Below are 1,153,433 nucleotides of genomic sequence, written 5' to 3'. Positions count from 1 at the left end.
TGAATTCCCTTTGTACTGTGTTTATGATTCACAAACACTAGAGGAGATCACCTCTGTGTAACTTATGACTGCATAAAAATAAGACTCTTCACACGCCACCCATCCTTCATCTCCATTTTCATCTTCCATTCCAGTCACATCTTCCTAGAATTCCTGTAACCCAAACATACCAGGATGCAGCAGAGTTCTCCAATCCCTGGTGTCCTTTTGTATTTCCAGATTTTTGTTTTCCTGGACCTTCTGTATGGCATGTCCTTTCTCCTTATCTGTCTAGCAAACTCCTACTCATCCTTCAGAGCCCGGTAAAATATCCTGTGAATCTCATAGGCTTTTTCATCCTACCAAGACAGAATTAATTGCTCTCATATTTGTTTTCTGTCAGTGCTTAAAACAATGCCAGCTGCCATAGTCGGTGCTCAGTAACAAGGAAGACCACTGGTCAGCAACTCAGGCTCTCAGATCAGTCTTGCTACAGCAGAGAACCATAAGTGAGGAAACAGGATGTGAGTAGGATTCAGGGAGCTAATGCCCCTGAAGTCTTAATTCTCTGTGCATAATGCTCTAATTGTGTGCAAATGCTTGAAACAGGAAGGAAGGAATGAGGAAGGAGATCTTGTGAGGGTAAGAAAAGGGAAGGAAGGAAAGAAGAAAGGAAGGAAGGAAGAGAAATTCTGAGAGTAAAGACAGAAGGAAGGAAAGAAGGAAGGGGGAACTTGTCAGGGTAAGAAGAAGGAAGGGGGAACTTGTCAGGGTAAGAAGAAGGAAGGAAGGAAGGAGGGATGTAGGGAAGGAGAGAAAGAAGGAAGGAGAATTTGTAAGGGTAAGAAGAACCAAATTGTTCAAGCCTATAATCTGAGTACAGTTTAAGATATATGCCCTTACTGTTAGAGCTTAAAGTCAGAATGTCATAGACGAAGCTCATAATTTAGTTTATGGCTGATCTTTATGGTAATAAAAAAAATCTAGAAAGAAACTGCCTGGCACCATTTGCTGAAGATGTTTTTTAATACTGTCAAATGATTCATAATTATAAAGGGTGAATGTACCATGTTTGCTCTGTAGTGGTTATGCTGAGACTCATTAAGTACTTTCTGCATCTAAGAGTCCTGTTTTATGTAAACAAGGCCTCTGAGGAATATATAGATGGGTAATAAAGATGAAAGGAAATGGAGTATATTAACGTGAGGACAAATTAATAACGGCCTTTCCATCCTCTAACAGTAAAATCAGTTGCTGTGGAATAATTGCACTTTTCCATGCAAAGGGGAGCAAAAATCCAGACGAAGCAATAGACAGAAGACATACAAAATCAGACAGGGTTCCTGGGTCAAACTACTTTATGGAGATAGTCTGCACTTTGGGAAATTTATCTGCTTGCCTGCCTGGGCTTCTGATGGGACTTGCAGAGAGCTTTTACTTGGCCACAAATGAAATCCACTGTAATGTTTATTAATGGACAGTGGGGCCTGAAGAAGTTCTTTTCTTCACGAAGGGACAGGGAGAAGAGGGTAGGAGAACACAAGTGCTGAGATGGAAGGAAAGATGGATCAACAGAATCACCATCTTGTTTCTCTTCACATGAAAGAGTTGGAGGCTGTATGCTGAGATTTGGTTGAAATAAATACAGTGTTGATAAGACAAGGCTGAGCTAACACTGGTAGATCTGTTTTCCTATCAGCAATGTACTGTCTGAATTCCTAGACAAATAAGTGAGCTAAACTGAGTTTCCAACTGACCAGACCCTATATAGGTCACCATAATAAACAAAGTATAACACAGTAAAGATGCCCATTGGGTCACCCAGATCTTTAGTTGGCTCAAGCCTGTTTGTCCAGAGTTGGCAAGTAGAGAGCTCCAAAGGACCTGCCCCTTGTCACTGAATTTCAGATGTTTCCACCCCAAAGATGGCCTGCTTTCTCAACCTTCAGGCATTTCTCTAACCCTGGCACAGAGCTGACTTGCTGCCTACTGGGCTTCCAAAACTCCAGATTTACACCTCTGGTGCATTGCTCCCATCAGGGCTGGAACCAGGATGAGAGGCAAGCCAGATGTGGGGTGGGAGGGGTAAATTTAAGGAGGTACTCCATCTCAGATTCCAAACCTGCCTTCGTACTTCCTTGAGAATAAGTTCTTCCTTAAATTTTGCACCCAGGAGCTTCCCTTGCCTCACCCCACTCTGGGCCTTTGACTCCAGAGTCTCTGGTGAGGGATCTGTGGATTGTGTTAGTTCAGGAAGCCTCACAGCCAGATCACTCTCACTCTGCTTGATAGCTCTTCTGTTTACCTCAACTAACTTCTCTCTATATTAGTCAGTTTAAAGAATCTGAAGACCAGAAGCCTTGCATGGCATCTTAAAATGCAGGGCAAGGGGCCTACATTGCTTTCTTGTTGAGCTCGGAGGGGGCTGACTTTACAAAGGCTGAGACCAGTCCTGGAGCCGTCCTGACTAACCCAAGACCAAGACATCCCAGGGACTCAGGGCTGCTCCTCCAGGGCTGGCTTAGAAGGGCCCTGCTTGGTTATAATGCTCTGCTGTTAGAGTCTTGACATTTTAAATTATTTTTAAACAAAGGGCCCTGTATTTTTATTTTGGTTTGAATCCTGCACATTATGTATTATAGTTACTCCTGGCTCCACTTACAACAAATTAAAAATATCTGGGATGTCAAATGCCCCTGCCCCTTTAACACTCTTCTTGATTGTTATTGGAATACACACAAGTCCTTATGATGGTGTATAAAACCCTGCTTTGTGGGGCCTCAATTCACTCTCCAGCCCTGGGTTGTGCCAATTTCCTTCTTGCTATCTGCACTCTGGCCTTCTTGCAGTCCTCAACTGCACCACATCCCCTCTTACCGCAGGGCTTTTGCCCAGTCTGTTTTCTCTGCCTGGAATACTCTTCCCCAGCCCTGCTCCCCAGATCTGGCTCCTACTGCTTGTCCTTCAGTTCTGAGATCTGACCTTAATTTCTCAGGAAAGCACTGACCCACCAGGCTAAACCGAACCCCACGTTGTATATTCTTATGGTGCTTCTTCAGCACCTACCACAATCTGTAATTAAATCTCTGTATGATCATCGGATTAGTGTCTCAATTACCACGTGATTCTACATGAGACAGGGACTGTGTGTCTTTTGTTCACTTTTGTAGGTTCAAGGCCTAGCACAGTGCCAGGCACTTACAGCAAGCTCTCAGTAAATAGCTGTGAAAAGGAAGGATAATGGAGAAGCCCAGGGTAATCCTGTCTGGGGATGTTGTTGGAGGAGGAAGAGAGGGTGGGGAGAGGTTGTTGGAGGTGGGAGGTGCACTGAGGGGAGGTAACCTCTGAAAGGATCTGAAGCGAAGCTGAATGTCCTTTGCCTATTGACTTCCAGGCTCAGATACCCAATGCTCCCAATCTGAAGTCATCCTCAGAAGCCAGATCAGCTCCACGCTAGCCTCCGGTGACGGGAGATGATGAATGAGCAAAGTTTAATCACATTGAATTCAATTCAGTGGTGGTCAACCTAGATATCTCAATAATTAGGGGAAAATATACTTCGTGTTGGGAATTTCTAATGAGCCTGTGAGGTTTCAGTCTGCAGTGTGGTCTGTGAAGCATTTTAATAGTTAGAGTTTTCATCTCATCTTTGCCTTCCTTATTTAGTGATATGCTTCCCTTTGGGGATTTTATTCCCTTTGATAGACTTGTGAAAGCATTTTTTTTTTTCTAACTCTGTGGTGTATGTAGCTTATTTTGTCTCTTTGCTTCCTTTATCTTTTCTTTTGCAAGCCACCGAAAGTCATGTGTTCGCCTTTGATTTCCTTCTATGGTCCCACATACATTTATGTAGAATTTTTTTCCTTGTGATCTTTGAAATATCCCCCACAAGGTCAAAGTGACTACTACTTGTTGTGGGGAAATGGAAGTCAAGGCTCCTTCTCGGCCGCAGGACACCCAACTTGCCTTCAATATGCCCCTGCCCCATCCTTCACACTACATTCACCCAGGTCCTAAATGCTCCTTGTTTTGGTTCCAAAAAATTGTATAATCTTCTACTGCTTCTGTCTGTGGCAGAGACACAGATCGTTAAAAAAAAAATTTTTTTTTTGGTTCTTACAAGAGACAAAAGAGACAAAGAAATGGTAACTTTTCTAAGCAGCTGTTCAGTTATTTAAAGATGGAGTTTTATACTTGAAATGTCGAGGCTTCTCTAAGGAATGGTTTTCCATAACTTTGTCACCCATGAGTTGTTGGTGTCACTGAAATTCTCAGTGACTGCAACAGGGGAAGGTTCTCTTTTTTTATTCCTACCATACCCTCACCACTTTGGAACAGCCAGGAATACCGGGAGTGACATAACAAATTTGATTTTTCATTATGGTTCAAATCTTAGTTTAAATGGTGCACCCAGTAACTGATGGTTTAGGAAATATAAAAATCCAGTGAAAATACTTAATTTTAGATGGCTTTGGATCTAAATGAAGACATAGATTAGGAAATGATTGATCTTTCATCATTTCATCTGGACTTAGAGTCCAGAGTATTTAGCCTTTCAACAGGGTGGTAAAATGCTTCTTTTTGCTTTCTTGATTTTTAAAAAAAGAAGCGTCACACCCTGACACTTTCTAAGTTTTGATGCAGAAACCACGATTTGTGTCTTGTCTCTCTCAGCTCTCTCCCCAGCCAGTGCGTCCCTTTATTTGGCTTGCTTCAAGTTTCCCTAGCACAGTTTGCACAGGTCTTCCTGCCCACATTCTATTAAAACATTCCATATAAATCTTCTATCCCCCTCACTGATCATTAGCTGCGTGACCTTGGGCAAGTTAATCTTTCTGAATCCTGGTTTTCTCAACTGTAAAAGTAACTTCCTAGTGGTGTTTGTTAATTCATTTGCCTGTCCACTGATTCACCAAGTGTTTCATGAGCTCCGCCTCCGTGCCAGGTGCTACTCTAGGTCATCTATGTCCTCTAGGGATACAGCAACAAACAAAACAAGTCCTTGCCTGCATGGCTTCACCTACAGAGGGCTAGAGAGACAACAAGTAAATAAATGTGTAATATATCCAGATGTGCTAAGTTATTTGAAGAACAATAAAGCAGAGTGGGAAAGAGAATGATGGATGGTCCTGCAGGTTGCGTTTCCTGGGAAACAGGTTCTGTGATGGAGACATGGGATCAATACCTGATGGGGACAGAAAGGCACCAGAAGGGGAAGGGGCTCAGCTGACTCCATGGGGATTCTGAAGCTAGGATGGCTTTTCTGAATTGACCCAAATTGGGACAAGAGATTTAGGTCTTTATACCCCTGCTTTGATCAGCCACTGGACATGGGCTGCCCCTAGAAAAATGGCTCTCTTCAGCTGATGGTAATTTTTAGAGATGGTTGGGAATTTAGGGTTGTCAACGGACCTTACTCCCAGTACCTAGAAGAATAAGCCCTTCAGTCCTGAAGGGGATGGAGGTGGCATATAACCGTCTCCACTATAGATGGGGTACATAGATTATAACACAGTTTTATATTTTAAAACACAAATTTATAAGGGATATGCTATTTATGTGGTGGCAAAGGAAGCTTTCTCTGATACGGTGACATCTGAGGAGAGGTTTGAAGGCAGAGAAGATTAAGCCTTGCAGATATCCTAGGAAAGAGCATACCAGGCAGAGGGAGCAGGCAGTGTTAAGATCCTGAGAATGGAACATTCTTGATGTGTTCAGGAATCCATGGAGACTGGTATGGTTGAAGAAGAATGACCATCCATTAGGAAGAATGCTAGGAAATGAAGTCAGGATAGATCCTTGAGCCAGATCATGGAAGACTTCATAGGCTACCTCACAGACTGCTGTGAGAATCCCAGCAATTGATTCACAGAAACTGCTTAGGAATGTGCCTGTGATATAGTTCTCAAGGAAGTTGCTGTCATCATCATCATCATCATTATCGTCATCTCTCTGCACTAGGGTGGCTCTGTGTATATCTCACCACAACTGAAAGAAATAAACAAAAATGAAATGAATTAGAACATTTAAGATGGGTCAACTCCTCTGGAATAATTATTAAATCGCTGTTAATTTATTTTTCAAAAACAATTTTAACTGATTTTTTTGCAAGGTAGATATTGGAAAATGTCAGTTCAGGATAATATGTTTTCCCCCCAAATATTTTGTGGTTCAAAATAAAGTAATTATAGAGCTCCCTATGATACTAGAGGATTTTCAAGGACTTGAATAAACTTTTTTTCAGAATGATTTTTTGAATAAATAAAAGCACCTTATATTTTAATTGTATCTGTATAGTAAATAGAAAAATATATAATTGAATGATATAAAATTGCCTCTACTCAACTCTTTTTGACTTATAAAAATGTCAAGTTCATATGTTCAACCAAATTTACATATTTTTCTGTGACATCATCAACTAGAAAAATGTATTTTTATAATAATAGTCTTAGATCTTTATAATTCAAAATTTAAATTTCTATAGCCAGATCACAAGTTACTTTTGATTATATTTTATGTATTTTCAAAGCCTTCTTGCATAGTCCTAAAGGAAGGAACTGGAGTTCAAATTTCTTAAGAATAAAAAAAATATAGCAGAGTGTATCTGATAGATAGCATTTCATATAGATCAAAAAGTAGTTTTAAAATATATCTCCTTTGACCAAATAATGAAAATTAAAAGACTGGATTTATTGCTTTGAACATCAATTCTTTGAAAAGGGCTCCAACCTTAGAATTAAAAGCCAGCACCTTTTCCTTTGGCCTGCAATTCAAGAATGTAAAGCTCAGAGAACAAGATATATAGTTCCTTTGGTGTGTAGATCACTTCTATGGACAAATAATCAACTCCATTTTGAGCTCATTCTTTTTTTTTTCCCTCAACTTTTTATTTTGAAAAAAGTCAAGCCTATGGAAAAGTTGAAAAAACAGTACATCATCTAGATTTACTAATTAACATTTATCAATTTGTCATATTCTCTCTTTTTCTCTATATACACACATATAAACATTTCTATATATGTACATACATAGAATGTGTATATACACATACATATAAACATTTCTCTTTATATGTATGAACATTCAGTTATTTCCTGACCTTTTTTTTTTTTTTTTTTTTTTTTGAGATGGAATCTCCCTCACTCTGTTGCCCTTGCTGCAGTGCAGTGGCACGATCTTGGCTCACTGCAGCCTCTGCCTCTTGGGTTCAAGCAATTCTCATGCCTCAGGCTCCTGAAGAGCTGGGATTACAGGTGTGCTGTAATACAACATTCTTTATAGCTTTTTAAAAAATATATATATATCTAGGATTCTGTCAAATATCATTTATTACATTTAGTTGTCATGTCTCTTTAGTCAACTTTAATCTAGAACAGACCCCCAACTCCCACTTTTGAATTTTTTTTCTTTCATGGCAATGACATTGTGAGGGTGCCAGCCAGTATTCTGGGCTGGGCTTGCTAATAGGTCCAGGTAAAGCCTTCTAATAAGACTACCCCGTTGAGAGTGTCTCCCTTTGCCTCCCTTCAGGGGACTCAATGTCAGCTGGACCTTGGTCACTTGTTTAAGGTATTTTTGTGTTGATTCTTGTCAACTTTAGTTAAACCATTTTTTGTCTTCATCTACAAAATCTCCGGACTTTGTAGTGTCTATATAGAAAATGTTATGTCTTGAATATTTATGTAGCTCATACGCCAAACTATTATTTGCTTATAACATACAGGCTTGTTTTATTTTTTTTAAACCGATGGCTATAGTAATGTATGATTCTCAGAAATATTGATGGCTTCTTGAAGAGGATGACAGAAACTGAAATGCTTGTCCAAACTGCCTGGCAAACTGAAAGAATGCTTAGAGATGACTCTATCTCTGTCTCTTTCAGTCTCTCTCTCTCAGTTTTTTTTTCTCTCTCTCTCTGATTCCTTTTACTAAGATCATCTCATTCTGTTTCCCTCTAGGTTGCTTTTATTTAAACTTATTCTATGCAGAACAGACATACAGAAGAAAGGACATGTAGGGAAACATTTAAACTCAAATTATCTTTTTAAAAAAACCATAGTTTTTATCTGGTGAATATTTGCTGTCGTTGACAGAATTTTCTGTCCACTTCATAAGAACTTTGTCAAAATAACTTTCTTGCCAATATAAGCCCCTGGGGCAATCTGCCATCCATTGCTTTGCACTCTGGGGAACAGCTGACCTTGGTTAGAAATTAATTTATTACTTCCTGTTTCCTTTATATCTCTCACTTCCCTCCCTACCTCCTTGCTCTATAATGACATATAAAGTTAATGAGCACTGGTAATTAAGAGGGCCATTTTTTTTAGAACTAGCGAGTTGGATATTGGATGCCCTTGACCTAAACTTTACTTGGAGAAAGGATAGCTGAGTAATTAGAAAATGGAGTTCCAAATCAGAAGCTGAGAAGTTTTTTCTGCCAGTAATTTGTGTAGCTTGTGCTAGATGCCTTTACCTCTCTGTATTTTATTTTGTCCATCAGTTACATAGGAGTTACAATTCTCATTAAGAGTTCTTGGGTGCACAGATGAAAATCACAATATGATAGCAATATAACTTTTAGAAGAACTAGGCAATGTGAATATTTTTGCTAGTTATAAAATCCAATATATTTTCCTTAACTCACATTTATACTTTTACCTGCTTAAACCAATAAAGGTCACAATTTAAATGTTTTAAGTTAAGGCCAGGTGCGGTGGTTCATGTTTGTAATCCCAGCACTATGGGAGACCAAGGCGGGCAGATCATCTGAGGTCAGGAGTTCGAGACCAGCCTGGCCAATGTGGTAAAACCCCATCTCTACTAAAAATACAAAAAATTAGACAGGCATGGTAGTGGGCACCTGTAATCCCAGCTACTCCCAAGGCTGAGGCAGGAGAATCTCTTGAACCTAGGGAAAGGAGGTTACAGTGAGCCAAAATTGTGCCACTGCACTCCAGTCTCGGCGACAGAGCAAAACTCCATCTAAAAAAAAATCTTTTAAGTTAAATAGCTTAAAATATAAAGGGAAATTTAAAAAAAACACTTTATTTCTAATTTCTTATATAATGACCAAATTTATCCTCAGAAAATTTTAAAATTAAAATTTTATTATAGAAGTAATCAATTGAAGGAATATCAGAAAATGTAGATATGTAGGAGGAAAAACAAATCAGAAGATCATGTGTCAAGACAGGTTCATCATTTGTAACAAGTGTACTCCTCTGCTGGGGGATGTTGATAACAGGGAAGGCTCTGCATGTGGCAGGAGGTAGACAGGAAATCTTGGTACCTTCTGCTGTTCCAGAAGGGATCATCTAGTTATATCCTTTTATAACCTGACTATTTTTTCATTTATTAGTCCATTTTCAGTATCTTTCTGGTTCATTATAAGTAATGATAAGCTGATGCTGTATTATCCCACCCAGATCTCCCTTCAGAATTAGAAGACTTAATTACCCATCTGCATGCTGCTGGCAGGAACCCCTTAACCCCTCTGCTCTGTTTAGAACTGTTGGATGAAGGTATTTGCCTTGCCCAAGAGTAAACCCATATCCATCAGCTGCAGGCTTCCAGTGTCTGCAAGATGCAAGGATATAAAGACCAGGTTCTCTTGCCCTGACTCGGGATAATTCTTTTTTTTTTTTTTGTACTTTAGGTTCTGGGGTAATGTGCAGATCATGCAGGGTTGTTGCATAGGTACATACATGCAAGGTGGTTTGCTGCCTCCATTCCCTCATCATCTATATTTGGCATTTCTCCCCATGTTATCCCTCCTCACCCTCCCCACCCCCTGCTGTCCCTTCCCTAGCCCCCACAACTGACCCCAGTGTGCGATGCTCCCCTCCCTGTGTCCATGTGTTCTCACTGTTCAACACCCGCCTATGAGTGAGAACATGCAGTGTTTGATTTTCTGTTCTTGTGTCAGTTTGTTGAGAATGATGGTTTCCAGATTCATCCAAGTCCCTACAAAGGACACAAACTCATCATTTTTTATGGCACATAGTATTCCATGGTGTATATGTGTCGTATTTTCTTTGTCCAGTCTATCATTGATGGACATTTGGGTTGGTTCCAGATCTTAGCTATTATAAACAGTGCCGCAATGAACGTACGTGTGCGTGTGTCTCTATAGTAGAATGATTTATAATCCTTTTGGGTATATACCCAGTAATGGGATTGCGGGGTCAAATGGAATTTTTATTTCTAGGTCCTTGAGGAATCGCCACACTGTCTTTCACAATGATTGAACTAATTTATACTCCTATCAACAGTGTAAAAGTGTTCCTATTTCTCCACGTCCTCTCCAGCATCTGTTGTCTCCAGATTTTTTAATGATCACCATTCTAACTGGCATGAGATGATATCTCAATGTGGTTTTGATTTGCATTTCTCTAATGGCCAGTGATGATCAGCATTTTTTTTTTTTTAAAGAAAGAAAGAAAAAGAATAAAGAAGAGGAGGAAAAAGGAAGAGAAAGAGAGAGAGAGAATGGGAGTATTGCTTTCTTGCCCAGGCTAGAATGCATTTTAGTAAAGGGTATTGAAAACCTCTTTTATACCAATAATTATACTTGATGTAAACAGGAAGGAATAAGGGAAGAAAATAACAAATGAGCAGCCAACCAATATTTCATTTAAACCTATGAAATGCTATGCGATTACTGAGGAGTGATTTACTTCCAATTATATAGTCACTTATGGAATAGGTGTGAGGTGGTAATGTATGTTTTGTGTATTTGAAGTGGAGAGTTCTATAAATGTTTATTAAGTTTACTTATTCCGGGTCTGAGTTCAAGTCCTGGATGTCCTTGTTAATTTTCTGTCTCGTTGATCTATAAAATCGTTAGCTCTTCTTGTTACATTGATCCTTTTGCCATTATGTAATGTCCTTCTTTGCCTCTTATGCTCTTTGTTGTTTTAAAGTCTACTTTATCAGAGGCAAGAGTTGCATCTCCTGCTTTTTATTTATTTGTTTATTTTTACTCTCTGATTGGTTGATAAATCTTCCTCCTTCTCTTTGTTTTGAGTCTTTGTGTATCGTTGCATGTGAGATGGGTCTGGATGCAGCATACCAATGGGTTTTGGCTTTTTATCCGATTAGAATATATATAATTTTAATACTGGCATTTGATGCTAGCTGGCTGTTTTGCCCATTAGTTAGTGTAAATTTTTCGTTGTGTTAATGTTCTTTTCTTTTTGATATATTTTTGGAAAGGCTGATATTGGTTGTTCCTTTATATGTATAGTGCTTCTTTCAGAAGCTCTTGTAAAGCAGGCCTGGTGGTGGTGAACTCTCTTAAGTACTTGTTTGTTCGCAAAGGATTTAATTTTTCCTTCGATTATAAAGCTTAGTTTGGCTGGATATGAAATTCTGGGTTGAAAGTTCTTTTCTTTAAGGATGTTGAATATTGGTCCCCACTCTTTTCTGGCTTGTAGGGTTTCTGCTGAGAGATCTGCTGTAAGTCTGATAGGTTTCCCTTTATGGGTAACCTGACCTTTCTCTCTGGCTGCCCTTAGTATTTTCTCCTTCATTTCAACCCTAATAAATCTGGCAATTATGTGCCTTGGGGTTGGTCTTCTTGAAGAATATCTTTGTGGTGTTCTCTGTATTACCTGGAGTTGAATATTACCCTGCCTTGCCAGGTTGGGAAAGTTTTCCTGAATGATATCCTGAAGAGTATTTTCCAACTTGGATTCATTCTCTTCATCACATTCAGGTACACCTATCAAATGTAAATTAGGTCTTTTCACATAGTCCCATATTTTCTGGAGACTTTGCTCATTCCTTTTCATCCTTTTTTCTCCAATCCTGTCTTCTCGTTTCATTTCACTGAGCTCGTTCTCGACTTCTGATATCCTTTCTTCTACTTGATCAATTCAACTGTTTAAACTTGTGCATGCTTCGCCAAGTTCTCGTGTTGTGTTTTTCAGCTCCATCAATTCACTTATATTCCTCTCTAAATTGTCCATTCTCGTTAACATTTCGTCAAACCTTTTTTCAAGGTTCTTAGTTTCTTTGCATTGGGTTAGAACAAGTTCTTTTAATTCACAGAAGTTTCTTATCACCCACGTTTTGAAACCTGCTTCTGTTATTGGAACACACTCGTAATCTATTAAGCCTTGTTCCGTTACTGATGAGGAATTGCGATCCCCTGTAGAGGGAGAGGCATTCTGATTTTGAGTATTCTCTGCCTTTTTACACTGATTTCTTACCTTCATTATATATTTATCCGTCTGTTGTCTTTGTAATTACCGACTTTCTAACTAGGTCTCTGAGCAGACGTCCAACTTGTTGATTCCCAGCGCCGAAATCTGAGCAAACCACTGCGCCGGCCAAAATAGTGGTGTTAAGATTGATGGTGCTTTTCTGCCTGGGAATCTCCAGACTCTGCACCAAAAACTGGTGCGCTAAGGCACCAGCAAAACCGCCGCGCCGGCCACAAGAGTCGCCCTGGTGACACGTGGGGCTCCTCTGCTGGGAATCTCCTGGTCCGTGAGCAACAAATATTCGTCTGAAAGTGTGGCGTCCTCTCGTTCTCTGCGCTTTCACTGGGAACTACGAGCCTGAGCTGCTAGTGGTCAGCCATCTTGGATCTCTCCCAGCATTTTTTCACATATTTGTTCACCTCATATATGTCTTCTTTTGAGAAGAATCTGTTCATATCCTTTGTTTAGTTGGTTTTTTCTTGTGAATCTGTTTTAGTTGTTTGTAGATTCTGGATATTAGCCCTTTGTCAGATGGGTAGATTGAAAAATTTTTTTCCCATTCTGTTGGTTGCCAGTTCACTCTAATGATTGTTTCTTTTGCTGTACAGAAGCTCTGGAGTTTAATTAGATCCTGTTTGTCTATTTTGGATTTTGTTGTCATTGCTTTTGGTGTTTTAGTCATAAAGTCCTTGCCTATGCCTAAGTCCTGACTGGTTTTGCCTAGGTTTTCTTCTAGGGTTTTTATGGTGTTGGGTCTTATGTTTAGATCTTTAATCCATCTAGAGTTATCTTAAGGGTTATTCCAGCTTCAGAATTCACTGTGGGGTAGACTGATGCCTTCATTGAGACAGCACTATAGCCCCTCCTGTCCCTTTGCTCAGTCCTGTCAACCCATGACTTCCTTTCCAGAGACATGACCCAAAGAGTACTCTTTTATCAACTTCTATATGTTAATCTCAGTCTCAGAATTTTTTTCTCTGGGGGGCCCAATCTATAACAGCTACATCAGGAATGGTCTGAGAAAGCAGCTGATGCATGTTTCTAGCTGGTTCACCTTCTCCCCAAGACCATATGAGTGGTGGTGGATGGAGTATAGACAACCACTGGCCCAAGGGAGCAGAGTATTGTTAAAGCTTTCACTGAATGGGGAACTGGAATGGGATATTAATAGAAGAAAAATGCACCAACTAGTGCTATGGCTTCATCAATGGCAATGGGGATCAGAGAATCCGAAACATCAAAAGCTAAGTGGCAGCATTTGACCATCAGAGGCCAAGTAAATGCAGTTAATATATTGAGTAAGGTCAGAATAAAGTGCAGGGGTACCTGCCCCACAGAAAGTTATGTAGTTGGTTCAGTGAGATATTATCTCACTCTGGTTAAAATGGCTTATATCTAAAAGACAGGCAATAGCAAATGCTGGTGAGAATGTAGAGAAAAGGAAGACCTCATACACTTTGTGAGAATGCAGATTAGTACAACCACTATGGAGAACAGTTTGGAGTTTCCTTAAAATCTCAAAATAGAGCTACCATATGATTCAGCAATCCAGCTGCTGGGTATATGCCCAAAAGAAAGGAAATCAACATATCGAAGAGTTATCTGCACTCCCGTGTTCGTTGCAGCACTGTTCACAATAGCTAGGATTTTTATGCAACCTAAGTGTCCATGAACAGATGAGTGGATAAAGAAATAGTGATATGTGTACACATGGAATACTATTCAGCCATGAAAAAGAATGAGATCCTGTCGTTTGCAAAAACAGGATGGAACTGGAGATCATTATGTTAAGTGAAATAAGCCAGGCACAGAAAGACAAACATCACATGTTCTCACTTATTTGTGAGTGCTAAAAGTCAAAAAAATAAAACTCATGGAGATAGAGAATAGAAGAATGGTTACCAGAGGCTGGGAAGGATAGTAGGGGGTGGGGAGGAGAAGGGATGATTAATAGGTACAAAAAAAATAGAAAGCATGAATAAGACCTACTATTTGATAGTACAACAAAGTGATTACAGTCAATAATAACTTAATTATACATTTAAAAATAACTAAAAGAGTATAATTGGATTGTTTGTAATACAAAGGAAAAGTGCTTGAGGGGATGGACACCCTCTTCTCCATGATGGTTATTACACATAGCGTGCCTGTATCAAAACAGCTCACATACCCCATAAATATATACACCTACTGAGTACCCACAAATTAAAAATAATAAAAATTTTTAAATAAAATGAAAAAAGAGAAAATTATATAGTTGGTTAACAGAATATAGTGCCCCTGGGGGAAAATAGATAGGCACCAACAGGGTGCTACTCAAGCTGTTTGATCAAAAGAAATCACGGATAACTGATCAGGAGACCGAGAGTCATCACACTTATAAAAAAAATCACAGTCTCTTGCTTACTTTCTGACCCTGAAACAGTTTCAATTCTCAAAAATCCCTGCCTGAGGGAGTTGCCATCTGCAGGATGAAGGATCCTGCAATATTATGCATGACAAGAAGACATGGTAATGGGTCCCCAGTCCTTCTTCAAAGGGATCTATGGCTGTTTACTTGGGTGACCATATACTAGGGAAAGGGGAGTACCTAACTAAGCACAGGCTCAAAGTTAGCATTGATATCCAGAGACCTGAAGCATCATCATGTGGTCATATAGAAATCAAGTAATAAGTAGAATCCTGACTCAGGCCTGGCTCACAATGGCTCCACTGTGTCCACAGATCCATCCAGTGGTCAGTTCGCTGTTCCCAGATGTGTAATGGGAGAAAGTATACAGATGGTCCCCAACTTTCAGTGATGTGACAGGATTTTTCAGCCATATGATGGTATAAAAATGATAAGCGGCCGGGTGCAGTGGCACACACCCGTAATCCCAGCACTTTGAGAGGCTGAGATGGGCAGATCATGAGGTCAAGTGATTGAGATCATCCTGGCCAACATGGTGAAACCCTGTCTCTACTAAAAGTATGAAAATTAGCTGGGAGTGGTGGCACACACCTGTAGTCCCAGCTACTCAGGAGGCTGAGGCAGGAGAATCTCTTGAACCCATGAGGCAGAGGTTTCAGTGAGCAGAGATCACACCACTGCACTCCAGCCTGGAGACAGGGCGAGACTCCGTCTCAAAAAAAGAAAAAGAAAAAGAAAGTGCTAAGCGTTCAGTAGAAACAGTACTTCAAGTCCCATATGGGCATTCTATTTTTCACTTTCAGTACAGTATTTAATACATTACATGAGATACTTGATACTTTATTATAAAATAGACATTGTGTTAGATAATTTTGCCCAATTGTAGGTTAAGGTAAGTGTTCTGAGCAAATTTAAGGTAGGCTGGGCTAAACTGTGATGTGCAGTAGGCTAGGTGTATTAAATGCATTTTTGACTTAACAATATTTTCACCTTATAGTGGGTCAATCAGGACACAACCTCCTCGTAAAATGAGGAGCACGTGTACTTTGTATTTGGCACAACCCCGTACTGGTTCCTTCAACTTTAGAATGAGATCTACCATAGTGGGAAGGCCACGTGGAGCTCTGAATCCTGCAGCTCGCTTACCAATCCAAGCCAAAATAGTCAAAAATAATATCATACATCAGCCACCTTTAAAAATGAGAAGATGCTGAGGTGGTGGGCCCCATCATACCTCTATTTAATTTGTCAGTCTGACCCCTGTAAAAAAACAGATACTGGAGGATGACAGTGGACTACTGCAAACTTAGACATGTAGTACTCATAATTGTAGCTGCTGTGTCAGGTGTGGTCTCTTTGCTACAACAGATTAACTAGGTATTAGGTCCATGATATGTTGCCGTTGATCTGCAAAAAGGATCAAATACCATTCACATTCATTTGGAATGGACAAGAGATAACATTTACAATCTTGCCCTGTGACTATATTAAGTCTCCTGTCCTCTATCATAATATCGTCTGAAGAGTCTTGAATGGTTGAACGGTTTGCCAGACATCACACTGGTCCACTGTAGTGATGACATGCTGCTGGCTTGTCTGTTGGTGAGACAACATCCCCTCCAGAGAGAGAGAGATAAACATGACAAAGATCCAGAGGCATTTTCACATTAGTGAAAATGTTGAGGATCCAGTGGTGTGGGCATGGGGAAAATCCCTAAACCCACTCCAAAATAAATAATAAATTATTTCATCTTGTATCTCCCATCATAAAAAAAGGAAAGCATAACACCTCATTGGGTTCTGGAAGTAGTGTATTTCACACTTGCAAATACTGTTCTGATCCATATGTCAGATGACACAAAAGGCTACTGTATTTGAGTAGAAGTCAGGAAACAGTTCTGTAGCAGGTCTAGGCTGTGGTACAAGCAGCCCTTCCATTTGGGCCACATGACCCAGCAGAACCTATGGTATTAGAGATGTCATGGTAGGAAAAGACACCATGTAGTATTTGTGACAGGCCCCGGTGGAAGAATCACATGACAGAGCCCTGGGTTTTTGGAGCAGAAGCATGCCATCTGCATGGAGAATTATACACCTTTTGAAAAACAGCTCCTAGCCTTGTGCCCTGGTAAACATAAAGTGCTGGATCATAGAACACCAAGTGATCAGGCCACCAGAACAATTGATCTTGAGCTGGGTCCTGTCAGCCCAAGTTGTAAGGGTAGACAAGCCCAGCTCAAATCATCAGAGGATGCAAATGGCATATATAGGATGCAGCAGGAGCGAGGCTGGAGGGCACGGGCAAGCTGTACAAGGTAGCCCAGGCCCCCACACCACCCACCACTGTTGGGCTGGTCGTTCTCTCAGCTTGTATCTGTGGCCTCCTGTGAATCCTTCATGACAAACTGACAGAGGAGCAGCAAGCCCTCTTTGGTTCATGGGTGTGTCAGCCCGGGTGTAATCTGTGTGTGCAAACTGAAAACAGAAAGCAGTTGCGTTGCTACCATATTCAGTGTGGGAAATCCTCCCAATGGCAGAAGTTTGCGTGGTGCACACGGTCACCCACTTTGTGTGGAAAGAAAATGGCCTGAGGGTAGAGTCTTTCTTAGGCTGTGGCAAATGGCCAGCTTATGAGGGTCCTGGGAGAAGGATTAGAAGATAGGAGACCAAGGGTAGAGGCCTGTGGATCAACAAAGGGATGGCCATGCACTGTGACGGTCTTTGCATTGCTTGTTAATGCCCACAAGAAAGCATCCACCATGGGACACTAACTACTTAGTTAATAGTCACAATGATTTAGCCTGGTTGACATCAGCCAGCCTCTGTCATCACCCTGGTCCTGGCACATGAATGCATGAACAGATTAGTCATGGAGGTTAAGAATGGAAATGAGGAGTGAGCAAGCCAGAATGAAGCTCTATGGAGAGAAGGCTGGATGAGAAAAGCTTCAGGCCAGAAGAGTAGCCTTAGAGGCTGGAAGAACTGAAATGTCTACTGAAATAAATATAAGTGGATGGAAATTTATGAAGTGTTTTGCTGTGTGGCTAAGGTAGGGTTAGGAATCCTTATACGATCTCACTAACCAAAGACGATATAGCTGTCATTGCCAAATGTTCAAGCTGTGTGTAACAGAGATCTATTGTGAGTCCCAGATACAGGGCCAGGTAGCTGTGGCAAGTCGACTACATTGGGCTCCTTCTACCTGAAAAAAGGGCAGCATTCAGCTTGACTGGAAGAGATACGTATTTCAAACCTATGTTTGCCTTTCCTGACTTCAAGATCTCAGCCAGCATCATGTTCCAGAAGCTTAAAAAGTGTTTGATCCACCTGCATGGGATTACACATAACATTACATCAGACCAAGACCCTCCTTTCCATCCCCATGGGATCTATTGGTCATACTTCATGTGACACATCGAGACATTGCCAGCCTGCTAGAACAATGGAATGGGAAGCAAAGGTGTAGTTGCAGGGTCAGCTTGCAGGATGGGGAACAATCCTTGTGAATGCAGTGGTCACTTTAAATCAACAAACTTAAATGAAGACATGTCTCGGTAAGTGGAATATGTGGGTCTAGGAACCAATGGAAGTAGGAGTGGTCCTGCTTACCATCTCTCTTGGTAATCCACTGGGATTTTGTACCTTCTGTCTTCTCACTACTGAGCTATTCATCCAAAGAGATCATGGTTCCCAAACAGGAAACACTTCTGGCCAGGGGACACATGGCTTTGTGTGTAGCTGACCCTAGGTTTGAGGAGACGTTCCTTGAGCACCCTTATAAAATAGCCATTTCTTCTACATTTGAATCAATCTCTATCTCTCTTTCTTCTGCCTGGCACTTATCACTATCTGAATTATATTGCTTATTTATTTGTTTACTTGCATATTGTCTTTCTCTCTCCTCCACTAGAATGTAATTTCCAGCAGATCAGAGACATTTACTTGTTCTCAGCTGTGTCACTTGTGCCTAGAATAACACTGGCCACATTGCAGGCAATTGATAAACATTTGTCACATGAATGAATGACTCTATAGTGTAATTTTTGCAGGCAGATCGTCCTCAATTGTAAGGATTTATCATAATTTATTCAGTCAATCACTTCAGGCAGTTTATATTCCTCACATTCTTTCTCCATTGAAATAATGGCAGGCAAAATCGTCACCTACTACTTCCATAAGATGAGGTCCAAGTAGTACAACTGTGGCACAAAAGGTATGACTCTCAGTTTTTCAGGCTTTTGATACATGATGCTTCATGGGTTTGCTCTAAAAGCATTCATATATTACATACGTGATCCAGATCTAGCTGTCCTCTTGTCAAGCAGGCTGTGGACCAAATGTAAAACCACTATTCTGACCTAGCATCCTTCAGAATTTTATATAAAAAACACAGCCATATTCAGAACGTTAAATTTTTATTTTTCATTGCCTTTGCTGAAGATCATACAGTAGTCTCTAACCCTAATTCTAACTCAACCCACAACAAAACACTTCGTAAATCCCAGTCAGACATTTAGTTTCTGTGTCATCTCTCTAAGGATGCTCTCTTGGCTGGGGAAATGTTTTTCCTCCAGCCACATTCTTGCCTACTTCCTTCTTCCTTCTCCTGATTGCATTTTCTCCCCCAAAACTTAAATGGCTCCTGCTATTTTACCAGTAGAGTACCTGCTTACTTTCTTATGAAACTCGGGCTCCTTGTAGAGATGCAGGTGTTTGCTTCTAGCAGGTACTGTTTTCTTTAGGTCTCAACATGTTTGTGTCTTTTCCTACAAAGAAATTCTCAGACCCTAACTACATCGAGGAAAACATTTGTTCTTCTCTTTTTTCCCTTATGTTACTTCCTTAGAGGACTGACTGTCAAATTCTGACATTCTCATGCTATTTGTATGGTGGGATTCTACTGGGAGGTATGCATTACCTGTGTTTTATGGGTGTACTTGGCACACTCAGGCTTCCTCCATAAACCATTCCTTCTTCCCCTCCCCTCAGTGTCTATTTGTCTCAGGTTCTGACCTGCAGAGACTGACACTAGACTTTGAACTAGAGTCTTATCTCCACCATGTACTAACTTTGTGAATTCAAATGTATTTTATTACTCTGGGTCATTGTGTCCGCATCTGTAAAATAGCACCTACTTATGAAGAGTAAATGTGTTAACGCATACAAGGTAGCACAGTGGCCTGAGAAAATTCCCAACAAGTGTTGACTGTTATGCCACTCTTCTTTTGGGCATTTCTGCCCTTTCTATACCTTCTTGGTATAGGCATTAATTGGTTAGTTTCCCCAATTTCTTCGTTATTCATCTTTCCTCTGTGGAAACTTCACATGAGATTAAGTACTCTGAAAGCTGCTACCCTGTCTTCACTTCTTAGCAGGTACTTTGTTCTTCCTGTCTTCTTCTTGTACTTTCTTATTTATCCTCAGCTTCTGGAAATATCATTCTTTGCCTATAGTGCCCTTGAACTCTATCTTCTTCATTTCCTGTGATTTATTTATGTTCCTGCTTACCACCTCTTCCATCTCCTCCAGTCTCTGATGACTTTCCATTGTGCCTTTGGACACTCTTGTTTCTTTTCCCTTTTCATACTTGTCCTTCACATTTGGCTCAGTGACACTATTCTCTTACGCATACATGTTCTTTTCATCTTTGTAGAGATTACATGTAATTCTCTTCTATAGAGAGAAATAGCATTCATTTATTCATTCATCGAGTGAATATTATTAAAAGCCTGCCATCTTCAAGGAATTGGATTGAGTCTTTGGGAGACAGAAATTAAAGGCACAGTTCCTGCTCTTAAAGAGCTCACTGTCTAGTGGGGAAGCAGATGAATAAACAAATTCAGCTTTGGGAACACGTCTATGAAAGGGCCAATGCAGGGTAAATTGAGAAGGGGCAATTAGTAGAAATTGAGATGGAAGGAAGAGGTATGAAGGAAATCATTCCAGAACTGTTGACATCAGAGTTGAGTTTCAAAGCGTGAAAATACATAAGCCAGGAGGAGTGGGGTATGAACATGTTGGGAGTGCTGATTCTAAGTAGTGGAGGGGCCAATGTTTGTCTCTGCATTGAGTCAAATCCTTTATAGTTGGGGAATATAAAGTCATTCAACCACTGTGGAAAGCCATTTGGAGACTTCTCAAGGAACTAAAAACAGAACTACCATTTGACTCAGCAATCTCCTAACTGAGTATATACTCAAAGGAAAATAAATCATTCTACCAAAAAGACACATGCACCTGTATGTTTATCACAGCACTATTCATAGTAATGGAATCAACCTAGGTGCTCATTAACAGTGGATTAGATACAGAAAATATGGTACGTATATGACATGGAATACTCTGCAGCCATAAAAAGAATGAAATCATGTCCTTTGCAGCAATATGGATGCAACCGGAGGCCAATATCCTCGTGAACTAATGTGGAAACAGAAAACCAAACACCATATGTTTTCATCTGAAAGTGAGAGCTAAACATTGGATACACATGGTCAGAGAGATGGGATCAATAGACATCGGAGACTATTAGAGGCGGGAGGGAGGGAGGGGGACAAGGACTGAAAAACTACTGAGATACTATGCTCAGTACCTGGGTGATGGGTTCAACTAGACCCTACACCTCATCATCACACTATAATCTTGTAACAAACCTGGACATGTACCTCTGAATCTAAAATAAAAAATGGAGGAAAAATCCTTCATAGCTGAATCACTTGACTACTCATTGCTTCAGATGATTTCTTAAAACCGAGCTGCAGGATGTCCTGTAGCTGCATTCCTTCTCAACTATAACCTTTACTGGCTAATCGATGAAAAGAATTGCTGCTTAGGTAATCCTATGTTCTTTTTTGATAAAGCCCTATTTCATAATTATCTCCTCACTGCCAATCTAAATTAGTCTATAATTTTTAAAACTACTATTTTATTCATGAAGACAATAAAAATGTTGTTTGCAGTGATCTGTTAGCTAAAATAGCCACACAGTTCTGACATCTTTTCTTCTGATATATTTTTTAAACTTTTTGTAAAAGTCCTCACTTTTAATAGTTTTAATTAATGCAAATAAATATGCCTCATGGGTTTATTCAAATGAATTGATAACCAGGTTCCCTCCCATCTTACGGTCTCTTGACTTCATGATAAAACTGTCTTGAAAGGGGTCCAATCTTCACAGGATCCAAATTTGTTACTACTATTTTTGTGGTGCCGTCACCTTCCTGCTCTTCTCACTCCTCCTCCTTTCACTTCCTTCCTTGTTTGCCCTTTCTTATCATCATTCAACTCACAACAGAAGCTTGTAGCTTGGTAAATAACAAAGTGAGCCCAACCGCAAAGGATGGAGGCTTGGAAAAGAAATGTGGACACTGAGGTGAGAAAGGCCCTTGATATTGACCCAGCTGAAGGCAACCTGAGGAACTCTAATGATAAAGGCATAGCACAGTGTTTGAACATATTTAAAAGTATTCAGTGCAGAATGCCATGATAGGCAATAATAAGCCATCCATGCAGGTGGAAAACCTGGCTGGAATTTTTATTGTCTTTGTGTTGAAATTATACATCAATTGAGAAAGAATTAAAATATTTTTAAATATCAAGTCAGCAACCATAACTGTGGTATATGTTTTCATTTATTCAGTCTTCTTTTATGTCTCTTAGTAGATCTTTAATGTTTTTTCCGTAATTGTACATTTATTATAAAGTTGACTCTCAGATGCATTACAGTTCTCTTCTTATTGTGAATGGTACTTAAGTTTCCACTTGGTTATTGCTTGGATGGAGGAACACTATTGACTTTTGTAAGTCGATCTTGTCATAAGGCAAATTTGCCAAAGTCTCACTACTTTGAATAGTCTGTTGGCTCCGTTGGATTTTCTATGTAGATGATCATATTGTCAGCAATGAACATCTTTTGAATGATGTTAAATGAATTTAACATCGTTTATTCTAGTGCTGGTGTAAACCAGTTATCAATTGCTGCAAACAAATTATCTCAAAACTTAGCAGCTTAAAACAATAGACATTTATGATCATGCGTACAGTCTCTGAGGTCAAGAATCCTGGATTCTGACCTAGTGTCAGAAATGACAAAGCATTACTTCACCTTATTCTACTTGTTAGAAGCAATGCATTAAATTCAGCCCAAACTAAGGGGAGAAAAATTAGTCTCCACTTTTTCAAGGGACTTTCAAAGACTCTGTGAATATATTTCAAGCCACCACATCCTGTAATCTTTGATCCTTCTTGTTTTCTGTTTTTTAATTATTGTTAGCAAGAACATCCCATGACAGGCTGTATAGTAGCAGAGACAAAGGGGAATTTGTTTCGTTCCAGATGTTAAAAGAATAGAGCCCAAGGTTTCTCCACCAGCTATCAAGTTGACCTTCGTTTTTCGGTATAGCATCTGTAGCAAATGAAAGGTGTTATCTTCTATTCCTGGCTACTGAGATTGTTATTGTTTTATCACAAGGAAATATAAATTTCAGGAAACACTTTTGCATTCATAGATGTTTTTTCTTTCTTTTCTCTTTTAACATTGGAGTTTCTGATATTAAACCATTGTTGCATTTTTTGGAAGAACCACACTTGTTTTTAAATACATTGTATTTAGTTATCACGTGCTATAGGATATTACCACCTATATTCATAAATTAAATAGACCTGCAATTTTTTTCCTGTGCTGTCCATACTGGTTTTAGAAATCAATATTTTATTAGTCTCCTGAAATGGGTTACGCAGCTTTCCTCCTTTTCTTTATTTTTTAACTTGGAAGTTCTGTGGCATGCCTCTGCTACAGGGTGGCCTTTTTTCCTTTCCACATTTCCATCTTCTCATGCCTGGTTAGGTTTATATGCACTCCTTCATGGTCTGTGCCTTCTTTTCTGATTCTGTGTTGTTTTTATATAGCGGGGGAGGGGGGAATTTGTAATATTTGGCTCAGATGTGCATTTAATGGTAATAATTTCTTATGACTTACTCAGACTTCCTTATGATCACTTCATTGTCAATAATAGAGGTAGGGAAGGACAATATAAGGGCATGTGGTGGTACTGAAATTTGCAAAATATAAAGAAAGTATCTCAGTAAGATGTTTTAACACAATTCCATTTTGAATAAATATTCTCACCCTCTCTCTCTCTCAGGTCCTATGATGATTTCTTAGGTTCGAGGGACATTTTCTTGCATTTGTGTTGATGAGGGGAAGGTAAGGTGGCTATCTGCATGTGCATTTACTTGGCAGTGGACACACTGAAGAGGCGTCAGAGGACCAGAGGGCAGCCCAGGCACTAGAACTTGAACCAGTCAGTCCCTCTAATCACAACACAGGCAGATAACATACTAGATGCCTTCTTGGGGAAGTAGTCACGGGGATTGGGGAACTTTTGATACTAGACAAATGGCCATTGAACTTGAATGAAAATAAACCAACCTGAATGAAAGTTTTAATACTGACAGACACTGAACTTACTTTAAGTAGGAAGTTTTAGTAATTTTTTCCTTACTATTCAGTTATAGAAGCATAAAGAATGCTCCAATGTTTATGTATTTCAGTGCGGTGGATAAAAATCTGACCCTACTACAATGAGACTAATAATTTTGGCTTCCTTATTTTGTAACCTTACCCATAGGAGACCTCATTTCCTGTTCTTCCCCAGATCCTAGCCCCTCCCTGGTTCTGTGCCAGAGAAATGGGTACTGGGTAGAAAGCTGCAGTCCACACTGGCTATACTGCTAGCCAGCTATGTGACTACTCTGCCTCTTAATTTTCTAACTCATAAAACTGGAAGACTAAAAGAAATAAACCTTGAAGTCTCTCCAGCTTATAGATATTTTTTTCACAGTCTTCCCCTATCCCAGCACTTTCTTCTCCTTCTCATCAGGGTATATTTCAAGTGAGAGGATAGTCAGACTTTCCTAATCAATGATTCCATTTTATTTGCTCCCTTCACTGATGTCTCTGTGGATTTGATGTAGGAACAGGTCACGCTGTGTCTACAAAATGATAACAGTGGTTCAAGTCCAGTTAGATTCTGCAGCTTGCTCTATATGGCATATTGCTTCTCTCACCTCCCTTCTTCCCCACTTCCTTCTTGAGAATAGTTCATTGTGAAAAATTCCACTGGCATTTCATACCCTTCAAGTTCTACATCATACGACTGGTGTGGCTCTAAACGCAGGTTTTAAAAATCAAAAGCACCAAAGCCGAGAGTTTGGTTGGATCAGGAAAGCAGTAGTGCACTTCTCTGATAACACTCTTTCCCCAACAAAACATAAATCTGAACAAATGAATCTTACAGAATCACTGGTGCTGGGGAGAATTCTTTTTCTCTTTTTTTTTCTTTTTTGGTGCCTGGTGGGGTTATTTCCCATCTTCCAAAGCCTAAGCCCTAATGAGCTCCAGGGGGACAGAAATCTGTCAATCACAGGGTACTTTTCAAGTACAGTCATCTCTGCCCCATCAGAGAACCACGAGGCATGAAATAATTAGAAAACCCAGAGTAACTGCTCTGTTTTACAAGGGCAAAATCCGTATGTGGATCATTTACATAAACTTGTCACTTCCTATTACAGTTCTAATGTCGGCTGGGTAATAATCGCAGGCGTGCTGGGGGAGGGGAGGTCAAGGTAGGCTGTGCCTCCATATTGGAAGCCCAAGGTACGCATGTGCTGTGCCTGTCACCACCCCCACCTGCACTGACTACTGAATTAATGGAAAGTATCTTTTCTTTTCCATTAAATAAGAACTATTCATGCTGCTATGGCAGCAGACCTTGTGCTTAAGAGAGAGAAGAAAAGTGCTTTTGCATCAAGCTGTCGTTAGGGGAGAATTCACTTTGAGGAGCATTTCAAAGCTGATCCGATTGGGGAAAGAATCATGTTAAATATTTGCTATGAAATATTTATAAGAAGAGCAGAGGAGCAATTGACAAAGTTGCCTGGGAAAATAAGCATTTCTCCTCATTTGGACATTTTAGGTTGGGGGTTTAAATGCCCTAGGGAAAACTTATAGAAGTGCAAATACATGTGTGATGTGTGTTCACAAACGTGCATGTGCACATACACATACAAGCACACTCACACACATGGTTGAATGGATTGATAGGATTTAAGTCAATCTGCATCTGAATGCTATTTCCCAAATAGGGCAGCAGTAACAGGTCATGGAGGACTGTCTTGATAACTGTGTTTGAAGAAGCCCTGCACTGATGTCGGCAGAGCAAGGCGACTTAGCTGTACCCAGGCAGCGACCGCCATGTGGCAGGCAGCCATCTTACAGGTGCTTTTTCCATATCCACATCGTAAGAAAGGGACTCTCAGAGGGGACAGACTCCCCTCAACTCTACCCTTTATTCCATCAGCCTGATACACAAGTGTATGCATTGAGAAAGGAAAAGGATGATTTGTTTGAAGCCAGAATAAATGTCATCAGAGTACAGTGTTTCTATCTATGTGGCTTATGGATTAAAAAAAATATTTAGCACTGAAACCCTGCCCACCTGAATATACAATTATGTAATAAAATGTGGAAAATGATTTATTAACTTACATAGTTAAAAAAGCTCTGTATCAATTGTGTATAATTCCAGTATCTGTGAGGCTCTTCTCTCTATCGGGAAGAGAGAAATGAAAATACACTGTTTTAATGCAGTGTCTCCAATAAATAAATCACGTATTTAACTCAGTATTTGCCACGAGCCTTGCAGTCATTTTATGTAGTATTTTATGCTACTGTGAAACTAGTGTGTTGCAGTGTGATCAGCACAACAACTAAAGAGCTAACTAGGTAACGTATACCGTATTACTGATGATTATTTTAGCCTAGAAATACTATAGAGAATTATGCTCTAGGCAAAAAAGTCTAGGCCAATTTTATCAATCAACAAACACGTAGAATTCTGGCCAAAAGGGTGAGTGCTCTGAAATGACCAGTTGCAGTCATCTCCACAGTATTTGACTTTGTCTGACAGGGCCAAGGTTACCAAGTGGAAAGGCAGGCAGAAGGAAGACGCACGGGCGTGGTGGGGGTCTGAAGCACAGCCAGGCTGTTTCTTATCGAAGAGTTCACCAAGTGGGAAAGCATTGTGGATGGATTTAAATCAGCTTTTTTCTCCATCCCCCCTCCCTTGCACATAACAAAAGTCTAAATCCCTTTTCAGGCCAGATTGCCCCATTTCCCTGCATGGGCCAGGCAGATTGGAAACATGTTTGTCATTCAGCTTTTCTCCAGGCTAATCAGGAGACACTGGGGTGGTGGGATTTCTGCCTTTCATCTATGGAGCCTGCCTCTAAAAGCAGCCATGCAGAGGCCTCTAGGCCTGCTCGAGAGCTGGGCTGCCTGTCATCTCTGCAGACAGATATAAAAATATTGTTAACCACGAGCCTAAGCAGAGGGTTTAACAGGGATTTGAATCTAAAATGCGATACTCCACATAGACCAACTTGATTTGGTCCAACAGAGCCGAACCCCTTATTCTGTTCTAACAAAGTGTGTCACATAATGGAGGAGATTTTGATGGGATTTACGACGTCTCTGTTTCAGGCCTGCTGCTGAATAGATCTAAACTGTGAATGAATGTAGCTGCCTCCCATGCTATCATGACAAGAGGCCTCGGTCCATCTGACTCATGCATCAAGGTCTTATTGGAGGACAACTTTCAAGTTCGTGGGGGTGCTGTCACGATCACACAGGGGCAGCTGCACCAGGCAGGTGTGAAGCAGTGAGGTTCCTTGTGGAGCTACAGCCAGTGTCAGAGGGTTACTACACAGTGACTCCCATACCTCCCCTACTGGGAACCTAAGTGATCTTTTGAACCTGACAATTCTGGACAATAACTACTTGTAAAGACAGTGGACACCAAGCATGAGGAGGGAGTGAGTATAAAGGGGTGGCTAGAGTCTAAGAGGGCATAGTTTGACTCTCGCCTTCTCCACTCACCAGGAAACCTTGGCCAGATCATTCTCAATAACTCGGTTTCTTCATGTATAAAATGGGAATAATCACTGTATTTTCTCCCTGTCTTGAGGAATATGGGAGGCAGTGCATGTCTGGCTAATTTCATAATTTGGTCTTTATTTAAGTGGTATCATATTTAACATATAAATCCACCACTGGCTTTTTCTCTTAATATTATGTTTTTATATTTAGTCATATTTATTCATTTTTATAAACAAATAGATATAGATTTGTACTGCAGTTGAAATGTCCATTTCATGAATTAATTTTTCCATTCTCTCATTGGTAGACATTTAGACTATTTCTACTTAAGTAATACCCCAGTAAACACATACCTACATATGTTCTTCTGTGTATAGGCAAGTGCTTGTCTACATTATAAATATAAATGAGTAGAATTGCTGGTCCTTAGGGACATATATCTTCACCGTTATTAGATGTTACCAAATTGCTTTTAACATGAGCAGAATTTGAGAGTTTAAGGGAAGCATTTAAAGGGCCAGGAATATATTAAATGATGTTTACTCACCCAACTTTCTTTGAGTTTCCAGGCACTGATTTAGGAGGTAATGCTGCTGCTTTCTTATCAGTAGCTATGGAGTGCAGGTTACTTTTTCCTCCCAGTGTTAATTATCTCCTCTGTACCCTTCTGTGGTCTTGTATATCCTGCTGTTGATAATAGAATGTGCCTGGAGAAAACCAGACCCTTGATTGGGTCAAAAGGTTAGGAAACAAATCATCTCCTGTAGTCCTTAAATACCCTTCTTCCTGAAGAGCCCCACTAAAAGTGAAGCTCCTTAGAAATAAAACAACCAAACTGAAAATGGTTCATTAAAGAATTTCAGGTCTCTACATTGACCCTCCTTTTATAACAGGGCACATGCACAGAAGGGAGTGGGTACAGAGACGTAGCTGAACCATAGAATCCTAGACATGGTCTTTCAGCCCCAACCAGAACAGAGCTTGTGACTGTGCTGGAGGAAATAGAGTTCATATTTTCAGGAAAACTGATGACTCAAGATTTAAAAGATGCGAATGTCTTTTAATAAAATACCAGTCCAGAAATGATTTCACGTAATTACTCTAGCAAAAAAGCAAATAATTTTATTTTAGTCCTATGTGAAGTTAATCACAGGAATAGAAAATTAACAACAGAAAAGAGGTATAACCAATTGTTTTCAGTTCTTTTGGGAGGGGGTGTGCCCTGGCTTATACAATAAAGAGTAAATATACGTGTACATGCTACACGCACACAATTCCAAAGCCAAATAAAATTATTTTTGTATTACTTGCTATTTTAGATCATGAGTGCCATTACTTCCCTTCATTATTATGTCTAATTGTAAGCTGACTGTACCAGGAAATGAACTACAGTTAATTTAACAGTCAACTAGTGACCAAACTGGAGCTATAAAGGGCAGATTGTTGGCATTAATTAGAGACTTCTGTTTGACTTTTAGATTCTTATCTATTTGACCTTGTGTCTTCTATAATCTGGCTGAAGGTTTTCTGGGTCAGCTGAGGGCTTCTGAGTCATAGCACTTGGAACTCTGAAGTAGCGTGATTTCACTGCAGAAATGAACTAACATCAGGGTGATAATGCAAAGAATCCCCAGCTTTGCCCCCGGGTTTTCTCAGCCAGATCCTGAATAAGAAGGAAAAACTTCTTGCTTTTTTTCTTTCCCTATTGCAAAACATCTCTCAGTTTAAACAGGTTTTTAGGAAACACAGCCGGAATTTGAACACAGATTCTGGGTGCAAAGCTCCCCTGTTACCCGCTCCAACTGTCTCTTACATGGATAGCTGGTGCTTAGTTATATTAAGATCCAGACACTGTGCTAAGAGCTTATGCATTACCTTTCTCAATCCTTATAAGCATTTTATGATTTAGGTACTATTATTATATAAATGTGCCAAAATGTAATGACTCAAACAAGATAGAAGTCTATTTTTCTCCTAAGTTTAGTAAATATATACCTCTGTTCCATCCAGGGAGCCAGGATGCTGGGGTGGTTCCTCGACATGTGGCTTCCATAACTACTGCAGTTGTTACCATCTATAGGCAGGAGAAAGGGAAAAGAGAGCATGAGGAGTGCACCTCCAGGATCCCTGTGTCCTGACCTCATTCCCATTCCTATTCCCTTGGAGATAATTCAATCATGACTGCACCTGGCTATAAGAGAGAGAAGAAAATACAGACCGGTAGAAGAGGCATGTACTCAACCATTATTGTACTACCGTGAGAGAAAGGATTTCAGTGCTCACACTGGTCATTTATTTATAGACATTCAGTCTTCTTTGAAACCTTAACAAACCCATTAGGTCTCCAGGCAACTTTCAGTCTCCCCCAGTTATCATCTTTATTTTACTAATGAGGCAACTTCGGTTTAGTGAGTTTAAAGAACTAGCCCAATGTCACATACTTAGTAGAGGCAATGGGATTCAAATCCAGGCAATGTGAGGCTAAAAACTGAGCATTTAAATGCCATCTACACTGACTCTCTGAATAATTAATTCATTGGCGAGTCACTTTTCTCTAAATGGATATTTGTTGTGGGATTCTACTTAGCTCTGCTGGAAGATTGGGAGTAAATCAGAAATGTTCCACTATAGAAACAGTGGAGATGAGTCCTGGCATTCCACATTGTCTGAGTTCAGGAGGCTAAAAGCCTACGGTGATTATCATGTATTTGGAAGTGAGGTTTCTGTGGTACAGGTAAAAACCTCAGGATTTTCGTGGTTAGAAGATATTAAGTGACAAAGGAAGGTATTACTTTAAGTCATCTCTAATTAGGTGCTTTGGTTTAACACACCCAGTCAAGGATATTTTGAGCGGAAGCTTAAGAAAACCCAAGCTGCCTCTTTATAAGTCACCATTAATGCTTGGATGAAAGATATTTTGAACTTGGGGAACTAGTGTCCATCAGCTTAACTCTGTAGCACATCATATGACATAAAGTTAGTGATTTTATTTACATTTCTTTTAAGAGTGTTTTTTAGGGGAGAGGCAGTTTGGGTGTTACAAAGAGAGAAGCAGGAAAAATTTACATGAAAGGTGAATATTAACTGTATTTAAATAAATGCTATTAATTAATTTTCAGCTCCAAAAATGAATGCTAATTTGTGCAACTCAATCGACATGTAACCAAAACAACTAATTACCCTCCTAAATTCAAGCAAGGACTGTTCTTCCTAAAATACCCCTGGTCTGAAATCTGATTTTTCTCAATGTGAACACTTGGGCAATTACTTAATCCCTTTAACCTCCATCTGTACAATGGAGACACACATATTTTTTACTTATAGATTTTGTTGTGAGAATTAAATGAGATAGTTCATGGAACGACGTTAGCGTAGCACATGGTAAGTAGTGAGTAAATGTTGCGGATTATGACAGCTGTCTACATAGTACATTTCAGTTGCGGGTGGAGGTAGGGGTGTGGATAACAAATTCTGTAAGACTATGAAAACACAGTAATGTGGAGGGAAGGCTTATCCTTATTTTACAAATTCGTTCAAAGTGTTAATCCAGAACTTTTGCTAATGCCTGCTCTCAAAACCTTGTGGTGATGAACTAAAGATTTCAGTTAACGTCTTTTTTAATCTTCCCAGGCAAACATAATCATCACTTTTCTTTCTGCAACTTCTTTGCTCTTTCTCCATTCTTCTATCCTTCTACTTAGCACCTTGTGTCACACATATTTGTTTGCCTGTTTAGACTCCGCAAACTTCCCTGGTGACCAAGTGACATGTGGAACCCTTCAAGCCAGGGACCATATTTCCTGCACAGTGCCTGGCAAAAAAGCAGAGTCTCCATAAATGTGTCTTTAATGAGTGTCTAAATGGCCTGGTGGAGGTGGCTGGCATTATTAGAAGAGGAGCCGGGAAGTACCATTTTATATTTTTCTAGTTTGCTGATAATCAAACCTTTTCACACTCAGTTTCTTCATTTGAGAAATATTCCATCCAATGTGCTTGCCTTGCAGAGATGCTGTGATAATTAATGAGACTCCTTGGAAAGGAGTGATATTCTCTAGACCTTTGAAGTTTGGTTTTACAAGAAGATCTTTATATACAAGGCTGTAAAAATTCTGTTCTCCTTCCTGCCCTTTTTTTTCCCCTCAAGCTCAAAGGTCCAGGAGAGATTATCTGCCTAGGAAACTTCCATTTCGTAAATACCAGTCTCCCCTATAGTATAACCTGCAGTGTACTCCACCGGTCAATCCAAGCCCGGAGGCCTTCTCTTTTCACAAATCAATTTGTGAGCATGCAGACTGGAAACCCCTGATAGCTTGAGAGTTGTCAGCAAATGGACTAGGGAAGGCCATGGTTTATTCACAGATGCTCTTTGCCTTCTGTGCTCTTTTCAAGGTTGCCCACTTCTTCACTGAAGAACAACTCGAGAGGGCTTGGCAGGAGCTACGTTCTGTGCTAGGTGTTGGACCTGGTACAGTGCACAGACAGGTGAGTTGTTACCTTACGATGGAGTGCCCTAAGTCCAATACAAAGAGGTATTTGGGGGGTAGGCACAGGTCAGGAGGGCAAGATGAACTGGGATACACTTAAGAGGATGGGGAGCCATGTTAGGCAAGGAGCTGGTACCTGGGCCAGGTGTGAGGGATGAAGAGGATGGATTACCTTTGTGAACTTGGATTTAGCCTCGCTGAACCTCCATTTCCTCATCTGTAAAATAGGTATAATAACAACATGGGGGTTAAAAAAATAGATAAAGAAAATGATTTTGTAAATTATAAAATGCTTTATAAATATCAATTATTATTTGTATCTTCTAGTTTTCCATAAGCTAAGCAGCGAAGACATGGTATTTAAGACCAGCCAAGGCTGAGCTGACATCAGTGTTACCAACATTATGCTCTTCCCTGGGTGTGGTTTACCGAGCCCTCTGTAAGGTGAGGATCAGGTGCTGTGTTGAGGAGTGGTAAGAAGGCAGGGGACAAAGCCTTCGGTACAGTCCTTTCATGCTGGCAGCAACCACCCAAGGTCATGCAAAAGAAAGAATGCACTAGGTTTTAGGTGACTTCTAGTAGCCATAAAATAACATAATTTAGAGAGCAACAAGATGCTTTTCTGCATGTTTGAGTGTGACCCCATCTGAGTTGAATTTCCATAAACTGTTTCATCTCTGAACTCATAAATTTAGGAATGTTACTCATTCTAGTACCAAAAATTCTAGCCTCTTCACCCTCCACCCCTCTTTTAACTTTACTTTTTCCATTATCTAGTAATCATTCTCTTGTCAATAGCTTCAACTGCTTTTTCTTCCTTTTTTTCTTTTTTTGAGAAAGGGTCTCTCTCTGTCACCCAGGCTAAAAGTGCAGTGGCATGATATCAGTTTACTGCAACCTCTGCCTCCCGGGTTCAAGCAATTCTTCTGCCTCAGCCTCCCAAGTAGCTGGATCTAAGGCGCCTGCCACCATACCCAACTAATTTTTTTTTTTTTTGTATTTTTAGTAGAGATGGGGGTTTCATCATGTTGGCCAGGCTGATCTTGAACTCTTGACCTCAAGTGATCTGCCTGCATCAGCCTCCCAAAGTGCTGGATTACAGGTGTGAGCCACCACATCTGGTCTGTCCCTTGTCTTTTCAAAGCATTTGCCTTTAAACACCCCACCCCTGACAGTCCAGGCTTAAACCCAGTCTTCTGAGTGTTGCTAGGGAAAATCATGCAACTGTGAGATCAGCACTGCTACAAGTTCATGATTTCTAACCTCAGCAGCTATCTGATGTTATTCTATAATGGGACAATATTTAAAAATATTATTGGATGTATTTTTCCTTTCTGGTCATTCCTCTTGCCACCCATTTGAAGCCAAGGGCATCCTTTACTTCAGGAGGAAGGCAGTAGTAGCCAGCCAAGAACAACGGAGTCAGTGTTGAGCTTCTGACTTCCAAAACAGGCTTCTGAAGCTCATTTCAGGGAAAATAGATGTGAAAGCCAAGATTTTCATTTGCAAGATCCAGGCTTTGTTGAGAGAGGAGAGGATTTGTGGGTTCTAAGGAAACAAAATGGAAAACCAGAGCATAGTTTATAGCAAAAACCATAGAGTGGGGAGGATGAATGATGTGCTGTGATGTATGGCGGTTTCCTGTCAAACCAGAGGGCGATAAGGCAAAGCAAAACAAAACAAAACAAAACAGAAACTTCCTGGTCTGAAGGGCCGTAACTTGATGTGAGAGGCATAGGAACACCAGAACACTGAGAGGTGACTGCGGGTTGAAAACTTTACTGGGGTTGGGGTAGAAGGTAAGGAGGCAGCATGGAGATCTCCTAGAAAGAACCGGGAATCCTGGAACCGAAAGAATTGTGTAATCCTTTTCAACGGAGACTCTGAAATAAAGCCGTTCCTTACAATGGTCCTGGTAACGTGGAGTAACCACAGTCAAGAAAGAAAAATTAAAGAAATGCCACATTTAGGTGGAGGGAAGACCCGATAAAGGCCGTGTCCTCCCTAAATCCCTCCACTTGGCATAGAAGATATCCAGATGTCCCAAGTGCCCCTGCTGGGAAAATGGGGTGCAGAGGGACTCTGGGACGTAGAGAAGCCTCTTCACAAATGCTCTTGTGTCCCTTGTGAGGACTCCTCCTCCTCTTTCTGTTCCTCCAATGCTGATGCTTTCTCTACACCAGCACTCTTCTGGCCTTACACGTAGCTAATGTTTTACACAGATTGTCCTCAGATTTGTGTCTTCGAGTCTAAAGCACAGATGGTGGTTCATACTTTTACTTCTAGAGCTTGGCTTATAATTGAATTTCAGAGTATATTTGTCAGATGAATGAATTAACTTTGGTGCATCCTGCACTGAATTGAAATCTTACAGCATCTTTGCCACTTTAAGATGATATAGTGCCATATCTTTGGCCTGCAAATAAATATTTGCAGATACTTCCAAGCAGCATCTTGATGCCTTTGTTGAGATACTGACCCTATAGGATAGTAAGTTTTATATTTTACTTTATTATTTTGTTTATCTATCTATCTATCTATCTATCTATCTATCTATCTATCTATTTATTTATTTATTTTTGAGACGGAGTCTCTCTATGTCACCTAGGCTGGAGTGTAGTGGTATGATCTCAGCTCATTGCAACCTCCGCCTCCTGGGTTCAAGTGATTCTCCTGCCTCACCCTCCCGAGTAGCTGGGACTACAGGCAAGCACCACCACGCCTAGCTAATATTTTGTACTCTTAGTAGAGATGAGGTTTCACCATGTTGGCCAGGCTGGTCTTGAATTCTTGACCTCAAGAGATCCACCTGTCTTGGCCTCCCAAAGTGCTGGGATTATAGGAGTGAGCCACTGGGCCCACCCAGTTCCATATTTTAGGTAATTAGTATATTTGCCACTTGGCAGAGAAAATTTAGGAATAAATAATCCAATACTTTGGAGTAATACAATGTAACCTGAAGGTCACTTATCTTAAAGCCTCCACCCTGCAATAGTAGGTTTCTAAGCCCCTCCTCAAAGTATCCATAGGTTACTTGCAGAAATCCCTAGAGGGATGCATTACTTGTGTCCACGAATCAGACTGTCTGATACTGTCGTCACATGGTATCCACTCTACTCTTCTCTTGCTTTGGTTCCAGACTGTGATGTCTGCTGTCCGTGAAGCCACTTTGAAAAATGCTGCTTCTGTCTGTGATATGAACATTAATGGCCCTGGAAAAGGCCATGAAGCTTTCCATCTTTGGCATATCAAATTAATATCAGCTTCTATGCAGAGGCTGAGAAAATAACTTTCTCCAAAATTCTGGGCCACATTTTATCACAGAGCTCCTAAGCTGATGGTCTCACAGTTTTGTAAGCTTCTGGTTGTCCCCTTTGATAAAAAAGACCTTCATGGAAAACGTTTGGAAATAAATACTGCACCATCCCCTTCAAACTCTTCTGGCAAAGCCCTCACCAAAATTCCTCTCTCCTTTTCTAGTTACCAAACAACAGCAGCCACAGAACTCCAATGCATTTTAACAGAAGCAAAAAATAAGTTTAATGGAATAGGGGAGAGAAGGAAGAAAGAAGGATATTGTCTTCACTAGCAGAATTTAGGTAGCAATTCTTCCTACTCAAAATGCTATTTCAAAATGCCTTACATATTATGAAATATAGCATCATGACTGCTGGAAAAGGAGTTTATTCTTTCCCTAGTAAACATGAGTAAATGGGAGCCAAAAGAGTGGAGAAGAAGATAAATAGATTAGGAAATGACATGTTAAATGATGTTTTTGTCCTGAAGCTATACAAAGAATGCATATCAGGAAGACTCCTGTGCATTCAGAGACTTGGTGAAAAAAAAAAAAAAAGACTCCTGGACATTAATCCATTGAAGATATAACTGAAGAACTTCCTACCTCTGCTGTACCTTGTACATTGATTTCTATCCCTTGGGAGTTTTGCCACTGACTTCACCATTTATTTTCCCATCATAGTGTGCTGTGTTCCTCAGAATTTTAACATAGCCTGTTTGTCTTCTGAATAGAGACTTGTCTATGTTGACCCACACATCTGCCTCCTCCTTCTGCTCGACACAGGCCTCTACCAGTTGGACTAAAACTCAAATCACTCCAAACAAGATCTATCCTTGAAAAACTCTCCCATTCTTGTACTTGGATCCAGTAACTACCAGTCTTAAACTAAGATCCAGAATAAGTCCTTTGGATTATAGTTTCAAACATTGATCCTCAAAAAGAAAATAGATCTCTGGGCTGAATATGATGGCTCATACATGTAATCCTAGCACTTTGAGAGGCTGAGGTGAGAGGATTGCTGGGGGCCAGAAGTTTGAGACCAGCCTGGGCAACATACTGAGACTCCATTACTACGGAACATTCAAAAATTAACCGGGTATGATGGCATGTGCCTGTAGTTCTAGTTACTTAGGAGGCTGAGGCAGGAGGATCTTGAGCCCAGGGCTTCAAAGTTACAATGAGCTATGATCAGGCCACTGCACTCCAACTTGGGTGGCAGAATGAGGTCTTGTGTCTAAGGAAAAACAAAGGAACATAGCATTCTGAAGATGAATGATGGTGATGCTTACACAACACTGAACTGTACACTTGAAGATGGTTAAAATAGGGTGTGTGTGTGTGTGTGTGTGCGCGTGTGCGTGTATAATGGCAATGATTAAAACGGGTTCATTCTTTTGATTCAGCAAGTTTAAAATTAAAATTGTGAACATTTGCATACTTTGAATTTTTTTCCATAACGGTGTAAAGAATAAGGAAAGAGAAATAGAAAATAGAAAAGTTTTATAAAATTCTTCAAAAATATTAAATAAATTGGGTCAAATTTACATCAAGTATTTTTGCAGTGTGTGCTTGGATATGCATAGACAGCTTCTATTTTTCTCATTGTGGTTTTGAGTATTCCTTTCCCTGGTGGAGGTCTATTGCCTCTCAAGAGAGAGAAAAGTTGTGGAAACAAAACAAGGCTTTGTGCATCTTTCACAAGGGCTGGTTTGTTTTAGAAGGAATTTCAAGGAAGTTGGGAATCTTAAAACTGTGTTTTGTTTCATAGTAAGTTTTCTCCTATCACTGAGGTCCCACTTTTAGCAAATGCATATATAATTCTTATTAATGTTGACGAATCTGTGAGAAAAGGAGAAATTCAGATCATTTAGAAAAATCACAGGGTGCACATGATTCTCAGCTTATTCAAAGACCTTGTTACCAGTGGGCCAAATACAAATTCTTCATTTACCACAAACCCCAAAATGTGGGAAGAAGATAGCTGAGTCAACAGGAAATAAAGGAGACAACTCTCAAACTCTGTGTAGGGAATTAAAATGCTACTGTTCCCACATACAGACCTAGACAAGCCCTTGCTTTTAGGAGCTGAAGAGTGCCTTGCTTTTGACCAGCTTGGGCAGAGCACAAAGACACCATGGGGCTCACTATTAAAGAAGTTTACTTTCAGTGAATAAAGAGTATTAAATGTTGCTGTAGCATACTAAGTGCACCAACTTCTTTGAATGAAGAACACCACTGTTTGGTGTAGAGCCTTGTCTTTTCAGAGACAAGAATTCCATTCAATCTAATAATAATCTCACCTACCAATCAAATAAACAGCCTAACGTTAAAGCTATATCCAAGGCACCAGAAGGCCTTTAACGGCAGCTCACTTATCATACCCACGTCTCTGCGAAGGGTTGCAAAATTATTATTCTTACAGATTCAGACATCAAACCACAGAAGTTAAATGACTGACCCAAGATCAGCAAAGTTGGCTTCTCACAGGGCAAAGCAGAGTTGTAATAATTTTTTAAGACATCTGTGCCATGCCTATCTTGTTCCAGTAGACCTTCTCATGGGGTATTCAATTCCCAATCTTGGGAGTTAAATTTCCAGCAAGCAAGGTACTTCCAGCAAGGTACTTTTCTGAATCAGATTCTTGTTTTGCTGAGACCCTGCTTGATGCATTTCAGAGAGTTTTGCAAGATGGCAAGGACTCCCACTTCCCCACGATACCTCATTGGATGCATATGGCACTCATCCTTTCTTTCTTTCTTTAGCTTAACTTTTTAAAATCATGTCAACCTTTTAGTAACTTAATATAAACTATAACACCTTATTAACAAAGTATTCGACAGTGTAATCAGGAAGCACAGTGACTTCAGGCAAGGAAGAAGTGTAAGACGAGGTGAATGCTAAAGAAAAATGACATCCATGCTATGTGTTATTATAGTAATGTTCCTGGCTGTGAGATGTGCACAAAGAGAAAAAATCCTAGCTAGTAACCAACCGACAAACACCTTAAGAAGAAAGCACATTGTAGCTGGTAACCTGCCTCATGACTGCACTGAAACCAATCAATAAGAAACAGAATCAGTTTAAGGACATTTTTTTTTCAAACCTATGTATTGAATTATTTAAGGGGGAATACTCTAGAATGTCATTCAATGATATGGTAAGAATTATGCTCCCGAAAAAATCTAGTACCTCGAAAACTTGGTTAGAACCTATGTATGTTAGGTCTATCAGACTCTAATATTCATCTCTTCATTCAACAATTATTCATTCAGCTCCTACAATATGTAATATGGATTTACATGGCTTTTGATGTTCCAAAGAGTAATTGATTTTTAAAAACTATTTTGAAAGGAATCCATGATAATCTATTCTATTCCCATGATCCTTTCAAATATTGGTAAAAATGAGCTTACTTCTGTTTCTGCTGGGGCAGAAATACCTTTAACCCCAAGGGTAGAGCAGCATTCTGCCAGAAAATTCTAGCTTCATCCCTAAAGTCAGTTAAAACATGTATGTAATAAGTTTCTAGACCTTTCATATGTTCTTCCTGTTATTCTTGGCAGTGAACACATGTTGCCCTCCAAGAGCTAGCTGCATGTACAGTACACACATGTGAGTGGGGATTGCTGGCCTAAGCAGGGATGGAGTCCTGAGAGCTGTCTTTGAAAGACACTAACCTCTGGAGACCCTTGAGACCTCAGTAGTTGAGATGAACATTTTTCCTGAAAAGAGCCCAGAGGGCAAATGTCATTTACTTTAATGTTTTCTGGGTTTAAACTCAGTTGCAGGCAGAACTTTTTCTAAAGCTTTCAAAAGAAAGGCAAGCCACCATGTGCAGGCATATCCCCAAGTTTCTATAACTCTTCCATATTGTGGACATTGAGATGGAGAAAAGAAAGCCCAGGAAAGAAGAGATGGAGAGCTGACTAAACCAGTTCTAAGCTGACTAGACTTTTCTTCCCTGTCTGCATGGTCTGGTTTACCTTATCCCCTATACTTAAGTAAGTTAAAAGTTTAATACACAAATGGAAAGAAGTTGATGATATTCTAATTTCATTAACTTACCATAGGTGAGGATATTCTCTATGCAAAATTGTAGCTCACATCAGGTTTATAAGATAGTGCACCGTATATAATTCATATCTTATTTAAATGTCTTAGTCTATAGTCACTAGAATCTTTGTTTTTATTTTATTTTAGTTTTAGTTTTTCCAACTTTTATTTTAGGTTCAAGTGGTACATGCACAGGCTTGTTATATGGGAAAACTATGTGTTGTGGGCTTCGGTTTCCAGGTAATTTTGTCATGCAGGTAATCAGCATAATACCCCGACAGGTAGTTCTTCAATCCTTACCTTCCTCCCAAACTTCACCCTCAAGTAGGCCCCGGTGTCTATTATTCCCTTCTCTGTGTCCCTGTGTCCTCAATGTTTAGCTCCCACTTATAAGTAGAATGTGCGGTATTTGGTTTTCTGTTCCTGTGATAGTTCACTCAGGATAATGGTCTCCATGTCCATCCACGTTGTCTCAAAAAATATAGTTTTGTTATTTGTTGTGGTAGCATGCTATTCTATGATGTATATTTACTACATTTTCTTTATCCAACCCACCATTGATGGGCATGGGAGGTTTAACTGGGCATGGCTTCCTGCCTTCGAAGTCTTTCTTGGACTAAGTGTTCTACCAGAAAAATCGAGGAGTTTGGCAGAGGTAGGAAAGAAAAAGGGCACTCCATATAAGGGAGAAGACCATAGCATGAGGCAACACGTATGTTTGTAACATCTCAGAAAACATGCAGAAAACAACTTCACGTTGATCTGAAATCACGTGCCATGTGTTATAACCTCTCTTTGTTTCCGTAAAATTGCATCATTAAGGAGTATATTTTGCTCGATTACTCTCTATGAAAGAATGTGGGTTCCATGGAAGGTTGGGAAGAAGAGTCTCTCTTACTTTTCCTTCCACATTTCCCCTTAAATGCTGGGTGAAAGAGAGAAAAGAGCTACCAGTCCCTGGTGGAGGCCTCAATTCTGGGTGTGTCTCAGCCCGTCTCTTCCCTCTGCCTGCCCTCTGGGAGGCCCAGGTGGTGGAGGTGGGTGCACCCACCGACAAAACGGGATCCCAGGCCCGGGTCTGTTCCTCTGTTTTGCCTTTGCTTAAAACCTGCAGGAGGGCTCCTTGGAGGGCCAGAGAAAGGCACGACCACCATCTGGGAGGAGGAGACAGACACATAGGATGTCACCATGCTGTATCCTTAGTCCTTTCCCTGGACCGGGTCAGAGTTGGAGGTAAGGCTGTGAAAACATCCAATCACCCAGTCACTGCCCAGCCTCTGCCATTGTGTCCTGACTCCAATCCCGTCTTGCAAACCCCTTTCAGACTCTCACTGCTCTGTCACTCCTGTGCTCACTTCCTGTATTTCACACAGACGTGGTTTAGTGTGTTCTTTCTAAGGCATATTTTGCATGGAAGAATGCTTCCAGTGAGCTGAGGTCCTAATTGCCAAATGATGGTTGCCAAAACATGTTATTTTGGCTTCAAGCTGGTAGAGCTGATCCATTTTCCCCTCTTAAAAAAAAAAATGGATCCTGAGCAGCCCGAGGGCCATTTGGAAATACAAAGGACTGAGACCTCCATGGCTTTTCCTTCAGCTGGTGAGGATGACTTATTTCCAGTCATCTTGTCACTTGAAGCAGCCTCAGTGGGCCTCGTCCTTGCACTTGGGAAGCTCCACAGTGGGGCCGCCTCTGACTGTGGGTGCTGGGCTGAATGAAGGCGCTGAGACTTGCCTCCTACCCAGCCCCGCCAAGGGCCGCCTGCTCTGCCACGAGGGGTGTTCCTGCCACCCTGTGCTGCAGTGGGAAGTGTCTGCCAGCTAACTGCAAACACAAGCCGCCCAGCAAGCACGGGAATTCCAAATAGAGACAAATCTAGGGCCCCAGGGGAAGCTGGATGGAACTGATCAGTATGAGAGATATCACCGCTAATTAAGTCCTGATCCCCTGGCTCCACTTGAAACAAACCAAGGAGGGATCAAGTTTTGAGAGCAGGTGCTAACTGGTTGCAACAGAGGAGTCCATCACTTCAGGAAAAGATTTGCCTGTACCTTGGGGAGGACGCAGCTTTTCTGAGGAAAGTCATTACTGGACAGAGCCATGGGCTCTTATTTTGTCTTAGGACATGGAAGAGCTTATAAAAAACAAAACAAAAAAATCCTCTGCTGTGACAAAGAACTATTTTCCTTGATGGCTGATTTACTTTCTCCTCAGATGGACAATGGAGTAATTTAAAGGCCAGTAAACACTCTTCTGGAGATGTCAGAGCAGTTTCATTTCAGTACAGACAATATGGGATTTGTTGTGACTCAAATATCAGTCCAGAGTGGGACTGACACAACCACCTACCCTGACTGTTTAAGAAAAAAGTATTCTAAGTACAAACGCATCAATAAACTTCATAGCAAATATTTACCTGCAGAAAGAAAATCTGCGAGTCCCATGAGTATTGTGTGTGTGTGTGTGTGTGTGAGGAGAGAACACGTTGTGTTAAGGATCTGCACAAACATCCTGTCAAACACCCATGATTGTTTTCATCTTTGGAAATGTTGCCTTGATGCTAGAAATTACAACTTTGAATACCTACTAACATGGACTGGGCACTTCTGTGTGCCAGGGGCTCTGCCAAGTGTTCCACATTCATGATCTCATTTAATCTTTATGAGGGCCATAGGAAGTAGATGTGACTTAGAGATGTTAAGTAACACACCTAGTAAGTGACCCGCCAAAGTTTGGAATGCCACCAGAGTGTGCGTTTCTAAACGTGTTGCTATCCTGCCTCCCAACTTTGAGTCCTGTGCAGAAATAGCAAAATGCTTTGCACACTAAGTGACCAACAAATTTTTAAGGGAACGATTGAGCAAATGATTGAATCATGATATTAAGGACTTATTGCAGGTTTGTACTAAAATAGTAACTTGGGAGATTGTTCTACTATATGTTAAGTCTAATAGTCTAGAGATTTTTTTTTTATTTTGGGAGCAATATTTGTATTGAATAAAAAAATTATTCTGAGGGTCTTCCTTTGATCTGAGTGAAGAATGTTTTGAATCTTGACAGGGCTGGACCTACATTTGGCACATTTTGATAACCTGCAGGCAAGTTGGCTGAAGTTGCTGGCAGTGACTCCAGAAATCATTATCAACATAATTTCCTTTTTCTTATGACATGTAATCCCTTCCCTATCCTCACACCCCAATCTTCCGACCACTCCTGATAGTAGGAGACTGCTGCTTCGGAGTCGTGTACCCAGCCACTGAGCACAGGCTTTCTCTGGAATGTGTCCTGCGTTGATTGCACCATTTATTAGTTTTATAGCAACAGAGCTGAGTGCTTCTTTGGTGTCTTTCTTGGAGTTGTATATATCATTCAGTCCGAAACAAAGAGTAGTTTGGATCCTTGTTGGCACCTGAACTAACTTGAAAGGGAATTTAGAGTTAAATGCTTATAATGCATAGATGTTTATGAGAAACATTGTTTTATAAATGTTTATGAAAAGAAAATTATTTCAAAGATGGTTCTTGGGGATACCATGAGATGAGACAGGACTGAGCTCAATAGTGAAGGCACAGAATTGGAAATGCTAAGGGGAGTTTTAATGGTTGGATTTAGCTCTGAAGGGGGCAACCAGGCCTTAACCTTGTTTTCTTTACCAGCTCTTCCACTGTCCTTTTGACTCCCCTGAGAACCTAACAGTTACCCCATTCCATTTCACTGTTGCTGTAATGAAGAAGCAGTACTGTTGATCAGTGAATTTTTCTAGAAGGTTTAGTCAAAGATTATAACAAGCAGAAGGTGATAGTTTGAGCAAGTTCCAGATATGCACACTCCTCCCCTCCCCTCTACCCATCATTTTCTGGAGTGTGATTTTGCCCCTGCAGCTTGCTTTACTGACCACTAAACCACTTTCTTGTTTTTAGCCATGTGGATTCTTGTCCATGCAAATAGATTTCCCCAACTCTTTAGAACTTGACCTTTAAAGTCTGCCTGAGGAATGTAAGAGAACTGCACATTTTACACAACTGATGTAAGATTTGTTTAGAACTTCAGAAAAAAACGGGGTGGGGGGCAGCATGCACAATGCATTTTTACAAGAGGCCCATTCAACAACACAGGATATGGCGAAAATAAAACAGGATTGGGTGGGATGCATGTTTGGGTTCTCAGGGGGCTGAAATCAAAGAGGTGTGCAAACCATTCTGCATAAATCCTTGCCATCCGCTTTGATAAATGAGATTACAGACTTGAAAGGTCAATTATATATTTGTAAGGAGAAATGCCAGGTTTGTGTTAATGTTTGTGCCTGACAGGATCTTAAAATAGACTTGAGTGAGCTAATCACATTGATGACCATGTACAGTAGTGGAGTAAGAGCTTAATACAATTTTATTACCTCCTATGGGCAAATATTTGCCTCATGAGACACACCCAACCCCTCCAGAATAGACTATTGTAAACAACTGGCTCCCCTTTTAACAAGAGCTGAAATCTTTATGATGTTTGGAAATGCTGAAACCGAAGGCTAAAGAGCTTATTTGAATCTTGTCTTTCAGCCAGGAAAGCTCACCAATTGATTTTTTTCTCCCTCTTCTTTCTCACTATGCCCAAGGCATGTTCTAGAAAATGAACATTGGTGAGAGTTCTGTTCACCCTTCTCAACTTTATTCCTGGGAACGACAAATGGTGGACGTTTTAGAATTTCCCATGTAGTTCCAGCAGACAAGTATGTTTCCTTCATGTGTCTTTGCCTGCATGCAGCAAGGAGCATGACTTCAAAGTCTCAGATCGCTGATAGAAAAAGGTGAGAGTCACTTCTGATATTTTTGCTGGCAGGATTTAAGCCTACAGGATTTAAACCTGACTGCTTGCACAACTCGTGGAAATGTAATGAGTCTGTACCCCAAAGTGCTTTACCTACAATCAAGTATACACAGGGTTAATATTATTGCTCCTAACCTGGGAAGTTGTGGGGCCATGTGACTACTCAACTTCAATTACCTTCACTTGGTTTCTTTAACAGAGATAAATGTATTACAAGTGTGAGATGAAAAAAACAAATGAAGAGAAGAGAGATAGTATCTTTTCTCCTCATTACTATGGGGATATATGTGTCTATGCACGTATTTGTACTAATGCTGGCTTACAGAGTTACATTTGGAATTATATAGGACTACGTAATGCCATTCTCATTGTAAAAACTGATTTAGTCTGGCTAGATTAAAACAATTCCGGCCTAAACAGGAATAATCTGTATTTCAGCTAGCTTTTAATATTAAGAAGTCCTAGTGATTATATGTAACTTCTAAAACATTTTTTTGATTGTTAACTATGCTCAAATTCTGTCAAAGGAAACACTGCTTTTGCAATATTGTAAGCATCCTTTCAAATTGTTCTCATGCATTTGGAGCCATGTAAATTACCATTGCAGTGTATTTACTATGGATTTGAAATCGTGCAGGTTTAAGAAGCAATAAGGTCTCCGTCCTTCATTCATAAATACCCTTAGAGCCCATGTAAATAAATAAGAATAGTAAAATGTGGTGAGTACCTTACTGGATGTATGTCCAAGGCTAAGTGAGTTACAAAAACTGGGGTGGAAGGGGCCAGGAAAGCCTGCAGCAGGTGAAGCTTGAGCCGAGCTTTAATAAGCCTTGTCAGTGTTCAATAGTGCATAGGGGGAAAGAGCTTCCCAGAGAAATGGATGTGGATCTAGGCCCTCCTTAAAGCTCTTCCATTTTCTGACTGTGTGACTTTGGGAGTGCCACTTTCCTATATGAGCTAAGTTGTTTCACCTATAAACTGAAATACCTGCCTTGCGAAATTGCTAGATTATATGAGCGAATATACATGAAAATGCTTTGACAATTGGAAAATGCTCTTTAGATGTAATACATTCTTAGATCACTAAAGATTTTTCCGGCTTTCAAAAAAACTTGACCTTTGAAGATAACTGTGCTTATATGATGTGTGTGCGTGTGTGTATGTGTGTGTGTTCATGTCAAATGTGACCATGGGGTTATATGTTAAGTTAGGCTAAACTGCTGTCACAAATAGAACCAAAATGTACTATGCTTTAAACATAGCAGGAACTCATTGCTTGCTCATGTCAGCATTTACAGTGAGTGTTCCTGGTAAGTAGTTTTCTTCCACAATGTTCCCAGCTGGGAGTCCAGAAAGAAAGAGACCTGGGGGCTAAATACGTAGCAGTCTTTACCACCATAGTAGTAGTTTGTATCTAACATATGTGCACGCACCTTTATACTTCAGGCAGCATGTGGACATCGACCCACAGCAGAAATCAGTATTAACAAATCATACACAGGAAGATGTAAACCCACGAATGATACTAGCGTCTCTTTCGAAAAAGCAGTAGCGTATGTTCGGTTTTGAGAAGATAAAAAAACCAACGAAAATGGCCCCAGTAGAGAATGCCTTTTTCTTTTCTTTTTTTTATTAATTGCATTTTAGGTTTTGGGGTACATGTGAAGAACATGCAAGATTGTTATATAGGTACACACATGGCAGTGTGATTTGCTGCCTTCCTCCCCATCACCTATATCTGGCGCCTTTTTCTTATTTTGTCTGTGATGGCACTAACTGAGGCTGGAAAAGAAATGGATGCCCAGAGGGAGAAACTGGGAGGCGGGGAAGCTGGAGGGAGAGGCTTCCCGCAACCTTGTCTTCCAGAGCTCTGTAACCATCTTCCCTACTCTGGCAGGTTTCCTCCTAATATCTATTTCTCTTTGTTCATTGCGTCTTGAGTAAGTCTCTGCTGCCTCCCTCTCCAAGCAGCTCTGGCCGCCCAGGGCTTTAATGACAAGAAAAAATCATGTCTTTTCCTCCCTACATGATGAATATGCCAGAAAAGCATGATTCCCAGGAATATCAGCTGTTTAAAAACATCACTAGATTTTTAGATCTAAGGCAAAGGAAATGGTTAGAGTTTTTGTATCTGCTCACACTGTGGCCGTTTGATAAACCTGCTACCTTTAGAGCACAGATGTCTTTGAAAGAGGCTCCAGCTTCTTCTTACGTTGCTCAACACTTCACCCCATATGGAGAGCGGGAAAGAAGACAACAGCTACACTTTGTAGAAGGAAGGGGAAAACCCACAAAGAAGCCAACCTGACTCTAATCAGTGTGAGCTCTTTGTTTTGGTGACATAACACACCATGTCAGTTCCTGGCATGCTTGTTTTCTGGCTTGCCTAAAGTAACAACAATGCCAATTACTAGAAATACAGCTGCTATAAATGGTAACTGATCATATTATGCATATTTTTAAGGTCTTGAAAAAAATGTTTTCAGAAAAGTGCCTTGGAGGCTCTAGTTTCAGTTCTGTAAGTCAAAGGGTGTTATGATTAAGCCAGGTAAATCTACGCTTTCTTGGGCTGAGGCTGAGGTGCCTCCAGCATCTGCTGAAGCTTCTGGCTGAGTGCTAGGCAGTCTCTAGCCTTGTCTTTGAAACAGAAGTCTGGAGAAGCCCCAGGGAGTGGGGGAAGGAAAGTGGGCTGGATTCGTCTTGAACTGCAGCCAAGATTCAGCTGCTCTTGGTCTTGGCCTCCAGTGACTGAATCTGTTTGGAGGCCCATCTGGCACTATAGGCTGGGATGAATTCAGCTCTGAAATCTAATTGTTGACCCCTGACTATATAGGAAGAAGAGAGATAATCAAGACAGTACCTATTTCCAAATATCACACCTAAGAGCCTGATTTTGAAACCTGTTGCTAGTGGTGGCATCAATAACTTCATTTAAGCATTGAGTTTTCTTCAGAATGCAGAGATACGTATTTCCATAGTAAACTTCTTTTTTTTTTTGAGACAGAGTCTCACTCTGTTGCCCAGGCTGGAATGCAGTGGTATGATCTCAGCTCACTGCAACTTGCGTCTCCCAGGTTCAAGCAATTCTCGTGCCTCAGCCTCCTGAGTAGTTGGGGATACAGATGCTCGCCACCACACTCAGCTAATTTTTGTACTTTTAGTAAAGATGCAGTTTCACCATGTTAGCCAGCCTGGTCTTGAACTCTTGATCTCAAGTAATCCACCTGCCTCAGCCTCCTAAAGTGCTGGGATTACAGGTATGAGCCACCTCACCCAGCCCTTAGTAAATTTTTTGATATGGAGGGCCTTCTACAAGCATTTGAAAGCCTGAATCTCTGTTTTGTGAGTTAGTGGAAAGTATCAAAAAGTTCTGGCCTTGACTAAAGAAGCCTTTGGGCCGGGCGCGGTGGCTCACGCCTGTAATCCCAGCACTTTGGGAGGCTGAGGCGGGCAGATCACGGGGTCAGAAGATTAAGACCATCCTGGCCAACATGGTGAAACCCTGTCTCTACTAAAATACAAAAAATTAGACCGGCGTGGTGGCACGGAAGTTCCAGCTACCCAGGAGACTGAGGCAGAGGAATTGCTTGAACCTGGGAGGCAGAGGTTGCAGTGAGCCGAGATCAGGCCACTGCACTCTAGCCTGGCGACAGAGCAAGACTCAGTCTCAAAAAAAAAAAAAAAAAAAGAAGAAGCCTCTGATTTTCTTGAAGTGAATTTCTAGTGTAAATGTCACCTTTGATTAAGTTGATATAGTACATTGGGTTAGGTAAGTCTTCTAAACAACTTGAATTTTTGTCTACTTCTATGTGACTACCTCAGACACCACTGACACCCACAATTTCTTCTTTTTAAAGAACGATTAGATACCATTTCTCTTTCTTAGCACCCTTCCTTCATGTGTCACAAAGGAATAGCCAACTATTTGGATTTGCCATGGTTTGAGATTGTCAAATTTTCCATTAGTAAGTAGAAGGGAAAATCTAGTAACTGAACCCAGATAAAATTTCCATCAAAGTAAAATGGTTGTGTGTGTGTGTGTTTTTTTACACTTCCATATGTTAAAATTTGGATATATTGACAATAAATTTCACTAAGATTCTTTGCAAAGACTATTGACATTTTCTTTTTCTTTCTTTCTTTTTTCTTTCTTTTTTTTTTTTTTGAGACAGAGTCTCGTTTCTGTCACCAGACTGGACTACAGTGGCGCGATCTCGGCTCACTGCAATCTCCACCACCTCCCATGTTCGTGATTCTCTTGCCTCAGCCTCCGGAGTAGCTGGGATTACTAGAACAAGGGTGAGGATTAAATTACTTATATTAGCTTTGAGAAAATCAGATAAATTTCCTATTCAGAAACAATGCAGGAAAAGCTTAATTTCCATAAAATATACCCAGAATTGAGAATATTTTGGCATTAAAAAATCAGATTTTACTATCATGATGACTTTTAAGTAAAATTCAAAAATAATTTTTAAAAAAATCAAATTGTATAACTCCTAGTAGTCTCTGGGGGAAAGTCTGGTTGAGAATATTTAGTCCTGCTTCTCTTTTCTTTCGGCTGTTTGCTTTTTTGTCATTTCACTACAGGTCAACCGAAAGTTGACGGAATTTTCACTCAAACTATTTTGCTACTTACTAGCAAAGCTGGGGAAAAAACATGGAAAAGGTTTGACATCAGTGATTTAAATTAAAATGTTAGATGTGTGGATTTAATTTAATCTTTTCATTCCTGACTGATTAGATAGTGTAATAATCTAACGGCCATCGAGACTGTTCTCCCATCAAGGAGTCCTTGAGATGGCCTCTTTGCGAAGCCATTCCCCAGCATGACCGACACATCAGGATGTGCATACCCAGCCTTTGCTGTTGAGCACCCTCATCTTTTCCTCTACTGCTTTCTTGTGTTATTACTCCCATCTGTCTGTTGTCTGTCTCATCTCCTCAACTAAATATTAAGTTTTTTTGAGGTCAGGATCTATCCTAAGTCTATTTTCTCTGATAGTATTGATCACATTCTCATTCTTATAGTAGTTGTTCTAAAAATGTTAGTTGGGTGAACAGATAAAGTTGGAAACTCATGAAATTCTCCCTAACACCTTGCTTTTATTTGTCCCCATTTTCATAACTAACAATTTGCCTTTTTTTTTTTTTTGAGACAGGGTCTCACGCTGCCACCCAGGCTGGAGTGTAGTGGTATAATCATGGCTTACTGCAGCCTTGACCTCGCAGGCTCAGGCAATCTTCCTGCCTCAGCCTCTTGAATAACTGGGACAATAGGCACATGCCACCATGGCTGGATGACTTTTAAATTATTTGTAGAGATGAGGTCTCATTATGTTGCCCAGACTGGTCCTGAACTCCTGAGATCAAGCGATCCTCCTGCCTCAGACTCCCGAAGTGCTGGGATTACAGGCATGAGCCATCACACCCAGTCACAATTTGCCTTCCTAATAAAACTAGATTACATTTTGTTTTCCTAATGAGTAGAAATAGGAAAATTCCAGAAAATGTGAAGATAAGCAATGCAAACATCAACTATAATCTTATGCCCCAATATTACTCACTATTATTATTAGGCATGTTTTTCAGCAGTGTTTTTTCCGTGCATGTTTATGTGCACATGGATTTTTTTTGGTTCTGTTTTATTGCTTGCAAACATATTATATCAACAGTTATCTATGCAACTTTTCTCACCAAAGTATAATTAACACTTTCCCCATGCCTTAAGACATTTTTGGTTATATTGTATGCCATCATATGAATATACCATAATTTATTAATCAGATAGGCTCCCTTTCAAGTTGTAGAGCCAACTCAACTCAACTGAAGCAGAACAAGAAGGACAAATATTTATTACAAGGTGAGATAAAACATGACACAATTTAGTATGATCCCAAGTGTAGAGTGAGAAATACCAAAGGCAGGTATTTCTATGACTAGATAGAGCCGTAAAGAGATTACCCCGGCTGGGACATCGGGCTTCATAAGGGAGATGGTACTTGATCCGGGCGCAAAGGAGACGTCACAGTGGTAATGACTTGCATGTTTTAAGTGCTGCCCATGTGTTGTCCTATTCTCATCATTTTACATGGATTGTTTCATTTATTCTTCAAAACTTTTGTACTTTTTACTTAATAGTTACAATGTAATATTTCCCCCATGTTTATAAATTAAGACATTTTTGGTCATATTCTATTCTACCATAAGAATACATTATGATTTATTTATTAATTAGGCTCCTTTTAAGTTGCAGAACCAACTCAACCTACTTGAGGCAAAACAAGGTGTTTTTTTTTTAAATCATTTTTATTATAAGATACTTTTATTCCCAATTCACAGATGAGGAAACTGAGGAGAGTACGTAAACTTGCCCATGTTCAGTTAGGATTTTGACATCCAGACAGGAGAAATGAGGGCTGAGTTGGGTGATGTAAGCAGAGAGAGGCAATGCCTCACCAAAAGCATCATGAACCACATACATCTACACAATATCACAATGAGTCTGCTCCTTGTGGCGCGTTTCGTTAGGACCTGCCAGATGGAGAAGACAGGAAATAACTACCTTTCACGGTGGCTCTTTAATGTGGTTCTCTAAACAGCCATCTGTGCTACCCATTGAGGGTAAAACTGAGGATTTTAAGTCATCTCTTGAATCTTCTGTGTGACAGTTCCTCCCATAACGGCTCCTTAGTTGAATATCAAAAGCCACCAGACATTATAACGTAGAGCCAAATTTTAATAAATGATTTCTGCAAAGATGGGCAAATGAGGTAACACCAGAGAAATATACACACAAAATAAAAGCTAAAAAAACTTACCTTATTTCTGGGTCTTTAAATGTGATGTATAACCTGTTAGAAACATGAGTATTGATCAAACATGCTACGATGAGCTGGTTCTTCTCACTATCTGCCTAAGACAAAAACATAACTCTGGGCTTTGCAGAAACCCCTAAATGCCTCTCCAGGCTCATTCTTGCCTCTTTGCATCATAACGCACAATGCACGTGAGAAAGTTCTAATTTCTTAGTTTCCCTTGGCTCACTTGTTGCATGCAGGGAGCCACCAACTGGAGGCAGCAGCCCCAGGCTGTTGGAATGGCTGCAGTGGGTCTGTCTTTGAAGTCTTACCCTGCAGTTATCTCTCATTGCACCAGGCAGGCTGTAAGCAAGCCCGTTGCATGCAGCTGTCACCATTTAAGCCAGCAGGCGTTTGAAGATGTGCCGCCCCTCACCCCTTGAGAGGGAAGCCAGAATAGAACAAAGTGTGGTGTTCCCATGAAATCGTCTGAGTGCTTGTAAGAGTGTGAGTCTGCACCTTTTCCCCTTGATGGAAGGAGGTTGGGAGAAGGGGGTCAGGGAGGAGACTAAGCAAGTATTACCTCCTCTTTGCAAATGTCCTACACGGGTAGCCGGAACTGCCACACTTTACGGCAGTTCTTGATGGTTCTTGATGACAAAATAGCGTGCATGTGGTAGAGACGGTGATGATGGCAGTGGGAGGGAGGTGTCAGGGGAAGACAGGTCTCAGGATTTCTGGAGGACTCGTCGTCTGGGCCCTTACCAAGCAGTTTTTCTCGCCTCTTCTTTTCCGTGTTCAGAGCACAGTTGAGACCCCAAATCTTCACGCTGCTGTCGAACATATGTTCTAAAGGAGTGGTGAGATAATGTCGCAGCCGTTGAGGCAGTAAGTATCGGCTGTGGTTTTTTATTTCCTCACCACGTCTTTATCACTTGATGAGTGCATTAGTTTGTTTTACCCCTGGTGTGGGAGCTAGGACATTTTTGCCAGCTCTTTTTCCCCACTCCCATGCTTCCTCTCTTAGAAGAAAGTGGCTGCTCAGAAAGAAGAGCACTGGATTTACCTCCCCAAACAACCTGTCAAAAGCTTCTTCCTTCTGGGTTGATTTCTCTGTTGCTGCAAATATAATACCACACATGGAGAATTGGCGCTTGGCTTTTGAGAGCAGCTCCTTGTAACAAAACTGCTTACAGGGTCCAGGCAGGGGCGAGGCGCGGGCGGTGCGCTGGAGGGTCCGACGTTTGCTTTCACTGACCAGCTGTCCTGCTTGGTGAGCTGCCCTTGTGGCTGACTTCACAGAGGAGCCAAAGGACCGAGAGCAAATTGCTCATTTTACAAAAACAAAACGCAGACAGTAGGAGAGCCTGTATAAGCTGAGTTACAAATTGTGTCAAGCCTGCGTGGGCAGTTGGCAGTGAAGAAGGGGGCCCCAGGTTCTCTGCCTGAAGGGAAGGAAGGGAAGAGTCCTGTTATTCACACTGGAAGGACAGTGGAGGAATTCCTGGTATGAGAATTGTCCGCCTCTCACTGCATCTGCAGACACCATGTGGCTGGCCTGTTGGTGGCCTGAGAGATTACATAAAGAGTTGGAAAGCTCACAGTCTTTGTGAAGGATAAACATCTTCCTTCTGCCACCAAAGCAGTAGCAATTGCGGTTCCAGGATGGGAGGTTTCAAAACAAAAAGAAGCCGATGCTATTAGCACTGCATTGCCTTCAAAAAGATACCATCAGCTCTCATCAGAGACCAGTTTACTAGTTTCTGGATAACCCAGGCCTTTATTCTTCCCTCCCTACTAGGGCAGAATCCTATAAGGAAGTGAAATTTGATCTGGACAATTTTTCTATTTGTTAAGTACTTTATAGAAAAGGTTTGGTTATAGAAATGACTCCAGCTACTGACCAGAGTTCAGTTTATACATGATGTGTGTCTCTAAGTGGCATTGTCCTCTTGGAGAGAATTCTGAGAGTGATCAAAAGGCTTGGCCAAGCAGGTTCTGGGACTCTCCACTGCTTTCAGCTTGAGCACAGTGAGGCCTAGAACAGGGTTAGGCTCCTTTCTACTTTAGCATTTTTGGTACTCAGAGCCATCCTGTGTTCTCTCTCAAAGCTCCCAGCAGTGTGAGGTTTTTTTGCTGGGGCCCTCAGATGTGTCATAGTCTTGGTGAAAGTAGCCCTCAGAGTCAAGAAGTTCTCTGAGGATTAGGAACACCCAGGATGAATGGTTGTCTAAACATGCTGATTCCAATCAGCCTGTGAGAGGTTGGGTGGCTACAGGCTGTTTCTGGGGAGAAATGACAGGAAGAAGACTCTTAGAACCGCACTTTTCATCAACACTGAAACACATCACAAAGGGAGTGTGGCATGCTTCGCTGGGCTGTACACTCCAAATCTCTCAAGTTACATCCTTCTGTTCAATTTGTGGTGTCAGAATGAGGCCAAGAGAGTTCAGGCTGGAAAAAATCTGGGTTTGAATTCTAAATTTGCCACTTAATGGATGCTGTTTATCCTTTCTGAGAGACACGCTTGTCTCATCTCTAAAATTGGGACAGTCATAGCTATCTTAGAGAGCTGGTGAGTACAATAAATTAGATAAAGCTTAGAAGGTCTAGCACCATGCCAGGCATATAAGAAACATCCAACAAATGTAATTTCTCCTTTTTATCTCCTCTTCTCCCATGTCCAAGATCAATCAATAACAGGCAAGGAAATATGCTTTTTAAAAATTAGTTATTTGAGACATTAATCTTAAAGTCCAGCTAAACTAGAAGATCAGTCTGAGAGGAGAAGAATGGGCGATATGCGTAAAGCCACCCAGTAATCTCCTAGGTCTCATACCCAGCATGTGTATTGAAAGCAGAGGCTGAACAAGTGAATAATGGCAGCCGTGCAGGCAGGTGGTTTTCATTAGGCATGGTTTGCTGTATAATTTGGAGAAGGTTCAGGGCAGGCTATCCAGTCCTGTGAGGGGGGCGTGGTGGACAAAGGGTAAGGGGTAGGCCAGAGACTAACCCCTGGGGAAATGCAGTGTAAAGTAAGACTCATAGGAGGAAAAGGGCAGGAACCTAATTATTGGGGAATTTGGAATCCCCTAAGACAGAGCAATTCTGATTTTATTAATAACCTAGGAGTTCCAAATTAAAACACACACACACACACACACACACACACAAACTATGAAATGAGGGTGACATGACTTTCCCATATGTCGAAAAAGAATTAGAGATTTTATTTGAGTCAACAGTGTGAATTCGCCATATATTCTGGGTAGCACTTATTAAAAGTATCATCTCTAGCTCCAGAAAGAGGACAACTCTGCTTTGTTAGAGTGCCCGCGACACTGAACATATCAGTAGGTGAGCAATGAGGTGAGGGGGTGGGAAGCTGACCCATCTGGAAATAAGGTGAAGGAACTTGGGAGGTTTATTCTAAAAAAGAAAGAAAAACCATCAAGAGTACATGATACTTACCTTCAACTATGTGAAAGACAGTGTATCAGTCAGGGCTTGTGGCTGCTAACAACAGAAATGGTTTCTGTCTAACATAGTCAAAAAAGAAAGTTGTGGGAAGGTTATTGGGTGGCTTGTGGGATCGTCAGAAAACTAGGGAGCCTGGAGGGGAAATCACACAAGAGGCGAGGGAGGCTGGCAGCAGAAGATAGAACCGTGGGTACTCTGTAGGAACCGTCAAGCCCAGCTGCTGCCCCGGCACCACATCTACCACACGCTTGGGGCCACTGTTGCTAGGCCTTTCTCTGCGTCCACAAGTAGTCTTAGACTGTGTCTTTCCCTGCCCCAAATTACAAATCCTACTCAGAGCAGAGCTTTCCATTGGCTAACGGCCGTGCACTTGCTGTCTAAGAGTGAGCAGAGGGAATACCCAGTCCCCTTTGGCTTCCCATAGTGAGAAGTACATAATTGAGAAAAATTCCAAGGCCCTGCCTCCCTCTAAGATGTACATAATTGAGAAAAATTCCAAGAGAAGGAAAGGGTTAGGGGCCTGGGCAGATATGAACAAATAAAAACGAAAAAGCAAAACCAGCAAATGGTCACTACAAGGTAGCAATGAACAGTTACTTCTGTAAGACGCTAAGAGGCAGGAAAAGGAACAATGAACATATGCAATTGAGAAGCAGATAATATTTATTTGATTTCTTTCTTTCTCCTTCCTTCCTTCTTTCCTTCTTTCTCTTTCTCTCTTTCTCTCTTTTTTCTTTCTTTTCAGCATCTTGCTTTGCCGCCCAGGCTGGAGTACAAGTGGCTCACTGCAATCTCCACCTCTCGGGTTCCAGGGATTCTCCTGCCTCAGCCTCCCAAGTAGCTGGGACTACAGGTGCATGCCACCATGGCTGGCTAATTTTTTTGTATTTTTAGTAGAGATGGGGTTTCACCATGTTGGCCAGGCTGGTCTCGAATTTCTGACCTGAAGTGATCTGCCTGCCTCGGCCTCCCAAAATGTTGGGGTTACAGACCTGAGCTAACATGCCCGGCCTCAAAATGTATCTTTTTTTTTTTAATTGGCCCGAGATCCTAGAACTCAAAATGTATTTCTAATGAACACAACGAGGCCGGCATAACTGAGCCATTTTGGTGGTAGTGAGTGTCCCATTCCTGGCAGAAAGCAGGAGAGGGTTGTGACTACTTTGTGAAAATTTCCCTCTGTAATAATACATTTATAGTCATAAGCCATCCAGTAAAAGACCAATGCATTTATCTCTAAGTTGTTATGTCTAAATTATAACAAAAAAAGAGAATATTCTAGAAATTATCCTATGGATTTTAAACCCTGGACCTTAAAACAACTCACATATGCCTAGGTACAAGTGCAGGAAAAGCAACGAATCTCTTAAGGATGAGGGGCGGGTAGGTGTGTGGTAGTGAGCATGTGTTTTCTCCTTCCCCAGGAGTGTATGGCATCACCTAAGCCAGGGACAGGCATGTCAGATGTGTGGAAAGTTTCTGACTACAAAATTGGTCCCTAAAACCTCCGACAGACTGGTAGATAGAAATGGGCTGGAGTTAGAGGAAAGGGAGAAAGAATACTTCTATTGCTCCTGATGCCAAGGACAGACTTTCCACCTCCTCCTGCTTCCCCACCCTCCCACCCCAAAGGGAGGCACTGGTGGCTAATTGCACCTGGCACCCATGGAGTGACACTTGGGGTCACTGATGTTTGGCCATTCCTCCACCCAGTCCCTTTACTTTGTTTGCTTGGGTCAATTTCGTCTCTGTTGCCCATAAATATTTACAGCCCCTACATGCCCTTGCAAATTGGATTAATTTTAGCATATTTCTGGGACAGTGATGCCCCTGTCCAACCTTAGTTCTAGGGAACGGGCAGAAGCTTTTTTTTTCTTTTTACTGAGTGAAAAGAAAAAGGGGGGAGAGAGAGAGAGTGAGAAAGAGAGAGAGGAGAGAGAGAGAAAATGAGAGAGGGGGAGAAATATGGGGTTGAAGAAAAGGGTGAAAAGAAGGGAAGAAGAAACAGAAGGAGACTGGGAGAAAGGGAGAACAAATATGAAAATATTTTAAATGTTGGCCAAATGTCAAAGGAAATATGTGTTCAATGTTTGGGAGCAAATCAGGAAAATGGAACTTGCTCAGGGTTAGTATCAGTGCTCAGGGGTGTTGAGATTGGGATGGGTCTAGAAATAGATCGTACCATAATCTCAGTTCTAGAGAATGATGTCAGTTACCTGAACCTTCATCTATAGGTAAGAGAAGGAAGGAGATGCCTCACAATCCTTAGGATATTCTGGAAGTAAAACCACTGATAAAGAAGTTTCAGAGCAAGGTTATTAGTGTGAATAATTACCATAATCATTCAGGTTTTATTTAGATTCATACGGTATCTTCAGAAATGGAATTTTAAAGCAGTCGAACTGCCAAGGACTCCTTCCTTGCAAATTTCAAACTGCCTGAGGTTTCTATATTTTCAGATATTTACCATTTTCTGTTAAGAAAATGCCTTCCCTGAAATGTTGACTGTTAGGGAAATTTATCTTTTCCTTCAGTCTTCACAGGAATGTGGGCGATTAGCCACGGAGCCCTTCTCTGTCTAGCACCAGGCATCAGACGCCCAGCTACACAGAGGCCATTTGAATGGAACTGCAGAATAATCTCCAGAAGAAAAAGCAAGCTCCCATGAGTGGCAGCAGGCCATTGTGCTGAGTTAAAGACACTGGAGAGAGTCTGGTTGGCGGCGGGGAAGTGTGGTGTTAATGACAATGGTGGAACCGTGGCTGGAGAGGTTAATGTCAGTCTAACGGACCCTGTGTAATTAGTATTCCCTATTACATCCTAATTAAAGACACTGAACATCTTACAATTTTTAAGTATTTTTGTTTTGTTAGAAGCAGAAGACATTTAACTCCTTTAAACCCAAACATTGTGGGGAACTCCAATATATAAAACCGATAATAATATCTACAATGTGTACAGCATTTTCCATGTATGAGGTTTTATTTAAACTAATGTATTTAATCTCCATAACCCTATAAAAAGTATTATTGTCATCTTTACTTACAGGTGTGGAAACTGAGTAACAGAAAAATTAAGTCACTTCTCAAGATAACACAGCTAGTAAATAGCAGTGCTGTGATTTGAACCCAGGCAGTGAACTTCAGAAATCCCTTCTGTTGATGTGGAGGTGAAGGACTCCAGACCCTGCCCACTTGGCTTTGCCCTCTCTCTCTTTTGCTCTAGAAAATACCTTGGCTCTATCAAACACAGCTCAAAAAGCTACTCATCCAGTTCAACTCTCTCTTTTTAAAAATGAAGATATTGAGACCCAGAGAGGTAAAGTGACTTCCCTAAAAATCTCAAAATTAGCAAAACAAGGTTATTTACATTTTGTTCTTTAGGTTAAAGATTCACCTGATTTTTCTTCTCTCTACAAGCAGATTCTACATATTTTCTGTTGAAAAAAAAAATCCTTAAGTGAATGTAAGGGCATCCTAAAGAGAGCTTAGATGAATGCAGGAATGGGATGAATGTCCAAAAGATCAAAGAGGAGCTTGGGGGAAAACCCCAAATTAACTCAATTATCTCTTGCACTTCCTCCTACTTGTATGAAGCACATAATAAGACTAGTGCAAAGGAGATCCAAGTCATAAATTCTCATCATTCACTTAAACAGCAAATAATTTATTCAGAGCCTACTGTGTGTCATGAGTTACACACATGCAGGTACATACTATGTGTCACATACTAGACACTGGGACACAGCAGAGAGTAAGTCAAGTCCCTGCCCTCACAGAGCTGCTGGATGACATAAATGAAAAAGTCCAGGGTTATTTCAGTCTTCAGGAATGGTCTGATCAAGTTTCTGCTTTTTTAATAGTTCTCTTAGTCCTAGCTCTACTCTGAGTCATCCTCGGATCTGTGGAAGGACCAGTTAACTCTACCTGGAAATGGTCTTTAGAGGGCTTTCAGCCAATCTGTCTCCTGGCCAGCTACCTCACAGCTGTGTGCCATTGGCCACTGAAGACCAAGTGAGAGGATGGAGGGCCGAGAAGAAATCCATCACTGCTGTAGAGATATTCTTGTCTTCCTCATGGTGAACCATTAGAGGATTTAAAAAAAAAATTTCTTTTACTGTCGCAATTTTAAGCTCTGTGTCTCACTTCATGTTTATGTAGTGAGTATATGTAATATCTTTCATTTCTATGGAAGCATATAGAAAGTTTTCAGGGGCTGATAGCGTACCTTTCTGTTCATAAACTCACTGAGCGATGGTCTGTTACCATGGATAAAAACTCCAATGCTTTATGATTTTCTTTTCTTTTCTTTTCTTTTTTGAGACAGAGTTTTACTTTTTCATTCAGGCTGGAGTTCAGTGGCACGATCAGAGCTCACTGCAGACTCAACCTCCCAGGCTCAAGCAATCCTCCTGCTTCAGCCTCTCAAGTAGCTGATTAGGCATGCACCACCACACCCAGCTGATTATTTTTGTATTTTTAGTAGAATCAGGGTTTCACCATGTTGCCCAGGCTGGTCTCAAACTCGTGAGCTCAGGTGATCTGCGCACCTCGGCCTCCCAAAGTGTGAGCCACCGCACCCAGCCTAGGATTTTCAAATTCAGTTCTAGAGCTTGCTGATGATACAAACTTTAGTAACAGAAACGTGGTGATTAGTTATGCTATATTTTAATGTGGACTAAACTATATGTAATGATGTGATCATTTAAAAAAATATGTATTGAACCATTTTGTGTTAGTTTGGAAGCTTTTGATTGCAAATAACTGAAAAAGAGTTCATGGTGGCTGGAGGAAAAAAGATAATTTGTTGGGTGGCATAAGCGGAGAAGTCCAGAGTGGTTTCAGTCTTCAGGAATGGTCTGATCAGGACTCTAATTTTTTATAGTTCTCTCATCCCAGGCTCTCTTCTGGGTGTTACCTTTATTTTCAGGCTGACTTTTCTCCTGGTCGAAGAATGGCTGTTTTAATTTGCATTCATATTCACTCTCAGAAATTCTTCCTCACTCTGGAAGAATTTCTCCTTGAATCAGCAAACAACAAAAGTCTGGGCTTCATTCCTATTGAACCAGCTCAGGTCACGTGCCTTCTTTAAACCCGTCACTGTGGATAGGAAATCCAGATCACACTCCTTGGAGCTGGAGGAGAGGTAGACAAACCCATGTAAACTGCATAGCTGCTCTCCAGTGGAGGGGAGGTGCTCAATGCTGGGTAGCAACACAATTTCACTGCAAAAAATGCGCCATGCTAGGCTTCGAGGTTACCATAGTGGACAATCCAGTCTAGATAAACACGCATGAGCATATCTTTAAAACATTCATAGCACAAGTTTGAGGGGGAGGGGGCATATGAGGTGGAGCGAAACTCCAAACTGTTGCTCTGATATTTCTAGAATGATTCCCTAGTTCACAATGCACCATGAAGGAATTGCACTGGGAGTCAAAGGGCTTGTTCATTTACACCTCCAACAAACAGACTGTATGAGACAGAATTAGAGGAGGTTCACTATGAGAATTTGTAAGCTTCCTATTTGATTCTGCTTTAGATTTTCAGTAGGAAGCAATCAAGCATCCATAATAGAATGTATTTAAGTATTTGGGAAAATTGGTCCAGGTGATTGCTTTGGGTCTTAAACCTAAGTCTTAAGCTGGCTGCTTTTGGCTGGGCATGGCAAAGGGAAGGAGAGTGTGAGAGAGAGTATGCCATGGGGCTGTTTCTCTTGTCTGGAAATGTTCTCTGCAGCACACTGCGTCTGCAGAGTTTACCCCTGGCAGCAGGCAGGTGCGACAGGACGATCACTAGTGTGTCCACCACAACAGTAGGGCTGGAAGTGTGATGAGAACTAAAGGGGACATCCTGAATTTCACTTTCTCATAAGTACCTGGGGAGTACACAGGCTCTATCTATTCAGTAGGTACATGTTGTATACTTCATGAAAGCATGCCCTATTCCTGAAAATCTTTAAATTGCTGTCTGAGTAACACTCGTGAGATGCATTTTGTAGATTTCTAAATTATATGCTGCTATAGCATAAACAGTGATCTTTGTCTTATTCACAGTCTTAACAAAGGCTCATAGAAAGACAGCACAAGAATTTCGATGCTGTAGGGTGATAATACCAAATCGTATTCAACAAGGCCCCATAGAAGTCAATGCCCTGTCTTTAGCCCAGCGTTACTGCTGCTATTGCTGTCACTGCCAAGACAGGAACACCAATTATTTATCAGCTCATTTTGAGATTCTTGGTCAACTCTGTGAGAAAGATAAAGATGTGAAAAATCAGGTATTGAGGTTCAAAGGGAAAAAAATAAGAGTTATGCCAAATGTTCATTTTATAAAATTCCATTTAGAGCAAATTGTGGGTTTTTCCAGTGAATCATCATTATAAAACAGGTAATTTGGTACAATGTTTCCATTCTACTATGGGAAATTAGTACTAGTGGACCTCAGATGACTTGACAAAGGAGAAATCTTTTCAGAGAGGGGAACAGGGTGCATTTCATTGCTCAGGGTCAGATTTTATAATCCCCCTAGTTAATAGAACTATGGATGTCCTCAAAGACACAAAGGAACAGCATTCTGCCCTGTTAAATGTGTTTCTGCATTAATCTAGAAATTCTTTGTTGATAACCAAATGCATAGCAACTATATTTAAATTTCAGAAAATTACAATTCGCTGTCTTTGAATAAAGATGAAGAAGAAAGAAAGGAACCGAAAGCTATTAAGTGGAGCTTTTAAAGTCATGGCTAGGTGCTATTTCAAAACAAACATTTCAACACCATCCCAGTTAAAGTAGATCAAACCCTCCAGTTTCTTCAGGAGTTGTACTTGGAATATGAAATGGGAATTTTGTTTAGGGTTTTTCAGGTGTGATGTTTTTTAAAATTTTTGCAAGTCATATTTTCAATGCAGTTGCTTTTGAATGGGGCAGCGAGGGAAGCCAAGTTAGGTTAACAGATCAACCATAGAAAATTCAATAGGGTCTTTTGCTAGGCAAGAGGGAGCCTGTGGCTTTGCCGTGTGGTCGTGCGGCTCCACCGAGTTACTTTGCCTGTTTTGTAGGGGTTTGTGGGGTGTGGATTCACTGACACTTCGGTGGCTGGAGGCTGAGGATGGCTCTTCGGCGGGCTCAGCCGGCTTGGCACAGTCTCAGGTCTGGGAAGTCCACGCTGCTTTACAAAGAGCAGGTGGGCGAGAAAGCTCAACACTGCAGGGCAGATTGTGCAGCTGTGAGAGGTGGAATTCCCCTCAAAAGGATCGGCACTGCTTTGAAAATAAATTCATCATTAAATAGAAGGATTTCTGAAGCGGTAGACGAACACAGGGCTTGATTGGTTTCAAATTAACTCTTTGTACTCATCTTTCATTCATCCTTTAAGAGAATGTCTCTGCTTTTTCCAGAGAAGTAACACAAATAATCCCTGACATCTTTTGGAGGAGGAGAGTGGTTCGCTGGAGCACTTAGGCCCCTGCATCTGCTTTCCATTCCCCCTGCATCTCGCTGCTATCAAGCGTGGCAGGGAGGGGCCCTCACTGCAATTCAGGCGCTCTGCTGTGCTTCATGTGCAGTATTTTTTAAAGTGGGATTTGCTTTTCCCTGGAAGGAGAGTCTATGCTTACACTGAAGGTCAGAGGGAAGGGTGGCATTTTCCTCTCCCCTTTCCCTGTCGTCCCCTCTTTCTGGGTCTGCACTTCTCCCTCGGCCTCCCTCTCCCTCCTCCCTATGAGCTAAGAGTGGCCTTGCTTCTGCTCTTGCTGCTAATTTGCAGCCTTTTCTCTCCCCGTGGAAAATATCTGCTAACACCATTTCTCTGAGGGAGACTATTTATATATCTGTTAAAAGTGTCTTTCGTTCATGAATCCCATAAACAATTAAATGCATAGCATGATAGCCTGTGGAAACCTTTCTGGCTACTTAAGCGAAGTTTCCTAATCCTTTTCTACAGCAACCCAGACCCAAGCGCCGTGGCCCATTCATCTGCTGTTGCCCCTTAAGCACTTTGATCTCGGGGCTTCATTACAGCTCATTTCAGCATTAAGGATGATCTGAATTCATGAGCTCTTCCCTTCCTAATAAGTGCCATTCATATCCATCCTCAGGAGCGACCACAGCTCACGGGAAACTGGTTCAAACCACACGTGAAAGAATAATGGACTAGCTTCAAACACAAGTGAAAAACGGGGTTTTTATTAACCAAATGAACCTTTGGATAAAACGCTTCATTAAATAGAGGAGTCTCATTTTCAGGGCACTGTTAAATCTACCAGTTGCCATGCTGAGATTGGTAAGTGTGATTATTTCATTTTTTTTTTCCAGGTGAATATTCTGAGGTGGAGAAGAGACTGAATATGCCCCCTGCATCCAAGGCAGGGCTAGAGCTGACTTGGGCTTATTTGCCTTCATAGAGCTTGAACACTGTAGATGCTTTTATATCTCTTTCCTGTTCGATTAGACTGGAGTAGAGTGTGCCACTCCTAACACAAAGCAAAACCAAACCAAAAAACAAACCTCTCTTTTTCATTTCTTTAAAGCAAAAAGACATTGAATTTGGATTCAGATAATACTCTTATTACTTCTAAGGCAGTCAAGCCAAGAGGGGAACAGATAATTAGGAGATGATGGGAGCCAGGACAAAGCCAAATGGAAGAAAACAGGCACACAGTAAGGCGGCAAAAGCCACCACCTAATCCATTAACAGCCTGAGCTGTAATTATGCTTGGCTCTGGCATTAAACTGGTGAAAGCACAAAGGAGACACTATTAAAGTCTTAATTCCCGCAAGAGGAAGCTCATCCTGAGTAACGGCAAGGACTGTGCACCAAAGTGGCACCTCAGTGAGCACCACGGCAAGTTCGAATTTAGCACTTAGTAGGAGCATTCAACAAAATTGCAAAAATAAGGAGGAGGAAAGCTGAACGTGGCGATTCATGCCTGTAGTAACAGCTACTCAGGAGGCTGAGGCAGGAGAATTGCCTGAGGCCAGGAGTTTGAGGTCAGCCTGGACAACATAGCAAGACTTTCATCTCTACAAAAAATGAACAATTAGCTGGGTGTCGTGGCATATACCTGTCGTCCCAGCTAGTCGAGAGGCTGAGGCAAGAGGATTGCTTGAAACCAGGAGTTCTAAATCAGCTTGGGTAACATAGCGAGACTGTTTCTTTAAAAATAATTAGAAGAATAAATAAAGGAGAAGAAATGTCTAGGTGGTGTTTCTTTAAAGGCAGTTCTTCCTGTTGCTCTATGAGTTCACTTTCTCCCCAACCCCAACCTTCTCAACCCTTCTCCACCCTCTCAGCCCTCCCCAACCCCTCATCGTTAGATGGCTTTAAGCGTGGGGACTTCCTGAAAGCTATGGGTCAGAGGGTAGCAGCAGGCCAAGTCTTCCTCCTTTGGCAGAAAGAGGGGCAGTGCTTAATAAGGAGCAGGTGGGCAAAGGTAGAGACTCAAGGTTCTTGAGAAGAACAGGTGCGAGGCCACAGGAACCCCCACTGGGCACGCGGCTGCGCAGTGACTTTGCGGTGACAGTGCTTCAGCCTTTATCCACGGGACCGCAGGAATCAAAACGGCATCACCTCCACTTCTGTCAATACACCCGCAAGAGGGCTAACATTAAAATTAATGGCAGGGAGAAGATCTGCAGGATCCCCCTCACTGAGCCTTTCAATTAAGAATACTGATTAGATCTTAGATTTCCTTACCACATAAAAAGACCAAGAGTCTGCTAATGCGAGTGGTTTCTTTCCCCCGTTTTGGCCCAGCCTGATGTTTTTAATTTTGCTCTACTGGGAAACCAAGTACGGAATCCGCATTGCTGCTGGAGCAGATGAAGGGCACATGGGATGCTCCTTCTACCCAGGCCCTTCTCCAGGGTCAGGCCTGAGAAGTAACATGCCCTCTGCATGTTGTATTTGTCTCTGCCCATGAGTTGGTTTCAAACTACCATCACCGGGCATGGTGGCTCACACCTGTAATCCTGCACTTTGGGAGGCCAGGGCAGGCAGATCATGAGGTCAAGAGATTGAGACCATCCTGGCCAACATGGTGAAAACCTGTCTCTACTAAAAATACAAATATTAGCTGGGTCAGGTGGCTCGCGCTTGTAGTCCTGGCTTCTTGGGGGGCTGAGGCAGCGGAATCGCTTGAACCCAGGAGACGGTGGTTGCAGAGAGCCAAGATCGCACCATTGCACTCCAGCCTGTTGAGAGACCAAGACTCCGTCTCAAAAAAGAGAAAGAAAGAAGAAAAAGAAAGAGAGAGAAAGAAAGAAAGAAAGATAGAAAAAGAAAAAACAAAAACAGAGTGACTACCATCAGTCCTCCTGAGATGGAGCCATCACCTCCCTAGAGCTGGCTCTCACTTCCTGCCCTGAGGACTGAAGCAGCCAGGTGGGTCAGGATTTACACATCTTTGTTCTACTCATAAGTTAAGATGCAAACAATTCCTCTTTATACAAATGGTTTAAAAGAAAGAATATCAAGACATTGATGTGTCTTTCATGACAAATCGCTGGAACGAACTTACTTCTCTTTCTCTCTTTGTAAGTCCTATGATGAGACTGCTTGCCAGGACACTTTCTGGCTAAATTCATGTCCCTGATGTCCCTGAGGGGCAGATGTCTTAGAAACAGGGTTGTTGCTGTGCCAAATATTTGACCAGTACCGAAGAGTACAAACAATGACTTTGATCCTGAATAGAAAATCGATGTTAATAATCTACCTTTTTAACAGTCAATCCAAGGCCTAAATGCTTTGGTTTGATTCGACACAATTTATATTTATGACTAATTACCAGAACTCTTCTATTTTTGCTATGTTGACTTGGTATAAGACACCTAAATAAATAGTTGCTTAAATTGGCCACATGGGCTAAGAAAGTCTTGTGAGTGATAGGACGAATATACCCATGTCTTTGGAACTAATGACATTGCAGGTAGGCTACAAAAAATTAGAAGGACCATTTTTATCCAGTTGCTTCTGGTTCCGTCACAGAGAAGCCATCACAATTTGCCATGTATTTCTCCCTCTTCTTTTGACTTTTGGATAATAAACATACTGAGTGTAAGGGGTGAGTTGGGTTGGTATTATTATTAGCACCTTAGAGATGAGGAAGCTGCAACACAGAGACGATCGACTTAGCCATGGCTACAGAAATGAACTCATCTCCGACACCTCCTAACTGCCAGCCCTGAGAAAATAGTGGTTAAGAATGGAAGTTCTGCAGGCAGGCTGCTTTACGTAAAATGCTGGCCTTTATATACTTAAAAAGGACAAGCTAGTCATTGTATCTCTTTGATCCTCAGTTTCCTCCTGCACAAAAAGAGAGTATAACAGAACTCACTCATAAGGCTGTTGTAAGAGTTAAAGGAGATAAGTATGTGAACCTCTTAGCACAGTCAGTTGAATACATAGTGAAGAGAACACCCAATAACATTATTATTGAGTACTGCTACTATTGCTACTACTGATGAGGAAACTGAAGGTCAGAACATTTGAGGGACTTCCATAAGGAAGGCCACACAGAAACAGACCACAGCCAGGCCATGTTTTCTCATAGCTCTGAACCCATTCCCTAGTGAGAACTCTTATTTCTTTTCCAAACAGAAGTATGAATTTCCTCTGAGCATCGTTGTTATTCAATTTAGTCTGTTTTCTAAGAATATACATATTTTAAAGCAGGATTAGCTTGCAGAAGCAGTCAAATGGAGAGCTGGTTGGAGGATTCATTCTAATACTGATCCAAACATAAATTTTAATACACCGAATGCATCAAAGTATAAGGGCTCTGTTTAGTTGGGTACCAAATAGTTCCAGCAAGATATTTTTACAAAGGGTCACTCAGGCCAAAGCAACTTCAATTGCCCTAAAATATTACACCATTTGAAAATGAGTAAATAGTCGGATGTGCCAGCAAACACGTCTGCAATTCTAAATCCATCATTTTAGCAGCGCTCATAGAACAAGGTCCAGATTTACTTTCTACTTGGTGTTTGTTCTGTTCATTCATTATATTCATATCTGCTTCTTTGAAGTTATTGGGACTATTGGGAAATGTAAAAGAAAGCTGTATTGATTTCAGTCTTATTATCATTCCATCTTTATTTCCTTCATCTATGAACTCTCAGGCATGTTGAGTGACATGTGGTGGTGGGTATAGTATGTCAGGCACGGTGTAGGGCATTATCAACAGAGCCCAGGCGTCTCCAGATCTGGAGGGTTTAGATTTAGAGTGTCTGGATTGTATTCTACTAAAATCTCCACAGCCTTTCCTTTCAAAATCAATTTCAGTTGTCAAAAAAAGGGCTGGGGGTGAGTCACTTTGAAATCATATAGCTTATTATTATCATCTTTTTTTAAAGCTTATTACTTCAATTTTTCTCCCAAAGGAGCTGAGTTGATTTATAACCCCACCCTCCTTATCTCAACATGTGTCTGAGTTCAGAAGAAAATTAAAATTGGGGGATTTCTTTTCCCTTCAGGGAAAACTGATAGAACATACCCCAACCTCATTTTTAAGTTCACCAGGAACTTTTTAGCCCCTTGAATTTAGTCTAAAAATGCACATACAGCAACTAAGCTCATGCCTCTCCCCAAATCCATATATTTGCCCTGGGTACAATAATAAGGCCTGACTGTGAACAGTCTTCACAATTGGGGACTGTAAACTCCACAACACTGCAAAATACACTTGGTAGAATACAGCCTCATTGACAGCAAAGATTCTTTTTTTTCTTTTAACAATTCCAACTCTTATTTTAGATTTAGGAGGTACATGTGGAAGTTTGTGACTTGGGTATATTGCATGATGCCGAGATTCGGGGTGTGATTGAACCTATCAGACAAGTAGTGAGCATAGTACCCAATAGGTAGTAAGCATAGTACCTAACAGGTAGTGAGCATAGTACCTAATAGGTAGTGAGCACAGTACCTGATAGGTAGTGAGCATTGTACCTAATAGGTACTGAGCACAGTACCTAGTAGGTAGTGAGCACCATATTTAATAGGTAGTGAGCATTGTACCTAATATGTAGTAAGTCTCATACCTAATAGGGAGCCCCTAGCATCTAATGTTTCTATTTTTATGTCCATGTGTACTCAATGTTTAGTCCCCACTTATTAGTGAGAACGTGCAGTATTAGATTTTGTTTGTTTGTTTCCGACAGCAGGGATTCTTATCTGATTTGTTTACTGTTGTATCCCAAGCACCTAGAACAGTGTCTGGCTCATAGCAGGTGATGAATACATATTTAGAAAATAAATGAATGAATGGGAAAATAAGAAAAAGTTATAGTTAAGAGCCAGGGCTCTGGGATCAGACAGACAGACCCGAGTTCAAATGATAACCTGTGACTCAGAAGCTTAATGACCTTGCTCAGCCTGCTCAGTAACTGCAGCATGTTCATCTGGAAAATGGGCCTAAGAAGGGGTCCGCTGTTTCAGGATGCGTGAGGCCACACAAAGAGAAGACTTAGTGGGCTTCTGAAAACATAAATTATCAATACCTGGCTCATCTTCCTCTTCTTGTGAATCTTCCAGATTGGGTTTGAAGATCTCCTTAAATCTAAATATCCTCAGTTCATGAAGCATAACCTGTCTTCCAAAACCGTGCTTCACATCCACACCTAGAAAGTGACCCTCACTCTCAGTGAGAGATGAGTCTCCTGTCTCACTTAGCATTTCAGTAGTGGTGGGAGCAGCCTCTTCTGAGTCTCTGGGCCAGGTTTCATATCACTACTGAACTAAGGTCTGTTTCACGTCATCCCAGGCACAGTGAAGAGAGAGGAAGAAACTATTTTCAGCTTGAATGACTGATGGCCTGGGATTATTATTCTTTGGGTTCCAGGACACAGTGCTCTTATTATTTACAGAGACCTTTCATTTATTTTTTCAATGTTGAAAGCTCATGCCAGTACGGTAGCTTGAAACCTCATGGTGGCATATATAGGAGATGATCATATTCCATTCTTGGTTCCTTTAAACAGGGTGCTACTGTTGCAGAAAGGAAGTTCCAGAGGTAACTACTCCCCTGTGACTCTAATGTGGTCAGCGGAACTGTCTTATGCAAAGTAGGCTTTGAAAAGGCTTTTGCTGGCTGAAATATAGGAGCTGCCATTCCCAGCTGCTTGTTTGTCCGTCCTGGCCAGCATCCTGCTTCTCACCAGTGCCAACAGCTGATACGCCAGAAGAAGACAGATCTTTCCTTGAGCTCCCTTCTCATGAACCAAAGGAAACATCCTTCTCTTACCTCTTAGGCCCTTTACAAATAGACTCAGGAGTGAGATGTGGGTATGGCGAAAATTGAATGATGGGAAACCACTGTAGCACGCATGTGCTGGGAATAGCATTCAAAGGTCCAGGAGGGCCTGATGGGCTTCAGGGGCTGAAAAATCAACTGCTTAACACGGGTGAAGTGGGTTTCATAAGGAGTGAAGAGGGCAGATGTAAGGCAAAAACACCTGGGGACGGGTAGAGACTGGAGCAAATCTCCAAGTGAATGTTTTGTCCAGAGGTGACAGCCACTACTCAATGCTAACTGATGTTATGTGCGATTCAAGCCCAGTGTGGCCAGATTTTTTTTATTTATAAAGAAGACAACAATCCTTTTTTTCCCAGTGAAATCTCTGAAACTGTATATATTTGCAACATATTTATTATTTTTAAGCCATTTGCAGACCAAAGAAAACATATCTCCGGGCCTTCAGATTTCACTGCAATGAACATTCACTCTACAACTGTTTGCTGAGTACCTACAGTGTGCCTGGCACTGTTACGGGAGCCAGCAGAGAGAACAATGCAAAAGACAGGGATCATGTTTTCAAATCCTTTGTTAAGCAAAGGAGAGAGACAGAAGCAGAAGCAGATGTAATAATAAGTGCTGGAATGGAGCCAAAGGCTACACATCCACAGTAAAGGAAAGGAAAATCATCTCAGTTTCTGAGATTGGAGGTCTGGAATCACAAGAAGGGTTTTATCAGCTAGAGGGGTGGTTTGGAGGGGAGGCATTAGAGAAAGAAGAAACAGCATTGCCAAAGGCACGCAGGGGGACACTGCACAGCACATGTGAAAACCAGAAGTGACTTTACGGGGCTGCTGTGCAGGCCAAGAGGTGGGTGGGGAGGCTGGCTCTGAAAAGCCCCCACCTCCAGGCACCTTGCATTTTCCAGATCTTTGTTCTAATTGGTGATGTCTGACTTTTGTGGGTCTCAGGTTGATCTAAGAATGGTAGAATACACTTCCATTTACCTCCAACACTCTCTGTGTAATGTGACAGCAGGGATCTGGGCACCACAGCAGCCTAAATGTCTGCTGGGGGCCCCAGCATGGATACGCTCTCCTAATGGCTGGCACACACCTACTCTGTCTTGATTCACTGTCTGTACCTCTCATCCCATTGTAACTGTGTCCATCCAGCATCTGGGTGCTTCAATACCTGTTCATACCCAGCATCTGTTTACAGTTGAATATGTTGAATGGCGGCAGCACTGATTGCACCAACAGCTAAATCTTTAACATTAGGTAATTAGTTATCTTCCCTAAAACTTTTTTTAAGCACACATCTGCCAAATTCATATGGGCATCCTTAATAATCTGTGAATATCATTCAGTTTTGCTGGTACTGCCTAATACAGTGCTTGTCTTTTGTTTTTTAAAGACTTGCTTTATCCTCCTACTCTGAGTTGTACAGGACATCAGACAACTATCCTGACTGACATAGACAAATATTGCCTTTTTTCTACACGAGCTGTAACTATGGGGCAACATAGCATAGTGGTTAACCTTCTGAGTGTGATGCTAGAATTCAAATCCCAGCTCCATATCTGACCCATTGTGGTCACTTTATCTCTCCATTTGTTTGCCATGAAATACCTCACAGACTAAATAAGCTAATATAATCAAAACACTTAGCACCTGACACACAGATGTATGTGAGCATTAGCTGTTATTATTAGTGATATTATTATTTCAAGCGACCCCAAAGTTGATGGAGGAGAACAGATTTTAAAAAGTTATATCTTCAACTGGCCCATATCCTTCTCCATCTTTATATGTGAATTGTGCAATTTTTGTAGGGGGATAGAGTAGATTAGATAAGGTTAAAAAATTTTTTTAAGCAGGCAGACATTCATGGGTATAGAATATTTTTTCTTCTCTGTATTAACTGCTATGTGTAATTCTAGAATTTATCATCAAATTGGTTAGAATAGGTTTCCTCCCTAGATTGAAGTAATAATAATCTCATTTGCCCCAACTCCAAAGCCCTTTGAAGTTAAACATTGAGAGAAAGAATGGTGGGGCCACTCAGCAGAGATTAGATCTTGTTTTAAACACTCGCTGCTCTGAGAATAATTTCCTTAATTAATATTCACAAGATATCATACACTTGAGACTATATTTTCATGTAACCTACTTGCATGTAATTGTTCGCTAAGGCTCTTCACTTCATTTGTATCTTCCTTTTGTGTCAGTATTCAACGAAATCATTTCCATCTAAAAGCAGCGCTGAAGGGGGTGGGGGATCGTCGGGTCTCCCCTTCTGTGTGAAAGCCAGCACACATGGGCTTTCATCTCATTTCTAAAGTTAATATTGTTTTGTGCTTATTCCTGTTCTTAACTAGATGCACATGGCTCCCAGACTTGCTCTCCTTTGTGGACTCAGGCCCTGAACATGTTCAGGTGCTGCCCTCTTGTCAGTCTCATGTTACCGGGCGAGGAACTTATCAAAGCACACTGGAGTCTCAACTGGCCAAAGAGTCTTAAAACCCTGAAGGAGCCACATTTGCCATCAGTAACAGCATCTGAGGGGATCATTCTGGGTCAGGCAATCAAAGATTGTCAACTTAAAGGACTTCAGGTTATTCAGGAGTCAGCTTGCCCAAAGGTCAGTGAAAGGAGCTAAGTTAACTTGGAAGGAAATCTTTCTGTATGCCAAGCCTTGTCAGTTTTGCATATTTCTCAGAAGAAATTAAAAAATTAAATGGCTATCTTTTACACACTTTTTTTTAAAAAGTTTAAGCAAATTTGCTAACTGCTTAAGGTCTCTCTGTTAGTCCATTTTTTGCTGCTATAACAGAATGCCACAGGCTTAGTAAATTATAAAGAATAAAAGTTTATTTGGCTTACAGTTCTGGAGGCTGAGAAGTTCAAGAGCATGGCACCAGCATCTGGTGAGGATCATTCCATGGCAGAAAGCAGAAAAGCAAGTGAGCACGTGAGAAAGAGAGAACAGAGGCCAAAATCCTCCTTTTATGAGGAGCTGGCTCCCATGAGAATGACATTAATTCATTCATGAGGCCAGAACCCTCCTGATCTAATAATCTCATAAGCATCTCAACTCATCATGTCATTATGACAATTAAATTTCAACATGAGTTTTGGAGGAGACATTCAAACCACAGCAGTCTCCAACCAGTGGCTTTCTTAAATTTGCAAATACTTCTTAAAGTAAAACAACATTCTCACCTCCGTCCATACATAGCAAGCAGAAATACTTTTTGCTTGCTTGTTTTGTTTTAGTAACAATTTGAGTGCAATTTTTAAAATAGTTGACTACAGGCTGGGTGTGGTGGCTCAAGCTGATAATCCCAGCACTTTGGGAGGCTGAGGTGGGTGGGTCACCTGAGGCCGGAAGTTCAAGACCAGCCTGGCCAACATGGTGAAACCCCGACTCTACTAAAAACACAAAAATTACCCAGGTGTGGTGGCAGGCACTTGTAATCCCAGCTACTTGGGAGGCTGAGGAAGGAGAATTGCCTGAAACCAGGAGGTGAAGGTTATAGTGAGCTGAGATCTTGCTGTTGCACTCCAGACTGGGCAATAAAGCCAGACTCTGTCTCAAAAAAAAAAAAGAAGAAAAGGTTGACTACAGTTCTACCATCAAATAATCAATAGTTGAGTTATTAATAGCTCTTAAAACAAATTACATTAACAATTATAACGCTGCAAAATACTTGAAAACTATATAAGAATACTATATATATGCTACTGTGTATATTGAAAATGGTATATACTATATGTTTATAAAATATGCTATACATTCCTGGGTGCAGGGGCTCATGCCTGTAATCCCAGCACTTTGGGAGACTGAGGCGGGTGGATCAAGAGATCAGGATTTCAAGACCAGCCTGGCCAAGTTGGTGAAACCCCATCTCTACTAAAACTACAAAAATTAGCCAGGCAGGTGGCAGGTACCTGTAATTCCAGTTACTCCGGAGGCTGGGCAGGAGAATCACTTGAACTCTGGCAGCAGAGGTTGCAGTGAGCCGAGATTGCACCAACGCAGTCCAGCCTGGGTGACAGAATGAGATTCTGTCTCAAAATATATATGTTATATATATATATATATATATATATATATATAAAATACATACACACACATGCACACAGACACACATCTGCCTATGTATTCATACATATTTTTCTTTCTCTGTAGATTCAGTAATTGCAAGACCAAATTTCTTTACTGCTGATGGATTGTTTATAAAGTCTTATCATTGGAGAGAGTCAAATATTTTCAAGATTTTTTTGCTTTTTTTGTAGCTTCCAGATTGCTATGCATAACTGAGGAAGCATAGTACCTGCTAATAATTCTTTTTTTTGAATCATTATCAATCCAGGAATTTGCCTACCTAGTAAATGTGATTGATGACTAATTTCTACCCTCAGCTGAAATTCATTGCAGTCCAAGTTGGTATCATGTTCTGGCAGATAGTCTGTGCTTCTTGCTACAGGTCTCCTGAAGTTTCCTGTTAGCCCCTCGTCTGTTTTCTGTGACAGGATCTCCTGCCATTTGCCTCCATACCTGTTGAGGTAGTCCTTCCATTATTCCAGACCTGTCCAGATAAATATTCAAATATAAAGTGCAAGATAGTTCACAAAATAAGAAAATATAAGTGACTGAAATTTATGCAACATTATTTGCTCAACCTCACTCAACTGAGATACAACATTTCACCAACCAGACTGTCAAAAAATCAAAAAGTTTGATAGCACTAAATGGGGGAGAGTGTGGGGAAATAGGCAGTCTTCTATATTGCTGGGGAGAGCCTAACTGGTACGACCCCAGTAAAAAGCAATTTGGCAACATTATTAGAATAATAACTGCATACGTGTTTTGACTAGTGATTCCATTTCTAAGAATGTACCCCATAAATATATTCTCCCATGAGCTAGATAATGTATGTACTAGATTATTCATTAAAGTATTATGTGTGCTAGAGATTGGAAGCCACTTGGATGTTCTAGAATAAGGGACTGGTTAAATAAACAATGAGGTATCTGACCAAAGGTCTACAATGCAGCTACAGAAAGAGAATGGGAAGTTCTTTTCTGATATGGAGGATCTCAAAGATATTCTCATAAAGTGGGAAAAAAAGAAGAGGAAAAGTATCCACTATTTAAGCGAAAAGGGTGGAAGTGTGAGAGTGAGCTGGGATACAAATACACAGTTGCTTGTATGTATACACAGTATGTCTGGAAGGATTCCAAAGGAACTAGTATAGTATAGTCATTCTTAGGGTGGGGGAATAGTGTTAGGTGGCTTTGAGACAAGAAGGGGAAAGAGGGCCGGGCGCGATGGCTCACGCCTGTAATCCCAGCACTTTGGGAAGCTGAGGCAGGCAGATCACGAGGTCAAGAGATCGAGACCATCCTGGCCAACATAGTGAAACCCCGTCTCTACTAAAATACAAAAGTTAGCTGGGCGTGGTGGCAGGCGCCTGTAGTCCCAGCTACTTGGGAGGCTGAGTCAGGAGAATTGCTGGAAGCCAGGAGGTGGAGGTTGCAGTGAGCCGAGATCGCGCCACTGCACTCCAGCTTGGCGCCTGGCAAAAGAGCAAGATTTTGTCTCAAAAAAAAAAAAAAAAAAAAAAGAAGGGGAAAGAAACGATCACAGTATACCCTTTTTGTTATTTCAGAATTGTGAAATACATAAAAGTATGAGCTACACAAAATAATAAATGGAATAAAATAAAAAATAAAACAAAACCATAAACATCATGTATACCTCTTGCAAGTTCATTTGTCTGATGTACACATTATTTGAAGCATGGCAAAACTAGAGAAATTAGAGTACAGAAATGAAAGTTATTAAAGGACTTGAGGAAAATGACTATAAGAATTGGAATTAGGAGAGAGATCCAAGATGGCTGGTCATTAGGCAGCTCGGGCTCGTAGCTCCCAGTGAAAGCGCAGAGAAAGAGAGGGCGCCACACTTTCAGACGAATTTTTGTTGCTCACGGACCAGGAGATTCCCAGAGGAGGAGCCCCACGGGTCACCAGGGCGACTCTTGTGGCCGGCGAGGCAGTTTTGCTGGCGCTTTAGCACGGCAGTTCTTGGTGCAGAGTCCGGAGATTCCTGGGCAGAAAAGCACCATCAATCTCAACACCGCTGTTTTGGCCGGCACAGTGGATTGCTCAGATGTCGGCGCTGGGAATCAACAAGTTGGACGTCTGCTCAGAGACCTAGTTAGTAAGTTGGTAATTACAAAGACGACAGAGGGATAAATACATAATGAAGGGAAGAAACCAGCCTAAAAAGGCAGAGAATACTCAAAATCAGAATGCCTCTCCCTCTACAGGGGATCGCAATTCCTCATCAGTCACGGAACAAGGCTTAATGGAGAACGAGTGTGTTCCAATAACAGAAGCAGGTTTCAAAAGGTGGGTGATAAGAAACTTCTGTGAGGCCAGGTGCGGTGGCTCAAGCCTGTAATCCCAGCACTTTGGGAGGCGGAGGCAGGTGGATCACGAGGTCAAATGATGGAGACCATCCTGGTCAACATGGTGAAACCCTGTCTCTACTAACACAAAAAATTAGCTGGGCATGGTGGCGCGTGCCTGTAATCCCAGCAACTCAGGAGGCTGAGGCAGGACAATTGCCTGAACCCAGGAGGCGGAGGTTGCGGTGAGCTGAGATCGCGCCATTGCACTCCAGCCTGGGTAACAAGAGAGAAACTCTGTCTCAAAAAAAAAAAAAAAAAAAGAAACTTCTGTGAATTAAAAGAACTTGTTCTAACCCAATGCAAAGAAACTAAGAAGCTTGAAAAAAGGTTTGACTAAATGCTAACGAGAATGGACAATTTAGAGAGGAATATAAGTGAATTGATGGAGCTGAAAAACACAACACGAGAACTTCACGAAGTATGCACAAGTTTTAACAGTCAAATTGATCAAGTAGAAGAAAGGATATCAGAAGTCAAGGACCAGCTCAGTGAAATGAAACGAGAAGACAAGATTGGAGAAAAAAGGGTAAAAAGGAATGAGCAAAGTCTCCAGGAAATATGGGACTGTGTGAAAAGACCTAATTTATGTTTGATAGGTGTACCTGAATGTGACAAAGAGAATGAATCCAAGTTAGAAAATACTCTTCAGGATATCATTCAGGAAAACTTTCCCAACCTGGCAAGGCAGGGTAATATTCAACTCCAGGTAATACAGAGAACACTACAAAGATATTCTTCAGGAAGACCAACCCCAAGGCATATAATCACCAGATTTATTAGGGTTGAAATGAAGGAGAAAATACTAAGGGCAGCCAGAGAGAAAGGTCAGGTTACCCATAAAGGGAAACCTATCAGACTTACAGCAGATCTCTCAGCAGAAACCCTATAAGCCAGAAAAGAGTGGGGACCAATATTTAACATCCTTAAAGAAAAGAACTTTCAACCCAGAATTTCATATCCAGCCAAACTAAGCTTTACAAGCGAAGGAAAAATTAAATCTTTTGCGAACAAACAAGTACTTAGAGACTTCACCACCACCAGGCCTGCTTTACAAGAGCTTCTGAAAGAAGCACTATACATATAAAGGAACAACCAATATCAACCTTTCCAAAAATATATCAAAAAGCAAAGAGCATTAACACAATGAAAAATATACACCAATGAATGGGCAAAACAGACAGCTAGCATCAAATGGCAGTATTAAACTTATATATATTCTAATTGGATAAAAAGCCAAAACCCATCGGTATGCTGCATCCAGACCCATCTCACATGCAACGATACACAAAGACTCAAAACAAAGAGAAGGAGGAAGATTTGCCAACCAAACAGAGAGTAAAAATAAACAAATAAATAAAAAGCAGGAGAAGCAATTCTCGCCTCTGATAAAGTAGACTTTAAAGCAACAAAGATCAAAAGAGGCAAAGAAGGACATTACATAATGGCCAAAGGGTCAATGTAACAAGAAGAGCTAACGATTCTATAGATCAACGAGACAGAAAATTAACAAGGACATCCAGGATTTGAACTCAGACCCGGAACGAGTAAACTTAATAAACATTTATAGAACTCTCCACTTCAAATACACAAAACGTACATTACCACCTCATACCTATTCCAAAAGTGACTACATAATTGGAAGTAAATCACTCCTCAGTAATCGCATAGCATTTCATAGGTTTAAATGAAATGTTGGTTAGCTGCTTGTTTGTTATTTTCTTCCCTTATTCCTTCCTGTCTACATCATTAAGTATAATGATTGGTATAAAAGAGGTTTTCAATACCCATTACTAAATTGCATTCTAGCCTGGGCAAGAAAGCAATACTCCCATTCTCTCTCTCTCTTTCTCTTCCTTTTTCTTCCTCCTCTTCATTCTTTTTTTTCTTTCTTTCTTTCTTCCAAAAAAAAAAAAAAAAAGAATTGGAATTAGCTTCTGAAACAATAGGGCAGGGGAAGATTTAATAACAGTCTTGAAATACCAGCAAGTCAGTTGGAAGGGACAAAGAGTGACTGTTCTCCTTTGCTAGGTCTTACTATTAAAGCTTTGACTTAGAAAAATGTAGATGTGAAATTTCAAAGTGAGGTCCTAGATTATCACTTGCATATTTTCTAAAGGCAAAGAAATTTAAGAATTGCTCTACAGTCAGCCAGAGGTCCTGGAGACGGAAGACAGGGTTAGCTTGGCTCTGTTCTCTGGGGAAATGGAGAGGGCAGGAGAAGTCTGGTGAATGGCTTTGATGGTAGATTCAGGAATGTGATGCTGAACTGAAAATGAACTGCACGTTAATTTCTCCGAGTAAAGGGTACCTGAGTGTTTCCCAGGGATAGATGAGGGCCGCATAGGAGAGGAGGAGCGCACTGAAGCCTTCCCAAATCCTGCAGAAGACTGCAGCGGGGAAGGCTGCCGGAGTGGTTGTGGAGGGAAGGCCCCAGGGATGGAAATCTTGGAAAGGGAGAGCGTCAATCTTCTGAAAGTGCCAGACAGCACAAAGCCATCTAACCAAAAAAGGACTGTTCCACTCACTTTTCTGTCCTATCTTTCCCCTCTGTCACCTTGCTGGGGTCTGTACCAGTGACTAGAAGTAGGGAAGGCGGTGAGGAGAAGCCGGCCACATCCTCTTTTGCCCCCAGGGCAGGAAGCTGGGAACTGCAGGCCCCAGCAAGAAGGAAAGGGAGATGAGGTCTGGTCTTCAATTGAAAATTGAAGAGTTGATTATTATCTTCGAACACATTCTCTCTACTGATTTGAGACTTTAGGACAGCTTGTTATCTACAAGTGAGCAGAAAAATCATGGGCCTGTTGAATTTTCCTCAAATGGCAGGGGAATAAATTTTAAAAGAGACAAGATTAAAGGAAACACAAATGTTAAAGGAAACAATTTTAATGAAGAAATAAGAATAAAGACAAGTTTTGGTCCTCTACCACGGATCATGTGTCCGATGCTTTAGGAGATTTATTTCTACAAAACCAAAAGAACTGAGTTTAAAGTGCATTCAGGGATGGGAAGGCAAATTGGACATCACAGAGAACTTCCTCGCTCTAAATTTGCAAAATGTGGATTTGTTTCCTATAGAAGATTGTGGTAGCTTTTTGTTTTTTTAAAGATAAAACTTTACCAACACTATTTTCTTTTTCCTTTCTTTGTAATTTTTTAAAATCACATTAAAAGCTTAAAAAGTTTATTTAAGAAAAATTTGAAGTAAAGAATCAAGCAAGTACAATAAAGATTTGGCATAATTTGTGAAGATGGGATGTAAATTAACTTTGGAAAACACTTTTCTAAATAGAGTTCGTGGAAAAGTCAGAAAACAAAATGTTATACAATGATATTCCAAGTTACTGTTTGGAGGAATTCTGTAGAATTATCTTTAGCCGAAGTTTTTTTTTTTTATAGTTGGTCCAAAATAATCCATAGATTTGTAACATTCTTCAAAATGATAATTCAAATCAGTCAGATCTAAAGACAGACTCAAAATAAAGACAGGAGGCAGCAGCGTAGAACTCAAAAGAAGAAAAGCAGAAAAGGCGAAGTCTTAAAAAATAAAAAGAGAAAAGTAAAAGAAAAAAAGGAAGCAAGGAAGCGAAAGTCAGAAAGAAAAAGAAAGGAAGATAAAGGAAGAAAGAAAAAAAGAGAAAGAAAGGGTTACATAGAATAAGATATAGTTTGTGAGGACTCTGGGTCCTTAATTTTATTTTGATGGTTCTGTTAGCTCAGAGAACACTTCGATTTGCACTCTTGGTTTAAAATATTAATTAAGCTCTTCAGACTCCATAATTCTGGTCCTCTAATAGACAAGCATTATTTAGTTTTCTGTATTATACATTAGAATGTACAGACACTATGATTTTATTTAGTTAATTTCAAGATTAAAGATTTCCTTAATTGTAGTCTTCCGTTAGTTCTTTGTAGTTGCTAGAACTGCATGCTTCATTGCTCAAGGGAAATCTTGTACTATTTGAGGCCCTGTTAAAAGTGAAGTAAACCATGGGCTTCCACTTCTAGGAAGATAGAGTAGATGCACTTCTCCCTGTCCCTCCCAATAAATGCAGCTAAAGGCCCTGGGCTTAGATATAAGTCTGTTTTATATGTATCACACAGGAGAAGACTCTGAAGGGTGGAGACAAGAAGGCAAAACTGCTAAGGGGCTGAGTACCCTAGAAACAACACAGTGGTGACCTCCCTGCCTCGTACATCCTAGACTTGGAGCTGAAGAAGTTGGCAACTGGAAACATCAATGGGTACAGAAAAAAAGACAAAAAAAAAAAAAAAGTTAACTCTTTCTCACCAATGGACCAGGAATAGGGCAGCATAGTAAAACACTAAACTTTCAATCGATGACCGCTGTGCTCCAGCCAAAAAAAACACACAGAAAAAATTACGGTCCCATCCCTATCCCCAACAGCAAGGGCTGAATGGAGAGCCTAGATTTCCACCTTTGCCAGGCTGGCATGTAATGAGATGCCCTAACTTCCATGCAGGGTAATATCAGAGAAGGCCAAGCAGTGCATCACAACTTCACTACTGCCCAGACACAATGGGACCATTACCCCCAGTGGTGTCAGTGGAGGCCATGAGGGAAGCAGGAAGGACATATCCCTTTTCCTCCTAGTTGTTTGAGGCCTAGTGGGGTGGGGGCAGCAAAATTTCCACTTGCGTCCAACATAAATGAGGTGCACTCCCATCTCAGATGTCAACAGAAGCCATGAGGGGAACCTGGTTATGCTCTCCCACCTGGCAGTAATAAGGCAGTGCTCTGTCTTCCTCTGTCAGAACAGTGCCACTAGAAGTTGAAACAGAAGGTTTAATAAGATCCAGAGCCTCGGCTGGGTGCAGTGGCTCACGCCTGTAATCCCAGCACTTTGGGAGGCCAAGGCGGGCAGATCACTTGAGGTCAGGAGTTCGAGACCAGCCTGGCCAGCATGGTGAAACGTCATATGTGCTAAAAATGCAAAATTTAGCTGGGTCTGGTGGTGGATACCTGTAGTTCCAGCTACTGGGAGCGCCAAGGCAGAAGAATCACTTGAACCTGGGGTGCGGAGGTTGCAGTGAGCTGAGATTGCATCACTACAGTCTAGCCTGGGTGATAGAGTGAGACTCGATCTCAATAAATAAATAAATAAATAAATATAAAACATAAAAAAAACCTCAAAAAAAAAATCCAATTCCTGAAAAAGCAAAACAAAACAAAAACAAACTACTACAACTCAATCAATATGAAATAGACCCTTTGAATAGCCTCTGTTAAGGAAATTGAATTTGTAATTTTAAAACTTCCAAGAAATAAGTCTCCAAATCCAGATGATTTCACTGGAAAATTCTAACAAGTGTTTAAAGAAGAATGAAGACCAGTTCTACGCAATTGCTTCCAGAAATTAGAAAAGGAGGGAACACTTCCAAATTCATTTTATAAAGCTAGTATTACCCTAATATTACAACCAAACAGAGTCAAAGCAAAAAAAGAGAGAACTATAAACCAATATCACTCATAAATGTAGATGCAGTCCTTAACAAAATATTAGCAAATAGAAGTCAGCAGTATATTAAAAGAATTACACACATTGACTAAGCGAGGCTTATTCTAAGATGCAAGGCATTTGAAATGCAATAACAGAAAAATAAATCATACACTAACAAACTGAAGAAGAGAAACACCAATATATCAATCAATGCAGAAAAAGCATTTAACAAAATTTAACACCTCTTCATGATAAAAGCTCTCGGACAAATAAGAATAAAGGGGAACTTTCTCAGCTCGATAGAGACAATCTATAGAAAGCCTATAGCTAACATTATAGTTAATGGTGAAAGGCTCAATGCTCTTGCCCTAAGATTAGAAACAAGATAAGGATGTATACTCATCACTCTTATTCAGTATAGTACTAGAATTTGTAATCAGTAGAATAATGCAAGAAAAGGAAATAAAAGCATATGGATCAGCAAAACTGTCCCTATTTATAGATTATATGATTGTCACTGTAGAAAATCCCAAGCAATCTACAAAATACCTAGAACTGATAAATGAGTTCAGCAAGATTGCAGGACAAAGATAAACACACAAAAGTCTATTGTATTTCTATATAACAGTCTGTCAGGAACACATAGACACCAAAATTTAAATTACAATCATTGACAGTTACACAAAAATATGAAGTACTTACAGGTTAAATGTAAAATAAATGCACAGGACATTATGTTGAAAATTATGAAATGCTGATGAAAAAATTGAAGATTTAAATAAATTGTAGGACATACCATATTCATGGTTCACTGGAAGACTCAGCATAGAAAGACATCAATATTTCTCAAATTAATATGCAGGTTAATTTGGAAATTCCAGGTTAAATGGAATTTCTATCAAAATTCCAACAAGATGTTTTGTAAGTATAAACAAAATTGTTCTAAAATGTATATGATAAGGCAAAGGAAATAAAGAGCTAAAACAATTTTGAAGAAGAATATGAGAGGACTCAGTCTACCTCTTTCAAGACTTATTGTATAGCTATATAAGTGGAATTAGTGTAGAGAGAATCACATAGGTAAATGTAACAGAATAGAAAATCCAGAGGTGGAGCAAATCCAATTGATTTTTGACTAAGGTGCAAAAACAATTCAATGGCGGAAGAATAGTGTTTTCAACAAATGAAGCTGGGGCAACTGGGCATTCATAGTCAAAGAAAAAAAAGCCTCAGCCTGTCTGACACCTTAGACAATGATTAATAATCCAAATGGATCACAGACCTAGGTAAGACAAAAAATCAGAAAACTTCTAGAACAAAATAGGAGAAAATGCTTAGGATCTAGTTTCAGGCAGAATTCTTAAACTTAATACAAAAAGCATGACACAGAAAAGGAAAAATTGACAAATTGAACTTCATTAAAATTCAAAACTTTGTGCAGCCATAAAAAAGAAAGAGATCATGTCCTTTGCAGGGACATGGAAGAAGCTGGAAGCCATCATTCTCAGCAAACTAACACAGGAACAGAAAACCAAACACTGCTTGTTCTCACTCATAAGTAGGAGTTAAACAATGAGAACACGTGGACACAGGGAGGGGAACATCACACACCAGGGCCTGTTGGGAAGCAGAGGGGAAGGGGAGGGAGATCACTGGGACAAATACCCAATGCTTGCAGGGCTTGAAACCTAGATAATGGGTTGATAGGTGCAGCAGACCACCATAGCACATATATACCTATGTAACAAACCTGCATGCTCTGTACATGTATCCAGAAACTTAAAGTAAAATAAAATAAAAAATTCAAAATTTGCCCTGCAAAAAAACTCTGTGAAAAGACAAACTACAGACTGGGAGAAAATATTTGCAAACTAGACAACTAACAAAAGATTACTATCTAAAACATATAATGGACTCTCAAATCAACTAGAAAATAGTCAAAAGCCATGAGGAGATATTTCACTGAGAAGGATATAAATAGATTTTTATAGATAAGAACAAAAGCACATAAAAAGATGTTCAACATCATATGCCATTAGGAAGATGCAAATTATGACCACAATGAGATATCACTACATACCTATTAGAATGCAGAAAATAAAAAATAGTGACAACACCGAACGCCGACGAGGATGTGGACAAACTGGACCGCTCATACTGCTGGTGGGAATGTAAGATAGTACAGCCACTCTGATAAACGGTCTGGCAGTTTCCTAAAAACCTAAACATGCAGTTACCACATGACCCATCAATTATACTTCTGGGCATTTATCCCAGAGAAATGAAAATGTGTTCACCTAAAAACCTGCTTGTTCAAGATGAGATTTGGAAAAGACAAGAAATGAAAAAGAAAGAAAGAAAGAAAAAAACCTGCTTGAATGTGTACAGCAGCTTCATTTGTAAAACCCCCAAACTATGAGTTATTCAGATGCCCTTCAACAGGTAAATGGTTTAACAAATTGCGGTACATCCATACCATGGAACACCACTTAGCAGTAAAAAGGAGCAAACTACTAATAGACACAACCACCTGGATAAATCTCCAGGGAACTAAGCTGAATAAAACAGCCAACATCAAAATGTTACATACTGTATGTTCCACATGGATAACATGCTTGAAATGACAAAATCATATAAATGGAGAACACGGTGGTTGCTAGGGGTTAATGAGGGGGTGGTTGTGGAAAGGAAGTAGATGTATCTATAAAAAGTGGCACACGATGGATCCTTGTGCATATGGAAATGTTCTGTCTCTTATCTGTGTAAATGTCAATATCCTGGTTATGATATTGTACTGTAGTTTGGCAAGACATTATCACTGAGGGAAACTGAGTAAAAGGTACACAGGATCTCTCTGTATTATTTCTTACAACTGCACATGAATCTACAATTATCTCAAAGTTTAGTTTAAAAAAACATAAAATATATATGCATGCAATATAAGCTGCAAAGATTCCGGAGGGCTACATAGCGAGCTTTAACACAGATTACCTCTGCAGAGGTAGATGAGTAGCTCTGAAGATTAGGTGGGGAAGACAAAACTCTTTCTTTTCGTTTCATTCCCTTATGAATCATGTCAAAATAAATTTCTTAATATGGGCATGTATTACCATTAAAATAAAAAGGAAACAATAGGATTTAAAAAATAAAACATATTCATTTCTCATTATTTAAACAGGATTTCTTTCTGCAATTCTCCATGTGAAAAAAAGTTTCTTGGAAAAACAGCCCTAGTATTTAGTAAATATATTAAGTATTTTTTTTTTTTTTGAGACAGAGTCTTGCTCTGTCGCCAGGCGCCAGGCTGGAGTGCAGTGGCGCCATCTCGGCTCACTGCAACCTCCGCCTCCCCGGTTCAAGCAATTCTGCCTCAGCCTCCCAAGTAGCTGGGACTACAGATGCGCACCACCATGCCCAGCTAATTTCTATATTTTAGTAGAGATAGGGTTTCACTATGTTGACCAGGATGGTCTCGATCTCTTGACCTCCTGATCTGCCCACCTTGGCCTCCCAAAGTGCTGGGATTATAGGCAAGAGCCACCGCGCCCGGCTATATTAAGTCTTTTATAGGATGAAAATCCTTAACTTAGTCTTGCTAAGGAGAAACTCACTCCAAAACCTTGAGCTCACAGGATTTGCCCATTATAAAATATAATTTTATTCTACACAGTGCTTCTCAGATATTTCAACCAATCTCTGACACAAAGTACTAAAGGTGATTTAATATATGCCAGGGTCCTTTCTCTTGTTCACTAATTGCAGGGGAGGGTATCATCTACACACCAAGTTTTCCACACTGTGCCCAGCTGTCCCTGCAAAAACCATGGCCATTGTGAACGCCCCAGCTAAGGAACAGAAAAGGAAGCTGGTGCTATCATCCTGGTCCCAGGTAACCTAGAGACTGCCTGTTCTTTCCACAAAAAACATTGTACCTGCTCCTGCCCTATGTGAGGCCAAGCCCTGTTGGGTATACGTGATGTGGCCAAATGCATACAACTATGTTTATCAACAGAAGCTGCATCATATTCTGTCTTTACACATTAGACCAGTAAGCACAACTTTCTGTCATGATTCTCCGCTCAACTTGCAGCTTTGGGACAAAATGTGAGGGCAGAATTTGATTCATTGCTCATATTCATGGCAACAAGTTTGGAATCTCCACATCTGAATATTTGTAGAAAAGCTCAGGTACAAATATTGTTAGGATGCTCAAGAAAATATCTTTAAGTGAACAGAAACAGTCTGTCTCCTACTGAAATTCCTTAAAACCACATGGTATTTTATTTTAACTTGCTCCTTCCCCACAGATTTGGAATTTGGTAGCTGAATACCCAAGTGCAGGAAATGACTAAAAAGCTGACCCTGGAAAGCTTGGGCGTCATTAAATGATACTTTGCAACATGACAATGACATGTCTTAGGCTGTGGTGTCATCCTCTTTACCCAGGAGAAATGAGGAACTAGATTAAATAAACAATGTTCTCTGATTGCTTTATTCCAACTAACCTTAATAAAGTTACCAGTTACTGAGAATCAACTCTGTCCTGGCACTTCACTAGTTCCAAATTCTCCCAAAACCATGTAAGGCAAGTGTCATAGGAGGTCTAAAGAGGAAGAAATGGAGACTCAGAAAGTTGAAATAACTTGTCCAAGATTACACAAGGGTAAGGCCAAGTCAGGTCTGAGCCCAGGTCAGCTGATGCCAGCGCCCACATTCCTCATGTCCTCTGATGCCACCATTCATACTGACGTAGTAAGCTTTAGAGGTTTGTGATGATATCACTGATAATATGTCACCTAGATCGTTCACTCTTTCCTCACCTAGGAATGTAGCCAACCCAGACAGCAATTTCCTGAAGGTGGAAACCCCTGACTCCCATTTTTCACCATTTTTGTGGACAGCCTTTGGCTATACTTTACCCATGAAAACATACTCTCCCCATGTCATAGAGGATTCGATCTGAAAAAAGCTCTATAGAGAATCAGTTTCTTGGCAGAAACGGGCCTGGTAGAAAAACTTGTAAACCTACCACAATGCTTATCTTGCAAGGTTCTGGTAAGAAACTGAAGTCAGAAAGGTAACTGATATACTCGAGACCCTGTAGCCAGCTAATGGTAAATAAGATATACACTCAGTCACAGTAACCCCAAATACCAAGTGGGATGGTAATTAAATATAGTGCTGAGGAAGAATTCCTGCGCAGAATAACAATCAATGACAACTTCAACCACCAGGTCCTTCCTGTTACCTCTATGCAATATGCCTCATTTAATTTGAATACTTTGTTACTCACGCTTTGCAACATAGCAAGCCCTTTCTTATACATAGTCTTACTTAGTTACAGTAGACATGCGATGAACTAGACTGAATGAACAGTATTTGCTTTTATACAAAAGGAAACTGAGGTTCATGAAATTAAGTGATGTGCCTGAGGTAAGAGAGCTAGCAAATGAAACTACACCCCAAATTTATCTCTTTCTGTAATGCTAAGCTGCAAAGTAGTGATTATGGGGGTTGCTCGATGTTCCTAATATTTGATTATGAAAACTTCCTAAAATTTATTTAAAATTAACATGTCCGTTATTATAGAAATAATACGTTTATGGCAGAAAATGTAAAAGGTATAATAAGGCAAAATAAAAAGCACATATGATCTCACTACCCAAAGATATCGTCATTGTTAAAATTTCGTGTAAATTCTTCCAGTTTTTTATCTGTGCCTATATATACTAAAATAAAACAGCAAAGCCAATATGCAATCATGATGTATATGCTGGTTTTAAGGTCATTTCCTCTCCTTAGCATTATATAGTAAACATTTTTCCATGTACTTCAATATTCTTTTGCACCATATTCAAAGAGAACATCATATTCCATTACATGAATGTATCATAGCTTTATACAGCCAATATCCTAGTCAAGGCAATAAGTTGTTTTCAGTTTTTATTCAGTTATAAGCATTGCTGTTGTTAACATGCTTACAGCTAAATTTTTCTACACATCCATGATAATTTTCTTCAAATCAATTCCCAGAACTGGAATTTCTTGGTCAAAAAGCTTGCAAAATATTAAAGCATTTAAGATATATTTATGTAGTCCAAATTAAAATTTAAGGTTTCATTTGGCATGAGATTTGCTTTAGCAAATTTTTATACCATCTCTGAGCTTTCACTAATTGCAATGTCCATGGACTTTATGATAAAACATTCACGAGACTGTTCCTATAGTTTTACTCTGTAATGAGTACTTAAAAGAATTCACATTTAGGCAAGAAGAAAATCAGAACTGAGGCACAAAGCTACATTGTGAGATGTGTGAGATGTTCTGTTGTGGACAGCCGCTAGGTGCCCCTCCCCCCGTGATCCCTGCCCTCTACTGTTTATGTCTTTGTGTAATCTCCTCCCCTTGAGTGCAGGTGGACCCTGGGACTTGATCCTAACCAATAGAATAGGGCAAAGGTGATGGGATGTCAAGCGTGTGATTAAGTTATGGTATAGAAGACTCCCTTTTAGCTGACTGGAGCTAGAGACTATCCTTGTGGGCTTAATGAAGTAAGTGACTATATTGGAGAAGGCTGCATGTCTAAAAATTGCAGGCATCTCTAAGCCCTAAAGGTGGCCTCCAGCCAACAGCCAGCAAGAACTGGGCCCTGAGTCACACAGCTACAAGGAAATGGGTTTTATCAATAGCTTGAATGAGTCTTGAGGTGGACTTTTCCCTAGTCATCTCTAGATAAAAATGCAGCTTAGCCAACACCTTGATTGCATCCTTTTAAGATCCTAAACAAGAACCCAGTTAGGTAGTATCCAGACTCCTGACCCATGGAAACTGCTTGTTTAAGTTGGCTAATTTTGTGGTTATTTGTTATGCACCAACAATGAATCTACCTACCTGTCCTGAAACGAGTGAGCGTGCATGACTTTGACTTTCACGTCTTCAGCCTAACATCAGCCTGGTCTTGCAACCCCTTCAAAGTAGCCCTCCATACACAAGGTGCTGTATTATCTATATGGGCTGATCCTTGGTATGTTAACGCTCAGATCCATGCCTCATTCTTCTCAGCTGCCCTTCTATACTGGAGGGGGCTAACTCCTGCAGGAGGCATTTCCAGGCTCCTGCTTCCAGCTGTGTTAGGCCAATGGGGCCCTGGCCAGAGACTGGACAGTAGAAGATGAAGCCTCTCTCTCCCCAAATTTTCTGCCTTTGATTGTGGCTGAAAGCCACATATCCTGGAGCTTGCACCTCATTCTGCTCTGTACCGGGAGCAGCAGCACAGTACCTGGGTAATGTTAGTGCCAACGGCCGTGAGTGAGTTGTATAAACAAACGATGGCTCTAGCAGTGTTTTCTGTTTAGGGGCTCTGCCAGGTGTTAGGGAAACAACAGTGAGTGGAACTGGGAATGCATCCTTGGGTGTGCACGATCCAGGAGCAGGTAACAGACATATAAACAAATAATTAGATCAATGTGATACCAACTACAAGAGAAGGGTATTCAAGATGGAATGGGAGAAGAACTGGAACGAGCCCCAGGGTGGTGGAGGTGGTGATTGGTAGGGCAGAGAAAGTGTTCCTAATTAGCTAGGCATGGTGAGGTAAGCCTGTGGTCCCAGCTACTCAGGAGGCTGAGGTGGGAGGGTCACTGAGCCTGGGAGGTCAAGACTACAGTGAGCCATGATTGTACCACTTCACTCCAGCTTGAATGACAGAGCAAGGCCCCATAAGAAAAAAAAAAGTGTTCCTATCAGAGAAAGCAGCCAGTGCAAAAGTGTGGTGTCCTGGAAGAGCATAGTAAGTTCTGTAACAAGTGAGAGTAGTCACAGTGAGGTATTTTTTTACTCTGAAACAAATTCTTCCTGTCAAAAATATGTAGAATTCTACCAGTCTACAAGTACAGGTCAGGGCACTTTTCAGCTCCTACGGAAGGACATAATCTCATTTTGCCAGCCCATGGCTCTTTCTCCGTTCTTCATACCTTTCTTGCTAAACTATTTTCAGGACTAAAACTCAACTGAATGACAGGTCTTCTGGCACTCAGCAGCCTCTCCTAGAGAGGTCTCTAAAGGCTGCAAGGGCAGGCAGTATGATCGGGTAGAAACAGAGCAGACAGCATGGCCGAGCCATGAGCTAACAAGGCAGTATGATCGGGTAGAAACAGAGCAGAGAGCATGGCCGAGCCATGAGCTAACAAGATGAATTTGGGTAGACAGCCAGGTCCATCACTTATGAGTTGTGTGATTTTGAGCAAATTGCTTTACTTGTCTAGCCCCCGTTTGTATGAATATAATACCTACCCAGGGGAGCAGGAAAATTATCTTCTAAAGTATATTTTTACCACTGACTAAGTGCTAAGCACTGTGCTAGAGTTTATTAGTCATTATCTCACTTAATCCTTAAATAAGTCTATGAATGGGTGACTACTATTCTTTCCAATTTTGAGATTTTAAACATTGAGGCTCAGAGGAGTTGGGCAATGTGACCAAAGTCACACAGCAATTGATGGGAAGAAACTTGAAAGTCTGTGCCCCTAACTGTTACTTGAATACTGCCCCATGGCAAAGCATCAAGTCTGGTGTGAGGCTTGAATTAGCAGTTCAGTAGATTTATGTTCTCTCTCTTCCCACTCCCAGAGACAAGGAAGCTAAGTTACTTTCTCCAGGCCTGATAGCAGCATCCACAAGTGCTAGAAACAGAAAAAAAGGATGAGAAAGAGCAAGCTGCCAGCTATACTATTTGCCAACAAGTTCTGAGCTCTGGAGATGAGTGTTTTTGGGGTCCGAGGTGAGTACTAAAACCTCTGAAGCCAAAAGGAAGCCACTGAATCCGTTTTTGAGCAAACTCACACCCCTCATTAAAGACAAAGGTGGGAAACAGTAACTCCCTGTGCAACACCATTTTATGAAATTCTCATCCCAGGAGAAAGCAGTTATTGTGTATATTTTATAGATGTTGACCTGAGAACTTAACTAACTTGTTCACGTCACTGGGAAGTGTCGATGCTGAGCTTAGGGATTGAGAATGAGGGAAGGCAGGGCCCTGGGCTCCTCTGCAGTTGGCATTACCATCTTCGGCTCCCCTCCCTCTCTGAACTCCTACAAGTAAGACCTGTGTTCAGTAGTGCAGCCCGAGGCACCGGCAGGCCTGGGTAGAATCCCAGTGAAGTGTCCTTAACTTCAAACCCTTCCCCAAGGGCTCGGGGTGTGGTGCTTTGGCAGCCTTTCTTCCTGCACTAGGATTTAGCTCTCAGAGAAAGGGGTGGGGAGAGGGACACAGCCAGCTGCGTGACGATCAAAGAGGTAAGGGCCCGGCCTGTCTGCACAAGCACTTGTAGTCCAGGCATGCACACCATACACACACACACACACACATACACACGCACCCCCACATGCATACATATCATGTTTATCACACACTCAAACATGCCATATGTAACACACATACCACATGTAACACACACACCACACATTTATTCACATATACCACATATGACACATGCCCTCATATACCCCACATATAACACACATACACACACCCCACACTCACGTATATCACATATAGCACACACTCGAACATACCACCTATAACACACACACCACACTCATCACACCACCTATAACTCACACAACACACCTCATACGCTCACATTATACATGCATACCCCACACATAAATATACCACATGTACAGCAAATATCACACAGAGCAAACATACTACAGCATACACACAGTGTCTCACACCATTCATTGGATATGCACATAGTACACACATATCTGCACCACATACAGTATGCTTTACATGGCTACATGTAACACACACTACAGTGCACTCACATCACTTCACATCCTTGTATCTCATGTGCCACACACATATATGCTCGATGCACCTATATACAGCACATCCACACCACACATCCACATCCACATATTACCTCACACTTCCACATAATACACACATAGCCCATTCACATGTATGCACCCCGTACATACTACACGTAAACATGCACACTTCATAAAGATGATCGTACACATATACCACACCTCATGCTCTTATATACCACACCATTTCACACACCACAGACACACATACCACACCTTACTACATAGACACACACTACATACACACACCACACCTCACACTCTTGCATTACACACACACACACACCATCCCATAGTCACACATACCATACACACTCCTTCATCACATGACATACACCATACAAAGACCATACACACACACACCATGCACCGCACACACACACACACACACACAGACACACAGCTTTAAATTCACTCACATCTATGCCGCAGCTCCAACCCAAGAGTAACCAATCATTGTGAGGAAAATCCACAGACAGCCCCCTGAGGGGTTCTTTTCCTCTTCCTGGCATCATTATAGCCTTGTTGCTGGATAAATTAATTATAGAGTTGGAGAGACAGAAATCCAGCTCCCACCCACCATCCCCCTGAAGTATCAACATTGTGGATCTATTTATGAACTTCCAAATCTGAGCTGTGACGCGCTTTGTCACTGTGCGGCCGGTGCTCTGGCAGCCAGCCGGAGTCTGGCTCTTTCATGTGGTGAAAAGTTATGCCTCTCTGCTCTGCCCTTCTCCCCAGCATTCACCTGGAGTGTGTCACGATGGAGGGAACAAACGTGTGTAATGCCTGGGTCTGGAACGCGCCCAGATCCAGGGGCTGCTGGGGACCTCAGTGTGGGAGGGGAAGTGAAGTTCACTCAGGTGGATGGAGAAGAATTCCTCCCGTGGCCTTAACTTGCTCTTTGGTTAGAGGAGGGGATTTCGCCTCCCCAAGAATCAGGGGACCCAGAGATGATTGTAATAACCCTGTTGTCCAGTCTTTCTTGATGATTCTCAGAATTTTTTAGTCTTTGCAATTATGTGGAATGGAGAAGTCCACCCCTGATAGTGGCATTGTCTTATCTGAATAATATCATCTATGTATTCAAGATATGTGCCTCATTCAATTTGGAGGGCTCCTTCATTCAGCTAGGCTGTGCCCGGAGATATTTCATCTTCACTGGAAGGCTGTGTATAAGCTATATAAACCTAACTGTCTCTGCAACAGGTTAGAAGTGAATGAGGTGGGTGGGGCAAGGAGGCTGTCATCTGCAGCCACAGCCAACAAGGTGCCTCAGGGGGTGCCAGACAAGGGCCATCGGGGTGCGGCTGATGCTGACAGTTTCCATCCCAGTGTTTTCCTGGGTGCCGTTACTATGTTCCCTGAGCCAAAAAATTTCTGAGACCTTCCAAATTTCCCTGAGTCTGATCTCCTGGGAAAGTCAGGAGGGGCAGCAGAGGGAAAGTTCCCCTTTCTCTGCAGCTCTGCAAGGCCACGTGCTGCCAAAGGTGGCACAGTGTCAGCCAAGGTGGGAGAGTGGAGCTGAATGGTGTAGCTATTTGTTGTGTGTGGTTCAGAGCTTCAAAGCCTATTAGCTTTCATTAGGGGCCAAGTCATGACACCAACATGAACTACATCAGGCCTAATGCAGCAGCTTCCAGATTTGCCCAAAACGTAAAGTGGGTGGTCACAGCGACCTGTGGGCTGTTAAGGGAAATGTGAGGTGTGGGAAGAGAGATGCAGGAGAGTGAACGGGCAGGAGCATTATTTTGGCAGATGGGAAGAAATCAAGAGGAGTGTTTGATAAGTCCTTGGGGCCTGTGAGGAACTGAGGATTGCTGTCTAGCAGGGTGGTCTGGGTAACATTCAGGTCTGTAGTAGGGTAGCAGTTCGGTCGCAACTCCCCTGAGACTAGGTTCCTCCCTTGATAAGCCATGTTCACTTCATTTAAATTCACAGTTTCTCCCAGGCCGCCTCTGCCAGCCGTAATGTAAGGTTTCAATCTAATTGCCAGCTAACTTGAGATGTGTCCGTCTTGAGCATGGGGAGCTGGGAGCCCCATAGAGAGAAGGCAACTAGATAAGTGTTCCAGTGTGGAGCCAGCCAGATGGCTTTTAAATGTCTTGTGAAGGAGCTGGGCCAGGAACCCGTAGGAGAAGGTTCCTGCCGCACGGCCGGGTCTGTGGTCACATTGCTGAACGTAGCCTCCCAAGAATCGTAGGGTGGGCTGAATGCCCCTGCTTCCTGAGGGCGTATGTGTACTATGCATCCCCTGATTTCAAGGAAAAATTCAGGAAATACGTGGTCCGAGGAGAAAAGGGCCTCAATGGGTTTTTTGTTGTTGTGATTTTGCAAGGGATCTTGAAGCGAATGCCACAAACTGCCCACACAATATGAATAGCAGCATTCATTTCCCAGGGCAGTGAGGCCAGGGCCGGGCCTGTTGGGAGATTCTGCCCTCCCGCACCCTCTGGGTACCTTCAGCTCTGTGGCCACTTTCCCCTGACGCAGGTCTGGGATGGTGCAAGCTGGAGGAGATCAGCAGATACCAGGGGCTTCTTCCCTCTGATCCCTGCTCTTGGACTGTCTCCTTTTGGTCTTAGACCATGAGCTTGGCTCCTTCACCTCAGTTTCTCTATCTATAAAATGGGGATAATGGTGTTTACTTACTTACCTCATGAGTATTATAGGAATTAATTACTGTTTGTGAAGTACTTTGAAGATGAAAAGAGTGAGGTGGCATCATCATTACGATGATGAAATATCTTCCACTGCTACCGGCCAGACTGCCAGATGCAAGCAAACATTTCAAGTTGGGTTCCAAATAAGACCCTCACAGCCACCACATGCGTGAGTCAGTGCACACACATGGTCCCAGTGGAATATCTGGAGGTGGGGAATAACAGACGCCACTGTCACCTAGGAAAGGCTTCTTCTTCCTATTTATGGGGCAGTGGTAGTCAGGAGATTCGGGGCTGACAAGTGGCAGTGATCCACTTGTGATTTTGCTCCAAGACACAAAATGGTCTATCAAGTATATGGTTTAGCAGGAGCAGAGCCAACCATTTCCACTTCAACCACATGCTCATGCTCCACAGCACAGATGCTAATGATGCCTTCTTACGGAGAATTTTTGTCTTTACTTTTGTGGTAGAAGAGCTATAACAGGTTGGGCCTATAAAACCCATCTGCTACCTTCACTTTCACGGAGATGAAGTGCCTCTGCAAAGTTTCTGTCCATAAAAGGCCACAGAAACAAAAATATTCTCAGGATTTCAAAGTCTCTTAAAGTATTAGATCATCCCTCTTCTCCAACGAGTATAATCTGACTTTCTGGAATGTTTAGAGGCAAAAAGTGAAACTTTGTCTAACTACCTTTGATTTGGATTCTGGTGTTGTCCATGGCTGACCATGGAATGTCTTCTCATTCTCTTTATCTGCACCTGGTTAAAAAATGGTGTATGTAGCAGATTGTGTTTGTTAATGGGACTCAGTGTGTGGGGATGCCTAGGGTAGATTATTAAAGAAAGAAGAGTCTGTACTGGGGGAAGAAATCAGTTATGTTAGAGTTTCTATCTGACCACTATGGTTGATTTCTTCGAAAGTGTTGAGCTTCTAATGTAGCATAGGCAAAATTTACTTAAATCTAATTTTGCTGTGAAAGAAAAATCGGCAACAACCCAAATTCCAAAAGATGCCATTTATGATTATGCTGTTTGTTTATATAATGATCTAGATACCTCCTTTTCCTAGTAAAGTAATTATATCTAGGAAGCCAGGAGGTAACTATGAGAATTACCCTGAAGGGCAGGAACACCAGGTAGGGAACAAGCCAACTCAAATTATGTATTCAAATGGAGTGCACAAAGCTTTCCCATTTGTGGCAGGTTGTGTTCTTGACATGGAGTTTGAAAATCCAAATGTTGTAATTCAATTGTGATTTCTAAATAGAAACCATTGTGTAATAGGAAGTTAGGCCTAACTTCCTATATAATGGCCAATTTGGTTTCTTTATTGCAAAAGTAAATCAGGTTCATGATTTTAAAAACTATAAGAAAAAGGAGAAGTATCCATAATCTTTCTGCCTAGAGGTAACCACTGTTTATGTTTCAGTGACACTGTTTTTGCAGAATTTAGAAGTGCATTTTTTTTAAAAAAAGACTAATACTGAACTTAAGGTTTTACACCTTTTAAAAACATTTATTATAAAGTTTTGCCACATTAATAAAATAAATTTTAGTGTGGGTTGATATAAATAAGGGTGGTACAGATTTCCATATGCATACTGGTGATGTGTTTCTTAAAATTCAAATTTCTCGTTCATATTCCAAGCTTCTGTTTTTTTAAATTGTACTTTAGTTGTACATGTGCACATCCTGCAGGATTATTGCATAGGTACACACATGCCATGGTGGTTTGCTGTTTCCATCATCCTGTCGCCTACATCAGACATTTCTCCTTGTGTTATCCCTCCACAACCTCCCCCCACTGTCCCTCCCCCCCCGCCCCCACCTCCCCCACCTACCCCTGTTCAACTCCCCGTTCCCACGTGTTCTCATTGTTCATCACCCACCTATGAGTGAAAACATATGGTGTTTGGTTTTCTGTTCTTGTGTTAGTTTGCTGATAATGATGGTTTCCAGATTCATCCATGTCTCTACAAAGGACATGTACTCATCCTTTTTCCTGGATGCATAATATTCCATGATGTATATGTGCCACATTTTCTTTGTCCAGTCTATTATTGATGGGCATTTGGGTTGGTTCCAAGTCTTTGCTATTGTAAACAGTGCCGCAATGAACATATGTATGCATGTGTCTTTATAATAGAATGATTTATAATCCTTTGGGTATATACCCAGTAATGGGATTGCTGAGTCAAATGGAATTTCTGTTTTTAGATGCTTGAGGAATCGCCACATTGTCTTCCACAATGGTTGAATTAATTTATACTCCCACCAACAGTGTGAAAGTGTTCCTATCTCTCCACATCCTCTCCAGCATCTGTTGTCTCCAGATTTTTTAATGATCGCCATTCTAACTGGTGTGAGATGGTATCTCAATGTGGTTTTGATTTGCAGTTCTCTAATGACTAGTGATGATGAGCATTTTTTCATAAGTTTGTTGGCTTCATAAATATCTTCTTTTGAAAACTGTTCATATCCTTCACCCACTTTTGAATAGATTTGTTTGTTTTTTCTTGTAAATCTGTTTTAGTTCTTTGTAGAATCTAGGTATTAGCCCTTTGTCAGATGGGTAGCTTGTAAAAAATTTTTTCCCATTCTGTTGGTTGCTGGTTCACTCTAGTGATTGTTTCTTTTGCTGTGCAGAAACTCTTGAGTTTAATTAGGTCCTATTTGTCTATTTAGGCTTTTGTTGCCAATGCTTTTGGTGTTTTAGTCATAAAGTCCTTGCCTATGTTTATGTCCTCAATGGCATTACTGAGGTTTTCTTCTAGGGTTTTTATGGTGTTGGGTCTTATGTTTAAATCTTTGCTCCATCTGGAGTTAATTTTAGGGTAAAGTATAAGGAAGGGGTCCAGTTTCAGCTTTCTGCTCATGGCTAGCCAGTTTTCCCAAACCATTTATTAAACAAGGAATACTTTCCCCATTGCTTGTTTTTGTCAGGTTTGTCAAAGATCAGATGGTTGTAGATGTGTGGCATTACTTCTGAGGTCTCTGTTCTGTTCTATTGGTTTATATCTGTTTTGGTACCAGAACCATGCTGTTTTGATTACTGTAGCCTTGTAGTATAGTTTGAAGTCTGGTAGTGTGATGCCTCCAACTTTGTTCCTTTTGCTTAGGATTGTCTTGGCTATGCAGGCTCTTTTTTGATTCCATATGAAGTTTAAGGTGGTTTTTTCCAGTTCTGTGAAGGTCAATGGTAGCTTGATGGGGATAGCATTGAATCTGTAAATTACTTTGGGCAGTATGGCCACTTTCACGATATTGATTCTTCCTAACCATGAGCATGGGATGTTTTTCGATCTGTTTGTGTCATCTTATTTCCTTGAGCAGTGGTTTGTAATTCTCCTTGAAGAGGTTCTTTACATCCTTTGTTAATTATATTACTAGGTATTTTATTCTCTTTGTAGCTATTGTGAATGGATGTTTGCTCATAAACTAGGTATCAATGGAATGTATCTTAAAATAATAAAAGCTATTTACGACAAACCCACACCCAATATCATACTGAATAGGCAAAAATTGGAAGCATTCCCTCTGAAATCTGGCACTAGACAAGGATGCCCTCTCTCACCATTCCTATTCAATATAGTATTGGAAGGTCTAGCCAGAGCAATCAGGCAAGAAAAAGAAATAAAGGATATTCAATTAGGAAATGAGAAAGTCAAATTATCTCTATTTGCAGATGACATGCTTGTAGATTTAGAAGACCCCACCATCTCAGCCCAAAATCGCCTTAAAGTGATAAGCAGCTTCAGCAAAATCTTGGGATACAAAATCAATGTGCAGAAATCACAAGCATTCTTATACATCAATAACAGGCAGAGAACCAAGCTTATGTTTTTTATTTTCATTTTTATTTTATTTTTTATAATTTCAACTTTTACTTTTGATTTGGGGGTACATGTGCAGATTTGTTCATGGATATATTGCAGAATGCTGAGGTTTGGGATACAAATGATCCTGTCATTCAGGTAGCAAGCATAGTACCCAATGAGTAGTTTTTCAACCTTTGTCTCTCTCCCTCTCTCCCAATTTTTGTAACCACTAATGTCTATTTTTCCCATCTTTACATCCATTTGTACCCAATGCTTAGCTCCCACTTACAATTGAGAACATGCAGCATGTGGTTTTCTGTTCCTGTGTTAATTCATCAAACCTGTGTTTTTTTTTTAATGGAAAGTTAATTTCACTGTCATCAAAATCATCATCATTAGTTCATTAGAGATGTTAAAACTGAAGACATTAACCTCTTGTGAGACGTATGTTTTCCAAATAGTTTTATAATTTTTTCTTTAAATTTGTACAGCATTTTCTTTTAAAATTGCATGGCATTTTATTTTGATTTAAGAGAGAAATGTTTAAATTTTGTATAATTGTATCTATAAATCTTTTCTTTACAATCTTTGCATTGATCTCATGCTTAGAAAACATATCCTCAAATTATGTAAATATTCACCATTAACTTAGCCTATAATTGTGTATACACATACACATACACACACACATGCACATCACACACACACATGTTTAGTTCTGAAATTATTTGTGTATGTCTTGTGGGTAGATTAGAAATACTTGGCAATTTTTGGTAGACAGAGTCCCAGGAATGAGGAATTATTTTCCTCATTTCTATTTTCTTCTTTATTTTTTTCTTTTTTTTTCCAAGTAGACAAAAGTAGACTTCACATTATTTGCTTATCTGTGACCTTCCTAAGGCTTTCTTGGACTTCCATTTTATTAACACTTACTCTTTCCCCTTTTTAGCAATGATGTTATAAAAATTGCACCTGTCTTGAAACTGTACAGCCAGCTTCCTATTTGCAAAGAATTTTCACCTTCTGATCCTTCTACACGTCAATATGCCTTCAAGGTCTGTTTCAGTCCTGAACTTGTTGAGACCTTGGTTTGAATCCTGAATCCATAACATGGAAAATTTTTCTCTTTGGTCATACCTGGTGCTTCAGTAGTTTCTTGCAGAGCACTACTCTGTCTTAAATACCAGATTTTATTATTGGTCCCTGTTATCTAGCTGAGTAATCTTGAGTAACCCATGTAATCTCTCTGAGCCTCAGTTTCCCCAACTGTAAAATGGGATTAATAATAACCTTCCTTAGCTACTTCACAACCTTATTGTGAAGATCAAATGAGATTGTGGTTGTAAAAGTGCTCAGTAAGCTGTAAAACAATATACAAACATAAGGTGTTATTATTTCCCTTTTATTTGACATTATAAAGAATTGAATATGGATATTATGTGTGAATATAAGTTAATAAGGATCATTTTTAAAGAAACATGCCAGGCTCTAAACATCTAAATAAGTACAATCTTTTCAGTAGCCCTCACAAGAAGCCTGAAATTAACTTTTACAGTTATCCTTGCTCAAAACCTATTTTTAACTTCCTTTGGGATAGTTGTCTTTGGAATAGTGGCACACATTCTCCCTTGGTGGAATATTTTCTTTCTTATTTACATACTTCACCTTTTTCTCTCACCCTCCTCTTTGCCTTGAACCTCCTGCTTGGAGGAGCTGAAGGGGATAGAGGTAGTCGTAGGCAGAAACATCTCAGGGAATGGGGCTACATGGAAGGTAGGACTAGTCTACATGACCAGATTGAAATTGACTGCTGAGGAGTGTCTTTTTGAGGTTCATCTCAAGAAGGAGACTGGTTTGAACACGTATATCTGATGCTTGCTGTAGACCTACCTTTAGAGTATTGGTAAATACATGACAAATAGGAATATTCAGAAAGTGGATCTCACCCTTTGCTGAGGTCTGTCTGTTCAGTCTCATCAAGGACTATCTGTAGAATTATAGAAGGTGCAGCGGACTAAAAGTCAACAAACCTGAGTTCTGATTCTGGCTCTTCAATAAAAAACTAAGTAACTGAGTGATATTAGGCCCTGAGGTTTAGTTTCCTCATTCTCCAAATAAGGACACTGAAGAAGATGATCTTTAAAGTTCTTTTATTTTACCTTGAAAATACTAGAATTGCAACAGCCTTCCTTGTCATGATTTTATAGATGTACAAAACATTTCCTAGTTCTGCAACTTTGGGCAAGTTAGTTAATGTATTAGTCCATTTGCATTACTGTAAAAGAATACCTGAGATTGGGTAATTTATCAAGAAAAGAGGTTTATTTGGGCTCACGTTCCTGTAGGCTGTACAAGCATGGCACCAACATTTGCTTTGCTTCTTGTGAGAGACAGCAGCTTACAATAATGACAGAAGGTGAAGGGGGAGCCATAGCATCACATGGTGAGAGAAAGAAGGAGAGTAAGAGAGAGAAGGGGGAGGTCCCAGACTCCTTTAAACAACGAGATCTCCTGTGAACTTACAGAGTAAGAACTCACCCACTACCACAAAGATGGTACCAAAACATTCATGAAGGATCCATCCTCATGATTCAAACACCTTCTACTAAGCCTGACCTCCAACGCTAGGGAAATCACATTTTAACATGAGATTTGGAGGGGACAAAAATCCAAACCATATAATTCTGATCCTGGGCCCCAAATATCATGTTCTTCTCACATTGCAAAATACAATTATCCCCTCCCAATAGTCCCCCCAAATTTTCACTTGTTCCAGCATCATTTCAAAAGTCTTCAAAGTCTCATTTGAGACTCAAGGCATGTTTTTTCCACCCATGAGCCTGTAAAATCGAAACAAGTTGTTTACTTTCAAGATACAATGGTGGTACAGGCATTAGGTAAATATTCCCATTCCAAAAGGGAGAAATTAGCCAAAAGAAAGAGGCAGTGGACCCCACACAATTCTGAAACCCAGGAGGGCAGTTATTGCATCTTAAAGCTCTAAAACAATCTTTGAGTCCATGTCCTACATCCTGGGCCTAATGTACTGGGCAGGTTCTCAAGACCTTGGGCAGCTTTGCCCCCATGGCTTTTCCATGCTGAGGTTATAAGCTGCTGGTAGCTCTACCATTCTAGGGTCTGCAGGTGGTGGCCCCATTTCCACAGCTCCACTAGGGGCTGCCCCAGTGGGGACTCTGAGAGCTCCAACCCCACATTTCCCCTCAGCATTGCCTTGATAGAGAGTCTCTGTGGTGGCTTCTTCCCCCCAGCAGCCTTTTGCCTAAGCATCTAGGCTTGTCCATGCATCTTCTGAAATCTAGGCAGAAGTTGCCAAGTCTCCTTTACTCTGCATCCTGTGCACTTGCAGGCTTACCGCTACATAGAAACCACCAAGGCTTATGGAGGCTTGCACTTTCCAAAGTGGCAGCCTGAGCTATATCTGGGGCCCTTTGAACCACAGCTGGAGTTGGAACAACTGGATGCAGGGAGCAATGTCTTGAGACTGAGCATGGTAGCTGTGCCTTGAGCCTGGCCCCTGAAACCATTCTCCCATGTGAGGTCTCCTGGTCTGTGATGGGAGGAGCTGTCCTGAAGACTTCTGAAATTACTTCAAGGCTTTTTCCCATCATCTTGGCTATTAGTACCTGGCTCCCTTCTAGTCATACAAATCTCTCCAGAAGATGGTTACTTTAGAGCCCGCTTCAATTCTGCTGCTGAAAATATTTTTTTCTCTCTATCAAAGGGGCCAGGTTGCAAATTTTCCAATTTTTTACACTGTGATTCCCTTTTAATAAGTTCCAATTTAAGTCATTCCTTTGCTTCTGTATCTGATTTCAGGGTGTTAGAAGCAGCCAGACTGCTTCTTGAATGCTTTGTTGCTTAGAAATTTCTTCCACTAAATATACTAAGTTATCAATCTTAAGTTCAATCTTCCACAAAGTCCTAAGATATGGACACAATGCAACCAAACTATTTTCTAGGGCATAATAAACATTTACTCCAGTCCCAATGAATTCTTATTTTCCATATGAGATGTCATAGGACTGGCTTTTACTGTTCATATTGTTATCAGCACTTTGTGGTCACCACCATTCTGAGAACTTCCAAACTTTCCCTTGTCTTCCTGTCTTCTTCTGAGATCTCTCAACTCTTCCCACCTCTGCTCATTACCCAGTTTCAAAACCACTTCCACATTTTTAGGTCACTTTATAGCAATGCCCCACTCCTCTGTAGCGATTTCCTGTTTTGATCCATTGCTGTTACTATAAAGGAACACCTGAGACTGGTTAACTTATAAAGAAAAGAGGTGTATTTTGGCTCCTGGTTCTGCAGGCTGTGTAAGCATGGCACCAACATCTGCTCAGTTTCTGGTGAGGGCCTCAGGAAGCTTGCAATCATGGTGGAAGGCAAAAGGGGAGTCAACGCATCACACGTTGTATTAGTTCATTTTCACACTGCTTATAAAGACATACGCAAGACTGGGTAATTTACAAAGGAAAGAAGTTTATTGGGCTCACAGTTTCATGTGGCTGGGGAGGCCTCACAATCATGGCGGAAGGTGAAAGTAACATTTCACATGGTGGTGAGGGACTGTGTTAAGGAAAACCAAGTCCACAGGGGGCGTGGTTTCAAAAGCAAGAATTTTCCAGTGTCATGCTTCCATCCATGTCCCCATCTGGGAACGTAAACTTCTTTGTCTGACTCTCCAGCATGGGCTAAGTAGAAATTCCAGGTGTGCTTCTTTGTTCAGAAAGCTGCCAAAAGCTCTGGGAGGAAGGGTCTCTGTTGTGGACCTAGCAGTCAATCCAGTATCAAACTCAAACATCAATCACTCCAGTGGAAGTTTGAAAGAACTCCTCTCATTGGACAAGAACATGAATGGGGGCAGGAATAACTCCAAGGTTAAAAACCCACTGCCCCTTATCTGCGTGGATATCCCCTCTGGATTCCCCTCCCATAGCAGCATGAGAGTTCTCACTCTCCCTCTCTCTCTCTCTGCCTAATAAATCACTCTCTGCTAAACTCTTTGGGTCTGTGATATTTATGCAAACAGTAAGTTCACCGTGCCTCCAGGGCCTCTTCCCCCATTCCTGGGGCAAGAGAGGCCAAGGACCTGGGCACCTCAGATAGGGGAAACTGAAACTGAAAGCATCTTCAGGACACCTTTGCTCCCTCCCCCCAGTTACAGTGGCAGACAAGAGAAGAAAGTTTCTGCAGGGAAACTCCCCACTGCCTTTTTTCTGAGACGGAGTCTTGCTCTGTTGCCCAGGCTGGAGTGCAGTGGTGCAATCTCAGCTCACTGTAACCTCCACTTCCCAGGTTCAAGCGATTCTTCTGCCTCAGCCTCTCGAGTAGCTGGGACTATAGGCGTGTGCCACCATGCCCAGCTAATTTTTGTACTTTTAGTAGAGATAGGGTTTTACCATGTTGGCCAGGATGGTCTTGACCTCTTGACTTTGTGATCTGCCCACCTCGGCCTCCCAAAGTGCTGGGATTACAGGTGTGAGCCACTGTACCCAGCCAAAACTCCCCTTTTTAAAGCCATCAGATCTCATAAGACTTATTCAGTATCACAAGAACAGCATGGGAAAGACCTGCCACCATGGTAGTTGAATAATTACCTCCAGCAGATCCCACCCACAACATGTGGGAATTCAAAACGAGGTTTGGGCGGGGACACAACCAAACCATATCACATGCTGAGACACAATGAGAGAGAAGGAGGAGGTCTCAGACCCTTTTAAATACCCAGATATTCTGTGCACTCATAGAGCAAGAACTCAGTCATTACTGAGAGGATGGCACCAAGATATTCATGAAAGATCCACCTCCAAGACCTCCTACCAGGCATCACTTCCAATATTTGCATTACGTTTCAACGTGAGATTTGGAGGGGGCCACACATCTAAACCCTATCAGCAAACTTGTTTGAACCTCAGTTTCATCAACTATAAATTGGAGAAAATATCTATTATATTAGAATTGTTGTAAGGACTAACTGATAAAATGCATGTGAAAGCATTTGGCTCAATGCTCAATTTCAACAAAATAAATGCTCAATAAGCATTAGACATACTTTTGTTCTTGTCATTTTATTATCCTCATGGAGAAGAATCTACTTTAAATTTTTTCTTAAGTTTATTTCATAAATACTATCATTATTACTATTGCTATTATTATTATATCTCAAGCTGAGATTTATTTTCTATTCACTTTAGCTCTGTACTCTGGGGGGCAAGTGCCAGCTATAGATCTGTCTTCAGCAGCAATCTGAGCACTTCATTCTTCATCAATGCTGAATAGATGCAGATTCTTTCAGATGAATCTGCAAGCTCAGGTTTAGTTGCAGTAAATCTGCCTACATAAGTAATGCATTCTCTCCAAAACTCTTCATTCTGCCTTTTCAGTAGCAATCTGCTCTTCCTTTTCAATCTCTCTATTATCAGTGTAGAAGTAGCGATGTAGCGATCAGGTATGACTTCCACAGGTGCTCAAGGGAAATAGTGCCATACCCAAGCAAGACCTCATAGGTCAGCAACCACCATGTCAGACCCTTTGAATGAGTACCCTCATTTTTACATAAAATGTCAATATCCTGTGCAAAATTGAGTTGAGGGATCTGTGTTACATAGAGCAGTAGTGAGCACATTAGTAGCAGATGCCTTTGGAAGATGTTAATAGACACTGTAAAATATCTTTTTAAGTTAAGCTAGTAACCAAGGACAAGTAACTCTAAATTGCAGCACAGAGTGTCTTAATTGTTATTCAAAAAAAGTTATTTTTTGTTTGTTTCTGTTGAAGGATCTAAACAGCTGGAAAGAATTTTGCTTTTATTCTTGCCAAGCCAGACAAACTGCAAATTCATGCATTTCCTTGAACCCATCAAGGAGCTAAGGTTGCAGGGCAATCAACTGGTCCCTAGTCGAAGGAGAAACAGGTGCCTGCAGGAAGAGACATACATGTGCTGGCACACACAGGTAGATTCAACTGGACCCAAGTAAAAGGAGTTCAATGGGGTGACTGGGGATGTGGTGGAGGCCAATGTAGCACTGGTGTAAAAATGGGAAGCCCCTTGGGGCATTGAAATAGGGGGAATTTACACCCTTTTCAGGATTTTCTCCACGAATGTCACCAGGTGCGCCTAGAAAAGAATGAAGAAAGTTAAGTTTTACCAAGGTGTCCTTTGGGTGCAGCATGGAGAATGGGAAGCAACTGCTGTTAGAGGGACTTAACTCCACTCAGACCCTTTTCCCTCCCTCACATATAGAACAGGAGCCTGATTCTGCGGAAGGATGGGCTATAAACACTGCTGTACTTGGGGCACTGGTGAAAACACAATAAAGCTATGCGAAGAGAATAGTTAAAAAAGGGTGGGGGGCAGCCTCTGGGCCCATAACAATAGCCTGAGATGACAAGAGCACTGAGGAGGATCTCTAACATCAGAAATAAGGCAAGGCTGTTCTCTATCCCCAGTCCTATTCAATATTATACTGTAAGTTCTAGCCAGTGCAATCAAGAGAAAGAAAGAGAGAGAGAAAGAAAGAAGGGAGGGAGGGAGGGAAGGAAGGAGGGGAGAGAGAGAGCAAGAAAGGAAGCAAGCAAGAAAGGGCATAGGAAAATAAGATTGTCGCTATTTGCTCATGTCTGTGTAGAAAATCTCAGAGAATTTACAAAATAGTTTCTAGAACTATTTGTGTATAGCAGCACATGCATTCGGCAAAGGTTGCAGAATACAAGATCAATATTTAAAAAATTAAATTGTGCTTCTATATACTGGCAAAGAAAAAGTGAACTCCCAAATTGAAAACATATATACTGGAGTGACATCAGCAAGATGGTTGACTAGAACCCCCTCGTGCTCATCAAAAACAGCCAGAACAATGAATAAACAACTACGTTTTAACAACAATAACTGAGAGGGACCTCTGGAGTGCATCGTGGGAGTAACGGAAACCTGCTGAGCACAGAAACTTAGGAGGACCACATAGAGAATGTAAGAAAATGCCTGGCTTCTACCACTTCATCCCCCAACTGGGATCAGCTTGGAACCAGGAGGAACTTCTCCCTTTGGTGAAGAGGCAAGCAAAAGGATCCTAGCAATCACCATCAACACCCTGGACACTTACAAACCTCACCACTGGAGTCCTCTGCAGTCCTCACAGGCACCAAGCCCAGCTGAGGGAGCTGCCTGGAGTCCAGATAGCTGTGCTTCCCACAGGGAAAGAGCTGACACTGTGCCCCCTCCCTTGTGGCCCACACAGGTACTGTGCTATACCATGTTTGAATTGGAACTATGGCTAAACTGTGTCTTGCTTCAGGGGCAAGTAGCCACAGCTCCCCTTCATCCCTGAGGCTAAGCCACCACCAAACCACCCCAGCTCAGTGGCCTGACATCCATAAGTTGAGCTGCAAATAGCCATTACACCCTTCCCTGTGGAGCCAAGCAGAGGTGGAAGTGCGCTACTAACTCCTCCCTGTGCTTCCTTGGGCAGGAGCTGAAGAAAATAGTACCTTAGCTACTCAGAGAAGTCATATCGCTCTGGTACCTAAGCTGAAGCAGTGACCTGCATCCCTTGGAAACAGTTCCTTGACCACCCAGAATGGTCATGCACCCCAATAACTAAGCTGAAGTGGCACCCTGCATTCCAGGGAAATGATGTCTCGGTTGCCTGGAACAGTCATGTTCCTGAGGCCTGAGCTGAAGCAGTTTATCTTCCTCTGGGGAATTAATGTCCTGGCTGAGCTGATCATCTACCCATCCCAGAGCTGAGATGAGGTAGTACCCGACATCCAAGGAAACAGAGCACGGCTGAGATGAGACAGTTCACCCTACATACCAAACAACCTTAGCACTCTGCTTCCCTGGAGCTGCACTCATTTCCTGGAGTATGAGCTGCTGAGACACTTCTCTGCCTGTGGGGTGGAATCATTGCTGTGCTGTTCCCTGACCCCTCAGGGTCCAAACAACACCTATTCTCTGCCATTTTGGAGTACTTGCTGCGGCTGCACCTGGCCTCACAGAATCTGGGATACTGTGGAGCCCCCCCATCCCAGAGCCTAAAGCCTCTACTAAGTGGTACCTCATTCTCTGAGATCTAAGTTCCAACAAGGCTGTATTGGCTTAGGTCCTCAAATTGCATCCATACCTTGCTTCCCAGGCACAAATGTCCAGAGCACCCAGAGTCAAGCCAGTGTTGAGCCCTGCCCTTCAGAGGCAGAGTCATAGCTAAAATTGAGCTCTCAGACCTGAGCTTCTAGGAAATAACTCAGAGACACAGATCCTGGCTCTATGGGCAACCTACATCTAACTCTGTGACAGGGAGTGAAGAAGCACCCCAGGACCCAAGTGCCAGAAAAAGTTTTCAAGACTCTGAGCCTAAGATCCCAGCCCAACAGCCATTCTAAGCACTTGCACCTGGAATTCAGTCCTGATGATGCTGCTTTTAGGCCATGTCAGACCTGACACCAAAAGGGATCTCCTTGGCTAAGTCTCCCCATTGTGGAGAAAACAAGAATAGGAGTATCCCCAAAAGCCTTGACACCAAGACATTAACAACCTATGCCACTGCCACTGCTGCCAAAAACTTCTACAGCCTAGCAGGAAAAGAAAACCAAAATAATGATCTTAAGGAAGCTTAACAATACATAAGAATATACAGAGAAATAAGACAACAGAATCAGGAAAACAATTCAAAATATGAATGATAAATTCAACAAAGAGATAGAAAATATAAAAAAGAACCTAACAGAAATCGTACAACTGAAGAATTCAATGAATGAAATTAAAATACAACAGAGAAATCAACAGCAAATTAAGTGGAAGAAAAACCCTCTAAACTCGAAGATGGGTCATTTATTTATAAAAATATAAATTTTATAAAATTTAAAAATTGTCCCTTTCAGAGAAAAAAAAGAAACAAGAGTGAAAGAGTGTGAAGAAAGTGTCCTATAAGATTTATAGGACAATGTTAAGGGAATGAACATTTGTATTATGTGAGTTCCAGAAGGAGAAGGGAAAAGGCATAAAAAAACCTGTTTAGTTAAATAATAGTTGAAACTTTCCAAGTCTGGGGAGAGATACGAATATCCATATCTCTGTGGAGATCCAGGAAACTCAGAAATCCCTAAATTGATTAAACTCAAAAAGATTCTCCCCAGGGCACATTATAGTCAAATTGTCAAAAGTAAAAGAAAGAGACAATTCTAAAAATAGCAAGAGAAAAGCATCAAGTAAAATGCAAGGGACTCACAATTAGACTAACAGTATATTTTCTGCAGAAACATTACACACCAGGAGAAAATGAGATGATAGACTCAAAGTGCTGAAAGAAAAAAAAAATGCCAGTCAAAATACTATACCCAGCAAAGCTATCATTCAGAAATGAGAGAGAAATAACATATTCCCCAGACAAAGGAAAACTGAAGAAATTTATTACCACTAGATTGGTCTTACAAAATATGCTCCAGGGAGTGCTATATCTGGAAGGAAAAAGACAATAATCACTATCACGAAAACATTCAAAAGTATAAAACTTGCTGGTAGAGCAGATACAAAAAGGAAAAAGAGAAGAGTCAAACCTAACGCTACAGATAACCACCAAACCTCAACAATAAACAAGAGGGAAAGGAAGGACCAAAGGGCATACAAAACAACAAGAAAACAACTAACCAAGTGACGGGAGCAAGTTCCCACCTATCAGTAATAACTTCAAGTGTAACCAGATTAAATTCCCCACTTGAAGACATAGATTGGCTGAATGGATGTAAAAAATATCATGACCTAACTATATACTACCTACAAAAAACTCACTTCACTGGTAAAGATACATATGAACTGAAAGTGGATGAAGGGAAAAAGATATCACATGCAAATGAAAGCCAAAAGTGAGCAGAGGTAGCTACACTTGTATCAGATGAAACGGACTTTATGTAAAAACTGTAAAAAGAGAAAAAGAAGGTCATTTTATAATGACAAAGGGATCAATTCAGAAAGAAGATATAAGAATTGTAAATATATATGTACCAAATATAGAAGTAACCAGATATGTAAAGCAAATGTTATTAGATGTAAAGGAAGAGATAGACTCCAATACGATGATAGTTGAGGACTTCAATACCCCACTCTCAGCATTGGACAATTATTCAGACAGACAGAAAAATCAGCAAAGAAACTTTGGATTTAAACTGCATTTTAAATCAAATGAACCTAACAGACTTTTATAGAAGATTTCATTCAATAGTCACAAAATATACATTCTTTTCATCAGCACGTGGAACATTGTCCAGGATAGAACACGTATTAGGCCACAAAATAAATCTCAACAAATTTAAAAGAATCGAAATTGCATCAAGTACCTTTTCTGACCACAATGAAATAAAACTAGAAATCAATAACAAAAGGAACTTTGGAAACTGTACACACACATGGAAATTAAACAGCATGCTCCTGAATGACCAATGGGGCAATGAGGAAATTAAGAAGAAAATTTCAAAATTCCTTGAAACAAATGAAAATACACACACAACACCAAACAGATGGGGTACAGCAAAAGCAGTATTAAGAGGTAGGTTTACAGAAATAAACTCTTACATCAAAAGAGTAGAAAGATTTCAAATAAACAACTTAATGATACATCTCAAAAAACTAGAAAAGCAAGAACAAACCAAACCCAAAATTAGTAAAAGAAATAATAAAGATCAGAGCATAAATAAATAAAATTGAGACTGAAATTTAAAAAAATCAACAAAAGGGTTTTTTTTAAAAGAAATGTAAACAAAAGCAACACCTTATTAGCTAGACTAACCAAGAAACAAGAGAAAAGACTAAATAAAATGGAAATGAAAAAGGAGACATTACAACTGATACCACAGAAATACAAAGAATCACTAGACATTATGAGCAGCTATATGATAGTAAATTAGAAAATCTAGCTCAAATGAATAAAATGAATAAACTTCTCTATACATATTATCTAAAAAGATTGAATTAAGAAGAAATAGAAAACACGAGCAGACAAATCACAAGTAACAAGAAGAATCTGTAATCAAGTCTCCCATCAAAAAAGAGCCCAGGACCTGATGGCTTCACTGTGGAATTCTATCCAACTTTTATAGAGGAAATATTACCAATTCTTCTAAAAGTATTCCAGAAACTTAAAGAGGAGGGAGTTCTTCCAAACTCATTCTACAAGACCGGCATTACCCTGATACCAAAACCAGACACAGACAAAACAGCAACAAAAAACTACAGGCCGATATCCCTGATGAACATAGATGCAAGAATCCTCAATAAAATCCTAGCAAAGAGAATCTAGCAGCACGTTAAAAAGATCATTCACCAGGTGGTATTTATCACAGAGATTCAAGGATAATCAGGTGGTATTTATCAGAGATTCAAGGATGGTGCAACATATGCAAATCAATAAACATGACACATCACATTAACAGAATAAAGAACAAAAACTATGTGTCTCAGTAAATGCAGAAAAAACATTTGATAAATTCAATGATTTTTCATGATAAGAATTATCAACAAGTTAGGTAAAGAAAGAATGCATTTCTTTTTTTTTCACATCCTATTTTCTGAGGATGAGGAGAAAGAATGTATTTCAATGCAATGAAGTCTATATATGACAAACTTATAGTCAACATCATACTGCATGGGGAAAAGTTGAAAGCTTTTCCTCTGAGATCTGGAACAAGACAAGGAAGCCCACTTTCACCATTTTTATTCAACATAGTACGGGAAGCCCTAGACAGAGCAATTAGGCCAAAGAAAGAAACAAAAGGCATCCAAACTGGAAGAGAAAAAGGTAAATTATCCAGGATGACAGGATCTCACATACAGAAAACCCTAAGTTCCTCCAAAAAAATCTCTTAGGACTGATAAACAAATTCGTCGAAGTGGCCAGTATACAAAATCGAGTTCAAAAATCAATGGGATTTCTATACACCAACAATAAACTATCTGAAAAAGAAAGCAAGACAAGAATCTCATTGACAATGGTTAAATAAATAAATAATAAAACGCCTAGGAACAAGTTTAACCAAGAGCTGAAAAATCTCTACGGAGAAAACTATAAAACAATGCTGAAAAAATCTGAAGACACACGAAAAAGGATAGACATTCCACGTTCATAGATTAGAAGAATTAATATTGTGAAAATGACCATACCACCAAAGCAATCTACAAATTCAGTGCAATCCTTTATGAAAATACAAATGACATTTTTTTACAGAAATAGAGAAAGTATTTCTAAAATTCATATGTAACCAGAAAAGACCCTGAATAACCAGAGCACTCCTGAGCAAAAACAAAAACAAAGCTGAAGGGATCACACTATCAAACTACGAAGCTAGAGTAACCAAAACATGTTGCTGGCATAAAAACAGACATATAGGCCAATGGAACAAAACATAGACCCCAGAAATACGTCCACTTATTTTCAGCCAACCAATTTTCTTTCTCTTTTTTGGTGGGAAGTTCATTGATTTTTACAATAAAAATTCATCTATAAATCTGATAAGACCTTTCTTTAACTGGAGACAATTTGAGGTTTTGCAAAACAAGGTTTGGGAAGTCCTCTTATGACCAGTTTTGTCCTCAAGTCTGTCCCCTAGAAGCCATCAGAAGTCTCCATCACCCCTGGGCTCCAGATTGCTTTTGCCCTACTCCCAGGAAATTTGGAGGCAGAGATCTCCCTTTCCTATTCATTGTGTTCACCTCCACCCTTCTCAGCGATGGAGCTGGAGTTTCAGGCCCAGGTGGTGAATGAGATTGTGGGTGTCAAGAGAGGGTATGTAGTTCATGATTTCCACCCCAGCAGCTGGTGCCTGCTTCCAGGTGACAGTGAGTCAAGTCAGGAAGAGGCTGCCAGGAGGGCTAATGGAGGCAAGAAGGCAGGGGATGCAGGGCAAGAGACATGAGCCCATACCCCTGCCGCCCATTCCCCATCTCCCCCTGGAAAACTCCAGCTTTTCACCTTCCAGCTGAGCCTGAACAACACAGCGCTAAAGTCCATCATAGTTTTATTGGCTCCTGAGGGGCACTGCTATTGGCCGACATGTCCAATGGGGCTGCTGCCCCTCCATGCCATCAAGTGCCTTGCTTCCAATGTGACAACCTCTCTTACCCTCCTCCCTGGTGCAGGCCCTGCGCAGCTCCTCCTGCAACCTTCTCCTCAGTAAGTTCTACTTCCTTACCTGACCTGCCTAGTTTCTCCCACCTGCTGTCACCCACACCAGGGCGTTTCGGCTCAGCTCCCTGGACATCAGAGGCACAGGACCTTGCCCCTAACTGTCCCACCTGCCCTCCCACCTCCAGTTTATTACTTCAGTGCCCTGCTGCTGCTGCTCTTCCTCAGTGCCACAGAGATCGTGCTGCTGGCTGGGCTGCTGGTCTGGGGCAACTTTGGGGCCAAGAGCAGCCCCAGCCTAGTTCTGAGAGAGGAAAAGCCAACCCAGGGTCTAATCCTGAAGGTGGATGGAGGCTGAGGCACTTTCCTGGGGGTGAGGAGTAAGGAATGAGGCCTAAGTGCAGGTCTGAACAGAGAAGAGCTGGCAGATTGCCGACCTAAAGCTGGGTGAGGATGCAGGGGCTGCTAGGTGGGTGTGGCTCCTTGCACCAACCCTGCTGGCTCTCCTGTCCCTGGGCTCCAACATATCTTTTCTTGTTAGAGGCAGGTAGGCATCAGGGAGCAAGCTTGGCCTCCCTAAAGGCCCAGGTGACCTCAGCTCTCCAAGATAACATGTTACCTTGTGGAGCCTCCCTAAGACGGTGTTTTTTAACTGAAGATGGCTGGCAATGGGCCAGACCTAAATGTTCATTAATTGAGAGATAAAGGTTGATGAGCCCTGGGGTTCATCCTTCTGCTCACATTGTGGGGGCCTGAAGAACAACTCCTTTCTCTGTATCTTTGCTTCATGGAAGCAAAGATGAATAAAGGGGTCAAAGACGAGCTGGGCTGAGACTATTGACCATGACTTTTTTCTCATGTATTTGGCCTTGGTGCTGTGCAGCCAATTCATCTTCACTTGAATTTGGATGTCGGCAGGGTGCAAAGTCAACTCAGCCCCTAAAGAGGCTGCACCCCATGGCAAGCAGCCCAGGCTGTAACAGCGTCAGGCCTGGGCTGCAGACTTCAGGATGCAGTTTCAGTTTCCCGTGATGGGGTAGAGCCAAGACAGGGTCTCTGGAGAGCTGAGGAGGGAAGTCAGATCTTTTCTCTATCCCTGAAAGGCCCTAAACCACCCTGAGCTCTCCCTCTGTTGGCATATAACAAAGAGCTTGAAACAAACCCACTCCCAAGTGCAAGTACACCTCAAGGGTCTGTCTTCATTGAACTCAGCTCTTCACTCTGATCCTAAGTAGGTGGGACCTTACTTTTCACCTAACTTTGCTCCTGAATTTCTCCACACTGTCTACCAGTCTCCCAGCCCATAGGCACACAGCCTAACTGCTCCTTCTGCAACCACTGCTGTTTGGCCCTGGGCCAGGAGGCACTAATGCTGGGGATTGGGAGATGGGGGCCTAGGAAGCAGGCCACAGATGGTGGGTCAGGGCTCCTTTTCTGAATGCCTTCTGCAGTATACTAGACCCAGAGGGAATGGCAAGCAGGCAGTTCTTCCCCCAGTCACCTAGGGGATGCCTGGGAGATGGAACAGCCCCAGACCTCAGGTCTGTGGGCAATGGGCAATGTGTTTCTGCACTAAATCCAAGAGAACCTGATTGATTTCCCCCAAGTCTTCTGACTACTTCTCTGAGCCCTACCCACATTTTTGGACTGAGAAGGAAGTTCTAGTACCTGTTTCTGACTGAGGTCAGAGGTAGGGCTGTTCTGCCCTCCTGCTTTTGGTACACATGAGGCAGCTGTGGGCACAGGCCTCTGTCTTCTTTCTCTCCTCTCTTATTTGAAAAGCTGTCAGCATCACAAAACTCAAGATGTGAAGAAACCCACCTTTCTGGGAGAATGCTGGTTTGGTTGGAAATGTGGGCTGCAGGGAAAAAGCAGACACCAGGTCTAGAGGGCTCAGGGATGGGGCTCCTGGATGGGGCAGTGAAGACAAGTCTCCTTCCCAAAGGACTTCAAACTCACCCAGCCCAGAGGCAGGTCAACACTGGTTTATCTGGCTAGTCTGGTTGAATCAGGCAGGGCTAACAGAAGACTTAGGCAGAGATGTTGAAAAGGTGATTGGTCATGTCACCCACCTGCTCCATGCGTACATGTACTTCTCCGGGTTCTTGGTGAAGGGCATGCTGCTGAACTTGTGAAGAGAGGCCCCATAGGTTTCCTTGACAATATTTTTTAGGGCCTGGCAAATCCTGTCCTTATTCTCTGTGTCTGAGATAGCCCAGACCTTCTGGATCTTGCGCAGTTCTTCAAGGCCATCACTGAAGCCCTTGAAACACTCCTTGATTGCTGCTCTTTATCCTGGAGTTTGACTTCTGGTTGGAACTCAGGTAGATTGTTCTCTGTGAAATATTCAGTCACCTTTAACCAATTGCACTGGTAGGTCCGGATCTACTGCTCAATGTGCTCCCAGTGGGAGTGCTCAGCAGTTTCCTGAGTCATGGCCACTAGCTGGATCAGCTCAGACTTCAGGGATTTGAGGATGTAGTTGTAGTTGTTGTGCAGGAAGAAGGTGCTCAGAGCTGGATCCTCATACACCTTTGACTTGCTCAGCAAGTTCAACTGCAGGCTGCCAGAACTCTACAGATACAGGTGCTTAGCAGTCGCTTGCTGAACTTGGAACTGTGGCTGTGGGTGAAGAACTAACCTCCTGGGAAGCCAGCATATCACCCACCATCTCTTGGAAGTCCAGAGCTGCTGCAGGAAGAGGATGACTTTGCTTGTGAGCATGGTACCATCCTTGCTGGCACCATGAATTGTCTTATGAATTGGCCCTGGCCACTTGACTGGCTTTTTGGTGGGTGTGTTTTTCCTTTTGTTGGGGATAGAAGGAGAGTAGGGAATTCCAGAAAAAGAACTGCTCTTCCAGAAATACTTCTCCAGGCCCTTAATGGAGTGGTCCAGCTGGCTGGAGCAAATCTAGTAGTAGACATTCATAAAATCTTGGTTGTGGCTATATTCCACCAGACAGCAGGAAATACATCCTGGAGCACACTCTTGGGTAGGTGCTCCAGGGACATAACCTCCTGTATCTCCAGATCATCATCACCACAAATCAGATCCAGGGTGAGCACAAGGAAAACAACCTTATTGTGCCTGATCATGAGGCTGCAGAGCTCGGATTCTAATGATTCCTTCCCCTGATCAAACAACAGCTTCACTTTGTTGTGTTCTTGGCTGTCTGAGCTATTGTCCTGAAAATACTCCACAGCCTTCTGAGTCTTAGCCATGCTTTCCAGGTACTCTTCTGGGCTACCTGTGGGGCTCTCTCTGATGATCTTCTAAGTGTCACTGGCTACATGGTAGGAGCTGATGATGTGGTCCAGGATGGATAACGTCTTCTCAAAATTGTCTTGCAGCCACTGCATATTATCTGTCTGCTTGTGCACAGGAAGGATGGAATTCTCTAGCTTCATATGGTGGCTCTCATATGATGACAGGATAGACATCATGTTCTTGGTGAGCTGGGCAGTCTTCTTCAGGCTGTCTTGAATAAAGGACAGCGTTTCCTCCTTCTGTTTCAGCTTCTTTTTAATCTCCTGCAGCCAGGTGAATGCCTCCAATGGAAGGATCGTTGCTGCAAACCCTATGTCTCCCACTTCCTCATTTCTTTCCTCACAAACTGACTGTAAATAAAGGCACTAAGAGCATTCATTGGTGGGAGGGACAGTTTCTTCAATAAATGGTTCTGGGAAAACTGGATAGCCATATGCAGAAAAATGCAGCTAGATCCCTATCTCTTACCATATAAAACAATCAACTCAAAATGGACTAAAGAGTTAAACATAAGACCCAAAACTATGAAACCACTAGGAGAAAATATAGAGTTAACACTTAAGGATGTGGGTCTGGGCAAATATTTTATGGAGAAGACTTTAAAAGCACATGTAACAAAAGCAAAAATAGATAAGTGGGATCATATCAAAACTAAAAAGCTTCTGTGCAGCAAAGTAAGCAACCAACGGAGTGAAGAAACAACCTGCAGAATGGGAGAAAATATTTGCAAACTATCCATCTGACAAGGGATTAAATCCAGAATATACAAGGAACTCAAACAAGTCAACAGCAAAATAATAATCATAATTCATTAGAATAAAAGGGCAAATGAGCTGAGCAGACATCTATTGTAAGAAGGGATACAAATGGCCAACAGGTACATTAAAAATTCTCAACATCATTAATCATCAGGGAAATGCAAATCAAAGCCCCAAAGAGATACTATCTCACCCCAGCTAGAATGGCTTTTATCTAAAAGATAAAAAGCAACAAATGCTGGGGAGGGTGTGGAGAAAGGGAACTTTCATACGCTATTAGTGGGAATGTAAACTAGTACAGCCATTATGGAAAACAATATGGAGGTTCCTTAAAAAACTGAAAGTAGAGCTAACATATGATCCAGCAATCCCACCACTAGATATGCATCCAACGGAATTAAAATCAGTATGTAAAAGAGATGTCTGCACTTTTGTGTTTACTGCCCCAGTATTAACAGTAGGATACGGATTCAATCTAAATGTCCATCAGCAGATGAATGAATAAAGAAAATGTGCTACATATAGACAACTGAATACTATGTAGCCATAAAAAGAACAAAGTTCTGTCATTTGTGGTAACATAGATGATGTTGGAGGACATTATATTTAGTGAAATATAGCACACAGAAAAATAAATTTTGCATATTCTCACTCATATGTGGAAGCTAGAAAAGTTATCTTGTAGAAGTAGAGAGCAGTTACTAGAGACCTGGAATGGTAGAGGAAGAAGAGGATTGCCAAAGGTTGGTTAATGAACACAAAAGTAATGCTAGTTAGAAGGAATAAGGTCTAGTGTTCCATAGCATGATAGGGTGGCTATAATTAACCTCAATCTCTTGCATATGTTCAACTAGTTAAAAGAACAGATTTTGAATGTTCCCAATACAAGTAATGATAAATGTTTGAGGTAATAGATATTCTAATTATACTAATTTAATCATTACACATTGTATACATGTATTGGAATATCACATTGTATCCCATGATATGTACAATTATGTGTCAATTAAAAATAATAAAGGCAAAAAATATATATACTATTTAAAATAGCAAAAATTGTTAGATTTGAGTCTATTAAAATATGTATAGGATCTATATGTTGAAACTATAAAACCATAATGAAAGAAATCAGTGAAGACCTACATAAACGGAGTGCCATGCCATGCTCAAGGACCGTTAAGATGCCACATTTCCTCAGTTTGACCTACAGATTCAAAATAAAAATTCCAGCAGTTTTTTTGTGGATATCAAAAAGCTGATTTTTAATACAGCTTCCCCTGCCACCATAGAAAAACAAAGAACTAAGATTAGCCAAACAATTCTGAAAAAAAAAACAAAACCAACAACGACAACAAAAAGTTGGAGTACTCCTATTACTGAATTCCAAGGCTTAAACTGTAACGCCTCGGTAATCAAGACCATGTGGAATTAGGAAAAAGATAGACACATACATCAACGGAATAGTGTAGAGAGCCCAGAAATAATTGATCCACATAAATATAGTCAACTTAATTTTAAAAAAGGTGCAAAGGCAGTTCAATAGAGAATGATAGTCTTTTCAACAAATGGTACTGGAACAATTAGAGATGCATGCACAGCAAAGTAAATCTCAATGTATACCTCACACTTTATATGAAAATTAACTCAAAATGTATCATATCTAAAGGTGAAATGTAAAACTGTAAAACTTCTGAAAAAGAAAAAACAACAACAACCAAGGGAGAAAATCTCTGTAATCTTGGGTTAAGCAGAGTTTTTAGCTACAACACCGAAAGCATAAGTCACAAGGAAAAACATAGGTAAATTGGACTTAGTCAAAATTTAAAATGTTTAATCCATGAAAGACACCACTAAGGGAAGAAGACAAGCCACACACTGGGAGAAAATATTTGCAAGTAACATTTCTGGCAAGGACTTTATCCAGAATATATGAAGAACTCTAAAACTCAATGATAAGGAAACAACCCAAGTAAAAATGGGCAAATGATCTGAAAAGACACTACACTGAAAAAGATATACAAATAAGCATATGAAAAGATGGTGAATATCATTTGTCACTAGGGAAATGCAAATTAAAATAATCATGAGATACCAGTACACATCTATCAGAATGGCTAAAATTTAAAAAAAAAAAAGGCAACATCAAATGCTGGGCAGGAATGCAGAGCAATAGGAGCTCTCATTCATTGCTAGTGGGAATGAAAACGGTATACCACTTTGGAAGACAGTTTGGCAATTTCTTATAAAATTACACATAGGCTTACCATATGACACAGCAATCATTCTCTTGGGCATTACCTAACTGTTTTAAAATCTTATGTTCTCACAAAACCTGCATGCAAATGTTTATAGCAGTTTTATTCATAATTACTCAAAACTGGAATTAACTAAGATTTCCTTCAGTAGGCGAATGGATGACCTGTGGTATATCCATACAGTGAAATACTATTTGGCAATGAATAGTATTTATAGCCATTACTTTGCACAACTACATGGATGAGTCACAAATGCATTTTACAAGTGAAAGAAGCCAAAGTAAGAAGGCTACCTACACAATATAATTCAATCCAGAAGGTCAAAGTTATAGGGATGGAAAACATATCAGTTATTGCCAAGAGTTTAGGGAGAATGAGGTATTTGACGAGGGGAAGCACTGGGCATTTTAAAAGTGTGATGGAGCTAATCTGTATGGTACTGTGGTAACAGATACATGATTCTATGTATTTGTCAAAACCCAGAGAACTTTACAGCACAAAGAATGTGCCTTAATATATGCAAATAAAAAATCGACCAAGAGGTCAACAGATCTCAGGAGAGTCTGTAGACTCTGACAAAAGAAAATAACTGCACTACAAATATATGACGTAACCTCACTGAAGGATTTGGGGAGAATAAGATACTTACCTAAGTAACTTTGGAAAACGGTGGGTGTATTAGTTTGTTTCCACACTGCTAAAAAGAACTACTTGAGACTGGGTAATTTATGGAGTAAAGAGGTTTAATTGACTCACAGTTCTGCAGGCCTAACAGGAAGCATAGCTAGAAGGCCCCAGGAAACTTACAATCATGGCAGAAGGTGAAGGGGAAGCAGGCATGTCTTACCACAGTGGAGCAGGGAGAGAGAGCTAGGGAGAAAGTGCCACACACTTTCAAACAACCGGGTCTTGTGAGAACTCACTATCCGGAGAACAAGGGGAAGTTGACCCCCATGATACAATCGCCTCTCTCCAGGCCCTTCCCCAACATGTGGAGATTACAATTAGGGATGAGGTTTGTTAGGACACAGAGACAAACAGTATCATTAGGGTTTTTTGTTTTTGTTTTTTGAGAGAGTCTCACTCTGTCACCCAGGTTGGAGTGCAGTGGTGTGATCTTGGCTTACTGCAGTCTTAACTTCCCCAGACTTGGGTGATCCTCCTGCCTCAGCCTCCTGGGTAGCTGGGACTACAGGAGCATGACACTGTGCTTGGCTAATTTTTGTATGTTTCTAGAGACAGGGTTTTGCCATGTTGCCCAGGCTGGTCTTGAACTCTTGGCCTCAAGTGATCCACCCTCCTTGGCCTCCCAAAGTGCTGGAATTATGAGTGTGAGCCACCATGCCTGGCTCACATGAAAATGGTGTTTTAACTGGAAACTATAAAACAAAAGACAAAAGGAACTGAAGATTGAACATAAGCACTGTTTTCTAGTTGGTAAATTTGTTTCTCCTAAGGATACGGTTTAACAATTCTGAAACTGCTGAACATGTTTACTGGAATTGAACAAATAAATAAGTGGACAGCAGCTGGTGGGAGCCAGGTTTCTTGTGATTGAAGAGGTATGTAACAGATAAGCAAAGTTAGAATGAACCCTGTGGTAACAGATTAGAGTTGGAGACACCAGTATGAACTCGTGTTTATCTTCACACAGATTCAGAAGAATAGGCACAGAAGTAGTCATAGATATATGCAATACACAGATTAGTACACATACATAGGTTTCCTAGATCTGTCTGCTGAAAGGGCCTATAAACTATGACATCACAATAGAATAAACCCTGGTTTCTAATACTCTTCTCCAATAAAAGGAACCAGGACTCCTTAGAGAAATGAGACATTCTAGGGCTGAGACAGAGAATGTACAAGTTGAGCCTAGAACATTTTTTGTTGTGGGAGGAAGTTGGGAAGTGCTCAAAAAGCAAAAGGATGAAGGCATGTCAAAGGGGCCCAGAAGCCAGCCTGAAAGAGCTTCGAATAGCCAAACCATTTGAACAACAAAATAAACGGTAGGTTGGGGTTGGTGCAAAAGTAATTGCGATTTTTGCCGTTACTTTTAATTGCAAAAACTGCAATTAATTTTGTGCGAACCTAATAACATAGTTACATAACATAGAATTATAATCCAAAGTTTAAAATAAATAACATGAGTCCTTAATGATATAAGTAAAGGACTGAATACATAAAGAATAAACAGATCCCCTAAACAGAAAAATCCCCAGTAGTTTATATAGATTCTCCTCTCTCAAGGTGATGTAGCTTAACTCTACACCCCTTGAATGGGTTGTGCTTAGCTGCTTGCTTCCAAAGAGTAGAATATGAAAAGGTGGAAAAGGTTACTTTATAATGAAGAAATCTGGTAAACACCGCTCAACCAGGTGATGGAAGTTACCGTCATCAGTGATAAGTCATGTTGAAACACATACTCTTGATAGAATGTGATGAAAATGGAACTTCACCTCTATGTTTTCCCTTCCAGAAACTCATAATCTTTACAAAACCATGAGAAAATATCAGACAAATCCAAACTGAGGAGCGCTCTACAAAATATTTAACCAGTACTCCTTTGATATCAAGTCCATAAAAATCAAGAGACGTCCAAGAAACTGTCACAGCCAAGAGGAGAACTGGAGACATGATTATTAAATGTAATGTGGTAACCTGATTGGAATCTCAAGACAGAAAAAAAGGGCATTAGGGGAAAATTTGTGAAATCTGAATGAAGTGTGTAGTTTAGTTAATAACAATGGATCCATGCTGGTTCGTTGGTTGTGACAAACGTTCCACGGTAATGTAAGAGGTAAACAATGGGGAAAATGGGATTGGGCATATGGAAACTCTCTGTGCTATCCTTGCAACTTTTCTGTGAACTATTGTAAAACGATATATTTACTTAAATCTTAAAAACAACATAGGTATATTTTAAAAGAGCATATATAGAATGATCCCAATTCCATATAACGAACATGTGAATGTGTACCAGAGGAAAAACCAAATACGCATGTGTATATATATACTCAGAGATATGACAATAGGTAAACTTTATTTCTCTTTTCTGTTTTTTCTGTATTTTTCAATGCTATAATTTACAATAAAGTTATTTCCTTAAGTAATTTTAAAAAGCAACACTTAAATAAATAGAGACCATGCAATAGAGCAGTGGGAGGAGGGGGAATCGAGCCGCTTCTACGGAAACAGGCTGTTTTTCAGACCACCATCTTTGTCGACTCAGATGACGATAATTCCTGGGGATGGAAGAGAAGACTGAAGAAGAACTGAATCTCTGAGTTTCTGTGATCACCATTCTTGAGTCACCGTAAGAAAATGATCCCATCTTTCATTTTTCTAGATTAAAAAACCTGAGATTACAGGAGTCAAGCAAGGCCACACAGTTGATTAGTGTGCTAAGTCATCCACATGTGTTTTATTTGGTCTATGCAGTGTTTCAATCCATTGGGATATGAATACCTTTAGGTGATGCCTCTTCTTTCTTTCGATTATAGCAAGCAGATAAAGTAGCAGAGGTGAAGAACTGTGTATCGAGGTTAAGAATTCTAAGATTAAATGAGAAAAAAGCAACTTTTTGTGAATTCGATGAGGGAAGAAAAGTTCTTTTTCGTTAATTTCTTGCTCTAGCCAGGACCACTGCTTTGCATAAATACAGCAGGTTCTGTGCATGTCAACATCTCTGTAAATGGAGCCCTGGAATTGTTCAGTGCACATATTGTGAAGCCATATGCAGCAGCTCTGACTCTCCATCAGTATCATATTGTAAAAGTCTTGTATTTTATAATGCTGTTTAATGTTCTGTTTTCATAAGGTGTGGTTTTGAGTCACATCTCAATTCAAAACCACTTTCAGTTATCAACATCATTATAACTTTAAAGTTTATTGATCATGCATACCAGACTCTGTTCTCTCTTTTATTCCTTACACTGGCCTTAACCAAAAGTTCTAATGGTATTTCTCATTTGTAAAATGAGAAAATTGAGACTTAGAGAAGTCAAGTAATTTACCCAAGGTTATGCTATGGAGGAAGGATTAGAATCTACGTAGTAAGGAAGCTTTCCTGAGGGGCAGTATATTTATGAAGATATTGAAGTTAATTACTTCGTTTCATTTAGAAAAAAAACTTCTATTTTAATCTATAATACTCATAGAGTTTTTTACACCAATAAATTACTACATATAATTGTGAATATTATCACTAATATTCAATAACTTCATTCACTTACCTGGGTGAAAGTAACTATATATAATCTGTCATTTTTACTGTATGCTAAATTTTACTTTACAAATTACATTACTTTCTTAGTATTTTGCAATGTGTACAATGTTTCAATATTTGTCAAATGAATACAGTGTTTCAATATTTGTCATGCAAACTTTTTTTTGTATAATGGTTTATAGACAGAAGTCAATGTTTAAAATTTCATATTATCATGTTGTCTCTTTTGTCACAAGAGTAGATATAGATATTTTTAAGGTGTCAAGAATCTGGCAAAATTTTGACTATTTGGATACTAATTATATTAAAACCTATTACCTAATCTTCCTATTTAATCTCCTGCAATGGGCAGCATAATCAAACAGATTTTCAAAGAGGACATATTGAAGCACAGATGGCTTTAGAGTCTCTCTCAGGGAAGTCAAGTACTTAGGGAAAACTGGAAAATTATAGCATTTGAAAGGGGAAAAAGGAGTTGCATCCAAGAAACAGTGTCGAAGCTGTTGAATTTAGTCCCTAAAGCAGCGAGCTTGTAAAGGTTTTCTCAGATCAAAGTTAATACCATGGATTTTGCTGATGGCTGCTTTTAAATCATCTTTTGAATGTGCAACTGAAAATATAGCTTTCCTTCTCCAGTTTTCAAAAATAAAGACCTTTCCTCTCTTCAGCAAACACATCTTCCACGAATGAGCTGGACATATCTCACAACCTTTAGTAATTCTCAGATCTGCATCTCCAGTGAGACCTCTGCTGAAACTCAGAGCTGTGTCCAGCTACTTTTGTCTGAGTGCCTTAGTGGAACTTTAGATTCTTCCAGCACTAAGCTGGCTGTCACCATCTCTCCCACCACACATGGCAATAGCAACCACAATAATGGCAACCAGAAGAAAGCAATTTTACCTCACTTATTTCCCATTTAAGGCTTGGAAAGGACATCCACCCAAATTAGCTCCTTCCTTCGATCTACACATAGAGTTGATTACTAACTCCTAAAGATTCCATTTCCTTAATCTTTCTCTCATCTATCTCTGTGTCTTGCTCCCAGGGCTATCTTGTATGCTTGTCCTCCTCCCTGCAATGATTATGAGAACCTTGAGAACAGACCTTGTCTAATTTACAGCTAAAAACTCGTGTGTGTGTGTGTGTGTGTGCGCGCGCGTGCGCGTGCGTGTAGATAGGGTCTTGCTCTGCCGTCCTGGATGGGGTGCAGTGGCACAATCACGGATCACTGCAGCCTTGAACTCCTGGGCTCAAGTGATCCTCCTGCCTTTGCCTCCTGAGTAACTGGGACTACAGGCATGCACAACCCTGTCCAGCTCATTAAAAAAAAAAATGTAGAGATGGGGTCTTGCCATGTTGGCCAGGCTGAACTGGCCTCAGGTGATTCTCCCCCATCAGCCTCCCAAAGTGCTAGGATTACAGGTGTGAGCCGCTGCACCCAGCTATAACTGAAACATTTAGTAGGCCCCTAACACACATCACCCAGACGATACTCAACAAAGTGTTTGTTGGAAAGAAGGGGAAATTAACACATCGCTACAGAGTTAATATTATGGGAAATGACTTGTGTTTGGTCATTTGACTCCAAAGTGAAATTATTTTGTTTCTTTCTGTTTGAACCCCATCATTGAAAGCTTTAAAAGACTTTTGGAACTTTTAGATTTATCAGAAAGAATTTTCCCTAAACTTTGTGATTACAAGAAAGTTAAATTTCAAGTATGTACATATATTTATTTTTAAACCACTTTGATCATCTGTGCTTCTTGGAAAGGCAATTTGTATTAGGTCTATCTCTGGTCCTGGGCCTTAAGTGTGGTATTTTTCTGATGGTTTTCCTCAACTATTTCAGGGATAGAACTAAGCCCTAATTGTTGTAAGATGTGCATTGTACACAATGAATCACCTTCTCTTCCATGCATCTTCCAGGATGGTACTATCCTTGGGATGGTACTATACTATGCATCCTTCCAGGATGGTGCCATCCTTGGAAGACTTGAGAAAATAATCACTTAAATCATTGTCTATTTGGTAGTTCACATGAGAAACCTCAATTGAGAAAAACTGCAAGGTCTCAAAAAAGGTCCTTAGGAAATGTTTCTCATAGATGTCCAGAGATTGTGATTTTCTTACCAATGGGTTAATGGCACAGTCTCACTTTTTCCTTGATAGTTTATCCATTCATTGCCTCCTGTCCCAGAAATTAAAAAAACAAAAACAAACACACACCAAAAACACACACACACACACACACACACACACACACACACACCCCCCAAAACAATCCTACTAGCCGTGGATACGATGTTAGCAAAATAACTTGTTCTTAGGAGAATGTGGCACATATACACCATGGAATACTATGCAGCCATCAAAAAATGATGAGTTTGTGTCCTTTGTAGGGACATGGATGAACCTGGAAACCATAATTCTCAGCAAACTAACACAAAAACAGAAAATCAAACACTGTATGTTCTCACTCATAGGCAGGCGATGAACAATGAGAACACATGGACACAGGGAGGGGAGCATCACACACTGGGTCTGTTGCAGGGGGGCCAAGGGAGGGACAGCGGGGCGGGGTGGGGAGGTCAGGGAGGGATAACATGGGGAGAAATGCCAGATGTAGGTGATGGGGGGATGGAGGCAGCAAACCACATTGCCATATGTGTACCTATGCAACAATCCTGCATGATCTGCACATGTACCCCAGAACCTAAAGTACAATTAAAAAAAAAAACCTTGTTCTTTATGTTTCAAGTCCTCTTTAAGCATTCTCTTTACCAATATTTAGGCTCAGAGTTGGAAATTTAAAAAAAATCTGAAACCTCTACTTGATTTGGAAAATCTTTTTGCTTGGAAATAGACTGGTATGAAAGGAGCAGTCCTCATGGAAAGCTGTGTTTTCTTTTGCTTCTCTTTGGGGAGGAGTGGTTAAGAGCTGTGATGGCAGACATGAAAGTAAGCCCAGTTCTTTAGAGTTGGCCTCCTTTGAAAGGCCTTTCCTTGACCCCTATTCCCCAGGAAAAAAAAAAAAAGTTGCTAACAGGGACATCACAAGTTTTCATTGATGAAATGTGCTGAATCAAACCATGCATGATGACAACTAGTGGGTGGAAAAATGTTCCCCAAATTAGAACTTGCTATTCGCCCTCCGCGTTACTTTACTGGATGCCAAAAGGTTATCTGTGAGGAACTAGGAAAGGAAGTATATTTGAAAACATCACTGGAACTTGTATACAACATCTTAAGGTGTTTGATCCTTTTATGAACTGTTGACAGCTTTTCGCCATTGAAGTCTATGTGAGAGTTAACAGCCAAGCAAATGGAGGAATCCCGGCCAGAGTGCTTGACCGAGGAACCCCTTCAGGCTGGTTAGATCACAAGACATGAGATGGCCAGGGAGAGGAAATGGCCCAGAATTCCATGAAATGCTCAGGCATCTGTATCAGCAGTTTCATCAGGACCTGTGTTTGGTCACCCAAGTGATTCTCTTTGAGTTTCACTTCTAGTATCATCTTCATTCAGGGATTCATGCAAGTGTTAATTCCCAGAGCACCCAGAGAAGCATGCAGTAGTTGAGGATTATTAGTAATAACTACAGTGCACTAAACAGTAAATGCACTGAATCAGGCCATCGTGCAACGCACGATTCTGAGTTTATTAATGATCATCACAGTTGCTTAATTAGGACAGTAGTTCTGTTTAATTGGGTCATATTTAGTGCTACTCAGGCCAGGTGTCTTTCTCTTGCTCCTACTGGGTCTGTTTGTTCTTCATAAGTTTCTCAGTGTTTCTGTGGAATGTGCCTGATGCCAGCTGGTCTCCTACACCTTCCCATGCTGGGAAGTCTTCTGAGCTGTGGCTTCAGTCTGAGACACTATCATCAGTGTTAGAGTAACAAGCCATGACTTAAAAACCCTTTGCTTAAAAATGAGTATGTCAGGCTGAGTGTGGTGGCTCATGCCTGTAATTCCAGTGTTACAGAATTCCAGTGCAAGGGAACTGCTTGAGGCCAGGAGTTAGAGACCAGCTTGGGCAACACAGTAAGAGACTCCATCTCTAAAAAAAATATAAAATAAAAAAATTAGCCAGACATGGTGACACACTCCTGTAGTCTTAGCTTCTTGGGAGGCTGAGGTGGGAGGATCTCTTGAACCCAGAAGTTCAAGATACATTGAGCTAGAATCATGCAACTGCACTCCAACCTGGATGACAGAATGAGACCCTGTCTCAAAAATAAATAAAGTAATAAAATTAGTATGCTATATGCATGTTTAATGTTGACTCTCGCATATAATGGATACTTATAAATCGATAATTATGCAACGTTATCTTCATTAGTATGGAAAAAATAATCTTTTCCCAAACCCTCTCCATCCATTGTCCCTGGGGTTCATCTTGAGTTCTGCCTCATTTCTCACCTCATTGTGCCATTTTTATAGCCAGCTCACCTCTCTAACCCAGGCTTTGGATCTTCCCACAGCTCAACACATAGCTCAGAGTCTCTATAAATACACACCTCCCTCCTTAGCTCCTTCCAGAAACTGACCTCGTGCCCTCATGGTTGTCTGGGCTCCATGTCTATTCATGACCCATTGTACGTTAAGTTCCCACAGACACTGATGTAAACACTGATGTCTCCTGGTCACTCTTTTCCTCACACGGTGCCCTACTCCCCGCCAGACTCTATCATGGCAGGATGATTCCAGTTGTACTGTAAGTTCCTACAATCTCATGAGAGTCATTAGTTAAAAATGATACTGTAAAAGTCATACTGATGTTATAGACAGCAGAACAACAGAACAGAGTGTGTAAAGAAATTTTCCAAAGGCTTATAGTACATCAGACATTCACGATTTGGATAAGGAGGCCATGAATTCTACATTTCCATGCCCATGTTGCAACCACCTGACCACACTCAACAAGCATAGGAATTCTTACAAAAGCCTGATTTCCCTCCAAAATAGTCAGCTTTAAAAAAAAGAAAAACTTAATTATTTCTTTTGCTTCATTCAATAGGACTCGAATTATGTTTGTTTTTTAAAATAAGTTTGACTCATTTTCATATTAAATTGCTCGATCATTTCTTTTAAGTTAGTGAGGACTTTCTGTGCTTTGAAGTAGTTTTTGGCTTTTTTGTTTTCCTTTAGGGTATGACAAACTATTACATTGTCTTGAGAACTGGGGGTAAACTGGATCAGAGAGGCAGAACAAGTGGAGCTCAGGGACATGATTTCTAAATAACAATTCCCATGTGAATGCTCCTACACTATTTCCCTTTTACTCATGTTTTTGTGTTGGTGTTTTTGTTGTGGTCTGGACTGGGGCAAAAAATGAAATAGTAGATCCAGATGTGAAATACAGCTTTTGAAACTGATGAAGGGGTGTGTGTGTGTGTGTGTGTGTGTGTGTGTAAAATCAAAGGTCACTTCTGTAGTTAAAAACTCTTAGATAAGAAAAGAAAAGGTGAAGTAGAGGGAAAATATTTTACTACTGAACCTCATCCTTATGTATCTAAAAGTCAAACAGGTTCTTTCTGTAAGTATAACTTTTCTATTACGCAAATGATGACTGTGGCAGGTTTTCAGTTTTAAGATATTACATTGCAGATCTTAATTTCCCTGGTTTAAGAAAGAGTGTGACATGATCCCCCAAAAGCAAGAACTTTGCAGTCAACAGATCTGAACTCAGACATGACATTAGCTGTTGATCTTAAACAAGTAACTTTCCTTCCTGACTTGCAGTTTCTTCATAAAGCAGAAACAACAAAACCTACTTCCGGGATAATTGTGAGTATTCAATGAGATTATGTACATTTCACAGAATGTGGGCTCACTTGGAATGTTCCATGCCTCGTAAGTAGGTGAAAGGTCTCCTCTGGCCCACCCCACGCCTAGGGAGCACCCAAAAGGCTGACTTGGCTGCTGTCTCTGTCCTAGTGTGCAGTGGTGCCTGCTCTTGGGGAGGCTGCTGACGAGGCAGGACATTATTGCAGCTTCCAGATTTAACAAGACTTATTAGTAAATATCTCAACACCAAATCATCTATATCCTTATATAATACCCTGTACTCCATAGATTTTAACTTTTTTTTTTTTTTTTTTTTTTTTTTTTTGGAGACGGAGTTTCACTCTTGTCACCCAGGCGGGAGTGCAATGGCGCGATCTCGGCTCACCGCAACCTCCGCCTCCTGGGTTCAGGCAATTCTCCTGCCTCAGCCTCCTGAGTAGCTGGGATTACAGGCACGCGCCACCATGCCCAGCTAATTTTTTGTATTTTTAGTAGAGACGGGGTTTCACCATGTTGACCAGGATGGTCTCGATCTCTCGACCTCGTGATCCACCCGCCTCGGCCTCCCAAAGTGCTGGGATTACAGGCGTGAGCCACCGCGCCCGGCCGATTTTAACTTTTTAACATGTCGACTGACTGACTTGACCTAGCTGAGCGAGGTAGGCAGCAAATTCATAGTCTTCTACTGGACTATAATCTCCATGGTGGTAGGCATTGCATGTGTTTTGCTCACTCCTCTATCTCTAGAATCTAGCACAGTTCCCCAAACCTGGTAGTTAGTCAATAAATATTTTGTTGAGTGACTGAATTACCAAGTCCAGCCACAACCTAAGAAGATGGCTTAACTTGAACTTTTAAAGAGTTGCTCTATGAAAAAATAAGAAATTCTCTGGAGAATTCACTTCCCCATTCTTTAACAGGATTTGAGAATAAGACTCTTTAATGGCTTTACTACCCCCAATAAGACTGTTACATTTTTTTCCCATCTAATGTATTTGGGTAGAATGGGGTTTCTATTTTCACTTTGAGGCAAGATAACAGATTTCAACCTCATTAAATCTGTACCTTTCTTGCAAAGCCAAACATCACTACTTACTCCCTCCTGTGAACTAAGGATGAGAACAGTACAAGTAGACTTCAGATGAAACAAACTCTACAGTGGTCATCATTAGAGAACATTTAGTGAAATACTTAGCAGGAAGGAATCAGTAGTGAGGAACACTGGGAACTCTTGGAACATTATCCTGCACAAGAGAACCATGTTAAAGGGCACTGGCAAGAATTGATATGTTAAAAAATGTTCCCTAGGGTACCACCAGCCAGGATGGGTGTAAATGAGTCAGAGGCCAGAAGAGCCAGAGGAAAAGGAAGGAAGCAAGCAGGGTGTGTTAGCCACATGACTAAAGTGATAGGGCATATGGTTCTTAAGCAGGAAAAGATGCGTAGGCTGGACAAAAATGTAAACATTGGTGGTGTGTGGAGTATTCAGGAGGGCTGGGAATAAAAAGCTTTGTGAGTCTGCTGAAAAGAAAGTGTGGCTTTGATGTGGAGCACATTTTCAACTGTGGCAGGGTTGCCATCTCTTGTGGTTGCCAAAATAAAGGAAAAATAGGAGGATGTTCTTTGCTTAGTGGTGGCCTGTAGGAGGAAGAATCACAAGCATTTTCAATTTGAAGAAGACACTGTTAAGATACTTTAATGGAGCCAATAAGTCCAGTCAGTAGCCACCAAATGCGGCCAGGCCATTTTAGCAACCGGACCTTCAATCTGATGACTGTCAGCCTCTGCAGCAGAAGATTCTGGGAGCTGCCACTCTCCCATTGTAACAAGGGCTGGTGAGTGGGTTTCTTTAAGCCACCCTTCCTTATCCTCAACTGGGATCTCATACTGGGTCTTCAAGCCTCAGAGGAAGGATGGAAACTCAGCCCTCTAAGAGCTAATTATGCCTTGGGCGAATGTGGGAAGAAGCATGATTCTGCAGTTAGAAAGTGCCTTGGCCAGTGGGAAGTTCCTTTTGGGGCTCACTTTACATCTGCCTGAGCAGAAATACAGACAGCCCTCTGTTAGCCCTCCCAGTCCCTGGATCTGCATCTGGATTCAACCAACTGTGGATTGAAAATATTTGGGGAAAAAAAGCAATAAAAAGTAATAATACATCAATAAAAAGTAACAGAAATAATAATACAGTGTAACAACTATTTATAGAACATTTGTATCATATTAGGTATTATAAGTAATCTAGGGATGATTTAAAGTATACAGGAGTCAGCATGTAGGTTATATGCAAATACTATGCCGTTTTATATGAGGGACTTGAGCATCTGCAGTTTTTGATATTGGCAGGAGGTCCTGGAACCAATCCCCCACCAATACCAAGGGATGACTGTATGTATATTCAGTCCATATGAAGAAGGGAAGAAAACCCAGTAGTGGGATTCAGGGAGCATGAGTGTTAGTGCAGCTCACTTACTAACTAGCTTTGTGATCCTGGACCAGTCATTAGACCTTTCTGCACCGCAGTCTCTACACTCAGGGTAGAACCAGATAATCATCAAGACCCTTTCATTCCAAACTACTATGATTCTGTGATTTACAGCAAGATCATAAACTAGGTTCCATTCTTGCTTCTCTGTATAAACTTGGGCAAGTATTTATTCTACCCAGTGCCTCAGTTTTCCATCTGTAAAACTGAGTTAATCATACTAATTTTACAGTATTTTGAAAACTTGCAGATGAAAGGTATTAGGCAAATGCTGGTTATCATCAAAGCCTTAAAGGCAATTTTAATCATTTAACTTTTCAACATTTCATTTGAGATTAGATATGAATCCTGGTAATTTTCACTCAAATAAATGTTATTTGTTTTTATTTTGCCACAATTTTGACCTGCTCACTCAGCTCTATTCTGCTCAATTTGGGTCGGTGTGCTTGTCCTTTTCACCTCCTTTTGTAAACTCCTCTCATGATGACAATTTTCTGCATAGGAGTTCACAGAGCAGCAGTTTGAGTCAGAAGCTGGCATTCTATAGACATGGCTTCTAGTGCTGGCTCTGCGATTAATAGCCTGTGTGCTGGGAGGCTGAGACAGGTGGATCACCTGAGATCGGGAGTTCAAGACGAGCTTGGCCAATATAGTGAACCCCCATCTCTACTAAAAATACAAAAATTAACCAGGCGTGGTGGCAGATGCCTGTAATCCCAACTACTTGGGAAGCTGAGGCAGGAGAATCACTTGAACCCAGGAGATGGAGGTTGCAGTGAGCCGAGATTGCACCATTGCATTCCAGCCTGGACAACAGAGTGAGATTCCATTTCAATAAATAAATAAATAGCCTGTATGACCCTGAGCAAGTCATGTCATCTATTTGAGCCTTTGTGTCCTGGTCTTCAAAAGACAAGGTTAGGCCAGATCATTTCAATGGTACCACTCAGCATCAAAGTATGACTTTAGAAAAGTGTCCAAAGGCTTGTATATATCCAAAGGATTATAAATCATTCTACTATAAGGACACGTGCACACGAATGTTCATTGCAGCACAGTTTACAATAGCAAAGACCTGGAACCAACCCAAATGCCCATCCATTATAGACTGGACAGGGAAAGTGTGGCACATATACACCATGGAATATTATGCAGCCATCAAAAACAATGAGTTCGCGTCCTTCGTAGGGACATGGATGAACCTGGAAACCATCATTCTCAGCAAACTGACGCAAGAACACAAAATCAAACACCACATGTTCTCACTCATAGGCGGGTGTTGAACAATGAGAACACATGGACACAGGGAGGGGAGCACTATACACTGGGGTCTGTTGAGGGGAAATAGGGGAGGGACAGCGGTGTGTGGGGAGTTGGGGAGAGATAGCACGGGGAGAAATGTCAGATATAGGTGAAGGGGAGGAAGGCAGCAAATCACACTGCCACGTGTGCACCTATGCAACAATCTTGCATGTTCTTCACATGTACCCCAAAACCTAAAATGCAATAAAAAAGAAAGAAAAAAAAAAAAGAAAAGTGTCCAAATGCTTGAGGCAATGGGGAAAAGAATGAGGCACAAATAATTTATATGGAGTGCTCAATCCTATAAACCCGTCAGAGATGAATTTACAATGACCAAAATTGTGGTGCTTAGAATAATTTACCATGCAATCCTTTGTATGGCAGTGTTAAAGCTTTAATTCTCAAAATACTAGTGTGCTGCAGTGATAATTATATTTGTGTAAATCAAATCCCAACTATGAGACTGCAAACTGCTCTTACTGTGAAAATGGTAAGAGAAGAAAGAATGGGGTTTGTACATGTCATCTTGCAGTTTGGATTCAGGTGCACCTATATTTAAAGCAAATAAGTTGCACTTAAAATGGAAAACAGCCTTGTTTGTCTTTGCATGTCTGTGGTGGAGAGCAGCTGTAGTTGGTTTTCTCTCCCAGGAGCCATCTCTCCCCATCTGAGGAGTTGGTCAGTGCTTTCAGCCACTTACTGGCTTTTGTGTCTTTCATAAGTTCTTCCATGCACCAAACACGGGCTTGGCGGTTTCCTTTGGGTTTTCTAGAGTTGTTCTTACTAGTGAGGCAGAAAGACCTCTCTTCCCAGCCTACATTTTCAGCTGTAGATTGAAGTTTTTGTATGGGGTTTTCTTCCTTTGCCATTAAACAAAATGTCCCAATCTATGTTCTCTCTACTTGCTGAATCACTCCCCTGTAATATGCACCCCAAGTTTCCCTGAAATAGGGAGCCAGGGTGCTCTGGGCTGTATCTGTGCCTTCACTCAGAATGTACTACTCAGGAATCTCTCCAGGGTTGGCCAGAAAAATCTCCATAATGCCAGATCAGGGCTTTCAGAGGTGTTAACCACTGTTGCTCCTTCCTCTCTTCCTGCTCCCTTGCAAATGACACCAGGAAAAGGGGCTATTCATACCAGTAATAGATCCTAGTGTCAAATCCTACATGACAGAGGATATTCCCAATCCCTGGATTTCACTCTAGATGTTCTATACAGAGACTTAGTGACTTATCTGATATTTTCTTCTTGCTTAGTTTGTCCTTTGGAAAATCAAGACACTGAAGAAGCTCTGAGACACTGAGACACTCTTGTAGAAGAAGAAATGTATTTGGTTTATGATTTAAAGTATCCATCTCTTAAAATTCAGTTCTCAGACATTGAAATCACCATGTTTTGAAGCAGTGATGTAAATCTATCATTTGATTGTACTACCTCAAGAGAAAAAGACCTGAGGACATGGTGACTTTTTAAACTGCTGGAATCGTAAAAACTATTTTTGTCAAACTGACTGAATTGAAATGTAGAATATTAGCAGTTAGAGGAAGGTGGAGAATTATATTGGTTAGGACAATTATATTGCTTACAACAAATTTTGGTTGTAAGTGACGGAAACTCCCAACATAAAGGACTTAAGCAAAGAAGTGGTTTACCCACATCACAGAAAGGCAACCACAGAGCTCACTTTAGCATCATCCAGATCCAGGAACGTGAACACTGTCAGGAATCCATCTGCTCTTTCCTTCCTCTCATCTTGGCCTCTGCCTCAGGCCAGGCTTCTTGCTTACCAGTTCTGGCTCATTTTGGGTAACATGAGGACACATCCTTTTATGGCTAGAGTTCCAAAGGGAAAAGATAAACATCCCTGCCACCTTCTGGATGAAAAATCCCAGATCCGGCCCTACTTGGGCTACATGCTCATCACTGGCTTGTCCCTGTGGTCAAGTAGATGGAATACTCAGAGTGGCTGCCTTACCCGAATGACTCGTGCATAGCAGTTGTTAGGGTGGCAGGGAAAGAGAAGCAGTTTACCAAAACAAGAATGGGGGCAAGTGCTGTTACCAAAAGCTCATATCTGTAATCCTAGCACTTTGGAGGCTGAGGCAGGAAGATTACTTGAGGTCAGGAGTTCAAGAGCAGCCTGGGCAACATACCAAGACCCTGTATTTACTTAGTTAAAAAAAAAAAAAAAAGCTGGACATAGTGGTGGACACCTGTAGTCCCAGTTACTATGGAGGCTGAGGCAGGAGAATCACTTGAGCCTGGGAGTTTGGGGCTGCAGTGAACCAAGGTCGTGCCTGGGTGATAGAGCAAGACCTTGTTTCAAAAAATAAATAAATAAATGTAGCTTAATCACATAGAGGCCATAAGCTGAAGTATTTAAATTATATAATCATAAAAAGTACTCTATTAACCCTGTCATTACTTCAGTAATTTCAGATTTGTTTCTAAGTGGTCTTTTGTGCTAGAGTTGAAAATCAAATGTCCCTAGTAAATAAGTAAGCTTACAGGTTGTGTTTTCTGTGCAGTTTATTTTTTTTTTTTTACAAGATTAGTTCTAACCTATGGAATCTGTCTTCATGACTAGTTATATATCATTTATCTGATTTTTTCAAATAAGTTGAAATGCTGAATACCTATGGCTTGGAGATCTGAGATGTCTCACACGTTACACCAGAAATGCAGGCTCATTACTGGAATATTTTGAGACAAACAGAACCGAGTTTAAATTCTGAATCTCTCTCGTATTAGTTCTGTGACCTTGAGTGATTGCCAAATTCTCATCTATAATAGGGACATAAGACCTATCTGTTAGGATCAATGGAGGACTCAATGATATTAGACAGAAAAGGTAACTTCCAAGCATTACACCTCAATAAATGTTAGTTTCTTCCTTCTTTCTCCCAATCAGGACAAAAAAGCCTTTAGTTAAGTAAAGAGTATGTTTGGGAAAAACTATTCTCTCAAATTAGATATCAGCTGAAGTTTGAGCTAATGCATGGAGGCAATACCTAATGTCTTTTGTTTGAAGTCAGCAAATTACAATCCCAAAATGTATTTGATACTCTTTAATAGTGTACTGAATTTGCTCCAAAGTAGATCAACTATAAAGTTATCACGAAACAATAATAGAGAGATAATATGCAATATCTAAAAACACTTAGAAAAAGTAAGAAGTGTTGGAAAATGTGGTTGATGATGATGATTATTGAAGATGATAGTACTGGTGAAAGGAAACACGGTCAAGTAGGAATAAGGTGAAGCAGGTTTCAAGCTGTAAAGTATCCTGACTCCATAGGTAGGAAAACAGCAGGTGAAATGTACATAATGTGATGAATCAGACTGAGTAATCATCCTACTTATAACCATTGGTCAAGGTAACCTCCTGAGTCTATCTTTCCCGAAGTGATTCTGATGATAATAAAATGTTCCTTGAGGTACCTGAGGGGCGCTCTGGTCAGACTGTTGGGTTGGCAGATAGAAACATGCCTGCAGAGTGCAGAAGAGCCTGGCCTAGGTCACAAAAGATCAAGGTTCAGGCATCATCAGCTACAGTCAGGAATGGACGCCATCCTCTATGACAGTCACTGCATCCACCTCTCTTGGGATTGCAGTCAGCATCGTGAAGCTGAAAACAGCTGCTATTAATGACTGCGCAGGGCCCCAGGCTGGAGAAGGTCTCCGCATCTGCTGAACGGTTGTAAACACACCCTTTTATATCCTGAAAGACAGGAACAAATAGGCAGCAACGCTAGACCCCTTGCCCTCTAGTCTGAAGTCAAACAATAGCTTTACATCCTAGGTCAGGGTGGCAGGAAAAGAAAAGATGTCTTGAAAACTAAAAGGATATCAAATAAAGGGAGTCCGTTTATAATAGTCACAGGGATTATGTTGAGGAAATGAGGAAGGAGAGAAGTGTAGAGAGCAAGGAAGGTGTGACATCTTTTAGAGAGAGGTGGCGCCCCCACTTCACTTATTTATTCTGCTTACATAACACTTACATTCGATCATTTGGAGAGCAGATATTTCATCTGAATTGGGCTGCCCTCACTTTTTATGCCATGTTACTTGAAGCAGCTAATATGTTTGTGAATACTATCTCATGACAGCCTTTTAAGTCGCATTCCAGGCCCCCTATATCACCTCGATAATCACACACCTGGTGGTGTGACTCATGCAGCATGCACCCTCTCCGAGGTTGTCACAGGCTGCTCTTTAAACAGCCTCCATGGCCATCTGCTTCTGTGCTGATATCATGGTTCCATAAAACATGGTGGTGTCTGGAGCTCTTGCTCCCCTCTTCACTGCCCACCCAGCCCAGTCTCTGCAGCTTCCAGGATTGTCTGGCAGGTGTTCCACCTTCACATAGTTGGCTGAGGAGGGCAAGGGCCTTGCTGGAGTCAGTGAAGTCAGTACCCCTGCCTTGGCTTCAGTGCCTGGTTCAGAAGTTTTGTTACATGGGAATGGTGTGGCTCAGGGGTTTGGGAAAGGGATGGTAAAGGGTGCCTCAGGGTTTTGTGCTGAGCCTGGGAGTCTGCCCACTTTGGCCAGAGTCCAGCTGCTGGGTAATAGCTGGATATTATTAGCAGTTGCAGGAGGCTGTGTGAAGGGATTGTGAAATAAAACTGGAGTCTCCATGCACATCCTGGTGAACAAGTGTCTTCCTATGTCTTATAACACTCTCACACATGTCAGGGGCAACAGAGAAGCCAAAATCAAAATTGCATTGGAAACCATAGTTTTTCTTTCCCAGGGTTCAGACCACGTTATAGAAAGGAAATTTGGTGACTCCTAGAGAAATAAACTTACTTAATGCAAGTTTACGTTGATTACGGTTAGATAACTCCTGTAAAGCATTGAGTAAGTAAATTTTAATAAACTATTGCTGGAATAGAAATTGCCTGGTAAGATTCCTAGTTTTGAAGTCCCACTTTGGTATTATCGCCAAACTTGATAAATCTCTAATTTTCTCATGTTACATCACAGAAGCTTCTGAGAAGCACACTTTCCCTGATGCTCCTTGGTCTTGGCATACACATACACCTGTCCTGGACACGGCGGGTTGTCCGAGAGCCTTCCTGTCACCATGTCTGTCCACTAGAGCAATGATGTCCATTTCTGATTTATTTTTATGAAAGACACAATGCTGCATCTGATCCATTATGTACTATTCTCAGGCAATTTCTAATGATAACAACCTAAAATACATATATGTGTATTTCTTGTAGTACTAGGTTAAGTCTATTAAACTATTGATATTTAATGTATTGATATTTATTGACATTTAATGTAAAATACGTATATGTGTATTAAACTATTGATATTTAACATATTGATATTTATTGATATTTAATGTACTGATATTTAACATAAAATATGTATATGTGTATTTCTTGTAGTCCTAGGCTAAGTCCATTAAACTACTGATATTGTTGTGTTAGTGCTTGTCATGATATATCAGAAGTGTCACTGTTTTCATAATCTTGTTTGGTCTGCAAGTACCCCTTTTACTCAGAGTTTGTTACAGCATAGGAAAAAGAATATATTTTAAATACCAATAGTTATTTCTGGATTGAGCTGGAGATTACAGGTGACTTTTATTTTCTTTTGTCTTTCTGTATGAGCTAAAAATTTCCACCATAAGAATAGTTTATATTTGTTAAGTGTTTTCTCTGGGTCGAGTTCTGTGCTAAGTTTTTAATGTTCATTATTACATAATATCTTCACAATAGCCCCATAAGAGAGGTCTTATGATTATCTTCACTTTACACTTTTAAAACTTTTTTTCCTTTTTGTGGAAAATGGGGTCTCACTATGTTGCCCAGGCATGTTGGGGACTCCTGAGCTCAAGCTATCCTCCTGCCTCTGTCTCCCGAAGTGCTGGGATTATAGGTGTGAGCCACCATGCTCAGCCATCATCACTTTCCACATGAGGAAAGCCATCTCACGTTCCATATGAGGTTGAAAGAATTTAAATAAATTTGCCCAAACTCATAAGTGGTGGGTCCAGAATTCAAACCCGTGTATATCCAATTCAAAACTTAGGTTATTGGCTGGGTGTGGTGGTACATACTTGTAGTCCTAGCTATTTGGAAGGTCAAGGCAAGAGGATCTCTTGAGCCTAAGAGTTTGAGTTTAGCCTGGGCAATATGTGAGAATCCGTCTCTTAAAAAACAGAATTTGGGCTACTCACCTCTGTGCTAAACTTTGTTTCTTTGGTAATCAGACACACACACACACACAGACACACACACACACACACATAATTTTGTTCTAAAAAGAAACAATAAACATAAATATTTATCATATAACTTTCATTACAAATATTAAATGTGCACTCATATGTCTAGGCATATGTGCCAAGGCTAACCTAACAGCAGATTAATAGTAATAATTTTTTAAAAGGCCGGGCATGGTGGTTCACACCAACACTTTGGAGGCTGAGGCCAAAAAATTGTTTGAGCCCAGGAGGTTGAGACCAGACTGGGCAACATGGGAAAACCCCATCTCCACTAAAAATACACTCCAGGTACAGTGGCGCACACCTGTAGTCCTAGCTACTCAGGAGACTGTGGCAGGAGGATCACTTGAACTCTGGAGGTGGAGGTTGCAGTGAGCTCAGATCATACCACTGCACTCCAGCCTGGGAGACAGAGTGAGACTCTGTCTCAAAAAAAAAGGAAAAGAAAAAAAGATTTATTTGAATTCAGGGTCATCATTTTAAATCAGCTTTAAATGTTATTTGATCATGATGTTCACTTCTATGAAATTTAGAATACATTAGAAAAAGAAAATTGGGAAATAGAAATTATTCAAATAATGAAAAATAAATCTTTAAGAAATGACAACATAAATTGGGTTGTTGTTTGCTTTTCTTGTTTTGTTTTGTTGCCTGAAGAAGTCTACAGGAAGATTAAACCACAGTTTTGAAATGAAAGAAGAACTCTGGTGTGGTTAGTGGGAGCAGCTGTTCTCCAATCTCAAACCACATCTGGAATATTATGTTTAATGCTGGGTACCACATTTTAAAGAGAGACCTTGATCAACTGCAGTGTGTTAGATATGGGTGAACATGATGTGGTGTACCTAGAAACAGCAACATATGAGTTACAGTTGCAGAAACTGGTTGCTCCGGGGAAAAGGCATAAGGGCAAGGAAAGATCTGGGTCCAAAGCTGTGAAGATCTGTAGTATTGGAGAGAGATTGGCCTTATCCTGTATCATGCCGGAAGCCAGAACTAAGACCAATGAGGTCAGATGTGAGTTTAATGTAAAAAGAAATTTAGAGCTTCATAGAATAGACTGCAAGTAGACTAATGAAGTTCCCTGGGACTAGTCAAGCAGAAACAAAAATGTCTGGTTCTTCTTATTATAGTGGAGCTGATTTATAGCTTAGATGGTAGAGTTTTCTTAGTTAATTTTAAAGAAATGGCAGGCAACTTCTTTTTGGGAATGATTTTAGGTTTTTTTTTTTTCTTTCTTAAATCAGAAACCAGATACAGTTTACATAATTTTTTTGCCCTCTTCTGCCACATGTATTTATTCTTTTGTTCAATAAATGTATCTTCAAAATTCTATGCCATTGTTCTGCCCTCTGGAAATTTAAGCACAAAAATTTCCCCTTTTCATAATTGTTTATTTAACACAATTCACTAGGTGAAAATAGGGGAGGGGAGAAAAAAAATTCCACAAATCTTTGAAAATGAGTAGATAACTTTTTAGACAATTTTGAACAATTCATATGAGATCTGGACCTGTTCTCAATAAAATTTTAATGTCTTATATGACATTGAGTATGTTAAGTTACATAAGTTCTCTGTGCCTCAGTTTCTTCAACAGTAAAATGGATATAAAAACTCTTGCCTCATGGCTCTTATGGGAATTAATGAGTTAATGTTTCCTCGGTTCTTTGAGGTCCTTGGATGAAAGGTGTTATATAAATACTAGGTAACATTATTAACATTTAATTACCGTATCTATACTTATGATACCAAGTGTCCCAAGTAACAAAAGCTGTTACAGGCCACAGAAAAGCTTTCACAGGCTGCTTACCAAGTGTCTATGAAGACATAAGCTAGAATTACCAAGAGACCTTTGTGTCAGCTGAAATAAGAGATCTTATTGTCAGCTTAAAAACTGCAGTCTTATGAGTTTAAATTGATATTAAGCTATAGATTTCAAAGATGCCTTTTAAAGCATTTTTGTTGTCTTCAAAGTAGTTTTTATTACTACTTTTAAACTAGGTAATTTTGGAAACTTTAAATTATTTCATTTAGATATATTCTTGGTGGAATCTTCTTAATACTTGCATATACTAAATGTGGTAGTTTTTTTCATATGAACAGCAGGTTTTTTGTTCTTTGTCGTTGTTGTTTGTTTGTTTGTTTGTTTTCAAACAGAGTCTTGCTCTGTCGCCCAGGCTGGAGTGCAGTGGCACGATCTCGGCTCACTACAATCTCTGCCTCCTAGATTCAAGTGATTCTCCTGCTTCAGCCTCCCAAGTAGCTGGGATTACAGGTGCCCATTACCATGCCCATCTAATTTTTGTATTTTTAGTAAAGATGGGGTTTCACCATGTTGGCCAGGCTGGTCTCGAATTCCTAACCTCAGGTGTGATCCACCCACCTGGGCCTCCCAGAGTGCTGAGATGACAGGCATGAGCCACTGCGCCTGCCTGGCCAAGAACAGCAGTTTTTATCCTTGATATAGGAAGAACAGATAACAGTGGCCATTGACCATGGTGAAGAAATCAAGATTGCTTTGTTTCTTCCTTTCTTCTGCTACTCACAGCTCGGGGCTTTATCATCCTGCCTGACTCTTCTCACTCCATTCCTTATGATTATCAAAAAAGGCAGAAGTTGGCAGGGAATTGGAAAGACAGGGGTCCTTTTTTTGATCTCAGATGACAAATGTAAAAGACAAACTTTTAGACAAAAGAAAACACAAATCCAGAAAAAGGAGCAATACTGAGCTCTTGTATAGCCCAGCATTGTTACCTACACATCTGTTTCCAGATGACTGGTAAAAGAGTTCTTCATAAGAAAAAGCCAGCTGCCCAGTAGAAAAATGGGCAATAGTTATGAACAGGAATGTCACAAAATAAACCTAAATGACAAATAAATATAAAAAAGATGCCTAAAGTAATGCGAATTAAACAGCAAAGAGATACCATTTCACACTTTAGGTTGTTAAAGATTTTTATTTAGAGGATACCAAATGTAGAGAGAAAAGTAAAGTGACACTGTCAGAATACACATTGATACAACTTCTGGAGAGAATTCAATGCTGTCTAGTAAAGTTGAAGATAGGCATCCACTAAAGGTCAACATTTCACTTCTGGACTTACACCCTAGAGAAACTCTTGCATATGTGCATATGATGTTCCTAGCACCATTTGTCTGTAATGGCGAGAAACAATCTAAGTGATGGACACAATCTAAATGTTTATCAAAAGGAGGCCAGTGAATAAATGATGGTGTGTTCATGTAATGGAATACTACACACTATACAGCAGTGAAATTAAATTCACTGCTACAAATATCACTCTAGATCATTATGGATAACTCTCAAAAAAACATAATGTTCAGGACAAAAAAAAATACTGTGGAGGCATACAGTAAAAATGTTGCCTATATGAAGTTTAAAAATATCCAAAAGAAGGCAACAGGTAGTAATTAGAGAAAAATTCAGACATTTAATCTGCATGTAGAGGCTGAATTTCCAGTCTTGGTTGTTTCTTTCAAGTTAGTATTTCAGCACTTCCTTAAAACTTTTGCCCCACTGGTGTCAGATCATTGCTACAGTAGAAATTTATATAGAATTCAGTGGAAATGGACCCCAGAGTCCCCACATTGCTCCAAGAAGAATTTGTTCTGTAGTAACACAGAGCTGTCCAATAGAAACATAATAGGAGGCACATGTGCAATTTAAATGTTTCTAGTGACCACATTTTTAATGAACAGGTGAAATTAATGGAAATAATAGATACTAACTAAATATATTAAAAATATTCAATATATAATTCATCAAAAGTAAGATATCTAAAACCTGTTTTGTACTAAATCTCCAAAATTTGATGTGCATCTTACATGTAGAGTGCACCTCTATTTGGGTGCTAAATTTTTACTAGAATTACTTGATCTGGATTTAGATTTCATAAAATTTAAAGTTGCAAATGCAGATTTACAGCCTCAACTTATTTCAAACATACTTAGAAGTTTCCTAATAACTAAACAAGGTATCAGTTTGTAAATTTAAATTTTAAATTTAAACTTCTAAGTTAATTAAAATTGAATAAAATTACAAATTCAGTTTCTCAGTCTTACTCAACACATTTTAAGTTCCACTAGCCTCATGTGTAGCTATATTGTACAGACTAGGTCTAACCTGTAGTACTAAGAAATTGTCCAAATCCACCCACCTTTCCTCTTTGAGATTCCTATACTCATCTGATTGAAATCAGACTAAAAATATATAGAATGGCTTTGCCAAACAAAAGTAGCCCCACAGAGGCAGCTATGGCAAAAAAAAATGTGTGGGGTGTGTTGACCAGCAAGGTCAAGGCCATCTGATGACAAGAGTCTCATCTGATTTATACATTCAGCCACTTACTTCTTAAACCCCTCAACTGCCTGTTATAACTCTAGTCCCCCAATACACAAAGCTGAGGAAAATGCCTCAGGGCTCCATAGCTTTGGGTTGACTTTGTGTGTCTGGGATGTCTGTTTTAAATGAAGTTTCCAAGGGATACGTTGTGAACCATTCAACTTTACTAAAACACCAATCCCTTCCCAAATAGGGTGCTTGGGTGTCCTCTGGGACTCCTTGGTAACTTCTACATCGGATAATTAAACCCAAGAATCTGAAGGAACTCACCTGAGAAGAAATATGCAGAGGCTTGCAGAGGAGAGAAATTATGAACTCAGATATGATGATGAGAAAACAATGCTAAAGGCAGATATAGAAAAAAAGGACATTGGCGTTTTCAAACCGAAAAAGAGCCTATAAAATTTAATCAAATGTCAACAGGGCAATTTGGCAGAAAAAGGTGGGAATCAATGGGATACAGCCTTACAACCAAAAGTTGATCAGAGTTGAAGTTAAACAGATCTGTACTCTCCTCCTGACTTTGCCACTTGGAGTCCAAAGCAGTAAGCAGGGTGCCTTGTTAGGAAAAAGCAACCAGAGTGCCAGTGGTTAAAACGGGTGGCGCGGGGAAGTGCAGAGGGGAGGGGAGGATATTTGGTTTTTAAGTGAAAGGCTATCAGACACTACAATATTCTAAAGTATCCTCACATTTTTATTATGCCTAATGCCAGCTTATGCACACAACACATCATTCACATGCATACTCATAGAACCATAGAAAGGGCATAGAATGGTTCCTTAAGAAAATGACAGCAACAAAGCCTTTGAAACTATTGATAATTAATAAGCCAGGCAGTAGCAATTAATATATGTAGAGATGGGGCGCCTACTGTTCTCTGAGCCATAGCTCATTTAAAATACTCACCCTGTAATTTATGAGTGATATTTAATACCTCAGTGACTATAAACCTCAATGTTTTATTACCACTGCTTAGCATACCTTTGATGTGCTGCCCAGCACTACACAATCCAAAACAAATTACTTTCAGGAAGCTGGATATTATATAGATGCAGGAAAGCCATAAATAATGTGCAGGAGGAACATTTTGTGTGGGTTTTCACATGCCACAGTGGGTCTCTGTGAGTCTCTGTGAGTCTGACTTCTCAAGCATCTCACTGGGCTTGGATGAGGGGCAGGAGGGCCGCCCATCTAAGGAATGGTTGGTTGTCAGACAGGGTGGGAATGCAAAGAGCCAGGCACTGACTGACACCATTTTTTAAACCTATAGCAAAGGCAAATGGAAAACAAATGAGGACGCTTTAGGAAGCTATGATCCACTTAATGAGCTACAGATGTGTAAGGAACAGACAGTTCATTCATGTTTTGGTGGGCTCTTCATATTCTTCTTCCTTGCTATCATATGGGTATATGTTGGCTTCTCAACAGCTGTTCAAAACTCTCTGTTCTCTTCAAGGTTCGGGATTCAATACCCTGATTCCCCACATCTGCTTACATGAGATAATCTCCTACCTCACCAAACAAATCGAGATCATCAGGTGGGAATTCCTCCAACTTTCCTACAACATAATCATCCTTGTCAAACCTCACTCATACTGAGGTTGCTTTATCGTGAAAGGGACAATACTTTCTAAAGGTGAAACCCCTGTGTCCTTAATCACGTTCCCTTGCCTTCTCCTCCAACATCATGAACTATAAATCATCCCCTTACAGTCTTAGTCCTCTCCCTCTCCACTGGTTCCTTTCCACTTGTCCTCAAATAGGATCAAGTAGACTGCATCCCTCAAACGAACAAACAAGCAAAATAAAATCTGTTCCATAACCACATTATCTTATTTCTGAAGATACTCTTCTTCCTGTCTTCACCCCTACGGTCAGCCTGCCTTCATCGCCAAGCAGATTCTGTCCTCACCATTCTACTAAGAATCTTCTGGTGGTTTCCTACCTCCATGACCCACTTCCAGGCTTCATCTTATAAGGTTCTATGCAGGGCTGAACATTGTTTCCTATTCCTATTCCTACTTGAAACTTTCATGTCCCAGCCTTGCACATTCCTATTCTTGTTCAGGATTATTTTCCCCCAGGTCTCCTCTGCTGACTTTGCTGCCTCTGCCCATCCCCAGTCCTCTTCTCTTCTCTGTATACTCTTTCTAGATGATCCCATCCTCTTCATTGGCTTTAACCATTATCCAGCTACCAGTGACTTCAAGTCCTAGTGCTGAAATTTTAATCGAATGTCAACTCCCTAAGTTCTACCAGTTGCCTATTGGACAACTCCACCTGGTGTTCCACAGGTCAGCGTTCCAAAATATAAGCTATAAAGAGGGACAGAATATTTGCAAGGTGCGAGATTATCACCCCACAAACAACTTAATAATTACCAAGAGGAAAATGTATCTTCAAAGTGAAAATATGTGACGGCCACTACCTTAACCAATTGATCAAATGCACTCTCACTAATTATGGACAATCTGTCATTCGATACCTGCTGAGGGGATGAATAGAAAGTATGTGACAATACTTGGTTATTCCTGCCCAAAATGCTTACCCTGAATGTAATCAAGTCTTTAGACCCAACTTACTGTTTGTATAAAACACAAGAGATAAAGTAACAAGTTAAAGGATACCGCAAAGCAACAATCAGGCAAATCCAGATTGTGCGATCTCCATAGGTCAATTGGCCTAGTGTCTTCAAAAAGACAGTAACAGTCAATATCATTTTAAAAATGGAGAATGTTCTGAGATAAAAGAACTGAAGACAGATAATAGCCAAATGCAATGCGTAAAACTTGATTGGATCTTGCTTTGAAACAACCAACTATAAAAGATATTTTGGGTACAATGTGGACAATTCGATAAGCTTTAAATTAGATGATATTAGAGAAATAATGTGAATTTTCTTCAATGTGTTTATGGTATTGTGCTTTTGGAGGAGGATTTCCTTCTTATTGGGAGATGCATGCTGAAGTATTTAGTGATGAACTTTTGTGTTACCTGCAACTTACTTTCGAATGTTCTGCAAAAATAAACATCTGTATGTGTGTATAACTCAAATATGGCAAAGCATTGATAATTTTTTAATTTAGGGGGTAAGTGTGGGAATGTTGAATGCACTTTCACTCAACATTCTTGCATGTTTTAAAATTTTCATAACAAAAAAGTAGAGGCTATGAAGGGAAAATGAAGTAGGCAAAAAACCAAAAACAAAAAAGTAGAGAAAGAGTAGCCAAAAAACATAAATATAAATTTAATGCTTTTCTTCAGCCTTCCCCTGCTCTTTTTTTTCTATTCATAATTGACCACATAGATCATGCTAAATAGCATCACCTGTAATTTCTCTTTTCCTCTTCAGATCACCTACTTCCTTCCCTCCTATCAGCTGGTCTTCATTTCTCCATATCTTGAGTCTCTGTGCCACCCTCCACCATTGCCGCCACACTGCCCTCAGGGTCCTCTATCATGAATCACCTGGACTTCCACCTCCTGGGCTTAATCCCCTCCACCGTCAGTCCATTTTCCCTATTTACTCTCCCTGATGAAACCTTTCTGCAAACGTCCACTGCCTGGGAAATAAAATCAAATTCCCTGAAATAAAACTATCAAAGGATAATATTGGAATGGAATCTAAAAGTGAGGACAAGAGGGAAGTCAAACTGGCATCTAGCAACACCCTCAGGCTTTTGACTGCAAAGCTAGAATTTTGATTCCTAGGATGCCTCACTACAGGCTTCATTTTGTGCTTATATAGCAAAGAAGATAGGCCTAGGAAAAAGTATGGTGTCTTCTTAAGGAACCTTGAACTGTCTGAAAAAAGAACCATGTATGGATCAGCCAAGTAGTGTTCTGGATTTTTAAGGCCTATAAAAAACAGAGTATCTTTTAATGACCAAGGCCATGACTTCAGATGCTCAATGAAAGACTCAATTTATTGACTTCAGTAAGTGGTTTATAACACTCTTTCAGTGAAGCTGAGGGAAACAAACACTCTCACACACAGTTAGTATGAGTGTAAATTGGTACAGTCACTATGAAGGGAAATTTGGATGCAATATCTAAATGGGTATACGCTTAGATCCAGGCAAGGTCACTTTGGAAAATTTGTCCCACAGATATACTTGCTGCTATGATTTTAGTGAATCCCCTCCAAAAGTTAGGTGTTGCCAATGTGATAGTATTTAGAGATGAGGCCTTTAAGAGGTGACCAGGCCTGAGGGTGCCACCCTGTGAACGGTATTATGTGCCCTTATAAAGGTGTTTGGCAGAGGGAGTTGTTTCTCTCTTGCCCTCTGCCTTCTACCATTTGAGGACATGGAAAGAAGGTCCTCACCAGATGCTGGTGCCTTGACTTTGTACTTCAAAGCCTTCAGAACTGTGAGAAATAAATTTCTGTTCTTTATAAATTACCTAGTCTTGGGTATGCTGTTATAATGGCACAAAATGAACTGAGACATGTGCATATATGCAAAATGACATAAAGTGTATGTAATTCTGAATTCTGCCATGTCATTCATTAAGACATTTTTGCTCAACTGGAAAATATTGAAGTAAGCCAAATGTCCACCAATAGGGGACTAATTAAATAAATTATGGTACTTCAGCCTAAAGGAATACTATCAGTTAATATAAAGAATTGTGAAGAACTCTATGCACACATCTCTGTAAGATGTATTGTGACATGAAAAATGCAAGGTGCAGCACCGTGTGTATAGTGCTCTAAACTTTATGGTAAGATGTGAGAAAATAGAGGAAAGGTGCTTGAGAATTTAAAAAAGTCAAAAATAATGTGGCAATATTAAGTGTGAAACTTACCCACTACCTCTAAGTTTAGGAAAACACGGGGAAGATGTTGGTGTTATCATAACCTTGAAACTTGAAGGGATAACTGCATGGAGCTAGGACTCATACCTCTGAGAAGGGGCACCACCGGGCTGGTGCTGACCTCTCTGATGGGAATGGTGGGAGACTATCTTAGTCTGTTTTGTATTGCTATAATAGAATACCACACACTGGGTACATTTAGAAAGAAAATATATTTATTTCTAATAGTTACAAAGTCTGGGAAGTCCAAGGGTTAGGGTCTCACATCTGGCAAGGGCATTCTTGCTATGTCATCCCATGGCAGGAGGTGAAAGGGCAAGAGAGCACACTTGCCAGAGAGGAAGGGGACCAAAGTCATCCTTTTCTCAGGAACTCACTCCCACGATGACTAACCCATTCCTGCAATAATTAGTTATTCCTGCCTGGCATTAGTTAATTTATGACAGCAAAGCCCCCATGGCCTAATCACCCCTTAAAGGTCCCACCTCTCAACAGTGTTGCATTGAGAATCAAATTTCCAGCCTATGTGAACTTTGAGAGACACATTGAAACCATAGCAATGTGAAACCACATTGAGACTGAGACTGGTTCTGGGAGTGCAAGTACAAGCTAGAGATGGGAACCCACTGCTCCACCATGCATCCCCTTCCTGCCTTCCAGGCTTCCTCTATTACTCTCTATTGGCAGAATCTAACACAGAACCAGCTGACAAAAGAAAAATATAGTTTCCTGAGTCCTGGCATGGAGTATAAAAGGATGGGTTTAAAGCTGAGAGGTAATAGCTTAATAACTAGCACAGTAGATTAAGTAAGAATGGCTATTGTAGACGTAGGATCATCATGTGGCTGTTGGAATTGGTGCATTTGCAAGTGATCATGCCTTTCCACCATCCTCTAGAGCTGTCCCTGCCCACTATACCCTGGGATTAGCTATGGCACCAGGAGTGAAGTTCAGATTCACACCAGTAGATTATGTCTTGTTGTGGACCAGAGCCTCTGTGGGCTTTTTGGAAAACTTTATTTATTTAACTTTATTTATTTATTTACTTATTTATGTCAGGGTCTCATTCTGTCACCCAGGCTGGAGTGCAGTGGTGCGATCTCGGCTCACTGCAACCTCCATCTCCTGGGCTCAAGTGATACTTCCACCTTAGCCTCCTGAGTAGCTGGGGCCACAGGTGCATGCCACCACACTTGGCTAATACTTTTGTATTTTTGGTAGAGATGGGAGTTCACCATGTTGCCCAGATTGGTCTGAAACTCCTGAGTTCAAGTGACCCAGCAAAAATATTATTTTTATTTACTCTTCCCGTATCATCTGAGATGAATAATACGTCAGTTCATCACAAACAAGAAAGTTGAGTAAGAAAAATAAGTATTTCTAAATAAAGGATCTCCTTTCTCCTCTTCTCCCTGTGATTTCTCCCTCCTACTCAGTCTGTCAGACAATGGAGGGTTAGTTGAACCAAACGAACAAGTGGTTTGAGCCACTCACCTGGAAGCACACTTTGGACTTTATTTGTGAAGGATGTGGTGGCCATGGCATAGTCTTGGGGAAAATAAATTGGGACCTGCTCCTTAATCTTGAAGTGCCTGACCTCAGGGAAACTGACATCTCGAATGCCTTTCTGTCTCCACTCTCCTGTTTCCTTTATCCTACACCCATCTTCAGGTGCCCAGTCCTAAAGGATGGCTCTAGCTCAGAACCAAATGAGCTTTGCAACAGGAAAGACAACAGTTCCCACCATCTCCCTGAGTCAATAGCTTGGCTGAAGACAAAGAAAAAGATAGACTTGTGGTACAATTCCAAAGGAAATGCTTAGAGGAGTGAGTCTCATATGTCTCCTAGAAAGGCAGAATTTGTCTATCACAACAAGTTTTTAAAACTTGTTAGTTAATTATTCAATGCCTAGCCAGCTCCTCCCTGCCCCTTAATGTTCTCTATTCAGTTCAAAGAATATCCTCCTCACACCCCCCTTCTCCCTGTGAGTTGGTAATTAGAGGGATGACTAATTTAAGTGCATGTCCTCTTATCTTGAGGTCATATTTCACAAAGGAAAGTCTTAAAAATCCAAGATAAACTTATTTTCACAATAGCTATGATGCCAAATGAATGGCGAGCAGCCCTTAACTGAGTTTTATAGGGTAGAAAGATCTTCAAAACACAGATAAACAATAACCAAGACATAATCTTTGCCTTTCAAGTGTCTCAGTTGAATACATAAACAACAGTTGTGCCCTCTTTAAAAAATCTCATCATGAAAAAATGCAAACTTACAAAGTAACCAAATTAGCAAATGATTATTTGTGTTATGAAGGATCTCTCTAAAATAACCTTTATAAAAGATTCTTTTGGCCAGGCCCAGTGGCTCACGCCTGCAATCCCAACACTTTGGGAAGTGGAGGCTGGCAGATTGCTTGAGTCCAGGAGTTCGAGATCAGCCTGGACAACATGGCAAATCCCATCTCTACTAAAAAAAAAAAGTTAGCTGGATATGGTTGTACCCATCTGTAGTCCCAGCTATTCAGGAGGCTGACGTGGGAGGATCACCTGAGCCCAGGAGTTCAAGGCTGCAGTGAACCAAGATTGGGCCACTGTATTCCAGCCTGTGCAACCAGAGTGAGACCCTGTCTCAAAAAATAAATAAATAAAACAAAACAGCAGCAACAACAACAAAACACAAACAACAACAACCAATAAAGATTCTTTCATTTGTTTCTCCAGTAGGAATCACTTTATAAAAGTTTCATTTATATAAGTTCTTAGAAGGAAATCCACTCTGTAAAGGGCAGGGCACCCATACTCAACCCGAAGCGTTTTTATTTCACCAGCGGAAGCGCTGTCTGAATATCATCACGCTGAGTCCTGTCTCTAGGTTTTGGTCTTTCTCACTTTGGTTTCACTTCTTTCTGCTTCCTGAGGAAGCCTATACAAATTCAAGGATTGATTCAATGATTTCTAGGTAAATTTCCCAAGCCTCTCTTCCATGAGCCACTGTACTGTGGTGCTCTGCTAAATCTTCATTCTTAGGAATTCTCTCAATGACCACAGTCAGAGTGGACCTAAATACCTATGTCTTGACCACATTGATTGAACTTCAGTGACTTCACTTACCATTTAGCATGTTTAAAACAAATTGAATTGTTTCACTTTCAATTGCAATTTTACTTTGGATGGCAACTAAAATCATTTGAAATTATAAAATTCTGGATTGCCATTTAAAAACATTCATTTACACTACCACTCTCTCTTTGCCCCATATTATCTTATATGAAAATGTATGCCTTGAGCTATTACCACAGACTTCTCTGGCCTTTATCCAAATCCACAGGCCTCAATATTGGGCTAAAAATCTAGCAAAATTAGGTAGTCTTGGAAGATTTCTAAAGCTTTCAGTTTCCAACCAGGCTAGAAATAGCATCAGAAAAAATGCTTTTGTGTTTTATGATTTGTGGCCATCCCTAAGTCACCCTTTAAGAAGGTTAGGGTTTGAAAAAGCCATAGTTTAAAATGTTAACTACATAGTTCAGACTTCCAGAAACTGAATAGGGCTTGGATTGGGTTAAAGATTTGGGTTATCTTTTATTTTACTTGAAACAATTCCCCTTTTCCCAACTAATGATAGATTTGTCCAGTAAACGTGGTACTTCATGCCAGTATCTGTTGATGTTAAACAGCTGGGGAGCCAGTGAGACCCAGTTGGGAGAATCAGCTTCTTTCACTTCATGGAGAAGCTAAGGAAGATGGTCAAGTGTATATTCACTGCTATCTGCCTGTGACAATAGTAGACAATGTCTTTGTCAAATGGTTTTAAAGTAACATTTTCTACATTTACAATTTCCCTATTTGTTTCTCTTTCTCTCTGTGTGTGTGTGTATGTGTGTGTGCAAGTGTGTATGTATATATATATTTTTTTTAAATTTACATTTTCTAAGAGGTACTCTTGAAGGAAGTCCCGTTAATGTGTAAGTAGAAATCTGATCATTTAGAAGTAAGAAATCCCTTCTCCTAACAGCTGGGTGTGCTCTGTCCAAGTTTGAGGAGTCATTTAGACCACCCAAAAGCAACTGTAATGCTGTTTTTTGAGTGCTCTACTTTGAATATAAATGTAAAGTCAATGCTAGCTTTCTCATGATTTGAGCTTAGCACACACGCAACAAGTGAGTCCAGAAAAGCAAAGGCCCTTTAAGAAATTTGTTTTGATGACATTAAAAGTCAGACAAAGATATCAGACTCAGTTCCCATATGGACAAGATACTCGCTTCTTTCAAGCCAGGTCTAAAAGCATAGGATGTTGGGAAAGCACTCAGTTGTTCTCTCAACACAGGCAGAACCAGTTAGCCAATTCCAAATAAGTGAACCTCTCTGCAGGTGGGATTCCCACAGCTGGACGGTAGCATTTGTCCTGATCTATTTATTACTTCATGCATATTAATCTTCTTTAACTATATTTTCAACTATCCTTTCACTTCACCTAAATGAGCTATTAACTTCTTCAGTATAGAGACCATATTCTTCTCTTATTCCTACTCCAACTACAGAACCTACTAAAAAACAGTAGACCCTGAGAGAGCCCAAATAATGCTTGAAACATTAAAATGAACTACAGTATCAATAGGTTTGTGTCTTTATGCAAATTAGAAGAGTGAAGAAAACACGAACCACAGCAGGAAGACTGTAACTACAGAAATTAAGATGTGTTCTCTTTTTTAAAAAAACATGGACACTTATACAGACTAGGGTTGGTCTTTCACAGTGTCAAGCCAGTGAACAGGGGTTCTCCCACAGAAGTCAGGTATTCAAAGGCTTACAGAGCAACTTAAATGAATGGAAAGCAGTCTGGCTGGAAACAGGAGTGAGCTGGAGAGCATATGCTTTGTGTAAGTGGGGCATGGCTACTGTGCACCAGGCTACTGTTGCACCAATGTTGTTAACTGCTTTTCAGGAGAAGCCAGAGTTTTGAGAATCTATGAGGACTCTCCCGACTCTTAAACGATAACAAATAATTTTTTTAAATATTGAAATTCTAGGCATGCCAAACAAAACTCTTCTGTGGGCTGTCAGTTCGCAATCTCTGTTGTATGGCATGGAATGTCTTGAGGGGCAGAGGCAGAGATAGGCAATGTGACATTGTCGGGATGCAAGTGATATGGGAGGAGGACAGGGAAGTGCTGGGAGGAGAAGAGTGGGGTCCCTGGTAAGGGCTCCCCCTCTGGCCTGTGCCCATGAACCTAAGTGAGGACAAGCACTCCTGTTTTTGCATCCAAATGTTGCATTTTCCAAGACCACTCTGGCCTACCAGGCCCCTCATTCTGTACCTATAAAACCCAAGACCCTAGTGGGCACACACACAAGCAGCTGGACATCAAAAGGAACACACCAGCAGAAGAGCACATAGGCGGCTGGACATCAAGAGAAGGGGTGGAGTGGAAGAGGACACCAACAGGCACTGGCAGATGCTGTCAGGCCATCAACTGGCAGAACAACGTGGACGCCGAGGCAAATTTGGCCAGTTGGAGGAAAGTCCAGCAGCGGAGTGGTCTGAATCCAGGGGAAAACCACTTTCCCACTCCATACCCCTTCTGGCTCCCAATCCATCTGCTGAGAGCTACTGTCATCATTCAATAAAACCGTGCACTCATTCTCCAAGCCCACATGTGATCCAGTTTTTCCGGTACACCAAGGCAAGAATCCCAGGATACAGAAAGCCCTCTGTCCTTGCAATAAGGGAAAGAGTCTACTTGAGCTGATTAAAACAAGCCACCTACAGATGGCAAAACTAAAAGAGCACACTGTAACATGCCCAGTGGGGCTACAGGAGCTATAAACATTCACCCCTAGATGCTGCTGTGGGGTCAGAGCTCACGCTCCCCAAGACCTGTTTGTGTGCGGTTTTGAGCAGCCGGACACTGAAGAAGTGACCCCCACCCCCATTGTACACCCTGCGAGGGGGACAAGGGAACTTTTCCCGTTTCACAAGCACAAAATGAATGGTTAGACCCTAAAACTGTTAGGGTTCTTTCCAACTCAGAGACTCTCATCTAAGACTGATAACCTCAGATAAAGGATCACATTTACTAACAACCACTAATTCTGTCCCTCATGCCAGCAAACCGTGAGTACTCCCAGAGTACTGCCCAAGAGCCTCAATCCATCCTTTGGTTTTCAATTAAAGCATTTCTTACTGATGTCGAAGAAAGTCCATACTGACAAAGTTAAGATTAAGCCAAAGGCTTTTGATGTTTATCAAATACCAGAGCTACATCTTTGTCTTCCATAGAAGAAACTGAGAACATTGAAGTCATAGGATTTCAGCAATAGAAATCATTTACCCAGAATGATTTTCCTCCACATGCCAATGCAGGGCTGATGATGGTGAAGAATGGAGTCACAGACTTGATACTGGGGAGGAGCTCACCGAATGCTTTTACCAGGTGTGACTGGCAGAGCAGCAAGTCGCAAATCCTTCATAGACACCTAGAACCAAATTAAATCTGAAGAAAAACAAAAATAATGTCATTATTTTAGGAAAAGGTATTTATGAAACCAAAGAATCAAGACAGAAGATCATAGAAAGGAGAAAGATGGGAGGAACCCATCATCTTTTTTTTTTCGAGATGAAGTCTTCCTCTGTCACCAGGCTGGAGCTCAGTCGTGCCATCCACTGCGCTGCAACCTCCACCTCCTAGGTTGAAGGAATTCTCCCACCTCAGCCTCCCGAGAAGCTGGGATTACAGGCACCCACCACCGTGCCCGGCTAATTTTTGTGTTTTTAGTAGAGATAGAGTTTCACCGTGCTGTCCAGGCTGGTCTCAAACTCCTGACCTCAAGTGATCTGCCCACCTAGGTCTCCCAAAGTGTTGGGATTACAGGCGTCGACCACTGCGCCCGACCTCATCCTCATTTTTGTGACCAGTTCTTCCTTTCTCAATACACTATCTACTATCTATCAGTCCTCTGTTTTTCAAACTCCCCTTGTCTCAGACCTACCAGAGAAAAGGGACCATCTCTCTATTATCATGGGCCATATGTGGTCTTTTGAATATGGACAGATAGTCAGAATATGGTTGCAACAAGAGTTATAAAGAGCTGTTCAGAGACTTTCAAATTATGAGACCTAAGACATTTGCCCTGGCCTATTCTAAGGCCCCTTTATACCCCGGGCCACATAGAGATAATTCTACATAGACACCCCTAATTCACATATTATTGAGAAATGCTTTATTTCTTTATTTCCCCAGAGAAGTAGTGCTCACTTTTGTTCTTGTTTTTATTTTTAACTGGCTTTGTTATTCTTGGGCATGAGATGGTATTTAATCCTTTTATCCACTTATTGAACAAGTACAGCAGGCACTGGGAATACAATTGAGCTAAACTGAACTGGTAAAATCACTGCCCTCAAGGAGCTGGCATTCAAGTGGCTGACGTGATACCATTTTCTGTGCCTCAGAGAATCACCATGGAGAGCTTGTTCTAAATTGGGAACTTTGATGATGTATTTCATGTCAATGAGTCTGTTCTAAAGTGCAAAGAAAAATACACTGTGCTATATCATAGTGTTAGTATATAGGCCTCCATGGGGTCCTACAAAGTCAGATTTTAAGGGACAAATTCAGATGGTTGAAATTTGAGGAGGCAAAGTGATGGAATCTCTTACAAGCCTCTATGTGGGAGGTGAGGGACTGGATATAATGATAATCTGGCAAAACTCAGTAAATTATCTTCTCAATTGATTCAAATTTTTGTAGCAAGCCCTTCTGTGTAAATTTTCATGACTTCTTTATGGTAATTAGTTTCGTGGAATATTGCCAAATGGCATATTTTTCCTACTTTGAGCCACTTTCTAAGCACTCCTGGGAATGTCTGAAATATGAGATAAGCACTCTTAACCCAAAGTTTTATTAAAAAGTTTAATTAACACAAATGCCAAATGACACATTGATTGCCATTAAGTAGGTAGACTATGTGTAAATCTGTGAACTACGGAACGACTATAAAACCTACTTTTCTCAGCAACCACAGAAGCTTTATTTCTCTTTCTGAGCTGGCATGGGAGCCCTCGGGATGCACTTCGCCATCTCCAGCCTCCCACATCCTCCGGACTCCACTACATGCACTGAAGCATCGTAGTGGTTGCGAATTCCCTCTCGACTGCTTCTCGGCTAAGCCCTCCCTCCCACTAGTACTGACCTTACCCTGCCAGTCCTCAGGCTTTTGATCTCCTTCCTATCGCCTTCCAGGAAGCCTCAGGCCACATAGGAACTTTCTCATTGTCTAACATCATCCCCAAATAAGAAACGTGCATTTACTAAATGTTCTCTCAAACTTCCAGAACATAAAGAATTATTAAATTTTTTGTTATTGTTGTTCCGAGCACAATCCTCTACTAAAATCTTAGTTCTTCAAAGGCAGGCACCATCTTCTTATATGCCCTGGAACTTTCAGCATTGAACATAGCACGTGGCACAGAGTAGAGGCTGAACAATTTGCAGAATGAAGAAATGGAGCCATTGTCCTGTCTCTCATTTTCTCTTTGCTGTTTTAAAATGTTTTTTTTTCTGGAGAGAATTGTTCTTTTCCATTATGTTCTCTGAGGTTCCTGTGTTCCCTCAGCCCTCTACTCTCTCTTTAGACAATTCCTTATAGTACAATCATTTCTAATAAACAATATACTAGCTACTCAGCCTGCGAAATGCAGAGTAACTGAAGGAAAGGTCTTAAAAGATTTTCTGGAACTTTGCATTACAGTAGAATTAATGGTAGAGCCTACTACACACTGCTTAGCAGTTCCAGCTTCATCAGTAATCAGAAGAAAATATTAATATATTTAAAAACACTAGTAGAAAGGAATAGAGAGAATGATTATGTATAAAGAGGCTACGGCAAAAGGAAGGAAGTGGGAAGAACAGAAATCACAGAGCTCACAGTACCTGCATCAGTTATCTATTGCCACAAAAGTGCTGCATAGCAAAGAACAGTGGCTTACAGGATAAATATTTATTTTTGCCCAAAGTCTCTGGGTTTGCTAATGTTGTTTTGCTGATCTGGGCTGGCGTTGGCTGAGAATAGCTGGATTCACTCATGTATCTGCGGTCAGCTGGTGAGTCAGCATCGGGCTGGCTGGTCTCAGATGGCTACAGCCTCTGAGGGGTTCAGTTCCATATGTGCTTTTAGCCTCCAGGAAACTAGCCTAGACTTGTTTTTATGCAGGTAGAAGACCTCTGAGAGAGGGAGAGGGAGAACAAGAGCGAGAGTGAGAGCGAGAGAACAAGCTTGCTCAGAAGCTCACCAAGCCACATGAAGCCTGGGCTCAAAACTGGCACATTGTCACTTCCACCTCATTGTATTGGCCAAAGCAAGTTTCAAAGCCAGCATAGATAGAAGGAATGGAAAAATATACTCTGCCTAGCTGCAAACTCACATTATAAAGGATATGGATATAGAGAAGGATATAAAATTGGGGCCATTTTGCAATCAAACCATCATACTTACCTCAGCCTCATTTTTTTTTTTTTAATTTAGACAGGATGTCACTCTGTTACCCAGGCTGGAGTACAGTGGCACAATCTCAGCTCACTGAAACCTCTGCCCTCCAGGCTCAAGTGATCCTCCCACCTCGGCCTCCTGAGTATCTGGGATTCCAGATGCACAGCACCAGGCCCAGTTAATTTTTGTGTTTTTTGTAGAAATGAGGTATCATCATTTCGTCCAGGCTGGTCTTAAGCTCCTGGGCTCAAGCTATCCACCCGCCTCAGCCTCCCAAAATGCTAGGATTACAGGCATGAGCCACTGCACCTGGCCCCAATTTTTATTTATTAGTAGCAAGGTACAAGCATAACTGTCTTAGTTTGAGTTCCTGTGGGTTCTGAGACAAGGATCCAATGCAAGTGGTTTATTTGAATGGCAGTGCTAGTAAACACTGATAAGGAAGTGAGGAGTTGAGAAAGGGAAGGAAGTAGCCAATAAAAGCTTTGCCATCAAGCAAGCTTCTTACCATTATGGATATCTGAAGTATATTCTTGCTAGAGAACTCACTTGGAGCCAGCGTATAACACACGTCTTAGAGTTATCCTACCTGAAGAATGAAGGAGCTGGGATATTTCCATACCAGCTCCTCTCAGTCAATGCTTGACAACTGGTTGGGTGGAAATAGGGCACTTATGTGTGGGTACTTTTGTACTGCTAAATGGGCTCCAATTAGCCAGGGAAAGTCTTCAGGCAAAGAATTTGCCAGAGCTGGCAGTTAGAAGGTGGGCAGCATACACTAAAATGGGAAGGGCAACAGGATATGGCAGGACACTGACAGTGTTCATTATATCACTCAACAGCTGTTGCTGGTTGCAATAAAATCTGCCAAAAGTTACAGTATAGCTGAATGGAAAGATTATGAGTAAATCCTGGTTTTAGCTATGAACAAATTCCCTAACATCTCTGAACCTCCTTTTCCTCAACAGTAGGTATTTCATGGGCATTTTTTTGAAGATGAAATTGAGATGGCATGTTTAAAGTGTCTGGTAAATAAATAAATGCTGGATGTTGATATCTATCAAGATATTTTTGTTTCCATTCATTCCTCAAGAGTTTGAGTGGAAATAAACATATCTTCTAAAACATTTGTTTAGGCCCCCTGTTTCACACTTTGCCCATTTTGCAATCAAATCATCATACTTACCTCAGCCTCATTTTATGCTGTGATATCTATGACAGACCCCCAATGACAAAATATATACATCCAAGAACAAAGTGGAACTTGAAGTTCAAGAAACAGCAGCATGATTGACATCTATAGTCTGCTACATCTAACTATATCTGAACACATTGTTCTCAAATTCACAGGGAATAGCCACCAAAATAGATCACATTCTGGGCCAAAATACACACCTTAACAAACTTAATAGAAATCATACAGTGTCTGCTCTCAGACCACAAGTGAAATTCAACTAGAAATCAATAACAGAAAGATAGCTGGAAAAATCTCAAAATATGTGGAAATCAAATGACACAATTCTAAATAACATAGGAGCCAAAGAAGAAATCTCAAGAGAAATTTTAAAACATTTTAAACTAAATGAAAATGAAATTCATCTTATTAAAATGTGTGTGCTATAGCAAAAATAGTGCTTAGAGGGAAAACGTTAGCATTTAATGCATATATTGGAAAAGAAGAAATAATCTAAAATCAGTAATCTACATTTTTACCTTAGGAAACTAGAAAAAGAAGAGCAAATTAAACCCAATGTAAGCAGAATAAATGAGATAATAAAAATCAGAATGGAAACCAGTGAGACTGAAAACAAGAAATCACAGAGATAACCATTTAAACCAAAAGTGGTTCTTTGAAAAGATAGTAAAATCAATAAACCTTTAGCCGGGCTAATGAAGAAAAAGGCAGAGAAGAGACAAATTACTAATATCAAAAATGAAAGAGGGGACTGTAGTGAGCATTGACATTAAGAGGATAACAAAGAGTAGTGTGAAAACTGTATGCCCATAAATTTGAGAACCTAGATGAAACACACCAACTTCTTGAAAGACATAATCTGTCAAAACTCACACAATGATACATAGATAATCTGAGTAGCACTATCACTGTTAAAGAAATTTAATAATTAGTTAATACCATTCAAAGCAGAAAGCACAGACTCAGATTGGTTCACTGGTGAATTAGAAGAAACATTTAACGAAGGAATCATTCTAATTTTCTACAATCCCTTTCAGAAAATAGAAGTAGAAAGAATACTTCCTAACTTATTCTATGAGGCCAGCATTGTCCTAATATCAAAACCAGATAAAGACATTACAAGAAAAGAAAGCTATAAACCAATATATCTAATGAACATAGGTGCAATAATCCTCAACAAATTTTTAGCAAATTCAATCCAACAATATGTGAGCAGAATTATATGTCATGACCAAGTGGGACTTACCCCAGGTATCTGAGGCTGGTTCCGTATTCAAAAATCAGCTAATGCAATCTATTATATCAATAGGTTAAAAAATAAAAATCACATAATTATCAACAGATGCAGAAAAGCATTTGACAAAAATCCAACACCCATTTATAATAAAAATTCACTAAACCAGAAATAGAAGGGAACTTCAGCTTGATACAGAATAGCCACAAAAAACTCTATAACTCACATCATAATTAATGATGAGAAACTCAAAGCTTTCCCCCTAAAATCCGGAACAATTATGTCCCTTCTTACCACTTGTTTTCAATGTGGTACTGGAAGCCTTAGCTAATGCAGTAAGTCACAAAAAGGAAATTAAAAGTATATACAAATTGGGAAGGAAGAAATAAAAGTATCTTTGTTTGCAGATGACATGATCATTTATGTAGAAAATCCAAAAGAATAAACAGCAGCAAAAATCTCCTGAATCTAATATGAAGTTATAACAAGGTTGCAGGATACAAGTTAATATGCAGAAGTGACTGGCTTTCTTATATACCAGCAATGAACAAGTGAGATTTGAAATGAAAAATATGGTGGGGTATGTTGGCTCAGGCCTGTAATTCCAGCACATTGGGAGGCTGAGGTAGGCAGATTGCTTGAGATCAGAAGTTCAAGACCAGCCTAAGCAATGTGGCAAATCCCATTTCTACAAAAAACACAAAAATTAGCCAGGCGTGGTGGCACATGTCTGTGGTCCTGGCTACTCAAGAGGCTGAAATGGAAGGATTGCTTGAACCCAGGAGGTCAAGGCGGCCTGAGCTATGATCGTGCCACTGTGCTCCAGCCTGGGCTACAGAGTGAGAGATTCTGTCTCAAAAAAAAAGGAACAACAACAACAAAAATATCATTTATATTAGTAACCCTGAAATTAAACACTTAGGCATAAACCCAACCAAATATGTAAAATATTTACATAAAGAAAATTACAAAACTCTGATGAATGAAATCAAAGAAGAAATAAGTAAATGGAGAGATTTTTAATGTTCATGAATAGGAAGACTCAATATTGTCAAGATGTCAGTTCTTCTCAACTTGATCTATAGATTCAATACAATCCCAATCAAAATCCCAGCAAGTTATTTGTGGATATTGACAAACTGATTCTAAAGTTTATATGTAGAGGCAAAAGACCTACAATAGTCAACACAATTTTAAAGAACAAAGCTGAAGGACTGATATTCCCCAATTCAAGGCATTATGTAAAGCTACAGTAATCAAGGCAGTGTGATATTGGCAAAAGAATAGAAAAATAGTGAAATACAATAGAGAGTCCAGAAATAAATCCATGTAAATATAGTCAACTGATCTTTGACAAAAGAACAAAGGCAATAAGATGGAACAAATACAGTCCTTTCAACAAATAGTGCTGAAATAAATGGACTTCCGCTTGCAAAAAAAAAAAGAAAGAAAAAGAAGTCTAGATATAGATCTTATACTCCTCACAAAAATTAACTAAAAATAGACCATAGACCTAAATGTGAAATGCAAAACTACCAAACTTCTAGAACATAACATAAGAGAAAACTTGGATCACTTTGGTTATGAAGGTAGCTTCTTAAATACAATATCAAAGGCACTATCCACACACACACACAAAAATGATAAACTCTAGCTTCATTAAAACTAAAAACTTCTGCTCTGGGAAAGACAATGTCAATATGATGAAAAGACAAACTACAGACTGGGAGAAAAATATTTGCAAAATACATCGGGTAAAAGATTGTTGTCCAAAATATACAAAGAGCACTTAAAACTCGACAATAGGAAAACAACTCAATTAAAAATGGGCCAAAGACCCTAACAGACCCTCATAAAAGATGATAGGCAGATGGAAATAAGCAAATGAAAACATATTCCATATCCCATGTCATCAGGGAAATACAAGTTAAAACAGCATCCTGAAACCACTACTACACACCAGAATGGCTAAATGCAGAACATCGACAGCACCAAATGCTAACAAGGATGTAGAGCAATAGAAACTCTCATTCATTGCTGGTGGCAATGTAAAGTGGTATAACCTCTTTGGGAGACAGTTTGGCAGTTGCTTAGAAAACTCTTACCATATAGCCCAGCAATTGTGTGCCTTGGTATTTACTCCAAGGAGTTGAAAACCTACCTCCAAACAAAATCCTGTATGCAGATGTTTATAGCAACTTTATTCATAATTGCCAGAAGTTGGAAGCACCAAAATATTCTTCAGTCGGTGAATAGATAATCTATGGTACATCTGAACAATGAACTATTCAGTGCTAAAAAGAATTACACTGTCAGGCTATGAAAAGTAATGGAGGAAACTTAAATCCACATTACTAAGTGAAAGAAGCCAATCTGAAAAAACTACTTACTGTATGATTCCAACGATATGACATCCTAGAAAAAAAAACAAAGTTGAAGGACTAAGAACGATCTTTTTTTTTTCTTGAGACAGAGACTCACTCTGTCGGCCAGCCTGGAGTGCGGTTGGCGCTATCTCAGCTCACTGCAATCTCTGTCTCCCGGGTTCAAGCAATTCTCATGCCTCAGCCTCCTGAGTAGCTGGAATTACAGGCACCCAGCACCATGCCTGACTAATTTTTGTAATTTTAGTAGAGGCAGGGTTTCACCATGTTGGCCAGGCTGGTCTCCAACTCCTGACCTCAGGTGATCTGCCTGCCTCGGCCTCCCAAACTGCTGGGATTACTGGCATGAGCCACTGTAAATTTTTTTTTTTACTGTTGAGAATATAAAAAGATCAGTGGTTGCCAGAGTTTAACAGGGTGTTGATGAATAGGCAGAGCACAGAGGATTTCTAGAGCAGTGAAAATACTCTGTATGATACTATATTGGTGGACACATGTTGTTAAACATCTGTCAAAACTCATAGAATGTACAGCACCAAGAAAAAACCCTAATGAAAACTCTGGACTTTGGGTATTCGTGATGTGTCAATGTTGATTTATCAGCTGTCACAAATATACTACTCTTGTGGGGGATGCTGATAATGGAGAAGGCTATATGTGTGTCAGTAGAGAGGATATAAGGGAAATCTCTGCACTTTCCACTCAGTTTTGCTGTTAACCTAAAACTGCTCCAAAATAACCGCAACAACAACAACAACAATAATAATAATAATGATAATAAAAGTTGTATTAAAAAAGAAGAAAAGAACAACATCCTCAAGTAGCTTGATACCACAGCGTTTCCACACATAGTTTCTCTCTCTCAGTGAAACTGGACTAACACTAACCAAATGCGATAGAAAACGGCTCCCTCCTGTGCACAAACAGAATTGAATATGCAATATCAGCAGCCAGCACACATTTAATTATGTTGTGCTTGTCTCTGAAGCCACTCCTTTCTCAACCTTTCTGGAGGACATCCAGACCAATGCTTATCTTGTTTATTCTTTACTGATGACCTTTCACGATTGGTAACAGTTTAATGAAATTACGATGTTAAATAGAATTCCCTTTGACTTTGAAGTCTGTGTTTCAGACTTTTTGCTCCTTTTCAGAAAGCAAGGGGCCACTCTGCGTAAGAAGGCGGGGGCACGAGATGGAAGCAAACTGCTCGTGCTCCGAGGAGAGGCTGAGGCTAGATCACTGCGCAGGCAGGCTCTCAGACGTGTATCTACTCACACGTTCCATTAACTACCCAGAGGCTTCATTTGTCTCCACAAACTTAACCTTAACCAATGTACTTGAAGACACTAATTTGGCTTCTACTGCAGGACAAAAATAAGCTTCTTTCACAGCATCAAAACCTGCAAAACTTGAAGAGATTATTTGGGTCATTATATTGCCTCGAGGCAAGTTCTCCTGGAAACCATCTGCCTTAGATGAGAATTTCCTCTACTGAAAAGCCAAGGGAATTGCTGAGGGTCCTGACGACAACCCTGTGGGGAGCTGTTCTTTTGGTCTAAATAAACTTCTTTTGTTATTCTATAATTTTAAAAAAGTCTCTTTGTTCTGTCCCTAAAAGAAATCGTACCATCTTCTCCATAAAATCTATTGTATTTTTATTTTTTTTCATATTTTCTCAGCATTCTCTTACCAGCATTTCCTCATAGCTCTGATTTTCTATTAGTATTTTAGTGTAGCTCTTTCTAGATTTGCTTCAAATACTCTGTAAACTTTCTTGATTGTAAAGTTCAACTCTGAACTTCAGGGGTACCTTGTGTATCAATGAGAGTCGGTGAGTGATATGGTTTGGGTATGCCCCCACCCAAATCTCATCTTGAATTGTAGTTCTCATAATCCTTATGTGTCATGGGAGAGATCCGGTGGGGGGGAATTGAATCGTGGGAGTGGTTAACTCCATGCTGTTCTCTTGATCATGAGTCAGTTCTCACGAGGTCTGATGGTTTTATAAGGGATTTTCCCCCATTTTGCTCTGCATCATGTGAAGAAGGACATATTTGCTTCCCCTTCTACCATGAATGTAAGTTCCCTGAGTCCTCCCCAGCTCTGCAGAGCTGTGAGTCAATTAAACCTCTTTCCTTTATATATTATCCAGTCTTGGATATTTCTTCCTAGCAGCTTGAGAATGGACTAATACAGTGGAGTTACAGGGAGCTCTTTTAGGATTAATTTTTTTGGGGAAAGAATAAAGCCTTTCTTCCACTCCATTATTAGTGACATGGTTTGGATATTTGTCCCCTTCAAATTTGATTTTGAAATGTAATCCCTAATGTTGGAGGAGGGCCTGGTAGGAGGTGTTTGGAGCATTGGAGGCAGATCCTTTATGAATAGCTTGGTGCCATCCCCCTGTTAATGAGTGAGTTTTCACTCTGGTAGTTTATATAACAACTGGTTGTTTAAAGAGCCTGGCACTGCCCCCTGCCTCTTGCTTCTGCTCATGCCATGTGACACACCTGCTCCCACTTTGCCTTCTGCCATGAGCAAAAGCCCCCTGAGGCCTCACCAGAAGCTGAGCAGATGACAGCACCATGCTTCCTGTACAGCCTACAGAACTGTGAGCCAATTAAACCTCTCCATACATTACCCAGCCTCAGGTATTTCTTTATAGCAATGCAAGAAAGGACTAATACAATCAGAGATGAGACAACATGCAAATGTTCTAGAAAGAGATAGTGCCAAGGTCTTAAATTCATATCGACATCATTGATATCAGGTTTTCCAGTAAATTTTTAGTAGGAGTGTGTGCACACAGGGTACCTCTAGGAGGAAAAATGAAAGAACACAAAAGGGTGTTTGTCATCTTTTGAGGCCATTCTAAATCTTTAAAACTTCCTTTCTATGTTTAGGAATTTCTCACAATCTCTGTCTGGTTTCCCTAGTATTACAAAAAAAGTACTATTTGCATCCCAGTGGGGCTAGAATTTAAAAAAAAAAAAAATTAGAAAAAAAAGTACTGTTTTCCAGCAATTCTTGCAGCTGGGCACAATCTTGCACAATGTGCATTGTGTACATTGGTGAGAAAGGACATCACTTGGCACAGTTAGTGATGGAGGCACCTGTCGCAGGACGGCATAGGTGCTAACAGAACTTCTAGGAGTCTAGCTGCAAGTCCTCAGTATGAACTGCCCTGCTAGTCCTCCAATGGTAGCAGCAGGGTCTTTATAGATGAAATCCTGTGGCGTGGTTTGGGCACTCCTCCTAAATGCAACCTAACCCTTAATAAATTCATTTTCTGCTTACACTAGCTACAGTGAGTCCCCTTGTCTGCATCTGGAAAGACTGACAGATACAATGTTGTTTCAACAATACTATTCCACTGTGGACTTGCTTTGATTCTAATAATGCTCAGTGGAATTTTCATGCTGTTGAAATTCCTACCAGGCTCTTCAAAAATATCACAGCCATGTCCCTGTGGAGACAAACCCATGGGAGCTGAGTATAGATGTGGCCCTTTTAAAAATTATAAATAATTCTCTCTGATACATTGCTTTCTGAGTTCAGAGGATTAATGCAACAGAGAAAGGACAAAAATAAATCCAAGTTGAATACTAAGTTAGATTGCCTGACCTAAATTAGAGAGTGAGCTCCCATAAGTCTTCTGTAAGTTTAAGAGGCGGAAGATTTCGTGACACTAGCATGTACAGCAAAAAAAGTTGGTGTCTCCAAAAGTTCTGCTAAAACAGTGGTTTGCAACCTTGGCTGCACATTGGAATCACCTGGGAAACTTTTTTAAAATATCAATGCCTGGGCCCACCCTTAGAAACTTTGCTTTTATTGGTCTGGAGTAAGGCCTGAGCATCTCTACCTTTTAAAGGTTTGCCAGATTATTCTAAGACCATGGTTGGAAACCTCTGTATGAGTGTGAATTCCGGTTGTATACACAAGCTGGAATTCTTCTGGTGATGTTACTATGGCTATTGGTCATGGCTTTGTATGGACGTGTCTTTGTTTATTCAATAAAAGTGTATGCACATGAGAATATGGGTCAAATAATATGTTATCTGTCATAGAGGGTGGCAACACCAACAATAACCCATTCATGTAAAATCTGCCTTAGTCTAGGGAGCACTGCTCACCTGATTTGTACAGTGTGCTAAGAGAGTGACTCCATATGTTGGCTGAATCCATCTGGTATAGATACTGCTTCCTCAATATCTGCAACAGTTCATTTAACATAGGACTTTATAAAATAAATAAGATCAGTGGAGGAGCAATCCTACTCTATGCCATGCATCTGATATCACTTTGTAAAATGCAGGTGCGCACACACACACACGCACACACACACGTAATAATTTAAATTAGGTACTAGGGTGATCTAGAACAATAATGAGTTGTGGGGAAAATAGAGGCACTGGGTTGGCTTGGAGTCACACCCAGGAGGCCAGCAGGCTCGGAGGGGAGAGACACTCCAGGGGAGTAGACGGTAACCAGAGTATCAGAGGGAGTGCCCAAGAATGGAAAACCAAGAGTCAAAAACGGCCCAAGTAGAGGTCAGTCTCATAGTAAGGCAAGAGAAGCCAAGAGACTAGAACCACGTAGTAAACGAACATTGTGCCAGTCCAAATAAACACAGGCTCAGAAGTGAATGTAAGGATGAGAAGCAAGTAACTAAAATAAGGTACACTGGGCTAAACAAATTCAAGTGCATGATGAGAGTGGAGGCCAGTTAGACAGAATGGGAAGAGTGGAGATTTGCAAGAAGGAAAACTTGGAAAGGCCAGTTTCATCCAACTGAAACCCCAAAGCTTGTGCAACCTCACGGGAGGGTGCTGCCTGCCCAGCTCTTCCTGGAATCCTTGTTCCCAGGGACAGCTTCTGATACCTCCTCCAGAGGGTGTTGATAAGACGTTTCACCAACACTCTCCGGGACTGGGTCCAGGTGTTTTGTAAAATTGTCTGGCTTTTCTTTGTTCTGGTCTTGTCCGATCTGTATTTCTTTTTTGGTTTGTTTGTTTGTTTGGTGCACACTGGTCAGTCACGTCTAGTGCCAAAAGGATATAGAAACTATACCACACTCTCAGGCTCTTGGTTGGCAATTGCTTACAGTTCAGTCTTTACTTTAAGTGCACAAACTTCAGCTACAGGTATTACTGTTTGTACTTGTAGAAATCAGTGCAATACAGCTATGTAAAAGCTATTATAAAAATGTACAAGACATATGAAGAAAACTGTAGATTTTTTGTTAAAAAGTGCAAAAGAAAACCTAAATAGAGATTTTCCTGATAGAGAGATACAATATAGTAAAAATGTATTCATAGAGAAATAGACATGTACATTCATGAAACAGAAGTGCAAATCTAGAAACAGACTTACACACCTAGAGAAATTTCATATATGATACATGTGGCATTCCTAATTAGTGCCAAAAAGAGATTATTTGAAGTGTTAGGACAACTGGTTTTCCAGCTGTAGAAAAATAGCTAGATCCCGACTTTAAACTCAGGTCAGCCATTTTGGAAAAACAGAGAGAGAACTGTTCTGGGATAACTGCAGGGTCATTGTGTACTGGCACCAGTCTGCACTGTTACCATCTACTGAAATGGGGGAAGAAAAGGGTAAGATTAATTTGAGATAGGAGCTTCTTCTGTTTGTAGTTCTGAGAACTGGGCTCATTGGGGATGGCCACAGAATAGTGCTCAGGAAAAACAACACATTTGAGATTCTAAGTTCTTAGCTTTTCTTTCCATCACAATAAGCCTTACAGAACAATTCTGTTATTTGAAAATAAGGAGATACACTCTTTACAATGAAATGTAACAACACATTTGTTGTTTTTCTGACCACTAAGGGAACTGGTCAATCTTCTCATTACAAATATCTTTATGATACCTGGAAATTTTGGTTTACCTTATTTTAAAACCTTCTTTCTTACTTCTGAAAAAAACAAAAAACAAAAAGGTCCAGAACAGGTGTTGGTAAACTACCGCCAGCAGGTCAGTATTGGCCCTCGGTCTGTTTCTGTCAGGAAAGTCTGTTGGGATGCAGCTCTGCTCATTCATGTGTGTACTGTCTGTGGCTGCTTTTGCACTATAACCACAGAACCGAGTAAGTGCAAGAAAGACCCTACAACCGACAAAACCAAAAATATTCCTATCTGTATCTTTACATGAAAAGTTTCCCAGCAGCTGATATAGCCCAACTCTTTCAAGCACTAACATTATGGAAGAAAAGCAGGATAGCTGAATGGAAAGGGCTCTGGATTGGGAAAAAGCAGAAGTGAGTTAGTCTCTAGAATCAGATCTACTCCCATCAACTAACTCATTAGCCAAATGCAAACTTGGCTTTAATGTCCCCATGTTTCAGTCTCTTAATTTCCAATAATGGCATTAAAAATAAAATTTTTGGCTGGGTGCGGTGGCTCATGCCTATAATCCCAGCACTTTGGGAGGCTGAGGTGGGCAGATCATGAGGTCAGGAGTTAGAGACCAGCCTGACCATGGTGAAACTCTGTCTCTACTAAAAATCCAAAACTTAGCCAGGTGCAGTGGTACATACCTGTAATCCCAGGTACTCAGGAGGCTGAGACAGGAGAATCGCTTGAACCCGGGAGGCGGAGGTTGCAGTGAGCCAAGATGGCACCACTGCACTCCAGCCTGGGCAACAGAACAAGACTCTGTCTCGAAAAAAAAAAAAAGGAAATAAAATTCTTTTGCCATCTGAAGACTATAATTCTAGAATGGTCTCAATGAGTTAAAAAGTAGAAATCAATGTGAAATTCATTACATATTATTACATTTCATTGTAAAGGGTGTATCTCCTTATTTTCAAATAACAGAATTGTTTTGTAAGGCTTATTGTGATGGAAGGAAAAGCTAAGAACTTAGAATCTCAAATCTGAGCACTGATGAGAAATAAAATTGCACTTAACATTTTTCAGGGCTTTTATTTTAACTCTGCACACACATCAGTAATTTGACTTTTTGCCATGGAGAGACAATTGCATGTATTTGCATTTTTTCTGTGTGTGAGAATTTAATTTTTTACAACCTGCTGTGTTTTTCAGGCCCTTTAACTAATAGGCTTTTATCACCTTATGATTGCCTAATTTTCTCCTAATTGCTTTATGACAATACAATTTATTTTGATCACTCCCACCCTGTGGTTTTACTTTGTAATGAAGGACTTTATGAATTTATATGTATTACTACGAATCAGCCTGATTTTTCAATCCCTCTTCTTCCTCATAAATGGAGGAATAAAATCGGAGTAAGCCAAAAGGGCCATAGGGTGCCTGTGTTTCCTGTATGGGAAAATATCTCATTGGGAGTTTCCATTCTCCCAATCAGCCTTGCACACTTGCCACAGAGGTTTTTTTTTGTGATCTCCATGTGGATTTTTGTGACTTTTATACATATGCACACATTGTATATGAAGAGAGCAATCAGGCCCAAGGCCATTTAGAGGTTCAGGGACTCCCTTGGTCTGTGATATGGGCCTTATCTCCCTATACACTGTATTTATTAGATTTTGAAAAATCTAACAATTACAGTGTATAGGGAGATAAGGCCGTGGAAGAGTTCATTGTTTTGAAAATAACCTGAATAAGTTCAGAACTGATTTTCAAAACAGCCTTTTTTTTTCCATTATAAATTCTACAGTGAAGGTTTCTAAAAAGCCATTTCGTTTTGTAAGTTGAAACATACTCCAGGTATACTCAGTTCAGTTCAGCATGAATGCATCCTGTGTCTCTATTATTGACTGATTTTGTTCTCGCTGTTAAAGATATATAAAAATTCACAGAAAGTGAAATCTAATAATACGGGGAGCAGCACTGAACAGGATACGGGCACACATCCCTGTAATAGAAAACGGACAATCCGCTGCTTTGTACACTGTGTTAATTATTTAGCAATAGCAACCATTTCTTGAGAGTCTACTTTGTGGCAGGTACTTTATATACCTGACATTTCATTCAATCTTTAAACAGATTTAATAATAATGAGATCAGCTTTCTTCCCATTTATGAATTGCATTGACCAAAGTCACAGCGTACATAGACGATACATGGCAGAGCTGGGGTTCATGACCAATACTCCAAAGTCCTGCTCTTACAAGCATCTGCTTGGACTTTAAAGTACTTTCTCCTTTATTCATTCATTTGATAGCTATAGCAACCTTGTGAAGGTGGCATAGCAAAGCATGATGCTCTCCCTTTTTCTAGATAAACACTAGGGAATAAGTGGTGTTTCAGTTCCCAATATTATAACAGATAGAGTCAGGCAAGCCAGGCTTCCTGTCTCCTGATTCAGTGTTCTTTCAATAAGTATAATTTGTATTAAAACCTACAATCAAAGTAGATAGTTTAGAGAAAAACTTATGATAAGTCTGAGCACTTGTACTTTCACAAGTCTTAGCTCAGCAACCAGTGGATGACAGGAAGCCTTCTTCTGGTTCCTTCACTAGTTATTAGCTGTATGGCCTTACACAAGTGGCTTAACCTTTTTAGGCTTCCTCATCCTCACCTGATGGGCCCTGAGGTTTGCTCTAGACCTGGGGCCTGTGACTCCATGCCCCCTAACCAGTGTGGTAGTGTGGCTATGAGCCAGGTGGCCTGGAGACAAAAACGCTATTTGCTTAGATTGTATCGTGATGCAGAGAAAACACAAGGAATAGTTTCATTTAAATTTACAGAGAGAATGGTGCTTGGAAACATTGAGTCCATATCTGCAATTACCTGGTGAATTTGGGCCATGTGGACAAAGAGTTCAGGTAATTCAGGTCCAGCTGAAGTTTTATGCACAGATAAAATGAGATAGCAGGTGCCTTTGAGAAAATGAGACATGTGACCAGGCGTGGTGGCTCACTCCTGTAATCCGAGCACTTTTGGGAGGCCAAGGTGGGCAGATCACTAACCAACATGGTGAAAGTCTGTCTCTACTAAAAATACAGAAATTAGCTGGGTGTGGGAAAAATACAAAAATTAGCTGGGTGTGGTGGTGCATGTCTGTAATCTCAGCTACTCGGGAGGCTGAGGCAGGAGAATTGCTTGAAACCGGGAGGTGGAGGTTGCAGTGAGCTGAGATCGCGCCATTGCACTCCAGCTGGGTAACAGAGTGCGACTCCATCTCAAAAAAAAAAAAAAAAAAGAGAGAAAAAAGGAAAGGAAACATTCTGCTTAAAGAGTTAAAAGATGATATTTAGTTTTAATTTGAATGAGCAGAATAGTTATTTCAACTCTCTGCTTTGTCCTATTTGCCACGCCACCATGTTACACCAAAAACTCCTACTCTGGTGATCATGTTAGAGTTTCATACTTTTCTCACCAACACTACAACAAAGCATACAAGAGGTACATAGATGAAGACGAGGGACTGTTTTCACAGCTTAGCCACATTATAACCACTGCCAACTTTTATTGAGCACTTCTTTGCTAGCTGTTCCACTTGACTTGTGTCATCCAATATCTGCAACAATCCTGAGAAGTCAGTACTGTTATCAGCTTTTTAATTAATCAAGCCACTGAAGTTTTAAACTTGAGATTTTAAGTAATCTTCTCATTATTACACAGGCCGGCAAACTGTAAAACCAGAATTTGAACCCAGGAAGTAGGCCACTGTAGCATGTGCCTGTAAGTGGAATTTACGCTGTGCATCCGAGCCCTGGGGAAGAGCAAGGGATAGGATGAGTGTGTGGTCCCAGACTCAGGGAAATCACTGAATGGCAGAGGGTGGAGGGGAAGACTGACTTGGGTCGTTATGAGCAGGATGACTATGATGAAAGGGTAGTGTGGGAAGTTGTGTTTTAATTGGGGGAGAAAAAAGCAGAGAGGGAGAAAACGGAGAGAGATGTGAGGGAAAAAAACAAGAAACTACCCTGGTTGGCCCTCTGGGTGGGCGGCTAATGGCTCTAAGCTGCAACCACACCACCCTGAGGGCAGGCAGATCCTCTCGGAGCCCCTTCAGGGACCCCATGTGCAATCACTGAAGTCCGTATTGATGACCCAGCGTGGGCAAGATAAGTCTAAATTGTATTTAATGGACAAAATAGAAGTGCACAGCACATTTTAAGAAAATAATGGCAGTTGACATTTACTAAACCACCACCAGGTGCCCACCATAAAGCACCAGCCTTATGACCCTGAGGTGACATATGAGAAACTGAAGCACAGAGACGTTACTCAGTCGAGGTTCCTCACAGTGATAGAGCTGGGATTTGAACCGAGGCAGTCTGGATCACAGCCTCGCATGTTAACTATCACCCTCTGTGAAGTTTTCGTTCAGAAAGGATGTTTATAAAGCCCACAGAGTCAACTTTTCTGGATAAATAAGCAATTCATTTTATTAATACGATACTTTGATTTCATGATTTTGAAATCCCATTTACAAAACCGTTGGGTTACACAACTGATGAAATTGTCTTTGACTTCACTGAACATATATATGCCTGTTCACAGATACCAGTAAAGTCAATTCAACTTTCCTCACATCAGTATAGCCAGATTTAATGGCAATATCAGAGAGATGTTGGTGTAGAAGCAATAAAGTCACATGATTGCTGAAAAGAAGTGAAATGTCTATTTCCTGTGAAATACATGTCATTTAATCTATTCTTAGTTTTTATATCTGTGGTTGAAGAGCCGTGAAATACAATACCAAGTACCACAATAAAACAAAACCATAACGACCAGGGTTTGGTTCCTAGAAGGAAGTAGTGCTGTTATCAGTCAGAAATGATAAATAATGCAAAGAAAAAGCCTTGAGATTCTAACCCTTCTAGTCATAGGCACAGATCTGAAGCAGTAAAATGGGCCCCCTGGATGGCCCAGCAGAGCCATGGGATAATGAGACTGGCTTGCAGCCACAGCTGTGGGTTACCCCCAGTCCCCAAACCCACAAGTCATCACCACAGCTACTATCCCTGCCTTGAGGCAACCTTCAATTTCAGAAGGGCACAGAATCAAACAGAAAGCAATTAGTGTGGCAGGACCTTGAAAAGAAACCAATAGCCAGGATCTAGAGTTTTTTACAGAAAGCCAGGATTTCCGTATTTGCGGAGAGAAACAACAAGAACAATTAAAAGTTCCAAATCATGTACAATTACTTTCAAGCTGGGGTTGGTGAAACATAAATAAATTTCATATCAGAGCTTTAGCCCAAGTCCGGTGCTGTTTGTTTGTTTTAGGGAACACTGCTTTCATCTTTGTGGAGGATGTCATAAAAGCACATTTCAAAAAATTACCATTGGCACCCAGTTTCCTATTTGATTATATTCTGGCACACAGCCCTGCCAGTAATAAAGAGTCTCTATCTCAGTCCCTCTGATTGGAAGACAATCAGATGTACCACCTACCTTTCACCACTCCCACCCCCTATGCTGAAACAATCTTAAATTGTGGAAGCCACAAGAAATAGCTCGAATTATTTCAGAAAGTCGGTACTTTCCATTTTACTTTACCTCAAGCAAATTCATCAGGCCCCCTTGAAACAGCGACAATAAGAGTGCTAGGAGTTAGAAGCACCAGATACCAATTACAAGCTGAGAACTAAATGCCATAATTAATGAGACATACACTTTAAAATAAGTCAAAAATGTTGCTGGATAAAGAAAAAAGTAAAGTAAAACTCTGTAATTATACTAAATTGGTGTACAATGGATGGGTTTCCCACCTATCAAACAAGAAAGGTGGTTGTCTTTAAGACACTGTAATCAAATGTTTTACAATTAACATTTAACTCTGAATAAAGATCTCACATTAACAAAAATACAAGAGAATTGCACACTTGAACCTCAGAGACTGATGCACAACAGCGGGAGCCACCCGACACCAATTTCAAATAAATTCTTAAAACCAAGATTATATCTCCTTTTCATAATCACCATACTGATACAATGTGTCACGCATATTTTTCTCATATACAGATTCCTAGTTTCGTTTGTTCTTTGCAGATGAATTGATGGCTAAATACATTTTTTTTTCTACATGCGCTTAGGTGCTTTTCCTGGATATCTATTAACTTCAATAAATTTCATTTTGGAAATTAATACTGTTAATATATGCATTGACTTTTCATTGAGGGCAACGCTTATGTTTTCTTTGGCAGTCTCCTAGAATACATGTAAACAATATTGTAACACTAATAGACTTGAGGGTTTTTTTGTGTCTCAGCAAAGATTGGTGGGCATATTTGGGGGAAGATAAAGAGAAAGACGGAGAGAGAAGAAAAGGAGCGATAAAGAGAAAGAGAGAGAAACAAGAAACATGGAACCATTCTCTGGTAATTTTGAAAGCTTCTACCAGGATCAGGGCAAAAAAAGAGGAAAATAGACAGACAGGTGAAGGGCATTGTGATCACAAAATGAATGTATCAAGGTTAAAGTATTTTTCTAATCTCAGGCTGCAGGAGAAAAGCTACTGCTATTAAAGTCCTTCCATGAAGTTTTACTCACTAGCTTGCTCTTCACAAATGGAAACAGAAGTGCAGTCTGGAGACCAATTACAAATCGCTCTTCTGATTCCATTAATCCCTTTGTTTTCATTTCTGATCAAAATAAAGATTTTTTTTAGACAGAGAAAAGAAAGAACTTATAAGGAAGCTAAATCTTCAGCCAAAAAGGAAGGCCTTGGCTAGCACTGTTTCTCCCCCTCACCTTTTAAGCCATTTACTGACTTCTTCCACATCTGTTTCGTGATGCTAGAAAGTATTTGCTACCAAGTAAAGTCAAGGTAGTTGATGTGAACACAACGCAGTAATGTTTGCATTTTCCACGCGATTGATGAGGCCACTACGTGACCCAACACCTAAAAGCAAGATCTTGCTCAAATACCTGCTCAACCAAGAACGAAATTGGAGAAAACCATCCACTACAGTTACTCCAGTGATGATGATGATGATGATGATGACGAAGATGACAATAACTAACATCTACTCGGCACTTAGGTGCCAGGCACATAAGGCACTTTATACTTATTCTCATAGTGGCTCCATGAAGTGAATACTATACAGTATTTTTCATAGGAGAGCAAGCTTGGAGGTAACTTGACCAAGGTCATACAGCCAGAACATAGTGGAGCAGAGACTTTCAACCTTGGGCAGTTTATTGTAAGCCTTAAAATTTCAAGTGCTGCCTGAACATCTTTGAGCCTCACTGGGCCCCAAAGGCATAACCATGAAATTCCCCTGTTCTCACCACATATACCTGTCTCCCTGCCTGCCCCCATCCCCAACATGATCCAGCAGGAGAGGCTTCCCACCTAGCTAGTTCTTCTATTAGCTGGACCAGCTGGACCCCACCTGGTCCTCAACCGAATGTGTTTTACTTCCTTGCCACATGTGAAATTACCGAAACAAGCCAATCTTATCCTTCCACAGGAACCAAGATGCATCTCACCCTCTTGTTACTACAAAGCCTGCCTCCCACAGCCTCTTCTGGTTCACTCTGCTCCCACGTGCAACCCTTGTGTGGTCCCATGCTCTATGCAGTGTTTACCTCCCCCAGGCAGCGAGTATATGTGACTAATAAACAGCTGTTGATTTCATCTGTCTAGTGTTGGGTGTCGTGTGTTAGGCCACTTCATTCTATTTAGGGTCCCTCTTTCACGAAAAAATGTGAAGAGGAGGTGGTCAGAACAGGCAAGAAACTCTAATCCCTGAGAATTTAACCACTGCATGTACTGTCTTTTCGAAGTCAGTAAGAAATAAGGAGGCTTATTGCAGCAAACTTGGCCTCTGTTTTCTCAGGCGTTCTCTCTCCTATACCCTTGCCCTGCTGCCAGGATGGTGCTGCTTGGGGACAGGGACAGTGCTTAAAAGGCAAAGAGGCCCATAGGAGAGGCACTGGATGATGGTCAGTGTTGATGTGATGAGAGCTGGGCTATTGAAATGGCAGCCCAAGGCTCTGAATCAACTGCATCATGAAGTCAGTGTGGTTTTCAAATAAACAAAGTCACTTATTTAAAGATACCTATCACCACACTTGGAGATCCACGACCAGTGACACCTTCCCTTGCTCTTATCAGGAGAAAGAAGCCACTAGGATGTAGTGAAATGATTCTCACAGATGGGCCTTAAGATCTCACTCATGTGGGTGACCTGGGGATGTGAGCAGCTGAGTTGAATCCTGGATGTGTCCTGGACTATGTAGCTCTGAGCAAAAGCAAGACCTGGAGAGTCACATTGTGAAAAGAACATGATTTTGGCTCAAGTGTCAGCTTCAGCGTTCACGAGGTACATGAATTTGAGAGCTACTCAATGTTTCTGAGCCTCAGTTACTTCATTTGTAAGGTAGATCACGTAACTTACAAGGCTGCTGCAAAAGTAAGTAGGATAATGAGTGTCAAGCACCTGGCACATAGTGAAGACACAGTAGGAGGAGGAATCGGGAGGTCTCGCCCTCATGTTTTAGCTCCACCGTAGGCTCTATCTAAGGCTGTGTCCCTGGGGGAGTAGAGACTAGAGAGCAAATCTATCTTTATAAATGGGAGTGGCCAAAAGTGCTAAGATTCAGATAGATTCAGAGTCTGGAGAGGCAAATCCTCTCCTTGTCACAAGTTTTGGCAAATGTCTACGCCATAACACCACTTTTCATAAAATAAACTTTTAGGGCTATAGAAGTTTGTTGTTTTGTTTTGTGGCGATATTCTTTTTTGGTGGTTGTAATTTTATTTGTGTTTAGCAGATTCTACTTGTGTTTATTAGATGCGAGAGGGATTATTTGTTTTCACTTGGGGGCTGGCAGGGGTCCCACAACAGCATATTGATGGGATATTTGCATGTTTTTTCACGTGTTGGGTCACATTTTCAATAATGATGTGACTTTGAGAAGATCACGTCTTTTTTTCCCTCAGTTTTCTCAATGATTGTACTTGATAATGCTATAGATTTAATGCCAGCTCTCTATTACTAATATTATTAGAATTGTCTCAACTTTATAGGGAATGCTTCTCTACAGCATTATGGTGTGAATTTAGAGTACCGTCTTGCATTGCTTAATGATAGGAGTACGTTCCGAAAAATGCATTGCTAGGTGATTTTGTCATCGTGCAAACATCATAGTGTACATACATAAACCTAGGCGGAATAGCCTACTATGCACCTAGGCTACATGGTATAGTCTATTGCCCCGGGCTACAAACCTGTACAGAATATATTTGTACTGACTACTTCAGGCAATTGTAACACATGGTATTTGTGCATCTAAACATAGAAAAGGTAATGCATTGTTGTATTGGTCCATTCTTACACTGCTATAAATACCCGAAACTGGGCAATTTATAAAGAAAATAGGTTTAATTGTCTCATGGTTCCACAGGCTGTATAGGTAGCATGACTGAGGAGGCCTCAGGGAAATTTCAATCACGGTGGAAGGTGAAGGGGAAGCAGACACATCTTCACATGGCTGGAGCAGGAGAGAGAAAGGGGAAGTGCTACACATTTTTAAACAATCAGATCTCGTGAGAACTCACTCACTATCACGAGAACAGCAAGGGGAAGTCTGCTCCCATGATTGAATCACCTCCCACCAGGCCCCTCTTCAACCTTGGAGATTACAGTTCCAAATGAGATTTGGATGGGGACACAAATCCAAACCATATCAATCGTGCTGTGATGTTATGGCAGCTACCACCTCACTAGGTGACAGAAAATTTTCAGCTCCATTATAGTCTTATAGGACCACCAACCTATATGCAGTCTGTTGTTGACCAAAATATTGTTATGCAACACATGATTGTATTTAATTTCTAAATATTGGAGTTTCTGATTATGCCTCAACTTTTTCCCTTTAGTTACTTGTTGGTTTCCATAGGCAATAGTTCCCCCACTGACTCCCATATCTCCTTTTTGTGGGATCTTCAACCTGCCTTAAGTCTGAACTGACAGTATATTTATCTAATTTTTCATCTTGCCCAGATTTTTTATAGAAATTGCCATTCCTGAGGAAGGATATTCCAATTGGCTGTTTTCTTCTGAGAGCTGTGGAGTTGTACCAAGTGTTTGGAGACTGTCCAAAGTTTCACGGTGGTAGCAGGGACTAGCACAGCCTTTCTCTCTGCTGCTTTGGAATAATGTAGGTCCTGCCCATGACTCATTCCAGCAGGCTTAGGGGAGCCAAGTCTATGTTTCCAAAGCAGGATCAGACCATTTCCTCAGAACAGGCTGAGCCTCAACAAGAAGGGCATGGTGAGAGGAAGACTGCAGAAACAGTTCCTAAGGCAGAAAGCACTGCTGTCTCTCCATGTTTCTCTACTTTTTTTTTTGGTACCTCGCCTGGGGAACATCAGGATTGTTTCCTTTAAACAGGGTGCCCCCAGAAGTTCTGGCCTCTCCCTCATTCTTTCCTCCAGCCATGTCGTTTCCACACTGCAGCCACTGAACCAGAAGACATGATCAGTTCATGTGTATGAACCATTTATATGACAATGCGAGGGAATCTCAAAGCACAGGTGACATAGAGATCACATGAGTTATAAGCACAAAGCTTCACATTATTCAATTAGCTTGGCACAGGTTTAAAGCATTTGGTTCCACTCGGCGAAATTAAACAGTCCCTTCCTCATTCTCCCTGTTTCTCGCTCCCAATTTTTGTCCTTCCCCCATTGCAAAGCCCAGTCCTTTGTATTCACTCTCCTGTCTTTATTCTTGTTAAAATTTTAATCTTTCATCCATGGCTGTTTTTTGTTTCCTGGAAAAAGAAGGGCATATACTGTCTGGTCAACATGTCAGTCCATTTGGCTTCAGAGCAAACCTTTTCTCTGTGAGACCTCATGGCAACCCTTCTGAAATGTACAGAAGGCCTCATGGCCTTCTGAAATTTACCCACAGGTCTCTCACTGTTAGAATGTAGAATGGTCTAGTTATTTCTGCTGAGCTCTATCTCAGTCTTGGACATCCTAGGTCTTCCCAGCTCACTTTTTTTCTTACCCTGTGTTTCTCTGAAATGCCTGTAGTTTCCACCCTTATCCTGTGCGTTAGCAGATGGCCCTCTATTTCTATGGTGTAAGTTATGAACTGCATTCAATGGCCCCATCTTGCCCTAACACACGCCAGTAATGTTGTGTATCACACAGTCTTTACAGACGTAGACCTTCATACATCCCAGCCTCCTACTAGTCTGGATTCCTTGAGGACTTCTGAGGAAGTAATAGTTAAAAGAGTTTTTACCTTTGGGAGGCCGAGGCGGGTGGATCACAAGGTCAAGAGATCGAGACCATCCTGGTCAACATGGTGAAACCCCGTCTCTACTAAAAATACAAAAAATTAGCTGGGCATGGTGGCGCGTGCCTGTAATCCCAGCTACTCAGGAGGCTGAGGCAGGAGAATTGCCTGAACCCAGGAGGTGGAGGTTGCTGTGAGCTGAGATCGCACCATTGCACTCTAGCCTGGGTAACAAGAGCGAAACTCCGTCTCAAAAAAAAAAAAAAAAAGAGTTTTTACACAGACTTCATCAGAAAGGGGCATCAAAATATGTAGTTCTGATGCATAAAATTTAAAAAGTGAAAAAAACACGTTATAATTTATCAGGGAATGGAGTTATATACATAATTTTTTATTTTCCTTTTTATTCTTTTTTCCCCTAAATGTCCTCATGCATTACTTTGTAATTAGTAAATAAAATAAAAGAAAAGCACTCTTTATAAGTGAAGATTAAAATCAACCCTAGATCATCCACTAATGCCATGAGAGAGAGGCTGGATTTTGGGGGTCATTATTGCTTTCCTGCCATTACATTTCTCAATCACTTATTTGTGCTTTCCTTTATTCACCCATTATCTGTCCTTTCCTTCAGTGTCCTATTGGCATTGGACTTTGTGTAAGTGAGAAAAAATTTTCACTGCATCAAACCCTGAGATTTGAGAATTAATTTGTTATCACAGCCTAACTTGACTAATTCAACCTTGACTTTTGCTTAACTTGTTTTAACCTAACTTGACTAATTTAACCTTGACTTTTGTCTATCTGCATACTTTCTACATCACTGCCTTTAAAATATGAAGCGTATTTTAGTAAAAATTTCGTAATGCTAACATCTTCATGAGATATAAAATTCTTCTTCTAACCTTTTCTTCTTTCACATTTCTCCCACTCTTATATTTAAATTGATTTGGTGGTTTGTTGTTTCTACCAAGTAAGTCAGTCAACCAAAATGCTAAAGTTTATTTAGTTGTGTGCAAATATGTGTCAGCCTACCAGTATATACCCTATTCTGAAGTACTGGTTCTAGGTATAAACATAACAAATACCTTTAGGTCAATTCCTTCTATCAACATGAACCCAAGATTTTTGTATGCTGTGAAATATCATTCCCTCAGTCTCACTCAAATGAGAAGTCTCCTGGGTGAAGAATGTGAAATATAGATTCAGCTTCAATATCTACTACTGCAAGAAATGTACATGTGTGTTAGGCAGATCAACAATAGTAGATGACATAATTTTGCATTCATGCCTATTCTCTGTCCACTCCTGTCCCATCCTGTTCCATATACCTAAATCCCACTAAAATTCCCTTGAGCTAATTGAAATGCCATAAAATCTCTGTTGGTAGTTAGATCCTGATGCCTCATAGTTTCCCTGCTTATATTTTCTTTATCCACATTTTTCATATGCACGGACATATGTGTATATACACATTCAAGCTCATATATGCAGAATAAATTTTACAGTAAGTTCTTTTGTCCCAAGACAATAAATTAAATCAACATTAATCTTACTAAATCAATACCTGATCTTGCTAAGTTATTTACTACAATGTAGTTATGTGCCATTTCTAGATAATACCTATCACCTTAGAACATAACATCAATACCCACCTTCTGAGTTTATTTTACTGCTTTCCTTGCCTTTTAGGAGCCATAATAAGTCATATCACACAATTCGATACTTATCAATGGAGGAGAGCAGAGCAATACCACAGAATAATACCCTCCATTAATCATCCCCCTACAGAAACATCAATTTGAACAACTACATGTGCACAAAAGTATCTTCACAAGAGCTAAGAAAACTAGGTGAGAGATAACAGTACTTGATTATGGCATAAAAATGTTGAAAGACACATTAAACATTAAAGACAGTAATATGAACAGTTTTACATTACCCATGTCACCCCTCCCTCAATCCTGAGCAGCACACTGAGGAGAGGGGTACTATTCACTTAGGTGAAAGTGAGGGAAAAGTGAGGGAACTTTTCCCTACTATTCACTTAGGGTAAAGTGAGGGACCAAGAACTTTGCCTTGATCTCCAACACTGGGCCCACCACAGTAAAACCCAGCACTGGGCAGACTCCCATAGCCCTTGAATTCAGTGACTCCAGGCCAAACCCATGGACTGAGCTTCCTGACCTACTCCACGTTAATGGGAAACCCATGACTTCTGCAAAACTGACTCAATTTCTGGCTGAATCACTGCCAGCCAGCTATAGCAGCCTTGTGTTTCAGACAAAGCAGAACAGAGAGTCAGCCTCAGTGGCAGGGTCTTCAAGTACACCACAGTGCTGCACCAGCCTCAGTGGTCACAGGATTCCAGCCTAGCACTGTGCCAACAATGAAGGTCCTGGGCTTAGTGTGCCCCCTAGTGCTGGAACAACTTCAGTGATCAAGGCTTAGGGATCATGCCATACTAACTGCCTACTATCTCTGGACAAACTTATTGTTGAAGAGCCTTCCTAGACAAAGCCAGACTAAAAAGACTGTAATATACACCCACTTCTTTAATGCACAGACATTGAAACGCAAATCCAAGAATCAGGAACAATCAGAGAAACCTGATGTCACTGAATGGACAAAATAAAGTACCAATGACCAACCCTAAAGAGACAGAGATATATGAACTACCTGAAAAAGAATTCAAAGTAGCTTTTTTAAGGAGGCACAGCAAACTTCAAGATAATAAATAGGAACAATTCAATGAAATGAGAAAAGAATAAAAGGCAAGAATAGGAAATATAACAGAGATATTAAAATAGTAATTTTAAAAATCAATCTTGAAGATAAAAATGTAATACACAAATGAAAAATGCAATAGAAAGCATCAACAATAGAACTGATCAAGCAGAAAAAAGAATTTGTGAACTAAAAGATAGTTATTTGAGACTATACAGTGAGGGAGAAAAAAGAGAAAAGAATGAAAAGGAATGAAGAAGGGTTATAGGATTAATAGGACAACATAAAAGAGCAAATGTTAGAGTCATTAGAGTTCAAGAGGAAGTAGTGAAAGACAAAGGAGTAGAAATCTTATTTAAAGAAATAGCAGAAAACATTCTAAACCTGAAGAAAGAAAGAAAGATCTAGATATAGGAAGTTCGAGAGTCACCAAACAATTTCTATCCAAATAACACTGCCTCAAAACATATTATAATAAAATTATCAAATATCAAAGACAGAATCTTGAAAGCAGCAAGAGAAAAGCAACAACCAATATATAACAGAGTTCTAATACACCTAGTAGCAGACTTCTCGGCAAAAACCTTATGGGCCAAAAGAGAATGAGATGATATAGTCAAAGTGCTAAAGGACTGGCAACCAAGAATGCTGTACCCAGCAAAGCTATCTTTTAGGAATGAAGGACAGATAAAGACTTTCCAGACAAACAAAAGCTGAGGGAGTTCATTGCCACCAGAACTGTCATACAAGAAATACTAAAGGGAGTTCTTCAATCTGAGAGAAAAGAACACTAATGAGTAACATTAAACCATGTGGAAGTATAAAACTCACTAATAAAAGCACAGTCGAATTTATAATACTCATAATGAGAATGTGTAAAACAATTATATCTTCAGTATCAAGTTTAAAAGATAAAACTGTTAAAAATATTAATTATTAAATTAATTTGTTAAGGGGTGTACAATATTAAAAGATGTAAATTGTGACATGATATCCAAAATGTATGGAGGAGAGTGAAATATAAATGTAGAGTGCTTTTTTTTAATAAACAAAATTGTTGTTAACAATAACCTGTTATAACTATACGAATGTTTCTGTAAGCCTTGTGGTAACCACAAAACAAAAATTTATAATTGGAACACACAAAAAAAGTAAGAAATAAAAAATATACTACTGAAGAAAATCACTTAATCACAAAGAAAGACAGTAAGAAAGGAATTTAAAAAAAGGATCTATCAAACAACTGAAAAACAGTTAACAAAATGCCATTAGTAAATCCTTACCTACCAATAATTACCTTGAATGTAAATGAATTAAATTATTCAATCAAAAAACAGAGTGACTGAATGCATTAAAAAAAAAAAAACTCAACTATATGCTGCCTACAATAGATTCACTTCACCTAGAAGGACCCATATACACTGAAAATGAAGAAATGGAAAAACATATTCCATGCAAATGAAAACCAAAAAAGAACAGGAGTGGCTATACTTATATCAGGTAAAATAGACTTTATGTCAAAAACTATAGAAAGAAAGAAGGTAATTATATAATAATAAAGAGGTCAATTAAGCAAGAGGTTATAAGAATCATAAATATATATGTACCCAACATCTGAGCACCTAAATATATAAAGCAAATATTAATCAATCTACTGGGAGAGATAGATTGCAATACAATGATAGCAGAAGACTTCAATACCCGACTTTCAGCAATGGATGTATTATCCAGACAGAAAATCAACAGGAAAACAGCAGACTTAAACCATACTCTAAACAAATAGACCTAATAGACATATTAGGACACAGAACATTCTATCCAGCAACTATGGAATACACGCTATTCCAATTACACATGGACCACTCCCCAGAAAAAATTATATGTTAGGTTACAAAACAAATCCTAACAATTTAAGAAGATTGTAATCATATCAAACATCTTTTTTCTGACCGCAATGGTATATAACTAGAAATCAATAACAGAAAAAACTTTGGAAAATTCATAGATATATAAAAATTAAACAGTATGCTCCTGAATAACAAAGGATCAGTTAAAAAATTTAAAGGGAAATTAAAACTTTTCTTGAGACAGATGAAAATGAAAACACACTATTCCAAAAACGATGGGATACAGAAAAAGCAGTACAAAGAGTGATGCTTATAGCAATAAACACCTACATAAAAAAAAAAGAATCCCAGCAACCTTACATAACACCTTAATGAAATAAAAACAAACTTAAACCCAAAATTAGTAGAAGAAAATAAATAATAAAGATTAGAGCAAAAAGAAATGAAATCGAGTCTAGAAAATCAATGGAAAAGATCAACAAAATGAAGACTTTGTATTTGAGAAGATAAACAGAATTGACAAATCTGAACTAGATGAATAAAAAAGAGAGAAGATTCAAGTAAATAAAATCAGAGATGAAAAAGGAGACATTAAAACTTATCACAAAATATAAAGCATCATAAGAGACTATTATGAACAATTATATGCCGATGAATTTAGTAACTCAGAAGAAATACATACATTCCTGGACATTTGCAGCCTACCAAGATTATGAAGAGTTACCAAGAGTTATGAAGAAATACAAAATCTGAACAGATGAATAATGAGTAAGAAGACTGAATCACTAAAAAAGTATCTCATCAAAGAAAAGCCCAAGACCTGATGGCTTCACTGTAGAATTATACCCAACAATTAAAGAAGAAATAACACCAATTCTTCTCATACTATTCCAGAAAATTAAAGAGAAGATAATTCTCCCAAATTTATTCTACAAGGCCAGTATTACCTTAATACTAAAACCGGACAAAGATATAATAAAAAAAGAAAACTAAAGGCCAGTTTCTTTCAGGAATATAGATGCAAAAATCCTCAACAAAATACTGGCAAACCAAATTCCACAACACATTACAAAGATCATTCACCATGATGAAATTAGGATTCATCCCAAAGATGCAGGGGATGAACATATGCCAATCAATAAATATGATACATCACATTAACAGAACAAAGGACAAAAGCCACTGAACATTCAATAGATGCACAAAAATCATTTGAGAAAATTAAAAATCTCTTTATGACAAAAAAAAGAGGCTCTCAAAAATTAGGTATAGAAGGAATGTACCTTAACACTGTAAATATATGATATCGTATCATTATCATATATGGTAAACCCACAGCTAATATCACGCTGAATGGGGAAAAGTTGAAAGCCTTTCCTCTAACATCTGGAACAAGACAAGGATGTCCACTTTTGACACTACTATTCAATATAATACTGGAAGTCCTCATCCAAGCAATTAAGCAAGTGATAATAAATAAATAAAAGGCATTTAAATTGGAAAGGAAGAAGTCAAATTGTCTGTGTTTTCAGACGACATTATCTTATATTTAGAAACCATAAAGACTCCACCAAAATAACTTAGAGCTAATAAATTCAGAAAAGTTGCAGGATACAAAATCAACATATAAAACCCACGTGTTTCTATATACTGAGTGAACTATCTGAAAAAGAAATCAAGACAACAATTCCATATGCAATAGCTACAAATAAACAATGCTTAGGATTAAATTTAACCAAATAGGTGAAAGACCTTTACATTGAAAACTATAAAGCAATGATAAAATAAATTGAAGAATACACAAATAAATAGATATTTGTGTTCATGAATTGGAAGAATTAATATTGTTAAAATGTCTATACTACCCAAAGTAATCTACAGGTTCAATGAAATCCCTATACCAATGACAGTCTTCACAGAAACAGAAGAAAAATCCTAAAATTCATATGGACTCACACAAGACCTCAAATAGCCCAAAACAATCCTGAACAAAAACAACAGAGCTGGTGGCATCACACTATCCCACTTCAAATTATACAGTAACCCAAACACATAGTACTGACATAAAAACAGATGTAGAGACCAATGGGACAAAATAGAGATCCTAGAAATAAATCCAAACATTTATACCAAATTGATTTTTGACAAAGGTGCCAAGAACATATAATGGGGAAGGGACAGTGTCTTCAATAAGTAGTGTTCAGAAAACTGAATATCCACATGTAGAATGAAATTATACCCTTATTCCTCAATATATAGAAAAATTAACTCAGAATGGATAAAGGACTTAAACGTAAAACCCCAAATTATAAAAATGCTAGAGGAAAACATAGAGGAAAAGCTCCATGACATTGGTTTGGGCAATTTTCTGGACATGAGCTCAAAAACACAAGCAACAAAAGTGAAAATAGAGAAATGGGATTGGATCAAACTAAAAAGCTTCTCCACAGCAAAGAAAACAAGAGAGTAAAGAGACAACCTACAGTATGGGAGGAAATATTTGCAAATTATACATCTAATAAGGGGTTAACATCCAAAATAGATGAGGAATTCAAACAACTCAATAGTAAGAAAACAAATAATTCAATTTAAAAATGAGGAAAAGACTTAAATAGACATTTCTCAAAAGAAGACATACAAATGGCCAACACGTATATTTTTTGAGTGCTCAGCATGACTAATCATCAGGGAGATGCAAATCAAAACCAAAATGAGATATCACCTTACTCCTGTTAGAAGGGCTTTTAGCAAAAAGACACAAAACAACAAGTGTTGGAGAGGATGTGAAGAAAAGGGAATCTCTTACGTTGTTGGTGGGAATGTGCAACCATTATGAAAAATGGTATGGAGGTTCCTCAAAGAACTAAAAATAGAGCTACCATATGATTCAGTAATCCCACTACCAAATATATATCCAACGGAAATGAAATTGGTATGTCAAATCAATATATCTTCACTCCCACATTTACTGCAACACCATTAACAACAGCCAAGATATGTCTATCAACAGATTGAAAGAGTAAAGAAAATGTGATGTGTATATATATATACACATATACACATACACATATATATACATACACATATACACACACAACGGAATACTATGCAACCATAAAGAGAAGGAAATCTTGTCATTTGCAGCAACATGAATGAACCTGGAAGACATAATTAAGTGAAATAAGCCAGGCACAGAAATATAAATATTGCCTTTTCTCACCAATATGTAAAGTCTAAAAACTTGATCACATAGAAGTAGAGAATAGAGGCCAGGCGCAGTGGCTCATGCTTGTAATCTCAGCACTTTGGGAGGCCAAGGTGGGCTGATCACAAGCTCAGGAGTTCAAGACCAACCTGACCAACATGGTGAAACTCTGTCTCTACTAAAAATACAAAAATTAGCTGGTGTGGTGACACTTACTTGTAATCCCAGCTACTCAGGAGGCTGAGGCAGGAGAATCACTTGAACCCGGGAGATGGAGGTTACAGTGAGCAGAGAGTGCACCACTGCACTCCAGCCTGGGTGACATAGCAAGACTCCATCCCAAAAAAAAAAAAAAAAAAGAAGAAGAAGAAAAGAAGAAGTAGAGAGTAGAATGATGGTTACCAGAGGCTGTGATGGTTAGAGGGAAGTGAGGGTTGGGGAGATGTCGGTCAAAGAATAGATTAGTAATAAAGGGTGAATAAGACTGGATATGGTGGCTCATGCCTGTAATCTTAGCACTTTGGGAGGCTGAGGCAGGCAGGTTGCTTGAACCCAGGAATTCAAGACAAGCCTGGGCAACATGGCAAAACCCTGTCTCTACAAAAAAAAATTAAAAAAAAAACTAGCCGGGGATGGTGCTGCGTGCCTGTAGTTTTAGCTACTCAGGAGCCTGAGGTGGGAGGATCATTTGAGCACAGGAGGTCAAGGTTACAGAGAGCTGTGATTGAGCCACTGAACTCCAGCCTGGGGGACAGAGCCAGACCCTGACAAAAAAAGAAAGAAGAAAGAAAGAAAAGAAGGAAAGGAACAGAGAGAAAGAGAAAGAAAGAAAGAGAAAAAGAAAAAAGAGAAAGAAAGAAAGAAAAGGAAAGAAAGAAAAGGAAAGAAAGAGCTCAAGAGATCTGTTGTAGAGCATGGTGACTATAGTTAATGATGACTTATTTTCTTCTTGAAAAATGCTAGTGATAGTGAGTGTTAAGTGTTCTCACAACAAAAATAATTATGTGAGGTTATTCATTTGTTAATTAACTAGATCTAACTGTTTCACAATGTATATGTACTTCCTTTTTTCCTTTTTGCAGAGACGGGGGTCTCACTATGTTAGCCAGGCTAGCCTTGAACTATCCTGAAGTGATCCTCCCACCTAAGCCTCCTGAAGTGCTGAGATTACAGGCCACTGAACCCAGCTATATATATACTTCAAAACATCATGTTGTACATGATAAAAACACACAACTTTATGTCAATTTTTTTTAAAGTAAATGCTTATCACTGTTTAATTAATGGGTCATATTTCCATTTCACCTGATCCTACCCAGTTTCCAGCATGATCTGGTACTTAAAGATTAAGAAAAAAATAACTCATAATTATTAATATAAGACAAACTTCATGAGCTACTCCTTGAAGATATTTTTCTCCAATCCAAAGTATTTAAATTGAGGGAAAACTCTGACACACTTTTCCCTCATGCATTGGATTTCTATCACAAAGCTTTCTCATTTTGTTCGCTTTTGGCCAGAAGTTTTCTTCTACTTTTCCCTTTAAAGTGCATTAGTTTCTATAGAAACAAGAATGCCACTAATTTTGGAAAAGCTTAGAAATGTCTACAACAAAATACAGCCTACAATGAATTCCTGTAATGCTTTGAAATGTGTCTTCTTGTTTGGTTTAGAAAATCAAAGGATTTCTTAGAAGGCTATTGTGACTACACCTGTGATATAAATGTATTTGACAAATTATACACTCACATTTGGACCTAAACTACTTTATATGATTCTGATAAAAATATTTCCTCAAAACCCTTCCTTAAATTTTGCTATAATGATTGATTATTTTGAAAAAGAATGGCGGCTGAATTAAATGCATTGTCTACTCCTAGAGCAAAATGCAACTGTTGGTATTCTGGTCTCACCTGTGTTTGATTTACTACCCTGGAAACTTTTTTTTTAAGATTCACTGAGATTGGCTCCAAGGAGCCTCAAATCAGAGCCTGTCAGAGATGAGAATGACAACAATATGGATGAGAGGGCACAGAGGTGTCTTGACCAACTGCATCCCTTTCTGGTTTTTGAACAAAATGAGGTTGACATTTCCCATCCAATCTTTAGTGAAATGGGAGCTCCCAAAGCTTAGATCTAAGATGTCTCTGGGTACTCAGTAAACTCCCTTAGCTAACCTGAGAGAGAAGACCCTTTATTATTCTAAATGATTATTTGTGTGTGATCTGTCTTTATTGCTGATTGCAAAGGAAAGTTATACTTTATTTATTCACCTGTCAACTCTTTTAAAGTGCTTGTTACATGTTAGGCGCTGTTCTAGGTGTTGAGGATACAGCACTTAATAAAAAAGATCAAAATTCCCAACACCTGGAGCTTACACTCATGCATACATGAGTAAAATAAGTAAAAGAAAATATCCGATATGTCAGATGGTAATACTTATTATGCGTGAAAAAAAAAGAAAGGAAGGTGTTAGAGAGTGTTGCAGCAGAGGCGGTAACTTTTGATAGGGTGGTCAGGGCATTTGTCTCCATATGTTACATCCTTCTGGGTTAAAAGGTTACCAGGGTTTTTATCCGGAAGAAGCTGTATAGACATATTCGAACCTACTACTAGAACATTTCATAAAAATTGATGACTTCCTCTACTTTTGATATTCTAGTTTCCTAGTTTTAGTGATTGCTGAAGTATAGAAATAACAAAGATATTTTCATTCTTTATTAAAGTTTCAATGTGGCGTGATTTTTCAATAATTTACTGATTTTACAAATACTTATTGAGTACCTACTACGTGTAGGCACCATTACAAGATATCAGTGAGGATGCTTTCAGTGGCATATAAAAATAAACATGACTCAAAGTAGCTTGAAGATAAAGAAAATGTTTGGAGTCATGTGACTGAAAAGTGCAGAGATGGGGCTGGCTTCTGGCTGGGTGTCATCCAGTGGCTCAACACGTCAAATGTGGAACCTGTTTCCTTGCCATCTGTTTCTCTGCTCTGCTTTCTGTGGTTTCTGCATCATCTCCTACTTATCCCAGAATAGCTAACAGCTCCCAGAGTTTATTTGCCTCATAATTCCCAGCAATATTCTGAGATTTATTGTGATTGGGCCACTTTGGGTCACACACCCACTTTTGAGCCAATACTGGGACCAGAAGACGGAATACAATAATCGGCTTAGCCCAGGTTGGGTGTGTCATCCCTGGAACCAGGGTTGTAGTCATCTCTGAAACAACATAATCTACAATGGAAAATGAGTACTATTGAAAAAGAAGAACTGGGAATGGATGCCAAGAATACAGTGCCACTACATGTGAATTCAGGATTTAAAGATGAATGAAATTGGCATGGTCCCTGCCTTTAAATAAATTTTTTCTAAATGTTCCTAAATTTTTCCAAACCATTTGTTCATGTTGCTCTTTCTCTTCTTCTTGCTTATTATGAGTCCAACAGAAATATAATTTGGGATGGGGATAAATATTTAATAAATATTTAAATAAGAATATATGCATGTAGTGTATCTTCTTGTCCAGAAGCTGAAGTGTGTGTGAAGCTATTCCATGTGAGCTAGTTGCCTAAAGCTGATGTTCAGTGGATGTGAGAAGGCAATGGACTTTTAAGACACCACTTTTCCCCACCTTGGACTAAAGCAGAGAGATCTTCTCTAGCTAGGATCACTTAACAGGAAGCTGACTCTAGACGCTACATAGCAAACTTTCCTGGAGTTTCTTTAGAAAGATGGGAACCGGGGCTGGCCCATGCACCACACTGGACCAAAAACAATGGAGAACTCTCTGTTTTGTGCAGCCTCAAATCAGTCATATTGGCTGGATGTGGTGGCTTACGCCTGTAATCCCAGTACTTTGGGAGGCCAAGATGGGTGGAACACGAGGTCAGGAGTTCAAGACCAGTCTGGCCAAAATGCTCAAACCCTGTCTCTACTAAAAATACAAAACTTAGACAGGCATGGTGGCACATGCCTATAATCCCAGCTACTCAGGAGGCTGAGGCAGGAGAATTGCTTGAACCAGGGAGGCTGAGGTTGCAGTGAGCCGAGATCGAGCCACAGCACTCCAGTCAGGGCGACAGCAAGACTCTATTAAAAAAAAAAAAAAAAGTCAGTCATATTGATATTGCAGAGAAAAGCCTGATCTCAGAGACTGTAGCAAAAAGGGAACTAGGAAAATTCAGCAGGGTGATGAGAAGGTACTCAACTGGGGAGGAATGGTAGGCCAGGAACAAGTCAACAACCAGGTATAATCACTTGTGACAGAAGAGACTGCAGGAAATGGCTGCCAACAAACAGTGAAATCAGTGACATCAGAATCCTATGGCGAGTTCCAGGGTATTTTGGGGAACTGCATTTTTGACATCCCCTCAATGCCAAGTATAGTAACGTTCCCCTCAGTGGCATTAACCTAGATGAACCAAACTATCAGTTTTACTGTTATTTAGAGAATGAACCTCAAAACCCACAATTGATTACTCAACCTAAAAAGCAAAAAAAAAAAAAAAACAAACCACCTCCTGCTACCCCATATATAATCACTAGGCTGTGAATCACCAGGCTGTGAAACTAAACAGGAAATGAAAAAGCTTGGTTCATCCCTGGAGAGATGCCACGGATGTGCATTGTCAGAGCTGCCGTTACAACATGGATCATTGACACATGGCCAGGTGCCCTGGTTGGTTACCATGCCCTCGGGGACAGAAAATAAGGTACAGTACCTGACTGTGATCTGACTTTTAGCACTTAACAAGCTGAATGGAATCCATGTGGGAGGTAAACTATTGTCTTCAAGCAACAACTTTCAGTGCCCTATCTGATCTCTGCTTTAGTCTTGTATCATGTTTTTGAAGTTGAACATTGTTTTAGTGGCAATTTATTCCCACTGAATCATGGGCCAATTTTCCCTCCCACAGGTACATTTGTTAACTTTGATGTATCAGTGAGTATATTTATCTTGTGTCATACATTATGTAGATTTCATATGTTCTTCCTTCCTGGGGCTTCTCCAGATAATAACAGCAGTTACCAGGTACTGGGTGTTTTCTATGTGTCCGATCCTGTCCTAAGCACTTTGCATGGATTATCTTGCTTTATTCTTACCCTAGCTCTAAGATCTAAGTATTAGGGTCCTTATTTTTCAAATGAGAGAACAAAATTTGAGAGTTTAAGTGACTTGTCTGGTGTCATGTTACTAAGAAATATTTACTTTAAGGTCATGTTACTCAAAATCTACAAGATTGGGAGTATGGTGTACCTCCCGAAAAATTGCCAGCATAGAACTACTGTCTTTTTATTACAGACCCAGCACATGGAGTTAGATTTTTTTTTTCCTTGAAGTGAGTGGGAGCTGTATTTACCCACCTCACTTATCATTCCACCATTTATTGGTGCCGTTGATACCTAAAATGGTCCCATTTGAACTTTGGGCCCAGACAGCCAGTGCCTGAAGAATCAGTCTCACATGGGAGAGCAAGCTAGCCATGCTGTTTGCTACATACATTCTTGATTGCTACTCTGTTTGGAGTCAGTCATTTTACTTGGCTGATGACTTAGACCAAGAACTTTGTGTGTCTTTGTTAGTCAGCTTTTGGCAAAGTATTCCAACTGCCCACTAATGGAATTCCTGGCTCCTAAAAATAGTTTATGATGTCTAGAAAGTGTAAGCTCCACAATGGATAATGTCGTGTGTTATATTAGACACCCCTACTTGTGGAATAGGAAAATTCATGAATTTTGTTCTAGCTCTTCTTCACTCTTTATATACTCAGGGCTGTTCACTTGAGGCCAAGCAACGCTCTCCTGTTTTTTTTTTTTTTTTTTTTCATTGTCCAGGTATGTTTAACGTAACATTTATAATGAGAACGATACTACATGTTTCCATGAAATGTTATGCATTAAACCAAAAATGATGAGGTAAATTATTGTATGTAGTCATGAAAATATATTCAAAATATGATGTTAAGAAAAGAAAAGTAATGCAGAATAGTAGGTAATTTCCCACTTTTAAAAATGTTTAGTATACATATGAGAATAGGAAAAAGTAACTGGAAGAGTTTGAATTTGGAATACTGTCTTTTATTTGCACAAGTTTTCTAAAGCTTTTGTTCATATTTATTTCTTTTAAGCATTATATTTACAATTTTGAGCAAAAACAGGCCTCTAAATTTGTAACTTAGAAGTACATTTTCTCCAGCTTCTGGATATTATCTTTAAAATCTATGGTCTGTTGAAGTTGAATTTTATTTTTTTCTCTGGTGTCATCAATGTGTTCAGTCTTTTTGTAATTCAAAGAAACTCTTTTTAATCCTGAAAAGCAAAATATCCCGAAAGAGTTACCCAAGAGCTTCTTTCAGTATGCTGAGCACTGTTCTGGAAATAGATAGATGCTAAAGAAGATGAGCAAGGGGTTGGGCTTCTGGTCATATGGCTTCTTAGGCGTTCTATGATTCCCTCCCACTACAGAAAACTAAAGTCCAGAAATATGATGAACCAGGAGTGACCAGGATCTGTGGAGTAGAGTGGAGGAGACAGTGTAGGGGTGTTGGGCACAGGGATAGGTGCAGGGTATGTTTTGAACTTTAAAGTGACCAGAGATGCAGGGATGGTTTAACATCTGCCAGTCAATAAGTGTAATACACCACATAAATAAAATTAAAAACATAACCACATGATCTCTCAATAGATGCGGAAAAAGCATTTCACAAAATCCAGCATCCTTTTATTATTAAAACCCTCAGCAGAATCAGCATAGATGGGACATAACTTAAGGTAATAAAAGCCATCTATGACAAACCCACAGCCAACATTATACTGAATGTGGAAAAGTCAAAAGCATTCTCCCTGAGAACCGGAACAAGATAAGGATGCCTATTTTTGCCATTTCTAGTCAAAATAGTACTGGAAGTCTGAGCCAGAGATATCAGACAAGAGAAAAAAATAAAGAGCATCCAGATTGTTAAAGAGGAAGTCAAACTGTCACTGTTTGCTGTTGACATGATCACATATTTAGAAAACCCTAAAGACTCATTTAAAAAGTCCCTAAAACTGGTAAATGAATTCAGCAAAGTTTCAGAATACAAAATTAGTGTACACAAATCAGTATCTCTGCTATACATCAACAGCAACCAAGCTGAGAATTAAACCCTTTATACAACAGCTGCAAAAAATAAAATAAAATACTTAGGAATATACATAACCAAGGAGGTGAAAGTCCTCTACAAGGAAAACTACAAAACACTGCTGAAAGAAATCATAGACAAAACTAATAGAAACACATACCATGCTCATGGACGAGTAGAATTAATATTGTAAAAATGACCATACTGCCAAAAGCAATCTACAAAGTTACTGCAATTCCCATTAAAATATCACAATCATTCTTAACAAAACTAGAAGAAACAATCCTAAAATTCATGTGAAGCTAGAAAAGGGCCTGCATACCCAAAGAAGACTAAGCAAAAGAAAAAATCTGGAGGCATCACACTACCTGATTTCAAACTACACTATAAAGCCATAGTCACCAAAACACCATCATACTGGTATAAAAATTGGCCCATAGACCAATGGAACAGAATAGAGAACCCAGAAAATAAAGCCAAATATAGCCTAGAAGGGACATAACTAGGTACACTTTGCTTTGACAAAGCAAACAAAAACATAAAGTGGGGAAAGGACACCCTATTCAACAAATGGTGCTGGAATAATTGTCAAGCCACATGTAGGAGAATGAAACTGAATTCTCATCTCTCACCTAACACAAAAATCAACTCAAGAAGGATCAAAGATTTAAATCTAAGACCTGAAACTATAGAAATTATAGAAGATAACATTGGAAAACCCCTTCTAGGCACTGGCTTAGGCACAGACTTCATGACTAAGAACCCAAAGGCAAATGCAACTAAAGCAAAGATAAATAGATGGAACTTAATTAAACTAAATAGCTTCTGCAGAGAAAAAGAAATAATCAGCAGAGTAAAGAGACAACCCACAGAGTGGGAGAAAAATCTTCACAATCTATACATCCAACAAAGGACTAATATCCAGAATCTACAAGGAGCTTAAACAAATCAGCAAGAAAAAAAAAAAAAGATCCTATCAGAAAGTGGGCTAAGGACATGAATAGACATTTCTCAAAAGAAGATACACAAGTGGCCAACAAACATATGAAAAAAAAATGCTCAGCACCATTAATTATCAGGGAAATGGAAATCAAAACCACAGTGCAATACTATCTTACTCCTGCAAGAATGGTCATAATCAAAAACTCAAAAAAGTAACAGATGATGACATGGATGTGGTGAACAGGGAACAATTTTACACTGTTGGTAGGAATGTATACTAGTACAACCATAGTGGTTACTATGGAAAGCAGCGTATAGATTCCTCAAAGAACTAACAGTAGATCTACCATTTGATCCAGCAATCCCACTCCTGGTATCCACCCAAAGGAAAAGAAGTCATTATATAAAAAGGATACTTGTAGGTTTATAGCAGCATAATTCATGATTGCAAAAATATGGAACCTCCAAATGCCCATCAATCAATGAATGGATAAAGAAATGTGCTATTCATATATACCATGGAATACTACTCAGCCATAAAAAGGGATGAAATAATGGAATTTGCAACAACCTGGATGAAACTGGAAACCATAATTCTAAGTGAAGTAACCCAGGAATGGAAAACCAAACATCGTATGTTCTCACTCATAATTGGAAGCTAAGCTATGAGGATGCAAAGGCATACGAATGACACAATGAACTTTGGAGACTTGGAGGAAGGTGTGGGAGGGGGATGAGGGATAAACGACTACACACTGGGTACAGTGTACACTGCTCGGGTGATGGGTGCACCAAAATATCAGAACCACTAAAGCACTTATTCATGTAACCAAACACCACCTGTTCCCCTAAAAACCCATTGAAATTAAATAAATAAATAAATAATAAAATGTATTTAGCCTTGTAGTAGTCAGAGCAAATACACAGAGGATAAAATGATTTAGATTTTTTTCAGATTGAATGCGGACCAAGATACAACAAAGTGCCAGAAAGTTTTCTTGTCAAGAGTTTTAGTATTGTGTATTATAGCTCAATCTTTTTTGGAAAAGTCCAGAAAATTCTGGAAATCTTAGGAAATCTACTCTATATGAAAAGGATATATACTTTATAATTGACCTTTAATTTTCATATCAGCACATTATGAATCTATTCAACAAATGCTTTTTGAATACATATGGTGTGCCAGGATCTGAACAAAACAGTGAATAAAATAGTCAAGCTTCCCATGATCATGGGCCCTCTGTTCTAGACCTGCACTAATCAATAAATCCAACAGCTACTAGATCCGTGTGGCTAGACCAAGGCAAAATGTGCTGTTAAGTATAAAAGACATACTGGATTTCCAACACTTAGTGTGAAAAAATAAGTTAAATATCTAATCATTTTTACATTGATTACATGTTAAAATGATAATATTTTAGACGTATTAATGGAAATATATTATTACAACTAGTTTTCACCTGTTTCTCCTTACTCTTTCAATGTGGCCACTAGAACATTTTAAATCACATATTCAGCTTATACTCTATTTCCACTGAACAGCACTGTTCTAGATCGGAGTTCTCGAATTTACCTGTATGCAAAATTGTACAGGAAGCTTTAAAGATACAGATTCCCAGGCTTCACCCTCAGAAAGATTTTTATCCTATTAGTCTGGACTGGGACTCTGGTGCCGACATTTCTTTTTAAATCTCCCAACTGAGACAATATACAATGATTCCAGGGTCTGTGGAAGGCAGATAACTGCCCTAGCCATCTGAGTTATATCCATTTTGCCATCCTCTAATGGCCATCCTGTTTGTAGTGATATTTAAATGCATTCAAAAAGTTTATCATGATTCTTCCTTCAAAAAATGAAGTTTAATTTCCCTTCTCTTCTGTGTGGAAAGACCTTAATGACCGGCTTGTAACTAACACAATGTGGCAGAAGTGATGGTATATGACTTCCAAGACTAGGTCTTAAAAAGCATGTGGCTTCCCTCTTGCACTCTTTCTTTAATTACTTGCCCTGGGGGAAGCCAGCTGCCATGTTGGGAAGGCACTCAAGCAGCCCAGTGGAAAGGCCCACTGGGTGAGGAATCGAAGCCTCCTGCCGACAGCCAGGAGGAACCAGCCAGGCATGTAAGTGAAATACTTTGGAAAAGGAACATCCAACCTCAGTCAGACCTTCAGATCCCTGCAGCCCTGACCACGAGAAACCAGCCAGGCATGTAAGTAAAACACCTTGGAAAAGGATCATCCAACCTCAGTCAGACCTTCAGATGCCTGCAGCCCTGACCAATATCTTGACTACAACTTCAATGGGAAATCCTGAGCCAAAACCACCCAGCTAAGTCAATCCCAGATTTTTGACGTAAAAAGACTGATGAGATAATGCAGGTTTATTGTTCCAGGTAATGTGTATACAGCAATAAATACCTAACATGCCATGACAACGGGTCTCGCTGATCCTCATTATTTCTCACCAAGGTCATCTGCCAAAGGTGAACTGTCCCAGCAGCTCAGAGCCATTTATGAGGGTGCTGCAACTGCTCTCTTTTTGCAGGTGAGGGCCCAGTGGCCACAGGCAACCATGTGGCTGTGAAGATCCTCCCACTAGTTGGGCACCCAGAGAGGTGCCTCAGTGCTGGCAGTCAGCAGTCGCAGAGCCCAGCTGCCCGGGAACTGCACACCAGCTGCAGCTTTGATGCCTTGCTGGTGGTAACACAGCATGGCACTTGGTGAAAAGATACCAGAATAACTTTCTGGGTCCTTTGACCTTTGCTAGGGGCATGAACTTTGGCATGTCCCTCCCATCCTCCCCACTCTGTTTTCACTCTTCTCAGCCTCCATCCTAAAACAAAGCTCCCCTTGAAAACAGGGCTGCTGAGAAACACATTGGCACATCCATGCCCATTTCTATTGTTCCTGGCTGCAAACTCCAAACTCCCTCTCCCCAAGCCATTTCTCGCTTCCTGCATATGTCTGTAGACCCACAGCTGCAACTGCCTATCATTGCAATTTTACCTCTACTTCTGACATTATATACATCCCAATTTCCCCTTTGCCTCCCCAAACATAGTCCCACTGTTCCTGGCACATAAGCAGTCCTCTGGAGGAACCAATACAATGCACACTTCTACACAGGTTTTTCTCCCTGGAGCAAGCAATGAAGAAAGCGTTATGCCAGTCTTGGTCGATTACAGAAAGAACTATTGTAGATTCATAGTCTTGGTCAAGAAATTCTGCTCTAGTTGGTTCGGCAATAATACTAACAGAAAAGTAATAATGCTTCACTTCCTTTTTTGATAGCATTAAGTTAAATTCCTTCACCTTGAAGTTCTTTAAGATTTATAAGGTAAGGAGTTAGTTTCAGCTCACTAGATCTTCCAAGTTTCTCTAAAATGAACACGTATTAACATTAATCAAATGCTTTACGGTTTTTTTTCCCAGTGCAAAAATGGAAACAAAGCTTACTTTATTCCTAAAGTGTTTTCCCCCATGTTTTTGCCTGGCCTGAAATCAGACTCATGTTCTAAAAAGGAGCGATTAAGTGCAGACTTCTGTTTTAACAGGATGTACTTAAGGCAGCCATGAGCATTCTCCCTGCGTTAAGTTGAAAGGTCTTAATCAGAAAGAGAAATTGATTACTTGTCTTGACGTATGTGTCATTTATTGTTATAAGGAGTTATCCATTTAAGTGTATGATATTTCAGCTTTGCATATATAACTTCTCCTTTCTTTTTGACTCTCTAAATATGCAGGTTCAAACACAAGAACATCTGACTCTAGGGGGTTTGTGTCTGAGTCTTGAACCGCGCTGCGTCAAAGGATAATCCATATTTCTCCCCTCAACCCCCGCTCACACACGCTTTTTAAATGTTCTTCTATCCTGTGCCTCCCCGTTTACTCTCTTCCACCTCAAACAGTAATCCATGTTTTTTGAAAGGTTCCTCATTATTGAAAGGATAACTGGAAACTCACCAGCTTGCATTTTAGGCTACTGGGCTTCACTCCTTTTAATAACAGACAAAGGAGAAGTTTGCTAATGATGTTGACCCACCTCGACTTGTGTTTGTGTAATGTTTGAAAGGGGTTTTGTTATCATTAGACATTCCTGAACAATCGCTCTCGGAACATCAAGCACTGAACAGAGTGAAGAGGTGAGAGTCAGGATGGGGGCGGGGATCGGAAAGACACCCGTGCAGTCCTCCCTGCTTGTTCAGCACCATCTACTGGGGGATTACAATGCAACTTCAGAAACAAGAGCTCATGTGGCCCTAAATACAGGGAGGAAGGTTTTACATCCATCCTCACAGATGATACATAATCACTCACTGTTTATCTTGTGTGGGTTACACATATGCACATTTTGAATTATAAACAACAAATATTTAATCTTGCTGGTTAATCTTACATTGTCTCTAACCTGAGATATTTGATTCATTAACTTGTCCTTGATGAGTGGGCAGGGAATGCAAATAATTTTCATATCATCAAAGCAAGTAATACCTGGGAAAAGCTCACAGACAGCATTCCAAAGTTGGATAAGATAGAATGCTGTTCCAGCACGGCTCTTTATTACAGTTTATTATCTTTCAAAAGACATTATTATAAGATAAACTGATATATATATAAATAATTTTTTAGAGAATCAAAATTTTAAGCACCCTAATGTTTAATATTATTTTCAAAGGAATACCAAGAAAAATTAAACTTTTATGCATGACCAAGAGCTGTTTATTATGAACATCATTTACTATGCAAGTCCTCAGGAACAATTATAATGTGTGGAACTGTTTGCCCTCATGCTGAATGCTCCTTTTCCAGTTAAGTTGTCCTTTCTTTTTGTTTTCTTCCTTCTTTTATCCAACGTAATTGTACCTTCCTGTAGCACCCTGTGCATGCACCACATTTTTTCATTTTTTACTTCTTTTAAACATACTGGTAGGCAATCACGTAACTAAATTTAGTAGAAGTGAGTCCTGCTGTGGCATCTATGAGTAAAATGTACATGTAATGAATGAAATTTGTGACAACACTTGCCTGTCTTATTCCACTTTATCCTAAGCTAGCAGATGTCTTCCAGAAAATTGAAATGGCTGAACAAGCCACCTTCAAATACAGCAGTCCCCAACCTTTTTGGCACTAGGAAACATTTTTGTGAAAGACACTTTTGCCACAGACCTGGGGGCGAGGGAAGGTGGGGCAGAGGATGGTTTGGGGATGCAACTGTTTCACCTTAGATCATCAAACATTGATAATTCATTAGATCCTCATAAGGAGCATGCAACCTAGATCCCTCGCATGCGCAGTTCACAAGGGGGTTTGCTCTCCTATGAAATCTAATGCCACTGCTGATCTGAGAAGAGGTAGAGCTCAGGTGGTAATGCTTGCTTGCCCCGCCCACCTCCTGCTGTGCCGCCCAGTCCCTAACAGGCTAGGGACCACTACCTATGCCGGAGTCCCCGGTTCAAATGAGTTAAAAGCAGTCGATTTTGGTATACTATTAGTTAAGGGGCATTTACCGAAATATATGTTCGCATAGAAAATTTAGAAAAGGCCCAACTCAACTGGTACAACAAAGTAAGGCAGATACTCTGCTAAATACTCCCAACAGTACTATTATGTTAATTTCATTTCTTAACTAATTTATGGATTGCTTCCTTTTTGAAACCAAGCAGGGATAAATGAGAACTAACTGGACATTCTTAACTTCCTACTCAGTCACAGACTCCTTTTAATCTAACAGTTTGGCAGCTGACATAAACTAACAAGATAGTTACTTACTATTATCTGGGACATTCTAATCCAGTTCTAGAATAACAAATGGCTTCTAGAAGATGATAATAGCTGTGTGTTACCTCTACTTATAAGTTAGCTTCTTGATTAAAACACGATGTTCGGTGACCAAGATCATGAATATGGTTTCCCTCCCCACGGGCACATCCCATGCTGATGCTTATGCCACTTGGGGAGCGCTTTAAGAAACAGAACATGAAAGTACCGTTAGGTAAGAAAGTGACTATTTAAGAATAATTTTACAAAGGTGTCAAATACTATCAATATCACAAAATCTAGTTTAACAGAATATATGTACTAACTACCTGACACTTCCGCAATATTTTTCTACTTTTTAATCTGCATACTCTCTGAATGTCTCTTTAAATGAAGATTTTATTTTATAATTTTCTGTAGCAACAATGGAGGTTACTTTTGTCTTTCCTCTAGCAGAAGGCCTTCCAGTTTGGCCAAATTTTAGAAACAATAGGAATAAGTGTAGCATCTACAAAAGGAAATGTGGAATCTCCACCTAATGGATGAGCTTGGCCTTCTGAAGGAATAAACTAAGAGAATATTAGTTAACATGGAGGGGACCCAGTTAAGTTTACTTTGGAAATGGTTTTGATATCATCAATGAAAGAAAGTAGTGTATCCCAGCATTTAACAGTTTGGACCACTTAAAACTGTGTGACTTCGGCAACTAACAGTTTCTTTGCCCTGCAGTTCGCTAATACGATAAAGTTGTTGGGAGGATTAAATGAGAAGGTTAATGTAACATATTTAACACAGCGCTTGTTTTGTTGTTGTTTTGCTTCACTTATAATTGTTTTGCTTTAAATATTAACAGTAGTACCAAAAAAAATCAAATAAACTCCCTCAGTGATGCTGATACACAGCCAGGAATAGAGACCACCAGATCACACTTGTACCAAAAATTTAGCTGCTTTGATAGGAGATGCCTTACGGGTAAGGTGAGAGAGAAAACAGGAAAATGATTCCTTATCTAGTGAAGAAGAAATACATTCATTTTAAGCCAACTTTGCAGCCACAGAAAATGATGGATTTAAAGACTTGTTTGGTCATGTTTTCAAATCTCAGAAAAAATGTTTTAAAAAAAGTACTTTACATCAAAAAGCTTATCCACCATGATCAAGTTGGCTTCATCCCTGGGATGCAAGCCTGGTTCAACATACAAAAATCAAAAAATGTAAACCATCACATAAACAGAACCAATGATAAAAACCACATGATTATCTCAATGGATGCAGAAAAGGCCTTCAACAAAATTCAGCATCCCTTCATTTTAAAAGCTCTCAATAAGCTAGGTACCGATGGAACATATCTCAAAATAATAAGAGCTATTTATGACGAATCCACAGCCAATATCATACTGAATGGGCAAAAGCTGGAAGCATTCCCTTTGGAAACCAGCACAAAACAAGAATGTCCTCTCTCACCACTCCTATTTAATATAGTATTGGAAGTTCTGGCCAGGGCAATCAAGCAAGAAAAAGAAATAAAGCGTATTCAAAGAGGAAAAGAGGAAGTCAGATTGTCTCTGTTTGCAGATGACATAATCATATATTTAGAAAACCCCATCATCTCAGCCCAAAATCTTCTCAGGCTCATAAGCAAACTTCAGCAAAATCTCAGGACACAAAATCAATGTGCGAAAATCACAAGCATTCCAATACACCAACAATAGACAAGCAGAGAACCAAATCATGAATGAACTCGCATTCACAATTGCTGCAAAGAGAATAAAATTAAAAATGCATTTAGCTAACAAGGGACAAAAAGGGCCTCTTCAAGGAAAGCTACAAACCACTGCTCAAGGAAATCAGAGAGGACACAAACAAATGGAAAAAGAATCCATTCTCATAGATAGAAAGAATCAATATCATGAAAATGGCCATACTGCCCAGTTATTTATAGATTCAATGCTGTTCCTTTCAAACTACCATTGACATTCTTCAAAGAATTAGAAAAAGACTACTTTAAAATTCATATAGAACCAAAAAAGACCCTGTATAGTCAAGTCAATTCTAAGGAAAAAGAATGAAGCTGGAGTTATCACACTACCTGACTTCAAATTATACCACAGGGGTACAGTAACCAAAACAGTATGGTAGTGATACCAAAACAGACATGTAGACTAATGGAACAGAACAGAGACCTCATAAATAACACCACATCTACAACCATTTGATCTTCAACAAACCTGACAAAAATAAGCAACGGGGAAATGATTCCCTATTTAATAAATGGTGCTGGGAAAACTGGCTAACCATATGCAGAAAACTGAAACTGCACCCCTTCCTTAAGCCTTAAACAAAAATTAACTCAAGATGGATCAAAGATATAAATGTAAAACCTAAAATCATAAAAACCCCAGAAGAAAGCCATTCAGGACATAGGCATGGGTAAAGACTTCATGACTAAAATACCAAAAGCAATTGCAACAAAAGCTAAAATTGACAAATGAGATCTAATTAAACTAAAGAGCTTCTCTACAGCCAAAGAAACTATCATCAGAGTGAACAGGCAACCTACAGAATGGGAGAAAAATTTTACAATCTGCCCATCTGACAAAGGTGTAATATTTAGAATTTACAAGGACCTTAAACAAATTTACAAGAAAAAAACAACCTCACCAAAAAGTGGGCAAAGGTCATGAACAGATACTTCTCAAAAGAAGATACTTTATGTAGCCAACAAACATGAAATAAAGCTCAACATCACTGATAATTAGAGAAATGCAAATCAAAACCACAATGAGATACCATCTCATGCCAGTCAGAATGGTGATTATTAAAAAGTCAGGAAACAACAGATGCTGGCAAGGCTGTGGAGAAATAGGAACACTTTTACACTGTTGGTGGGAATGTAAACTAGTTCGACCATTGTAGAAGACACTGGTGATTCCTCAAGGATCTAACCAGAAATACCATTTGACCCAGCAATCCCATTACTGGGTATATATCCAAAGGAATATAAATTATTCTACTACAAAGACACATGCACACATATGTTTATTGCAGCAGTATTCACAATAACAAAGACATGGAACCAACCCAAATGCCCATCAATGATAGATTGGATAAAGAAAATGTGGTACACATGGAATACTATGGAATACTATACAGCCATAAAAAGTAATGAGATCATGTCCTTTGCAGAGACATGGATGAAGCTGGAAAGCCTCATACTCAGCAAACACCACATGTTCTCACTCATAAGTGGGAGCTGAACAATGAGAAAATATGGACATAGGGAGGGACAAAACAGACATCAGGGCCTGTCGGGGGAGCAAGGGGAGGGAGAGCATTAAGACAAATAGCTAACACACGTGGGACTTAATACCTAGGTGACGGGTTGATAGGTGCAGCAAACCACCATGGTACACGTTCACCTATGTAACAAACCTGCATGTTCTGCACATGTATCCCAGAACTTAAAAAAGTTTTTAAAGTGCTTTTGATTGATAATATTAAAATCTAGTCTAATACATATGGAAATTGTCAAATTTCTAAAGGCTAAAGTTTTTCATCACTACTATAAAACGTTCTTTTAAAGTGCTGCTGTGATGCAGCACCCAGTCTTTCGTTTTCTCTGTAAGATAGCCTTGGGTATCAGATAGATGCACATTTGGTTCTGAGTTTTGTCACTCACTGTCCATGTGACTTTGGGAATATTATTAACCTCTCCAAGGTAGTCTACTTCTGTATAAAGTAAGAATATTTATCACATCTACCACATGCCTTTGCTGTGAGGCTTGAGTGAGAGAATGGCATGCTTTTAGTAGAGTTTTGAACATATTCCAAGCACCTAAAAAAGTCAGCTATTATCATTTATCTTTTCTACGATTCTTGTTTGGTTGAGAGTGTGAAGTTTTTATTTTGGCTTTTATTTTTTATTCTATTGTAATTTTTTCCATACCAGCTATACCAGGTTTACACTGGTTAGACCTTCCCATTTTTAACTCAATGCTCTGAGGCACTAACAGAGACTGAAAAACACAGAATACGTAACAAAAAATGGAGTGCATAGGCAGGTGTATGTATGTGAAGTGTATGTGTGTTCTAATGTCTTGCATTCAATATATCTTTAAAACTGTTGATTGCAGATAGAATTTTTAAAAATAAAAAACTGTTGAAATTATAGTACGTGGCCCCAAAATAATGAAAATGACCTAGGAAATTAAAAATTAACTTTTAGAGCATTTCTCATTACAGTCTACCTTTTAGTTTTCAACGTATTTAATGTATTCTGAGATATACCGTATTAACTTCTATAAGTCACTGAGCTTCCAGAAGACTTGGTCTCCTTATATGCAAAATAAGGATAAGAATACTTAATAAGATTTATGTATCATTCATTCAACGAATGTACTAAGTGCAGCAGCAAACAAGACAGGCAGGATTCCAGCCCTTGTGGAGCTTATAGTCTATTAGGAATAACAGATACTGAGGAGTTTAATGAGTACGATAAAGGAAGAGTGCAGTGAACAATAAAATCATACAACAGACAAATATGGTCTGAAGAAGTGGCATTTGGGTTGGTAGGAGTGAAATGTTACTATGGAAAGAGTTGGAGAGCAGAGTAAGAATTGATTACACAGAGTAATTTATTCGTTCCTTCATGTATTTATTCAACCAACAAGACTCCCGTAAGGCTCGTTTACCTGTACTCTCTGCTCTTTAAGTCTTACCTGGGCTATTGCAGCAGTGGTGCCCTTACTAGTCCATTTGCTACACAGCTGTCAAAGTTATCATCCAAAACCACTCATTTTTAAATGTTTTACAGAGCAATGCCTGTTCTTGGAGCATTTTTTGGAGAAAATTTTATCCAAGAGAACCCTAAAAATAACATCTATTTCTTTGTGAGTGGCTTACTGCTGACCACACTATACTGTATTTGGAACACTCATGAGGACAGTATTATGAACTTTTGGGCTTAGTCTTACAATAGTTAAAGAGAAATCTGATGTGTCAGCTACCGTCAGGACTGAAAATACATTTCCGACTTGAAATGTCCGACCCAAAGATTTATCATTGTTTATTGGATCAGTAGGGTTCTATATGGGTGGCAAATCACTACAATAGATAACCCAGGATAGGGCTGAGTGGGGGGAGGCACACGATGAAGAAATAGAGGCAGTGACCTTGACAGTAGCTACGCCTTGCTCAAGCAATGTAAGTGCCATTAACTCCTCAACTCTCTAGACCAGATTCAGTCTATGTCAGAACAATTTTAGAGTGTAGAAACTATTACTTAATGTGCAATTTTATTTTTTACCTTCAGTTTTCAGTTGTGGTTTTGGTGTAAAGAAAGTGGATTTTTAAAGAAAGTTGCTGTAAAATATATTTCAGTGGATTTGCCAGAGAGGAATAATCTTATATATGACCCTATTTCTCATTTGGCTTTCCGCCAAATCACTGTTATGCAAAAATTCTCCATGCAAATTAAAATATGTATGTGTGTAAGAGATTCCCAACATCGTCTCTGAAAAGCATATCTTCTTAAATATCTAATTTTAAGAACTTAGCTTTTTTCTTCTTTTTTTTTTTTTTTTTTTTTTTTTTTGAGACGGAGTTTCGCTCTTGATACCCAGGCTGGAGCGCAATGGCGCGATCTCGGCTCACCGCAATCTCCGCCTCCTGGGTTCAGGCAATTCTCCTGCCTCAGCCTCCTGAGTAGCTGGGATTACAGGCACGCGCCACCGTGCCCAGCTAATTTTTTGTATTAGTAGAGACGGGGTTTCACCATGTTGACCAGGATGGTCTCGATCTCTTGACCTCGTGATCCACCCGCCTCGGCCTCCCAAAGTGCTGGGATTACAGGCTTGAGGCTTTTTTCTTCTTGTGTGTATTATTAGTATTGCTGAAAACTTGATTACTTTTGAGCAACGAACAGTGAAACCTAAAAAATATATAAAGTTCTTCAAATCTCTAAGTTTTCCATAGAACTTGACCCATAGCAAATCTTCAGCAAATATAACACGGAAATAGAACAGGTTTCTTTTTCTTCTCTCTCTGTAGGATTCTGTTGGTTGCAAGTGACAGAGAATACAAATTAACTGGTTTAAACAAAGATTTATTTGCTTATATAACTGAGGTGTCCAAATTGAGCCAGGATTTATATTTCTTTCTCTGTTTCTTGCTCCTGCCTCAGGGTCCAAACAATCAGAAGAAGGTTTCCAACAACTTCTAGGGCTGAATCTTCCTGGTTTCTAATTCAGTAGAAAACAACAAATATCTTTTTCCCAGCAGTGTTAGCATAAATTCTGAGATTTGCCTGATTGAACCCACTTAGGTAACATGACTACCCTTTAACCTATCTCGGGAAAATGCTACTTGCTGATTGGCTCAGAGCAGAGTCAAGCTCTCCATTCCTAGGGCTCGATCCACAGCCCTGTGCAGACCATATGAGCAGAAAGTGGAACACTGAAGAGTGGATACACACGTTAAAGCCAGGGCTGTTGCTAGAAGCAGCAGAAATAGAAGCTGGGAAGACAAACTAATATTCATTTTATCTTAAATCCCACTTCTCACTAAATCCCAGTTTGTGCTTTCTCTCTGCAAACATCACCTGTCTCGTCTCTCTCTATCTTCTTCATCTACCACTGATACCTTCAGGAGATAGTGGGGTGCACTATTCCTGTTCCTTAACTGCTTCTTAAAAATAATTTTAGCTTCCCATTGCCGGCAGAATGCATCTCAATCTGGGGTACGTACTACCAAAGATCGTGACAGTGTGCTGGAGGACTAATACATAGAAAAAAATGGAAATGTCTTCCTTAGCCATCAATTTTACTTGAAGATTTAGAAAAATATATTATCTATGATATCAAATAGATTACGGAGTAGGATTGCAAACTTCACCATGATAAACCGCAAGACTTAAACTGGTTGGTTCCAGTTGCAAATTTAGTGCTATGTTCCATGTTCCCCTGGTGTGGAAGTTCACTTGCATGCAAGATAAAACCCCAAGGTCTTAGGCTGACCCACTAGGTTATTTGCAATCACACATCAATCTCTAACTCTTCTCACACATCTCCTGCCCTCCTGAAGTTCTCCGGGTTTTTTTTTTTTTAACCTAATTCTACATGTTTATTCATATTATGTTCTTTGTCAAAGACAGCTTTTCCTGCTCCACTTTCACACTAGAAAAACTTCTATTCATTTTTGCAGTACCCAATTCAAATATTATTTCTGTGCACAGGCACATCATAGCCAAATATTCTTGCCTTCAGTTAGCATAATTTTTCCTGACTGTTTGGCAATGAGTCACCTTTCCATTTTGATTCCTATAATATTTTATTTATGCCACTGCTGGAACACATAGTACATTATATTAAATTTAGGTATGGCAGGGTATGTTTGTCTTTTCCCATCAGACTCTGGTCTCTATGATAACAGCATCTAACACATGACTGGCAATCAATACATATTGATTTGACAACCTGAGGACTGATACTGTAATTCATTCTTATTTGTACTTGCAATGTCTAATGCAAGACCAGAGGAAGAGCTTAAATGTAAATGAATTAATACCAAATGTAAGCTTTGCAACGTTTAATACCAGATCCTAGAGACACTTTAAGCTTTGTTTATGAAATTAAGGGGATGGAGAAAAGTGAAGATCAGAGAAAACTGAGCAGCAATTACAAAGGGCCAAACTCTTGAACAACATCAGGAGCCAAGGGTAACCACTTTGGGGACCCTTCTCTCTGAGCAACCCAAGTGATGGCCTCAATTCCTAATGAAGAGGGGATCAAGCTTCCGGCCAGTGGCACAGTATTAATGCAGATGCCTTTGGCTTCAAGAAACATAAAACTTCAACTTAGCAATTTAAGCAATAAAAAACAGTTAAGTAGGATGTTAAGTAGAGCATAAATACCTAAATTAGTATTTAGGTTCCTTTCATCTTTCTTTTCCACCAACCCCAGCATATCTGCTTTTTCCTTGGCTGGTTCTCTTTCTGGTTGCAAGATGACTTCCAGAGTTCCAGAGATTTTTATCAGTGTGACAGTGTCCAGTGGAAGCAAATCGTCTCTTCTTCGTGACTCTTTTAATAATAACAAACTCGCCCCATATTTTCTCTTACACTTCATTGACTAGAATTGAGTTATATGCTCATACTCATCCCTCACAAGAAGAAAGGACCACCGGAACTGGCTAAGCCCAATCACTTTGGAGTTGAGAATGGGTGCAAATAAACGATGTATAAACATCTTTACAAAGGTGGGATTTAGGTTGTTGGGGGGAGAAAAAAAAACTTGCCGTAGGGCAGTTGATGATAGAAAATAATTTTGAAGCAATAAAAGAGTTGTTGCCCTAAAGTAGGTAAGAGCCTGCTCTAAGAAACTTCCCGTTTAGAAAGGCAATTATCCACACTTTAAAAATTATGTCTTAATGATCTGTGGAAAAAGTGAGATATGAACATTAATTTATCTTATAACTACGGTTTTAAAAATTTTCCTATAAAAAAATGTTAGAAAGAAATAGACTTTAAAGAAAGAAAAATGAAAAAAAAAAAAAAGAAATAGACTGTAATAGTAGCTGTGTTGAGTGGTTTGATGTGGGGTGATTTTTTGGTCTTTTCCTTGTTTTTCAAAGTTTCATGATGTGATTATATTACCTCATATTGACATATATATTTGTGTATGTAATTTTTAAAGGCATAAACTTATTATTTCTGGTTTTGTTTCTCTACACTTTTTACCATATTGAACAGAATGGGGTTAATAAATGTAAATAGTATTATTATAAAAATATAACAGTATTTACATTTTTAGTGTCAGAAAAGAGTCTCAGAAGCAGGGACATTTTAAAAGATTTTATTTTTCAATTGCTTAAAAACTCCAGACATCCCCTTCCACCCCTCCCTGAATAATGGCAATGAGTTTCTTTCTCCCACACCGGTTTTGAAAAATTAAAACTATATCCCTATATAAATGTGACTCAAGACTTTCTTCTACCATCCTCTCAGTCTTCTGAGATACCACAATGGCAGCCTTGGGTGCTGACACGGTATTTATGATCAATGTCTGATTAAATCCATGACAATAATATTTAAATGTAACTTTTGATTGTTGAGCAAGGCTTTATCTGGAGCAAAGCAAATATTTTAATTTGAGATACTGTAACAAAATACCAAAGACTAGGTGAATTAAACAACAAATATTTAATTCTCACGCTTCTCAAATATGGGCAGATTTGGTGTCTAGTGAGAGCCCTCTTCCTGATTCCTCATATGGCAGAGAAAGAAATTCTCTCCCTCTCGTTTCTTCTTATAAGGATACTAAACCCATCATATGGACTCCACCCTGGAGATCTAGTTACCTCCCCAAATCCCCACTTCCAAATACAGTATTCCCCCATTTGTCTGCAGTTTTACTGTCTGAGGTTTCAGTTACCTTCAGTCAACTGCAGTCCAAGAATATTAAGTGAAAAATTCCAGAAATAAACATTCACATAACTTTTCTTACAGTGCAGTTGACCCTTGAACAAACACAGCTTTGAACTGCGCAGGTCCACCTATATGCAAACCTTTTTCAATAAATATATTGAAAAAATGTTTTAAGATTTGAAACTATTTGAAAAAACTTGCAAACTGCATAGCCTAGAAATATTTTTAAAAATTAAGAAAAACAGATATGTCATTCATGCATAAAATATATGTAGGTAGTAGTCTATTTTCTCATTTACTACCATAAAATATAGAAAAATCTGTTACAAAAAGTTAAAATTTATCAAAACACACAAACACAATACTGTATATGGCACCACTTACAGTCAAGAGAAATGTAAAGAAGTATAAATCATAACTGCATAAAATTAACTGTGGTAATACCATATTACTATAATAATTTTGTAGCTAGCTGTTGTTACTATTGTGATGAACACAAGTGTTATAAGTATATGCTTGAAATGCCTTGTGACACTAATCATCTTCATGTGAGCAGTTCATCCCTCCAGTAAATTGCATATCACAGTAAAAATTGATCTCTTGTGGTTCTTATGTATTTTCCACTATGTGTAGTGTAATATCATAAACCTTGCATAACACCATGGGACTCATACAAAGTGCCACTAGTGATGCTGGAAGTGCTCCCAAGAGGCAGAGAAAAGCCATAACAGCACAAGAAAAAGTTGATTGCTTGCTATGTACTGCAGTTGCAGTGTTCCACCATTTCAAGATAAATGAATCCAGTGTAAGGACCATTGAAAAACAAAAGAAAGAAAAAAAGAAAGAAAGAGGGAAAGAGAGAGAGAGAAAGAAAGAGAAAGGGAGAGAGAAATAGAAAGAAAGAGGAGAGAAGGAAGGAAGGAAGGAAGGAAGAAGGAAGGAAAGAAAATTTGTGACGCCATAGCTGCAGCTATTCCAGCAGGCACAAAAACATTGCATTTTTGCAAAAACCGTTTTATCTCATATTGAAAATGCAGCTTTTATGAGGTTTCATGATTACTATAAAAAGGCATACCTGTAGACTAATATAATCTGAGAAAAAGCAAAGTTATTATGTGACAACTTAAAGAAAAAGGAAGATGAAGGATCTAAAGCTGGAAAGTTTAATAACAGCAAAGGATGGTTTGATAATTTTAGAAAGAGGTTTGGCTTTAAAAATGTTCAGGTAAGGTGCTGTCAAATGCACCTGTAATCCCACCTACTCAGAGGGCTGTGTCTGGAGGATCTCTTGAGCTTAGGAATTCTAGGCCAGCCTAAGCAACATAGGGGGCTCCATCTCTAAACAACTGTGAAGACAACAGGAAGAGCAGTTTCTGCCAACCAAAAGGCACCAGAAGAGTTCTCAGACACCATGAAGAAAATCACTGTGGAGAAAGGATATCTGCCTAAACAGGTCTTTAATGTAGACAGAAGTGCCCTATTCTGAAAAACAAAATGCCACAAAGGAAATTTCTTAATAGGAAGGACAAGCAACCACCAGGATTTAAAGCAGGAAGGATAGGCTAACTTTACTATTTTGTGAAAATGCAGTCCACTTTATGATCAGGGATGCCCTTATCTATGAAGCGGCTAAAACTGTGAGCTTTGAAGGCAAAAGATAAACATTAGCTACCAGTCTTTTGGTTGTGCAACAAGAAGGCCTAGACAATGAGAACGCTTTTTCTGGAATCGATGCTTTGTCTCTGAAGTCAGGAAGTACCTTGCTGGTAACCTTTTAATGTTTGGTATTGGGCAATGCCCCAGGCCACCCAAAACCCCATGAGTTCAACACCAAAGGTGCCAAAGTGGTCTACTTGCCCCCAAGCACAATGTGTCTAATTCAGCATCTAGAGCAGGGGGTCATAAGGACTTTTAAAGATCATTACACATTACTGTAGGGAAAGGATAGTCAATGTCATGGAAGAGAACCCCGATAGAGAGCACATCATGAAAGTCCAAAAGGATTACACCACTGAAGATGCCATCATTGTTACAGAAAAAACTATGAAAGCCATTAACCCATTTATGACTGAGGTTGCAATTTTTTAATTTTTGCAATGAACCTTGGTGATGACCTTAAGCAATAGGATATAAATAACTCCCACATGCTTAGCATTCCAATAATGGAACACTAGGCATAAATGAGTTTAAGCATGAAAAAAATAATTCCTACTGGAGAAAATTGTGTGGATACGGCAAAAAAAAAAAAAAAATGGGTAGAAGGTGAAAGGTTTCAGGATATGGGTTTTGGAGGCATTCAAGCTCTCATGGACACCACACTAGAGGAATTAACAGACAACAACTTGATGAAGATGAGTGCTCCTGAACGAGTGCCAGGCCATGAGGAAGATGTAGAAGAAGCAACTTCAGAAAGCAAGTTGACATTAGACAAGTTGGCAGGAGGGTTCCAATTATTCAAGATTGCTTTTGACTTCTTTTATAACAGATCATTTGAGACAAGCACTGAAACTAAAGCAAATAGTGGATGAAGGATTGGTACCACCAGAAACATTTTTCAAGAAATGGAACAGCAAAAATGTAATACAGAAATTATGATGTATTTTTCTAAGGTTATACCAAATGTACCTGCCTCCCCTGCCTCCCCTTCCACCTTCTCCGCATATTCCACCTCTGCCACTCTTAAGACAGAAGCCAAACCCTACTCTTCTTCCTCCTCCTCCTCCTCACTCTACAATGTGAAGATGACCAGGAAAAATAACTTTATGATAATCCACTTCCACTTAATAAATAGTAACTATATCTTCTCTTCTTTATGATTTTTCTTAATAGCATTTTCTTATCTCTGGCTGACTTCATTGCAAGAACACAGTATGTAATACATGTAGCATACAAAATATCTGTTAATCAACTGTTTATGTTATAGGTAAGGCTCCGGTCAACAGTATGTTATTAGTAGTTAAGTGAGATCAAAACTGCACAGGCCAGGAGTGGGGAATCAGTGGTCCTTAACCCTGAATTGTTCAAAGGTTCACTGTATATTGTTACAATTGTTCTATTGTGTTATTAGTTATTGTTGTTAATCTCTTGCTATGCCTAATTTAGAAATTAAACTTTATCTTAGGCATGTGTGTATAGGAAAAGACATAGTATACATAGGGTTCAGTACTATGCACAGTTTCAGGCACGCACTGGAGGTCTTGGAACATATCTTCTATGGAAAAGAGGGAACTACTGTAGCATCACACCTGGGGTTAGAAGTTCAACGTATGAATTTCAGGTGGGAGAGGACACCGACATTCAGTTAGTATCAGCAAATGTTTTGGGTTTTTTGTGACTGCATTTTTTTCTTCTCTCTTAGGTTTAAGCCATGCTTTTCTCTTTTTCATCATATCCACATGTTCGCCACGTCCACGTCCATGACAGAATGCACTGTTGGGTTCCGTCCTCAGACTGCCATTTGTACATGCTTCCCATTGTTTCCTTTTGTACATCTAAAATCGTGCTGGAGCTCTAGGGAAGAAAATGCCTTTTCAGATGTGACCAGAAGAGGGGTCTACAGAAAGAACTCTCCTGCTAGGAGAAAAAAACTTATTTCTTGGACTTGTTTTACTCTTTTAGTGCTATTTGTGCCGTAACTGAACCATATGAGATTAAATTTTTTTGTCATATGGGGGGTGGAAATGCTTGTTAGATTAATTTTCCATTCCATTTTTGGCAGTAGGCACTTAGCTTCCTCCCCCATCAGGAAGGAAGTTTGTGGGTGCACCATAATTTCTTGTGGTGTTGAGCAGCCAGAGATGGTCCAGGTTTGAAAGCAACTGTTCATGCAGATCTGAGTGCTTCTTTACTTGGTCTCCAGGACACCACTTTTTCTTGGCAACTATTAGCCACTTCTACAAAGCTTCCTTTGCTGGTTCCTCTTCATGTTCCCAACCTCTAAATATGGGAATGCCTGAGATTTCAGTCCTTTAATCTTTTCTCTACTGAATCTACATAATACCCTCTCTCTGATATCATCTTCTCTTCCTGACTTTAAATGTCACCTGTGAGCCAATGCTTCCAAATACCTACCTCAGTCTGAACCACTTTCTAAACTCCAGATATCTATCTCCTCTTGTACGTTTAATAAATATACGAAACTTAACATGTCCAAAACTGAACTCTTGGTTTTCCTCCCTAAATGTGCTTTCCTTACAATTTTCCCCATCTCAATAAATGATACCTTCACTCTTCAGTTGTTCAAGCAAAAGCCCTGAAGTCATCTTTGAATTGTCCCTATCACATTGAACATGCAATCCACCAGCAAATCCTTTTTGCCTTTACCTTTAGTACCTATTCAGAACCTGTCCGCTTCTTATCCCCTCTATCGTCACCTTAGGACAAGCCATACCATCACTTCCTTGGGTTACCAGAATGGCCTCCTAACTGGTCTCTATGGTCTTCTTCCTTGCCTCCTATAGCATATTCTCTACAAAAGAAACTATCCCTTTAAAATGTTTCACGTCATATTACTTCTCTGTTTACAACCCTCAAAAATGTCCCATCTTACTTATGAAAATAAACTCCAACATCCTTTTCATTGTACTATGACCTAGAGGGCCCCATGTGATCTGTTCTCCTGCTATTATTCCAATTAATTCTGCTGGTCCTCTCCTCACTTACCCCACTCCAGTTAGGGCTGACTTATCCTTTTGGCAGTCGGCTTCGTGCCGAAAGCCATGCTTTTAGGAGCCCACAAAGACGTTTAACTTGTTTTAAAAAAACAGAAGAAAAAATTCTAGGTTCAAAAAAATATATTTTAACATATAATATTAATATTTGTGTTTTTATATCAACACAGTCATAAAATATTGTATACTAAAAATATATTTGATACTAAAAAATATATTTAATACTAAAAATTTTTAGTGTTGTTTTAATGAAGGAAGGGACCCACAAAGACAAAAGCATCCTAGGGTACACGAAAATCCTCACAGGCCCCAGGGGAAGTCTGGGCTGAGCTGGGAAAGCCTGACTATTTCATATAGTGGGCTAAGTAATTGCTCCCTGCTGCTTGATTTTGTGTCTCCCATTGGATCCCATTCATCATTGTTCAGCAACTGCTTTCCTTCCTTGTGCTGAGCTCTTTGAACTTTGCTTCATGCAAACAGTGAGGGCCTGCTATCAACTGAATGGAATCCCACCTTTAGGTCTCTCCCCATGGCCAATCACACCTTCCTTAAGGATCTCCACTGAGCTCTTGGGTACGGTGAGACAAAACAAAAGGAAATTAGCCTAAAGGAAACAAACAGACAAGACCGTCAGACACGGAGCTAAGCCTAGCTGGTTGCAGATATAGTTCTGAAAAACAAAATAACAAGAAAAAACCTTCTTACTATTATATGTGGTTAAATTCCTTTAATTAAGAAAACAGGTCTTATATTTTCAACCTTAACATTTATATAGCTTTTTTTGGTCTTTTCTTTTATAAAGCTTTCCTATCCCCTTGTATCTCAATGAAGATGAAAGTTTCACCTGTAATTTTCTCCTCCAATAATTACAGCTTTCAAATATCGGTAAGTTATAGGTTATTGCTATTATGAACTGAAAATTATTTTTAAATCTAGCCAGGCCAGTACCTTTACAAGAGATCAGAGAAATAGCTAAAACCATCATCTCTGGAATTAAGAATGAATGTTTTGGTACGAAGCTCTAAGAGTAGTCATAAATTGGTTTTGCAAAATCAGTTTTATTTGCAATATACATATATGAAAATTTACCCATGATACAGTCTCAATCCTAATTTAACTTATCCTAATTTAACTAAGCCTAAAGTAACTAACTTTACTTCCATTTTTATTATGTGTAAAAACAATTCTTTCTATAATGTTTTATACTATTGGTCTACCTACTTGCTTGCTTTTCCATCTATTGCAATATTTGGTAATGGTTTACAAAAAGATACCCGGATAGGTAGCACTGAAGCTGGTAAAAACAGCATATGAATTCCTGAAGTATGTTTCTGTCTGGTTGCACATGAATGAAATAATTGAACTCTCAAAGTTCTTTTCATGCCCTTAATTTGATGAGGCAATTCATGAAGCAACACATTCATATTTCATAGCTGATTTACATGTTTCCTTTTCCTAGTGTTCCCTTTTGGACTAAGTTTTCTCCTTACTAATGTCAGTTCAAACTGGTGAGACTTCAGACAGTGGTTTCTCAATCCTGATGGCACAATAGAGTGATCTGGGGAACTTTAGAAAAGTTCTGATGATCTGGCCCTGCCCCTAGAGACTCTGATTCAGTATTTTGAGTGTATATGCACCACTTGGTTATTTGGTTACTATGCCATCAAAGCAGGTTAAAAAGGAAGGAAAAAGCCATTTTTTCTTCAGCCTGGTTATCTTGACAAGTAACAAATTATTGTTTATCCCCAACAGAAAAGAAAAATAGGACTGAAGATATTTTTACATTTAGTAAATAAAGCACATCAACTCTCAAGAGGTGCTTGGCCCCTTAAACGACACGGCAATGCACAGAAAGACAGTTGGGTGAGGCTGCATGCCCTTCATATACATTTCAACACCTACCTCAGGTCCCAAAATAAATATTTTTAATATTGTCTCATTCTGGACTGTTCCAACATGCACCATATCAGCTTGCCTGCATATTCTAATGTAATAGCATGCAAGTTTCCAGCAGCTCATTCTCGATGTATTTTCAACAGACATTAATTCCTCATTACATATATTCCACCTTTGAAAATTACATCAGCAAAAGATTGTAAGATGTAGTACTGACCAGCACAGTATTCATGAGGGGGGAAGATCCAATCTGGGGCAAGGAAAATACTGCAGTTTTCCACACAGTAATTACAGCTGAAACCAATAATATGCGGGCTAAACCCAACCCTGTTCCCTGTTGCCAATGATGTGGTGTGATATACCTTAGGGCCATGTGTCAGGAATCCTCAGGGTTGTTGATGGATATGGCTATTTTCCTTCTTTAATTTCTCTGAAAGAAGTAGATGGGGCAGAGGAATGAGGGTGGGGCTCCTTTTTAGTACATTGTATTTTTCCTTCAATTCTGCTAAGAGGAAGGATGAACGCAGGCCCGCAGGAAACTCTCCTTTTGCCACTAAGCCCTTCTAGGGCAAGAGTGAGGAGCCAAGGGGTCAATATCACTAACCCCTATCTGTTCTGCCTCTGGTCAACCTTCTGTTTCTGGGTTTCCACACAGACTTCCATAGCATTAAGAGTCTTTCTCACCCAAATAAGCACATTTTTAGGGATGGTTTAGGCTGGGTGGAACACAGAGAGGAAAAAATGGAGTTAAAAAAAAAATAAAAATTTTCTTATGAATCTGGATTTTTAAAATTATACCACAGCATTTTCTCCTTTCAGCATTCTCTCCTCCCAGTTGGTATAAAATAAGCAACAGTGTCCTCCTCCTTTGCAGCCTCTCTCCTCTGAGTGTAGCCCTTGGTTTGTGCAGAGGAAGTTTTAACCCTCTGCGAGGTGAATGCCAGGAATCGTTTTAGGATGATTTACCAGAAGTCAGCCAGGAAGCTGACATGGGCTTGTTTGTAAAGGAAGAAGTACAGAGCCAGGGTATTTTGTGTCACTGTGAGAATGCACGTTAACCTTCCATAGAGAAACAGTTAATATTATTATTCCGTTATCACACTTTCAAATGAGAAATGTAACCTCACATTTGGCCACTCTTATATCCCTCGTGGCGCAGTAAAGAGCCGTCGTTGGTTTTGTGCAGAACCAGTAACTGTTAAGAAGGTGAATGAAGCTGCTCCCCAGTCCCCGCGTTCCCTCAGCTTCTTCCCAAGCGCAGACAAGATCAGTGGTTTTGTTACGGTCACGCAGTGACACGAGCTTGGAACCAAGTGCCTTCTTTGGTCCTCTTACTGTTAATTCATTCCCTAAACTACTCATTTTTTTTTTTTTCTGGGAAACAGACATTTTAAATTGTAAGCTATTAGAAGACAGACACTGTGTATTTTAACCTATCTGGTAAAATGCCCAACTCAAAGCAAGGGAAATATCAACCTGGACGAAAAGAGACCCGGAATCCAGGTTTGACTCTGCCACTAACCCTTGCAAGTCATTCTGCACAGTGAAGGAATTGGATCGTATGAAATCTACCGTCGTTTTTATTACAGCTCTAGGCTTATTCACCTGAGAACTATTCGTCAGCGAGCGTGAACTGTCTAACGCCACTGCGGCGCCTTTCCATCACAGGCACCGCTACCGCACCACTCTCCTCCGCCCTGCCCAGCACACTCTGCTCAGCTTTGACAGACCCCAGCTCAACTTTGAAACCGTAACTGGCCTTATTTTTATTGCCTTTATTGAAGGCTACGGGACTTCATCACTACTAAGTGTTTGGACTCTGTTTTCTCAGTCATCAGAGATCAAAAAGCAATTGTCAGCCGGGTGCAGTGACAGTCTCCTGTAATCCCAGCTGCCAGGAGGCTGGGGTGGGAGGATTGCTTGGGCTCAGGAATTCGAGTCCAGTTTGGGCAGAAACAAACAAACAAAATGATCATTTTCTAAATTAACATTCAGAAACCCCAGCAATGGTGTATAGTTCTAGAGAAAGGGGTATTCTCAAGGAAAGAGATACAATGGTGTTCTATTTCTCCATTCATGTTTTCAGAGCCTTTAAAAGAATGATGAGATTATTATTTAAAAGACTCTGATATTTGGAGAAAACAAATATCATCAGGGTGCACTGGCTGTACTGGTTTTTGCTCTAAGGGCGGGAAACAGCTTGGCCAACCTGAGAGTAAAAGATGCTTCTCCTCAGCAGCTAAGCTTGTTAGCCTCCCCATCTGGCGGTAGGAACAGCGTTGCATACATAATATAGACACGCCAATGCTTGCTCTTTTTCCAGAGATTTTAAATATTTCTCCTAATTTTTAATCCCACAAAGAGATCCAAGATACCTTCTTTTTCCCTCAAATTTAATTTTTTTTCCCTAGCTAACATTACCCACGAACATTCTCAGGGAAAGGAAAGCTCTCAGCCGATCAACTTTTTGATGCCTCAGGAACCCACTTTTGCCAGAGAAGATTCTAAGTGGGTCACTTCTTTTTTCTGGCCTCACTACAAATTCCATCCACACACTTACCCTCTATCCAATTTTCAGAATTGAATGGCCAACTCAATTCCATAAGGCCTTGATTACATCCAGTTAAGGTCACAGTTGTTACTTAAAAGCAGTGGTCTTTTTGCCCCCCCAAAGGCTATTTTTTATCCCAACCTCCACCCTTTCCTCCCTTTTCCTTTTCCCTCTCCTTCTTCTTCAATAGCGCTGTGTTATGAAAGACCTGGCCACACACAGAGAATATTACAGGAATAAAACCTGGAAAAGAGCACACAGTTATGAAACATTAAACTTCAACTTCTCTTTATTTTGCTCCCTGAATTCTCCTCCCCCTCCAAGAAAACATGAACCTCGACAGATTTGTGGTTCATGTTATCTTCAGCTGTAAAAGCCAGCTGAACCAACAGAGCAGCCCTTCTCTGCTTCCTGCTGCCTAGAGGTTTCAAAAGGAGCTACTGTAAAGGAACAGTTACATCTTTGGCTTTATGGACAACTTTTTTAGAAGAAACAGATTCAACTAGAATCAGCCAGACAAAGAACTGTACATTGTAGAGTTCTGTACAAATGAATCAATTAATATTGGGAGTTCTTCCATGCCAATTAAAGAGAGGATGGGCAAGGACAGAAAAGTAAAAACTCAGTGCCTGAATGCTGTTTTTTAAAGAAGTGATTAAAAAAAAAAAAGTTCAAGGATTTGTCCATTTCTTCAGTCAGCCCCAACCTATGAACTTCAGTGGGAATTTGGCCTGAGGATAGATTGCCACATCAGACATTGATTCCATTAAAGCTAACCCATTTCAAGGTGTCACCCATTAATTTATTGACTGCAAATAGGAATTTTGCCCAAGGCCAGAACTCACAATTGGTCCCGGTTGACCTGAAACGGATTTCCACAAGTGGCTGGGGAAAGGGAGTCTCTTTTGAGAATGTCTCTTCTTTGGTCCACTGTCTCTTTCTTTATCCCCTCTTCCCCTTTATCACATTAATAATGGAGCACTCGAAGAGCTTCATTAGTCAAAGGCATACAAACAGCTGCTCAAAGGATTTGTGACTGGATTGATCCTAAAGCTGCCAGTATAGACATTATATATCAAAAATGACTATGTGAGCTTATCAGTTGCTTTTCAATTTTGACATCATTCTCTTTTCTTTCTGGCCTATTTCATGTTATTGATTAAGTGCTCATTTAGTAAAAGAAAAGACATTAGTCTTACAGAATGGCTCTTTGCATTATGTTGAAAGTCTTGGTTTATACATGTTTTCATATAAATATAAAATTATTTTTTATTCTTGAAATACAAAAGAGAGAAAGAATATTAAATAGTATTGTTCTAGTATATGTGCTGCTGAGGCGAGCAGTAAAATAGTATTTTTCTGTGTGATGCCGTATGTAGCATTCTTAATCAATAGTCTCACTGAGATAGGAAAACGAATACAGTAGTCATTTTATGAAGCTGGGAAATGGGCTAATGTTTTGCTAAGATTAAACAGTGTCTCTTCTCTCCAATTCTTGGGCCACTTTTCAAACCTTCTGTGGCATGTAGCTGAATTCAAGCTGCCTTCATAAGACCTGAAGATCCAGAGGCTAAAAATCAAATTATTCTACCTTAGAGAAACAATTGCATAGAGCACACAAGGAAGCATATATAAGAATGCAGCATTTATTTACAGTAGCAAGAAACAAACAACATCCTGAAAAGCACTTATAGATCTTAGAGGCATGACTAAATAAGCCATGATCCATCTAAGCCACAGAACACTACAAAGCAGTTCAAAGGAAGGAGATGGAATTTACATACTAATAAGGATCCATCTCTAAGATATAATTTTTTAAAATATTTTGTTTATATTAAAAAGACATACTTACATACATGAAACAACACTGTATAGTTGCTACCTAGAAAAAGATCTGTTAAGAAAATGTAGTAAACTGATTGGGAGAGGTTGGGAAGATTTGAGATTAAGAATAGTGGTGAAAACCGGGCACTGTAGCTCATGCCTGTAATCCCAGCACTTTGGGAGGCTCAGGAGGGGAGGATCACTTGAGGCCACGGGTTTAAGACCAGCCTGGCAACATGGTAAAACCTCGTTTCTACTAAAAATACAAAAAAAAAAAATTAGTTTAGCATGGTGGCATGCACCTGTAATCCCAGCTAATCAGAAAGCTCAGGCAAGAGAATCGCTAGAATCCAGGAGATGGAGGTTGCTATGAGCCAAGATTGTGCCTGAGTGACAGAGCAAGACCCTGTCTTAAAAAAAAAAAAAAAAAAAAAAGGGGGGTGATGATGAAAGGGGAGTTTAGCCTTGTACATAATATTTTCATTTTCTTACGAAGAAACTGTATCCATGTTATTTATATAGCTCAAATTTAAGTCCTTTTAAACAGTCGCAGTATTAAGTGGTACTTTAAAAAGCACTGACTTATTGCATTGCTTATTTAACTAAATCCCAATATTGTCCTGAAAATCAGCTATTTTTATGAGAGTTATTCACTCCTGAGGTTCTGTTCTAAAGGAGCAGTGGGAAGAAAGAGGATAAACAAGCTAGAATTTGAATTAAACTTCAACATGGAATAAAACACCAACTTCCTTCCTTCTCCACCCTTTCTTGGATCTGAGCCCACCACTGTACTTCTCAGTGGCCACCCTACCCACCCTGAGAGACAGAATTCTAGAACCACAAAGCACCTGAGAAAGCTTTGCTTCGACCCCTCATGTTTAGGTGAGAGTGCTGGTTTGCTCAAGTTAGAGTCTGTTGTTCCTGTTGACTTGTCCTATTCTCTATGACCTCATTTTATAACCCTCTTTTGGGAGTGAAATGGAGTTGGGCTCAGTCCTTTCTATTCAGCTGGACAGAACTCCTCTCGCTAATTAAACAGAGAAACTGGTGCTTTTTCAGAGCTATTTATTTCCATTCTCTGGGGAATTAGTTTGTTTAACTGTATTTTCCAGATTCCAGTTCTACAGAACTCAATTTCTTTAGTTTATCTCTTTTTAACTTCTTTTTAACTCTCAATCTCTCTCCCCGTCTCGCTCTCTTTCTCTCTCATCATTTATTTTTGTCTCTCAATCTCTCTGTTTTTCTCTGTCTCCATGTATTTATGTTCTTTTCCAACCTTATTCCTTCCGTCATTGTTCTCTTTGTTTTTAGGAAAGATGTTCTACAAAGTAAATATTTCTGCAATAAATTTTAGTAATACTTTACTAATAAAAAAAAAAAAGAACTCAGAAGAAGGTAAGACCAGAAGATAGATTCAGTTTTAATGAAGTGCTCTTCTACCTTGCTTTTATGTTGCTCCTTTTTATCTCTTCATCAAGGAAACTGTATTCCATCAGGCCTCAGAGTATGATGAATAACTTACAAGGATGCACAATTGTGCATTATTTTCTTGACAGGGTCTCAACTCTGATAGGTATTATCTACATTCTTTAAATGGTTCCCTGCAGAACTAAGCCCTGTGCACACTGAGAAATACAAAAGTACACAGGATAAAATACCTGGAGGTGACTAGTCTGGTCCATTGTTATTTCCTTGCAACGACAGTTTGCTTATGAAATTCAACTACTTTCAACATGGCATAAGCAACTGAGGAACACATGTCAACACTCTCCCTGTGATCTGGAGCCTTCCATGGTAGGTCAGTAAACAGTGCATGGGCTCCAAGAAGAAATGGTGGTGCTCATGCGGCCTGGGAGAGGCACCAACTGTACTGAAGCTGTGGCTTCCCAGCCTGCTTAAGAAACCTTTTTGCCAAGTTCATTTCCAAAGAGGGAATTCCATAAAGGGACATTTCTCAGGTACTGAATCCTTTGAACTTGAGCATTTTGGCATTTTCATTTACACCTGCTTAAATAGACTCATGACCAGCATTTATCAGTCTAGCACTTGCTGGAGCATTCTTCCTTCTAAACCGTAAAAGGAATCTCTGATAAAATTATGATCGTTTTTAATACCTGATGGGCTGTGACCTATAGAAAACTCAGAGTTCTGACAGAAATACAAAATCAATTGAGTTTCATCTGAACCATTCTTTGCCTTTTGAGACCCTTTGATAAATCTCAGATGGAAATTCTTCAGTCCCACAGAAGCTTAGGAGGACAACTGTACACTTTGATTTTTGACTTTACCATGTAATTGGGGTGGCATTTTTATTGATCAGTTGTTTGCTAGATCAGTGGGTTTATTAATCTGTTTTTCTAATCAAGTAACTTGACAGGACTTCATTTAAAAATGATTGTAGTTTCTGTAACTGGGCTCACCTTGGGCAGAGATTATAGGTTACTGAAGTTAACATTTTCTTGTAAAGACCCCATACAAGCAGGACAACAATCCAGTCAAGTTGAGAAAATTGGGGAATTTAACATGGCTACCAACTTCTCACTTTTGAAAGACTGCAACTAGCATCTTTGCTTGCAGAAGGGGAGGGGAGATTAATCCACTCTCCATACGGCAGCAAGGATGATCTTCCTAAAACACAAATACTATTCTTATACCCTGCATGAAATCCTGTAATATCTCTCCATTGCTCTTAGTATAAAGACCAAAAGACCCACCATAGCATCCAAGATCTTCCAAGCCTTGTCTACCTCGCTAGGCCTATCCCCTGCCCCTCACATTGTAGACTCTGCCATCTGACTACTTGCTTTTGAAGGCACTCACCAGCCTCCCTTTTCTTTCTTGGCCTTTAAACATGATTGTCCTTCTGCTTGGAATGCCCTTCCCTTGCTCTTCGGCTGGCTAAACCTTATTACCCTTTCTGGGCAGTTTATTACCTCCTTCACACTTTTCAGACATTCATGGCGTTTCACGCACCATTTAAAAAATGTCCATCTATCAGTGATGGGCAGCTGTCAAAAGAACAAAAGAAATGAAAAAATAATGTCCATCTCTCTTTGACTCTAGATTGTATATACCTTGTGAACCGAAACTGTGTCTTAACTCCCAGTGTTTAACTCTATTGCAATATCCATCATAATACATCACACATTTTTTTTTCTCCCCAGTATTTATCCAACTCTGGAATTAGGTTGTTCGATGTCTGTCTTCCCAGCCAGGGCAACCTCTCTGACAGCTTGTGTGGCCCATTTATAGCACCTAGAACAGTTTGGGACACACAGTAGGCATTCAATAAAGATTTGCAGCCAGGCGCAGTGGCTCACGCCTGTAATCCCAGCACCTTGGGAGGCCAAGGCAGGCAGATCACCTGAGATCAGAGTTCAAGACCAGCCTGGCCAACATGTGAAAACCCATCTCTACAAAAATACAAAAATTAGCCAGGCATGATAGCAGGTGCCTGTAACCCCAGCTACTTAGGAGGGTGTGGCAGAAGAATCGCTTGAACCTGGGAGGCAGAGGTTAAAGTGAGCCAAGATCGTGTCACTGCACTCCTGGGTGACAGAGCGAGACTCTAACTCAAATAAAATAAATAAATAAATAATTGCTTAATTAATTGTATCTACAAAACCTAACACAGGGTCCAGCGGGTACTTAGACTTCATCAAATCCAAGGAACCACTGATGGCGAAATGCACTGCAATTTTATATACCATTAAGAAAGGTAAGAAAGGGTGGAAATGCCTCCAAAAAGTATAACATAATGCTTAATAAAACAATGACAATATGATTTCTTTTGGGATATTTTTCTATTTAGTATAAGAGACATATTTAGTCACAGATATTTATCTTATCTCTTACACATACATAAAAAGAAAAATACAAACAAAAGTAATTGGTTCAATTTTCTAGATTTTTTTATATGTGTGAGCCTAAATTTGCTGAATTACCTTTCAAATTGAGTGATCAGTGTCCCTGACTTTCCCACAGTATCTATCTTCTGTGCCATCTAGAGTGTTGGTGCTACACTACTTCTTAAAAGAGTACTCCACTATAATCCCTGGGAATTTTCATCCAAGCCACTGACACCCACCATTAGGCAAGTTTGAGGGTTAGTTCCTCATTGATTTTTGCTGAGGGTTAGATTTCAAACAATGGCCCTGATTAATGTGCCTTCCTCAAACATAAAGTTCAGTTGACAGAAACACAAATGGGTTCAGTTATCCAGTTGTGCCACCAGAAAGCACAGCCAACTAGTACATCATGATTGCTTCTAGCTGACAGTATTTGTACGCCACCAGCAATGTTAAAACTGATCAAGCCAGGTGCAGTGGCTCATGCCTGTAATCTCAGCACTTTGGGAGGCTGAGGTGGGCAGATCATCTGAGGTTGGGAGTTCGAGACCAGCCCGACCAAAATGGAGAAACCCCATCTCTACTAAAAATACAAAATTAACTGGATGTGGTGGCGCATGCCTGTAATCCCAGTTACTCAGGAGGCTGGAGAATCTCTTGAACCTGGGAGGCAGAGGTTGCAGTGAGCCAAGATTGCACCATTGCATTCCAGCCTGGGCAACAAGAGCAAAACTCCATCTCAAAAAAACCAACCAAAAAAACAACTGAACACAATTTTAGAGTTAATAAAATGTGGCTATGTGTCTGACTTAGAATCAATGCAATACAATATTAACAGTATATGCTTAATAAGTATTGTTGAATGAGTGAGAGGCAGCACTTTGACAGAGAGGAAGCACACAGAGAAACAGATCTAGGAAGTTACTCCTGAATGTGTAAATAATTTCATATTCGAACTCTTCTCTCATTTACTGGAAAAATACTATGTGCCAAGCCCCAATGCTTGGTTTATTTATATGCATTATCTCATTTAATTAAATAATATATACATAATTTCCAGGTGTTATAATCAGTTCCCAAAGTGAACTGTCTACTGAGCTATTATTCTGTTTCCAGAACTCTACATTGACCTAGACTCACATCAATATCACAATGAACATTAATTTTCATAATTTTGCAATCAGAAAATATCTTTATAACCATTAAGAAAAGATGTAGTTCAGCATAGTTTTATTGTCAAAGATATTCTATAATGATTCCAAAAGACTGGTAATCTGTGAATTGTGCACATATTTTTTAATTAAAAATTTTTATTAACTTGAAATTTTCTATATGGTTTCAGAAATCAACTATTAGAGCCAGCTGCAGTGGCTCATACTAGTAATACCAGCTACTTAGGAGGCTGAGGTGGGAGGATCACTTGAGCTCAGAAGTTGGAGACCAGCCAGCACCATAGTAAGACCCTGTTTCTAAATTAATAAATAACCTTTTAAAAGTCACCTATTAAACTGAAGTCCAAAGACCTATGTTCTTAACTCAAAGATGGGATAAGTAGCTAGAAAAATTAACTTCAGTCTTGGATTTGAAAAAGACTAGAATGGCACAAACAATTTGAAAAGATATCTTAAAATTGTCAAAATAATTGTTGAAACAAAATCAAATTTAATTATCTTTAATTTTAAAATACCGTATAGGCAGGCTATGCAGGACAGGAATTAGGAGACTAGGCGTCATACTCCCAAGTCTAAAAATTACTCAGTTCAGTAAGATTTCCACCCACATCACTTTAAGAGCAATTCTCATAAAAGCAGGGCTGTGTGTATAAGAGTGTGTGTGTGTGTGTGTGTGTGTGTGTGTGTGTGTTTTACCAAAAATACCCAATTATGAGATCGGTGATATTGACAGCTCTTCTGATGATGATCTTTCAGCAAAGATGTTGGCCTAAGTGATGTGTTAATGCTCACTTCTTTCTAGCCACAGAGCCTTGGCCCCACAAGTTGCCTGGAGGCAGCTCTGACCTACATGCAGTCAAATCATCCCAGTCACAACAGTCTCCAGGGTGATTTGAAGTGTGGGTGGTTGACATCTAAGGAATAAGTGGGGAAAGTTCTGTGCCTGGTCTGACAGTAAGGAGGCTAATTCCTGATGGGCAAAGTAATAATATGGCACTCACTCCTATGTGTCCCTGTGGTTTTCAGAGCAGGATCCGGTGTGTTTTCTGCCACAATCTTAGGAAGGCAATTTGTGGAGAGGGAAATGGGTGGGAGTCCTCCAAGCTTGCCAATGTGTGAATGCACCCAACAGTTAAGACCAGCTTTCGGTTCCCTTTTCTGGTCACTAGCCATAATGTGCATGGTGGTCAGGAGCTCTGTATTCATATGGTGAGAGCGATGCTTTGGGGTTTTGCTTGTTTTTTTTAATATTAGAGTGGGCAGCTCTCAATTGGATTGTCAAGCTAATTTACATAGCAGCACGAAAACCCTGCATTTACAATTAGTTCCCGGTTGAAATGGAATTATCCTTACTAATGACATGAGAGACTTTCTGATTGGGGTTGGAGATTAGAGGCATTTATTGACCTGTGTAAAGGCCAATGCAGGAGAAACCTATACTATATGGCTTGGATGTTTGTCCCCTCCAAATTTCATGTTGAAACGTGATCTCCAATGTTGGAGGAGGGGCCTAGTGGAAGGTATTGGATCATGCGGGCAGATCCCTTATGAATGGCTTAGTTCTGTTCCCCTTGGTGATGAGTGAGTTCTTGCTCAGTTAGTTCACATGAGATCTGGTTGTTTAAAAGAGTCTGGAGACCAAGCACAATGGTTCATACGTGTAACCCCAGCACTTTGGGAGGCCAAGGCAGGAGGATCACTTGAGTCCAAGAGTTTGAGACCAGTCTGGGCAATATAGTGAGATCCTGTCTCTACAAAAGATAAAAAAGAAATTAGCTGGGCATGGCAATACCCACTTATGGTCCCAGCTACTTGGGAGGCTGAGGTGGGAGGATTGCTTGGGCCCAAAGCTGCAGTGAATCATGATCACACCACTGCACTGCAGCCTGGGCGACAGAGTGTTTTTTCAAAAAAAAAAAAAAGTCTGGGACCTCCCCCTTCTCTCCCTTGCTCATGCTCTCACCATGTCATACACTGGCTTCCCTTTTCGCCTTCCACCATGATTGTGAGCTTCCTGACGCCCTCACCAGAAGCCAAGCCAATGTTGCTGCTATGCTTCCTGTACAGCCTCATAATCGTGAGTGAATTAAATCCCTTTTCTTTATAAATTACCCAGCCTCAGTATTTCTTTACAGGAATGCAAAAGGGAGTAGCACACCATACCTGGGGAGAAGGAGGGAATCTATGGAACCCAGGAGAGAAAAGATAGCACACTCCTGGGGGATCTCTCAGTGGCAGAATTCCAGGCTCCAGTGGTCCATGTTCATCCTGCTGTCAAGGCCAATATCCCCAGCAGGCACAAAGGGCACAGGGTCTAGAGACCCAACAATTTGTTTAGGGCCGATGGACAGATTTTTATTTCTTTAGCAATCAGAAGGAAAAAATGAAGTTTTAGGTCAAAAAACATGTTTTATGTAATGTTATATGTAATGTTAATATCTTCATCTTTATTCTAACCTAGTCAGAAAATATACTTTTTACTTTTTTTCTAAGGGGGAAGTGCCTACTGCTCCTGAAAGTTGCCATGCGGCCCTGCCTGTGGTATTAAGTTAAATGATATGATATTGTTGACAACCAATCAATTCAGATCTGTGAAACAGTTTTGATCTACTTAGTATATATCTCTTGGATGACCCTTTCCTAGTTTGTAGAAAATCTCAGCTCAAGCCAGGTAGAGAAGGTAATCGATTTATTTCTCTTTTTCCTTTTCCCCTCTCTCCTTTTTCTCTATGTCTTTTACCTACTCCTTCTATGTGCTTACTGGCTAGTGATATCTCTCTCTCTTTCTCTCTCTCTCTCTCCCCCATCTCTCTCTCTGTCTCTCTCTTTCCTTTCATCTTCCCCTCTCCCTCACTCTCTCTCCTTTCTCACCTCTCCCTCTCTGCCTATTTTCTCAGACTTTCTAATGGAACCAGAAGAAGATCAGTCATCTATAGTGCTCTGGGCTCCCCAAAGGACCTTGAACTGTTGCAGGCACTCACTGTGTTCCTTCCACCCTCAATGCTATCTCTACCCTCTTTCTCTAAGTCATAGATGAGTTCCAGAAGAGATCAGAAAGACCAGGTGAACTCAGATCAAGGATATCCTAAAGCTCTCTGGGGGTTGGGGCAGGAAACAAGACCTAGACACAGACTAATTTCTTTCTTTCTTTTTCATTTCACAAACAGATTCTCACCCTGTTGTGCAGGCTGGAGTGCAGTGGCACAATCATAGCTCATTGTAACCTGAAACTCCGGGACTCAAGCAATCCTCTCCACTCAGCCTCCTGAAGATCTGAGACTACAGGTTCATACCATCATGCCTAATTAAAAAAACATTTTGTCGAAACAGAGTCTCACTAGGTTAGCCAGGCTAGTCTTGAACTCCTGGCCTCAACTGATCCTCTTGTTTTGGCCTCCCAAAATGCTGGAATTACAGGCATGAGCCACTGCTCCTAGCCAGACTAATTTCTTAAACTGTTTTGCTCCTCCCACATTCTTTCTCTATCTTTAGTTGCTGGGATCTTGACCTGGTAGGGAAAGTGGGGAGGAAGGAGAAAAAATGATTCTACCTATTTGCTTATTCTTGAAAAATGTTCCCATCTTAATATTTAGGACAAAAATTTTGATATTAAATTTCTTTTGCAAGAATTTGCATCTTTTCCCTTCTGATCCCGTCACTGAAAACCCCTGAAGAAATGAATGCCCTCTCATCTAGCTGCGTAAATAAGAAGCCATCAGATAAGTAAGATAAATAGGGAAATAAGGACCATGGCATAGAGCACTTCTGCTATAACTTCCCCTGTGACTCTAGCACAAATACTAATTAAACCCATTAGGGCCAAGCCACAGAGTTGGCTGTCATGGTGATTCTGTGGATAGGGCCTGCCCTCAAGGAGCTACATTTAGTTGAGAAAAGTAATGTACATAAATAATACAAGAAAATGAACATAAATGAGTACGGAGGAATTGCTCACTGGGGGACTGATAGAAAAGTAGCCAGTATCCAGGCTTCCCCTTGGCAATGAAAGGAGCTTAAAAGCTATTCCGTGGTCACAGATGATGGCGGATTATCCACTCCAGTTTGTGGTCCAATGAGAAGGTTGAGTGACTTCTGTTAAAACCCAGCCCAGAAGTGTGGCTTAAATATTGAGACTTAGAGAAGTACTGCAGAACCTGGAGGAAGAGGACACTTTTAGGCCAGATGAAAAAAGAAAGGAATGACTGAACTCTCATCACAGGGAGCTGTGAAGGGAGAAGCAGTCAGAGATTCCATGGATTTGGTTCAGGGCTTTCATTTATCTGAAGATGTCAAAGAACCTTTGCGTTACTGGTTTTCAGAAATTCTGCGAGAAGGCCAGGCGTGGTGGCTCTTGTCTGTAATCTCAGCCCTTTGGGAGGCCGAGGCGGGCAGATCACCTGAGGTCAGGTGTTGGAGACCAGCCTGGCCAACATGGTGAAACCCTGTCTCTACCAAAAATACAAAAACTTAGCCAGGTGTGGTGGTGGGTGCCTGTAATCCCAGCAATTTGAGAGGCTGAGGCAGGAGAATCGCTTGAACCGAGGAGATGGAGGTTGCAGTGAGTTGAGATCGCATCACTGCACTCCACTTCATCTAAGAAAAAAAAAAAAGAAAAGAAAAAGAAAAACTCTGGGAGAAGAAAATGTGGAAGGAGGCCATTATCCAGCTTCTAGAGAGAGAGTAACAAAAGCAAAATTAGCTTTGAATTTATAACAAGTCATTAGTTCAACAAGAACTGCAGAGAAGGCACAACATCCATTTTGTGCCAACTTTGTCTGGACTTAAATGATGAATTTGGAAGAGAGAGATGGAGTTGGGGAGTGGTAAAGCATTAAATAACCAACCATGACTCACCGCTGAGTTTAGCCTGAATGAATTCACTCTGCAAACATAGCTGTCATCAAAACATAGCTTACGCAAGACAAAAGTGCTACATGTCACAACGTATAACTACAAATCCAGGCTTTGTTTGCAAGGTTATAATCAACCGTCTGTGGTGTAGCATTTGGTATGGTTGGATAACATGGAATGGTTGCTCCAGGCGATCTCAGTTTTATGAACGCAGAATAGGGTACGTATTTTATTCACTCCGTTGTTGAAGGTAGATCTGTGGAGTCGACAGAGTTTTTGTGGCTGCTGTTGCTTTTAATTCAAAGAACATGCCACAACAGAATACAGCCACCTTTTAGTACAGACCCAGATTCTCATTCCAGTTCTGTATTGAGCTAGCTGCATGAGGCATAATTACTTTATCTTAAAATGAGGCCCCTTCTAGTCTTACAGTGTTATGATTACCCTGTTTGGTTATTGTGAACAGCCTGGTAGGCACTTTTCTCTGAGAAGATAGGGGAACAGCTGAGAAACATTGTAAGACACCATTAAATCTACTTACCACTGAAGGTAGAAAGAAAATTAATGAATTAAGTAGGGATTCTGTGAATTTCTTTCCTACTCTTTTCCTTATCCACTAATACTAGCTTTCAAAGAAAGGAGTGGGGAGTATGTAAAATCAACTACTATAAAGGAGTGAGCCATAGGATATTCAAACCTAGTACTTCTCCACTGAGCCCATACACCAAAATAGGCATAAAGATAGAAGTTTCAACCCATGTTTGTGGTATTTTGAAAATGGGCCATGTATTTAAGAGAGAACACATTATAAATATTAGCTATATATTAGAGCTTGGTGTAGACCAGGGTTTCTCAGCCTCAGCATGACTGACATTTGGAGTGGATAATTCTTTGTTGTAGGGAGCCGTGCTGTGCATTGCAGGATGTTTAGCAGAATCCCTGGGCACTGCTCACTAGATGTCAACAGCAAACTGTCCTACCCTTCCAATTCTGGTAATCAAAAATGTTCTCAGGCATGATCAATGTCTTCTGGGTGATAAAGTCACCCTCCTTTAAGAACCACTGGTCTAGACAAAATGATGAGTGATATTATGAAGTTTTACTTTGATGTGTCTGCCCCTGCCGTCTTTCCTGCTTCCTGCCTCAGGCATTTTATATTCATTTATTTAAGAGATGTTTATTCAATAACAACTATGTGCCAGGTACTGTGCTAGGAGATGAGGAGGATATAGTAGTGAAAAAGAGAATGGTCCCTAATTATGGAGTTTACAATTTCATAGGGGAGACAATGTGAAATAAATAATTCTAAAATAACACATCATACAACAGAAATACAGGTTACCTGCACACACAACTATAACCACTGCTTCCCCAAACATATTAATATTATAGTAGATGGCTTAAGAAGGAATTAATCTACAAAAGAATGATAATAGTAGAGGAGTAGAACAACACAGTTTTGAAAACTAGGATGTAGGCCAGGCATGGTGGCTCACGTCTGTAATCCCAGCACTTTGGGAGGCTGAGGCAGGTGAATCACCTGAGGTCAGGAGTTCAAGACCAGCCTAATCAACAGAACCCTGTCTCTACTAAAAATACAAAATTACCTGGGCATGGTAGAGCATGCCTGTAATCCCAGTTACTCTGGAGGCTGAGGCAGGAGAATTGCTTGAGTCCGGGAAGTGGAGGTTCCAGTGAGCCAAGATTGTGCCATTTTATGAAAGAAAAGAAAAGAAAACAACAGAAAAGAAAAGAAAGGAAAAGTAAAGAGCAAGAAAGAAAGAAAGAAAAGGAAAGAAAGAAGAAAGAAAGAAAGAAAAAATAGGAAGGAAGGAAAAGATGGAGGAACTAGAGTGTGGTATCATAATAAGAAATACATGAGGCCAACAAACATATGAAAAAATGCTCACCATCACTGATCATTAGAGAAATACAAATTAAAACTACATTGAGATACCATCTCACACCAGTTAGAATGGCGATCATTAAAAAATCTGGAGACAACAGATGCTGGAGAGGACACGGAGAAATAGGAACACTTTTACACTGTTGGTGGGAGTGTAAATTAGTTCAACCATTGTGGAAGACAGTGTGGCGATTCCTCAAGGACCTAGAAATAGAAATTCCATTTGACCCAGCAATCCCGTTGCTGGGTATATTTATCCAAAGGATTATAAATCATTCTACTATAAGGACACATGCACACAAATGTTCATTGCAGCACAGTTTACAATAGCAAAGACCTGGAACCAACCCAAATGCCCATCCATGATAGACTGGACAGGGAAAGTGTGGCACATATACACCATGGAATATTATGCAGCCATCAAAAATGATGAGTTCGTGTCCTTTGTAGGGACATGGATGAACCTAGAAACCATCATTCTCAGCAAACTGATGCAAGAACACAAAATCAAACACCGCATGTTCTACTCATAGGCGGGTGTTGAACAATGAGAACACATGGACACAGGGAGGGGAGCATCACACACTGGGGTCTGTTGGGGGGAAATAGTGGAGGGACAACGAGGGGTAGGGAGTTGGGGAGAGATAGCATGGGGAGAAATGCCAGATATAGGTGAAGGGGAAGAAGGCAGCAAATCACACTGCCACGTGTGTACCTATGCAACAATCTTGCATGTTCTTCACATGTACCCCAAAACCTAAAATACAATAAAAAAATTCAGTATAAAAAAAAAAGAAATACATACTTGACCTCTGCCTCATTTCTGTCACATAGTTCAGAAAACCCTCAGAATCTGTGAAGTAATATGTGTCTTTTGTATGCTAATAAGGTGACTAATGGCTGGGGGCACTTAGAAAACCTCAAGATAGGGGATAGTTGCCAGCAGAACCAATCGAGTGATTAGAGAAGCTCAAGGTTGAGTTAATCACCAATGGCCTATGATTTATTCAGTTATGTCAACATAATGAAGCCTTTATAAAAACACAAAGGGACAGGGTTTGGAGAGCTTCCAGGTTGCTGAACGTGTAGAGTATAGTGAATCCAGAAAAGACATGGAAGCTCTGCACCTCTTCCCCTATATTTTACCCTATGCATCACTTCCATCTGGCTGCTCCTGAGTTGCAGCCTCTTAGAATAAATCAGCAATAGTAAATAAAGTGTTTCCCTGAGTTCTGTGAGCCATTCTAGCAAAAAATCAAACCCAAGGAGGGGGTCATGGCAGCTGTGGGCTGCTGTGGGACCAAGGCTAAGTGCACTCATCATAGCTTCCTGCCTGCACTGCTCCAGCTGAGAGGGGTCCCACTCTCCCCAGTGGCAGGCCCACTGCTGGTGCCATTCTGAGAGTCTAGCCTCTAAAGGTCTGCATCCTGATCTAGGGCCAGGGCTAATGGTGTCACTGCCACCACCAGGCCAAGGAGAAAGGGGAGACTGAGCACTCCCATGCATCCCTAAGACAAATCCCATTGCTGCTGCTGTAGGCTGCAGTGAGACCAACGCATGATGAGCAATCTACCCACAGCTACCTGCCTGTGCTGCTTCAGCTGAGAAGGACCCTGCCCTCCCCAATGGCAAGGCCATAGCACAGAGAACCTATCCTCCAAAGGTCTGCATAATGACTTAGGGCTAGGGATGACCCTGTCCCTGCACCACCAGGCCAAGGAGGGAGAGGGGAAGCACAGGTATTTTCATGTACTTTGAGGACAAATCCCACTACTGCTCCTGTAGGCTGCTATGAAACTAAGGTATGAGCAAACCACTCTCCACAGCTACCTGCCTATACTGCCCCACCCTCCCTGGTGACAAACCCACAGTACAGCAAGTGCTGCCCACACTTGAGTATTACCCTGGTGACCTGGAGATCACCCCCACCCCTGGCCATCACAGTCAGCACCTGAATGTACTACTGGGGGCATGAGTACAAGTCTCCCATCATATCTCCTCCCCCAACTACCCAAGCATGCTGTCCAGAAGCCTAGAAATCATCCAGTGCAGTCTACCTCGTTGGCACTTGAACACTCCTTGCAGGGTCTAAGGTTGAGCCAAAACAACTTGCCAATACCACAATAGCTGGCACCCAACCTGTCACAGCCACTGCCAATAGGAGTAGAGGCCACATGGAGTTGCTCCATCACTGGCACTGCCATCACCCATATCACACCAGCTTCCAGTGTCCCAAGAACTTGCCCACATGCCCGGCCCCCCAGTGGCACTGCCAACACCCAACCAAGCCACCTGGAGGCCCAAGGATCAACCCTCCTGGACCCAATAACACTGGTGCCAGCACAAGATGCCTTGAAGCCAAAGAACAGGCATGCTAAGCTCACCGCTGCCACCACTGAGACCTGGTGACTGGCCCATGGCATCTTACTCCACAGCAAAACTTCACCACGTCTCAAATAATAACCACATCTTAAGCCACTGAGTAAATCATAGATATGACTGATACTATTTATAGCCAGAGAAGTCATACAGAAATTACAATACTGCATGCTCCGGAAAGAAAAGCCAAAATGCCCTACCCAATCAACAACATTATATACACCTTCAGGAGAAAGTCCTTCCCTAAGAAAGCAATTTCAAAAAATTGGAAGAAGCAACAGTTACACCAGATACACAAATATGAACATAAAAAAGCAAGGAAATATGAAACCTCATGAGGAACATAATTATTCTCCTGCAACATATTGCAGTCAAAAAGAAATTTATAGGCCAGGCTTGGGGCTCATGCCTCATGATCACTTGAGGTCAGAAGTTTGAGACCATCCTGGCCAACATGGTGAAGCTCCATCTCTACTAAAAATAAAAAATATAGCTGGGCATGGTTCCAGGTGCCTGTAATCCCAGCTACCTGGGAGGCAGAGGCAGGAAGAATTGCTTGAACCCAGGAGGGAGAGATTGCAGTGAGATGAGATCACGGCACTGCACTCCAGTCTGGGCAATAATGTCGCAAAAATAAATAAATTTATACAATTCCAAATAAAGAATTCAAAATACTGATTTTAAAGAAGCTTATTTAGATACAAGAGAATTCTTGGAGAAGTCATATAAACAGTTCAGAATATGAATCAGAAATTTACTAAAGATACAGACATTTTTAAAAAGAACCAAACAGAACTTCTAAAAGTGAATAATTCATTGAATAAAATACAAAACACATTTAAAAACTTCATCAATTGACTAGATTGAGCAAAAGAAAGAATATCAAAAATTGAAGACAGGTCTTTTGAAATAATCCAGTTAGATAAAAATAAAATTAAAATAATGAGTAAAGCTTATGTGACATTTGGGACATGTAAAGAGATCAAATCTACAAATTATTGATATCCCCAAAGGCAAATAAAAAATGAAAGGAATAGAAAATCTAGCAAAATAATAGATGACAACTTCCCAAGTCTAGCAAGAGTTTTAGACATTCAGATACAGAAAATTCAGCAATCCCAGGATGATACAATACAGAAAATTATTCTCCATGGCACAGTATGGTCAGACTGTCTAATGTCAAAATAAAGAGCAAATTCTAAAAACAGCATATGTATCTAGTCACCTATAAAGGAAACTCCATCAGACCAACAGTGGATTTGTTACCAGAAACCTTAAAGTCCAGAAGAGAATGGGAAGATACATTCAAAGTGAAAACAACAACAACAACAAACAAACAAACAAACTGCTAGCCAAGAATATTCAATCCAGCAAAATTATCCTTCATAAGTGAGGAAGAAATAAATTCTTTCCCAGACAAGCAAATGCTGAGGTAATTCATTACCACTAGACCAGCTCTACAAGAAATGCTCAAGGCCACCCTAAACCTGGAAGCAAAAGAATGTCATCTACCATCGTGAATACACATCACACTGTAAAACTCACTGGCGAAGCAATCACACAATGGAGGAAGAGAAAGGATTCAAATTGTACCACTACAGAAACCCACCAAACCACAATGACACACAATAAGAAGAAAAAAAACGAACAAAGAATATATTGAAAACCAGAAAACAATTAGCAATGTGATAAGAACAAGGCCTCGCATATCAATAATAACCTTGAACATAAATGGATTAAATTCTCCAGTTAAAAGATAAAGAATGCTTGAATTGTTATTTTTTAAATAATTCAGCTATATGCTTCTTTTGAGGAATTCATCTTACCATCTTACCATAGACTGAAAGTAAAGGGATGAAAAAATATTCCATGCAAATGGAAACCAAAAGTGGGTAGGAGTAGCTATATCAGATAAAACAGACTTTAAATCAAGAGTAGTTAAAAAAAAAAAAAAAGGACAAAGAAGATAATTATATATTAATGAAAGGGTCAATCCAGAAAGAGAATACAATAATTCTAAACATATATGCATCCAAGACTGGAATATCCAGATTCATAAAGCAAATATTCTTAAATCTAAAGAGAGAGATAGACTATAGTACAGTAATCGTGGGGGATTTCCCAGCACCCTACTCTCAGCATTACACAGCTCATCTAGACAGAAAATCAACACAAAAAATTAAATTTAAAGTAGACTTTATTTAGTCATTTACAGAACATTCTATCCAACAATTGCCAAATTATACATTCTACTCATTAGCACATGGAACATTCTCCAGGACAGACCATATGTTAGGCCACAAAACAAGTTTCAGAAAATCTTTTAAAATCAAATTCAAATCAAGTATTTCCTCAGATCACAATAAAACTAAAAATCAATACCAAGAGAAACTCTCAAAACTAGGCAAATATAAGGACATTAAACAACATGTTTTTGAATGACCATTGAGCCAATGAGGAAATTGAAACAGAAATCAAAAAATTTCTTGAAACAAACAAAAATACAACATGCCAAAACCTGTGGAATACAGCAAAAACAGTGCTAAGAGGGAAGTTTATAGCAATAAATGCCTACACCAAAAAAGTAGAAAAATTACAAATGAACATACTAATAATGCACCTCGAGAAATTAGAAAAGCAAAAACAAATTAAATCAAAAATTAGCAGAAGAAAAGAAATAATAAAAATCAGAACAGAACTAAAGAAAATAGAGACTTAAAAAACAATACAAAAGATCAACAAAATGAAATGTTGGCTCTTCAAAAAGATAAACAATATTAAAAAACTGCTAGCTAGGCTAATCATGAAGAAAGAAGATTTAAATAAACAAAATCAGAAATGAAAAAGGAAACATTAGAACTGACATCACAGAAATACAAAGGATCATCAGAAATTATTATAAACAATTACACACTGACAAACTGGAAAACCTATAAGATATAGATAAATTCTTGAAAACATACAACCTATTCCAATTGAATCATGAATGAATAGAAAACCTAAACAAATCAATAACAGACAGTAAGATTGAATCAGTAAGACAATAACAGCATAAAAGCCCAGGACCAGATAGATTCACACCTGAGTTCTATCAAATGTACAAAGCACTACTATCAATCTTCTTGAAGTTATTTCAAAAATCAGAGAGGAGGGAATTCTTCCCAACTCATCTGCGTGGTCAGCATCACCCTAATATCAAAACACAAAGAGACAACAAAAAAGAAAACTACAGAACAATATCTCTGAACATAGACACAAAAATCCTCAACAAAATACTAGCAAACCAAATCCAACAGAACATCGAAAAGATAGTTCCCCAGGCCTTGGCAGAGTGTATTATCTTTTTGATGTGCCGTTAGATTTGCTACTGGATTATCACATCTGTAACCCCAGTGTAATATTGGGGTTCAGGGGTTCAGGGTGCCCTCAGCTCCCCTGAGAGGATGTTTCTCCAGGTTCTTGGTCTCCTGCCCTCTCAAGAATGAGAGAGGGGACCACAGCACAGTGCGCAGTAAATGCTGGACTCAAAAGTGTTTGTAGAAAGTGATTTATTTAAAGAGAGAGAGAAACAGGAGAAGGAGAGAGAAAGAAACAGCTAACTCTCACAATAAGTGAGAGAATCCAGAAAGATGGATTCCCTTCTCACACTGAGTAGAAGGGAATAGAGAGACAGAGTTTAGGAGGGGAAGATAGGCTTCCACGAGAGAGTGTGGAAGGGGACTCCAGAGGGAAAATCCAGGATAGAGAAAAACAGCTTCCACGAAGGGAGTGTTCATGGAAAGGGATCCAAACATGGAGTCCGAAGGGGTGTGGAAGAAGGGGACTTTTCACCTGGGAGGAACCCCCACCTTCTCTAAGACCCCAGGCCATTGAAAGGAGTTCATTAGAACTTCCACTGGAGTGTTGACTCCTAGTTTCTTCCTGTGCCTGTGAAATTTAAACACAAACCGTTAAATCTCCCAGATGGAAAGAGATGGGAGGGGGGCATGGCGCTAGGAAGTTCTTGCCCTCAAAACTACGACCCTTGTGGATCTGGAAAGAGAACACATTCCCTCACTAGCACTTTGGGAGGCTAAGGCAAGGCAGTAGGATTACCTGAGCCCAGGAGTTCAAGACCAGTCTGGGCAATATAGTGAGACCCCATCTCTACAAAATAACAAAAATTAATCAGGTGTGGTGGCATGCACCTATAGTCACAGCTATTCAGGAGACCGACATGGAAGTATCACTTGAGCCCAGGAGGCTGAGGCTGCAGTAAGCTAAGATCACACCACTGCACTCTAGCCTGGGCAACAGAAGGAGATCCTGTCTCAAACAAATACAAAAAACAAAAAGATAATATATCATGATCAAGTGAGATTTATATCAGGGATGCAAGAATGGTTCAATATATGCAAGTCAATAAACATGATATATTGTGTCAACAGAATGAAGGACAAAAACCACATGATCATCTCAATAGATGCAGAAAAATCATTTGATAAAATTCAACATGGCTTCATGATAAAAAAATCTCAACAAACTATGTATAAAAGGAACATAACTCAAAATAAGAAAGGCCATATACAACAAACCCACAACTAACATCAAAAAACAAACCTAAATACCCACCAATGGATAAACAGGTAGAGAAAATGTGGTAAATATACACAATGGAGTAAAATTTGATCATAAAAATATGAAATCATATCATTTGCAGCAACACGAATGGTCATTATATTAAGTAAAATAAGCCTGGCACAAAAAGATAAATATTATATGTTCTTACTTACATGTGGAAGCTAATAAATTTGATCACATGGAGGTAAAGAGTAGAAATGGATAATGGAGATTGGGAAGGGTGGTTGAGGGAAGGAGAAAGAATGAAGAGAAATAGATTAAAGGGTGCAAACATGCAGTTAGATAGAAGAGACAAATTCAATGTTTGATAGCAGAGTGGGTGACTATAGTTAGCAATGCATTGTACTCAGGTGATGGGCATCCTAAATACCCTCATTTGATAACTATGCATTACATACATGTAACAAAATTTCACCTGTACCCCAAAATTTGTTTAAAAAAATTAAAAAGAGGAAGACAGGGGAACTAAATAGGGGAATCTTACATAAGAGAAAGGAAAAAAGAATTCCCAAATTGCAATGTGAAAGAAATATTAGGATTACAACTGTGAAGCAGTTCTAAAGAGCAGAGGTCAAAGAATAGATAGATGTCATGATTTTAAAACTAATAACAAACTTGCTTAAATAATTAATGTGTCAGAACATAGTGAGAAGAGAAGATTTACACTGTGGGGAATCAGGAGAGAATTAATGATAATTTAAAAGTGAAAAAGAGGTGCTTAGAATCAATACACTGAAGAAAAATTTTGCACTGGACACTTGTTAAAAATGGCAAGGAACTTCACTCAAGACTACTGCAATAGAGGAGAGAGATTGAACTCAATTCTAAATACAACAGGGATATCAGCCTAGGTGACAGACTGAGACCTTATCTCAAAAATAAATAAATAAATAAATACAACAGGGATAAGTGGAATATATACCCAACGGGCATGATGAGGGAGTCATTAGATAGAAACATACTAAGAGGGAGCCAGGCATGGTGGCTCACATCTGTAATCCCAGCACTTTGGGGGCTGAGGCAGGTGGATCACCTGAGGTCAGGAGTTCAAGACCAGCCTGACCAACAAGGTGAAACTTTGTTTTTACTAAAAATACGAAAATTAGTAGAGCCGTGGGGCTCTACTATGTGATGACAGGCACCTGTAATCCCAGCTACTCGGGAGGCTGAGACAGTAGAAGTTCTTAAACCTGGGAGGTGGAGGTTACAGTGAGCCAAGATCATGCCACTGCACTCCAGCCTGGACAATGGAGCAAGACTCCATCTCAAAAAGAAAAAAAATACTAAGAGGGCCTTGGTTAGGTATCAAGGACTTTGGGAGAGAGGAATTTGATTAGACATCAAGGGTAGGGAGGAGAACCTGATTAGATATCAAAGGTAGTAGGATACTCTATAAACTGGCTAAGCAGTATCCTTTGCTAAAACTAGACATGGCAAGCCAAAGATGGAGCCAAAGATAAAGGCTAGGGAAAAGGAGGGCTCAGAGGAGCCTGACTACATTTGGTCAATAAAGGAGTCTTTGTCAAATGAAATATGGCCCTTCCTTCCTTCCTTCCTTCCTTCCTTCCTTCCTTCTTTCCTTCCTTCCTTCCTTCCTTCCCTCCCTCCCTCCTTTTTCTCCCTCCCTTCTTTCTTTTGTTCTTTCTTTCTTGTCTGTCATCCAGGCTGGAGTGCAATGGTGCCATCATAGCTCATTGTAACCTTGAACTCCTAGGCTCAAGAGATTTTCCCACCTCAGCCTCCCAAGGAGGTGGGACTACAGGCACATGCTGCCATGCCTGGCTAATTTTTATTTATTTTTGTTTTTTCTGGAGATGAGATCTTGCTATGTTGCCCAGGATGGTCTTGAACTCCTGTCCTCAAGTGTTCCCCCAACCTTGGCCTCCCTAAATGTTGGGATTACAGGTGTGAGCCACAAGGCATGGCTATCTTTTAAAGACAAATGCAAAATGCTTGTTTTGTTATTTTTAATACATTTTTCCAGATGATTTCTGTAAACCAAAAATAAAATTCTATGGCCCCCCTCTTGGCCAGGGCACTCCAAAGTTAGCCTGAAAGACCGGTTCAGGCCATAATGGCAGATTGGATATGCCTTATTATGCCCTCCTCCCTTTTGGAATTCAGGAAAAGCTGACCAGCATTTAACATCAACACAAACCCTAAGTCTGATAAGAAACATTTGCCATCTATTCTCTTTTGAAACTTGCTACGTGGAGGCTTCAATCTCATACTGAAACTTTGGACTCCACAACCCCTTATCACAACCCAGACATTGTTTTCTACTGATGGTAACTCTTTCACCAATTGCCAATCAGAAAATTTTTAAATCTACCTACGACCTGGAAGTCCCCACTTTAAGTTGTCCCGTCTTTCCAGATTGAACTCCTGTGAATCTTACATGTATTGATTGATGTATTATGTCTCCCTAAAATGTATAAAAGCAAGCTGTATTCTGACCACCTTGGGCACATGTTGTCAGGACCTCCTAAGGCTGTGTCACGGGTGTGTCTGTAACCTTGGCACAAAAAACTTTCTTAATTGATTGAGACCTGTCTCAGATACCTTTGGGTTCACATTTCACACACAGAAATTATGAGAACAAATTTTTATGGAGGCCTATAAGAAAGCACTATAAACTTTGCAAAATAAGTGCAGGAGAGGCAGATGATAGTAATATGACACTCCCACCAATAATAACCCCCCCAAAAATGGCTGGTGCACTGAAAAAAACTTTAATTCCCCTATAGTTTTAACTAGGCTCAGCCATGAACGTGGGGAAAGCTGGCATTTGTGCAATGACACTGGGGTTCTCTATTACATGTCTGGTCATCCTATCAGTCCCTTATAGCTGCCCACAACCAGTTCCCAAACAGGAAAAGCGGTGTTCTTTTGCCAGCAAAATTGGAGTTTAACTAAAAGTAAAGGGATCTATTTGAAAAGGTAAACATATCTACCTTTAAAGAATAAAAGGATCTATCTTTACACCTGATAACAAATAAACAAAATCTTAAATGGATAAAGCTTGTGTGATGAGACCAAATCAAATGAAGTGAGGAAGCTGAATTTTGTTGAACTTAAATGACTGAGAATAGACATACCCTGAGTTACATTTAAAAAAAAAAATAAATCACCCTGAATGCTATGTAGAGGATGGGTTGTAGGGGGCAAACATGGAAGCATGGATGCCAGTTAGATAGTTACTGCAGCCAGTGATTTGGACTAAGAGGCTAAAGGTAAAGAATAAAAGAAATAAACAGATTTGAGATCGATTTTGGAGGGTGAAACTGATGAGACTTGCTGATGGATGGACACAGGGGTGACAGAAAAGAAGGAATCAAGAATGACTTCTAGGTTTTTAGCTTGAACAACTAAGTAGATATGTCATTTACTGAAATGATAAAGACAAGAACAGATTTGCGAGGGGAATCAAGAATTTTTGTTTCAAATGATTATTAATCATCAAATTTCATATCAAGGAGGAGGTTGGATATATAAGTTTGGATCTTGGTGGGGTTAGTGAAATAAATTTGGAAATTATCATAATTCTGGTGGTTTACTAAGAGAAGAAATGAGATTCCCTAGAATGAGGATAAAGACAGAAAACAAACAGAGAAACCAAAATCAAGCCTATAGAATACTCAAAAATTTAGGAGTTGAGCAAAGAAAGAAAACCCAAAAGGAGTGAACCAAAAGCCAATGGCATGGGGGAAAAATCTGAAGAACATGGTATCAGGGAAGCCAAGGGTGTTTTAACAGTGGGAGAGTGGTTAGGCACATGCCAGTCGGTCAGTAAGATGAAATCACAAAGGACGTTAGTCATCGTGTTTGACTAGATGGTGTCACTATAAATCTCGGTGAAAATGAAAACTACAGTAAAGTGGATTAGGGAGGAATGGAATGTGAGGGGTTAGAATAGGATGTAAAGAAATTGGTGGAGATAGTATAAGGACTTCTTTTTGAAAAAAAGCATCTAACTCCCACTCCTTTTCAGAGAGAAAGAGAGAGAGCACACAGGAAGGGGGCTAAACTTGCTTGCATAACAGTCCCGCTCTTTCAGTAACATTAATCCATTCATGAGGGCAGAGGCTTGTGATCTAATCACCTCTTATAGGCCCCACCTGTCAACACTGTTGTATTGAGTATTAAGTTTCCAACACATAAACTTTGGAGGACACATCCAAACCGTAGCAGGGAGTTATAAGTACTTCCTCATGGAGACTGCCAATCTCTTGGAAAAGCTGTGTGAACAGCTCATGACAGCTGCCCGAACGGCTGTTCCATAGGCTGTGAACAGGTGAGTGAGTGGTGATGCAGGGTTTGGGTGTTCTCTCTCTCTCTTCTTGTGAAGGGAGGGATGGGGAAATTAGACAACCCCAAATCCACAGTGGTCTTACAATTTACCAAGACACAGGGTACTAATTCTCCTGGGAATGACAAATATTGAAAACCAAGATCAAAAGTCCCCAGTAACAAAAGAAGAAAATGTTTGGCCCCACCCTCGAAGGGCAGGAGTGCTGAGGGAAAGCAGGGCTCTCATTCTGAGTGAGTTGAGCACCAAAAGGTCTTGAGACATCAGCTGGCCCTTAGTGGGGAGGAAGAAAAACACTGTGGTGTTATTCAATAGTACCTCCAGGCCAGTCCCTGGAGAAATTATTCCAAGTTCCTCAAACAGTGGAGCCAGTAAAATTGAAAGAGTAAGACTACCTCTTGGGGGCCTAAAATATCTGTGGCCACCATGCGAAAATATCGGGTTGGACTACCCAAGATTTTCAGAGTGGTATTCATTTTGATTGAGAGGATGGCTTCTTCAACCAGGAGCAGGCCACAGGCTAGAGTGGTGGCGATGGAGAGCAGAGAGGTGGTCCCCAGAGCGGCAGTCTTGAGAGGACATGGGCCAGTGAGCCGCCCGAAAGCAGAACACACAACAACAGCAGGAAAGCTACGACAGCTGCAGACGACCATGTGGAAAGGGAGATGCCTCAATGGTTTAGAATTCTATAATAAAACAGTGGTGGTTTGGAAGAAGCCCCAAGACAACTGCTACGAAACCTGTGAAGTATAATTTAGGCACTCCAAACATGCCTCTGTCCTGAGGCTCTTCCTGCTGCCTGGAACATTCCTCCTGGGCTGAAGTAGGACCAACTTCTTATTCTTCAGGTATGAGCTAAAATGTATCTCAGTGCGGAGGTCATCCCTATTTAAAGATCTCCCTGTGATAGTCTAATACAGCTCTCTCTGTTTTTCCTTGAGAGTACTGCATTTCACTGATTCTGATAGATACATTTTTTTTTTTTTTACATTTTAACATCTCTGAAGTTGGGATGAGTCTTATAATCAATACTATGTCATAGTTTAACTGGCCACAGTTTTTCTAAGTGATTTTTTTAATCGTGTATTTTATAACCTGTGTGGTTTCTATTCAAGAAAATAGGGTTTTCATCACACTCAGTGAGTGTTGTTTGTATGTTTCGTGTTTGTCTAAACCCTATAAAACTGTAGGCTTCTTTAAAGCAAGCACCAGAATGTAGTACAGTGCCTGGTGTGTCGTATGTATTCAGTAATGATGAATCAAATGACTGGATTCATTAACTTTATTTATTTATTTAAAATTTTTTGAGACAGGGTCCTACTATGTTGCCCAAGCTTATCTCTAACTCCTGGGCTGAAGTGATCCTCCCACCTCGGCCTCCCAGTGCTGGGATTATAGGCATGAGCACAGAGCCCGGCCTGAATTCATAACCTTAGGGTTGTATAGATCTCAGTTGAAAAATGCTGTACACAATACTATGTATAATCAGGTAACTTAAGCTTTTTGGACAAAATTAAATATATAGTCTGTCTGTCAGATTCACATGTACCCAATATCTTACCTCAAAGTACTGGTGTTTTTGTTTTTTGGGTTTTTGTTTTGTTTTGTTTTTTGAGACAGTTTTACTCTGTTGCCCAGGCTGGAGTGCAGTGGTGAAATCTTGGCTCACTGCAACCTCTGCCTCCAGGGTTCAAGTGATCCTCCCGAGTAGCTGGGACCACAGGTGCACACCACCACAAGTAGCTGATTTTTTTGTATTTTTAGTAGAGATGGGGGTTTCACCATGTTGGCCAGACTGGTCTCAAACTCTTGACCTCAAGATCTGCCCGCCTCAGCCTCCCAAAGTGCTGGGATTACAGGCATGAACCACTGCACCCAGCCTCAAAGTACTAGTTATAAGCAGAAATTTCCACACAAGTAGAGATCTTAAAACAAAGAACACTTATATCTGTCTAAGCATAACAAATTTTTTGTATTAGACATTTCTCAGAAAACTGCTTTTAAAGGGGAGATATTAATAGAATGTGTATGAAGCATCTCTCAGCATAATGCCTGGGTGCTTTGACAAGTATGCTATTTTTGAACATGGAAAACAATTCATTGTCATATATTATGACCAGTTTCTCCTGCTTAATACTATAGTTAACTCTAATCCTATGTTTATAACCTCTTAATCTATTTCCATGGAGGAAATAGATTTTGCCTTATCTATTCACTTGGTACTAACTCAAATAAGTAGAAAAACCAGGGGATTTAATTGCTAAAATAATTTAGCAATTAGCAAATATTTCAAGAAACGCCAGTTAGAAACATAGAAAACATAAATGGATTTCAATGCATGGTTGATCTTTTTGAAAATTTTCCTCTGAATGAACGCCCTTCTTTAACACTGATGCAAGGCTCTGGATAAATCTCATTATTATGAAAAGTCCCCAATAGTGAGAATTTAAATATAAATTTATGCAAAATGAGAAAAATGGGTCACTCTGCCACTGCCTTATTCCTGGAATTTTTTTTAGCAAAATAGAGCTGAGAATAAAAATCATCTCAATTTCACAATACATCATGTCTCCCTGGTAACATTCAGATAATGGTTCTGAAGCTGTTTGGTATGATGGATGAAGAAATGCATTTTAAGCTTGGGCAGATCACATTGCTCGGGACCTCTGTTTCTGCTTTTACAAGTCTGACTTGTCAAGGGCCCCTCCCATCTCCTCAGAGAAACCTTCCAGACATCCCTGGTCAGAATCAGTGTCTCCTTCCTCTTCTGGGCCCACCTAACATTTAGTTTCTACTTCTTGTGTAGCAATTATGTAGTGAGCCCCATAGTACAAATGAGTGTGTGTGCATTTGTCTACCTCAGAAGGCTCTGAACTCCTGGAGCATCAGGACGATTTTATTCAGTCTTGGGTCTTGCACATGGAAGGTGACGCATATTTTGCAATATCAAATTGAATTGCTTTATAAGATTCACTTTGGCTTATGCAGTTTACGCTCCCTAAGGTTTTGTTTTTATGTACTAGTATTGCAGATTAGAAAAAAAATCCAGCTCATCTGAAACCCTCATGGGTCCTTTGTGTGACATAGAATGAAGAGCTGAGCTGAGCCCAACCTCAGTTAAGAGAGTGCCTCCAGCAGTTCAGACCAAGTTCATGTCCTTAGGTAAGACTGACAGGGGCTTCACTGGGCCCTGGGAGGAGATGGGAGTCCTACAAGATGAGAAAATTATTCCCTTAGGTTCTGAGAGAAAATGGCAATGCTCTATCTGTGGAATAAACAGCCATTAGAGACCCATATTTATGCAGTCTAATCCTGGGTCAAATACTCATTTTCTAGGTAATGATGGACAAGTCCATTAAGCCTTCTGATCATCAGCTTCTTGAACGCTAAAGTGGGAAATCTAATATTAAAGATGTCCTACAGCACGGACTGTTGTGAAAACTAATAAAGACAAAGCATTCTCAAGCGCTCTGAAGCACTCAGTGCTAAGTACAATGAAAATAATGCAGCCAGAGGCCTTGAGCCTGTGCCAGATGGAACCAGCCTTGGCCACTCTTTCCCGTACTGCTCCCAGCTGACAGAGGTTTGGCTGGAGATTCTGCCAGAACCTGTGCATCAGTATTACCCCAGGAGCTGCAGGGCACACACCAGTGTGTGCTGAGAAAGCCCCTAAGAAAGATGGACCCCACACGGGGACATTGCTAATGCTGTCCCAGAAAACAAGCCCAGCAATTTTCCCAGCTGTACACATTGCTTTGTGCTTATCAGTGCTTTGACCAGCAGCTATTCATTTGTGACAGACATGAAACTCTTAAAAAGAAAACTTTTTTCAAGCCTGTAATCCCAGCACTTTGGGAGGCCGAGGCGGGTGGAGCACGAGGTCAAGAGATCAAGACCATCCTGGTTAACATGGTGAAACCCCATCTCTACTAAAAATACGAAAAATTAGCTGGGCATGGTGGCGCGTGTCTGTAATCCCAGCTTCTCAGGAGGCTGAGGCAGGAGAATTGCCTGAACCCAGGAGGCGGAGGTTGCGGTGAGCTGAGATCGAGCCATTGCACTCCAGCCTGGGTAAGGAGAGCGAAACTCCGTCTCAAAAACAAACAAACAAAAAAAACAAAAAAAAAAAACTTTTTTATTTTAGCAAGTTTTATTTAGGGAACCTGGTTGCAGGCAGGATTTCAGTCTTACATGTGCATAAAGCCTGAACTGTTGGCCAGCTGAAATATTTCCTTGGAAAAACCAAGATGTTTGATGTTGCTTAGCCACACCAACTGATTGGACTTCTCACTCCCTAACCAGTTGCCTTGGTGTTGCTTAGATGAAGCCCAGATTAATTTTTTTTTCTCGGTCACTTTTTATAAAATCTGAAATCTGGAAGTGCAGCCCTAACCACCTCACAAAATGGTCTATCTTGTTCTTGACCTCATTAACAAAGGACTGTCCTTCCAACTCACACCAAGCTGGGGGAGGAAATAAACCAGACAGCCCGAATGACGACAGAGTGGGATGAAATAACCCCTCCCTGGGACAATGCCTTTTCCTGTTTCTGGAGGCTCCTCCTATTCCCACGCTGGTTTCTGCATCCGCTACTTGGCCAGGATCCTCTTTCACATCAAAGTGTCCCTCCTTGGGCTTCACAAGTAGGGGCATAACCTTAGTTTCTACAGGAAGGCATTTTCATCCCAAAGGAAAGGGAAAAACCATGTGTTTCGTTGCTATACAATTACAAGCCATTTTCCTTGTTTTTTATTTTATAGTCGTGCACAAGGAAAGTATAGGCAGGCTTTTAGCTACGGTGGGCCAAACATTTGGTTCCTGGACTTCTACAGTTTGAGCTGAAAGCATTAAAATAATTAAACTGCAGCCATTCGGTTTTCATTAATAATATTAAATGCCTGAGTCAGGAAAAGTTTTAGGAGAGGATGCGATTTTCTTTTTTACTTCAAAAACACATGAAAGGGCATAATCTGGACAGATATTTAAGGCAGAGAGGTTGAAGAATGTGGTGCATTCCATCTCAGACTAAGCTATGGGGACTCTTCTTGGGAGGTCTGGATTTAAATCTAGTTTTGAATGGCTGAATGTAATCAGTGATGGTAGGGCCCTAAAGCTTTCCCAAAGCTGTCACTTTGTGTCATTATCAAAAGCACTTATTTGGTACCTAATATGTCTGTGCATGGCAGATGTTTAAATAGGAATGTCCCTGCCTTTCTGGGGCCTCTGATCTAAAATGGTGCAGATACTCTGGGAAATGGGGTAAATAGCAGAACCTTGAGTGGAAGAGAGCATGTCCAATAGTATTTTTTTAGTGTGTAATTAGGGTAGGGAGGACTAGAAAGTTTTAACTGGTGGAGAATACAATTCATCATCATTAGAATGGGACCCTTTAGAAGAGTATCACATTTTGGGGGTGGGAGCTATTGATCAAAAGATAGCATGATTTTCAGCTAGGCATTGTGGCTCACACCTGGAATCCCAGCATTTTGGGAGGCTGAGGCAGGTGGATCACTTGAGTTCGGGAGTTTGAGACCAGCCTGGCTACCATGGTGAAACCCTGTTTCTTTTGTTATTTTTATTTATTTATTTATTTTGAGATAGAGTCTTGCTCTGCTGCCCAGGCTGGAGTGCAGTGGCATGATCTCAGCTCACTGTGACCTCTGCTTCCTAGGTTCAAGAATCCTCCTACCCCAGCCTCCCCAGTAGCTGGGATTACAGGAACCTGCCACCACACCAGCTAATTTTTAAATTTTTAGTAGAGACAGGGTTTCACCATGTTGTCCAGGCTGGTCTCGAACTCCTGAGCTCAGCCTCCCAAAGTGCTAGGATTACAGGTGTGAGCCACCACACCCCGACTGAAATCCTGTTTCTACTAAAAACACAAAAGTTAGCTGGGTGTGGTGGTACATGCCTGTCTGTAATCCCAGCTACTGGAGAGGCTGAAGCAGGAGAATTGCTTGAACCCGGGAAGCGGAGGTTGCAGTGAGCCAAGATCATGCCACTGCACTCCACCTTGGGCAACAGAGCACGACTCTTTATCTCAAAAAAAAAAAAAAAAGATAACATAAGTTTCAAAAATTGAAGAAATACTATTCTAAAAGTATTCATTCATCATTTGCTCATTCTGAATTTTCCAACTGCTTCCTGGATGCCCCAATGTGTAGCTGGCACTATAAAAGATATAAAACAAGTAGACTCATCTGGACATTGACAAACTCGTACACTCAGGAGTCCATGATGGCACAACGTTGAAGCAATGATGGCAGATGTCTAATCCAGACCAACACAATTGGTAATTTGGAAGCAGAGTTAGAATCTGTATGAATCTCAATCACTTTGGGATAGATCAGGATATAGATTTAGAAACAAACAAGCACAATTCCAAACTGACCCTAAATAACCTCAAAGCAAGCCTCCCGTGTTCTTTGAACCTTCACATGCTGTCACTGAGGTAGAAAAATTAAGCTTCGTGTGGTTGAATTATAAACTTCTTTTAACAATTAAGAAAATGTGTCTTTACCAGAAGTGAATACCATAAGTATTACTCTTGGGTTAGGGAAAAGGAACATTGAAAGTGAATCAGATCTTCCATGAGGGCCATGTAATCGTACTATTATTATGATGAAAAATAAAAAGGAAGAGAAAAAAGAGTGCAAGGTAGAAAAGACCAGATTTCAGTATGCTAACGGCTGGCTGTCTTGTCTCTCAGAAACCTATTTGGTAACCTGAATGACACTGATTCCTACACCTACAGACAGGCAAGAGGAAATGAAATAGCGTTGGGGAAGCATTCCTTTTTGTTTTGTTTTGCTTTTTTGTTTGTTTGTTTTTTTGAGATGAGGTGTTGCTCTGTAGTCCAGGCTGGAGTGAAGTGGCACAATCTCAGCTCACTGCAACCTCCACCTCGCAGGTTCAAGTGATTCTCCTGCCTCAGCCTCCCAAGTGGCTGGAATTACAGGAATGTGCCACCATGCCTGGCTAATTTTTTTGTATTTTTAGTAGAGACAGGGTTTTACCATGTTGGCCAGGTTGGTCTCAAACTCCTGACCTCAAGTGATCCACCCAACTTGGCATCCCAAAGTGCTGGGATTACGGGCATGAGCCATCACACGTAGCGGTGAAGCATTCCTTATGCTCTACGTGCTTGAATACTGTTATCTTATTTGATCCTGACAGTAGCTTGCCAAGATGGTGTTAACAACTCTCATTTTGTAGATGAAGAAACTGAAGTTCAATGAGTTTAAGTAACTTGCCTAAAGTCATACAGCTAGTAAGTATCAGAGCCGGGAGTTAAATACAGGGCTGTCTGATATCGAGGCTTGTGAATTTTCTCCTAAACTCCCTGCATTTGATGCTGAAAACTCCAGAAAAAAATGTATGTATATAAGGCCCTGGTCGAGTGCAGGACAAATACTCCCTCTAAAATCTCTAGCTGTTCAACCTCCCCAGAGATACTTCAAACTACTCTTTAATACAGTCTTCCCATTTCCCTGACCCACCTAAATTGTTCACTCTTTCTTTAATATTGTTATAACAGAACTAATGGTTTATGTTTGAAATGAATTGTATATTGTTATTTGAAGTGCATATGAGAGAAAATGCTATGTAAATCCTAACAAGTGATGAATGAAACTTTATATACATATATACTTACATGTATATAAAATAAAATAATATTTAAAGAGATGTGCATTTATTTTTGTCATTCTGATGCAAAACTGTACTGTATTCTGACTATTTATAAAGTTATTTCCTTACACGTTTTCTATTTTTTTTTCCATCCTGTCATTCTTATTCCCCCGGTAATCTCTATATATCTGAGGAAGAGGAAGCAAGAAGTTGTTCCACCTGTGTTTACTAATTATAGTGTTAGTCCTTCGTATAGTGTTTGCACTTTGTTAGAATGCTGATTCTCTCTCAAGCAGCTAACCCTACTTAGACCTGACAACAATTTAAATTCAAATATCTTCACGGCAGGCAATTTTATTAGTGTTGTATATGGCATACCAGAGAAGTGAGCTGGTTTGGGTGGGTTTGGCCTTTTTTTTTTTCCTTTCCATTTTTGGCAGAAGACTGTGCTTTAGAAAAGTATGTTCAGTTGGCCTATACCATTGGAAAACTTTATTGACTTGTTCAATCCATATGCCACAAGCCTGAACCCAGGGGATACCAGCTCTAAGAAAAAGCAGTGTGTTCCATCTCTGTGGCTGATTTCATTTTTGGATTCTCTTTTGAGTCTGCCAGTATGTTCCAGGTGGAACGTGTTGGTTTTTGAGATGCAAGTTACCTGTTCACTGGGAGCAGAGGGAGACCACTTGTTTGAGCCTCCCACAGTTGACAGACGGCAGTGACTTTGGTCACTGATGATATTGTCTGGATTCAATTCAGCTTAGAAGAGAAAGAAACCATAATACCTTGTAAGAATTTCCTTTGCTCCACCCAGTCATCCTAGTAAAGAAAAGATTTGAAAAGCTAAGACTCCAATGCCACATGTACCACATTAACATCTGGAGGAGGGCTTGAGGGAATCTCCCTGGAAACCAAAAAAGAAAAGAAAAAAACCCTCTAGGTCACGGGTGTCCAAATTTTTAGCTTCCCTAGGCCACACTGGAAGAACAAGATCGTCTTGGGCCACACATAAAATACACTAATATTAATGACAGCTGGCGAGCTGAAAAAATTGCAAAAAAAATTCCCATGATGTGTTAAGAAAGTTTGCAAATTTGTGTTGTATTGGGCAGCATTCGAAGCCATCCTGGGTCACATGTGGCCCCCGGGGTGTGGGTTGGACAGGCTTACTCAAGGTAATTTTTGCTCCCTAACTCTGCAGGGCAGCAAGCCTCCCTCCCTCAAGGAGACCACAGTTGAATGGGCATGGGGTGAGGTGGAGCTCTTGGTTTGTGAGAAGAGTCAGCAATGGAATGGCTGGTTTAGATGAATGCAAATCAAAACTGATTTGCATTCATCTAAAGAAAAATGAGTAAATACAAGATGCCTATTATATACACAAATGTATTGCAGAAAGACTATAAATGCATGATAAAATGTTAACTAACATACGTAACTTTTTAAATGGAAAAAATGTTTGGAAAAGCGTTTCTAAATTCTGGGTTTAGGTTACTTGAGAAAAAACAATTTGAGATATCCTAAAGTATCATATCTGGCTGGGTGTGGTGGCTCACACCTGTAATCCCAACACCTTGGGAGGGTGAGGCAGGCAGATCACCTGAGGTCAGGAGTTGGAGACCAGCCTGGCCAATGTGGTGAAACCTCATCTCTACTAAAAATACAAAAATTAGCCGGCTGTGGTGGTGGGTGCCTGTAATTCTAGCTACTCGGAAGGCTGAGGCACAAGAATCACTTGAACCCAGGAAGCAGAGGTTGCAGTGAGCCAAGGTCATACCACTCCACTCCAGCCTGGGCAACAGAGTGAGATTTCATCTCAAAAAAAAAAAAAAAAAAGAAAAGAAAGTATCATGTCTGAGCAGTGTACCATGGCCTATATGAAGGATAGTCAGACCAGCCAGAGTGCAATAGAACATTTAAAATTTGGTTTTCTTGAAGTTCTTCAATTAAAAAACGAACATTAGGACACCTTTATGTCCTTTAGTCTTCCTTTTCAGAATTCCTTGTCTTCTGTTTGGAAAATAACTTTCATGCCAATATAGTGGAATTAACCAATTCCGTAGGCTTTGGGGTCTTAAAGATCCAGATTCAAATACAATTTTGACCTTTGGCAAATGACTTAACATCTCCAAGCCACAGTTTCCTCACAGGTGGAATAGGGTACTTATTTTACAGGCTTGTGAGAATTAAGTGAGATTATGTATATAAATAGCATTTAATGCATTTGCCGTCAGATGGTGAGCACTCAGTAATTGTCAGATAGGAATATAATCACAGCCACCTCCTTTTCTATTCGTACTGCTTCCACTCGAGACCACTGTTCATATTACTAACATTCTAGCCGCTAATGTGTAGGTTTCATGAGCAACACAATAGATCACAGGAACTCAAAAGTCCCGCTGCCTGAGCTCAATTCCTAGCTCCCCTATTTACCGGCCCTTTGATCTAGGATGCGTGATTATACTTCCTCTCTCTGATTCAGTCCGCTCACCTTTAAAACAGGAGTGATAATGCCTAATTCCTAAAGTTACTGTGAGGGCCAAATGAGTTAATACATTAAAGTACTTAAAACAATGCTCAGCTGTAGGAAACTCTCAGTAGCTATTAGCCACTATTTTTTTTCTCGAGATGGAGTCTCACTCTGTTGCCCAGGCTGGAGCACAGTGGCAGGATCTTGGCTCACTGCAACCTCCACCTCCAGGGTTCAAGCAATTCTCCTATCTCAGGTTCCCGAGCAGCTGGGATTATAAGTGCACGCCACCACATCAGCTAATTTTTGTATTTTCAGTAGAGATGGGGTTTCACCATGTTGGCCAGGCTGGTCTTAAACTCCTGATCTCGTGATCTGCCTGCCTCGACCTCTTAAAGTGCTGGGATTACTGGTGTGACTCACCGTGCCCAGCCTATTAGCCACTATGAATATCATTTTTTATGCCTCCCAATGCAATGGAGTCATAATGTCATCGAGTTAAGATGCTGGTTGCAATGTCCATAAAGTCTGCTTTCGTCCTCACTGTATCCACAAACACCAAGCACATTATCTGACACTGAGAGGGGCCTCAATTCTAGGTTTCACCAACCTTCTGCAGACTATGAAGTGGCTTTCCAACAGCTCTCTGTCTATGCTATATCCCTTCAAGTCCATCTGAACTGGCAACCCAGGTCTGTCCCAATCCTCTCCCCTCTGCCTCTCCCATTAGATCTGCCATTGCTTTCCTATACATACTCCACCTCCAGCAAACACTGTTGATTTCCTCCACCCAGCCAAGGACGGCAGGGGAGGCGGGCCTTGCTGCAGCCACAGAGGGTGAATCTTTATCCGTTTGGATCAGTCATGGTATTCTCATTCCCCTTGCCATTGACTAATGGAAGTATGGACACATGATAGAATTTTGACCAATGAGATGTGAGAGCAAGCCTTAGGGAGAGGAGGGAAGTATCAGAAAAAATTTTCCTCGGATACAGGATAAAGATAGGTAGAAACTAACAGGCTCTCTCCTCGCACTGGATATGGTGGCATTTCCACATGAAGCATGGAGTTGCTGCAGCAGTATTTTATTGAAGATTTTTGCATCTATGTTCATCATGGATATTGGCCCGAAGTTTTCTTTTTTTTGTTGAGGCTCTGCCAGGTTTTGTTATCAAGATGAAGTTAGTCTCATAAAATTATTTGGGAAGGATTCCCTCTTTTTAGATAGCTTGGAATGGCATCAGAAGGAGTGGTAACAGCTCCTCTTTGTATGTCTGGTAGAATTCAGCTGTGAACCCATCTGGACCTGGGCTTTTTTTGGTTGGTAGCCTATTAATTGCTGCCTCAACTTCAGCCCTTGTTATTGGTCTATTCAGGGTTTCAACTTCTTCCTGGTTTCAGCTTGGGAGGATGCCAGTGTCCAGGAATTTATCCATTTCTTCCAGGTTTATTGGTTTATGTACATAGAGTTGTTTGTAGTACTCTCTGATGGTAGTTTGTATTTCTGTGGAATAGATGGTGATATCTCCTTTATCATTTTTATTGCATCTATTTGATTATTCTCTGTTTTCTTTTTTATTAATCTGGCTAGTGGTCTATCTGTTTTGTTGATCTTTTCAAAAAACCAGCTCCTGGATTTATTGATTTTTTGAAGGATTTTTGTGTGTGTGTGTTTCTATCTCTTTCAGTTCTGCTCTGATCTTAGTTATTCCTTGTCTCTGCTAACTTTTGAATTTTTTTGATCTTGCTCCTCTAGCTCTTTCAATTTGGATGATAGGGTGTCAATTTTAGATCTTTCATTGCTTCTCATGTGGGCATTCATTGCCATATATTTTCCTCTAGACACTGCTTTAAATGTGTCCCAGAGATTCTGGTACGTTGTGTCTTTGTTCTCATTGGTTTCCAAGAACATCTTTATTTCTGCCTTCATTTCATTGTTTATCCAGTCAACATTCAAGAGCCAGTTGTTCAGTTTCCATGAAGCTGTGTGGTTCTGAGTTGGTTTCTTAATCCTGAGTTCTGATTTGATTGCACTGTGATCTGAGAGACTGTTAGGATTTCCATTCTTTTGCATTTGTTGATGAGTGATTTACTTCCAATTAAGTGGTCAATTTTAGAGTAGGTGTGTTGTGGTGCTGAGAAGAATGTATATTCTGTGGACTTGGGATGGAGAGTTCTATAAATGTCTATTAGGTTTGCTTGGTCCAGATCTGAGTTCAAGTCCTGGATATCCTTGTTAATTTTCTGTCTTGTTGATCTGTCTAATGTTGACAGTGAAGTGTTAAAGTCTCCCACTATTATTGTGTAGAAGTCTAAGTCTCTTTGTAGGTCGTTAAGAACTTGCTTTATGTATCTCTGTGCTCCTGTATTGAGTGTGTATATATTCAGGATCATTAGCTCTTTTTGATGCATTGATCCCTTTACCATTATGTAATGTCCTTCTTTGTCTCTTTTGATCCTTTTTGGTTTAAAGTCTATTTTATCAGAGACTAGGATTGTAATTCCTTTTTGTTTGTTTTTTTTTGTTTGTTTGTTTGTTTCCTCTGTTGATTATTGGTGTATAGGAATGCTTGTGTTTTTTTTTTTTTTTTTTTTTTCTTCTCTCCATTTGCTTGGTAAATCTTCCTGCATCCCTATATTTTGAGTGTATGTGTGTCCTTGCATGTGAGATGGGTTTCCTGAATACAGCACACTGATGGGTTTTGACTTTTTATCCGATTTGCCAGTCTGTGTCTTTTGATTGGGGCATTTAGCCCATTTACATTTAAGGTTAATATTGTTATGTGTGAATTTGATACTGCCATTTTGATGCTAGCTGGCTATTTTGACCATTAATTGACACATTTTCTTAATTGTGTTGATGCTCTTTACCATTGGTGTGTTTTTGGAGTGGCTAGTACTGGTTGTTCCTTTCTATGTTTAGTGCTTCTTTCAGGAGCTCTTGTAAAGCATGCCTGGTGGTGATGAAATCTCTGAGTAATTGCTTGTTCATAAAGGATTTTATTTCTCCTTCACTTATGAAGCTTAATTTGACTAGATATGAAATTCCGGGTTGAAAGTTCTTTTCTTTAAGGATGTTGAATATTGGCCCCCACTCTATTCTAGCTTTTAGGGTTTCTGCTGAGAGATCTGCTGTGAGTCTGATGAGCTTCCCTTTGTGAATAACCCGACCTTTCTCTATGGCTGCCCTTAGCATTTTCTCCTTCATTTCAACCCTGGTGATCTGACGATTATGTGCCTTGGGGTTGCTCTTCTTGAGGAATATCTTTGTGGTGTTCTCTGTATTTCCTGGACTTGAATATTGGCCTGCCTTGCTAGGTTGGGGAAGTTTTCCTGGATAATATCCTGAAGAGTATTTTCCAGCTTGGATGCATTCTCTTCATCACATTCAGGCACACCCATCAAACGTAGATTAGGTCTTTTCATGTAGTCCCATATTTCTTGTTGACTCTGTTCATTCCTTTTTACCTTGTTTTCTCTAATCTTCCCTTCTCGTTTTATTTCATTGAGTTGATCTTCGACTTCTGATATCCTTTCTTCTGCTTGGTCAATCGGCTGTTGAAACTTGTGCATGCTTCTCGAAGTTCTCGTGTTGTGTTTCTCAGCTCCATCAATTCACTCACATTCCTCTCTAAGTTGTCCATTCTCGTCAGCATTTCATCAAGTCTTTTTTCAAGGTTCTTAGTTTCTTTGCATTGGGTTAGAACATGTTCTTTTAGCTCAGAGAAGTTTGTTATTGCCCATCTTCTGAATCCTGTTTCTGTCAATTCATCAGACTCATTCTCCACCCAGCTTTGTTCCCCTGCTGGTGAGGAGTTGTGATCCCTTGGAGGCAGGGCCTATTTTTTAAAAAATCCTATAAGCATAGAAACGTTCTTAGGAAACGGGGTCTTTTATCTTTCTCATGTGAGAAAGATTGACTAGTTGAGCTAAAACTGAACAGGTTAAAACCACTGGCTTATTATAGCATGTTTTTGAGTGCCTAATGACCACAGAAGCCTATACAGCACCTTACCCTCTCGTACCTAGAACATTGTTCTTCCCAAAGATGTTTCCTACTTAGAGTTAAGTTTTTACCCAAAGCATCGAAGGAACAGACAAAATCAAATAGAAACAGTTTCAATCACTTGCAGTGCTTAAAATATTTATAATCCTTGCTATAACCAAAGGCAGCCAGGCTAATTATTTACCAAGCAAGTGGAAATGATGTCCCAGGAGATATGGCAGAACTGATACATCAATTGGGAGAAAGGCTGGTAGTTAGTAGGAGTTCAGGGAGTCTCAAAAGCATCTTGGAGTGGCTCTATTTTAGCCTCACATAAGAACTGGACCATGATGCTACAAATGACACATTTGCTGCTGAAAAGATCAAAGGGTGCTGGGAGGGCTTCTGTAGCTTGTCCTCAAGTTGATTTTCTGAGCATCTCTAATGAGCTGCAGTGAGAGAAATCTATGCTCTCTGGGGCTAGAAGGTCCCAAAATGGAAAGGCTCTTTAAATTCCTGTAGAGAAATTTAATGGATGTGAGAGATTATTGGGGCTCCACAAGGGCTTCAAATTTCTCAACTGAAAGCTTTTTATTTGAAATGACAGTGATTTTATGAGTTTTGCTAATTAGAAGACCAATTAAGGCTTACTTTAAATTTTTTCAAACAACACAGTAACATCTGGACTTCAAATTGGAATTCCCTCTCACTTCTCAAACATGACAGTTAATGGTTTAATTATATTCCAGAATTTTTCTATGCATATACATATGTACACGTTGGTATTGGCTACATATTTAAATATCACATTACAATACTGCTGCTCATTCCTAGCTCTGCTTTAAACTTCCACTTAATGACAGAAATTTAGAGACTGATGCAAAGATCAACAGGCAGAACTCAGGTTGCCCAACGAACTCCTATCAACTGTATACATTCCTGATTTCCACCTCACATCAGATGACAACGCTTCCTACACACCACTGGCTGTATCTTTGAAGCTTGAAAACTCTAACCTATGTGCACTTTGCGGGCCAGAAACCTAGAGATCATCCACTCCCTCCCTCACCACCGTGTTTGATTCACAACGAAGTTAAGCCAATTTTATCTCCCTTTTTATTCATGTCTCTCCATTTCCATGATCACCATCGTGATCCAAGCCACCACATTCTGCCACTCTTGCATCTGAACTGCTGCAGCAGCCTCCTCATGATCTTGCCCTCTTCTAATCCATTCTCCACAAAATGGCTAGAGAACTTTTTTAAAAACATAAATCTATCCCTATCACCACTTATCAGGAACTTCACCTGTCGCAGACAACAAAATCCAAACTCCGTGCCATGGCCTTAAGCCCCTGTATGACGTGACTCTGCCTCCCTGTCCAGCCTCAACCCCTCACTCTCATTTCCCAGGCTCTAGTCACTCTGGCTTTCCATTCCTGGAGTGCCCATGTTCCCTCCTGACTCAGATGTGTGGACCCTGTTGTTCTCTGTGACTGGAATATTTTTCTTCCCTACTTTGCCTAGTTAGCACCTATTGAGTTTTCAGATTTCAACTCAAACACCACTTTGTCAAGATAATTTTGGATGGTATGCCTGTGTGACTGTTTGGTTAACATCTCTGTTGCCCACTAGTCTGTAGGCTGCATGCAGGTGGGTCTGCTTTGGTACCTGGTTTCCCCAGAAACTAACAAAGTGCCTGCCATATGGCAGGAATTGGAATGAGATTTGCTAAAGATTAAAGGACTAGTGCACGTAAAGGTGTTGGACAGAGTCCTATCTGGAGAAATATGGTCCATATCCCCTGGCTTAAAAAAGAAAAAGAAAAAAAAAAACCAGGAGTAGGAACTTTTTCTCAACTTCAGAGATCACCCATACACCAAAGCCCAGCTTCAGGCTGTGCTCTGTTCAGCCTGACTTTGCCTGGATGGGCAGAAATGACATTACACATGTGGACAAAGGCACTGATTCTCTCTTTTCAAGATGGAAAGATAGCCAGGTGTGGTGACTTATGCCTGTAATCCCAGCACTGTAGAAGGTAGAGGCCGGCAGATCATTTGAGGTCAGGAGTTCAAGACTAGCCTGGGCAACATGGTGAAACCGCTACTAAAAATATGAAAATTAGCCGGGCGCGCCTGTAATCCCAGCTACTCGGGACGCTGAGACAGGAGAATTACTTGAACCCGGGAGGCTGACGTTGCAGTGACCCGAGATCATGCCACTGCACTCCAGCCTGGGCGACTGAGTGAGATTCCCGTCTCAAAACAAAACAAAAAATGGAAAGACGACTTTTCAAAAGTATACATATATATGGCTAGAGAAATATATATGACATTTCCCCAGCTCAATTCGCTAGTACACACATATATATATGTACTAGCGAATTGAGCTGGAGAAATGAACCAGTCATCAATAATTACTTTTCCATCCTTTGGCGCCCTCTATTGACAGTAAATTCACTTGTGGTAAATTTATACCAACACCTTCTATACCCAGGACATCTATAAGGTGGGTTCTTCAAATAGATTCACAGTGAATTCAGTCTTTGGAAAAATCCGACTCCTTTTCATCAAAAGCACGGGTTCATCTGTCTAAACTTTTCCCCCCAGATTTTTAGGTATCTGTATCTAACCAATGTTAGAACTAACAGCAAAATTATGGTAAAATATCTTTGTCTCAACTCACAGCAAGAATCATCTTTAGGCTGCCTGTATGGGAAATATACTCCACACAGAGCTGCCAGACTGTCTTTTGTTTTTCTTGCCTGTACAAAATATAAGATCTATACTAAAAACAAAGACAAAGCAAATATTAAAATACAATATTTACTTTAATATTTTTTCTAAATAATTTAGTTTCAAAATAATGTTAGTCCTTTTCCAAACACATGGAAAATGGATAAATCAGTAAAAAGGAATAGAAGAGGCTGGGCACAGTGGCTCACTCTTGTGATCCCAGCACTTTGGGAGGCTGAGGCAGGCAGATCATTTGAAGTCAAGGAGTTCGAGACCAGCCTAAAGATGGTGAAAGCCCGTCTCTACTAAAAATACAAAAATTAGCTGGGTGCGGTGGCGGGTGCCTGTAATCCCAGCTACTTGGGAGGCTGAAACAGGATAATCACTTGAACCCAGAAGGCAGAGGTTGCAGTGAGCCCAGATTGAGCCATTGCATGCCAGTCTGGGTGACAGAGCAAGACTTGGTCTCAAAAAAAAAGGAAAGAAGACTGGATGAATCAGACAGCACAGGTCAAGCACAATGTCCAGTCTATAGCAGCTTCTGGTAAATGCTACTTTCAACTTCCTCTCCATCTTGGCTCTGCCACCAACCAAGTGACCTTGAAATGTCATTAAACTGTCTGGTGCTCACTTTCTTCATCTGTAAAATGAAGGTGTTGAACTACGTGATCTCTGAGAGCCCTTCTCATTTATAATGTTATATTTCTAAACCCATCCCCTACATCCTTTGGTTTCCCACCACATCACAATTCCGAGAAAGGAAAGCAGAAACTCTCTGTTGATCCCTACACTGTCAATTATGTTCTACGATCTTTTATGGAGCATCAACTCTGTATAAAGACCTGAGGACACACAGCTTAATACGGTACTGCAACTGATCTCCAGAAGCTCATAGCTAAATGGTGTAATTCACTATAACACATAGAGGAAGGGCTATGTTTGAGCTATGAACAAATGCTGTGGTAACACCTTGAATAATGCGATCACAGAGTCCATAAAATGATTGTTTGAATTTAGCAAGTTCAAAAATCAGTTGAGCCATGTGCTTGCCATTACCCCAACAATATAAGTAGCAAACTGGATTTTTCTTTTTGAACCTATGCTCTAGGTTTCACTTGGGTGTAGCTTAACTATCTAAGAAGAAATGCAAATGGTGCTAAAACTCTTCCCTCCTGTTCTGAAGATGGCTTTATCAGAAAAATCAGCTATAGAAGTTGTGCATTAATCTATCTACTCTCCATGGACTCTCCTGAGAACAGCAAGTCCTCTTGCCAGCATTTGCCATGCAGATACCAACCTGTGAGTTCAAAGTTTGTACAAAGCAATTTCCAGTGGAGGCAAAGCCATCAGATCCCTTGCGGGCCTAGTCAGCAGTATCTCTTTCAACTTACCCAGTCTCAGTGCTGCCCATGGTCCACAAAATAATTCGTTCCCACCTCAGCTGCTGAGACCTATAATTTCCCTATTCTACTTCAACTCTTTGCAAATTGCAAGTCACGCTGGTTCCATTTGCTAATGGTGACCATGGCCAGTCCCTCCAAATTCCTGTGTTGAAGGACAAAGGCATAGCTATAAATTTTACCAACCCCTGGAGCTGTTTAGCATTTTAGGCCTCTGAAACCTTTATTTCTGCCCCACATAGAAGCTATTCTCTGCTATGAAATAGGAAGATTTCTTTAAAAGAAAGCATTTGATGACCTAGTTGGTAAAAGCAGAAATGATTAAGACTTGGGTAAATAATCCACATATTGCTATTACCTTAATGATTAAAACATGCAGCTCACTAATTTAATCTGACAGTGTGCCCTTTTGTGGGTAGACAACTCATATGTAAAGTCTTACTGCAGCTGAAGAGACTTGTCCCATGCCAAGCCTGACTCCCCATTTCTTTTATTACTGAGAAGGCATTGGTACAATCCAAAATGATTAAAGCAATAGAGATTGAATTGCAGACAAAGAACATCAGACTGGATCAGGGATGGGAAAATAAATCTCCAAACAAGAACAAGACTCAAGGGACTAACAACCAAAACATTCAAGTTTCCTTTTTAAAAATAAAAAAAAAAAAGCTGAAATATTCAACTTTCTAGTTTATGACACATCAGAAAAAAAGAGTTTACATAATCTATTAATACAGGAATGCTTTGTCTCTGGGAGGAGTTCTTCCAGGGTCCCTAAAAGAAAACCCTTAGTATTATATATATATTGTACAAAATAAGTCAGAGGTGTAAGAAAACTAATGAAACAAATTTCCTGGATCCAGTTCTCCTTGTCCATAACCACTCCTTGTATGAAACTGGAGAAACTCTTCAACTTCATTATCGGTAACTTCATTATTAGCATAATGGCATCTAACCCATTTAATCATGAATCACAAGAGACCAGCAAAATTTATATGACACCCCAAAATTACAGAAAAATAGAAGTATCTTCAGATTTACTGCCTCCATATACTTAACCCATGAAAAAGGAAATTTTCTCATTATAGTTATTTCTTTGCACAGAAAAAAGCAAGTAATTTGAACCTCCTTATCATTCAAAAAGCAAAGAGTATTTTCTATTGCTAGTAGCCAACATTTTAAATATCCATCTTAGGCTGGGCATGGTGGCTCATGCCGGTAATCCCAGCACTTTGGGAGGCTGAGGTAGGCAATGACTTGAGGACAGGAGTTCAAGACCAGCCTGGGCAACGTGGTGAAAATGTGTCTCTACTAAAAATACAAAAATTAGCTAGGCATGTTAGTGCACATCTGTAGTCTTAGCTACTCGGGAGCCTGAGGCAGGAGAATTGCTTGAACTGGGGAGGTGGAGGTTGCAGTGAGCCGAGATAGCACCACTGCACTCCAGCCTGGGTGACAGAGTGGGACTCTGTCTCAAAAAGAAAATATATATATATATATATATATATATATATATGTGTGTGTGTGTGTGTATATATATACACACACACATACATATAAATATATATAATATATATGTATATAAAAATTTATAATATAAATATAAAAATATATATTTTATATATAATATATAAATTTATATATTATACATATATATATATAATCACTTCACAGTCATCCAAGTTGAACCTTACTTTTTCTTCTTAAGTTTGAGCTAATCTATTAATGGAAACTGTACCCTTAAGTGACGATAGGTTTGCCTATCAAGGAGATTTTCAGACCCTCTTTGTTCTTTATCTTTTTTCATATCCTACCCATTCCCAGGAAGCCTTCTTGATCTAACTTATGCTACAAGATCAGATGAGTGAGCAGCACAATTCTTAGTCCATGTTTTTGTGCTTCTTTGGTACAAAAGTGGTTCCTGTTGAGATAGATCATATTTTAACTGGGAAATTTAATTCTGGAATTTCACTGTTAGCCAGTTTTTTTCATAGGAAGATGATCAAGGCAAATGCTATATGAATATTCTCTTCTTTACTATAGGTGGGTTCTTCTTTTTTTATTGCATTTTAGGTTTTGGGGTACATGTGAAGAACATGTAAGATTGTTGCATAGGTACACACATGGCAGCGTGATTTGCTGCCTTCCTCCCCTTCACCTATATCTGGCATTTCTCCCCATGCTATCTCTCCCCAACTCCCCACCCCCTGCTGTCCCTCCTCTGTTTCCCCCCAACAGACCCCAGTGTGTGATGCTTCCCTCCCTGTGTCCATGTGTCCTAATTGTTCAACACCCGCCTATGAGTGAGAACATGCGGTGTTTGATTTTCTGTTCTTGTGTCAGTTTGCTGAGAATGATGGTTTCCAGGTTCATCCATGCCCCTACAAAGGACATGAACTCATCATTTTTGATGGCTGCATGATATTCCATGGTGTATACGTGCCACATTTTCCCTGTCCAGTCTCTCATCGATGGGCATTTGGGTTGGTTCCAGGTCTTTGCTATTGTAAACTGTGCTGCAATGAATATTCGTGTGCATGTGTCCTTATGGTAGAATGATTTATAATCCTTTGGATGTATACCCAGTAATGGGATTGCTGGGTCAAATGGAATTTCTATTTCTAGGTCCTTGAGGAATTGCCACACTGTCTTCCACAATGGTTGAACTAATTTACACTCCCACCAACAGTGTAAAAGTGTTCCTATTTCTCCACATCCTCTCCAGCATCTATTGTCTCCAGATTTTTTAATGATCGCCATTCTGGTGTGAGATGGTATCTCAAGGTAGTTTTGATTTGCATTTCTCTAATGACCACTGATGATGAGCATTCAAGGACTTCATGACCAAAACACCAAAAGCATTGGCAACAAAAGCCAAAATAGACAAATGGGACCTAATCAAACTCCACAGCTTCTGCACGGCAAAAGAAACAGTCATTAGAGTGAATCGGCAACCAACAGAATGGGAAAAAATTTTTGCAGCTTACCCATCTGACAAAGGGCTGATATCCAGAATTTACAAAGAACTAAAACAGATTGACAAGAAAAAAACAAACAAGCCCATTCAAAAGTGGGTGAAGGATATGAACAGACACTTTACAAAAGAAGACATACATGAGGCCAACAAATATAGGTGGGTTCTTCTTAAGTCAAAATAAATTTACAGCCAGGTGTGGTGGCTCACACCTGTAATCCTAACATTTTGGGAGGCCAAGAAGGGTAGATCACTTGAGGTCAGGAGTTCGAGACCAGACTGGCCAACATGGAGAAACCCGTCTCTAATAAAAATAAAAAAATTAGCCGGGTGTGGTGGCGCACGCCTGTAGTTCCAGCTACTCAGGAGGCTGAGGCAGGAGAATTGCTTAAGCCCAGGAGGAGGAGGTTGCAGTGATCCAAGATCGTACCACTGTACTCCAGCCTGAGGGACAGAGCGAAACCCCATCTCAAGAACAAAACAAAACAAAACAAAACAAAACAAATTTATCTTCCATAATAAAATAGTGAAAGGAGCTGGTGCGGTGGCTCACGCCTATAATCCCAGCACTTTGGGAAGCCAGGAAAGGGGGATCACCTGAAGTCAGGAGTTCGAGACCAGCCTGACCAACATGATGAAACCATGTCTCTACTAAAAATACTAAAAATTAGCTGTGTGTAGTGGTGGGCACCTGTAATCCCAGCTACTCGAGAGTTTGGGGCAGGAGAATCACTTGAACCTGGGAGGAAGAGGTTGTAGTGAGCCAAGATCATGCCACTGCATGCCAGTCTGAGCAACAACAGCTAGACTCCATCTCAAAAAAAAAAAAAAAGTCAAAGGAAAACTCTTAAGTGGACTGTGTCTAAAGCAACCCACTCCACCCATGTGTTGACAGAAGAGCTGTATTGCCTATTAAGACAAAGTAAATAAATGGTGATGCCACAATTACTAATTTTTTATTTGTATAGATGGGGCCTATTTCTGGTTGATATTTCCTCAGCCTTGCTAGAGTCAGTGACAGGCTATTGAAGCCTAAGTGTAATGTTTAAGGCAAAATATTGGTATTTTAGATGAATTATTTTATTTAAATTCCTCCTTGTGACCTATTGGTTTTACAATGCATTTTTCATGCTTCAATATTAGAACTTTTAGTTTGGGGCTAACAGAAATAGTTCAGTTAATGAAAATAATGATTTTTTCATGCTGTACTACATGGTAATTTAAAGCATTTCAATTAAACAAACTGTCTCATTAGAGCTCCTTGATAATGTAGTTCCATTTGCTTTGATATGGTCAGAAATCCTGAGGATGCTTTTGGGATACACTCTAACTCATATGAATTTGCTTAAGAAGGTTACCATACACCAGACATATTAGAGTACTCAAATGACCTACTTTAAAAACATTTGAAGCCATTTTATAGTGTAGACTCAGAACAAATTACCCTTATTTAATAAGTAGCTTCCAATTTGTGTTCCAAAAAGCATCTGAATTCTACCACTGAAGTTTATTTCTAAAGTTCCATTTTTCTCATAAGATTTGAAACCACATTCATTCATAAAATTCTCATTCTGAGTCGGGTGCAGTGGCTCAAGCCTGCAATCCCAGCACTTTGGGATGCCGAGGCAGGTGGATCACCTGAGATCAGGAGTTCGAGATCAGTCTGGCCAACATGGAGAAACCCTGCCTCTACAAAAATACAAAAATTCGCTGGGTGTGGTGGTGCGTGCCTGTAATCCCAGCTACTTGGGATGCTGAGGCCAGAGAATCACTTGAATCTGGGAGGTGGAGGTTACAGTGAGCTGAGATCACCACTGCACTCCAGCCTGGGTGACAGAGCGAGACTCTGTCTCAAAACAAAACAAAATAACAACAGCAAAAAACTCATTCTGTTACTATTTTGTTACTTTGTTTTTCACAGATTAATCTTATAATGAATATTATAATTTTAAAATTCACTATTTTGTATCATATCACCTATCATCTTTTCCTCAGAAGATTCTAGACTCACTTGTACATTTCTCTGGAAAACAAAAAACTAAGTACATAAAATTGGCTGAGCATGGTGGCTCATGCCTGTAATCCCAGCACTTTGGGAGGCCAAGGTGGGCAGATCACCTGAGGTCGGGAGTTCAAGACCAGCCTGCCCAACATGACGAAACCTCATCTCTACTAAAAATATAAAAATTAGCCAGTTATGGTGGCACACACCTGTAATGCCAACTACTTGGGAGGTTGAGGCAGGAGGATTACTTGAACTTGGGAGATGGAGGTTGCAGTGAGCCAAGATAGTGCCATTGCACTCCAGCCTGGGTGACAAAGCAAAACTCCATCCCAAAAAATAAATAAACACAATTGTGAAAGGATCACTGAGCTACTCAGGATGAATTATATATCATTACTTTAACTTGAATACGTAACTGCCTTCACATAAGCTAAAGGTTCAAAAAGATAAGAAATTCTTTTTTTTTCTTTTTTTTGAGACGGAGTTTCGCTCTCGTTACCCAGGCTGGAGTGCAATGGCGCGATCTCGGCTCACCGCAACCTCCGCCTCCTGGGTTCAGGCAATTCTCCTGCCTCAGCTTCCTGAGTAGCTGGGATTACAGGCACGCGCCACCATGCCCAGCTAATTTTTTTGTATTAGTAAAGACGGGGTTTCACAATGTTGACCAGGATGGTCTCGATCTCTTGACCTCGTGATCCACCCGCCTCGGCCTCCCAAAGTGCTGGGATTACAGGCTTGAGCCACCGCGCCCGGCCAAGAAATTCTTTTAATTTTTCTATAATTGAAACCAGATGCTGGGCACAGTGGCTCACACCTATAATCCCAAGACTTCGAGAGGCCGAGGCAGGCAGATCACCTGAGGTCAGGAGTTTGAGACCAGCCTGCCCAACATGGTGAAATCCCGTCTCAACTAAAAATACAAACATTAGCCAGGTGCAATGGTGAGCACCTGTAATCTCAGCTACTCAGGAGGCTGAGGCAGGAGAATGGCTTGAACCAGGCAGAGGTTGCAGTGAGCTGATATCGCACCACTGCCCTCCAGCCTGGGCAACACAGCAAGACTTCATCTCAAAAATAAAAAAGAGGGCAGGGCACGGTGGCTCACGCCTGTAATCCCAGCACTTTGGGAGGCCGAGGCGGGTGGATCACGAGGTCAAGAGATCGAGACCATCCTGGTCAACATGGTGAAACCCCGTCTCTACTAAAAATACAAAAAATTAGCTGGGCATGGTGGCACGTGCCTGTAATCCCAGCTACTCAGGAGGCTGAGGCAGGAAAATTGCCTGAACCCAGGAGGCGGAGGTTTCAGTGAGCTGAGATCGCGCCATTGCACTCCAGCCTGGGTAACAAGAGTGAAACTCTGTCTCAAAAAAAAGAAAAAAGAAAAAAGAAAACAGATGAAAAAATAAATTTTTCATATGCCTAACATAAGAAGTGAGGCACTTGAAAATTTATTTTATGTTACCAAATAGCCTCTTGAATTTAAATACCTGCTAATTTAACTTAAATTTCAGACAAACCAGTTGTTGAACATAATAAAATAGCACAAAGATCAGCTGACTGGATATCAGCTAGTTTTTTTGGCTATTGTATGCTATAGCAATAAGAGTATCAATTTTGATATCTCAATTCAAACCCAATTGAACTTGTAAAAAAATGAGTTTTATGCATTTAGGCCTACTAAAAACAGCACCATCTTTTACCTTGATCGCAAAGCCATTTTTTTTTTTTAGTTAGGGTAAGTAATCTAGCTGCTATAACAGACCCCAAGGTCCAACATGGCTTAACACAATAAAAGTTTCTCTCTTTACACAATGTCCAATGTGATCATTCCATCTTGTGACTTCAAAATAAGTGGAATCTCAGAGTCCTCTCTGGATGTGATAGCCAGGGGATGGACATCAGAGAGAGTATAAAGAACACTGCAAGAGTCTTTTGGGTTTGTTGAGGGGTGGGGGAAGAATGGGAACTGGGCTCAGAAGTATTGTACATGACTTCTACTCACATTCCAGTGGCCAGAATTCAGTTACACGGTCACAACTAAGTAGAGTGGAAGCTGGGAAATGTAGTCTGTCTGAAAGAAAGAAAATTTGGTGGACACATAGCAGTCTTGCCATAAAAATCGCTATAGCCTCAGCAGGGACTTGCAACAAAGAATATAATCTCACTGTTGCTCTTATAACTAGAGAGATTATCATCTGGTTTTCAGGTAGAATAACAAACATAGAGGCTATAAAGTAGGCCGGGCATGGTGGCTCACATCTGTAATCCCAGCACTTTGGGAGGCCAAGTTGAGCTGATCACAAGGTCAGGAGTTTGAGATCAGCCTGACCAACATGGTGAAACCCCATCTCTACTAAAAATACAAAAACTAGCCAGGCGTGGTGGTGCACACCTGTAATTCCAGCTACTTGGAAGGCTGAGGCAAGAGCATCGCTTGAACCCAGGAGGCAGAGGTTGCAGTGAGCCAAGATCACGCCACTGCACTCCAGCCTGGGTGACAGAGTGAGACTCCATCTCAAAAAAAAAAAAAAAAAAGGTCTATAAAATAATGGTACTGGTATAACTAAAAGGTATTTAAAAATCAGTAACCATCTATGTCACTTGTTTAATCATCGGTGTCTCAGGTGCCTCTTCTAGGCACATACATTGAGTTTTTCCCATCCAATTATCTGAATCTCTGAGTTCTGAAAGCACTTTTCTTTTCCACTCACTTGACTATCAAAAATGGCAGACACAGTAACTTTAACTTAACTTTAATCCTGAAAGCTGCAGTGAATCATATTAAACATAACCCAAATGTTTTTTTTTTTTTTCTTATTCTTTTCTTCCTGGCCTGTGTGACCCAAACCAGTGTTTTCAAAGGCGTACTGCATGAACCAATTTAAAGCTGAAGTTACAGGGTTTTGGGGGTTTTTTTTCTATGAATTTTTGAACACTTAAACCCAGACAATGGCTCAACAGAATATCCAGTAGTCTCTGGATTGATATTTCATTCAGTTTAAGTTCCTGGCAGAGGTCTGATTTCATGAGCCCTTGTTAATTACCAAGCTTTCCAAACTTCCTACAAGGACCTCTAATGCAAAAGGCTATCCACCCATTGTATAACTGGTCTCCGATGCAGAAATTCAGCATCATATTGAGGCAAGTACCCAGAAAGCTCAGGTAAAATCTCACAACTTGACTTGTATCTTCTTTTAAATATCACAACCCCAGAGCAAAACAGCAAATAATTGATAGGCGATGTAGAGAAGAGTAACTGATAGGATTGAAACCCTGCAGGGACTGACCTAGAAAGAGAGATAAAAGGAACTGAGAAAGCCTGGTTGCTCCATCTTCACGCAATCCTAGGAGGTAGATGTTTCAGAGATCTGGCTTTGTCTAATCCCTCAGTGACTTCAAACATTTCTATTTTGGTAGCTCTTCCTCTTTTGAATGGGGATAATATAAAATGGGTTAAATTTCCTCTGGGCTGAAGGTGACATTCACAAGGCATCTATCCAGTCCATTTCCTGTCTAGAAGGCAACCTTCCACTGAGGCCTTCCTGAGAGACTCCTCTGAGACCCATTTCAGGCAGTCCTCAATTGACATCCTGCCTGCTTTTCCACAAACCCAAATGAAAGTTACTTAACCTCACTGGCCTCAGTTTCTCTTCTGCAAACTGAGAGTTGAAAATACCCACCACCCAGGTTTGGAGGAGAGTTAAAAAAATTGTTTAAAGTCACTTAACAGAGGGCTGTACAAATAAAAAGAACTCAAGCAGCTACTGTTACCTTTAAAAAGAAAGGTTAAACCAGCTCCCGATGACTTTCTGCATCATCTAACAATCCTTTGAGTTGGTAAAATATTATTTGAAGCCCAAAACTCTCTGTATTTAATTTTATCCTAATTCAATTCATTTTGGCTACATTTTAGAGAATCACATAATGTCTTCTATGTGGTTTTATATGGTTTCCTTTATTTGTTCTTGAAAACCCTGAAGATCCAGAAAAATGGTAGTGTTGAAACAGATGGTGCCACCCGTACAGAGTTCCTCCGCACAGGTGCTCGGTAGGGATTGAAGGTGAAGCAGTGCTTGACTTTCTATGGCAGGATGGCAAGTGTGCGGCAGTTGCAATACCCAGCTCACCTCCAAAACATACATCTATGTCTACTAATGAACATCTACATCTGCTAAGAGGTCACCAATCTCTTTTCCACAGAGTCCATATTTTTCCACAAAGTGGAAAATATTTCAAAAATACTTTGGACATTCTCTGCTGATCCATCAGCCACTACTAATCTATTACCACTCCTGGTCTATAGCATAAATGGAAGCATATTTAAAACTGGAAGCAAACCTTGAAGAAGAACAAACTGATTTTAACTATTTGTTTTGGTTTTCTGTGTCTAGAAATGGAAAAAAAAATTACTTAAGCCAATTCTTGATCGTCTATGATATTGGAGAGTGTGGTTTAGCACGGATGAATCAAATTAATAAACCTTTGTTAGAAATGAGACTTAAAAGAATGTCTAAATATAAAAATCATAGGAATACAAAGAGCTTACATTTCATTAAGAAATAAAACGTGGAAAAAAATCAATGGTAGGCAACCACAAACAAACCTCCTCTTTTGTCAGAGCTGATATTAACAAGTAACTAAGTCTGCAGATATTATTTTCACCTCCTCTGCCCTTCACTGCATGTAGACTGGTAGATGGGTTCATGGGATCTACAGTAGGCAAGACACAAAAACGTATAGAGACAACCGAGATGGAAAACCACAGACATGTTGATGAGCTCTTGAATAATAAATATCTGCAAGACTATGAAATTGTTGGTGATTTACATATGAAAACAGTCTCGGTGCTAGTGAGAGAGAAAAGTTTAAGTAGCAGTATGAGAAGCTTACAGGAAAAAGCTAAAAATATTTCAAAGGAAAATCTGTGAGTTAGAAAAAAATATATTTCCATAAGCAATTTTGTTTATCTCCTGGGTGAAAAACAAGATCATCTCTGTCTACGCTTGGTAAAGATGCTATGTATTTGGCTGCTACCATTTGAGAGAAGCAGAAGAGCATCGCAGTGTTCAGACTCCAGAGCCAGACTGTCTTGGTTCAGTCCCAGTTCTGGAACTTTTCAGCTTTGTGGGCTTGTGCAAGCTGCACCACTTCTCTGCGCCTCAGTCATCTTCTCCATAAAGTTAGGATGATAATAGAGCCCACCTCATAACACTCTGACAAGGGCTGAATCAGTTATTATATCTAACATCTAGAATAGTTCTTGACACGTACTAGGTTTTCTCCTTGGATATTTGTTGTTATTTGCTACAACCTGGCAAAGATCAGACCCCAAAGGAATAATAGCGAGTTTTTAAAAATAGTAGTACATGCATTGGAACCGAATCATTTTCTGAGTGCAAAAAAGAAAAAAAAATTAGTAGGATGGGCCAAGCACAGTGGCTCATGCCTCTAATCCCAGCATTCTGGAAGGCTGAGATGGGTGGATTGTTTGAGCTCAAGAGTTCAAGACCATCTTGGGCCATATGGAAACACCCCGTCTTTACAAAAAAATACAAAAATTAGCCAGGTGGCGCACACCTGTAGTCTCAACTACTTGGGAGGCTGAGGCAGAGGTTGCAGTGAGCCATAATCATGCCAGTGCATTCCAGCCTGGGTGATAGAGCCAGACCCTGTCTCCAAAAACTAAAAATAAATAAATAAAATAAAAATATGATGTAAAGTCCTTAAAATGGCCTATCAGGTGCCAATTAATCCACGAGTGGATAAAGAAAATGTGGTATATAAGTAGATGGAATACTACTCAGCCATAAAAAGGAATGAATTAATGGCATTCACAGCAACCTGAACAGAATTGGAGACTATTATTCTAAGTGAAGTAACTCGGGAATGGAAAATCAAATATCATATGTTCTCACTCAGAAGTGGGAGCTAAGCTATAAGGATGCAAAGGCATAAGAATGATACAATGGACTTTGGGGACTTGGGGAGAAAGGGAGGGAAGAGGGTAAGGGATAAAAGGCTACAAATTGGGTTCAGTGTTTACTGCTCAGGTGATGAGTGCACAGAAGTCTCACAAACCACCACTAAAGAATTTACTCATGTAACCAAATATCACCTGTTCTCCAAAAACCTATGGGAAAAAAAATGGTCTATTAGGGGAAAAAAATAGTAACATGTATTATTGAGTTTTGTTATCATGTGGTTTTTTTAAGATACTTTTTTGGAAGTGTATTGGTTATTTATTGTTGCTGTAACATATTTTCATAAATCCAGTGGCTTAAACAACACAAATATATTCTCTTCTAGTACTTGAGATTAGAAGTCGAAAATGGGTCTCACTGGGCTAATATCAAGGTGTTGGCAGGGCACTTCATTTCCAGGACCTTTCAGGGAGAATCCATTTTCTTGCCTTTTCTGGATCCTAGAGGCTGCCCACATTCCTTTGCTGCTGGTGCCATGCCATTGTCAAAGCCCGCAATGGCCAGTCAAGATTTCTTACATCACTCTGATGCCAAATCTTCTACCTCCTTCTCCCATATTTCAAGACTCCTGTGATTTCACTGGACTCACCCTGATAATCCAGGATAGTCTCCCTATTTTAAGGTCAGCTGATTAGCAAACTCAATTCATCTGCAACACTGATTCCTCTTTGCCATGCAATGAAACATATTCACAGGTTCCAGAGATTAGGACATAGACATTTTGGGGGGCCATTGTTCTGCCTGCTGCAAAGGGGAATAACATCTGTCTTAGAAGCTGGAATGATTAATATAGTCTGCATGGTAAAGGGAGAAGAGTTTTGGAGTAAGCAAACAAGAGGTCTGAGTTCAAGGCTGTGTTTGGCTATTAGCTAGTTTTATAATCTTGAGAAATATTAAGTCACTTTATCTCTTTGGACCTCTATGCAATAAGAGTTGATGTTATATGACCTATGACTCCATCAAATTAAAAATAAAGGGCAAAAGTCACAGGATTATACAACAAAGCATCAAGATACTCCTCTGCAGCGGATAGCTCTAAATTTAGTTTTTAAATGAGTCTACCTTTACCTGCCCTACTTGGCCCTACTTGGCTTTTCTCCTTTTCATTGTGTAAAAACCAGGCATCATCACAATTTCTGGATATTGGGAGAGGTGCAGTATTTTTGAGGCAAGATGTGTGAACTGTTTTATCAATGCATACCAACATTCGCTCCCACATGGGAGAAACTGTTTCTACGGTGTTCTTTCTTAAACCTGATATCCTTTATTCCTATAGGTGGACACAAGTAATATTTTAAAATAAAATCTGATTCTATTGCAGCTATAATTAGAAACCATTTACTTGAAAGTTCTTCTTTTTGAAAATGGAGAGGAATACATTATCCTTCCCATGACTTTCTGAATTCTTGAAACCCACTAGATCATCCCTTGTTCTCCTTCATAAGCCTTACTTTTCAGTCCTTTAATGATATTTGTTGCAAACTTAAGAAACTACTTTTAACCCTTTGGGAGGGACTGTTGTTAATGAAAATGGAAGCATTAGGACAGATATAAAGCCAAGAAAACCTATGATTCATTATGCTAAGCACATTAATAGAGTTTATTCTTGTGCTGAAGATCCTGGAAAAAGATAAAAGAGATATTTCTTTATTTTTTAAATTCATTATTAAGCAGAAAAGAATCCATCTTAACTACTACAACTATTTATAGTCTCAGAAGTAGCTTGGTAACAGAAAATAATCCTACCTGAACTAACAAATAAGCAATATAAATGCAAGCCTCAGTTATGTCATTAGCTGTGCGGCCATGGACAAGTCACTTGACCTCTGTAAACTTTCATTTCTTAGTGTTCATTCACTGGACTGCAAGAGAACAACTGGGTCCAACAAAGAGTAACAAAGAAAACATGATAGGGTAGAGAACACATTAAGAAGAAACCTATAAACCATTTTAAGAAGTGTTGAATTTCAAATACCACAAATTTAAACAAAATTCCCTCAACAGGGAATCGATGCCCCAGCCATTTGATTTATTCTGTCAACCCACCCAGGAATGCTAGCAGCTTAGGAAACGGTGATGATGAAAAGAAAACAAAAAAAGTTTGTAAAATTTGTTACTTTTTGGAAAACAAGTGAATATCTATTGTTTTTGGGGGAGTTTGTTGTTGTTGTTGTTGTTGTTGTTGTTGTTGTTGAGACAGAGTCTTGCTCTATCCTCCAGGCTGAAGTGCAGTGGCGCTATCTTGGCTCACTGCAACCTCCGCCTCCCAGGTTCAAACCATTCTCCTGCCTCAGCCTACCAAGTAGCTGGGGTTATAGGCATCTGCCACTGCACCCGGCTAATTTTTGTACATTTAGTAGAGCCGGGGTTTCACCATCTTGGCCAGACTGGTCTTGAACTCCTGACCTCATGATCCACCTACCTCGGCCTCCCAAAGTGCTGGGATTACAGTCATGAGCCACCGCGCTCAGCTGTGTTTTTTTATTTCCTAATCAAACTTGTTTTCATTTTCAGGTCTCTATGAAACAAATGAAGACAATGCTAAATATTGAGTTAGTTCAATTGAGCTTGACGCTATTGAGGGCCCAAGCAGAGGTTTATTTCCTCAAAAAGCAATCAACATTCTCCCTCTTGCACTACCAAAGTCTGCACCCTAACTAGGTAGTCACCTCAAAAACCTTAGTTTGGTAACACAGAGCATAGAGTAAGGGAGTGTGAGACCATCACGCCTCTAGTGGGAAAACAACTCAAACATGCCTGAGTGACAGACAACAGCCACAAACGGTGTCGTTTCCTTGTGAAAAATAGCCCATCTCCACGCTTTGGCTGACTATTGAACCTTGAGGACAGCCTCTGGTTCCAAACAGAAAGCAACACAGATCTCAGTGGCATTCTAATCTAGTCTGTTTCGAGTTTCCACAGATGTTTTTAGCTGGTGGTAGGCTGTTGCCTTCTGGAGTTTGTCATTTACAGAATCTTAGAAAGTGCGTACTAGTGTTCCCTGCCCTCTTCCCAGGCAGGAACAGCTACGTCACAGCAAATCCATCAGGCATTCAGCTGCTTCTTGTCCCAGACCTCCTGGGGTTGGTCTATCTTTCTAAGCCAATTTGAGGCTTCTCTCTTCTCTTTGTTCCCCCTTGGCTACCTATGACAAGGGGATGGCTCTTAGAGCTGTGTGGTCCAGCAGGGATATTTTGGGCTAATAACACCCATTGTGCTTGGAAACTTAACATTTGTATGGTACCACAATAAAGCTCCTGAGCAGAATTTGCTTGTCTGTGCTAAAAACTTCAGTAGACCATTGACAGCAGCCAAAGCCTTCAGTGAAGAGAGAGGGTAGAGTCTTACAGATGGGATGTGGCAGGAAGTAATAAAGTGTCTAAATGCTGACTTACCTTTATTGCTGAAGGTGTGATCTTGAAAGATTTGAAGGCAGAAATCAAGAAATGAATGTCGTATTGTCACTTTTCATTCCACAGCAAAATACATCTTCTCCTGATTTTTCTGATAGAATGATTCATTAACAAAAACTCTGCATTAAAAAAAGAAACACTTTCTTTAAAGTTTGTCTTGTGAAAGGTATTGCTTATTATGCTATTTAGATTTGATTTCCTAGGGTGGAAATATTTGGCTGTGTTAACCACAGTGCATCAAGCATACAGACACAGAGCCAGTGACCCCGCTCTTTAAATAAATGATTTAAGTAGAGGTGGCTCTTGACCTTCAGGACATAAAATCTGTTTTTGTTTCTGTTTTGTATACTAATATCAGCAAAGGCTTCCCTTTTCTCTTTGCATTTGGAAATTTTTGGTTAAATTGTATTAGGTGGCTCTCTTTTAATGTATAAGTTTTTACATAATGATGGATAAAGTTGATTATACAAATTGCTTAAATTACAGTTGAACAGCTATTAAAATTTGTAATCATTAGATTCACCTAGGCAAAAAATACTTTCTGCCTCTACACCCCCCCTTTTTTTTGAGACTTAGTCTCACTCTGTTGCCTGGGCTGGAGTGCAGTGGCGTGATCTCAGCTCACTGCAACCTCCACCTCCCAAGTTCAAGCGATTCTCCTGCCTCAGCCTCCCAAGCAGCTGGGATTACAGTCGCCCACCACTACGCCGGCTAATTTTGTATTTTTAGTAGAGATGGGGTTTCACCATGTTGGCCAGGCTGGTCTTGAACTCCTGGCCTCAAGTGTTCCACCTGCCTTGGCCTCCCAAAGTGCTGGGATTACAGGAGTGAGCCACACACCCAGCCCTCAGCTCTTTTTAATAGAATCTTCAAAAATATATCAGCTGGGCGTGGTGCGTCACACCTATAATACCAGCACTTCGGGAGGCCGAGGTGAGTGGATCACTAGAAGCAAGGAGTTTGAGACCAGCTTGGCCAACATGGTGAAACCCCGTCTCTACTAGAAATACAAAAATTAGCCAGAGCACAGGCCTATAATCCCAGCTACTCGGGCAGCTGAGACACAAGAATCTCTTGAACTCAGGAGGCAGAGGCTGCAGTTAGCTGAGATCGCACCACTGCATTCCAGCCTGGGGGACAGAGGGAGACTCCATATCAAAAAACAAAAAACAAAAACGAACAAACAAAGTATATTATTGCCTATATTAAACATCTTGTAGGGTACTGAGATCAAGATTCTGGATATGTTTGGACATTGTACAGCTGTGGGCTGAAGACTAGAATGAATATGTACTGCTTAGAACTTGGCTTTGTAACTATTACTTTTTATTAAATGACTGATACTGCATTTTTTTATGATTTCCCTATTTTTCCTGAAAGCCAAGTGTAAAAGCTAATTGCAGTTAATTTATGGTTTCATTTAATTAAGTTCCACTTAAATAAGATTTTACTGTAACGTGGTCAATTGTATTATGAATATGAGATTTATTTGGGGCAATGTTAGCACTTACAGGCTTGAAGAAACCTAATGTCTTTAAAACTTGAAAGAAGAGTCTTCTTAGAACTTATTTTCTATATGCCACACAGGTCTGCCTCTTTCTGGTGAAACCTAATTCCAAGCATCTCTTTTTATCTCTAAGAACTCCAGCTCTGATTGTGTCCTTGCTTTGGTGACACCCTGCTGACTCCTTTCTGTTGCTCAGAATTCGTCAAAAGAATGTGCAAGATCCTGATGAGCTCAGTGTCCCTTAGCCATTGCCAGGTCAAGCCTTCCTCTCTGAAGAGTCCTTCTCATCCTTATGCCTGCTTCCAGAGTTCGTGGGGTTGGCTTTGGAGCAGGACTTAATTTTACCTCCTGTGCTCAATTGCTTTCTTTCTCTTGAAAAACCAGCAAAGAATAGCTTAATGCATAAGGAAAAATGAATTTAGGGAAATTATTCATCTGCCTATAAATAATAGCTTCATGGATATGAAGTAGCTAATTCTCAACAGTATTACATGCTCTCTCAATAAAAGCAAGAGAAAGCAAAGATCCTAGAAATTTCTTTGTCATGCTTAAAAGTCCTCTGTCCTCCATCCCCACAACTCCCTGGTTTTTTCAGAAGGGATATTTGTTCTCTCTTATAATATGGAAATGTATGTGCCTAATTGAAATAAGATGTACTCTTTAAATGATGAAAATAAAAAGTGATCAAAATAGATTTCTGTTATCCTTGGGGCATTGGGAGTTTAAATGCAAACTGCATGGCTTGCAGTGTGGGGAATTAATTATTGGTAATTGAAGTTGTAAGCTTAATTCCCTGCTTGCTTCAATGAAAATGAATCCTTTTATTCAATATTGAAATAAGCACCACTAACCTCATGATCTGGGACAGCACATGCACTCAGCTTTTGAGCAACAGTAAATGTTTAAAAAGCTTTATCTTTTTAACACCGAATTGTGATTAAAACAAAATAAAACAAAAACACTGGGGTTGAGGGAGGGTATAAATACATTAGCAAATAACATAATAGATGGTATTTGGGTACTCTTAAATCCTGTTCTTATTCACCAGTTAGAGACTTTATTTTGCATTCAAATAAATGTCTAAACCATTAAAAAAAATGCGTTTATACTTTTTGAAAACTTCTCCTGAGTAAAATGTTTCCGTTGGCTTGTTTTGTCATGTTGAAGCTGGGTGACTGTCCAAACTGTTGGGCAGGTAAATTTCTCTGGCCTGTGCGTCTGCTGTGAAGAGTTCTTGTCTTCCTGAAGAAGCATTCAGCTAATCATGATGTGGACTTTGCTTCCTGCCCAGTCCTCTCATTCTCTCTGTCTGTGCCTGTCTGTGTCTCAAGGACCATCTTTGGGTATTTACCCTGACTGTTCTGTGACTTAGGTCTGGCAGATTTCCATGCCCCCTATCCTGTGCCTGCTTTTTGCCTAATGAACACCTCCTACTCCTCTCTCAGATCTCAGCTCAAACATTATATCTGAGATGAAGGCAAGTACCCCTCTCTTATATTCTTACCACAGGAAATCATGTTGCAATTACTTGATTCATGCTTGTCCGTTCTGCCAGAGCACAGTTCCAAGAAAACTGGGGCAGTGTCTGCCTTGTTCACAGGTAGAGGTCCAGTAACTAGTTCAGAGCTTTGCATATACAGAGGATCAAGAAACATATTTGAGTGAGTAAATGAATAAATGAATGAATGGTGAATGAATGTCAATCAAGGTTGGTCTGAGAGACCGTTGGCAAAATTCCCAGTTTATAGACCTGAAGCATCTGTAACTCTTATAATACAATTAATAATTCCTTTTTCTCATTTTTAAATAGGAAATGAATGGGATTCGTGTTTTCTGACTTTCTGTTTATTGTACTTCATACCTAGTTCTTTGTCAAATTTCCTAGAAGACAATGCATCCATATTTCAGCAAGTAACGCCTGTAATTGTGTAATAAATAACACAAGAAAAATTAAGCTTGTTGTTTAATGTGTTTATTAGAGAAAAACCTAGATATTGAAATTCCGTCAAATGAAATATTGTTGTTTGAATTTGCTCTCAGTGGAACCTATCATTTCTGACCTAGGAGAGGATTGTTCTTTAAGTAACCAGCTTCTGTGTCCACAAAGTTTGCTTATGGGTCATAGAAAATTCCTTTGGGTTACCTCCAAGGGCCAAGTTTGCTCAGATTGCTCAAACTTTCAAAACTATTTTTCTCAAAAGCACAGGGCCTAAATGAACACTTGTTTGATCTAAACATGGTTTCACATTTTCATGGACAAAAAGTAAAGGAGACAGAAGAATGCTTTGGTCTTTCTCTCAATATCCTGAAACTTCTGTTTCGTTCGTTTTAAGATGAGCAAAAGTAGATCTAAATGGTCCTCTGGGTTAAGATGGTAGACTAAACCATACATCTAATTTTGCTCCCCTACAAAATTCCACTAAAACTTGAATGAAGTGATTTTCTTTAAAAGGCACAATTCACATGAAAAAGAATATAAAAATAAAAAAAGAAGAAACTAAAAAAACAGAGAAAAAAACTGGAAAAAAAAAAAAAAAAGGCCAGGCGAGGTGGCTCATATTAATCCCAGCACTTTGGGAGTCCGAGGTGGGCAGATCACTTGAGGTCAGGAGCTCGAGACCAGCCTGGGCAACACAGTGAAACCCCATCTCTACTAAAAATACATAAATAAGCTGGATATGGTGGCAGGCACCTGCAATCCCAGCTACTCAGGCAGCTAGGGCAGGAGAATGGCTTGAACCCTACCATTGGTGTAGAGAGTGGTGCCATATACCCCTACCATTGGTGTAGAGGGGAGTCCAAAATAATGAAGGAGCTAAAATAAAGATTCAGGGAAAGCTGTTCCATTGGGTTAAACCTCTATATCTTCACTCACATTGCCCTTTCCTCACCTGCTTATAATGATTTATTCTCAGGAGTAAGCACGGCAGAAGGCCTCTGAAATGTAGGACACAAGATACAATTAAAGATGTATCATCAGACCAAACACAGAGAGATTGCATGACTGAATCCATATGGAATGCTAAAACTTTTCATCTCTTCCTCCACTTGGCTTCCAGAATGCCAGAAGCCTGGCCATTTCCCTTTAGTAAGAAGATTGGCATAATGTTTTCTGCCAAAAATGTCAAGGTAGGCGGACAGTTTTTTTGGTTTTTGTATTATTATTTTCTTTTTTATTTTTTTTTTGAGATGGAGTCTTGCTCTGTTGCCCAGGCTGGAGCACAGTGGCACAATCTCCGCTCACTGCAGCTTCTGGCTCCCAAGTTCAAGCAATTCTCCTGCCTCAGCCTCTCGAGTAGCTGGGATTACAGGTGTGCACCATGACACTTGGCTAATTTTTGTATTTTTAGTAGAGATGGGGTTTTGTCATGTTGGCCAGGCTGGTCTCGAACTTCTGGCCTCAAGTGATCCACCCACCTGGGCCTCCCAGAGTGCTAGGATTACAGGCATGAGCCATTGTGCCCTGCCAGGGGGAAAGATTTTTTAAATATTGACACGAGAAGTTCACCAACAAAGAGCCTATCCAGATCACCTGACAGTGGCATCTAAAGTAAACAAGCTCCACAGAAGCACTCAGAGCAACCAATTAGGATTTAAATCCCTTGTTCTTAATCATAAAGAAAGGATGACCAGATATGAAGATAAAGACCAAACCAATCAAGAAGAAAGCAACTTGAAGGAAATAGAGATTATATAGAGGAAAAAAAAAAAAACTCCAACAAAGCTATTCTTTTTTTTTTTTTTGCCTTTGAGACAGGGTCTCATTCTGTTGCCCAGGTCGGAGTGCAGTGGTACTATCCCGGCTCACTGTAGTTTCGATCTCCTGGGCTCAATAAATTCTCCCACTTAACTCTCCTAAGTAGCCGGGACCACAGGCAGGCACCACCATGCCCAGCTAGTTTTTTAACTTTAATTAATTTTTTTTTTTTTTGAGATGGAGTCTCACTCTGCTGCCTAGGCTTGAGCACAGTGGCGGGATCTCAGCTCACTGCAACCTCCACCTCCCGGGTTCAAGCAATTCTCCTACCTCAGCCTCCTGAGTAACTGGGATAACAGGTGCATGCCACCACGCCTGGCTAATTTTTATATTTTTAGTAGAGATGGGAGTTTCACCATGTTGATCAGGCTGGTCTCGAACTCCTGACCTCAGGTGGTCTGCCCACCTAGGCCTCCCAAAGTGCTGGGATTACAGGTGTGAGCCATTGCGCCTGGCCACCAGCTAATTTTTATAATTTTTTAAACTTTAAGTTGTGGGATGCATGTGCTGGACGGCAAGTTTGTTACATAGGCATGCATGTGCCATGGTGGTTTGCTGCACCTATCAAACCATCATCTAGATTTTAAGTCCCACATGCATTCAGTATTTGTCTTAATACTCTCCCTTCCCTTTCCCCCTACCCCCAACTTTTGTATTTTTAGTGGAGACAGGGTTTCGTCATATTGCCCAGGCTGGTGTCAAAGTCCTGAGCTCAAGCAATTTACCCACCTCGGCTCCCAAAGTGGGCCACCGTGCCTGGCTGAACAAAGCTATTCTTAATAACCCCAGAGAGGCCAGGTGTGATGGCTCCTGCCTATAATCCCAGTATTTTGGGAGGCTGAGGCGGGAAGATCACCTGACATCAGGAGTTCGAGACCAGCCTGACCAAAATGGCGAAACCCCATCACTACTAAAAATAGAAAAGATTAGCTAGGTATGGTGGCACATGCTTGTAGTGCCAGCTACTCAGGAGGCTGAGGCAGGAGAACTGCTTGAACTCGGGAAGCATAGGTTGCAGTGAGCCGAGATCATACCACTGCACTCCAGCCTGGGTGACAGAGTGAGACTCTATTGAAAAAAAAAAAAAACTGACAGAAAGTATTTCCTTTGTGAAAATAGAAAATGATGCTATGTAAAAAGAAAATTCAGAGACTAAACAAAGCAGTTAATTGCTGAAATGAAAAATTCAACAGAAGAGTTGGAAGATCAAGAAAGTGGTAAGAAAACACAGCAAAAAGAAGGAAAATAGAAGATACAAGAAAAATAAAGGGAACACCCCCGAAGGTCCCACATCTGAGTAATAAGTGTCACGGGAAGAGAGTAAGGAAAAAATGAAGCAGAAAAATCATCAATAAAATAACTCAACAAAAATTTTTCAGAACTGAAGACATAAACTGCCAGATGAAAAGGGCCCACCAAGTGCTCCTGCAAAATTGTAGTAGATCTACATCAAGAAACATCACTGTGAAATTTCAGAACACTGGGGACGAAGACATCCTATAAACGTGCAGAGAGAAAAACGGATTACTTAGGACTAGGAATCAGAATGCCTTCATACTTCTCAGCTACAACAAGACAAGAGAAAGACCTTCAAAATTTTTTAAGAGTCCAGGCGAGGTAGCTCACACCTATAACCCCAGCACTTTGAAACACAAAGGCGGGAAGATCACTTGAGCCCAAGCGTTTAAGGGTGCAAGTGAGCTATTATGGTGCCACTGTACTCCAGCCTGGGCAACAGAGCAAGACCCTAAAAATGTCTTTGCAAAATTATAACAGCAACAGAAATTCACCTTAGTTGACTCCGTTTTGTTTCTAACCTCCAAGCTGTCTTTGGTCATTACTGGGTGTAGGCCAAGCTAACTTTGGAAGAAATTTAGTTTGTATTTTAACTTTAAAACAAGGATGAGGCTGGGCGCAGTGCCTCATGCCTGTAATCCCAGCACTTTGGGAGGCCAAGGCGGGTGGATCACCAGAAGTTAGGAGTTCGAAATCAGACTGGCCAGCATGGTGAAACCCCTTCTCAAAAAAAAAATAAATAAATAAATAAAAAATAAGGATGATAATAGTCCCTCCCTAAAACTAAACCCTTGTGGCAGGGCGGGGTAATCCCAGCATTTTGGGAGGCGGAAGTGGATGGATCATCTGAGGTCAGGAGTTCGAGAAATGGTGAAACCCCATCTCTACTAAAAATACAAAAAATTAGCTGGGCATGGTGGCAGGTGCCTGTAATCCCAGCTACTCCGGAGGCTGAGGCAGCAGAATCGATTGAACCCAGGAGGTGGAGGTTGCAGTGAGCCAAGATCTCACCATTGCACTCCAGCCTGGGCCACAAGAGTAAAATTCCATCTCAAAATAAATAAATAAACATAAAAACTGGCCAGGTACGGTGGCTCATGGCTATAATCCCAGCACTTTGGGAGGCTGAGGCAGGTGGATCATGAGGTCAGGAGTTCGAGATCAGCCTGACCAACATGGTGACACTCCATCTCTACTAAAAATACAAAAACTAGCTGGGTGTGGTGGGACATACCTGTAATCCCAGCTACTCAGGAGGTTGAGGCAGGAGAATCACTTGAACCCAGGAGGCGGAGGTTGTAGTGAGCCAAGATCCTGCCATTGCACTCTAATCTAGCCTGGGCGACAGAGCAAGACTCTGTCTCAAAAAAATAAAATAAAATAAAATAAAAATAAAAACTAAGCCCTTCCTTGCTCAGGGACTGAAAACCGCCTTTGTAAAACTAATGTAAAATCACAGGATTAGGATTATGGGAGCAAGCTGAACTCTGCTAAAATATGAGTAGCTTCTATAATCGCTTGGGGGATCATGTGGCCAGAGGTCACCAGATTTGTAACTTCTCCAATTGCTCTTCAAGATAACATCATTATTGTAAAACCTAAAATTATTATTATTTTTTGCAATATTTTTCACACTATCCCCACCACACTCATGACTCAGGACTCAACTAATCCTGTAACCTCACCCAAAAGCTGATTCAGTACACAAGGACCATTCTCCACACTCCTATGATTTCATCCCCAACAAATCAGCAGGACCACTCCCTAGACCCCCACCAAATTGATCATAAAAACTATAGCCTTCAAGCCTTCAGGGTAGCTAATTTGGGTGATCACTCTATTTCTCCTGCATGGGCCAGCCTCATGTCAATGAAACTCTACTGCAATGCTGTGGTCTCAGTGAATTGATTTTGTCTGTGCAGTGGACAGAAAGAATCTGTTTGGCAATTGCAACACTGTCTTTAAAACAACAACAAAAATTCTTAAGTTAAAGCGTTCCTACTGCAATTCTATATTCAGCCTAACTGTCAAATGCACAGGAGGGAAGAATAAAAACATTTTCAGGCCAGTCGCTGTGGCTCATGCCTGCAAATCCCAGCACTTTGGGAGACTGAGGCGGGGGGATCACCTGAAGCCAGGAGTTCCAAGACTAGCCTGGAGAAAACATGGTGAAACCCTGTCTCTACTAAAAATGCAAAAATTAGATGGGCATGGTGGTGCACCTGTAATTCCAGCTACTTGAGAGGCTGAGGCGGGAAATCACTTGAACCGAGGAGGCTGATGTTGCAGTGAGCTGAGATCCCACAACTGTACTCCGGCCTGGGCAACAAGAGTAAAACTCCATCTCAAAAAATAAAAATTTTTTTAAATGTAACATCTTAGGACAGTGAGTCACAAAATAAGCTCTCAATGAATGGTAGTAATAATTAAAATAAATTAAAAGTGCCATCCATCTGGTGAGAGACAACTAGATTGCTTTTAATTCTCCACTTCACACATAAAACAAAAAATATTCATATGTGGCTTACGTAGAAAAAATACTATTTTCCAAACATTTCCAGACCTTTTGCTCAGCACAGAGTAGGACTGCACTTCCTGGTTATTTACTTTCCCCTTGATGATAAGTGTGACGAAGAGACCGCTTTGGTGGAGGAAATGTGAGTTGAATTGATATGTATTACTTAAGGGTAAAAGCTTGCAGAACCAATATAGAATTTTAATTAATGTTCAGATTACTAGTGAATGTCTCTGTCACTGAATTCCCTATTAACATGCTTTATACATTTTTAGTTTTTAAAAATTCGGGGTTGTTTTTGCTATATAGGATTTCTATGTCTACACAGGGTTTGTAACTATCGAGCACTTGAAATGTGGCTAGAAATGAATTTTTCATTTCATTCCATTTAATTTAAAACTGAAGCAGCATTTTAGCAAATGGATGTTTTACTTTAACTGTTATATCATTTTAAAATATTGTTATTATTATAGTGCACATTTTAGGTTCATACATTATTTCTTATACATAAATACATCACCAATGTAGCCAGTGTCAATGGACTGATGTGGTTTGAATAACTTTTTTCTATGAATTATGCAACACTGTAATGTGTTTATTTGAATATTTTATGCAAACAGCAAGAGTTATAGTGATATCCACTTAAACCATCAATGATAATTAAATTTATGCACCCTGCCAATCTCTACCCTTAATTGGCATATTTAGATTAGTTATCTTGAAAGTAATGATTGATATGCTGGGCTTAAGTTGGCTATTTTATTATTTGTTTACTGATTGTTCCCTCTGTTTTTCATTTGTTTCCCCTTTCTGAACTTTCTGTGGATCACTTGAAAATGTTTTAGAATTACATTTTGACTTTATAGTTTTTTGAGTGTATTTCTTTGAATAGTTTTCTTAACAGTTTCCCTCGATATTACAATATACTCACATCGTTTATCACAGTCTAACAGCGTTGACATTTTACCAGGTTGAGTGTAGAAACCTTACTTCTGTTAGGTCCCTTCACTCTCTCACTTTTTAATTGAAATGTTTGTTGAGATAATTGTAGATTCACATGCAGTTGTAATAAATAATAGAAAGAGATTCCTTATATGCTGATTCCAGTTTTCCTCAATGGTAAAACTTTACAAAACTGTATCGTAACAGCATAACTAGGATACTGACACTGATAGAATCCACAGATCATATTCAGAGTTTCCCACTGGAATCATTTGCATGCATGTGATGTATTAAGTTCCATATATATATACATTTTTGTGGTTATTTATTTATTTATTGAGACAGAATCTCCCTCTGTTGCCCAGGCTGGAGTGCAGTGGCACAATCTCTGGTCACTGCAACCTCCACCCCCGGGTTCAAGCTATTCTCCTGCCTCAGCCTCCAGAGTAACTGAGATTACAGGCATGTGCCACCATGCCCGGCTCACGTTTATATTTTAGTAGAGACAGAGTTTCACCACGTTGGCCAGGCTGGTCTCGAACTCCTGACCTCAGGTGATCCACCCGCTGTGGCCTCCCAAAGTGCTTGAATTACAGGCATGAGCCGCCACACCCAGCCAAGTTCCAAATATTTGTATCTTCTGTGCAGGTTTGTGTATTCACCGCCACAGTCCAGATACTGAACAGTTCCAGCATGACAGGGAGCCCACCTGATGCCTTTTTTTCCTACATCCACCTCTCTCCCACCTCTGCCAACCACTTTTTAAGATTCTAGACTAACAAGATGACTAATATCCTAAAATATCCTACAGTCTGCAGAGAAACTTAGAATAATGTACAAATTAAATCCATTACTTCCCATCCCTTCAGAAATTATTAAATAATTATAAAAAGGCTCTGGGTACATATTGACAGGATATTGAAATTGATGCAAGCTACTGATTATATTCCCATATCTTAATTTTACTAGTATTCATTTATGTGTCTATGTGTGTTTATATATTGTTTTCTTTTTTCATCTTTATTTTTATTATGAGTTTATGTATTTTTTATACAATGTTGTTATCACCTATGTAGGTCACGTACCCACTGCTACAATCAAGATATTCAACAGTTCCAAAACACAAAGATCCTCTGTGTTGTTCTCATAACCACATCCTCCTGCCTCCCCCACCCCCACTCTCTGGTAGCCATTTGTCCTGGCAATATATCTTCATTTCTAAAATTTCGTCATTTCAAAATGTTAGAAAAATGAAATCATATAGTATACAACCTTTGGGTGGCCTTTTTTATTCAGCATAATTCCCTAGCAATTTCTTTCTCCCCACCTCTTAAATGTAACGCCTTAAGTATTTCCTCTACATACATTGAATACCACATGTGATTGGTATTGTCATTTTTTAATCCTGTGATGGGCAGAATAACGCTACCCTCAAAGATGTCCACATCCTAATCCCCCAAAACAGTTAATAGGTTATGTGGCAAAGGGGAAGTAAGGTAGCAGGTGGAATTAAGGCCGCTAATCAGCTGACTTTAAAACAGAGAGATTATTCTATACTATCAAGGGGAGCCCAATACAGTCATAAGGATTCTTAAAAGTGGAAGAGCAGCGAGTCATATGCCCAGAGTCCCAGCTACAGGGGAGGATGAGGTGAGGGGATTGTTTAAGCTGAGGAGTTCCAGGCCAGCCTGGACAATATAGCAAGACCCCATCTCACACAAATATACATATATACATACATACCGAAATACATACACAAATGAGGGAGAGTAAGGCAAAAAAGAAAACCAGAGAGGTAGCAGTGTGAGCCTGAGAAGGACTCACCAAGATTGCTGGCTTTGAAGATGGAAGAAAAGTGCCCTGAGCCAACAAAAGCAGATGTCCTCTCAAGGATGGGAAGGACAAGGAAATGGATTCTCCCCTAGAGTCTTCAGAAGGCAGGAAGCCCTGCTGACACCTTGATTTTAGCCTGGTGAGACTCATTTTGTACTTCTGATCTCTAGAACTATCAGGTAATTTATTTGTATTGTTTAAGCCATTGGGTTTGCAGTTACTTGTTACAGCAACAATAGGAAACAAATTTGAACCATTAAACATGATTTTTAAAACTCAAGAGGTAAAAAACAGTCTGTTATAGTTACCCTATTTTTGTTCATTCCATTGTTCTTTCTTTCTGAAGTTCTATGCCTGCTGTTATTTCCTTTGAGGAATATCCTTAGTCATTCTTTAAAGGTAGGTTGACTGGTAATTCTCTTAGTTTCCTTTGTCTGAGAAGAAATTAAACTTCAATACCTAGTATTGTAACTATAATAAAATCATTTTCTAGCTTAAAAGTGAACCAAATTTAATCATAAAATAAATGCATATCACTAATGCAGAATAAAGCAGAGATACAGAAACCAGTGCTACAAATGGGCCATTCAGAAAAAAGGACTGAAAGAAAGCACGTCACAAATTCTACAATGAATGGAAACTGCCATTTGCTGCAACACAGCAAAATGAAAAAAGCTATTTGTGTGTAAAAAATATTTTGAGCAATAAATTAGACAATATTAAGAGACATTTTAAGTAAATACCTAATGAATTTGATATGAAATTTCCTCTTGGAAGTCAAAAAAGAATCAAAATTGTAGTTCAAAATAGGAGTTGAATATATGACCAAAAAATCCTTAATTTTTTTTTTTTGTTGTTGTTGTTTGTTTGTTTTGAGACGAGTCTCCCTCTGTCACCCAGGCTGAAGTGCAGTGGTGGGATCTCGGCTCACTCCAATCTCTGCCTCCTGGGTTTAAGCGGTTCTCCTGCCTCAGCCTCCTGGGTAGCTGAGACTACCGGCATGCGCCACCTCGCCCGGCTAATTCTTTTGTATTTTTAGTAGAGGCGGGGTTTCACCATGTTGGTCAGGCTAGTCTCAAACTCCTGACCTCATGATCCGCCTGCCTCAGCCTCCCAAAGTGCTGGGATTACAGACATGAGCCACCGTGCCCGGCTGCACTTAATGGTTTTTAACAGGATCTGAGATTATAATTTTTTTTTTGAGACAGAGTCTTGCTCAGTCGTCCAGGCTGGAGTGCAATGGTATGATCTTGGCTCACTGCAACCTCTGCTTCCCAGGTTCAGGTGATTCTCTTGCCTCAGCCTCCTGAGTAGCTGGGATCACAAGCATGTGCCACCACACCTGGCTAATTTTTTTTCCTATATTTTTAGTAGCAATGGGGTTTTATCATGTTGGTCAGGCTGGTCTTGAACTCCCGACCTCGTGATCCACCGCCTTGGCCTCCCAAAGTGCTGGGATTACAGGTATGAGCCACCATGCCCAGCCTATAATTTTATTTTATTTTATTTTGTTTATTTTTTTGAGATGGAGTCTTGCTGTGTTGCCCAGTCTGGAATGCAGTGGCACGATCTTGACTCACTGAAACCTCTGCCTCTCAGGTTCAAGCAATTCTTATGCCTCAGCCTCCTGAGTAGCTGGGAACTACAAGTGTGTGCCACCACACCTGGTTAGATTTTTGTATTTTTTGGTAGAGATGGGATTTTGTTATGTTGGTCAGGCACCTGGCCCCTGAGCGTGTAATGTTAGCCAACTAAATAATGTGTTGGGTCAGGCACAGTGGCTCATGCCTGTAATCCCAGCACTTTGGGAAGCCAAGGTGGGCAGATCACAAGGTCAGAAGTTTGAGACCAGCCTGACCAACATGGTGAAACCCTGTCTCTACTAAAAATACAAAAATTAGCCAGGTGTGGTGGTGCACACCTGTAATTCCAGCTACTCAGGAGACTGAGGCAGGAGAATCGCTTGAACCCAGGAGGCTGAGGTTGCAGTGAGCCGAGATCATGCCATTGCACTCCAGCCTGGATGACTGAGTGACACTGTCTCAAAAAAAAAAAAAAAAAAAAGTGTTGGATTCTTGCAGAAAGAAAGGAGGGAGGGAAGAAAGAGAAGAAAGGAAGGAAAGGAGGGAGAGGGAAGGGAGGGATGAAAAATGAAAGTGATTTTTAATTAGATAGTAAAACAAATTATTTCAGTTGTGAAAATTTTGCTAGAAAATTGTGAGAAAAAGACTAAAGATATTTTACAAAAAGTGAACGATCTTCAACTAAGCCATTAAACAATGGTCCATAGATTACAAGAACTTTCTAACAATACAGTGTCAAAGATCAATTGATGAACAATTCAAAAAATTACAAGTACTTTTCTTTAGCTTTAAATGGTTGATGTGATGAAAGAGACAATGTTGGCCAAGTGCAGTGGCTCATGAGTGTATTACCTGCACTTTGGGAGGCCGAGGCAGGTGAATCACCTTAAGTCATGAGTTTGAGACCAGCCTGGCTAACATGGTGAAACCCTGCCTCTACAAAAGAAAAAAAAAAAAATTAGCCAGGCATGGTGGTAGGCACCTGCAATCCTAGCTACTCGGGAGGCTGAAGCAGGAGAATCACTTGAACCTGGGAGGTGGAGGTTGCAGTGAGCCAAGAGTGCACCACTGCACTCCAGCCTGGGAAACAGAGGAGACTCCATCTCAAAAAATGACAATGTCTATTAATACTTTGGGTATATTTATGTCTCAAAGTACTTTCAAAATTCTTAATTTTTATTAAATTAGAATAAAAAATACCTAAATTTATGGAGTTTTTCATCTTTTATAACCATCAAAGAAGAATTTATGCCCATTATGATAGATAGTTGCCCATCTATGTTAGGTAAAAATCCAGATTTACTGGAATGGTAAGACAAGAATGCTAAGCCATTAAACAATGACCTATAGATTACAAGAACTTTCTAATGATACAGTGTCAAAGAACAACTGGTTAACAATTCAAAAAATTACAAGTAATTGTTTGTAGCTTTAAATGCATGATGTGATATAAAAGACAATGTCAGCCAGGTGTAGTGGGCAAGACCAGACAATGGTAAGACAATGGTAAGACAAGCCAACGGTTATTTCGTTTATTGCTTTATTCCACTGTATGATACATATTGAAAATCCTTGTGCTGAGTTTTTAAAAGCACACTCTAAGAAAAGTGTTATGGTATACAATTACTTAAAAGTCATTTAGGCCCATGTGTGGTGGCTCATACCTGTAATCCCAGCACTTTGGGAGGCCAAGGCAGGCACACCTGAAGTCAGGTGTTCAAGATCAACCTGGCCAACATGGTGAAACCTGATCTCTATTAAAAATACAAAAATTAGCCAGGTATGGTGGTGGGCACTTGTAATCCCAGCTACTCAGGAGGCTGAGGCAGCAGAATCACTTGAGCCTGGAAAACAGAGGTTGCAGTGAGCTGAGATTGCATCACTTCACTCCAATCTGGGTGATACAGCAAGACTGTCAATCAATCAATCAATCAATCAATCAATCAATGGCATTTAATATCTATACACTAATGTTATAAATTATTGTCAAGTTATGGAACTGTTGAAAGAAATAGAAGACATTCATTTTAGTAATCTTGTGTTCTTTGCCTGTGCTCATTGATAGAGTTGTGGAAGAACTTTTAGAAAGTACTTTTAACTCCAATGTAATATGTTCCTGAATTGGAAGGAATATTCAATAATCAAAGACAAAATGACAATGTGATTTATATTTTCTCACAGATATCACACCATATATGAACAAGCTAAATTTGAAACTCCAAAAAGGAAGAGTTAATTTGTGATTTAGTCAGACAAGAACAACAATTTATGTTGAAATTGAAACTCTTCCTAATAAAAATCAGCAACAATGACTTTATGCATTTCTCTCTTTCTTTCTTTTTCTTTCTTTTTTTTTTAGACAGGTTATCACTCTGTTGCCCAGGCTGGAGTACAGTGGTGCAATCTCAGCTCACTGCAATCTCTGCCTCTTGGGCTCAAGTGATCCTCCAGTCTCAGCACACCCAAGTAGCTTGGACTACAGGTTCAAGCCACCATGACTAGATAATTTTTTTTTTTTTTTGTATTTTTTGTAGAGACAGGGTTTCACCATGTTGCCCAGACTGGTCTTGAACTGAGCTCAAGCAATCCACCCACCTCAGCCTCCTGAAGTGTTAGGATTACAGGCGTAAGCCACTATGCCTGGCCAGAATGGTTTTACTTTTTAATGTGACTAAAAATTTTAAATTACCTATGTGACTCACATTTTATTTCTAGTGGACAGCACTGATCTAAATATTATCCTTTGTTTGTTTTTGATGCTGCAACTATCTTCTCCTTGTCTGTGAACTTTGTTTTTGGTATCCTTTGCTGAACAAAAATGCCTTAACATTAATGTAGGTAAATCATCAATTTTTCACTTATTGGTTGTACTTCAATGGTTTAATAAACTACACAAAGAAATTCTTTATTTTCTTCTACTGGTTCTGAATATTCACCTGTCTCATTTAAGTCTTTAATTCATTTAGAGTTCATCTTTGTATAGTGTAATGTAAAAGTCCAGCTTTTTCTCCAGATGATAAGCCAGTTTCCCCAATACTATATTCCAAACAAGGCATTCTTTTCCATTTTTTATCACATTTATTGTATAACAAATTCCCATATGCACACAGATCTATTTCTGAGCTCTCTCTCTGTTCCATTTGTCTATTCCTACACCAGAACCACACTGCTTTTGCTTTATAATATTCCTCAGTAACTAGTAAGCTGAATCACTCATTTGTATGCTGATATAAATATATCAACCTAAAACATCCCAACAAAAGTTTCTTTACTTTCCCTTCACTTTATCTTACCAGCTATGGAGTTTTATCTTTTAAGTATTATTAATAAATATTGCCATTAGAATTTTCTTTGATAGCCTTTCTTTAAGGATGTTTTTCTCAGTAAATCTTTTAGAGCTGTGATAGAGTAAAAACTCATCTGTTCACATTTGATAAACCACATGGATAATAAGCAAGCCTCTACTGAGCACCTGCTATTGCAAGTGTCTCTTGTATCAGTTAGAGTTCTTTGGCTTCCACTGATAAAAATCAGTGGAAGAAAAGCTGAACCGCTAGGGTTCAGGAAGAACCAGAATCAATGTAGGCTGTTCTAACCTTCTCCCACTCAATAAGACATTTGTTCTCCTTCAAACTCTTCCTGTCATACCAGTTTTACTTTTATTTTTTTTAAAGTGGTTTCTCGAGAAAGGACAGATGTTTTCCCTCTTTCTTACCATGTGGTATCTTCAGTCTCATGTTATTGTTGTTAATATTTATTATATTATCTATTCTCTGAGCAGCCCTTGCATCCTTCCTTCCCTTTTTGCTTGTTACCAGAGTTGGCTTCTGTTGCCTGCAACTAAAGAACCATGATATAATTTCTTTTTTGTCTCTTTTAGTTAGTTTAGACAATTAGACTCCTGGACATTTCCCTGTCACACATTTTGCATCACACCTTCTTGTTGTGGTTTATTCTTGATTGAATCTTTATGATAGATACAAAATTTGAAGTTTTTTAAAAATGTTTTTTTCCTTCTGCATTTGGTAGGGTATAGGGATTAAGGCTGGAAATCAGGGTAGGGTAAAGGGAATGAAACAAATAGCAAAGACAGAAGAGGACAGAAGAAATGAAGGGGTAAGTTTTAAAACTATGTTGAAGTGCCCTACCCTCAGGGAGTCTAGACCAGGTAGAAGCAACAGTTTGAGAACTGATGCAAGGCTGAAAAATGAGTACTAGGGGGTGGGGGGAGAGGTGAGAAATATAGCAAATGGCCAAAGGCTTTAAAGAGTTTTAAATCCTTTGGGGAGGAAAATGAATGCAACGTCCAGATTCAGCAGAAAGTCTCTCAGGATTCATGGAAGTCCATATTCTGAGGTAACGATGCTTGGGCCCAGGACAGTTATAAGAATTTTCAAGAAGAGTTTTGGTTTTTTAAAAATATGTATGAATTATTGATTATATAATTTATTTTTATTTTTATTTATTTAAATGGACTCACTACGTCACCTAGGCTGGAGTGCAGTGGTGTGATCTTGGCTCACTGAAGCCTCTGCCTCCTGGGTTCAAGTGATTCTTGTGCCTCAGCCTCCCGAGTAGCTGGGATTACAGGCATCTGCCATCAGGCCCGGCTAATTTTTTTTATTTTTAGTAGAAACGGGTTTCACCATGTTGCCAGGCTGGTCTTGAACTCCTGACCTCAAGTGATCTGCCCGCCTCAGCCTCCCAAATGCTGGGATTACAGCCGTGAGCCACTGTGTCCAGCCAGAATTATTGCTGATGTAATTTATATTTGGGGGTTGAAGTTAGGATATATAAAATTTAGGGAGCAGGACATAAATGTGGGGAGGGGGAATCATCAGAACTTAGGGGTAAAAGACTGTTGATTTACTTCAATATTTTCAGTCCATGGCACTGCATTGACACAAAAAGAACCCTCAGATATTTATGAGTAATTGGATAAGTTGATGAATGAATAAAGTAGCAAAAAATCAGGATCTGTGAGCTATTCTGAAGGATTTCAGAGATGCTGCAAATTGGCAAGGGTAGGAACGACTATGGAGAAAATGTTCTCACAAAGTTCAGTTTAACTGAAGTATTTGTTAGATGCATACTCTGTGCTCTGCACCTGCACTTGGGGCAAATACAAAGACAAGGAACAGTCCCTACTCTTACATAACTCACAATTCTGTATGTGAACAGGGAGAAATCTCGGTATTAACAGCAATGATATGAGACTGAAGATACCACAAAATAAGAAAGAGGTAAAACAAGTCCTTTTGCAAGAAACAAGTTAAAAAAAAAAAAGTAGAACAGGTATGAGAGGAAGAGTTTGAAAGACAGCTCACGTCTTATTGAGTGGGAGAAGGTTAGAATAGCCAACATTGAGGATGTGGCATTTTAAATACACCTTGAGGCACTGTAGAATTTCCAAAGACAAAGGCGTTTCACAAAGAAGAAATAACAAAAACGAAGCCTGGAGTTGGGAAAGTATAGGATATGCCCAGAAGGGCAGGTTGTGGTCATATTAGGAAGACCTTGAGTGCCACGCTAAGGAAACTGTATTTAATTGTAGACACTGAAAGTCACTTAAAGTGTTTGAATGAGAGAGTTACATGGTTAAAATCAGTGTTTTAGAGAAAATTTGTTTGTCAGAGTTTTGTAGATCCTTGCTGCTCAAAGAGTGGTCAAGGACCAGAAGCATGGGCTTTACCTGGGAGCATACTAGAAATGCAGAATCTCAGGCCCCCATCCCAGACCCACAGAATCTAAACCTGTACAGTAGCAAGAGCCCAAGTAATTTGTTTGCACATTAAAATTTGAGAAGCACTGGTATACAACATAATTGAAGAGGAAGACTTGACCTAAGAATATCAGTTAGAAGACTGGGCCAAAGATAGAGAACAAAGAAGGTGGCTAAAGGGAGAAGACAGAAGTGACACAGGGCTTTTAGTCTAGATGGTGACGGCATATTTCTGCCTCACTCATTTTCCTAATAGGTTAATCCTCTTCCCTTATTCATTAAAGTCATTGTTTTCTGTTAATACATTTTTTCCTACTCGGTTCTTCTATTCATTAGCAAGCACTGCTTCTTTCTGATTGTGCTCACAGGTCATAAAGCAAATGAGAAATTTTCTTGAGCCTCATTCTTAAGGGATACAGATCGCAACTACTGCTGTGCCATATGCTGGAGGAAAGAAATCACATAAAGCGATTAGAAGGGAGAAAAAAATAAGTGAAACTATCTTCTCATTTACTTCAGGGTTTTCCTCCCTTTTAGTTTAATACGAATCAAACAGGTGTGCATTCAAAGCGTGCAACTGTGTCTTCATCGGCTTTTAATCATCAGCTTGAAGAAAATTCAGATCTCTCAGAAAGAGAGAAAAGTAAACAGCTGAGCACTGTGACTCATTTACACTTCAAATATACTTTGAATTGGTTATTCCTCAATTAATCAAATAGCTGGTGTATCCCTAAAGTAGTATAAAGTGACACGCTGTGTGAAATCAATTTTTCTTTCCAAAATCATTAAATCCAGTAGCCTGTGACTACATCCCTGCTAATTCTGGTACCAGTCCTTTCATCCTCCATTAACTTTGGCACGCCTAACAGGCTATCAAAAATAATTTCCCAGGATGTAAATAATTCAGAAATTAAAAATTAATAAATAATAACAGAGAACTACTGGGAAATAGGCTGGGTCAATTAGTGCGCTCTGCATTCTGTTTCTTCGCAGCAGGGGGAGGCAGCCACATTCGTTACTTGAATCTTCCCTTCGATTCTGTGGTCTGATTTACAGCTCTTCATTACTGGATCCAGTCAGACGCAATTACCTCCATCACTATCTCAGTTCCTAACTTCAAAGAAACGAACGTTTTCTTGTCTGCTTTTTTTCTCCTTGCAGCAGGCTCAGCTTGACATCCCTGGAATTTCTTCCACGCAGACTAATTAATAAGTCTTCGACTTATCATATTCACTTCTCTTCTTTGATGTGCTACCTTAGTCAATCATCCCATTTAATTAGAATTTCAACGATAACTTTACTTATCTTGTGGCTAGATGTAAATTAAAATAACGGGATTTTAATTCTCTTTCGTATGGGGTTATGACATTTTGGAAGAAAAAGTTTCAACACAACCACGATATTATGTAGTTTTTACTTTTCATGTGGGGGTGGGAGAGCATTTTGCAAAATTATTTTCTTCTTGCTACAAAAGAGTATTGCTGTTGAGCAAGCAATAATGAAAATGCACTGGGTTTTCGACAGCATTCTTTCACCAAACTTTCATAGGAGAATAATTGTCTTTATTTGCATAAATAATTAGAACAAGACACAGGTCATGGAACAAGACACAGAGGCAGTGGCTACGTTTTGGGAAAAAAAAAAAAAGTATCTCCAGAAAGTCAAGGAGTTGACACACTAATCCTTTTAACTCCTTTTGCCCTTTTCTGTCAATCCATGGTATTTTCCATTTTTATAAATTCTATAGTGGTTTTTCTAGAGTTCCCCAAAATACCACAAGGAAATAAAAAGGTTCTCCTAAGAACACACCAAACATTAGTAAGGTATAAGATGTGGCAGTGATGTGCAAAACTAGTTAATAAAGGAGAGCAGAAGGCAGCATTTCATTTCTAGAAAACAATACTAAGATGAATTATCTATTGAGCAGCCATTGTGTGCCAGCCTTAGTCACGTGCTTTATCATCGTTAATTTCCCCAGCACACTCACAATGCGGGATTCCCACTTCCATGTTACAGATAAAGAGACAGTCTCAGTGAGGTTAACTTGCTTCCTGAAGGTCACAAAGGTAGCACGTGAGGAGAAATAAATCAAAAGAGAAGGTACGAGACAAACAATCTAAGCCTTTAAGCATAGCATTTAAAGCTTTCCTTCATCTGCCTTCAAACTGCTTGCCAAGCTCATTCTCTTCCTACTCTACTACATTAACTCAGCCAGAATAAAACTCCAGGCATGAGTTTAGTACCTACAGTATTACACGTTATTAATTATATATGCCTTATTAATACATTTTTGATGGTTGCTTTAATGCTTATAGACATTGGCAGAAATTCAGTCATTGTGGCTGTAAATACTGGGCATGCTTGTATATAAAGCAGCATGGTGACCTCAATCGTCATAAATACATTGTTTTTAAATATCAAATACAAATAGAAAATCATATACTATATATACAAGTTTTAGAAAAGAAAATAAGCTTTGGTCAGATTTTCTTATTTTTTTCCAGGAATAAAATTACTAGCTGTTTCATTTGTTGCTTTAAAAAAAGTTACTAACAATAAGAACATCAATGGGAATTGTACATAATTATTCTGCCCTTAATCTCAATCATTCTCTTCCTCTACTCTCAATAAAAATGTCCAGTAAGACAACAAACACAGGTCACAATGATCAATAGAAACATTTCATTAGCAAGATGTGAAACCACTGCATTTATGCCATTTTGAATCTAACCTTTTGGGGATTTAGTACAGTTGTTCTTTAACAATAGAACCCGGCTCATTTGCTACTTAAGACAAGATTATTTAAATTAAAGTTAATTGGTTTCCTTACTCTCCTTTAGGGCTTTAGGCTCAGAACATTTCTATTAGAAAAATCTAATTTGTTTCAAATTCCTATTTCTAAAATTTAGAGTGGTTACAATGCTCTGATATTTTAACTCTTTTTTTTTTTTTTTTTTGCGGTTTGTAGAACACTTTTCTTTTCTTTTTTTTTTAAAAAAGGAAGGAAGAAAGAGAGAAAGAAAAAATAAAGAATGAAGAAGAGGAAGAAAAAGGAAGAGAAAGAGGGAGAGAGAATGGGAGTACTGCTTTATTGCCCAGGCTAGAATGCAGTTTAAAAATGGGAATTGAAAACCTCTTTTATGCCAATAATTGTGCTTAACAATGGAGACAGGAAGGAATAAGGGAAGAAAATAACAAACAAGCAGCCAACCAATATTTCATTTAAACCTATGAAATGCTATGCGATTACTGAGGAGTGATTTACTTCCAATTATGTAGTCACTTTTGGAATAGGTGTGATATGGTACTGATAAGAATGTATGTTTTGTGTATTTCAAGTGGAGAGTTCTATAAATGTTTATTAAGTTTACTTGTTCCTGGTCTGAGTTCAAGTCCTGGATATCCTTGTTAATTTTCTATCTCATTGATCAGTCTAATATTGACAATGTGATGTTACAGTCTCCCACTATTATTGTGTGGGAGGCTAAGTCTCTTTATAAGTCATTAAGAACTTGTCTTATGTATCTGGGTGCTCCTGTATTGCGTACGTGTATATATAGGATCATTAGCTCTTCTTGTTGCATTGATACTTTTACCATTATGTAATGTCCTTCTTTGCCTCTTTTGATCTTTGTTGCTTTAAAGTCTATTTTATCAGAGGTGAGAATTGCAACTCCTGCTTTTTATTTATTTATTTATGTTTGCTCTCCGTTTGGTTGGTAAATCTTCCTCTGTCCGTTTGTTTTGAGTCTTTGTGTATCATTGCATGTGAGATGGGTCTGGATACAGCGTACCGATGGGTTTTGGCTTTTTATCCAGTTAATAAAATATATGAGTTTAAATACTGCCATTTGATGCTAGCTGGATATATTTTTGGAAAGGCCGATACTGGTTCCTCCTTTATATGTATAGTGCTTCTTTCAGAAGCTCCTGAAAAGCAGGCCTGGTGATGGTGAAATCTCTAAGTACTTGCTTATTTGCAAAAGATTTTATTTTTCCTTCGCTTGTGAAGCTGAGTTTGGCTGGATATGAAATTCTGGGTTGAAAGTTATTTTCTTTAAGGATGTTGAATATTGGCCCCCAGTCTCTTCTGGCTTGTAGGGTTTTGGCTGAGAGATCTGCTGTAAGTCTGATAAGCTTCCCTTTGTGGGTAACCTGACCTTTCTCTCTGGCTGCCCTTAGTATTTTCTCCTTCATTTCAACCCTAATGAATCTGATGATTATGTGCCTTGGGGTTGGTCTTCTTGAGGAATATCTTTGTGGTGTTCTCTGTATTACCTGGAGTTGAATATTGTCCTGTCTTACTAGGTTGGGAAAGTTTCCCTGAATAATCTCCTGAAGAGTATTTTCCAACTTGGATTCATTCTCTTCATCACATTCAGGTACACCTATCAAATGTAGATTAGGTCTTTTCACATAATCCCATATTTCTTGGAGACTTTGCTTATTCTTTTTTATCCTTTTTTCTCTAATCTTGACTTCTCATTTTATTTTGTTAAGTTGGTCTTCGAACTCTGATATCCTTTCTTCTGCTTGATCAATTCGACTGTTAAACCTTGTGCATACTTCGTGAAGTTCTCATGTAGTGTTTTTCAGCTCCATTAATTCACCTATATTCCTCTCCAAATTGTCTATTCTCGTTAGCATTTCGTCAAACCTTTTTTCAAAGTTCTTAGTTTCTTTGCATTGGGTTAGAACAAGTTCTTTTAATTCACAGAAGTTTCTTATCATCCACCTTATGAAGCCTACTTCTGTTAATGGAACGCATTCATTCTCCATCAGGGTTTGTTCCATTGCTGATGAGGAACTGTAATCCCCTGTAGAGGGAGAGGCATTCTGATTTTGGGTATTCTCAGCCTTTTTACACTGGTTTCTTCCCATCATTGTAAATTTATCCACCTGTCGTCTTTGTGATTTCCGACTTTCAAATTAGGTTTCTGAGTGGACGTCCAACTTGTTGATTCCCAGCACCAAAATCTGAGCAATCCGCTGTGCCGGCCAAAACAGCGGTGTTAAGATTGATGGTGCTTTTCTGCCCAGGAATTGGCCAAAAGGGGACCCAGTCCCGCTCACTCTGCACCAAGAACTGCTGCACTGTGGTGCCAGCAAAACCACCGCACCAGCCACAAGACTCGCGCTGGCAACCCATGGGGCTCCTCCGCTGGGAATCTCCTGGTCCATGAGCAACAAAAATTTGTCTGAAAGTGTGGCATCCTCTCATTCTCTGCACTTTCACTGGGAGCTACAATCCTGAGCTGCTAGTGGTCAGCCATCTTGGATCTCCAATATTTTAACTCTCTATAGCAAAAGTTCTTGTTAAATTACAGCTCAAGCTGGCAAAGCAATTAAAGCTGCAGTGACACATTTGGCAGAAGTACTCAACAGCAGTTAGGAGAAAACCCAGAGCTACAGAATACAAGGTGAGCAGTTGATCTCCAGTAGGTCCTCTCGGAAGCTGAATAAAGCTTGGGCCACTCCCAGGTTCCCAATATTAATGTTTTTGGTTTTTTTTGAGATGGAGTTTCGCTCTTCTTGCCCAGGCTGGAGTGCAATTGCATGATCTCGGCTCACCGCAACCTCCACCTCCAGGGTTCAAGTGATTCTCCTGCCTCAGCCTCCCAAGTAGCTGGGATTATAGGCATGTGCCACTATGCCCGGCGAATTTTGTATTTTTAGTAAAGACGCATTTTTACCATGTTAGTCAGGCTGGTCTTGAACTCCTGACCTCAGGTGATCCACCTGCCTCCACCTCCCAAAGTACTGGGATTACAGGTGTGAGCCACCACGCCCGGCCCAATATAAATTTTAAAATAAAGACATGCCAAAGCAAGATCACCAAAGCCATGACATTTTAAATGTTTACACTGTACCAATTAATTCTTTTAATGCACAAAATATAATGCAAGTTATATACAGTCTTGTGCTACATTGACATTTTGGTCAATGACAGACTGCATATATTAGACAGTGGTCCCACAAGATTATATTAGAGCTGTAACTTTCCTGTTGCCTAATGATGTGGTGGCCATCACTGCCATCATAGTACAACACATTACTCAAATGTTTGTAGTGATACTGATATAAATAAACTTGCTATCCTACCAACTGTATAAAACTATAGCATATACATTTACGTACAGTACATAATACTTGGTAATGATAATAAACAACTATGTTACTGGTTTATGTATTGACTATGCTACACTTTTCTCATTATTTTATTTATTATTATTATTATTTTGAGACAGAGTCTTGCCCTGTCACCCAGGTTGGAGTGCAGTGGTGTGATCTTAGTTCACTGCAACCTCTGCCTCCTGGTTCCAGCCACTCTCCCGCCTCAGCCTCCCAAGTATCTGGGATTACAGGCATGAGCCACCACACCTAGCCTCATTATTTTAGAGTGTATTCCTTCCACTTATCAAAAAAAAAAAAAAAAAAACTTAACTGTAAAACAGCCTCAGGAAAGTCCTTCAGGAGGCATTCCAGAAGAAGGCATTGTTATTATAGGAGATGACAGACCGCTCCATATATTTTATTGCCCCTGAAGACAAGATGGGACAAGATGTGGAAAAGGACGACAGTGATATTGATGATCTTGACCATGTGTAGGACTAGACTAATGTGTGTGTTTGTCCCAGTTTTTAACAAAAAGGCTGAAAAAGTTAAAAAGAAAGGAAAAAAGAAGAAAATTTAAAAAGAAGAGAAAGAAGCTTACAGAATAAGGATACAAGGAGAGAAAATATTTTTTACAGCTGTACAATGTGTTTGTGTTTTATGCTGTATTACCAGTCAAAAAGTTAAAAAAAGTTTTTAACTTTATAAAGTAAAAAAGTAACAGCAAGCTTATTAAGGTTAGTTTCTTATTGAAGAAATTTTTTTATAAATTTCATGTGGCCTAAGAGTATAGTGTTTATAAAGTCTACTGTAGCATATAGTAATGTCCTGGGGCTTCTGATTCACTCACCACTCACTCACTGACTCAACTAGGGCAACTTCAGCCCTTCATAGTCAGTGCCTTATACAAGTGTACCATTGTTTATCTTTTTTTTTTTTTTTTTTGAGATGGAGTCTCACTCTGTCACTAGGCGCCAGACTGGAGTGCAGTGGCGTGACCTCGGCTCACTGAAACCTCCGCCTCCCAGGTTCAAGCAATTCTCCTGCCTCAGCCTCCCGAGTAGCTGGGACTACAGGCACATGACACCACGTCCAGCTAATTTTTTTGTATTTTTAGTAGAGACAGGGTTTCACCATGTTGGCCAGGATGGTCTCGATCTCTTGACCTCGTGACCCGCCCGCCTTGGCCTCCCAACGTGCTGGGATTACAGGTGTGAGCCACCGTGCCCAGCCATCTTTTTTTTTCTTTTTCTTTTTTTTGAGAGGGAGTCTCACTCTGTTGCCAGGCTGGAATGCAGTGACTCATCTTGGCTCACTGCAAACTCCACCTCCTGGGTTCAAGCGATTCTCCTGCCTCAGCCTCCCAAGAAGCTGGGACTACAGGTATGTGCTACCACACCCAGCTAATTTTTGTATTTTTAGTAGAGATGGGATTTCACCATGTTGGCTAGGATGGTCTTGATCTCTTGAATTCGTGATCCGCCTGCCTCGACTTCCCAAAATGCTGGGATTACGGACATGAGTCACCATGCTTGGCCTTGTTTATCTTTTATACCATATTTTTCTTCTACCTTTTCTATGTTTAGATACGTTTAGATACACAAATATTTACCATTGTGTTACAACTGCCTACACTATTCACTGCAGTGACATACTGTACAGGTTTGTAGCCTAGAAGCAGAAGGTTATACTATAAAGCCCAGGTGTGTAGTGGGCTCTACCATCTAGGTTTGTGTAAACACACTCTATAATGTTCACATGAAGATGAAATCACCTAACAACACATTTCTCAGAATGTATCTCTGTCGTTAAGCAACACATGACTATAATTGGGCTATTCACAAATAATCACAGGATTAATAAAAGGCATTGATTCATGGTGCGAATATAGGCTGTGAGGCCCAATAATGGAAAAACATGTAAAAGTTCTACAATGAAAATGGGTTTAATCTCTTTAGTGTATCTCAATGACTGTAAGTCTAACCTTTGCTAGAAATAGTGTTAAAATTTCCTTATTTGATATTCTTCTTGAATAATTCCCCGATAGGCTCTCCACTTATTCATTCATTTAAAAATATTTTTGAATGCTTACTACATGCCAAGCACTGCTCAAGGTATTGGAAACATGTAAGTCAAAAAAAGGAAAAAAGCTGGGGGAGGATCAAAGATGGCCAAATAGGAACAGCTCCAGCGTGCAGTTCCCAGCAAGAACAACACAGAGGGTGAGTGCCCACTGCATTTCCAAACAAATTTTCCCTGCCAACAGACCAGGAGATTCCTGGGCCGAAAAGTGCCACAAGTTTTCAGCATGGCGGTTTCAGCCAGTGCCGGGTTCGCACACAGACACTCACACAAATCTGGGCAGCCAGGCTATTTCAACTTGCGCCTGGAATGCCTAGGAGACAGAGCCACCCATTCAACTGAAAGGGAGGGGGCAGAGACAGGGAGCCAGGCCATCTGGCTTGGCGGGTACCACCTCCACAAAACAAGCAATCTGAAATGCTCTGGATTAAGAGTTTCACAGTAAGCATAGCTGGACCCAGGATGGTCCAGCCCAGCGGGGAGAAGGGCGATCACCACTACCGAGGCAGTCCTCCACTACCGAGGCAGTTTACACAGCAGTTGGGCAGAGCCTGCAGCAGCTCAGTAACACCTCTGCTGGCAGACTGTGACTAGACTACTCCATGTAGGGTAGGGCATCTATGAAAAAAGGCAGCAACATGACAGGAACTTATAAATAAAGGCGACCTTCCTAGGACAGAGCACCTGGGAAAAGAGGCGGTTATGAGTTCCACTGCAGCAGACTTAAAAGTACCTGCCCAGCATCTCTGCATGAAAAAAGAGCTCTAAGCACAGCACTTGAGCTCCTATAAGGGACAGACTGTCTCCTCCAGCAACTCCTCCACCCTCGTATACCCAAAGAGACATCTCATAAAGGAGAGTTCAGGCCGACAAATGGCAGGTACCCTTCTGGGACAAAGATAACAGAAGAAGAAACCAGCAGCAACCCTTACTGTTCTGCAGCCCCCACGGGTGCAGAACAGGCAAGCAGGGTCTGGAGTGGACCTCCAGCAGTCCTGCAGCAGAGAGGCCTGACTGTTAGAAGGAAAACTAAGAAGCAGAAAGAAATAACTTCATCATCAACAAAAAGGATGTCCACTCAGAGACCCCATTCAAAAGTCACTAACTACAAAGACCATAGGTAGATAAAGCCACTAAGATGGGAAGAAACCAGCATCAAAAGGATGAAAACACCAAAAATCAGAATGCCTCTCCTCCTCCAAAGGATCACAACTCCTCACCAGCTAGGGATCAAAGATGGTGGGAGAATGAATTCAATAAATTGACAGAAATAGACTTCAGAAGGTAGAGAAGAATGTAAAAGACTTGATGGAGCTGAAAAACACAGCACAAGAACTTGGTGAAGCATACACAACTTTCAATAGCTGAATTGACCAAGCAGAAGAAAGGATATCAGAGATTGAAGATCAACTTAATGAAATATCACAAGAAGGCAAGAATACAGGAAAAAGAGTGGAAAGAAATGAACAAAGCCTCCAAGAAATATGGGATTATGTGAAAAACCTAATCTACCTTTGATGGGTGTACCTGAAAAATGGAGAGAATGAATCCAAGCTGGAAAATACTCTTCAGGATATTATCCAGGAGAACTTCCTCAATCTAGCAAGCCAAGCCAATATTCAAGTCCAGGAAATACAGAGAACACCACAAAGATTCATCAAGAAGAGCAACCCCAAGGCACATAATCATCAGATTCACCAGGGTTGAAATTAAGGAAAAAATGCTAAGGGCAGCCAGAGAGAAAGGTCAGGTTACCCACAAAGGGAAGCCCTTCAGACTCACAGTGGATCTCTTGGCAGAAACCCTACAAGCCAGAAGAGACTGGGGGCCAATATTCAACATCCTTAAAGAAAAGAACTTTCAGCCCAGAATTTCATACCCAGTCAAACTAAGCTTCATAAGCGAAGGAGAAATAAAATCCTTTACGGACAAGCAATTGCTGAGAGATTTAGTCACCACAAGGCCTGTCTTACAAGAGCTCCTGAAAAGGAAGCACTAAAAAAGGAAAGGAACAACCAGTACCAGCCATTCCAAAAACATACCAAATGATAAAGACCATCGACACAATGAAAAAAATGCATCAACTAATGGGCAAAACATCCAGCTAGCATCAAAATGGCAGGATCAAATTCACACATAACAATATTAACCTTAAATGTAAATGGGCTAAATGCCCCAATCAAAAGACACAGACTGGCAAATTGGATAAAAAGTCAAGACCCATTGATGTGCTGTATTCAGGAAGCCCATCTCACATGCAAGGACACACATAGGGTCAAAATAAAGGGATGGGGGATGATTTATCAAGCAAATGGAGAGCAAAAAAAAAAAAAAAAGCAGAAATTGCAATCCTAGTCTCTGATAAAATGGACTTTAAACCAACAAAGATCAAAAGAGACAAAGAAGGGCATTACATAATGGTAAAAGGATCAATGCAACAAGAAGAACTAACGATCCTAAATATATATGCACTCAATATAGGAGCACCCACATACATAAAGCAAGTTCTTAACGACCTACAAAGAGACGTAGACTCCCATACAGTAATAGTGGGAGACTTTAACACTCCACTGTCAATATTAGACAGATCAACAAGGCAGAAAATTAACAAGGATATCCAGGACTTGAACTCAGATCTGAACCAAGCAGACCTAATAGACATCTACAGATCTCTCCACCCCAAATCCACAGAATTTACATTCTTCTCAGCACCTCATTGCACCTACTCTGAAATTGACCACATAATTGGAAGTAAATCACTCCTCAGCAAATGCAAAAGAATGGAAATCCTAACAAACAGTCTCTCAGACCACAGTGCAATCAAATCAGAACTCAGGATTAAGAAACCAACTCAGAACCACACAGCTTCATGGAAACTGAACAACTGGCTCCTGAATGTCGACTGGATAAACAATAAAATGAAGGCAGAAATAAAGATGTTCTTAGAAACCAATGAGAACAAAGACACAACATACCAGAATCTCTGGGACACATTTAAAGAAGTGTCTAGAGGAAAATTTATAGCAAAAAATGCCCACATGAGAAGCGAGGAAAGATCTAAAATCGACACCCTATCATCAAAATTGAAGGAGCTAGAGGAGCAAGATAAAGAAAAACCTCAAAAGCTAGCAGAAGACAAGAAATAACTAAGATCAGAGCAGGCTGAAGGAGATAGAAACACAAAAAAACCTTCAAAAAATCAATATATCCAGGAGCTGGTTTTTTGAAAAGATCAACAAAATAGACCGCTAGCCAGATTAATTAAAAAAGAAAAGGGAGAAGAATCAAATAGATGTCACAAAAAACGATAAAGGGGATATCACCACCTATTCCACAGAAATACAAACTACAATCAGAGATTACCACAAACAACTCTATGCACATAAACCAGTAAAACTGGAAGAAATGGATAAATTCCTGGACACTTGCACCCTCCCATGCCTAAACCAGGAAGAAGTTGAAACCTTGAATAGACCAATAACAAGGGCTGAAGTTGAGGCAGCAATTAATAACCTACCAACCAACAAAAGTCCAGGTCCAGATGGGTTCACAGCTGAATTCTACAAAACATACAAAGAGGAGCTGGTAACATTCCTTCTGAAACTATTCCAAACTATCCAAAAAGAGGGAATCCTTCCCAAATGATTTTATGAGATGAACATCATCCTGATACCAAAACCCAGCAGAGACTCAACAAAAAAAGAAAACTTCAGGCCAATATCCATGATGAACATAGATGCAAAAGTCTTCAATAAAATACTGGCAGACCCATTGCAACAGCACATCAAAAGGCTTATCCATCACAATCAAGTAGGCTTCATTCCAGGGATGCAAAGCTGGTTCAGCATATGCAAGTCTATAAACGTAATCCACTACATAAACAGAACCAAAGACAAAAACCACGATTATCTCAATAGATGCAGAGAAGGCCTTTGACAAAATTCAACAGTCTTTTAAGCTAAAAACTCTCAATAAACTAGGTATCAAAGGAACATATCTCAAAACAATAAAAGCTATTTATGAGAAACCTACAGCCAATATCATACAGAGTGGGTAAAAACTGGAAGCATTCCCTCTGAAATCCGGCACTAGACAAGCATGCCCTCTGTCACCACTCCTATTCAATATAGTATTGGAAGTTCCAGCCAGAGCAATCAGGCAAGAAAAAGAAAGAAAGTTATTCAATTAGGAAAACAGGAAGTCAAACTGTCTCTACTTGCAGATGACATGATTGTATATTTAGAAGACCCTATCATCTCAACCCAAAATCTCCTTAAACAGATAAGCAACTTCAGCAAAGTCTCAGGATACAAAATCAATGTGCAGAAATCACAAGCATTTCTATACACCAAAACAAACTAACAGAGAGCCAAATCATGAGCAAACTCCCATTCACAATTGCTACAAAGAGAATAAAATACCTAGGAATACAACTAACAAAGGATGTAAAGGACCTCTTCAAGGAGAACTACAAACCACAGCTCAAGGAAATAAGAGAGGACACAAACAGATGGAGAAACATTCCATGCTCATGGTTAGGAAGAATCAATATTGTGAAAATGGCCATACTGCCCAAAATATTTGTAGATTCAATGCTATCCCTATCAAGCTACCAATGACCCTTCTACACAGAATTGGAAAAAACCACCTTCTTAAACTTCATATGGAACCAAAAGAGAGTCTGCATAGCCAAGACAATCCTAAGCAAAAAGAACAAAGCCAGAGGCATCACACTACCTGATTTCAAACTATACTGCAAGGCTACCGTAATCAAAACAGCATGGTACTGGTACCAAAACAGAGATGTAGACCAATGGAACAGAACAGAGGCCTCAGAGGCAACACCACACATCTACAACCATCTGATCTTTGACAAACCTGACAAAAACAAGCAATGGGGAAAGGATTCCCTGTTTAATAAATGATGTTGGGAAAACTGGCTATCCATGTGCAGAAAGCAGAAACTGGACCCCTTCCTGACATCTTACACTAAAATTAACTCCAGATGGATTAAAGACTTACACATAAGACCTAACACCATAAAAACCCTAGAAGAAAACCTAGACAAAACCATTCAGGACATAGGCATAGGCAAGGACTTCATGACTAAAACACCAAAAGCATTGGCAACAAAAGCCAAAATAGACAAATGGGACCTAATTAAACTCCAGAGCTTCTGTACAGCAAAAGAAACAATTATTAGAGTGAACCGCAACCAACAGAATGGGAAAAAATTTTTGCAATCTACCCATCTGACAAAGGGCTAATATCCAGAATCTATAAAGAACTAAAACAGATTTACAAGAAGAAACAAACAAACCCATCCAAAAGTGGGTGAAGGATACAAACAGACAGTTTTCAAAAGAAGACATATATGAGGTCATCAAACATATGAAAAAATGCTCATCATCACTGGTCATTAGAGAAATGCAAATCAAAACCACATTGAGATACCACTTCACACCAGTTCAAATGGCGATCATTAAAAAAATCTGTAGACAATAGATGCTGGAAAGGATGTGGAGAAATAGGAACACTTTTACACTGTTGGTAGGAGTGTGAACCAGTTCAACTATTGTGGAAGACAGTGTAGCACTTCCTCAAGGACCTAGAAATAGAAATTCCTTTTGATCCAGCAATCTCATTACTGGGTGTATACCCAAAGGACTATAAATCATTCTATTATAAAGACACACCTATGTTCATAGGTACCGCTATATTCATAGCGGCACTGTTTACAATAGCAAAGACCTAGAACCAACCCAAATGCCCATCGACGATAGACTGGACATGGAATACTATGCAGCCATAAAAAATGATGAGTTAGTGTCCTTTGTAGGGACATGGATGAATCTGGAAACCATCATTCTCAGGAAACTGACACAAGAACAGAAAATCAAACACCACATGTTCTCATGCATAGGCGGGTGATGAACAATGAGAACACATGGACGCAGGAATGGAAGCATCACACACTGGGGTCTGTTGGGGGGATCCAAGGGAGGGACAGCAGCGGGGTAGGAAGATGGCAGATTGTGGGGCCTCTCAGCCTTCATAATCACATGAGCCAATTCCTATAACAAACAAATAAATGTATATCCTATGGGTTCTGTTTCTGTAGAGAACCCATGCACACCTTAGCTGTTCAAGTTACCCCCCAGTTGAGGCTCCAATATTACAAAGTAAAGGCAAACTATTCTCATTATACCATGTAGAAATTCCTGATCCATGGCCATGAGCATACTAAAATGGTTATTTTATGCCACTAAGTTTGCAAAGGTTTGGTATGCAGCAACTGGTTACCAGAAGAAAGATCTTGAGATACAGTGATATGGACACAGTATACAACTGCAGTCCCAGAAAGAGAGAGGAGAATGGGGCAGAAACAATATTTGAACAAATAAATGGGTGAGAATTTTCTAAACCTTGTGAAAGAGATCAAGATACCGATTTAAATGTCCCTATGAACTGACAGAATAAAAAGGAAAGCAAACCTAAGCATATCATACTAAAACCACTGGAAACCAAATCTAAAGAGAAAATGTTTTAGAGGCCTACTAGAGAAAAAAGACAAATTCCCTTTAAAGAAACAAACATAAGAATAATGTCTGACTTCTCAATAGATTATGGAAGTTAAAAAATCCAATATAATTGTATATTCAAAGTACTGAAAGAAAGAAAAAACAACTGCCAATAATGAATTCTATTTTTAGAACAGAAAGACCTGTTAGTGTCTTGCAACACATTCCTTTATCCCACTTCTAATTTTGGCTTATTTTTAGTCTACTTGTTAGTAATCATAATCACATGTACAAATTCCCTTTGCAAACTGGCACAAGACAAGGATGCCCTCTCACCACTCCTATTCAATGTAGCATTGGAAGTTCTGGCCAGGGCAATCAGGCAAGAAAAAGAAATAAAGGGTATTCAATTAGGAAAAGTGGAAGTCAAATTGTCCCTACTTGCAGACAATATGATTTATATTTAGAAGATCCCATCATCTCAGCCCAAAATCTCCTTAAGCTGATAAGCAACTTTGGCAAAGTCTCAGGATACAAAATCAATGTGCAAAAATCACAAGCGTGCCTATACACCAATAACAGAGATCCAAATCATGAGTGAACTCCCATTCATAATTGTTACAAAGGAATAAAATACCTAGGAATACAACTAACAAGGGATGTGAAGGATCTCTTCAAGGAGAACTACAAACTGAAATAAGAGAGGACACAAACAGATGGAAAAACACTCCATGCTCATGGTTAGGAAGAATCAATATTGTGAAAATGGCCATACTGCCCAAAGTAATTTATAGATTCAATGCTATCCACATCAAGCTACCTATGACTCTCTTCACAGAACTGGAAAAAACCAACTTAAACTTCATATGGAACCAAAAGAGAGCCCACATAGCAAGTCAATTCTAAGCAAAAAGAACAAAGCTGAAGGCATCACACTACCGGACATCAAACTATACTACAAGGCTATAGTAATCAAAACGGCATGGTACTGATACCAAAACAGAGATATAGACCAATGGAACAGAACAGAGGCCTCAGAGACAATGCCACACATCTACAACCATCTGATCTTTGACAAACCTGACAAAAAACAAGCAATGGGGAAAGGATTCCCTGTTTAATAAATGGTGTTGGGAAAACTGGCTAGCCACATGGGGAATGCTGAAACTGGATCACTTCCTTGTATCTTGTACAAAAATTAACTCCAGATGGATTAAAGATTTAAACATAAGACCTAATACCACAAAAACCCTAGAAGAAAACTTAGGAAATACCATTCAGGACATAGGCACGGGCAAGGACTTCGTGACTAAAACACCAAAAGCAATGGCAACAAAAGCCAAAATAGACAAATGGGATCCAACTAAACTTAAGAGCTTCTGCACAGCAAAAGAAACTAGCATTAGAGTGAATCAGCAACCAAGAGAAAGGAAAAAATGTTTGCAATCTACCTATCTCACAAAGGGCTAATATCCAGAATCTACAAAGAATTTAACAAATTTACAAGAAAAAAACAAACAACCCCATTAAAAAGTGGGAAAAGGATATGAACAGATAGTTTTCAAAAGAAGACATTTATGCAGTCAACAAACATATGAAAAAAAGCCCATCATTACTGGTCGTTAGAGAAATGCAAATCAAAACCACAATGAGATACCATCTCATGCCAGTTAGAATGGCAATCATTAAAAAATCAAGAGACAATAGATGCTGGAAAGGATGTGGAGAAATAGGAATGCTTTTATACTGTTGGTGGGAGTGTAAATTAGTTCAACCATTGTGAAAGATAGTGTGGCGATTCCTCAAGGATCTAAAAATAGAAATTCCATTTGACCCAGCAATCCCATTACTGGGTATATACCCAAAGGATTATAAGTCATTCTATTATAAAGACACATGCACATGTATATTTATTGTGGCACTATTCGCAATAGCAAAGACCTGGAACCAACCCAAATGCCCATCAATGATAGACTGGATAAAGAAAATGTGGTACATATACACCATGGAAAACTATGCAGCCATAAAAAGGACAAGTTCATGTCCTTTGCAGAGGACATGATGAAGTTGGAAAACATCATTCTCAGCAAACTGATACAAGAATAGAAAACAAAACACCACATGTTCTCACTCATAAGTGGGTGTTGAACAATGAGAACACATAGACGCAGGGAGGGGAACATCACACACTGGGGTCTGTTGGGGGGTGGGGGGGCTAGGGAAGGGATAGCAGGGCGTTGGGGGATTGGGAAGGGATAGCATTAGGAGAAATACCTAATGTAGATGATGGGGTGATGGATGCAGCAAACCACCATGGCACGTGTATACCCATGTAACAAACCTGCACGTTTTGCACATGTACCCCAGAACTTAAAAGTATAATAAATACATTTTTTAAAAATTGGGGTGGGGCAGGGTCTCTCTATGTTGCCCAGGCTAGACACTTCAGCTGGAGTGCAGTGGTGCAATCTTGGCTCCCTGCAAGCTCCACCTCCCAGGTTCAAGTGATTCTCATGCCTCAGCCTCCTGAGTATCTGGTGTTACAAGCGCCTGCCACCACACCTAGCTAATTTTTGTATTTTTAGTAGAGATGGGGTTTCGCCATGTTGGCCAGGCTAGTCTCGAACTCCTGGCCCTCGAGTGATCCATGCGCCTCAGCCTCCCAAAGTGCTGGGATTATAGGCATGAGCCACAGCGCTCGACCTAAAGATCCTCATATTTTTATTAATCTCTCCATATTCTCTGTTCATTAATTTCTGTGTGTGCTAAGTATTTTACCAATTTTTGTAAAATTAAAATAAGGTGAACCTATCGAACTTTTTTTTTTTTTTTGAGACGGAGTTTCGCTCTTGTTACCCAGGCTGGAGTGCAATGGCGCGATCTCGGCTCACCGCAACCTCCGCCTCCTGGGTTCAGGCAATTCTGCTGCCTCAGCCTCCTGAGTAGCTGGGATTACAGGCACGCGCCACCATGCCCAGCTAATTTTTTGTATTTTTAGTAGAGACGGGGTTTCACCATGTTGACCAGGATGGTCTCGATCTCTTGACCTCGTGATCCACCTGCCTCGGCCTCCCAAAATGCTGGGATTACAGGCTTGAGCCACCGCGCCCGGCCCTATCGTACTTTTTTTTGGCTTGGACTGGAAACCTTTGAGGTTTAACATTTGCTTATTTAAGGGCTTTTTTAAATAAAAGCTATTAATTGTAATGTGGTCAGATTTTTTTTCTGTTTTTTTAATTTTTCTTTTCTTTCTTTCCTTTTTCTTTAAATTATAACACCCTTCTACAATTAGAATAATGTGGTCAGATTTATTGGTTTTTCTGAGTTTGTGCTTTTTGTGTCTTGTTTAAAAAATCCTTTTCTACTACAAGATCTATAAGATACTCACCTATATTGCCTAATAAATTAAAGCCTTATTGTTGACTCGTTTAAGGTTTTTTTTTCTGTATAGAGTGACTTAAGGATACAATATTTTTCTTTTCGTATGTATAACCATTTTTCCCAACTTCATTTACTGAATAGTCACCAATCTTTCCCCACCAATCTGATATATTACCTTTGTAACATACCAAAGTTTCATACATCTATTATTATTATTATTATCATTATTATTATTATTTTTGAGACAGGATCTCATTCTGTTGCCCAACCCAGGCTGGAGTATAGTGGCACAGTCATGGTTCACTGCAGCCACAACCTTCTAGGCTCAAGTGATCCTCCAGTCTCAGCTTCCTGATTAGGTGGGACTAAATGAGTGCTACAACACTGGGATAATTTTTTTTATTATTTATTCATTTATTTTTATACTGAGTCTCGCTCTGTCACCCAGGCTGGAGTGCAATGGTGCAATCTCAGCTCACTGCAACCTCCGCCTCCTGGGTTCAAGCAATTCTCCTGCCTCAGCCTCCTGAGTAGCTGGGACTATAGGCACGCACCACCATGCCTGGCTAATTTTTGTATTTTTAGTAGAGACGTGGTTTCACCATATTTGTCATACAATATTGGCATGAGCCAGAGCACCCGGCCTACACGTGGCTAATTTAAAAAAAAATTTTTTGTAGAGATGGCATTTCATTATGTTGTCCAGGCTGATCTGCAACTCCAGGTCTCAGGAGATCTTTGTTTATCAGCCTCCTGAAGTGCTAGGATTAACAGGTGTGAGCCACACTGCACCTGGCTGTCTTTAAGATTTTAATAAGACGGCCACGTCTCTGTCAAGACTGATCAAGAAAGAACGCAAATACAAATTGAAAGAGATGGAAAAATCGTATTATGGAACTGGGTTAAGTACCTTAAGGGAAAACGACAAAAATGAGACCACTATTCTTATCAACTGGGCTGGGGGAAGCACGGACAGAGATGTAAACAACAATATAGTGTGCCAAGGGCTCCCATCTCCTGTTCTCTTCTGCTCGCAAAGTCTCTCTTAAAATATAGAGAATATATTGCAAGTAAATACATGCATTTATTCAAAAACCACATTTGTCTCTCCATGCCAGCTTCCATCTCAATGCCTGGCACAGAGACGAAAAGGATTTCAGAGGACAAAAATCAAAGGACTGGAAAGGAGGGAAGCAGCTATTTGAGAGTGAGCAGAGGGAAGGATATAACCAGAGCCTTCCATCTGGTGTTGTGACAAAGATAGCAGTGATGTGAGGCTTGATAGAATTAAAACGCCTCACAGTTCGAGACGGACTACATGCCCTCAGTCACTTGCCTGCTTTCTTGCTTTGCTAGACGGATTAGAAATCCTAGAAGGAAACTTGAGTGGGTACTGGGCTACTCTATCCCAATCCTCTCTTCTGGGGCAATGCAGCTGCCTCACAGCTCCTTTCCTCACTGGATGTTACCTTCAGCTTCAGGAAAGTGCTTCACCCATGGTCAGCGTGCCAAGAACTGGCTGATGTGGGAGCACAAAGGCAGAGCTTCCTTGCTTGTTTGAGACAACTATGAGGCTCACCCTAATTCTAGAGCTCCCTGTTGGAACAGCTGAGGCAGTTACAACCACGTTGTGGATCACCTGACCCTGCCTTTCTCAGCTCCCTGGAGGAGCATTTTAAGAGCACTCCCCATAAACCCAACACTCAAATCTCTCTGAGGTGTTTCCAGGGAGTCTAATCTAATATTAAAAATTTAAAGGCCTCTTTTAGCATTCTGCCGTAGAGTCCAGGAAGAGTTCTTTACTTTTTTAGAGCTCATGAATCCCTTTGACAAGGTGATGAAAGGCAGGGACCCTCTTCTCAGAAAAATACACACACGCACTTAATGTAAAATTTTACGTACTGTTTTAAAGGTTAAACTTTACCACCCATGAAAAGCCTCAAGTCGCTCTTTGTACATAATCATAAGATTAGCCACCATTTACTGAGCACTTCCTCTCTATAAGACCCTGTGCTAAGTGCTTTACCTTCAAAATAACTTTGATCATGACATAACACAGCAGGGTAGTTCCTACTATCTTCCTTTTAGAGATTTAAGGGCTTGCTCAAAGTAGCACGGCTAATAATTAGCAGACACTGGATTAAAATCCCAATTTGTTTCTAAAGTTTGTGCTCGGAACATATGACAAGGAAACAGAAGAGAAAGTTAAAGAAGGGAAGGTCCTCGAAGGTCTCTTAATGATAAATGTCAAGAGTTGGGATTTAAATCCGAGTCTAACGCCAGAGCTTGCGCTCTTGAGATTAAACGTGTAGCGTCCATGACAACAAAAGAAGTTGATTTTGTCCCACCTCTGCCCTTTGCACCTTGTCATTTGCGTTTGTTCCTACAGCGATTTCCAATAGATTTCTGCGTGGCCTTGATATATACAGCTAGTGTGCAGCCCAGCCCACAGAGGGGCGGCACGATGGTTGCATCTCCGCCCACGGAGGAGAGGCGCATCGCCTTCCGTACAACATGGATGCGCTCTCTCCACGACGTCGCTGGTTCTGACGCAACTTCCTGCCCTGCGCAATTCTATTTGACCTTTGAACTCGCGAAGGCTTTCTTCTTCCTCTTCCGGGGACGTTGTGTGCAGGTATGGTTGCTGTTCTGTTTTCCCTGTCTTTATTTCCTTCACAATCGGCTGCCATCCGAGGAGCTGAGGAAGCCTAGAGCTCTCAGGAGCAGTCTTTTGAGCTGGCATAGGGGCAAGCGGCATACGAGGGAGGTTGGTGGTGAGGAAATTTCTTTCTTTGATCTTCGGAAATCCCTTCTTCCTGGAGGCCTCTCCAAAGCCGTGAGTAGCCGGAGCTCGCCACTCGGGACTTTGCTGCCTTCCAAGTGCAGCGTTTGGAGACAAACGAGTTGTGGTCCGGCGGTTTGAGACTGGAAAATCGCCGAACGTGTTCAGATTTTACACCCACGTTTTCACAGCACGTCTGTAGATGTTCTCAGTCTTTGGGAGGGCAGGGACAGGCGAGTTCGGGTGGTGGTTTCGCTATTTGGCTTCTGTTTCCAAGGCCCATATCAAGGAAGAGAAAAATGTGTTAGAAGTTTGCATCATGCTTTTGGAGATGCATACAGAGTAGTGGCTTCATAAATCACTCGCACTGGCCTTACGTGTCAAGTTTTGGTGTCTGGTAGTTCTGTTTTAGTTTAATTTTAGTAAGATTCTTGTGACAATAAATGTAGGCTGTTTTCGTTTCAGTAACAATATTGTTATAAAATGAAGTGTTACAAGGTATGAAGTGGGAAGATTTTAGTTCAAGTATTGATTATGTTTTACTTCGGTTAGTTCACTTAACGAAGTTGCTCACATGCATATCTGTTACCGATTTGCTAAATAACCTCAAGTTGTTTCCAGTTGCTAAGTGGGAAGAAAGCAAGTGCCATAACCCAAAGACAGTTGTGAAATGTCAAAATTATTATTAAAGGGTATGCCTTTACTCAGGTGGTGCTTTGGGGCAAGACACCGAACCCTGATAATGGGCCTAGCATTGTGTTGGGAGGGATAGCTCACATCATTTAATCCTAATGACAGCTGTATAAAGTAGGCAGAAATCCCTTCTTAGAGATAAGGAGGCTGGCTCCTTGCCTTGTGTATTCCCAATAAATGGCGTGGCTAAGGATTCGACTTCAGAGCTCGGTTGTGCTCTTTGTTTAAAGCAGTGTTTCTCCAGCTGGCCTCATAGCACTTTTCTGGACACCACTCCAAACAAAATCGGACTCTGAGAAAGGAGCCTGGTGATCAGAATGTTAAGGAAGTGCCACATTTGATTACCATCAGGAAAGCTAACTTTCTTGGCCTCTTGTTTATCAGTCACCTTTAAATACAAGTAGTTTTAAAATGTGGAATCTTACATAAATAAGACGTCTTAATAGATGGGTATACAAGCCGGGCGCGGTGGCTCACACCTGTAATCCCAGCACTTTGGGAAGCTGAGGTGGGTGGATCACCTGAGGTCAGGAGTTCCAAACCAGCCTAACCAACATGGAGAAATCCCATCTCTACTAAAAATACAAAATGAACCGGTCGAGGTGGCACATGCCTGTAATCCTAGCTACCGGAGAGGCTGAGGCAGGAGAATCACTTGAACCCGGGAGGCGGAGGTTGCGATGAGCCAAAATTGCACCATTGCACTCCAGTCGTGGCAACAAGAGCTCCATCTCGAAATACATGTATATGGGTGTTACATACAGGAATATGTATGTGGATGAAATAGACCATGTGATGCTGTTTTGAGATACTATTTTTACAATGGAAATACTTGATGTTATTCTATTCTTAATTTAGGCACTCAGAATGGTCCAGCGTTTGACATACCGACGTAGGCTTTCCTACAATACCGCCTCTAACAAAACTAGGCTGTAAGTATTTCTAAAAATTTTAAGTATATATTGACATTTACTCTACAAAATGCTGACCTACTGACTGTTTGACTTTCTAGATCCCGGACCCCTGGTAATAGAATTGTTTACCTTTATACCAAGAAGGTTGGGAAAGCACCAAAATCAGCATGTGGTGTGTGCCCAGGCAGGCTTCGAGGGGTAAGTGTACCTTTTACTCAAGGCTTGAACTTGTTGAGATTTCTTCCTTTGATAATGGAATGAGTCAAGGAGTGGTTACCACTAAGAGGGTTGAGAATTACCAAACATCCATGATCCAAATCTGCCAAGAACAATCTTGAGAAATGCAGTGAAATTGCCTCTCAGATAAATCAGTACAGTTTCCCTTTGTAACCTGCTTTAAACTTGCCCTTATCACTTAACAAAATGTAGGAAAATTTCTGTTAAAGCATCACAAAATAATCTTAATGTTTTTCTTACGCAGGTTCGTGCTGTAAGACCTAAAGTTCTTATGAGATTGTCCAAAACAAAGAAACATGTCAGCAGGGCCTATGGTGGTTCCATGTGTGCTAAATGTGTTCGTGACAGGTAAGTTAAATGCTTAAATGGGCTTTTTTTAGCAAATTTGTGTGTGTGTGTGTGTGTTATACTGTCTGCTAATCAGTAGAAGATTGGTGAAATGACTCATTTTAAACCAGTTGCATACTTTAGAATCCTTCCTCAACTATGGATAATTGATGCTGCACAAAGCAGTAAATAATATTCAGAGTAACAATTTGAGGACATCTGTATGCTAGATGTAGAGGTTAAAAGGAACTTGGTTTTGTTGTGGAGGTGGGTGAGCAAATCTCTGTTAGTGCTTTGGACACATGGAGTGTGGAAGGTGTTAAAAGTATAGGAACAAAATAGTTATGTGTTCTCATGTGCCTGAAGCAAAGGGTTGCAGGAGATAATGGACAAGACTAGAAAAGCCAGATTATGAGGGGCATTACAGAATGAAAAGTAGATTCACTTTTTTTTTTTTTTTTTTTTGACGGAGTCTTGCTCTGTCGCCCAGGCTGGAGTGCAGTGGCTTGATCTTGGCTCACTGCAGCCTCCTCCTGGGTTCCAGTGATTCTCCTGCCTCAGCCTCCCAAAGTGTTGGGATTACAGGCATGAGCCACCACGCCTGGCCAGCTTAATTGTTTAGAATGTGAGAATTGATGGATTTTGAGCAGGACAGAAGAACCCTTTGGTGTGCCAGAAACAAACTGCAGCAGGATGGGTGGTGAAGTCATTCCTTCTACAAAAGATGAATGTTTGGAACATAACATTTCTCTTTGTGAAGGATGAGGAAGTGGCACTTGCTTTAAGACCGAAGACTGGTTAGGGGAAGAGGAGAGTGTTGTGGGTAGTCTGCTCCTGTTGGGTACGGGGAATTTCGCTATGGCATTTATGATGGTAACATTTACATGACAAAAAACAAGTCAATCAGGAAAGTTTCTATTCCTGGTGTTTGTTTTTTTTGTTTGTTTGTTTGTTTTTTGGTGAGGAAAACAAGACTTATAACATTGGCCAGACGGGTCTCAAACTCCTGGGCCCGAGTGATCTGCCCACCTCAGCCTCCTAAAGTGCTGGGATTACAGATGTAAGCCACTGCGCCTGGCCAAAGGCCTTACTATTAGCTACATTAAAATGCTTCCAAAGAAGGTATCAGTGGAAGGAGTTGAGAGGTGATTCATTTTCATAAGTAAAAAAACTGATTCGAAATAGTTTTGCCTCTAATTTACTTAGCTAGTTCTGTAAAGGGGTCTGGCTGAGGTGGTGGGTTTTTTTGGTTTTTTGTTTTTGGGAGACACAGTCTCACTGTGTCACCCAGGCTGGAGTGAAATGGTGTGATCTTGGCTCACTGCAACCTCAGCCTCCTGAGTAGCTGGGATTACAGGTGTCCGCCACCACGCCTGGCTAATTTTTTTGTATTTTTAATAGAGATGGGGTTTTGCTATGTTGTCCAGGCTGGCTTGAACTCCTGATCTCAGGTGATCCACCCACCTTGGCCTCCCAAATCACACCTGGGATTACAGGTCTGAGCCACCACACCCAGTCCTAGCTGAGTTTCTAAACCAGATCTTTAGACACTAAAACCTTGGAGTCTTCATTCTGCATTTTAGGAGGTAGTTTGTAAGAGAACAGTAAGAGATGCTACATTGTTACAAGTAGAGGATAAATATAGCTTCTGTAATACAGGGCAAAGCTTAACTATGATTGAAGTTTAAAGGAGAAATTACTTGCAAATGGCTCGGAATGGCATTTTGAGTTGGAACCTAAATGATGGGCAAATTTTGGACAAAAGGCAGAGAGGGCATTCCAGGCAAGGAAAGTACAGATTGATCTGGCACATTGTGGGTGAGAAATGGAAATGTACATTGGAGATAAGTCATGAGTTTTAAGCTAAAGAAGTTTGGCTTTTATTGCCCAGTCTTTGGTTCTAAAACTTTGCTAAACATAAAATCAGATGGATACATTTATATAATTCTCAGGCCTTTGAAGATTTGAATTTAGGTTTACAGGATAGCCTAGAAATTAGCATTATTGGTTCAACATTATCAGATGCTGAGCAGGTCTGCATGTGGTCTGTGCTTTGAGTAAGTTAAGGGAATTTTTAAGTGATATCAGTTGTATGTGTCTCTGATACGATTACATGGGGGAGACCTGAAGAAATTAGAAAACCCAGAATTTTGGGGCTGGGTTATTTGATAACGAGGGTTACCAGTGGGAAATGGGGTGGGGGAAGGTTTAAGTGGAAGCAAGAGAAGTGCTTTAACCTCTGCTGGTAACTCTGATTTGACAAATGCTAGAAAGACCTACTTTTTGCTAGGTCCTGTGCAGCAATGGAAAAGTTATCAGTAAAATGCACTCCTAGATGGAGGTTCAAAGTCTAGAAAATCTTTCCAGATTTAATTCTCATAATCTCCCTGTTAAACAGGTGCGGAACTATTTTGTACTTAAACATAGAGAAGGTAACTTGTTCCGTGATACAGCTAGTATGTGGTAGAGTTGGCCCTAAACAAGCTCTAAAATCCTTGTTCTTGGTGAGGTGTCTCTTGCTAATATCCCTTTACCTTTCAATTTTAGTTCTTAACATATAGCCCCTTTTGTGTTGTTTTTTGCTGGGAATTTTCAAAAATATGGTTAAAATATTCTAAGACATTTTTGTAAATCAAGAAATACCACTATGTCCTAGATCCTAACAATAAATTAGAGCTCTCGTAAGTGGTCTCCAGATAACTACTGTTCTGAAATTGAAGGATTGTCCTGCTTTAAATGAATTTCAGCTTTACTCTGTGTTTGTGGGCTTCCTTTACTTTCCTGGGTTCTCTGATTGCTTCCCTTAGTTCTTGTACCATGTTTGCCTTCCCTATGTTAAATAAAAAATGGAAGTTCATTTTAAAGAAACGATTATTTTGGTGTTTTCCTTTCTAGGATCAAGCGTGCTTTCCTTATCGAGGAGCAGAAAATCGTTGTGAAAGTGTTGAAGGCGCAAGCACAGAGTCAGAAAGCTAAATAAAAAATGAAACCTTGAGTAATAAAAATGAAAAGACTTGCTCTATGTATGATTTTTTTTATGTGTGTTGTAATGTGTTGATACACAGATTTTGTTTCTGAATTTCTTTTTCTTTTTTTTTTTGAGACAGTTTTGCTCTTCTTGCCCAGGCTGGGGTGCAGTGGCGTGATCTCAGCTTTCCGCAGCCCCCGCCTCCTGGGTTCAAACGATTCACTTCAGCCTCCCGAGTAGCTGATATTACAGGCATGCATCACCATGCCTGGCTAATTTTGTACTTTTAGTAGAGATAGGGTTTGTTGGACAGGTTGGTCTTGATCTCTCAACCTCAGGTGATCTGCCTGCCTCAACCTCCCAAAGTACTGGGATTACAGGTGTGAGCCACGCGCCCGGCTAGTGGATTACTTTTTCTGAAGAAACAATTGGTGGTCACTGATTGCTGGAATTCTGGGGAGGACAGCTCTACCCGCTGCACTGGAGCATAACGTCCTTCCCTTTGTGGGCTAAATGGGAAGAATGGCCCTTCTAGCTGAACCTTTAATATCCCTTTGATTCTTCCTTTAGCATCTCCTTTACATCACCAAGTTTCACAGGATAGAAACCTTGGTATTCTAGTTCCTTGGAATGGAACCTTTTTAAAGCCATCTTTAAACCCTTTGTTCTTTTAGGTCACTTCATTTCAAAAATGGTATCTTGGAGAGCTCAGAACTCCTTATTTAACAAGTTAATGAGCTATACACAAAACCATGGGTCAAGGGTGTAGTTTCTGATCTACATTGGATTTATTATCCAGGTCAGAATATTAAAATACCTCATTTTTCTTGGGAACTGTGTAGTGTTTCTGCCAACTCAGACAAGGTTTCTCTCCTACTGCCCAGCCTGGAGTTCAGTTTTGGCTTGCTGCAATTTTTCATTTCCTGGGCTCAAGTGATTCTCCTGCCTCAGCCTCTCAGGTAGCTGGGACTACAGGTGTGCACCACCATGCCTGGCTCATATTTGGTTTTTTTTAGAAACGGTTTCATCATGTTTTTAGGCTGGTCTCAAAACTGGACTCAAGCAACCTGCCTGCCTTGGCCTCCCAAAGTGCCAGAATTATAGGAGATCCGACTGGGCTTACAGGCAAGAGCCACCACCCCCAGCCACTACTCAGTCATTTTTAATAGTTGGATGTTTTTCTTGCCATCTTGTTTTCTAGGAATCAAATAGATATTTTAAGTCAAAACTGGAAGCATACTACATGTATAAACTTTCAACCCTTTTTTTTCTCCTGCATAACCCCTGTGATTATATTTCTTTTCAAAGACTATTTTAGTAGCTGTATGCAGTATCGAGTCTACATGCCATAATTTAGACATTCCCTTTCTTTGGAACATTAGTGAGCATTCTTATTTGTCTATTGTATTTATGCTGATTTTTAAAATTCACAAGCTGGTGCTGAAGTTCAGTATTTAGAAGACAGAGCATTGATTGGTGTGAACATAGGAACAACTCATTCCAAGTGACCCAGATGGATTCTATAACTCTTCTGGATTTTGATCTTTTAAAAAACAAAATGAAGCTCTTACTGAATCCAGTTCTATGTGCGTGACAAAGTATTCTTGACAGGTTGCTAAAAGGACATGTGAATGTAGTCAGTGGTTTTCTTTTTAAAGTCTACTATTTCTCCTTGCATTGAATTGCTTATAAATTCTATTAGAAGGTTGAAGGGGGTCCTTTATCCTTAAAAACAAAATCTCCAAATGTTTAAATAAGTTGGTATGCTGGAGCTACCTCACCTCAGCTTGTGAGAGCCAGTTGTGTGCATCTTTTTCCAGCTTTGCATCCAGTGACATCTGGTTGACACCTTAAGATTGGTATGATGAGAGTATTTACACCTGAGAAATCACCAAATGCTACAAAATCCTGTTTTCCTCCAGAGAGCTGGAGGTGAAATACTACCGAGCACATCTAGATATGAATCAAGTTCCAGTCCATGATCACAACTAATACAGCATGCTCTTGGTATCAGGAGCTCTGATACATATCTGGTACATGTTTGATAATGACTTGCACTTCGCAAATTTTTGTTACAGTACTTTGATTTTGTAAAGAGTTTGGGGTTTGATTTTATGAAATCCAAAACAAACCTTTTGTTGAATCTAGTTCTCTGTGTGACCAGTTCTCTGTATGAATGGAAGGGAAAATAATTTAAAATCTTGCAAAGAGTAAAGTTTCATCTTCTTAAACAATGAAAACTAGGTGTGATAAACACTATTCTAAACCAAGAGTAGAAAAGTTTCTGGGCACCTGTAATCTCCGCACTTTGGGAGGCCGAGATGGGCAGATCACCTAAGGTCAGGAGTTCAAGACCAGCCTGGCCAACATGATGAAACCCCGTCTCTACTAAAAATACAAAAAATTGGCTGGGCGTGGTGGTGCACACCTGTAATCCCAGCTGCTTAGGAGGTTGAGGCAGGAGAATCGCTTGAACCCAGGAGGCGGAGGTTTCAGTGAGCTGAGATCTCACCACTGCACTCCAGCCTGGGCAACAAGCAAAACTCCATCTCAAAAAAAAGAAAAGTTAATGCTATCTTCATGAGTTTCATTTCTGTCTTAGCTAGTTCACACTAATGTAACAAACTACCATAGACTGAGTGACTTAACATTTTATTTCTCACTGTTCTGGAATGTGAGAAGTTCAAGATCAAGGCACTGGCAGATTCCGTGTCTTCCTGGTTTGCAAATGGCCACCTCTGCTGTATCCACATGAGGCAGAGAGATCATCTATCTCATGTCCTTTCTTAGAAGGGCACTAATCTTGTTATCAGGGCTCCGCCCTCACGATCTAATTAAAATACCTCCCCACAGCCTCGCCATCCCATCGGGAGTTAGGATTTCAACATACAAATTTTGAGGGGGACACAAACATTCAGTCCCTAACATTTTCTAAATTAAAGGATAAGATCCGCAATAATTTTGCATGAAAAGATGCTTTTGGGTTTCCAAAATATTAGCTATTCAATAATTTTTAATACATCTTTTTTTAAAAATACATCTTAAATGTTTCTGGTTAACCTGAAGGATTATGTATTTTTGCCAAACGTTTATGTTATTTTATAATTGCTTAAACATTCATTCACTCGACAAATATTTATGAGAAGCTAAAATGTACCAGAAACTGTGCTGCTTGATAAGTGTTAATAAAGTAGTCAGCAAAGAAGATGAGACTCTTCCCTTGCCTCATGGCACACAGGAGAGACAGTGTTAAAAGGAGAACATAAAAACGTTTGTCGCACACACTAGGATTAGAGTCACAAAGGGAGAGTCCTTAGCGCTGTGAAACAATGCAGAAAGGGAGAACCTCGTAGGGGGGTTAAGGCAGGCTTTTTCTGAGAAAGTGATGTTTAAACTCAGAACAAAGGTAAGTAGGCGTTGGCTGGGTGACAAAAAGGGAGAACACTCCAGACAGAAGCCAACATGTGCAAATGCCTTAAGAAACAGCTTGTATGAAAAATTAAATCTATTCAGGCAAACTCTCAATATTTAGAGCCCAATTAACTTGAAATGTGTGAGCTAATTGTTAATCACTAAGAAGGAACATCCCTGTCAGCACATAGCTTTTAGTATACCTATGTGGCCCCAGGGCTACTTTTCCATCCTAAGGGAGACCCAGCAAAAGAAAAGCTTTCCTAAACTGTTTTAGGAGCAAATAAATCCTCCCCTGCATTAGGGGACATTTAAATTATGCAATCCTCTAGATAATTTAGTCACCAACCACTTACTATTAAGGAGGAAAAGGATCAAATTTATTGACCAAATTCCCTTGATATCCATTCAACTTCCATATTCCTTGCCCTGTGCAAATAGCCTGAAGGTTTTACTCTCTCAACTCTCTCATTCTAGGGTTGAAAATAAGCTTTCAGCTCGACTTGCCTGAAGAACAAATGGTCTTGAAGAAAATTCACGTGTTTTTTTGCATCTTAGTGTAAGTCCTATAAAGATGTCACAGGCCATATGGTCTCTCTGTCACAACTACTCAATTCTGCCACTGTAGAGTGACAGTAGCCATAGACAATACATAAACAAATGGTCATGGCTATGTTCCAAGAAAGTTTTATTTACAAAAGCTGATGTCAGGTCAGATTTAGTCCTTAGCTCGTAGTATGGGAAGCTGCTCTAGACAACTCTGCTTCCAGCCACAGCTGCCATCTGATTGCAATTGAATGAGAGACCTCAAGCTAGACCAGCAGAAAACTGCCTTGTTAAGTCTAATCAGCCCAATGGATGGTGGGAAAAAAAATAAAATGGCTGATTTTTAAATCCCACTCAATTTTGAGGTGATTTGTTCCATAGCAGCATACCACTAAAACAATGGTACAGTGCAATCATCTTTAAACATTTTTTGCTTAGTACCCCTTTAAAAATTTGGAAAATTATGTAGACTCTTGCACATTTTCAGATTGTCATCTAAAACTTTCATTCAAAATGTAAATCCTTGCTAAGGATATCATCTCCAACAGAGTGAAAATTTTAATAATTTTAAAGAGAACTGTTTTATCAACTTTTAAGCATATCAAATAAAAGCTTCACAAGCAGCCATTTTTTGAGTTTTTCAAATATTTATTTATGTTTAACTTTTAAGTTCAGTGGTATATGTGCACATTTGTCATATAAGTAAACTTGTGTCATGGAAGTTTGTTGTAAGATTATTTCATCACCCAGGTATTAAGGCTAGTACCCATTAGTGACTTTTCCTCATCCTCTCCCTCCTCCCACCATCCACCCTGTGAAAGGCCCCAGTGTGTGTTGTTTCTTTCTAAGTGTCCATGAGTTCTCATCATTTAGCTCCCACTTATAAGTGAGAACATCAGAATTTGGTTTTCTGTTCCTGCGTTAGTTTGCTAAGGATATTGGCCTCCAGCTCCATCCACATTCCTGCAAAGGAAATGATCTTGTTCTTTTTTATGGTATAGTAGCCATTTAAAAAAAAAAAGGAACAAGCTCTTCTAACATTTGGATGTTTTATATTCTTTCTTTTTCTTTTTTTCTTTCTTTTTTCTTTTTTGCTTTTTTAGAGACAGGGTCTTTCTCTTTTGGCTGGGCTAGAGTACAGGTTGCCATCCTAGCTCACTGCAACTTTAAACTTTTGGAGTCAAACAATCCTCTGCCTCTGCCTCTGCCTTCCGAGTAGTTGGGACTATAGGCATGTATCACCATACCTGACTAATTTTTAAAATGGTTTTTGTTTAAAAAGGAAAGAAAAGATAGAGTCTTGCTACATTGCCTAGGCTGATCTCAAAGTCCTGGCCTCAAAGTGATCCTCCTGCCTCGGCCTCCCAAAGCAATGGAATTACAAATGTGACCCACTGTGTCACCCCTTTTCCTTTTTGACATATATGAGGCATAGTATTTTAAGAATTAAAATTAGAACTTTAAGCTAATATACGTTTATGTTGAAATATTTTCCTGATTGGTAATTCCCACAATTCTTTTCTTTTTTTGACACGGAGTCTTGCTATGTCACCTATGCTGGAGTGCAGTGGCACAATCGCAACTCACTGCAACCTCCACCGCCCAGGTGCAAGCGATTTTCCTGCCTCAGCCTCCCGAATAGGTGGGATTACAGGCATGCACCACTATACCCAGCTAATATTGTATTTTTAGTAGAGACAGGGTTTCACCATGCTGTCCAGGCTCGTCTTGAACTCCTGACCTCAGGTGATCCACCCACCTTGGCCTCCCAAAGTGCTGGGATTACAGTCATGAGCCACTGCTCCTGGCCCCACAATTCTATTTTTTTTTTCTTGTCTCACTTCTGTAACCACAATTCTATTTTTAAGAGAGAAGGAGCCAAAGAGAGAGGCATGGAGTCTTGCCACTCATTTATCCTGTGGATAAGATAAGCCGTTGATTGCTGCCTTTTCAACTGTGCTCTCTGCTTCACTCTCAAGGGATTCCCTCTCAGGATGATTCATTTTTTTGACAGTTTGGGGGAGATGAAAATCTCATTTAGGTTGCTAAATGAAAATCGTCATTATTCTCCCTCACGCTATTCGACATTATCTCTGAATTCATGTCGTCCCCCAGTGAGAGCCAGGATATCCTGCTCCAATGCTTAACATTTCCCTTATATGTAAGACAGGGAAAGACACCAAGCCCCTGGTTGCTAAAATTTCTTCACAAAGAGTCAAGTATTATTATTCGTTGACTGTGTACAAAGTGCTAATGTAAGCATGAAGATGAACAAAGTAGACAAAAATCTCTGCCTTACTTGAGATTACATTCCAGTGAGAGCTGACAGACAATAAATGAAGGAAGGAATACGTAACATGTCAATAGGTAAGTAAGTAAAAAACATGATATGAACAATAAATGCTATACAAAACAGAAAGCAGGTAAAAGGCATAGAATGCAGGGCAGAAGTAGGGGGTTGCAGTTTAAATATCCTGATGTGAGGAGGCTTCCCCAAGAAGGGGACATTGAAACAAAGACCTGAAGGCCGTGAGGAGGGTGGCCTTGAGGATATGTGGAGGGAGCTTTCCAGCAGAGAATAGTCCGCAGGCAGGAGGATGTGCTGTGGCTGACGCTCAGGGAACGTGCATCAGAAGTGAAGTTAGGGAGTTCTTGGTGCACCAGGTTGTGTGGGTCCTTACCATTCATCTCTAGGACTAGTGTGGCCCTCAGACAAGGGCTTCTCCTCTGGGTCCCATCGTTTAGAGGACGGTGCTCTGGCTTTCTCCTGCCGATACTCCACCCCAAAAGCAAAGAGTTCAGGGGACCAAAGGACATGCTAACCCTAAATGTATGCTCTCCTTCTAGACATAATTCTGGAACCCCTGCCCAAGGCACCCAAACCCATGCACATGCTCATGTGAGTCAATGTATTCCCTCCTCAGGGAGTATTTCTATTTTGACTTTTGTAATTCCTGATGGTGGGTTGAAAGATTGACTTCTGCGGAGAGAATTTCAAGCAGAGGAAGCTGGTAACTCAATCTGTTTGGAGTCAAGGATCGCTCTACTCAATGTGACACAAAGCTAACGGGTAGTGCCAAGGACGGGATCAGCAGTGAAGAACACACTTGGGATTGCCACGTCTTTAGACATTGACATCAGACGCTCCCATGAGGTTTGTCTTCTGAAATTTCCTTTTCTGTTTCAAAAATCTGAGCTTAACAATATTGTTAATGGTTCTCATACTTTAGACTCACTTAGGATTCTTCTGGGAAACTTGTTAAAATTCAGATTCCCGAGCTCCATCAAAGATGTCCCCAATCATAACCTCTGAAAGTCAGGCCAAGAACTCTCATGGTAACAGATCTCCAAGCTGATTCTCACCCAGATGGATCTTGAACTGCCCTTTCACTATGTGGTAGAAACTGTGTATGATTGGGTGTTAGACAAATATGTGTTTAAATCATAGATCTACCATTAACCAGTTAGGTGACTGAGCAATTTTCGTACCTTCTTTGCATCTTAGTCGCCGCACCTATAAAAATGAAGATAAATAATCATAATTTCAGAGGTTCTGAGCATTGCTGAAATACCCTGTGTCTTCCAGAGTGCATGGTTCATGGTGGAGATGCTCAGTAAAACTCTTTCTTGCTTGCAGTGCAAGACCTGCCTTCTTACCTACTTATGGAGAAACGCAGAAAGTGCATCAGGATGGCCAGATGAAGTTTCCTCATTTTGAATGATTGAAGAGCAGTGATATTATTGGAAATAAACCAGAAAGTCAGCTGATATCCTCCTGTATCACGTTTTACCCAAAATGATTTTTTTTCTCTTTGTAAGGAATTACACACACACACACACACACACACACACACACACACACACACACACACAGGCTGAAAGTACCAAGCTGTCTTTGATTAGTTCTGGGCAAATGCATGTTAGGGCATCTGAAAACCACAACTGGAGACATCATTTCTGATGGGCCTAATGCTCTGAGTATTTCCTTTCAACTGAACTTGGGAAAGTACTTTGATATAACGTACATATGGAAATGTTTTACAACATTCTTTAAAAGTTAGATACTTTATTCAGGATATATGTAAAACATACTTTTCTCTTCACTGTGTATGGCTAAATTCCTTGTCATTTCTAAGCTAGAATATTTTTGTTTGTTTTTTTTTGTTAAATTGATCTCAGTGTGTAAGAAAGGACCAGATTGCCAGCCCTGGAGACAGTGGTCTTTTTTCTGGGCTTCTGGCAGACAGCAGGAACAGCTGCTACTTAAGCATACCCCAAATATTTTACCTCTGGAAAGATCATTTCTGGAGGTGAGTAGGTACTTTGATTTCTCATTCCCTCTGAAAGGTGTCGGTGGGAACGGTGGGGATATAGTTGGCCATTTACTCAGGGTTTTGGTTCTAAGGCTATTGCCACATTTCACATGTGCAATCAAATTGCAACCTGGGTTATGGTTCAAATTCTTTTGAAGTGATTAAACCCTGTTGTTTTAAATGCCATTCCTAATCTTAGGGTAAAACATTCCTTGGAAAAATATTCTTCAATCACAAGAATCTAACAGTGGTTACTTTCTTTTTTTCTTTTTTCTTTTTTTTTTTTTTGCTGCTTTTATGGTAGAAGTTTGTTCATTACAGTGGTTACTTTCAGGGAGAAGGAATAGGGAAGGGGAGAAGATAAGGGGAAGATGACAGTTGTTTTGCATTTTTTGAATTCTGTGTAGTCTTTGTATTTTATAACTCTAAACATGTAAGTTTATTTTTTAAAAAGAGGAATCTCATTAAATCAGCTACGAAAAACAAAAAGAGAGGAATCATCTGTTTAATGGTGTTGTAGACCATTTTTGTTATTAATTCTCTTTAAATTTCTGAATTGAAAAATGAAATCTAATAAGTATACTTTTGAAAGCTTAGTTAGAAATTACTCATTTTTAAGATTCAATTACCAAAACGTGCCAAATACACTTTTTTTTCTTTTTTAGTTTACAAGCCTATATGTAAAGTATTTGTAAGGCAACTAGATATAAAAAATACCATGGGTTTGATATTTTATTCATCTGAAAATGATATTTTCACAAGATTTTTTCTTTCATCATTAAAGGAGTAAATCATTTGCATTTTAAAGATATGTTCAGATGCCGTGGGATGCAGCTTTTCCCATTTATGTAATGTTTAATTGCATTTATTTGATCATAGTATTGAGGCAAGTTTCTTTAAAATAAGTTTGCCTTTTCATTATGCTTGTGAATATAGTTTTTAAACCTCAAGGTATCAAAAATACACTTTGTGGAAGATAAAATTATGTAGGCCTATGATTCCTATAAAGAGAACTCCTGCCCTACTGTGGCCACAGAAAGGAATTACATGTGGGCAGCTGTGAGAAAAAACGCTGTTATTTAGTTGAATTGCAACAGCTTCGCAAGTGAGGTAAAGAGTGTGTAGATCTACAGTTATTTTTCTTTAACACATTTTAATATCTATGTGCGTGTGTGGGTGTTTTTTAAAAATCTGGGTCCCTAATGTTGCAAAACAATTTATTCTTCACAGTGGCTGTTCCAACTCTTTACCTCTCTAATTCAACACTCACTCTCATTCCCAGCAGCCGTCTAATATCTGTAAATGTAGAAACTACCAGATACGAACTTCTGTAACTCCCTTTTCATCTTTGGCACCTGAAAACTTTAATGTATGTAAAAGCATGGGCTTTGAAATTGGCAAACCAGAGCTCTGTCAATTTCTGGCTGTGTCAAGTTGATCATGTTGCCCAATTTCTATGAGCCTCAGTTTTCTTATCTAAAAAATGAAATTAATAATGCCTACTCCAAAGAATTATTGGATGGATTAAGTAAGACAACCTAATACAACTCCTGTGCATAGTAGATACTAAGTGTTGGTTGCCTTATGCCTCTAATCTTTTTTCTGCTCTCTTCCCTTTAGAAGATGGCATGCATCTTTTCCAAGGTTAATTTTACCCCTGTTGAACTCTATCCCACACTCTCTTGCCATAGCCCTAATTTTGTTCAGTTACTTACCTCCTTCCCCTCCCTCTGACATCTTTGGTCCCTTCCTCTCCATAGTTTTCTTCTCTCATCTTATACAAACATGCCCAAGTCTCATCATCCATAAAAACTGCTGTCATTACCACTTCAGCTCTCTTCTTCTATTCATACCTAGCTGTGTTGGGAGCCATAAATCATTCACTACTATTATTTTTAAAATTCTTATCACTCCTTTTCCCCTCTGCAATCTGGCTTCTCCTGCCAACGTGCTACTGAAATAATGAATTAATTCATCGAATATTTACAAGTATTTATCATGATACCATGTCCCAGGCACTGTGCTCAGTAACTTAAGTCATTATAATACTGTGTGCTTGACAATATATTGTACTTACTGGCCAAAAGTCACCAATGTCTAATTGTCAAGCTAAATGTCTTCCTTCAGTTTCACTCCATCTGACATGCTGGAAACTTCCCTTTCCAAGCCTTCTTTGCTATGCTCCCTTGGCTCTTCTGTTCCTTTGATCTTGTTGTATTTACTTTGTAGTATCCTCCTAAACATGGGGGTGATTCCCTAGGCATCCATCTTCAGCTTTCTTCTCTCACCCTTTTAACTTTACTCTGTGAACTTCCTATAATTATACACTACATTTGGTGTGTGTGTGCATGCATGTTTCTAGGAAAGAGTTCATAGCTTTTATCAGCCCTGCAAGGAGGTCTATGACCCTCCAAATAACAAACCTGACCTGTTCCTCCTCATGTGCAGGCACGTTCTTCCACTGTGATGACTTCCATTACCCTCCACATGCTGCCGATTCCTGGATCAACTCTGAACCTCCTTCCCATGCTCCAGCGACCACCTTCCCAACCCTGCCAAGGTCCCTCCTGGAGGGTCCTTCTAGAATAATAGTTCTCATCAGGCAGGTGGCAGAACCTCTGTCTCCCACTCTTTGCATGCCCCTCTGTGAGGCTTGGGTGGGTTGGGGGTGATGGGAAGCTCTGCTCTCACCCTGCCTCTTGCTATCCATGGAATTACTGCTGGACATTTTCCCATTCTCCTTCTCTGGTTCCAGGAAAAGCCTTCTCTGGTCCAGCTCTTTGACACAGCCGTAGTGTTGCCTGGAGCCATTATTAGAGTTCACTTTCATCAGTGCCCTCTCTTTCCAGAGGGTTCAAGCCCTATATTTATTTATAATCAAATTCTCATATTTCTGTCTGCACAGAACGATCTTCTATAGTATTTGCTTTACCACCACCCTCCCTGCTCTCCTCACTCCCAATCTGTCTCAGCCCCTCGCTTTCTCTCATCTGGACTTCCACACTAAGGTACTAAAAGGCATCTCTGCTTTAAGTCTTTTCTGTCATCTCATCTATTCTTCCAAACACAATACTGATCATTTCAATGTTTAAAATCCTTCAATACTTCTTTATGCCTATATCATGAAATCTAAAAGTATCATGACACTGAAAGACCCTCCCTAGTCAGGCTTCTTCTTTTTTAGGTCTCATCTCCACTTTTACTCCCCTGTCATCACCATCACTCTGTCATCACCTTCTTTGGGGCTTTCCCATCTCTCTGCCTTTGCTCAGGCTTGTCCACATGCCTGAAAATCCTTTTCCCAACCCAGGAATCCAGCTCTTCTATCAATGCTTCAGCTCAAATGTGAGTACTACTGTAAGCCTGCCTTTTCCTACGTGTGAGAGTTGGTTTTTTTTTTTTTTTTTTCAGATGGAGTCTTGCTGTGTTGCGCAGGCTGGAGTGCAACGGTGCAATCTCGGCTCACTGCAACCTCTGCCTCCTGGATTCAAGCGATTTTCTTGCCTCAACCTCTGAGTAACTGGGATTACGGGCATGAGCCACCATGCCTGGTTAATTTTTGTATTTTTAGTAAAGACGGGGTTTCACCATGTTGGCCAAGCTGGTCTCCTATTCCTGACCTCAAGTGATCCACATGCCTCAACCTCCCCATATGCTGGGATTACAGGCATGAGCCACCATGCCCTGCCTACTGGTGAGAATTAATCGCTATTTCCTCAGGTCTCTCAAAGCCCAATTGGCCCAAACCTCCAATAGGCATATGCTTCTCAGGCAGTTCTGCCATTGTGTGCATTCTCTTCAGCCTAGGATAACAGTTTCTTGGGGACAGGAGTTATGCATTAGTTACCTTAGCACTGCCAGCATTTAGGGCAGCTTGTTTCTGCTACATGCTCCATAAATGCTTGATGAATGAATGAATGAGTGGTGAACATTGTCGTCACCAGCACTGTTGTTTACTGTCTTTGTGTTGGTTGGTTTGATTTTTTGAATGGACAGATGTCCAAAATAGCTGTCTCCCCAAAGATAGGAAACAAACTCCTTTTATCCATTTTTGGGTGATAATCATCTCTCTTCTAGATGAGTCATATTCCCTCTTCGATATTCAGTGACTTAAATCCTGAGAGCTTAAACACTATCAACAAATTGTATATTACATTTGGTAGGAGAATGGGAGCCTGAAAAAATTGGTTAATATATTCAAAAATATATTTGTATCAAAATAAGACAATACTCTTATTACAGTGCTTATTTCTAAAGCTGCTTACATGGTCATAGCTGGTATTTGTAACATTCTTCTACTACCCATTTCCCATTCTCTTTGCCCTCAGCAAAAATCTCAGCTGGTTGTGGTTTCTTGCCTGCTGCAGTGACCTAAACCTTAATCCCTGAAAAGTCTAAGCCACTAACAGTCCTGCCTCTACTGGGTTGTTGTAATTTTCCATTAAAGTTTATTACAGGATAAGGGATTACTAAGGCATCTCGGGAGATCTACTGCATTCTAGACACACTCCTCCTTGCTGCCATTTTGTGATGCCAATCTAATTTCCCCTTAATTGTTAAGATAAATCTGCCTAGCCAATACAGCATTCTTTTGTTTTTTGATTCATTGGCATGAGGATTTGTGAAGTGGCTAGCTGACAGTCTCATCTCTCAAATTAATAGAACCATTAATGTGTTACTTGGTGGAAGTCTTCCTCCTTTGGTACTAATACTTCTAGATCAGTAGAGCCCAAAGTTAAGTAAAAGTGAGAGGAGCCATTCCCATTTCCTACACATGATTTCCGGACTTGTGAATTCTGACTGTGAGAGAAATATGCTGATTACTGATTTGCAGTACATATGCATCTTAGAAGACATGGACCTGCTCCCAAAGGGGTTGCCATCATAACTGAGTTTTCAAAAGACCATTCCATCATTCCGCATACTAAGATTAGTGAGTTTCATGAACATGAGCCAATGCCCACAATTCGTTTGCCGTCAGATGAGTTCCTTGGCCGGAAGCAATGCTGTATAGTAAATCATGGTGATGAATGTGACATTCGCTAGGCCTACAGAATAGTGATTTTGGTAGCAGCATTGTGGGTAAGGAAGGAAACTTTGTTCCAGTGTGTTTACTTCAGTACAAACCAGGTCGGCAAAGCCTGAGTCCTGTCCTCTCGCTCTCCTCCCCAGGCAGCATGAGCTTCACCACTGGCTCCACCTTCTCCACCAACTACCGGTCCGTGAGCTCCGTCCGGGTGCCCAGCTACGGCGCCCGGCCAGTCAGCAGCGCGGCCAGCGTCTATGCAGGCGCCGGGGGCTCTGGTTCCCGCATCTCCGTGTCGCACTCCGACAGCTTCCGGAGCGGCATGGGGGTCGGGGGCCTGGCCGTGGGGATGGCCACGGGTCTGGCAGGAATGGGAGGCATCCAGAACGAGAAGGAGACCATGCAAAGTCTGAACGACCTCCTGGCCTCCTGCCTGGACAGAGTGAGGAGCCTGGAGACCGAGAACCGGAAGCTGGAGAGCAAAATCCGGGAGCACCTGGAGAAGGGACCCCAGGTCAGAGACTGGGGCCATTACTTCAAGACCATCGAGGACCTGAGGGCTCAGATCCTCGCAAATACCGTGGACAATGCCCGCATCGTTCTGCAGATTGACAATGCTCATCTTGCTGCTGATGACTTAAGAGTCAAGTATGAGACAGAGCTGGCCATGCACCAGTCTGTGGAGAGCGACATCCATGGGCTCCACAAGGTCATCGATGACACCAATGTCACTCGGCTGCAGCTGGAGACAGAGATCGAGGCTGTCAAGGAGGAGCTACTCTTCATGAAGAAGAACCATGAAGAGGAAGTAAAAGGCCTACAAGCCCAGATTGCCAGCTCTGGGTTGACCGTGGAGGTAGATGCCCCCAAATCTCAGGACCTCACCAAGATCATGGCAGAAATCCGGGCTCAATATGACGAGCTGGCTTGGAAGAACCGAGAGGAGCTGGATAAGTACTGGACTCAGCTAATTGAGGAGAGTACTATTGTGGTCACCACACAGTCCACTGAGGTTGAAGCTGCTGAGATGACGCTCACAGAGCTGAGACGCACAGTCCAGTCCTTGGAGATTGACCTGGACTCCATGAGAAATACAAAGATCAACTTGGAGAACAGCCTGAGGGAGCTGGAGGCCCTCTATGCCCTGCAGATGGAGCAGCTCAACGGGATCCTTCTGCACCTGGAGTCAGAGCTGGCACAGACCCTGGCAGAGGGACAGCGCCAGGCCCAGGAGTAGGAGGCTCTGCTGAACATCAAGGTCAAGCTGGAGGCTGAGATTGACACCTACTGCCACCTGCTGGAAGATGGAGAGGACTTCAGTCTCAGTGATGCCCTGGACAGCAGCAACTCCATGCAAACCATCCAAAAGACCACCACCCGCCGAATAGTGGATGACAAAGTGGTGTCTGAGACCAACAACACCAAAGTTCTGAGACATTAGGCCAGCAGAAGCAGGGGACCCTTTGGGGAGCAGGAGGCCAATAAAAAGTTCAGAGGTCAAAAAAACCCAAAAAAACCAAGTGCCTACTGGACTATAGAGTAGTGCCATACTGTGGGCTCGTTGGTTTCTTCTATGGCAGACTGGGCACTCAGCCGTGGATCTAGCCAGATCAGCCTTAGTGAATGAAAGGCTGTGCATAGCTTCCATCCCTCCTGCCATGGCCACTTCGTCTGTAGGCCCTTTGGACACAAATGGATAGGGAAAGAGGCTGGCTGATGTCCACAGAATGGGCCATCTTGTCCACCTGATTCTAAAGCTCCTCCTATGCAGAGATTGCTCTTTGGTAGACACTCACATAAGGCACAGATGTCTTTACATTTTGTACACCTACAGGAAGGTCTATCCACATGCCCGTCCTCCAGGCCTCCTCAGTAATTTTCCTATTGTGTTTCTTCCCATTCCCCAACCATTTAACCAAATGATTGAACATTAATCACTGTAGATCTTCGACTCTTGCTATTGCTCCTTCCAGGCAAAATGAACAACCAGGTACACTGCTAAAGGTCTGCTCGATGGGAAGATTTTTTCTCACCACTTTCCTTAGGCCTGCCCCTCTCCCTCAAAATGAGGCTGTTGTGCAAAGCCCTCCACTTGCAGAGTGCCAGCACATTGTGCGGAACTATCTGTAAATCGGGCTTTCTTCTTCAGTCAACTGGTCATAGGTTGGTTGAAGGTATAATGCCATAGATATACAGGTTTAGAGACAACGTGGCAAAAAATAATAATGAATTGGTTCCTGGAGCAAACTTACTTTTTGGAAAGTGATAGTAATAATTTAACATATAAATTCAACATTTCATAAATAACAAAATTGCCGGCTGGGCGCAGTGGTACACACTTGTAATCCCAGCACTTCGGGAGCCCAAGGTGGGCGGATTACGAGGTCAAGAGATCGAGATCATCCTGGCCAAGACGGTGAAACCCCGTCTCTACTAAAAATACAAAAAATCAGCCGGGCATGGTGGCAGGCACCTGTTATCCCAGCTACTCAGGAGGCTGAGGCAGGAAAATCGCTTGAACCCGGGAGATGGAGGTTGCAGTGAGCCGAAATTGCACCACTGCACTCCAGAGCGAGACTCTGCCTCAAAAAAAAAAAAAATTGGCAAGTCAGAACACACTTACAATTCTTTTATTATTTATGAAATTATTTTTTATTTTAAAATTATATATTAATAATATATAATTCTATTTTTTCCACAATGTATATAGAAATTATGTGGCCCCAGTATATACAGGAAGAAGGATAAGTATATAAACGTGTACCATCTTAAACCTCTTAAATCTATTTTACTTGTAAAGCAATTGCCTTTTAGGTCTCATCCAATCACAGACTATACCACACCTTTTGAGTTTATTTCCCTTTCCAGGAGTCAGTTTTGTCATATGCAAAGTAGTCATACTAGTATTTACCTAACATAATTGTCATGAAGAGTATATAAGTACAAATGTAAATCACTTAACATAGTATCTGCCATGCAGTGGTGAATTAATGTTAAATTCTTTTTTAAGTTATAAAGGAAATTAAAAAACCTTTAATCCCTATGTTTTTCCTCATTTTTCCAAAGCAAAATATTTAATTTTAATTTTTTTCTGTATATCAAAGCAAAATGTTTTAATTGTTCCAAAGTGTTCCTTATTTATAGAACTGTGGGAATTTCAGTAACATTCTGCTTTACAGTGCCCAGAGAAACTTCCTACATATAAACGCTGGTTCTGGTGTAAATGCATTCATTATTGGTGTTATCATTGGCTTCTACATAAGCTAAGATTCATGTAGCTCCGTTAATACATAGGTAATAAGACTCTAGGGGAGACTCTCACTAATGAACAGTAAGGGCAGCAAGCCTCATCTGTACTTAGAATTGGATACTACAATGTTTTGATAGTATTTTCATTATGGTCTTCAAACCATTTCTTAACAATTGAGTTGTGAGCTAATTAGAAGTACAGAACCAATACATGGCATCCTATAAAAAAAAAACTATGGGCTTAGCAACAAGCAAATTTAAAAATATAAAAACATTGGCTCTATAATGTGTCGGTATGCTCTGGATTTATGTAATCAGTGACTCTTAACTCTTGCTCCAAAAGGAAGTTAACATTTGCAGAGTCTTAAAAGATTGTATATAAAAAAAGCAAAACAGAAAACAAAAGATCTTTTAGACCTTCTAGTCCATCTCTAATGACTAATTCTCCATCATATATTTTCATCCATTTAGATTGTAAATGTTGCCCAGACCAGAGATGGTGGTGGTTCACACTAGGGTGCTATTGGTGGAATGGTGAGGGGCAGATGAATTGGAGATATTTTGGTAGTACAGCCAAAGAGACCTGCTAATATTTTGGACAAAGAAATTTAGTAAGGTGAGAAATCCAGATGACTAAGATTTTTGGCCAGAATCATTTTACCATTTACCGACATACAGATGACCAAGAGAAGAGCAAAATTGAGAGGATGAGTTATTCAAAATAGTATTTTGGTCATGCCAAGCTATTAGCATTAAGGTATCCCTGTAGAGATGCCCTGTTGACATCTGTGATCCAGGCTGGATTTAAAAAAAAAAATTTGGTAATAGGCCAGGCGTGGTGGCTTACGCCTGTAATCCCAGCACTTTGGGAGGCACCGGCGGACGGATCACGAGGTCAGGAGTTCGAGACCAGCCTGGCCAACATGGTGAAACCCCTTCTCTACTAAAAATACAAAAATTAGTTGGGCGTGGTGGCCTGTGCCTGTAATCCCAGCTACTCAGGAGGCTGAGGTAGGAGAATCGCTTGAAACCGGAAGGCGGAGGTTGCAGTGAGCCGAGATCGCGCCATCGCATTCCAGCCTGGGCGAAAGAGCGGAAACTCCGTCTGAAAAAAAAATTGATAATATATTACTTTAGCTATTATTATTAAGTCTTATTATTACCACGACTACTTCGTGAAGTAAAAGCTCAGCAGCCTCCGGCTTTCCCTATCCCTTAAAAAAAACGATGAAAGACATTTCTACACAAAAGTTCCCATTCATTCTCCCGTTCTGGGAACCAAAGCGTCTCCTGTCCAATCAACTTCCAAATTTCCTGCGACAGCGAGTGGGAGGGGCTCAACTAGATTTGTCGACCTCCGCTTTTCTGGCTTGGCCACGTTAGAAGTCCTGCAGGTCCTTCAAGGTACATAAATCACCTTTTATCCTTTAGAAAAAAGTAGAGCATATTATCACAATTTAAGTTTAATTACTTAAATAACTTACACCACTTAATCATATTATTTGTTTGTTTTATTTATTTTCTTATTTTCTTCTATAAGTATAGAAACCATCTCCGAGCTTTACGGATCTGCGGGTCCTATCCCCGCGCACGCGCAGTTGTTAGGGAGGGCGGGCCTGTTTCCGGGTGGCGCGTGGGGCTGGTGGCCGCTGTGCTGCCATCAACATGGAGACCTTATATCGTGTCCCGTTCTTAGTGCTGGAGTGTCCCAACCTGAAGCTGAAGAAGCCGCCCTGGCTGCACATGCCGTCGGCCATGACTGTGTATGCTCTGGTGGTGGTGTCTTACTTCCTCATCACCGGAGGTAACTCGGGCTGTCTGGGGCCCGAGAGGCTGAGGCGCGGAGAACTGACCAGCCCCGAGAGGCGGGTCTGTTCCACTGACCCTCAGCGGGTGAAGCATCGCTCTGCTTTGAATCTTTTCTGAGGGTGAAGGGAGTTCTGGGGTCCGGAGTGTTAACGTCCAAGTTTATTCGCCCTCACGCCCTGTCCTTTGTCTTGAGAGAATTCGTGTTCTCACTCCCATTGCCTTTCCTCTCCTTCTAGCCCCCCTATCCCGGGGATCTGAGTCAAATATATTTTTCAAGCCTAAATTGTTGCTTGGTATTGCTTGCCATACGTTGTTTAACAAAGGTCCTGGGAAAGTGTAGTTTGGCCAACTCTGCTTCCATGGTTGGTCAAGAGCTTGTGGAACTTTTAAACTTGTCTTTGTCCGGGAACCGTGGAAGAGACTTTACAGTCTTTAGATTTGTTGGCTCAAACCAACGGTCCTGTGTTGCTTTTTGCATGATCTACAATAAATATGAATGGAATTTTCTGAAAATCACAGATTTGATAAATATTTGAGATTGGAGATGAGATTTGCAGACGATACTGTATTTCAGTGGGCAGAGGTTGAGAAGTAAAAAAATAAGATAAATAGCATTACTATTAAATGCTTCTGAATTATCTATCATCTTATTCTGTCCTTTTCAGATAGAAAATTGCAAAGGGGCGTTGCCTTATGTACTGGTGAGTTGGCAATCCGGCTACAGTCTTTTCAGAGCCACTACCCTTTCAGACCACAGTTCCAAGATTTGCTTAGAGCTGTGCTACTGTACGTTTAGATGTACTTAACTTGGAAATTATAAAATTAATTTAGATTTGGGGAAGTGTAGTTGGAAATTATAAAATTAATTTAGATTTGGGCAAGTGTTGTAGTTGGAAATTATAAAATTAAAGCTACGGATTTGGGACAGCAAAAGTAATTCTGCTTTTAAGGGAGTGGCCATATAATTGTTATTTTCATAGATGTTTTGTGAGAATAGTAGACACTGAAGGGGGAGAATTCAAACTGAGAGAGCTGAGTTCTAGAAGGCACCTTTGAATTTACCGCCTTCCCCCAATCTAGAATAGTGAGAATTAACATGTTCATTTAAATAAATTAAATTAAAATATCTGAGTTACTTTTAAATACTTTTTTGTTAACAAGATACTATCTAGCATTGCATTAGCATTAACATTTGCTCACCAAGTTAATAGCTACTGTACTGAATAAACAAAATTTAAAATACATGTGGCTTTTAAAAAATAATAGAGTTGTGGCCGGGTGCTGTGGTTCACACCTGTAATCCTAGCACTTTGGAAGTCCAAGGCGGGTGGATCACGAGGTCAGTTCGAGAACAGCCTGCCCAACATGGTGAAACCCGGTCTCTACTACAAAGACAAAAAATTAGCCAGGCATGGTGGCAGGTGCCTGTAATCCCAGCTACTCGGGAGGCTGAGGCAGAAGCATCGCTTGAACCCAGGAGGAGGAAGTTGCAGTGAGCCGAGATCACACCACCACACTCCAAGCTGGGCGACAGAGTGAGATTCTGTCTCAAAAAAAATAAAGAGTTTTAAAAATAATATAGAATAATTTTAATATTATTATTGAGTGCTCTCTTTGGCAGCACATATACTAAAATTTGAATGATACAGAGAAGATTACCGTGGCCCCTGTGCAAGCATGACTTGCAAATTTGTGAAGTGTTCCATATTTTGCACAGTTCACAGTTCACGTAGGTCATTGGACCAAAAAACAAAAAAAAGAATGTCATTATTCAATAATAATAATGAATAATGCTAGTTTCTTTTTTGTAACCCTTACTTCCCTTGGAGTTGGATCCTTTGCGAGAAGCCTCAGTTTTCTTTGTGGCCCTCTTTTTTTCCCTGTTGATTACTGTAATGGGGAGATTCTTTGTCCTAACCTTGATGGAAAGTGGAAAGGATGCCTTTTAGTGGCCAGGTCTATCAGGTATCTTGTATGATGATTTGGCTTTGCCACTGGAAGGGAAGAAGTCTCTTCTAAAAACTGAGTGCACCTTTATAAATAAACGATATTTATTGCTGACAAATAGCAAATAGATATTGAGTCCCTGTTAAGTTTCAGGCACTAGGTACTGGAGATAATTGAACAAAACATAAGGACCTTGACCTCCGGAAGCTTGTAATGCCATAGTTGAGACAGGTTAAATGTCACATAATTTTTTTGTCCATTAAAAATGGCCACAAAAATGGGCTGAGCACAGTGGCTCACACCTGTAATCCAACACTTTGGGAGCCTGAGGCAGGTGGATCATTTGAGCCCAGGAGTTCGAGGCCAGCCTGGGCAACATGGTGAAACCCTGTCTCTACTAAATATATAAAAAATTAGCCAAGCGTGGTGGTACACGCCTGTTGTCCCAGCTACTTGTGAGGCTGAGGCAGGAGAGTTGCTTGTTCCTGAGAGGCAAATGTTTGCAGTGAGCCGAGGTCGTGCCACTGCACTTCAGCCTGGGTGACAGAGCGAGACTGTTATCAAAAACAACACACCCCAAAATTAGCCACGCTTGGTGGTGCAGGAGGTTGAAGTGGTAGGATCGCCTGAGCCTGGGAAGCCAAGGCTACAGTAAGCTGTGATTGTGCCACTGCACTCCAGCCAGGGCGACAGAGCAAGACCTTGCCTCAAAAAATAAAAACAAACAAAAAAGTGGTTACAAATATGGTGAAAGAACAAGAGGTTTTTGAGAAAATAAAGGGAGTTGGAAGCATCTTCTGGGTTGGGTGTGGTTCCTGAGGAAATGATAGGTAAGCCAAAATCTGAAAGGTTGAGGGAAAGGATATGCTAGGCAGAGGAAAAAGTAGGACATATATGGTACCAAGATACCAATTAGGTGGCCTTTGAAGTTGACTTAGACTATACTAGGTTTATGGCAATGGAGATTAGGATAATAAAATGAAAGATACGTTGGTAGTAGATTCAGTAGGTCTTGAGGAATTCATTGGGTTTAGGGGGAGAATGAAGTGGGAAGGAATCTTACAGGCTTCTGGTTTGAGCACCTGAATAGATGGAAGTATCATTTCCTAAGATTGAAGAAACAGAGTGTTTGGTGGAGAATGGTGCACCAGAGGTTGTTTTGGGATATAATTAGTTGGATATGTCAAATGTGTAGATAGGAATCCAGACCTGAGAAAAGAGGCCTGTGTTGAATGAAGTTGGTCAACTAACAGACATTTCTGGAACTCCCATGAGACATTGAAGAGCATAGGCCAAGTCCCTGTTCTTAAGGAGCTTACATGTAATTCTAATGGTACTGGCATTATTTGAGAGACCTTGGCACATCACATCGAGAGTCTTTAGCACATGAAATTGAAAGCCCTGGGAGTTCACTCGAGAGAATTAGAAGAGGACAGTGGACCAATCCCTGAGGGCCTCCAACATTTAGTGATTTTATAACAGAAGAGCCCCAATAGAGAGATAGCAGGAAAACATGAAGAGGTGTATCATAAAAGCCATAAGAAGAGGTGTTTTTCAAGCAATGGGTTTAGTAAACTGGATCGAGTGCTGCCAAGAAATCTCCTAAGTTGAGAACTGAAAAGTGTCCATTGAATTTGACAACATGGAGATCATTGGTGACCTTAGAAAGAGCAGTATCAATGGCAGAAGCCAGATTGGATTCAGTTAAAGAATGAAGGGTAAGTAAGGAAGGGGAGATGGAAAGTTTGCCTAAGTCTTTCCAGAAGAAAGTCTGACTTCCTTTCAAAAAGGAAAGAGAGAAATAGGATGTTATCCAGGAGGATCTGAAGTCAAGGAGGGTTGATGTAGGTAAGGAGAGGTTGAAAATACAGGAGTGAGGAGATATCCAAAGGAATAAAATCCCTGAGAGACCAAGTGGGAATGAACTCCTGATAGCTGCAGAAGGGATCCCACATAATAGGAGGTGTGAATCTTCCTCTGTGTAGCTAGAAAGGAGGAGGTGAGGATGGATGCAGGTACCAGGTATTTGTAGATTGGTGGGGAGAAGACAAGGGAATTCCTATATGATTGATTTTGTCAGGCTAGGATGAGGGAGATAGGCTTGTTATACTTACAAAAAGCTGGAGATGAAGACGTTCGAGAACAGTGGAGAAGGTAGAGTAGATACTGACAGAGATTGAGAAAACTGTTAGTGTTGATGAACCTTAATGTTCATCACCATGATGTCATTATGACATAATGGTGGATATTAATGTTAATGATTATGAATCTCTAGTATTGCCATTCTGCCTGATAGCATGGTTTTGAAATGTCTCCTTGTTTTATATTTAAGCAATTTCTCTAGTTATTTTTCAATTTATAGAAACAAATCTAATCATATCTAAGACAATTTTTGTGAACTAAAGTATAACCTTTAATGTTAAATGTTTTTTATACTAAAGTCATTCCTGAGTATTAGTAACTGTTACTGGGTGAATTTCCTTTATGAAATTTGTACTTCTTTTAGATATCATATTGTTTTTGAAGTAATTGTTAAACATTGAGTTGAATGTCTGAATGATTTATCAGAACCTTAGATTAGTTGGGCCTCATTTGGTTATGATAATACAATCAAAGCATTGGCTGAACACGGCGGCTCACACCTGTAATCCCAGTACTTTGGCAGACCGAGGCGGGTGGATCACTTGAGGTCAGGAGTTTGAGATCAGCCTGACTAATATGGTGAAACCCTGTCTCTATTAGAAATACAAAAATTAGCTGGGTGTGGTGGAGGGCACCTGAAGTCTCAGCTACTCCAGAGGCTGAAGCAGGAGAATTGCTTCAACCTGGGAGATGGAGTTTGCAGTAAGCCAAGATCGTGTCACTGCACTCTCAGGCTGGGCAACAGAGCGAGACTCTGTCTCCAAAAGAAAAAGTAAATGAACCTTAGGGGACAATGAAAACTATAATCCTGTTTTCAAAAATTAGGAATACAATCTAATCTGTTCTATTGTCTTTCTTATAGGAATAATTTATGATGTTATTGTTGAACCGCCAAGTGTTGGCTCTATGACTGATGAACATGGGCATCAGAGGCCAGTAGCTTTCTTGGCCTACAGGTAAAAGATACCTTTTTGAATGATTTGATGGCAGGAAAGAAGGTTGCTGGGGTATGCCTGCTTATTTAAAAATAGAGTGAAATCGGCTGGGCATGGTGGCTCACACCTGTAATCCCAACACTTTAGGAGGCTAAGGCAGACAGATCACAAGGTCAAGAAATCAAGACCATCCTGGCCAACATGGTGAAACCTTGTCTCTACTAAAAATACAGAAATTGGCTGGGCTTGGTGGCGCACGCCTGTAGTCCCAGCTACTCGGGAGGCTGAGGCAGGAGAATCACTTGAACCTGGGAGGCAGAGGTTGCAGTGAGCTGAGATTGCGCCACTGCACTCCAGCCTGGGTGACAGAGTGAGACTCTGTCTTAAAAGAAAAAGGAGTAAAACCTATGGGATCCATCTGTATTTAGACAATTAGCTGTTTTAAAATGCTGAGTTCTGAAATGGCAGAAAGTGAGTCAAGAGCAAGAGTATATTGTTTATTTATTAAGAAATAAAGTATTTCATAATGATCGATATATCACCAATTTACAGTAGGGTGTCAGTTTAAACAACATTTATTGATTGTTCTGGGGGTCAGTGAACTACAGCCACTTTTTTTCCCCCAAATAAAGTTTTATTGGAGGTAAGCATGCCCATGTGTTATATATGATGTTCGGCTGCTTTCAAGCTACAGTGGCTGAGTTGAATAAGTGTGACACAAACCACATGGCCTGCAAGCCTAAGATATTTACTATATGGGCATTTAAGAAAGTATTTCTGAACTATGCCCTGGACTATAATATTAAATAACAAAAATATTTTTGAGACTTGAGGGTTCTATTTTAGCAGTGAAACCCCATTCTAGTGCGGTTTTGTTCTTCTGAACAATGCTTATATTGCTTTCTAAAATTTACTTGATAAATATCTACCTAAACATAGCCATATATTTTTATTTGCAGTAATGCTATTTATGCATAGAATATTTCTGGAAAGATTTACTGTTATTCTCTGTGGAGGGGAGTTAATGACAGGTTGATGGTAAGGAGTCCTTTCATAGTGCCCTCTTTCATACTGTTTGAATTTTTAACCTGGTGCATATATTGTGTTTTCAATGAAAACAATTAATTGATCAAAAAAAAAAAAAAAACACAACCCTATTTACATATGCCTATGTGTAATCATCTCTTTAACAAGAAATTTTCTTTTTGAGGTCCCTAACTATGAGAATTTGATGAAAGCTATGTATCCCTAGAAAAATATCTCTCTCTCTCTCTCTCTCACACACACACACACTCACACACTCACACACTCTTTTACATATAATTATAAGGGCTTATAGCTCACTGAAGTTTTTGTGGGATTCATGGAACCTTAAGAACACTTTTTAAAATATTTCCATTTGAAACAAGAAGTTTATTATTATTAACATAAAACTTCAAGAAACACATCTGACCAATTCAAAATTAGTTTGAAATTGATAGTAGAAATTTAAATAGCATAACTTTTTTAAAAGCTAAGCTAAAGTTCTGGGTAAAGCATTCATATACATAAAATATGAGTATTTATATGAATGATTGTGTTAGTTGAGGTTTTACAACTTTTTTTGAATGTGAACTCCATGAAGACAAAGATTTTTGTCTGTTTTATTTATTGTTATATCCCCCAGGACCTAAAACAGTGCTTGCTACCAAATAGACTCAATAAATATTTGTTGAATGGAAAGATGAATATCCAGAGGTGTAGTAAAATAGTTGTAAGGGTCAGAATAAGAAATTTAGCACAAAAATGTCTTAGCACAATGGAAATAGGAATTTCAACTTAAGGGGAAACATTTCTATTTATTATCTTCCTATGGTCATTCTTTTCTTTTCCAGAGTAAATGGACAGTATATTATGGAAGGACTTGCATCCAGCTTCCTGTTTACAATGGGAGGTTTAGGTTTCATAATCCTGGACCGATCGAATGCACCAAATATCCCAAAACTCAATAGATTTCTTCTTCTATTCATTGGATTCGTCTGTGTTCTATTGAGTTTTTTCATGGCTAGAGTATTCATGAGAATGAAACTGCCGTAAGTTATTTGTGTAATCAGCAACTTATGTAACAAACTGATAAAATGATTACCTGGAAAACATAAAGTCATAGGAGATTTAATTTAACTTTCATTTACACAGGTGAAAAATCCAGAAACCAAATGTATCTGTGACTTGGTCAAGGGTATAGCTATAGTTAATAAAAATGGAAGCCAGTAGATCTTCTTAGTTGTTACCCCATGAAGTTTCATGAGAAAATTTAGTTACTTTGTTCTGGCATCAATGACTGAAGATAGTCATTGTTTCTTTAAAATGCGTTTTGGCTAATCTGTAACACAGGATTCTAGTAGTAATAACGGTAGGGAATAGCTTCAAATCACTCATTGTTGCTGTTCTTTGAGTATTGGTGGGAAGAAAACCCATTACGCATTGCATGGGAAAGGAGAGTTATTGCCCTTCAAAAAGATGGGAAAAGAATGTTTATATGTGTGTGTGTGTTCAATGTGCATTTTAAGATTATTTTTGTTCAGAAAACTTTCAGTATCTTCAGAAGAAAAATAAATTGGCTTATGGCATCTTTTATAATTCTGTTTATGATTATTGACTTGAAATATGAACAGATATAATCGCATTTCCATATATTCTGATTTAATCTATGGGTGCATTAGTAACTATGGTAACAACAGGAAATTTGGGCAAGCATACTCCAAAGATTAGCTCTTAGTATTTTCTTTTTTAGGGACTGTGTTAAACATCAAGTGTCAACTATACTGATTCTTAGTGTGTTTGAGTTTTACAGATTCACTTGTTTTATGACTTAACCTGTCCGTTGTCTGTAACACACCTGGGGTAGAATGGGCAAAAGTACTTATCCCACAATCATCATGTTCCCATTTTAGCGCTGGCAGGATGTGAGGGAGAGCATGGAGTTCTTTGTCAGCTGAGTATCTGTGTGTCCATATAGCTGCCTCAGTTTTCTCTGGCAGCAGCTCTTATTTTCATTTGGGGAAAGCATTTCTGGCCATTAGCTAAGTTGTATGAAGACTAAAGTACACCAGCCTCTTCTTTTTGTTCGTTGTTTTTCTGCTCCTAGTGGAAGTAAGTCACCACAGCATGGTAAGTTATACTGGTTATAGAAGAGACTGAAGTTTTCATTAGCAGAGCAAGAAAAGAGGAGATTCCCAGGGAGGATAAAGAGGTTATTGAAAAATAATGAATCGTCATTAGATTGTCTTTAGCTGCCACTCTCAGGGCAGCTTGAACTTAAAAGCAGAATCTTTTTTTTGTTTGTTTTTGTTTTTTTTTCAGACGGAGACTTGCTCTGTCACCCAGGCTGGAGTGCAATGGTGTGATCTCAGCTCACTCTAACCTCCGCCTCCCAGGTTCAAGCCATTCTTCTGCCTCAGCCTCCTGTGTAGCTGGGATTACAGGCACCTGCCATCATGCCCAGCCAAAAGCAGAATCTTAAAAATTAAAAAAATAAAAGGTGGCCTGTGGTGGCATGGTAATGCTCTAAAATTAGGCAAGGTGTTCAATTGGAGAAGGAGGGATAGGTTCCTACATTCAGGCAAGTCTGTTACAAAGCTGTCTAAAACTGCTTGAAATACATACTATTTAATTGAGGACAAAAGGTCTGCCTTATTCCAGCCAGCAAAAATGGCCTTTTAGCAGTTTCACCTAGTGTTTATTGAGCTTGAGAAGAAAAGCTAAGAAGCTTCTGGATAAATCCTGAGATCATGTTCAGAAAACAAGTTCTCTTAAAGGGAGAAAAGAATAAAAAATACGAATATAATAATATTTAACATCATTTAGGGAATGATATGATGCATATATATGATTTCATGTAATTGAAATTTAGCCCTATAAATACTGTGACATTCATTTTTGGCAGACCGCTTTCTAAATTATTTGTTGTATTACACATTAACACTCAAATTTATATACAGCAAATATTTATTATTTGATACCTATTATTTGCTGGACACTGTGAGATTAAGCATAATTTAACCTTGACTAAGGGTCATTTTACATTTCTGTTATACATAGTACTACTTTTCAGTTTTGTTGATTTCACTGGTCTGTCACTTCTCCTGGTGATCAGTATATACCTATTGTAATTTCATCCTTTCCTTCTTCTTTCCAGTTTGCTGGTTATTCTATGACTTGAGGGAATAGATAACCTAGGTATTAATTGCCTTTTAAATCAGTCCTGGCTGAAGGAGAGCTTAATGGCTTGGCTTTGTAACCATAGTTTCAGATGTTTGAGTCTCATGTGCTTCTAGATTTGGAGCTATAGAGAATTAAGGCTTTAGAGAATCTGGCAGCTGGATTGTTTCAGTGACTAAAAAGCTCATATCCAAGTTTCATTTTTAGCAAATAAGGGAGATAATTCTAAAGAAACAAAACATTTGTACAGCTGCTGAGGCCAATTTGTAGTAGAGAGGGTGAGGAATTTGGAATCCAGTTTTGGGCTGCCATTTATTAACTCTGAGACTTTGGATTAGTTCTGTGAACTCTCTTGGCCTCAGGTTCCAAAGCTGTTAAATGAAGTATTAACAATAATATACCTTGGGGAGTTACAGTTGTCAAGATTAAATGAGAAGGTGTGCTGTCAAGCATAATGTAAGTGTTAATCAATGTCAGTGTTTTCATTCTAAAGTTAGAGTCCTAACAGTTCTGTGTTTCAGGTTAGATTATGGCCACAGTTTCAAAAATACATGAATAAACCATTACTGTTTCTAAAAGAAGAAAGTGAGGTTTCCATTTCTCAGACCACTGGAGTAGGCAGTAGACCAGCAGTGAGGAGGCTTGTGTTTTAATGATGGTTCTGTTTTATATTCCGGCCTTGTGATTTTGAGCAAACCACTTAGTTGCTGTCACACTCTTCAACTGTAAAATGAGACTAATCTTGTTTCACACACTTTTTTAAGATTGTTGCAAGGGTTAAATGCAGTAATACATGTGACAGTGTTTTGAGAAATCTCTGTTAGTACTAACCTGGCACAGTGCTTGCTTTAATTTACTGAAGGCACTGAATGATTATTGAAAAAATGACCTTAAAATAAAGATTAAATAGAAGATTCTCCATGGTGGCTTCTCCTATATCTAGTTGGTTTTTGATTCTTGATTTACTTTTTATTGTATTTTTCTGCAATTTTACTTATGTAAAATTCTCACAGGCCTGAATATAAGATTATGAAATTTTCTGGGTCATGAGAGGGGGCTAATAATTGTAATATAATAAGTGTATTTTAGCAATTTCATTTTTATTCCCTACCAAGAAGTATAGTAATTTATTTGTTCTTCTTTTCTCTTTTCTAACATGCTATCTTTATAGCATTATAATATTTTTTAGTATCTCTAAAATTTTCCTTAAGGTAAGGCTGTTTTAAGTTTGGCAGCTTTGAACAGGACATGTGTATTTAAATATTCTTTTCTCTCTACATACAGGTTGACAAGCATAGGTCACCCACTAATTACAAGGAAGGATGCTATAATATATAACTGAATTAAGAGATAGAGTACAAAGTGTATATTCACATATAGGAGTATGCAAATGACAGGAAGTTACTCCTAGTGAGTCCTTAATACCCTTGTTTCATAGTGTAAGCTAGCTGTTGGGTACTTTCTACTATAGAATGCAGATATTAGTGGATACTTGCTTAAAATCTTCTTGAACCTTTTTGTGTGTGTGTGAAGCTTATGTTTTAAAGTATCCTTTTTGTGACATATCAGGCATTATGGTAGCAAATTTATGTGGGGTCTTTAAAGTCAGTGTATATAAAAAGTTGTTAGAGAACCTTTTTATTTTGTAATTTTTGTTTAATTTTGGAGTTGGGAGGAGGTGAGAAGTATCAGGTTGTAAAGGTGGTTGTGGTAGATGAAAGTTCTCTTTCCTCACAGTATGGATTGGCCAGGCTGATACAACAGAAAGAAAAGAAGGTATGAGTTCTAGGTTGATTGCATTGGCTGAACACAAGTCTAAGTCGTGTAGGGAGTCAAGTGAGTTCAGAAGCTGAGAAGGAGGAAACTCAATATTCTTGAGTATCTGCTGTGTGCCAAGCACTGGAGGAGACCTCAGTATTATCAAGTATTTTTTAAACCCTATGTTACCAGTGAGGAAACTTGGGACTCTAAAAATAGCAGCTGACATCTGAGTTATAACTATGAGTAGCTGGTACTGTAGGAGTAGATGCTCTTATAATCCTTAAAACCCTTTGAGGTAGCTCCATTTTACAGATGAGGAAACTGAGTGAGGTTTGCCCAGGCTCACACAGTAAGTGGTAGAAGCAGGGTCAAACGGAGAGGTGTTCTGAAGAAGCCGTAGATGAGTATAGGGTGTAGTAAATGCGCCCCCCTTTTTTTTGAGATGGAATTTCGTTCTTGTTGCCCAGGTTGGACTGCAATGGCGTGATCTCGGCTCACTGCAACGTCCGCCTCCTGGGTTCAAGCGATTCTCCTGCTTCAGCCTCCCAAAGTGCTGGGATTACAGGCATGAGCCACTGCGCCTGACGCAATAAAAATCCTTTCTTAATGTGGATACTTGTACATAATTTTTCCATTTTTTCCTGATCCTGCCGATCCTTAATTAATAATAGACTTTAAGGGTTTATTGTCAAAGGAAAGGTTTGGAACTTTTATAACACCAGATTTAATGCTTTAATTTAAAGGGGATTTCAGAGCCTAACTTGCATATTTAATAAAAGGACCTCCTGTTTGATCAGCATGAAGTTTGACCTTACCAGCAGGTACAGCTAAAGCTCCTGTTATCCAGACATTTCCTAAAGTATTAGAGGTTCAGGGGCAGATGTTTGTGCACACTGTTTTTTGAAGTCTCAAAGATTCACCTTCCAGTCCTGAACGGCTTCTGTATTTCCCACTTCTTTTCTGGTAATATTAAGGTTTTTAGAAATCCAAACCAGTTTCTTCCCATAAAAACCAGTTTGATTTTTGTTGTACTTCTGAGAACCCAAAGTAGATTGATTCTGGCTCTTAACTTTAACTTTTGGATACCATTTTCTTTCCTTTCCTTCCTTTTCTTATTCTGTGTTGTTTAGCATATTGCTTTGTAATTTAAAGAGGGAAGGGCCTGGTGCGGTGGGTCACGCCTGTAATCCCAGCATTTTGGGAGGCTGAGGTGGGTAGATTACCTGGCGGGGGGTGGGGAGGTGGGGAGGTGTTCGAGACCATCCTGGCCAACATGGTGAAACCCCATCTCTACTAAAAATACAAAAATTAGCTGGGCGTGGTGGCAGGTGCCTGTAATTCCAGCTACTCGGGAGGCTGAGGCAGGAGAATCGCTTGAACCCAGGAGGTGGAGGTTGCAGTGAGCTGAGATCGCACCATTACACTGCAGCCTGGAAAACAAGAGCGAAACTCCGTCTCAAAAGAAAAAAAAAGTGAAAAAACCTTTGCCGGGCTTCAGGCTTGTAATCCTGGCACTTTGGGAGGCTGAGGCTGGCTGATCGAGTGAGGTCAGGAGTTTCAGACCAGCCTAGCCAAGATGGTGAAACCCTGTCTCTACTAAAAATACAAAAATTAGCTGGGCGTGGTGGTAGGCATCTGTAATCCCAGCTACTTGGGAGGCTGAGGCAGGAACCACTTGAACTTGGGAGGTGGAGGTTGCAGTGAGCCGAGATCATGCCATTGCACTCCAGCCTGAGTGGCAAGAGCAAAACTTAGTCTCAAAAAATAAAAAGAGGGAAGGATAGCAGAACAAAGGCTTAGTAATTTATTTGTATATTGGGGTGAAGGGGGCCAGATATGAAATAAGAACCATAATGAAGAATCATATAATTATATTTTTGGATTGTCAGTTGATATATCATAAAATTTGTTTTGGCATTTTGAAACATTGCTTCCTTTTCACTTTTTGTGCTTATAATTTTATTTCTGCAGGGGCTATCTGATGGGTTAGAGTGCCTTTGAGAAGAAATCAGTGGATACTGGATTTGCTCCTGGCAATGAAGTTTAAAGGCTATACCAATCCTCTAATATGAAATGTGGAAAAGAATGAAGAGCAGCAGTAAAAGAAATATCTAGTGAAAAAGCAGGAAGTATATTGAAACTTGGACTAGAATTTCTTTCTTGGTTTAAAGAGACAAGTTGATCACAGTATTTTGTTTTTCCTGCTGACCTACTGCTATACCAATGATGTTGAGTGGCATTTTATTCTTAGTTTTTCATTTCTTAAAGAAAATATACTCCATATCTACAACTATAATATCAAATAAAGTGATTATTTTTTACAACCCCCTTAACATTTTTTGGAAATGACATTCTGATTTTCAGAAAGTAATATAAAATCAAAAAGCAAGATTCCATAAGCTGAGAACTCTGGACAGCTGATCAGCTTTACCTCTGGTGCTTTGCCTTTAACTAGAGCGTGTGATGATAGATTATTTCAGATACGTATGTAAGACTGTTTCCTGAACAATAAGATGTATGAAAGGAGCAGAAATAAATACTTTTTCTAATTAATACCTTTTATATTTGGTTTTTGACTGACAATGTTAAGGTTTTGGTCTATTAATCATCCAGTCCCATCTTATGACTTCTTTAGCTAGTTTTGGTAGCCTATATAATTGGCAGGATGCCTTGAGAAGTAGCATCTTTATATCCTTGCACATATTCAAGCACAGACTGAATATCTATTTCAGAGTTGTAAATGTGAATGTGTAGTTGAAAGTTCCCTTCAGGCATTCATTTTCAGTAGTTGACACAATTTGAGAGCCTGTAGAAACATCTCTGGACCAGTCTGGTCTTGATTTCTTCAATCCAGGCCTTTGGTTCTCCCTCACTGGCCGTGGGCTTCACTTCCCTGATGGCTCCATTCATTCTTTCCTAAGATCTTCAAGTTTATCTTGAAACTTTCTCTCAAATGAGCTTTTTCCTGCTTATTCCAAGGCTGATTTAATTCTAACCATTCTTTAAGTAAAAAAACGACTTACTCATTTATTCAGAAAGTTCTGAGCCTTTTTCATGCTAGGCAGCACTGAGGATGTCATGGTGAGTAAAATGAATGAAGGCTGTGCCTTTATAGAGCTTACATTCTTGTGGGGGAAGTCAGTCAGTAGACCTAAAATGTTTTAAATTGTCAGATACTAATAAATGCAACAAAGGGGAAAAAAAGCAAGGCAAGTGGAGGTCTGTATTATAGAGAATAATTGGAGAAATGGAGAAAAAGGGTTGCTATATTCCAAGCCTTGAGAAAAGAACCTATATACCAACTTAAAAGGCTTGATTCAGTAGTAAGAACTTTTTTTTTTTTTTTTTTTTTTTGGTCATTTGCTATATTTTAAAACCTTGTTCAAACTAGGTGGACAGGAACTAACTCATAGGTGATTATGGCCTCAAAAGTCTGCTTTTTGTCATTGATTGAGTAGTGAACAGTTCCTATTTAAGTACCACAAGATGATGCTGTTAAAGTTTGTTGTTTTTTTCTGTTTCAAAGCTCTTAAGACTTTTTTGGGGGATAATAGATGTATCTTTACCAAATACAGTGAAATAAATGTAAAACAATTATATTTTAAAATATCAATAATAGAAACTTTTAAATCAATATGTAAAACGTTTTGCTGGTAAAAGTACAATGATTATGTGAAGAAACAAAATCATTGTACTAGGTTTAAAATGTTTTGGTGACGTGAAACCAAAATGTCACAGTCTGGGGGAAAGCCTGCCAAGCATTAGTAACGTAAAAGAGGTTAAATAGGTGAGAGTAAATTTGGACTAAACTGGAAATACATCTTTGATTTTGTCACAGGAAAGATCCCCCAGGGAGAGGATACTAAAGTGTAGCTAGAAGAGCAGAATGTTGTAGTAGAGCATAACTCCACAGCAAAAGAAGAAGGAAGAGCGCAGAATTAGGGGAAACCGTCAGACAGTGATGGAGAGCTGACAAGGTTGCTGTCAGCCCAGTGGGAGCTCCAGAGCAGACTCCCTGTCAGAGTTGTTGGGGAGAAATGGCTAGACCACTGTCTCACTGCATTGTCAGGTCATTGGCCGAAGACCACCTCACCTGGCTAGAAAGTTGAGGTAAACTCCAGCAAAGCCAATAACAGGGCTGTCAGCTAGCCACAGCTGGGTAGCAAGTCCTTACAGCTGGTTAGCGAGTCCTTTCTTGAGATCTGAGCAGCTCATCTCTGATGAAAAGTTATAAAGAAGACATCCTATTTATAGAATTAAAATGAAATCCTATATAATTTATTTAGAATGATTGTACTGTGATTGTTTACTTGAATTGCAAAGTTAGAAGTAACTTAGGTGCTCAGTAAATGTACGTTTCTGAAGTGTAAAGTTGGAAGAAAAAGATTATTTTTTTGCTTGAATTTTGCTCTGAATAGCAGAGCAGTTGTTTGCATTATGTGCTGCTATTTTCTGGTGCAGAAGATCAGTTTTTGAACACAGTAATAAATATACTTTTATTTATTCAAATGAAGGCATGTGCCAGGTACTGGATTACATCAGAATGAGCAAGAAAGATACAGCATCTGTCCAGGTGGAACTTACAGTCTGGTGAATACATACAAACAAAGCAAATTCTCTTTGCTGTAGGAGCAATACCTAAACCCAGATTTGGGATAAGGGAAGGCTGTAATTTGTTGTTGGAACAATGGGTTTCTAGTCTGCTTAAAAGTTTTAAGCACTAATGCACGTTTGTCCAAATCTTTGACTCATTTTTCTTATGTACAAAGACTTAATTGCAAGGAAGAGAAACTCAGGCTATCTTAAAGAGGATAATAGGATACTGGAGAATCATGACACTAAAGACAGGGATGCAGCTGGGAGTACTAGAACGGGGAATGTGGTACTGGAAGGACTCTTGTTCATTTCTGATATATTGTGTGGGTCTGTGTAATACTTTCCTCTCAGACTGGTCACTTTTTTTTTTTTAATTTATTTATTTTACTTTAGGTGCATACAATATCTGGCATTTCTCCCCATGTTATCCCTCCCCTCCCTCCCGACCCCCTGCTATCTCTCCCCTACCCCACCCACAACTGTCCCCAGTGTGGGATGCTCCTCTCCCTGAGTCCACGTGTTCTCATTCAACACCCACCTATGAGTGAGAACATACGGTGTTTGGCTTTCTGTTCTTGTGTCAGATTGCTGAGACTGATGGTTTCCAGATTCAGACTGGTCACTTTAACCAAGACAGGTTGGGTTCCATCTGTGACAAGGCACTGAAAACATTACCTGGCTGATCAGTGCCCCTCAGCTGGCTTTCTAGATGACAAAAATTATTTTTAATTCACATAGTCAACCAGTCCGGGACTTAAGACAGCCAAGGGAGCTCTGGGGAAATTAAAAAACAAAAAACAAAAACTCTTGTCTTGACACAGCTTATCAAAGAGCAAATCTCTGGGCTGTATTCAGAAAGTACAGTATTCCATAAATTTAGTTATAAGTAAAGTTGAGGAACATGCCTATGAAGTACCATTTGAAGTGAAGACCAGCTATAATGTCTGATGTACTCATCGGTGAATATAGATTTTAAAAAACAGTGTCACACGGCATCTTTTCCTGAATCTATTAACAATAGTGTTGGAAGTGCTCTTTTGTGAACCCAGCCCTAGCAAGAAAGTGAGGACAATATTTTTCTGTTTAATGTTTTACAATTTTGGCCTTTTAAAAAGTCTGACTTGAAGAAAATAAATCAGTCATATTCAAGACCAATCTATACAACATGTTTTACAGTATTTTTAAGTTTATGTTTTCAAGTTTAATTGACAAAAATTGTATATTGTATATATTTACAATGTACAACATGGGTGTGTGTGTGTGTGTGTGTGTGTGTGTGTGTATGTAAATGTGGAATGGCTATGCAAGCTAATGTGTGAATTATCTCACATATTTATCTTTTTTTGGTGAGAATAAAGTCAGCAATTTTCAAGTATACAATATATTGTTATCAACTGTATTCACCACAATGTACAATAGATCCCTTGAACTTATTCCTGCCGCTTAACTGAAATTTTGTGCTCTTTGACCAATGTCTCCCCAGTCCCCCCATTCTCCAGCCTCTAGTAACCAGCATTTTACTCTGAGTTCAACTTTTCTAGATTCCACGTTTCCAGGACAAAGGTAAAACTTACCAGATTGTACCTGTTAAATATGTGTAGTTTTGGGGTTTTGTTTGTTTGTTTTGTTTTGAGATAGGGGCTCACTCTGTCGCCCAAGCTGGGGTGCAGTGGTGTGATCATGGTTCTCACTGCAGCCTCCATCTTCTGTGCTCAAGTGATCCTCCTGGCTCAGCCTCTTGAGTAGCTGGGACTGTAAGTGTGCACCACCATGGCTGGCTGGTTTTTTGCATTTTTTAGGAGAGATGGGGTCTCCCTGTGTTGCCCAGGCTGGACTGGGCCTCCTAGCCTCAAGCAATCCTCCCACCTCAGTCTCCCAAAGTGCTGGGATTACAGGTTGTGGCTTACCCGGCCTGGCTTAAATATGTGTGGTGTTTTTAAAATGTCAATTATCGGTAGGAACAGGAAGCAAAATAATAATAATAAATAAAAATAAAAAAATAAAAATGTCAATTATAACTTAAAGCTGTTTTTAAAAAGTCAGGTTTTTAATAAGGCACACCCTTGAAAGTAGACTTCTACTTCCTTCCTCTTTGGCCATCCCTCAGCCCTGCTGCACCCAGTAGTCTAGCTACCTCTTTGCAAGATTACCCAAAGTCCACTTGTTATCAAGTTTATGGAATTCAGTTCATGTAATTTGTTATAAAATATACAAGAAAATTCTAATTCAATTTCATTAGCCAAAAGGAGGTGTGCTCCAACTACTGTTGACCTTACCAGTGATGGGAACTTCCCTACCTGTCAAGGCAGCCCATTCCATCTTACTGGTTTTGGTTCCACCCTTGTGTCTATACAGAACATACTTAGCTGCACACCATAATGACAGCCAGCGTTTCAAATATTAAAAGCCTGTCTTGTGCCTCCATTTTTTTCAGGTTAGCCATTTCTAGTTTTCCAGGCTCAGAAACATAAGGTCTGGTTCCTTTATGATCACTTTTGTGTAACTGCACTCTAGGTTGTCCTATGTTCATTTGAAAATAAAGTCCCCAAAAGAGTATATACTGCTTTTAGAAAGCTTATACTTAGACCAATATGGCCATTTTGATGGCTAAGTACTTCTCCTAAGCTATGTTAATGTTAGTGTTCAGGCAATACTTACTATTATTATAAGCAATACCATGAGTTATTAAGTGCTCAGCCTTTGGGACCAATCAGATTTGGATTCATATGCCAGCTCTGCCAGGGACCAGCTGTTTCACCTGTAGCAGGTTAAATATTCTCTGGGCGTCACTTTCCTCTTGGTAAAATGAAGACAACAATACCTGCCCCAGCCTCTGGAACATATGAGTTGCTCCACAAATGTTACTTCTCAATTTATCTGTAGTTATTTTCCCCCTCACACTCCATACTTTCTTCAATGCATGACTGTACGTTCTCTGGGGATGGAAGTGGTATAAATGTGTATACATTGGCAGGTGTGATAAATATAGCTGAAGCGTGGAATGTCTGCTTTTATTTCTGTGTTAATTAAAAATAATGTTTTTATGATTTATGTGGTATCTATTGCAGGATGGAAATAGTTTCAAAGCAGCACTGCTCGACTGAAGGCCAAGGAGCTGCCTTTAGGTAATGGATGGCACCCTTCATAAAGTCCATTTCTTCAGATGCCGCCTGCCGAGGATGAACCTTTGCACATGTCATTAAGTGCTTATGTTGGCAATTGCTCCATCTCAGAAAGAGTTTTCTCTTGACAGTGGAGTGTGAGCACCAGTCTAAATACAGAGCACTCAAGGTCTGACCAGGTTAATAGGTAGGAACAGCTATTAATCAGAGTCCCCAGCACTGTCTGCACTATTTTAACTGAGATGATAGGAAAAGAGCTAACAAGTTTAACCCCCCATGGCAATTGCTGTACTGTATCTCTTCACATACACTTTATACTTGCATAATAACATATCTCAGCTTGCAAAAGTGGCCTCACATCTATCATCTCATTTAACCCTAACAAGGGCCCACCCATCCACCTCCTGGATCTTTTAATATCCTAACAAGAAATAGCTGGCTACATCAACAAGGAAAGGTACCATGCTGGGTACTTTATACATATTACTTCCAGCACTGACAACAGTCCATTCTGGTAGATATTGTCTCCTTGTAATAGAGGCCAGCTGGGATTGAACGGAAGTGTGTCTAGTTCTAAATCCCTTGTACTTTCAACTAGGTCATCATACTCTTATCTTATGTTCTGATTCATTATTAAAAGTCAGTCTTTCCTATGGATAGTGGTCACCTTGAGAGGTGGGGGTAGTGACCAGAAAGGGACGTAAAGGGGCTTGCTGGTAATGTTGTTTCTTCATTTGGATGCTACTTAGTTGCATGTGTACCCTTTGGGAAAACTCACTGTGTTGTACACTTAGGATTTGTGCACTTTATGTATGTTTGTAAGAAATATTTCAATAGGAAACATTTTAAAGCTAGTTTTTCTTTTGGAAGTGTAAGCTTTTTACCTATTTGTCTCCAGAATCTAACTCTATGTGCCCGTTTGTTGCTGTGGAAAAAGTGAGCTCATGATCATTTTGCTTATTTACAATGGATAAATGAGATCCGAATACACAGAATCAAGGGAAGAAGTTGCTTCTTCTAAGAGTGATGCTTAATCTTTTGGGTCACAGATGAATTGGAGATTTGATTAAAGTTACAATAAAAAGAGAAAGCATATGCATTCCGTATCAGGAACTGTGCCAAACGCTTTGTATATATTAGTTCCTTACAGCTGTATCATAACACTGAGAGGTGGTGTGTTATTTCCCTCTTCCGCCCTACCCGCCCCCACACACACACACACACACACACTGTTTTGCCTGTTATTTTCAAGGAGTTCATGAACGTCCTAATGTACATCATCCAGAAACACAGCTTAAGTGCCCCTATCAGATTGAAAAAAAATGACAGAGGAAATTTTTTTTAAAGGAATGGATTATGGAAAAGGACTTAGATTGTTAATTCAGTGAAGTTGTAATTTTGTCATTTTACATTCCTTTGTTTCCCCTGTAAGCTTGATGTCATGTCATTTTTCTTTTCTTTTTTTAAGACAGAGTCTTGCTCTATCTCTCAGGCTGGAGTGCAATGGCAAAATCTTGGCTCACTGCAGTCTCAACCTCTGAGCTCAAGCAATCCTCCTGTCTCAGTCTCCTGAGTAGCTGGGACTAAAGGCACATGCCACCACACCTGGCTAGTTTGATTAAAAAAAAATTTTTTTTATAGAGATGAGGTCTCATTATATTGATGAGGCTGGTCTTGAACTCCTGGGCTCAAGCAATCCTCTCATCTCAGTCTCCCAAAGTGTGGGATTATAGGAGTGAGCCACAGCTCTTTTTAAGAGCAAAACTCTGTCTCGAAATAATCATCATCATAATAAAGTTGTGTGTTGTATCTTATATTTTAAAATATATTATCAGTTTTACAAAGTCTGATTGTCATATCTTTCTGGTGAATTCAGGTCTTTTTGTCATTGTGTAGCAACCCTCTTCATATCTGAGAGTATTTTTTGTCTCAAAGTTAATGGACTCTCATGTTCATACATCTAACTCAACTCTTTGCAGATAGTGTTTTGCCATGAATTTTCTATAACTTTCTTTGAAACTTTTTTTGTTCTTACATTTTAGGGCTATCTCTTATGAATATCATATAGATTTGTTTATCTTTGTTTTATTCTGTCAATCTTGTCTTTTTTTTGGCGAGGGGAGGATGAAGTCACGCTCTGTCGCCCAGGCTGGAGTACAGTGGCACGATCTTGGTTCACTGCAACCTCTGCCTCTCGGGTTCAAGTGATTCTCCTGCCTCAGCCTCCCGAGTAGCTGGGACTACAGGTGTGCACCACCACGCCTGGCTAATTTTTGTATTTTTAATAGAAATGGGGTTTCGCCATGTTGGCCAGGTTGGTCTCGAACGCCTAACCTCAGGTGATCCACCCACCTTGGCCTCCCACAGTGCTGGGATTATAGGCGTGAGCCACTGTGCCTGGCCAATCTTGTCTTTTAATGAGTGAGTTCAGCCCACTTTCAGGAATTGTGGTTGCAGATTCTCCTCAATATACGATGAAGTCATATCCAGATAAACCCATCACTAGTTGAAAATATAGAAAGCTGAAAATCCATTTAATATACTTTATTGAACATTATAGTTTCACCTACTCTACCTTAAACATGCTCAGAACACTTACATAGCCCATAGTTAGGAAAACTCATCTAACAAAGTTTATTTTATAATGAAGTGTTGAATATCTCACATAATTTAATTGAAAATGACACTGAAAATGAAAGAATGGTTGTATGGTTACTAGAAGTATGATTTCTACTGAATGTGTATCACTTTCAAACTCAAAGTTGAAAAATATTAAATTGAACTTTTCAATTTAGGATTGAACTAATCGAACTATCGGGGACTGTCTGTATTATATATTTGGACTGTTCTATATCTCCTCACTTTATTCTATATTTTTCCACTTCTTTCTCATTATTTTTGAGTTGGTAGAAATTTTTTAAAACATCTATAAATGGCAGATTGCAATTTCTAAAAATGGCTGCAGCAGTAGCTCTTAACTCATATGTTTTGTACAAAGTGACCTTGCTGCTCCTCATTAAGCGATGAACATGATTCTCGTTTGTGCAATGTGGCCAGCTTTGTCACTGCTTCGCTTAGTTAAAGATGACCAAAGTGACTACTAGGCTAGGCATAGATTTTAAACAGCTTGGCAGCTTCTACTTCCTGCCTTTGAGAACCTTAGCTCTTCAGACGCACCCTCTTGGAACCCAATTGCAGGATCTTGAGTAGCCCAAACCACATAGAAAACCACGTGTGGCCAATCTTATCAACATCAGCTGAGCTCGGAGTTGGTTGCTACACTCAATTGCCAGTCCTGCAAAGGAGCCTTCATGGACATCTAGCCCAGCTGCCATCTGACTGCAACTGCGTGAGGCCCCCAAGGAAGAACTACTCAGCTGAGTCCAGTCAGCCTGCAGGACCTTGGGAGATAGGAGTAAACTGTTGTTTACAGCCACTGAAGGTTGGGCTTGCTTTTAATCAGCAATCAGTAACTGGGATGAATGTGTGGCTTTAGGACCCAGCAGTGGATTGAAACTTGCAGGGTCTTGAAGAGATGAAAAATGCAAGCCAGAAAGCCCTTGAGAAGACCGTCAATGAAAGTGGAGCTGTTGACATTTAAAGCCAGTGAGGTCAAGGACCTTGGAGGCTGAAGAGAAGGGGCCTTTGTTGTGTAAAGGTGGAGTTTGTTACGCTCTAACCGTTTGAGGCAGTGGTGGTGGAGGGTATAGAAAGGGCACCTAATGAACTCATGAGTCCAGCTGGGGAGAAAGTAGAAAGTGCCCAGTCAACTGTCTTCTACTGTATATTGTGAAATATGAGAAAAGACGGATGAACTAAGATTTGTTCTGTTTCTAAGCTGAATTTAGAGAAAACAGAGCCCAGAACAATCTTTCCTGGCAGCAAATGAAAGCTTGTGTTTTTAAAACAGCTTATCCAAGAAATGTTACTTATTTATTATTATTATTATTATTTTTTTGAGATGGAGTCTTGCTCTGTTACCCAGGCTGGAGTGCAGTGGTGTGATCTTGGCTTACTGCAAACTCTGCCTCCCAGGTTCAAGTGATTCTCCTGCCTCAGCCTCCCAAGTAGCTGGGATTACAGGCACACACTACCAGGCCAGGCTAATTTTTTAATTTTTGTAGAGATGGGGTTTTGCCATGTTGGCCCAGGCTGGTCTTGAACTCCTGACCTCAGGTGATCCACCCACTTCGGCCTCCCACAGTGCTGGAGTTACAGGTGTGAGCCACCGTGCCCAGCCTTATTCTTTTTTTTTTTTCTTAAGGTTTTGTTGTTAAATTGATGATTAAAATTTTAATCTTTGGTACTTCACTATTTCTCTGTGTCTAAGCACAATAACTTCTAGTTGTATTATACTTTGTCAGTTTACAAAGAACTTTTACATGCATAATCTCAATTCTCCTGACAACCCCAGTGTGAGGCATGTAGGAAAGTTATTGTTAGTCCACAGTATTGATAACAGCAACAACCACAGCCACCCTTTCTTCTTCTCCAATTTTGGGATTCCTACTATGTGCCCGCCATTATAGTTTAAATAGGTGATCTTGTATTCTCATGGTGGGGTATTATGACTCACATGTTAAGGATGAAGGATATTAAGACAGAGATATTTCAACCAAGAAATAGCTAGCAGTGGTGGAAACTCCATTTGGACATTAGTTTAACTACAAGTCCAAACTCTCATAATCATCTTTTCTCCCTAGAAGAGCAGGTAGTAATTTTAAACCAGAAAGTATCTTCAATATGTAGATTATTTTCACCTCACAAAATTTCATACTTATCATATGACAATTTTTTTCAGACTTACTCTGTGTGAACTATAATTTTGATAAACTACAGTATTTGACTTTTTCTGCTTCTGGTTGGGAACATGTCAGTGTTGTAACAAGTGTCTTCATTTGTAAAGGAAGCGGGTTGAGCACATGATCCCTAATACCCCTTTCCTATTTGATATTCCTTTTAATATTTTCTAATTTTCTCACACATGAGTTTTCTTATCACTGTCTGCAGGGCTACAGATGAATTCTCTTTGACCAGCAGATGGGGCTCTTGATATCTGAATAGTATTTGAGTTACGTTTACTTGCTGGCTCGGTCATCATTTATTAGTTGTAGGAAGCATTTATTGAGCGCCTACCATAATGTGCCAGGCATTGGCCTAAGCATAATCCTGCTGCTGCTTCAGATTTAAATAATTATGTTCTTAGGTCTATCTCAAATTATTTTTACATGTGGTAAAGTTTTCAAAGGAGCACTTGCCATTTTATTAAGAAGAAACTCCTCCCTGTGGAAAATTGGATTAGGTGATTTCTGAGATGTTTCCCAATGCTAACTGCCATGATTTGAGGCCTGGGGTTAAGTGACCTTAGCAGTCCAGGACTCTTTTGTGAAGACGCTGATGTCTGATTTTCTGTGGTCTTCAAATACCACCCCAGGAGCTCAGTAACTGGAAAATGTATTTTAAATAGCAATTGTGATCATAAATAGGGTACAGAAGTCATGAGAAATTTGATAACATTTTCAAATTATACATAATTTTTAAATTATTAGTATCTTTTATTATAAATAGATAGCATCTTTTTTTCCCCCTAGGTACCAATTAAGTGATGCTTCAAAACAAGGAGTAGAAAAATCCAGATGTTTCTGAATTTTTTTTCTCTTTGCCTCTCTCAAAGCTCTCTTATGGTTTTCCAGTATGGGTTATTATTTTATAAACATCCACATTCAGTTGTAGCGTAGTAGTTATATTGTCCTTTAACATTTCTAAGTTATAGGCCGGGTGCGGTGGCTCACATCTGTAATCCCAGCACTTTGGGAAGCCAAGGTAGGTGGATCACCTTAGGTTGGGAGTTCGAGACCAGCCTGACCAACATGGAGAAACCCCTTCTCTACTAAAAATACAAAATTAGCTGGATGTGGTGGTGCATGCCTGTAATCCCAGCTACTTGGGAGGCTGAGGCAGGAGAATCGCTTGAACCTGGGAGGTGGAGGTTGCAGTGAGTTGAGATCATACCACCACACTTCAGCCTGGGCAACAAGAGTGAAACTTTGTCTCAAAAAAAAAAAAATTTTTTTTCTAAATTATAGATGTCCCAAGACGGGCTGAACTTAAGCTGACAATACCACTTAAAACTGCTTGAACAATAATCAAATAAGATTCATCAAACACTTAGATAACCTTTCAGAGATAAGCCAGGACAAACTATTAGTTCTTCCTCTTACCAAACCTGGACATGTGTCCCTTTGGAAAAGGCACATACCCCCTTGGTGTATGTGCCTTTTCACCGAGGTACCTGGAGGTTGAGTAACCTGTACGGGTAATCACAGCACGCTCATCATCTGTCTGGACCATGTGGCTTGGTGTCCACTGCTTGTGTGCCACACCTGGTCAGCATTTTCAGAAGTGCTGACAAGTGGCCCAGAAAAGGAATCTGTATCTCTGGGTCTTCATTGCTTCACCTATTACTAATTATAGATATTTAATATGGCCTTGTTTATTTGGAATTTAGAAAAGTATTTTTTCATATACCTTCCCTTTGGAAGCATGTTAGTTTAATTCTACCCAGATTGTATGTGCAAGATTATATGTACATATGTTTCTTTTTATAATGCAGCTTTTATATTTCATTTTACTAAATTCAGGCCTGAGAAGAGGATAAATCAAGGAAATTTACTTGTATAGGTGGTTCATGGCTTCAGTAATAAGGTGAGCTATATCATACACTTGGAAAAATGAGAAACAAGAACCCCTTTATTAAACTGGTAAAAGATTCCTATGATAGAGGTGATTAGTTGTCTTGGATTATAAGCCAAGAAATCATAATGTGAAACTGAAAACTTGGGAACACCCAACTCCAATTAAGGTGAGCTAGGATTGATCCCAGGAGATCTGTTCACTTGTGCTGTGGTGGGTCTGCAGATAGACAGGAGATAGAAGCGGGAGGATCAGCCTGGACCATGAAAAGAAAATCCCCTAAACCAAGGTTTCTCCTGCACTGTCCAGAGTAGAAGGAGCCTTTGGCAAGATTATTTCAATAAAGGAAAGAAGGCCTCCAACTCTTCTTTAAGAGACGATTTAGGTTCACACAATTTTCCACTGTTTTGGCTCTACTCACCAAAGCCACTTCCTGATTTGATTGGCTAAAGTTTTACTCCTCTGATTAAAATACTTCAGACAAAATCTTTATGATTAAAGCCCAACTCCTAACAGTGGCCCTAAAGGCCCTATACATTGCCCCCTCCCTCTCTCCATCCTTTGACCTCATCTCCTAGTCCTCCAGTTCATTCTGTCCACACTGCTTTCCTTACTGTTCCTCCAACACACAAATCAACCCTCCCTCGGGGCCTTTGCTCTCCCTCTACCCAGATGGCTCATTCTCTCATTTCCTTCAAGTGTCATTTCTCAACGAAGCTTTCCCTTCCTCCTCTGTTTAAAACTCACAACTTCTACCTTTCTAAATTTTTTTCCATAGCACTTAGTGCTGTCTGTCATACTATATAATTGACTTGTTTATTTATTTATCTAAATTAGAATATAAGCTACACGAAGGCAAGACAGAGATCAGTGTCTGGACATAATACGTGCTCAATAAATATTCAATGAATGACTCCATGTAACCCTTCAGGAAAATATCAGATTTGGCTGATTTGCTATAAGCATCCCAGGACACTTGGCATTATTTTTTTCTCTGCCAAATATCTTCCCTGAGAACTTTCTTACTCATAATCTATTCCTCCTTACAACTTGAAATATATCCCTGACTCAATCTCTACACATTAACTCCTTATATTTTTGTAGTCTCTCTCTATGTATATTTTCAGGTTTGGCTTCATTTGCAGCAGACTTATTCTACTGATCATTGTAATTTGTCCAGTTTATCTTCCCAAGCCAGGCCTCATACTTTGGTTATCCAAACATTGGAAGCCCACCTCCAATCCAGGCAGTTATACCTAGAGGTGTGTGGTCACAAGGCCACCTCAGACAGGGCTTTGGGGTTGTGACAAACACCATGTTAGACACTCATGCAATAAATTGGGATTGGAATTTACAAATTAAATCTCATAAATGTGGTCATGTTCTTGAGACTGAGTACTTCAAAGTGCACACAAAACTGCATTTCTGACCTTGTAAAGCTGAGGAACTTCTAGAACCATAGAGGTAACTTTATCAGCTGGAGCCCCTGAGGTCTGACTGACAATCTGCCAGGAAAACTTCTCCAAAACTTTGTGTTAACTGTCTCTGTTCACCCATGCCACATTTGGCATGTAGTTGATTAATAGGTACTTAACAAATAATTGACAGTAGAGGTCAGGACTGTACACACATTCAAGCTACCTAAAAACCAGTCACATAACCCACACCTTGTTAGGAAACAACTTATTCATCTAAAATGTCATGTAAAATGTTACTAGTAAAATAAATCCTCAACTAACTTGTCTGCCATCTATGCCACTTGAGTCAATGAACATTTAGTAAATTGCTAGAGCTGCTGACTTGTGTTACAGTTTGTGCTTTGGTGTATTTCAGAATCTGATTTTTTTCCCAAAGCTAATGCAGTGTCAGGATCTGGAATTTTACTCTGCAAACTAACAAGCTAGCCTATTCCTGTTTCATGGACTAGCCGAAGACATGAGACTTCTGGGTCAGAGAGAAAGGACTTTATTACTCACAATGGAGCAAGTAAAATGAGTTTTATGTTGGCATTGGTTTTCCAACGCACTTCAAGTCCCACAGGGGCAGGGCAGAAAGACCTATGTTGATGCTTGCACATAGCTGGTTCGTGTGGCAGCCAGGGAGCACTAAGCTTGGGGAGTATGCTGCTTTTACAGTAAGCAAACCTGCTTTCTCTCTGGAGGGAGGCATTCTTTCATTCCTCAGGGTTGCTTGCTGCAAGCACAACCCTGAGAAATGGTCGGGGTAAAGATCAGTCATGGCCTTGCATGCTTTACATACCCAGCAAGAAGGTGTGAGGATGCTTGGGGCCCATGGGGGATTGCCTTTCTCAACATATACTTAGTTGGTAAGGAATTTCAAGGTTGGCATAATTAAGTGGGTTGCTTTTAATGCTATGTATTACTTTATTGATATTGTGTGCACAGTTTCATTATATACTTTATTATCTAGTATTATTTTTTGATATGTGAAATGAATTAGTTCAGCTTCTTAGACAGTACCATGTCTTTTGTCATTTCATTTACTAAAGTGAGTTCGGATTTATATCTAATGGCTGTACCGACTTACATGTTTATTTTTTATTTTCTTGCTATATTCACTGCCATGCAAACTGTTTACAAAACCCAGATAATGGCATTAACCTTTAGCAATATTCAATAATATATGGTCATGAAGCATCACAACACATCTGTTTTGAAGCCTTATAAAATTTGTTGAATTTCTGTAAATAACCTAGCTTGGTCCCAATATTTTAATCTCTTGTTTAGTCTTAGGTAGTTTATGTAATTCTTATAAAATCTCTATCTGAGACTATCCCTAGTGCACTTATTATGTCCATCATTACAACCCCCAGCTTTTTTCCTAGCCAAATATTTGTATCTTATTTAAAATAGTAGACTTGAGTATAGCTATATTCTGGTCAAGAAGGAAATCAATTTCTCTACTTTTTCTCCATATCCCACAACATGCAAGATGACAGATGTTTATTCTATATGAGTAGTATCATGGGCACTGTAAATTAGGTAGGAATAGTATTGCAACTCTTAATGAAAGAGCTGTTTCAATTAGCACAACTAACCAGGCAACTGGAACTTGAGCCCTTTGGATTTTCTCTCTCTCTCTCTCAAGGTACTGACACTCACTTTGGATTTCAGTTTGTTGAGTGAGTTCATGCTTGCTCTCTTTTTCTTATGGGGCTGTTAAGCTCCTTGAGGGCAGAATCTGATTTTGCACAACCCCTTGTACAGAGCAGAGTGTGCACATTGTAGGCGTTGAGTAAGTCTTGTTTAAAAGTTGTTTGTATTATTTGCTTATCTTTTTACTTTTATTGTGGACATTGTAAACATAAGTAAAAGCAAAGTGAATAGTATAATACACCTTTCCTTACCCGTTACCTGACTTCATCTGTTATCAATGTATGGCCAGTCTTGTTTAATCAATGTGTACCCTCATTCCCCAACTCCCAACCCAGGTTGATTTGAAGTAAATTGCAGATAATGAGATATGTATTTACCTGTGAACAAATACATATTTTTGAATAAGTACATTTCTTAGGATGTAGCTATCAGGCCAAAATTACAATATTCATTTGACATTCCATAAATATCAGTCACATTTCATGAATTGTTATGAAAGGGAAATCATATAAGTCTACCTCAAACACTATAATTCCAATCCTATTTAAATTATATTATTCTTCTCTTGACATGCTTACTTGTGTGGCTGGGTGTGGTGGCTCATGCCTATAATCCCAGTACTTTTTGAGACCGAGGCAGGTGGATGATGAGGTTAAGAGTTCGAGACCATCCTGGCCAACATGGTGAAACCCCATCTCTACTAAAAATACAAACATTAGCTGGGTGTGGTGGCAGGAGCCTATAATCCAAGCTGCTCAGGAGGGTGAGGGTGGAGAATCGCTTGAATCCAGGAGGCGGAGGTTGCAGTGAGCCAAGATCACACCACTGCACTCCAGCCTGATGACAGAGTGAGACTCTGTCTCAAAAAAAAGAAAAAAAAGTATTACTACCCAACTTTAGCCAGCCACTTGTTTTTGAAGGTTTTTTTGTTGCCTTAGACATAGCTGAAAATTTTTCCTCTGTGACAATCTTGATATGACAGTTTCAACAGGCTGCAAAGGAAGTGATCCTGACACTCCTCACTCTGGACACGTCAATGTGGAACACGTTCTTCTTTATTGTTTGTGAAGAACTGATGGTTCATCTTTTGAAAAAACACAAACCAGCTGTCAAAAAGGCCTTTATTTTTGCAATAGTTCAGATTACAGCACCATTGGTCAACCACTGTGAAGGATCATTCACTTTAACTTTCTGGGATGCTGGTATTTATTTCATCACTTTCGTTGAGGTTGCAGGTGGTTTGGCTCTCTGGAACTGACAATGGCCCCTGACCAGGTATGTTTTTGGATATAGCAATTACCATGCTACTTCCCCTTCTAGTGGGGGGTAAAAGTTGTGCTGCTGGTGATCATAAACAGCACTAGTTCAAAAAATAACAATTCTTTCTGTTTTTTAGAACTACGTCTGCATCTGATTCAAATAAGCAGGGTGAAAGAAAGGCTTTCTTCTCAGTGCACCTGGGCAGTGTCATATGCCATGAGGCCGTGGAGGGCAACGGCGAAGCATGGGAATTCCAGGGTTGGTCTGGGTTTTAATTTGGCCTTCACCACATATTTGCTATGTGATTTGAGCTATTTGCTTGACTACTCAGTGCTAAACTGTCTTCCCTGAAATAAGGGGTAATCATAATACCTGGATCAGAAGTCACTGGTGGGTTAAATTTATTTATTCAACAAATATTTAAAGGATGCTGCTAATTGTCAAGTATACTTGCAGGTCCTGCTTGGAGACTACATTCAAGATTTATATATACATATATATATGTGTATATATACAGACACACACACATATATGTGAGATCTAGGCATATATTTTATATATGCATAATATATAAAATATATATTTAATATATACATATATACTTATATATTTTTATACATGCATACACATATATATGTGTATATATACCTATATATGTGTATACACATATAAAATATATATATGTAAACTATATTTGTATAGGTGTATACACATACACCTATGCATATATAGGTATATATACATTGTATGCTTCAGAGGAAGGGAGTGAACATTCATATCACAGTGTGCGGCCTTGTGTGCAGCACTTTTAAGTCCTTCAAACAGTTGTATAAGTTGGATATTTTTAGCCCAGGTTTTAAGAAGATGAAACTGAAAAGGAATTTTGCCTGCTTCATGTACGTGTATGGCTCTTATACTTGCCTCCCTCCCTACATGACATTTCTCACAGATGCTGTTTTTCATGGAAGGGTTCAAAGAAACCACAAAGTTTGAAACTGTGCATGTGGAACAGGCCATTTGGGTTAGGCCTGCCATTTGGCCTGCCATTTACCCTGGCCCCTTCTGAGATGATTGATTACAGATAGTTCTTTATATCCAGATCTCCATGTTCTGCGGCTTGGCTGCCTTGATCTCACCTCATCCGCAGATGCTCCCTGAGGCCAAGGCAGTGAAAGAGAGACCAACTAGTGGCCTCTATGAAGACTAACAGAAATGAAATGCATTAGACTGTGAAAAATGATATAATCATTTATTTTTAAATGGTGACTGGCAGCAACAGAAGAGGTAGACCAAGCATTAATAAAAGATGAAGTAGACAGAGGGGAGGGGGAGAGGGGAGGTAACGGAGCAGAGATGACTGGATGGCCCAGACTCAGACTGGTAGATTACCAGTCTACCATCGTATCCTGAGTGCCTGCATAGGCCAATGATTTGACTGCTAAGAGGGCTTCCTGTTCTTATTTCCCTTTGGTGTTTTAAATAAGTCCTCATTAATTCAGGCAACTTGAGCATGAAAACTGAAAGAGCCAAACATTCACATTAGATGACGCTGGGCTACATACATTTATTTTACAGAGCTACAGACAGGTAAGGAAGTTAAGTATGGAGCAGGGAATATGTGATTCCTTTTCTTTTTCTATATCTAGGCAAACTCTGGAGAATCTGTTTCGGTGAAGAATACCCCAAAGAATCTGAAAAAGTCTGCAATGCTGAGATGTGATAGACTTTAACATCTGACAAAGACCTAGATTTGAAGTTTGACTCATAGACCTTCAAGATACACTGGAACCTTATAAAAAGCAAAGCTTGGGGTGACTCAAGGACTGTGTGAAGATGTGGGAAAGTGGTTAGGTCAGACTCCTGACACTGGCTTCTCCTGGCTACATAGATCCTTGGCAATCAAAATGGCAAGTGGGGAGAGGGCAGTAGAACAGAGCAATGTTGCCTATTTCAAGTCTGTAGGGAAGTAAAACAGGCTTGGATGCTGGAGTTGTGTTGCATGAATTGATACATCTTCAGATTAGGTTCTGTTGAGAGATGGAGTGACCTGAATCACCATGCACATTTGGGGAGGCCGTCACCTTCTCAAGACCTTGACTTTCTTAGCAATGAAGAGGGTCAAGTTTGGGTAAAGCTGGTCTCCAAACTCACAGCTCTAATAGTCTGTGAGTTCCAGGTGAAATGATCCAGGCTGATGATCACCAGAGAGGGGAATTCCTGGGGCTGAATCAAATGCTATGAATATGAAACATATACAATTTTGTAAAAGTTCAAGTTATTTTAAACCGGAGCTCTGGAACACCGTTCAAACTCAGGACAAGCAGACAGTGACTCATGTGGTATTGGGTGAAGCAGGAGACATTGAGGGTAGGTTAAATCTTGTGCAGTTATTTTGACTACAATACACTTTACCTTTTTAGGAAGCACCTTGTCATCCTTCAAAACTCATTTCTCCGGCAGACTTCACCACTCTCTGCTCAGTGCTTCCATAACCCCGTGTCTATCACTGGGCTTCTAATGTTGTGCTGAGTCTGTCTACAAGTCTCCCTTGCATTCTGGACTTTGATCTCCTCAAAGGCAAGGACTGGGCCTTATTTATTTTTGCATCCATTATACCGTGTCTGGAACCTGATAGCTCTATAAATGTTTGTTGACTGATGAATGATATCTTACTTAAATGTTTATACTCAGGCTAACACTGAGACCCAAACTGGAGAAGCAGAAAATTATAATACAGCCAGTTCCCTAGGAGTTTAATTAAGTCTGGATAGAAATCATCACCAGTTGCATTTGGGAACAAGACTAAGAGACAAAAGCTAATAAGATTGGGACCTGATAACCTAGTTGAATATTAAAAAATGACAAAATCCTATTTGCCTCTGTTGATTAGTTAACAGTGATGAGATTGGCAAACCTCTGGGAAAGATACAGTGTTCTCTGGGCACGTACCAAGCTACTGCAGGGAAGGATGTTGCCAGCAAGTGATGCTGTGGAATTGGGGTGAAGGTCATTCATCCAGGTGCTTCAGTAACACCAGAGCCTACAGAGCATATACATAGCCTAATCCATAGCAAAGGGGTGTTTTGATGCCAATATTTGGATTTTATTTTCTTTACAGTATGCTAGTTTTAATAAATGAGTTTATTTTCTTTATTTGTTCATTTATTTAGCAAATATTTATATTGAGTGATTATTGTTTTCCAGACTTAATTCTAGGCGCTGGATAAAGCAGTAAACAAAATCAACAAAATTCCTGTCTGCATGGAGCTTATATTCTTGTTTGGAAGACAGATAATAAACAAATGAGGAAACTATGGGTAGACATGAGAATGACAAGGAAGAAAAAGGTAGAGAAGGGGGATATGAGCTGGGGGAGTGGGAGGTTCACAACGTTTGATAGCGTGGCCAGCAAGGGCCTTACCGAGAAGGTATCTCTGGAGGAAGGAAATGAAAGAAGTGAGGGAGCTCACCATGCAGCCCTTTGGGGGAAGGGTAGAAAGAGGAGCAAGTACCAAGGTCCTGAGTTTGAAATGGACCTGGTGAATGAGGGATCAGTGAGGAAGCTAGTGTAGTGGAGTTGAGTGAACAAGCGGAGAATAGCAGGAGAGAAGAGGTTAGAAAGAAAACACAGGGTCACATCATTGAGCCTGATGGGACACGAAAATGACTTTGGCTTTTACTTCAAATGGGATGGGATGCCACTGGAGTGTTTTGAACAGAAGAATAACTCAGCTTGATGTGTGTGTGTGTGTGTGTGTGTGTGTGTGTGTGTATTTTATTTTATTTTTTTGAGACCAAGTATCACTCTGTCTTGCCCAGACTGGAATGCAGTAGCGTGATCTTGGCTCACTGCCGCCTCTGCCTCCTGGGATCAAGCGATTCTTCTGTCTCAGCCTCCCAAGTAGCTGGGACTACAGGCGTGTGCCACCACACCTGGCTAATTTTGTATTTTTAGTAGAGATGGGGTTTCACCATGTTGTCCAGGCTGTTCTCAAACTCCTGACCTCAAGTGATCCACCTGCCTCAGCCTCCCAAAGTGCTGGGATTACAGGCGTGAGCCACCATGCCTGGCTTTGACTTATATTTTAACAGTATCAATTGGCTTCTGTTAAACCAGTAAGAGCAGCAGCCAAGAGATCAATTATGAGGCTATTTGCAATAATGTAAGTGACAGATAATAGGAGCTTAGATAGGGCTAGGGACAGTCAGGGTGAGGCTAGAAGTGATATGTTTTGAAGCTGAACAAACAAGGGAGACTGAGAATGAGCAGCTAGAAAAGTCAGAAGAAAACAAAGCAAATGTGAAGTCCTAGAAGCAAAGAAGGTGTTTAATCAGGAAAGAGTGACTCTGCTAGGTCAAGAAAGGTGAGGACTGAGAAATAATCATCAGATTTAGCAATGCAAGGTTCACTGGTGACCTTAAAAAGAATAATTTCGGGACTGGACATGGTGGCTCAAGCCTGTAATCCGAGCACTTTGGGAGGCCAAGGCAGGTGGATCACCTGAGGTTGGGAGATTGAGACCAGCCAGACCAACACGGAGAAACCCCATCTCTACTAAAATACAAAATTAGCCAGGTGTGGTGGTAGGTGCCTGTAATCCTAGCTACTTGGGAGGCTGAGGCAGGAGAATCACTTGAACCTGGAGGTGGAGGTTGCAGTGAGCCGAGATTGTGCCATTGCACCCCAGCCTGAGCAACAGGAGTGAAACTCTGTCTCAAAAAAAAAATAATAGTTTCAGGGGAGCAGTGGAGGCAGAAACTTGAATGATGTGTTTGTGATGGAATGGAAGGAGAGAGATCAGATCAGTGGGTATACGCAATACTTATAAAAACTTTTACTGAAAAAGGATGAAGAGAAATGAATATTAGCTGGTAGGGCAAGTGGGATATAAAAAGTTACTTTTAGTTGGGAAAATTATCAATATATTTGTGTGCTGATAGGAGTAATTGAGTAGAGAAAGAAAAATGGATGCTGCAAGTGACAGTGAGGAGAATAGAATGCTGCTGCAACGTCCTGAAGTAGATGAGAGATGATGGCCTTGGCAAGGAGCACAGCAAGTTATTCATCCATGGGAAGAGGAGAGAAGGCAGAATATATCGTGATGGAGACTGTGGAAGTTCTCTTCTAATTGCTTCAGTTACCCCAGCAGAGCAGGAAGCAGACTGTTCTCTTGGTGAGGATGAAGAAAGAGTTGGTCAGGGGAGAAGTGACAACGTGACACAGCCCTTTCCTAGCAAAAGGAGGGAATCTCTACGTGATAGGAAGTTTACACAATGGAACACATTGTCAATGGAGAGATGGAAGCAGAGATGGAACAACAACTGTTGGGATGTCTTGGGGGGAATTCAGGTATTGGATAGAGGGTGCAGTGAGAGGTAAGTGTTCCTTTCTCAAATCTTTAATATTTATTCTTTCAGAAACTTTTACCTGGAAAAAGTTTTTAGTATTATATGTAAAATCACTGATGCAGTATGTGAGTATTCACACACACATAAATGCATATAAATATTTGTATTTATATATTCTCATTTATATAAAACTTCAGAATTCCATCTCATCAAAATATTAACAAAATGCTTAACAAAACTCTAAAGATGAGAGAAGCTGAGTTTACCAAAATAAGAAAAATTAAAAGTAAGAACTCTTACCTAATAGTTTGAGGAAAATGCTATTTTATAAGCACTGAAAGCCTCAATAATCTTGCAATAATAAAATTCATACACTCTCAGCACTCAAAAAACTGCTGGGAAATTGCCTCATTAACCTTTATAATACCCTTGTGAGGTCGGCAGGAATTTGACGAGATTTCCATCCTCCATGGTGGGAAAATGGAGACAGGCAGATTTGGAGAAAATTGTAGACATAGCTCAAATATAAGTAAATCTTGTATTGAATCCCATGAGAGTCATCAGTTTGGTGGTATATGAATGAATTAAAGTCTATCAATCACCTTAAGATGAACCAGCCATTTTTAACCTGTATCATAGATTTTAAGAACAAATAAATAGATTTGTTCTTAAAACAAGATTTTAAGAACATATTAATGTTCTTAAAAACATAGATTTTAAGAACATATTAGAAGAAATGATGAGAGGGAAGAGAAAAAAAAAAATCTAGCGAGCGCTTTCTATTCGAACTTTTTAAACTGTCTCCAATCATAGGTGTCAAAGAAGTAAGGACTCATTCCTGTGCAGAGGGTAAGAAGTTTGAGAAAATGAATACTCTGAACAAAAACAGAAATTCTAAAGCTGCTAAAATTAAAGAAAGAAAATGAGAATGAGGCCAAACAGGAGAATCGTATGTGAGGTATATAGGGGAACAAAAAAGAAGAAGCTCTGAAACTTTGAAGTCTGGGAAAGCTGAACTGACTATAAATCACGTGATCTTGAACTGGCGTGTGTTTTGTGAGGGGAAGCATAATGGAAAGAACTGATAATCTCGGCCAGGCATGGTGGCTCATGCCTGTAATCCCAGCATTGTGGGAGAGCATTGTGGTGTCAAACTCCTGACCTCAACATTGTGGAGGTCAGGAGTTTGGCACCAGCCTGGCCAACATGCTGAAACCCCATCTCTACTAAAAATACAAAAATTAGCTTGATGTGATGTTGGGTACCTGTAATCCCAACTACTTGGGAGGCTGAGACAGGAGAATTGCTTGAACCTGAGAGGCAGAGGTTGCTGGGAGCCAAGATTATGCCACTGCACTCCAGCCTGGGCAACAAGAGCAAAACTCTGTCTCAAAAGAAAAAAAAAAAGAACTGATAATCTCCTAAAAATAGCATTCCTAGTTTGACATCCAAATGCCCTTGTGTTCATAGTAAGCAGTAGTTAACATTTATTGAGAATTTACTATTTGCCAGGCACTCTTCTTAGCCTTGTACATATACAGTGTTAATTTAATACTCACCACATATCAATAAGGTAATTTATTCCTACTATTGTACTCATTTTACCAATTAGTCAATTTAGGCATGGAGGTAAAGTAACCTGCCCAAAGTCAGTCATTACATGGAGCAACCTGATAATCCAGTCCAGTCATTGATTATATACCTGCTATGAAGAGCAGCTACACAATAGGTGCATAATAAATATCTGTTGAATCAACAAATGAATGAACCTGTAAGTAAGTGGCCTGGCAGGTTTCAATACCACCGTGAGACCCAGGCAATGCTTAAAGTACCCAAGGACCTAAGAGAGGTGTCCTGCCCTCTCTTTCGTCATCCTCTCTTTTGGTACCTCCCCTTGCCCCACATCCTTACCGCTTTCCTCCTGCACCCAACTCCTTGGGTGCTTCCCTCACCCACTGAAACCATCTTTTCCTCAAAGTTTAAGTTCAGTGATCCACCAACACCCTCAACCCTCTTTCCACTCTCTTTTTAGCCAAAGAATCAATACTGTTAATGATTTAACCATTAACACCAGTATTCAGAATTTACATACAGAAACAATTCTCACTGGGCAGGGATTACAGGTAAAAATGGACTCCCCAGAAACATGTCTTCAGCCATGTATTTCTGGGGATCCTCCTTCGATGGTTTTAAACCCACTAGGTCCTCACCTTTACACCTTTGAATAAGGAAAGTTTTTCATGAATAACTTTATTTTATTTTTTTCGACTTTCATAACCTTCCTCAATTCATAAATATCTTGTATACAGAAGATCCGGAAGGCAAGTGTGAAAACTCCAAGCTTCTATAAGGAGGAAACTTGTCAAGATGACAGCTAGAAAATTAATATGCACAGATATAAATAAGTATAGACGTAGATCTTTGCTACCCTTTTTTGCACATCTGTAAAAATAATCTCAATGATTTGTGGATTGCCTATTATGTTCCAGTAATTCTGCTAAGCACTTTATATGTATTTTGTCATTTAATGACCCCAGTGACCTCAAGGGACAAGAAAACTGAGGCTCAAGGAGTTACCTTGACTAACCCAATAAATAAGTGGAGAAGTTGGGATTCCAATTCTCCCTAACTCCAAAACTAGTGCTTTTTCGCCCTTCAGTCCTGTCTACTTTCTACTGGAGATAAAGATAGAAACACTCAGGGCTCCAGGCTCACAATCCTCTCCCTAGGGAGGCATTCACAACAAATGCTCTTCAGCTTGCAACGAAAGCTTCACTCATCTGTTGCAGTAATTATAACATTGATTTTCTGGAACCTCTTCTAAGTCAAGTCCCATAGGTCCCAGGGAGAAACACATTCCTGTTCTGGAAGTCATGGGGGTGTATGAGCCCTGGCCCCACTGTCAACTCTTGTCACTGAAGTGACCCTGAATGCTTCCCTTCTTAGGCCACACCACCCAAGGTATGGGTAATAATAAGAAACTAGGCAGTTGGTACAAATTCTAGTACCTGCTTAAACTTTGAATTTTAATCCTTTGTAGAGAGGTGTGTGTGTGTGTGTGTGTGTGTGTGTGTGTGTGTGTCCGTCCTCTACCCTTTCTCATTCACCAGACAGGGAACTTTATAAAGGTGGTTTTTGTTTGTGTTGGTTTCAGAGGCTGATGAGTGTTATCTTGTTCCTACTAACGACTTTCAAATCTCCCCCAGGATAAGCCCTATAAGGAAGAGAACCTTATTTATTTATTTATCTATTTTTGGTCATACAGTATGCCTAGTGCCCAACTCTGTGTCTAGTATATCACAAAAACTCAATAAATGTTTGTTGAATAAATGAATAAATTAGTCAAACTCCACTAGATTGAAGAAAAATCACAAACTACCCTATCACCGTGACCCTGGGGTACTTAGGTATTTTGCAAATATAGATTTCAGACTTTGCCACAGATCTTCAGAAATAGAGTTTAAAGATTGGTATTTTTAATAAGAACACGGAATACTTTTTAGTAGTAGGCAAATTGTGGAACACTACCCTGGGATTTTGAATAAATATGCTTCATATGTGTCAGTGTCTCATACAGCACTACCCCTTGTCATTTAACAGTCATATATTGAGCAACTACTACAGTATTTCTGAGTCAATGCCAAGTGTATGTCTTTTTCTCCTGCTATATAACATTGTTAACATTGATTCCCAGGCTGTGTCACGGTTAATGCATTCTTTCACTTATTCATTCATTAGTTCGTTCATTCACTCAACAAACCCGTATTGAAAGTCCGTGATAGACCAATTGTGTCCACAGGTTTGCTTGTAAGGGGAAATGCTCACTGAAAGTTATATCTCTGGCTCCCTGCTCAGCTGTTTTTACTCAGTTCGACAGGTAATTTATGGTGATGGTAGAGAACTGGGGAGAAGGGAGAAGCAGGAAGAGATGTGGCTTGGCCCTTTGTCAACATTACAATAGAATTCTGCCCTTGGCAGAGAACAGACTCTGAGGGACTTTCCAGATTCCTTTATTGGCCACAAATGTGGTTGGATGAAATATTGTGTGCCACTGGAGCTTGGAAATTATTATTTTTTCAATACGGAAATTTTGGAGGCAAGGGCATCTAACTTGGAGTGATTCTCTCCTGCTTATGCAGGAAAACTTATTTAATCTCCAAATCTAGTTTGTTTTTGCCACTTTGCCTATGATCTTTTCTTTATGAGATTCTTCTTGCTGGATAGTACTATTTACTATGTAGGGCTAAAATGCCAGCTGGAATTGTAGGCTTCACCCTCTGAGATCCTATGTGTGTTAATGGATGTTTTTATTGATGAGTGTCAAAGCCAAGCTACAAAGAATAGGTGTGTGGACAAGAAAGCACCTTTGTGCTCACGAGACCTGTCTTTGGAACTGGATGTGTCTGTTGCTGTTTTATGATCCACCCTGATGGCTCTGCAGAAGGACATATTCACCTCATCTGTTTCCGACTGCTGGCTTTGCCCCTTCTCTGCCTCTAAGCCTCAGACCTTCAGGATTCCTCGTTTTACATCTTTGACATCAAATGGAAAGAAAGACTGACAAATAAGCCCTACAGATATGTGAAGTGTACCTTTTAATATTTTTAACTATTGTGTCACAGCTGTCTCAGTTATTCCTGTAGCCAAGTCCCAAGTCCATCACCCATCTCCTCTCCCTTCTTTTCTTTCTTTTTTTTTTTTTTTTTTTAGATGGAGTTTCGCTCTCTTGCCCAGACTGAAGTGCAGTGATACAGTCTCAGCTCATTGCAACATCTGCTTCCCAGCTTCAAGCAATTCTCCTGCCTCAGCCTCCCGAGTAGCTGAGACTACAGATGTACCCCACCATGCCTGGCTAACTTTTTGTATTTTTAGTAAAGATGGGATTTCCCTATGTTGGCCAATCTGGTCTTGAACTCCTGACTTCAGGTGATCTCCCTGCCTTGGCCTCCCAAAGTGCTAGGATTACAGGTGTGAGCCACCACGCCTGGCCCTCTTCCTCCTTTTTATTTAGTATCTGCTATATTCGGGGCACTGTGCTAGAGGAAACAGTAGAGTCAGGAAACTCTCCCAAAAAGTTGTCTCTAAATCACCTGCATCAGATTAACCTGAGATGCTGGAGAGGAAGACTCTTGAACCCATCTAAAGTTACTGCGTATACTCCTAGTGTGATTGGGCCAAACAACGCATTGTTAGTTCACACTCCTGGTGATTCTCATGCACACAGAAGGCTGAGAACAAACAGTGAATCAGGAAAGACACAAACTCTGCAACTTAGGAGTTGTTTGTCCTTAGTGGAGTTACTTGACCTCCCTGAGTTTCAGCTTCCTTAGCTAAAAAACCTCCATGGTCCCTGGGAGGAATGGAGAGGAGAAATGTAAAGCATAGTTTCTGGCATATGACATTTGCTCCGTAGAGAGTCATTACTTGAAACTAGATGCTGTGGAGGGTAAGAGTTTTAGACAATGTAATTGTCATCACCTTTCTTTTTTCCTAAAACCTGTCCAACTCCCCTCGACATCAGTGGTTCTCAGCCTTGGCTGCTCATTAGAATCACCTCAGGAGCTGAGGTATTTTTAAAATTCTGATGCTAGGGTCCCAGACTAATTCCGTCAGAATCTCTCGGGGTGAGACCATGGCATCATGATTTTTAGAAATTCCGCAGGTGATTCCAACATGCATCTGTCTACATTTCCTTCATTTTCTGCTTTTCCTTTCTGTCCAATAACATGCTTGAGCCTCTAATTCTGTTTTGAAAAATAGCCTGGGTTTATGTCATGCCCACCTCTAACCAATTAGAGAATTGTACTTTTTTGGTTGTTTTTAGAAGGGACAGGTTCTGGTGTCCATCTTGTTTATTGTGAAAATGGACACCACATGATAAGTCTGGGATTAGGGCTAAATTATGATGCTGGTGAGGTGTGTTATTAAATGACCTTCAAAGAGCACATGAGGAGCTTGACAGGGAAGCTTGGAGTAGGGGTGAAAAGCCCCAGTGAAGACAGACATGGAGGAAAGCTGGGGAGCTCTGCTGGAAGGCTTGGCAAATAAATATTCTCTAAGCTCTGCTGAGGGGAAAAGGAAGAATTTTCTTTTTAACCTCCTGTTTACTTCAAACTAGTGTAAGACAGAAACCAACCAACTGGCTGGGTGTGGCAGCTCAGGCCTGTAATCCCAACACTTTGGGAGGGCTAGGTGGGAGGGTCGCTTGAACTTAGGAGATCCAGACCAGCCTGGGCAACATAGTGAGGCTCCATCTCTACAAAAAATAAAACACACACACACACACACACACACACACACACACACAAAACCAACCAACACGGATACAAGTGAAAAGGATGATAAGATGGGATGGAGATTCCAGGGCCGCTGGAAAGAAAAAGCCCTCAAATTCTGAATTCTTTCTCCTAGCTCTGTTTTTCTGCTTCTTTTTGTGCAACTGTTTTACTACTCTTTCTCCGGTGAACAGATTTCTCTGTTCCTCTAGGCACGGGGCATATGGTTTCCTCAGAGTTCCTGAGTTTATGTGCTACATTTCCAGTTAAACAGAGACTCAAACCACTCTTTGTTCCAGTTTCAGATTTTGTAGCTGAGGATCTGAATGGTCTAGGGCCAGGCATCACTTGTGACTACACGGATAATTTCTCTAAGGCCATTGAGCGGCTAATTTTGTGTGCAGTTGGTAATTTTATTTCTTTCACATGGTGGAATAATCTATCAAAAGTACTTGTTGTAACTGGGGTTATAAGGTGTGTGCTCTTCCTCCTCCAAGATGTCATTTTTATCATGATAAATGAGAACTCATTCATCAATAATGTCATAGTTATTTGCTAATTCTCTCTCTCTCTCTGTTTTCACGTTTATCTAATAAGATGAATCAATTATCTGATATGTGGCCATCAGCTGTAGATAAATGACACATGTTGGGGAATGTACTATTATTGTGACAGTCATTCATTGTAGGAATAGAACACATGGCATGTGAACTGGTTTGTATGCATGAGTGTGTGTGTATATCTAGCATTTCAGTCCATAGCTTGTCATTGCACGAATTCAGTTATGGAGTAAATGTTTCCAGTTTACTAGTTGTGGGACACTGAGTAAGTTATACCTTCTCTAAGGCCCAGTTGACTTATTTGTCAGATGGGGAAGAAAATAATATTTATTATCATGTGATGGTTAAACAAAACAATACACCTGAAATGCTTAGCAAAATGCTTGGCACATTTAATCATCACTCAAAGTATCTTAACAGTTATTGTTTTAGTTTTTATTATTAAGGGACAAATCTTGGTCCCTAACTCATAAGATCTGCAAAGGACAATATATAAAACCTATATGTCATAGGTGCTTTATGACATTATTTTAAAGGGATCTCAATTCAGGATGAATTCTTAAAAAAAGAAAAAATTCTACCACCATTTGTTACAATCTGGCAGTGCTTACCAGTATGGATCAAAGGCTATAGGTTCACTTTCTCTAGACTCAAGGACAGAGTGAAAGGGGTGGGGAGAAAACCCTCTGCCAACTGGTGACTCTGGCAGAAGGCTTGTTTAGAGATAAGCATTATTAAATGAATTTCACTTTGCCCTACACCTAAGGTGATGAAACTGATAAATGTCATAACTTTCAGAAAGAGCAAGAGATAACCTCGCTGTCCAGTCAACATTGCTTTGGTACAGGACAGAATGTAAGTCCAAGACAGCAGGTAGGGCACTCCTGACTATGTAACCCTTGTAGAAGTTGTCCTCTCATCTCTGGCTCTAATCTGATTAGAGATTTTTGGGGAGGGGGGATGAAATCAGCATTTAAAAAATTATTTAGCATATGCTAAGTACTGTACTATGTGCTATTTGTAATACAGTCATCTACTCTTATCCAGGATACATTGTGAGACCCCTAATGGATGCCTGAAACTGTGGATAGTATGGAATCCTATATATATGTATATTATGCTTTTTTCTATACATACATACCTATGATAAAGTTTAATTTATAAATTAGGCATAGTAAGAGATTAGCAGCAATAATTAACTATAAAATAGAACAATTATAACAATATGCTGTAATAAAGGGCTGTTCTGCCTATGTAGTAGTCATTCTTTTGCTCCTTTACTTTCTTGCTAAATTCATTACCACTTTAAGAACAAAACCCAATATTCTGTAATAAAAGTTATATGACTATGGCCTCTCTCTTCCTCTCTTTCTGTCTCAAAATATAATGGCCAGACTCAGTGGCTCATGCCTGTAATCCTGGGACTTTGGGAGGCTGAGGTGGGTGGATCACATAATGCCAGGAGTTTGAGACCAGCTTGACCAACATAGCTAAACCCTGGTGCTCTGCTAAAAGTACAAAAATTATCCTGGCATGGTGGTGAATGCCTGTAAATCCAGTAATATGGCTTAGCTGTGTCCTCACACAAACTTCACCTTGAATTGTAGTTCCCATAATCCCCATGTCTTGTGGGAGGGACCCAGTGGGAGGTAATTGAATCATAGGAGTGGTTACCCTCATGCTGTTTTATACACACACACACACACACACACACACGTATATAATTTTACTGTATCCACCTACTTTCAAACCTCAATTGACTGTAGGAAGTGCAAGGGCAGATAAGAAGGGACTACTGTACTGTACGAGGAGACAAATCTGTGATGCAGGTATTAGCTCCATTTGACAAATAGGAAAGCTGAGGAGAGAAAGACACTAATGGAACAAGGACTAATGTAACAACCAGCTAAGAGGTGGAGTTAGAATTTTTAAAGTATTTTATTATGAAATATGCATACAAAAATGAAACAAAACAAATATACATTTTAATAAATAATTATAAAGCAGACATATAACTAATCAAGTCAAGAAATACAACAAAACTCTTTATGTATCCTTCCCAAATCATGATCCTTACATCTTTCTACAGGTAACCACTCAACTGACTTGTGCAGTAATCAATTCCTTGCTATATTTAAAACTTATCAACCCCTAAGAACTATTGGTTTTTAACTTTTATATAAACTGAATCAAACTGTAAATATGTTGAAATTGATTTATAGACTCAACAATCACAATCAAAATCCCAAAAATGATTTTAACAAGTTTTTTTTTTTTTTTTTTTTTTTTGAGATTGAGTCTCACTCTGTTGCCCAGGCTGGAGTGCAATGGCGTGATCTCGGCTCACTGCAACCTCCGCTTCCCCAGTTCAAGCAATTCTCCTGCCTCAGCCTCTTGAGTAACTGGGACGATAGGCGCCTGCCACTATGCCTGGCTAACTTTTTTATTTTTAGTAGAGATGGGGTTTCACAATATTGGCCAGGCTGGTCTTGAACTCCTGACCTTGTGATCTGCCCACCTTGGCCTCCCAAAGTGCTGGGATTACAGGCGTGAGCCACCATGCCCAGCCTATTTTAACAAATTGATTGTAAAATATATACAGAAATGCAAAAGGCCAAGAATTGGTGAGGCAGTCTGGAAGCAAAATAATTAAGTAGAGAAACCTGTTTTACCAAACAGAAAAACTTACAAGCCGTACTGAGGAAGATAGGGTGGTGTTGCCCCAAGAATGGACACATAGACCAACGGGACAGAAAAGAGCCTGAATCAGACTCATATTCATGTAGATACTTGATATGTAATATTGCAGGCCAGTGGAGAAAAGGTGGTCTTTTTGATAAATGTTGTTGGGACAATTGGGTAACCATGTGGAGGAAAATCCCAAAATATAAAAGCCAATGCTAGAATCATTACATACTTAAATATTAAGGGTTATAAAGCTTTTAGAAAATATATTAGAATATGTCTTTATGACTTCAGGTTTTGGAAGGATTTTTTAAGCTGCAAAAGCAGAATTAAAGTCTACATTTGATTGGTTTCAAATTCCATGCTCTTTTGACCATAATTTTTTTTTTAATTAATTAATTTATTTTTTTATTGCATTTTAGGTTTTGGGGTACATGTGAAGAACATGCAAGATTGTTGCATAGGTGCATACGTGGCAGCGTGATTTGCTGCCTTCCTCCCCTTCACCTATATCTGGCATTTCTCCCCATGCTATCCCTCCCCAACTCCTAACTCCCCGCTGTCCCTCCCCTATTTCCCCCCAACAGACCCAAGTGTGTAGTGCTCCCCTCCCTGTGTCCATGTGTTCTCGTTGTTCAACACCCGCCTATGAGTGAGAACACGTGGTGTTTGATTTTGTGTTCTTGTGTCAGTTTGCTGAGAATGATGGTTTCCAGTTTCATCCATGTCCCTACAAAGGACGCGAACTCATAGTTTTTGATGGCTGCATAATATTCCATGGTGTATATGTGCCACATTTTCCCTGTCCAGTCTATCATCGATGGGCATTTGGGTTGGTTCCAGGTCTTTGCTATTGTAAACTGTGCTGCAATGAACATTCGTGTGCATGTGTCCTTGTAGTAGAACGATTTATAATCCTTTGGATATATACCCAGTAATGGGATTGCTGGGTCAAAGGGAATTTCTATTTCTAGATCCTTGAGGAATCACCACACTGTCTTCCACAATGGTTGAACTAATTTACACTCCCACCAACAGTGTAAAAGTGTTCCTATTTCTTCACATCCTCTCCAGCATCTGTTGTCTCCAGATTTTTTAATGATCACCATTCTAACTGGCGTGAGATGGTATCTCAATGTAGTTTTGATTTGCATTTCTCTAATGACCAGTGATGATGAGCATTTTTTCATATGTTTGTTGGCCTCATGTATGTCTTCTTTTGTAAAGTATCTGTTCATATCCTTCGCCCACTTTTGAATGGGCTTGTTTGTTTTTTTCTTGTAAATCTTTTTTAACTCGTTGTAAATTCTGGATATCAGCCCTTTGTCAGATGGGTAGGCTGCAAAATTTTTTCCCCATTCTATTGGTTGCCGATTCACTCTATTGACTGTTTCTTTTGCCGTGCAGAAGCTGTGGAGTTTGATTAGATCCCATTTGTCTATTTTGGATTTTGTTGCCATTGCTTTTGGTGTTTTAGTCATGAAGTCCTTGCCTACGCCTATGTCCTGAATGGTTTTGCCTAGATTTTCTTCTAGGGTTTTTATGGTATTAGGTCTTATGTTTAAGTCTTTAATCAATCTGGAGTTAATTTTAGTGTAAGCTGTCAGGAAGGGGTCCAGTTTCTGCTTTCTGCATATGGCTAGCCAGTTTTCCCAACACCATTTATTAAACAGGGAATCCTTTCCCCACTGCTTGTTTTTGTCAGATATAGACCAATGGAACAGAACAGAGGACTCAGAGGCAACACAATATGTTTTAACAGAGGGACAGATATCTCTGCCCTGTGGATTTCTTGATGCTGCATTTATATTTGTGAAAGAAAAGAGGGAAAAAGAGACTGGATTAAAAAATTTTATAACAGCCTTGGAAGTAATGCTATTTCTTAAAAACAAACACCATCATCTTTATACATACATGACTAACGCCACAAAATAGCATCTCCTGTGTGCAGAATCAGGTGGACTGGATCTAATCCTGCTCCCTGACAGCCAAAGTTGAGTAGGGATGAGCACCGGCATGAGTCACAAGATTCTGGAGCTTGTTACTTCTTCATACAGGGATCTGGGGTCCCCATATACAATTTGTTTTTTGATTTTATTTCCTGCTGGACAATGCCAGGTCCACAGTCCTGAGTCTGTGAGGTAGAAGGGAAAGCAGAAGAACTGCAGTTAGACAGTGTTTGTTTCCCGGGAGGGGATCCAGATTAGCTGGGCTTGCAGAAAGGGCCATAACAACATGATCCAAGAACACACAGAGACCACGAGAGCAGGTAGTTGTGTTGGGATTGCAGGTAGGGAAATGGAGACAGCCAATGCTAGGCTGTCCAAAGAAGCATTTGAGGGCAGTAGTCCAGACCATCAGACAAGCTGAGCTGTGGCCTAGGCTCTTGTGGCCAGCTTTTGAGATACATCCCATCAAGTGGGCATCCTGGTGTGCTTAGCAATGTCCCATTCCTGCTTTATCCTTCTGGACTAGTAAAGCAGTTCTCAACGTCTCTCTGTGTCAGTGTTTTCTCAGCAGTCAACAGGAGAAGAGAGGACCCTGCTTGATGGTTTAGAGTGGAAGCAGAGTTATCCCAGCACTAGTATCTACTCGCACTTAGTGTAGAAGGTATTAATTAGTATTTTTTGGTTGCAAGTAATAGAAGCAAGTTACTTGAATTAATATAAGGGAGGAAAGGGGTGGGTGAGAGGGAGGAAAAGGGGCACCATGGAACTCAAGAGCAGGAAAGTAGCTGGGCTAAGTGAGGGACTGGAAAGGGAATGAGAATGCCCAGGGCTCACTCTCTCTTCATGTTCTGTGGTTTCTGCACAGCTGCTTCACTGTGCTGCCCAGTTTCTCTGTTCCTTTGTACATAGGTACAGGGCAGGGGAATATGGTTGTCTAGCATATTTACAATGATATTTCTTGAATTTACAAATTGTATTTCTAACCACATAGTCCTAATCATAGGTAGTTCAATTATTGAGGCAGATCAAATGATTGACACAGCTGGCTATACATCCCTGGCCTAATCAGTTACAGCAAGTGGGCTAAGTGCAGAGGGCACATCACAGCTCTTAGGGATCTGCTTATGTTAAGGAAAATTCCCACAGAAGGTGTGGGGAGGTTATTAGCTTACAGACTTGGCAGACCCACCAAAAGCTGTCTACTTCAGAGGGGCACTGGACAACCTTGGGAACGTCGCTTACTCTCCCTAGGTCTCTCTTTTTTTCTATATAATAAGAAAGGATTTGAATCAAACGCTTTTTTTTTGTGACCAATTTGAGGTCACGAAATTGCTCAATTTGAGGATTTATAAACTCGGTGTCCCTGCTTTTCTCATTCTATGAAATTTTCTGAGCCCAACAACCAATCATCCCTGGTAACTACTGGCATATCTCTTTACAGAGGAGCCCCCATGTTTTACCCAAGACTCCTTTCCCTGTCAAATTGGTCTGAATTATTTTCCTTCTGGAAATTAGGACCAGATCAAGAAGACTATGTATAATAGGTGGCTCCGGAGGCAGGGTCAGGAAGCTCTGTTGAATTCCTCTGTCTCTTTCAACCTCTGCGCAGAGGAGTGACTGCTGACATCCTGCAGGAGGCAGGCAACGGTTAGAGCTGCATGGACTGCACTTGGTTGTTAGCTTTCTCCTTACCTTACTACTTGTGTTACCTGCCTGCCAAACGACAGCTGATGTTTCATTTGCTTTAACTATGAACTCAATGCTAGCTAAGAGGAGCAGGTAGAAAGTTAATAACCATTTCTTCAGTTAACCTCTCTCTCAGTTCCTCCCAGCCCTGCTCATTATCCGCTTTTATGCCCTAGTATACATCAGATTGTTTTTGCACACTGGTCAAATCTAAGTAGCATCCTCGCACTCAGGGGCAGCTCCCCAGCCATTGCTCTGCTCAGCCAGAGGCTGAGAAGTGGGCGGGACACTGGAACCCCGCCCAGCTCCTCGATGACTCCACCCACTCACGGCTCTGGGCGCCACCCCAGGCTCCTCCCACCATTAACGACCACTTCTGTCATCCCAGGGGAATTCTTTCAGCAAATACAACCACTTGCTGGCCTTCTAGATAAAAAAGTTAACCACTGCTGTGTCCCAGTATATTCCCCAGACTCCCTGGACCCTGGTACAGCCAGAGAATCCACCCTGGCATGCATGGGTGGACACACATGCAATTTGCAAGCCCCCTGACATTGTCATTGTTGTCAGTAATAATAACATCGTACCTATATAGTACTTCTTATTTCCACACCCTTTTCTTCTCTCCATTTTCTCGAACAACCCTATCAGGTGAAGAAGAGCTTGCACGGATGAAGACTCCTGTCCGAGGGTACGGATACATGGAGGCAGCAGTTAGATTGTGGCTACAAATGGGGCTAACGATGCTGGAGATTCCAGGCAGGGAGCTTTCAACTCGGTCCCACCCCCTCCTTAATAGGCAGCCCGGGAGTCGTTTCCACCCTGCCGCTGCCCTTCTCTTCAGCCTCTAGGTAAAGACAAGAGTGGAGGAAGGAGGAGGAGACCAGACGTTTTACAATGTGTGAGGACGTAGACTTGAGTGTGATTTGAGAAAGACAGTTTCATGTCTGAGGACTTCACTATTCCATGCACCGCCATATGCACACATACATACACATAGAATATTTAATATGAAAATCACATTGCTCTAGCTGCAGTTTGCTGATAAATCTCCACACATCCATTTCCAAATAGCTTTTTTTCTTTTTAATTTTAAGAGCTTTTACAAATGGATGTTTACGTGGTAGATTCCATCTTTTCCTTTTTTTGGTTTCTGAATTGTGCAACTTGTTTAGAAAGGCTTTCTGCACTTCATGATTATATTTTTTAAAGTTCTTCTATGATTTTTTCTATTTTTTAAAATGTAAATCTTTTACTTAAGAAGATTTAACCCAGAGCAAAGTGTAGATAAAGATCTATCTTCATATTTTTTCTCTAGAAGCCTGCCTAGTTCTACCAACACCATTAGGAAATAATTCACCAATTACAAGCAGTTTAAAAATCACAAGTGTAGGGTCTATTGTTTGTGAGCTTTTGTATGCATTTTGCTAACTGTATTCTATATTACTGCTATGGGAGAGTATCTGGTTTACATACATAGTACATGAACTGCTCAGGAAAAATATTGTTTACTATGCTTAGATGTATTTATAGTTATAAAAGCGTTCTTTTGATGAAAAAAAATGCAGTGAGGACCCAGGAATAAAATAGTCACAGTTAATTAAAATATTTAAGATAGCAGTAGGAGCAGTTAGCATATATGAAAAGTCAGCAGAAATTTTAAATCTCTAAAAAGCTGTGTTTTGCACTTCCTTCTGAGAGTCAGTAGAGTAAGACAAATTGACAAATCAGGCAGAATAGCAGGACAGATAAGAGTCTGGAGAAGAAGTTTAAATGCTGGAGGGAGGCAATTTCTTAAGGGCTTTCTTAGGTCGCCATGCAGGTGGCTTAGGCTTATCCTACTATTTTGGAGGGTCAAAAATGCTCAGCCCTCTGCCTCTCAGGGTGTCCATGGAAATGCAGTCAATTAGATGGAATATATGACGTGGAGTTAGGGAGATGGTGGGCAGCCTCTACCTTTTATATTCTCCCTCCTTTAACTGCCTTATTAACAATTATAAAATGACCTGGGGACTGGGTTCCTTTTCAGTGCTGCAATTGATTTTTCCATTTCCTTATTTGATATTTAATTACACTAAATAATTTTTGGAAAAGATGTGAAGAGCAATCTTTGATCCAGGAATAGCATCAAGGGGCAACCTTGACATCCTCCTAGTCTCCATCAGTGTCCTGAAGCCATCACCCAAAAACCATATACGCTAAGGAAATCAAGGTGCTTACCTTGCAAAAGCTGCTCCAAGACCAGGAACTTCTCAATTATCTGACTGGGATTGCTGCCCCTTAAACCCTCTATATAGGAAATCACTTCTATCATATCTCTATTTGACATATATAAATCCAAAATTACGTTACTATATATTCCTGATTTCTGCCAAAACTCAGAAAAAAAAGCAGACATTTTGATGATATCTACACTAAAAATATCAGTCCAAAGAATGTTCAGAGTAGTGTTATGAAGAATGCGATAATGAAAGAGTTTTATTTGTTATTCATTTATTTGTTTACATTCATTCAGCAAGGAATAAATATGTCCCTGTTAAAACGTTACCTTGCAAAAACAGGAAACCTACTTCAAACTAGCTTAGTGAATAAAAAGATTAATTAGCCCATTTAACTGGAAGGTTCAGAGTAAGGGCAAGATTTAGGGTTGATTTTTTTTCAGTGGTTCAATGACGTGCTTCTGTATATGGAGATACCACTTTTTTTTTTTTTTTGAGACAGAGTCTCGCTCTTTCTCCAGGCACCAGGCTGGAGTGCAGTGGCACAATCTTAGCTCATTGCAACCGCCGCCTCCCAGCTTCAAGCAATTCTCCTGCCTCAGCCTCCTGAGTAGCTGGGACTACAGGCGAGCACCACCACACCCAGCTAATTTTTGTATTTTAGTAGAGACGGAGTTTCACTATGTTGGCCAGGATAGTCTCGATCTCTTGACCTTGTGATCTACCCACCTCGGCCTCCCAAAGTGCTGGGATTACAGGCATGAGCCACTGTGCCCAGCCTATCACTTTTATTGTTATTCTGGCTAAATGTTTATAGAAGTTCCAAATTCACACCCTCATAACATGAGAGGTCTTCTGTTTCATCACTCACTTGGCCTGGACCAGGTTAGGCCAATGGTCTGTAGACTGTGGCCCAATGAATGGAACTTGCTGATTTGCTTCAGCATTGCGTACATGTGTGGCTTGATATCCAACTGAAGCTCTAGTAGTTAGGATGTGGAAAGGAGGAAGGTACACTTGGGTCACCCAACAACAAAGGTCTACTGTAGAATGTGTGTCACTCTGTGGGAGATAAAAATATGAATCAGAGGACCTCCTGCTCTCAAGGCCCTCAAAGATGGATAGTTAAGATATATTCCCTGAATATCTGTACATCGATGTGCTTTCACTGAAGCATTAGCCAACTTTGAGTTTGTAATCAAAGCCTCATGAAAGAGAGCATTGTTCTGTTTTGCAGGACTCTGTGGGGCACTGCAACCCTGGATTTACAGCACTTACATAATTAAAGTAAATAAAAAATGTAGTGAAAGCATTGTATAAGAAGAGAAAAGCAGCCAGAGCATTCACAATACAAATTCCTATCACCTGAGTGTATTTGTCGATGGTCTGCTCATTTGTAACAAGCTTCTTATTCTGCATGTGGGAAAATGAAATGTTATATTCTTCCTTCCTAGAGCTCCCTAATTCTAAGTTATTCCCTTGTGTTTTGTGGCTTCATTTGACTTGTTTCTCCCATGGAAGCTACCACTGTGACAAGCTGAATAATGGTCTCTGGGAGATGTTCTCATTAGAATCCCTGGAACTGTGAATGTTGACTTATATTGCAAAGGGGTTTTGCAGATGTGACCAAGTTAAAGATCTCAAGATGGGGAGATTACCCTGGATTATCCAGCTGGATCTAGTGTATTTACAAGAATCCTTGTAAGAGGGAGGGCTGTCATTGTGCTGTTTACCTCTGGTCTCCCGGTAGAAGCCAACACTGTTAGGCAGGAACATGGAAAATCCAATAAGGAATTGCCAAAGGCACGGATGATCATGCCTGTGTCACCTCATCTTGTCTTCAGGTCTCTGGTGAACCATACCATCTCTCCTTTCCTCCTCTAGCATAGTGTAGATGGAGGGAAATGGTTTTAAAATGGTTCCTCAGGGTTGACATTTACTAAACACGTCTACATTGTAGTCACAGGCTGAAGCTGGACAGCCGAGATATTGGATACTCTCAGTTTGAATGTAATCCTTGTACTTAGGGACACAAATACAGCAAGAGCAAGCCCAGCCTGGTAATATTTTTAGAAAGATAGACAAAAATTCTTAATCATGGGGAGTTTGTTAAAATTAATATTTAACCTTTAATTGATGACCTCAAAGTACTTTTTAAAAAGACATAAAAATGAGAGAAAATAAGGTGCTTTGTCCTGTCACCTTGTAGACCCAGGACTTTGTCTACTGCCATTTTATTCTGACCCTTTTGTTCTTGGCACAAACGTGGTCCTTGCTACCACCCTTTCTTTGTCCCAGGCACCATGAAGACCTAGCAAATAATAGAAAGAGTCCGAGAGAGGAGGGAAGGTTGAGAAAGAACAGGGAGGATAAAAATCAAGATTAGGCAATCAAAAATGAAAAATAATTAAATCAAAATTTGAAAATTGTCATGATGTACTCCCAAATTATACAACCAGGGACTTAGGTGCAAATCCAGGTTGTGTGGGTCCTAAAACTTACGCAGTCTCTGGCCCTCTTGAAGAAAAATAGAAACATCTGATTTGCTAATTTTATAAAAACAAATGACCAAATGAACCTATTGGTAGGGACCCGTGAAGGCCTTGGAAGGGGTCTGTGCAAGAGGGCCCCTGAAGCTTAACCTTCATCTTACAGTAGACGCTCCTTTGCAGGGCCAGGGAACAGTCTGCAGATAGCACTTGCAGCACAGGTGCACACACTGCTCCCATCTCCCTTGTCTGGTCCAGGGCAGCAGCCTGATGCCTCCTGTTAATGATAGCATTAGTGATGCTTCTTGGATCATAAATTGGCTGTTGAGGACTCTGCAAAGGCTCATGTCCTTGAAAAGTTGAAGGGATTTGGTTGGGTCTCAGGACTTTATCTAAGCAGGATGGCTGTGCCAACAGCATCAATCTCACTCAAAGATGAGGGCTCAGTTTCCTCAAAAACTTATCTTTTGGCCAGGCATGCACTTTGGAAGGCCGAGGTGGGTGGATCCCTTGAAGTCAGACTTTGAGACCAGCCTGGCCAACAAAGCGAAACACTATCTCTACTAAAAATACAAAAATAAGCTGGGGGTGGTGGCTCACCCCTGTAATCCCAGCTACTTGGGAGGCTGAGGCAGATTAATCACTTGAACTCAGGAGGTGGATGTTGCAGTGAACTGAGATTGTGCCATTGCACTCCAGCCTGGGCGACAGAATGAGATCCTCTCTCCCTCTCTCTCTCTCTCTCTCTCTCTATATATATATATATATACACACACACACACACAAACATACATACATACACATATACATGTATGTATTTTATTCTCTTCAAAATTCTGTTTGTATGTTTAGATAGAAAAATTCCAGTGGGCTTCACTGCACCAAACACTGTTGATGTCCAACTCTCTCGGACCACTGAGTTCGCCAGGATGGCATCTGCGGGCTTTGGGAGCTTGCTTCAATGCAAACAGATGCAACCCAGAACTGTGCGAGGATTAACATCCTGGGGGCAACCCTCAACCGATGGAGGAGTAAGTAGTGGAAAAATCCTCCACGTTTCCCCTCCTGCAGTGGGACAATTCTAAAATGTGTCCCACAAAACTTGTTAGACAGCCCTGTTCACCCAGGGTGGCAATTCCCTTATGACTGCTTTTCTCCCATCCCAGTTGGTTCCCCACTTCCTCATTTCTGCTTCCTGGGATTATCTCCAAAGCAAACTATCTGCTTCCAGGTCTTTATCTCAGGGTCTGCTTTTAGAAAAACCTAAACTAAGGCATTACTTAAAACCACATGGCTACTCATTAGGGAAAGTTGAGACTTTCCCTAATGAGGGATGGAGATAAGAACATTTTTCTATCTTTTATTTTGAAATCTCACTGCTAGTCTTAATCATCTGGTAACTTAGAGGAAACTCTGCTTCTCTTTCCTTCAACTGGCAGCAACTTCCTCTTTAGGGGCCATGTCCATCTGCACTCCCAAATTATAACGCCCAGAATCAAGCCAAATTAGATACAGCACTAATGTGGGAATATCTAATGCAAACATGGCATTTTTTTTTTTTTGAAAGACTGTTTTATATCAGTCTTAGACTTGACTTGCAAGGCTTTCAAAAAGACACATGGAAACAATTGCAATGAAAGGATTTTGTGCATTTTTGGTGCAAAGTTTATTTATTCAGAATGTCTTTATAGTTGGGTCTCATCATGTTAGAGGATTTTGGAGAACACTTTCATTTTCAAAGCTATAGATGTCTTATTTGTATAATTATTATTTTTGGTAGAGACAAAGTGACCCAGTTTGAGGGTTTTTTTAGAATTTTGTATTTCTTCACAGATTTTCCTATTGAATACACAAATTAATTCTTTTGTTTGACGATTTCCAAAGCAGTTCTTGGCAACAATAACTTTTCGCATTTTCATGTAAAAGCAAACCTTATGTAAATAACCAACTGCAGAAGCTTTAGGCTTCATTCTAATCCACCAGAGACAACTTGACTTTTCTGAGTTTTATTTTTAAAACTTTAAATATCAGAGAAAATTCATTATCTTGACCCTCTTTTTAAATCAGACTAATCAGGGCCTCTTTGGTTAGGATAAAGAGGATTAAATTAAACTGAAGTTGTCAGGCATCTGATTACGGACTTCAAGACCTGGGAAGAGGCAGGGCAGGGTGGCTCACACCTATAATCCCAGCACTTCAGGAGGCCGAGGCAGACGGATCACCTGAGGTCAGGACTTCAAGACCTGACCGGGTTTCAGTGAAACCCGTTCTCTACTGAAAACACAAAAAGTAGCCGGGCATGGTGGCACCTGCCTATAATCCCAACTACCTGGGAGGTTGAAGCAGGAGAATCTCTAGAACCCAGGAGGCAGCGGCTGCAGTGAGCCAAAATCAGGTCACTGCACTCCAGCCTCGGTGACAAAGTGAGACTCCATCTCAAAGGGGGTGGGCGGGGGGCGGGAGCAGAGAAAAAAGCTAGGGAAGACTCTGATTTCCCTGAAAGCCAGAACTTCAACTCTTGAGTCACAAGCAATGACACTAAGGAGTAGTAATCCAGAGTCTCATCCTGGTATCCTTTAACCTGAACAGGGCGTAAGAAAACATCCAGCTCTTGTGTTGCCCACAGAAACAGTGGACCCTCCCTCGCATTTCCCCATTAAGACTTGAAAACAGGAGAGTCTCTCAGTGCTTCCGTAGAAGTTGAGATTCTTTATTCCTACCCTTGTCTAAGTCTGAAGCTGTGATCCTGAAATACACTCTATGAGTATGGTATGAGTATGAATATGCTATGCACTGAATTGTGTTTCCCAAAATTTTATGTTGTGCCTTAACCCCTAATGTAATGGTATTTGGAGACAAAGGCTTTCAAAGGTAATTAGGTCTAAATGAAGTCATGGGGTAGGGCCCTCATCATGAGATTAGTACTCTTAGAAGAAGAGACACCAGAGAGCTTGCTCTCTCTCTCTCTCTCTGCCATGTGATGACAGAGTGAGAAGGGAGTCAGGAGGAGCCCTCAGCAGAACTTGACCATGTTGGCACCCTAATCTTAGACTTCCAGCCTCCAGAATTGTGAGAAAATAAACTTTTGCTGGTGAAGTCTCCCAGCCTGTGGTATTTTGTTATGGCAGCCTGAGTCGACTAACACAGTATATAAACTCCACAAGCACCACTTGGGTATATGGAAGACTCAAATACTCTCCTCGGCTCTCCCTAGGAGCTGTTTAATCGAACCTATAATTCTTCTGTTAACTGTATTTCCTAGAATCACACATTGACCATAGACCAGAAAGAAGGAGGTTTGGTTGAGTCCTGACTTTTCATATATGTAGTTAAATATGAAATATATTGTTATCAATCTGTACACCTAAAAAGGGCAGATTTACTGTGTATAATTTTATACTTTGATAAACCTGAACTTAAAAAAGATCAATGTGGCCGGGCATGGTGGCTCATGCCTGTAATCCCAGCACTTTGAGATGCCAAAGTGGGCGGATCACTAGAGGTCAGGAGTTTGAGACCAGCCTGGCCAACATGGTGAAACCCCATCTTTAAAAAAAAAAAAAAAAAAAAGGAAATAAAAAAAAAAAAAGATCAATGCTTGGGAAACTGGTCTCTATGAAGAAAGCCTTTAACCAGAGGTGAAAGATTGGGGGTTGGGGGAAGAAAATCTGAAATAACTGGGTTTATTTAATTTAAAAAAAAACGAATTTAGCAGTGGTTTAATAATATCTGAAATCCAAACGTCAGTTTTTTCCTTTCCACCTTGAGAGTTACTTTGCAACAGTCTATTTGAAGGAAAAAACCCAAAACAACAACAACAAAAACAGATTCAACCATGAGTAGCTGACTTGCTTGCAGAACAGTGTGGTGAGCTTTGGCATGTCATCCCAGCAGGCCCACGTGGGGTGGCTGTCGATCTGCCCAAGTTCAATCCTTTTCACAGACTCCCTGCCTGAGTGAGTTTGCAGAAATACTTGTTTATTTTCCTAAGTGTCCAGGAGGTACGTGTTGGAAAAGAAATACACATACATATAATGCACACACACTCATTCCCATCTCCCAAGGACTAATATAAATCCTTAATAGGCACAGACTGAACACAGACCGAACTGATAAAAAAGAAGAGAATCATTTTCCTAATGAACTCATAATTTATAAGGTTTACTCTGCCCACAATACAATTGGGTGATAGTTGGAACTCTCAATTGTTCCATTACTGAGTCACTACCCTGACGGGAGCTTTCTTGTTTCAAGTCTTTAGTCCAGTATTTCTCAAAATATGTCCTCGAATTGCCACTATCAGAATTATCTGGAATAATTGTTCAAAATCCAAATACTTGAAAATGAATTTCTAGGGGTAGGCCTCAGAAATCTGCATATGAAGAAAGTCCCCTGGTAATTCATAAAGCACCAAAATTTGAGAACGGTCCCTTTAACTGCTGTGATGAAAAGGTTTATTTGGTTGTTGTTGTTGCTCATGGACATACAAGAGCAAACTCTCTCCGCCACATTGTTAGTTTGGAGGTTGTGCAGTCCTAAAAATGGGTTGGAAAACTGGGTGGTTCATGTGTTCTACAGATTTTTAATGAAGGTTGATACTCAACCTTTTGAAATGGCATGACAGGGCAAAGGATTAAGAAAGGTGAAGAAATAGAAACCCAACCAACCTACTATACATAAAGTATTAGTCTAAGTGTTAAACAATTTCTGTCTCAAGTCCCCCAGTGTTAGTGGTTTCTTCCTTTCATCTAGCTTTCCATCTTTGCTTCTTGTTTTCTTCCATTTAAAAAATTTATTTGTGTATGTGCACAGAATTGAATTCATCAAAATCCTCATTCATATTATATCCTCATCATTGGTTCATGCATGGCCTTTTGTTTTATTCAGTTATTTAATTAGATATTTTAACTAATGCAATAAATACCTGAGAAAGCAACACCTAAATCAAAAGCTAGTACCTTGAGAATAACTATGAGCAGAACACTAAAACCACTCTGTTCTGGAAACTGTAGTCAAGGACCAGACAAGCCAGCATAACGTTAAGAAGCTCTTGTCGGCCAGGCACCGGACCTCTCTGCAGGACCTGGTCAAGCAGACAGTGAAATCACTGTTAGTCTCCTTTTCCTCTCCAAAATCTTGATTCATGAGAGAAAAGGAATTGTGTGACTAGTCTTGAGCATATAAACTCTGGCATACTTTTGGTATAAATATTCACATTGCCTGGTCGTTTTCCACCCAGAAATAGACTTTTCCTTTGTCTTTCTGTGTTTCATAAAGTGGGGTACCACAGGGTAGAACATGGGCTCAAAACCCCCATACACCCACTGTTTGAACTGGTCCTGCCAATTGGCCAGTTTTTTTTTGTTCTGAGAGACCAATGTCTATTTAGACAAACTTTGCTATAGGTGCCTGAAGTAAAAATTGGATGAGATTCCCTTCTCATCCTGTTTGACATCCTTGAGAGCTTAACTTGTGACTGAGTGAAAACACTTTCTCTTGGTCTCTGCCATTGAGGGGATGTGATATTTTCAGCTCATGTCTGGTAGCCAGTCTGAAAATGGCTGGAAACCTGAGACCCAAGATTTTAAGCAGCACACTCTTTGTTCCAAACATGTCAAGCTCTCAGGGGAGTTTGCTTTAAGGAGTCCCATCCATAGAGCCTTTTTTTTTTTCCCATCCTAACACTCTGTCTAGTTAGTCCCAGAAAAGTCCAATACCAGGAGGGGCTACCTGGCATCACAGACTAAGGGGTTTGTGACTAGTGACCACCCCTACCTCGCAAATCTGTGGGATACAGGGACAACATAAGCACAAACACCATCCTTAACCATCTGTGGCAACAAGAGTTTTTTTGCTATCTTAGCCTATTCATGGAATGAATTTTTGGGGATTATGGGGACTGACTCTTCTATGTACTCTCCATATAACACCCATTGCTTATATGTTATAAACTTACTCAAACCTGAAAAATTACCTCCTCGGCTTTCCATCAAGTAGCTTATTGGATTGAGTTACTATTGAAGTAAGCACACCATTGGAAATTATTTGTGTGACTCTTGACCTTTTGGAACAATCATTTGTTACTGACCCTTTTCCCTTCCATGAACAGCGTTTGATTTCCTGTCTTTTCTATCTGTGGGGCACACCAGGCTTTCAAGTCTTTGAGTGTAGATGGTTAACTGAGAAGCTGAGACCCTAGAGAATGTGACTGACAGAATTGTAGGTTATATACTTCATTTGCAGCTAGCGAAGTTTTGTGTTTTTTTTTTTTGAATTGTCTTTGGGGGTGGTTTTGGATCTTGGGAGGATTACTTTGAACCTCTTTGGAGATGTCTCATATATCCTTATTTAAGCCATAACCTTGGTGAAGGCTTACTGGTTTTGGTGAGTGACTTGGGAGGCTACTTTTGGTTTAATGAAACAAAGCTTAATCTGGGATGGCTGTTTTTCCTGGTTGAAATCTGACAAGAGATTTAAAAAAAGATGTATATATTTCTTAAGAGCTTTATAGTCCAAAGTCAGCTTATCTAAAAACTGATATTCAAGCTTTAAAGAAAAACTTTCTGCATTCTCTTTTGCATCCTGATTCTGCAAATGTTTTTCAGTCGACTAAAAGCTCTTTCTTTCTTTTTAACACGATTTTTGATTAGAAAAATGTAAAGCTTTATTGGCCTTTACAAAGCTTAAAATCTCCACAGATTGTTTCCTCTAAGACTTATTCTTCTACTTTCTTCCACTTCTTCTCCTCCTTCCTCTTGTCATCTTTGATAGGACCTAAAGAAATCTAGAAGAAATTTCTAGCAGCCTTGAGACCCCTTGAAGAACATTTAGAGTCTTCTTTTTTATTTTTTAAAAATAGAGACAGGGTTTTGTTTTCTTGCCCAGCCTGGTCTCAAACTCATGAGCTCAAGCAATCTATCCACTTTGGCCTCCCAAAGTGCTGGGATTACAGGTGTCAGCCACCACGCCTGTACTATATTCATAAATTATTGGTACATGACTGATAATTAAAAATTACATCATAGGTTTTCACTGTGAATTAAAGTTACTCAGGTTTAAAATTGTAGGTAATATATGTAATTCAAACAACTAGATACAAGAAAAAAATTCTATATACAATGCTTACAAAGAAAGTAGGATGTGTATTGGAAAGAAAGGTTATGAGAAAATAATGAAAATGTAGTTTTGTTAAACAAAAAGTAATTTTGTCTCACATAGAGGTTGTTTACAAGGTGTTTTAAATTAAAGGAATAAAGTAATAATGATAGATAAAACTGAATAACTATAGAAAGTTGGGGAAAGAAATAGAATGGGAAAAATTGGGAGAGTTTATAAAAGATTTATGAAGATCTTATCTTTTGTGGTCAAATATTATTGAGATTAGATAGCTCTGTTTGTAAGATTTCATTAAAATTATGTTTAATATTAATAATAAACTGATAGAAGGGTAGCGTTTTGTTTTATCTTTTGAACAAGATTTTCATTTTGTATTAATAAGAGATAGTAAAAGATTTTTGTTTGCCTTTTGAGTAAACTTCATAAAAAGAAGAAGAGAGGAAGAGCCGGACTTTGTTGGCCTCATGCTGTCTCCATCAGGTGTTTTGATTGGAAAATGGGGCCTCCTCTTTATCAAGAGAAAAATTTTTGCTTTTTGAAATTTTTAAATTCTCATTTTAGCCAAATTATTATTTTATAGTGACCCATGATCCTAGTGACCCATGATCAAGTGTTTTCAACCTTTCTAATTTTGATAACAAAATAAACCTTAGGTATTTGACAATCTTCCCAAATCAAAATTTCATATTCTAAGCCTTTTTTTTCTTCCTGGAATTGGCTTTTGGACATTCAAAAAAGGGCCTCTGGATATCTGAGACACATATTAGGCTTATTTTTTATGTTAAAATCACATAGGAAGCGTTGTCAAATAAGAAATGATATTTAACTCTGAGTTACATTTGTATGGATATGTTACGTGTTTCAAAATTATATGAGATTCTTAAAAATCTGATATGTGTTGGTATATGCGGTGAATTGCTTTATTCTGATTTTTTTGTAAAAGCCCTTTGTAAATATTAAGGTCTTGTGTCTTCAAGGAGGTTAAAGGAAAGGATAAAAAGACTCTTATAGGTAATCTGAAATACAGACCTTTGCTTATGACCTTGAGATCACACAATTGAACTGGGTAGGAATTTTAATAACTCCGTTGGGGGAAAAACTGGACTCATAAAACTGGTAACAGTTTTGACTCATAAATCAAACAGAATAAGAATTACATAGGACTGAACTGATAGAGGACTGAAAATTTTTTTTTTTATTTAAAACATTGCTGATTCTTTTTTTGTTTGTTTTCCAGAATTAATAACACTTTTTTTCTTTCGAGCTATTTATAGCTTTCAGCACTTAAGTACTTTTGTAAGCAAAATGGAAACACCTTTCTCTCTATCTGATTTTTTCAGAATTCAAAATCTGTGAGTATTTTCATTTTGTGGCAACATAATTATTTGCATACATTCAATAAGAATCAGGTTTTTATGTAACAAGACACAACTGAAAACATTGGTTATTTTTACCAAGGCTTTTAATGGAATTTGGTAGTTTCATTCTGATCAGGCTGCTTTGAGGAATTGAAATTGACTTTATGAAGCCAATAGACTTGGAAAAAAGATTGGCCTGGTACTTTGTCTACACAGTTCCCTTATAGGGTTCTTGACCTTGTGTTAAGTAAAAAGTGTCACTTTCAGACAGGCCAGGTAGCTCAAGATATTGTGAAGGCGTCAAGACGACAGGAATTTATCCAATTTGTACAGGTATTTTAGGCACAGTCTGATGGCAAATCCTTAGCTTGGCTTCATAGTCTTGAAAAGCTCTTAAAAGTTGAATTTGAAATTCTTTATGAAAAAGTTCCAACAAAGCCAACCTTAAAAAGGCCCGTATAGCCACCACTATTCTTGCTACTTTTTACACAAACAATCAGGCCAAGTATAATAAGAATAAAACTTATTTTACAAATAAGTTGGTCTTGCTATGATTTGTCATTGGTAAAAATAGGGGACCGGAGAGGAAAAATTATGTTTCAGAAAAGAACTATAGTACACATGTTATTAGATTCTACGCCTGATCATTTAAAAATTATTATTTGCCTATAATTTAGACTTAATCCTGAATTCTTTCTTGGCTACAAGATTCAAAACTAACATTTCCAAATTTTTCTGACTGGGACTCACTGAAATTGCATCAGTCTTTTTCCTGGTGCCCTGCAAGCTGAAGCTCATATTTCAACAACCCTGAGACATACAAACTACAAACCAGAAAAAATCTGTCAAACTGCTATGGCTGCTTCCACTTTAACTGAAGATGCTTCGAGTTTAACATTTAGACAACTCAATTGACTACCCTGCAGACTCTAAGGGAATTGGTTTATAGACTGTTCCAAACATTAACCTTTGCTTTTCTTTTGTTTGAGAATCTGTCCACAATACCATCTCCTGAAATAAGACACAACTGTTTAAATTGGTCTGGCCCATACCTAGAAATGGGATACTGGATTAATGGAACTGGCAAATCAAACTTAGCCTAAAGCTGCCTCCTTACATATTTTAAGTTCAGCCTAAAGGTTTCTCCATACATAGTGAACTGTAACCTAACTGACTGTGTAGACAGACTGTAACCTACTCTTGTGCGAATCAGTGAGTTTCAGTCAATCAAAGGCAGTCAACTGTTCAAACCATGCTCAAATAAAGCACATGCTGAGCTGTAACCAATCTTGCTGTTTCTGTACTCACTTTCTTTTTCTGTATGTTGCTTTCCTTTTTCTGCCCATAAATCTTCTTCCACCACTTGGCTGCACAGGAGTCTCCATGAGCATACTCTTGCTGTGGAAGCTGCCTGACTCATGAATAGTTCTTTGCTCAGTTAAACTCGGCTAAATTTGTCTAACATTTTTCTTTTAACGGGATCCTTTGCCATTGAGCTATTAACTATATTTTTCTTTCCACAGCCACCCACTCAGCTTTTAATGTGTGAAACTTTTATGGAAGTTTCATAAAGGAGAATGTCAGGGTGCAGAAAATGATTGTACAACATATGGTGCTTGGGCAGGCTGAGTGCTTTTGAAAATTTAAAGGCCTGGCCAGGTGCAGTGGCACAAGCCTGTAATACCAGCACTTTGGGAGGCTGAGGCAGGTGGATCACAAGGTCAGGAGATCGAGATCATCCTGGCCAACATGGTGAAACCTTGTCTCTACTGAAAATACAAAATATTAGTTGGCCATGGTGGCACATGCCAGTATTCCCAACTACTTGGGAGGCTGAGGCAGAAGAATCACTTGAACCCGGGAGGCAGAGGTTGCAGTCAGCCGAGATCACCACTACACTCCAGCCTGGGTGACAAAGTGAGACTCCGTCTCAAAGAAAAAGAAAAAAAAATTGAGAGATATCTAAAATAAGCCTCAAAATAAAGGTCCCTCTAATCTTGTCTTATTCCTTCCCTACTAAGCACATGGAATTTCCTCATCTGACCAAGGAAAGAATCAGGGGAGAAGGGACTCAGGACTGCAGAAGCAGGCCAACATATACTTGGCAAGTCAAAAGGTCAAACCATGCACTTGTCTTTCAAGTTGCCCACTTGGCCCTCTTCCAACTATACTTTATATCCTTTCCTTCCTAACCTGAAACTTTGTAATAAACTTTCATTCCTGCTCCAAACTTGCTTCTGTCTCTCCTTTTACCTTATGCCCCTCAGTTGGGTTCTTTCATCTAAGGAGGAAAGAATTAAGGTTTCTGCAGACTCATATAGACTCACTACCAGTAATACTATGACATATTCAAAGAGTGCTATATAACATAGAAGTCAAAACTTATGAACTACAATGCACACAACAATATGAATAAATGTTATTAATATAATAAGTAAAAAATAAATCCAAAAGGTTATATAAAGCATGATACTCCTTTTTATAAAGTTAAAAACTAATATATGTGTGTATGTACATGCATGCCTGATTTTTAAGAATACATTTAGATATCCCAAAAAAGTATAGAGAAAGCAAAACAAGATCATGATGAACACAGGATGATGATTACTGTGGGTAAGGGAAGACAGAACAGTTTGATGGAAGGTATCATGTGGTTCCTCCTCCTCTGATTCTTCTATCCATATGTTCAGTGACCTGCCAGCATTTGGGAGGGGCCATATGAGCAATGTGTTTACTGGAGTTGTACACTGCTCACTTGAGGCATTTTTCCCTTACCAGTCTGAATGTTCCTTGAAGGTCATATACCAGTTAAACTCCACCATTTTCCCTCTTAGTGTGTGTGTGTTTGAGCTCACTTTCGCAATTCCCGAGATATTTTGGGGAAGTTGCTGATCACCAGTTTCAGATGTTTCTATCTACTGGGAGATTGCCTTTCCCTGGTGCTGGCTGTGATCAGTTATTATTTCAGAGAGACAGTTTGATAACTGACCATCACCTGATGGTTGCCTGACATTCCTGATGGTGAATGATCCTCTCCTGCCCTGCTCATGTCTGCCTATGTACTGTAACATTTCCCCCACTCCCAAGGTCCAACACCCTAATTCTTTGGGGAAAATGGATGAAGATCAGTCTTCTGTAACTGCTTCCTGCTGTCAGAGGGGTGCTTTTGGTTGCTCTGCGGGTCTTGGCCTCCTGCTAGCCATCAGGGCAGGGTGGCTTTGTGGGTTGGTGAAAGCAGTATTATGTGGTTGTGAAACTGCCTTTGCAAAATTATAACAGGAAGAGAAATCTCACATGGCTGACTCCATCTTGCTTCTAGCCTACAGGCTGGTTGTCTTTGTTCATTCCTGGGTGTGGGCAAAGCTAACTTTGGGAGAATTAGCTTTATAGTTTAAATGATAATAGCCCTTCCCCAAAACTAAACTGTTCTTGTAAAGCTAATGAAAGGCCACCAAGTTAGGAAGCTGAGTGGGGCTGGTATTCTAAATAATTACCAGCCATTATTCCAGAGGTCATAAAATTTGCAACTTCTCCAATTACTCTTGCAGATAACACTACTATTGTAGAACCTAAGATTGGCCTTTTGCAATGTCTTTTCAGGGTTTTGCATTTCTTACAACCAGATGGCTTCACCTGAACCCACCACCCACTATTGTAGCCCCCATCCAGGAACCGACTCAGCAGAAGAAGGCAGCTTCAATTCCCTATGATTTCATCTCTGACCCAACCAATCAGCATGCTCTCTACCCTAGCCCCCTGCCTATCAAACTATCTTTGAAAAATTCAGAACCTCTGAGCCTTTCAGGAGATGGATTTGAATAATAACTCCATTTCCTGTGTGGCATGGTCAGCCTTGTGTCAATTAATCTCTTTCCTTACTGGAATGCCACAGTCTTGGTGAGTTAATTTTATATGAGCAGCAGATGGAAAGAACCCATCAGGCAGTTACAGTTGTAGAGGCGAAAGGCAAAGTTCCTCTTTGCTCTCTGAAGGTTCACCGAAAATCCAACTGAAAAAAAAAAAAAAAAGACAGATTTATAGGAGAAAAGACATACAAAATTATCAATGTGCATGGGAGAGAAAAAGCGTGATTGCCTCAGCCTTCCAATGGGGTACCAAAGCTTATATACCTTGTTATATAAGGGAGGGAGGAGATAAGGAATGTAGACAATTTGTTTCATAAATTTTTTCATGACTTACACAGACCATTTGCAACATGTCTAGACTTTCTGACTTGTAGTAAATATCCCTCTCTCTCTTTATTTTATTTTTAAAAAAAAACCAGTCATTTTACCTTAGGACAAACATTTATCATACAAGATTTTTTTTTATATACAAAATCACTTTTCTCTGTAACATTCCTTACCAAAAATACCTCTTTATCTTTATAACCTTTAAATTAGACAAAAGCCGTTTTTCTTCTGTTAGGAAGTTAAGGTTTGTGCTGCATGTTGCTGTGCAAGTCCTGTGAAGAGGGAGCAGATAAGAAGTTTATCTGCAACTAAAGAAGTTATTCTCGCTCAATAAATTGTTTGGTTAGATTTTTGCTAGAGCTTATCTGAATAAGTGTGGGCCATTTCTAAACTACAGAGGTAGGACCATCCAGGTTGAAGTTATTGGTTAAACATTTAGGTAGATTTCCTGGGAGAAATAGGGCTATAGGGAAACATAAATATTAAGCAAGCACCCATCTTAGAGAGTACATTTTTGCCCAAAGGAGTGTGAATATTTTCTTTTGGAGGGTGAAGGTACCATTTGTCCCCAGTACCTGACAGGATTTTGGAGAGAGTTGCTGAGACAATGAGATGAACACAGAGTAGGCAGCTCTTGAACCCTAAAGGAAATATATAGTTTTAATTACCTCATTGTCATAAACAGTTATAGTTTTGATTATACCTTAGCTATTTTTTATGGCAAGGTCAAACTTTTCAAAGGAATTTAATCCACTTCATTTTCTGTCTCTTGCAGCATCTTATATATATCTTTCCTGTTATTTAAACATTTCATCTAATACTGTCTTCAAAGTGAATTTTTGTATGCACAAACTAGCTAAAGTTCATGTATGCCTGAGCAAAGATTTATGATGCCTTCATATTTGAATGTTAGTTGTGCTTGGTATAAAATCCTAACTGCATTTCTTTCAAAATTTGAAAATATTATTTCATTGTGTCTTGCTTCTTATGGTGTTATTGAAAAAATTTGGTATCATTCTAATTTTAATTTTGGTAAGTGATCTATTTTTCTATTCAGAGGATTTTAGAGTTTTCTTTTCTTATTCTATGAGTGGATTTATATATATATATACACATAGATATATGCATATGTATATATTATTGCACTTTATGTTCTGGAGTACATGTGCAAAATATGCAGGATTTTTGTATAGGTACATACATGGCAATGTGGTTTGGTGCCTCCATCCCCTCATCACCTATATCTGGCATTTCTTCCAATTATCCCTCCCCAACCTCCCTACCCCCCACTGTCCCTCCCCTACTCCTCCCCAACAGACTCCAGTGTGTGATGCTCCCCACCATGTGTCCATGTGTTCTCATTGTTCAACACCTGCCTATAAGTGAGAACATGTGGTGTTTGATTTTCTGTTCTTGTGTCAGTTTGCTGAGAATAATGGTTTCCAGATTCATCCATGTCCTGACAAAGGACGCAAACTCATCAATTTTTATGGCTGCATAGTATTCCATGGTGTATATATGCCACATTTTCCTTGTCCAGTCGATGGGCATTTGGGTTGGTTCCAGGTCTTTGCCATTGTAAACAATGCCACAATGAACATACGTGTGCATATGTCTTTATAATAGAATGATTTATACTCCTTTGGATATATACCCAGTAATGGGATTGCTGGGTCAGATGGAATTTCTATTTCTAGATCCTTGAGGAATCACCACACTGACTTCTACAATGTTTGAACTAATTTCCACTCCCACCAACAATGTAAAAGTGATTCTACTTCTCCATATCCTCTCCAGCATCAGTTGTCTCCAGATTTTTTAATGATCACTATTCTAACTGGCATGATATGGTATCTCAATGTGGTTTTCATTTGCATTTCTCTAATAATCAGTGATGATGAGCATTTTTTCATATGTTTGTTGGCCTCATATATGTCTTCTTTTGAAATGTGTCTCTTTATGTCCTTTGCCCACTTTTGAATGGGTTTGTTAGTTTTTTTCTTGTAAATCTGTTTTCATTCTTTGCAGATTCTGGATATTAGCCCTTTGTCAGATGGGTAGATTGCAAAAATTTTTCCCATTCTGTTGGTTGCCGATTCACCCTAATGATTGTTTCTTTTGCTGTACAGAAGCTCTGGGAGTTTAATTAGATCCCATTTGTCTATTTTGACTTTTGTTGCCAATGCTTTTGGCATTTTAGACATGAACTCCTTGCCTATGCCTATGTTTTGAATGGTTTTGCCTAGGTTTTCTTCTAGGGTTTTTAAGGTATTATGCCTTATGTTTAAGTCTTTAATCCATCTGGAGTTAATTTTAGTGTAAGGTGACAGGAAGCGGTCCAGTTTCTACTTTCTGCACATGGCTAGCCAGTTTTCCCTTATTAAATAGGGAATCCTTTCCCCATTGCTTGTTTTTGTCAGGTTTGTCAAAAATCAGATGGATCTAGATGTTTGGCATTGTATCCGAGGCCTCTGGTCTTTCCATTAGTCTATATCTCTGTTTTGGTACCAGTACCATGCTGTTTTGATTACTGTAGTCTTGTAGTATAGTTTGAAGTCAGGTAACATGATGCCCCCAGCTTTATTCTTTTTGCTTAGAATTGATTTGGCTATGCAGGCTATCTTTTGGTTCCATATGAAGTTTAAGGTGGTTTTTTCCAGTCCTGTGAAGAAGAGCGATGGTAGCTTGATGGGGATAGCATTGAATCTATAAATTACTTTGGGCAGTATGGCTATTTTCACAATATTGACTGTTCCTAACCATGAGCATGGAATGTTTTTCCATCTGTTTGTGTTCTCTCTTATTTCCCTGAGTAGTGGTTTGTAGTTCTTCTTGAAGAGGTCCTTTACATTCTTTGTTAGTTTTATTCCTAGGTATTTTATTCTCTTTGTAGCAATTGTGAATGGCAGTTCATTCTTCATTTGGCTCTCTTTAAGTCTGTTATTGGTGAATAGGAATGCTTGTGATTTCTGCACATTGATTTTCATCCTGAGACTTTGCTCAAGTTGCTTATGAGTTTCAGGAGATTTTGGGCTGAAATGATGGGGTCTTCTAAATATACAATCGTGTCGTCTGCAAATAAGGACAATTTGACTTCCTCCTTTCCTAATTGAATACCCTTTCGTTATTTTTCTTGCCTGATTGCTCTGGCTAGAACTTCCAATACTATATTGAATAGGCGTGGTGAGAAAGGGCATCCTTGTCTAGTGCTAGATTTCAAAGGGAATGCTTCCAGTATTTCCCCAGTCAGTATGATATTGGCTGTGGGTCTGTCGTAAATAGCTTTTATTATTTTGAGATACATTCTGTTGATATCTAGTTTATTGAGAGTTTTTAGCATAAAGGGCTGTTGAATTTTGTTGAAGGCTTTCTCTGCATCTATTGAGATCATCGTGGTTTTTGTCTTTGGTTCTGTTTATGTGGTGGATTACATTTATAGACTTGTGTATGTTGAACCAGGCTTGCATCCCTGGGATGAAGCCTACTTGATTGTGACGAATAAGCTTTTTGGCATGCTATTGCAATTGGTTTGCCTGTATTTTATTGAAGATTTTTGCATCTATGTTCATCATGGATATTGGCCTGAAGTTTTCTTTTCTTGTTGAGTCTCTGCTGGGTTTTGGTATCAGGATGATGTTGGTCTCATAAAATGATTTTGGAAGGATTCCCTCTTTTTGGATTGTTTGGAATAGTTTCAGAAACAGTGGTATCAACTCCTCTTTGTATGTCTGGTAGACTAGAATTAGGCTGTGAACCCATCTGGACCTGGTCTTTTTTTGTGGTAGGCTATTAATTGCTTCCTCAACTTCAGCCCTTGTTGTTGGTCTATTCAGGATTTCAACTTCTTCCTGGTTTAGGCTTGGGAGGGTGCAAGTGTCCAGGAATTCATCCATTTCTTCCAGGTTTATTGGTTTATGTGCATAGTGTTGTTTGTAGTAATCTCTGCTGGTAGTTTGTATTTCTGTGGAATCGGTGGTGATATCCCCTTCATCATTTTTTTATTGCATCTATTTGATTCTTCTCTCTTTTCTTTTTTATGAATCTGGCTAGCAGTCTATTCTGTTGATCTTTTCAAAAAACCAGCTCCTAGATTTATTAATATTTTGAAGGGATTTTTGTGTCTCTACCTCCTTCAGTTCTGCTCTGATCTTAGTTATTTCTTGTCTTCTGCTAGCTTTTGAGTTTTTTTTAATCTTGCTCTGCTAGCTCAACTTTGATGATGGGGTATTGACTTTAGATGTTTCCTTGCTTCTCATGTGGGCTTTTAGTGCTATAAATTTTGTCTAGACACTGCTTTAAATGTGTCCCAGAGTTTCTGGTATGTTGTGTCTTCATTCTCATTGGTTTTGAAGAACATCTTTATTTCTGCCTTCATTTCATTGTTTATCCAGTCAACATTCAAGAGCCAGTTGTTCAGTTTCCATGAAGTTGTGTGGTTCTGAGTTGCTTTCTTAATCTTGAGTCCTAATTTGATTGCACTGTGGTCTGAGAGACTGTTTGTTATGATTTCCATTCTTTTGCATTTGCTGAGGAGTGATTTACTTCCAATTACATGGTCAATTTTAGAGTAGGTGTGATGTGTTGCTGAGAAGAACGTATATTCTGTGCATTTGGGGTAGAGAGTTCTGTAAATGTCAATTAGCTTTGTTTGGTCCAGATATGAGTTCAAGTCCTGAATATCCTTGTTAATTTTCTGTTTCATTGATCTGTCTAATATTGACAGTGAAGTGTTAAAGTCTCCCAGTATTATTGTGTGGGAGTCTAAGTCTCTTTGTAGGTCATTAAGAACTTGCTTTATATATGTGGGTGCTCCTGTATTGGGTGCGTGTATATTTAGGATCATTAGCTCTTCTTGTTTCATTTATCCTTTTACCATTATGTAATGCCCTTCTTTGTCTCTTTTGATCTTTGTTGGTTTAAAGTCTATTTTATCAGAGACTAGTTGCAACTCCTGCTTTTTTTTTTGCTCGCCATTTGCTTTGTAAATCTTCCTGCATGGCTTTATTTTGAGACTATGTGTGTCCTTGCATGTGAGGTGGGTTTCCTGGATACAGCATACCGATGGGTTTTGACTTTTTATCCGATTTGCCAGTCTGTGTCTTTTGATTGGGGCATTTAGCTCATTTACATTTAAGGTTAATACTGTTATGTATGAATTTGATCCTGCCATTTTGATGCTAGCTGGTTGTTTTGCCCATTAGTTGACACAGTTTCTTCATCATGTCGATGCTTTTTACTATTTGGCACTTTTTTGCAGTGGCTGGTACTCATTGTTCCATTCTATGTTTAGTGCTTCTTTCAGGAGTTCTTGTAACGCAAGTGGTGGTGAAGAAGGTGGTGATGAAATCTCTCAGCAATTGCTTGTTCATAAAGGATTTTATTTCTCCTTTGCTTATGAAGCTTAGTCTGGCTGGATATGAAATTCTAGGTTGAAAGTTCTTTTCTTTAAGGATGTTGAATATTGGCCCCCAGTCTCTTCTGGCTTGTAGTGTTTCTGTGGAGAGATCTGCTGTGTGTCTGATGGGCTTCCTTTTGTGGGTAACCTGACCTTTCTTTCTTTCCCTTAGCATTTTTTCCTTCATTTCAAACCTGGTGAATCTGACGATTAAGTGCCTTGGGGTTGCTCTTCTTGAGGAATATCTTTGTGGTATTCGCTGTGTTTCCTGGACTTGAATACTGGCCTGCCTTGCTAGGATGGGGAAGTTCTCCTGGATAATATCCTGAAAAGTGTTTTCCAGCTTGGATTCATTCTCTCCATCACATTCAGGCACACCTATCAAATGTAGATTATGTCTTTCACATAATCCCATATTTCTTGGAGGCTTTGTTCCTTTCTTTTCACTCTTTTTTCTCTAATATTGCCTTCTCATTTTATTTCATTGAGTTGATCTTCAATCTCTGATATTCTTTCTTTTGCTTGGTCGATTGAGCTGTTGAAACTTGTGTATGCTTAGCGAAGTTCTAGTGTTGTTTTTTTCAGCTCCATTAAGTTGTTTATATTCTTCTCTAAGCTATTTATTCTCATTAGCATTTTGTCAGACCTTTTTTCAGGTTCTTAGTTTCTTTGCCTTGGGTTAGAGCATGTTCTTTTAGCTCAGAGAAGTTTGTTATTACCCACCTTCTGAAGCCTTTTTTCTGTCAATTCATCAGACTCATTCTCCATCCAGCTTTGTTCCTTTGCTGGTGATGAATTGTGATCCCTTGGAGGAGAAGAGGCATTCTGGTTTTGGGTGTTTTCATCCTTTTTGCACTGGTTTCTTCACATCTTTGTGGATTTATCTACCTGTGCTTTTTGTAGTTGGTGACTTTAGATGGGGTCTCTTAGTGGACATCCTTTTTGTTGATGATGAAGTTATTTCTTTCTTTTTTTTAGTTTTCCTTCTGACCGTCAGGCCCCTCTGCTGTAGGACTGCTGGAGGTCCACTCCAGACCCTGCTTGCCTGGGGATCACCTGCTGGGGCTGCAGAACAGTAAGGGTTACTGCCAGTTTCTTCTTCTGTTATCTTTGTCCCAGAAGGATACCTGCCAGATGTCAGCCTGAGCTCTCCTTTATGAGGTGAGTCTTTGGATATAGGGGGGTCAGGGAGCTGCTTGAGGAGACAGTCTGTCCCATATAGGAGCTCAGGTGCTGTGCTGTGAGCTCCATTGTTCTGTTCAGAGCTGCTGGGCAGGTACGCTTAAGTCTGCTGCAGCGAAACTCATAACCACATTTTTTCCCAGGTGCTTTGTCCTGGGAAGGTGGGACTTTATTTATAGGTCCCTGATGTGCTGCTGACTTTTTTCAGAGCTCACCTGCCCAGCAAGGAGGTAGCCTAGTCACAGTCTGCCAGCAGAGACATTGCTAAGCTGCTGTGGGCTCTGCCCAGCTGCTGTGTGAACTTCCTTGTGGTTTTGTTTATAGAGGTATAGTTAGAACTGCCTCAGTAATGGTGGTCTGCCTCAGTAATGGTGGACTACCTCTGTAATGGTGGACTGCCTCGATAATGGTGGACTGCCTCAATAATGGTGGACTGCCTTGGTAATGGTGGACTGCCTTGGTAGTGGTGGACTGCCTTGATAATGGCTGATGCCCTTCCCCCAACAGAGCTGGACTGTCCCAGGTCCAGCTGTGCTTCCTGCGAAACTCTCAATCCAGAGTGTTTCAGATTGTTGGTCTTTGTGGGGGTGGGACCCGCCAAGCCAGATCTCCTGGCTCCCTGTTTCAGCCCCCCTTTTTTAGTTTAATGGGTGGCTCTGTCTCCCAGGTGTTCCAGGCTCCAGTTGAAACAGCTGCCCAGGTTTGTGTGAGATTTTGTGCAGAGACGCGCTGCACCAGCTGAAACAGCCATGCTGGAAACTTGTGGTGCTTTTCAGCCCGGGAATCTCTTGGTCTGTGGGCAGCAATAACTAGTTTGGAAATGCAGTGTTCACTCACCCTCTGCATTGTTCTCTCTGGGAACTGCACTCTAGAGTTGTTCCTATCTGTCCATCTTGGATCCACCCCAGGAGTGGATTTTTATCATGTTCCCCACGTTTAGTCCTCTATGAAGCCTTTCATTCTGAGGTCTTTTATTGTTGTCCCTCCTTAATTTTTGAAAATTTATCTTCTTTATTTTTTTGAACATCACTATTATTATTTTCTTTATTTTTTTTTTTTGGACAGAATCTTGCTCTGTTGCTCAGTCTGGCGTGCAGGGTTATGATCTTGGCTTACTGCAACTTATGCCTTCTGGGTTCAAATGATTCTCCTGCCTCAGCCTCCCAAGTAGTGGGGATTACAGGTGCACCACCACACCTAGGTAATTTTTGTATTTTAGTAGAGACAAAGTTTCACAATGTTGTTCAGGTTGGTCTTGAACTCCTGACCTCAGGTGATCCACCCAACTCGACTTTCCAAAGTATTGGGATTACAGACATGAGCCACCATGCTCGAACTTAAATGCTATTTTAATTTCTCTTTAGGACTTCTATTATCTGGCATACATCTTTGTCTTATCATTTATCCCTGTTTATATATTAGTGGTTCATGAAACATGGTCTTCAGACTAACAGCATTGGCACCATTTGTGAGTTTATTAGAAATGAAAACTTATGTTTCTTCCCACAACGTAATGAATCAGAATCTCTTGGATTGAGGGTCAAGAAACTGGTTCTCAATCTCTCCAGGTGATTACTATATAAGTTAAGATTTAAGAACGGGGTCTGCAATCCCAGCACTTTGGAAGCCAAGGTCGGTGGATCACCTGAGGTCAGGAGTTTGAGACCAGCTGGCCAACATGGTGAAACTCCATCTCTACTAAAAATACAAAAATTAATGAAATGTGGCGGCAGGTGCCTGTAATCCCAGCTACTCGGGAGGCTGAGGCAAGAGAATTGCTTGAACTTGGGCGGCGGAGGTTGCAGTGAGCTGAAATTGCACCATTGCACTATAGCCTGGGTGACAGTGTCAGGTGCTATGGCTCAAGCCTGTAATACTAGCACTTTGGGAGGCTGAGGCAGGTGGATCACTTGAGGTCAGGAGTTTGAGACCAACCTGAACAACATGGTGAAACCCCATGTCGACTAAAAATACAAAAATTAGCTGGGTACAGTGGCACACACCTGTAATCCCAGCTACTTGGGAGACTGAGGCATGAAAATCACTTGAACCCAGGAGGCAGAGGTTGCATGAGCTGAGATTGTGCCACTGCACTCCAGCCTGGGTGACAGAGCAAGGCTCTGTCTCAAAAAAAAAAAAAAAAAAAAAAAAAAAAGGTTTAAGAACAATTGTTTTACGTTTGTAATTTCTTCTTTGCTATGGGAGGGTTTCTCAGTCTTCTAATTTGCTGACTTTTTCCCCTCAGTTGTATATATTCCTCCATATCCCAACTATGTGTCCTACTCTTCTTTAATTTAATCTTAAAGTGGGTTCAGCAGACCAGCAGCCTCACTATCATCTGGGAACTTTTTAGAAATGCAAAATCCTAAACTGGGTGTGGTGGCTCATGCCTGTAATCCCAGCACTTTGGAAGGCCGAGGTGGGTGGATCACTTGAGGTCAAGAGTTCGAGATTAGCCTGGCCAACATAGCGAAACCCCGTTTCTACTAAAAATACAAACAAATTAGCTGGGTGTGGTGGTGCGCACCTCTAATCCCAGCTGCTTGGGAGGCTGAAGCAGTAGAATCACTTGAACCTGGGAGGTGGAGGTTGCAGTGAGCCAAGATCACGCCACTGCACTCCAGCATGGGAGACAGAACGAGAGAGACTTTGTCTCAAAAAATAAAAAAAAATAAAAAATGCAAAATCCCCAGTTCTCATGTAACACCTACCAAATTAGAAACTCTAAAGGCAGGGCCCAGCTATTTGTTTTAACAAGCCTTCCATATGATTCTTCTAATCCACGCTTCATTTTCAGAACTATTGCTGGGTGTGGTGGCTCACACCAGTAATCCCAGCACTTCGGGAGGCCGAGGCGGGTGAATTACCCGAGGTCAGGAGTTCAAGACCAGCCTGACCAACATGGTGAAACCCTGTCTCTACTAAAAATACAAAAATTAGGTGGGCGTGGTGGTGCATGCCTGTAATCCCAGCTACTTGGGAGGCAGAGGCATGAGAATCACTTGAACCCAGGAGGCAGAGGTTGCAGTGAGCTGAGATCGCACCGTTGCACTGCAGACTGGACAGCAAGAGGGAAGCTCCGTCTCAAACAAACAAAAATTCAGAACTTGCATTGCTCTTGTATTTTTTAATAAATGTATTCCTGGCTTTTTATTGTCTTTTTTGTCCTTGCTTCATGTCATTCTCTTCCCTTAGTTATTTTAATATGTTTATTAAGCTAATTTAAAACTCTTGATTCTTTTTCTAATAATTCGGCCAGTTTTGCTACTTGTAATCTTTTGTGTTTGTTTTCATTTTTGAAATGCTTATGCTTCTCAAATGTCTTGCTATTTTGGCCTGTGACTGTGTTCACCCCATGGGTTACTGGTTACTGGGTGGGGCAGTGCATATGAGGGAAGGCTAGAATCCCCAACCTCAGGGACCAGGGTGCAGGGGGTGGAAGAACACTGGGCTTCAGAAATCTAGCCAAGCACACCCCACCTCACACAGTCACTATTCCAGGCTTTATACCTAGGAGAAGAGCCTTAGGACAGAGAGGCCCAGTTTAGACAGCCATTCTTGGCCAGAAGGCTTGGAGGAGGAGGGATGGGAAAGGAACAGCCTGAGGTCAGTTCGTCCTTACACACATTCCTCCCACAGACTTTACACTACCATATCACTCCTGAGGACACCTGGACCTGAGTTCTGAAGACACTGTATCCCAAGGCAGTGGCAGAGATGGAGCCAGGGCAGAACCCAGCAGTTTCTCCTCCTAGTCTCTCTTAACACCAGGCGGGGCTGCCTCCTTCCCAGTCCCGCCCTTCCCCAACTTTCAGACACCAAGTTCAAGACACCCCCACCCAAGGATGTCACACAGTGTCCTCTGTTTTCCCTTGGTAGTTTCTGCTACCTTAATCTTTGGGGCAGAAACCAGCAGTTGTTCAGTATCCTGGTCAGATGTGTTGAGTTTTCAAAGTTGGTACTAAGAGCTTACGTTAGTACAGCCTGGTTTCTAAGCATTTGCAAATGTATTATTTCATTCTCACAATCACCTATGCGGTAGCTTGCACATGTGTCATGATTCTTATTTTACAGATGAAGAAATGGATTCCAAAAACAGTGACTCTCTGACATCACACAGTGGCTGAGTGGCAGAGCTGGGAGAGAAGTCCAGTCTCCCAGCGCGTTGAGCAGATCATTCTGTGACCTCTGACCTGTCAGCCAATGTGCTTGTGGTCTGGACACAGGGACCACGAGCCCCGCCCTGCGCTTGTGATTCTCTGGACTTACCTCACTCATGCAGATGAAAGTTCACACCGAGGAGCACATCTTACTGTTTCCTGCCTATGACTAGATTTGTGTCTAATGGAAAGAGGGGTTTCTTATTGTTCTGGGCCCACTGGACCCACTGCTAGGATGCACTGATTTAAAAATAAACAACAACAATGTTTTTAAAATATTTTCCACATGCTCAGAAACCTTATGCCTCAAAAAATGAGAAAATGTATTAGAGATGTCAAAACAAATAAATGATGTTTAAAATCTCTTCTGTGCCTAAAAGAAGAAACCCTTTTTCAGGGATGCTGTTAGATGTATCACCTAACATGAAACATCTGGTGCCCCACCCAGACCCGCCTGTCAGGCCGGTGCACTCAGTCCCCTTTTGTTGTAAGCTGCTGAAGGCCCACAGCTGCCCCTTTCTCTGGAGAGTGGCCTTCTGCCCAGTGGGGCTGGCTGCCCCCAGAGATATCTAAAAATAGCCTCATCCTTCGTCTGCAGCAATGACTGCCTGATATAATAAAGGCCTGGCTCCTTGTTAAGGCGGGTTAATTGTGCAGTGTAATTTTTGTTCTAAAGATCTTTCCGAGGCCAAATAAATATTTACACATGAATCCCTGTCTTAGGCTCTGCTTCTAGGAAACCCAAACCAAGATACTCTTTAATCAATAGAGAATGTATTAATGCACTCCAGGTGCTATAGGGCAATACTGAAGCTTGGTATATTTAACGTTTAACATTTACCATTTCTAATATCCCTTGAAACTTCCTCTTTGACCCATGACTTAGAAGTGTGTTGTTTAAGGCCGGGCGCGGTGGCTCACGCCTGTAATCCCAGCACTTTGGGAGGCCGAGGCGGGTGGATCACGAGGTCAAGAGATCGAGACCATCCTGGTCAACATGGTGAAACCCCGTCTCTACTAAAAATACAAAAAATTAGCTGGGCATGGTGGCGCGTGCCTGTAATCCCAGCTACTCAGGAGGCTGAGGCAGGAGAATTGCCTGAACCCAGGAGGCGGAGGTTGCGGTGAGCCGAGATCGCGCCATTGCACTCCAGCCTGGGTAACAAGAGCGAAACTCCGTCTCAAAAAAAAAAAAAAAAAAAAGTGTGTTGTTTAACTTCCTAATGTTTGTACACTTTTCGGTTATTATTCTGTTACTGATTTCTAGATTAATTTCATTATGGTCAGAAAATACTTTGTATAATGTATCAAAGTTCAACAGTAAAAGAAGAATGTCTAGGATATCTGTATCTGTCTATATGAGACACATACACACACATTTATGCTTATACATATTTACATTTATAAGGACTTGTTATGGAGACTTGACCTCATGCAATAACGGTGGTGCCATCCCTGTAAGGCAGGGCAAGCTTTGGGAAAGGGAAGATAAATGTAAGGTGGATAGGACAAGAAACGAATCCAAAACAGCACGGGGTTTTTGTTGCCTCTCACCCTAGTGGTATGGGTGTCCTGCATGGGCTGGGGCCTTTGTCATGAAGCTTAATTCATACCTCAGGTCCAGGAGTTGGAGGAGCTAAGGGGGAAGCATGGGAGGTGGAGGAGTTGCAGGCTCAGCCACTGCCTCACACCAAGGAGGAAAGTCAGTGGCAACGTGTGTGTGAAGGCCACAGAATGGTGACTGCTTCATTTCCTCCCTCAAAATGTTACAGCAGAACCTCTCTGGTGTCCCACTCTAACCGCTAAAAACATCCAGGAAAAGGAATTCTTGGAAATGACGAGAATCTAGAATTTAGTCCAAGCAAGTTGACACATTACAAAATCACCACAGTCCTTCCCACTTCAAACTGGAACCTATGCATAGCTTGTAAACCATATTGAATCTCCAAATAAAAAACAATAACACCTTCATGTTTCCACCTAACATGATACATCTATACCACCTACAACTAAAAACACATTATTTCTTTTCCTAGAAGGGGACAGAATCCCCATGGTCCCTTTAAAAGTTTTTTGAGGTGATGTTTATTTTTCTCTTGCATTCTAGCCATACCTTTTTTCCTTACCCTAATTGTGTACCAGTAACAACGATTTCCCTTAATGATCAGGATCAGCCACCCTAATGAGATAAAGTAACCCCCTTACTTACGTGTTGGTTCAATGTCATGAGGAGCCCTAAGTGGCCAGGTGGCAGTCTCAGCTTCTATTTCAATGGAATCATTGCTGTGTTCTCCAGTGGAAGTACTATTTTCTTGGAACCACAAGCTCTAGAACAGCAGAACTTGAAGTTGCAGGAATGGGATGTGAAATTTTTTTCTAGCAGATCATTGGGGTAAATAGTGAGAGGAGTCACTTCATTTCTACTCCTTGATACCCAGTCCCATGAATCCTGGGACTCATATATATTGGTCAGATTTAGATCATATACTACTATATATCTAGGTCACTGATTTAGATCTTGTACCACTATGTCCCTGAGGACAATTTCTCTAGACACACAAGTTGTTACCATCTAGCTGGCACCATAAGTGGGTCTTCAAAAGGCCATTTTACCATTTTTGCAAGACCATTTTTGTTTCAGGATGTTGGAGAACATGGTAAGACCAATGAAGTCAGTGAGCACAGGCCATTTTCCACATTTACTTCCTTGGTCAGAAATAATGCAATGTGGGATACCATGACAGTGGGTAAGTTATTCTGTCAACGAATGGTAGTTTTGGAAGAGAAGCATTGCAGACAGGAATGGAAAACCCGTAACCAGAGTAACTGTCTTCTCCAGTAAAAATAAAGCACAACCTCTTCTCTGATTGAAGCAATACAGTGTAATCAACCTGCCCCAAGGGGGCTGGCTGACCCCCTGGGGAAAGATGCCAACTTGGGGGTTAAGTATTGGACATTGCTGTTGGCAGAGTGGGCACTCAGTAGAAGTTATAGCCAGTTCGACTTGGTCCACAAGGAAGTTCACACAGCAGCTGGGCAGAGCCCACAGCAGCTCAGCAATGCCTCTGCTGGCAGACTGTGACTAGGCTACCTCCTTGCTGGGCAAGGGAGCTCTGAAAAAGTCAGCAGCACATCAGGGACTTATAAATAAAGCCCTACCTTCCCAGGACAAAGCACTTTTTTTCTGGGAAAAAAGGTGTTATGAGTTTCGCTGCAGCAGACTTAAAGGTACCTGCCCAGCAGCTCTGAACAGAACAGTGGAGCTCACAGCTCACACCACCATAAGCCTGATGATGAAGTTATTTCTTTCTTTTTTTTTAGTTTTTCTTCTAACCGTCAGGCCCCTCTGCTGTAGGACTGCTGGAGGTTCACTCCAGACCCTGCTTGCCTGGGGATCACCTGCTGGGGCTGCAGAACAGTAAGGGTTACTGCCAGTTTCTTCTGTTATCTTTGTCCCAGAAGGATAACTGCCAGATGTCAGCCTGAGCTCTCTTTATGAGGTGAGTCTTTGGATATAGGGGGTTCAGGGAGCTGCTTGAGGAGACACCAAAGGGAAATATTTAGGGTTAAATTGCTTTGGTGTCTGCAACTAAATCTCAAATGGCTCAGCCAAAACCAAATCTTAAATGGCTCTAATAGCTGAGCCAAAACCAACTCAGTATTTGTGTGCTTGTGTGCATGTGTGTGTGTGTATGCGTGTATGTGTGTGCGTTTGTGTGCACGTGTGTGTGTGTGTACATAGTAGAACAAATGGGGCAAAATGTGAACAATTGGTGAATTCAGGTGAAGGATATGATGTGAAACTTCACTGAAGCTTTGACATTTTTTAGGATACAAAACTTGGGAGAAAAATATATAGAAAAAACTATAAGGATTTTCCGGGAGAAGGAAAAGTTTAAATAACAAAATGTAAAGTGGCTACTGATGTGAAGGAGATTAACAATTTAAATAAAGTGATAATGTAAAGTGTCTTTAAAAGAATACACAATGAAAAGAGGACTGAAAGCATCAATGGTCAGTTAGAAAAAGATCACATGCTTTAAAAAGAAGAGAAAATCAATATAATCACCACATGTACAGAAGAAAGAAGAATCATATCATCCTTTAAACAGATACACATATCCATTGATAAAATTCATCATTCACAGCCTGACCAAAATGGTAAAACCCCATCTCCATCAAAAATATAAAAATTAGCCGGACATGGTGGTGCATACCTGTAATCTCAGCTACTTGGGAAGCTGAGGCAAGAGAATGGCTTGAACCCAGGAGGTGGAGGTTGCAGTGAGCCGAGATTGCACCATTGCACTCCAGCCTGGGCAACAAGAGCAAAACTCTGTCTCAAAATAAATAAATAAGACAAAATCACTTTCTAAATACCAAGAACAGTCAGAAAATCCTTTTTAAAAGGATACCATTTGCAATGGCACCATAATATATCGAGTACCTCTGAATAAAACTAACCAAATGTAGCTTGATATCCTATCTTGGATATTGAGAATATTTTTTTTCTCGCTCTCCCTGGAAAACACCTCTCCACCGTCTTTACAAAGTGCCCTGTTTAAAGCCTTTTTACGTGCTTGCCTGTACTGCCCAAAGAGAGCTTTATCATCTTAGTTAGGTAAATATGTGCCTTGTCGGAGTATGTGGGCAGGAAAATTCACTGCTCCCCAAGGCTTCACCAGGCAAGGCCACCTGTGTCATTTCCGCAGCCCCCGAATGCATGATTAGGATGGACATAAAGATGCTCCCTAACATACCATGGTTCACTTGGAATTCTTTCACTTTACCGTGGTGGGGAAGCAATACTCATTCAGTACCAATTGTACTTTAAATTTTGAATTTTGATCTTTCCCTGGGCTAGTGCTGTGTAGTAGGATACTCTCTTGTGATGCTGGGCAGTGGCAACGAGCCGCAGCTCCCAGACAGCCGTGGCATCACAAGGATAAACAAGTGAGAGTCTACAGTGTGCTGTGCTGCCTGATGACTGTGCCCAGCTGCAGGCTAATGTAAGTGTTCTGAGTGTGCTTAAGGGAGGCTGACTAAGGTAGGATGTTCAGGATGTTCAGTAGGTTAGGTGTATTAAGTCCACTTTTTTTTTAACCTATAGTTCTTCTGAGCTTAAGGGCCATTAAGTGCATTTTTGACTTGGAATATTTTCAACTTACAATGTGTTTCTTGGGAGGTCACACCATCATAAGTTGAGGAGCATCTGTACTTGGCAGTTGGAGTAAACCCCAGGCCCTTGGCCTGTGGAATAGAGCTGTCATAGGTGGGTAGGCAAGGTTCGAGCACCTGAAACTACGTGTCCACATACCTGTTCCTCCACCAACCAAGAGGATAAATCAAAGACAGTATCACATTCTAGGGGGTTGATGGGAGGAGGCTAGTGCCACTCTTACAAATTTAAAGGATGCAGGGGTGGTGGCTTCTACTCCTCTTCACAGCTCCCTCCTATTTGCCAGTAGGGCACAGAGACTAGATGACAATTATGGAGAATGACTGCACATTATTGCAAACTCACAAGCAGTAGCCCCAATTACAGCTGCAGTGCCAGGTGTAGTATTGTTGCCAGGGCAGATTAATAAGACCTTGCCTACATAATATATGGCTATTAAATGGGGGGAATATATTTATTTTTAAGCAGATCATGAAAGAAAATCAGAAATAATTTGCATTTCTATGGAATGGACACTATTCTTTATACTTTTGCCTTAGAACTATGCTAACTCTCCTGCCCTCTGTCACAACTGAGTACGAACAGATTCAAACCATCTGATCATCCTGCAGAGTATCACAGTGATCCATTATGCTGATGATGCCATGCTGACTCAGCAGGAGGGGCAAGAGGTGCTCCTCAGTGTGGCACAAGCGTGCTGGCGAGCGTGGGAGACAAGCTCTATGAAGATCAGTCCTGCCATTCTGGTAAAATAGATGGTGGCTGCTTTCTAACCACACTCAGTGGTGACCTTGAAAGAGCAGCAATAAAAAATCTTCTCATTGGCAGCACTTTGAGTGGCACACCTGGTCATCCACCTTCTGTGTTAGGAGGAGTGAGGTGCATGTATATATAGGGTTATGAGCAGTGGTGAAGTGACTGGCCTGGATAGCTAGCTAGGAGTCTGAATGTATTAGAATATCTGAGACAAAGGAGATACGGGATAGAGGCACATAAATGGATTTAGGGAGTAAATACCACTTGTTATTTTTGTATCACGTGTATGTCCACTAAGAAGTGTCCACCCCAGAAGAGGGATTGAACAATCAAGTAGGCAAAATGACTCGACTGGCCGACATTAGCTAGTTTTTGTCACCAGCCACCTCACAACAGGCACAATGGACTCATGAACAAAGTGGACACAGTGTCAGTGATGGAGGCCATGTATGAGTCAACAGCATGAACTCCCACTTACCAAGACAGATTTAACTATTGGTCTGTGGCATAGATAATCTACTCACAGCAGAGAACAGCACTGAGCCTCCGATATGACACTATTCCTTGAGGAAACCAACCAGCCACTTGGTGGCAAGTTGACTTCATTGACCCCCTTTCCTCCTGGAGGAGCCAGAGATTTGTTCCCACGGGAACAGAGTGCCTGACGCACAGGAATAGAATCCCGTAAGTCAGATCATCCAAAGAGCAGAGCCACACTACAGTGAAGACATGCAGGAGTGGGCTCGTGCCCATGAGATTGACCAGCTGTATTACACTCACAACCTCCAGAGGCAGCCAACTTGGTAGAATTGGAGTACACTGTTGGAGGTGCTGGTGAGGCGCCAGCTCAGGGGCAATTGTCTGCAAGCATGGGGTGCTGTCCTTCAGAATGCAGTAGCTGTGCTGAATCAGAGATTTCCATGTGTCACTGTGTCTCCAATAGGATCTCAGATTCAAAAGGCGAAATCAGGTAGTGGCCCCACTTACCTTCAGTGACTCATTGGAGAATTTTATTCTCTCCGTCCCTGCAACTTTGGGGAGGTTGGAGGCCCTGGTCCTTTAAGGCAGTGCACTTTTGCCAAGAGACAAAAGCGAGGGTCCTGATAAACTACAAGCTATGACTGATACCTGAGCATCTTTGACTCCTTATGCCTAGGGAGCAGCACGAGTCGCTGTGTTGGCAGGGTTCATTGACCTTGATCAGCAGGTAGGTAGGGCTGCTGTTCCACAGTGGCGGCAGGAAGGATATGTGTGGAACCCAGAGGACACACTTTGGTGTCCTTGGTGCTTCTTGTCTAATTGTAGCTGTGAATGGACAAAGATAGCAGCCCTGGCCCAAGAAGGTTCTGGTCACCAGGGGCTCAGACTCCTTAGGAATGAGGATTGGTGCACGTCCAGATGGGTGGAAGTGTTAGCTGAGGGTGAGTGGAATTTCAGTTGTGGACAAGGGACATGATGAGTCCAGTTGTGGCTCTGAGATTATTTGCAGTGTCTGGGGTCCAAGAGGACCACACTGACGCAGCTTTAATTCTGACACCATGGAAACGAGGCAGCTACCTGAAACCTCACTCACAAGTGGTATGTCTGTTGTATTCAGGAAGGAGTCATTTATTTCTAATCTTTCTTCCTTGTTATAAAAACCTAAATTATAGGTAATAAAGAAGAGTGGAGTATGTCAAAAAGTAAAGCCTTAGTTTTCAATTATTTTCTACTTGGAGAGTTCACAACATAGGTATGAGGCTTTCTGCTTCCTTCCCCTCTCTTGAGCATAATAACAGCTTCAGTAAGATGAGGCACACACTCTCTGAGCATGCTAACAAAATATGCTCACAGGACTGTCAATCTGGGCTGTGAAAGTTCTGACAATCTCGAAATGCTCTTGCTCCCTAGAAGCAAACCAGAGACCTCTCTTCTACCTCCTCTTCACCTGCTCCTGGCAACCAACCTCAGTATAATCCAAGCAGGATCCCACAGAGTCACAAGTGTAGTTTTAGGAGCAAAAAGTGTTTAACAATAAGATGCTGCATTTTTATGATGAACTCAGGAAGGAAGCTTTTTACAATTAATTTTCCTCTCAACCTCCTGTTCAGCTGTCATTAAACAGATGTAGCAAAATTATCTTTTCTTTATGAAATAAAAAATAAAACACAGCTGGGCGCAGTAGCTCACACCCATAATCCCAACACTTCAGGAGTCCAAGGTGGCTGGATTACTTGAAGTCAGGAGTTCGAGACCAGTCTGAGTAACATGGTGAAATCCTGTCACTACAGAAAATAAAAAAATTAGCCAGGCACAGTGGTGTGCACCTGTAATCCCAGCTACTTGGGAGGCAGAGGTGGGAGGATTGCTTCAGCCTGGGAGGTCAAGGCTGCAGTAAGCCATGATAGTGCCACTGCACTCCAGCCTGGGCAACTACCCTGTCTCAAAAGATAATTTCTTACCTGGCAGGTAAATGACTTGGTCTGGTGTTACAATCCGTGAATAGACAAAGTGGAAGTCTCCTGACTCTGAATGCCCTGCTTCAGTTACTGCTGCTGTTCCAGAAACATCTTTATGCGTGTGTTTCTGTGTATACTCCTTGTTCCCTTTTCAATCCCCACAGCATGTGATTAACCAAGTTCCTTGCCAGAGGTCTGAATTATTCAATTACTTTTTAGTATTTACCGTTTATGATTTTTTTCTGAATGGCTTTGCTTTTACCATCCCAACCCTTAATATTCTCTGCAAAGGATAGGTAAACACTTTTCTAGTAATTTTTTTTGTTTACATCATATTTTATTTTATTACAGTCAATAAATATACTTTTACATATAAAATCATTATAGAAGACATATTTTAAGGCACTAAGTCTCAAAAGCAAAGGAACCTATTAGACTTTGCTCTCTAATTTGAAACATTAAAACATGAGAGGTAAACCTGCCAACTTAATTTTGAGTTTGCAAGCTTACATTTAACAGAATAAATTAGGTAGCTTCAGAAATCTCAAGTAAGGAAATTAACAGGCTGAACTAATAATCTTCACGTGGTTTGATTATCACTTAGTTTATACTGATGACTCATTTACCTTTTTATTTACGAATCTAAACTGAGTGACAGTAGAGGTACAATAGAGCTATTAACTGATGAGAAACATCTACTCATTGTCTATAACTCTGGACATTGCATCTTGCTTTAAAATGCAAATTATTCATGTCTTGAGCGTCTTACTGAGCAGTGAATGTGTATCTGTGTACATTCCATTTCTCTTTCTGCTGGGATTTTCTCTGGAGTCAGTGGTGCTGTCCCTAAGCAGTTCTACGTGTGCTGCTTTCAGCGTCTGCAAGACAGGCACACAAACTTCAGTGGGCATCCACCTCTAATCCCAACCAGCCTCCACAGGACTGACTTAACAAGCCTACACACAAAGGACACAGAAAAACCAAACAAAGCAACACTGCTTGCTCCTTTCTAACCCTCTCCTCAGTATCTTCAACAGACATTTAAAATGTGATGTCAACAGAAAATCTGGGACTCCGAGTCAACTTTTCATAAAATGTGTACCAACTTTGCTAACCCCAAAGTGGGATTTCTTCCACTGAACACTTTTTGTTTGTTTTTGCAGGACTCTTTTTAATGCTTACGGAACCAGTTTTTACAGCTTCTGTCTTGGCCTTGATAAACTACTCTTGACATCAAAGAATAATTGATTCCTATAATTGGTTTGTGTTGTTAGACAAGACAGAAGCCATGCCGTTAGCAAATCACTTGCTCTCATTCAAACAGCCTGATGTTTTCTAATCATGGGAAAAGACTGCTGACTCCGCTGCATGCACAGGCAGGCTCGAGGCACCGAGGCACCGAGTGTTCCTTTATGCATCTAACTTGTAAACAAACAACAAATTATGCAACAAAGCCTCTCAAGTTTTTGCCTTTCTGTTTCCCAGCCCAGGGTGCTCTTTCTCACACCCCGGGCAGCTCAGGAGAGAATGGCAAGGCCCTCTGCTGGAAGCACGTCAAATGCAGAAACGAGGCCAGGCAGCGCCAGACCGTTCCCAGGCCCCGCTGCCATTCGAAGCTTACGTCTTAGTCTTAGTTCATTTCAGAACCAAACTCTGGCACTTCAGAACCTCCCTGCTAATGCTTCTGCTGATTGTAAAGGCAGTGTGTGAGAATCGGAGGCGTGTCAGGAGGCCCTCAGGAAAAACAGGAAGGAGCTTAGGCTGTTTTTATCATCTCTCTATATATTTCACAGGCCCTCTTTGCAGGTCCACGAGGTTGCCTTTGGTATGGGAATGATCTTGTAAGAATGGTTCTTTGGCTTTAGCCCTGTCAAATTATATACTTGCTGTGGAAATTTAATTGTGCACTAAAAATTGCAATAATAAGCCAACCTAATACAGGCTGGTGGTGTTCTAATGAAAATTTGTATTCCTTTTTAAACATTCCTCAAATTTCAAACTTTCCCCCTAAAAATAAAGTAGCCAACTCTGACCTTTGTTTTGCGTGGAGTATTCTCAGAGGTCACACTTTCAGTTTTGGTTCCCGTGGCTTCTTCTAAAACTAAATCAAGGAAGGTGTTATGGAGAAGACAGAATAACATAAAAACCTTAAAAAAAAAACCTTTTTGGTATCTTAGCAATATCTTTAATGAAGAATAGAAGGAAATGTAATGTGTTAAAATAATGTCACGATTAAATTGCTTTAATATTTTTGTGGTATTTCGCCATTATCATTTATAAATGGCACTAAGCCCATTATACCTATACCTCATTCACTGTATTCAAATTCTTCTGGCCCACTATCACTAATGCTCAAGCTCTGAGCTGATGCAGACATAGAGTGACAGATTGCCCCAAGCTGCACTCTCTCTTCTACCCGGCCCTATGGGACCAAAGGACACACCTGCTTGTGAGAATGCTTGCCAGGTCTGGGTGTGAGCATATCCTTTGAGTCCAAAGACAGGGACCGTATTATGAATAACTTATGTGGACTCTCAAGTTTCCAAACATTAACTGTTCACTATCTGTTTTGTATGCTATATTGATTCCTGGCTTCCCGGCTTTATCGTAACCCCAAAAGGCTGAGAGGCGAGTAGAGAAGTTGAATCTTTTCCTTCCTTCCTTCCTTCCTTCCTCCCTCCCTCCCTTCCTTCCTCCCTCCCTCCCTCCCTTCCTTCCTTCCTCCCTCCCTCCCTCCCTCCCTTCCTTCCTTCTTTCCTTCCTCCCTCCCTCCCTCCCTCCCTCTCTTTCTTTCTTTCTTTCTTTTTTCTTTGTTTTTGAGAGATAGAGTCTCACTCTGTTGCCCATGCTGAAGTGTAGTGGCATGGCTCACTGCAACCTCCACCTTGCAGGCTCAAGTAATTCTCCCACCTCAGCCAAGTCCCAAGTAGCTGGGACTACAGTAGTGCGCACTACCATGTCCGACTAATTTTTGTATTTTTTTGTAGAGACAGTCTTTCACCGTGTTGCCCAGGCTGGCCTCCAGCTCCTGAGAGATCCTGATCTCAACTCAAGCGGTCCACCTACCTTCACCTCTCAAAGTGCTGGGATCTTAGAGGTGTGTGCCACCATGCCGGCCTGAATTGTAAAAATACAACTAAAGCAAAAACAACAATATCTATCATTTAGATTACGCTTTATGCTCTTCAACATGGTTTTACAGTGCTAATTTACTTTCTAATCCAACATATGTTCATAAAAGAAAAATAAACCTGGTTACATAACACAGATAAACAGAAGATACATTTTTTTTGCTAGCCTATAATTCTGAATAACAAAAGTCCTCGAAAGCTAAATGTAATAAAACAAGAATATTTTAATATTTTAAATATTTTTAAAGAAAAAAGCAAAAGAAAAAAATTAAAAATCAAGGCTGGGTGCAGTGGCTCACGTGTAATCTTAGCACTTTGGGAGGCTGAGGCCGGAGTTTTATACCAGCATGGCCAACATGGTGAAACCCATCTCCGCTAAAAATACAAACAGTAGCTGGGCATGGAGGTGGGTGCCTGTAATCCCAGCTACTCAGGAGGCTGAGGCAGAATTGCTTGAACCCGGGAGGCAGAGGTTGCAATGAGCCGAGATCAGGCCATTGTACTCCAGCCTGGGTGACAGAGCGAGACTCTATCTATGAAAAAAAATTAAAAACTAAAAATTAAAAGTGCAAAGTTAGGCCGGACACGGTGGCTTACATCTGTAATCCTAGTACTTTGGGAGGCTGAGTTGAGTGCATCACCTGAGGTCAGGAGTTCGGCGCTAGCCTGGCCAACATGGTGAAACCCTGTCTCTACTAAAAATACAGAAATTAGCCAGGCATGGTGGCATGCACCTGTAATCCCAGCTACTTGGGAGACTGTGGCGGCATTGCTGAAACCTGGGAGGCGGAAGTTGCAGTGAGCTGAGATTGAGCCACTGCACTCCGGCCTGGCTGACAGAGCAAGATTCTAACTCAGAAAAAAAAAAAAAAAAAAAAAAACACCTGCAAAGTTAAACGATTCACCATATAGCAAAGAACTGTCATACTGTAGCCCATAATTTTTTATTAGGAATGTTTCGTGTATTAATGGTACAATGCTGAAATACTATACACTGCAGTATTTGTGGTGCATGGCACGATGCAGACATGCACTTTTAAATAGGCTAGCTAGTCTAACATAAAAATAAATGACAAAACAGTATGCTCTTTCAGCAAAAAGTTATATTTGGAGTTATATGAGTACAAATTGAAAATTTCAGTTTAAGAGTCCATGTAGTTATTTTTTCAGCTATCTTTTTCTAGTCCTAAATGGAAAGCTACACATTTATTTCTTCCCTGCCTCTCTTCCATCATGAATAACAAGATGCATATGGTCATTATGGCTAGGCCAGGGGTTTGGGGGGGCGGGTCTGGGAGAGGGAACAAGGAGACATCTTAAAGATCCGTGGACCCACCTGTTAGAATCCCATCAAGTTGGTCCACCATGAACTTTGCATCTTCTTCAGTGAAGCACATAGGTGGTTTTATTTTAAGTACATTTCTATGAGGTCCATCAGCACTGAGAAGCACACGTTTTTCTTTCATCCTAATTTGTGCAGGAAATGCATGTGAGTGCATGCAAAGGATAACTACAATTACTTACTGAAGAATGATTTAAATATAGAGCAGTTAAGTATTCTGCATTTAAGGAGCCCACATTATAGATAGGACATATTTTAAACTTTCCTTTTTCAGAGGGATGGGAGGAAGCCAAACAAGTTTTCAAGTGGGTAGACGTTATGAAGCCAAGATACCAAACAGGTGGGTGTGGGGCTGAATTACTTGTAGATGATGTGCTGAGCTTCAGCTGTGGCAGGGGTCCTTTTCTGGTGGTCCTTCACTAAATCAATTCCAATAAAAAGGCCAATGCCCCTGCAAGAGGTGAAGGAAAACTTGGCACACAATCTGTCCAACATTTCATGGTCACAAAAAGTTAACACTATCCCCAAACTTCCATTTGATTTCAAAGTTTAATTCTAACTAATCCAAGATACCAGTCTGTTTACAGTTGTTTCTACTTTTGAAAATAAATTAGTTTTTGTCATCCAGTTTTCTTTTCTCAATTATAAAAGCAAAAGGCTTAAAAACAACCCTTTCATGCTATTTAATTTCTCAGGATGTTCATGATGGTAAATGTTGGCATATATATGAAATATACATATATGAAAAATATCCAGCTTTTCAGAATAGCACTTTAAATAATTTCCAATAAATCATTTAGAGTTACATTAAGTTCCTTCTTTTCATCTTTTGGGTGCTGATATTATCTTAACTTTATTTAAAAAGTGTAAGTCAGGAAAGACATATACCCAAATATTTATTTATTTATTTATTTATTTATTTATTTATTTATTTAATAGAAACAAGATCTTATTATGTTGCCCAGGCTGGTCTCAAACTCCTGGGCTCAAGCAATTTTCCTGCCTCTGCCTCCCAAGGTGCTGGGATTACAGATGTGAACCACTACACCTGGCCCCATATAAATGTTAACAGTGGATTCTAGAATAAGAATAATTTTTGCTATCTCTGTTTTTTGGTGTTTTCTATATTTAGTTATACTGTAAACTTATAAGATAAAATATAAGCTGCTATTACTATTATTATTAGAGACAGGATCTCACTCTATCACCCAAGCTGGAGTGCGGTGGTACAATCTTGGCTCACTGCAACCTCCACCTCCCAGGCTAAAGCCATTCTCATGCCTCAGCCTCCCGAGTAGCTGGAACTATAGGTGTGCGCCACCATACCCGGCTAATTTTTTGTAGTTTTAATAGAGATGGGATTTCACCATGTTGCTCAGGCTATAAGCTATTATGATTTTGAAAAAATGAGTAACTACATGAAAACTTCATAATGAACATACCTAATATCTCCTATCAAAGTGTGTTTAGTCTTCTGTTTTTTCAGTAACTCAGTGAGAAAATTCCCTACTCTGGTGGCATTTTCTTGGAGGTCTTCATTTTCAATTACATCCAGGACAGCCAAACCAACAGCACAAGATACTGGATTTCCTGCATACTATAAAAAGAAGGACAACTGAGAAAATAAATCAGTTGAATTGGTGGTATTCCCTCATCCATGAGAAATCTGACTCATACATACTTAAGTGAAGATATAATTTAATAAAATGCTCTCTTGTAATATTAGTTTCTCATATTTAGAATAGAGCATGATTCTATTTATGCAAGATTGAGTGAAAATTCATTCTAAATTATGTTCTCCAAGCTGCATAACTGATATGAAGGACTACCAGAGAATTTATTTGCTCATCCAAACAAACACTAGACATTATGTTGGGAATTAAGGATTTCATAGTGTTCCCCAGTGAGGGAAACAGGGGCTCCTGCCCTTGAAGAGCTGAGCAAAAACAGCTAAGCAATGACAATTTTCTCAAAATAATTTATGTCCTCAGACTTTTTTTTTTTTTTTTTTTTTTTTTTTTGAGATGGAGTCTTGCCCTGTGGCTCAGGCTGGAGTGCAATGTCTAGGCTCACTGCAACCTCCGCCTCCCAGCTTCAAGCGATTTTCCTGCCTCACTCTCCTGAGTAGCTGGGATTACAGGCACACACCACCATGCCAGGCTAATTTTTGTATCTTTAGTAGAGATGGGGTTTCACCATGTTGGCCAGATTGGTCTGGAACTCGTGACCTCATGATCTGCCCACCTCAGCCTCCCAAAGTGCTGGCATTACAGCCACCATACCGGGCCTGTCCTCGGATTTGAATCTTACTTTTAGCTGTAACAAGTCCTATTATATATACTACACAAACTACAATAATTTTTCCAAGCTTAAAGCTTATGGAAATAAAGCAAAGAAATATAATTTCTCTAAGATAAAAATCTAGTATCTCTTATGGCAGCCATATAACATTTATAGTCCTGAGTCATCAAAACACTTTAAAAGTGTTTTGGAAATTTAAGTATGGTATGAAACAAAGATATGAAAACATCACAACCTCTAGAATTTAGCAGGGCAACCATCTATCACTGGAAAAATTAATAAGACTGTTTCAGGATAGGTAAAGATATACAAGGAAAAATACAAGGAGCATTTTGCCAGATAGATAGAATGAAATCTGGTTAGATAAAAGTTTGGCCACACCTATTGCATGTGGGGCTTAAAACCTAGATGATGGGTTGATAAGTGCAGCAAACCACCATGGCACAAGTATACCTATGTGACAAATCTGCATATTCTGTGCATGTATCCTGGAACTTAAAGTTAAAATGTGTGTGTGTATATATATATATATATATATGCACACACACACATACGTATATGTATATACACATACATATATATATGATATTTTATTAAAATAAGAAAAAAAAAAGTTTGGCCAGAGTTCTGGGTGGTTAGCTGGCAATACTGAGCTTTATTCTTCACTACATTGGCAAAAAATACAAGAACATGCATTATTTTTCCTTCTTAGCATTAAAGATGGAGACCAAAATTTACCGTATTAAAATATTCCATCCCAGAGCTACCGAAGGCTTCTGCAATTTCTTTGGTTGTTACCACACATGCCACTGGGTGGCCGTTGCCCATAGATTTTCCCATTGTGACGATGTCTGGAGCAAAGTCTTCGCCATGCATTTGGAAGCTCCAGAAATGTTTCCCAACTCGGCCAAAGCCCACCTGAACTTCATCAGCTATAAACACACCCCCTGCGCTGTGTACATACCTGAAAAGCAAAGCAGCAGTCTAATGCCTTCAGGTCACTGAGAGTCCCCAGACCCACCCACAACGATGCCAATTATTGACGACCAAAAAAATTGTTAACCTGAAGCCTTAATTTTTGTTAAAAACATTTCAGTACTTTAAATCCCACATATGTATCATTGACTTTACAATATAATCACACAATTTTTAGATGAAATATATTCCATACTATTTGGGTTTGTGCTGCTTAAAGTAAGCTATATTGCAGTATTTTTAATTTTTTTAAGAGATGGGGTCTCACCCTGTTGCCCAGGCTGGAGTGCAGTGGTGGGATCAAACTCCCTGTAACCTCAAATTTCTGGGCTCAAGCCATCTTCCCACCTCAGCCTCCCGAGTAGCTGAAACTACAGGCATGCACCACCATGCCCAGATAGTATTTTAAAAAAAATTTTGTAGAGAAGGCGTCTTGCTATATTGCTCAGGCCGGTCTTGAACTCCTGGCCTCAAGTGATCCTCCTACCTTGACCTCCAAAAGTGCTGGGATTAAAGGCATGAGTCACAGCACCCAGTCCTATTGCATTATTTTAAGTGGGAAGAGAAAGAATCAAACAAGTAGTTGTTAATAGGGTTAATCTTCAAGTATTTACTAATTGGGCAGGTTTGTGTGATGGTTAATACTGTCAACTTGATTGGATTGAAGGACATCAGGTATTGATTCTGGGTGTATCTGTGAGGGTGTTGCCAAAAGAGATTAACATGAGCCAGTGGGCTGGGGAAGGCAGATCCATCCTTAATCTGGTGGTCACAATCTAATCATCTGCCAGTGAATATAAAAAGCAGGCAGAAAACCATGAAAAGGAGAGATGGACCTAGCCTCCCAGCCTATATCTTTCTCCCATGCTTGATGCTTCCCACTCTCAAACATTGGACTCCAAGTTCTTCAGTTTGGAACTTGGACTGGCTGTCCTTGCTCCTCGGCTTGCAGACAGCCTGTTGTGGGACCTGTGATCATGTAAGTTAATACTTAATAAACTCCCCTGGATAGTTCTGTCCCTCTAGAGAACCCTGACTAATATAGATTTGGTATTAGTCAATCAGAGAGGATGTAGGCTTGGGGCTGGAGTGGAGTTCTGAACCCCTGCTGTTGGACCATGTGTAAACCTTGTACTTGCTGGATCTTGGGGAGGGCTGAGAGAGCATCCAGGAGTCCTGGGATGGCAGGCACTCGGGTTTGGCTATTTACCAGCTAATCAGTAATTATTTTAATATTTTAGCAACTAGTATGGCCCTACAGAATTGTCACCATGCTCTCAGTTTGACCGAAGAGGCCCAAGTCAAGTACATACTCCGCCACTTTCTGGAAGTAGCCTGCCGGAGGAATTATTTGTCCGCCACAACTCTGCATGGATTCAGCAATAAAGGCAGCAATCTATACAAGAGAAGATGGGGTCAAAGTCCATTAAGTCCCCCTACAACCCCTCCCCCCCAAAGAGGATATCTTATAGAGCAGGTTATTTTAAAAATGGCTAGGAATAGAACTAGGAATGGCAAGTGGCAAATTGGCTATTTGATTAAAGAAAAAGGAAAAGGTGTCTATGTTGGTAAAGCAATTGATTTAAATCATTAACTTCTGAAAATCTAGGATACCAATAAAGCTACCATGAGAAATAGAGGAGATTGGACGGCAACATCCATTTCTCCATCATTACATGCAGCGGTTTCTTTAGGATGAACTGAATATGACTGATCTTTTTATTAGTCTTTGATTATGAACCTGTAAAAAAAATTACCTAGGTTCCAAAGGCATTATTGCGATGACTGTTTCTTAAGCTTGTAAAGTAGGGCCACTTGAGGCTGGAATTTGCACCATGGAAATGGGAGGGTGGTTGGTGGACACACACTATAGTTACTATGCTGTATATCTAGGTTTCACCCTAAACCACGCTTAACTCAACAGTGGGCAATTAACAATAGAAACTACAGATGAAGCATCCTAGAGGCTAAGAAAAGGAAAGTAGGAAATAGATAATGTTGAAGAGAAAGCACAAAGCATGTGAGATAAGAAATCAAGAGAACCCAGGTTCTAGTTCAGACTACCCCTTAGTAATTGTATGACCTTAGATTAAATCCTTCACGTTTTAGATATTTACTTTCCTAGCTGCAAAATGAGGCTGTTGGACTCAAGATTTCTGCTATACAATTCCATGACTTTGCAAGCACATCTAATATTCTGAAGGACTGATTTTATATTTGTTCATTGTTTTCATCACTGCTAATATGATAACAACAATCCAATAAATGCTGAATGCTAATCTTCTCAAAAAATTATTCAAACCCTCTTTTAGCAGCAGTGGGTCCATAAGATCTTGTTAATGTAAATAAATTTTTTCCTAAAAGGATTGTTTGCCTAAAAGCATTAAATTTTTTCCTAAAAGCGTTTGTGAAGAATTGACATTTGTTTAAACAGGTGTAGATCACATTTGAAGAGGAAGAGTATGAAGCTCCCCACAACACGTAGAACTTTAGGTCTACTTGCACAGATGTTTCACGTCAGGAGATACGAAAAACAAATGGGTTGGAAAGAAGAAAAAGCAGTTAAGAAATGTGAATGGCTCTCCAGTCACGAAGACAAAAATATTTGAGTTAATTAGAAAAAGAAAAGGCCTCATTTTTATTTCAATTAAGGTTGTTTTTTCAATAGCCAAGTCTATGCCATAAGCCAATTTTAAGGCAAAATATTGTCAAGTTGCATCAAAATCCACATAAGTAACCTACAGATGGGCTGAGAGTTGAACATTAAGCTGAAGACAGTAGGGTGATGACTGAGAAAGTGAAAACACTTTTTCCTGCTGAAGGATTTTGTTTCCGTCTTAGAAGTCCGGGCCCAAATTGGAAGAACATTTTCTGCCTTGGCTTACCCAGGTGCAAACCAGCCCCAGGCTCTATGGCTTCAAGAAGGTTGGAGTTCAAGAGAAGCACCAAGGCTCCCTTGTGGGTCTGGAAGTCTGCATTGGTCCTGAGGTCCCAGGGCTACTTTGTTTGCCTCTTCTCTTCCCTTCACCATATAATGATCCCCGGTGTTATTATCAGTTGAAATAATCCATCCCTGAGTTACCACCTTTTAAAATGCTCTCTTCTCCTATCCCTCTAGACTAGACCCTACATACCACTGAAAAGGTCAGAAATAAGCCACCAGTTCTGGAACCAGATAGTGATTGTATTTCCAAGATAAATACAAATAGACAGTCTTAGAGGCATGATTGTAATAATGCATCTCTTCAGTGAATTCCAACAGTTTCAATCCCTCTTATAAAAGATGTTAAGATGTTTCCAAAGCTATAGATACAAACCGTCCTTCCACTGCTCTGAGCATCTTCAATGATTTTCTTCACTTCATCTGCGTAAGCACTGGCTGGGTCTTCGTGGTCTTCTCTGTATTTTCCTCTGTAAGTATCTGGCGTTGGTGCCTGAAAACATCAAATAATGCAGTTGCTTGTAATTTGTCCTTTTGACAACTCTTAAAAAAAAGGCATTTCCTCACAAGGACATGTTAGCATGGTGATCACGTAAACTTAAGATACTTTAGGGTTTTCTATTCCTTTTTTTCCTTAACATTTCTAAATTCTGTGAAGAATTGACATCTTTGAATTGTGAACAGAAGCTTGGATTTGCTTCCAGGCTATTATATATCAATATCAAGACTGTATCCCTGTTCACATAAATAGAAAATTCAAATCAACAAGTGTGATGATACTATTTAAAAATGTCAGTGAATGGAAACTGTACTAACTAGTCTATATTTAAAATGAGCCAACACTTATCAACAATACTACAAATCGTAATCATTCAGAAAACTAGAGTGTGTTAGCACTTACTCCAGATCTTAAAATCTTGAAAGAAAGTACTGATGATTCTCAACAAATTCGGCCAGGCGCAGTGGCTCAGGCCTGTAATCCCAGCACATTGGGAGGCTGAGGTGTGCAGATCTCTTAAGGTTAGGAGTTTGAGACCAGTCTGGCCTACATGGTGAAACCCTGTCTCTACAAAAAATACAAAAATTAGCAGGGTTTGGTGGTGTACTCCTGTAATCCCAGCTGCTCGAGAGGCTGAGGCTGAAAAATCGCTTGAACCTGGTAGGTGGAGGTTTCACTGGTGCCACTGCACTTCAGCCTGGATACCAAAGTGAGACTCCATCTCAAAAAAAAAAAAAAAAAAAGAAAAGAAAAAAAGAAATTACACTGATCCTTAGACAATACACCAAGTATATTTCACTTTTCAACAACTTGGTTGGTTTATTTATTTTACGTCATAAAGCTATATAATAATTTAGCATTATTATACAGAGCAATTTATTTTTTTCTTTTCTTTTCTTTTTTGAGATGGAGACTTGCTCTGTCACCCAGGCTGGAGTGCAGTGGTATGATCTTGGCTCACTGCAGTCTCCCCTCCTGGGTTCAAGTTATTCTCAGGCCTCAGCCTCCCAAGTTGCTGGGACTACAGGCACCTGTCACCACGCCTGGCTAATATTTGTACTTTTTTAAACTAGAGACACGGTTTTGCCATGTTAGCCAGACTGGTCTTGAACTCCCGGCCTCAAGTGATCTGCCTGCCTTGGCCTCCCAAAGTGCTGGAATTACAGGTGTGAGCCACTGTGCCCGGCCAAGAACAATTTAAAAACAATTCATACACACTTAGTTCAACTCTGAATGTTGAGCTGGCATCTGTGATAGAAAATGTAACTGAAGATGAAGCAGCAAGAAAAATAAAATAATAGCTCTGAACAACTGCTAAACTAACTTGCCTATTGTAATATTCATCAATAGATTTTAAATCACATTCTGTCATTATTTAGCCCTTTGACCTTTAGCAAGCCACATAACTGCTCCTGATTTTAGTGTCTTGTTGATGGTTTATTTAGATGAAAGTATTGAGCTGGATTATCATGAAGCATTCTTTCAGTACTAACATTCAGATTAGGATTCTAAGACACTTACCACATGTACAAATTCTTTTTTGGCGTCTTTTCCTTTCAGAAATTTATATGGGCTAATCTCAATTAAGGATGATAGGTGACCATGGTAAGCACTGAAAAGAAAAAAAAACAGTAACCAAAATAACTCCAAGAGAGATGTTTTCAAATATATGAAAACCAGTGTTGCATTTCATCCATATGCATCCTTCCAGGGAGAATCTCAACATTGGTGCCAGATTTAACTATATGGGATCTAATTTTTCATGGCAAGACTGGCCCTTAATGTGTCCAATTCTTCTTTTACATGTAATAAAATCCAGAAAGCCAAGCATGTGTCCTCATTGACAATTTCTTTTTAGTTGGGAAAAACTGATGTATTTAGATTATATTGCTAAATTAGATTGTCTAAATGTGAAGAATTGTTTTCTATATCTTCATGCAATACTTTACATGTATGTATTTTTTAAATGTGTGAAAAGAATATGTGTTACATTCTACTAAATTTAAAAACAACTTTATATCACAGAATGGGCCTCTGTTTCTGTTTGGGATGATTTCTAAAGTACGTCCCCTTGCAAATATTAGGCAAATACTAGTTGAGAAGGAAAAGGAGAAAAGGAGGTCTTTTTAAGAACTAAGATTGAGGCTAGCCATATGCAGAAGAATGAAGCCGGACTCTTGCCTTTTACCATATACAAAAATTAACTCAACAAGGATTAAATACTTAAATTTAAGACTTAAAACTGCAAAAATCCTAGAAGAAACCCTAGGAAATACTATTCTGGACATCAGCCTTGGCAAAGAATTTATGAATAAGTTCCCAAAAGCAACCGGGAAAGGCATGAAATGAGGTGCATAGTTAACGTCACCCTCTACATCTGAGGTTAGTGGGGTGGGGTGGAGGAGTAGACAAAAGTTTAAAAGAAAAAAAATCCCTAGGCTGGGCCCAGTGACTCACACCTGTAATCCCAGGACTTTGGGAGGCCGAGGTGGGCGGATCACTTGTTCGAAACCAGCCTGGCCAATGTGGTGAAACCCTGTCTCTACTAAAAATACAAAACGTTAGTCAAATGTGGCATTGGGTACCTGTAATCCCAGCTAACTCAGGAGGCTGAGGCAGGAAAACCACTTAAACCCAGGCAGCGGAGGTTGCAGTGAGCACAGATCATGCCATTGTACTCCAGCCTGGGTGACAGACCAAGATTCTGTCTCAAAAAAAAAAAACAAAAACCAAAAAGTCTAATAAAGATGGAAGTTGCCAGATTTATTGTTTAAAATGTAACAAATTCCTTTAATAATAAATAAAAATGTAATGAATAAATTCAATAAATTGAGAGGTAAGATTAGATAGTGACTGTTAATAATTATAAGCTGGCCGGGCGCGGTGGCTCATGCCTGTAATTTGGGAGGCCAAGGTCGGTGGATCACCTGAGGTCAGGAGTTCAAGACCAGCCTGGCCATGGTGGAGAAACCCCATCTTAAAATAATAATAATAATAATTATTATTATTATTAGAAGCTAATGAAAAAGTTTTAAATTTTACCTGGCTGCTTGCTTTCTTTAAAATTTGTTCTAAATTGTTATGTTTAAAATTAGTGACTGTGGATAACCACAATAGTGAAGTGAATGCTTGAATTTTTCAGAAATTCATTGTATTTTTATTTGGAAAATGATTGAGTTACTTTCATGTTAATAATAACTAAATAAACGTGTGTGAAAAGTAAGCCATGGTTCATGCAAACTCCATGAAGCTACATCCCCTATAGTACCCAAGAGAACCTCTCCCACTTCCTGGTACTTAGAAGGAATTAAGTATCCCTCTGGATTTAAGCTGGCCTCGATAGCTTAATACATAATTTTATAAACATTCCTCCATATATCTGTCCTCTTTCACATGTGTTTATGGTATTAATATGGATAGGATCAATACAACTTTGTCTCTGAAGAAGCTTCTTGCTTAGAAATCTTGTGTCCAAGACTTACTGGTCAAGAGTGATCACATCTTGGTGGCCTGTGAACTGCTGAGCCAGGCGTAAGGCTAAGTCGTTGGCTTCTGATCTATTAAGATAACAGAGAGAGAAGACAGACCGACACAATCTCTTTTTAAAACATTTAGGATGTACCAGGTGTGGTAGCTTATGCCTGTAATCCTAGCACTTTGGATGCCAAGGAGGGCCGATTGCCTGAGCCCAGGAGTTCAAGACCAGACTGGGCAACACAGTGAAACTGTATTTAGTCTCTACTAAAATACAGAAAATTAGCCGGCATGGCGGCCTTCGCCTGTAATCCCAGTTAATCAGGAGGCTGAGGTGGGAGAATTAATTGAACCTGGGAGGTAGAGGTTGCAGTGAGCCAAGATTGCACCACTGTACTCCAGCCTGGGTAACAGAGTGAGACTCCATTTCCAAAAAAAAAAAACCCGAAAAACATTTAGGATGTTAATTACAAAAATTGTCAGATTACATTTATTCAGAAACTTACAAAATAATAAGTTGAAGTCCTCTCCTACCCCTATCTTGCCCCCTAGCTTTACTCTCCTAATACAAGTTTCCCTAGATGTTTTCAATAAAGAATGAGACATATAGAATAAATCCAATAAAAATTAAGGATACGTTACCCAATTCAGACTTTAGTCCAGTTCAGCCACATCATGACTGAGAACACGAAAAAGCTGTCATTAAACCTGAATTTCACAGGAGGAATGGGAGGCTGAGTGCCCATTAGCTTGGCTACCAACCTATGTTGTATTTACCTGTCATTTGACTAGCTTCCTTACCTATAAAATGAGTATCAAATTTTTTCCTATATATTTCAGACAACCTAAATATACTACCCAGACAAAGGAAGAAAATAATCATAAGTGGAATGTTTACTATCTGCTATACATCACGCTGAGGATTTTACTTGTATTTATTCTCATAACAACATTATAAGTATTGCTATCTCCTTTTTATGGGTAAGAAAACAGCCTCAGAGAGGTTGAGTAATCAGAGTAAGACCTCATAGCTAATATGAAGTAGAGCCAGGATTCGGACTGAAGACTTTTTTACTTTAAGCATATTAGTTGGCCAAGCATGGTGGCAGTGGCTCATGCCTATAATCCTAGCACTTTGGTAGGCCAAGGCAGGAAGATTTCTTGAGGTCAGGAGTTCAAGACCAACCTGACCAACCTAGCAAGACCCTGTCTCTAAAAATAATAATAAAATAATTTTTTAATTAAAAAATGAATATTAGCTTTGGCTGGGTGTAAAAAAGTGGCTCATGTCTGTAAATAATTAAAATAATTTTTTAATTAAAAAATGAATATTAGCTTTGGCTGGCTGTAAACAAGTGGCTCATGTCTGTAAATCCTAGCACTTTGGGAGGCTGAGGCAGGCAGATTGCTTGAGCCCAGGAGTTCAAGACCAGCCTGGGCAACAGGGTGAAACCCCATCTCCACAAAAAATACAAAATTAGGCCAGGCGTGGTGGCTCATGACTGTAACCCCAACACTTTGGGAGGTTGAGCTGGGCACGGTGGTATAAGCCACCACACTGGACATAAATTTGGTTTTAAAATATCTTAATGAAAAGTGAATCACAGAAAGTCATTTAATCAAATATTCACAGAATGTCTAATAGTTAAATTTCAGATATATTTATTTCACTTTAAAAATAGAATTTTCTACTGGATATCTATATAGTTTTCCCCTAATATTGCATTTTGAGCAAACATTTCAGCATGCATTTGCAAAAACATACTTCTGAATATCTGCATAATAGTCTGGATATATAAAAGAATGGGTATATAATGACTTGAATTTACAGAACTTGGAGCCAGGCACAGTGGCTCAAAGTGCAATCCCTGCCCTTTGGGAGGACGAGGTGGGCAGATTACTTGAGCCCAGTTCAAGAGCAGCCTGGGCAACATAATGAGACGCTGTCACTAAAACAAACAAACAAACAAACAAAAACTAAGTTAAAAAGTTGAGGCAGCCCAAGGTACCTGGGTGGGGACACCAGCCTGTGCGCATTGACACTGGCCCCAGGGTCCCCACGCCGACCCTGAGGTGCTGCTGGTGGCCCCATATGCGGCCCTCCCACCCAACCCACCCCTCTTGGGGCTTCTCCTGGCCAGGGCAGTGGCTCATGCATGTAATCCCAGCACTATGGGAGGCCAAGGCAGGCAGATCACCTGAGGTCAGGAGTTCAAGACCAGCCTGACAAACATGGAGAAATCCTGTCTCTACTAAAAATACAAAATTAACCAGGTGTGGTGGCACATGCCTGTAATCCCAGCTACTTGGAAGGCTGAGGCAGGAGAATCACTTGAGCCTGGGAGGCAGAGGTTGCCGTGAGCCAAGATCGCATCACTGCACTCTAGCCTGGGCAACAAGAGCAAAACTCCATCTCAAAAAAATGCCTCAAGTGGGGCGTGATGGCTCAAGCCTGTAATTCCAGCACTTTGGGAGGCTGAGGTGGGCAGATTACCTGAGGTCAGGAGTTTGAGACCAACCTGCCCAGCATGGCAAAACCCAGTCTGTACTAAAAATACAAAAACTAGCCGGGTGTTGTGGTGGGTGCCTGTAATCCCAGCTACTCGGGAGGCTGAGGCAGGAAAATTGCTTCAATCTGGGAGGCGGCAGTTTCAGTGAGCTGAGATCACGCCACAGCACTTTAGCCTGGATGGCAGAGTGAGACTCCAATTCAAAAAAAAAAATTAATTAATTAAAAAAAACCTAGATATGTGTCTGAGTTTCCTTCTTCCTTCTTTTCTTGTTTTTGTAATTGGGGAAATATGCTGTTTTCAACAATAAAAAAATCTTTAAAACGTTGTAGCTTGTTTAGTAGTTATTTTGTGGCTAAAGTTCCTTATACATTCATTGAAAGAATATCTTGGCCTATCGACTCTTTAGCTACTTATTGCACTGCCTGAAGAGGTGAGCATCATTTGACCAGTTAGATTCAGAGCCATGCAATAAAGCGGGAGGACCAGAAAGGCCAGGCCCCTAATGTGTGATCACTTTGTGAACGGCAAGAAACTCAGCAAACCTTTTTGGACATGCTCCACCAGGAATCAAAAGGAAAGATTCGTGTGAAAGTGTAGACAAGGTTTAGTGGGAATGGGGAGGGGTGGGAAATCATGAAACATACCCTGAATTTGTAAAATAACAAACAGAGAGTTTTTCCGGCAGAGTTGCTGAAAGGCGCTTGGCATACTCAACAATGTTGTCATGGAGGAATCGAGAATTTGTATTTAGCAGTTCCATCTGCTTCAGAGCAGCTTTGACCACTTCTGGGTGACAGTGTCCCACTAAAATTTATGAAACAAAAGCCCAAGAAATAAGTTACAATTCTAAGTGCCTAGGAATAAGAGGAATTATGAAGCAAACAAACAAACAAAAGTTGAATTCCTGGAGGCCAGGTGCGTTGGCTCACGCCTGTAATCCCAGCACTGTTGGAGGCCAAGGCAGGCAGATCACCTTAGGTCGGGAGTTCGAGACCAGCCTGACCAACATGGAGAAACCCTATGTCTACTATAAATACAAAATTAGCTGGACATGGTGGTGCATGCTTGTAATCCTAGCTACTCACGAGGCTGAGGCAGGAGACTTGCTTGAACCTGGGAGGTGGAGGTTGCAGTGAGTGGAGATCATGCCAACGCACTCCAGCCTGGGTGACAGAGCAAGACTCTACCTCAAAAAAAAAAAATGTTGAGTTCCATTCTCTTCCACATTTTGCTATGATTTTCCCTGCTAGGACTACTGGCCCACTCAGCAAAGGAACCGTAGCCACTGCAATTCCTGAGACAAATACTAAGTGTTCCAAGTCTGCTTTATTCCATGAACGTTTCCTTCAAAGCCCCTCAACAAGAGGACATTTACCGTGGGCAACATTGTTGATGCAGTCCAAGTACTGTTCACCGTTCTCATCAAACATGTACTGCCTCTGGGCTCTCACTATTTTGATGGGATCCGAAGCAAAGAAAACTTTGCATGAGGGCCTAGAAGTAATCAAAGGAAACACTTTGGTCTGGTAAGACTACTCTCAGTATTTTTCCTTCTCGATGAAGGTCATCATCAGTGGAAAAGTACAATCACATAAAGCAAAGGGAGAACATGACCTGGATGACATACATTTATTTTCAGTTCATGTAAAACTGGAACCTTTTATGTTAATCCCCCATTCATGATATTGTTCACACAGCTAATGCTTGTTATATTAAATGTGCCGTGATTTGACAATTTATTAGAGGCACATGAATCCACTCTCTGATGGTTCTAATCACATAAACCAATAACTAATTTTCCTTTGAGAAGTTTTGTTCTAACAGAAAAAAAAAAGCAAGCTTTTTTGGGGGGGCTTAATGTGTCAGAAATTGTTATATATTTTGTAGATATTATTTAATCCTCTTGGCAATCCCATGAAATGGAGGTTATTATCATGCTCACTTTTATAGGTGAGGAGACCAAGGCACAGGGAAATTAAGAAACTGGCTCAAGTTTACAGAGACAGGAAATGAGAAAACCAGAATTTGACAGTAGGCTGTGTTGTGCCATAGCCCAAGGTAGACATCTCTGTCTCCCCCTCAATCTAATGTATAAAGACATGAACAGCACTGAAACCTAAATACAAAGAAGCTAGAATTGAATCTTATGAAGAAAGTTTTATAGATCATTTTGATTTTCATGTATTTTGAGTGGTACTTGTCCTGTATCAAATGGATTTTCCATTATTAAATAATGAAATTCAATTATTCTTCTAGCCCCATAATATGTTTTTTTGAGCATAATAAAGTCCTCCATACTTTTATTTGGATGAATGTCTGGAGTATACATTTTAGCACACAGAAATATCATAAAGGCTTCTAATCTTGGCTTTATGAACATTTGAGAACTAAAGTTAAATACATTTATTTATTTTGATGATTTTGCATGCACACACACACACACAAACACACACATTGGAGGTAGTTCTAGTAGAAGTATATTCAATCAATATGTTTAGAAGGAATTTTGATTATTATGAATGATAGGTAACCTCAAATTTTAAAATTGCATAAGGTTATGTTATATATTGATTTTTTAAAGCATCATCAGCTAAAATGAAAATAATATTTTATAAGAATTTCTTATTGGTTCAAACTCAGCTGTTAGTTTATACCTACAAGTTAGAAAAAATCTGTTAAGGATGTGGGCTGAAAGCTGCAGACTTCACTTTGTCTTTCTAACACACTTTCCACCTAGGCCATTAGACATCAGGTAAAATTCTCCTTCTTCCAGTCATCCCATGGCTACACTGGTCCTTTTAGAGAATTTGTTCTGCTCATGTCAGAAACCATTAGGCATTCACTGGAATCTAAGTAAGATTGAAAACTAATGGAGTGAGCGATTAGAAAAAGTGGGGTGATGATTGATTCATGGGGGAAGAACTGGACTATTTTGACCCCATTTCGCGGCTGAGAGAGATCAAACTGTCTTCCAAACCATCCAGAAACTCTTATAGTTGAGGCCAGGAGCTTCAGTCTGAGAAAAGAGCTTCAGTCTGAGAAACTGCCCAGCACTCCTAGAAGAGGAAGCTGATTATTTTCTTCCTTGTATCCCCAAGTGCTCTCTCATGGCCACTGGCCCGGCTGCAGTGGTTCATTTCAAGTGAATATTGCAGACGACTGATTTTACAGTGTTCAGGGGTCGTTAATCATCATTTATATGTACACGTATCTTTTTAAAAACCACATACAAAACACTAACATATGAATCTCATCTGCTTGCTCCTGTGAGGTAGAATGTTATCCTACTTTCATAGAAGAGACAATTGAAGTAATTTGACAGAAGTCACAGAGGGAATATGACACCCGACGAGGGCCAGAGCCCCGGACAGTCTTATATGCTCACCATTATGTTACCAAGTCGTTTGTGACAGGGCAAGACAAGCAGACTGGGGAGAACACAGCTTGGAAGACCAAGGGGCTTCATTGAGAAACTTTTAAATGAAATCTCTGCTTTTCTAACAGAAGGTGGTTTCAAGTTTTTCTACTGGCTAGATTAACCCTTCACCGCTTAACCAAGCATGCAAGAAGAAAAAGCTCACTTTGAGTAAAAATGGTCAGGATTAGTTTGTTTGCAGAGCCATCATGAAAAAGTATTTCTGAGTTCACAGTGTCCAGAAACTTTCGAGTTGGGTGGGGGTGGCGGGGCGCTATCCTCCTCCCTTCCACCTCCCATCCTTGGAACGGTGTCTGCTAGGGCTATTGGCCGTCATCCACCAACCCCTCTAGCCGGCCGACAGCCCTCGCTCGTCCGCCAGCTGCAGAGCTAGCCGGGGACTTTCGAGCGGGCCGGGAGCCCGCGCGGCCCCAACAGGTGGAGGCACAGGCGCGGCGCGCACGGAGGACGGCGGCGGCATCGAGCTCTCGCCAAGCCCCCAAGCGCGCTTCCCTCGCTCGCTCCCTACCCGGCTTCATCTCTCCACCCTCTGCACCGGTATTGCCCCCTCTCTGCACTTTCTTCCCAGCCGGGGTGCCCTTACCCGATGTGCTTCCCCCTCAGCGCCAGAGTGTCCCGCTTGCTGTACAGCTCGCACATGGTGGCGGGGTGCCGGGCGCCCCGAGGACGCCCCTGTCCGGTCTGCGCGCCTCCCTCACGAGCCTGGGACTGCCTTGGCGGCCCCGGCCTTCCTCCCGTTCTCTCTCGTGATGGCGTTCTCTTGCCCTGGGCGTCGGAGGTCACTGGTGGCATCAACTAGCTAGGATCACCTCCCTTTTAAATCTGGCCCTCGCGGTGCCCTCCGCCAAGCCCCTCCTCCTCCCTCGCCGGGGCAGGTCGCCGGGCTCGCCGCGCAGTCGCCACCACCCAGCCCGGCCCCGCGCTCGGCCCTGCCCGCCCCTGCCCGCCCCTGCCATTCCTCTGAACTCGCCTTTCATTCTCCTAACTTTGCCTGTCTTTGCTTTTCCTCCTCCTCTGCCTGCGAATTCCCTCCTTCTCATGTTCTTTCTGTTTTGTTTTTTAGTGTATTCCTTTATTTTCTGGTAAAAATTCATGAGTTAGGCCCTCCCTGGATCAGGATTCACTGCACGGTAACCTAGTGTAACCTACCATTTACTTAGCACAAGGACGCTTCCTAAGGAGAAATAACCCGGACTCAGCCTGTTACCTCCATTGGCAGTGGCGACGTATGCAGTGTTTCAAACATCTCCTTTAACAATAATTGCACTTCTAATTTCTCTAACTATACAACTTACAAAGCACATTCACATGACTTATCTTGTTCAGTCTTCAAAACAACCCTGAGATGACGACCACGGGTGTTACTCCATTTGATAAATGGGGAAAGTGAGGTTATTCCCTGTTCTAATGATTACACATTTACCTGATGCTGAACACGGGGCTCATTCTTAGATTTCTTGACTTCCTTAAAGATGGTCTCCTCACATTGATCGTATTTGAAGTTAAATATGTGCACAGGTAGAATCTTAATTAACTATATCATTAAATCATACATTATTTTAACTAGAGGTCATCTGGTTTAACTGCTTTGTGGATAAGAACAGTGAGGCACAGAAAAAGTGAAGGTTTATTCAAGTTCACACAAACAGACATTGGGTTAAGAATAGGTCATTTTGCCGGGCGCGGTGGCTCACGCCTGTAATCCCAGCACTTTGGGAGGCCGAGGCGGGTGGATCACGAGGTCAAGAGATCGAGACCATCCTGGTCAACATGGTGAAACCCCGTCTCTATTAAAAATACAAAAAATTAGCTGGGCACGGTGGCGCGTGCCTGTAATCCCAGCTACTCAGGAGGCTGAGGCAGGAGAATTGCCTGAATCCGGGAGGCGGAGGTTGCGGTGAGCCAAGATCGCGCCATTGCACTCCAGCCTGGGTAACAAGAGCAAAACTCTGTCTCAAAAAAAAAAAAAAAAAAAAAAAGGAATAGGTCATTTTATTCTATGTTTTGAAAAGGCAGCAGGGAAAGCCTAATTTGCATGTATCAACACATTTGGTAAATATGTGCAACTGATCTTTCTCTTGAAAAAAGTTATTAATATATATTCATGCACTGCAGGAGTAGTAGAATTGGATTGCCTAAGGTAGAAAGAGAAATGGAGTCCTACGAGGAACAGTGTGTTAAGAATTTCAGGTTTTAGGCCAGGCCCAATGACTCATGCCTGTAATCCCAAGACTTGGGAGGCCAAGCTGGGCAGAGTTCCAGAGCACCCTGGCTAACATGGTAAAACCCTGTCTCTACTAAAAAAATACAAAAATTGACCAGGCGTGGTGGCTCACGCCTATAATCCCAGCACTTTGGGAGGCTGAGGCGGATGGATCACAAGGTCAAGATATCGAGACCATCCTGGTCAACATGGTGAAACCCTGTCTCTACTAAAAATACAAAAGTTAGCTGGGCATGGGGGTGCACACCTGTAGTCCCAGCTACTTGGGAGGCTGAGGCAGGAGAATTGCTTGAACCCAGGAAGCGGAGGTTGCGGTGAGCCAAGATCGCGCCATCGCACTCCAGCCTGGGTAACAAGAGCAAAACTCCGTCTCAAAAGAAAAAAAATACAAAAATTAGTTGGGCGTGATGGCATGTGCCTGTAATCTCAACTACTTGGGAGGCTGAGGCAGGAGAATCACTTGATCCTGGGAGGCAGAGCTTGCAGTGAGCCGAGATCATGCTACTGCACACCAGTCTGGGCTACAGAGTGAGACTCCAACTCAAAAAAAAAATAAAAAAAAAAATTCTAGGTTTTATAAATGAAGGGCAGAAAGCACTTTGGAGACTTGCAAGAAATCCCAATCATGTAATCTTGGTCTAGTTCTGTACCTGGAAGATATTGCCAACTGTGTATCTACTCTCAAACCACCTAGACCTGGTGAAGTTGTAGTCACGCTTCCTTCACAAAACTGTATTTTTTTTGTTATTAATATTCCCAAAGCCTTAAGAATTCCCAATGCCTGGATTAAGTGTCTTGGGTTCTAGATCTGGTTCTTCCATAAACCAGCTGGGCTTCTTGACCTTTCTGAGGCCACATTTCTTTGTATTGAAAACTAAGCTCTCTGGCTGGTGGGGAGGTACACAGCTGTAATCCCAACACTTTGGGAGACTGAGGCAGGTGGGTCACTTGAGCTCAGGAGTTTGAGACCCATCTGGGCAACCTGGTGAAATCCTGTCTGTACAGAAAATAAAAAATTTAACCAGAGGTTGTGGCATTTGTCTATAATCCCAGTTACTTGGCAGGCTGAGGTGGGAGGATCCCTTGAGCCTAGGAGGAAGAAGCTGCAGTGAGCTAAGATTGTGCCACTGCACTCTAGCCTGGGTGACACAGTGAAACCCTGTCTCATAAAAAGAAGAAACTCAAAGCATTACAAGTAGGGCTTGAATGAGATCATAATTTGGTGTTTATAAGGGTAGAGTCCTGAGCCCTCTTCTTTCCCAAGAGTGCTAACTTAACGTTTTAATCATTTCTTTAGGAGAAGGCTTCTTAGATTCATTATCTTTTATGGGAAAGCAAGTCACTGTTACATAAAAGATAATTTCTCCATTATTTAACTTTTTTCACAATAGAATGTATATAATATTGACTAAGTGCCAAGGACAGTCTTTAAATAAAGAACTGACACATAAGGGATCAAAATAAGGATGAATAAAAGTCGACAGACATCCACACTGTACAAAGCTTTATCAAAAAAGAAATCCCAGCCGGGCACGGTGGCTCACGCCTGTAATGACAGCATTTAGGGAGGCTGAGACGGGCAGATCATGAGGTCAAGAGATCAAGACCATCCCGGCCAACATAGTGAAACCTCATTTTTACTAAAAATACAAAAATTAACTGGGTGTGATGGCATGTGCCTGTAGTCCCAGCTACTTGGGAGGCTGAGGTAGGAGAATCACTTGAACCCAGGAGGTGGAAATTGCAGTAAGCCAAGATCACACCATTGCACTCCACCCCAGCAACAGAGCAAGAATCCATCTCAAAAAAAAAAAAAAAAAATCCCAAGGTATTTTGGGGTATATTTTCTCATGTACTTCTCCAATGTGTGATTATTTGGTAGGAATGTATGCTGTAGTGCCCTTTCTCTCCAGAAGTTGACACAAGGGTCCAGCACGGTGGCTCACACCTGCAATCCCAGCACTTCAGGAGGCTGAAGTGGGCAGATCTCTTGAGGTCAGGAGTTCAAGACCAGCCTGGGCAACATGGCGAAACCCCATTTCTACTAGAAATGAAAAAAAATTAGCCGGGTGTGGTGGTGTGTGCCTGTAGTCCCAGCTACTAGGGAGGCTGAGGCAAGAGAATCACTTGAATTCGAGAGGTGCAGGTTGCAGTAAGCTGAGATTGTGCCACTCCAGCTCCAGCCTAGGTGACAGACAGAGCAAGATTCTGGCCAAAAAAAAAAAAAGTTGACGTTGATGTTCGCTCAGTTTTGGCCCTGACCCTATTGATTGGCTCACTCTATTAAGTGAGTCCTGATCCAAAGGTCACAGATTTCTCAACAATCTGGACTTGGTCAAACAAACCATACCTGTACATGACTGAAATGAGGAGGTACAGCCTACACAAGCTCAGGAAAATAAGAATTCCATTCACTAGTCCAACGAGAAGAGTCTGAATGGAAAGTTTTAATTTTCTTGTTGACAAAAACCCTGCAAAAATGGATGGGTGAACTGTATGTTCCCAAGAATAGAGATTCTTCAGCTTATTAAACATTACTCAAGATGGAACATGGGCACTGGAAAATTTTCGCTCCTCCCTGTTATCCTGTCATGCCCTAATCTACCCTACTCTTCTCACAGATTTGTATTTTCTGAAAATCATACATCATCTGGGACAAATGCTGGATGTGGTGTTTTCTGACTTGACACATGATATCAAAGAAGGCATCCTTGATCCCAGACAGAACTTTGCATGAGCAATATAGTTCACATGTCTGACCTTCACCTGACAAGTCTACACTACTGTCAACATGTACATATAACTGTGCACACAACACCTAGTTCAGATTAAAAGGAGACTGACAGGTTAAAACAGGTGTCCATCTCTATGAGTTCAAAACCACTTCAAAGAAGCCATTTGTCCACAATTAATATGTGCGGGCTGGGTGCAGTGGCTCACGCCTATAATCCCAGCATCTTGGGAGGCTGAGGTGAGTGGATAACTTGGGGGTCAAAGGTTTGAGACCAGCCTGGCCAACATGATGAAACCCCATCTTTACTAAAAATACAAAAAATAGCCTGGCATGGTGGTGCACACCTGTAGTCACAGCTACTTGGGAGGCTGAGGCAGAAGAATCGCTTGAACCCAGGAGGTGGAGGTTGCAGTGAGCTGAGATCATGCCACTGCACTCCAGCCTGGGTGATAGAATGAAACTGTGTCTCAAACAAAACAAAACAATATGTGTGAATGTGAGCCACTATTGTGTATCTATGGCACATCAAGATTGTGTAAGCTGGCTGGGTACAATAGCTCACACCTTTAATCCCAGCACTTTGAGAGGCTGAGGTGGGAGGATCAGTTGAGCCCAGGAATTCGAGACCAGCCTGGGCAACATAGTGAGATCCCATTTTCACTTTTTCTAAATAAATTAAATAGATTTAAAAAGTGTATAAACGTTTTTCTCTATTTCCTTCATCTTGAAATTCCCTTCCAAATTAAGTCCAAAGGAGTCTTCCAGACTTGTGTTTGTGTGTGGTGCGGGGAGACTTCTGAAGAGGGGGCAGTAAGGTTATATTTTAAATACCCCAAGCTCATCTTAGTTCTTACTGAAACCTCTAGCCAACCTAGGAGCCACATACAAAACCCAAAAAGCTGATCACTGGTACTTGTACTTCATGGTGCTCCAGATGGAGACAGGGTACTAGAATATGGCTTCAGGTTATTTCTCATGAGTTTATCTCCAGTGCTGGAGTGCAGCAGAATATATCACTGTGGAATAAAAGCTGATTTGAGCTGAAGGCATTTGAGAATCAACAGATGACAGAGAGGCGTGTTTCTTCAACTCCCTAATCTACCTAAAAGTAGGTAAATCTCCCAAAGGAACTCAGTCATCTTAAGTCTCCTCCCCAGGAGTTTCACAAAGAGGGAAGATTGACTCTTGTCACCTGAGCTAAGAACCCAGCTCTGGGATAAGAGATCACCTAAGCAGACATTGCCACAAACCTATCATCTATTTTCCTAAGGGCCCATTTATTCTTCCTAAAAGTCATTTGTTTTTTTCATAAGCGCTCTTCCTCTCTTTCTCTCCCTTCTTTTCTTCTCTTAAGATGGTTTATAAGCCCCTAAGTCTGTCTTTCTTTTTTTTTTTAAGATAGTTTCACTCTTGTTGCCCAGGCTAGAGTGCAATGACCTGGTCTCAGCTCACTGCATCCTCTGCCTCCTGGGTTCAAGCAATTCTCCTGCCTCAGCCTCCCGAGTAGCTGGGATTACAGGTGCTTGCCACCATGACTGGCTAATTTTTGTATTTTTAATAGAGACGAGGTTTCACCATGTTGGCTAGGCTGGTCTCGAACTCCTGGCCTCAAGTGATCCTCCAGCCTTGTCCTCCTAAAGTGTTGGGATTACAGGCGTGAGCCACCGTGCCCAGCCACTAACTGTTCTTATTCTTCTTTTTATTTTTATTTTTTGAGATGGAGTCTCACTCTGTCACCAGGCTAGAGTGCAGTGTCGCAATCTTGGCTCATTGCAACCTCTGACTCCGTGGTTTAAGTGATTCTCCTGCCTAAGCCTCCTGAGTAGCTGGGATTACAGGCACACGCCACCATGCCCAGCTAATTTTTGCATTTTTAATAGAGACGGGGTTTCTCCATATTGGCCAAGATGACTAACTATTCTTTTAATTCACACTTTTTTTTGTGCTCCCATGTACACACATGAATAAAAATCTGTCTTTTCTTCCATCAATCTGTCTTCCGTCAGTTTAATTCACAAGCCTCAAGCACTGAATCTAAGTGGGTAAAGTTTTTAATATCTGACAGTGTTAACTTCCAAGAGCAAAGTTTGGCAAACTAAAACATAGGGGCCAAATCTGGCCCACCGCCTGTTTTTGTATGACCCATGAGCTAAGAACAGTTTTAACATGTTTAAGTAGTTAAAACAGATCAAAAGAGGCCAGCTGCAGTGGCTCACACCTGTAATCCTAGCACTTTGGGAGGCCGAGGCGGGCAGATCACTTGAGGCCAGGAGTTCGAGACCAGCATGGACAACATGGTGAAACCGTGTCTCTAAAAAAAAAAATAAAAAAATAAAAAAACAAAACAACACATCAAAAGAAGAAGAGTATTTCATAATACTTGAAAATTATATGAAATTTAAGTTAGTTGTTAGGTGTGGTGTCTCACACCTGTAAATCCAGCATTTAGGAGGCTGAGGTAGGTGGATGACCTGAGGTCAGGAGTTCTAGACCAACCTGGCCAACTTGGTGAAACCCTGTCCCTACTAAAAATACAAAAAATTAGCCAGGCATGGTGACACATTCCTGCAATCCCGGTTACTCAGGAAGCTGAGGCGGGAGAATAACTTGAAGCCAGGATGTGGAGGTTGTAGTGAGCTGAAATTGCACCCCCGCACTCCTACCTGGGTGGTGAGAGACTCTGTCTTTAAAAAAATAAAAAAATAAAAAATAAATTTATATTTCTGTCCATAAATAGAGTTTTATTGGAACATAGCCACGGTCATTTGCTTATATATCGTCTATGACTGCTTTTGCTTTAGAGCAGCAGAGTTGAGTAGTTGTGGCCTACACAGCTGAAAATATTTGCTATCTGGTTCTTCAGAGAAAGAGTATGCCCATCTCTGCTCTGTTATGTTACTGCTCTATCCTATTACTATGTCTTAGTCTCCTCACAACACTTCCCACTGTGTCCATTTTTGTTTGCCTGTTTTGCCTGCCCCACTAGAACGTGAGCTCCCCAGGGGCAGAGACTTTAGAAGTTTTTTCTTCACTGCACTCCCAGCACTTTAACCACAGTCCCTCATACATAACAGGTGCTCAGTATGAATGAGTGGATAACAATAGACAGCGTTTCTTTTTTTTTTTTTTCTTTTTTCTTTTTTGATACACGGTCAGGCTCTGCCACCCAGCCTGGAGTGCAGTGGCATAATCTCAGCTCACTGCAACTGCCACTGCTTGGGCTCAAGCAATCCTCCCACCTCAATCCCCCATGTATCTGGAACTACAGGCATGGGCCACCATGCCAGACTAATTTTTGTATTTTTTTTGTAGAGACGGTGTTTTACCATGTTGCCCGGGATGGTCTCAAACTTTTAAGTGCAAGCGATCTGCTTAAGCAATCCATCTGCCTCGGCCTCTCAAAGTGCTGGGATTACAGGCGTGAGCCACTGTGCCCAGCCAATAAACAGCATTTATTGGGCACTTACTATACGTTGGGCACATGCAGTAGGTTTTTTAATCCTGGCAATAACCCTGTTGGATGGATACCATTTGTTATGGCCTGACTAGCGTCCCCCCAACAAAACTCTACGTTGAAGTATCCACACTCAGCACCTCAGAATGTGACTCTACTTGGGGACAGAGATATTAATGAGGTAAAATGAGGTCACTGGTGAGGGGCCCTAATCCCCTATGACTGGTGTCCTTATAAGAAAAAAAGATTAAGACATAGATATACACAGAGAAAAAGACCATTTGAAGACAATGAAAGACAGCAGCCATCTATAAGCCAAGGGAAGAGGCCTCAGAAGAAACCAGACCTGCCACTATCTTGGTCTTGAACTTCCAGACTCCAGAACTGTGAGTCAATACATTTCTGTTGTGAAAGCCCCCCAGCCTGTAGTACTTTGTTATGGCAACCCTAAAAAATTAATATACCCCTACTGTTACCTTTTTCAGATGATAAAACTGAAGAACATAGAGATTAAGTAACTTCTGCAGTTAATAAGTAAAGGAGCCAGGTTGTGGACACTGGGAGTCTGATTCTTACACTCATTCTCTAACTACTATGCTATGCTACCTCTCTGTGGGTGAACAGATAGAAAAGATAACAGGAGAGTTTACTGTAAAAAGTTTTCTTCTTATGCCAACTGGATAATACATAAGAATTTTCCAAGTTCTTGATATTTTCTTCTGGAACAATTGGCAGAGTTTGGAAGGTGAGTAACAAAGTCCCAAGTTCGACGACTTGGCAGAGAAGTACTGTATCCTTGAGGTGGACTGGGGAGGTGGCATTTAGCTCTGCAGGACTTTCATGGAACATAGACAAAGACGGATGCTTCATTCTCTCACTCTTCATTCCAGCTGCTCTGCACAGTTTTGGCAGACACAAAGTTTCCGCTTCATGCCTACCTTGAAAGCCATACCTCCATTAATACTCTGAAAAATTCATATTTCAAGGGCACACTTCAAAAAACATGGATCTAGGTGATCTGAACATTGGAAATATGATAGATGAAGTGCTTTTAGTTCTAAATACGGAAGGCATAACATGAACTAAGAGTTTATACCTGCAACCTGGGTTGGTTAGGGTCACGAAAAGCACAATTGCTAGAAGTATGGATTTATTTTGCAAAGAAAAGGAAAGTGTATTTCTCAGTGTACACAGCAGGTTAGCATAGGACAAACTTGCCTAATCACCCAGGAAGCTTGTGGAAAGTACAAATGCCCAGGCCCATCCTGGACCCACTAAAACTGAATCTCCAGAGTGGAGTACTGGTAACCAATATTTTTAACAAGTTTCATAGATTCTTATTATCAGGCAAGTTTGAGAAGCACTGTAATAGGAGTTAGCATAGAGCCATGTGGTCATTTGAATATATTCCTAGTCTCAGATACCACTATCTCTTGCCTGATTTATTATTATCATTTTCAAACAGGGTCTTGCTCTATTGCCCAGGCTGGAGTACAGTAGCACGATCACAGCTTACTGCAGGCTTGCCTTCATCGGCTCGAATTATCATCCCACCTCAGCCTCCTGAATAGTTGGGACTACAAGTATGTGCTACCACCCCTGGCTATTTTTGTATTATTATTATTATTATTATTATTATTATTATTATTTTGTAGAGACAGGGTCTCATTATGCTGCCCAGGCCAGTCTCAAACTCCTGGGCTCCAGCGATCCTCCAACCTTGGCCTCCCAGAGTGGTGGGATTACAGGCGTAGCCACTGCGCCTAGCCCACTTGCCTGAATCATAATGACAGCCTCAGAATTGTGGCTGTAGGTTTCTTCTTGGGTACCCTTCCAGTGTCTCATCCTCGCAGCAGCAGGAATGACACATCTACTACAAAAGCTGGGGCACCGCTCTCCTCTGCTAATACTTCTGAATGGTTTCCATTCTCCTTAGGAATAAAATCTGAGAGCCTGCAAGCCCTGTGTCCTCCAGCCTCACTTGTGCTCTGTCCCTATTCCTTGCTCAACTCTAGCCACACTTGCTCTCATCCAAGTTCTCAGCTGTGAAGCTCTCCTGGCACCTGCCCACTATCACCTCACCTTTCTCCATTTCACTCCACAGCTGTTGGCCTCAGCGCCAATAAGGCGTGCTCATGGTGGCTTCACAATCCTATCACCCTTTTCTCCCACTTAGGAAATCAAGTCTAGTCAGTCTATCTCTGTTTAGTAGTTTGATGGTATCCCATTTTTGTTTTGCGGCACTTGTCACAATTGAAATTAATAAATTAGAGGCTGGGCGTGGTGGCTCATGCCAATAATCCCAGCACTTTGGGAGGCCAAGGCGGGCGGATCACCTGCGGTCAGGAGTTTGAGACCAGCCTGGTGAAACCTAGCTGGTAAAACATCATCTCTACTAAAATACAAAAAATAGCTGGGCGTGGTGGCAGGCACCTGTAGTCTCAGCTACTTGGGAGGCTGAGGCAGCAGAATCACTTGGGAGGCAGAGGTTGCAGTGAGCCAAGACTGCACCATTGCACTTCAGCTTTGGCAACAAGTGTGAAACTCTATCTCAATCAACCAATCAATCAATAAGGAGCTTCCTAGCAGCTGAACACGTGGAGGTTCCCGGAGGGTGGTATCCCAGGTAGCACATGGAAGCTCCATGCCCCTTCCCTCATACCTCTCCCTATGCATCTCTTCAATCTCTTCATCTGTATCTTTTGTAATATCCTTTTTTTTTTTTTTCTGAGATGGTATCTCACTCTGTCACACAGGCTGGGTGCAGTGGTGTGATCCCAGCTCACTGTAACTTCCACCTCCTGGATTCAAGCGATTCTCATGCCTCAGCCTCTCGAGTAGCTGGAACTACAATTGCACACCTGTATTTTTTGTATTTTTAGTAGAAAAAGGGTTTCACCATGTTGGCCAGGCTGGTCTCGAAGTCCTGACCCCAAATGATCCACCCACCTCAGCCTCCCAAAGTGCTGGGATTACAGGCATGAGGCATGAACCATGAACCACCGCACCAGCCTCCTTTGTAATATTCTTTATAATAAACTAGTCAATGGGCCTAGTAGAGAAAAAAAGAGATGAAATTTGTTTTAAGTAAGTTAGAAGGAACACAGAAATACTTAGATGTGTCATTATACATATATATATATATATATATATATATATGCAAATTTATTAGGAAAGTAAAGGAATAAAAGAATGGCTACTCCAGCTGGGCCCAGTGGCTCATGCCTGTAGTCCCAGTACTTTGGGAGTCTGAGGCGGGCAGATTATGAGGTCAGGAGTTCCAGATTGGCCTGACCAACATGGTGAAGTCCCATCTTTACTAAAAATATAAAAATTAGCTGGGCATGGTGGCATGCGCCTATAATCCCAGCTACTCAGGAGGCTGAGGCAGAAGAATCGCTTGAACCTGGGAGGCGAAGGTTGCAGTGAGCTGAGATTGCACCACTACACTTCAGCCTGTAGCAATCACAGTTACAAATTATCAGTGGATAGCAATCATAGCTACAAATTATTGCCTCTTCCCACCATGTGGTTGGCATATGCTGGGTACTTGGATTCACATCTCTCCTCTTCATATCAGCAGGGTAGATAATTTCTCCATTTTCACAGAAGAAAACTGAGACTCAGAAGGTTGTTTGATTTGCCCAAGGTCACAGAGCCACTTTGGGGTAGAGCCAGGACAAGATCCCATAAGTTTTACTCTAAAATCCATACCCCTTCCATTCTGACTGACTGCTTTGAGGCCACCTGATGTGCCATTGTTATCTACCCTCTTCTCAATAGTCCTGTCTTCAAAATTTTGTGTTTATTCTCTTCTTTGCACTACCAAGATAATCTCTGCTAACATAGAGTTACAACAAGCGCCTTGCACGTTTGGCTGAAAATGACAGCATCAACTGATTTTCCTGGAGAAAGTCTATGTTTGAAAATCACAGTGAAATGAAACAATCTTTTTAAAAACCCATCTATACAGCAGCATTCAGTTGACATATTATGGTTCCCTTTTATGTGGAAGAAGTCCAGAAATGTCAGTGAGTCTCTAGGTGAGTAGGTACAGAAATAAAGTGTGACACTGCAGTAATAGACATGGCCCACACGAATGTCCACGCCTCCAGGCAGCTTTCCAGGAAGCAGCTTCACTGGGAACTGGCAGGCCTCAGGAGTCATGCGGCTGCCAAGTTCTTGCCCAGTGGGAGTCCCTTCTTCCTGGCTTGCCCCTGAGACTGCAGGGACATGGAAGCAGGCCAGAAGCAGCGAAAGTTCTTATGTGTGCTTAATTTTTCAAAATGGAAGTGAAGTGGATATCTAATTTAATATTATAAATTAGGTATTATAAACTTTTTGTTTGAAATTTGTATGTGTTTGTTTATTTTTGAGACAAGGTCTCATTCTGTTACTCAGGCTGGAATGCAGTGGCATGATCACAGATCACTGCAGCCTTGACCTCCCTGGGCTCAGGTGATCCTCACACTTCAGCCTCCTGAGTAGCTGGGACCACAGGCATGCACCACCACGCCTGCCTAAGTTTTGTATTTTTTGTAGAGGCAGAGTTTTGCCATGTTGCCCAGGCTTGTATCTAATTCCTGTGTTCAAGTGATTCACCTGCCTCGGCCTCCCAAACTGTTGAGATTACAGATGTGAGCCACCACGCCTGGCCCTTATAAACTTTTAGAAAAGGTAAGTGTACTGAGGTTTTCATGGCATTTAAATTTGTAGTCTTGAACATTTAAATACTACTCCTTCCCCCTTAGTTTTCCTGATTATAAAGATATGTGGTATGATTTATAGCAAGGACAAAATTGGTACTGTGAAAACCAGTCATGCTTCCTTTGGGAAAGAGAGGAAAGCAAAATGCCTGAGGCTTCTGGATATAAAATTGCAAGCTTCGGGGCAGGGACTGAAACGGGTGGGGTCAGTGACTGAATTGCTCTGCCTGGAAAAGAGGAAGAGAATTCTTGCTCTGGAGATGAAGGGCTCAAGAAGGAGAGACTTGGGGAAGAAGAGAGATGAGATGAGCCTGCAGAGAAGACAAGGGCATATTATTCCATTCTGATTTGCTTGATTTGATATAGTCATAGGGACCCTTCATCCTACCAAGCTTTAGGCAAGTGTATCATACATGCTCGCTGTGCTTACCATGTCACTGTTTTGTGGAAATCATGAGAACAGGGCTGAATTTCATGCCCACGTCCCCAGCAAGAGTGGAAGCTAGGATTTTCCAGGCATGGGAAAGCAAGGCAGAGATGGCAGGGAGAAAACAGCAACCTCGGCCATGCCTGGGAACCATGGTCTTCTGGACCCTGTGTGGGACTTCTCCCAAAATGCAGAAGGGGGTTTTTAGACACTATTTCCCAGATTTTGAGGGGGCAAGGTGACATCTGGGATGCATTGGTGGAGTTTCCAAGGCCTGTCTCTTGTATTCATCATTGGTACCTCTTTTCCTTTTAGGGAAACTGTAGAGGAAAGAGGAGTTTTGGAGCCAGACTAACTTGACTTTGCAACAGATCTCTGTTTCAATTGCTTAACCCATTTGAGCCACATTTTTTTCAGCAATAACAAAAATATTACAGGACACAGGATTGGAAAGAGGCTTAAATTAAATGACATCTCATCATACACTGGTTAGAGGTTCACATCTTGACGTCAAAGTGCTTGATTAAAATCCTGGCTCTACCAACGGCTAGCCATGTGACTTTGTATAAGTTATTCAATTTCCTCTTATAAAAAATGGGCAGCTGGGCATGATGGCTCATGCCTGTAATCCCAGCACTTTGGGATGCTAAGGTGACCTCAATCACTTGAGGTCAGGAATTTGAGACCAGCCTAGCCAATGTGGTAGAGAAATCCTGTCTCTTCTAAATATACAAAAACTAGCTGGGTAAGGTAGCGCATGCCTGTAATCCCAGCCACTTGGGAAGCTGAGGCAGGAGAATTGCTTGAACCTAGGAGGCGGAGATTGCAGTGAGCAGAGAGTGCACCCACTGCACTTCAGTCTGGGTGACAGAGTGAGACTGTGAAAACAAAAAAAATAAAGAGAAAGAAAGGAAGAAAGGAAGAAACAAAGAAAAGAAAGAAGGAAAGGAAAGGAAGGAAGGAAGGAAAAAGAAAAGAAAATGGAGAAAATCATTGCATCTACCTTCTGTGTTGTTGAGAGAGTCAAATGAGATAATACAGTAAAGCACTTCAGTGTAATTGACAGACAAGTTCTTCTTGCCCACTGCACAAATAAGCCCAATTCACTGAGACACGTTATTGCAGTAGATAAATAATTTAATTATTGCAAGGCAGCTGAACAGGAAGATGGGATTTATTATTCAAATCCACCTCCATGAAGGCTCAGAGGTTAGGGTTTTTGAGGAATAGTTTGGTGGGCATGGGGACAGTAGGGAATGGGTGCTGTTGTTTGGCTGGGGATGCAATCACAGGGGTGTGGAAAAACACGAAGTCCAGCTCTGGGTGGGGTCTAGAGTCACGGGTTTGGTTGGAGTCGGTCAGTAGCCAGAAGGCAAGAGTCTGAAAAAGCATCTCAAAATATCAACCTTAGGTTCTACAGTAATGATGTTATCTATAGGAGCAATTGGGGAAGTCTCAGATCTTGTAATCTCCAGCACAGTAAAAGATTATAGCAAGGCAAGCTACACCTACATTTTAGCAGAATTCAGGTCCCTCCCATAATCCTAATCTTGGGGGCTTTCATTGGTTTTATAAAGGTGATTTCAGTTCCTGAGTGAGGAGGAGGTCAGTTTTAGGGAGGGATTGTTATCATCTTTGCTTCAAAGTTAAACTACAAACTAAATTCTTTCCATGGTTGGTTTGGCCTACGCCCAGGAGTAAGTGAGGACAGCCAGCTAGTGGGGCTAGAAGCAAGATGGAGTTAGCCATGCTAGACTTTCCCATTATCATAATTTTTGTAAAGGCAGTTTCAATCATGTCTGGTAGTACAGCAAGTGCTTAATAAGTGGCAGCCATTATTGTTATTATTATTATTTATATTCATTTTTTTTTGAAATGGAGTCTTGCTTCATTGCCCAGGGTGCAGTGCAGTGGTGCGATCTTGGCTCACTGCAACCTCTCCCTCCTGGGTTCAAGCGATTCTCCTGTTTCAGCCTCTCGAGTAGCTGGGATTCCACGTACGTGCCACCACACCTGGCTAATTTTTTATATTTTTAGCAGAGACGGGGCTTCACCGTGTTAGCCCGGATGGCCTCAATCTCCTGATCTCATAATCCGCCTGCCTTGGCCTCCCAAAGTGCTGGGATTACAGGCATGAGCCACCACCCTGGCCTACTGTTATTTTTATGTATGTAAAATGTCTGGTTTGGTAAGACATTGATTAGTGACTTTTGCACTTTCATTTTATCGAAATACAAGAGCTGTGAATTCCCATGCTACCAACACCTCTTTTTCCCAGAGGAATTAACTAAAAGAGAATCAATTGATCACTTATGTCAGTTATGATGGTTCACAGAAGCTTAAAAAAGCCTCTACACTTTTTAAAAATAAAGACTTCTGACCAAAGAACTCAAAAATGTTGATACATACATATATTTTATTTGGAAAAAAAAAAAGATGCTGTCAGTTCTAAGAAATATACTCTGTTTTTCTTTGCATTTCAACGATCTCCTTGTCATTTGTCCTCTAATGCGGAATCTCTGATCTGCGTGTGGCCCTCTCCCCGTGGACAGCACACTCTGCCTTTTCACGCTGCTCAGTTTTCCTCACACTTCAGTCTGTTTTCCTATTATTGCTGCAGGTTGATAGCAACGTTCTGTGATATTTGAGGCACACACCCAAATGCCAGGATTTTGAATCCCATACTAAATAAAGAGGGTTTTGTTTTGTTTTGTTTTGTTTTTAATTTTGGAGTCAGGGTCTCACTCTTTCATCCATGTTGGAGTGCAGTGGTGCAATCTTGGCTCACTGCAGCCTTGACCTCCCAGGAGGTTCAAGCAATCCTTCCACCTCAGCCTCTCAAGTAGCTGGGACTATAGGCACGTGCCACCACACCCAGCTAATTTTTGTAGAGACAGGATTTTGCCCTGTTGCCCAGGCTGGTCTCAATCTCCTGACTCAAGCGATCCTCCCACCTTGACCTCCCAAAGTGCTAGGATAAATAGTTTCTGTTTTGTTTTGTTGCAGTGGCACAATCTTGGCTCACTGCAACCTCTGTCTTCCAAGTTCAAGTGATTCTCCTGCCTCAGCCTCCTGAGTAGCTTGGATTACAGGGGCGTGCTACCATGACTGTCTAAATTTCTGCATTTTTAGTAAAAACAGGTTTACTGTGGTGGAGCAGAACTATTGAGTGCTCTGATTGTGAAGAACTCTGCTGAGACACAGAGTAGCTTTGTGTGAGTCCAGGCTTTAAGGTAAGAGGGCTTGGGTTCAAGTCCTACTCTGAGCTTACTTGTCTGAGCTTGGTCAAATCACTTAGTTTTTCCTACTTTTTGGTTTCCTCAGGTAAAATAGGGTAGCGGGCTCTGCAGGGAGGAATGATAAATTAATAATCCTGATGAATGGTAAATGCTCCGTATGTTGGTTCTTACTGTTAATTTGCTAGGCTATTTTAGTCAATTATTTCTGACCCAAGCCAGTTTCCCACCTCCAGTTTCAGGAAGATAATAAACCTAGTAGTGCTGAATTACCAGGACGCATGGAGAACTAGTGGTTCCTTATCCCGGAATGTGCACCACCCTGCACTTTGCTGTAATCTTGAATTAAAATGGTTCCGAACCTCCTGATATTAACTCATTATTTGACAGCTTCAGCTTTCTTGAGAAGTCTCATGAGACATCTGAAACTCTGCCTGGAGCTGGAGCCAGGAAGCTTGGATTCTAGCCTCTGTTCCTCACTTCCTATGAGTGATTGGCAGCAAGGCAATTCACTTTCCTGAGCTTGTTTTTATAGATCAGGTAAGATTCAGATGAAATTTTACGTGAAATGATTTTTTAATTAATTAATTTATTTATTTATTTATTTTATTCAGTCCCTGTAGAGACTGCCAAAAATTGCCAATACCGACTATATTTCAAGTCATCATGGCGGGGTATTGGGAAAAGTTTTCAATTAGCAATAACTGTGCCTCAGTTAAACCTCATTGGCTACGATACTGCCACTGCGCAAAGCTGTGAAAAGATTTTTAAGTTGGAAAATGTCCGAAAGGCAAGTTATTGTGTGATAGGTTGATAATAATGGTAACAGTAGTAAGTGCACTGATTCTATTAGTAGGTGTGACCTCAAGGCTTACCTAGAGCATGTTTTTAGTTATTTTAGTTTAATGCTGAAGATCTTAGACATCTGATTCTTTTCCTTTTACAGTGGGGGTAGCATTTGGGCAAGATACTATATAGAAGAAAGGTTATAAAATGTATATTAGTCAAATGTTGCTAATTATTTGCCGTGGTATATAATTTGAAGAAGAAAGATAGAGTTTTGGGGAGATTATTAGGTGGAGTTACACTAACCATGTGCTTTTTGAATAACTTTGGAGAGAGTAGAGGGGGCGTATAGGCATTATATTTATAGGTTCTTTGTAACTTTTTAATTTGTATTTTTATTTGAGACAGGGTCTCACTTCGTCGCCCAGGCCGGAGTGTACTGGCATGATCACAGCTCACTGCAGCCTTGACCTCTGGGCTGAAGCGATCCTCCTACCTGTCTCCTGAGTAGCTGGGACTACTGCGCATGACACCACACTTGACTAATTTTTACCATTTTTTTGTAGATATTGTTTTTTGTAGAATTGTCTCACTTTGTTGCCCAGGCAGCTTTCAAACTCCTGGGCTCAAGTGATCCTCCTGTCTTGGTCTCCCGAAGTGCTGGGGTTACAGGCGTGAGCCTCTGCACCTGGCTCTGTAAATGCTTTCATGCTCAAAAATAAAAGAAAATACACTCTCCTTTATTTCCAAATGTACCTCTTTTTTTCTTTTCTTTTCTTTATTTTTTATCCTTGAACTACTTTCTTATTTTGTACCTCAGTAAACACACTTAGTGATTAGAAGAGGTTGAAAGGAGAAAGCACAAGGTGTTTTCCGTATTCTTTTTTTTTTTTTTTTTTTTTTTTGAGATGGTGTTTCGCTCTTCTTACCCCGGCTGGAGTGCAATGGCGCGATCTCAGCTCACCACAACCTCTGCCTCCTGGGTTCAGGCAATTCTCCTGCCTCAGCCTCCCAAGTAGCTGGGACTACAGGCGTGTGCCGCCACGCCCAGCTACTTTTTGTATTTTTAGTAGAGACGGGGTTTCACCATGTTGACCAGGATGGTCTTGATCTCTTGACCTCGTGATCCACCCGCCTCTGCCTCCCAAAGTGCTGGGATTATAGGCGTGAGCCACCGCGCCCGGCCTTGTTTTCCATATTCTTAACTACATTCTGTCATGGAATAAAAATGATTGATTGTCCCATGTGTTCCAGCAGAACTATTAGGTGCTCCGTTTTCTGGGAACCCCTCCTTTTGAATTCTTCTGATTTTGAGGGTCACCATGGCCCAAAGCCACCACTGTTATCAGGGGACAGTCTAGGACTCCAGTCCACTCCCAAACAGGAGTTTGGAAAAGGAGTGAAAACATTTTTCCCATACTCCGCCATGATGACTTGAAATATAGTTGGTGTTCGCGATTTTTGGCAGTCTCTACGGGGACGGAATAAAATAAATTAATTAATTTAAAAAAATCATTTCATATAAAATTTCGTCTGAATTTTACCCGATCTATAAAAACAAGCTCAGAAAAGTGAGCTGCCTTGCTGCCAATCCCTCATAGGAAGTGAGGAACAGGGACTAGAATCCAAGCTTCCTGCCTCCAGCTCCGGGCAGAAAGAGTTTATTTATTTATGAGATGGAGTTTCACTCTTGTTGCCCAGGCTGGAGTGCAATGGTGCTATCTCAGCTCACTGTAATGGGAGGTGGACCTCCCGTGTTCAAGGGATTCTCCTGCCTCAGCCTCCCAAGTAGCTAGGATTACAGGCATGCACCACCATGACCAGCTAATTATTATTATTATTTTTTGTATTTTTAGTAGAGACAGCGTTTCTCCATATTGGTCAGGCTGGTCTTGAACTCATGACCCTCAGGTGATCTCCCTGCCTTGGCCTTCCAAAGTACTGGGATTGCAGCCATGAGCCACCTCACCCTGCCAAAAGATTTTTATATATTAAAGATCTACCATTGAAAAATGGCAAAATCTACCATTTAATCGACATTAAAAATCTACCATTGAAAATGAATTTGTGCAGAAACAAATTCATTTTCGATTGTAACAACCTCTGTTAAATCCTAGTCGGAATGTAATCACTCACGAAGAAAACCCTGATTCAAGGCTTAAAAACCATGTAGATAATATAAAAGCACTTTTTCTTCAGTTTCAGAACCATTAGTTCAATAACTATTTAATGTTTCTTTTTGGTTTTCCCCACAACACTTTCTTTGTGCCACTAATACAGAATTTATTTTATGCTACCGAAACATTTCAAACGGGTTGATTTTATATTGCTATACAGGTTGCACATACCTTGAAGGCAGGAACCTTGTTTTCTTTTTCTTTTCTTTCTTTTTTTTTTTTTTTTTTTTCTTGAGATGGTGTTTGCTCTTGTTGTCCAGGCTGGAGTGCAGTGGCATAATCTCAGCTCACTGCAACTTCTGCCTCCTGGGATCAAGCAATTCTGTGCTTCAGCCTCCTGAGCAGCTGGGATTACAGGTGCCTGCCACTATGCCTGGCTAATTTTTGTATTTTTAGTAGAGACAGGGTTTCACCATGTTGGCCAGGCTGGTCTCAAACTCCTGACCTTGTGATCCTCCCACCTCGGCCTCCCAAAGTGTTGAGATTACAGGAGTGAGCCACCACACCCAGCCTCTTTTTTTTTTTTTTGAGACGGAGTCTCTCTTTGTCACCCAGGCACTATCTTGAGCACTATCTCGGCTCACTGCAACCTCAGCCTCTTAGGTTCAAGCAATTCTCCTGCCTCAGCCTCTTGAGTAGCTGGGATTACAAGCGCACATTGCCATGCCTGGCTAATTTTTTGTATTTTAGTAGAGATGAGGTTTCACTGTGTTGCCAAGACTGGTCTTGAACTCCTGGGCTCACGTGATCTGCCTGCCTCGGCCTCCCAAAGTTCTGGGATTACAGGTGTGAGCCAGCATGCCTGGCGGGGATGTTTTCCTAATCTTATTCTGGTGCTTTGTATATGTTGTGTGCTAAAGTGTTTCTGACTTAAACTGTGAGGGTGGGAGAGATAGGTTGAGAGATAGGAGAAAAATATTAAATAAATTTCACCTTTGGAATATAATGAAATAATTTTATATTAATTGAATTTTTAGAACTTGCTCTCAATTTGATAAAGGTGACTTTATAAAATGTAATATTACTATTTTTAAAAGAACCTAAAAATTCATTTAATTTTAAAATTTAATTAAATTTTTAAATTTAAATTTTAAAAATTAAGAATTTATTAACACTCAAGCAAGTTCCTTATGCCAGTTTTCATTAGATAGGTCTTCCTGTGGCAAATATACTTGTTAAGAGCTTATTATTTTAATTGAAATATAAATGTTTACAATAGTTACCACCTAGATTTCTGGATTTTTGTTTTGTTTTGTTTTGTTTTTGAGATAGAGCCTTTCTCTGTCACCCAGGCTGGCACAATCTTGGCTCACTGCAACCCTCTTCCCCCAGGTTCAAGCGATTCTCCTGCCTTAGCCTTCTGAGTAACTGGGACTACAGGCACGTGCCACTACGCCTGGCTAATTTTTGTATTTTTGGTAGAGACGGGATTTCACCACGTTGAACAGGCTGGCCTTGAATTCCTGACCTTGGTCAGGTGTGGTGGCTCACGCCTGTAATCTCAGCACTTTGGGAGGCTGAGGCGGGTGGATCACCTGAGGTCAGGAGTTCAAGACCAGCCTGGCCAACATGGTGAAACCCTGTCTTTAAAAAAAAAAAAAAAAAGAATTCCTGACCTCAGGTGATTCGTCCACCTCTGCCGCCCAAAATGCTGGAATTACAGGCATGAGCCACCACACCCAGCCTCTGGATTTTACTAATACGCATCTTTCTGTGGATTTACAAGAAAAACCTGCTAGTTATATATGTGAAGTCTTATTCTAACCCCTGCATTATTTGGATCTGAGACTTGTAGAAACATTTTGTTTGCTTATTTACTTGCTTTTCGATACATTTTCTTAAAAACAGAAAATTATTTGAAAGATAACATGTATGCATAGAGAAAACATATTTCAAATAAGTGCATTAGATTTGGGGTCACTGACATAAGTGGAAAGACTCGCAGCTGTAATTCTTTGTTATGTGTGAGCTTGTAAGGAAACTGGGCTCAAGGGCACTGAAAGATATATAACTTTCCTTGGCATCCAGGGTCTGCCCTCTATTGGTGATTTGTGCATAAAAATACCTTTATCCCTCAGAATTCTGCACTAGATTGAAATAAATTTTATCAATTAGGCATAGTGTACGGGAAGTCAAATATGAATGAGGTAGAAAACCCTTTAAAAACTCAAACTTAAATTATAATGTTTCTTACTGTGGGATTTGCAGTTAATGCAGAAAGGATAGGAATAATGATAAAGAAAAATAGGCAAATTATGGGCATTTTTCAATATAACATTTAGAAGAAGAAGTACTTTAAAAATCTTGAATAAAATTAGGGATTGGACATCTTTACTGATGCAGGAGAAAGTCCAGTCCATTTTCTCCATACATCGAATACACTAATTTTACATAAACGTGTCTTGATCCCTTTTGTAAACCAGTTGCTCACTAATAGTAAACCCAGTGTTCCTGTTCATTATTAATGAGACTCTAAATATTCAGAGAGATAACTTTTTTAGTTCATTGCATAATACTACCAATGTAAGGGTTTTAAATTTACAATGATATTGTAAGTTCATGAAACAAAGTTATAACTTTATTAAAAAATTAAAGTTTAATGGGATTATAAATAGTGTAAAAATACCAAAATTCTATATTCTTTTGCATTGTTTTTATTATGTAATCTTTTCTTTGGCATTAAAAACTAATGTGAGAAATCTTGAAGAAGGAAAACACATTTTCATATATTACTGCCTAGGGAGTAAATGCTATATGAGTGGGCTGTGAAATCTAACTGGGTTTGCACATTGGCATTTTCAGAGCAAAAGTCAGACGCATTATCCATTGCACCACCGGCCCTTGCACATTGGCATTTTCATAATTTAAAAACTATCTTTGCTGGACATAGTGGCTCATGCCTATAATCCCAGCACTGTGGGAGGCTGAGGCGGGCAGATCACTTGAGGCTTAGAGTTCGAGACCAGCCTGGCCAACGTGGTAAAGCCCTGTCTCTACTAAAAATACAAAAAAAATCAGCCGGGTCTGGTGGCACCTGTAATCCCAGCTACTCAGGATACTGAGGCAGATGAATCACTTGAACCCAGGAGGTAGAGGTTTTAGTGAACCAAGATCATACCACTACACTCCAGCCTGGGCAACAGAGCAAGACTCCGTCTCTAAATAAATAAATTAAAAAAATAAAAACTGTCTTTGTTTTTAAAACTGACTTCAAAATATACTACAAAGCTATAGGAATAAGCAAAACAGCATGGTATTGGCATAAAAGTAGACACAGATCAATGGAACAGAATAGAGGATATAGAAAAAAATTCACACGCTTATAGCCAACTGATTTCCAATGAAGACATCACAAACACATTGGGGAAAAGGTAGTCTCTTCAATAAATGGTGGTAGTCTCGACAATAAAGTCAGTCTCTTCAATAAATGGTGCATGTGAATATCCAATTTTCCTACCACCGTTTATTGAAAAGACCCCTATTTTTCAATGTATACAAAAGTCAACTCAAAATGGATTAAAGACAAATGTAGTCCAGGCATGGTGGCTCACCCCTGTAATCCCAGCACTTTGGGAGGCTTTGGTGGGAAGATGGCTTGAGGCCAGGAGTTCGGGAACAGCCTGAGTAACAGAGCAAAGACCCCTTATCTACGAAAAATTTAAAAACTTTGCCAGGCATGGTAGCATGTGCCTGTAGTTTTAGCTACTCGGGTGGCTGAGTTGGGAGAATTGCTTGAGCCCTAGAGATTGAGGCTTCAGTGAACCATGTTCAAGCCATTGCACTCTAACCTGAGTGATAACAAGACCCTATCTCCAAAAAAAAAAAAAAAAGTACTGAAACTATGAAACTACTAGAAGCAAACCCTGGGAAAATGCTTTATAACGATCTGGGAAAAGATTTTTTGGATAACAACTCAAACTTATAGGCAACAAAAGCAAAAATAGACAAGTAGGATTATACAACACTGAAGAGCTGCAAAGCAAAGAAACAATAACTGCATCTGACCAGTGGTTAATGTCTAGAATACGTAAGAAACTCAGACAATTAATACCAAGAAAACAAATAATATGATTGAAAAAATGGGCAAAAATGGGCACAGTGGCTCACACCTGTAATCCCAGCACTTGGGAGGCCGAGACCATTTCTGGCCAATATGGAGAAACCCCATCTCTACTAAAAATACAACAGTTAGCTGGGCATGGTAGCAGGACCCTGTAATCCCAGCTACTCAAGAGGCTGAGGCAGGAGAATTACTTGAACTCAGCAGATGGAGGTTGCAGTGAGTAGAGATCACACCACTGAACTCCAGCATGGGTGACAGAGTGAGATGTTGTCTCAACAAAACAAAACAAAAAACCATTTATGTAAAGTGTTTACTCTGGCCGAGTGCCGTGGCTCATGCCTATAATCCCAGCACTTCTGAGGCAAACAGATCACCTGAGGTTGGGAGCTCAAGACCAGCCTGACCAACATGAAGAAATCCCATCTCTACTAAAAATACAAAATTAGGCTGGGCACGGTGGCTCACACCTATAATCCCAGCACTTTGGGAGGCCGAGGGGGGCAGATCAGAGGTCCGGAGTTCAAGACCAACCTGGCCAACATGGTGAAACCCTGTCTCTACTACAAATACAAAAAAAAATTAGCTGGTGCTTGCAGACACCTGTAGTCCCAGAAGGCTGAGGCTGGAGAATCGCTTGAACCCAGGAAGTGGAGGTTGCAGTGAGCTGAGATCGTGCCATTGCACACCAAACTGGCAACAAGAGAGAAACTCTGTCTCAATAAAATAAAAAAATAAAATGTTTACTGCAAGAAATATATATATGTATGTATATAATAAGATAATCACAGTACTAAACCAGGTACCTTTGACCAAATCATAACCTCCTCTTTGATTCTCCTTCACTCTAAGCCTCTTTCGAATTCTTTTTCCTGAGCTGAAAGACCGGTCAGATGCCCGTGGGGTCAGCACCAAGCATGTTCCCAGCTGGGTGACTGTGTACCTTTCTCTAGGATTGCAATATGCCCTTCCCACAAACGGCTTGTTTTAAAGGATTTAACCCACTGGGAAGTTCATTTTTCAATCTAAGCCAAAATGAGATGTGTGACAAGGCAGTCTTCACTTTGAATGTCCCTTTCCTGCTCCAGTCCCTGGCAAGGGTTCTAGAAGAGCCTGGCTGCTGGGTTTACATGAGGTCACAGGAAGATCTAAGCCCAGCTCTGCCCAGGGTGGCTCCTGTGAAGGCTGGAACCTTGAGTGCTGCTTCCTTAACCCTCTCAGTGACCACAACTCAAAGGAGAGACCTCAAGAGTGCCAGGAGCACAGGTGCTTGGGCTGTGTTCCAGGAAAGAGACCTGTCCAGGCAAACAGATCAGGCTGTCACATGGAAACATGAATCAGAGATAGTGGTTTTGGGGTGATTTGGACAAATTAGGTTAGTTTAGTAAAGCTCTGAAGTGGCAGAAGCTTCTCCCCGGACTACTCACTGGACACAGAACAAGAGAGAGCATGGCGTCAGACTAAGTCTTAGAGAGATGCAGGCTTGTCTCCTCCCACAGGGCCTTGGACTGCCGGGACAGACACTGCTACATGCCCTCCATGGGCAGGAGTCACGGTAAGAGGAGTGATTGGGTGGAAAATAGGGAAAAAAGCAACAACAACTAGATTGTTTTTGGCATTTTAACATGGACAGTGATAATTGGCAACAACAGCAAAAAAAGAAAACTTGAAGAGACCAATATTTAACCTTCCCATCTGCCCAAGTCTCACACTTAAGTTCTATTTCCATCTCCCCCATAAGCACCACTGAACTAAATATCTATTTCAAAGCACCCAAACCAGTCCAGACCTTCTGGAAACCAAGAGCCCCAGCCAGAGCTGTTGCTTCTCTTGGGTCTTCTCCGGGGAGAAGAGGGTTCAGGGAAGGGCACGTCGTAACCCACTCAGCGCAACGCACAGGGCAGCGGTGGTGAGCTTGGGCATAGGCACTTGACAGGGACCCTGTTGGCAGTCATAGCATCCGTGCTGACACGTGAGGAAGGGGACTCTTCGGTAATTCCAACTATTTGGTAGCAGAGCCAAGCAAACGTGACTAAAGGGAGCCAGGTCAGCAGAACAATAAACCGAGTCTCAGGAACATGACGGACCCTTCGAGGCAGGATCCAGGCGGGCGAGAAAAAGAAACCAAAGCACAAGGTGATCAAGGCTGCTACGAAAGGGCTGATCCTTCTTGCAAGGACTGGAGAATGCATTCGACTGCTGGCTGATCAACCTCTAATTGGCGAGTATGCGTGACAAGACCTGGCCCTGACTCCACAGAAAGCCATGAAGCCGACTCAACTGATACGAATGTTTCCTCTTCTGCCCCACCCCAAGTCTCCATGGTTCCTCCATCACCTGATTTTCATTTGGACTTCTTTTACAAGTTTTACTTCTTTTATCTTCTAAAGTAGATATAAATGGCTAAACACAAACCCCCAACATCACCCCCCACCAGGGGGGACACAGCTGTAGATTCTGTGTCACAGCTAGAAGGCTGAGGGTATACGGGTAGCCAAGGGGAGAAACAGGACCGACACCAGCCTTGGCTGATGTGTCAGAAACGGCGGGAAAGGAGTGTCACGGATGCTTCTGAAGCATATGAGCGTGATTTTGGACGGAGGTCGGCTGGCAGGGACTGACTTCGCCTAGCTACTGCTGCTTCCTGTGTGGGACATTTTTTTTTTCTGAGTAAATGATGATTCGTCTTCCATGTAGCATCCATTTGGATCACGATGCTAATTATATCTGGAAAGGGGTGTTTGGGGGAGTGTATTTAGGAGATGAAGAAAGAAAAAACTTTAAAACAACCTAGATTGCTCCAAGTTCTCAAAGTTTCTGTCTCTTTTGTAGGAATGGTAAGTCAACTATAAGCAAATATTTTAATTCAATATTAAGAGGAAGAAAAACACACTTTGGAAAGCATACAGAAAAAAAGGTGCTTAACGTTGGATCACTTATAAAATGGAACCTCAGGGAGTCTAAATAAAAATACACCTTTGGTCAACTTTTGCCTTTTTTTTTTTTTTTTGATATGGAGTTTCACTTTTGTCACCCAAGCTGGAGTGCAATGGCGTGATCTTGGCTCACTGCAACCTCCGCCTCCCAAGTTCAAGTGATTCTCCTGTCTCAGTCTCCCAAGTAGCTGGGATTACAGGTGCCCACCACCATGCCCAACGAATTTTTTGTATTTTTAGTAGAGACGGGGTTTCACCACGTTGGTCAGGCTGGTCTCAAACTCCTAACCTCAGGTGATCCAGCTGCTTCTGCCTCCCAAAGTGCTGGGATTACAGGTGTGAACCACCGTGCCTGGCAACTTTTGCTTTAATTCCTCGTTTGACTTCACATCCCAGTGCACATGGAAAGGACAGCTGCCATGAGAGGTGTGGAGTTGGAGGAGTCCCCAGGAGCATCAAAGGATTCTGGGGTTGTATTCTGGCAGTTTCTTGATCTTCTCTTTCTCAGTCTCGCTTTCGTCTCCATCACTTTCATCACCAAGGAGTGTGAGTAGCCCACGGCGACCTGTTCTGAGAAAATGCCATCCAGAGTCTTCACCTCCTGGGTTGCACTGGAAGACTTGGGCTTGTGGTTTCTGTAGCCCAGTACCCTGAAGGTCGGGGATGGGTTCCATCTGATGGTGCTCTCATCAGCAGCCACAGTGATGCTGCTCTTCCCACAAGCCAGGCTCTGCAGTCTCCAGCCACAGAGATCCTACACTGCTTTCAGGTACATGGCAGATTCAGGGGAGGTGTTGGTGGCACCCCCAAAAAACAGACAGACCACGTACTTCACTGATGGCAAAGGAGCAGGTGTAACCAGCACAGATCTGGGAAGCCCCATGCCCAGAAAAGTCAAACAGCTTCACCAGGTGGGGGACCATCTCATCCTTCTGCTCTGCTTGACATAGCCAGCCATAGCCACCGAAGTTCGAGAAGAAGACTCGCTTCTTAGAGTCCAGGACCAGCGTGTGGTTAGCATCACAGGCCACATCTCACACAGCCACATTTGGTACAGGCAGAATCTGTCAATCTTTTGTCTTCTCGATGAACATGGCTACTCGCTGGGGCACCATCACAGTCGTACTCTATCTGCTGTGCCCAGGCAATGAACTTCCCATCCGAGTTGTGTCCCAGCTGACTACATTCAGGGCACCCAAAGGAATAGAGGTTTCCTTTGCGGTCTGTTATTATACTGAATTCAGCCCCACAGGCCACTTTGGTAATTGGCTAGCCATTGTACATTATCTGCACAGGGCTGCGGACAGTGTCTATTTGGTTGCCAAGGCCCAGCTTCCTGATCTTCTTCTCCCCAAGCCCAAACACGGAGCACGTTTCCGTCAAGGCCATGGTGTGGTTCTGCCCACAGGCTGCAGACACAATCACTTTGTGGCTGAGACTCTCGATGAGTCTGGGGGCTTCCGCTCTCGGTGTCGCCATTTTCCAGCTGCCCCTTCCTTAAGGAATTTTAAACAGCTAATCCCAGAACTTTGTGCAGGGCTTATAACTTGCAGTGAATGCCAGAAACTAAGTACTCAGACAGGTCCAGCTGAGCGGGGCTGGGGGTAGCTCTTCCGAGAGAGTCTGCCCCAGCATTCATCCACCAAGTATTTCTTGAAAGGGCTCATATTAACTACAAACATCCACTAGATGGTCCTTTGAGGTGGGTTGCTGAGGCACCTGTGACCTTGTACACAGTCAAACTGCATTCTCAGAAGGCTGTTTTCAGCATTCCTTATCACACCACACACTCCACTCCCTGTCCTGTTTTCAGAGCCAAGGAGTTTCATTCTCGTGCACAAATAACATACACAGTGCTTCAGTATTTCTCCACGCCTGACGTACATAAGCTTGAATATGTTGCTATGCACCCCCTACATCTCCCCTTTCTTTAATTCTTAGAGCATGCTAGTCACCCAATGCAAGGTAAGCTTCTATCGTTCTTCCCTGGTTGTATATGCATCAGATGGCAGCACAGGGCCATCTGCAGATGCCTAGAAAACAGATACAAAAAAGAATAAGTGTAGCGGCCATCACCCAAATGTGTATGTTTAACTCAGACCACCAAGTGTTGGGGTTTAACCATTGAAAGCCTTCTTGTAATTGCTAAAGGGAACTTGTTTGTAATTGCTGCGACCATTCTTCAAGTTGTTTCTTTGATTCACACTTAAGAGTGGAAATTTGAGGTGACAAATGGTTGCGATAAGCCCCCCTGCAGGTGTGCTTTTCTAAATAACTGCAAGGTGGAATCTCCTTCCCAGCTTTGGGTTAAATTTACAGGCAGCCACAATTCTGCATGCTGTTTTAAAATCATGACATAGGTTATATTTAACTGTGACCTTTTGATGAGACAAGCATGTCATATACCACCTACTGGAAGAGACTTTAATACTATAAAAGGATTGATTTGTCTCTATGTTAGGAACACTTTGCCCAAGCAGAAGTGTATAAGGGTGTGTAGTACACATCAAGACTGTATCAGTAACGTTATTGTGCAAAAGGAGGGTAGAGTTGCCACTACTAGTAATGTACTCACCATGTGAAAGAACCCTTTCAAAAAAAGGAAGTCCTAATCTCCAAATTTGGGTATGAGCAGGGCTTAAAACTTGTTTCCATTTTAGTTGTAATATAGATCCTGAAAGCCCATACTCTGACCAGCTGATAGAACTATTGGAGGAACTCCCAAATTCAATTGTTTGATTTGCCCCCATGAGGTCTCCAATCAAGTAAAGTGCCATTAACAAGCAGAGGCCCCGATGTGGCACAGGTTGTCTGTATGGAGACCACTAGACAGCCTCAAACTTATACCTTCAGTTCCTATTGGACAGCATAGAAGAAGATCAGGCACTTGTGTAGCTTTATAAGAAACCTCACTAAGATTAGTGGTAACAGCAGAAATAAAGGTCAAATTTGCAAGCTTAGCATCCCTTTTGGGCTGATAGTACAGATACTCCTGAGGAATGAGAGTAACACACCTGTCATGTACTATTGTGGAAAAACAGGGAGATTACTAGACATAAAGTCAAGGAGTCATTAAGTTTAATCCATCTCAAATTTTCAGTTAAAGGGTGAGACAAGGATATCCATTGACCTGTCCAAGAAGTATCATTAGATGACAAAGGTGGGTCAGCATCCCACTATGTAATAACATTAAAAACAAGGGGATTTATTGTTTCCTATGATCCATGTTAGAGGAAGTAAAAAAAAAAAAAAGAAGAAAAAGAAAGTAAAGAAAAACAAGGTGATTTAGAACATGACTCCAATAAACGTGTTCTTAAGCTGATCCCACTTGGCATAGGACGAGAGTTACCAGCCACCCTAACATCCATGCCTGTCTTACTTTCTCAAAAGTTTCCCCAATTACCGCCAGATACGTAATAAACCGGTTCTCTGCAGTTGCAGGGGCTTCCATGGTGGCAAGCCGGATAGTTGCTTGTTGATCCAATTTCTTTAGCTGTCCTCAGGTAATGTCAGGTGACTTCTGAGTCACGACCGTCATTGCTGGTCAATTCTCCAACAACAGGTCCTGTTCTGAAGGAGATAGCCCCACATTTCCCCTTTTTTGTTTATTAAGATATACTTTAAGAGTTTTTTATTTTTTTAATTTTTTTCTTTTTTCCATATCTACACATCTATTCTCTGATACTTTAAGAGTTTTAATGAGTTCATTTAATAATGGCCTGACTGGTTGTTACAGGGGATGCCAGTTTTGTGTTGTATGTGTGAAAGCTGCAATGCATATGTAAATTGAACGCTAAGATAGTAAGATCCATTATCAGTTTTTATAGTTTGTCAAAGGCCTAAAATTGTAATAGATCCAAACAAATGAGCAATTGCATCTTTAGTTTTTTCTCCAGTCCAGGGGGTAGCATGTATTAAGCCTGTATAAGTGTCCATGGTAACGCAGAGAAATTTAAAGCATCCAAAGGGTGAATACTGAGTAACATTAGCTTGCCAGATAACATTAGGCACCAGACCTCATGGGTTGACAACAAGCCTAAGGAAAAAAAAAGAGAGAATGCCGTTGGCCATTAGGATGAGTTTTAATAATCATGTGAGCTTGAGCAAGTGTCAAATGAAACTGTTGTTCAAGACTGCGAGCATTCTGATGAAAAAAAGCATGATCAGCTTGAGCTTGAAAAAATGCAGGAAAGTCTGCAAACCACATTTGTGGTTGTACCAGAACATCAGCTCGAGTGTTCCCTTCTGATGAGGGACCAGTTAACCTAGAATGAGAGCGAATATGGGTGATGTAAAGATGGTGATGACGGGACAGAGGAGCTCTCGTGCTGCAAGAAACAAAGCTAGTAGAGATTTGTTAGTAATGCCCTTCACATGTGCAAGATTTAAACGAGTAATGCTATACACCGCATAAGCAGAATCACTAACTATACTTATGTCTTGGTGAGGAAATGTTTGTAAGGCCCATATTAGGGCACCTAATGCCACCTCTTGCATTTTAAAATGTTCCTGGATTTTGTGTTGCCAGTTTTGCATGACATCTTGCCACACTGTAGCTGTCTTTTCAGTTTTTTTTTTTTTTTTAACCATCTGTAAAGACAGTAGTGGCATGAAGCAAGGGCTCAGAAACAACAATAGACACAAATTTAACAGACACAGTTTCTAGAAAGTTCAGGAGCTTAGAGGCTGGTAAATGGAAGCTGATCTTACCAATAGAGTCAGCCATTGCTACTTGCCAATTAAGATTACAAGCTAAGAGAGTATGAAACTGTTCCTTGCTTAATGGTAGGAAAAGAGTAGCAGGATTATATTTTGATAACTGGACACAATGCTGGCACCCCTTTGTGAGAAGAGAAGCCATTAAATCTGTGGTCTTTTGTATATGTTTGGAGGGATTATGAGACAGGTAAATAGCACGTAAAATACAGAAATGGCAAAAGATAAAGCCTACCTGTCGAACTAAGGCATGGAAGGGATGGATATTTTAAGTGATTTTTACCATATTTTGGCCCTTGAAAGTTATTAGAATGTGACTGCAAGTTGTGAGGATAATAAACCTGCATTGAGTTAGCTTAAGTGTGCAAAAAAATAGAAGAAAAAAAAGAAAAAAACTTGTTTTAAAAGTCTTTAGGTGCTGGCTATTTACTTGCATTAGCCCTCAGCTGGAATGTCTTAGAACTGAGCTTGGGAAAGTAGGGCTGTGGCCAGTTTCTTTCCATCTGCTCCGGGCTCCTTAAGCAGCCTCTTTTCTTAACAGCCTGCCACCTGTTGCTGCTCTTGCCCTGAGAGGAAGGAAGGAAGAGTACAACTAGCACCAAGAGGCCAGAAAACGACCAGGTGGTAAAGTACACGTATATAAGTGCAGAGACTGGAGGCAAGAGGGTAACAGGCTGGGAGAGAAGCAGTCCTCTCATCCTCCGGACCACGTACGCTTGGAGCCGAGCCTGTAAGGTAAGGTCCTGAAAATATACTGGGCTTTTTATTATTTTTACCACCCCCAAGCAGAGAGGCTCAGGAGAGGAGCAGACATGCCGCACAGGGTCTGCTTTGAAGTTTCCCAGCCACTGTGTTTTTAAACATTTTATTAAAAAAAAGAAGCATTCCTCATTGCTGCATCTATTTTCTGAAGACAACAGCAGCTGGTAGAGCTTGTTCACCTTTAGCATGTAACATGTGACTACGGGAGACTGCCCCTCATTAGCAGGCTTCTCTCCCAGAGCTCAGTACTCTAGGCTGCTCCACACCCCTGTGCCCACCTTAGGCTAGTAAGGTAGGGGTGCATATGGACTGTTTTTTAGCCCTTCCCTTGGGGATCCAGGGAAGACAAGGAATTGGTTGTCAGCTGAGACATGCGAGGGGCGGCAGGGAAGGGAAGAAGTAGGAAAAGCTGCAGCACAGCAAGCAGCAGCCACTTTCTGGGCACGGTTACTAAGACAAGTGACCACGGTGAAGAGAATTCTCAGGACCAGGCTGGAGCTGACTGCAGCCACCTGGGAACCTGGTCTGTGCCTCTTGGCCTCCCCTCTGTCACCACAAACCCAGAAAGAGGCAACTTGCCTAGGCTGCCAGTGACAAAATGGGCACTCCATGGCATCTTAGCAGCTCTCCTGCCCCAGGCTTCTGTGGGCAGCAAGAAAGCCAGAGCTTTCTGGGATAAAACCCAGAAGGCAGCATGCAACTTTCCCTTATACACCAGGGAAACAGAAAGAAGACAAGGCCAGAAAGGCCGATGCTGGATGTAAGAAGTGAGAACTTGCATATTAGAAAGACAATCATAATTAGCCACTTGCTTTCCCTCCGGGAAGCACTGCTCCAGCAGGGGAGTTCGTCAAGGAGACGCGGCCACCCAATCATATAGACGTTTGCTGCCCAGTGTCTTATCCAAGAACCATCCCTTGGACTGCCTCCAATCTCCTTAAGGGGGATGAGAGATGCTGCTGCCTTAACAAGGCCAACAGACGCAGGTCCCTTTAAGGGTAGAGGAAAAGAGGGCAACAGCTTTTCTATTGAGGGAGGAAAAGGCTGCTCTCAGTCCTTATCCTCACTAGAAAAAGCCTTTCTTATTCCTCATAGAAGGGAATGATATGGGGAGAGAAGTGTCTCCTTGTTGTTCTGGTTTCTGTTTTTCCTTCTCCTTTAAATCTCCTGAATTACCTTCAACTGGAGAAGATGGGCAGTTTGACTCACCACAATCTGGCAGATAAAGAGGATACAACGCAGAGCGTACCAGCACGCAGGTGGTCAAAATGTAACATTAGTAAAATGACCTTGCTCATATCCTCTTTTCAGGCAGCGACCTACCTGCTCCCTTAACTCTAAATCTAAGGTTCCTTGATCGGAAAGCCAACGGCATTCCCACTGAATTAAGAGCATAAGCTTGTGTAGAGCTCCAGGCTCTGCAGTGCACTGAATAGCCTTAAGTAGCTGTTGCACTGTTTTAAAAAATACTTTCTGCTCTGCGGTCATTTCTTGATCCATGATAATCAAGTCCCTGATATTTTATGTGTGCGTCCCATCCTCCTGATGGAAGTCAGGACTGTTTCTTACCAGAATTCCCTAAAAATTGATGAGCTTTTCACCTTCATGTGCAAATTTAAGGCAATCATGTTGGGGGCACCAGTTACAGAGCTTATGGCTTGCAGTGAATGCCAAGAACAAAGTACTCAGGTCCAGCTGAGCGGGGATAGAGGGTAGCTCTTCCGAGAGTCTGCCCCAGCATCCATCCACCAAGTATTTGTTGAAAGGGCTCATATTAACTATAGACATCCACTAGATGGTCATTTGAGGTGGGTTGCTGAGGTACCTGTGACCTTGTACACATTCAAACTGCATTCTCAGGAGGCTGTTTTCAGCACTCCTTATCACACCACACACTCCACTCCCTGTCCTGTTTTCAGAGCCAAGGAGTTTCATTCCCATGCACAAATAACATATATAGTGCTTCAGTATTTTTCTATGCCCGACCTCAAATGCCTTGAACACAAGCTTGAATATGTTGCTGTGTACCCCCTACACTTTGTGAGGCCGAGGGGAGGCGGATCATGAGGTCAAGAGACTGACATCATGCTGGCCAACAGGTGAAACCCTGTCTCTACTAAAATTAAAAAATTAGCTGGGTGTGGCAGCATGTGCCTGTAGTCTGATCTACTAGGGAGGCTGAGGCAGGAGAATCGCTTGAATGCAGGAGGCAGAGTTGCAGTGAGCAGAGATCATGGCACTGCACTCCAGCCTGGTGACAGAGTGAGACTCCATCAAAAAAAAAAGCTGATCTCATAGAAATAGTGTGGAATAGTGGTTACCAGAGGGTCAGGGTGGGGTTGGGGGTAGGTAGGATTAATTGGAAATGAGAAGAGGTTAGTGAACAGGTACAGGATTGCAGCTAGTTTGAAGAAATAAGGTCTGGTGTCCTATTGCACAATAGAGTGACTATATTTGACAATACTGTGTATTTCAAAATAATGAGAAGGTTTTAAATGTTCTTACTACAAAGAAATTATAAATGTTTGAGGTGATGGTAAGGCAATCACCCTGATTTGATCATTTCACGATGTATACATGTATTGAAAGGTTATACTGTGTCCCATAAGTGTCCACAATTATGGGTCAAAAATAAAATGTAAGAAATCCCTGTCTTTGGAAATTATTATTTTTTTCTTTTTCGAGATGGAGTCTTGCTCTGTCACCCAGGCTGGAGTGCAGTGGCTTGATCCTGGCTCACTGTGACCTCCACCTCCTGGGTTCAAGCAATTCTCCTATCTCAGCCTCCAGAATAGCTGGGATTACCAGCCACCATACCTGGCTAATTTTTGTATTTTTAGCAGAGATGAGATTTCACCATGTTGGCCAGGCTGGTCTCAAACTTCTGACCTTAGGGTTCCACCCACCTTGGTCTCCCACAGTGCTGGGATTACAGGCATGAGCTACCATACTCAGCTTGGAAATGACTATTTAAAGTTATGGGTTATCTATCTACTTATTTGTTGTCCCTGTTTGACTTGTAGACTTTGGTACAGACCGAAGTATAAAATTCCTATTGTTAACTGCATAAAAACCTGTTTTGTTTTGTTTTTGAGATGGAGTTTTGCTGTTGTTGTCCAGGCTGGAGTGCAATGGCATGATCTCTGCTCACCTCAACCTCTGCCTCCCGGGTTCAAGCAATTCTCCTGCCTCAGCCTCCCAAGTAGCTGGGACTACAGGCATGCACCACCATGCCTGGCTAATTTTGTATTTTTAGTAGAGACGAGTTTCTCCATGTTGGTCAGGCTAGTCTCAAACTTCTGACCTGATGTGATCTGCCCACTTTGGCCTCCCAAAGTGCTGGGATTACAGGACTGAGCTGCCACACCTAGCTAAAAACCTGTTATTAATAAACAAACTCAAAACAATACCAAAACAAAAGTTTCTTTATTATGAAGCCCTTTCTTTTTAAAAAGCAATCAGTAGAAACAAACAATATACTGCTATCCCAGAATATTAGCATCACTTCCAGAAAATTACTCCAAGTTTCACAGTGGTTTACTGGGTTCCATGGTTTTGGGGAATAGAAAAGTAGGGTAGTACCTGTTATACCTGTATTCAGTTTTTTCCTTCTAGTGTATCCTCCTTTTATGGGTTGAAACTGTCCCCTCAAAAGATGTTAAAGTTCTAATCCCCGGTACTTGTGCATATGACTTTATTTGGAAAATAGGGTTTGCAGATGATCAAGTTAAGATGAGGTCATTAGGGTGAGCCCTAATCTAATATAATTGAGTCCTTACAAAAAGAGGAAATTTTGTCACAGAAACTCTCCCTTAGAGAGAGAAGACAATGTGAATACACAGGGATAAGGCTATCTGTTTAATACCAGCCAATGAACACTTGAGAAACTAAGAACTCTTTCAAATAATCAAAATGCCAGGTTGTTTGTTTTGACACAGAGTCTTGCTCTGTCACCCAGGCTGGAGTGCAGTGGCACAATCTTGTCTCACTGCAATCTCTGCCTCCCAGGTTTAAGTGATTCTCGTGCCTCAGAGGCATCCTGGGTAACTGGGATTACAGGTGCATGCCACTATGTCCAGGTAATTTTATTTATTTATTTATTTATTTATTTATTTATTTATTTATTTATTTAGTAGAGATGGGATTTTACCATGTTGGCTAGGCTGTTCTTGAACTCCTCCTGGCCTCCAGTGATCAGACTGCCTCAACTTCTCAAAGTGCTGGGATTATGGACATGAGCCACCACACTTGATCTCCAGTTTTCTGAGTGTATGTTTACTTTTTGGTTTCTTGCATATACGCCAACATCCATATCTCCTACCTGCCCACCATGTTCTCAATTCTGTTTACATCAGATTTTGATTTTCTGAACATCTGAATGTTGAATTTACTGGTGCCCTGGAATACATTGCAAATGATTCCTACTTACTTTTCACTGACACTGTATTTCCTTTCCCTGGGTAGATTCTGCTTGCTTAAATTTTTTATGTGAAGGCACCCTCAGAACTTTAGAAGACATATGAATTCAAAATGTAATTATTTTCAGGAGAGTACATAAAAGTACTCTGAACCATGGAGTACTATTACATGGAAACTTTTATTATAATACCAGTTTTACATGATACATTCAGTTATCTATGTACTATGATTCCTGTCTCCTCCCTTACTGTGAAAGGGCTGGTTAATTGAGGAGAATGTGAAGGTCATTCCACCACAAAATACTCTAATTCAGAGTATTGAAGCATTAACGATTTATTCTGATTATCAGTGTTTTTTCTTATGCATCTCTTTTCATTATCTGATTCACATCTCTCACCAGTGATGTCAGTCTAAATGGTTGAATATTCTGAGTGTAGTAAATGTAACAACACAGCACCTTAATCTCACAATAAGGTTATTTTTTTGTCTTAATTTTATCCTATTTTATCCCTGTCTATTTTGGAATATGGATCAGTAGCTTTTTTTTTTTTTTTTTTGAGACAGAGTCTTGCTGCTCTGTTGAGCAGGCTGGAGTGCAATGGGGTGATCACAGCTTACATTATTACAGCAGCCTCAATTTCCTGGGGCAAGTAGATCCTCCCACCTCAACTTCCTGAGTAGCTGGGACTACAGGCATGAGCCACACCTGGCTAAATCTTACATTTTTGGTAGAGATGGGGTCTCACTATGTTGCCCACTCTGGTCTCAAACTCCTGAGTTCAAGCAATCCTCACACCTTGGCCTCCCAAGGTGCCAAGATTTCAAGTGTGAGCATTACTTCCAGCCAGCTGCTTCCATACGATAGGATTTGTTCTTACCATGTTTCCTAATGTGGTTTGTGTTATTTCCTACTGTTCCAGGACACAAAAGTAAAAAAATATATTTTTTTATATATTTGCAGGTATATAATGTATAATGTTCAAATACCCACACACACTTAGGGGTGTGTGTGTGTGTGTGTGTGTGTGTGTATATATATAAAATATATATTGTGTTTGATGTCTGGGTCCAGAGTTATACCTGAAGTTTTTATTAGTTTAACCATTATAATTGGCATCCTCCTGCTGTCAGACTTACTCTAATGAAGAAATAGATTCCTGTTTATTATATTGAAGGAAGGGTGTATTGAATGATGGCTAGCTTTTGAAATGAAAATCTCAAGAGATAGTGATCCAATTTATTATGGGATTTGATATGTTTGATGGAGGGGACAGAAAATATTTTTATCAAGTATCACGATTCCTAATTTTTGGGATTTGGGTCTTAGAGGGAATACTTCACCTTCAAGATCCCCTATGGACCAATTCCAGATATTGGAAACAGACATTTGGGAGATCTTTGGAGTCCTGTGTTGACTTGTGACCTCCTGTCCTAAGTCCGGTCACAAATTTTTTCAGCATTCTTGAATTGTACAGTGAGAAATGAGGGGCCTTGGTCAAATGTTTCTCCTTTGTGCCATGGTGCACTCTGGGCATATCTTTAACTTTGCATTGACTGTCAGGCTCTTCATTTTAGCTTTGTAGATGAGAGTGTGGTGCTTAGTTTCAAATTCTGTCTCTGCTACCTTCTAGCTGTGTGAGCCCAGGTGAATTAACTTTCTGAGTTTTAGTTTTCTAATGTGTAAAATGAGAATAACAAAGTGCCCAATCCACAGTGTGGTTTTAAGGATGAAATAAGATACATGATTGTTCAGGATAACCATATGTGGTAAGCACTGAATCAATGACATCTGTTACTGTAACATCTTTACTTGTGCTGCTCATGAATTCATGTCATATTTGCAAAGAGCTTCGCTGCAGCCCTCTGAGGAACTGTTAAACTGAACTGATCAGAGTTTGGTCACATAGTGCCCACATTATATAGAGCCAAGGAACCAGTTAGGTTTGGCCATGCTGGTGGATCACTTAAATTCACGCCACTGGCTGTGAAGGACCTTGAACAAAAGCATTTCCTTTGTTCACTGCAAACCTATCACCAGTGTTAGAAAAACAACCTATGCACATGTGAGTTAGAGGCATCACCTCTGCGGAGGAAGCATTATTGCAGTTATTTATTGACTTCTTGCTGTGCTATATTTTATATAATAATGCTTTAATGTTTTGGTCAAAATGAAAATATATTTAAGCGAACTCAAGCACACACTGAATTGCTAAAAAGTTATATGACAGAAGAGTGTTATAATGACATTTTTATATGTCAGTATTTATTGCATGTCAATAAAATTCTGTACTATTCTAGTTGAACAGGAAGAGACTAGTTCATAAAAAGCCCATTACCCTAAGCTAGGTGTTAATAATCTCTTTGTCTGTGTTAATATTACAATATGCTGCGTAATGCCAGGCTTTGAATACAAAAGTTCAGGGTTATATAAGTGTTCTGGCATGCATAACTGTTTGAGCAAGACACTTGGAATTCTAGCTTGTCCAGCAGTTTAACTAGGCTGTGCAAACAATAGGGGTGAGAACATAGCAAAATGCCCCTATGTCAATGATTCTTAATACAGCTGTCTTTTGATGGCTTTCTCACAAATTGTTCAGTCCTGAGAGTCCCATATCTTTTTCCTGTCAATAGTTTGCTATCTTTACACAAGGAAACTTGCTAAGTGTCTTAAGAGGTGGTGACATTCATTATTTTTTTTAAAGTTATCTGAAGAAAACTACCCTTTTTTCTCATTAGCTTTTATATAAAAATTAGTCCTTAAGTTGGTATATAAAGTGTATAGGTACTTTTGGGACACTAAATAGTCATTAAAATGCAAAAAAAAAAAAAAAAAGCAGTTAGCTTTTAAGAACAAATGTCCCACTTTCTCAACATAGAGCAGACCCTTCTTGATCACTGCCAACTTTCTGCTAATCTGATAGATATGCGAGGATTCTGTTCTGAATAGCAAAATAACTAGTGGTTCATCGACAATTGACTCTGGGCCAGAGTCTGACCTAAGCATGTATATGTATTAACTCACTAAATATGTGTATTAACTTACCACCTTGAGGTAGGTAATTTTATCTTTTCCATTTTACAAATTAGGAAACCAAGGCCCACAGAGATCAGATAACTTGCTTTAGTAACTGGTTGAACAGGGATTCAAATATAGGCTAATTGGGCCAGGTGTGGTGGCTCCTGCCCATCAGCCCAGCATTTTGATAGGCAGAGGCAGGTGGATCACCTGAGGTCAGGAGTTTAAGACTAGCCTGGCCAACATGGCAAAACCCTGTCTCTATTAAAAATATAAAAATTTGCTGGGATTGGTGGCACGTGCCTGTAATCCCAACTATTTGGGAGGCTGAGGCAGGAGAATTGCTTGAACCCAGGAGGTGGAGGTTGCATTGAGCTGAGATCTCCCTCCAGCCTGGGAGACAGAGTGAGACTCTATCTCAAAAAAAAAAAAAAAATCCAAAAAACCAAATATAGGCTAATTGGCTCCAGTAACAGAGTTCTTCAACACTAAACTATTTGTGTTTTGGATGCCAAAAAAGACTTTGCAAACATCAATTGAGAACATCCTAGATATAATTTTTTCCTAATATTTAAAAAAGGGGGAAAAAGAAAAAGAACATTTAGAATAGATTTTTTTCTACCCAAAAACATCTCATGGAAAATACATGTCAAAAAGGCTTTTGGAAGACTGTTTGCTTTTTTGGGCTTTCATGCTTCATGTCTTGGTGAAAGGACAAAGTTCTGAGTTAGGAGGTTCTGGTTCCAGACTCTGTTGTTAATAGCTGTATCACATTGGTTAAGTCACTCTTTCTCTTTGGACTCTTTTTTCCAGGTGAAATATTAATGTACTGTTACTAACCTTATATAATTATTGGGAGAATCAGAACTGATAGGAAATGATTTAAAAATACCAAGTAGTGTAGAAATATAAAGAGGTATTTATAGTTGTTTATTATCACTAGCCACATATGGGGTCATGTCACCTCAGACTGAGAAAAAGTGTTAGTCACTTAGTAATAGGGCGTAGTGGCGGGGTGGAAAGAGCTATACCATTTGTCCTGCATTAAAATCTCTTCTCAGCCACTTATTTACTTAATAATCTTGGGCTGGTGATCCAACTTCTCTGAGTCTCAGCTTTATTTGTAAAAGAGAGAGAATTATATTTTCTTTCCAGGGGTATGAGGATTAAGTGTAGTGTCCTGTCACATGCTCTCTCAGGAAATCCTCAGATGGCCTAAAAGAAAACAAAACAAAGCCCAAAACAGCCTGCCGACTGAAATCAATACAAGCAGCAAAAATTACACACCATAATATTTTGAAGATAAGTGGAAGTCAATAAAAATTTGCTAAGTATTACTATAATAAGAAGTGTTTCAAGTATTCTTACTAGAGGAACATGTGAAAGGTATGAGATGCCAATGGCATCTTTATGTTTTACCTGCAGCCCTGTTTTGGCTAAGTATCTTTATAAAAACATAGCAATTCTATGCTAACTACTTGTAATTTTTAGAAGATGACAATACCACAAAATCTGATGGTTTATAGTTTCTTTAGGTTTATCTATCCACACAACTTGTGAGTGGTGGCAGAGTGGTAGGCAGAATAATGACACACTGAAGATATCCATGTCCTAATCCCCAGAACTTGTGAATATGTTATGCTGTATGCCAAGGACAAATTAGGGTTGCAGGTGGCATTAGGATTGCTATCAGCTGAGCTTAAAATAGGGTGAGTATGTTGGGTTATCCGGGTGGGCCCAATGTAATCACAAGGGTTCTAAAACATGAAAGAGGGAGGTAGAAGAGAGAGACAGAGTGATGGCACCATCTGAAGGACTTGGCCTAATGTTGCTGTGTTTGAGGAATAAGAAAGGGGTTTACGAGCCAAGGAATGAAAGAAGCCACCAGAAACTGTAAAAGGCACGGTTAACGATTCTTCCCTGGAGTTTCCAGAAAGGAGTGCAGCCCTGCCAACACCTTAATTTTAGCACTATGAGATCCATTTTGGACTTCTGAATGACAGAACTGTAAAATAATGCATTCGTGTTATTTTAAGCCACTGAATTTTGTGAATTTGTTACAGTAGCCATAGAATTAGGACAGGCAGTTTTCTTTGTTTTCAACCCTTTTATTTTACTTTTCTAATTGCATTGGCTAATCGCATTATTTGCATTGGCTACTTACATATTCTAATTGCATTGTTGCTTCTATTAAATATACTATTAATATTTAATAGTATAATTAATTAGACTAATAGTGCTTCTATTTTAATAGAAGTAGTGTTAAATGTTCTTGTTTTTCATTTTAATAGAAATGTTTCTAACTTTCTGCTAATAAGAAATGTTTGCTACAGAGTTTTAATATATTCATCCCTATGTCAGGTTAAGAAAACTCCATTGTATTTCATCTTTTACAATCAGAGAATACCTATTAAATTTTAACAAATATTATATCTTAATTTCCCCTTTCTTATATATTTCTTATCCTATTTTTGTACCCAAAATAGTATAATTAGGCTTTCTCCTTCTTTCTTACATTTTGGGAAAAGATAACTTCAGAGAGGAGAGTACTCTTTAAAAATTAATGAATATTTTAGCCCTAAAAGTAGAAAAAAAACTTTATTGTTTTTGAGTTCTCAGAGCAGTACCAAAATTGCTAGATGAATTAGAGAAGAAAGTGAGAGCTAATTGTGGCAGTAGACTGTAGACAGTAAGTTGTGGGCAGCAAATCTAAAACAGTAAAAAAAGTGTAGCTAAAACTATCTAATGGTAAGTTCTATAGTCAAACATCTTTTTTTTTTCTTTGAGACACAGTTTAGCTCTTGTTGCCCAGGCTGGAGTGGAATGTGTGATCTCAACTCACTGCAACCTCCACCTCCCAGGTTCAAGTGATTCTCCTGCTTCACTGACCTCAGGTGATCCACCCGCCTCAGCCTCCCAAAGTGCTGGGATTATAGGCATGAGCCACTGCACCTGGCCTGTATTTTTTTTTGGTAAAGATGAGGTTTCACCATGTTGGCCAGGCTGGTCTCGAACTCCTGACCTCAGGGGATCTACCCTTGGCCTCCCAAAGTGCTGGGATCATAGGCATAAGCCACCACACCAAGCTGAGTCAAACATCTTTATCCATTTTTTTTTGTTATCCCCTGCTTTTATGTTTGTTTTCATTTTCTGAAGGTAGACGGAATAGTATAGGACATTCCATAATTATTCAATGTCAAGATGGCTAAGATATTTGATACTTTGTCCGTTTACTAAATATCTCAACCATAGATGAGGTCAACAATTATTTCCTCCACAGTTTGACCATGTCAGAACTGTCTTCTCAGCCAGTGACTTGATATATTTGCCCATTATAAATATGACTCATTTTCTTTCATTGTTTCTGTATTCCAACCTTATTTTTAATTTGTAAGTATCAACTCATAATTTGGAAAAGCTTATATCTACTTGACTGCCTTTTATGTACTCTACTGTAAAACATTTTCCAGATGGGACTTTATTACTTTAGAACTTGTCATTGCCTGTGAATGATGGATTTGGTGGATGCTGAAAGCAGGCTTCAATTCTAGCTAATAAGTGAATCCTGGTGCATTTAAGGGTGGAGCTATGAGAGGGAATTGAGGGTTGAGTGCAGTGGAGATGAAGAGGAAGAGTGGAAAAGAATGCCAAAGAGTGAGGAGTTACCAGGGAAGACCCAGCTCTGAATAGTCACTCCTTGGAACAACTCCTGTGATAGGAATGCCAGTTAAGCAACAAGGCTCTGCATACCTCAGTTATGGCAAGTTTTGACTAAATTGGAGCAAATACTGCTGTAGGACAGCATTTCCCAAATTGTGTCTATGAAAGATATATCCTTTATCTCTTTAATAGACATTCCAGTTCATATTTTTTTTGTTTTTGACACCAAGTTTCCCTCTTGTTTGCCCAGGCTGGAGTGCAATGGAGTGATCTTGGCTCACTGCAACCTCTGCATCCCAGGTTCAAGTGATTCTCCTGCCTCAGCCTCCTGAGTAGCTGGGATTACAGGCACGTACCACCATGCCCGGCTAATTTTGTATTTTTAGTAGAGATGGGTTTTTACCACATTGACCAGGCTGGTCTCTAACTCCTGACCTCAGGTGATCACTCACCTCTGTCTCCCAAAGTGCTGGTATTACAGGCATGAGCCACTGTGCCTGGCCCCAGTTCATATACTTATGTGGCATTATCTTATTTGTGGAATTCTCAGTACTATTTTATTGGATATTTGTTTTCTGCAAGACATAACTTGGTTCAGAAGAAGTAAAAAAATCCCCCGCCTCCCCACCAAGTCTTTTCTGCTATCACTATTGGTTGTTGATACTACATAGAGTAGAAAGGAAAATGCACATAGACTTATGTCCCTTGTATTGAGGGATTCTTTATTATCAATTCTGAATCAGTAGACAAGTCATGCAGATTTTAATATGCATTACACGCTCACTGTTGCATTGCATATTCACACACCCAGTTGCTCATATTATCCCTGGATGACTTGTTCTCTCTCTCTATTCTTTTTTGGTTAATTGCTTTCATTAGTATATTTGTGTAATATATATTGAATGCCAACTATGTGCTAGACATTAAACACACCAGGGAAAACAACATAGAGCTCTCTCTCTTTATGGAGCCATAGCATGTCAAAAGTGCTGTGATCCATGAAGTACCAGAGGCAAAGGGAGCACAGAGGAGAGCTATGCAACCAACACCGGAAAGTCCAGAGATGCTTCCCCAGAGGCAGCAATCTCTAAGTTGATATTTCTTTTTCTTTTCCTTTCCTTTTCTTTCTTTTTTTTTTTTTTGAGACTCTGCCTTCTGGGTTCAAGCAATTCTCTTACCTCAGCCTCCTAGTAGCTGGGATTACAGGCACCCGCCACCACACTTGGCTAATTTTTTTTTTTTTGAAATGGAGTTTTCTCTTGTTGTCCAGGCTGGAGTGCAATGGTGCAATCTCAGCTCACTACAATCTCTGCCTCCCAGGTTCAAACGATTCTCCTGCCTCAGCCTCCTGAGTAGCTGGGATTATAGGCGCATACCAGCATGCCTGGCTAATTTTTGTATTTTTAGTAGAGACAGGGTTTTCCCATGTTGGCAGGCTGGTCTCGAACTCCTGAACTCGGGTGATTCACCCACATTGGCTTCCCAAAGTGCTGGGATTATAGGCGTGAGCCACTGAGCCCAGCCTGTTTTTTTTTTTTTTTTTTTTTTTTTTTTAAGGCTCTGAGTCAAGTTCAACTATGCTGAGACTTAAAGGATAAGTAGAAGGTAGGGAGGCAAGGTGGGCTTTTTAGATTAAGGAGGGATAAAACAGTGGCAGAGAGAAAGTCTGGAAATGATAGAGAAGAGCCTGGTTGAATAACTGAAAATAAATGCAATTTGTCTAGATGAATTACAAGGAAAAGAATGAGAGGTAAGGCTAGAGGAGTAGATACAGACTGAATAAAGAAGGGCCTTATAAACAGTAAGGGATTTGAGATTTACCCTGAGAGAAACAGAGCTTCAAATTAAAGAGTTCTAAGCAGGGAAAGATCATTCTGGCTACTGTATGTAGGGCAGGACCAACCACTGTGAGATCTGCTGTTACAGTAATTCAGACGAGACACACAAGTTACCAGGCCTTAGCTTCTGGCCATGTAATGCTGTGAAGATGGCACTTGTGTTTTACATTGAGTCAGTAGAATCTGCTGGTCATGAAGAGTGATTGGGGATGATGAGGGTAGAGTCAGAGGCGACAGGTAAGTTTTGGTTTCATCAACTGTGTGAATGGTGATACTATTCACTGTGATAGGGGGCAGAGGAGGAGGACTGTGGCAGAGGGGCAGTGGGCAAGATCAGTTCTGCACGTGTTGAGTTTGAAGTGCCTCTTGCACATCCAGAAGTATGCAGCTGTAATCAAAACTGGAGTTTGGAGGGAGATAGTGGCATATTGATGGTAACTTAATTCCTAAGGCTTTAGGAGCTCACTAGGGGAGAGAGGAGTTTCACTATGTGTTTGGGGCAGGGCTTAATAATGGCTTGAGAAGGGCCGGTCACAGTGGCTCATGCCTGCAATCCCAGCACTTTGGGAGGCCGAGGCTGGTGGAACACCTGAGGTCAGGAGTTTGAGACCAGCCTGACCAACATGGAGAAATCCTGTCTCTGATAAAAATACAAAATTAGCCAGGCATGGTGGTGCATGCCTGTAATCCCAGCTACTCAGAAGGCTGAGGCAGGCTGGGCGTGGTGGCTCACGCTTGTAATCCAAGCACTTTGGAGGCCAAGGCGGGCGGATCACCTGAGGTCGGGAGTTCAAGACCAGCCTGACCAACGTGGTGAAACCCCGTCTTTAAAAAAAAAAAAAATTAAAAAAATAAAATAAAAAAGACTTACATTTAAAAAAAAAAAAAAAAAAAAAAGGCTGAGGCAGGAGAATCGTTTGAACCCAGGAGGTGGAGGTTGTGGTGAGCCGAGATCCCACCATTGTACTCCAGCCTGGGTAACAAGAGCGAAACTCTGTCGCAAAAACAAAAAAACAAAATTGAGGAATGAATGAAAGGTGAGAAAGTGGGTATGGTGAGTTCATAATCAGCTTCCTAGAAGTCAGTCTTGAAGGGCAGCAAGCAAAAAAAAAAAAAAAAAAAAAAAAAAGCCAGCAGCTAAAGGGGCTCACAGGATTGAGGAAAGGCCTTTATAAAAATGGAAGACATCCAAATACACCTAAATGTTTTAGTCAAAGGGAAGGACAAGTTGAAACAACAGGACAAGGTCTAAGAAGCCTGGGGTGGATGTGGAGCATTTGTGGCAGAGGTTAGCCTTAAGCAGGGAGAGTAACATCATTTTCAATTATAGCAGAAGGGAAGAAGGAATCAAAGGTGTAGAGGGAAGCACACTTTCGGTCTGCTGGCGGGGTTTGAGAGAGTCTCTCTGTGGATTTCTTTTGTGAATGCAAGATCATCTACTGAGAATGACAAGGGAAGAAATTAAATGAGAGTAGAAAAAGTTTGAATTACCACCATGATTAGGGAAACACAGACAGATGGTTGGTTGTTGGTAGTCGGTGAATGCACAGGTGAATTTGGACACTTCGAATTTATGATGGACCAATCTGGGCTACTGAGTGATTTTTCTCCCATAGCACTGAGTGGACAGCACCAGGTAAAGATGTGGAGAAGGAGGACAGCTGGGCTATTATATATTTGGCTTTTGCCAAGTGGGCACACAAAAGAACAATGGGGTAAGGAAGTTGTTGGCATCAGTGTAGGTGAAAGTTTGTTCTGTATAACCTAAGTTGGAGGGGAGAAGAAGTGGAGCTGTGTGGGGCATGGTGAGGAGGGCCAAGAGGTAAAGGGAATGGAGGTGGTTGTTAAGAGCAAGAACAGGTACAGCAGGAGTCATTGGGAAGGAAACCCTGGCAGGATAGGAGAGAGTCCTCAGAATGGGAGATTTGAATGCATTATTCCAGAGTTGGAGCAGCTTCAAGGATTGACAAAATCAGTGTGTCAGGGAAGTGAGTGGCAGAATTGGAGGGTGCAAAAAGTCATTAGAAATGAGGTCTGAGAAGATACTGGAATCAGGTGTTGGTTATATTGCCCATGTTGGTGTGTAAGCAACCTCAAATGATAGCATATAGAGAGAAAGATAAGACTGTGAACTATGTACTAAAGAATTCAATGAATGAAGGGAATGACTGAGAAGATGGCTGCAAAGAAGAAGGGCAGAGGGTCCTAGTAACCAGTTAGCATAAGACTCAAAGAAGTAGGGCTTTCTACACATGGATGAAGAATTAATTGTGTGGGATCGGCAATAAGGAGCAATGTGAATGCCAAACTTTCCATCTAAGCAGGAGAACTGTGGAAAAATTAGCAGTGTCCACTTGAAGGAGTTGCAAAAGAGTGACCTCAGAATTTCAGTTAAGGCACTGATAAGGAGAGAAAATTCATAGAAGAGGTTTACAGTAAAAGGAGGGTCACCACCCTGAATTAATGTCACTTATATTTTAGTAAAATAGACTAGACTAGCGGTGCTTCTCAAGGTGTGGACCTTAGATTAAGTGCACGACCACCACCTAGGAGCTTGTTAAAAATAGAAATTCTCAAATACGATGCCAGATCTCTTGAATCAGAAATTTAGTGGGACCCAGCTATCTGTTTTCACAAGTTCTCCAGGTGATTCTGATAAATGCTGAAGTTTGAGAACTCTCAGACTAGATTTACCTTCCTAACACGAAGAGACAATGAAAAGTCAACAAAGGCAAATTGAGAGAGTTAGAAGGCAAACATTTGATGTTTAAATAGATAACATGCACACTGTACAGAAGTGCAGAGGGATCGCAAAAAAATCGTGGTCCTCAGTTTTATTGGCTTGCTCTAAACCACACATCAATCATCATGGGCTTCCTGCTCTTTACTCCTGTTCTCCATGGAGTAATTCAAACCTTCTCTACTTTCTTTAAGTTCTTCATCCTCCCTGAACACTTATTAGGTGATATTCTACCTACCACCAAGCAGGTGATATTACACCATACTTTATATAAAACATATCTTTAGACTTGAAAAAGGTCACAACATATCTTCCCTTAGTTTGAGAACTAGCTATCATATTACAGACAAGCTTTGTGGATTGTTTTTTTGTTTTGTTTGTTTTTCATTTCCTTGATGAAGAATATTTTTATTTTTTAAAATTATACTTCAAGTTCTGGGGTACATGTGCAGAATGTGCAGTTTTGTTACATAGGTATACACGTGCCATGGTGGTTTGCTGCATTCATCACCCTGTCACCTACATTAGGTATTTCTCCTAATGCTATTCTTTCCCTATCCCCCAACCCGCTGCTATCCCTCCCCAGCCCTCCACCACACCCAACGACAGGCCCCAGTGTGTGATGTCTCCCCCAACCCTGTGTCCATGTGTTTTCATTGTTAAACACCCACTTGTGAGTGAGAACATGCAGTGTTTGGTTTTCTGTTTTTGTGTCACTTTGCTGAGAATGATAGTTTCCAGCTTTCTCCACGTCCCTGCAAAGAACATGAACTCATCCTTTTTTATGGCTGCATAGTATTCCATGGTGTATATGTGCCACATTTTCTTTATCCAGTCTATCACTGATGGGCGTTTGGGTTGGTTCCAAGTCTTCGCTATTGTGAACAGTGCTGCAATAAATATAAGTGTGCATGTGTCTTTATAGTAAAATGATTTATAATCCTTTGGGTATATACCCAGTAATGGGATTGCTGGGTCAAATGGTATTTCTAGATCTATATCCTTGAATCATCACACTGTCTTCCACAACAGATGAACTAATTTACACTCCCACCACATCCTCTCCAGCATCTGTTGTCTCCAGATTTTTTAATGATCGCCATTCTAACTGGCTTGAGATGGTATCTCAATGTGGTTTTGATTTGCATTTTTCTAATGACCAGTGATGATAAGCTTTTTTCCCACATTTGTTGGAGGCATAAATGTCTTCTTTTGAGAAGTGTCTTTTCATATCCTTGGCCCACTTTTTGTTTTTTTCTTGTAAATTTAAGTTGTTTGTAGATTCTGAATATTGACCCTTTGTCAGATGGGTAGATTACAAAATTTTTTTCCCATTCTGTTGGTTGCTAGTTCACTCTAATGATAGTTTTTTTTGCTGTGCAGAAGCTCTTAAGTTTAATTAGATCCCATTTGTCTATTTTGGCTTTTGTTGCCATTGCTTTTGGTGTTTTAGTCATTAAGTCCTTGCCCATGCCTTTGTCCTGAATGGCATTGCCTAGGTTTTCTTCTAGGGTTTTTATGGTGTTAGGTCTTACATTTAAATCTTTAATTTATCTGGAGTTAATTTTTGCATAAGGTGTAAAGAAGGGATCCAGTTTCAGCTTTCCGCATATGGCTACCCAGTTTTCCCAACACCATTTATTAAATAGGGAATCCTTTCCCCACTTATTGTTTTGTCAGGTTTGTCAAAGTTCAGATGGTTGTAGATGTGTGGAGTTACTTCTGAGGTCTCTGTTCTGTTCCATAGTCTATATCTCTGTTTTGGTACCAGTACTGTGCTGTTTTGATTACTGTAGACTTGTAATATAGTTTGAAGTCACATAGCATGATGCCTCCAGCTTTGTGTTTTTGTTGTTGTTGTTGCTTTGTTTTTTGTTTGTTTTGCTTAGGATTATCTTGGCTATGCAGGCTCATTTTTGGTTCCATATAAAGTTTAAGGTGGGTTTTTTTCCAATTCTATGAAGAAAGTCAGCGGTAACTTGATGGGGATACCAGTGAATCTATAAATTACTTTGGGCAGTATGGCCATTTTTACAATATTGATTCTTCCTAACCATGAGCATGAAATGTTTTTCCATCTGTTTGTGTCCTCTTTTATTTCCTTGAGCAGTGGTTTATAGTTCTCCTTGAAGAGGTCCTTCACATCCCTTGCTAGTTGTATTCCTAGGTATTTTATTCACTTTGTAGCAATTGTGAATGGGAGTTCACTCATGACTTGGCTCTGTGTTTGTTATTGGTGTATAGGAATGCTTGCGGGTTTTGCACATTGATTTTGTATCCTGAGACTTTGCAGAAGTTGCTTATCAGCTTAAGGAGATTTTGGGCTGAGATGATGGGGTCTTTTAAATATACAATCATGTCATCTGCAAATAGAGACAATTTGACTTCCTCTTTTCCTAATGGGATACCCTTTATTTCTTTTTCTTGCCTGATTGCCCTGGCCAGAACTTCCAATACTATGTTGAATAGGAGTGGTGAGAGAGGGCATCCTTGTCTTGTGCCAGTTTTCAAAGGGAATGCTTCCAGTTTTTGCCCATTTAGTATGATATTGACTGTGGGTTTGTCATAAATAGCTCTTATTATTTTAAGATACATTTAATTGGTATCTAGTTTATTGAGAGCTTTTAACATAAAGGGCTGTTGGATTTTGTTGAAGGCCATCTCTGCATCTACTGAGATAATAATGTGGTTTTTGTCTTTGGTTCTGTTTATGTGATGGGTTATGTTTATAGATTTGCATGTGTTGAACCAGCCTTCCATCCCAAGGATGAAGCGGACTTGATCTTGATGGATAAGCTTTTTGATGTGCTGTTGGATTTTGTTTGGCAGTATTTTATTGAGGATTTTTGTATCAATGTTCATCATGGATATTGGTCTGAAATTTTCTTTTTTCAGGTTTTGGTATCAACATAATTTTGGTCTCATAAAAATTTTCTGCCAGGTTTTGGTATCAACATAATTTTGGCCTCATAAAAATGAGTTAGGGAGGATTCCCTCTTTTTGTATTGTTTGGAATAGTTTCAGAAGGAATGGTACCAGCTCCTCTTTGTACCTCTGGTAGAATTTGGCTGTGAACCCATCTGGTCCTGGACTTTTTTGGTTGGTAGGCTATTAATTGCTGCCTTAATTTCAGAACTTGTTATTGGTCTATTCAGGGATTCAACTTCTTCCTGGTTTAGTCTTGAAGGGTGTAAGTGTCCAGGAATTTATCCATTTCTTCTGGATTTACCGGTTTTTTTGTACAGAGGTATTTGTATTATTCGCTGATGGTAGTTTGTATTTCTGTAAGATTGGTGGTGATATTTCCTTTATCACTTTTTATTGCATCTATTTGATTCTTCTCTCTTCTTAGTCTGGCTAGTGGTCTATGTATTTTGTTGATCTTTTCAAAAAAACAGCTCCTGGATTCATTGAATTTTTTCTTTGAAGGGTTTTTTGTGTCTCTATCTCCTTCAGTTCTACTCTGATCTTAGTTATTTCTTGTTTTCTGCTAGCTTTTGAATTTCTGTGATCTTACTCCTCTAATTCTTTTAATCATGATGTTAGGGTGTCAATTTTAGATGTTTTCTTGTTTCTCTTGTGGGCATTTAGTGCTATAAATCCCCCTCTAGACACTGCTTTAAATGTGTCCCAGAGATTCTGGTACATTTGTCTTCATTCTCATTGGTTTTGAAGAGCATCTTTATTTCTGCCTTCATTTCATTATTTTTCCAGTAGTCATTCAGGAGCAGGTTGTTCACTTTCCATGTAGTTGTGTGGTTTTGAGTGAGTTTCTTAATCCTGAATTCTAATTTGATTGGAATGTGGTCTGAGAGACTGTTTGTTCTGATTCCTGTTCTTTTGCATTTGCTGAGGAGTGTTTAACTTCCAATTATGTGGTCAATTTTAGAATAAGTGTGATGTGATGCTGAGAAGAACGTATATTCTGTGGTTTTGGGGTGGAAAGTTCTGTAGATGTCCATTAGGTTTGCTTGGTCCAGATCTGAATTCAAGTCCTGGATACCTTGTTGATTTTCTGCCTCTTGATCTGTCTAATATTGACAGTGGAGTGTTAAAGTCTCCCACTATTATTGTGTGGGAGTCTAAGTCTCTTTGTAGGTTGTTAAGAACTTACTTTATGTATCTGGGTGCTCCTGTATTGGATGCATATATATTTAGAATAGTTAGCTCTTCTTGTTGCATTAATTCTTTTACTATTATGTAATGTCCTTCTTTGTCTTTTTTTTTTTTTTTTTTTTTTTTTTTCTTAAAGGCAGAATTGAGAAAGGAAATGAGAGAGAGTATAAGTTGGAGAAATAAAAAGGTGAGAAATAAGGAATTTTTTTTTTGAAAGAAAGAGAAAGAGGGAGAGAGAACAGGACTCTTGCTCTATTGCCCAGGCTGGAATGCAATGTAAAAATAGGTGTTAAAAACCTCTTTTTTGCTGATAATTGTGCTTAACAGCAGAGACAGGAAGGAATAAGAGCAGAAAATAACAAACTAACAGCCAACCAATATTTCATTTAAGTCTGTGAAATGCTATGCAAATGCTGAAGAGTGATTTACTTCCAATTGTGTGGTCACTTTCAAAATAGGTGTAATGTGATACTGAGAAAAATGCATGTTCTGTGGACCTGGGATGAAGAATTCTATAAATATTCACTGAGTTTACTTGTTCCAGGTCTGAGTTCAAATCATAGATGTCCCTGTTAATTTTCTATCTCATTGATCCGTCGAATATTAACAATATGGTGTCAAAGTCTCCCGCTATTATTGTGCAGGAGTCCAAGTCTCTTTATAAGTCATTAAGAAATTGTCTTATGTATCTGGGTGTTCCTATATTGGGTGCATATATATTTATGATCATTGACTCCTGTTGTTGCATTGATCCTTTTACCATTATGTAATGTCCTTCTTTCTTTTAGTCTTTGTTACTGATAAAGTCTATTTTGTCAGAGACAAAAGTTACAACTCCTGTTTTTTTGTTTTTTTTGTTTTTTTTTTTTGTTCTCCATTTGATTGGTAAGTCTTCCACCAACCCTTTGTTTTGAGTCTTTGTGTGTCCTTGCTTATGAGGTGGATCTGGATACAACGTACTGATGGGTTTTGACTTTTTATTCATTTTGCCTGTCTGTGTCTTTGATTGGGGCATTTAATCCATCTAAATTTAGGATTAATCTTGATATTTGTGAGTTTAATATTGTCTTTTAATGCTAGCTGGCTATTTTGCCCATTAGTTGATGTAGATTCTTCATTATGGAGATATTCTTTATCTTTTGGTAAGTTTTGGGGATGACTGATACTGGTTGTTCCTTTCTGTTTGTAGTGCTTCCTTCAGAAGCTCTTGTAAAGCAGGCCTGGTGGTGATGAAATCTCTGAGTGCTTGCTTGTTCATGAAAAATTTTCTTTTTCCTTCGCTTATGAAGCTTAGTTTGGCGGGATATGAGATTCTGGGTTCAAAATTCTTTTCTTTGCAGATATTGAATATTGACCCCCACTCTCTTCTAGTTTGTAGGGTTTCTGGTGAGAGGTCTGCTGTGAGTCTGATAGGCTTCCCTTTATGTGTAACCTGACCTTTCTCTCTAGCTGCCCTTAGAATTTTCTCCTTTATTTCAACCCTGGTGAATCTAACGATTATGTGTCTTGGGGTTGCTCTACTTGAGGAATATCTTTGTGGTGTTCTCTGTATTACCTGGAGTTGAGTATTGTCCTGCCTTATTAGGTTAGGAAAGTTTTCCTGAACAATATCCTGAAGAATATTTTCCAGCTTGGATTCATTCTCTTCATGACATTCAGGTTTACCTATCAATTGTAAATTAGGTCTTTTCACATAGTCCCATATTTCTTGGAGACTTTGCTCATTCATTTTTACACTTTCTTCTCTAATCTTGTCTTCTCATTTCATTTCATTAAGTTGGTCTTCAACCTCTGATACCCTTTCTTCTGCTTGATCAATTCGACTGTTAAAACCTGTACATACTTTGCGGAGTTTTCATATTGTATTCTTCAGTTCCACTAATTAACTTATATTCCTCTCTAAATTGTCTATTCTCATTAGGATTTTGTCAAACATTTTTTCAAGGTTCTTAGTTTCTTTACATTGGACTAGGACATGTTCTTTTAACTCACAGAAATTTCTTATTATCCACTTTCTGAAGCCTAATTCTGTTATTGGAACGCCCTCATTCTCCATCAGGCCTTGATCCCTTGTTGATGAGGAACTGTGATCCTCTGTAGAGGGAAAGGCAATCTGATTTTGGGTATTCTCAGCCTTTTTATGCTGGTTTCTTCCCATCATTGTGAATTTATCCACCTGCTGTCTTTGTAATTACTGACTTTCAAATTAGGTCTCTGAGTGGATGTCCAACTTGTTGATTCCCAGCACCAGAATCTGAGCAACCCACTGTGCCAGCTAAAACAGCGGCATTAAAATTGATGGTGCTTTTCTGCCCAGGAATCTCCAGTCTAGCTTCCTTCTTGAGTCCCTTTTTCAATCAGCTCAATAGGCGACTCTGCCTTCCCAGAGCTCCAAACATCGACCAAAAGGGGACCCAGTCCCATTTACTCTGCACTAAGAACCACTGCACCAGAGTGCTGGCAAAACCACCATGCTGGCCACAAGAGTCACGCTGGTGACCCATGGGGCTCCTCCGCTGGGAATCTCCTGGTCCATGAGCAACAAATATTCGTCCTAAAGTGTGGCGTCCTCTTGTTCTCTGTGCTTTCACTGGGAGCTACAATCCTGAGCTGCTAGTAATTGGCCATCTTGGATCTCTCTCCTCCTTTGTCTTTTTTGATCTTTGTTGGTTTAAAGTCTGTTTTATCAGAGACTAGGATTGCAACCCCTACTTTTATTTTGCTCTCCATTTGCTTGGTAAATATTCCTCCATCTCTTTATTTTGAGCCTATGCATGTCTTTGTATGTGAGATGGGTCTTCTGAATACAGCACACCGATGGGTCTTGACTCTTTATCCAATTTGCCAGTCTGTGTCTTTTGATTGGGGCATTTAGCCCATTTACATTTAAGGTTAATATTGTTATGTTTGAATTTGGTACTGCCATTTTGTTGCTAGCTGGATGTTTTGCCTGTTAGTTGACACAGTTTCTTCATTGTGTCTATGCTCTTCACCATTTGGTATGTTTTTGGAGTGGCTGGTACTGGTTGTTTCTTTCTGTGTTTAGTGCTTCCTTCAGGAGCTCTTGTAAGGCTGGCCTGGTGGTGACAAAATCTCCCAGCAGTTGCTTATTCATAAAGGATTCTATTTCTCCTTCACTTATGAAGCTTAGTTTGGCTAGATATGAAATTCTGAATTGAAAATTCTCTTATTTAAGGATGTTGAATATTGGCTCCCACTCTCTTCTGACTTGTAGGGTTTCTCCTGAGAGAAATCTTCTGTGAGTCTGATGGGCTTCCCTTTGTGGGTAACTCGACCTTTCTCTCTGACTTCCCTTACTATTTTTTCCTTCATTTCAACCCTGGTGAATCTGACGATTATGTGTCTTGGGGTTGCTCTTCTCAAGGAATCTTTGTGGTGGTCTCTGTATTTCCTGAATTTGAATGCTGGCCTGCCTTGCGAGGTTAGGGAAGTTCTCCTGGATAATATCCTGAAGAGTATTTTCCACTTGGTTTCATTCTCTCAATCACTTTCAGGTACACCGATCAAATGTAGATTTGGTCTTTTCACATAATGCCATACTTCTTGGAGGCTTTGTTCGTTTCTTTTTACTCTTTTTTCCTCTAATCTTGCCTTCTTGCTTTATTTCATTGAGTTGTCTTCAATCTCATATCCTTTCTTCCACTTGATAGATTTGCCTATTGAAGCTTGTGTATGCTTCCCAAAGTTCTCGTGCTGTGTTTTCAGCTTCATCAAGTTGTTTATGTTCTTCTCTGTGCTGGCTATTCTAGTTGACATTTTGTGTAACCTTTTTTCAAGGTTCCTAGCTTCCTTGCATTGGGTTTGAATATGCTCCTTTAGCTCAGAGAAGTTTGTTATTACCCACCTTCTGAAGCTTTGCTTCTGTCAGTCCATCAAAGTCATTCTCCATCCAGTTTTGTTCCCTTGCTGATGAGGAGGTGTGATCCCTTGGAGAGGAAGAGGCATTCTGGTTTTTTATTTTAGCCTTTTTGCACTGGTTTCTTCCCATCTTCATGGATTTATCTACCTTTGGTCTTTGAAGTTGGCAACCTTTGGATGGGGTCTCTGAGTGAATGTCCTTTCTTCTGTTGATGTTGAAATGATTTCTTTCTGTTAGTTTTCCTTCTAACAGGTCCCTCTGCTGCAGGTCTGTTGGAGTTTGCTGGAGGTCTACTTCAGACCCTGCTTGCCTAGGAATCACCAGTGGGAGCTGCAGAACAGCAGAGACTGCTGTTCCTATTCCTTCCTCTGGTAGCTTTGTCCCAGAGGGGTACCTGCCAGATGCCAGACAGAGCTCTCCTGTATGAGGTGTCTGTCAGTCCCTGCTGGGGGGGGGTCTCCCAGTCAGGATACATGGGGTTCAGGGAGCCACTTGAGGAGGCAGTCTGTTCCTTATCAGAGTTCGACCACTGTGGTGGGAGATCGTTGCTCCCTTTAGAGCTGACAGGCAGGAACGTTTAAGTCTACTGAAGTGGAACCCACAACTGCCCCTTTTCCCAGGTGCTCTGTCCCAGGAAGGTGGAAGCTTTATTTATAAGTCCTTGATGGGCTGCTGCTTTGTTTCAGAGATACCCTGCCCAGAAAGAAGGGAGTCTAGTGACAGTCTGCCTGCAGAGGACTTACTGAGCTGTCAGTAACTGGGTTCTGCCAGTTGCTGTGTAAACTTCCTGGTGACTTTGTTTACACAGGCAAGGTTAAAACAACCTACCCGAGCCTCAGCAATGCCAGATGCCCCTCCCCCGACCAAGTTCTACCATCCCAGGTTGAGCTCAGACTGCTGTGCTGGCTGCAAGAATTTCAAGCCAGTGGATCTTAGCTTGCTGGTTTTCATGGGGGTGGGACCTGCCAAGTCAGATCACTTGGCTCCCTGGCTTCAGTCCCCTTTTTCAGGGACATGAGTTGTTCTGTCTCCCTGGCATTCCAGGTGTCACTGAGGTATGAGGGAGAAAAAAAACTGCAGTGGCTAAAACGGCCACCAAGTTTTGTGCTGGAAACCCAGGGCATTGGTGTTGTAGGCATCAGAGGGAATCTCCTGGTCTGAGGGTTGTGAAGACCATGGGAAAAGCACAGTATCCATGCCAGAGTGCCAGGAAAAGTCCCTAATAGCTTCCCTTGGCTAGGAAGGGGAGTTCTCCGGCCTTTTGCACTTACCAGGTGATGCCCCATCCTGATAAGCTCTGGATTGTTTTTCCCATCATGCACACTAATAAAATTCTCAAGTCCCAGTGAATTTTGTTGTTCTTGCAGCTTTTGTTCTTTTTTTTTCTTCCAAGAGAAATATTCCTGTATTTACTTAATGATATTGAGAACTCACTGAATTGGGTTCATGCTTAGTTTTACCATGTGATGAAGGAGAGAAACTACAGTTACTAACCATCTGATAAATGTTTTAGTAGTGCCAAGTACAAGAAATTATTGGAGTAGAGAAGGAGCATCTCAACTTGGCAGGAAGTGGTGTTTAGTAAGTTGATGTATATGTTGAGTCTTGGAAGAAGAGCAAGTATTCTTCAAATGGATGGCAGGGATGGGGATACAGACTATTTCAGGGCTAGGCAGCAACCAAAGGGATCTTCGAATAGTTTAACATGGGAGAAACTTGGGTGAGAGTTGCTGGCCAGCAAGACATGAGGTTATAAAGCTAGTGATGGTCGAATCACAATAGGCCTCAGGCTCTACACTGAGGTATCTGCATGACGATGGGAGACCTACTGGCAGTTTTTTTTTACTTGCCATCCAGTAACACCTACTGGCAGATTTTGAGCAAAGTAATAGCATGATTTAATTTCCCCGCGGAACTGTTTTTAGGGAAGCTGGTTTGGCACATTGTTGTGGTTTGTATATGGTTTGTTCATGCCAAGTCTCAATTTGATCCCTACTGTTGGAGGTGGGGCCTACTGAGAGGTGGTTTGGTCATGGGGATGGATCCCTCATGCATGGCTCAGTGCCATCCTCATGGTAATGAGTGAGCTCTCATTTTATTAATTTCTGCAAGACTTTGCCCAAGAGCTGCTTGTTAAAAAGAGCCTGGCACCTTCCCCTGCTGTCTTGCTTCTGCTTTCTGCATGTGGTCTCTGCTCACTGGCTCCCCTTTCACCACGAGTGGAAGGAGCTGGAAGCTGTCACCAGATGCAGATGCTGGTGCCATGTTTCTTGTACAGCCTGCAGAACCCTGAAACAAATAAACCTCTTTTCTCTATAAAGTACCAAGCCTTAAGTACTATTTTCTGAAAACACAAAAACAGACTAAGACATACATGTGTTTGGCTTACATTGAGAAACACTAGCAAAACCTCTTTTCTTTATAAAGTACCAAGCCTTAAGTACTATTTTCTGAAAACACAAAAATAGACTAAGACATACATGTGTTTGGCTTACATTGAGAAACACTAGCAAAACCTCTTTTCTTTATAAAGTACCAAGCCTTAAGTACTATTTTCTGAAAACACAAAAATAGACTAAGACATACATGTGTTTGGCTTACATTGAGAAACACTATCAAAATCTGCTGTTGTAGTTATTGTAGAAGTGTTCTTTATAAGAAATCTCACATAAAAAATATTTTTGGGTCAGGTACAGTGGCTCCTGCCTGTAATCCCAGAACTTTGGGAGGCTGAGGTGGGTGGATCACCTGAGGTCAGGATTCGAGACCAGCCTGACCAACACAGTGAAACCCTATCTCTGCTAAAAATACAAAAATTCAGCCAGACATGGTGGCATGCGCCTGTAATCCCAACTGCTTGGGAGGCAGAGGCAGGAGAATTGCTTGAACCCAGGAGGCAGAGGTTGCAGTGAGCCAAGATTACGCCACTGCACTCCAGCTTGGGTGACAGAGTGAGACTCCATCTAAAATTAAAATAGATATCTATATATTTTAATATATATAAAATATATATTTCAATTAGCTTCGGTTCTTTTGAGGAACCTGTGCCTTGTCACCTTATGGATGATATAAGTGTGTTACTGATTTTTCTTTTTCCTATGAACACCAGGAAGTTCAGAGCCATGCTTGTTGTTTGATTTAATGTTACTACAGAGTTTTATGTTTTCTGTCTTTTCATTTTAACTTTCTTTGTGGTCTTGGACTATGTTTATGTATGGTTTTCAGGTTCTTATTTTTAAACTAATCTAAATATTTAAATTTTTTTTTTTTTTTTTTTTTTTTTTTTAAACAGGATCTCCCTCTATCACCAGGCTAGATTGCAGTGGAGCCATATTGGCTCACTATAGCCTTGACCTCCCAGGCTCAAGTGATCTTCCTGTCTCAGTCCCTCAAGTAGCTGGGACTACAGGTGTGCACAAGCATGTCTGAATTTCTTTTTGCATTTTTGTAGAGACAGGGTTTTGCCATGTTGCTTGGTCTCTAACAAATTTCTGGGCTCAAGCAATCTGCCTGCCTCAGCCTCCCAAAGTGCTGGGATTATAGGAGTGAGCCACCACACCCAGCAAGAGTGTTTGTTTGTTTTCCGTTTTTTTTTTTTTTTTTTTTTTGAGAGGGAGTTTTGCTCTTGTTGACTGGGCTGGAGTGCAGTGGCACAATCTCGGCTCACCGCAGCAACATCTGCCTCCCAGTTTCAAGCAATTCTCCTGCTTCATCCCCCCGAGTAGCTGAGTTACAGGCACGCACCAGCAAACCCAGCTAATTTTGTCATTTTAGTAGAGACAGGGTTTCTCCATGTTGGTCAGACTGGTCTCAAACTCCCGACCTCAGGTGATCTGCCCACCTCGGCCTCCCACAGTGCTGGGATCACAGGCATGAGCCACCGCACCCAGTCTAAGAGTGTTCTTTATAAGTGTTCTTCTAATTTATCTTAAATCTTATGGGAAGTAAAATAAAAGGATGCATTTATAAATAAAGCTATATTTGCTTTCTTTGAATCATCATCCTCAGAGTGATAGAGGGTGTGAGATAGTTAATAGTTGTGGAGGGGCCAGTTAGAAGGCTTTTCCAAAAGTTTAAAAGCAAAATGAGGCAAGTCTAAACTGAAGCAGTGGGGATGGGGATGAGAGAACGGGTAGATCTGATGGAAGTTTAGGAGGCAGAATTGAAGGAACTTGGTGATGAATTAGCTGCTGTGTGTGTGAGGGGATGAGTGGGTGATGGAGGTGGGTGGTATCCAAAATGATTCTGAGGCCACCATCATGTTTGCCTGGATGGCAGGTGGGGAAGGTGGCACCATTCATTATGATATGGAAGTCTGGAAGAGAACCAGGGGTGAAGCAGAAGATGATAAGCACCTGTGGGACATCCAGGTGAACATGCCTTTGTCAGTTGGTCTGAAAGTCAGAAGGAAGTCGGATCAAGACAGAAACGTGGTTTTTGTGGGCGTGAATGAGCTCTTTTGGAGAGAGGAAATGTGTAGGTGAGAAGAGCAAAATCAGAAGAGAGAATGAAACTCAGAGCCCTGAGAATCATCATTTAATGATCAGGTAGAGAAGGAAGAGCTGGCAGAAGAAAAGAAAGAAAAGTAGGGTTAAATGACAAAAACATAAAGACTTGAGAACTAAAATGAGCACTGAAGAGGGTGGCCGTTGGTCAACTGCATCTAATGCTGCTGGCAAGGTCAACAAAGATGAGTGCTAGAACTGGCCATTCCACAGTGTGTGTATACTTCAAAACAGATTTTGACAATAAAACACAATTTTATCTTTCAATTATAAAAGCATAAATATAAGAAAAGTAAGCAGTGAGAAGTATTTTATTTGGGACTTGTAAATAATTGGTATCTGTGGAAGCATTTGGTCATTCATCATTCATTAAATACTGAGTGATTATTATGTGCTACATTCTAAGAATATACTGATAACTAATTTGGTAGGAGGACGGTAAGAGGCAACTAAATGTAAGGTAACTTAATTCATCAAAATGGGAAATAGTGGAAGAAAATTAGGAGAGGAAGATAAGTTTGCATGCATTATTACTTAAAAAAAGTTCTAGTTTTAGAAAATCCCTACAGCTAGGTATGTGCACCAGGATAAATGGTGGGATTACAACATCGTAGAAGAGTAGAATAAAATTATTTATGAATAGCGTTTTTTTTTTTTTTTAAGCACAAAGTTTCCCATGAGTCATAGTGAGTGATATTAAGTGGGGCTACACCTATTTCTACCTGTTGGTTTCCAGTCTCACGTGTGCTTTCTACTGGGATAGAAGACCATAAAGAGTTCCCTAAGCTGAACATGCATTCTTTTTTTTTTTTTTATGAATAGTGTTTAAATAAAAGAGGCCAAGGTTTTCATGAACATCAATAAAGCTTTATAACAATACAATTCATTATCGTTGTTTGGATTAATATTGTAATAATTACACACTTTGTACATTATGAAAATAAGCCATAAATAGTGTAAAAATAATTCTGAAGATCAACTTCTCACAAACTAGGAACCCTGAAAACAAGTTAAAAAGCAAATAAAAACAAATTGGAAACTGAACACAACGCAGTTATCTCCAAATCGCAAATCAAAAACTTATGCGTCTTTTGATTCAGTAATGTCAGCTGGAGAAATTACAATGAAATTGAAATAAGAAATCGAACAGGGAGAATTCAGTCTTTCAATTATTTACACTACTGAGATAAACAGGTTTGTGCCATATTTACAGTGATAAGACACAACACATTCTTAGAATAATCAATTACATAAGACTGGCCCACAAACATTTAAAAAAATATGCAGTGTAATGCTTGCCAAAATATTTTTTTGCATATTCCACTTATTTGTATTTATGTGAATTTTTGGCAATATAAAAATAGCTGCACATAGAGATGAACTTTAAAATGTAAAAAATACAAATAAAAATATATTTTCTAAAGAAAAATCAGATACATCTTTTAAAAATGTTATTAAGTTGAATGAAACATTTACAACAGTATAAAGAATATTCACATAAATGTCAACAATATGTAAGACATTCTTTTGTGAATCCAATTCATTAATATTTCTGAGATAGGTGAGAATATCAACTACATTTTCAGAAATGTTAGTACTTTCTTTGTTAAGTTGTTAATAAATCACACATAATGGTTTAGGTTGAAAAAGTCTTCTTATACCCAAAAGGACAATTCTGTCAATAAGCAACATAGGCTATTTTATGCATTTAAATATTTTGAAATGAAAAAGCCATTAAAGTGTTTATTAGTGTGGGGTTAGGAAAAACCAAACTCCACTAAAAATGTAAGTTAGAGGAGTGTCTCTGCTGTGGCAATTTTATTTTGGCAACAGATCCAGCCAATATGAAGATATCCCAAGAAAAATGGGAAGAAATAGGAACTGATGGTCCTTTTAGTCTAAAACAACTTGGCATAATCATAACTGTTCAAGCTTGTTAACTCCACTAGGGATATATGATTTTTTATAGCCAGAATCATGGATGATTGTTCTTACTATTTTTAGAAAGATAAGACAGTGTTTCTATGAACTTAACTTCCAAGAGATAGCAGGAGCTTTGTTTTTACAAATTAGAAAATCTGATTTTTTTGTAGTGTGAAAGATTAATATAATTTGATTATTAGGAAATAAGGAAGAATAGTATTTCAAATACCAGCATCTATCTGTATGTCACTCATGATCTCTTACTAGAAGATGTTAAAATACCACCACCCAAGTGTAGCCCAATTCTGGGTAAGACAATACATAGTGGGGAAAGAAAGGATAACAAATGATGTTAACTTTTCATGCTTCAATAGTAACATTAGAAAAAAAACCCTTGGAAATTAAGCACATTTCCTAAGTGATAAAAATATAACATATCAAAGACAATTTTTCCATTGGTGCTGACATGCTGATTTGACAATTCTCTAAACTAGCATATATATATGTGTATGTCTATCAATGTAGACAGAAAGATATAGACAGGGGACAGGTAGTATAAACTACTTGATGTGTAAGTTCTTGCTGTTCCATCAGAACATCATATGCACAAACTGTTAAGTTTAGAAACAAGACCCTTCTTCTGGTAGGAATTAAAGATATTCTAATGTTCTCTATAAAATCACGAGAAAATCCTCCAAGACTGCTTTTGTTAATGAAAAATGAAATTTGAAGAAAAAAATTAGGTATATTTGTACACAGTACTCTATATGGTGTGTGTGCAGACTTTTCTAATGCTGGTTTTGTTTCATCAAATATCAGCCAAAAGATGAGTGAATGAATAAGATGAGACACATGAAAGTAGATGAAGCATATGATGTATGAAATGGGTATGAAATAAGAGGATCCATGATCCGAGTAAACACACATCATCTACAGGTACACTGTTTTGTTTTACATTAAGAAAGCCTGGTCACTGGACCATAATTATAGCAAATTCATGAACTTTAAAAATAAAATCACACACTAATGATTTAGGAATGCTATTCAACAGGGAAATAAAATTATCCATAGTAGTTGCATCGTCCATAGAGAAAAAGGAAAAGAAATACATTAGCACCAACCAACATAAATGAAAAACAATTTTAAATCTAAAGCACATACCAATTTGCTATCCTTTATCAGAAATAGAAACTGATCTTGCCTTATTTCCAATGTGTCCTTCATGTGTATTTTCTCAACCCTCTATCCAATAATGTAAATTAAAAGAAAGAAATCTTTAAGGAAAGTATGTTATCTATCAACATATATCAACAAACAATTCTTTCGTTCACTTAGAAATTAAGAATTCTCTATATTGATGACAAAATGGATGATTGAGAACATTATAGTAACCAAAAATGTATCCATGTGGTTAAGACCTAGCAATTCCACTGAACAAAGAGTATTGTCATCCGTTTGTTTTTCCCAAGGAAATAAATGTAATGGAAGTTTATAACCTCATCTAATCATGAAATAAGTCCACGTTGTCAAATCAGTCATAGCACAAAAACTAAATATACACACAGAACAGAAAAGTATTCTTTGAAGGGCTCTATTTCAAAAACAATTTTTTATACATAAAGAGTTTCTTTTGATGTTGAGGTATCATCTCCTGAAGCTGTGCAAGTTTTAAATAGTGATCCATCTCAATACCTCTTTCTACTAGAGGAGCAGAAAAAGAAGATAAAAAATATAGCCACTGGACACTGTAGTTTGTTTTCCTGAAGAGAATGTAGTTCCACCCACTTCAGTTCATTTTTCCAAACCATTTAAGACAAATTGTGTCAGACACTGAGCAATAAATACCTTCTCCTACACCATGCCATACAAGAAACTGTTAGGAAATGCCCTCCATTATTTTCAAAATGTTAAACTGGCTTAGGGGTGTGGAATGTTACCAGAAATGTTACCAATTAGACTGATCTAATAGTTTGAACATCTTTCAAACTTAAAAATTTAATAGAAAAAGAAGATGCCATTTTGTATGATTGTCATTTGGTTACATAGCATACATGAGATCACGAGGATTTTAGGTTGTCTTATGGTTATATCTTAACTATAAGCCAATGATGAGTTAATTTCCCTTCTAGTGGAGAAACCTATGCATGAAACTAAAAATCTTTCCACAAGATGGCATCGAGTCAGGAGAGAGATTAAATTTTCTAATGGGCTGAAAGGGTGCCTAGCTCCTCATTGATACTGTTTCTTTTAATGTAACACTTCCACTTAGAATAAGCCATTTTGAAACATGCTGCCAACTCTTTACTGTGCAAAGAAATGCTCTAATACGATTAGGTAACATTTGAGCAAGTAGATGAAAAATACTCTCTTTATGGCAACTATATTTCACAGCTTTCTGAGATCTCAGATTTGGTCTGTGGATATGAGGATAAGACAAACATTTAGAAATGTTAAAAGGGGAAAGCTAAATATAGACAAAACTTAAAATCATAAAAATAGAAATTAGTTATCAAATGTGACAAAATCTTGGCTTTATATTAACTGATAATCTTCACGTACGTTACATTCATCAGGTAAAAAAAAGTCAAAACATAACTAAAAAATGCTTAGCCTTCATGCTTTACAATGATTACATTGAAAGTGGAGCTTCTTTTATATCCAATTATCCAAAACAAGAGAGAAGTCAGTAAAAGGTCATTTTGACTATTGGAGCCAAATTTTTATGATTTGAGGACTTCTTTAAAAAAATTGTTCAAAACAGATGTGACGAAAACCGAAACGAGTATTTTCTCATATTCCTGGGACTAAAGAAAGAAAAAGGAAAAAGCATTAAAAAGAATGAAAAATATCTGTTTCTAGAACTCTGTAGGAAATGTTTGATACGGGTTGGATCTTAGGAGGAAGGAAAGCTCTCACAACTTTGGCACAGATTGTCCCAGTAAGCTCTCCCACATCTTCAGGAGAGGCGATTTTGGTTGATCCCTTCTCAGAACACGTTATCTCTTCAGCAACCCAAGTTTGGGTGGGATGCACATCCCTTTTTCCTCAGGGATAGGGGCTGCCATTCCAAGAATCTCCTATTCCAAAAGAAGTGCTGTGTCTCTGTCATTTTTCAAAAGCACCCATATCAACACTTGCTGAAACTGAGTTTATTTATATATTTTTAAAGTCTGCGATTCTGCACATTCGCATTTGTAAACCTCTTTCCTACTTGGTCACACGAGAGACAGTGCTGGAGGCTGAATCGGTCCTCTTCCCGTGTCTTCACTGCCAAGGGCAGCCCAAGGAAAACTGGCGGCAGCAACAGGCTCAACCCCTTCGTATTTTCAACCAAAGTGGCCACGTGAGCCCACAATACTGGAAGCTGTGGATCTGCAGTCAGGACTGCAACTCCCTCAAAATACAAGACAAATTGTGTGTGTGCTCTCCACCACCTTATCTCTTTTTGGCAATAAGCCACGGTGTAACCCCCTTGAGATGACAAAAGGAATAAAAGCTCAGATGTGATCGAAGGACTTGTGATTAGCATGCTAGCTTCTGAAGTTGCACAGCAAGCAGGTTTGGCACACAGTCATGCTTTTTTAGTCAGTTTCAATGGGTGGTGTAGGTAGGAGTCCACGCCAACATGAATGGTGAACGGGAATGTGACGATCAACTCTAAAATCAGTCAGTATAGTACATTTTCATAGCTTTGAGTCCATATTTGGTCACCATTTCATGTAAACTATTTCATGGCACTTTTTGTCCATGCAATTAGCAAGCCCAAAGAAGGAAAATAGTACAATCATTCTCTACCACTGATTTGTCCACATAAATACATATCTTCACATGAGATAGAGATATTGATCTATATTTTTTGCAGACTTCTCACTGGTTTCACAAATTGCCCAATTTCAGATGTAAGTGGAGTGAAAATGGACATGTATACCACTGCCAACAGGAAGAAGCAGCCCTATGTAAACATGTATCAGACTCGTAAAATCTGCAATTCAGTTTTCAACTATAAATATTAAAAGTGGACCATTATATACACAACTTCATGCTTGGAAGGTTAGATTCATCACTGCAGAAAAACAGACAACAAAAAGACAAATACATGGAATTAGTAGTCTTGAATTAAAATTTTAAATCAAAAAAACTGGTAGAACCTTGAATAGAGTCTATGAGCCAACTGATTGGCTTTCAATGAGCCAATTGATTATATGTGTGCTATATATGACTTCCTAAACTCGAGTATCATGGCAATTTCCATCTGAGGTTCATTTCACATTTTTCCTTTGCCACTGAGAATTTTGGGGTAAATGTTTTGCTCAGTAACTGTTCTGAGAAAGCAGAAAATTAGGATGTTTATCACATATGTGCCATAATTAAATTTAATTCTATATTTGTTACTTACATAATCTTCTGCAAGCATTACAATATAACTGTGGAAAGGGCTGAGGACTGACCTCGATAATGCTGTTTACTTAAACACCTGACTGTACTCCTCTGTTATTCAGTTCTTGGTTCCTCCTCCTCTTTGCTAACCTTACTCTGCTGTGACTGTTGTGCAAGGTAGACCTGCCTGCTGCTGTCAGGCCTTCAATCTATTACAGGTTCCATTGTGACCTAAGGCACCACAGATCTCTGGTTTCTCATTTTGAGCAGTCATAATTACTAAGGTTTTCCTAGAACTGTAGTTAAGTCAGAGGTCTGAGGAACAGAGGTCTTCGAGATATACGTTTACAAAGCAGATATTAGAGACTTCCTTGACATTTACTCAAAGAAAAATCAACAAGAAAAGTAGAATGTACAGAGAAGGAGAATAACAGAGGTCTCTTCATTCACCCTCCACAATGCATAGAGTCATCTTTAAATTTATTTATTAACATTTGTTTTTCTCTATTCAAGGAAAATAGATGCTCTACTAGGTGTGCTTTGGAGGCTGCTCTCTGATCTCGGAGATGGAGTTCACTCAGTATTCTTGTATGTCATGCCAATGCCAAAAAATGTGTCTATAGGAAGCGTTCCTTTCTCCAAACCCTCACTTACCTCTCTTAACTCTTCCTGTATCAGTAAATTTAGAAAACTCAACTACATCTAGAAAGAAAACTAATTTAAACAAAGATCAAATCGTTGTAATATACAAATCATTGAGAGGAGCATGACCAAGAAGACTTGGTAATTAATCAGTGATTTACACGACTGCCACAATTTGAATTTTAAGTCGAACATTGCCACTGTGCCCTACAGCCTAATAAACACAGCAGTGTTCGAAAGGGTGATACACCCAAAATAGGACTCACTAAAAGCAATCTCCTGACCTTATTTTAAAAATATGAACAATTTTATTTGATTATTTGATACAACATCTAAGTTGACCACATAAGAAATTTGAGAAAATTTCATTTTCTAATTGCTTTTTTCCTTTCTGGGGACGGCTGGGAGAGGTTGATCAGAATGATTTGCATTTGTGTGTGTTGGGTGGGTGTGGTAAACTGTACTAAAGTTTAATCATTCTTACTCTTTATATAAGAAGATGCTAGATTCATAAGATCTTTTATGTAGCATATAGTGTCTATTCTGTGGAAAAAGTATTTACAAGGGAAATTTCTGAATTTCTGATTTTATAATAGTATTCATATTACTACCAGGTTTGGCCATTTCATGAACCAAAAAGATGATGAGTCCTTTGATTGTTGCCATTTAAGGGTATAAATCCCTTAAAAAAAAAAGGCAGTGATTCAGAGGTGGCTAAGAACAATTGTAAACCCAGGTTCTGAGTGGTGTCAGAAGGCTGGATAAAGCAAGCCTATTGAATCTCCTCTATGTAAAGTGTGCTAATGGCTGGATTAAAAAATCATTATACTATTAGATTACAGGGTAAAGGTTAGAGAGCAAGTGGTAATTCCAGCTCGAGATGGTATTAAAAATTCTGTGAACGGGGGTTATGATGGTGAAGGGATAGTTTTCTCAGGTGAAGAAGAATATGATGATAGATCCATTTTCATGAGACCCACTTGACCCCCTGTGTGATCAAGGTAATTATCTTACAGGCTGAAAGTGGAGTATGGGAAGCTACTAAATAAATGACACTACTGAGAGAGGTTTTTCTTTCCCTGGTCAAGTAGGTGAAACTGATTAAGAAAGAGAGTGAGTTACACAGGGTTTTCTCACCAATGGAGTTAGGTAAGGGGCAACTAAGAGTCAGGTTTCCCATCTTTCTGCATCGCTACATAGTTTTGCTATAATTTTGCTAATGAAGCATGCCTGTCCAAAATTCCTGAAGAAGCCCCAAGGTGCTGGAGAAAAAATTTCAAAATGATCAAAGCAACCTTGTGCATTTCCTCAGCTCATTTTCACATTCTTGGAATACCTTTATCCTTCAGTAGCATGTGCACGTCTTTATGATTAGATCCTCACCATTGTTGCATAAAGGTTTGGTATTCTCTGAATAGCACAGCTCATACAGGTGAGCTCTTTCCTGCTTACAGTTCTGCTGTTGCCTTCCATTGTCTCTCTCTGTCTCTGCTAGTTCTGTTACATACTAGTTCTGGGCTCTTGGAAGGTCCTTGGCCTCTCTGAATTTGTTTCCTCATCTGCATCACTGAGGATAATAAGACTTTATGGGGTCATTGTGTGGGTCAAATAAAATGATATTCTCTATATGAAAAGGCTTATACAGCCTTTGCACATAGAAGATTCTCTATAAAGAATATACTCCCACAGTGACTATGGGCGGCCATATGAAGAGGCTAGAATAAACTGATGTCATAAAGGACACTATTTAAATTTAATTCAGTTTCTCCTACATAACTCAAGACATCATTAAACAAATGATGTTTGTATTTTTCTGCTTTCTCAGTTCTGTGACTAATATTGACAGGGTTCTACCATGTATTAGCATGTTTGTCTATATAAGTATAAATAGAAAAATAATCATAATTAAGAATAGTTTCAAACAGTAGGAAGATAAAGATTTTATTGAGTGACAAGCAAAACATTATCAAGGTGCACTGGCCCTTTCCATTCCAAAGAAAGGATTAGATAGAAAAGGTTCCAAATTGCAATGTCTGCTAAGAATTGCATTAGCCGATCAGTTTTGGAAGAAATCACCAGTAAATATACCAATCAAAAAATATTCTGGAGATGAAATTTTTTGCTTTTTAATATCCAGAAAACTTTTGGGAATGTCACATCCAAAGGTCTGTTCTGAATGGAAAAGGCCAGTCCAGGTTAAGAGATAGGGTGAGGGATTCTTTTGAGAAATTATTCTGTAAAGCCTACCTTTTGCCAACAGCCAGGCATGGGTAAGCCATCTGGCCCCTGTTTTAAAGAGAAAAAAGAGAATTCCTCAGGTTCCACAAGAGTGATTAAACCTCATTTTTCACATGCTCAGAGGCTTAAACATAAATTTCTACCCATTAGTGGCTTCTGTCATGGGCATCTTTTACTAACTAGCAACTCCCAATATATTATTCCATTGTTAGGTAAAAATAAAGAAAATTCAAATGTTTTCCAGAGTGAGTACACATTTTGAAAACATATAGTATAGAAAATGTTATGCCTAATTTTGAAAAAGCAATTTACAAAGCATATCTATATCTTCAGATAATAAATCTATACTCTTAATTTCATTAAAACACATCTCACTGTTATCTCTATTAAGTAAACCAAAATAACTTCTCTTCCTGGTAACTATTAGACTATGGCTGAATTCATGATAATGATGAATAATCAATGACAAACCATTTCTATCTGAAGTTTATAGCTCTTCACATTAAATATAATAAACATACTCAATTGAGTTAAAAGACAGGCAGCCTATCTGCAGACTTATGATAAAATATTATCTATAGCATTCGTCAGTTTCTCTATTTAAATGCTTCAGAAGTCAGTTAACAAATTCTGAATAAAATAAGAGGTTCCTAAGTGTTGCAAAATTTATTTTAAAGTGTACGCATTCTTCAGATACAAATGATACAAGTAAGGCAGGAAGAGCTGGTGTATCAAGAAGGCATGCTTCTACTTTTTCCCCAACAAAATGATCATAAAATATGATTTATCATCAATACCAAGCAAATAAAATAAAGAACTGGGAACTTCGTATTGAGATTTTCTAACTATAATTACTGACTGCTTAATTTTTTTAAATATAATCTCTTAAAAGAGAAATATAAATTTATCTTTAAAGAATCATGCTTATAACTGAAGAATAATATAAGAACATGCAGACCGGTGTAACCATCAATGCAAACATCAAACTTTTTATTTATACCTCAGAAAATATGAATATACTTTCATTTTAAATGTAAAAAAAAAACACTTTAAAAAAAGCATCATAAAATATTTGGGAAAAACTGGTAATGCCAGATTGGTACAAGGAAAGGGTTCAACCAGCAGAATTTTAGATTTTAGTATCAGGAGGATTTTGAGTTCATGCCAATGGAGATAAGGGAGTTTGGTCTACTTTAGGAAAGTGAGTTTCAAAAGGAGAGACCATTAAATTGAAAAGGTTACGTGACAAAGCAGAGGGTTTGGGCTGCAGACTATTATCTTTAGAAGCTCAGAGAAGTTTGGTCTTCTTCTCTATGGTCTCTTAAAGCATTCTCTTGAATTGGTTAACGCTTGACCACAGAAGCTGAATTCCCATAGGTTGGGCCTTATTTACAGCCTGATAGAAATTTACTGAAAGAGGCAGAAATACCTTTATTTCTTTTAGAGAAAAAGAAAAAAAGTCAAACTTAGGTGGAAAACCAAAGATGGCCTAGCAGTGCCTTTGCATCAAATATTTTCATGTAATTGTAAATGTAATCTTTAAATATTTATCGAAAAAACTAACATTCCAAAGAACACAGAAAAGGTGGTCATGTGAGTTGTGAGAACAACATCAGGAGATTAATTTGCATTCATTGATAGAAACTCGTGCTTGCTCTCTTCCTCTGCAGAGTAGCAGAAGGAGCCTGTTCATGCACATGCATGTAGTGTGTGTATCATGTAAAGCTTGCCCAGACAGCACCACTTTACACTGATAGAGATGAACATGTAATAAACAAAGGATCTGCATGCAGGGTGGTAGGAAAGAGAAATACTGTACCAATTGGCAAGGGGCATCCAGCCCATCCAGGCCAGGCTGGCCTGGCTCCCCTTTTTCCCCCTTAACGCCACGGAATCCCTGTTTGTAAAGATTAACTCATAATGTTACTAACACAAGAAATCACTTAAGCACAAATTCTGTGAAAGAAGTAACTACAACAACAAAAGGCTGGGAGAGGAGCAACTCTGAAGGTAAAAGTAACATCCAGTAAAGATGGACCAAGTAAAATGGAGGGACGCATATTCCTACAACAGGGGCTTGTTGGAAAACAGTGGCCTTCGCTTTTGAGGGGTATGGAATAGTGCCGGCTCCTTTTGGATCTTACGTTCAGGTTCCAGGTACACCATGATATTTGCAGGTTAAGAAACCAGGCAGAGCTAGTGGCCAGAGATGAGATGTGGAACATATCAGGATAACTGTGATAAATGTTTGAGTGTCTTGAAGTCTGCCTTAAAGGACCCCAATCAGAAACCCTCCCGTTACGGATGCCTCCAGCTTGCTCTTCTCCCATCTGATCCCCTCACACAAACATCCGGAGACAGTTCCACAAGTCAGACATACCAACGGGCAGGGTGCATCTAATCCAGGAGCACCCTGTTCTCCTTTCTCCCCTTTAGGCCCCTTTTTGCCTTTCTTTCCCTTTTCCCCCTGTGGATACAAGGGTTTAAATAAAAGACAAATTTTATTTGGGGGGAAATAATGGTAATTCAAAAGATGGTTTAGGTAAGAAAATTCTGGAAGGGCATTTACCATTGTTTTCTGATTTAGGTAAGACATGATATTATAAAAGCTAACTTACGCTCTCAGAGTGACAATGAATTCTGGGCAGCGGTATGTGGGATTTTATTTAAGACACTCAACAAGACAGAAGAAGGAGACTTAAAAGCTGATATATCAGAAGTGCTAACTTAGTGCTAACTTAGACCACAATGTCACAGTCATGAATTAGGTGTCTGAGTCACAGATCTTGTGAGGATGACAGGTACCAAAAGTATTGAAGCCAGCCAGTGGCAGATGAAGTTCAGGGAAATAATGGATACTTCACTCATTTTCAATACCAATTGCTTTTTTTCTAATCCTGTAACAGATGAAAGCTGCATCAAATCAGAGGAAAAGGAAAGAATATTAACAGTGTGTATTTCTTTGAAATGTATCCAACTTTATCATTGATATTACTTGTGTAACTCTCATTCAAAATAGTCAGTCTTAAAATATGCTTCTATTTCTTTTAACATTTTTTATATCCTTTTGTTACAGCAAAACTTTTTTTTAAAAGAAACTAAAAGCAAATACTTTCCTTATTAAATCAGGTAAACAAATGTTAAAAGTGCTGATACTTTGTAGCAATGACAACTGGAGAAACAGACTTATTTATAAACCTAGGGATCTGCTTTAAGTCACTCTTACTGATCTCATGCCATGTATTTACAATGGTAAATGAGTTTCCAGCTTACTCACGATGTAACAAAAGCAAAAAAAAAAAAAAAAATCTGTTTAGGAGAGGAAAAGCAGCTTGGACTCAATAAAAATGAGGTAGGCAGGATAATTACATAGTGGGAATGTAGCCATGGAAATTAGTATTTAGGAATCAAGGTAAAGGTTGTGGGAAATCTACGTGGATCATAGGACCAGAGGAATTAAGGAAAGGAGGCAAAAGGAGGAGAAGGAAGGAATGCACCTCAGCTGTTTGATATTACCATCAGTATCACTGCATATTTACAGACAGGGAGTTGGTGCCGTGCAGAATTCTAAATTCTATACAACACATGCTTAAATAAATGTATTCATTCTGCAATCAGGATGTGAGTTACAATCAAACTGAATCTCTGAAGCAAAGCAACATGAATATTGAAAGGTGAAAAGAGATATACATAACAGAAATACACGAGATATACATTCAAATTAATACATTCACTCCGACAGCATGAGCAAAAGCTCCTCATTTATCTCCTGTGTGCCAAAAAGATTGCATCAGAAGGCTCAGAATCAAAAACACTTGAATTTCTTGAATAAGAGGCAAAGAGACATTCTGTGTGGCTTAGTTGATCATGACAAAAGACAATGATGACCCCAGATGCCCGGGTGAAATAAGAGCAGGTGTGACAGGAAGTAAGATGGGAGAAGCATTCAGGAGTAAGTTGCTCACTCACACAACATGGATCAACACCTTTCCTTAACAAATCACTTCAGTACCATGACATAAAACTGATGTAAACTCGTGTGGGTGAGCTCTTCCTTCCCAGAAAGCAGTGGATCTTCTTCATATAGGTGTGTCTGAGACCAGCTGTGTTGGGTATTATTACTTTAGAATTCATTATTTGGTAAATCAACTCAGATTAACCACTCAACAGAAAAATGTCTTATGAATGTTAATGTGCCAGGCTATAGGAATCATTTTTCAGTAATATTTTAGTGAGTCTCAAGCTTTATGGAAAAGAAACACTACAGTATGAAGAATAACGTGCCAATCTTATTATTAATCAGCATTGTTGTGGCATACATACTGATTCCCCATGCAATACAAAACCATCTGTCATTGTGGGTATGAGTACATGAGAGCTTTTGATAACTTTTATTTTCCATGTCAAAGACTTATATACGTGAATTATTCTCATTTAGAATCTAATTTTTGTAAATTTAAAACTTGTAATCATGGAAGCTGAACATGGAAATACTTTTGTATGGGTGATTAACATTATTCTGAGGATCAAGTTTCTAGCTTTTATGCTTTCATATGCTGTAATGTTGGTAATTTATTTCTCATAAACATGAGTATCCTCCTAACGGATATATATATATATATATATATTTGTTTATTTTTGAGATGGAGTCTCACTCTTGTTGCCCAGGCTGGAGTGCAATGGTGTGCAATCTCGGCTTACTGCAACCTCCGTCTCCTGAGTTCAAGCGATTCTCCTGCCTCAGCCTCCCAAGTAGCAGGGATAACAGGTGCCTGCCACCATGTCCAGCTAATTTTTGTATTTTTAGTAGAGATAAGGTTTTGCCATGTTGGCCAGGTTGGTCTCAAACTCTTGACCTCAGGTGATCCACCTGCCTCAGCCTCCCAAAGTGCTGGGATTACAGGCATGAGCCACCATGCCCAGTGGTAATATGTTTTTGAGTGATTAAGATTTTAGACTCATACAACCCATTAGGTAAATATAAAATGTGTGTGTGTGTGCTTATATATATACATATACATACACACATACACACACATTTTATATTTACCTAATGGATTATATGAGTCTAAATGTATATATATACGTATATACATATATACATATATATGTGTGTGTGTGTGTGTGTGTGTGTGTGTGTGTGTGTGTGTGTATATATATATATATATAATGTTTTTAAGTTTTTTTCAGAGACAGAATCTTGTTCTGTCACCCAGGCTGGAGTACAGTAGTGTGTGCATAGCTCACTGCAGCCTCAAACTCCTGTGTTCAAGTGATCATCTCACCTCAGCCTCTGGAGTAGCTGGGACTACAGGTACACACCACCATGCCCCACCGATTTTTTCATTTTTTAGTAGAGATGGAGGTCTTGCTATGTTGCCCAGGCTGGTGTTGAACTCTGGGCCTTAAGCATTCCTCCCACCTTGGACTCTCAAAGCCCTGGGATTACAGGCATGAGCCACTGCACCCAGCCACATATCATCTAGAAAACACACTCATCTTGGGTTGAAAACTTATATGCACAGTTTATCTCAAAACATTTTATAGTCAGAATTTACAATTCAGAATAAAAGAACTTTTTATACCTCAGTTTCCTTGTTTGTGAAATGGGGAAAATAATGTCAACTTCAGGTACTAAAAGTGTTGAAGCCAGCCATTAATTTTAATCCTTTTAATGAGGATTAAAAGACTTATCATATGTAAAGCTCCTGGGAAAGCACATTTGATCAGTAAATGTGATGATCCTGGTGGTGACGATGGGGCTTTCAGATAACCACTTACATCGGCTCTCTTACCAATGGGTTGGGGAGGGTCTAAGCAATACTTAAAGGCCTAAAACTTATACCGCAAGCTTAATAATCTTTGATAACTCTCATTTAGCCTTGCTTGTCAACAGCTATGAATGTCACTGTTCAAGAAACCTTATAGGGTTTTAAAAACTGTTAAATAGAGCAGGGACATAAATTAACCTGAGAAATAGAACGGGTTTAAATTTGTACTGTGAAACGCAGTTTCAGTCACTTTAAGATTTTCACTATTCTATTGAGGGATTGAGTTTTTGATGGCTTCTTTTGCTGTGTCCAGTGTAAAAAAATCTCCTTAGATCTACTACCAAGTAAAAGACCCAAGCAAAATACTGAGGCGGGGTGGGGGGAGGGTAGAGAGAGTGAGAGAGAGAGAGGAAGAAAGGGAGGGAGGAAGGGAGGGAGGAAGGGAGATGAAAGGAGGGAAGGGAGGAGAAAAGAACAAAGGAGAAGGAAGGAATGAATGACTCTTAAAATCCATAATCCAAACTTCTCTTTCAAGTCACAAAACCATATTGCTTGATATTGGCCCCTAAAGACCATGGAGCTGACGGTTCTGAGATAGAACGTCAACATCAACCTCGTAAAATACACTAATACCTCCATTTAAAAAATCCCTCTTGCTCCAAATATAAAGTGGCAAGTTCTAGTGCTGTGTAATGAATTTACTGTAGTCTATCAGTCACACTGCTTCTCCTCTATTTTCAAATAAAAAATACCAAGGTACAAAACATACCTCCATTTCTCTACCAGGAAGTAGTGAAGGTAAGGGAGATGCTGACTTTGCAGGCTTCAGTAAGCTCTGCCAAATACCGTTGCAGATTTGTGCCATTTAATTTTACTTTTTAAAAGATTTTTTTTTTCAAAAATCCTCTATTTTTCAATAAGTGTCTGATGGTTGAAGACCTGTAGCTTGAATATCTGGGGATAATATTTTTTCTTCTATGCCAGGTAGTGCCCTTATATCTGGCAGTACAGCCTTCTTCATTCGTCTCTGAAGACCTGATTCCTTAAATCAGGCATCAGCATGTTTTTGGAGCACAGGATGGAGAAAGATTAAGTGTCAAATGGAATCACACAAGCTGAACAGCAAAGCAGACAGCAGGAGAAGAATCAAACAAGGCACATGCTGGGATGGAGAGGTCACCTTTTCTCCCTTTTCTCCTAGGTCACCCTTCTCACCCCGTGGACCAGGGAAGCCCTGTAAGATAAAAAGCAAACCAAAAAGATCTAATGGTGTAATGCTGGCAAAATCATATAGAAACAAGTATTTTAGGATTTTACATTTCTGAACTTAAATATAACACAAAATGGCAAGCCAGTCATAAGATTTAGATAATAAGGTGGTGCTAAGAAATACAAGTTTTCTAATGTCTACATTATCTAGACACAACAGGTTTCTTGCTTTTCTTTTAAGAAATACAGAGAGGAAAGAATACCAGGATATTATTTTGAATTCTGGCAAGTTCACTGACTCGTGCGGATTTGGGCAAATCACTTACCTCTCTGCATTTGACTCCCTTGACTGTAAAATGAGGTTAATGATAGCTACTAGGCAGCTGTTGTGAATGTGAAATGTGATGATATACGACACAGTACCAGAATGATGCCTGCCCATAACAGGTGCTCATAAACAGTAACTAGTATTACTTTTGGTATTCTCATTATTCATGTAATACAGGATGAGCAGCGATTGTTTCTAGAGGCATTTACTTTTGACATTCTCTATTTTCACGGGATCATGTTAGCATAAGATATATAGAGACTAAATGCTAAAAGGAAAAAATATTGCATAACTGCTTTGAGAAAAAAACATACACCATTCCCTAAGGATAGCATATGAGAGGGATATTGAGTTTATGCATATTTTTCATAAATAGGTCATGCTGATGTTAAGAGTACCCTCAATTTGGGAAAGTATTTTGAACTGCCACTATTCACTGCCAGTTACTAATTTTATACAAGATAATTGTGTTTTTTGCTTTTCTGTTTATCTCACGTAAACACTAGTGTGATTTTATATTGCTGTTTACATGCACAGCAATATATGTTCTATGCATACCTATATGCACAGAAAAAATAAGTATTCTTTCTGTTATTGATGATGGAGACCACCAACATCTATTATAATAGGATGATGTTTATTGTACTTATTACTTACATCAAGACCAGGCTCTCCATCTTTCCCCTGCCAAAGAACCATAGTAGCTACATTAGTGTCGCTAAGTTTTATGAATAGGTTATTGCTTGATTTAAGGCTGTCTCAACATGCAACACTAGTACTAGAATGACTACTTCAGAAATGTGAAAAAGATTCTCTATGGATTAGTGACTGTTAGTGTTGCAACTAAGGGTCATGAAAATTTTATATATTGGGTTAAATAGTCTCATATTTTGCTGATGTTTAAGGGTTGGTAACTAAGTTATCAGTCCAGGAGTTAAGTTAAAAGCAAAAATACTGTTTAGTTGATTTAAAAACACACCAGCACTAATAGGGGATGTGAATCAATGCTACTTTAATTTGGTAACTTAGTAGTTAGCTCATAAATGAGTAAAGAATATAGAAATTGTTTCCTGTTAAATACAGTTTTAATTTGGCTAGATGTGCACACTGTGTGTGAAGGGTTTGAAGGTTGCAACTTAGAAGCTGTTTTTAAGTAAGCTTTGTAAATGAATAATCCCAAATATATTTTTTTTAAGTCGTAAGACTGTTAGGCAAGAATGATAAATTCACTCCCACAGTGCGTGCAGATGATCATGGTGATGACCCTATTGTGTCATACTATGGATCCATCCAAAGTTCACAAGAGGCTAGTTTGATTCCGTCAATTAGATTTTGAAACCTATTTCAAAATCAGCATCTATTTTTTTCATTAGCACTGAGGTAATCATGGTTTAGGTTTATTATTTCAATTCCTAAAAAGCATATGGGAGATATGGAAAGGTTAAAATTCTTAATGCAACACATTCTTCTACTGTAGTCCTACCCTATCTTAATGAATCAATTATAATTCTTCCCAAGATAATATTTTAAAAGCAAACCAGAGGTCTTAATTTCAATTCTGTGTAATTAAGAATTTTCAGGTCGGGTGCAGTGGCTCACACCTGTAATCCTAGCACTTTAGGAGGCCGAATTGGGTGAATCACTTGAGGCCCGGAGTTCAAGACCAGTCTGGCCAACATAGTGAAACCCCTGTGTCTACTAAAAACACAAAAATTAGCCAGCACGGTGGCACATGCCTGTAGTCCCAGCTACTCGGGAGACCGAAGCAGGAGAAATGCTTGAACCCAGAAGGTGGAGGTTGTAGTGAGCCGAGATTGTGCCACTGCACACCAGCCTGGGCAAAAGAGTGAGACTCCATTTCAAAAAAATAATAATAATAATAAAAAGAATTTTCAGAAGACAGAACACTATCAATGTTCTATGTTCTGAACATCATTTGTCATCACAGTTATTTAGAAAAACATCATCATAAATATCAATTTAATTTGGGGAATAATTTTTAGTAGCAAGAGTCATTTTAGTAAATAGCCTATAGGAACAGATAAAGTCTGAAGAAGGCTGTTTTCAATGAGGCTTCCACAGCCATTTTTGGATCCAGTGGCCTTCCAAGGAAGTACCAGTTATGAGTGTCCAGTAAGATGACGTAGGGAGGGCATCTTCTGACAGTCAGAATCCTGTTCTTGGCTTAATAGTTTATTCTAGAGACAGTCTCTGATCCTCTCAATCTTGTGAAGTGACTGCATATGGGTCTGTACATGATGAGTGGGCGAGAGACTGAATATGACCTATTTGTGAAGGACATGGAATTACTGGCATCACAGATCATTAGCGGACTGTTGTTTTCTTGTCTAACATTAGTCTGCCCCACAGGGAAGGGTTAACCGTGTCAGTGACTGGTCATCTATGCATGCGGAAGGTGGGGACGTGCATGTGACTGGGAACTCACAGGCAGCCCATAGGGCCCTCTCGGTCCAGGTTCTCCCATAGCTCCTTTTTCGCCCTAAAATGAAAAGTAGAAAGTTCAAATCACACACACCTACATTCACACACTTTCTCTCATGCCCTGTGTATAAAGCCTCTATTTCAAGGATCATTCTATGAAAATCTCAAAGATTTAGGCTCTTAGAGAGTCACTTCCAGTGACAGTTGGAAAGCAATGCACAGAAGCATCTTTTACTAAATCACCTTTGAAATAGGGGCAGCAGAAGATTGCCGCTGCCCAGCTGTGAGAAAGCATTTGCATCTCTCAGATGCCATACTTGGGTTTCTTTGGCATTAGTGTTAAACATTTATTTGTTACTAATTATTTTGTTAGCACCTTTAAATGTAAAAATAAATTGCCTTTTCTTTTTTTTAAATTATACTTTAAATTCTGGGGTACATGGGCAGAACATTCAGATTTATTACATAGGTATATACTTGCCATCCATCACCCCATCATTTACATTAGGTATTTCTCCTAATGCTATCCCTCCCCTAGGCCCCCAACCCCCGACAGGCCCCAGTGTGTGATGTTCCCCCCGCCCCTATGTCCATGTGTTCTCATTGTTAAACACCCACTTATGAGTGAGAACATGCAGTGTTTGGTTTTCTGTTCTTGTGTCAGTTTGCTGAGAATGATGGTTTCCAGCTTTATCCATGTCCCTGCAAAGGACACATGAACTAATCCTTTTTATTATTATTATTTATTTATTTATTTTATTGTACTTTAGGTTCTGGGGTACATTTGCAGGATTGTTGCATAGGTACAAACATGGCAATGTGGTTTTATTATTTATTTATTTTATTGTACTTTAGGTTCTGCGGTACATTTGCAGGATTGCTGTTTATTATTTATTTGTTTTATTGTACTTTAGGTTCTGGGGTACATTTGCAGGATTGTTGCATAGGTACACACATGGCAATGTGGTTTACTGCCTCCATCCCCCGTCACCTACATCTGGCATTTCTCCCCATGCTATCCCTCCCAGACCTCCCGACCCCTCCGCTGTCCCTCCCTTGGCTCCCCCGACAGACCTGTTTGTGATGCTCCCCTCCCTGTGTCCATGTGTTCTCACTGTTCAACACCTGCCTATGAGTGAGAACATATGGTGTTTGATTTTCTGTTCTAGTGTCAGTTTGCTGAGAATGATGGTTTCCAGATTCATCCGTGTCCCTACAAAGGGCATGAACTCATCGTTTTTTATGGCTGCATAGTATTCCATGGTGTATATGTGACACATTTTCCTTGTCCTGTCTATCGATGATGGGCATTTGGGCTGGTTCCAGGTCTTTGCTATTGTACACAGGGCTACAATGAACATACATGTGCATGTGTCTTTATAGTAGAATGATTTATAATCCTTTGGGTATATACCCAGTAATGGGATTGCTGGGTCAAATGGAATTTCTATTTCTAGGTCCTTGAGGAATTGCCACTCTGTCTTCCACAATGGTTGAACTAATTTACACTCCCACCAACAGTGTAAAAGTGTTCCTATTTCTCCATGTCCTCTCCAGCATCTGTTGTCTCCAGATTTTTAAATGATTGCCATTCTAACTGGCATGAGGTGGTATCTCAATGTGGTTTTGATTTGCATTTCTCTAATAATCAGTGATGATCATTTTTTCATATGTTTGTTGGCTTCATATATGCCTTCTTTTGAAAAGTGTCTGTTCATATACTTCACCCACTTTTAGATGGGTTTTTTTTTTCTTGTAAATCTGTTTTAGTTCTTTGTAGATTCTGGATATTAGCCTGTTGTCAGATGGGTAGATTGCAAACATTTTTTCCCATTCTGTTGGTTGCCGGTTCACTCTAATGATTGTTTCTTTTGCTGTACAGAAGCTCTGGAGTTTAATTAGGTCCCATTTGTCTATTTTGGCTTTTATTGCCAATGCTCTTGATGTTTTAGTCGTGAAGTCCTTGCCTATGCCTGTGTCCTGAATGGTTTTGCCTAGGTTTTCTTCTAGGGTTTTTATGGTGTTAGGTCTTATGTTTAAATCTTTAATCCATCTGGAGTTAATTTTAGTGTAAGGTGTCAGGAAGGAGTCCAGTTTCTGCTTTCTGCACATGGCTAGCCAGTTTTTCCAACACCATTTATTAAACAGGGAATCCTTTCCCCATTGCTTGTTTTTGTCAGGTTTGTCAAAGATCAGATGGTTGTAGATATGTGGCATTGCCTCCAGGGCCTCTATTCTGTTCCATTTGTCTATATCTCTGTTTTGGTACCAGTACCATGCTGTTTTGATTACTGTAGCCTTGTAGTATAGTTTGAAATCAAGTAGTATTATGCCTCTGGCTTCGTTCTTTTTGCTTAGGATTATATCGGCTATACGGACTCCCTTTTGGTTCCAAATGAAGTTTAAGGTGGTTTTTTCCAGTTCCGTGAAGAAGGTCATTGGTAGCTTGATGGGGATAGCATTGATTCTGTAAATTACTTTGGGCAGTATGGCCATTTTCACAATATTGATTCTTCTTAACCATGACTATGGAATGTTTCTCTATATGTTTGTGTCCTCTCTTACTTCCTTGAGCAGTGGTTCATAGTTCTCCTTGAAGAGGTCCTTTACATCCTTTGTTAGTTGTATTCCTAGGTATTTTACTCTCTTTGTAGTAATTGTGAATGGGAGTTCGCTCATGATTTGGCTCTCTGTTAGTCTCTTTTTGGTGTATAGAAATGCTTGTGGTTTCTGCACATTGATTTTTTATACTGAGACTTTGCTGAAGTTGCTTATCAGTTTAAGGAGATTTTGGGCTAAGACGATAGGGTCTTCTAAATATACAATCATGTCGTCTGCAAATAGAGACAATTTGACTTCCTCTTTTCCTTATTGAATACTTTTTTTTTTCTTTCCTAATTGCTCTGGCTAGAACTTCCAATACTATATTGAATAGGAGTGGTGACATAGGGCATCCTTGTCTAGTACCGGATTTCAAAGGAATGCTTCCAGTTTTTGCCCATTCAGTATGATATTGGCTGTAGGTTTGTCATAAATAGCTTTTATTATTTTGAGATATGTTCCTTCGATACCTAGTTTATTGAGAGTTTTTAGCATAAAGGGCTGCTGCATTTTGTCAAAGGCCTTCTCTGCATCTATTGAGATAATCGTGTGGTTTTTGTCTTTGGTTCTGTTTATGTGGTGGATTACATTTATAGACTTGCGTATGTTGAACCAGCCTTGCATCCCTGGGATGAAGTCTACTTGATTGCAATAAGTAGGATAAGCTTTTTGATGTGCTGTTTCAATTGGTTTGCCAGTATTTTATTGAAGATTTTTGCATCTATGTTCATCATGGATATTGGCCTAAAGTTTTCTTTTTTTGTTGAGTCTCTGCTGGGTGTTGGTATCAGGATGATGCTGGTCTCATAAAATGATTTGGGAAGGAGTCCCTCTTTTTGTATTCTTTAGAAAAGTTTCAGAAGGAATGGTACCAGCTCCTCTTTGTATGTCTGGTAGAATTCAGCTGTGAACTCAGCTAAATTCTTTGGGTTCACAGCTAAATTTGGTTGGTAGGCTATTAATTGCTGCCTCAACTTCAGCCCTTGTTATTGGTCTGTTCAAGGTTTCAACTTCTTCCTAGTTTAGGCTTGGGAGGGTGCAAGTGTCCAGGAATTCATCTATTTCTTCCAGGTTTACTGGTTTATGTGCATAGAGTTGTTTGTAGTAATCTCTGATTGTAGTTTGTATTTCTGTGGAGTCAGTGGTGATATCCCCTTTATCATTTTTTATTGCATCTATTTGATTCTTCTCCCTTTTCTTTTTTATTAATCTGGCTAGCAGTCTATTTTGTTTATCTTTTCAAAAAACCAACTCCTGGATTTATTGATTTTTTTAAAGGATTTTTTGTGTCTCTATCTCCTTCAGTTCTGCTCTGATCTTAGTTATTTCTTGTCTTCTGCTAGCTTTTGAGATTTTTTGATCTTGCTCTTCTAGCTCTTTCAATTTTGATGATAGGGTATCAATTTTAGATCTTTCCTCACTTCTTTGGTGGGCATTTATTGCTATAAATTTTCCTCTAGACACTGCTTTAAATTCCTCTAGACACTGTTTTCATTCTTGTTGGTTTCAAAGAACACCTTTATTTCTGCCTTCATTTCATTGTTTATCCAGTCAACATTCAGGAGCCAGTTGTTCAGTTTCTATGAAGTTGTGCAGTTCTGAGTTTCTTACTTCTGAGTTCTAATTTGATTGCACTGTGGTCTGAGAGACTGTTTGTTCTGATTTCTGTTGTTTTGGATTTGCTGAGGAGTGATTTACTTCCAATTATGTGGTCAATTTTAGAGTAAGTGCCATGTGGTGCTGAGAAGAATGTATAGTCTGTGGATTTGGGGTGGAGATTTCTGTAGATGTCTATTAGGTCCATTTGGTCCAGATCTGAGTTCAAGTCCTGGATTTCCTTGTTAATTTTATGTCTCGTTGATCAGTCTAATATTGACAGTGGAGTGTTAAAGTCTCCCACTATTATTGTCTGGGAGTCTAAGTCTCTTTGTAGATATTAAAGAACTTGCTTTATGTATCTGGATGCTCCTATATTGGGTGCGTATATATTTAGGATCATTAGTTCTTCTTGATGCATTGATCCTTTTATCATTGTGTAATGTTCTTCTTTGTCTCTTTTGATCTTTGTTGGTTTAAAGTCTATTTTATCAGAGACTAGGATTGTGACTCTGCTTTTTTTTTTCTCTCCATTTGCTTGATGAGTCTTCCTCCATCCCTTTATTTTTAGCCCATGTGTGTCCTTGCATGTGAGATGGGTTTCCTGAATACAGCACACTAATGGGTGTTGACTTTTTATCCAATTTGCCAGTCTGTGTCTTTTGATTGAGGCATTTAGTCCATCTAAATTTAAGGTTAATATTGTTTTGTGTGAATTTGATCCTGCCATTTTGATGCTAGCTGGATGTTTTGTCCATTAGTTGACACATTTTCTTCATCGTGTCAATATTCTTTACCATTTGGTATGTTTTTGGAGTGGCTGGTACTGGTTGTTCCTTTCCTTGTTTAGTGCTCCTTTCAGGAGCTCTTATAATGCAGGCCTGGTGGTGATGAAATCTCTCAGCAATTGCTTGTTCATAAAGGATTTTCTTTCTCCTTTGCTTATGAAGCTTAGTTTGGCTGGACATGAAATTCTAGGTTGAAAGTTCTTTTCTTTCAGGATGTTGAATATTGGCCCCCAGTCTCTTCTGGCTTGTAGGGTTTCTGCTGAGAGATCTGCTGTGAGTCTGATGGGCTTCCCTTTGTGGGTAACCCGACCTTTCTCTCTTGCTGCCCTTAGCATTTTTTCCTTCATTTCAACCCTGGTGAATCTGACAATTATGTGCTTTGGGGTTGCTCTTCTTGAGGAATATCTTTGTGGTGTTCTCTGTATTTCCTGGACTTGAATGTTGGCCTGGCTTGCTAGGCTGGGGAAGTTCTCCTGGATAATATCCTTGAGAGTGTTTTCCAGGTTGGATTCATTCTCTCTGTCACATTCAGGTACACCTGTCAAAGGTAGATTAGGTCTTTTCACATAATCCCATATTTCTTGGAGGCTTTATTCATTGCTTTCACTCTCTTTTCTCTATTCTTGCCTTCTCATTTTATTTCATTGAGTTGATCTTCTGTCTCTGACATCCTTTTCTTCTGCTTGGTCGATTCGGCTATTGAAACTTGTGTATGCTTCGTGAAGTTCTCATGCTACGTTTTCAGCTCTATCAAGTCATTTACATTCTTCTCTAAGCTGTTTATTCTAGTTAGCATCTCATTTAACCTTTTTTAAAGGTTCTTAGTTTCTTTATATTGGGTTAGCACATGTTCTTTTAGCTCTGAGAAGTTTGTTATTACCCACCTACTGAAGCCTGTTTCTGTCAATTCATCAGATTCATTCTGTATCCATCTTTTATCCCTAGCTGGTGAGGAGTTGTGATCCCTTGGAGGAGGAGACATATTCTGGTTTTTGGTGTTTTCATCCTCTTTGTGCTGGTTTCTTTGCCCATCTTAGTGGTTTTATCTACCTGTGGTCTTTGTAGTTGGTGACTTTCAGATGGGGTCTCTGAGTAGACGTCCTTTTTGTTGATATTGAAGCTATTTCTTTCTGCTTCTTAGTTTTTCTTCTAACAGTCTGGCCTCTCTGCTGCAGGACCATTGGAGGTCCATTCCAGAGCCTGCTTGCCTGTGGATCACCCGCAGGGGGCGCAGAACGGTAAGAGTTGCCACCAGTTTCCTCGTCTGCTATCCTCATCCCAGAAGGGTACCTACCAAATATCAGCCTGAGCTCTCCTTTATGAGGTGTCTCTTTGGGTATACGGGGGTCAGGGAGTTGCTTGAGGAGACAGTCTGTCTCTTATACGAGCTCAAGTGCTGTACTGGGAGCTCCATTGTTCTGCGCAGAGCTTCTGGGCAGTTACCTTTAAGTCTGCTGTAGCTGAACTCATAACCACCTCTTTTCCCAGGTGCTCTGTCCTAGGAAGGTTGGCTTTATTTATAAGTTCCTGTTGTGCTGCTGCCTTTTTTCATAGATGCCCTGCCCCGTATGGAGTAGTATAGTCACAGTCTGCCAGCAGAGTTGTTGCTAAGCTGCTGCAGGCTCTGCCCAGCTGCTGTGTGAACTGCCTTTTAGTTGTGGACTGCCTTGGTAGTGGGGGATGCCCTCACTCCCACTGAGCTGTCCTGGGTCCAGCTGTGCTTGCTGCAAAACTCAATCCAGAGTGTTTCAAATTGCTTGTTTTGTGGGGGTGGTACCCGCCAAGCCAGATCACCTGGCTCTCCATCTCAGCCCCCTCCCTTTCAGTTGAATGGGCGGCTCTGTCTCCCAGGTGTTTGAGGCACCAGTAGAAACAGCCGCCCAGACTTGTGTGAGTTTCTGTGCGCTGACCCAGCACCAGCAGAAACCACCATGCTAAAAACTCTTGGTGCTTTTAGGCCCGGGAATCTCCTGGTCTGTGGGCAGTGAAAACTTGTTTGGAAGTGCAGTGAGCACTCGCCCTCTGTGCTGTTCTTGCTGGGAACTGCACTCCGGAGCTGTTCCTATTTGGCCATCTTGGATCCTCCTTCAAACTCATCCTTTTCTATGGCTGCATGGTATTCCACAGTGTGTATGTGCCACATTTTCTTTATCCAGTCCATCAGTGATGGGCATTTGGGTTGGTTCCAAGTCTTTGCTATTGTGAACAGTGCTGCAGTAAACATATTTATGCATGTGTCTTTATAACAGAATGATTTATAATCATTTGGGTATATACCCAGTAATGGAATTGCTGGGTCAAATAGTATTTCTGTTTCTAGATCCTTGAGGAATTGCCACAGTCTTCCACAATGGTTAAACTAATTTACACTCCCACTAACAGTATAAAAAGCATTCCTATTTTTCCACATCCTCTCCAGCATCTGTTGTCTCCTGATTTTTTTAATGATCGCCATTCTAACTGGTGTGAGATGGTATCTGAATGTGGTTTTAATTTGCATTTCTCTAATGATCAGTGATGAACTTTTTTTCATATGTTTGTTGGCCACATAAATGTCTTCTTTTGAGAAGTGTCTGTTCATATCTTTAACCCATGTTTTGATGGGGTTATTTTTTTCTTGTAAATTTTTTAAAGTTCTTTGTAGATTCTGAATATTAGTCCTTTGTCAGATGGGTAGATGCAAAAATTTTCTTCCCATTCTGTTGGTTGCCAGTTCATTCTAATGATAGTTTCTTTTGCTATGCAGAAGCTCTTTAGTTTAATTAGATCCCATTTGTCTATTTTGGCTTTTGTTGCCATTGCTTTTGGTGTTTTGGTCTCTAAGTCCTTGCCCATGTCTATGTTCTGAATGGTATTGCCAAGGTTTTCTTCTAGGGTTTTTATGGTGTTAGGTCTTATGTTTAAATCTTTAACCCATCTGGAGTTATTGTATAAGGTGTAGGGAAGGGATCCAGTTTCAGTTTTCCCCATATGGCTAGCCAGTTTTCCCAACACCATTTATTAAATGGGGAATCCTTTCCCCATTGCTTGTTTTTGTCAGGTTTGTCAAAGATCAGATGATTGTAGATATGTGGCATTATTTCTGAGATACCATGCTGTTTTGATTACTGGAGCCTTGTAGTATAGTTTGAAGTCAGGTAGTGTGATGCCTCCAGCTTTTTTTTTTTTTTTTTTTTTTTTTTTTGCTTAGAATTGTCTTGGCTATGCAGGCTCTATTTTGGTTCCATATGAATTATAAGGTGGTTTTTTCCCAATTCTGTGAAGAAAGTCAATGTTAGCTTCATGGGGATAACACTGAATCTATAAATTACTTTGGGCAATATGGCCATTTTCACAATATTGATTCTCCTTAAGCATGAGCATGGAATGTTTTTCCATCTGTTTGTGTCCTCTCTTATTTCCCTGAGCAGTGTTTTATAGTTCTCCTTGAAGAAGTCCTTCACATCTCTTGTTAGTTTTATTCCTAGGTATTTTATTCTCTTTGTAGCAATTGTGAATGGGAGATCACTCATGATTTGGCTCTGTGTTTGTCTGTTACTGGTGTATAGGAATGCTTGTGGGTTTTGCACATTGATTTTGCATCCTGAGACTTTGCTGAAGTTGCTTATCAGCTTAAGGAGAGTCTGGCTGAGATAATGGGGTCTTCTAAATATAAGTCATGTCGTCTGCAAGTAGAGACAATTTGACTTCCTTTTTCCCTAATTGAATACCCTTTATTTCTTTTTCTTGCCTGATTGCCCTGGCCAGAACTTCCAATACTATGTTGAATTGGAGTGATGAGAGTTGGCATCCTTGTCTTGTGCCTACTTTCAAAGGGAATGCTTCCAGTTTTTGCCCATTTAGTATGATATTGGCTGTGGGTTTGTCATAAATAGCTCTTATTGTTTTGAGATACATTCCATTGACACCTAGTTTATTGAGAGTTTTTAGCATAAAGGTGCCTTTTTTTTTTTTTTTTTTGAGACAGGGTCTCCCTCTTTCATCCAGCTGGAATGCAGTGGCACAACCATGGCTCATTGAAACCTCAAACTCTTGGGCCTAAGCGATCCTCTCAGCTTGACCTCCTGAGTTGCTGGGACTACAGGCATACACCACTATGCTCAGCTAGTTTTTAAATTATTTGTGGAGATAGAGGTCTTACTATGTTTTCCAGGCTGGTCTTCAACTCTGGGCCTCAAGCAATCCTCCCACCTCAGACTCCCAAAGTGTTGGGATTACAGGTATGAGCCACAGTGCTTGGCCTGAAGTGCCTTTTCCTCTTTTATCAAAAAACAATTCTTCAGGGAAGCCTTTCCTAAATTGCCCACTTCCTATCCCCAGCTATATTTTATTTCACAGCCCTTAGACACCAGAAGACACATAAAGCTTACGACCTGCTTATTCTCTGCTACTCTTACTAGAATATGCACATGAGGGTTCTGGGACCTCTAGCTTTGTTGTTCCCTATAGCATCCCTGTAGCTTAGAATAGTGTTTGGCACATCAGTAAATGTTTGTTGAATGAATGAATCAAAGCAAATCTGTATAATTATATACACAGTTTGCTTCCTTTCAGAAAAAGAGGATTCGTTTTTTATTTTTATTATGATTTTTTTGAGACAGAGTCTTGCTTGCTCTGTTGCCCAGGCTAGAGTGCAGTGTTATGATCTCGGCTTACTGCAACCTCCACCTCCTGGGTTCAAGCAATTCTTGTGACTCAGTCTCCTGAGTAGCTGGGATTACAGGTGTGGGCCACCATGCCCAGCTAATTTTGTATTTTTAGTAGAGACTGGGTTTCACCATGTTGGCCAGGTTGGTCGTGAACTCCTGACCTCAGGTTATCCACCCACCACAGCCTTCCAAAGTGCTGGGATTACAGATGTAAGTCACTGCACCTGGCTTGAAAAAGAGGGTTTAAAAGCTCTCAACCCCTCTGAATGTTACATAAAGAAGGTATATGATGTTATCTTCCTCACTCTCTTTCCAAGTGCCTATTTAAGTAGAATAGCTTTCCCAGCTTACATGATATTCTTGAATGATTATAAAGAATAAGTGTTATTGGACTTAATCTTGTGAATAAAATAATTGTGATAATAATGAAAGATGTTCTGTATTTCAAATGGTGTCTTCTTCTGTGCCATCCCCTAAGTGTTTGTCAGTATTTAGTTGGAAACTTCAGGAGTAATAGTGATTTTATATGAGTAGCCAGACAGAAAATCTTATCTCCTTTTATCACACCCCTGAAGGAAATCTTTTTCATGGCAAAATGCCAGGTTCAGCTGATAAGAGTGCCTGCAAGAGCCACCTGATATGCCTGTGTTTCTCCAGATTCCCATGTAAGCAAATTTCAGGTCCCTGTTAGCATTTTCTTTATCTAAATTTGAGGGGTCAGTGGGACGAATTAACACGTCACCTAGAGGCAATGTGACACAAGTTAGATTACTGAAAATAAATATAAAAGTTCAAGCTTTTATTATATTTATTTTCAGTTATTTTTATTTTATTTTCAGTTATTACCTTTAGTAATAACTAAAGCAGAAGCAATTGTACTCAACACAGTGACCAGATTTTAAATGAAACATTAAACATTTTTTTAAGAAGGGAATTTCCTTAACTTGTTAAGAGGCATCTATAAAAAAAAATCTACAGCATAGGACTTAATAGTGAAATATCAATCCCGTTAAGAACGGAGAAAGGGACAGGTGTGGTGGCTTATGCCTATAATAGCACTTTGGGCGTTCAAGGCAGAAGGATCATTTGAGGCCAGGAGTTTGAGAGCAGCCTGGGCAACAAGGTGAGACCCTATCTCTAAAAAACCAAAAAAAATTACCAGTAGGGGTGTGTGTGTGTGTGTGTGTGTGTGTGTGTAGTGGGAGGTGAGGGTTTTAAGGGAGGAGTCACATAAACTGGACCACGTCTAGTTTGAAATAACTCTACAGATTAGGGTGGGTCTAATTGGAAAAATCTCCACAGATTATTTTGATATAACCACTCCCTTCTCCCCTGAGAATCTTGGCTTTGTCTTATTCTTAAAACAAATAAATTATGGCTTATTCAAATAAAGCTGTCACTAAGACAGTTGTTCGTGAAACTCCTCTTCTAGAACAGCCCACTCCAAATGATTACTTCAAGCTATTAACGGCTATTCCATTTCCCTTGCCAGTGACTGTCTCAGAAATGGACAGCTGACCCAGCTCTGGCAAATGAGGTGTCAGGGGTATCAGCCGAGAAGCTCTGTGGAAGGTTCCTCCCTGCTCAGGAAGAAACATGGGGGTGATCTCTCTGTTCTCTGCCGGTGTCTCACCAGAGAGGATGCTTGGACCACCGTGGCCAGTTTGTCTGTGGTCAGAAGACAAAGCCAACATGTGGAAAAGGGCCCCCAGGCAAAACCTTGAGTCCTCCTTTAAATATTTTCTTATATAAAACAATATATTTCTTTATTGTGTAAGCCATTTTGAATTTGGGTTCTATCACTTACAGCCAAAAGCCTTCTAATGATTCCAGCTTGAAAACTTTTAGGAATGAAATATTAACACAGGGATTTGAATGTGCAACTCCTTTACCTGGATTGAGCAATTTCAAAAGTAGTTTTCAACCTCTCAAACTTAACACACACTATAGAGGTCCAAAGCCATATGAAGAAATTAGCCAAGGCAGGGAGCATCAGGTGCTTGCAGAGTGGAATATTCATGCTGTCAGTCACACATTTGAAAATGTTTGAATAACACTGCCTGTCAAATGTGTGGTTTCTTTTAGGTTGTTCTAATTTCAACAGAAAGACAAAGAGAGAAGAGCGAAAGCTCCAGACATCAACACTGAGGTACTATTCTAGAATGCCTCCTTTTGCTGTTTCTGACTTCTTTAAAATTGAAACTTTTTGAAGAGTCCAGATGGTGCCTCCATCAATTAACTCTGAGAATCACACTCCAGTTTAGCACTTCCAGTGAGGGGCACTTGGAGAGTACTGATATATGATCCAGTTAAGATAGTTAACATGCTGAGTAAATACAAGAGTAACACTTCACACTGCACACCATTTGACTAAAACTATGCCTTCAAAATTCTTAGCAATTTCATTTGCTCTTCTGGTTAATTCTACTCCAGCACTGAGACCTGATACTCTTGTGACATTGTGGAGCTATCGGAAGTAGCAGCTGATTTACCACACGGCAAACCCTCATGAGCCCCAGGGCATTCTGCCAAAAGACTGCCTGAGATTTGCTGCTCCATTTTTAGTACATGGGCTGGGTTTCTTCATACAATGCTTGAAAGCCAATCTCCGTCAGAAGCATTGAGGCTTTTAGCGCTTAAATATTTTTAATTAAGATGATCTTCAGAAGTCATTGGCTTGATCTTAGAAATATGACAATTGCACATTCAGATTATATGTTCCCTTAGAACTCATCTCTTTCTACAAACATTCTTGGATAAAACCAATCTTCATCACTGTACAGCTTCTACTATTTGTATTATTTTGGCCTCATTCTCTGGTTATTTATTTCCTGTATGCATTTATTTTCCTCTGCAATTATATTGCAAACTCTTCTAGGTCAGGAAGAATAGTTGCTTTCTTTGCAGCATTCAGTATATATTTGTAAATACTAATAAAATATCAGGAGATGATTAATCATAATGGTATTATTCAATGTACTGAAGCAAATTAGCAAAATAGGCTTTACCTAAGTGGGAAGAGAGTGTTTCCATCTCACACAAGAAGTAATATCGCACTTTTCACATAGTAGCATTTGCTAAATATTTCCTGAAGGAATGCGATCACTACACACAACACAGAATTATGGAACTAGAAGGTATGGCAAAGAAATCACTACTGGGCCTCTTTTTTTTGAAAGCAAATTACCCAGACTGATGAAAATCTATCTAGTTTTTAAAAGACCACAAACTTGCACAGTGAATCATTCTAACGTTTTGAAGCCCTCCCTATTAAAATACTTTCTTTATATCCTGTCCTAGATGGTAGGGAAATTGATGACATAATTCCACTCAGACACACAAAAATACTTCTAAGATTTCTAAGGTGAGGAAAAGAAAAAGTGGGAGGAAGACAGAGAAGAGAGAGAGTATGTTCCAGACAGATGACCAGCTGCTGATTCTGCAGTACATTTCTTTGTGTCAGATATTTATCTTCCATTCTGAATGTCTTTTTTTCCCCGCAAAAGATATGGAAACATGGCTTAGCAAGAGAGAGGTTAGTGAAAGGTTTTTGTTATATAATGCACTGAATTATTTCCTTATGGTTAAAGAAAAAGTCTATCCTTTAGTAAAAAAGGGGGAGCATGTGTAATTGTGCAGAAAAGAATACTTAAGTTTCGTAATTTCCTTTGGAAAAGAAGTTATAACCTAGTCTGAATGACTACAGTAGCTTTATATAAAAGATTATCAACTAGAATACATACTCCTGGAAATTTTAATTCCATTGACTTCAACTTTCTGGATGAAGGCCAAACGAAAATATCTTCCTTATGGGTGAAGGAAGAATCATCTGAACTATTTATTTTAGCTACGTAAATGTATGTATTGTTTTTATTAAGACAGCCATGCTTTATTTTATGCTCTGTGGTTTTCTCTCTCAATATTAGGACTCTGAATAGAACTTAGGATGGTATCTATTTTTATTTAGTATTAGATAGCCCTTTATTTCTTCTGAAAAATGAACAGTTCAACTAATATGGAAAAGTCATACTCTGTGTTTTTTTTAGTACACAGCTTAATAACCTCAGCAACAACTTACTCTTTCTCCTTTGGGACCTGCAGGGCCATGGGGTCCCATAGGACCATCTGTACCCTAAAAAAAAAAAGATAATATGAGACATATCACAAGGACTGCAAGAATAGCAGTTACAATTTATCCTGGATTTTTCCTGGGTGAATGGTGCCTAAGAATGTCAGTAAGACAACTCATTTCCTTTTAAAGTGCTTTATGCTTGATTATTTCAGGTCAGTGGTTTACAAGAAACTCATGCAAAAAGGATGAATTATATAACTGCATGTTTCAATGAAAGGGACACAAAAAAAGCTGCATATCATATTTAATTATATATTTTCCTCTGACTTAAATAAAGCATCATTGGCTCAGCACAGTGGCTCACGCCTGTAATCACAGCACTTTGGGAAGCTGAGGTGGGTAGATTACCTGAGGTCAGGTGTTTGAGACCAGCCTGGCCAGCATGGTGAAACCCCATCTCTACTGAAAATACAAAAATTAGCTGGGCATGGTGGCAGGTGCCTGTAGTCCCAGCTACTCTGGAGGCTGAGGCAGAAGAATCGCTTGAACCCAGGAGGCTGAGATGATTACAGTGAGCCAAGATCATGCCATTGCACTCCAGCCTGGGCAACAGAGTGAGACTCTGTCTCAATAAATAAATAAAGCATCTTCACTTTGCCCATAATCTTAAGAAGAAAAATGTAATTGTTTTTTCTTCCTGTCACCTCTTCCTCAGGCCCTTTCTCTGCACTCACTGCTACCCTTAGCTGGGCAGGCTCTAAACTCTTGTTTTCAGCTGTTAAGAGGCTTGAACAGTTACACAAATGGAAGAAAATTATTAAGTAAATGAAAACAAACAGTGTATAACTGTTCAAACTTTCTGTGGCTCTGTTGAGGGCAGCAGTGGCTTATAGGAAAGGAATCATTCTTTTAGATTCTGAGGCAGTGGCTAGTCACTAAGCTTATAACAACTCACAAACCAGACAGCCAAGATGACTGACTTAAAGGTATAATTGCCTTTTGTCCTCCTGCTTAGTTCAGGATTAGGATTTCTGTGGTAGAAGAGATAATATTTGAATGAATGTAATAACACTGAGGTCCAGTGAAAATAATGACTGCCTGAAATAAGAAGTTTTTAGAATTGAAAAGATGGAAATTTCTTTTAGTTTTTTTTTTTTTTTTTTTTTTTTTTTTGAGACTAAGTCTCACTCCGTCATCCAGGCTGGAGTGCAATGGCATGATTTCATCTCACTGCAACCTCTGCCTCCTGGGTTCAAGAGATTCTCCTGTCTCAGCCTCCCAAGTAGCTGAGATTACAGGCACCCACCACCACACCTGGCTAATATTTGTATTTTTAGTAGAGACGGGGTTTCACCATGTTAGCCAGGCTGGTCTTGAACTCCTGACCTCGTGATTCACTCGCCTCGACCCCTCAAAGTACTGGGATTACAAGCGTGAGCCACCACGCCTAGCCTTAGATTCTTAAGACTATAGCCAGGACTTCAAGTACACTTGCTCATTTCCAGGATAACTATGCTTAGATTCACAAAAAGTTGATTATAATATTTGCAAATGTAGGAACTATTTCAGCATGATTTTTCTTTAGTATTCCATTTCTGTTCTACTATTCTGGTTTATTCTATTACAGCCTTGTGATAAGAAAGAATTCAGAATTTTAAATTCATTCTAATGTTGCTGAATTCTCATCAGCTTAACTGATCTTTTTCTTACTGCCTGAATTCAAAGTTCACCTTCAGAAGACTTCTAAATACTGAGCATCTGTGGCTGAAATTTAAGAGCTGGAACTGTTAAGAACCGAAGAAAAAAGACAAAATGACAGAAGACAGACAAGTCATTTCTATGAACAGAAATTGAAAGTTAGTGCCAAGGAAGAAGCTACATTTGTAAAATGGACGTAAGTCTAAAAGGAAAAGCAAGTTAAAATAATTTCACATTATTTTGATCTCTTCAGAGGGCCTCTCTCATGAAATTGTAGGGCTTGCCTATTGGCTGGGACTCTAAGACAATGAAGCCAATTAGTCTGGTCATTATTCCCACCTAGCAAATTATCCAGACTTGAACATGGGCTTCAAAAAGATATTCTGGCAGTTCCACTGTTCTCCAGAGTTGCAACGTCCTCTGTCCAGCTTTCCCCTTTTTGCCACCATCTTTGTCCACCTTCTCCTTTTACTCCAGCTGTAAGTCCTCCCTCACCATTTAATGAGAGGACATGGAGCAAAGGGTCTGTCCTAAAGCACATGATTCACATCCACAAAACATGTCAGAACAAGACGAGCGACTGACTCACCCGGGATCCTGGCTTTCCGTCTAAGCCAGATGCTCCCTGTGTGATTTGGTCGGTAGCAGGGTTGGTGGGTGTAACACGAATGACAAGAACAGAGATTAGTATGAGGTACTGATGAACAAATGTAACACTTCAAACAACATAATACGTAGTTACAGGGTTCTGGGATGAATATCACATTGCTACAAATTGTTAGTTAAAAAAAAACAAACCACATGACAAACACCCCACAGATGATGGCATTTTAATGACATTTCTATTTGACAAATTCTTATTTAGAAATCAAGCTAATGAAGTGTATAAACTGAGCTACAAAGTAGTTACTCATAACAGTCACAGGCTTTATCTATTTTCCATATGAAATTCGTTTTCTAAAGACTGCTATTCACCATATATTTCTTTAGGTTCTGAAGAGAAAAGAATAGCAATTTCCTAAGAAAGGGCTCATTATAATAATCAGATTTAGCATTTCAGAAGAGGAAAAAGAGCTCTGGTTATACTTGTTAAAATAGTGTTTATTAATAACAAATGCAGGGTTTTCACATGTTAGGATGACTCTTGGTAGATTTTACATCCACAATTACTCATTGTTTTCTGGATTGTTCCTACTGTTCACATTACTTTCCACTAGAGGGACTTCTAGGAAAGGGAAAAAGCCAGAAAACAAATTGTGAGGCCGAGCAAAAAATAACTTCCAAACTAAATCGTTTCTCAATTCCTTCAAATAATCTTTGCATCAAAGCCTGACTGGAAAAATAACTTAAAAATCTAGTATTGTCAGACAATGAATGCTTTTCCTTCCTTTGAACTCTAGGCTACCCATAAATAGTGTATGATTAAAAAATGGCATTTTCAATGCTTGTTTCAAGAATAAGCACAATTATTTCTTTGATACGGTTTTTGTGTCTCAAAGCCCAAATATTTATTGATAGTCCTTTAAAAATATTGGTTAGATCAAGGAATATTTAAGAAAGAAAATGCACTGGCCCTAAAAATTCTCTTATCAAGATTACAGAACTATTTCCCAATTTTATGCTTCAGATGCAGTTAATAATATAAAATGGAAGAAAAAAATCTATTCCAGATGCAAACTCTACCAATGATGTTATTCTATATACATTCTGGGTATTTTGAGTTTTTATTTTAAAATTTATTCTGTATAATCTTGTTATGAGCCATACTATAACTGTAAACTACATACTTTTTTTTTGGAGATGGAGTTGCACTCTTGTTGCCCAGGCTGGAGTACAATGGCACAATCTTGGCTCACTGCAACCTCCACCTCCCAGGTTCAAGCAATTCTCCTGCCTCAGCCTCCCAAGTAGCTAGGATTATAGGAGTGTGCCACCACACCTGGCTAATTTTTGTGATTTTAGTAGAGACGGGGTTTCATTATGTTGGCCAGGCTGGTCTCAAATTCTTGATCTTCAATGATCACCTGCCTCAGTCTCCCAAAATGCTGGGATGACAGGCTTGAGCCACCGTACCTGACCTACATACATCTTTTGTAAGCAATAATTACAATAAAAATGTATATTGTTGGCTATTAAAGGTTAGCATAGGTAGAGCTTAGCTAAATGTTGCATAAAAATTATCAGTAGCCCTAAATTTTAAATTAGGGCAGACTTTAAAGAAATCAGATTGAAAGTTAAAATCCAAACTTTCTTTTGTCTTTTGAGATTTTCTTCAGTTATTATAACAACATTTGAAAATAAATGTAGGCCAGGCATAGTGGCTTATGTCTATAATCTCAGTTTTTGGAGGCTGAGGCGGGAAGATTGTTTAAGGCCGTGAGTTTGAGATCAGCATGGGAAACATGGTGAGACCCAATCTCTACAAAATATTTAAAAAAAAAATAAATCGCTAGAGCCCAGGACTTTAAACCTACAGTGAGCTATGATTCTACCACTAGACTGTAGCCTGGGTGACAGAGTGAGTCACTGCCTCAAAGAAAAAAGAATAGAAATGGGGAAATTGTAGCAATTTTATACTAATATTATATCTATCTAGAATGCTGAATTAATGACTCACATACATTGTAGAGGTTTTATACCTGTGGTTCATTGATCTAACTGGTATGATTAAACCTATATTAGGCTGGACTGGTGGCTCATGCCTGTAATCCCAGCATGCTGAGAGGCTGAGAAGGGTGGATCACCTGAGGTCAGAAGTTCGAGACCAGCCTGGCCAACATGGTGAAACCCCATCTCTAGTAAAAATACAAAAATTAGCCGGGCATGGTGGCATGTGCCTGTAGTCCCAGTTACTCAGGAGGCTGAGGCACAAGAATCACTTGAACCTGTGGGGTAGAGGTTCCAGTAAGCCAAAATTGTGCCACTGCACTCCAGTCTGGGTGACAGAGACTGTGTCTCAACAATGAATAAGCAAAATAAACCTATATTCTAACACAAGGTTTATATCAGTCATTCATTAAATTAATACCTATTGACAATCTACTGTATGCTGATGTATGCAAGGCACTTGCTATCAACTGCATAAAGTATAATACCCATGGCAAAAATAAAATAAATGGTCATCAACTTTGTTTCTCACATATTTCAAATTGTGTATAAACTGTATTCTGTTACTGATTTTATGTCATATTTTACTAATGTAATCCATATTGTTCTTTGTTGATTTGTATCCGTATTCCCTGAATAGATAGATAGCATATGAAAGGCTTGAAATTAAAGCCTCATATTTAATAACAATTTTAAAATATCACTTCTTAGTTGTTGTGGAAAGAAGGCTGACATAAAGAAAATGAAGAGCCGGGGGGAGATTCCTTCATTACAAATAAACATCTCTAAACAACTGCAAAATAATTCTTCCATACTACCCACTATTGCCACAGGAACCTCGTAACAGGGAATTTTCAAAACAAACAACATAAAACACGCAGAACATAATATGATTGATTAAGGAGCCACAGCATCAACCTCACGCCATCAGCAACGGCCAATTGCATACCTGCCACCAACAGAGGGCTAAGGTTTTTGGTATCCAAGGAGAAAAAACAAGGAAGCATTTTAAACTGTACTAGATTAGAAGAAGCATTTGGGAGAAACTATAAAATTATGAGCATAACACTTTTAAAAGAAGGGGATCATGGGAGAAGAACTGTCAGCCCTAAAAGAGGAAGGTTGGCATGTATGTAATTGAAAAATGACAGGACATTTATAGCATTGTCTGTTGTGGGTCTTCCTTTGTCACAAGAGCAGACATCAGAGAAAACAAAACTGGGCTGAGCTCTGCTCTAACATGATATGTTTTCTAATTACAGAAACCTCAACAGTATGAGCTGCTGAGTAAACCAGAGTTATCACGTAGGGTAGAAAGAAAAATCTGAGATTTGCACTAAAATGGAAAGTTTTCTTTACTTACTGGAAGACCAAGGGGTCCTCTGTCACCCTTTTGACCTGGTTCACCCTTCAATCCTTTAACACCATTTAACCCTGGTTCACCCTAAATGCAAAAGCAAATGCCAATTTTGGTTGCTATTATGGGTGTTTAAACTGTGAGAGAAGAGAGCCAGTCTCTGAAATAGTTGCAGATTCCAGTTTTAGGAAACAGCAGAGTCAGGCTAGATTTGTCTTGCACCAAACATTAATTTTAAACATTAAAATAGTTACTAAACTGACAACAATTAACATTCTAGAAATCAAAACTCCCAAGAAAGTGTCCTCCTTACAATAAAAATTTGTATGACTGAATTCCTAAATTTTTCAGTTCTATCTCAAGGAAATTCACGTTATACCACATTTTTATGATCAAATACAATCGAGTTAGAGGATGCTGAAGAAGATTTGGCCAAAAAAAAAAAAAAAAACCCACTCTGCTGGAATGGAAAACTGGAATATGCAGGACAGGGTTATAGACAGATATTTTAAGCCTTTAAGCATTTTGCCCAAGGGAATGAGCTAAAAATGTAGCAGCTGCTGTTTGAAGTAATGCCATTTAGCAAGTCCTCATTCACTGCCCCGGCCAAGTCAGATCCCTACATGGACCAATCACCAAATCACCAATCCCAGGAGAAAATATGAAGATCAAAGAACTTAAATGTAGTTTTATTAACTGTCCATCTGCCCAATGTTAGAAAAAGCATGAATTTAACTGAGGGTGACATTACAAAAGACATAAGAAATGATAAAATTTTTGACTCTATTTTTAAAAATCAAGAAATACAGCACACCTATTTTTCATCAGTAACAGCATGGGAGATATCAAGTTCTGACCTGTATACTTTTCAACTTTTACCTGTAGGCATTAATTTGTCGAGAAGATCTTGAAGGACTTGTGAAAGAAGGATGATTTCAGATACAAATGCCCTGTAGAGTCTTGCTGGGTGGGGGCGGGAAGGGGCGAGGCTATACTCACATGGCAGAAGTGGTTTTTAACCTGGGTAGTATTTACTCAACTTGCCTGATGATGAAACTCAGTGTAGTCCTTGTTAAACAAAGAGTTCAGGGCCCCACCCAGTTCCTGGGAGCACAGAAATGGGTATCTTTAATAAGCCTCCCAGGTGATTCTTATCAGGAAATTCTGGGAAACGCTGAGCTAGATTCATGCATGGAATCATGCTATATATGTCAACTTTCAAAGGGGGTCGAAAAGTGATGAACACATTGGCATGGCATAAACAATTTTCAGGATTTTGAAGATAGGATGCAGCCACTATAGCAAGTCCGAATGTGCTGCTGTTGGTAAGGTGCTATTCTGGGAATGCTATGATTGAGGACACAATATTAAGGCCAAGACCCAATAGTCAGTGACTGATTTGAGCTCCATGGCTTGCATGTGTGTGCACTTTCAGCAAGTGGCCTTGTGAGGTCCTTGAGGTTAAATCCAGTGACAGAAAGACCGAATTTCAAGTCTGGACCTAAGTTCAGTCCCAGATCTGTTATGAACTAGCTGTGTAATTTGGGGCAGATAACCTAAACTGTTCAGGCCTGTAGTTGATCATCTATAAAATCAGGGAACTTGCATAGATACCTATGAGGTCTTTTCAACTTCATAATTATCTGAAACTTATGATTCAAGTAAACATTGAAGTTGTATGGACAAAATGTTGCATTTTAGAAATCAAAAGCATCTTGGGCATCTCTTAATCCAATGGTGATGGCATATCTGAATCACTTATGAAATTAAATATCTTGGTGGCATTATCCTTAGTCATTATGACAGGCTGGTGTTTGGTGGCATCTTAAAATCCAAGAGTAGGAAGTCTTGATTTAGTCCAGATGGGGAAAAAGGCCCAGAGAGATTAAACGATACTAAGATCACAAAGCTGATAGATGAGGCTCTCTTTTGACCACCCCACCAGATAGTGCTCTCATCCCAAAGTCTAATTCATGCTTCTGAGATACTGTTACTCACTGGCCTTACCAGTAAGGTAGTCTAAGAAGAATAAAGAGGTGTGAACTTCTCCTATTCTTGGATGTCACCTGCCTGACTGGGAAAAGGAAACCCAGATTTTCTGAGTCAGACCAATACCTGCCACCACCGCTGGAGCTGGGTGGGCCAAAGGGAGCCAGCCCCGCCAGAGGAGATGGTGGCCTGTCTCTAGGCTTTGTGACACTGGTGCCAACATTGCAACATTGCCTTTATGTGTCTCCCCAGCCCCTACCTTTTAGTTGCACCACTCACTACAGAGGCACTCTCAGGAGTTCATAAACCTTCTTTCAAGCAGCCTTGAGGATGAGTTATAGAATTTTTCTGTTCAGAACAAAGTATCACATAGCAACAGTAACAGCTGTCTTTTGATATTTATCAATAGCTGCACCAGATATTTTGCTAAGTGTTTTATAATCATACCTCATTAAGTTAACACAGCACTGGGCCAGATGCGATGGCTCACACCTATAATCCCAGCACTTTGGGAGGCCAAGGCGTGTGGATCACCCGAGGTTGGGAGTTCGGGACTAGCCTGACCAACACGGAGAAACCCTGTCTGTACCAAAAAAGTACAAAAATTAGCCAGGTATGGTGGCACATGTTTGTAATCCCAGCTACTCAAGAGGCTGAGGCAGGAGAATCCCTTGAACCCAGGAGGGGGAGGTTGCAGTGAGCTGAGATTATGCCATTGCACTCCAGCCTGGGCAACAAGAGCAAAACTCTGTCTCAAAAAAAAAAAAAAGTTATCACAGCACTGTAAAGTGAGTTACCTAGTTGAGTAAATAAAGGATCAGAGGGTCCATAGTCTGCTCATGGTGATACAGCCTGGCAAGACTGAGATTAGAACATAGGTCCTCCTCATGCATGCTCCCTGAAAGGGGCAGCTTGTCTTTCAGGGCTTATTTTAATCCTCCAGGATGTCCTCGTAGTCTACGATAAGGCAAAGGACAGGTGGAGACCATCTTCATGATGCAAGCTACACTAATTCTGACAAAGAGGAGCTCTTCTCCATTGTTCTCTCTTTAATGCAAAAGTGTAGAAGGCATGTAAGTGATTTGATCTTCTTCCCAGTATAGCACACCTGAAATGCCCCACCCCCTTCTAGACCAATAACCTTTGGGAGAGTACAAAATTAAGATGCTGAAGAAGCAAACCATTTAGATGTGGTATGAACTATATGGCAGGTAAGAAACATCAATTAATAGCATTCAAATATGCAGCTAGAGTCACCATTAAAAAAAGCATCTAGACTAGTCTGAGAATGTCATCAGATTCACTTCTAAATGGTAGACTTGAGTACATTATGATTTGTAATTTAAGAAGCTTACATAGTGACCAGGAAAAAGGCAAAACGAGGAATAATTTATCTCCAGGTGATATCTCTTAAATTTGTTATAAGTCATTTTGTGTTATGAGATTTAAACATCTGGATGCTTAAAGGCTCAAAGATTATCAACATTACTTGACAAATAAATAAGACAGGACAGACATGCTTCTGTCATGCTTCTCCACGATTATCAAGGAAACAGAAATCAAATAAGGGATTTGTTGGATTACCTTTGGTCCAGGAAGTCCATGAGGTCCCTGAAAATGGAAAACAGAGCTTTTAATTAAGAATTGATTCACTGTTTCCCAGCAGAAGTGAATATTATATCAAGTAACAAAAGAGATGTAAAACAAGAATCTTCTTGTTTGAGCTATAGCTAGAGGCAGGCGAGTGGATGTTATTTATTACCTACCAAAAGTTCCTTCCAGCTCTTGGATTGCTCTGTAATAGGAAATTCATTAATAGCCATTCTGTCTGCTAATACCTTTGAGGAGGAAGAAATCTGCCAGGGATACATGGAAGAAAGAAGTGGGGAAAATATTCTGAACTCAAATTACCATTAAAAAATCTGAGTGGAATACATGAGATATTTCAAGAGTTTAACTAAAATAAAAATATGACTTCAAAGAGAAATTTGCCAAAGAGAAGGCCCAGACTTTAGGTGCCAGGGAAGAGGAGACATTTTCTATTAACTCCTCCAGACCCAAGGTGTTGAAGAATCTAAAGGAGACTAGTGAGGAGATGACACCCAAGTTTGGGATTCTGTAGCATCATTTATTTAGTTTAAGATTAAAGAAAAGATTATTATGTAGGAAAGCTAAGCTTTATTATTTACATTGCATTTATTTTTACAAAACAAATTCTTCAAGGCTCCTGTAATAATTATTGGTGGAAGAAAATCATAATACATGCATGAATCAAGATTACAAAATGTGTATTTTGTAGAAAATCTAAATAGAGAGACTAGTCAAGTTAACTAAGCTTACTGTGGATTGCTGTAAACTTTTCAAGTGTTTTAAACTATTTGGAGAAAGGAATATTTAAATATTTGTCAGTAAAATTATAAAACTGCAGAAAAAAGTTTTTATTGAGCAATGACTAGATATTTGTTGCATATGTCCACATTAGAATAATATTTTTCTTTTCGGTAAGTTTCAGATAAACATTTTCAGGAAAAGGCTGTTACTTTATCAGGTATTCTTATCTCATTTTAATAAGGGTTTAAAATTCCTGTAAACTAATTAATTTTATGATATGAACAGGATATAGCATTTTCTAACTTAATCTATCTTACAGTAGAGGGAGTATTTTTAAAAAGCTGAAAGTATGTCATTTGCTTAATTCTTAATGAACCATCTGGTTTTAAGAAAATAAGGTCACATCAGGCAAGGTAGCTAAAACCTATAATTCTAACACTTTGAAAGGCCAAGGTGGATATATCACTTCAGCCCAGCAGTTCGAGGCCAGCCTGGGCAATGTGGTGAAACTTCATCTCTTCAAAAAATACAAAAATTAACTGGGCATGGTTGGTGGCATGTGCCTGTAGCCCCAGCTACTCGGGAGGCTAATGTGGGAGGATCACCTGAGCCCAGGAGATAGAGGTTGCAGTGAGCCATGATCATGCCACTGCACTCCAGCCTGGGCGATAGAGTGAGACCCTGTCTCAAAAAAAAAAAAAGAAAGAAAAAAGAAAATAGGGTCAATAATAACTGTTTATGTTATGCAATAGAAATGGAGCTAGTCAGAAATGGATGACTAGCTACCTTCTGTGGCTTATCATTCCAATAATGTTCTTTCTTAGAGTGCAATGGGTGGGAAGAGTGACCACAATTTACTTATTCTGTAATACTGAAGTCTTTTGATTTATTAACACCTTAGAGACACACATCTAGCCTGCCTGACTGGATCCTATTCTGCCCCAGTCAAAAGCACTTGAAGCTCTCTGCCTTTGACATTCTAACCTTAACACAACTGTCACTGGTTTGTCATTTAGAGAATTATACTTGCTTAATGACTGCCTTCCTCACTGGACCTCAGTTCCTTGAGGGCAGAGTCACTGTCTCCATTGGCCACTGCAAGACGCCTGCAGCTAGCACTGGCCCTGGCTCAGTGAATCGATCAAAGTACCATAAAAGTGAGAAGGAGAAGATCTAACAATATAATCTGTGGAAGGAAGCTTCAACTTTTATCATAATATTTTACAAATATTCTTCTTAAAAATTGACACATAATAACTATATATTTATGGATACAATGTGATGTTTTGATGCCATATATAAAAATGTTTTATTGAACATTTCATTAAAGAGTTCAAACTTCAACGTTTGTAAGAAACATTCTTTAATGGCTATTAATATTTTATTTTTTTATTTTTTGAGATAGGGTCTCAATGTCTCCCAGGCTAAAGTGCAAGGGCATGATCACAACTCACAGCAGCCTCAGCCTCCCTGGGCTCAGATGATCCTCCCACCTCAGCCTTCTGAGTAGCTGGGACTACACGAGTGCACCACCATGCCCAGTTAATTTTTGTATTTTTTGTAGAGATGGGGTTTCACCATGTTGCCCAGGCTGGTAACTACTGACCTCAAATGATCTGCTCGCCTTGGCCTCCCAAACTGTTGGGATTACAGGCATGAGCCATTGTGTCCGGTCGATTCTTAATCTTATTCTACTGGTATCAGGTTAGAGCAGCGACTGGATAAAATGATTTGCCAGCGTTTATGCTGTAAGTTTATTGTAGAGCTTGCTAGATCTGTCTGTCTTTCCTCACCTCTGTCATAGAAGAGAACTACTCTATCTCTTCCCAACATATATGTTTGGGAGAGTGAAAGACAACATGGTAAAGTTAGTATATCTCAGAGCACCTGGTATTTTCCATCATTCCACAGAGAGTAGTACAAAATGCAAGCTGGCTGTTTAGAGGGATGTGTTCATGTTTTCCCAAGTAGCATGCTCATAAATAAGCAACTACATTTTAGAAAAAAGGGAAACTTACCATGGGGCCAGGTGGGCCATGGGGACCTGGTGGGCCTGGTGGGCCTATGATCTATATGTTCAAAAAATAAAAATGTATTTGGTTATTTCATTTAGATAAGGCAGTTCAACTTGAATCTTGTGCTGGGGTTCTGCTAAGACCATTAGTAGTTGCAGAGGAAGAAAGATACTGAAATAAGCGATGTGTTTGATTCTCTAGATTTAGAAATTCCCTTGTGAGAATAAAAAAAAACTCCAAAAAAAGTTCTACAAAAGCCAGAATAAATCAAAAGTATGTTAAAAGAAAAGGAAGCAACTAATTACCAAGAAATGCTATAATGTCACTGCTATCAAACTCAAATATTTCACTAAGCATAAGGAGGGCTCTGGAGAAACTAACAAGCACGTTCTATATTCACGAAGATCTATCTATTGTTACGAGAAAACCATTGATTTTTTCCTTAGAATTAGACAGTCCTCTGAAAACCTGCTTCTTCCTCAGACCTCTGAGATACTTTGTCTGCCACTATGCAAGGCTGATGAATGTTTCTCCTACAATTTGACAAACCAAGAGGTTTAAGGTCTTTGTGATGTTGTTCAGCCACCTGGCAGAGGTGGAATAGGTAAATAACAGGTCAGCATGTGAGAAGGTTCAGGAACCACGGAAGTTCAGCCACCACGGACTTACAGAAGGACCCTGTGGACCCGGCATTCCAGAATCTCCTTTTTCTCCTTTCATTCCATTGGCTCCCTATAAATAACCATTAAGTAAATTTATTTCCAACATAAGAGACAACTGAATTTTCTCCCCAACCCCATTGTTCTCTTCATATTTTATAACATTATGCACTTGCTACAGAAAAAAGAGATTTATCTCCTTGCCTAGCTTAAAAAAGCAAGTTCATTAAAATCCCTAGGATTATGGGTGATATGTAAAATAAAATGCAGAGTAAATAAAAACTAGTTTGAGCTTGATTGGTTAAAGTTCTACAGTGTTAAATATATATTGAGTTATAAATGTTGTATCTTTTATGGTGGTGTGCAATTTAAACAGCGAAGGTAAGTCTTTTAGGTTTTACTGATGTTTACATACTTCTTTGTTTTATAAAAAAGTCAAAGGCAGTGGAGTTTACTGCATTTTTTAAAACAATTTTACATTTTCTCCTCCAAATTCTCAGTAAGAATTATGAGGAAAACCATAAAACACTATCACATAGGCTCATACACACAGAGGACACTTTCCAGAGTAATTTGTTTTTTAATTGTAATTTGTTTTTTAAGTTAAATATTTTTTGGCTCGTTTCTTTATTATGGTCTATTTTATAATGACCAGTAACCACCATCTTATGCATACTAAATTAAAGTGGCCAACTATGTTTATTTTATTATCTTCTAGGGAAAACAATTCAGGAAAACATAAAGGCTTACTTTATAATTCATTTGGTTACATGCTTTACAATTTGAGTTCCCTAGAGTAATTAACCAATAATACCTCAAATATTTCAAAATAAAAATATCAGATGAACCACTAGATGAGATTGCAGCTAATAATATAACTGTTTTCTGATTGTTTAATTGATCTTAATAAGAACATAATATAAAAGTATAAACATACCGGTAATCCAGGAAGTCCAATTCCTCCTTTTTCACCTGGCATACCTGGGTCCCCCATGTCTCCCTTTGAGCCTTTGAATCCCTAAAAATGATAGGTAGGGTTGGCACGTAAGCAGCATACTGACCCCTGATAGTTACATCCTAGGGAAAATAGAATTCTGGATCAATTTGGTTGATAGGTGGGTTCAATGTTGAGATGAGTCTGATTTTTGTTTTTAGGTAGAGTTATTCCTTACAGCAACTTTCTACATGCAATCAATACTATTTCCCCTTGAAATGAAATATATTAAGTTATATTAGGCTATTTAAGTACGAAAAACCAGGTTTTTCATGAACTTAGGTTTTGACATAATTTCTCCTGATTTTATATTTTTACCCGGCAGCTAATTCTATCTCACCAGATCTGAAAACAACTTAATACATTTAATTCTCAATAGTACAGGATGTATTTTGAACCAGGACCTAGTGTTATATAATAACAAATACCCAGACAAATTTTTCTCATCTCCACCTACTATACTCCCTTCCCTCCTAACTGCAGGCAGAAGTTCCGGTCACCATCAGTGTTCAATGGTTCAATCTAAAGACTGGTAAATCATTGGATCATTTGCTGCACACTAATGCTCAATCAATGCTTAAAAGTACAACAACCTCTTCACAGTGTTCTTATTTTGTTCTCATGATATCTCTATGAGGTGAGCCAGAATGTTGGTTTTATGCTCCTTTTACAGTGAGGAAATGGATAAATGTGCATTATGAATGTTAAAGAATCTGAATTTTGGATTTTTTTTTTTTTTTTTTTAAGACAGAGTGTCTCTCTGTCACCCAGGCTGGACTGCAATGGTGCGATCTCGGCTCACTGCAACCTCCAGCTCCTGGGTTCAAGCCATTCTCCTGCTTTAGTCTCCCAAGTAGCTGGGACAATAGGCATGTGCCACCATACCCAGCTAATTTTTGTATTTTTAGTAGAGATGAGGTTTTACCATGTTGGTCAGGCTGGTCTCAAACTCCTGACCTCAGGTGATCTGCCCACCTTGGCCTTCCAAAGTGCTGGAATTTATTAAATAAAATTTAATAAATTTTATTAAAAATTATTTGTGGAGAAAGATTATTTATGGAAAGGAACTTTTCTTGTTAACTGTACCAATTTCACAGCACCTAGTCCACAATTACCCACTGGGTGGGTAGGTGCCTGAATGAATGGATAGATCTTACTGGTTAATCAGACCCGGATATTTTTTAGGGATCTAGTGATAGAGAGCAGCAGGATGGCAACCCACTGGACTTGGTGACAGAAGAAAACCTTGCAAAGCCTATAGAAAAAAAAAAAAGCAAGCTACTCTATCTGTAGGGGCCTTATTGTATATCATTATGCATGTCAAATTAATTACTTATAATGACCAATGGTGAGATAAGTAACATAGATTTTAAAATTCTATGTGATCTATGATATAGCAAATCATCTAGAGTATCTTTGTTTTTTATCACATGTTCATTTAATATGGCATTATATTATTTAAACATATAACTCTGATATTAAAAAATAACATCTCCTAAACCTAATTTTCCTATCTAATACTTTCTTCTGAGGAGTGTATGTTCACTAAGTGCATTAAGAATCCTTTTGGTTAAAGGAAGAAAAGAAAAAAAGAATCTTTTTGATTTCTTATGATTTTCCTGATTTTAGCCATTTCTTGAGCAAATAATGGAAACAGAGAAAACACTAAAGATCTTAAAATGAATCCTTTTGATTCCATTCCAAATTCTGAATACTGTCTATGTTCTCCAGCTCAGATTCTTTTAGGGCAGGTGTTGCCAAACCATGGCTCACAGGCCAAATCCATCCCAGGGATTATTTTTGTACAGGGTGAATGTTTTTTAAAAAATGCTAAGAGGTGTTAACCAAAAAATAAAGTAAAATAAAAAGGAAACTAGAAAATGTCAACATAGACTGTATGTGGCCTGTAAAGCCTAAAGCATTTACTATCTGGACCTTTATTAACAAAGCTTGCTAACCTCTGTTTTAGGGGGAACTCTCAGAGATATACCACCATACTCTGCAAAGCTACAAGTGCCCTGCTTGTTTCTGTATTTTCCAAGGATCTAGAGATTAGGTGTCATCTTTATTTGGGAAAAGAAAACATTGTCTAAATAAGGCATATAGGCAAGATTTAGTTTTGTGGAAACTATGGTCACTGATTTTAATTTTGATATATTTGTATTCACTGATGAAAATTAGGCTATTTTTACTAACTTGGTAATGATTTTACAAGTCTATTAAAAATTTGCAGAGTCACTGGTAGGTTGATATAAAGTATTAAGAACAAAACTTAAGTATTATATGGCTTAGATGTTTCTGCAAAGAAAACTGATGTCTAATTTCAAACTAATTGCTTTTTAGAGTCAATGAAGTCTCTAGAACAAATGGTTAAAAGAAAGAGGGTATCAAATATCAACACTCATGACATTTTGGCTTCAAACCTACAATAAAAGTAGCCATCAAGAATGATGCTTTAAATAAAGGCATATGCCTTTGAAAATTACCTGCTCTCCATCCACTCCTGGGATTCCTGGAGATCCTTGCTCTCCCTGTTAAGATAAAAATAGATGACCCACCTCCATTTCTCATTAGTAACATCCTACACTACATAAAAAAATGATGCTAGTTGGTTAACAGGACAATTTGACTTTCAGCAAATGCATCATAACCTGAGAATATTTTATTGTAGCACATACCTAAACTAAGGGAAGTAATAATCTTTCTTTGAGACTATGCATAGTATTCATATATAGCTAAGATCCAGTGCTTTTAGTGTTTTTATTTTTTGTCTGTGTGAGAGGCTAAAAAGAGTGGTCAAAGAAAACTGATAGACATAATTTGATAACTGTCCATATCCTATAGTAACAACCTATGTGCCTCAGTTAATTTTTTTCTCCATATAATATCTGTATGATTTCTCTCTCCAATTTCAGTAAAAAGGAAAACATTAACAGTTAACCTAAAAAAATAAAATGCAAAACCTCATGAATTTGCAACAGTATTTTAATTGGCACAGTTCGAACAGTTAGTTACAAATTCATGATTGTGAGTGTAGAAATTCATGATTGTGAGTGTGCAATTTCCAGAAAACCCTCACTGAAGGATGTTAGAAATCAGATATCTTAATCCATGTAAAATTACTTTTGGATCAATTCAATTTCTTATACTGTGCTATGAATGAACTAAAATTTACTATTCATATTTTGATTTATTAGTATTTTTGACAAACTCAAAACATAGGGTTTTGTTTGCTTTTTTAAACTAAAGATGTTCCATTATAAAGAACTGTATAACATATGCCAGAGAGTTAATTGAACAGCAAATGTTTAGTCACTTTTCAGTTTTGAAAGGTAACTACATAAACAAATTACTTGAAAAGTAAGCATTATTTTATACCAATGAGTCATTTATGTGGATCCCATTACAAATATCCCTGTATCCCACACTGTGGAAACTTTGTAAAAAACAGTTCTTCTGACTGTGAGAGGGCTGCGTCACAGACAGGTTTCCAAGGGAGCTGACCTGAGGCTGTATTTTCTAGAAGGGTCTGTTTGGTAATACTATAAACCACAATATTAAAATGGCTAGAGCTCCTTTCCCTGGTAAAAACTTTAAGAGCTATGAGCTACAGCATGAAATTTGAGCTTTCCAATGTTTAAGGAAGGCATGATCTTGTGGTTCTAAACAAATGAAGGAAGAAAAGGGGTTGGGGAAGGGCCTTTTCTTATTTCAGATTTCCTGCTCTTTGTGGTAGCAGCAAAGTTTATTTTGCCACAAACAAGTCTGCCGAGGTTGGATGCACCTGGCTAAGCCCTAGTTTCATTCCGGGTCTGAATACTTGTCAGCACCATGGGTGCTTTGCTAGGCTTTGCACCTAAGTGCTTTGCTAAGCTTTGCTAGGCTTTTCCCTTTAAAATATGACTCACGAGTGTTTAAAAGAAAAACATAATTCATGAGTTATTCATTTATTCTTCACCCCTCAAATGGGGTTTCTAAGAGTTATTTGATGTGTAAGGAGTCGAACAATTCTTGTATGATAAATAAAGGAGTAAGTTCCCATTCAGTCTGAGTTCCAACATTAGAAGGGGTTCTATACTTGACTCAGGCTACATTTTGCTGTCCCTTGGTCATAGACCAATTATCCCAACCTTCTCAAGGACAGATCATGGAAAACATAAAGGACTATGTCAGCTAACACAAGATCTCAATTATAAGACCATTGTAGGTTGGGTGGGGTAGGGACGATAGTATAGTGGGAAGGATGACAAGGGTAGGAGGTGAGAATGACTCAACCTTTCCTCCATACTGCTTGTCTAGATAGTCATCTGGGCAACTTCTTCCTGTCTTTCAGTGTCAACTCAAAACCACCCTTGACTCTTAAGACTTAGAGGGGCCTTCTATGCACTTACTCTACCTATTAATAATTGCACCTTTACTTGCCTATCTTCCTCCCTAGACTGGAAGCTCCCTATTGGAATGCCTTTCTAGTATCCTTACTAGATACTATTCCTTACCATAGAGTAGAGGTTCAAAAATTACTTACTGAATAATTGAATTAATACATGAGTAGCAATTGGATTATAAAACCAGGGGAATGTAGGTTTTAGTGATACAGATTTTTTATCTAAGAGGTCCTGTTTGCCTTTTTGGGCCAAAGAATGGATGCCTTTGGGGCTTCTTCAGGCCTTTGGGCTGTAGAGAAAAGTCCTAGAAGCTTTTGAGGTTTGTGGGAAATGAGATATGCATTTAGCTTTGGGGACAATTTTGGTTCTGGAGACTTAGTCAACTGGGGAAGTAAAGTAACGTACTTAGACCCTTGGTTGATTCTACACAAAGGAGAAAAGAAACTGCAGATTTCCTTCTAGGATATCTAGTCTAGCTCACCGAGATATTACAGAACGGCAAACCAGGCAGTGTTGCTCACCAATAATAAAAATTATGTGTAGTTTTTTTTTGTGTTATATCTGTTAGGGACCAGCATGTGCTGAAGAAATATAAAGTTAAAAATCCAACACCTTATATTAATGTTATACATGAAATCTGTTTGAAATTAGAATCTATGTTCTAAATGTATAGGCAAGGAGCTCAGTAATACTGTAATTTATATTCCTTTATATAATAGAAAAATAAATTTTCTATATACTAGATTTCTGTTTTTAAGTAACTCAAAAGGGTACAAAAGCTGATACGTGTGCATGTGTGTTATGATAGACTTAGCAAATAAACCGCCTTAAGAAGCATAAACAAAAGATGAATTTTGAAATCACTTGAATCTCCTACAAGAATCCAATGACGAAAGTCATATTTCAACACATGTCGCTCAGTTCTGAAAAGCCAGGATCACTGGCCATGTGTTAATTGATCAAACATGGTTGAATGACTTCAGTCTGGAGGGCTAAAGCCATCAACAAAGTTTAGATATAAGCAAGCAATTCTAGCCTTCTTCTATTTTTAGTTGGTATGTTTCATTAGATGAGATTTAAATGGCAAAATGTCTGACAAAGTATATAATAAAGAATGCATTATTAAAAGAGACTGAAAAATTATTCCCAAACTTTTGATTTGTTAATGCGTCATACTAAAACTTCCCTTACTCTTTTTATTACAAAAACATTAGAAACAAGGATTTTTCTTGGTGTCAAATTTTCTCCAATCCTCCTCTAATTAAATATTTTCTTTTTCTTTCACACACCACATTTCGTGTTTTTTACATTTATAATTTCCCTGGAACTTGTTTTTCCCTTGTTTAATATTCTTTATCTCAATGTCTTCCCCCAAATTAAATTTCTCTCTCTTCTTTTCCTATTTTCCTTTCTTCTTTCTAATTTTTTATCTTCCTTCAGTCCAGACCTCAATTTCTTTTCTTCACTCTCTAAAACAATACTGAAACAATCTCAGCTTCTTCAGCATTTTGTAAGACTGATTTTCAAAGATGCATATACTTAATGTAGCATTCTCTGCACTGTATGTGATAAATGGAAACAAGTAAATAAAGAATAACCTTTGGCCCTTGTAGTCCTTGAGGTCCAGGAGGTCCAGGGGGACCCTAAATAAAGAAAAAGCACAGTTTTTAAAAGTAGTAATTATATGTATTAAAATTCATGCCTTAAGTAATAGGCACACTATACACCTCCCTTATTTCTATTGTAATCAGATATCACCAAATAAAAATGTGCAATGAGGAAAAATTTCACTGGTTACATAATTAGAAAAAAACACCTATTTATATACTAAAATATTAACACATTTTAGGTCAAAATAATACGGAAGGTGCTTTTGGATAGATTTGATAAGGCAATGTAAAATTGCTACCGTGTTCCACATTCATCGTCTTGGGATGAATTATCCTATAAATATTAGCTTCGTTTCTATATACACTCCTTGCCCCTCCACCCCAAAGACTGTGATTTCCCAAATTATTATTCAGATAAGGCCAGAGATTTCTAAGAAAATCAACAATCACTTTTTTCTTGACTTTTTCACTAAGCAGACAAAATGATTCAACTGGAGCAAATGTAAAAGGTTACTAATAAAAGAAAACATGAAATTAAGTATCAGATGAAAACAATGGCTACATTAGTACCATTTTGGCTGGCATGCATCAACACCAAATACAAAACCACACACCACAGAAAGCATGCAATAGGAGTTACCGTGACAGTTAAGGTGGTAATCCTCTGTTGGGAAAATGTATTGATAAAGACAGTTATCTATTTTGTGTGCCACAGTAAAGTAATACATTTGTGAAATAATCAACTTTTTTGAATATGTTTTGGCTAGTCTGGTATCTTATAAGGAGTTGACAAGATACTGAAGATATATTATCCTATCTTCAAAACAGTATAGTTGTAGAGATGTTTAAAAAAATATCTAGAATCCTATTTAAAAAGTTTATGGCTGAAGAAAAAGAAATGTCAAAATTTTAATTCAGCTGATTGAAAAAATAATGCAGTAAAGTTGTAGATGCTACAGGCTTGTCAGTATAATTGTGAACTGAGAAATTTTGCTATTGATGAAAGCTCTATTCTAGATAGCACTTCATTAGAGAAAACTGAAAGACACAACTGCATATTTTTTCTTTTAATCCACAGCTCATTTCTTGCATTAAAATTAACTTTGTACATGTGTGTGTGCCATAACTAAAGATATTAGTTGACATAGAATTAATCTAATTTCTTTTTTTTGCATTCCAATATTTTTTGTGAATTTAATCAGAAAAAAAAATGAGTTTTTTTAAAATTTATTTATTATACTTAAATTCTGGGATACATGTACCGACTGGGCAGACTTGTTATATAGGTATACATGTGCCATGGTGGTTTACTCACCCATCAACCTAATATCTACATTAGGTATTTTCTCCTAATGCTATCCCTACCCTTTCCCCCTACCCCCCGACATGCCCTAGTGCGTGATGTTCCCCTCCCTGTGCCCATATGTTCTCATTGTTCAACTCTCACTTATGACTGAGATGCCACGTTTGGTTTTCTGTTCCCATGTTAGTTTGCTGAGAATGATGGTTTCCAGCTTCATCCATGTCCCTGCAAAGGACATGAACTCATTCTTTTTTGCGGCTGCATAGTATTCCATGGTGTATATATGTCACATTTTCTTTATCCAGTCTATGATTGGTGGGCATTTGGGTTGGTTCCGAGTCTTTGCTATTGTGAATAGTGCTGCAATAAAATATGTGTGCATGTGTCTTTATAGTAGACTGGTACCAAAACAGTTTTAAAGACCAATGGAATAGAACAGAGGCCTCAGAAATGACACCACACATCTACAACCATCTGATCTCTGACAAACCTGACAAAAACAAGCAAGAGGGAAAGGATTCCCTATTTAATAAATGGTGTTGGGAAAACTGGCTAGCCACATGGGGAATGCTGAAACTGGATCCCTTCCTTACACCTTATACAAAAATTAACTCAAGAAGGATTAAAGATTTAAAACGTAAGATCTAAAACCATAAAAACCCTAGAAGAAAACCCAGATAATACCATTCAGGACATAGGCATGGGCAAACACTTCATGACTAACACACCAAAAGTAATTGCAACAAAAGTCAAAATTTGCAAATAGGATCTAATTAAACTAAAGAGCTTCTGCACAACAAAAGAAACTATCATCAGAGTCAACAAGCAACCTATAGAATGGGAGAAAATTTTTACAATCTATCCATCTGACAAAGGGCTAATATCCAAAATCTACAAGGCACTTAAACAAATTTACAAGGAAAAAAACCCCATCAAAAAGTGGGTGAAAGATGAACAGACACTTTTCAAAAGAAGAGATTTATGCAGCCAACAAACATATGAAAAAAAGTTCATCATCACTGGTCATTAGAGAAAAGCAAATCAAAACCACAATGAGATACCATCTCACACCAGTTAGAATGGTGATCATTAAAAAGTCAGGAAGCAACAGATGCTGGAGAGGATGTGGAGAAATAGGAATGCTTTTACAGTGTTGGTGGGAGTGTAAATTAGTTCAACCATTGTGGAAGACAGTATGGTGATTCCTTTGATTCCTTAAGGATCTAGAAGTAGAAATATCATTTGACCTACCAATCCCATTACTGGGTACATACTCAAATAATTAATCTAATTTCAGTAACAAAACACACTGTCTTAAAGTCTGAATCTCTGAAACACAATTCCTAATCCATAAATCATATTTTTGAATTAACATTTTCTGGTCTAGGTTCTGTGCTGAAAGTTCTATGGGGTTGATAATCACTTTATGAAATCACAGAGGGGAGAACATGTTTTTTTAGGGACTCTGTACACAGAGAAATATTATTCAATTACATTCAAACTTGTGGATATCAGTTGAACACCATCCTTCTGTTTTCCACTACTCCACTCCAGTCTCTGATTTGAGCTGTTGTAACTGTGTTTTTTTTTAATTGTTGTAAAAGGCAAAATGTCCGCAAACTGGGGGCAAGGTTATAAGAAAAACATAAGGCCCCAGAATTTTACACCACCATATCTGTGGAACATAATACTATTTACTTTATTCTTCAGGGATTCACCTAAACAAGAATTGGATTTCTAGTTATGAGAAAGCTACTTTTTTTTGTTCCTACAGTGTAGATAAGTCATTTAAACAAGGCTATTAGAAATTTACAGAGTAAAAATAATATCTTTATCATTGCCTTCCAGTTACATATTACTGTTTAACTAGAAAACAGGATCATAAAGACCTAAAAAGGAAAGAGAGCTTGAGATTTGAGCTGAGATTTTCCAACATGTGCCATGTATGAATTCATTTTTCACCTGAACATAATGCTAGTTTTTATTTTTTTTTAATTAACAATAACAACATGTTTAATAATGAGCTGCAAAATAAAAGAATATTATTAACGGTAACTGACCTAACGGAGTTTAAATGATTTTGTTAAATAAGTATACTTGTAAAACTTTAAAATTGTATAGTGTTCTATCCAGCTAATAGAAAAACAAATGACAAGCTGAGCAAACTTCACAAATACATAGTCTTGACCACCATCTGGAAGCACCAGTGTGCAGACACACAGAGAAGTCCTAACGACGTTGGCTCGCTGCGCATTTCTTAAATGTGGCAAATCCAAGTTAAAGCTATACAAACTCAGCAGGATTCTCTCTTGAACTCAGGTAATAATTTGAAAACCAGAATTTTTGGTAGTGATGGAAAAAGACATGCCATTCTCTGGTGAGACATGATATGAAATGGGAGGCATGAACTCCAGAAACTGCAAATTGGGTAATCCCAGCAGCCTGCTTTGTGATTTATTCCCTGAAATGTTTATCTCAATCTCTTTAGAATTAAAGGTTATTTTCTCTCATTTCTCATAATGATGAAAGCTTAAACTCACCCATGATTCATACTAGAGAACAGGTTGAGTTTAGATGGTAATGAGAATTTTTTAAAGAGTCAATTAGGAACAGAAGTTTTACTAATTTGTGGAAATTTAACCACCTTAAATAAAAATAAATAGCTTGTGGCAATGTTTATGTAAATAACAATTTTCAATAGAGGCAACAATATAATTTTATATTTCTAATATGGTATGATTATAACTGCAATATGCTTCTATTTATCTGATCATCCTAGAATATTTTTGGCAGATTGTTTTAAAAGGGGTAATAATGACATAAAACCTGCAAAACTGTAAATATCCATCACTGGTTAGAGAATTAGAAGAATAAATGTCTACCATCTCTTCTCAATCTAATGTAACTAATTTTATTAGGGACTCAATTCACTAGAGCACTATGTTAGGAAAACCAGTAGTTCTGATGTAAAAAAAATAACTATAAGCTATTTGTAAGCATGGCATTTAGTTGAATAACAACCAACCCCTTAAGAATAATAAACCTTAAGGTTGAGACATAAGCATGAACTAGTTGACTAAGATAGATATTGATTGCTTTGTAGTCATACAGAACTAAAGATGAGAAAAAGAAACAGAGATATATCTTTTCATATCGAGATATAGGTGTTGTATTTTTTAAAAAGTACAGTGCTTTTAGGCGTATCAGTAAAAGGTGTTCAGAAGCTCCGAAAAACCACCTTAAGAACAGTATTAGGTTTCATGGACTCACAGGAAAAAAATTATTCCAATAACATCCTCATTTTGCAGATAAGATCAATGAAGTATAGATACATTAAGTGATTTCCCCAAAATGACTCAGCTAATAGAGGGGAGATGGAAATAAGAGATTTGCATTTTAGACTAAGGGTAGCTTGCCTCATGCCAGACCCAGCTCATGCAAAGAACACTTGGAGAACTTGATCACAGTGTTGCAGAAAATGCCAATTATATTGGAGCAGTTCTTGGATGATAAGAAAGTAGCTACCTCTTAAAGGTGGTAGCAGGAATTATGGGGCCATTGGAAGTAGTTCAAGGGCAATTTACAACATGGCTAATAAATTAAGTCTTTAAAAACTTCCTATATTTTCGAAGAACTTTGAAAACATAGTAGGCACACCAAAACTTTGTGTTCTCTGTCTGTCTCCCTTTCGTTCCTTACATAGTTACCAACTTGTGGGGAAAAGGGGACAATTTAGAAAACTAGTTCTAGAACTTGACCATAACCCAGAAGCTACTGCTTGTATCTAATCCAATTACACAGAGGAACACTAATTTAAGCTCTTGACTAAAGATACTGTCCAAGCAACATTTCTCCAAGCAGTAAACATGCTTCTCTTTGCATTTTACCAGAAGAAAAATAATGAAAAGGCCAAAAAATAGGCTGAGCTGAAGAAAGATTAAAAAAAAATGACTTAGTACTTTACTAGTTAAAAATGATGCTTGTAGCAAAGAACCTATAGAAGTAGAGATCTGTCATAATTAGATTGTGTTAGTAAAATGATAAAGATGGAAAAATAATTCAAACAGTTACAAAGTGGCAGAGAAATATTTAAAACAACGAATCTGGCTTACAAGCAAAGAAATGGCTTGTAAATATGAATTAAGTATACTTATTCAACTAGTAACTGTTTACTTAATATTTACATACCTAGACAATATAAGCATAAAATGTCTTTCTGTCACCAAGTTTACAATTTGGTAAGAGCTACGAAGACTAAAATCAACTATGGAGTTTGAATTTAAATGGTAAACCACTGAATCTTCTCTACTAATGTTTAAAAAGATTAAGAGGAAGAACTCACCTGGGCAGCAGCAGTGAATTGTTGTGTAGAATTTATATGGGAAAGAAAGGAAAGAAGAAGGGGATGAACCCAGGCAAAAAGGAGGAGATTTGTATGGATATGATAAAAATGATTATGCCAGGAGAAACTGTGCTGTGGAGAAATGAAAAGTCCTACACAGGAAGGGCATGACTAGAGAGGCTTAAGATGGAGAAGCTTGGGAGTGATAGAGTAAGCAATGGGGGGTCATTACGGTTTCTGAGCAAATCAGAGCTATCGAAGCCATGATCGTTAATAAAAATTAATCTTGGAGTGATACACAGGATGAATGAGAAGGACAAGGAGGCACTAGGGAAAGAGTCATTGGTCAGGGAGCTGTTGCTGTATTAGGCATGAAGTAAACAGGATGTGGACTCAGTTGGGAATGGAAAGAACAGGCAATCTCAAGAGATACTTTGAAAAAGAAAATAGCAGCCCCATGGTGAGACAGAATAAGTGAAGGACTAAGAATAGTTTAAAAATGGCCCTAAAGTTTCTATCCCCCAAAATTCAGATTCATAGTATCACTAACAGAAACCAGTTACTTAAAAAAGGGACTCATTTGGTAGGTAGGAAAGGTAACCAGTATAATTGTGTGAATTGATGGAACTTGATAAGGCATTGATACATCCATAATGGAAATATTCTTGGACAGCTGGGGGTATACACAGATTATATCTGGAGATGAAAGAATTGAGAGCCACAGTGTGGAAGAGCACAGAGGGAGTGACTGTACCAAGAAAAGATCAGACTTGAGGACACCAGAACCTAAGGAATGGACAGAGAAATTAGAAACACAAAGGCGATATGCCAAAGAAGAAAAATCCAAAAAAAAAATGAAATAAAAGTAGAAGGTCAGAGAGACCCAAAAAAAGTTTCAAAAGGAAAGTGGTTTGATATAAATATCACAAAAAAGTCAAGGGCGATGGGTCTAGTGGAGTTAACATATAGGTTATCATTGACCTCTGGAAGAGAATTTGCAACAGAATGATGATAGAGGCTAGAATGCAGGAGTCTACACATGAAAAGAATTAATAGGAGGCAAAGGTGATAGAGACAAGCCAGATAGTCTATTGCTTACTTAATGAGAAGAAAAGAATTGTAACAATAATAAGAAATACTTACAGAGGGCTTACTATATGCCAGGCACTGCTCTAAGAGTATAGTATATATTGTGCCATTTGCTCTTCTCAATAACCTGTGAGGCAGATACTACTTCCACTCTCATTCTGTAGATGGGAAAACTGAGGCACAGAGAAGTGAAATAACTTGCCCTAGGTCACACATTTAGTAAGCAAGAGAGCTGAGATGTGAAAACAGTCAGCTCCAGCCCAGAGGCACAGAGCTGAGATGTGAAAGCAGTCAGCTCCAGCCCCAGAGGCACAGAGCCCTCGATTGCCTTGTCAAGCTCCCTCTGCAAGCAAGGAGGCGAAAATTGGCCACACACACACAAGGTTTATCCCTATAAGGCTTAACTGTATTTGAAGGTGGAAGGGAAAGGAAAGAAGAGATTGAAAAATGCTACAAAATTAAGAAGATAAACTGGGGCAGAGAGAAGGAGATAGGTTCTTGAGAACAGAAAGAAGGGGTGCCTTGAGCAGTGGAGTCCTCTGAGGTTAGAGGTTAAAACTCATATTTGCACACGTTAAAAGGACGTTCTTCAGCATCCTTCTCAGTGTGTGTCGGGGCAGGGAGCAGTCACTTGCCTGTAAGGCTTCGTGGAGGTTGCCATTGTAGTCTATGATCTCAGTGGCTCCTGGATCTCCTTTTTGACCAGGTGGACCCTGTGACAAAAACCAACCAAGGGAACATCATGGGTGTTAGCTTAGCACATAGGGTGGACTGTGGCAGAAACAGGAATAACAACTCACAGCTCTCTCTGACCGTCATTTCCCCCACTAAGGCCCAACTGTACTTTATATATATAAATAATTATGTTCAAAATTTATCCTTATTTCAAAGGAGACAAACCACTTCTTACATCCTGTCTGTGGTAGGGTCAAGATAAGAAATCTAATTTTAAAAATATATACAATTTAATTTTTGAAACTATATTCTGAAAATTACAATATAGACTAATCTGATGTGACCTGTAAAATTTTATTGGCTTTATTCATATTTATTAAAGCATCCTCCAACCTTTTGTTCCTCATCTATACCTCATACATTGCTTCCTCATTCTTTTTTTTGTTTTTTTGTTTTTTTTTTTTTGAGGCAGAGTCTCACTCTGTCACCCAGGCTAGAGTACAGTGGCACAGTCTCTACTCACTGCAACCTCTGCCTCCTGGGTTCAAGCAATTCTCCTGCCTCAGCCTCCTGGGTAGCTGGGATTACAGGCATGCACCACCACACCCAGCTCATTTTTATATCTTTAGTAGAGATGGGGTTTCACCATGTTGGCCAGACTGGTCTCGAACTCCTGACCTCAGGTGATCCACTCGCCTCAGCCTTCCAAAGTGCTAGGATTACAGGTCTGAGCCACTGCGCCCGGCCCTCATTCTTTAAAAAGATAGAACATTGTTCTGTAGAAAAATGCTTGGCTTTCCCATCAGGAATGAATGCCACAAAATTTAAACCAAATAGGGAACAAACAATAGAATATATGTATATTTTTTAGACTGCTACGCTACTTATTAGATCTGCTACCTAATTTCCATTAGTCATGTCCTAATTCCCTGACTTTTTTTTTTTTAAAGACTGTGAATATAAGGGTTATTGCTTTCTTTATAACTGAGTTAATTGAAAAGTGGAAAATTCCATTAGCTAGATGGGTATGGGCTCCTTTAACAGAGGGAAAGGAGATAGGGAGAGTTCTTCAGACCTATTCAAATAAGTTTATTTTATGTTTTGGAATCCCTACACTCACTGATCCTAGTGAGGAAAATAAAGGAGGTAGGGGTGTTTTAGGAATAATTACAGTAGTCTACCTCTAATACTATTATTGAATATTGTTCATACAGATGTCATAAGAATAGCCATGCACACACAAATTCAAATCTGGGCTTGTTGGGAGCAAAAGTTTAGATGGATGAGAGGAACACTCACCCTTGGTCCCTGAGCTCCAGTGTCCCCTTTGTCTCCACGATCCCCCTTTTCCCGTTGGAAAGAGAAAAAACTTAATTAGAAGTGGGGAAGTCTAGAAATCTCTCATCTAAGAATGTATGTACACCATGCAGCAGCACCTTTAACATGAACTTCTGAAGTGAAAAACAATAGCAGACACCACCAAAATGGCAAATGCTTTTTAAAGATGCAGCTTGAAAAGAATTAAAATTCTTTTTTAAAAAAAGACTCCCTTTTCAGGAAATACAGTATCTTGAAATAACAATATATATGGTAACTGTCCCACGAGGTAGGATCTGCAAAAGCAAAACATGGTTTCTATGGCACCCAAAGTAAGCTTTTACCTTGCAGATTGAGCCACGCTCTTCCTTTTACATGAAGAGATTTAAAGCAAAGGGAAAAAGAGCCAACTATTGTGTTGTCTGTCCTCTGAGATGAAAAGTATAGATAACTGGGACAGGAAAGGAGTAGACAGTTCATTCTAGGGAGAATTAGGAAAGGAAGGTCACAGGCTAGGCCTCCCTCTGATGCTGGGGATCTAGGGAAAAGTTCATCCGTGGGTATAGGCATTTTAACACTCAGACTGTGCTGAAGCGGACAGCAGCCAGCTGGAACAGGTTGGCAGGGCTGAAGGTCAAGGGCAGGGCAAACCCAGCTCTCTCTCTTTTTGTCCAGTGCAATATGAAAATTATCTGAAGTTTCATTGATGGTGGCATTACCTCAACTGTAAAGACAGCAGGAATAGTCTAAGCCCACAAAATTCTTAGAAATCTAAACTGAAACTTTGTAGAAGAGATTTGAACCTGTATAGATTTAAAGGTTCTTTAAAACCACCTTAAGTTTATAGGGTCCTTTTTCTGTATAAACTTCAAAGCATTTTTGTACATCTTTCTACAGATTCCTATAAACTGGGTAAGGATGAATGAAGATAAGCAGGAAAAAGGATTATAATTCTTCCCATCCACATTATGCTAATAACATTGATCATAATAAATTTGCTATGAATGAAGCATTAATAATCTTTGCTCTCTGTTTTCTTCATCTTGCACACATTTTTTCCATGATAGTAGCTAATAGCATTTTAAATAACATGATTCTGCTGACCGTATATATGTTATTGCAGATAGTATAAAGAGTATGACATAGAAGAGAATTTCAATTGGCAGCAAAATTTTAATGCAACAAAGGGAGTCAACTAAAAAGCAGAGTATAGTTTGAACATTTATCACAAAGATAGCTGGGAAATAAAAAATAAGATTATACAATACACAATTTAAGGAAAGTTCTTAATTTTTTTCTAAGAAGCTATTTCTATGAAATAGGAAATACAACTTCTCTGAAAGAATTTTCTGAAGCAGAAGACTATGCAAAAACAAGCAAGATGAAACAAACCCATTGTTTTGAAATATCATCATAGAGATACTGCAATCCCTTTTGCAATAATTATTGCAATCCCACTGTATGAAAGAGTTTAATTACAAACATGAAAAACACGCCTCTGTGGCAAATGCAAAAAGCACAGATCTTGAAGGCCTCATGTTATATTTAAATGGTTATCTGGTTACTGACCTTTGACCCCTTTGGGCCTCTAGCTCCTGATTCACCTTGTTTCCCCTATTATAGGAGAATAAGAGGGTGAAAAAGATAAAATGATAGAGGAGATAAGAACAGAAAAAAAGAAATTAGCAGTGACTCAGAATAATGAAGGAAAATGGAAACACTTTATTTTAACTGCCTCAATATACGGCTCTACAGAATGTTGTTTATTATAATACTAAACGTAAGTATCATCACTATCTCATCGGTTCATTCCATTATTATTCTGAAGGCTGCCCTCCCATCAGTGGATGAGAAGAGTTCTTTGAATAATTCTCAATAGTCTCAACAGTGTTTGCCTGCATCAATTTCCTTTTCATCAGAGAGTAAATCATTTCCTGTGTCTCCAGGATGGGCTATTAAAATAAAGTGTGACCCCGTTAGTTTGCAGGAAGTTTAAATGAGTAACATTGAACAGTCAAATAAATCCTTAGCTCTAATATTTTCAAGGTGTTACACTCCATCAAGTCACCATAGAAACTAATACAGCACTTATCAACAGAGATTTTTTCCTAAGTTTTAATACACATTGAGTGATAATGTGTTAATACGACAGCACTTCTTCTACTTTGGATAGGCTATCAATTTGCTCACTGAACAAACAGAGTAAACAGGGTGAGATGAATTGTAAAATCTCTTTTGAAAAGAACCAGGTGGTGTGCATTTCAACAACCTATTTGTGATTTGAGCTGTTTATATTTGAATATAAAATTTTTTATTAACTTTAGATGTCATAGCATTAACAATACTCATAATTACTGATGAATGTAAATGGCCATTATTTATTAGGTACCCTTCTATAAATTAGGATTTTAGCATCTAAGAGGAGCTAGTAATTTGCTTAGGTCACATAGCTGCAAAGTGGCTAAGCTAGGATTCGACTCAGGTTCAACTTGCTCTCCATGGTTTCCCTTTGCTTGGAAGACAATCCCAAGACTACCATGGCTTACAGGGCAGTGGATGGTCAGGCCTGTTATTGCTGTGACCTCATTACTTACCCTCTGGCCCTCACTCAATTTTCCAACCATACTGGCTTCCATGTTGTTACACTAATGTGCCAGTCTCTTTTTTTTTTTTTTTTTTTTTTTGAGACAGAGTCTCACTCTTGTTGCCCAGGCTGAAGCACAATGGCATGATCTTGGCTCACTGCAACCTCTGCCTCCCAGGTTCAAGCAATTCTCCTGCCTTAGCCTCCCGAGTAGCTAGGATTACAGGCACGTGCCACCATGCCTGGCTAATTTTGTGTTTTTAGTAGAGATATGGTTTCTCCATGTTGGTCAGGCTGGTCTCAAACTCAGGTGATCCACCTGCCTTGGCTTCCCAAAGTGCTGAGATTACAGGTGTGAGCCAATGTGCCTGGTTGTTTTAGTTTTTTGTGTTCTAAATCAAATCAAACCAGAGAATGGTTATTTTCCAGTGTAAGAATAACTGACCTTTGGTCCGGGGGTTCCAGGTTCCCCTCGCTCACCTCTTCCAGGAGGCCCTGCTTCTCCCCGTTCACCCTGTCACAAATTGCAAAACACGTCAATGGCCATTCCCCCCATGCAGGCTGGTCCCTGTAGATTAACAAATGAGTTGAATGAAACAAGAAAGCAGAATGTTTTCACCAATTTACCCTCTACCAAGCACTGTATTAACCTCTTACCATGAATTATCATCTCATTTTATAATAAAAACAATTCGTGATGGGGTTAATTTTAGGTGTCAAGTTGACTGGATTAAGGGACATGTAGACAGATAATAAAGCATTGCTTCTGGGTGTGTCTGTGAAAGTGTTAGTGGAGAACACTGGCAGTTGAGTCTGTTGACTGGGTAAGGAAGATCTGCTTTCGACGTGAGGGGGCGCCATCAAATCTGCGGGGGGCCCAGATAGAAGAGGAAAGGCAAACTCTTCTGGAGCTGAGAGCCCTTCCTCTCCTGTCCTTGGACATCAGAACACCAGGTTCTCTGGCCTTTGGATTTTGGGACTTGCACCAGTGGCCCCCAGGCACTCATGCCTTCAGCATCAGACTGAAAGTTACACTATCTGCCTCCCTGGACATGAGGTCTTCAGACTTGGACTGAGTCATGCTACCGTCAACTCAGGATTTCCTCCAGCTTGCAGATAGCCTGCTGTGGGACTTCTCAGCCTCTATAATTGCGTAAGCCAATTCCCCTAATAAATTCCCTCTCATCTAGCTATTTCCGTATATAAATATCCTATTGGTTCTGTTTCTCTGGAGAACCTTGACTAATATGCAATTATTCAATGTTTGTAGTATCATCCCCATTTTATGGATAAGGAAATGGTTTGGTAACTGCCTGTCAAATAGCTATGTTGGTAAATAGAAAGACCTTTAAAGGGAATTGATAAGGACCATTATTATACCTCAAGATAGGAAGGGATATCCATTTTCATTCTGCAGTCACTTTTTAAGCACTATTGGCAAGAAGCATGGCAAAGTGGTTAAGTTCCTGGCTCTGTAATCCAGCATCTTAGGTTTTACTCCCGGCTCTGCCATTTACCAATTCTGTGTTCTAAGGTAAGTTAGTTAGGTTCTGTACACCTCAGTTTCCTCTGTAAAATGGATAAAGTTATAGTACTCATCTCATAACTTAGAATGTAAAAGTGTTCAGAATGGTGCTAGCCACACAGGTTTTACAGTTTTTTAACATGTTCATCTCTCCGTGAAGTATAAATACAGCTACTGTCCTCAAGGAGCTAGTGATCTAGTTAGGCAGACAGGAACCCCAAAATCAACACGGTTAAGGATTAAGGAGTAATGTAAAGCCATATGTGACCGAAGGGGAATCCCCCCTGGTTTCTATTGTTGTGGGCTGGATCTCTGGAGGTGAGACTTGAGTTGTGTCCTGAAGGATGAGTAGGGTTTATTTTATAATTATTGCTGTTGATGACTGTAGCATGGATGAGTGCGGGAATGGCACAAAACACTTTATATGCATTATCCTATTTAATCCTTAGGACAAATGAGAAAAGTCTTATTATCCATATCCTACAGATGAGGAAGCCAAAGTTTGGAGAGGTTAAGTAACTTGCTCAAAGTCACAAAGCTTTTAAAGTGGGTAAAACTGATTGTACTTGATCTTCAACTTTTGCATAAATGTTTTTAAATGTAAATCTTTTGCACATCTTTGATCATTCTCTCAGGATAAATTCCTAGTTGGAAAATTGCTAGGTCAAAAAGTAAATTTTTTAAAACTTCTAAATTGCCCTCCAGGAAGATGGTACCTTTTTCTACTCCCTAAACGCAGAGTAAAGAGTGTCTGGCTTCTTGCATAAGGGGTAGAACTTCAATAGTCAAACATTTAGAATTCAGACTGTTGACGGCATATTTATGGATGAAAGAGGTGCTCTCCTCACTGAAGGAACCACTTCATTTTGGAAAGGATAAGAAAATAGAATTAGATCTGTGGTGGGTCATGTAGGGCTTTACATTTCAAGATCCTTATCTGTATCATGCCCACTCGGGGAAGCCTTTGTGGTTTTGTAGGGGAGGTGGGATAGGTTAGCCAAGGGGTAAGAAAGGCAGGAGGCAAGAGTTAAGAAAGACTCAGTAGGTTTCTCAACAGCCACTTAAGAGGTTGTGAAAATAGAAAGGCTGGGAGAAAGACAAGGGACTTCTCCAGATACAGGAGATAGACACAATGGCCCAGAAACGGAAAGGCTTTCTGCTTTTTGCTTTCTTCATCCCCGACCCCATCAGCCTGTTGAGTGAGACTAAGAAGCTTCTGTTGGTATAGGAAAGTTATTTAAAAACTGTAAATTATTTGGTGTTTCTTTTAATAATTTAAGACTTACAGAATAATTATAAAACGGTCCACTATGAAAAATAAAAACCCTTAAAAATCACGTATCTGTAGTTTGCACAGGAGCGAAGTCTATACATCTTTACTTTTTGACATTTATATGTTTTTAAAGAGGGGATCTTGTCATGTTGCCCAGGCTGGAGTACAGTGGCTATTCACAGGCACCATCATAGCACATTGTAGCCTCAAACTCCTGGGCTCAAGTAGTCCTCCAGCCTCAGCCTCCTGAGTAGGAAGGAGGACAGGTGTGTACACCACACCCAGCTAGAATCACTTTTTGTTACAATGTCTCTAATTAGTTCCCTGTCACTCTCTGAAATTATATTATTTATTTGTTCACTTCTTTCCCTCCTTCCATCTCTTCCTCATTCACACTGGAATGTAAGCTTCAGGAAAATAGACATTGTTGCTGTTGCATTTACTTTCCATGCTCAAATACACAAAAATATTTGGTAAAAACATTGACCAATTAATGAATAAACAGTATTAGTGAAAGTATTCTAAAATAGCTGACGATAGCCCCATTTCTTTTCTTTTTTTCCTTTTTTTTTTTTTTTTTGAGATAGGTTCTCACTCTGTCACTCAGGCTGGAGTGCAGTGGTGTGATCTCTGCTCACTGCAACCTTTGTCTCCCAAGCTCAGGTGATCCTTCCACCTCAGCCTCCTAAGTAGCTGGGACTACAGGCATGTGCCACCATGCCCAGCTACTGTTTGTATTTTTAGTAGAGATGGAGTATTGCCATGTTGCCCAGGCTGGTCTCAAACTTCTGGGCTCAAGCAATCTGCCTGCCTCAGCCTCCCAAAGGGCTGGGATTACAGGGATGAATCACCATGCCCAGCACCCCCATTTCCTTAGACTGATACAGGTCCCTCTCAGGTACTAATGTAGGTACAAAAGATGCAGCATTTTTAAATGCCATTACACATCTTTCTTCATTATGAGCTCTCTTCACCGTGTTGGGAATAAGAAACATAGTCCCATTAGTTACTTTATAAATCTGAATTTAGTGGTACAAATCCAGACTGTCTACACTAGTGGAAGAGTGGTGTTGAGCTGAAAGAGACTTTTAAAATAATCATGACTTTCCCATTATGATACTGAACCAACCATGACATTTACATTTAACATATGTAGATTCAACACAAATTAGATGTTCAGATAATACTGATGTGTGTATATGTGTGCACGTGCATGCTGCTGTTTTAACGCCTGAGTTAAGATAGGTAATTCAGCAACAGTTAACCTCAAAACAATGTTAGTAAAATGAATTTCCTATCCATTTCCCCTCTGTGGAAATACAAAATAGGTACAGTACACTCTTTACTTTTATTTGGGGTTCAGGGTAGTATCTGTTGTAAGAGTATCTGGTCTATAAAATCATGCTAGGTTCTTCATAACAGTAATTAATGTTGATTTTATGGCTCTACATCTGGATCTTTTTCTGAAATGCAAAATAGTTTAAAATCAGGTAACTAAAGAAAAGATATTTAGGAATGAACTCTACTCTCTCTTGCTTGTGTTTTTTATTTTCTCTTGTACAGCAAACAAAATGCCACACACGTTTTAGATGCAGTTCACTCCTGGCTCTCTCCTTCACTGACCAGGTCTCCCTTTCTTTGTGTATCATGCCCATCTGCGAGGCTGCCTTTTTGCCTCCCCTGGCTCTGAGGCTGCAAACCTGAATAAATACAACAGCTCTTGTATTAACAGGGAATGCTTATTATTTTCTTGCTCTCACTCTCTCTTTTATTCTAGAAAGACATTTCTTGTGTGAATCTGCTCAGGCTAAAACAGGCATTCCTCAGATTTTGTTAATAAGCCTGACAGCTCATTATGTGAAGAAATTTCTTAAGAAAAACAATTTTGCATAATCCAATGGAGTTTCAGCCCCACCCCCCCCACCCGCCCCAGGACACACATAGTTTCCATTTACTAGGTTTAGAGTTATTTTCACTTGACCAGCAGAAATGAGGACACTTCTTTCAGAACAGACCATGAACATATTTCTGCAACTCTTGGAAATCATCCCTGGCTTATTGCTGTTGAATTTAATACACATTGAGGCAAAGACCGCTATGGTTTAAAAATAAAAGAATGTAGTTTGATGTAATTTTGCCCCTTCTTTGATTCATGAGTCTGTCATGAGTAAAGTTTCACCATCAGAGCTGCATTTTTTATGTCTTTCAAGGTAGATGAAAAGAGAACTCTGGGTCTGACTATAATCATAGTAGCATATTTTTTTTTTTATATGGTAGCATATAGAGTTTGCTTTTAGAGCCCTCTCTAGGGTTGCCAAGTAGAAGATAATGAAATGGTTTTCATTATAGAGTATTTTCACAGACGTTATTCAGGGTAGATCCTTTTGGGATGAGGCACTCAGGAATCTGTATGACATCAGTACTTGCCTTTGAAATCTAGGGAGTAATGGGAAGCATAATAAGCTTTGATTTACAAGTATATCCTGAAATTGGTGATGAGGAGCAGGAGTTAATAAGTTCTATCTCCACTCCTCAGAATTCCTCTACGTTTCCATATGGCCAGGAGGCTAACAGTATCCTACCAGCTTAGGAGCAACCTGGGGGACAAGTGGAACAACTAATACATTCCACCATCTGTTGTCTTGTCTAAAGCTTTCTAGAAGTAACTTTTCACTACTCAATATTGAACATAGTGGTTCCATTAGAAGTGTTAGTAATGAGTGGGTTAAGCTGCTTTCATTCTCTATTAGGCAAAAATATCTGGTCACCTAAGTTATGGAGTTACCCTACATTTCTTTCAACACAGTGGACTAAATATATATGACTAAAAATTCAGAAAGAAAGAAGGAAGGAAGGAAGGGAGGGAGGGAGGGAGGGAGGGAAAGAAGAAAAGAGAAAGGGAGAAAAGAGAAAGAAAAGAAGGAAAGAAGGAAGGGAGTAGGGAGGGAGTGGAGAGAGAGAGAGAAAGAGAAAGAAAGAAGGAAGGAAGAAAAAAGGAAGGAAGGAAGGAAGGAAGAAATGAAGGAAGGACGGAGGGAGGGAGAGAAGGAGGGAGGGAGGGAGGGAAGCAGGGAGGGAGGCAGGCAGGCTGGCCACTTACTTTTGTTCCCGGTAAACCCGGTAAGCCTGGTTCTCCTTGAGGACCAATGAAACCTGGTTCTCCCTTTAAAAACATGGGCATATGAGATTGTTAGTCATTTGACAATAAATAAATAAAGCTAAACTCATTTTCTTCTATTGAGATTTCACTTCCTTGATTGTATACAGCTTTCTTGCTGAGATCCAGCTACTGACTATAAAATTAATCAAAACTGGTTTTGATCAATGAAGACATTTTGAGCAAAACTTTGGAGAAGCCTTAGAAAGTAAAAGTGACTAAGTAATCAGATAAATGTCCTTACAATTGCCTTTCTAATCTGTTGTCCAGTGTTTCTTACCACTTACCAAAATAAGAAGCATTATGTTTGGGTGAATGTGGTATGTAGCCTCTAAAATGGGCCTCGATAATCTTACCCCCCGTTGTTCATTCCCTTGTGTAATCCTCTCCCCGTAAGTGTAGACTGGATTTACTGACTCACATCTAATGAACAGGTGGCAGAAGTGATGGGGTATCTCTTCTGAACCTAAGTTGTGAAAAGCCTGTGGCTTCCATGTTGGGGGCCCTTTCTTGTTCTAACTTGGATCACATGTTGTGAGGACTGAGGTCTGCCAGCAACCACACGTGTGAGCTTGGGAGCAAGAGCCTCACCCTTATGGAGTCCTCAGATGAGACCACAGGCCTGGCTGACGGCTTCAGCCATCTCATGGGAGACTGAGCCCGAAGCACCTGGTTATGCTGTGCTTGAATTCCTGTCCCTCAGAAACAATAAGATAATTAATGTTTGTTTTTTGTTGTTGTTGAGACAGAGTCTCGCTCTATTGCTCAGGCTAGAGGGCAGTGGTGCACTCTCGGCTCACCACAACCTCCAACTCCTGGCTTCAAGCCATTCTCCTGCCTCAGCCTCCTGAGTAGCTGGGATTACAGGCACCCAACACCATGCTTGGCTAATTTTTGTATTTTTAGAAGAGATGGGGTTTCACCATGTTGGCCAGGCTGGTCTTGAACTTCTGACCTCAGGTGATCACCCACCTCGGCCTCCCAAAGTGCTGAGATTACAGGCATGAGCCACCGAGTCCAGCTAATGTTTATTGTTTTATGCCACTGAGTTTTAAGGGTATTATGGTAGGCAGCAATAGATAACTGATGCAATGAATGTTGTTAGGGAAGAGATTCAGGAATGTTCAGCATGAAAAGAAAACTCTCTCTCCTGGCCATACCTCCAAAACTTTGTCTCCACTACCTAGAGGAAACTCAGCAGTAAAATAAAAATATATTTGGTCTTGGTCCCCAGTTCCTGGCACCAACCCTCTAAAATGAAATTTTCTTAATGATAGGAATGAGAAGGAGGGAGCATCTTTTGTTATTCAAACCAGTTCCTTTCAACCATACCTGAGTCTATGTCACTGAAGTGACTCTTCTGGGTGCCCTAGACAGCTTCAGGATAGGAACTGGTTGCCAGAGGGTCCAACGGTATAAGAGTGTGGGAATTTTCTGCCCTATCTCCCAGCCTCTGGGGAGGGGACAGGGTCTGGAGATGAGTCCAGCCACCAATGGCCAATTATTTAACCAATTATGCCTACACAGTGGAACTTCCATCAAAGCCCCTAAACAACAGGGACGGGAGAGCTTCTGAGTCATTGAGCACATCCATGCACTGGGAGGGTGGAATGTATCAACTCCATGGAGACAGGGAATCTTGTTCTTTGGCCTCTTATGGACCTCACCCTATGTACTTCTTCATCTGGCTGTTCATTTTTATTAACTATAATAGTATATAGCATCTTCCTGATTTCTGTGAGTTGCTGTAGCAAATATCAATCCTGAGTCGGAGGGGTATGCAAACCACTAAATCTGTAGCTGAGTTAGACAGAAGTACAGGTAACCTGGGGGCTCAATATCTGTGGCTAGTAACCAAAATGAGGTCACTCTTATAAGACTGAGTCCTGCCGGGTGTGGTGGCTCACGCCTGTAATCCCAGCACTTTGGAAGGCTGAGGCCGGTGGATCATCTGAGGTTGGGAGTTCGAGACCAGCCTAATCAACATGGTGAAACCCTGTCTTGAAAAAAAAAAAAAAGAGTGAGCCCTTAAATCTGTGGAGTCCGATACCAACCAGGGGAGTTAGTGCCAGAATAGGATTGAATTGTAGGACACCCAGTTGGTGTCAGAGAACCAGAGAGGTAGAGAATTGGTGTTGGAAAATACACCACATATTTGGTGTTCGAAAATACTCGAGATCAGTGTTCACATTATCTTGACTATCCATAAAGTTTTATTTTCTTTTTAAACTATTTGAGGTCAAATATAAGAGTTTAACTACCCAAAATCTATAAGAAAATTTTAATGCAAAAACCGTAATGACCTTGTTCTCAGTTCCTGTTTTTTCCCCTCTTGGATTATTTCTGGAGCAGTTGTTAATATTTTTAAAATATATTTGATTTCTTTCTAAGGCAGCAGTATTTCAACCTTTGTTTCATAATACTTGGAACTGAGCAGGAATGTGTAGAGAAAATGTTTTATAAGATATGATAAAACGTCGGGCTGGGCACAGTGGTTCACAGCTGTAATCCCAGTACTTTGGGAGGCTGAGGTGGGTGGATCACTTGAGTCCAGGAGGTCGAGACCAGCCTGGGCAACACAGGGAGACTCCAGCTCTACAAAAAAATATGAAAAATTTGCCGGGTGTGATGGTGTGAGCCTGTAGTCTCAGCTACTTAGGAGACTAAGGCAGGAGGATTGTTTGAGCCTGGGAGGTTGAAGCTGCAGTGAGCCAAGATCATGCCACTGTACTCAAACATGGTTGACAGAGCATGACCAAAGAAACAAAACAAAAATTTATGCTAAAATGTCATCAATTATTTTTCACACAAGTCAATTTTTAAAATATGCTATAAAAAACTTTGGGTATTGGACAGGGAACAAAAGGATATCACCACCATCAGACATATTTTGATATGTAACTCAAATATATTTATCTCTAGCTCTGGTGCTCATGAGACTGATCTAAGAAAAAAAAGGCAGGAGTGGGGAACTAATGCTTTAGGTTTATTGCTTGCACATTTTCTGTAACTCCCTAGTCTACCTGCCCCATACTCTTACACCTATTAGAAAGGAGAATCTGAAAACATAATTTTAGGTGGATCTCTTAATGGTCTAAAATGGAAATCTAAACTATATTCAGGGAAATCAATGGCGATTATTCTACTTCTAGTAAAAGAGTTTAACTTAAACAAAAACCTTATAAGGAATACATTTGTTTACATGAAAAATATTTCCCCTAAGAAAATGATATATACAAATAAATATTTCCTCTCCATCCCAAGAGAAATGCTGTGTTAAAGTCAACGTGTATCACTGGTAACAACTTACTGTCAGGGAAATGTAATGCAAGTTAATAAGTGGAAAGCTTACAGGGAGACAAGAACTCTTGCATATATTCAAGTGAAAATAACATCATCTCACTCTTTAGCAAAACACATAGATGCACCATTAAAGCACACTAATAGAAGAACAAAGAATAAATGTTGCAAAAACATATTTCTTATATAGGTTAGTGTTTAGTTTATAAAAAGATGAAGCATGCAGGTACATAGTTCACAAGCAAATAGATAAACGCTTTGCGATCTCAGCAGCCAGGTTAAAGTGTTTTTTAAGTAGAAGATATATTATTTCCTTTAGTAAGTGTATAGAAAGTTCTTTTTTTTTTTTAATGTGCTGGCTGAAAGCATCAATAGTTCTTTTAAACAGAAAATTCATGGGAAAAAGTTTATTTCTAAATACAAAATTAGCAATGTATTTGACAATCTCAATGATTTTAGCACAATTAATATTGATTGGCTAATTTTAAAGGCTTTGAGTATGAGAAATTATACCTGGTCATGCCACTTTAAGAAAGTATCTACTATATCTATACATTCTGGCACACTTCTTATTTCAATTCATTCAAGGAGAAAAACCACATACTTAATTTTAGGATCACAGTTTTTGTCTATTTACTTCCAGAGGTCTGAATCACTTTAGAAGTATTATCTCCATTCTCTCTATATCTTAGGAGGATGGGGAGGAGTTAATTATTAGTCTCTTTTCTCTCTCTCAGGCTTCAGAAACAATTGTTGAAATAATTAAGGCATGGATATGCTGACTCATGGTCTTCAGCTAGTTGGGCTATTTCTTACTTCCCGGAGTTTATACCAGAGGTTCTCAAAGTGTGCTCTGGGGACCTCTGGAGATTTCTGGACCTTTTCAGGGAGTGTTTAAGGTCAAACTATTTTTACAATAACCAAAGACATTATTTGCCTTTTTACTTTTATTCCTTCATGAGTACACGAAGTATGAAAAGTTCAATAGGCCAGGTGTGGTGGCTCCTGTCTGTAACCCCAGCACTTTGGGAGGCCAAGGCAGGCAAATCACTTGAGGTCAGGAGTTTGAGACCAGCCTGGCCAACATGGTAAAACCCCGTCTCTACTAAAAGTACAAAAACTAGTCGAGCGTGGTGGTGTGCACCTGTAATTCTAGCTACTTGGGAGGCTGAGGCAGGAGAATCACTTGAACCTGGGAGGCAGCAGTTACAGTGAGATAAGATTGCACCACTGCACTCCAGCCCAGGCAACAGAGGGAGACTCTGTCTCAAGTAAACAACAAACAAAAAGAAAAGTTTATTATATGGTTCTAGATTCCACATTGCACCTAACCTTTAAAAAACTACCACTTGTGGGGTTTAGGATAATAGCAAAGAAAAACATCAACAATTATCTGAATAGGCTAACCTTCCCCTGTCCAATTACATACCTGCATGAGGCCAGTTTTTATTCATATACTTCAACCAAAACAACAAATTGAATGTAGAAGCAGATATGAGAATCCAGTTGCCTCCTATTAAGTCAGGCATTAAAGAGATTTGCTATATACATATATCTCACTCTCTCTCTCTCTATATATGTGTGTGTGTGTATAATGAAACCATAATGACCTTGTATACACACATACACACACACACACAATCACATACAATCACATCTCACAATGTCATTCTTCCTGCTCTTTTTAAAAATTTTGTATTAAAAAGCAGTTAGATTTCATAAAACATGCTATTTGATTAACATGTAATGGATTTTTTGGAAATTTCTCAGTTTTAACTTCTTTTTTTTTTTTTCATTTTTGAGACAGGGTCTCACTCTGTGCCCAGGCTGAAGGCTGAAGTCCAGTGGTATGATGATGGCTCACTGCAGGCTGGACCCCCTGGGCTCAAGGGATCCTGCCACCTCAGCCTCCTGAGTATTTTGAACTATAGTTGTGCACTACCACACCTGGCTACTTTTTAAATTTTTTATAGAGACTAGGTCTTGCTATGTTGCCCAGGTTGGTATCAAACTCCTGGCCTCAAGCAATCCTCCTTCCTTTGCCTCCCAAAGCACTGGGATTACAGGTGTGAGCCACTGCCTCCAGCCAGCTTTAACTCCTAATGCAGAAATAATAAAAGATATACTCTACATAAACAAAAGCTCTTTCAATTCTAATTTTTAAGAATGTAAAGGGATTCTGAGACCTAAAAGTTCAAGAACTGCTGGAACAAAAATGCAGAGTTTTATTAAAGGCTGACTTTTCAAGCTGAAGTCTTGAGGTACTAAATAATAGAGGGTTCTGGCTTTGTTAAAGTGTGGCTTAGTTAAGACTTACCATACAAAAATGCAAGCAAAACACTTAGCCTCTTCCTAGAACTAAGCCGGTTTGCAATAAATGCTTGTTATTATTGTTTCCCTTATCTTACAGGCTTACACATATTAGCTGTCTAGCATAGCAGTAGTGATAGTAGCAGTTGTATTACAACATCTCTGCAACCTAGCTGGTAATATAAAAGGTGGCTTCTTGTCACCTTTTAACCTGCCTAGGGTTATACTCAATACTACTTCAACTTCCTTCAAGAAGTAACCCTAAATATTCTCAGGTGAATATATCATTAGCTTATGAGACAATATCCATCTGCCAGAGCAGTTGGGATTGCAAAACCAAAAGAGGTTTAAAACACATCAGAACAGTGTAAGACAGAGAAGTGACAACTTTACTAAAAATGAGTTTTCTTCATTCAAAGAAGGAAAGAAGAAAATGTTCCTACCCATCAATTTCCCTAAATAAATGTAATCTTAAAAAAAAAATCCCATCTTTTTGAAAAGAATTGATATATGGTTTAAAGGTTCTAGAATCTCCTAAAACATCTAGGCGAAAGGCAGTTTCAGTATTAAACAATGCATTATCTAACCCTTAAAATAAGCACAGAACTATGATTTAGTCAAAACCTGGGGATAAAATATATATAGCACTATTTATCAGAACCTTAAGAAAATCCAAAATTTCAATTGCTATTTCTATAGAAATATAGAAGTACTATAAATAAGCAAATGACCATTGTATTGGAGTCCCAATTAGTCACAATTTTTGTTAACCAGGATAGAGGAAAGAGACCAGGTCGGGGAAGAAGGCAGGAGGAAGCACCTGAAGTACGATTCAAAGACAGGGGACTTTTGAGAAATCATCTTTGGAGTCAATCAGACCTCACAAAAATGAGCTTATCTAGGTTTTCGGGGCAACAAACAGAAGAAATAACTGTTTATATTGGAATGTATAATGATTGTCACAGCTTTTACATATTTAATCTCCCTTAATCAATGGAGAATAGGAGAGTACTAAATTGAAAATTATCCACATTGTTGATTAGGGTATTTGAGTAGACAAAGTGAGGGAGGAAACTGAAACTATAAGAATTAAGTTCTTACATTACTTTTAATGAAGGAAAAAAATCCAGAGAGTTTTTCATTTTTCTTTTTTTACTGGGCAATTACCTAAATTAGAAAATCCAAATCATAATTTTGAAATGAGCCATTTTAGAAATGACATGAGAACATAAAGCAGAGAGCCTTTGAAAAGGGCATGTACTGCTCCCGTTATCAGGGAAATGTGGATTTAAACAGGCAGACTGCAAGTAAAATAGCTATACCATTGAAGTAAAAACAATAAAGTAGGCCGGGTGTGGTGGCTCATACCTGTAATCCCAGCACTTTGGAAAGCCAAGGCAGGTGGATCACAAGGTCAAGAGATCGAGACCACCCTGGGCAATATGGTAAAACCCTGTCTCTACTAAAAATACAAAAAAATTAGCCGGGCATGGTGGCGTGCGCTTGTAGTCCCAGCTATTTGGGAGGCTGAGGCAGGAGAATCACTTGAACCCAGAAGGCGGAGGAGGTTGCAGTGAGCCGAGATCAGACCACTGCACTCCAGCCTGGTGACAGAGTGAGACTCCATCTCAATAAAATAAAAATAAAGTAGGACATTTTCTGAAAGTATTTATCTTTAAAGTTAATGATCTGTTAGTGCATTTTAAAGAAAAGAGCAAAAATGTCTAAAAAAATGAGGTAAAGACAAGGACTTAAACTTCTGGCTTGTCGCATATATCAGGACACCAATGAATAGCAGAAGTTTAGTTGAGTAGAGCACAAATTATTTCAGAGTTAAATCTGCTTTTTTCCCTCGGGTATTATATATTTATGTCTTCTTTCATTTCACAGATATTCCACATTCTCCATCAATCATCTATTCACTCACTATCCCAGGTTAGATAGCATGTTAGATTTTTACTTTTGTTATCAGTGAGAACACAAGATGACAAAGTCAATTGGGATTCCTCACACTGGTGCTGAGGATAGCGTGTGGAAGTGAATGAGTGAAGGCAACTAAGAGACAGATCTGAGACCATCGCTGCTTGCAAATTTAGTGCCTGACTAAAGGGAGAGAGAACAGTAAAAAGAAGGAAGAGAAAGAGAAGGAGAAGGAGTAGTGGAGGAATGCGGCGGGGGGAGAAGAGAGGAAGACAAGAGGGAAGAGAAACAATGGAGAGAAACAGGCATTTTAGTATGCTCTGCTCCTTTCCCCATTACCATAAAAATTAAATCCAGATTTAATCTGTTCTCTTTGTTGTTTCCTGCTGTTTCTTTTGTTTTCATGTGTCCTGGAAATCTCCAGCTAGATCTACTCTTGGGACAAACAGAAAAATCTAAACAATGCATTATCTAACCCTTAAAATAAGCACAGAACTATGATTTAGTCAAAACCTGGGGATAAAATATATATAGCACTATTTATCAGAACCTTAAGAAAATCCAAAATTTCAATTGCTAAAACCTAATAGCTGACATCCTACTCTGTTCCTCAAGCCACATGCTAACCCGTGACTGAATGGGTTGTCTGCAATATGGTTATCGCAGTCCTACTGGTGGTGTTATAGCATGGGACTCATGCAGCTTCAAATTCCAAAATGAAGACAAATTTGGCCTAATTTTCTAGTCTTGTCCTGGATATTGCATCTGATTTCTTCCCGAATTATTTCATGAGTTTTATCCTTTGATTATTCTTAACATTAATTAATTAGCTCACTATCAATGAGTTAAAAACAAACCAGGTCTCAAAACTAAGACTACAACACATTTCCCCGTATTGACCTGATAGAAAAGATGAATAATAGAATAGCTGTGGTTTTGGCAACTAACCTGGGGTTCAGTTAGGAAAGAAGAAATGCTATTAATTCAGGAAAAAGCACAAAACAGCCTGACAGTAAACTGCTGGGAGCAGCTACAAGCTGAAAATCTGACACAGGCTGCTAATTTGAACAAAAGACTTAAACAGCCAGGACACATAAAGATGCAGAAGCAAGTCTGTGGAGAATAACTACAGCTGAAATCAGAGGGGTATCTTCATATGACCAGCTGTGGAGGTCCTCATCGTCTCACATTGATCTTTCCATTTAAGATTGAATGGAATCCAAGTTTTCCATAACTTCAATCTTGTAGTATTAAGTTCAGTGACTATCAGCCACAGTACCTAATGTGCACTATATTTGAAACAGGATCCTGTTTTTGCATCAAACAAAAGGTTCCATTGTTGATTAGGGTATCAGTATTAAAACTCTCTCTCCTTTCCTCTTGCATCCATCAATTGGCTATATGTAGACACAGAATTGATGTAAACTACACAAGATTTAGCTATAGGAAAGTGGGTCCTATTCATTCTGTATTAGATTCCTTAAAGGTAAGAGTTTTGACTGAAGCCGCTTCTCCTCAACTCCTTTGCTATTATTTTTTAAAAATTCAAATAGTGTATTGAGATACCAGCTCAAATAGTGTCTTCTAGCCAAAACATAAAAAGCTAACAAATAAAAAAACCCACACAAACAACTACCATCTCTAGCAACCACAAGGGACAACAAACACACAAACAAAAATTGGTCTTCTATTTCTATACAGAAAGGCAAGGCAAGGCTGGAAAACTCCTTAGGAACATAACATTTCTGAAATCTAACAATGACCATCAAAGGTCTCAGTTAGTCTTAGAATTCCAAAATAAAACCTTGACTGACTTTTCTTCAAACACACATTTAATACATAGCAAGAAAGTATTTCAGGTGACCTTATTTTATCTTCTAAAATGGTTATTGGGACAGTTCACATAACACTCTTTTGCCAAATTTACATAATGATGAGAAGAATCAACAAATACTTAGATACTTAGTCAATGTAAGAAAGGAGGAGACAGCTTCAGTCATACAGAAATGACTCATCAGGTGTTTCCCTATAAGCTTCCAGGATTTACCATCTGCTAAATGGAATGGTGGCCGGAACGTCCTGACTGATTAGCTGCTGCACACAGAAAAATCTCTGGTTTTTCATTTTACCATTTGTTTTATTTGTATAAGTCATTATCAATTAAAGGAGTAAAAAAATTACTTTTTAACCTGTCTGAAAAAACCTCTAGAATACCAGCTTAAACCAAGTAATGTTTTCCATGATATTTATTACCCCTGAGAAGATCCAGTTTTCACTGCCCTAATAAATAGCACAACAGGACTTGAAAAATATGTGCTGATCTGCCTGGGTGCTAAAAGTATCACCAACAATTTTGATTAACTTGTCTTGACACTGAATGCATTAGCTATACAATATTCTTCTTGCTTAAAGGCTAATTAGAATTCAAGGCAGCATGATACCTGCTTTTGAGGATTACAGTAAGAACATTTGTTGTAATAAGAACCACCAGGCAGCCAGTTTTGGTAATGATTGATATGTAAAATTATTGAGGGGAAAAAAGAATGAGAAAGTAGAGTCTGTCCCAAAAACACTTATTTCCCTTAAGGATCAAATTTTAGTATAAATTAAAACATCTTGGTGGCACTAATGAAAATGAACTATAATAGCAGGTTTATTTAAAATCCAGAAAACATACCTGTCTGACTTTTTTTTTCTTAACAAGATTACATCATGAAAGTATATTCCTTGTATTTATTGGAGGTTTCATTCTGGCTGCTAAAAATCTCTGGTTTCTGGTTATATGAGTTTCCTAATTGGACTCTCCAAGCATTCAGCTTCTAAGATAAACTTTGTGCAGGCAGGAAATAATTATAAGTAACGATAACACAATGTTATTCGTTTAACCAGTACTCCATTTTCTTTTCCTCTTTTAGGAATTCATTTCACATCCTACGTTGCTTCCAGAAGTTTTTCTCTGCTATTTTTAAACTGTGATTTGATGTTTGTGAGGAAGGAATCTCATCTCTGGTGGATTAGAAGATAAGCTTCTATTAGATTACTGAGGACTGTACTTAATCCTGAGATTGCCAGAGTAAATGCTCCTGCCACCTGTAAAAGCTAGTCTTTATATAATTTACTGGCAAGAATGATTTGACATGCTGGGATATAAAGAGTTAGTTACTGTCTCATACCCTCCTTGTCCCCAAATTCTTGATCTGAATGTCGAATTTGCACTAAGGTGGCAGCCAGAAAGAAAAATACCAATCTTTGAAGCACAATAATACTGTGAAAACGTATTTGCCACCAAAATTATTTCATATAATTTTTCCTGTATTACATCTCCCTTGCTCCACGATTTTTCCCCCAATTTGCTTTCTGAACATGGTGAAATAAACTGGTGGACAGTTTTTTTTTTTTTTTTCTTTTTGAGATGGAGTCTCGCTCTGTCACCCAGGCAGGAGTGCAGTGGCATGATCCTGGCTCACTGCAACCTCCGCCTCCCAGGTTCAAGTGATTCTCCTGCCTCAGCCTCACAAGTAGCTGGGACTACAGGTGTGCACCACCATGCTTGGCTAATTTTTGAATTTTTAGTAGAGATGGGGTTTCACCATCTGGGGCCAGGCTGGTCTCAAACTCTTGACCTCAAGTGATCCTCCCGCTGGGATTACAGGTGTGAGCCACTGTGCCTGGCCTGGTGGTACATGTTGAAAGAAGGAAAAGCAAGTGCTGAAAATCTATATTTATGAAAAATTTCTTAGGTTAGGCAACATTGACTGGAGCCTGGAGAATTTCCATCATTACATGTCAAGGGTTGCTTTTGCTTTTCCTGTGAACAGTACCAGGAAGAACATGGACAGTGCCATGTCCTATGTCCACAACATTGTGCTCCTTCATCCTTTGTTCCTGGGATACATTTGGGTAATAGGAAAGGGGTATAGTGTGATGTCATGTTTTGAGAAAAGCCAGGTGATGTTTACTGCTCTTAAAGTAACATCCCCCCGTCACTGCAAAGGAGTTTTCGGAATTTACATCTACTAACCTACAGAGTACACATGGCTTTATATTCTCTAGCTTAAAATTACACTAGGAAAGACTGTACAGAACATGTGCATAACCAATCTTTCCAATAGTTTGAGCTGCCCTGAAAGAAAGAGATAATGATAACCAAAACTGGTATAGCATTTACTACATGCTTGGCGATACTTTAAGAATTTTACATGGATTAGTGCATTTAATTTTCACAACTCTCTGAGTTATGGTCAATGAGTCCCATCTTAGGAAGAAAGTGAAGTACAGAGAGATGACAGAAGTTGCTCCACATTATATTATTGATAACGGGTGGACAAGGATCTTCACATTGGTGGTCTGTTCCGAAGTCACTGCTCTGTCCTGCTTACTGCTAGGGTAATGTAACCATGGAAAGGGGGTAAGTAATATATTTACATTTTTCAAAATAAGTGTAGAGAGCAAAACCTAAAAAAAAAGGAACTTAGAATTGTACTCTTTTATGTGATATCAGAAAAGCTGGTTACAATAATTTTACCCGTTAAAAATATGTGAAGGCTTGTTTCAGAAACTAATTTTCTGGGCTCAAATCTTATTCCAGAAGATCAATGACTGCATGGTACATTATACATAATTTAATTTTCCCAGTTGAACATCGTGACACTATATGAACCATGAATGCACGAAATAGGAATTCCAAATGTCTTCCATATGGTAAGAGGACTTTTGGATACTTCTGCAGGAAGCTTAAGAGTAGCTCAAAATTAAGTTATGCCTGTTCTTAGTGACTTTTATTATGTATGCCTAAGGTATTAGCACTTTTCTCTGAGTGGGACCCTGAGGTGATGGATAGATGAGTCTGCTGTCTGTATTTAGGCACTTTGCTCATTTCCTGAGAGCTGTGGAAGGCATGTGGATGCTCATTAAGTTTCCAACCATTCCCCGAGAGCAACAGGTGGTGAATCAAAGCTTCCCTGGTATGTCGTGGCTGGTTTCCTCAAAGTCTTGGAAATAACGGATGGCATCTGCATGCTCTCTGTAGCACCAGCAGATAAGAAGGAGATGAATAGCAACAGGAAGTATTTCCAAAGCATAAACAAACACACAGGTCTAGGAAGATTATGAGTGATGTTCTGGCAACTACACATACTATATCCATACATGGTGGTTTCATCTTTTAAATACTGTTACTTGTTCAAACTATGAAATCATAGTTAACTGTCATGTTAACTATGTCATGTGGCTACCTAATAGAAGAAATGTAAATTAAAGGAAAAAAGAACATTCTAAGTTAAGAAAACTATGACATAAAATTATAAGCCTTTAATTCTACATTTATAAATATCCAATGAATACTAGTAGCTGTGATGTATCTTTCTTTTTTGAGATGGAATCTCACTCTGTTGCCCAGACTGGAGTGTATGGGCATGATCTCGGCTCACTGCAACTTCCACCTCCCGCGTTCAAGTGATTCTCCTACCTCAGCCTCCCGAGTAGCTGGGACTACAGGTGCCCGCCCCCATGCTTGGCTAATCTTTGTATTTTTTTTAAGTAGAAACGAGGTTTCACCATGTTGGCCAGGCTGGTCTCAAACTCCTGACCTGAGGTGAGCCACCCACCTTAGCCTCCCAAAGTGCTGGGACTACAGGCGTGAGCCACCACGCCCAGCTGATGTATCTTTAAATTGTCTCCTTTTCAAAATTACTAATTTATAGTGAGCACTGACTACATTATAAGGAAAGCATATCTCTCCCACATCCTGATTAGAGTAAGGAGACGAAGTTTAATAAACCAAAAACAGAACCTAAGATTTAAATCAAATACCAGATAGTTACCCAACAGTACTTGATAATTATGTAGCAAAGTATCTCTAGTGATTGATGAAAAGATTTTTTGCCAATTAATAGCTTCTTCCTACTATAGTCAGCAGTCAAGGAGAGAAAAATAAAAGAAAATATCAGAGCTACCTGACCTCGACAAACTACATCTGGGCCATTTCCTATGACCCTAGGAATAAAAGCATTTGCTAGAGGTGGCAAATCATTTAACATCCCTCCCAGCTAGAAAAAGCTCAAAACATTCTGACTAGTCCACGGATGACTAGGCAGATTCCAAGGGTCCAGTGGGATATTTTTGGTGGTGGAGGATCCAAAACTAAAGTAAGATGATGATGATGTAGTATGTGTAATCAAAATTGCTTTTGTATAATCAGTATCAAAATTGTATCAAAATTGCTTTTTTTTTTTTTTTTTTTTTTTTTGCTTTAGAGGGAAATAATCAATCCTCATTCTCAGCTACTCTTTCTCTCTAAGAAAGTGTTTCAAGCTCAGGAGAAGAGACAACTGGATTTCAAAGCACACAGGTTCCCGTGAGAGGAGCTGGTACCCTAATAACCTACAAGCACTTGCTGCAGAAACTGCTCCAGCACTTCCTAAAGCCTCTCCTTTTAAATGCCTTCTCCTTTATTTATAATGCTACAAGGTTCTTTTTAATTAACACTAAATACCACTTTATTATTTGTTTTAAAATTGTTATGATCTTCCCATTATTTGTAAAATGCCATCTTCTTTTTTTAAGTGTGGCTTTTAGCTAAGGAATGCCATAATTTAACTCTATAATATGAAACCACCTATTAATTTGTGAAGTTATTTTTGCTACATGTCAAATGATAAGGAAGTGACTTAAACTCTTTAGTAAACTGTTGTCACAGAGTGCACTTCACCAAAGAAGTCAAAGACTAAAAATCTACCAAAAGGACATATCTGAACTTTTGTGATACTAATCTAGAAACATCAAGCAAAAAGCCAGAATTAAAATTGCTAAATGTCAACCAAGAAGACATAGCTTTCGTGGCTATTAATTATACCAAAATATTCATAAAATATTATATATGATATCACATGACCTCTGAGAACTCAATAATTTCATATGTCTATCCTAAAATCGTATTATTTCACATAACTCACACTTGAAGCAGAACCTTCATAAAACAGTATACACAACTCTCCTCACACTAGAAGTAGGAATGCTAACTTTATTTTTCTTTTTTTTTTGAGACAGAATCTCACTCTATTGTCCAGGTGCAATCTCAGCTCACTGCAACCTCTGCCTCCTGGGTTCAAGAGATCCTCCTGCCTCAGCCTCCTGAGTAACTGAGATCACAACTGGCTAATTTTTTTGTATTTTTTGTAAAGACAGGGTTTCTCTGAACATGGTATAACTATAAAAAATAAAAATAAAATAAAATAAAAAAGACAGGGTTTCACCATGTTAGCCAGGCTGGTTTCAAACTCCTGACCTCAAGTGATCTGCCCACCTCGGCCTCCCGAAGTGCTGGGATTACAGGCATGAGCCACTGTGCTTGGCCTAGGAATGCTAACTTTAGAATGGACTAATGTACAACAGAGATTGATTCAAAACTTTGGAAGATGAGAACAACAAAAGGAAAATGTATTTGCATTATGTTAACCCCTATTAAGTAGTTCTAGAATATAAAAAAACTTTTTAAAATAAGAAGCTGATTTTAAAGGAGCCACTAGAGCTAAGGCAGTAGAACTTTAAGCCTTGTCGGTTGCCATGGGAAAATTTTTAAACAATTTTTTTAAATGCTTTTAACATTTTTAAGTGATTTACACCAATGTAAAACAATGTTTCCAAACTAAGCTTTAAGCAATTATTTCAAAAGATACTTAGAAAGTTTATGGAGACAGTGTATGTGTTGGGTCAAAATATTTTAGTAATATGATTTGTACTTTGAAGGGATAATTATTGAGAGGAAGTAGAAGATAAATGTCTTAGAGGGATTATTTTAATGAGTGAATCACAAAAACAGCTGCCTAAATGTTAGATTTATGGGGTTGTTAAGACTCTAATTCTGGTCAAAATCTGATAGGGCCTTAAGAATAAAATTAAAATGTGAAGGTAAAGAGACATTTTAGACTTTAAAGAATTTCTATGACTTCAAATGAAGTGACATTTACCTTTATTTAAGGGGCAATGGTAAGTTAAATGGAGAAACAAACAATCCATATAGCCATCACAAACTTTAGAGGTATCTGTGCTTAATTTTTAATTTAAAAATTTAGTTAGTTAAGATGGCTGGAGAGTACCTAGAGAACAGCATTATATTTTTAGTTTCCATTTTTTCCCTATTTTCCTCCAATTTGGGTGAATCTCATAATAACAGTTCTATGAAGCCAAGACTGTCCGTGCAGTATTTACCTTTATCCCCGGAAGTCCAGGAAGCCCAGGAAGCCCTGGTTCACCCTACATAGGAAAATCATATAGCATTATAGAATGATATTCACTCAGTCACAATATCTGGAGAAAAACATGGCAAATTTGTTCCTAGCTCAATACTTTCTACAAAGATAAATATAAAAACTGTCTACTTTCAGAAAGTTTGGTGAGATTCTACAATTCAGTCAACTCTTGATTTAGAAATGGGTTGACCACTTCATAGACTTTTTGAGATTTTCTCTCTTCCTTTCAGTTCACTGCACATTGGTATCTCTGTCAGATGGCGAGAAAAAGGAGTAAAAAGAGGAGAAACTCCCATATTTTATTATTTCTGTATTAAATGATTTGTTGGGGAGGCTGAATCTATTTGCCCAAATGAGGATAATGTGTGCATTTCAACAATGCATCCTATCCCAGTATTCTCTCACCTTAGATAATCAAGAGTTGGCTGTATGAACAGATGGTCACATCAAAACAATATTCATTTGAAGTCTTTCTCACTTAAAAAGCATAGTAAGCTTTCCTTTTCATTCCTGAATTATGAAAAGATAAATGAATACTTAAGATTAAACCTAACTCCAGTCTGTATTCTGACAATTGTTGAGTCTGAGCAACCCTGCTTAGCAGCTTAGGGCTAATGGTACCATGCAGCTGTTGCTGAATACAGGTTTGAGATTAAGTGGTACATTTTGGGTGAGCATATCGGAGTCAAGCTTAACCTTCTCATTTTCACAGAGTTGTCTACATTATTTTAAGCCCAAAGTATGATAACAAGAGGTTCCATTGCTTAGAAAATCTCCCAAATTCTACTAAAGAAGTAGAAAGGAATCTCAGGAGAAAATGAAAGTCTTCTCTGTTGGACAGAACTGACTATTTTTTGTGGAAATAACATTTGAAGGCAAAAGGGTGATACTATTTCATGATGGCCAGTTAGTGGGACGACAATTGTATTAAAAGATACAGGAGCATTAAACTAACAGTGAAGTAACAAAAGAAAGCATTTCCTTTCATCTAAATGCCTTAACAATCCTCATTTCAAGGAATATCCACCAAGTCCAACCAGAAGTTTCATCTTTAATATTATTACTTTCAAATTACGAAGCACCATAGTTTGTTCTGGTATCATCACGAAGTGATGTCTGATACTGCTTGTTAAGCTGTGTGATTAGACAAAAAAGGACAATGGATTTCTTGATGATTTAGGTCAAAGTTACTTCAGGAATGTAAAAGAAAAACGATTCTGTCTGAAACCATATAAATGAAAGTTTGCATTGTGAACAATAAGACTAAAATGAGATTAAGCTAGAGGAGAAAGGCTGATTATCAAGAACTTGTTTTTCTGTTCAAAGAATGTCTAAGTAGATTAAACTTCACACAGATAAAACCTTACATATTTGATGTTCTTTTACTTTCTCTTTTACTTTTCAATCAATGAGTTTAAGAGGATCCAGTAAAAAGAGCTTGTATACATTTTTTGCTTAAAATTCTCTTTTATGTTATGGCCCTTGAAAACAGTAAATTTCAATAGAATATACAACAAATAAAAACAAACATACTGATGGCAAATCTAGGCTTTGTATTGCTTCAGAAAAGTCCCCCCCATACTTATTTTTGCAGACATCCTATCTGAAACATTTGTGGAAATATATAGGTTGTTACATTATTGTCCAACAGGTGTTCTCATCACATCTTTCCCTCCCACCAAATGAAAGGATTGGATGACTACTTTAAAAAAAGATATTTATTTAAACATGCACACATACATAAACACACATCCATTTTTCTAATCAAGAAAAAGATTTGTAAGACATTACGGAATATTTTATATGTAGATTGACTACTTACAGATATTGAGCATTTAACTTTTCTCTACATCATATGTGTACTATGTATATGTGTTAGGTAATAAATGTATTTTTTAGTGAACAGATACTTTAGAAATTCTTATTTCTCATAGTTTTTATATTTCATAATTTGACCTTTCCAAATTTATGTTTATTAGTTGACATGATGAAAGATTATAATACATGTAATGTTACCCTTTGTGGAACATCGCTTAGCATTTTTAGGAAGACATTTTTTCCCACATAAATTCTGTCTTTATACCATAAAAGGTTATCTTCTAACTACGATAAGTGTGTCTAACCCAAAGCCCACGGGCCACATGCAGCCCAGGATGGCTTTGAATGTGTGGCCCAATACAAATTCGTAAACTTCCTTAAAACATTATGAGTGTTTTTTTTTTTTTTTTAGCTCATCAGCTATTGCTAGTGCTAATGTATTTTATGTTTGGCCATAGACAATTCTTCTTCTTCCAAAGTGGCCCAGGTAAGACAAAAGATTGGACACTCCTAAACTAGGTGATAGTTTTTCAGTAACTTCTCCATTCTTGCCTAGTCCTTGGCTCAGGAGCTTCTCTCAAGAACTCAATTTGGGGATGCACAGCCCAAAATTTGAAATCAGATCTTGGTCAGAATTAGGATTTGGTTCATTATCCCATTCAAAGGGGATATCAAAATAAATCAAAAGTGTGACTTATCTGTGTAAAGTTTAACCTTCAGGGTTACACTTTTGCTTTTTTTTTTTTCTTTCCTTTCACCTTTCACTCCCCATTACAGGAGACCCTCAAAATCAGGACTCTGCCTTCACCTCATGTCCCTGCTAGAGTGCCCTATAGTTTAAGAGAGTTCAACTCTGAAGGGCCCTTCTGATAGGAGATCAAGTAATTTTACTCCTTTAAAATTAAAATATTTATTTTGAAAAGATGTGGGAAAGTTATGAAAGAGAGAATTAGGTGATGAAACACAATACCTATTTTATAAATCTACACACTCACTCTACAAGCACATATATACACTCCAACTCACACATCAATCACATACTAAACTCCTGAGGCTATAAAAGAAAGAAAATTCAATGGAATTATTCCTACATTATGAATGTAACTCTAGATATCAAACCCTTATGCTGTAAAAGACCACACGGTGGGAAGTTAATTGATGAGCTTTTCGCTGTGTCACAATATTCTGTACTTTTCTGGGAGTGTCTCTGACACAGGACCCTAAGTGCCAATGAACCCCCAGCATAGTTCTGCAATGGAGAGAAAAATGCTGTGGAAGATCTCTTGAAGCGATTCTGTACTCAGTTCAGTTTATTTCTCTAACCTACGTCAGCAGCAAGCATGGGCATACTTTACTTTTAAATCAATGTTGGGCCTAGTATTGCCAATTCCCAATATTAGACAAAAGAAGTCATAATAATGTGGGAATATGAGATTGTATCAAAGGGTAGAATCTGGCCTAAATATTAATGGAAAAGATGATGCCCACTTTAGGGCACATACTCATTCAGGAAGACTGTAAGCTCTTAACGATTCTACCCCTTCTCTCAATATAGTTTTAAACTGGTTTTTAATGCAATGCAAAGGAAATCCAGTGTTCCCATGTGTAAATCTATAAACTTCCAGAATGAATCTAAACTGTATTTCTAAGTAATCATTATGATAAGGCAAAGTTTTATTAAGTAATTGAAAATCTATTTGAATATTCCACTCTGAAAACAGTGAAAACCATGTAAGATTATAGCAGATTTGTTTTGGTTTATTTTTTAGAGACACAACAGTCTTGCAGACTTTTTAGCAAATCACGGATTTGGAGAGCAGTAAAAACTTAGCCTTTAAATTCGAAAGACTAAGGGAACTAAAATTAGATTGTCTGAGAAGATCAGTTGCTTTTTCAAACCAAAGCAGACCACAGATCTTTGTATCACTAATTCCAAATTTCTTAAAGAATTGATAGGAAATCTTAGAAAATAAATAGTAAAATTTGCAGAGTTCTGCTAGGCTCTTTGAAAGAGTCTCAACTTTACCTCAAACTGGGCCTAATGAGTCATTGCTCAGACTCAGTTTTAAGAGAAAAAACTGTTTTTAAATTAGAGAAATGTTAAAAGAACATGAAAGACCTTCTCAAAAATTATGTCTATCCTAAGTGTTTAAAACAAAGCAATTATCCTCTCAATGACTTCACGAAGGTGGGAACATTATTTTACTATGTCTTAAGGTTCCAAAATACAAGAAGGGATTTATTCTTTTTCCCCTTTCCTGTCAATGAAGTAAATTTATTTTTCTGTTCATATGTTTATCTACAACATAAGCTACTGCTAGACAAAGGCAGAGTCATGATCTTAAGAGATTTAACCTAATGTAGAATTCACACTTACTAGCCAGCTACATCTGTGCTCTAAAATCTGACTGTATGGCCATTGATATCCAAATGCTCAGACAATAAACTGCTAGCATGTGTTTCCTGTTTCAGACTCAAATGAGAGTATGAATCTAAACATATTCACTGCATGTCCTCTAATTTATTGCTAAAGTGACGTACAAATGAAAAAAACAAAAACTAATGTATCCAGAAAATGGTATGGCTAGTGTCTCTAATTAAAATTTAGTTCATTAACAAATTTAGTGTGTTTAACAATACCATAGCACAAGCAGATGTAAATCACATACAAAATTATCAGCATGGAAGCATTTGCAATGATAGGAAAAGGAATATAGTTCATAAAGAATTGTCCATCACCATTGAGACAGTTTACTGACAGAAACATCAAAGCAACACAGCCAGTTATAGAAAGATTTTTTCTATTAAAAATTATTTTAAAAAGATAGAAACATGCATATTACCATGAAGCATGCAAAGATAAATTGTTGGCATTCCAAACACCTGATCTTTGTTAGTTTCAAACAGCTAAGCACATGTAGACTTTATTTCACAAAGCATCCTTTTACATGTAAACAGTTTGTTTGCACATTGTGCTATGGTCATCATCAAGACTTTTTAAAATGCAAAATAACCAATAACACTCTAATGCAAAACATGAAAGCCACATCATTTTGTAATAATTGTTTTCATATTACACAGTGGATGGTAGATATAAAACGGTGAATATGAGACAGTAAGATCACACTAGAGATAGAGATATTACCTTTTGCCCTGGACGACCAGATTCTCCAGGTTCTCCCTGATCAAAGAAAATCAAAGATGAAAAGGGAAGTCTTACAAGAATTTTCTAAAACCCTGAGGCCTCTGGCCACCACCACAGGGATGTGCTAGCCCCTTCTTCACCACCTGTCTTTTATTTCCTTTATCCTGTGACTCTACATCTCACTAGACATAGGGATTTTTTTGTTTTTGTTTTTGCTGTAAATATACCTATAGATCACATAAAAATCCACATTTCTATAAAAACCAATCAGAAAGAGAAGGAGTGCAAGACTTCTTATTTAAACCTTCATCAAGTTTCCCACAGATATTCCCTGTTGTTTTTGGAAGCCCATTATTGCAAGAGAATAGAAACAAAGTTATAACCATCAAAGTTGCTAAAAAAGGAAGAGAAAGTAGAGGCCTATAAAAATCAGTACTGTAACTCCTGGAATACAAATACTTGCAAGGTTATAGTTACCTTAATTCCTGCAGCAGATGATCCAGGGTCACCCTAAAATGAAACCCAGGAGAGATTATGCCACAAGTTATGGGAACAGGAAACATCACAAGCACCCAGAGAGCCATTACCGACATGGGTACTCAAAGGGACCTCATGACTAATGGACCTAACTATGCTCCATAAGACTTCGTACCAGTATCTCAGCTGTTAAGATGTCAAAAATTTACAGGATAAACAATGCACTTCCTAAAAACATGGGTTTACTTTGAATACAGATCCATAAGGACTACATTCCCTGAAATAAACATAAATACGAATTTCTTCTTTTGATACATTGTGAAGCAATAAATTATAATGTAGGGATATGGAACTTTTGGCTTTCTCTATTCCTGGAATGTATTAAGGCCATTAGCTATCATTTACTGGGAGTTCCCTGACCCTTTTGCTCTTCAGTGAGTCAAGGTTCAACAGATGAAGTCAGAGGTTAATGATGTCGAGTTAGAAAAAGCCACGCCACAGATCAGTTTGTTTTCCTCGTGAAGCACCGTCACAGTTACAACAGGCACGTTTTTTCCAGCTTTACACTTATTTCATTGTAACTCAGTCACCAGGAAGTTACAGGATGATGGATGACTTGTGGGTGAGGGGGACACATGTGAGCTCTGAGAGAAAGTCTTGAGTCAGAATCTGTTATTTTAAAAGGCACTGTATTCCAGCCAGATTTCATAGAGGGTGACTACTTCTCTAAAGGAAATGTGTTATAAATAAGCAGATAGGAACTAATGGAGAAAAGAAAAAGGAGGGAGCTGGGAATGTTGCTTATTTCTGAAATGAGGCCAGCAAAGGGCCTAGAATTTCAAGTTCCTTCTAGCCCTCTCTGTCTCATGAATATGCTAGAAGGGAAAAGAAAGGTCATTTGAGACTGTCAAGAAAATAAAAACAGCCACAGGAGGGAGGCACATATTGGGATTTCCTCAGCTGTCTCATCTGTACAAATGCTCAAGGAGCTCCGGGGGCCCATTTCCTTGTTCTAGATTCCAGAAGCTGCTCATCAATCTCTTTTAGAGACAGACGTAAGGACTCAAGCCTCTGTACACGGGCCACTTGCCCCGCTCCCTCAATTTGTCTCCCTTCTGCCCAGGGCTGGCACTTTCTCCCTTCAGTTCTTGCCTAAGCAGCTTTGCCTCAAAGATCCCTTCACCAACCAGCCTAGACACATCAGACACGTGCCCCTCATGCACGCATCTTAACTCCATAGCATCATGCTCTGTTCATGTCCACTGCAGCTCGCTTTGTAATTGCCTATTTATGTTTCCTGCCTATTCATTGTGTGTCTCTTCATGATACAGTCAGCTGCATGTGAGCAGATTCTGGATCTATTTTTATTCAGTGCCCTGGCCCATAGTATATGCTCAATACATGTATGGTGAATGAATGATCAAATCTCAAAGAATTTTTAAACAGGTCAATTGTCAAGGATCAAAATGTAAAATTCTTTAGGAAGGGAAAAAGAAGCTTAGAAAAGAGAAAGAAATAGCAAATTCGCTTGTTAAAGAAACAGATAGTGACGTGAGTTTCTTGACATCTATAATTGCTATTCCTCCTGTTGAAAATTAAAATGTAACTAAACATAAAGAGGACCCTAATACTCTCTTACTGTGGAATGAGACTGATTTATCTTGCCAATCATTAATATCCCATTGAGTTCCAAATGGGAATCAACATAAATATGGCCAATAAGAATACTTATTTCTGTTTCTACTAAATTAAGTCTGAAAGTCATCAGTACCAATGAATCAGGTTTACAATATTTTATACAATAACATCTTTGAATTCATAAAAGCAGTTTTGACTTTGCAAAGTTCCTACTTTATCTCATTTAAACCTCATTAAATTCTCATGAAATAAAGGGGGCAGATATTACTATTTCCATTTAATAAACAAGGATATAAAAGCAGCTAGAGGTTAAATGAATTTGGGGCTTCCTAAGATCTACTGCCATGTTATTTTTTCTTTCTTCTTTTTTAAATAGAAAAGAATTGTTGGCTTATTTCATTTCAACAACAGGACCATAAAGGTTGTAGTAAACTTGTGAATACAAGGAAGTTGCTTGTATTAATTGTAATTTAATTCAATATCTTAATGGAAAGCATCCAGATAATCTCTAATGTAAAGACTAGATTTAGTTCTCATAAAAAGCGAATGGAAAGAAAAAGACAGTTTTTTGAAAAGCCAATACATTTGTGGAAATCTGAGCCATTTCATTTGATGGACAACTAAGAGTGATTTTATTTTTCTTTTTTAAAGACTTAGAACTGTGAAATCGCAAGGAATTTTTATAACTTTTCAGTAGTAACATGACTTCTGGAAGACAATCACAAGTTAAACATTTTAAAAGATAATGCTACAAGTAGTGGAAACAAAACAGTGTGTGTTTATAATCCTCCTTCCCCCAAGAGTGAAAATGAATACTGGATTAAAGTAGGGGGAAAATCCACAGCTATGTCTTAAGTATACTCAGCTTTATCAGTCATTTGGCTTGGAAAGAAAAATTTCTACAGGGTAAGTTATAGTTATAGATGAGGAAATACTATGAGAAGATACTTGAGATAAATGAATTTGACTTCACTATTTTTCATTCATGCACAGTTTCCATTTTTGTTTGTGATTATTTTCTAAACAACACTCAGTAGATAATTATATGTATGTGTTAATAAGGCACATGTGGATATATGAAGTGAGTGGAGTGACTTATTTTTATCATTCATTAATTCATTCAACAAATATTTATTGAGCACTAATTATGTGCCAGACATCTCTATTAATAGATGCTGAGAGCTGGGAGACAACAGTGAACAATGCAGTTACAATCACAGTCTTTGTCCTGCATTAAAATGATTATTTTCCAATATATGTAGTGCAAAAATATTATTGATGGAAAGCATGAAAGATAATTTTTCTTTCTTTCCTTTTTTTTTTTTTTTTGAAATCTGGTATAGGTAGAGATTGTCATGTTTGGAAAATTCTGTGACACTATGCATGCACAGAAGACATGATAAGCAAATGCATGGCTATCACAAGAATTATAAAGAGTGCAGTGGGAGGATATAGCAGGTGACCTACCCAGTCTAGAGGAGAGTGAAGGTTCCTCTAGGGAAATGACTTATTAATTAAGTTTAAAGTGGACTGAAGAATGAGTAAGATTAGAAAGTGGAAAAGTGGCGATGAGGAGTCGGGGGAGGAGGACAGACAGCAACAGTGTTCTAAGTTACGTGAATGACATGTGCTAATTAGAGAAGGCTCAGCACTGATTAGGGTGGGAGTGCCCACTGGGATAGGCTGTCATGTGTGATTTTATGAAAAGAAGACAGTTTGGTTGGCTCCAAATATGATGTGCCTTCTTAGGCTCAGAGGATGCAAGTCAGAGATGCATTTTCATACTTCTTATTTCATGCATGCATCTTTGCTATGTAGATGTAAATTATGAAGATGAAGATAGTGTGAATACACATAGGAATGGAAATGGGGAAGAGGGGAGCAAAAAAAAAAGAACAGATCATGCTAAGAAAGTGAAAGCAGAGTTTTTGAATCAACAGACATAACTGTGAAGAGTAGAGTGATGTGGCCAAACCATTTAGTATGCCACACAAATACCCCATTTCACACAGGAGAAAACAGATAAGAAATCAGTTTCTACATTTGTTGGTGGGATTAACAATCCAAAGAGTGGGGCACACCCTTCGATAGTAACTCTACACATGACTGAGTTCTGTCTTTGGCAGGTTTACGCTCTTAAACCTGGGGTGTACCATGGTGATTGGCCAGAGTGTGCTGAAGCTGCTGGCCAGAGAAAACCCAGCCTCGTGGTTTTTATAGTTCCACAGTATTTCCAGATGACCAGTCTGGAAAGGTTTAGATTACTTTACCATCCAAAGGCGCTGAGGTGAATCAAAAGGAAAAAAAATCCTATAAAGTCAATAAATGACGTAATTTACTATATCAATGGCAGAAAAGAAGCATTTTTAAAAAACATTTTATATCTCAAACTCGGTAAATGATGAATGAGTTTCACATACTGAACACAAAAGCCATGAGAAGAGTGTTTCCAACATGCTGGAAACAAATTATATGACAGAAGCAGGAAATGTTTAAAAAACACATCAAAAATTATATTCCAATTACAGCATTTTTGGGATAAATGCTACAGGTCAGATTACATATTATACACATTACAGATTCCTATTTACAATCCCCTGTTTAGACCCATTGAAGGTTTATAGAAATGATTTCCGTTTTAACTGAAGCATTTCTTATACTTAATTTCAGCTGACTAATAAAACTTTTTGATAAAAAAAGAAAAACAATCTAGTTGATTTCAATTTCCATGTGGGAAGAAAAGCTAATATTTATTGAGAGTTTATTATGTGTGAGTCAGTATGGTAAATGATTTGCATTAATATATAAAATAAGAACAGTATTCCTTTGAGATGACCTTGGTCTTTTCAAAGAAAAAAGCTGTTTTACCATTGTAAAATTAAATTTCAAAATATTTAACTTTACAAGGTGATTAAAGAAACAATTATTGGCCTACATTCCAAAAACGAAGCTTTAAAAAGACATATTTTAAGCATAAAATTCTCTACACAAAGCCACATAGGCATAGTTCAGATGTAGTATAAATTTTTTTCACTTGAAAAAAATTGCCCTCTGCGTAGAATATTTCCTTTCTTTTAAGTGGAAAGAAAGGAAATATTCTACACAGAGGGCAAATAGTTGGTTAACTATGGCCAAATTCAGTTGGCCACCTGCAAGACCCAAGAGCCTAAAATGGTTTTTAAAAATCAAAATAACAATAATATTTCATGACACATGAAAATTACATGAAATTAAAATTTCAGTGTCCAGAAATAAAGTTTTATTGGAACACAGCCTACTCACTTGTTTATGTATTGTCTATGGTTGCTTTCACGCCGTAACAACAGAGTTGAGTAGCTGTGACAGAGACCACATGGCCCACACAATCTAAAATATTTATGTCCTGGAACTTTACTGACTTCTGCTTTTAAGCAAAAACAAGCAAGTTAGATATAACACCCAGGTTTATATTCTTAGAGTTTCAAATTTTGACTTTGAGAGTAATCAGGGTATATCATTGGTCTCATTTGCATTAAACAGATTCATGCCATATTTGATTGCAGAATGACACTTAAATTTGGCAGATAAATAAAATGGGACTACAGAAGTGAAACTCAACTGTGGGGAGCTTTGTCCCCCTAGGTAACATTTGACAATGTCTGAAGACATGTTTGATTGTCACAACTTAGATGTGCTATAGGTGTCTTGTGGGTAGAGGCCAAAAATGATGCTAAACGTCTGACAGTCCCATAACAAAGAATTATCTGGCCCCAAATGTCAATAGTGCTGAGGTTGACAAACACAGATCTATAAGAAACTGAGAGTTCACTCTAATTTCTAGACTCCTTGAATATAAATACAACTGCTACTTGGTGACATTCATTCATTCCTATCATACGTGTCATATTTATATTAATACTTATGAGAAGAAGAAAGATAAATTTCTTTTTATTTTGTGGCTATGTTTTTTGTGACTAACCATTATCCATCTGTACTTTAATCATTTTCAAAGTGGAATAGTCTTAGTCTCAACTGTAAGCCTAAATAAATAATTCTTCATCACTCAATTACTTAGCTTGATTTAAATTAAAACCCATCTGACTTTTTTCTATTTTCAATTTCTTAAAAGATCTACTTAATCCTTAACACATAGCACAAGTGAAGTAAAACATCCTTCCTATGTCAGAAGTACCTATAAAGTATGAATCCAAGCAAAAGCTATGATAGACTGAGGAAAAGTAAGAAGAGAGGAGGCAGAAGACGAGACACAAGACTACTGCAGTATAAATGCTAATAATGGTTTAAAAGACCCTCTGCCCCAGGATAGAATACAAAGCCTGACAAAATATCCAGATTTAGTGGAATTTGAATTTAGGTAAATTTTCAAGACTACATTAGAGTGTCTAATCAAGTGACATTAACTTATAATCAAACTGTTCTCTTCCTGTTCTTTTTAAAATTATTATTTCAATAGTTTTTTGGGGAACAGATGGTGTTTGGTTACATGGGTAAATTCTTTAGCAGTGATTTCTGAGATTTTGGTGAACCCATCACCCAAGCAGTGTACACTGTACTCAATGTGTAGTCTTTTATCCTCACCCCCTCCCACCCTTTCCCGAAGTTTCCGAAGTCCATTATATTATTCTTATGGCTATAATCGAACTTTCAAATCTCATTCCAATCCTTTGACATGTTCTCTCCTAAACTGGTACAAACTGATTCCCTTTAGGACCTCCATTTTCACATCCCTGCACATGAAGTGGGTGTCCCATGTATACTTCAATAAGTGTTTTCATTCCTTGAAAGCCACATTACTGAAAACTTAGCTACACATTTTCTAGAATTTTTGATATATCATTTTACTTTCAAAATATTCTAATTTATGGATAGGAGCTTGTGGAATAATCATCTTTTATAAATCAAATATTTAAATGTTTTCTAATCTTGGAGAATGATCTCTGGCCTTTTCATGTTAAGCAATTCTCACTTATTTTCATAAACTTGAAATAATACTTATTGTTCAAGAAGTGAAATGAAAAAGAAAAAAAAGAAAGAAAAAAATACTTATTGCTCAAATATGTACCCTTTCATAGCTTACAAAACTGTACCTTTTCGCCTGTGTCACCTTTGGGGCCATTCTCTCCAGCATCTCCCTGAGGAGGGGAAAAAGGGACACATGTAAAATACATTGGTGACATTAAGCAAAGAGTATTTTTCATTATTTTAAGCTTTCCTTAATATGCTTATACTTGACCAGTTGTCTGATATTAATAAAAGAAATTTTATTTCAATGAACATGGCTGAACAGTTTTAAACTATTCCACAGCATTAACTGAAAACAATTACTTATCTGTCTTCCAATAGCTTATTGGGGCACGTAAAATCTCCTTAATTCTGTCTCTGCTCAAAGCTCCACTCAAACAAAGGCCTTCTCCTGACAGTTCCCTGAATATGCCATGGGCCTTACCACGCTGCGTCCTTCTTCGCACCATTCCTGTCACCTGGATCCCTGCCCTCTCTTTCCCTTTCCGTCTGTATAAATCCTGCCTTGTCTTCAAGCATATCTCAAATCTCCAGGGCCTCAAAGTACATGACAGGCCCTCAAAACCTGTGGACTGAGTATTTATTTATCTGGGCCTACATGGTTTGCAGGTATGGAATGAATGTTTTATGCTTTACTAGAAAAATTTTTAAAAATCATAGTTAATGCTTTTTCGTTGTTATTTTTGAGACTTCCTATGCTATCCCCCCACTGACATCTCCTTTCTACCCACAAATCAATGCATTATGGAAATAAAGCATTCGTTTATTATCCATGCTTTCTTCCTTAAATTCTGAATTCAATTTAGTCTTTAAATGTTATGTGGAAATGTTATGGACTCTGGAGCCAAGGGGACAGTCCAGTTCCAGCACCTACTGGGCAAATGAAATTCTCTTTGATTCAAGCTTCTCCTGTGTAATATAACGGCAAGGATAATTTACACGGTTCTAAGAAATAAGTACTACACTGTGTGGAAAGCAAATAGGACAGTATCTGGCACATCATAAGCCATTAATGATAACAATGCATTGCTATTCACATATTCCATAGGCTGGAATGCAGTCACTTTCCTATTACTCAGAAAGTTTCTCAAAATAGGACAGAAACTATTGATAATAACTTTCTTGGGAGAGGGGAGAAAGAAAGTAGGGGAAGGTAACTTTCACTTTTTTCTCTGTATTTTGTTTTATTCTTTCAAATAAGCATGAAGTTAGTTTGCTTGGGCTATGGTGACGAATACACTGCAGCAGGCCACGAGAACCTGGGACGCTTTCTCTGATGAACGCCTGGTATGGTGCTGCTATTGCTCCTTTTCCCTCCTAATTTCTATACAAAAGAGGCATCCAGTGACTAATTAATTTCAAGTTAATTACCATGAACTGATTGGATACTAAATAAATGTCCTAGTAATGTGTTATGAGGGACCTTTGATAGGCAGTTGATTTGCATGCTTTTTATAAAATTGCTCAAAAATCCCTCTATTAAAGAACAAAACAAACAAACAAACCTTCTTAGTAGGGAAACTGGCTCAGAATGGTTGCAAAGTGAAGGGGTTAACTGAGCCGCCCCCGTAGGGAACTGCCCTTTCCACTGACATATTTTGCTCTCCTTCCATTAAATAATTTTTTTTTCTTTACAATGCTGAAAAATACAGTCATAATCCAAAATTTTTCTTGATCTTTAGATAAATTTCTTTTGAGATTAGAGGTTATAATTCTGATACATCAGAAAGATCATATCACTTATGAAGAGCATGATGTAGTATTTTGGTAGTTTCCTACTCAGCATATTTTTCAAACACTATTAAAATAGGTAGCATGAGAAACAGGAAAGTAAGTATCATAATCCACAATGAGAGCCTAAAAATAATCAGGACAGGCCCAAGTAAGAAAAAGAGTCTAAGAATAATTTAACACTCTGCTTTTCCTGTTTCTCTTTTTGGTTTTTATGAGAATTCTTTGTGGGCAACCTTCAGATAATTGCTGCAGGTAAACATCTGTATCCTCTTAACCTAGTGACATTAGGAGCAGTAGAGAGAGATGTGGGTACTTGGAAAAGAATTAGAATTGCTTAGCAAGTAGGCAGACCAGATTTTGCAGGCCTCAGGATATTTTAAGCCCATTTAAAAACCAGACATAAAATGTTTAAATATGTTCCTTTTCTCTTCATTTTTAAATATTTGTTCTGAAGGTATATCAGCACCTTTCTCTTTATGTTTTAAAACTTTTTTTACCCAGATTTTTGTCTATACATAAGAATCACACAATTTCTTCCTTCCACTAATTAACAGTTTAAAAAAAACACAGGGGTCACTATATCTATATCTATATCTATATCTATATCTATATCTATATCTATCCATCTATATATATCTATCCACCTACCCACCTAGCTATTAATCTACTCACTCATCCATCCATCCGCACACCCATTCATGCATACAGTTTAGTTGGGTACTTCTTTGGTGTGCCAGTGGTGGGGAGTAGGAGGAGAGAAATACAGGCAAAATCATTCTTACCTTTTCACCTTGTTCTCCAGGTTCTCCCTGAGCAGAAGGACAGAGATGGAATGACATCAAATCATAAAACATCTAATTTTATTATTAAAGAAAACAGATATTGAACTTACTAGGTAAATTATGCATGACATTTTCTATTTTGGCTACATACAGTTGCTACATGAAAACAAATGATAAAATGAGTTTCCTGGAGAATTTGAGTATGAATTACCAAATGTAGTCTTAATTTTTTGCATTTATAGCATATAGCACTAAAGAAACGTATTTTAAGATTATCATCCAGAAACTGGCTTTTGGGGCACTAAGGAGAATGATGGTGTGGCAATTCAATATCTTGAGAGGCTTCTTAGCCTACAATTTTTCATTCTGTTAAAAACCAGAATTAATAAGGTGGACAAGCATGTTTTTATAAAAATCCTTTTATTCAAAGTGTCACCTGGTTAATAGATTATTTCAAGGGTCTAGGGTGCCAGGGTAGTTACCCAACCTGTCTTGCCCTAACATGATCATAAGCAGTCCTAACCTTGAACCCCTTTACAACGTCATGAACTCTCTTTAGCTTCTGGTAACCAGCATGTTCCAGATCAGTTATATTTCAGGAAGCACCTTGAGGAAAGACACTAGAATGGGGCAGAACTGAAGTGAGTTTTGGAATGATGTCCTTACTCAAAATGACCTGGATAGCACGAGGACTAAAATGCCAAATGGTGCCCTGAAGAGAATCTCATTTTCACTTTGCCCAGGAAAAGGACAGAGGTTGGAGCAGGTGAGTAGGAGAGTTCTAAAGTAAATCATATATATTATGTTAATAGTTTCCTATGAAAAACTTTAGTAAATGTTGCCATGAGATCAGACTAGTTTGAAAAAAAAATGAAATAAGGTGATTATTGTATTTTTAAAAATGTATAACCCACTGCAGAAGTTAGTTTGGAAGCAAGACTCTTTTCTCTGGAACTCAACCTGACCCTTTGGCTTTCTGTATTTCTGGTCACCTTCACTGCTCAACACCCATCCTGATGGTCTCTAGGCAACACAAGAATAGCATTGTGAACATGCATTAAGCATTAACTCCTATTGTTTGGCTTTTTTAGCATGGAGAAAGAGAGAGAAGACAGGAAAACAGCTATAGTCCCAGAAGGAATATTTTCTTTCCTCTCCTGCAAGACAAAGGACAGGTCTATAAATTTAAGGTCTGTCCTAGGCGCCTGTCAATAGCAAATGATCTGTAAAATCAGCTGACAGGCATCTGTGGGTACGAATACACACCAGCACAGCTGATGGGATTAGACATTAGTTTTGTACTTCAAGGGATGTTCACTCATCAAAGGATTTGGGATTTGGCTGCCTGCTTGATTCAAACTAAATTGTCACCAATCTTTTTATATTTAACTGACTCAATTTTTTTTAAGAAACAAAGAAAACTTGGAATAAAAAAATCTTTGTTACATTTTTTCTCTATTTAGTAATTCAGACTACATCCATTTTTAAATTTTAAACATCTTTATTCTGCCTTCATCTGATTAACTGGTTATGTTGTGTAAGAGTTGGAGGTGGCCAAATCTTGGGGAAAAGCCAGAGTGAATGTCATCTTTAGTAAGGCATGTAAATAAAATTTTAGGTAATACGGACATGACCTATGTTTTTATGTATCCATTAAGTGGTAAAATGACAACAGTCATATTTGAAACAGAGGCCTACTCACGTTAAGTATCTTAGAATAAAGATGTTAGGCAATTACATCCCATTTATTTTTCTGCATTTTAATGCTAATGAGAATCACAAATATAATTAATTCATTAGTAACAAAGTTCTATACTGTAGCATATTAATTATACTATTCACAAAATACCCATTTAAATACAACTGGTGAGATTGTTTAAAAACATTGTATTAAATAATAACTTAGGATTTCCCGACAATTCATGTGTCAAATGATTCTGCTTGGCTTTACTTGTACTAACCTTTGGTCCTGGTATTCCACCCTGTCCTACTGCTCCAGGCAACCCGGGCTCACCCTCGAAATAGAAAAATAGACATGACTAAGTAAAATAGACAAAATCAATACATTACATGGATCTTTAGAGGAGACAGCCATCTGATAATTCTCTAGAAATAGATAAAGAATAAGTGACTATTAGTTTAAATTCAAGCTAGCTTCCATGGTCCAAAATGCCACATGTAATGGAGCAAGGATATAACGGGGTTAATTTCCTTTGTTCAGTTTTCTCATCATTAAGAAAACTGAGGCAACTTACCAGTGGAAATTAGTATCTAGCATGTTGCTGGGTACATTGTGAGCCTCAAATAAATATTTTTTGAATGAGTAAAAGACACCTGAAAACTATAAGACTGTCTTGGCCAAAACCTTTTTTTTTTTTTTTTGAGATGGAGTCTCGCACTGTCACCCAGGCTGTAGTGCAGTGGCGCCATCTTGGCTCACTGCAATCTCTGCCTCCTGGGTTCAATCATTTCTCCTGCCTCAGCCTCCCAAGTAGCTGGGATTGCAGGCATGTGCCACCACGCCCAGCTGATTTTTTTTTTTTTTTGTATTTTTAGTAGAGATGGGGTTTCACCATGTTGGCCAGGATGGTCTTGATCTCCTGACCTCATGATCCACCCGCCTCAGCCTCCCAAAGTGCTGGGATTACAGGCACGAGCCACCACACCTGGCCACGGCAAAAAACTTTTAAGTGATTCATTAGCTCAGAAAAAGAACGAATAAATCATTCTGTTTTCACATTAGACCTAAATGAACATTTACAAACCTAAATATTAAAGAACATACACATCTTTGAATACCTGCTTAATTCATTTAGACACATTTGACACTAAACACTAAAAATAGCTTTGGTTTTTCTTTCCAATTTCATTATAAAAATAATTAGAATAAAACATTCAGACTTATGGATCATATTATCATATTGAATGATAGGCTTTTGGGCAAAAGATCATGGCTATTAAGCTAGAAAAATTTCCTATTTCAGTAAGATGATGATGTATACCAGTCTTTCAAGACTCTGAACCAGTAATTGTTTTCCAAAAAGGGAAATCTCCCTGAACTGCCCAGAAACAAAGAAAAGATACTTTGGCCCTGTATGCTTCCATGTGGCTCAAACTTACAGCAATTAGAATTCTGTTACCATTTTAAAACATTCTGAAAGCCCTTCACTGTGTGCCTCAACTATTGGACAAATTTCTTCTTTCCATTGAGGCTAGTAAAGTTGCTCCTTAGTTGATTTTTAAAAAGTAGACTTTATTGTTAGAGCAGTTTTAGGTTCACTGCAAACTTAATTGATTTTTGAGAATGTTTCCTAAGTCACCTGGAGGACAGGAATTCTGTCACTTTTATATTTGTGTCTTAGCTTCAAAAACATGTATATTAATAAAAATAGTAACATTTTTTAAGTGCCAGGATCTTTATATTCATTGACTCAATTCTCACAAATTTCTTTGAGGTAAGTACTATTTTTATCTCTATTTTACAGGTAAAGAAATTAAGGCATAGAGCAGTTAAGTAATTTGTCCAGATTTACATAACTATAGTCAGGACTTGAACCTTCATGATCTGGCTTAAGAAGTTATGCTCTTAACACCATGTTACATTGATAAGTGAATGAATGTATCTAGGAATTTGGAGAGAGTAGATGACAAATATTTCAGTCCTATTATTTTGCTTATAATCCCACTTATAAATGACTGTCAAAATGTATAGAAATCTGAATTAAATATAACCTACATAGAGATGATTTTTTAATATCTACCATATAAATTTGGCAATGTGAAGTTGTGGTGTCTTTCTAAAATAGCAAAAAGTATTTTACTATATAGTAGATTATTAAAATTGCTAAAGTCTTAACCTCTTGGAAAGAAAATCTGCTTCCTATATAAAGTCACACTGTAATTGTAACTCTTGCATTTTCCTTGGTAAAACGGGAAAAAAAATGTTGACTTAGAATAATGATGGTCATTATGTGAAAATTCTGATATGCCATTTGTACATAACAAAGGATAAGAACTTGGAAACAGAATACACCCTGAAAGAGGACTATCATTTACTGTGCAACCAGAAAAAGAGCTCTGGAGTCTGCTTGCTTCAAAGAATCCACAACAGGAAGCACTAATATCATAACTCATGGTTTAATGCAAATAAGAGATGCCGCCAGGAAACAATGCAAACTTTGTTTAGACTTTCAAAGAATAACCATGGTAGCCAGAGTTATTTTTTTGAAACATGGTTAAGCCCCTGGAACCGGACGAAATTCATGCTGAGATTTCGAAGCAAGGAAGAGAAATGTTGCTTAGGTATCTGCATAACATTCTCCTTAATATATGAACATTGAGGGACTAAAGCTTAATCTCGTTTATTCTTTGATTATATATATTGTTAATCTTTAACATAAAAGGCCACAAAAAATTTTACCTGTAATCCCATCACTCTATAATAATTGTTTTCATTTTGTCCTGTCTCCTTCTGGTCTTTGTTATTTACGCTTACATATTTTCAAGCAATTGTAAGCATATTGCATAGCTTGGTGTTCTGATTTTGAAAATCTTTATACCACACATTTGTTTTCACACAGTATTTATGAATACTGCCTTGTGAATAGTTTAATCATCTATCAAAGTCAGGTGTGATCATTTGTTTAATCAGTCCCACATTGTTGAATACTAGTGTTCTTCCAATTTTTACTATTAAAGATAAACTAAAATAAACACCTCTGTAAATATACTCATATTTTTCTGTCAAATAATTTAATTTTGATAAATTATCTGAATTTGTTTTATTAGTCAATGGAAACATTTTACGGCACTAACAGCATATTTCTAAATTGCTTTCTAAAAGGGCTCTGAGTTTTATTTGCTTTTATAGGCAATTTAAAAAATTTTATAGGCATTGCTTTTATAGGCATCCACTCTGTGTTACTTTTTCACAACTTTTTACAAGAATCCTTTTTCACAACAGCATTGAATATCACAATTTTAATTATTTTTGTGGCTATTTTAATAAGCACAAATGAGAGCTAACTATTGTTCAGTTTTAAATTTTTCACATGTAAGATTATTTTCTCATCTGTTCATAATTTAAATAGGTATTCATAAATGTTACAGCTGAAAAATGAATAAAGCTAGAGGAAAAAATGGCTGATAGCATTTTACTTCCATAATAGTTATATCAAGAAACACATACTCCAAGTTAGATTAAGGGAATACAGAGCATTCTGTTATTGTCCACACTTAGTTTCCCAGGTTCTGTGAAAAGAATATAAAAGATGAACCACTGTACAAGTCTGAGTGCCAAAGCCAAGCTATAGGAATCTGTAGGTGCCAATTATTCAACTAACAGTGAAAATTTACTGTATGTTCTACTCTGGACTGAATGTTTCCTGAGACATAAAGATGAAATAGACATGACAGGTGCCTGTATGCAAAGAGCTTATTTTTGAGTGGGAGAAATACATACATATATACATTAGGGGGCATCTAATTGAGTTCATGAAACATTTTTGGGGGCAAAGTTTTCTTGCACTTCATGAAGTAAGAAGCATAATAAATAGAAATCAAAGAGAAATCTTAGGAATAAAGCATACATCTTATAGTATTAATATATTTCAATATATCAGGACAAAAATTATTATCATGAGTCCTCTAAATAATGTTATGATATTAAACTATTACATAATAGTGAACATGTATATATACAGAAAAATATATCAGAAAGGTGCAAATGAAAAAAACAGGAACCAGGTTATGTGTGTGTATGTGGGTGGGGGGAGCTGGTCTCATGTTTTTTGCTAATCTATCCATCTATTTCAGAACACATTTTATACTTAAAACACTGAGGACATTCCACAGATAAAGTAATAAAGAAAAACGGCAGCTAACATCTTAACCACAGGTAGATTAATGGGGTTTTGTCTACTATACTTTAAATTTTAAGGCTGTTCCCAGTATGACCATTCCCAAGTGCCCATTTCCATTTTAAGCTGAAAACAAGTTGGACTGACTTTTAAGAAAGATGGTTTGCTGCTTTCATTTTTTTTAAAACCCAACTCTTTTAGAACTCTAATGTAAAACATTACTCAAGGCATTACAATTATTTCAGGTACTGCCATTCAAGGGCAACTTGAATGAATAGTTAAGGATAAAAAGAAATGTAGTTTTCTTACAAATACCGAGTGCTCAAGGAAAGTAGGTCATCTAGCAGTAAGATTGCTCATCATCATTTCAATCACAATAGTCTTCCTTTCTGGAAACTGGAATGAATGCAGTGGACCTATGTTTATACCTGGAAAATGAGCAGAGTTTAAACCTGTGTTGTCCAATTGGTACGACTAGCCACTGGTAGCTATGGAGCAGTGGAAATGTCGCTAGTCCTAATTGAGATGGATGTAAATGCAGAATACAATTTTAAAGATTTAATAGGGAAAAAATGTAAAATAGCTCACTAAGAATGTGAATATTATTAATCTTGAAATATTAATTCATATCATGTTCAAATGATATTTTGAATAGATATTGAGTTTTAAAATTATATTATTAATACTACTTGTTTCTTTTGACCTCTTTTCAATGTGTCTAACAGAAAATTTAAAATTACACATGCAGCTTGTGTTTGAGGCTTGCATTATATTTCTGTTTCTACTGAGCATTGGTTTAAACTATAAAATGATTTAATTATTAGAAGACATGATGAACCAAAAGCCTTTAAAAGCAAGGAAGGAGTACTATCAAAGCAAGTCAACATACAGCAAGACTTCAGAATGGAAATGTCACTCCATTGCATATGGAGTTAAAATGCACCAGAGAACTCGCCAAGTTAGAACAGTATGTGGGGGTGGACAGAGCAGAAGCATGCTCTGGGTCAAGCCAGAGCAGCTTTTGCTGGGTTCAGGAGATCAAGGTCTTGTGAATAACATGGTATAGCCACAGCCTGTCTCTGTACTGTCTGTAGTCAGCCAGTGCTGACAGGCTGACTCTAGGGAGAAACTAATGGAGCTCTTTGCCACCCACCAGCTTCCTACATTCTCTTAAAAGCAAGTCCGGCATAGAGCTCCTTCACTCAGTTCTCTGCAAGCCTGTCCCATCTCACTCAGACTAAGAGCCGGCATCCTTACAACAGCCCCAGGCCCACATGATCTGACCCCCACTGCTCCTCTGACCTCCCTTCTGCTGCCCCCTCACGTACCCCAGCCACACTGACCCCCCAACCCTCACCCACCTTGCTCCAGTGCACTAAGCAGCCACCTGCTCTGGGCCTTTGCATCTGGGCATTCTCTAACGGACCTCCTATGTTTTTAACTCAGATAGGTATGGGTTGCTCTCTCAATTCCTTTAACTTTGGATCAAACATCACTTTACTACAGGGGTTACCCCTAACGTCCCCCTACTCTGCTAACCACCCAGCATTCCCTATAAAGGCATATGCCCATGCCTTTCTCTATTATACCAATTTGCTGCCTAAGATATAACTTTTGTGTTTCTTTCCTGTCTCCTGCCATTAGGACTTCCAGGTTTGGCAAACAAAAATATAGGAGACTGAGTTAAATTTAAATTTCAGATAAATAATGAACAATATTTTAGTTAAATATATTTCAAATAGTAAATGGGACATCATCACATTAGAAATTCTGGGTTGTTTATCTGAAATTCAAATTTAATAGGGCATCTTATATTTTTTCTGACAACCCTATTTTCTACTCCCACATCCCCATCACCACTAGACTATGAGCTGCTCGAGCAGGAGACTTGGTCTATTTTGCTCATTACTCTTTCACAGTGCTAAAAACTACACTCACACATAATAGCTGTTCAGTACATCCATGTTAGAGGAATGAGTGAATACAGGAGAATCAAATGCATTAAGCCTACATGAAGATATGAAGCAATGTATAGGCCAGGTAGAAAATAAGAGAGCAAGGCTGCCCTACTGGGAGAATGAAAAATAATAGAACTGTCATGGCAAGAGATGGTTCTGTCTCAGGCACTGCAAGGCAGCCGTCACTAGGAAAAGAAAAGGGAGTGAGGAAAAGATGGGAGAAATGTTAACCCTGCAGCGGCACACCTACAAGTCACTAGGATTGAAGGACACAGGCACAGCATGGGGTAGAGTTAAGCAGGGTGAGTGTGAGTTAGGAGAGGAGTCTGTGAAGGGCAGGGTGACAGGAATGAGAACTTTAACGGCTTCCAAGAAAAACCCTCCAGGACTCTGTTAGGGGAAGAGTAGTTACCCAGAGGATTAAAGGCTCTAACAATTCAGCCTGTGGGTCCAGAGCCTGGGCCATTGTCAACATTTCCATGTACTGCTCATCTCTTCTCTTCTGTCTGCTTCTTCCTTCACCCCAAGTGCCTCAGGTGAGGGGCAAGAAGTAGCAGGGATGATGCTGGCTCTATAAATTTTCATGTCATCTAAAGCTCCCCAAAGACTCTCTCAGAATTTACACAAGTGTCATCATTTACTCCATGAACTCACTAACATCTGCTTTTCCCTAAGCAGGAGCACTCACAAAACAGTGAAATATTTTAGTGAAAGGAGCCAAGCCAGTCATTCTTAACAGAGAGAAAAACACATCCAGAGAGAGGAAGTAACTTTTCCAGAAACAAAGAGCTACAAAGAGGTAGATGTGAGATTAAAACCCAGGTCTTCTGATTTCCCATCTTGTGTTTCTTCTATTCAAACAGCTTTTTTCTAAAAATCTCATTCAATTTTATCATGTTTCTTTTCTGTTTAATTTTCATATAAAATTGTAAAGTGGCTTTAGGACACTAATCCCAGTCTAATAGCATCCTAATACTAGCTGTATACTTCCAGTTCTATGACAAAGGGCAAATTACTTATACTTCTGGTTTTCTATTGTAAAGGGTGTGGGGCTGAATCAAATATTTGCTTTCTCCCAACTCTAAAGGAGTAAGATTTATTACTATTATTATTTGTTGTTGTTGCTATGGTTGTTGTTGGACTAAAGATGTTACCTGGTCATTCCTTATTCTGTAGAGATCTGACTAAATTTGGCTCAAGTCTAAGACTTGCTTTTTCCAGCTCCCTGCTCAACTTCTTGCATGTACGCAAGTCTCTGCTTTGACCCACACCAATTCAGGTGGTTCAGTCAATTCTTCACCAGTTTCCTCAAGAATTCCTCTCTGCAGGCATTTTGTGAATTCAGGATTCACTATTTGGTACTCTCAGGAAGGCGTCATCACAGAGCTGAGTCTGTCTCCATCTTACTGGCTTCTCTCTTCCTCTTCCATCTCACAGGCCTTCTCCCCTCCCTCCTAGATCATCCTGGGAAATCAGCTTCTTTCTCTGTGTAGCAGTTCAGCAGTTTTAAGCTCCTACTTGCAACCTCAATCCCTGATTCTTTTTCTTTATCATTCCTGAAAGCAGAGGAAGCTGTGCAACACGCAAAAGTAAAAAGAGAAAACCCTTAGCCTGGACAATTAGGTTTGATTATGCATCAGAGAATTGGCATCCCTACTGGGTTATTTAAGTAGTAAACTCCCTTTCTCAAACTAGAATCCAGTAACAGCCCAATGGGTTTACCTTGCCTGCTGCCCAGACAAAGCCAATTTATCAAGACAAGGGAATTACAATAGAGACAGAGTAATTCACACAGAGCTGGCTATGCAGGAGACCAGAGTTTTATCATTACTCAAATCAGTCTCCCTCGGAGATCAGAGTTTTTAAGGACAATTTGGTGAGTAGGGAGCCAGTGAGTTGGAAGTGCTGATTGGTTGGCTCAGAAATAAAATCACAGTGAGTGGAAGCTGTTCTCTTATGCTGAGTGAGTTCCTGGGTGGGGGCCACAGAACCAGTTGGCAGGTCCAGATGGGGCCATCCAGTTAGCAATGCAAAAACCCGAAAAGACATCTCAAAAGGCCAATCTTAGGTTCACAATAGTGATGTAAGTTGAAAATCTTATGACCTCCGGAATAATAGCTGGTAACATTTAGAGTTCCGGCCCCTCTCATCCTTATCATCCTTACTTGGTGGCTGGTGGCTTTTCACTGTTTTACAAGAACAGTTTAGATTTTGGGAAGGGCTATTATTTAAACTATAACTGAAGTTCTTCCCAAGACTAGTTCAGCCTATATCCAGGAATGGACAAGGACAGTTTAGAGGTTAAAAGCAAGATGGAGTTGGTTAAGTCTCATATCTTTCACTGTCATAATTTCCTTAGTTATAATTTTGCAAAGGCAATTTCAATCTCTTTGTCCACACTGGTAATTTGAATACTAAATAGTAGAAAAGTAGACAAGTATATCATCCAGGAACTTAATACAAATACCCTATTTTGAGTAATTTGCTGAAATGGGTCTTAAACTGTCTAATAATTAAATTTAACCTAGTAACCAAACCTTCCTTATGCTTTTTTAAAAATTACAAATTTCTAAAAATAATAAGAAAACATGATAGTTGTATCAATAATATTATGGTATGAGGTGTTTCAGAAATAAGTCTGTTGTTTACACTTTTAATTTTAGATTTTTACACTGTTCATGTAGAGAGAAATGTACACATTACAATTTGAACAAAGGAAATGTAATACAGAGAGACAGAAGAGGGGGTCACTGAAGACAGCTAAATTGACTTTATTTGGGTGACATTTACATACATGAGAGGAATTACTTGCCTTGAGCACACTCACAAAATCTGAAGGTCTAGGTAGGAGTGTGCATGGTCACATGGATGACTCCCTCATTCCACTCCCTGCCTGATAATTTCCTCTTTTCTCTTCTCATCCTTTCCGTCTCTCCAGCCCTAGTGGGGATTACAGCGTCCAAGCCCTGCCTACAGCTCCTCATCAACAGTGCTCCATGGCCACCCATGGGCTTAGGGGTGCACATGCCAGCAGTATGGTCCCCTCTTCGGAATATAGATCTGGGGAGGGCCCATAACTGACATTGGAAGCAGACTTAAGACAGAAGAGGCAGGAACTCCTGGCTTCCAGATACCTAAGACATGATTTCGAAGTGAGAAGACAGGGCTATGAGCATTCAAGTCTCCTTGGCCCTACAGACTCGTCATTTGTGAGGAAGGTGATACAAGATTGACAAAGGAGGCTTAGAAGAGGGGCACTGCTCACCTGCATCCAAGAGAAGCTCTACCCAGTATTCCCTTTTAAAATAACATGAAAGGTGCAAAGTGAGCCAAAACTAGCCAGAGAGCATAAGGTCACAGAGGGTTCTCTGTTCTGAATATAAAAATATTGTCCTCCATGTGTACACTTATGGGGAAAAAAGATTAAGAGTAAAAGCTTACAGGTTAGGAATATGAAATATCAAAATGGATGAAGGGGGTCATATGAAGTAGTTTCTTAGGGCTGGGAAAAGTCAGATACAACAGTTTTTCAGCTCCCTTCTGTTACAAGAATCTCTTCTGAATTAGACAATTAGTGTTTATTGCAACTTTCCATTGGACTGGGACCATGAGAAACATTTCAGCAGCAGTGGCCAATCCTTGTCTGACATTCACCTGGCAAAAGGTTGAGGAAAAGACGTCTACCTACGTGTCTCCAGTCAGAAAGGAGCTCAACAGCGTTACTGGGTATTTTGGGAAGGACACTCTTTCACCCTCTGAATGCAGATATGAAAGAATGCAGCTCCAGGAGTGATTGGCAGCAACCTTACAACTAAGAGGAAAGCAGGAACTAGGCTGACAGCAGGAACATGGAAGAAGCGCCAAGAGATGAAGGAACCTGGGTTCTTAGTGATGACGTTTAGTTGTCAGAACAAAGCCAAGCTGAAGACTGCATTAGCGCTGGACTTTCAAGTTCATGTGACTTAAAGAAATACCTTTATTTTGTCATCTGGTTTTTTTAAGTTTCCATGACTTGCAACATATGTGTTCTTGAAAATATATCCATTTAAAAAATTTTTAAAACCCAGCTAATTCCTTATGGCCTAAAGTATAGTTCTTAAAGATACTGTGTATAGTTTGAATGACAAATTATTCTCTTTCTCTTGGAAAGAGAATGTGTTTAATTATTAATAGAAATTTCAAATGTTTATATCCAAGTAGAAAAATTCTAAAGGTCAATGAAGAGTAGAATGAGATAATATTTCTTACTGACATTCACTTGAACACCCAAGGGGCTTCTGAATCATGGAGGTATTAATGCCTCAAATTCTGACAGGTAAACAATCTACACTCATTTAACAATCTTTTAATAGACAGTTCTATGTATTACTTCCTTTATTTTTTTCTGATTAAACTTAGAGGTAAACATTGTAATTCCTATTTGAAAAATGAGAAAACTATGGCTCAGAGAAGGTAAGCAATTTGTCCAAGGTCATACAAACACTGAGAGGCAAAGCTGGGATTTCCTGAATTTAAAAATCCACACTTTCAACCACTACTATGCAGTGAAAGCAGACTGCCTGACTTTGAAGCTCTACTCTGCCACTAACACTTGGGTGACCTTGGGCTTCTTTTATTCTTTCTGCACCTCAATTTCCTCATTAATAAAATGGAGATAATCATAGTACCTATTTCATAGAATTGCTATGAGGACTAAATGAGCTAAGATGCCTATAACACCTAAGATGCTGCCCAGCAGTTAATAAACACTGAATACATTTTAGTAATTATGATATACTGCTTCTATTCTCTGCACTAGGCACAGAAGACAGAGAAGAGGATCCTGAAAGGAATTTAGTTTCTCATAAACTTATCCCATCAATGCTGTTTCACAGTTAGATCGTGGTTACCCCCTTCGCAAGGTGGCCTGGCATCAAATAAATGGAACTGGGTAGATTTCACAAATTACTATATTGCAGTCTTACTTTTAATACAAATCTTGAAATCAAGATTTTCGGAGGTAAGACCTAATGATACAAAAACAGGGTTTGTGGTTTATATTGATTTAGTAATTTAGTGGTCAGAAATTTTAAGGAAAAGTCAAATGATGAATACAAAACCCTATAGTGATCAATTATACCAATAATATGGTGTTTTAGGAGCAGAATTCTAAGACCAAGGTTATCTGTAGTTTAAACTGCAGGTATTGCAACATGGTGATAGCTTCTCTTCTTTTTCCCACTCTTGTTTATACTGTGAGCCTCACCGAAAGTCTCCTATTCAGGGAAATGCTCTTACTCAGCCATTTGCACAAGGCCAGGGAGCCCTGTGCTTTTCTGTTATAATACTTAACAATATTCTAATTTAAAAATCTATGGCTTTTTCATATAATTGTTCATTTAATGCCCCTATCACCCATTAGCCTAGAAATTCTGTGAGGCAGAGACGCTATAAACTCAGTGTTCAGTTGATGCCTCACACTTAGTAAGGGCTGAATAAATATTTGTTGAATGAATGATCAAGGAAATTAATAAGTGAATCAATGAATACATTTAAGGAAAATTTCTTTAAAAAGCTTTTCCAAATTATGGATATAATTTAATCAGATGTCATATGCATTTTTGTGATTTCTTCTGTAAAATGCAGTGTATTTTACATTAAAATAGAAAACAATGAATTTCATGATGTCATAATTTATTCATAAACATTTGCTTGGTTGTTTTTTTGTTTTGCAATAGCCAGTGAGTAACTTCCTCAGCTACCCCCTTCTCCCAGCAATCCCAATCCCTCAACTTTTTATTCTCCCTTCTTCCAATATTTTCATTCAGTAGAATAATAACTGGTATTAAAATTTATAGTAACATGCCTAAATAAAGTTGGGAGGAAAGTGTTTTAAAGAAAATCTTACTGTAATAGTTTTATTTCAAGCGAGTAGGAAAAAACCTTCTTCAACTAACTTTTTGTTTCTTTCTAAGGAAACATAAAAATAATTATATGAAGAAAAGAAATATCTTTTGTTCTGTTTAACAAATAAAATTGAGTGAAAAATGTCTTTAAGAGTAGAGTAGGCTTTTGTATAGAAGTGCCTGAGAATGTATAAATCATTCTCAAGGATGAAGTGATTTGAGTTTATGAACTATCTGTAACAGGAAAATGATGGTGCTTCTTTAAGAGGTAAGTATGCATCCTCTTATTATAGTTACTGGAGGAAATGGTCACATAACCTTGAAATTCTAATCTTTACAATTATTAATGTTAAAAAACAGAAAAATTTGAAAACGTAATTCTCACTTTTAACACACAAAAAGATTGAATTGTTGTAAGATCTTTTCCTTGAACTATTAACTAATCTGGACTCATCAATCAATCACTTAATTTAGACCAATATCTTTTCTTAAAGTTTAACATTAGAAAGTCATAAATATATTTGACAGTAGATCATTGGGTAAACTGCTAAAGGAAAATTCAAGCTAATTAACTAGAAAACAAAAACAGCCCTACAACATATTGAAAACCTTCAGGAATGTAGGTAGCAACAAATAAATACAACAACAACAAAAAACCCCCGCGTTTAGTGTTTATAGTAAGTGAGGAGAATAAAAAATTTCGGGTTTATTGTATTGCCCCCCTGTATAGACTCAAATCAATGGCTTGAGCTTTGAAAGTCTGAGAGCTTCAACTTATCTGTTCTCTAAATATACTTAGAATAAAAATGCCATTAAAAGTATGCCATGAAGACTAATGTCAATGAAGAACTGTGTGACCCATGTATAAGAGATTAAAAGGAATTTCAAATGTCATAACCAAAAACTAAAATTTAATGTTACTTAAAAATCACATAGCTATTTGTGATGGACACACTAATAATAACTTTTAATTTATGTTAAATTTGAAGTTTTAAAAATAATAATGAATTCTAGAAAGCACTTAAAATTGCATGAATCAAGATCATCTGATATTTATCTTTTGTTTTGGAAACAAGCCCTATGACTCTGCAGGCCTCAGAAAAATTCTAGCTTGCACGGAAATAAAGAATTTTATTTTTATCCTAAAAATCTTCATAATTTTTATAGTAAGGATGTAAACTAAGAGCAGCATAAATGGGACTTCGTAAGGACTCTACTGTCTCCAGCTCCTCTTTCATGGCATTTTCAGTGTTGGGGACTAATTGCTACCCAAATAAATTGTCATTATGATTATTTGTTCTTATGGATGCCAATAAAGATGATCATCAGGAAAAAGTGGAAAAATACAGAGCTTTAATAACACCTTTTAACAGTTCAGATTTTTAAAAACTGACCTATAAGTATATAAACAAAAATTGTAGGCAGCATCTATTTTGCCAAATAATTCTTCAGTTTAAAAACATAGTTCTACCACAAAATTATTTTAAATAGCTCAATTTTCTCTAGAGTATTTGAAGTAGGAATGAATTGGCAAATATTCAAATATACATCGCTTTATGTATGTGTGTGTACATGATGGGGGAAAGAATTAATCATGGAGGACAAATAAAATGTTAATTATATGTTTAAACCAACAAGATCTTCATGAGAATTACAAGATTATTTTTGTGTTCAATATAATTAGCCAAAGAAGAAATAGATAACATTTCATATTTTTAGGTAGGATTTGCATTAAATCTGCCCTAACTGCTTGGTTGGTGGAAACAAGTCCAAATTATGAAAACATCAGCTTTCAGAACTGGGAACAGAGGTTGCTAAAATCTGGTTGAATTGGAAACAAGACATGGGTACTCATAGCATCTCTGAGAAACTTAGAGATGAAATGGTACAGCTTCTTCTCTCATTTTACAAATGAAGCCCCTTTGAACCCAGAGATAAAAGGGATTCTTCAAAGGCTACACAACAGGTTAAAGAGCACAGAGTGTTCTGATGCCAGGACAGGGCTTCTACATCAGTCCACTGGTGACTGTGCTTTCATAATAATGTGAAACTTGTCTTTCTCTTTCTTGTATCTATAGCACCATCATTCCAACTACCCAGTCCTTATCGACTGGGGCCCTTAGTCCTTACGGTCAGGGAGACAGCAGGGGATAGAGAACACATTCTACCTCTATGTATAATTTTGCATATTCATTTTCTCTCTATGAGGAATTCAACAGGCTTTTGCTCCCTGCTTAAATGTAAGTCTAGGGCTCATTTGCTGAAACTACTTCTTTCTTTTGAGGCAGGGTCTCACTATGTCACCCATGCTGGAGTGCAGTGGCACGATCATGGTTCACTGTAACGTTGAACTCTTGGGCTCAAGAGATCCTCCCACCTTGGCCTCCCAAAGTATTGGGATTGCAAGCATGAGCCACTGTGCCCAGCCTGCTGAAATTCTTAAAGCATGAAAATACTATTAGAGATATTTGACAACATTTATTGGGCATCTATTATATAATATTCACTTTAGATATATTGTCTAATTAATACTGCAAGGCCTGTCTCTATATTGTACACTAGAACCTTAGAGAGGTTAAGTGATTTGCCCAAATGAGGACACGGAGCATTCTCTCTTAGATACAGAGACCACGCCCTTTTCTCTGTATCACACTGCCTCATACTTTTCACAGAAGGATGCTCTATAGCCCTTCATCAGTTGTGATGCCAGAAGGGGCAAGATTGGAGCCTAATGCCATGTCACTGCTTATGTAAGTCTTTTCTTCTAATACAAACAGAAGAACTGAAAGACCATTACAAAAATAAATATTCAGATTAGCAATCAAGGTGATCAAAATATAAAAGATAATGTGTAGGAAAAACGTCACCACCAAGTTTATGTGCTAAGGCCATCACCCATTTTGCCAATCTGAATGCATGGAAATGTTCTCTGGGAAAGCATTTTCGTCCTCCCCTCCCCTCCCTCCCTCCCTCCCTCCCTCCCCTTTCTCTTTCTCTTTCTTTCTTTCTCTTTCTTTTTCTTTTTCTTTCTTTTTTAGAGACAGGGTTTCGCCATGTTGCCCAGGTTTTTCTTTAGCTCCTGAGCTTAGGCGATCCTCCTGCCTCAACCTCTAAAAATGCTGGGATTACAGGCATGGGCCACATCACCTAGCCAGTGTTTTCTTAAAATAATATACTTTTATTTCTTTTTTCAAACATAAGAATTTTTTATTTCCTAGTTTTTATTTGCCATATTTCTTACTTTTTTCTTTTTAAGTGATAGGCTCTCACTATGGTACCCAGGCCGGACTCGAACTCCTGGGCTCAAGCAATCCTCCTGCCTCAGCCTCCCAAGTAGTTGGATGTTATTTGCCATATTTCTGATGGCTTAATTATATCCTCCCCTAACCACTGTCTGAAAACTTTTCTAAGTATCAGAAGTACTTTTCTGGAAAAAGCAAAATTGTAATGGAGAAGAAAATATTTTCTCAAGACAATTTAAGGACATTAGGTGTTTTACAAAAAAAAAAATTATGTCATTGTAAGCTCCTTTCTTAGAAAAACAAAGTCTAGAGTTCAAGAAGTTTGTTTAAACACAAATTCTAGAGTTCATTTCACATGCTTTAAGTATGTAATTATTTCTCTATTGCCAACTGTGTTTTGGCTATCTACGAGACCTGCTGTTTCAGTGAAGGAGACTTGTGTTTTTTACACTTTATTTTCCTAAAAATGATATAGCAAATATTACAAATGTTAAGTAATGATAGGCCTAACAGAAAGTTCCATACACAAAGTTTTAGGTTCAGTTCTCTGAAGGAAGGAAAACAAATTTAAATTACATTTTGCTGATACCTTCATAAAAGTGTGAAATCATTTCATTTCCCTGGGTTCTACAGAAAACACTTTTAAAATGCCACTAAGATGTATAACAAGACATAAAACTGCAAATATTAACTGTCTATTTCCTTGAAATATAATTTAAACTTGGTGACTAGGACAAGAAAATGTCACATTCCTTTCTCTTGCTAAGGAAATTGCATATTTCCTTTGCAAAAATAAAGAATATGTAGTCTTCAAAGGAGTATATGTGACAGTTTTAAAGTTGTTTGGTTTCATGTTAAAGGTTTCTATAAATTTTCATGATTGTCTCAAAGTTGAAAAATGAAAAGAAACAAAGACGAAAAAGGAAGACGTCCTGAATCTTAGGCATACAAGTTTTGTTTTTCACCAATGTCAAAAACAACAGTTACGCCATATCTGTATTTTGTTCTTTCTAAATGCTATCTTGAGTTATATAATTTTCAAATCCATCTGAGAATAAATATACTTTTAAATTTTTGCTTAGGTTTCCCTCCACGATCTGCAATATTCTAAACAGAAAGCTTATCTTCTATCTTTGCCAGGATCTGTGAAGCAAATGGATATGCATTTTACTAAGTGGAAAACGTAGCTGTGGCGTAGGCGGTTAACTACTGGTGAGTGTGTGGTGTTTAGTTTATGGACTAGAGGACACCATAAGCCTTGGCTGAGCACATTAATTTCATGTGGGAATTGAGTACTTCTTGAAACAGAAAGCCTCTTAAAAACATAGATTAACTGAACTTTCGGAATTCCGCTAAACTGAAGTGAAGGAAAAGTTTTAACAGTAATATCAAATACTAAGGGCTTTACATCTATTTACTCTCTTAATTCTCATGGACTCTATTAAGTAGGCACTGCCATTGTCTCCCCTTACAGATGAGAAACGGAGGCCAGAGAATTCCAAGGACCTTGCCAAAATTCACACAGCCTCTGAGCAGTAGACTCATGCTCTTAGCAACTTACTAGCTTTAAAATTGTGGTTGTTTGTTTTACTGACAGAAAGAAAAGATAGACTTGATGGAAAAGGTCACAAGGAGATTTATTTCTGAAAGGATTGAGTTATGTATAATTTCAGAATTTGCTCCAGGGTGCATGGATTTAAAATACTCTAGGAAGGCAAGATAATGGGTCTCTGGGTATAAAAGGGCCAGCCCAAGAACTCTGAGGGAGACAGGAAAGTCCCTCGCTCAGCTCCCTGGCTCCTGACAGACTGGCTCAGCAATGGGCTTTGTCGGCTGCCACTTGGCTTTCCTGGTTTCTGTGAAGGTTCCAGACTGAAGAGCCAGTCAGGGATGTTGAGGAGCTATGCTTTGTCCAACTAGTAACTATGTCACAGCTGTAAATATACACAACACATAGATACGTGTATATAGAGTGTGTTGTCATTTCTTTCACTGCATTTTTCTCCCTCATTATTAACAGTACAATAAAAGTGGATGTAATACCAAAGCAGGGCAAATCTATTTAACGTCTACATTTGCTTAACAGGAAAAAAGTTTCCTTTTGGATTCAGAAACTTTGACTAGTTTCCTTCTATGAGAATAACTTTTGTTAGTCAATTATTAATATATATTACTTTTATAATGGCCAGAATAAACTAGACTGTATTTTATCACAATCAATGTTAAACATAAATTCTTCCAATTCAATTCCATCTATATTTATGAGAAAGATATAGTCATATCACATACATAATTTATTGAAAAGTAACACATCCAAAATAGTTGAAATGGAAAATTTCCAAAGAATTCCTGACTATTGAATGTATCTTTAAAAATTAAACTAATTTGATCATTTGTACCAGAATTTTCCTGTCTTTCAAAAGTATACATAGTGTTTTTATAAACATATAAGCTTATTACTAACATTATGGACTAGAATAATTTTGTGATTTCAAATGCTCACCAAATTATTTTTAAAATACAATATTCTATAGAACTCACCTTTTGCCCATTCATCCCTGGAATTCCAGATGCTCCAATAGAACCCTAAAGAGACACATGATTAAACTGAGTTGCTATCATACACAAAATATTCTAAGTTTATATTTTATGAATTATATAAGCCTTGCTAAAACATTTCTAGGAAGTTTTATTTTTCAGACCTTATCCATAGTGTTCAAATATATAATATAAGCAGATTCCTCAGGCTTGCCCAGAAACGACAAAGTTAAAATTAAACCTTGCTTCTAAGTACCCACTTAACTTTAATATGATTTTAAAGAAATTTATATAATAAATTGATCATGGCCGGGCGCAGTGGCTCATGCCTGTAATCCCAGCACTTTGGGAGGCCGAGGCGGGTGGATCACAAGGTCAAGAGATCGAGACCATCCCGGTCAACATGGTGAAACCCGTCTCTACTAAAAATACAAAAAATTAGCTGGGCACGGTGGTGCGTGCCTGTAATCCCAGCTACTCAGGAGGCTGAGGCAGGAGAATTGCCTGAACCCAGGAGGCGGAGGTTGCGGTGAGCCGAGATCACGCCATTGCACTCCAGTCTGGGTAACAAGAGCGAAACTCCGTCTCAAAAAAAAATAAAATAAAATAAATTGATCATACCTATCAGAGGGCCACATGACTCTAAATTTTGATGTTTTTAAGAATAAATAGTTTAGTTCCATCTGGAAAAATCCTACCAGTATCAGTAACACTTGCATTTCATGAGTTAAAATACCATAAAACAAAAGGTAATTAAAATAATAACCACTTGTTCCACAGTTAAATAAGGGGCCCATGTCATAAACTCAAATTTGTTGTATTTTAAGTATTTTCCTCCTAGACGTTCAAGGAGTAAGTTTAAGCCACATGAAAGTGAATATGTCTTCCAGAGTGACTACAAAAGGTGTAATAAATGTTATACACTGACCAGGAACAACACAACTTCTGTACAAAAAAAGTTGGGTGTGTGTGAGCATATGTGGGCGTGTGTGTGCGCATGCACATGTGCATACTGGTGTCTAACTATGAATGATTGGGCATAGATGGGTGAGCTGGAGAATAGGAAAGCTAATTATTACCTGAGAAAATCTATGACATTTAACTGGATACAGAAACATTAGCAAATATTTTCAAACACTGATGTCATTTCCCTCCATTACACCCTACATTTAGGCTCTGGAGAAACCATTTTAAATACAATGTGCTTATTCTTTGTCTAAAACTAGAAAACAGATTTTTCTTAGTAGATGTATACTATTACATCTCTTTAATAATAATGGAGAAAATATATTTTTAAAAAATAGTAATTATAGACCAAAAACTCCCCTAAAAAAAGAGTCTCCTAGAAAAGCAGTAATTATAATTAAAACAAATTGAAATGGCAAGTTCCTTAGCGCATTCAGTGATTATATTGAATGGGTCATTAAAGGACTTCCTGAAGTCTGAAGCAGTAATTTTATCCTGGTCGTATGTGGATTAGAGTAGCTTTACAATTTCACACCATGCTTAATAGAGACATTATTGCGAAGGACAAAGTGTTCCTACACACAAGTTGTCTCGCAACCCACGGGCTTTTACTTGGTTTGTAGGATTATGTTTCAACAGATGCCACATGCCCAGTGCTTGGGGGATAAAAAGTCTCTATCTTTGATGGATTCCAAAGATAAAGAATAATCACTTTTCCACCTGTTATAATACAATTGTTTTCTTTAGTTTTCCACAGGTTAAATATCCCCCTCCCCACTTGAAGGGGTGTAAGGATGGAGGAATGGGGACTTAGTGATATTCTGTTGGCAAAATGCCATTTATTTGCTATTACTATATTTACTGCTGTAAGATAGGTGTAGTTTTGGAAACCCTAGATCTTCTCCATCAGAATTTATTTTTATTTTTATTTTCATTTTTATTTTTTGAGATGGAGTCTTGCTTTGTCTCACCCAGGCTGGAATACAGTGGTGTAATCTCGGCTCCACCTCCCGGGTTCAAGCGATTCTCCTGTCTCAGCCTCCTGAGTAGCTGGGACTATAGGTGTGTGCCACCACATCTGGCTAATATTGTCTTTTTAGTAGAGACAGGTTTTACCACGTTGGCCAGGCTAGTCTCAAAGTCCTGATCTCAGGTGATCCACCCGCCTTGGCCTCCCAAGGTGTTGGTATTACAGACGTGAGCCACTGTGTCCAGCCTTTCCATCAGAATTTAATGGTCAATTCTGATGATCATGGATAACAACAAAATGACAATCAGGAAGTCACTTTTCAGGTTACCTCATCAAAGAAGGACACCAGTTGACCACTTGAATATAGTGAACTCAGCAGTATCCTTTTTTCTGGTCAGTTCTCTGGCCATTTGGCAATCTTATAATTGAGGAAGGCCATGCATTCGTTTTGCAATGTCAAATGATCTTTCACATTTTAAATTTTGTCACAATGTTTTTTACCAGTATGTGAATTAAAAATTCAATAATGTACAAGTTCAGCAGACAACTTAAAAAGAGTCTGCTCTGGATTTATTGAATTTTTTTATAATGGAGTCAATCAGAAATCTAATGCTCACATTCTATGACCGTATTTTTAGAAAGCAGAATGCACAAACCAGACTAACTGCTTCGGCGTGGCTTACAGTAGCTAATTTCATTCACCTCTCTTGCTTGCCATTAGGTCATGAGAGCACAATTACTTTCACAGTATTGTTGTTTATACTCTACCTTTTGTCCTGGAGGCCCTAGAGGACCCTAAAAAAGAAAAACAATTCAATTAACATAATACTGTAGCCACTTAAGCTTAGATGACCAGTTTAAGCTGTGCTATTCTCTTAAGATTTTCTTTGCTGTACTGAAATATGCTGACATTTCCTACATCAGGAAAAAAAAAAGAAAAGAAAAATTTCAGTTGGAAGTACAAAATGGATCTTTTCTTCTAGTTTTCTTTTGAAGACCATTAAGCATATGCAGCAGGATTCTGATTTTTCCTCTTTATTAAAAAATAATCTTTGCTGTTTCAGCACATATGTTTTTTTTTTTTTTTTAAAAACAAAACCTATAAATGTATCACATCAATCTCATTTAGTAGGCTGAAGATACAGTCCCTAGAAGCAGTTAAAATGCAATGGAGTTCCTCAGCAAATGGACACGTTAGATGACTTCTGCACCTGCAAATCTTCAGTGAGCAGATTTGCAAAGGAAATAATTGAATAGCATTACAAAGAAACATGTTTTGTTTTTTTTTCTATTTTTTCCTCTTAAGAAATATGGTCAACTAACCTGCACAGTAACTTGTTTACAAACTAGGGGAGGCCAATGTCAACTGTGATACCGGGTATATACTAGAAAGGGGAACAAAAGAGGCTGTCAGTTGTTTCTTAGACTAAGATACTAGGTGGAAGAGATTTAGTGAGATAAATGAGAATATTTACATAGCATGGAAATGTAGCAGTTTTGAGATTTAGCAGTTTTTCAACCACAAAGTCAGTGTTGGGATTCTCTCGACTTTATTTAGAGCAAGGCAAGGCTTTGAGACAGTGGAAAATAACTCAAAGAGATATAGCTGTATTTCTCACTATTTGTATATATATTTAAATATAACTATAGCACTTTCTTCCAGTTCTTTCAAAAATATATTTTACTATGTTTTACCAAAGTCATAGACACTCATCATTTCATGTTAAAAGTTCTTCATTCCATGACATTTAACTAATGACCAGCTTATTTTCAATGTGTGACATTTCAGTTAATCAGCATGTTGCATTCGCACTCTGTAACACTAAATAAAACACTAGGGTGGTCGTTAGAAGAAGATCCGGTCACGCATCCTTTTTATTAAAAATATATAATGTTTAGGAAGATTCACAGAATCTGTTCCCCATGTTATTTTGTAATCCTCACAGGAAGACTAACAATTTCCTCATATAATCAGCTTTAGGTTATTGAAAGTACACTGTGCAATATTGCCTTTATATATTTCTATTTAATGTACTCAACCAACCAACTGTTTAATGAGTTTGTTATTTGGTTGATCTGTGTGGTCAGACATTCTCCCTATTTATTGCACTCCCTGTATTTAAAATTCTCCCTGTTTAAGATTTTGCAGAGAAAATAGAGACTATCAGGTGTAAATTCCCTCGACATCTTGTCTCTCATCAAACCAAATCTACGTGTACCTCTTTCCTGTATCAGAGGAAGAAGAGCCCCTCCTCCTATACAAGGCAAAGTCATCTGGTGTACTCTGGAATCCATCCTTGTCTCTGTCCTCAGGGATCTTTTGCAATCAGTTACTCCTGCATCTGTATCACAGGCTCCACTTCTTCACTAGTTCTTCCCCTTAGCATATAAACATATTTAATCATTTCCTCACTTGGGTAAATTGTTTGGGAAGTAAATGTTCATGCTACGTAAGGGCAGAATTTGGAGGCTGTGGTGATAGGAGATCTGAGAATGAAGAAAAGACTTGGGTTTTATCATTGTCTGTGATTCCATTTTCTCCAGTGTCTCTAGAGTACTTTACTTTTTAAAATATTGATGTTAGGAAATCATAGAACAAGGAGTACATTAATTCAGTATTTAGACTGAGAATGTGTATGTTCAGTTCACAAAGGCTTGTTTTCCTAAAATTGTCTATTTCATTACACTGATATATAACCCTGGAAGGGAATATTTTAAACGAAAATAAGAGTAAATTCAACATCAAATATTTTAACTAGAGAATAACATATCTGATATTTTTTAATTTGGTCTCTGCTGCATAATCACATAAAATCAGAGATTTAGAAAGATGAATCAACTCTGAAATTGATAAAATTAATTAAGTTGTCTATTTTAACACATTATTTAATGAAAAGCTGAGGATGGCTACAAAGACCATAAACAGTTTCCTTCACTGTTAGGAAACTACTGCTACTTCTGGTAACCTCTAAAAATAAAAGCAGTTTCTTTAAGATTTAACGTTATTTTGAATTGGAAATACATGTCTTATAGAGTTTTCAAAACTATGCTGGCAAGAATATATTCGCAGTTACCAAAAATGTGCATATACTTCTTTGATCTCTCTGGCAGGAAAAACGGTAGGGATCTAACAAGAGTGTCATCTATTACTAGTGGGGGGACCTGGGAGTAGGACAGAATAAAATATAGAACACTTGAGTAAGTACAGAGAGAGACACACACACACCCACACACACACACACACGTGCACATGCATGCACACATCCAGACATACCAGTTATTTTTACTGAGCAATATTTTGCTGATATGCATTTGTTTTGAGTATCCTTAGATTAATAATACCATTATATATCTGCAACATTGTGGCAATTAAATTTAAGCTTACAAATCAAAGTTTCCCTACTCAAAAATTGATTTTGAAGTTAGGATATGTTGCTACCAGTTGGTTAAGATGACTACATTTGATTAGTCCTGTGGTTTCTGGTACAAATGTTAGTTTATAAAGTAATTTGAAAATTCCATAGAAACATTCATGAATTTATCAATTTTTTTATTTTCGTTTTTTTCTTTTGAGACAGGGTCTCACTCTGTTGTCCAGGCTGGAGTGCAGTGGTGTGATCATAGCTCACTGCAGCCTCAAACTCCTGGGCTCAAGCAATCCTGCCTCAGCCTCCCAAGTAGCTGGCACTACAAGCACATGTCACCATGCCTGGATAAGTTTTTGATATTTTGTGGAGACAAGGTCTTGCTATATTGCCCAAGCTGGTCTCGAACTTCTGGCCTCAAGCAATCCTCTCACCTTGGCCTCCCAAAGTGTTGGGATTACAAGTGTGAGCTACTACTCTTAGCCTATCTAATCTTTCTTACACTTGTTTATATTTTCATCCTGTGCAACAACTTGGATTAATAATGCCATAAATTCATTATTCGCTAGTCAAACAAATGCTTATTATTACCAAAATTAAAATCATTTTTTCTAGTGATTCAAGATTTCTAAAACAATTCCATTATTGTTATCCTCATAATTTAATAAGTTTGGATCAAGCAGATTTCCAACCTAGAGTCAGAATCTTTTTGGTTCACCTTTATTAATCGATGAAGTGGTCTTTCCTTATTTATATTTGCATATACTTTGTATATAACCAGTTAAGATGAAAATAATCTAGTTTTATTTTTCAAAATAATTTCTTTGCATACATCTTAAGATTAAAAACTAACATATAGAATATCAACATATTAAGCTATATTTCTTTAAACTCCAGAAATGTCAACTATAATTAGAACCTTAAAACACATTAAATTTAAATACAGGTTCTGGGCGATATAAAATATAAAAACTTTTCATTAAAGAATTTTGCATCATGAATATAACTTTATCAAAAAGATAAAAACTCAACGAGTCACTGAAAAATTCTAAGCCTGGAGTGACATCATTAATCTGCAGATAAACCTTTACACCAGTTTTAATAATCTTTCAGAAAACACCATGGGAAGTTATGTAAAATAAAGTTCAGATAAAAACTTATAAACACAGTAAGAAATTATAGAGTTACTTGATTTTCTTTCCAATTTTCCCTCTCCCTTCCTAGATTCCATATCTAAAGATTTATGTACAATATTCAGCATATGGTGAGAAAGTAAGTTAAAGAAACATGATAGACCCCATGTTGGTGACTGTCTTTACCGAAAGCATGTTACTCAGGCCTCAGAGTCAAGTTTTACTCCTCTAGACACTTAAGAATATCTCTGATCCAGCCCTCTTCTCCAGCCACACTGCTACGTTCCTGTTAAACCCTCACCTCTCTCCCTTAGCTAATGTAACGTTCACCTAATGACCACCCTGCTTTCAGTCTCCTCCAGTGCTTTCTGCACACTGCTGCCTGCGTGAGCTTCCTTAAGGTCTAATGGGTTCAAACCTTTCCCTTACTTAAATATCATTCAGTGGCTTTTCACAGCCTTTTATGAGGGTCTGGGCTTTGGCAGTAGTGGTAGTTTTCCACATAAGCCAGGCTTCCACATTTCTGCACCTCTGTCTATTCCTATAAGGGGCTTTCTTCTCCCTGGTCCTCTCCTGCACCCATTCCAAAATCAGAGCTCAGTGTCCTCACCCTTGTGGTAGGTGCTCCTCTTTCATTCTCCAAAGCACCCCTATGATGTTTTCATAGAATTTACCAACAATAATCATAATTGTCTGGTTACATCTTTATTCACTCTAAATTACCTTTATCTTGCATAGTAGCTGGCGCATAGTAATTGCTCAGTGAATAATTTTAAAGTTAATTCATTTATTCATTCACATAATAGTTTTTGAGTGCCCACTGAGTGCTATTTTGTCTACAAAACAAGACAAAACAAAATGATCACTCAGTGAGCACTCAAAACAAAGTAAGACAAAAATGCATACCCCTAGACTCTGGTGAATGTATTCTGGTGAATGTAGTCAGACGGTAAACAAATATAAAATTGTGTCAGGTCATAAGTGCTAAAGCAAAGAGGGAGATATGGATTGGGAGAAATAGATGGAATAGTTTAAATTGGGGGGAGATCATTTAGTGAAGCCCTCAGTGATAAAGAGGTCAGGAAGAGAGTGATGCGTATAGAAGGGGGAAGAATATTCCAGGCAAGGGAAGAGCAAATACAAAGAGCAAGAGTTGGGCACATGCTAAGCACGTTCAAAGAACACCCCAAGGAGGCTGTCGGTGAGTAGTAGGAGATGGGGATATAAATAGGGACGAGAGATTGTACGTGTATGGCCTTGTAGGTGCTTGCAAGCACAGTGATGTTTACTTTGAGTAGGATAAAAATTACAGAAATGAACAAATGGCTACATAAAGCAATTCAGGTGTTTTTTCCTTAAGCTTGAGACAATAGTGTCTCAAGATAGGAATGGCAGGATTTTTCACCCTTTTGTTCACCTGACTCATTCTAACATTGCTGGCCTATTCTAATAGCCTCCAGATTACCTCTAATTGCAAGCATGAGTGGAGAAATTTAGGTCATGACTTCCATATGAACATAGCAAAGCCAAAATCATCCAACTTACACGGTGTCATTAACAATGAGAGTGTTATATATGTGCATGTGGGCCTAAGGTCTCTAATGCACTTCAGAAAACAATTATGCAAACAGTAGATAGAATTATCAACCCAAGTAAATCTTCAAAGCAGGCTGTTAAGAAAAGGATCACTCTGTGACCATTATGCATTGGCTGTACTTTCTAGTTTGTGAACCAAAAAATAAATAACACAGAAAGCCTTTCCTTGATAGATCATGGGATGGAAAAAAAATAATGAATTTTTCTGACACTACTGATGTTAGCACAAATTTGATTGAGGTATTAATTACTTAAACAGGATGCTGAGTTCCTAAATGATGTGCTTTAGGATGCCCCTTGGGACATGTTTTAAGGCAAGTTCTGGTTGCCTGCTATTAGGAAATGATGTAGGGGGCGGACACAGTTCCTGTTCCGTCCCTGATGGCTAACAGTAAAATTTGAAGCTCTGAGAGCTGCTGGTCATTTCTTGACAGAAGAATATACAACTAGCTTCTGTAATAAAAAACTTAGGGAACAAAAAAGAGGTGGTCCATCTGTAAAGGGGAAGATAAAAGCCCAAAACTATTAAACCATTTAAAATTATTTCCTTTTTAATAATTTTTCCATGATTTAATAAAAGTTAGGCAAAATGAAGAAAATACCTGTAAAAGTCTGGTTCCAAAGGGAAGAATGATAACACACATAATCTAACTATGGACTCATAAAACATTAGTACCAGACTTTCTCAAGGGTTTGGTACAACAGACTTTAATTACAATTTTTTGAACGATATTAACCTGGTGAAATGCATGAAGAGATCACAAAATACATAAACTTGGTTTATAAAGAGTAAAAGGAAATTTGTCTTACTTAAGAAGTAATCATTTAAGATGCATGTATATAAAACGCCATATTCTGCTTGGATGTTTGATGTGGGAAGGTTAAGAAACATAAACTCTAGCCACAATTATATGTATGTCTGGAGTGTAATTCAAGTGATGTTTTACAAGATTTGGATTTCATAGCTTAAGTGTGTGGAAATGCCAACTAGAAACTATGGGGAAATGTTTAGAATATAAGAGAGTGCACTGAAATGTTTTCAGTGTAAAAGCCAGTGATTTAGTTGAAGTGCGTATGAAGGAACACAGCATAAACAAGAACAGAGCAAGACAGTGCTGAGAAGGGAGAGCCTCATCTCTTGTTTCAAGTCTTTCATGGATCCTGTCTTCAGTCACACTTCATCATTTATATTTTCCCAAGAAGTCTATATCCTTCTCCGATTAGTCTTCATGTGAAGTTCTTAATCATTCTTCAAGGCTCAGCGGTCATAACTCACTTCCTTTGTGAGCCTTCTCCAGCACACCCAGACAAAGCTTGTTTCTACCCTTTGTGTTTCTTTAGCAAATTTCAACTGGCTATATTTTAACATATTTACCTATTTTAAAAATCCGCTTGACTAGGTAGCGACTTCCTCAGGCCATATATTTCACATCGTCAGGATTAGTGCCTAACACATAAATAATTATTGACTAAATGGAAACAATGAATGAATGAATTTAAAAAGTATTAAATTCTGTTTACTCGCTTTCCACCATTATTTTAACACTTATACTATCGTACCTCCATCACTGGAAAGAGTTCCCAGTTTTGAGACAGTTGTTCTGTTTAAGTATCTGAGATTTTTGTTTCAGTAATATCACTTCATAATTTCTATTATTTGAAAAAGTTCCTCTACAACCCAGAGCCTGTTAGTAACATGGCATGTCATTATATTTATTCATGAGCATTTGATAAAAAAAAGTTCTACATGCAGTAATTATTTTTTAAAAGAGTAAATTCTTTCTGACTTTTCTGTCTCATGTGCTGAATTTTTGAAGAAAATATTAAACCAGGATGATTCATTTATTGGTGTTTCTCATAATCATGAGGCTATGACCTCTTTAAGGGAGGTCTCTTAAAGTTCAGGAAATTAAAGAAGTAATACATTTTTCTCACTACTTGACAAAACCAGAACCCAAGACTAAATATTGAGCTTTAAATACCATAGATTAAAGATAAATCTAGGTATATAAAAACCTTATTTTTTATCAGATTCTAAAACAGAGACTCTATATTACCTCTTGCCAGATATCCACACACTAAAATTAGCTCATTCCATCTCTTCTAAAAATTTAATAAATTGTTTCTTATTGCTAAACCTAAAATGGAAATGATCTGAAAAGAAAGAAAAATTAACAGGCTTCTCTGCCCTCTGTGATTAAACATACTTCCCTCGAGTACTATAAAGGAAACAAATTTATGGTTCACAAAGGCCTATCACCCTACACTACACTCAGTAAAAAATATTTCCAATAAGCAGTGTAAGTGCTTTTCCTATTTTAAATCAACAATACTGAGAAACACTGGCGGCTAGAATTTAAATAACTCATGATCCACAGAAAAAGGTCTTAAATTTAAGATTATAATATGTAGCATATCCTATTCAGATGTTTTCTACCTAGATAGATTGGTGCTGTCTATTAATAATAGAACTTTCTATATAATAATGGAAACATTCTGTAGTTAATAATAGATCAATGGATAATTAATAATAGACCAATGGATAACCACTAATCACATAAGGCTAATGAGCATTTGAAATGTGACTATCATAATATTTAGACACTGAATTTTTAATTTTATTTATTTTATTTTATTTTAGCAACAGGGACTTACTTTATCACCCAGTCTGGAGTGCAGTGGTGTGAACTTGACTCTCTGCAACCTCTGCCTCCACCTTCCAGGCTTAAGCGATCCTCCTGTTTCATCCCCACAAGTAGCTGGGTCTATCTATAGGCATGAGCCACCACACCTGACTAATTTTTGTTTGTTTCTTTTGTAGAGATAGGTTCTCACCATGTTGCCCAGACTGGCCTCAAACTCCTGAGCTCAAGTGATCCACCCACCTGGGCCTCCCAAAGTGCTAGAATCACAGGCATGAGGCACTCAGCCTGGCCAACTTTAAATTAAATTTAAATAGCCATATGTGGGTAATGGGGACTGCATGGGACAGTGCAGTTCTAGACAACAGAACACATAAGACAGAAATCAAGTGAATTGGATTCTAGTCTGGTCCCGCCATTAACTATTTTGTAACCTTGGCCAAGTTACTTTTTCACTCTGATACTGTTTCTTTATCTGTGAAACGCTAAGCTAAATGATGTCTAAGATTTCTTCTAAACTTTTTATATCCTACTTAATAAATACCCATATGGTATGACTAGAATTTTTTTTTTCTTTTTAGCTAAGATTACAGGCACCTACCACCATGCCCGGCTAATTTTTTGTATTTTTAGTAGAGATGGGGTTTTACCATGTTGGCCAGGCTGCTCTCAAACTTCTGACCTCAGGTAATCCACCCATCTCGGCATCCCAAAGTGCTGGGATTGCAGGTGTGAGCCACCGTGAGCCACCCAGCTGGCGTGACTAGAAATTGATACAATTGCTTTTCCATTGTCCTCATGAAAATCATCCTTTTAGTTATAACATGTATATCTGTAAGCACATATGTATTCTAAATAATCTATAATACATATATAACTATAAAAAGATGCAGGCGGGCATGGTGACTCATACCCATAATCCCAAAACTTTGGGAGGCCCAGGCAAGAGGATTGTTTGAAGCCTGGGCAATATGACAAGACTCCGTCTATATAAAAAATAAAAATTTAAAAAATCCAGGTGTGGTGGTGCATGCCTGAGTCCTAGCAACTTGGGAGGCTGAGGCAGGAGGATTCCTTGAGCCCAGGAGTTTGAGGCTGCAGTGAGCCATGATCATGCCACTGTACTGCAACCCACATGACAGAGCAAGACCCTATCTCTAAAACAAAACAAAAAAAGAAGAAGAGCAATTTTGTGTAATTTTGTTGGATTTGTCCTACCCCATCCTACCCTTGGGGAGTAATGTATAATCAATTGGGAGAAATATATAAAGATAATTTCTTTGTATAAGGGCCTGATTTATCAATTGATTAATTCATATCATTCAATCACTCTGTTTATTAAACACACTAAGTACCAACAACTATTATATGATGTGATAAATGCTGTGGAGGAGGGGAGAAGACAGCTTCTAACTTAGCTTGGGGGAGTGTGAAAGTGTAAGCATGTGTGAGATTTTCTCAAAGGAGGTGATTAAGCAGAAGGCTATTTCTTTCTTAAGGCTCCACTCAGACATAGGGATCCTGTACTTCCCTTAGATCCGGCAAGAAGGTTTTTGCCTTGGGGCCCATACTGTAAAGGGCTCTTTTCTGGTTGTACTTCCCAGGGGGTTAGGAATCCGTGAGTCTAAGAAAACATGCTCATCTGTACACACACCTTCCACCCTCAGCCCTCCTACCCTCCAGCCACCTGACCTTCAGGTACTAAGGACTCCAGAATTCTCTGCCTCAATGACTTGAGCTCACTTCAAAGACTCTGTGTTGTCCCTTCCCAGGCCTGTTCTCCTGAAGGTGAACCATACCACTGGTGTGCACCACAACAAATTGGAAGAGAAAGCAAAGAGATGGGTATTTTGAGGGGTGTAGATGAAATTTGGTCCTATGAGCATCCACGATCTTGATTCTTATAAATTTAGAGCTTGAGTGTTATAAAGCTGAAGAATAGAGGAAAGTGTGGGAAAGAAGGGAAGCAGGCCAAGGGCTAGGGCTAGTTACAGCTCTCCTCACGTCACCACACTGTGGCTTTGAACGCCAAGGAGTGCAAGAATTCTGGATTTGAACTTTCCAAGTCATCACGAGAATATGTCTGTAAAGGTTAGAGGATAAAGTATATTTTACTGAATAGTTTTATTAAGTTGGTTTATAACTTAAATATTTAGACATTTTGTATAAAGACTCCCATTTTTCCTCTTGCCCTAAAATTTGAACATTTGCCCTAAATCTGCAAATGTAAAGCACATTCAAACAGGCTTTATTTTAAAAAGTTTCTTCTTTATCTAATGATAAAATATGAAAAGTTGATGAGATCAATTATAACTTAATATTCTCAAACAAGAGTCACATATTTCGCTTCAGTAGAGCTATAATAAGCTGGATTCTAAAGTTAGAAGAAGTGGCAACTAGAGAAGCTGATTACGGTTTTGGAGAAAGACAATTTTTAAGACTTTCTTCTATTAAAAGCTTAGCATATGACTGTCCATTGATTTTCTATTTTACAGAACATATATAATAGATACATATAATATGCATCTGTGCATTCATAATGGAAACAGAGTAGAATGACGGGACTTTAGAATCGGAAGGGAACTCATGCTGTTTAGTTTCACCATTCTTTACAGATGGGCATCTAAGGCTTAGATACCTTAATTTGTCCAAATGATAGAGTTTATTAGACCCTGAACTAGAACCACTGCAAAGATAGTTAATAATAGAGCTGATTCACAGCCTAGAGGTCATTAAGGAAAACAAAATGAAGTAATGAGAGAGGAATATAGACAGCATCATCTACCCAGCTGTTGAGACTGTCTTTCTTTTACATAATCATGCTTCTAAATCAGTTGAAAATGCTCCCCAAGTGGACATTTTGTTTCTAGGAGACAGAACCAGCTTCAAAGGAAAGTCAAATGTTCCTTCCTATCACCTCACTAAGTGACCTTTAGACACCTCTAGAGAAGTCTGTGCACACAAGTATCAACACAGAGCTGGATCCCCCCTACCAGGCTGAGAAGACATAGCTCCACTGTGTTAATTCTATGGCAGGACTCCCTGGAAGGGGCGGTGGGGCAGCACCAGAAATAGAAGGCATCACTTGTCTACTTTCTCCGGTCCATTTGAAAAACCGCACTACAGGCTCTGGGCAAAAGCGCCAAGGAGGTGGGCAGAGCCCTGCAGGTGTGCCATTTACATGTACTTCATGGACAATCAGATTAAGGGAGGCTGATAAAGGATTAGAATGGTTGCGAAGGCATCTCAGCAGGGAGTGTGCGCAACTGAAGGACATGCAGTTTTACCAAACAAGACTTTCTTGTCAAAATCTAGTCTAATAACTACAGTAAGATGATTTCCGTCATTTTTGTTATTTGTGATTTGAAGGTTTGGGGGTTTTGCTTCCTCTGCCAGATCCAAATCAGGAAGTCTGCTGTTGTCTCCAGTGTCTGCCCTCTGCTGATCAAGACAGCAAGCAGATCAAAGCACAATGAAGGAATACCATGAGTTTTATCAAAGCCGTGGGATAGCAATGCATTATAAATTGAACATATTTAAAGTAAACCTTCACATACTGGTTCCTTCATTTTTATTTTAAATGCAACGGAAACATTTTCATGCTTATGTTATTGACTAATATTTTTTAAAAACATTATATTCACTGGATCTAAATGTATTAAATGTGTTTGCAGGTAAAATGAAAATCAACTAAAAATATCTGTAAACTGTTTGGACAGATGTCCAAATTTCACTTTAAGACACTACAACAGGTAATGTTTCTGAGTTTTGAACTCTCAGATACAACCGGGACCCAATGAGGAACATTGTAAGTATTCTTATCATTCAGTACAAGATAAATGAATATGTTATGGAGCTTATATATATATGTAGGGGAGGGGAAGAAAGGAATAAAGAACTTCAGAACAGGAAATTGGTCTCTGAAACTTTGGATATAGACAACTTGGAACAAAAAATAGTATATATAAAACTGGAGCTAGTGTGTGTGTGTGTGTATGTATATGTGTGTATGTGTATATATATATATATATATTTGGAGACAGAGTCTTGCTTTGTTGCCCAGGCTGGAATGCAGTGGTGCAATCTCAATCTCAGCTCACTGCAATCTCTGCCTCCAGGGCTCAAGCGATTCTCCTGCCTCAGCTTCCTGAGTAGCTGGGATTACAGGCACATACCACCATGCCCGGCTAATTTTTGTGTTTTTAGTAGAGACGGGGTTTCACCATGTTGGCCAAGCTGGTCTCAAACTCCTGACCTTGTGATCCGCCAGCCTCATCCTCCCAAAGTGCTGAGATTACAGGTGTGAGCCATCGCACCCGGCCACTATTTGGCATATTTTTTAAAATACCATCTACCTTTCATGCTTTTGAAAATTTCTGCATTTGTCAAAGAAAGAAACAGAATATCAAAAGGAAAGATACCTATTAAAATACTATTTTAACAACCATTTGCATTTCTGAAGAACTGAAAGATAAAGATCATTTGTACTAGGATTCAGAACGTGATCACTTCCAACTATGTTCATTCCTTTCTTTCATTCTTTGGCCTACTTTTATAAGATACAGCAGTTCTTATTTAGGTGTAGTCAAATTTATTTAAGTGCAAGAACTGCGTTTCAAAAGCTCATCCTGAACTTCTCGGAAAACTCAAAGGTCATGTTTACAGAATAGATGTATGGCAGGGTTAAATAAATATGGAACTGCGTGAGCTGCAGGTTTTCTTTTTCATTCTATCATAGATGCTGTTAATCTTCAGATGGTTACTTCTGCAATATAAACTATATATCTCAGATTATGAAAACTAATTCCCTACCTGATACACTCATAAACACTTTTGCAAGAGCTAATTTTAGATTGTTTCTAGCTTCTTCATTTCATCATCAGAGACATTTTAAATTTATAACAATTCTCTAGTGCCTCTTAAGACCCTTATGTAAGCAAGCACTCCTCCATGACACAAACCAACAAGTGGAGTGGGGTTTACATAATGTGAAAAAGATGAGAGCAGTGGTACTTATTATGTTTTGTTTGTCTTAATAAGTGGGTGACAAGCGGAATGTTATGAAAAATTGATAATGGAAGATGATATGATGTACAGGAGAGGAAGGCAAAAACATAGGACAAAAGCAATAAATTACACTCGATTGCAGGATTTGACATGTTGTGATTTAGTTGGTAGCTATTATTCAACTGTTCTTCGTCCTTACATTTCTTAGAGCAGCCTTTCTGTATGCCAAGTTATATCACCAGACATTTGTTTTAATGGCAATACTTCTCATTTATGGAACTCTTTGTGGTTCATAAAATATTTCATATTATCATTTCACTTGCTTCTTACCATAACTCAGTGAGAGGAGTAGAAGAGGAATTATTACTTACCTTTTATAGATCAGTAAAAAGGATCACAGACTATAGTTATACACCACTAAGTAGTTCTAAAACCAGAACGACTGATACAATATACTTTTCTCCCTACCAGATTTCAAGTTCATGGACATACACACACACACACACACACACACACACACACACAATGTGTGAAAGAAAATTTCTAAGTTTCTAAGAAAAATTTCCTCCTCATTAAAATTGCAGTTATATTTCTAGCATCCTCTTCTCTCTTTGATATGAGTTAAAACATATAGGTGCTATTCAAGTTAACAAATCATTATTTCTTTTTAAAAAGATAGATTTTTAGATTGGAGAAATATTTCATGTTAAGGAAACATAAAATATAGAAATTCAGTTAGCTGAATTAGGGGATTATACTGATTTATAGAAAGATTCTGAATAGGATTTCTTTAAACAGCAAAATTCCCTGGCACATTCAAAATATGTTGATATAAGAAAATCTGATTTAGACAAAACTCTGCAGGAATACATCTGTTATATAAATCCACACTCACCTGTAATTTACTCTAGAGAGAACAATTGAGTGATAATAATAACAACATAGTCATATAGTTCTTCATTATATGTTTTAAAGTGCTTTCCCCTAATTTATTGAATTGTCTTTGGCAACCTTTTAAGGCAGTCAGAGAGGGTATTGCTATCCTTTCTTCACAGATGAGAAATTGAGAGGTTAAGTGACTTGCCCAAGGTCAGACAGACATTCATTCATTACTGCTATCAGAATGATGCAGTTTTAACGGGGTAGTCAAGGAAATATGGTTCTTCCTCTTATTTTTTTAAACAAGCTGTGAAAGCCATTAAGACAGAGGTAGATGATCTCACAAATATAATGTTGAATGAAAGAAGCCAGACACAAAAGTGTACATACGGTAGGATTTGATTACTATAAAATTCAAATGTAGGCAAAACTAATGTATAGTGACAGAAGTCAGGATGGTGGTTACCTCTGGGATGGTAATGGGGGTAAAGGAGGGTTTAAGATAATGTCCTCGTTCTTGATCTGGTTTTTACATAGTTATGTTCACTTGGTGAAAATTCACTGGGATATACACTATAATTTGTCTACCTTTCTTTATATATATTAAAGAAGTTTCCTCTTTGAAAAGAATCTTACATCTTTAAAAACAGTAATTTTAAAATGCCATTTAGATCATTTAATATCCATATCCTTGAAACATTTGTGATTTGCATTAGGTTTCTTAAATGCATTTAAAAAATAAGAACATGAACTAAATCATGAGAGTTTAAAGAGTGAAGAAAAGTTTGTAGAAAAAAAAATCCAGTATTATTTCACCGGAGAAAGTTTTGATATGAAATGGGAATTGGAGCACACTAAGATAATAATGCAGGTGATTTAGGATCAGGTCAAACATTTGTATTCAACTCTGTCAAACTGGGAATGGTAGGAAAATGAGATTATATTGTTAGTCACATAATATATCTTAGAGAGCATATGTAAATTCAAGGAAGATAAGAATTTTTAAAAAATATATCTATTTTATTTTAGAACACTGTATATTAGGATGCTGTGTTGGGCATTAGACAAGAAAGCCAAGGCCAGCAATAAAAATCTGAGTAATCTGTGCACACCTGGGGACAAACAAAGCCTCCTGAGAAGCCCACGTAGCTTTCAATATAAGAATATATGGGAAGAATGTGTTTTCACCATTTTCCAGGAAAAAAATTACATATACCTTCAATTGCTTAAAGTAATTGCAAGATTTATAATGTCTCTCTCCCAGAATTCTTCATACTCTGTAACTCCATACCACTGAGAGCTAATGCTACACTTCTATGCAGTTACCACTGATGACAAAGGTTTTGTTTAAGTTTTACATATGGTCTTTTTCCCGTTCCTTCCACTTTTTTCCTTTTTTAAAAAATCCATTATAGTACTGAAAAATTATCTGTATCAAATGTGTATTTTGATATTACAGGTCAGGAACAGAGAATTTCCAGGCAGTGGGTGATACCTGGACCCAGCGTGCTTTCCTTTCACCAGGGCTCCTGCAAAGGCAGCTCCACCTACAGCTGACTCCCTGGGAGAGCTGCTGAATGCATCTCAAGCCCAGGGAAGACTTGTTTGTTCCTGACCCTATGCATTAGTTTCACTAGGACCTGTTTTTTAATTATATATATATATATTTATTTAGAATATGTGTGTGTCTGTGTGTACATATATATACATGTGTATGTGTGTGTGTGTGTATGTGTGTGTGTATATATACATATATATATATATGTATATATACATTTAGAGACAGGGTCTCATCATGTTATCTAGGCTAGTCTCAAACTCCTGGGCTCAAGTGATCCTCCCACCCTGGCCTCAAAGTGCTAAGATGACAGGTATGAGCCCCCATGCCCGGTCTAAATTTTACACTTTGAAAATCTGCATGCTGCATGCCAAACATTTTGCAGGATGGACAGTGTCAAGATGACTGTGGTTACCTGCCAGCTTTCTGGCAATCTCTGGGCTCACTCCTTCAGTATCCAGGATGAGTGTGAGCTGTTCTCAGGCATTTAGGTTATTAGAGAGTTACCCTGTGCTTCCCAATAGTGTTCATTTCATAACATAGATTAGAGAGGCAGCTCAAGAGACAGAGAGAAGGGGACAGGAAGAGGTAGGTTGAAGGAATTCTACTCTTTCCGACTCATCAACCTGACTAAACATCTTTTCTACCAGCAAAAGATAAGCAAATCATGGGGAATTGGGACTTGTTTGTCTATGAGTAAGTCCATGTGGAATCATTTCAGGACGATTTTTTTTTTTTAATGACAGAAAACCAAAGGCCACAACTATTTTACAACAGTGAAATAACTCTTTGAATCATTTTGCAAAGTTTGCTGTGCTAATTAATGTAGTCAGACCTGATCCCTTTGAAAATGGAATTTCTATTTCTATTTAAGCTAATAGGCATGCCCCTAAATTTAATCTCTCTTACAGCAGAGTCATTAACTAAAGCATCTCCTTTGACCTCCAGAGTCTCTGTCGCTCCCCACACCTGGAATCTCTTTCTTTTTCTCCTGCATCACCAATGTAGATATGTAGTCTTATGACACTTAGCATGTAGTAGATACATGTAGTAGATAGGCCGTGTTACTTTTAACTTTTACTAATTTTCTTTATTATAGTCTGTCATATCACAGATACATCTGTCACACATAATCTTGACCACAGTTTTAAATAACCTGGCTTAGTATAGAAAAAGATAAATTGAGATACTTGCCATCAAGCCTTGTTCTCCTGGTTTTCCTGGTTCACCCTTAAAAAAGAATAGGATAATTTTAGTAATGCTGTAAGCATTTTTTTAAAACCCTTAAACATTTTTTTTTCTTTTTCCCTATACCCGTTGGGGCATGTAAATATCAAGTATATTCCTTCAGGTTAAATAGAGGAATGCAGCACATTAAAAGAGAGCTGATTTCCCTTCTACAAACAAACTTCACAAATTTAGGGTTTAATAAAATTAGTCCAGATTATCACGTCTTCTTTAGGGTGACACAAAGATAATGACACGGTGTCTTCTTTAGGAAAACTCAGAACTTTCATACATAGGACAGAAAGATAACTGCTCTTCGTACTAGAGTTAAATAATAAAATGAGCAGAGACTGATTTTAAATTTTGGTCTTCCTGAATTAATAATGGCTGAAGTAACACGTTCGATTAAATTTGATAGAGAAAATTGCACTATATCATGACATTACTATCATTTCCTTATATTCAAATGGATTTAGAATTATCATGTTTTATTGTCTTAAGGATAGTCATTGGCTAAAAATATTTTTTGTCTTAAGCCTATAAATGTAGATATTGCTGGTCTTTCAAAATAAGTATTCTACAGTTTATTTTTATAGTCTTTTTCTAGCAAGGCATGATGACATGCCTGTAATCTCAGCTATTTGGGAGGCCGAGGCAGGGGAATTTCTTGAGCCCAGGACTTCCAGGCTATAGTGTGTTATCATGGCACCTGTGAATAGCCACCACACTACAGCTTGGGCAACATAGCAAAGACCTCATTGCACACACAAAAAACTTTTTCTAGCAGTCATCATAGTATATATAAATAAACTCTGAGACTATATACAGTTCAAGTTATATGTTTGACAATTTCAAAACAAGTTAATTTGTCCTATGTATAGAAAGCTCCATTTCTTACTTACATGAATTAACTATGTTCATTTAAATAATGATATAATTTTGGATTGTGTGATTTGTTATACCTTACCTTTACTTTTGTTTTTATAAAGGTAATTTCTATTTTGAATTTGAGTATAGTACACAATGCTCAATGATCTGACTAACGTTTTACCATCAAAATGGTTTTAACTACTTTTTGAGAGACACTCATTCTACTTCTGTTGGCAACCAGCAATCAATGGGAGAACTTTAGCCCTAAAGCTGTAGCTGTCTCTGCCTTTTGGAATATCATTATGAGGAAAAGTGAGGCATTAGAAGACAGTTACAGAATTCAACTATTGTCTTTGAAGGTTGAGTGAAAGCAGTCCTAACAACTAGCAAATCATATGTTGAAAGGTCGACCATTCCTCATTTTATATCAGTGAATTCACAGCAGTTTTTAGAAAGGGATATGGGCTTATGAGGCTGTCTCAGAAGTTCTAAAGTATGCTATATTCTTATAAAGAGTCATTCTTTTTAAAAATGCATAAATATATGCATATAAAAATGAAAGAAAATATACCAAAACATTAATGACTATTGTAAATTTTTATTTTTTTCTTTTTGGTCTTATTTTCAAAATGTTCTGCTTTGGCAATAAATATTTTCATTATTATTATGTACTACAAAAAAACAATGAAAATAATTTGTTAAATAAATATATTGAAAAAATAATTTAATCCAGTAATAAATCTTAATTTCTAGTCCTAAAGTCATAAAATAAATCTAAAATTTTTGACCTTTTCCATATATTTCTTTAAATTGCTGGATTGCCTCTATGAAACCAAACCATTTATCTTCTGCCTTTTACTACTATATCATTGACACTTGGCCAAACTTAGTAGCCAAATATTGAGATTGCTTTCAAATTATTTCTATGAATATGCCTTACATACAAAAGACAAATGACATTTAAACCATACCTACTGATGTTTTAATCATTCATTTTATGGTTTTTAGCAATTTTGGAGGTTCAGGTTATTTATAAGGGATTAAATACTGGAACATTTCACTTCCTCTACTTTCCATAAATAGCATAGAACTTTATCGGTCTGATCTTGAACCTTTGGAAAATGTTATTAGTCTCCTACTTAGTTTTTCAAATGAATCTCCCATTTAAACCAAAGGCCCTAGTGCACACTATGGCAATGAAGAGACAAATGGGGTCGGGCAACTCCAATCACAGACTTCTTGAGGCCTAAAAACAGTGTAGTGGCTGCCTCCAGGTGCCTCTAGTGGTTTGCTTGGATCCCCAGTGGATTGTGTGGTAAAGAGGAATGCACCTGGGAGTGCCTTGCACTGCTTGGGGACTTGCCCATCATCCCACTTCCCTCAACCCACGCCACTCACTGGACCCCCTGACCTGATGCCCCCACCACCCTACTCCACCCTAGTTCTCAGCCCTTAACATGAAACAAAACTTGTGAGAACAAGTGATCCAAAAAGCAACTCACGGGTACTCCTGGCATTCCACGGGGGCCATCTTTCCCTGTGTCCCCAGGTGGTCCTCTTGGGCCTGGAGGGCCTGGGGGTCCTGGAGGCCCAGCCTGTCCTTGGTCGCCCTGTGATGGAGAAGGGAACAGACCAGCAATAACCATGAAAGATAAAGACCCAGGTCTTCTTTTCAGCACCTTAAATTTGTATCTAATCCACATTTACACTATGAAAAGAACCAGAACAGTCACAAATATAAAGCCTGTAGGCAATTTGCCTCCCAGCAGGCAGCAAATAAATATTCATGCTGGGTGACTGAGTAGATGCTATTAAAATCAAAGCAGTTCAGGAACCAGCACTTACAGTTCTTGGAAATAGGGTATATGTTACCACTGTAGTCAGAGCTGGTATAAAACGTGTGCATTACTTTATCCATAACAACCCTGCATCAGTTACGTTCACCACATTTAACAAAATGGCTGCATTTATCGTTAGACAAATGTGTTTACTTTTTCATACCCTATAAAATTAAGCATATGAGGTTCCCATCATATGGCATAGTAATTTATAAATTAGCCAAGCTGGAAAGCTTAGAAACTGGATCTGTTAGTGGTTACAATTTAAATTTTTTTAACTAAGAAAAAATTGGATAGACTTTTAATATCTTTTTTTTTGATACTGTCATTTAACATTTCAAACAAATGCAGCTTGCTAAATGAAATTTTGCTTGAGGATATTTTCAAATAAATACCCACCCGCCACCCACACCCCGCCCATAAGAGAGAAATTGTAAAGCAATCAGTACACAGAGCAATATCCACTGTGTAAAGAAGAAATCAGACTTCAGCAAGAACAAGCACTACCTTAATCAGGCGGCGTTTAATGAGCTGCTGATCAGCAGAGAGAAACCCATGATTGATTTTAGGAAACACCATCTGATCAGTCAGGTGAGGTCAAAGGTTGAAGTTCAGAGATGAGAGAGTTGAAGAATAGACATCAGAAGGCCCCAAGAAAGAAATAAAGATATACACATTAGACTTATAATGATTTAAAAAAATAGAACTGGCACTTATGTCTAACATTAGACCCACTGGCTCTTCTTGAAAGAAACATCATCCTGAAATGGGATGGTGAAACCAGATATCTTCAGTAGCAATGAACATTTTTTGTGCCCCATCATTTTGCTGTGGATGTTGGATCTTTTTAATGTAGTTTATTCCCAGAAGCAGGAAAGCAGGTGCACCCCTGCACTCTTCACTCTGAGAAGAAAGTCTAGAGACGAAATGCCAGTTCCATTTCCGTCAGACTTGTCAACCAGCATAATGTGGCATGAACTCGACTGCCGTTTTATTGATGCCCGAAGTCCAGAGAGAGTACTTAGGATTATTTAATTGACCAGAAAAATATTACAGAGCATTAAAATGCATGCAAATTAAGCCATCAAGGCGTGGTATGGTTCTAGATCGTTATGCCCACCTCTCTTCACAGTACCTGCTTGACGTTAATATCCTCCTCTCAAGTATGCTCAGAATACACCCTCTTAATAGACATTTGACCTCACTGATGCAAGTGGGGTCCCAAGTGCCCAATAACTTGATATATATGATGAGAGGAAGCTAACGGGCTCGGCAAGCCAATTAAATGGTTCCTGCTCACGCTTATGCTGATTGCAGCTCTGACTATGCAGGCATAGGTGACAACCACAAACCTTGACGGTGAGGATCTGATTACTGTGCAGGGCAGCAACTGTGGGGAAGCCTGGCAGGCCCTATGGACGTAGCACAGCACCAAAACAACACGACATAAAACGTCACACAGACATTTCACTGGGGGACAAACAAAACAAGCACATACCTAGTGTCTCCCTTTCCTGGCTCTAAGTCTTGCCTTGTCTGACACACCATAAACAAAATTAGATACTTGAGACCCCAAAATAAACCTTTTCTTTTTTTGGACGAAGTCTCAACCTCCACTTCCTGCCTCAGCTTCCCTAGTAGCTGGGATTACAGGCATGCACCACCATGCCCTGCTAATTTTTGTATTTTTAGTAGAGGCAGGGTTTCACCAGGTTCGCCAGGCTGGTCTCGAACTCCTGACCTCAAGTGATCCAACTGCCTTGGCCTCCCAAAGTGCTGGGATTACAGGCATGAGCCACCACGGCCGACCAGTTTTTTTTTTGTTTTTTTTTTTTAAAGACAGAGTCTTGCTCTGTCACCTAGGCTGGAGTGCAGTGGCACAATCTCAGTTCACTGAAGCCTCCACCTCCTGCATTCAAGTGATTCTGTCTCAGCCTGCCAAGTAGCTGGGATTATAGGCATACACCACTATGCCCAGCTAATTTTTGTATTTTCAGTAGAGACAGGGTTTCACTATGTTGGCCAGGCTTGTCTTGACCTTCTGACCTCAAGTGATCTGTCCGCCTTGGCCTCTCAAAGTGCTGGGATTATAGGTGTGAACCACCATGCCCAGCCAAACCAATCATTTCTTAAAACATGGAATGGGGAGAGTGATAGCTCATTGTCACTGAGCCTGGGGCAGGTACAATGGGATCTGTGTCCACAGAGGGTACGAGTTTGCTACATGGAATATTTCTGGAATCTTACTTACAAAATTGCAACATCTTAATTACAAAATGTTAGTCCAAAATGGAGATAACTGTAGACGCTGTTACGAAAACAACACTGTAATTTCCTTCCGTTGACATTCTGTTTACAACTCAGGACATACAATACATGTATTAATTCTTTTTTGGACAACAACAGGGAACAAAATTTTGTCATCAGATCAGACTTATTCCCCAGAATAAACACAGTGCACCTCACAAAATAGAGTCTGGCCACCCACATATCAAAATTTCTCTCTCCAATCATGTGACGAATCTCAGATCTCTCCTGTTTCAGGAATTCATGCAGAGGTGGTGGATGCAAATCTGTCTCTTACAACATGTGTATTTCATGTCAGGGGGATTTATGGCCACACTCTGCAGTAATCACTTCTGTCACATAACTTTTCCAAAAGAACTTGACAGTTCACACAACCCCTTAATGCAGAAAAGCAGTTTTGAATTCCTTATCCAAAGAGAACAGGGGAGAGATGTTTTAGAGAGTCATTCTTCAATAACTCGTACTAATTCCTCCTCACAGGCGTTATCAATTGGGTAAGTCTGAGAGAGAAATTTTGTCTTTGTTCTATTTCTTTTCTAAGAACATGTGAAACTAAAGACTTTCATTCTCTCACCCTACCCCCCCAAAAAAACCACAGAACATGTTTACCATACAAATAAAATAAACAACAACCACTGCAATACACGGCCTGGGCACCCTCCTGCCCTTTCCCTCTTCCCACCCAAATTTAACTTGCAGATATTTTTAGGAAAGCCTAGAAAATTTCAAGATTTTTAATTTTATTAGTTTTGTGGATATTTTCTCTCCACATTCCTCACATTAGAGATATGTTTTTCTTTTTAAGAGAGGCAGTAAAATTAGTGTGCAGTCTGAAGACATTTCTTCAGCCCCAATGGCTTTGATTCTCAGTCTTCAGTACTACAACTTCTCAGGAAGCAAAATCGAGAAAATCTTCTCTCTCTTGCCAGGTTTGTTCTGATAAGGCTATTAAGTGGCTGTGTAGTTTCGAGGTGACCTATGTCCTCTTTTTCTTCTCTCTAAATGCAAGTCCTTTAAATATAGATTCTGCATAAATTCAGAAATGCTACAAGTTGGAAAACAGATGTATACAATTTGCTTTTGTTTTACTATGGAATATGAGTTTAAAATGTTATTAGATGGTAATGTGCCAGCATCTTTCCATCTGTGACTCATTAGCCCTATATTACACAGTCAGAATTTTATATATAAATCTCATATTTATGTAACAAAGAACAAAAACAGATACAAATAAGAAGTCTATGAGGGATCAGAATCTTGATTAGTGGCGATACATCATAATGTCACTTGAAAAAGGATTATCTAACAAAATAATTTAAAATTAAAAACCTTTTAGCAGCACATATGGCAGGCCTTACAAATATTTTGAAATTTGAATGTATAAATAAGTCAATTCTTGTACTCATATCTGAGCATGACCAGCTTTCTATTTGATCACATTTTCTAAATGCTCTCTCACACACACACAGCCTAAAGTTTTATAACTCCTTAGTTTGGGTTCCAGTTTTAATGAGATCTAAAGAGAGAAGTGGATAGGTAATTCTCACCTCAGAAAGATCTTTTTCTTCAAACAGAATTATCTCTATTTGAGAAAGCTGACTTATATTCTTTAATCACCTTGACTGTGAAAATGCTGCCAATTAGGTGTTTACAGCTACATTTTAAAGATTTCATTAGCATGTAGGCAAACTAGTTTTTCAGGAGTTTACATATAGCAAAGTAAAAAGAGGACATGTGGAAGGATTCTCTTAAATTCTAACAAAAATCCCATGATTTGGGCTGCAATGTCCTAGGACCCTGTGCTTTTCAAACTGGGGTAAAAATAACCCAGATCATAGGCCAGTGTCCTAGCGAGTGTTTCAAAGCAATAACAAATATGGTACCTCTTCTTAAAAAGTCTATTTAATTAATGGTAAATGAATTTAAACATTTTTATGTAAAGCAAATGTTGATATATTATAGGGTTATAGCATTCAAAATTGCATACGTTTTAAAAATATTCACCATTTGATGGTGTTAAAAAATCCTATTTCACAGGGGCTTCCTCCAGATCCTGGGTAGACACTGACTCTGCTTCTTGCAGGAGTTCTTTGGAGGGTTGGTTTGTAAAGTACAGGTGTTGACACCCATCCTTAGGGCATGGCTTTGAGTGGCCATAGCTGCTAGGCTTCTCTAGGCATTCATACAGAGAATACAATTTTTATTAACTATACCATTTTTCCCACAGTATCATTAGTCATAGTTCTTTCTAAACAAATAAAATGGACATATTTTACTTGGTTTTGCATCTCAGAAAACTTGCCTGGAACACAGATGGTTTGAGTGGGTGTTGAAAAACAAATGTGGCTCCAGAAAAATATGGAGAGAAAAAATCCAGGAATAAGCTAAATACTGAAATAATTTTGTCATTGATTTTTTTTTTTTTTGAGATGGAGTCTGGCTTTGTCGCCCAGGCTGGAGTGTAGCGGTGTGATCTCAGCTCGCTGTAACCTTCACCTCCTGAGTTCAAGCAATTCTCCTGCCCCAGCCTCTTGAGTAGCTGGGATTACAGGCACCCACTACCACAGTCAGCTAACTTTTATATTTTTAGTAGAGATGGGGTTTCACCATGTTGGCCAGATGTCTCGAATTCCTGACCTCAAGTGATTCGTGCACCTCAGCCTTCCGAAGTGCTGAGATTATAGGTGTGAGCCATCATCACGCCTGGCCTGAAATAATTTGTACATATTTTCACCCCCAAATATTTTGAATTCTTAAAAAGTTGGAGGTATAAGAGTTGTAAAACTACCTTATATAACTCATTTTTTCCCCTCCCGAGAGCATAAAGCCTCAGACAGCTTCATGAATCTTCATGACATTCTGTAAAGTAGGCAACCATCTCACAACCAGTATTTTAACATCATTACAGGAAGAGCTATATCTCCCCCTTTATTATTATCTAGAAGAAATGATGTAAGCCTACCCCAAAGGTATACTGAACAAATAAATAATTCATAAGAAATGCTTCTAACTACTTAGGGGCTATACATTCAAGGTGTTACTGTCATTTTTATTGTATACTCAGTAACAATGAATGTTATAAGATTACAAATAGAAAATTTTTGCTTTCTCAAAAGTATTCAATAAGGCAATGATAGAGCCAGAAATTCGATCCAGGTCTTCTGATTCTAGACTTTGTCATTATGCAATTTATGTGTTTACAATTTTCTTCTACCTGCTCTACACTTTAAATATTAAAGAGTTTAAAAACTGACTAACATGCAACAATATTTAGAAAGCATTTGTTGAGCACCTTCTGTACAACATTCACTATGCCATGCTCTGGGGATTGAATGATGAGCGAGATGTCAAGCTCACAGGGTTTACCATCTAGCGGAGAAATAGAAATAAGCTGGCTGTTATCATACAGAGTGATAAGTATTGTGGTGGAGAAGTTGGGGGTGGGGGTGCTACAAAGAAAATAAAATGTGCACCAGACACAGGTTTGTGGAGGCATGGAAGACCTCCCAAGCCAGGTGAACGAGGGGCTGGAGTTTGGTACGGGAAGAGTAAAACTGATGATAGACCATTTAGGAAGCTATTACAATACTCTAGTTGTGAGATTGTGTCTTAGAACCAGGGGACAGACAAATCAATAGTTTCAGTTGTTATAAAGAAAGTCAAATTTGTAGGACTTACAACTTGGCTGAGAACACAAGGATAATTGAGGAGCAGAGCATGGTCCTAGGTCTCTAGCTTGGACAATGGAAAGACAGTAGAGGGAACACAAGGAAAAGGCTTTCTGGGGTAGGCAGGTAGTTATGAATGACCAATTCAGCTACAGATTTGCTGAATCTGAGATTCTATGGAGAGCCAAGGGGTAGCAGTTTACATGCATATAAAATGGAAGAAAGGAGAGAACATCCACAGGGCTATGTGAAGTCACCTAGGGAGGCTGTAGAGAGGACAGACCTACGAAAAAGTCCTTCAAAAGACAGGTTTAAGGGATGAGCAGAAGAGGCAGCTACAAAGAAGATGAAAAGGAGTGGCTGTAGAAGCAGGAGGAATGCTAATTCTCCTCACAAAAATTCTAGACATGCAAATGATGCAAAATGATAGACGCACATACTTTGTTGTTTATTGCATCATCAATAATGCTGCATAAATGCACATAAATGACCCATAATAAGAACAGGTTAACTGACAACAGCTGGTCACTGATCAGCACAAGGGAGTGTACCTGAGGTTGTAGGGCAATGGAGGAAAAGATTATAAAGCGTCAAAGGGCCCCAATAGCAAGTCATAGTGAAAGAAATAATATGCATTATGCAGAGAAATGAAATCTCTAAGTTTCTCCATAATGTAAATACTATCATGATTCTGTTTGCCCAAAATACATCATGCATTACAACATGAGCATTACAGTGGGCATGTGTGCGCATAAATAAAGATAAATATTCCTCAAAGTTGATAAAATAATTTCTAGCTAAGAGAGACCAGATGGGGAAATACTATAATAGGATACAAAAATATTTAGGTAAAAGAATTGCTTTAGTTTAGTCGAAACTGTTAGATGGCTAAATAAGGAAAGAAAAGAAATTAAGAGAAAGAAATTTGAAGCTAGATCACTCCATATTGCAGTAGATGGTATAATGTGTCTGTCTGAATAGAAAAATCAACTATATAAAGCTGAACAGCTAAAGAAATTTTTTTGAAAAATCTTATAATATGAAAATTGGAGCCTGCGGAAATCAGAAATTCTAACGGCTGGTAAAAGATTGCCTGATGGTAGTATTAATTATGGAAAGAATTAGCCTTCTGTAGTTAAATATGATGCTTTCAACTGGCTCAGAAAGTTACAATTTTTCTATTTTATCAATACTCTAAGTTCCATTCTGCTATGTTTTATCATAAATATTAACCCTATTCACTCCAGGAATTACCTTTTTATATGAGATGATAAGAGTAATTTTACAAGTTATTTGGAAGAGAAATAAAAAAATGCAATCTCTATATTGACAAATGTCATTAAATACTGTAGCTACTAAAATGCTAAGTAAGTGAAGACAGCAAAAGATCTATGAATAAGTAGATGGCAGATTAACCAATACTGGCAAGTGTGAAGTATAAGAAAAATGCCTAAACTACTCATATATTGCCAAAGGCCAGGATTCCAGGGCTTGTTGTCAAGTGTCCCCTAATGACATACAGCTAAGAAAGGCCAACAGAAAATGAGACCCCATGAAAAGAGGTAGAATTCCTGAAGAAGCGTCTTCCTGGTCTGAGTGGCCAGAGAAGTGTAGACACAGGATATGGGAAGAAAAAACAGCCTTGCAGTCTGGGAAGATGTATAAAAATAAAACTATATTGATTTTATTTATATACACCCTGCTAGAACTGGATCAGAGCTATTCTCTATAAATAAACATCAAGAGAGCAGTCCTGTCTTAGGGTTTCTTAATAATAATTAAAATAAATAATGACAATGGTGATTATGGTAATAATAGTGGCCAATGCTTACACGCTTTCTATGTGCAAGGTATTCTTCTAAGAGTTTTATAAATATTAACTCTTTTAATCCTCATACCAACTACTTGACAGATGAGGAATTTGAGACACAAAGAGGTGAGGGGTCTTGTCCACCCAACTGTAAGTGGCAGAGCCAAGAGTCACCCCCCTCCCTGACCACCTGCTCCAGGGTCAACCATCTTAACCAGCATATTTTCCATAAATTTTTCATAGTCTCTGAATTTCAATTCTACTTATTCATTTATTCAACAAGAATTTGACAAGATTACACAATGACCAAGACACTATTTGGACATTGGGATTAGAGATGCAAACTAAGATGGACCTTATACTGGGCCTTCTGGAGCTTAGAACATATGAAGGCAGGAAGACATGAAACAAGCAACTTCAAATGTGACTGGGATCTCTTTTGCTAACATGTATCCATGCTTTTTTTTCTCTTGTATTTTTTCATTTCCTCCCCATTCCTACATGAAGCTCTTAGATGACCCTTTGCTTAGGGCTCAGAGGAGGCATGAGGAGGCAGAGTGCAAGACATAACTGGTCTACCAACATTTCTAGAAATGAAAAATAACTAGAGAGTCCTGAGAGCAGAGGGGGACCTAACCTCTGCTTCCCAGCAGCACTTCCAGGAAAGCAACACCACAAAGAAATGACCATGTGACATGTCAGATAGACATGTGTGGGCAGCCTTGCAAAGGATTCCCCTGGCTAAAGAACCACACGGAAGTAGCAGAAAGATTCCCATGCCCCATAGGTGCAGTCGTGTCACACTCAGAGACCCTTGGGGCTAGCCATTCTCAAAGGGTAACAACACCTTTCCTTCCTGATGCTATTACCTAGATCCTGAAAAAAATTAGAAAATATATTTTCCTTTTCTAAAGACATACTAAATCAACACTTGGTATATATAGGTTCTATTTTAGGAACTCTCCCTTGAGATATAGACTCTGTTCTTGAATTTTGGCAAGATCAGGATAAGGGCAATGGCAATGGGTTGCAGGATTACTGTGGGAGGTCAGATTGATTAGAACAAGAGAGATGAATGAAAACATGCATTCCTTCATGTGACAAACGCCTCTGGGATACATGTTATACACCAAGTACAGTGAAAGAAGCTGCAGGGGTTCAAATCCAATGGGGGAGAAGGAATTGTCATATGAATGTCAATCCACATGGAAAATGTGTTAAATTGGTACTCTAGTTAGAGGAGCAGGCAGTACTTAAGCTTATTCTGTCTGAGGACTGGGGTAAAACTCCCATCAATGTAGCAATTGAGACACATGATGATTAGGACCATGGTATTGAAGTGAAGTGTGGACTTGAGGCCTCTGGAAGAAGCTATTCCAGTCTGTAGCACAGTGAACAAAGGAGAAGGTACACTCAGGGAATTCTGTTAAGGTGAGTTTGGCTGTAGTGAAGCACACACATCTTAGAGAAATGCCTGGGAAAACTGATGGAGCATAGATGCGAAAGGTCTTAAAAGAAGCTTCAAGAGGGAAGTAGTGGAAAGCCATGAAGGTTCTCATACAATAAAGGTGCCGTGCCATACGAATATGAGGAAGACAATTCAGACAAAAGTAAAGAACAGATTAAAACCAAGATATGGTTCATGATCCTACATTTGCAATTCCAAAATCCAAAGTCCCTGAAGACAAAATATTTTTTCTTTTTTTTTTTTTTTTTTTGATATGGTGTCTCACTCTGTCACCCAGGCTGTAGTACAGTGGTGCAATCTCAGCTCACTGCAACTTCCACCTCCCGGGTTAAAGCAGATCTCTTGCCTCAGCCTCCTGAATAGCTGGGATGACAGGTGCCTGCCACCATGCCTGGCTAATTTTTGTATTTTTAGTAGAGATAGGAGTTCACCATGTTGGCCAGGCTAGTCTTGAACTCCTGACCTCAGGTGATTCACCCACCATGGCCTTCCAAATTGTTGGGATTACAGGCATGAGCCACCACAGCTAGTAAAAGTATTTTTTCTTAAGTTTTAAAGTTTTTCCATTTGCAGCAAACTCGTGTGCTGGCAAAAAACTTATTTGAACAGATGTAAGGCTGTTTATGGTCATTAATAATCCTTCGAAGTGTGAACATGCATATGTTGCACTGTCGAATTTGATGGTTTGATTACAGGGTGTCTCAGGCCCCTCAGGGTGTCAGACAATATGCATAGCATGCACTAAATTAACTTTCTAATTCCTAAAAACCCTAAATTCTGAAACACACTTGACTAATAAGAGTTTTAAGAAAGGACTGTGAGCCTAGTTCAAAATTAATGACAAAGTCCTCATTAGCAGAACTAAAGATTATAGAAAGAGTGATTAAGTTTTGAATTTAAGGAAATGAATGTGGGTTTGAACAATAAAATGTATTAATATAGGCAAGTCTAAAAAATGCCATGTCTCAATATATGGCAATCTGCATTATATATTATAATTTATACCAGTTTGTAGTAATTAAATTTTTTTAATGATTTCAATGTTATATATTAATGAGAACTAGTATGATCAATTATATATCTTTGAATTAATTGCTTTAATAAATAAGCACATTTATAATTATCATCTATGTTTTGCAAATAAGCAAAAAAAAAAAACTGTGAAAATTTTGTCCTTTTATTAAATGAAAAAAGAAATTCTCCAGAAGTCCTGTTTAGAATATCAATTTGATTGTCAAACACTGCATAAAAATCTGCTTAAACCTCCCTGTCAAAAAAAAAAAAAAAAAAAAGGTGCAAAAGCAGGCTTAACTTCAGCCCCATCTGAATTCTGTGCAACACGCCTTTGAAATACAAATTTTGAATTGTGGAGCTCAAATTACAGTTTTTTAATTCTCAAAAAGTCTTCTAAGATGGTACAGTATAAAAATACCATGCCATACAATAATATTTTGGATCTACATTTCTATAAAACCTAGGGTGCCCTTCAGTTGAGGTTGCCAGATCAAGGACTCATCTCAACTTAAACATATTCTATGTATTTTCTGAAAGGAAACAGTCTGTATCTGGGAGAGGAGGCACAGCATGGATCAGGAAAGAAGATCAGTAGCTGACAGGGCACCTGACACTAAAGGGAAAACAGGCATTTCTCTAGTAGTCTGTGAGAAAAACTCAACTTTTTTTTGCATGTATCATGCTAGGAGAGAAAGCATAATTGTCCTGCCATTCTCTGAAAACTCTATTTATTACTCTGGTTTAATGAGTATTTGCTAAACATCCTTTGTTTGCTATTAGATTGAGTTGACTCTAAAATTCCTTGGACATGCACCCTGAATGGTAGCCTCTTTTCTACTCATGGAAGAAGTAGATGGCTATAATGGATGGAAAATCATCCTGTACTTCCTTGTATACCTCTGAGGTTCAAAATCTACCCTAAATAAAGATTAGCCCACAGGAAATGCCTGACAGCCCTCTGGGATGACTGAACTCTTCAAAAGTGACCTTAGCAAAGATGATGGAGTACTTGAAACAGTATAGCAGAGAGTAACGTTACTTGCAGTGGTACTCCTCTAGGTACTTTACCAGTTAATCTGGTCCCGTTCACCAGCATCCTCCTTTAGTTTAAATTCTAATTCTGTAGCGTTTTCTCAGGGTCTGTTCGATTATACAAAACTAAAATATAGTCTGTTGCCTGAGGCCATCCCTGAAATCTGCAGGTTTTCCAAAGAGGCTAAAATATTTATTGCAATTTAGGACATGTTTGAACATCCTGTAATTATTTTTATATTTGATGTCACTTGTACATATGGAGTAAACTCAAATGACTATAAAAACTTGGCAGATAATATATAAAGAAGCAGATTTAAGACAAAAGGACATGGAGAGACTTGGCTGAATAGAAGAGTAAAGCTGGGGCCGAAAGGAAACAAGAATCCATTGATTTTTGCCACAGATGAAAGCAGACCTAGTGCAGCTAAGCCTTCACCTGCTTCACGAGAAACCAGAAATGCAAGTCTTTTTTTAAAATAAATGTTTCAGATTATAACGTTTGTTAATTCAAATTTAGTTAACACATTTATATTCCAAATGAAAATACATTTGATCGTAGGAATTGTCTCACAGATTACCAGTTAAAGATCTCCGAGTTAGTGCTTTTGAATGGTGAAATACAAACAAAACAACTGTAGGACTTTGTATCATAGCACACTTAGCCCACCTGATGGAACGTTATTTTGTTCCATTAGCATTTGAAGAAAGGGTTACTAGTTTTATCGTATCAATCACACATTGTAATTCAGAACACAGATTCTTAAATCATAAAAATGTTGAAATATGATTGTTATACATTATCGCTAGCAGGAGGAAGAACAGAACAAGCTATAATTCCTTTTTGCAAAGGATGTACCTACATCCCATAGTTATGAATCCATTTGGGAGGAGTCTCATGATTTGTGCTCTTAATGAAAGAGGTTATTGTAATCTACATGAGAATTATAGTTTCTCTGGGAATGTCAAAATTGAATTTCCTGACTTCTGTGAAATTAAATCTAAACTTTATAATGACACATATCGAAAAATCATAAAATAAACTTTCTACTTTTTGATTTTAATTTCCTAGTTGTGGTTGATATTGTTGTTATTTAATGAAATGCAGTACATTTTTTATATGAAGTAGTATACCACATGCTATCATGTTTATTATATTCAATTATTAAAAGTGATATTTATTTGCACATAATTTAAACTTTTGTATATTTGCACAGTGTAGTTTGCACTTGAAACTACACTGATAATATTCATATTTAGCCTCAAATGTCTTTTAATACTTCCATATTTCAAGTACTTTTATGCTTCCAAATTTAGATAATAAGGCAGACAAAATGTCAAGAATAAAGATTAGATTGTCTTAGTTACTGAAAATGAGGGCTCAAAATATGCCTTAGGTGCAATTTTAGACAAGAACAATGCTTTCTTTATTTAAATGTACTTAATATTCCATTTATCAAAGAAATTTGTCCATATATAATAGAAAAAAGATTTTCTCTTTTTATGGTTACATGAATTAATTCAAAATGGAACATGGTCTTTCAACATAGTAAATTTTAAATGATATTTTTGCATTATTTACTATTAAATATAAAAGAAAAAAGGGAATGACAACAATCTGAATTTAAATGTATAACTAATCAAGACCAAGAAAAAAACTTTCTCTGATGTTTTAAAATATCTAAAAGCAATAGCCCGATTTACAAAATACAGATGTATGTTATAAATCTTTTTTTAATGGGTCTTCAATTTCAGTACCCATAGGAACAAAGTTTATGTTTTAAAAACCAGGTGGCATCTGGGCTACCCAGATAAGTGGCCAGTTCTACCACCTCATTAGCGACAAGTTTTATGACTCACATATGTGGCTAAAAAATTATAAGATGTATGTCTGTCATGTCATTATTGAAATTGAGTTGCTTATTTTCACATAAGGCACCGTCAATCATTCTCCTTGGGTGATATGGGATTTTAGCAAGTAAGAAACATGAAAGAGAGGAAGACGAAGTTACTATTTTATAGTTCTGGGATGAAGCTTCGTAACATTATGTAGAATTGAGATTAAGCTTCATAAACTTTAATTGCACAATTGTCCATGTTTCTTGACTTGTTAAATGTTGGGGAAGTTAATGTTGGAAAACTGTCACAAAACAAATTTGACTACAAAAAGAAAAAAAAAAGATTTTCAAGGGAAACGCCAGTCAACTTTTGTACAAGGCATAATTACCCAATTTGTGAACGACTAAGGACCTAATAATTCACAAGTTTCAGAGTGGACTTCCCTTCCTCCATCCTATTCTTTGTAGGATTTCCTCCTTTACGAGTATCTTAATTAAAAATAAGGAAGGAAAGAAAAAAGGAAGTGAAAGTCAATCCAAGGATTAACAGAGAAGGGTGGCACGGAACATTACGATCTGTGTCAGGAGCACTTAGGCCCCATGAAGACTGGGAGGAATTTCTAATGGCAACAAAAAGAGCACATCCAGTTGGATTCAGACAGAGAAGAATAATAAAACAATAGATCTTTTTTTTTCAGTCAACTGAAAATAAAATGTGAATAGTTGATAGAAGAAAGCAATAGCAACCAGTTCCTGTTCAGTTTGAATTCTCCGTCAAACAGAAAAAACTATAGCTGTTTGAATTAAACATTGCCACAAATATTGGTGTATTAAATGCCAAGAAAAGTGAAGAGATTACTACTGAAAACTCTGGAAATATAAATGTGTTTTAGCCTGAATAAATAGCTTTCAAAATACTGAGGATTTGCCAACAAAAAATTAATCAACGATCCATATCATTTTTCAGGAACTGCAAAAAGTGTAAGAAGAAATAGAAGAGAGAAAAAGGTAGCTCTGTGAAGTATAGACAGATTGCTAAAGTTTGTATTCACCTAAGTTGAGAACATATTATGAAAAGGATTATTGGTGAAAATTTGTAACAGAATACTAACTTTATTGCCTTTTTAGAAAGGGTTATTGGTAGGTAGATGCACGTAAGTAACTGGATTTCAGCAAGTGGTATGCTAAGGTGTCTTGTATTAGCCTTAGATTCTATATTGAGAAATCTAAACTGAAAATCAATGAAAATAATGGATTTATAACTAGTTGAACAAGCTACAGATAACAATCCTTAACCAATCACACAGTTCAAGACCTCAGGACTGATCCATTCAATATATGTTATTTTGTTTTTTTGAGATGGAATTTCACTCTTGTCATCCAGGCCGGAGTACAATGGCACGATCTCAGCTCACTGCAACCTCCGCCTCCCAGGTTCAAGCGATTCTCCTGCCTCAAGCTCCCAAGTAGCTGGGATTACAGGTGTGTGCCACCATGCCCAGCTAATTTTTGTATTTTTAACAGAGATGGGGTTTCACTATGTTGACCAGGCTGGTCTCAAACTCATGACCTCAGGTGATCCACCGGCTTTGGCCTCCAAAAGTGCTGGGATTATAGGCGTGAGCCACCATACCTGGCCTCAGTATATGTATTAATGAATCAGTCTTCTCAGACTTTGGGTGTGGGAATAATTTTTGTCTCTATAGGCATGTCTGTTTCTAGTTCTATATCTCAAATCTCCAGGAAATGGGAGAGAAGGAGAGATATAATGTTTGTTGGATTGCAGAATAGAATCCTGAGGGGACCTCAGTAGGACAGAATGATGAGAGCGGTATACTAATAACATGGAATAAAAGAAAGTAACGGTATGTGAATCCAATAAACAAGTTTTGTAAGTACATGATTGAGGAGCTAAGAGTTAGTAACAGTTAAAAAAAAGATTTTAGAATTTAAATTGATAAATTTATATATTAATATATGATACAGCTGTCAACGTTGTTTAAAGCTCATCTAATTCCAGGCTGTATTAAAGTAAACAGACACATATACATGTAGGTTTTACCCCACTTTTCTCCAGCCAGGCACACTTTGATTAATGTGTTTACTTTCTGCACATTATCCTATAAGGATAATGTATAGAGAACCAGGACAGCAAGAGGGCAAAACCTGTTCACATGAGAAATGGATGAAGGAGATGGGGTTGGAGCAGGAGAAGATGACATAGGACATGAGAGGTATTTTAAATAGGCTGAAAACTGAAGGGAGAGCACAGAGCAGAACCACTACCACCACCACCACCACCATCACCACCACAGGGTGTATTCAGTTTAGGCTGGGCCATCACTGTCAAAGAATGTAACCAATAACGGAAGAGCTTTAAGGTTCATTTCACCCATGAGCTTCAGTGTTTCTATAAACCACTGAAGGGCAGTCATGTGGAAGAATAATTAGTTCAGAAGACAAGACTGAAACTAAATGTATAGGAAGTAGAGAATGGTGGATGTTGATTCAAAAGAAGGAACAATAAATATTTGTTGAATGAATGATTTTAAGTTGATACATTTATACATTAATATATACTTTGTAATCTTAGAACTGTCTTAATAGATACTTTGTAATCTCAGAACTGTCTATGATTAGAATAGTCTGCTTTTTAAAGGAATGAGTTCCTTGTCACTGGAAATGTTTGAATCAAACTCAGCTTAGGATACCCTATAGAAGTTTTTAGGCAATTAGCCGGCAGGGCCAATTGCCCAAATGGGTGAAATGGGCTTATTTTGCAGTTATAAGAAAAAGTTTGATGAGGCAACAAGTGAATTTCTCTTACCTATATTATCTTCCCCCTCACCACTCTTAAAATAGGACAACTAGCATTTATCTAGAAAGCCTTTCTGGCATTGCCAAACAATTTTTAATTCTAATAAAAAGCAAAATGTGACATCCTACATTATCCAGTAATTTAAAACACTATAAGAAAAAAAATTCAGATGCATTCAACTTTTTCCCATAAAAAGAAATATAATCTACCATATAGGATTCTATTTATGTCATATTTTTTATTTTTTAACCTTTGGACCATCTCATTAAATTCTGAATTTATTGCACTCAGAGAATTAACTTTTAATTTATTTTTGTATCAAGATGGACACAAAGAAAAAATAACCAAATAATACTGACCCAAATTACTTATTCCTCTTAAGATTTGTCAATACAACCATAAGGGGCAACTCCAAACAATTCATGAACTTGTTCTTCATTGGTGCCTCAACAGGACAATTTTGTTAGAAATATTTATAAGGGAGAATGTTCCATTAACCCAACTCCACAAACAAAACCAAGAAAACATATACGATAACTGAAAACATGAGTGTTTCTAGAAGCACACTGACTAGTATTAAAAATGAAATTATTTGGGTCCAACAATGAAAACATATGCAACTCAATATAATACGATTCTAAATATCTATGACCTTCAGCTATGGCCTATATAAGACATTTAAGCTAGATCATCTTAGGTAATAAACAAACATATTTTTTAAAAAAACCTCTAGGAAATTCTGAAATTTAGAGCCACACTTTTCCTTCAAGAAGTGACTCTGCAATTCTTCCCTTCAAAGTCTCCTATGTTTCTAATTTTAAACATACGCAATTAAAAGACTAAATTTCATCTTTTTAACATTATTTACATGTTACTTAATTACTAGTTATTCTATGTACAACTGTGCTAACTTTCCAAAAATTTTGTTATTCTATATTTATATTTTATAAAGTCTATAGTGTATATTTTAAACAAAAACAATCTTGAAGATAACATAAATTCTGTTGGAATCTTGATGTAAAACTACCAAGTTTGAACTATACTAATTTTAATCTTTGAGTAGACTTAGTATACTAATAAAACAAATTTTACAGTACCATAGACTAAAAACCACCAGTATAAAAATAATTTTATATGCTGTTAAAACAGTGTATAAATGATGCTAAAGGTACTATTATAGCCTTTTTTTCTAGAAAGTAAACAATTTATAGTTAATTGTTTTGTGATCTATGTGTTTGTTTATATATTTTGATGGACTTTGTCATCGTAACATCAAAAGCAAAATAATGTTAATATCTAATCCAGGTATTGCAAACTCCAATGTCAAGAGAAACTGTACACATATGTAAATAAGTGGAATGGGTTGGGTGTCACCAGGTATAATCCAAAATGTATATGCAACTAAAGCAGACAGACTCCATGCAGCTTCAGCCCACCTTCCTCATAAAGGAAGGTAAACTCAGTGGGGCCAGCTCTTCAAATTTCTCAAGAGAAATTTTTGAATAAGATTTATATGAAATTGCCCAATATTAGCAACTAATCTAGGAAAGAAAAATAAAATGTATCTACCACCAAAATCTGGTTCACAGGCTACGAGTTTGCAGTCTCTAATCTGCTCCTTTGTGAATTACTAAAGTATAGAAGGAAGATTGTGCCAAATAGTTTCACATTTCGATAACAAGGAAAAATAAAGACACTGAATTTCTTTTCCCTACTACAACCAAAGGTGTTAGTCTCTACCCTAAAAAGAAATTCCATATAAGTTGTGACAGTTTCTCAAACTACAACCCTGTTGGCACATGCCATTACATTTGACACATTCTAAAACTCTTGACTTATTGTAACAGTTACAATATAAGATTCTGGGTAGATACAATGACTGAAACTTTGCATTCTTCTCTGACATATTTTATTAGAAGTACATGGCTCCAAAGTAGAATACCACAGACCAGTATAGAGTTACAGCACTAACATTCAACATTATACTGGTGACATAGCAAGCTTTCTCCAATTCAATTTTGTTTGACTTTTCTGCCTAAAAACGTAAAATGAAGGGTGAAGTTGTAAATCTCTACATTAGCTTTCTGGACAAATCCAAAAAGTCTAATAGATCTCCAGATATTCCCCTCTTCCGGAAACTTCTCAAAATTCATTTCCTTAAAAAATTTTTTTTGGAATAATTGCAAATGACTACTAAACAAAAGTTTGCAAGAGTGAAAAGTAATTTTGTACTGAACAAAAAAAGCAACAAAAATAGAATGGCTTTATAATGTTGTATTCTAGAGTTTCCTAATATACAAGATCTTTTAGAAATTTCGCTTTGTCAACATAGAAATAATGCATTTATCTATGCCAGAAAAATGAAATAATACATGTAGTGGGATAAAGTTCTTAACGTAAACATAGTAGTTATCTATTTGGCAGAGAAAGAAAAAGAGATGGTTCAAACACAACATATTCCTTACTACTGTTTTCATCATCAAAATTACAGTAGTTGTCAAATATATTACGCATTTTTTAAACAACAAAGATATACCACCACAGAAATGTAAAAACATTAATAAAAATGGTTAAACTGTAGCTAGTGGTTTTCTACCATATCATGCATATATGCCATGTTAACAAAGATAAAATGCAGTAATTTTTGATTTTCAAAACATTAGATAAAACTATGCCAGTGGTTTAAAATCTTTTCAATGCTGTGTTCTTAAAGCACAGTTCAGTAGAATCAAAATAAACTGAGAATAGGGAAGAATCAAGGCTGAAAAATTAAAAAGTGCTGCTATAACTTACATTAAATTCAAGCACTACCTTAGATCCCCCTTCAAATCTAAAAGTTTACATTCCTAAAGGGAAGTTTTGATGCTGGCATTCTAGAACTCTTTGATTTCCTCAATTACTACAAAATAGAAAGAAAAACATTTATCTAAGAAAAGTCATCTGTCTCCTGAATTAGTCTCCAAATTTTCTCTAAAATTGAAGTCAAGGTAAACATTTGTATCTCAAGATTATCTTGAAAACATGTAGACTCTATCTGGAAGTCAGAGCCAGTCTCTGATGTGATCATCAAAAACTTCCACTGTGCTTGCTTCCATCTCACTTCGCAAAGAAACGTTAAAAATGATTTCCTTGCATGTTAAGGAATGCAAGACGAAATGTTTAGCACTAAATTACTGTTAATTTACATTCTCTTTAATCCTGAAATGCTACACTGAATAGAAAAATACTTAAAAAAAAACAATTAATTAGAAGATGAGGAGCTTAAGAATCTTTGTGCAGAAGGCTAAGGATGATATATCAAGTTAATCTAAAAAGCTTTATAGATTGCTTTGAACATCTACCTACCTTTTCTTAATAGTAGTTAGAGTATAAACTGCAATAGGTTCACATTTGTGCATGTTTAGATCCTGTATATGTGAAGAATCTGTACTTATCGACAAGTCTGCTTCATAAAGACATTATTGGTGAGTATAAATATGAGTAAGTATTGATACACAGAGATGTGTGTATGAAATATACCTACAGATAGACTAATTACTCTCAGTGAGAATAGAAATACTAGCATATGGAATGAGATACAGTACAATATTTTAAACAATTGGCTATAAAAGGCGAGTGTTTGATAATTCTTTTATTTTTATTTAACTTTTAAAAAATTTTTTACTTTTTTTATTGCACTTTAGGTTCTGGGGTACATGTGCAGATCATGCAGGATTGTTGCATAGATACACACATGGCAATGTGGTTTGCTGTCCCCAACCCCTCATCACCTACATCTGGCATTTCTTCCCATGTTATCACTCCCTGGCCTCCCCACCCCCACCACTGTCCCTCCCTTGGCCCCCGCAACAGAACCCGGTGTGTGATGCTCCCCTCCCTGTGTCCATGTGTTCTTATTGTTCAACATCCGCCTATGAGTGAGAACATGCAGTGTTTGATTTTCTGTTCTTGTGTCAGTTTGCTGAGAATGATCGTTTTCAGATTCATCCATGTCCCTACAAAGTACACAAACTCATCATTTTTTATGGCTGCATAGTATTACATGGTGTATATATGCCACATTTTCCTTGTCCAGTCTATCATCGATGGGCATTTGGATTGGTTCCAGGTCTTTGCTATTGTAAACAGTGCCACAATGAACATTCATGTGCATGTGTCTTTATAATAGAATGATTTATAATCCTTTGGGTATATACCCAGTGATGGGATTGCTGGGTCAAATGGAATTTCTATTTCTAGGTCCTTGAGGAAGCGCCACACTGTCTTCCACAATAGTTGAACTAGTTTACACTCCCACCAACAGTGTAAAAGTGTTCCTATTTCTCCAAATCCTCTTCAGCTTCTGTTGTGCCCAGATTTTTAAATGATTGGCACTCTAACTGGCATGAGGTGGTATCTCAATGTGCTTTGATTTGCATTTCTCTAATAATCAGTGATGATGAGCATTTTTTCATATGTTTGTTGGCCTCATATATGCCTTCTTTTGAAAAGTGTCTGTTCATATCCTTCTCCCACTTTTGGATGGGCTTGTTTGCTTTTTTCTTGTAAATCTGTTTTAGTTCTTTGTAGATTCTGGATATTAGCCCTTTGTCAGATGGGCAGATTGCAAAAATTTTTTCCCATTCTGTTGGTTGCCAGTTCATTCTAATGATTGTTTCTTTTGCTGTACAGAAGCTCTGGAGTTTAATTAGGTCCCATTTGTCTATTTTGGCTTTTGTTGCCAATGCTTTTGGTGTTTTAGTCATGAAGTCCTTGCCTATGCCTATATCCTGAATGGTTTTGCCTAGGTTTTCTTCTATGGTTTTTATGGTGTTAGGTCTTATGTTTAAGTCTTTAATCCATCTGGAGTTAATTTTAGTGTAAGGTGTCAGGAAGGGGTCCAGTTTCTGCTTTCTGCACATGGCTAGCCAGTTTTCCCAACACCATTTATTAAACAGGAAATCCTTTCCCCATTGCTTGTTTTTGTGAGGTTTGTCAAAGATCAGATGATTGTAGATGTGTGCTGTTGCCTCCAGGGCCTCTGTTCTGTTCCATTGGTCTACATCTCTGTTTTGGCACCAGTACCATGCTGTTTTGATTACTGTAGCCTCATAGTATGGTTTGAAATCAGGTAGCAAGATGCCTCCAGCTTTGTTCTTTTTGCTTAGGATTTTCTTGGCTATGCAGGCTCTCTTTTGAATTCTTATTTTTACTTATTTATTTATTTTTGAGAGAAAGTCTTGCTCTGTCACCAGGCTGGAGTAGAGCAGTGGCGCGACCTTGGCTCACTGCAACCTCTATCTCCTGGGTTCAAGCGATTCCCCTGCCTCAGCATCCTGAGTAGCTAGGACTACAGGTACATGCCACCACACCTGGCTAGTTTTTTGTATTTTAGTAGAAACAGGGTTTCACCATGTTGGCCAAGATGGTCTCGATCTCCTGACCTTGTGATCCACCTGCCTCGGCTTCCCAAAGTGCTGGGATTACAGGCTTGAGCCATTGCATCCAGCCAGTAATTCTTAATATAAGAAGCAATTCATAAATCTTGTAAAAGACAATCCAAAATGTATAATTTCAATTGTCTTTTGCAAGATTTGCAACTTAGTTTTCAGTTGCATATGATTACAGCATATACAACTTCAAACTAAGGCACATCTCAGAAGGTTCTCCTGTTCTGTTCTGTTCTGTTCTGTTCTGTTCTGTTCTGTTCTGTTCTGTTCTGTTCCGTTCCATTCTGTTCCATTCTGTTCTGTGTTTGGGCATCACTCCCTCGGTCACTTCCTTCATTCTGTACTTCCTACCTCACCAGGAGAAGAATTTCCCTTTAGCCATCCCAGAAATAACACAAAGTGATGGCTTCCTCTCAACGATGACAAGGTTAAGATTTTGGCAAGAAATTTCAAGGTTGGGCCACAATATAAATAGTCTAGCTAAATAAATTAACTCAGCCTCTAAAAACAAGCCTGATGAAAGGCCAAAGGAATAAAAACATTTTTGAAAACAATTGAATGTATTCTTAATTAAAAATGTGATTGTATCTCCCTTAGATTTTTCTTCCCCTGCAGTAAACAGAATATTCAGGCTAACATGTTCTTTTGAAGACATGGCAAATGAGACAGGAACTGCCACCTGTTGTTCCCTTGTCCTTCCTAAGGTTACAGTTAGTTCCTGCCATTGCCCGTTGCATCCCACAGGCTTCAAGCCAGGACCGCACTCTTACTCTGCCATGGGAATTTGTCTCTCTTCTTGTTTTCCCACCACCATTTCTCTCTCTTAATTCTTCATTATAAGGAATTACTGTAGGCCTGAAGCGAAAATATCTGTACTGGAAAGAGTGTCCTATGTCAATAGTTCTTTGATGTTTTGGAATGCTACACCAGAAGTTTTGATACTACCTTTCTATCACTGACTCTTGTCAACTAGATTCATGCTAAATTCACAAGCTTATAAAGCATGATAAGAATGCCCAGAAGTTTTCTTGGTATGTGGAACTGTAAAAACAACAGTATTGTTATTATTATTATTACTATTTGTTTCTCTCTGTTTATGTTAAATAATTCATATGTGCTAATAAAAACCCACTAGTGATCACTAAAGGTGTCTCTGAATGTCAACGTTTTTCAAGCAAAGTTTACCTGGCTTCTAGGAGATAAAAAGCAAAGCTTCCTCACTCCTCCAAAGTCACTGTAGAATTACACTTGAAGTAGGACCTTGCAACTGACATCCTTTTCCTACAAAGCCAGTCTTGTTTGCCAATTGTGATTTACAGGCTGCGTCAGCTACAGGGAGCTGCTGGACACATTAGTGCAGGTATGCTTATGAAAGGATGCTGCTGTCTGGCATTAAATGACTTTCCAGAGACCCATCTCATTCAGACCTACAGGAACTGTTCTTCCTGAACATGATCTGTCAATGCATAAGCCATTATTCCATCCATTCTGAAGGGAAGAATCAAAAATATAATCCTGCCCTCTGGTCCCTCTGTAAATCCTGATGCACCATTAAAATCTGCTGTTTTATACTTTCTGACTTCTATTTGGTTAATTCCCTTCAAATATTTCCAATTGCAACATAATTCTACATTTGTGAGTGATACAGAAATAATGTTGGCAATAATGTTCAATTTTGTTAGTGTAAATTGTTTATAAATTGCTGTATTTTCTATCTGCAATATGTTCATTATTCATAGATATTACCAACTAAAGTAAAAATTGGATTTTTTTGTCCATTTCAAATACAGGTTTTAGTATATTTACTGAAAGCCTTACATTCTCTATCTAATATTGAGAGTAGCCAACTCAAAATCAACCTTCACATTTCTAGCATATGCTTCTATTGTAGGCAGTAGTGCAACTCATAGTTCTACATTACATGAATCAATAAATCTAAAAATCTTATATTTGGATTCAAGTATAAATAAGCTTACTTAAATATATGACCGAGAATAAAATCTTCTATATAGTTATAATGTTTGAGAAAGGACCATTAATATATTTACTTACCAAGGAAGTCTTTAAATTATTTAGCCAATATTTTATAAAAAGCAGCACTTGTAAAAATTAAAACGAAAGAAATCTAAATGAAATAATATTAATATATATACCCAAATAAATTCTCTTTCAACTAAAATATGCCATTCCACTTAATTTCAAGAAAAATGTGAAAGTGTCCCTAAGCCTGAAAAGATGACGAGGCATAAATCCAGACATACATGTCACATGAAGAAGTAAGAAGAATATTGTAATTTACATAAATGATTAGCACAAAAGTGTAGACAAATGAAATCTCTTTACTCCATAAAATGGAATAAAATAATGATTTACATATGAAGGCTACTGTACTCAAAAAACAAAAAGGAAATCCAATGGTTATTTAAACTGGTTGTATCATCTTCCAGAATTTCTTGTCAGAGGATGTGCTTAGGATTGGATTTTGGCTTTGGTTTTAGTTTTTGTGTATCTCTATGGTCAGTAGAATTTTCAGTTGAAGGCTCACATATCAGGCATTCCACTACTATACTATTTTATATACGTAAGCATTTTGCAAAATGTTCCTTCTTACTTTCAAATATTTTGTATAAAAGTTTACCCAACTGGATTGCCATATTTATTCAGTAGGGATAGATTTGCTTACATAACCTTTCACATTAAAGACATATATACAAGATTTAAAGTGACATAAAATAGGTTGAGTCATTATTCCTCATCCTTTCCAAATCTCTCTTTTTTTCAATATTTGATGATCCCAGCCATTCAACCACTAACTCTGAAATAAAATTTACAACACTGAATTCCAAGGAAATATTGTCAACATATCTACCATTTCTTGTAAAAAATAATTTATTTTCTAAATTGACCCATATTAGGACAAATTTACAAATATTCCTGGGTTCAATTCAATACAACTTTTCAGTGGTTCGAAGTATGACAGAGAACATTCAAAAGAGAACTCTGATTAGAAAATATAACAAGAACATTTGCAAATCATAATAAGCTTACTGTTTCCATGCCAGCTTCTGGATCTGCAAAGTGTTAAAATAATTTTCTCATAATTTATTTCTTTCCATTGTGTTATATCCATTCCCTTTTCTCAGGCAATATATTCAGTACCCAGTGAGTAGTATATTCATTAAGGCTACAGAGAAAGGTAAGGGTTAAATAAATAAGAACATCAAATTAATATCCAGGCCTAAATGTTTTAGCAGAGCCGAAAAATCTGTTTAATCATTCAAGTCAACAAAGGTTAAAATAATAAAATAAACTTCTAAATGCTTTCCTTTTCTGGAACCTAATCTGTCTTGCCAAAGATGTTTTTAAGATGCTATCAGTTTTGCATAGTCCCAGCTGTTATGAAAATTTACTCGAATACACTAGGAGGAGAAAGGAATTTTATGAAAATAGTGAAGCAGAGCTCCTGGGTGGCTTATTGAAACTGCGAGAGCTTAGGACTCATTTAAAACCAGCTGTTGCCTGATGATGTTGAGACCAATAACCACTAAATCTCTTATTTATCAGGGCTCTGTGTTATTTGGCAAGGTGATAGTAACCAACTGATTAGAAGATTAATATATAATCAAAAGATAACTTTATGATGTTTTTTCATTTTATTGCCTGTTTGATTAATAAATTTGCCACAATTTCAGACAAACATAGTATTCCATTTTAAAAACTCATTATTAAACACTAAAACAGCTTTGCTTATTTTTAAGGCTATGTTTTTAAGTCACTAAGATAGAGAAAAGAAATACGAGCCATTATCATCAAAGCCCTGGGTATCACTGTGATTCCAGGGTTTTGGTTCATGATGAGGGCAGAGGCCCTTACAAACTGGGCAAACAAATAGCCCTCTTTAATGATGAAGAAAGACAGTGGTAGCAGTAGTGGGTGCAGATAACAACGGGAGAAGCATTAAAAGTCTTGAGACTTTTACAGTTGCCACTGAGGTTCCGTTACTGATAAAGAAGTGAAGTTCAATTTTTTTGCAAAGGGAGACTTAGAATAAAAGTGGAATCAAGATGGCCGATGACTAGCAGCTCGGGCACGTACCTCCCAGTGAAAGTGCAAAGAACGAGAGGACGTCACACTTTCAGACGAATATTTGTTGCTCACGGACCAGGAGATTCCCAGTGGAGGAACCCCACGGGTCGCCAGGGCGACTCTTGTGGCCGGCGCAGCGGTTTTGCTGGTGCCTCAGCGCGCCAACTCTAGGTGCAGAGTCCGGAGATTCCCGGACAGAAAAGCACCATCAATCTTAACACCGCTGTTTTGGCCGGCACAGTGGACTGCTCAGATTTCGGCGCTGGGAATCAACAAGTTGGACGTCAGAGACCTAGTTAGAAAGTCGGCAATTACAAAGACGACAGACGGATAAATATATAATGAAGGGAAGAAACCAGCGTAAAAAGGTAGAGAATACTCAAAATCAGAATGCCTCTCCCTCTACAGGGGATCGCAATTCCCCATCAGTAACGGAACAAGGCTTAATAGATTACACGTGTGTTCCAATAACAGAAGCAGGCTCCAAAACGTGGGTGATAAGAAACTTCTGTGAATTAAAAGAACTTGTTTTAACCCAATGCAAAGAAACTAAGAACCTTGAAAAAAGATTTGACGAAATGTTAACGAGAATGGACAAGATAGAGAAGAATATAAGTGAATTGATGGAGCTGAAAAACACAACACGAGAACTTCGCGAAGCATGCACAAGTTTAAAGAGTCAAATTGATCAAGCAGAAGAAAGGATATCAGAAGTCGAGGACCAGCTCAGTGAAATGAAACGAGAAGACAAGAATGGAGAAAAAAGGATGAAAAGGAACGAGCAAAGTCTCCAGGAAATATGGGACTATGTGAAAAGACCTAATCTACGTTTGATAGGTGTACCTGAATGTGATGAAGAGAATGAATCCAAGTTGGAAAATACTCTTCAGAATATCATTCAGGAAAACTTTCCCAACCTGGCAAGGAAGGGTAATATTCAACTCCAGGTAATACAGAGAACACCACAAAGATATTCTTCAAGAAGACCAACCCCAAGGCACATAATCGCCAGATTTATTAGGGTTGAAATGAAGGAGAAAATACTAAGGGCAGCCAGAGAGAAAGGTCAGGTTACCCATAAAGGGAAACCTATCAGACTTACAGCAGATCTCTCAGCAGAAACCCTACAAGCCAAAAAAGAGTGGGGATCAATATTTAACATCCTTAAAGAAAAGAACTTTCAACCCAGAATTTCCTATCCAGCCAAACTAAGCTTTATGAGCGAAGGAAAAATTAAATCTTTTGAGAACAAACAAGTACTTAGAGACTTCACCACCACCAGGCCTGCTTTACAAGAGCTTCTAAAAGAAGCACTATACATATAAAGGAACAACCAATATCAGCCTTTCCAAAAATATATCAAAAAGCAAAGAACATTAACATAATGAAAAATTTACATCAACTAATGGGCAAAACAGCCAGCTAGCATCAAACGCCAGTATTAAACTTGTATATATTTTAATTGGATAAAAAGCCAAAACCCATCAGTATGTTGCATCCAGACCCATCTTACGTGCAACAATACACAAAGACTCAGAGAGAAGGAGGAAGATTTACCAACCAAACAGAGAGTAAAAATAAACTAATAAACAAAAAGCAGGAGATGCAATTCTCGCCTCTGATAAAGTAGACTTTAAAGCAACAAAGATCAAAAGAGGCAAAGAAGGATATTACATAATGGTAAAAGGATCAATGTAACAAGAAGAGCTAACGATTCTATAGATCAACGAGATAGAAACTTAACAAGGACATCCAGGACTTGAACTCAGACCCGGAACAAGTAAACTTAATAAACATTTATAGAACTCTCCACTTCAAATACACAAAACATACATTACCACCTCACACCTATTAGAAAAGTGACTATATAATTGGAAGTAAATCACTCCTGAGTAATCGCATAGCATTTCATAGGTTTAAATGAAATATTGGTTGGCTGTTTGTTTGTTATCTTCTTCCCTTATTCCTTCCTGATTACATCATTAAGTATAATTATCATTATAAAAGAGGTTTTTAATAACCATTACTAAATTGCGTTCTAGCCTGGGCAAGAAAGCAATACTCCCATTCTCTCTCCCTCTTTCTTTTCCTTTTTCCTCCTCCCCATTCTCTCTCTCTCTTTCTCTTCCTTTTTCCACCTCCCCATTTTCTCTCTTTCTTTCTTCCTAAAAAAAAAAAAAAAAAAAAAAGTGGAATCAACAAAATAGCATTTAGGTTATACAAACACAGCATTATAAAGAGCAGAAAACAAACTTCATCCATCTGGTTATCCCGAAGAAACAATTACTAACAGCCACTATAAGCAGGATCTTGAAATGCAATTTTCTTTAAAAAAACTTTTTTTTAAGACTGGTGTGATAATATATACAATTTCAAATAGGTGCTATTGAGTTGAGAAGTAAAACCTGTATTATAACAAGGTAATTTGGTGTTCTTACAACCCTTGGAGGGTAGCTGACATTGCCCTGCCTCTCTTTGCTCCATATAGTGAGTTCTAAGGTATTACCCAGTGACATACAGGTTCTAGGGTATTACTATGTGGCAATCATGCATTCACTCATTTTTTGGGGGGTATTACTATGTGGCATTGGTTCATTTGTTTTCTGTTGGGTCAACAGTGCATGGATTGTATAAACGGAGTCTATCATAATTGCAAAGAAAAAAAATCCACCTATTTGTGTTTGTGTTCCCCAGCTTTTTCAATATTATTCATAGAGGCGTGGGATTTTCAAGTTGAAAGGGTTCCTAACAGCCATCTGGAGGCAGCTTGATATTGTGGAAAGAGAGCAGTATTTGAAATTGGTGTGAGTCCAAACACTGTCTTTTGGTAAATGTATGTGAAAGAACTTGAAAAAGTCACTCAATCCTCATCAGAAAAAAAAAAAAAAAAAGGTTGGCTGTGTGCAGTGGCTCACACCTGTAATACCAGCACTTAGGGTGGCTGAGGTAGGCAGATCACTTGAGTCCAGGAGCTCACAACCAGCCTGGGAAACATGATAAAACCTTGTCTCTACTAAAAATACAAATATAGCTGGGCATGGTAGTGTGCACCTGTAGTCACAGCTATTTGGGGCACTGAGGCAGGGATCACCTGAGCCTTGGGAGGTTGAGGCTGCAATGAGCCATGATTGTGCCAATGCATTCCAGCCTGGGCAACAGAGTGAAACCCTGTCTCAAAACAAAAGAAAGAAAAAAATGAAAAGAAGAGAGAAAAGAGAAAGAAAAGAAAAGAAAAAAGGGAAGGAAAGAAGGGAGGGAGGGAGGAAGGGAAGGGAAAGAGAGAGAAAGGTCATATTAATACGTGTTCTACCTACTTTCAGAATTACTTTAGAGGATAAATGATAGAATATATGGAAAATGTAATCTGTAAATACCTAGGTTCAAATTCTGGTTCTGCCACTGACTGATTATTTTGGACAAAATATTTAAATTTTCTAAGTCTTGGTTTTCTCATCCATTAAATGAGAATAATAAAAGTAAGTATTTCATAGGGTTGTTGAAATAAAGTGTGACATCATAGAGTGAATGGCATATTTTAGGAACTAATGAAAGTATTTATCCTTATTGTTATTATTTCAAACACAGATATTTCTGTCACACCCATCATTTCACGTTAATGTTGATGATTTATAACAACTACCTGATTGATAAGGAAGCAGCCTTGCTCACTGAAAACAGCACTAACTAGAAGCTGAGAAAGTCAGGTTTGAATCCCATTTCTACCACTTACAAATTGTGTCAACTTGGGCAAGTTACTTTACCCCATATTCCTCGTACAAAATACCAGAAGAATAATCAGGTATGGTTTGTTGAGAGCTTATTACAGATTTTTATATATTACTTTATTAATCCTGATCATAATTACAGAGATACTGGTAGAGTTAGAATTTGATCCCTGTCCAGCCTGACTTGGGCCCACATCGATAATCATTTTACTCAACTGCATACACTTTTCCTATTTTTCCTACCTGATAATCTAGCTCTCTGGACTATAGCAAGGCTTAGAGATGATGTGTGCAACATACCTAGAAAAGTATCCAGCATGTTGTACGACTAAGCTATCAGCAATTTTAATTATTATGTGAGGTCTTTCCTAGTCCAGCTTTCTTATTCAACCTAGGAATCCCTGACAACTTCCGTACAGCAGGTCGTGCAATCTCTCCTTAAATACAAGGTAAAGTCATAGCCTCAAAACTTTGCAAGACAAAGCTATGAGGATGAAATAAAGAGAATCAATTATTTATTAATTTATCTATCCGTGGTGACTGACAGTATAGATAAAGTACTATCCCGACCCTAAGCCTAAAGGCCTAATGAAATGCAGTATTTGGAAAAATTAATTTGAGATTAGTGGCAAATCTGCAATGACATCTCCCCAAGAATCAAGGCAGGAAGTGCAATTCTTAGGCAGGATGCATTCATTTGTGGAAATCTAACACTCAGTGCCTCGTAGAATAAAGCCAAATGACATTTGTGGTTGTTATATTATACCTAAAACTGTAGGCTTGAAATTAATTCAATGTATACTGAAAGAAAGTTAATGCTGAAAAGTTAGCCCACTTTCTCCTGCATTAAATCATACGCCACCAACTGTATTCAAAGACGGTCAACTTCCCTGCCATTTACCTTTTAACTTCTCGCAATCTGACTTCCACTCTCACTACTTAACAAAATGTATTCCTTTAATAGCCCATGACTCCAAACAGCAAATCCAAAAGCTTTTTAAAGACCTCATCCCTGAGGCTCCCTTTTTATTGAGAACATTAAATTGGCCACTCTTTTTTTTTTTTTTTTAATAGTTTTGTCTGTAGTGTTCACACATCTAACCTTTAAATGCTTCTAATTTTCAAATGTTCTCCCTTTTGCTGACACTCCTTCCTTCCTCATCCCATTCCTTAAATGTGGGTATTTTTAAAGGCTGTATTCTAGGGCAGTCAGTACTCTTCTTACTCTTTTGCCCACCATTTTTCTAATTCTAGGATTTCAATTCTCCCTCTGTGATAGGTCAGCTATGTAACAGTTACCTCCAGTTATGGGACTGCCTCAGTATTCTAGTCTCACGTTTCTGTTTGTTATACGATTCCAATGAAATATCTCCCAAATTCAACATAATTAAAATCCATCTTTTCACTTATCCTTCCAACTTTCTTCTGACCTATTTTATCAAGCATCAACCCAGAAACTTTAGCCCCATCTCTATCTTCTTATTCAATTTCATCCCCTACATCCAATTAGCTTCAAGGCTTGTGTTAAATTTTCACCTGAGCATCTTTCCATTTCACTTCCTGACTGCTTTTTAAAAAAACTTAACCTAACTACAACTCCACCCACTACAACTCTACCCAGGGTCTCAGGTCCTCAATGTAAGTTCAAGAGAGACAGAATCCATCTTTCAGCCTCTGCCTCAAGACTTCTCTCTCACCAAATGCTCCCCTATCAGTGTCAGCCCTGATTTCCCTCTTTGTCAATTCAGGTGTTTGCTTGGCACTTGTGGTAAACCTCATTGGCTGGATAACCTAAATTCCCTTTAAGCCCTATTCCCCTTGTCCCTTTCAGCTTTTCGATGACTATGTGACCCAACCTAGCCAATGAGACATGACCAGAAGTCTGCTAAGAAGTTCATAGGGAAAAATTTGCCTTTTGGAGTCAGACCCTTCTCTCTCTATCCTTCCTGCTGATATACACCTAGATGCGATGGCTGAACTTGAAGCAGCCTTCTTGCAATCATGAGACAAAGGCTAAGAGATTCACAGACTTAGTAACACATCATTGAATCAGTAGTAACACAACTGAGTTATATAAATAACACTATCAACTGCCTTCTCCAAACTTCTTCTTATGTGAGAAAAATAAACTCATATCCTAGCTTTCATGGTGAAATTGGAGCTTTTCTCCATATTTTGGTGGCCCCTTTGGAATCTCTTTCTTGGTTCATCAACTTACCACTCCCCACCCCTCCCCTCTCCCTAACCCCCTGCTGAAATTCTCACTCTGACTCTGACCTTTCAACTCAGTATGTCTCCTTGTCTCCAGTGATACCTGATGTTTCAGGCTAAGTCAGCTCATCCTTTCCGCTTCTCTCTCCACTGAGGACTGGACATTTTCCTTACACCCTAGATTCTTATGACCTTGTCTTAAGTTAGTGACATAGTCTCCTGATCTATTTGGTCACCCTGCTTTCAGTCTCTTCCAATTCTATTCTATAGTGGATACTACCACCAAATACACATATATATATGTATATATATGTATAAATATAATATATATGTATATATATAAATACAAAAAAATATATGTATTTTTTTTTGAGCCTGAGTCTCACTCTGTCTTGTCGCCCAGCCTGGAATGCAATGGTGCGATCTCAGATCACCGCAACCTTTGCCTCCCAGGTTCAAGTGATTCTCCTGTCTCAGCCTCCCGAGTAGCTGGGATTACAGGCATCCATCACACCTGGCTAATCTTTGTATTTTTAGTGGAGACAGGGTTTCGCCATGTTGGCCAGGTTGGTCTCGAACTCCTAACCTCAGGTGATCCACCCACCTCAGCCTCCCAAAGCGCTAGGATTACAGCTGTGAGCCACCATGTCCAGCCTCAAAAATATTTTTATAAAGAACATTTGGTAAAAAGTACAGATAGTCTCAAAATAAGATAAGCAGAGATTACTCAAACTTCTCAATGGCTCTCTAATGCCTACCACACTAGACATTCAAAATGCTCCCTAATATAACTTCAATCCAAAATTTTCAGTCTATATGACACAATGTTTTACTTAACCTATTTATTGGCAAATGAAATATTATTTTTGAGGGTCTTTTTTAAAACTTACTCTTTTTTTGAGATGGAGTCTTGCTCTCTCGCTAGGCTGGAGTGCAGTGGCAGGATGTCAGCTCAATGCAACCTCCGTCTCCCAGATACAAGTGATTCTGCTGTCTCAGTCTCCTGAGTAGCTGGGACTACAGGTGCGTGCTACTACACCCAGCTAATTTTTTGACTTTTTAGTAGAGATGGGGTTTAACCATGGCCAGATGGTCTCGATCTCCTGACCTGATGATCTGCCTGCCTCAGCCTTCCAAAGTGCTGGGATTATAGACATGAGCCACCGCACCCAGCCTTAAAACTTACTTTTAATTGACGAATACAAATTATACATGTTTTTTATATATATATATATATATATATATATATATATATATATATATATATGTTGTTTTGAAATATATATACATCATGGAATGGCTATATCAAGCTAATTAACATTTGTATTACCTCACATTCTTATCTTTTTTGGTGAGAACACAATGTACTCTCAGCAATTTTCAAGAATACAATATATTGTTATTAACCGTGGTCACCATGCTGTACAGCAGACCTCTTGAACTTATTCCTCTTATCTAACTGAAAGTTTGTATCCTTTGACTAACATCTCCCAAAACCCTTCCCCACCAGCCCTGGGTCACCACCACTCAATGCTCTCCTCCTATGTATTCAACTTTCAAAAATTCCACATGTGAGATCATACCGTTATTTATCTTTCTGTGCCTGCCTTATTTGACTTAACATAATGCCCTTCAGGTTCATCCAGGTTGCTGCAAATGACAAGGTTCCCTTCTTTTTAAGGCTAAATAGTAATGCATTGTATATATCACATTTTCTTTAATCACAAATGGAATATTATTGTTTCTTAACTAAATCCTGCCATTGTCTACTTGGATAATATTGTTTATACTATTTCCTCTTCCTGGAATGTGTAATGTCTTGCTCTTCACCATATCCTCTAAAGATTACCCATTTATCAAGTCCTAGCTCAAGTGTCACCTCTTCCACAGTTGCCAGTGCTCGTTTAAGATGAAAGAATTTCACTTTTCTAGCACCTCTTGGTATATCTATTTGAGGCAGATAACATATAACCACACAGTTTTCTTATTCCAGTACTCATGAAATTATCAGCTTCTTGAAAGCCATAACGATATAATAATATTTTATCATACATTCAACAAATATTTATTGAATCTTCACTATTCCATGTGAAGGTGGTATTAACAAGACAGAGCAGAACCTTGCTTTCACGGAATATAGGCTATAAGGAGGAAGGGACATATTTTACAGATAATGAGCAAGTAAATACATGGACAAGATAGAATAATCTCTGGTTTAGATTGAGTAGTTAGAGAAGTTCTCTCAGAGAAGGTGATATTTGGATGAAATCTCAATGATAAGAAGAATCCAATAACAAGAAGACCAGCAGAGGGCAAATGAGAAGTTATTGAGTTGGGTGAAAGTGTGGTGTGTCTGAAGATCACATGGAGGACAGTGTGGCCAGAGTGTCGCGGGTGGAGAGGAGACTAGTGTGAGATGAGCTGGTAGGGATGGGCAAGAGCTAAGCACAGTAGGTTGGATTTCATTCTAATGTTTTACACAGAAGTAACATGATCTAGTTTACAATGTAAAGTGATCTCTCTGCCTGCTGTGTAGGGTTATACAGGGTTAAGAGTGGAAATACAAAGATTAATTGGAAAACCACTGGAGTAATCAAGAACGTGAAAGTAGGTTGAATCTGGTGATTAGGAGAAGAGAGAAATAAGTGGACACATTTATTGTGTTTATAGGGTTAAGCACAGTATCTTAAAGATGGTAGCTGCTCAATATATACTGCTGAATATATGTCCAAGTACTTAAAAATAGTCTCACATTCTTAATTTCTGTACGATCTTCAAGTTTTTCCTGCTTTGATTTACCTCTTATGGCTTAATGTATTCCCACTGGACACTTGGGGAGTCAAAGAGATAAAACTTCTAAATATTCAAGGAAATGGTATAGGTCTCATAACGGAAATTCACGTAACTAAGAGCTGACATGATGGGGTTTGGAGTTCATATTGTTAATCATGGAAAGAAATAAACTATTGGAAACATGGTAAAAAAAAAAGCATAATTTCAAATCTGCAATAGGATGAAAATGGACAGGGTATTCAAATACAAAAATCTACGTTTAAAAAAAGAGCCTTTGGTCATCATCGGCTAAAACACTGTGCCTAAATAGAGAATGTGGGTAAAATTAATTTTCATTAAAATTGGAGATGTTTCCAGTTCTTACTTTTGATTTTTTTTTGAAATATAGAACCTTCATCTTACGATCTTGATATGATGAAGTTCCTAATTTGTAGCTAATACCATGTTACTCGATGGTAATATTTATAAAATTCTAAGAGCACTGAGTGAGACCTGCTTGAAATCCGAGCCAAGACAGGCAAGTCAGTGGGTTCTCATTCTTTCACCTATACCTTCCAGGACATTTAGATTCATACCCATGAAGATTCATCCTTCATTAGGAATTCAATCCAAATTCCTTCAATACAAAGCAAAATACAGAGAAAAATGAGATCAGTTTTTGCCACTTTCCACCTGAAATGCTAAATGGGCTCTGAACTGAGTGAAACTTGGCCCCATTCAGTGTGAAAACTGGCTGAAATCTGTATGAAAGGCAGTCTGGGTTTGTCAAAGTAGTTCATGAACTTTGGCCAAACTTTCAAGGAAACTAGTCCAAGTCTTAGTTTGTAATGCAACATGAAACCAGGTGAATTTCAGATGGTTTCAGGTTTCATCTTGAAAATTTGGCCTAGCTTTATAATCAATCATCACTCTTTGTAATGATGAAAGCCAACACACCTTTTTGAAAATGAGGACTGCATGCATACTGATGACAGATAAGCTGTGAACCACCCTTTACTTCCTTTGCCAAAAGAAGATTTCTCAGAATGGAAACAGTTTCCCTCTTACCTGGAAAGGGTAAATTGAGTGATTTTGATATTGCGTGTAGAAAGAAATGATACTCGATATGAGGAGACATGTCATGTGAAATAATCACCACGTATAGAGCAAATGGCTGTATCCTAATCACTTAAGGTTATGAGAGTCTTATTCTATTCACATCCATGACAGTAGATAATGTCATGTTTAATCTCCTAAAATGAGCTTTTGGCTTGAAGCTAGTCATCAGCCAGAGTAACTGCCATGAGAAACAAAATGCTGTGAAGCATAATCAGTATTTCCATATGAAGAAGTGGCTGAAGAACAAAAGGGAAAGTATAAGAAATCATAGCATAACTTTTCTCTAAGAAACATGAGGAGATAATATGACTACAAACCTTTCAAGTTTGCATCAACTGCATCTTTTGCAAAAATGTCTCTATGCAGTATAAATGAATTTAGTAACTAAGCACAGTGAGTTTCACAGAAAGACCTACATAGTTTCTGTTTTCAACCTGAAAGTTTTAAATTAGTCTTTACACTGTAAAAAATTACTCTATTCAACCAAATACTTGCTTTGTGCATAGTGACATGAGAAAATTGAGAGGTATGTTGAATGGAGCCACTACATCATTGAAACAGTATGTCTGAACATTTGGGTAATAAGGCACAGATGTGAAGTAGAGGACTTGGCACTACCAAGGTAACAAGAAAGCATTCACCATTGTGTTATAATGGTTACAAGGGCCACATCTGAGAAACTTAAAAGAATGCTCCCTCCACCCTGAAATGTGAAATTGTATTACACCTTTTATCTGCTTAAAAATCTATAAAAACTAGAAATTCAAATAAGTATTATTCAAACTTAGGCCAAAGAACATATATGTAAAATGCAATGATAATTTTATCTATAAAAAACATATTTATGAAAGAGCACGTAAAGTTTAACTGTAGCAAAAGGCCAAATTCAATAGAAATCCATATGGCCTCTATATTGTGAAACAATTCATGCAAATCTGAAGGACCCAATAGTCACTGGAAAGGTGGCTGCTGTTGATAATTGGAAGTGATTCTGACCCTTACTCAGTATGTCTAATTATGGTAGAATTTTCTCTTTATAGGCATCAAGTAAAGATACTGCAACAGAATACATGCAATTAGTTAATTAGGTGTTTTCACTTACAAGAGGTATGGTATTTTTGCCAGCCATTACTGAATCATGTGGAACAAAGGCAGTTATGAAGCTGGGCTACTTTCATTCAATAAACTCGGATTTAGAAACTAACTTTCTGCCCAGGATAGGCAGAGCACGACTTACCCGAGGTCCCTGATCACCTTGTTCTCCCTGTAGAATAGAACGGTGAGATGACAATTTTAGCTAAAATGTATACATAAGGCTCCTTAAAAAGATCCAAATGTAACACAGTATAGCTCATGCCAATATGGATCTCCACTAACTTTATTTATTTCTGCTATTCATTTTCTTACCTTGTCACCTTTAGGACCAGGAGGGCCCTGAAAAAAAGAGAAAAAAATTTAATTAAAAAAAAGATATTGTAAACTGAATAGATCAGCCACATTAATGGAAAGATTCATTCAAAGAATATATAGATAGCCGCCAATGAGGTTTCTCAAGAAATTTTAGTTTCTAAACTATAACCATATTAGAATGTGAAACATATAACCATGTTTGTGCATATATACCTGCATATATCATAAGTACATAATATGCTAAATAAATTTTCACAAATTCAACATATGTATGCAAGTAGAACCCAGTTAAAGAAACCGAACATTACCCGCAAGTTAGAAGCTCCTGTTGGGATATTTCCTTGTCACTACCCTCTACCAACAGTAACTTCTATTCTGACCTCTGACAACATAGATTAGCTTGACTGTTTTTGTACTTTATGGACATAAACTCATAGAGTCTGGCCTCTTTTGCTTAATTAGTGTGAAATTCATCCATAATTTTGGGTGTAGTTGTAGATTGCTCTTACTGCTTTATAAAACTCCGTTGTATGAATATATCATCATTTATTTATTCATTCTACTGTTGGCAGCCATTTGTTTCCAGGAGTTTCTAGGTCTTGGCTATTATAAAAATACTGCTATGGCCAGGCACAGTGGCTCACGCCTGTAATCCCAGCACTTTGGGAGGCCAAGGTGGGTGGATCACCTAAGGTCAGGAGTTCAACATCAGCCTGGCCCACACAGTGAAACCCCATCTCTACTAAAAATACAAAAATTAGCTGGGTGTGGTGGTGGACGCCTGTGATCCCAGCTACTTGAGAGGCTGAGACAGGAGAATCACTTGAACCTGGGAGGCAGAGGTTGCAGTGAGCTGAGATTACGCCACTACACTACAGCCTGGGCAACAGAGCAAGACTCTCAAAAAAAAAGTGCTATGAACATAGTACTTCATGTATGTCCTTTGTGAAAAATTACATGCATTTCTGTTGCATGTACATCCAGAAAAGGAACTGTTAGGTTATAGATTATACATATGCTCAGTTTTAGTAGATGCTGCCAAATGGTTTTTCAAAGCGATTCTTACAATTTAAGCCACATCAGTGATGTATGGAATTAAGTTGCCCCATATCACCAATATTTGATATTTTCTATCTTTCTAATTTTAGGCATTCTCGTAGAGATGTGGTAATTTCACATCATGTTTTAATACGCATTTCCCCAGTGATTAGTAAATTGAACCCCCTTTTAATACATGTATTGGTCCTTTTGCATCCTTTTTCATAAAGTGTCTCTTTATACCTTTTGCCCTTGGCTTACTGAATTGTCCTGTTGATTTGCTAGAGTTCTTTATCTATTGTATATTATACATTGTACATATGTATATAGGTAGATGTAGAGTTATTTATATATTTTTGAGTGAGTCTTTTGTCAGATATATTTACTGTAAATATATTTTCCCACTTTGTTTACTGCCTTTACACTCTCTTAGAGGTGTTTTTGATGAATACCTCTGAGTTCTTAATTTTAAGAAACCTCAATTTAACACTTTTTATTCTTTATAGTTGTCCCTTTTTATATTCCACTTAAGAAATCTCTGCCTACTTCAATGTCATAAAAAGGGCTTTCTAGGTTTATTTTAAAAGCTAAAAGCTTTATTATTTTATCTTTCATATTTAAATTGCAAATATTAAGAAATGATTTTGTAAATGATGTGAGGTAAAAGTTAAGATGCTTTTTAAAAATGTGGATATCAAATTAACCAAACAACATTTCTTGAAAATGTATCTTTTCCCCATTATATACATTATTACCTTTGTCATAAGTTAAGTGACCCTATATATGTGGCTCTTTATAGGACTTTCTATTTTGGGGGGCAGCTGTCTATTTCTGAGCCTCATTGAGAGTTTCTTTACCTTCAAACAGAAATACTAGCAGGAAATACTAATTCTAGAGGCACTGATTATGTTATCTTTTCTAGCTCTTAAAGATAAAGTCATGAGCCCACTTGAGGAGTTGGAGCATTTTAGTCACTTTCTATCTCTGATCTCCATTTTCAGCAGGGCTGGGGAACAAGGACAAGGCTAGACAGGAAACAGGCCCAGGTCCTTGCACAGCACCCCATCCTAGGTGTCAGTGGAGACTGCTATGTCACTGCAGGTGGGAATGTACCAGTGTTCCACCTTCCAAAACATTTCCTTCTGCTAAGTACCAGCTACAGAGAACTGCACCAGATTCCCATTCTCGGTGTGGCCCTCGGGTAACAGCTGTGAAATTATCATAAAATCAGTAATAACCACATCATGCCCTATACTTTGTATCTTTTACCATCAACAACAAAACTTTTTCACCTGTTGCATTCAATCTTTTTTGCAATCCAATGAGGAAAGTATTATGATAATCCTTTCATAGATGCCAAAAATGAAACTCAAAGATTATCAGTATTAGGCTTCTTGTGAGTTAGCCAGGACTTCAACCCAGTATGTGTGACTTTAAATGTAGAGGTTTTGACACAAAGTATTGGAATACAGCTCTGGAACTAGATTCTCAGAAAGAGGGATACCTATCTGGCGCCTGCCTTCAACAAGGGCCATCAAAAATGCTTCCCCACGACATTTCCACAGTGTCACAGACACTGGTCCCAACATCTCAAGTTCAAAATGAGAGAAAGAGGAATTGAGGAGGAGTAGGGGCGGTGGGGGGGACCAAGATGATGGAATCAGCTTTATAAAACCTTTTAATTTCTTACCCCACAAATCATTTTGTCATTTAAAAGAAGAGAAAAAATTATTTTTGTTTTCAATAAATGTTTAACGTTTTTGTTGTTTTCAGTGAATCAAGTAATGATTAGTGAGTACAATACAGAAAATTAAGTTTAAGGACTTTATTCAATTATTTTTAACACATGCAAAATGCTTGCTAAGGTTATACAAGTAGGCTTTTATTTGTGGTGGGGCAGATGAAAGCCAAAGTAAAGAATAATGAGAGGATATCTGTCACCCAATTTTAAAAATACAACTGAGGTTCTAGTCTTGATTTAAGTACCATGTTAGTTAACTTTATTTTGATTTTTACACTCATTTTTTGAATGTGTATACAGCGTGGCAACATTGTAAGCACTGGTAGGACATATATGGTGAGAAAGGCTGATTTAGAAAGACATGGTCCCTGTACCTAAGAAGCTAAATAGCCTAGTGCTGAAGGCAAACAGTTTCCACATACTAGCATTAAGAAACAATGACCTCTAGAAAATCCAGCTACATCAAGATCAACTGTTACTATGGATGCTGCCCCAGCCTCCATATCCACCTCCTTTCCACGTTCTCTTTAAACTTTTGTTTGCTTTTGCCAGTGAGATTTCAGAGGCCACATGGCTCATAGTACCAGTCCTCTAAAGGCACCCTGTTAGGTTATACAGCATCTTTAAGGACAAAGTTTTTGTGAAGTTATTTGACAATGAGAAACAGAGACAATGCTTTTCCTCAAAGTCCAATTACTCATGCCAAATCCACATGTGTCAACTAGAACTCTTTAGCCAGCTTGCCCTGAGCAAGGATGCTTAACTCATGAACACATGAAAATTTGAATTCACAATTGAGCAATAAATATTGCTGCCTCAAAAGAGAGTGTTTCTGAGCAGACAGCATGGCGTCCTGGCACCTGCCAGCTTAGGACAGAAGCAAAGCCGAGGTCAACCTCCACGCACAGCTGCAGCGGCTGCTTCGTACACTCCAGCCCCCACTTGTGCACTTGGGATTAACAGCAGGTGTTTCTTCTGCTCTGACTGAAATCCCACTCTTCCTTCCGAATTGAACCCTCTTCAAGCACTGAAAATATGGGTTGAATTTGCAGAACAAAGTGGGCTACCTTAGTAAACATAGATGGTGTAATATTTCCAAAATTTAGAAGCCATGCTTCTTTTCTAAGTTGAAAAATTACAAATGAAAGAAAGGTTTATTTGATCATTATCCTTTAAAATTAAAATTGGGATATTAATTTTTTTATCTTTAGCATTAAAAAAAGCTAACTAGTATTAACTAAAGGATAGGCAGCAATATAAATTAATGGCTATTTGAATTGCAAAGTATTTTTAATGGCACATTGCTGTTTCCAACTAAACCAAGCTTAAAAATCTAATATTTAGTAGATATATTTATTGCTCAGGTAACAACAGTATCAATGTTTAGTTGGTAAGTACTTGAAGATAAAACTTTGTTGCTCTAAGAAGGCTAGGGCAAATGGAAAGGAAGGATGGTAAAATTAGCAGTCATAGGGAAGTGAATAGGGAATCACAGCTTTATAGAAGGTTCTTTCAGGGACTTGACCTGGTTTAATATAGAATTTAAGAGTCAGATCTTTTATAGGGCCCATTTTAATAAATAAGTAGGAATATTTGAAATAATCTTTTGAATTAGTTTTATGTAATTAATCCTAAGGTTAATTACATAAATAAGAACGTAAGGGTGCTAATAAAGTTTTTATTCATTAGTGTTGTTAGTAACTAGAATATTTCTTGTAGGGCATTGTTGGAATGTTATTAATTTCCTACCAAAGGATTTATAAATTTCAGTGGCAAACTTCAAATTAGCCCTTGTTCAAATGGCTTTACATTCAGAATTTGCACAAACCACTTTTCTATTTGTGAAAAACCTTTAATGTGGGTCTTGGCCTATGCCAATTTAAGTCTCCTCAAATCTATTCTGCTTAAGTAACTAAGGTTTTAGCTTTCTTCTATGTTCTATTGTCTATTTCAGTTAAATGATAAAACCAAACTAAAAACAAAGAGAGGCACAATGAATGACACTCAGGAAAATACTGAATTTCAATCTACATAACAGCAATGGAAATACAGTTGGAAAAGAGAGATATATTCCTAGGCCTGGAGTAATCCAATCATGGTATTTTATTTGCTGGAACTGGTAAATTCTACCTACTTTGAACTGGAAAAAACTAAGGCAGGAATAGTTTTTAAAAGATGACAATAATGAAAACAAAATTAAACTATGCTTGAGGTAGAAAAAAAGTAGGAAAGAAGCAAACACTGGGAATTGGCAGTCCAAGCTCCTGGAGTAAGAACAGGGTTATGACTTCCATCCCAGGAAAGTACAGATAAGTTTATTTTTACTCATGAAATACAACAAAACCTTTTCTGATTAATCTATTCAATGCTGTAGAAATATGAGGACAAGTAAGCTTTATTCTCTAAGCATTTCTGGCTCACTATCAGCCAGGCGATATACTCTGAGCCTGGAGGAGGGACATGTAAATATAATCACAATCAGTGGACTAAATACTTTGTTGTGGGAGTACAGAGCAGAAAGAAGTGGGAGAGCTGGAGTTGAAAAGGTGATATTGGAACTGGCTCTTGAAAGGTGTCCAGGAATAAGGGGACAGAGGGAGGAGGAGGAAGCAGGTCGGGGAGAAGGGATACACGTGCCCAATTGTGAGAAAACACCATGATGTCAGAGAAAGGAGTTCAGGTTGGTAAGAACATGTGGGGAATGGAGATCGAAAATAGCAGGAAAGAGATTTCAAAAGGCTGGTTAACCACTCTCAGGCTCTGGGCTGGATTCTGTCATCAATGTAACAAGGAGTGTGGAGATGAAGTGTGTTCTGTTTTGTGGAGCTCTGAGAACATGGGGTGTTAGGGATTCTTAGGAAGTATTTGCCTTGGTCCGAGAGAGAGATGGTAAAGCTTTGAATTAAGGTTGTGGTAGTGGAGGCGCAGGGAGAGTTCTAGATTCAGGAGACATTTCTCAGGTGAAAACCAACAAGACTGGTTAACTGACTGGACACAGGGGCCGCTGACAGGTGGCAACATATTTTAACAAGTCCTACTCATTTCAAGGTTCACCATTTAGTGTATTTGCAGAAAAGCCTTGGCCTAAGCTGGTTCAACCTAGATAAACACAGCAGTTCCACAGCCAAGTGAATCATATGGAGTTTAAATCTGGTTTTAGGGTTATATTTCAAATCCACAGTGTTGGAAGCTTCAGCTGGCCTAATTGAAAATAGCCGAGGAGAGAGAGAACATTCTATATCATCACCATTGAGCAGAAGCAGCACAGAGGTAGTCACAACTGCCTCCCCTCAGAAGCCCCCATTCTTCTGTGTTAACTTCTGAATAAAGGACTTTATTACATTTCCTTTCCTCTACCTTTTTACTTTTTTTTTTTTTTTTTTTGAGACTGAGTTTCCCTCTGTCGCTTAGGCTGGAGTGCTTGGTCTCAGCTCGCTGCAAACTCCAACTCCCTGGACTACAAGTGTGCTGGGACTACAAGCATGTGCCACCATGCCCAACTAATTTTTGTATTTTTAGTAGAGACAGGGGTTTCACCATGTTAGCCAGAATGGTTTTGATCTCCTAACCTCGTGATCCGCCCGCCTCGGCCTCCCAACGTACTGGAATTAAAGGCGTGAGCCACTGCACCCAGCCTCCTTTCCTCTACTTTTTAAACTGCAAACTGAATATGGAATTACTCTATTTTAAACTCCACGATTTTCCTAGTCTTTTGAAGATAAAGAAGATAGTCTGCTGTATGAGCCAATTCTCTGGGAGCACAGCACAACCTCAGTGGTCACTGCACATCTGCTGTGGGTCTTCTTTCTGATGCGCTCAGGCACTCACAAATGTTAGTGTTCACAATCTCCCAGGAAGAAAGGAAACAGAATATCCAGTTTTTCTCTTGTACAACTAGGATAGAAGCTTCAAGTCTACTGCCTACTCCCTAAATTGCATGATGAACTTGGCTTGTAGTGCCAATGAGACACATACTCAAAACCCCACACTTAATGAGGAAACTGAATTTGGTACCAGTTTCTTAGCAGGTATCCAAAACTGCAGAAAATCACACTGCAAAAAGTATTAACAATTAAAAATCTAATTGTAAGGCTGGTTGCGTCGCCGAGACCTCGGACACACCCCCCTCCCCTGCGGGGAGCTCGGACACACTCCCTTCCCTCGCGGAGACTTCGGACACACCCCCCACCAACCTGGGAGCCCAGGGAAAAACAAAAGCCCCACCAGGACCTACCTGATACCATTTTGTCCAATCCAGGCCCCACTCCCTGCCTGCCATTTTGTCTTTCTGCCTACCATTTTGTCCTATCTGGGCCCCACTCCCTGCCATTTTGTTCCATCCGGGCCCCACTCCCTGCCATTTTGTCCCACTCACCTTGGGCACAACCAATCAAATGCTTCCACTCCCTATAAAACCCCACATTTGAGAGGAGTCCGCCGTGACTTCTCCGGCCCCTCCTGTCGGACCGCAGAACCTCACCAGGGAGCCTGAATAAATTCCTTTGCATTGGATTATTTTCGTGCTGGCCTCAGTTTCTTCGTTTTATCCTCGGCGAGAACAGACCTTACACTAGTGTTTTACTTGAAAAATAGGGATCCTAAGTATTTAGGTGAGGGTACATCCACGCTACTGCTGAAAAATGTGTTTTATGTAGTTAGTACTGGTTTACCTCTAACCAGAAGGGGAGCGTGTGTTCTTTTGAGTATTTACTTCCACCTTAAACTCATACATAGTTTTTCGTTTTACTAGCACACATTTTTTAGAGACATTTCTTCTTCAAACCACCAAACTGTTCATAGACTTTCAACTTTACAAATAACTTGAACTAGAAATGTGTAATTTTTAAAGTTAAAATAACTTTTTCTGAAACCCTGATGTAAAAGCAAGGAGTTCCCATGTGTAAGTATAGATAAATTGTGTGTGTGGGTACTTGTGTTTAATTTCTTTTTAAATGCTTCCATATAAAATAAATTTAAAAAAATGTAAAAGTGTAATTTGAGAGTTACTTTAAAATGCGGTACATGAAATAAAGTATCTTGATAGCTAAGAACTTGAGTTTTAGAGTCAAACGGAGGAAGACTGAAATCCTGGCTGCAATCACCTGTGTGATCTTTAGATGGTTAATTAATCTCTTTGTTCCTCAGTTTCATAATCTTTAAAATGGGGAAAATAATGCCTACTGTTTGGCTAAAATATTATACACGAAGCAATTTATAAAATCCCTGCCCTACCAACAGTATAATAGTAATTATCAAGTACACACTCCGTATTTTTAATATTTTAATTATGGCAAACATAAAATTTATTTTTCAGATACTTGACTTGAGGATAAAGAAATACAGTTGATCTCCTGGCCGGGTGCAGTGGCTCACGCCTGTAATCCCAGCACTTTGGGAGGCCAAGGCAGGCAGATCACGAGGTCAGGAGTTGGAGACTAGCCTGACCAATGGTGAAACCCCTGTCTCTATAAAAAAATACAAAAATTAGCTGGGTGTGGTGGTATGCCCCTGTAATCCCAGCTACTCAGGAGGCTAAGGCAGGAGAATGACTTGAACCCAGGAGGCGGAGGTTGCAGTGAGCCAGGATTGCACCACTGCAGTCCAGCCTGTGTGACACAGCAAGGCTCCGGGGAGAGAGGGTGAGAGGGTGAGAGGGAGATGGGGGGTGGGGAGGGGGTAGAGAGAGAGAGAGAGAATTAATTTCCTAAACCAATATAGTCTCCCTCTATTGTTCAGGAATTATTAATAAACAAAACAAATAAACTTCATCATAGTTTTAACAACATTACTTTTATGAATAAGATAGACAAAGCATCAGGCCCTAGAACCACCTAGTCACCCCTAGCATAGACTAGGTGCCCAACCGTTCTTGCTAAATTGAAAGGCCCAGAAAGAAAAGAATGCAATAAAACCCTCAGTGTTCAAAGCAGCAACATATAAAGAATTATAGAAGAACCAGATTCAATGTTGCTGCAGAAGAACCGTGTTTATTATAGTGTCAAACTCCGCTAAGCCAGAGAAGGGAATTACAGCTATAAACAGATTTATAGCTTCAGACTTTACACCTTTCAGTGTACATTGAAGATTAAAAGAGACCAAGCAGAGGGGGTGGGTATAAACAGAAACTTTCAAAATATCAAAACCAGCCCCACTTACTAGAAAACAAATTTTTATGGCTATTATTTTCTGGGCATTTTCCATAGTAAGATCATAACTGTGAGGTTTTTTGTGATGTCCATCTGAGCCTTGAAAAAGGGACTATATGTGCCCATGATCAGTCTTAAATCATAAGCAGCTGCCATAAGGAAGCAATTAGTGGGTCTAGCACTACAGAAAATTTAGAAAAACCAAACATTAAAAAAGGACTCTCAAAAGTAAGACTGATGTAGCTCAATGGAGTTAAAGGCTTATAAAACAGCAGGAATCAGGGACACTCTCTCTGGTTTTCTTTTCTAACACAATATGAATTAAATACAGTCAAATTACCACTCCTGCCAATCAAAACCAAGGGGTTCCTTCTTCCTAGCATCATTCCTTGCCTTAAATGTTTTAAGAGATTGCTAAAACTGCTTGTTTAACTTTGCCTTTTTTTTTTCTTTTACTTATTTTTAAGAGGTCAAATAAAATGAACTCCATGGTGAAAGACTTGGAATCCTAAACATTCCTTTTGTCGAAAGAAAGTATCAGCTTGCTCTTTTAATGCCCTAGTAGCCCTGTGACTTTACAGCTAATGGTGCAATCTAGCCTACAATGCTCTTACTGTCCGCAATATGATTCAAATGTATCCAGAGGTATATTCATCTTTATACCTTGGGTTTAATCTACAAATCATCGATTTCAGTATAGTTCCTAATATTTTGTCCCAATATAATTTTACCAGGGCTACTTAAGGCACCTTGTTTGAAGGTCAGTTTGATTCTTTGTTCATTTGCAGTAGTATATAGAGCATACAGAGCAATGTAGGTTTTATGAAGGGCCACTGAGCACAACACAACGATAAGGGTAGGATGTTCCCTGGAGTCTAAAGAGATATTCAGAAAATTAAAAAATGACTCTCAGATGAGGCTAGGAGAGCCGGACTCTTAGGGCTTGTGGACTATTCTCAGTCTTCCAATACATATTGGATCTCCCTCCTTTTCAGCTGCTGCCTAAGATGATCAAAAAGGCTTTTAATATGAGCTTCTACAACTACCATACTCCCCATCTTCTGAGGCTTCTGCACCTTCATCCTTCTCTCTGTGGAGTGAAAATAACACCATACCTACGTACTTCTGTGCCTCCTCCCCAACTTTGCCCCAGTTATTCTTTTTCTCTCTTGTCTCTTCAATCATTCCCATTCCCTTGGATTCTTCTCCATGCTCTTCAAACATGTCTCCTAAAGACAAAGGGAAACAAAGCCGCCTTTGCCCACTACTCCCTCATTTTAATGTCTTGTCTTCTTCCTGTTTCCCTAAATAATGGATTGGTCATAGAAAGGAGGTTGAATTGGAGGACAGAGAGGGAGGTAGCAGAAAAGAAGTCATATTTTTACAGTCTGTTTTGGAAAAAATAAAGAAACATGAGTTGAAATACATACTGATCTTGGGGACATTTCTTTCCATTAGGAAGAAGAAAGCTGAACGATGGGAAGGAAAGCTTCTGAGCCAGTCCTCTCGGCACAAGAGAGGAGCTATCCCTGGCTAAACTAAAACCAAATCAACTGGAGTTTTGGGGGGACAGGGTTGACAAAACCCTTAACGTTCAGATTGCCCAAATTTTTGTCTAAACCTTTGTTTCTACTCTACTTCCCTCATTAGCCATGAAATATACCCTAAGGCCATGACTAGTACCTGACTTATGTCCTAAATTCTCTTCCAAGCTGCAATCCTGTATTCTCAACTGGTTACCAGATGTGTATGCCAACATATACCATAATCAGCTCAAATTCAACATTCTCAAACCAAATTTCTCAATTTCTGTTGCAAGCCAATCATGATTCCTAACTTTCCTATTTTTGTTAAACACAGTACTGCTTCTCCAAGCCTAAAAGCTGAATGTTATATTTGATTCAGTTAACTTAATCTATTGCCAAGTCCTATAGATTTCATATGCCACAAAATCCCTTGAATCTATGTCCATATTTTTGTGTTTGTTGCACTCCTGTTCCTGGATAACTGGAATAATCTACAAGCCTCTCTTGGCCTCACCTCTTGTACTCTCCATCCTACATACTTTTCTCAAATTAATTTTCCTAAAGCCCATTGCGGAACATATCACTCCTCAGCTCAGAGGACTTCAAGGGCCCATTTTGTAATCTACAATGAAAAAGTTGCTATAGACAACAATATTCAATGGATGTATTTGGTGAAATGTTACTGGGTATCAGGTCAACATACCTTGATGTCCTGATCAACCAAACATTATGTGCTTCTTGATATGATGAACTAAAAATTATGCTATATATTTATTACAGAGTTTCCTAAAAATTAAGCCAAACCTAATCAACTTCTGAATGTAACCTGTAGTTTAAATAAAATAGAGAGGGAAACAAGTTAAATAATACTAGAAGGAAGTAATTAGACCAATCCAGAATGTGCGACACTCTAAATATAGAATCAGTGTCCTATAAAAACTGATTTCATAGAACAATAAAAGGAAGGAAGATCACTATAGAATAAGAGAGGCTGAAGAGTTTTAATAATTAAATGCCAAGTGCAGGCTTTGGGTCCTGGTTCTAACAAAGCATCTGTAAAAAGACATTTTTGAGACAATTGGGGAAATTTAAATATGGACTGGTTATTGATATTAAGAAATTATTGTTAGTTTTATTAGGGTTGATGACAAAATGGTGGTTATGTTTTCCAAAGGTTCTATCAGTTAGAGATATGTATTTCAGTATTTGTAAATATAATGATATAATATCTAAGCTTTGTTTTAAAATACACTAGCAAAAACAAAACAAAGAAAAACAAATGAGAGGAAAGAGATTAATAAAAGTAAAATTAGCAATTGATGTTTCTTGAAGCCGGGTGATAGGTCCAGGGCAATTTATTATACTATTTTCTCCTCCTTTTGAGAATCTTTGAACATCCCCATAGTAGTTATATCATTTAAAATTTTATTTTAAAATACTCTTCCAATTCATGCCAAATAAACCATTAACTTCTACCTGTGTCCAAAGTCTTCTATAACCTGCTCCTAACTTTCCTTTTCTGCCTTATCTTCCCCAATTTTCCACAAGGAGCCTCTCCTCTAGCCTGTCTTCAATACCAGCTCTTCTCAAAATGACCCTCTCTCTTCTCACTCTATCTCTATTTATATCCTTCTTTCTCCTGAGTAAACATTATTCATTGTCATTTTGCTTGGAATAGTTGGAGGATACCTTTCTTAAACCTCTTACCTGGAAGCCTGATCTATGAAGCTACTTGGAAAATAATGAACATAGAATTTTGAGTTTCTGGAAGAAAATTTTGTTCTTACAGTACAATCCCATCCCCACCTCCCTCATAAGTTCACGATCTCTATAGCCATCATTGATGATTCACGTCCATGATCTTGCTTCCCAGAGCATTGCCTAACTGCCCTTCGATACGTCCTTTCCTTATTTCTGAACTCCTAAAGCACTTGTGCCACTTTTATGAAACTTCGCTTACCCCGCTGGGAATAAGGTTTGTTTCTTAATAAACTACCAGGGCCCTTGAGGGTAGGAAAAGAGGTACATGAGGAAACATAACAAACACTGACTTTGGAGGCTTTAATATATACTAGCACGTGACTTTTGGCAGGTGACTTAACCTCTCTGAGCCTCAGTTTCCACATCTGTAACCTAGAGCAAAAAATAATTACCTCACATGCAAGTTGTAGAAGGTAATTAAAAGAATGCAGGGTACTCTGTAAATGTTATTTCCATTCCCTTCCTCTCAAATATGTAGCTTTTTGCTGTATACATGGTAAATATTCAATAAATACATTAGCATATTTTCTGCAACAGAGGCCTTTAACAAGACATCAGGACCAAAATTAGTATTTTCTGAATAGCCTGATAGCAATAAAAAAGATGCAGATATCTGTGTACCCAGCATGCTTCCAATGAATGTTTATGAGGATAAAGTTCAACTAGAAATTGTGCCTTTTGGGGTGACTACCATTTCTCATGTGTTGACTCATGACACCAGGTCAGAAGAGTTAAGATTAACAGAAGAAAGAATAAAAACTTTGCACAGTCTCCTGGAGAGGAAATGAACAGTATTCAAGGAAATGTTTTTCTCATATCTCAAACACAGGCAGGCATTTTTGGCTCCTGTTTCCCCCTTCCCTGTGACTTCAAACTTTTAGAAAGAGCGTTCTGTTTTCATTCTCCTCATATTTTCATTACCAAGTCACTCCTGAAACCATGGCAATGCTGCATTGAAAACCACCAGGCTACTGCAGTTACTGAATAACCTTCTACTTGCAAACCCAGTAGCAATACTGCACATGCTCACCATTCCTCCCTGAGCCTCATTGGCAACACTTTTCCTCTGGGTCTTCGACTAATGGAGCTTTCTCTGTTTCCTTCCCTGGACCTTTCCCTCTTCTGCAATTCATAATCAACCCTCCCCTCATTCCTGTCTTTCCCCCCGTCTACACACTCTCTGGGATCCCCTTGATTTCCACAATGTCACCTACTTGTCCACTCTATTCCACTGTAGCTTCTCTCCAGAACTCTGCATACTGACCACTCTGCATCTATTCCTGGATGTGCTATTCTCCGATCATTATGTTCACCACGAAGACTTGGTAGTTTTCTTCTGAGTAAACTGCATGCACTTTATTTAGAGTCCTGCTGGCCCAAATTGGGACTGCATCAGTTGGAGGAGGCTTCCATCCAGATGCAGCTCCCTGCTAGGCTCCAAGCTAGGCAGGTGGAGCATAAGCTGGATTTCAATCTGTGCCTGCCCCTTGGCTGAGCTGCCTTGCGCAGTGCACAATGTGTACAAATGTCAGTGGTGGTGCTGAGATTATTGCAAGGAGTAATATTTCCTTCACAAATGAAAAACTCTACTAGGTTTTTTTTTTCCAAATAGCTCCATAGCTTATGTTTGCAGGTAAGAGGTTTAAGGAAGGTGTGCTGTAACTCTTCTAAGCAAGAGGATAACTGATGATATTTACTTGACTGTATCAATTAAGGATGCATCATCTTTGACGCATCTTCAATTCTGTGTATTTTTATAAAAACAAAATTTACTAATTTTGAATTACTATGATCAATTCTTCCTAAGAGCTCAAATAATTATCACTGGATACACTGATCATTTGGAGAGAAAAAATACAAACCTTGAAGTTGAAGCTAACATCAACTTGGAGAAGGATTACTTTCCTACACTCACTATGCTAACAAGGATTAAGCATGCCCTACCCAAATGAAAGAAAACAGAACAAAATGTTTCTGGAACTCTTTTTCTAACTACTGTCATATAGCATTGTCCATTTTAATCTATTATCTGAGAAATAAATATATATTTAAATTGTGGTATCAGTAGAAATGTCTGAAGATGCTTAGAGAGAAAATAAAATTAGCCTATCAAGGATTTTGATTAGGATTTAAAAATTATCAAATAAAAGAATCCATAAAAACATATACATGAAATTATATCTACAGAAATAACATACATCACAAATTTATAAGTAAAATTTTTAAAGTTTGAAATATTTCAAATGAATTAATCTTATTTCACTGAAGAACATTTTGAACTGAAACTCTTTGCTCTCTTTAAAGAAAATTATACACACTATGTACACATAAATGTTTATTTTACATAGAAATCCCTATGCTATAACCATATTTAACAATGAGAGTTTCTCCATGAATTTTTTAACTTTAATATTGAATTATTTATTCTAAAAATCTATGTACTTTGAGGTTATTATTATAATAAGTGTTTATCCAGCAAGTAAAGTACCACCTCTAAGGGCAACATCAAGTCATTATGGCTCTATCTCAGTATGAGCGCTTATGTGAGAAGGTATATATGTGGGTGTTTACATGTAGACAAATAAGCCTTTATTAATAACACTCATATATGAGTGCCAATACACTGTTTTAAGTGCTTTATTAGGTCATGTATTAAGTTAAACCAACTCTTTTCATTTCACATTGAAAAACTGAAGGAAAAAAGATAACTTGTTCAAAGTCACATAGCTCATAAGTGGTAGACCACAACTTAAACCCAGGTACCTGCCTCTGGAGCCCATACCCTTCACCCTGTATGTGCTTCATGTGCTATCTTACAAATAGACTGCTAAAAGCTGGTGTTTTCAGTAGGCTCAGAATTTCATCATTAAATGCATATAAAATTACCATTAAATTTGAATGATTAAATATATACATTTATTTAACAGAAATTTATTGTGCGTTTTCTATAGATCGGTACTGTATAAAGATGTAATAATGAGTAACTTCAGGGAGTGTTAACAGCTTCCACAGATGCAAAACATTGTTGGACTAAGTTGATCATTCACGAAATGCTATATGCTATTCACCTTTATTCAGGTAGAATTGAGAGGAATATATTTTATAGGAAACATAGCATAAAGTAGGCAATAGAAATTCTTCAGTTAATTTCAGTGAGAAAGAGTTCTAAGATAAAATTAAACTCTGAGATGATACTATTCCATTTAAATACACAAATAATCATGTAAAAATAATGAAATATGGATCAGAGTTAAATAAATAAGCTGTCATACCATGTGTACGCTTAAAAATATAAACTATCTGGAGTACAATGGAGTTTTTCATATCATATTAACCATTTACTTAATAAAATATGAAAAACCCTCATTAAGGCTTGTATTATCATTCTCTTTATAATGTAACCACAACATAAAATACAGATAATGGAGAATGGTAATACTTTGCAAGTCTAGCATGATTTCTTTAGGATAGACTACATTCTTAGTTAATATGACAGTTCTATTGTGTAGTGAGATTTCTGCATACACATGCACACATAAAAGACACATACTTTTTGAATTTCTTGGAGAATGTATATTTACTCCCACCCCCTGCCCCCAAGTCAGGCTATATGATCTGAAAAAGGCTGAACTGGAACACAAACATGAAATATGGGAATTTCTAAAGCGTTAGGTTAGAAGGAGCTTAGTACATAATTAAAAACACATGAATAGAAAGTTAAATACTGCCCCAAAATATAATATTTTATTCAGGAATAATTCCCTTATAAGGTACACACAGCTTGAGTTTTGTCAATTTTAGTAAAATATTCTGAAATGAAATGTATGATTGAACACATGCACACATACACAAAGTGAAACAAAGATTTGGGGGAAAAGGCAAAGTGCCATCCTCTGCTTCTTTTCAAGTGCATCTGAAAAAGTACAAATGGAAGCCTCAAGCCTCTGTGTGCAGTTGTCTGATGGTATTTGCTTGTGGTTTCTCTTACATTTTTTTCTCACTGAGTAATACAAAACTACAACATGCATAACACTTTAGTCTTCCAAATTCCTAAGGGAATTATATCTCCTTTATGTTCATGCAGCTCCAAAGAAGAGTTAAAAGGCTTTGAAACTCTAACAATTTTATGCTAAAGAAATGGCCTTAGTATGGAAGGCCATTAATACAATGTCCCACTATTTCACTATCCTCTGTTGAAGATACTGATGGGGTTATTCGGGCCAAAGTAATGATCAATATATCTTTGTAAAGAATGCAGGATAGAATCCTGAGAACGTTTTAAAATATAACTAGCTTCTACAATTTGTATCAAAGTATTTATTAGTGGAAGAGTATGATATCTAAGCAATATGGAGTCATACACGACCATCAGGAAATACTTTCTATGATAGTCCCGAGAAAGCCAAGCCTCGAACCCCACAAGTAAATTGTTATAAAATAAAATAATATAAGTATGGCCCTGGGTTAATGCTGTTTATTTTCAGCAACGATTAAATATCAATATAAATAAACTACTATAATGAAAGGAAACAAAGTTATCCACACTCTCCAAACCACATGGAAGCAACTTACTGAAACTGTTAAGTGTTCAGTAAAATCTCGGGGCTTAGAAAGCTCTGGGACATTATTTAAATGGCATCATTTATGAGACATGATATTACTGATTAGGTCATTATATTTTGTTTTTTTTTTTTTATTCTTAATATTCTATTTTTAATTGACAGATAAAATTATATGCATTCTGAGTCTCAGGTCAAGGCTAAATGAAATAAAATGTATATGCATTTTTCATGTACAACAGGATGTTCTCAAGTATGTATACACTGTAGAATGACCAACTCTAGCTAATTAACAAATGCATTACTTCACATGGTTATCATGTTGTGGTGAGAACACTTAACCTCCAATCTTAGCATTTTTCAAGAATGTGATGTATTGTTGTTAACTATAGTCACCATGTTGCACCATAGATACCTTTTTTTTTAAGGGGAAAGTGCAAACGTAGTCCCCCACTACCACAAATTATGCAGTAGAGTTTCCCACATTTGGGGAAATCACAGGGGTCAGCACATCTGGAGTGCAATGGATAAGCCTCGCCCTGGGAAAACCACCTTCGTGATCATGGTATCTCCCCTGCCAGGTAAGTATAACACCATAGGTATCTTGAACTTACTCCTCCTAACTGAAATTTTACATCCTCGAACAACATCATCCCACCTCCCCACCCAAACCCTGCCATCTGCTGATAACCGCCACTTTACCCTCTGCTTTTGTGAGATCAACTTTTTTAGATTCCACATATGTATGAGGACATGAGGAGTTTATCTTTCTGTGCTTGGCTTATTTTACTCAGCATAATGTCCTCCAGGTTCATCCGCGTTGTTGCAAATGACAGGATTTCCTTCTCTTTGTAAGGCTGAATAGTATTCCATTGTGCATACATACCACATTTTCTTTATCCATGCATCCACAACGGACTAGGGCGTTTCCAATTATAAAAAGCTGATAGTTTTCTCTTTCCCTCAACTTCCTTTTACTAAAGTTCTTAGGTCTACCATTCACAACTCAATAACATTTGTTGAACTTCTACCATGTGCCAGAAAATAAATTAGGTGTTGCAGGGGACACTAGCGGTAAAAGAAAGCATAGATCCTACCCTTGAAAATCAGAAAATATATTAAGAAAGAGAGAAAAGAAAAAATGTTCATGAATAATTATAAAACAATTCAAAGAGGAAACTGGAGGAAGGAAATTAATATTCACTGAGTACTTGTTATGGACTAGACACCACATTAGACATCTTACATATGTTATCTTATTTTAATCCTCATACTGTTGAGATGAGACATAATTATCTGTGCTGTATAGATGAGGAAAATGAGACTCAGCATGATGGAGTAACTTGCTGAAGATAGATAGCTTGTAAGTGGCAAAGCTGGGACTTGAATTACATAATCTGTCTGATCAAAGTCTATGCCCCTCTATTTTCATTGTAAAGTGTTATATAAAAAGCTATATAGGGCTGGGCTTGGTGGCCCATGCCTGTAATCCCAGCATTTTGGAAGGCCAAGGCAGGAGGATCACTTGAGGTCAGGAGTTTGAGACCAGCCTGGATAACATGGTGAAACCCAATCTCTATTAAAAATACAAAAATTAGCTGGGCATGGTGGCACAGGCCTGTAATCCCAGCTACTCGGGAGGCTGAGGCAGGAGAATTGTTTGAACCAAGGAGGCAGAGGTTGCAGTGAGCCGATATTGCACCACTGCACTCCAGCCTGGGCAACAGAGTGAGACTCCATCTAAAAAAAAGAAAAAGAAAAAGAAAGCTATGCAGATAAAGTATAGCCAGGATTCAGAAAAAGGGAGAAATTACATTTAGTTAAGGGACAGTAAAGACATCTTAATAGAAGCAGCAGCATTCAAATACAAAGGGGTATCCTATTTGGATGTATAGAAACTGAGTGTGTCTAAGGGTTAGGAGGAGAGGCTACTGTAAGAGACGGCAAAAAGAAAAAGAAGATTTGAAGAGAAATGAAGTAAATGGTTTGATTTGCTTTGGGTGAAACATAGTCTAGAAAGAGCATTAATGAAAAATTAATGGGAGATTAGGCTAGAAAACAGGCCAGATAAGAGAATTTGAATGTCAAGCAAGAATCTAGATTCTATTGTATTCTAAATGAAAAGCATATTAAGACTTAAGGTTTTGAAGTCAGAAAGTGACAAAATCAGAACTATGATAGATAACTGTATTAGGATGCTACTGGTTGATAGTATTCTCAACCCTAAATGCCTGTACTACAGATACAGAAAAAGCTGACTACTCACTTTCCTGACTTGCCTCCCTGCAGCAAGGAGGACCAGACAACAGGCACATCTTCACGGTGTGCAGAATGGCAATGAGGAGGCCAGGGTTAAAAGAAACAGGCATCTGAGATCCTGCCAGGTAGGCAGTGAAGTAGAGGAGTTTAACTGTTCAGTCTGCCACTGGCAAAGCTGCACAAAGTATTAATGCTATGACTCGAATACCTGGCAAACTCGAATACCTGGACAAGAGGAGGAGGACTGGGATGAAGAGTGTAAGGTAGAAAGGGAATGGAGAGATGAGGGGCCAGGAAATGACTTTGTTCCAGAACAAGGGTTTTTAAATCCAGGCAGAAACTCAATTATTAGAGAACTAAGACATAACTCTAGGACCATTTTTAGAATAACAGTATTGATCCTGAGTCACCTGCATGTTGGAAAAGGGTCTCTTTAAATGCCTCATGTTTAGGGTCTCCACTGAATCTGAGGATTACCATGACACACAGATGCAGAGCAGGACTTGCAGGCGGGGTTAAAGTCAATCTTGGAAGGGATGGGTCTGTAACACTTGAGAACTTTGACATTTTATAGACTATTATTGACAATATTAAAAGTACTATCACAAGAGATGTGACATTTTTCCAAAGAAGATATACCTAGGGCCAACAGGGATATGAAAAGGTGCCCAGTATCACTAGTCATCAAGGAAATGAAAATAAAACCACAGTGAGATATCCCCTCACAACTGTCAGAATGGCTATTACCAAAAAGACAAAAGATAACAAGTGTTGATAACGATGTGGAAAAAAGGGAATCCTCGTATATTGTTGGTGAGAATGTAAATCATGGAGAATTGTATAGACGTTTCTCAAAAAATTAAAATAGAACTACCATAAGACCCAGCAGTCCCACAGCTGGGTATATATCTAAAGGAAATCCATATGTTGAAGAGATATCTGCATCCATCTGTGCATTGCAGCATTTCTCACAATAGTCAAGATATGGAATCAACCTAAATGTCTATTAGCTGATGAAGAAGTAAAGAAATTGTGGTATACATACACAATGGAATATTATCTAGCCACAAAAAGAATACCCTGCCATTTGCAACAACATGAATGAACCTGGATGACACTGCGCTAAGTGAAATAAACCAGACACAGAACTATAAATAATGTATGATCTCATTTATCTGTGAAGTCTAAAGAGGTCAAACTCACAGAAGCATAGAACAAACGCTGGAGGGTGGCAGAAATGGGGAGATGTTGGTAAAACAGTACAAACTTTTAGTTACAAAATGAACAAGTTCTGAGGATTGAATGTACAGCATGTGTGGTGAAGAATATGTTAATTTGATTGGTATACTATTGCATAATGTGTATGTATATCAAATCATTAAATTGTACATCTTGAATATATTCCATCTTTGTCTACTAAATAGTTTTAAATAAAAATATGTATAAAATTTTTTTTTTGTTTTACTTTAAGTTCTAGAATACATGTGTGGAATGTACAGGTGTGTTACATAGGTATACATGTGCCATGGTGGTTTGCCGCACCTATCAACCCATCATCTAGGTTTTAAGCCCCACATGCATTAGATATTTGGCCTAATGCTCTCCCTCCCCTTATCCTCCACACCCAGCAGGCCATGGTGTGTGATATTCCCCTCCCTGTGTCCATGTGTTCTCATTGCTCGACTCCCACTTATGAGTGAGAACATGCAGTGTCTGCTTTTCTGTTCCTGTGTTAGTTTGCTGAGAGGATGGCTCCAAAAGCAATTGAGCAAAAGCCAAAATTGACAAATGGGACCTAACCTAATTAAACTAAAGAGCTTCTACACAGCAAAATAAACTATTATCAGAGTGAACAGGCAACCTAGGGAAAGGGAGAAAATTTTACAATCTATCCATCTGACAAAGGTCTAATATCTAGAATCTATGAGGAACTCAAACAAATTTATACAATTTTTAAAATTTAAAATAAAAACCGGAACTATCACAAGAACAGAAACTGAGCCTGTTTATCCACCACAATTATACTGCCTTATTGCACCCTGCACGTTGTGCCTTGCATGAAGCGGTTAAATAATACTTGTTGAGTTGCTAATTGAATTATGTTAATATGAATTAATGAACAAATGTCAGGGTAACTTTTATTTCAATAGATTAATTTGGCCTTACCCCCAAATAACTCCCATTACTTCTAGTTTGAAATATAAATGCTCATATGTCTTTTCTTTAATTTTCCTTTCTTCTTTCTGCCTTTACACTCTGTTGTTACTTGTTACTTTTCTAAGTCGCTGTGACATTATTTGCTTTATTCCCTCCTTTTTCCTCTCCAAGAGTTTTATTTCCCTTGATTTAGGGGATTCATAGCAACATCCTCTCTATTCATTTCCCTGGCCCCTTTTCCATCTTAACCACAGCTGTAAGAATTGCCTTTTTAATTTTTTTCATTCTAATACCCGTTCACTATCTCATTTCTCTTGTCAAGAACCATTTTCTCACCCATTTAGGTAAATGCAAAGACTCACCTCTCTTTCCTAAGGTCTCCTTTCTTATTTAATTTCATACTATGACTGTAAAAGAGTTTGCTACCATTTAGCTTTCTACTCCCAGCAATTCTTAACAATCTAAGCTGTCTTCAGCTTTAGGAAGATGATCATAACCACTCACTGAATAATAGACACTTTCTCTTTTTACCATCAATCTGCCAAATAAAACCTTATTAATCTGGAAGGCTTTACAAAATAATGTGTGATATAGAAGTAGAATTGAGTTTGTTTCTAAGGAGAAGTTTTACATTGTATAATATAAATACTATGAATAAGATGATGTGGGAATGATAGAGTTTGGATATTTGTCCCCACCCAAATCTCATGGTGAAATGTATCCCCAGAGTTGGAGGTACAGCCTGGCAGGTGGTGACTGGAGCGTGGGGGTGGATTTCTCATGAATAGTTTACCATCGTCTTGGTGCTGTTCTCAAGATAGCAAATTCTCACAAGGTCTAGGTGTTTAAAAGCGTGTGGCACCTTCTCTCTCTCTCTCTCTTTCTCTCTCCTGCTTTTGCCATGTGACATGCCTGCTCCTCCTTTGTTTTCCACTATGATTGTAAGCTTCCTAAGACTTCCTTAGAAGCTGAGTAGATGCCAGCACTATGCTTCCTGTACAGCTTGCAGTACCGTGAACCAGTTAAATCTTTTCTTTATAAATTATCAGTTTCATGTATTTCTTTACAGCAGTGCAAAACCAGCTTAACACAGAGAATGTTCAACCTATGCAAGACAATTCTCACTGACATAAACATTTGCACATGGATAACAAGTTGCTAATTACAATTCTGTCCAAATATTTTAATAAACTCTAAAGGATGCACAATCGCTGTATTTGTCATTCTTGCATTACTGTAAAGAAATACATGAAACTAAGTAATTTACAAAGAAAAGAGGCTTAATTGGCTCAGAATTCTGCAGTCTTCACAGGAAGCATAGCAGCTTCTGCTTCTGGGGGAGGCCTCAGGAAGCTTCCTTGCCAATTATGGCATAAGGCAAATGGGGAGCCAGCACTTCACAAGGTCAGAGCAGGAGCAAGAGAGAGAGGGCAGGGAGGTGTGCGGTGCTACACACATTTTTAAACAGCTACATCTTATGAGAACTCTATCAGAAGAACAGCAGGAAGGACAAGGTGCTAAACCATTCATGAAGGATTCACACCTATGATCCAGTCACCTCCCATCAGGCCATACCTCCAACATTGGGAATTACAATTCACATGATATTTCAGTGGAACACAGATTTAAACCATACCAGTCCCCCAACTTAAACATTTACAACCCCACCCCCCGCCCCCACTGTTTCTTTTGAGACAGAGTCTTGCTCTGTTGCCAGGCTGGAGTGCAGTGGCACGATCTCTGTTCACTGTAACCTCCGCCTCCTGGGTTCAAGCAATTCTCCTGCCTCAGCCTCCCGAGTAGCTGGGACTACAGGTGCCCACCACCACGCCTGGCTCATTTTTGTATTTTTAGTAGAGACGGGGTTTCACCATGTTGACCAGGATGGTCTCGATCTCCTGACTCGTGATTCACCTGCCTCGGCCTCCCAAAGTGCTGGAATTACAGGCATGAGTCATAGCACCCAGCCTACAACCCTTTTCTAGGGGGACGTATTTTGTTTGTAAACCTAATTATATCTTCCCATAGGAATCTCAATATGAATTTGGTTTATTTTCCCAGCCTAATCCACAAAAGCCTATTCCTAAAGTACCTAAAAGTTATCCCCATTGTACAGTAGAAATAGACCATTATTAGTAATAGTGTCTTAATGAAAAATCCACTGAAAGTCAGAAGTATAGATTTTCAGTGGCAGTAGGCTGGCTAAGAAGAGTCTGAATGACACGGCTGTGACTCAGGCAGGGGGGGAACTGTGGGTTTCAGGGTTGGCTAAGGGAGAATTCGTTTGTAGAAAGCTTTCACAGATGACAAGCTCTCCTCCTTTCCCTTCCTTAACTAGTTGCAAAAAAAGATGGGGAGAGAAGGGTAAAGAGGAAGTTTCGCAATGTCCATACCCTTCCATTTCCCCACAGCTAACAGCATGTGCCAGGGAGACCCAGAGCTGGGGAGGAACAGGATTATCTGGCCAATCAGTCATATTGGATTGTATATAAATAACAAAAAATAAGTTATGACATTTTAGGTCAGAAATCTTATAAAATCAAAGAAATTAAAAGGGTTGACTTTTTTTTTTAAGTAGGTATCATTTTAAGTCAACAAAAATAAGAGGAAAAAGGAAAAAAAAGAAAAAGAAGACAACCAAAATCTCAAGTTCCTGTTACTAGATACATCCTGTATGTGAAAAGGATCATTTTCAGTAACTCAAGTAACAGAAGATGGAAATTTAAAGAAAAATTTGATCAAGTAAAAGAAAGCTTTTAACAGCTTAAAAACCCACAAGTTTCTAGTTTGGGTGTTTTGTTTTGTTTTGCTTTTTGGAGTCTCACTCTGTCACCCAGGCTGGAGTACAGTGGAGCTATTTCAGCTCACTGCAACCTCCATCACAGGTCAAGCGATTCTCCTGCCTCAGCCTCCCTAGTAGCTAGGATTAGAGGTGTGTGCCACCACACCCAGCTTTTTTGTTGTTTTTTGTTTTTTGTTTTTGTATTTTTAGGAGAGACAGGGTTTTACCATGTTGGCCAGTCTGGTCTCAAACACCTGACCTCAAGTGATCCACCTGTCTTGGCCTCCCAAAGTGCTGGGATTACAGGTATGAGCCACCATGCTTAGCCTCTAATTTGGGTTTTAAATGCACATTGCTTACTTATACACTGTATGTACCTTACACTGTATATATAGCGTAAAAGTAAGCAATGTGCATTTACTATACAGTATATAAGTAAGCAATGTGCGTTTAAATCTATTTAACATAGATCTGTAAGGTACATACAGTGTCTATAAGTACATTATATGTATGTATTTATATACATATATATGATAGACTTTCATTTCACATATATACATATATAAGTACACACATATAATGTACTTATAGACACTGTATGTACCTTACAGATCTATGTTAAATAGATTTAATGTTACAGTTTATGTAAATTTACTCAAAGAAAAAGTAGGCTTATCATAAGGTCTTAATGTAAGATATAATTTTATAAAATACAAAAGCTCTGCTGCACATATTGATAAATCTACATGTATCATTTCTAAGTGCTCATATTTATGATAAAGAAAATTTGTTCTGTGGTTGAAAGCCTGTCTAAGGAACAGAAAACCAAACACTGCATGTTCTCACTTATAAGTGGCAACTGATTGATGAGAACATATGGACTCATCGAGGGGAGCAACACACACTGGGTATCTGTGGGGGCATGAGGGGAGAGAGAGCATCAGGAAGAATAGTTACTGGATTCTGGGCTTAATACCTGGGTGATCAGATGATCTGTGCTGTAAACCACCATGGCGCACATTTACCTACGTAACCAACCTGCACATCCTACACATGTAACCCTGAACTTAAAAGTTAAAAAATAAAAATAAATAAAACTCATTTTGTTGAATAATAGTATTTTAAAAGTCAATTTAAGGTCCACTTTTTTTGAAAAAGAAAATTTCCCAAGAGCAGAGCAGGGGTTAGGAAAGTAACACGTTACAATAGCTAATGGAGAAAATGAAATATACAGATATGGATAGGAGCCTATATACAAAACTCATCTATAATTTATAAAAATATCAGAAAAAAGCTAATGACCATCAAGCACCGAATACAAAACTTCACTAGGAGCTACGTAATTTCAAATCTAACAATGGAAGTTTCTTTGGAAAAATATGATGATGATGATGTAGGCGTAAGAGTAGGCCAGGCTTTTTCTCAGGGACACAACAACAACTCTTCACCTATTTTTTGTGCTGTGGAAAGATAATGTGAGCGTATGTCTTGACTTCACACTTTCCCTCATATCTATCCTCCCTCAAGGTATTGATTTCCTTTTGCTGCGATGTGAGGAAGACATTTTTAACTAAACGATCATGAGATTTCACATCCACTAAAGTCAAACCGGTAGCCAAAATAAAGGAAACCAGAGCAGGTCACCATTTGAAAATGCTGGTCCCGATCTCCTTACAAATTTTCAACATTTTCCATCATAGGCAGTTAGGTAGACTATGCTTCTGTAGAGCCACAGTAAATACAGGATCTGATGTGAAGGTGTTCTGAATGCCATGATAGACTTTCATTCTTAGCCACAGTCATCCACAGTTCTCCGGGTCCTGTCCATTCTTGGCTGCCAGTGCTGGCTTATGATCTTTCTTCTGTTTATTACCTGCAGTGTATACTCAAGATTTACTATGACTGTTTTTATAGTTACTCTCTTCAGTATCTCATTAACTACTATGCATTTAATGCTGCCTTTATACTTAATTTTCCAAGTCTTTCTATTCATATCTGAATTTTCTACTCTGTCTTGTCTATAAGACACTTGCACTTGGATGTTATGAGAGATGGAGGTGCCTACCCACTACTATCTGCTCCAAGACGTGCTGGAATACAGGTCTCACACGTCCCTATGACTTCCTACATTCCTTTCACAGCAGGCCAGGAGTGCTGAGAAGCCAACATACCCAGCTGCAACCCTCAACAATAAAGGCAGGGAAATTAGTGGATAAATCCATCAACTTCCTCGTCCCTCCCTGGGTTGATTCTGGACCTGCTCTACACAGTCTCTCAGGATTCCTCAGCAGAATGAAGCTCCGCTTGTCCACAGCAGTAACCTGCTCATTAAAGCATCCATTTTTTGGTTTTGTTGCTTTTTCAATGTAATTTCTCCACTCTCTCACAGTGCTTTCTAGGATAGACTCTCAAATAAATTATTTATGCTCAAATTCTTAAGAACTGCTTTGGGATGCAGGAAAGAAGGTCCAGCTAAGACAGAGGTTCTATTAAAAATTAAAATATGTTAAAGATAAGGATCTCTCAAAACCAGCACTTCAACTTCTTTTATCATCTGCTGTCTCACCACTTTCTCTCAATGGCTGAGCACTACAAGGTATGAGGGTTTGAGAGACAGACTTCACTTCAGCTCCCATTTATGGTGACACTCATGTGAGTAATTTACCTCTTCTGATTCTGTATGTTCACACACACACACACACACACACACACACATATACGTGTAGGATAATACTTTCCAGGGCTGTTGTAAGCATCAGATAAAAGCAGGCATGCAGCCTGGGTATGGTAGCTCACGCCTGTAATTCCAGCATAGTAGGAGGCTGAGGTGGATGGCTCACTTGAGGTCAGGAGTTCAAGACCAGTGTGGCCCATGTGGTGAAACCACATCTCTCCTAAAAATACAAAAATTAGCCAGGCATAGTGGCGGGCGCCTGTAATCCTAGCTACTCAGCAAGCTAAAGCAGGAGAATCGCTTGAACCGGGGAGGCAGAGGTTGCAGTGAGCCAAGATCGCACCATTGCACTCCAGCCTGGGAGACAGAGCAAGACTCTGTCTCAAAAAAAAAAAAAAAAAAAACCACACAAAGCATTTCATTCCATTATAATATGACCATTTCAAATTTGGTAAACAAGCTATAACTTTTTTCTGTGGATTTTATTCCTTTAATAATTACTTAGAACCAACATGGAATACAAGAGTGAAAATCACAAATAATAAGAATATAGGCATTTTCAGATATCGATATAAAGTAATCAAAAGTCAAACTTTCTCATAAACTTGGTGTGAAAAGAACTTGTTTACTGAAGTATGTGGAATTTTTGTTTCATTAGACATGTATATACAGCGATCATAAAAACCATAAATAATATTCTTAGGATCTGGTGTGAGGTTTTATAGCACACAGTAGATAATTCATAATATTGACTACAAGCTATTATAAAAATGGCTTATTTGTGAAGCAATCTAAGGAGAAATAGCATTCAGTACACCAAGGGGAAAGAGATGGAAGATGAGTTCAGTAAATAATCATGTTATTTATAGGCATTAGAGTATTAAGAGTAAAACATTAATAACTGCATTTTATTCTCTGTAGCATCCTACAGATTATAATTAGTATTGATATTGAATTTGCCATTTGTTGAGTTTTTCATACTGACTCTTCATTTCTGAAAACTCACTTCTTCTTTTGTATTTCCATCTTTATACCACATTCCTCCCTTTCCTAAAATTTGCTCATTTTCTTCAATATGATTTAGGGCTCACTAAGATTTTCTGTGGACTGCACTCATGTTTAATTATAAATCATGTCTTTGGCAGTTGTTTCTATTTTAAAAGTTCAATATCTGTCTATAATGAATCAAAAGTAGCTAGTAGGATCACAGTCTAAATAATCAGAGTCTGCAGGGATTCACAACAACATTATTAGCACATGATTAATCAGTACCTAATGCAAACCAGCTCATACTCGACTTTTAGTAAGTCATGCTGTCTTACATTAAAGTCCTGTGGCACTGTTTCAGATCAGTTAAGAGTTTTGCTTTATACGATAGTACATTGTTAAACCTGCCATCTGGCCCAACAGCTGATGTGGCTCACACAACCCTGACGAGGCCCCAAGGGTTTACTCCTGGGAAATATTTGTTCTACTGTGTGGTGTCATGATTACCAGTTCATAGCTTTTTCATATTTTTTGAAAGAATTGCAGAAAGACCGCCACACTGGGAAAAATCTACATTTAAAAAATTTGCTAGAAAAGAATTATCTTACCTGAGGACCAGGCTGACCCGAAATTTAAAAAAAAAAAAAAAAATGACAAAATTGTATCCTAAGTGGATATTTTCACTACCAAAATTGAAACTATTCTCAAAATATATACAAATACTTCTGAAGATAATATCCTAACTACTGACAAATTTCATGTGTGGCTTTAAAAAATTATATCACAACCTAATGGTTTTACTTTATGTTAATTATCTAAAATCCTGATATTATAGTCTATTTAACTCCAAAATGACTCCAGGGTTTTAGCACGCTCTAAAATTTAATTGGAAAAGAGAAGGCAAAAGAATACCACACCTAGTATTATCATGATGAAGGGGCTACTTTAAAGGAAGAATCTTCCAGCACAGGCTATGAGCCCAAACTATGAGCTATTCAGAGCACACTCTGTGAGCTATGTTTTCAAACATGACAAACTTAAGTTTTTTTTTTTTTAAAGGCAGATATTTTAGTTTTGAAACTCACCCAAGTCTTTTAATTTCTTATTATTTCAACAACATTTTAAGTTAATTTTAAAAATAAACCTTTATCTTTTACTCTGCATAACTGAGCCTAGGGACATTTTAAAAGGATATGAGAGGTCTCTGGATCATTAAAGTGCATCCTAACTCTTCACACAGTCAATAGATTACGTGACCTCTAGCCAATGTAATTTATTTTGAATTTTATTTTCGTGTTGTTTAAGCTGATCAAAAATTCCAAAGCAGCATAACTGTAAATGCTTCTAGCTAAAGATAAACCACCTGTGAATAAAAGTACTGATTACACACCACCTTCTTAAAATCTCCAATTGGATTTTGTATCAGATGAGATTAAAAAGATGCTTACACTGAGTTAAAAAAATCTTAAAAAGTAAATAAATAGTGTGCAATCTCATTATCTCTGCTGTATAGCACCGAATATCACACAGGAAAGTGTGGAGCTAACAAAACTTCCAGAGAAGGCCCAGGAATTATCTCTCGTAGCCTCTCTCCAGGCTTGGGATTTCCTTAGGTACTTGTTCTCTAACTCCCTGGGGATAGAACAGATGATTTCCAAGAACTTTGCCTGAAAATGTAGTTGGCAGGTCAAACTAGGAAGGAGAGCCAAACCAAGTCACTGCAGATGTTGCTCGCCCCACTCCTGTACTCTCCGGTGGTGGAGAGAAAGAGAAGGAGAATAACATTTATTAATTCCTTACCAAATGCCAGGCACTTTTGGATATGCTATTCCATTTATTCCTTATAATCGCCCTGAACTTTTCAGATGGAGAAACAGAGGCTCAGAGAAATAAGCTAAAGGTCACACAACTTATACAAATTTATAGAAAAGCCAGAATTTAAACCCAAATCTGATTTCAAAGTTTATGTACTTTCTACCAGGTCATTCTGCCTTTCAGCCTACAAGTTTAAGCTGACAGTTATATACAGGCTTGTTCAGATCAACTATAGTACAAGAGCATTCTTCAAGTGGGTAGCACCCTAAACCTCCCAACCACTCCAGGGCTGCCACAGCATGCACCTTTGCTTCCAGAAGCAAACCTAGGACCGGCAGGCACTCCTACCTGCAACTGATACCTATACAGAAGCCAGTTCAGCAAAGCCTCTTGAGGGTAATAGCTCTAAGATCAGCAGTAAACATAGAGAAGATTTCTATGGAGAACCTATGAAGATTTGTTTGTTTGTTTGTTTGTGACAGGGTCTCACTCTGTTGCCCGGGCTGAAGTGCAGTGGGGCAATCATGGCTCATTGCAGTCTCAACCTCCCAGGCTCAAGTGATACTTTGACCTCAGCCTCCCAAATACCTGGGACTACAGGCGCATGCCACCATGCCTGACTAACTTTGTAATTTTTTTCTTTTTGATGTCTTGGTATGTTGCTTAGCCTGGCTACAAAGGTTTTCTCCCAAGACCCACTTACATGTAACTATGGATCTTTCTAGATCCATGTACTGGGTGAAATTACAAACATGTGGTCACTCTTGTGGACTCTTCCTCCCCTACCATCCCCATCAGCCCTAACCTTTTGGTCTTTCTGCTGTTTTGAACTAATGCAAACTCAGAAGTGCGAACATGAGGCAGACACAGTGGCTCATACTGTAATCCCAGCACTTTGGGAGGCGAAGGTGGATGGATCACTTGAGAACAGGAGATCGAGACTAGCCTGGCCAACAGTGAAACCCATCTCTACTAAAAATATAAAAATTAGGTGGGTGTGGTGGTGCACACCTATAATCCCAGCTACTCGGGAGGTTGAGGTGAGAGAATCACTCGAGCCCAGGGAGCAGAGGTTGCAGTGGGCTGAGATCTTGCCACTGCACTCTAGCCTGGGTGATAGAGCGAGACTCTGTCTCAAAAAAAAAGTGTGAACTTCAACCTTTTATAGAATCCCAGAATATATTACATCTCTTATATGCGTTATGTGAAAGTTAAAATGCAGGATTCTCTAAAAGCAGGAAGAATTTCTTCAAAAGAATTTCTTTAGTATACTTGCGAGATTTTCCAACTTCTGTGGTTGTTCTACCTGTTCATCTTTAATATGCCACATTCCTGCCATTATACTGACAAAATGATATGACACCACATGTGCATACACTTATATGTTATTCTATAAAATATATATCGCATAATGGATTTTATGTTGGTGATAGAACAAACAGCTATAAATGACTGTTTAGTACCAAAAGCTGATAATTATCAGCTTTATAGGCATGGGAAATAGTTATAGCTTTATAGACATTGATACAGTTATTGGCTATATGAGCATTGGAAAGTATATAGCACTAAGGAACTCAGATTACTGTAATGTGTAATATGAATTTCAGGGCTGTATGATGTGTGTGTTGGGGGAGGGAACATGAAAAAGAGGGAAAAGAGGAAGTGGCTGATAGAGAAGCTTCCCAGAGTAACAAAGCATAAACATAACAAATTCGGTAATTCTGATCTAAAACTTGGAATACACAAAGCAGGCCTTACTACTCTTCTGCAAGATTCCAGGACTGCCTACGCCACATCCTCTCACCCACTAGGATGTAACAATCTATTCATAACAGACACCTAAAATACCTGCAAAAAGACAGTCCGGCAGCGCGAGTCTGTAGTTGTCATAATAGAGCCATCTGGCCAAACCAGGGTCATGATCAGAGGAGAGGTTTCTGGGGATATGGCAATGGTATTTGCTCTGAGCAGGAGCCATGGAATAGAGGGAGAGCAGGAGAGCGTCTCAGAAACTCCCTAGTGTTTGAGGGCATGTGGTGATAAACACTTTGTCCCAGACTAATCAAAAAGAAACACCGCAGAATTTCCTTAAGCTGCTTCTGAGTAGTTCATTGATTAATACAAATATTGTCATTCATTACTGAGTATTTTTCTAGTCTATTCTAATTTAAAGGTACTGACCACTATTAATAATTAACTGTGAAAGTTAACTTTTTCTAAAGGACACCCTGAATGAGTAGTTACAAATTATGCTTAAGGTTCAAAACCACTGTAAGTTGCCTTTTAAAAAACTGAATTCCTACCCAGCAATCCCATTACTGGGCATATATCCAAAGGATTACAAATCGTTCTACTATAAGGACACATGCACACGAATGTTCATTGCAGCACAGTTTACAATAGCAAAGACCTGGAACCAACCCAAATGCCCATCAATGATAGACTGGACAGGAAAAATGTGGCACATATACACCATGGAATATTATGCAGCCATCAAAAACGATGAGTTCGCATCCTTTGTAGGGACATGGATGAACCTGGAAACCATCATTCTCAGCAAACTGACACAAGAACACAAAATCAAACACCGCATGTTCTCACTCATAGGAGGGTGTTGAACAATGAGAACACATGGACACAGGGAGGGGAGCACTATACACTGGGGTCTGTTGGGGGGGTGGGGGGGCAGCGGGGGGGGGTGGGGAGTTGGGGAGGGATAGCATGGGGAGAAATACCAGATATAGGTGAAGGGGAGGAAGGCAGCAAATCACACTGCCATGTATGCACCTATGCAACAACCTTGCATGTTTTTCACATGTACCTCAAAACCTAAAATGCAATAAAAAAAAAAACAAAAAAAAACTGAATTCCTGAAAAGATCTTTTTTCCCAAGCAAATCACCAAAATGCTTCATAAATAAAAACCTGAATCTAGTAAACTCAAGGGCCATGCCAAGAGCAACAGTTAAGTCACGGACATGCTAAAGTCAGGAACATACATGAGAGAGTGGAGAATACTGAGTGCTCCAGGTCACCAACTCGCTCTATGTCAACAGCTAAATGCAATGCTCTCAGGGCAGCTTAGGTACCAGCAGGCAGAAGAAGAAACAGCAGGAGGAGCTGATCTTAAAAACTAGTAATCAGAATAGCAAGGTGGAAAACAATCAGCCAGTAGCTGATGCTTGATGGGAAAGTATTCAAAAGAGTTTGAAAGTTTTGCAAGGCAAGTAAGCCACAATGGAACATGATAAATCAGATGACCTATCACTGGAGTATGCATTACTTTAAGCAACTAAAGAGCAATATTAACCACTCTTTTTTGGACTGTTGTTGATGGCAGCGGCAGCCCATTTGGAGTGGCTCCTGTAAAGATGCCGGCTGCAGTAGAGGAGGTAGAGCCAGGGCTGTGTGCTCCAGGAAGCCAGTGGGGGTGGGAACAGGCAGGATCCCTTCCCCCTGCTGAGTTGGTGGGCTGGGAGTCCTGCACTTCTGGGGGCAGCTGGAGCTGCCCACCCATGGCTCCAGACCTGGCATCCCCAGTGTTTAGGGAACCTGGGAAACCCCTCCTGCCCCTGCAGGCTCAGAAGTGTCTACTTCCACTCTCTGGCCTCTCCCCATTCCTGGTGCCTGCTCCAGGGTGGAGCAAAGTTGTGATCAAGCTCAGGCACTGTCACAACTAAGCTGGGTGTGTGCACACTCAGGGCAGTACTGATACAGTAGCTCCCTGGGGCCTCAGCCCCCTCCAGACTTTACGTGCCAATGAGCATGGGAAGGAGGCCAGTGGGGCTGAGGGTGTCACAGTGCAGGCCTGCAGGTGCCCCTTGGCATGAACAGCCAAGCTGCCATGGAAGACATGTTGATGACAGCAGGAAGCAGACAGGTTCCTAAGCGGAAAGGGGCAGGTCCCTAGTAAACCCTTTCAAGCCAGGAAAGGCCTGAAGCTGGGAACCAGACTGCCAGTTCTGGGTCCAGGCCCATCTAGGGCTGCCCATGGACCAGTCAGCACACACTTTCTTCCTTCTGAAGCCCATGAAACCTCTGGACTCAGACTCACACAGACATGGAGACTACCAGCTACAGAAAGAAGCTACCACTCTGGGTCTCCTCTCTACTGAGAGCTGGACACTCGTCAGGATGAGCTGCCTTCAGAAAGGAGCTACACACTCTGGGTCTCCTGAGAGCTGTTCTGTCAAGCAACAAAGCTCCTCTCTGCTCTGCTCATCCTCCAGTTGTCCATGTACATCATTCTTCCTGAATGTGGGTCAAGAACCCAAGACCCACCAAATGGGAAGACTGAAAGAGCTGTAACACAAACAGGACTTAAACACCTGTCCCCACTTCCCCCATACTCGCCACCTTGCAAGCATCAGAAGGCAAGAAGAGGTGTGGCCCTTCAGAAAGCCCAGACCTAGAGCCTCCCTGAGCCAGGCTGCGACTCCCTCTTCAGGGCACTGTGGTTTCTGGTGTCTCCAAGCTTCTGGGTGCCACCACATTACCCTTGCTCAGACGTGGGTGCCTGCAGCAGAAGCCACTTGCAGTGCATCAGATCTAGCCACAGGTTTGCATGGAGCCAGCACCTGTGACAGCACCTGGAGCTGCCTGCCCTGCTGCAGTAGCCAGTGCACCTGGCTGTGTGCAGTGGCTGGACCCTGTGCTCGCTCACACACCCCTTGCCATTTTGCATCTGGCCCACCCTTGGCAGCTGTGGGATCCAGGCCGGTAGGGCAAGCCGAGCACAGCCTGCCAGGCTGAGTAGGCAGAATGAGCAAAACTCAGGCAAAGGTGCCACTGGCCAGAGAGGTTTCCAGCTGGAAAAGTAACACCCAAAGGATCCTGTGACATTGCCACAATTATAGTTGCTACTAAGTGCTAACACAGTTCTCTGAATTGACAAACTCATTTGGATCTCTGACTGAGGCAATTAGTTTCACGACATGATGCATTTTTAATGGATGGTAAATCTTTGACTTTTTTTTTTTCAGATGGGACAAATGCTGCTTTCCCATTTAACACATTCACAGAGAGGCACAGAAAGGCTGTAGTTTTAAAGTACAGTATTATTTTGAAATATTGATTAGGATAACAGATTCACATACATCTTTACTGTGATCAATTTTAAATAAAAAGCTTCCATCTACAAAAACTCAAGGAAATATAAGTATTGTTCATGCAACTCTAAAAGGTACTATCTGTTTCAAGATAATTAGAAATTGCCTCAATAACTCAGAAACTCATCATCAAGAAACCCAAGCTTGACTACTACTTTTATTTTAGTACACTCATACTTAGATTTTTTAATTCTCTTGAATTAAAAATATAATTTTTATGTTTTACATGTTGGATTCCTTACCATCTAAAATAATCATTTGAAATGATTACTGTAATTTCATTATCTTTAAAATTTTAAAATTCACACACTCATATGTCAAGTTTATTTTTCTTTTCAGGTGAAAAGAAAAGCATCTGTAAAGTAACACCTGTAGTAGGCATCCAGATAAAGCTCTAGAACTACCTCAAAAACACTCTTGAGTGGCTGCAGGATTGTTCTGGGGGCAGGAAGTATTGAAGACCAATAGGAGCTCTGTCATGGAACCTTCTCCTGGCCCCTGATCCCATCCTCTCTCTTTTTTAAAAAAATTTTGAGATTGAGTTTTGCTCCTGTTCCCCAGGCTGGAGTACAATAGTGCCATCTCAGCTGACCACAACTTCTGCCTCACAGGTTCAAGCAATTCTTCTGCCTCAGCCTCCCAAGTAGCTGGGATTATAGGCATGCACTACAACTCCTAGCTAATTTTTTGTATTTAGTAGAGACAGGGTTTCACCATGTTGGTCAGGCTGGTCTTGAACTCCTAACCTCAAGTGATCCACCAACCTCAGCCTTACAATGTGCTGAGATTATAGGCATAAGCCATCGTGCCTGGCCTCATTCTCTCAATGGGACCCTTAACCTTACAAGAGTTGTGGTTTGACCTTGAGTCTGTGCCAGTTAGTGGAACAGATGTACTCTACACTTGCAGCACCAGGGAGCAGGGATCTTACCCATCCTCACTATTCTGTGAATACGTTTGCATTTTCTTCTCCAATATCCTAGACTCCAAGCTAAAAGGTGCATCTGAAACAACTGTTGAACTGCTAAAAGGTGAGAATAGTTTGGCCCACAGAGGGTAGACAATAATATTTTTAAAGAACCAGTAGAATGGTTACTATTCTTACATTACAGTGGTATATTTTCAAAATGTGGATTCTCAATCTTATATTCCAGAAAGTATTCTTTTGGCTTCTGTTAACTGTAGAATAAATGCATCAATGTTGAAAAGAAAGTCTTACTGTATTAGTCCATTTCACACTGCTATAAAGACATACCAAGTGTGATGGTTAATACAGAGTGTCAACTTGATTGGATTGAGGGATACAAAGTATTAATCCTGGCTGTGTGTGGGTGTTGCCAAAAGAGAATAACATTTGAGTCAGTGGGCTGCAGAAGGCAGATCCACCCTTAATTCTGGTGGGCACAATCTAATTAGCTTCCACTGAATATAAAGCAGACAGAAAAACATGAAAAAGAGAGACTGGCCTAGCATCCTGTACTGAATGCTTCCTGCCCTCAAATATCAGACTCCAAGTTCTTCAGTGTGGGGACTGGGACTGGCTCTCATTGCTCTTCAGCTTCCAGACAGCCTGTTGTATGACCTTGTGATTGTGTAAGTTAATACTTAATAAACTCTCCTTTATATCTATCTATCGATCCATCCATCTATCTATCCTATTAGTTCTGTACCTCTAAGAGAAGCCTGACTAATACACCACGGCTGCATAATTTATAAAGAAAAGAGGTTTAATTGGCTCACAGTTCCACATAGCTCAGGAAGTCTCAGGAAGCTTACGATCATGGTAGTAAGGGAAGCAAGCACACCCTACATGGTGGCAGGCGAGAAAGCGTGAGCAAGAGCAGGGAAAACTACCTTAGAAAACCATCAGATCTTGTGAGGATTCACTCACTAGCATGAGAACAGCATAGGGGAAACTGCCCCCACAATGCAGTTACCTCCCACCTGGTCCCGCCCTTGCATGTAGGGATTATGGGGATTAAACTGGAGATGAGATTTGGGTGGGGACACAGAGCCAAATCATATAACTCACATTCAGTGGAATTTTATTCAGATAATAAAGATAAAACTAAGGCAGCCAAAGGCCAGAGGAGGAAATGTATATACCTACCAATACAAAAGAGAAGTACGAGAGTTCCATCTTGAAGAAGAATTACTTTCTAGTTTGATTCAGTCTCCATACCCAATTAATATGAAATTACTTTGTAAATTATATCAAATTACTATGTAAATTATTATATCAAATTACTTTGTAAATTATGCTCTGTAAGTATTGCATGGAGGTTTAAGATAGGTTCTATATCTGATTCCAACACTTCATTTTATTCAAATTTAGATAAAGTATCGATTAATTTTTAAAGCCAATTAATATGCAAATTATATACTAGAGAGAGAAGCAATTGAAAACATAAAGCATTATGGATTTTGCGTATTAATTTTAAAATGGCTTTGCAAACACTGAATAATCTCCCAATGTCTATAAGCTGCCTTTGCTTCCAAGGATTCTTATACACTTGACTGAGATAAACGTTATTCATAATTTATATTACCTGTTGTGCTATCCTACAGGATAGATATTAATAATTCTGCACCTTGGCTGCAGTCACATTATATTACTTAGATCAGAATCTTTCAATTTAAAGTTTTCTTTTGGAAAACACTTAATTCTCAATGGTTTTAATTCTGGAAAGTAAAAGCCATATTCTACTCCAGAGGAAAATAAGTAGCTCATCTCAAACCTGGTGGATATTAAAAAAAAAAAAAAATTGAAAGAGAGAGAGAGCAAGAATGAGCATGGAGATTATTTTGGGGGGTGGTTAATGTGAAAAAAAAGATTCAAAACTTTGAAGATTTCTTTCATGGTATTTGCCTTTCATAAATATATAATTGTATCTAAAAATCTACTCATGTTTAATCAGGCTGACAAGTTGTCAAAATGTTATATTTTCTAACACAATGCCATATTTATTTTTTCTCTCTTAAGACTGAAATGTTCATATGTGGACCACAAGTAAAAAATTTTATTACATGCATTTTTCTTATAAAAATTGTATATACATAACATAAAAAAGATAAAGACTCATGCATTAATTTGCATTATTAAAAGTTATTGGCTGCCTAATATTCCACCGAGGTTTATTCAGATTTTTACTATTATAAATAATGTTTACATCTTTCTATATACAGATGGTCCTCAACTTATGATGGTTCAGCTTACAACTTTTTGACTTCACAATGGTGTGAAGCAATACGCATTCAGTAGAAACCTGAATTTTGCTTTTTTCCCAGGTTAGCAATAGATGGTGCAATACTCTCTTGATGTTGGGTGGCAGCAGCATGCTGCAGCTCCCAGTCAGCCACGCAGCCACACAATACTCTACTGTGTACTGTGTTGCTGGCATTTTTTAGATATTGTCTTTTGTATTTTTGTGTCCTATCATGTCTGCAGAATGCTCATCTGTGTCTCCTGTTTCTGGTGAGAAGAGGAAGGCATTACTCTTGAGATGAAATCCAAGTAGTTGCCCAGTATGAAGGCACAAGCCAGTAATGGCCATTGCAAGAGTTAGGACTTTCACAATCCATGATATCAACCATCTTAAAGGATAAGATGTAAACCACTGAGGCAGTGAAATCATCAGCATTGGTTAAATCTGCTATCATCACAAAGAGCTGGGCTGACTGATAATATGAAAAAATTACTTGTCATATGGATGGAAAACCAGATATAGAGGTGCATACCACTTGGCCTACTGATGATTTAGGCTAGGGTAAGAAGTATGTTCTATGAGTTCAAAGAGTATACCGATGACCCTACATATATACAAATGTTTATAGCAAGACATGGCCAGTTCCATCACTTCAAAATGCATCATAATTTTCATAATATGAAGGTCTGTGGTGAGGCAGTAAGTGCTGATCTTGAAGGTACCTAAGATTTTGGGAAGAGCTGCATAGGATAAGTGTGGATGAGAAGTATTTACCAGGACAAATGTTTAAAGTCAATGAAATGAGCTTATTCTGAATGTATACGCCAGAGCATACATACATTCCCCAAGAGTCCAATGCCAGAATCTATGGCATTTGGAGGCTGTGTAACACTGCCTTGGGGTGTTATAGGAAAGGCTTTAATTTGAGGTGGAAATGTTGCAGGGTTCAAATTCAAGCCTTTCCTAATCTACCATTCAGAGAACCCGAGAGCATTCAAAATGTGAGCAACCATACAATTCCTGTTTATCATCACCATAACGAAAAAGCCTGGATATCAGCATTGTTTGAAGACTGGTTTTTGAACTGTTTTATTTCACAGGCAAGAGAATATTGTAGGCAAAACAACATTCCATTCAAGAGTCTTCTGATCTTAGACAAGGCTCCAGGGCTTCCACAGCGTCAGTGACGTGCATCTTGATGTACACGTTGTGAATCTGCTGCTGAACACAAATGCTTTCGTTCAACCAATGGATCAAGGCACAAGAGCTGCGTTCAAAGCATACTGATAACGCCAGACATTTGCGCAGGCTGTTGGAGCGACTAAATCTGGCTGCATTCTAAATTCTATTCAGAACGTCGCCACAACAAGGGAAGAAGTCACACAGCAATGCATGAACAGCATTTGGAAAAAAGTTTTGAAGACATGTAAACACATCCAAAGGCTTTAACAAAGGTTCTGCTGTTGATGAAATAGTGAGTAACCAGATACTAGTGCTTAGAAAATCACTAGAATTGGATATTGATAAAGAGAAAACTTATGAGCTTGTTGGCATTGAGGCTGAAGAATTTTCCAGTGAGGAGCTGATTGAACTGGAGGAAGAAAGAAGTAAAGAAGTTGAGGCAGAGAAAGCAGAAGTTATGCCAAAGGCACCAAGGAACTTCACAGCAAAGAAACTGGCAGAAATATTTGCTACTACTATTAGCAATGGCTCTTGGAGTTAGAGAAATGGATGTCAATTACAAAAGATTCCCAAGAGCTGATGGCAGATAAGGGATGCTCTTGCTCGCAGTAAAGAGAAATACATAATGAAAAGAAGAAACAAACTGTACAGTCAAAAGTTGGTATCTTCCTGAAGAAGACTGTGCCTGCTAAACCATCGACAAGTGTCGATGCCCTCCTACCAGCTATTCTCTAGTCTCTAAGAAGAGAGAAAGATTGATAACCCTGTTGCTGCAGCATCTCCACCATTCAGCAATTATTTTTAGTTCAATGCTTCAAACATTCTTCAGGCCCAGCAGGCATTCTTCTGTGTATGTTACTTCATGGTGAGTACCCATACAACCATCCTGTTTTTCACTTTCAGTACAGTATTCAATAAATTACATGAGATAGCCAACACTTTATTATAAAATAGGCTTTGTGTTAGATAATTTTGCCCTACTGTAGGCTAATGTAAGTGTTCTGAGAACATTTAAAGTAGCCTAGGCTAATGCGCAGTAGTTTAGGTGTATTAAATGCATTTTATACTTACAACATTTTCAACTTACTCTGGGTTTACTGGGACATAACCTCATCATAAATTGAGGAGCATCTGTAAATATCTGACTATATCTCCGATTTCTTTATAACACTAAAAATGCAATGCTATTCCAATTATCAACTGTACATATATGTATACATTATGCTTATTTATATTGTAGTATATAAAATACAGGTTATATATTTTCTAGGGTATAATTTTTGTGTATATACATATTTAATCAGATGTATAGTTATAAATTTATTCAAAAAAGAAAGAGAAGGAAAAAAGAAGAGATGAAGAGGGCAAGAGGAAGAAAGGAAACATTACAAAAATAGTGGTACCCTCTGGATGATAGGATTATAAGTAAATATTTCTATTATTTTTCTATGCCTCTCTAAATTTTACTAACCATATCTCTTGATTACAAAAGTATATTGTCATATGATAACTAATTAACTGCAGAAAACTTTTAAACAGACTCTTAATTAAGTTGTTAAATTTTTTCCATATTAGTCATTTACTCAAAGATCTAGGTTAATGATTTTGAATTCCAGTTTCTAACTTTCTCCCAATTCAGGGTGTTTTTAATTACTTGGGAGAATGTTGCAAAATGCTTAAGATATAATCTCAGAAATTCAGTAAGTAAGGGTTTTAAATGTACCTTTCTGTATGCCACCTATCACTTTTGGAAGTAGGAGTGGAGAAAGGGGCAGGAAAGTTATACAGCTAAACACCCATGATAAAAGGTCATGGCTCCACGTGAACCGGGGATCCCTGCTAGGCACAGAGTTCCTGGGATCCTTTGCTGTTTTGCAAACCAAAATATCTGGGTTGTAACTAAACTGCATTATTTTATGGAGCTGTATAAATAACTTACACGTTGACTATAAATGTTTGTCAAGCTTCTAAAACATAATACTTATCCAAGCCTTTTCACCAGCTGGCTTGGAATCAGGATTGGCAATGAAGGTATAGGTAAATGATCAGTTTTACAGACATGTTTAGTAGGATACAATAAACATATGGAATACTTCTGAAAAGAGACCTGCTCAGCTTCCATTGCTTTAGAAATACATACCTAGGCAATTTTTACTGCCCTATCAATTTTCACTACATTGTATATATTGAGTAATTTGGTTTCTGCTATGTTTAATAACATTCTTAGTGTGTGCTATTTTGATTGTTCCAGATAAATACTGGAAGCCAATTTATAAACATCTTTCAGTCTGATTATATTAATATATGCCCAATTCTGATTTTCTAAATACTGTTAAAAAGATGACTTGACAGTGCTCTCTGCAGCTGTCTAGATGTTTCACATTAATAAATGCATGCTAGCACATTTCTAACACCCAGAGTCAATTAATTTATAATGCATGAGTCACATCATGCTTATTGCTTCACTAAGGCAGAATCCTAAAAATGAAGTGTTTTAAAATCAGGGAGGAGAGGCTCTGCAAACTGACAAGCTTATGTTCTTGAGGGACCCAGATGTTTGTGGCTGAATCATAGCAGCTACCACTTACTGACCACTACACAACACCAAGAGCTTTACAAAGGACATCTCTCTTTGTTACAATAACCCTGAAAATTAGGGGTCATTTCTACCATTTTGCAGTTGAACAAAGCAAGTTTCAGAGAGGTTAAGTAATGTTTCTTTAGTCAAACAGCTTCTAGAAGGGTAAGTTCAAACTATGAACATGGGTTTATTTGACTTGGACCCTTTTTTTTTTTTTTTTTTTTTGAGACGGAGTTTCGCTCTTGTTACCCAGGCTGGAGTGCAATGGCACGATCTCCGCTCATCGCAACCTCCGCCTCCTGGGTTCAAGCAATTCTCCTGCCTCAGCCTCCCGAGTAGCTGGGACTACAGGGGCACACCACTATGCCCAGCTAATTTTTGTATTTTTAGTAGAGATGGGGTTTCATCGTGTTGACCAGGATGGTCTCGATCTCTTGACCTCGTGATCCACCCGCCTCGGCCTCCCAAAGTGCTGGGATTATAGGTGTGAGCCACCGTGCCCGGCCGACTTGGACCCTTTTGAGCTCTCACTTGTGTCATGCTGGTTGCCCATGGGCTTGGGCGAGATTATCCAGAGAAAGAAAGTAGCAGTGATGCTCAGCCCTCTTAGGAACTGGATAAAAACAATAGCTGCAGTAGTTAGAAATATCCATATATAAAACACTACACACACACATACAGACACACAGACGCACAGACACACACTCTTAAGTTCGTTCTTAGATTCTCTAGGAAATAATTCACCCAGGTTAAGAACCCCTGACTAGAGTAATGTAAACATTTCAGGGGCAGGCGAGGAAAAGTGTCCAAAACAGAAACTGAGGATGAAAAAAAAACAATGACAACAAAAATCAGAGTTACCGAAATCAAGATTGGAGAGAATTTCAAGAACAGAAATTGATTAAAACAAGGAGTCCTTTGCATTTAACAAGTAGAAAGTCACAATTTGTATTGTAATTGATGGAGCAATGAGGTTTAGGAAATTAAGACAAGAATAAGCTTAGATGACAAGCAAGCATCATATGAAGTGTCAACTCTGGTTATTGACGACTGCCTGGAATAACATGTTTAGAATATTCTGAGGCTGGTTGTAGACTTTGGAAAAGGGTGCTGGGATCCATGGGGAATGTCTACAGACAGCAACAGTGGAAAACACGTGTGCCGATGATTTGCTAGCCTGAGTAGACACCTCTTTTTAGTAACTGTGCATGAAGAGAATAAAAGAAATAGGAGAGTAGCTAAAAGGGATATAGGGTTAAGGAAAAGTTTCCTTGCTTGTTTTTGTGGTAAGGTGGGAGGTACTTGAAAATGTCTAAAAATGGACAGGACACAGAGAATAGAAATGGTTGCAGAACAATATCAGTATGCAAGAGAACACAAAAGGAAGGAGTCCGAGAAAAAGGATGCGGAGAAAGGACATCATCTTGTGTAAGATGAGAAGAAAGAAAGTGGGAATCAATACAGATAAATCTGCTGTACAGAGACAGAAAATGGAAGTATTCCATTCCTTAAATCTCAAAGGACTCTGAAATAGTCTGCTAGGGGTGGGGCAGGTGTGAGAAGAATAAAATTGATTATTCATTCACATACTTGTTGAGCACCTAGAGTGTGCAGGCATTCTTCAGGTACTAGGAATCTAGTAAATATGGTAGCTAAAACAAAGCCCAGTTATCACTCTTGTGGGAGAAGCAGGCTTTTTTTTTTTTTTTTTTTTTTTTGAGACGGAGTTTCACTCTTGTTACCCAGGCTGGAGTGCAATGGCACGATCTTGGCTCACCGCAACCTCCGCCTCCTGGGTTCAGGCAATTCTCCTGCCTCAGCCTCCTGAGTAGCTGGGATTACAGGCACGCGCCACCATGCCCAGCTAATTTTTTGTATTTTTAGTAGAGACGGGGTTTCACCATGTTGACCAGGATGGTCTCGATCCCTTGACCTCGTGATCTACCCACCTCAGCCTCCCAAAGTGCTGAGATTACAGGCGTGAGCCACCGCACCTGGCCCCAGAAGCAGGCTTTAAGAGAATGTTTACGAATAATGTGCCAGACAGCGATAAGGGCTCAGCAGGAAAGTAAATGAGGATAAGGAGTCTAGAGAACAACTCAGTGGGAGGGTGCTGTTTTACAGGATGGTCATGGAAAGCCTTGAACCAAGAAAAGGAGGAAAAAGCAGCAGCAAGTGGTGATGCTCTGTAAGACGGAGATGTGCTTAGTGTGTTCCAGCCACTGACAGTGCATCTGGACTGGAGTGAGTAGGAAAAAGGGTAAGGAGGAAGGTTACAGAGGGAAAGGAAGCAGATCAGATAGGACTTTGCAGGTCATGATAAGAACTTGGCTTTTAATTTGGATGAAATAGAAAGCCATGGCGAGGAGGCTCTGCACAGAGGAAGGACAAAATCTGATTTTTGTTTTGTTTTTTTGAGACGTAATCTCACTCTATTACCAGGCTGGCGTGCAGTGACCTGATCTTGGCTCACTGCAACCTCTACCTCCCAGGTTCAAGTGATTCTTCTGCCTCAGCCTCCCGAGCAGCTGGGACTACAGGCATGCTCCACAATGCCTGGCTAATTTTTGTAATTTTAGTAGAGACGGGTTTTCACCATATTGGCCAGGCTGATCTCGAACTCCTGACCTTGTGATCCACCCGCCTCACAGGCGTGAGCCACAACGCTTGGCCCCACAATCTGAATTATATTTGAAAGGGATCATGTCCATTATGGAAAGGGCTATAGAAAGGCAGGGGTGTTCACATGGAAAGATGTTAGGAGGCTTTTGTAACATTCTAAGTAAAAGATAAAGGATGGGATTGGCCAGGATAATAGCAGCCAAGGAAGTAAAAAGTGGTCAATTTCTGATGCCAGACTTGCAGATAGACTGACTGTGGAGTGTGAGAAAAAAGAAGAGTCAAAATAACTCCAAAGGCGGACCCGAGCAATCAGAGCAGTGGAGCTGCTCTTTACTAATGTGCAGAAGGTTTCGAAGAGGAGCAGCTTTGGAGAGTAAGGGTGGAATTCCAGCATTTGGTTTTGAACATGTTAAGCTTGAGATATCTAGGAGACATTCATGTGCAAACGTTGAATAGATAGTTGAATATCCAAGTCCAAACTTCAGAGAGTTCCGACTGGAGAGACACATATGGGAGACTTTGACATACAGCTAATATTTAAGGCCATGTGATTATGAGATCACTTCATGAGACAATGTAAATAAGGAAGAAAAAAGTTCCAAGGACTGAGCCATCAGACTTTTCAAAATTCATGTATTCATTCATTCATTCATTCATTCATTCATTTATTGAGACAGGGTCTCACTTTGTCACCCAGTTTGGAGTGCAGTGGTGCAATCAGAGATCATTGCAGTCTCACACTCCTCCCACTTCAGTCTTCCAAGTAGCTAGGACTACGGCCATGCACCACCACACTCAGCTAATTTTCTATTTTTTTGTAGAGACAGGTTCTTGCTATGTTGTCCAGGCTGGTCTTGAACTCCTGGGCTCAAGCAATCCTCATGTCCTGGCCTCCCAGTGTGCTGGGATTACAAGCATGAGCCACCATGCCCTGCCCATTCCAATGTGTAGAAGCCATGAAGAAGAAAATGGACTAGCTCACAAGGGAGGAGTGGTGAGGAAGGCAGAAGGAACACCTTGAAAGAGTGATAAGAACAAGGAGATAAACAAGGAAAGTGTTTCAAGACGAGACCAATTCATTGTGTTGAATGTGGTCCAGCAAAGTTGGAACTGAATTCTGACCACAAAATTTGTCATAGTAAAGGTAACCAGTGCCATTGAGAAGACTGTTTTCAGCACAGTGGTAGAGAAGGAGGCCATCTTAGATTCGAGAGAGAATGCGGAAACAGTATTTGATGAGTGTGGGCAACTCCTTCCAGAGTTTTGTTGTAAAAGGGAGTGGGAGCTATAAAGAAATGGAACGGCATCTGGGAAAGATATGGAATCAAGGAAGTTTTGTTTTGAGGACAATAGATATTATGGCATAATTCTATGCTAATGAAATTATCCAAAAGAGAGGAAAAATCAATGATACAGGAGGGAGGCAATTCATAAGTTTTAAACTGCACACCATTCTGAGTAGTGTGATGAAATCTCATCCTGTCCCACTGCATCCCACCCGGTACCTGGGTCATCTCTTCGTCTAATGTATCCATGGTGTGTACGCCACCTGCAGAAGGTCACAGTAGCCTAACGCTATGTCAACAATGCCTGCGTCCTTCACCTCCCTTCATCTCACCATGTAGGCATTTTATCATCTCACATCGTCACTGAAAGGGCGAGTTCAGCACAATCAAATATATTGAGAGACCACATCTGCATAATTTTTATGATAGTATATTGTTATAATTGTTCTATTTTATTATTGTTATCTCTTACTGTACCTAATTTATAAGCCAGACTTTATTACAGGTGTTTGTGATGTGTGTGCGTATTTATAGGAAGAAACATAGTATGTACAGGATTTGGTACCATCCGCAGTTTGAGGCATCCACTGAGGGTCTTGGAACATATCCCCTTGGACAAGAGGGAACTACTATGTAAAAAAAAATATAGATAATATTGTCTGTATTTATGCAATAAGAATCAAAAACTCAGAAGCATAGAGTACTCATACAAATTTGTAATTTCCTGCCTACAATATTCTGAATTTCCTTATAATTCTTAGATATTATTGTCTTTATATATTATTCATGATGAGCTATTACAGAATTTAGTCTGAAAACAGGAAATCAGAGGCATCGAGGAACCTCATAGATAGAGAACCTACATCTACTCCCTGCTTTAAATCCTGTTCCTTGCACAGCTGTTACCTGCTACAGATATTAATATACCCTTTCTCCATACCTCCTGCTCCTCAGAGTTCAGATCCTCTATCCTTCACCTCCTCAGGATGAAAATAAATGGCCAAGCCTCATAGACAGGCCAACTGAGACACAAGCAGCAGAAGGCAGCTTCGAGTATCACATCCCTCCAGAGAGGTGGTGCCTGGGTCATCATTTCCCAGAAGGCAACAAGATAGGCCGTGAAATAAATAGCAACAGAAGGAAGCAGCTGCTGCCTGACTCCCTGCCCCTTCTGGTCTTTAGAATTCATGAATCCCCACACCTGAACTATGAGAGAGGCAGCTGCCCCATCATTTCCCTCCTACACCAACAATTGGGTACACTTTGGCCCAGCACTGGCCACAGAGTTCAAGTGGAATAGCCTCTCGTGCAGCTCCAGACAGGTCAGGCAGAGGCAAGGAATGAGCTGGGCTTTGGGTGACAGGTCTAGGAGGAAGAGGACCACCAAGGACCCACAGCACAAACTCAGTAGTTGAGAAGACAAAAGAGGATTGTGTCTGTGAAAGATCCTTGAACAAGTGGCTGATGTAGTGAATTATTAATGTTGCAAGGATTCAGCCAAGACTCCGGTAGACTCTCTGGTCTGTATGGGAGCTTTGAGGTAGGTCAAAGGCCTGTGCAGTCATTCTTCTTTATATCAACATGAACATATTAAAGTGAGGCTTCCATGTGTACAACAAATGCAATGCCTGTTAAAAGTTTTTAAAAAGGTAAAACTTATTTTTGTTGTTATTATTGTTGTTTTGAGATAGAGTCTCGCTCTGCCACCCAAGCTGGAGTGCAGTGGCACCATCACAGCTCACTGCAACCTCCATCTCCTGGGCTCAAGTGATCCTTCTACCTCAGCCTCTCAAGTAGCTTGGTCCACACACCCAGCTAATGTTTTCTATTTGTTTTTAAAGACAGGGTTTCTTCAGGTTTCCCAGGCTGGTCTTGAACTGAACTCAAGTGATCCACCTGCCTCAGCCTCCCAAAGGGTTGGGATTATAGGGTTGAGCCACTGTGCCTAGCCAAAACTCCATTTTATGCCGTGTGTATCAGGATAACTGCTATGCAGATCTGTTGTCTTATGCCAAGCGACCCTCAATAATTATATGCCATATATTAAAGCGTCACAATACTTTTCAAAAAAAAAAAAGAATTTACATGAATCTTTCTGTAGCAAGACCAAATAAACTTCACCCACCAGGTCACAAAACCTCAAGGATAACAGGAGCTGGGAAAGCTGAGTGCTGCTGAAGCACTGGAGGGAGAACAATGGCACTTGGAGCACTCAGGAAGTTACAGCAAGACAGACTGACCACATTTTGAAGCTCGACGTTTACTCCATCAAAGATACTGACATCTCATTTTGACCAGATCAAGGCATAGTTAGGCCTGGTAGTCAAAGCCCTTAGCTCCAGCCCCCGTAGAAACCCTTAGCCCCATGACCTCCCTCCAATGGCTATAAGCTCCTGACTCCCAGCACACTCTTGTTCCTGCTGTCCCTACAATCTGGCATGTCCTCCTGCTATTCACCTCTCAAAATCCCATCCATGCTCTGAGGCTTTCACCTCTTTTCAAAGCTTTGTCTGCTTTTCTATAGCAGATGGTAACTTTATTTCTTCCAGATATCCACAGATCATTGTCTCAATTCTTTTATAACATTACATTATGCCTTAAAACATAGGTATTGATATCTTATCTCTTCTAAACTGCATGTTCCTTGAACAGCTAACACTTATGGTGTTGTTACAACATGCCAGGCACTGTGCTGTTGGTTTTGCAGACATTAGTAGATACCATTATTCGCCCCATTTTACAGCAGTGGAAACTGAGACCAGGAAATGTTGAGTGTCTTGTCTAAGATCACACAACTAGTAAGTGGAAATACTGAGACATACGTTCGGGTCTGCCAGATTCCTGAGTCTAGGTTTTTAACTATTACATTACACTACATAGTCCTACGACAGTGGAAGGCATGCCATAAACATTTGATTTTTTAAAAATTCATTCTTACATGAATTTTTATCCAACCTACATTTATTAAGCCAGACACTGCAGTGATGCTACAGAAACAAGGAAAAATAAGTCTTAAACTCTTCAACAGGGAAAGTTATAGTCACGAATAACATAAAGAGGTTAGTGCACTTAAAGATTCCCATACTTTATTCTCATACTTCCCAAACAATTGGAAAATCTTTTGACAGAGGCACAAGTTATGAAAACTAGTTAAATTACTGTCTTCTCACTGCAATAAAATGATTTGTTATTGAGATATCAACCACCTTAACTTATTTTAACAGTTAACATTATACAATTAGCAATGCTGAGACTAAATCAGATACTGTAATGTTATCATCAAGAGTATCTGAATACATTTCTTTTCTCTCATAGGGTAAATGTTCTCCGTTGAGACAGGAAATATAGCTTAGCATTTTTAGAGCCACTGGCTAAATTACCTCTATTGATGAGGCTCGGCAGGTTCTTTCTGAACGATTCTAAATAACTGCTGAGGGATGAAAGAAAGTGTTCCATAGGCTGTAGCCACAGCATGCTCGGAGAGAATAAAGCACTTGCCCCATGCATGAATGGGTCTGCATCCCGCCTGGAGCATGGCTGACTAGCCATCCCTGAAATTGTATAAATGAAAGGAAGTAGGCCAAGGTAGACATTTGTATTAATAATTGGTGTGCACTAAGTAAATTAGGCTATCCCACCAGGTCCTCCATAAAGGATGGAAAGGCAGTATGAACCTTCAGAAATAAAGTCTGCTAAAGCAATCTTTTCAAAGCTTTTGACAAATTGCAAACCTCAGCCATTTATTTTTTCTCATCGAAAGCAAAGTCCAAGGAAAAGTTTCAGTTCAGTTCACACACAACACATGTACAGATTCACATACACACAAAAAGTGTATAGGTGTATGAAGTATGAACCAGGACATGAGAGTTACGTAGCACTATCCTTATTCACAGAGGCAGTAAAGGGATCTGGTTCTGCCATTAGGCATGGGAGGATTTTTCACCAATGTCAGAGGGCAGGTCCACACCAGTTCCGGGCTCCTTTAGCTCCTGTGTATCACGCCCCACATGAACAACCCACAGCACAATAGAATCTGGCCCCCTTGTTTGCACAGTCAAGTTGTGATAGCAGGAACAGTAAAAAGCAGTCCCCATTAGAAGACAGAGGTCAAGTAATATAGCCAAAGTATGGCTCAGATTTTTCATATTTTGAAAGGAAACAAAACATTTGGAACCTCTTTGCTTTTGTGGTCCTGGGGAGCGGAATTTTAACCTGCCAATTTTTTTGGTGTAGAAAATTTCCAGGTTTCTAAATTGTTTTCAACATCTCCCTTTCATGAAGGGCACATAGCAGGTAAAAAATAATGAGAAATATTAGCCCATTTAATAATTCTATAGAATCAAGTTTTCTTCTAATCTTTGCAGGAAAAGCAAGCTAATTTATTTTGACAGTAATATCTTTTAGACCAAACATCACTGATCTTATGTCATTACATAATAAATTTTTATTCTTTCACTTGCACAAACATTAACAATAATAATCCAAAAAGAATAAAATCAAAGTTAATAAATAAGGGCAAAAGGAAGCTTGTGATATAAAATAGAAAATAGTTTCTAAAAATATTTTAATTCAAAAATATATTCCCAAACTTTCTCTCAGTTCTATTGATATTTAAGTTAAGGTGAAACATAAGCAATTAAAGACTAACAAATTTTGAAGTTTGAGTAATTAAAGGATAATATTATAGTACTTAAATAATAGAAAATAGACTCCCTTGATAGCGCTATTCCATTCCTTAACCACACAAATATTTAAAAAACAAAAATGTAGTAGTTTATGGCTGATTGAAACCTGAAAAACATCTTTACCTAAAAGTTCTCATTATTCTTAAGTAACTGAAAGCTCTGCATACAGAAACAGAATGCATATTCTCATTCATCTTGAGTGTCACTCAAGAAACACATTTGATGTGGTTTTTGCCCTGATGATGAGGACACAATAAACTGTGAAAAATATCATTTCTGGAAAATTTGTTGGCTATAGTTCAGCAAGAAATGAATCTTTTTAACAGATATGGCATGACGACTTTGATGAATTGAACTTTTAAATATGTGGAGCATTAGAAAAGATATTCCTTTGGAAATGAATAAATTTAGATGCAACAACATATAGTGTATCATAATTCATTGTGTCCACTTTCATTACTGCAGAGTGGTTCTGTCCGTGTGACAATGTCCCTCTTCAAATTCATATTTGGGCTCCACTTTCAATTCATTAACTTAAAAAATGAAGAGCTAGCTTGGACCCAATCTCTAAGCTTTCTGTTAACTCCTATCAATTTTATAAATTTTGTGTTTTATGCACTCTGAAACTTTTCATGGTTTGAAGATAAAAATTTCAGGAAAATATCCTTCTGAAAGATTTTTTTTCCTACTTAGCAGGAAAGTTTGAGCTACAAAATAGTTCTGACAAGACAAGACAATATCTTGGCTAATTTCTATAGATCCATCATTTTGAAGTTTGTTTAAAAGAAATTAAAAGCTTATAAATACCAAATATTAAAATTTAATGCCCAACTATGGGGCTTTGTATTTGTATGTTTAGAGAGGGAGCTGAAATTTTATATAAGTACACATATTCATATTACTGGGCTTCGTCTGATGCCTTGATGGATAAAGTCAAACAACATTTAGCTAATTTTGGTTATAGTTTAAAAGTAAGAAGTTTGAAGGCCTGTAATTTAGGATACTATTCTTCGTATCCTAAAGGATTTAAATGTATACTCAGCATAGGGTGAGACAAGGTGAGAACATACAGGTTACACAAAAAGTATCATTTTTCAAGAGATTTATCATATGATTCTAGTAGTATGCTATTTGCCATAGCTACTATCAGCCAACAAAGGCACATCTGAAATGATGCTGACTTCTAGTCCCCAAGCAAGAAACCTTCTAATGTAAACCATCAATTAACTGTTACCAAGCTCTTCCTAAAATGAATGCTTATATTGTCCATGGAGTCTAATTTACTGAAAAAAATAAGTGCATTATAAATCATTGAAAGCATTAAAGTATGGTACACCTTGGTAATCACAGTACTTTAGAGCAATAGTTTGAGCTCCTGCTAGTATAAAGAGAAAGGAGACAGATCAATTTCCAATTAGAATTTATAAGAATAAAAACTTTCTATTTAAATTTACTTTTAACAGAACAAAAACCTAGAAATGACTGGGGTACTTTAGTTATTGGAATTTCTAGATAGTATTGGAAATTCTAGAAATGAACATGGATGAAAGAAATTTCCTACTTTTTAAGGATACTTTTTAATGACAAAATAAAAGCTTCTCCTTCTTCATGATGAATAGAAAGAGGTTTCCCAATCCAAATTCATTTGCCTTGTGGTTCTGATTAAAGTCTACACAGAGGAGACTTCATATTATAGGAAATATACAATTTCTGTAGTGAGTTCCTTATAAATTATGATATTTGATACAAGGTCAAGCAATTTTTCATTTTGTTTAAAATGTTCCAACAATCTAAAATTGCCCTCAGCTTGTTTATGTCCTTCAAACTCTGTTCTCTTAAACTCTATTAATATCACCAAACCAAAGATTTTAAAAGGATTTTTTTCCCTCTAAACAAGGGAGCTAATGCCTATGGGAAAATAACATTCTTAACAAAACCCAGGGGATCTACTCAGACAAAGGAATAAATCCTCATCTTTCACACAACTCTCAAACTAGTAAACAATACAAGAATTATATAATAGTTTCTTTTTAACTCATGCCATATAATGCACAAAGAAAGTTTGTATGTAATGGCAACTCCAGATCAGCTTTCCAGACATGAAGACTCAGTGATTAGAGGCTTAACTTTAATATGCAAAGTAGAGGGTTGGGTGGATGTGGAGGGGGCATCAGGATAAATAATCCACATAACTGGACGTGGAAGTTTAGGTCATTTCCTATCCAAGGATATACATAGGGCATATTGAATAATGGTCAGACTACCTGAAAGGAAACCACAAGCTGATTAGTTCCACTCCAAGGGATGGTTTTTAAAAACCAGTTGTTATTCTTCACCATTGATTAGAAGTCTAAATGGAAGGCTACATATGGTGAAAGATATATACATTCAGCCATTACCACAGAAGGGTGATAAATTATCCAGCATGCCTGCAGAGAACTCTCTAATCCACTCTTTCAATTTTCACTCTCACCTGTGAAAAAGCCTGAACTGTATGCCAATTGGTTGTTAATAATGCTCTCTGGAAGGGAGCAAGTTGAAATTGTTCCCCAAACTGCAAATCAAGAGACAAAGTATATATGTCTACTACTGTTGAATGAAATTATATATCAGAATAAAAGACCGTGTCTGCAGTACAGGACTGAAGTATGCTTTCATGTGTCCTATAAAATCTTGGTGCTCTGGGCAGCACAAAACTCTTAGAATGCTTCCATTTCATCTCCCAGAAGAGCATCATAACAGATGTAGCTAACAAAGACCTCCAGAAGGAAGCTTATGATATAAAATATAAAATAATTGTTTTTAAATTTGTAGTTTCCAGATTGGGTTTCTACTCTGCCTGCCAAATACTCTCCTTCTTTCTCACGGGCTAGCTGCGCAAATATGGATTCATTGCTTTTTTTTTTTTTTTTTTTTTTTTTTGAGACAAAGTCTCACTCTGTCACCCAGGCTGAAGTGCAGTGGCACAATCTTGGCTCACTGCAACCCCCACCTCCCAGGTTCAGGCAATTCTCCTGCCTCAGCCTCCTGACTAGCTGGGATTACAGGTGTGTGCCACCACGCCCAACTAATTTTTTTGTATTTTTAGTAGAGACAAGGTTTCACCATGTTGGTTGGTCAGGCTGGTCTCGAACTCCTGACCTTGTGATCCACCCGCCTCAGCCTCCCAAAGTGCTGGGATTACAGGCCTGAGCCACCGTGCCTAGCTGGATTTCATTTCTTAATGGAAATGGTGACTCAGCCAGTTTGCATGGATGCTTTAGCTCTTCTATCTCCACTCTCCTCTTCCTTCACAGAACACTATGAGGTTTGATAGGTCCAAAGCCAGGAGGAGGGGAGCACACAGTGAGGCTCCCCTCTGGTGTACTCTGCAGGGCAGCCTACTTCGGCTGCCTCTCAAAACCCTCCTGACTCAGGCTACCCTCAGTCCTTGGCCAGCCCTGCTGCCCATGCTAGCACCAATCAATTTCTTGTACATAGGTTCCAAATGCCAGTTTTCCAGGAACGCTTCCTCCTCACATGTCAGTAGCAAAGAGATTGTTTTGTAACTTTTCCCTAAAAGTGTGTGGGTCTGTATTTATTTGCTACAGAAAAATAAAATGTAAGCCTTCCACAGCTTAGAGCTGACCCACATGTCACTTCTGAGCCATGTGTGCCCTAAGTCTGTCACTCTCCTGTGAGCCCTCACTAACAACTATAAAGTAAAATAGCACTATTGTATCAGTGCCTTCTTCACGGGGTCATAGCAACAAATGACCTATGTGAACAGGCTTTTGATGACTTACTTTCAATTCAATGTATCTTATTATTATTAGCCAGGAAAGCTTATCAAATCAGGCATGCATATTTACACAACACCGCCAAGTTATAAGGTTGTGCAAATGGAATATGAAAGCTAAATCAAGGAAATGGACAAAGGAAGGAGGAAGGAATTACAGAGAGGACAAAGCCATAAAAGACAAGCATGAGGGTACATCTGTGCATGTTCAGCAGGGATCTGAGAAAATAGAGCTTGAAGAGGTATCTGTTTACAACCTCACTGTGATGGTTAATTTGATGTGTCAAACTTGGCTAGCTACAGCACCCAGTTGTTTGGACAAATACTAGTCTAGCTGTTGCTGTGAAGATATTTTGTAGATGTGATTAATGTTTACCATCAGTTCACTGAGTGAAGCAGATTTCCCTCAATAATGTGGGAGGGCTTCATCCAATCATTTGAAGGCCTTAGGAACAAAAACTGAGGTTTCCCAGAGAAGAAAGAATTCTACCTCAAGATTCAACATAGAAATCCTGCCTGAGTTCCAGCCTTCAGGCCTGCCCTACAGATTTTGAACTTACCAGTTCCCACAATTGCATGTGTCAATTCCATAAAATGAATTCCCATACCTCTATAGATGCCCTGTGGTTCTGTTGCTCGGGAGTACCCTGAGTGATGCAATCACCAAGGCTGTTTTTATTGGTAAACCCATTGGATTCTTTTTAGTCTTTATCTTATTTGCCTTTTTGCAGGGACATATGCATTCCAATCACGCCAGCAATACAGGGTAGAGAGAATAAAGTCCCAAGCAAATGAGCATTTTTTGACACAATGAGAAGAGTTTGGTAGCTCTCAAAGTCAATAAATATCTCCACTTAGCTGTCTTACCAATAACTCAAACTCAAATGTTCAAAACAGAAATCTTGGCTTCCCATAAAAGGCTTCTTTTTTTGAGTTGCTACTCCTGCAGTGTCCCCCTCTCTCCCCACTGGAGATTGATCCTTCCCTTCTTCCTCTGGGTGACTGCTCATGTCTATTCCAGCACGCTTATAGTTCTTCCTTGATATAGTTTCTCAGATGAAGCCCTCAGCATCATCTCCTACCCAAGTCTGCTCTTCTGTCTTCTCCAGCCCAGTGTCCTCACTATGATTTGCCAGAATGAGGCCTGAGAGCCATCTCCACTTCTATCTCCTTTTCATTCCTATATCGTCACACATCTGTCATTCCTACCTCATTAATGCCACCTAAATCTGCCCCAGTCTCTACATCTCCCCTGCTACCATTCTTTCCAGATCATTTTATATCCCTTCTGATTAGTTGCAACAATAATCTAATCATCTCTCTCTTCCCATTTGTCCTCCTTGTTCCTTTGCAGATATTCTTCCCAAATGTTCCTCTGACCATGTCGCCCTGCCCCTTTAGCCCTTCTAAGATTGCACACTTTTCAGGAACCACTTGGAATGGCACTCAAAGTTCTCCGTAGCCTCATCTTGCTCCCATCTCTGTTTTCACTAGTTACTTCCTAATCTCCTTCTGGAAATTTCCATTTCAGCTTTATTTCATGCACCACTTCCCAAAATGCCAGTTTTTTCTTGGGTTCCAAAGGCATTGAAAATGCTAACTGCTTAGAAAATACACACGACTTCAATTTTTCACCTTGACAAGTCCTTGACTGATCTCAGATCCAGAAGCATTCCTGATCCCCTCCACATCTAAATCTGGACTATATTCTCTACTGTCCTCCCACTGCACGTGGGCATATCCTGAGCATACTTCTCTCACATGATTGCGATGTTTTTGTTTTGTTTTGTTTCTCTCTAGACGATAAGGTCCTTGAAAACCAAAGCCATGTCTTATTTGCCATTTATCCTCATCATATAGCTGAGGGTGTGGTACATATTAGACACTCAGTGTTAGTTTGATGAATGAATCAGTGTGTGAATGGGCATTATGTTTTTAATAACTGTATGAACTAATTACTAACAATTCTTTAATGTGTCTCCTGCTCTGAATTCTATATTCCGCCCTTTATTCTTTCCTTAACCATACAGAAATACCTTCTTTCAAAATTATGCAGAAATAAGAACTAGAGATATGCGTGTGTGTTTGCATGTATATCTTTGAGGCCAAAGACATCAGCAAGTAACAAAAGATGCATGTTTTATTTCATTTAACCCTATGCAAATCTTAAGGATGAATGAGAACTTATTTCAAAAAGCATAATAAATATATCATTAATAATTTTTAAAGACATAAGAACATGTAGGTAATCCGGAACTCTTTAGATGCCACATCTTGATGTCTTTTTAATTCCACCAAAGCAGAAACAAAAACTTATTTAATAACTAAAGAAGGGGATTCTCTCCACATTATAGTCCATGACCCAGTTCAGACCAAACACAGCACTTAGTTAATGGTGTCCACATAATTAGAATTACGCAGAAGCCATCTTTTGTATAAGAGGAACCACAGCATTTTAAGTAGCTAGCTTGGAAGAATGGGAACACTGAGCCCTTCTCTGATCACATGCTGCCAAAGATTATTAAATGTTTAGCCATTCATGAGGAAACAATAATCGTTCAAATCACTCATTTTCTCTTTTTCAAAATATTACCATTCAAAATGTGTCTAAGCTGCTTTGTAACAGCACTTTATTTTCAAGTGGCTTTCTTGAATATGGCTAGTTATTGCTCCACAAATCTGCAAGAGTCATGCAGTTACTTCCATAATTTGCCCCATAAGATATTTACAGGTCTGCACACGCAGACAGCCCTAGGAATTCAGCAGCATGACTAAGTATTTGGTCATAAGAAAGTAAAACAGGAAGCAGTGACATGACACCCTATTTGTTAGTAGATTGGACGTTGGAACGGTACACAGGTGTCCAATCATCAACTAACAGCAAAGACTTTAAAACTGAGGCATTCCTTTTAAATTTTATTTTAAAAAGTTTTGACTGCCTTGTACCATCTATTTTGGGTTTTATTTTTTAATTTGGAAAGAAGCAAATTTAATTTTACCTATCAGGTATCCTGGGGAGAGAAAGGATTCAGTCTTAAATTCACTTTTAAAATTTTATCCTGTTTCCTACCATAAGAATAGCAGTGGCTCACTCTTCAAACCTCATGAAACTAACTCTAAAAGTGTTAATCTCTTTTTTTCCACAGAAACACTGCTAAAAATTAAACTTCATTCTGAAACAACTGGGAATATGAAACCAGGTAGATAACCAAAACTGTCCCTAATTGAGGAAGTTATCCTGAACCCAATACTGTTATAGATCTAAGCCACTCTATGGCAAGAGAAACAGTACAAGGAAGGAGAAGGCCATGTAACAATGAATATTGGTGCTTAAAGATTTGGGAAATGCTGAAAGATAAAAAGTCCTCATTATCAATGAGATTATGAAGTAATCCGAAAGGCCTGGGTCTCATGACCTGGTATTAAGACCTTCTCTTTTTACAGACTACCCTTTAACTTTTATGTCACTTTTTTTTTATTAAGCCTCTTTCTTTATTTTTTTTTTCTTTTCAAGGTTTCTAGTGATACTAGTTTTAATGAATGTTCTTCTCTAAAAATGTTATGAGACTGAGGTCACATTATTCCCAAGTGATATACCAATTTCTCTGATGATTTCTGGTTCTTTCTATTTCTTCAGGAATTATTTCCAGTAGGGCAGTGGAGACTGGCTATTCACCGAACTTGTTTACCTTTCCTTCTGAGCCCACAGCTACATTTCTCTCCCTCTCTTGCAGTTAGGTATGAACGTATGACTTGACTCTTGCCAAAGGAATGTGGTCAGAAGTGATGTAAATCATAAAATCCTGAACTTACAGTAATGGTCAAAAAAAATCCTCCCATCTGACCCTCCCCTCTTTCCTTATCTATGGCTGTGTGTCCATGCCCAGGATAGCCTTGGAACAAACATGTTAAAGATGGCATAGTCTCCATCAGTCTGGGTTCCTGCAAGAAGCCTTGCCTGTCACTATGCATAAGAAATGAATTTTTACAGTGGTAAGCCACTAACATCTTAAGGTCCGTCTGTTATAACAGCTAAAGTTATTCTAAAACAGATGGTATCCAGAAATAGACCGTAAGAAAAAATAATGTTGCAAAAAACATTGTCAATATTTTTATGTGTCTATTTCCTCTTCCTTGTTCCTTTTTAAAATTTTAACATTTTCAATTTCTTTTTTACTTTAACAGGCTTATATAAGCTCAATTTGCACAGTCTTTGCCCCTTATTGTTGCCACGTCCAGAATTCCAAAATTCTGCTTAACCTGATACTACATCTACAGAAACAATAGCAGAGGAAGCATTTAAACAGATTGCCACTGAACACAGCACCCTGCACAAACATGGCAGCCCAAGCCACTCAATACAGAAGACATGAAAAGACATTAGAGAATCTATTCTATGTATGTATTCATAGTTATATTCTTTTTTTTTCTGCTTTCTGTTCTAGAAGACAAATCTGTGTGCAGGGTCTCAAAATGAACAACCTATCTGTGACAGCCTGAGGTCATTCTATGATAACTCTATCCCCAAGCAGTCTTTCAGTGCAAATGAATTCTCTGGGCTTCTGTTTCTTTGGTTTGTTATGGTGACTGTTCCAATGACTGAACTGATCTAGCTGTGCTGGTATTCTACACCCATACTGCCTCCTACCAGATAAGTGGTTTGCTCCCTCCATCAATAATCATAATACCCTGATATTATAGAAAAAAAAATAACAGTTACTACACATTTAAAAGCACACTTTTTGAGTCCAAATAGAAATTTTTAAATGTTATAATAATTGAGTAGGAATACAACAAAGGAGTAATTAAAGGAACATTTGCTGAAAAACTTCAAGAAAATTTTATACCTAGTTTTCTTAACTCAGGAGGCAAAACTCATACCTCCACATGATTTGCTTCTGTTAGATGATAATTAGATGATTTACAAGTTTGTTTTAACTGGCAGTTTAAAAGCGCACACACAAGATGTTAAGATCTACAAATAACTACAAGCTTAATATGAACCATACCTGATGAGGATAGGATAAGATACAACAAAGATGCTTATAAAGAAGGTGGTATCATTTCAACCTTACTTGACTGAAAAACATCTTATAGAAATAAAGGGGACTTTGAACAGGGGCAGAACTGAGTTCATATTCCAGTTCTGTCTCCTGCTAGATGTGCATCCTTGAGGAAATTATTTGGTCCAATCCTCAGCTTTCTCCTCTGTGAAATAGGTATAATAACTCTCTAGGTCACGGGGTAGTCTGAGAACTGGTATGTAAAGTGACACATGGTAGGTGGCTGCTATAAATTGTAGTTATTAGTATATCAGGAAAAGACATAATTTGACTTAAAAATCATATCATTTTTTCAGTATGAAGTAAAGGTATCAGAGGTTTTCATCTAAACATTCTACTGAGATTTCTTTTCCTAATTCATCTACCACATTGGCAGAAATAGCATTGCAAGCTTAACTTGGCCAAGTCTGCTTCATTCATCTGTCAACAAGATTCTAGGGTTCAAACCAAGTTGACAATTGTTAAAGGTGGACAGGACAGAGCAGGCTGCACAACAGCGTCGTATTTCACACCTCAGAGGGTTCTACACGACCAACAATAACATCATATGTCTGTCAGTCAAGCATAATTATAGGGCTTGATAGACTGATACAAATAAAACAGCCAGTTAAAAAAAGGTCCCCTGGCTCTTTTCTGGCTACAGTTACAGGACTTGCTTGATTCTGTGACCTGTGAATATTAGACTGACACTTCTTTTTGGGACAAAGAGACAGAGAGACTGCACCCACTATTGACTCTGAAAAAGATCAAAACTATGTGTAAAATTTGCTCCATTTAAAAACCCTGAAGTCATTTTGTAAATTTTGATCAAACTCTCTGCTTCCTATTAAAGTATAAACTTATTTTTAAGTTATCCAAAATAGAAGATACAATTTGACAATCACATAACACAATGGACTGACAAATCATTCTAGCAAATACAGTTGTGATATCTGAGCTAGATGCTCAAAGCATGTGCATAGAGTCCATTAGAACAGTATTCCTATATGTGTTACCTTTATGAGAAAGAAAATAGAAAAAAGTATCTGATGTTCACTTAAAAACAAATTCATACATTATCACAAAATTGGTCTGTTGCAGCCATTTTTAGCAGAGACTTCTCTGCTAGTTATATTTATATGTGTGTGTGTGTGTGTGTGTGTGTGTGTGTATAGATAAGGCTGAGTAATAAGCTGAAAGCTTCCTAGAGAGTAAATCAATGTATGGGATCTAATTCAAGTTGTATTTCAAGTTTAAATTATAAATGATCTCAATATGCAAGAGTACAAAAACTGACAAAAGAAAAACACAGTTATATATGCACATATAATTCTAGTGAAATATATCCAAGTTTTCCAAAATATTCTAAGTAAAGTTGTAAACTTATGGTTGCTAAAGTAAATTGTATCATTAACACCTTTTTTTTTTTTTGGTTTCTTTTAATTTTACAATGAGATCTGCCATTATCCCCTGGGCCTCTAGTTTCTTATTAGTTAGTTAGTTTGTTTTAATGAGTGCTCAAATGTCTTTTGCACTATTGGAGCATGCTTCACAATGAAGTGAAAGTGAATGACAGAAAAATACACATCAGGACACCAAGTTACATTTTCTAATCTCTCTGAACACATGAAGCCACACTATCATGGGAACTGAGGGCCAGAAGGGAGTTTGAGGAATTTACTTGATATAGGTTCTGTGCCAAGGACTGCTCACCAGAAGCAAGACTAACTTCTCAGACCAATCTGTGCTTTAAATTTAGATTACAGAATGGAGGCAGGGGCAACTGTGATTAAGATGACAATACATGTCTCGATAGCTTACTTGTGGAGATAGTTGAATAATGTTTTAAAAGATACAAAGTAGGACAATACATTTCTCTAAAAATAAAATTACAGAAACTGTCAGGTTAACTCAGGCAAAAGAAGTGAAAGGAAAAAATATGCAGTTGACCTTAAACAGGAAGGGCTTGAACCACATTGGTCCACTGGTACGCCAGTTCTCTTTCTCCTCTGCCTATAACAAGACCAGCCCCTTTTCATCCTTCTCCTCCTCAGACTATTCAATGTGAACACGGTGAGGATGAAGACTCTTGGGATGATCCACATCTACTTAATGAATAGTAAATGTATTTTCTCTTTATTGCGATTTTCTAAATAACATCTTTTCTCTAGCTTATTGTAAGAATACAGTATGTAATATATATAACATACAAACTACGTATTAATTAACCATTTATGTTATCAGTAAGGTTTTCTGTCAACATAGGTTATTGGTAGTAAAGTTTTTTGGGAGTCAAAAGTTATCTGTGGATTTCTCACTGAGCAGAGGGGTGGTGCCTCTCAACCCCACATTGTTCAAGGGTTAACTGTACCTAAAATTAAGGTGATGTAAAAATAGGAATAGTCCCTAGAAATTAAAATTGTCAGTAATTGGGTATTGCCTCTCAATAAACATATTGCTGGTAAATTTATCTAATTGTAATAATCCCATTGTTCATTAATATTTACTCAGATATAAAAAATGTACCAGAAATTTGTTATAAAGCCACCTACTCTAAAGCAAAATTTGATGGAAGGCAGATACCTTTTAGATATTATACATAGAGATTTAAAAATTGGAAGCTCAAGAGGATTTCATCATAATATATTTTATCCACAAGGAAGTCCATGACATTGGGTCTTAAGTACTATGGTAGGTCCTTGCTGTATAGTAAAGATAGCACAATCAATGTTTTCTTCTCTTTTGTACAATCAATTAATGGATTTTCATCTTGTCAAATATAAGTAACTTGAATTATCTTCTAGTCAGTATGAAAACTCATGATTATACTTTATTTCTTGGATTTGATGCTATTTGCCAAACATAACTTCTTTCAAATGTACTAAAGGTGGGACAGTATCAATACTTGTTTTATAGATTAGCCATTTTGCATTTTTGGCCATAATTTTATTATATGTGATTGTTTTTTGGTTTTTGGTTTTTTTGGGACAAAGTCTCATTCTGTCTCCCAGGTTGGAGTGCAGTGGCATGATCTCAGCTCACTGCAACCTCTGCCTCCCAGGTTCAAGTGATTCTCCTGCCTCAGCCTCCCTAGTAGCCAGGATTACAGGCACATACCACCACACCCAGCTAATTTTGTTTTTTATTTTTTGTATTTTTAGTAGAGGCAAAGTTTCACCAGGTTGACCAGGCTAGTCTTGAACTCCTGATGTCAAGTGATCCACCCGCCTCGGCCTCCCAAAGTGCTGGGATTAAAGATGTGAGCCACCGCCATGCCCAGCCAGTATATTTGATTGTTTTAATCAAGGAATATGATTTGACCCACGGCCTGCCAAACCCACGTAACAATGACCCATGTTATAGCACAACTATAATTCATAAGGAATGGAATAAAGTGGTAAACTAAGTCGATTTAAAATCAGACATATCTAATTGAATTTTAACTTTGCAAATCCTCTAGCTGTGCAACGTTTGGTAATGAACCTCTATGAGCCTCAGTTTCCTCACTGAACAATGGGAATGGTAACATCAGAGGGTTGGTGTGAGAACAAAATGAAATTATACATGTAAAGTACCTAGAATATTCCTTGCCTTACACTAGGGGCTTAATACTAATTCTCTCTTACTTATATATAATAAGAAAAGGAGGAACAATTGACATCTTTAGGTAGAGAATTTAGACCAACAGATGGCCTCAAGAAAGCGAGAGCTATATGGTCGCCTGAATTTTCCAGGAACCAAAGAGGAAGTACTAGAACCCTGAAGAATTCCTAAGGCAGAAATGAGATTTAACTGCCTCTTGGCATAGCTAATGTGGATTCCACAGAAAGAAGCCTTGAACACTCTACTCCAGCCATAACCTCAGGAGTTTCCTCTGGGTAGTAGCGGTTTGTTACTTACTTGACATGAAAAGGCTTAAGTATGAAGCCAGAAAGTAAAGACTCCTAGACCTAGGGCATGCCATCTGCCTAGCATTAAGCAAGAGCTGAAAAGCAAAGTCATTTCTAACATGATTAATGTTCCATCCTTGAACATGGCAGGAAGACTGCAAAAGATATTTGGAAGCCAATGCTTCCTCTGAATAAAGTAAACGAGTATACGCTAAGCCTCTCTCCCTGGACCATGCAGGCCTGTTAGATAAGTTGCCAACGTGAAGTCTGTGAACTCTGGAGCAAACTGGCTATCTGGGATGAGAAAATATCTCAAGGCCAGTGATCATTGCTACTGTAAATGCACAGTGCACTGTGTAAACACTGGGGTCAGACACAGATATCCAGGATATTACTCAAAAACACATCTAGCTCAGAGCTGACAAGATAATCTGTTCCTGTGAGTGTAAAGCAGACTGGAATGCTGGAGCTATGACCTACTCAAGGAAAGAAAAAAGAAAGTGAAACTCTCCAAGGGCTCCATCTCATTCTCTTCATGCAGGCAAAACTCCAACAGACTTCAAAGGGAGCGTTGCCTAAGGAGGGAGGACTGGTCCAGGCTCACTGGGGGTATCATTTCGGTGATCATGTTGCCATCTACATTTGGTAGACTGGCAAATGCAAATATTTCAGATACAAGTTTAAACAGATGAAAAAAGAACTGTGAAATAGCTTGGAGATTTGCTCACAAAAGAAACCTCAGAATTCCAGGAAAAGCATTTAAAATCAGAAGCTTCATAAGTTATCCAAAAATCCCATGAGAGTAATTGGTGTGTGATCATATCAAAAATAAATGTTTTTCATCATATGTTCTCACTCATAAGTGGGAGCTAAGCTATGAGGATCCCAAAGGCATAAGAATCACACAATGGACTTTGACAACTCAGAGGGAAAAGTGGGAAGTGGTGAGGGATAAAAGACTACAAATAGGGTGAAGTGTATACTGCTCAGGTGATGGGTGCACCAAATCTCACAAATCACTACTAAAGAACTTACTAATGTAACCAAATACCACCTGTTCCCCAATAACCTATGGAAATAAAAAAAAATTTGAAAAATTTTTTAATGGATATATATTGCATTCTAATGTATCACACGATCACAAAATTGTATACTTAAAGAATAATTTCCCAAACTTAAGTATACTCTTAAAAGGTCAGTAACATTTTTCTAATAGACATATAGGCTATATTTTGATGTTTTAACAAAGTTTTAACGTACGTGATCCTGATAAATGCAAACAAGCCAAAGTGCAGCAAACATACTTACAGGAGGACCTATGCAGGCAGGGTTGGGGGGCAGGTGGAGAGAGAAGAAGGAGGAGAGATGAGTTAGTGAATATGCAAAATATTAAAATCAAATAAAAGATTTGAGCATAATCATCAGCATGATATAACAGACATGGAAGTTTTAAAAAATTCATCGATTCTTAATCTTTTCCAGGCCATGGAGGCTTTGAGACCATTTCAGAAAAATATATAATTACACACAAAATTTTATGTAAAATTTCAAGTAATTTTTAGATTCCCTGAAGCCTGTCTATGAATTACTGAGACATTCATATACCTTAGTAAAGACTAATTTATAAGAGTTTAGATAAGTATGAATTATGAGAATATTTGGTAATTTATCATAGACCAGTTGTAGAGAATTGATATATAACTTCTTGAGTCTGGTAAAACAGCCATATGAAAAATGTACCTATTATTTGTCCTTAGAATTTTTTGTTCAACACTATTGTAAATACATAAAAGACTAGGTCCTCATGTTTATGTAAGTTTCTTTAAAACCATCAAAACAGGCAAAATCTAAGACAACTTTAAATATTTCACACACTATTATGCTCAATTAAAATACTAGTTTCAAGTAGCTAGGAAGCTGGAAATTGGCTTTTATTTTCTATGAAACTTTGTATAAGCTTAAATTTTTCACTTTTTCCCCATAATTCTCTTTCCTTTGACAATGATCAAAGATCATTTCTATGATTATCTGACTCCACTAATGTTTTATCATTTCTTTTTCCTCAAAACAAATTCATAAAGTTTCCTCTGTTAGAAAACTTGGTACTTTGTAAAGGGATACCTATACAAGTTTCCAATTATTTAGATTCAATCATATTTAAAGGTAGCTTTTGACAACACTCTTTAAAAATATTAAGCAACTACACTGCTCAAATTAATACATTTTCATAAACTCTTTTTACTTTTACATTTTTCTTAAAATGGAAGAGGAAATGAGACAAGAAAAAAAACCACACACATCAATCTCCTGTCAGCTCTTCTTGATAGGTTAATGTGTCTACTGTTTCAACACTTACTAATTGATTATTTTTAATATTGACAAATACTTAGAGAAAATACTTAAAAATAACAATTTACAGCATGCTAGAGTCAAACCTTAAATTACTTTATCTTGCATGGAAGATTTAATGGCCTGATAAGACTTTATGTGGTCATTTCCAAAGAAAAGAAAAACAGTTATAAGTAAACTCATTTACACAGATCACCTCCGTTTCAAAAGAAATTTTATTTGATTTTTCTGTTTTACATTGTGGATTTGTTTTACACATAGGGATTTGGCCTGAAAGCAAGAATGTCTTGAAGTAGGAATCAGGACAATTGGTTCTGTTTCAAGTTCTGCCTTGGCCAAATCACCTGACTGCTATGGGCTTCTATTTCCTCAACTACAAAATGAAAATTCTGGATTGATTACTAAGACTCCTGTCATCACTGAAATTCCATGATTGTACAAGAAGAATAAAACATTCCCAAATTTTGAAAAGAATACGAGCAAAAGCATGACAAAATTGTGCCAATTGGATAAAATAGTAATACAGCTTTCTAAGACATGTGCCCTAGTGTCCCAAGGCAGATGGTTTTGCAAAGGACCTGCATTTACCGACCACCTACATAGACAAAAACATGGGTGATGCTATCACACTATGTGCATCTGAGAAGTCCTCCATTGTATACACAAAGGACAGACTTAGCTTGACCCAGTAAATAAGCCCAAAATGGGTACCAATTGTTCCTAAGCTGCAATTAACAACACTTTGCAAACCTCTCCTTTTTATAGTTTGATAGAAATGAGAAGATTAAAAATAAAAAAAAACACTAGGTCTAGCAGAGAAGATTTAAATAAACACACACTCACAACCTCCAACAAGACAATATTATCATTAATTAGGAAGAACAGATGCCGGAACTTAACCAGAACATGAGTGACACAGAGCAGCTGAAAGAGAGACTTACCAGATTCTCCTCTTCGGCCTCTCTTACCTCGTTTCCCTGGAGGGCCTGAAATACAAAGGACAGTTTTTTGAGCGTGGTTAACTTTTTTCCTCATTCTAAAATGGCTAGTAAATACTTTCAATATATTTTCTTATATATTTTCTCATTGTCTTTAACAACTGACTTCAAGAAAGGGATCAGATATTTGTAAAGGCTGGTACTGTGTTTCAGCAAAACTCTTAAGCTTGATTTAATTATAAAGGCTACTCTAGACACATGATCATCTAGTGTTACTTAAGAACACTAATAATTCAGAAATTTTGTTCATCCTGCTTTGATATCATCAATAAATAAAGGGTTTGCTAAGAAAATTGGTAGTGTTGAGTTTTATGTTTCTTGGGAATATTTCTTTTCAGTATATAAAGTACAAATTAATAGTTTAAAAGTACTAAATCCAAATGATCTATAGTTTCTTTTCAATCAGGTTCATCATAATTTTCTGAAAATGTTTAGTTAGCAGTTAGTTAAATGTATATATTAGCAATGGAAAATAATCTTTACAAATATTTCTATTTCATTAAATGTGAATATATTGGAATTTCACTGATCAACAACCACCTGAATAAAATCACAACCTTTTTAATCAGGCAGTGTTTAGGTAATAATCGTAGGCTTGATTTTTCTACAAGGGCAAGTTCATTATTGTTATTCAATAAATAGCATTTATGATGATCCCATTTTAAAAGCAGAGAAAAAAACTTGTTTTCTTTTTTTTTTTAGTAAGTTACCAGTAAAGACCACCAAGCTAGTATGTATCAGACTTAGCACAAGATTCTAGACGTTCATGGCTTTCAAGCCATTATTCTCAATTATATAATTTCTGTCCTCATTTCCTTGGGCAGGAGTAGCCTTGCACTGAATTATGGTTTAGGCAAATAGAAGAGAATAATTAGCCCACAATGAGAATTGAGGTCTTATAATATTTGCCAGGAGAAGAAGGCCAAGGAAAATACAGAACTGCCTGATTTTAAAGAATGAGCTGCTAAGTAGGACTGATGACTTCCAAACTCTACAAAGTTCAAGACACAAGCAGCACAGGCCGTAGTATCCAGGCGACTTTCAATGTGATCCTGAGCTACCGGCTCCCACATGGAAACACTATCATGAGAAATAAAAACATCAGTGGGGCAGCTAGTTTCCTCCCAAATGCTTACACAGAATAAGTCTGACCATCTGTGTTTTGTAAGAGGTTAAAAAACAATTGAGCAATAAAACCAATAGAAAATATTAGGAAAAGTCTGAAATTTCTTTCTATATTCTAGAATAAAGGGATGTTTTCATCATATACAAGGTATCTTGGCCAGATTGGGGACAGTAGAAGAATCATATAAATTAGTAAATAAACCCAGAGAACCCTAAAAGTTATGAAAAATATAAAGTTATACACCTGTTCAAACGCACATACACATACACACACACACACACACACACACACATAATCTAATATATAAAACTTCCTTAAGACTAAGAATTATGTTTTTTCTAGTACAACAGCACCTAAACTAAGAACTATTTAGCAACCACTATACACTCGTAATGTCTTTGGTTCACATGGTAGGACCATTACAAGCCATTTGAATTTTCAAAAACTGAATATAGTAGTCCTATGATTGAACTTACATTTCAAGTGGCATGTAAAAATAATTCACCCTAACCATGTGGAAGGAGAAACTTAGGAATATTCAAAGATAAAGAGAAAACATTAGGAAATACCAGGGGGAAATTATAATGGAAAGTACTTTGACTGATTGTTGTCTTACCTACAACAAAGGTGCCAGAAAGGCCCAGCCCTGATTTTTACAACATGTCTTAGAAGACTCTAATTATTACTTATTTATTGGGAATTAGCTTACTTGCCATTTTCCCCCTGAAGAATGTGCTTTTCAAACAGATTTCATCAAATAAAAACAATAGATTGTACAAATGTTAAGAAATATAAATTTTGAAACTCTGTCTCAAAAAAAAAAAAGAAATACATAAATTTTTATTTAACAGAGAGAAGATTATGAAAAAATGATTAAGGAAGCACCCACATCTTTTGAAGAAATCAAAAAACAAAATATGAATATTTCTGAACATATGTGGATTAAACATTCACTTAGGTTTAAAGAAATGAATCAAATACTGTGGAAAATCCGCTTGTCATATTGAGAATTGAAGAACAAGATGCAAACAAACTGAAATGGCATTTGGCAAGACAGATACCTATTGAATATAGTAGGGTTTCACAAAGAATGTCGTAACATTTGACAGAGAAAATGAATTTAAACTAGGTTATGAGAAGATGGAATCTAAACTCTAATGAATTTACAAAGAAAATACTGGATTTAAGAAAAGGAGGTTATAATTATTGTCGGAATCAGAAGTCTGCAGGGAGCATTATACTGAACTTGGTGTACTAATAAATTATACAAAACTATCAGAAAGGCCTAGGTAAAGATCTTACTTACAAAGAATAATCTGATGTTTGAAGAAGTTTACTGTACAGATAAGATAATTTGATCTTGCTTCTGAACTTAAAGACAAAAAAAATAACAAAAATGAAATGGATGAGATGAATTTGGCAATCAACAGCTGGAAGAACAGAGTGAGAAAATAAATAATCAGAAAAGAGAAATCAGACAAAACTAATGTTAACAATGGACATAAGAGGTAGCGGCCATTCCCATTCCAAACTGAATGATGAATTGTCAGCCAGACATGAGCTGTATGAACACATACAGAAACTGGAACGTGGCTCTCATTCACTAAACTTGGCCAGATCTTTGCAACAGAAATTCTCAGTGAATTCTATCAGCAGAAAGACATGACTCTGCAAAAGAAACTGGTACAAGAATATGAATGGGAAGAGAAAAAAACAGAAGCTATCAACAACAGAAAACTTACAAGCAGAAAATTCATTCTATGAAGAATGAATTACAGAAAACAGAAAGAGATGACAAAACCAGATTGCTCTTCAGGATTAGAACATTCAGGACAATTGGTACTGTTCATGCTGCAGAAAGAGTTCTTGCTAACTTTCAAAAATAGATGCAAGCTGTTAGCCTGAGCTAGAATTAGTAAAAATTCAGCATCATGGAAATTCTTTAAAAACCAGTGACTATAAACCCAACTTCAGACAGACCCAGTTCATCAAATAACAAAGGAAAGCCTCCTAAACCACACCATTCTTTTGGCCCATGACTAATATCGTTTGAACGCACTATTCCTCACTAATGATGTACCCACTTGATAAGGCTCTTCTCTAAAGTTAGATATGTACCTAGAAGGAAATATATGCCAGACTACGGGCCCTCACGTGGTCGTGAGAGTGGGTGGTTACTGGAAGTAGCTGGAATACAATTCCCTGAATCATCAGATGAATTACCAAAACCTGTCAATTCTACCCCTATTAGTTGGATCTTTTCACTCTTCTCCACTCCTAAGAGTGTAATACTTCAAGGCTGAGTTTAAACGTAATCTTTCTGGGTATTCTGTGAAGATATTTTTTCACAGGGATTTTGTCTTTGAGAATATTTTTACCTTTTATAAACATTTACAATAAACACACAGGAAGCATTTAGAGAAGAGTCTCAGTATTCATCATTGGTTGAGTGTTTTGTTTTGACCTCTTGCTTTCTATTTCAACACAATTTCTGGCTGTGTCTGCTTTTGGAGAGCAGGTATCATGTGGATAAAAAGCAAAAGGAAGGTTCACGCCCTGGGTGATTGTGCTTAAGTGTGTTGTCATAAACACCTGAGAATAGGGAAAAGGTAGCTATCTCATTACAAGAATGGCTTAATGGTCACCACTGACACAGGTCATTAGTACTGAATGGAGGAGATAATTAACAAATATAAAGATACATACTAGGTGTTCAATAAATATTAGCTCCCTCTTTTGCTTTCTTTATATTTTCTTTTTACTTAGTCCACAGTGATTCTATTTGAGAATTTGATAAAAGTTGACTATGTATGTGAACAAGATTGCAAGAGATTAATATCACCTTATTCAGAGGCAATTTAATATACTAAAGAAGCATGGAACAGAGTTAAACCTGTGGATTTTTCACTACTGTGAATTGAGCTGACTTTCAACTAATCTCTTTGATTTTAATCTGCTATCTGATAAATAATATTCATTCTGCCCCATTTATATGGTTATTGTTAGGATGAAACCGTACTCTTACATTATACTATAAACAAGTGTTTCCTTCATTTTTCATTCATTTTAGAAGCTTAGAAACCATTTCCATGCTATATTACTGTCATATTCATCAATAAAAATAGTAAGATTTCTAAACATAGTAAGATTCCTAAAATAGTAGGATTCTGACACATCCTAATAAAAAGCTGAAATTTAGAAGCTTCATCCCCAGAGGCATAGGGAACTTGAAGTACATTAGAGAAAATATCATAAAATACCTCAAATGATAGAAAATATTTCAAAAAATACTCTTATTCAGAGTTTTGGAGGCAGAAAATGGAGCTGTTACAGCAAAGGAAAGGGCAGGAAACTGAACTTGTGGTCAGGGAGGGGCAGAGTGAGGATGAAGCGGTTTGCAGATGGAGCAGCCATCTTGACGGATGCATGCTGGGGTAGGGAAGTCTGGAAGAGATGCAAACCCAGGATGCTCCCCCACCCCAAACAATCCCTGAAGAGGTCACCAACAGCTGCAGCTGGCTCTTGGGAGGGAAGAACCTGTCTGGGCACAGAGGAGACAGCGGATCATCCTTTCTGAACCAACCTCCCCGATCCTCCAGCTATATTCAGAGACTAAACCAGGTTTACCTTCAGGTCCTCTGGATTAACTTTACAAACAGGCACAGATTAATTTCAACGCTCTCCCCAAAGTCCTACCACCTGTTTGCTTGCTTAATGCCTGGAATTCCTTCAAGATGGACCAAAGCCTTTCATTCCACAATTAGAAGTAAAAGGCTTAAATGGCAATGCCTGGTAGAAGTAGAACACTAACTAAAATTTATTCTCTCCATGCTCATAAAATATCTGCACTACAACAGGCCCAGGAGATCATATAAGCCAAAGGTTTTTATGCTCTGCTTGGAACCTGGACCATCAGAGCAGCTCCAGTTTGCCATACTGAATTACAACCATTTAAAGTAAAGCCTCCATGGCTAAAACAAGTTTATAAATGATTCGCATTTCTGCAAATGTAAAACTGAGGCCAATAGAGGTGAAACAACCTGCCCACAGTCCCACACAGCAGATTCCAGCTTCCTGATTCCAAACCAAGAGTTCTGTGGCTCGTCACGCTGCCTGTCAGTTTTGAATTCACATTCCACAGACTGAGAGGCTGGACACAAGCAGCCCGAACTTTGCAAAGTGCTTCATTTTATCAATGGCCCACCTTGTATTTTTCCAACATCGCTACTTAGACAGATGTACTTTTCATCCTTGTAACAGTCTTCCACTAGACTGTAAGCTCGTGAAGGAAGGAATTCTCTTGTTTATCCTCATATCTCCAGCAGCAGGCATGAGGCTGACCAACTTGAAAAACTTTAAAGGAGCACTGCCTGTGAGCTATTTGATGCACATCAACATTATTTCATACTATTAATAGCAAAAACTGCAATTACTTTTGCACCAACCTAATACATTTTCAGAAGAAAGGACTTTTTTTATTCAGGAGATTCATTTCCCAAGATTTTCTCAATCAGCATGTACTCCACTATACATAACACAGGGTTGTTTGTTTTAAATATTTCTTGTGTGTGTATTTTTGTTACAAATTTCCTCAAGTTTTAATCTCTGTGCAGTCAGTTTATAAAAGAAAGTTAATCATAATAAACAATAGGAAATAATTTAAGCTTATAATAGCCAAGTTCCATAACTCTCACTATGGAGTGTTATTCAGATATACAGTAATCATTTCAAAGATAATGAGTTCAATTGAAAATTTGGAAAAGTCTTTCTCCCTTATTTTTAACAATACAAAAGATGCACTAAGGGACTATTTTCTTACACATTATTAAACTAATAAATGTATTTAATAGTTTGCTAGTAAGATTTTCACTGTATTTTAGTTATAGACAACAGAAATGAAGTTGCCAAATTTTTATTTTTATAACCTAACCAGATAGTATCATAATTTTAATAAAGTTATAAATATTTATAATATACTGTTTCCCTAAAGTGAGTAATTAGATTTGTGAAATTAAATGAAAATACCAAATATTTATTTTTATGAACAGTCCTTTCATAAATATGCTTATTTGCAAGATTTTATGCCAAGGAATTTATAATTCTACATAAAATTATGAAATATAAAGAATATGTAGAAACTATATTCACTGAATGAAGAGAAAACACAATAAAGCCCATAGAACATACAAAAAGATTTAAAAAAATAACTCTTTTAAGTGGCTAATAAAATGTGGGTGCATTATCAGTATATATATTAGACCACCTAAAGCCAACTGAGAGGATATGTATGTGTGTACTGGTAAATCGTTCCATTATAAAGACACATGCACATGTATGTTCATTGCAGCACTGTTTACAATAGCAAAGACCTGGAACCAACCCAAATGCCCATCAATCATAGACTGGACAAAGAAAATGTGGCACATATACACCATGGAATACTATGCAGCAAAAAAAAAAAAACGATGAGTCCATGTCCTTTGTAGGGACATGGATGAATCTGGAAACCATCATTCTCAGCAAACTGACACAAGAACAGAAAATCAAACACCGCATGTTCTCACTCATAGGTGGGTGTTGAACAATGAGAACACATGGACACAGGGAGGCAAGCATCATACACTGGGGTCTGTTGTGGGGGACTAGGGGAGGGACAGCAGGCGGTCGGGAGTTGGAGAGGGATAACATGGGGAGAAATGCCAGATATAGGTGACGGGGGATGGAGGCAGCAAACCACATTGCTGTGTATGTACCTATGCAACTATCCTGCATGATCTGCACAGGTACCCCAGAACCTAAAGTGCAATAAAATATATATATAATGAATTAAAATAAAATAAAATAAATGTAAAATGTAATATTTCTTGGTGTAGCAGTCAGTGCTTTAGAAGAAAACGGGCTAGTTATTCCAGAATATAATTCTCATTAGGAGAATTTTTTGTTTGACACAGTCTTACTCTGTCACCGAGGCTGGAGTGCAGTGCACAGCTCACTGTAACCTCAAACTCCTGGGCTCAAGCAATCCTCCTATCTCAGCCTCCCTAACAGGTTGGACTACAGGCTTACCACCATGGCCAGCTAAGTTTTTTATTTTTTGTAGAGACAAGATTTCACTATATTGCAGAGGCTGGTCTCAAATTCTTGGCCTCAAGCAATCCTCCTGCCTCGGACTCCCAAAGAGTTAGAATTAAAGGTGTGGGCCGTTGTGCCTGGCCCAAGACAGTTATTAAGTGGCAAGGTATGCCCTTCTGGCAAAGCATGTTACCTTTCTCATGAAATACACTGACAGCAGGACTCTTATTTCTTTCTATATATTTTTTTCAATTTTATTTATTTGTTTATTGGGAAAGAATCTTACTCTGTCACCCAGGTTGGAGTACAGTGGTGTGATCTCGGCTCACTGCAACCTCTACCTCCTGTTCAAGGGATTCTCTTGCTTCAGCCTCTGAGTGGCTAAGACTACAGATGCACACCACCAGACCTAGCTAATTTTTTTTCTGTGTGTGTATTTTTAGTAGAGACGGGTTTTTGCCATGTTGGCCAGGCTGGTCTCGAACTCCTGACTTCAGGTGATCTGCCTGCCTTGGCCTCCCAAAGTGCTGGGATTACAGGCATGAGCCACTGCACCTGGCCTCAATTTGAAATAAAGTGAAAATTTTAACAATTGCCATTAACGTGTTATAAGTGAATACAAACGAATTACATCAGAATTGTGGTAAATCTAGTTCACAAACATTATGTGATAATTAGAGTTATTTTTAAATTGGTTGAGTTTCTACACTGGTGGAGAGAGCCCAATAGACCAAAATTACCTTCTAAAACTTCTTCCCAGTTACACAATGTAAGTTTAGTTCTTTCTGGTCCCAGGTTTAAATGAAGCATGTCAAGTTTAATTGAGAATTGGTTTATATTTATTAATTTTATAAGTAGGAAAAACTAATCACATTTATGAGATAATAGGAGACTCTCACAAGCACATACTAGAAAATACTGCTGCACTTAAACAATAAAAGAAACAGATTTCCAAACTGAATGCAATGTTTTCTCGGCTTTCTATAGATGCTTTGTTTCCAGAAATGGAATTCCAGCAAATGAGGGGTTATCTTTGTTACTGTTTTTAATATTTAGATAATAAAATACTAGAATATTCAATAGAAACTGTTCAGGACTACAAATAGCCTGATGTTGCAGTTCATTGAGTTTAATGAACTCTGATGTGGCACAGTTGTTATTTCTATCATTCTTTTCCCACACATAAAGTGTTTCATTATTATGGTACCAGAATGTTTTACCCCATGATCCTACAGGGGATTTATCATGACAGCTTTTTTTTTTAATTTCTGCTTTTGGGAAAGTGGGCTGCAAGATGTCAGAGAGTAGGGGTTGAGAAACAGGAAAGATATGATTCTTTGTGAGATTACATGCTATGTAACAAGAGTGGCTATTATCTATACAGTGTAATATATTACCATGAAAAACAGTTTCCAAGCTTGCAGAAAAATATTTTAAATTAGCTTTGTGGATTACATGTTTCTAATGGAATTGTGAGTGTTAGACACCTCTTTTAAAAATAAACAAAAACGTTAAACTAACAGAAAAAATAAAATCAACAGTTGAATGTAGTTTTTCAAATAATAAAACTATTAACTTTTATGAGATTGAAGTAATATTCATGAAAAATTTTAAATGGGCTAATAGAAACTAGGATTTGTTTTCATGAATGGCTTTGTGATACCACAAGTTTTTGCCAAATTGCCAATGGATGAATTAAACAGAGCAGCACCACACACACCATTACACATATGTAAATGGCCCAGATAATTAAAGCAGATGCTAAATTAATCATTTAGCATGATGCCAAAATTTCTACCCAGTAGTAAAAATAATTATAGAATAATAATAACAGAACTGGGTGAACATTGAAAATGAGTGATGGAAAATGAATAAACAGAAACACAGGAAAAAGCCATTTGAGTAAGCGTAGGAGGAGTTGAGAGAGAGGGTAACACGGAATTTTGGGCCCAGTGAAATAAGCATGAAAGCACAAGCATACTAAAACAATTAGTGTAGGAATGACAGAGTCAGAGCTGTCTCTGTGGAAGCCAGAGAACCTAGTGAGACCCTGTATCATGTGGGGGAAAAGTAAAAAATACTAAAAAATAATGCAAGGGATAACGATGATGGCTAATATTTATGAGTGTCATCACCCAGCTTGCACTGAGCTAAGCACTATACATGCATGGTCCCCCTTATTTTTACTAGTTGTGTGATCTCAATACAATTTTGGAAAGTGATGACATAGAGAGGTTAAAAGATTTGCTGAATAGCACATAGCTAGTAAATGGTGGGTTAGGGATACATATCCAGACAGCCTGACTCTTGGATTACAAATGCTGAAACTAACAACTTGGTCCCGTATTAAACACACCATAGATCACTGTATTTTCTGATACAAAAACATACAACTGCCCCAAGGAAAATAGGAGATTTTAGTCAACTTAGAAAAAATAGGTTCGTGAGTATTTTTGAAGACCTTTATTTAAAAATCTTTGTTTATAGACTTATTTTTAGCTTTTCATTTTAAAGGAAAAGTAATCATGAGAAATCATTGGTCAACAGGTAATAAACTTCTATTTCACAAAGTTAAAAAGACACTGTTCTCTCTTCATACACTGAGAACACTCATGGCTAGCCTAAGGGGATGTGATTAACACATGAATATGTGTTAATATGTGTAAGCTCAGTTAACATGCCCTTATACATGTTATTATACAGCAGTTTTTAAACCCAGTCTGTTATATATAAATATTTAAAGTGATAGAAGAAAAATCTTGATCTTTTAGAAAGGAGAGCTATTACCTATCTTATTCACTATTGTATTCTCAGTACCTGGCACATAATTAAATGTTAGTTAAATGGATGACCTGTTTTTTTAAAGCTGAAATAACAATAAAACTTTTGTAGCATTTCTGCCAGTTAAAAATAAAAACAAAAAATGGCAGAGCACAACTTTTGAAATCAGCCATAAGGACCTATGCTTGAACCTGTCTCTTCAACAATTTAGCTATATGACTTTGAACAAATTAACCTCTTAGAACCCATGTCTTCATCTAAAAAATGTAGATAATATCTATCTCAGACTTGTTCTGAGTGTCAAGTGAGAGATTTTACTTCTGAGGTACTGAGCACATAGCAGCTGTGGAGACATAGCCTCTGTACTGCAAGGCACAGTGCCCATAAGGGCAAGTGCTACCTGGAAGATATCTAGGTTAGGGGACTTGACTTTGATGAATTAGATAATTCAGGTGGGCAGGGGAAGAGCAACCTCTAATCCTTTTCTGCCTACAATCTAACCCTCACAAGGTTCCCAAAGTGACCTGTCTCTTCTTACAATCTTTCTGTGGCTCCCTTGACCCCCACATCATTGCTCCCTTGCATGTCAGACCCTATCAGTATCACATAGCATAATGATAACGGACATGGACTCTGGCAGATGAAGTAAATCATAGCATCTATTTCATTTTTGTGAACATGTTAGTAGTTGGTCCATTTACATACATGCCTGGCACAGAGTAAACATTCTTTAGATGTCACCAATTGTAATGATTTTTCGCATCTCCGAATGCTTCTCATTTGTCTAGGAAGTCCTTTGCAGATGGTACCTTCCACACATTGGGTGCTCAGTAACAACTCAGATTCAATTTTCTAAAACAAATAAATAAATTACCTTCTTAGGGAAATGATTTCATGGCTTTCAGGACTTGGGCTATCCTGACACAATTTTTTCATTCACCCAAGCTTAAAATATCAAAGTAATTTTTTAGTCCTTCCCTCACGTTCTTGGGAAATTCAGTGTTTCATCAATATTTTTTCTTGAAACAACTCTTGCCTATCCTTTTCTTTTCATTCCCAATGCTAATGCTTTGGTTTGGGGCCACACTATTAAACTCTAAATGTTTACTGGTCTCTCTCAAATCCATCTGCATAAACTACTAGGGTAATCATTTTAACCTGTTTTCATCATGCAATTCTACAGATCAATAAGCTTTCATACTACATAAGGGAGTAAGTACTTACACATTGGTCCAACACACAAGGTTTTCTCCTGCTGAACAAATCCAACCCCAAGTCTCCATACTCCCTAAAAGACTCTCTCTTGCCTAATCCTTGGTCTTTCATCAATACTGTGCTCTCCTTACTTAAATCTAATTTCCAGAAGACATAATAGAGGAGTGACAATCTTTTCTCCTTTGCCATGTATTTGGCCCATTTTTCTCCTCTATTATTTTTTCTAACATACCCATGAATTGATTCTTGTTGTGATATAAATTCTGCCTCCTTCACTATCACTACCAGGTTAATACAGTTCAATTTTAATAGAGTTAAGTAAAAGTACAAAATTTTTTAAACTTTACTCTCAGTTTCCTAAATAGGAATATATTTCATACTTCCAACTATAATTTAAGAAGAAGCTGCTATTTTGCACCCCCACCCTGCTTTTGTTTTTTGAGACAGAGTGCCGCTCTATCACCAGGCTGGAGTGCAGTGGCACAATCTCAGCTCCCTGCAACCTTTGCCTCCCAGGTTGAAGCGATTCTCCTGCCTCAGCCTCCCAAGTAGCTGGGACTACAGGCATGTGTCACCACACCCGGCTAATTTTTGTATTTTTAATAGAGATGGTGTTTCACTACGTTGGCCAGGATGATCTCAATCTCTTGACTTGTGATCTGCCCACCCTGACTTCCTAAAGTGCTGGGATTACAAGTGTGAGCTACCACACCTGGCCTATTTTGGCTATTTAAGGAATTAATTTGCTCAATGCTATGATGTATTTGGAAAGGTCATGCATATGAAAAGTGCTCTACAAAATGCTAAATTATCTTGCTAAACTAACTGAGGACACAATGTGGTGTAGGTTAGGATTATGGTTGGCTTCCCATAGAAAATGCTAACATAGGAGATGATCCAAGATGGCCAAATAGGAATAGCTCTGGAGTCCAGTTCCCAGAGAGAATGCAGAGGGTGAGGGATCATCACATTTTCAAAAGAGTTCTCACTGCCCACAGACCAGGAGGTTCCCAGGCGGAAAAGTGCCACTAGTCTCCAGCACAGCTGTTTCAGCCGGCGCAGCGGGTCTCCGCAGAAAAACTCACACAAATCTGGGCAGACATTTCAACTGGTGCCTGGAATGCCTGGGAGACAGAGTTGCCCATTCAACTGAAAAAAAGTGGGCTGAAACAGGGAGCCAGGTGATCTGGCTCAGTAGGTCCCACCCCCACAAAGACCAGCAACCTGAAATGCTCTGAATTGAGTTTCACAGCAAGGACAGCTGGACCTGGGATGGTCCAGCTCTGTTGGGGTAAGGGTATCCACCATTACCAAGACAGTCCACCATGATCGAAGCAGTCTGCCATTACTGAGGCAGACCACCATTACCGAAGCAGTCCACCATTACCAAGGCAGTCCATCATTACAGAGACAGTCTGCCATTACTGAGGCAGACTGCCATTACCAAGGCAGTTCTAACTATACCTCTATAAACAAAACTGCAAGGAAGTTCACACAGCAGCTGGGCAGAGCCCACAGTAGCTCAGCAACGCCTCTGCTGGCAGACTGTGACTAGGCTACCTCCTTGCTGGGCAGGGCATCTCTGAAAAAGGGCAGCAGCACATCAGGAACTTATAAATAAAACCCCACCTTCCCAGGACAGAGCACCTGGGAAAAAAAGGTGGTTATGAGTTTTGCTGCAGCAGACTTAAATGTACCTGCCCAGCAGCTCTGAACAGAACAACGGAGCTCACAGCTCAACATTTGAGCTCCTATAAGGGACAGACTGTCTGCTCAAGCAGCTACCCGACCCCCATATATCCAAAGACACACCTCATAACGGAGAGCTCAGACTAACATCTGGCGGGTATCCTTCTGGGACAAAGATAACAGAAGAAGAAACCAGCAGCAAGCCTTACAGTTCTGCAGCCACCACAGGTGATCCCCAGACAAGCAGGGACTGGAGCTGACCTCCAGCAGTCCTACAGCAGAAGGGCCTGACTTTTAGAAGGAAACTAAAAAACAGAAAGAAATAACTTCATCATCAACAAAAAGGACATCCACTCAGAGACCCCATCCAAAAGTTACCAACTACAAAGACCACAGGTAGATAAAACCACTAAGATGGGAAGAAACCAGCGCAAAATGGATGAAAACACCAAAAACCAGAACACTTCTCCTCCTCCAAGGGATCACAACTCCTCACCAGCAAGGGAACAAAGCTGGATGGAGAATGAGTCTGATGAATTCACAGAAACAGGCTTCAGAAAATGGGTAATAACAAACTTCTCTGAGTTAAAAGAACACATTCTAACCCAACGCAAAGAAACTAAGAACCTTGAAAAAAGGTTTGATGAAATGTTAACGAGAATAAACAGCTTAGAGAAGAATATAAATGACCTGATGGAGCTGAAAAACACAGCATGAGAACTTCGCAAAGCATACACAAGTTTCAATAGCCAAATCAACCAAGCGGGAGAAAGGATATCAGAGATTGAAGATCAACTCAATGAAATAAAATGAGACAGCAAGATCATAGAAAAAAGAGTGAAAAGAAATGAACAAAGCCTCCAAGAAATATGGGCTTATGTGAAAAGACCTAATCTACGTATGATAGATGTACCTGAATGTGACAGAGAGAATGAATCCAGCTGGAAAACACTCTTCAGGATATTATCCAGGAGAATTTCCCCAACCTAACAAGGCAGGCCACCATTCAACTCCAGGAAGTACAAACAACACCACAAAGATATTCCTCAAGAAGAGCAACCCAAGGCACATAATTGTCAGATTCACCAGGGTTGAAATGAAGGAAAAAATGCTAAGGACAGCCATAGAGAAAGGTCGGGTTACCCACAAAGGGAAGCCCATGAGACTCACAGTGGCTATCTTAACAGAAACGCTACAAGCCAGAAGAGAGTGGGGGCCAATATTCAACATCCTTAAAGAAAAGAAAAGAACTTTCAGCTTAGCATTTCATATCCAGCCAAACTAACCTTCATAAGCGAAGGAGAAAGAAAATCCTTTATGAAGAAGCAATTGCTCAGAGATTTCATCACCACCAGGCCTGCCTTACAAGAGCTCCTAAAAGAAGCAATAAACATAGAAAGGAACAACCAGTACTAGCCACTCCAAAAATGTACCAAATGGTAAAGACCATCAACACAATGAAGAAACTGCGTCAACTAATGGGCAAAACAACCAACTAGCATCAAAATGGCAGGATCAAATTAACACAAAACAATACTAAACTTAAATGTAAATGGCCTAAATGCCCCAATCAAAAGACACAGACTGGCAAATTGGATAAAAAGTCAAAACCCATCAGTGTGCTATATCCAGGAAACACATCTCACATGCAAGGATACATATAGGCTCAAAATAAAGGGATGGAAGAAAATTTACCAAGCAAATGGAGAGCAAAAAAAAGTAGGAGTTGCAATCCTAGTCTCTGATAAAATAGACTTCAAACCAACAAAGATCAAAAGAGACAAAGAAGGGCATTACATAACAGTAAAAGGATCAATGCAACAAGAAGAGCTAATGATCCTAAATACATATGCACCCAGTACAGGAGCACCCAGATACATAAAGCAAGTTCTTAATGACCTACAAAGAGATTTAGACTCCCACACAATAATATTGGGAGACTTTAACACCCCACTGTCAATATTAGACAGATTAGTGAGACACAAAATTAACAAGGATATCCAGGACTTGAACTCAGATCTGGACCAAGGAGACCTAATAGACATTTACAGAACTCTCCACCCCAAATCCATAGAATATACATTCTTCGCAGCACCACATCATACCTACTCTAAAATTGACCACATAATTGGAAGTAAATCACTCCTCAGCAAATGCAAAAGAACGGAAATCAGAATGGTCAGTCTCTCGGACCATAGAGCAATCAAATTAGAACTCAGGATTAAGAAACTAACTCACAACAACACAGCTTCATGGAAATTGAACAACCGGCTCTTGAATGTTGACTGGATAAACAATGAAATGAAGGCAGAAATAAAGATGTTCTTCAAAACCAACAAGAACGATGACACAATGTACCAGAATCTCTGGCACACATTTAAAGCAGTGTCTAGAGGGAAATTTATAGCAATAAATGCACACGTGAGAAGCAAGGAAAGATCCAAAATCAACATTCTATCATCCAAATTGAAAGAGCTAGAGGAGCAAGATCAAAAAAACTCAAAACCTAGCAGAAGACAAGTAATAACTAAGATCAGAGCAGAACTGAAGGAGATAGAGATACAAACACCCTTCAAAAAATCAATAAATCCAGGAGCTGGTTTTCTGAAAAGATGAACAAAATAGACAGACTGCTAGCCAGACTAATAAAAAAGAAAAGAGAGAAGAATCAAATAGATGCAATAAAAAATGATAAAGGGGATATCACCACCGATTCCACAGAAATACAAACTGCCATCAGAGATTACTACAAACAACTCTATGCACATAAACCAGTAAACCTGGAAGAAATGGATAAATTCCTGGACACTTGCATCCTCCCAAGCCTAAACCAGGAAGAAGATGAAACCCTGAATAGACCAATAAAAGGGCTGAAGTTGAGGCAGCAATTAATAACCTGCCAACCAACAAAAGCCTAGGTCCAGATGGGTTCACAGCCAAAATACACATACAAAGAGGAGCTGGTACCAATCCTTCTGAAACTATTCCAAACAATCCAAAAAGAGGGAATCCTTCCCAAATCATTTTATGAGACCAACATCATCCTGATACCAAAACCCGGCAGAGACTCAACAAGAAAAGAAAACTACAGGCCAATATCCATGATGAACATAGATGCAAAAATCTTCAATAAAATACTGGCAAGCCGATTGCAACAGCACATCAAAAAGCTTATCCATCAAGATCAAGTAGGCTTCATCCCAGGGATGCAAGGCTGGTTCAACATACACAAGTCTATAAACATAATCCACCACATAAACAGAACCAAAGACAAAAACCACATGATTGTCTCAATAGATGCAGAGAAGGCCTTTGACAAAATTCAACAGCCCTTTATGCTAAAAACTCTCAATAAACTAGGTATTGATGGAACATATCTCAAAATAATAAAAGCTATTTATGACAAACCCACAGCCAATATCATGCTGAATGGGCAAAAACTGGAAGCATTCCCTTTGAAATCTGGCACTAGACAAGGATGCTCTCTCTCGCCACTCCTATTCAATATAGTATTAGAAGTTCTCACCAGAGCAATCAGGCAAGAAAAAGAGAGAAAGGGTATTCAGTTCGGAAAGGAGGAAGCCAAATTGTCTCTATTTGCAGACAACATGATTGTATATTTAGAAGACCCCATAGTCTCTGCCCAAAATCTCCTGAAACTGATAAGCAACTTCAGCAAAGTCTCAGGATACAAAATCAATGTGCAGAAATCACAAGCATTCCTATACACCAATAACGGACTTAAAGAGAGCCAAATCAAGAATGAACTGCCACTCACAATTGCTACAAAGAGAATAATATACCTAGGAATACAATTAACAAAGGATGGAAAGGACCTCTTCAAGAAGAACTACAAACCATTGCTCAAGGAAATAAGAGAGGACACAAACAGATGGAGAAACATTCCATGTTCATGGTTAGGAAGAATCAATATCATGAAAATGACCACACTGCCTAAAGTAATTTATAGATTCAACACTATCCTCATCAAGCTACCAATGACCCTCTTCACAGAACTGGAAAAAAAACACCTTAAACTTCATATGGAACCAAAAGAGAGCCCGCAGAGCCAAGTCAATTCTTAGCAAAAACAACAAAGCTGGAGGCATCATCCTACCTGACTTCAAACTATACTATAAGGCTACAGTAATCAAAACAGCATGGTACTGGGACCAAAACAGAAATATAGACCAATGGAACAGAACAGAGGCCTCAGAGGCAACACCACACATCTACTACCATCTGATCTTTGACAAACCTCACAAAAACAAGCAGTGGGGAAAGGATTCCCCGTTTAATAAATGGTATTGGGAAAACTGGCTAGCCATGCGCAGAAAGCAGAAACTGGACCCCTTCCTGACACCTTACACTAAAATTAACTCTAGATGGATTAAAGAATTAAACATAAGACTTAACACCATAAAAACCCTAGAAGAAAGACTGGGCAAAATCATTCAGGACATAGGCATAGGCAAGGACTTCATGACTAAAACACCAAAAGCATTGCCAACAATAGCCAAAAGAGACAAATGGGACCTAATTAAACTCCAGAGCTTCTGCACAGCAAAAGAAACAATTATTAGAGTGACCCAGCAACCAACAGAATGGGAAAAAATTTTTGCAATCTACCCATCTTACAAAGGGCTAATATCCAGAATTTACAAAGAACTAAAACATATTTACAAGAAAAAAACTAACAAACCCATTCAAAAATGGATAAAGGATATGAAAAGACACTTTTCAAAAGAAGACATATATGAGGCCAACAAACATATGAAAAAAATGCTCACCATCAGTGGTTATTAGAGAAATGCAAATCAAAACTACATTAAGACACCATCTCACGCCAATTAGAACAGCAATCATTAAAAAATCTGGAGACAACAGATGCTGGAGAGGATGTGGAGAAATAGGAACACTTTTACACTGTTGGTGGGAGTGTAAATTAGTTCAACCATTGTGGAAGACAGTGTGGCAATTCTCAAGGACCTAGAAATAGAAATTCCATTTGACCCAGCAATCCGATTACTGGGTATATATCCAAAGGCTTATAAATCATTCTATTATAAAGACACATGCACATGTATGTTCATTGTGGAACTGTTTACAATAGCAAAGACCTGGAATCAACCCAAATGCCCATCGATGATAGACTGGACAAGAAAAATGTGGCAGATGTACACCATGGAATACTATGCAGCCATAAAAAAATGATGAGTTTGTGTCCTTTGTAGGGACATGGATGAACCTGGAAACCATCATTCTCAGCAAACTGACACAAGAACAGAAAATAAACACTGCATGTTGTCACTCATAGGCAGTTGCTGAACAATGAAAACACATGGACACAGGGAGGGGAGCATCACACACTGGGGTCTGTTGGGGGGACTAGGGGAGGGACAGCAGGGGGTACAGAGTTGGGGAGGGATAACGGGGAGAAATGCCATATATAGGTTATAGAGGGATGGAGGCAGCAAACCAGCACAACATAGGCCATGTATGTACCTATGCAACAGTCCTGCATGATCTGCACATGTACCCCAGAACCTAAAGTGCAATAAAATATATATATATATAAAAACAAACAAACAACAAAACAAAACAAAATAAAAAAAAGCTCTCCAAAAAATGCTTGGCACCTAGTAAATATCTAGTAAATGTTAGCTATAATTATTACTTTAAAAAAAAAAAAGGAAAATAAAAAAAGAAAATGCTAACATAGGTGATCTTCACCTATGTTAGGTGAAGTTCCATTTGGACTTTTAATCAAGTTCCATCTGGCCATTTAAAAAGATACTTGAAATCTCTCAACCTCCCCCACTGAGTTTCATTGCCTTCTTCAAAATAAACAGTTATTTCCCTACGATTAAATCTCATATTTATACTCAGAGGCAAATTCCCTAGAATACAAAACATCATGAGTAGATTTCTATGAATAAAATGTTTCCCCATATGACTTCTTAATAATTCTAGCACTTTACTGCTGCTATATCTATCACACGGCAAGCAAACATTTTCCAATGAAACTACAGAAGGGCCAATCCAAGACACAATTTTAACTTCTGAGGTTTAGTTTCTTTCCTACATTACGGAAGAACTAACATAGAAGTTTTTAAAATATCAAAGCCTTGATATACACACACTCTTTTGCCCTTAAGTAATAAAGAAAACATACACCAAAATTTTACTGGTTTTCTATCTGACATCTTTCTTACTAACCAAGGTGGGAAGCTTCAAGGTACGCTGTGGTTTGGATGAGTGTGACAGGCCTCACTACAAGTGTCAATCAACTTAAAGGACTCATGAAAGATCCTTGATAAAGTAGACAAGAAGCTCTGGAACTATCAGAGATGAAAGTTCAAGGGTTACAACTTTAAGTTATCAGGAAGAGGGTAATTTCAAAGTAGAATTTGAATTCTTTTATTTTGCACCTTGATTATTAGAAGGCTTTTCATAAAATAGGACAGTTTTAAAATATGGCATTTTATTATGATATCAAATAACATCAGAGGAAAAACCTTCAAGGAAAAAATTAACTGTAGTACACATAGAAGAACTGTAATAATCAGAAATAGAATGGATACTATGAGGTCTATTTTATGCTCCTTAGTAAAATGACACAAAACATGTCTTGAGTAAGACAATTGTACAATATAAGCAAAATAAATCTCTTACGCAAAAACTTTGTATAAAATGTATTCAATAGAATAAATTTTCATTAACAGTGATTCTCATATCTATATTTAAGTGAGAACAAAAATGAGGAAAATAAGATCTTAATCCATTTTGACACAACCTATATTCCATCCACATACATATTTATGAATATGTATGACTTAATCAGGTTTAATCATTCTTCATACTCAGCCTCCTCATTAAACAATCATTATTAAGAAATTCTTAAATTCTACTGGTAAGCTTTGAAGTTATTTGTTAATACACAGCATGAAAAAGGATTACTACAAATAAAATTAATCCCCAAGACACCTGATTGAATTTGATTGTTCCCTGAATATTTTATGCTGAGATAAAAATGGACATAACTAAAATAGGTATTGACTATTAAAATATTTTAAGTCAAAGAATAGCCATGAATGCCTATGTTATCAACACTTTATGTGTATGTTTGCTTTTCTCCTGAAAATATCTCATGAATTTGTGAGATGCAAGGCCTAAAACGTAAACAAAATGAAAATAAAGAACAACGTTAGCCAATATATAATACAGTGTTAAGATTATGCCACAGTTGCTCAGAGAAGAGAGTTGAGAAAATGTTGTCAGAAAAGTGAAATTTTAATTTAACTTTAAAAAGTGGTTAAAAGGCCGGGTGCAGTGGCTCATGCCTATAATCCCAGCACTTTGGGAGGCCGAGGTATGTGGATCACCTGAGGTCAGGAATTTGAGACCACCCCACCCAACATGGTAAAACCTTGTCTCTACTAAAAATATAAAAATTAGCTGGGCTTGGTGTGCGCTCCTCCGGAGGCTGAGGCAGGAGAATCACCTGAACCTGGGAGGCAGAGGTTGCAGTAAGCCAAAATCTCACCACTGCATGCCAACCTGGGCAACAGAGCAAGACTCTGTCTCAAAAAAAAAAAGAAAGTGGATAAAAGAGGATAAGGAAGGATAAAAAATAAGGCACAGCTCCAGCACAGTGCTTCACATCTGTAATCCCAACACCTTGAGAAGCGGAGGTGGGAGGATCGCTTGAACCCAGTTCAAGACCAGCCTGGGCAACACAGTGGGACCTTGTCTCTAATAATAATAACAATAAAGTATAAATAAACACGACTAGCCACATGCACTGCAGCTCACCATGAGACTACCTTCACTGGAATTTTTGTTTGAACTAAGATTGGATAAGCAAGTCCAGTCCAGGTTATCAAAGTCCTCAAATGGCAGGAGAAAAAGTTAAGAAATCCTCTAATAAGTAATAGGAATCAAATATAGATTGAGTAGTAAAACAATGACATGAAGAAAGTGGTGCTTTGTGAGGACTAACCGGGCAGGAATTAGGGAAGCCAATTATGCGTCTCTTGCAAAAGTGAAGGCACAGTGATAAAGGGACTAGTGACAAATGGGAACAAAAAATAGATGCTGAAAGTAATACCTGAGAAAAAGAGTCAAAGTTGGAGGATTAACTGGATTTAGGAGGTGAACATGACAAGTTCAAAGTCAGAAGATCTCCAAGAATTCAAGGTTTATAAAATAGAAAATTGGTGGTACTATTTACACATATTGGATAGATTAAACAGAAGATGCCTCTGCCATTAACATGAGAGTCAGAAGTCAACCTTGGGCCTTGGAAACAGTTTCAGAATGCTGGCATATTTATATGAGTTAGATTCTCTGTGGAATCTGCCTTTCTTCTTTTAACACGAGATGCACAGACCTTTACAATTAAAGATTTGCCCCAAAACTTGGAAAACATTTGTTCTTGTATTCAAGCATCCATAGTATGCAAGGTTAGTTTTGTAGACATAATTACAAAGTTTTACAAGTAAAATGATAATAAGCTGATGTTAATATTACAGAATCCTTACCAACAAATCATCAAATGGAGGCCAAACCTACTACGGTTGTTTGTATCTTTCTATTGACACCCTTAAAACCTGTGAAATCTTTTCCATATGTTCACTCAAATACAGTGATTTAAATCAGAATTCTCATCAGTGGAATATTGATTTGAATCATTCCTGAACAAGACAGCAGGAACAGTGGCTAGAGAGCCAGAGACCTCCCATGCCTTGTCATTAGGTTCTATAGAATCTTAGAATTCTTATCTATAACATGAAAGCACTGTACTGGAGGTCCATGTTTCCTTCCAATGATATGATTCCATGAGAAGCAACAGAAAATCATTTTTTTAAACTTAACGACCACACCTGCTCTCCAGTACCTACAAAAGCCCTAACCCTAGGTCCATCAAAGTAAATACAAGAATGCCAGCCAAGTCCATTGATTTCACATCCAATAGGCATGCAGATCAGTACGTGGGTATCATAGGAAGTACCCACTTGAGGAAGTACAAGGCAGAAGCAGAGCATGGTGTATCCAATGTACCAGTAAGGAGGGCAGTCAGCCTGCAGAATTCTATTGGCTTTACAGAACTGTGGCAAGAACTCGGGAGTGGTAATGAATGAGAGCAATGTGCTCTGCTCCTTTCGGGCTCATCTAACCCCTCAGACTGGACTGATGGCTACAGCTGAGAAATTCCAAAGGGATTGAGGAGGGGAAGTGCCCAGGGCATGATGCAGGCACCCAAATCCCTCTGGAGTCCTAATCATTCTACTGGGTACACGCAATCATGAAGCACAGTTGTTTGATCTGGCTACACACTCTGTCTTTCTCGTGAGGGAGAGGGAGGATTGTTTAGAAGTAGGAACACTCCCATTCAGTTGCGTCACAAGTTGTGATAAATTAATAGCCAGTCCTTGTCCAGCCATGTCAATTATAATCTGGCCAGATCAGTTTTACACTCCAGAAGAATGTAGGAAACTGTTTTCTATAGTTACCTTACAGAAACATGTGTTTGTTTTGCTAGAAAATGTTGATGCAGTAATCCAAACAACACCAAATGGCTTGCAAATACCTTTTTGGTGTTCTGTGTGTGTGTGTGTGTGTGTGTGTGTGTGTGTGTGCAGGTGCAAGCATGCGTGTATAATAAATAAATTTTTTCTCCCTTAATACTACCCTTTACTTTTATTCTGGTGGATGAAATAACCAAACATATCTAATATGAATTTAGAGGAATTCTTGCAAAGAGAACCTATTTAATAACTCCATTTTTATTTAAAGACTATGCCAGTCTAATGACTATCTCTGGCCATTAGGCCTATACTTTGAGCCACGATTGACAAGACCTTCCTTGTGATAACAGATTAAAGGATTCACTGTATGGCAAGGTTTTTTATTTCACTGCAGCAACCAATGATGAAATGCAATATGGTCAGATTAAAGGTAGCACATAACTACCCTAAAGCAGTAATGTCTTTGGTGAACCCACACATGCTATCAGTCATTTAAATCCATAACCTGGAGCTGAGCAGAGCCCCAACAAAGTCTTCTTTACTTACCCCACCTGCCCTGGGGTGGTGCATACATCATTTGAAGCAAAGCTTAGTGACAGCTGCAGAAATGTACTCAGTGAAGCTAAAATAGACAGCAATCTAGAATAATAGTAATGGAAATATCTGGACATTCATATTTAAATGAATGATCACTCCAAATCCAGAGCTGATTTGCAGCTGGCACATATCAGCACTACCACACTGGCTATTAGTCAGTTTTAGAAGCACCACTCACCACAAGTGCCTCTTTTCCTAATACCTGACCATCCTAGTCCCTTCCCCAAAGCCCCTGGAACTCCACACAAAATGGAGACTAAAGGAAGAAAACCCCTGTCCCAGCAGGAGATCTCCCAAACTCTGTTCCAGCACTGAGGCTGGCATCCATTATGATTTGCTGAAAGGCAAATCGATAAATATTTTGAATGCTACCCTATCTCTACCATCATTACAGCACATACCATGTTGTATTACAGTTATTTCTTTACAAGTCAGCATTCATCTACTACTCCCAAGCTCTTACAGAGAGAGAATCAGTCTAATTCATCTTTGAACTCTAGTACCTATAAGAATGGTAGGGCATAAATAGGTATTTGGTGAACCTATGGATGAATGAACTATAAAAATCAATTCCTTTCTTTTTTTTGAAACAGGATCTCGCTCTGTCTCCAGCACTCCCAGGCTGGAGTGCCATGGCACAATGGCAGCTCACTGCAGCCTCAAAATCCTGGGTTCAAGGAATCCTCCTACCTCACATTCCCATGTAGCTAGGACTACAGGTGCATGACGCCACACCTGGCTAATTTTTTTATTGTTACGTTTTAGTAGAGATGGGGTCTTACTATGTTGCCCAGGCAGTCTCAGTGATCCTGGCCGCAAGCAATCCTCCCAACTCAGCCTCCCAAAATGCTGAGATTACAGGTGTGAGCCACTACATCCAGCCCCAAAATCAAATTTCACCATGTCATTTTGATAATATAATATTTTCAAATGAAATTATTCTCATTCTTACACAATATTTCCAACTTCTTACAAGGATTTTCACATAGACATATGTGGCCTTTAAGTTTTCTTTGGCTTTCTCATAGGAAGATAGCAATGGTGAACTAACGGTCCCAAGAGGGAACTCTTTTGAGTTAGTTGTGCTTCGTGTCTTATACCTGCCACTGTACCCTGGAACATAATAAGCTTTATAAGAGAACATCCTATGGATATAAAAATGCCAACATTAAGAAAAAAACCCTTTCATCTGACTCACTATAGAAATCATCTCGAGAACTTTTATTCTTCAAATACCCATACTTTTTGAATGTATGTAATTGCTGAGACTCCAATGAGCACTGGGGTCCCCTAACCCCACCACTTTTAATCTAAACACAGTGAAACTCTTTGGTATCTAAGGGGAAAAAAAACACTGAAAGTATTTTTATCTTCACAGCATTTAAAAATTACAGTCACAGAATGTTTTTAAAAATATTTCCATTGGACAATATTTTGGTGCCAGACAGGAACCTAAATTTTGTTTCATCATGTTGGGGAACATTTAGGATATCAGGAAGCAGAGTGGAAAAATTTCTTTAGAGAACAATATATTCTCCCACTCCTGGTGAACAGTTTTTGTTTTCTTTTCCAGGGAGTAGTTTATGCACTATGTTTAGGCCACACATGAAAGTAATATCTCCCTCAAGAGACTGCCTTTGGCTTATGCTGATTTTTTGGAGGCCAAGACTATGGTAATGATTTAAGGAGGAAAAGAAACCAAATGGAATAGAAGGAAAAGACGGAAGAAAAGGGATTAGAGAAATGAGCAGTTTTCCCAATAGAATACAACACAAAGTATTTGTTGGGAAAGATAGAGGGTCAGATCTCAGGACCAAAGTCATTGAGATAGTGCCTTCATTGGGTAATCAACACTGGGTATTCTGTGGCCCCATGCACCAAAGGAATATCAAAGATGCAACAATAACAGAAAACCAAGTTTGTCTTCTAAGTTCAGATCTCATTACACAATATCCAGAAGTCTATTGGGGTGCATGCCCTTGCTTTCGGTGGTTTCTCCAAGGCCAGCTGTGCGTTTCTTCAGTAGTTTGGAAGCTGGCCAGTGCAGTAAGCCCCATGCTGGACTTGGGAAACTAATCCCCTGTATTATTGCTTTTTCACAGGTGGGACACCTGCCCTTTTCTTTTATCAAAGTCTTCCTAATGACATATTAAATGCTCCCCAAACTCAACACAACATTGGATTATTACAGTTGAATGAACAGATAAAAGCAACAAAGAAACATGAGTAATGAGTAAGCAAGATATTTAGTCTAAGGTCCTAGTGCACATGAAACAAATTTACCATTTTTGACAGCCAGACTGAAAGGGAGAGAGAGAAGAAGGAAGGAAAGAAGGAAAGAAAGAAGAAAGGGATAAAGGGAAGAAAGAGGGGGGAAGGAGGAAAAAGAGAGAGAAAAACTGGGAGGGAAAGTAAACGAACTCAGGATTTTAAAAATTGTCAGTTTGTCAAAGGAAGTTTACTTTTCAATCTCTTATGATGAATCTGATAATCCTATATAGTAGTTTAAATTATAATAACAGCAGCATGGCTAAATGAAAAGAGAACAGGTTTTGGTTTTAATGGGTCTGGATTATAATTCTTTCACCACCAAATATGTGAATCTCTAATGTGACAACGGTGTGACTCTCAGTTCCCTCATCTACAAAATGGAAATAATAAATATGACCTCATGAAGTATTTATTTATTAAAAAATAATTAGAGACTTTACTATGGCCTGGCTCTGGGTTCAGTGGTACAGTTAAAACAGAGAAAAGATGCACAGAGTCTTTACAATGGAGCTTACACACAAACAGAAGAGACAGAAGACAAGAAAACCAACAAATACGTCACATGTTTATACACTGAGATTAGTCCTATGAAAGACATAGTCAGGTCCTATATGCAGAAATAATTACGATGAGGAATGAGGTAAGATATGAATAGCACAGGCTATGACACGTATTAAGCCCTCAAGAAATATGAGTTTCCTCACTTTATAATTTAACCACTCTACAAAATTCAAATATTTTTAAAGTATTTAATATTTCAATATTTTAAGCTACTAAAATTTTTTTTGACTTAGCAGAAAACTCTTGCAAACTTGCCCAAAAAAAGGCAATTTAAAACTAACAATATGTAATTAGTTTTCTCTTTCTTTTCTTTCTTTTTCCTTTACTTCTTTTTATTTTTATTTATTTATTTATTTTTTCGATCATGGCTCACTGCCTGGACCTCCCTGGCTCAATCTGTCCTATCACCTGAGCCTTCCCAGTAGTTGGGACAGCAGGCATGCACCACTACACCCAGCTGATTTATTTTTATTTTTAGTAGACAAGGTGTCTTGCTATGCTCCCCAGGCTGGTCTCAAACTTCTAGCCTCAAGTAATCCTCTCACCTCAGCCTCCCAAAGTGCTGAGTGAGCCACCATGCCCAGCGCATAATTAGTTTTAAAGTAGGTGGAATTTCATGTCGACTTTGAACTACTGCTTAAATGTAGAGCAACAGGGACCAAGATCATTTATGCCAATCTCAGCAGCGTAAGATGCTGAAGTCGAAAGCTGAATGGCAAACATTTGTGACTATATCTGAAAGGAAGGTGGAACAATAAAGAATTGGGATACTCAGTGCAAGCCAAAACAAGAATGCTTTCTGGGCTCTGTGTAAATGAAATCTTCATATCCCTCTATGGCTTTATTTTCTTTTCCTAGAGAAAAACATGAGAACTGAAATTGTCCAGGAAATGTGGAAGCTGCTGGCTTCTAAACATTTGAAAACTCATTTTATTTATTCATTTATGAAATAAGCATATGCTATTTACCTTAAATAGCTAAATTTTGAAAATAAAAGCAAGATAACTATATAACAGGAAATTTCAAAAATTAAAAAGAGCAATTATAATTAAAAAAAAAAAAAAAACCCTCACCTGTAATCCCAGGACTTAGGGAGGCCAAGGCAGGCAGATCATGAGGTCAGGAGATCGAGACCATCCTGGCCAATATGGTGAAACCCTGTCTCTACTAAAAATACAAAAAATTTAGCTGAGGCTGGTGGCACGCAACTATAGTCCCAGCTACTCAGCAGTCTGAGGCAGGAGAATCACTTGAACCTGGGCGGTGGAGGTTGCAGTGAGCCGAGATCACCCCCACTGCACTCCAGCCTGGGTGACGCAGTGAGACGCCATCTCAAAAAAATAAAAAACCCTCTCACTTTGCTAACACAAGTATTGTTTGGCACCAATGTATTTTTATGAGCATGTATTTGATAAGTTTATTTTATGTGCATAACATTTTTTAATCTTTTTTTTTTTACTTAATCCCACATCATAAGCCTTTTCCATGTTATGTCAATCTTCATTTTCATGACCTTTAACCATATTTGGTTAACTAGATGTCTCATTTTAGAATAATTAACATAATCCATGATCCTGATTTTACTGTTGAACATTTTGGTTGCCTACACATTCTGGATACTATTAACATGAGGAATATTTTCAGGCAGATCATTTTTTTTTCATAATAGAGATTGTTTCCTTGGGATGGAAGATCAGAAATATGACTCCTGGGCTAACAGGAGTCAAAGATCTATTTTGTGGTAACTGACACATATTGCTTAATTGCTTTCCAAAATATATATACTAATTTATAATGACTATTATATATTGAAATATATAATACTTTGAGTCTCCACACCTACGTCACCACTGGATAATCTCATTAATTTTCAAATTTCTGTTAACAGATGAAAGATGTTACCTCAATTTAACTCATGTTTTCCTCTTTCCTAATTAGGCTGAACATTTCTTATTTAATAGTTACATTTCCTCTTTCATAAACTGTTTATGCATTTTGCATGGATGAGTTTTGAGAGAGTAAAACTGAGAAATTTTTATGTTATTTTGAAATTTGGCATTGTGGTTATTATCATCATTGAAGTTTTCTTTCTCATATAAAACGTAATGCAGTCACGTAACAGGGATCCCAGATTTTGGAACTTTGTTCTCCCTGTAATTATAGAATCAATATGGCTCTCCCAAATCTGGTGGCTGATAGTGATTTCACCACTTCTGTCCTTTCTGAGGTCTGTAACACAGACTCACCACATTCTTAGCTTGCAGAACCTTCTGCAAGTTTTCTGTTTTCTTTCTGAAAACTTTTGAAGGCTCTGAGATGACAACACCTTGACCACTACGCATCTCCACTCTCACCAAGATGTCTTATTACTCAATCATAAATTTTGCAATCAGCACTATAGCTGCCAAGCTATTTCTTGCCCAGATGTGTTAAATCAGCTGCATAACTCTACAGGGGGCCCACATAAAACTATACTGCTCCGCACCACCCATTCCAACCTCCAACATGAGCTGCCCTGACTCTGCAACACAGGGTAGAATTTAATGGCTTAGTCCATTCCTCCACTGTGTTCTGGGCTGGTCCCTGCAATCAAGTTTCATCAGGTTGAGGCTTTTCTCTGAGGACAGATTTACCACTATTCCCTCAGTTTCCAGATGGGATCACTCTACTATTATACACAGAATCTGGTCTACTTCAGAGAACCTCTGATACTGACAGCATGCATGCATGCATGCATGCGCGCGTGTGTGTGCGTGTCATGCACACTCACATGTGTTTCATGGTTATCAGGAGGCGAGGAGTGGTGTAGGGAGAGAAACCAAGACCTTGGCATCTTACCTCAGAATAAATGAGCATTTTAAACACCTTTCAACTCCTGAATGTAACTTTGGCTGCTAATCTGCCTTTAAAATCCCTCTAGGATTTGGAAATACCTCCATGATGGGTATCACAAGAATGTAGAGATCCATTAGACCAGAGATTCCAAAAGGACAAAACTCATGTTCATTCTATGAGCCTGGCTCCTCCACCTGGTGTGTATTTACTCAAAAATAATTTTTTAAAAAATTGCTGTAGATCTTCTTTAATAAGTGCCTCCCGGGATTTTGGCTTCATAATATAGCATTTCATTGTTGATTGCTAGATATTTAAGATTTATTGCTGAACCACAACAAAATGTGTCCTTTGGAATACTGTAGCTTCATCTGTTTGTGTGGTCTACTGATAATCAGTGTTCCTCCACTCATTGTAGCAACAACTTACATACTTTGAGATGCTATCATATCTTTCCTGGCTGCTTTCCCTAGAGGCTGAAAACTCTGCATTTAATATCTTCTCATAGATCATATCTTCAAGTCTCTATTATTTTGCCAAATTCTACTGATTTCACTATTTCTGTCTATTAATTTTCTATGTCATTTCACTAGTTGGAATCTACCAATTTCTCAATGTTATTTTCATGATACAATGTCACAACTAAAAATAATAGTTTAATAAATAGAAAACCAAAACAATGTCCTTTTGGCCAGACCCTAATCAATCAACTCACAAAAAGATGTAGATTATTTAGGCCAGTGGTCCTCAATCTTTTTGGCACCAGGGACCAGTTTCATGGAAGATAAATTTTTGACAAGAGTGGGTGGTTGTGGTTTTGGGATCAAACTGTTCCACCTCAGATCATCAGGAGTAGATTCTCATAAGAAGCATGCAACCTAGACCTCTCACATGTGCAGTCCACAATAGGGTTCATGCTCCTATGAGAATCTAATGTCAACACTGATCTGACAGGAGGTGGGGCTCAGGTGGTGATGCTTACTCACCACCTGCTGCTTGTCTTCTGCTGTGAAGCCTGGTTCCTAACAGGCCAAGGAACAGGACCAGTCAGTGGCCCAAGTATTGGGGACCCCTAGATTATGCAGACTCAATATTTGTGTGGCTGTTTGGACTAGCTGAGAAAGAAATCAAAGTGGTACCAGAAAAAAAAATGAACAATTCTAGTCTCCCCCACCCCAGAGTATTACTGGCTTTCTTTGCTTTGAGGAAAAAATAAGCAACTATTCTTTTTTTTTTTTTTTTTTTTTTTGAGACGGAGTTTCGCTCTTGTTACCCAGGCTGGAGTGCAATGGTGCGATCTCGGCTCACCGCAACCTCCGCCTCCTGGGTTCAAGCAATTCTCCTGCCTCAGCCTCCCGAGTAGCTGGGACTACAGGCGTGCGCCACCATGCCCAGCTAATTTTTGTATTTTTAGTAGAGACGGGGTTTCACCTTGTTGACCAGGATGGTCTTGATCTCTTGACCTCGTGATCCACCCGCCTCGGCCTCCCAAAGTGCTGGGATTATAGGCTTGAGCCACCACGCCCGGCCAAGCAACTATTCTTTTAAAAATCCCATCATCATAGAAAATGAAGTGTACAACATAGTCATGCCAAATTATATGAAATGCTAAACAGGGTTAACTTAATGTGTAAAATTCAAAGAGTTCTCCCAAGCTACTTAAACAATATCAAATCTAATCTACAGGCAGTTAGATTCCTGATGATATGACTTGGTTTAAGTAATGAAATTGACATATTATCCAAAGGGAGTTCTGTGTATGATTCTCATTAATTAAGAGAATATGATTAAATAATTTATACATTTACAATAGTGCCACCATTTAGGCATTCAATGGAACCATATAGCTAAGAAAATCATAGATATTTCATTTAAGAAAACTGAGCCTGTTTTAGCAAATTTTTAGTACTCAGACCCCAGTAAAGCAAAAAGTTTCCTAATAAGATTTTAAGTATGCATGTGACTTAAAAATTGGTGACATAAACTCACACATTTGTACCCAAAATAGGTCCCCTGAAACACAATGCTAAAGTAAGGTGAGCTCGTATTCTATGAATCCCTAACAAAGAAGCAAGACAACAAACAAAAGGTAATTTCACCAACACAGGCATATAATAGTGCCTGGTTGACAGCATCTTCTCAGTCTTATGATGAGAATATGACAGTCAACTACCAATTCAAAATCCAGGAAACACCAACATTTACTGCATTGCTAGAATCTATGGTGGAAGTTTCAACAGCAGGACAGAATGTCATTGTTAGTCTCATTATTTTGTTCTTTTAAATAATTTTTAAGTGATTTGTAGGAACTTTCTTTCCTATTATAAAAAATTACTGAATTAGTTATCTAAATAAATATATTTTAAAATTGAAGTGTTTTATTAGTAGAACTAAATGTGTATACAAACACAGAAGAAATTTTAAGTTATTCTATATTCTTGGAATTGAAGACAAGACATGACTAGAATCATGTTTGAAGGGGGAAATGATCATAAGAATTGGTATTATGTGATATGAATAAAATAGAATGACAAAATAGATGAAATATCAAAGTATATTAAAACCTTATTTTTTACCTATTAGATCTTCTCATAAAATTGTGTGAGAGTACACACTTTTAAGTTATACCTGCTTTCTCCAAAGACATTCATTACCATTGAAAAAATGTAACCCCAAAGGAAAAAAGTTAACATAATATGTAAAGAAAATAATTTTGTGTTTTTCACTTCCTGTGTATATTTAACCCACCATACAGTCAACATAAACTTAGTTAAATTAGCGATCTGTATGATCTTATGTGTGCACTTGAAAGCCCATATAAATACCAAAACATTGAGTGCTTCCTGAGAATTCTGACGATGCAAATTTCAAATGTTTAAGCATTCACAATAAATACAGTCAATCTTCTGTATCCATGCGTTCTGTATCTGCAGATTCAACCAACCACTGATAGAAAATATTTGGGGAAAAAATTGCATCTGTAGTGAACATGTGCAGATCTTTCTTATCTCACTATTCCCTAAAAACTATAGTATAACAATTATTTACATAGCACTTAGGCTGTATTATATATTATAAGTAATCTAGAGATGATTTAATGTGTAAGGGAGTATATGCATAGCTTATATGAAAATATTACTCCATTTTGTGTCAGAGACTTGAGCATCCATGGACTTTGGTATCCATGGGAGGTCCTGGAACCAGTGTCCCACTGACACCAAGAAACAACTATGTATCTACAGTCATCAGAATTCTGAAGGGTCACATGAATATAATTTCTCAGGTGTTTTAAACTATATCAGCAATATCTGCTTCGTGCTTCACAGTAAAGTTATAACTCTCTCTTTAAAAGGGAATTTGCTGTTTGTCCCATTTTCAACTTTTATTAACCCTAGTACCTTGCTAATTTATTAATCAATTTATCACTTATCAAGTGTTTATTATGTGCTAATCCTGGTGTTCTGCTGATTCCTGAGACAACAACGAAGAACACTTTGCATATCATTCCTAATATCTGCTACACTAATAAGTACAGTAAAGCAGTGGTCCCCAACTTTTTTGGTACCAGAGACTGGTTTTGTGGAAGAGAATTTTACCATGCACCCAGTGGTTAGGGGTGGTCTGGGGATGATTCAAGAGGATTATATTTATTGTACACTTTATTTCTATTATTATTACACTGTGATATATAATGAAATAATTATACAACTCACCATAATGTAGAATCAGTGGGATCCCTAAGCTTGTTTTCCTGCAACTAAACAGTCCCATCCGGGGGTGATGGGAGACAGTGACAGATCATCAGGCATTAGATTCTCATAAGGAGCATGCAACCTAGACCCCTCACATGCACAGTTCACAATAGGATTCACGCTCCTATGAGAATCTAATGCCACTGCTGATTTGACAGGAGGTGGAGCTCAGGCAGTAATGCAAGTGGTGGGGAGCAGCTATAAATACAGATGAAGCTTCACTGGCTTCCCTGCCTGCTGCTCACCTCCTGCTGTGCAGCCCAGTTTCTAACAGGCCAGGGACCAATACCAGAACTTTGAAGGGACTGGGGACCTCTGCAGTATAGGGTCCTGCAATGATTGCTGTTGCTGTGTTTAAAGCAAATTATCAGATAAGCTTATCAGCACGGTACCGAACACTAAGAATTTGATAAGTGAACACCATGGGCTAAATGAAAATGGAAAACCAAATCAGGGTGCATTAAAGTCATATAAAGGAAAATTCTTAAAAATGATAAACTTTCAGAACTGAAACAGTAGAGAATGAGAGATTGTGGAATCCATATTTATACAGCAATACTTAACCACAAGGCCAAGCACTGCTCTAGAGAGCATGGGATAAACTATCAGCTTGTGGAATTTCTTTCAGATCTCTATTTCCATAGTGCTAACAAAAACAAAACTAGTCTTCCACCTATTGCCTCTTGCCTCCCTCCTGCTAAGGAACCAAAGCAGCAACATTATTTTAAACATTATTTTCTTCAGCTAACACTGACAGCCACTATTCTGTCTAGCAGTCACTAGGCCTAAAGGCAGCCTAAAAATTTTAAATAACTATGAGTCTGTATTAGAAGCCCAGTGAACACCAGCTTCAAACATTTTAGCCCCAGAGCAATGAGTAGCCATTGATACATGATGTCAACTGTCTGAAGGGTAAGAATGAAACCATTTTAAAACGGAAACAGACAAAAAGGCAAACACCCTCAAGCATTTTCAAGCTATGTCATAATAGATGGTGTTGAAAGCTGTACTAAGATCAAGTGCCGAAGGATAAGACTGCAGGAGAAAGTACTATCTGCAATGTGAGGACGTCATTTATAACACTGTCAAGGGTAGTCTCCCTACTTGCTGCTTTTTGAGTGACTGAAATGCTCCATTTAGAGTAGTTTGAGAGATATGTATTCAACTCTTTGGCCATCACCCATAAAGGATAATTCTGGGATGGAGAGAAGGTGAAAGTGGTCTGGTCACAGCAGTAGAGGTGTTTTTTTCTCTTTTCTTGGCTGATCTTACAATGTCACCCATTTCCAGGGTCTGTCCAGACAGCCTCTTGACTTGTCTCTTAAGAAGATTTTTGGCCGGGCGCGGTGGCTCAAGCCTGTAATCCCAGCACTCTGGGAGGCCGAGGCGGGTGGATCACGAGGTCAAGAGATCGAGACCATCCTGGTCAACATGGTGAAACCCCGTCTCTACTAATACAAAAAAATTAGCTGGGCACGGTGGCGCGTGCCTGTAATCCCAGCTACTCAGGAGGCTGAGGCAGGAGAATTGCCTGAACCCAGGAGGCGGAGATTGCGGTGAGCCGAGATCGCGCCATTGCGCTCCAGCCTGGGTATCAAGAGCGAAACTCCGTCTCAAAAAAAAAAAAAAAAAAAAAAAAAAAGAAGATTTTTTTACTGTCTGGGTTTCTCCATTAAACTCTAATTTTCTGCTAATTTTCCTATACCTCCCTAAACTCAAAACACTGGAATAACATCACCTTAACTCATTTCCTAGAATGTGTTGAAGGTTTTTGCTTTGCTTTGCTTTTTCACTAAGAGTCAGGGATTTTTGGTACTTTTAAATGTAGCCTCCAATACTTATGATGCTCCCTCTGAGTATTTGTCACAGTGTAATTAAGTCAACCATGTGAATTTCAGCAGTACTTTATGTAAGTTTTGAGGTTATCTATATCATAAATTGTCAGATACTCTCAAATCTGCATTTTTCTTTAAACTAAATAAATGACATAGAACATATGGATCATCAAAACAGTCATGCAGGCTTTTCTCAAAATATAAAAGTCTAGAAAAGCATGTTTGAACAATACTTATCATAAAGCTGCTTTTCACAGCTCTTTCTGACATCAGATTAAGAATACACATTTATTAAAATGGAATCTAGAAAAAAAGACACTATTTACACATAAGCCCATCCAAATGTTTAAATAGGGCTTATGATATACAGGAAAGTTATCTCTAGGTGAAATGTTAAAATCCATAGGGGAAAAAATTAGATGAATTGCAAGGCAGAAATCTAGCAAAGTCTATGTTGTGACAGAAGTAGCAACACTGTAAGTGCCCATAAATCCACACCATGGGGAGACTTCCCCTGCCCTTATCATCCTGAACACCTCCCTGGTATGATTAGCAGCTACAGCATACGGGCTTCCAAAAATGCATTTCTGAATGTGAGTTTTGGGGAAAGAGCACCCTAGAGAGCTTTTGAATCCTGATTTTTGTTTCTGCTTACTACAGGGAATGCTGAGTGCAAAAGGAAAGGAAAAAAAAAAAAAAAAAAAAAAAAACTATGTTTTCACTGGCAAGCCTACGGAGTCTTGTGGTCAGAAGAATCTTACAATTTCTGCTGATACTCCTAGAAACAGATTGATGATCTAGGATACTGTGCTTTTTCAGGAGGTGAATGAAAGAATGGTGTTAAATAAGACAGATCATTCTGAAATACAGTTTCATAATAACCCCAAGTTTCAGACTGAACTAAAGTAAAGCTTCACCAATCTTTTAGGTGGATTTTTTTCTACCCAAGATTTCCATTTGTTTTCAGTGTCCAGACAGATTTCCAGCTGGACAGTTGAATGCTTTCATTGTTCTATTGAAGAATATTCTCCACTATTTACCATTAATCAGTCCCCTTTAACTGTGTAGGACAGTGTAGTATAACTGAAAAGTTTTTTTCAGAAGGATTTGAGCAATCCTTCTGAATTGACTCATACATTCATTTATTCAACAACAATAAAATGTTGTCATTTTATCAGCTAGGTATTGTGCTAAGTCCTGGGATAAAAATCTAAAGAATAACACGTCGCCCTTATCTATGTGAGGATTTCAGTATGTACAGAGAGATATACAAACACCTATAATAAGAACCAGAATAAATTTAAAGCTCAGAGAGCTAAAAGGTACACACAATAAAAGGAGTTAATTCTTGTTTATAGGAGGCAGCAGCTGAGAAAACTGAATCTCTTCGCTGCAAAACTTAAGAAAATATTTTTTATTCATTTAAAATAGTTTTCCAGTATTCTGGAGCTGACAAGCAAATTTTTGTTTCACAGGCTTCCAATCTTCCTGAAAAGTCTTATTTATTTACATTTCTAAGAGTTGAAGTAAGTTAAAACTGGTGCTGTTTTGAGGATTTTATTATATCTACTGAAATAATTAGAGAATACAGGAGCAATATGGAATAGGAATCATTCATATGTAATTTAAACTCAGATTACTAAAGTCACGGAGATAGGAAGTGGGTCAATGGTTTTCTTTCCAGTTAGTACAAAGGTGTTTATACTAATATCAGGCAAGTGATTTACTCAGGGAAACTGGGCTGTGCCAGCTTCTGTTTGCAAACTGTCAACACTGAATTGTGCTGTTCTTATCATTACCACCACCACACCACCATTAACAACTAACACATACACAACACAAGCCATGTGCCAGGTACTGTGCTATTATTATAGATATTAATCACTCTTGTAATCCTTACCTCAACTTTATATGATAGGTACTACTGTTATTCCCATTTTATAGATAAGAAAACTGAGGCACAGTGAAGTTAAATAATTTCTTAATTAATTATTAAGTAGTAGAGCTAGGAAGCAAACTGAGGCAGTCTGGTTCTAGAGTCTTAGGCCTTAACCATTATACTAAACTGCTTCTCTACGGATTTAAAAAATACAATAATAATAAATACAGTAATACAATATGGACCTAAGACAGTTAATCCTAATTAAAAAAACATTAAATTTACACATAAGAAGCAAAAGATAAATCACCCGTAGGACTCAGTAAGTCTGTGATACCCTTACCCTAAGGTGTTCTAATGCAAAAATTGACAAATTCTTTTCCAAAAACTATTCTATTTTTCTCACCTAAATAATCCAACATATAGAATTAATTTTAAAATACATAATTCATGAATGACCTTAAAAACAATGATGAGCAGTGATATTTTTATGTAACTATCAAAAGATGCTGAACCCGGGATTCTCGCGACTATTACATGGGAGCCCTCTATGTTTTATGTTATTTAGATATATCGGACTTAAATGGCTTCCTATTTATTACTATTCTTTCACAATTGTACATCATTAGACTTTACCACCTAAATTTTATGACTATTTCCAAGATATATTCCTTCCTTTCCACCCTCAATGAACCTGTTCTATTTTCAGCTATCTCCCACTTCAGTTGCTGCAATCAACTCTCTTAAATTACTGAGTTCAGGTAATACGCCAAGCATTGTGCTAGATGCATAATATACTTATCTAATTTGATCCTCATAAAAGTTCTGAGCAGAGTAGTAATACCCACACTGAACAAGTAAGAAAAAGGTTCAGGGATTAAATAACCCACTCAGGGTCACATTGCTGGTGAGTAGAGTCACTGGGAGAATTCAGAAGCATTTCATGCATGGTCAGTATTTCCCCCAAGATACTAGCGTAATTTACTGTGTATATCCTCTGCCTCATATATATGAATTGATTAAAATATGTTTTATGCTTGACAGGAACAATGTTCAAGGTCCTGCCAATTTAATATACCATTATGGCTCAGTTTTCAATACTCAATCCCCACTACAATTTTTTGCTTCATATCAAAAAACATGTTCTAGATCATCTATTCAGAAAAAAAGTGCAAAGTATATACAAAAATTAAAGAAAATTTCTTTAGATTAGATAGAATATTAATTCCACTTGCTTTCATTTCTTACAGTTATAATATTTAATAAACATTACTAGTGAACCCAAACTGATCTAACTATACTATGTTTTCAGAAACTGATATTTTGGTGTGTTTTTTGGTAATAGCTCATTATATGTAATTCACATGCCATACAGTTTATCCATTTAGAGTGTACAGCTGAATGATATTTAGTATATTCATAGACATGTGTGACCATCACCACAGTAAATTTTAGAACACTTTTATCACCTCAAACAGGTAACCCATACCCTTTAGCTATCAACCCCTAAACATCCATCTCCACCCCCCACACAGCCATAGGCAACCACTAATCTATTTTCTATCTCTACAGATTTGTCTCTTTGGGACATTTCATATAAATAGAATCATATCATATACTATGTGGTTTTTCATGACTAGCATAATGTTTCACGATTCATCCATGTTGTAGCATGTATCAGTACTTCATTCAATTTTAAAGCTTAGTAATATTTCATTGTATGGAAATACAGATTTTGTTCATCCATTCGTCAGTTGATGGGCATTTGAGCTGTTTACACTGGTTAGGTATTACAAATAATGCTACTATGAACATTTCTGTACAAGTTTTTGCATAGACATATGTTTTCATTTCCCCTAGGTATAGACCAAAGTGGAATTACTGATCATTTGGTTAACTCGATCTTTAACTATTTGAGTGGCTGCCAGACTGTTTTCAAAGAGGCTGCACCATTTACATGCCCATCAGCATGTATGAGGGCTCTATATCCTCACCAACATTTGTTACCATCTGGCTTTTTTATTACAGCCATCCTAGTACATGTGAAGTAGTATTTCACTGGGGTTTTCATTTGCATTTTCCTGATTACTAATGACGTTGAGCATCTTTCTATATGCTTATTGGCCATTTGTTTATCTTCTTCAGAGAAATATCTATTCAGATCTTTTGTCCATTTTTAAATTGGTTTGTCTTTTTATTTTTGAGTTGTAAGAGTTCTTTTTATATTCTAGAACATGTCCCTATGGGATATATGACATGCAAACATTTTCCCTTATTCTGTGGGTCACCTTTTTACTTTTTTTCTTTTTAAAAAAACTCTTATTTTAGGTTCATGGGTACATGCTCAGGTTTGTTATATAGGTAAACTCCTAGCATGGGGGTTTGTTGTACAGATTATTTCATCACCCAGGTACTAAGCCTAAGACCCAACAGTTAACAGAAACTGATATTTTGAACAAAATAATGCCCCTTTTTCCTAAAGAGAATCTCATTAAATATTATTAGGTGAGAAATATAATATGATGAGAGAAGAATATTTATGAAAACTGTAGCATATAAATTAAGTTTGATATAGCCATTTCTAAAATAAAACTTTGTAAAGGGCACAAGTAGCTTTAAAAATCTGATCTTGTAATGAAAATTTAACAGGACTTCCAAACAAAGAAGCATTCATCTATTTCAAGACCTTTTGAGAAACAAATCTAAGTATTTGCCTAAGTCTGGTTTTTAAATGTCTGATATTGTTAGCTCTGTAATAATCATCGATGTGATTTACTGATGTAAATTGTTTAGTTGTTGTTTCTAAATGTCAAAAAATGATATTGTGAAAAGCTGAAAAAAGGCCTAAAAATGAAAAAAAAATTCTAAAGGGAAGCATAACAATTTGTATCACTCCATACATTCTAGACTGCTTTATTTCTTCTTTAACTGCTATTTAGTAGGACTAAAATACAGAAACACCAAATAAATTTTATACCAAATAAAATATTTTATACATATAAAACTACAGAGAGTAGGCAGGTTTCTGTAATCATTCTTCACAAAGAAAGATATAAAATAAGAGAACTAAAAAGGAATAGCTTTCATCTCTCTAGCTTTTCACGGGAGTTGCCTTTCATCTTTTCTTCTCTCTCTCTCTATCTTGTATTCTTTTCTATCCTATGATAGAAAAACAATTTAAGTTAAAGGAAAAAAACTGCATGTGGCATCTTGTTTTGTTTTAAGAAAAAAGAGCAATTCGCTACACAAGACTCATTTTGTGTCACGAACTCTACAAAGCTTTTTCCTGAGGACCATTGTCCCGAAGCAGAACTTAGAGCTTCCTCATTTTGAGTACCCTTCCAATCACGTACATCTATCTTAGAGACTAGAACAGATGACTGTATTAATTTGTTCCATCTGTTTTGACTGTGGGACTGGAAGTTCCTTGAGGGCGAGGGGCACATATTCCCTTAGATTCCTCCAGTACAGAGTTTGAAAGGGACTTCACTAACTAATGCGTTGAAAGACAAAAATGAATAAATTATAGGTATTTCTTTCCTTAGTTAAGGGCCGCAGTATTAATATGATTCTCACAGAGTCAAAATTTAAAAACCAAAACTGTAATAAAGGAAGCTGTTTGTAAGTTAGCTCTCAAAATGAAAAAATTAGCAACATGAAGTAGAAAGAACCCACTTTTCACTGCAAATTCTCAAGACAGGATCATTGCTTGTAACCCAGATGACTGGAGCATGTTTATTTTCACATCACATACTTAATCTCTGTAACACTACAGGGGAGCCTAAACTACTTTTTATATTACATTGAATTCCCTGAGAATTTATTCTTTTTTGTTATTAAGGAATGCTATAGCAAGAACCACACATCAGGTTTTTATGCCCTATATTTAAGCCCATATTCCATTGTATTCTGTGAGCCCAGCATGATTCATTTCTAATGCGATACCAATCCCTCATTTTGTATAAATCAGTAGTTTTCACATCTGAGAGGTACCTGGTTAGTTTTCAGGTTGCTGCATTTCATTTTGTTTTGTTTTCTGCAATATACTCTCTAGTGCTCCTTTGCTTTTTCAAATGGCAACCTAAGTTACATTTTAATAAATGCCTTACTCTTTCTTGCATTTTAATTTTTATCCCTAAATGCCAATAGAGCCCTCTCAAAAGTCATCAGTAAGTTTTCAAATTCAATGACCTTTTTCTTTTTTCAGTCTCCATGTTTAGATGTCACAGCAGAATTTGGCACTTCTCTTCCTTTTGGTTTCTGTGACACCAAATGATCCTGGTTCTCATGCGCTCTGTGACATTGGTGTGACTGTTCTTTAAGGTTTTGTACCACTGTCTTCCCCAACTACTCTCTCCTCCATTGCGATTTGGGCTCCATCACCTCTACCTGACTGAGTCCTGCATCTAAAGGGTCAGCTGAGCCCCATACAAGAGGCCAGCCTGCATTTCTAAGTGTCTTCTATGTTCACTGAAACTTCAGACTCTGCAAATTCAACATTTTGAAACAGAAGCCATGTTACCTTCAGATGAAGTATTGCATATTCCCTGTTTCTCAGGTTCTGATTTTATTTAAAAGTTTGACTATTCCCATTCTCTCTTGTCTATTCTGCAATGTATCTTGCCCTCATTCTTTCTTCTGGTTCCACTTACTCCATCTCAATTTAGGTCAATTTCATTCACCTGGACAACTGTAAAATTCCAAGAGAACTGGTTTTCAGTCTTTCCCCTCTGCGATGCATTAAACATACTGCTCTTATGTTAAGCTTCCAAAAGGACATCTCTGATTATTTATTTCCACTGCACAAAAAGCCATCAAGGGATAGGATGCAAAAACTTTTGTCTAGCATTCAGTGTTCTCTGCAATATCTACAATATCTACCACTTTTCCAACCTTTTTCCTTCTCCTCCCTTTGGGGATTTGGCATCTCAGCAAAACTGACTTACTGAATATTTGTGCACGCTTTGAGTGAAGATGTTTATCTTTGCACTGCTAGCACCAAGAACACTGCCGAGCCCATAAAAGTGCTCAATAAATATTTGTTAAAAGAATAAATGATAGCCTATAAGAAGCTTTTACCCTGAAAATAACATCCAGTGTATTTTATAAAGATAAGGTAGAAGTTACTCTAAAGTTTATTAAATCCAAAGAGTAGAACCAGCCAAAGGAGGAATGGGAGTGGAAGCTACTAAGGAAGCCCCAGGAGGACACTCCCCCTGAAAGATTACTAGCTCTGTTGGAAAGCACGTGACTTTCTAGACTTAAAGTAAAAGGGCAAATGGTAACTTGCCAAAGAAGCTCCCAGTACTACACATTTTATTAGAAGGAATTCAGTTCCTGCTGCTCTTTATTTACTTAAAAATGAGTGTCACCTATCAGAGTCATTTGTCAAGGGCTGAACAGTTGCAGCATAACAAATTTGAACCTTTCACTATGAATAATGCATAATTAACACATTGACCAAAGAATGGTGAGTGTTCAACCGAAAAACATTTTGGTACCAACAGAGAAAAGGAATCTTACTTGGTAAATTAAAACATATGTTGCATGTTTTACTCTCAACATCCATAAACTGAAGGAATAGATGCCAATTTGTTTAGTAATGATGATAAAGCTGGAAGAACAGGGGGGAAAATCCTCCCTTAAAGGATTATTTTCCAGATAATTTATCATCTCCTATTTTTGCTTTGAGATATGTTTTGTGATGAGATCTTTATGGTAGGATTTGAACCATATGACATTCAAAATATTCAAAAACAAACAGAAAAGCTCTGTAGTCTATTCTCTAATCAGCCTTCCTTATTCTGTCATTATAACAAGTAAGTAGGGCTATTAATGCATCTAAATAAGAAATCAGTGTTATTCCATGTTTTATGCTTGACTGTTGGGAATTACTCCTTGACTATAATAATTATCCATCACCCACACCTGGCCATTCAAATAAAACTCTGACTAACTCTTCTTGGGAGAGTCTGTTTTTACTCTAACGGGCCTAGGAAAGCTGTTTTGCAATGCATCGGGCTCTCTTACACACCTTTACAGGAGTTAGTTGAATATCACATGACAGAGCCCATAACATTATCAAAATACCACAAATAAGTTCACTGATAGGACGGCTGACATGGAGTGCTGTCTCATATGGCCCAGTGGAGGTTGAGGGAGACAAGAAAAGAGTCTACAGACAGTGAATAATGGGACACTTGCTGTCACCCGGTCTGTGTGGGAGCCCTCCTACTCAGAATGCAAGTATGAGTATAAAGGGCTGAATATGGACCTGCCTATCAACCACCCAGTGTGTGGGCAAACGGCAAAATGTTCCAAGAAGCTAGGAGAGGAGCAACATTCGAGTAATCCAAGAGCCATGGCTGAACCCCAGCCCTCAGCAATGTGACTGTTAGCGTCCATACTGTGTCATTATTCTTTTTTTCAGTAGCAAAACAAAACAAAATCAAAACCAAAACACTCTCTTTGAGGGAAACAGCATAGACAAGAAGCCTTATGGCTGCATAAAACTTTTTGACTGAACAAAGCATAAAGGAGTCTGCACCTAAAACACAGAAGTTAAACTGCACCACCCACCCCCACTGCACCACACCTAAATGACACCAGGCATAGAAATGCTGCTGCCTGACTCATGCCTTGAAATCCAGGTGCCTTCTCTGAAGTGATCCATGTACCACACTTGCCTGAAAATAGAAGTGGCCTTTCTGAACTTATATGCACACATCAAGAAATACAATGATCTCTAATGACCCTTGTTTCACATTCAGTGGTCCTCTACTCAATTGAACCACACTTCAGGTTTATTAGAAACATTTAATATACTACTAACTGATCTGTTTACGATACACTGCAAAAGGCATATTACTTTTATTTTGCTTCCTTTATTTCAATAAGATCTGTTATTAAATATAGACATTCAAATACTTATATTAGGAAATAGATACTTCAAAAATTTATTGCTTTTTGCATATAAAGTCTCACCTGTATTTTTTCTTGAATAATTAGAATTCCCATAATAGTTAAAAATTGGGTCAAATAGCTGCAATGGACTGAGATATACATTGTTCTGTGATTATTATTTAAACCTCATTCTATATACTATTCATATCATTATATTTTAAAAACAAGACAAAATTTGACTGACATCCACAAAGTTAGTATAGGAGTTATTTAATACTCTGAAGCTTCCTGTGGTAATGAATAGACTCTAAGTTTCCCTTTTTATTGAAAATGCATTTTTAAATATACATATTTAATATATATTGAAACTTGAAATAAGATTTTAAAATTAATCAACACATAGAAAGGCATATTTTATGCTGCTCTTATTGACAGATGCTTTGTAAGTTTTAATTTTATCAATCTTGTCTAGTACTTGAGAAAGTTGACACAGTTTAGAGGTTGTGTTGAGTGTCAAAAACATCTTTAATTTTCTCAGCTTTAGGAGTCTGAATCTGTGAAAAATTAGAGTAATTATGGCTCCACAATGAGAAGCAGGTATGGGGTCTGGTTTAAGGTTCTGATGCCACCTGTGGCAAAACTGAACAGAGGTTCAAATCAGTGGTTCTGAGATATTTTGTTTTGTTTTCAAATAAGTAATTTTAATTGTACATTGACAACTTATAATTGTATAAATTTATGGAGTGACATTATAATTTATGAATCATACTGTACGAAAATGGTCGATGTGTCTGCCTTCTCCATAAAATCTGTAAATGTCTAGAAACAGGAACCTTATCCCATTCAACTTGCTCCCATGAAGCTTAATATAATGCCTGTGAAGCAGCCATTCAAAACTGATGAATGAATGATAACTATACAATTAGCAATATTTGTTAAGAAGCAGGTAATGTTCCAGGCACTGAATTTACAGTAGTAAGTGAGACAATTTCCCTGCTTTCAGGGGATTTACATTCAAATAGAAGACATACTGAGATCAATGGTGATTTTGACAAGAGAATGAATGATGGGGATGGAACCCAACTGAGTAGGAGAATGAAGACAGTGATTACACAGAACTCTTTCAAGCAGTTTTCCTCTGGGAGAATTCCAGTTTAATACTGTAGTACCCTCTTAGAAATCAAACACGTACAGCAAAGAGAAAGAAGAAGAAACATAAATGGCATCTTTGCCTGACTTGTTCATTCTTTATTTAAAAAATTTTTAGAGAGAAGTGAAAAAGGAACTTCACCTGCACACGACCAGCACCTGAAGAGGAGGGCTGGACAAGCACAGTGGGACATTTGGAAAGAGTAATTCAAGGAAATATAAAACAAAAGAATACATGAAGTGGAAAAGCCATTACATTGTAGGGGGAAAAACGACACAGAACAATCAAAATAGAGACATAACCTCATAACCTTACAGAGAAAGGACCATTTAATCCTGGCAAAATGATCAGGTTATTCCCAATGAAATTACATTAATCCATTCTGGGCAGGTCAGTTCAATCTCTCATCTTTCATTCCTTTACTAGAATGCCCACCTCATAGGACGTGAGGAAGGCACATAGAAGCACCTGTATTTAATAAATAATAGCTTCTCTTCTGCTAAGTGGAGAATTAGAAAGTGCTAGGAAGTAATTTCTTATATAAAACTTGTACTCATTTTTTTTACTCTGTTTTTTCATAAAAAACACAAAGGTCAACATCTCAGTTCCTGTTTGAATGATTATCAATTACAAAATGAGATCTACTTGAGGCATTTAGGATAATTACATCTATTGTTTCACTTGAGTACATTTTTGTAAAAAATATTTTTTTTGAGACAGGGTTTTGCTCTGTCACCCAGGCTGGAGTGCAATGGCATGATCTCGGCTCACTGAAACCTCTGCCTCCTGAGCTCAAGTGAACCTCTCAGTTAAGCCTCCCAAGTAGCTGGGACTATAGGCACACACCACCATGCTTGGCTAATTTTTATATTTGTAGTAAAGACATGGTTTTGCCATGTTGCCCAGGTTGGTCTCAAACTCTGCACTCAAGCAATCTGCCTGCCTTGACCTCCAAAAGTGCTGGGATTACAGGTGTGAGCCGCCACACTCAGTTATATTTTAGAAGTATAATTGCTGAATAGGTTTTTTTCAAAAATTCAATTAAAGTGACACAAATATAAAGCACTATAAATTCTGCAGGAAGTTTGAGTTTACCAAATTCATTATATATAAATGTAAAACATTTCTAGTTAAGAATATTGTGCATATATAATGTAAACATGTAAAATGTAATAGAAATGTGATATTTACATATTTACATGTAATATTACATGTCATATTTACATGTAATAGAAACATAGAAGATGTTTCTATTTCAGAGTAAAAATTTCTTAAGCAAAATTACTTTTTCTCTAGACAGAATTTAAGTTTAAAGTAGTACATTTGACCTATAAAAACCACAGGGAACTGATAATTTTACATAACTCCTACTTTAGCAAACTTTTGCTAATTTATTCATCAATGTGTAATCTGAATTTTTGTCTCCTATGATTTCCCCATTGGTAGGTTTTCTTTATTTTTCTTCTACCTTTTACCTTCACATGAAAATTTTTTCACTTTGGTAAATGACTTTTCATCTTAATTAAACATAGAGGAGTGTATCTGTCATCAGTCATTCTCTTGCATTTATCAAAAAGTCAAGAATTTGTTAGGAAACTATGAAAGTGTTTACAGAATTTAAATTTTAAATACACAGTTTTAGAACTTATAGCAACTAGAATTAAACATACTGCTTGCAAGTGCTGAAATGTAGTTATGGTATGTCTAAATGTCTTATTAAAGATAATATACTTGTGAATGAGTGCTATTTTTTAAAATAGCAGAAATCTTTACTACTTAGCTTCACCCACTTACTTCTTGGTCCGAATGCCAAGTGGAATATTATCAGTTTAAAGTTCCATTGGAAAGTTTATTTTCTGAATTAACATCATTGAGAACTGTAACGAGCAGCATTATATGATGTAACTACTTGGGAAACAGTCTTTTGGACTGAGAATTAGTGACTGACATCTTCAAGGGATAAATGTACATCATCAGAGTTAAATCAAAGTTGCTAATATTTATAGCCTGAGTTGAACAAAGGGAAAATTTTCAAATGAAATGTTCCAAGGGACACCTCTCCTCAGGACAGCTTATATATTTATGTATAGGAAGATACATTAAATTTGCTGGCTTCCTTCCTTCTTTCCCCAACTGTGAAGGGCAAAACACAAATTTGGCAACATCTTCTGGAAGCAAAAGAATCATGTAAGTGGCTGAAAGGCAGTTCATGGAAGCTCTTTTTGAAATGCTTCAGAATAAAGTCTAGTCAACAGACTGACATCCAAAGGCTTCTATACTCTGACTACAACCTTCATTTCTAATTAATTTGCTCGGATTCTCCTTCTGTAACTCTTTAATTCCAGTTAGACTGATCTCTCCCTACACCTCCAAAAGGAGTTTGCTTTTTCCCTCTGTGTTTGTGCTCATGAATACCCTCTCTACCCTCTTTGTCTCTCTAAGTCCCATCACAATTTCAGATGCAACTCAAACTCATTTTACCAAGTCTTTCTCAGTCCAAAGTATTTCCTTTACACTCAAAACCACTACAGCAAATGTCTACACAATTTAGTTCTCAATTACCATGCATTTCTTTCTGAGATGGTCCATGTTGTTGTTTAAACCGTTATTTTCATCCAAATTATGTGTCTGTCTGTCTGTCTAGCCTATACTATACAAACCCACAACATCTAACACATAGTTCACCATGCACAGCAATAGAGTTCTCAAGAGCATATATCACTTCCTGAGAGTTCTTTTAGAAGTCAGCTAAGGCATTTCCAAGACAGTTCTTCCCTTTCTGCTTGCTGGTAAAATAGTGGCTCACATATCTGACTAATAACTCTTTGGGTGGAAAAAAAAAAAAAAAAAAACCCTGTACAATACTGCAATCCTTAACACCAGACTCAGAGGGAATCCATTTTAATCTGAAATAGGCCAGGACACATCACCACTTACTTTGAAGAGTCTGGCTGCTCGGCATGAACACACAAGTGCAGGAGCAAGTTTTCCAAGATTCATTGAGATGTGAGCCAGTGCCGTATGCCTCAGATTAGAAGTAAGCCCAAAGCCGAAAGACGCAGACTCTTAAAACATTTACGACATGTTGGTCAGGAGCAATGGATGACAGCCCAAGGAAACAGTAATGTGATACCAAGCTTTTCACCTTGAGGTGACTGGTTAAAACTCAGCTTGGGATCACGAGAAATTTATAGCACTCAAATGCAATAAAGAAATCTATTTGTGACCCAGAAAGTGACCATAAGACAAGGGCCACTACCACAATCCACAGTGAGATCTGAGACAGAGGCACAAAGCCTAAAAAGAAGTGAAGTAGTCTGTAATCTCCACACTTTGGGAGGCTGAGATCGAAGGACTGCTTGAGGCCAGGAATTCAAGACCAGCCTGGGCAATATAGCAATACTTTGTTTCTACAAAAATTCTTTTTAAAAAATTATCTGGGTTTGGTGGTGCACAGTCCCATGTAGTCCTAGCTACCTAGGAGGCTGAGGTGAGAGGACTGCTTGAGCCCAGGAGTTTGAAGCTAGCTGCAGTGAGCCATGGTCGTGCCACTATATTCCAGCCTGGGTGACAGAGCGAGATGTACACATGTGTGCACACACCATGCCACCCACATCACACATAGCCATCACTTTCCACAAAGAATAGACTTCCTCTGAGAAACCCTCAAGGTCCACTCCTTTACCTTCTTATCCTCTTAGAAGTTATCTTGAATTATAAGGTACTTGTACTAAATTATGGATTTTACAAAACTGCTTAAACTTGTTCGTCTTACTGACAATTTTAAAAAGTGATTTTGGTAACTGTGAAGGCAAGTGACAATGTCTGTAAGACATTGTCTAGTGTCCCCTATATGCGTATTTACCCTACTTCCTAAGATTTCTTGGAGCTCACTATAAGGAGTGAAAAACAGCATGCAACTTGGCATGAGAAGATCCAGCTTGAGTCTCAGACCTCCAGCAACTCACTCAATCTGTACGAATCTCAGACTCCTTTCCTATAGAATGAGGGTAAAAATGACCTATATTCATAGGAGATTGTGGAGACTGAAGGTTAAATGAACTATTGCCAGAAAAAAAATTTACCTCTACCAACCACTTTACAATTACAGTCTTTTTTTTTTTATCCTCACTGGGAAATGTTATACTGAATCTTTTTTATACTCACCGGGAAAGGCTATACTGAACATGGTCAGATTTCCTACTTCAGGCCAAAATAAAATAAGAAGTTTTAAACCCTGATGATCTTCCAAGCACATGTGCAGTTCAAATGATAAACAAGTACAATCAGGCATGACTTTAAAAAGGCTTTGGAAAATACAAACTAAAACTAAAAATTACATTCTCTTTGCCCCCCTGTTTAGTCTAAGATGAAGTTCCTAACCCTTTTGTAGATTGCAACTAAAAATCTTTTGATGTATCAACTAATTTAATTCTTTCTTTTAAAAGATACATACAGGCTGGGTGTAGTGGCTCACGCCTATAATCTCAGCACTGTGGGAGGCTGAAGTGAAAGGATCACTGAGGCCATGAGTTTGAGACAAGCCTGGGCAATATAGCAAGACTCCATCTCTATGGAAAAAAAAAGACTTTTTAAATCAGCTGACTATGGTGTTGCATGTCTGTAGTCCCCGCTACCTGGGAAGCTGAGGGGAGAGAATTGCTTGAGCCCAGAAATTTGAGGCTGGCTGCAATGAGCTATAATCACACCACTGCATTCCAGCCTAGGTGACAAAGCGAGACTCTATCTTGTAAAAGAAAAAAAAATACACACAGGCAAAATGTGGGTTTTTAAAGTAAAATACTGTGGTTCAAGGACTAAGAAAAATTGTCAGAACTAATGTCAATCTTGTAAAAGAATATATGAGGCCAAACATGAAATTAATATTTTAAAAAGCATCTTCTGCACTAATTCTTAATGCAATTTGGATGACAACATTTTGTTAACCTCAAATTTATCATCAAAAGCCTTTTTCTTTTTCTAAATTTATAGCAACTTAGTACTTTTTGCTGCAAATAAAAAATGTTTTTAGAACTTTAGTTGGAAAATATCCATACCAAATCAAAGATGTCATAATTTCACAGGCCTTGTTTATTAATATTACATGACTAGTCAAATACAGCACAGTGCCTAAAAACCAACAGAGGTTCAATAAATACTTACTGAATGAAGGAAACAGTAGATGAATGAGTGAATAAATGATGAGTAAAGTTTGTCTTCCAAGGTTTTGTAAAACCTTTCTACATATATGAAATATCCTTCCAGTGAAAGGGAGTGAGTTCTTCCTTTCTCCATTGTCAGTTGCATAAAAAAAAAAAAATACAAAAGGAAACCCATCCAAACCACAGGCACATGATGGATAAAAGATAGTATTTAAGGTTGACTAGTCAAACAAATATTCATTCAGATCCTGCCAGAAGAACTAAGGTTTCACAAGGCAAACCCCTGAATTTAATTTTCCTCCTTTCCATTACACTTGCTTGGCAGACACTGAGCCCCATCAGAAGAGATCCATTAAATACATCACCTTAATCCTCTTGAACATTCAAGTTCACTGTGTACCATAATATTTTTAAACTTTCCTTTTTTAAAAAAAAAAAATAAAAATGATTCCTCAAAGAGAATGTGTGGTTTTATATTTGTTAACTTAGGAATCTTCTACTCCCTTCTTGTCACTACAGTTTTCTTCTGGATTTAGCTTAATTCACATTCGCACCTAGTCCTTGACATAAGGTTCTCATGTTTGGTAACTGACTATCGACTTAATCAAATCATTTAAATCACACAGCATTAAGATACTACATTTTGGCAATACACTTCATTCCACATGTCTGAAAACTTTAGAATTTCAGACAATCATCAGTGGAAATGTGGATTGTTATTAGTTTGCAAATGTTCTCCCTAAAAGTCAAAACAAGTCTATCTTTAAGTCATCTGATGAGTTACAAAGACTACATTTGAAAACAGATTTTTCCAAAACTACGAAAAGTAAAGCAAAGCCTTCTAATGATTAGACAAGAACAAATCAGCTTAAATATATACTAAATATATCATGTATTTGAATAATTGGTCTACGTTTCTCCCTTCTCTAATTGTTACAGATTTTTCAAAGAATACAATTCATTTTATTCTGCTCCCATATAACCAACCACCATTAGTTGCTAATGTGGTAAAACATCATCCCAAATACACTGTTTTCACTGTGAATGATGCTGCAATATGCTGGAAATTTCAAGCACATGTAACAAAATGAGTTACTTCAATGTTAAAATTTCAGATATTCCTCAAACGCTAACTCTTTCAATGACAGTAAATTGACACATTGTCATTATCTTGCTAACAACTAATAAATGATTCTATTTTTAAGAATTCACTCCATTTTGTCTATCAGAACATCAAAGACACTCAGCTTCTATGGACTCAGCTTCCTTTAGAACAAAGTAGATGCTAAATGTAATTCTCTTATCAAAATAGGCTGTTGTTTTTTTTTTTAACCTAGGAATAGAAAAAATTTGGTGTCCAGATTTGCTTTGGGAAACTCATTCCATTATTTTTCACTGAAAGAGGGCATAATGATGCAGAACCAAAGTGCCGGAAATGAATAGGGACTGTTGATTTTCTTTTGACTTATCTGCTCAAGTGCACATTACTGGTGTGTAGTCCACATGCAGACAATATGTCTGGGCCCAAAGGCTTCATACCAAGAGATTATGCAGAGACAATGCATGCACAGCTTATTTGTCCCTTGAGAAAGCTAAAGTAAACTTTCTGCAACCAGCTCTGAAAATCAGCTGTTCTTCTGAAAAGCCTTTGAAAGTATTATTCTCAATAACATAGCAGTAAAATAAAGAGTAATGGAGTGGGAGGCAAGAGTATTTATAAAACAAGGACTAGCTGGACTAACAAAGTGATCTTCTTACTTACTAGAGGCTCATATATGGACAAGGGAGAGAGGAGATCAGCTGACATATGATCCCTGGCAACCCCTAAAGGGCATGTCCACAGCACGAAATTCATCACGTAAGAGTGGCAAGAGAAATTGTTTACGAAAAGTAGAAATTTGGTCTTTGCACACCCGAAGACTGCATTTGTGCGCAAGATGAATTCACTAACTGAGTGGAAGTTTAAGAAACTGAAGGGGAGCAAAAGTGTCTGGAATTGGAATGAAGGGTTAGACATCTATAGAAAACAATGGGTTGGTGATATGACAGCCAAATGAATATTGTCATTATCAGTTAACTATTTAATGCATGTCTTCTTCATGCATAGCAAAATAATGTATTGGCTGTAAACAAACTTTGTCGTATGATCATTTTTTTCAGTAGATAATAAAACTTTTCTACAGTTCACTACTAAGAGACTTCCTTGAGCAAGATGATTACAGTCATGCACCACATAATGACACTTTGGTCAATGACGGACTGCATTTATGGTGGTGGTCCCACATGATTATAATGGAGCTGAAAAATTCTTATTGCCTAGTGATGTAGCCTTTGTAATGTCATAGCACAACACATTAGCTTTTCTATGTTTAGATACCACAAAAACTTACCACTGTGTTACAACTGCCTACAGTATTCAGTACAGTAACATGCTGTACAGGTTTGTGCCCTAGGGAGCAACAGGCTATACCACACAGCCTAGGTGTTCAGTGGGCTATACCACTAGGTCTGTGTAAGTCCACTCCACCATGTTCACACAATGACAAAATTGCCTAATGATGCATTTCTCAAAACATATCCCCATCATTAAGTGACTCGTAATTGTATTCTTATTAATATTATAATTCTTCTATTTTTAATTTTGTGTAACACATCAACTAAAAAAACAGGCCTGTCATAGAACAGTACTCAGCTGCAGAGTTCCTGACAAATAGCTATCTTCCCTCCCTGACCAGCTGCTGAAGTCAAAATATAATACTACAACAAATTTAGTCATAGATTTAATTGGCTTTAATTCATGATTCATGAATCAGGGCATCCTCCATTCTACAAAACAGAAAGAGAGCTCCCAGTGGGCAATGGCGTAGCAGTGGGGTGTGCAAGGTAGGAACAAGGAAACAGAACAATAGGGGAAAAGCTGACTAGTTAACATCAGGTTACTTTAGGTTACTTTCTTTGTAAGAGTTAAAAACAGAAGGAACTTCATGTTATGCTGGCTCAAGTAGACTGAAATCCCGTTTGCAGGAAAAACTGGCCTGTTTAGGATCTATCTGCTTCTTTTAAGTTTCAGTTTATGTGGCATTTAGCATGACTGACTCCATTTTGGTGGGCCAAGTGCAGGAGCTCAGTTCAAAACAATGGCCTCTCAGAACTTTTGTTTAACACTTACAAGTGAGTCATGTTAATTAAAATTACGTTATCTGGCAAAGTACAGTGACAAAGCCTGTAATCCCAGCACTTTAAGAGGACCGTAGGGGCCAAGGTAGGGGGATCACTTGAGCCAAGGAGTTTGAGACAAGCCTAGGCAACATGGAAAAACCCCATCTCAAAAAAAAAAAAAAAAAACCACACACACAAAAATTAGCTGGGCTTGGTGACATGTGCCTGTAGTCCCAGCTACGTGGGAGAGTGAGGTGGGAGAATCACTTGAGCCCAGGAGACAAAGGTTGCAGTGGGCCCAGATGGCACCACTATACTCCAGCCTGGATGAACAAAGCAAGACCTTATCTCAAAAATAAAAAAAGAAATAAAATTATGTTATCTTAGGTAAACAATAAATTTCATTTTTAAGATGCTAATAGGGAGGCGGCGCCAAGATGGCCAAGAAGAGACAACACCAGAATGCAGCTCCGAGCAAATAAGACGCAAAGGGCTAGAAGACTTCACGATTCCAAATGAGGCGCCAGGTTCATTTTGGGGGGACTGGAAGGACTCTGAAAGTAGCCCAGGGAGGGAGCCAAGGCAGGGTGAGAGCTTCCCAGGGAGAACGAACCAAGAAAGGGCGGGGTGCATCCGCAGCCGGCTCGGAGGGTCGGGGAACTTCACCCCCTCGGGTCAGGGGACTTCATCCCCTTGGTGCTCCAATTCGGATCGTGTGCTTACCTCATCCTTGCTGCAACCCACGGTCCATGAGAGATCCACCAGACTGAGGGGTGCTGTGGGTTGTCGATGCAAATCTGAGCCATGGCTCCCTCCTGGTGCCATAAGCTGTCAGCCCCACCAGGGCGGAATTTGGACTAATGCCGTCCCACAGAAAGAGGCAGAGTTGCAAGCAGGGAAACAGGTCATAAGGTCTGGCAAGCCCCACCACCCACAAAATTCAAACTGAAGCCCATGTGCCAGAGAGCTTGGCAGCGAATACACCAGTTTGACCCCAACCAGGAAGATCCAGCTCAGGAGAGCTGCCATTGGGAGATGCCATTGGGAAGGCGGGGCCCATCTCACCTGCAAACAAACCCCAGGAGATCACCCATCCAGCAACCTGACTGAATCCAAGGCAGCCCAGCAGCGCCTCTACAGACCAAAAAGGATATAACCCCAACTGCAACATCCGCTCAGAGACTTCTCCTGAAATCACCAACTTCAAAGATCAAAGGGAGATAAATCCGTGAAGATGGGGAAAAAAACAGCACAAAAAGGATGAAACCTTCAAAGACCAGAACACCTCTTCCCCTCCCAGGGATCACAGCTCCTCAATATCAAGGGAACAAAATAAGACAGAAAATGAGTGTGACAAATTGACAGAAGCAGGCTTCGGAAGGTGGATAATAACAAACTTATCTGAGTTAAAAGACCATGTTCTAACCCAATGCAAAGAAACTAATAACCTTGAAAAAAGGTTAGACAAAATGCTAACTAGAATAACCAGCTTAGAGAAGAACATAAATGACTTGATGGAACAGAAAAACACAGCACAAGAACTTCAGGAGGCATACACAAGTTTCAAACAGCTGAATCGATCAAGCAGAATAAAGGATATCAGAGACTGAAGATCAAACCAATGAATTAAAACAAGAACACAAAATTAGAGAAAAAAGAGTGAAAAGAAACAAACAAAGCCTCCAAGAACTATGGGATTATGTGAAAAGACCTAATCTATGCTTGATTGGCATACCTGAATGTGACAGGGAGAATGAATCCAAGTTGGAAAACACTCTTGAGGATATTATCCAAGAGAACTTCCGCAACCTAACAAGGCAGGCCAACATTCAAATCCAGGAAACACAGAGAACACCACAAAGATATTCCTCAAGAAGAGCAACCCAAGGCACATAATCGTCAGATTCACCAGGGTTGAACTGAAGGAAAAAATCCTAAGGGCAATCAGAGAGAAGGTTGAGTCACCCACAAAGGAAACATCATCAAATTCACAGTGGCTCTCTCGGCAGAAACTCTAAAAGCTAGAAGGGAGTGGGGTCCAATATTCAACATCCTTAAAGAAAAGAACTTTCAACCCAGAATTTCATATTCAGCCAAACTAAGTTTCATAAGTGAAGGAAAAATAAAATCTTTTACCGACAAGCAATTGCTAAGAGAGTTCATCGCTACAAGACCTGCCTTACAAGAACTCCTGAAGGAAGTACTAAACATGGAAAGCAACAACCAGTACCAGCCACTACAAAAACATACCAAATGTTAACTAAACGCAGAAAGGAATAACCAGTACCAGCCACTCAAAAACGTACCAAATGGTAAAGAGCATTGACACAATGAAGAAACAGTGTCAACTAATTGGCAAAACAACCAGGTAGCATCACAATGGCAGGATCAAATTCACACATAACAATATTAACCTTAAATGTAAATGGTCTAAATGCCCCAGTCAAAAGACACAGACTGGCAAATTGAATAAAAAGTCAAAACCCGGGCCGGGCACAGTGGCTCACGCCTGTAATCCCAGTACTTTGGGAGGCCGAGGCGGGCAGATCATGAGGTCAAGAGATCAAGACCATCCTCACCATGATGAAACCCCGTCTCTACTAAAAATACAAAAATTAGCCAGGTGTGGTGGTATGCGCCTGTAGTCCCAGCTACTCGGGAGGCTGAGGTGGAAGAATCGCTTGAACCCAGGAGGTGGAGGTTGCAGTGAGCCAAGATTGCACCACTGCACTCCAGCCTGGCGACAGAGCAAGAATCCATCAAAAAAAAAAAAAAAAAGTCAAAACCCATCAGTGTGCGGTATCCAGGAAACCCATTTCATGTGCAAGGACACACATAGGCTCAAAATAAAGGGATGGAGGAAGATTTACCAAGAAAATGAAGAGCAAAAAACGGCAGGAGTTGCAATCCTAGTCTCTGATAAAATAGACTTTAAACCAAGAAACATTAAAAGAGACAAAGAAGGGCATTACATAATGGTAAAAAGATCAATGCAACAAGAAGAGCTAATGATCTTAAATATATATGCACCCAATACAGGAGCACCCAGATACATAAAGCAAGTTCTTAATGACCTACAAAGAGACCTAGACTACTACACAATAATAGTGGGAGACTTTAACACTCCACTGTCAATATTAGACAGACCAATGAGACAGAAAATTAACAAGGATATCCAAGACTTGAACTCATATCTGGACCAAGCAAACCTAATAGACATCAACAGAACTCTCCACCCCAAATACACAGAATATACATTCTTCTCAGCAGCACATCACGTCTACTCTAAAATTGACCACATAATTGGAAGTAAATCACTCCTCAGCAAATGCAAAAGAACGGAAATCAGAACAGTCTCTCACACCACAGTGCAATCAAATTAGAACTCAGGATTAAGAAACTAACTCACGACAACACAGCTTCATGGAAACTGAACAACTGGCTCCTGAATGTTGACTGGATAAACAATGAAATGAAGGCAGAAATAAACATGTTCTTCAAAATCAACAAGAACGAAGACACACGTACCAGAATCTCTGGCACATATTTAAAGCAGTGTCTAGAGGGAAATTTATATCAATAAATGTACACATGAGAAGTGAGGAAAGATCTAAAATCGACACCCTATCATCCATATTGAAAGAGCTAGAAGAGCAAGATCAAAAAAACTGAAAAGCTACCAGAAGACAATAAATAACTAAGATCAGAGCAGAACTGAAGGAGATAGAGACACAAAAACACTTCAAAAAAATCAATAAATCCAGGAGCTGGTTTTTTGAAAGGATCAACAAAATAGACAGACAGCTAGCCAGATTAATAAAAAAGAAAAGAGAGAAGAATCAAAGAGATGCAATAAAAAACGATAAAGGGGATGTCACCACCGATTCCACAGAAATACAAACTACCAGCAGAGAGTACTACAAACAACTCTCTGCACATAAACCAGTAAACCTGGAAGAAATGGATAAATTCCTGGACACTTGCACCCTCCCCAGCCTAAACCAGGAAGAAGTTGAAACTCTGAATAGACCTCTTCAAGAAGAACTACAAACCACTGCTCAAGGAAATAAGAGAGGACACAAACAGATGGAGAAACATTCCATGCTTATGGTTAGGAAGAATCAATATAGTGAAAATGGCCATACTGTCCAAAGTAATTTATAGATTCAACACTATCCCCATCAAGCTACCTATGACCCTCTTCACAGAACTGGAAAAAAACCACCTTAAACTTCATATGGAACCAAAAGAGAGCCCACATAGCCAAGTCAATTCTAAGCAAAAAGAACAAAGCTGGAGGCATCACACTACCTGACTTCACTATACTACAAGACTACAGTAATCAAAACAGCATGGTACTGGTACCAAAACAAAGATATAGACCAATGGAGCAGAACAGAGGCCTTGGAGGCAATGGCACACATCTACAACCATCTGATCTTTGACAAACCTAACAAAAACAAGCAATGGGGAAAGGATTCCCTGTTTAATAAATGGTGTTGGGAAAACGGGCTAGCCATGTGCAGAAAGCAGAAACTGGTCCCCTTCCTGACACCTTACACTAAAATTAACTCCAGATGGATAAAAGACTTAAACATAAGACCTTACACCATAAAAACCCTAGAAGAAAACCTAGGTAAAACCTTTCAGGACACAGGCATAGGCAAGGACTTCATGACTAAAACACCAAAAGCATTGGCAACAAAAGCCAAAATAGACAAATGGGGCCTAATTAAACTCCAGAGCCTCTGTACAGCAAAAGAAACAATCATTAGAATGAACTGGCAACCAACAGAATGGGAAAAAAATTTTGCAATCTACCCACGTGACAAAGGGCTAATATCTAGAATCTACAAAGAACTAAAACAGATTTACAAGAAAAAAAACAAACGAACCCTTTCAAAAGTGGGCAAAGGACATGAACAGACACTTTTCAAAGAAGACATATATGAGGCCAACAAACATGAAGAAATGCTCACCATCACTGGTCATTAGAGAAATGAAAATCAAAACCACATTGATATACCATCTCATGCCAGTTAGAATGGCAATTATTAAAAAATTGGGAGACAAGAGATGCTGGAGAGGATGTGGAGAGATAGGAACACTTTTACACTGTTAATGGGATTGTAAATTAGTTCAACCATTGTGGAAGACAGTGTGGCAACTCCTCAAGGACCTAGAAATAGAAATTCCACTTGACCCAGCAATCCCATTACTGGGTATATATCCAATGGATTATAAATCCTTCTATTATAAAGACACATGCACATGTATGTTCATTGTCTCACTGTTTACAATAGCAAAGACCTGGAAGCAACCCAAATGCCCATCGATGATAAACTGGACAAGGAAAATGTGGCAGATGTACACCATGGAATACTATGCAGCCATAAAAAACGATGAATTTGTGTCCTTTGTAGGGACATGGATGAATCTGGAAACCATCATTCTCAGCAAACTAACAGAAGAACAGAAAATCAAACACTGCATGTTGTCACTCATAGGCAGATGCTGAATGATGAGAACACATGGACACAGGGAGGGGAGCAACACACACTGGGTTCTGTTCTGTGGGACTAGGGGAGGGACAGCAGGAGGTAGGGAGTTTGGGGAAGGATAACATGGGGAGAAATGCCAGATATACGTGATGGAGGGATGGAGGCGGCAAACCACATTGCCATGTATGTACCTATGCAACAATCCTGTATGTTCTGCACAGGTACCCCATAACCTAAAGTGCAATAAAATATTTTTTTAAAAAAAGATATAAGGAGAATTCATTTTTCATTTACTTGTTTATCTTATTCATATTATCTAAATTTTTTACCAGGAGGTATGCTACACATTGCAACCCCGGAGACGATGCAACAAGGTATGCTGTACATTGCAATCCCAGAGAAGGTGATGGTTATGAAAAGGTGACCTCACCCACACTCAGGTTGGTTTTCTCAGATCAGTTTAATAAAAGTTTACTAACTAGCGATTTCTGGTCTCAGAATTCTAGAGTCATCATTGTAGGAAAATTTTAAAGTGGGTACTTCAAAGGGGCTTTAGATGAAGATCCAAGTGGAATATAACAGGAATAGGAGACAACTCAAAACTTCCCATTCATAGTGTGATGAGAGTATTATTGTTGATGTCATGGAATTGTCTTAACCAATTTGAAAATGCTTCAAAACTGAATTCAAAGGGAATCAAAAAGAACCACAAGACTCAACGTGTTTCGCCAAACACTGTATGATTTCGTCATGACAGTGATAAGAGACACAGAAGCTGGGGAGGAATGTGCAGGTAAGGCTGAGCCCTCGGAGGGTAACTGCAGGTGAGTGGGGAAAAGCTGCAGTCAGGAGAAGCAAAGCTTGCTAAATAAGTCACAGTAAAATGTCCCTGGGTGTCCCAAACCTAAGCCTATCTGGCCTTGTGAAAGATAATGTTGCAAAAGAATTATTAAAAGATCAGGGTAGTTTGGGGCAGGGGGAGATAGTTCTTAAAATGGAGATTTCAAAATATGCAAAAATGTACAAAAGGTACAAAAGAAAAAAAGGCCCTCAGTATCACAGTTCTGTTTACAGAAGCTAATCCAATCCTCCTGCTTTCCCATAATATTCATCAATTCCTTTTCTCCAGAAACAAGTCTAGGTGTCTCCTGAACTCATCTATGCTCTCCTTCAATTGCTTTTCCCAGTAATTTATTCCATATGTTCATTATCTCCTTCATGAAGTGCTCTCTACCCAGCATGGAAACAGACAAAGCATACTCTTCAGGCTGACATCTGGCTGTCTCTTTCAGAAAGCAAAGACCCTTTCAATGCTTCTCTTGGGCCCCCCTTCCACACACACCCTGAACTTACTGAGCTACGGATGAAATGTTCTTTCCTGTCCCTGTGAAAACTCACAACCAGGAGTCCAATGAACCCCATTCCATAAATAAATAGCCCATTACACATTATCCAGACTATCAATTTTGTAAAAGCTGAATATAAAATACATCACATGTATGTTTCTGTAATATTTTGTTTTCCTTAGGATGTAAATTCGTTATGAGGAGCACTTTTTTTTACATACAGAGCATAATATGATTATCATGTTCACCTTATAGAAATCAATCACTTTCAATTATTCTAATTCCACTAACTTCACAGAAACTCAAATATGTTTGAAATAACTTTTATGTATACACATGTATTTTACATGAAAATATAATGTATAAAACTGTAAATTTTATACAGGTAGATAAATATATATTTAATTACTCTTGTGATTTTTTTTCCCTTAACTTTTGTGTAATTTAAAGGCGGTTTTATAATTTTTAGATGTCTTTTTGCTATTGATTTCTGAATTAGTTTTATTATGGTCAGATATTTCCTGTATGGTTTCAACCATCTTAAATTTATTAAGCCTTGTTTAATGGTCCAGAAATACAGTCTAGCTGCTGAATGTTCCATGTGCACTTAAACAGATAGTTCTGTTGGGTGGAATGTTCTACAAATGTCAATTAAATCAAGTTGGTTGATAATGTTTTTCAGGTATTCTATTTAATTGCTAATTTTCTATTTATTTGCTCTATCAATTTCTGAGAAAGGGGTGTTAAGATCTCTGACTAAAATTGTGGGATTTTTCCATTTTCTCTTTTCAGTTCTATTAATTTTTGCTTCATATACTTATAAGCTCTGTTATTAGTTACATTTACATTTAGGATTATTATATCCTCTTGATGAATTGGCCCATTTATCATTATAAAATATCTCTATGTATCTTTCATGATCTTTCTTGTTATAAAATCTATCTTGATGTTAATATAGGCACTTCAGCTCACTTTATGTTTATAGTCAGTTTCTGGCAGATCACATACAGCTGATCTTTATCCAATCTGAAAAATCTCTGCCTTTTAATTGGGGGTGTGTAGATTATTTACATTTAATGCAATTATTATTATGTTTAGATTTAAATCCTCTATTTTGCTATGTATTTAAGCAGATATTTATAAATCACGTAAATACCATAAACAATTCAGTTGTTTGGTAAGTTTGGTAAATGCACTACCATTCAAGAAACAAAAGATTCCTTAGCACAGAAACCTTTAATTAAGAGTCACAGCAACACAGATGTTCTGAAACACACATTCTTGTCCCCAGCTGATGCTACAAAGAGATTTTATTTCATCAACTTCAAATAAACTCCTACATCACTATGCAAAACAAGTAAGAGACCATAATAAAAATTCAATGTTTTCATAGAAAGTTTATTCTTCTTTTTCTTTGTACCAAATTATATTTTTAAAATAATGATTTCACAAATCCAATCTTGCTAAATGTTGACAAATTCAGTGGGACTCTGCAAGTTAATGATTTCACAAATCCAATCTAAACAAATTCAGTGGGACTCTGCAAGCTATGCTCCTTTTGGTAGCATTACTAAATACTTCTGTTTTCTGCCTCACCCCTTATTGGGCACTGTGTCAATTATTCTATCATTAAAATAAAAATTTATTTCCCCCCTACTTTTGGGATCATACCTAAAGCCATGGAGTCATGCTTATAAATCATCAATTTTTTATTTGCCCATATAAGTATATACTTTCTCTTAAATTGTCAAACAAGTTTCAAAGTAATTTTTTCTTCAAGAAAACATAAAAATACCCAGAATGTGGTACTGAAATACCATTTCTCACTGAAAGGAATGAAGATTCTTTGGAGAAGTAGCTGAACTCATGCCTGCAATGGAAAATGAGCAAAGTGAACCCAAAGCATCTTGTCATGGAAGCTATCACAACCACTAGAGTTCTGTCAAAGGGTTCAGGGCCAATTTGGATAAAAGATGGTGCAATTTGAGCACCAATAAGGATAATAACTACAAAGTGTTGACATATTAAATCCATGAGTTCTTAATGATTCAAAAACATACACACTGGTCACTTTTGGAAGATGCTAGAAAATGAATTCATTATTTTGAATATTGATACAGTAAAAGACTTAAGCAGGAATCATTTCTTTTCTATAGAAACTATGGCTCAGCATAACTCAACAGACAATGATTTCAAACATTTTAACAGAAAAATTTTTACAGAAATATTCCAACTAAAAATTCAAAAGGAATACTAGAATTAGAAAATCACTCTTTTTAGCCAGGTACAGTAGCTCACACTTATAATTGCAGCACTTTGGGAGGCTGAGGTAGGAGGATCACTTGAGGCTAGGAGTCTGAAGCCAGCCCTAGCAACAAAGCAAGATCCTATTTAAAAAATGAAATTAGCTGGGCACGGTGGCTCACGCCTATAATCCCAGCACTTTGGGAGGCCGAGGCGGGTGGATCACAAGGTCAGGAGATCGAGACCATCCTGGTCAACATGGTGAAACCCCGTCTCTACTAAAAATACAAAAAATTAGCTGGGCATGGTGGCGCATGCCTGTAATCCCAGCTACTCGCGAGGCTGAGGCAGGAGAATTGCCTGAACCCAGGAGGCGGAGGTTGCGGTGAGCCGAGATCACGCCATTGCACTCCGGCCTGTGTAACAAGAGCGAAACTCTGTCTCAAAAAAAAAAAAATTAAATTAGCTGGGTATGGCGGCACTTACACATAGTCCTAGCTACTCAGGAGGCTGAGGTGGGAGAATCCCTTGGGCCCAAGAGTTTTAGGTTACAGTGAGCTATAATTCTGCCACTACACTCCAGCCTGAGTGACAAAGCAAGGCCCTATCTCAAAAAAATAAATAAATATAAAGGAAATCACTCTCTCTTTTTTTGCAATCCCTGATGAATTAATGGTTTCAATCAATGTTGACTACAGAAGAGCAAGAGAGAGCAAAAATAGGACAGATATGATATATCTCCTAACACAAGCTCAAAATTCTCATTACGACACAACATTATTGCCAAAACATAAACTTGGTTTTGATCAAGCCTCTAACTCTAACTACCAATAAGAAGGAAATACAAACAACAGAGGAACATATTAAAAGACACCTTTAGGAATGCAAAGACATAACCTATAATCTGGGAAACTACAAAATAAATTAACTAATTTTTTCAACAACAGCAAAAAAAAAAAAAAGAGAGAGAGAGAGAAAGAGATAGAGGCAACCTATAAATTAAAGGAAACTTAAACATCGACCAGTTGTAAGATGATGTTTGAATTCTGATTCAAATAAAATGACTGCTAAATACTAATAACACAATCAGAAAGAGGAAAATATTGGATATCTAGAGATAATAAGAAATTGCTATTTATTAGATGCAATAATGCTATTGATTCAATAAAAAATACTATTAGTTGTAATAATGATATTGAAGTTATGGTAAATAAAATCCTAATTCTTACAGATAAATACTGAAATACCTGCATACGAAATGACATTCTACCTTAGATTTCCTTCAAGATAATCCTAATGGTAGGAGGAAGTAAGTAGGAATAGAGGCAATATGCTGATCACTGTGGAGACTGGTTGGGGGTAAATTATTTTATGAAGCTATTCTCAATACTTTTACACTTATTTATACAATTTTCTATAATAAAAAGATTCTAGGCTTGGCACACTGGCTCACACCTGTAATCCCAACACTTTGGGAGTCTGAGGTGGGTGGATCAATTGAAGTCAGGAGTTCAAGACTAGCCTGGCCAACATGGTGAAACCTCATCTCTACTAAAAATACAAAAATTAGCTAGACATGGTGGCATACACCTGTAATCCCAGCTACTCGGGAGGCTGAGGCAGGAGAATCACTTCAACCTAGGAGGCAGAGGTTGCAGTGACCCAAGATGGTGCTACTGTACTTGAGAGTGAGAGGCTCCATCTCAAAAAACAAACAAACAAAATTCTAAAAACTAAATTCTCCTTTTTCACTGCATTTAAACTAAATGACAAAGAAATTGGAAGAAGTTCATTAAATAGTCTTATTGGTAATAATTTTATAATATGTAATGGAAAGAACAGAAAGAAAAGTGAAGAGCTCTGAAAAGGTGGATAAATAAGGCTTTACCACTTGGAAATATGCCATTTTCCTGGTTTTAAACCATGTAAAATGACCCTAGGAAGAGATCTGGTACTTGCCCTTAAGGATGGTTCTCCTAAGGAAACAGAAGGTAAAAATATCAAATAAAACCCCAAATCTTCTTCAGCAAATTTTAATGTACCAAGCAGCAGCTTTTCTTTCTAAATATACTTCAACATCTTTTATGAAACCTATCAATTTTATTTCCATTTATTGAACATGGTTAGTTTCTAGAAGCTGTAAAGTTTTCTGTCAAAACTACTTTACTCTATGACAATCTTAATTATCAATTTTACTCAAGAGTATCTTATTATTAAGGATGTCAGACACCATCCTCTATTACATTTAGTGAATGAACTACTGTGTTTTCTACATTTTCAGTATGAGAGATCTCTCTCAATAATCAGGATGATAACATAGGAAAAAGAACCTTGTTAATTTCTGCATAATAAATATAAATTCTAAACATACTGATGAGTTATACAAATTATTTTCTCTTTCTGCCTCCCTACTCCTATCCCACAATTTTCTACAGTAGATTCTTGTGACAGTGACCTATGACACCAGCCACAAGCATCATTTCTTAAAATTTGGGAGTGATGAACAGTGAGATTTCTATTCCAACTCCTGCTCAATTGTCAACTTTCCCACAAACTACACTGACTTTAAATCAATACATTGGCATTTGTATTTACTTTGATAGTTGAGTGAGTGTTCACCTTAAAGCTTCCTCCTCTGTCCCCACCCCGCCCCCCACAAAAAAACCTAGGAAATTCTGAAATTGAATACAAGAGAGATTTGTCATTAAGACTGTTATGCTCATCCACAGCTACCTCATAGGATTGTTCATGACACTGGAAGAGGTATTCAGCTATCTCAGAAACTATTTTTAAAAATCAATGTGAGGAGTGTTAGTCTGGAAAAGTATAGCTAAGAGCATTTGAGCCTATATCTCACTAAAACCTGGCAGAGAATATTAGCTGTAAAAATAGGAATGAAAAGTTCCCGCCAAAATGGAGAATGTCAGCCCCATCAGTCTCTTTGGGACTATATGCATGTGTAATTCTCAATATCCATTTAAAAAAAATTTGCGGGGGGCGGGGGCGGGTGTGGCATGGGCAGGGTCTCACTGTGTTGCCCAGTATGAAATGCAGTGGCACAATCATGGTTCACTGCAGCCTTGACTTCCCAAGTGATCTTCCTACCTCAGCTTCCTAAGTAGCTGGGACTACAGACACAGGCTACCATGCTCTGCTAATTTTTTCTATTTCTTGTAGAGATGGGGTCTCAGTATGCTGCCTAGGCTAGTCTTGGACTCCTAGGCTCAAGAGACTCTTCCTCCTCAGCCTTCCAAAGTGTTGGGATTACAAGACCGGCCCATTTAAAATTTAATAAGTGCTTCAAAAAGTTTTTTCAAACTTAGTTTAGTATAAATTATAATGACAAATTCAGTATCCACCGTAAGTTCCAATGAATCAATTTAGATAAAAAGAAATATTAAAGAAAATAAGGTAGTTACTAAGAATATATTTTTTAACCTGTCTCCACAAAATACTTAAGGGAAAATTATTTTCTAGGAAAAATTATTGTCTATGTTTCTAAATGGACTTCAGTGAAGGTCTTCAGGAGTTATTTTCCACAAAGTCTTTATATACAGATTTTATTTTTCCTATTTCATCCTCCAAGATGACCAGATACCTCAGTGTAACAATTCAATATTATAGATCTTTTGAGTTGTGATACTACATTTTTCATCAATTTTTACTGAGAAAAGGAAACTAACCACTTGTCATTTAGTAAGATAACATTTTTTTCATCATTGACAAGTGAAAGTTGGAAATGCTGGAAGTGGGGAGAAGAAAAGCCCAAAGGAAAAGGGAAGAGATGAGGATCAGGTATTGCTCCCCTTTCATCACGTGATTTTATCTAACATAGACTGAGAAATTAGAGAGCGATGCCAGCCCCTATTCAGGTAAACAGCATCTGGAATATTACTGACATCTGTAAAGTCATACTAACAAATACCAGAAACTGATAGTCTTTACACAAAAGAGGACCACCAATGTGACTATTAATGTCCTATCAAAACAAACAAAGAAAACTGAAAAATAAATCCAAGCTCTTTGTTCATTTTCTCACTGTGGGCCCCTCATGTATACACAGCTTACCACTGAACAGGGGATGGGATAAATGTGTAACAGAATTTTAAAAATTCCATTTAACTTCTAATTCCATGTGGTCTGCTTTTCCATTCTTTTTCTTTTAATCTGAAAAGTATCAGTGTCAACTTTCTACACATCTTAAAAACCTAATAATGTACATGGCCAATTTTTATAATATCTACATCTTAAGTAAGAATATGGCTATTTATAGCATATAGTAAAAAACATTTTTTTTTTATTTTACATTTTAGGTTAAAAATAACAACTTTTGTCTGTGGACAGAGAAAATAATGTGTTTAGGTTATATTTGTTTCAATGCACAGTCTGATCTACAAAACATACACATACATAAATTAGAGGAGCATTTGCATATAAATATACAGTATTAAAAGCTCAAATATTTATTCCTAGTATAGCCATACCTTGAAATACCACAAAAAAAATACAAGGAGGTTGAGTGTGTGCCATAAATTCCAAGGACAAATTATTTCTGAGAAGAGCTTTTCTTGTAAATGTTTGCATGAATTAATCATCATTCAGGGTAGAAGAGGAGAGTAGCTACGGATCATCACAGGCGTAAAGGTCAGCACTATATCCACATCTTCTGTATTTCTTATCCCTCCAGTTACACCATATTGTTTCCTTTAAGGCACAGATCAGCAGAAAGCTCTTGGTCTAAAACTCTGTGATGCACGCATGCTATTCGGGATGCTTGGTAACCGGGTCATGAAGAACTGAGCACTCAGAGACACCAGTGAGCATCCACTTCTTTTTACTCCTCCATTTTTGCTAACCTATTGTTATTTACCACTTATTTTCTGTTCAGCACAAATCATTAGCTTTAATTTTAAACCTTTCTGTTACCTTTATAAATAATCCCTCTCTCTTCCTCTAATCCTTCAGTAAGGTGATTAAGAAAAAAAAACAATTAAAATAGTACTCATGTTTTTTAAAATTTTTTTAGCAATAAAGTATTTTTAAGATATGTACATTTTTTAGACATGCTATTGCACACTTCTTAGACTATAATATAGTGTAAAAATAATTTTTGCATACACTTGGAAACCAAAACATTTATGTGACTTGCTTTACTGTGATATCCACTTGATATTTGCTTGACTGAGATATCCACTTTATTGTGGTGGTCTGAACTGAGCCCATGGTATGTTCAAGGTATGCCTGTGCAATCAAGTAAAGAAAGAAAATTCCAAAATACTTTATATACACTTTCAAAAATGGGCAAATAATTATTTCTTTCAAAAAATGAAGATGCCAATACACTCATCTTTTCTTTTCTTTTTTTTTTCTTTTGTTTTAGACATAGACTTGCTCTATCACCCAGGCTGGATTGCATTGGCACAATCTCTGCTCACTGTAACCTCCACCTCCTGCGTTCAAGCTATTCCACTGCCTCAGCTTTCCAAGTAGCTGGGACTACAGGCGTGCACCACCACACCTGGCTAGTTTTTCTATTTTTAGAACAGATGGGTTTTTGCCATGTTGGCTAGGCTGGACTTGAACTCCTGGCCTCAAGTGATCCACCCACCTCAGCCTCCCAAAGTGCTGAGATTACAGGCGGCATTAGCCACTGCACCTGGCCTAAACTCATCTTTACATTAACGAAATGCCACATAAAACAACAAATGAAATGTGAACTCTCCCCACTTTCCTCTGCTTCAGTGGCTCCCTTTCACATTCATGCTTGTCAGCACGTACTCTGTGCCTGAGGATGTATATGTCCAGTTTACCCATCCGAAATGCTCCTAACCCCAAACCTAACAGTTTTTGGACTGTTAATCCCAAAACCACAGGACAAGCTATCTTGCTCCCTAATGTCTACATCCACACCTGAGCAGTTCCAGAACCAGTGTTGAAGCTGTATTAGACATGGAAACAGAGATGATCAATGATGGCATCCTCACTGACGCTCCTACCCTCACAGAGAAGATTGACACACATATCAGCTTTCTTATTATCTCACATGTCATTGTTTACTTCTTTTAAATCATTTATTTCCATCTTATAAAATGAAGTGTCACCATTCATTCCCTTTTTTCTCACAAAAATACGAACACCAGGACTGCACAAATTCGTGTTTTCATGCCTCTATACTTAAAGCCTACAGATGCAAGATTATTTGTGTTTCATTCTGTATGGCTTGAGTCAACATCTAGTATAAGAGAGATATTCAAAAATTAGTGGGTTGCTCAGATTTCGGCGCTGGGAATCAACAAGTTGGACGTCCACTCAGAGACCTAATTTGAAAGTAGGCAATCACAATGACGACAGGTGGATGAACTCACAATGATGGGAAGAAACCAGCGTAAAAAGGCTGAGAATACCCAAGATCAGAATGCCTCTCCTTCTACAGGTGATCACAGTTCCTCATCAACAAGAGAACAAGGGCTGATGGAGAACGAGTGCGTTCCATTAACAGATTTAGGCTTCAGAAAGTGGTTAATAAGGAACTTTAGTGAGCTAAAAGAACATGTTCTAGCCCAATGTAAAGAAACTAAGAACCTTGAAAAAAGGTTTGATGAAATGCTAACAAGAATAGACAACTTAGAGAGGAATATAAGTGAATTAATGGAACTGAAGAACACAATACGAGAACTTCGCGAAGTATGCACAGGTTTTAAAAGTCGAATTGATCAAGCAGAAGAAAGGATATCAGAGGTCGAAGACCAACTTAATGAAATGAAACGAGAAGACAAGATTAGAGAAGAAAGAGTAAAAAGGAATGAGCAAAGTCTCCAAGAAATATGGGACTATGTGAAAAGACCTAATTCACGATTGATAGGTAAACCGAATGTCATGAAGAGAATGAATCCAAGTTGGAAAATATTCTTCAGGATATTATTCAGGAAAACTTTCCTAATCTAGTAAGGCAGGACAATACTCAACTCCAGCTAATCCAGAGAACACCACAAAGATATTCCTCAAGTAGAGCAACTCCAAGACACATAATCGCTAGATTCACTAGGGTTCAAATAAAGGAGAAAATTCTAAGGGCAGCTAGAGAGAAAGGTCATGTTACCCATAAAGGGAAGCTTATCAGACTCACAGCAGACCTCTCACCAGAAACCCTACAAACTAGAAAAGAGTAGGGGTCAACATTCAATATCCTCAAAGAAAAGAATTTTCAACCTAGAATCTCATATCCCACCAAACTAAGCTTCATAAGTGAAGGAAAAATAAAATTTTTCGCGAACAAGCAAGCAGTCAGAGATTTCATCACCACCAGGCCTGCTTTACAAGAGCTTCTGAAAGAAGCACTACAAACAGAAAGGAACAACCAGTATCAGTCATCCCAAAAACTTACCAAAACGTAAACAGTATCTCTATAATGAAGAATCTACATCAACTAATGGGCAAAATTGCCAAGCTAGCATTAAATGACAATATTGAACTCACAAATATTAATATTAATTCTAAATTTAAATGGATTAAATGCCCCAATCAAAGACACAGACAGGTAAATTGAATAAAAAGTCAAAACCCATCGGTATGCTGTATCCAGATCTATTTCACAAGCAACGACATACAAAGACTCAAAACAAAGGGATGGAGGAAGATTCACCAATTAAATGGAGAGCAAAAAAAAAAAAAAAAAAAAAACAGGAGTTATAACTTTCGTCTCTGACAAAATAGACTTTAATAGTAACAAAGACTAAAAGAAACAAAGAAGGATATTACATAATGGTAAAAGGATCAATGCAACAACAGGAGTTAATGATTATAAATATATATGCACCCAATACAGGAGCACCCAGATACATAAGACAAGTTCTTAATGACTTATTAAGAGACCTCGACTCCCGCACAATAATAGCGGGAGATTTTGACAACACATTGTTAATATTCGACAGATCAATGACATAGAAAATTAATAGGGACATCTATGATTTAAACTTACACCTGGAATAAGTAAACTTAGTGAATATTTATAGAATTCTTCATCCCAGGTCCATAGAACATACATTTTTCTCAGTATCATATTACACCTATTTTGAAAGTGACTACATAATTGGAAGTAAATCACTCTTCAGCATTTGCATAGCATTTCACAGACTTAAATGAAATATTGTTTGGCTGTTTGTTATTTTCTTCCCTTATTCCTTCCTGTCTCCGTTGTTAAGCACAATTATCGGCATAAAAGAGGTTTTTAATACCTATTTTTAGATTGCATTCCAGCCTGGGCAACAGAGCAAGAATCCTATTCTCTCTCCCCCTTTTTCTTTCTCTTTCTTTCTTTCTCTCATTAAAAAAAAAAAAAAAATAGCATCAAGATCAAATGTGGTTTCTTTTTATATTGACACTCCTGAATCACGGGGCTGGAGACAACCAGGTACCAAGTCAGTGATTTGTGATCTGTACCCAGGGTTGATACTCAGCTGGTATTCACCCACGAAGTCTTATTTATTCTCTGGAGTGCTTACGTTTTTAGAATCTCCTTGAAACTTCTTTCCTTTTGCTTCCCATAATCCCATTCTGTTATGTATAGACCCTGTTTCCTCTCGCTGTCCCTGGAACGTTAGTGTTTCTCAAAGCTCATGTCCTTTACCCTCTTCTCTGTTAACTGTTTTTCTTGCAAGGGCTTACCTACTTCTGTGGCTCAAACTAAATAGTAATGATTCCCAAATCTGTAGTTTTAGCTCTCATATCACTCCTGATCTCCAGGTCAATATTGCCAATTTCATGTGGACAAATTCTCCAGATCCCTCGAATGTTAAGAAATGAAACATTCACATTGTTCCTTCTCTTCTCCCCATTTTTCCTGCTCCAATGGAACTGTCCTGCCCCTCTTCATTCTCTAATTTTAGTCAGAAATTAGAGTTATGGTACAATTATCTACCCAGAAATTGGAGTTTCTCCTTGACTTCTGTGTGACCCTACACAATGAATAAGTTTCCAAAGCCCATCAGTTCTGGAGAATATAGATTTCCCTTCCCTCTTTCCAGGTCTACCACCATCTTAGCCTAGCTCTTCACTTATTTTTGTCTGCACTACTGCAGTAGTATTCTACTGAAGCTCCATGATTCCAGTGCCAACTCACTGAAATTTTCCTCCAAAGCAGTTCCAGAGTGATCTAAAATTCAAAGCTGACAACATTTACCCTTCAAGCATTTTTCATTGTCTACAGCATCAACTCAAAACCCCATGTGGCACGTGAGGCACTTCAAAATCTTCCTCTGGCCACTGTTCCAGATTTTTTTCTACCTTTTCCCTACACGTGGAGTCTATTTGGTCATAAGTTGTGTTTCTTTGATGTACTATGCGGTGTTTTTGCAATGACTATTCTTTCTGTATGAAAGGTCTTCTCTTCCATTTCTCTGGTATCCAGCAGGAATTGACAGCTTTACAACAACTGTGAGAGCCAGAATCCAGTCCAGGAAAATGTGCCCTGGACTGACCCTATCCCACAGTCATTCCTCAGTGGTTTCTTAGCCTCCTCTAGCCTGGAAGTGCCAACATATCCTCCTGGCTTCCCCTTATATGCAGTCCTATATCTATGGTGGATTCTTTGCTTTACAAATTCCTCCAGTCACAACCTATCATTTCATCTTCTGTCACAACTTGTTTATTTTTCTAGCCCAGTGCAAATATACCAATAATGTGCCCTCACTGTCATGCCTTTGGAATCCTTCCTGTGGAACTTCTCTCAAGGATTCCTTGGACACGGCCCAGTGCTTCTGGTCTAGATTTGGCCTCAGCTAGTGGATAATGGCTGGACCTATTGGTAAAACCCATCTCAGCTTTTAAGTCTCAGCTCAAACAGTGTATTTCTCTGTGAAGCCTCCCTTTGCCCTTCCCAGAGTCATTAATTTTTAGGCTTTGGATAAACTTCCATTACACAGCTTTCATCTTGTAATTAATATGTGTTTACTTTTCTCTCCCATTAGGCTATAAGCTCTTTAAAGGAAGACTGTAGTATTTGTGTTATATCCACAATACCAGATAATGTAAGGAATATAGTAGATGCTTAATACATAATGACTGAAGGAGAATAAAATGCTAGTTCAGTAGCATTTTTCTCCAGTGAATAATCCCTTAAGACTAAAGAAATTCATGTATCAATACATTTGAAGAATCTCACATTTAATCTCTGAGACTAAAATTATGGTTCCTAGCTACTCCTTTTAGTTTCTGTTTGCCTGTTTTTCTTAATCTTAGTTGCTTTATCTTCTTGTTTTTATTTGTATTAAATAAATATTTATTGAGTGAATTTAAAAAACAGTAAATGAATGACTGAATTAATTTAGTAGTACAAATTAAATTCCCTCACTATATTTTCATTTTCCTATCAATAAATATGGTTAATAAACTCTGTTGTGATGGAAAATCTTCAGGATATTTAAATGGGGCCTGAGATTCCTCCCCCACTCAACCACCCAACATTCTGAGGTGATTTACTTCTTCTCCTGGGAAGCAGATGGAATTAAAGACAGTGAGCACACTCTATTTTTCTTAAAGTAAATAAAGGCACATGTGTCCTTCCTAAGCTAATGCTTGTCTGACCATAATAAATATGGTGGATTATGGAATGAAAATTTTCTTTACCCCAAATTCCTCTTTGGTTAAGAATTACATGTATCTGCTTTATAAACTATTAGAAAAAATATTTTGCTATGCCATCTATTAAAAAGCAGATTTCATTTTTTATTTTTTCAATATGTCTCCTCAGTTTATATTAAATGTTTAAGTAAAACTAATGGGCACATATTTCCTTATTAAGGAAACTTATCCTCAAAAAAGAAAGAAAAATTACAGTAATCCCAAAGAAAGTAAATTTTATGTTTAAGACAACCAGAAAAATTCATATAATTACAGAGCAGAGAAAAGTGAACAAGTATATAACATAAACTAGTTCATCACATTTCCACAAAGGTTTTTCTGTGTCTCTGTGCAGCATTCTTTCTGTTCTTACCCCAGATCTCTCAGAGGTAAAATCTTGCCAAGAATGAAAAAGTCTGTTGAATCCTGTAATAGTTTTATAAAACTGGCAAATGTCCATAAAGACTTTCAGAAAGACCACCAAATTCAGCTGAGCTTTGAACTAAAGACCCCTGTACAGTCAAGTTAAAATCTGATTGATATGGGGAAAAGCCAAGAACTGAATCAGCAGTGGTGGCAGTACATAGGTTCAGTTCTTCAATTTCTTTGATAAGTGGAGAATAGGAAAGGCTTCTACACTGGAGAGAGGAAAAACAAACAACTGTTTTAGTAGCACTGGGGCAAATGTGAATAATCTCCTTTTCTGATGTATTTCCCTGATCTCTTAGGGGAAAAAAAATGTCTCTCAACAGCACAGGAAGAAAACTGGTTCTTTAACCCCCTGATGACAGAAACAAATTGTTTTGCAGCTCTGGGACGAGATTTGTCACCAATGTGCAAACCAGATCCTGTATCCTGGACATTGTGCAGAGCTGCAATTTCATATTTTTAGGGAACTCCAAAGTGATCCTCTAGTAACGCAAGAGAATTTTTAACACAAAGTTCTGTCTTGATGCCCTAACATATATGGATTGTGTGTGTGTGTGTGATCTCAAACGTGATTTTTTTAGTTTAAGTATTATTATTGTATTTGCTGTAATTTTCAAGTGTCCAGGAGATTTTATTTTTATATCAATATAGTTTTTGAAAATTCTAATTCTGTTGTTTTTTAATGGATACATTTAACATCAAATATATTTAAAACTAAATAACTGTTTATGATAAATTGGAAATAAAGAAAGCTTGCTGACTGAACTAACCATTCTATAAATCACTCCAGCTATGCTATTTCCATAAAAGAGACTGTCCTTATGGTAACCCTTCAGAAGCACTTCATGAGCACTACATATTTTCATAAACATTTCCATACACAGCTGAAGAAAGACAACATATGTAGTACAAAAAGCATGAGCTCTAAATAACAGACTTAGAATCCAAACCCCAGCTCTACCACTCAGCAGATATGAAATTGACTAAGTAACTGCATTCCCAAGTGTCCAGTTCCTCAATTATATAATGAAGATGACAAAACAAACAAAGAATCCCCATAAGCATTAAATGAGAAAATATATTAAGCACCTAGCTGAAGGCCTTGCATGAAATAAGATGACCAATAATTGCCAATGTCCATTATCATTGCCAAATAAAAACAGCCACAATGATAATAGTTCTAGAATAAGATACAAATATATTAAGAAGTGAAAGATCCTTCCTACAGGATTTGTGAGTAGTTTTATATAAGAATAAACCCTGAATATATGACCCAAGTACAACAGAAAATCTAGAATGAATACTCAAATCATTACCTACAAGCAATATTCCATCAGTTCATTAACTGATAATTAACCTTTAATTATGTGCTGGCAATATTGATAAAAATGGCACAGTTCCTGAGATCAACAGGATTACAATTCAGGACAGGGGTTTACAAAACTGTACACTTGCAAAGACAGATGATTATGAGTAAGTATGAATGTAGGATGGACGTTCAATCCAAAGTTGAAGGAGATGACATTATCAAAAAGACCCTTCTCAAAGGATCTGACATCAGAACTGAGCTTTGAAACATTAGGAATCATCCATGTGCAGAAAGTGATGTAGAATGAAGTTGAGAGGTGGAATGTGCCATGTAGGACCAGGGAGCTGCATGTGAAAGTCATGAAGACATAAGAAAGCCCTGTGCATCCTGGGAATTACAAATACTTCAGGAAGGCTGGAGTGTAGGACGCAAACGCATGTACCAAAAATACCAATGTAACATACAGGAATTTCATTTTGGCAGGTACTAGAGTAAGATGTTGCCAACCCTAGAGAATGGGGTCTTTCCTTTACGAAAGGCATGTGTAATATTGGCAGCAACTAAAAATGGCAATATGGATGCCAAAATTACTCTTTCATTTAAATTGTCATAGTACTACATAATCAGAACCACCCAACTTTTGGTTTTCCAAAAGAAGGAGTGGCTCTCTATTTAAGGCATAAGAAAATTACCAGCATAGTAAAGAACAGCTTCAATAAAGTATTTTTTCAAGCAAAATCAAACTACAGCCAAATTAGATGACTAGACTATTAATTGTTAGAACAGTAGGAAGTAGGATGTTATTAAAAATTTATGAACATAGGCATCAAGTGAAATACTTGTAAAATAGAAACAAAATACAGTAAAATGCTTTTGGCCCCAAACCCAATTCACATGTTAAATAAGAGTCAAAATAAGGTATAACATTCTTGTAATATAATTATAATTAATATGAACAGCAGCTGAAAAAAATAACCCATACCTACTACTTAGGGAATTTGCCTAAACACAAAGAAAACAAATACCTTTATTTTTCTCTTCTTCACTTCCAGATAGTATTTTAGGTGACACTACATGCAATGAGAATTGCTATAGGATTCATACATCTCAAAGATTTTGTTGTGTTGAAAGGAAGATGAATTCTAGGGGGGCCAAATCCTATAGGGCAAAATTTGGTGGGAGCAGGTAAAGAGACAAAATGTAGGTTTTTGAAGAGTCCTGTCAAAAGTTGAAGGGCTGACGTTAAGTCGAGGAGCAAAGCTATACAATGGAAAGGGTAGGGATTAAATATTTTTAGCTCCTTGTATTTGAACTAAGGGGACAGTCACAACATCAATTTTATATCTTTCTTCTTCTACGTGGTAACATCCACCAATCATCCCAATTCCTTGGGCAAAGATGATTAAAACCATAGGATGTCATGAGGAGATATTAAGGATGTACCTTCAGGAGAAGACTAAAGTATTAGGCAATAAAAAAAGAACTGTAGCTTTTCTAATACTCCCCCTCTCCAGAGGCCAGGGTTCAGACAGATGCATCAACAAAGCAACAGTTCCAAAATACCAGTTCCTAAACTATCAGTGTGAAAAGGAGACCAGACAGCACTGAGATATATAAAAGGAGCATGAGATAGAGAGAAGCTGCTGCCAAGATGACATCTCAATAGTGCACATCAAACACCTCCTGTACTTACCATGTATCCTAGAAGTGACCCCGGGATTACACATATAACAGATAAGATGTTGATCTTCTTAAATCTTTCAGAGAAGTGAGGTAATGGGACAAATCACTGCTCCAAAAATTGGAGAGACAGATGGGATGACACAGAGAATCGAAACTTACTGAAACTCAGCAGAAACCAGTGCCAGGATAGGAAAGCACGAATGGTAGGTGGTGAATTGCTGGAGATTCCGTAGAGAGAACAATAAGAATCAAAAACTTCAGAGGAACCCAGTCATGAGGACCCCACATTTTTGTTTTACCTCTAGAAGCTCTGCCAGGGGCTCACAGTGCATACTGGAGAAAAAGCAATGAACATCTTGCTTTCAGGCGAAGGAGGGGAAATAAGCCATTTTGAAGTAGCAACAACATTTTATTCTTCTCAACAAAGCCTCCATTAGGAGAATCTATTTCACAGAGCCTATCCTGTTGAGATTTTTCAGAGCCTAATCTACCTCTGAAAAGAAAAATCTTCCTCTAGCCATGTTATCCTACTTGAGGGAAAGGGGAAAAAAAGAAGCACTGGTGAGGGGCACAGCTTACCAAAAACTGAGACCTAATCATAGAATTCTAGAAATCTCCTCTCCCCACACCTTACCACCACATTACTAAAGGCCTATTTACCACAGTTCCTTTTACCCAGTATATCATGCCCGCCTCTCAAAAGTGATTACAAGACATACTAAAAAGCAAAACACATGGTTTCAGAGACTGAACAAGCATCAGAACCAGAGTCATATATGGTAAGAATGTTGGAATTATCAAACCAGGATTTTTTAAACTGTAATAAATATGCTAAGGGCTTTCATAGTAAAAGTATACAATATGTAAGGACAGATGATTATTGTAAGCAAAGACATAGAAATTCCAAAAAAAGCATTAAAAGGTAGTGCTAGAGATTGAAAACGCTGTAACACAAATGAAGAATGCCTTCATGGACTCATTAGTAGACCAGACATGGCTGAGGAAAAGAATCTCTGAACTTCAGAATGTGACAATGGAAACTACCAAAACTGAAAACAAAAGAGAAAAACGACAGAAAAGAAAAATTATAATATTTAAGAACTGTGAACCAACTACAGAAGTGTAACATGTGTAATTGGAATATGAGAAGGAAAAGAAAGAGAAAAAAAAAACAGAAGTGATATTTGTAACAATGATGACTGAGAATTTTCCAAAATAAATGTCAGACAGCAAACCACACATGAATACCAAACAGGATAAATGCCCCTAAACTACACCTAGGCATACATATCACATTCAAACTTCAGAAAATCGAATATAAACACAAATCTTGAAAGAGATGAGAGGGGAAAAAACACCTTATCTATTGAGGAACAATCTAAATAGAGTAAGAATTACATCTAATTTCTTCTCAGAACCCATGTAAACAAGAAGAAAGTAGAGGGAAATATTTAAAGTTCTGAGAAGAAAAGGACCATCAAATTAGATTCTGTACTCTGTGAAATTATTCTTCATGAATAAAAAAGAAATCAAAACTTTCTCAGACAAACAAAAATTGAAGGAATTTGCTTCCAGTAGAACTACCTTGCAAGAAATGTTAGAAGTTCTTTAGACAGAAGAAAAATTATTAGGTAAGAAACTCAGATCTACAAAAAGTGCATCAGAGAATGACTAAGTAAAAGTAAAATGGAAACTGTTACTTTCCTTATTCTTAGTTGGTCTAACAAATATTACTTTATTCAAAATAATAGCAACAATGTTTTCAGTTATGTGTGTTCACGTATATTCTGTATACGGTTATACACACTTTAGAGAAATGGCAGCAATGATACAAGAGATGGAAGAAAGTTGTTAGGATTATTAGAAATATTTTGATATTATAAGTTATTTGCACTATCTCTGAAGTGGTATAGATTATTTAGAAAGTGGACTTAGATTACTTGTAAATTATATTGCAAACTCTGGAGCAACTACTAAAAAAAGATAAAAAAGAAGTATAACTGATAGGCTTAAAAAGGAGGAAAATTGAATAATATAAAATTCTCAATTTAAACTAAAAAAGGCAGAAAAAATGAGGAAGATAAAAGAGGAACAAAAGAACAAGGACAACAAACAGAAAACAGTACCAAATATTGTAGTTATTAATCCACCTATATCAATAATCACTTTAGACATCAGTGGTCTAAATACTCAGTTAAAATACAGACATTATCAGAGTAAATAAAAAACAATCATTAATATATTTGGTCTCCAATAAATCTGTTTAAAATATAAAGACGTACAGACTAAAAGTATTAACAGAGAAAGGGGAGATGTTGATCAAACAATACTAAGTTTCAGTTAGACTGGAGGAATGAGTTTTAGTAATCTATTGCACTGCATAGTGACCCCAGTTAATAATAATATATTGTATATTTCAAAATTGCTAGAATAATACATTTTATTTTTTTATATTTTTTATTGCACTTTAGGTTCTGGGGTACATGTGCAGATCATGCAGGATTCTTGCATAGGTACATACAATAGGTGACCCCAGTTAATAATAATATATTGTATATTTCAAAATTGCTAGAATAATACATTTTATTTTTTTATATTTTTTATTGCACTTTAGGTTCTGGGGTACATGTGCAGATCATGCAGGATTCTTGCATAGGTACATACAATAGGTGACCCCAGTTAATAATAATATATTGTATATTTCAAAATTGCTAGAATAATACATTTTTTTTTTATATTTTTTATTGCACTTTAGGTTCTGGGGTACATGTGCAGATCATGCAGGATTCTTGCATAGGTACATACAATAGGTGACCCCAGTTAATAATAATATATTGTATATTTCAAAATTGCTAGAATAATACATTTTATTTTTTTATATTTTTTATTGCACTTTAGGTTCTGGGGTACATGTGCAGATCATGCAGGATTCTTGCATAGGTACATACAATGCAATGTGGTTTGCTGCCTCCATCCCCCCTATGTCACCTATATCTGGTATTTCTCACAGTGAGATGATGGGTACACTAATTAGCCTGATTTACTCTTTCTACAACATATACATATAACAAAGCATCACATTGCACTTCATAAATATATACAATTATTATTTGTCAATTAAAAATATAAGTAAACAAAGTAAAAATAAAGGTATTGAGAAAGATGTACCATGGGAACACTAATCAAAAAAAGCTGAAATAACTATATTAATTTCAGACGAAGCAGGCTTCAGAGAAAGAAAAGTTACCAGGAATAAAGAGGCTTTACATAATAAAGGGGTTAACATTTCAAGAAGACAAAACAAGTCTTAATGTGAATGTGCCTAACAAAAGGGCATCAAATTACGTGAGCCAAAAACTGATAGAATTGCAAGGAGAAATAAATTAATCCATTATTATAGTCGTGCACTTACACTTCCCTGTCAGAAATGGACAGATCCAGCATGCAGAAAATCAAAGAAGACATAGTTGAACTCAACAGCACCATCAATCAACTGGATATAAGTGACATATACAGACTACTTCATCAACCAGTGGCAGACTACACATTCTTCTCAATTTCACATGGAATATTCACCAAGATACACCACATTTTTAGGTTAAAATATGCTTTAACAAACTTAAAATTATAGAAACTATACAATGTTTGCTGGCAGATAACAATGGAATAAAACTGGAAATCAAAAACAGATAGGTAAAAAAAAAAAAATCCCAAAATACTCAGATATTAAACAATATACTTCTAAATAACACATAGATCAAAGAAGAACTCTCAAAAGAACTGTTTAAATATTTTGAACTAAATGAAAATAAAAATAGAACTTACCAACATGTGTGGAATGCAGTGAAAGCAGTACTTAGAAGAAAATTTATAGCATTGGATGCATGTATTAGAAAAGGAGAAATACATGAAATTAATAATCTAAGCTTTCCCATTAGGAAACTAAAAAAGAACAAATTAAATCCAGAATAAGCAGAATAAAAGAAATAATAAAAAATACAGCCAAAAATAAAGAAATAAGAAATTAATAGAGAATATCAACAAAATTCAAAACTGGTTCTTTGAAAAAAGTCAATAAAATTGATAAGCCTCTAGAGAACACACAGATTACCAATAAAGGAAATGAGAGTAGGAATATCACTACAGATCCCATGGACATTAAAAGGATAACAAAAGAATACTATGAACAGCTCTATGTCCATAGATTAAATAGAGCAACTCTTTGAAACACACAATCTGCTCAAACTCACTTACACAGATCTGAATAAACCTATTAATGAATAATAATTAACAGTTTTCCAAAAAAGGACCAAGCCAGGATAGACTGAGTAAATTCTACCAAACATTTAAAAAAGAAAGTATATCAATTCTCTAAAAAGCTCTACAGGAAGATAGAAACAGAGAAAGTACTTCCTAACTCATTCTATAGGGCCAACATTAATCTAATACAAAACCAGTTAATGACATGAGGAGAAAAGAAAACCTATCAATCAGTGTTTCTCATAAACACAGATGCAAAAATCTTCAACAAAATATTAGCAAATAAAATTCAACAATGTATAAAAATAATTATACACCATAACCAAGTGGAATTTATCCCCAGTATGCAAGGCTGGCTCCATATTTTACAATTAATTAAGGCAATCCATTACAGCATAAGGCTAAAAAGGAAAAATCACATGGTCTGCATCCATAGATTCAGAAAAATCATGTGGCAAAATCCAACACCCATTGATGATTAAAAACTCTCAGCAAACTAATAGAGAGGAGTCTCTACCTGATAAAGAACATTGACAAAAACCTACAGCAAGCATCATACTTAACAGTCAGAAACTCAAAGCTTTCCCATTTAGATCAGGAACAAGGCAAGATTTCTTTTCTCATCACTGCTTTTCAACATTGTATTAGAAGTATGGCTAATGCAATAAGATAAGAAGTGGAAATTAAAAGGTATACAGATTGGGAAAGAAAAAATAAAACTGCCTCTTTTTTTATAGATGACATGATTAGCTATGTAGAAAATTGGGAAAAAAAAAACAAAAACCAACTCTCTTGGATTTAATAAGCAATTACAACAAGATTGCAGGATAAAAGGTTAATATACAAAAGTCAATTGCTTTTTTATATACCAACAATAAATAAGAGGAATTTGAAATTAAAAACACATTACCAGGCCAGGTGTGGTGGCTCATACCTGTAATCCCTTTTGAGAGGCCAAGGTGAGTGGATTGCTTGAGCCCAGGAGTTTGAGACCAGCCTGGGCAATATGGCAAAACCCCATCTTTACAAAAAAATACAAAAATTAGCTGGGTATGGTAGCATGCACCTACTGTCTCAGCTACTTAAGAGGCTGAGGTGGAAGGATCAATTGAGCCCAGAAGGTGGAAGCTACGGTGAGCTTGATAGTGCCACCGCACTCCAGCATGGGCAACAGAGTGAAACTCTGACTCAAATAAAAGAAAAAGCTGGGTGCAGTGGCTCACGCCTGTAATCCCAGCACTTGGGGAGATCAAGGCAGGCAGATCACGAGGTCAGAAGTTCAAGAACAGACTGGCCAACATGGTGAAACCTCATCTCTACTAAAAAATATAAAACTTATATGGGCATGGAGGCTCATGCCTGTAATCGCAGCTACTTGGGAATCTGAGGTAGGAGAATTGCTTGAACCAGGACCCAGGAGGTGAAGGTTGCAGTGAGCCAAGATCATGCCACTGCACTCCAGCCTGGGCTAAATGAAGCAAGATTACTTCCAAAAAAAAAAGAAAAAAAAGAAAAGAAAAAGAAAAAAGAAAAAATATTTGAAAAACACATTATTATTTACATTAGCACCCAAAACAATAAAATACTTAGGCATAAATCTAAAAAAAATGTACAAGATTTATATGAGGAAAACTACAAAACTGTGATGAAAGATATCGAAGAAGAACTAAATAGAGAGATATTCCATATTCATGGACACAAATACTCAATATTGTCAAGATATCAATGCAATCCCAATCAAAATCCCAGCAAGTTACTTTACAGATGTCAACAAACTGATTCTAAAGTTTATATAGAAAGGCAAAAGATCCAGAATAGCTAACTCAATACTGAAGAACAAATTTGAAAGACTAACAAAAGTATAAAACTCCCATATGATAACACAAGTGAAATCATAGATAATTTTGGGTTTTGTGATGACATTTTAGATAAAACCCCAAAGTGATGATCCGTGAAAAATATAACTGGACCTCATTAAAATTAAAATCTACTCTGTGAAAAATAATGTTACCAGAATGGGAAGACAAAATGACTGGGAGAAAATACTTGCAAGAGGCATCTGATAAAGAATGATTATCTCAAATATACAAAGAACACTTAAAAGTCAACTGTAAGAAAACAACCTAATTAAAAAGTGGACAAAAGATCTAAACAGATAGCTCACCAAAGAAAATATACAGATGACAAGTAAACACATGAAAATTTCAATGACATATGTCATTAGGGAACTGCTAATTAAAACAACAATAAGATACTACTACACACCAATTAGAATGACCAAAATCTAAAACATTGACAATACCAAATGTTGGCAAAGATGTGGAGCAGAAGGGACTCTCATTCATTGCTTGTGGGAATGCCAAATGATACAGCCACTTTGGAAGAAAGTTTGGCAGCTTCTTACAAAATGAAACATACTCTTACTACTGATTCAGCAATAGTGCTTCTTGATATTTACCCAAAGGAACTGAAAACTTATGTCCGCACAAAAATCTTCACTCGGATATTTAAAACAGCATTATTCATAATTGCCAAAACTTGTAAATAATCAAAATGTCCTTCAATAGGTGAATGGATAAACTGTGATACATCTAGACAATGGAATATTATTCAGTGCTAAAAAGAGATGAGCTATCAAGCCATGAACAGATATGGAGGAAACTCAGATGCATTCTAATAAGTGAATGAAACCAATCTGGAAATGCTACATGTTATATGATTCCAGCTATATGATATTCTGAAAAAGGTAAAACTATGGAGACAGCAAAAAGATTAGTGGTTGCGAAGGGTTACAGGAGAGGGAGGGATGAACAGTCTGAGCACAAAGGATTTTAGGATGGCAAAACTGTTCTGTATGATACTACAATGTTGGCTACCTGTCATTATACATTTCCTCAAACCCACAGAATATCCAGTGCCAAGAGGGAACCCTAATGTAAACTACTGACTCTGAGTGATAATGATGTGGCCAAGTAGGCCTACTGATTGTAATGAAGGTACCACTATGGCATGGGATGTTGACAGCACAGGAAGGTGGGGGGGTGGGGGGTACATGGGAACTCTCTATACTTTCCATTCAGTTTTGCTATAAACCTAAAACTTTAAGTTTATTAGAAAGAAGGAAGGAAGTGAGGGGAAGAAAGAGTAGAGGAGGGGAAGTCTGTCATAAATTTAGCAGCAAAAGTAGATAGAATGTGAGTTATGTCCAAGATGCCCACAAAGAAAGTGCTATGGGAATTAGGAAAGGAAGACATTACTTATATGTTGTAACATGTAAGCTATACCTTATAGCAACTTTCATTATGGGACTGTGATGAATTCCCAATGAACTTTCTAAGGGAAATCCTTTCTAAGGGTTTTTAGGCATATCCAAAAGTCTATTTGACAGTAAATCTACTAAGCAATAACTTTCCAGGAAAATATGTGAACCATGAACAAAGAGAAATATACTTATTGAGTTATTCACACACTTTGACAGTCCTCAGAAATTAAGCCAATGCCAAGGAATGAGAGTACAACAGAGAAGTGTAAAGACAACTAAGACTTGTGAAGGACTGTGCTGTTCACCACTCATTATGCCAGATGACATACCTAGTTATCTGCAATTTACTTATTTAATAAAAGAAGCTAAAATTTAACTATTGCAGACCCATAAAAGCTATGCAAGAAGAACCAAATATCCTGTAAATTAATCCCACTATTTAAGGGATTTGAAATTTCTTCCCAAATAAATCTCTCTGATACCTTTTTTCAAGTGTAGAGCAGAATAGTCACATAAATAGCTGAGTTGTGGGATGTTTATCAAATTTTCTCTGACAAGAACTGTAATAAGGATGTCTTCCCTCCCCAATACATGAACAGCAGCTATAAAAATAAGAATCCAATGCCAGTGATACTAGAGTGACCGCCTAAAAACACTCACACACACACACATTTTTTTCAATATAAATCTACAAATCTTTGCTTACCAAAACAAAATCATATCATTCTATTAAATATGTCCTTGTAAATGAGACCCTATTTTAATTATTTTCACAATCTGATCTATGTTAAGCCTAGCCCATATTGATAATATGGGCTAAAGGGATAAATAAATAAATGAATTGATATGATTAAGTTCTGTCAAAAATAGAGTTTAGGTAAATTAATAACTATATGGAAACACAAACCATAAAGTAAACTGAACTTCTTCCTAACAAAATATGTATGGAATAATATGTTTATATTTGAACCAAAGATTAAGAAATAAGGCATTTCACAATTACAAAGAAATAATATTCTATTAATATTGGAATTGAAAAATAAAATTATTTCCACATTTATATAAAGAACCATGATATATTTGCAATTAATCAAAGGCACTCAATGAGACCAGAAGTTGCTCTTGGACACAGGCCTCGGTTCTACAGCCGTCATGGATTATTCCTGCCTCTAGGATTTCTCCTTCATTTTGAAGCCCCTGTATCTCCTGATCCTGATCTGTGTGCCTCTGACACACAAATGCAAACAAACAAGGTAAGTTTATACAAGTTGAGAGATACATAAAATCTACATGCTACTTCAACCTATTTTTCCCAGTCCCCATTTTTACACTAATGACTTTACATTAAAAGTTCAGAGTATGTTTCATTCACAAAAAGTATTTCACAACTGTAAAACTAGAAATATACAAGGAAAAACTACTTTTCTATTATTTTGTCATTCTGTTTCAGGCACTGGCATTGACTTTAAAACTTGTAAAATCAGCATTTTACTTTATGCTATATGGTAATTTTGACCATCTCTGCTCCTTATATTTCTTTAATTTTATGCAGTAAGATGGTTATTCAGCTTTTGTCCCCCCATGTTATTTTTCAGCATTTTATTCTGACTTAAATTCAAGGTTTTAATTAACGTCCTAAAATGTAATTTTCAGTTATCCCATGCAATTATGTGGGCAAATTACTCAGAGAAGGCTAGACATTATTAGCTATAATCACCTTCTAAAATAAAAGTCCAAAATATATGATTCTGTGAAATTTTCCATTCTGGCTACAACCTCTCCTTACTAATATACAAACTTTTAATTTTATTTTTCCATTTTAACAACAAAAGAATGTCACATAAAAAAAATTACCTCACAAACACCAAATAAGTAGAATGGTTTTTTCCAGATTCTAATATTTCATTGCCAGTAGAGAATGATTATCATGCCTTTAAAAGAAATGTGTGTTAACAGTTAAAAAGTTTTCCCTCTACAGTAGATGTCCAATGATAAATGTAAAATGCACCATCTCTCACCTTAAATCGTCCTAATTCCTAGAAAAAAAGATTTCTACCCAAAATCAAATGAGCAAAACACAGAATTACATAGCCAAATAATGCAGTTCTACTAATTCATTCTTTTAAAAATCACACATTTACTTCTCTTCTTTAGGTAGAAAAATACATAGCAATAGATAAAAATATATGTATCTATTATCTCCCCCTTAACTAAAATTAGGAATTTGTCAATGAATATATTTAACTATGTTTGATACTGACCAAATGTCCTGAAAGCTTGAAATATTCTATTTGTCATGGTTGCTTAATATTACAGAATTTAAAAACAAAATACAAAGCAACTCCCCCGCCTCAAACTTTTGCCTAGAATAACAACAAAAGTAAGCAGAAGTGTCTTAATATGTTATTCCCCAAAAAGACTCCATTTCTGATAGAATCTGTTTATAGACAGGAAACTGAGATATCAACGAAATATATAAAGTTAAGCTCTATCTATTAGTACAACGTGTATGTGGAGAGAAGGCAGGTAGCAGATGGCTATCCCTTAAGGAACTAATCCTGATAGCATTACCTCAAAAAAGATTACAAGGACTTTTTCAAAGGCAGTTGCTGCAACCTAGGTAGTTCCTTCAACATGCAGATTTATCCCTAGTGACAGGGAAAATAGCCTTCTCAGGAAATAACACTTCCAAATTACAGGAACTGTGTGCTAAGTACAGCTGGCAGGGTGCTGAACACCCGATTTCTTTCAATGGGTATATTTTCATGCTCACACTGAACTAGCTCTGAATGAATCTTCAAAAACTGAGAATAAAATAGGCAATTTTAATACATCTTCTTAAACCAAGCATTTCCAGAATACAAACTGTCAACATTGCGTCGCTTCATTTCTCTGTAAAATTATTCCTAAGGTTTGTGTGCCCATGGTCACTGGCTAAGAAGAACTAGCAGTTGATACAACAGGTATTTCAACATTATTATTAGAGCTGTAATGGTGATTAATTTTCAACACATGGAATCGGTGACCTATTGCCACTGAAGAGTAAATTGGATACTGGCACAACTCCTGTAGAAAATAGGTGATAGTTGCCCCACACTTGAAGCCCCAGGGAGCTGGATAAGATATAAACACAAAAAGAATGAGTAACATGATTTCAACATCAAGTAAACACAAACATTGCCATTTTTCTTGTAAGATTATTAAGTAAGCAATATTGGAGACCTTAAAAGATACTATCTACTAATGGTTACTCCCTTGAAGGAAACAAAAAGGTAGGAAGAGATACACATAATAACTCCAATTCATATTACTAAGCCACAAAGGTTTTTACTCATTCACCAAGTTCTGTAATTATTTCCTATGCACTTTGCTGTGCTGCAGTACTTTTTATAGGAAGAAAACATGTATGTAGGAAAATTTTATTATTTTACTACTTGAAATGGAAAGAGTTTTTTAAATCCCAAATGTTTTTATAATCCTCATGATAGAAAAGTAAAGTACGCAAATGAAAAACATACCTTCTTGATAAATGCTGACATTTTTTCTAAAAAGACAGATTGAGTCGTCAGAGGTTAATATACTTCATTTTGTGTATAACTTCTTTTAAATCAAGACTTTTGAGGAATAAGAATATATTTGCAAATAATGTGATTCACATCTAAATTCATCTCTGAAAACAAGAAGGTAGAACAAAGCTTCTGAACCCAGTCTGCTTTGACTTGAGATCAAGAATCTGAGAAAATTTCGTTACCATATCACTATGTCATATACTGACAGTAAAAACAAAACACAATAATGATATTAGGATATAATATAAACTCAAAACATTGCACATTTAAATAAGGTTCCAAAGTTACAAAAGCCCTTCTTAAGGACAAAAGAAGCTAGATTATAACAGATACTACAGGCTTACACAATATCTATTGCATTTATTCCAAATATTTGATAAGGTGACACAATAACTTGTATTTTGAAAAGCTCTGAGATGCTCCCTCTCAAGAAACTTCTCTCTTCACTTCCATTTTACATTCTTATTTTCCCAACTTATTTTTTTCATTCAGTGAAAGAACAGTAACAGATAGGAACAATAACAGAAATGGAAAAGAGAGAAAAGCTTCAGAATAGTGAATGAGAATTACTCCTAATCATGTGGCTCAAGGACATTAGTTTTAAAAAGTTTAAAGAGGCCAGGCAGAGTGGCTCACATTTGTAATCCCAGCACTTTGGGAGGCCGAGGCGGGCAGATCACAAGGTCAGGAGTTTGAGACTAGCCTGGCCAACATGGTGAAACCTCGTCTCTACTAAAAACATTAAAATTAGCCAGGTGTGTTGGTGGGTGCCTGCAATTCCAGCCACTTGGGAGGCTGAGGCAGGAGAATCGCTTGAACCCAAGAAGCAGAAGTTGCAATGAGCCCAGATAGCACCACTGCATTCCAACCTGGTAAAAAGAGCGAAACTCAGTCTCAAAAATAAATAAATAAAGTTTAAAGAAAAGAATTTCTCATAATCTGATACAACATTATGCTGGCACAGTATATTATTTCTTGGCAATGAAATATTTCAAAGTGCTTTGATACATTTGGGTATGACAACCATGCCTTCATTCCTTAGTGTGTGCTACTTTAAACATTTATAAGGCATAACAGAATTTCCACACTGCTTGATCATCATTTGGTCCATTATTCTTTCCAATACTCAAGGAAGAGATTAATTATCAACATATAAGTAACTTCTGGTTGCAACAGTATCCAAAGTAGAAAGATCACTGATTTTTGGACTCATACATCTGTGGCACATAAACATAGCTTTAGTGGTTATTATTTGGGTGCCCTCAGACAAGTTCCTTTCTTTTATTTTACTTACTTATTTTTAAATAGATACGGGGTTTCTCTATGTTGCACAGGCTGGTCTTGAACTCTTGGGATCAAGCTATCTTCCACCTCAGCCTCCCAAAGTGCTAGGATTACAAGTGTGAGCCATCACACCTGGCCAAACAAGTTGCTTTCTGAGCTTTAGAGTCTTCATTAGTAAAAGAGAAAAAAAGAGAGAGAGAAGAAAAACCAGCCTCGAGGGACTAAATCAGCTAAAATTAAGTTGGTACTTAGTAGGAGTAAATGTTAACGTCTTTCATTTGAGATATCGTGTCTTTATGTCCTGTATCTATGTACAATGTGTATCTAATTAGTAAAGAAATATTACTGAATGTGATGGTGATGTGACGGTCATAATCATCATTTGAGTGGGGAACAGTGCGTAATACTGGCCCTGTAATATCTGCATTTGAATGTTCACTGCAGCACTATTCATAACAGCAAAGTCGTGGAATCAGCCTAAATGTCCACCAATGGGTGAGTAGATAAAGAAATTGTGATATATATATATATAAATAATCCACAATAGAAAACTATTCAGGCATAAAAAAAGAATGAAATCCTGTCTTTTGCAACAACATGATTGCAACTGAAGGCCATTATCTTAAGTGAAACAACTCAGAATCATAAAGTCAAGATCCACATGCTCCCACTGATAAGAGGAACTAAATGAAGTGTATACACGAATACAGATGGACACAGACTGTGGAATAACACTCATTGGAGCCTCAGAAGGGTGGCAGGGTGGGAGGGCGTTAGGAATGAGAATTTACTTAATGGGCACAATGTATACTATTCAGGTGATGAGTACACTAAAAGCCCAGATTTTCCCCAGTATGCAATACACAAAAGTGCATCAAGACTGCACTTTTCTATCTCCTAAATTTATATACGTGTTTAAGGGGGGATAAAAGTTGGTCCTGCATACACTACAAACTTAAACACAATTCCCAGACATATGAGTGATATAGGAGTCAAAAGAAATTATTTAGGCAGACAGTGAGACTAAGGAAATCCTTAGTAAGATTTCCCTTTTAGTGAAAAGCAGCCCCCAAATCATTTTCTTTTCTAACAAAGAGCAGCCTGTAAAATTGATGTGCAGACACAGAAAGGCAAGCTAGAAGCTTGCAAGGGTGAATGCCAGCAGTTGTGCCAATAGGAAAGGGGCTACCTGGGGACTAGGCAGGTCCATGGCGGCTCCATCTTCCCTTTTCTTTGACAATTACATGTGCAGTCTGGGGAGCAGACAACACAGGCAAAGGCCAGGCAAAGACTCCATTTACATAATAAGATTAGAGTGGGGTGGCAGGCTTCCCTGCAGGCTATGTAAATGTCACACCTGGTCCAACCAATCTTTGGGCCCTATGTAAATCAGACACCGCCCCCTCAAGCCTGTCTATAAAACCTGTGCACTCTGCTGCAGGCCAGAAGTCCCACTCTGGCTTGTCTGACCACTGACAAGTATTACATGTAGAACTCAAGCCATGATATGAAGCATGTTGTGCTATAACAATATGTGAAACTGGGAGCAGAAAAAGTCAGGAATTTCTAAACTGAGATTTTAAAACACAGATTCCCAAGCTGGAAAGTCTGATTCAACATGTCTAAGGAGAGCCTGGATATGTGCATTTTATGAAGGCTCTTCAGGTGATTCTGATGTGCAATGAGGCTTGGGAATCAGTGAAATAATTCATGCTTTTACTTAGTTGGACCTTATTTTGTCAAATAATTTCCATAATTTTTCTGTAGTTTTTCACTTGAATCCCAATCACTGTGCTCAAATCTAATGTATAAAGTAACATAATTTTCTTCAAAAATATTCTAGAGAGATACCACAAAAATGTTTGGAGCACACAATTTATGAATAACATAGGCAAAATAAGAATTAAGTGATAACTATATGGTGTCATAAAACTGAAACCTGGGCCAGGCTAGTCTTTGATTTGTAAAATTTGTCCCAGTCCCTCAACAGATGTTAAATGTTATCATTTTAGCTACACAATGTGGCAGCCATGCCATATTTTCATTCCTGCTGGATTGTGATAGCAAACTAAGAAGTTATAGATTATATAGATATGGCTAAGTTTAATAAGCCCTTGAAAAAAATATCTAAGTTGTCTCTCTCTCTTGCAAAGTTGTTTAAGAGTAAAAGATTTGGGTACTTCTGAGGTGAGATAACCAGATGAAAATTCTTTGGCTTAACAGAGTAATTAATAATTTATTAAATCCATCTTTCCACAGAATATGCATACATCAATCAATAAAATCACTCTAGAATATGGAGCCTAAAATAGGCCATGCTGATGAGGATGATTCAAGTCAAATCAACAGGAGAATTTAACTTTCAATTCTGCTTCCACTAGTGTTTATTTGCATGATATTGTATAGTGCTCTACATTATAACAGACAGTAAATGCTCACACAAAAGATATATAATCTCTACCTTCAAAATACCCAAAATTTAGTTGTGAATATATAAGCACTAAAAAATTATAAATAATAATAGAAGGTAGTACATAAATAGATGTCCCCAAGAATGGCACTGAAAAAAAAAAATAACATAAGAATTTAGCTAGATTTCTTAATGATCGCCATCCTAACTGGGGGAGGGACAGCGGGGGGTGGTGAGTTGGGGAAGGATAACATGGGGAGAAATGCCAGATATAGGTGATGGGAAAGAAGGCAGCAAATCACATTGCCACGTATGTACCTATGTAACAATCTTGCATGTTCTTCACATGTACCCTAAAACCTAAAACACAATAAAATATATATATTAAAAAAAACAAATAAGAGAAAATATAAAAAAAAATTAGCTAGAACAATAGGAATATAGGATGCAGTGATCAAGGATGATTTCCAGGACATAGAAATTGTTCTGAATTATCAAAGATGAATATTTTTACAGGTGAAAAGGGGAAGGAGAGAAGCAAACTAGAAAATAAGCTTGAACAAAATCAGAAATGAGAAGGAAATGAGTATGCTGGGTCCAAGTAAACAAGTAAAGAGAAAAAAATCTGGCTTTTAGTTGATGGCCTTGATTTAGAGGAGCCATGAGCAAAAGCATTGGTAGTTTCAATGGGGTCAACATCTGGCAAGAAAGAAGGACCTGAAAAACTAATCTGAAATGTCTGTACTTTGCCTGTATGCCACTGGTCATTAAACATTTTTGATCATATAACCCTTTCAATTTTGAACCTGCATTAAAAATACATATTTATTTATAGTGCATATTACTAAACCATTTGTTTATAATTCATATACCAAAACAGAAAATTTAAAGGAAATATAAAGAAGAAATAAAAAATAATTTTAAATATCTTGCTAATCATGAATGTTTTATACCATCATTACTTAACATCTCAAGGTTCAGCATAACGACAGTGAATGAAAGTTAACATTTCAAATACTCTGTGGCTAATTTCAAATAATTTGGCATAAGATACAGTTAGACAATCTTGATTAGCCTTATATGACAAAGAACTGTAAAGAGAAGATAAAAATAATTTTAAAATCTCATCAGTAATGTTATTGTTGGTTATTGAAAAGATAATATTTTGAAAACATTTGGTTAATAAAAGTACTATAAAATTTAATTTTTCTGATTTCTTTTTGCTTTTAAAAGTGTGGCTATTAGAAAATTTAAAATTACATATGTGGTTCACATTGCATTTCCATTGGACAGTATTGCCCTCTATACTGATGCGGCTGAAGTGTAACAGATGATGGAACGCAAGAAAATTATGAATATTGTTTTAAACATACTGCTACACTCACTGCCTTAATCAGATCATCTTTGGTAGGGTATGTATTTTGTTATTAAATATCATATATTTTATAGCTATTCAGTGGGAATATACAAGGAAAAAGGTGAGGGGAGTTCATGATCAGGGTATAGGGAGATAAAAGCTGTGTGATCAAGATATCACTAACCTGGGCAGTAAAATCTTCCCTCACATATCTCATTATCCAGATGCAACCTATATTCAAGAGAGGAGGAATGTGATGCTCGCAAAAAGGCAGGGCAGCACATATTGAGCCCGGCCCATCATAGATGCAAGCCCTCCTCACCTCCCCATTCACCAGGAACCCCGAAGGTGCCCCTGAATAGTGGTAGTGCATTGTGAGGAACCCCGCAGTGCCAAGAAGGAGAGCATGTGCTGACACACTCACCACTGATGCCATTTAATAGATGTGGGGAGGCAGAGTGATCCTTGGCTCTCTCTTCACACTACCAGGGACTCAAACAGAAGGGAGCACCATTCTTTGCTAGAGATAAGGGCCTCTCAGTAACTTCATCCTAACTAGACTTGGAGAGTCATGATGCTGAAAAGTGCCAGTGAGGTTTTATAATGAAAAATATTAGATGAAAAAGCAAAAAGACTGGGGCAGAGATAGTCACCAATGCATGAGTAAGAGTGTCACAGAGAGAAGGAATGGTTGGTGCCTATCCCACAGAGCCTCAGGGAGGGAAAGCCATTAGACTTTAAATAGTCTATAGTCAAGACCTTTACAATATATGTAATACACACACACACATATATATGACTTGTTGTTTTCATTTACTTTTGTTTAGTATGAGAATTTCACTCCCAGATTCTTTTTTTTTTTTTTTTTTTTTTTAGACAGAGTCTCACTCTGTCACCAGGCTGGAGTGCAGTAGCACAATCTCGCTCACTGCAACCTCCGCCTCCCAGGTTCAAGCAATTCTCCTGCCTCAGCCTCCTCAGTAGCTGGAACTACAGGCATGTGCCACCACGCTCAGCTAATTTTTATATTTTTAGTAGAGATGGGGTTTCACCATGTTGGCCAGGATGGTCCCCATCTCTTGACCTCGTGATCCACCTGCCTCGGCCTCCAAAGTGCTGGGATTACAGGCGTGAGCCACCGAGTTCACCCCATTCACTCCTAGATTCTTAAGAAGAGTTTTCAAAGAGGCTGCTTCTCATAACCTTTAAAGAACTTACTTTCCAACCCAGGAGGTGGAGGCTGCGGTGAGCCAAGATCGCGCCATTGCAATCCAGCCTGGGTAACAAGAGCAAAACTCCGTCTCAAAAAAAAAAAAAAAAAGAACTTATTTCCTTGGAACCCAGTACTAACAGATCAGCTATTATTGAGAGATAAAATAAGGACCTTATCTCAGATGCTTTTATTCACTTTAATCCTGACAATATATAAAAGAATTCTAATTTAAATAAAATTTCCAAAGGCTATTTAGTAATTTGTTTTTGTAAACCACATTTTAAATGAATTATACCACATTAACTAAATAATCGTAGAATTAATTTTTTTAAGTAAAAGGAGAAATTTTGATTAGCTATTAAGAAAACAAATTAAACTATAAGCTTTGACATATTGGAATGTGTTTTCTGGGTTATGTATTATCTTTCTCTGAAGGTAAGAAAGTAATGACATAGAGTTTTTATTTTCAGGAGGCAAAAGATTGGAAAGAATAATTTTCAAAGCCACTTCCAATAATACAATTCTATAAACCTTCCAGATTTCCATACTACTTTGTGGAAATAAGTTCTGCTTTGATTTTTCCATTTGCAAATACTGAATAGCAGTATTAGAGCTCTGAGGATTAATTCACAGTGATATCACATGGCACAAAAATAGGAATATTAGTTTTAGGTATTTATATATTTTTCCTAATGAAATATTTGATTTGTGGACCAGACTTTTTCCTCCTCAAAATAACTATATTCATTCTTGTTTAGAGAAAAACTTCCAATGCAGAATTAATTTATAATATTAATTAGAACAACATCTACTATAATTAGACTGCAGTTATGGGTCTGTTACTAGGTCTATTGTACACTGGTTTTCAGCTAGAATGTAATTCTTTTCTTCCTTGATATAACATTTAGAATGAAATATCTATAAGGAAACATATTTAATAGTTTCAGTTTGTGTTAAGTATTGAAAAAGAATATATTTTGTACTTAGAATATTAAAGGAACATTTACTGCCATGACCCAAGTAATAAAAGTAACATTTTATGGAAACACTAGGTCTTATTGTTACATTATTTTTTACTATCACCTGATATTGTCTAGTATTTACCATTATGACCTATAAGGTTGTCGTTGGGTTATTTTCCCCAAAACTCTACCTAATAAGTACCTGCCCATGAAGATGCTGAAGGAAAAAAATATATCCACAGTACAAATTAAGCAAACAACAAGCAGAGATTCAATTGTTCAACAAGAAAGGGCCAAATTTGCTCAATGTTCATTAGGAAAGTCTCCTCTCCTTATCAAAATATTCTTGCAAATATCAATAGTTATTATATTAATATGTATTAGTAGTAGAATGTAAGATATAGCAGCAGGAATTTATGAACTTAAATTATTACTGCAACACTCTGTGTGCAGGATGGTGACTGCTACAAAGTAGGCACTCAACAAATATTTTTAAAGTAAAAGGACGGATGGAATGGATAACTGCTTATGTCTATTAATTCACCTATTAATTCACCTTTTTCTTTGACATTTATGAACATATAGAAACACTCTATCAAACACTGCAAATAAAGATGAATAAAATATGATCCATAACCTCAAAAAAACTCTCAGTCTGTTAGGAGAGACAGAAAAGAACAGATAATAAAACTGAAACATGGCAAATACACTGACTGAGATTTTCACAAAATTCTATGTAAACACATTGACCACATCCTGGAAGAACTACAGGGTGAGAGAGGGATGGGAGTCGGAAATGTTTCTTGAAAGAAATGAGTAGCCAATCATGAAAAACAGCCAGATAAGAATCAAAGAAAAGAATACCTCAGACAGAGGGAAGCATGAAGACGAGAAAAAAAGGTGTGTTCAAAAATGACAAGTTCCACATGGCTGTGGATTAAATGAAAGGCAGAGCTGGAAAGGAAGACGGGGGCCAGACTGTAGAAATTGGGGTTTTTTTCTTATAGGTAACGAGGGGTCTTTAAGAGTCATAAGTAGGAGATGATAAGTTTTTGTATTAGATAATTGCTGTGGTAACTATGTAGAAGATAGATTAGACAGAAGGAGGAATGGTGTTCTAAGAGTCAGGGAGAGAACTGATAAGGCTGAAACTAATACAGTAGCATCTGCAAGGAAGAGAGCATCTAATTTACACAATGCTTAGGATGGCAATTCTCAATCTCTGGAGTCTATTAGAACCACGTGGGAGCCTGTTTCAATCTACTCAGGGACCCTCCACTCCCTCTAAAGATTTTGGCAAAGAAGCGCATTCTCCATTTCCAATGAGAGTCACTAACGTTGTAACCCATTATGATATCTATAAGCATGCCATGGCCCTCAGGTGTTTGGGGAAGAAAAAGGAAAATAATCACTTGGACTTGGTTATTAGATAATCACATAAATGAGTGATGGGGAAACAGCAATCCATGATTATTGTATGAACTAGATGGATGGGAAGCCATCGACTGAAATGGGGAGGAAGGTACAGAGAAAGAGCGAGTTTGAAGTCTGAGATGCCTGTGAAAAACTACATGGAAAGGTCAACAGAGATTAGAAATACAAGTCAGACTTGGAGAACACTTCTGAGCTACAGATTTGAAGTCATCAGAATATAGATGATGGATAAAATGCAAGTAAGGAAATTGCTTATAGATCAAGAAGCAATGGGGGGATCAAAATAGAACCTGGAGAGTCCTCCTGAGGGAATGGGCAAAGAGGAACTCAAGAAGATAACAGAGAAGAAATTGCCAAAAAGTAAACTTTCCTGTCAACAAAAAGAACCAAGAAAATGCTATCCAGAAACACCCAAGTAGAGAGAGTTTTGGAAAAAAGGTGGTGATCAAGAGTGAACTGGGATAGAAAAGTCCAATAAGATCAGGACTTGGGCCCTCTTGCTTTTGGTAGTAAGCTGGTCTTATTAAGCTTTGCAAGATGTTCCATGAAGACAGGGAGGTAGACAGGTTAGATCAAACTGAGGAGTGGTAGGAATTGAGGAAATGACTATAGTGAAAAGAAACTACTCTTTGAAGAAATTATTGTATCTTAATGCTTGCTGACTGCCTTGTGTCATTACTGTTTACTCACTAAAAAGAATGTGTCTTTATCATGCTTTTAAATAAAAAAGAAATACACAGTCATATAAATTTACCCTAATTGTGAAACCAGGAAATATAGACTGTTATGTCCCTATTTTCAATGCAGAAATTTTAACACCACCTAAGACTCCACCTAGATTTAAAGAAAATATGCTAAAACAAAATTCCTTTAAACCTTCTGAACATGCTATCAACTTTCAAAAAAAGTGAGGACAGCTTAAGTCAAAACAGAGACTGGTTTCTCCCAAACAACTGAAGCTTCACTTAAATGGAGCTTTTTTTTTTTCTTAATCTTATTCTCTAAACTCCAAATTCATTCTGCAACACAGATCTACTTATTAAGTCATAAGGTCATAAAACATGAGAGGCAGAAATATAATAAAGTTATACAAAACAGAAATCTGGGTTTATTTTTTCCCCAAAGCCACAGATTTCAGACCTGACTCAATAAAATGTTTTGAGAGGAACTCACATGTGGTAGCTCTCTGATAGATCCATATACAGAGAGCATAAGCTTGTTGATCACATTGACTGTACAAACTATAGAGAGCTTAGAGTCTGAGACGCAGTTAATGTAATCAACAAGCGCATGGTCTCACATACATGGCATAAGCATTTTGGTATTTATTTACCCATTCATTCAACAAATATTACTACATATTTAGTATTGTGCCAGGCAGAAGCCCCGGTGGTAGGGATACAGCTTATAGTTAACATAAAGGGCACACAATTAAAAACAATAGGCCAGGCATAGTGGCTCACGCCTTTAATCCAGCACTTTGGGAGGCCAAGGCAGGTGGATTACCTGAGGTCAGGAGTTCAAGACCAGCTTGGCCAACATGGTGAAACCCAGTCTCTACTAAAAATACAAACAATTAGCTGGGTGTGGTGGCATGAGCCTGTAATCCCAGCTTCTCAAGAGGCTGAGGCATGAGAATCACTTAAGCCTGGGAGGCAGAGGTTGCAGTGAACCAAGATAGTGCCATTGCACTCCTGCCTGGGCAAAAAGAGCAAAACATCATCTAAAAAAATAATAATAATCTTAAAGTCCAATACATACTATAATTGAAGAAGGAGCAAGAGCTTCTACCCAAACGTGGAAAATTGGGAGAGATTAATCAGGAAATACATCCTGAAGAAGTAATACTCAAACTGGATCCCGTAGTATACACGTGAGTTAGTCAAACAAAGAGGAGGAGGAAGACCGCCTCATTGCATGGATCATTTCAGGAACTGAAAAAGGTTGATTTGCCTGGGGTCTCGTGTAAATGGAAAACTGGCAAGACACCAGCTGGAGAGATGGGTAGTTAGGGTGCAGACAGTGTAAGTTGTGTGTGGCAGGCAGCCCCTGAGAAGGCCTCAGTGATCCCTGCTGGTGCAGTGGTCAGCCCCTGCATGTGGATTATGGCCTCCCTTCTAACAGTATATAGCAAAACTGTTAGGATATCACTTTGAAGATTTAGGGCTTCTGTCTCAGGTGCCCTCACTCTTCCATGGATCTCTCACTCTGGGGGAAGCCAACTGCCATATCCTCCTTTGAAGAGGCCCACATGTTCTTTGAGCCAATGTGAGTAAGCTTCAAAGCAGATTTTCCCTTGAGATGACTGCAGCTCTGGTTGACACCTTGATTGCAACTTTGTGAAAGAACCACCCATTCCTAGACATCTGACCCACAGAAACTGTGAGGTAATAAATGTGAGTTGTTTCCAGTCACTGAGCTTTGGGGTAATCTGTTAACACAGCAATACATCGCTAATATACCATGTTAAAGAATTGGGTTGAGCATTAACCTAAAAGAATTAAAATTTGCTGAAGAGTTTTAAGCAGAAAGAAAGATGAAATGTTCCTGTTTGCAGCCTTAGACATTCAGTAACACTGTCACATTAAGCTTGAAATAAAAATCTGGAGCTATTAATGAAAATTAAGTTAACCAAACAACACTTTCTGCGACAAAATTCTAGTTCTAAAGTTTAATATCCTGTACAAAAGTTGCACTTCTCTCCTCAAAAAACCAGTCAACAATCAATCTAATTAACTTTTTTTTTTTTTTTTGAAACAGTCTCACTCTGTCACCAGGCTGGAGCGCTGTGAAACAATCTCAGCTCACTGCAACCTCCACCTCCCAGATTCAAGCGATTCTCTTGCCTCAGCCTCCTGAGTAACTGGGACTACAGGTATGTGCCACCATGCCCAGATTTTTAGTACAGATAGGGTTTCACCATGTTGGCCAACATGGTCTCCATCTCTTGACCTCGTGATCCGCCCGCCTTGACCTCCCAAAGTGCTGGAATTACTGATGTGCACCACCAAGCCCGGCCAATCTGATTAACTTTGTAAATACTGTAGACGCTCCCCTCTCCACTTGAGATCCACTGGACCACTGCCTTAATTTAGGCCTCTATCATCTCCAACCTGGACCACTGGCAAAAACACCCTAATCATTTCCCTACCTAGAGTCTCACCAGTCCTTCCCATCCACTCCCAAAATGTACTAAGATTATCCCCATAAAAGCAGAAGCTAAGTATCATACATCCCATTATGCTGGAAATACTCTGGACCCCTCTGTGGTGACTGAGCAACCCCAAGCTTCTGAAATAACAAGAAGAGATTGTTGTTGATATTTCACCTGCAAATTCTCTTAGAATTTGGCTTCCCCAAAATGAGTTATTTGCTTTGTGATGCTTGTTACTTACTGTATCAATCATATTTGAGAAAATGAAGGATAATATGAAATGCTGAGATGTGACTTGTAACTTTGGCTCTGCTGAACTGTTCTGGTAAAAACGGGAACTCTGTGAAAGGGACTAACCACATAGCTTGACTGCCGGAGAGAGATGACAGCAGATGACAGCATGTAATAGGCTTCTCATTGCAGAGAGCCTATAAACAGACGTGTAATAGAGAGGCTTATTACCCAGATTCCTTTCCCAGGAAAGGCACATTGATTAGGACCCTGGAAAGGAAATGCGACCCTTATGGAGAGCCTATAAACGGACGCATGAGGGGCGTCTGTCTCTGTGGTTGAGATAAGGATGTAAAAGTCTTTCTTCTCCCACTGCTCCTCCAGGCCTGCATTGAGGCCCCTCCTCTTGCAGTTTTTGTGGTCAGGCTGGTTGCCCTGTGTCAGATCCTGTTCCTCGGTAGCTGTGAGCCCAATATGTTCTTGCTGATAATCATAAGTTTATGTTTAACCTATATGCTTGCTAAGGTGTATGATTTCTATGCTGACACGCAGAAAGTTATCTTTACATTGTTCTGCTTTTATGATACCATGTTGTGATTTTGTGCACCAGTTTTTGCAAATGTATTCTTTTTGTATAATTATCACTGAAACTTTGCGTAACCTCACTCCCCCTCCCCTATTGAAAGAGCACAATACAAAACCGAGGTTTTCAGGGGAATGTCAGACATCCATGGAGCAGCATTATGTGGTGTCTCCCCTGAGCCCAGTTTTCAGGAAAACTTTTTCCCTGTCTCTCTTTCTTTTTCACCGCCCACTCGATCACTTTGAGAGATCTTAAGCCCACGTTGATGTATTGGGAGCTGGTCTCGCCAATACCATTAGATTATGGAAAAGAATATAAACTGCTATACAAGTCACACATTTATTTCCATGACATGGCTCCTATTTATTCTCTATTATCTCCCAAATCACAATTTAAACTGGATACAGGAACCCAAATTTAGTAGGCTCCCAAAAAATACATCTGTAGAGTGGTTGGTATAATTCCTCATCAGGTTAAAAGAATCTGAACTTACTAGCCAAGGAGTAAGGTATCTATGTGCATCTCAAAGAAGCTGCCACGAAGTTGAAGCATTTTTGGTTATTATCACTCCTTTCAAATACATGCTGTAATTTAGAGAAATTAAGGAAGTAGGGAGAAAAAAAATTTCATTCTTTTTGGTCAGTGAAGCCAAACATATTTGGGGAAAAGCTTCAGACTCACATCTCATCATAAAACTATTCTATTTACCAACTTAACGCCTCTGCGTAGCTCTTCCAGTACTAAGTGCATGGCGCACGCAGGGAGACACAATTTTGTAAGTATTCAGAAACAAGGCAAGTTTAGTACCTCAGGAGCCATTAGCATTTCCAAAAGTATTATACAAATTGTTCCTATGTGAGACATTTATTTGCAAAAAGGAAACTAGTAATTAATTCAGTCATTTCAACTGCACCATTGTTTCAAGTAATATTGCTGTCGCTAAATCCTTTAGCCAAGTAACAAACTTAAGTGACTATGGAAAGCTCCAACAGTCAAGAAAAGAAAGATCTCTAACTCCTCTAAAATCTGGTGACTTTACCTATGAAATTAAAGTAAGCAGAATTTTTCAACTAAAACCTCAGCTTTTATCTAAATGATATAGCCACATTCTGTAAAGGTTAATGAAAAGTTACACATACTATAATCATTCATCCTTAAAATTGCCTTTCATTGAGCAAAACTCTTAATTCTTTATTTCATTCCTTTTGTAAGTTTTGACAAGGTCAAATACTAAAGTTCAGTGTTCCCATCAAGAGAGAAAGTACAGGCTGGGCATGATGGCTCACATCCATAATCTCAACATTTTCAGAGGCTGAAGTGGGTAGATCGCTTGAGGTCAAGAGTTCGAAATGAGCCTGGCCAACACGGTGAAACCCTGTCTCTACTAAAAAAAAAATTAGCTGGGTGTGGTGGCGGGCATCTGTAATCCCAGTTAGGAGGCTGAGGCAGGAGAATCACTTGAACATGGGAGGCGGACATTACAGTGAGCCAAGATTGTGCCATTGCACTCCAGCCTGGGAAACAAGAGCTAAGCTCCATCTCAAAAAAAAACAAAAAAAGAGAGAGAGAGAGAGAAAGTACAAAATACTCTTCTTTACCATTTAGATATATCTCCAAATATCCAAATATTTTATATTATCTCCATGCTATAGTAATATTAGTTAATCTGTAAGGTAATTCTGCAAATTGAAGCCTATTTCTAATTTAAATGTGTAAATCAAAATTTATGTGGAAAAAAACTCTTCTGTAACTTATTAAATAAATTCTTCATTAACATTTTGAAATACTAATATCAAAAGAAATATTCATCTTGCTGTAAATTCAGTTTGGAATGACTTTTAAAAACCTTTCAAGGTTTTTTTTTTCTAATCAGAATTATAATAGCCATGATTAAGAAGTAACTGTTAAGTAAAAATGTATTTTCTAACATTTTGAGAAGTTCTCATTAAGTAATAACACCCCTCATAATTACCATGTAATGAGAAAAGTCTATTTACATCTTATTTGCAATTTACACTTCACTTAGATGGTTCAAAATCATAACAGCATCCACGGAGAAAGATTTAAAAATCATTATATGACAATGTTTAATAGAAAGTGATGGCTTAAATGTTACAATATGTTTCTTGAATATCTTCACATTAAATAGTAATTGAACAAAAAGCCCCCTGGTTCTGCTTAAGGGCAAGTCCCACAAAGCCCTTCATTATTGGAATTTCCAACTTGGAAGCCAAACTAAATAACAAGGAGTAATTTGCCAATTAGAACTTCCTGCTCTTTTCTCTTTATTCTTTAAACACCATTCAGGGGCTGAAATGGTCAAACACTTTTAGCTTCAAAACAGCAACTGAAAGGATTTAATTTGTGTCTCTCCAAGGTGAACCTGTCAAGAGGCAGCGGTGATGCATTCCATGTTCCCCAGCAGCAATTTCCCTTAAAGACAGAGAAGTGGGTTTCCACTCTTGCAGAATATGAAGTTTCCTTTCCTCATTTCCCATTATTTATTTCAATTAATGACCTCCAAATTTTACACTTTGAAAACTATTGGGCTTAAGAATGCTGCGTTCGTGTGTTCCTGAATTCTGCAAACATCTTTGGACCAAATCTCTGCATGCGTGCATGTGTGTGTGCGCACGCGCATGTATACACTGGAAATAAACATTTCATAGCTACCTGACACAAAGTGGAACGAGGACCACCAAACTGTGTAAAATCCAAAACTGCATGGACCTAGAGAGGATCAAAGTATTCTCTACTAGAGCAGGCTTTGGCAAGAGGAGGGGTAAAATCGCCAGCAGTTAAAGACCCATGGCAACATTTACATTTCTCACCTGTATTTCCCTAATTGTAACCTGAGTTTGTTTCTCCGTTTGTTATTCAATTTAAAATTCCCAATGATTAACACAATTTAAATGCAGGCTTCTAAATTGCAAACACATTTACAGTTTAACACTAAATCAGTGAAATCAGTTCCTCCTTCTAACCTAAGGAGACAGGAAAGAGCCTCTGGGCTTCCCCATCAACCACCCACTAGCACTGAAAAAGGAAGCATCAGTTTGCTCATTGTGAGCCGTGCACAGCCCCAAGGGAATCGCGAAGAATCCTCACTCTTCTGAACCTTAGGAAAGGAAAGTTAGTTAAAGAGAAACTGCTTTTCAAATATTTACTTTCAAAAAGTATTTGTAGGCCTGGCGCGGTGGCTCACGCCTATAATCCCAGCACTTTGTGGGGCCGAGGAGGGTGGATCATAAGGCCAAGACATCGAGACCATCCTGGTGAACATGGTGAAACCCCGTCTCTGCTAAAAATACAAAAATTAGCTGGGCATGGTGGCGCACGCCTGTAGTCCCAGCTACTCGGGAGGCTGAGGCAGGAGAATTGCCTGAACCCAGGAGGCGGAGGTTGCAATGAGCCGAGATGGCGCCATTGCACTCCAGCCTGGGTAACAAGAGCGAAACTCCTTCTCAAAAAAAAAAAAAAAAAAAAAAAAAAAACCAAAACGAATTAGCTGGATGTGGTAGCAGACACCTGTAGTCCCAGCTACTCAGGAGGCTGAGGCACAAGAATCATTTGAACCTAGGAGATGGAGGTTGCAGTGAGCTGAGATTATGCCACTGCACTCCAGCCTGGGTAACACAGAGAGATTGTCTCAAAAAGAAAGTATTAGAGTATATCTATTTCCATATTTAAAAATGAGAATATATTGCCTATATGAATGGAGTGCTTGTAAGGTCAGTCAAGTTGAGAGAAGACATTGTTTTTATGATAGGAGATAGCAGAAGTTCAGGATCACTGAGCTAAGAGTTCAGGAGGGAATAGGCCTTTTTAGGCTGGTTGTTAGGGCAGGGTTTCCTTACCTCCTATGCAGTTTTAAAAGGTCCCAGGGAGTGTAAATTAAAGATAAATACTATATAGCAAAAGTATCAATAAGTATAAAGAACCTGAATTTCATTACTATTGTCTTTTTCTTCTATGAGAATGTTTCAGTTTAAATAATTAGATCAACAGAAATTTATAGTCATAGCACCTAGAACTTTAGCAAATGTTAGTGACTAATTCTCAAACAACACAAGCCACACAACTTTCCAGGTATAAAAACAGACATAAAATGAGATTTAATAACAATATTTTAAAAATAGGAACAGACGTCAAATTTACTTACATGTAGTTTGCAATGAATTCCAAGTGTTACCTAACATGCAAAAAGAATATATTGCCTGTTCTTACCTTTACAAAGGAACCTCACGTCAATTTGTCCGTCTAGAATACAAGATGCTTGTATTCTATCATCTAACAGGTACCCAAGTTAGAAACTGGAAACACTCGCATGGATGCCTCCTCATCTGTCACCAGGTTGAGTCTCCCGAGTCTGTTTCCTGGTCTCCCTTCACACTGTCCCGCTCTCTGCCAGGAGCTGATCACCTATCTCACTGCCACTAGTCTTGCTCAATTCTAATCCATCCTCCATACTGTTGCAATAATTATATTTCTTACTTACAGTTTTGACCCTGTCACTCTTGCTTTTCATGCTCTGGTGGCTCCTTATCGCCACCCTTCAGCATGGTGTTCCAGGGCCTTTCCCACTCTGGCTCTAATCTCAGGCCAGCTTTCCCCTGCTGCCCTCCTCCACCCAGGTCTTACAGTGTAGCTGCCCACCCTTCTCACCTTCCCCCAAATGTTCCTGCTCCGTGGTTTGGCTAATGCTTCTCACTGTTTTTAGAATCTTCTTCCCACCCACTTCCCTTCTCCTTTTCCTCCTCTCTCAATCTTGCATATTTTCACACATCTTCACTTCTCCTTCCCTTTGAAGTCTTTCTTCAAAAACACACAAGTCAACTGCTCTTTTACAAGTTTATTATCACAACATCCTTCATTTATATTATCACACATGTCTCTTCCAGATAGCCCAATCTCAGCTGTCACATACACCCATAAATTATGAGCTGTGTGTTGATTTGTAGCCCTGCATTCCAACAAAGTGTTTGTATTACAAGTCTCTATCAACAATTGTGGAGTCAAATCACTTTGGCAATGAATCTACAATTGTCAATGGACAATGATCATGAGCCATTTCAGAAACACTTTCCCATTGGATCATTTCTCATCATTAGTGTTGAAAAATACTACATCATTTAATCACACTAAATTTCAGTAATACTGAAATATATAAAAAGTACACTATTCTTCAATGTTTGCCAATGAATATTTTTTAAGATGGGGGTCTCAATGTGTCACTCAGGCTGGTTGGCATCAGTGAATATTGATTGAGCCTACACAAATGCATAATACTGCTGTGTACTGCAGTGACTTTAAATAATATTAATAAAATATAATCTCTGCCCATGGGAATTTTCAATCTAAAAATTTATGGCATCAGCTGTAGCCATAAGGATAATGTATGTTATCTCATTGAGGTGAGAGGTTGCAACATATAAATGAGTCTACAAAACATAACAAATCAGACATCTCTATGGATGCTGAGTTGTGGTTATAGTGAAATATCTGGCACAGAGCTACTTGTATTTTATTTGCAGCTTTTTTCTTAAACAATTAGAATGTTTTAAATGGATGTTTAAAATATTCATATTTATATATGAAAAATAACATGTAGCATATAATAGCTGGTTGTTCTACAGAATTAGATGAATGATAATACAGACATATATAAATGATCCAGAGGCCATTTCTAGGTTCACATCTAATAAAGTTTTCTGGATTGGTAGTTTACTGGAATAATTTTATGTGCACGTCTGTCTGTGTGTGTGTATATGTGTGTATGTGTCTATGTGTGTATGTATGTGTGTGTGAGAACATGTGATCATTATCTAAGCTACTGTGAACAAACTGGTGGCTATTGAGACAGAAAACAAATCAAATAGGCCATCAAATACTATGAATGATCACATTCTGATCTCTTTTTCTATGATTGCTCTAAAAGCTGTCTAGCCCCTCTGTGATCCTTAAAAGGAGACTCTGTTAGGCTTCATAAGTTTCTAAGGCCGCTGGCAGTTCTCTCCTGTCTAGTTAATCAGGTAATGCCTCCTAAGGGTACTTCTGAGATGAGTAAAAACTGGGGTCATAATTTCTAGACTGTCAAGAAAATGGGAATTTATATGTTAGATAAACCCCAGGGATGTTACGTAGCAGGAACTTTTATTTTAGTCTGTGGGTAAAAAGGCAAAATATCGAGATGTGGTGAAAAGTTTCTTGTGGCTAATTTATTTTAACGGTATGTTTCAAAAATAATTATCATTAATATAATCAGCAGAAGATAAGATAGGAAAACTATCTAGAATTAAAGAGGGAAACAACTTTTTCTATGAGAATTAAATTTGACACTGGGATGTTTATGTCTGATGACAAATTTCAATGCTGGAATATATATGCATTTATATTTTTTACAAGTTTGTCATCAGGACAATAATTTTAGATGTCAAGATGATGTGTACACAGAATTATTGTTGAATTTCATCTTAAAGAACCTATGTACTCTTGAGATTACATTTCTTCATTTAAACTTTTTAAAAGTAGATTATGTTCTCTAATTCATTTTTTAACTGAATATTTCCAAACTTATTAAGCTCTGCAAATGCAGGAGTAAATAATTATTACTGTTTCTGTTTACATTTCTGTTTACCGGACTTTTATTTTGGTTAGTTGAAAATTTATTAGTTGTAACTTGCAAAAAGAGAAATTTGAGATATTTTTAAAAGGTCTTCAACTGCATAAAAGTAAATTCTAAAAATGCCACAGATATTAATAGTATTTAGCACTTAGTAAAAAACAGTATATACATTGTGAATATATAAAATGCACCTGAATTATATGCTTTAAAATGATTAATCTTAATCTTACATGAATTTCCCCTCCAAAAAAAGTGTATGAATGCTAATAGAGACCATTTCTATCCTGCTGAAAGTTATCTACAAATTAGCAGATGTTCCAGTGTACGATGTCTTCCTAACTAGAGAACCTCCTCAGATCGCTTACCATTTGGTATCTCTTCTAAGATACACTAGACTTACATTCTCTTAAGTCTCTCATAGTAATGTAGTGACATTAACCACAAAATAAACACAGAACAATTATCTTATGTCCATTCAAGTTTCAGCCTTAGTGTTTTATTAAAATTCCTTGGGAGAAAAATTATCTATGTAAGGCATATATAATGCCAGTAACCTTATTTTTAAAAATTCTTGATTATCCTGAAAAACAAAATTTAAAGTCTAGCAGCAACATTAAAAATTCTTTACTTTGTATCAACTGGTTATAGGAATCCTTCCAAGTTGTCCCTAGGAATCCCAGAAATATTTAAAGTAAAATTTCACACTGTTGGTATATACAAACACCACTTGCTGACTTTTCAATTCCTCCAAAGCTGGCTAATCTCCTGCTGACTTTAAAAATAGAGTCTTCCATGTTTCTAAAGATTCTCTGAATATATGACCAACCTTTATCTGATCTGATTATATCATGCACAGGCCAAGAATAAAGAAATTGTTACTAACCAGTGAATAAAGCTAACTTAGCCTACATAAAAAGGTATCCTTTACAATGAATTGTCTGTGCTTAGAGTTCTAAGCTGATTACTAAACTTCTACTTAATTGGATGCTGGACTAGATCTAGTCCAATATTTCCTAATGATGTTTCTAGATGAAATGCATGTGTTTAGAAGTACAGCTTCAATTCTTCAAATTCTCTATAGAACAGGTAATTTTCAATAGAAAGCATGACTTTTCAATTTGAAAAAGTGGCATTTACCCTACACTAAAAGGGGAAGAGAGACTCTTACTTTCAAGTATATGTATTACTAAAAAAAATCTCAATAATGAACCCCAAAGAAGATAAATAATCCTTAATATTTATTGTGATAATACATCAATGGGACAAATTTAACTTAGCAGAATACAATAAATGGAGTTCAAGAATTATACTTGAATTCTGATGGGTTTACATTAGACAAATCCATTAGCATATATTTCATTATAGCTGACTAAGCAAAATTTGGAAATAGCACCTATGAGAAATAAGGTATCCTACACTTTAAAGTACACAGAGCTATTCTGCACATTTTTCCCTAATAATTATTTTACCCTGATAACATTAAAAATACCAGTATTTCCACATTAGTGGTAATATACATTTAACTGTCATATAGTGAAGCAAAAGTTTTACTTTAAATGGTGCCTGATTATTGCATTTAAAAAACAAAACAAACAGCATTTTCACAAAAGCCAAAATGTAAAAGCAACCTAAGCACACATGGATGAATCAGTGAAAAAACAAAATGAGGTATCTACATACAATGGAATGTGATTCGGCCTTAAAAAGGAAGAAAATTCTGACACATACGACAACATGAATGAAACTTGAAGATATACCACTAAGTAAAATAAGTCAATCACTAAAGGACAAACATTATATAATTCTACTTATATAAAGTACCCACAGTAGTAAAATTCATAGAGACAGAAAGTAGAACGGTGGTTGCCAGGGGCAGGGAAAGGAATCAGGGGAGTCGTGAAGGGTGGAAAATGGGGTTTAATGGGTACAGAGATTCAGCTGGGGAAGATGCACAGTTCTGGAGATGGATAATGGTGATGGTTGCATGACATCTTGAATGTACCACAAAACTATACATTTAAGTGGCTAAAGAGCTATGTTAAGTATTATATCATGTATTAATATATTATACTCCAATTTTAAAGTGCCTTTTAAATGTTGAAAAGGTACTCTCTATGTGTTTTTTTAATAACCAAAAAGGAAAGGAAAAACAAGAGTAACAGCACTTGCACAGCTCGGTGCTAAGCCAAGGGAAATATTTCACAAGAGAGCTCTATTCCTTTTCATTATAACGCTGATGCCTCCAAAGAAGAACCACGTATTTTACCACTCATCCTCTCAACAAAACTTAGTCACCACCAACAACATACACCTTGAGTGATTTTTGTGAAGATACATAATATTTGAAAATACTAGAAAAGGGAGTTGATACTGGTTCATTAGAATTTATATATATTTAATTATTTTTATCAACCAATGATTATTCAGCTAACAGTGACTTTTATATGCTCATCATGGTTATGAATTCTAGGGAACTTACAAAAAAATTAAGACTTTTTATTAAGTGTCTAAACACTATACATACTTTAGCTCAATTGCTGTATACCAAAATCCCATAAGGTCAGTGTTGTGCCCCTTTTCAGATGAGGAAGCCGAAGCTCCAGGACTGACCCGCTTGCTGAGCAGCACACAGGGTTTGAGGGGGCCTGTCTGACTGTACTACCAACACATAGCCCTTGCCCCTGAGCAATCAGAAACCAATATACATGAGCAAGTGAAAATGTAAAGTAGTAGCAAGAAAATTAAAAATAATAATAATCTATTTGCAAACTAGAAATAATTCAGGGATTTTTTAGTATCACTTTTATAGTAAATCAAATCTAGCCTAAATATCCTTCATGATTATCATCTTTATGATAAGCCAAACCTAGGTTAAATGTATTTTATGACTTTCACCTTCATAATAAATCAAATCTACGTTAAATATATTTTATATTCTAAATAATGAGTAGCAATTAAAGGCTACCCAGGGAGATGACGAAATTTCTATGTATTAGAATCCTTAAGAATACAGCACAGGCAAAACAACCATCTGTCTTCTACAGTTTATGTACAGTGTTATCTAAGGTCATTTCTTGAGGTCCTCTGCCACTCAGCGACTGTCTTAAGATCTCTCTTTCTCACACACAAACACACACATACACAAAAACAAACTTTAGTTATTTCCAAAGCTCAAGGGAAGAGTAGCACTGAGGAAGGTAGGTCTGAAAACATTAAGGACTATATGGTGTGACTGTTGGGTCATATCTGTGGGGCACATGCAGACTCAAAGACCTTGGCAGGACAGTTGTTCCCCTCCATAGCTGAGGCAGCTGCCTCATGAGCAAGAATATGAAGACACCACCTAACATGAGTGAATCAGAAAACATTCATAATCGTCGTCAATAAGCTTATGCAAATAAGAAATCGAAATCCTTGGTGGAAAACAAAAAAAGCATCTTCCCCAAGGAATCAAAATCTCATGCACGTCAACAGAAGCAAATAATACAGAAAGTCTTTCTCTTCTTTTAACTTCCCTACTCTTGATATTTCAATGAGAAGCAACCCTTGCTATCATTTAGATACATTGCCTTCTTTCCTTAGTGGACAAGGGAGAAGGGCTTGGCAAATATATCTTTAGCTATTAGCAACAGGGAAAAAGGATCGTATTATGCCCTCTCTAGCTTCTCTCCTTCCCATTCTCCCCTCCCATATATTTGGATCTTTTTGACTACAAAGGAAGCTCTGATATCACTTAGAGCATTTCAAAGCAAGGCAGGGATGATGTTAATAGTGTTAAGTATATTCATAAGATTAAATATTCCCTTTTTAAGCAACTCTGTTCAAGGGAGCATAAAGCTAACCAAACTTTACAGCACTTGAGGATAAGAGTCATTTGGCACTGTTGCTTCTACTATTCGGAAACAATTCCTCTCCTTCTTCTACAAGAACACTACAGACCCAAGAAAGAGAAACAGACTTAAGTTGTCTGACCTCCTCTGTTATCCCCCAGGCTGTTGGGAAAAAGCAATACATACATTGGTGTCCAATTTATCACTCCTATTTTCACAGTCATAAATTACTTCTCGGGCTTTAAAACAACAGGGTTTTCAAAGGACACTGTAAGGTACTTAAATTCCAGTAACGAAACTCAAATGTATGAGGCAATTTAAAATCTTTATAAAAGCTCCCCGTTTCAAAGTTATGCCAAATAGTATCCTAGAAAGCCTGTATAACAAACTGCTAGAGAATTAAGGTTAAAAGTAAAGCACTAAACATATCTCTCCAGAGGTCTTGCTACATAGAAAGTAATCAATGAATGAATGAATCTTAGATCATATCCTGTCATAGCTAATCAATTAACTTTGTTCAAAATAAATGATGTTCAAAATAAATGATCACAGACTAATCTATCATACATTATACATTATCTTCATCCACAGACCAATAGAGCAATTCAGATGTCCAAAGTTCTGCTTTGCTCACTCATATAGAATGAATTTGGTTAAACCAGGCACCATTACATAAGTATGCCAGATATGATTCATAAACAAGAAAATTAGCCAATGATTTTGAACAAACTGAGTCATAGCAAACAAAAGGCAAAGCAAAGAGAACAAAACGGAAATAAGGTATTTAAGGGAAAATCCTGTTTTTGGCACAGATCCAGAAGAAAAACAAAAACTGTCTATTAGGTACACAGTCAGAGTAGGGCCATTTGTCAAAGGTCTGTAGGAACAAACTCTAAGTGGTTGTCTTACATGTCTCAAGAGGCAGAACCGAGCTGATGCTGTCAACTGCCGGTGCTGCGGCTCCAACTGCAGGAGCTCTAATTTGACCTCCTGAGAAAGAATCCCAATTAGAACCACATAAAGGAAGCCATTTAGACATGGTGCTCTGGGACAAGTCTGACCCAGTGTGTCAATGTCAAGTGAAACAAAAAACTAAAGGAACTTTCTCAAGCACGTTGTCCTTTCTAGATAAAAGCTAAAGACCTTTTAGACCCAGCTTTTGAAGTAGGCTTCCCTGGACTAAAATGAGGACAACTCAAATACTGAAAGCCGGCTTGATTTTTTTCCCCCAAAGCCTGCTGGCGAACTTTGTGAAAACAGAGGAATATCATAACAAGCTATACGCCACATTCTAGCAAAATTAGCTAGTTAAGAATGTTTAATTCACAGTGGTCAAAACAGCAAGCTAGGAAAGGTATTCGTCTGTTAGTGATTTCACATTTGGCTTCCCATCTCAATTTTGCCATCACTGCTGATTCCTTTTGGAATTGCCCCAAATCTACACTATGTTGCTATTGCTACATTGAACTACAAAGCAAACTCATATGTTGAGATACAAAAACTAACGCCGTTTGAAGATATAAGGGAGAAAGGGTATGGGGAAAAGGATAATTTAGGATTCCAACTATAAATCACACGGATACAAGAAAATAGCATGAAACAAAGCAAAATGTACTGTATTCCAGGTTTTTGTTTTCAGTGAACCGTAGATCAAAGGTTCTTACTTGCATTCCAGTGAGTCTTTTAATCTGTTAAGATTTTGCAAATGTACTTTTTTCTGTGTATAGGTACTGTACCTTTTATTAGATTCTCAAAAGGGTCTGTGACCCAAAAAAACTCAAGGGCCACTTTTCTAGATTTATGTGAATTTGCAGGTGTATTCTATCTATAATATCTGAAGCACCTCTTTCATTTTCAACCTAAGCTTGACAAAAGAAAAAGTATCACAGCAAACAAGTGCACAAGACCCAGGGCAAGGTCATACGCCTCCATTCACATTTTTAACTGACAGTCAATTGCCTTCCATGTAGCTCCTGAAACTGATGAACTCACAAGGCATTCCCAGGAAGGGCAAAGTGACTGAAGGAAGAGAAGAATTGTGTATTATGAATATTCTCAATTTAAAAAAGAAATTGAAACAAAAGTTCACAAAATGAATTTTGACTCAATAAAAATTACTGGGATTTTAAAAATCTCATATCTTCAAGATTAAGGCTCATTGAAAAATATGAGTTAAGACAACTAAAATCCAAAGAGCATACTCCAGTAAGCTCTTAACCATGTTCAATTAACTCAGCATTGGAAATTCTCTGGTAGATGACCTCCTCAACACAGTGCAGAGAGGCAAGTTGTTCCATAATTTAGTCAACAGAATAACTTTAGGTGCTTCCTGTGGGGTTTCTCCAATACATTCGCCTGTACTATTTCATAACTCCTCAAGGGAACCTCAAAGGCAACATGTTCAATATGTACATAAAGAAACGTGGTAATCATTTCCCCTAAAGAGAGACGATAATCAATTCTCTTAATGAGAGATAGTAATAAATTCAAAAGCATGTTAATACTCTTGCTAAAGCAAAATTTAAAGGTTGCCACTGTTTTATTTCATATTTATTTATAAATCACCAATCCTGTCTTGCAAGAATTTGGATAGGTTATTGGTAACAAGACAACCACCTATATATAAAAAATACATCTTTTCCAAGTACAGCTGCCTGCCCAGGAGGAGCAGTCGCTGAAACGAGACACTAGGCTATTGGCACCTAGCACGTGGTCATACAGCCACTGCTGCAGAGCACAGTGTGGGGCACTGTGCCATTCCCAGCACTAAAGCACATGCAGGATCAAAGGCACGGGCATAACTGGCATGCCACCATCTACAGCTCTAGATGTGGAGCCAGCACTAAAGCCTCTGAATACTTCTATATAAAATTACATGGATGTTGACAAACCACCTGTTGGACTAAAGAAGAAAAACAAATTGTGCCCCTATAAGACCAGCTTTCCCTGTATATTCCTGTAAAAATGATTGTTTTTTATGCATATATTCTACTATAAATGCTTTGCAGTATCCAGCCTATGGAGAGTTATGGCAATTTAAAAAACACAAAAAGAAAATTTTGCATTTTAGTCTATCAAAATGCTTTAGGGTTGTGGGGGGACATCTTTGTTATAATGTTTACCAATCTGTGTGTCTTCCTATGAATGGCAATGTTTTAAAGACAACAACAAAAAGCAGATTAAACATTTTCCCAATAATGCCTCCAACTCTCCCTCACTAAAACCTTCTAGGAAATACTATTAAAAAGCTGTGTTCTATATGGTATATTCTTTTATCTAGAACGTATTAAATATGCAGGCATAATGGTAGTAAAGCAAGGTGGAAATAAACATAGAAGACAACAAGATGTTTACTCACTTATTAAAACCTCCTAAGTATCTATAATATTCTAGGAGCAAATCTGGGCTCCAGGGATAAAAAGAACACTGAGTCGCGGCCCTGCCCTCAAAACTATCCATAAAAGGAACAGAGATAATGGACAATTGCTGGAATTAAATGTGATTTGTGGATTTAGAGAGCTATGTACATGATACTGTGCCTCAGTGATTTATGGAAGGTTTTGCAAGGAACAAACTTGAGAATTTTAAAGAAAATACCCTAAGTTATAAAGTTTTAACACTATTTTTTTAAAACAGTAACCTGGTTCAAAAATTCAAAAGGAAGAAATGGCTATATGCTGAATGCTTTCCTTGTATCACCTGTCCCCAGTTACCTCGCTCTCCATTAAGCATTCAATGTTAACACTAGAGTCTCTTATAACACCCTAATAGTACTTCCCTGATTAATAAAGGCTTTGCCTGCCAATGACATTCTCGTGAGTATATTGTATTTTATTATGTATTTATGTAGTATGTATTTTATTATGACTGAAAGGCACTCTGTAGTAAGTGGAGCGATCCATAAAAACAGACTTTGAATGTTACTAAATATCAAGTAAAATTCTCTTTTTACTAGTTAAACATGCTAAAAATTTTTTATAATGCATCAAAGTAGAGAAGATAAGAAACAGGAACCAAAATAAAAGAAAATATAACATGCATTCTAGATGAAAAAAGAAAATGGCAAGAATACCTTTAAAAATACGCTCCAGTCAGCTGGGTGCAGTGGCTCATGCCTGTAGTATGAGCACTTTGGGAGGCCGAGGCGGGTGGATCACCAGAGGTCAGAAGTTCGAGACCAGTCTGGCCAACATGGTGAAACCCCGCCTCTACTAAAAATACAAAAATTAGCCAGGCATGGTGGCGCACGCCTGTAATCCCAGCTACTTGGGAGGCAGGAGAATTGCTTGAATCTGGAAGACGGAGGTTGCAGTGAGCCAAGATCATGCCATTGCACTGTAGCCTGGGAAACAAAAGCGAGACTCTAAAAAAATTATATATATGCTCCAGTCTTGTCTTCATGCTTTATTTCATTAAATTGATCTTCAATCTTTTCATGTCCTTTGCAGGGACATGGCTGAAGCTGGAAACCATCATTCTCAGCAAACTAACACAGGAACAGAAAACCAAACACTGCATGTTCTCACTCATAAATGGAAGTTGAACAATGAGAACACATGGGCAAAGGGAGGGGAACATCACACATCAGGGCCTGTTGGGGGTGGGGGGTGAGTGGAGGGATAGCATTAGCAATACCTAATGTAGATGACGGGTTGATGGGTGCAGCAAACCACCATGGCACATGTATACTGATGTAACAAACATGCACATTCTGCACATGTACCCCAGAACTCAAAGTATAATTAATATATATATTTTAATATATATATATACACACACACACATACATATATGCTCCAGTACATAAGGCTTTAATTAAAACTAAAATTACTGTCTCAGATAATTGAATATATTACTCAAGTGGGTAATTGGGTTATGATCTAATCCAATGTTTGCTATGCTAATAGTGGTGAGTCTGGTGACAATTTTTTTAAAGAAATAGAAAGATAATATATACAGCCAGTTGTCACTTCTCTTCCTACTAGAGACATGCACAAGAACACATATGACAGGGAATCTTCTGCACCCCACGTTTACTGGCACCACCACCACCACCATCCTTTGCCAGGTCTTTGCCTCCCAAGCACTAGCTCCCTCAAGCTTTCTTCCAAATAACTGCAACGGCTAGCAGTTGAGTAATTGGCTAGTATGAAGCATGGTTCACAACAAAAAATGAATAAAAGGAAAAAGAAAGAGCCATGAAGAACATTAATCATGAAGAAAACTGTAAGGGAAAGCCTCCAATTTGAGGTATTCTAAACTCACAAGACAGGGTTCTAACTATGTAGCTAAAATAGTGAATTTGGAAAGTATTATCAACATTCGACCATTTCTAACATTTTGGAGGCAGAAGAGTGAAATTCACAGAAACAGAAGAAATATTCATGAGCTAGCAGAGAGGGTCAAAAGTGTGAAAGTAAGCAAGCTTGTCAGCATAATAAACAAACAGGACAATCTACATACAATATAAAGGCAATCTAAACAAAGATTTAGATTCTAGTGAGGTAGGAAATAAAACTGATTACAATGGTACAAATAACACAAAATAAATACTTAAAATCATGTACTTTCAAAGAGGTCAGAGTGTAAAATAACAAAAGTTTCTAACTGTGACAAAACCAATTTCTCTTATAATAAGTAAATAGAAAAACCATAAAAGACACCATGCTTGGAAAGGAATAGCATAATAAAGCTATGACCAAAGTTTAAACACGGGTGCCAAAGTTTACATTGCTTTTTCTAATTTATATTCTATCATAGAAATTTATATTGCTTTTCTTAACTTAGAGTCAAGATGTATCCATGAGTAAATAAAGGTCTGAGAAAAAATACAATCGCTCCTTAAAGTTGAACATATGTGTAAAGCTGAAGAAAAGAACATTTCTTTTGTTCATTTTTAATGTCTGAATTAGTAAATTGAAGTCAAATAAAAATTTTAAATTTTTATAAATAAAGCGAACTATTAACAGAAAGTAAAGTTGCCTTGAAAATTGGCCATACTTAACCCTAAGTAATAAATATTACTGCAAGTTTTTAATTGAAGGTGAAGAAAAGCAGAGGAGACTTCTGCTTATTTTATATTTTTACATCTAAGCTCGCCCTCTTCAACCTGTCACGGATAAGTCACTACTACCTAAAAGACATCTTGGGAACAGCCTCTGTCCATCTGCACAATTTAGCACATTTGCACTAATTACTACCAGACTGGCCTATTGTTGGTCCCACGGTCAGTGAGCCCGAGGTCAGCAGGAAGAGCTGTGTGACCCATGCGCTGACCCCAAGGGATGGCCACTGACCTGCTAGCCTGACCTGTAAGTGAGGAAAGAACTAAAAATTCTTAGAGGGATTCACTCTTTTTTTTAACTCAAAAATAAAGTTTTTAAATGAGCATACCCTAAAATCCCTTTACCAACCTACATATTATGTAATTAGTTTATTTCCTTTTATTACAATAATACGGCATTTTATTTGTATAAGTTTGATTATTATTAGACTCTGTACATCTTATATAATCCATATATGAAATATTTATAGTATCTCAACTCTTTCTCTAATTGTCTTTTGAGACAGGGTCTCACTATGTTGTCCAGGTTAATTCCAAACTCCTGGCCTCAAGCAATCCTCCCACCTTGACCTCTCAAAATACTAGGATTACACACATGGCCTCAACTATTTTATATGAATTTCAACTACATCATAATGTAGTTGGGGAACTAGAATCAGGGGAAACTTTGAACCCAGGAGATATTTGACAATCCCTGGAGATATCGATTCCTGCAACTGGAAGATGGAATAGGCATCTAGTAGTTAAAATGGATACTGCTAAACATTTTATAGTGCATGGGACAGCCACCTAAAACACAGAATTATGTGGTCTGCGGTGTCAATAGTGCCAGGTTGTTCTAGTTGATAGAAACCTGAATTAGTCCCTCTTAGTGATTTGCCTTATCATCTAGCAAATCAATTCTTTCTTTCTTATCCCTAAATATCTACATCAAATAACATTATATTGTTCCTATAATTACTGGGATTGACTGTTTAAATGTAAGTTTTCTGAACCCCCGACGACGAATCTGAATTGTTAGGAAAGAGACAAGGGAATTTACATTGATATCCAGCACTGTACTGTTTCTGCTGCACTCTGAATTGTGAAAGCCAAATATCTTCTCGGTTTTATATAACAAAGCATTTGCTTTCTTATGTTTAAACTCTTGAAGTTATATTGTACTTTCTTAATTCAGAAAAACAAAAACAGCATTCCAGTTATTATATTAATATTTTAAAATTATACTGAAGCTAAAAAGCTTCAGTATAATTTGTAAAATTGGAGCTCATTTGTAAACTTTCTTATAGGTAAGAAATAAGATGATGAGAAGTGCCTGAGAGTTCAGGACCAATTAGTGACTTCACCAGGGACTGTGTGCTAACTAGAGTAAGTATGAAGAAGCAGTTCACGCCAAACCTCAGGCAACAGGTGAAATCTAGTGAATCATTCTGCAGCACCCTGAACTTTCCTGTTTGGTCTCTGCCAGTCATTCCAACATCATGTCCAATGCTCTGCATATGCAGCCAGGAAAGTAATGTTGACTCAAGAACATAAGAAGAATATGAGGATAAAAAAAAAGAACATGAGGACATTTTTAAGGTAATAGAGAATTCAATTCAAATTAGTGTAATATGGTGCAGCTGACATAAATACAGGCAATTGAAAATAGAGGAAATATGTCAGGAAAAGCTTCCTGTGGAAGGTTTTGAGTCAGATTTTGAAGGAACAAGAAGAGAAATATTGTCTAGAAAGAGGTATAGAGCATTTTTGGGACATGCAAAGGCCCAAAAATAGAAATTAGCAAATCAAAGTCGGAGAAGTGCAAATAGATGAAAGCGACTGGAGCAGGGAGATCACACTGGAGAGTGCTCGGAAATTCATCTGTTAAAGTAAGCAGGCTAATGCAGAAAAGGGAAAAGAAGTGGTTAAATTCACCAAGTGCCAGGCTGTATGGATTCTCAAGACACCTGCGACTACTGTCCATCACCTCGTTTTGTTTCCTCCAGGGCAGTTGTTCCTCCCTAAAATCATCTTTATTTACCTACTTGACTTTTGTTGATCTCCCTAACTACAATGCAAGTTCCATGCACTGAGTTTGGGTTGCCATGAGGAACGTCTAGCCAATGAGAGCACTTTAAAATGAGGTGAACTAGTATGGAAGCTATAGAGATAGAAACGAATTAGATGAAAGGAGTCAAAGTTTACTGGACTGTAACAGCTGATGTAGGTGCTATGCTACAGACGTGGCCTGAGAGGCACTGTCTCACAGAGACTGGCCTCACTGAACACGTGGGGAACTGGCATCTCCGCAGCTGCCTGAACATGCAGAAGAGTTAATGACATCCTCTCCAGGGAGTGAATTTATTTTAACTAATGTGAAATTTACCTAATTTTAAAAGAAGGAAGCCAGTGGATAAGTTGTTCTCTCTTCCTACCCTGGAGGCACTGTTCTGACAAGCATTAGTTCCTGTGTCCTCTCTGATGATGTGCTGTGAGGCTGAGCCATCTTTGGGGTGCTTCTCGTGAAGCTGCGGCCTGGTAAAGTTCACCTCCCCTGCTTTGCTCCATTTCCCCTCACTTCTGCCTCCCTGGGTTTGCACCCCCGTGTAAAGTGCTAGGATGTTAAGCTTCTGACTCAGGCCGTGTTTTCTGGGCATCCCAGGCTGAGACAAAAGCTATCCTAACCTACTAAATGAAACTCAACCCAAGTACTTAGTGTGTTGATTTTCAATCTATGTGGTCACATCCAGCAAGGTTTAGAGATGTGTACAATGTTACCAAGTGGGTGGCACAGGCTTTACGCTGCCACCTCATCTGCCCAAAATTGTTTCCACCAGATAAAATGGGCTTGGCTGCAGCCATGTAACAACTGCCCAGAGTTTTTTGACCTATATGACTAGAGAATATGCAAGGTGGGATATGAAGGAACTGAGGACAAAAGAGAGGTAGGCTAGCAACACAGAAAAGAAGCGACAGGGAAACGGAAGCAGACTAATTGCAGAAGATCAACCATCTCCCCCCAGCAGGAACTCCTGCTGCACAGGCTGCGTGGCAGATTTTGGAAGCCTAAACAGCATAAATGGCTAACGGTGTTTTCTGATGAATGAGGTTTTACTTCTTTGGCAGGTAACTGAAGTCTGACTTTGGGAACAAGAACACCTGGAAGTCAGATCAGCTCTTGAACTACTCCCAATTCCTCATAACGGGTTCATTATGAGAAGCCACCTGTGTCTCTGCTCATCAACTCCTGCTAGTTTCTGGTTCTGATCTGTTGCAATGCACCAAAGAGTCATTTTTATTTACAAAAGTAAAATAAATAATTCATAAGGATTTCCTGACCCTTCAGCGTTGAGCCAATGTAAATTTGGTCTATGTTGATGATCATAGAATTGCAAATTGCTTCAACACTTCTGCTAAGTAATTACTTAATCCAAGTAGTAAAACCTGAGTAATATAAATTAACAAGTGGTATGGCTCAGTTTTAACAAGCAAAAATTATGAATTATGAGACTTTTTTTAAAGAAATGCTTATGGAAGAGAATGCTATGTATCCACCAAACTCTGCTTGCTTTTTCTCCCGGGCACATAATGGAATGTAGGCAGAAGTAGGCCTGGCTTGTGTAAGAAACCAGCTATGCAAATCCTCCATGATCTTTTCCTTTTCCTATTCACTGTTTGATAATAGAGGAAGACACAGCCCTGAAGAGAATTTAGCATAGTGAAACATTGAAAGAATCCTGGATTCCTAAAAGAATGCAGAGCAGAAATGTCTCCTCTACCCCCCACACCTCCATCTCCCACACTGGAGATTGGAGTTTGACCTAATCAAGAAATATGTTTGTTTGTTTGTTTGTTTGTTTGTTTGTTTGTTTTGTTTTTAATGTTACGAGACAGGATTTGAGGAAACTGTTGGTGTAAACAGTGTTGGTTACTCCAATTAGTGCAAGTTTGTAATTCAGACTACGTTAGCAACATTCGTTTAATCATTTACTTAAAAAAATCATTCATCTCATTTGCTAATCTGTTCAAAAGTCCTCTAGGGCACATGCTTTATAAATGAATAAAACAAAATAAAATTAGGCAAATTCATTTTCTCAAATAGTTCTTCTACGTTGTATGAAGATGTTTTTTGTGCTTTTAAATATTTTAAGCATTTCCACAACAATTTGCTTTGTATTAATTAGCAAAATGAAACTTCCAGCCCAGTCCATCCGAATAATCACAATTACTTCTAGTTAGAACCACCACCACTTCCTTGCTTTTCAATAATTTGCTTATTAATAAGCCTGGTTGGATGCCTCGCAGAAATGTTCTCCAAACCATTACGCTCCACTTCATTCTGTGGTTTTAGACTCCAAACCTGAATTCAAAAACATCTTCCAAATGTTTGCAACAAAAACTGTTACCTCCAAATAGAAAAACAACATATGATAATAGTCATGTAACATCCTTTGCACACAGAACTAAACTGTGTATTCTCTGAGTTACCAGAAATAAAAATTCAAGCATATATATTTACTCAAATTTAGGTTGTAAGCTTAATAGTTAACAATCAGGAAAGGGCGATTTAATTTTTTTTTTTTAACAGGGGAAAGCTCAAACGCAGTCCCCCACTACCACAAATTATGCAGCTGAGTTTCCCACATTTGGGGAAATCACAGGGGTCAGCACATCCGGAGTGCAATGGATAAGCCTCGCCCTGGGAAAACCACCTTCGTAATCATGGTATCTCCTCTTCCAGGTAAGTATAATTTTTTTTAAGTTTTATAGCTTTCAAGCAGAATATATACAATGGTCATGAAGTCCTCAGGCATGGAGGCTAAGAAAAAACTTCCTAACTGACAGTCAAGACCTAAAATCAGTTATCAGGGTCAGCTCTAATAATTTCCAAAAAAAAGAAATGCAAAAGAAACTGCATAAAAAGTAAAATTAGTGCATACATATACAAAGATCTTTAAAGCGAATTTTGGACACTACCCATTGTTTAAAAAATAATGAAAGGCCAAGCACAATGGCTCATGCCTGTAATCCCAGCACTTTGGGAGGCTAAGTCAGGAGGTTCACCAGAGACCAGAAGTTTGAGACCAGCCTGGGCAACATACTGAGACCCTGTCTCTACAGAAAATTTTAAAGATTTGCTGTGTATGGTGTGGCACACCTGTAATCCCAGCTACTTGATTAGGAGGATCACTTGAGCCTGGGAAGTTGAGGCTGCAGTGAGCCATGATCATGCCACTGCACTCCAGCCTGAGTGACAGAACAAGATTGTCTCAAAACAATAATAATAATAGAGAATTAGTAGTCATGATGATGGTGTACACTAGTGAGAAAAATTATAGTTCACATTAAGCATATGCCATCTCCATAATATTAAGAATTTTAAGTAAATTAAGCATAATTTTTAAATTGCATTAAATACAGTTTCTAACTAGAAGAGGGCTTGTACATAAACAGTTGTTCAATATAAATGTTTATTGAGCTGAAACGTCTTTAATATCAAAAACATCTGGAATTAAAACATTTAAAAATTCTAATTTTTTGAGCTCTTGCTTTGAAAAAACAATGACTTTTTTAGTTGAGATTTCCATTTTACCTTTTTAAAATAACTTGCACTAAGAATAAAATTCGTTCAAATTTTCTACTTAAAAGTCATACACATACTGTAGTGCCTGAATTTCAAATCAGTAGGGTTCAAATCAGCGTGAGTTGTCTATGAGCAGGTGAAAGTGTATTTCTAGTTGTAACTTATAAGATAAGCTAAAGGTATTCCATGGCATATTCCATATTTCCTACTGAACAACAAAGGTATTTCATTTGGCATGTCTAGTAGATCAATTGTCTCAATCTCCTTCCTTCCATCATTACTTATGCTTAAACATCCTGAAAGCTTTTCCTGTAAATACAGCTGGGACTCAGCTTCTTTCTGCCAATCTATTATTCTGTCACTTTTCCTTCTTTTATGTCCTCAAACAAATAAGTGTCATCTTCCTGCTGTTATTTTGGCTGAGAACTCAACTGAATCAGTTTTCCAACAAATCTGGTACACAGAATTCTAATTTTCCCTGTTACTTTTGCCTCCCTAACTAAAACGAGCCATCTTCCGGTGGTGCTGTGACTCTACTGTATTTGGAGTTGGAACAGGTGCTATTTCCTCCTCGGGCCTAAACATCAAAATATTTGAGAAATGGGATTTGCACTCCGCTGATCTGTGTAAAGTCATAGCTAACAACGACGCATATTTAAAATGAAAAGATTTCCTGGCACTGTGAGCACACAAGCCTTAGGAAGGTTCTAAATGCTGTACTTTGCTATTGTGTTTCTCTCTGGAAAGTAATGCCAAATAATGCATTCATTGAGTATGAATCTAATATACAAATTAGAGTTTGTGACTAATGGGTTTTTCAAGAAGTGTGAAACTCCTTTTTGTAATTGCTGAGTGACAGACATTTCTACTGAATTTGATATTTCTAAGAGAGTTTCTTTCATTCTAGTTAGTGATCGGGAAATCTGCGAGAGGAAAGTACTTACAGGTGGTGAGAAAGATTCGTGCAAATAATGTGCTTTTGAAGTTGGAGAGTTAATTTTAATCAAATTTCTAGAAAATGAACATGATCAATGAGGTCTTTGTTAGTAATTGTTGCACAAATTTGTTCTTCTTGAATCTTACAAAGTGGAATGAAAATGAGAACGTTGCCCTGTTAGACAAACATTCGTGAGGGTATTAAACAAAAATCCTACAGGAATTTATGTAACATCTTAAGTAGGTTTAAATAATCCTTGAAGTTGAACCAGAAGTACATTTTACAAAACTCATCTTTCTCTCTCAAGAGTCCCATTCAGAATAACATGTGTGCAAATCCTAGGCAATATATGGCTGCAAAGTGAGGCAAGGGACACATCAAGAGTAAAGCCAAGCTCTTTCTGAGTTATGCCCTATAACTCCTCTGTATTTTGGTCTCTCATTCCACGTGTGTAATACGAAATGAAGAAATAAAGCTTTTTTCTCTATGACCTCTTGAATAAATGAAAAATAAGCTTGAGAACATCCAGGAAAATAAATACTTACTGTGGCAGGCATTATTCTTAAAATGTATCATTGTAACATTTCTCTCATTTTAGGAACACTCTTAGTATAATTACATTTGTAACTGTAATTGAAGTGATAAGATTTCACCCAGTTCCCTATTCTTCTAAAACCAGCTTCCCTTCTTCCACTTTCCCTCCCTGCTTCTCTCTCCCTTGCTTTTGAGTTACTTAATGTACATTAGCGTGGCGCTGAACACTGGGTTAAGCTCTAGATATACCCCACTGACAAGATGAATGAATCTCTTACAGTCTAGAAGAAAAGGCTACCATTGAACAAGTAAAAGGAAAAAATGGAGAGGTACCAATGCTATGGGGACAAATAACAGAAGACAATCTAGAGTGACACAAAACACTCATCTATAGTTTCAGATGGATGAGGGAACACGGGTCAGTTAATGATTTCATGGAACTAGAGAAACAATTTTGTCAAAACTGTTTATCTTGACCTCCATTCATGTATTTTCTTAATTCCGTAACCCAGTCACTTTGGGTAGAAAGGGCATAAATAACAGTAACTAGTTGGTTTTGTAGGTTGCCGCCATTTACGAGGATCCTAAGAATGATGAACTAAGACTTGAGAATACAACTCTCTCATGATGGCTCATTGTTTGTTCTGAACAAGCTTTTGCATCTTCATGAAAAATTAAGTGGAGCTGTGGCAATTCCTTGGCTAGGATTGTTTTCAAGTTTATATGAAATTTTAGTGTATCTCTCTGAACTCATCCTCCACTGAAACCCTACATTCTTGCTTTCTATTCTTGCATTAAAATTCTGATAAGTTTAAGTGAATTTATTAGAGCATGCTCACCATCACAGACTGAAGAAATATTACCAAATAAATATGGAGATCAAAAGCAACTACCAGCAAAAGAGTGGGAGTATTGGCTAGTACACTTTGTAAATGCAACGTATTTTTCTTGCTTTACAGTTTTGCCATAAGTTATGATTCTTTGACTTACAAATAGGAAAAGATTATATTAGTCCAACTAATTTTATTGTATGCATTTTACACAGAAACATACATATAAACAATCTCTAGAACACTCAAGTCATAAAAGACTCACAAATTTATATTATTATTTATAGTATAACCTTTTCTAAACTCAAGATATACCAATGCAGTTCCAGTTTCCATTGATACATAGGACTCTCAGGAGCTACTATATATCATGTTAAAGTCTCCTTGCAGAGGTGCTCTTTCAGCGCTGTGCCAAAAGTTTAATCTGGAACCAGACAAAACTAAACCAAGCTGTGACTCAAACTACTTCAGAATTTGAGTCGAAGTATCATAGGCATATAAATCCTAAGACTTACCCTAGAGATAATTTTTTTTTTTTTTTTTTGAGACAGAGTCTCGCTCTGTCACCAGGCGCCAGGCTGGATTGCAGTGGTGCGATCTCGGCTCACTGCCAACTGGGACTACAGGTGCGCACCACCACACCCAGCTAATTTTTGTATTTTTTAGTAGAGATGGAGTTTCACCACGTTGGCCAGGATGATCTCAATCTCTTCACCTCGTGATCTGCCTGTCTTGGCCTCCCAAAGATAAAATGTTTTTAAACCAAATTTCTTAGGATCTTTTTAATAATCTCGTGATGTGAATTCATTGGAATGTCCATATTTGCCATTCTCCATCCACACATCCAGCAGCTTCGCATCTCTCTGGGCATCTCTCACCTGCACTACTGCCTGTGTCTCTAGGCTACTCTCCCTCCTCTACACCATGCAGGAAAATTCTCTTGTTAAAAATCTGATAATGTCCTCTTGTATAAAAGCTTTCCCATGTTTCCCACACTCTGAGGTATACATTTTAATTCTTTAACTTAGGAGAAGTGTCTTTATATAAATATATCCCCAAACTACCTCTCCAGCCTCAGCTACCATTCCACTTCATTCACTCAGGGTGTCCTGCCATGTCCAATACCTCATTTCTGCCCATATGTGCTTCTTGGTAAATCCTTCCGTACATACAATTTATTTTGCTTAAAATTCTCTACTCCTCCATTCTCTGCCTGGCAGACTTCCTAATCCAGCCTTCTCCAATGTAGCCAGGAATGGTCAACAAAGTTGCATGGTAATTTGTTCATTGGTGTTATGACACTTATTTGTGTGTCTTATGTTACAACACATACTTGTCTGTATTCCTTTTTCCTTCACTTGCTGTAGCTTACATAATCTTTGATGGCAAAGACCATGTCTTGATTATCCTGCATGTTAGCATACATCTGTATCTGTGTCTCTATCACCAGCCCTAGAAATTTTAGCTTGACAAAATAGTCCAAATGAATCTATAAAACAACTAATTTCCATTATAATATGGTGAATTATACCTTTTCTTCAACTAATTTGTTTGGATTTATATTTAAAAGTTTACCTAAAGTCACAGGAGTATTTGTTTCTCTTTCCAAAAGGGAAAAGAGAAAAAGAAATCAATCCAAATATTTAAAATTGTATTATGTAGCCTCCATCTTTGCAACATATTGTTATACTGGTGTTGTCTAACCAGCCACAAGAGTTACAAATTCAATATTTGAAATTCCATACTTATCGAAAACTATGTTATTTCATGTATTCATTTATGTGAAAGTGTATAATATATAATAGATGAATAAACATTCATAATAATTGTACAAGTCAAGAAAATAAATATTAAAATAAAAGGTTTGGTGTTTCTAGCTATGAACACTGGTTCAGATAAAAATAAATGTGTCACCTGTAATCCCAGCACTTTGGGAGGCCGAGGCGGGTGGATCATGAGGTCAAGAGATCGAGACCATCCGGGTCAACATGGTGAAACCCCATCTCTACTAAAAATACAAAAAATTAGCTGGGCATGGTGGTGCGTGCCTGTAATCCCAGCTACTCAGGAGGCTGAGGCAGGAGAATTGCCTGAACCCAGGAGGCGGAGGTTGTGGTGGGCTGAGATCACGCCATTGCACTCCAGCCTGGATAACAAGAGTGAAACTCCGTCTCAAAAAAATAAATAAATAAATATGTCATAGGACTAATCTGATCTGAGGACATGTTCATAAATTTTACTGAATAAATATTTTCTATAGGAAAAATGCAAGAAAGGAGAAAATTAAACAATATTTTATGTTTATTTTTCTGATACTGCATTCACTAAGGAGAAGAGATAATTCCCTAATAGGGAAGATGAAAATTACGGATAAAATTTTATTTATATGCCAAAAAAAGTATAATTCTCAAAATAGAAAATCCATACCAGGTTTTTCTAAAAACATTCTGTGATAAGCAGCTTTCACCTCTTTCATTTATTCACATAGAGAACTGGACTTACTACTCTTCGGTGCAGGCCATACAATTCACACATCTTTTCAGGCGTTTGAACACCAGTGTGTTCATCAGTGTGAACTCATGTTTGAACATCAGTGTGAACTCTTACTGTCTATGAATGCCTAAATGATCTTCTGTTTAAAAAAACAAACAAACAAACAAAAACCTGGCTCCTGAGTAGCAGAGAAAATCTGAATTTATTCCAACTCAATTCAGAGTACACATGTCCATGGCATGCCCCCAAATGCATGGATGGATAAGGAGATCATGAGACGAGCAGATGGAGAGGAAGGAATGGAAGGAGAAATAAATGGATTTTCTTACTTGAACTCGGTAAGATTCCTTAAAATGCATAATACATAGTAGTATATTTACTTGTAAACAGTCTTTTGCAGAAATAGCTTAAGTGTCATCCAAAGTTTTTAAACAAGGAATCAGAACGTATTCTCCCTCAATCTCGTTGTCCAGGTGTGAGATGGGATAGCTCCTGCAGACCTAACTGACCCACATCATGCTTCTGTGACCATTTCACACAGGGGTAGCTCCTGTTGGTACTATCTGTTGTTTTTCAGGTCCTCTATCAACTGCAAATGTGTACAGAACCTCCCACAGGATGGAAGCTGCATAGGGAAAGGACTGTTTATCTTTTTCACTTCTTTATCCCTGGTCCTCTGCTCAGTGCCTGGTACATTATTACTGATTGAATGAATGAATGTGAACCCCACCACCAAGTCCTATTATCAACTGTATCCTAGCCCTTCTATCCAGTGAAAGGTCACATGGGCAGAACTGGATGACTAAGAAGGAGCAGGAGGAGGCATCCCAGAGGCTCCAGGCAGACACATGCCAGAGAGTGCTGGGACTCTTATCCTAAAGTTCTCATTTCTTGTCTCACTCCATTAACTTACAAAGATTGAGTAAAACAAACAATGCAATAGACTGAATACTTCTGACTCACCTCCCTGATTCCCAAATCCATATGTTGAAACCCTAATCCCAGTTTGATGGTATTTGGACGTGGGGCCTTTGGGACTAATTAGGTCACGAGGGTAGAATTTACAAGAATGGGAATAGCACCTCTATAAGAAGAGGCCAAAGAACTAGGAAGCTCTTTAACTCTGAGAAATAAGTGTTTGTTGCTTAAACCATCCAGATTATGGCATTTTGTTACAGCAACTCAAGCTAAGACACAGACTAATTTCATCTTCTCTTATCAAAATATAAAGTGAATGGTGTGAAATAAGAAATGAATATAAGACAAAAAATATTAAAACTTTTCTATCATAGTTACTTGTCTTTCTCTGAGCTTTTCCAAGGTAAGTGCTGTATTTTATTCATCTTTGAATAGCCACTACTTTGACATAACACCTGACATGTAATTGGTGTTCAACATGTTTGTAGAACAAATGATAGCCACACACTTTGAAATGCATGAAAATAAGATAATTCGTTTTCTACAGATGATGAATATCCAGCCTCTCACAAGAGCCCTCTAGTCCCTTGACTGTGCTCCCTGAGGTATCAGTGATGTGAAGTCCAGGCCTTTGTTTAAAGACCTCTCCACAGAGAATAGGGCCTCTGTGTTGATACAGAGACCAAGAAATCCCAGGGAAAAAGTCCTCTAGAGAAAATTTAATAGTGTTTCCCCTTCAAGGGGTTAGAACCTGATATAATCATTCCAAACATTTTAAGGTGTATAGGTCCTGCAGGGCCACCTGAACCATCAGCTCTGGAAGCCTGAGACGAGGTAGGAGCACCTTGCTTACTGAGCTCACTAAGAACATTTCCTTCTACTTAACCTCTTTTCACTTCTCCCTCTATCCACTGTTCTAAAATATTTATTGCACCACGCACTGTGCTAAGGGCTGGGGATAAGAATAATAAATAGCAGGGAAGATACAAGATGCCGAATAGAAACACATCTGGAGTGCAGTTCCCAGCAAGAATAGTGCAGAGGGTGAGTGCTCACCGCATTTCCAAACAAGTTTTCACTGCCCACAGACCAGGAGACTCCCGGGCCTAAAAGTGCCACAAGTTTTCAGCGCCACGGTTTCAGCCAGTGCTGGGTCAGCGCACAAAAACTCACACAAATCTGGGTGGTAATTTCAACTGGCACCCGGAATGCCTGGGAGACACAGCCACCCATTCGACTAAAAGGGAGGGGACTGAGACAGGGAGCCAGGCGATCTGGCTCGGCAGGTACCACGCCCACAAAACAAGCAATCTGAAACACTCTGGGTTGAGAGTTTCACAGGAAGTGTGGCTGTTCCCAGGACCATCCATCTCAGTGTGGGGAATGGTGTCCCCCAATACCCAGGCAGTCCACCACTACTGAGGCAGTTCACACAGCAGCTAGCTGGGCAGAGCCTGCAGCAGCTCAGCAATGCCTCTGCTGGCAGACAGTGACTAGACTACTCCATGTGGGGCAGGGCATATAAGAAAAAAGGCAGCAGCACAACAGGAACTTATAAATAAAGCCGACCTTCCTAGGACAAAGTACCTGGGAAAAGAGGCAGTTATGAGTTCAGCTGCAGGAGACATAAAGGTACCTGCCCAGCAGCTCTGCATAGAACAGCGGAGCTCCCAGCACAGCACTTGAGCTCCTATAAGGGACAGACTGTCTCTTCAAGCAACTTCTTGACCCCCACATACCCAAAGAGACACCTCATAAAGGAGAGCTCAGGCCTACATCTGGTGGGTAGCCTTCGGGGATGAGGATAACAGAAGAAGAAACTGGCAGCAACTCTTGCTATTCTGCAGCCCCTGTGGGTGATACCCAGGCAAGCAGGGTCTGGACTACACCTCTAGCAGCCCTGCAGCAAAGGGGCCTGACTGTTAGAAGGAAAACTAAGAAGCAGAAGAAACAGCTTCAACATCAACTAAAATGACGTCCACTCAGAGACCCCATCCAAATATCACCAACTGCAAAGACCACAGGTAGATAAAACCACTAAGATGGGAAGAAACCAGCACAAAAATGATGAAAACATCAAAAACCAGAACACCTCTCCTCCTCCAAAGGATCACAACTCATCACCAGAAAGGGAACAAGGATGGAGAATGAATCTGAGGAATTGACAGAAACAGGCTTCAGAAGGTGGGTAATAACAAACTTCTCAGAGCTAAAAGAACATGTGCTAACCCAGTGCAAAGAAACTAAGAACCTAGAAAAAAGGTTATATCAGGTGCTACCTAGAATAAACCGTTTAGAGAACAATATAAACGACTTGATGGAGCTGAAAAACACAGCACGAGAACTTTGTAAAGCATACACAAGTTTCAATAGCTGAATCGACCAAGCAGAAGAACGGATATCAGAGATTGAAGATCAACTCAATGAAATAAAATGAGAAGGCAAGAATAGAGAAAAAAAGAGTGAAAAGAAATGAACAAAGCATCCAAGAAATATGAGATTATGTGAAAAGACCTAATTTACATTTGATAGGTGTACTTGAATGTGACAGAGAGAATGAATCCATGCTGGAAACACTCTTCAGGATATTATCCAGGAGAACTTCCCCAATCTAGCAAGACAAGCCAAAATGCAAGTCCAGGAAATACAGAGAACACCACAAAGATATTCCTCAAGAAGAGCAACCCCAAGGCACATAATTGTCAGATTCACCAGGGTTGAAATGAAGGAAAAAATGCTAAGGGTAGCCAGAGAGAAAGGTCAGGATATCCACAAAGGGAAGCCCATCAGACTCACAGTGGATCTCTCCCCAGAAACCCTACAAGCCAGAAGAGAGTGGGGGCCAATATTCAACATCCTTAAAGAAAAGACCTTTCAACCTAGAATTTCATATCCAGCCAAACTAAGCTTCATAAGTGAAGGAGAAAGAAAATCCTTTACGAACAAGCAATTGCTGAGAGATTTTGTCACCACCAGGACTGCTTTACAAGAGCTCCTGAAAGAAGCACTAAATAAGGAAAGGAACAACCAGTACCAGCCACTCAAAAAAAGTACCAAATGGTAAAGACCATTGACACAATGAAAAAATATGTCAACCAATGGGCAAAACAACCAGCTAGCATCAAAATGGCAGGATCAAATTCACACATAACAATATTAATCTTAAATGTAAATGGACTAAATGCCCCAATCAAAAGACACAGAATGGCAAATTGGATAAAAATTCAAAACTCAGTGGTGTGCTGTATTCAGGAAGCCTATCTCACATGCAAGGACACACATAGGCTAAAAATGAAGGGATGGAGGAAGATATATCAAGCAAACGGAGAGCAAAAAAAAGCAGGAGTTGCAATCCTAGTCTTTGATAAAATGGACTTTAAACCAACAAAGATCAAAAGAGACAAAGAAGGGCATTACATAATGGTAAATGGATCAATGCATCAAGAAGAACTAACGATCCTAAATATATATGTATCCAATACAGGAGCACACAGGTACATAAAGTAAGTTGTTAATGACCTGTAAAGAGACTTAGACTCCCACACAATAATAGTGGGAGACGTTAATGCTCCACTGTCAATATTAGACAGATCAACGAGACACAAAATTAACAAGGATATCTAGGACTGGAACTCAGACCTGGAGCAAGCAGACCTAATAGACATCAACAGAAATCTCCACCCCAAATCCACAGAATATATGTTCTTCTCAGCACCACATGGCACCTACTCTAAAACTAACCACATAATTGGAAGTCAATCACTCCTCAGCAAATGCAAAACAACAGAAATCATAACAAACAGCCTCTCAGACCACAGTGCAATCAAACTAGAACTCAGAATTCAGAAATACTCACAACCAGTCAACTTCATGGAAACTGAACAACTGGCTCCTGAATGTTGACTGGATAAACAATAAAATGAAGGCAGAAATAAAGATGTTCTTCAAAACCAATGATAACGAAGACACAGCGTATAAGAATCTGTGGAACACATTTAAAGCAGTGTCTAGAGGAAAATCTCTATAGCAATAAATGCCCACATGAGAAGCAAGGAAAGATCTAAAATTGACACCCTATCATCAAAATTGAAAGAGCTAGAGGAGAAAGATCAAAAAACCTCAAAAGCTAGCAGAAGACAAGAAATAACTAAGATCAGAGCAGAACTGAAGGAGATAGAGACACAAAAAAAACCTTCAAAAAATCAATAAATCCAGGAGATGTTTTTTTGAAAAGATCAACAAAACAGACTGCTCACCATATTAATAAAAAAGAAAAGGGAGAAGAATCAAATAGATGCAATAAAAAACAATAAAGTAGATATCACCACTGACTCCACAGAAATACAAACTACAATCAGAGATTACTACAAACAACTCTATACACATAAACCAGTAAACCTGGAAGAAATGGATAAATTCCTGGACACTTGCACCCTCCCAAGCCTAAACCAGGAAGAAGTTGAAACCTTGAACAGACCAATAACAAGGGCTGAAGTTGAGGCAGCAATTAACAAGCCTACCAACCAAAAAAAGTCCAGGTCCAGACGGGTTCACAGCTGAATTCTACCAGATGTACAAAGAGGACCTGGTACCATTCCCTCTGAAACTATCACAAACAATACAAAAAGAGGGAATCCTTCCCAAATCATTTTATGAGACCAACATCATCCTGATACCAAAACCCAGCAGAGAATTAACAAAAAAAGAAAACTTCAGGCCAATATCCATGGTGAACATAGATGCAGAAATCTTCAATAAAATACTGGCAAACCAATTGCAACAGCACATCAAAAAGCTTATCCATCACAATCAAGTGGGCTTCATCCCAGGGATGCAAGGCTGGTTCAACATATGCAAGTCTATAGATGTAATCCACCACATAAACAGACCCAAAGACAAAAACCACATGATTATCTCAATATATGCAGAGAAGGCCTTTGATAAAATTCAGTAGCCCTTTATGATAAAAACTCTCAATAAACTAGGTATCGATGGAACATATCTCAAAATAGTAAAAGCTATTTTTGACAAGCCCACAGCCAATATCATACTGGATGGTCAAAAACTGGAAGCATTCCCTTTGAAATCTGGCACCAGACAAGGATGCCCTCTCTCACCACTCCTTTTCAATATAGTATTGGAAGTTCTAGCCAGAGCAATCAGGAAAAAAAAAAAAAAAAAAAAGTATATTCAATTAGGAAAAGAGGAAGCCAAATTGTCTCTATTTGCAGACGACATGATTGTATATTTAGAAGACCCTATCATCCCAGCCCAAAATCTCCTTAAACTGATAAGCAACTTCAGCAAAGTCTCAAGATACAAAATCAATGTGCAGAAATCAGAAGCATTTCTATACACCAATAACAGACCATCGGAGAGCCAAATCATGAGTGAACTCCCATTCACAATTGCTACATAGGGAATAAAATACTTAGAAATACAACTAACAAAGGATGTAAAGGACCTCTTCAAGGAGAACTACAAACCACTGCTCAAGGAAATAAGAGAGGACACAAACAAATGGAGAAACAGTCCATGCTCATGGTTAAGAAGGATCAATATCATGAAAATGGCCATACTGTCCAAAGTAATTTATAGACTCAACACTATCTCCATCAAGCTACCAATGATCTTCTTCACAGAACTGGAAAAAAACACCTTAAACTTCGTATGGAAACAAAAAGAGCCCACATAGCCAAGACAATCCTAAGTAAAAAGAACAAAGCCAGAGGCATCACGCTACCTGATTTCAAACTATACTACAAAGCCACACTAATCAAAACAGCATGGTACTGGTACCAAAACAGAGATATAGACCAACGGAAGAGAACAGAGGCCTCAGATGCAATGCCACACATCTACAACCATCCAATCTTTGACAAACCTAACAAAAACAAGCAATGGGGAAAAGATTCCCTGTTTAATAAATTGTATTGAGAAAAGTCACTAGCAGTGTTCAGAAAGCAGAAACTGGACCCCTTCCTGATATCTTACAGTAAAATTAACTCCAGATGGATTAAAGACTTAAGCATAAGACCTAACACCATAAAAACCCTAGAAGAAAACCTAGGCAAAGCCATTCAGGACATAGGCATAGGCAGGGACTTCACAACTAAAACACCAAAAGCATTGGCAACAAAAGCCAAAATAGACAAATGGGACCTGATAAACTCCAGAGCTTCTGTACAGCAAAAGAAACAATCATTAGAGTGAACTGGCAACCAACAGAATGGGAAAACATTTTTGCAATCTACCCATCTGACAAAGAGCTAATATCCAGAATCTACAAAGAACTAAAACAGATTTACAAGAAAAAAACAAACAAATCCATCTAAGAGTGAGCAAAGGACATGAACAGATACTTTTCAAAAGAAGACATACATGTTGCCAACAAGCATATGAAGAAATGCTTACCATCACTGGTCATTAAGAAATGCAAATCAAAACCACATTGAGATACCACCTCACACCAATTAGAATGGTGATCATTAAAAATCTGGAGACAACAGATGCTGGAGAGGATGTGGAGAAATAGGAACACTGTTGTGTTTTACACTGTTGGTGGGAGTGTAAATTAGTTCAACCATTGTGGAAGACAGTGTGGTGCTTCCTCAAGGACCTAGATATAGAAATTCCATTTGACCCAGCAATCCCACTACTGGGTATACACCCAAAGGATTCTAAATCATTCTATTATAAAGACACAGCCACAGGTTTGTTCATAGCAGCACTGTTTACAATAGCAAAGACCTGGAACCAACCCAAATGCCTACTGACGATAGACTGGACAAGGAAAATGTGGCACATATACACCATGGAATACTACACAGCCATTAAAAAAAACAATGAGTTCGTGTCTTTTGTAAGGACATGGATGAATCTGGAAACCATCATTCTCAGCAAACAGACACAAGAACAGAAAATCAATCACCACATGTTCCCACTCATAGGTAGGTGTTGAACAATGAGAATACATGGAGACAGGGAGGGGAGCATCACACACGGGGGTCTGTTGTAGGGGAGCCAAGGGAGGGTCAGCGGGGGGGTGGGGAGGTCGGGGAGGGATAACATGGGGAGAAATGCCAGATGTAGGTGACAGGGGGATGGAGGCAGCAAACCACATTGTCATGTGTGTATCTATGCAACAATCCTGCATGATCTGCACATGTACCCCAGAACCTGAAGTGCAATTTAAAAAAAAAAGAATAATAAGTAATACAGTTATAGTCTTTGCCCTTACAAAGTGCACTGCCAAGCAGGGGAAATAGATACTTAACCAGGCAGATACAAAAAAATGCGATAAGGTATAATCAAGGAAGAATAAGGTATTTGTCAAGAAGAAAATCCCAAGGGATGGGAGTGGGAGGCAGAAAAGGCATCCCTGAGGCAGTAATGTCTAAGTTGGGACTGTTAGATGAATTTAAGTGATTTAAGCCTTTCTACAAATCCACGTCCTGACCACAATCCGATCCTTCTTGCCTCCTGTGGGTCTAAGTGTTCTGCCTGCAGGACGATAATCCATCTTGATTATAATCCATCTTGATTATACCAGTTTGCCACAAACCATTTCAGTTCTCTAATGACTAAACTCTCTTTCGTCCTGTTAGGATGCTAAAATCTGGAATCCCTCTCTGAGGCCAAAATTTGAAAGTTTCTCTAATGCAATTCAGTTGAATAAACAGCATCCTAAAATCTCTTAAGCCTAAGAGTAGCAATACAATGTTCTGTGTGCCTTTAAAACAGCTACTCCTTCGGTCAAGCCTTCACTGTATCTAAGTTGAATGGGAAAACAAATCACATCCACATAATGGAAGGTTCATCATGGGGTATGCAGTAACATGACTGGCTGGTCAACAATCTACAAATGTAAGATGCTATGCAAATACTACTTAAAATAAAATGTCATCCCTAAGCATTTCAAACATCTTAGGACTGATGACCTTCTGTCTAGTAGCATGCAATGTAAAGAAGTTTGATCTTTAGAAAAGTATCATTAGAAGTTGCCAGGGTACTTTTTACAACTTTTAAATTGGGCGTTATAGAAACCATACTTTAAGATGTGAGGGTTGGTTTGCTTTGTTTTTGAGACAGGGTCTCACTCTGTCATGCAGGCTGGAGTGCAGTGGTGCAACCATAACTCACTGTAACCTCGAACTCCTGGGTTCAAGTGATCCTCCCCTCTCAGCCCCCTGAGTAGCTAGGACTAAGGCACATACCACCACATCTAGTTAATTAAAAAAAATTTTTTTTTTTTAGTAGAGATGAGGTCTCCCTGTATTGTCCAGGCTGGCCTCAAACACCTGGGCTCAAACAAACCTCCAGCCTCGGCCTCCAAGCACCTCCCAAAGTGCTTGGATCACAGACCAAGGGGTACTAATAACCAAGATATGTTTTGATGAATTAAATGTTCTTTAGTTAGATTCCTGACTGACACATTATGGGAAATCTTATTTTGAGTGTATTAAATTGCATTGCATTAAAGACGGATACAATTTTGCCGTATATGAGGGTATGCAAAGTTATATTCTTTTTTACTATTAAATCGATTACTTTTCTATGAGCTTCTCGATGAGTACTGCTTTTCTATGAACCACCAAATGGCAAATCTGAACTGGCAATAATACTAATATAAAGGAAATTTAATTACAGAAATTTTCACAGAATAAGAACTCAGTTTGTTATATGTCAATAATTATATTCAGTTTAAAATAAACCATTCATAAACTCAAAAATATAATTATCGTCAGATGCAATTCTTACATATTCAGTACAGGTTGAGTATTCTGTTATCCAAAATTCTTGAGACCATAAGTGAGGATTTGGACTGTTTTTTTGGGGGGGGATTTGAGAATATTTACATTATGCTTATCGGTTGAGCATCCCAATTCAAAACTCCAAAATCTGAAATACTCCAATGAGTACTTCCTTTGAGCATCATCATGTCAGCACTCAAAACATTTTGGATTTTACAGCACTTCAGATTTTGGAGTTTTGGATTTGGGATGCTCAATCTGTATGGCTCTATGTTTTATTTTTATGAGTATTAAAAGCTAAATACTGAGAGAAGTGCTAGCCCATGGAAACCAGAACCTTAAGGCTGCTTTCTAAATTCCGGCCACACACTACAAGTAAAAATTTATCACCTTCAGAATCTCTGATATTTATGAGAAACGAATTCAGCATTGTACCTAAAAACATTAAAAGTCTGTGACCACAAGTAGCAACTGTGGTGTAAGGCTTAAAATAAAGCCTTATTTTAAATGTTGCCTTGACATGTGGTGAAACCAGGAGGGCCTCAAATGGCCAAACTGCAGCTCTTTCTCTCCATTCTGTCCTGAGAGATAAAGTCCCCTAGCTAAACATCCCTTTTTATCGCAGGGACCAGACACAGCTCCTACTTATCCCTGAGTAGCAGGTTTCAGTTCCCCACCAATCCACAGAATTTTTCAAGCAAGCCAATCACATCCTCCCACAGGAACCAGGGGGTAATCTGCCCTCTTGATACTATGAAGCCCACCTCTCACAGCCTTTGCTCCTTGGCTCTGCTCCTGGGTGCAACCCCTCTGTGGCACTGCAGGGCATGTAGAGTCCTCCTACCCCAGCCATGAGAATAAGTGACTAGGAATCTGCTGTCAATATCACCTGTCCCGTGTCGAGTATTGTGTGTTCGGTCATCCCCAGAACTCCAGGGCAGGAATCTCTCCTTCATCAGTGAGGTAAAAGGGAGGCAATCAAAACAGCAACTGTATTGGCTATTGAATGCAAAATTAAACACTCCCCTTCTGTTCATATACATCAGGCGTCCCCAAACTCAGGGCTGCAGACCACTACTGGTCCATGGCCTGTTAGGAACTGTGCCTCACAGCAGGCTGTGAGCAGCACGTAAGTGAGCATTACTGCCTTGTCAGATCAGCAGTGGCATTAGATTCTCATAGGAATATGAACCCTATTGTGAACTGCGCTTGTGAGGGATCTAGGCTGTACACTCCTTATAAGAACCTAACTAACGCCTGGTGATCTGAGGTTGAAGAGTTTCATCCCCAAACCATCTCCCACCCACTCCCATCTGTGTAAAAATTGTCTTCCATGAAACTGGTCCCTGGTGCCAAAAAGGTTGGGGACCTCTGTTACAGACCATCATTTCAGTTGAGTGTTTAGCTTTACTGCCAGAAAAGGATATGGAAGCTTCTAGGGGCTTCTACTCATGGCCAAGGTCATAAAAAATGACATTGAGTTTCTAGCATTACAAAGCAAATAGTTTGTACCAAATCCAAACCTGGGTTTTTATGCAGCTAATGTATTTTGATTTGAACACTGGGACCCTGAGAGTGGATCTATACCACTCAATGAATATTCCACAAGGTAATCACTATTAACCAACTTTAACCAGTATGCAATAGCATAGGTTCAGAGGAATCTTGTTCCACTGAACCACAATATTGGGAAACTAAACAACATTCCAATAAGAGTCCTTCATATGAAACACAAGTGTGATTCTTTCTTAAAAACATGTTAATTCCCTCTGCGTAGTTTTCATGATTAAATGTTTCTCTACGGGAACATTAAGTCAATTTACTCAAATATTCATAAAACATGAGACTTTATTTTTATTCCTTTTTCCCAAAAATTTAATTTTTAGAAATAGTTTTAATTGTTCAGGGAATAAAATATTTCAATATCTATTGAACTTTTAGCCATTCAATAGACATATATAAGCCCACATGAAATGCCACAGTAGAGCTGAAAATACAGGTTAAGTCCTGTCTAATGAAGATATACAGATATCTACTTGCATCTAGTAAGCTTTTTCCTACATCTTTATGAGGCCTACGGTATTGGTATTTTCTAGTTCATTTAAAATTATTTTTAGGTTATACTTTATGACCTACTAAACGTCTTTTCCAGTAAGAGTTAAACCTTAACTTATAGTGAAGAATATTGTTTGAAACAACTGCATTAGAGAATTGTATAATAGATCATAAATGTTCAAAAAGTTCTAATTGTCATACAGTCATTCATCTATTCAGCACACATTTATTGGACACCCACCAGGGTCACCCGCTGATGCCACAAAGATAAACTATATAATCCCTGTCCTCAAGGAGCTCACATAAAAGCTAGAGAGGGGACTTGGCTTAAAAGAGTGGAGGATCCAGTGAAAACACTGATAATTGATGCTTCTCCCACAGAGTAGAAAGGGTCGGTAAACACAGGTTAGAGTGAAAAGAAAAAAGTGAAAACGAGAAAGTTCCAAGAAAAAGAGTAGAGTGCTGAGTGAGTGAAGATAACCCAAGGGTGGGATATTGGGTAGACCTGTGGTCCCCAAAAATACATGTCCAAGCCCTAGTCCCCAGTACCTGTGAATATGACCTCCTTTGTGTAAAAGGTCTTTGTAGATGGGATTAGGTAAAAGATCTCAAGATGAGATCATTCTGGATTAACCAGGTGCCCCAAATTCAATGACAAGTTTCCTTAAAATGAAAGGAAAAGACACAGACAGAAGAGGGGGAACATACAGGAGAAGGCCCCGTGAAGAAAGAGGCAGGAGCTCCCCCAGGCCAAGGATTGCCTGGAGCTACAAGAAGCTGGAAAACCCAAGGCCAGATTTTCCCCTAGAGTTCAGCGAAGATGCGGTAGTGCTGACCCCTTGAGTGTAGACTGCTGGCCTCCAGCGTCATGAAAGGACACATGTAATTTCTGTTAAGCCACTAAGTTTGTGGAAATTTGTTACAGAAGCCCTAGGAATCTAATATATGTGGCGTACCATAGAGGGATTTCCTGGTCTAGGAATGAATAGCAGGAAGGGATATGCAAACAAACAAACAAAAATCAAGTTTCTAAACTGGAAAATAATATTCTCATCTGTGAAGACAAAAAAAATGGAACATAGCGGAGTCTGTATTGGCCTAGATCAGAAGCCCCATCTGTCGTTGCCTAGCTGCGTCACTGCACACATTCCTCTCTGAGTCTCAATTTCATTATCTGTAGATTGAAGGCGACTGAGAAGAATAAATTGAGAGTTGTTTACACTAGTGTAAACAAAACCTGAACAACAGCCTACAGAACCACCCGCCCATCACTGCATCGGGGAATGTTGGTAAAAAGCTCTCCTCAAAACCATGAAAACGGAATATCTTGTGTTGTTACAGGGACCAAAGCGAGCTACAGAACTTTTATTCTGACAGGTCTCCTCCTTGGCCCAGCCTCCATCCCAGACCCCATTCCTCCATTTTGATACTGAACTTTTAGACCAAATACAGTGGGTACCATCTGCTATCAATACAGCCCATGCTTTTCTCAGACAAGATGAGTTCCAGGCCAAGTTTATCCTGTGAGTTAACAGGAGGTGACAAGCCTCGCGGGACACGAATTCTCCCTGCATGATTGATGCAGCCTGGCTGGCCAGCTCCATGCTAATGAGGATATGCCAGGGCTCCCAACAAAAACATTTTTGAATAATTTAAAATGAGGGTATAAATTGCCAGGTAATGTAATTCATTGTGTAATTACAGCTCCAGTTAAATTTGCTTTTAGGGGTGCCTCTATAGCAAACATCAGCTGACTGCAAACTGCCTGTTATCGAAATTAACCATATAAATACTGCAAAAGAGCAGAGACATGTTAATCTTATGAGAGAAGACAGTGAAGGTAAAGTGCTTCTAAATGAATAACAGAATTAAACATGAGTAGAATATCTTCTTCTAAATGAATAAGAGAATTAAACATGAGTAGAATATCTATTTTTGTCCACTATAATAGGTTTAAGTACAAACTGATACCATTTCTCGGGAATTGACTTTAATTTCTTGCCATAATTCAGTTATCTACTTAAATAAGTTTGTTTTTTGTTTTTTTTTTTTACTTTTCTGGCAGTTTATGGCCCTCCTATATATATACTCATGCCAATCACTCAAATAAGGTATAACAAACATCTGATGCATTCCTTAAAAGAGGGAATTGCCAAATACGTTTCTCCTAAAGAATCAAAATGCTAAAAATGTTTTCAACTGTGTTGGGTAAGGATTTATTCAGTATGGGCCCATACTTTTTAAAAACATTGTCCTTTTAACTTGAACATTGGAGAGTTAAGAGAAAAGTAATAATAACCAGATTTTTCCATCTAGTGGGAGCCTTGTATAGAAAGATCATTTGAACCAAATGCAGAGCCAAATGATTCAGATTCACATTTGATCTTGACTTTGTTAGCAACAAGGAGACTGAGGATAAACTATCTGAACTCCCTAAGCCTCGTTTTTCCCATTTAAAAAATGGATTCCTTATCACCTAGCCAATCTGCTTCACATGAATTGAGACTCAAATAAAATGGAATACTGTATATAAAAATGCCTTTGTGACATAAAGCCTCAATAGGACTGTAGAATATTAATCATTCAAACAAGTAACATTAAGGAATATACTCATTTAAGAAAATGTTAGACTAGCATTTTTTAAATGAAAAAAAAAAAGGTATCCTAAAATGTTTTTCCAAGTTTCATCTGCCACCAGGGACATGAATTCAGGAAATCTTATCCTCAACTTCCTAGTCTAAAGGCACAGCAATGACAGGAGGAGCTTCAAGGTGACAGTCACCACCTGTGTTCCAGTCTATTAAATCATCATCTCTGAGATGCCTCCAAGCTGGCAAGAGAAGCTCATCCACTATTGAGTCACAGCCTTCCCTGCAACCTGCCTTAACTGTCCTTACCTCCCCCCGCACTGCACCTGACACAACAACTGTTTGGGCAGCTCCCACCAGAGCTGCTGATTTCAAAGCCCTGTACCGTTCAACTATGCATGTCCGTCCCATCCTGTTATGCCATGGTCATCTGAGACTTCTAATATGCATTCGTGATCCTAAACATTTGCTCCTCATTCAATTTTTTGGATTTCAGAAACCAAACCCCTTGTTAGAAACCTTGAATGTTAGGATATAGAAAGGTAATACCCACGTGAATATATAATCACCTATCTCAATTTGTTTTAAAAATCTTATTTGAAATAATCAGTCACAAAATACTTAAACACCTGTCTTATTGATTACTTTCTATGTTATAAACCTGTCTTTTTTCAGATCTTCCACAAAACCAAACTTGAATTTCTTGAAGCTGTATTTTTCTTAATGTGGTCTTCTGTACAATTTGGAAACTTACGAGAAGGGGTTCATCAAAATGTTGCTTTAAGTAGAGGTTTAGAAAGTTCTGTGTATGTTTCTTGTTATTTAATCAACAATTAAAACTTAATGACAAAATGCTTCACATCTGAAATCAACAGGGATTTTCCATGAGCAAAGACTGTAAAATCAGCCTATTATGAAGAGATTTGCATATTTTAATTATTGTGTTCTAGGGCTTTTGTCAAATAGATGCCTCAGTGCAGTAAGCACCATGTGGTTCGGGTAAAATGTGAATGCTCTGCTTTTAGTATATATAAATGTTGTCAGAAGCATAAATATGTTAAGATGGGAATACGTGTGGTTAGAGCAAGGCCTTCATTTCAGTGCATGTGTTTATTATCTTGCTCTCAGGGTTTATTTGGAGAAGAAATTTAGGAAGATTGAAATGTAAATAAACTGCTTGTAGAAGTCAAGTTAATTAGTAAATACACACAAATGACCATAACATAAAACCTTCAGCAACACTGCCAAAGTAGCCTCAAAATGCAAAGCTGATTACTGAAATAATTTTGACTCTGAAGTGCAGATAAGGAGTTAAATGCATAAAAATTCAGGGTTTTTTTCTCCAGCTCTGACAACTAGATATTTTAAAACTCAAAAGGATAGTAAAGTTTACTCATTTATTTACTCATATAAATATTATTATATAGAGAGCACTGGACAAGTTACTTAACCCCTCTTTGCTTCTGTTTTCTAGTCCGTAAAATGGGGATAAAAGTTGTATCTACTGCATGGGATTGCTGTAATAATTAAATGAATTTTAACATAAAAAGTACTTAGAATAGCACCTGTTACACATGGTGATGGTGGTGATAATGATGATGATTATATACAGGGCTTTGAGGATGTAAATATATTTTTTAAAAAACAAAAACTTCCCAGGCACAGTGGCTCACACCTATAATACCAGCACTTTAGGAAGCCAAGGTGGGTGGATCATGAGGTCAGGAGTTGGAGACCAGCCTGGCCAACATGGTGAAACCCCATCTCTACTAAAGATACAAAAAATTAGCTGAGCGCAGTGGTGTGTGCCTGTAGTCCAGCTACTCAGGAGGCTGAGGCAGGAGAATCACTTGAACCCAGGAAGTAGAGCTGAGATCACGCCACTGCACTCCAGCCTGGGAGACAGAGCGAGACTCTGTCTCAAAAAAACGAAACAAAACAAAACAAAATAAAAACACTTATATTAAGAAGATTTACACTAAGAAATTTATAAAATAAGCTTCAAATCTATAGGAGGTTTGAAGAAAGATTCCATTGAAATAATGTCAGTAAAGGGCTGCAATTTAGAAAAGCAGCTTTTGCAAGTTACATTTTCAAATATATAATGTCCTAATTCCTAACATTAATATTATCTATGCAATGCAAGTTTCCATGAAGGCATCTGTGGAGGTCTGCATTGAGCAAAGTGGGCTCTGTCCATCAGGAAGCACTTTCTCACTGAGCTTCAGTGTCATTAAATCACAGCACTTCTAAAAATACATTTTTTAAAGCTTTCCACAAGCCCACCAAGTTTCTGATAGCCCATTCTACTTTATGTTCATCCTCTGGTTCTTGAATTGTATATGTATGTGATTAGGGCAGGGTGGAGGAGACTCCCTTGAGAATCTGAAAAAAGCTGTGGATCATCTCCCCTGAAAATTCACATATATGTATGTATCTTTTACATGCAATTTCAGGGCCTTCATGGACCAGAGTTCCATCCATAGAACTCCCTACTCTAAATGGCGACTATTTAATTTTACCCTGAAATTAAATTTAATATTTCAGTAAAATATCATTTGCCCAGATGAAATTAATTAACATAGATTTAATTTCTATGTAAAGATATCAGATTATATTATTATATATATTTTAAAACAGTATGTATCTTTTGAAAGTAAAGAATAGCTAAATTTCCAAACAGAATATACTGTATTACTTTTTAATTTTTTTAAATTGACAAATAAAAATTATACAAATATTGTGGTATACAAATGATGTTTTGAAATGTGAATACACTGGGGAGTGGCTACACTGAGCTAATAATTAACATATGTATTACCCGACATACTTATTTTTCTGTGATGGGAACACTTTACTCAGCAATTTTCAGATATATAATACTTTGTTATTAACTATAGTCACCATGTTGTACAATATATCTCTTGAACTTATTCCTCCCATCTAACTGAAATTTTATACCCTTTGACCAACATCTCCCCAACCCCTTCTGCCCCTAGCCCTTGATAACCACCATTCTAATGTTTCTATGAGTTCAACTTTTTAAAATTCAACATGTAAGTGAGACCACAAGGTATTTGTCTTTCTGTGCCTGTGTTATTTCACTTAACATAATGTTCTCCAGGTTCATTTATGTTACCACAAACGCATGAATTTCCCTCTTTTTAATGGCTGAATGGTATCTCATTGTGTATATAGGCCACATTGTCCTTATCTATTCAACCATTGACAGACACTTCAGTTGATTCCATATTTTGGCTATTGCAAGTGATGCTGAGATGAACAGGGAAATGCAGATATCTTTAAGAGGTGGTGATTTTCTTTCCTTTGGTGTGCACTCAGCAGTGGGATTGCTGAATCGTGGTAGTTTGACTTAATTTTTTGAGGAAACTCCACGCTGTTTTCCACAATGGCTGTTTTCCATAATGGCATAATTTATATTGTCACCAATGCTGTACCATTTTCATGGCTGTTTGTTATCTTAACTTGTGTAAAGAACAGAGCAGGAAGCCTGTGCAAGAGAGTCTGTTCATCACTAAGTAAAGGAAGGCAAAGGGTAAACTATAGTATGATTATATTGATCCTATCGGCCACATAATAGTATTTGAATAAGATATTCTGCACTTTAAAATATGTAAGTGTTTAAAAGTATAACATTTACTAAACATGGTAAAGGTTTGGGCAATTTTCTGGTGAATAGGTACTCTTGACATCTCACATCTGTTCCAACAGAGTAGTAAAGACCCAGGGATGCCCAGGTAAGAGCTGAAAACAAAATTCAATTAGATAGCACCACATAAAATTTATAAAATCTTCCTATTAAACAAAACTGGAATGACAGACATTTAGCATTCCCTCACTTTATGTGCAAGCGACTGAGGTCACACCACAAGACCATTAAAATTAGAGGCAGATATAGAGCCCTGGTGCCTACCCCAGCAGGTGTTAGGATAAATTACACTTGCAGCCTGAGAACTTTTGATGCTATAATATAAGGGGAAAAAAAGGTTTTCTATTAGCCCTTCAAGCTTCAAGCTGCTTTTCTGAGAACAATAGAGGTCACAGCACACGCGCGTGCACGCACACACACACACACACACAGAATCAGCTTCACTTTATCAAATCCTTTTTGTTCCCACTTCATTGCTCATTATGCCTGCAACCTTTTTACCTAGGCATTAGAAACATTTTCAACTACGATTAGCCTAGTTATTTTAGTTATATGCAACCCTTAAAACTATAATGTATTAGCCATATATGACCATTAACCTCAGTAATATGGTGTCAGAGAGAGATGCCTCCCACCACCTCCCCCATGTCCACAAACATATTAAAGGAAGTTTTAAATTAAATTAACCCAAACAGCATCTCCACCAGCATCCTGATGATATAATATCAAAGACTCTGATGCTTGCTCCCATACCCACCTGCCACAAATCTAGAAAGGAGAAAAAAGGGAAGAGAATGAAAAAAGAGAAAAACTGATGACAAAAAGTTCGGACCCATATCAAATGATGAACAGATAACAATTTAATAGATTTCCATTCGTCCACCACACCTGAAGCCTCAGGAGCAAACAACAAGAATTTTGGGATTTATGAGAAAAATGCAAAGACTTTTGTTTCATTTTACAAGCCTTGCCTGACTTATCTGTGCTTTTCTCTTTCTTCTTTCCCTACTTCAAGTGATTTAAAATCTAGAAAGTAATTTTTTAAATGATTTGTAGATGTAGTTAGTACAATATTTTATCTTTGTATAGATCAAGAACTATAACGAGGTATTTTGGATTTCTAGAGCATCTGGAAAACATTAGAAACTATTAATGTAAAAAATGCAACTAACTGTAAAGCATTCTCTATCATTAGAAATAAATGCTAAACCTAAAGGCAAATTTTATGAGGGAGGCACAACACGTATGTATGCCCATGTATGCATTTTTCTGGCTGGCTTTTAATGATGGCTCTAATATTTAGAATAGTATTGTGATTTCCAGTGTGCAAGTTGAAATGGTAAAGAATAAACTGATGTTTAAACTTAAAGTATTTATGAAGCCCATATTATTAATACCTTTAAAACACACAGCAACTTCAAAAAAATATGACTGGGCTCCGGAAACTCTTTCAAAGGTCCTTTCACAACTCTCTCCTTTGAAGCCCGCTTCATGAATAAAATGCTGTTGTCTAAAATTGTTCAGTTTGGAGAATACAGTGTTATTATTGTCTTGCACTTCAGAGCTGGGAAAAGCATACATTAGTTTTCTTGGCTCTAGGTCTCCATGACTGAGCAAGGATATGGCTTTGTTCCAGATAGCAGTTTTCAAGGAATTTTGCTTACAAGGAAGTGCTAAACCAGGTACTTTAATTAACATTCATACTTACTTTGTTGCTAAATGAAGGTAAAGACTCTGTAGGCATAGATTAACTCTCATTCCCATAAATCCAAAACCCCTCTAGAGGATTCTGCTCTGGGAAGAGAGTGAGATGCATTAACACTCCATTAATATCTTCTTTGGAAACATTCTTTCTAACATTTATCTCTTCATCATTTCCTGAATCGGTAATGAAATGCTTGTGCTGGCATCTAACAAAAGGATCATGTCCAGAGCCTAATGAAGTGTTAGACACCAAGGTAAGAAGCAAGTCGGCTGCACTGGCTCCTAGTGTCGGATACACAATGGTACTTTCTAGACTATATTTAGCACCAAAGTCATGGTCAGTAGCCCTAGGACTTAAGGCACAGTCTAAAAGAACTTCAAGTTCCATGGCTGCCTGAACAAGTTAATCAGAGTTCTATTTTCTAAGTCCTAAGCCAGACACTGAGGTAATTTCCATTTGTACATCCTTTTCTAAAGGGAGAGACTTCCTGAAAGTGACATTGTGGAATCACAGAATTTCAGGGCAGAAGAGCTCTTTGAGGTCACATATAGCAGTTTCCTGTCCATTGTTTGAAATGCTACAATATTTCTGCCAAGTGGCTCCCATTCAGAGATGAGGAACTAACCACCTTGTGAGGAAACTCATTCCTTATTCAATAGCTCAAACTACTGCAAAGTTTCTGCTTTAGTAGAGATTAAATCTTTCTCCTGGGGAATCCCATCTCTTGATCCTGATTCTGGCCTCTAGGGCCGCAGAAAAAGATGAGTCAGTGGAAAAGTTTCACTGGCATATAACTGGTTTCTTGTTTTGAAATTCAAAGATATGTAGAAAAGAAGAAAGTGTTGTGAGCAGTCAAGAATATTGTTAGGGTTGAAGAAAAGCATTTTCTTCAAAAATGCTTTTGAAAGCTTTTAAAAAAGTATGGCTAGCTTTGCCTTTTCCCTAATTATGTGTCTCATAATCATAGCTTTACTTCCCCTAAAATTATTCATAAGGCAGTCAAGGATGAGAAAATATTTGTTTACGATACTTTTACTTGGATTAGGTAAATTGAGTCCTTGGGATACACCTAATCTCTGGGATAATAATAATAATCAATGTCATACATGGAGCTCTTATCCTTATAAACAACATTGTGTCCAGTGCTCTATGCAATAGCTGAAGCACTACTGTCTCCATGGTACAAAGGAGAAAACTAAGGCTCAGAAAGAGTAAATAACTTCTCCACGGGTAGTCAGTAGATGAGGCACAGGTTCAACTTCAGATCTGTTTGATTCCTAAGCTAAATTTATTCTGCTATTCAAACTTTCTTGTCTATTTTTTGGAAAGAATTTCTTTAGTACTGTCAATCCTCTTTAAAATTAGAATGTACTACAGGTCTGTTAAGGATGGAATATTGGTGCTCTCCCCATTCAAATTTTAAAGCCCTAACCCCCAGTGTGGCTGTATTTGGAGATAGGATTTCTAAGGCTGTAATTATGGTTAAATGAGGTCATGGGGTGTGGCCCCAATCTAACAAGATTAGTGTCCTTATAAGAGTGCACTCTGTCTCTCCTTCCCTGTCCCTCTTCCCACTCCCTCTCTCTCTCTCTGCCTTTCTTCCTCTCTCTCCCTCTCTCAGTCACCAGAACACACAGCAAGAAGCCAGCCAATTGCAAGACAGAAAGAGAAACCCCACAGGACATCGAAGATCTGGAGGACTTCCAGCCTCCAGAACTGTGAAAAAATTAATTTCTGATGTTTAAGCCACTCAGTCATAATATATAAATATTTTGTTATGGCAGCCTGAGCAAACTAATACAAAATCTATCATTTGCTAAAACCTACCAAATATAAGAGAAAAGAATAGCAATGAGGCATCTCTCTTGCCAGGACCTTTTGTCATTCTTCCAACCTTCCAGTTGGACCTTCCAGTTGGGAATGAATGAGACGAAAGAGAAGCACGTGGAAATCTCCTTCCCATGGACCACTTGCTGACTGCTGTGCTTTAGAGAAACCATTCCAATTCTTGGTTGACTGTCTTCTTGATAAATTGAGAGATCTCAATTCTAACACTCCATTATCCTGTCTGCGTGAAAACAAAACTTTTTCTAATCTTTCATCTTTTTTGGCATTTTTTTTCCATTTTTCTCTTTTCTCAGATATTTGTATTCTCTGGATTTTTAATATAAACAAATTAGAAGAAAACTATATAAATGATAGTAATTTTTCAGAAAAGGGATCTCTAACTTTCAAGTTAATTTTGCTTGTGACCTCATCAATTACATTATTGTATGCTGCCTATAAAAGCATCCCAACACAATTTTTTTTTTAAAGCATCTCGAGAACCTAAGAATGTTCTAGCAGTTTCAGGAATTCTTGAAAATCCAAAAAGGTCACTAAAGACATTGGAAGGCCTTTTGCAATTGCCTTTCAATTCCCCTTCTGGAAGGGACCATTACATAGTCTGACAAATAGGACAGGATCACTATAAAAAGAGACAATAAAATGTAGATTTCCCCACCTGGGGATAATTCTGAGTCCCTCTAAACAAATGTGAGAAGAATAAACATTTACATAATGTTCGCCTTCCAGATGTAAATCGTCTCCCAGGAGCTCATTTGATCAGAGAACGTTTCTAAGGAGGTCCCAGGTCATGCATTCAACATCACCTAATGCTTTGTTCTCTTCTGTGACAGAAAACTGGACTAAAAACTGTGTTCATCTAGCTCACAAATTCAAACTACTGATGGTCTATGGAAACTGGTATGAGAAAATAAATAATGAGCTAATGCAAGTTGATCATTGTTGCAGGGAACAACCCTTAGAGGTAAGATTTGGGGTAATCATTGTTATTATTTCTCTATAAAGGAAGGTAAATGATTTAAATTATTTTCAAAATAATAATACTTGAAAGAAAGGAGAATCCATCGAAGTTATTGTCATGAGATGATACCTTTTTTTAATAGTGACACAGAGTCATGTGTTCTGTATGTGTGTATTCTCTCGTTCTCTATACACACACACACACACACACAGACACACACACACACACACACACACATAAAATGAACTTTTCCATCTTTTCTTCTCAAAGACTTCTCCGGGTTTCTTTTATTTAAATTGAGTAGATTCAGAAATACCTTCATCAAGCATTTTAGGTTGAATTGTTCAGTCATTTGGCCTTTGCTAATCTAACATGATTAAAAACATAGATAATGGAGCCACACTGCCTGACTGCAAATCCTAGCTAACACTTACCACCTATAAAACCTACGGCAAGTTATTTGACTGCCTTCTGCTTCGGTTTCTTCATTTGTAAGATTTCAAAAAGAAGACTTGCCTCATAGGGTTGGCAGGACATGCATTAATAAATGCAAAATGCTAAAAACAGTAGCTGGCACACTATAAAAGCTACAGAACTTGGTATTATTAATTCATATTTATGTAGCATACTGTAGCTTCAAAATGAAGCTAATACACAATTTTGTAAAATTATTTTTGTTTCAGTGACTTCATTTGATTGTAGTGTTATAATGTGGTAATGCAGGCTGCCATGGAGAAATGTGGTAATTTTGCTAAAATCAGCTGTTCCCTTTGCCCAAGCTACAAAGATGTGATGTCTGCTCTCATACTATAGCTATGAAAATGCATCAACTGAAGAAAACTGGTTTAAAGGTTAAAAAAAAACCTTTCCTCATTCTTCCGACTTAAAATTACATATTGTCAAGCGGCTCCTAAAGCAAGCAAGCTTTTCCACCTTCTTGAAAAAACACCTATGAAGGCACCCTCCAAAAGGGGGTAAGTCACAATAATGAAAAGTGAGAGTAAGGGAGACCTATGACAAGAACGTGGAAGAATTTCCCACTACTTACAAGGCCAATGAAACTAATCAAAAAACACAATCAAGAGATCATAATTGCCACATCAACTCTAAAATATGACTACAGAGCCAATGTTCTGATGTTCCTCCCCTACCATCTCTTTCTGATTCATACATACAGGGCTACAACAAATATCCAACTGGTCAGCCACCCGTCTCCTGGATGCTCCTCATGCCCTATCCAGTTCTTTCCTCACTAACTCTCCTTCCAAGGAGACCGAGCTAGAAGGAAACAATTGGACAAAAAGTTTGGGAAGAGAAGGCTGGGAACACATGGTGGTGCTGTGGGTCCTGTAACTGAGAGAGGACCCAGGAAGCGTTCTGAAAGCAATGCACTCCAACTTTGTAGTTTTTCATGATTCCACTTGTTCAGCATATCAGAGAAACATGGGGTGGGGGAATCAAACACAAGAGAAGACACTATTTCAGTCCAGTTAAGCTACACTGGATAAAAGCCTATTAGATGTGAAAAACTGGGCCAAAAGATACGTGTCAAACTTCCAGGAAACCATAGATTTGAGAATGGAATCATACCTAAGGGGTCCCAAGAATGGGGACAACAGCAAGCCAGTGGCAATCATCATCTGTACTCTCTCTAAAGAAAAATCAAATGTGTAAAAGGAAAACAGTGCTACAAACAAAGGGAAGAGACCATCAATCTGAAGAACGAGGAAACATCTAAATATAATCTGCCACGGAAATCCTCCATAGAATGCAAGACAGCATGCCTTTCATGAAAAGGGAATCCAGAATAGGAGAACAGAGTATGATTAAAAGACCGTGGGATAAAGCAAACAGTAATAATATTAAATATATAAAGATTCTGTGTGTGTCGGTAGGGGGTGGGGGGCAGGGGAGGTAATTCAGTTAATGAAGATCATACAGTATTTTTTAAATTATTTTTTCAGTTAAACACTAAAATGAATGTTTTATTCAAACCATTACATTTTCTTTTAAAAGAGGATTTTGAAAAAGATGGATAATATTTCATCATGTGTATTCTATCATGTATAATTCTTTTACTGTTGGGTTTTAGGTTTTTATCTTTTCCAATTTTAAATCATACTGGGCACCTTTGTGCTTACAATTTTCGTAACATCTTTGATTATTTCTTTAAGATATATTTCCACAAATAAGATGGATATGTCAGTGAATTTTCTCCTATTTAAGATTTTTCTGGCTGGGCATCATGACTCACACCTGTAATCCCAGCACTGTGGGAGGCTGAGGCAAGCAGATCACTTGAGGTCAGGAGTTCAAGACCAGCTTGACCAACATGATGAAAGTCCGTCTCCACTAAAAATTCAAAAATTAGCTGGGCATGCTAGTGTGCATCTGTAATCCCAGCTACTCAGGAAGCTGAGGCAGGAGAATTACTTGAACCTGGGAGGTGGAGGTTGTAGTGAGCCAAGATCATGCCACAGCATTCTAGTCTGAGTAACAGAGCAAGATTCTCTCTTAAAAATATATGTATATTTTTTCATACATATCAACAAGTTGGTTTCAAGAAAGTTTGTTGAAGTTGTGCTCTTATCAGCAATATACGTGATTATCCATTTCACAAAGTCCACCTCAGCATTATATCTACTTTTTATCTTAATATTCCATATTTAAAAGTATTAAGTTGATTTTAAAATTTTACTAATTAGGTCAAGCACTTTTCCTGTATTTATCTATTTTTTTGTCTCCTCTGAATAGCTTGTAATTGTCTCTGCCATTTTTGTCTCTCAAGGCATTGATATTCTTTTTTTGAATATCAATTCAAATAACTTTTTTTACATTAAATTTATCAACTTTTACTATTGGTGGGATTTTTTTCCCCAACAAATATTTGTCCTTTGCCTTTCTTTTCATTTGTGGTATTTTTCTAAATGTTAATTTACAATTTTATGTTTTTAAAAAACGAAGCAGAGATAGAAATAAATGAGCAGAGACAATCAAGAGCAGAATATATGTTTAAGAAAATATAATCAGTGATATGAAAGAAAAGTATGAGATGTTCTCTAAAAATGCAGAAGAAATCAAGCAGATGAAAAATAAATGGGAGAAGATAACACGTTTGTAGATCAAAGAATCCAGAGCCAGCCTATTATTTTGGTATTTAAAGTCATTGGAATGAAATAGAAGACATAATCAAAGAAGAACATTCCTAGGTTGAAAAAAATGATGGATATACAAATGGAATGGGCTCATCACATTTTAAGTAAAATTTATAAAAAGAGATCAATGACCAGAAACATTGTGACAAATAGTTTAATCACAAGAATAAGGAAAATATTTACAAAACATTCAGATTGAGGAAGGAAGAAGGGAAGAAGGGAGGGAAGGAGGGGGTGGAAGGGAAGAAAGACACCTAGGTGGCAAACATATATCCACACTCCTATGCAATGCCATTGTGAGGATCACTGGACTCTTTCTGGGACATAAACAATGCAACTTTGGCAAGAGCAGATGAGAGACTGAGGTTGTAAAATAAGACAATAGGTTGGTCAGCATCTAAGAGAAAGTCAGTATGAATGGATAAAATGGAAAAATTTTATGTAATAAAGTTGTTATAGGCCTGAAACTGCCTGACCAGCTGATTTAATTTCTTCTTGAAGAAAATATGGAATGGATGGATGCAGTAAGAACTGATCAGTTACATGGAAGAGGCTAAATATCCTTGCAATTTGATTGTTGTATTTTAATCCATATCTACTCTTTTTGTAAGCCTGTAGATTTTAAAGCTAACTAATAAACCTGGGCACACTCATCAAAACTAACATTCAGAGCAGTAGAGCGGCATCTTTTCATCTGCTGTTTCACATAAGGAGTGAAAACGGTCATCCAAAATAAGACGTTAAGAATGGCTTTAATTTATAAGGTATGAAATTATTTTAGATCTATGGCATAAAGCCTATCATTCTTCTGGTCTATAGTCATTTTACTTTTAAGGGAAGATGGCAAATTGCTTCAGCATTTTCCTGCAAGGTTGCTAATACATACCAGATCACTATTCCGAAGCAGTTTACTAGAATACTACACAGAAAGCAGGATTTTAAATAAGCCACAAACCACGCTTCTTGGTTTTGTTTACATTGGTTCCACACATTGGGAAAACAATTAGTTTCACAATAAAATCAGTGATGAAATAAATTATGTATTGCCTGTCAGGTTGGGAAAAACATGTTCTTGTGGGAAATCAAGAAGGACAATGCACAAGAGAGGAGGGAATTTGTGCTATTTGACCAGGGTGACAAATTCAAACAGCTGAGGCCATGAACCCCAAACTCTCATTTCCATTCCCTTGTGTGCCATAGAGATTTGGTACTTGTCACCCACAAGAAAGGGACACGTGAAAGACAGAGAGCTCGGCAGCTGCTCAAAAAATTGAGGGCTTAGCAGCCACTGTTTTCAGCCATGTTTCCTGAAAGCCTCTCACCTCAGCTAACCACCATCAACTTTGAGGACTCTCCTGTTTTCCATAAGGAGTACATTCAGCCTTAAGAGTCTCCATGCATTTTAGGTTAATAGACCAAATATTGATTACCCCAAAAATACTGATTAGAGTTGAAATCTTTTATTGAATGCTGATAGTGATAAGAACTGTGAGAAGCACTTATATATACAGCAATACTCTGCTTAAAATTTATGACACAAATTACTGTATCTCTAAGTAAGATGGCACAGAAAAGGCAATTAAGTACTCCATAAATGTAAGTTTCCATTTTATCAAGTTTATGAAAGTGCTGTAGAGAAACACAAGATTCAATCTCTATGCTAGAGGAATTTGTACACTGGCACCAGAGATAAGAGTCATCTAAATTACTGTAATCAAAGGAGAAGGTGATAATTTCTCTAAAACAAATAAAATTAAGTGTCACAGGAATAGTGGTCAAAGGGAAGTTAATTCCAACAAGAAATCTTCTTAAGCAGCCATTTGAGCTGAGTCTTGAAGGGCAGGTAGCATTAGAAATAGAGAGCAACAGCAAAGGGAAATACAGAACCTGCTTGGGACACAGCAGTGATTCCATTTGGCTAGAATACAGGTTATATGGAGGAGCAGTGGCAGCCAGTCCTGGAAAGGCAGAAGCAACCAGGTAATGCACAGCCGTACATGTTAAGCTAAGAGTGATTAAGGCGTCACTAAGGAAAAAAGATCTTGGCATTAAAGAGATTAATCCAGTAATTGTGTGTAGTAAAGTGGCGAAAGAAAAAAAGACAGAGAATTGGGGGTGAGGGGCTGCAACAGTCTAAATAAAAAGTGATGAACCGATTATAGTTATCATTGGGAATGGGCAGTGGTTATAGGCTGAGCTGTGCCCCTCCCCAACTAGTATGTTGGAGTTCTAACCCTCAGTACCTCAAAAGGTCACTGTTTTTAAATATAGGGTCTTTTAAAAAAGTAATTAAGTTAAAGTGATGTCATGAAGGTGGGCCTTAATCTAATTGGAGTGGTGTCCTTATAAGAAAAGGGAAGGTGGACACAGATACATACAGAGGGAGGCCCACATAAAGACAGAGAGAGCATGGCCATCTACAAGCCAACGAAAAAGACATCAGAAGAAACCAACCCTGCTGACATCCTGATCTTGAACTTCTAGCCTCCAGAATGGTGAGAAAATACATTTCCATATTGTTATGAAATACTTTGTTATGGCAGCCCTTGCAAACTAGTAAGGGCAGAAATGGAGATTCTGTAACATAGGAATGAACAGATGTAAGCAATTAAGAAAAGGATGAATTCAGAGCAATCAGCAACAACCAGAAAGAGTAAAAGCTAACAAGATTTAAGTTCAGGCAACCAGGAAATATCGTAACAGTAGCAATTTAGTCAACTAGAAGAAGCTGGTTTGAGGAAAAAAAAATTCAATTTGAAAAACTTTAAGTTGGAGTTCTGATAAGTCATCCAATCCACATAAAGACATAAATTAAGTAATTGTTAATGTGGCAGTACTTCAGGAATGAGCTAAATTTTGCAGTCATCCTGATAGAGGTTGGAGATGAGGAATTCCTTGTCTACAGGAATAGGCAAAGTTGTTCAGGAATATAATGAGGATTAAGAATAAAAATGTGAAGACACACTTGGAGGAACACCTAAAGCTTGTGGGCAAAGTGAAGAGACAGAAACTGAGAAAGGAGTGGTCAGTGACCACAGAAACCATCTGGTTTTATGGCAGTGAAATACAGAGGTGACTTCATCACCACCTCTTCTTTGTCCTTTGTTCTCCTGCTGCGCCAACTTTGGTCAGAGACCCCTAATATGTCATTGCCTTTGATTACCCCCTGGAGTGACAGGATGCTGAGTAGGAGTCCCCTGTTGCTCCTGAGTAACACAGTTGAGGTCCAAGAGTCAGCAAATACACCACATTGCCAAAAACTGGGGACAGACGTCTTCTCCCAGGGTCTTACTCAAAACTTGTAGAACCAGGCCTGCTATACTCCCACAGGAAGTCATAGACCAAAAGCTTAGGATACTGCATAAGTAACTTGAGCCTTTATGATATCTGGAGGAAGAAACCACTGAAAAGAGAGAGAAGAAAGAGTTGAGGAAACAAGATATTAATTGACGAGCAAGGTCTTTGACTAATACCATGCTCTTTATTTAAAAATTAGACGGTGGGAAACAAGCAATTTGTTTGAAGCACTAAGATGAGCATATGAACTTGTTAAAGCATTTTCGGTAGCTCTAACTCAGACTCTTTAATGAAAAGATCTCAAATATTAGGGTAAGAAGGAATCGATTTGATAACAATAAACCCAAGACTCCTTATCCTACTGAAAATTTTCATGAACTGCAAAGAGAGGATTGTGGTGGCAAAGGCTAATGTAAACAATTAATATTTTCAGGTATATTTTATCTCCTCCTTTTTAGGTCACAGGTTACTCCTTTTACAATGCCATATTCCACACAGTGTTAATCACAGTGTCATGTATATCATAAGTGCTCAGAAAAACCTTACAAATCAATTAGCCTGTTATCTCAATTGATTTTGGGAGAAGCCTAGTGTTAAAGTTCACTAATTCATTGCAAAAATATTTGCTGAACTTCCATGCCAAGAACTATTCCAGAACTTGGTATATCCTGATGAACAAAGCAGATGTCATCCTTACCCCATGGAGTATAAAGGAGTGAGAGAAGGAGAAAGATATATAACTAGGAAATTATATACCCCATCAGGCCATAGGTTGGGATGAGTAACTTTGTAAACTGCTTCTTTGATTCCATCACTACATTCTAGATATATGCTTTGTTCTTATCAAAAGGAAGACCATGAAAATAAGTTATAATCTCATGGTAGATTGTATTAATGGCCCCAGTTTCTCACCACTGCCAGTATCCATGCGCTTTATACCATGTGACTTTGCAACTCCTCCTAGTAAAGAGAAAGAATATTTCTCTGCTCCTTGACTTCAGATTGATTCATGTGGCATGCTTTGGCTAACATGTAGGTGTAATGCGACACTCCACCATCAAAACATTGATGTGTTTTGATGGCACAATAGGGTGGCTATAGTCAATAAAAACGTAACTGTACATTTTTAAATAAAGATATAATTGGATTGTTTGCAACTCAAAGGATAAATGCTTGAGGGGATACCCCATTCTTTATGATGTGCTTATTTCACATTGCCTGGCTGTATCAAAATAACTCATATATCCCATAAATATATACACCTCCTAAGTACCCATGAAAATTAAAAATAAAAAATATTTAAATGGAAAAAAAAACATTGATGTGCACATGTGTGATTGGCTTGCATTCTTACATTTCTACCACTGCCAGGCCTGGCCCACTGGTCCCAAGAGGATGAAGAGAGGCACATGGAGCAGAGTAGCCCCAGCCAGTTGCCCTAGATGAGCCCAATCTAGATCTGCTGACCTCCGGCTGACCCACAGGCACATGAGCTTCATAAATGATTTTTGTTTTATTTCACTGAAATACTGCGGTTACTTGTTATGTTGCATTATTATAGCAACAATTGAGTGATACAACTTTATATATACTTAATAGATCTTAATGTTCTGTTCATTTAATAGAAGTGAATAGGCATGTCACATGTTGTAAAATATCGTAATAGGACAAGCCTGGACATATAATTAGAAGTTCTAATTTCAAAAATGTAAGAAACGATAATACCCAATAATACGAATTGTACAAATGGGAGAACCAAGTTGAATATGAGTCAACTTCTCATTACTAGACTTACCAAAGTAAAGTCCACAACTCAGCCCCTAAGATCTTGCTAAAATGTACTCTTTTCCAGACTGTCATATTGAACAGATCATGACATACAGAAGCCAAGGAAAACAAAATTCATGTTTTACTGGGTCCCACATGCTGTGATATTTTCAAACCCACATGTATCCACCAAGAAGCAGTCAGAATATTTGATTCTGGAAACAAATCCATAACAAGAATAGAGTACAGAACAAAAATCAACTCAACAAGTCAACCCATATGTTTTTCATTTTCCTGTATTCTATGAAGGAAGTGAATGTGGTAAGTATACTTGGCTCCCAGGATAGGGACTTCCAGCTATTCTTTCTAATTTCATATTTACAGAACCCTGTGTTACCCTCTGTCTTGCCCCCGAAATAGCAACAGAAGTGAAGAAGGTAATTGACCAAAGAGTAAATGTTGTACTTTTCCAGTGTAGTGGTCTTGGACTCATGCTCCATGCCTAATTCAAAGATGCTCTCTGTGCGCTATACGCCAGTGGCTGGGATGAGTGAGATAAAGATAATGTACGTCCATTACAGGGAGACGAGACCTCAGGCAATCACCATTGTAGTGTTGAAAGGAAATGCAATTCGACAGCCTTCCTTTCCTCTTTAAGTCCAAAGTAACATTTACAAATTTGTACACAGTTTGGATACTTATTTAAAGTTTGCTATCTAAACAAAAAGGAGAAAGTTTCTCACATAGTTTGTAGTGTATGAAAGAATAAATATAAAAATATCGTACGCATTATAACACATGTATATATGTGAATGTGTATATACATCTCTATATAAATGTTTGTAAACATATATATGTTTATATATATAGTATATGTTAAATGCATTTACTCTAATATAGCTGTAAGCACAGATACAAATCATGTATTCTCAACTATATCTCTGCCAGAAGTCCATACAACAATCGGACAGCATTCTCCACTTCAAGTCTTTTCGAAGATTTTATTTTTTATTTGTCCAGCTAAAATTTACTGCAGCTCAGGGTAAAGAGAAGCCATTTCAAAACATTCTTCTGTGTGTATAGAAGTGAGAACAGAGACTGTACTCCATCGTACATACATTATACTCCCAGACTACTTCTGTAATGGATTTAACAAGAAAGTTACAGTGCTCCTGAGCAACACAGAAAAATCAATCACCTGCAGAGACATTTTGATTATCAATGTGCAAATACTGAAAGGCATCAGAATTATTTTAGAGAGGCTAGTCTTTGACACAATTGTCAAGTAATCTTAAAATTCAAAGACTTTTAGAGACATAGTATTGTTATTTGTTACTCATGGTTCATTTAGAATCCGTTTACCAGATATATATTCCACAGACATATATTTATCAAATCATATGTTCAACAGTAACTATGTAAAGTCACAGGATAGGGCCAGGCGCAGTGCTCACAACTGTAATCCCAGCATTTTGGGAAGCTGAGCTGGGAAGATCACTGGAGCTCAGGAGTTTGAGACCTGCTTGAGGAACATAGTGAGGCCTCATCTCTACTAAAAATAAAAAATAAAAAGAATTAGCCAGGTATGATGGTGCATGCCTCCAGTCCCAGCTACTCAGAAGGCTGAGGCAGGAGGATCACTTGAGCCCAGGAGGCCGATGGTACAGTGAGCTATGATCACACCACTGCACTTCTGCCTGGGCAACAGAGAAAGACCCTGTCTCAAATATAAATAAATAAATAAATAAAGTCACAGGACAATTTATTAAAATGTGTACACTCTCATTGAGAATCATATAAATTTAAAAGCCTGTAACATATTTTCATAACACTAACATTATTCCGGCTGTTTCTAAACCCTTATTTCACTTAACATACCAGGCCAAGACCTTAATCCGGAGTCTTTGAAATCAACTCACTGTTTGTAAGACTTAATACTTGACAATTTGCAGGTATACCTGACTATTACAGATTGAAGATGACTGATTCAACAGATGAATAAGTTATTCATCCTGTAAAAACGTTTACAGTTAAGTAACAAGTACCAGTGGGATGCATGCTAGCGTAAACTGAGAGGATTCATAATACACGTGAAACTTTAGCATGTTGTCAGCATTACATTCATCCAATACATTTTCTCATTCATAAAAACATACACCAAGCAATCTCTGCTTCTTAATAAGAGCAAGGCTTTTTTTAGATTACACGTCTTAAAAATAATTTTTTCTTGTATTTTTATATCAATTGTTTGCTTTTATGTTGAACCTTTTTCATTGTACCTTACGGTGGTTGTCTCAAAGATGAGCATGTGGCTCTAGCCAATGATTCCTTCCTTTGTGGACTTGTAAACCCAAAGGTCAGGCCAGGAGGACCCTCTTTAGAAATAACTCATCTTTTCTTAGCTCCCAGAATAGTAAAGTCACCTTATTAGCCACATCAGACTCTGCATATTCACACACACACACACACACACACACACACACACTAATATGTAGCTATTAACACTATTCATTAATCAAGAGAAAACCAATGTTCAGAACACACTCCATTTTATCTCTCTGGCAGGCTTCTCAATATCTGATTTCAACTGTTTTTTAGTGTTCCAAAGGTACTTTATTAATTCTATAGAGAAAGACTCCTTTTACTTTCTTAAATTCACTGATAACCAGGTAAAACTCATTGAACAATCAAATCCTAGAGAAAGCCTCTTGAAAAGTCTGTAGAGGACATCAAGGAAATAGAAGTCACACAACAGCAATAATACCCTGATTGCATTCTACGCTAGCTCTAGAGCCTCCTTTCTGAACAGACACAGCAAAGTGTTACTAAAAAATCTGTTTCAGCTGTGATGAGAAAAACGTTTCAAAATCCATAAAATTGCTACTTCTGTCATGCCCACACTTAAAGTGGTTTACAATTAAATCCTTAATAATGCTACAAATGTCTGGGAAGCTTCCCCGAAGATTTCTAGTATGTACATTTGTGAATAATCTGTCAGATTCATAAGCTTAGTCTTGTGCTTGAAACCAGGATAATACAGTACAGCTCCTTCTCTGAACACTAAACACTTCCCTGTACAGCATTTACAAATTGCAATTGGTTACTGAATCTAAATAAGACCCTGTTGGGGTAGCAGAGAATGTTTTAGCATGGGAGTGCGCAGGTAGAGGGAGATAAACTGTTAGTTTTAGATTTGATAGGTGCAGCCAAGTTCAGATCTTTTCTTCACTTTCTATTTCTCTCCTTAAAGCACTTGCCAGTTTTTATAAGAATTATCCAGAATTTTGAAAGAATGCAAAGGATCTTCAGTCAACTCATTCAAAGAAAAATGTTTCAGAATTTTACTTAACACATTTCATTATTTCTGACTTTAATTTTAAATTGGCAAAATCTAATGTATCCCTGACATGACTTTACCACCACGATGTATACTTCTGGTAAAAATTGGAATTACATTTATTTTGTTCTTCTTTTTCTAGAGACAGGATTTGCTATGTTGTATGAGTTGGTCTCGAACTCTGGGCTCAAGCATCTGCCTGCCTTGGCCTTTCAAAGTGTCGAGATTATATACATGAGCCACCGTACCCAGGTAAAATTGGAATTACCTTTCTGAAAATGGCTAAATAAAAATGAGATATATTTAATCGTATTTGCCCCTGAGAAGCAAAGTTATGATATGGGATTATTTTCCAGAAGAAAAAAACTTTTTTTATAGAAATGAATATAAAGATTTTTATAACAATAAATGAATATAGGAAAGCAAATAAGTATAGGTTCAATGCAGTCCTAATCAACATCCCAGAAAGTTATTTTGTGAACACTGACAAACTGTTTCTGAAGTTTATGTGGAAGGGCAAAAGACCCAGAATAGTTGAAGAACAAAATCAGAGAACTGACGCTCCCCGACTTCAAAACTTACTATAAATTCAGAGTTATCAAGAGTTATTTTGTGTTATTGGCAAAAGAATAGACAAATGGGCCAAAGGAAAATAGCCTAGAAACAGGCCCACAAGCAACAGCAACTCAACGGAGAATACTTTTTTCAACAAATAGTGTTGGTATGACTGGATAGCCATATTGAAAAAAAAAAGAATCCTAACACAGACCTTATACCTTTTGCAAAGCCTAACTCCAAATGGATAACTGACCTAAATGTAAAACACAACACTATAAACTCCTAGAAAATAACATAGGAGAAAATCCCTGTGATCTTGGACTCGGTAATGAATTTTTAGATACAAAACCAAAAGCACTATCCATAAAAGAAAAAACTGAAAACTTGGACTTTATAAAATAGTATGTAAATTAGTTATCAGTATTCACAAAAGATACTGTTAAGAGGATTAAAAGATAAGCCACAAACTGGGAAAAATATTTACAAAATAGATTATCTATTGTTCAACTTATCAATCTATCTCCAGATACATATCTATATTTTATATATGTGTATATACCAATATCTATAGAGATATCTAGATATATAGAAATATAATACTTTTGTAGCTACATAGACATCTATATCTTATAGAGATAGATAAGTGGCAAGAGAGATATCTACATCTGTACAGATATATTGATAGAGAGGCAGCCATGGGGGAGAGAGAAAGAAATGGGAAGAGAGAATGAGAATGAATAATTGCAGTAAAGGGGTGGGAAAAAAAATCAAAGAAATAATACCTTCTTCCCCTGAAAGAACTAGAGAACATTGTACGTGGAAAAGTCCCCGGCCCTAGTTCCTACCTTAATGACTGAATAAAGACGCACACAAAACCATACTATATTGAAATTTCAGAAAATCGTACTTAAAAGAAGCTTCACAAAATTACAGATAGAAAAACAGGATACATATGAGGGATAATCAGGATGGCATCGGAATTCTCAACTATAATAATGGAAAGTGGAAGACAAGAGGAGCCGTGCCTTAAAATTTTTAAACTAGAATGGTTTCCAAAGTACAATTTTTTACTAACTAGACTAGAAAACAGATACGTCAACTGAACAAAGGCATTTTTGGGAATGAAAGCTCTCAAAAACTTTACCCTTCATCTGCCCTTTCTCAGAAATTAAGGGCTGATAGAGTCCACCAAACCCAGAGCCTCCTCCAAAGAGGAGGAAATGGGACCCAGGAATGAGGAAGGGGCAACAAAAGGAATTCACAGGACAATGCTGAGGGGAAGCTTCAGGAAAGCAATTTTTCAGGCCGAGACCACCAATCCAGAAGGGAGAACTGAGAGCTCCGGCGCAATGCCACCAAGAAAACAAACAAAAAGAATCCTACAGGTTGTGTGATTTTACCACAGTGATAAACTTGATAGCTTTAGCAGAGTATTTTAAGGTGAAATAAATAGTAAAGAGTGCATAGAAAAGTAAGACTATAAATAAAAGTAAAGCAATGTTTAATTCCAAGCGAAAATTTTCATCTTAGAACAATATGGCCCAACTGTGACAAATTTCTACTTAATCGTAATAAAATCAAATTGTTATTCGTGGTTCAATCAATGTCAGTGAATATTTTATTATGATTACATAGAAATTTGTCACAGTTGGGCCATATTGTTCTATGATTACAGCTAGATTGAAAGAGGGAAGATACATGTGTGTTGTGAGTGGAGTAATTGCAGGAATAACAGAATAAAATCTTCATCTATAAAAGCTAGTTATCAATATAAAATTTATGCCCACTTTTTAAAATAAAAAGTAGTCCTGCAAGCATATTATTAGAAATAGAAAGGTAAATAATGAAATAGCAGGTAAATGGTTTCAGTTTGTTGCGTCTATAAAACAGAAATTGAGGGTGATAGGAAGGTGGGGTAGAAAAATAGTTTTATCATAAGCATCGTGATTTTTTAAACTATATACCTATATTAGTGTCATTTAAAAATTCAAAGGAAAATATTTTATCCTAAAGGATCCCAAAGTGGCTGGATTACTCCAACTTGGAATTTGACAATTTTATATAAGTTATCAGTTTTGCATTATAATTTGAGATAATAATTCTGAAAGACTTTGTATGAAGGAATCAGAAAAATACCACAACCAGAAAGCTCTTTTCCTGCATAGCTTAGGAATAATTTGGAAAAATGGCCTATATGATAGACATACTCTTTTATTGCAACCAGAAAAGCAAAATACAGTAACAGTTATAAACAAAACAAAAACGACTACCACCAGCAATAGTGTATTCAGATAAAAATTTAACTATTACATTAAGATTAAATGACCAATTATGCCATTTAAACAAATAGAAACCATAAGGAACTTTTGTTTTACAGAAACAGTCTGCTTCCAGGCACAGCATGACTACTTTATTTCAACAACAGTAAGCAGGAAGATATTTTATATTGTCTATCCTGTAAATGAAAACATTTTTAAGATATTTGAAAGAAACTTACTTTTAAAGGTGTTGCAATACCTACCAAATAAAAGACAAAAAACAGAAAATACACACCTGGGTATTTTCTGGGACCCTAAAAATTATTCTTAGTACTCTGGGAAAATTCTCAGTGGGAATCTTTTTCATTACTCTGTCTTGCAGCTAAATGGCAGTTCTGATTCTACCATGACTGATAAGTTTGATTTTGTAGTATAGAGTAGATAAGTAAATTCTCAACGCTTCCACAAAACTTTACTATCTCTGTGTGTGTGTGTGTGTGTGTGTGTGCGCGCGCGTGCATTTAAAGAATTTCTTTGCCACAGTGTGACTGCTCCAGTATACAATATTAAGGAGCATGGCAAAAGGTATTGAACTTATCTTTGCCCTTATAAGAAATACATAATTCATTATCCTAATGGTTCAGTTACATCATGTGTCTCCATTGAATTATGGAAAATCTGCCACAGAGCATGCATTCATCGGCAATATTATCCAGAAAGCATGCTGAATAACATTGAGCTCTAGAACAACAATCATAGAGTTGATATATATGTATGTGTGTGTGTGTATATGATACATGCATATATTAAAATAGATTATTTGCCACAATATGTTTCTGTGCTAGAGAATGCTAGTTATTCAATATCCATTCTTTCCTGCTTGCTTGAGTAATCAGCCCTTCACATTTTAGCTGAGCATATGGCTGCCTAGCTAAAGACTACATTTCCCAGACTTCCTGAAGCAGAATATAGACATGGGACTAATTTTGGCCAATGGATTGTGGACAGACATTGACACATAGGACTTCTGATTTGTGCACTCAAAAGTAAAGAGCAGGTTTCCCACTGCCTCTTTCAGAGTCCCCACAGATTGGAAAATAAAAACAATCATCTTAGACGATAAAATGAAAGCCTCAGATCAAATACAGAAGACAGTAGGATCCTGGGTTCCTGATACTGTCAAGCTTCCAGGCCACCCCCAATCATTTACTGAGACTTACAAGAGGGAATATAAACTTCTATCTTGATTGTCATTGGATTTTTAGACTCTCCATTACCTCAGAAAAATCTGTATCCTATCTAATAAAGTTTCACCTAACACTGTCCTGAAATGTAATTCAGGGGCTCTTGACAACATACTAAATTTACCAGACACCTTTTTTCTAAAGAATCCAATTCCCTTTCCATAATTTTACATCATTTTTCTTCACAGTGTCTCTGATGTAATATAATAACAATGCCTTAAGATTGGCTTAACCCCCAGATTCCATGACCCAAGTGCTCACGTCAGGCTGCTTTCTGCCCTGGAAAATAACATCTGGTTCTGTTTCATACTGCCGAGCAAGCTAAATTCCCAGTTTTCAGGAAACAAGAACAAGATCATTTTAACTCATTTTTCAGAAAAAAAATTCTTTTTCATTCAGAGTCCTTGCAATTCACCAAAGCCACACTTAATATATAAGAGTAATAGACAGCAACCTGTGACTTTTCACTAATGTTATCTTATGACACAAAATAGTTAATATCCTTCTACTGTACACAACTTACCCATAATAAATAGCTTTCTCATATACTAAAGACAGGTTCAGATATTTATAAAGTACTTTTATCTATTTAGAGAGAAAGATACTATAAAACAAATATTCTGTGGCTCTCAGGTTTCCCCGGCACCCTATCTTCTCTCTCCATAAAAAGGGGATAATTATACCTGCCACAAACTATTTCATGCTGATGTTATGAAGATAAATGAGATAACCTATATGTGAAAGAATTTTGTGCTCTTAGGAAGAATAAATCCACCTTAAATCCAAGATGGTATAATTCTTTATAATGTTTTCCAGGGATTTGCTGAACAGCCCTAAAGAGGTCATTACCCACAACAAACTTTTGGTACTGAAGGACCACATTTCTAACAAAAATCTCACCTCTTGCACCTGACACACTTTTCAATTAATTAGGGGTAAGTCCGGATGCTGCTCTATTTGGCCATCTTCAGTGCTCTAAAGGAATCCAGATTTTTTAATTCAGTGTCTTGCAAAGACTGAAATGAACAAAAGCTCTCTAAATCACAGAGGTTTCAGTTGACAGGTTAACAGTGAAACCCATTTCAGTCAACTTCAAATGCAAAGCAGATTTGGCAAGAACCAGGGTGGGGATAAGTGGGAAAAAGAAAGCCCTGGTGGCAGTCTGACCACTCCCTCACGTCTACTGTCTGCTGTAATACATCAGCAACCTCCGAAGACCCAGCCAATCAGCTGAGCTTGGCCTCCAGCTCAACCCAATGAAGATCTTTTAGTTGACATTCCTTTGTTATGTACAGAAATCTGCTTTAGCAGAGAACTTAGAAATAAGAATTTATGGTTATAAATTTAAAAGCCAAAACTGTATGAATCTGACTCATAAATTACAGCCCTTACCCTAATATCCACACTTTAATGACTCTGGTTAACTTCCTGCTTACCTTATGCTGGGGTTAACTAACAGACTTACTTGCTTTTAGGTGAGTGCCAAATGTTTCTGCATACCCCATGCTGTTTTAGGAAGTTGCCAAAGAAACAAGGAGTGTGCCAGCTGCCTCTGTACCTCACTGTGAGAATATGTGATACAGCTGAGTCAAAGCATCCCCTATCAGATCATCAATTAGCTGTGGGTGATGTGGGGGTGGGGGAGCTCTAACATCTTGGCAGTCTTCCAGGAGCATAGTTACAGTGATGTAAGGTAATATCAGAGCCTGAAAGATTTGCAAGAGGATCAGTTGAGGTCTTGAATACAGTTCTACTCTCACTCCTGATGGCTTGTCCCTGAGGCTTCTATCACTGACAAAACACTTAATATATAGCTCAGGTGTTGAATGTCACTTTTCATTGAAATTTCTCAAAATGCTAATTTTCTATTGCATGGTTTTCCCTTAAGTGAATGTTACTGAGAAAACACTGCTTATCTGTTTACATAGTGTTAAAAAAAAACAGAAATGACAAGTTAACTATTGTTTTGAAATAAGCACTGAACAGTGCCCCATAATTCAAAATGTGTGCTAATTCTATTTACAACTTAGTAACTACCAACCATACTTGTAATTGCTCGTTAAAGAATATTTAGGATGCTGAAAAGTCAGAAACAAAAGAAAGTGAACATTTGGTAGATAACCCAAATACTTAGAGTTGTATTTTATAGGTCAATCCTACCTACACTGTGCTAGAAATAAGGTACATTCTATTAAAGAATTGCTTCTCAATGTGATACTTTAAAAATGATTGCCAAGATACTCAAACTTTTTCCAAAATCATTGAAAGACCTCTTCTTGTTTTTCTAAAGCAGATCCAATGTAATCAGCACTTTTCCTAATCATCATAAACTAGGTTGTCCTGCAGCTTTACAGAGCATTTAAGAAAGAAAGAGACCCGCATATATAGCCATTCTGTATACCCTCTGCGAATTCCAACACAGAATGCAATATGAAAATCATAGCACAGGAACAGCTAAAATATAATCAACAACTCTGAAATGAGTCTTGCATTTTATCTACCATGCATCAGTCTGGGCAAAACTACTTTGACTTAAGGGATGAGTTCCATCTACAAGCTAGCTCTTATGCTTCTGAATCCGAGCAATCCAGGATACCAAAAATAATGAAGTAATTTATCATACTATGTTCTTTCCATCCACATTCACTCATCCATTCAACAAACATACACTGGGGAGTCTCTTTTTAGCAGACACTGTTCCGCACCCTAAGGATGCAGCCTCCACCTCACTCTGCACTGCAGAATAGGGAGAACCCTGCAGGAAATATTTTTTCCAAGAAAGAAGATACTAATCAATAAAAAAAAAAATTATCAGATCTTATCCAGATAGTTTAAAAACAGGAATTTTTCTCAAAGGTTAATCTACATAGTGATTTCAGATTTTTTAAGATTTTAATATACTGTTTTATAAAAAAGATTATTAGCTTCATTGAAGAAACTACAAAGAACCACGTTATAAAGGAAAGTGATAACTCAAATAAATAATTTTGTTTCCATGTTAGAGAGGAGGCACACAGGTACATGAGTCCACATAGCTTTCCTATATCTCACCAAGTTGGATATTTTTAATACTAAGCTACTGAGAGCAGTAGCATGTGACAGAACCATCTTACATAGAATACAAAGTGCCCTGAAGAGGATCATTTTCCATTGCATTTTCTCTATTCTCATTTATACTCAGAAACATAAACCAGTCTGTTTCTCACACTTATTTACCTCCTGCTTTAGCACTTTGCTGAGAAAATAGAGAGTATATAATAAACATGAGTTAATTGAATTAAATGTTTTATTATTGTGCTTTTAATTATATTCACTGAATATTTCTTCCATCTACATGACAAAGAATGTTACATAGGGACGTTTCTTTTGCCAGTCCTCTTCCACTAGATATATTGGTGAAGCAAGGTGACCTTCAATTAATATTTTCAAGTATATTTAGCAGCCTAAGTAAGAGTTACGTGCAACAAAGGATGGCCCCAAAATAATGGGTTAAGGTGAACACTGCTCTGTACATATTCAGAACAAGCAGGTATCTAAATCTATTTCCAAAAGCAGGTGAAACTAATCACATAACAATGCTGAATGGTAAAGATGTCATTTTTATTCCAAACAACTAGAAAGGAGATAATGCCAGGAAAAAATGAGAGCTCCTAACATGTTCAGATATGTCTGAATAACCCAGTGAACTCCTTCAGAGATGAAATCTCATCCAAATCAATGAGGGCTTCTCTCAATAAAAGTATAGGCAACATTGAAACATAAAATAAAACAGAAAAGATTAACCAATAAACTGTATTTATTTCCAGGCACATAGCAGTAAATTTTAGTATCTTTGGGGATATTTATGAGATCCATAAAACAGAATTGAACATGTTATTAGCAACAACATTAATAAATTCCCTTCACTTTTTTCAAAAACCTTCAGTAAATAATTATTATATTTGTAATACAGACTATGAGTATTTCTGCATAATGTATATATCTCACAGAAAGGAGTGATGTCCCCACTCTTTACTACTATATTCTATGCTTCCAACAGAAACACTTGCTCTCAAGAGTAAACCTCAGGCCAGGAGAGATGGCTCACGCCTGTAATCCCAGCACTTTGTGAGGCCAAGGTGGGCGGATCACTTCGAAACCAGCCTGACCAACATGGTGAAAACCCATCTAATAAAAATACAAAGATTAGCTGGGCATGGTGCTATGCACCTGTAGTCCCAGCTACTCGAGAGGATGAGGCAGGAAAATCGCTTGAATCCGGGAAGCGGAGGTTGCAGTGAGCCAAGTTAGCACCACTGCACTCCAGCCTGGGCAACAGAGTGAGACTCCATCTTAAAAAAAAGTAAACATTAAAATATAATATATGGCTCTTGTTAGATATTAATTTTATTATAGCTCTGTAATAGGCCAATTTTGAGAAGGGAACAGGGAGGGTGCAACATAAAGGAGAGAAGCCTCAAAAAAAAAAAAGACTCACTAAGAGGTAAAAGGCTCCTACTATTGTAATCATTAAAACAAACTGCAAGTCACATCATATGCTTGTCAGAAAATTCTATTTTATATTGAATAACTATAATCTTTTATACTGAAATTTTCATAATTTTAATAAAATTGTCCAAAACCTCTGAGTGTCTCTGCAATTCTACTTAAAATTTTAAAATTCACTTCTGTCCCAAAAGAGATAATGGTCTGAGTTCAAAGTAGTCGCTTTCGCTTTTAGGTTTCTGCCCGTCCTACAAAGCACTGCAGAACGCAGTCTACCTGTGAGATAGCTTACAAGATACTGGCAGGCAAGTTGACCCAGCATATTCCAACAGACAAAATCCCAATGTAATCTTATTTTGTCTCCCACCATTTTTAACACTTAAATAGTGGGTCAAGTTCTTCCCCTGCCACGGATGAAAAATCATACAATCGTGACCTTTTTGATAACTCTTAGGTAATAAAATGCCTATGTTTTCTTTAGGTTGCAAAATACAGTCTCAACCTGACCCCTAGAAAGTCAGTCTCCTGTTATAATTAAGTGGTGCCAACATAACTCCATGGTCCAGCTGTTTCCCCTATTCCTGGATAAAGCCTCCCACCTGGGAATGTATAAATAAAATGTGGCATATATACACCATGGATTCCTACACAGCCATAAAAAAGAATGAAATTATTCCCTTTGCAGCAACATGGATGGTGCTGGAGGCCATTATCCTAAGCGAATTAACACAGGAACAGAAAACCAAATACCATATGTTCTCACTTATAAGTGGGAGCTAAACACTGAGTACACATGGGCACAAAGAAGGGACAACAGACACTGGGGCCCACCTGAGAGTGAATGGTGAGAGGAGGGTGGATGAGGACTGAAAAACTACCTATCATGTACTATGCTCATTATCTAGGTGACAAAATTATCTGTACACCAAATCCCATGACACACAATCTACCAATGTAACAAACGTGCATTGCATATGAACCTAAAAGTTGAAAAGAAAAAAGAAAATGTTTTAAAATTGTATATATATATATATATATATATATATAACAATTTAAAAATACAAAAAGTATTTTTTAAAGCCTCCCACTTAGGAAGGGCATGAGTGACACTTTTCTGCATCATCTCCTATCCTGTTTGCCAGCTGTTCATTGTGACCCTTCTGGATGGCATTTAGAGATGGGGAGTGATAATGATGGAGAAGAGGTATGGGGAGCAAGATGTTCCTACTTAAATTACCTGGCATTGTCATCAGTGGGCATCCGAGTCTATGAACCTGGAAGATATTCAGAAAAAAAAAAAACGAAAAAAATTAAAGATGTTAAGAGAAAGAAAAGCTCTTTCACTAGGAGGGTGCCTATGAAGGATTTTAGAGACATTCCATTGCTGGAGATCCTTTGACCCTATCAAATACATTTCCAACCTGGTTATTTGTTTAACCTCTTTCCAAATCCAACTGGAGCTTCCACCTGCTATGGTCTGTTCAGAATTCCAGGCAACCATGTTGACCAATATCTAATATTATTTCACAATGCCTCAACCGGAAGAATGCTATTGTAGGAAAACGAATGTGGGCTTTCAGTCATAAGACCTGCATTTGGAATTCCAGGCCCTTTCTTTCCTGATTGCCCTTGGAGTGAATAATTAACTCTGAGCCTCAGTTTCCTCATCTATAAAACAATACATTGTTTTGATATTTTAAATAATTCTCTAGTCATGACTCATAGAAGGGCATTAATAATTGGAAGATCAATGACACAGAATGCAGAGGAATGATGATCTTGTTATCCATTGCTCACAGCAAACCACCTGTAAACACAGTGATTTAAAGAAAAAAATTATTATTATCCTATGGTTGTGTAGGCTTATCTGGGTAGTTCTCTGATGTGGTTACAGATGATGGCTAAGATTTCAGTCATTTGAAGCCTTACCTGGGCTGGACATCCAAGATGGTTCACACACCTGGCTAGCAGCTAATGTATCAGCTGAGTGTTCAGCTGACCTGACAACCAGACCACCTACACACAGACTCTCTACATGGCTTGGCATTCTTACAATATAGAGGCTGAGTTCCGAAACAGAACCCTCCAAGAACAAGCACTCTAAAAGGCCTGTTGGGAGGCTGAAAGCCTGTGCATAACATCACTTCTGCCACATTTTATTGGTCAAGAAATCAAGGCAAGCCCAGATTAAAGGAGAAGGAAATTAAACCCCATTTCATGATATGAAAACAGCATGCCCATGTCAGAAGAGAACCAATTGTTTATAGACTGACTACCACAAATGACTATGGAAGAAAGTGGGAAGCCAAGGAAGGGGGGAAAAAACAGTACTGCAGAACTCCCTAAAATGAGAGGCACATGAGGATAAAATTACAAGTTCTTAAATTTTTAATCTTTTGCTTTTAAAATTTCTAATTGTTGTATAAAGTAAACAGTAGTACTCTGGTACATGTATGGCACGTGCTCAAAAAATGTCAGTAACAGGAATGAAGGCAAGGAATTATCCGTCTTCTGCTATAGAAGACAGTAATAAGAGAGCTTAAGAATTAGTGACATAGGTCCCTATTGTTCTTCATCACACATATAGGAGAAATATTTGCTCTTTATAAGTAATAGTAGAGACGTAACCTATAACATTTGGAGACCACTGACAGGGTGTCCTCCTTCTGCCCAGACGTGGGGAGAACTTCAAGTTTACTACAAGGGATTGGTGCATCAGTATGTTATTAAAAACAGAGTATAAAAGCTAGAGTGGATTTCTAGAATACAAATTATTAAATCATGACATCTGATGACTTGCTTCTATTGTTTTGGAATGTGACTGGCAGAATCACAGAAGTGCCCAAGCACCTATATTTTTACTGAGCTAAAACTCACCGTAAGAAATGTATGTGGTAGCTTATAGACAGCTACAAAGTATGTAACACTCCTCCCATTAAAGGATGAGATCCATGTTACCTCCCCTTAAATCTTAGTGGGCTCTGAGGCTAATTGGCCAACAGAATATGGCGCAAGAGATGTTGAACCAGTTTCTGGGCCTTAGGATGCTGGCAGCTTTTACTTTCTTTTTGTGATACTTGTTCTTGGAAACCAGCTGCATGCTGTTGACAGAGCCCAAACAGCTCAATGGGGAGGACCCTGTGGGGAGGAACTGAGAACCTTGACCAACAGCCCATTTAATCTCCCAGTTAACAGCACCAACTTACCAGCCATGTAAGTGAGTCATCTTAGAAATGGATCCTGCAGCCCCAGGTGAGTTATCCCAGTTGATGCCACATGAATCAAAGTCAAATCCCATCCAAATTGCAGGTTTGTAAGCAAATTAAATGATTATTGCTATTAGAAACCACCAAGTTTTAGGGTGGCTTATTATACAATATCCTAACCTTAGCTGTCCAAATTATAAGTTTAATATTGCCTTTCCCCAGTAAATTAAATAATGAGCTTCACCTAACATGAGAATCTACTGTCATGTTTTACGGTGAGAAATGCAACAGATCTAAGCTGTAACGTGACATGCTATCACGTAGATAGTAAAAATAGTGCCCCCCACACGATCACCTTCATCTCTGAACGTAACCCTACTGTCAGACATCAGAAGGTAGATTGCCCCATAGTCATCATAGATTAGCCTCAACCCATCCTCAGCCTTTTGCCTGATTTCTCCCTGTAACCAATGACATATATTGGTAAGACTAATGATCTGTGCTTTAGACAGTATGATGTGATTATGAAAGGAAATAAAACTTCAGACTCATAAGGACTAAATCTGTGTCCTCAGCTGCATAAATAGTCCATTTTGACTAATTTAACCTCAAACAAATAAAAAAAGTAGCAGAAAAACATAGTGAAAACTTTATACCCTACCTTCATGATTAATATTTTATATATGTGGTCTGTGGGAAACTGGAAGTCGTCACCAAGTCAATCTACGTTGTTTATGTATAGGACCAGTAACACTAAAAGAAGTCCTAGTTACCAACTTCGTTAGAATTATTTAAATATACATTTTTTATTTTCCTGCAACAGTACTTTGAACGTCTCCACTTGGATATATCTATATAAAATCTATAAAACAAATTACATGTTGGACGAGGGCCAAGTGGAGAAAAAAGTATCAACACAAGATACAACAAAAGGAAGTAAGGAATCATCTACCCTGTGCTTCAGGAAAGCAGAAGAGCATCAGAACTGGTGATGTTAGTCTGAGTCAGAGCTGCCAACAGGCCCTTAGGATGTGCTCCTCGAAAGCCATGGTTGCCCTTTGATCTCACCATGGCTGGCATCTAGTGAGACAGAGTTCCATTCTGGTTTAGTCTGGTGCCCAGACTAGCAACAGATTCATTTCATAGTTTTTGTTTTAACATGATATAGAAGAGAATCTAAATGTACAATCTGCCTGTGTGTCTGGGGATTTTTCCCTTAGCTTGATGCATTGCCTTTTGATGAACATTTAGCTCAGCAAATCTTATTTCTGTACACTAAGAAATTTTCTAGTTCTAGAAGAGCTCTTAAATCCTTTGGCAGAGATTCACTCACCTTAGTAAAACAATAGCTGGCAGATACACACAGTCTACAGGAAATCAGGGTAACAAGTTAGGTCATTTTTTAGGTGAGCTACTTAGCAAACTTTGATTTGTCCTTCACAAAATGAAGATTTGTTTCCTTAAATGAAAGTACATAATTTCTTTTTATTCTCTACTCTAAAAGTCAATAAACAAATCATCAAATAAAATCTGGTTTATACCAGCTTTCATGACTCACATCTGGGCTATGTAGCTCACAATACTATTTTCCACTATAACATTTCTGTAAAAATAATCCTAGAACATATTAAATCCCCAAAAAACAATATAGTTTATTTGAGGGTCAGCCATCTACACTTACACTAAAAATTTTCTTGCCTCCCTATAATTTTGATACCTGATCTTTAGTCTGTAAGATATAAGTATGGAGGATATGTCTTTTAAACAATGCATTAGGTTATTCAGTTATTTTGCCTAGAGATCAGGAGGAAAGATATAAGTAAAGTTAAATCTGAATTAACTCCTCCCCGTATACCAATCAGCGCTAGTGCTTTGTTATCTAAGAATGCCTTCCACATTGTAACAGGATTTGAGAGAAAGTCCCATGAGGGCAGAGGCCACTTGTTCTTGCTCACCATTGTATCCTCTGACCTAACACAGCTCCCGGCACCCAGTAAGCACTTAGCACATATTGGGAGGATGAATATAGCATGAGGCCCTCCTCAAAGCCATCTTTTCTACATTCTAAAATCAAATCTATATTAGCACCCCTCCTCTGACTTAAGAAATAGACCTTTTTAATATACCACATGCATCAGTCAATACATTGGGTTCCTGGTAATCAGCAACAGGTTCAGATAGATTTGTGTAGCACGGCAGCTAGCTGGCATTGACCATCCAGTCTGAAATGTACCTCTCACCCCCATACCATGCCCCTATGCCCCCATATCTCTTGATCCTCTTTCCCTGTTTTATTGATCTTTGCAACAATTATTCTCAAAGATGTTCTATATGTTTAATGTCACTTGTCTATTGACTTCTAATAAAATACAAGTGCATGAGGTCAGAAACTTTATTTTACTGTTCCACTGCCTAGGAAAATGTCTGGCACACAGCACAAGTTCATTTTATGTAAAGGAAGGAAGGAAGGAAAGAAGGAAGGGAGGGAAGGAGGGAAGGAGGGGAGGGGAGGGAGGAATAGGAGGGAGGGGCGGACAGAAGGGACAAACAGGAGGGACGAGGGATGGACAAGAGGATGGACAGATGGGAGGGAGGAAGGAAGGAACAAGATCCCAAAATAACAGAAAAGAAGAAACTCAGTAGGCTGCCATGGTAAAAATGCTTAGGATATTAAAGATGATACACAGGGGTTATGGGTTGAATTGTGTTCCTTCAAAGAGATGTGCTCAAGTTCTAACCCACACTACCTGTGTATATGACCTTATTTGGAAATGGTCTTTGTAGATGTAATCAAATTAAGAAGATATCATCCTGGATTAGAGTATATCTTAATCCAATATGACTGTTGTCCTTATAAAAAGAGAAGAGATTCAGACACACACAAAAGGAGGATGACCATGTGAAGACAGGCAGAGATTGGAGTTCTGCTGCCACAAGCCAAGAAATGCCGGGTACTGTCATAAACTGTAAGAGGCAAGAAGCCTCCCCTGAGGCTTCAGAGGGAGCATGGTCCTGCCAGCATCTTGATTTCTGAGTCTCAAGAATTGGAAGAGAATAAATTTATACTGTTTTAAGCCACCGTTTATGATACATTATTACAACAGCCCTAGAAAACTAATACAACTGGGCATAATAAAAGAAGGGTCTCAAAAACCAGAGTGGATGATTGTAGAAAGACAAACTTTGCCTAACTAAAACATTTCCTGTACTACTCGACCAAAGCTGGTTGTAGAATGATGAATAAATAAAAGATGTACTAGGAATTTTAAAAAGGAAATTCTTAGAGCAACAGGTTATTCTTTTTAAAAACCTAATTATTTTTCTTAGTTTAGTACTTAATCTTTTTTTTCATCTTTAATGCAAGTTTGCCTAACAAATGCTATCCTTGGGATGCCTAACAACTTAACAAATAGACGACTCTAACAGCAAAGTTCAATCTCTTACCAATGGGCTAATATTTTACCTCAGATGCCAAAATGCAATGTTTCAGACGGCAGATATGCAATTTGTTACTTTTATAATTCTATTAACTTTACCACTTTGCTATTATGAATTTTTCAAAGAAGATATTCCTAAATCATTAAACTGCCTTTCCCAGCCTAAGAAATTCAAATATTTTTCAAAGTACACACCTATTAACAACAGTTGGTCCTTGCTTTCAAAAAAAAAAAAGGTAAAATATATTCTCAAACATAAATCAGAAGGTTGTTAGCTTTATAAAAGATTCTTCATTTTGGCCAGGCACAGTGGCTCACGCCCGTAATCCCAGCACTTTGGCAGGCTGAGGCAGGCAGATCAAGAGGTCAAGAGATCGAGACCAGCATGGCCAACATGGTGAAACCCTGTCTCTACTAAAAATACAAAAATTAGCTGGGCATGGTATCGCATGCCTGCGGTCCTAGCTACTCGGAGGCTGAGGCAGGAGAATAGCTTGAACCCAGGAGGTGGAGGTTGCAGTGAGCCAAGATTGCACCACTGCACTCCAACCTGGTGACAGAGGGAGACTCCGTCTCAAGAAAAAAAAAAAGATTATTCATTTTATACTAGTAAGTTCTGCTGAACTCAACTGATATATTTTAAATTATTCAATTTACAAAAACCTAATTTGCAACTTTCAGAAGTATCACTACTATATGTGGTGAGGTACAAACATGAACTGGACTCATGTTCAAGCAAGTCCTTTAGTTATTACCAGACCCATTACCATGCACAGATGGAAGAGATAATTAACATGAGCTCACGAAGAAATCAAGACTGCAATGAGAAATTTGAGGACTAGGATTCTGGGCCAATTTAGCCGTAAACAATGAGATCCTTGAGGATGTTCTTAACATCAGCCTTTTCAAATCTATTAAAGGTGTTTGGAGAAATAAATTTTAATCAGTTATATAAATTCTAATATAATTTAATAGTTCCAAGACTTTGTTAACAGAAGGGGAGGGGGAGAGTATGCCAATTTTGTTTTATTTAGATTTTTCCCTTTGCCTACACATTTTGTTTTCACTTTATCAGGTTTACTTAAAATTTGAATACCGGAGAGAAATTTTGCCAATAGCACAAGCATGTCATGACATGAAACTACTAGAAGGTAAATGAAAGGCTGTAATCAATGCTATGATCTTGTTAAGACTAAAAGACAGAATAAAAAATGGTTGGAGACTGCAAAGATGATACCAAAATGTTGGCAATTGAGGCAATCAAACAGTTGCAGCTTGTTTTACAGCCTGTGCAGAACCTAGATAAGACAATGCCTCATAAGAATGAAATTACAGAAAATAACAGTAAATCCATAATTCAACAGTATTCAGGTTTACAAAAAGGGCAACGGAGGAATTTCTTTATGTAAATTTTACTTCCCTTTTGGAAACTGTCTTTGCCTGTTTGGGCTTCCATAACAAAATACCATAGACCAGGTGGCTTACAAACAACAGAAATTTACTTCCTACAGTTCTGCAGGATGGGAAGTCCAAGGTCAGGGCACCAGCAGGTCCAGTGTCTGGTGAGGGCCCATTTCCTGATTCATAGATAGCATCTTCTTTCTGTGCCCTTACAAGGTAGAAGAAGGGAATTAGCTTCCTAGGGCCTATTTTATAAAGGCACTAATCCCATTACTGAAGTTTCTAGCCTCATGATTTAGTTACCCTTCAAAAGACTTCATCTCCTAATAGTATCACATTGGTGAGTGGGTGTCAACATATGAAATTAGGGTGAGGAGGTGGACACAAACATTCAGACCATAGTAGAAATTACAATGGACTTGTAAGCAAATTTTCCTCTGAGTGCTATGAAACCCTTCCAATCCCTTTCCACTTTGTTAATATTAGAATTTTTGTGTCTCTTTAGTTATACAATATTTATCTTTTGTGCTAATAACAATATCTTGATGTTTATCTTAATGTTAGTATATTTTAGGAGTTATATTGTTGTAGCTGTTTGTTGGGGAAAAACTGCTTCTTCCTTTCTTGTTTTTGACAAAATTCAACGTCTCAGTTCGTAATCCTACACAGGCAAATACTATACCCTTCTATATTAGTTTTCCAATTTAAAATGCATGGGACTTCTAGAGTGAGGTTAAGGTACAAGTGAGGTTAAAGTATAATCTAAGTAACTGAAATACTAGTCAAAAAAGTACACTAAATGGAAGGGATACAAGAAAAAAGAATTCAAGAATTTAAACAACTACACTACTTCAAATGAATATGATACTTGCAGGAATTTTAACTTAGCTTATACAAATGAATTAAAGAACTAGAAACGTGATGAACTTATAATTCAAGTTTTCTTTTGCTAGTCACAAGCAACTTCAAGATTAATATTTTACCTCTGAATGTAATAGTTAACATCTATAGAAGGCTACTTTAGTAATATACGCTAAGGAAGACAAAGGTTATTTGACTGACGGAAATAAAAGAAGAGGTGAAGGGGAGGAAGGCAGCAAAACACACTGCCACGTATGCACCTATGCAACAATCTTGCATGTTTTTCACATGTACCCCAAAACCTAAAAATGCAATAAAAAAATAAAAATAATAAAATAAATAAAATAAATAAATTGCACATATCCATAAAAAAAAAAAGAAAATTAGTTTCAGCTGAGACATCTGAATAAAAAGAAAAGAGAATTTATTATAAAATATCTTTAAGAAAAGTCAGTTTTCCATTTAACTGGAAACTTTAAAAAGGACATCTAACTTGCATTTATGGTAAACTGATTTTTGACAAGGGTGCCAAGACTATTCAATAGGGAGAAACAGTCTTTTCAACAAAGGGTATTAGGACAACTAAATATCCACAAGCAAAAAGAAAATAATGTTGAATCCCTTCCTTGCACCATATACAAAAATTAATTCAAAATGACTCATAGATCTAAATGTATAAGCTAAAACTATGAAATTCTTAGAAGAAAAAAATAGCAAATATTTGTGACGTTGGACAAGGCAGTTTTTTTAGATATAACACCAAAAGTACAAGCAACAAAATACAACAATAAAATAGATACATTGGACATCATCATCAAAATTAAAAAATTTTGTGCTTCAAAGGAAACCATCAGAAAACGAAAAGACAGACCACAAAATAGGAGAAAATGTTGGCAAATCATGTATTTGAAGAGAGATTTGTATCCAGAATAAAGAACGGTTAAAACTCAACAACAGGAAGACAAATAATCTAATTTTAAAATGGGAAAAGGATATGAATAGGAATTTCTCCAAAGAGGTTACACAAATAAGCCAATAATTATATGAAAACATGTCTGCCACCAAGATAACTCTGCTTTTTTTCAAGCATAGTAATCAAAATTGGTCTGGAATTCTCTTTTGTGCTTAAAAGCAGCCTTCCTTGCTGAACTTAGCCACCATTTTATTTATTTATTTATTTATTCATTTATTTTGATGATGGAGTCTCGCTCTGTCACCAGGCTGGAGTGCAATGGCGCGATCTCGGCTCACCGCAACCTCCACCTGCCGGGTTCAAGTGATTCTCCTGCCTCAGCCTCCCAAGTAGTTGGGATTACAGGTGTGCACCACCATGCCCAGCTAATTTTTGCATTTTTAGTAGAGACGGGGTTTCACCATGTTGGCCAGGATGGTCTCAATCTCTTGACCTGGTGATCTGCCTGCCTCGGCCTCCCAAAGTTCTGGGATTACAGGAGTGAGCCACCACACCTGGCCTGCCACCATGATTTTTAATGTAATATTTAACATGGCTTGTATAGAAAATGATGGTAACAATCAGTTCCCTTGATATTTCTTTGAAATGAGATTTAGATGTTTTTGTTTTGACCATATTTTAAGGCAAATCTTGTTTATTCTGTTGGCCATTGAACCATTAATATATTCAGAACATAAAACAGACAATCATCATCATCATCAATAGCTATTGTTTTTAAATACTATCTGTTGACAAACTCTTTTGTAGATTAGTCTTTTAAGTCTAACTCTAAGAGAAATATAATTAATAACCTATTAATAATTTAGCATGTGGAAACACTGAAGCTTTGAAATGCATGATGCAATGTGTCTCTAGTATGTCACCTTGGTTACAGGTAGGATCTGACAAGCCAGAAATCTAGTTAAATCATTGCTTAGTAACTGTGAGGGATTGGTTCCAGGACCCCCTTGAGGATACCATAATCCATGGTGTCCTTGCGGACTACATTTGAGTCTCTTACATTAAATGGTGTAGTATTTTGCATATAAGCTACACACATTAGGTATTACATATAATACCTAATACAATGTAAATGCTATGTAAGTAGTTGTTATACTCTAGAGTTTAGTGAATAACAACAGGAAAAAATGTTTGTACATGTTCAGTATAGGTACAACCATCCTTTTCTCCTCCCTGAATATTTTCAAATCACAGTTGGTTGAAACCAAGGATACTAAACCCACAGATACAGAGGCTGACTGTATATACAAGTCATAAGTAATCTATCTATATTCCCATAGCTAGTATGTGGTGGAACCAGGTTTGTGCTCAGGCAGTCTGGCTCCAGAGCCTACACCTTTATGCACTATTCTATATTCATGTCTTTTTTATGGAGATACGTTTTTCCTGAAGTTGGCTCACTCACAGACATTACTAACAGTACTATAAGTCATATAGTAAAATCATTTCTCAGTTGCCAGTAATGGTGAAAATGAACACTCACCTTCAGGATGAATCCTGTAATGTGGTTTGTTAAGTTCTATAGGATACAATTTGGAAGCTTCACAATACTTTGTACATTAGGAGACATGATTTATTAATGTACCATTAATGGAAAGCATTACTAAATACTAAAATTCTGCAGAATCAATTGCTGCCCTTTTTTTTTATTTTGAACTAAACTTACGCTCCATGGCAGCTTAAAAAGAGAAGCCCCATGAAAGTTTTAAACTCTATCCAAACCCAGGACAATCCAGTCTCTGTTTAGATGTGCCTCCACCCATCTCAGATTTTGATATAATTTGTCACTCTGCCATGTCCTTGTTCAAATACTGCAGTATGTACTCTCTCAGCTCTTATGCCAGAAACCACATGGGTCTCCTACCTTCAGGAATATGTTGGGTAAATATTCTTACCCAATGAACTGCTTTTGAACACTTACTGGTTTGGATCTAATATATATCACTAATTTTTATCCTCTTCGCTTCAAAAAAATAAAATTTACCCTTTGAACACATGAATAGATAAGCCCTGTAACCAACTCTGCAGTTGCCACTTTCATGGGAGTTTTTTATCTGATGAGATTACACTGAACTCAAATCTAAAATAGATTTGGGTTTAGTATTAAAGTGATAATTCTTTCTCCTTTATAATATTTGCTGCCAAAATAGATTTGTAGATAGAATACCTCCACAAGGCTCTTGATGGCTCACAAAACTTCTGTTTTCTGGTCTTGAAATGTATAATCTGAGAGGTTTCAATGATGTCAAATTAGTTATAGGGAGAATCTGACCAGCCACTTTTAAATTTCTAGCAATGAGTCAGGGCAAACCATGACTCATTAACAATGAGTTAATATAAACTGTCTCTGGGAAGGTTGTCTATGATTCTCAGTTGGAATTTTGCAAGCATAAAAGCAAGTAAGTCAGTCTGGTAACTTTATTTATTAAGTTACCAAATCACAATAAAATAAAACTAGAAGGACTGTGCAGATAATCTATAAACTCATTATTTTACAGGTGATAAAACCGAGGCCTGGAAGACACTGACTTTACACATGAGGAGGTTTCTGGGGCCCTTTATTTCTAGTCTAGTGTACTCTCTCCACTGATTCAGACTGTTTCTTGCTTCTCAGGATCCAGTATTCTGAGGCAGTTACTGCCAATAGTTGCACAGAGAATGAGTTTTTTTTTAAGGTACAAAGACTGAAAACAAATAATTCTTTTCTTTTCTTTTCTTTTCTTTTTTGAGACATAGAGTCTCACTCTCTTGCCCAGGCTGGAGTGCAATGGCACTATCTTGGCTCACTGCAACCTCCGCGTCCTTGGTTTAAGCAATTCTCCTGCCTCCCAAGTAGCTGGGACTACAGGCGTGTGCCACCATTCTGTGCTAGTTTTTTTGTATTTTTAGTAGAAATGGGATTTCACCGTATGAGCCAGGATGGTCTTGATCTCCTGACCTTATGATCCGCTTGCCTCAGCCTCCCAAAGTGCTGGCATTACAGGCGTGAGCCACCACGCCCAGCCCAAATAATTATTTTAATTATCAGTTTTTACTCTCAGTCTCCACCTATGTTACCCGTCTGTTTCTCTGGCTCTCACCCTCCTCAATCCCACCCTGCCTGCTGCACTCCCAATCTCGGTGTCACCCTGCACAAAAAAAAACATAAAGCTCGGCATGAGTTCTGTTACTTTTTTTTTTTTAACCTCTCCTATGCCACGCCCTTATTTTCAATAATTCCTGTCTACTGTTTTCCATAAACTTAAGAGGAAATTATACATCCTGGCACAAGCAGCCTCCTACGACTTTGCTGACTAATGCCTAAAGGAAAAAGCTATTACTTCCCAGTGGCCAAGCTATAGCTATAATTTTAGTTTCTTCTTGAGATCACTTTCTATATGACAACATAAAATTACAAAGTGCCAATTTAGCTTCTGAAAAGTCAACTTCTTCTGTTATCCTACTAAACAGAATTCCATGTTAAAATGGAAATAGTTGTATACTTTTTGTCTCTATACTATTGTAATTTTCTGAAAACTAAGTCATTTTTATTTGTATCTGTGTTCAATAATGAGATGGAAAACCTATATGTATTACTTGTTTTCTACTTAGAAAGCAGGCTAGAAGGTACCATCTGTCATTTATAGTCTTACTTCTAATCTAATAGAGGCAATAAACCCATATCAGAGCCACCAATTGCTTTGAGTTCTCAATGAATTGAGTCTTTGTACATTCTGTAAGGGAAAAATTCATCCAAAAAACACACTATGAGAAAATCTGTTTTCTGGAGGGCATTTGGTATGACGTCACCCATCTAAACTGTGGTTCTTTTATTGGTTCATTACATTTTATTTTAAAGATTAACTGATTTTGCTTTTCAGTGAACCCATGTTTCTGAACCTGAAGATTTCTTGAGATTAAGCAGACATCCATTTCACTTTAGGTTCTTGTGGTTTATCTCAACTGATGAGATATTCAGAAATAACTCTACATAGCAGAAATTTATGAACAAAAGCAATTCAAACTAGACACAAAGACTATCCAAAATGTTTTACACCAGGCATACTGTGGTTCCCACATGGAATGCAGGGAATTTTATTAACATTATTTAATGAAGATCTGAAAACCGGACTAATTCTATCATGTATCAACTATGGAAATGAGATGTTTAATATTGTATACATAGCAGTACTTTAATAGAATTATTTGATAAGCATATAGAAATGTGTTTTGCTATTAAAATCAAATCAAACCTCACGAGGATAATGTCACTAAGATTATAATGATAGAAAAAGGTTTAAAAGTACTTTATTAAAATCTAAATTCTGGAAACCAAAGTCATTTAGGGCACATGGAAACAATTTTCTTTCTTTTAGTACTCAAACGTAATATAATTTATTTCCCATAATATTGTTATTTCACCGTTTTCAACGTCACATTGCTTATGAGGTTTCCGCATTTATAATTCCTCTGAAAAGAATGTAAGTAGACAACTATTTTACTGATATGTGTGGATATTTTTCCAGAAAATTTTATGGGTGAAATGTAGAACCAAGACTGAATAATGTGAAAACTAAACAGGAGGGGAAGTCTTTAGAGCCAAAAATTTCCAGGAAGCAAGAGTTTCCCAACCCTGTACAATTTTATCAATTACCCATCCCATATTACTTAGTACTTAATATCTTAACCATATAGTACTAAGTACTACGGGATGAGTCATTGATATTAAGTACTCAGTAATATGGGATGAGTAATTGATAAAATTGATGACCTTCTATAGCAAAAAGAAAAAAGCCTTATATTACTGTGTGTGAACAAATTTTCACTGAAAAATAAAGCAATTTCAAAATGTTTCAAATATGCCTATAACCTTTAAATCAGAGTAGAATGAAAGTTCATGTAAATTTCTCCAATTAGTTCTTAAAGTGTAAACTGCACTTTAAAAATCTATACCTGTAGGAATCATATCCAACCATTAAACTTGTTTGAAGTAGTAATAGATGAAATCACAGTTACTATTTTTAAGAGTATGCAGAAACACATCTGAACCTAGCATGTTTTTGTTGACCTTAAAATATATAAGAACTTCGTTTGTAATACATAAAATGTGTATGCATATCTGTTATAACAAGAAAATGGAATTAAAAGGCAATTGAGACGTAGATAGAAAATAACTCTTTTAACACTTCTATTATTTTAACCAACATTACTTTTGAGTATCAGATTGTGAAGTCACTGCCATGCTGTTAACAGTTAAGCGACCCAATTTACACCTTCTGTGTTATGGGATCTTAACCAGTGTTACTAAAAACCCAGCTTTCTTGGCCTTCCTTTCACTGATCAACCTATAAAATGCAAGGACTTATGATCATATCTGAAATGTAAAGACTTTGTTATTCAGTATCTATACCTTAATGTTCCTATTATATTGGTTTTCTTCAGTGTTATACATTTTGAGAACTTTGCATGCCAAAATAAATAAATTAATTAAATACCCTAATTTTCATAAAGACACAATCATGGGTCAATGTTGCTATTGTAGTAACTCCTACAAAAGGGAGATAAAGAATAAAGTGATCACAAGTCAGCAAAATAGGCATAAATTCTTTCAGATAAACTAATAAAATTTAAAAATAACATCAACTATCAAGTCACTTTTTATAATTATCCTTATTAGAATTGAGGTTAAAGAATAAAAAGTTCTTTAACCTCAATTCTAATACTTCTTAACATCAGAACAATCATATTTTTAAAAAGCTGATTTTCAGAGAAACTTGCTAAACTAAAAGCTCAACTCTATCATCTTCTAGGCTCCTAGTATGTGTAAGAATTTATGTTCTCAATTAATATTAAGCTATTTAATTTTAGTAATCAATTTTAATAATTACTATACAAACATTTTAATATGTTAACTTATAAATTCAATCATCATTTACTTGCTAAATGTAGAATTTAGAATCCTTACTTCACACATCTAGTCATCTATTTCCTCAGTGACCCAAGAGAGTTTTAAAAGGTCATGTTGTCTTCACAGCTATAAACCAGACATATTCCCAAAGGAGGCTATTCGTTTTGGGCTCAAGATTAGGTAAATCTATATTGCTGAATGAAAAAACTGCATTGTTTTAAATAACTCCCAGACAAAACAGATTCTCTGCAAATCCACTTTATTGTTTAAATAAGTCTGTCTTGTATACATCTGAAAAGAAATGTGGTTTTATTAATTTTTTAAAAAATCATCCAAATCAAATTGATTTCCTAACAATAACTGTGAGTGGTTACGGATATATAAACATTTTGTATTCAGAGACCTGAACGGAATCACAGAAGCTGATCCTTTTGCCTTCAGCTATATTACATATATACCAACTCAAATAGACCAAGAATTAATTCCTGAATGATGCTTTAGGTCTATACACTATTAGGAAATGTTTCTTTATTGTCAGCCTCCATCTTCTCATGCCACAATTTAATTTGTAATTTCCTGGCATTTAGAGCAAGAAAAATTTAAATGTTCTATTACTGTAGATATGTATATCTTTCCAATCTATTTCAGCCATATAATCAGGTCACCAATGTGGCCTTACCCAAAAATAAACATTACAATTCTAACATGTCTATTGTAACTGGGTAGGCCTCAATCTGATTAAGTGTGCTCTCAGAAATTTGTGATGCATTTTTACACGAAAACATTAGAAATTACTATTATACTCCACATTTCCCCAAAAAACTGCACTAATTATAGTTCTACGTCTTACATATTGACTTTAGAACCCAATATCCCCAAAGTTTCAGGGTATGCAGAATTAGTTGGTGACAGCCGCTAGCAGCTGACAGTACCCAAAACCAAGTTGGAAAAATAGTTCTGAAAGAAAGAGAGTGGGGACATCTCCCCTACCCCCACCTTGACCCTAACACTTAGGGAAATGACCCTCATTTGGATAAAGATGATAATTCCCTTCCTATAGCACTGTAACCTTCTCAGTAGAGACAGAACTCCTTGGAGTACAGTAAAGTATGCCCTAGCTGCTGTATATACTAGCTAGGTCTTATTAATCAGCCAATTATTTAAGGAGCAGTGAAGGGTTAAATGATCACATCCTTTATTTATATTAATAAATAATGTCTTTTAGAACCAGGCATAGCATACAAACTAGTGTGTGACAAGTGCTGTGTATAAGATACTGATATCCCTAAAGATTTATGAATTACATATCTAAGAAGTATACATGTATCTACTGATTTTGAAATATATATATTTATGTCATACTCTTTCAAGTAAACACCTTAAAGTGCTACATTGATATTTATTTCATTGCTTCAAATATACTCTGAATTTCTGTCTTGGAATTTTTAATTTTTTTAATATCCTCAATGCTTTTTTATCTTTTAAGAGTACATACGATTTTTAGAAATACAGGTTTTTCTGAGCCAGGACTTGTGATAACAGTGATAACCATAATAAATAGTATCATTTGTGTTTAAAAAGAAGGAGAAGTAGGAGGAGAAAAAAGTTATCAAATTGGTTTGGGGGTTTGTTATAAAAAACTCTAAAAGGAAACATCAAAAAAAAAAGGTCACTGAAATCGCCCAGTATTATATGGGTAGAACCTGTTAAGGCCTTGGGGAAGAACCACATGTGGAGGTCCCTTGAGTGACTGGATTGAAAGGAACAAGATTATTTATACTTCTAAGTTTGGGCATATATGTTTAAATATCAGTCGCCTTAACTTAAAATGTCACCCAAGAGGTTGTCTATATTTTCATGTATTATGTTTACTTAACTTGGACTACATCTGTACTCCTTAAAGTTTAAAAAAAAATACAATCTATTTCAGTCAAAGAATGTAAATTACTTGACTAAAATATGATAGAAATTCTTATTTCTACCAACACAGTAGGAGAGTGATTCTCAAACTGTAGTGTACCCTGGATATTTGTTAAAAATACAAATACCTGAGTCACGCTCCCAGAAAATCTGACTTAATCAACCTAGAGTAAGTCCCAAGGGAATCTTCAATGTTCATAATTCCCCCGCTGATTATGATAGAGGCAAACTTGGAATCACACTTTAAGAAACACAGCACTCAGCTCTCATGAGGGTTAGACTTTCCAATTAAATTACCACTTCAGTATGTATATCTAACAACTTTGAAAAATAATCCACCAAAGAACTCTTCCCAGTAAAATATTTCCAAACTATGCATCTGATAAACTTCCATTCAGAATCTACAAAGAATTAAAATAACAGCAACAAAAATAACAACTCCATTAAAAAGTGGGCAAAAGAAATGAATAGACAATTTTCAAAAGAAGACATACAAATGATCAACAAGGATATGAAAAAATGCTCAACATCACTAATCATCAGAGAAATGTAAATTAAAACCACAATGAGATACCGTCTTACTCTAGCTGGAATAGCTATTATTTAAAAGTCAAAAAATAACAGATGCTGATGAGGATGCAGAGAAAAGGGAACACATACACACTGTTGGGGGGAACATTACTATCACCTTTAGGGAAAACAGTGTGGAGATTTCACAAAGAACTAAAAATAGAACTACCATTCGATACAGCAATTCTACCACTGGGTATATACCCCCCAAAAAAGAAATCATATCAAAAAGAGACCTGCACCTGTGTGTGTATCACAGCACTATTCACAACAGCAAAGATATGAAATCAACCAGTGTCCAACAATGGACGACTGGATAAAGAAATCTGTTGTGGGGGGTGTGTGTGTAATTTAATTATATATATTATTAAATATCTATTTATATATATATACACACAATTCCATTGTGTGCACATATTTACATACACATATATATAAAATGGAATACTACTGTATTCCAATACAATAGTATACCTATATATTTATATAAATATGTATACATATTTGTTACACACTAGTCACATACTAGTTTGTATTTAAATATATACATACTATTGTATTGTGTTTGTAATACATATACACACACAATGGAATACTATTTAGCTACAAAAAAAGAATAAAATCATGTATTTTGCAGTCACATGGGTGGAACTAGAGACAATTGTTTTAAGTTAGGTAATTCAGAAACAGAAAGTCAAAAGCCACAGGTTTTCACTTATAAGTGGGAGCTAAACCATATGTGCACATGGACATGGGGTGTAGAATAATAGACACTGGAGGCTCAAAGGAGTGGGAGGGGGTGAGACATGAGAAATTACTTAATGAGTACAATGTCTACTATTTGGGTGACGGTTACACTAAAAGCTCAGACTTTACCATTGTACAGTATATCCATGCAACAAAACTGCACTTGTACCCCCTAAATTTATACACACTTTTTAAAAAGAAAAAAAATTGTTCTCATTAAAATAAATGTTTCATATTAACTTTCCCACTGAAAAACGGCAGAGATTTATGAAAAGCACCATTCAATCCCTGCTTATGTTCAATATCAATCAAGGCTTATCTTTCATCAATCCCAAGGAAAAATACCTCAGGTTTCCTCTCTTTGTTAGGGGTGTGGGCCACAATCCTGAGACACAGAATACTAAAAGACAGAATCGTAAATGCTGAAACTCTGAAGCATCAAAATCTCTAAAGTCTGAAATCCCTAACATCACAATCCTAAAAGATCAAAATCTCAAAAATGTAATTCTGGGGAAAAAATAATTTAAAAATATTTTTAAGACACTTATTTACATTTTTAAAGGGGATTTGGGAAACATATAAAAACATGGCAGAGCACGTCATAGGCCACCCTGTATTAATACAATAAAACAGGCAATGATAAGAAACATAATTTTGCAAACACAAACACTCAGGTATACTAACGACAGTTGCATGAGTATAGTAGTTGTGAGCAGATGAACCAGATTCATAAAGAAATAGGTAAAAAAGTGAAATGCATTAACATATATCACTATGGTTGGTGATTGTGGGTACCCAGCTGCATAATTGCAGTTATCTGAAATACCACGATGAATAACCTAAGTCTTTCAAAAGATTGATCACAAACTATGCTAGGTCACAACTACCTATGTAGTAAGAGCCAAGATCTTGAGAAATTTCATCTTTCACAAATGCAGATGTACAAAAAGAACATTTCTTCATTTTTTGAGGAAGTTTCAACATTTTTATATACAAATACAATTCTTACCCACAGAGTCAACATTGTGATAATGAACTTTAATGGAGTCAAATTCACAGCAAAAAAAAAAAAAAAAAAAAGCATCAAACAAATTAGAACTCTCTAAAATTATTTACACAATTTACACCTCCAGTGTTAAAAATGATGTGAAGATGAAAACGTAGCATAATGAATTGTTACTATGTGTGAAGGAGCAGTAGTCATACACGATTGAATAACTTGGCAGGGGAGATTTCTTGTAGTTTTTGCTGGCATTTTCACTTTTTTATAATCTTCTAAACACTTGCTGCACTTGTATTTGGAAAGCGGTTGTATTCTACAAATTTTGTAACTATAAGCGTCCATTTGAAAGTCTGGTTATTACTCAGCCATTGCAATTAGCGATTTTCTGCTTTGGCAGCATCAATTAATTAGCTTTTAAATTTTTATCTTTCACCATTAAGTAGCCTCATGCACTTATCACAGCCTTTCTGGAAGGGGACAATTTTACAGATCTCTTCCATGTTATTATAAGGAATATGATAAGAAAAGTGACATTCGGCTTCCCTGATAGCAAATCTGTGTAAGTCAGGGTTCTCCAGAGACAGAACAATAGGATACATGTATGAGAAGGGATTTATCAGGGGAATCGATTCACACAATTATGATGGCTGAGAAGTCCTAAGACAGATCATCTACAAGCTGGAGACATTTGGATGGTATCCACTTATGTTGAGGGCAGATCCTCCCCACTTAGTTCACTCAGACGCACATTAATCTCCTCTGGAAACAACCTCACAGATGGACCTAAAATAATCCTTTACCAGGCTTCTAGGTACTCCTTAATCCAGTCAAGTTAAAATCCAGTCAAGTTAAAATCTAGTCAAAGTAAAATTAAGTCCACAAGTGCGCCCTTTGTCTTCTTGGCACCCAGTCACATCTCTTTAAACCATACTTAATTTCCAAATAAAGATAATAATAAGGTAATAGTTCTACCTAACATGATGCAACTGACATGATGTAACTATCCTTCACATGGCCAGATATACACTAATCCCTTCCCCAGAATTTGGCTTCTTGGATTTCAGCACTCAGGATTTTAATCTTTTGGAATTATGATTTTCAGAATTTTAGATGTTACGGATTTCAAATGTTAAGGATCAAAAGATCCTTAGAGGTTTTGATCTGTTGGAATTTCAACAATTTGAGGGTTGTGTCTCTCGGGATTACAACAGGCACTGCTTTCTTAGGCCGTTAGAGCAGGCAAAAATGAATTTCAGCAAGACTTTTCCTACAATATGAAAACTTGCAATAGGACTCTCTAGCTCCCTTTCTTGACCAGAGACCAAATACGTTGGCACCACCATGTCTTGATTTGCAGAGCCCACTAAAGTTTTTGGTATTACTGTGGAATTCCAGATAGTTCGGTGGCTGAGATGTAGGAAATGTTTTCCATCTCTGATAGTTTATGAATAACCTATCTTAGAGTTATTTGCATCATTCCTTAAACAAAATCTATTTTTAAATGCTCAATTGCATAACTGACTGAAATGTTCACTTTTATACAATCATATGGTAACTTACAGTATAGATCTAGAGAAGCAGCAAAATTTGGAAGAATGAACAAAAATGCACAAAAGACATTTTAATACCTTAAAGAAAATCCCCAGAGAGGCATCTGCTAAAAACATAAACTAGTTTTAAGCTCTGGGGTATCCCTCTCCCTTAAGAAAAATTGGATTTCTAAACAGCCACATTTGTAAGGTCTTCCTGATTATTCCAGAGGCATTTTTCAGTGACTCTAACATGACAAATTTATTCTTGTTATTTGCAAAAGTTACGGTTTATAAGATTGCCGCAAACATTGAATTCACAAATTCTGAACCATTGCTCCTAGGGGACATACAGGGTTAGAGTCCCACAAGCTTCTGGTTACAACATTTTCAGCAACCATGCAATACACAACCTTGCTTCATGTATGTTTTTATTTAAAGATACCTTATTTAATATATACTGTTGATTCATTATAATTGAACTGACTGCCAACAGCATATTTAGCCCATGCTTGAACAAAGCCTACCCAACAGGCATGACTTTCCATAAGACACATTACAGCCTTCTTTCATTTAGGAACACTGGACAGCACTTCAGCACTGTGTTTAGAGACCATTTTCAACAGCAAAACCACTGACAAAAAGCACGAAAATTGTTTAAATGTGGCACTAAATAATTTGTGAAAATGACACTTGGTTACCACTTAAGAGCTGAACTGAGAAGGTAGGGCATCATTTGGTTGGAGTGTCAGGCAACTCAAAATTTTCAACCCTCTACACATGTCTAACAATGGCTGTGCAAGCGCCGTGAGTACTGATTTGGGGGGGTATGTTGGGCTGTTCTTGCGTTGCTACAAAGAAATACCTGAGACGGGGTAACTTATAAGAACAGGTTTAATTGGTTCATGGTTCTGCAGGCTGTACAGGAAGCGTAGGGGAATCTGCTTCTTGGGGGTCCTCAGGGAGCTTTTACTTATGGTGGAAGGTGAAGCAGGAACATGAATTTCACATGGCTAAAGCAGGAACAAAGGGTGGGGAGGTGCCACACACTTTTAAACAACCAGACTTTGTGAAAACTCACTACCACGAAGAGAGCACCAAGCCATGAGGGATCCACCTCCACGACTCAAACAGCTCCCACCAGACCCCATCTCCAGCATTAGGGATTACAATTCAACATAAGATTTGGGTGGGGACAAATACACAAACTATATCAAGGGATTACAAATAAATTTTGCAACTAGATGAATTGCAAATACAGAATCAATGAATAATAAGGATCAACTCCGCTCTCACCATCATGGTCAATACAGCCATATCATCAAGGGGAAGTCCCTATTTTAGATTTGATACACACAGAGCAGCATTTTCTAAGATCCTTTTTCAGTGATGTAATGCTGCAACAAAATATATTATTGTACCATAAACAGTGTTATTTGTAACACTTTCAATTATTTAAATCATTCTTGCCTTGTGACAATCAACAGTGGCTATATTTCATTAAAAATGTATAATGTAGCCTTAATTAGGGCACATGTGTTTAGCACTGCAAGTGTTTAAGTGCCCAGAAGATGCTATAAAACTTAACAGTAATGTTAGTAGCTTCATGAATTTGTTTAAATGTCAAAAGGGAAGCATCTATGCCAGTGCCTGAATGCCAATCGAAAGGTCCTATTTCAAAAGTACTCAATCAAAAAAATAATTCAAAAAAGCATATTCAAACAGACATTTGAATTAGCAGTACAGAGATGAAATGAAGGTAGGTGACAAAGAAACAGATATATATGACCCAAAATACAAATCCAAAAATGTTGATAAAAATTAAAGTCAATCTGCAAGGTGTTGATTAGAGGTAAAAAAATAAATTTAAAACATTTTTAGGTTAAAGTTAATCAATAAAATTATTCATGGCCAGTGAAAGTTACTCAATATAATTGTGACACATAACAATTGTTATTACATTCCAGTATTCTAAACCCACTAAATACTCATAGTCAAGCCTCATGTTACATGACAAACTAATCTACACATTTTGGAATTCTACCATGTAGAATTTCTAAGATTTAGCTATTATTTTAGTTCAACTTCATTTTACATATTAGTGACTACCAGTTCAGTTTACAGCAATCTCAAGCTGCAGCACATTCTTGTTTGTCGTGTGTATTGTATATCAAAGAAGGCAAAAATTCACAGAGAAATCCAGGAAAGACAACTGCAGGGAGGCAGTGGCTCTTTTTACATGACATGAGGTGTGTGGTCAGGGATGAAATCAAACAAAACCCTTTGGGTGAGCACTGTAGCTCTGCTTGCTTTATTTTTTAAGCTACTCTAAATTCTGGCCTGACCATCAAAAATAGATGGGATTTTCTAAATAGGTTTATTAAGGTTTATTGGAAGAGATGTTTCTTTATTGCTAAGAGGCAACATGGAAGAACGGAAATGCATGACCTTGCAATTCAGGCAGACCTGGTCTAAACCTCAGCCCTCTCTATTACTAAATGTGTGATTTTAGGTAAGTTAGAAACTTGCTGTACTTTTTTTTTATGTGAAGAAGAAGGAAAATTCTTACACAAAATGGTAGTGTTTTGAAAACTAAACAGCTTAAAGTATAAACAATATCTAACATAGAACTTAGTTATATACAATTAGTCAATATGATAGTTCTTTGGCCTTGGATAATGTCAATAAATTAAAATCATCTCAATTTCTTGGGTTAGACCAGATGTAACCAAAAATTCAAAAATGATTGTTGTTGATTTTAGAAGTCGCCCAGTTCTTAATACAACCAATTTGCAGAGTAAGCAGATGGGAAGAGAAAAATGTACCTTCAAATTGTAAGTACAAAAATCAATAATTTGTCAATAAAGCCACACCATGAACAAAAGAACATATCATAATCCATGCTGACAATTTTTCCCTCTAAGCCTTTGCCACAACATATTTAGAATTCATCATATGAATTGATTATCTAACATGGCACACTGAAAAAGAAGTAAGATAGTTTGTGTTACTATTTCAGTCAATAAAAATTACAAGATGACTTCAGATATTGAATGAGAAAATACTGATGTTAAGTACCTATAATTATGGCTGAAATTTTGATTCACCTTTATAATATATAGAGTCATTGTCTTCAACAGAAAGATTTCAGACTGAATTATCCTAATAGTTGTGTCAATTAAATGCATTTGTGTAGCTACCAAGAAAGACTTGATCAAGAATGCTAGCCAATAATAATTTTCTGATGTAAGACTGCATTCTCCTTTACCATACAAAATATATCCATTCAATTGATCTGCAATTACATCCATAGAATTTTTCTTTCTGAGATATGTATAAGTAACCTCTGTGACAAATCACGTAATTTGATCTAGACCAGAAAGAACAATATATTATAAATCAGTGTCTCATTTTGCTATAATCGCCTCCTTAAAATAGCTACAACTGGATCAATGTCTCAGAGGCTGTTTTATTGTACACACATTCCTAAAAGCATCAATGACAAAACACTGACTAAGGCAGAAGAGCAGCTGGTTCCATGGCTTCATGAAAAGAATGTTCTGAAAACAGTTCAAGAATGTTTGATACACTTCACAAGGATTCTGTTCTAAAATTTCAAAGCCACATTAAAAAGTGATAACTGTATCTGCAGTGGAAAAGAGGAAGTCCAAAATGTTAGAACTGGACCAAATGTTAGCAAAAACTATTTTTGGGGTTCTTATGAATTCTTCCATCTTCCTTCCTTCCTTGCAAATATGGCTTTCACCTGCATATTACGAATTTAAGGACCTGAGGTTGTTTTTATTTCTTTAAGGCAGACACAGCTTTTTAATGCTTGTCATCTGTATAGCATTCCAGTTCACTTAGCAGGACAGAGGAATGTGCTGCCCAATGAAAATGTAATTACTTTTACAATCAACTACTTAATAAATGTATTACTTACACTGATTTTATTTTGAGGCTGCTATCTTTGTCTTGTTCTTTCTTTGTCCCTATGTGTTGATTATACTTGGGTTTCTTTCCATACTACTCTGACTGTCATGTTCATTCTGGTCCAACTAGTGCAAAACATCTTACCTTATGAACATCAATAAACAGAGATATTGAAAGACAGTGAGTATGTGGATTTTTTTCTCTTTTCTGACTATTGGAAAAAATCGTATCTAATTCCATTTGTTTGAGGAAGCTCACTGAGCACTGAATAAGCACTGGAAGAACCGATTCAAAATCCCAGTTACAAGTTATATGTGCAACCTTCAGTAATGTGATCTGCATTCCTGAGATTCAATTTATTCATCATGTAGGAGACAGGTAAGATTATAATAATACTGACCTACTTCACAAAGATATTGTGAAGAATGACTAATAAATGAACCTCCTGACATTACTATATAGTACATGAAGCCCCGTTACTCATGCTGCAATGTTCTGCAGTGGGTAACTGTAGGCTTCTAGAAGCCAAGGTACATAATGTACCATAGTTAATACTGCTTGATAGGTACAACTCTGTCACCCTTTTCCATCTACTGAATAATTTTATGGTCTTCAGATCATAGCCACTGCTTCTAAACATAATACTGCACTGTTAGCAAAGTCCCCAACTTGCACAACAGAATTGCAACTGAATACTTTTCAGCTTCAAATACATTCTGTTTTCCTACCTATTTACTCCATACAAATTTGTTCTCAATCATCAGTCCATTGCCCCATACTATTTCTTGAAGCAGCCTTATTCAATCTTACCACATCACTACATTACAGAAAAATAATGAGTAGAAGCCTATGTGGACAAATTAAATTTTTCTGTGGTATAACTAAAGGAAATATTCTTCCCACATCAAAATGTCTCTTTACGTAAGACAAGGCTTGGACAAGAATTGTCAATCGTCTCCACTCTTCTTTTCTCTGAACTGTTTTTCTCCTTCAAGACTGTGCCTTCCCCCATCTAAAGTTATTCTCTGGAAGTAAGCCTGTTCTCAGTGTGACGGACTCTCCAACATCTACTCTACTCCTATATGTTCAAATTAAGCCAGCTATGGCAATTTCTTCTCTGTTAACAATTGTTAATATCAGTTTCAGAAAAGAGTAGATCTATACCGATTTGGTTTGCTCAGGGTTTCTGGAGAAAAAAACCTAATACTGCTCTCTTTCTTTCTCCTTCTTGATAAGAATCAGGAAACACATCAAAGTTGCTGCTGGTAGCCATCTTAGGCCTCAATATGAAGCTACCAGAGAAGCACTTCCAGAATGGTAGAATAAGGACTTCCCAAAATTCACTCCTCCCTGAAGGCAATAAGAACCTGGCAAAAATTATTATAGTCATATTTTCCAGAACTCTAGAAATTAACTAAAGGCCTGCAACAATCTGAGGAATTTTTATTCAAGAAAAACAGTTGAATCTTTATAAGAACAGCAAACTTTGTGGAATCTTGACTTAGCCTATTCCTATTCCCTTCTTCCCAGCCTTAAATACCAGTAGCCTCAAAACCAAAAGCTCCTCCCAAAAGCTCCATCCCAGAGACTTGTCACTATTTGACCTGTGACAAGCTCTATTCTCAGGAATGAATTTTTGACCCTATACAGAGATTACTACGTGAGAAAATATCTATCCCCAGAGTGTTCGTTAAAAATAATCAGCAGCAATTTTTTTAAGATCTCAGTGGCCAGAGTCTGTGATACAAGTTGGAGCTAACAAGAGACTGACAAAAAAAATTGTAAGCCAAATCTGGTTAATAAGACATTCAATACAGGCTTTGGAAAGCTCCAACACATTCCTGGGGGATCTAAATAGGCACTTGCATGTGCACGGCTATATGACCTACCCAGGGAAGATCTGAGAAGATCCTCATCTCTCATTTCTGATTGACCTTAAGGCAATGCACAAGCAAGAAGTGAAAGCTAAGACAGAGTTATAAACTGCCTGAGCACTGAAGGTATGCCCCAACACACATATACCCACACCCATACCCAAACCCATACACACACACACACACACACACACACACACACACACACACAGAGATCCTCAGCAAAGAATGCGAGACTTACTGAGTCAAGATATTTAAGGAATCTCGGTCTAATCATTAGCTGACCACTACATTCAGTGAGCAGATACTTCCATGGCAATATATGACAAGGAGGACAGAATTTATCCAGTAACATCATAAAGCAAACAACAAGGTACAGGTGAAACCCAATCTATGGGCATAGATTATACAATTAGGACTAAGTGTAATCTCTTGTGTGATACAGATTTTGCAGTTAGATTCAGGCATAATTTCTTCTATGGTAAAGATATTCATTATTTATTTATAGCAAAGTTATTTCTAAGAATAACCTTCTAATTGGCACCGATTGGGCAGTTAGCTCTAGGTGGACTCTCCCTGTGACACAGATTCTTCTACACTTCTCCACACCCCACAGTAATTAGACACAGGACTGAATATACTGTTGGTGCTTAATACTTAATACTGATTTTTTATATTTTGCTTATACTTTATTACATTCATATTCATAAAATTAAGGATAAAAAGTTATATCCCATTGTAAAATAATAAAAGCTCAAAAAACCACCAAGAAACAAATACTTAGATTTTTAAAAATATAACTTCAGAGAAGTGATTCATTTTACAAAAGGTTTCTTCGCTTAAATTAGAAGCTCCCATATGCATTTAAAACATTTAATTTAATGTTAAAACTTTGTTATACACAATTTTTCAAGAATATATTTTCCAAATATAGGAAGATATAAGAAATGAAGATTTTTTTTTCTCTAAATAAGAGCTATTTTGAAATTTCTGGTTTACTAGGCATCATAGGCAGCAGAACCTGACAGAGAACATTAGTCCTGAATTGGATGAAACACAAAACCATTCCCCAAACACCTGTAACTCCTCCAGCTCATTCTTAAAAGCTCTCGTAAAACTTCAGAGTACAACCACAAATGGCCACTTTTCCCATTGAATATTTCAGGAAATGAACATATTACGTTCAACCTATAACCCTGGCACAAAATTTAGTTGATTGCTAAATGTTGTTTATATTTTAAAAAGTCGTCCTTATCCAAGAAAACTATTTTCATTCTGAGTCTCCTCCAAAAACTAATTTCTAGAAATGTCTTTTCATTTATTGTCTTACACACTTTAAAATATGATAATCTTATTTGTTTTGAGAACATTTTTGATGTAATCTTTCTCTCCAATGACTTACATTATTTAAATATCATTTACAAACCATGTCAAAAGCTATGGATGTTGAATATGAGTCCTTATTATATTTAGTTCTCAACAGGAATTGATACGGAAGGTAGACAGACTAGATTCAACTCTTTGCTCCTCTAAAAAAATTTTTTTAATGTACAAAAAAAATCTAGGAACATTGTTATATAGTTTCATATTATGTAGAATCGTCACTGAAAATGAAGGAAATAAGTCAAAATATCTTATAAGCATGTAAAATTAATATCTGACTTTAAAAAATTTTAACTAGCAGGTATACTACCAGTTAGTTGAATATGCTAAAAAGCTAAGTGATCTGAATCAATTATTTGCAAGAGATAGCATTTACACTACGCCCTATTTTATAAAAAAAAAAAAAAACACGATATCATCCCAGCATCCCAGTAGCAGTACTTTTTTCTCCTTTATGGGAAACCCAAGAGGAAACAGAAAAACATTTCTAATGTGATCTTCATGTTACAAAAAATAAGTGCTGACATTATACATCATGGAATACTCTGCAGCCATATAAAAGGATGAGTTCATGTCCTTTGCAGGAACATGGATGAAACTGGAAACCATCATTCTCAGCAAACAAACGCAAGAACAGGAAACCAAATATGGTATGTTCTTAATCACACGTGGGAGCTGAACAATGAGAACACATAGACACAGGGAGGGGAACATCACACACTGGGACCTGTTAGAGGGTGAGGGGCAAGGGGAAGGATAGCATTAGGAGAAATACCTAATGTAGATGACAGGTTGATGGGTGCAGCAAACCACCATGGCACGTGTACACCTGTGTAACAAACCTGCACTTTCTGCACATGTATCCCAGAACTTAAAGTATAATAAAATAAAACAAAAAGAAAAAAATAAGTGCTGAGACATATCTGCTCAAATAAATGACACAGCTAGGGAAATAGAAAAGAAGGGCAATTCATCTCCGTTCATAAGTGGAGATGAATAAAACGTCTCATACATGAGGTATTTTGAAAAATTATCTTTCAGAGCTCAACATATTTTGGGGGAAAATTAGGGTTCACCCAGATGGAACTTTTCAAATGAAAAATTACAAGGGCATAAGCCTTCAACTAGGGCAGTAAAAAGAGAAATAAAAATTACATGAATAAATAAGAGAGTTACCATAAGGGTTATTTAAAGCCAAAATTGGAAAGTTTCCACTGGTATAAATGCACAGAATGTATACTGGTAAAGGAATGGTTTAATGGCAATCTTTTTTTCTTTGCTTTAAAAATATTTATTTTTGTAATAAAATATGCATAATGGAAAATTTACCTTTTAACATTTTTAATTGTACAATTCAGTGGCATTAAGTATATCCATATTGTTGTACAACCATCCCTACCGCCCACCCACAGAACATTTTTTACCTGCAAAAGTGAAACTCTGTGCCCATTAAACAATAACTGCCTGTTCTATGCCCCATCCCAGCCCTTGGCAACCACTATCCTACTTTGTCTCTGAATCTGACTATTCTAGGTACCTCATATAAGCAAAATCATGTCGTTTTTGTCCTTTTGTTCCTACCTTCCTTCATTTAATATCTTCAAGGACCATCCATGTCATAGCATGTGTCAGAATATCTTTTCTTTTTAAGCCTGTATGACATTCCATTGTATATACATACTACATTTTGTTCATCTGTCAATGGATACCTGTGTTGCTTCTACATTTTGGCTATTGTTAATATCTTGCCGTGGACATGGGTATACAAGTATCTCTTTGAGATCCTCTTTTCAGTTCTTTTCAGGTATATACCTATAAACGGAATTGATGGATCTTATGGTAATTCTGCTTTTATTTATTTATTGATTGATTTTAATATTTTGGTACATTTTTATTATTGGGCTTAGATTTTTTTCCTAATCAAGTTTTTCCGGAAGAGAGCAGTTTTAGGGAGAGAATAGAGAAACACATACATTTAAAGCATTGCCTCAGACTTTAGGCAGAGTTTTGGCCCATTATGATAATCTCAATAGCACCCACATACTGAATAAGTGAATTCTAAGAAAGGTTATATCAGGCAACTACCTCAAAGTTTTGTTATCTCTACTTACAATTTTTGTTCAATCACTGACCAAGTGCTTGAGGGCTTACTGCATGTGAGGCTCTATAGACTAAGTATTAATGATACTCTTCTTCTGTCCTTGCAGTACCAGGTATGACTGTCATGCATTTTGGAGCTTTCATCACAATTTTTTCCAAATGAATGGTCCTGTGTTTTGTGCTTATGCGTTTACAAACAGAGATCCCTCTGACCACCTTGGAACTAGAAGGTGTGTGGGCAGAGAACCATGAATGGGCTGCTCTCTGCCTCTCACAGCAGCTCTGTCACTCCTTTGGATTACTCATTGTTTTCCCCATTCCTAGTCCATTCTCTGTACATCACTGGTCCAGAATCCAGAGGGCCTGCCAACTTGCACCCCATTCAATCATCCATTACAAATATTTATGAAGCCCAGCACTTCTCTGGTACAAAGCAGGCAGGAGAAATTCCCTTTTGATGATAACTCCTACATTCAGAGTGGCTAGGGTAGGAGAGTAGAGGTAGCCACTTTCTGGATGAAAGAAGGGTCATCAATCCAAGAAGAACCCATTCATAGGCTAACCAGCAACTCCTGAGGACAGGCTCAATAAGGGTAATGCATCTACTCAAGTCAAACAGGCTTCCGCTCATGACAACCTTTGAACCAACTACTCTTAAATCCATCCCATCATTGCTAAAAGAATACAGTCATCTTTTGTTTAATGAAGGGGATACATTCTGAGAAATGCATCATTAGGCAATTTTATCATTGTGCAAACATCACAGAGTGAACTGAAACAAACCTAGATGTTATAGCCTACTATACACCTATATATAGTTATTCTATAGCTATATTATAGTAATGTAGTAATATTTGTTATCATATAATATAGCTATATTTATGTATATTCTATTGCTTGTAGGCTACAAACCTGTACAGCTTGAAGGCAATTGTAACACAGTGGTATTTGTATGTCTAAACATAGGAAAGTCACAGTAAAAATACAGTATAAAAATTTTTTAAGTGGTACACTTGTATAAATCACATGAATGGAGCTAGCAGGACTGGCAGTTGCTCTGGGTGAGTCGGTGAGTGAGTGGTAAGTGAATGCGAGGCCCTAGGGCATTACTGTCCCCACTATAGACTGTATAAACACAGTACACTTAGACTACACTAAATTTATTTTTTTTAATTTTCTCTTCAATAATAAATTAACCTGAGCTATTTACTTTAAACTTTGTAATGGTTTTAACTTTTTGACTGTTTTGTAATAAATCTTAGCTTAAAACTCAAACTCATTGTACAGTTGGTTTCTTTATAGACTTTTCCAATTTTTAAATTTTTTGGCTTTCCTTTTAAACCTTTTTGTTAAAAAACAAACTTTAGCCCAGGCCTACTCAGGGTGAGGATCGTCAATATCACTGTCAATATCACTATCTTCCACCTTCACATCTTGTCTCACTGGAACGTCTTCAGGGATAAAAACACACAGGGAGCTGTCATCTCCTGTGATAACAATGCCTTCTTCTGGATGTCTCCCGATGTACCTGCCTAAGGCTATTTTACAGTTACATTTTTGTTAATAAGTAGATGGAGAGCAGACTCAAATAATGATAAATAGTATAGCACAGTAAATACATAAACCACTAACACAGTTGTTTATTATCATTACCAAGTATTATGTACTGTGCATAATTGTATGTGCTATACTTTTGTATGACTGGAAGTGCAGTAGGTTTGTGTACACCAGCATCACCAAAAACATGTGAGTAATGCATTGTGCCATGATGTCACAACAGCTATGACAATATTAGGTTACAGTTTTTCACCTCTATTAAAATCTGATGGGACCAAAGTCATATATGCAGTTCATCATTGTTCAAAGCGTTGTCATGCAGTGCATAACTGTAATGTGGCATCCTTAAACTTTCAGGAACATACTTCTCATTATTATCTGTCTAAAATCTTCCATCCTTGAAAAGCCTTTACCAGGACCACCAACTCAAACACACCTCCAGTCCTGTGCTCCATCTTGGCCCAAATGTTTTTCATCCCTCATCGAATTCACAAGTCCATTTACATCCTTCTGGCAGCAGGTTAGTATTTTGCCTTTATAATCAAAGACACAGAAATATTATAGTCATGAAGAGACCCCACTGACAGAAAGACCTGAGTTCAAACCCTGATGCTGTCACTCGGGCTAGTGATTTAATATCTCCATACTTCATATTCTTAAGTGACCTTATAGGTCACTGAAAGAATTAAATGAAATCATATTTTTCAGTTGTCTGTCCAGGAGTCTGGGAGTTCATTAGGTTCAACAATTGTTACTGTGATCACTTGTATATCTTTTTACCCCATATTATAGTATAAATCCTTTCAGCAACAATGCAGAGTACAAATAATTCATTGAGGGTACTTATTTGCTTTTCCCAAAGTCAATTTGTTATTATTTGTTAATTTAAATGAAGATTAATTCTTCCAGAACACTACACAATGCCTCTCACATTTATTTGCTGAATTATTGTTCATTACCTTAGTATTCATGCCATCAGCCTATCAGTAGAAGAATACAGAAACAAAAGAAAGAAAGCCTTTTCTGGGACGTAGGATATTTTTTGTTTGTTTGTTTGTTTTTCCTTTTTTAATATATAAATGCAAAGGAGAGGACTACACAATCTCTAAGGTGTCTTTTAATTCTCACATGCTAGAAACCTGTAATATCCATTAGAGTCAATCATTCTTCCTCTATTTTGAAGCTACTCCTTTTTAGCTTTGCCAACATTCTCCCTTAAATGCCCTCTTTCTTTCCAAAATGTCATCTAATATGATTTGTATTTTCTAGAGTGACTTGTCTGTTCACTTTCACCTTCTTTGTGCAATCTTTAAAATTAAAGAAACCTTGTTTTAATAATCAAGATCTATTGCTAAAAATTCTATTAAGTCGTATATACACCAGGGAGGGTGATCTGTTTTCTAGATGGTTTCTGAATACACCCCCATTAAATCACCTGGTATCCACCTAATGGGGGACTTGCAGAGGAAACAAGTCATGTGCTAAGTCAAATCTATGAAACATTTGTCTAGCCAAAAAAAAAAAAAATTGGCTTGAGGAATAAATGACTCAGGTAGACACCACCAGTTTTCACCTTGGCACTCGTAGTCCACATGTCCTTTTTAGCTTACAGACGGTCTTAATTAAAAACAAGTCGTTTCTAATTTACAACATAGGAAACACTTAGAATTTGTTGTAGAAGTAGAGTTAGTGGAAGCTAGTAACCCCAATCTCACCCCCAGACAACTACCTGCATGACTTTAATTCATTTGTACAGATTCCCGATGTATTTGTCTTTTTTATTACAAGTAAAATTTACTTTAAAATTGCACTTTTTTAAAAAAGGTTGAAAGTCACCATATTAAGATTTAACTTTTCTCCACCTTGTGTCCCTGAGTTGTGTCAAGTTTGTAGTGCAAGCTTACTACAACGACCAAATGCCCTGGGTCTGGAATATTAACAGCTGATGGGCTTCACCTTTCATATATGTCACATTCCCTGTGACAGTAGTGTCCTGAGGCTTTGTGAAATGGAATGCTGCTTGTTTTGCACACACTTACATGCTCACCATCCAGTTTTTTCTACAAACGCTGTAATAGCTGCTGTTTCACATTTACATTTCCCCCACTTTACATCATGTGTTTAAGATAAAATCAATTCCACCAACAATTTTTCTAACAGCGCATTCTGCTTAAAAGTATTTAGCCTCATTTTTTAAAGGCAAATACTAACCTTGGAAAAACAAATGTCCTTAACCCACCTGCACTTCATTTCACTCTTTGCAATAAACACATATACCAACACACAATTTGTCAAAGTTTCTCAAGAGGTGAGGTGATGAGGTTGAAGGTCAAATTAAGAATGGTTGTTTTATGGTCTGGGAGACTAGCCAATACTAGTATTCTTAAGATGGAGCTTGAATTGGACAAAGCTTATGGTATAATCCCAGTTGACCATAAGTCACATACTATTCCAGATGATTCTCCCCTGTTCCTTAAAACTCACGTTCTATGTAAAACGTGGACTGATATTGACATTATTTGCATTTAGACACTAACACTTTTAGAAAAATAGATAAAAGTGACTGGCTTTCTATTTCACCAAAATTTTCTTAACTCTTTTATTTCCAGAGTTTGGGAAGTTCCTTGTGCCTAATAGTTTTTCATTATGAACTTAGCAAATATATTTCTTTTCTTTTATCTTTTATTGTCTATATTTAAGGTATATAACATGATGTTTTGATACACATAAATGATTATCATGGTCAAGCCAATTAAGACAGCCATATCTCATAGTTATCTTGTGTGTGTATAGGTATTAACAACAGCTAAAATCTACTCTTTTAACAATTTCTAGTATAAATACAACGTTAGTAACTAAAATTTTCGTGCTGGACATTATACCTCCAGACTTAGTCATCCTACGTATCTGCAACTTTATGCCCTTTGACTGACATCTTCCTTGTATTTCTTTTATAAAATTTTTAAGATTTTAATTTAATATTAAGAAATGAAAATTTCTTAATGTTAAATTAATTAAATTAAGAAACTAGGATTATTCCACCTGGTGAAGGGAAGACCATCTTCCCGTAGAAGAGAGTTGTGGTGCTAATGGAAGGTCAGAGGATAAATTCTTTCATTGTCCCTTCTACACCTATAAAATGTGTTTTTTGAGTCAGTTTCTCTCACATCTATTGAGCATGTACAATTACTTGTATAAGAAAGTGCTGAAAACAGTGAAGTTAACCATCAGTGATTAAAATGGTCCAGTAGATAAAGGTTTTTTTCTACACAGGATTCTCAGACCTATACAAAGCAGCTCTAAATGACAGTAAACCCCTACCTTTGTTGATCTTACAATCATACACAAACACCATGCTCTTTACCTATCCTGGAAGAAGTAAAGAGATATAAAAAGAAAAAAAAAGCATACTTATTTTTTTCATCATGAAAAATAGCTGAACAACAGGCATTGAATTCCCTAAGTCGAGGTAAATTGGGCATGCACAATAGAAAAAGTGTCTACACTGTGAAATTATCTTTTTCCTCTTTCCAATATTTTAGTATCCATTGACATACTAAAAAAAGCAGGATGATAATATCCTTAAATTCACAGACCATATCAGAAAAAGTGCTGTGTCATTTTGTAGGCCTTCCTATGATTATGTTTCATTTAAAAGTACTCACAAGATCCCACTCTTCCCTTTCTATTGCGGTAATTTGCAACAATTTTAAGCGACTTTGCAAAGTGAATAAAAAGGAGTTGAAGCATCTGCAATTCAAGGCATTTAAGCTTTAATTCACAAACTGCAGCCCTGAGAATAATTACCAGGGCCTAGTTATTTTCTGCTATGGTGCACATGAAAGGCATTCAACCACTTTTTAAAAAAATACCCAAGATGCAATATTTTTAGAATTGTTATTCTTCACTTGAGCGATTCAATAACTGCAGCACTTGCAATGCAGTCCCCAGAAGAGCTTACGTAACTAAACATATACAATTACAGAGGCTTAAAATTAAGTGTCTGGCTAGTGCATTGCCTCACAAAATATTTGATGAAGGGCAAGAAGCAAATCTTTTAAAATTAGCTTCCCAGAAACTCTTAAGCCTATGATAATATACTGCACAATATGTGGATCTTGAGAAAAATATTTTGCCTTGATATCTTTATATTTTTATAATATCTATTCACATAGCCATAAACTCAAAATTACTTAATATACTGGATATCTTATATTATCTGATTTTTAAAAATAAACCTCCAACTTTCTCAATATAGCACTATAAGTGACACAGATAAGACAAAATTTAAGAGTTCAGCTTCTGTCATATCTTAGGAAGGGTTTAAGTAACCATATTATATAATTTATTATCTAAATCTAGATACTTTGAGAGTAAAGTGGACCCCATTGATAGTTATACCAAAATAATAAGTAAAAAAACAGAACTTTCCTAGGCAAACCTAGAAAATACAAACATCCTTATCACAGACCAATACAGTCTAGTTTGTTATAGCCATATAGGAATCTTCAAAGTCTCCAGAAACTTGGCCCTCCGGGTTGAAACTGGTATACAGGAGATAATTAACTGGTACGAAGGTGTGGAAAGGAAGTTTATTTTGGAGGTCAAAGCATCTATGAAAAGGCCAGACCGGAGAAGTCAGCAATGCTGAAAGCCAAACTTGAAATAACAAAGGTACGCTATCATATGTGTGGAGCATGGCAATGAGAAGAGAACATTTCAGAGTATCAGACAAGCAGGGAAAGAATCAGTAAGACCCTGGAATTCAAGGGCTGAATCTAATCATCCAATCACCTATAAGCATTATATGAATACCTACGATGAACCAAAGTCTACCTTAACCTTGGGTTCATGAGTACAGCGATAGCTACCAACACAGGGTATCAGCTAAAAACAAAGCAGATGATCATTTATGAAAACTATAGCACAAAGTATGGATTAAATCTGAAAGAAAAAGTAGTCTTATGTTAAGAACCATGGAACAGGAATAGCACAGAGCTTCGGTGAATACAACTGTACCCCAAAGGTAGCAGCAAAAAAAAAGACTCAATGATTAAAGACAGGTAAATTTACACCACATGATGGGGACTTGTCCCCGGGATCAGGAGCAAGGTTAGACCTACTGACGGAAGACCAGGGGGCCTTGCCCATGGGGAGGAGAGACATGCAGAAGCCAGGCCTAAAAAGTAGTTTTTCAGTAGATGAAATTCTAAGTTGCTTTTTTGTTTATATATATATATATATGCATAAACAATACACAAAATGAAAACATTAACAGCAATAAGAGTATCTAAAGTAGGAAAAAATATCTAAGCATGAAAATAAATACTATCACAACAGATACTTCAAATTCCTAAGGCTGCTCATATGAAACATTTTTGAACAATGACAATTATAATGATTAATATTCAAATTGATCTCAAGGTATTATATGCAAATGCCAATATCTTAATATAAAATTAAGCAGAGATATAAAATGCAAATGACAAATTTATATACAGTAAGCTGGTAGAGCTAGAAAACTACTAGTTCTAGCAGTAAACAAATAATTAAAGTAAAAGTAAGCTCTAGGGACTACATCATTTTAATCTACATCAAAGAAATTCTGATCACTGGATAGTCAAACAGTGTAAAGAAAGTAAATGGGGCCAGGCGCTGTGGCTCACACCTGTAATCCCAGCAATTTGGGAGGCTGACATGGGCAGATCACATGAGGTCAGAACCATCCTGGCCAACATGGTGAAACCCCGTCTCTACTAAAATACAAAAAATTAGCCAGGTGTGCTGGCGCGTGCCTGCAGTCCCAGCTACTCAGGAGGCTGAGGCAGGGGAATCACCTGGACCCAGGAGGCAGAGGTTGCAGAGAGCCGAGATCCCACCACTACACTCCAGCCTGGCAACAGAGTGAGACTCTGTCTCAAAAAAAAAAAAGTAAGTAAATGGTATTCTAATTGATGAGTGACTACTCCATCAAATCTCAAGGAATTCTTGTTTCCTCAAAAGTGATTTGGTATCTTACTGTCAACTCTCCTACCAAGTTTATGATAATTAGTACATCTATATCTTTATCTATAAATCTTTAAAATTCTGAATAGACATTCAACTAATAAATCTTAAACATTTTATAAATATTCTAGGATTGAAAATTAAAATTGACACTACAATGCTCATTTTTCTCCTGTATATGATTCTATTCTCTTTCTCTTATCTATTCTGTGTTAAACTTCTTCATTAATTTATTTATCTACTTTACAAACTTGTTAAATCATTAAGGAGGACGTCTAGGATTTGTAAGGAACACAAAGATGAAACCAAACATGAGTCCAATCTTCAAGCTTACATGGAAAATGCACAAAATATGCGTTGGAATACAAAGTAGGTTCAGAAGATGAAGAAATTATTTCTAGGTAGGAAACTAACATCTGAACTGGGATTTAAAAGGGGAAGAATATAATAAAAGACCTAAAACAAAAAGGCTTGATGTTTGTGAGTTTGAGAAATTTAAAGTGTTCCAGATCAGCTGGAACATAGAAAAAAGGAAGTAAAGAAAGATAAGTTTGAAGCCAGACATGGTGCCTCATGCTTGTAATCCCAGAATTTTGGAAGGTCGAGATGAGCAGATCACCTGAGGTCAGGAGTTCAAGACCAGCCTGGCCGACATGGTAAAACCCCATCTATAACAAAAATACAAAAATTAGCCAGGCATGGTCCTGTAATCTAAGCTACTCAGAAGGCTGAGTGAGGCAGGAGAATGGCTTGAACCCAGGAGGTGAAGGTTGCAGTGAGCAGAGATCGCACCACTGCACTCTAGTCTGGGCAACAGAGCAAGACTGGAAAAGGAAGGAAGGAAGGGATGAAGCGAGGGACAGAGGGAGGCTTGAAAATGTGGAAAGAAGCCCATCATGGAAGATTTGAGTGTCAGGTAAGGCAAAGTGAAAGAAAGGAAGCCAGTTAATGTTTTTATGGAGCAAAACAGAAATTAAGACCAGCTCAAAGACTACTAGACAAGCCTACAAGCAGTCATGTGGGCCTGAATTAGGGCACATGTAATATTGCTTAGGTACAATCCAAGGGCTTTAAAACCAATGAATGTAAGAATCATAGAAAAGGAAGACCTAGAGGAAGTTAACACTGAAAAACTAGTAAATAGATAGATACAGGAGGAGCACATTTAGCAGATGAAGTTAGTCATAAACATGCTAAGTGAGAGGTAAAGCTATGGCATTCTACATGGAATAACCACCAAGCAGTTAAAAACATGTGCCTTCAATTCAAAAGATCAAAACCTAAAGTAAAGATTTGGGATTCATCAGAACAGATGACATCAAGAGGAAGAATACAGAAACATAAGAGACAAGATCCAATAAAACATCATGGGATGCTTTTAGCCAGCAAAGGAAAGAAACGGGTCAAGAAGGGAGGGATAAGAGAAAGAAAGGAATCAAGAGAGCTTCCGTTGTGAAAGTCAAGGGACAGAAAGTTTACAGAAGTAGTTATAGTCAACAGAGTCAATTGCTAAAAGAGTTGAAAAGATCTGAGTAAAACCCATATTGTCTCACGGTCAATATATGAGAATATTTTACCTTCTACACATACCTATATAAATGTATTGCTATGATTATAACTACTATTATTCTCTAGTCCTTAGCCAGGGTTTCAATAATTTGAAACCTTTTATTCTTTGTCTTGCTTGTTCAGAATTATGCATATTCAAGAGAATTAATATTTCCTTTTTTTAGACTCTCAAATGTATGAGAGTCAATAAATATGCACATATTCAACTATGGCAAAGATTTATTTTACTAACAAGTGGGTCCAGAATATATCTTGACCATTCAAGGAGGCTGAAATCTTCATTGGTTATCAGAGCAGTTGTGTTAGCAAAGTCCCCCGCTCCAGCCACCCATTCAACTAGCAGCAGTGAAAACAAAGACTCCAGAGCATCATTGTACTCGGCACTATACTCTGCTTGCCTCCATGGACAGAACATTTCAGAAGTATCCCACACAAAAAGAATCAGCATCTCCCTATCTCCATAACTGGCCTTAAAATAAGTATCCATCAATCTCCACCCATGCCATGCAATAAAGCCAAGCCAAAACACTAGCAACCTCCCAGTTGCCAGGTTACTCCTCCTCTCGTGCCCTGCAGGGGATCAAGTTTGCCAGACATCAGCCCAGCTCTCTGGTGAACAGCTGATTAGTGAGGGGTGGGTGAAACAGCCATCAAGCAGCTGCACCATTTTTCAGGGACAAAGCATGATGGTTAACGTTTACGGGAAGATGAATGTAAGGAAACGGCAGTTAAGCCCTTGATAAGAAGCAGCGCTGCTCAAGTCAGCTCCTGGGCAAAAATGTTCCAATGGCTTTTCTGACATCCCTCATATATATATATACACACACACACACACACACACACATACATATCTGGAAGACAGTCAGCTAGTGGCATACAATTAACTGTGTGGTACATGCACTTATTCAGCATATTCTTAATGTATGTCCACCAGGTGCCAGATATTGTAACAAGGACTAGATATTTTATCAACTTAACTAACTTACATACATGGTAGACACTGTCCAGGAATGTCTTCTTTTGTTCAAATCTAGCCTGGCCTTTAAAAGCCCAGGTCAAATACTAGCTCCTCTAGGAAGGTTTCTCTGAGCCTCCACAGGCAAAAGTAACAAGTCTTCTCCAAACTCTCACAGCACTCTATTTGGACCTCGGCTATGGAACACGATGAACATCCCACATTGTAATTCCTTATATGCATCATCTCCTAATAGACTATAAGTAATCTGATGCCAAGATTGATGTGATCTTCATATCTCATATCTCTAATGTGTTCATATTCCCCAGAACATAATGTAGTTCTCTGCATAATTAAGGTGCTAATGAACTACCTGCTTTCCACCTTGACCCAACACAGTTAGATGCTTGGAGTGGATGGGGAGGGAATCACTGTCTTATTCTCTACAGCAAAAATCGATTTTAAAATTTAAATGGGGTGACAGAGTAAACAACAAAAATGTTTTTATGTATCAGTGTAATATAGAAAATAATCATAATTCCAATGTCAATAATACTGAATGTAGCACACTTTGATTAAGATAGGGTTTAACTTCACCTTTGTATCTATGAAAGAAAGGATTTACTAACAAGAAAAAGTTATTAAACATTAATGATATACTTAAGCTTTCCAGGTGAATTGTTCTTAGGTATTTTTAAAACATCAATTATACTAAAGTCTTACATATTCACTGAAACAGGCCAAATAACATTCCTACTTTCCTCTATCAACAAAATATTTGTTAGCAAGGAAATTGGGTTACTGTGTGTACTTGAGATAATTTTAAGGTTATACTTACTTGTAAATAATCTATATCATTATACTTTGCTAATTCACCCCCACTTGCTTCAAATGCTCTAATTTAATGAGAGAAAACTTAACATTTGGAGGACACTGAAGCACTTAAGGGCTACATTGACTAAGTAAATGAACTCTTAGTAAGAGTACTGGGGGTGTGCTATAGTAGTAGTACTGGGGGTGTGCTTAGTAGTAGTACTGGGGGTGTGCTTAGTAGTAGTACTGGGGGTGTGCTATAGTGGAAAGAGTAATAGGTGAAGAGTTTGAAGACCTAGATTCTAAGCCCCATGCTGGTATGATGAGCTCTTTGTCCCAGAGCAGGAAATTTACACTTTCCGGGTCTGTTCACTTTTCTAAAAATGCCAGCCTGATAGATTTGCTATAAAATAAGATAATAATAGTCTCATTATAAATTGTCTCCAAGATAGATCATAGAGATTTAGTATTGTCCAAACAACATAAGGCCTTTAAGGCTTAAATATTTGAGGGGAAATAAATTTACTAACCATATGTATTAGAGTTTTCCAGAGAAATTGAACAAATAGGATACACACACACACACACACACACACACACACACATATATATATGTATGGGGAGAGAGAGAGAATGTAAAGAATTAGTTTACATGATTATGGGGAATGAGAAGTTCAAGTCCCAAGATCTACAATTGGCAAGCTGGAGACCCAAAAGAGCCAAGGTATAGTTTCAGTTCAAGACCTGAGAACCAGGAGAGCTGATGCTGTGAGTTCCAGTCCAAGTCTGATCCCGAAGGTAGACGTGTATGCCCCAGCTTGATGACAGTCACACAGAAAAAGCAAATTCTCCCTTATTCTACTTTTTTGTTCTATTCAGGCCTTTCAGTGGCTTGCAAGTTTTCCCATACTGAGGTAGGCAATCTACTTTACTGAGTATGCCAATTTAAATGTTAATCACATCCAGAAACAGCTTCACAGACACACCCAGAATAATATTTAACCAAATATCTGGGCACTCTGTAGATCAGTCAAGTTGGTACATAACACTAACCATCACAAGTTCACCCTTGTTAACCCATACACATTCTCTTAAACCAGACTTAATCTCTAAATGAAGACAATAACAAAGTTATAACTCTGCCTAACATGATACAATTCTGCATACAAACAAAAACACGTTAGCCGTTTCCCCAGAAGAGGATGTAAAGTCCTTGAGTTATGTTTATATATTTTTCTTGATATCCCACAATTTAAATGCTGTGAGGTAAAATTAATACTACTTAATACTATGATATGAAAGTGATACATCTTATGTTACATGATAAGGGAATCAGGAAAGAAAATTGAATTTTGCTTAATATATTTACACACACATATACACACAAACATATTCATAACAAAATAAAGTACTCAGGATAATTATGATTCTTGCTTTTGTAGTTGGTCATGTGGTCATAGATAGTATTGATAACTGCCTTCTTCCATCACCCATTCTGTATGCCCTTTGCCTCCAGCAATCACATCAGCTGATTATGTTTCTTTACCTGGTAGAATGACTTAAACCTTCATTCAGGAAGGATCTAGGCTGTTAGCAGTCCTGCCTGGATTGGGTTGTTGTAGTTTTCCACTGCCATTAATCACAGGGCATGTTAGACTAAGAGACACCCTAGGAGATCCCCTATATGCCACACATACTCCTCCTTATCTTCACTGTAGAATAGCAGTCCAATTTCCCCTTGCTAGTCAGGGTCAGTCACCCCAGCCAGCACAGTAACTCCCTTCTTTGCCTGTTGATTCAGAGGTATGAGGAGTCCAAAGTGTCCAGGGAGCAATCTTAACTTCCATTTCAATGGAATCATTGTTGTGTCTCCTGATAGAAGCATTCTTCCTTAGGGAACCAAGACCTCTAGACCAGCAGAGCATAAGGTCATGGGAACAGGAAGCAAAAATTTTTGCTAGTTGGTCACTAAGGGTAACAGCAAGTGGTGCCACTCCCGTTTTTACCCTTGATTCCTAGACCCATAAATTCTGGCTATGAGAGAAATAGCACCATATATCTAACACTGATTCAATAAGGAGAATCTTGCCTCAGTCCTGCAAGGTATTGCCACTTGAGGTGGCACTGTAACTGAGGCTTCAAAAGGCCTTTCCACCATCTTTCAAGCCAGCAGCTTCAAATGTTGGAGAACATTGTAAGTCCAATGAATTCCATGAGCATGGGACTTTTGCCCCACTTCTTTTGCTATAAAGTGAGTTCTGATCAGAAGCAATGCTGTGTGTATGCTGCGAGGGTAGATAAGACATTCTATAAATCCATGGATGGTAGTTTAGCAAAAGCATTACGTACAGGGAAGGCAAATCCATACCTACAGTGTCTATTTCAGTAAAAACAAATGCTGCCCCTTCTATGAGGGAAGACGTCCAGCATAATCAATCTGCCACCAGGTAGCTGGCTGTTCATCCTGGTGAATGGTGCCATATCAGGGACTAAGTGCTGATCTCTGCTGCTGTCAGAATTGGGCACTCAGCAGTGGCTGTAGCCAGGTCATCCTCTGTGAGTGGAAGTTCACATTGCTGAGCCCATGTATAACTTCCATCCCTGCCACAGTGGCTACTTTGTTTATGAACAGGGTGAAAACAGGTGTGGCTGGGGCAAAGAGGCTCACTGGTATCTGTAAAAATTGTCATCCTATTTACTTGATTATTAAAATCCTATTTTGCTGAGGTCACCCTTTGGTGAGCATTCACACACAGCATAAACATCTTCAAGTTTTTTGCCCATTCAGGTGCGTCTATCCATATACCTCTTCTCCAAATTTCCTTGTCACCAATTTTCCAATCAGTTCCTTCCAAGTCCCTGACTGTCCAGAAAAATCACTGGACACAACCCATGAATCAGCACATAATCGTATGTGTGGTCATTTCTCCTTCCAAGCAAAGTTTACAACCAGGAGCACAGCCTGAAGTCTGCCCACTAGGCAGGTTTCCCTTTACCACTGTCCTTCAGGGGTATCCCAGAAAAGGACTATAGTGTTGCTGTCCACTTTCACATGGTGCCTGTAGAAACAGCTGTAAAGCTGGCCTGGGTCTTTCCTCCTCTCTCAACTTATCATGGGGAACTGAGGCCATAGGCACAGGCTGGGAGAAAGAAGCCAGGACAGCAGGAGTTGGGGCCATAGGCATGGGGCTACTTCCTCATGTAACTTACTTGTGTCCTCTTTACTACTGAAACTCGAGTCATTTAACTCTTTAAATCTAATCAAATGAGAAAGCCAATTCCAGAAACCCCAGAATCAATTCAGAAAACTCAAACTAAATATTCTGTTCCTCTAGAACCACTCTTGGTACCAAAATCTGTACTAGGCAGGATTTTCCTGACAAACAGAGCCAATATGATGATGTAAGGAGATTTATAATAAGGAATTGATGTACATGATTATGGAGGCTGAAAAGTTCCAAGATCTGCAGTCAGCAAAATGGAGACCCAGGAGAGTTGAAGTATAGTTCCAACCTGAGTCCTAAGGCCTGGAACCAGGAGAACAAAAGGTGTAAGCTCCAGTCCAAGTCTGAGTTGAAACGCAGGAGAAGACCTATGCCCTAGCAAATTTTCCCTTACCCTGACTTTTTTGTTGTATTTGGGCCCACGCCCATTGGGGAAGGCTACTCTGTTTTACTCAGTCTATGGAATTAACTGTTTATCTCATCCAGAAACACCCTAATAGAGATATCCAGAAAAATGTTTACCAAATATTTGGGTACCAATTGGCCCAGTAAAGTTGATACACAAAACTGACTATCATACCATAGTTTAAAAACTCTTAAACATTCACTTTAATATAACTTTTACTCAAAAACTTTAGGTGTTTTTCTGCCTAGAATCACTCTAAAATCTACTTTTTGACCAATACCAAATAATAACAATGTTAGAAAAATAAAGTATTTCTTTTTACAGGATTTTTAAAAGGATTGTTAAAGAAAAAGCAAAACCCTGATGAATCCCACCAACAAGTTGTGATATGACTAATGTTGTGTCACCACAGCCAGAAAAGACTGTGTATTATATTTCTTAATCACTATCATAATTAATATTTGTAAGGAAATTTATAGTTTAAATGTGCCTTTTGTCTTACTACGCAATTTGATTCTCAAAGCAACCTATCAGAAAGACAGAGTAACATTATTACTATTATTATTGTTCATTTTATTTGCCAAAGACATTGAGGCTGAAGGGGGTTTAAATCACTTATCCAAGTTCACAAGCCTGGAAAAGCTATTGAGCAGGTTCCTGTGGTCTGTGTTTGCATAATAGCAACAACAGGGTGCAGTGTACACATATGCATATGCTTATATATGTACGTATGTGTGTATATACATATACATATATATCTGTTCATATGTAATATATTTAATATATGCCCCCTCATTTTCACCAACCCTGGATTATCAACTCTTAAACACAGGAACAATGTTATACTCATCTTTCTGTCCCTTGCAATGTTTACACAAGTGCCTGCGTATAGTAGATAGCAAATAAATGCTGGTTAAATTGAGCTGAATTTAATGAAATTCCTTTAATAAGCTTGACATTACTATGTTTTGATCAAAATGCTTAAAAATAAAACACACTGACCAGCAAAGAGCTTTTTCTAGATTTTTGACAGGGTTTTCAAACCAACAAATATATTAATTCCTTAAAATGACTTCTGTATGTCTCTAGATTCTCTCCAAAAGAAAAAAAAAAGGAAAAAGAGAAAATTCGCATTTATTGAGTTTCTACCATGCACCAGGGATTGTGCTAAGTGCTTTCACAGAATTATTTTAGGTCCAAAAAGCACTAATGCAAATACAAGGTTAACAAAATCTCACCCATCAGGGATGAATTGGAGTCACTGGGCAAAAAAAACACTGTCTTCTATGAAGTGAAATCTGGCAGTTGAACTTTTTAAAAATAAGCCGCCTCTTTGCATGGGAAAACGCCTTTTCTCAATGAAAGTTTTACTTGATGGAAGATCTTTGCCACTGGGGGCAATGTAAATTGCCTTTTGTAATTAATGACTTTTGTAATTAATCAAAAATTCTGAGCTTCGCCATCATAAAAAATTATTTTGCCCATAAATAGTACCCTTGTAATATTTAAACTCATATATTTCAAGGATAACTTCATCTTATATTCCAAATTAATTTAAAAATAAAACTTAAATCACAAAACCCCCAAAAAAATGTCACATTGCTGAAACAAACCCAGACCCCACTGAAGTTGAAAATTTGGTGCAAAGCTCACAGGCCTCGTGGTTTGGGTGTTTTCCAAATTTATTTCAACTGCTGCTCTAAAGCCATGGCTCTCTCCTAAGTGGAGTGTCTCAGAATGGGAAAAAGGGTGAATATCTGTGGCTACAAAGACTACCTAGAGAATCCTTCTGGAAACCCCTTCCATCCCCTCAAAACTATACCACCTCCCAAATGAGAAAGACTGCTCATTCATTCATTCATTCAATCATTATTATTACTATTATTATGCACTAGACTCTTTTTAAAAACTTCTTTACCTTTTTCTGATTTTCCTGTAAACCAGAAGAAAAGTGAGAAGCTGATAGAAAAATGAAAACAGTAACAAATAAATTCCTCTCATTAAAACACTTAGCAATTTCATAATATTGATGCTTTCTGACAATCTCATATCTTTACGTGACAATGAATACTGTATCTGTTATACACCCCAACAAAACTTGCTTTGCGTTTAGAACATTTCAATTCCACTCTGCTCTTGCACCCTTAGTGAATAAAATGAGTATTTTACAGAAGATTTCAAGTGACAGTCCAGAAGTTGCCAATGGGGTTTAGAACAGAGCATACATAGTTCCCACATCATCTGTTCATCAATGCAAATCTCACCTCCTCCCACATGAACCTGGAACCTTTCCTAAAGTGGCCACATGGAAAAACTACACATGGATATGAACATTTCAAGCATTGTTTCTCGTGTGTGTGTGTGTGTACAAATTTAACCTAGAGAGGAGAACAAAAGAATTTACCATGTTGTTTTAAAGTAGCCTTCTGGTACTATATGTCTGATAGTTTGCAAAATTAAACTTCGTAGTTAAATGGTAAGATTTTTTTTATTCAGAAAATGTAGGGACAGTTAAATAAATTTTCTTCAGATCAAACTCACCTTGGGTGAATACGTACAGTTGCAAATAGCCTAGCCATAAGTGACCTTTGAGGCATCCTCTCAAACCAGGGTACATGTGCTTCAGCAGGATGAAAGTGAACAGGGTACCAAAGAAGTGGTACAGGCTCCTAAAGCAGCCATTTCACAAGAATATGTGAGAGGTAACTGAATTTTTGTGATCTCAAAAGGTTTATTTTTAAAAAAATAAGAGTAGAAAAAGCAATCAGGGATAATGATTAAGCAAGTTTCAGTTCCAAGTCTTATATATTTTTCTAATTTCACAGAAGCCTTATTTCTAGACCAGTGTTTGGTTGACATAATATTAACGCTCATGGAGCTTTTGTGACAAAACAGTGAAAATATCAGATATTAAAAAGACCTAAGTTGACCTCTGACTTGCCAATATCACTATTGGGTGTCTTGGCAAGTTATTTCAAATTTTTAGGTCTAAGTTTCTTCCTCTGTAAAACAAGGTCTAGGTTTAGATCATACCTAAACCTCATTCTAGTCTATATTCTGTGATTATTTTAAATATTTTATCTTTGAGATAACTGGAATCCAAGAAGGTTAACTGAATCAGGGAAAAGTCTTCTCTGGGTTACTTCTAATCCCCTAACAAGAACTTAACTAACTTGACCACACTGACAAGTTCCCCTTAGCAATTTTATCTAGGCTCACCTATCTACAGAAAAATGTGGTTTAGGCTGGGCGCGGTGGCTCACACCTGTAATCCCAGCACTTTGGGAGGCCAAGGCGAGTGGATCACCTGAGGTCAGGAGTTCGAGGCCAGCTTTTTCAACATGGCGAAACCCCGTCTCTACTAAATAAGAAAATTTAGCCAGGCATGTTGGCAGGCGCCTATAATCCCAAATACTCAAGAGGTTGAAGCAGAAGAATCGCATGAACCTGGGAGGCAGAGGGTGCAGTGAGCCAAGATCATGCCATTGCATTCCAGCCTGGTGACAGAGCAAGACTCTGTCTCAAAAAAAAGAAAAGAAAAGAAAAAGAAAAAGGTGGTTTCTATCATTCTGTATGAGTCAGTATTTTGCTGAGATAAGTTCTTTTCACAATAGCATCCGTTCAATCAAAAGACATTCCTAGGCTAATTGCTACATAAAAGATCATTATATCATTCATAACATCTGTACAAATAAAATTTCTAGATATGTAAGGGGTTAGGAAAATTGTATGTTTCCTATATCATGTTCTCACAACTTGTCTTCATGCTGCACTTAAGAATCCAATGTGAAGATAAATTTTCACCCTCAGACTGAAATGTAATTTCACATAAAACCAGTTTATTATTACATCTCTTCGTAGTTCCTATATTTTTAGAGTATTAACTCATTCCATGCTTAAAGCAAGAAGACAATTACTGTGCTATTTATCTATGAAAGATGATCATGTATAGTTTAACATCTGGTAAGCAAAAGAAAATCATGACTATACTTCTCTTAATGTAGGAAGAGTCCTCATCAGGGAAGCAACTTGAACTAGAGAAATATTTAGATAGGAAGAAAAAGAACAAAAGGAGCAAGTGAAACTTGTCGGGGGACTACTATGTTCTATCTTTCCCTAGCCTTTCGGTGCTCATAATAACTCCATTAGGTAGGCTATTTCCACTTATAAATAAGTAAACCAACATCAAAGACACTGTTATTCCACAATGAAGCATGGTGTAGTTGGGATTCAGGCCCAGCATGGTCTCCCTCCATGAGGTTACGCTGTCTCCAGATTAGAGGTAATGGGACAGCATATGCAGTTTATGATGAAGTGGGCATCTACAGGAAAAAGAAATGAGTCCCAGATTGAGACTTCAAAGACTGTACACTCCAGAAAAGAACTGTGAAGGAGGAATAAAGAGGAGACCCAAAATTTAACGATGGTCACGAACATGGAAAAGGAAAGAGAATTTCAAAGGAAGATGGTGGGAAATGTTAAACATTAGGAAGCTCATTAAATATGAGAACAGACTGACCACCTGTTAATGATACCCCCATTAACCTAAGGAGACATCAATAAATCAGCATCAGTGCCTTTTTCTCCCTTAACAGTTAATAGAGCCCAAAGGAGTCTTCCTTTCCAGCCCTTCTTTTCCATTCTTCCTGCTCCCACTCGATCTGTGACTCATCATTTCATGGCTGAACAAATATATTGGCTTAGTCTTCAGTTTGTCCCTGGTCCATCCACACTTCATACTTTCCAGCTTAATATTCCTAAAATACTGTTTTGACCGTCTTAACACTTCTGTGCAGAAATCAAAATGGTTTTCCACTAACCATACAGTATTCATCCTTCCAGTCTTTTTCACTGCCCATATGCATTTTTCATTTTGTATGTATGTATATATTTATTTATTTTGAGATGGAGTCTTACTCTGTCACCCAGGCTGGAGTGCCGTGGCTCGATCTCAGCTCACTGCAACCTCCATCTCCCAGGTTCAAGCAATTTTCCTGCCTCAGCCTCCTGAGTAGCTGGGACTATAAGCGTGTGCCACTATGCCCGGCTAATTTTTGTATTTTTTAGTAGAGACAGGGTTTCATCATATTGGCCAGGCTGGTCTCAAACTCCTGGACTGGTGATCCATCCGCCTTGGCCTCCCAAAGTGCTGGGATTACAGGCATAAGTCACTGCACCCGGCCATGCATTTTTATATTAAAACTTCATCTGAATATTGCCCTAGTCAACCTGTGGGCTCTATGACCATTTTACTAGCTGTTTGACTTTTTGTAAGTTAATTATTCTATCTGTACCTCAGTATATCACCTGTAAAACAGGAATAAATAAGAGTATGTACCTCATAAATATTTTGCGAATAAAATATATATAATACTTGAAACAGTGCCTGCACTGTTAAATAAGTTCTTTAAAAAATCATTAATCAGGTGGGGGGGGTGGGAGGGAGCAGGTATGATTATAAAGGGCAGACAAGGGACTGCCCCCCTCCAGTGATGCTGGAACCATTGAGTATTTTGACTGTGGTGGTGGATATGTGAACTCACACAGGTGACAGAATTATACAGACATTAATACACGTACGGTGAAAGTAAAACTAGGAAAATCTGCCTGAGATAGGCAGGTAGATGGAATCACTGTCAATATCCTTGTTTTGCAAAACATTACCATTGTGAAATCCTATTGAGAATCTGAAACAGCTTTGGTTACATGCTTTTTCTTTTTCTTTTTTTACCCTGTAAAATGTTCCTTTATAAGAGGCCAAATTATACTGTTAAGTAAAAAATTACTGATAAAGTAACTTTAAACTGAATATGGGAAATAACTGCTGTGCTGTATGGTATAAATAAGTATCATATTTATAACAATACTACTTTATGTAATGTAACTGGATGTCACAAATGGCATCTAGTACTAGTAATAAAATTAATCAATGTAAAAAAATCAGAAATCATCATAATAGTTATATTATTAAGTTTATAACAAAATAATGTAACTATGGCTACTATTACCTTTTCAGCCAAATACTGTATAACACCTCAACATAAAACTAACAATAATAATGATAGCAGTGTTAGCACCAAGATTTAAACACAAGTAATACGGCTCTAAAGTTATGTTTTTAACCACTATGCTATAATCCCACTAAAAGTTATCTGATTAATTAAAATATAACTCCAAGCATTTGTTCTTGCTATTTCCTATATCCAAAGGATCCTCTCATTCTCAAATTATCAAATTCTTAAATATAGTCATTAAAAATCAGGCCCAATTACTACCCCTTTTAAGACATCTTTTTTCCAGCTAAAAGTCAGGGTCTAACAATTTTGAATTCTATTTACACTTTCATCTTCATTTTAGGTGGCACTTATTAATTTATTGTTAATAAATTTTAACCCATTATATTTTCGTATTATGTCAAAGTTTACAAATCACTTTTAAATATATCCCTCCTTATATTTTATTTCGCTGTGAAAAGTCCCTGAGGGCAGGGACTGTGACTTACACCTCTATGTAATGTCACTATCCCTTAGTACTGCACCTTACATAAAGGACGCCTGTACAGATTTCTGTGTGATTACTGATCACCCACATGAAAGTAGCTTCAATAGAGAGATTGAAAAAAGTAACCAAACTACTTTTCATAATAAGAAAAGAATCAATCAAGGTTTTTAGATACTAAATCCCATTTTTCTTTAAGAAATGGCTTTTCAATTTTAAAAGAATCCATTTTCATTTAAAATGTCTGTTGCCGCAAACTGTCATCTGTTTTTTCCAAATATATTGTTGGTGCTTCTTAATCACGAAAACAATGGGGTGTCATTGCCATGGTGACTGGGAGAATAAGTCCGTAGACAGGAACTACAATTCTGTCACTGTGACTAATGGCATTTTCCTTTCCTACATCTTTATTTTGATTTAATATATAAAGCCCAAAGGCAAGGTTGATTAATTTCAATTACATAAGACATTACCCTAGTTCTGCTGCAGTAGGAATGCCACATTAAACTACAACAGCACATTCTTACCAAGACTTGTGGCTACCTCCAAAGATTATAGTTAGAATTACCAAAAGCATCAATTTAAACGTGTAATATATATTCATTTTATACTTCTAAGTATTTACATTCACACAAACAATCTTTGATGCGTGCGCAGGCAGATAGCTACTATTTTCATTTGTTATAGCTATCTCTGGCACCTTTCTCCATTTAATCCCATTAAAGCAATGCCAGTTTCAAAACAACAGAAAAACAGAAAAGAAATGACACAAGCAATGTAGCCAGAGGCTGCCCTATCATCCATGCATTGCATGCTTTGCAGGAAGAGTCTTGAAAATAGTGATTTAGTTTACAACTAACAGGAGATGTGTGAATACTTTCTCAAATTTTTACTGGAGAGCTAGAATTCCCATTTATGAGTCAAGGTGCAGCTGTACCAGGTACAAAGTAAAACAGGTGAAAAAGCTGTTCTTAGTTTAACCAAATTCCCTATACAAAGCTGCCTCCATTTTCCACATCAATATTTTGAAAATGTTTTCTTTGCTAGATATCATATTGCAAGTTCTTTGAAATATCTTTTCACTCAATAGGTATTTGTCAACAGCAAGCAAGAGAAGAAATGTCTTCATAATAAGCTGAATCCTTAATTTGGAGAGAGCTACATAGAAAAGTAACAGGGAAAACAGTGGGTCAAATTAAATAAAAAGAACTGGGTACAATGGGGAAGGAGTAATGATTTTGGAAGTTAAACAGGAAATAAACATCTCTACTCATACAAATAACCATCACTGCTTTTAATATATCTTATCCCCAATCCCAAAGGCTTATCTTCAAAGTATACTGTTAGTTTGGGATTTTTTGTTTGTTTGTTTGTTTTTTGTTTTTTTGAGGTGGAGTTGCTATGTCACCCAGGCTGGAGCACAGCAATGGGATCTCAGCTCACTGCAACCTCTGCCTCCTGGGTTCAAGAAATTCTCCTGCCTCAGTCTTCTGAGTAGCTGGGACTACAGATGCGTACCACCATGCCTGGCTAATTTTTGTATTTTTAGTGGAGACAGGATTTCACCATGTTGGCCAGGCTGAACTCCTGATCTCAAGAGATCCACCCACCTCAGTCTTCCAAAGTGCTGGGATTACAGGAATGAGCCACTGAGCCTGGCCGTATACTGGTTTTCATTTGCTTGTTTCTTTAAGCTATATTATAAGAAAAATTAAGGTATATTAAATAGGTAGACATATATGAATTATGGCATATCTTTATCATGTAAATATTAAGAACAATGTTTATGAAGATTTTTAATTAGTTGAAAAATGTTTATTAAATTATATTAAATAAAAAAGTAAAATAAAACATTATAGCATATGATCTCAACTATGAAAAAATGTATTTTACATTAAAAAAAGCAAAAGGACACATGCTAAAACATTAACAGTTGTCGCCATGGGTGAGCAGAATTATTTTTCCTATAAGTTCTATATGCTACATTTTCTCCCGAGAAGTTTATATTAATTTCACAATCAGGAGGGGAAAAAAACCAACATTATTTTTAAAAAAAAGATTTTCAAAATTTAGTTTCAGAGGAGATATCAAGATGAAAGGACTAGCCCAATGTATTTCTGTATGTAAACATAATCTGTAAATTACAAGAATAATATAAATTGTTATTATCACTATTTTTTAAAATAAAGCAACAAGGGAGATTTATGATAAAAACTGCGAGGTAAAAACCATAGAAGTGCTTAAGCAGCCTTACTTCAAACTTCAAATTACTGTATTTCCAAGTGAGTTTTTTTTTTTTTTTTTTTTGTAGACAGAGTCTAGCTCTGTCATCCAGGCGGAGTGCAGTGGCATGATGTCGGCTCACTGCAACCTCTGCCTCCTGGATTCAAGCAATTCTCCTGCCTCAGCCTCCCAAGTAGCTGGGATTACAGGTGTCAGCCACCATGTCCAACTCATTTTTGTATTTTTAGTAGAGACTGGGTTTCACTGTGTTGGCCAGGCTGGTCTCAAACTCCTTATCTCATAATCCACCCACCTCGGCCTCCCAAAGTGCTGGGATTACAAGCATGAGCCACCGAGCCTGGCCTATCTTTAGTCTTAAGGTCAAAAATAGCATTCCTCACATTATACAGTTTAGACATAAGTGCTAATTATGTACTGAATTGAAATTAGCTTTTAAATATAAAGAGGTTAGGCCAGGCACAGTAGCTAATGCCTGTAATCCTAGCACTTTGGAAGGCAGGTGGATCACTTGAGGTCAAGAGTTCAAAACTAGCCTGGTCAACATGGCGAAACCTTGTCTTGACTAAAAATATGAAAATTAGCCAGGTGTGGTGGAGCACACCTGTAGACCCAGCTACTCAAGAGGCTGAGACACAAGAATCACTTGAACCCGGGTGTGCTGGGGGGAGAGTGGAGGTTGCAATGAGCCAAGATCGTGCCACTGCACTCCAGCATGGGCAACAAAGCAAGACTCTGTCTCTAAAATAAACAAATATAAAGAAATTAATTTTGTTTCCCTTTAAGAGGCAAAGTGGGCTCCCTTTGGAACAAAGGGAACAAGCAAAAAAAGTGGGCATCTCCGCAAGTATTTGTTACAGTGCTTTTGCAGCAGATTATTATTGACTTACGAAGGTAATAATAGTATGGTCATGTAATATTTTGATATATAATAATTTCAAACATCCTTATCCCATGTTGTTTCCCTTTTGTTCTTCTAAAGTAGGGCACTTTTCATCAATGCAGGAATAAGTGGCAAGAGAACATGCCTTCATGGGCCAGCATCATCTTGATTTCTAACCTGTTCATTTGAGAGCATTTCCCATCCTCTCATATATTTATTTACCTACTATATTTTTAAATGTATGAAATAATGTAAGTTCTAAAAGCCTCCTGCAGGCCACTGCGGTGGCTCACACCTGTAATCCCAGCACTTTGGGAGGCCAAGGCTGGTGGATCTCCTGGTGTCAGGAGTTTGAGACCAGCCTGGTCAACATGGTGAAACCCCATCTCTACTAAAAATACAAAAATTAGCCAGACGTGGCGGTGTGCACCTGTAGTCCCAGCTACTTGGGAGGTTGAGGCAGGAGAATCACTTGAACCCAGGAGGTGGAGGTTGTGGTGAGCAGAGATCACACCACTGCACTCTAGCTTTGGCAATAGAGTGAGACTCTGTCTCAAAAAAAAAAAAGAAAGAAAGAAAAAAGAAAGCCTCCTACATTAGACATAACCAAGTTTACCTATTTAAAAGAAGTTTAGGGTAAGCATCATACTATATGTTTATAACCACTGTAGGTGGGAAAAAATCGTTCCTCTCAGTTCATCAGTAAAAATTATTAATTTCCGAAGCAAAATTTCATCCACTTTGCAAAACGTATATTTCTTTCTTTAGAGTTTAACAGAAGAGTCATAATATAGAACAAAACACTGAAATAGTTACACACATTAACATCCTCATAGATGATACAAGGTGGTTTTAAGTTAAGCACAATAGTATTTTATTAGAGAAAATAAATTTCTGGTAATTTGTCTATCAAAACCTTTCAGGCCTGGCACAGTGGCTCACACCTATAATCCCAGCACTTTGGGAGGTGAAGGCAGGCAGATCACCTGAGGTCAGGAGTTTGAGACCAGCCTGACCAACATGGCAAAACCCTGTTTCTACTAAAAATACAAAAATTAGCCAGTATGGTGGTGCGCACCTGTAATCCCAATTACTTGGAAGGCTGAGGCAGGAGAATCACTTGAACCCCTTAATTGTAAATTATGAGGTCTTTTACAATATATCATGTTGGACAGTTGCTGAAGATACATTTTAAAAGAACACAATAACGAGCCTTTAAAAAGCAGTAGTCTTTTCATTGAATTCAGTACTTAACTGATGTTTATTATCCCAGTTAATGACAAGCGGTGGCATACTCAAAAAGCTTCAAATACTAGTAATAAAAATAATTAAAATATTAGAAAACAACAGTTATATGAAAGGGGAGAAACTGGATTGAGGAGGAAACCAGGGAAAACTTGGTAATGATGTAAGTGTATTGGGCTCTCGATTTCACCTAAGAGAAACCAGAAATGAGTTTATATTAAAGCAGAGAAATTTAAGTTACAAATTATAAAGAATTCCCTAATTTAGAGTTTATTGGTTTCTACAATCAATTGCTGTGGAAAACTACAGCTCTGTTCCCTTGGAAATTGATGGACAGAATGATAAACTAAACATTGTTTAAAACAAAGCCCTCTCTGCCTCGGGAATTTCTTACCGTATTGCTGCATGCTTTCTGTCACTGAACACTGGGCCCTCTGCTCTCTACTACTTACTTCTACTAAATACTCTGCTCTCCTACTGCCTTGAGAAGGCATTCTGCAAAATGATATAAAAGATGCTGTGCTCTATCAAGAAGAAAAAATAAAACAGCACACCTCAATCATCCATTCATTCAATAAATACTTGCTGAATGTCCTCTATGAATCAAGCACCGTGAGAAACCGTGAGAAGCTCTCGGCATACAACCGTGGGCAAGAGAGTCCCTTCGATCATGAAACTTAGAGCCGAATGGAACAAACTGTACAACAAGAAGCAACAAAAAAGGATTTTAAGAACAAATTATTTTTAAAAGCAAACAAAATTCTATGAAATTCAAATTTCTGTGAAAGCATATAAGCAAGAGAACTTAAGCTTCAAAAAGGAAGGGACGCTTAAGCTTAGATAAAGGTTGAGGAGAGTGAAGACTCTCCAATAGTATCTTGAGTGAAGGCCAAAAAGTTGAAAAAAGATAAAAGAAGACAACAGAAAATAGTGGAAGCAGGAGAGGGAAGGGTGAGAGATGAAGCGAGGCAGGATAATGGAAACCTCAGCCTGTTAGCCATACTGGCGTGGTTGGGTTTTATCGGGAATCTCACGGATTTCTCTTTAGAAGGAACACTCTGGGTATGGTGTGGAGAACACACTGGAGGAGAGTAATAATGGAGTAGGGGAACCCATCAGTAGCTGCTACCATTACACAAGGAAAAATACTAGTTGGCCATAAACAAAAGAGTAGCAGAAGGAACAGAGAGAAGTGGACAAACTTGAAAAATGCGGGTAGAAAATAGACAGGACATGGTAAATAAATTATCGGGTGGGGGGTGCAAGGGAAGTCAAGAATAGTTCTCAAGTGTCTGGTGTGAACAATGAGCATCATTCACTGAGAAAAGCCTGGGTGAAGAGCAGATTAGGTGGAGAATGGGGAATGATAGATTCAGTCTGAGCGTTTTTTTTTTTTTTTTGGACAGAGTCTGGCTCTGTTGCCAGGCTGGAGTGCAGTGCAACCTCCGCCTCCCGCGTTCAAGCGATTCTCCTGCCTCAGCCTCTCAAGTAGCTGGGACTACAGGCGCTAGCACCACACCCAGCTAAGCTAATTTTTGTATTTTTAGTAGAGACAGGTTTCACCATATTAACCAGGATGGTCTCGATCTCCTGACCTCGTGATCTGCCTGCCTCGGCCTCCCAAAGTGCTAGCATTACAGGTGTGAGCCACTGCTCCCAGCCAGTCTGAGCCATTTTTAATTGGAGATGCCCAACTACAGATCAGGCCCACTGATCAAACTCCCCCAAGGTAATTTCAGATAAAATCCAGCAACATGTGATATCACTGGCACTCCCTGGTTTACAAGTATCTTCAGCAGTCCCACTCATTCCCACCAATGAGTCTGGCTTCTGTGAGTTTGGATCAACATCACCCTTGCTGAAGGAAGGAAATGTTTTCCAACTTAGAAACACAGCCTTGCTAAAAGAAAGGCTAATTTCTTTTAGCATAATTTCTAGTTAATCTATTTATAATGCCTTTTTTTATATAAAGAAAATGGAAAGTAAGTTCAGGTCCAAGTTCATGAATCATGCTCTTGTTCAGGCATATTTGACATTTCCAATTTTAGCCATGTCACTAAGATGGAAAAATTCATGATTTAGTAAGCCGTGTAAAGTTCACTGATCATCCAGTATTTAATTAGAAAATCCTCAAGTTTTCAGGGAAAACCATGAGCTATATCTGTTTTAATTCTTATTCTATTAACCTATCTATTAACATTCGGGAGCTGAAACACTGCACAGTATTCAGCATGAGCTACAGCTTTGAATTAATGATCACATAGGTAATAAATACTCTGAACTGAAGGCCAAAGGACAATTTAAACAGCACTGCTTCCTTTAAACAAATCAACTATGCTTTCTCTTTAGTATCTCTTTTCAATTAACAGTAACATTTTCCTTATTCTTTTCCATTAATGTTATAATTAAGGCAATAAATACCTATCCTTGCATGTGTTTTCTTACAGTAATAACAGTATGCACGTGTGTGTGTGTATGTGTGTCTGTCTGTGTGTGTGTGTGTTAAAGAGGAGCAGGAAGTGTTTGTGTTTTTATGTCATTTGAACTATATAAAGAATTCAAGATACCATAAAACTTGAGAATACCAGTGATGTCAGGATTCTTCTCCAGAACAGCCACTGTTGAGGTCCTGTGCTGCACAACACCAGACCTTCCTAATGTTACTTTCGAATCATTAATTTGCTTGCTCTCATTATCTGCCTGGTAAATGGCTATTTAAAACAGATAACATTAAGAGGATAAGCATTCAGAAGATAAACCAAAGAAAACAGAATGTCACAAATGTTACTGCTGTACATTTTGTACATTGTAGTTTCTTTTAAGCAATAGAAACTATAACCAAGTCATGTCAGTGCATACAGCCCTTTCTCTAGATTTCTCTCAGATTAACTTAATGCTTTTCCATAGCCCTTCCCTTCTCTCAGGTACTTTTATTCCTGCTACTAATACTACTTCCAAACATTTCCTGTGCTTAAGTTTTTTAAAACGGGGTCTTCTCTTAAGGAGTAACAGGTGTAGCCATTAAGAGTTAAAAGCTTGAACTTATATAAGACATAGCTAACTTCTGCTACTTAAAAGTTACATGACACATGAAAGTTTTTTTTTTTAACTTCTTTAGGGCTCATTTATCCTGTCTATTAAATTAGAATAACAGATTGTTGTAAAAATTACCTAAGATAATACATGAAAAAGATGTAAAACAGTGCTTGGTAGTCAGAATAATGAATGTTAGCTATTATTTTTATAATTTGCTTGGCAGGCTATGGATGAACAGCTGAGGAAATGGACAAGCTGCAATTATTCTCTGGAAATGATGAGGTGAAGATGAATGACCTTCAGAAATCTTCACATGACAATGGAATGATTTGAAGAAAGAACACCAAAATCAATCTCATGCCTTAAGCAGTGTAACAGAGTTTTTTAAAGGGTCCATTGACCCTAAAATATACTTTGTGGATTGCTTATGTTGTTGGCACTAAATTTATGAAGATACGGGGGTGGGGGGGCCTGGGGAGGATGTACTGATAATCTAGGACAGCCTTTCATAAATAAATGGTTGCCTCCTGACCAATCAGCCTGACCTCAGTTTGTAATGTTTACATCCATTACTATGATTTAAAAAAAACTAGTATTCATTGTAGAAAGAGAAGATAAAGATTACTCTCAACCATAGAAAAAGTGACATGAAAACGTGGATACAATTCTTCTGTGTTTTTGTCAAGCAAAAACCAATTATGGATACAAATCTTTTTCTGTGTTTTCTTTAAGCAAAAACCAAGTAGCAAATACAGTTATAAACTGAACCCATGACTTTTGTGCTGTTAGCTTTTTTGGGACTCCTCTAAGAGCCTTCACCATTGTACTCCAAGTTATTCTGCTTTATGTCTTAATTAGATTAAACTGCATCACTTGAATCTGAGATCATCCTAAATCTGCCTGCTAAATGGTAATTTAAAACAGGCACCATTAAGAGAACAAGCACTCAGAAAATCAACCAAAGAAAACAGAAAGAATATAACAAATGTTACCGGTGTACATTTTTTTAAGCAATAGAAACCACAACCAAGTCCTGCCAGTGCATACAGCCCTTTCTCTAGTAGAGAGGCTAATGGACCCAAACGCTGACCTATAGCTCTTAAAACCAGATAGGAAAAGTTCACTGAGTTTTCTGTGGGTTTATGAAAAATAGTTTAAGTATAGTTTCAGAAACTCCCATTCATGTAGCACTACTAGTGACAAATAATACTGCAAATTCTCATTCCCATAACTGGCAAAATTCAGAAAGCCCAATAAATCAGGTTAAATCCCATATTTACCTATTATTTGAATAAACACTTTCTAAAGTCATGATAAACAAAAAAATTCTCAATTCAAAACATCAAATGTTCCTTCCTATTTAATGTATTTATAAAGATCCAGATATCTAAAAAGAAAAAAAAAAACACAAAGAAACCAGAAAATAACCCAATTAAAAGAAAAGTTTGATGTTTCCCATCAAACTAAATGCATTTCCATTGTAAGTTTTTAGTGCTATAATCAAGCAAGATATTTTAACTCTTTGGTTTTTTCTTTAGTCAGTACAGGTTTGTATATCTCCTTCACGGATAACATTGTACATATTGAATCATCCCTAATCCAAAAATCTGAAATCTGAAGAGCTCCAAATTCAAAACTTTTGAGCATCAACATGATGTCCAAAAGAAACACTCTGGAGCATTTCAGATTTTGGATTTTCCAGATGAGGGATGCTTAACTGTAAGTATATAATGCAAATATTTCTAACTTTAAAAAAAAATCTGAAATCTGCAATACTTCATGTCCCAAGCATCTCAAATAAGAGGTATATAGGTTGAGACCTACATAAAACAGCCTAAAAGAGCTTTAATCAAATCTGACTTCATCTGAAGTTTGGATCTAGTCTATATTGTCTTTTCTTAGTTATAACATACATCCATCAAGTTCTCTTCATTATTACAAAAAAAAAAGTGTATTGTAGGAAAAACAATTTGGGGAGAAATCTAAAGCTTTTAAGTTTTAAGCTAAATTAACCATAAAATCTTCACTGCAAGTAGATCATTTTACTGATCAAAAACTCACCTTTGAACATTTTAAAATGAGGTGTGAATATCTGCAATATATTATAAAGAGCACATTGTTTTATCAAAGCACAATTAATTTTGTCACAGGTAATGGCATAAGCATTAAAAGATTTGGGTGACTGAAGAACGTCTGCAATAATCTGAGCATTTTCCAATAATCTGAGCATTTTCCTTTTTGCTTTGCTTTGTTTTCGGGAGACTGTTAAAATGAGGTAAGCATTTATGTCTATTTTTTCATGATTCTTGTATCCACTTAATGCTGTAAATTACTGTTGTTGTGAGGTGAGAAAATGATGACCATTGCCCAAGTTTATAAAGCATATGAAACATGCATAGAACACCTCTAGAAAAATACACAAGTTATCAGTTACTGTGATTTCTTCTGGGTGTATGAGGAGTTTGGCTAAGGGGTAGGGTAGGACCTCTTTTACCTTTCTGTTCCTGTACAATGAACCTGTATAACCCTTTTAAAAACAACAAAATATTCTAAAATTAAATATATAGAGCCAAAGACATGCACAAATTTAAAACTATCATTTATGAAACAGATTATATGTCAATCATGATAACCTAATATGTATAAACCATAAGGAGTAATTTCTAAAGAAGAATTCTTCCACTGTTCAAAGGAAACAAATCCAGATGCCTTGAGGCACAGCAAAGCTAGCCCCAACGGTGTGAGCTGACTCAACAGAAGAACAAGATGCCTAGCTTGTGAGACCAAAGGCTCCCCCTTTCTAAGGAGACCACTTCCTCAACCAGGAGGCTTCCTGTGCCTCCATCAGTCACGGTCACCTCACTGTTACCATCCCTCCACCCATCCCTATAAAGATGCAAAGTCTTAAAGGGCAGGTCCCTCTCCTAGAGGCTTCTCCTGGAGAATACAGCCTAGCAATGCTTCATGACATCTCAAGGATTTTGGCACACTTCGTTACTTCCCCACTCGAGTTCCTCAATTACTCCGATTTCATATTTTACCATGTGACACTAACGGTATACGTAACCAAGCCCTTTTTGCACAAAATTAAACCCATTTATTTATTCAGTAAATATTTTTTGAGATTCTAGGTCCTGGGTTAGGCACCTGGACAACCTATGGCATATAATTATTTCAATAAAAATTAGAATATAAAGATCTTAATTATCTAATACTTTGCCAGCATAATTACTATAATTCATTTATTGAAAACCCTCCTATGGGCCAGCATTGTACTAGATGCCTACTCTACATTATTTCTAATTCTTGACAGATATTATTTCAATTTTATGGATGAGGAAACTAAGACCGGAAGGATTTTAGTAACTTGACAAGCCCAGACAGTTGGTAAATAGCTGAGCCAGAATTAGAACGTCTTTCTGGTTCCAAAGCCAGAGCCCCTTCCACTGGCTACAGCACTGCTGCCTCACTGGGAAATTATCAAGATTCTTTTTTGCATCAGTTTTGAATATCATGCTGTTTTTCTTTTTTATTATTACTGTTACATAAAAACACTTAGGTGCAAAATTCCTACTAACATAGAAAAGCAAAGCTAAAATGTAAATTTAATGAAGGACAACAAAATAAGGTTCTTGGTTAAAGGAAGTTGGAAAAGAAAATGCCCAATTTTATAGTATACTGAATTCTACTTCACCTAGCTGAAAACTATATTACATATTTCCTTTAGCCTTCTTTTCTCTTCGACCTTAAATAAGCAGCTAATAAAGAGAATAAATAATCTTTCCCTTGCTAAAATAAATTAGGTGAATATGGTTCTTTCACTTAGATGATAAAGCACTCCCAGAAGACCAACTATGTCAACATCCACCCTGTCTTCACAGTAATGTGAAAATCCCGTCTACCATCTTGGATTTGCTCTTTGGAGGCCTACATTTTCAAAGCCTCTGTAATTCATTATATTAAATATTATTGAGTGTCAGTCACATGCTATGAACTATGCAGAAGAGAAATTTGACCAGCATCTTTCCAGGGAGTTCTTTACATCAAAAACTTCAACCCTGAACACCATAGTGATTTTTCATACCAACAACTTCCTTCTTACTTCAAATTTTAAGATGGGGTTAAGAACCTGAGGAAAAAGTATATAATTTTATAGTAGCCACACTAGACCTTTTCAAAGAATTTGCAGGAAAAATTTCTCTCAAAATTCTAACCATGTTTTCATTCTAAGTGCTATTTTCAATAAATTCTCATTCAACTTGGTAGGCAGTATATTTTTGTAAGTTTTTTTAAAGTTAAAAATCAAGGGTGGGCACAGTGGCTCATGCCTGTAATCCTAGCATTTTCGGAGGCTGAGACAGGTGGACTGCTTGAGCCCAGGAGTTTGAGACCATCCTGGGCAACATGGTGAAACTCCATCTCTACGAAAAAATACAAAAATTAGCCAGTCATGGTAATGTGTGCCTGTAGTCCCTGCTACTCAGGAGGCTGAGGTGGGAGAGTCACCTGATCCCAAGAGGTCCAGGTGGCAGTGAGCCGTGATCATGACTGCACTCTAGTTTGGGCAACAGAGTGAGACCCTGTCTCAAAAATAAACAAAATAAAAATCAAGGTTATATCTTTTTTCAATTATATCACAACCAAGTCATAGAGGAGGATGAAATCGTTCATTGATGGATGCCGCATTGTGTAAATGAACTACTGCTTGCTACATGCCATTATTTAAATGCACCAAGTTGTTACTGCCGTTTTTAGCCAAACTTTTTTGGGGAGGGGAGGGGCTTTAAAGGGTATTCATTTGATAGAGTTTTGATTTTAAAAACAATACATTTAGATTTTACTATAGAAGTCTTTTTACTGAGTCCTAATGAACATTAATGCCCATATCTAAGTATCTTTCTCATCTAGCTCAATGTATCAGAGACAAAAATAAGTCCATTATATTTTGTAGTGTGTGTGTGTGTGTGTGTGTGCGCGCGCATATGTCACACCCAAATTTTAAAGCAAGAATACATGTTGGAAATCATTTAATCCAATTCCCTCATGTAATGGGTATAAAACAGAGGGAATTATGAGAATATTAGCTAAGATTAGTCAAATAATCTCCTTTGCAGTATGTGTTCATCGGTGTTTGTATTCGTTTCCCAACAAAGTTCTTTGAAAGCAGAGTTTTCCATCAAATGGAAGTTAAATATGTACTATGGACAAGGCACTATGGGAGTTAGGCCCAGAAATAAATAATTGAGATGCAAAGTCGTATTACTACAAACAACAATGGATCAAGGCCTAATACAGCTTCCAACCATGCTTAGAAGATTTACAGGGAGCCTTATCATCTGAACTGACATTTGAGCATGTCATGAAGTATGGGTAGGCATTTACCAGGCAGAGAACAAGAGTGCTGAACATTCCAGGCAGGGGAGACAACGTCACCCAGCAGGAATAGAGCAGGTCTGAGGAGGTGAAGGCTTCCATGGCTGGATATTAAGTGTGGTGTCAAGTGGGATAGAATAGGAAGGCTGGGGTCAATTTGGGCTCCATCCAAAAAGCAATGATGAAGAAATTGAGGTATTTAAACATGACATAAGATTTGCATTTGAGAAATGTCCCAATATATGCCCCATGAAAAATCAACTGGGAAAGGGTAGATGGGAAAGGCAAAGGAGGATATATGAATTAAATCCATGACAAAGAGGATGAAAAGAGGTCAGGTGCCACACATAGTGTTACTTTCTTTGTAATCCCCTACAGCCATAAGCTCCTGAGATACTTCATTCTTACCAGATTCTCAACTGATTACAAAAACAAAGATTAGAGTAATTGTCCTCATTACAAAGTAGAAATCTTCCAATAAAAGGTAATGAAATTTTTAAATTAAAAATTAATTGCGTAAAAAATATATCCCCAATTGTTTATTAAACTAGATGCTAATAATTGAACATTTTAATTTAACTCAAATTGCTAAATGCCATGCAGTCTTATACAGTCCTATGGAAGGAGTAAATTGGCACTGAACTACGTCAGTAAATTATGCTGTTGAATAATCATTAACACACAGAAAAGTAATATAACCTTTACATTTCTTGCTATTAGAAAACTATGAAATGCCAACTTCTCAAAACAATATGTTCTTATATGATTATTGCTTCCGAATAGGTATAATTAGTTGGTTGAAAGCAATTATATCTGACCTAATGGTTTCCAATATTATCAAAAGTACTAAAGACTACCTTTCTCAGTTCAATAGTAATCCTATTTTAAGGCTAATAATCACTTTGTGCATTGCCAGAAAACCCATCCTTATAATTAGAAAAATAAGACACTAACACCTCCCCTTGGGCAAACAGCAGTACCCCTGGGTCTCAGTTTTCTTTTTTTTTTTTTTTTTTTTTTTTTTTTTTTTAGAAAGAGAGAGAGAGAATAGGAAGGAGGAAAAAGGAAGAGAAAGAGAGAGAGAGAATGGGGAGGAGGGAGAAGGAAAAGAAAGAGGGAGAGAGAATGGGAGTATTGCTTTCTTGCCCAGGCTAGAATGCAATTTAGTAATGGGTATTGAAAACCTCTTTTATACTGATAATTATACTTAATGATGTAGTCAGGAAGGAATAAGGGAAGAAGATAACAAACAAACAGCCAACCAATATTTAATTTAAACCTATGAAATGCTATGCGATTACTGAGGAGTGATTTACTTCCAATTATATAGTCACCTTTGGAATAGGTGTGAGGTGGTAATGTGTGTTTTGTGTATTTGAAGTGGAGAGTTCTATAAATGTTTATTAAGTTTACTTGTTCCGGGTCTGAGTTCAAGTTCTGAATATCCTTGTTAATTTTCTATCTCGTTGATCTATAGAATCGTTAGCTCTTCTTGTTGCATTGATCCTTTTGCCATTATGTAATGTCATTCCTCGCCTCTTTTGATCTTTGTTGCTTTAAAGTCTACTTTATCAGAGGCGAGAATTGCATCTCCTGCTTTTTGTTTATTAGTTTATTTTTACTCTCTGTTTGGTTGGTAAATCTTCCTCCTTCTCTCTGAGTCTTTGTGTATTGTTGCATGTAAGATGGGCCCGGATGCAGCATACCGATGGGTTTTGGCTTTTTATCCAATTAAAATATATATAAGTTTAATACCGGCGTTTGATGCTAGCTGGCTGTTTTGCCCATCAGTTGATGTAAATTTTTTATTGTGTTAAAATTCTTTGCTTTTTGATATATTTTTGGAAAGGCTAATATTGGTTGTTCCTTTATATGTATAGTGCTTCTTTCAGAAGCTCTTGTAAAGCAGGCCTGGTGGTGGTGAACTCTCTAAGTACTTGTTTGTTCGCAAAAGAGTTAATTTTTCCTTCGCTCATAAAGCTTAGTTTGGCTGGATAGGAAATTCTGGGTTGAAAGTTCTTTTCTTTAAGGATGTTAAATATTGGTCCCCACTCTTTTCTGGCTTGTAGGGTTTCTGCTGAGAGATCTGCTGTAAGTCTGATAGGTTTCCCTTTATGGGTAACCTGACCTTTCTCTCTGGCTGCCCTTAGTATTTTCTCCTTCATTTCAACCCTAATAAATCTGGCGATTATGTGCCTTGGGGTTGGTCTTCTTGAAGAATATCTTTGTGGTGTTCTCTGTATTACCTGGAGTTGAATATTACCCTGCCTTGCCAGGTTGGGGAAATTTTCCTGAATGATATCCTGAAGAGTATTTTCCAACTTGGATTCATTCTCTTCATCACATTCAGGTACACCTATCAAACGTAAATTAGGTCTTTTCACATAGTCCCATATTTCCTGGAGACTTTGCTCATTCCTTTTCATCCTTTTTTCTCCATTCTTGTCTTCTCGTTTCATTTCACTGAGCTGGTCCTCGACTTCTGATATCCTTCCTTCCGCTTGATCAATTCGACTGTTTAAACTTGTGCATGCTTTGCGACGTTCTCGTGTTGTGTTTTTCAGCTCCATCAATTCACTTATATTCTTCTCTAAATTGTCCATTCTTGTTAACATTTCGTCAAACCTTTTTTCAAGGTTCTTAGTTTCTTTGCATTGGGTTAGAACAAGTTCTTTTAATTCACAGAAGTTTCTTATCACCCACGTTTTGAAACCTGCTGCTGTTATTGGAACACACGTGTAATCTATTAAGCCTTGTTCCGTTACTGATGAGGAATTGCAATCCCCTGTAGAAGGAGAGGCATTCTGATTTTGAGTATTCTCTACCTTTTTACGCTGGTTTCTTCCCTTCATTATATATTTGTCTGTCTGTCGTCTTTATAATTACCGACTTTCTAACTGGGTCTCTGACGTCCAACTTGTTGATTCCCTGCGCCGAAATCTGAGCAATCCACTGAGCCGGCCACAACAGTGGTGTTAAGATTGATGGTGCTTTTCTGCCCGGAATCTCCGGACTCTGCACCAAGAACTGGCGTGCCAAGGCACCAGCAAAACCGCCACGCCGGCCACAAGAGTCGCCCTGGTGACCCGTGGAGCTCCTCCACTGGGAATCTCCTGGTCCGTGAGCAACTAATATTCGTCTGAAAGTGTGGCGTCCTCTCGTTCTTTGCGCTTTCACTGGGAGGTACGTGCCCGAGCTGCTAATCATCAGCCATCTTGGATCTCTCTCCAAGTTTTCTTATATGCAAATTGTGATAGTAATGCTTGCCAAATCTGCTGTCCAAGTTATTGCTTGGAATCAAATAAGACAATTAATGTGATCACTTATAAACTGTAACAAAAGCGAAAACAAATTAAGGGATCTTTTAAATACACCAAGTTGTTACGGCCCTTTCATAGCCAAATTTTAAAGTAGGAATATATGTTGGAAAGCATTTAATTCAATTCCCTCATGTAATGGGTATAGGTAGCAAAAAACCGAACTACTAATCATCTTTCCTCAGAATTCACAGCACACAGAGTTGGTATCACTCACTTGACAATCAGTCTTAGATGGTATCATATTCCTTTGTATATACATTGCACCATTCTGAATTTTTCAAAGTATCTTTTATTTTCCTTTCAATCAAATATTCTATTTACCTTTTGATTAAAAATATTGATAATCAAAAGTTCAAACTCTACTCTTCTAATTCTCTAATTAAACATACCCTAATTTTCTGTGTGCAAATTACTTTCATCTCAAATTTCTAAGCCACCAGGGTTGGACACCACAAAAACAGATGAAAAGAAAAATATATCATTTTATAAGATTCTAATAAATCAACAGCTATTCTTTTTAGCTATAGACTGGTTTACAGAGAGAGAAATTATTTCCTCAGATTGGTTAACTATGGAAAGGTTGTATTTCCATATAATGAATAGCTAGTAAAGATTCTTTCATCTAATATTTTATATCAACATTGTTGATGGAACATATGCCAAAATATCCTAAAGAAAAGAGGTAGACATTTTAAAATGGTAAAAATTATCTTGCCAATTAATTTTTGTTAAAACAAATAATTTAAGAATTCAGAGAAACACGCAAAGCTATCTTTTTCTTTTTAAAATTAAACTATTTAAAAGCCTGGAAAATATTAATTGGAAAATAATATTTTATATATAATTAGAAAATTACAAAATTCAGCAAGTTAAACTGGCACAATAGATATTTAATAGCCTAGTACAAAACATATGTCTATAATACAAATTGTCTAGGAACATTATACTGTGAATCTTCTCATATAACACATGGATAATTAACTTTCGCCATGAAAATTTTCAGTGTGTGTTGGCACAGTGAAACCACTGATCATATATTACCACAAATAATTGAGACCCAGAGTTTTTGGTTACTGAACTTCCCTTTCATTGTATTTAAAATATGAAATTAGTTTTTACACAGAAGGTACATATATACACAATGGCCCTCTTTATGAAGCCAATGTTTTATTAAAACTCCTTTTTGTCACTCTACAAAAGGGCACTCTGAGCCTACCATCAAAACAGCTGAAAAGAACAGTAGCAATGAGTAAATGTCCCCCTGCTGGGTCTACAAAAAGCGCATGCTCCTTCATGAAGAAGGAGTGCATGTAGCATGGTTGGAAAGCAAGTATTGGGTCTATTGTGTATTGTGTATGATCTCTAGTAGAGAAAACCATCTGTCCTTTCGCCCTGAAAAAGGACCCCCTGTGAGCCTCTTCTCACGAGCCATTATAGTTTCCTTCAACCCTAACACTAAACAGGCTTTGAACTGACAGCTATTTGTCACAAAAAGCTCATCTCTAGCTACATTTCCCCAGAGGTTTCAAGGGGTCTAAGATGACCAACCATGTCCTAATAAAAAGATGAGTGTGTCCCAACATAAAGTGAAACAGAGATGTGTGACCCACTTGCCACACAGAATAGAGAACAGTGAATGTAGTCAACTATAGAATATACAAAGGCGCCTGAGGGAAAAGAAATGAGGATGGCTGAGGGCTTCTGTCTTCACTTGGAAACAAGTGCTCTTTAATGCCAACAAGCATTCTCTCAAAGAGTTTTAATGATCCTGTCTCCTTCACTCTTTCTACAAGAAATCTTTATAGAAATTACCATTCCTATTCAGCCCCAGGCAAACTCAAAACGAGTGCATTAGGTTTCTCTCTGTAAAGTTTTTTTTAGAAGACAATCACTTGGTAGGGTTGTCGAATTATCATAGTCCCTAGGGGTTGTCTAGCCACAATCCTGATGCCAAAATGGCGAGAGGCCTTTTACAGCATTTTCAGAGAAAGTCATGTGAGTATTTCTCCTTCCTCTAAACATCCCTCCACCACCCCTGCTTCTCAGTCCACTGGGCAAATACCTACCCATTATTCAGTGTTCAACTCAAAGGCAACCTTTTCTATAAAGTCTTCCCTGCTCACTCTCCTCCATATATACTGCTGTCATAGAACTGATAACATTTAATTATCATTATATGTTCTTACTGGATGATAAACCCTCAAGGATAAAGACTGTCCTATTTTTTATACAGTTACCCAGTGTTTGACATAGTAGGTGCTTAAGAACTATTTATAGTATAATACTTTTGGGGGAAAACTTACAAAACTGGGTTTTATTCAACTTACTGAGCAGAAGAGAGCACCACCTTGAAGAAGTCTTAGCAGGATCTCCAAAAGGATAGAAGAGGTTAGGGAAGGAAACGTTCAGGGTTTTAGGGGCTGGTGTCAGTCACAGAGTAGTTTCAGGGTAGAAGTTAGTCAGTGTGGTCTAGGCAGGAATTGCTCTGTACTGTAATTCTTAATTCTCTCAATGATGGTGAGCCCACCATATGAAAAGAAAGCCATTTTTAAACAACCTTGTTAGAGGGGAAAAATTTCTCTTATTTTCAACAGAAATGTGCTCCCTGTTCATTTCCACCCCGGGACCCAAGTTCTGCCCTGTAGTAGAAACAGCCCACCACACATTGGAAGACAATCACCATGCTTTCCTTAAGATCACTGCCACCAGTCACTTCTAGCTCTTGTCCTTTGCAAGCTAAATGTTTCCATTCTCTTCCACTGTCGTTCCTACAAGATAAATTTTAGATGCTTTCATCTTCATTGCTCCCCTCTAGAACTCCTCTAGTTTGTAACCATTTCCTTCGAATCAAAACAAAATACTGCATGCATGATTCAAACTGTGCACCAAGTAATAGAACTACTACTTATTTTGTTTCAGGAAAAATATTGTTATTAATATAGCATTAATTATTACCCCTTAGCCTTCTCCTTGGTATCCCTCCCTCCATGCTTCTAAAAGGGATGGTTAAATATTTCAATAGAATTTAGGAGCTTATCCACCATGATCAAGTAGGATTCATCCCGGGGATGCAAGCTGGTTCAACATACGCAAGTCTATAAATATAATTCACCACATAAACAGAACCAAAGACAAAAACCACATGATTATCTCAATTGATGCAGAGAAGGCCTTCGACAAAATTCAACAGCCCTTTATGCTAAAAACGCTCAATAAACTAGGTATCGACGGAACGTATCTCAAAATAATAAAAGCTATTTACGACAAACCAACAGTCAATATCATACTGAATGGGCAAAAACTGGAAGCATTCCCTTTGGAATCTGGCACTAGACAAGGATGCCCTCTCTCACCACTCCTATTCAATATAATACTGGAAGTTCTAGCCAGAGCAATCAGGCAAGAAAAAGAAAGAAAGGGTATTCAAATAGGAAAGGAGGAAGTCAAATAGTCTCTATTTGCAGACGACATGATTGTATATCTACAAGACCCCATCATCAAAGCCCAAAATCTCCTGAAACTGATAAGCAACTTCAGCAAAGTCTCAGGATACAAAATCAACGTGCAAAAATCACAAGCATTCCTATACACCAATAACAGACTTAAAGAGAGCCAAATCAAGAACGAACTGCCATTCACAATTGCTACAAGGAGAATAAAATACCTAGGAATACAACTAACAAGAAACGTAAAGGACCTCTTCAAGGAGAACTACAAACTACTGCTCAACGAAATAAGAGAGGACACAAACAGATGGAGAAACATTCCATGTTCATGGTTAGGAAGAATCAATATCGTGAAAATGGCCATACTGCCCAAAGTAATTTACACATTCAATGCTATCCCCATCAAGCTACCAATGACCTTCTTCACAGAACTGGAAAAAAACATCTTAAACTTCGTATGGAATCAAAAGAGAGCCCACATAGCCAAGTCAATTCTAAGCAAAAAGAACAAAGCGGGAGGCATCACACTACCAGACATCAAACTATACTACAAGGCTACAGTAATCAAAACAGCATGGTACTGGTACCAAAACAGAGATATAGACCAATGGAACAGAACAGAGGCCTCGGAGGCAACACAACATATCTACAACCATCCGATCTTTGACAAACCTGATAAAAACAAGCAATGGGGAAAGGATTCCCTGTTTAATAAGTGGTGTTGGGAAAACTGGCTAGCCATGTGCAGAAAGCAGAAACTGGACCCCTTCCTGACACCTTACACTAAAATTAACTCCAGATGGATTAAAGACTTAAACATAAGACCTAACACCATAAAAACACTAGAAGGAAACCTAGGCAAAACCATTCAGGACATAGGCATAGGCAAGGACTTCATGACCAAAACACCAAAAGCATTGGCAACAAAAGCCAAAATAGACAAATGGGACCTAATCAAACTCCACAGCTTCTTCACGGCAAAAGAAACAGTCAATAGAGTGAATCGGCAACCAACAGAATGGGAAAAAAAATTTGCAGCCTACCCATCTGACAAAGGGCTGATATCCAGAATTTACAATGAACTAAAACAGATTTACAAGAAAAAAAAACAAACAAGCCCATTCAAAAGTGGGCGAAGGATATGAACAGATACTTTACAAAAGAAGACATACATGAGGCCAACAAGCATATGAAAAAATGCTCATCATCACTGGTCATTAGAGAAATGCAAATCAAAACTACATTGAGATACCATCTCACACCAGTTAGAATGGCGATCATTAAAAAATCTGGAGACAACAGATGCTGGAGAGGATGTGGAGAAATAGGAACACTTTTACACTGTTGGTGGGAGTGTAAATTAGTTCAACCATTGTGGAAGACAGTGTGGCGATTCCTCAAGGACCTAGAAATAGAAATTCCATTTGACCCAGCAATCCCATTACTGGGTATATATCCAAAGAAGTATAAATTGTTCTACTATAAGGACACATGCACACGAATGTTCATTGCAGCACAGTTTACAATAGCAAAGACCTGGAACCAACCCAAATGCCCATTGATGATAGACTGGACAGGGAAAATGTGGCACATATACACCATGGAATATTATGCAGCCATCAAAAACGATGAGTTCGCGTCCTTTGTAGGGACATGGATGAACCTGGAAACCATCATTCTCAGCAAACTGACACAAGAACACAAAATCAAACATCGCATGTTCTCACTCATAGATGGGTGTTGAATAATGGGAACACACGGACACAGGGAGGGGAGCACTATACAATGGGGTCTGTTGGGGGGGAGTGGGGGGGGACAGCGGGGGGTGGGGAGTTGGGGAGAGATAGCATGGGGAGAAATGCCCCATATAGGTGAAGGGGAGGAAGGCAGCAAATCACACTGCCACGTATGCACCTATGCAACAATCTTGCATGTTTTTCACATGTACCCCAAAACCTAAAATGCAATAAAAAATAAATAAATAAATAAATAAAAGAATTTAGGAACTCTGTTTCTTCAATGACCATGTATTTAACCAAACAGAGGGAAACTCCTGTATAAAGTCCATTATTATCCATATATTCATACTAATTTCGAGTTTTTGTTAAGAGCCACAGATTGACAGCACTTGCTTCAAGTAATTAGTCTGGTTAAAAGACAGAAAGCAAGGGTGGGGCCAGGGTGAGAACTGGAGAGTCGGGGAGAAAAAATCTTAACTGAATTCTTCAGTTTTGAAACAGATTTTTTTTAATTTTCTCTTCTAAAACTATCTAGAAACTAAATTAGATTTTTCCTATATGTAAATATCAGAACAATGTCCCCAGAAAAACCTGTATTTTCATACATTTCAAATAACAAGTAAGAGTCTGTTGAAAATACCAACACATAAATCACAGAAAAATTTCACTTAATAATACCCTGGGAATAGTAAATACCCTGGGAATCTTCCAGAGAACTTAGATTACATAGCATTTTTATGTATTTGTTTCTGATTCTACAGTCCAATATTTGACTTTTCTGGCCCAATTAATAAATTTTATTACTATGCTACACCATGACTTGCATGTTAATATGATTCCCTATTTCTAGAACTGCAAACAAAATGTGCTATTATTTTAATGAGCTTGAGCTGAATCAGCATATCTATTCAGGTCACTCTCTGAAGCACAGAAATAGAACTTGATCTATATAATTTCAAATCCAACATAGTCTACTTGTCACAGAACACGCAGCTATGTAGCTTTATAAATGTTCAGTGATTATATCCTTTGGCATTCATATTTCTTGTAGTTGAAATGGTATCTTACGAAAAGAAATATTTGGCAATTTCATCAAAGAAAAAGCCTGGATGACTTAAACTATTAATTTTTATTGAATTTAGTCCTATAATTCTTTGGGAAATGTTTTATATGTTTTTCCTATGAAAGTTATATTTGTAGAGCTGAAGGTCCATGGGCCAGCTCCTTGAGTATTCTGAAAAACTAAATATACCATCAAATATATATGAAATGTATTCTTGTGAAAATTTACAGTACAATACACTGAGTACTTAAGTCTAGCTAATTGCAGGAAATTGCCTTCTGTTAATGATGTAGTTAAAACACAAATATTGTCCCCGTGGAACACCTTCTAGTTTCAATTCTGTCTATAAAGAATTTGGTGACTTGGCATAATGTTCACTTTCCTTAAAGGACTCTCTCTTGACAAATGATTCTTTTTTAAGGAAAGCTTCTTAGTCCTCTAGGCTGTTCTAACAAAAATATCATAAGCTAGGTAGCTTATAAAAGTAACATTTATTTCTCACAGTTCTGGAGGCTGGGAAGTCGAAAGTCCGGGGGCCAGCAGATTCAGTGTCTGGTGAGGGCCCACTTCCTCATGAATGGCACCTTCTAGCTGTGTTCACACATGGTAGAAGGGGCAAGTTAACTCCCTAGGGACCTTTTTATATGGGCACTAATCCAATTTATCTGGCCTCCACCCTCACGAACTAGTCACCTCTCAAAAGACCTTCCTCCCAATTCTGTCACACTGGAGATTCATTTTTAACATATGAGTTTTGGGCATGGGGCGGGGAGACACAGACACCCAGATCACATCAAAATGAAAATTAATCCTCCAATTTGTTGTAACTACCTCACAATTCTATTTCAATTTCTGCATTAATTATGTGGCTTACTGTAAGATATTCATAGTCAAGGACCGAGGAATGCAACAGATTTCATATTCAGCCAGTAAGAAGGGAATTTTAGGATTTTTTAAAAATATACCTATCTGGCTGGGTGAAGTGACTCATGCCAGTAATGCCACTGCTTTGGGAAGCCGCAACTATCCTGGGCAAAATAACAAGATTCCATTTCTACAAAAAAATTAAAACATTAGCCAGGTCTGGTGGTGCACACCTTAGTCTCAGCTGCTCAAGAGGCTGAGCTAAGAATAGCTTGACTCCAGGATTTTGAGGCGATAGTGAGCCATGATTGTGCCACTGCACTTCAGCTTGGGTGACAGAGCGAGACCCTGTCTCAATCAATCAACAATCAATTAAAATAAAAAATATACCTCTCATAATTAGAAATAAACTGTGAGTTTTTGAAAAGTAAAATGTTTATAAAAGTAAATAAACTAAAATAAAAGATAAATGTATACACAGGCACATACACATGTGTTGAAAAGCTTTTATCAACTCTGTTAATTATTTTTTGTTAATGAGCCATATCCACAACAATCGTGTGAACATTTGCTCTTTATTTTACTATGTATCTACATTTCTTCTTTCTCCAGCATCTTGGAGCTTTACTTTCTTATCTTACATTTGTTTTCTGCAGACCAAACCAGTTCTGAAAATTCTACATTTGCAGTACCAACATGAACAGTCTACTCTAATAAAGAATTCCTAATCTAAGATCCTCAGGATACCGAATGATGAGGCAGGGTCTAAGATCTAGCAAAGAGTTTACATGGTCTTGTGAGGAAACTAGAATTCCTAGAGCTTTTCCATAAGTTTGGCCTGTACCTGCCTGCACTGGTCTATCTGGCTCTGCTATAGAAACCATGATAAAAATTTAAAATGTTAAACACTTAACAGGGCTGAACAGTGACAATGACATGATTAAGTGTCGAGGCTTCCTTTTTCTTGATCATCAACGTGCGTTACTGTATGTTCAAAAGAAATTTAGAGACAAGAAACAGCTCAAATATCCATCAAGAGTATTTTTAAAACTGCACACCCATTCAATGGAATTCTATTCAGATATCAAAGCAGGAAAAGATGAGACAGCATCACCTATAAAATATTCTTACCAAAAAAGTTTAACCTGAATTGTCCAAGTTTACAGGAAACATAAGAAATACCGTCACGCCTGTAATCCCAGCACTTTGGGAGGCCGAGGTGGGTGGATCACGAGGTCAAGAGATCGAGACCATCCTGGTCAACATGGTGAAACCCCATCTCTACTAAAAATACAAAAAATTAGCTGGGCATGGTGGTGCGTGCCTGTAATCCCAGCTACTCAGGAGGCTGAGGCAGGAGAATTGCCTGAACCCAGGAGGCGGAGGTTGCGGTGAGCCGAGATCGCACCATTGCACTCCAGCCTGGGTAAGAAGAGCGGAACTCCGTCTCAAAAAAAAAAAAAGAAAAAAGAAATACCAGAGAAGTGAAATAACACCATGCATAAACAAATAATTGAGAACGTACAACATTCTAACAAACACAATGCCTAAACCTTGAATAGATCTTGGTTTGGGGGAGAAAAGTTAGCTATGAAGACATTCATGAGACAATGGTAGAAACTTAAATATATGCTGAATATTAGATGACATTAGGAAATTATTTTCTTAGTTATGTTTATAGTATTATGGTTATATCTTCAGAAAATTCATGCTGAAATACTTAATGGTAAAGTGGCATAATATCTACAACTTACATTCAAATGGTTCAACAAGACACATACACATGTAGCTATAGATATAATAGATATGAATATGTAGATAGACAAAGCACATCCAAAAATGTTAGACTTGACTATTCAATAGGAAAAATAATTAATTAATTGGAAGAGTACAAGAAAACAATTTTATAAAACAGTATGCAAAAGGCTCTGCTAAATTAGTATAGTTGACTACAAGCAATTTATATACTAGTTACCATTCACTAGTTTTCTTTTTTTATTTTTATTTTTTTTATTTTTTTTTTAAAGAAAGAAAGAAAAAAAAGAATGAAGAAGAGGAGGGAAAAGGAAGTGAAAGAGAGAGAGAGAATGGGAGTATGGCTTTCTTGCCCAGGCTAGAATGCAATTTAGTAATGGGTATTGAAAACCTCTTTTATACCAATAATTATACTTAATGATACAGTCAGGAAGGAAAAAGGGAAGAAAATAACAAACAAACAGCCAACCAATATTTCATTTAAACCTATGAAATGCTATGCGATTACTGAGGAGTGATTTACTTTCAATTATGTAGTCACTTTTGAAATAGGTGGAGGTGGTAATGTATGTTTTGTGTATTTGAAGTGGAGAGTTCTATAAATGTTTATTAAGTTTACTTGTTCCCGATCTGAGTTCAAGTCCTGAATGTCCTTGTTAATTTTCTGTCTCGTTGATCTATAGAATCATTAGCGCTTCTTGTTACATTGATCCTTTGGCCATTATGTAATGTCCTTCTTTGCCTCTTTTGATCTTTGTTGCTTTAAAGTCTACTTTATCAGAGGTAAGAATTGCTTCTCCTGCTTTTTGTTTATTTGTTTATTTTTCCTCTCTGTTTGGTTGGTAAATCTTCCTCCTTCTCTTTGTTTTGAGTCTTTGTGTATTGTTGCATGTGAGATGGGTCTGGATGCAGCATACCGATGGGTTTTGGCTTTTTATCCAATTAGAATATATATAAGTTTAATACTGGCATTTGATGCTAGCTGGATGTTTTGCCCATTAGTTGGTGTAAATTTTTCATTGTGTTAATTCTCTTTGCTTTTTGATATATTTTTGGAAAGGCTGATATTGATTGTTCCTTTATATGTATAGTGCTTCTTTCAGAAGCTCTTGTAAAGCAGGCCTGGTGGTGGTGAAGTCTCTAAGTACTTGTTTGTTCGGAAAGGATTTAATTTTTCCTTCGCTCATAAAGCTTAGTTTGGCTGGATAGGAAATTCTGGGTTGAAAGTTCTTTTCTTTAAGGATGTTAAATATTGGTCCCCACTCTTTTCTGGCTTGTAGGGTTTCTGCTGAGAGATCTGCTGTAAGTCTGATAGATTTCCCTTTATGGGTAACCTGACCTTTCTCTCTGGCTGCCCTTAGTATTTTCTCCTTCATTTCAACCCTAATAAATCTGGCAATTATGTGCCTTGGGGTTGGTCTTCTTGAAGAATATCTTTGTGGTGTTCTCTGTATTACCTGGAGTTGAATATTACCCTGCCTTGCTAGGTTGGGAAAGTTTTCCTGAATGATATCCTGAAGAGTATTTTCCAACTTGGATTCATTCTCTTCATCACATTCAGGTACACCTATCAAACGTAAATTAGGTCTTTTCACATAGTCCCATATTTACTGGAGGCTTTGCTCATTCCTTTTTATCCTTTTTTCTCCAATCTTGTCTTCTTGTTTCATTTCACTGAGCTGGTCCTCGACTTCTGATATCCTTTCTTCTGCTTGATCAATTCGACTGTTTAAACTTGTGCATACTTCCTGAAGTTCTCGTGTTGTGTTTTTCAGCTCCATCAATTCACTTATATTCCTCTCTAAATTGTCCATTCTCGTTAGCATTTCATCAAACCTTTTTTCAAGGTTCTTAGTTTCTTTGCATTGGGTTAGAACAAGTTCTTTTAATTCACGGAAGTTTCTTATCACCCACATTTTGAAACCTGCTTCTGTTATTGGAACACACTCGTTCTCCATTAAGCCTTGTTCCATTACTGATGAGGAATTACGATCCCCTGTAGAGGGAGAGGCGCTCTGATTTCGAGTATTCTCTGCCTTTTTAGGCTGCTTTCTTCCCTTCATTATATATTTATCTGTCTGTCATCTTTGTAATTACCAACTTTCTAACTAGGTCTCTGAGTGGACGTCCAACTTTTTGGTTCCCAGTGCCGAAATCTAAGCAATCCACTGTGCCGGCCAAAACAGCGGTGTTAAGATTGACGGTGCTTTTCTGCCTGGGAATCTCCGGACGCTGCACCAAGAACTGCCGCGCTAAGGTGCCAGCAAAACCACCGCGCCAGCCACAAGAGTCGCTCTGGCGACCTGTGGGGATCCTCCGCTGGGAATCTCTTGGTCCGTGAGCAACAAATATTTGTCTGAAAGTGTGGCATCCTCTCGTTCTATGTGCTTTCACTGGGAGCTAGGTGCCCAAGCTGCTAGTGATCAGCCATCTTGGATCTCTCACTAGTTTTCAAAGAATAAAATTACAATTAAACTAAAGCTGATCAGGGAATTGCTTAACTTTTCTTTGATTATCCAGAATGCAATCAAGGAACCATACAGTAGAGAGGTTGTTACAAATTGACTTAAAGTCATTCTCCAAAAACTGATTTCTTGGACAAATTTCCACATCAGCTCCCATATTTTTGCAATTCCGTTATTTTCCTAAATATGGCAAAAAAAAAATCTAGATTCCAAATAAATAAGGTATTTTTAAAGTAGGAGGGATGGAAAGAACAGTTATTTTGACATTTTAGGCTCCTAAAACAGTAGAAATTTTAATTTCTACTAGCACTCCTCCACTCAAACCACCTTAGGAATGTGTAGGTGACCAGATAGTCCCTTCTAGAAGGCACCTGGATATGAGCTGGTTGTGACCTAAAGGGGTAACAATGGTGTTAACTACTAATAATCTTCTCAAAACCGTATTTTATATGCAGGAAGATCAATAGCATTCAATAACAGAAAAAGCCACTTCCAAGTTCTTAAATGTTTATTCCATGGTTATTAATCTAATCATTTTGGAAAAAAAATAACTGGTCTAAAAGATTACACCCATCTAGTTAATAAAGAATAATCCTAAAGCAAAGATAACTACAAGAGGGTTTTATTTTTAAGACTATAGCTTCATTTTAGAGCAATATAAGCACTTTTTTAGTTATACTACTAAACTTTTTTCCTTAAAAACACTTTCCCTGCAAGAACAGTAAGTGCCCTTTCTAAGTCACCATCGAATGTGCGATTGTTAATATAATAATAAATTCTCCTAGCTGAGCCTAAGGGGGTATGTCATTATGACATGCTGCAGGCAACAGAAAACCAACCTAATGGAAAAAATGATGATTTGCCCAATTAAATTATATTTTTGCTTCAAGTTTGTTTTTAAAGCTAGTTTATGAACTCATCTCTCAGTGAAATCTTTTTTTTTAATATGAACACTGAAGTTCATACTAAGCAGTTCTTCAGCTACTCTAAAAAATATGGTAAAATGTTGATGGACTTCTGGCTAGGTTTTAAATCCAGCTCGCCAAAGAGTAAGAACAACAGAAACCAAAATTCCTGCAAAGTGTTCAGGACAAAACTTCAAGAGTGATTACTATTAATGAAAATACTCTTTTGAACTTAGATAACTACAGTGTTTTCCCCTTGATGGTACAACAATTGAGCCAGTAGCAGAAGTGGAAAAGAACTGAAAAGTGTTGCATATAAATGAGAAAAAAACAATGAAGAAGACAAAGCTGAACCCATCAAAACATCACTGATTTGTGGTACAGTGGAAAATAAACAGATTTTAGAAGGAATTCCGAGAATGTGTCATTTAACTATTTATAGAATCAAGAACTGTGAAAGATATTCTTCAATATCATTTGCTAATCATTTATAATATGCTTCTATCACCCCACCTTTCTGAGTTCACCACAATGCTGGTGGAGGATACCTGGAGACCAGCACTTTCATTTCCTGGCTAATATGCCATTTCACTGTTAACATTAAGGCTTCATAAAATTAGAACCAGTAATTCCACCTATATGTAATTATCAGCAATGCACACAGATATAGATACCATATTATTCACTTCAACATTATTTATAAAGATACCAAAATAATCTAAATGTATTTTTTTAAAGTTCAATTCTGATAAATTCACATGAGTATCATACAGAAATATAGCATGGTTTTTCAATGACTATACTACCTTTATAAGAAAAAACTTTAAGTGCTGTGTTCTAGATATGAAGTCTTGAGAACACTCACTTAAGTTATGTATTATTAAGGTTGATTCAGACTACACATAAAAGGCTTTGATAAAACTAAAAATGTTTATTGTACCTAATTATGACTAGTTACTATCTAAACTTTATTACTATTGCTCTGTGCTTGGTGGAGCACTGAAGAAAAAAAAGGATAAACATCTTATTTTTAAGGAAAGAAAAATACGATAATATTCTTAATAAACATAAGAACAAGCTGTATAGCTGTATACTCTGAAATGTGTCACACGAAAAAACTAAGCAGCATTAAGTAGAAAGAATAATTGAGTTGAAAAAGGAGAAATGTATATAAAATATGTTACTTCTTTTTTTCTCCAAAACTGAAAATGTCTCTGTGTATTTGAGTTATATAGCTACTATAGTAATCTTCCTGCCTCCGCCCACCAAGTAGCTGGGACTACAGGCATGTGCCACCATGCCAGGCTAATTTTTTTTCTTTTTATTAGAGATTGGATCTCACTATGTTACCCAGGCTTGTCTCAAACTCCTGGGCGTAAGCAATCCTCCTGCCTTGGCATCCCGAAGTGCTAGGATTACAGGTGTTAGCACCCATCAGCTGGCAAAGTTTTTTTAAAAAATTACTTGAATGCTTTTAGGTAGGTCCTACAATCCAATCTGCTGGCAAGACAGCCTGGTCTAACAAACTTCACACAAGTGTGATACTTGTCTGACATTTGAGTTTGCCTTCTGGCTTTAGACTTTAGTCCTATCCAGAGTACCTTCATTTATACTAACGTTTGCTCCCCTTCTCTTCCATTTCTTCCTTCTTTCTGGAAACTCATCAAGCCCTACTTCTGCAACTTGAGAAACACTTTCTTTATTAATCTTAGACTATCTCAGCTAAAGTTCCACAAACCTCCAAACTACTTCCCTCCAAATATCCTTGGTGAAAAACATCTATCAACCCACAGAACAGCTTACCCTTAGTCATATTATTTTATCTAAATGGGAAAAATCAGTGTTCTATGACCAAAAAATCTTAGAAACCATGCTATATTATATCCGCCGATTTGGAGATTCACAATGCACAAAGTCTACAGTAAATAAATCTGCTTATGTTTAATTTAGTGTACCTCTAATTTATTTGATCTTGAAAACCTTCTTTCTCACAACATTTGTTAACAATAAAAAAGAATTGGGACTGGGCATGGTGGCTCACGCCTGTAATCCCAGCACTTTGGGAGGCCGTCGCAGGTGGATCTCCTGGGGTCAGATGTTCAAGACCAGACTGGCCAACATGGCGAAACCCTGTATCTACTAAAAATACAAAAATTAGCCAGGCACAGTGGCACGTGCTTATAATCTCAGCTACTCAGGAGGCTGAAGCAGAAGAATCGCTTGAACCCAGAAGGCGGAGGTTGCAGTAAGCCAAGACTGCACTACTGCACTCCAGCCCGGCCTGGGTGACAGAGTGAGACTCTGTCTCAAAACAGAAGAAAAGAAAAAGCAATGGTGCTCTGAGGAACACAGTTGAAAGCACTGCAATGCATAGAAGAGAAGTAAAGGGATCGCTGTAAAAAAGACAATTCCAAAGGTGCTCATAAATAGATATTGGCAACTAACAAAGAAAACTACCAGAAAGCCAAGGGGCTCTGTGCATTTTATTACAGAATCAGAAGAAAACACCATCAGTCTGTTTTCCAAGTCACATGAAGGAAAAGGAAGTTGGAAATTTATTGAAAGAATAATTATTCCAACAAATCCCAACAAGACTGGATTTAGGTTTTATAAACAGAGATAAATATTTAGTACAAATATATATATGTAATAGTCTTGAATTTGCCCCCGCAACACCCCACCCAAGGGAAAAAAAAAGACCTATACGATAAAGAGTGAGGAAGACAGGACTTAACAACATATGTAAAAAATACTTGAGGATCTTCATCAGTGCTAAATTCAGTGTCAGTCAATAAAATTATGAGACCAGCAAGAAAGTTATTATAATTTTAGTCTGCATTAGTTAGCAGTATAGTTTCTAGAACTAGGGAAGTTTTCCTCTCTCTCATTCTTGCATATGCCTGTCAGGCCCCATCTGGAGCTTGATTGAGAATCAATTGCACAAATTTAAGAAAGAAATAGATAAGCTGGAACCTCTGAATTACGGGAATTTATTCTAAAAATAAAATCATCAATAGGAAATATAGGTCATTTTAAATACCTGAAGAGTTATCATAGTACAGAGATACTCAACTTGTTTTTTATGATGTAGAGTGAGAATGGTATACAGAATCAAACGATCCATGCTATATAAGGAGATTAATTTCAACCTAACAAAAAGATGAAGTTTTCTAACAAACTTGTCCAAAATTGAAAGCTCTATTTCAAATGATAAGCATAAATTAAATGACTTATGTCACCAATTATTATAGCCAGAATGTCACTAAGGGAATCCAAATATCAAATGTCATGTATGTCTGAACAACCTTCAAACACACTCTCTCCAACACTGAGGTTTAAAATACCAGCCGAGGCGGCACTGTCCCTTGGAGACAACATTATCAGGAATAATGCAATTCACACAATTTGAAAAAGGGGATTATCAGTGCCAGTGGGGGCAAGAAGCTGAATGCTGACTCAAGAGCTGATGGTTCAGCTTTCAGGATTTTGCAAGCCCAGTGTTACACACAGTGATTATTAAAACAAATTTTATGAACTTACAGTTTAAAAATTACACTAAAAGCAAAGCTAATAAACACTCAAATATCACTTCCTAATGTCACTTTGTTAACTTGAAATCAACCCTGGTAGGATATTTACACCCAAAAAACATGCAAATGCTACAAATCAGAGTTGGGTTATTTGTTTTTTGTCGGTTTTTTTTTTTTTTTTTTTTTTTTTTTGAGAGCACTTAAGCATTTATCAGCAGCATACTACATAAGTAATATCTTAATCAAGAAGAATTTATTCAGCTCCCACGTATACAGCTTGAGGCTGGTGGAATAGAAGTAGGAACCAAAGTAATCTTTCTCAGGAAACAGAAAAATTATAAACAGGAAATAGTATCTGAACTTTTGAAAGTTATCTGACATCCTATTAAACTGTGATACAATTATACAATAATGTATAGCCTTCAAAAAGTATGATGGAAATCAATTTGTGTTAGGAAAATATGCAACAAACTATATCAGTTGGCACCTCTGGAGAGAGAGATGGGATACTGTATACCACTTTTAATTCAAATATTTGCATTTCTGTCATATGCATAGATCATTTAAGAATAATAACACTATCAGCAAACACAAAGAAAGAGGTCAACCTTGAGGTACACCTTGAGCATCAGGCAATAGAAGCAGCTAGAATGTAGAGGAGAGAACAGCTTTGACAAAACAATAAAAATAGAAATAAAATTCTTAAGGTCCCAGCAGGCACTACAAAAGATCCCTCCTGATGAAAAGATGATCGTACATCCTGACTGTTCTGACTACCCTTCATTTCCTGTTCTTCTAATAGAACTAGCTGCAGAGCACATATTCTTGCCTTTTTTATTGACTGGGAGTAAGTAAAGAATGGTTCTCAACTGGGAATAATTTTTGCTCCCTCTGGGACATTTGCAAGATCTGGAAACATTTTTGGTTATGGAGCCAAGGGGTGCAACTGGCATCTAGTGGAGAGAAACAAAGGATGCTGCTAAACATCCTATGATGCACAGGCCAGCAGCCCCCAACAATAAAAAAACCCAAAATATCAATAATGGGAAGGTTGAAAATCTGTATACCACTGCTACTGAGGGCCACCTAACTGGATCTCTGTTCTTACAACCCAAGGGAGTCTAACCAAGACCCAGAGATTCTGCCTTCACTAGAAAACATGACCACAGAATCTGATCCAACATTTAGGAGAGCCAGCAAGGCTCCAATAACTGCCTCGGAAGGCATCCTGGGGAGGGGTTAAAAATGTGACAGTTGACCTAACAACTGGTAGAGATCATTTATCTTCAGAAAAACCATCTCACTGGTGTGTTACCAACATTTCTGCAAAGTATCATAATACACACACACACACACAAAATCCAAATGCCAATTTCTCTAATAGCATGTTACTATTTTTGAAGCCATGAAAAGTAAACTGGAATTATGAGTTCAAATACCAATTATGATTGTAGTTTTAAATCCATTAAAATTGGATACGGTTGGCTACAGGCCATATTTTCATAACTATTAATTCTATTGCAATCTTCAGTCTGTTTATCTGACACCATTAGTTCTTCACAAGAGTTTAGCAGCCTCCTTATTTCCCTAAACAGTCAGGCATTTGGCACAGGGTCTCACCCATAGTAAGTCACAATAAACATTTTATTAGTTAATTGAATAAAAAGATTTTTAAAAGACTGCTATACACATGACCTTTCACCTTTGCCAGAGTTGACTGGCATTAGGTAATACCAGAGGTCAGTTATCATCCACAGCATATTATTTTTAAATACTAATATCTGAAATGTTTACTATTTATAATTAATCCCTCCCCTACCTACTAATATGAGACAACCAGAACATACTTTTCTTTTCAATGAAGATAAATATTTCCCTACAAAACCCACCAATCCACCTGTAGTTTCAATGGATTCCCCTCATCCATAGCCTCCATTCTGACATATTTTCTTCCTAGAATGTATGGGCAAGGCCATTATCTAGCTTCAGCCATTCTTTTGCCAGAATTCAAGTTGGCTCAGCCAAAAGGTGGCAGCAACTGAGACAGGCAGGAGCAGAGGGAAGCATCCACATACTTAGGAAGCTGAAGGCCGAGCTATTTGAGGAGCTGATAGAGTGATAGAGGTAAAGCAAGATCAAACAAGGCAGGCTAATGAAAGACACATGGGCCAAGAACAGGCAAACAAATCTTTCAAAGTATGGATTAAAGGCAACGTCGTCTGAAGCAACAACACATGCATGAGTAAGATGGTAATTGAGGCCGGGCGTGGTGGCTCACGCCTGTAATCCTAGCACTCTGGGAGGCCAAGGTAGGCGGATCACAAGGTCAGGAGTTCGAGAACAGCCTGGCCAATGTGATGAAACCCTGTCTCCACTAAAAATACATAAATTAGCTGGGTGTGGTGCCTCACGCCTGTATTCCCAGCTACTCGGGAGGCTGAGGCAGGAGAATAACTTGAACCCAGGAAGCAGAGGTAGCAGTGAGCCGAGACTGTGCCATTGCACTCCAGCCTGGGCAATGAGAGTGAAACTCCGTCTCAAAAAAAAAAAAAGACAGTGAAAAAAATGAAAGTGAAAATTTTCCTCGTTAGTATAGTGGTTAGAAAAAGAAGGAAGATGGGAACTGGCTGAAAGAATCCAAGAAAAAAAAACAAACTAGGAGATGAGATATCTGAAGTCAAAGCCAGGAGGGCCAAAATAGCAGCATAAAATCCCAGAAGCAACCATATGCTCATATCAGGCAAATGCAGTCTACAGATGAATGGTTTCTCCATTCAAAAAGGTCCTTCACTCCTTCCCCCTCCTCCACCTTATTCAGGCTCAGGAATAACTAAGGATTTCCTCCCCTACAACTCTTGCTAGAGAAAAAGGCTACATTTTTTTTTAGATTATGAAACAAATATCATTTATGAGCTCAAAATTTTAAATACAGCAACAGAGTTGGTGTAACATGCTGTTGCTAAATACACACCGTGAAAAATAATAGGAGCATAGAATTCATTTACTCACAAACATTTTCTTTTCAAATCACAAATGTGGTTCCCTGCAAAATCCATTATGATCAAAGATGCTCACAATGTATATCTTAACTTTTATATATATTACTTTTCTGGTTTTTTATGTTAAACACTTATAATGGCCACTATTATTAATAGGGTGGTTCCCTGGAAGTACAGAAGAGGGAGAATAAATAAAGTAAGTGCCTGTACATAATTTCCCAAAACACAAGGTGAGGTCAGCAACTCTTTCTTTAACATTACTGGAACTATTCGTTGGTACCTAAGTACAGGAAGCAGAGTCTTCCAAAATGGTGTCTGCCTCAAACAAATTGTCAGTGTTCTAATTTTTCATTTTACACTTATGTAAATCGTAACAGTAATGCAAGCATAGCAATTAGCACCACTCCCACGGGCCTAGCGGATAAAGCCCAAACTCAGAGGAACTGTCCTTTAAATAACTAATTTTAACAAAAATGAAAAAATTAAGTCCACAAAATCCATAGGTTGGGAATATGGAAGGAAACAGAATAATAAACAATCATTACTATCAAAAATACTAAATTTTATATATATATATATACACACACACGTATATACAAATATTTTTGATTACCTAAAGAACTGTTTCCTGTGTAGCTGCTTTAGTAATATAGGGAAAAAATGGTGCTCCTACGGAAAACTATGCATTGTCTACAGCACATCTTTCCCATGTATCTGATTCTGATTCTTTGAGAGCTGTTTTATAACTCTGTAAGTTGTAGATAATTAGTAGCAAAACAAAATTACTTTTGTCTATAGACATGCAAATTCTGAGTATAGCTGACTTCCCACTGTGAAAAAGTCCAGTTGCCTCCCTTTGTGCATCAATTTCAATGTTCTTGAACTATAAGTGTCTTTAAACTCTCCTTTGAGCTGGTTATAACGCCCGTATAACTCTCCTTTGAGCTGGTTATAACGCCCGTATAACTCACTCTCCTTTGAGCTGGTTATAACGCCCGTATAACTCTCCTTTGAGCTGGTTATAACACCTTTATAATTCTCCTTTGCTTACTCATTCCTTACCTTAATGATTTAATCCTTCTTTAATGATTTAAGTAAAATCTTTAGCACTGGTTAATTTTACATCTGTATGAAAGTCATAATTTTATTTTTTGAAAAGTATTTTTTAACAGTAATTTTTGAGAAAATAATCAGTTACTTTTTGAAATTTTGGAGGAGTATTGATATTTGCCATCGACGTTTTCTCAGTTATGCTGCTAAATTGAAACATGAATATAGCTATCACCCAGGAAAGGTCTAGAGGCTCTGGGACCTAAGGGTGATGAAGCTTCAGATCAGAAGCTAACAGTAATCCAAGTAAAGTGTCATCAACAGAATGAACGCAAAATAGGGGTTCTATCCATGCTAGAGAAGGGACGAGGAGGGAGCACCCTGAGTAGAATGGGGTTCTTATTTAGGAACATAGAACATCCTCTGTTTCTGTAATCTCATAGCTATATGGCTACCTCCAAAAACAATCCTGTCCACTCTGCTTGCCAACCACGGATCACATTAGGGCAATGCTTGTTCACTAAGGACCTGTTTGCTGTATTTACGTTTGGATTTTTAGGAATCCAGTGAACATTATTAATCTCATCACATCCTATAAATGTCAAACAGTGTGAATGTTTAAAATGCTAGCAGTATACGATTACAAATAAACAAAAGTACAGATGTAATAACTTAAACATGATGAGAAAAAATGATGTATGATACATATATACAGAGGATACACGTTACTGATTATAAAATTCCTCTGTCTGAGATTTCTTCTCGAGGATTGATGATGGAAACAAGGGTTTTCTGCTCAAAAAGATGAAAGCTTAAAAGAATAAAACACATTCTGAGTCTAATGTGTCATGAGCTCACCCATAGAATACAGAAAGCATACCTCAGACCCTCAATTCAAGGGCATTTTTTGCCATAAAAATAAATGAAATTTTTTTTAATATTCCAAAAATGGTAACATAAATTTTACCACAAATACATGGCATTCCTCATACAGAACTTGGTTGCAGAGCCAACCCAATATTCAGGAAAGTATCTTCAGAAATAGCTAAAACTAGGAGCATTAAATAATTTTGTACAGAGGAAATTACATGCAAGAACATAAAAGTCCTGGTTTCTTTACGGATATAATTTCTCAATGCTAGAGGTTTGGGGTTTTTCAAATTAAAAACTTCCAGATGCTTAACATGTATGGTAGTACTAAGTCACACTTGTCAGGCTTGCTGCTTAAAATCCTGGGAAACTGTCAGAATATCTATAGGCGTTGGGAAGGAAATATAGGGAATACACTTTGTTTAGTTAAATCTCTTTTCTTGTAGTTTGCAATAGCTTTGGTTGGCATGTATCAGGGGCGTCCAGTCTTTTGGCTTCCCTGGGCCACATTTGGAAGAATAATTGTCTTGGACCACACATAAAATACATGAACACTAACAATAACTGATGAGCTAACAACAACAACAACAACAATTGCAAAAAAACTCGTAATGTTTTAAGAAAGTTTACAGATTTGTGTTGGGCTACATTCAAAGACATCCTGGGCCACATGCAGCCTGCGGGGACATGGGGGACAAGCTTGGCCTATATGGTCTTTCCAGCCTGTATTACTTGTTCGACTTTCCTATCTTTGTTGCTTTACTGATAGTCTTTTTGCAGAAGACAAAGTAACCAGTTAAAAAAGAAGTCATTTTCTCTTCCGTCTTCCTTGAAGTCCATGGTTTGAGACTGTATATTAAAGAGAAAATAAATTGCTCACCAAAGCTTGATAACTTGTACAACTGCTGTGTCATTCTGTGTCCTACCAGACCAATGACGAAGGTGTTTCAGTTAGCCAAACAACTGTCCACAGCTAGCTACTGTATATAAACAATGCTGCTGATGACAGTGGGCATTCATTTCAATGGAGGTAGAGTATTGTCTTTCAAATTTTCTTTTGCAGTACTTATCACAGTATGATTGTAGCCAGATTTATACTTTCTATGTGAAATGTATTGCATATCTCACTCACTATGGCTAAAATCCTGTTAATTCCTAGAGATTTTTTCCTATTATTTATGCACAATTCATGTATTCTCATTGTGCCATCAACTTGAATTTCAATATACAAACATCAATTTTATACACAACCAAAAATCAAATCAAGTAAGAAAGTCTCAAAGATCTTAGAAGTGTCTTTAGAAGATCCTAGAAGTCTTATAACATATATTTTCAATAAATAATTTAGGGGAGAGTTATTTTTCATATGCTACCTCGTGGACTAAGTAAGCATTAACTATTAGTCAAAAAATCAATTGCTTTAAGTAAATATATTTGAAAAGACAATGAATTGCTGTAGCTTGGCAATAAAGCTCCATATGAATATCTAGAATTAAAAAATAAGTAAAAACATAAGAGAAGAAATTTGAAAAAACATAGAAAATTGTCACTAAAAGAACAAGAACAATATTGTGACTTGAAGGCTTAAGAAATAAGTGACTTTAAGAAAAACGATGAAGTGAGAGGTAGATTTTCTAATGAATAGTACCATGCTCAGTTACACAGTGTATTTATCCAGATTTCCTGTGATACAATTATTATATCACTTTCCTTGCTAGAATACTCCAACCCATTAAAGAGATGATGATAATACATCAATAGTCATTTCTAAGACTTTATTAATTTGAATAAATAATTTTACCAGCATCATTTCTAGTAATGCTTCTAGTACAGTATTAAAGATCACTTCTATGTTGACAAGTGTAAGTCCTCTGAGGACTTTCAGTAATTTTCTAATAGTGTCCTATGGAGTCCTAAGGTTCTTTAGAGATATCTCAGGGGCCACCATGGGGGAGAGAAGTGGGCAGCAGAAAGAAAGAACATGAAGGGTACTGGCTTCTGCCCGCTCCAACCTCTGAGGTCAATCAGGGTAGCTAACATTGTGTCCAATTTCATACACTGGGGTTTCTCATAAAATTTCATGCTTTAAAAAGGTTCAGCTTTTTTAAGAAATGTTATAAAATCCCTGAACTACTTAACCTTCAAAATTTGTATTAGTTTTAACATGTTATGGCTCACAAAGTTCTCAGAGAAAATGTTTAAAAGGCATGGGGATGAGAATAGTAATGCATGGAAAGAGATGAATCACGATAAAAGCCCCAAGCCACATTTTCAGACCTTCATTATAAATATCTTGTCCTTTTATAGAGAATCTTCCATAGAGAGTTCTGCCATGAGCTCTAGAGATACACAGATACAAACCAGAGCCCCTGCCAAGGAGCTCATAAGTGAGACTGGAAGCGGAATACAGTTGTACCATGAGACCACTTACCTGGGAAGAGACTGTCAGTATATCTATAGAGATTGGGAGGGAAGTTTAGGGGATACATTGAGCCCATAAGTGGCACTGGTAGTAGAACAGTTATACCATGAGACCACTTGCCAGTTAGCATGTGTCAGGATCTGCCCACAAAAGTCACTTGATCCTTGACCCACTTAACCCACTTGATTCCCAATCAAGTTGATAACCATCCTGAGAAAGGCAGTTATTTAAGAAGCTTTTTTCCATTTGAACATCATCTGCTCTGACCTTGTGCCCTAATTCTTTCAATAAAACATGATTTTTAGTGTTCCAGAGTTCACTTCGGAGCCCCAGAACAGGCCAGCATTTCTGGTATGACTTTAAAGTAAAAGCGTTGGTTTCTAAATGCGGTTTGTGGAAATCACTTTCATCTTATGATCATATCATATGTATCTTTAAAATGCTGGCTGGAATCTGGAGTTCTTGAGACCACGAATTGGGGTTTCATAATTCCTGGAAGGGTAATACAAACAACTTACCTTTGACAGCTCCCAGCATTGACCTAAGACACAGGAATGCTGAGTAAGAAATGTATCAATTTTCCTGACATATTTCACTGCAGCATCTTAAAGATCAAAAATGGAGGTATAATACAAAGCTATAATGGAGGATTACTCTGGCTCCCTAACTATTGCACAGAATTACATAACAGTAAGAACTCTAAAATATCAAGCTTTCTAAGTATGATGGTAGAGAAATATAATTCTGAGAGATGAGAAGACATAGGAGGCCTTTTCCTCCCCGCTTTTACTCTTCTTACATGTGAACTCTTTGGTAAAGAAGGGAAAAAAGTAGACCCCTTCCCTGATCAGCTACTTTTAGTTAGACACATTCTGACTCTCAATATTACCATAATGTACAAACGAGAGCTGGCTACAATTCATACAATTTACTCAGCCACTTAGCCTAAATGAGAAAATTGTATTTTAAAATGTGCTGACCACATTTCAAACCCAAGAATAAAAACACTGTATACATAATCCAGGAAACTAGAGCTCCTAAAATCTAAATGATTAACATCCAAATGAACAGGCACAATCTTGGCATTCCTGACAAATAAGGTCTACATCTACTAAACATGCCTTCATAGCAAAAAGACGAATTTAGCAATAAGACTAAAGAATACAATATAAAGAAAAATAAAAAATGTGTTTCAACTCTCATATTATGTGGCAACTTAAAGTTGAAATGAAGACTCCAGATGAAATTATGTCAAAAGCATGACACTGATTCCAAATGATTCTGGGTTTTGAGAAATTCCAAAATGTAAGTACAAAATCCTCAACTGGTAAGTTCAATTACATTTAGTTCATTTATTCAATCTATTGGGATACTAGCTTAAGCTTCACATCTGAATTTATCCACTAAATAAATGTTTTGACTAATATAAATGTGAAATTTACTAGATTCTTTCAAATATCTTAAAGCTGATAGGACACTAGAGTCTTCAAATATAGGTGGAAGAAATTCCTTGCTTCCTCCATGAATCTTTCTTATTGCAAACGGAAGTCAAGAGATAGAAGTCAGCTAGGGGTTTAACTGGGAAGGAGCAGGCAGAACAGAGGAAGTCCCGCTATTCATCTCAGTTCCTCCTCCTAGTGGTCATAAATGGGAGGTGCCTGTCATCTGGTGGCATTTCCTCAACGGTTTCTTATAGTTTAAATGACTCACAGAGTAGTCATTTGGAGGAATATATGATGCCAATGAAAAGTGCTCAATTTTAATTTGTAAGTGACTTCCCCTTCTGCTTCTCACTCTTCTATACTTTTTTAAAAAGTCAATTTTGAAATAACATTTCTTAATTGCAAGATTTCTGAATAAATCCCAAATGAGGCAGTAACTACCCATGTCTAAGAACTGAGTATGCAAGCATGCCACAGTCATTTTTAACACAAACCAGGGGAAAAGCATTAAATATCATGGTGCGTTAAACCACCACATGGAACTTCACCCATATTGGCAAACCAGGGAGGCTGGGGATGCGTCTATATTTAGCCATCACGTACTAGGCTATAGCCACAGCCCGGATTGACTCATACATTGTTTTCACATTCTCAGCTTCCATCAAACTACCAAGTAATGTTTATAAAGTGATAGTATGGAATAAAAACACTTTTTCATGATAGGTTTTGGACGGTTTCCACTCAAGATAACATAGATTGATGTTATTTGGATAAATGTCTTGTGAGGTTCCCCTGCAACAGGAAACATCCCCCTGGGCTGCAAAGCAGTCCTGATTCTGACATATTTCCCCATCGGCTCTCCATCTACCTAATCCTTTTGATAAGAAGATGCCCCTCTCCATCCCTAGACCTAATCCTGACATTCAGATACTATTTTCATTAACATCACGTAGTTGATTTTACACAATGACAAAGCAATCAGAAGCACGGTAGGATATTATAGCCCTGAGAGGCTTCTTATGGCTACATACAATTTGAATGAGCTAGATTGAATTAAACTCTATGCAGAATTTGTACCCTTCTCCTAAGTAATTCCCAGCTCACGGAAAAATAGAATTACTAAGGTAAGAAAGAGAAAGGAGTATTTTAAGAATTAACTTCTTAATAACTTGTAGGCAAGAGAAGCAAAAGAGAAGTAAGAAACAAGAACATTGCTTCAAGAGGCAATTTGTCATCGGCCCTTTGGGTGACTGGGCATTTTTACCAGCTGTCACTCTGGACCAACTAAAAGTATTAGACCCAAACTGTTGTACTCATTAGGACTGAAACAATTTAACACGAATGCTTGAAGACACTTGGATGTCACATTGTATTGTTTGGCCTTATAAGAAGAGAGGAATGTCTGCTATTCTCATTTAAATAACATTTATAGCATTTTAATTTGATTTCTTTCTGCAGACTGTTTCTGACTGCTCTTTACCTTACATAATAGAAAATCTACACATTCTCATCCCCTTACTTGATGCACTCTTTCCACTCACTGTGCAGCATGTTAGGAAAAAAACATATAGCATAAGTGAAAAAGCATGTAGAGTAGGAAACATAAGTTTTATGTGAGGAAGTAAATTTATGTTAGAAAGGCAATTTAAAGGCTCTTCTTATGCAACGGGAAAGAGTACACAACCATCAAGCTGTAGTTAACATTTATTTCCACCCAAAACTAAGAACACAGGCTACGAGGTCAGTCACCAGGGGCAATATCATTTGCATTTACGAATCTTGCTTGCCTATATGAATTGCTTGCCTATATGTATTCTTTTTTTTTTTTTTTTTTTTTTTGAGACAGAGTTTCGCTCTTGTTACCCAGGCTGGAGTGCAATGGCACAATCTCGGCTCACTGCAACCTCCGCCTCCTGGGTTCAGGCAATTCTCCTGCCTCAGCCTCCTGAGTAGCTGGGATTACAGGCACGCACCACCATGCCCAGCTAATTTTTTTTTTGTATTTTTAGTAGAGACGGGGTTTCACCATGTTGACCAGGATGGTCTCGATCTCTTGACCTCGTGATCCACCCGCCTCGGCCTCCCAAAGTGCTGGGATTACAGGCGTGAGCCACTGCGCCCGGCCCCCTGTATTCTTATTTTGTACACCATCATTTTCATGGACTGGGAGTGTATAGAGAGACCTCAGAAGTTATCTGGTGTACTTTTTTTATCTCTAGCTAAACTCTCCAAGCAAATGACTAGCTGTGCTACAATGAAGGATTATCACGAACGCATAGGAGCCAGGTCCAGTACTGTTCAGTACCCTAGACGTAAAGTTTCTCTCCTTATTTAACCTAACTCTATTTTCAGGAGAAAAGTAGAATAAGCCATCATCCTCCTGTCTACAACAACCCTTTGTATATTAACAGCGGCTTTTTTGTTTCACATGGGGTAAGTATACTAGTTATCAGCGTACTTCTATTTGTTCATAAATTCTTGGAGAGCTAAAAGGCAAATCAGCTTTTTACCCATTGCTAGAGCTTTTATTTTCATCAGAAACCAGATTTTCTCCTATTGTGAACTTCTAAAAGAGAATCATACTTTTTTCTTTATTTTATCCAGAGAAAAGGGAAAAAAAATCTTTGGGTTTACAAAAATGGAAGAGATTTTGGTCCTCTGTCCCAAAGCACACTATATTTTTTCTTGGTTGCACTTGTCACACCTGTACATTTACGTCATTTTTAAAGAATTATCTGTCATCCTCATTGAAATGTAAGCTTCACGAGGGAAGATACCAAGTCTGCCTCATACATCAACATTTTCCCAATGACTAGTACAGTATTTGGCATACAGCAGCCTCTTCATTTAACCCGAAGAACTGACAAATGCCCTTCAAAATCATTCTTGTTCAGCACTCCTATTTTGGAGATATGAAAATAGAAACTCTAAGAGTTGTTCTTGGAAATGACTTCCCAAAATTGTATAACAAGTTAATGACAAAGCCAGGATTAGAATTTTGGATTCTTTATTCTGCATCCACATTCTTCATCCATAACACCGCAGAGGTTCTTATACCTAATACCCTGGACGGGCACCACTACTGATGAGTGAGATACGGAAAACTTTGTGATCTACACATCTTTTGGTGGGCTGCCTAGCTCCCAATGTTCTTTATCAGTTGAAACACAAAAACCTTCTCATAAATATTTCTGGTTTATGCATACTTTATGTAGGACTCCAAGAACAGAACCCAAAACTAAATTCTACAGCCATAGCAAAGAGCCAACTTATTCTCTCCAATTAGAGTTGATGCACAGAGGCCAAGCCACAGATGCCAGCTGAATTTCTATGGGTCACCTACTGCTAGATCAAAGATTCTGCTAAATACAGCTTCAATTTGTACAGAAATTTTAAAATTATTTTAAAAATTATTATTTTGGGCTGGGCGCAGTGGCTCACCCCTGTAATCCCAGCACTTTGGGATGCCGAGGTGGGCAGATCACGAGGTCAAGAGATCGAGACCATCCTGGCCAACATGGTGAAATTCCATCTCTACTGAAATACAAAAATTAGCTGGGCGTGGTGGCACATGCCTTTAGTCCCAGCTAGTCGGGAGGCTGAGGCAGAAGAATTGCTTGAACCAAGGAGGCGGAGGTCGCAGTGAGCCGAGATTGCGCCACTGCACTCCAGCCTGCCGCCTGGCAGCAGAACAAAACTCTGTCTCAAAAAAAAAAAAAAAAAAAAAAAAAAAAAAAATTATTTTGGGTTTCTTTAAACCAAATACTTTTAAAATTGAGCTTTTCTGAGTGCATGAAAGAAATTAATGTGTGTTTCTCTGGAGGAGACAAGATGATCTAAAACTGGATTGTGGTGATGGCTGCACAACTCTATAAATTTGTTTTAAAAATCTTAAAATTGGGGCCGGGCACAGTGGCTCACGCCTGTAATCCCAGCACTTTGGGAGGCCGAGGCGGGTGGATCACAAGGTCAAGAGATCGAGACCATCCTGGTCAACATGGTGAAACCTCATCTCTACTAAAAATACAAAAAATTAGCTGGGCATGGTGGCGCGTGCCTGTAATTCTAGCTACTCAGGAGGCTGAGGCAGGAGAACTGCCTGAACCCAGGAGGCGGAGGTTGCAGTGAGCCGAGATTGCGCCATTGCACTCCAGCCTGGGTAACAAGAGCGAAACTCCGTCTCAAAAAAAAAAAAAAAAAAAAAAAAAAAACTTAAAATTGGTAAATATTATAAATTTTACTGCAATAAAGCTGTTAAAAAAATAAGTCTGAAAAGGAGTCACATAGTAAGATACTTCATTTTGTAAACATCTGGTATTAAAATTGTAAAGACATCCTTTAATATTCCCATGGTCTTTTAAGCCCAGGTCCTATCCACTTCAATCATGGTTTACCTAAAAGGTCAAAAGTTTTCCCTGCAATTTTTGTAAGAATAATTTAGGAGACTTACATAAATATCAAAAAAGAATCAATTTTATTTATATACCACCAAGAAATACTGACTGGTAGGATTATCTGCATAAATAATCTCCAGATATATTTGTTTAATTAAGCATAGTGTTCTAGTCCAAATCTGCCATTAATTAGCCATTGGGTTTTTAGCAAATTACAAAACATCTCCAAGTCTCAGTTTTCCCCCCTATTTCATGTGTCTCTGTAAACCACAGTTTACAGAGCTAAGTAGCATATAATATACTACAAAGAATAGTAATTGCTATTGTCTAATGGATAGCCACTAATATGCCAGACTATTTAGGTAAATTATTACCCTAAAGAAGGTATTATTAGTCTTTTTTGTGTGTGGAGTGGGGGCAGATGAGGAAATTAGAACATAGAGAAGTTCATTAGTTTTATCAATGTCACACAGTTAATTAGTAGCAGATCCAGGATTCCAGTACAGAATTATCCAGGTCTAAATCCTATACTTATTATCTATTCCTTGTAGACTTTGGGCTTTTGATTCTATCAGATGTGGGCATGAATCCTGAACTTGTCTTTACTATGTTAAGTTAATCATCTTCTCTGAGTCTCAGTTTCCTCATCTGTAAAATGAGATTACTAATACTTAACTCAGGATCATTGTGAAAATTAAATTAGAGAGTACATCTCCTGCCATTAGAAAACATTTTTTTAAAACAGCCTTTTTCATCCTTTTCCCACAGAGGTTCCTTCTTGTGCATACACACACACGCACGCACACACACACACATAAATTCTATGATTACCTCAGAGCCTACTTGAATAAACTTCACTGGGACTGAGTTCTATCAAGAGCAATTAGAGTGAACACAAACAACATCGCATTACTTCTTTGCTATCAGTCCTTGGCTCTGTGACTGAAACTGTCAACAAGAGTGTCAACTTCAAGGGGTGGGCATCTGTCCACAGGAACTGAGCTGAGGTCACAGACTTGTCTCACTCTGCCCTACAAACAGATGTCAACTCTTAGTCACTGCAAACCAGGGTTAGAGCCAAACCAGGTGGGAAGTACTGATTCTCTTTTCTAATCCTCGGTCAGCCCATTCATTCCCTAAGACAATTCCTCACTGACCATAATTCAAAATAACTAGTTTTCCCGGGACACTATTTTCAACAAAATGTCTTCATTTTGATCATATCTGATTATTCTTCAAGCCAAAGGGAGTGTTTCCATAATAGCAGTCTGTCAGCAGAAACCTGCTTGATTCTGCATATTAGAATGCACAGCTTCAAATGTTTACCTAGAAAGTTGCCAGGTAAAAACTGATGTAATGTGGAGCTCTAGTGGTGGCAAGAGGTAAAGCAGCTATTAGTGGGAGCCAACAAAAAAGCCTAGGAAATCTCCACTTCTTATTACATTAACATGCTAAGATGAAAAATGGTCCAAAATAATCTAAGATAATATACAGTAAATCTTCAATGTAATAGATTTCTTCTAGATTACAAGTTAGACTTCAGTAGCTGGCCTACGTTAGACATCATGAAACAATTATATCTTCTCAAAAAACAGAACTCAATGCTGTGGTTGTCACTTTTTTATTTTTTTCTAAGTTCATTAAGAATTCTATTAATTAAACACTAGCTATTTTTTCACACGGCTAGTAAGAATATTGTATACAAAAAAAAATTCTGGACTCTAAGTGGTACGATCAGTGAAGTCCTGTACCAACTGTCCTGAGAATTTAAATAATCCCTACAGGCTGATGAGGTGGTTGTGAGTTAATTCCCGCACTAGAAAAGTGCCTTCCTTGAATATCTGACTTCTGAGATATTTTCCAACTTAAAACAACTAAGAATGAGACCTACACTGTCAAAGATCAACTCTTCATTTTTCTGGTACCTAACGTATATGTCTTCTCGATCAAAAGAGCTTCATTTAAAAAATATAGCTCTATTATGTTCAAAAATTTAACAGAATATAAATAGTAAAATATGTATAATGTACAACCTGGAGTTAACATTTAAAATTTCTAAATGCGGTGTCTTGTTTAGCTGTGCCAAAACAAGTTATCATGAGGGGGAAAATGTTTCACAATATGAAAAAAATACAAGAATTTGCCTTTTCACATAGGAGCACCTAAGTATCATGTTCCTTAATATCAAAGAAATTTTAAGAGACTCACTTTCCATTAGTGACAATAAAAGAAACTATCATATTCATAAATGGATTAACAATGTTTATCTGAAATAAACATCTCAACTCATGGAAGCTTTTCATGATTTATATGAGTTGAATGCACTAGATATTTCCAATGGCCATTATTCCAGGGGTTTCTAAATTGTTAGGTCTAAGATGACTACCAAGCCCTCAAAGGTCCATGAAGACAGATTTAATGATTACCCAGGGGTTCTTATTTATGATGTCCTTCTCTATCCTTCTACTAATATGCTGCCTTTAATATAGCTCCCTGAAGCTACACACACAAAAAAATGTAAAAATGTAAGTGTCTCTTCTTCAAAAGTCACTGAGAATGCAAGAGTTTGTAATGGGAAGCTCAAGATAAAGAACTTATTATTTTCTTTCAGCCATCATCTCTAGCTATAGGATAGGAGATGGAACCTTTTTAATAGAATAGAAACAGCAGGGAAGGAAGTGAAGATGGTTTACTAACATAATCATATGCCAAAGGGAATAAATCAAAACAAAAAACCCTGCACTCATGCAGTATGAGCCACCCAGGAATTCAGAACCTGACAGTTCTACAGTCCTTGTTACCAAAGACATTAAAACAATTTAATTCAAGAATATTTCCAAATCTGTGAATCTAAGAAGTTTGGCTTTGTACATCACCTTGCCTGTATTTTCTTTGGTGATTACCTCTCTCTTTGCTTTGCCATAACAGCCCTTGGTATGCTGCTTAAAATAATATTTGGGGCTTTATTTGCCATCCTTTTGACTGAGACATGTTGATTTTATTAAAGCAAGTTGAGTCTGCATTCTTTCTTTACTATTATTACAGGTAGACTTGACAGACACAGGACCTTTCTTTCAAAATGCTCTGCTCTGGAGGAAACCTTGTTAAATAAGTTCCATTTTACCTGCTGGGCAGTTACATTCTGAAGGTGCTTCTCTTGCGATTCTTATTTTAGCCATATGTTCATAGGATTTCTGTAGGAAAAGAAGAGTTATTAACAATCATCAGTAGCACTGTAGAGAGATGGATTCTTTAGGGACTCTGGCCATATGCCTGATTTACCGGCATTTCATAACCTGCATAACTAACATTTACATATGTACTTGGACTCTAGTCAAAAAGTAATCATGCCTAAGCCCTAAAAAAAGAAAATGACCACTGATAGGGTATCAAGCTGGACTTGTGTAACATCTTTCTCCATTATTCCCTTCCACCCTCTCCCTCAGCTCAAGCATACGCAGTCAATGTAAAAACCTAGGATATAGGATCCGAGGACCCAAGCCCTCGGATGTTGCAGTACTAGGTAAATGTTGCAGGACTAGGTAAGCTGTGGCTTAACCAATAACAGCCAATATTTTACACATGAATATCAACTGCTTTATCCTGCTAGGCTGCAACTACTGCCAAATAGGCTCCCCGCTAGAGTACAGTTCCACAAACCCCCCTTACCCTAGTCTAAAGGTGCCCTTAAACGTGACGTAGATTCCTTTCAACTGTTAACGCCAAGGGCTCTGCATTCATAAATACCCCGGCACTGCGTCCTTCACCAAAAATAAAGCCACTTTAAAAAAAAAAATGTTCAAACTTTTAATACGAAAAGATTCTATGTGTGAAATTATTGATTTTAAATTATATATGAGACTATTTCACTTTTAAGAGTGATTACCTTTTTTTGTATATTAATAACATCTATGACCCTAACCATCTTACAACATGTAAAAGATATAACAGATGTTACCTCTGCAAGACATATTCTCTCCACAATTGGGAAAGATTCACATGTGACTTCAGGAAACTAAAAAGAGATGAAATGCCCTTCTCACCTTTTAGACCTTCCTACATGTATAACATGCAAACATTGAGAGAATAAGGGAATATTACAGACAGGCATGGAGATATCAAGGGGTGTGCATATACAAATATATGCTACGGTGAGCACAGATCCTTGACCAAACACATACACACACACACACACAGTCACACCAAGTGTGTGTACAGTAAGGGTAGCGGCCAGTCATGCACACAGAGTCACGCCTGTGTAAGATGTTACCCACGTGCGAAATACCCCAGCCTCTCACACCTGAGCCAGAAGTCGCTCCACTTTCTCTTGCACCATAGCCTTGAGCTGGTCCAGGGTATCAGGCAGCAGATGAATGGAAGGGGCCCCTTTGGCGGATTCGAGAGCGGCGATCCTCGCCTGGAGGTCGTTGGTTTTCACACCCAGGTACAGACAAGACACCACGGCCACCACTGACAGGAGGGCCGTCAGGACGGCGCACGGGGGCATGGTCCGGGCACATTGCAGCCCGGCAGGGCTCGGGTCCTCGGATCCCGGATCCCGGCCCCCTCCTTTCCCTGCGTGCTTCTTCACCAGCATGGTGGCGGGGTCGGCCGTCTCGGGTTCGCCTCCCACCCTCTACACCTCAAATAATTCTAAAAGGAAAGATAAAGGTCGATTCCTCCAAAGTTCAGTCCCTGTGGCTGCACAACTAGTTGGTGGAGTCGCGCCCGCGAGCGGAGATGGACCCCTGCCTTGCTCAGCGTGCAGACCCGCAGGCGTGCACCATCCCCGCTTTCTTCTCTCTTCCCAGCTGGAGGTGGAAAACGCACTCAGTCCGGGGACTGGATGGCGGTAGGGTAAACAGCAAGACGAAACCCACCCAGACAGCTCTTCCGACTCCCAGAGGAGCGACACCTCTTCTGCGGTCCCCGACAGCGGCCGCTCAGGGTCCGAGGGACGGCGGCCGAGGCGCGGCGCGGGGCCGCGGCTCGCCCTGGCCACGGAGGACCGGACCTGTTGCGCCTCTGCGAGTTTGCCTTATTTCTACCTACTCGGCGTCTTTCTGCACGCTGACCTGTTTCCCACCTGCATCCAATGCAAGGCAAAAAGGCTGAGAGAGCACGCTAGAGCGCAGCGCGAACGGGGCGGCTAAGCGCAAGGAGAGAGAGGAAAACGAAATAAAGCCAAGGAGCAAATGCTAGTCGCGAGGCCGAAGTCGCGGCTGCCCGAAGGATCTCCGCAGCCCCGCGTGCGCGATCCTTAAATACCCTCCGGGATGCTCGTGTGAGTGAGTGTGTGTGTGCGCGCGCGCTCCGAGCACGACGTCCCTCCCCCGACCCCCTCCCGGCGCCCGGCGTCCGGCCCGCGGCTCCCGCTGCTGCACGCCCCTCTTCCCCAGCCAAAGCCCGAGCCCGCCTCATTATCATAATGAATTCACCTTGGCCCAGCCCGCAGGCCGGCCCAGGGGACCCCCCAGGGGGCGGGAAGCTTGGGTGGGAGCGGAGCAGGAGGTCTGTGATTAGCATAATACATGCAAATAGCGGGAGCGGCCACCGTGATTGGAAAGGAGCCTGGCGACCCCTCCCCCTGCGTTGCGCGGAGTAACTTCAGCGTCCCCGAAGGCCACCTCTCTGGCCTGGGCCAGGGGCCGAAGCGGGGTCTGCTGTCAGGAGGCGGCAACTTTGGCTGATACTGACTCAGCCCAGCGCCCCCTCTTTATCCCACTTAAAAATGGAGAAATGGCCTCCGAGAGGAAGAAGTGAAGCAGAACGCTCTATCTCTCCTGATCTTCACTCAAAAGCAGCCGCAGGAGCTCTTGCTATCTCGCCTCTGGCACAGCGTTTTTCCCTCCTTCCTCACTTTCCCACATGCCCAGAGGCAAAGTGTCTGGCCAACGTCTGGGGTACATTTCCCCACTTCCCTTCTCTTCCCACGGCCAGATTCTCAACGAGGTGAAGTTTTCCCTCCCCTCCCCCAGTTTCCTTGTCTTGACGGGACTGAGTCTCCTCCCAGCTCTGTATTCCTAGTCTATACTAGGGTGCTAATGTGTTTTCCTGATTCCCTGTTTTGCGGGATTGGAAAAGGGAGTGTTGAGGTATACACATTTCTCAGGATTTAGGAAAGGAATGAAGAATGAAGTCAGTTTTTCCTCTTACCTGACTCTCTTCATGCTGTTCCCTCTGGATCAAATTACAAGATCTCTAATGGGATTTTGGAAAGTTGGTAACAAGTAGCATTTAACATCTAATTGACTTTGGGGAAAACAGAAATCCCACCTCTTATTCCAAAGAGTTCCTTCTTATCTCCTCATAAAAAAATACTATATATTTTTCCTAATCTTCTTAATCAAGCTAACCTGAAGTCACTGCTTACTATTGTAAACAATCAACAAAATACTTCACTAAGCTGGCCTTTCACATGTGGGAACAGATATCGCTAGGTATGAAGCAAGGTAAAGAAATAACAGTATTAGAGGAGGAAACAGACTAACATTGGAGGAAAACGCAATGAATTTTGCTGTGAAGTCAAAACCATAATTCATTTGTATCACACAGCGGTTCTCAAAGGATGGTCCCAGACCAATAGCATCAGCATCAGCTGAGAACTTACACAACATTTCAATTCTAGGTTCTTTCCACAGATCTGAATCAGAAACTGCTACTACCACTACTGAAATAAACACAGCAATCTGTTTTAACAAGCCCTCCAAATGATTCTGATACATACTTAAGTTTGAGAACCACTGGTGTAACACTTTCCAAAATATTTTCCAATACTTTTTTTATTGGAACCTCATAACCCTACAATGTAAATGAGGAATTACTGTTCCTTTTTTAAATATAAATCAAATTTTTAAATAAATTTTAAAATAAAGAGATAAATTTCAAGTCATATTTAATTGTGATTAAACATGTTTCCAATAACAGGACCCAAATAATGGGTACAAATGTTTTAATGCACCAACTCTTTCCGTGACCTCTAACTATTTGTTACTCTCCTTTGCAGGCTTTTCCTCTGTCATTTCTCTGAATGTTGGTGCTCCTTGGGTCTCTGTCTTATTCCGTCTTCTCTTATCTGTATACTCTCTCCAGTAGAGTTCCCAATGGCCGTGATTACATTGATGAGTCATAAATTCACATCAAAAGCCCAGACCTCTCTCCTGAACCTCAGATCCTTATAGCCAGTTGCCTCTTTGCCATCTCCATTTGGATGTCCCAGTCTCATTTCCAACTGAACCTGCAGCTTACCTCCAAACTCTACTCTGCTTCCTCTGTTTCCCATCTCAGCCAATGGAGTTGCCATCCATCCAGTCTCCTCAAGCCAAAATAACCAGTAGTCGGCCCTGACTTCTCCCTTGCCCTCCTCTCATCTATTTAGAGTCCTTCAATACTTCTGGTTGTCCTTAGGACAAAGATCTTATGTCTTTCAACCCCCACAACACACACCCTTGTCTACCATCTCACCAGCCTCATTGCTCATTCTTCCTCTCAAACTCTCTGCATCAGCTTCTCTAAAGTACAGAGACAACGAGAATAAAGAGCTTTTTCTTTTGGACAACATACCACTCTTAAAATTTCAGTAGAAAAGCCATTTTTTCTGTCTTGACTAATGCCTACAGTAGATTACACATTTAATTTGGATGATGCAATGTTCCTACAGCATTCTTCGTGTTAATTGGCCATGAGGAGATACATTAACAACTCTTGCAAGCCCTCAGCACTATTAGATCTTAGTAAAGAGACAGAGTTGGAATTTTGTGGCTTTGAGATCTTTATCCAGAGGATTAGATTTGCTTTATGTCTTTAGTGGGCACAATGCCTCAGAAATGTACCAGCCATTAGCACTAAGATTTCAAAACCCAGTAGATTCTCTACATCAAGCACAGAGAACACGTGGATCAACAGAGCTCTGAGGGTTTGAACGCATGTTGTTCCGTAGATTCATCAAAGCACAGTTGTTATTTTGGTTCCCATGTGGAGGCTTCAAAAAAGGTAAAAGTAGTACTAAAAAAATGCTATAGTCCAGCTGACTCCAATTTGCCTAATAGCAATAGTGTTAAGAGTAAAACACAAACAGCTGGCTATAGGACAGGTATGCAGTGGGAAGAATAAGGGACACCCAAAGTTGTCCATGTCCTAATCTCCAAAACAGTGAATGTGTTACCTTGCATGCCAAGACAGATTTGCAGATATGATTCAGTTAAGGATCTTCAGCTGAGGAGATTTTCTTCAATTATGTGTGTGGGCCCAGTGTAGCACAAGACTCCTTCTAAGGGGAAGGCAGGGTCTCAGAGTGAGAGGCGAGGTAACAACAAAAGCAGAGGTGAAAGTGATGTGAATACTGGCTTAGAAGATGGAAGGGGGTCACAAATCAAGGAATGTAAGCAGCTTCCAGAAGTTGCAAAAGTAGAGGAACAAGTTCTCCCCTAGAGTCTACAGAAGGAACACAATCACTGTCAACACCTTGATTTTAGGACCTCTGACCATCAGAACTATAATTAATAAGTTTGTGTTGTTTTAAACCACTAATTTGGGATAATTTGTTGTAAGAGCAAAGGAACCCAGTATCATCATAATCACAAGAAATCAATGTTCATCTGCTACTGTATCATAAGCGGTACTGAAACCACCATAATGCCCTGTAACTCAAGCAGGCCCCGTAGTAACAAATCCCTGTCTCTCAAATGTTTATACATTTCTATTTCATTGACACGCCCACTGGGAAAGGATCAGAGAGCTATGCCTTCTCTCATGTCATGTAAAATTTGGATGCCTTTTATGAAGCCATATTAAACTGAATAAAATAAGTTCTGTTTCCTTGATGCCTCCCATTAATGCAACTCAAAACCAATAAACCAGCCGAGCTGTACAGTCACTCTCATCTCTCCTCCCTACTAATGCTAGCCTAGCCAGGATCCTGACCCAGGACTCACCATTGCTACAAATACTATTTTATTTTTTTGAGACTGTGCAGAGACAGTCTTGCTCTGTTGCCCAGGCTGGAGTCCAGTGGTATGATCATGGCTCACTCCAGCCTGAACCACCTGGACTCAAACGATCCTCCCACCTCAGCCTCCTGGGCAGCTGGGACCACAGGTATTCACCAGGCTAATTTTTTTTATTTTTTGTAGAGATGGGATCTCACTGTGTTGCCCAGGCTGGCCTCGAACTCCTAGGCTCAAGTGATCCTCCTGCCTTAGTGTCCTAAAGTGCTGGGATTACAGGCATGAGCCACCACACCCGGCCCACTGCTAGTACTATTGTTACCAATCTTCCATGCCAGAAAAGAATGAAATAAAAACTAATGACAGAGAGTCACATCAGGAAGTTAAAGTAAGAAAGAAAGCACCTGGAGAAAGAGCAAGAAAAGATAAAGGGAAAAATTGAGACAGAAGAAAGGACCTTTTTAAGTGGGTAGAAGTGTTCATTAAAAAAATATAAAAAAGACACAATCCACTCCTATACGCCTCTAAGAGGCTAATGTTTAAAGGAGATAAAGCATAGAAGTGAACTAGCATATATTAAAATTTCTGATGGTTTATGTGTATTTAGAAAGATTATCTGCCCCAAGTAAATAGCTGAGATAATCATGGTATGCTCTTTTTAGATATTAACTGCATTGCAAAAAAAAAAATTCAGTTTCATTAGAAAATACATTTTAGCACCATTAATTTTTGAGTTTTTTATAACCACAATTTTAACCAAAGTTCACCAACAAAGCCATCAAGCAGAAGTGAATGTATGAAGGGATTTGTGGCCATCTTTATACACCCACAATCACCCATTTTGTCCATTAAGTAGCTTAATAAAATGGGAGAATGCATCGTGTATAGCACTACGCATGTTATTTTACATTCTTCAGATGAGTATGTGAGCTCATGGAAATATCTTTTAAGAAGACAAAGTTTCCTAAAGGGAATGGAGCAGGCAGCAAAGAGTTAACTGAGCTGAAACTTAAAAGATGCAGTTCTCCCACAGCCAGGCAAATTTCAATAAATCATAAACAAATTATAAATATCTTTAGAAGCAGAAGAACAGAAAAGAAGGCTTTGGCTCTTGGTGACAGGCTGAAAAATTCTTTTTCAAACAGATCAAGGAACTGGTCCCATTTATACAAGCCTGGTTAAGCAAGGGGCTTACAACTATATGAATGCAATAATCTGGATAATACAAGCCCTCCAAAATATAAATCCTCTATGCAGAGTCAGTTTTATGTTTGTTGTTTGTTCTTCTTTTGTTTTATTTGGAAGGAGGAGGTAATTTTTTTCCTCAAATCTTAAATAACAAGGTAATAGCCCCACTTAATGGATTCTTCCTCGAAAGTCACCAGTTACATTGATAACTCAAACAAGAGGCAACTTTTCATTGAACTTCCAAATCAACTTTTCTTATAATGCTACATACGCTGAACATGTTCATATCATTGAGTCAGCTCATAATTAAGAACACAGAACTCAAGGCCAGTCTGCCTGCATTCATTATCTAGCTCTGCCATTTAATAGCTGTGGTAACTTGGGTAAATACTTCACTTTTCTGTACCTCATTTTTCTGGGCCATCTATAAAACAAGAATGATAATACTTAACCATTAGGATCTTTTGCTGGAATGGTTTGTGAAGGCATTACAATGCCTGGTAGTTATTAAGTACAATATACATTTAGCTCTTGTTGATGCTATTATCATTATTTTTAAAGTGTCAGTTTATCGACCCATAGACACTGAAAGGCAAGAACAATGCATATTCTTATACTATGGAGCAACAGTACATCCTAATCGTGATTTTAGTCCTATTTCAGTTTACAAGAATAAAATAGCATCAGGGCAGCATTTCAGCTACTGGATGATTTGAACTAGTCCCTACAGCAGGCAACCATTAATGTATTTTATGTCATTTTAAATTAGTTTTGCCTGTTTTAGAGCTTCATATAAATAGAAGCATATGGTATATATTCTTGTTATTTGTTTTTCATGGGGTTTTTTGAAGTTTTGTTTTGTTTGAAACAACGTCTCACTCTGTCTCCCAGACTAAAGTGCAGTGGCATGATTGTAGCTCACCGTAGTCTTAAATTCCTGGGCTCATGTGATCCTCCCACCTCAGCCTCCTGAGTAGGAGAACTACAGGCAGGCACCACCATGCACAGCTAATTTTTTTTTCTAGAGATGGGGTCTCACTGTGTTGCCCAGGCTGGTCTTGAACTCCTGGGCTCAAGTGATCCTCCCACCTCAGCCTCTCAAATTTTTGGCATTACAGGTATGAGCCACTGTGCCCAGCCAATATATATTCTTATGTGCCTGGCTTCTTTTGCTCAACATGCTTTTGAGATTTGTCTATAGTATTATATTTTTTTCATTTTTATTACAACATAATATTCCACTGTTAGAATATACCATGACTTGTTCATCTCTTCACTTGGTGGATATTTAAATTGTTTAAATTTTTTGCTATATAAATAAAACTGCTATGAATATTTATGAGCAAGTATTTATTTTGTATATTTCAAAAACATAGAGAACAATTTCATTTCACTTGGAGATGACAGATTAACTAAGACACTTTTTATAAAGAAGAACAGAAAAGAAGACATGGTTCTATCAGATAATCAAATACATTACAAAGGTGTAGTAATCAACCCAGTTTAGTATTGCTTCAGGGAGAGAAATTAAACCAAAGAAGTAGAATAAAGACCCACATATATATAGCCACTTAAAATGAGAATGAAATAACACTGCAGAGGGATAAGGAAAAGGTGAACTTTTCAATCGATTTTGCTATATATTCACATAGAAAAAAATGAAATTAAGTTTTTCTCCATAGAATTCACAAAAATTAAAGGGGGATGGTTTATAAGCCTAAATATAAAAGGTGATAATATGCAGGATCTTCAAAAAGTTCATGGAAGATGCAAGTTATGAAAAAACTATGCATGGATTTCAAAATGTTTTACACCAAAATAAACTCATACTAATTTGTTAGACTATATCTGAATAGTATCTAGTTTGAGGTATTCAGGATAAAACATCAGTTTGAAAAAGTTCCCTATCAGAACAACATGAGTTCTCCTAAAATTAAACCAAGAATCGATATCAAATTTATGGAATTTATGGTGAAGCTTGGGTGGAAGAATGGTGAAATAATTGATGCTTTACAAAAAGCATATGGAGACAATGTCCACAAAAAATCAGCGATTTGCAAATGGTTAAATCATTTTAAGAAGAGACAAGATGGCTTTGAAGATAAAGCCCCAATTCATCATCACAAATACATCAATTTATGAGTGTAAACCAAAAATTCTAAGCCCCCCATCCAACTGCATGGACCCCTCCTCTCAGCCAAGAGCATTTTAACATAAACCTGAAACACTAATTCAGGCTATGATGGGAATGGGTAGTCAGACATGCCTCATACTTTTCTCCCGTTAAAATTCAGGCACTGTTGACCAGCATTAACATGAAGAAAAGACCATAAGACTGACAGAACAGATTCTTTATAGCAAGAAGATATCAACTTGACAGATAGCAGGCCCTGTTAGAAACCAAAGTATTTTACCCTAAAATAGGTTTCTTTGACATACCTTGAAATAGCCCTGCAAAGTTGTCTCTTGTGGGGAAAATCTACATTTTGTAGAAAATCCCCTTCCCTTTTCAGGCATTTTCTCCTTATCCAGGAGAGAATCAACTGGGAGTTTGGCACTTTTTTAAGTCTGAAAAGAAAATTTGCAATCTATTTTCTCTGAAGCCTACTGCCTGGAGGTTTCATCTCCATAATGGAAACCTTGGTCATCATAACCCCTTATCTTAGGCCAGACATTCCTTTCTATTGATTCTAGATATTTAAACATAATTTAACTCTTTCAACCACTTGATAGTTCGAAAGTCACTGAATTTACCGAAGACCTAAAGCCCTTGCTTTTAGTTGTCCCACCTTTTTGTACCAAACCAGTGTATATCTTACATGTATTGATTGATGTCTTATGTCTCCCTAAACTGTGTAAATCCAAGCTGTAGCCTGATCATCTCAGGCACATGTTCTTAGGATTCCTTGGGACTGTGCCTTAGGCCATTAGTCACTCATATTTGGTGCAGAATAAATCTCTTCATGTATTTTACAGGGTTTGACTCTTTTCCTTGATATGAGAAAAAAATCGTGTTCATCCCTTAATTGAAAAGGACCAACAATTAAGAACATTTTCTGACTGTAAAATTAAAGTTGAGCTAACTTTCCACTCAATGGGAACCAAAACCATTGTACCCAGATTAGCTGCCAACAATAGCAAAGCTTTCAATGAAAATGTTAAACAAGTGGGATCAAGATCCTGAAGCATTTGTTTGAAGAACCGTAACAGGAGATGAAACGTGGCTTTACCAGTATGCTCCTAAAGACAAAGCACAATCAAAGCAATGGCTACTAAGAGGTGGACGTGGTCCAGTCAAAGAAAAAGCAGCCCAGTCAAAAGCAAAGGTCATGGCAACAGTTTTTTGGGATGCTCGAGGCATTTTGCTTGTTGACTTTCTGGAGGGCCAAAGAATTACAATATCTGCTTATTATGAAAATGTTTTGAGAAATTTACCCAAAGCTTTAGCAGAAAGATGCCCAGGAAAGCTTCACCAGAGAGTTCTTCACTATGGCAATGTACCTCTTTATTCTTTTCTTACCAAACAAGGGCAAATTGGGGAGAGTTTCTATGGGAAATCATTAGGCATTCACTTTGCAGTCCTGATTTGGCTCCTTCTGACTTCTCTTTGTTTCCTAATCTTAAAAAAACTCTTTAAGGGATACTCCTTTTTCTTTAGGTAATAATGTTAAAAAAGACTTCACTGACATAGTTTAATTCCCCAGATCCTCAGTTCTTTAGGGAGGCAGTAAATAAAGGGCTGGATGATTGCAGACAAAAGTATCTAGAATTTGATGGAGCTTATTTTGAGAAATAAAGTTTATGTTTTTTATTTTTAACTTTTAATTCCACTTTTCCATGAACTTTTTGAAGATCCCTTACATAAAATATTTAAAAGATAATAAAGGAGAATGTAATCATGACCTTGGATTGAGGCAGGGTTTTGTAAATAATATACATGAAGAGCTAGCCACAGAGGAAATGATTGATAAATTAGAATATATTAAATCAAGATATTCTGTTTAATAAAAAAAGCTTAAATGATTGAAATACAAGACACAGAATAAGAAAAGGTATTTGCAAAACATAGAAATGAAGAAAAGACTATTATCTAGAATGCGTAAGAATTCTTGCAAATCAATGAGAAAAAGCACCAGACAACCTAATTTTAAAAAATATAATCAGAAGCATAAATAGGCCCTTTTACAAATAAAAAACAAAAACACCCAAAAAACATTTTTAACTTTTAAGTTCAGGGGTACATGTGCAGGTTTGTTTTATAGGTAAGCTTATGTCATGGGGGTTGTTGTAAAGATTATTTCATCACCCAGGTATGAAGCCTAATATCCATTATGCATTTTTCCTAATCCTCTCTGTCATCCCACTCTCCATCCTCTAGAAGGCCTCAATGTGTGATATTCCTTGTTATGTGTCCTATGCTCTCATAATTTAGCTCCTAATTATGAGTGAAAACAGGCAGCATTTTATTTTTTGTTCCTATATTAGTTTACTAAGGATAATGGCCTCTGACTCCATCCATGTCCCTGCAAAAGATGTGATATTCTTTTTTATGGCTGAATAGTATTTCATGGTGTATTTATATCATGTTTTCTTTATCCAATCTATCATTAATGGGCATTTAGGTTGATTCCATGTCTTTGCTATTGTGAATAGTGCTGTAATGAACATACACATGCATGTCTTTTATAATAGAACAACTTATATTCCTGTAGCTATATACCTGGTAATGGGATTACTGGGTCAAATGGTATTTCTGTCTTTAGGTGTTTGAGGAATTGCCACATTCCCACAATGGTTGAACTAATTTACACTCACAACAACAGTGTATTGATGTTCCTTTTTCTCCACATCCTTGCCTGTGATAGCCACAGTCGACAGAACAATTTCTAGGCAAACAGGGACAGGTCCTTGATGAAACTTGACCTTTAAGCCAAGACAGTCCAAAGTCTGAAAACTGAGCTACCAATTCTGGATAGAATCCACAGACCTGAGTGTAAACTTCCATCCCCACCTTATCCACTTTCTCAATTGGTTCTTTCTGAATGATGCCTTTTAACCAATTGAATGGTGTCTTTTCCAAACCCACCCAGAAACCAATCAGCACACGTTCCCCTATTCTAAGCCCATAAAAACCGTGGACTCAGCCTCACAGATGACAACCTACTTTTAGATCCCTTCTTGCTACTTAGAGCTTTCTTTCTATCACTCAATAAAATTCTACTCTGCCTTACTCACTCTCCAATGTCCATGTACCTCATTCCTCTTGGTCATGAGACAAGAACTCAAAACTCACCAAACTGCAGGAGTGAAAGAGCAGTAACACTCCCTTCCACTCACTGAAGTACAGGAGGAAAGAAGTCGCTGAGTGCCACCCTCTCCATCTCACCAAACTACAGGAGTGAAGAAGCCACTGGGAGCCACTCCCTCTCACTCGCCAAATCATGGGAGTAAAGAAGCTGCAACATTTCTGGGGGCTCGTCCAGGTCCTCAGAAGGTTGGGTAAGAGCAGACCCATGACCCTTCACTTTCATTTCTGAGGAGTCTCATCCTCACATTTAAAAAAAAAAAAACAGATAAAACATTAAGTCTCTGTCAGCCAGTTAAGGGTGAATAGAGCAACTGCCAATCTACAAGACAGAAAGGACAGGCTTGCTGGGGAGGACATAGTCAGTCCCCCTTCATCCTTGGGTGTTGGGAATGTTGGCCTTGTTCTAGTACAGTTTCCTTTCATGGAAGTCTGGCCATCACATGGGATCAGAATAAGATCCTGGGACAACTGAAGGTATCTGGCCAAGGCACACCTTGGTGTTACCTGAAGGTTCCTGGACGAGCTTCAATCCCCCACAGCCCATTCAGGTGTTGGACCAAGGCTTCCAGTCCTTCCTATCTCATTTTTCTTTATTTCAAGAATGTCCTGGCTACTATCCCCTCTTTATGGACAATGTCACAGATGTTTTTGCAACCCAAAGAGATACTATTACTGGATAGAATAAGTACTTGGCTTAGTCATCAGGAGTGTAATCCAGAATAATATTGCTTCTGTCTATTCTTAGAAATAGGGGGATGTAACAAGAGAGTTTTTTCCCCCTGTTGAAGAAATCTATTAGCATAGAACAAGAGGCTATTTCCCCCAGGCACCTTCCCTCCTCTGCATTTAAATTGTTAGGAGTCAGCATAATCCTGTGAATACAAGGAGCTTTTTTATGCAAGGGATTGTTTTCCTATTGGGAGGTATCTTATTAGGCCAGGCACCCAATTCCCAGGATTCCCTTTCTTTCCTTTGTTTTAGGAGGATCTGGTTCCACAGCTTCACCTTAGCCTTATTCCAGTGTATTTCCCAAGCTTCAGTTTGGAGCCCTATAAAGAAAACTAGATTTGGGGGACCAAGAGGCAGTCAACAGTAGAAGGATAGGGCACAGCACAGATAGGAATGACTATCCCTGCCAAGTAGGCCTTCCCACTTCACAGGTGGAGGTCATGCTCACATCCATGGTGTAAATGCCATGAGCCCATCCATGGCACCAGTACTAGGTACTGAGATTCAGGGGATGACTCGAATTCAAGATGATAGAGGGAAAGTCTAAAGGATGCCTTTTCTCCCCTTTCTCTTTTCAGATGGGTAACAAACTATTTTCAGCCTGCACTCCTCTAGAGTACATCCTGAATCACTGGGAATCCTTTGACCCACAGATTCCGAAGAAAAAAAAATGCCATATATTCCTTTTCACAAGGCCTTGGCCAGGTTATAAGCAGCAGGATGGAGAAGCCTGGCCTTCGGAGGGAAGTATCAACATTAATATTATCCTGCAACTGGACCACTTCTGTAAAAATGGAGGCAAATGGTCTCAGGTCCCATACATGCAGGCTTTCTTTGCCTTGCAGTATAATCTGGACTTTTGCTGATGCTGTACGATAGATCCAGCCTTCCTAGCAGTCATCTCAGGAGAGGCTGCAAACGACAGTCCCAACTGGCCAGGGAAGTAAACCCCAGAGGTGCCTCCAGCAGGGGGATCAGAATCCTCCAGTCCTACTCCTCTTGGTCCCTATCTAGGTTTTCTCCCAAGCTTGTCCTCTCCTAGGAATTCTCATTCTAGGCAGGTCCCAACCTCACTCATGCCCCAACAAGAGATGCCTTGTGAATATGACCCCATTAAGGTCCAGATCGCCTTTTCTCTACCTGACTTAAGACAAATTAAGGGGGATTTTGTTAGTTTTCAGGTGACCCTAAAAGGTACATAGAGGCTTTCCAGAATTTAACCCAAGTATTTGAACTCTCCTGGAAGGATGCTGTTATTTTTTTAATCAAACCCTGACTACAAAGGAGAAGTAGGCAGCTCTATAAGCGCAGAGAAGTTTGGGATGAGCTTTATATCTCATATAGTGCCAAGAAACGGAGAGGAGATGCAATAAAAAGACAGAAAATCTCAGGTTTACAAACCACAGAATCCCCAAGATGCACCTGTTCATTGCAACAAATGTGGCAAACCAGGGCATGATAAAAAGGACTGCCCAGGCAGCATGAGGAAGCTACCTGAATCCTGTCCAGTCTGTGGTGGGAACCACTGGAGGGTGGACTGTCCCCAGAGATGCAGGTCACTAGGTCCAAAGCCAGTCTCACAAGTGGTCCAACAGGACTGATGGGTCCCAGGGCTCCTCTCCCTGGCTCTTACAGCTCAGACTGCCATTACCATCCAGGAGTCCTGAATGATTCTGGAGTTGAAGGGAGGAAGGTGAACTTACTCCTAGATACCAGAGAAGCCATTTCTATTCTCCTCTCCAATCCAGGCCTCCCTTCCTACCTTAGCATGACCATGAGTGGTGTCTCAGGAAAGCCTTTCACCTGATATTTTCCCCAACCCCTTAGTTGTAGTTTGAGAGACCTCTTGTTTACTCAAGTCTTTTTTTTTTTTTTTTTGAGACAGAGTCTTGCTCTGTCACCAGGCTGGAGCAGTGATGCGATCTCAGCTCACTGCAACCTCCGCCTCCCGGTTGAAGCGATTCTCCTGCCTCAGCCTCCCAAGTAGCTGGGACTACAGACATGCACCACCATGCCCAGCTAATTTTTGTATTTTTAGTAGAGACGGGGTTTCACCATATTGGCCAGGATAGTCTTGATCTCTTGACCTCATGATCTGCCCACCTTGGCCTCCCATAGTGCTGGGATTATAGGTGTGAGCCACCGCAGCCAGCCTACTCATGTCTTTTTAATCATGCCTGAAAGCCCAACTCTTCTGCAAGGCATGGATATTTTAGCTTGTATGTGAACCACCATCTTTATGGATCCAGAAAGACTCCTTGCCTCCCCCTGGTGGAGACTGATATTAATTCAAAAATTTGAGCAATTCTAGGGAAAATGGGCTGAGCCACAACCGCCATACCGATCTGGATCCACCTTAATTATCCCACCTCCTTCCCTAACCAGAGACAATATCCCCTAAAACTAGAAGCCAGGAAAGGGCTAGAAGCCATCATTGATAAATTGAGAATGCAGGGCCTCCTCAAACCCTGCAACAGTCCTTGTAGTGCCTCAGTATTGAGAGTACAGAAACCCAGTGGGGAATGGAGACTGCTCCAGGACCCCTACCTCATTAATGAGGCTGTGATTCCAATTCATCCAGTGTTTCCCAATCCCTACACCTTGGTAACTCAAATACCTGAGGGAACTAAATGGTTCACAATTCTGTACCTAAAGGACACATTTTTCTGCATACCGCTATACCCTGACTCCCAATATTTGTTTGTATTCAAGGATCTCTCCAACCAGACCCCCCAGTTAACCTGGATGGTGCTACTCCAAAAATTCTGGGATAGTCCTCATCTGTTTGGGCAGGCATTCTCAAAAAATCTCTGGGTTCTTTCATCCTCAGGTTAAAGTTTTACAATACATAGATAACATTCTCTTTTGTGCCCTAATGGAGGAAATCTCTCAGGAAAACACTAAGACTCTTCTTAATTTTCTAGCTAACAGAGAATATAAAGTCTCAAAATCTAAGGCTCAGTTCTGTCAGACTTCAATGAAGTACTTAGGTCTAGTCTTGTCAGAGGGGACCAGGGCACTGGGTGAAGAAAGATTAAGCCCATCTCCTCCTTTCCCCTCCCCCAAACCCTCAAACAACTGAGGGGATTCTTGGACATGACAGGATTCTGCAGATTATGGATACCTGGGTACAATGAGATAGCTCATCCCTTATATCATCTTATTAGGCAGCTAAGACTCCCTCCCTAATTTGGGAATCAGTGGCCAGAAGGGCTTTTGACCAATTGAAACAAGCCTTGCTTAGGGCACCAGCCCTTAGTCTTTCCATAGGGAAGTTGTTCAATTTTTATGTATCAAAAAGGAAGGGAATGGCCCTAGGAGTTCTAAACCCAGGCCTGAGGTCCAGCCCAGCAGCCTGTAAACTACCTAAGCAAGGAGCTTGATTTGGTAGCTAAACACTGGCCAGCCTGCCTCTAGGCAGTTGCAGTGGTAGCTTTGCTAGTGCCAGAGGCTACTAAGTTAACCCTGGGGAATAACAACATAATGTGGCAGGACTTCTGTCTTCTAAGGGGAATCTCTGGCTAACAGACAACTGCCTCCTCAAATATCAGGCTTTGCTATTGAAGGGATCTACAGTTCAGTTAAGAACCTGCCCCTGTCTAAACCCAGCCAACTTACTTCCAGAGGAACCTGAGGAGACAGAACATGATAGCAAACAGATAGCAGTGCAAACCTGTGCAGACAGAAAGGACCTCAAAGAAATCTCTTTAGAGAACCCAGACTGGACTCTCTTTATGAATGGAAGTTCTTTTGTAAAACAAGGGATCCAAAAAGCAGGGTATGCAGTAGTCACCCTGAATGAGAGATATACTGAGAGTGTGCCTCTCTTTGGGCACAAGTGTTCAACTAGCTGAGCTTGCGGGTGCTTGAATTAAGCAAAAGGAAAGCAGTTGGCATTTATACTGATTATAAATATGTTTTCCTAGTCCTCCATGCCCATCCCACTATCTGGAAAGAGAGACTTCTTCATAGCTAATGGGTCTTCCATTAAATACTATCAATAAATTAATAGACCGTTACCCTCGGTTTTCCTTCCATGGGAAGTGGCAGTAATACATTGTAAAGGCCACCATAAGGGGATGAATGAAATAGCTGAGGGAAATAAATCAGCAGATCAGGCAGCTAAATCAGCAATGATAGGGGCCCAGATTTTTCTTTTTTTTCTTTTTTTTTTTTCCCTCCCATTTTCTTTTAAATGTTTTTCATTTATATTTATTTATTTATTTTTAGAGATGGGGGTCTCGCTATGTTGCCTAGGCTGGTCTTGAATCCCTGAGCTCAAGCGATCTGCCTGCCTTGGCCTCCCAAAGTGCTGGGATTACAGGCATGAGCCACAGTGCCCAGCCTCATCTGCGTGGTATGTATATTTATAAATATATATAATATATATATATTTTTTTATTATACTTTACATTCTAGGGTACATGTGTAAACATACAGGATTGTTGCATAGGTACATACATGGCAATGTGGTTTGCTGCCTCCATCCCCCCATCACCTGTATCTGGCATTTCTCCCCATGTTATCACTTCCCAACCTCCCTAACCCCCACTGTCCCTCCCCTATTCCCCCCAATAGACCCGAGTGTGTGATGCTCCCCTCTGTATCCATGTGTTCTCATTGTTCAACACCCACCTATAAGTGAGAACATGCAGTGTTTGATTTTCTGTTCTTGTGTCACTTTGCTGAGAGTCATGGTTTCCAGATTCATCCATGTCCCTACAAAGGACATGAACTCATCGTTTTTTATGGCTCCATAGTATTCCATGGTGTATATGTGCCATATTTTTCTTGGCCAGTCTATTATTTATGGGCATTTGGGTTGGTTCCAGGTCTTTGCTATTATAAACAGTGCCACAATGAACATACATGTGCATGTGTCTTTATAACAGAATGATTTATAATCCTTTGGATATATACCCAGTAATGGGATTGCTGGGTCAAATGGAATTTCTATTTCTAGGTCCTTGAGGAATCGCCACACTGTCTTCCACAATGGTTGAACTAATTTACACTCCCACCAACAGTGTAAAAGTGTTCCTATTTCTCCACATCCTTTCCAGCATCTGTTGTCTCCAGATTTTTTAATGATTGCCACTCTAACTGGTGTGAGATGGTATCTCAATGTGGTTTTGATTTGCATTTCTCAATGACCAATGATGATAAGCATTTTTTCATATGTTTGTTGGCCTCATATATGTCTTCTTTTAAAAAGTGTCTGTTCATATCCTTTGCCCATGTTTGAAAGGGTTTGTTTTCTTCTTGTAAATCTGTTTTAGTTCTTTGTAGATTCTGGATATTAGCCCTTTGTCAAATGGATAGATTGCAAAAATGTCCCATTCGGTTGGTTGCCAGGTCACTCTAAAAATTTTGTTTTGTTTTGTTTTTTTGCTGTGCAGAAGCTCTGGAGTTTAATTAGATCTCATTTGTCTATTTTGGCTTTTGTTGCCAATGCTTTTGGTGTTTTAGTCATGAAGTCCTTGCCTATGCCTATGTCCTGAATGGTTTTGCCTAGATTTTCTTCTAGGGTTTTTAATTGTGTTAGGTCTTATACTTAAGTCTTTAATCCATCTGGAGTTAATTTTAGTGTAAGGTGTCAGGAAGGGATCCAGTTTCTGCTTTCTGCACATGACTAGCCAGTTTTCCCATCACCATTTATTAAACAGGGAATCCTTTCCCCATTGCTTGTTTTTGTTAGGTTTGTCAAAGATCAGATGGTTGTAGATGTGTGGCATTGCCTCCGAGGCCTCTGTTCTGTTCCATTGGTCTATATTTCTGTTTTGGTACCAGTACCATGCTGTTTTGATTACTGTAGCCTTGTAGAATAGTTTGAAGCCTGGTAGTGTGATGCCCCCAGCTTTGTTCTTTTTGCTTAGAATTGACTTGGCTATGTGGGCTCTCTTTTGGTTCCATATGAAGTTTAAGGTGGTTTTTTCCAGTTCTGCAAAGAGGGTCATAGGTAGCTTGACGGCGATAGCGTTGAATCTATAAATTACTTTAGGCAGTATGGCCATTTTCACGATATTGATTCTTCCTAACCATGAGCATGGAATGTTTCTCCATCTGTTTCTGTCCTCTCTGATTTCCTTGAGCAATGGTTTGTAGTTATCCTTGAAGAGGTCCTTTACATACTTTGTCAGTTGTATTCCTAGGTATATTATTCTCTTTGTCGCAACTGTGAATGGCAGTTCATTCTTGTTTGGCTCTCTTTAAGTCTGTTATTGGGGCATAGGAATGTCTATGATTTCTACACATTGATTTTGTATCCTGAGACTTTGCTGAATCAGTTTAAGGATTCAGCAAACTGATAAGTTGCTTATCAGTTTAAGGAAATGTTAGACTGAGACGATGCAGTCTTCTAAATATACAATCATGTCTTCAAATAGAGATAATTTGACTTCCTCCTTTCCTAACTGAATACCCTTTGTTTCTTTTTCTTGCCTGATTGCTCTGGCTAGAACTTCCAATACCATATTGAAAAGGAGTGGTGAGAGAGGGCATCCTTGTCTAGTGCCAGATTTCAAAGGGAATGCTTCCAGTTTTTGCCCATCCAGTATGATATTGGCTGTGGGCTTGTCAAAAATAGCTTTTACTATTTTGAGATATGTTCCATCGATATCTAGTTTATTGAGAGTTTTTATCATAAAGGGCTACTGAATTTTATCAAAGGCCTTCTCTGCATATATTGAGATAATCATGTGGTTTTTGTCTTTGGGTCTGTTTATGTGGTGGATTACATCTATAGACTTGCATATGTTGAACCAGCCTTGCATCCCTGGGATGAAGCCCACTTGATTGTGATGGATAAGCTTTTTGATGTGCTGTTGCAATTGGTTTGCCAGTATTTTATTGAAGATTTTTGCATGTATGTTCACCATGGATATTGGCATGAAGTTTTCTTTTTTTGTTAATTCTCTGCTGGGTTTTGGTATCAGGGTGATGTTGGTCTCATAAAATGATTTGGGAAGAATTCCCTCTTTTTGGATTGCTTGGAATAGTTTCAGAAGGAGTTGTACCAGCTCCTCTTTGTATGTCTGATACAATTCGGCTGTGAACCCATCTGGACCTGGGCTTTTGTTGGGTGGTAGACTATTAATTGCTGCCTCAACTTCAGCCCTTGTCATTGGTCTATTCAGGGTTTCAACTTCTTCCTGGTTTAGGCTTGGGAGGATGCAAGTGTCCAGGAATTTATCTATTTCTTCCAGGTTTACTGGTTTGTGTGCATAGAGTTGTGTGTAGTAATCTTCAATTGTAGTTTGTATTTCTGTGAAATCAGTGGTGATATCCCCTTTATCATTTTTTAATTGCATCTATTGGATTATTCTCTTTTCTTTTTTATCAGTCTGGCTAGCAGTCTGTCTATTTTGTTGATCTTTTCAAAAAACCAGCTCCTGGATTTATTGATTTTTTGAAGGGTTTTTTGTGTCTCTATCTCCTTAAGTTCTGCTCTGATCTTAGTTATTTCTTGTCTTCTGCTAGCTTTTGAGGTTTTTTTGATCTTGCTCCTCTAGCTCTTTCAATTTTGATGATAGGTTGTCAATTTTAGATCTTTCCTTGCTTCTCATGTGTGCATTTATTGCTATAAATTTTCTTCTAGACACTGCTTTTAATGTCGCAGAGATTCTGGTACATTGTGTCTTCGTTCTCATCGGTTTCAAAGAACATCTTTATTTCTACCTTCATTACATTGTTTATCCAGTCAACGTTCAAGAGCCAGTTGTTCAGTTTCCATGAAGTTGTGCAGTTCTGAGTTAGTTTCTTAATCCTAAGTTCTAATTTGATTGCACTGTGATCTGAGAGACTGTTATGATTTCCATTCTTTCATATTTGCTGAGGAGTGATTTACTTCCAATTATGTGGTCAATTTTAGAGTAGGTGTGATGTGGTGCTGAGAAGAATGTATATTCTGAGGAATTGAGGTGGAGAGTTCTGTAGATGTCTATTAGGTTTGCTTGGTCCAGATCTGAGTTCAAGTCCTGGATATCCTTGTTAATTTTCTGTCTCATTGATCAAATATTGACAGTAGAGTGTTAAAGTCTCCCACTATTATTGTGTGGGAGTCTAAGTCTCTTTGTAGGTCATTAACAACTTGCTTTATGTATCTGGGTGCTCCTGTATTGGGTGTGTATATATTTAGGATCATTAGCTCCTCTTGTTGCATTGATCCTTTCACCATTATGTAATGCCCTTCTTTGTCTCTTTTGATCTTTGTTGGTTTAAGTCCATTTTATCAGAGACTAGGATTGCAACTCCTGCTATTTTTTGTCCTCCATTTGCTTGGCAAATCTTCCCCATCCCATTATTTTGAGCCTATGTGTGTCCTTGCATGTGAGATGGGTTTCCTGGATACAGCATACCAATGGGTTTTGACTTTTTATCCAATTTGTCAGTCTGTGCTTTTTATTGGGGCATTTAGCCCATTTACATTTAAGGTTAATATTGTTATGTGTGAATTTGATCCTGCCATTTTGATGCTAGCCACTTGTTTTGCCCATTAGTTGACACAGTTTCTTCATTGTGTCAATGCTCTTTACCATTTGGTATGTTTTTGGAGTGGCTGGTACTGGTTGTTCCCTTCTAAGTTTAGTGCTTCTTTCACAAGCTCTTGTAAGGCAGGCCTGGTGGTGATGAAATGTCTCAGCAATTGCTTGTTTGTAAAGGATTTTATTTCTCCTTTGCTTATGAAGCTTAGTTTGGCTGGATATGAAATTCTGGATTGGAAGTTCTTTTATTTAAGGATGTTGAATATTGGCCCTCACTCTCTTCTGGCTTGTTGGGTTTCTACTGAGAGATCCTCTGTGAGTCTAATGGGTTTCCCTTTGTGGGTAATCCGACCTTTCTCTCTGACTGCCCTTAGCATTTTTTCCTTCATTTCAACCCTGGTGAATCTGATGATTATGTGCCTTGTGGTTGCTCTTCTTGAGGAATATCTTTGTGGTGTTCTCTGTATTTCCTGGACTTGCATGTTGGCCTGTGCTGCTAGGTTGGGGAAGTTCTCCTGGATAATATCCTGAAGAGTATTTTCCAGCTTGGATTCATTCTCTCCATCACATTCAGGTACACCTATCAAACGTAGATTAGGTCTTTTCACATAATCCCATATTTCTTGGAGGCTTTGTTCATTTCTTTTTACTCTTTTTTTCTCTAATCTTGCCTTCTCATTTTATTTCATTGAGTTGATCTTCAATCTCTGATATCCTTTCTTCTACTTGGTCGATTCAGCTATTGAAACTTTTGTGTGCTTTGCGAAGTTCTTGTGCTGCATTTTTCGGCTCCATCAAGTCATTTATATTCTTCTCTAAGCTGTTTATTCTGGTTAGCATTTCGTCTAACCTTTTCTCAAGGTTCTTAGTTTCTTTACATTGGGTTAGAACATGTTCTTATAGCTCAGAGAAGTTTGTTATCACTCACCTTCTGAAGCCTGTTTCTGTGAATTCATCAGACTCATTCTCCATCCAGCTTTGTTCCCTTGCTGGTGAGGAGTTGTGATCCCTTGGTGGAGGAGAGGTGTTCTGGTTTTGGGTATTTTCATCCTTTTTGCACTGGTTTCTTCCCATCTCTGTGGATTTATGTACCTGTGGCCTTTGTAGTTGGTGACTTTCAGATGGAGTCTGAGTGGCCATCCTTTTTGCTGACGTTGAAGTTATTTCTTTCTGTTTTTTAGTTTTCCTTCTAATAGTCAGGCCCCTTTGCCTTACGAATGCTGGAGGTCCACTCCAGACCCTACTTGCCTGGAGATCACCTGTGGCAGCTGCAGAAAGGTAAGGGTTGCTGCCAGTTTCTTCTTCTGTTATCTTCGTCCGAGAAGGATACCCATCAGATGTCAGGTTGAGCTCTCCTTTATGAGGTGTCTCTTTGGATATACAGGCGTTGGGGAGGTGCTTGAGGAGATAGACTATCCCTTATAGGAGCTCAAGTGCTGAGCTGTGAGCTCTGTTTTTCCATTCAGAGCTGCTTGGCAGGTATGCTTAAGTCTGCTGCAGTGGAACTCATAACTGTCTGTTTTCCCAGGTGCTCTGTCTTGGGAAGGTGGGGCTTTATTTATAAGTTCCTGACATACTGCTGCCTTTTTTCAGAGATGTGCTGCCCAGCAAGGAGGTAGCCTAGTCACAGTCTGCCAGCAGAGGTGTTGCTGAGCTGCCATGGGCTCTGCCCAGCTGCTGTGTGAACTTCCTTGTGGTTTTGTTTACAGAGGTATAGTTAGAACTGCCTCAGTAATGGTGGACTGCCTCAGTAATGGCAGATTGCCTCGGTAATGGCAGACTGCCTCGGTAATAGTGGACTGCCTTGGTAATGGTGGAATGCCTCACTAATGGCAGACTGCCTCAGTAGTGGTAGACTGCCTTGGTAATGGCGGAATGCCTCACTAATGGCAGACTGCCTTGCTAGTGGTGGACTGCCTCAGTAATGGTGGACGCTCTCCCCTACAGAGCTGGACCATCCTGGGTCTAGCTGCACTTGCTGCGAAACTCTCAGTCTAGAGCATTTCAGATTGCTGGGCTTTGTGGGGGTGGGACCCACTGAGCCAGATCACCTGACTTCCTGTTTCAGCCCCCTTTTTAACAGTTGAATAGGTGGCTCTGTCTTCCAGGCATTCCAGGAACCAGTTGAAACGGCCGCCCAGATTTGTGTGAGTTTTTGTGTGGAGACCCGCTGTGCCGGCTAAAACAGCCATGCTGGAAACTCATGGTGCTTTTCAGCCCAGGAATCTCCTGGACTGTGGGCTGTAATAACTTGTTTGGAAATGTGGTGATCATCACCTTCTGCGTTGTTCTCTTTGGGAACTGCACTCCAGAGCTGTTCCTATTCAGCCATCTTGGATCCCCGATGGAGAGAGTCCCAGATTTCTGATCCACTTGATGCCCCTCTGATCTGGGAGGGTTCCATAACAGAAATAAAACCTCAATATTCTCCTGCAGAAATAGAATGGGCCACCTCTTGGGGATACACATTTTAGCCCTCAGGGTGGCTACAATCAGAGGATGGCAAACTTCATCTACCAGATTCCAGCCAATGGAAAGTTCTTAAAATTCTTCACCAAGCCTTCCACCTAGGAAGGGATAAAATATATCAATTGGCCCAAAGGTTGTTTTCAGGTAAAAATCTGCTAAAAATGATCAAACATCTCGTTAATGCTTGTGAGACTTGCCTTAAAAATAATCCCCTCAATCAATGGCTTCTCTTCCTAAGAACCCAAAGAATGGGAGGCTACCCAGGAAAAGACTAGCAGATGGATTTCACAAGCATGCCAAAGATTAGGGGTATCCAGTACCTCCTGGTTTAAGTAGATACCTTCACTCACTGGGTAGAAGCATTTCCATGTTAAACAGAGAAAGCCTAGGAGGTGATAAAAATACTAATTAATGAGACAATTCCTCACTTTGAATACTCTAAGTACTTCCAGAGCAATAATGGCCCTTCGTTCAAGGCAGCTATTACCCAGGGGTCTCAAAGGCACTAGGCATACAATACCATCTTCATCGTGCTTAGAGACCACAATCCTTAGGAAAGGTAGAAAAGACAAATGATATTATCAAAAGGCACTTCAGAAAACTGTCCCAGGAGATTCCTCTCCCCTGGATTACTCTTCTTCCTATGGCTCTACTGTGTGTTAGAAACGCCCCTTTGAAACTGGACTAAGTCCCTTTGAAATGATGTATGGACAGCCTTTCTCACCAATGATTTCTTGCTAGACCAAGAAACCTCTGATTTGATTAAACATGTAACTTATTTGGCCCATTTCCAACAGGAACTGACACAACTATTAGAGCTTCAATTCTGTAAACTGGGGCCACCTCATTCAACCCAGGGGACCTAGTACTGATAAAGGCTCTTCCTTCTCTTTCTCCCTCTGTAGGCTTGGATTGGGAGGGAACTTAGACTATATTTCTTTCTACTCTTTCAGCAGTAAAGGTCACTGAAATAGATTCTTGTATCAATTATACTCAAGTACAGTCCAAGGGAACTGACAGAATTACTTCTATTGGCCTAAAGAGCACCCAAAGTACCAATGTGAAGAGAGACCTCAAGCTAAAGATCATAAAAGATAAGTGTCAATAATTAACCTTCCATGGAGATCCTCTTTATAGCCTTGCTTATACTTGCTATTCTTGCCTTTGTTCTGTTTCTCACCATAAGGCATATTTGTCAAGGACCCTTGAATTCTGAACACTCATGAGAGTATCTACTCTCCTAAACAGCTATTTCTCTTCTAAAATGTAACTGTCCTCCCCTATACAAGATTTTATTTATTTCACAAGGGTGAAACAGCTCTAGCCACAACATTGTTTTCAGAATGACTAGTCTATTCTACTTCTTATTTCTGTTATCTCTGGAACTGGCATAGATTTTTCCCTTTTAGCTCCTCTTTGTATAATTTCATAATTGGTCCATGAATACTTAACCTCCTTGTAAAATTTGTTTCCTCTCACCTAGAGTTCATCAAACAATAAATGGTCATGCAAATGGAGCCTTGGATGATGGCTTCCTTTTACCAGGGACCTTTAAATAGGCCTCTGAAAGAGATCTGACTGCCATTTTCCCAAAACAATGCCCCCATCAGCATGAAGCAGGTAAAACAGTCACCATCCCTATCCTAATGGCAGCTAGATGTACCTCTTCAGAGGGGAAACTGATAGCAATAGGAAACAGACAAATTCCTAGGCAGAGAGGGACAGGTCCCTGGTGAAACTTGACCTTCAGGTCAAAGACAGTCTAATGCCTTAAAACCAAGCTACCAGTTCTGGATAGAATCCATGGACCTGAGTGAGAACTTCCATCCCCATCTTACCCACTGTCTCTCAATTGGTTCTTTCTGAATGATGCCTTTTAACAAATTGAATGGTACCTTTTCTAAGCCCATCCATAAGCAATAAGCACATATTCCTCCATTCTAACCCCATAAAAACCCTGGACTCAGTCTCACAGATGGCAACCCACTTTCAGGCTCCCTTTGCTGCTGAGAGCTTTCTTTGCTCAATAAAATTCTACTGTCTTACTCTCCAGGGTCTGTGTACCTCATTCCTCTTGGTCATGACACAAGAACTTGGAACTTGCCAAACTGCAGGAGTGAAAGAGCTGTAACACTCCCTCCTGCTCAATGAACTACAGGAATGAAGAAGCCACTGGGCATCACTCCCTCCTGATCACTGAACTATGGCAGTAAAGAAGCTGCAACATCAGCATCTGTTATTTTTTGACTTTTTAGTAATAGCCATTCTGACTGGTATGAGATGGTATCTCATTGTGGTTTTGATTTGCATTTCTCTAATGATCAGTGATGTTGAGATTTTTTTCATATGATTGTTGGTCACATGTATGTCTTAATTTGAAAAGTCTGTTCATGTCCTATGCCCACTTTTTAATGGGATTGTTTAGACAATAAACATTTTTAAATGTGCTCAACCCTATAAGTAATCAGAAAAAAACACACACTGAAACACCATATGATACCACTATTCACCTACCACAATGGCTAAAATGAAAGAGATAAACAGTAACAAATTTAAACAAGAATGTGGAGCAACCAGAACTCACACACTGCTGGTTGTAATGTAAATTTGCACAAGCACTTCAGAAAACTATCACTATCTGTAAAACTGAACATATGTAAACCTTTATGGAAGGACCTTGAAAAAAGTAATAGAAAAAGACTGAAAGCCTAGAAAACTATGTTAGTAGATGCTTTTATTAGTCCACTTTAAAACTGCTATAAAGAACAACCTGAGACTTGGTAATTTATATAGAAAATATGTTTAATTGACTCACAGTTCTGTATGGCTGGGGACACCTCAGGAAACTTACAATCACGGCAGAAGGCAAAGGGGAAGCAAGGCACATCTTACTTAGCAGCAGGAGAGAGAGAGAGAGGAAGTGCCACACTTTAAAACCATCAAATCTCATGAGAATTCACTGTCATGAGAATAGCATAGGGAAAACCACTCCCATGAGTCAGTCACCTCCCACCAGGTCCCTCCCTAATATGTAGGGATTACAATTCGAGATGAGATTTGAGTGGAAACACAGGGCCAAACCATATAATTCCACCCCTGGCCCCTCCCAAATCTCATGTCCTTCTCACATTTCAAAACACAATCATGCCTTCCCAACAGTCCCCAATTGTCTTGACTCATTCCAGCATTAGCCTAAAAGTCCAAGTCCAAAGTCTCATCTGAGACAAGGCAAGTCCCTTTAGCCTATGAGCCCATAAAATAAAAAACAAGTTAGTTACTTCCAGGATACAATGGGGATACAGGCATTGGGTAAATGCTCCCATTCCAAATGGGAGGAATTAGCCAAAACAAAGGGGCTACAGGCTACAGGCTACATGGAAGTCCAAAATCCAACAAGGCAGTCATTAAATCTTAAAGTGCCAAGACAAACTTCTTTGACTCCACATCTCACAACCAGGCCATGCTGCTGCAAGAGGTGGGCTCACAAGGCCTTTAGGCACCTCTGCCCTTGTGGCTTTGCAAAGTACAGCCCCTTTGGCTGCCTTCACAGGCTGGCATTCAGTGCCTACAGCTTTTCCAGATGTGTGGTGCAAGCTGTTGATGGATCTACCAGTCTGGGGTCTGGAGGATTCTCACAGCTCCACTAGGCAGTGCCCCAGGGGGGACTCTGTATGGGGGCTTCAACACCACATTTCCCCTCTGCATTGCCCTAGTAGAGGTTCTCCCTGAGGGCTCTGCCCCTGCAGCAGACTTCTGCCTGGACATCCAGGCATTTCCATACATCCTCTGAAATCTAGGCAGAGGCTCACAAAGCTCAAGTCTTGTCTGCTGTGCACCTGTAGGCCCAACACCATGTGGAAGCCACTAAGGCTTGGGGCTTGCACCCTCTGAAACAATGGCCTGAGCTCTACTTTTGCCCCTTTTAGCCATGGCTGGAGGTGGAGTGGCTGGGACACAGGGTGCCATGTCCTGAGGCTGCACACAGCAGTGGGGCCCTGGGCCTGGTCCATGAAACCATTTTTCCTTCCAAGTCTCCCAGGTCTGTGATAGGAGGAGCTTCTGTGAAGTTCTCTGAAATGCCTTAGGGACATTTTTCCCATTTTCTTGGCTATTCACATTTGGCTCGTTATTTATGCAAATTTATGCAGCCAGCTTGAATTTCTCCCCAGAAAATGGGTTTTTCTTTCTAGCACATAGTCAGGTTGCTAATTTTCCAAACTTTAATGTTCTGCTTCCCTTTTAAACATAAGTTCCAATTTCAGATCACCTCTTTGTGAACACATATGACTATACACTTTCAGAAAAAGCCAGGTCAACTCTTGAATGCTTTGCTGCCTAGAGATTTATTCTCCCAGATACCCTAAATTATCTCTCTCAAGTTCATAGTTCCACAGATCTCCAGGGCAGGGGCCAAATGCTGCCAGACTCTTTGCTAAAGCATGGCAAGTGTGACCTTTGTTCTAGTTCCCAATAATTTCTTCATCTCCATCTGAGACCACCTCACCCTGAACTTTATTGTCTATATCACTATCAGCATTTTGGACAAAACTATTTAAGTCTCTAGGAAGTTATAAACTTTCCCACATCTTTCTGTCTTTTTCTGAGACCTCCAAACTGTTCCAACCTCTGCCTCTTACCCAGTTCCAAAGTCACTTCCACATTTTCAGTTTCTTTATGGCAGTACACCACTCTTGGTACCAATTTTCTGTATTAGTCTGTTTTCACACTGCTACAAAGAACTAACTGAGACTGGGTAATTTATAAAGAAAAGAGGTTTAATTGATTCACAGTTCTGCGTGGCTCGGGAGGCCTCAGGAAGCTTGCAATCATGGCAGAAGGCAAAGGAACATCTTACAAGGTGGCAGGAGAAAGAGACAGGGGAAGGAAATGCCACACTTTTAAACCATCATATCTCATGATAATTCACTCACCATCATGAGAACAGCATAGGGGAAACCACCCCCATGATCTAATCACCTCCCATCAGGTTGCTCCCTAATATGTGGGGATTACAATTTGAGATGAGATTTGGGTGGGGATGCAGAGCCAAACCATATCAATGTCTAATTGTTTTATGAGAGACTTCAGATGACAGCATAAAGGATAGTGAGGAAGTGTCATTGAAAACTATAATGAAAGGGATTTGTACCATGTAGAGGCAGACGCTACAATGTTGTTGCCTGCAATAACAAGACTCTGTCTCAAAAAAAATACGTACTTAATGAACTCTGTGACCTACCTGAGTAGATTCCATTTAGAGTTTTGAAGATGCCAACGGGTTTCTTCTTGTCGTGTATGGTAAAATATAAAAGACAGATAAACTAATGACAGTTAAATTAAAAGAATCCAGGAATTGTTGGGATTAAAAATTCTCAGCCTCTCTGATGATAATTGACACTAATATTAGGAAATGACTGTTGAACAAAGTCAAATCAAGAGACTTACAGAAAAGCTTAGAGTATGGTTATAAAATCTTTTTAAGACCCCAGATATACCCCAGAATGTTTAGTCAAACAATGGAGCTTCTTGAAAGCTTGAGGGTGCTGTTCCTCAGTAGGCTCAGCAGAAACTCAGGGAAGAGTCAATGCCAATAATATTTACAGAAGTCCAACAAATTTTAAAGAAAATAATAATTTCAAAAACATCTACTTAGACTGAAATGAACAGAAACAGTAAAAAAGGAAAAGAGGCCTTTGGATCCCAAAACCTCTATAGGCAGGAAGCAGGCAGAAAAAATTGTAGAGCTGCAAACACAAGCTACCTTTTACAGAAAGGAAAAGTAACTTAAAAGCAGGAAAAAAAGAGCCAGAATACAGAGCCAAGAGCCACAGAAAAATCATTCCTGGAAAGGAAGAGGCCTCAGTCCTAATCAAAGACCCTCAAACATTCCAAATTCTAGCTGAATTTCAGAAGTTCTGTGGACTGGTTATTCCTGTGGTCTTTTTTTCCCCCACTTTTAAACAGGAATGACTATAGCATTTATCTTACGTCAGTCTCACTATAGTGTATTTGGTAGATGTGGAGCACATAACTTGTCTCTTTAGTTCACAGGTCCTCATATGAAAGGTAACTATACTTGAGGAAAGGAACTAATCAAGGAATCACATCTGAAGAGCTTCATTCACATCTGGATCTGATCTAGATGATGAGATCTTTGATTTTCTTGTATACTAGGACATACATAATATATAGTGTGCCTATGATAGCCATAAGGCCTGTGAAATAGTGCAAGATATAGTGTGCCTATGATAGCCATAATAAGGCCCACACAAACATCTCAGAGAACCAACACTATATGTCATTTAGCAGCATAATACAGCCTGGTCTGGGGATTTCTAACCCTGGCCTGGGGATTTCCAGGAGACAAAATCACCTCAGCACAACACAACTCATAAACCTTAAAACATTGCTTACTGTTACAAGAATAGCTTAAACTCCCTTTTTGAAAGAAACATCTGAGGCTAGGCATGGTGGCTCATGCCTATAATCCCAGCACTTTGGGAAGCCAACATAGGAGGACTGCTTGAGACCAGGAGTTCAAGATGAGCCTAAACAATATAACAAGACCCTGTGTCTCCAGAAATTTTTTTTTTAATTCATTGGGCATGGTGATGTATGCCCATAGTTCTTAAGAAGTGGGAGCTGGGAGGATTGCTTGATCCCAGGAGTTTGAGGCTGCAGCTATGTGATCTCACCACTGTACTCCAGCCGGGCCTGGAGACCTTGTTTCAAATAAACAAAAAGAAAACAAAACAAAAAAGGACCTGGTAACTGACCCAGATTGAATACAAATATGAGAAAGGGGGAAGAATCTCCCAAACTCTGAGAACAGTCTTCAGAGGAAGACCTCCTGGTCAGGTGGCCATCTGACTCCAGACTGTACCTGGCCCACACTACAGTCTGCTCCTGCTCTCCGTCTTGTAAGAATGATGCCAGATGAATAAACTGCTTGAATATCAGACAGTTTCTAAGACTCATCTTTAATGCAAAGTGGATCAAAGGGAAGTTGCTCCTGGGGAAGCTGGTTAACTAGGACCCCCCAGGAGCTCTGAACATCACACATTTCAAACTGATGTTGCAATGTGATGAGATCTGGGGAGGGAGGGGTCTTGGGAGAGAATGAGTGTAGTTTTCTTCCCCCTGAATTGCTGTCTCTAAGGAAAGCAAGTTGCCATGTCAATTAGACTTTCAGCCAGCCTAAGAAGAAGCCCATGTGGGGAAGAACCAAAGCCTCCTATTAGTAGCCAGGACCAGTTTTCCAAGTATGTGGATGAAATGGATCCTCCTGCCCCATTCAGGCCTTCAGATGACAGTAGTGCCAACCAATATTTTAAATGAAATCTCGTAAGAAAACTAGAGTCACCAGGCGCGGTCGCTCACGCCTGTAATTCCAGCACTTTGGGAGGCCGAGGCAGGTGGATCATGAGGTCAAGAGATGGAGACCATCCTGGCCAACATGGTGAAACCTCATCTCTACTAAAAAATACAAAAATTAGCTGGGTGTGGTGGTTCACGCCTATAGTCCCAGCTACTCAGGAGGTTGAGACAGGAGAATTGCTTGAACCCAGGAGGCAGAGGTTGCTGTGAGCCAAGATCGCGCCATTGCACTCCAGCCTGGTGACAGAGCGAGACTCCATCTTAAAAATAAAAAAGAAAACTAGAGTCAGAAATACCCAGGTAATCTGCTCCCAAATTACTGATTTATATTTGAGGGATCTGTTTAAGTTGTAACTATTTAAACATTTTTGCTACTGTAAATATACCATTGTATGACTATTCCACAATCTATCTGTTCTCTTGTTGATGGGCCTTTGAGTTGTCTCTGTTTCCTTCCCTCTTCCCCCATATCAAGCAATGCTGATATAAGAATTCTTCCACACCTCTACTTTACAGATGTGTGAGAGTTTCTCTAGTTTTTTTTATTTTTGCTGTGTAACACATTATCCCAAGATATAGCAGCTTTAAACAACAAAAGTTAATTATTTCACAGTTTCTGTAGAACAAGAATTTGAGAATGGTGGCCCTTAAGGTCTATCATGAAGTTACAGTCAAGATGTCAGTTGGGGCTATAGTCATCTGAAGGGTTGATTGGGGTTAAAGTTTCTTTCAAGATGAGTCACTCATGTGGCTCTTGGTGAGAGGACTTAGTATCTCCCCAGCTGTTGTCAGGAGACTTCAGTTCCTTGTCACTTAGGTCTAGCCAAAAGTCTGTTTGAGTGTTCTTATGGCATGGCAGCTGGCTTCTCCCACAGAGCAAGTGATCTGAGAGAAAGTGAGAAAGAAGCTATAATGCCTTTCATGACCTATTCATGGAAGTCATACACTGTCATTTCCATTTATTCATTAGAAGTGAGTCACTAAGTCTAGTCCCTATTCAAGAGGAGGGGATTAAGCCCCACCTATTGAAGAGAAGAGTATTACTTAATTTGTGGACTTATTTTAAAACCACCACAGCTATGTTTCTAGTTGATAGGATGTATGTATCATCTGGAGCTGGAAGCCATCATCCTCAGCAAACTCGCACAGGAACAGAAAACCAAACACTGCATGTTCTCACTTATGAGTGGGAGCTAAACAATGAAAACACATGGACACAGGGAGGAGAACAACACACACTGGGGCCTGTCAGAGGGTGGGGTTAGGGTAGGGGGAGCATTAGGAAAAACAGCTAATGCATGCTGGGCTTAATACCTAGGTGATGGGTTGATAGGTACAGCAAACCACCATGACATACGTTTGTCTATGTAACAAACCTGCACATGTACCCCAGAACTCAAAATTTAAAAAAAGAAAGAACATAGGCATCATCAACTTTGTTAGATAACGCCCAGTTATACTCCACAATGTCGTACCCATTTATGTACCTACTAGCAATAGATAACAGTTTCTCTTTTTCTGCTTCCTTACCAACTGGCATTGTAACACTTTTTATTATTTTCTTATTTTTGCATATTCTAATAAATCTGCACTAGTTGACACTTCAACAAGACTAGCAAAATTAACTCAATTGCAGTACTTATTACATTGCATTGAGCAAACACCAGAAAATGATGATGGAGTGAGACATGGATTATATGACTATCTGGAAAAAGATCACTGCAGAAAGCGGGAACAGGCTAGGGCTCAGAAATGGGTGCATATTGGGTGTGTCTGAGGAAAAGCAAAGTCAGCCCGTGAGAAGTACAGTAAGCAAGGACAGACAGGGATAAAGTTAGAGGTATAACAAGGTGGACAGCAGATCATCGAGAACCTCACAGAGCTTCACAGAAAGTACCATTGGACAGTAGGGATATGTAGGAGTCATCCACACAGAAATCAGTAGTTCTCAACTTTTTCTGCACAGTTGAATCACCTGGACTCTCTGAACCATGGATTCTCACTGTAATTTGCCTTCCCTGAATCTACTGCATGTTTCCTCAGGGCCACTGCTTCTCCACGTGGCCTTTTTCTGTGGTCTTTTCACATAATTTCTCCATCAGGGTAGTTGGGGCTTCTTCTCATAGAACAGTGTCATTTCCATGGAACTTTAGGGTTAAAATAAGTTGCGTTACGTGACTAACACAATTTCAAGAGGAGACTACAGATAGACAGGAATGCAGGGAGGCCTGATTCCCTGGAAACTACTGATGCAACAAACTACCACATAAGGGAAGTATAGATACCAGGGATGTGAGGGACAACGAAAAGATGTGCAGATGAATGGATTATAGATCCCAGTAGATTTGTTGGAGTTGGGACACTCAAAGCAATGAGATGGGAAAATAGGTGGTGGAACCTGGAGAGTAGAACACTTGATATAAGGAAAGAATTCAAGTCACTGGTGATGGCAACGTCTAGTGCAGTGTTTCTCAAACCTGGTGGTGTGTTAGAAATATATTTCATATGCCATAAGATTTTGATATAATTAGGCTGGAGTGGGACTGTCATTGGTATTACTTTAAAGGTCCTCAGATAATTCTACTTGAGAGCTAATTCTAATTCTAATTAAGAACCACTGATTTAGAATCTGACCTTAAGGGAATGGCTGAGAAAAGCTGTAGGACAAAACCATTTGGAACACAAAAGTTAAACAAAAAAAATGAGTCACCAAGGGATGGAAATAATCACCTGCATGACCACTGAAATTACACAAACATTTTGAAAGGAGTAGTGATAAAGAGTAAGAAGTTCAGGACTGAAAATTTCCAGGAAAGAGGATGAGTACCTCTAGGTTTCCAGTTTATGGAAAAGTGATGATACCACAGGCAGAAATGGGGAAATATGGCAGAGAAATTTATTTGTGGGGAAAATGTTCAGATTTTTAGAATAAATAATATAAAGACATAATATGGCAGGGACAACTGCATATCTATGTGTTAAAGAAAGAAATTGGATCCACTTCACAACATATACAAAAATTAACCCAAAATAATCAAAGATCTAATTTTAAAAGCTAAAAATAAAAAGCCCTTTGGAAAAAACATAGGGATGAACCTTTATGGCTCTGGTTTAGACAAAAATTTCTTAGATACAACACCTATAATCATGGCCATACCACCCTGATTGTGTCCCGTCTCATCAGATACATCACCAACAACGCAAGCAACAATAGAAAAAATAAATAAATTGGGTTTCCTCAAAATTAAAAACCTTTCCAAGATCATCATCAAGAATGAGAAAAAACACCCCACAAAATGGGAGAGAAACTTGCAAATCATCTATCTGATAAGAGGCTTGCATCTAAAAAATACAGAAAACTCTTATACCTCAATAGCATGAAAGCAAATAACCCAATTAAAGAACAGGAAAAAATCTGAATAGACATTTCTACTAAAGAAGATACATAAATGGCCAATAACTGCATACAAAAATGCACAACACCAGTAACTCTCAAGGAAATGCAAATCGAAACTGCAATGAAATACTACTTCACACCACTAAGACGGTCACAATAAAAACGATGAGTAATAACAAGTGTTAGTGAGTGTCTTGGCCTGCTATAACAAAACACCGTAGACTGAGTGGCTTATAAAGAACAGATCATCAGAGACAGCCATTTTCTCACCAGAACCTCACAGAGTGGAAGAGTGGGGAGAATCTCTCTGGGGTCTTTTTCACCCTCATCACCTCCCCAAAAGCCCCACCTCCATATACCATCACCTTGAGCAGTTCCTCAAAACGTTAAACATAGTTACCATATAACCCAGCAATTCCACTTCTAGGCATATACCTACAAGAATTTAAAATATATGTCTATGCAAAAACTTGCACACGTTTATAGCAGCAATATGTATAATAATCAATAAACAACTATAACGGCCATTAACTGATGAACGAATAAATAAGATATAGCAGCCATGTTCTTACAATAGAATATTATTGAGCCACAAAGAGGAATGAAGTACTTCATACCCCTACAGCATGAATGGACTTTGAAAACATTATGATAATTGAAACATGCCAGTCACAAAAGACCACATATTGTATGATATTGATATGAAATACCTAAAATTTCTAAAAAAAAGTAAATCTATTGAGAGGAAAAGTGGACTAGTGGCTGCCTAGGCTTGAAGGTGATAAGGAGAATGGGAGATGACTGCTAAAGGGTACAATGTTACTTTTTGACATGGTAGAAATCGTTTTAAATTGTAGTGATGGTTACATAACCCTCTGAGTATACTAAAACCATTGAATAGAATACTTCAAGCGGGTGAATTTTAGGATAGGTGAATTCTATCTCAATAAAACCATTACAAGAAAAGATACATGTTTAGAATTCAGAGATAATCAGAATGTACAAAACTTGGTTATATTTTGGCAGTCCCAGCTATGGAATTACCTTAGGAACTCAAGCTTCTAAAACTATCCATGTAGTCAAATCTGGGGGAAAAGCAAAAAATAATAATAATACTTATTTTTTATATGCATTAATAAATGCTGTTGTGCTTGGAGATGATCACTCATATAAACATCATTTTTTTGGTTCTGTTTTGGTTTTTTGCCAATTTTGTTATTTATATTTTCAAAAAACTAAATAAAAATCATTTTTATTTAAAAAAAAAAAGTTAAATGTAGCATTACCATATTACCAATTATCCAGCAACACTACTCCTGGATGTATACTCAAGAGAAACGAAAACATGTCTACAGAGAAATTTGGACACAAATGTCCCACCAAAAGGAAGAAACAACACAAAAGCTCATCAGTGGGTGAGTGGATAAACTGTGATATATGCATGAATGGAAAACTATTCTCACATGAAAAAGAACAAAATACTTATAAATGCTATAAGTTGTAAGAACCTCAAAAACAGTACATCAGTGAAAGAAGCTACACGAAAAAAAGAAGTCACATATTGTATGATGGTTTTTATACGATATATCCAGAATAGGCAAATCTAGAGACACAGAAAGTAGATTTGTGGTGACTATGTGATGAGGGAAGAGAGAGTGATTACTTAATAGGTCTGAAGGTGTTTCTCTGGGGAGATGAATAAGTTTTGAAAGAGAGAGAGGTGGTGGTCACCTGACATAGTGTGTGACTACACGAACTGACACTGAGCTGTATACTTTACAATCATTAATTATATGTTATATGAATTTTACCTTAATTTTAAAAACCTGTGCATTAAACTTCTTTCCATTTATACCAAATATTCAACAGAATGAAAACATTAAAAAGACATCAAGATTAAGCATCTCACCCATGCATCATATCTACCACATACAAGTTGAAATAGAATATAATATGCAGTTAGAGTTCATAGTTTTTCAGGGGAAAATTTAAAACAAATTTTACTGAGTTCTCCCAACACAGTGTGTTTCTCATGAAGTCTCAACGTCCCTAAAACATGTATTAAAGACAGAAGTGTTTATTTGTGAAAAGCAAAAAACTTTTCCTGGAGCACGTTGACATCTCAAAGAATAATTGAGGTCTCACTTTTTGAGACGTCACTTACTATAATTAATAGTATATTTAGCTCATTGCTAAGATGTTTTCTGTGTTATTACTCTTGTCATAATGTGTCTGGATCTAAGACATGTGATTAAGTAAATTCCTAGAAGTAAGCACTGCATGGAAATCTCTGCTAGTGGATGGAGCACGGCATCAGGAGGGGTCTGGCAGTGGGTACAAGAGGCTATCGGCAGAGATCCAGACAGGCTATGTATTTTAATCACCTCATGAATTAAGTCTTCCAGGCCACCTATTATGGAGGCATCTATTACACATCTGGCACCTGAAAAAGAACTTTCTCTGATTTGGGAATCCAAACCTTACAACAGGACTGGTGTTAGGTACAATTTTGTCATCATGACTTGGCTACTCTGGTATTATCATAGAAACAAATCCCATACAGGGAACCTTAGACAGGCCCAGCTTCAGAAAGCTCCCAGGATGACTGATAGTTTGCTTCTTTTCAGTAACCCGTTTTGGGTCCCATAATCAAACGCCATGTGGGGTCTTGTGGGCACTCAATCTCATAGGCAAACTCTGTCCACACCTCTCTACCCCATTTCAAACAAACGCATACAGCCTGCCCTGTAGCCCCCTCTGGGGCCTAGGGATACACACCCCAGTGGTAAGTTATGCCCTTTGGAGGATGGGCCTGATGAAGAAGGTGGAGGCCTATGAAATGGGCATTGGCACTATTTGATAGGGAATTCCACTGTCCGCTCTGTTGAGCATGGCTGGGATGGGAAGAGAGAACAGCACTGGAACTGGATGGGCATATGCCTTTGGCCCAGTGGAGTCTTCACTCTGTGAGGAGAATAGCTGGAGGAGGGTCCAAACACGGACTCTGGAAAGGACAGGCCTGGAGAATAGAGCGGTACTGCCTCAAACTAATACTCAGCACACTTTGCATAGCTTTAAACAGCTGCAGTCATTTCACTTAGGACTAGCCTTGTCAGAGTGAGTTACAAGGAGAAAAAGCTGAATAAGGAAACCCAGACCACCAGGGAAAGGGTGTATGTCACCCTGTTTCAGGGAAAGGGTGTATGTCACAGCAGCTTCTGAGCTCCGATGTTTCTGAGCTTTTATTACTGCCTCTTTAAAGCACAAAGCACTGCTCAGTTTCCCCAAACAGGCCAAAGATATAAAGTTGGAGAAGGAGAGAGAAGCAAGGACATGGGAAGAAAGGTGGGTAGGTCTCTAGGGTCTCTGTCTTGTTTTCCAGCCCTACCCTGTTTATCAATCTCCTTGTTTCTGTCACCTCCTAAGGACGACAAATGATCCCAGGATAAAACACTTACCAGTTCACCAATTTCTGCTCTTACACTCCCCCTGTTCTCTCAAGGTAATTCTTCCCAGTCTTTTTAGGTCTTTATGCTACTAACAAATGTTTTCTATATTTTGTCTGGATATATTTTGTAATTTATTTTGTAAGGAGGTTGGACTGAATTATAGTTGACTATTACTGGAAGTGGAAATCCCCAATTGGCTTTCGATAGTTGGTTTTTGGCAAACTGTGTTGCAGTGAATGGACCCCCAAGTAGAGCTTCAAGTTTCCTTAGATTAGCTTTGAAAATGCACTATTTAACAAACACTTCTTTAACCGGCACTGACTGAGTGTTACCCTCATTAAGGTACTATAGTAAATTACAGAGAAAATACAAAAATGAATACAATGTAAGTTGTGTCGTTAAAAGAATGTATAATCTTGAGGGGGAGTCATACATATAAATAAAGGAGTGAAGGAAGAAGGTGAGGTGCAGAGAAGGAACTGAGTCTGGAAGTAACACGCCTCGAGATTACAAATTGGAACAGAAATGTCATGTTTTGTGAGGACTATAAATCAAAGGTCTCAAAATGGTAGGCCACAGACTGAATTCAGCCCACAAACGTGTTTGGTTTGGCCCATATCGTGTTTTAAAAATAAGAGACTTCCCATTTTTAAAAAAAATCTGGATTTCCATCTTCTGAAAACTCAGAAGATCTGGCAACTGTCCTCATTGCCAACTGGCAAGCGTCAGCTGGAGCTGAGTGGAAGCTGCCTCCTTGGAGGGAGAGGGCCTCATTTCTTCAATTCACCACATTTCCCATCAGTCTCCCACCATCAGCCTTCACACCCCACACAGTTCACCTTCTCCACCTAATGAAAAGTGCTACATAAATGCAGCTTCCAGCCCTTCTTCTAGTAATCAGAGAGCCAATTTTAGGCCTTCAATTTCATCCCCCACCCCCTGCTACACACACACACACACACACACACACACACACACACACATTTAACCCCATTTTTCTATATAGAGAATCTAGACCACAAGGACTCACCACCACCGTCAGTCATTGAAATATCCTTCCTGTAGGCACTTAAGTTTATGACCTCTGTGTGTTGATCCTGTCCCTGCAGCACAGTCCGTGGGAGAGCCAGTCCATGAAAGTTCCTTCCCAGCAGTTTTACTGCCAGAGGCTTTAGAGGAGAAGCCACCCCTAAGAGTTTTGTTTCAGAACAGGGTTTAGGGATTGTGTCCTATTACGTATATCTTGAAGTTTGAGTATCAGATTCTACTATTCTTCCATGAGGCCTTAGGGCATATTTAATCATCTAATCATTCTGAACTAGAGGAAAATTTGTAGTCTCGCTCACATGTGCAGGAGGAATAGAAACTCATCTGTAGGAGACCAGGGATTCTGGCTCTAGCTTCACACCAGATTCCTAGCATTGAGAAAGCTCCTGCAGCTCAAGCTAACTGGTGAAATCCTAAGGAGGAACAGGTTTCCGGATAGATGTTGGTAATTAGTGATCATGATTAACAATAGCCCTATTTCGTGTAGGCCTGGTGAAAGCTTGCTTGATTCTGTCAATAAACTCCCTGTTGTTTTCTCTGTCAAGAGCCTCCAGTCAAAGCTCAGTATGGTCCATTAAGAGGTATACCTTCCTGCTGGCTAATCAGGAAATATATAAATATATAAATAAAATACAAATATATAAATGTAAATCTAATTGATGTAAGGTTGTCATCTAACAGGGTGGGGCTTAGGTCGGAATAACATGAATTTCTAAGATCTCACTCTATAAAGAGGAAATAAGGAGCCAGAAGCACAGTGACCGGAAATTTAAAGTATCCATGCATTTAAAGGAGCAAGTACCAGTGTGCTATAGGAAATGCACAGAGCAGATTCCAGTGGAAAAGAGTCAGGTAGGGAAGCTTAGCACTGAAGACAAGCACAGTCCAAACTGACTGGAAGGGCGGGCAGCCACTGACTCTAAGTCAACACCTTAGAGTGGGGAGGGATTGGATACCTGCCACTGAGGCCCAAACCAAGAGAAGGCTCAAAATCTTTCGCCTATTTTAAAAGAGGTCTTTATGAGTTCTGGATCTAAGTCCTTTGTGAGACATGTATTTCAAGTATTTCTTTCTTCACCTGTAACTTGCCTTTTAATTATTTAACAGTATCTTTTGTTAAATAATTTTAATTTAATGAAATTCAATTTATCAACGTTTTCCTTTATGGTTTGTGCTTTCAGTGTTCTACAGAATCTGCTTAACACAAGGTTATGAAGATTTTCTTTTAGGTTTATCTCTATAAATTTTAAAGTTTTAGTTTTGTAAATATTGTGATGGTTCATTTTAATTAATTTTGTATATGGTATGATACAAGGATCAAGAGTCCTTTTTTTTCCATATGGATATTCAGTTGTTCCAGCACCTTTGTTGAAAAGACGATCATTTCTTCTCATGGCATTAACAATCTTTGTGAAAAATCAGCCAATAATATGTATGGGCAACTTCTGGACTCTGTATCCTGGTCCATTGATCTAGATTTGTGTCTTAATGCCAATGCCACGCTATCTCGAAATCTATAATTCTGTAAGTCTGGAAACTAGGCAGTATAATTCTCCAACTTCATTCTTGTTTTTAAAAAATTGTTTTAGCTGTTCTAGTTCTTTTGTCTTTCCATATAAATTTTAAAAATCACCTTGTCAATTTCTACAGAAAAACCTGTTGTGATTTTAGTAGATTTTGTGTTGGATCTAACTTTGAAAGAAGTGACATCTTAACCATATTAAACCTCTAGTCCATGAACATAGTGTATCTTTCCATTTATTAGATTTTCTTTAATATCTAAGCAATGTTTTTGTAATTTTCTTTGTATAGGTCTTGCTTATACTTTGTCAAATTTATCCCTAAGTATTTTATATTTTCTATGTAATTGGCAAAAATCTGGCCTTTCCCATTTCAATTCCAATTAAACATTGAAAATATTTAGAAGAACAATTGATTTTTTAATATTGTCCTTGTACCATGTGACTTTATTAAACTCAATCATTAGTCTGGTAAGGGTTTTTGGGGGAGATTTCTTAGGATTTCTCTGCATACACAATCATGTTGTTTGCATATACAGACAGATGTATGCCTTTTACTTCTACTTCCTGCTTTGTTGCACAGACTAAAAATTATAATAGATAGTAGAGCATGAATAGCAGGAGTAAGCATCCTTGTCTTGTTCCAGATGTTAGGGAAAAAGCATTCAGCTTTCTGGTAATATGTATGATATTATGTTCCAGTTTACTGTAGATGACTTAGATCAGATTTAGGAAAGTTTATTCTATCCCTAATTGGCTGAGCAGTTGTCTTTTTTAAAAAGTCATGAATATATGCCAGATTTTGTAGAAAGCTTTTTCTACACTTATTAAGATGATCATATAGTTTTTCATTTTTAGTCTGTAACTATGATTAATTACATTGATTGATTTTGAATGTTAAATCAACCTTAAATTCCTGGTCCTTTTATATAGTATTGGGAATTAAATTCAATTTTCATTTCTTATACTGTCTTGGTCTGGTTTGGGTATTGAGGTAATACCGGCCTTGTAAAATAAGTTGATACATGTTTTCTCCTCAGTTTTCTAAAAGAGTATATGTGAAATTGATAATATTTCTCATTAAATAAGAAGCCATCTGGGCCTAGAGTTCTCTTCTGGAGAAGGCTTTAATGACTAATTCAATGTATTTAATAGATAAGGGCTATTCATATGACTTCAGTAAACGTTGTAATGCATGTCTTTCAAGGAATTTGTCCGTTTTATTTATATTAGTAAATATGCTGGCACAAGTTGACCACAATATTTGTAGTTTATCTCTATTATTTATCTATTTTCTTTTCATTGACTTTTGCTCTTATCTTTAACATATTCTTTTTTATAATTATTTTGTTAGTTATTATTTGTTTTTTACTTTTCCTAGTTTTTAAGGTGAAGTTTAGACCACAGATTTTAGACTTTTCTAAAAGCATTTAAAGCCATACATTTCCCTCTAAGTGCTGCTTTACTGTATCCCACAAATTTTAATTTGTTTGTTTCTATTTTGATTCAGTTCAAATTATTTTGTAATATTTATTATGACTTATTCTTTTACCTGTAGTTTATTTAGAACTATCTTGTCTAGTTTCCAAAACTTCAGATTTGACAGGTAAACATTTTGTGTTTGTTTCTAATTTAATTTCATAATAGTCATAGAATATCATTTCTATGATTTCGTCCTTTAAAACTTGTTGATCATCTGGGTGCAGCGGCTCACACCTATAATCTCAGCATTTTGGGAGACCAAGGCAGGAGAATCACTTGAGGCCAAAAGTTCAAGACCAGCCTGGGCAATGTAGCAAGATCCTTTCCCTAAAATAAAATACAAAAACTTTTAAAATAAATCGGTTGCTACATGTTTTAAGGACAACATATCATCCATCTTCGTAATGGTTCACATGAAGTTAAAAAATTTGTATTCTGCTATTGTTAAGTGTTTTATAAACATCAATTAGGTGGTTGGTTTGATAGTGTTGCTCAAGTCTTCTATTATCCTTAGTGATTTTTTTTGTCTATTTTTTTCCCTTCAATGATGGAGATGTGAGCCATAGAATCTTCCAGTGAAATTCACAAAGGTTTTTGGTCTCTTCTATTTTCAGGTCTTTTTTATTTTGTGTACTTTGAAGCATTGTTTTGGGTCACATCAACACTTAGAATTGTATTTTCCTGATGAATTCACCTCTCTGTAATTATGAAAAGATTCTCTTTATGCCTGATAATATTTCATGCTCTCATGTCTAATTTATATGATATTAATACAGCCATTTCATCTACTTGTTGTGCCTAATGTTTACACAGCATAAGTTTTTCCATCCTTTTATTCTTAACCTAGCTGTATCTTTCTATTTAGAGTGCAGTTTTGTGCATGTGTGTTTGTGTGTGTATATGTATTCTTTGTTGTTGTTGTTGCTGAGTTTTGCTTTTTTATCCAGAGAACTCTGTATTTTTATTAGAACATTTATATACTTTACATATATTGTAATTATTGACACAGTTAGATTTATACCTATCATCTTGCTATTTACTATTTACCACATTTGTACTTATAATTTTTTTCTCTTCTTCTCAATCATTTGGATTAATACTATTAGCAGGATGTAAATATTTAACTTGTTTTATTATGAAACTAAACTTGATATTTCCCCTTTTGTTTCATTAGGAGGACTGACTTAACACATGGGAAATGAGTGGCTTTACCTTACTCCTAGCCTATATGAAATGTGAATTTTTTTTGGCCAAACTTTTTATTTAGTATTCTGTAGTTGTTTAACACACACTTAAATGGTCTTGTGCGGGGAGGGGAAAGAGAAGATTCTTGCAAATTCCCAAGGAAATGTCAGAAAGGCAAAATGCCCAGCATTATCCATTTGCTTTTTTGGGTTTACAGGGTGAATAACACTTTCCTTACATAGGCATCTGATTTCAGGTTTCTCATACTGAGAACATGGAGATTTCAGTTGGAAGACACTCTTAAATCTTATGAGTAGCATACCCCAACCACCCCTTAATAGCTACCTTGTTTGTATAGGCAGAACGATTCATCTTATGTTTTTGTGGAAGATCTTAGAATTGCTTGCCTCATTTACTGGGAAAAATCAGATAGGAAGTTGCCTTAGGGACACTTTTGCTTGGAAAGTTACAACACTAGTACAAGTCTTAGCATATTTAACATTTGCTTGTTGAAAAGCAGTGTCATAAAGTCAAATAAAATTAAACATATTTTTACTTTTTTCCTCGCAAGAACATAAAAATTATGGAGGGGAGTTTAAGGGGATATTTGTAAAAGATAGCACAATTTTTCCTTTTAGTAGCCCTTGGGTAGTTATGACAGAATAGTTTCCTTTTTTTGTTTGTTTTTTGAACTGGGATTTTGGTTCAAAGTTTTGTTTGTTTCTAGTATCTGCTTCTGCCTCCCCCTCTGTCAGATCGGCTTCCTCCAGGGCCACCACCTCTTGGTGCTCCGCAGCTTGAACTGCTGTAGGAATCATGTGCAGAAGGGTGTCCTCTTTCCATAGAAGGGGGAGGCCCTCTTTCTTGTCTGCCAACCCGATCATGACCACTTGAGTAGAGATCACTTCAGCTGCTTGAGTAACTGTCTCGACTTCCACCATATCAGTCACGTGAGCTGCTGTAATCATCATATCAACTGCTCCCACCATAAGATTGCGGGAGGCCTCGTGTAGGTGGAGCACTACGTGAGTTGCCGTAACTCTCATATGAATCTTTCTAGGAACCTCCACTTGGATGATGTGAATAGTCATGATCACGACCATATCCATCTCTATCACTGCAGCCTCTATATAATCACGGTAAGTATAATCTCTTGGTGGTGGTGCATAATCTCTTGTATCATGAGAGCTTGGGTAATCTCTGCTTGAATAGCTGTCTTTAGTAGAATACCCATCATCTCTTGGGGACAAATAAACCTCTCTATGAGAGGGCGGTGGTTCCCTTCAAGGTGGACCTCCATAACTATCCTTTCCACCTGATACAGGAGTTCTTCCTCCCATTCCACTGCTGCTGCGAAGCGGTCCTGAAGGTGTAGATCCCTTAGGAGGAGGACCCCCCCTCCCCACTTCTTGGGGGTGGTCCTCTTTTTACTGGGAGTGGTCCCCTGGAAGAACTCATTTTAAAATTCATGGAATATCTACCATCATCCATGTGTCCTTCCCATGAGGGAGGTTCCCTGGTTCCTCGACTTCCTCCTCTTCCACCTCTAAGACCTCTTGGAGGGCCTCTACTTCTTGGAGGTGGAGGCGGCCCACATCTACCACTTTCAAATGATGGTTTGGAGGCTTGTTCCACCTTGACGACTTTTCCATCTAATGATTTTCCCTTCATGTCTCTAGCTGCATCCTTAGTGTCTGCTGGGCTTTCAAAGGTGACAAAAGCAAATCCTCTTGATTTGTTGGTTTCACGGTCTTTCATCAAGAGTACTTCCACTATTCGTCCTTATTTGCCAAATATTGCTTCAAGAGCTTTCTCATTTGTTTCTGTATTAAGCCCATCAATTAAGAGCTTTCCTGGGCAATCTGCTTCAACCTTTTTTTCTTTTTTGGCCGGTGAGTCAAAGGGATGACAATGGGTTCACGCTCCAAGGAGCTCGCCGACAGGGGCTTCCTAGCAGCTTAGCACCAGCAGCGCTGCCAGGTCCGAGGACGGAACCGCGAAGCTGCTGCACTTCTGCACAACCGCGAACTTTTAAACTCCTTCCTGAAAAGTAGAAAAGAAGTTATGTTTGAAGACTTACCCCTCTTTGTTCTCCCAAAAAGAGGGAAACTTTGGGCTCTATTATTTTTAGAGCCTATTGGGGAAAGAAATTAAGCTACTGGAGGGCCAGGCACGGTGGCTCACGCCTATAACCCCAACACTTTGGGAAGGGGAAACTGGTGCTTCCCTTTCAGAAGTGTGAAGAGCTGAAACGTGACACCACAGAGAAGGAACCTTATCATAAGGGGCACTATTCAAGTGTGCAAGGGCTGCGTATTATGTCGTCTTTGCCAGCTGGTCACCCAGTCTTCCCACTGCCCTACCCACTTACCTCTGCCTACTCTCTCTGGATATGCTCCAGCTCTCATAATTGAAAAGAGGCCTAGGAGGGTAGTGAGGGTAACCTCTTTTTGCTGAGGGCCGAAAAAAAGGAAACCTACAGGTAGGTTCATTGAGATTTTAAAGTATTTATACGCCTGATGGCTAAATATAGTTAACAGAATAACACAGCAGAAAGATTGACGTCACACTAACCTGGCCTTGAACCCTGGCTCTGTCCTTTACTATTATGTGCCTTTTCCTCTAAGTTTCGAAGTAGTCGTGAAGATTAAATAATATACATAAAGTATTGAGAATGGTGCCTGGTACATAGCAACTACTCCATAATTGTTAGCTTTTCTTATTGCTTCTCTTTATATAGTGTTATGGATTGAATATTTGTAGCTCTTCATAATACATATGTTGAAATCCTAGCTCCCAGTGTGATGATATTAGATACTGGGGCCTTTGGGAGGTGATTAGACCATGAGGATGCAACCCTCACAAATGGGATTAGTGCCCTTATAAGAGAGACCTCAGAGAGCTCCCTTGCCCGTTCCACCATTTGGGGACACAGGGAGAAGTCAGCAGTCTATGAACTAGGAAGCAGGCCCTTACCAGACACCAAATCTGCCAGCCCCTTGATCTAGAACTCCCCAGCCTTCAGAACTGTGAGAAATAAATGCTGTTTAGGGCACCCAGCCTATGGTATTTTTGTCACAGCAGCCTGAATGGACTAAGGCACAACAAATCCATAAATTAGTAAGAATTTTGTTCGGGATCTTTGTCATTCTTAATTGTACCCCTCCATTGACGGGAGAGTAAGAATTAAATGAGTAAATAAAAGCTGGTGTATTTGTTACACCATGTTTTACATGTAGAAGTCACGGCACTGTTTGAAAAATGAGGAGATTTTCACATATATGACATGACTATATAAGAGTAAATGACTTATAAATAAAATGTGACATCATGTAGTTTTCTTCTCTAGCCTTTTATATAATTATAACCCACATAAAATTGCCACATTCTCATCCCGGAGAAGCATCGTTTAAACCCAGGCAGAGTTTGGCAGACCATTCTAAGCTACCGTGTGGCAAACTGCTCCTACCTCAAAAGTTTAGTTTTTAAACTCTGGCATTCCAGCCTGTCCCTGCCTTTGGTCTTATTTGATATCCATTATCAGACAAATTACCAGACACTTATTTGTGTCTATTCTGACTCAAGCTTAAGTCTCCTCAGGTCTTTTGAATATCAGTCTATATTGTTATTTATCATGACCTAAGGTTTTACCCAAATACAAATTCTATCCCCCGAGTGATTTCAGATTGCAGGCATTGGCTGTTCTCTTCCCCCAACTTTTCTTCCTATTTAAAGCTCTGCATCACCTAGTATTCTGAAAGTTCTGCCCTTACAGGTAGAGTTTTCAAGAATCTACAAAATGTATACTTCTTTGAGGAGGAGCGTAAATTTTTCATTGAAGGTTAACACACATACGAAGATAGAAAACTGCACAAATTCTAAATGTACAGCTTTATAGCTTTTTACAAAATGAACACTTCTTTGTAACCTGTACCCAGATTAAGAAACAGTTGCAATTCCTCTCCTTTTTCCTATTGGAGACCTACTAGTTTAATTTGATCTGCTTCATATTAACTTTCCATAAATAAAATTGAACAATACTGATTTGTCTTTATCTGACTTCTTGGCTCAATACTATGTTCGTGAGATTCATTTACATTTTTGCAGATGGTTGTAGTTCACTTATTTCTGTTACTATATGTATTTCTTTACTTGAAATAACATAATTTATTTACACATCTTATTATTAATGAGTATTTGGGTTGAATCTAGTCTTTTGGTTATTAGAAATGTCATAATACACTTGCTTAAGTCTTTTGGCAAATATCTAAACATTTCTGTTGCTTTTGTACCTAGAAGTGAGATGGCTGGTTCATATGATTTGCAAATGTTTGGTTTTAATAGATAGTGCCATCCAGTTTTTCAAAGTGGTTGCAACAATGTACCTACCACTATAGTGCATGAGAGTTCCAGGCGCTCCATGTTCTTGCCAAAACTTGGTATTGCAGAGCCCTTTTATTAGGTTGGTGCAAAAGTAATTGTGGTTTCTGCCATTAAAAGTAATGGCAAATAAATACAAGTCCTCATAATAAAATTCCTCATTTATGCTATACAACTCACCTGCCTCCCACTGTACTGAGAGAGTTTTGGGCTTTCCATCCACACCTTCTAACCCTGCATTCCCTGTGCTAATAACTATTTACATTAAACTTAAAGTCAACCCTCTGGTACTACCTGATATGCACTATCATCAGTAACGAAATGGCACTACACACTACGTAGTCTCCTTAGACTTCTCATCACTTTTCCTAACTTGGAGCCATTTGGTAGTAACAATCATAGATATGTAGTCACAGACACACACACACACACACACCCCTGGTGCCAGTAGGTGAATGTACAAATTTTATACACCTTCTATTTAAAAAAAAATGCTATATTAGATCCTGAAATATAAAGAACTCTTTAAAATGACTAAAAACAAAGTGAATGGGAATAAGAGAGCAATATTAGAGACTTACTTCTTCGCAGCAAGCAGTATGACTTCAGTGCCATAATATTGAAAACATCATAGAGTGAAGATTAAAGTGTAATGAAGTGTATGATATTGAGTCCCTCTAAGATCTGCTTCTTATTAAATTTACCCAAAAGAGAATTCACTCACGTACTTCTTCCTAAATGTAGTTCCTTTTACTAGAAAAGAGATCATATAAATTCTTAGGCATTCAATTTCCCACTAAAGCATTTCTCAGTGCTAAATTCAACTTTTTCCAAATGCAGAGGATAGATGAGACACTTCAAAGAAAGCACTTCAGGTAAGACATTGCATTTTCTTCAAAACCACCCTCATGTTCATGCATTCTTCATTACATAAATGTGTGAACACCAATTTAATACACATAGAATTATGAAGAATAAAGTGGAGGATTATAACGTTCCTGGTTTCAATAATTTGTGGCTTATAAGAAATAAGTAATAAATATGCATTAAAAAATTTTTATTTGTAACCTCCAGCTTTTCTCTATAAAGAAAGACATTCTTAGTTTTCTATCTCTTTTGAATAAAGGACTTTATTGTTTACTTGAAACTCTATATTGACTACAGCAAAGCAATTTCAAATTATTCTCCCAGAAACAGATTTCTCCCTCAATTAAGAGATTTCCATCTATTACTTTGTGCACCATTATGTACTTTTAAAAATCTGGCTTGATTATATTCCCTTTTGTAAATAACCAAAGACTAGAGTTTAGTTTCTATGGAAATCAACCTCTCTCTGTCTCTCTCTCTTCCTCTTCACCTCACCCCCACCACCACCACACACACACACACACACACACACACACACACACACAGTGAAAGCTGGGAAAAATGAGCTGAATTCTTTATACAACTCAATATTCCAATTTGAATGTAAATTATAAACCTTGCACGAGGGATCAATTTTACCACCTGGAGTACAAGAATATATTCCTTAGCATTAATCCATGACTTTGAGAGCTAAGTTTGAGCTTACTTAAAATTATTTTCCCTTTGTCATTTTCATGGGTTTTTTTTTTTTTTTTGGCCCTTAGTAAAAGAAAAATACATTATGCCATTAATTAAAATTAAATGCTTCTCTTGCAGATACCTATACGTCTATTAGACTCCTAAACTACCCTTTGTTGTTTTTAATAGAGTTTTCCTAGACTTCATGTAACCATACATGCACAAGTCACTCTATTCTCCTCTTGAGTCGTGCATTTAGGTCCTATTAACACTAATGGAATTTATATGCATTCACACTGAGGGAGAATAAGCCCCTTAAACACCTTTTTAATGGAACAGTTTTGTTTCTTTCCATTCCTCTTCACACTCCTCTGTTTGGACTTTCTCTTAACAATCTGTGCTTCCAAATAATATAGTTCTGATTTCTTTTTCAGCTCTTCTACTTTATTTTTTATTGAATTCCAGTGTTCAAGGCAGGACTTGACTTCCCCTCTTTTATTGATCATTCCTGCAAAAAGCAGCATGACTAAATCATTACTACTGTATTAGATTTTCTGGTTTCAGAGTGAAATTCAGATGTTGCTTTCATTCCAATTCTTACTTTCCAGCAAATATATTTAATACACAGTCTATTTTTTTATCCTCCTGAAGACTTAATTAGCCAGGAGCCAATTAAGATAATGAATATTTACCCAAGAGGCTAAAGATTTTTCCACATTAACATGCAAATAAATAGGCATGTTTTCAGACTCTCCTACACTATAATGTTTTTATTTGTTTATACTTTAGGGAGTTTTTTTTTTTTTAAGTACCTATCATATAGGACTTCAGCAACATGTTCAAATTCAGAACAGTAAAGTATCAGGAAAACAAACTATACCTTTGGGACCATAAATCTGCAGGAAGTAAACCTCTAATGCATATACTAACAATCATATTTTTGTTTAGCTCTTAGAAATGCATTACTCTTTATTGTTCTTAAACTAAATAATCTTTATCAAAAGACAGTTTTGTTTTTTCTTCTCCTGTGTGAAGTAAGAGACTGAATAAGACTGTGATGACCAAGTGCCTAGCAGAGTGCCAGACTCGCAGCATTAATTTGAATCACATGAAATTGCCATTTTGGTAGATCAAAAGCTCTTAAATAAGCATTAGAAAAAAAACTGTTGAATACATCTGTTAAAAAAATAAATAAGTGAATGAATGAAGTCTCTTTCAAGAGTAAAATTTTATTTTTATTCTACTTTCAAAAATTAAAAACATAGTCTAAGGTAGTTAAAATATACATTAAGCAATGGACTTTTCCCAGTCATTTAATGGAATAAAACTCTAAAACTGACTAGTCTCTGTTGTTTTCTAACTCATTTTGGGGGGTATAATAACAGAGTACAGCAAACCTAATATTAATTAATTGGCACTAAAGGTAAGCTTAAATTTATATTATAGAGAGATGATATTCTGATATATTTGAGCATTTGGAAAATAAATTGATATATGAAAGATCTGATGGTGTGTGTGGAAAGAATTGAGGATGAATATATGAAAAACTGAATAAGTAAATTTAATTTAAAAATTATGCAAGAAAGAAACCATAATTATCATTTATTACTTAACTGTTCAGTAAATAATATTCAGATATCACAACTATATAACTCTCTAGAGTTATTCCAAAATATTATCTAAAAATATAAATGTCAATACCAGTAGGAACAGTTCAAAACATTGAAGCAGATTATGGCCAGGAGGTATAAAAAGGCGAGGGGCAAATTTCTGCTTTTAATTATGACATTTAGACCTTCAGGAAAACCCCTTGATCACATACCTCACAATATTATTAATTTCACTGTAATTGAAGGAATTGGTGATGGGTTCCCATAGTCTGAACTGGATTCACCCCAATTATGTCAAGTTTACAACACTGCAACCCTATATTCTACCCAATTGAATTTTTTGACCCAATTTAGACTGTTACATGGGGTTTTATATCATTTGCATTTTAACTGCATGCAAATATTAATATGATAAAAAAAACTTAGAAAAACTTGAATTTCCTATTGAACCTATCCAAATTTTATTCTTTTAAGCAATTAACTCCAAGTTGGAAGGTAAAGTTGATAGACAGGAGGGGAACTCGGGCCACTCCTAGGTAACTTTAACTCGACTTCACAATCTTACCTTTTCTTCTCTGATTTCTCACTATTTCCAGCTACATTTTTCTCACAGCCGACTGCCTGGAGAGTATGGGGACACTTTAGTTGGTATGGCCATCACGAACTGGATAGGAAAAGAATCATTTCAGTTTCTTAGTTTCCCTGCTGTAAGCCTCAATGCAACCTCCTTATTTTAACATTAACTTTGCATTCATGCAATAAAATAACTTTCGCTACATTGTAGGAATGTAAAAAGCATAAGAAGGTAACACAATTCATGAAAACTTGCTTTGTATTCTCTGACTTTCAAAGTTAGAAAATTAAACTCTGTAAAGAATGTATCTACCCACATTTTTCATGAATGTATTCTCCATTATGTCTAATTTATTATGGGAATCAAGTCTTTATCAGGATCATTAATCAGATCGAATGGTTTTGAGCACATTCTGGAGCTGTGATGTCTACATTCCTTGCATACGAAGGTGAGCATTATAAATGAAATATGGTATTTAGTAACTACTTAATCAGAAAAGCTTTTCAGTTCAATGCACTGTCATTTTGGAGTTAAAAGGGGATTATAATTAAACAATTATGATGGTTTTTAACATTAGCCCCTTGCTGACTCAGGAGAGAAAGTTACCCGGATAGTGGGGCCAGAGCAGAAGCAAAATAATTCAAAACAACAAAACAGATTAGGTAATGTTTACAACAACAGCAACAAAAAACCCTAAATGGGCCCTCCTTTACAAATGTCTTCTCTGTTATTCAGAATTGGTAGCCCACCATGCCAGGTCCACTGAGAGCTCCCTGGGGGTGAAAACCCACTAAGGCCCAGAATAATATTGAACCCAAGTTCTGGTTGCAGATGCAAAGTGCTGGTACTTGGCATCCTCCAGTGGCTGCTTCCAGACCATTGTTCTAACTTGCTCATTCAAAAATCCCTTTTCTGTGAGTCCCACGCCATCTTTTTCTAGCCATTTCCTCAGATAATAAGCAAAGCATAGTGTGATTAGGAGCATGAACTCCTAAGCTATATACCAGTAGATTTAAACCTCAGATTCTCCACTTAAGTGTGTGGCCTTGGCAAATTATTTAACCTCTCAGTCTCAATTTCATCATCTGTAAAATGAGGTTAATTATAATGCCTGTTTCACAGATTTTCTGTGAACACTCAATGACTTACCACCTGTAACATAACAGTGCCAAGCATGTAGTAGGCATTTTGTAAATGCGAGCTGTTATTAAACAGGCTGAACTCAGTAGGTGCACTCCCTCTTCCCCATCTCTCTCTCTCTCTCTCTCTCACACACACACACACACACACACAGAGAGAGAGAGAGAGAGAGAGAGAGAGAGAGAGAGAGAGAGAGAGGAGTCCCTTTAAACCCATTATAAGATCTCGTTTCTTCCTTGGATGAAATTTTGGACTGATCCTATAACTTTTCAATAATTTTCAAAATTACTCCAATCATCGTCTATCCTGATAAATTATATTTGAATAATTAAAACATCCAGCAGTATTAAATCACTAGAATTTCCAACTTTTATCTAATTTAGGGATTTTCCTCTATCCCAGCTTGAAAACCTTTATACCTGAAAGGCTTTGTGCGTTGGATGGGATGAGAGGTGATGTGAAAGGTCAGCTTTTGCTCTCCCTCCTTCTTACTAACTAGCTTTACGCTGTCTCTAGCATGCTCGTCAGCATCCCCTACCCTTCCAAAGCCTGCACCAGGAGAAGAGGGTATTGTGGGAGCACTCTGAGCTCCGCAGTTGATTAGAGCTGGTACTTTCCCTTGCAGAGTGCTTTGGAAGTTTTATCAGAAGTTTACATTTTTTAAAGGACGGGATCATTTTTCTCTGGCTTGTCACTAATTACCTCAATTCTAATCTCCTGGGCATTTCTCAGTCCACCCCAGCTTCTCTCTACTGGGGTTCCATCAGCAGCCAAACAGCCCTCTCAGCAGCATGACTTTTAAGTTGGGTCCAAGAGTCCACTCCCCTATACCAAGCTCCAGTGGTCTCTCTTGCTTCACAGGAAAACTCACGCATCCTTGCCGTGCTTCAAGGTATGGCTCTCCTTTTTTGTCTTCTCAATCATGGGTCAGTATCATTAAACCAAGCAGCCTCAACTCCAGGGCACATGTATCAAGTTTCCAGGTGGAAAGAATCACGTATAACCTGTGCAGGCCTTCTCCTTTCTCCAGTTCTGGAAGGACTGGTCAAGCACACCCCAAATCTCCCCAAGGAATCTTCTCTCCATCCATGTAGCGTGTCCTGAAGAGGCAATTCATCACCTCCTCTAGCACCCAGTAGTGATGGGGCAGATACTGGCTTATTCTCAGTCTTTGGAGCCTCAGCCAAAACTGTGATGTAAAGTATTCCATCTTATATTTTGTTACATTTGTTTTTAACTACTGCTCACTTCCAAGCCACTCTGCACATTCACTGAGGTCTTTGCTAGATTAATCTTCTTTTTACATGCTGATGCCTTTTTCATTGGGGAGGGATTTAATTTCTGTGAATTTAATTTTACATGCCTGTGGAGAGAGGGATATTGGGTAGTGAAAAGATAAATAACAATTTCAACAATGCCTGCAGTTCCATGGCCATTCTTCTCAGTGAATTTATAACCCTGTGTAAGCTCCAGCTGGAGTTGGGTCTGCTATTTCCTAGGACATATTCTGTTCCTGATATGCTCTTATACTATGAGCATCTCACCTTACTGTGCGTGAGTCTATTATTTAAAAATATATGTTTTTCATACCTATAGCCCTTAAATGCAAGCCAAAATACATGTGGTTCTTAATGAAGAAACACTTCTTTTCTAAAGCTAGAGGGGAAACTGAAAATTCACTTGTATTAAAAAAAAAAAAAAAAAAAAGGGCCAGGAACTGTGGCTCACACCTGTAATCCCAGCACTTTGGGAGGCTGAGTTGGGCAGATCACTTGAGATCAGGAGTTGGAAACCAGCCTGGCCAACATGATGAAACCCTGTCTCTACTAAAAATACAAAAATTAGCTGGGAATGGTAGCGGGCACATGTAATCCCAGCTACTCAGGAGCCTGAGGCATGAGAATCGCTTGAACCCAGGAGGTGGAGGTTACAGTGGGCTGAGATTGCACCACTGCACTCCAGCCTGGGCAACAGAGCGAGACCCTGTCTTTGGGGGAGAAAAAAGACAGAGAGAGAGAAAGAATACAGGAATAGGGTCACCAGTTTGTCCTGGTTTGCTCAGGAGTTTCCTAGTTTTAGCACTAAGAGTCCCATATCCTGGGAAGCTACACAGTCCTGAGCAAACCAAAGTGGTTAATGACCCCACTAGTCGGGTCTAGCATGATAGTTAATTTTATGTGTCAGTTTGAGTGGACTAAGGGATACCTGGATACCTGGTAAAATATTATTTCTGGGTGTGTCTGTAAGGTTGCTTCTAGAAGCAATTAGCATTTGAATCAGGTTGCAGTGAGCCGAGATAGTGCCACTGCACACCAGCCTGGGCGACAGTGAGACTCCATCAAAAAAAAGGAAAGAGAAAGAAAGAAAGAAGAAAGAGAGAGAGAGAGAAAGCGAGAGAGAGAGAGAGAGAGGGAAAGAGAAAGAAAGAAAAAGAAACAAAGAAAGAAAGAGAAAGAAAAAGAAAGAAGAAAGAAAGGAAAGAAAGAAAGAAAGCTCACTCCATCCTCACCAAGGTGGGTGGGCATGGGTACCATCCAATCTATTCAAGGGCCCAAATAGAAAAGAAAGTTGGAGAAAGAAAGGGCAAATTTGCTCTCGCTTCTTGAGACATCTATCTCCTCCTGCCCTTGGGACATCTATCTTCTCTGACCTTGCACATCAAGGCTCCTGATTCTCAGGCCTTAGGACTCCAGGGCTTACTGCAGCACTCCCTAGTTTCCAATCCCTTGGCCTCAGACTGGGAGTTCCACTGTTAGCTCCCCTGGTTCTCAGGCCTTTGGACTCAGACTGAATTACCCCACTGGCTTTCCTGGGTCTCCAGCTTGCAGATGGCATGTTTGGGACTTCTCAGCATCCATAATCACCTGAGTCAATTTCCATAATAAATCCCCTTTTCTATATCTCTCTATATCCTATTAGTTCTGTTTCTCTGGAGAACTGACTAATACCATCCAGGCATCAGAAGGAGCAAAGGTTCTTGGAAAAGTGTGAGGCTGTGCCTGAACACCCCACAGCAGAGGGTCCAGCTCTCCTCAATGTCACTCTCTCCCAGTTCTCTTCCTGTCTTTCCCACTGTTTTTGCCTAGGCTAAGCGAGGGAAAGAAAAATAAGCCTTAGATGGCTTAAGTCAAAGTACTAAAAAGCCAGGTTACTAATATTTTATGCAAGGGTTTTTTAAAAAGGGATTTCTAGAACTTTTCACTGGGTGTTTCTCAAAGACTCTTTTATACCACAAGGAGGAAAAGGAAATGAACCACGAAAAGCAAAGTGGTCTGCCCTTAGCCACACAACAATTATGGGGAAGATCTACGGTTTCCTGTCGTTGGCCTAGCCTGCTGAGCCATTTCTCTTGGTGAGTTACTTAAGCCTATCTGGGCTTCAGTTTGGTTTTGTTTGTTTTTTAATGCTTAACTTTTTTAAAAAGAACTGTTATATTTTCTGTGTAAGCCACTGGCTGATGATGAGGCTCAAATAAGAAAAGTTTGGCAATACATGTGAAAAACCCTACTCACACCTCCTTCCTCTAAGTCTCCAGGCCACTCGCACTGCCAGCTCATTTTGGCCTACGTGTATGCTTGTTCTCTCTATCCCAAACATTAAAACTTGCCTGTCCAAGATTCCTCAGCATTCATTTCATTGAGAATGTCAAAAGAAAACCAAGTAATATGAAAAAAATAAAACACAAAAACCTCTTGTCTAACAGAAGAAGGTAAACGGGTCTCACTCTCCTTCTAGGCTGCATCGTGGGCTTCCCTTTAGAAAGAAGGCCCTAGATTTTTCTGGTCTAGAAGAGTGGTATCTAATGGCAGGAATATCACATCAGGTAGAATGTGATGGAAGGACCATTTGAGAACAGAGAGAATTTTGGAGAGTTTCTTGAAATTGCACTAAGCCATCCATGACTGATTCCATCAACTCATAGTTAACACTGAAGGGATAGAAAAAGGACTCAGAGCGAGAACTCAACTGATGGAGCCTGGTGGTCAAATCGAGTAATGCAGGTGCATTTGTTCTATGTCTAACATCTTTACATACTAGCATGATTTTCCAAAACTGTGGCCATTTTCAGGGACAGGTATAACCAAAATCAAAAGAACAAAAATAGATAATGTGTTTTAAAGTTAGAAGTATATATCTCAGCCAGGTGCGGTGGCTCACACCTGTAATGCCAGCACTTTAGGAGGCCAAGGCAGGCAGATCACTTGAGGTCAGGAGTTCGAGACCACTCTGGCCAACATGGTGAAACTCCATCTCTACTAAAAATACAAAAATTAGCCAGGCGTGGTGGCTTACCCATGTATTTCCAGCTACTCAGGAATCTGAGGCAGGAGAATCACTTGAACTCGGGAGGCAGAGGTTGCAGTGAGCCGAGATTGCTCCACTGCACTCCAGCCTGGGCAACAGAGTGAGACTCCGCCTCAAAAAAATAAAATAAAATAAATTTAAAAATATGTGTCTGAAGTTTTCACTTGAAAAGCTAAGCTGCAGCCAGGTTGGGAGTATTAATGCATAATACTGATGTCAGCACGCATTATTTAATCAGTGATAATGACGGAGATAGGGTCTGTTTAAAAGACTGCAATCACCTTTACAAGCTGCTGGTTATTCTTCATTTGTCATATGGTTCTATTCTATCACAGAGAACTGTCGGGAGATCAGAGAAAGCTGGAGGATGGAGAAATTGCGGGATATGTTCTGCATCCTTTCCCATCCAACTCGCTCTTTCTCTCTGCCAGGCTCTGGTTTGACAATGACTGTGTTACTCTATGTAGGGTCAGAGTTCATGCTGGATGGGCTTTGTGGCGTGGCTACAGTTCTCATCAGCTTTCAGTAACATCATTTCCTCTCCACTTGCCACTTCAGGCCTCATGGTTCTAACAGCTTCCCTCTGATGCTAGTCCTTAGGGAGTCACCATTTCTTATTGGCTCATAACCATGCCCAGCCTTTGTGAATAGTCTCTCCATCAAACTCATTTCAATTGACCACTTTAATTGTATTATCTGCTTCCTGCAAGGACACTGACGGATACATGTACAGACGATAAAATGGAGAATTGAGGAAATTTCTGGACTATACAGACATAAAAGAAAATATAAAAAGACTTTTATCTGAGATTTTTACATAATTAGAGTACTTCACCCTTTTCCGTGTGGACAGCGTAAGAATCAACTCCATTCAAAATAGTTTCTTCATTTTCCCCAGTTTTTTATACAGGTTATTTTAAAAATCATAATTATAGTATTAATTGTTTATCCTCCAAAAGATTGGTCACCTCTTGGAGGTATTTGAAAGATTTTTGTATAATGCCAAAAGAGATCATTACAGTTTTTCAGGTAATAAGTCCCTGGTTCAGCCGGGCGCGGAGACTCACGCCTGTAATCTCAGCACTTTGGGAAGCCAAGCTGGGTGGATCACCTGAGGTCGGGACTTCGAGACCAGTCTGACCAACATGGAGAAACCCCATCTCTATTTAAAATACAAAATTAGCTCTGTATGATGGCACATGCCTGTCGTCCCAGCTACTCGGGAGGCTGAGGCAGGAGAATCACCTGAACCTGGGAGGCGGAGGCGGTGGTGAGCCAAGATTGCACCACTGCACTCCAGCCTGGACAATAAGAGTGAAACTCTGTCTCAAAAATAAATAAATAAGTCAGTCCCCGGTTCACTCCCAGGGGTGCCAAAACCTGGGAGTGAACCGGGGACTTATTACATGAAAAAAATGTTGCTAAAATATATATGAAGTCATCTAGCTTTTTCCCAAAGCACAGCAAAATGATGAGCATAAATTCGGGGATACTGGAGGTGCTGACGAAATCAAACGAAAACTCTAGATTCTAAATGAAAAATAATCATTACAAAAAAAGACTGAAAATCATTAGACAATAGATGTAATATCAAGCAAAAGCAGCCATAATCCCACTCTGTTTAATAGATCTTTAATTTTATAAAGGTCCCTGCAGTTTAGAAAATGTTTCCATATATGTAGAAGTTTGCTAATTGCCTCCCATGTGCAATTCTTCCCCTTTGCCTTGGGAACAGAAGTAGAACTCTGCATTTTAGTAGAGCATATAGCCACTAAGCTAACAGACTACATTTCCCAACCTCCTCTGCAGTTAGTTGTAGCCAGGTAGCAGAGTTCTGACAAATGAGCTCTGAGTGAGGTGGGTGGGACGTACAGCAAGTCTCCTTAAGAGAAGTGCTCTTCTTCCCTTTCCCTCCTTTTTGTTGGCTGGAATGCAGACAGTATGCCTTGAGCTTAGACCAGATGCTCTGAACCACAAGCAGCATGCGGAGGGCAGAGCAGCAGCATAGAAGCGGCCTGGGTCACTGATGATGGTGGAATTGTCATACCAGCCCTGAGTAACCCACCTCCAGACTCTGTTCATGTAAAAGAAAAATGAATTTCTATCATGTTTAAATCACTCTTAATTTGTATTTTTAAAATTATATAAAGCCAATTGTAATCCTGAGCTATATAACTTATATTATTTTATCTAATTGTAAGCTAAATTAAATTGCGTGAGGACAGAAGTCAGGTATTTCTTCACTGCTAAACCCGCACGGTGCCAGCACAAAGTAGGCACACACGAAATCATTTCTCTAATTAAGTGAACAAATGAACGTTCCATAAAAACACTCCTTTAAAAAAGATCATTGATAGGATAATGTTTTCCAAATGTGAACAATAATAATAGGAGTACTTTTTAAAAAGGAAGCATAGCACTGAGGATAACTGTGCGGGCTCCGGAACCACTCTGCCTGGCTCCAATCGTTACTCCGATAGTTACCAGCTGTAGATTGGAAAACTTCACTCAATTTCTCCCCGTAATATGTAAATAAAGAAAATATCAATACCTACCTAATAGAGCTTTTATAAGAATTAAGTGAGTTAATGTATTTTAAAACTTAAAATAAATACTGGCATTAGCAAGCACTCAACAAATATTAACTAATAGGAAGTGCATATACAGCTGATTCTCATTACTCACACATCCTGTATTTGCAAATTCACCTCCTCACTAAAATGTTTTTGAACCCCAACAATCAATGCTTATGGGCTTCTGTGGTCATTCATAGAGCAGTGAAAATTTTAGTCATCCAATGCACTCATTCCACACTGAGTTGAATAAGGTGACACCCTCCATTTTTCAGCTTTCATACTGTAAACAAGTAGCCTTTTCTCAGTCTATTTAGTTTTTACATTTTTGTGCTTTTTGTTGGTGACTTCACTGTTTAAAATGGTCCCCAACTGTACTGCTGAAGTGCTTTCCATAAGCGCAAGAAGGCTGTCATGCACCTCACAAAGAAAATACCCAGGAAAGGGAAGCTTTGTTCACTCATGCGTTACAGGTCTGTCGGCCATGCGTTCAATGTTAGTAATTCCGTATATATTAAATAAGGTATCTTTAAACAGAAATACAGACAAACTTGGCTATGTATTGATCAATTGACAAAAATGATTAGAGACTCACAGAAACCTAACCCTGTATTTCCCTTAGTTTCACTATTCACTAATCCAGAATTGGCAGTAACATTATAGAACATAAACTACTAACAATAATGAGAATTGACTCTGTGTGTGTGTGTGTGTGTACATAAAACAATAATTACTTTCTTGGTGGGGCACAGTGGCTCACACCTGTAATCCCCAGCACTTTGGGAGGCTGAGGTGTGTGGATCACTTGAGGTCAGGAGTTCAAGACCAGCCTGGCCAACACGATGAAACCCCATCTCTACTAAAAATACAAAAATTAGCCAGTGTGGTAACTCATGCCTGTAGTCCCAGCTACTTGGGAGGCTGAGGCAGGAGAATTGCTCGAACCCAGGAGGTGGAGGTTTCAGTGAGCTGAGATTGCGCCACTGTACTCCAGCCTGGGCCACAGAACTCGATTCCGTCTCCAAAAAATTAATTAATTAATTAAAAAGTACTTTCTTTCCTAGGACCAATTTATGGCTAGCTTCAATTTATATTTTTGTTACATGAATCTTTAAGAGGAGGACTTGGTGATCCTTTCCATGGGGAGAAGAATTTCTAGATGGACTTGGAGGGCTAATAACACAAAGGACAAAATTGCAAAGCCAAAATGAATTTTTAGTTAACAACAACAAAATCAACAGGTAGTTGATCCAGAGGATTAGCTCGTGGGCTGAAGTGACAACCAGGAATTCCTGAATGAAAGTGTTTGTGTTATTTTAAACTTCTATCCAGTTACTCAACTAACATAAGACTACATGGGAAGTATATTAACAATGCAATTCACCTATACACTAAAACATATTTGAACCCCAACAATCAATATCTAGCCCTGTCTATATCTAGCCCTGTAGTGGATAGGAGTCAGGTTCTAGACTTGACAGTGTAGACTAGAGGCAAGGTGAGTTGGGGTGATCCCTGGAAAAGAGAAGGCAGAGCAGAAAACTCATATTTGCTGTTATAGTTATATATTAAATAAAACCATTAATAAAGTAGGTGATGTATTCCTCAAAATTAAAAAGAGAATTTTGTTGTTCACTAGCATTGGCTTTGGAATCAACAGACCTAGGTGTGAATCTTAGCTCAACTATTTCCTAATTTCGAGGTCCTGGGCAAGTCAGTCGACTTCGGTTTTCTTTTTCGTTGTTGTTGTTGTTATTTTTTGACAGAGTCTCATTCTGTCACCCAGGCTGGAGTGCAGTGACGTGATCTCGGCTCACTGCAACCTCCACCTCCTGGGTTCAAGCGATTCTCCTGCCTTAGCCTCCAAAGTAGCTGGGACTACAGGCATGCACTACCACGCCAGGCTAATTTTGGCATTTTTAGTAGGGACGGGGTTTCACCATGTTGGCCATACCGGTCTCGAACTACTGACCTGAAGTGATCCACCTGCCTCAGCCTCCCAAAGTGCTGGGACTACAGGCATGAGTCACCATGCCTAGCCAAAGGTGGTTTTCTTATTGACAAAATCAGGAACTAATACCTATCTCAAAATATTGTTTATGTGTTCCAATGTAGTATGTGTATGGCAAATATCATCCAGCTAGGCACATAGTCAGTTCTCGGTAAGCAGCAAGAAGTATATACAATCCCAGGCTTTGTCTTTCTTTTCAGTAGAAAAGAAATCCTTAGTTTATATGTATACCAAGATGTGCTTATTTTAGCAAATATTTTAATATCCTTTGAAAAGAACATAAGTATTTGGTGTGTTTCATCTCAATTACAATAATCATACCAATACTCAATCTCTGCAATTCTTGGGTTTTTTTGTTTTTGTTTTTTACTTTAAGTTCTGGGGTAGATGTGCAGAACATGCAGGTTTGTCACATAGGCATACATGTGCCTTGGTGGTTTGCTGCACCCATCCATCCATCATCTAGGTTTTAAGCCCTGCATATTTGTCCTAATATTCTCCCTCCCCTTGCCTCCCACCCCTCAACAGGCCCTGGTGTGTGATGTTCCCCTCTCTCTGTCCATGTGTTCTCATTGTTCAACTCCCACTTATAAGTGAGAACATGTAGTGTTTGGTTTTCTGCTCCTGTGTTAATTTGCTGAGAATGATGTTTTCCAGCTTCATATATGTCCCTGCATAGGACATGAACTCATTATTTTTTATAGTTGCATAGTATTCCATGGTGTATATGTGCCACATTTTCTTTATCCAGTCTATCGCTGATGGGCATTTGGGTGGGTTCCAAGTCTTTACTATTGCAAATAGTGCTGCAATAAACATACGTGTCAATCTCTGCACTTCTTAATGTCTGAGAAATGTGGCAGGGAAAACAAAAAAAAACTTATTTTAAATATTTTTAATTACAGAAATTTGGAAATCAGCTCAGAACATCTTCTTCCAGAGACCTTTCATTAAGGAAAGCATAATTTTGTCACTGAGACCCAGGTTGATATTTAGAGATTAGACATCTAATCACAATAGATTGACACATTTATTCATTCATTCATTCATTTATCACTTGTTGAGAATACACTAAATGCCAGATGCTGTCCAATGCCCTGGGAATTTAGGTATGAGCAACATACGTATAGTCCCTGCTTTGTGGTCTTGGGAGAAGGGGAGGAAAATAAAAGAATAAAACAATTACACAAACAACTGTCTAATTATCAAAATGATACACCTCAAGAAGTGTTACATCAGGATACATGTGATCCAGTCTCAGCATTCTTTCAAAGAAATAATGAGTAATTATTTCAGGAACTAATGAGCAATTCCAGGAACTAATGAGTAATTCCAGCATAACAATGGGAAGGACATATTTCTCCTTCAGCGACACTTTCAAAAATTCCCTCTCCTCTCTTACTTGCCTCACTCGTCAGAGCCACAGAACATCTCATCCCCTATCCTGAGGCCACATTGGTTTAATCTCTACTTGTTTCCCATCCACTTCCCTGGTTTCTTCCCCATTCCCATTCCACTCCCCTCCCCAACAATATCCCTAAATCCTCTCTGGAGGTGTTAAGAGTGGAATAAACAAAGCAGCACACTTTCTACAAGTTATGAGGAGAAGGCCAGGAATATCCTCTGATATTAATTTTTATTACTGTGCAGAAGAAAAGCTACAGTGTTTAATAGAAGCATTCAATAGGAAAGCCCAACTAGTCTGATAAAGATAGAGAAAAGTTCCTGGGAAAAATGACATTTAAGTTGAGACTGGAAGGAGAAGCAGTTAGTGGAGAGAGGGAAGAAGAGGACATGAATGAGATAGAAAGGAGCATGGCATTGGTGGAACAAAGAGAAGGTCAGCATGGTCAGGGCAGAGCAGGGAGAAAGAAGTTTCCCTCATTTAGTAAATGAGGCTGGATAGGCAGGGAGGGTCCAGATCATGCAGGGTTTTATGTTAAAAGCAACAGGAAGCCACTGAAGAATACTTATTTTGTATTTATGAATATAATTATTCTTTACATTTTCAGGTCAAGTTTTATGAATGTTTTTGGTAACACTGGTTTTTTAAAGCCAAGAATATTACTCTGAACTTCTCTCATCCACTATCATAACATACCCACCAAAGCTTTTTATTTTGAAATGAGAATGATCCATGTACATTAGCTTTTAAATTTCACTTTTCTTTAAAGTGAAGATCACATAGAAAAAGTGACTATATCCTGCAAGTATGCACAAATGTAGCCCAGTGTGCATTGCTATAGACCATGCGCTGAAAGACCCCAAACAAGGTTATTCCAGGAAATATCGCATCATTATAGCTCAAAACGTAGCTCTCCTTGATTATATTATGAAACCCAAAATGGACTTCTGACACAGGTTCATTTTCAAACATTCAAATACACACATTTTTATCTTCTCTATGCTTGCAACAAAGATTCCTTCTCTGTTCACAGTGAATGACTGTGTTCAGCAGGAAAGAAACCAGTTTCTCATACCATTCTTTTCCTAAACACCTGGTTATTCAGTTTTAACAAGGTGACTGCTTTCCACCATAACTCTGCTATTTTTCCACTTGGCTGAGTCCCTCTGGACCTTAAAGTAAAAATCTATGTAACACTAGCTTTCCTACTAACACTATTTGGGTTCCACCTACATCATGCCACTAATTTATGGGGGATACTGTGAATAATGCTAACAGAGATTCCTTCCTATGCTCTTTCTTTTGAATCTCTGTGAGATGGACCAAAAGACAATATTATTCAGATCTTTCATGTTCTACATCAACTCATATTTCACTGATTTATAAGCACAGGTAGAACTCTTTCATCTGCTGCTGGCTCCTTTCCTAGTTTATTATGTATTTGAAGTAACCATAAAGCGAAAAGATTTGCCAAGTTGACTTATTTATAGGATTAGAATAATGGTTGCCATTTACCTTTCAGACCAAAGTTCTTTCAAATATAACTAGAAGGAGGTCATGCCACAGTTGCAATTACCCTTCCAAATGCTATAGAAATGCAGGAGAAGAATGGTCGTCACATCAAACCCCCAGGTTGCACACTTTATATGCAGGAGAAGGGTGTACCTGATGCTTACTGAGACCATTCCTAGTTTGAGAGCAGATGGACCATAAACACCAGGTAAATAATACTGGCTGTAATCATTTTTAATTAAATGGAGAACTTAGAAGTTGACCACAAAGTTCTCCTTCCTACCTGGCTATGGGGGGAACAATATTACATGCATTGAGGTTTTAAAAGACAAGTATCATTCTTGGAGCCAGGTGAATGGACCCTTGTCCTAAGTCCCCTGCTGCAGAGGGCCCCACTCTTCCCCATGTTGCAAGTAGTCTCCTGTGCCCATTCAGAGGCTACACCCCCAACCCTTCTGGACCATTTCTGAATTCCAGGACCCCAGAATTCCTTGCCCAAATAGTCCTCAATCTGCTTCCAGAGTTTCTAGACCTAAGGGTGATCCAGTGGCAGCTGTCAGCGAGGAAGTGTGGTTGGAGCCTGGGTAAGGAATTGGGGTCTCCACACATGCACAGGAAGCCCCTCGCCATGTAAGACGCAGCCAGCCCTGGAGGAGAAAGGGCCCAGCTCTCACCATGCCTCCATGCTCTGGTAGGAAACTCCAGGTTAGGAGAAAGAACATCTCTTATTGAACAATTTGTTCACTTATAACTTGGAAATATTTAAATATATGATTTGTGGGCCTCTATTTATATTCTTGCCCCAAATCTCCCAACTGTGAAGAGTGGCCTTTAAAAGAATATATTGAGTTCGAGACATCAGTGACTAATAGTAATTTGGGAAACTTTATATTCTTTTCTAAACATAAATCACTAGAACTATAATACAAAAGATGTGATGAGGAAGGGGGAGTGGGGCTCCACTACTTAGGTCAAACAGTAGATTCAATCTCTTAAGTTGTGCTCTTTGTTCATTAAGCACAAGAGCTGGATAGAACATTCTTCTCTCTGCCACAAGAATTCCATCTGTAGAACAGAGGCTCCCAGGCTGCCAGCTGCTCTTCACTCCCCTGTCGTAAGAATGCAGCTGAGTTTGAAAACTTGTCACCAAGTTGGAGCCAATATCCACCTGTCCCTCTTGTCAGTCTCTTTCTATAAAGTATTCCTGGGATTTAAAAACTAAGGCCATAAAAATGGGATTTGCCTTGACTCTTTCTAGAACAGTCATATACCATGCATCATGTGTCCCACAATGACGGTATCTCTTAAAAATCGTGATATTTAAACAAACTAACAGCTGTGCGGTACTATGAACAGCTATGACAGATATTCTTAGAAATTGTTTGCTTATTCAAATCCCCAGGCATGGGTTTTATTTTTCAAACAAACCAAAAAAGAGAGAAAGAATAACAAAAGGAGGGATGTTCACAGTTAGAATTTATATAAAATCATGTCAAAATATTTTCTGCTTCTCAAAAATAAAAAGCTAATATATAATTATATATCATAAGTGTAGGCTCTTTTCTACAGTAGGAAAAACCAATATCCCATTAATACCTATTATATTTGAAAATACATAAATCCTTAATGGATTTTGCTTAAATTTGGAAATTATATATAAGAATACATCTATCTTTTCATCAGATCATTACTAGGAAGACATGATTACGACATATATTTTAAAAATTTTATTTGGAAGAAAAGTATCATAAAGATATCTTATGTAATCTCAAATTTTGTCTCTAAAATCAAAGAGGGGTGTAACTAAACACATAAAGCAAAATTTCTTTGGGATCTGAAAGTGTCACCGGGAGGAAGAGAGTTAGTCTGGCTCCAGCTCTGGATGGATATGCAGTGCTGCTTTGCAGCAAACAGGACAGGGCAATTTGAGTTTGCAGTTGGGCCAAGACTGGGGTATAGTGAGCAATAGTCATTTACACATTTTGGAGTACTATGCTTGTTCCATGACTGCCTTTGTTGCAAGCAAAAATAGTTATCTGTTCAAGCCCTTTCAATGAAGAATTCAAAAGAAAAAGAGAAAGAAAATTGACTTCTGGACTTCTAGGGCCACACGGCTCTTATCTAGGAACCAGAGGGGGATATCAAGTGAAGTATTATGTATCTTAATTTTATTAATTGTAATCACACATAAATGAATTTCCTTTTTCTTTCTTTTTTTTTTTTGAGGTGGAGTCTCACTCTGTCACCCAGGCTGGAGTACAGTGCCTCGATCTCAGTTCACTGCAACCTCTGCCTCCTGGGTTCAAGCAATTCTCCTGTCTCAGCCTCCTGAGTAGCTGGAATTACAGGCACCCACCACCACGCCTTGCTAATTTTTCTATTTTTAGTAGAGAGGGGGTTTCACCATGTTAACGAGGCTAGTCTCAAACTCCTGACCTCAGGTAATCCATCCACCTCAGCCTCCCAAAGTGCTGGGATTACAGGCGTGGGCCACTGCGCCTGGTCATAAATTGGTTTCCTAATGGACATCTTTTTCATACCTATTGAAAATGCTCGATCCAGATATAAAAAACATAGTGTACCATGCCACTGGAATGAATAAAATATAAGAGAACAATAAGAGCCAAAAGCCAGGCACAGCGGTTCGTGCCTCTAATTCTAGCACTTTGAGAGGCCAAAGCGGACAGGTCACTTGAGCTCAGGATTTTGAAACCAGCCTGGGCAACATAGCAAGACCCAAGACCTTGTCTCTAACAACAACAAAAAAAAATTAAAAACTTAGCTGGGCGTGGTGGCATGCATGTATAGTCCCAGCTACTCGGAGGGCTGAAACAGGAAGATCACTTGAGCCCAGAAGGTTGAGGCTACAGTGAGCTGTATTCATGCCTCTGCACTCCAGCCTGTGAGACAGAGTGAGACTCTGTCTCAAAACAACAACAAAAAAAGAGTCAAAAGAGACTCTACAGGAATATATATCACAGAATTAATATTACACGGAGTAATGGGAAACCAATATTTAACAGAGCACAGTCAACCATGCTCCCCTATGTAGAGTCAAATCTTTAAAGATGGTATCCAATTAACAGATTCTGATTGAGCTAGAGAGAATGACTGAATAATGATATTCATCCAATCTGTATATACGCTGATCTTTCAAGATATTTCTAATTTTAAGTTTTAAAAAGTAAAACATATATTTCTATATTTGAGAGCTTAAAAGTGGATATGCCTTAGGGAAAACATACTGCAGGCTTACAGAGCCTCCTGAGCATATATCTTGTGCTGCTGACACTGAGATCGGAAAATAAGTGAAAGCAATTCCCTTCATTGACTCAGTGTAGCTTAGCTATTCTTGAAACAGAGCTTATCAACAGGAAATCGGCTGGGAAAGTCACTTTTCAGTTCTCAGCATTTCAATCGTGGAAGGTGACACACATATCACAGGCTGAGGTTTCCTAACTCCCTAATTTGCTTTCCCTCATGCATGCTACTGTTTCCTTTGGAGAGGAAGGAGCAACTGGAAGCCAGCAGCTGAAGGTTCGCTCCTTTCAGTTACTCCCTTCACTTCACACTCCTCATGCCTCTCACTTCACCATCTCCCTCACCTTTAATGCCGTGAAGTTCCAACATAAAGCCTAAACCTGTGGTAGCCCTTTCTAAACCAGAACTCGCAGCTCCATTTGGCAAAGCACCACATCTACTTTTAAAATATACACCGTACCCAGGCACAATGTGAGCACTCAGCAGCGAACATACGTGTCAAACAGTAATAACTTCAACATTTGCTCACCATAACCTCAGCATATGTTCAAATAATATGGGCTACTAAAATTTCACTACACATGTACTTTCCTGCCACCTCTTCTACACAGAAAGCTCATTCAACTTTAAGTCCCAGCAGCACTGAAACATGTTTATTTATAAGATTATTTTCCAGTTTGGGTGGAGAGCCAATTTATACACTTTCAATAATTTCAATAAATAAGTAGGCTGTATCCTTCCTATCACAGTCTTCATTGTATGTCTGTTATCATACACAGCAAGACTATTTTCTTAATGTTGACCGTGCCACGTGTGCGTATGTGTGAATCAATAGATATAGATGCAGGTAGCTGTCATTCATTAAATGCTTACTCTATGCCAGGCAATGTGCTAATCACTTCACTCATTTGTTTAACAAACAGTTATTGAACACCTCTGATGTGTCAGACACTGGATTAGATACTAAGAACATAGGAGCTAAAAAGGCAAATATAGCCTGGTCCTCATGAAGCTTGCAGTCTAGTAAAGAAGACAAACTTAAAAAAAAAAATTATAGCAAGGAATCTAACCAGCCCAAGGGTTTGACACTGATAAAGCAGCATCTTTGCAACCTGAGAGATAGTATAGCAGGTGAAAAGTGAGAGCAGAATGTTCCTGTTACAGGAAACGACACATTAAAATGTGCGGTGGGTTTGAAAAGGTAAAAAGAACTCGAGGGGAAGGGGAAAAGTGGTTAATGGTGACGCCAGAGGAACGGGCAGTGGCAAGGTCAGACGAGTCACTTTAAACAATTTTTTTTTTTTAAGACGGGGTTTCACCATGTTGGTCAGGCTGGTCTTGAACTCCCGAAATCAGGTGATCCACCCGCCTTGGCCTCCAAAGTGCTTGGATTACAGGCGTGAGCCACCACGCCCAGCCTACTTTAAACACTTTAAGGAGTTTGGGCTTTACCCTGAAGACAATGGGAAGGTGCTGAGGGGATATAAGCAAGGCAGTATCACCATCAGATCTGCATTTCGTAAGAGTCCTCTTTCCTCAGTATGAAACAAGGAGTAGAGTCAGAGAGGCCAGTTAGAAGCCATTGCATGAATCCAGGCTGGAGATAACGATGAACTACACTAAAGTGCAAAAGTGAGGAGGAGCAAAGGGAGTGGATGCAAGAAAATGGATGTGGTGATGTCATAGGACTTGAAGACAGATTGAACTTACAGGGAGACATGTAGGAGAGAAGGATCAAGGTCTCAACAACTGCCCTCTAGTTGTAATTGTGGTAGACAGCCAAGCCAGGTTATTCCCCTGGGAACACAGCCAACATTTTCTTTATTGTTTATTGTTTCTTTACTGTCGGGCCTCGGTTATCTTTGTTCTCCATGTGGATGATATCTACACCTAGGATACCTACAATAAGAAATGCTCGAAGCACTTTTCAATTAATAGGCAAGCACTATCTTCATTTCACACATAGAAAAAAACATAGTTTATACAAAAGGACTATTTGTACTTCATTCCTTGGGCCCATCTGAATCTTTTTTGAGGACCATGAATAGAAATTGAGACTCAGTTTCCAAATGAGTATGTTTTCCTAACACTCTACCACTTTATCATTCAAATTGTTTTGTTTTGCTTCTCAGGCACTCTAGGTTCTGTCAATTTGGGAATATTACCAGGAATCCTAAAAATTTATGGTTTTAGAGTCCAATAAGCAGACTCTTAAAATTTATTTAGTTTCTTAGTGATTATGCTCAGCATCATAAAAGCTAAAATTGATAAGAAGCCAGAAGAGCTATTTCAAAAACCAGTAAACTCTATTCCAATAACTTTCTGTCAACGTCTAAAACTTGAAAGTCAGACCTATAAGACCCAGTAAAGGATCAGTGTGAAGGGCAAGACTGGACACAACCCCACAACACACATTTATTAACAGGATAAGGCACCTATTTTATGAAGTGAGTATTCGACCTTTTCTAAAAATATATAAAAAGCCGCAGTTAAGATGGCTTCATGATGTCTATTATCACTGGTAGTGACATAATTATAAGAATCTACATACTTTGGAAACTCCCCAGAATTAAGTCCTTGTCTTATATGAGATAAAAAAGATGTATGTGGAGAGAAGACATCTGGTTAATGCTTTCTCCTATTCTACAAATAATTCCACCGAAATAGTGCAATGCTGATTCTTCACTTATTTAGTCAGTGGAAACAAGAAAGAATTAAAATTTAGGACAATGTCATCCAAGTGGCATACACGCAGAAAAAAAAAAAAAACAAGTAAGTAATTGAAGTGCTGTTTCAAGAAGACAATATATAAAAACAGATGGTCTAAGACACTGACTATCTGGGGAAAAAATGGATATGACTCAAAGCTAATCTTGAATGTAGTAGAGTATGGAATTAGCAAGTTGAAATATCTAGCAGAAATGTATACAGACACAAGTGGCTATGTGCAAGTGGCTATGTGCTCTCACTGTCCTGAAACACTACAGGATTAAACTTATCCTTGTATTACCTACTTTTTAACAGAAGTGCTTAACCTTTTGTTCCTATGTTATCATTTCACAAATGTGACAATGTATCAATTATTCTTAGAACCAACTTAAAAAAGATTGTCTCTGGTGGATTTCATGTGGGTGGAAAGAGCAAATGTCAAGATGAGCTGCATCAACAGAACAGAGATCATCATTCTAATCAACAGGGTGCTATTGTGCGTCTCATACACTACAGTTCAGAAAACATAAATTTCTTGAGACAGGGTCTCACTGTGTCACCCATGCTGGAGTACAGTGGCACAATTTTGACTCACTGCAGCCTCAGCCTCCTCAAGTACAAGTTATTTTTCTGCCTCAGTCTCCCAGGTAGCTAGGACTACAGGTGCACACCACCATGAGCAGCTAATTTTGTTTTGGGGGTTATTTTGATTTTTTCTATGGGACAGGCTCACTTTGTTGCCAAGGCTGGTGGTGTACTCATGGCCTCAAGTGATCCTTCCACCTTTGCCTCTCAAATTGCTGGGATTACACGTGTGAGCCACCTCGCCCAGCCCTCCTCTGAAAAATTGATGTAGAGATCTTCAAACCTAGGACTTGTACTTTAAATCACAATCCACTACAAGCCAAGTTTCCAAAATGCTAACATTGATGAGTGAATTCGTGAATTTACCAAGAGCTCGCTATAACTTTAGTGGTAGTAAAAGCAGAAAAGTCAAGATGTCATTTATTTCAAGAGGAGAAAGAAAGGGGTAGGAAAGGATAAGGAAGGGAAGGAAGGGAAGGAAGGGAGGAAGGGAGGAAGGGAGGAAGGGAGGAAGGGAGGGAGGGAGCGAAAAAAAGGGTTCACAATCTATAATAGAGTGAAAGCAAATTGCCTCAGTCCCTATAAGCCCAAACTCTAAAAAAGTTTCCCCAATAATAATAATAATAATAGCAACATTTTAATGGTACTTACTTTATGCCAGGCTCTGTTCTAAAAGTGTCATATATATTAACTCAGAGGTACTATTAATATGCTCACATTACAGATGAGGTTACTGGGGCACAGGGAGGTAAACAACTTGCCCAGAATTACTAGGAAAGTGGAATCAGCATTTGAACCTAGACAGTTCTAGCTTCAGGAGCTAGCTGCTGTGTCCTTTATTACAGACCTCTAGACACAGTGCTATTCAAAGTGCTTGTCATTACTGGTCTACAATGAGATAAGCCCTTGCAACCAGAATAACAACTAGGTCACTAAACACGTCATCCAGATTAGCTGACATTATTATTATTACTATTATCATTTTGGTGGCCTTCATACACAAAAGAAGTAGTGCTCCTGTTTACAGCTTGGCTCAAGTTGCTTATCTCATCTTCAACCAGTAACAGTTCATGGACTAGCAACAGTCTGCAAATTGCCTTTTTTATTTTTTGAGACAGAGTCTCACTCTGCCACCCAGGCTGGAGTGCAGTGGTGCAATCTCAGTTCACTGCCACCTCTGCCTCTTGGGTTCAAGAGATTCTCCTGCCTCAGCCTCCCTAGTAGTTGGGATTACAGGCAGCTTCCATCATTCTCCGTTAATTTTTGTATTTTTAGTAGAGATGGGATTTCACCATGTTGACCAGGCTGGTCACAAACTCCTGACCTCAAGTGATCTGACTGCCTTCGCCTCTCAAAGTGCTGGGATTACAGGTGTGAGCCACTGTGCCCAGTGGGCAAATCGCCTTTTGAGTGGTGTGACCTCAGAAGATTCTCTTGCCTGAATTTAAAGAAGGAGCAACTTTTGAGCAACAAAATCAGCTTGGCTTTGTCCATGTGATCCTGCAAACAGCCCTGTAAGGCAGGTGTTAATTGATATGCTGAACTGTCTAGTTCACAGTCTTAAAGCTAGTAAGTGGAATAGACAGGATGTGAATGGAGATCAGACTGGTGCCCAAACAGACTGCAGGCTGTGCCATGCCACCTCCCACTTCCAAGGAGCCACTCAGACCAAGAACAAGGAATACAACATTTCCAGGGCTCTGGAAAATGTGTGACATGGACAAACTTGGAGTTAGTTTTTCTCAGCTTCCAATCTTGCACCACCACCATCCTCAAACCCTTTCCTACCCACTCACCCTCTGGACATGGCCTCTTTTTTTTTTTGAGGCAGAATCTTGTTCTTCCGCTTAGGCTAGAGTGCAGTGACGCAATCTCAGCTCACTGCAACCTCTGCCTCCCAGGTTCAAGCGATACTCATGCTCAGACTCCTGAGTAGCTGGGGCTGCAGGTGCAGGCTACCACACCTGGCCAATTTTTGTTTTTTCAGTAGAGACGAGGTTTCACCATGTTGGCCAGGCTCATCTTGAACTCCTGACCTCAAGTGATCCACCTGCCTCGGCCTCCCTAAGTGCTGGGATTACAGACGTAGGCCACCGCACCCAGCCAGAGATATCCTCTTTTGATGCATTTAATCAGATGTGTCTCCTTGAGTTCTTTTCAAATTAAGTTACATGATTTGTCTAATCAGACTTCCTCCAGCCTGACCAATGACAAGTTTTCTGTGAGTCCTGTTAATATATGCCCTGCTTCCAACTAAGGCAAAATACAACATGCTGTGAGTTTAATCTCACTGCATTCCTATTGGGAACACGACTTCACATTTAGGAAATAGAAATGGTCTCTCCCCCATCTCCAGGGTGTGTGTAAATGGAAGGGTGGGATGGGAGGGGCTGCTTCTCTTTCCCACACTGGTGAGCACTTCTAGACTCACGCTGTCCCTTCCTTGCGCAGACCCTGGCATCTACATGGGTCACCAAGTAAAGGGCAGGTGAATCACAGGATCTGCCAGGTGGAATGCAAATCTAAACTTCCGCCTGAAGACCTTTACGCCTGAGAAGTGGTCATCTGAGTTCTGCATAAACTTTTTGTGATAAAGAAGTAGCCACTTAAATTAGCAGATTTGGGTTCCGGAGTCAATTGTCTGAGTTTGAATCATGGTTCTAGCAGTTCTTAGCTGTGCGAATGGGGAAATTTATTAAACCTTTTTGTCTCATGTTTTTCAACAAAATGGAAAACTGACCTTATCACATTGCCATGAATATTTAATGGCATAATGATGTATATAGAGCCCATAGTAACTACTGAAAAATGTTGACTATTACCACTACTCCAGAGTACAGTGAGACTACACAGTTCCTGCTTGAAAACCGTGATTCTACTAAAGGAATCTAAAATTATATTTGATTTTTGTTTCCAGTCCTTGTTTATTTGTCCATTAATAGGTCTCTGTCGTGTTCCTGCTGTGAGTATGGAGAGGGATGGGTGACTTGGAGGGTTAGGAAAGGCGCTGTATTAAATCAATTCATCAGGGTAGTCCTCAATGAGAAGGTGATATCTGAGCAATGATTTGAAGCAATGGAGTTAATTACAGGTATTCTAAGAAAAAGAATGTTTTAGCACTGCACAGATGCTGTGGTGGGCCCCACCTGGCATGTTCTGGGAATGAAAAGAGGCCACTGTGGCTGGAGCCCAGTGAGTGGGTCAGGGAGCAGTAAAAGAGGTAATCAGACAGGTGCATGGCAGACCCTCAGAGCTGGTGGGTTTCTATCTGAGGGAAATCCACAGCCCCTGTATGGATTTGAATAAGGAAGGGGATGATCTGATTTGTATTTTTAATGGACCACTCTGGATGCTAATTTGAGAAAAGACTTGACTATCTTTCCTCTCCGAACGTCTTGCAGGCTGAGGGGAAAGCAAGGTAGATTCTTGCCATATCACAGCAGAAAGATGACGGCGACTAGCCCAGGGTGGTGGCAGTGGAGGGGATGAGAAATGGTCAGATTCTGAGTCTAAAGAAATGGGTGTCAAGAGCCAAATGAAGCAAACATATGTGGCAGAAAAGCACAATCAAATGCATCCAGGCTGGCTGCAGGGCCCGTAAAGTGAGGACTAAGCACTGGATTAAACAACCTAAAATCAGGGCTGACCTAGACGAGAGAGATTCCGAGGATGTGCTGGAGGCGAAAAAACCTCACCGAAGTGGGCTGAAGAAGAATGAAAGACTGTGTCCAGTCATGATGAGGCACTAAAGACTGAATTTATCCTCCCACCTTAAACGCCTCAAAAACTGGACAAAATTCATGAAACAACGATATTCAGACAGTGAGAAACACACAGCACAGCACGGTGATCCCTGAGAGCGGCGAAACAAATGAGGCGCTCCATATGACTCCTCAGCAAATTGCATAGAGATTCCAGCCACAGAGCACAGCAGGGGAAACCAGAGTGCCCCGAGGTGAGGGACAAAGTTGAGAATTCAGGGAGAACAAGGCAGTGGAGGCATTCACAGAGCAGAATAGCACAGCCAAGAGGATTGCTCAAAGAAAACGCTCTGGAGGGCTGCAGGGGTTCCCTCTAGAGGGGCTTCAGCTGAAGAAACTCCCCAAGGCCAAGGAGCGAAACACAGAAAAGGCGCGAGAAACAATTCCCAGAGTCACACAGGACTGGAAAGCATTCAGGGAGTAAGAATCACGTGTGTCAATGGTAATGGGAATTATTCAACAGAGAGGGGACAATTGATGATGTAGGAGACGAAGAGGAAAATTGCTCAGGCAATGTCTCTGTGGGGCCAAGAAGGGTGCCTCCACAAATAGAGGTATGTGCTTGAGATGGTTCTGTCACAGGCAAGAAGGTGGTACCTGTGGGTGGAGACGCTGAGCGGTAAGCGGATGCTGTGGTGACGTGGGATCCGTGCAGCCTCTCTTATGATCACTTCAGTTTTCTCAATTAAGCAGAAAACAGGAGCATCAGCTTAGAAGGAAGATAAGGGAGGAGATACTGAGGAATTGAGGAGAGAGGAGAATGTGTGAAATACTCACTTAGGGGAGTAAAATGAGGAAAAGTCCTAGTACAACCAGGAGTGTTTATATGTTTCTATGAGTGGCAGCATTAAGGGCCTATTTGGTCATAAATTTAAAGCAAGGACTTCCTGTGTGGTTGTTTTTCTCCTGCCATTTGCAGCTGCAGACGTGCAGGTGTGGGACAGTAAGGATTGGATTTCACCTGGGTTGGGGATTTGCTAGGTGAGTAAGATAAAGGGAGAGGGGTAAGCAAGCCATGCATCATCACGGTTGACTTCGAATGGAGTCCTTTTTTGTTTTTTTCTCCCATGAACTGCTGTTAAACCAGATCAGTCTCACTGCTGTATTTGTGTCACTGATTCTTTTCACCCTAAGGCCATTCTGCTCATATATTTTTATTCCATCACTCATCATTAAAAGCTGTTCTTCCAACTCTGTATCAGTGAACTCTCTCTTCTTCCTAGTCTCCACCAGAAATATCGAACGAGACAAAATCAAGGGCAGGTTCTATTGGTTCACCTCTTAAGACTTCTTGTTGGACAAATGATTATTTGTCAACATCAAGCTTGGTAAATCCATGTAACCAGCTTTTTGTTCAGACAACTCTACCATCATCAGATTAAATATCTCCATCTTTTTTCAGTGACATCAAGAGAGTTTATTAATTGCCAAAACCAAGACATTCATGTCTACAGCATTCCCCCACCTCTCAGTGTAATTTTTAAAAATGTTTTATAAAGTTAGTGTGGCACAACTTGTTAACAAATTATATTTGCTATTAGCAGTTAATGTTTTGGATTTTCCCCCCAAGTACTCTAAAACAAGATAGCACTCTTCTGGGCGGGCCAGCCATATTTACTCTAAGTCAGAGAAAGCAGAATTATGATGACTAATAACCAGACTACCTTTCCTGGAACAACCACATAGCTTTTACCTCCATGCTGGTTCTAATTTATTTCAAGATTCACATGAGTTCCCCAAGTAGTGGGGGTCCACACATAAGTATGCTGGGAAGGCGGTGCTAGTCGCTTCACCCATCTTTCCCTTCTTCTTACTAACTAGACTCCCAATTTTGTCCTGGGCAACAATGTGCTAAGCTAAAAATAGAAAAAGGAGAAGGGGTTTATATTTCTTAACGTTTTTGTTGCAGAGAGTCCATGTCACTGTTCAGGTAATGAGGAAAAAAAGCAGGATCTTTGGGGGTAAGTTTTGCATTCCTGATACCTATACATGGAAAACATATTTCTCTTCATCATTTCTTCTCTCATGGAAATAGATGTGAAGCTGGAGGCTGTGAGATGGCAAACATGAGGAGAAAAGCCGCTTGTCTAGGATGGTGAAGTGGAAAACTAGCACAGCTTGGTGGTGTTGATGTTGTGAAGCTGCTTCTCCAGCCCCGAGCCGCCCCCTTTGGGCTAAGTCACTAATGCAGAGTTCCTGTTCTGTGTAGCAGAAGTTGTACGTATATATATATGGATAGAAGCTGAAAAGCTGCCAGTCACAGGAGCAGCCCAAAGAACTGGCTGCTCTGTCTCTCCCAGCTCCCAGTTGCTACACGGTTTGTCTATTATGGTGTCTATTTATTTTTCCTGAATACTGTTTATATTTCTTACTAACGATTTGCTTCCTTATCTAATCACTTTATCTGTTCTCTAAGTCTAACTTTCTACTTACTAGTAATTTCTGCTCTCGTGATTTTGATTAACCACAGTCCACCCTGGCCTTTCCAGCACATCTATACATCATGATGTTTAACTTTCAGCTCCCACACGATTTTTCTCATTTTTTGTAATTCCAGATTCTAGAGAGGAGTATCACAGTCCTGTTATGTTTAGGCCACAGGCCAATCTATTGATCAGTCACCCCAGGGTCTGGTGTCCACCTCTAATCCAAGCAGCTATGGTTTGGGGGATGAATGATTTTGGGAATCCTGTAGGAATCATAGCCTTCTATGGGGCCTTCTCAATAAAGACTCTGGACAGATCAGGGCTGGCAAGAAGGGATAGGGCAAGCATCATAATGTAGCTCAGGTCTGCAACATTGTACCAATTGAAAGCATACCAGCCCTGCAGACCAAACCCAATTAAAGTCTCATTCTAAACTATGCACATTTCAGAAAACATAACCTAATAAACTATGACTGGGAAATTCCAGGACTCAAGTCTTAATCCCAGTTTTTCTATTAACACACTATGTGAAAGTTTGAAGATCTCTTTGTGCCTTACTTTCTTCATCTGTAAAAATAGGGAACTCATATCTATTACCTCTCGAGGTTGCAGAGAGGAACAATAAAATTGATTTGCAAAGTGTTTTATTGCCATAAAGTGCTATGCTGAAAACAGCCTGTGTTTAAATAGCCTGATTTGTTGCAGTATGTAATAAAGAGTGCTATTTAAAGAATATATTCTAAATAAATGCATTCTTAATTTTCTTTCTGTTGTTACTTTTGTGACACTCACTAAAATCCAGGAAGAATACTGTGAGATGTTAGTCTTTATTCACACTAAATTTATCCCTACCCGAAAAATAAAATTATGGTCTCATATTCTTAGTTTACTCTCCCATAATTCATTCAGCTAACATTTAAGTATAACAACTAGATCCCAAATTTTATGCTTGAATGTATGGAATCCAAAGTAATAAGTGCAGCCAGAAATGACTTTTGAGTGTCACTTATGCCCACCTCTTCCCATCTCCATCTTCAGTAATGTAATGTTGATAGCTTGAAATCAGCTATTTTCAGAGGATTTACACCACAGAAGTAGGCAAATGTATAAATGAAGTCTTTACCTTTCTCTTTTCCAGAAAACTGGTTATTAAACACCTGCCAGCACACCACTGGATTTCATGTACCTAGAACTGAAAAACACAGATACAAATACACATCATCATCACCATCAACAACAGCAAAAAATAGGCCTAAAAAGCATCAGAGAGATTAATTTTTAAAATAATATACTCTTTCTTCTTTAAAAATTTTTCTATGGGAAAATATTTGCTACAAGTGGATCCAGATATTTTCTTAGCCCTAAAGCGATGATTCTCAAATGTTAGCATGCCATCAGAGTTACCTGGAGAGCTTATGAAAAGAAACTACTCAACTCCAAACCTTGAATTTCTGATTCAGTAGGTTTGGGATGAGGCCTGTTAATTTACAACTCTAACAAGTTCCCAGGTGATCCTGAGACTACAACTTAAATGTATGTGGGGTAACAAAAAAAACAAACCAAAACAAGATTGCTTTGTTTCTGGGCGTCTTCACGGTAAGCGAGGTTACTATGATTTGTTCTGCTAGATCTAAAATGCTGTGAATTTGGAATCAGAGTTTTTACTTCAACAGAAAATCATTTGGCTTCATTGGGCTTCAGTTTCACTATCTGTTAAAAGTGAGAATTAAATTTCATGTTCACAGTTCTGTGCTAATCTGTTATAAAATGAAAAAGAATTCATTCACAGGTTTCCCTAACTAATGAAGTTCTGTTGTAAAAATAATAACAATTATATCAGAAAATAAGAAACCAGAATCTCAGATTCCAAAGACATGGATGAACGGTACCTAAAGCAGAGGTAGCTCATGGAATGGAGTTTGGGAACTGAGTCATCCTTGGAATCCAGCGAAGCTTTTACAACCTGATTACTTTGCTGCCATCTCATCAGCAGACTCGTGGGTCCCAAATCTAGTGTTGTAACATTACTGTGACCTTGCAAATCTTCATCTCTGCTTCTATTAATATGTCTCTCTTAGCTTCTCCTTCTACTACCAAATGGTCTCTACTCTCCTTTTCTCATAGCTTCTCTCCCTCTCATGGCTTCTGCATTTCCATGTAGTGTAACTATTGTATACCTCCCAGCTTCTGCCACCATTTTGATGGCAGCAGCAGCCCATCTAGAGCGGCCACTGCCATGATGCTGGCTGCAGTGGGGGAGGTACAGCTGGGGCTGTGCACTCCATGGAGCCGGTGGGAGCTGGGAACAGGTGGAAGCCCCACCCACTTCTCTGTTGGCAAGGCAGGAGCTTCACACTCCCCAGGCACAGCTGCAGCCTCCTAGCCATGGCTGCAGACCGAGGTCTCCCTGTGCTCTTGGGGTCTGGGAGCAGGCAGGAACTCTGCCCTCCCAAATGCAGCTGCAGCCACCCAAGCCATGGCTGTGGACCTGGGCATCTCTGCACTGTCAGGGGCCCAGGAACGCACCCCCCCCACCCCCATAGGCTCAGAAATGCCTGTTCCTGCTGCCTGGCCTCTCCCTGCTCCAAGCACCCAATTCAATCTCAGAGCAAAGTTGAGACTGAGCCTGGGTACTGTGACAATCTGGCCAGGTGTGTGCATGCTTGGGGCAGCACTGACATGCCAGCTTCCTTCCATCTCAGCCCACTCCAGACTTTAGGAACCAAGGAGCATGAGAGGGAGACTGAGGGGGATTAAGGGTAGCTTGGCATGGGCCTGCAGGCACCCCTTGGCATGAACAGTGTGGGTACCATGAACAGCAGCAGGAGGCAGACAAGCTCCTAGACCAAAGGGGGTGGTTCCCCAGTGAAGCCCCACCTTCAAGCTGGGGAAGGCCTGAAGCTTGGGGGCCAGGCTACCAGGCCAGAGGACAGAAATGGGAACTTATGGTGTTTTTGTGGCCTGCCCATGACCACCCATGAGCCAATCAGCATGTATTTCCTCCCTTATGAAGCGTATAAAAACTCCACACTCAGCCAGACTTGGGAGACATTGGGACAACCAGCTACAGAGAGGAGCTACCCACTCCAGGGTCTCCTCTCTGCTGAGAGCTGAGCAGACATTGGGATGACCAGCTTTGGAGAGGAGCTACTCCCTCCAGGGTTTCCTCTCTGCGGAGGACTGAATACTCATCAGGACACCCTGGCTACAGAGAGGAGCTCCCACTGTGAGTCTCCTCTGAGCTGTTCTATTGCTCAATAAAGCTCCTTTTCCCCTTGCTCACCCTCCGCTTGTCCATATACCTCATTTTTCCTGAGTGCAAGACAAGAATGCAAGGCCCACTGAATGGCAGAGCTGAAAGAGCTGTAACACAGACAGGGCTGAAGCATGCTCCTTGCTCACCACATTGTGGGTTACAAGAAAAAAAGAGAAAAGCCACAGCCCTTCAGAAAGCCCAGACCTAGGAGCTCCCCAAGCCAGGGCTGTGACACCCTCTTTGGGGCTCTATAGTTCCTGGCACCTCCAACCTTCCAGGCGCTACCATGTTCCCCCATGCCAGCCATGGAAGCTGCTTGCAGGATGCCTGGTCCAGCCATAGCCTCATGGGGAGCCAGCGCCCATGCTGACACCTGAAGCTGCCCACCCCACCGCAGCCAGTATGCCTGGTTGTGTGCAGTGGCCAGACCCCACACTTGCTCCCTCACATACCTTTCACCACTCCACTCATCCCTGTCAGCGATGGGATCCAGGCCAGTAGCATGAGCCAAGCGCAGCCTGCAGCCTGACAGGCTGAGTGGGTGCAGTGGGCCTAAGCAAAACAGGCAAAGGCACTGCTGGCCACAGAGGTTTCCAGCTGTTGAAGTGACACCCCAAGAATCCCGTAACAATTTTATTCTTGCCATCTCTATAAGCTTTGCATTCAAATCCTAATAAAGGATGAGTTTAAATCTACCTTGTTTACTGCTACATTCACAATGCCTAATATAGTGCTTGGCAAAAAATAAGTATTTTTTGAATGAATGAATGAATGACTCATTTAAGTCAACTCATAGACTGGCCCACTCCAGATCTATTTATATTTACAGCCAAGAAGGCAAGCTTATACATTATGGAATTTGCCCAATTACACGTAACAAATCTGGAAATCAGCCTAGGTCAGCAGGAGTCTGTGAACAAGGCTGAGAACATGAATATTTATCTACAGCCATTCACTGTTGGACATTCTTTATTTTCTTTAGGCCCAGGAGAGGAAACAAACCGGGTTGGTTGAGAAGAGTGGTTGATAAAGACCACCCTTACCAGCTGTCTAGGGTCATCTGAAAACTCCCACCAGCTGAGTTAGTTTTCAGCCAGGATGTCAGTGAACAAGTGTTTGCAAAGACGGGGTTCTCCTAGAGCAGATTCTGAAACAAAGTTTTGAGTGCTGTAGTTGATTTGATTGTCATCCCAATGAGGGAATAAAGAAATGAGACAAGAGGAAAAAAACAGTCAGCTAATTAAGATATGTTTTCACCTGGGCAACTGGAACTTAACTGCTCTCTGGAACTCTGAATGTCAAGTCTCAGAGTTATCCCGCCAGAGGAGTGAAGAAACTGGGACACTTATATACCTCCTCACATCAGTTACTAGGAAGGGGTCATTAAATTCCTGGCTTATCCAGCCTGCCCATGCTGACAGAGAAAACGTTGATCAGGTTGTCAGAAGTCAGTGATAGTAGTGAACTACAGTGACAAGGCACAGAGGAAACAGACCGGGAGCTGACAGTGATTATTACAGACTCTCTTCCACCGTGTGGTCATGCCTGAGAATTCACTACCCCAGAGGTTTAGAATTCCAGGAGACAGCATAACTCTATTCTGTTCCTTAAGTCTCTGACCCACAACATTTATACATGACAACAGAACCATCACTCACAATCCCCTACCCTCAGAAATGTTAGTAGCAGCACAGCTGCCAACCTTCTGAATCCCACTACAAAATCCAAAAGTAGAAAATAAAAATCACTATCGCAATTGCCATAAGGTAATACAATTTTCTGCTTACTTGCACTCCACCCAAGCTTCTCCCCTTCACCCTTATACATCCATACTATGAACTAATTGAAAAAAGTCCTCTCTGTTATTCATGTTTAAATCTCGCAAATCTAAAACAGAATTGGGCAGGTAGTTGGTAATTGGTATTGCTTAAATGAATTAACTAAATTGACAGGCCTAGTTTAGATCCATGGCATCACAAAGTCTATCCTCAGAATCCCACACATGCTATCCTGGCCATTTAATTCCAAAACAGAGCATGTTCACTACATAACTGGGACCGACTACTTTGCCAAATCCAAGCATCATTTCTGATACATGAGAACATTGCTGATTTTCCGTCAAGGCTGTGTTGCATACTTCAGTAATCAGGAACTGTGGAACTATGGCACTATGGTTACCACTTTGGGGACAAGAGAGAAAAAATACTAACAAGATTTTTATTTCCTGAACCCTCAAAAGAATCTGTTCCTAGTGCCTGTGGCATGGGAGTAACTATCTATTACTAAGAGCACCGAGTACGCTCAAGGGAATAGAACTGATTTTTATTTTGTCACTTACATTTACAGGTATCTATTTATTTATGTTTCTCTGGTTGAATTCCTCTTGAGAAGTTTACAATTTAATGCGTGCCTTCTTCTTTTGTAATTCTCCAAAGTACCTAGTAGAGTGCTTGGCACATAAAGGATTGTCAATAAGCCGTGGCTGATGGGTAGAATCGCCCTGCTAAGTAGGTGGAACAACCCTAAACAAGCATTAATTGCTAGAATTTCTTGAGTCCTGAAAGTAGTCAGTGTCTATAACCTGGAAAACAGGCTGCTCTGGCCACATCATTGCTCAGGAATGACTAAACATTTCATTTCTGCAGCCACTGAGTTTGTTTTTTTTAAAGTCATCTCCAACGGCAAATAAACATATAGTGAGTGACTTTACATTTTTATGACCCACTGGTATATAATAAACGGTAACCATAAGGTAGGCGCAATTGTTTGTAACAGATAGCGTGAGAGCATTCATTTGAAAGGGTGGCACTGAGAGACTCAAGCTGTGGAAAACAGAACTGAATTCTGTGAGTGCCTGTTAGTTAGCACAAGTGAGGTTCCAGTAGAGATGTCTGCTCTCAACCTCTAGAAATATTAATCTCTTTGCTTCTTTTGGTTACCATGAGTAAAATCAGAAGTAAATGTGTGTAGTAAAATAAAAATTAGGAACTCTAATTTCTGAAGAATAACTCCTGCATTGTGATTTGATAGGGTCAGGAGCTAGAAGGAAGGATTCAATTTTCAGCCGCTCTGAAAGCCTCGCAGCCCGCCATGTGTTCCAGCTTGGCCTTGATCTGCAGCCGTCCCTGTTTGCTATGTGACAGACAGCTGTTCCCTCCCGGCTCTCCGCGGTCATTCCTCCACCTCACACATCAATCCGTGTGTGAAATGAGGCACTGGCAGGAACTGCAGCCCAACATGAGCAGGAGTCTTTGGCTGGAAGGCTCAATATCAGACCAGGACTGATCATCAAAGTGTCTCCCCAAGGGAAAGATAAAAAGGCAGAAAACAAAATGTTCTTCTATAGAAGACTACCAAGAAATAAAGCTTACAATATGCCACAGAAAATCTACTTGTACTTTCTATCATATCTGGTTCTATTTTCAGCTGTTGCAGCTTTCCCTTCACCTGCTGGCTCTTTCTGAAATAAAGATATCAGGAGACTTGAACTCCATGCGGCTCATTATTGAGAGCTCCTTGCTAAAGCACACAAATCACACCTGGCTCAGAGTCGCCATTGCATGTAGCACATGACTTCTGGTTGTCAAATGTCCAGTCCTCATGATCAGGCTCAGCAGTCTCACCACCACACTTTTATTTCATATTTTAAACATCTGTACGGGTGTGCGTGCCCATGTGCATGTTTATAATGCAATGTTCAGTTTGCTTCTGTTTTATATTTTCTGTTTCTGGAAAATGATGATTAAAATTAAGTAGAAAGGATTATAAAGCCCAAAATACAGAAACTTATCTTTTTCCTTAGAGTGACTTATTTTATCATTTTCAATGATCTAGAGCCTAGTTAGCCATCTGTCAGAGACTGAATAGGGAATGCCTACCACAACTGTGAGGTTGGACCGGTGACCTTCCCTGTTCCTCCCAAATTAGGAGTTCTGTGATTGTCATGTGCTAGGCAAATTGCTGTTAAAACATTTTTCAAAAAAAATTATCACGCTCAAACACAGCTGATTCATACAGACAACTGCTAATACAATTGGTATATTTTCTGTTTAGACAGGAAGAGAAGGACAGAGAGGAACAATTCCATGGGACTTGAAAGTAGAGACATCCATTCAGGCACTGACTGAGTCAATATCATAGCTTCACATTTGCAAAGCTGTCTTTATATGGTTGAGTTGCAGTTTTCATTACAGGTCTCATTTTCAGAGCTTTGTAATTCACGCCTAACTTGACATTACTGACTTTAACCTGGGAAGAACTGTTTCTATGAAAAACTATGAAATTTATTTTATTAATTTGCTTTAGAGATGGGAAAACTAATACAAAAGCATAAAGATGATTTTACATTCCAAGAAACCTGTTTACCATGTCTAGTTTCACTAACATACAACCAACACTGAAGTCACACTTTCAATTAAGAAAGGAAAAGGATACAGAATCCCAGCAGTGGCCACCCAAGGGGAGTGCAGACCAAGTCCTGCTGCAAGGACCCCCCGCAACCCAAAACATTCTTATGCTGGTGAAACTTGTGAAAATAAAAATCTAGGCCAATGTTGAAGAGTGAAGAGTTTTGTTTTTTTATTTTTCATTTTGGCTTTTGAATGTAACTAACCAGCCATAGAAGTGAGGGAGAAGAGGGGGACACTTGCTAACTGCTAGTCCCAAACCTGGGGCAAAGCAAATTTAAAAGCTAACTGAGGCTGGGCACAGTGGCTCATGCCTGTAATCCCAGCACTTTGGGAAGATGAAGTGGGCAGATCACGAGGTCAAGAGATCAACACTGTCCTGGCCAACATAGTGAAACCCCGTCTCTACTAAAAAACACAAAAATTAGCAGGGCATGGTGGTGCACACCTGCAGTCCCAGTTACTTGGGAGGCTGAGGCAGGAGAATGACTTCAATCCGGGAGGTGGAGAGGGCAGTGAGCTGAGATCATGCCACTGCACTCCAGCCTGGCAACAGAGCAAGACTCTGTACAAAAAAAAAAGATACCTAACTGTATGGACTGTTTATAACAGTCTTGCATGATTTTTAGCACCAGCTGTTAGGATCAGCTCCCTTACCCTATAATGACGCTTCTAACTGACTACCTACTCATAGCACAGGTCTTGGACAATTACCCAGTTGAAAATTATTGCTAAAATAGTCCATTGAGCATTAATACCACATCAAAGACTTTAAACTACATTTTCTGTCATCCAGAAAAGTAAGCATTTACAGCACCAAAGAGAATTAAATAATTGATATTATTACTCCAATTATGCAGATAAGGAAACTGAAGTTCAGAATGATTGCTTACTGTACCCAAGCCATACTGCAAGTATTGACTGCAAAAATTTGAAACTTCATTTGACTGACTCTAAAGCACATGTACTTCTCACCACACCAGAAGGCCTTTCACCCACGTCTTCCTGTTAAAGAGAGCTCTGCTCTCCCTTGTTTTGTGTTTACTGAGAGGAATGAGTCTGCATTCCTTTGAAGTGCATTGCTCTTAAATTAATATAATGACTGGAGACTCCTTTTTACTAATTAAAAACAATGACTAAAATATAAGAATCTAAACATCAGAAATTAATGTATTAAAACAGTTGTTCATGATATGGAGGGCTTTCTATTGGCAGAACGTTTTGAGGTACAGAAGGTTGGCTCAATTTTTAGTATCACTTGTTAGGTAGTAGCCCTTAAAGTAAAAACTTGCCATGTAAAGTTTCATTTGACAATGAGATTAATCAACTACATTGAAAATTGCATTACTACCAAATCACAAATAGGAATCTAGACAGCTTCGGTGGGTAGCATAGTTTTAATGACTTGGGGCGGAGTTGAAAGAGCGTACTGAGTGAGGAATCAGGATATCAGGAGGATGTGGGATCTACTCTTGACTTTCTGTGGACTACCATAGTCAGATTGCCTAAGCTCAGTGCATCTAAAGTTTTTGTTCTGTACAATGCACTAAATAATCTCTAGTTCCACCTAGCTATAAATACCTACAATATATTCAACATATTCACATGCTGTATAGAAGTTTTGGTTACATACCACCTTTGAATAGTATTATTTTTTAAAAAAGAATGATTTGAAAAACTCATCACTGACACTTTGATTACATCCACATGCTCCAATGATACTGTATTGCCTAGCTTAAATCAATGAACGTTCTCTTTTATGTTGTATTCTGCTCAGAGCTTGACATAATATAAGGTAGACTTACAGTTCCACATGGCTGGGGAGGCCTTACAATCATGGCAGAAGGCAAAGAGGGACAAGTCACATCTTACATGGATGGCAGCAGGCAAAAAAAGAGAATGATAACCAAGCAAAAGGGATTTCTGATTATAAAACCATCAGATCTGATGAGACTCATTCACTACCACAAGAACAGTATGAAGGAACCAAACCACTTCCATGATTCAATTATCTCCCCTTGGGTCCCTCCTACAACATGGGGCAACTGTGGGAGTTGCAATTCAAGATGAGATTTGGATGGGGACACAGCCAAACCATATCATTCTGCCCCAGCTCCTCCCACATCTCATGTCTTCACATTTCAAAACCAGTCATGCCTTCTCAACAGTCTCCCAAAGTCTTAACTCATTTCAGCATTAACTCAAAAGTCCACAGTCCAATGTCTCATCTAAGACAAGGCAAGTCTCTTCTGCCTATGAGCCTGTAAATTTGTTACTTCCTAGATACAATGGGGGTACAGGCATTGGGTAAATGTGGTCATCCCAAATAGGAGAAATTGGCCAAAACGAAGGGCTAAAGGCTGTATGCAAGTCCAAAATCCAGCAAGGAAGTCAAATCTTCCAAAATGATCTCCTTTGACTCTATGTCTCATATCCAGGTCACGTTGATGCAGGAGGTGGGTTCCCATTGTCTTGGGCAGCCCTGTCTTTGTGGCTTTGCAGGGTACAGCCTCCCTCCCAGCTGTTTTTGTAGGCTGGCATTGAGTCTCTGCAGCTTTTCCAGGTGCACAGTGCAAGCTGTCCATGGATCTACCATTCTAGGGTCTGGGGGATGGTGGCCCTCTTCTCACAGCTTCACTAGGTGGTACCACAGTAGGGAGTCTGTGTGGGGGCTCCAACCCCATATTTCCCTTCCACACTGCCATAGCAAAGGTTCTCCATGAGGGCCCTGCCTTTGCAGCAAATTTCTGCCTGGGCATCCAGCCATTTCCATACATCCGCTGAAATCCAGGCAGAGGTCCTGAAACCTCAATTCTTGACTTCTATGCACCTTCCTCAATACCATGTGGAAGCTGCCAAGACTTGGGGCTTGCACCCTCTAAAGCCATAGCCCTATTTATTCACCTTGGCCCCTTTCAGGCATGGCTGGACCAGCTGGGATGCAGGGCACCAAGTCCCTAGCTTGCACACAGCAGAAGGAGCCTGGCCCAGCCCACTAGACCATTTTTTCTTCCTAAGTCTCTGGGCATATGATGGGAGGGGTTGCTGTGAATACCTCTGACATGCCCTGGAGACATTTTCTCCATTGTCTTGAGGATTCACATTAGGCTCCTCATTACTTATGCAAATATCTGCAGCCAGCTTAAATTTCTTCTCAGAAAATGGGATTTTCTTTTCTATCACATTGTCAGGCTGCAATTTTTTTGAACTTTTATGCTGTTTCTCTTTTAAAACTGAATGCCATTCACAGCACCCAATTCTCCTCTTGAATGCTTTTCTGCTTAGAAATTTCTTCCACCAGATACCCAAAATCATCTCTCTCAAGTTCAAAGTGCCACAAATCTCCAGGGCAGGAGCAAAATGCTGCCAGTCTCTTTGCTAAAACATAACAAGAGTCACCTTTGCTCAAGTTGCCAACAATTTCCTCATCTCCATATGAGACCACCCCAGCCTGAATTTCATTGTCCATATCACTATTAGCATTTTGGTCAAAGCCATTCAACAAGTCTCTAGGAAGTAAACTTTCCCATTTTCCTATCTTCTTCTTAGTCCTCCAAACTGTTCCAACATATGTCTGTTACCCAGTTCCAAAGTCCCTTTCACATTTTGGGGTATCTTTTCAGCAGTGCCCCACTCTACTGGTAACAATTTACTATATTAATCTGTTTTCACACTGCTAATAAAGACATACCCAATACTGGGTAATTTATTCAGGAAAAAAGGTTTAATGGATTTACAGTTCCACATGGCTGGGGAGGCCTCACGATCATGGTGGAAGGCAAGGAGGAGCAAGACATATCTTACATGGATGGCAGCAGGCAAAGAGACAGAATGAGAACCAAGCGAAAGGGGTTTCTCCTTGTAAAATCATCAGACTTTGTGAGTTATTCACAACCACAAGAACAGTATGAGGAAACTGCTCCCATGATTCAAGTATCTCCTGTGGGTTCTCTCCCACAGCAGGAGGGAATTATGGGAGTTACAATTCAAGATGAGATTTGGGTGGGGACACAGCAAAACTGTATCAGGTAGAATAGAGACCACTTCAAAGTTAATGAACTGACTGTCAAGGCTATCTGTGGAGACCCTGCTCACTTCTCCCTCTCTTTCTACTTACCACATACCCACCAGTGAAAAATATATTGGCTTCATAATTAAGGGACATTCCATAAAGTACCTGGCTTGTACTCTTCAAAAATGCCCAAAAAAAAAAAAAAAAAAAAAGGCCATGGCTGAGGTGTGAAGGGCACAGCCATGGGTCTCCTGGAGCTGTTCCTAGTGGAGATCTTCAAGTCCTGGTGGGGCTGCCAGGTCATCAGCCCCTTCAGGAGGTTCACCTGCATCACTGGCCCCAATGGCCCTGGCAATTATCTTTACCTTTTTTGGTATATGTTCATTTCATCTGACGCACAGCTCAAGTTCAGATTTCCTCATTTAACTCCAAAATGTTCTTTGAAACACTTATACACTGTTGATGGGAAAGTAAATGAGTTCAGCCACTGTGGAAAGCAGTTTGGGGATTTCTCAAAGAACTTAAAACAGAGCTACCGTTCAACCTAGTAATTTCATTACTGCATATATACCCAAAGGCAAAAAATCATTCTACCGAAAAAGACACATGCACTTGTATGTTCATCATGCAGCACCATTCACAATAGAAAAGGCATAGAGTCAACCTAAATGCCCATCAACAGAGGACTGGACAAGCACAGTGTAGTACATATGCACCAGAGAATATTACACAGCCACAAGAAAGAACAAAATCATGTCCTTTGCAACTTCAATTGCTGACAACAATTGAAGCCCTGGTTCCAGTTTTTCTTGAGGCCCAAGCCACAGCTTTGTCTGTTCAATCTTTTCTTTGATTCAGTGAGAAAACAAAATACCTTCATATCTCGGACTCAACAAATTTGAGTTGAGTTCCTGCCACATAACCAAAAGCAGTCTATTAAACTTATTAAGATTTTATCATCAACATTCCTATGATGAGATTCCAGTACTGTCACCCTAAAATCTCATCATATAAATATGATCAAAGTAGAGTAACAATTATAAAAACTTCACCTCTAATCTCTATATTTTTCTCAGTAGCAAGGTTTTGTTTTTACTTATTTTTAAATTGGGACAGTTTTTAAATTGCCTCAAATACGTTATTTATTTATCCACGGCTGCATATATCTTTGCACAACCAAAACTAATCAGACTTGGTAAAACATTCTCCATCTATCTTGAGGATAATTTTGTGGGAGAAGTACTAAATAGTGTCTGTTTTTAGAAAGGACTTGACATTTTGAAAGAAATGTCTTTACTGGGTATAAATTTTACACTAACTGAAAAAATGTCTGGTGGTAAAAGAAATCTAAAAGGAAGTGAAATACAATTCAGCCTAGAAAAACAACTCAAATAATTTATTTTGGGGGGCAGGAAACAAAAACATATTTATTTCCTGATCCTGAAAATACAGCAGTGTTTTGAGACCAAGGAAGATGGATGATTTTAATGTGCAGCTAAGTTGAAAAAAATGAAAAAGAAAAAAATCAAGATATATGCAAGACACACACTTACTTTATAGACAACCCATTAAAAAACAGTCCCCAGCACACATTTTTACATTTCTCATGAGATTTTGGAATTTGCGCTGCAAAAGCATGTGTGGAATACATGCAAGTCAAGACACAGTCGAATCAATAGTACAGAATGCACATCATGGGGTGACAGCCCTCACAGGTTCTCCGTATCTCCCACAGGGGCTATTTAACAACGAAGAGTCTATTGTTCAGGCTCCTTTTTCCTTCCCAGAATAATATTTCAAATGATTATACAGGATATCTTAGTATGTAAGAAATACCCTAAAAGCAATCATTGTAGATACTAACAGTTTAAACAAGAAGCTCCATTTCATGAGTTTTTCACAGACCACTCATTCTCTTTCCTTTTTAATTTGCTTCTTATCTATTTCATTATGGCTGTGTTTACACAAACAGAAAATTGAAAGTTTAATTTTGAAAATATGAAATAGCCTTACTAGATTATTTATATCAAAGCAATCATCTGAATAAAATTTATTTTGAAAGGCAACTCAAAACAAGATATGTTCCTGAATTATCTGGAAGCTCTCAAAGTTATAATTCAGTGGTGCTCAACCCCTGAGCCACAGACAGGTACTAGTCCATAGCCTGTTAGGGAGCAGGCAGCCCAGCAGGAGGTGAGCTGTGGACACAGGAGTAAGACCGCCTGAGCTCCACCTCCTGCCAGATATGTCGCAGGAATAGATTCTCACAGGAGCGCGGACCATATTGTGAACTTGCACATGGGGGGATCTACGCTGAGAGCTCCTTATGAGAATCTAATGCCTGATGATCTGCAGTGGAACGGTTTCATCCTGAAACACCACCCCCTACAGACCCTTCCCATGGAAAAATTGTCATCCACAAAACTGATTCCTGGTGCCAAAAAGGTTGGAGTCTGCTGGAATTCATTCTGTCAGAATAGATATAGCCTGAAAATAATTTTTATTGTATTATTCTTTGAATTTTGAATACAGTGAATGATAAAAGTGAATGCCTACCTCTTATTTTATAGACAGTCAGTGCAAACATGGTTCTCATTTCTCTTATTTTCCATTTCTTGTTGCAAGATACCTGGATTTTTCTTTTGGAAAACAGTATAGAGTGGTGTTAAACAGAAGAGTTCTAGAATCACAGTAACTTACCCTCTATATGCCTCAGTTTCCACATCAATAAAACTGGGATCTTAATAGTACTTTGATTTATAAAGTTGTAGTAAGGATCAAATAAGATAAATCTAGTAAAATACTTAGAAAGTATTTGAAAACTGGATCTTGAAGAAATATTTGTACACCCATATTAATAGCAGCATTATTCACAAAACCAAAGGTGGAAGCAACCCAATGTTTATCAACAGATGAATGGATTAGAAAAAGGGATGTATGTGGTATACACATAGGATGAAATATAGTTCAGTCTTAAGAAGGAAGGAAGTCAGGCGGGGTGGCTCATGCCTGTAATCCCAGCACTTTGGGAGGCCGAGATGGGAGGATTGGTTGAGGCCGGGGGTTCAAGACCAGCCTGGTCAACATAGCAAGACCGTATCTCTAACAAACAAACAAACAAACAAAAACTCAAAGAAATGGTGAGATTTCTGTTGGCCAGACACAGTGGCTCATGACTGTAATCCCAGCACTTTGAGAGGCTGAAGAGAATGGATCACTTGAGGTCAGGAGTTCAAGACCAGTCTGGGCAACATGGTGAAACCCCATCTCTACTAAAAATACAAAAATTATCTGAGTGTGGTGGCGCATGCCTGTAATCTCAACTTCTTGGGAGGCTGAGGTGGGAGAGTCACTTGAACCCAGGAGACAGATGTTGCAGTGAGCCAAGATTGCACCACCGCACTCTAGTGGAAAACAAAAGAAAATTCTGATACATGCTACAACATGGATGAAACTTGAGAACATTCTGCTAAATAAAATAAAACAGTCATTAAAAGACAAATACTGTATGACTTCACTTATAAAAAGTTACCTACAATAGTCAAACTCATAGAAAAGAAAATAGCAGTTGTCAGGGCATGGGGAATAGAAAGTTACTGTTTAATGGGCAGAGTTGTGTTTTATAAGATGAAAAATTCTGGAGATTGGTTGCATAACAATGTATACATACTTAACAATATTGAATTATACACATAAAAATGGCTAAGATGATCAGTTTTATGTGTATTTTCCACAATAAAAAAGAAAAAAATGAAAAACAATTTTTTAATAAGATTTTATTTTACCTTAAAAAAAAAAAATTCCATCTCTGGCACAAAGAGCTTCAGTAGAAAAAGGCTTTCTCTTTGTTTTTGAAATTTTCTGATTTAGGACCAGGCTCTTTGTATGTCCTGTAATATTAGGTATACATTTAATAAATATAGTAGCAAGCCTCTGGGTTCAAATGGAAGCAAGCAATTAACTTTTTTCTAAGGTTCTTCAGGGGGCCCTGGATCCTGTGAGAAAGGAAGTGCCTGAAATTAGATATGGAAGCAGAGATCACAAGCGCAAGTGGTGTACTCTCCGCACTGCGGGGAGGCACTATAAAAACTGGCAGCCAACCTGTTAACTGTTTATGTAAATGAGGAAGGCTACTACTGATTCTGGTTCTTGGTCCAGCAGTAGGTCACTGTAAGCTCTCCACAGGCCATAACAAACAGAATAAAAAGAATAAGAAGTGGCCACGTTCAAGCACAAGAAGATTAAATAATATCCATCGGACCTATGGTATTAAAGCTCACATCGACTATTCTGACAGCAGGGGTACTGCCAAGAGCTACAGCAACACTGAGTCACACAACATGACACAAAGGGCACAGTAAAGTAACCTAACCATTGGGAAGGGGCTATAAATTCCAAATAGCTTGGAGTAAACTTAACAAGAAATATGCACTGCTAACATTAAAAAAATACAAATTTTATTGGATAATCTAAAAGAAGTTCTAAATAAATGGAGCAAAATACCCTGCTCTCAGATGAAAAGAATTGATGTTTTAACATTTCAGGTCTTCCAAATTTCTATAAATGTAATATAATTCCATTCAAAATTCCAACTCCAAAATTATGTAACAAAAGAATAAATAGAAGAGTTTAAACTATTAGGCAAAACAGGTAGACAACTTAATTCTGGCATGATACTAGACAGGTAGATCAATGGAAAAGATTCCAAATCCAGTGACACATCCAAAATACACACAAATTTAGAATTAGTAAAGTGTTTTTTTATTCAATAGAGAAAGGATAGATTTTTAATAAATAACTGCTTTAAAATTTTGTTAACTCTGAAAAAAAGTTATATTCCTTACCTAACACATTTTCATATATTTGTGTATTTCCTCTGTGTTTTCAATCACATATGGTGAGAATGCAATCAATGCCTTTCTTGTGTAAATTTTTATTTTTAGAAAAGATAAAAAGAGAAATCAGATGACCAATATAACTCTCAAAAAATATTCAACTCATTATAACTTAAAAGTGCAAATTAAAATAATGAGATACAAATTTAGCCCATCAAATTGGCATTTAAAAAAATGATAGCACAAATGCCAATGAAAGTTCAAGGAAGGGGGCATTTCCATTAACTGCAGGTGAGAATGCAAATTGGTATAATCTTCTAAGGAGCAATTTGGCAATATGCTTCCAAATTTTTTTAACAAGTTCAGACCTTTTTACCCAGCTTCCACTTGCAGAAATATGTTTAAGAAATAATAAGGACTTGAATATCTATAAATATTATGAACTATGCAACCTCAAAATCTTCCTCCTGGAAAACACCCAAAAATGTTGGATTTAAAATAAACTTCTTTCTAAAATGCTGGGGAAAAGAATGAGGAGCAGGAGGAGAAGACAGAGAGGGAGAGAAGGGGAGGAGAGAAGGAACAGGAGGAGTCAGAGGAAGTGGGGAGGCAGTGTGGAGAGAAGCATATAACAGAACAAATAAGTGTGCAAGCTAAAACTTCAGCAGTAAAGATTTATTCCCAAACCTTTCCTCAAACTCCCTCACCCTCCACCAAAGTCAAGCGTTGTTACCAGTTTCTTGTGTATACTTACAAAGAGTCTATGTTTACAATTGCAACTATGCATTTGTAGACTTTTAAAATCCATATGGTAGAGTAGTATTCTGCAACTTGCTTTTTTCACTTAAAATGAAATGCTTCCATTCTTACATATACAGAACTTTCTTGTTCTTTTATATTTTTTAACCAATTCACAGAACTCCATTTAATGGCTGAACTATAATTATAAACCAATGTCCTAGGGGCAGGCATTTAGGTTATTGGCAATCTTTATTTTAAATAAAGCATCTGGTGGCTGTTGCCATTCCCTGGCATTCTTTGGCTTGTAGCCACATCACTCCAATCTTTGCCTCCACATTCACAATGCCTTTCCTCCTGTGTCTGTCTTCCCCTCTCTATGTCTCTTATAAGAATACCTGTCACTGGATTTAGTCTCCATCTAAATAATCCAGGATAATCTAATCTCAACATCTTTAATTAAATATGCAAAGACCCTTTCTTTTCCAAATAAGGTGACAGTCATACGATCTGGGGATTAGAAAGCAGAATATCTTTTTTGGCACCACCATTCAGGCCCCTACAGACATCAAGTGATTATGTTGAGAAGACAATGAGGTATATGAGATTAGAATTCAGGAAAGTGATCTGAGTTGTAAATATATAAATTTGGAGTTATCATCTTATAGATGTTTTCAAGCTATGAAACTGAAAGAAATCACTTAGGAAGAAAAGGAAAGGCATAAGGACCATACCTTGGGGCTCTACATAATTTAGAGGCCAGAAAAACGGTAAGAACCCAGTAAAATATATGGCCCATGAGAGAGAAACTTGTCTGTTTTGATCACAATTGTTTTGCCTTTATTTTAAGTGGCTCCTAGCATCTAGAAAACACTCCAAAAAATATTTCTCAAATAATTATTCTTGATTGGGTGGCCAGTGAGGTAAGGAAAAAAAAAAAACTAGACAAGTGTGATATCCCAGAATTCCAGGGAAGATGGTTATTTTCAAAAAGGGACCCTTCCTTTTCTGGTTGCAGAGCTGCACAGTGAGGCACTCTGGTCCTCACTGTGCAGCTCTGCTGTCCAAGGGCCCTCCGCAGTCTGTGTGGGTCTTGTTGCACCACAAACAGGCCAACACTTTCAACAAGGTGAATAGATGGCTCTGGAGATGACTGAGCCAAACACATTGCAACAGAAGCAGAATCTGTCCTACTTCTGGGCAAAGACTAATTCACTGGTAATTCCATGGGTCATATGACCTAGATTTACAAAATCTGCCAATCAATCTCTGAAGCTCTGGTGGTCTTTTACCAGAAAACATGGATGAGGCTTCCAAGAAGGAGACTGAAGACATCCTCACCCAGTACAAGCAGCCTCTACTGCCAGCTGACTCCTATCACTGCAAATCCAAGAAGTTCAGAGGCTCTGGTGGCTGTGTTGGCCACCAGAAATCTTATCAAGAAACTCTCCATGAGAAACAGGGTTCACTTTTGTATTAAACAATGATTGTGAGATTTTAAGGTTTAAAAAAGGAGGAAAGGATTGGCAGATCCAAGATGGCTGAATAGGAACAGCTCTGGAGTGTAGTTCCAGCAAGAACAAGGCACAGGGTGAGTGATCACTGCAGTTCCAAATGAGTTTTTACTGCCCACAGACCAGGAGATTCAAGTGCCGAAAAGTGCTGCAAGTTTCCAGCATGGCTGTTTCAGCTGGTGCAGCAGGTCTCCGCACAAAAACTCACGCAAATCTGGGTGGCCATTTCAACTGGCACCTGGAATACCTGGAAGACAGAGCCACCCATTCAACTGAAAAAAAAAGGGGGCTGAAACAGGGAGCCAGGTGATCTGGCTTGGCAGGTCCCACCCCCACAAATACCAGCAATCTGAAACGCTCTGGATTGAGGGTTTTGCAGTAAGCACAGCTGGACCCAAGATGGTTCAGCTCTGTGGGGGGAAGGGCGTCCACCATTACAGAGGCAGTCTGCCATTACTGAGGCAGACTTCTATTACTATACCTCTGAAAACAAAACTGCAAAGAAGTTCACACAGCAGCTGAACAGAGCCCACAGCAGCTCAGCAATACCTCTGCTGGCAGAGTGTGACTAGGCTGCTTCCTCACTGGGCAGGGGAGCTCTGAAAAAAGGCAGCAGCACATCAGGAACTTATAAATAAAACCCCACCTTCCCAGGACAGAGCACCTGGGAAAAAGGTGGTTATGAATTCCACTACAGAAGACTTACATGTACCTGCCCAGCAGATCTGAATGGAACAACAGAGCTCCCAGCACAGCACCTGAGCTCCTGTAAGGGACAGACTGTCTCTTCAAGCAGCTCCCCAACCCTGTATACCCAAAGAGACACCATTTAAAGGCGAGCTCAGGCTGACATCTGGCAGGTATCCTTCTGGGATGAAAAAAGCAGAAGAAGAAACTGGAGAGGATGTGGAGAAATAGGAACACTTTTACACTGTTGGTGGGAGTGTAAATTAGTTCAACCATGTGGAAGACAGTGTGGTGATTCCTCAAGGACTTAGAAATAGAAATTCCATTTGACCCAGCAATCCCATTACTGGGTATATATCCAAAGGAGTATAAATCCTTCTATTATAAAGACACATGCACAGGTATTTTCATTGTGGCACTGTTTGTTTACAATAGCAAAGACCTGGAATGAACCCAAATGCCCACCAATGATAGACTTGACATGGAAAATGTGGCACATATACACCATGGAATACTATGCAGCAATAAAAAACGATGAGTTCATGTCGTTTGTAGGGACATGGATGAATCTGGAAACCATCATTCTCAGCAAACTGGCACAAGAACAAAAAATCAAACACTGCATGTTCTTACTCATAGGCAGGTGTTGAACAATGAGAACACATGGATACAGGGAAGGGAGCACTACATACTGGAGTCTGTTGGGAAGGAATAGGGGAGGGACAGCAGGAGGTAGGGAGGTTGGGGAGGGATAACATGGGGGAAAATATCAGATATAGGTGACGGGGGGATGGAGGCCACAAACCACATTGCCATGTATGTACCTATGCAACAATCCTGTATGTTCTGCACATGTACCCCAGAACCTAAAGTGCAAAATATATATATATATATATGGGGAAAGGAAGGACTCTTTCAGGTTAAGATGATGTGAACATACCCACCTATTTTTCTCCCTCCTAAAACCCCTCGGAAGTATAATAAATGAGTTTTGCTTTATACCTAAACCTACAAGTGTAAGGAAAATAGTAAAGGATACAGCAGCAACAAAATTTTGGAAGTTGGCAAGCTAACCAATGTATGATAACTGATTTAACACTCCTGAGAAACCCAAATCCCTAGCTGGCAGCAACGAAAGTTCAAAACCAATATAATTTGCACCATAGTCTTCAAAATGATCAGGAAGTGGCAACACCAGAAAAATCTAAAACTGAGTGTAAAAGCAGATTTCTAAATAAGGAGATGTGGGTAAAAGTTGTTTGAGAAGCAGTTAGATTCCCAAATCTCTGACCCCAACCTAGAGAAAACAGAGGAGGAATGTCTTGAGACTAGGCATCTGGTGATCCCACATCTAGTGCTAAATGCACACAACCCTAGCCTTCTTTCCCAGTACAACTCCCAGAATGCTGGTAGACAGACCTTTACCCTCCAGAAAGGAAACAGAAAAACGCTTTTCTGTTTTAAGAATCTGATCTGCTTAAGAGCAAGACCTAGCTACTAACTGCAGATGTTCCTCTACAAATGGCCCACCCAGATTCCACTTCAGTGAAGCTCCAAGTTGAGTCTTTCCCACAGGCTCAGTGTGCCCATCAGTTTTTCAGTCACACACTTTATTGATCATGAACAGAGAGCACAGGAATTAGAAACCCAATGAAGAATGCCTCTATCAAGAAGATGGAACCCAAAATAAGCAAACAACAAAAAAAGCAACTTTGGAGGAGAGAGAAACTTCAAAAATATATGTTATCAAAAAGAAAAAGAGAGCATATGTTGCAGCCATGAAACAAAAACAAGATGCTATAAAAAAGAAACATCCAGAGAATTAGAAAAGTACTCTGAGATGTTAAAAATATAATAGCAGAAATGGAAACTGTGATAGGTGAGTAGGAAGATATAGTTGAGAAAATCTGTCAGAAAAGTGGAACAAAAAATCAAAGTGATGAAAAATGGAAAGGAAAGAAAGTTGGAGCACCATTCTAAGAGGTCCAACATTTGAGTAATGGGGCAAAGAAATCATCAATGAAACAATTCAAGAATATTTCTTGGAAGCAAAGAACATGAGATTACAGATAGAAAAGGCCCAGAGAAACAGGCACAATGGGCATATCATAAAATTTCAGAACTCTAAGAAGAAAAATAATTTCCTAAACTTTCAGAGAGAATAAAGCAAATTATATGCAAAGGATTGGAAATATAATATTTTATCTCTTTTAGAGACAAATGTTGAATATTTACAAGAAAACAGAGTAATTCTGGATTTTGATTTAAAATAATTAAAAGTCAGCCATGCATGGTGGCTCACACCTGTAATCCCAACACTTTGGGGAGGCTGAGGCAGGCAGATCGCTTGAGCCCAGGAGTTTAAGACCAGCCTGGGCCATGTGGCAAAACTCCATCTCTACAAAAAATTAACCAGGCGAAGTGGTGCACACCTGTAATCCCAACTACTCTGGAGTCTGAGGCGGGAGGATCCCTTGAGGCCAGGAGTTCAAAGCTGCAGTGAACCATGATCACACCACTGCACTCCAGCCTGAGTGAGAGGGCCAGATTCTGCCTCAGAAAAAGAAGCAAACAAATAAAATAAAATAATCAAAAGGTCAGAAGTGGGGGATATGCTGTAGAGGCAATGTAATTGTTTAGAAATTGACAATTGTAGAGTGATGGGTATATGGGAATTCATTATATTATATATTCATCATATAATTCTCTTTGAAAGTATTTTAAATTTTCTATAATACAGAGTTATTTTTATAAACAAAAAAGGAATGATAAGAATGATTTAGATTTCTTAGCAACACTGGAAACAAGAAGACAATGAAGGAATGGCTTCAAAATCCTGAAAGAAAATTATTTCCAAAGTAGAATTACGTACCTGGACAAACTACAAATCAAAGTGCAAGGGAAATGCCCAAGTAGATGAATTGGCCTTAGCTGAATCAACGGCCGTCCATCCCTTTCTCTTGGAAGTAAGACAGAGTATTTGGATACTGATACAAGACGTTTGTATATTTGATAATGGAAATTGGAGGTTTTTCTCTTTAATGTGCTTCCGATTGTTTATTTGAGGAGCTCATAATCTGATGGAGCATATGAACATATAAACAGGAGCATATGGGCCGGGCGCGGTGGCTCACGCCCGTAATCCCAGCACTTTGGGAGGCCGAGGCGGGTGGATCACGAGGTCAAAAGATCGAGACCATCCTGGTCAACATGGTGAAACCCCGTCTCTACTAAAAATACAAAAAATTAGCTGGGCATGGTGGCGCGTGCCTGTAATCCCAGCTACTCAGGAGGCTGAGGCAGGAGAATTGCCCGAACCCAGGAGGCGGAGGTTGCGGTGAGCCGAGATCGCGCCATTGCACTCCAGCCTGGGTAACAAGAGCGAAACTCCGTCTCAAAAAAAAAAAAAAAAAAAAAAAAACAGGAGCATATGAACATATAAACAGATAATGTTTACATGCACTGAAACAAAATATACTAAATTCTCCAATAGAGCTATGTTTAGCAGCTTATGGGACTCCAGCTTTGTGGCTTAAGAAAGGATTTAGGGAGCAAGTCATGCCCGAGATGAGTCTTAAAGAATGTGTAGTAGTTACACAAGTAAAGAAGAAAGGAAAAAGCGCTCAAGGTGGTGAAATCACCATCGATAAAGGCACAAAGGAATAAAACATCATGGTGTATACAGAATACTAGCACAGAACCAAAACAAGGCTGGACCCCATGGCTCATGCCTGTAATCCCAGCACTTCGGGAGGCCAAGGCAGGAGGATCACTTGAGGCCAGGAGTTCAAGATCAGCCTGAGAAAGATAGCAAAACCTTGTCTTTACAAATATATTTTTTAAAAAACTAGCTGGGTGTGGTGGCATGTGCCTGTGGTCCTAGCTTCTCAAGAGGCTGAGGAGAAAGGATCGCTTGAGCCCCAGCAGTCAAGGAGGCAGTGAGCTGTGATCATGCCACTGCACTCCTGCCTGGGCGACAATAATGCTAATTGGCATTAATTAAAGCATTTGGTGTTCTCATGGACCTGCCATATTTAGTGTGACTAGAGACTACAGATGAAACTAGAAAATATTATGCAGCTATTTGTTATCTGAGTGTTGGGTTTATTGTCACGAAGCAGTAGAGTCAAGAAACAAGGTGCTGGCCAGGCATGGTGGCTCACTCCTGTAACCCCAACACTTTGGGAGGCTGAGACGGGTGAATCACTTGATGTCAGGAGTTCGAGACCAGCCTGGTCAACACGGCGAAACTCCGTCTCTACTAAAAATACAAAAATTGGCCAGGCATGGTGGCGCACACCTGTAATCCCAGCTACTCAGGAGGCTGAAGCAGGAGAATTGCTTGAACCTGGGAAGTGGAGGTTGCAATGAGGCAAGATCGTGCCACTGCACTCCAGCCTGGGTGACAGAGGAAGACTCCCGAAAGAAAGAGAGAAAGAAAGGAAAAAGGAAAGAAGGAATGAAGGAGAGAGGGAGGGAAGGAAGGAGGGAGGGAAGAAAAGAGAGAGGGAAAGAAAGAAGAAAGAGAGAGAAAGAAAAAGAAAGAGAGAGAGGGAAAGAAAGAAAGAGAGAGAAAGAAAAAGAAAGAAAGAAGAAAGAGAGAGAGAGGGAAAGAAAGAAAGAAAGAGAGAGAAAGGTGCTGAAAACCAGATTCTGCACTAGGAGTTAAGGATCTAGAAAGTTCAGGATACAAAGAAGATGGTAAGTTCCTTAGCATCTTAAATGTTTCTCCTACGGTTGGACTTCTACACTCAGTCTTAGGAATAGTCTAGCTGACTCACAGTTCACAGATTTTTTAACTAAGATTGTATTTAGCCCTGGCTTATATTTCGTTTGTTTAATTCAGCAATGTTTATCATCATTTATTCATTTGCCAGTTGATTCTACAAAAAAATTGTAAGCACCTATTTGTTTAGACACTGTTGACACAAAACAGTCTTTGTGGTGTCTGTAGTCCAATGAGAGAGGCAGACTTAGTTAAAGAAATATAGGCACAATTAATACATAAAAGGCATTTTTATGTGACACAGAGTCCCTGCCATATGACTCAACCAGGAGGTTCAAATATATCAGTACAATTGAGGTCAATTTCAATATTAAAAATACTTCTTAAGTACAATAGTAACTTTTAGTGCATATTATAAACAAGGGCCAGGAAAAAAAAACATTCTAATTTGATCTTTATATTTGTTAACTTTTAATGAAAATACTAATTACTCTTTACCCATTTCTGTGAAACTCTGAATTTGTATTTGTGATGAATCCAGGCCTATTGGATAGACTTTCAGCATTAGTAAAGTGACAGAACATATGACAGGGAAAGCATAAGAACATACAGATTCATTTTCTTTTAAGTTGGAAAAAAGGAGTCTTTGATTCAATGGAGCTTCTGTTTGGTGAATAATGGGTCACCATAACCAAATGATTGTAAGTCACAATTTAACTGAAAACGAGAGGGTAAAAATAGCAAAGACTAAACATATAATATCCTTCTTTCTTCGTCTTTGCTTCTGAAAGGTGTGTCTTTCCTGACCTATGAATCACTGCCACAGACTTTGCGAATTTGTTCCATAAGAGGGAAGTACCAGAGCAGCAGTAATGTTCCCATCACGGGCGTCACTGCTTCAGAGGGAAGAGAGGCGCAGTCTACAGTTTGGATAACTCTCATTCCCCGCAGGTATCATAAAATGGAAACTGTTAAAACATAAATATCCTGCATTGTTTCACATTACCTTTACACAATAACTGTGATCACTATACTAACAGCAGGCGTGATCTTATTGGCTCCTTTCCTTCTTAAACTTGAGTCTTGGGTATCATCACAATCAACATTATAAAGTTTCCAACATCTGAATCCTAAAAAGTAAATGAAAGCATGGTCCATAAAATTTACAGCTTATGCTTAATATTTTGGCAACTATTGCTCTTCCATAGGCCTGAAAGTTAAATAAATAGGGCTTGAATTTTGAGTCAAAATCAAAATTGAGGTTTTCTTTTTTATTTTATGACTTGGTTTGCTACAGAAATTCTGATTGCTACAGAAAAAAATTCTGGAAAAATTTGGTAAAATTATTCCTAAAAAATTTTACCAAATTCCCAGATTAATAACTGTTATCTAAAAGTTTTTCAACATTGTTAAAACATAGCATTGTCTAAGTCTCTATGTGTGTGTGTGTGTGTGTGTGTGTGTGTGTGCACACAGACTTTATAATTTTTGCATGCCCTAAAATTTCTGTTTATATATTCCTTCTGATTGTTTTTCTAAAAAATTAACACCCACATAGACTTGGCTTCTCTCTTAAAGATAGCTTTCTTTCCATATATGAAACAAAGTTGCAAATAATAGCTTCTTTTACATTATATAGTAAGTTAAGTATCAGATGTTCTCTTCTTTGTCTTCCCCATAATTGCTTGAACAACCATGATAATAAATTTGCGGGTAGAATTAGTATTACTTTGTACTTCTTTACCCTCTTTTATACAGCAGCACCACATAGTGGACGTTTTGGTACTTCTCTGTGAAAAATCGTTTCAATTACCTTCAAAGTATGAAATTGGTTTGCTTTAAGGAATGAATTTTGTGTGGCTATTGCTGATGATTATCTTTTAATATTGCTCTGGTGAGCAAACGTGAAGTCATAGGTTTCACCTAATGTAAGAATAATAGCCTCACAGTTATTGTGTGAAGATAAAAGAGAAGTATTTTTAAATAAGCATGAAGATACACATGTAGTCTGTGCTTCAAATTTACTATGTAATACTAATTCTTTCCTAAAGTAGACTTTGTAAGGGAAGCAAAGCCAATGCTTAGATTTTTAGTAATTATAATTCTCAGAGTAGGTCATTCATCCTCATTCACATTCCTATGTATCTATAGAAAGATGCCTAATAGAGGTAATCGGTGCTGTTGTGATTAAATGAAGGCACACCCACACACACAAATAATAATATATGCTGTTCCAGGAGTTAATACATAAATGCAGTTAGCAAAGAGAAAGATTATGCTATTATCAACATTCTCATTTTCTTTTGCCACAGTAAGTTTGGATTTGTCAGACATCAATTAAAATCAGGGTGGGAGCAAGGATTTTACACATTCATGGAGAAACATAAAGAGCTGCCATCCACATGCAACAGTACAGTATTTGATATTGTTCTAATACTCGCACCACTTTTGTCCCAGAATAATCTATCCTCAGTGACTCAGTGTACAACCCCCTGGCTAGATTGAATTAGACGCACACTGACAATCCAGAGAGGAAGCACTGTGTAGTAAGGATAACTCACCCCCAGCTCCATGCTTTAGGGGTTTCACCCAGTTTGTTCATAGAATCAGACTCACTGGAAATTTTCAGGACTTAGAATGGTGCAAGGTGAAATGGAGCAAAGGGAGTCATTTGCAAAAGATAAAAAACACAGTCGCTTCTATAGAGTTCCATTGTGCAGTCACTTGTTGAATTAACCAGACAACATTTCTCCATTAACGTCTACGTACAAAGCACTGACCCGGGCACTATGGACTGTATAGCAGGGGTTGGCAAACCACAGCTAGGCTGTGGCCTGTTTTTCTTCAGCCTGTGAGCTGGGGATGAATTTACATTTTAAGATTGTTTTAAAAGGGGACAGGAAGAGTAAATAATACGTGACAGAGACAAGTAGCCTGCAAAAGCTAAAATATTGACTATCTTGTCTCTTACAGAAAAAGTTTGCTGACTCCTGCCGTCGAGAGAGATCTAACATTCAATAAAGTTAGAGTCTAGAAAGGACATTAAAACAATAACAATAAGAAAAAAATCTATAACTTATAACTTTCAACCATTTACTGTGTGTTCAGAACTGGGTTAAGGCTGGGTGTGATGAGTGATGCCTGTAATCTCAGCACTTTGGGAGGCCCAGGAAGGAGCGTTGCTTGAGCCCAGGAGTTCAAGACTAGCCTGGGCAATATAACAAGACCCTATTTCTACAAAAAAAAAAAAAATAAGAATTAGCTATAAGTGGTGGCACATACCTGTAGTCCTAGCTACTTAGGAGGCTGAGGCAGGAAAATCAATTGAACCCAAGATTTTGATGCTGCACTGGGCTATGAATGCACCATTGCACTCCAGCCTGGCTGACAGAGCTAGACCCTGTCTCTTAAAAAAATCAATAATTAAAATAGAACTGGGGTAAGTGTATTACATTCATTATTTCATTTAATCTTCATCAAAAAGTATGAGGTAGTTATAATTACTATCAATTTTCCAGTGAATAAACCAAGACTTAAAAAGGCTAATAAATAAGGTCATATAAATGACCAAATCTGGAATTAAAATATAGGCCATCTGGCCCACAGCACTTTACCACTCAGTTCAGGTACATAAATATGAATGAAAAAAAAAGTAGAAAAATATAAAAATACAATATACTACAGAAAAGTAGAGGTGGCAGATAACACTTCCAGAGGTCTGATCAGGGAAGATACTTGGACACGGTAGCTTTGAAGCTGGGCCTTGGAAGATGGGAATGATTCAGATTCGTGACACTGCAGGGTAAGGCAGTCAGCTTTGGAACAGCCTAGGGGCAGAAGCATCGAGGGTGCTGGGGAGCAGTGAGCTCCCCACTGAGCAGAAAGAGAATGTGAAGGAAGAGACTACAGGGAGATGAGTAGGAAATCTCTGTTAGAGCTAGACCATGGATTTTAGACCATGGATGGTGCTAAACTAAGGGAAAATTGGGAATTTAAATAAATGAAAGTGACTGGACATTTATGACTAAACAGTTGACACAATCAGCCCTGTGCTCTGGGGAGATTAATCTTATAAGGGTGTTTTGGATGGAGTAGAAGAAGAATTAGAGACAGAAAAATAAATCAGGAGGCTATTAACAATAATCCAAGTCTGAGATGATGAAGAAGACCTGAACTAGAGTAGAGACAGTGAAAACACAGTGGTAGACAGGAAAATGTAGTGTTAAGGTTAAAACACAGTGGTAGAGAGGAAACTGTATTGTTAAGGACCCCACCTACCAAAGCCACTCACTAAGCAATGTCAGAGGAAAAAGGTGAGTGGCCTGGCAATGACAATTCCACCTGCTTCCTCACAACCCCCCATAAAGGTAAATGTTGTCTTCTTATGACAATTGTCACTATTTTTCCCCCAGCCTTGTGCCACCACACTACCATTCATAAACACATACACACATATACACATCAGTTTTACTGACTAAAAATCCCAATACTGGTTATCTTGATAAAGTCAAATTTACTTTAATGGAATTCACCTGAACAAAAATGTCAGTGTTTTGAGGTTGAGTAGGGAGGTGGAGGAAACAATGCCATTCAGTATTTTACCATGTTTACAATCCACAGGAATTGCCCTCTACATGGATTGTGACATCTGTACCCAAATCGACAACTCACTTCAGACCCTTGGTTTAATGAATCGGTCACTTTAAAATATGGAGTGTAGGCCAGGCATGGTGGCTCACGCTTGTCATCTCAGCACTTTGAGAGACTGAGGCAGGAGGATTGCTTGAGGTGAGAAGTTCAAGACCAGCCTAGGCAACATAGTGAGACCCTGTCTCTATGGATTTTTTTAAAAATTACCTGGATGTGGTGATCTCACCTGTAGTCCCAGCTACTCAGGGAGCTAGGGCAGAAGGATCGCTTTAGCCCAGGAGATCAAAGCTGCAGTGAGTTGTGATGGTACCACTGCACTCCAACTTGGGTGACAGAGTGAGATACTATCTTAATTTTTGTAAAATTTAAAAATTAAAATTAAAATTGGTTGTCTATTTAGCAGGGGAAAGAAGAGAAGCTTCAATCTCCGCCCTTGAGAGGCTAAGAGTTTAATAGGCAAACAGAATATATACACCAAATGAATACAGGACATTTAAATAAAGCAACATGTTGATGCCATCAAATTGTATTCCTTTGGAGCACTTAAGGCATGTGTTCTTTTTTTGAATAGCTGAATAATCTGAACAGGTGAATTTACCCATTGTTTCACTTCCCATTTATAAATCCAATCTCTCTATTTTGACCTCCTTGAAAAATCTTTTTTTTTTTTTTTGAGACAGAGTCTGGCTCTGTAGCCCAGCCTGGAGTGCAGTGGTACGATCTCGGCTCACTGAAACCTCCACCTCCGGGGTTCAAGTAATTCTTCTGCCTCAGCCTCCTGAGTAGCTGGGATTACAGGCATGCGCCACCGCGCCTGGGTAATTTTTGTATTTTTTTTTTTTTTTTTTTTTTTTTTTTTTTTTTTGAGACGGAGTTTCGCTCTTGATACCCAGGCTGGAGCGCAATGGCGCGATCTCGGCTCACCGCAATCTCCGCCTCCTGGGTTCAGGCAATTCTCCTGCCTCAGCCTCCTGAGTAGCTGGGATTACAGGCACGCGCCACCGTGCCCAGCTAATTTTTTGTATTAGTAGAGACGGGGTTTCACCATGTTGGTCAGGCTAGTCTCGAACTCCTGACCTCATGATCTGCCCACCTCAGCCTCCCAAAGTGCTGGGATTAAAGGAATGAGCCACTGCGCCCAGCTGTGAATAAACTTTTTAAAATGCTACTTGCTGCCATCACTTCTTAAACAGTATCTGGGCCTTGCTGGGACAGATTGGTGGTGAGTCTATAGCAAAGGGCAGGAAGTGACTTGCTAAATTCCAAGGATTTACCAAAGCCAAGCATAGAATGGCTTTGTTATCTTGAGATTGTGATTACTTCCAGCCAAGGTGGAGAGGTGAAAATGTAGATGAGAGGAAAAGCAAACTCAAAAGCCAAACAAGGCTATATTAAGCATTGAGGTGAAAGAGCAGGGTGAGGACCCAAACCACTGGCAAAAACACTGGAAGCCAAGAGAGCGAGAGAACAGAATGCTGGGCAGTGGAGCTGGTGAGTCAGGCATCCGAGACAGTAGGGCCTTGTTCTGTGAATGTGCAATGTCTTGCCCGGCCTGCGGGGAGGAGCCCCTTAAAGGTGACACCAAACTGGACAGCACAGTCTACTGATCATTAATGTGTTCTGGATTGGGAGATGTTACAGGACAGTGGGACTAACAAATCTAAGTGCATGCATGCTGAAAGGATGACAAATAGTAAAAGTGCCAGTATAATCAAACAAGATGAATCAGGTATAGTCTCATAGGGGTGACTTTGGACTCATATTTCAAAGATCGTATTCCAGGCCTTCTTTGCTATTGTTGACTCATCTGGTCAAATTGTTAACAGCATGCTGTGGGCTCCCTTCTGCGCCAACGTGCCTTCGAATCCCAAGTACCATTGCCCTCAGTATATGAATCATTACTGAGCCTGCAAATTAGGATTCCAGTAAAGGAAGAAGGCAGATTTTTTGAGGAGCTATTCTGGGAGAGTTCTTCTTATCCATTGGACACTGCTTATTTCACTTTGTGGACTCACAATGTAGCAGCTGTGTTTCGATTTCTCCTGTAAGGCTTGCTGCAGAGGAATATCATCAATTAAAACACACAAAAAGAGACCACAAATTACTTTACCAGTTACCCCTAAGCTGACAGTCTGTAGATTACAACCAAATCTTAAAGTGTTTTCCTGGTCAATTGTATTATTCCATAGCTCTTAAGCGTCTATTTGAAGACCTAAAGCAAGTGATGTTTTCGGCCCAGATCCAGAGTTTAAAATGTGTGCAATATAATGTAAGCCTACCTACAGTTTTATGAGAATTTCTGTTAAGCTTTTGAGAGTTTGGTCTGTATGCTGTCATCCTTCATTTTCAAAGAATACATTTTTTTAATGACGGTGTTTCCCATATATACTTCCCATCATCAGCAACAGCTACCCTGAGTTATTTATAAGCTGCTGTCAAACTTTCAGAACTTTTCTGCCTCATATGTATGTTCCACCATACCAAACTTGATTCTCTCCCCTCTCTCTCTCTCTATCAATGGAGAAAGCTTTAAGAGGCCCTTCGTGGGTTTGTGTGATAGGAGAGAGCTTGTTGGGAGAGAGGAGGGATTGAAGAGGAGACATGGAAACAGTTCTGGCAAAGTGGCTTTGCACAGAGTTGCTCCATCCACGTGATACCTTAGCAGTGCAAGCTGCAGGAAAGGAAGGCTGGCCGCATGCCAGCTGCTCGCTGGGAAAGAGCAATGGCTCCCGTAGACTGGCAGCAGGAGTTTGTCCTGCCTCTTCGAAATGCTGTCAGGAGAATTCTTTGCCAATGAATGAATCCTCGGGCCACTGAAGGGGGTGAGTAGGTTCACATATACGCCATCAGGTGATAAGCATGGAAAAACGTTTTCCTCTCCCCTGTACCTAGGAGACCTGGTCCTGGTTCTGATTTTACTAATAGCTAGCTGTGTGGGCTAGGGTAAAATTATCTTACATCTATGAGTTCCAGTTATTTTGTTGTGAATAAAGAGGGGATCTGAGTAAAGAATGTCTCTGACTCTAAAAGGCTGTGGGCCTGTAATCTATCAGTGTACCTGGTAACCTCAATAAAAGTGAAAGTCTGGTGCAACAGCTCTTATAGAGCTTCTTTTGTCTAGCTATGTCTATAATCGGGCCAAGTCTTGTATTTTATGGGATTGATAGAAAATTCAAGATAACTGTGTGTCATCAGAAACAAAAGTTTGGAAAAGATATTTCCCCCAACTAAATTAAATACCACTGCTCAAAAATAATAAAATGCTATAGAAAGAAAATATCAACGCCACCACAAATCAACATCGGCAGAACAGCCCTAGAAAACATCTGGAAAATAGCATTAGGTTAACAAACCACGAGATAAAATGTTTGATTTCCCAGTCACTGATGGTACTAACTGCAAAAGCAGTTAAAAAGTCTTATGAGGAATAATATCTTGGCACTGATGAACAGCAAGAAACCCAGCTGTTTGCACTTGCTGTCTAACAAGTGCCAATGCACATACTGTAATCCTCAGTCTGCTGAGCACTGCAATGGCAAACCGCACAATGTGACAGAAAATTCCTGATTGGCCAAGAGTGATCAGGCTATTGGGACTCAGTAAAAGCCGAATGCCTCCTTTCACCACAACAGCCCACTTCCGGGACAACTTCCCTGTGAATTGTTGTTTCTTGCTATATATTCATTCGTTTGCTTTTACTAGAATTTATATCATGGTCTGGAAAGAACTTCTATTTCCAGGCAAGAGTCCCTTTAAACCATACCAGATGTTGGAAACATTATGAGATTGTCCTAAGAAGAGGAGAAGGAGGGGATTTGGACATGAGCTATGTAAGTGACAGACAGAAAAGGAAAGGGCCCATAGGTCAGTGAACATGAAGAGAGATAAGCAGATAAGCACACTAACACAAGATCGTGCAAATCCTTGAAATGCTCCATCTCAAAGTGCTAGGAGCATACCCATCCTGCAATTGAGATTTTGAAAGAGACTAAGATTAAGCTAGAAGACAAAGGAGAAAGGAAGGGTTCAAACATCCTGACACTATGTTATTTGCAGTGCTACTTAGGCACTCGTTGAAATCAGCAGTTCTTTAGAATTAAGAAGGAAAAGTCTGATCAACTTAACTATCATTTCATTAGATGATTAATTGTTGAGCTCTTAGTATGTATCAGGAAAAGTTCTAGGTATGGAAGGTGGCAGAGAATAATAACGAATAATTTTAAAAATAACATGGTCTGTTCCTAAAGATACATTATTTAGGTAATCTCCTGTATAAATGATCAATCACTATCTACAACAAGTGTTAAGAAAAAAAAAAGTATGTAGGAAAGGGGTTTCTTCTCTTTCTTCTATATACACATTAGAAAAGATGGATAATAATCAAATAACAACAGAAACAAATACAAAAGTGCAACTGTGATGAGTGCTACAAGGAGAGGTAGATGTTCTATGAGAAAGAATAATTAGAATATTTGGCCTTGTCAGCAAGGTAAGGGATGGCTTCCTTGAGAAAGGGCTATTTAAGCTTTCAGCTAAAGGATGAGTGGAATTTAATTAAGTCAAGAAGGGATGTTCTGTGCGGGAAACACGTGAGGGGAGAAAAAAGACATACACAATACATTTAAGGGCAAACAACCTTTATCCCATGTAAATGGTAATGCAGCTATAATAAGCAAATTATGTAATAAGCAGATGGATATAATAAGCAAATTGCAATGGGGAGAGGAGAAGGGAAAAGTGTGTGTGTGTGTGTGTGTGTGTGTGTGTGTGTGTACACTTACCAGACTATGGAGGATTCACCACGAGACTGGGAAGCAATATCCTGGCTTCCAGAGTCAGCCACTCATCTGTGCACACACGAGGAGAGGTCTCATGAAGCTTCAGCGCAGTCGGGGACCCTAGTTCTTTTTGTCACGAGGTGTTCGGCAGTCACAAGATCCCTTCGAGGCTGGGCTCAAGGAACACAAAAAGGTCAACTTGTTTTTGCGATTGTCTATTGTTTTTCAATAACTAATATATAGGAGTAGATGAAAATGGAGATTTCTCCAAAACAGTGCTGGATGAACTCCTCAAGGGACTCACACAACCTGCTGTGGGACTTGGTGACCATTGTTCGTGTCCATGTTCAATTGAGTTCAAATTTAGTATTTAACTTTTCCTCCACAAGGGGCTGGATGGAGGTGAGGAAGAGTTCTCTAGAAAAGAGCCAAAATAAATGAGGTAATGAAAGTGTTACGAGGCCAGTGTTCAGGAATGGAAGGTGCTGATATGGAGCATGCTGCAAACCGAAAGTTGGGAGTCAGGGGGGTATGTAGGAGCAAAATGTGCATGCGTCTTTAAGAGTTTTGTCTGTAATCTCAAATCTTTAAAGGGTTTCTTTTGCTGAGGATAACATGATCAGATTTGGCAATGAAAAGATCCCTCTGGCGGCATTGTGTAGAATGGATTACAGGATGCAGATAGACTACTTGGTAATTTCTGTAGCCCAAGTGATAGAGAACGGCAGCTTGTATGAGGATGATGGTAATGGTGGAGGACATGGAGTTTCTGAGACACTCATGTTAGGTCTATGACTGTAGAGTTGGCAGACAGCCCGAAAAGCCACATTTTTCATTCAAACAAGAATTTCCTTTGAATGAAAAAGAAAGACAAAGGCATTCTAAGAAACACGCACAATCAAGGAAGCTTACCGTACCCTTTCCTATTCATGTTGCTTCCCAGTATTGGCCAACTTACCTATGTTAAAAATGACATAGAATGAGAAGAAAATATGGAAGAACACATAGTTTTTTTTCTTTCAAACCTTCCTTCTTTTTCAATATAAGTAGAGTGTTCATAAAATGTGCACCTATCAAGAAGTGGAAAAAAAAGAGTTGAGTTAATTTTGTGCAGGATTTCCACCCTTCTTTGGGGAACAAAATGCATACACATATGGGAATTGTGTGATTTTGGTAATTCCACATATAAGTGCTCTTATATTTGCATTTATTTCTTTTTTTTTTATTGTACTTTAAGTTCTGGGGTACATGTGCAGATCTTGCAAGATTATTGCATAGGTATAAACATGCCATGGTTGTTTGCTGTCTCCATCCCTGCTGTCACCTACATTAGTCATTTCTCCCATTGTTATCCCTCCCCAATCTCCCTGCTCCCTGCTGTCCCTCCCCTAGTCCCCCTGCCCCCTAACATAACCCCATGTGTGATGTTTCCCTCCCTGTGTCCATGTGTTCTCATTGTTCAGCACCTACCTATGAGTGAGAACATACGGTGCTTGCTTTTCTGTTCTTGTGTCAGTTTGCTGAGAATGATGGTTTCCAGATTCATCCATGTCCCTACAAAGGACACGAACTCACCTATTTTTATGTCTGCATAGTATTCCATGGTGTATATGTGCCATATTTTCTTTGTCCAGTCTATCATTGATGGGCATTTGGATTGGTTCCAGCTCTTTGCTATTGTAATCAGTGCCACAATGAAAATACGTGTGCATGTGTCTTTATAGTAGAATGATTTATCGTCCTTTGGGTATATACCCAGTAATGAGATTGCTGGGTCAAATGGAATTTCTATTTCTAGGTCCTTAAGGAAGAAGGTCACACTGTCTTCCACAATGGTTGAACTAATTTACACTCCCACCAACAGTGTAAAAGTGTTCTTATTTCTCCACATCCTCTCCAGCATCTGTTGTCTTCAGATTTTTTAATGATCACCATTCTAACTGGTGCGAAATGATATCTCAATGTGGTTTTGATTTGAATTTCTCTAATGACCAGTGATGATGAGCATTTTTTCATATGTTTGTTGGCCTCGTATATGTCTTCTTTTGAAAAGTGTCTGTTCATCTCCTTTGCCCACTTTAAATGGGTTTGTTTGTTTCTTGTAAATCTGCTTTAGTTCTTTGTAGATTCTGGATATTAGTCCTTTGTCTGATGGGCAAATTAAAAAAATTTTTTACCATTCTGTTGGTTTCTGGTTTATGGTGTTTTCGTCATGAAGTCCTTGCCTATGCCTTTGTCCTGAATGGTTTTGCCTAGGTTTTCTTCTAGGGTTTTTATGGTGTTAGGTCTTCTGTTTAAGTCTTTAATCCACCTGGAGTTAATTTTAGTGTAAGGTGTCAGGAAGGGGTCCAGTTTAAACTTTCCGCACATGGCTAGCCAGTTTTCCCAACACCATTTATTGAACAGGGAATCTTTTCTCTGTTGCCTGTTTTTTTCAAGCTTGTCAAAGATCAGATAGTTGTAGATGTGTGGTGTTGCTTCCAAGGACTCTGTTCTGTTCTATTGGTCTTTATCTCTGTTTTTGTACCAGTTCCATGCTGTTTTGATGACTGTAGCCTTGTAGTATAGTTTGAAGTCGGGTAGTGTGATGCCTCTAGCTTTGTTATTTTTGTTTAGGATTGTCTTGGCTATGTGGGCTCTCTTTTGATTTCATATGAAGTTTAAAGTGTTTTTTTTTTTCCAGTTCTGTGAAGAAGCTCATTGGTAGCTTAATGGGAATAGCGTTGAATCTATAAATTACTGTGGGCAGTATGGCCATTTTCATGATGTTTATTCTTCCTAACCATGAGAATGGAATGCTTTTCCATCTGTTAGTGTCCTCTCTTATTTTCTTGAGCAGCGGTTTGTAGGTCTCCTTGAAGAGGTCCTTTACATCCTTTGTTAGTTGTATTCCTTGGCATTTTATTCTCCTTGTAGCAATTGTGAATGGCAGTTATTCTTAATTTGGCTCTGGTTGTCTGTTTTTGGTGTATAGGAATGCTTGTGATTTCTGCACGTTGATTTTGTATCCTGAGACTTTGCTGAAGTTGCTTATCAGTTTAAGGAGATTTTGGGCTGATACGATGGGGTCTTCTAAATATACAATCATGTCATCTGCAAATAGAGACAATTTGACTTCTTCTTTCCCTAATTCAATACCCTTTATTTATTTTTCTTTCCTGATTGCTCTGACTAGTACTTCCAATACTATATTGAATAGGAGTGGTGAGAGAGGGCATCCTTGTCTAGTGCCAGTTTCCAAAGGGAATGCTTCCAGTTTTTGTCCATTCAGTATGATATTGGCTGTGGGTTTGTCATAAATAGCTTTTATTATTTTGAGATATATTCCATCAATACCTAGTTTATTGTCGGTTTTTAGCATAAAGAGCTGTTGAATTTTGTCAAAGGCCTTCTCTGCATCTATTGAGATAATCATGTGGTTTTTGTCTTTGGTTCTGTTATTTGATGGATTACATTTATAGATTTGTGTATGTTGAACCAGCCTTGCATCCTCGGGATGAAGCTTACTTGATCATGATGGATAAGTTTTTGATGTGCTATTGCTTTCGGTTTGCCAGTATTTTACTGAAGATTTTTGCATCAATGTTCATTATGGGTATTGGCCTGAAGTTTTCTTTTTTAGTTGTGTCTCTGCCAGGTTTTGGTATCAGGATGATGTTGGTCTCATAAAAATGATTTGGGAAGGATTCCCTCTTTTCATATTGTTTGGAATACTTTCAGAAAGAATGGTACCAGCTCCTCTTTGTACATCTGGTAGAATTCAGCTGGGAACCCATCTGGACCTGGACATTTTTTGGTTGGTAGGCTATTGATTGCTGCCTCAACTTCAATCCTTGTTATTGGTCTATTCAGGGTTTTGACTTCTTCCTGGTTTAAGCTTGGGAGGGTGCAAGTGCCCAGGAATTTATCCATTTCTTCCAGGTTTACTGGTTTACGTGCATAAAGTTGTTTGTAGTAATCTCTGATGGTAGTTTGTATTTCTGTGGAATTGGTGGTGATGTTCCCTTTATCAATTTTTATTGCATCTATTCAATTCTTCTCTCTTTTCTTTTTTGTTAGTCTGGCTAGCTGTCTATGTTGTTTATCTTTTCAAAAAACAAGCTTCTGGATTTAATGATTTTTTGAAGGGATTTTTGTGTCTCTATATCCTTCAGTTCTGCTCTGATCTTAGTTATTTCTTGTCTTCTGCTAGCTTTTAAGTTTTTTTGCTCTTGCTCCTCTAGCTCTTTCAATTTTGACAATAGGGTGTCAATTTTAGATCTTTCCTTGATTCTCATGTGTGCATTTATTGCTATAAATTTCCCTCTAGACATTGCCTTAAATGTGTCCCAGAGATTCTGGTACGTTGTGTCTTTGTTCTCATTGACTTGGAAGCACATCTTTATTTCTGTCTTCATTTCATTGTTTATCTAGTCATCATTCAGGAGCAAGTTGTTAAGTTTCCAAGTAGTTGTGCAGTTTTGAGTGAGTTTCTGAATCCTGAGTTCTAATTTGATTGTGCCGTGGTCTGAGAGACTGTTTGTTATGATTTCCATTCTTTTGCATTTGCTGAGGAGTGATTTACTTCCAATTACATGGTCAATTTTAGAGTAGGTGTGATGTGGTGCTGAGAAGAATGTATATTCTGTGAGTTTGTGGTGGGGAGTTCGGTAGATGTCTCTTAGGTCCATTTGATCCAGATCTGCATTCAAGTCCTGGATATCTTTGTTGATTTTCTGTCTCGTTAATCCGTCTGATATTGACAGTGGAGTGTTAAAGTCCCCCACTATTATTGTGTGGGAGTCTAAGTCTCTTTTAGGTCATTAAGAACTTGCTTTATGTATCTGGGTGCTCCCGTATTGGGTGCATATATATTTAGGATAGTTAGCTCTTCTTGTTGCATTGATCCTTTTGCCATTATGTAATGCCCTTCTTTGTCTCTTTTGATCTTTGTTGGTTAAAAGTCCATTTTATCAGAGACTAGGATTGCAACCCCTTCTTTTTTTGCTCTCCATTTGCTTGGTAAATCTTCTTCCATCCCTTTATTTTGAGTCTATGTGTGTCTTTGCATGTGAGATGGTTCTCCTGGATACAGCACACCATTGGGTCTTGTCATTTTATCCAGTTTGCCAGTCTGTGTCTTTTGATTGGGGCATTTAGGCCATTTACATTTAATGTTAATATTGTTATGTGTGAATTTGATCCTGCCATTTTGTTACTGGCTGGTTGTTTTGCCCATTAGTTGATGGTGTTTCTTCATTGCATCGTTGGTCTTTACTGTTTGGTGTGTTTTTGCAGTGGCTGGTGCTGGTTGTTCCTTTCCATGTTTAGTGCTTCCTCCAGGAGCTCTTGTAAGGTTCGTCTGGTGGTGATGAAATCTCTCGGAAATTGCTTGTTCACAAAGGATTTTATTTCTCCTTTGCTTATGAAACTTAGTTTGGCTGGATATGAAATTCTGGGTTGAAAGTTCTTTTATTTAAGGATGTTGAATATTGGCCCCCAGTCTCTTCTGGCTTGTAGGGTTTCTGCCAAGAGACCTGCTGTGAGTCTAATGGGCTTCCCTTTGTAAGTGACCCGACCTTTCTCTCTGGCTGCCCTTAGCATTTTTTCCTTCATTTCAACCCTGGTGAATCTGATGATTATGTGCCTTGGGGTTGCTCTTCTTGAGGAGTATCTTTGTGGTGTTCTCTGTATTTCTTGTATTTGAATGTTGGCCTGCCTTGCTAGGTTGGGGAAGTTCTTCTGGCTAATATCCTGAGGAGTGTTTTCCAGCTTAGATTCATTTTCTCCATCACATTCAGGTACACCCATCAAATGTAGACTAGGTCTTTTCACATAATCCCATATTTCTTGGAGGCTTTGTTCCTTTCTCTTCACTCTTTTTTCTCTAATCTTGCCTTCTTATTTTATTTCATTGAGTTGATCTTCAATCTCTGATATCCTTTCTTCTGCTTGATCAATTTGGCTATTGAAACTTGTATATGCTTTGCGAAGTTCTGGTACTGTGTTTTTCAGCTCCATCAAGTCGTTTATGTTCTTCTCTAAGCTGGTTATTCTCTTTAGCATTTCATCTAAACTTTTTTCAAGGATTTTAGTTTCTTTGCATTGGGTTAGAACATGTTCAGCTCAGAGAAGTTTGTTATTACCCACCTTCTGAAGCCTGCTTCTGTCAATTTGCCAAACTCATTCTCCATCCAGTTTTGTTCCCTTGCTGGTGAGGAGTTGTGATCCCCTGGAGGAGGAGAGGCGTTCTGGTTTTTGACAATTTCATCCTTTTTGTGCTGGTTTCTTCTCATCTTTGTGGATTTATCTACCTTTGATCTTTGAAGTTGGTGATTTTGGATGGGGTCTCTGAGTGGACATCCTTTCTGTTGATGTTGAGGCTATTTCTTTTTGTTTTCTTTTCCTTCTAACAGGCAGGCCCCTGTGCTGTAGGACTGCTGGGGGCCCACTCCAGACCTTGGCTGCCTGAGAATAACCCACAGGGGCTGTGGAGCAGCCAGTATTGTTGCCTGATCTTTCCTCTGGTAGCTTTGTCCCAGAAGGGTACCTGCCTGGTGTAGCCTGAGCTCTCTTGTATGAGGCATTTTTTTGGTTCTGCAGGGGTCAGGGAGCTGCTTGAGAATGTAGTCTGTCCCTTGTTTGCCTGCTGAGGCACTGCTGGGCTGCTCAGACTGGCTGCTATATAGGTTTCCTCTGGCTTAGCCCTGCCTTCACAATGGCAGACTCCCTTCCTCCCACCCAGCTGGATCTTCCCAGGTGGAGCTCAAACTGATGTGCTGGCTGCAAAACTCTCAAGCGAGAGGGTTTCAGTTTGCTGGACTTTGTGGGGTTGGGACTTGCCAAGCGTATCACCTGACTCCCTGCTTTCAGCTCTCCCTCTTTCTAGGGGGCGGGTAGCTCCGTCTGGCAGTCGCTCTCAGTGCTAGTCAGATTTCCCGTCCGGATTTGTGCCAATGACCTGCAGCTGTTTTTTTATTTATTTAATTTTTAGAGACAGGGTCTTGCCCTGTTGCCCATGCTGGAGTGCTGGAGTGCAGTAATGTGATCATGGCTCATTATAGCCTCAACCATCTGTGCTCAAAGGATCTTCCCATCCAGCCTCCCAAGTAGCTGGAACCACAGGTGTGTGCCACCATGCCCAGCTAGCTTTTTTGTTTTTGTTTTTCTTTTGTGGAGAAAGGGGGTCTCATTCTGTTGCCCAGGCTGGTCTTAAACTCCTGGGCTCAAGCAACCCTCCTACTTCAGCCTCCCAGAGTGCAGAGATTACAGGCATGAGCCACCACACCTGGACATACATATATTTGCATTTGACTGACATTACACAATATAATGATGAACAGTAAATTCATGCTAATAAAAATTTTAATTTTTATTTATAATGACACTAAATTAAAAAAGACACCCTAATAAGTTGAGAGATACTATAGAAGAAAAGAAAAAAACATATTTTAGTACTTTAGTGGCACTTTTGCCTTTCTTTTTTGAATAAAGCATTCACCATTTTCATCTTACATGAGAATGATGTAACAGTTCCTACACAATACATACCTTCCTAGGCTATAGTTGGCTATTTACTTGCTCAGTTCCCACTAGGTTGCCACAGCTAAACACATGGTAAACAAGATGGAAATGGCAAATAAAAACAAATCTGGATGTGGGCAAGCAGAGACTTGATTCAAAATGATTATTGCAATAGGAAGAGAGGGACTGTTGCAATAAGGAGAACACTCAGACCATACAACCTGCAAGTTTCTCATTGGTCTTTATAAGGAGATTAGAATATAGACATGTGCATGCACAGAGGAAAGGCCATGTGAGGACACACCGTGAGAAGACAAGGCTTCTAGCATGGCAGGCTATCTGCAAGCCCAGGAAAGAGACCTCAGAAGAAACCAAATCTGCTGACACCTTGATCTAGAACTTCTAACCTCCAGAACTGTGAGAAAATAAATTTGTGTTTTTAAGCCACCCAGTCTGTGGTATTTTGTTATGACAGCCCTAGCAAATTAACAGGCTTCTTATTTTTGAGATATTTTGTGTATTCCATACACAAGTCTTTATCAGATACACATATTGCAAATATTTTCTACTGGACTGACTTACCTTTTCATTTTCTGAAAAGTATCACGTAAAGAACAGAAGTCTTTAATTTTCATAAAGTCAAATTATTCAGTTCTTTTATAGTATGGTTTGTGCTTTTCTTTTTTTCTTTTCTTTTTTTTTTTTTTTTTTAAGACAGGGTCTCACTCTGCCACCCAGGCTGGAGTGCATTGGGGAGATCACAGCTCACTGTAGCCTCAAATTCCTGGGCCCAAGAGATCCTCCCACCTCAGCCTCCTGAGTAGCTGGGACCACGAGTGTGCACCACCAGACCTGGCTATTTTTGCTTTTTATTTTTGGCAGAGACAAGGTCCTGCTATGCTTCCCAGGCTGGTCTTGAATTTCTGAGCTGAAGTGATCCTCCGGCCTCAGCCTCCCAAAGCGCTGGGATTACAGGCATGAGCCACCATGTCCAGTCAGTTTGTGCATTTTTGTGGAGTTATTCCCAAGTCACTTCTCTGCCTCATTATATCAACCAGGGATAAATAAGGAGACTAAAAACATGCCAGTTACATCAACAGAAAAGTTTAATATAAATAATTATTAAGTAGTAAATATGGTGAACTACTAAAAGGGACAAGATAGGATTCTAAAGGGTATGGAAATAGCAACTGCGGATGGTGGCTATTACCTCTAAAGCCAATGGATGGTGCACAAAGAAGAAAATTTTAAAATTTAGAGGGGGAAAGCCAGGCACAGTGGCTCACTCTTATATTCCCAGCACTTTGGGAGGCCAGGCAGGAGGGCCACTTGAACCCAGGAGGTTGAGGCTGCAGTGAGCCATGATCGCATCACTGCACTCCAGACTGAGTGACAGAGCGAGACTCTGTCTCAAAGAAATAAATAATAAATAAATAAATAATTTAGAGAGGACATCTTTCCCACTAAGGCTGAGAGTCAGACCTCTCAGGAGAGGTATGACTGCCACAAAAACATTCAGCCTGCTGGTGGCATGGAAACTTCTGGAGGATGGGAGCCCAGCAAAGCATTCCTAGGTGACAGAGGAACTTGGTGAAGTGTACAGATCTTAGGAAGTTAACAGGACTCACTGACCACAGCTCTGGTCTCAAGATATGTATTGGTTAGTTAAAAACACTCCAAGCAGGAGAGGAGAGGGAAGGGGAAAGAGGAGGAACAAGAAGACTAAAAAGGAGCCAAGCAGAAAAGTGGGGAGTAATGGAATCTGAGAGTTGGGCATTTAATGCTGCTAAAAGAATTGTCCCAACATCAGTCTTTTGTATTTGAGATTTCTTTCTTCTAGCCCATCTTCATTTAATTCTATTTAACCTTTTATCTTTCCATATCTGCCTAGATATTGTCTCTTCTGGATGCCTTCCCAAACCTGCCCCCAGCCCCAGCACAAGGTCAATGCTCCTTTGGCTACCAAGCACCCTGCACTTACTCTTGTGATAAAATTTAAGCTCCTTGAAGTAAGAGATTATGTTCTATTCTGCATTCTATCTGTGGATCATAACATACTCCTCAGCATGATGTTGGTATTTCAACGTTTGATAATTTTTAAAAATCTGAATAAATCACTCTTTTCTCTGTCCCTTATTCCTTTTTTTTTTTTTTTTTTTTTTTGAGACGGAGTTTCGCTCTTGTTACCCAGGCTGGAGTGCAATGGCGCGATCTCGGCTCACCGCAACCTCCGCCTCCTGGGTTCGGGCAATTCTCCTGCCTCAGCCTCCTGAGTAGCTGGGATTACAGGCACGCGCCACCATGCCCAGCTAATTTTTTGTATTTTTAGTAGAGACGGGGTTTCACCATGTTGACCAGGATGGTCTCGATCTCTTGACCTCGTGATCCACCCGCCTCGGCCTCCCAAAGTGCTGGGATTACAGGCGTGAGCCACCGCGCCCGGCCCCTTATTCTTTTTACTTATACTTTTGTCATGGAACTTATTAGCTATTACTATTTTTGTAAATTGTTTCCTCTCCCAGAAAAACTATTAACTTCTACTAATCTTTGGATTCTTTTGATTGACAAGCACTATGCATTGCACAAAGTAAGCATTTACTGATTATTTGCTGTATTAAATGTCACCAAACTCATGAAAGGTAATTGCAATGTTGTAAAACTCACTTTGTGGTTGGCTTATAAACTGGCTCTGAAGATATTTTAAAAATAATTTTATCAGAAGGCGTTCAAGGATCTTAGAGTATTGGTTTACACTCATTTGGCTGCAGGAAACAGAAACTCTAAAAAATTATGGGTTGAGTATTCATCACTTGAAAACCCAAAATCCTCCAAAATCCAAAACTTTTTGCACACCAACATGATACTCTAAGGAAATGCTCAGTGTAGCATTTTGGATTTCAATTGTTTGTAGTGGGGATACTCAACCTGCAGTTTAAGTGGAAAGGAGGGAGAGTTTCTTACTATAAGGAGTGGGACTACAGCCGAGACTCTGGAATGGGCCGAAATCAGACCCTTAATAGCTGGCAGCAGTACTCTCAGTGATACTTCACTCTTTCATCCTTTTCCTCCTTCTGTTCCCTGATATCAATGAATGGAATTAGAAGGTAAAGGAGGGAAATGCTGTTGGCAAGCATTCTGTCTGGCTGAAGATGACCCTCAACAGCTCCAGAATTTACAGTTCCTCCATTTAAGAGATTCCAAACTGAGACCAGATTATTTTATCTTCAGTCCCAAATTGAGTGAAGGGACTATTATTTACCTTTTCAAAAATCAAAATTTTGTTTTTGTCAAGTGCCTACTCCTAGTCCAAGCAACTAGGGTCCAAGCAGGGACACATAGTGAAAGAATGCCTGTAACTATGAGAACCAGGGAGTAGATGGCGGTAGGAAAGAAGGAAAACTCAGTGGAACTAGAGAGAAGCATTGTAACCTCAGACCTCAGTTTTTAAAATATTTTTTAATCATCCATTCTGTTTTTCTCTCTTCCCTCTTCTCTTACCCCTTCATTCCTTCCCTCTCTAGACACTCCTTTCCAGCAAGGCAATCTTATCTAATTTTGTTCCTACTTAAGAAATTCCAGGCCAGGGCATGGTGGCTCACGCCTGTAATCCCAGCACTTTGGGAGGTCGAGGCAGGTGGATCACCTGAGGTCAAGAATTCAAGGCCAGCCTGGCCAACATGGTGTCTCTACAAAAATTAGCCAGGCATGATGGTGGGTGCCTGTAATCCCAGCTACTCTGGAGGCTGAGGCGGGGAATCACTTGAACCTGTGAGTCAGAGGTTGCAGTATGCCAAGATTGAGCCACTGCACCCCAGCCTGGGAGACAGAGGAGACTCCATCTCAAAAAAAAGAAAGAAAGAAAGAAAGAAATTCCAGAGGCTGATCTTGAAACAAACCAGGTGCGAATTCCCAATTGCAGCATCCTCCCACTTGGCAGGAGTCACAATTAGTCCACCACCATTGGGCTGAAGTCAAGATAACGCCAAGCAGACCTCCAGATAGAATTATGCAATCTAGCCATCTGAACAAAGACACACAGACCCCACATCCTGCACCACTCCCCAGGTTTCCCATACCAAACTTCCCTTTAAAAACTCCAGGATACGTTTTAAAATTTAAGATGGCACTGTAGATGGCTAGTTCACTATCTTCCAGGTTTGCTGGCTCTCCAGTTAAACCTGCTTTTCCTCCCGCCTACCCTTGCCTCTCGTGTCTGGCTTTTCAGCTATGAAAAGCCAAATCTGGATCCAGTTACAGTATCCTAATAAGTTATCCACCACACCAAGCCACCCAGGTCAGAGGTTAAAAAGAAGAAACTAAGTCTTCCAGGAAATCTATACAACTATAGGACTGACCCTAAATTTGATAGTAAGCAATCCAGTGTTGGTAGAGCAGGGTCAGGTCTGATATGATTTGGCAGACACAAAGGGCTTAGGTCTCCTTCCTGTACACATCAGATACAACCACTGATGGGGCTGAGGCTCCTTATATAGCTTTCTTAGTAGCAGTAGCTTGAACCTCTGTCTCCTGGGTTCAAGCAGTTCTCCCTGCCTCAGCCTCCTGTATAGATGGGATTACAGGTGCTCAGCTAATTTGTGTATTTTTAGTAGCTTCGCCATGTTGGCCAGGTTGGTCTCAAACTCCTGACCTCAGGTGATTGGCCCGCCTCAGCATCCCAAAGTGCTGGGATTACAGGCATGAGCCACCATGCCCAGCAGGACTAAGAAAATGTTGAGGCTTATGATTTTGAGTTTATTTCGAGTATTAGCACTGTATTAGTCCATTCTCACACTGCTATAAAGACAAATCTGAGACTCGGTATTTATAAAGAAAAGAAATTTAATTGCCTCATGGTACTGTGGGCTATACAAATATCTGCTTCTGGGGTGGACTCAGGAAACTTACAATCATGACAGAAGGTGAAGGGCAAGGAGGCGCATCTTCACGTGGCAGAGCAGGACAGAGAATGAAGGGGGAAGTGCTACACATTTTCAAACAACCAGAACACATGGGAACACACTCACTATTATGAGAACAGCAAGGGGGAAATCTGCCCCCATGATCCAGTCACCTCCCACCAGGTCCCTCTCACAACATTGGGATTACAATTTGACGTGAGATTTGGGTGAGAACCCGGAGCCAAACCATATCAAGCACATTGCTAAAATAAGCACATCACTACCCGAGCTGCTTGCTTTGAAAGGCAGCATCTATTCATCTGGCAAGTATGAAAAAAATTAATTTCATTATATTGTATCACAATTCATACCATTTGTCCGACATTTTTCATAAGAGAAGAGGACATTGAGCATGGTGTATACTTCATGTCTCATTTGTTTTACAAAGTAAGAAGTGACAAAAAACATTAAACCCCACAATTACTGAACATTTTGAGATCTATTCTGCAGCCTTATTGTCACATGGTAACTAAGTGCCCGGAATCGTATAGATTTTTAAAATCTTAACTCATAACTCACTGACCAGAACTGGTCCCATGGTCCAACCTAATCACCATGTGCAGTGCAGCCATGTGCTGATGGTGGAATGCTAGCACAACCTGGCAGCCGCAATACCAATGTTTTTTTTCTCTGCCACACCCTTTCCCCCACCACGTCCCACCCTAACACTTTAAGGTTAAAATTCGAATAAAGCATTACCTGAATTTTAAAATAAAAAGAAATAGTACAGTCTTATCAGAACAGAGTAGATTCTTTTTGTAATAAAGACGGGATCTTATTCTGTTGCCCAGGCTGGTCTTGGACCCCTGAGCTCAAGTGATCCTCCCAACTTAGCCTCCCAAAGTAGTGGGATTACTGATGTGAGCCACCACACCCAGCTCAGAAAGTAGATTCTTATTTTATTTTATTTTATTTTATTTTAAGTTGCAAGGTACATGTGCAGGATGTGCAGGTTTGTTACATAGGTAAACCTGTGTTATGGTGGTTTGCTACACCTAACCCATCACCTAGATGCTAAGCCCAGCATGCATCAGCTATTTTTCCTGATGCCCTCCCTCCCACCACACCCCCTGACAGGCCCCAGTGAGCAAGTAGATTCTTAATGTTGAAATGTTAGGTGTAAGACAAGGGGATTACAATGATAAACAGAAATTGATGTAGATACAGAAATTCCTGTCCTCTCAAATGAGACGACTGCATAAACAGCTTTACTTAAGCAGGTCCATGGTGCTGGGACTGTTCAAAAAGCGTTACATGCTATGGAGTGTGGAGTTGAATGATGCCAGCAGCATTAAAGAATATGTTAATTTATTTGATTCCACCTCATCCTAGTCTATAAGTCAACATATACAAATTGTTCCCCTTTTTGATTGCCTAGAAGTACTTTTATCCATTCAATTTTTATATTCATATTCATTGCTTTCAAATCAATTGCATGAATGAAAACTCTTCTCATTAATCACATTCCTCTCCACGCCAGCGAGTCTCCTCAAGTCAGAGCACATCTACATATTGTCCACCAGATGGCGCTGGAAGCCCACTGACATCGTAGACCACCTAGGAAGCGAGTTCAGATGGAAAAGGGGGTGGGACTTTGTGGTGTGTTTTTTAAACTAATCATTTCGGGAGGCTGGGGCAGGAGAATCGCTTGAACCCGGGAGGCGGAGATTGAAGTGAGCTGAGATCGCGCCGCTTCGCTCCAGCCTGGGCTACAGAGCCAGACTCCGTCTCAAAAAAACAAAAACAAAAACAAAACCTAATCATTTAAACGAAGAGGACTGTTGAATTTTAAAGCCTTAGATTCGGGAATTTTTTTTAAGCTCCATTTTTTTTTTTTTTTAATTGTTAGAAAGATATGGCAATAACAAAGTAATTTTAGTGATCTAATTAGATTATATTTTTTCTTGTTTTAAATTCTGGATAATCTGTCCATTGAAGCTAGTTGGCTGGGGAAGGAATTGACAGTGTCATTCCTCAGTATGCTTGAACTCTCTCATACTCTTCATGCCCAGCTAAGACATAGAAGAGAAAATCCTGTTAGTGGCCATCAGCAGCTGCTGGAGAACGCACCTTGTTTTTTTTGTTTGTTTTGTTTTGCTTTGTTTTTGAGATGCAGTTATGCTCTCGTTGCCCAGGCTGGAGTGCAATGGCGCGATCTCAGCTCACTGCAATCTCTGCCTCCCAGGTTCAAGCGATTCTCCTGCCACAGCCTCCCGAGGATTACAGGCGCTCACCACCACGCCCGGCTAATTTTTGTATTTTTAGTAGAAGCAGGATTTAGCCATGTTGGCCAGACTGGTCTCAAACTCCTGACCTCGTGATCTGCCCGCCTTGGCCTCCCAAAGTACTGGGATTACAGGTGTGAGTCACTGCACCCGGCCAAGAGAATGCACCTTTATATCCAGATTCTGGAGTCTTTCAGGCAACCCTTCCTTCTTCCTCTTTGACTTCTATTTCTCATTCAACTCACCAGATTATTGGGATAATCGTGTGTAGAGGATATAGTCTCAATCTCTTTGAGTTTCAGATTTCTCATCTGCGGAATTAAGGTGTCTACTCTTTTGAGGAAATAATATATGAACAAACATAGAACAATGCCTGGCACAGTCTAAATGCTCCAAAAATGGGAACAATTATTATTTTTTTAATCAGACTTTTACCTTATTTTGAAAGTAAGCACGGGGCATTAATTACATTATCTTGTGTACAGTTTTAGCATTTGTGCCTAATGATCATGTAACAAAATTATGACTATGCCTATTGTGTATATGTGTATGTGTGCATATTAACTATCAAAATGTCCATATTTTGTGTCTACAACAAACTCATATATTGGCAGCAACTACAGCTGCTTTAGCACTTTTGGCCAATTACAATAACAACATGAAACAGAGACCCAGAGAAGAAATGTTATCTAAACCCAAAGTGTGAACGTCTCAGAGCACATATTTTCCAAATGTCATTTAACAGGGAAAACTAATAGACAACCACAACCAGTGACTTTCCCTCCCTGCCCTGAATTATAGTGAAAGTATATTAGTCATATGACATGTTTTCAGCTACACAAGTTCCACTGGCGTTCTGTGGAAAACCAACTGAGCTTTTAGTTTTAGAAAGTAGACACTCATCTGACATAAATCACCTAGATTCAGGAAAAAGGACAGCTAGGCCTGGCAATGGCTTCTGAATGCAGTTTGTACAATCTACAACTCAGGTGCCGTGTGATATCATTTCTGTTGGGATTCTCATTCAAAGATAATGAGACTAACATTGATAAACAATAGAGATTTTTATTATGAGTTCCCTTAAATGTGTAACATAGGGGTTTCTCCCAGAAAAATAGAAAGTAAAGCTTCCTACGATACCTGTCTATGTCTTTCCTCTCTCCAAAGTTCCCTACTCATGACAGCTGCTGAAATCCTCCTCCTCCTCTTTCAATCCCCCAGTCCGTCCACGTTGTTACCTCACAGTTTCCTTTCTACCCCGTTCACTACCTTCTTCCCACATGCTGTAAAAGTGAGAAGCTTCTCTTGTACCCCTGCCCACCAACAATACACAGAGGACGACTAAAGGCCCCCAGTTCTCTCTCTCTTCTTAACAAGAAGCGTGTAGCATCCCCTTCAAAGCATATTGCTCTTCTCCTGAATGTTTTTTGCATGAGACATTTTCTTACAGAGAATTTCTGGGCAATAACATTCTCTAATTTGATATATGTATATAACAAAGATGTTTATATAAAGCCAGATATATATATATATATACACATATCTGACTCATTGCAGCTCCAATCACCTGGGCTCAAGCAATCCTCCCACCTCAGCTTCCTGAGCAACTAGGACTACAAGGTTGCATCACCACACCTGGCTAATTTATATATATATATATATTTGTTAGAGATAGCATCTCTCTATGCTTCCCAGGCTGGTCTCAAACTCCTGGCCTCAAGTGATCCTCCTGCCTTGGCCTCCCAAAATCCCAGGATTAATTATAGGCAGGAGCCACCACACCTGCCCCTTCTACTTTGTTGTATTTAGAAGGAGAGAATCTCATGGGAGAAATTCCTGTTTAAAATAACTTGTTTTAATCTATTACATAGAAACTGTCTACAAGACTCTACTTAATTTCTACTTTTCATTAGTGAAGAAGAAAGTTGTTATAAGGAAAAACCTTTTTGAAAGAGATGACAAATCAACAAAATAAAGAAAATAAACTTCAATCCTTGGATATAATATAGAGAAAAGGAAGGACCCCATAGGAAAAATGCTTAAATTATACTGGAGTTAATGTTGGAAATGACTTTAAAGGCCTTCAAGGATATTAATACAAGTTTTTATAATTATGGAACATATCAAACTACATGAGATGAAAGGGTCAAATAGAACCACAGGTTAGATACAGAATCTGGAGTGGGGGAAAGCTTAGAGAGCATGCAGTGGAATTTTCCTCCCAAAGTGGGAATACCTTTTCCAGAAATCCCAGCACAAGTACATCCATCTTGTGCTTAAACATATCTCATGTATAAAAACTCAGCTCATGTTTCCTGCCATTTGCAGCAACAGACTTGACCAACCTTCGGTAGACAACTTTATGATATTTTAAGAAACGTATCATTTTTCATGATCTTCTCTAATGCAAATTGAATTCCTTAATATTTCTTATATCACAAGCATTTTTAAAATTTTATTTTTAATAGGTACAAACATAGTTAGGAATGTTATAGTGTTTGATAGCACAGCAGAGTGAAAAATAGTTAAAAATAATTTATTGTGTATTTCAAAGAAGCTAGAAGAAAGATTTGGAATGTTCCCAACACAAAGAAATGATAAATGTTTGAGATTGTTGATATCCCAATTACCCTGATTTGATCACTACATATTGTATGAATGTATCATAATTGTACATGTACCCCAGAAATATGTATGATCAATTTGATGTATGATCAAATTTGATGTATCAATTTAAAAATTAACAAAAATTTAGTTTTAATAGACAAACATGAATTGGAAGTATATTTTGGGGTACAATATAATGTTTTAATATCTGTTTACATTTTGGAATGATTAAGTTAATGAACAAATCCATTATTTCACATGCTTACGTTTTTGTGTGGTGAAAACATCTAAAATCTATTTTAACAATTTTGAATTATAAAATGTGTTATTATTTATTAGTCACCATTCTGTGCAGTAGATCACTAAAGCTTATTCCTCCTAACTGAAACTTTGTACTTTTTAATCAACATCTTCCCATTCTAGCCTGGGCAACCCAGTGAGACCCCATTTCTACAAAAATATTCTTAAAAATTAGTCAGGGGAGGTGGTATACGCTGGAGGCTGAGGTGGGAAGATCACTTAAGCCCACGAGTTCCAGGCTATAATGAGCTAAGAAAGAGCAACCACACTCCAGACTGGGCAGTGTGTATATATCACATTTTCTTTCTTTCTCTCTCTTTCTTTCTTTCTTTTTCTTTCTTTTGAGACAGGCTCTCTGTTGCCCAGGCTGGAGTGTAATGGTGCAATCCTAGCTCACTGCATCCTTGAACTCCTGTGCTCAAGGGATCCTCCCACCTCGGTCTCCCAAAGTGCTGGAATTACAGGTGTGAGCTACCTTTCCCCAGCCCACATTTTCTTTATCCATTTATCTGATTCACCAAGATTGATTCCATATCTTATTTATTGTGAACAGTGCTACAATGAATATAGGAATGCAGATATCTCTTGGAAATACTGATTTTCATTCCTTTGGAGATATACCCAGAAGTGGGATTGTTGGATCATATGGCAATTCTACTTTTAATTTTTTTGTAGAAACTCCATAGTTTTCCATGATAGTTATATTAATTTACATTCCTACCAACAGTGCATGAGTTACCTTTTCTCCACACCTTCACCAACACTTATCTTCTGTCTTTTTGATAAAAGCCATTCTAACAGGTGTGTGGTGATATCTTATTGTGGTTTTAATTTGCATTTCCCTGATCATTAGTGATGATGAGCATTTTTTTCATATATCTGTTGATCATTCTTATATCTTTTGAGAAATGTCTAGTTTATTTGTCCATTTTTTGATTGGGTTGTTTTCTTGCTAGTGAATTATTTAAGTTCCTTACATATTTTGGATATTAGCCCCTTCTCAGATGTATGCTTTGCAAATATTTTTAACTCCCAATCTGTAGGTTGTCTCTTCATTGTTTCCTTTGTTGAGCAAAAGGTTTTTTGTTTTTTTTTTTTTCTTGAGACGGAGTTTCGCTCTTGTTACCCAGGCTGGAGTGCAATGGCGTGATCTCGGCTCACCGCAACCTCCACCTCCTGGGTTCAGGCAATTCTCCTGCCTCAGTCTCCTGAGTAGCTGGAATTACAGGCACGCGCCACCATGCCCAGCTAATTTTTTTTGTATTAGTAGAGACGGGGTTTCACTGTGTTGACCAGGATGATCTCGATCTCTTGACCTCGTGATCCACCCGCCTCGGCCTCCCAAAGTGCTGGGATTACAGGCTTGAGCCACCGCGCCCGGCCAAAAGGTTTTTAGTTTGATGCAATCTCATTTATTTTTGCTTTTGTTGCCTGTGTTTTTCATATTCAAGAAATCTTTGCCCAGACAAATATCATGGAGCTTCTCCCCTGTATTCTTCTAGTAGTTTTATAGTTTCAGGTCTTTAATTCTTTAGTCCCTTTTGAGTTGATTTTTGTATATGGTGTAACACAAGCTTTATAAACACCCTGCCATCATAGTGGTGCTCTGACTTATCAATATTCTTTTTGAAAAGTGTGTCCTTTCAAACTGAATTAGTTATGCTCAACAATTTATTTATTTATTTTGAGACAGAGTATCACTCTGCTGCCCAGGCTGGAGTGCAAGTGGCACAATTATGGCTCACTGTAAGCTCAACCTCCTGGGCTCAAGTGATCCTCCTGTCTCAGCCTCCTGAGTAGCTAGGATCACAGGCCCACATCACTGGCCCACATCACCACACCTGGCTAATTTTTTAACTTTTTGTACAGACAAGGTCTCACTCTGTTGCCCAGGCTGGTCTCAAATTCCTGGGCTCAAGTGATCCTCCCACCTTGGCCTCCAAAACTTCTGGGATTACAGGGATGAGCCATCATCCCTGGCCCAACAACATTTTTTTAGTCTGTCATTTAAAAAAATAAACAGCTGTGTTTTTTCATCTAATTGAGGTTTATCCTTTCAACTAGTAAAAAAAGTTTTTAATCCAATCCTCTGTAACATGGAAATACCCCTTCTTATTTTTTTTTTTTTTGAGATGGAGTCTCACTCTGTCCCCCGGGCTGGAGTGCAGTGGCACAATCTTGGCTCACTGCAACCTCTCCCTCCCAGGTTCAAGCAATTCTCCCACCTCAGCCTCTTGAGTAGCTAGGATTACAGGCACCCACCACCATGCCTGGCTAATTTTTGTATTTTTAGTAGAGACGAGGTTTCACCATGTTGGTCAGGTTGCTCTCGAACTCCTGACCTTGTGATCCATCTGCCTCGGCCTCCCAAAATGCTGGGATTACAGGCGTGAGCCACCATGCTGGCCCTCTTATGATCTTTTAACTTAGTTTTATAAATAAAAATAAATCTAGGCTGAGCATGGTGGCTCACGCCTGTAATCCCAGCACTTTGGGAGGCCAAGACTGGAGGAATCACTTGAGAGACCAGCCTGGGCAATATAGCGAGACTTCATCTCCATTAAAAATTTTTAAAAACTAGCCCAGTGTGGTGGTACACTCCTGTAATCCCAGCTACTTGGGAGGCTGAGGCAGGAGGATCGCTTGAGCCCAGGAGGTCGAGGCTGCAGTGAGACGTGATAGCACCACTGTATTCCAGTCTGGGCAACAGAGTGAGACCCTGTCTCAAATGAATGAATGAATACATAATCTACCTTCTGGGGCCATAGCATATCAACTTTGCCTCCTTCCAGCAGATGGCACTAAAGATTATGCACAATAATTTTAGTCTAGGGTAGCGCTCCCCAGACTCCTCACGTTATAATACAGCTAGAAAATAAGTATATTTTTGTCAGGTAAAAGACAAGGATGTTTGCAACCAAAGGAGACTAGCCTGAGGATCACTTGAGTACTCCCTTAGCTGTCCCAGTGTCTGAAGAGGATTAATATCTTGGTACATCTTTTAATGAATTGCACTCATTCAGTGTGCTCTGGTGTAGTGGTGTCCTGATGGAGGTCATCTTTTTATTAATTTGGGGCCTATTATAAGTTTATGTTTTAAAATTTTGCTTTATAAATATTAACCTCAATATCTATGTCAGTGAGAAGGAAGTGAGAATTTTGAAGGTGGTAGTAAAAGTGATTTGAAGATAAAAAAGTAGAGATTTGAAAATGAAAATTCATAAAAATAAATATATAATAAAATGGTATGACCTGCTTGAAATTAGGAACAATTCTAAAAAGCAAAGAGTGAGGGCCAGGCGCAGTGGCTCACGCCTGTAATCCCAGCACTTTGGGAGGCCGAGGCGGGTGGATCACGTGGTCAAGAGATTGAGACCATCCTGGTCAACACAGTGAAACCCCGTCTCTAATAAAAATACTAAAAATTAGCTGGGCATGGTGGCGCATGCCTGTAATCCCAGCTACTCAGGAGGCTGAGGCAGGAGAATTGCCTGAACCCAGGAGGCGGAGGTTGCGGTGAGCCAAGATCACACCATTGCACTCCAGCCTGGGTAACAAGAGCGAAACTCCGTCTCAAAAAAAAAAAAAGAAAAAAGCAAAGAGTGAATCACGCCATATGAAAATGCCATTTGCTATGGGCTGAATTCTGTACCCCCAAAATCCGCATGTTGAAGCCCTAACCCCCATGTAACTATATTGAAGACAGGGCCTTTAAGGAGGTGATTAAGGTTAAATGCAGTCATAAAGGCAGAGCTTTGTCCAGCAGAACTGGTGCCCTTATACCAAGAGACACCAGACAGCTTACCCTCTCTCCGTCTCTGCCTGCCATGTAAGGACCAGTGAGAAGGGGGCCATCTACAAGCCAGGAAGAGAACCTTTACCAGAACCTGACCACGCTGGCACTCTCATCTCAGACTTCCAGCTTTCAGAATTGTGGGACGATACATTTCTATTGCTTAAGCCACCTAACTTATGGTATTTTGTTATGGCGGCTCAAGCAAACGAATTCACCATTTTTCTATAATTAACAATATTCAATAAGAAAAAAGTAATTGACAAAATGCCCAAACTGTTGAATATGTTCCAAGAGGATCAGTGTCAACCTTGGGCACCCATTAACTCATTAGGAGATGGTCCAAGTATTTTAAAGGCCTAAGAAAGTACAGTTGTTATGGAAAGCAAGGGAAAAGCTAGGCACATTTTAATCTGTACAACATCAACATGAGTGGTAGAGGGTGTGAATATACTGCAGCTGCTAAGAAGTTCCTTTAGGATCATCAAGGAGGGGCATTTCCTTCCTTAAGGAACTGTCAAATGTAAATGAAACAAAAAAAATGCCCTTTGGAACCCTGGATCAACAGCATCAGCATCACCTGGGAGCTTGCCAGAAATGCAGAGTGTAGGCCATCCTACCCCTACCCTATAGGCATCTTCATTTTAACATGATCATCAAGAGATTCATACATGCATTAGTTTGAGGGACACCACTATACAACTTATATCAGTAAAAAGGAGAAGAGTAAGTTTGGCTCTAAAGTTTCAAAGGACTGGCACGCTTTTCTGTTTTCTGGAAATGTATATGTGGCTTACTCTGGACTTGGGAGTATTGGGACTAATGAACAATGAAGATTTTGGAAACTAACCTGTTCATATGTAAAAGGTTTCTAAAGTTCCAAAATGGGTTCTATATTCCTCCTGTCTTCTGAAACAGAGTACAGAGCGTAATTTAATTTTTCTTTGTAATTGAGGGCCAAACCTACGAGTATCTGTTTTGGTCCTGATATATGGTGATATCATAAAGCGCTTGCAAGTTACATAGCAGGTGTTCAGTATACGATAGTTCCCCTCACTTTATTCCCTTCAGAATACTAGGTTCTAAATTTCTCAGATGGCAGAGACTTGTGGACTATGTTTATCATAATTCCAGTGGAATAAATAGGGTTGTTCAATGTAACTAACTGTCTCAGACTACTGTGCATTTTTTTCATTTTTTTAATTTTCTTTTTTTCTTGAGCTTATTCTGCCAACTAATAGTGATTGCTGCTTTCAACGTACCTATATTAACAGCAGTTCCTTCCCTTGCCTTTCGATTTGTAGTTTCTAATCTGCTGTGGGCTAGATAAGTGTGTAACTACAGAAATTACAGCATGTCTGAAAGAATAGCCAAACAGTTTGTGACAATCTGAGAGAATTTCCTGTAAGTGCATGAACTATTTTTCATAGGTTGACTATGTGGTAATTATTTGCCTAATAATCTCATCTTTTATTTTTCTTTTAATATCTTAGTTGTGTTTTGGACTACTGAAATGTAAATGGGCCGGGCGCGGTGGCTCACGCCTATAATCCCAGCACTTTGGGAGGCTGAGGCGGGTGGATCACGAGGTCAAGAGATCGAGACCATCCCGGTCAACATGGTGAAACCCCGTCGCTACTAAAAATACAAAAAATTAGCTAGGCATGGTGGTGCGTGCCTGTAATCCCAGCTACTCAGGAGGCTGAGGCAGGAGAATTGCCTGAACCCAGGAGGCGGAGGTTGCGGTGAGCCAAGATCGTGCCATTGTACTCCAGCCTGGGTAACAAGAGCGAAACTCCGTCTCAAAAAAAAAAAAAAAGAAAGAAAGAAATGTAAATGAGAGTTAAATGACATCAACATTTGTGACCAAATATTACTAAAGTCGGTGAAATTATTTCTTCTCATGAGGGGTGAAACTCAAATTGGAATGTCATAATGAAAAGAACAAAGATTCTCAAAGAGCAAAAAACAAACAAAAAATACAGCAAGTATGTATTTTTTAATTCAAGAAATCTAAATATAAGTCAGTAGGAATATATAGAAAAGTTTCTGCATACCTTTGAGAACAGACTATATCTTATTCATTTTTGTATACCCAATACCTGGCCTATTACAAAGGTAATTAATCTGTAAATAGATCAGATAAAGGAGGAGAAAGAAGAAATTGTTTCTTCATATTAGGAGAGGGACACCTAATAGAGAATGCCACTAAAAGAGAGGGAGTAATCTGCAAAGGTCAAATGTGATTTAAAAACTAGAGAATAAAAAGTCTGCTGGAGAAGTATGGAAAGCTAGGCTACAATAAATAATTGACATTTCTTGGCCGGGGCGGTGGCTCACATCTGTAATCCCAGCACTTTGGGATGCTCAGGCAGGCGGATCACCTGAGGTCAGGAGTTCAAGACCACCTTGGCCAACACGGTGAAACCCCGTTACCTACTAAAAACACAAAAATTAGCTGGGAGTGATGGTGCACACCTGTAGCCCCAGCTACTCAGGAGGCTGACGCAGGAGAATCGCTTGAACCCAGGAGGTGAAGTTTACAGTGAGCCGAGATCACACCACTGCACTCCAGTCTGGGCTGGGCAGCATTCTCCAAAAAACAAAAAAAGAGCTGACATTTCTTGAGCTAGAGATAGGTGTTCATTTGTCCAAGGCTCCCACTTCTGTTATAGAGAGTAGAGTCCTAAGTTGGGAATGACAAATAGTAACACAAGTGTTACAATTTGATAGTCATCAAAAATTTTGCTTTGATACATGCAGCAGAGATTAATTCAATTACCCACTTTCCCCCTGAATGTAGACTTGGCCTCAGCATCTGCATCAACACTACCCCTCAAAGAATCTTGAGTTGACAAAGGAAACATCACAATTGGCATTTGTGACACTATAATCACAAATCTACAAAACACTACTTTTATTGGTCTGAAAAAGATTGAAAAGATGCCCTGAAAGAAAGGA

The 1,153,433-nt window shown here is 38.8% G+C and overlaps 4 protein-coding genes, 1 long non-coding RNA gene, 4 other non-coding genes and 4 pseudogenes across 9 annotated transcripts; 5 read left to right on the top strand and 8 right to left on the bottom strand.

The window, feature by feature from the left end:
* Positions 1 to 113,159: 113,159 nt before the first annotated feature.
* Positions 113,160 to 114,575, bottom strand: LOC105706244 (exocyst complex component 7-like; annotated as a pseudogene).
* Positions 114,576 to 243,906: 129,331 nt separating this feature from the next.
* LOC105706322 (uncharacterized) lies at positions 243,907 to 246,972 on the top strand. The gene is made up of 2 exons (XR_001104811.2): positions 243,907 to 243,990; positions 246,479 to 246,972. It is a non-coding gene; the product is annotated as an uncharacterized LOC105706322 (long non-coding RNA).
* Positions 246,973 to 315,627: 68,655 nt separating this feature from the next.
* RPL34 (ribosomal protein L34) lies at positions 315,628 to 320,961 on the top strand. Its single transcript, XM_012436608.3, has 5 exons — positions 315,628 to 315,822; positions 317,320 to 317,393; positions 317,474 to 317,573; positions 317,857 to 317,960; positions 320,835 to 320,961. The coding sequence occupies exons 2-5, from the start codon at positions 317,329 to 317,331 to the stop codon at positions 320,917 to 320,919; spliced, it is 354 nt and encodes a 117-aa protein (XP_012292031.1). The 5' UTR covers positions 315,628 to 315,822; positions 317,320 to 317,328; the 3' UTR covers positions 320,920 to 320,961.
* An 11,809-nt stretch (positions 320,962 to 332,770) lies between these two features.
* Positions 332,771 to 337,718, top strand: LOC105706256 (keratin, type I cytoskeletal 18-like; annotated as a pseudogene).
* A 1,350-nt stretch (positions 337,719 to 339,068) lies between these two features.
* On the top strand, positions 339,069 to 352,799 carry OSTC (oligosaccharyltransferase complex non-catalytic subunit). Its single transcript, XM_021676395.2, has 4 exons — positions 339,069 to 339,256; positions 344,213 to 344,306; positions 346,160 to 346,357; positions 352,218 to 352,799. The coding sequence occupies exons 1-4, from the start codon at positions 339,118 to 339,120 to the stop codon at positions 352,234 to 352,236; spliced, it is 450 nt and encodes a 149-aa protein (XP_021532070.1). The 5' UTR covers positions 339,069 to 339,117; the 3' UTR covers positions 352,237 to 352,799.
* Positions 340,867 to 340,973, top strand: LOC135277840 (U6 spliceosomal RNA). Its single transcript, XR_010345421.1, has one exon. It is a non-coding gene; the product is annotated as a U6 spliceosomal RNA (small nuclear RNA).
* Positions 352,800 to 424,049: 71,250 nt separating the features above from the next.
* ETNPPL (ethanolamine-phosphate phospho-lyase) lies at positions 424,050 to 445,443 on the bottom strand. The gene is made up of 13 exons (XM_012436594.3): positions 445,218 to 445,443; positions 442,574 to 442,692; positions 441,843 to 442,002; positions 438,694 to 438,768; positions 436,733 to 436,823; positions 435,089 to 435,205; positions 433,085 to 433,167; positions 431,535 to 431,760; positions 429,938 to 430,092; positions 428,857 to 428,946; positions 428,490 to 428,620; positions 426,056 to 426,123; positions 424,050 to 424,900 (listed from the first exon to the last, which is right to left on the bottom strand). Exons 1-13 carry the CDS (start codon positions 445,424 to 445,426, stop codon positions 424,772 to 424,774), a joined length of 1,653 nt encoding a protein of 550 aa, XP_012292017.2. The 5' UTR covers positions 445,427 to 445,443; the 3' UTR covers positions 424,050 to 424,771.
* Positions 445,444 to 462,029: 16,586 nt separating this feature from the next.
* On the bottom strand, positions 462,030 to 462,170 carry LOC135277895 (U4 spliceosomal RNA). The gene has a single exon (XR_010345462.1). It is a non-coding gene; the product is annotated as a U4 spliceosomal RNA (small nuclear RNA).
* A 9,659-nt stretch (positions 462,171 to 471,829) lies between these two features.
* Positions 471,830 to 478,352, bottom strand: LOC105706245 (protein RCC2-like; annotated as a pseudogene).
* A 31,208-nt stretch (positions 478,353 to 509,560) lies between these two features.
* On the bottom strand, positions 509,561 to 1,020,023 carry COL25A1 (collagen type XXV alpha 1 chain). The gene is made up of 37 exons (XM_064384022.1): positions 1,019,409 to 1,020,023; positions 1,018,233 to 1,018,302; positions 749,317 to 749,365; positions 712,931 to 712,940; positions 711,445 to 711,456; positions 683,204 to 683,230; positions 683,034 to 683,060; positions 647,007 to 647,078; positions 646,164 to 646,271; positions 643,759 to 643,794; positions 627,153 to 627,179; positions 624,452 to 624,496; positions 606,929 to 606,982; positions 604,968 to 604,994; positions 602,517 to 602,561; positions 595,792 to 595,824; positions 595,315 to 595,350; positions 590,311 to 590,355; positions 574,516 to 574,578; positions 569,063 to 569,131; positions 567,603 to 567,647; positions 566,016 to 566,060; positions 564,677 to 564,754; positions 557,948 to 557,971; positions 557,296 to 557,340; positions 553,799 to 553,843; positions 551,256 to 551,336; positions 550,329 to 550,391; positions 549,663 to 549,713; positions 546,898 to 546,924; positions 537,669 to 537,722; positions 523,961 to 524,014; positions 522,172 to 522,198; positions 521,158 to 521,211; positions 516,026 to 516,103; positions 514,216 to 514,254; positions 509,561 to 511,012 (listed from the first exon to the last, which is right to left on the bottom strand). Exons 1-37 carry the CDS (start codon positions 1,019,703 to 1,019,705, stop codon positions 511,010 to 511,012), a joined length of 1,965 nt encoding a protein of 654 aa, XP_064240092.1. The 5' UTR covers positions 1,019,706 to 1,020,023; the 3' UTR covers positions 509,561 to 511,009.
* On the bottom strand, positions 700,403 to 700,566 carry LOC135277875 (U1 spliceosomal RNA). The gene has a single exon (XR_010345450.1). It is a non-coding gene; the product is annotated as a U1 spliceosomal RNA (small nuclear RNA).
* Positions 869,826 to 869,989, bottom strand: LOC135277874 (U1 spliceosomal RNA). The gene has a single exon (XR_010345449.1). It is a non-coding gene; the product is annotated as a U1 spliceosomal RNA (small nuclear RNA).
* A 42,258-nt stretch (positions 1,020,024 to 1,062,281) lies between the features above and the next one.
* Positions 1,062,282 to 1,130,055, bottom strand: LOC105706246 (RNA-binding motif protein, X chromosome-like; annotated as a pseudogene).
* Positions 1,130,056 to 1,153,433: the final 23,378 nt, after the last annotated feature.

This window comes from Aotus nancymaae, unplaced genomic scaffold (genome assembly GCF_030222135.1).
Source record: "Aotus nancymaae isolate 86718 unplaced genomic scaffold, 86718_ANA_hifiasm-v0.15.2.pri h1tg000033l, whole genome shotgun sequence".
NCBI classification, from domain to species: domain Eukaryota; kingdom Metazoa; phylum Chordata; class Mammalia; order Primates; family Aotidae; genus Aotus; species Aotus nancymaae.
Note: the sequence above shows the minus strand (reverse complement) of the source record. Positions and strands in the feature narration are given on the sequence as shown.

Bases quoted from the DNA above. Each gene is read 5' to 3' on its own strand.
- COL25A1 (XM_064384022.1), bottom strand. From the start codon at position 1,019,705: ATGCTGGTGAAGAAGCACGCAGGGAAAGGAGGGGGCCGGGATCCGGGA. The intron at 643,795-646,163 runs GTGAGTTGCTTT...TTCTTTTTTAAG, and splicing joins GTGGAATGCCAGGAGTACCC to GGTGAACCAGGAAAACCAGG. The intron at 521,212-522,171 runs GTAAGTAATAAG...TTTATCTTACAG, and splicing joins ATGGAGAGCCTGGTCTTGAT to GGCTTCCCTGGTCCACGGGG.
- RPL34 (XM_012436608.3), top strand. From the start codon at position 317,329: ATGGTCCAGCGTTTGACATACCGACGTAGGCTTTCCTACAATACCGCC. The intron at 317,394-317,473 runs GTAAGTATTTCT...TTGACTTTCTAG, and splicing joins GCCTCTAACAAAACTAGGCT to ATCCCGGACCCCTGGTAATA. The intron at 317,574-317,856 runs GTAAGTGTACCT...TTTCTTACGCAG, and splicing joins GCCCAGGCAGGCTTCGAGGG to GTTCGTGCTGTAAGACCTAA.
- ETNPPL (XM_012436594.3), bottom strand. From the start codon at position 445,426: ATGCCACCAGTGACCTCCGACGCCCAGGGCAAGAGAACGCCATCACGA. The intron at 430,093-431,534 runs GTAAATTTTGGT...TTCTTTTTATAG, and splicing joins GGATGGAATATTTTAATACG to TATGCAGGAAATCCAGTATC. The intron at 426,124-428,489 runs GTGGGTCCACGG...TCCTTGATTTAG, and splicing joins ACTTGATGGGATTCTAACAG to TTTTAGAAGAAGCCACGGGA.
- OSTC (XM_021676395.2), top strand. From the start codon at position 339,118: ATGGAGACCTTATATCGTGTCCCGTTCTTAGTGCTGGAGTGTCCCAAC. The intron at 339,257-344,212 runs GTAACTCGGGCT...TCTTTCTTATAG, and splicing joins TTACTTCCTCATCACCGGAG to GAATAATTTATGATGTTATT. The intron at 344,307-346,159 runs GTAAAAGATACC...TTTCTTTTCCAG, and splicing joins GTAGCTTTCTTGGCCTACAG to AGTAAATGGACAGTATATTA.